Raw genomic sequence first — 1131889 nt, 5'->3', positions numbered from 1 at the left:
AGGAATCTGTACCTTTGTCAGTAGTGTGTGTGTGTGTGTGGGGGGGGGGGGGGGGTATGCTTTTATTTAAAACACATAAGCTAATAGAATATGAAGAATAGCAAACACCACTAACCTGGAGTGCTAGTTGCATTGGGATGTGGCATAGTGGGCTTCTCTGTAGAATTTGTTTGAAGTGTCTGAAACATAAATTGAGTGTAACAGTCAATTTAAGTGCAGTAACATATCAATAAAATAAAGTGCCATATGTATATTTAGTGCAGTCAATAATCAATTCCTTAACTGTGGTAAAATCTTTTTTCTCTTTACTGTCTTATTGCACTTCAAAAAGGATCTTATTTTCAGCTATTGTGTTTCCAGATCCTATCTGTTGTACTGCTATTAATGAAATGTATCCATCCATACATATAATGGGTTTCCTACCCAGGGGTCTGTGTGTGGAGGGTGTGGCTCATGAAGAGAAGGTGTAGATTTCTCTGTGGTTGAACTGCTGTCACTGCCTGCATCATCATAGAAACCCTCCAGAACTGAAAAACAATTAAACTTGTTGCATACCTGATGGAGACTTGGAAGTTGAAAAGCTAAAATTGCAATGCATTTTCTCTGTCATTTACAAAATACAGATTACCCTTCACAAAAATTGAGAACATTTCTTTTTAAATAAATAAATAAGGCAATCCTATACAACATACTGTAACTAAAGCTTTTTGTTTAAAGTTACAACTATTTCCTACCTTTTCTACCTTGGATCTGGGCAACCAATTCTTCTAGTTTTTTATACTTATGCACAGTTCTTTTCAATTCCTCGATCTTTCTTTCCTGCAGAATAGTTGAAAACAATTTAGACAAAATACTTGGTAGGCAAACCTATCAGGGACTTTCGTATTTAACAAAATTGTATCTAGAAGAGTCAAAACAGAGCTAAAGAAGTTGCAGACATGCTGAAAACTCTAAGGGCAATGCAGGCCAATTGGCCTGCTTAGATCTGAATATTGCAGGCCCGGACAAGATATTGCCGGCCCAAATGTTTTTCGCATTAATTTGTATATTTACCCTATTTCGCGTAAAAACTGCGCACTTTTAACTTCTGCTTTATACACTTTAAAAGGACAGTTGAGTAGCAATTAGGTGATTAAAAATCAAATAACTGCATCTTTGAATAGATCTATTATTGAAGAGACATTTTACTGCTCAGATAACATCTGGGTAATATATGACTTAAAGGTAAACTAAGGGCCAAAAAGGCATCAAAACTCACAGAAAACAAATTTTCCTAGACTAACCTTAAACCAGGCCTTACCTGAGCTAAATCATTCGTCTAAACTACCCAAGAGCACTTTTCCAAGTTTTGAGTTTCTTACAGCAGCTTTAGACAAAATGTCAAATTATCCCAACCTACACATGACTTTAACTTGCATTATATAGAGCTTAACAGTAAATTGTATTACTCTGAAGTATCGAATAAAAGTACTGATGGAATAAAAGTACTGGGTGGAGAAAGTCTCGAAATTTAATAAATGTACTGGATGGAATAAAATAAATAAATAAAATAAAGAAGTAGAAGAGAAAGAAAATAAAAGTACTGGATGGAATAAAAAATATAAATAAAAATAAGGAAGAGAAAAAAAAACTATTTATCATTGTAAAAAAAACTTTCAGCAGGTAAAATTCACTCAGTATTATAATTTATTTATATTGAAAACAGGATATCTAATTTATTTTCAAAAAAAAAAATTGCCATACGTTCTGAATAATGTATCAAAATGTCATTTTTGTCACCGCCTAATGATGAAAATATATAGTACATTCGTGTGAACAGCATCCACGGATATGATATACGAGTTCAATTTCATAATCGTCAGGGTCCGAAGACGCACCAAAACTGCCTCCGATAGACATACGCTGTTAGGAGACGTTATTGAAAGTAAATTTATTCTCAGATATAAGGTTTGTTTTGCATACCTGTAAACTCCTAAGGGTTTAACTTACATAAAAGTGTGATTTAACATCATTTTAATCATAAATCCACATGAAATAGGCCTAATTGACGTTTGAAAACAGACACAACTTCTTTGCTGCACTTGAAATGACCTCGTTAGCTATAAATATGATCCTATCACCTTGCGACATGACATTATTCAATCGATATATATGAGTAGTTGTCACTGTTGAAGAGAAAGCACGTCTATTTATAGAAACTGAAATCAGACAACACAGGTATCGTAGTGTTCAGAGAGCGACTTCCGCTTGACCTACTTTCCAGTGCTGTTTGTCGAACAGTAGGGTAATGAGTTGAGATCGCGATTTCCTTCTCATTATACTTCAATTTAAGAAAATAAAAGGCGGGACTTGTATAATTTCCCACCGGTACGATAGGTAGTTAATAAACATACTGGGTGGAAGATTTTTGAAAAATTAATAACCGTACTAGGTGAGTCAGAAATTATTTCCGGCCAAATTAGGCCGACATACACTAAAATTTTAAGAATATTGTCGGCCCGACTGCCTGATTGGTGGGTCAAGGGCCGGCGGCCGGCAATTTTCAGCATGTCTGAAGTTGATATGGATAAAAAAATATGACAAAAAAAGATTAATAGTTTTGTGTTCACCAATTTAATTACTTACCTTCTCTTCATTGACTACCATTAAAGACTCCACAGCCCTCTTAAGTTTATCCACTTCTGTGTCTAATTGAACAGAGAGAACATTTGAAATAAATGGAAATTCACAAAAAGAATAAAATGAAAGATTAATTTAACCCCTTCTCACTCTCTCTCTCTCTCTCTCTCTCTCTCAAATGTCAGACACCATATTTCACAATCTGTAAACCATCTGTGATCTCTCATATCCTAGTCCTGACAAAAACCACAAATAAATATGATGACATTTTAATTTTCATTTTTCACTAACAGATTAGATCCCTGGATTCCATATGTAGCAAATTAAATGTGATCAATAACCTGATACAATAAATAGCGTAATTCTGAAGTAAACCTATAGTTAAAGTCATGCAGACAGCATGCAGGGCAGGAGGAGGGGGGGGGGAGGGGGGTGTCTGGGTTACCCACTCTCTTTTGATATATGTTTCATAACTATCTAGCTCAACAAAGATGAATGTTTGATCCTAAGATCTTCATGATATATTTTTTTCTCAGGATGTTACGAGCACATACTTCTCATAAATAACTTGAGTTTTGCAGCTGTAAAAATTTGGCTGATGAAATATTTGACACTATAGCAAAGAATCAAGACGAATAATTATTCACAAAGGAAATATGGGTAACCACATGGGTTACATAAAAAGAATAATAAAAATAAGTTGGGACAACTTCAATTAAGATATATCAAAAACAGAAAAAGAAACTGTACACTGAAAGGTTTAGACATGTGAGTTAATAACTCTCTGCTGGGATCAAACAAATGCAGTGGCTTGTGAGAAAATATCATCAAGCTCAAGCTTATCTGGCTCAACATTTTCATTTAAAAGATGTGGTTGGGACATTAAATTTTTATGTGCACTTATGAGCTTTGATGAAATTTTCTAGAAAAGGATTTGAGGAGTTGTTGGAAAAAATGAACAAATTGGGGAATAGGCACAACATAAAATATCCTTACATTTCAACTGCTGATTACTGATGCAGTTCACTATGAGGAACACAAAAATAAATAAAGTTAGAAAATACAGCTTAACAAAATGAACTAAAATTCAAATGAGAATGGAATCAACTCAATCAAAACTTAGGTGTAAAACACAACAAACTTTGCCTATCTGTTTTTTTTTTCTTTTCATCTAAGTATATTTTTAAGAAATTGGGCAACCATTATACATGTGTGTAACTAATGGCCTAGCATCAATCACTTTATGGAGAAGAACCATGGAGCTCCTACATATGATACACTCAATAATCATTAAAACAAGCTTATAACTGGACTACAATTGTATGCATCACTCTATTCTAATCTCCTTCTTCAATCATGAATACAGATGATGTTATTGTGTTATAGTAAAGTTCACATGCAGTACAGGTCAGTGCAGAAGGTAGCCCTACGCAGGCTTCACAATGGAATAATATGTTATAATCTATAAAATAGAATATCTTGTTAGATTAAAGGATTTCAACAAAATAATAGAAGCATGTGTACATGAAAAATCTTCTTTGTACTTCCTTAAATTGACCAATGTCAGTACAAGCAGAAAATGTACACATACAACCATAGAAACTGCTTGCCAAATACTGAAACATGCATGCACCGTCCCAGCTCAAACAAAGGTGTTTGAAATTCTGCTGATATGGTTCAACACCCCATGCTTCTATGTGTTGCGCATTTGGATCAAAACAGCTTACGTTTCCTCTTTAATCGTTCCAATGTGCGTTCTCTTTCGAGGCTTCGTACTTGTTGATCCATTCCATAACTTCCATAATATCCTTAACACATAACAGACAAAAAACAGTCATTCTCAGTTTCCTACGAATACACACAGCTACTAGTACCTTTTATTACTTATAAATAACAGGAATGCAGTCACCTCAGGTTTTCCCATGTCCCTTATTTACAATTTATATTCTACATTAACTATTTAATATTACACTAATGTATAAAAGGATATCTCTACAGCTAATAAGAATCTGCAAATTGTGTTGTATCCCAATACTTCCCCTTATTATGATCACGTTTCATTTCACACAGTTAACTTTACAGTAATAACTATATTTCCAAAATCTCAAACCAACATCCATTCCTTACACCCAGGTCTTTTTCCTATTTGTTGTTTATCTTTTTCAGAGCCATTTTCACATGAATAAAGGGCATTCTCATCACCCAGTCCACAGTGGCAGGATGTTTTTGCCAGGAGATAGCCCCAGCCCAATTAACAACACTCATCCTGACAGCTTGGCAGACAACACATGATTAGAAACCAAAAGCAGCAGCCTCTGAACACAAACCCCTCTTAACTAACTGGGTTTATGCCAGCTCACTTCTCTTTGAAATGTTATTTATGTGTGCTATCTTCAGTAACATAAGGTTGATAGGAAAAATGAATGCAAGCACTTCAAAGGTTGATGTGACTGTAATGAGGAAATCTGCTATGTGTTTTGGTGTGCTGCACAGTTTCCTTTCCTTTTACTGCTACCACAAATTTAAAACATGCCCTTGTCATTTATACATATGCTCAAACCATGTTTTTCATCGAAATCTTATTTTTCTTGGTCTGCTTATTTATAACCTTTTTTAAAGAAGAGAGAAGCTGTGAATTAATAAGCATCCATATAGTGGGGTAGCACTTGAGAGCACTTTACTGAAAGAAGTCTACACACATACCTGTAGAGTCTAAGCTATTGTAAGAGGAGATTGTTCCATTCTTGGATAGTTTGGTTTTTAGATCTGCTATATCAGCATCTTTTCCTCGTAATAATTCTTGAAGTTCTTGAATTTGGCGCTGAAATTATGTCAATCCCACTTTATGGTCTTATACTTTCATGATTCAAAAACACATCACTAACAAGTTGTATTACAAAAATAGACAAAAAAAACCCCTAACATTTAGGACATTTACTTCATATCTTGATTTTAACTTCAGACCCATCTGCTGCTGTTTAACAGTTGGCAGTGTCAACTTCTGCATGAAATTGTTGTCTGCCAGCCGCAACTTTACAGTTGGAGCCAAAAATCCATCAGCGTAGTAAAGAAAATTTGGTGTCTTCTGCCACAGACTTACTTCATACAGACTATATTGACACCTTCCATTACATTTATTACTACAAACTTACAGCAAAGGAATTAAACCATACCTGTGCTATAGTAAATTTTGCCTCCCATTCTGTCCTCTGCTTCTCTGCTGTGGCCAGTCTTAACTTCAAGGCAGAGATTTCAGCCATCAGGTCAAGCTTGTGTGTTTCTAAGGTAGATCTGCTAATCAGCTCCTATAAATATAATAATGCCACAGGTATTAGGATAATAGCAGTTTGCAATATGGAGATGCTGACTTAATGATGATCACAATGAAATATAACTATGGCAACGGTTTTATATATATTTATTTTTATGTTCGTGTACTTCAAGCATGTTTTTTTCCTTTTTTATTTCACACACATATTTCCAAAAATGTCTGAGTCAGTATTATAAGGTTGTGTCTAGTGAAGACTTTCATATAAAAAAGTGAAAATACAGAATAAGATCATATTTCATGTTCTACGCTAAGTTAATTTCATAACTCGAGCATTTTATATGACTTCATTTCCAGTAATTGGACTTCCTTATGTAACAGATTGGTTTGATACATTATATCCATCATATCAAATGTCAACATAAAAGTCATGACATCAATCTCTACAAGCCAAAATTACCCAGGGAGCATTCAAGGTAAACTGCAACCTAATGTTTCAAAATTGAATCAAATATTTTTTTCTAAGATGCATTGATCTTTAAAGTACAAAAATTACCAAATAGTGTTTATACTCAACACAGGTTATATCGTTTTTTATATACAGTAACAGATTTCAGTAAAAGAACACCTTAACTTCTCCTGAGAAAAACAAAACTGCAACAAGTACAGAGCAACTATTGTGCCACAGACCATGTGATAATAAGGAAAAAACCATTATGAAAGTAATAACACATAGTGCTTGTACCAAGATTATTGCTTTCTTGAATCCTGTAAATGGTTCATTTTTCCAGCGTTAATGGTGTTTATAAAGTTGTTATAACTTAATAACTAAGGATTTCCTGGTTACTGTACCAAGTCATATTACATTAAACCAAAAAGACTGGATTCCACTAGTCACATGAAATGATAGTTTCACACATACATATGTGCAAAAAAAGAACAATGGCATGAATCTCACTTCAGGAACAAACAACTCAATCCAGTGATAAACCAAACACCTGACGGAGTTGTTGAAAACCTGCTAATAGCATGAACCAAATAGTTATTACATATGTTTTAGACAATATATATATATAATAGTGCTGCATATAAACACGTTGCTCATTAAAATCCACACAATTAGTACCAAAATGTTTGATAAAATATCAAAATTTAAAAAATCCAAGAAATGACAAATATCTTTATGACAGTGTTAATTTTAAAATAGCTCATAAAATCAGCATCATGTTGGCTACTTGCCTTGAGTAAGTTTGTACTCACTATAAATTAGAACATTACACTTCAAGAACAAAAGGAAGCAATGTCTGCCTCAAGCCAAATACAATACAGATTAACCTACACTTACTTTATATAGTCTGACTCATATCCAATCCAACTAGGACTGATATATATGTGTATAGAGGGCTTTTTTGGTAGGAAATTGAACCAAACTGAGTCATCTGGGGCCAATTATTCACTATACACAGAGGTGCCATATGATACAACTGAATGCAAGCAGAGGTGTTCTGTCAGGCAAAACCACTGGCAGATCCAGCCTTAGAATGTATAAGGGTCGGGGGGGGGGGGGGGGGGGAGGCTGTGCATCCAGTTAATATCCTGTTCACCATCATTTGACTGACTCCACTTCATTAACAATATAATTACAGTTTTGCTATTCATTTCTTATGTACAACATATTGTGATATCTGTATAATGTCGCATAGTTTATTTGGATTTAGACCATTTTGGGTCTATCACTTCATGCACACATGTATATCCATTGGAGCAGATCATATTTAGAAGTTACAGGCACACAGTCTCACATGTGCACACACACACACTCACATACACAAACGTACATGTGTACTACAGTAATAAAGTCTTTCAATGCCACAACACTGAAGGTAAAGAGCCTATTAAGTAGCAGTAAGGCAAAGTCTATTCTACAGACACAAAACAAAGTACAGTAATTCAGAGGTCAGTTTAGTGCAGTAACTGCCATTAATGTGTAGTGTGCTACCTGTAATAACATACAGGATTACCTTCTAATACGTGATAAGATGGAGATTAACAGACCTAGTTAATATGACAAAAGCACTTTTAGCCCACTGAGAATTGGCCATATATAATTTGCCAGTGAACAAATCAATTCCCTCCTACAAAGGCTCACCTTAAAGTATTCTATTCCTTCCTAAGCACAGATAAAACTTGCCAATATTGAAGTTTGGATGTCAGAACCAGCCACGTCTGCCTGCATAGCCCTCTGTACAGCCACAACGAAACTAGGTCAGTTTTAAAGGCAAGCAAGTCAGGATATCAGGTGTCCCTACCTTCAGAAGATATGGCCATTAAAACAACTCAAATTCCAGGAGGTTTCAGTTCTGATATTATCCCACTACCACAGGATATTAAACATAACTGTTCAAGCTAATTCACCAAGAGTGCCAGCTATTTTTATATTTAACAGCAGAAGGGGCATTATTAATATATAAACTATAAACAGGGTGAGCACCCAAGCTGCAACATTCCCATCAGAATGTTACTCAAGTTTGTGTTCTTACCTTGAACAAAAGCTACAAGCAGGCACTGCCTTCACAACTGATCTGCAGTGGGAAACACATCCTTTTACACGCAATGAACTAAATCTAAGTCACGGCAACCTTGGCACTTCCTTCCTCTTCACTGGCTGTATACAATGTTGTCACTGATTACGCCTTGCAGCCAAACCACTGTGCCATAGAAAGTCAACTTGGCGGTGGCTCTTAACAGTGACATTAGTAACACCAGAAGACTTCTGTAGGAGTATTTCTCTCTCTCTCTATCTCTCTCTTGTGATATTAGTAATGTCTGTTACTCACATCTGACCACTCAGCTTTCAGATAGGCCTGGTATATATTGATTGAAAAAGGCCATATATGTCAGCTGCTCATAATGTAGTGAACCAACACAATAAAACAATATTTACGTCACATGTTATTACAACATCTATTCACACTCATTATTATTTTCATAATTATTATTCCAGAAGACCATGCTTTCTACTTCCTATTGACCTAGCTCTGATCTTAACCTACTTCTAATCCAATGACCATCGATCTAGTGTGTGATGGCCTCTGACACCGATTCTGTAGAATTAGATAGCAAAGCCCTAAATTAGTCACTCTTAATTAGAAACCAAAGAAGTGGCTCTTCTGCATGGTTCACAGAGGAAATCAATCATTCTAAGAAATTCTAGATGCTTTCTTATGTTCTACATTTACCCAAATCAGTTTATTTGCAAATCAATGCTTTTTTACAGGGAGAGAGATATATTTCAAACAAACAAGAGTTGAACACAAAAGAGTTGCTTCTGCAAAATACCCACTTCTTGGGCCTTTGCTAATTATAGCAATTTCACATTTCAAAGTGCAGTTTGAAATAGCAATTTCAGTGTGTTATTATACTGCTTAATTAAATTTCAGATTTTGAAGTTCATTTCTGCCACTGACAAACCATGTCCTCTGAAAAAAGCCCAGATGTAATAACAAGATCAGCTGTCAACCAATTAACGCTGCCTAATCAATACAACTGCCAGGCACTCTGTTTACCTTGTTCCTTAACCCAGCTAGCAAAGATGCCTTTTAGAAGCCAAACTGCTATCACACAGGAACAAGAGGAATAGAGCGACAACCATCTCTCCAGCAACTGATGTAGTGAGGTCTGAACCCAGCATGGCACCCACAGCAGCCAGACTGACTCACAGATTGATAGAAAACAACCCAATGCTATTTATAACATGTGCACATGTTCAATATCAAGAAATATACTCAGAACTACCTAAGAACACATTTTTCACTTGCAAAAAGAAATTTAAAACTATCAATCAAGCTTTTCAAAACAAGAATTACAAAGGGACCCTAATCCAGTTATAAAAATCCACTGATAAAAATGGCCATTGTTGGCCCTGCAGCCCCATGTTGAAGCAGCAAGATTTTTTTGGCTTTTAAACATCAGAGGTCTAAAATATGTCTTGGTAGTTAGTTTTCTAATTTACTCCCACCCTGACTTATTATTCAGCGTATACTTTCTTCAAACACTGACCATATGAAAACAAACAGCTGGTACATCTGAATGCAAAATATTTCAGAAAATCCCAAATGTGGCAGGTTTCCATTCTCATTCTGACCACACAATAACTTGATGGCAGATTTTTAAGAATGAAATCACACAGCAGAGATCAAAGTTCAGCTATTCATGCACAAAGTAAAATGCAGACCACAAATTTAAACAATCCCACCACATTCCTTCTATTGTATGCTGATACATGAGATTTTCAGCATAATAAACTTCCTTAGAAAGAATGCAAGGTCTTCTTTTTCAACTTCTACTCTTTGGACTAATCACTTCAAGTGAAAGGTAAAACTGTTCATTGTTGTTACGAAAGCAAAAAGCATAAAATTACTGAACGTGGATGCATCAGTGCCACTATATGCACTTTTAACCTTCAACTCTACATAGTAGCTATGGTAACGTCCAGTAAGGTTTCCTTAAATAAGTCAATTATGTCTTTTACGGTAAAAAATACAATACTGAATTCCTTTAAATTTGGTCACTTATTAATGTATTAAATCTATGGATAAAGACCATGATGTTACTAAGCCAGTATGGTCATACTGGTTTAAGGTCAATAGTTTTTTTGGGGAGTTTCTTGTGTGTATTTGTATGTGTGTTTATAAATAAAATAAAATTATTTTGCCCTAGGAAAATATCTTCTAACTCAAAAGTTCTTTTGTTCCTGAAAGGAAGAACCAGTTTCAAATTTCATCCAGAAGTTACTGAGGGTTTTTGATAATTTTTTTTCTTAAAATGTCAATTGAAGCTAATACACCAAAAGAAATCTGCATAGTATTTGTTAATATAATTCTACTAACTTTGCTGAACATGTTATTACTTTAGAGTTCTAGCTGCCTTATGAATAAGGGTCAGAGCAGATATCTGCAGCACTTTAAATTACAGTTGAAATGGCACAGGTTTTCATCAAGCTCCAAAATCCAAAACAGTGGCAGAGCCTAAAATGCAACCAACATTATCCATGAATGTAATCCAAACCTAGTGTCAAACTATAAACAAATCATCTGCACTCAGGTTACTTCTTAACACTTCAATATTTCCAATAGCAGCACATGAAAGGTATTAAATTGCACACCCTACCATCATTGATGTCATAATCACAAGCACATTTTCCCTGTCTCCAGGTGTAACCATCACCCTGCTATTGCTTCTACAACCAGATCTCAGCACATCCTTCATAATGGCTTGGGTGTAAAATTAGCCGTTTGACTAGACTGAACACAAAAGATGCCTCCGCAGTCCAGGGATAATACAGAAAAAGAACCCCTGCACCTTCTAAATGTCTGCTATTTGTGCACAAAGACAACACAATTTCATGGCAGATGACATATTTCAGTGCTCTAAGAACAAAAGGATGCTTTGTGCAAAATAATCTCTGGGGATGAAACCAGAGTCCATCACTGGGAATACTGCAATTGGAAAAATATGGAAGTTGACACTTTTCCCAATTAAACAAAGAAGAAGGTTGAAAGCTCCTGGTTCTCCCAAGAGGAAAGCCTGATGGATTGGCTGTACCACAGTATTTTTTAGCCAAATTATCACAAGCTTGTTGTTGTGTTCACAATTCAACATATCACTTGCATTTCACAGGAAATTAAAAAGAAGGATGATTATGACAGAGGAATGAATGTGCTCACACTGGCTTTTTGTGGCGAGTTCATCAAAATTAGAAGGCTTTAAGACCAGTTAAAATGAGCGGTACTAACTCAGATCAACTCAACTTGACTAGAAACATGATATACGTTACCTTTTAACATTTGTTACTTGACAGAAACTTCTCTTTGCCCAAATGCAATTGCTTTACAGACAAAACAAAGAAGAAAAAATGCATTTTACCTTATTCCCCCTTCTATCACTCTAAAATAAAAAACACGACAACACAAAATGATAAGACTGTTATCTAGCCTGTTAGTAAATACCTACAGGCATGTATTGAAATACTTGACAATTAATTTCATTCATCATCTCACTTAACTCTTTCGATATACACACATGTTTTATTACAATGTCATGGAAACACTACACCTCCAGCAAATCAAAATGTCCTACAAAGGCTCTGTAGTGAAAAGGAACAGGCGCGCAATTAAAATTTTAGCAAATGATGGATTTTCCCTGTCGTCATTAATTTCAATAATGACTTAATGTGTTAGCCATGGCTGATGGCGCACTTCTACAGGACAAAGAGTGAAAAAATGCTTAATTAGGAGACTCTTCACAGAGACTTGATAGGCTAGGGTCAGTGGGTCAGTCGACAAGGACAGCGAGTGTTAACTCAAAGGCAATCAGTTAAATGCTAATAGCTGAGATTGGGCATTAAAAGCAAAATCATGAATTCATTATGCTTCTTTAAATAAACCACATACTTTACATCTTAATCAAACATCAAATGTTGTCCTCATTGACAAACAGAAAACACACATATATATTAGAATCTTGTGTAACTAGAAAAAATCTGATATTTCTACCTGACAGACAGGTAATAATAGAGTATCCCATACATACCACACCAATGTAGCACACGTTCTTACAATGTTAACACCACCTACCTTCTCAGCCTTCTGTTTCTTTTTCTTGCGAAAACTCCGAAACATTGTGTCAAATATTCTGCCAAAGTAAAACAACTATCAGAAAGTTCCTAGAAGATTCCTAGTAATGAAGAACCAAAGCAGAGAGCAGAGGTGGATGGCTAAGGCAGTAACAGCAAGCTGGATGCTCTGTGGTGAAGAGAGGTAGACTGTGCTGAAGGTAAACCTGACTCAGTGAGGGTGTTCTATTCCTGTATCAAGCTAGGATGATACACCTCAATAACATCCAGTCTGGCCTAGGTAATAGGATCACCTGGTAACATGCAGACTGCAACAACAATGTGTTTACTTCTCAGCCTGAGGCTTTTCTAAATAAAAAATTCAGCTGAGTTGAAATGGTCCCAGTCTTGTAAGTCTGAAGTGACTGCAGTGATATATGGTAGCAGTAGAAGTATGACTTGGTCACGCGTCACATCACATAGAGACTTGATATATATGTATGGCTGCTGCTTGTCAGTGAGAGACATAGGTGGAGACTCAAGGTTATCCAACACGGCTTAAACTTTCCTGGAATAAACTATGGATCTTTCTTAAGATGATGTTGTCCCTTTCATAGAACACTGTTTCTGCATCCAGAAGTTGAAAGTTGTTCTTGCTTGTGTAGCCAGCCTAGCCAGCCAAGGAGTGGTAGGCCCCAAGCTGATGATATGCCTTGGTAGATTAAGCACCACTAATCTGATGTGTTTTCATGCGAGGAACCATTTAACCTCAAGTGTCCTCACCTTTCTCCTTGAAACTCCACTTTCAGCTATATCCTTTCACCGCCTCCTTACCACTTTAAATATCCTTGACTTCTCTGCCCAGTGGGTTGATCCCGTTGATCCTATATACACCAGGGCAGAAACCTGACTCCTCCTTGTGTAATGTTTCGAAGGGATTCAACTGATGCTGACCATGCAGATCTTCAGGTTAAACAATAGGCTATTGTTATGGTTTTCCTCTCTCTGTAGCTACTGTATCTGTCAATAACTTCTGGCCTGGCAAAGGGGACCAGACACTCAGGCAGCATGTAGGGTATAAATTGTTGTAGTTTTGCTGCAATCTCTGTATGTAAACTGTCTATCAAGCGGCATGTACTGCAGTCATTAAAAAGCTTGGGTCCTGGCATTGGTTGGTGAGAGAGGAAGTTTTAAATGAGACTACTGTATTCTGCTGCAGGCTAATGGCAGCCTGGCACTGTCACACACTAACACACACCACATGAATACCAATCCATTTCTCCACCAACTTTGTTTTATGTGCACAGGCCCTATTGTGATAGTCTGTATTAATGCCAGGCTTTTGGGGTGCTATCACTTTTTTATCTTCAGTGTCATCAAATATCAATGTACCAAAATACAGGACACATGTGATACTGGTTTCAAGTGCCCCAATAGATTGTAACAAGTACCCTTCAGCTCTGCCATCTGACTCTTCCAATTAGCATTCCAGTAAAACTAGGTCTGTTGGTTCATGTGAACAAGTATTTATCTTCCATCAAATTAATGTGATTAGATTAAATAGCTCTATTTATCAGAACTCCTCACTTTCGTTCACAGAAATCCACACTAGCTAGTCCCTCATTTGAAGAAATCAGCTGTTGCACCTTCAAATCAAATTATTACCATAAATATGCCATGTCATTAACCAATTTTTACATATGCATGTCATTGTCTATGCAAACAGCTTTTGGCTAACGTGAATACAACTATCCACAAACAAAATGTTAGATTTCCTTAACTTCACACTTGAACAATTTTCTTCTCCAGGAAATCACCCAATGGTCACACTTCTTTTACTCCTAGATTCTTCCACTTTCAAAAACTTTCTTTATGAAACCTGCAGACTCCTTGCCTCCACTGCACTATTGTCTGCCTACACAGCTAAAAGAACAATTTGCCATCTGCCAAAATACTCCAAACATTCCATGACCAAATACCATTTCAACAATTCCTACTGGATCTTTTTGTTAACATCTGAGAAATCTTATCAATCAGCGGGGAGCTAGTAATTTCCCACTCTTAATCAAATGAAATCCTTAGCCAAAGTATATAATCCCTGCTGAGTGAGTGTACCTTACCATTTTGTTTGTAAGAGTGTAAAGACAAAGACATTGGATATCCTTTGGTTTTAAAAATAAACCTTGATTAGGTGGGGCTAACAGCTGGCAGTCTTGTCTTTTACATGACCAGGAAAGCCAGCCATCTTAACATTTCCTTCCTAAGGTCTTTATCACAATAAAACATGGTTCATTAAAAAACAGAAAAGTAAATCATATGTTAAAGATTTAATCTTTGACTCGATTGCCAAAAATATTTTCAAAAATGGTGAATTTTCTCTGGATTAATTTTCTCTCTGATGGGTTACTTGCACCCATACATTTCAAAAATAGCAAATGGCCATTTTCCAAATGTTTTCCACCCATTATTAATATGCAAGCACCAGTTTGCCAAAGGGCACACTGATGCCCTGCTCCCATTACCACAACTGAAGATAGGCTTTTATTATGTAAAAGTGAAAAAACATCCGAGGCCCCTAAGAAAAAATGTGAATGTAGAGAGGAAGAAATAGGGGACTGTCGTCACATATTAAGGTTGAAAAAGAAAAAAAATTGACCTTAAACTATAACTTTGCACATTTAACAGTCATAAAAGCTTACTGTCTGTGAAGAAATAAAGGTTTAAGTCACAAAATTGCAGAAAATTACGTTCTGTTTTTATATAATCAGGTGTCAGCAAAAAAAAAAGTCAATTCTCGTTAAGAAGATAGCTCAGCCTACATATTCAAACTTTTTCTGTCCCAACATGACAACACTTACAATAAAGTGTAAGGATCAATCCCATTCTATCTAGTATTACATATTAGTTAGTGTGTCCTTTGAAAACATTCTACAGAAATATCTTCTGCCTATATAATCAGATTGGAAATTTGCGGGGGTGTAATTCTGTTAACAGTGCCTGTTTGCATCCAGGGAGTTGACGACTGCTAATAAGCAATGTGAGATAAAAAATATACCTGGAGTACATGGAAAGCACCTTGTGGCAATCAAATTACACTGTTCAGAAATTCTCCACACAAGGCTACCAGTGCTGTCCTAATGATATTCATTGGATACAGCACAACATTAAAAACAAGTCTAAAAACAAAAATTACTTCACAAACACCTTTTATGCTAAAATAACTCAAACAGGACAGGTTAAGACCTAAATCCATGAAAATTATTGACTCTCCTCCAGTTCTGGGACAACTAAGCAACAGGCAATCAATTTTTGCTTTCAAAAGGATTGCAGTTAAGATCAATTTGGCAAATCACAACACCTTCTTGCCTGAAGTTACATGACATAAAAGAGTTGGGCCTATAAATCAGCAAGTTTCTGAGACTGGAATGGCCACATAAAGGCTGTCCAAGGTATAACATTATTTCCTATTAGAGAAAGATAAAAGTGACAGGGAAGCTATAAAGGCTTTTCATTAACCTGAAGGTGCATATCTAAACATTCTTTCAAAACCGTGTTCTGATAAGGGTTTCAATCAAAATATATCAAGAATTAATGAAATTTTTCATGTTAAAAAAACATAAAAACACATTTGGATAAAAAAGGATTTTGCCAAATTCTCATGCCTGAATTGCACCACTATTCTAGTTTCATTAGTGAACAGCATTATTGCATTCTTAAATACTTTGGGACTTAGGACTTTGAAAATATTCAGTTACAACTCACATTCTGTAGTCTGCCTTCTGCTGCCTTGTTATTGGATATGGTCCTCTCCAGCTCACGAATTTTCTCGGACTGCATGTCAACTTGGTCTGTGAGAGCACCAACCTGCAATTCTAAATTTTCTTTCTCTCTGTGAAGATCTCTCACTGTGTCTTCAGTGTTTCCAGCTGGACTGAGCTGACCATTGGCCTACAAGAAATAAACAAAGAAACATTAGATACAGAACCTGATGCAAAATCCAGACTAATTTTCATCACAATCATGGCAAGATAACCTTCACTGCTGATACAGTCTCATTTGGAAATAGGGATAATAAGACCAACAGGACAATATTTTTCTAAAAATATTTTCTAAATTAAAATCCAATAACTCATCTTTAGATGAACTAAAGCAACCAATTTTATAACTATATATAGAATAAACTTATATTTTTTATCTTTTTCAATATCCAATTTATTATTTGAGAGGAAGGGATAACCATTAGATTTCTAGAATTACAAACAAATGATCACATCATCTCAAGGATTACAAACTATACCTAGTTCATTTACAATTTAACACATTCGCTTTTGGCTGAAGATGGCAGAGAACCACTGGAAATTTAACATATGCAGGCCACAGACCAATGTAGGGAAACATTGTAAATGGACAATATACCTGTAATTACTGTAACATCTTGAAGACATCTCAAAGTGCATTTTGCATTTTAAAAAAGATCATTTCATTTCAACATATTGCAATCTCACCAACCACAACGCCGTACAGAAATCACAACTTACAAACATGATGCAAAGAGCAATGTTTCTGCAAACTAATTTCTTTAACAAAAATAAATGATCAAATATATAATATGAAATTTTTTAAGACAAAACAAAAAAAAAAAATTATAAATTTGAATTTCCTACCACTTGCTGCCAGTACACTGCTTCCACAGCTGCCACAATCAAGTGGACCTCCATCTTAGAAATACCTCAAAATCTTGTTAAAATGAGAAGCTTGCTAATGAAGTGGGTACTTATACCAAACCTCACTGACCACCAGCACCATATGCTGCCAGATGGGATGTATTTAAGAGGCCCCAGGAGATAGGTTGAGTCACTGGTGATCTACTTTCTTTGAAAGTTTTAAAAATACCATTAACACCACATTCCTGTGGCCACCATGTGTCTGTCCAAACTTGCACTAAAGCCAACTAGAAGATGGAACCAAATGGCCCTTTACAACATCTTCATTCCAAAGCTAGGAAAGCTAACTTCTACAGAAGATGAAGCCCAGCGTTTCCTAAGTTTCCAGGTGACTCCAGGTTTAATTTGCATCTAACAAGAAAGCTATGAAGATTCTAATGCAATCACCTGGCAGCTGGTTTTAGTGGCTGTGCTGCACTGTAAAGTACCTGTAACAACTAATGACCTGCAGCTTTCAAAATATCTTCCTGCTGCTCTTCCACTCCACTATTTTATTATTCTTGTTTAACCCATTTTACTACTTCTGCAGTACTTAAACAGTCCTGAATACAACACTATTAATTTTATCCAAAATCACTGTGTAACATTGCAATATATCCCCCACAAAATGTTTCATTAATATAAACAACAAAAAATCCAATTCTAAATAGATATAAATATGATTAAAACTCACCACTAACCTGTTGCCATATATTACACACCTGAATTATAACAAGATTAAAACCAGAAAACCAGGACGAAAAACCATAGTTGGATAATGATTAATCTGCCCTCATTTTTTTCCAGTTGCTAAATCTATAACAACTTTTATTTCTTGAAAGTTTTTAATTTTTTGGTCATGAAAAACTACACCTTGAAATATACTGAATAACTATCAGTTTACTGGCTAAACAGTTCCAGGTCTTTGTATCTATATCTTTATATTCCAGTTACAAGACTGATATGTGAACTTGATCCTACAACATTTCATTAAAAAAAACTTTCAAGCTAAATTATCTTGATAAAGATCCCTATGCTATATCTCAGAAATGAATGTACATACCCCATGCCTTTTTCTTCGTCTTGGCAAAGTGTTATAGTAATGCATGTAATACTGATAGTCCTCATCCATCTTATCCATACTGGTAGGAAAATGCTTATCCAAGCTCTAGCAAATTGTCTTTCTTCTGGGAAATATTATCTAAATCTTTCCAACTGAGGATCCCTAGGTGCCAACAGATATCTTCCAATTTCCTTTTTTTTTCTCAAAAAGAACACGTAATGATCAATCAGTGCCTTAGTCCAATTTTCCCCCCTGCTCCCTAATAGCATCAGCCCATCAAGCACTTTTCTTATATTGCTTGCAACATGAAAACTGTACCGGATGAGAGAGAGAGGATGCTACAAACTAATGCCCCAGTAGATCAACATAAAACATGTGTTGAAAATAACAGAATAATTACTGCAAGCCTATAGAAGGGCGACTTTGCAGTGGACTTTTTTTCATCACCTCCACCAATCTCACAGGCATAAACTAAGAGTAAATGGAAGGAAAGCATATCTGCCGATGGCCTTTAAATATCTTATAAACATTTTAAATTGTCTATACAGATGGAATGCTAGATTGGCTAATTTACCGCAGAAATAGCTCCATCTAAACCTAAGGTGTGTGCCAGGCATCTGTTCACCTATCTCTCTGATAGTCAACTGCTGTGCATAAATCTTGAATACTAAATATGGACCAAAATATGAGATGCTCCCACCTTATAGCCCAATAGCTATGGATGAAAGGGAGACGATGATGTTAATTCCTATTTATCTTTAAGATGAAACACTATTCTCACATTAAAATCAAAATAGATACAATTAAATGCTTTATGAAATATGAATGTGTTTCTTAAGTGGATAGCCCACTAGTTACCTGAAACAATATGATTGTCTGCTCTGACGCAAAAGTGAAACAATATCCTTTCTGTGAAAGCACGGTTTATGCTTTAAGTTAAACTGTAGCTACTAAGTGATTCTCAAAATAGTCATCAATGAACACGGGGCTTTCTTGCGCCAAATGTAAACTTTCTTAGACTGTCATTAATGTGAATACCAAATTCAATACACTGAGGAGTGTGCAGCTTTTTCATTTCCTTCTAAACTCCATCACTCAATATAGCTTTCTTCAGAACAATAAGCTTCTGTTACAACCTTTTACTTAAAATTGTGTATTTCTTAATGATAAAAAGTATTACCTGTCAAGATCAATTGCGAGCTGTCATAAGGATTTCATATTATTCATTTCTAACTTCTTCCTACAAACATCCATCAACATGAAACAAGTATAATTAAGGACTTGAGGGGAAATGATTCTGCCAGGGTTGGAGAATGCAGCATTGCAGTACAGGTGACACATCTCACCTAACACAACTGCATCTGTGATTGCTTCAATCTCATCTCTTTTTCCACAGAGAACAATCTGCTACCAACAAGCATTTTGATGATCTAAATGCTGCTATATTCAGACGACCTCATCAGATAATAATTCTTAAAGCCCACATGTATAACTTCTTAAAAAGCTCACGTAAACAGTCCCTAGAACAAATACATTATGCAACTGTTTGAACCATGTTATTTTTTTATATACATGATGCAACAACAATGTCAATCCCTTTCCTTGTATATCTGATAGAACATATGATATAAAGTGAAAAGATTTTTCTCATAAATTCCAAAATGAGCCTGATGCTACATAAGTGAAATCTCATAATAAAACAAAAAACTAATCTAATTTCAGAAGAGCTTGGACAAAAAAAAAAAAATCCAGGGCTGGGATGTTTTTGTAAAGACACAAATTATAGGTAACAATCAGAACTGGGCATTTAAAAACTAAAACATGTTAGGCACCCCTAATGTGTCTTCTCTGAGGTTACATATTTGACAAAACTGCACTTCTAGTAATATTCTACACAAACCAATAATACCAAACTTTACTGAAAAATCAATCACAATGTAACTATATACATCCTTTTACATCCCCCCCCCCCCCCCCAAAATACGTATCTTTGAAAGAGAATGCAGGGCTCAACCCAGCATTCTAACAATTCCAAGACTAGGTATTATACTTCTTATAGATCTTAGAGTTAACTAGGTTTTACCTTAGTTTCTGGTTCCTTCTGTCCATCAAACCAAGACTTCAGAAACATCACTGTTGCAATAGGAAGGTCCTCCAAGATCTTTGATTTGTCAATAGATGTCTCTAATAAGTCTCTGAGATCTTCTACAAGCTGTAAAGCTCGTGAATTCCGTCTTTGTGACAAAGATAGCTTGGTCGGATTTTCTTCATATCCATTGATGGCGTTAAAGTCTATGTCTAAACCAGACTCTAGAAGCATTAAAAAAAAACAAACAAATTTCATATTATTAAGGTTAAGTGGTGTATATCTGACACACTGTTTTATTAAGATAGCACTTCAATTTCTATGTTTAAGGAATATTTCATGTACATGCTAATAATAATAATAATAATAATAATAATAATAATAATAATAATAAAATTATTAACAAAATCAATTAATTAAATAATAATTATTAATATTATTAATAATGATTATTATGTAAGACTGCAACTGATAATCAATTGGTTTAAAATGATTCCACAGCAAAAGAAATCTGCAAAAAAGCTATTTCTTACAAATAGGAAAGCTATTATTTCGTGATCTGTCAATTAAGCTTATCACGCAAATGCTTATGAAATGTGGAATTCTACTTACTACTGCCTACATGTCCTGAGAGAAAATTAAGTACAGCAGAATTTGTGCAACTTATTTCAGCCATCAAATATAAAGTAGGAGGAAAAATGCTATAGTTTTTTAAAATGTATAAGTGTATTATAAATTACTGGTGTCTGTTAAAAATGTTTTCCTGATTTTCAGTAAGTTTCCGTGGACATGCAAGGATATGCCCATGTCACACCAGAGAGAGCTTGGACTGCTAAATGGTATGAAAGAGAATCTCATAAAACAGTTTCTGTGTTTAAGCAATAAGAAGACTGCAATATAAGACATAGCTGAAGAGATCTGGACAAAAAGGTTTCATTGTTTAAAGGGCTTCAACCACAGCTGCTGCAGTTCTATTATGTTCTTCATGATTATATTTACAAAAGGTTAAAGCATCTCATGGGACATTAAGTTGACTTAACAAAGGATAAACCCATTTCTTTTTACCTTATTTTCACCACAGTCTTGTGTCTATGGTCTCATTCCCAATAAAATTGTTCTTTGTAGATTGATCCAACTTCATGGGGACTCTCGCTGAACGCAATTGGTTTAACAATTTAATATGCCTCCTCCTGTTTCAAATGTACTTGAAAATAAGCAGCTTTTCTGTACTCTACCCCAAACAAGGAGGCTGCGTTAATTTAAATTTGTTAATCTGACTGCATTCAGTGAGAGTCCATGTGAAGTTGGGTAAGTCTACGTAGAACTATAGTTTCATTGAGAACGAGCCTCATTATTTTACTTTAAAACAAATGGATACTTCGGATAAATGACTAATTTTGCCTAGTTCCCTAGTACAAAAACCTTGCTAAATAACACCTACATTATTTAGAACTATGCCATACTACTACTAAAAAAGAAAGTTGAAAAATTGTTATCAAACCCTCTAAAGATGCCACATTAAATACTGGCTCCATTGTAAATGTTATCAATTTAAGTATCATGGGGTTTGTTTCATCAGTCATCCATCTTATTGCATGCCTCCTATAATTATCTGACTTCACATTCATTATCTGCCCAGGAAACAACTAGCTCTGCCTGCAAGATGCTAAATGTAATCATTTGATATTTAACTTCTTAATCATCTACATCTCTAAAGAGATGAGTTGCTATCTTGCTTCTAATATAAGATAATGCAACAAATCTTAGTACAAATTGCCATTACATATCATGTGAAAAAATAACTTCCATCTTGGTGATCTAAAGAGACAAATCATGTGATTTTCACTGATGGTTTTTCTAAATACTTGAGAATGTACATATACATTTTTTTTATTTGGAACTCAACAGTGATGGTCAGTAAATTTTTTTATGATTTTAAAACTTCAATCCTTTTCACAACTTGTGGTACAGGCACCTGTATCAAAACAATTAGTCTGGTCCTAATACGTATTTACACTCTGTGTGTGTGTGTGTGTGTGTGTGTGTGTGTGTGTGTGTGTGTGTGAGAGAGAGAGAGAGGGAGGGAGAGAGGTTGGAGGGCTGTAACAGACCAATTATGATTTAATTTACTACCAACCCCTTATTATCCCATCCATCTCCTGCAGGGCCTGTGCAAGAACATCATTGACATCCTCTGGTTGCTGATCAGCAGCCATCTTGTGAGACACACTTCACACTACACTGCCGGGTGCCACTCCGGTCTGCCAGATGTCTCCACTGTCTGCAATATAGGTGTCCCCTGATGTCAGTGTTATCCTGTACTGCTAGGTGTTATCCTGTACTGCTAGGTGTTATCCTGTATTACTAGGTGTTATCCTGTACTATTTGTTGTTATCCTGTACTATAAGGTTTTAACCTGTACTGCTAGACATCAAAGGGTAATCCTGCACTGCTTGGTGTCACAGTTATCCTGCAATGTCTTTCCCGCAACGATTTCGTTGTATACTACTCTTCTTTACAGGTGTACTCTAAAATTCCAAGATTCAGTGAACTGCTGTCAAATAGGTGATTTGATTCACCAGAATGCACCACATTAAATACCCACTCTTGTCTTAGCAAAACTGGTCCTGCTGAAAGAAAGAAAAGAAACACATAATATAAATTATCATTCTTTCTACTTCACATATTAACCTATAAAACTAATTTCCTCTTAATTATCCGAGTAATTATCAGAAACCAAAGCTTTTTTCAACTGTCATTACTATATAGAAATCAATAAACAAAGCAACAGACATCCAGTACATGTCACTAAGAATTATATAATTTACCACTAACAACAAAACTGGCTGACCATACCCTCCAATATGTCATATTAACAAGTAGAGCTTAAAACCTTGAGCTGACACTTCTATTTGTGGCACAACTAATACATTGTTGCATGACCATGAATGATGGATGCTAATATAAATTCTCACAGTGTTTCACAATAACTATAGTATATAGCTTCAAATGTGCTAGTTCATTCATCTCTTTAAGTTTTTTGTCAAGATATGACAGAGACCTTCTTGTCCTTGTATGAACACCCATGTCCATTAGTCCACCTACCATCACACATCACCACCCATAGGAAGCTGTGCACTAGCATGACCACAGATACATGTTCCTAGTGCAGACAACAAAACCTGTCATGAGAATCTGACCAGGTGAGGTGTGAAAGGGCACCTTACTATCAGATCTCAGTCAGTAACCCAGCTTCTCAATGTTACCCATCCACATACCAGCCAAGAGTGTCATACAAATGTCCTCAACAGGCCTACATGTCTTCACTAAACTGTCTCTTCAAGCCATATAACCACCTGTAAGCTATCCTTCACTGATCTTAAGGTGACTAACAAGCATCAACTATGCCTGTTGACATTTTAATTGATACGCATCTTAAAAAACAGCTGTCGTGATTCTGCTAGAACAATTGGCATTTTCTATATATGGTATCTGCTAGTTTCTTGATCAATATAGTGCTGAGGAGCATACCTTAATAGTTATTCCTCCCAAAGTATTCCTTAAACAAAAACCTTGAAAAAAATACAGGTTAATATCTGAAAGAAACATTGCTTCAGTACTTATACTTACTTAGGTTGAAAACAAAACAATATAGCTTAACTGTCACCGGAGAAGTTCCCCTCAGTAAGTAAACATAACTAAACTTGATTAATCATAAGCCAGCACCATGTGCTCAAGAAAAACTCATTTAAAAAATTCTTGATCTAAACTTTTCAACTAATTATGAAGGCAAGGCAAAACATCTTAACGCCAGTTTCTTAAAAAAGGGTCATAAGGTAGATGATTAAATTCTCATTTAAAAAGTAATTTGAAAGGGCATGGGCTATCAATTTTATAAACATCTTAAAGCTGAACAACCTCTGTCTTAATTCATGCTTCTGTAAATTCTGCCTTATATCATCTATCTTTTTATCTGTTCCATGAACAAAAAACATGAAAACCTGAACCTATTTCAAGTAATATAAGACTACTGTAAGACTTTTTAATAAGCTTATTTTTGTACACAATCTGAAATCAATCCTATTATTCAGCAGGTAAATCATGAAGGTTTCAAGCCATCTTTTAAGAAAACACTGTAAGTAATCTATCTATCCACATTTGGCCTACAGCTGGGAATATGTCTCACTATAAGTTACTGAAATGCACAGTTGCAATACCACAGGAGTGAAAAAATGTTCTACAAAACTGCACACTGGAAAAGCCATAGACTATTCGGAAAAGCCACAGTGTTTGAGCTTTATGGAGTACAGGAAAGGGCACACTTAAGTTAAATACATTAAACAGTGTAGCGAACAATCAATCAAATTAAATAGTTCCATTAAATTTGACTAGTGCACACAGGGCTGAGAAAAATGAACAAATCTGTACCATTAGTTATGAAATACAAGTCTGCCATACTGAGCTAGAGGGTTACCATGAAAAGAAAGGCTGATCAAAACATATGAGCATAAATTGAAAGTAGTCCAGTGTAAAACTAAATTTATGTATCTCAGACATACATACAAAAAAGGACAGAGGTAATGCCCCTAAAAATCTATAATAACTGCCAGACTGCTTGGCTGTGGTGTAATTAACCCATAGACAGATCAAATTCATAAATTCACAGTAGAGGGAGTTTTGTGTCAATAGCTCTTGGTGGTGTAAGTCAGCACATCTGTCCAAACTGAAATCCAAAAATATGAAGTGAAAATCCATGCTGTACCAGGCTGACCCTCCCTAGGTAAACATCACAATGACAGTAAAAGCACGGGATGAATCTATGGCAGACTTACTGCTCCTGTCTGCGGAAAGCGAACTTTCTACACAGAACGCCTCCACTAATTACAGCTCCTTCACTCCTACTTGAGCACTAACAATTAATCATTTCTTAAATATTTTATGTGATATGCCTCATGTAAGACTGTCGTTAAAAAGCATAACAAAACGAAGAAGCAAAATGTATATATATTGTCTATACAAACATCACAAATGTAGCAATCACTCAGGATATTAATAATTTCAGTCTGTTTCAACTAAGCCTTATATCTGAACTCAATGTATTTTGTATTCCCTCTCATGTTGGTAGAGCATCAGTTAGATGATGAAATCTTGCCAATGGCCAAGACAATGAAATACACAGAGTTAACTGCTCCACTTCCAGTCAACAATGAGACAAATATGAAGTAAGGCCACACTTTTTTATTTTTATGGATGACATCCTCTGGGGACCCCGAAATCGGTGCGAGAGGGCGAAAAAAAAAAAAACAGTCCAAAAAAATAAAAAAAGCTGCTTAAGTAAAGGAATGCTGTCAGTACACAGCTGGAAACACAAATTTACCACAAAAACACGTACCAAACTAACAATATGTCTTTATCCATGCTCTCAAAATATTAAAGCATTGTGAATACTTCGTAGAAAGGTAAAAAAAAAAAGTCATGAATAGACGGGCCCGTAGCCAGGGGGTTAGAAAGAACCACCCCTTTTGCTGGATAAAGGTCCACTCTGGGTAAAATTTGATCTAGATACATTAAGTTTTTATGGAAAAAATGATGCTAAGATATGCTTAAAGCAATAATAACTCTTCCTTTGAGATTCAAAAATCCGCATGAAATACTTTGTAAACAACGCATGGAAATATATTCTATTGTATTTTACCACTAAAACGGCCGTTATTGTAGGAAAACTAAAATCTGTGCTTGTCAATAGGGCTTTCGATCCCTTTTTTCCGGTCGACAAGTGCATTCGTTGCTAATGACGTAATGGTGTCACGCAGATTCTCGCGTTCATTCGAGACCAAAATAACATGGCAGGAAACCCTCAGGCGTAAGTTGCGAGTTTTTGTACAGTGCGTCGGATAACGAAAAGCCCAGAATGGCACACATTGTGGATATAAATGCATTTTTAACAAAAAGACGAATATATCTCATGAATCTTATATAGTGTTGTTGTTGTCTGCTTTTCCCGCGGTTTTAAGTAGGTCACCAGTGACTTTGCAATGTCAGAGAGAGCTCCGTCAGTTAAAATCTCTTAAGAGATTTTAACAAAAAACCGTACGTTTAGGAAAAAAACCCTGGATTAACTTTGAATGCAGGAATGGGGTCGTTGGCCATTGGTAAGTACGAGAAAATTGCCGTTTTTTTCCAGGAAAATCCTATTTTTGGCCAAAACGAAGAGTTATTATGACTTTAATACTACCAATTTTATAAAAGGTCATTTCGGTCGATGCCATTTGGTCTACTTCGACTCACATGAAGCACCCAAACTGTCGGGTGGCCTGACCGACCTACAGCCCACCAAATACCTCGACGCCCTGTCGACCCTTTTTTTCGCTCCAAATAACCTGGTATGTGTTGCTTTGGACAGAATATCACTGAAATTTTCCGGGCGATAATTGCTGGCCGCCGCCAGCTTTTGCATTATTGTAAAAAGTTGGATATCTCCATGCCCAATATCAATGACATAACAATCCAAAACGACGGCCCCGTTCTCTTTATGACTTTATATAATTAATTGTCCTGTAATTTGAAAGTAATCCTAGAGATGAATTTGATGGCAAAAGGGCCATATTTCCACATGGCAGTAATACGCATGCGCAGAAAGCACATTTTCCGGCAAATTCAATAACGACGTTTGCGACAACCGACTTCAATGGGGGGGGGGGGGGGGATGATTTTTTTTTTTTGGAGAACGGACGAAAATTGGTGCGCGCGCAGGATGTCATCCATAAAAATAAAAAAGTGTGGCCTAATGAGAGCCAAGTTCAAGTTACCCAATGGGTAAACACCACACTGATGAGATGGGCCACTTCAAACGGGTGAGATCATTACAATCACAACCCTCAGACAATACCATGATGCCAATGAGGTGTTGCAGTCACAGCCTGAAGACACCTTCATATAGTATGATGCTGTAACAACATAACACTGTAAAAGAAGAACAAAGGCACTGTTACATCACTGCAATGAGACATGATAATAATTTTACTATGACATCAGGATAAGTATATGCCTAATCACAGCAACATAAACTAACTGCAATAATTATAACTAGCATAACGAGGATATATCTATCTTAGGTTCCATAGGAACAGCAGGTACTTCGACAAACCAGAAAGCATTCTCCTACTCTGCATTATGTTGCTGACAGTGTCAATCAATTGTTCAAACATCTTATGTGTCTTTCTAACAACAGGGTAACAGTCACAGCAGCCCCTCATCTCCCAAATCAATATCCCAAGTTGATTCAAGAAATAGACAAATATAATTTTCCACTTATCTGATCAATAGATGAGCAGGAAAAAAATGGAATGATTAGCAGGTAATACTGAAGTCATTTCATACAGATACTTGTTTGGGATGGGCCTGTTCCGTCAAAAAACATAAAAAGACTTCAAAATACAACATCAACACCCTATCACCCCATTTCCATAGATTAGATCGACCTACTTTAGATCGACCTAACTCCCTGGGGGTTCACGCTAAATAGTTGTCAGCCGGGCGGACACGAAAGTAAATTACCCTCTTACAGCTTGTAGTAGGCGGGATGGACATTTAAGTCGGATTATCTGAAAGTAATCTAGTGAGACTCCCCGCGGGGATAGATCGATCTAAAATGTATGGGAATAGAGCCTATGATTATTCTTATAGCCTTTACTACACTTCAGTATCCACCTCTGCATAATGCATTCCTTTCTACACATCTATGCTTTAGTGATCTGACGGAAAAATATATATTTAAAGAAAGCTAAAAGGCAGCATGAAACTCTGTCCTCCAGAGGATTACATAGTGAAATTGCAGATCAGTTTTCAGCAGTTAAGACAATTATATATATTTATATATCTTTTTTTCCAAAGATATCTAAAAGCTGATCATGCCCACCGCTCAATGGAAATACACCCAGCTGTTTTTTCAACAAACATAAATTATAATACCCTTAACGTGTCTTGGAGTGAACTAATTACCACTGTCACATGTGGAAAGCAGACATAATCAAACTACAGCTGCTACCATGCCATATTTACATGGATATAAAATATGAATCACATGTACACCCATACCTAAAACAACTGGACTTCCTCTCCAAGAATATTCATACAAAAAAAAAAACATCAATCAGCCAAGAATATATATCCTATTGGAGACTTCTATATTGGTCCAAAACATGATGATCAATTATACAGCTTTGTTCATCACTTCTCATCCATCCCACTCTTTCCTGATAACTTCCCCAATCTTAACTGATATATCTGCATGTACATTTTGGAAATGGATCAATTGCTCCTGGACATCATAGCCCTTACCTAGCTGATACATCAACATTTCTTTGAAAACTTTCTTGCCTTTTTGGCTGCAAACACTGACAGTGCTGTTAGCTGCTAAGACCCTTCAGACTTGAAAAGGAAAACGAGGACCTGTTTGTAATGAGCAGTGACATATTAACATCATTTGTATGGAGTTCCTATTTCTTAAGTATATATTTTCTCCTCAAGTGACAAATTTTTAAGTTGAACACTGCTGTTGTTTAATTATCAGTTTGAAGAAAATTTCATTTAAAATAGAAAATGGATAATAATCTGTACACTAAAGATGTTAAATTTTAAGAAAAAGTTGAAATAATTTGAAAATTTCAGAAGATTTAATGCACATGATTGCCACCTTACCAAAGGATTAAAAAACCTACTACAAAAAATAAAAACAAATTATAATATAAGCTACATAGATTGGAGGGGGGATTTTAGAGAGGCTAAAAAGATTATTAATCTTCAAAATCAGCAGTTTTTTCATATTTAAATTATAACAATGTCCCAGTTACAAGTATCAGATAAGAATATTACAGAAAAGCCATGTTAAGCCTGCCTTATTACCTAGCAGACTCCTCTTTCATGCCAAGATTAGCGGATAAAGAATTGAGAAATTAAGTCACTTTATGGAGTGGTCTTCCATGTCTCTCTTCACAACGCACCACTTATCTCAAGTACATGTATCCACATAGCAACTAAAAATGAGCAGATTAAAAAGAGCGCCTTAAGATATGCAAATACTGATATAGAAAATTAAGAGAAAATGTCCTGGTATTTGGTTTTCTCTAAGTTTACAGTACCCCTTCTATCCCACAATAGCCAGCACTTGACCTGGTGCATTATTCTCCCCTTTCTCAAACAAACACAGATTTGTGAGAACCAAGTTTGTTGGATACACACAAAGGTTATGCACTTTGTATACCTAAAGCACAAGGAGAATGCATAACGCAAAAGTCCTTAAAACTTGAATATTCTAAGCTTACTTCATTTATGCAGAGTGGAGAAATGCAAGTTATTGTGCAATGATTTACTATCACCTACCTGGTGAAATGCAGGTGTCTCAACAATTAGAGCACCTCAGTGGTTGGCTCAGCATCCTGAACAGACAACACAAGACACATACTGATAAATGGGATGTCTGCCTTCCTTTACAGCCAAAATTGATTCATTACATGGTATTTCCACGTCCTTATGCGCATATAATAGACAAAGCATGCATGCTCAAAAAGAACAACATTCTACTAAAATTTACAAGTACTCTAGTATTTTCACTCTTACCCCCACCTACAAAGCAAACAGTGGCATTTTTGCTGATGAGTGTCAAGTAGAGTGCTCCACACAGCCTCCCCTGTGGAGACACAACACACAGTTGTCAAAAAAGCTAGAGGTGTCAGTATCAACTCAGCCAGTGGGCAGACACAAGTCTACAAAGTCTTTACACAAGATTTTTGATAATCTGCCAGTATAAGCTGGAATTATTTAATTAATACAAAAAAAAAAAACAGATTTAGTCACAGTTAATTTAACTGATTCTAGTACTTTTTTTTTCTACAACGTATGTACAGCTGTTTAGTTATAAATGCGACAGAAGTTATTCGTATTATTTTTTGGTTCTCTCCAGGTTAAAAACGCAGTTGAAAATTACAAGATATCACTTTTTGCTTCTATTCAACTTTAAACCACAGCATAAAAATATTCTCCCAAAATGGGTTCATCCTAACAGTAACCATTTCATACATACTTTAGGCTGATAAGATCAAAAGAAAAGCACAAGGAAAATAATCAATGCGAAAACATACAGCAACACTCAACAATAAACTTTTACAAAGAAAACAACTTTTTCTTATTCTATTGCCTCCTTCCAACTGCTTTTGATGCAATTTTCACATCAGATTATGTGGTCAGTGCTTTTTGTTAGCAGAATTACTGTCGCAAAAAAAGCATTTATCTCTGGAACTGGTATACCAGTCGACAGAGCTCATGTGCCAGATACAAACCGAGTTTCCACTTAAAACTTCTTACAATTGTTTTTAATTTGAATGACTTTGACCATCAGCAACAAGGAGCTTAAGTCAGTCTTCCGATTGTACAAAGACTCTCACTTCCTGGCATATCATTACTCAGAAATCCAATATAGCTCCAGGAAATGCAGAAAAATCTGAATCAATCTCTATTATTCTGCTGTGTTCATGAGATTACAATCCAGGGGGATATCTGAGTGGGAGGTAAGATCATTCAACACCCAGGAAACAATAAACACCCCTTCTTACAAAAAAAATTTTTTTTAATGACAAGAAAAGGTGCTTGGTTAAGCCAGAAATAATTTACACCACTCATTGTTAGTGCCAAGGTAAAGATGATAGACAAATCTTTTCTTGAAAATAAATAGACCATTATCATTACTGTTAGTTTTTTCACCACTACACAAACACAAAAATTGGTGCTTTGCAGTTCAAGGTCCTCTTTTCAGCTATGTATGTAATGAAAATGTGTCTATGTATTTGAGTGGTTACAATAAATTTTGTGAGAAGACTCATTTAAAAATTGTGAATCTTGTTTACAACTTAAATTTTCTTTTATCTTTAATTTTCTTTTTTACTCATACCTTATTCAAGGAGAATGTGAAGGTATAAATATAGGTAACACTCATAACATAACATTGCACAATGCAGATCATAAAAATGGACGATAATTAAGTTGAAAGATTTGTAATTACCATCAATTGGTCTTTACTTTGGTCTACGAGTTAACCACCAATACTCATTCTGTGGTCAAATACCAAAATGTAAATAGCGAAAGACTTAAACTAAATTATTTAATAAAGCAAAATTAAGGATTCATAACAATGGCCCTTATTTAGAAAGACAATTATCACCTGCATAGATCTTAATATGTGCAAATGAAGATTGTTATTTATGGACCTGTTGATGTACATAATTTAGATTACATGTATTACCTTATATATTCCATATATATGTACATTGTCCACTTCCATCTCCACACTTTTAGACACAGAAATACAGAAGGACTTCTTCTATAGCAACAAAATCCGAATTTTATGTTTTATGCCTCTTCTACTCACCTTCTTCAGTGACATACCAGAGATATATCCACCAAACCGTATTAAATGTGGTTTTGGTCTACTATGTCATATTATCTCTTAATGGCCCACGTCTGCTTAACATTAATACTTATGCAAAAGGCTGTATGTAAAGCTTTTCCAAGATCATTTTTTAAATTATGCTTGGCTTAGTGAAAGCTATTACAATCTCTTACCATTATGGCCTGACTGATCTTAATATATTTTTTTACACAACTTAATATTTAAACCTTTAAAACAGTCATACCTAAGTAAAACAATGCATATCATTAAAATTTTTTGCATTAGATAAAAATGTAACAATAGCTCTCAATGCCTTTTTATATATTATACAAAGCCAAGAAAAAGTAGCTGTATTGAAGATGTAATATTCTATTTAATAAAGAAAGGTGCTATTTTTATTCAGAACATTCCATGTGTGATTTCAAGAAAAAGACAAGCTTCGAAAAGACATGTAAATAAATATATAAATTGCAACCAAACACAAAACCTCTTAGTTTTGTCAAAAAATACTGATGATATTCATCTAGGTCTATGTATAATACACGTGATGTACGTCATTACTACAGGTGGGTTGAGCGAGTACAGGCAACTGTCTTCTATACTCTGACAAATTGCCATTTTAGCTCATATATTAGCACACAAGAGTAATCAGCACATAACATCCATCATATCATTTATCCCTCTTGTCAATACTAAACAAGATCTTGAGGATAACTAGTGATTGTGATGATTCTCTATGCTCTGTTGTGTTATAGGCCTGTTCTACTAGGGACAAGTTTGCTGTTGTACCCTGGGGCAGTGGCAATAACATCTTGTGATATTTTCTGCAGACAATGAAAATGTGTTACATGCTGAGGCTACTTCCTGAGGTTTATATTGGAGAAGTTGACTGGGATGGAGACAGGGCCATCACTGATCAGACTGTTGCAAAAAATCTACAGAACTCTTAGATGTATTTTTCTGGGCATCTGCATGGTAGGCTCTTTTCATCAATTACCCAGTCCGATGGAGTAGTTGCTCTTGAAGTCACATATCACCCACCTTATTAGAGCTCCTAACCACTTATTCTTGGTTGCTGGCTATCAAACCCACGGACTAATAAGTGACATCACATGCAAAAAGCAAGCCGTCAACCCACACACCTCTACTTCAAGTTTAATCACAACACTATATATAAGCTTGCCGTGTGAGAAATTTATCTAAGGCCTTATTCAATGACTGGCTTCACCTGCAAATAAGTCACAGCACAATATATGCCAACTGGAAGATGCAGGTGCACATCAACACATCATTTTTTTTTTCAGACCTTAGTTAAACTTTAGTAGGAGAAGACGTGTATAAGGCACAACAATGCAACAGTACATATATCGAATGCTGTAAACAAACTCCGTAAATTTTTATCTCCGTTGACAGCGTTTTTTCTGTCAACGCTTTGTAATAATTGGTATGGCACTGATAAATACAATTCATACCAGTCAGATCCGATATTTTCGTGGGCCTACCCCAGAGAATACACCTGAGACTAGTGCCTAGCCGGTGACTAATGCTGTGATAACGTGGACGCCCGGTGAGACACGGAAAGATTGAAATGGCTGAGATTTATCACATGTAAAATCTCGATTAAACATTCACCTTACAAAAAATAATTCAAGCCACTAAAAATCCAACTACTACAAAAATCATTGTTTCTCATCTTTCCTCTCCATCCTGTGCACTTACCACTAGTTTCCTTTCCTATTGTTTCAAAATATCAGCTTTCTACAGTGTAGTTGTTCATCCACCTCACAGTGTAAACTTCTCCACATGGCGGCCCTTGTTTGAACACTCGGTCACGTGTTAGTGCTGACACCTGGCGACAGCTTATATTACAGATGTGTTTGTGGCGCTCGTTGAGATGGGAACTTACTTCTTGAAGCTGATTCAACAAATGCTCTCTTTTGATTAAATAATGCAATGTAGTTTTGTATTATATCCATTTTTTAATTAAAACAGTTGTCCCTGACTGCATCTTTGATACTGACGACTCGTGGTACATTGTGCCTTATGTCAATTTTATTTCTAATCAATCTACGGTCGGGCCTATCAAACTACTATATTCGTCTCATGGGTCCTAGATTCAATACACTAAGCCCAAATGATTTTCTATATCAAATATACAACAGTGCTGATCTCTAACAGTGATAACACAAAGCAATAGAGGTTCCCAGTGTGTATCATTTTATTATTTTACAATGTTCCGTTTGAAGTTTTAAATTTTGTACCTTATTATCATATGTACATTCAGTTGTTTTTTATATTATGTGTACAAGTATCATCCAATTTAAACTACAAATGTGTTAGAAACAAACATCAGCACACAATACTAAAATAAAAATATTACTTCATAAACATACTGTATTTACAGCGAAACAAACATGCCAAACAGATATGCATTACTTCGGCTATCAAGATTTTTTAGAAATAGCATATCATGCAATGGCTCACATTCAGACAGAACGGAAAAACAGCTGCAAAATTTAAATAACCAAACTTCATTGAATATTCTTTAAAATTATATTATCAGTCTACTTTGCTTTGATCATACAAACCAAAATTATGACTTGTCCATACTTTTGGTTACAAATAAATTGCGAACCCATGAATCTACTGACCAAACCAAAATTAACTGGCATACAAAATGTTGATAAGACATGTTTTATTTATTTTTCCGATGTGTTCAAGTTTAAACAGTTACATCAGTTTTTTAGTTTTCACATTCAAGTTATCCAAGAATACCCAGATACTGTCTTTGCTGCTGTGCATGTTTATTATTATTATCTTTTTTAATTTACTAAGCCTAGTCTTCAGTAAAACCAGTGAGACTTTCTACTGCATCAATTGCAGTGTCACTGGCAGAAGTGGCCACCACTACAGATTCTGTTGAGGTTTCACCCCTCGTGTCTATGACAACCCCCAGAGTGTCCTGTGTGGGCTCTGCTGATGACTGGGCTGGAGTCACCCCACTGTGGACAACCACACTGTCAGCAGCCACAAGATCTGTGCTCTCATGTTGTTGTTGTTGCTGTTGTTGTTGCTGCTGCTGCTGCTGCAGAGTTTGAGACTGGTCTGGAAATGGGGGTGGTTGATTCTGCTGACATAATTGCTGAAAGAAATAATTCTACGTGTAACTTTTGTGTGATAAGCATAGAAAATTACTTTTATAACAAGATGGAGAAATATATATTTATTCTGTCCAGTACCCAGCACTCTTTTTTTTTCAACATATTTTTACCACCATATCATTTTTACAGAGACACTCAGATGTTACTTTTTCCATTACCTTTAGCAGTTCCAGTTGAGCAGGGTCTGTGACTACAAAGATCTGTTCCCCTGGGGTCACCCCAGGGGTCAGCTGAGTAATAGAGGCCTGAGTAACCTGGGGGGCAGCCTGCCCAGCACTAGGCAGAGAGTGGCTGATATAGGTCATTCCCTCAGAACTTACAATGGTGATCTAAAAATGAAAATAGCTTTCATTTAGTATCTGTTCAGTATTAGGTATTTGTAGAAATAATAGATTTCTAATAATCTGAGCATTGCAACTTACTTTAGGTCCTTTTTTTTAAATCTGATTATTTAAAGTAGTATAAAATGAATATGAATTGAAAGCTACACTTGCAGGCCAAACCATACCTGCTGAGTATCTGCTGTGTTGATCACCAAATTGCCCTCCCCATCTTCCTGTGTGGCACCTTCTTCAACCACCTGCTGAACACTACCTTCCTGGGCTGGTAAGCTGAACTGTATACGGGCCCTCTTCTCTGGAGGTTGCTCTTCACCTGAAACCAGTTCTTTATACAGTAAACCAATGATCAGATAAAAAGGAGACAATTACAAGTATTTTGTTTTTGGACTATAACTTTTATTTTAAGTCCACATCATTAATAACAACTGAATCAATACTTAAATAAGCAAATGTTAATGTCATGAAGTGGTGCCCAACAAAATGTCAACTAACGTCAATGGAAAGTTTCACTTTTAGAAAAACTTCAAATCTAAAAACCAGAATGTTTTTTTATATTTACATGATGCCTGTGTAACTATTTATCATTAATATAAAATCTTCACTAATTATCCAAAGTTTTAAAAAAATGAAGCATTGTGATTCACAGTAATTTGTTTTACAATGATATCATGACATGGCATGTCTGAGTATGAAATGACTTACTTCCACCCCCCATACCCTGCTGGACCAAGATCTGCTCCCCTTCCACTACATCCCCATCCTCCCCATGGACTGTTCTCTTGTGCATGGCCAAAGTGGACGTCTGCCTGTATGTCTTCCCACAGTGGTTGCACACATAAGGCTTGTTATGTGTATGGACAACATGGTGTTTGTACAGACTACTGTATTCTGTGAAACGTTTTCCACACCCGAGCACTGTGCATACATAGGGCTTCTCTCCTGGAAATAAAGAACATTTGCTGCTAAATGCAATCATCTTTTAGATTCACATGGATTCCTTTCTCAAACAAACAAGTTGTGTTTTTACACTCAGTTCATATCAGTTTTCTTTATAAACACACATTCATCAAAACCCATGGATAATAATTTGAATACTACCCAATCTTTTTTTTTTTTTTTCAAGTAAAACTTCACTGGTTCTCTGTTTAATTCTCACTCTCTTTTCTGGTATTGTAATATACCTGTGTGTATCCTTATATGATTCTTGTAATTGGTGGCACTGGCAAAGGATCTCCCACATCCTGCTTCATTACAGATGTATGGACGTTCTCCTGTGTGGGTTCGGATGTGAACTTTACGAATGTTAGATGTGGTAAAAGAGCGGTCACAACCTTCGAATGGACACTTGAATGGTCTCTCTCCTGCAAGAGCAGAGAAAACTTGAAACAAATATCATATAAGTTTGTTCAATAAGGATAAAACATTTCACGTGTTTATAACACTTTCAAATGAGTGAATGTTTTTTTTAGTAATTTAATAGAATTAGAAACAGGAGTATATATAAATCAAATTCTGGAACATATAAGGTAAAAAATTAAAAGACTAAAAGATGGTGTAGTCTCACCCTGGGGCCTTTTACTAAGTTATGACCTGGATAGACTGGTCACATCATTTAGTGTCATACAGCTATAAATAGTCTCCATTAGAACACCCATTAGTATTTGAATTTTTCACCACATAAGTTCCAGTTCTATTTATGTTATTGATCACAGATTAGTTAAGATTTATGTATATTATTGTATGGTATGGACCTGTATGTGTTCGGACATGTTTCTGCAAATCACCGGAAGTCTTGAAGGCTTTATCACACAGTTCCTCAGGACATTTATATGGTTTTTCACCAGTATGTACACGCAGATGACTCTTAAGACCATAACCTGTAGCAAAGGCCTTGTCACAGCCTTTGAATTCACACCTGAAAGGTCTATCACCTGTATGTGTTCGTACATGCACCTAGAGAAAAAAAAATTATTATTATACTTGTCTAAGTTAATTAACATTACAGTCTTCAAAAACAAACATATTCCTGGCACAAAAAGGACACGTAAAAATTAAAAAAGTTGTACCTCAAACTACCAATGCAATTATTAAGTGACTTCATGCATTCTATACATTGAAATAAAATACATTTCAAGGCACATTATCTGTTAAGTAAGATTCAAGGTGACATTTTAAGACCAAACAAGGTCAAATTCCACCACTTCCATTGAGATGAAATGTACAGGCACACTCAGACTTAAACCAAGTAGCATGAAAAAGTCTACCTTTAAGTGATGTTGGGTGGTATAAATTCTCCCACAGCCTTCATAGTTACACTTGAAGCCCCTTGCCAGTGTGTTCTGCCCATCCTGTACCACAGTCTGAAAATCAAAGACAAAAGTTGGTTAATTTTATTGTGTATATGTACGAGACCCTTGGCACTATAAACATAATCAATTCATTTACATATATTTTCTTGAAATAAAAGACAATAATTTGTTTATTTCATTGTATACGAATAAGTGGCATTGATGAGAAAATATCATTTCCATTGACCTTCGCAATTAACACAAGTATCATGATCTCAATACCTCAACACAAATCAACACACACAGTCTACACATACCACAATAGTTTGTCCATCTTTCTCCTCTTGGGATGTGACCACACCTGGGCCAACACCAAGACCCTGCTGAACTTCCTGAAATAATATAACAGAGACTGAAATAACAGACAGTTAAAATTTCCATCGAGGGAGACACCACTGTAAAATGTAAATAACAGATTATCATGCAAGGTCTTATACTTCTCTTCAAGTGCTTGAGTGAGTTTGAAAATGAATAGCCCCTACAATGTAGATGATGGTAATCCCTTACTTTATTTTACAGTTATTGACATTAAATAACAAAAGAATATATCACTGACTTATCAAGTAAAATATTTTAGATGGAAATTCAGAATTTGAACATAACTTGGCATAATTTACATGCAGCCCAAAACTTTGAACATCAAATCCAAAGAGATATCATCACACTTAATCTAAATTTGGAAAAAAAATTGAAAAAAAGTAAACCAATGTTAAAATTCCACTTTTTCCACACCTGTTGTCCAAACTGGTCAAGTCCAAGTCCAGACGTTGGATCAATTGTACTGGCTCCCTCTGCAAAAAGATTCTCAGTGGCTCCTTGGGCAATGTATGCAGTGGTGCCATCTTCCAACTGTATAGCATGCAAACCTTCTGTAGAAACAACATGTGCAACTGTGTTACATGCAGGTAAGGCAAAATTATCAAGTGCCATCTTATCAGTAATAATTCTATTTATATCAAATCGTTCAATGGCACCCTTCCATACCCAATTCTGAAAATGCTTGTCCATATAATGACACTTCTTCCAATTACAGAATGTTTTTAGGAGATAAGTAAACAAATATATGAAATTACAACAGCTACAGACTGAAAACTGAACTGCCATATAAATATGCAACTGGGGGATCACAAAAGTACAAACCAATTTAAGTACTTCCTATTCAGAAAAATGTCAATCCTTAAAGAAAATAATAAATGTACAAGGTGCAATAACTACTCTCAGAATATATATTAACATTAAAATATAGTAGTCTCATGAATAATGATTATACAAGACAAGGAACTCAATTTATGTATCAATAAAGATATGCTAGCTAGTTGCTATATCATCATACCTGTGCTGCCTTTGGGTGTATGGTGAATGTAAGCAGTGGTGCCATCTTCTAATTGCACTGCCTGGCCCTCTTCAAAACGCAACTGGTCACCAGATCCTGGAAAGTACACATATTTTACAACAACACTGAACATGAATAATGATTTACTAAACTTTTTAACTGTTTACAATAGCATTTTTCACCTGAACTGATAGACAAACCTTACCATGGTAAAGCAGATTTATTATTTACTTAATAATGTCAGTCAAACACATCCACCACCTATGGACCTTGGTGACTTGAATGGTGATTTTGCTTCAGATTTGACTGATTTTATTATTATTTAGTCTCTTAGTAAAGAATAATTCTATTTCATCATCCTATCTAGAGACCATGAAAAACATTGATCATAGTAAACTTTACCATCTTCCGTCTTTTCTGTCACTGCTTGCACTACTGCTGTGGTTCCATCTGACAACTGAACAGTCTCCCCAGCTACCAAACGGGCATCTGGAATATTTAGAAAATGAAGCTATCAGATAAAACACTACATATCTGATAACAAAAATTAAGCATTATGCAATAAGTAAAAAAACTCTAACACCTAGTCTTACACCCCATTCTCATAGATTAGATCGACCTACATTGGATCGACCTAACTCCCTGGGGGTTCATGCTAAATAGCTGTCAGCCGGGCGGACACGAAAGTTAATTACCCCTTAAAGCTTGTAGTAGGCGGGGACGGACACTTAAGGGGGATTATCTGACAGTAATCTAGTGAGACTCCCCGCGGTGATAGATCGATCTAAAAGTTGTGAGAACAGAGCCTAAGTAAAATCCCTACCCTTTGATATCCCTTGCTGTATGATGGCCGTGGTCCCATCTGGTAAGGTGACAGTTTGTAGCTGGCCTTCCTGGCCTCCTGCTCCAGAACCATTCTAGAATGAAAAAATACCTATATTACCATTGTTTATTAGGGCTGATGTACTCAGGTTTATCTAATACAGTACTATACCCTGAAAATCACAATACTTAGCAACCATTTACTACAGCCATGCTCATAAGTGCTGCTGTAGAAAGTGCTATGTAAAAACATGATGGACCACAGCATCACAGATCCACAGCATCACAGAAAATAAGGTGGGGGAGGGGGGGGGATGAATGCAACCCCATTTCTATACTGAATGCAACCCTGTTTCCCAAACAAATTTTATCAAGCCCCAGCCTTCCCAAATAAGAAATAGGAAGAAAGGATTTGCTCTGAGGCCCAAATATTCCATGTGTAATTTACCTTGCTTTTCACTGTAAGGTTGAGGGGCTTACAATGAGGATGGACATTTTTTGACCAGGCAACTCTTCCTTCTTTTAAATCATCCTTCTAGAAGCCATTTTCAGCACTCATCCCACTTACCGCTTGGGTCTGTAACAGTAGGCTGATCACCTGTTGATCTGTGCTTGATGTACTTGGAACTACTTTCTGCTCCAACAAACATGTACTGCCATCGTCTTCTTCCATGCTGACCTGTGTTTTGCTGAAACATAAAACACAAATCTGTGAGATAACGGCTAATGCAGAAGAAAACTTAAGTGCTAAGACAAAATTATGAAAAACTCACACTGTTAAATTCGTCAAATAGCAGCTTATTACATGTGGAGGATTTGGAAACTTTTTCTTGGTTGTAAAACAGCAAATTTCAATTAGATATTTTACAACTCTGCGGAATACAAACAAAAAAACTTAAATAATTGTAAATTAATATAATACGTACATACAAAATCAACATGCATTCGAGTAGTAGTCTAGCTATTTAACATAGTACATAATCTAAAATGGAATGGCCTGTCAAAAATTCAGTCACACAAAATAACAATAATAATAAAAAGATAGCAATAAATTAATCTAGGAAATTATTACAGACTACTATAAGCTCTCATATGGTAGTAATTGAGGCAGGATGCCATAACAAGCTAAAACCTGAAACACTGAAATAAATAGTGTCCACAACCTCAAAATAATCAGGTTTAAGATTTTCGGCCACTTGAGATACAAGCCTCCAAGGAGAGTAGACATGCATGACTGCAGACCAGGGGCGGATTGAGGCGGTCTTCTGGGTCTTCCGGAAGACGGTCAAATTTCTTAGTTTATATTGATGAGTACCTAATTTTTTCTGTCGGAAGACGGTCAAAAAATGGAGGATGGATCAACAAAGATAATGTGGAAGACTGTCAGAAAATATCTCTGGACCCGCCCCAACTGCTTCAATTAAAACAATTAAATGCCAGGTGTTATTGCCCTTTTGGAGCATTATGACTTCAGATAGGCAGACAGCTCCACTTTTGTCTACACAGAGAGCTTTTTTTTTTTTAGCCAAGTCGATGTGAATTTCAAAAACCAAAACAATAGCGCCATGATCTCACTGTGCTGTCTCCGTGCACCAATTAAACAAGAAATATTCAAAAGTTGATCATCCCAAACAGTTTAACAGTCCTGTTTCAAGAACTATTGTGTCTTTACTCTTATATCTGAAACTAGCAGACGAAAAATTCGACCGGCTGTAGGCATGATATAAACCGGGTACAGTCAACGTCGGGGTGAAAACAACTTTTTGAAAGAACGAAAATCCACATACACAGCCCTGAGACATCTTTAAAGAAGGATTCTTCAATACTGAATTTTCTGGTCTCTCAAACATGTTTTAAAGTACTAAAAGCCCCAAAGTTTCACAGGACTCTAGTTCTGCCCTACACTTCGGTTGGGAACATGGGAAATATTACCAATGAACACTGGGAACTTACCCAAAAGTCAACACTCCAAGACCGCCATGCAATGCAGCTGGCTGCCGGAAGTGCGTCATGGCAGTGTTTGAATTTTCAGATGTATTGGCTTGAACAAGACTGAAAGATGTGATTTCAAGTTTAGTGATTATTTTAAATATGTTCAAACTTACGTGGATTCACTATTAGAGGGGCAGGTTGACTGAAAATAAATCAGTTCTGTGAAAATGTTGAAATTTACGTATTTAACCACAGACAATACCGCTAAGTGTCAGCACCTGTTTCTTCAAACAAGATAGGCAACTCAGATTTGAACTTAAAAAAGCAGCTTGTTATCAGTTGATGTTGGCGGCGAATTATGGGTTTTTGGGGAACAGAAGTCAGCTTTCACTTAATGTTTGCTATTAAGAGACAGATCAGTAGATGTAATACAGAAAAACTCCGGAAATTTCGTAGGCGAATTTCTCCAGGTCTAATATATTAACGTTATAACCCAAATCCCCAATAAAACCTACGGTATGGGAAACCGGGGCTAGGTGGACCCCGGGGTAAGTTGCCTCACGCCAATATTTGAAAAGTAACTACGAGGTAAAAAAAAAAATGATCGCACAATCTTGTAAAGTGACCGTATCCAACAATGCCAAGAAAGCGTCGGTTATAAAAAAATGTCACTTATGCTGTGAGATCAAATGATATTTTCTGCATCTAAAAGTAACTTGATTAAGGTTTGTAAAAAATATTTGCATAGGCTTAATAAAGTATATGTATAGGGCATCAAATTAAAGCTAATTGTTTCAGTTTTCACAGAAATGTATCATCGTAGTCGTTGCTAGCATTAAAAAAGGCTGCAAATATATTAAAATACCTTAAAATAAGAAAAAAATGCGCACCTAGCTGGGCTAGTTGGACCTCTTGACTTGAGGCAAGTTAGACCCTCATATACACCACAATCCTTTGCGCCCCCCTCCCCACCCTCCCCCCGGTCATTGTCAGGTGCGGTTTTTGTCAAATAGCGACCCATCTGGAATTATGTTTGCAAAATAATGACGTTGCCTTTGTAGCTGAATTATTGGCGCTTGTTTTCAAACCGGTTTTGTTGCTCTTACTCATTCTCAGTTGACTCTACAAGGCCATACTAGTAATAAGCTGTCTATCCGGGCCAACTAGCCCATCTCATCTGTTATTTACACGTAATTTTTCTCATTGTGTGAGTGGTGTGGAAGTTGTCTTTGTTTGTCTATCATTGTGTAGTAACGTGTAGTGTTGCTTTTCTGTATGAAATGAAGTATTTATAAAAACTTACTTTTCCTTCAGTCAACGTCAAACGTCCCACAGGCAGTACAAATTAATAACCTGCAAACACCAGTGTTACAGCTGCCTCCACCACACCACACCGAGCCCCACCCCGACCCATGCATTTTCACTTCATAAGGCCCTAAACGGATAAATTCTTAAAATCAACAAAAGTGTTATTAAAATGACGTGGGCACTCTCAGTTCACGTTATTTAATTAATTTCATTTTAGTTAGAATTCTGCAGGAGCTGTGAACATAGAACAACATGTGCCAAGAAAATTTTTTATTTCAATAACGAGTCGTACTCTTAAGTGTGTAGGCCTACTATTTTTTGCTCAGCATCAGAAGCCACATCAGAAGTAATAAGTTTTACACATTAAAAACTACTTATTTCAAGATAGGTGGGTACTCATGAAACTTGTTTGATGGGTCCTAGTTTCTTTGCTTACTGGGACCTACGTCAACAGGCATGTAAATGATGTCTATATCAGTTACACCATTGGCCCAGGTCGTTGCCTGCTTAACACCGTGTCGCCGATGTCGTCGCACACGAGTTACTAAAAAGATTTTACATTCATATATTTCTCAATAGGGGGCGCGATATCGGTGTTCATATTCTGTTCATATTACATTCCCCGTGCAACAGGTTTTCGTGCTTTCGAAATAAAGCTTTCGGTGCACAGAAAACGGTCTGTAAGGAATGCAGCCGTCCGTGGTTACATGTGACATCAGGCGTAGATTTATAGTTACAAAAGGAAGTCAAGGATTGCCATTCAGATAGGTATTGATTGTTAATGGAAGCGACGAAAGTAGGGCATATCATTTTTAACTGTCGCACCGGGCGTTGAGTGTATGAAAGAGAATGCAGGGAGGCGGGCCAGTACAATATGATCAACTCTTTGCAGAGATAAGGTATATAAACAGGCTTCTCATGACGACAGTATTCGTAAACACTATACACCGATAAATAAGTTCTACGACAAAGGCCACGCCCTGGTAGTAGGCCTACAAGTAGTAATGTGTGATAAAAGCGCCCTTCTAAAGAGAGGCCTAGCGGTCGCCAACTTCTGTCTATGGGTGATAGGGGCTGCCTTAATGGTCAGTGGACTGTGGATGGTCATAGATGAAGCAGCATACAGCAGACAGCATGCTATGGAGCAAGCAGTCCCAGGAGTTGATGTAGCCACCTACGGGCTCTACGTATTCATAGCAGTTGGTGCGGTCGTCGTCTTCGGGATAGTCACGATCGGTTGCTGTGTAGCAACGCAAAATAAACTGTGTCCTTACGTTTTCTTCATTATTTTGGTGTCCACAGCAACAGTCGGCGTGTTTGCTGGCTGTGTTCTGATTGGAATTGCCAGGAGTCGCCTTTTAGACAATGCTGATCTTCCACGGACTCTGTACAACGATATTATCCACAATTTCACGTCTGTGGACGTTTATGTGAAATTTGGTACTCTCCAGTACACTTTCCAATGTTGTGGGGCATTAAGACCTCAAGATTACAGAGAGAGTGTCTGGGGAAAGCTGTCAGGCCAGTACCTTCCACCCACCTGTTGCACCATACCTGTTACTAGTCAGTACATTTTAGAACCACCGAATAATTATACAGCATGTATCCTGGAGGCGAAGCGTGATTCACTGAGCAACTATGAACATTTTTACCCTCATGGATGTATAAAAATCATGAAAACGTGGTTCGCAGAGCAAACTTCTTTGCTAATAGGATTGGGCGTGGCTTTTTGTGTTTTGGGAATTTTAAGTGTCATCATCAGCGCGTGCTTGTGCCAACCTGTGTTTAAAGCTTACACTAGGCCTCCGATCTAGGATAAATGTTTTTGATAAGGGTCGGTATCAAGTTAATCAGCAATATTAGTTTCAGTATGTTATCCTTACCTTGTAAACTGTGCCAAAACAAAAGAGGCATTGAATACTATCCCAAACCGTACCATTGTTTATTTTAAGAAACACGTGCACTGTTTGTGTGCTACCATTTAACTTTCCTCGGGGCTCACTTTTACGTATTTAGACCAACGTGCTAGAGTTGAGTTTAGGGCTACCGCTTGTTATTCTATCTACAGCCCACTTATTTAATGTCTAACATATTGTCGTGCAATCTACACCAGGCACATGTATACGTGTATGCCAGTACTGTTACATCGTGGTACATATATATATTCACACATATTATAAATGATCAAGAAACCGTTGCATGTGTTGATGGTTTTCTTTATTTCAAAATTTATTATGTTTACAATAAAGTCACTATAATCAGGGTGCTTAAAATGTAACATTTTTTTATTTAAACTAGTTAAATTTCTCCGCGCGCTCCGTCAACGTTAAGTCGTTTGGCGTGGATATCCTCATCCCACTGCTGTAGGCCTACTATTTCTACTATACTACACACACTGGACAAAAGAAATGTCACCCCTACTGAACCAATACTTAGGGGGAGATAAATGACTGTGGAATGATATGCTCCTGGTATCATTTTATTAACATCAAAATTCACAAAAAGTCAAACAATACAATTCCATGGTACAGCGGTTTTATACTCATTAGTCACATTTTAAGTAGACCAGGCATTTGATTACTCTGATTCAGGGGGTGACACTATTGTCCAGTGTGTGTATTTTAAGGGTTGACGTACATGATGTTAGCGGTCTTTGCCCATCCGCTAAGATATGATTTTTGCTTCATGTATAGTAGATAAAACTAAGTAACACGGAATCCAAGAACTTCCCGCTTTATCCAAAAGGGAAAATCACTGTTGTTTTGAACGAGGGTTATCGTATTTTTGAACAAAGGTGGAGAACTTAAGAAACTACGGTTCTATATTTAATGCATGTGATTGAACAGACGAAATTCCCGCCTTGGCCAAAAGCTTCACTTAATGGGTCCAAGACCGAAATTAGTGAACAAATTGCAATCCTGCCGTGCAAATGCCCTCACGGCTTCCCTCGACACCATTAATTACCATGAATTTGGGTTTCTTCACATTAGTTAACATCTCCAAGCGTGCATGGAATGACTTCAAAAGTTGAGTTTAATTGTAATTCCACCTCTGATAACGAGAAAGATTAACACTATTACTGTTGCCCATACTCAGTGTTTATCTGGAGTTGTCTCTCTACATCAACGACTTTAATGAAAAGTGTTCCCTTTTATTTATTTATTTATTTATTTATTTATTTATTTTATTTTTATTTTATTTTTTTTTTTTGTTTGTTTATTTCTTGTTAATCTTTTGCTTCATAGGACATATTACAAATTATAATAGGTTTCTGGAAGCATTTACACACACACACACACACACACACACACACACACATGTATGTCGACTCTGTTAAGATAAGAGTTTACTTAGCCAATTATAAAAATCGGAAATCATTTTCCATTTAGAGCAAGTTTCATAATGTACAGAGTAAAAGTAATACAATAGATACATAAAGAATTAGGTTTTGAGATCAAATTAAAATGCGTCACTGCACTTGGGTAAAAACTAATTAAAAAGCAGTTTACTGCCTTTAAAAGTTAGAAGTCTACTATTGCTTGGTAAAAACGTAAAAAGTGATGATGCAGGATGAGAAGAGTCTTCCATGATGTTGATAGTTCTTTTCGCCATTCTGTCTTTAAAAATATCACCCCGCTTGGGTAGATCCTGCCCGATAATCTTGCTTCTTATGTAGATTTTTTAAATTTCTTGTGGATATATTTCTCTTTGTTTAAGGACTTTTGGTAATTCGGGTTTGCCAATTTTCTGACAGATACGAAAGAAAGTGTTGTCTAATATTCTATAAAAACACGGATTCAAACACGAAGAAAGCATAACAAAATATGAAATATTATAATGTTAACTAATGTGTCAATTAGTTGAAAGCATTTAGGTATATGGTTGGGATAAAGAAAAAGCAGGGAATCTATCATTGTCACTTTTAAAAATAGGAAACCAAACATGTCTTGCAGCATTACAAGAACTATACTTATGATCATCCAGCCCCCCAAAAAACTTTAGTCACTAGTTATGCTTTTTGTTTTTTCACCTTTACCTTACAATTCATTTTATGATCATGATTTGTAATCGACCTTACCAATTCTAAGTCACGTAAAACAATTATTTGTGTAAAAAATGTGAAGAATATCTACCGATTTAAACTTATTACCTTTTTTTAAATATATGTTCAAAAATAGGTGTAGATCTATGTTTATAAAAATGGTTGATGTTTATTTGGTTATATACATTTCTTACAATTTCAATAACCGGTTTTCATTTTATGTTGATTTATAGGCTGCAGGACTAACAATATTAATGAACTTCTTATTTCAATAATTGATTTAATTGGCCAAATGTTGTATCTGATTTATTTGCTTATTTGAATTGCTATACCTCTGGACCTTTTATGCTGTATAGAGATTCTCCATCGTAAGTATCATAAGCTTGCTCTCGAATATAAGCAAACCGCAAAGCTTTTATCAATATAATAAGAAGTGCTGTTGTTAAATTTCTCAGAAGTTTCAGATGACTATACAAAATACGAATAAATGTTCCGTTTCCTCACATAATTCAAAATTGTCATGCCCCGAATTGTTATTTATATGCTAGATGTATGTTGCAATTAGGTCAAATTAATCCGGAATTTTTTAGCGTATGACTGTGTTTTGAATAAAAATATATAGGGAAATTATAACGACTTGATATCTACGCAAAATTGCTGCAGAAAACAAATGAAATAAGAGTACTTGAAAGTTCGAGATGAAGAGTCTCTTAACAGAAGTTCATCATTAATTACTCGTAGATACAGACTTTGATGAATGGAACAGATAGAGTTCAAAATTAGCCATGAGGAAAAGGATTAAAAAATTAAAGCCAATTTGAACAAAAACCGAGTTTCGTACCAATAATTCGGCGTCTTTAAGGTGTAAATTTAGATAGATTCGTTCGAATTTTATTGTTATCTCGTTTGAAATGAGTCTCTACTGTGTGGATGTAGCCTACAAATTGAAAAAACTACCAGTAGCTCCGGACTGAAATGAAACCATATAACAAAACTGCAGATGGTACAATGCATTCAGTCATTTTTAAAAGCCTATTAGAGTAACTGTATACTTCCCAGCTAAATTTGAAAAAATAAATATATTAACACGTTTTTTTAAATATATATAAATATATATATCCCAAATTTAGACATTGTGATTTCTGCTGCAACGCTTATAATGAAGCATACATAGAGGACGAGTACCATTTCGTGCTTGTGTGTCCACGATATAATGGCTACAGAGCCAAATATATTCCCGGCATTCAGGCAAACGTATTCAACTTTAATAAGCTCATGAAATCTGAAGATGCAACTCTCTTAACAAACTTGTCAATGTATGTGTATGAGTGCTTCAAACTTAGGGATATATAGAAGGCATAAATTTGACTCCTGTTACTGTAATGTATTATAGGCTGGTGGCCTAAATTCACGTAACTAAACATCAAAGTTAACACGTTTGTTGTTAGTGCAAGAAAAGTGAGGCCGGTCCTAAAAATGTATCCCTTTTGCAAAAAGAAAAAAATGTTTTCTGAAGTTTCAACATATTTTAAGATAGAGGAATATCAGTCAATATTAATATAGTCTTGGGAAAGTCTTTTATTTAAATATTTTACAGTCATATATTTAAACTCTGCCCTTTTTAATGAAATCCACGATGCCGTAATCTCTCACTCTCCATATCTGTATGTGATGAATAGAGTATGTTCTATATATGGATGAACGTGTTCCACTGGTTTTATAATCTATATAAGCTATAATTATTTTCTTCTCCGTCGCCCGTGCTCTCATATAACACTTGGAATATTGCATCCTAGTAATGAGAGATACTTAGCTTTCTTCGAGATAATCACAGCAGGATCTTATCTCCCTTTGTGTTTCAAGGAATTCTGCAAACACACGATGTCAACAGAAGTAAAACATTGCTTTTGTTGTCACTGCTGTTCTGTGACGTAGACGCGTTGTTAATATTTTTGTGTATTCAGATTACAGGCAATTGTTAATAACATTCGGAAGATCACACGGTGATTTTGTACATTTAATGCGACCCGAGAACAACGCCTTTTCAACACATTTAGACTTGTATGTATTCTGGCCAGACCTAGGGATGACAAACGACACAGCAGAGGAGCAAGGTGTGCTTGGTGACGTAGGTTCCGATTTCGCTGTGCACGACAATCCACTGGCGGACATATCAAAAAGTTTACTTGGCTCAGGGTTTGCTTTCATCATTCTAGTCCTTTTTCTTACTGTGTGTCTTCAGAAATACTGTGCGTTAATGCGCGAGAGGAATATCACTTTCAGTAGTTCATCAGGAGCCCAAGTTCCACAGCGACATTACGATGGGTTTCAAGACAATTGCCAATCAAGTTGCAGATGCACTGCACACACGGAATCTTGCTGTTAATAGACGGGCTGCATAAAACTATTATTGTGTTCAAGTTGGAAATTTTCTACTCTGGGCGGACAACTGGTTCACCATGAGCGTGTTCTGACTTTGAAACAGTACAACGGAAAACAGTTGAAAACTTGATTAAAGGGATGTTGTCTGTTAAGAGAACATTCCGAACAAATTAAACTATCTTGGCCTTGGCAAGATGCAGACGCATATCAATCTGACCTAGACTGTTTTTCTGTAATTTGGCATTTGGGATAGTTTGAAAAGGAAAGATCGTTATTCACACCAATTGCCAGCGATGAATACGATTAAAGTTACGCAAACTTTTTATTTCGAAAATGTGGGCAACGCTTGAATACTCAATCACCTTTGTCAGATATATACACCCATTAACCTGTCCGAATTGCTTGATATTATATGGAAAAATCACTTTAATGATTAGTCTGCCTTATCCATTTGGAAGATAATGCGTCGTCAAGCTCTTCATCTCTTCTTCGTTATTCGCCGGATTCTTAATTCACTTGCATTTAGAGAGTTTCCGTCTTGTTATGAAAGAGCTTACTTACTAAGGTTTATCCATAGGATAAAAACAACTGCAGACGATTGGAAAAGAGACGGATGAAAACAACTTGCCGTGAGCGTCACTCGATTATTTGTCTCTAATTTGAACAACAAGTTAGCCTGCTAATCTGTGACGGGTACATGTGTATCTACATGTATATAGCAAGTTCATGCTATTATTGATTTTTCATGGCAGTGTCACAATACTTTGACAGTTTCACGTCTATCTCAAGATTACAAAAGTGTCTATTCTGTAGCGACCATGTCACAATATTAAAGTCGACATAAGGGCGAGTGGACGATGCGCCGGATGAGCATAATTTGGCATGAGAACGGGTTGTTGTTATTGGAGAGTAATCTCACTGAGTTAATGTTAATGGGGTTCGTTTTACTTTGATTGTTTCTTATTTAAGAATGGTTTGTATTATGCATAAAAGAATTGCAACATCGTTTCTACGAAATAAAGACACCACTTCTGCTAAAAATGCAGTTTTGCTAGAGGTGAAAATGAACAGAAAATACGTTATCCTCCACTTATTTTAATGGTATTTTTGACTAAGACCTTAAAATCGATTACGTGATGAGTCCAGAAAAATCCGCTATTAATGGTGTCCTCTCGCAGCGAAACATAATATTGGTGTCATTTAATAAGCTTGACCGCCGCTCAATCCCTGAACTTCTTGGGAGAAAGTGCTTATGTGGAAATGTCAAATTTCTGTAAAGATATAGGCTTTTGATCCCGTCTTTTTAGTGAAGAGGGTGGTAAGAATCCGTCAACAAAATAGAAAGGAACAAATAATTAAATATTATATGTACTTGGCCTTCTGTTTATAGACTATTGTTGTCATATTTGAAATATTTAGCAACAGGCCAAGCATTATATATCTATACGCATTTCAAAGTTTGGCAAATACCCCCCCCCCCCCCCCCCCCCCCCCCAACGAGTATGAAAAGGCAAAGTCTGTGACAGGTGAAAATACACCACCTTGACCTAGATATTATCAGGTAACATGCGCAAGCGCAATGTGAACAATCCATAAACTTGGCAGCTTGATCAGGGAGATGTGACACAGCTTGTCACATTCTTAGTTTATTTCGTGCACAGTGTCTCAAAATTAATGACTCAATGTCATTTGAAGCGTCTTGACACAGACACCTCGGAATCAGCATGACTGAACGAACGCGGGAATCGTGGCGGGGTGTAAGAAGAGGCGCCAAGTTTGGAGGCTTCCATCTTAATTCCGGTAGTTCCGTTACCTGTATCGCGCTAGCAATGTATTTCTTTACACTGGTCATTTGTGTGCAAGCTGAAGGTAAGATTAATAAAAATGAAATGATAAACAATGTTTATTTTTTCAAACGACCAAAACAACGGAATATAAACTGGTTGAGTCTCAGGGTTCTTGCCCTCTTTCCGTTATTACTTATCTATGCATACAGCTAGTTGTCACAGTGTCACAAGAGAGCCACGACTGTATTGGTATGCAAACGAGAATTCTAATTAACCGTCTGTAGTCTGATGTGGTCATCTCGTCACAGAGAGAAATTCTGTAGAGTAACAATCTTACTCTGTATCCACACGGGCCGATTACCTATGGATGTGCTGGTATAGGTCTATTGAATTTCAACTAACACAACACGACAATAACAAGCTTATGCATTGTTAATGTCACTGATAGTTTTTCCGTACTGTTTTGCGTTATTTGCGTGAAAGCAGGTCGACGTTTGCCTACGTAATTTCATTTTGCCAAATGCTATATGTAAAAGAATAAACAAGACGGTATAGCAATATATAGAACGTACTTGCAAGCAACACGTCTTTTAACAAAGGTCATAAGCTGTCATATTACTACTACTACTAATCATACTACAGCATGTGTGTAGGTCGCAATATGACAAGGTCTCATTTGAAATTGCCAGACATTCAGAGTCGTTTATCATTGACTGGGTATACTGGTAAACATTTATCAGCTCAACCGTTTTCATGTTTATTAAACAATCGGCTGATCAGTATGCAATTGACATTGGTATCTAAAATAAATACCTGTTTATTCTTTAATCTAGCAGCAGGCTATGTATATATTATGTCAACACGCCCTGTTGTGTCACTATCACCCGGCTGCCACTATGATGCCGCTATCAATCTTTGCAACAGCTTTATTGTGTTACATGTACATGTGCTGCAACAACAGAGTACGCACATAGGAGTAGGAGGTGGGGAGGGACTAGGGGGGCTGCTTAGTCCCCCTCCTGTTTTCAACCAAGCCAGTCCAAGGAACAGAAAAGTGGGGTGGAGCTAGGGGAGCTTTTCATTTATTTCAGTGAAATATATACTTCAGATCGCGGCCCAAACCCCAGTGTCCAACATGATGCCTAGTTTTTGGCCCTTATTTCCCGTCTTAATTCTGAATAACTACCCCACCCAGTGCACGCCCCTTACATTTTGCTTCCTGATGCAAGTGATGGAGGGTAGGCGCAGGTGTTTATTCCTGTGTATGTAGTTGTGTTTTGGAGGAAGGTTTAGAAATTTGCAACGCTCAAGTCTGCTGCTGTCTTTCAATGGGCTAGCATCCTTTTAGGGTAAATCATGCTATCTAAAGTTCCAATCGCATATACATGACAGTATTATTCAAACACACAGTTGACACCCGAGCATTGCATGCCTAAGGTCACCAGTGCTAATGTCGTAATACACACTGACATGTAACCTGTGTGGTGACTGCTGGTGAGAGACGACCGTCTTCGCATGCCGTGTACACATATGACTAATGGTTCGTCATAACTAAGCTGTCACTGTATCGCATTGGGCTACATAGGCTTATTGTGCGGGACACGCTAGTTTGGAGTACTGCGTTGATTTGACTCAATCAGTGAAATATTCCAGTCATGTAGATACTTTTTTATGTAAGAGTAGATTCTTTTACTCCAAAGTTCTTTCCGTGATTATTAAAAGAAATGCAAATATTCGTTTTTATTTAAATGAAAATATAATTATGGTGGCTCACATACCGTCCCCGCATTTTAGAATAGCCTTTTTTATTGGGAAAACCGCTATTGCTTTGATTGCTAAACTGCATTTCAGACTGCGTCCTGATCTCGACGAAAGATGCAATCAAGCCTGGTGCAAAAGTGACCCTGACTTGCTCCGCAATGGCAGCCAGCGTCTGCAGTGCCATTCATAAATTCCTGGACAGGTCTTGTCAAGTGTATTTGTACTGGGTGCCTCCCACAGGCTTCGACAGTGCCGAGGAAGGGGAGATAAACACCAGTCCAGACGCCTTAATGTCCACACTGGTCATCAACGCAATGTCAGAACGCTTTGCTGGGACTTACTCTTGTACCATAAGCTGCCTTGCGTCGTCCTACACCGGCAAATACAACTTAGTTATGGAGACCGGCGGCGGCGGACCAGCACGTAAGTTGTCATCTGAAATCTTTACACTACATGGTGACCGTTTCATTGGTAACGCCAATAGAGTATCTAAAAGTGCAGTATAATACAATTTTATTTTTGAATAAAAACCATTTAAGAATTGTCCAACCCAAAGGTCCGTTCGAGGAGTCCGTTGTTTTTTAAAATAAGCGTTTATGTTACTTGCGTCTCTGAGCCTTGTTCAAGCCAATTTCAATAACTATATTTTTTTTTGACTGCTGGAATATCATACTATTACGCAAAGTAAAGATGCAAACAATGCATGCAATCAATGTAAAATAGACTTTAAATGTTCTCGCATTTTACAGTATTTTTTTTTTAATTTCTAATTTCGAGAGATTTGCATACATGCGTCTGATACGCTTAAAATGCTGCTCGTAAAATACTCATAATGACCCAAAATATTAATGACAAAATTTTACATCCACTTTATCATTTAAATAAATTACATGGATCGAAAAAACCATCAAATACGTTCCAAGTGTAATCCACGCATATGTACACACACACATACATGTTTGTACACACAAAGAGAGAGAGAGAGAGAGAGAGAGAGAGATCTAAACTTTATCAACTATTTCATAAATTTTCTATAAAGGGACCAGCGCCAGGTATGACGAGACAGAAGAGGCGTTTCAGATGTGGTACATTGCAGCTATAGTGGGAGGCGTCGTGTTCATCGTGATAGTGGTCATCATTTTTCTGGTGGCGCGCAGAAGGCAGCGAAATCGGGAGGACACGACCCAGGCAGCAACGCCACCTACTTATGACGGCAGAACAAATCCCTCCTATGAAAATTCCAACGTGAACATCCATATTTCTTCTACGCCGCAGACTACAATAATTGAAAACGGTCAATCACCGCAGATTGGAGCACCGGAACAAGTAACCCTGCGACAACCGCCCCAGAGAACCGACCGTCCCCCATCTTACGATGACTACCGTGCCTACCCAGTAATCAGAAGGTTGTCCACCGAAGAGGGGGTGCCTGTCGGCCCTGTGGAGCTATCACAAAATTTGTACACTCAGCGTCCGCCTCGTCCGGGAAGTAGAGGCTCTCGTCCATCTTCGCAGTATTCCGGTGGATCTCGTCCCGTATCGCAGTACTCTGACTTTGATATATCTCTATATCAAGACCCTTCGAATTCTACTGTTGTATAATAGGTTTAAGGTTGTATATACTCTTTTTCTTACCATGGTTAATGCACGTAAATCACTTGTGAACAGACTGAAATGATGGTTTTATTGTATATAACGTGTTAGACATTTTTGCAGATGTTATTATTTTACGTTTTAATAATGCTTCCCAGATTTAGAAAGTGTCACTTTTCTGTCAAAAACACTTTTATGAATCTGAACTCGCCTTGAGGAAAATTTACAGCATCACCGTGGAGAAAACCGCAAAAGAAATGAGGTTTTTAAAGCCTAAGGCTGGACCAAGTTGTAAGCTGTGATCGAAAGGTTATTTAATTTCATTTTAATGTAAAAAAAAAGACATCACCAATCATTGCTTTAAATATTGGACGGATTAAACGTTATGAAATGTTTATTTGTCTAAGTTTTATTTGACACAGGTTTCATCAGATTCTGTGTATATAACATATACATGTATGATATGTAGCATAACGTAAATTCAGCGTAATGCAAAGAAAAGGGTATTTTTTACAATCTACGACGAAGAAATTATATTTCATGATTTATGCACATTTAAGATATCCTCACTAGTGAACTTCGTACGCCATTCACAGGTTTTGCAGGTTATATCGGCATACCTAAATAGATAGGTATTTCAATTGGTTATTTTTGGGCGGACCATGTTTTGTTTCCTTTATCCTGTACTATGACTACATCACGAATATGGATACTAGACATAGGGTCATACACCATTTTAAAAATGGACACTGGTACTCATTTAATCGAAAGTGTTGTTAAATGAACTAAAGTAACAGAACTCACTAAAATCTTGAAAATGGAACATGGGCAAATATACTTTCTCACTTTGAATTGTACAAAATTTGATGGAAAATAAGGCTTTCATCATTTCATTTTCTATTTTTAAATTAAAATTACTTAAGCAAAGCCAAGTATATACTGCTGTTCACGTCCGTCTATTAGTGTTTCTATGTTATACAAGTCGTTATTGTAGACATTTTCTTATGCGGTTTAATGTGTTATTTTGTTACAGTTGGTGACTGTATAAATTGTATTTTATCAAAATACATGATTGCAGTGGTTAGCGAAAGTCAACAGAAGTGGAGTTGTGTTTGTACATTATGTCTGAGTCCTTTTTTGTAGTTAATATGTGAATCACGTGTTTGACACGCTACTGTTCTAGTGTACTAGTACAAGAGAAAAAACTTATTTTCAACAACTTTACCTACATGTACATCGCCAGCCTCGTCTTTAACGCTTGTGCTGAAGTGTAGATATTTAGTTTAATAAGTAGCGTTTGTATATATATATCTACTTTGAAACTTTTTATATTTGATCCCGATGCAATAAACTCAGATAACAGTGTTGTGTTTCAGTTTTACTTCTTATGATTTAAATATAAAATTACCCGTAATAATATGTTTTAACCCGAACCCTTCAAACTACGGAGTAATCCGTCAATCATGCTTCCGTTGTTCACCGTTGTGAGCTGATGTTAACATTCCATGTAAGCTTACTTTGCTTAGATAAATTACGTCTAAATTGTTACTTTAATTTTTATAATGTACATTAACTTTTCATAGACAGGATGTCATTATGTCCGAAGTAAGGGATGTATAATTTTATCTATGTAAACTTCCTTTTCTACCTACAGAGAGTTGCATAAAAAGTGAGCTGTTGTTTATGATAAGTGTACTATGGGGTAGATTCAAATCAAACATCGCGGTCAAAAAGCACGTTCGGAGCAGACCTACCTGAGGTTAAATCGGGCCATATCTAAACGTCTCATTTCCTGTTAAAGCTTAATCTGTCATAGAAAAAATGAAATTTAAATCTGCGTGGAAAGTTTTGCTGGAAACGATTATGTTATATAAAAACTTGAAAAATAATTAAGATTTTCCATTTGCCTTTTTATGACCGTCTTTTATCTTTCCACAATTTTCTTTATCAAAATCTACATCACAAAATTCGAGTAGAGAACGCCTCCTCCCTAAAATCGGTTTTCTTGTATTATTTCCCTTTAATAGTACTAATTCTTGGAAGCGTTTTTCTAAATTATTCAAAATTAGCCCAACACTTAAATCGAGATTAAATGGTACGTGATTGGAGTGCTGAATAAACCGGCTTATTAGGAATTCGAGTCTCTACTAAAATTCCAAAGACTAATTAAATAGAACTGTACACAAATTGAGGTTAGAAGTTTAAATGGTAAATTGCATCTAGGTCTCCCACAGCGGGCCAACAGAACAGGAATGGGATCGAAGAGATCTGAAAAACTGTAAATGTTAAAAATCATACAATTACTAGAAAGACCTGCTTGAAATAAAAAAGAACAAAAGTGACTATAAATGGTGTAAGTTATTCATGGAAATCTGAAAAGAGACAGGAAGGTATAGAGGGTAGATAGCGTCTGTTCCCAACCCACCGCCTGTTTTATCTTCTCTAACTCCGATAACGTTCTCTTTACACACCTCTTGAACTATCCTACCATGGACACGCTCAAGATGGAGATATGAATATCCAATGGACCCTCTTCTGTGTTTCCGCTATGACAATGACTCAAATCGGTCACATAATTCTAATTAGATGAAGAATAGAGGTAAGTCATTGAGACCATGGTACAGGATAGCTAGCAGATAAAGATTATAACGTTTGGATTTTTCAGTTTCATTTATTTTTCATTTTTTCAAGCAAGTTAAAAGGTGAGCAGTTCACGAAAGTCATTCCAAAAAGGCTTTGCTATTCAGTTTTATGAGTAATGTTTCCCCCGATATACTACTGGAATGGATATTTTGAGCGAAAGAAATATAATTAGTGATTTCTAAATGTTTTTCGTGTGAATATCTTTCTTTTGCAGCGTGCAAGTTGTTCATGATGACAGGTAATTCACAAGAGAAAGGTTCTACGAAAACGACTTATCACATTGTTGTTCTGGGGGCAGAGGGAGTTGGGAAAACCGGTAAGATTTTTTAAGATGATTTAAGAAACACGTTCATGGGGCATCTTGCATGTAATTGGCCTGCACACATTGGCCATTTTCTATTGAATTCGAATAATCTGAAAAAATCTAAACATTTTCATTATAAAAATTAAATGCCATTTCTATGTGAATCTAGACCTACTAGCATAACCACCAGTAAAAGGCAACATGCTCATATACTATCTCAGTGTAAGATATAATGAAGTAAAATAGCGTTTGTTTCCTGTGCCAGCTTTGGTAGTAAGGTACCTCACCAGGCGTTTTCTCTCTGAGTATGCCAGTACCGAAGAGTCTACTTACAACCGTACCGTGAACGTGGACGATAAAAACGTACAGATCAAGATTACCGACGTCATTGGGAAGGTGGGCGTATGGGTGTTTTCGTGTGTGGTTGTGTATTTGTGTGCGTCCGTGTTATTGTCTGTGTGTGTGTGTGTGTGTGTGAGAGAGAGAGAGAGAGAGAGAGAGAGAAAGTGGGTGAGTGTGCTCGCGTTTGTGTGTGTGTGAGGGAGAGAGAGAAAAGGAGAACTTAAACTAATCTTTTACTTTCATTTTACAGAGCGTCAAGCAGCCTTCGTACGTCCGTAGTAAAATTCAAAAGATAGATGGCATTGTTGTGGTGTATTCGGTGACAGATAGACGGAGTTATGAGGCGGCACTCAATTTGCTAGACTTGATAAGACTTCATGCCAGACCTGGTACTTCAACACCAACTATTCTTGTAGGAAATAAAGTAGATCTGGAACACATCAGGTAAGCTTTATTCCTAGTTTCTTACTTTTGAGGTATTTTAAGCGTACAAAACCAAATACTTTAAGAGGTTTAAACTTCGTTTTTCTAGGATGTAGGCGCGCCTATCAAGCTCATACCTGATAGATAAATCAGATGCATTTTATCTGTTTAACCAATCAAGTATTTTCAAATAAATAACAACATAAACATGTAAATATACAAATATAGCTAGACCTAAATGTATAATGCTTCGTAACTTTGTGAAGTCTCCCTACATTCGGTTTGGAGAGATTCCAATGTTCTCTGGTCCGACCGTCGTGCTCAGACTGTTCTGGGAGTCTTTTAAAATGAGCACTGCTCTGACACATAAGGAGTGAGAAGTTATAGTTTTATTAAACAAAAAATTATCGCTTGAAATTCAATTTTCTTAACATTGATTAGTGTTTAACATAATTTTAATCACTATGTATTACGACTGATAAAAGTTTATAAGCTGGACAAGTTTTCAATTACCCATTTATTGGGCAGCCATCTGTTAATTTAAAATGCCAAGTACAAACCTTTTCAATCAGCAGATGGCACTGCAGATAGACCACAGAATGGTTTAGTCCACAATATATATATATATATATATATATATATATACTTACTTAGCGTTACTTAGCGTTGATTTTCGATTCAGGTTCCTACTGGATCCTCTTTATCGGACTCATCTTCCAAAACTAACTTGTGACTTCCGATGATGTTAATTTCGGACCTATAATCATCATACTTGAGTTCCTGGTCATCCCACCACTTGTCTAATCTGTTCTTAAAAGAGTTTAGGCTTTTTGCACTGACAACTTGATCGGGTTGGCTATTCCATATTTGTGTTGTACGCACTGTGAAGCTGTATTTTCTCAAGTCTAATTTGGCTCTTTGAGGGAATAGCTTGAAACAATTTCCTCTGTTACCGGACCTATGTGAATGGCTTAACCATAATTTAATAAGATCTCTAGTTGATTTGTCATATATCCCAGTGACCAGTTTGTAAATCTCAATCATGTCCCCTCTTACCCTCCTATAGCTAAGTGTTGGTAAACCAAGTTTACGTAACCTTTCTGGGTAACTAAGGTTATTCATACCCGGTAGCTGTTTTGTAGCCCTATATCTTGATAAGTAACTGTAAAAAGATCCGTATGTTTATTCTTAACGATAATGTGCATATTTATCGAATACCTTTTTTATTTTTATGGTGATGTTTGAAAAATATTTCGTTTTAACATCATTCTTTGTCTATAGGGAGGTAGATGCAGATGATGCAGAGAAAGATGCAAGCGAGTATCCTGACTGTTTTCCAATGGAGAGTTCCGCTGCTACGTTACCGGACGAGGCGGCAGTCATCTTTGAATCACTGTTGAAAAAGGTGAGATCAGTTGTGCCCCTTAATGAAAAAAAGAAAAAATGAAAATGACTTTTTTGATTTATTAGTACCTACATCTTTTAGTATAATATCCAAGAAAAGTACACCTCTATCCATATATGTCTTTATGAACATTTAATGTCATCATTTTCCCTATTTTATTTATTCACCTTAATTCATTTATTTCACCTTTTTATCTATTCATTTTACGTTTTATTCTATTCATTTTACGTCTTATTGTTTTAGCTAATTAACAAGAGAGACTCACTGAAAGTACCACGAAGGAAGGTTTCAGTTGTACTCCAGGGCTCGCCCAAACTGATCCGTACACACATAAAACGTAGACTAAGCATGTTCAACAAAAGCAGGAATGGTACACTGTAACTCTCCACAGAAAAAGATATTCAAAAGGGAAGACTTCGCGTGCAGAAGTCATTGTAACTTTGTTACAGAAATTTTTAACAGAGGATTTCCCGATTAGATGCGAGCACTGTTCAGAAATTCGTGAACAAAGTTAGATGAAACTAGTAAAATGAATTCTCTTCTAATTCGTGATTCTGTTGTTCAACGAAATATTTTAATCCAATTTTGTGCGTGCGTACGTGCGTGCGTGTGAACGGACACGAAAACACCCATCAAAAGATAACAACAAACACTTGAAAATTTAACTCTATACATTTTGTCAATAAAATTAAGTAGGTTATGACCAACCTAAAATTGTTTCCCCGTTGTTTTAAAGGGATAATAACTCTTCGTTTTGGCCAAAAATAGAATTTTCCTGGAGTAAACAACAATTTTCCCGTACTTACCAATGGTCAATGAATCCATTTTTACATTCAAAGTTAGTCCCTGTTTTTTTTCTAAAAAGTTTTTTTTGTTATAATATCTTATAAGAGTATAGCCATCAATGGAGGTCACGTGGTCTAAAGACAAGTTCAGATATCAGAATAATAGCTATAACTGCCGTTTTTCTTGTACAGCAGAATGTATTATATTTCTAGGAGTTGTTCACAATGTTTTTATTGTGAAACATGGATCTTATATGAAGAGTTATTATCCTTTTAACCTGCGTTTGAAATCTGTGGGCCAGCTTCTTCGCTTTAAAATTCCCAGCTTGGACATAAATTCCTTTTTATGTCCAAGTTCCCAGATACCATTTATCTTAAGCTTGCATGTATACAACGAAATTTGAAAATATAAGACGCTGACACGAATCGGATCTGAAGTTCAGTTTACATAACAACTACCCATCATATTATAAGAAGTTCATCAGCAAAGTAAGTTGATGGCCAATAAATTACAGTGTCAAGTGTTGGGGACACCGCAGGAGACGAGCAGCTTCCGTGTGATCGCATAATGTACCAGCAGCTGCACAAGCTTCTGGAAGCTCCCCCATGCACCTCCAGTAACAGCACGGTCATTAGCGAGGGTCAGCAACAAGTTACCACACGTTCCCAGGGCCTCTACGCTATTAACTGACATGACTGTCCTTAAGCCTCTCTTACAACCCGTCGTGCGTGCTTAGAGATCGTGCGTCTTCGTAGTTCTTGTCAGGATGAAAATTAAATCGCAGCGGACGAAGTAGTAAGTAAATCAAATCCTGGCAATTATGTTACTATTATATACTACCATGTACTTATATCAAATATTATATATACAGAATATTGAATGAAACTTTTGCATTAACAGTGGATATTCCATAACATTATTTAAATATATTTGTATTATTACCATTTATATAAATTGATATTGAGATGCTGTTGGTATTTTTTAATGGTGTTTGGGTGATGGACTTGTTAACAAGCTATGTGCACTAGCATCTGAATTAAGGATATAATACTGTACTGTATTTACAGTATGTCTTCATTTTACATAATATTGGAGAAAAATAGTTTTAAGATCTTAACAAAAAACAGTCAATCTTAGTTATGCCAGAGCCCTCTAAGTTAATTTTCTGAGTAAAATTATTATACTGAAATACAGTTAAAATTTCATTAAAAATAAAATTAATTTTGGGTGGGTCCAAATCGGGGGTCTCTTTATCACCTGCAGTGCACATACCTTATACAATCGTCTAAGAGGGATCAATATATGTGCAACAAAAAAGATTATCATAATGATTGTTGTAAAATATTAAGGAGAAGATGAGTGTCTCTTATTATCTGATTTTAGATGACATCTACTGTGTACAAGTAAATGACAGTCATAAAATATGTTTTTAGAAAAGATCATATGACATGTTAAAATATCAACAATATATTTATATTTATATTATTCTATCTTTACATGAAAAAGTACTCTACCCAAAGGAACAAATAATTTAGTGTTTCCCCCATCTCTTAAGAGATTGTAACAGAGGTTAGCCACCTGTGATGGTCCAGTGTACAGCACAAATTTCAGAATAATTGCCATAGGCCTAACCATCATTTTGGTGGTAAAATAGTATTTATTATATTTCTATGTGTTGTTTTAATACAATGTATTTATTGTGAAATATGAATCTCATATGAAGAGTTGTTATCATTTATACAGTATATATATACCAGTATATATATATTAATGTGTGTGAAAATATGTTTGTATGTGTACATACAATGTAATGGAGATTTATTTCAATTCACTATTATATACTGCATCTTCTTTTTTTTTTTTTTTTTCAAACTACTGGTACTCGACTGGTATTTGTAAATTTATAATGACTTTTTCTGTGGGTGACATGGTTGTGCTTAAAAGTAATATAAGATTTATGCAAATAAATAATTTTTTTGTGTTTTGTGGTACTACACTTTTTTTATTTTTTGGTATTGTAAATTAACCGACATTGCTTAAAATCGAATATGGGTGTGCAAAACTCCCGGTCCCGTGTTTCACAGGTTTAGGCTCTGTGTATATTATAAAGGTTCTGGCAAAGTTAAATAGTATGCCGTCTAAAACAAATTATTCACTTCTACAACTTAAATTACAGTCTTACTTACAGGAAAGAGACGCCAAAGCCAAAAACAACAAAGGTGATTAGAAATATCCAAATTAAACAGCCGCCATCAGTTTAAAACGAAGTCAATTTCTATGTCGGTATATACGTACACGTGTTTTATGTTTACATCACGTGCGCATGACGTAGCTGAAATTTTTTGCGCATGTTTACTCTTGTTTAACACCAGGATTTAGTTTCGATTGGGTCCAAGGTCCAAGCGTCCCTAAACGAGTGGCCTACATTCCTATCTATCTGGGTCAGCTACACCACCTTCTCGTTGAGCCAAGACTGAAAGATTCACTGCTGAGATTTAGCCAGTTGCAAGTAAGTCAGGGATGTTTGTCTATTATATGTCTTAATTTGTTGTATCTGTATCAAGAAACGTACGTGCTTGGAATAGGGTTTAATTCACTACATAGTTTAAGCAACTGTAGGCTACTTATGGAAGATGGTCCACTCACTGACTTACTGAGAGTGCAGCACACACACGTACATTGTCAGAAAGTGAAAGTAAACTTTCTGATGGGGATTACAGTGTATGTAGCCAAGGATGCATTTTTTTTAGTCGGAAATGCGATTGTCAGCAGAGATTCCAACTTAGACATTAGAATACTCAAGATAAAAATGATTTTTTTTTTGTTTAAAAAGTGACGGTCTTGGCTAAGAGTAACGAGATCTCGAGAGAGAGAGAGAGAGCTAACACATGTGCTCAGGGCACTGCACACCAGATGTACCCCAGTTCTCAACTATCGCAATGTTTTGATACATGTACAGTGCGAGGGTGTTGGAAAATATATACCTCACTGTGTTTTTAGTAACTGAATAAATAACACGTTAATTATTGAAGGGGATAAAAAAAAAGGTTAAGCAGGTCAGTATTAAGTACTAAGTTTTGTGGTTTTAACAAAATTTCAACAAAATTGAAAAATATACAACTTAAGAAAGAAAATGATGGATGACAATATAGAATTCACTGTAAGCTACTGCAGGTACAGTTTCACTTTTCAAAAGTAGGCTCCACCCCTTTTACATTCCCGCACAACTATGAGGCATCGCATTGTTTACTCTCCTGGGGACCACAGTATACAATCTGCCTTGTAAAATTATTTTTTTTAAATATTTATTAAGACGCCATTACGTCAGCTATGATTAACCATGACTGAATCGTTAGTTATTTTGTTTGAATTCATTCAATTTTATTTTTTGAGACTAGCTTGTGAAACTCATTGGGTTAGGGTGCTTATAGTCCATTTAAGCTAATGAAATGTTTTCGGCCTGATGTGCTGCCCAGTTTTGATATGAAGTGTATGGTCGCTTAGACCGGAAATTATACCGATATAATTCCCTGCTTAGATATAGCTAAGCAAGGGCTGATAAAGTGCCATAACTTGTGGCTGTATCAACATGGGTTACTCTTTCTTTTAAAACTATATATTACAAAGAAGCTTAAACCTTTTTAGACATACACTTTTTGAATGCAGAATCTGAAATGATTGCCGGGCAAAACATTAGGCTATGATTGGTGACCTACTACATGTATACAGTGTATTTGTATCTGTAAAAAAATTTGTGGCAGAATTATTGACAAATATCTTAGTTTTGTAATATATTTATTGCCAAAACTCAGACTTTTGATCCAGATATTAGAGGGTGCAAATAAGAGCATTGAGAGGTATCTCTGAAGAGTTTCCCTCACATTTTTTGATATTCAGTAAGATTTAATCTACAGTACTTCCTCCTGTGATAGCATTAAGTCTTAACCACTCTCACTGATTCCCCCCTCCTTTCTAAAAAAAAAAAAGGTTGTAATTAATGTTGATATTATAAACTCTGGATAACATTCATCTTTTAAACAATCATAACCTTCTTACCAGTGAAGACAAACAAAATATTCTTGGTATGAAGTAGTACAAATCCAACTATTTTTATGCGAAAGACTCCATTTTAAAAAGATCTACCCTTGCTACAACTTTCATAGTCCTACAGCTAATATTTTATTATTAATGTGTCTAAAAATGATATTTGTGTGCTTAACATGCTTGCTCCATGTTTGTTCACAAGCACCTTAATGCAAATGCCACTGTCTATTGAGGCATTTAAAATAATTAAATTATTATTATTTTGCAGGAAGATGTCAAAACTGACAAAAGTAAAAGCCATTGATGTGGGTGTCTTCAGCTCCACGGATTTGGGAAACGGCAAAATTAAGTTCAAATTCAATACCACTGAACTTGCCCAGAAACTATTAGAAAATTTCTCCTTGCTGCTGGAAGGTGAGCACATGGTAGACACAACATTGGAGTCTAAAACAGGCACAAAAGTAAGGTTTCATGCTGTGCTTCTTGCAGCCACCAGACCATGCTTTTGGTCTTACCTGGTCTCAGACATATCTGGCTGTGCTGGCAGGGCTGAGGAATCTGATGACATGGTCCTGGACACCCAAAAAGATGACCAGTGTTTGCAAGAGTTCCAAGATTTCATTTACAACAATGATGAATATCCTGAGACGGATGCCAACTACAATAATGTCTACCCAGCTTTGAGTCGTATGTACCAGAAGGAAGAACTGACAGATGTAACTCTGTCAGCAGATTTTGGGCCAAAGGGTCCACATGTCTTTAAATGCCATGCTTCTGTCTTAGCAGCTAGTAGTCCAAAACTTGCAGATGTGTTTTGCATCTTCTCCAATGCTCTGTTGTTGAAGAGAAGTCATTTTGCACTGAAAGCACCAGCTGTTGTTGTAGAAACTGTACTGAAAGCTGTATACACAGGAGAAGTCACACTTGATGATGAGAATGTTGAGATTGTTAGGAAGACTGCGACCCACTATCAGTGGCCTTTTCTTGTAAAAGCCTGTGAGCAGTTTCTTCATGGGATGGCAGATGTAAATGATTTTGAAAATACAGATTGGATCCAGTCACATTATACCACTCCCCCCGCATCAACACCATGCTATGACACGCGTGTTGGTGATGAGGAGAATGTTGCTGTGAGCAGAAAGCTGTATTTTGGCAGTAGTCTTGATGAAAGAGATGAAAATTTCAAATACTCTGCTAGGGAGGTTCCACCTGAGGAGAAAAACATACTAGAAGAATGGGAACCAGACGTGAAGTTCGGGGCAAACAGAGAACTAATGCGACCAAGGGCATCTAAAGAAGAGGAAGAGGCAGACATGAGCTTTAAAGAAAATAAAGACCAAATTTTAACCGAGATAGTCAATAATGAAAACTTACTTAAAATGGCATATCTTAAACAAAGCATGCTTAACGACATCAGGGATGATTTGGTCAAGATCCCTAGCCGCATGAAAAAAGGTGGCACGCCTGACATGAGAAGAAAAGAAAATCGGGAATGGTTTCTTCCATGGGGCCAAAATATTGATGGTACACCAGACATGAGACTTCGTGAAAACAAACAAGGCATGCTTAATGACATCAGAGATGATTTGGTCAAGATTCCTAGCCGCATTAAAAAAGAGAGCAAGCCTGACATGAGAAGAAAAGAAAATCGAGAAAAGCATCTTCTATGGGGGCAAAATATTGATGGTACACCAGACATGAGACTTCGAAAAAACAAAGAGTACATAAAACAAGAACCAGCCAACCAGCTTTTGAAGGTATGTCCTAGCAGCACAAGTCATAATGCCGGCCCCCTGAAGAGCGATGGTACCCCAGATATGAGGTATGCAGTAAACAAAACCAGCTCCAGTTGTGGTCCCCTGAAAAAGGATGGTACACCAGATATGAGGTATGCAGCAAACAAAGCCAGCTGTTCTTCAGCAGGGGCAAATAGCATTCACAGCACAAGCTCCAGTTGTGGTCCCCTGAAAAAGGATGGTACACCAGATATGAGATATGCAGCAAACAAAGCCAGCTTTTCTTCAGCAGTGGCAAATACCATTCACAGCACAAGCTCCAGTTGTGGTCCCCTGAAAAAGGATGGTACACCAGATATGAGGTATGCAGCAAACAAAGCCAGCTTTTCTTCAGCAGGAGCAAATATCATTCGCAGCACAAGCTCCAGTTGTGGTCCCCTGAAAAAGGATGGTACACCAGATATGCGTTTCAAAGCTAACAGAAGATAAACTGACATATGTGTACTTTCAGCCATGGTGAACATTGGAACTTTACATTATTGTTATAGGTAGCACTGAATGTGGAGAATCTATACTATAACACTTTATTTGTTAGAACGCAGGCTTGTAATTAGTTTTATTAGCACATAACTATATTGCTAAAGTTTGCTTAAGAATTGGCTTGATTATTTTTCACTGTTCCTGAAAGATAAAAATTGCAATGTTTGGTAAACCTATTAAATAAAATCATTTTGAGTTCTTTTGGGGGAATGTTCATGCTGCACCCTCTCTGCTCCCAAAAAATAATAATGTATTAAATAAAAAAAAAGGCATGGGAATAGAAAAATTACTACTGGATAGATATCTCTGGACAGTTCATGTAAAATCTAAAGTTGCAAAAATACATCAGTATTCTTATGTGGTATATAAAAAAATCAATAATTTTAGTTTAGGTTATAAAATAATTAAAAGATATTCAGTTCAGAATTCAATTATTGGGTTATCATAAAGGTATATAGATATTAAATACTGTCATCATTTTAGTGAGAATAATTGTCACATTTATTATGTAGAGTTTCTTATTTGTGAATATCTAGCAGTAATTAATTTTTTTCTGGCACTTTAATTGTGAATAATATTTTTGATTATTTATTTTATTACCCCTTTTCTGTTGTTGTTACTTGTTAACAGTTTTTTAACTTTACTACTGGTGCTTATTGTATGACATCATACAATAAAAATAATGCAGGTACTAGTATGCAGCCAACAAAGCCAGTTTTTCTTCAGCAGGGGCAAATACCATTTACAGTACAGCACAAACTCCAGTTGTGCTCCCCTGAAAAGGGATGGTACACCAGATATAAGGTATGCAGCAAACAAAACCAGCTTTTCTTCAGCAGGGGCGATTGCCAGCAGCATGAGATTCAGTTCTGGTCCCCTAAAAAGCAATGGTACACCAGATATGCGTTCCAAAGCTAACCGAAGATAAACTGACATACTTGTACTTTCAGCCATCATGAACATTGGAACTTTCCATTTTTTATTGGAAAAGATATTGGATACATTTTATGATAACATGTTATAAAATGTGATGAAAATTAAGAGAATTCAGCAGTGGAAAAAAGAAAAAAGAATATAGGTAGCCTGAATGTGGAGAACCTATACTGTAACACTTTATTTGTTAGAACGTAGGCTTCTAATTAGTTTTATTAATACATAACTATATTGTTAAAGTTTGCTTAAGAATTGATTTGATTATTTTTCACTGTTCCTGAAAGATAAAAAATTGCAATGTTTGTTTGGTAAACCTATTCAATAAAATTATTTTGAGTACTTATGGGGGGAGTGTTCATGCTGCACCCTCCAGTCCCAAAAAATAATGTATATAATGTATTGAATTTAAAAAAAGGCATGGGAATAGAAATTTACTACTGGATAGATATCTTTGGACAGTTCATGTAAAATTCTAAAGGTGCAAAAATACATCAGTATTCTTATGTAGTATATAAAAAAATCAATATATTTAGTTTAGGGTATAAAATAATTAAAAGATTTTCAGTTCAGAATTCAATTATTGGGTTATCATAAAAGTATATAGATATTAAATACTGTCATCATTTTAGTGAGAATAATTGTCACATTTATTATGTAGAGTTTATTATTTGTGAATATCTAGCAGTAATTATTTTTTCTGTCACTTTTATTGTGAATAATGTTTTTGATTATTTATTTTATTATCCCTTTTCTGTTGTTGTTACTTGTAAACAGTTTTGTAACTTTTCTACTGGTGCTTATTGTATGACATCATACAAAAGAATAATACTGAAGACATCCTTGTAATGGCTACTGTACACAAATAACTAATAATGAGAAACAAGAGGGAACCAGTATCCCTTCGGCAGCATGCTCCTCTGGATCTGCTTAGGCATTTGATAAAGTAGTTTTTGAATTATGGTAGATATCTTATAAAACTTTTCTGTTATTGTTTTGATTTTATTTTGGGAGTTTTCACTGTAGTTATATATAGATATCTGTGTGATGGTAATGATTATTTACCACTGACGTAGAAATCACTATCTGCAAATTTGTTTACAGTAGAAATTGCTTCCAATTTAGAGATGATGATTTACATAACTTACAATAATTATTTTCCACTAGTACAAGTTGCTACCATGGTAGAAATTATTATTACTGAGTAAATAACTATTTACTGTGACAGTAATAAAAATTTACCACATGGTAATGATTATTTCTATGGTATTTTTTTTTTTTTTTGGGGGGGGGGGGGGCGATGCAGATAATTTCTAGTATATGGAGCTTTATGGATGTGTAATTATAACTGTAGTTACAATAAATATTACTCTGTTAAAAATAATGCTGTTGAAAGCTACCCAGAACTAGAGGATCAGAGAGGCGATACTGCCTCCGAATATTGTACCACCAGCTGGAGTAAGCGCATTCGTATAGACCTCCACATACACAAAATAAGGGACACAGCCACCAGTCTTGTGCTTGACAAGCTGTAAAAATGCAATCAACAAGAATTTTCAAAATATGCAAAAAATATATATAACTAAAAATGGTACAATCAAAGTTTAGTTCATCGTAAGGTAGGTCAAAGGTCAATTTCAAGGTCACAGTAAATTGCCAGTACATGACTTCCTATTTAACTTCAATAGTAACTATGGACCTATCTCTGCCAGGTTTGGAGTTAAAAGAGAAAGAAATAAGCTCAGTTCATGATAATAAGTAGGTCAAAGGTCAAGCCAGGATATGACTTCCTATTCAAGTTCAATAGTAACTATGGACCTATCTCTGCCAGTTTTGGAGATAAAAGGGAAGCAAAATTTGCAAAGTTCAGTTCATGGTGAAAAGTAGGTCAAAGGTCAATTCCAAGGTCACATTTGGATTGCCAGTATATGACTTCCTATTCAACTTCAATAGTAACTATGGACCTATCTCTGCCAGTTTTGGAGATATAAGGGACTAAATGTTATAATTTTGGAGTTACCATAATGTGCCATAAATTTCCTACAGAAAAAATTAATTAAAATAAAGACAAGGTCAGTTTGGTCAAAATTCTTGAGATGGGAGGTGCTCTGAAGTTCCAGATGTTCAAATTTTATGAAATAATGTCATTTTTGACCACAAGTTGTCTGCTTTGCCAAGCCTTATGTTTTATTTTTCTGGAGTTCAAAATTTATTATCCATTACCGTACTACACATTTTGCTTTCACCACCAATATGTACTTTTTGATGCAGCGTAACTTTCGAGATAAAAGGGAAGCAAAATTTGCAAAGTTCAATTCATGATGAAAAGTAGGTCCAAGGTTAATTTCAAGGTCACAGTAAGATTGCCAGTATATGACTTCCTATTCAAGTTCAATAATAACTACGGACCTATCTCTGCCAGTTTTGGAGATAAAAGGGAAGCAAAATTTGCAAAGTTCAGTTCATGGTGAAAAGTAGGTCAAAGGTCAATTTCAAGGTCACATTTGGATTGCCAGTATATGACTTCCTATTCAAGTTCAATAGTAACTATGGACTTATCTCTGCCAGTTTTGGAGATAAAAGGGAAACAGAATTTGCAAAGGTAAGTTCATGGTGAAAAGTAGGTCAAAGGTCAATTCCAAGGTCACATTTAGCTTGCCAGTATATGACTTCCCATTCAAGTTCAATAGTAACTATGGACCTATCTCTGCCAGTTTTGGAGATAAAAGGGAAGCAAAATTTGCAAAGTTCAGTTCATGGTGAAAAGTAGGTCAAAGGTCAATTTTAAGGTCACATTTAGATTGCCAGTATATGACTTCCTATTCAACTTCAATAGTAACTATGGACCTATCTCTGCCAGTTTTGGAGATATAAGGGACTAAATGTTATAATTTTAGAGTTACCATAATGTGCCAGAAATTTCCTACAGAAAAAAATTAATGAAAATTAAGAAAAGGTCATTTTGGTCAGAATTCTTGAAATGGGAGGTGCTCTGAAGTTCCAGAAGTTCAAATTTGATAAAATAATGTCATTTTTGACCACAAGTTGTCTCCTTTGCCAAGCCTTTATTTTTCCGGAGTTCAAAATTTATTATCCATTACCGTACTGTACATTTTGCTTTCACCACCAATATGTACATTTTGATACAGCGTAACTCGAAAAACCGTATGGAATACAAAAAAACGGAGACCACTTTCAGTGTTGGGCTTTACATGCTCTACAAAATGCAAAAAAGAATGGGTCTCTAGCATTAACGGTTCCCGAATTAGAGACAGTTTTCAGTTTCGGTATCTTATGGCTGCTACTCCTGTGAAAATGCACCGATTGACCCCAAATTCACGGAGATGAAAGATGACCTGAAAGATAACACTTTCCAATAATATTATTGATTAAGTCTGTGTGGTGTCTGAATAACAGGGCAAATAATTTTTTTTCGTAAAAAAATTCATTTTTTTGAAAATTTTGGCCCGTTCGACCTTGAAAAAAAGGTCAAAGGTCAAATCCAAGGGCATATTTAAAATCTACACATATGACTTTTGGAAAGCCGTCTGTAGAAATTTTTCCCATAATTCCTTCTGTAGGGTAGATAATTAGCATTTAATTTTGCCATTTTTAGACAAGGGTGCATTGCAATGAGTGCCACACCTAGACCCCAATACCGACAAAGCCCAAATTTTATGTGGAACGAGTTGAGATTATAGGTGACCTAAATCCAAGAGATGGGTACGGGGGCCCTTACCGTCTAGGAGGAGAAGCGGTAACGGTAGCCGTCCGGTGGAGCCGGCGGAGCCGCAGGAGCCGGCGGAACGATCCGGACGGGACTAAAACCATGTGTACCGCCAGCACTAACGCTGGTGGTACAATAAATTACTTAAAATTTAGCAAAAAGAAACAAAGAACTTTTTATTTTTATGTACAGACACAGATATGTCTGTACATATTGCCATCACCTGTGTCTGTTGTTGCCATGCACTTTCAGTGTAAACACGATAAGTGGAAGACACTTTTACTTTTTGGCTTTATATTTACAGAGCTACTGAATATTCATAGAACGCAGGTCAAGTTTGAAAATGATCGGGCCATTGTTGTAGATGTTATGCTGTTTTTTCACTTTTCAGCATATATGCAACACTAAACACATTTCAAGGGAAACTGATAGGCCTGTTATCATGAAACTCACAGGAGTAATCAATCTTACTAAAACACAGGTTGAGTTCGAAAATCAGCATAATTGGGCCACTATTTTAGAAGTTATGCTGTTTTTTTCACATTTCCTCAGATTCAATTCTTAGGCATGTTAACAGTCTCATTATTTAACTAAAAGTGTTTGTTTGACATTTCCTGCATCTTTACAACATTGTTAGTTGATTATGTAAAAATGATGGTAAACTTGTTATCGTGTATTGTGTAATAAAGTTTCAAAAATCGAAAAAAACTCATATCATTGCAGTTTGTCAGATTCAATCATTCACTACAATGTATGTTCAGAATCTCAGAATGAAGGAAATTGGACATTTAACACTGTTCTATTGATATTTTTCCCATCTCATCAATTTTCTTAGTTGATCATATAAAAATGGCAGTAAACTGTAAATTTTTTTTTTTTTTTTTTTTTTTTTTTTTTTGTTAAAAAATTGTTAAAAATTGAAAAAAAAACATTTCAGAAAAATGCTTTCTTGTTTACATTTTAGCATTTTCAAGGTGTGACTTTGAAGTTTCATGGGACTGAAGACCTTTGCTAGTCACATTTTCTGAATATCCATGATACTAATATTTCATCGACTTTTCGAAAGCATTCGATAGTGTTTGGAGGAATGGACTACTGTTCAAGCTAAGTACTCTAGGAATAAGAGGACTTATGTATAAAAACATTAAAAGCATGTATGAAAACTCCCAAGCATGTGTTAAGACAAGTAGTGGTATATCCCCGGCCTTTAATACAACACTAGGCGTAAAACAAGGTGACACATTGAGCCCATTTCTTTTTAATATTTTTATTGATGACCTTCTTAGATCAATTGATGGCAAAAGTGCTGCAAGTCCAGATATAAATGGAATACCAATACAAGGTTTACTCTATGCTGATGACCTCATCCTTATGTCCAAGACCCCCAAAGGGCTAAGGCAAAGTTTGGAAATTGTAGAAAATTTCTGTAACAAGTGGAGAATGACTGTAAATGTCACCAAAACTAAAATAGTTATTTTCAACTCAAAATCAAAAGCTCACAGTGAAAAATTTTTTCTTTATGGAAAACCAATCCAAGAGGTCAACAAATACATGTATCTAGGTCTCCTTCTAAATCGATCAGGAAGCTTTACAGAAACCCAAAGTAATTATCTCCTACAACGTGCTACAAAGGCATTCTTCAGTCTGTCAAAGTCTCTTCCACTTCAGAGTAATGTTAACATATCCTTAAAAGAGAAATTATTTGATACCCTCATTTCCCCAATCCTTACATATTGCTCAGAGATATGGGGCTACTCTGTGTCAACGGACAACTGCCCTACAGAAAAGTGGCACTTAAAATTTTGCAAACAAATCCTTGGCCTCCATCAAAATGTATCAAACTATGGTGTATACACTGAACTTGGCCGCCTTCCCCTCTATACCAAAATACAGTTTGCATCTGTCCAACTATGGTGTAAAATTATTCAAATGTCTGATGCTACACTAATGAAACAAGCATACATACAAGAGATAAATAGTTACAAGTTGCTGACACCTTATGTCCCACCCGCAGTCCACACACTCAGGCCAGCTTGTATGTCATGGTCTGAGGGTATCCGAAAAATCCTTTTCACATTTGGCCTTGGAGATGTGTGGCTTAGCCAGTCACCTCCAAAAAACTTCACCACAATTTTCAAACAAAGACAAACTGACCACTTTACCCAAATGTGCAATAGCAAACTTCAAGCCAACAGTAAATTGTCTCTCTTCCGTATACTTAACCAAAAGTGTGAAAGGGCAACTTATGTTGATAAAATAACAAATTATGACACCTTGTCAACCCTTGCTAAACTACGTCTTAGTGACCATAAACTCCACATCGAAACTGGGCGGCACACCAGGCCAAAAACTGAAAGGTGCGACAGAATCTGTCGCCTGTGCACCCAAGGGGTAATTGAAGATGAATACCATTTTATATTCCAATGCCCAATGTACAAAACAGACAGAGTCACCTTTTTAAGTAAAACCTCAATCCTAAAAGCTGATCCCAGGTCACCAGACAGTCATTTATGCCATGTATTTAACAGTGCCAAAAAAGATACTCTAGTGTCCCTCTCCAACTTTATAATCAAATCATTCAAGAGAAGAAGTGAAGTAGTTGCTCTGCTTGGTAACTCTTAGCATATCCCTTAAAATGTCAGTGTATGGTCCCACTGTTGTGAGAAGTGACTCGGCAGTGGGACTGAACATTGTCGTAGTTTTCTGTTGTTATGTAACTCAAGTTAACATTTTTTTAATAACTCATTTATTACATAACACGTCCAGCCATGCTGGCTATCTGGTAGAGAAGGAACAATGCATTATGGGAGATATGTTAATTACATTACAATATGCAACATCTCCCTTTTTTTTTTAAATAAAAATAAATCCTGGAATTATTATTATTTTTTTTTAAGTTGCTAATAAACATAATCAGTTCACTGTCCGTGTTGTCTTTGTCTCCAAGACATTTCAATGTTCACAGTTCATAGGCACATGTAAATGTTTTTTTTTTGTTTTAACACAAAAGTCAACAGAATCTCAAGTCCAGAGTTCATAAATGAAACAATTATGATTTAGCTTATTCAAATTGCAGTCAATTTTGTGACATCTTTCACAACTGACTTGTTACAGTCACTATTACTGAATTTATTCATAAGTTCAGTCTCTCTGGAGGTTTAATGTTCCTGCTTGATCTGCGTAAGGGTTGAGATTGAGGTGTTTCACATTTTGTAACAGTCTCTGTGTTTGTAATGTCAACAAGAGGTTCATCAGTTTCCTCAATCTCATTGTTTCTGAAATCAAAATGTTCTTTTGTCTTATGAATGTGTTTCCTGTTGCGTCGGTAATTTCCACCATTGGATTCCACATAATAAGATCTGGGTTTGTCTGATACAGTTTTAACTTTGGCAGGTTGCCATGTATTATTCTGAGTGTCATACATGCGAACAAATTCTCCTTCATGTAAAGGTGCAAGTGGTTTGGCATGCTGATCATAGTGGGTTTTACTTGCGTTCTGTCTCTTCTGTAATGCTACATTGTAGTCGGAGTTCAACTGTGACTGTCCAGCGGGAATATTTGTTTTATACTTCCGGTTATTCAATAACTCACAAGGCGCTGGTAGGTTGTGATCAATGGGTGTTGTGCGAAGACATAACATGGATAGGTGGGGATCTGAATTTGATTCCCATGCTTTCTGAAATAGACTTTTAACAGTCTGTACCATTCGTTCTATGAATCCATTTGACTGCGGATACATAGGTGAGGATGTGATGTGCGTAAATCCCCAAGTGTTTGCGAAGTTTTTGAATCCTTCTGATGAAAACTGAGGTCCATTGTCAGTTTTAAGAATCTCAGGGATGCCATGCTCCTCAAATATGCTCTTTAAGTGTGCAATTACACTGCCTGATGATGTACTTGGAAGTTTCCGCACTAAGGGATATTTGCTGTACTGGTCAGCAACTAATAAGTAGTCAGTTTGTCTCCAATAGAACAAATCTGCTGCTAATGTGTGCCATGCGCGGGGAGGTACATCTGCTGGCAATAAGGGTTCCTTACTGTTGGCAGCTTGGTGTTTCTGGCAAGGTGGACACAGTCCGACTGTGTGCTCAATATCATTATTCATGCCAGGCCAGAATACTGATGATTTTGCACGTAGCTTACATTTCTCCACTCCCTGGTGGGCATAATGTAGCTGTTTAAGTAGGTCAGGGCGAAGTACTGTAGGAATAATCATCCTATTCCCCTTCATTATGATTCCATCTGCGATGCCTAACTCATCACGGTAGTTCCAGTATGGGTGAAGAATTTCTGGACACTCGCTGCGTGTAGCTGGCCATCCTACAGAAATCATTTCACGAAGAGCTGCTAGCTGTGGTTCCTTACTAGTTTCCTCGCGAATTTGCTCAATGCGTGTTGGACTTGCGTTCATGTACGAGTGTAATTCATGTACTGTAATGTCAAGTCCTTTGATGTCGTCACCATCACAAGGTTTCATGCGAGAGAGGGCATCAGCTAGTCCTATATTTTTGCCTGGGACATACACAATCTCTGTGTCATAACACTGCGTTCTCAGCAACATGCGAGTCAGACGCGGTGGTGCGTTGTGTAGGTGCTTCTTGAAAATGGCTTCTAGAGGCTTGTGATCAGTCTCTACTTTAACATGTCTACCATAGACATAATGGTGAAACTTTTCAAGACCAAACACTACTGCTAACATCTCGCGTTCAATATTTGAGTAACGTGACTCTGTTTCTGTGAGTGCTTTGCTAGCATATGCAACTGGGCCTTTATCCTGGATTAAGGCAGCTCCTAATCCATAAGATGAAGCGTCAACTTGGAGTGTAAGTGACTTGCTACTGTCGTAGAATTGTAGGTTGGTGGCGTTTGCTATTTCTCTTTTAATCTCGTTGAATGCAATACTGTGTTCAGCATTCCACTGAAAAACACTATCCTTCTTGCACAGGTCTCTGAGACTGGCTGTAAGTTGAGACATATGGGGAATGTATCTGCTTAGATAATTGGTCATCCCAAGGAATGTTTGTAGCTCGGATACATTTCTCGGCTCATTCATCACATTAATGGCTTCTACCTTTGCTGGGTCTGGTTTTAGCCCGTCTTTTCCTATGATATGACCGAAGAATGGAATTTCCTCCTTTCTAAGAATCATCTTGTCTTCATTAAAGCGTATCCCCTTTCTTCTGGCTGTATCTAATACTACGCGCAGAGTCGCATCGTGGTCAGATCCGTCTTCTTGCCAACCTGCTATGATGAGGTCGTCGGCGATTCCGGTACACCCTGGAATGTCTTTGAATACTTCTTCAATCTTGGCCTGGAAGACGTCTTGAGATAGCGAGAGGCCAAAGGGTAGTCTGTTGTATCTAAATCTTCCGAAGGGCGTATTGAAGGTAGTCAGAAGAGAACTTTCTTCATCTAACATGATATTCCAATACCCACTCCGAAGGTCAAGTATACTGAAATAACGTGCGCCACTCAGTTGAGGTAGGATGTCATCCAGTGTTGGTGTGTAGTGGTGTGGACGTCTAATTGCCGTATTTAAGTCTTTTGGATCCAGGCAGAGACGTATTTTTCCATTGGGTTTGGTAACACATACACATGAGTTTACCCATTTCGTTGGTTGTGTGACTGGTGACAGGATCCCTTGCTCAACGAGAGAGTCCAACTCCTCCTTGAGTGCTGGCTGCAATGCAATAGGTACACGGCGTGGTGGGTGAACAACAGGAGAAACAGTGGGGTCAATATTAATGTGATATTCCCCATCCAATTTCCCGATACCTTCAAAGATATCCTTATACTCTGATAGTATGGACTGTCTTGTCACTGTATTTATGTTCAGAGTAACAAGTCCCAGTTTCTGACTGGTTTCCATTCCTAGTATAACTGGTCCTTCACAGTCCACAATATAGCTGTCTGAGGTCACCATGACCTTGTCATTTGTGAATGTCAATGTTGCTATTCCACATACTAGTAACTTACTGCCACCATATGCAGTAATCGTGTCATTCGTAGGCTTTAGCGGTTGCTGAATTGCAAGTTTTTTGAAAGAAGACAGTGGTATTACATTTCCCTCAGCACCAGTGTCTATTTTGCAACGTAATGTTGAAGTAGAGTTCCCAACTTTAACTTCAATGTCAGCAAATGGCTTGACTGGGGACTGTTTTGACTGAATACTATCTACATATATAGAGTCAAAGTATACACTGCTACTGTCACTTTCATTTGCTACTGAATGCACAGTTTTACTATGGGTCGATGCAGTTACTGTTTTTGTTCTACATACCCTTTTCCAGTGATCTGGCTTGCCACATTTGAGACAAATTGTACCTTTAGCTGGGCACTGTTGAAAAACATGTTCAGTTCCACACTTACCACATTCTTGCAGTGGCTGTCGTGAGCGTTGTTTGTTTGGTACCTTTGATTGAGTTTGCTGGCGAGGAGTGCGATGTTGTGGCTGTCTGAAACGCGGTCTCCCTCTTTGACTGTTTCCACTTGGCCGTAGTGCATGAATTTCCTTTGCTGCTGTACTGTGAAGATCCTCAATCTGTTTCTTAGTTGCTTCCTCTGTTCGTGCAATAACAAGAGCCTGATCTAAAGTCAAATCGTCCTCTCTTTGTAATAATTTCGCCTGAATTCTCTCCGAGTTAGTGCCAAAAATGAGAGTGTCAATTATGTGTTGATCAACATCGGTATATTTGCATTCATTTGCCACGAGTCTGATTCGTCTGACAAAAGAATCAATGCTCTCACCTGCTTCTTGTCTGCATGCTCTAAGTTTAAATCTCTGAATTCGAAAGTTACTTTTGGGCTTCGTGTATTCTTCCAATTTTTGCCAATACGAGGTCAACACGTCTGGATCATCAATGTTAAAAGTTTTCACAATTTCGCGGCCTTTTTCTCCGATCCAAAGGAGAAGAAATTTCACTTGTCTTTCCTCTGCTACAGCATCTAAAGGTCCTTCAAATATCAATTCACACTTTTCCTTGAAAAGTTTGAACGTACGCGGTAAGTCCATGGATTCCCAGTCCATGTGAGGCGGCTGTATCCCATACATGTGCTCCATTTTTTTTTTCCTTTTTTTTTTTTTTTAGTGATTCTAAATCCGTTTTTATCTTGTAGTTTGTGGGTCATCCAATCTCCAAATTATGCTACATCCAATGTAGATCCCGATTCTGACACCATGTCGTAGTTTTCTGTTGTTATGTAACTCAAGTTAACATTTTTTTAATAACTCATTTATTACATAACACGTCCAGCCATGCTGGCTATCTGGTAGAGAAGGAACAATGCATTATGGGAGATATGTTAATTACATTACAATATGCAACAAACATGGCACAATATTTATATCTGTGTAACTTATTTACTTATCTGTCTTATGTAATTGTCATTAGTCGTAATTATCCATGTCATCAAACTGGCTTTAAACAGCTATGTAACCTTGGTTTAAGTTTAAACATATTCTTTTTGTGTAACATGTTTATAGTATGTTTATGGTAAATTTAAAATCACACCAAGGTTTATCGCATTGCTTAGATAGAATATTTTATGAGTAATTTTACTGATACGTATGTCCATTATATAAAGATGGTAATGCACTAACTGTATTGTATCGTCATTAGTATATCATATTGTACAAGGTCATGACAATCTATGTACCAGTACAGAAATAAATTGAATTGAATTGAATTGAATATTTTATTATTAAAAATTGATGGTCATTATGCTGTTAAACATTATGTAATATTGCATCAAAATTTGAAGAAACCCCTATTTTAGGCACTGCTCCCATGATGACCACTTAAGGAAAACCATGTCACTTATTGTTCTCAAACTTACAGGAAAGAAGCATAGGACTAAAACACAATTCCATTTGTTAATGCAGTCTGTTTGGTAATTCTTTCTGGCAGTTAAACAGTTTTTTTGTGAAAATTTAATTTTTCACATATTGGCATTTTCAAGGTGTGACTTTGAAGTTCCATGGTCCTGAAGACCTTTGCTAGTCACATTTTTCTGAATATCCATGATACTAATATTTTATTATTAAAAATTTATGGTCATTATGCTGTTAAACATTATGTAATGTTGCATCAAAATTTGAAGAAACCCCTATTTTAGGCACTGCTCCCATGATGACCATTTAAGGAAAACCATGTCACTTATTGTTCTCAAACTTACAGGAAAGAAGCATAGGACTAAAACACAATTCCATTTGTTAATGCAGTCTGTTTGGTAATTCTTTCTGTCAGTTAAACAGTTTTTCATGAAAATTTAAGTTTTCACATGTTAGCATTTTCAAATTCTTTGACTTAGAACCTCCATGGGCTTGAAGACCCATGCTAGTCACATTTTCTGAAAATCCATGATGCATATATTTTATTATTAAAAATTGATGGTCATTATGGTGTTAAGCATTATGTAATATTGCATCAAAATAGAAGAAAACACAATTTTGGGTGCTGCTGCCATGATGACCATTATGGGAAAACCATGTTACTTATGATTGTCAAACTTTCAAAAAAGAAACAGGACTAAATGCAGCCTGAGTTGGAAAAGCAGTGAAATATTCATTGTTATCGTGTTGGCCTATTCATTGTGTGACTCAGAGCTCCCATGGACATGAAGCCGAATGTTAATCAAATTTTCCACATGTCCATGCTATTTATAGCAGTGACATAATAGGCCTAAACTTTAATGAAACTTTGCAATAAAACAATATGATATCGCTCTTAATTCAAGGTTTAACACCAATGACACAATATGCACCTGACACGAGCTGACATGGGAAAAAGGAAACTATAATTATAAGTGTAATTATTCGGTGACATCGGTGACATGATAGAAATTATAACTAGCCAAACGTATTGGTTAATTCCATTGAAAATTTTAAAAACATTTTTGACAAGAAGACAGTGTGAAAAACAAGGCCAGCATTTTGGTATGTGAAAGAAAGTGAATTTGAAATGTATGTCGTATACTGGTAATACACGTGCGTGTAAGCACTTTACACAACATCGGTGACACCGGTACATTAGTTAGTACACTAGAATCTAACGTGAACCGCAGAACGTGTTCAGTAAAATTCGGATTGCAACCATCAACAGTGTTTGTTCATTCTCTAAATCGGGTTAACACAGGGAAGGATACCACTCCGAAAGATGTATGATTAGGTCACTCGTGTTGAATAATCATGTGTTGAATAATCATGTATAATGGAAAAATACGAGTGAAGAACTGCGGGTACATGTTGCAGTGCTCGTCGCACGTTAGAAAAATAACAACAACAGAGCATTCAGCAGAAATGATTGCTTTAGTGGTGATTGGTTAAAATAGTGCGTCGCCATTATGCCATTGAACATCGTTGAAGATGGGATGAAAACAAGAGAAAGAACAAAACTGCGTTAATTGCTGTCATAAGTACTCAAACAGAGGAATGGCGTCACTGATCAAGAACCAGATCCTTAAACATCTCTCAAAGTAAGTTAAAATGCTCATGCCTAACCGATCTAAATGTGCTGGCATGAAAAATACTATCGCCATTGGCTCAGTCATATCCGCAAATAATGTGAGTTGAATGCGTTATGACAGCATTGTTTTGTGATGACATACAGTTGCGGATATATCACTGGCGGAAAGTTGCTACCGGCTTCACTGATGGTTAAACAAGTTTATAAATAAAATTTGTAAGATATGTTCATGCGTTAATAGGGTACCCAGGCTGGGTTGTACCAAATATTGATGTAAACAATAATGGAGGAATGTGTCCCTTGAACAATAAATAGTATCATAAATTGTCTTTTAATTCACATTGTACTTAGGCATATGTTTAGAGAGCTTAAGTTATTATTATAGCAGTTAGTCACCTTCAAGTCCCAAGCAATATAGAATAATTTAAGAGGCTTCATAAGGCATGTTCTGTTTAGTCCTCTTCCATAGTAAATCTAAATGTCTCTTGTCAGTTGTGAACTTCACAGTGACCTTGTGCCAGTTTTAGCCCTGAATCAATATATAAGACAAAATGAAGAAGTAATGAATAATCTGACCTGTTCTTACTAGGTTTTAGTTGCCAACTTTCTGACATACAAATGTACCCTTACAGTGGGTATATGTTTAACAGGCATACTGATGAAGGCATTCCTTGTATTTTGACATTGTGTAAAAGTGCCAATCTGAAGTAGTTCATTGCTTGAAAATGATGCCCTGTACTGTAGAGCATTACCAAAGACCAGCAATATAATATATAGGATAGTGAAAGAAAGAACAAAAAAGTAAAGATTACCATCAAAGGTCTAGTTATGCTCTGCAACACCTTGCATTCAAACAGATCTCACTTAGCTGATTAAATTCTATAGATCTATATATCCTTAATAAGGAAATTGGTTCATATTACTCTGCCAATGGATCAAATTAAATGGATAGATGCACTAAATCCACAATGCAGTTTGAAATATTGAATACTCACATTCTCTCCAATAAATGGGAAATAAATTTATTTGAATTTTGAGAAATATCAGTATATAAGCATTTATTTAAGGTACATTTGGGAGATACACAGTTGCCTGTCTAATGCCCTTCTAGTTTGAAATAACCGTGACCACTGTGTCCATTCATCTCTCTCTAACACATTGTAGAACAATTTTTAAGAAAATTTCATTTGTTTGTGTTTTTCTACAGGTTTACCAAGAATCTATCAGCAGATAAGATTAACCTGAGCACATTCAAGGGAGAAGGTGAGCTCACCAACCTAGAACTCAATGAGAATGTATTAATGGAGCTGCTGGATCTTCCAACATGGTTAAGGCTTAGCAAAGCTGTGTGCAACCGGGTGTCAATCAGGGTAAGCTTATTTAATATCTAAAAGATTAGTATAGGGTCAGAATCCACACATAATGCTGTATAATATTATTACTAGTAACACAACAGTATAATAAGCATGCAAGGGCATTTTTACCACTTTAGAAACTTTTAAAGAAATTTACTGACATCTTGTTTGTAAAGAAAACCTCAAAAGCAAAGATCATTTATATGAATTTGAATGTAGTGACCATGACTTGGTCAGGGCCTTGTCTCTGTATACATACCAGTAGTACATAGCCTGAAGTGGCCTTAACAGACACACCTCTTCATAGTTTAATACTTGTAACTAGTTTTACATACAGACTTAAAATGATATCAGTTCCTATTCCATGAATTTAGTCTGTCTACTGATCCTGTCTGCTGTGATCAACATTTATAGTCTACTGTCAAAATTGTCATGAGACCTTAGATTTATTGATTGTCATTATGTGAGAACAACTATGATTTATAAATTTTGTAAAAATCAAATCAATTAGTATAACTTTTAGTCTAAAACAAATTCTATAATATTATGCAGTCATATATAACTTTTCACATAAATGAAAAGCTTTCATAGAAGATGAAATTGATATTGTATAATATGGATCTGTGGGCAGATGGATTGATGTCATTAGTTATGACAAAGCAGGTGACAGGGCATTGCTTTATATACTTAAATGTGTGTCTGTGCTTGCCATTGTGTGAAAGGAAAAATTAAGGAGGAAAAAGCTCAAGATCCAAAGAAGTTTGATAGATGAATCTAAGAAAAAAGTTCACATGATTCAATCTGAATAGCATTGTAGGCATAAAGCTTGATGTAAATATGATAGTCTATTAATCAATATATAATGAAATGATATATGTTAAGGATTCATTTTACATTTTTCATTACTGGTACATATGCATGTTAGAGCATGACAAAAAAGACCTTCCTTTGTTGTAGGGTTTAATTCATTTTGATGTGAAAAGGAAAAAGATATCAATAAATATTCTTCAGACATGTGGGACTTTTAATAAGTAGTTTGTTTTAAGATTTATGGGAACTACACAGGCTGCAAAAGATTTAACATTAGAAAGATAAGCTTTTTTTTCTCAGAGAGGACATTTGCAAAATGTAACCACACAAATATATTACTACACATGTTGGGGTATATGTATTTTTTTGTTTGTTTCCATTTCATTCTGACTAATTAGATAGATAATTATGAAACGATTTTAAACTGTTTGCTGCTTTGTAAATTAATATGACGTCAATGAATAATTTAAGCATAAGTGGCAACCTACAAATACTCTAGTAATGCAGCCACATTACATAAATGGCCGAGTGCCCTAGCAGTAATTTAGCCATCTTTGTAAGTGACTTCACTATCTATAGATGACTAGTATACCCTGTCTGGTTACACCAAGATTGATGTACTTGGTATTTTTAACTTTGTAAAAAAAGCAACTGTGAGTGTTCTCTGAAAAAAAGTTCCAGAGAGAAGTCAGTTAAAGAAAATATTGTTTTTTTTTTTTTTTCATGATTTTAGAAATTTGAGCCATATCAGCTTACATGTCTCACAAGGTTCATAAAAGTATTTTATTAATCTGGTACTTTTGTAAGCTGTGAATAAACACAGGAAGGATTGAAATTGTTTAGAATAATCTTAAGTTACTATTTTTAATTTGAATAGTTCAATAATCTTTATTGTTATTTTTTTCATTAAAGATTCATTGGACAAAACTGAAGAGTCAACCCATCTGTCTTGTAAGTATTTAAAAACACCTAATATTAAGAAAAATGATGTTAAAGCAATAATAACTCTTCGTTTCGGCCAAAAAATGAATTTTCCTGGAGTAAACAACAATTTTCCCATACTTACCAATGGTTAATGAGTCCATTTTTACATTCAAAGTTAGTCCCTGGTTTTTTTCTAAAAAGTTTGGTTTTTTGTTAAAATCTCTTAAGAGATTTTAACAGAGTATAGACATCAATGGAGGTCACGTGGTCTAAAGACAAGTTCAGATATCAGAATAAAAGCTATAACTGCTGTTTTTGTGGTAAAACAGAATATATTATATTTCTACGAGTTATTCACAAGGTTTTTATTGTGAAATATAGATCTCATACAAAGAGTTATTATCCCTTTAATATTTATCAAGCATTACATCGAGTATAAAAATGTCTGTTATTTAGGATACATATCTTTCAAGTTAAAGTTTCCTGTGCATCATAATATCACACAAGCTAGATCTGTGTTAAGAGAGTACATGTTGTGAAATGTGTTTGCACTAGAAATTTTTGCACTCCAGGCTAGAAGTGTATGGAAAATAAATGAATTTATTGTTTTGAGTCTCTTATCCAGTTAGACAGCTGGTTTATCTTTTTTTTTTGTTGTTGTTGATTTATGAGACTTCATTTATCTTGTAAGAATGATACCCTGGTTGATAGATTCTAGTGTTTATTTGATGACTTCATTGTACTGCTTGATTAAATACAATCTATTGATAATATTCTGGGTTTGTTGACCGATTTTTGAATTTATGCATGTACTACAAATTCATTGTTGATCTCTTGACATTTATTCCCCCCCCCCCCCCAAAAAAAAAAAAAATAATAATAATAAAAATACCCAGTTACATTTTCTATAAAGAATAGAGCACACTATCTTTCAAAAACTCAGGTTTAAAATAAAACATTTTATGCGTGTATTGATAACTTAAAGTGCATAGAGTAGAACTATATAGTAGCCTGCTTTTTAATTTGATGTTCTAATTTTATGACTTTATGACTTAAAAATACAGTATCTGTAAAATTTGCAATTTTCTCCCATTGAAAAGATAGAGTAATTACGGTATCCATATGATCTTTCCTTTTTTCAAACCACCACAAGGTTTTGTATAAACCACATGCAGTTGAACATTATCTGCATATTGTCATCTGTTTGTGTTTGTATTTGTTAAATTTGTCTCAGTATCTAGATGAGGTGGTAGTAGAGATGGAGACCTGTGATGAGCCAAGGAAACCACAGAACCTGGATGGCATGCCAAGCTACAGGTCAGTATTTTATGCAACAATTGCCTGGCTTGATTTCTTTGTAGAAAAATAGCTCAACTGGCACTCTGGCTAGTTAGTTATGAGTTACCAAAATAATTAAGTTGTGGTTAAGAAGTCAATTTATCTGTGTCTGTGTTGGGGTGAAAATATGCTTTTGTTTATTGCCATACAATTAACTTGATGTCTCATCACTATGCTAACAGGCATGTTCAAAGACTTTTAACTTAAAGATGTAGGATCTTAAGGATTATTGATTACTTACTTAGTTATTTATGATAATTGATACATTTGTAGTAGGAGATTGATTTCTTAGCATCAGTAATGGAAAGGTTGTCAGTTTTTCTTAATAACTTGAAATTGAGTGCAATGTATGGATTATAAAAGTCTGAATGTATTGTTTTCCAGATAGAGATTGCTGTATTTTGTCTTAAGATACAATTGTTTCTGTGTTGTTAACCATGAAAGCATAAGAAATATGAATGGTAATGAGTACAATTTCATGATATATGCTAGATTAGGGGTTTTAAACACCATATTGCCACGAAAGATTTTAAACTGAAATTTATCAGTGTTATGTATTTACAATGATGACTATTTTGAATGAATATTTTTCCTTCCAGCTCTGGAGGCAAATATGGTTTTTTGGACAAAGTGGTGGATGGAATGTTTGTATCAGTGAATTCTGTCCTTGTAAACTTTAAGGCACATGCCTTTCATGGTTCTATTCAAGTGAGTATATTTTAACCAAATAGAAAGGAGCATTCAAGATTTTGAATTTTTTGTAAATCATGTATTTAATATTTGTGATCACATTTAAAATATTTTTCATAAAAACACGGGCATTCCTCTAATTTACTTTGCATTCAGTTTAGATTCGAATTCAGATTACATTTCATATATCCTTTTTGCAGTTATTTTTTCAATTTCTTATCCTAAGCAAAATATTCTGTTTAAGATGTCAAGAATCCGAGTTGAGAGTAAGAATCCATTATGGCGTCAGGTCAGTGACATTCGCCAGGGCCGAATAAAAGACCAAGACCGTGGTCTCCTGTTGCTGTTCAAAGAAGTGGAGTGGCAGACGTTACGTATCGAAGCCAGTGCTCTCTCCTCACATGACCCAGATTTGGCCAGCACTCCTCTCAGACTCATCACAAATCAGTCCAAGATAAGAATTACTGTAAAGAAGACACTGTCAGGTGTGTGGGCTGTAGTTGACCCAGTTTTTTTATTTAATTTTCTTGTCTCTAGACTTAAGTCAAATATATATATACGTTATTGTACAACCTGATAGCATTGCCACAAGGTGATATGGTTGTGACTTTACAATACATGACAAAGTATATGTTTGCCCTCAAATGTTGATATATAACTTATCGTCTTTCTTATTGATTTGTTTTTCTCTATAAACTTCTCTCTCTTTACTGTTGTATCCTACTGAATGCTAAATCAAGGCAATGATAATCATTTATTGAAACATATTTCCAGACTGCAGTATAGTTTCCTCTAAAGTTCAGCTAATTTTGGATGACTTACTGTGGGTGCTGACTGACTCCCAACTGAAAGCAGTCATTCTGTATGGGAAGTCCTTGAAAGAAGTGCTCCAAAAATCTGCAGATCAAAGTAAAGAAAGTGCACTCGAAAAACTACAGGTAAAAAGTTATACTTATAATGTTAGGGGAAAGAGGCTTAATTGTGCTTTTTAAGTTTAAGTCATACTAAAAGTTTAACATATGGAGGGTTTATACTTATAAATGATGCAACTTTTTAGTGAATTGTTTAGGAATTGTTTAGAAATATACACACATACATAGATGGAAAACTAAGTTTTAGAATTTTTCCTGTAGAAACAAGGTCACATTCAAGGCTCAAAGGAAGATAATATTAAGCTACAGCAGCAACATCAACAACAACAACAACAAGAAAAGCATTCCAGTAAACATTTGGAGTTCAGAAAGTTTTTTGATAAGTATGATGTGATTGAGACATCTTATCACATATTCTTGGGGAGGATAGACCTACATTTGTGCAATGAATTCAGCCATAGCAATGAGGGTAAGTAGCCTTTCTGAGATATTCACATTTTGCATCATGTGTTTAGACATATAAAATAGACAAGATGTGGAACATTTAAAAAACAACAATTTCTCTCAGTCAAAGATTGCCAGGGTACAGCATATCCAATTTAAAATGGTTGACAAAACAAAAATCAGTAAAGCCACTTTTCAGCTGTGTATTTACATGTACTTCAATTTCTTCACTTACAGAGGAAAGACAAATCTACAGTGTTGATAGACAGATATTTAGACAGGTGTTTGCTGAAAGTTAGTCAGAATTGTTCCTAACTCTGTTCATTCTTTTCTTTTCCATCTGTAGGGTCATCTTGTCCAGGCAAGAGCAGTCTCCTTGATGGTGGTGCCATGCAGATAACACTACACAGGATATCTTTGGACCACTATCCTTTCCATCCCTCCAGTAAGTCAGTGGTGATAGTGGCAAATACTGTGAATTTATTGTCAGTCTTTTTATCCTTCTTATAATTTCAAGCTTTGTCTTTTGCAGAATGGAATATTTCTTTCTGGTTATAGTGACTCAAGATTTTTACTCAGATTTAAATGTTTTTTGTTTTGCACCTGACTCTCACTGACAGTAAATCACTAGTGCTTCTATATAGATATGTAAAGGAACAAAATGTAAATATATGACAGAAAAGACAAGAAGAAATGCTGATGAAATTTTATATAAAACTAAGTCAAGTTACATGTAATTCATGGATTAAAGTATTTTATCACAACAGGCAATGAAAGGAAGCATTTTGTGAAGTTCAATGATGACTTACAAGCTCGGAATGAGTGGACACAAGTCCTCCTGAACAGATTCAGAGAAGAACTCCGGGAGATTACAAAGCAGAGCCCACCTGTTTCACCCTTTCACACAAGCAATGCTCCGAAGGCAGCTTATCACTCTCAGTCTACCCAAGATCAATATAATTCACCCAGAGCTCAAGGTCATAAAAGCCATGGACAAAAAGTGCAATCAGCAACCAAACTGCAACCACAGAAACCAGCCAAACTGCTAGAGAGCTGTTTTATCTTCAGAATGGAGGATTTTATATTATATAAAGTTTCTACTTCTTCTGACAACAAGAAGGCAGGACCAAAAAAGTTTTTCTGCTCTGACAAGAAATCCCTTCACCTGCCTCCTGAAATGTCATCTATTCATGTAGAGTATACAAGTTACTATTTTCCTCAAGGAGTAGACTACCCAGGTAAGGGCACTGATAATTTGTATATGAGGAAAATCTATTTACTAGATTTCTGAATCTGACACTGATTGGGCTTTGTTTGGTAGAATTAGATGATGAGTTATTGGATCTAAAACCTCTTTTTCGTGCAGTTCTTTCCTATAAACCAAGAACTTAAGCCTTCTCAGAATTATATGTTCCTTGCTGTGTGCATCATTGCCAAGTCTTAGACAAAGTGTGCATTTTGTTTAGTTTATACTCCTGTTCTTTTTTGGCAGTGCCTAGTTCCAATCTGTTTGTAAAGGTGACACCCTTCCAGTTGACTGTGGACTACAGGACAATATTGTGGTTGAATGCTTTCATGCTAAGTTTAGCTCATACTGCTGTAAGTTTGCTCTCACAAAATTTAACATTGCAGTATACCCTTTTTTTAAACCAAGAGTATGCTATTTCAAGCTAAGCCAGCTTGCCTCTCAACTAGCTGTATAATACTTGCAAGATTTATAAAGAAAAAAATCATTGCGCACTAGGCTTCCACCTGGATCGGTTAATGAAGCTAAAAACCACATAAAATACTCTAGAATACCAAACACAAATCAAATAAAATATGTCATATAGTAACTATTCACTAATAAAAGCTTCTGGTCACATACATTAAAAGTTCAAATAAAATGGAATCGGCCATTAGATCACAACCAAACCAAATCCACATACCTTAATAAGCCACAGCTACATTATCATAATACTATCATAATATTGACCATACTGACCACCTTTTGAAATTCAACCCACATCTCTGTATGAAAATCCCAGCGTCAGGTCAAGGTGACGGCCAGTGTGAATTATAATACAAAATTATTTTGGCAGAAAAGGAAAGATTGATCAGAATTAGTGGATGTAAAGTTAGCATTGTGCATCTTGAGTAACTAGTCTGTGATATGTGATGGATTGTATTTATATGTAGGATATAGAAATAGAAGATGGACCAAAGGAGCATGTGGATATCAGAATAGACCTACTGATGCCAAAGGTTTGTTTATGTACTTGATAAACAACATATCATTGCTAATTAAGCATTTTTATGCAGTCATACAGTCACATTTAGTACACTCTAAACTTGATGAAAATTGTAGAGATATTTTCCATTTGGACTGATGATCTTCAGATTAATATCAGCCCATGTAAACAATTGTAAGTTCAATATTTTACATTAGGAATTACTTTATGCAAAAATCTAAATTATTTTCAGTCAGTATTGATTTTGCAGGCCTGGAAGGCTCACTGTTGACCTCTGACTTAAAGATCTATAGTTTTGCCATACCTGCCCCTGTAATGAATTGATTTGCTCCCCCTAAAGCTCAAAAACAAAGTTTGAATACCATACAGTGTGGCTTTTAGATCATCTTTTATGTACTGTTTCAGCTGATCTTGCCAGCTGAGAAGTCAGTAGAAGACCAGCCAGATCGTCCTGACAGCCTACACATCCATGCTTCCAGGATGATCATCACCAATGTGGAGGACAATGACAAGGCCACACTCTCACACCTGGATCAACTGGTGAAGAAACAAACTAGTGCCAAACTCTTCTGCTCAACAGGCTTTCCAAACATGAAAGAGGATCTGGAGTCATTGCCAGACATCTATGCAACACATGTCTCAAAGAAACATGGTGTCTATCTTAACCCTTTACCAGTTTTAAATGGAGTCAGTACAGATGCCAAGTTGGGTACGGCTGATGAGAACTCTCCACTGAAAGGTGCCCCACTGCTTCGGCTACTGGGGACTAATGCCTTGAAACATGATGGAACCAAGGACGTATGGTGTGCAGTGATTGAGCAACTGTGGCTGGACTTTGGTGGCGTCCAGGTGTCAAAGCACAGGCCGGTCCCCTTTGTGGAGTCCTTCCCGCTGACATTATGGGTTGCCTTACCACACCTTAGCGATGGTACGGGAAATAGAACTGAAACGGAGAAGAAGACTTGTAATAATAACGGTGTCCTTGAGATGAATACTACTCAGGAAAGTCATTCACCAGATAAGAATGATAGGTTAAGTGATGTGAATATAATTGTTGATACTGCAGACAAAGTGTGTGTTCAGCTCAATCACTATCAGTTTCTGTTCCTGATGAGACTGATTGAGTCAGTGACAGAATTACAGAAAAAATTGGAAGAGGATACAATCAGCATTATGCAGAAGGAGATAGAGGCCAAAAAGATATGTGTTGGTCTCGTCTTGCCCGAATTAGAGCTGGCTCTTGTGTTTCCCCCTGTGCAGACATTGGTGCCAAACATTTCTCGTGAAGGGACAGATTCTGATGATCTGGGGGAGGTGTCAGGTGATGGAATGGCACGGCAAGAAGAATCAGGAGGTATGGTCAACAAAAATGAAACTTACATAACCAAAGATATTGTCTCAGTAATTTCCCCTTTCTACTATGACAGCCTTTTTTTTTTTTTTTTTGTATAGGCACCTTGGTGTTTGTGGATGTAGTCTTCATAAGTCTGCCAAAGGCCGTCACTGATACCAGAATTTTGCACTGTTCATATTGTGCAATTTCATTTGTTCAGAGGTTTTGTAGTTTTATTTCTTAAAAATTGATCAAATAAGTAAATAATATTGCAGCATTTCTTTGATTTTTTTCTTTCTGTTTTTTTAAAGAAAATTCTGCCAGCCCAAGGTCTACCATTCCAACAAGTTCAGAGGAGAAGAAAATGGACATTCAGCTCTCACCAGATGGCATTGTGATCAGATCCCGCAGTGATACAGACATTCTGGAAGCTACTGCAAGTGAGATGTTAATAGAACAGACTAGGAAAATAACATCTGAAGCTTCTGCACAAACCAGTAGTCAAACAAGAGGTCAGACAGATGTTGATCTGCTTTTGCAAGTGAAAAATGATGGCAGCATTACTATGACAAATGTGCCTCACGAGGTCACCAAGGGGCAGTCTAAAAGTCCATCGGATGGACATAGCTTAGAGAGAGTTCACAGTGACACTGACATGGTGGAGAAACAAAGCCAGATCATGTCCAGATCACTGACAGAGAAGTACCCATCTCTGCCTAAACTTTCTGAGAGATCCAAGAGGCCATCTGGATCTTCTTCTGATGGGAAGAAGTCGGGTATCCTTTCTCTTCCGAGCTTGGACAGATTTAGTCGCCTGAAGCAGGGGCTGATGAAACGCGACTCGGAGGATGAGGTGGACAGGATGTCAGTAAGGAGCGGACTGTCTGACGATGACGAGGACTTTGTGTTGTTGGGGGCAGACACGCTGGAAGATGATGTGGACAGTCTGGTGGGGTTTGGTCAGGGAAGGTCAGACACAGCCTCCCAGGACCCAGACACTGCTAGTGTGACCACACTGAGCAGTGTGCAGGACAAGTTGAGAGACCTGGTATGAACAAAACAATGTAGTTTACTGCTTGAAATTTTGCTGAGCTTATCAGTTTATTGTAGTCTTTTTAATGCGTAAATACCACTTGTTAGAATCCCCTACACCTAACACTGTCTTTGCAAAAATTCAAAAGTTGGCTGCATGGAAATTTCTATTTTTTATAGTACATGTTAATTGACTTTGTTAATGCAAAAGAATTGAAATCACACCTAGCAAAGTAGTCGAACTCTTTTTTTGTATTGTTGTACATTGACTGTATTATGTTTTACATTGTAACATCTCTCAGACATAACCAGCAGGTTTTGCTATATTCTATCCAGGTATCTGTGACAACATTCAATCTGCTGAACACTGAGGTGATGTTTCAGTCCAGTGGTCAGGACTCTGTAGTGAAGGTCTGTCTTGACCACCTGGTCTCTGCTGTCAAAGGCAATATTGTGTTGGAGGAATTTCAGCAATCATTTGCTGCAGGTAATCAACTAGTTTTTTTATTTCTTTATGTCATCACCCTTGTTAATGTTCTCATTTTACCAGAGAGGACAGATCAACTCTATCAACTCTACAAGTTTATGTTGTGTTCATCTTTTATTTTTTGTGCCATTGCAAAGTTTTACTAAAAGATTTAAGAATTTGAAAAACAATTGCAAACAAGTGAATAAAAATACTTAACTAGTCCCACAGTTGCTATTGTCCATTTGCTTTTTCAGGAAGGAAAAATTTAAGTGAAGTCCCCAGTCATCCAACAGATGCCCCTTTCAAACTGAGAATGGAGATGGGACCCCATGCTGAGCGTCTTGCACCCACGGCAGGGGAGAGAGGGTTCCTGCTGCTGAATGCTAGTGGCTGTGACCTTACCCTTGCAATGTCCAGTGTAGAAGGGATGGTCAGTCTGATAGAGGATGAAATTGTCCCCCCGGCCATGCCCATGGTCATTGATGTCAATAACATAACAGTCACTTTAGAGGTAACTTTCTATAATTTGGTGTAAATTTGATTAGTTTTAACTAATGTTGATACTGAGTGTTTTCAAAAAATGAAGTTTAAGGTTAAGGGAATTGTGTCTGACTTGATACATATTAAATGTGGGTTTTTAAAAAAATAGAACAGTGGATTTGTAGATTGTTATTGATTTTTTCAGAACTTATTTCATTTGGTATATCTGTACTTCCAGGATGATCGTCCCCCTGTCAATGTGACGTCCCCAGGAGCTGTGCCCCTGGACCTCCATGTGGAGCATGCTATCATCTCCAGAACACAAGATGGTGTGTTCCATATCAAGGGTAAGAAAACCACAAGTTACGTCAACAGCCTACTCACAAGTAGTAGATGTTGGATGGCATTCAAAATAAAAAAAATGCATTAGCCCATATACAATGTTAGAATTTTTAAACTGAGAAAAAAAGTTATTCTTTTTTTTCATGTATATTTTTTATTTCTGTAATGAATGTATTAAGAAAATGATAAGAAATTTAAATTTTGCAGTTCTATTTTTTGCCCTTATAAATGACCAATTTAGAAAACATGTATTTGAATAAATAAATGAATTAACTGTATATTTGTGCATTTAAATATGATAATGATCACTGAATGCCACAATTACGTAAAAGCTTCTTAGATTTATGGCAAACAATTCATTTGCTGCACTGCAATCTTCTTACCTGACAGGTGTCCCTCCTGATCCACATGGTACAGAGAAGTCATCAGATGAACCCAGCTGTCCAGTAAGCCCATCAAGTCCTGACATAAGTCTTCAGTTCCTCCAAGCCACTATCAGCACACTGCAGAAGGAGAAAGAGGCTTTGAAAGAACAGCTCTGTCTTGTACAGTCCAAAGAAGATGAGGAGGTAAAAAGGGTAAAAGACAATGCAGCAAAATCTCTTCAGGAACTGGAATCGGAAAATGAGGCATTGAGGAAACAGTTTGAGAAGATCTCTTCATTCACTCATTCAGGTGGGCTTACTTATGGTGATAATGGCGCGATGGAGGAGATGAAAGTGGAGATCGGTGCACTGAAGGGGGAGAGAACTCAGCTTATGGAACAGCTGGTGGATCAAAATGAAGAAATTGCTAGTATGCGACAAGAGCGAGAGTCACTTATGAAGACTTTACAGCATCTGCAGGAAGAACTGCTGAAATCAGAACATCAAAGAACTGGGAAATAATATTCTGATATAAATACAAAGTAAAGTAATTGAAAAAACTGATCATATGTACAGGTTGCTTTTTTCTTGCAACCAGGCAGCCATGCTTGCATAATTTTAAGTTTTCGCTATGCTTTGCCATTTTCATACCCCTGATTATTTGTGCTTACACTGCCCAACTATTCAGACACAGAATCTGAGACAAAATGTAACACAAACAGCTGAAATAGAATGATCAAACATGTTTGAAATTCCTTGATGTTTATGTAGCTGCTTAAAATGTTTTTTTTTTTTGTTTGTGTCCAGAGTAGATTTACATGAGAAATTGGGACTTTGTTAGCCAGATCTTAGTGCTGTGGTATTTGTATTTTTGCCTAAAATGATTTTTTAATGCTTTGGGTTGCATTTTAGTGCCATGCCACTACATATGGTTCTATATTACATTATATATACATTAGGTGCTTTCATATGTTAATTGGGTTGTGGTAGTATTTCCATATTTCAGCAAAGGTGCATTTCAAATCTGGTAGACGCAGGTAACTGTAACCCCACCCCCACCCGCCCCCACCCCCCAATTACTGGACATTAGTATATGCACTAATTAAAATGGGCAGGAAGATGGCTGAATTTATATTTATTCCAACATTTTCATTAATCGGTTTTAATTTTCTTAACAACTTTATGTTCTCTGTGTGTAATGTTAATAAGGTTAACCTAGATTCAGAAGGGAGAGTTTTGTAGATGCTTTCTGCCATTGTATTATGTTCCTGGAAGTATCTGTTTTATCAAAGTGGAGCTTTCTGCTGCTGTCAGTGAAATACACCACATGTGCTTATGTCAAATGTGAGTATGTGATATATATATATATATATATATATATATATATATGCACAATGTGATTATTCACAGATTATGTAATGTGATCCTGCAATCTGTAATAGTTTTAGAAATAAATGTGCCTTGTGTTGTCCATTTATCCATAGGGCTGAGTTCTAAAGAAATGGCTAGTACACATGCAACCTGTCAGCTTCAGGCAGTGATTGATGTGTTTGTGATACCCAAATATGGTGCTGTTTAGTTAAAACCATTCATGGTCAAGGGCTGTCTGCATGGAGTAGAAGCCTCATTCAATGCATTGCATTGTCCATAGTTTCCCATTTAAAAGATGAAGTACACCATTTTCAGACTTGTGATTTTTTATATGTATTAGAACCGGTCAGTAAACACATAGGTTAGCATGTGCTATTTTAACCTATGATTAGATCTTCCTAAATTTGATACCGTTTACACTGAAAGAATTGCATTAATGTTGTACAGCTCTTCATTACTTATTTTCATCTGTTAAGAAAATTTTTACAGCAGTGTGCTTCAGTAATTTCGCAGTGATAGCTGTTATGTTCTGTGTGACTTCCCGGCCACTTGTCTCTATGCCAGATATACACAGCCTGGTCTGATATAATTCACTGAGAACTGCTGCTTTTTGTTGACGAAAGCAATAATTAAAGGCTGTGCAAGGACAACTTGATAATGGCACAAATCGGATGTCACAAAGAGTTATTGTAAGATGCTCATGGCAGCAAAAAGAAAACTGTTATGGGGATCAGTGAGTGACATAAGATTTCCCTTTGCTGTGTCATGAACACCAAGATTTTGGTTATATTCATGTTGAAAGGCAATGGTTCATAAATGTTCCCCTTCATGTACAAACCTAGTATATGCATATATTTAATTAAGTTAAAGAAAACGATATATCAAGATGCCTAGATGACAGGTCCGTCAAAATGTCTTGTGTCATTGTTTTTTAACGTTAGATTTTTTAATTGTCCTTGAACAGATCACAAGAAATCTGTTCCAGATCTTCTTAGGAACTATGCTCACTCAATGAGTGCAATATTCTGTACATTATCTTGTCATTCATCTAATTATGTTGATGTTGTTGTATTGTTCAACATGTGAGAATAAACTGAAATGTGCAACAAATGAACTATTATACCTCACATTTTTAAATTGCACCAACTCTGATACATAGTAGCATATACGTGTGAAATATTAAAACAGTATTAAGCCATATTTTTGATTAATTGAAGTTCGTAAAGTTAAGGTTAAATACTCCGTAGAATAGCTACAGTGAATAGATTTTTATCAACTGCTTTCACCGTTTTCCGCCTGGAAATTTGTATACGTCAGATTCTTCTTTCAAGGGCCTCCTTAAATTTAGATGGAACTGGTTTTAGTGATTTTTCTCCTGTAAAATAATTCATTATTCATATGATATGCAAAACGAAAATAAAACTTGTAATGTGGTAATTTTCATATGATTCTGAAAAAGCACTAAAATAAGTACTGAAAATCGGACCTTGTAAACGGATTAGGAGTTTTATAACTCATGCCTCAGATTTGCGAGCACAAATACCGAAATTAACACCTCCAGCTACGAATTAACTATCCCAATTAACCCAACGTAAAATTACTTGCCACAAATACAGCGTTTCATAACACAAACCGTTTATCCGCTGATCTACCCGTTCGGTACATTCCGTATGAGGCTGAGATTGTCTAGAACGCATTGCTGCCGTGTAAAAATATATTGTGTAATGAAACGCCAAGATTGTGGTTACGGTTCGTGTTAAAAACGGCAATCTTCCTTTATGAGGCCTAGGTTTAATTCTTGATGTGACCAAAATACATGAGTGAAAGCTGTCTTCACTGGAATCTTTGCTATTAAAATACTTATATTTTTCATTTTCCTTTTAATATCACACCCATGTAACGTTCCTTTTTAAGATAATTACTGCATTGTCACGTTAAAGGGTGCAACTAACCATTTCTCATTTTAATCTGGCTGAATTAAGCATAATCTGCGCGTTGATCTTGCATAAGAAATAAATAAATTACGCAGTTAAAAAGATCTATTTTGATAGATCAAAAAATGCCTGAGCTTTCGGCTAATGCGCCTTCATTTTTAGCCCCTGAAGAAGGCACACAAGCGTAAAGTTCGGGCATTTTTAATCTATCATACATGAAGTTGTTCTTTATAGATGCATTTTCAAAACGATTTATTTATTTATTTAAGCCAACTGAACAAAATGTTTGAAATTTATTGTTGCCTTTAATGTCGTTTGATTCAAATCAACTGAACATGTAAACGAAGTCGGCTGATGTTTCTACATATAGTCATTGTAATCTGAGAATGAACAGCAGACAAAGAACGTGACACCGGGGATCAATTTCAGGGTAGGGGATGTACCAAGTTAAACAGACATATTGAAGGTTGTGTAGGTCGTCACAATAGGTACGTTTCATGTTCCGAAAATGCAGAGTCAGGCTATTCTGTTGTGACATCGTCACCCAAGCGCTGTGACCCTTCCCTTTGCTAAGGGTCCTCTAGCGAGCGCGCGTTACCTTGCATTCTGCTGGTATAAGTATCTCGAGTATATATAATCATACGTTTGGGACTACGTTACATGTTAAACAGTGGTTGTTAGATCAACGTCAGATCAACACCGATATTTCACGCTGAAATAATGGCTCTCCCTACCCTGATCACAACTGAGTGGCTGCAGAATAACTTGACAAAGATACAAGAGGAAAATTCCAAGGAGTTCAGGCTTTTAGATGTATCGTGGAGTAGTGATAAAAACACACGGGCTGATTATTACAAGTAAGTCATTTTTAGTATATCCAGAGAAAGTCCAAGTAGACACCATGAGACGATGTCAGGTGCACGCAATTCTCAATACGTGTTATTAATTTTTTGTGCGATTATCACCATGAATCCTAACCAATGGACCATATTTTTTCAGGGAACATATTCCAGGCAGCCTGTATTTTGATTTAATGTATGGAGTAGAAAACACCCCGCATTTTCCCAGAAATCTCCCCAGTGCTGAAGCATTCCAGGAACAAGCCCGCATTCTCGGGATTGATGATGATACACACGTGATAGTATACGACAATAATGTCGGAGGAAAACACGGGTTTTATGTCGCTTGTAGAGTGTGGTGGATGTTTAAGGTAAAGCGATTTTGTATAAATTAAATGTTCTGTTACTGACCCTCTGATTGGCTAACTGATCTCAAGATTCCAACATTCGGCTGAAAATTCGTGGCTGGATACAGGGGTTATAGAAACAAGGGGCACTTTTTTTCGACAACTTCTTTTTTAATGATTCAAGAACAGTTTCTTACATTTGACAAAATTCGCTGTCATCTGGAAAAGACCATATTGCCATCTTAGCTAAAGTATGGTCAATATTAGTATCTTTCGCTAAACATATAAATATTGACAGAGACCGCAAATGATTTCATTATATTTGCGCATATTCTCTGAAAATCGTGTTAACAAGAGAAATGTTCACAGTGGGTCTTTTTGTTTTCTTTACATAAGTACCTTAAGCAGTAGATCGACTGACCACAGTATATCTAGCTGCTAGTTATTTCTCAATCAAATTTGGAAATATGATTTTAATTTTAAGCGAAGTGCATCGCCTCCTTTAAAAAATTAATAAATGATAACAAAAAAAAAAAGATTATCAGTAAACTATAAACTTATTTGAAGTTTGACCTTGAAACGTGTTCCTCACCTGAGGTTATTTAATATATGTTTGCAGTAGACTTAAGGCTTTTCTGTCACCCTACCTCTTCTGCTTTTCCTCATGATTGTACTTGATTGAGATGAAAAAAGTTAAGACTGCCATACTTGTCTCAGTGAATACCTGTACCTGTACAGAGTCGCACGTTTGAATGTAAAGAGTGCTAAAACATTTACATCTAAGTAGAAGATACTTCGTGTGACATCAATATGTGATCCTTTCTTTGATGTAGATATTTGGTCATGACAAGGTGTCCGTATTAGACGGAGGATTAACCAAATGGAAAAAGGACAACCATGCCACAACTACAGACGTTATGAATGTGAAGGTACCCGATATTGATACTGTTAATGGTTTATCCAAATTTCTGGAAAAGGCATCCGTGTTGCAGCGTCATTTAAAACGTTTTAACTCGATATGTTCTTCAGCCATCATCTTTTTTTATTTCAAGCCCAGGTTTCTTATACATTACATTGATTTTCAAATGAATTGAATGTTAAAACAAGACATCTGAACAAAGTTTTTTTTTATATTACAGAGAGGCAACTTTAGTGTTAAACAGAAACCTGAACTACTTCGGTCTTTTGATGATATAAAGTCAATAATATCAACAAAAAAGGAACAACTTGGGGATTCCCGGCCAAGAGGCCAATATCTTAACACATCAGGGGGGAGTAAGTACCAACACCTTGACCCTAGTATGGTCACATTTGCACGGCCACCGCTTGCCCCCAGCGCGGATGCCTCACTAAGTATTATACGGGCAATAGGCCTATTATATGCGGCAACGCGCGTACAAAGCATGTAGCTATGGCTTTTTAAACCAAAATGGTTGTCTTCGGGCCAGGCACAGTGCCCTCATATACTACAATATAAACCGATATGATAGATCTTCTACCTTTTATTCTAAATCTTATATTTATAGATTAAGGGTGTATTTAGTATGTCTCAACAGTATGCCCTAAAATTGTAAATGTTTCTTAGGTTATGTTGGAGGATACATACCAGGCTCGTTCAACATCCCAATGGACGACTTAATAGACCAGGAGAGCCATACCTTCAAGAAAAAGGAAGAACTCCTTCGGCGTAAGTTATTATAAAAAATATAAGAGCAGTTTCGGGCGTTTAATGGCCTCAAAATATGTAACTCAACATTCTACTGAGATAAGAAAGGTGCAAATAAGGGTCAAACTTAATCATGTTTGCCAATGGTTATTGAAACTGGTTATTGCCACAATCATGATGCAGGTTGATAAGTACCTGATGATTTACGCCTATCGTTTGCAACCCAACTGCATATGGTCTGAATCAAACAAAAAGACTACTCACAAAAAGTTTTCAAAAAGAAGCGTCTGTCTTCGGGTTTATGAACGTGAGCCTATAATCACAAGTCGACTGACAATACAATGACAACAATATAACGAGTCATGCAAGCGGTGCACTGAAGTGGAAACGTTGAAATTTACTTACATTGTGCTTTATCAACAAGTTTCTATCATGTCATTAAGAGTCTTAACGTCTAACTCACTAGGTAGATATGTAAATGAAACAAAATCCAAGTATTTGTATTTTTTCCTGCGTAAAATAGTGTTCTGGACCAGGGCATTGGCCTACTTTTTGCGCACACACCTATTCTGTCCTATTGTGTTGGCATGTTCTTTTATTCGTCTATTGCAGCGTCTTGCATTACTTCAAGTATTTGAAACGAATAACAGTAAACTTCATTACATAAAAAAATGACAAGTTCTTATTTCACATATACTTTGTTATTCTATCGTCTTATTCTATAGTGTTGCAGGAGTCCGGGACAAAGTTGGACCAGCCCCTGGTGGCATCATGCAACACAGGGATGACAGCATGCAGTCTGCTCATGGCGGCCCACATATGCGGCATGAACGACCTGGCTGTCTATATGGTACCTCCTTTTTGAAATTGTTCACAATTCTGGTCCCTTCATTCACACACGAAAGCAAGTTATAAATGACAAACACAAATATAATGACCAAAATTTAGGATGTAATTAAGTAGATACCATTGAATAATGTTGAGTGATAACAATTGTTCAGGCCTGAAATATCAGCCTTAATATACAACATCCAAACAAATAGTGCAGATACTGCAATCTGACACCGCTTTTTGGATTAATTCATTTGCGAGTCGATCTAACTTGTACGAAGTATGTAAATGTACGATTGTTTGCATGTTAACCTAATTAAAAACAAACAAACAAACAAACAAACGCAAAAATTAGAACAGAAAAGCTTAATTATCATTTTTATTTAAATATTTAAATATTTGAATATTAAACTGTTTGCTCACTATTTTCTTTCAGGGGAGTTGGACTGAGTGGAGAAGCAAAGCTGATCCAGACTACATCATCAAACCAAAGACACAGGCAGATTAAAATTTTGATGTTTATCAGGGACCACATTGTTTCTTAAGCGTTAAGTTGTTCCCAAAGTTTATTTTGACTGTCACGGTAAATAGAACAAAATTAAATGGTGAAATCCACATAAATAAGTGTAGGCCTTATAGTTAATCTGCAATATCAAAAATAGGAATCCATTGAAGGGAATCCTTATTCTATATTTTTGGTGATGAAATCCGAACCACACCATAAAGATGTCGAAGCATCGCCCTGTAGTCCTTTTATCTAAAGCTACCTAATACCTAAGAATTGTGCTGATATAGCCACTCTGTTGATCGAAAAACTTCTGCAAGCGACAATGACAATTTACCCCCAAAAACGCTGTAGTAAGGTCATCCAAAAGAAACAATGGAAAAAATAACGTGTAAACATACTCTGTTGTTCATACGATTATATGATATATGTGTGTGTGTGTATGTGTATAAATAGGCGGATGTAATGATTAGCTTGATGGTAATGAGACGTTCCTTTGGCTTCGTATGACTTGTAAAGGACCGAGATTTGTTATTATTTTTCACAGAAACCGATGTCAGTTTAACATATTCGAAAGAACTGACGTTACATTCTTTTGACCTGCAGGAAGTGTCACAAAATTCATCGTCTTCTTTACTGATCGGTAAAGCACACTATGCCTCAGCACCCACTAGGTTACGGATACCCCCGAGTTGGGTTTGGCGTCACAGCTGTTTTTAGTGCGTGGACTGTCAACTTCTACTGTGCATGTGGTAGTCTAGGTTAGGGTCCGCCTTCTATTAGATTCATGCAGGTTAGGGTTGGCGTGACGTGAGTTGGTAAAAATTGAGGACGGTGCTTACCCTTATCAATTAATGGGAACTAAACACTGTCACAGAGTACTCTTTCGTACATGGCAGGTTTTGGAATATAACACCAAAGTAAGCCTTCTTTGAAACCTCATTTCTGGTCCAACTCACGCATTTGACCACCTTAAAAAGAAATAGTATCCAAACCATCTTTGCCGTCCATAGGGCCTACAGAATAGTAAGCTGTTTGCAGATTGCTTCAGACAGTCAAACATTATTTATATTTTACCCTGCAATAAAAGACTGCGGACTTACAGGGGAAGGAAGATACTTGTAATTAGTTTTTTATTAATCTGCCGAACCTATTTTTACCTGCAAACGTACACTTCTCTTAATACCTTAAGTTTTTATCTATTATACTTCTTTTATTCTCTTTTTGCAATGGCAAAATATCTTATAATACATATTAGATTGAATAAACATCATTTTATTATTAATATTATTATTATTATTACTATTATCTTTATAAGTAACTAAAATACTCAATAAAAGAGAATTAAAAAAGAAAGCATGTTGTAATGTCAGTACACGTTTGATCTAAGTAACAATAAAGTATGATTTTACTGTGAATACAAACTTTATTCAATAAGTTAGACTTGGTACAAACTACTTCATAGTCTTCTTTACATGGTGACAAGCCTGCCATATTTACACAGCAAGCCATCTTTCAAATAAGACATGATTACATGTGGCAAAAATTGCACAAGCACAAAGACTGCAGAGAGGATATTAAAAGTTTCACACAACAGTAACAGACATGTTTGTAGTACGGTGATTGTAGCACGAAAAACAAACAATACCACAGCCTTCCAGTTAATCTTCAGTCTATCCAAATAAGATAAATAAATAAGTATAAAAGTTAATACTACAAAGTTTGATTTTTCTTTTCAACACCTGTATAAAAAGGCAAGTTTGGATTCATGGAATGGGGAGGCAACTAAACAAAAATTTTGATGATACATATATAAATATATACAAAAAATAATAAAAGCATTATTCTTACACCACAAACAAATTTAAAAAGGATTTCGCTTATTGTCAAATTAATTACATAAAACAACACAAAGACTGTAAATTGATCATCACAGCTGTTGCCCCCATCCAGGGTGACTTCAACCAAGTGTTGAGATACAGCCCCATCCAGGGTGACCTCAACCAGGTGGTGAAATACAGCCCCATCCAGGGCGACCTCAACCAAGTGTTGAGATACAGCCCCATCCAGGGTGACTTCAACCAGGTGGTGAAATACAGCCCCCATCCAGGGTGACTTCAACCAGGTGGTGAAATACAGCCCCCATCCAGGGTGACCTCAACCAGGTGGTGAAATACAGCCCCCTTCCAGGGTGACCTCAACCAGGTGGTTAAATACAGCCCCCATCCAGGGTGACCTCAACCAGGTGGTGAAATACAGCCCCCATCCAGGGTGACCTCAACCAGGTGGTGAAATACAGCCCCCATCCAGGGTGACCTCAACCAGGTGGTGAAATACAGCCCCCATCCAGGTGACCTCAAACAGCTGGTGAGATACAGCCCGCATCCAGGGTGACCTCACCAGGTTGTGAGATATGGTAACAGTTCACAGGATTTTGGTCATTAATGGCCATAATGAAAGAGTAGAATCACACAATACAAATGGGATGAAAGTAAAAAAAATCTGAAAATAATATACATATGTTACATTAGTAAGAAAAACATTTCAGAATTCTTCAGAAGAGGTGAAAAAAGTTATCAAAAACATTTTCACTGTGTGCTTCTCTTATCAATTACATAGACATATAGTTTTGATTTAGATGATAATTATTAACAATCTAGTAATTGTAATCATTTGAAGGCAGTGATTAAGAATACGTCTATTCCTAAAATGCATAACTAACGAGCAAACCTCTTTTTTTGATCACCTTATGCTTCAACAAAGGCTACAAGGCTAGCTTGCATTTTGTGCTGCAAAAATATATATTTAACATCACTTCAAACAATGTGTTCTACATTTAATACATCCAGTAGAACAGAATCACCTGAGCAATACCCTTCAAAACTTACTTTAAAGATGATATATACACAATGTTGTATAATGTCAGTGTTCTGATGGACATCATTCTGTGAAAGACTATGATGATGTAACAATAAGGCCACTTTTTTTTTCTCCAAAAGATAGTTGCAATCTACAATAACTATGTTGATAGCCAATATGCTGTGAAAAAGCTTAACTCAAAATGATATAAACGTTTTGTCAGAAAATATGATTTTGTTCTCAAAAAGTTAATTTAAAATAAATTATAAATAAGCTATTGTGCTTGCTACCATTATTATTAGTAACAATACAGGTTATCAGTGCATGCTAATGAGGTAATGTCAACACAACCCAAGAAGTTAAAACACAGGGAGTTTCTAATGTACAATACCACATTCGCGTCTTCTCACAGCTGTTACATCTACAACCTGTTATCTAACATTGAGCTGTAATGTCCAGTTTATGTGAAAGCCTCGCATCCACCCAGTTGTGGCCAGGAGTTCATTTCAAGTACTTCAGAGCTGCTCCAGTGATGAACTTCTCTATGAAGATTTCTGAGTCTAGCACAGCAATATGCGCGGCCCTTCCAATCAGTGTGTTAGCTGTGCTGGGCAGGGCGTGGTAGACGTCGTAGCGGATGATGCGAGTATTGGGCGTGTTGACCACAGGTGCCAGGAGGTTGTTCACCATCTCTGTGTAGATTGCACCTGAATGAATGAAAAAAAGATTATGTTGTGATTGTTGAAAATAATGCTGATTTATAAATTAGCCAAGGATCTTTGTCATTCTTTTTACCTTTTTTTTAAAAACTTTTTTCCTTTCTTTGCCATTTTTAAATTGTCTCATCATATATATGTCAAATATTATTCATTTCTATTCATTCCCTACTGGTAACCTTTGAAAAACCAACAGCTATGTAATAATCTCCATCTGTTGTCACTGATTCAAGTGTTTATTATGAATGACATGTACATGATAGCCAGTCCTTCAAGACAAGGCTATCTACTGAACATGCATATTAAAACTGAAATATTAACTTGCCTGGCCTGTACCTAACATATATTTATAATTGATCAATAATGTATTTAACCTATATAAAACTGTCAATAATACATTTACCAAATAAAGAAGAGAACAATAATGTATTTACCATATACAGAACTATCTCTGACAGCGGGTTTGCACAGTTCTATACGTGAGGAGTGGTAGGGAACATAGCGATCCTGTAAGGAACCCACCAGCAACACATTCTTGAAGTACTGCAACCCTACAAAGAACAGGAAACTTTTAATAGGATGCATTAGTACACAGCTTAAGCCAGTACATGTCCAAATAATTCAAAAGTACAGCTTAAATCTTATAATTAAGACTTGATAATGCTTATCTCCTCCATGATCTTAGAGTTGAATCAGCCAAGTGATCCCTATAAAGGTAGAATAATACTTATTTATTTATCTTTACAAAGCTTGTAAAAGTTGTCTAACCTGGTTTTTACTCAGTATTTAAATATAGTCTTACCTGGTTTTTTGCTAAGCTTGTAGAGGAAGGTCTGCCTGATATCACTGTGATCTTTTAATGCCAACTGGAGCAAAGAGCCAGACTTCTTCAGCTTCTGCATAAACCACATACCTAGGTCAACAACAATGAATAATCTCAGTGGTGAGTCATGCTGGCAAAGCGGCAGTAGCAAGCCTCTATGTGCAAGGCTGGCATAGCAGCAAACTCAGGATGGAAATAAATATTTACTGTCACTCCCACCCTTTCTGTTTGAGTCAACACTATTTTTAGATGCAAGTGAGATTTTACAAAATAATTTTACCACAAAAGTTGGTCTTCATTCTTAGATCTATTTTGAAATCAGTAGCTTCGCACTTAATTGAAATACATTTTATAAAAGAAAGATGGATTGTTTTAGTTCCTTTCTTATATGTGCAAATGAAGATTTATCCATGGTGATGGCATAGCTCTGTTCTACCCACCCATATTAACCAGTCCACTATTGCCATATAGTGAGCCCAGGTGTGGCCCTGACAAGGACAGTAAGGTGTGTAGCTTGGGCAGAAGATGGCTCAGCTCAGGACGTGACAGTGCTGACCGAATGATCAGGTTACCCAGAGAATGACCAACAAAACTGAAATCAATGGAAAAAACTTGATACACGTCTTGATATACACTTCATTGCTTTTTACCAGAAATAAGTTGTAGATATATTGCCAGCTACTATCAGTTAATGGTCTTATTTGTGGTTATTATATGACCACAAAGTTATATAATCATAATCTGAAGTACTATAAACAGCATAAAATTACTTATGCCCAATGAATATGAAAAATTTCAGTACATCACCCCATCACTAAACTAATATTAATCTTTTTCAATATTTGTTTGTTAATCATTGCCAAATCCCCTCATCAACTTACCTGATTCTCTTTGGGTTAATAGAGAACATCTGCAGGTAGTAGAGGATCTCCTGGACCAACCTGTCTGTCATCACCTCAAAATCAGCAAATGTGTCAGGCTGGAAGAGGAGATTACTGGGAGATAAATGTGCGATATAATACTTGTATGGTTCCTGTATGTTCATGTTTATAACAATGAGTTTTCTAGCAACTAGCAACTGGTAGGAGAAATTTTAAGGAAAGAACAAGAAAAATTTATTTCTTCAATTTTTTTTTGACACAGTTCCAAGCAGCATATTTCAATATCACACAGATTCTAAATGACACAAATGCTATAAATTGCCGTTTTCATGGAAAACTTATAAATAAAAACTTAACAACTATATAACTTTTTTAAAACTAATCCACCAATTCACATATCCTACCTGATTTCTCTCTGACATCAGGAAGTCCAGCCGTGCTCCAGGCAGGGCCATCTCCAGGTATGTCCTCACCAGACGCAGGTCTGCACTGTTGCCTAGAACATCAAATACACAACCATTGCCACTAGTGTGAGCTGCTACATATATTCAGATATCAGACACATCTAGGTTATAATGCAAAAAATCTGTTATATTACATGTTTTGATAATTTAGGCCACACTTTTTTATTTTTATTTTTATGGATGACATCCTCTGGGTACCCCAAAATCGGTGCGAGAGGGCGAAAAAAAAAAACAGTCCAAAAAAAAAAAAACTGCTTAAGTAAAGGAATGCTGTCAGTACACAGCTGGAAACACAAATTTAACCACAGAAACACGTATCAAACTAACAATATGTCTTTATCCATGCTCTCAAAATATTAAAGCATTGTGAATACTTCGTAGAAATGTAAAAAAAAGTCATGAATTGATATACTTCATATTACCAAATCTATTTAAGGTTATTTCATGCATTCATTTGGTATAGCAATCAATAAAACAAATATCAATCAAACAGTGCGTCTTTATTTGTAATCTCAGAATATTAAAACATTTTGAACACTTCACAGCAATGTTTAAAAAATGATGCAAAGATGTGCTTAATACTACCAAATCTATTAAAGGTCATTTCAGACGATGCCATTTTGTCAACTTCAACTCACACGAAGCAGCTAAACTGTCAGGTGGCCTGTCCGACCTTCAGCCCACCAAATACCTCGACGCCCTTGTCGACCCTTTTTTCGCTACAGAAAACCTGGTATTAATGTGCTGCTTTATACAGAATGTCACAGAAATGTTTCGGCCGCCGCCAGCCTTTCGCACAATTGTAAAAAGATGATATCTCCATGCCAAATATAAATGGCATACCAATCCAAAACGATGGCGCCCGTTCTCTTGATGACTTTTATTGTTGTGTAATTTGAAAGTAATCCTAGAGATGAATTTGACAGCAAAGTGGCCGCATTTCCACGTGGCGAAAATACGCATGCGCAGAAAGCTCATTTCCTTGCAAATTCAATAACAACGTTTGCGACAACCGACTTCGTTGGGGGCTGGGGGGGGGGCTTTTTTTTTTTTTTTTTTTGGAGAACGGGCGAAAATCCGTGCGCGCGCAGGATGTCATCCATAAAATTAAAAAAGTGTGGCCTTAGGTCAAATATTAATAAATATATGAAAAAAATTCAGACAAGGCAGAGTAAGTGTGTTGTGAGTGTCAAGACCAACAGAAAAATAAATATATGGACAGGAATGAATTTGAAGGACATCTTTTATCTGTTATCCAAGTGTTCTGATGGTGTACTGAAAAAATAGCTTACCATCTAAGCCATGTACACAAATGATCAAGTGTAGCCCAGTGTCAGTAGACTCATCTGTCTCATAAAAGTAAGGATTGGTGGATGCCTGAGTTGGAAAGTCACTGTAAACAGAAAGTCAAACAAATAAAATCCAGCTTCCATCATTAAGTCAACTACTACAAATCCACTCTACCATTTTTTACTTTTTGCCAAATTCCTATTTATTAAGTAAATCAAATATAATTATGAAAAGAACAATCTTGAAAACCAAAACAAACTGAATGGACACCAGGAAAAAACCAAATTACAAATACTCCCATGTAATCACAATACCTGTACAGTAGCCCACTATATCTCAGCTGTTTCCTCAGCTCTTCCTTTGCAGTAATAAAACTAAAATTAAAAGAAACAATATGCATATAAATTTTTCAAATATCTTGGCTAAATCAACCGATATTCAAAGAAAGAAAAAATTGAAGATTTTATTACAAAAAGCTACATCCTTTTAAATGAACATTGCACAAGAACATTTAAAGAATTGTTAATATCCAAGCATTTCTCTACTTACTTTATAGTAGAATCAGGTACAACTGCAACCAGTTTTTTAGACCTTTGTGGGCTTTCTTCATCCAGCTTCCACAGCTCAGGTGAGGATTTCGATGCACTTAGAGATTTGCGTGTACTATGTGGGAAAGCATCAGGAATGTCACTACTGCTTTGTGCATGAATCAGATGTCCACTAGATGTCGCCACTTGAGCAGCAGGTGGCTGGCTGAGATCAGTGCAGCTGTCTACACCAGATATCAGTGCAGTACTGGAGACTGAAGAGCCAGCTGAGAGCTGGTTCAGACTCCCAGCAGAAGAGGTCAAGGCACCACCACTGCTGGACGCTACACCAGAGTCTGCTACAGATTCTTTGCTCTCTAGATGAGATTTTGAATACTCCTCTTTCAAGAGTTCCATCACAGTACATTTTTGTGTCATGTAAGTGTTGTCCGCTAGCACAGCTGTGGACAATTCCTTGCCAGGAGGTTCAGCATCTTTGCTGGCTCCATCTTTGACCTTAGCATGCAGGTCACCACCAGGGTGATCCTGGGCAAACTTGGCCAACCCTTGGATGGCAGAATCAGTTACATCTTTGGGTAAAGTCTGCATTCCATCCTTCCTAATATGTGGTATATCCTGTAACTCTTCCTCGCCAAGTGCTTTAGTCAAACTGTCTGCTAATATATCCAGATCTTCTTTAGTCAGTTTGTGTTTTTCACTAGTCTGATGGCTGTCTGTATGACTTATCCTGCTATCTTCTGGACTGCTGCTATCTCTGGACAGGTCATCCCCAATCAGTCCATTAATATTCACTGGGTCTGTCCTGTCAATCTTGTCATCAGAAGAATCATCAGACTGGTGATCTGAGATCAAGTTAGATTTCACATTGTAGGGAGGTAGATCTACAGGGTCAGTTCGAGGGCTCTTTGTTCTTTGGCGTCTGGGATTTGAGCCCTCCAAACTGGCACTCCGCCCTAGCGAGTCATTCAGGTGGTCTTGTGTGTGTAAGCCCTCAGTGAGATCAGGCAGGGAACTGGAGCCTATCCAGGAGCCATCCATCAGAGCCCCCTGGTGAGCAGGCAGAGCTGGCGAGCCTGGCGCAGGACTCAAGGTGCCAAGTTCTATCACCGGGGAACTGTGAGTATCTACTTTCCTATACCCTATCAAGGAACAGTCTCTCTGAGGGGCCGGGGTCTGTGTCTGCACCACTTGTGCCTCCTGACAGGAATAATAAGATGAAGGTCTCTTGAAAGCACCGGGCTTGATATTCTTGATGAATCGTGATTTTGGTCGTAGTTTGGCTTGGGGGCTGGAGGCAGAATCCCCACTCTGTACACTCTGAGTAGAGCCCGAGTCTCCAGACTTGGTACTGTCCTTCCTTTTAATGGCTTTGCCTTCATCTCTTTTGGACTCCATGTTTACATCAATGTCATCCACATCTGTAAAAACTGTTATACCTGCAGGAAGGAAAAGGAAATTCAAGACATCACTACATTTTGGGACGAAGATCATGGTTACATCATTGTTACAGAAAAATATTCATTTTCAGAAACAGAATTCAGTATAATTTAAGTACAAAATACACAGTAATTGATATTGTATATTGCACACAAATGTGCTTGCAGACATCAGTTTTGATCCCAAAATCACTGGTATTTTGACATCTATCTTAAGTAGCAGCTCTAGAGATGACTTTGACATCATGGACATGCTTGGGTCCATATTTATCTTACTTTCTGATTGTATATCTGTATAAATATCTTCAAATATGATTGGCATAGTTAAAGCATCGCCATCCAGCTCCTGGCACTCTACTGGCAGTGGAGGGAGATTCAAGAAGTACTGGGAAGATTTCACAAGGGCCACCAAGTCTGAATGTCCATGAATGCTGGAAGATAACATTTACAATTGAATAAGAATAGGGAATGATGGTTGTAAAATTTCACTTTATACCTTTATATTTCATACACAAGATTATATAATTTACTCATACGTACAAACATACACTTTTAACCAAATTTAGCTAAAATATAAAATACATTTGCCGAATACATGTTTAAGCGGATAAATAGAGAATTACCAACACAGCATAGTGTTCTATTATATAAAATGATGGAAAAACAGTAAGGTATTCTGTAACCAACCTTGGTTCATAGCATGCCAGAACTTCATGCTTCTGGCTCTCTAAAGTGAAAAAACCCTCTGCAAATCTTTTAACCTGTAATAAAAGGAAAAATTGTTACTTTCTAATTTCATTCTCAATATTGTACTGTATACACACCAGTCACACATAGCATTGCACACTAACAAAAAATAACACTTAGGTTTGCCTACACAATTTAAAATTTCATACCCAATTCAAATTAATACTAAATTATACAACCCATATATAACAGGGTAATGTTTTTGTAATATTTCCAGTCAATTCAATCTAAAATACACCACTACACAGAGCATGCTGACCATACCCTCACTGTGTGGTGTTCTCTTGCTAACTTCTCGGTGACCTTCTCATTCATGGTGAAGATCTCCAGGTACTGCGTCCACAGCAGCACGTTCTCCGCGCACACCTGAATGATGTTTGTAGTGGCTGTCTGCAGGAAGTCATCTTCGTTTCCAAACTCCTGAATGGAAAGATTTCTAATGGATTGCCAATGTTACAGTATTCATCACAACTCAATCAACTAATTAGCACAGAACCCAAGCCCAGGTGGCCCTAAGGTGGTAATGTGAGATTCTGATTTTGCTAAGTAGTGATTCAATTATCACTTGCATGTCTAATAAACAGACTAGAATGCTTTCCCTTGACCATTCTCTCATCATTATTTCAACATAGGATTCAAGATTTATACAAGATTTATACCACAACATGAGGGGCCCTACAGCATAAATACATATGCTGCTATCTGTTATACTTGCCTGCAGCATCTCACACAGACGCTCTAGTTTGGCATGGCAATCTATATGTTCTGAAAAAATGAACAATAGACTTAATAAAGAGCAAACCAGTAACACTGATTTAATAGAACTAAGTCAGCTCAACAGTAGTATTTTCACTGGCATTGTCTTTACCACAAACCAATTAGTGAACTAGTGATACAAAGTTAAAGCCACCTTTTGATGTCCAATAACTAATGAGGTGATGAGAGTCAACTGATCTATAAATATGACACACTGTGTAATTCATGTTGTAATTTCCAATAAAACAAGTGTATATAAATACATTGTAGCATAATGACTGAACTTGGCTCAAAAGCAATATCCTGGCAACCCCCTCTCTGAAAGGACTACAGGTGTAAAATAATCTTAATAGATTTATGCCCAATTAATTGAAATGCTCATCACTCTCTCTCTTCTGTTAAAGGGGATAGTTTAACAAAATATAACTGAAACACTGGAAATCTTGCAATAATTATTCACAGTTTATCCAAATGTGGATCTTGGGACTGTTCTACAACAAGTAAGCAATGGCTTATACCACAGACCAATACTTTATTTCAGACATTTCTCTCAGATATATCCATAAGTAAACCAAAATTGTCTGTTTAGTGAAGTCAAAATTTTCAACTTTTTAAAAATAAAATACAGACTAACAACCAAAGATATCACTTGACCTTTAACCTTCTAGATTAAAAGTACATTCATGAGCTAGAATTAATTTCCTGAGTACAAAGCCCCACCTAATTTCAGCTGCTGATGTTCTGGTATAACTCTCATCAGGTCCTCTGCTGACTTCTGTAGGCTCTCGTAGGCTGACAGTAACACGCTGCAGATCTCCCTGTGCATCCTGTGGCCATGCCGCAAACGAGGACTTACTTCATATTTGTTTCCCTATAAATACCGAGTCCAATTATTCTACAAATGTGGCATGCTATATTTTTCAGGCAATAATTATCTGAGATAATTATGATAGCGGAGTATGAATGCTTTTGTGCAGTTATAATATAACTGAGATAATAAAAATGATAAATGAACAATTGTAGAAAAACTATTTATCTCCTGTCTAGCCTACAACATTTTCTTAGATTTATTGCCATTCTATGGAAGACAGGACTGACCTGGCTGGATACAAGATTTTGTATCAATGAAATGCATTAGAGCATATAAAAGATCCATTCTTATCAATGGTATGTTATTTTTAACATTTAATCAGACCATTTGCTTCGATCAAAACACTGACTTAATCACTTGATCTAAATACAATTTATTTTCTTACATCTGATTTGAGAAAGTGCCAGGGGCTACAACAGTTAAAAAATACTTGATGCAAATAAAATCCTATAATTCTTAATCATATAATTGTGTGACTTACTGGAGTTGCAGTCGGCCTGTTTCCAAAGAGTACACTCTCCAGGGTGGACTGGTCAGCAGTCTTACTCAGCCATTGAGACCGTGGTTGACGTGGGCTGCAGAAAACAGAAATGGAAAACTTGCATGATCCCTTTTCTAAGCACACAAACTAGTGATTTTAGTGACAAGTATTGGATCATAAAGCAACATGACCTTTTACAGATTTGCCTTTTCTTGAAGATGTATTACATTAACTATTAGTATATATAGACTTAATGCCATCCATTTTTTGGAGATGTTTTACATTAACTATTTGTGTATATGGATTTAATGTCATCCATTTCTAATTACTGAGACTGCAATGTCATAAGTTGGAATGAATATAAACCATGGAAGGTCAAGCAGTGTGTCAGGCATGATTTAGGCTAACCATATAGAGGGACAGATGTTTGTCATTAGCCTTTAATCAACATAATGTGTTTATGGTATTGTGAAAACAAAAACAGTTCCCTGACAGCAAGAATAAAGTGTCTGAGGAATTTCCATTTTATTCTTCATTTATTAATTCTTTTTCAGCAGGCCTGTGAAACAAAAGGTTAATAAGAGTGTCCTTACAGTTTAAAATAAATGTGGCTTGGAAAAACATGAAATATTATTCACTTTCCATAGAATGTATTACTGATGTTATATTCTTTTCAAGTGACTAAAATATTATTACTAAACACCATACATGGGACTTTAAATTTTCTTCAAAGAAGATGAAACCAAAAAGATCAACAAAAACATTCATTAATCAATTTAAAAAATTAAAAAATGTAAAAACTATAACGTAGCCTCACAACCAGTTATTTTTCTTTACAGTACCCTGGCAAACCCATCTCCAGACATAGCTTAATGAACCAGATCTAAATAGTCTTTCCTCCACGCTGATGGTAGTTTATCTGTACTTGCCATAAATTGGTGGTAAACTAATGGACCAAATTTTAATTGATCAGATAACAGCAAATTGAACAGAAATTGAGGAAGCCTTAAAAAGCATTTCAACCAGCTGCAACATATATCCACACCATAAAGCACAATTTCTTGTGATTTCAGAACAGAACTGGAATTTGAAACAGAAACCTTTTTTGCAAGCTATAAACACGTAAACTAGTAAAATCAATACAATCAAAATCTTACTAAAAAAAAAGACAACTTAATCATCATAAACAAGAAAATTGCCCCTAGACACAGACTGCATTACTCACAGGAACAATAAATGTAGATTAATATACAATCAAGAGACCTGTTTTGAAATAAATCAGTTTTCATGAATGTGAGTAATGTATTTGTGAGTAATGGCTTTGGCTACCATGGAGAGATTAAAACTAGAACATACATATAAGAATACTGGAAGTACCAAACAAACCATTTAAGCATAGGACCATGCTTAAATACAGAAAGTGATTAAATACAGAAAGGAACAATCCGAATCAGAAAAATAAAATGGTTACCCCTCATCCTGCACTTTCCCTTTGCTAGCAGGAATAAATATATAACAATTTCACTGCAGTGTAGGTCCAGAAATAAAGGTTATCATATCTTATATTCACAATTGGCTACCTTGATGGTAGAACAAAAATTAAACAACTTCCAAAATGAAACATGCATATTGCATTACTCTTTTCAAAATAAAGTAGATCTGATAATGTTTATAAAAACAAAATATTCAGACGAAAATATGCATAATTACAAATACCAAGTGTCTTCCAAAGTAGAATTCCATGCTTATTAGAATTGTCTGCAGATAATAACTATCTGATTTATGTTTTTTTTTCTGTTATAAATCTATATCCAACATTTCATGCACGTTAAAAGAAAAAAAAAATTCCTTAATCAAAAATTAAAATGAATCAATTGCAAATATGACTTGTGATACAAAGTTCAGATGTCCAAATGGAACTTGTTACCTCACCAACTCTGCATTTTCCATAATTCTTTCTCTCTCTCATACACACACACACACACACACATGTGCACACATACAAATATATCCATACCTGACATATGGCTGGTGCAGAGCCACCAGTGTTGCATGCACAGTGACACACACAGCTGCCAGGTGAAAGTAATCAAACAGCACAGGAACATGGTGGTGAATGCCTTTGGCTGATTCAAAATGTAACTTGAGGCTCCGCTGACTGACACATTGTAACTTGTCTTGTTCATCTGAGCTAAATTAAAAAAGGACAGAAAAGTCTTATTAGGTGGATATTTCATTTTTTTCATCATGCTACACTCCCATGTTGGGATAATGCTGTATTCAAAAGATCCACGTATGTTCATCTACATAAAAAGTCTATTCAACTTGACATATGGTACTAAACATTTTCTTTTTCACTTTATCTAATAATTTTTGTTTGCCTCTGAACCTGTAAAACCACAGTGAAATAAAAAAAATGCAGGACAGCAGACCTGAACCTTAACAAAGAACAACGCGCATCAGCCTTGCAATAAATTCAAATTAAAAGCTTTAAGCCGCTTGTAATTTTGTTATTTCTTGCTTTAACCTTACTTGGCTAGATGTGGTAAAATCTATTTTGCCCTCTACTTAGTTACCATTTTTTTCTTTCAAGAAAAGAGAGAAGGTTGGGCAATCATGAAATTTAAATCCAGGATGATGTCATAGTGTTGCAGAGGTAAAATGTGCATTGTCAATACATGCACCATGTTCTGCAAGATGATGTAATGTTATTTCTAATTCAACTAGTTTGTAGAGCTGTTCCGAAAAATAAAGGAAGTGCTTTACACCTTCAATGGACAATTTTGCCACTAGGGGTGCAATAAAACATAAGGTGCCAACACAATTAGATAACCTTGAAAATAAAGTCGGAGTTGGGCAAGAGGTGCAGTAAAATCTGTTTTCACATACATTTTACCTAATGGCTTTACCTGCCCTCTCTGCTCCACTTAAAACATAAATCTGGTAGTCCATTTTTCATCTATTACTGTTTTGTTGCAAAGAAGGTGCTCACCTATCATTTTGGTTGCACAAGTAATTATAGAAGACAGCCTACTAACTTCTAACTTGTAATAGGAAAATAAACCAACATAGTTCAATGATCACTTACCCAAACTCTTCATCTGTGAAGTACAAATCTACTCCTAATTGAAGATCAGTCTTGTTAATTGCCTCTTCAATCTGAATAACGAAAATAATATGACCATTCAATCTTACAATCAAATATTTAAAAAATTACAGGTACTTAGAGTAAGGTTGTCAAAAAGTATATAAAAGATTACATACACTTTAATATCAAAGTCAGATATATATTATCTTCATGATGCATGCTCCTATTATCTTCATGATATATAACACTGTCGTGAGAGAAGTATTATTTCTTGGGCACGAACACTTTAAAATCACATTTAATGCTTAGAGGTGACAGATTTTGACAGTAAACTGTCTCCAGAGAATCTGGTTCAATAAATCTGAGCCAGGGGAAAATGACTATTGATTGAGGCTTGGGCACTATGTATCCCAACCATGCAGTTAGCACTACAGGATGGGAAATCAGCCTAATAATGGTGTATATACCACACTTAATGCATGTTCAGGGAGTGCCAGAACTGATATAAACAGGCATTTCAAAAGTCTATATAGAGTAGAAATAGCTAATTTCTACTTAATTCTCAAAAAATGTGACGCTAGAGCAACTATGGTCTGCATTCTTAACAAAAAGATTCAGATTCGGAGCTTTGGAAACCAAGGGTTTTCAATAAACAATTGTATATCAATTAAATCATGGCTTCTGAAGATCTGAACCAATAAGCCAAGACCATAATCTAGATCTATAAATACAATATGGAACATATTTATTCTTAAATTAGAGCTCCAACCAAACAGCCCACATTTACAATAAATATTTCATGGAAATATCTAATGCAATATTTTTTTAAACGTCATATTACTATACAATATAAAATTCTTTACTCAAAACAAAAGTATGCCCGTCATTAAAGTGTAACTATTATTTTATGTGTTCAACACCAATCAGATTCTTCACAATAAACAATTTGAATTATGATTAACAAATTTTTCAGAAAATATTGTGAATAACTTAAGAAGGTCCAGTGTCCTACCTTATTGCTGTCAGCCAGCATGTTGACTTTGAACAGGAAAGCATCATTGAGTGTGATATCCTCATTTCTGTACAGAATCTGGAACACCTTACTTTTGGCAACTCCATTAGTGCATGATGCAGGCAATAAGCAGGAGTCACTGGATGCCGCTGTCAGTTCTAGACAGAAATGAAAACACAGAAGCATATCAGCATCATCCAAAACTACCAAATATTAGCGGATGTATGAAATATATAGCTTTGATCTGTTTACAATTTCCTGGAATTCAAGTTGCTGCCTAGAAGAGTAAAGAAGGCAGATGCCTCTACTCGATTATAACAATGTATGAGTAGATATGTTTTGTAAGGTAGACTGATAACTGAAAAATGCTCAAATTATGTGACATTGACAAACTACCAAGCAAAAAGTATGAAAGTAAACCGCTTTCAATTAAAAAATGTCAAAAATTGTGTACTCTACAACATGATATTTCATACTGGAAATTCAAAACCCATTTTGACTGATCAAGTGTTTAGTTAACTATTAAAAAAATATTCATTCAGCAAAAGACAGTCCAAATACCATGTCCTCTTGGTGCCTTTAGCTCAACTCTGATGGGAGATTTGGGTGGAACTTTGAGATATGCTCTTACTTGATAGTACCTAAAATAAAAGAAACTGCTATTTGATTCTCAGAACACAAATTACACATCAAATACATATAAGCAAAATAAAATGAAGCTGCAATGATTGTTTTTTAATTGATAAAAAAACTGAGGTGGATACCACCTTGATCCAAACATTAATATATCAAATACTGATCTAAACTGATGACAATTCACACTTTCTAAAATTAACCAACAACAATGAAGAGGTGAAAGTTGTATCTCCTTTATATCTACATTAATAAAACTGTTGGAAACCATTCCTATACCACCTAAAATCTGGTTTATAATCTTTATTCTCCAACCATACTGTAAGTCAGATTTTGGTGTACCATTCTGTCTTGGGCAAGACAAAATAATTATAACTTCCAGTTGCATACCTCCAAACTTCATTCATAAATATTTCTGGTTTATATCAAAATATTATATTAGATTTAACACATGACATATGTTAAGTGGGTCTCTCGGGGCTTCTTAATTCAACTTAGCAGGGAATGAACTAGATTTCGGGCTTCAAATACATGCCCCACACAGTTTTACAGCACCAAAATGACATCACATATTTACATAGTTCACAATCTACTGTTCACCAAGCCAGATCAATAACTAGGTACTGCAATCTGAGAAACCATGATCATAACAGATCAAATTAGAAATATCAATAAAAAGTGAGCAGGTTAAGGAGACCAATGTCAATCTAAAGAAGAACTTCTGGAACTTATTGCTAGATTGCTTGGCAACCTTTCTACTATCCAAATAGAATTATGTTCTATGAAGCATTGGCAAGGAAATCAAATCTTTATATTGCAATAACATTTGTGCTGCACATGCAATCAGGAGTTACTGAATACAATGAAGCTTTCCTTAAGCTGTGGTCACTGTATCAATTGGTGAATTAAATGGTACACTCTTCTCCAGCAAAAGAAACTCAAAACCTTTTTGATGCTAACCCTCAGCCACAGCGGCAGCCATAATTGGTGTGCTTCACTGCATGGCACTCCTCTGATATATTGATACAAATATCTGCACTTTTTAACGCTCTTATTAAGGGGAATAATCAGGCAAAGGAGAAAGAGAGTTGAAAATACTTTTTATCCTTACATTTGGGCTAAAACAAAATATTTCGAAATTTCTGTAAACACAGTGTACTCTATCAACATGGAGTCTTTAAGTATGTTTTCCTATACAAAAGATAAGGTGAACACACAAACCGATTCTGTAAAGAACAGAACATTCGGTTTGTGTGGGTAATCAGCATATGACATTAAAGCATAACCCACATTCACACAGAGCTCCCACCTCTAACACATATTATATTTATAGTGATTACTCTATATGAACACTTTCCTTACCATGACAACCATACACAAGTGATCAATACTTGATGTTCTTCAACTGTATACCCTTCAGCTCTTTACAAGCCATGTTTACCAATATTATAGACATCAACTTGTTTGTTATTCACTTTAAATGTTACCTACCCTCTCTGAAACAAGTCCACATTATAGAACTTGGTCAGTTCCACTGAAAACTCCAAGGAAGCTTGAAGATCAGTCATATTCTGTCAGCCTGAAATGGATGAAAATTTTGAACAGTTTATCAATTATGATATATAAATGCAAAAGCAAGCCACGGTGATTAACAGGGATCAGAATTATTGAGCAGCTTTAAAGATGTGCCCATAAAATATATAACTATTCCTGTACACTGACAGACTGTCTGCATCTGAACACTTGATACCATCAATGATGAATTCACATCACTTAATGGCATTTATGAAACTTGAGCAACTAGCCCTCCTTATTATGAAAGAGATAAAGGGCATAGATTTTCACTTCAGGATGTATGAAGCAAATTGTCATCTTATCTTACCGAAGACCTTTACTAACAAAGGTTTCACCCCATGTGCTTTGCTTGACAAACATATCTATCTCCATTTTTCACATTTATTATTTCAATTTTCACATTCATTATTCACATTAGGTTCCCACATATACTAAATCATCTTTTTAATCACCATCAGACCAGAGTCACATCAGGCCTGATTCAATTAGTTCTGCACTAGGTTTTGAACAGGGGCAGGATCCAAAGCAACTATGTCTTGATTGCAATAAACTTACTGATCCCAGGTGCTGCCCATGACTAACAAATCAAGAGTCTTATTGTATGAACAACATGCTATTTACCAATCAACTCATATGCAATCAAAATTAATGAGCTTCGAGTTTTGGCCATTCAGTTCACATTGAGATACAAACTAGATGCATGCTGCATGAAAAAAACCTTAAGAAACCCCTTATGGAATGTTTTATTGCTACATAATGATAAAGCTATATCAAATGACATGAAAATAAGGAATCATATTAATATACCATAAACTTTATTTTGACTTGTGCACTTCTTTAACTGCTTACTTAAACAAGATGAAGAGCAGGCAAGAAGTAAATCTTTACAAGTACGGTGCACTTACTACACTGATAATTCAAATTAAGTAATTAACCTTGCACAAGTGAGCACCTGTAGTAGCCCCATTCCCCTGATTACACAGTGGTATCATCTTGCGAAAATGTTCAGTACTTTAGTCCCCATTTTTAATTCTAAGGCATCTTGTTTTATTTCTTTGATTGTAATCTCCTGCATAGTAAGTTTTAGTTTGTATTCTGCTTTGATGTGGACTGCATACACAGTTGTACAGATCTGTACTGAATGTAATAAATATTGCTCATGTTACTCTTTGTACATAGTCATACATGCTTTTCAGGAAAATGGTACTTTTGTAAATCAAAACACCTTCGGCAAAAATATTTCAATTAAAACAAACTAAGTTTTCTAATTGATAGCTTTCACAAATTTAAGAAAGGCTCAGTATAGGCTCCTAAGAAACATAGTCAACTTACTTTAAAAACACACTTCTGAACAACACCCACTTCGTCGCAACTAATTCCACCATGCCTTAGTTCATACCTGTAGGTTGACAAAATGATCCAATCCAAAAGTCTGTTGGTCAAACTGTCAGGGTTGGTTAATATAAGCCATATATTTGATGTCAAAACCTTACCTATGCATATATTCCTGCTTTATTATAGTGATTGGACCCTTATATAAACCCTTAGAATTGTCATACTCCACACCAAAATCAAATACCAAGAAACTTCTTTGTAACACTGCAAGATGTCTGTCAAGCACATGTAAAATAAGACACCAGTATTATTAGATAAAAGCCCTCCATGTGCAAGACAATGTGAAGTGAAGTTCGAGCATGTGACACAGATAAACTGAAACCACAGGGCTCCATTTGTCATGGTATGGAACAATATGGTACAGCACTTTATATCACAGCTGGAAAACATTAGTATCATATGTTTTGTAAAGTATTCTAATTACTAGTACAAGATTGGTAAGTTTTATTTCCATCTGCAGTCCATAATCTAAAGGGCAAAATTTTAGGTGCACTAGAACAGTATTCCTTAAAATACATCTTTGCTCTTCCATACATATGACTAAATAATGATCCAAAGTAAAAGGTTGACATTCTGTCTCTTCTTAAATATATGCTGAAACTTCCAAGCTAACAAAGAAATAGCACTGCCGTCATAGCTCACACTTTTAATAAACTGATCTCCACAAATCAAACATATGATCTTTTAATTACCTTGCCAAATTCTTACTGATCTCTACAAATGTTATTCATGACAAGAGCAGTATATCAAGATCAATAAATGTTCTTAATTGGAGGTTCTTTTTATAAAAGAAGAGAGTGAAGGGTTTCTGAGAAAGGCAACAATACTGAGGAAGGGATTTCAGCACAATGATATCAATAGTTTTAGTGAATATGATTACATGAAACTGTTCAGACATGCAGTGTAAAATGATCCCTAAGCACTTACTTACATAAATCCTACTAGTTTAAGTGCACATCAAGGCTTTGAAAGAATGACTGCTTTTAAAATTTCAACTTCTAATATATCACTGTAAACCTTAGATGTTAACTTAAGATATATATACCATATTTTATAGCGCTACCATGGAACCCTCTCTCAATATAATATACTAGTATATCAATAAAATTATAGAGATTAAACCTTGAGATTTAGAGTTCTCCATAACTTTGTGTGAATTCTATTTTCTTCATTTTCTTTCTTCTTGTAGATTCATTTACTAAATATTCTAAAAATGAATCAGTGAGCAATATTGATGTTTTGATTGTGAAATAAGATTTTCAATCCATAGAAGTTTGAACATTTATGACAAGCAATCCCAATTTCTTTTTAAGATACACCAGTTTGTCCAAAGTGAATCTAAAAAAAATCATAAATAAATAGTCTATTTGCTTTGCTGCTACATATCAAGTGAACACAACAATCTCCATGTTCAGGATGACCATAGAAAATTGAAGTGACTTTGAAGTGAATTCATAGCTTCTCATCAGCATTTTTATCATAATTATAATAATTCATTGTAAAACATTAACAATTATAACAGTTTAATTGTAAATGACTTAATTTGCAACTGTTCCTATATATGGTGATGCCTCATTCATCATGTGTTCTCACCCCCCCCCCCTTTAAAATCATAATTCAGTATTTGTGCACCTCTGTTATATAAGCGTGTCTTCTTTTAGAAATCTCTACCTTCTAGAAATCACTACCTTGCTTGAGTTACTATTAGCTATAAGTGACCTGCAGTGTAGCTATAAGTGAACCCAAGTATAGCTATAAGTGGAATGTAGTATAGCTACAATTAGTGACCTCTAGTTTAGCTATAAGTGACCTGTAGCATGAGGAATTTGCACTGTTGTGCAACAGATTGCACTTAAACAGTACTCACTCTTCTGCCATCATTTCTGATTCCATTCTCAGAATCTCATGAAATCTAGCTTGTCTTTACACTTAGTAACAAGACTTTGGCCTATCTCATATTATTCCCGTCATACACTTGATTCTAACTGGCATAAAATGAATAGTACAAAATGAGTCATCTAACATGAAGTCAAGTTAACCAAGATGTTTACATGTTAAAATGTAATCCCTATCATTAATCCTAAACAGCTAATAATATTAACTGCACCCATGTAATATAAATGTTACTGAGTTTACACACTCTTTCACAAGTTTGAAAGTCACAATTTATCTGATGAAGCATTGAAGGAGTCACAAGTCGTTTATAAACATTCACTTCACAGTATATTACAGCAACAGATCCAGTTAACTTTCTCACTGTGCTGCTTTAAAGAAAAACTGGTATTGGTAGAAAACGTAGTATTTACCTGTAGAATGCATTGAAGCAGACTAGTAGTAGTAAGTTAAATGACCTGTTCAAAAACTAAACAATCCAACCACTAAAATCCAAAACACTAAGTTTAAAAGTAAAATTAACATGTCCCCAAATACGTAGAATTCACACCTACGTGAAATACGTGTCCATCCATACACTAAAAGTAAGCCAATCAATGTTAATGGAGCATACAGAAGTTCAATCAATGATCTAGCTTCCAGGGATTTATTTCCGGCAAAAGCACGCATGCGTATTTTTGTTAAGTGGTAATGGAATATTTTGGTGTTAACCTTAACATTGAGGGTACAATTACAAAAGAGTAAACAACATGCACAGTATACACATACAGCGTACAGAATGTTATAAATGTAAGAAATAAAATGGCAATGAAATAACGTCACATAAATGAGACAATTTGATAGGGAAATATGCCATTTTTTGTATGTACACTTTTCTTAAAGCAGAATCTCCTAATTTTATCAATAATTAGAAATCTCTTTGCAATATCCATAAAATGATATAACGTTTATCACATGCGTGTTTTATTAGTACATCATTCATTACTTTGTAACACCCTAAACAGTCTTTGAAAGTGACCGTAAATAGACTCCGATGCTACTACCAGTAATTGTGTGTTGAGCAGCTGATCGAGGCATGATCGAGGGATGTAATATTACAGAGGAATCTCAGGAGTAAGGAACGTAACTGGTGGTTACAGCAATAATAGTTTGCTTTCCACAGGGACACGCGACACTTTATACACGGTGCTCGGAGGATTAGTCAAGTTAATATTTTGATTGCTGAAGCGAGAGTTCAGGTACAGTATGAATTATGGAATAACGTTAACTTTGGAGTGCTCAGGCCTCTCCCGAATTTATGCTACCCCTTTAAACTGATGGTCTAAGTCTAAGAACAGTGTAAGCTGTGACTTGAATAGGTTTACATGTTAACAAATATATTTCCTTTTTTTTTTTTTTTTTTTTTTTTTTTTTGCAAACATGCTAGAGGTTCAGCTTTAGAGACCCAATCATTAAACATCTGCCCATAGCATTTTGATTTTAAGAAATAATAGGCCTATCTCCTTTTATGTACAATTTTCCATGTAATTCTTTGAGATACATTTACCCTTTGTAAGATACTTGCACCATATCTGTATAATAATAATAATAACAATAATAATAATAATAATAATCTAGTTGTATCAACAACAGGGACAAATAAAATGGAAGCAAAAAGCCTGAGAATGATCACATACCTGTCCCCCAATGTCCCTGTTGAAGTGTTTGAAACTATCATGCAATACCTGGAGGAGAAGCTGGAAAGGGAGGCATATCTAATTTATGAATCTCGCTGGAGTGGACCACCTCGGAGTAGGACAGATCCTTTTACCAAAGATGAGGCAGATGTTGGTATGTCTCTTATTATTAGCACATTTGATCATATGTAGGATATTGTCAATAAAATAAGTTAAAAATTGAATTATTTATTATGTTTGTTTGTTTATTACTAAACTTTTAATTTTGTTATAGGATTTATATGCAGTCCATCTTTTCTCCGTCTTCAAGATCGTAAGAACAAATACATAGAGCATATTCCAGTGGCCCCAGTATTTGTACATCCCAAGGGAGAAAACAGACCAGTTTACTTCTCAGATGTCATTATACATTCTGATAACAAGTATGCTTTCAAATGGAATATATACAGAACCATTTAGTAATAAATTGTTAATGATAATCAGATACACCACTGTCTAGTGATTTAGTATAATGCATTACAAATTATAATAATAATAATAATAATAATAATAATAATAATGATTGTAATTCAGTAGAGGTTGCAATATGATAATATAAATTGTAAGAAGTTGTTTATACTTATTATGCACCAACAAAGCATTGCTGAGTTTGGAAAAAAATTCTACATAATGGCTTTAGATACAGAGCTGCTAATGAGATATTTATTGTAATGTTAAACTAATTAATTATATATATATATATATATATATATATATATATTTTTTTTTTTTTTTTTTTTTTTTAGGTCCAGTATAAAGGAATTCCATGACCTGAAAGGCCGCAGATTAGGCTATAGTGACTCAGAATCACTTAGTGGAAACTTCATAGTATTATCACAACTGAAGAAGATGGGCACAAATACAAGTTTTTTTGCTAGCACATTTTGTTCAGGTAAATTAAGTGTGATTTACAACAGAAAGTAGAAATTATGCACAAATTAAAGCATGTTGGAAAATGTCAGACACTTATGGGCACAGAAGTTAGAACTGAAGTTTGCGGGATTCCACAAAATTTCATCACTCCTGGGGACATGTTAAATATGGCACGATGTTTTGGCAGTCTTATCAACAGTGACTACAGCTGTCAACACGGTTTTCTGCTTCGCCTTTGGGCGTAGTCACAGAAGAAGCCAGAAAAAGTGTTCGTTTTTTTCAGTTCCCCGTAGATAAGCTCAAACAGGGCAAATGGAAAAGGTTGAGTCGGTAGGTTATGACAATCATAATAGCAAACTTGCAAACAAGATGGCAAGGCTGTTCCCAGAAGTGTATATATATATGCACACATGCACACATGCACACACACAATGCCAATATAACATACAGAATACAACAGATGAGAAAATCTATTCCTGAATGCACTGCTGGAACATTTAAACAATATGGTATTCATAAATTACTCCCCTTAGGATCCCACCTGAACTCCATTCGCATGGTATTGGATCGTGTGGTTGATGTGGCAGCTATAGATTCCAACTGCTTACGAGCTTTCCTCAAGAAAAACCCTGAGCTACGGAGTTCCATTCACATCTTGACAACCTGGGGTCCAATGTCTGTGTATCCAATGGTGGTCAATGCAAGGTTGCCAGGTATGGTAACTGAATACCTCTGATGTGGTGTCAGTCTTTTTCTTAGCTCCATGGACTCGTATATACTTTAACAGTCATATGTTGTCCTATTGATTCCCAGTGAGTGTTTTCATTCTTCGGTTACACACAATTTTATACAGAGATCAGTATTGTCTTGTATTTTGCTTCTATTACAGAGGAGTTAAAAAGCAGGATAGCAGAGGTAATGTTAACTATGCATGAAGACCCAAGGTGGCAGCCCAAACTACAAGAACTGGACATCATTAAGTTTGTTCCCATAGATACATCCTTGTACAACTTTGAGCGAGAATTACTAAAGGATGTGGAAAAGCTTTCCATAGACACACCTTACTATTAATAATTTTATTAATTTCAATGACAAACTGTGTAACTACATGTGTACTGCAGTTGCTGCTTGTTTAGTATGAGATCTATGTTTGGTACAATTTCTGTTTTTAAATGTATGATACGCACACACATATATATGGCAAAACTTATATATCCAAGGGTCTTTTATGTTCTTTAAACATATCATATGGTGCAAGGGAATTTGGTAAAATCTATGAGAAGGATGTTTGCCATCAGGTTATTTTGATGAGAAACAGCAGAAAAGATCCAAAGAAAAATTGTTATAGATCTAGTGAAATTGTCATATAGAAGGTTAAGAAAATCATTTTATCATCAAGATTCATTCTTCCTTTATTAATGTAGCTGTAGCTGTGAGCAGACTTTTGCTAGAAGTTTGCCAGTGCTTTGAGTAACTTGAGTAATGTTTTAACACATTTTTATCTTACAATTAAGGACATTTAAGAGATTATGAATTTAACTGAATACAAATCCCAATTTCCAGTCTAAAAATATATGGTGGTGGGGGAAGCATTCCAAGAAACTGTCTTTACAGTCTAAAGTTCGTATTTTGTAATAACATCTTTTCCATAGTTAGAATTATTTTCATATTTATTCCATATATTCTTAGTAAAATGTTAAATGTTATATCAAAGATGCATGTTGTTTATACCACTGCTTCAAAATAAAGAAAGTAAAGATTTGTATAATTTTAGTTCTAGTTGTGAGCCAATTTTTAGAAACATTTAGCACCAATTTTTGGACCAACTTTAAAAATATCAATTCCTTTCAAATATTTATATCTGGACAATGAAAATATACACCTGGTAGAAGCTGATTTCATCTTTATAGCACATTTATTTAGATTTAACATGAAACAATTAGTGAATTGGTATTAAATTAGGAAACTATACAAACAAATCAACTTGCAAAGAATTTACCACTCAGAAATACATTGAAATAATGCTTTATTTTAAGGTCACTGTTTGTATTCAAATTCAACAAATGAAAACCATTCAAAAATAAAACCCCAACATTTTGCTGAATATAATAACATTTAAAATGAAGAATCTTCTGCAAAACTTACACCACTGAAAAAGCTTTTACACTGATGTACACTGAACATATGTACTGTTGGGATCTCCACAGTTGTCCTCTACTTCTATGACAGCAGTTAGTACGTATGCTCACAGGACACGCCCCTTTGACTATCCACTCTCCTTCTCTTAATACTAATAATAGTGTATAGGGCCATTCCACAGCAAAACTTCCTCTCTTTTTGCATCAGCTCTTTTCAGATGAAATAGTTTACAGGGGGGAAAATGGAACTTTCATAGTACAGCTTTTTAAGGCTATATATCATTTATGATATGAAGGAATGATTGAATCACAATAAAAAAAACAACAAGTGACAAGATTTATGAAAGTCCCCCAGATACATTTACAGAGCTTAAAACCTTGAGGAGAATACAGATAGATGGTCCTGATGACAGTCCAGCAATTACATAATGAAGCTATTAGTCTGAGGGCAATGCAACATTACACTGCAATAATGACATTGGTTGTGCTGTAACAAGGGTACGTGTATGTCATCTACAATAATAAAATACACTGTCCTTTGTTGACAAAGCCATATTAATGGGCATTTTATTATCACAGACAAAATATATCACAGATTTTTCTTCAGCTATGAAAAACCAGCATAAAAAGATTTAATTTAATTTAACACTGTCATGTATTTAATGTGGTTAAATCACCACTCTGTTGTATTATCAGTATGAGTCACTGGCCTCAACAGGTGATCACTTTGGTCTGTGTTGTCTACATAAGCTGCTGGTTTCATTATGTAGTTACTGTGACTTCTCATATCTTGGGAATATACACTCTCTGGCCTCTGTTCTGCCTTTCTTTCAACACTTTGCATAGTTGCTTGTGCAAGCAGGTTGGACTGATAAAAACTGAAAGCTGCTAAATCTTGAAGGTATAGAAGATGTAGAGATACTTCTTCAAATGTGGCAATTACCTGAAATATAATTTTAAATAAATGAATCATAGAAACTGAAAATTAGCGTATGAAAATAAAACATGGGTTGAAATACAACAAATTATGTGACAGATGAAAATACATGTACTGATAAAGTCAACATTATGCAAAATGTGAAAATAATGGAAAGTAAAGGTTCCATAGTCCCATTTTCCAGTTACCTGTTCATGACTGTGTGGCACCCAGAGGTTAGTTGTAGTGTCCAGTTCCATGCACTGGTCCAGCTTGACCAGGTCAAAGTCCAACAGAGATGCGGCAGCAAGGGCCACCCTACTGGTCACTACCTGGCGAAACTTCTGCCTGAAAGCTGTCACCATCCTACACATTACTGACTGGTCAACAGGACTCTGGAGTAGAGGAATCATATCACATTACTAACAGGTCCACAGGAATAAAGGAATTTACCAACTATATAAGGGTTAAGGTTATGTAAACATAATCAAAAAGTAAGATAGAACTCTGTGAATGAAACATAACATATATTTCAAGAGTTAAATAACAAGTGACCACCAGCCTCAAATCACTGCACACACAAGGGTACAGCTACATTTTAGAGAGTTACTGCACTTACCTGTACCACCTGACTGGACAGCGTGGCTCGACTTCTGTCCACTTGCCTGCTGACCCTCAGTGGACTCTTCTCCTTCTCTAAGCCATAGTTAACTAAGTCAGTCAAAGACTGGATCAGGGTGCGGAGGTACTCCAACCTTCCAGAAATGCTGTGGAATAAATACCAACTTTCACCAATCTGATCTGACTTCTGCAATAAATGAAAAAGATTTAGTATAAAGTATACACCAAAAACTCCATGGAACAAAAAATGCAAAGAACAACCATAAATTGACACTGTTCCTAAAGCGCATCAATTACCAATAAAAAATATGCTAACAGGACATGGCATATAACTGACCTTAGTGACTATTGACTTTTGCAGTATCCACTTCTGGACACTGACCCAGTCTGCTTCTTTTCTTGCCTCCAGAATTCTCTGGTCAATGTAGCCCAGTACCTGCAGGCTGTTCCCTGGGGAGTATGGGTCCTCATCAGACAGAGGGTCACAGCGTTGGTAGTAAAAACTGGCCTGGAAGAGAGGAGTGCTTCAACAATTGTTAATTCTGACATTTTCAGATAATTTAAAGAGTTCTGTCAAGAAATATACATGTACTGCATATTTACATGAGCACCCCCCCCTACAAAGTAAATAAATAAATAAATAGATAAAAAAATAAATAAATAACAGATATACAAGAGAGTTACATTCTTTATCTACAGCTATTTTCTTCTTATTGTTTAATCAACGAGGATATCCAGATCTGATGCAGTTACAACATTCACACATGCATGTTATTTTCCTACAGTAACTGTTACACATAAATGTGAATTACTCTTTTTAGCTGAATGAACAACTTGCAACCAAATGAACATAGAAAAAGGTACTGCACATTACCTTAGGCATTCACTGAAAATGTATAAACTTACAGTGCCCAAGGTTTATTACCTTTTCCTTGTCCATAAAGACACTCTGGTGGATGTGTATAGGAGTATGACAGTAGAACATTTCATACCTGAAAACAGAGAAACATTGAACTTTGTAAGGTTCCTTTGCACTTTCTATCTGTACATGATTAAACTATTTTCATACAGTTTTACATTGTCTAACATTTTTTCTGCAATAAGGAATATACAACATTTTCCATTGAAGATTTAAATTTGTGCCCATAAAAAAGTATTCAAATAGAGGACACTTCTGCATGAAAACTTACTCATTTTCATCCTCACTTATAAATTGCAACATGAAATGTTTGATGACAGGAATGTATCTCCACTCCACAGCCACATATGCCTACAATAATGATAAATAATTCTCCAAATATAAATTTGTTATTCACTGAAATTCACTGCAATACCAGCAGAAACATGAGGTCACTGTATGCAAGCACTAAAAATCATATCCATACTTTCAGAGTACAGTATTACTCAAAGTTATTTGCTCTGTTGAAAAAAAGTCAAATCAAGCTATAACACCTCTTAAACATAGTTTACATAGCATAGCTACCAGACCTTAAGATATACAGGTTCCTTTGCTGCCAGGTGTCTGATGAGTTCTGTTTCAAACTGTTTCCTCTTGTTGAGAGCTCCCTCTAGTGTCCAGCGGTTGTTTCTTGAAGCAGTCCCCATATATACACCATACAACACCATGGTGCCTTCCTCATACAGCTGTGCCAAGTGATGGTACACTATAACACAGCCACACAGTACTAATAGTTAAACTGGCCATCATAAAAGGTACCTATTGCTCAGAGCAATTCTCATTCAATTAAAATACAAGAACTTGTTTCATATTAAGATGAAAGTAAGCAACCCTTTTTACTAAGCAGCCCTTTAAACGAGCTCAGTTTGGAACCTATGCAATACACTAAAACCTGCTTTTTGTAAAATTTTCTGGATTATTTTCAGCATACCTTACAAAACATCATGCGCATGACTTACCAATATCAGCAAACCACTCCAAAGCTTTTCGGGCAGTCTTCCGTGGACCTCTGATGAAACAGTATTCATGTAAGCACACACTATGGAGATATGGTGACATCTTACCATACAGGAAAGTATCACCACTTATAGCAGGACACACTGCCAGCTGTGGAGGAGAAATAAGACACACCCACCTGTCATACTTTATATATATTTCAAGATAAATATTAACAAATGCAGCTTTAAATTAGATACCAAACATTTAAAGACATTTCTTCAATATAGATATTTTTGGAAAATAACTATTGCAGCAGACAATCCAATTAAACTATATATCTTAAAGTTTACAACTCACTCGGTAAGGACCCTTCCTGTGAGGGTACTTATGCATGAGCAATTCCTGTCCCACTGGGATAACTTGGGAGAAACTGTCCCAGTCTAAAACCCCCAAACATCCCTCAGTGCCTACAACATACAAGTAATATAACACAATTCTGGCAAATGAACTACCAGGAAAATGTTTAAATAATCTATCCATTCTATTGTATTGTACCAAACACCTCTACCATATTTGAATTATCAAATTAATGCTAGGAGATAAAAATAAGTAGTGGTGCAGCAGAAACATTACCTACCGTATATCTGAGTCCCTGGTATGGTAAAAATATAGCCATCAGGTTCATCCAACTGTTCTCTTCCATGGCACACCTCTTCAGTGACCCTGTGTGGAGTCATATACTGGACATCCATTCTTAAAAATATTTTTACACAAAGCAAATGACCACCAGATTATATTCACTTCATTTGGTTTATGTGATACTGACAATTAAATCTCAACTTTGTTCTACCCAATATATGATTTATTGGTAATAAATGGTAATGGTTGTAACATTCTTATTTTTGAATCACAATTAAGTTTTTACATTCATCTTTAGCATAGCAATATTGTTAATGTTGGATATAACTGTTACGAAATTGTTTGTTGAGAGTTCCTATTTGTACCTGTTTGCAGCTTCAGTGAGCTTTGTGAGTAGTCTTGGATAGGGATTGGGGGGAAGACTGCCACCTGACAACAAGTCTAGTAAAAACTCCTGCCATGTTTCATCTAAATGAGTATCAGACACATACTGAAACAAAATAGATTTGTACCAATATCAGCTTGGGTGGCAGAGGGCCTGAACTAGCAAAATATCAGTCAATTTATATTTCGTGTTTTTCACTGATGTCTTTGGCAAATCCTGTATACTGCATGGAAGAAATGTAAAATGGATAACTAACTATTCTGAACTGATGACATTCAAAAGTCTTAATAAGCTCCATATTAAGCTAGCACAGATACATGACAAAGTGTTATATTTTGGGAGCTTAAGACAACTGCAGAACTATCCATTATAGTTATATGTACCTTCAACAAGACAGAATCTCCAGCTATGGCTGAAGGCACCATGCTTCCTTGTCCAACTGAAGTAACATCTATTCCTAAAATAACAACAAAGACACATCAACATTGGAGACCATTTTAATGAAAAATTATCTATTTACAGGCTTTACGTATCTAAGGAATAAACATGTAGAGTACGAGATGGGTCTTTGGAAAATAAAATTCTTCAAATTATGTCAAAAGGTTTACCTGATAAGTCATGTTGTATAATTCCCTCAATCTCTGAACCATGGACATACTGCTCTGCTTCTGGCACACTCTGGAAACATTGCTAACAGCTTGATGATTTGTCAAAAATGAAGTCACCTACAAATCTCATGTTACATCCGAGTCAACAACATGTTATTAAAAAAATAACAATTTTCACAAAACAAAATCAATCAACTGTATAACTTACAGGTTCCTTAGCAGCCTTATCAACACAGGCTTCCTCGGGATACTTCTCCTTTATTGATGTAATACATTTCTAAAATTATATAATTCAGTATAGTAAGATTATTCCATGAAAATATGTGAAGCTAATGGAAAACCAATTTTTATTAATTGACTGTGACAACACGATCTTGCATCAACGTTAAGTCATCACAAATGTACAGCTGAATGTGACACTACATAAAAGGATTTATCACTATAAAAGCCGTTTATCTGGAATATACAAATTTACTACTAACTAATAATGCTTTATAACAAATTGACAAATTTAATATAATTTAATATAATTCAAACATGTTAATAAACCTATGAAGATCTTGTATTTGTATTCGACCAGATAATTAAACTCTACATATTTTTCATATGTGTGCATGAAAAAGAAACCTAGGCAAGATATACTATTTGTCAAATTACAAAGAGGTAAAATTGCATGTACCTTTATTTGTGGACACCAATGTAATGCATCCTCAGTCATTATCAGTAGTAAAGGAATACAGTACTGGTTTACTGCCTGCAACATTTCAATACTCTGAAAAGTAATAACATGTGGAAAATCATCAAATCTGTGTGACAAAAGGTATGTTAAAAGCACTGCATTTAATTCGGATACATATCTGCATTAAAAAAACCAAGAAGTAAGTAAAACATGCTTTTCATACCTTGGGTTTCAGAGACACCCTAAGTGTCTGCCTTCCATCCATGTAGGTAACTTTATCTAGCCAAGATGTCAGTCGCCTGCTGGCAGCATGCATTGCACTGCTTCTTTCTTGCCTAAAAAAATACCAAAGATTACATAATCAAACCAATAGCCTTTTCTTGGAAAACAGTTACCATCTATGTAGGAGAATAATTACTATTACACATTACTAATGCTCCTTTTACTTGAGTTTAGTGCGCATAAACTTACAGTTCACTTCCAGCCAAAAGATTGATGACATCATTCCTGTATTTCATAAACATGGTGTCAACTAGTGTGGCCTCCACATACTGAAAACATAAATGCGTAATTTTGTAAATCAACTGAATATACTTTTCCATCCAAAATCTTTGCATAAAATCCTTTGCCTTGAAATTTCTTCGAATTAATAATGATATACCGGTTGCCTCTTTTGCAATAGTGAAAAGTTGGTTAAAAAAGTACTGAAATGTCTAGCTAACCGTCCTTACCCCCTGGAAGCACTGTATCAAGTCTATGACAGCTCTGTTTACCTCCATCAGAGCATGTAACTTGGCTGCTGTGCAGTGCATCAAGTTGTTCACCTCTCTGTGAAGCTCTTGGGTTGGGTACACATCACTGCAGTGAAGAAAAGGAAAAGCTACAAGGCCACATTTGATGTGTGTGTGTGTGTGTGTGTGTGTGTGTGTGTGTGAGAGAGAGAGAGAGAGAGAGAGAGAGAGAGAGAGAGAGAGAGAGAGAGAGAGAGAGAGAGAGAGAGAGAGAGAGAGGGTGGACTGATTTAGAACAGGAACACTATATTAAACTTCTAATTTAAATGCATTAAAACTGCCAATAACATACAGCGAAATTTCCCAAATGTATACCTTTCAACTTTATTCAATTGATAAAGGCCACCGACCCATAGCAAATACCTTTCAATGAGCGTTAATAAAACAATGTAATAGGCACAGTCAAATACTTCTGCCTCAAGGTGCATCCTGGCTATCTTCCTCTCCCAGTAGGACCTACAAGAAAGTTAAATTTAAAGTTAAGTTTTTAATATACTGATGAATTTAGTCAAGTTACAAAATACACTGTGACAATGCAGTTTCTACAGTATCACCTGGTCTTAAAATATAAATGTTACAAATTGCAAGTACAACTTAACATGGAAATAATTCTATTTCAGAAACTGATATTAAAATTAATATTCTTTTATCTTAAAATGAACAGATCAAGCATACATGTAGTTAAGTTACATGTCATTTAAATTGCTCCCATCATAACTGCTGGAATAATAATAAAGGAAAATGTAAAACCAATATCATACTTGATAGGTGCTACAAACTGCCAGCCAAATGGCCCTAACTTTTTTTCCTCATCAGTCTGCATATCCTTGAAGCCATCCGTCTTAACTTTCTCTGCCTTCACTGTGCTGAATATGGCTCTCCAACCACGCCTTTTGTTCTTTGAGATTTCTTGCTGAGATTTTTGTACACTTTGCAGAGAAGCTGAAAGCCAATACTTGATGTGGTACATCAAAATGCAATTCACTTCAATTACTCATGGTTTTAATCAAACTTTAATGTTTATGCTACCAAGCAATAAAAAATATATATAACTAAAATTCCATAGCCTCACACATAAAGCACATTATTCTACAGGGTCAAATACTGATGTGTTGCTACAATATCAAATACACACCTCTAACATCAGGCCTGTCCCAATCCCCTTCCAAGTCAGCTAAGGCAGGCATGTGGGAGAGCATATAAAATTCAGCTTTGGAATAACTGATGAAAATGCCATCATGCAAGGTTAGCAGTGGCAGAGCTGTAAAACTGGTTAACCTATCCAAAAACAAAATATGGTTAAACTTTCGAAAGTCCTGCACCGGATTTTTACCTGAATTATATACATGTATACATATGTGAACTATTTGTAAAGTATTCATTTTACCAAATTTACTGGTGATACATTCTTTATTTGGTAAAGATAATGAGGTATTTTGTCCTGTACCTACACTGTGTCAAGTGCACAACTTCACTATGGCTGACCTTCAGTTTGCCCTCTCTTCTCCCACATAGATATATAGGTCACATTCAAAACAAGTTGATCTGCGGACTAACATATTCATGGATCAAATACAGATGACCCACTTGAAAGCTTGCTGCAGAATCCCTTAATAGACACTGAAAAGATTCCCCACATGGATTATGCAGTAAGCTTTCAAGCTTTGGTTGTGAATGAGGCCATAGTTTACCTGCCAGGTGTGTCTCCTGGACTGACTGCTCCAGACTGCGTCTCCTCCAGGAAATTCAGCACATACTGTTTTTCTCCCCTGTTGTAGATGTGAGTGTAGGGGTCAACTTTAAAAGCAAACTGAAAGCAACAAAGACATGGCACTTTATGAATACGAGAATCTTAAATACATATTCAGTGCATAAGAATTCTTTCTTTCTAGGCATTTCACATTAAAATTTTTTACATTAAAGTTAGTCTTTTTTCACACTCCCCGCTTTTCTACTCAAAATGGTGATCATACCATTTGTTGCAGAATTATCATTACAGTTTCAAAGGTCATACCTCAGCAACAGGACACTTCTCGGCCTTAGTACATGCTTTGACAGCTTCAAGGAACTCATCCTAAGAATATTAAACAAGCAAGTTCATACAGTCACAGAATCCCTAAATAATATAATAATGGACATCCCTTACTCATATAAAATGGATTTACTAGTAAAATCTAAACCTTAAAATAAATGGGTAAATATGCCATACCTTTGATGAAAATTATTTTCTGGACAAAATATATAAAGCTACGCATTTAATATAATATAATATAAAAGTAAAGAAGTGTATACCTGTAGATGATGAAGCCTTACCGAATAGTTCTGCATTCTTTTCACAGTCCACAATTTCTCTGTCCAGGTATCTTGTGAGTTCTTATCCTGCACTGGGACATTGATACCTGACATAAATAGAAAACCTTTTTGCTAAAAAATTGAAAATAGTAATATTGTAAAGCAATAATCAGCCACCTTTTGTAAGACACAAAAAATTTTAACAACTATTGTAGGCTCATGCCTCTTTCAAAAGTTAGTGTTATATATAAGTTATAATGATAGATAATATATCATTATGCAATGATGTTCAGAATTTTGCACATAATAGTTAAGTGAAAAGTTTGCACTAACCCAGTAGGATGTGAGGACCCTCAGAATGAGCTCCCCATAGATCTTTTGCAATGCTTTCCGCAAATGCAACGATACCCTGTAAGTAAAAGTAATCCCATATAAAGAAACAAATTTAACGCAGTCTAGACAGTTGATTAAAAGGACAAAAATTTGGGAAATACCCTGCCCAAATAGCACATTAGTTTAATGTAATAGAAACTTATCTAAAACACAAATTTTCCACTTTACAGGTAAGCCAGCTCAATTCGAAGCAATGATATGATTTTATTATTTTAATTATGTCCACAATTTTTTTCTGTTACCATATTTCTCAGATAAGCTCACAGGGATTTGATTTTCATCTCAGCCATACAGAAACCCATAGTATTTTAAATATATATAAAAAATTGGGATTGGCAGCTTTGGGGCAAATAACACAGAAATAAATGCAAAATACCCTAAATAGTACACTATCTTTTGTAAAACTAACCTAATTTTGCTGTTTTACCTTCTTTTTTTCACAAGAATCTGCATATTTATGATACAAAACCTCTCTATAAATATCAAGTTAAAACTCATTAATGGTTAGGATTTTTGCTTCAAATTTAGAGTGTAAAATGAAAATGTAATAGTAAAATGAACAGATGAATCACATCTATTTACCATATTGATATCTTTTCCAGTCACAAAATATTCAATTCTGACTTTGACCTTGGCAGAAGAAATACCGAAGGTGCCAGAAAATATACCTGGTCCACACAGGGCTGCTACCACTGACATCTGAAATCCAAGAATTCAAAATTATTAGATCCTGAGAGGCCTGTAAAACATATAAACAGATTTAGAATACATGCTGTTAAAAATAATTTTTGACTTATAGTCTTTATTGTTTAACACGTCTCCAATTCAAAAGTAGTGCATCTGCAGTTAAACAGTTTCTTAAAGAATGTACAGAATGTATAACAATAAAGGGTTCAGCATGTGTTTTCTGCACTGCAGAGTTTGAATCAAAAAGAAAACCTATCCAAAAACAGATGACTAAAGAGAATAAAAGCTAAAAGCTTAAAAGTCTTACTGTATAACCCTTCCTGATGTCCAGTGTCCTGGGCACTGGGGTGACATCATCAAGTAGCCACTGGTAAGTCTGGACATAGTCTGTGTCCACCAATGTGACCAGATTTCTCAATCCACAGACATAGGGGGGTAGCTGACCTCTCACTAAGTATGGAATACAGCTCTGCTGGGTGCTGGGGGAGGGGGCACTGCTGGAAGATTCTGAGTGGAAAAGAAAAATGAATCAAACGCGTATGATTGAACCACTGTTTTAAACTAAATTTTATACGTTACACCAACTTCCAATAAAACATAACTTCTAGAATTAATGTTACCAACTATTAAAAATGCCATCAAACTGAATGCATGTTTTATGAAAAAAAAAAATACAAACCTAAGTTAGAAGAAATTGAACCATCATTCACCCCATGACTGAACATGTAAAATCTATTAAAAAATAAGAACAATGTTAATCTGTAATCAAATTCATATGACTCATATTCCAGCTCATTGTCACAATAACATTTTCATTATGATCCTTTAGATATGGATATGTAAATTCAATATTTTGAAGAAAAAAAGGGTTTCAAACATTTTTCAGCATCGGCCATCAGTCAATAAAACACTTATCAGTAACATTATCCAAATTTTTTCTTACTTCTCACTTTCTGGTGACAGTCTTCTCAAAAACCCTGGATATGGGTTGTAGGGAAGGGCAGGGGAACTGAACAACAAGTGACAAAGACTGGAGAATTTCTCTTCTAGCTTTGTTTTCTGAAGATAATCTTGGAGATATTCCAAGTGGTTTTGTATTGCAAAGTCAGCTGCTGGTCCAAAGCTTTCTCGTACAAATAACCCAGTGGCCAAAGTGTCCTAAAAAGATATAGGGAAGCCAGCCCAATGACATTAATATAATGGTTAACCAAACAATTTTTACAACATTTTTAATCTTCGACATAGGTAGAGATACTTCAAAGATATTTTATGAAATAGTGGACCACAAAGGAGATTCATTTTCCACATAAATATATATATTTAATATATTATAAAATATATTTTCTTCTGGTGAACATATTTTTCTTTCTCACCTGTGATTTGGCAGATCCTCCTCTTCTGGAAGCAGAATTCGTATTTGTTGCCCTACTTGCAGGAACACTCTAAAAGAATAAATTTAAACCAACACAAAGTTAAAACTTACACTAATTATTTGACCTTTTGGACCCTTGGCTACTAGACAGATACATAATGAAGAATAAAGCATCAAGTTTCAAATGACCAAAATGTCTAAGACAATATAACTACTGAGATTCAATTAAGATTTAGACCACAGACATCACATGTCACAGACAGTCACACTATATTAATAGCAGAAATGAAGCACATTTATCAGCTATGGGACTGAATATTAACATTTGACTCTAGATAGTGAATTGCTTCTGAGTGCTGCCCATCTTACCCTCTGTGTTAACCTGGAAGTTGGTGTTCCTCCATGGGAACCCTCCTGTGGAACAGGTGCCCCCTGGACGCCCTCAGAAGACATAGATGTCTTTTAAAAGGAAAAGCTGTGAACAGAATATGAAAGTAAAGAAAGTAACGTACAAGTTTTCTATCACCAGCACTTATTAAGTACTTTAATCTTGTGTATTTTTCATGTTGTGATGCTGTGAATGTACCGTTTTATCAAACTCTCAAGTATACATTGTAGTAATGTATAAAAACGTCACTTTGACTTTCATTAAGAGTGACATCGACAGGCTGAAGAGTGGAGTGGCGAACAAACGTACCTAGTAGTACTAGTAGTGATGCGACACATACTGTACATGTACAATATTTGTTTTGTACATGCACATGATGATGCAGCACTTGGTGCCGTTGCCATGTAAAACAATCACCTGCAGTTTAGGTCGAGGTCAAAATTGGTCGAAGAGCATCGTTTTGATTTGTTTTGACATGAAGCTGCCTCTATCATTCCTGCATCTGGAATTCTCTATATTATCTGGAATCAGGGAACACGAATGTCAAAACATTGAGACAAATATGGCGGGGTCAAAGTGACCTCTCGAAAAAACTCTCGTTGACAGTGAGATCTAAAAAGGAAATATGTCGGCCTGCACACATTGGATTACCCCTGATTGGATCGGTGGACGAGATGAAAATGAATAGTCGTCCATTGTAAGTGCTAGAACTAGATGTAGCAGACAAATATTTAAAAAAAATTATTTTATTTTATATTTCAGTAGAATTACTACAATGTATCTGTCTTTTACCAGAAGATTTTAGTCTTTTAAGAAGCCCACTGAAACTTGAAAGTTAAAAATGTTTTTTAATACATGTAGTACTGGTAAACGTGTTATTTTTCTTTCAGCTTAAAAACTGATGCAGGCATTATGCTGATGTTCAGAAGAACATGAGAATGCCCAAATTTCTCCCGGGCTTTCTGGTGCTTTACAGTGCGACATTTCTGTTTGTTTTACCATTATTGTGTTGGAAGTTGCCGCACTCACTTTACTTTTCCAAAGGCTCAAGCACAGCAGAAGTAGAACATCTCAAAAACCTTGATCTTCAGAGGCTGGCAGCAGCAGAATATTATTTTAAAGAGCAAGTGACAAACTCAGGAGAAACCAATCCTCAGAACTCTAAACATACCGATATCACAAGACCACACATCGCAGTAACAATAATCACTGTTAAAAGGAAATCAAAAAAATACCAACCTCACTATTTAACGCAATGTCTGCATCATTTCATGAAAATAGTTAAGGAAATGAAGGAGATAGGACAACACTGGGAGCTGTCTGTCTGCAATGTGGATTCCAACCCTCTCAAATATGAAGAGGCACAAAATCTATCCAAATATGTCACAGTTTTTCAGCCATATGTTAAAAAGCGTTCTTCGGCAGGGAACCTTTTTGAAAAGGAAAAGCGGGATTATGTCTATTGCCTGAACAAAACTTTAAACTTACATCCAGAGTTTGCTTTTGTTATTGAGGATGATGCGCTACCTCACCCTGATTTTAGTAGAGTTTTCCCAGACATTGTGAACCGATTAATGGATAATAAATCTCACAGCATATCATTCAACAAGGACAAGATAGCTTATGTTAAATTTTATCACCCTGAGAGGTTACTAGGCTATTTTAACCCAGAACCCAATCGCATCCCAGAACTCCTCATTATGGGTTTTATCCTCGGTGCTGTTACTGTTTGGATTTGTCAAGTGGTTAAACCGCACATTGTTGGTAAAAATACTCATAGCTTGTGGCTAATATTTAGCGTGTATTTTATGCTGTGTATGATTGCTATTGGAAGGGTCAATGTGTTGGAACTAAGAAGGCTATCACACCACTTTTACAACATAGTCCCTGCTCCTACTTGCTGCACACCTGCAATGTTATTCCCTCAGAAAGGGGGCCGTGAAATTGTCAATTTCCTTAGTAAGGTGGAGTGCAAAAATAAATATGCAATGGATACAGCTTTGGATGACTTTATGCGTAAATCCAAAGTAAGACCATATTATGTTGAGCCAAATCTTTTCCAGCATATTGGTCTGTACTCTAGTCTAAGGTTGAAGGTATTGGATCCGTTTATTGTCTAGACAGTGAAGTGGTGCTAATTTATTGTATTTGATTTTACATTGTTGCAATATCTGTGTAATAAAGAATTTCTAAGACAGGTTTCTTTATATTATACAGTCGATATATTTATAGTGGCATTAATCATACTAAAACAGGTGTGCAGAAAGCATATTTCAGGTAAAAGGGAAGTACTGTAATCATTTTGTGAATTTTTTTCTTTGTTTAGTTTGATGTAATTATTCAATGACTTATTTAGGTATACATTTGGCTTTAAGAAGTGGACAGTCATTTAGGGAGCATTCACATCGAGACGAGCTGAGATTCCTACATGAAAGGAACACCGCTAATCCTGTAATGGTCTCTGCTTCTCACATGCCTCCCCACGCATTGTCCCTCGACCAGTTGAATTGATCTGAGATTTAATTACTGTGCCCCTGCAGGGATGACACGTAGGGAGGCGTGTGAGAGGTGGACAGACCATTACAGGATTAGCGGTCTTCCTTTCATGTAGGTCCACCATATATATAGGTCTCAGCCTTACTAGCACTCGGCTCTTCTCAATCTAAATGGTCCCTTAGTCTCCCAGCTTCCACAGATCATAATGGTGAAATTACCATATGGAGAATGGAGTATGGTGGGCATGCACACAAAAAATCACCTGACCTTTGTCACAGAAGTCAATGCTATTTTATAATCAGTAACATTTCTTTATTCATATAATATCTTTTACAGATTCAAGACCCCAGGCAATTCATGTTAATATTGTGTGCCCTGGATGAACCTTCAAGTGAAATAACTGTGGGGAAATAAAAAAAATGTAAGAAATTGTTCAATTTCAATATTTTTTTACTTGGTTCCACGTCAAGGGTTTAGCACTGTTCAGGCCAATTAACACTAATGAATATTCATATACACTCTATGTCTCTCCATTTCTCTTAATGCCAATACAATGTCGGACACTGTCTCTAGTTCTTGGTGTTACAGTTTAAATTAATCAGTCAACAAAATGCATCTGCAACCACAACCACTTTCTGAATGCTATACATGTACATAATAAAATAATTTTATTCACTGTATAATATATTTATAAGCACTTCATCTGTAGATTATGTACAATAAAAAATAAAAGTTCCTGTACATCTGCATAATAGAATGAAAAATAAAATAATTTCACTATATATATATATATATTTACAGATGAAGTGTGTATATATATCTGTAGAATAGAATCATAAAATGTAAGTTTAGACAAACCCCCCCCCCCTGCAATCACAACCTTTGTCTTTTACACAACCAATCTAAGAATATCTAATAGCCTTGTTAAAAAGAGATCCCATTATGATAAAATCCTTTCTAGTCTTTCCTAGTTGTTTGTAAGTTTTTTCTTGAATAAGATATATAAGTTAAGTAATCCACACTCAACCAAAAACGTTATTTTGAATAATTATAGAATAACCATGTAAGCTAAGTTAAATGTTTATCAGGTATATTGATGGATAATGCCCCCACCAATCATTACTTCAAGATTACACTGAAGATTTCCCCACTACATTACAGAGTTTTTAATTGTTGAAAAACAACTTCACGTTTCTGAACTTTCTTGGTTGAGTGTATGTAGTTTCCATAGCTGAGTACTTTATTATTGGCTGTAACTGGGACAGCACAAGTGCTTGTAGCTGTGTCTGTCCAAAGACACAAAAAAAGGCTTCTGTCAAAGAGTTTTTTTGTAATATTTCCTTTACTTTTACACAGGATGTACACAAGCGCAAAGTTGGCTTCTTTGACAAGTTTCTGAAAGAGAACTAAGTTAATTACATAAAGCAAGGAATTAGATACATAGATATCTAATTCTTTGCCTAAAGTTAACTAAAGCTATCTCTTAAGAGCTGCCCATACATACTCTATTAAACAAGACCCTCAATTGGAGAATGTGGTGAAGTTGGTAGATTTGATACATGTAACAATGCCAAACTAACGCTCTCTAAATACATTTAAGTATGGAAATATGCACAATGACGTAATTCACAATTCACAATGACTAATGAAATTAAATTACATCACACAGGCCAATAATAACATGTTCAACAATATTCATCTAAAACAATCAATTCAAATTTACAGTCATATCCTAAAAATACATCTAAATATAAAACAACAATTAGATTATTCAATAATCACCTAACATGATTCTATACGCACACGCAAAAATTAGACAAATGTGACCAAAGGTTTAGAAAAATAGTTGGTCACTTAAAGTACTGTATCCGCCAGTAGACTCCCGCACAGGGACTTGTGGAATGTCACATCATTGGACGGTAGACCAGCGGTCGGCTCTCAGATTAGGCCTGTAGCCAGCAGTTTTAAATAATGGTTCTTTTTCTGTATAATTGTACCTATTTCTACCTTATTTGACCCAACTTAAGAAATTACACAGAATCAACATGTAGATCAAATTTTGATTCAAAAAGGACTTTTTCCTGCTAAAAGGGCGGTGTGCTCGCACCCCTGAACCCCGTTGCCTCTAGGTTTGACATTTCAGTCGCGTAAGTGATGCACACATTTCATGAAATATTTCGGATATTTGCATAATTGCTTCATATCCCTTTTTCAATTAAAATCACTATTGATTGTATTCCATATTGGATGCCTCTATAGTGTAAAAAAAAAAAAAAAAAAAAAAAAAACAGCAGAAAAAATGAGACAAGTCAAAATAAAATGTGTGCGTCACTGCATGCTTTGACTCAAATGTTAACATTTTGAGAAATTACCATACAGGAACTTGTGCCTATATATACCTGCGGTAAGAGGTCCGTAGCCGGGGGTGGGGGTTCAAAGGAAAAGGTCCTCTCTGGGTGAAATTTATTTAAGGTACATGGAAGTTTCATGGTAAAAGGTCCACTTTTTCAGAAAAAGAACCCCCCTTTTGAAATTTCTGGCTACGGGCCTGGGTAACGATGGCACATATTGCGCCTTACGGTGAATTAGAATAAGCTTTGGTAACATGCAATACTCTTCATTCATCTGACCCCCTTTTGCAAGCAAGCTGATATACAAAGAGTAGCAAGCCACCTGGGTTTACATCATTTATGCGGTTCCGTATTTTGAATTGGGCGGCGGTCGTCGGGAGATTTCCCGTCTTCTTGCGCGTGGGTTTGCTTGTTTTCAGTTACCTCTGTTGTCTCTTGTACAGGGATACGAATCTCGCCATTTCCAGGGCCTTGGCTAGCGCTGAATTCTTCGGGACCCCAAGGAACAGCCTCGTTTTTCATCCAGTTTATCTCACCGACATAACCCTCCGTCTTACCGCATTCTAAATCAGAACAGCTTATCAGTTTCTTTGGTTCCTTGCGGCATGTGCTGTCATCGTGCTCTCGTTGTGTAGGAAAACTGCCAGCAGAGTCTCCGTCGTCTCTGTGACTGGTGTTTCCCTTTACGTCGGCAGCAGCGGAGGATGACAGGTTGCCGCCACCAAGACCACTGTTTGGACTGCCACCTACTTGGTTAACGTCTTTAACAACTAAAAAAATATTTTGTTTGAATAGAATATGAAAAGTGCAAACTTGTTCAAGGAATGCTACGCACGGCGAGTAAAGAAATTATCATAAACAACAAGTGCTCTCATAATATCTTAAATACCACTCATAAAATAATTCACCTGCCAACGCAAACGTACATGTAGAACGGCATTTTTGTGAGTCAGATGAGTGTGTGCGAGCGAGCGTGAATGTGGTTGGTTGGGTACTTGCCCCACAATAATAAGGTTTAGTTACCCGTAATTTTTTCCCCTCCACGTCGCATATTTTCTTTCTTTTCGTGACGCCATTTTCTGATCATTTTCCCAACAGCAATAACGATGCAGCAAAGAAACCCAAGTACAAAGAGGACAATAACGACTCTGTCTGTAGTGTCTAACGGTTTTCGGCCTATTGACGGTAAAAGTAAGCAATAAGTAAAATATACGCATCTGTAAAATGCGTTGCAACAATCCAAATGTATATCCCTAAACTTAACTTACTAACCCTTAGCAAAATATCAGGCCTGCCGCAAACTTTTCGTGAATTTGCTGCAAATTGCAAAAGGAATTTTACGTTCTTGCCATTATTATTATTATTATTATTATTTTGCAAATAAGCAGCAATACGAAATTTTCTTGCAAACTCCTGAAAAATACATGCCAGCAAATTCGCTGAAAACTTGGACCTAAATAGACCTAAATCTCTATTTAGGTCCAAGCTGAAAACTTTTCATTTTGCTAAGGGAAGAGATGGATTTAACTACTAGGCCCATCGATACTTTATGATGATTTCATCATTTGCAACAACTCAGACACATTTGCGATAACTGATCGGTCGACTGACTTAATTACCTTTAAAAATCTGAACTCCCTGTAGGCCTATTGCTTGGATCCTTGCCGTTAAAGATGGTACAGAGGTTACTGTGACAGGAGTTGTGCCCGGAACAGTCACGTTTTCAGTAGTAGTAGTATGCATCGTAGTTATAGCCATGATCCTGTCCTGGCGCTCGAAAAAATCTCTACACTCATCAGGCTCAAACACTCGCTGGCTCCCACCACACATTAAACACGCAGGATGGCCAGGAATACTGTAGAAGCCTGGTTTACACTGCCCACACTTGGTGTTGCTGAACCGGGTGCAATTCGCGACAATTTCACGATTGAGATCGCACCTCTGGCAGGGTTTGCAGTCGTAGCTACGTGATTTATCGTTGTACGTCTCCCCTCGAATACAGTTCACACAACTTCTTTTACATCTTTCCTCCTGTGAAATAGGTAAGTAATGCATTACTTAATTAATTATAATTAATTAATATACAGGTCTATATGTATCTTCGATTGCATGTATGTGTGGATTATGTGTGCAAGAAGGAGAGAGAGGGAGACATGAATTCTGTAAGCTGTGATGCATTTGTTATGATGTGAATACTCTAATATAAAAGACGCACCGCTGTCACATTCACGGGTTTTCCCATTCCTTTCATGCATGAGGGGCATAGGCGACAACAACCAGGCTGGAACTCTTCCAAGTTATCCTCAGCGCGGCATTCTCCTTTATAAGGACTGTTACAATTGTCTGCGTAAACCGTGACAATATAACCGAAACTTGTGACAACGAATACCTAGAATTAATTGATATAAAATGTTTTATTGGTCAATACCTGTGGCTGCTATCTTAATTTGTTTAAGTCTCCTAATTGCAATAAATATTTAATGATTAGTAAGTAAAAAATTAGGCTCAAATTTTATTGAAGATATGATTTTGCTGGGAATAAGGCGTTTTCCACTCACATACACGTACCATGGAAGTATTATAACTCCCAGTTAACTCCCAGTTATACTTCCATGCATAGACGTAGCCTACATGTAGTGTTCACCTTTATTGACGCTCAACAAGGGTTGTCACTAATAGTACGCCCAAATGGGGAGAGGGGGGATCAACAAATAGGCCTAGTCGGGAAAACTTTTATTATAGGATGCAGATCTTATATCACGTTGCAGCATACTTGAGGGAGTTAAGTAGGTAAAAAAGACGGCAACTCCCACCCACCCTACCCCATATTTTCAATATCCTAGATCCTCCACTGTTCATGAATACTTACTGAAAGAAGAATTTGCAGCAGTTCCTTTCGTCCTTTGTTCGTCATTTTCTCGGCTCTACAGTTAACTTCTATCTGTATCTTACAGGTGTTTGGAATCTGAAATATTAATTCAAAATTATTTTAAAGGATTAGTACAATGCGTCTCCGATAGTTTCTATGAAATAACATATTACACATAGAAAGGCGCTTAGAGATCATTAATTGCTTTTGACATTGATCATTATGGACTGAATCAACGAAGGTGTGTTGGAGGTGGAGAAGGTAGGCCTACATTGTAAATATTCTGATATCAGGATTTAATACAAAGGGTCCATATAAGTAAATGTTAAAACCATGTATAAAAAAAACGTTAGATTTGAAGTTATTTGAAAAGTGCCATTGGGATTGGGATGAACGATTGAACCTCATCGTTAACCGTACACCTACAAATGGGCCGATCTTGCTTCCACAGACGGAGATTCCTAAAGCACACGTGAACAATATGCAAGAACGAGCCAGCACGTAGTGTACACACTGATTTGGGTGGAAAGCCTTTTTATGTACAGACACAGATGTGTCTGTACATATAGCCATCACCTGCGTCTGTCGTCGCCGTTGCCGTTGCCGTTGGCGTGCACTTTTACCGTAAACACGATAAGTGGAAAACGGTTTTACGTTTTGACTTGAAACTTACAGAACTGATGAATATTCATAATATTCAGGTCAAGTTCGAAAATCAGCATGATCGGGCCATTTTTAGGGAAGTTATGCTGTTTTTTCACTTTTTTCAGCATATATGCAACACCGTAAACACGATAAGTGGAAAACCGTTTTACCTTTTGGTTTGAAACTTACAGAACTGATGAATTTGTATAATACGCAGGTCAAGTTCGAAAATCAGCATGATCCGGTCATTTTTAGGGAAGTTTTGCTTTTTTTTTTCACTTTTTTCAGCATATATGCAACACCGTAAACACGATAAGTGGAAAACCGTTTTACCTTTTGGTTTGAAACTTACAGAACTGATGAATTTGTATAATACGCAGGTCAAGTTCGAAAATCAGCATGATCCGGTTATTTTTAGGGAAGTTTTGCTTTTTTTTTTCACTTTTTTCAGCATATATGCAACACCGTAAACACGATAAGTGGAAAACCGTTTTACCTTTTGGTTTGAAACTTACAGAACTGATGAATATTTATAATACGCAGGTCAAGTTCGAAAATCAGCATGATTGGGTCATTTTTAGGGAAGTTATGCTTTTTTTTTCACATTTTCTCTGATTCAATTCTTAGGCATGTTAATAGTCTCATTATTGAACTAATAAGATATGTAAAAGTGTTTTTTTGATATTTCCTGCATCTTTACAACATTGTTAGTTGATTATGTAAAAATGATGGTAAACCTGTTATCGTGTATTGTGTAATGAAGTGTCAAAAATGGAAATAAACACATATCATTGCAGTTTGTCAGATTCAATCATCCACTATGTTCAGAATCTCAGAATGGAGGAAATTGGACATTTAATACTGTTCTATTGATATTTTTCCCATCTCATCAATTTTCTTAGTTGGTCATATAAAAATGGCAGTAAACTGTTAATTTTGTTTTATGTTAAAAAAGTGTTAAAAATGGAAATAAACCCATTTCAGAAAAGTGCTGTCTTGTTTACATTTTGGCATTTTCAAGATGTGACTTTGAAGTTCCATGGGCCTGAAGACCTTTGCTAGTCACATTTTCTGAATATCCATGATACTAATATTTTATTATTAAAAATTGATGGTCATTATGCTGTTAAACATTATGTAATATTGCATCGAAATTTGAAGAAACCCCTATTTTGGGCACTGTTCCCATGATGACCATTTAAGGAAAATCATGTCACTTACTGTTCTCAAACTTACAGGAAAGAAACATGGGACTAAAATACAGCTTCAGTAGGCAATGCAGTCTGTTTGGTAATTTTTTCTGGCAGTTAAACAGTTTTTTGTGAAAATTTCATTTTTCACATATTGGCATTTTCAAGGTGTGACTTAGAACCTCCACGGGCTTGAAGACCCATGCTAGTCACATTTTCTGAAAATCCATGATAGGTATATATTATTATTAAAAATTGATGGTCATTATGCTGTTAAGCATTATGCAATGTTGCATCAAAACAGAAGAAAACACAATTTTGGTGCTGCTGCCATGATGACCATTATGGGAAAACCGTGTTACTTATGACTGTCAAACTTTCAAAAAAGAAACACAGGACTAAAATGCAGCCTGAGTTGGAAAAGCAGTCTAATTGGCTTCTTTTTCTGGAAGTTATACATTTTAGTGAAAAATTCATTATTATCGTGTTGGCATATTCATGGTGGGACTCGGAGCTCCCATGGACATGAAGCCGAATAGTAATCAAATTTTCTAAATGCCCATGCTATTTATAGTCAATAATCAAAAATTGGTGATAATTATTATATAATTTATTATGTAATGTTACATCAAAATTGACAAAAATCTTTTTGCACTGCTACTGCAAACATTATGAAAAGAAAACTGTTACTTATTATTATTTTTTAACTTACAAGTATGATTTTTAGGATTGGCATGCAGTTCAAATTAGAAAGTCAGCTCAATTGGGTTATCTTTTATCATTGAATTCATGCAATTTTGTGTGAAATTTTCATTTTTCTCATTCTGGCACTTTCAAAGTATAAACTTGAACTCTGATGGGCCTGAAGCCTTATGCTTTTACTTTCGTTGGTGTTACCTGTTGTGCATAATTAAAATTTGATGTTGACTGTGCAGTTAAACATAATGTATTATTGCATCAGAATTGGTAGTCTCCTATTTTGTGCATTATTGTTATGTGCTTTTCTTAAGATGTGACTTATGGGCCTGAAAGATCTTTGAGAGGGTCAGTCTGTAAATTTCCCTTGGGTATCACTTAGCTAAGTTCAGAGTTATAAAGTCATTAATAGGCCATTAAATGAGATTACATAAAGCACACTTGTTGATATTTCCCTGTAAACTCCCAAAGGTTAAGCTCTCTGCTAGATTAATAATAAGTAAGCAGTGATAATTATGCAGGTAAATTTTGTTTAATATTGCAAATAAGTTTTTAATATATATATATATATATATATATATATATATATATATCAAAAAAGATTAAAAGTTTGAATGGCAGCATCATTGGAATTATATTTACCTCTGCCAAGGAGGTTATGTTTTCACCCCTGTTTGTCTGTCATCAACATAACTCAAAAAGTTACGGACCGATTTTGATGAAATTTTCAGGAACTGTCAGAAGTGGGCAAGGAGGACAATGATTAGTTTTTGGTGGTGGTCAGGATCAATAATCAATCAATAATAATCAACAATTGCTGTCTTGGCAGAGATCTGCACTCTTGGAGTGCTTTTCTAGTTTTGTTATGTTTTCCTTTTTAATTTTTTCTCAAACACTGGCATTTGTGACTTTTAACTCTCATCTGCCTGAGGCTCTACACATTTTCTATATTTCCACATAAGTTGTATTGTTTTTTATGTCTTTAAACATTATGTAATATTATTTTATGCACTGTCATCATTTTTCAAATATTGAGACTTTCATCATGAGAATTTGAACTCTCATGGTCCTGAAACTGTAATCTTACTGAAGGGGTGGATTGAGACCATCTTCTGGGTCTTCCAGAAGACGGTCAGGTTATTAAGTTTATATTGACTGGTATCTATTTTTTCTGTTGGAAGACCATAAAAATGGAGGATGGATCAACATAGATACTTTGGAATACTGTCAGAAAATATCTCTGGGTTTGCTCCTGTTATTGACCATGGTACCTGTTGTGCATGATTAAAATTCAGTGTTGACTGACAGTGCTATTATAAGCATTATTTATTATTGCATCAAAATTGACAAAATGACCTATTTTGCATCTTTATTTTCTGTTTTTTGTCTGTACATTTGACAGCTTTGCTGCCTTGTTTTATGTTAGTCACTGTGTCACCATGATACACTTCTACGAGCCTTTCTTCTGGTTTATTCTACTGAAAGCAGCTATCAATTGTTCAAATGTGGAGCGACCCTTTCTCTTACTTTTTAAAAGCATGATGATATTTGTTATTTCGTTGTAGGGGGGTTTTAAGGCTCCTAACTAGCGTGTGACCGTACTATCGTTTGGAATAGCGAAATAACAATATCGGCAATTTCAAATCATCAGTTTTAAATTTAATTCAACATCGTTTTAGTTTTCAGCTGATGCTTAGCCACCCATAAGCATTGAAAAACTATCTATTGTAAACTGTAAAATGTATGTGCGGCAAAGCTTTACTTTTGGGAGAAAGTTGTAAAGTTGGAAAGATTATGTCGACTTTTTTTTTAAATGGTAAAAATACTGTAGAAGGACCGAAACTTTGAGATGGGTTAAATCCATAGTATTAATGTTAAAACAAATGTGATCCGCCTGCATGGACATACATTGACATAGGCCTATAACTTAAACGCATGACATCATCATTATTACTTGTAGCCACCATATAAGTGTATCATATTTGCAACAAACCACTCCTTTCAAGGCATATCAGTTTCTTACATAACCCAGACACTGACGACCCGCTCAATGACATCGATATTCGTCACTCGTTGAGAGGTCAAAGTTCAATTAAGAATAACGTTGGCTTTCTTATGATAGTATTACTTTTAAATTGTCATGAAATTCATTTTACGTATGCTAACTAGCAACTTTTATCTAATAACGATTTTCTTTAAATTCGACCCACTGACAACCCCCTTTAATTATCATGCAGAGTTTTAAACAGAACAAAAATCCCGTACATAGGGAATTCCCCTTGTTATTTTATACAAGCTGTGCCAACGGAAAGACATACACGTTCATTTGAACAAAAATATAAACAAATATACATTACAACTTTTAAAAGTATAAATCTAAATCCCAAATACTGCCTCGTAAACTGATACATTTTGCTAATTCTTCCACGAAAACTACGCCTCTCACTTAAATCAACACTATTAAGCTGAACGAATGAATGACCTTGCAGTTGTCATTCATAACAGGGTATACGTAGGCTCTACTAGTAGCACTAATAAAAATGGCAAGAAATGAATGAAATTATGTACGATCGTAGCAGAATTTTACACAAGCTTTGTACACTTACTTATTTTGAAGACTGGTAGCTTGTAGAGATGTTAAAATCCGTTTGATGTCCCTTGTGGCAAGAAAACTTAGGGCTGTCCTACAACTCACAAGACTCACGTGAGTCAATGTTTGTAAACAGTCGATGACCCAAATTCGATTTTTAGATCATATTTAGTTCACGTGAAAGGTGGCTGGCATAGCCCGTCAATACAAACGCATTACACTTATGATTCATTAGACTACTGAAGCTAAAGTAAGAACTTCAGAACTTTGCCACACGCTTTTAAAAGAGAAGAGTGACTTTTCGTTTGTTTGAATAATTCCCATGAAAGTAGCACGGCGTCGCTGCTGCTTCTGGAGACGGGGTGATGTTAGTGTATATACTGGTAGGGACACCACCAGTCTTGTGCTTGACAAGCTGTAAAAAATGCAATCAACAGGAATTCTCAAAATATGCAAAAAAATATATATATAACTAAAAATGGTACAATCAAAGTTCAGTTCATCGTAAGGTAGGTCAAAGGTCAATTTCAAGGTCACAGTAAATTGCCAGTATATGACTTCCTATTTAAGTTCAATTTTGATTCCCTTTTATCTCCAAAACTGGCAGAGGTAGGTCCATAGTTACTATTGAAGTTGAATAGGAAGTCATATACTGGCAATCTAACTGTGACCTTGAAATTGACCTTTGACCTACTTTACACCATGAACTGAACTTTGCAACTTTTTAATGCTTTTATTTTCAAAACTGGCAGAGATAGGTCCATAGTTACTATTGAACTTGCATAGGAAGTCATAAAGTGGCAATCTAAATGTGATGTTGAAATTGACCTTTGACCTACTTTTCACCATGAACTAAACTTTGCAAATTTTTATTCCCTTTTATCTCCAAAACTGGCAGAGATAGGTCCATAGTTACTATTGAACTTGAATAGGAAGTCATATACTGGCAATCTAAATGTGACCTTGAAATTAACCTTTGATCTACTTTTCATCATGAATTGAACTTTGCAAATTTTGGTACCCTTTTATCTCCAAAACTGGCAGAGATAGGTCCATAGGTACTATTGAATTTGAATATGAAGTCATTAGAGACAATTTACTGTGACCTTAAAATTGACCTTTGACCTACTTTTTTCCATGAATTAACTTTGCAAATTTTGGTTTCCTTTTATCTCCAAAACTGGCAAAGATACGCCCATAGTTACTATTGAATTTGAATAGGAAGTCATATCTAAGTGTGACCTTAAAATTGACCTTTGACCTACTTTTAACCATAAACTTAACTTTGCAAAATTTGGTTCCCTTTTATCTGCAATACTGGTAATGATATGTCCATAGTTACTATTGAACTTGAATAGGAAGTCATATACTGGCAATCTAAATGTGACCTTGAAATTAACCTTTGATCTACTTTTCATCATGAATTGAACTTGGCAAATTTTGGTTCCCTTTTATCTGCAATACTGGTAATGATATGTCCATAGTTATTATTGAATTTGAATATGAAGTCATTAAAGTCAATTTACTGTGACCTTAAAATTGACCTTTGACCTACTTTTTACCATGAACTTAACATTGCAAATTTTGGTTTCCTTTTATCTCCAAAACTGGCAAAAATACGCCCATAGTAACTATTGAATTCAAATAGAAGTCATTAGAGGCAATCTAAGTGTGACCTTGAAATTGACTTTTGACCTACTTTTCATCATGAATTGAAGTTTACAAATTTTGGTTCCCTTTTATCTCCAAAACTGGCAATGATAGGTCCATTGTTACTATTGAATTTGAATATGAAGTCATTAGAGACAATTTACTGTGACCTTAAAATTGACCTTTGACCTACTTTTTACCATGAATTAACTTTGCAAATTTTGGTTTCCTTTTATCTCTAAAACTGGCAAAGATACTCCCATAGTTTCTATTGAATTTGAATAGGAAGTCATATACTGGCAATCTAAGTGTGACCTTAAAATTGACCTTTGACCTACTTTTAACCATGAACTGAACTTGGCAAATTTTGGTTCCCTTTTATCTCCAAAACTGGCAGAGATAGGTCCATAGTTGCTATTGCACTTGAATAGGAAGTCATATACTGACAATCTAAATGTGACCTTGAAATTGACCTTTGACCTACTTTTTACCATGAACTTAACTTTGCAAATTTTGGTTCCCTTTTATCTCCAAAACTGGCAAAGATACGCCCATAGTTACTATTGAATTTGAATAGGAAGTCACATACTGGCAATCTAAGTGTGACCTTGAAATTGACCTTTGACCTACTTTTTATCATGAATTGCAGTTTACAAATTTTGGTTCCCTTTTATCACCAAAACTAGCAGAGATAGGTCCATAGTTGCTATTGAACTTGAATAGGAAGTCATATACTGAAAATTTACTGTGACCTTGAAATTGACCTTTGACCTACCTTACTATGAACTAAACTTTGATTGTACCATTTTTAGTTATATATTTTTTTTGCATTTTTTGAGAATTCTTGTTGATTGCATTTTTTACAGCTTGTCAAGCACAAGACTGGTGGTGGTGTCCCTTTTTTGTGTGTGTGGGTTTATACGATCGTGCTTACTCCAGCTGGTGGTACAATATTCGGAGGCAGTATCGCCTCTCTGATCCTCTAGTTTTCCTGGGGTTCAAAATTTATTATCCATTACCATAGTGCTCATTTTGCTTTCACCACCACAATGTACTTTTTGATACAGCGTAACTCGAAAACCATATGGAATACAAAAAACGGAGACCACCTTCAGTGTTGGGCTTTACATGCTCTACAAAATGCAAAAAAGAATGGGTCTCTAGCATTAATGGTTCCCGAATTAGAGACAGTTTTCAGTTTCGGTATCTTATGGCCGCTTATCCCGTGAAAATGCACCGATTGACCCCAAATTCACGGAGATGAAAGATGACCCGAAGGGTAACACTTTCCAATAATATTATTGGTTAAGTCTGTGTAGTTTCTGAATATCAGCGCAAATAATTTTTTTTTTCATAAAAAATTTCATTTTTTTGAAAGTTTTGGCCCGTTTGACCTTGAAATAAAGGTCAAAGGTCAAATCCAAGGGCATACTTGAAATCTCCACATATGACTTTCGGTCAGCCGTCTGTAGAAATTTTTCCCATAATTCCTCCCGTAGGGTAGATAATTAGCATTTAATTTTGCCGTTTTTGGACAAGGGTGCATTGCAATGAGAGCCACACCTAGACCCCTACACCGACAAAGCCCAAATTTTACGTGGAACGAGTTGAGATTATAGGTGACCTAAATCCAAGAGATGGGCATGTAGGCCCTAGTAGTCTAGGAGGAGAAGCGGTAACAATGACTTGGTGACGGAGCCGCAGGAGCCGGCGGAACATACGGGTCGGGACTAAAACCATGTGTACCGCCAGCACCTACGCTGGTGGTACAATTAGGGAAGTGATTTTATAGCTCTGAATTTAGCTAGTGATTACCCCAAAGGACAATTACCACCATCCGTAAACAGTATCCCCATATAGCACTCTATAGAGCTACATGTACATTGCTTCCAAAACAGAAAACAATCACACTGATTTTCCAACACAAGCTGCACTTCAGTCCTATGAAACTATTCAGTAAGTTTGATTATCATAAATAACATGGTTTTTTCCTTAATGGTAATCCTGGCAGCGATGTCCAAAATAGGGTTTCTTCAACTTTTATGCAATATAACATAATGCATAACATCATAATGACCATTAATTTTTAATAAAAAAGTAAATGTATCCTGGCTATTCAGAAAATGTGACTGCAATGGAGTTCAAGCCAATGGAAGTTCAAAGACTAAATCACACCTTGAAAATGTCCATATGTGAAAATTTTAATTCTAACAAAAAACTACATAAGGCCACACTGTTTTTTTTTATGGATGACATCCTGCGCGCGCACTGATTTTCGTCCGTTCTCCGAAAAAAACACACCCCCATCAAAGTCGGTTGTCGCAAACTTCATCATTGAATTTGCCGGAAAATGTGTTTTCTGCACATGCATATTATCGCCACGTGGAAATATGGCCGCTTTGCCGTCAAATTCATCTCTAGGATTACTTTTAAATTACACAACAATTAAAGTCATAAAGAGAACGTGGGCCGTTGTTTTGGATTGGTATGCCATTAATATTGGTCATGGAGACATTACCTTTTTACAACTAGAGGATCAGAGAGGCGATACCGCCTCCAAATATTGTACCACCAGCTGGAGCAAACGCATTCGTATAGACCCCCACATACACAAAATAAGGGACACAGCCGCCAGTTTTGTGCTTGACAAGCTGTAAAAATGCAATCAACAAGAATTTTTTAACTATTGCAAAAAATATATATGGTACAATCAAATTTAAGTTCTTCGTGAGGTAGGTCAAGGGTCAATTTCAAGGTCACAGTAAATTGCCAGTATATGACTTCCTATTCAAGTTCAAGAGTAACTATGGACCTATCTCTGTCAAGTTTGAAGTTAAAAGAGAAAGAAATTAGCAGAGTTCAGTTCATGATAAAAAGTAGGTCAAAGGTCAATTTCAAGGTCACACTTAGATTGCCAGTATAGGACTTCCTATTCAACTTCAATAGTAACTATGGACCTATCTCAGCCAGTTTTGGAGATAAAAGGGAAGCAAAATTTGCAAAATTAAGTTCATGGTGAAAAGTAGGTCAAAGGTCAATTTCAAGGTCACATTTAGATTGCCAGTATATGACTTTCTATTCAAGTTCAATAGTAACTATGGACCTATCTCTGTCAGTTTTGGAGATAAAAGGGAAGCAAAATTTGCAAACTTCAGTTTATGGTGAAAAGTAGGACAAAGGTCAATTTTAATGTCACATTTATAATGCCAGTATATGACTTCCTATTCAAGTTCAATAGTAACTACGGACCTATCTCAGCCAGTTTTGGAGATAAAAGGAAAGCAAAATTTGCAAAATTCAGTTCATGGTGTAAAGTAGGTCAAAGGTCAATTTTAAGGTCACATTTAGATTGCCAGTATATGACTTCCTTTTCAAGTTCAATAGTAACTATGGACCTATCTCAGCCAGTTTTGGAGATAAAAGGGAAGCAAAATTTGCAAAATTCAGTTCATGGTGTAAAGTAGGTCAAAGGTCAATTTTAAGGTCACATTTAGATTGCCAGTATATGACTTCCTTTTCAAGTTCAATAGTAACTATGGACCTATCTCTGCCAGTTTTGGAGATAAAAGGGAAGCAAAATTTGCAAAATTCAGTTTATGGTGAAAAGTAGGTCAAAGGTCAATTTTAAGGTCACATTTAGATTGCCAGTATATGACTTCCTATTCAAGTTCAATAGTAACTACGGACCTATCTCAGCCAGTTTTGGAGATAAAAGGAAAGCAAAATTTGCAAAATTTAGTTCATGGTGTAAAGTAGGTCAAAGGTCAATTTTAAGGTCACATTTAGATTGCCAGTATATGACTTCCTATTCAACTTCAATAGTAACTATGGACCTATCTCTGCCAGTTTTGGAGATAAAAGGGAAGAAAAATTTGCAAAGTTCAGTTCATGGTGAAAAGTAGGTCAAAGGTCAATGTTAAGGTCACATTTAGATTGCCAGTATATGACTTCCTATTCAAGTTCAATAGTAACTACGGACCTATCTCTGCCAGTTTTGGAGATAAAAGGGAAGCAAATTTTGCAAAGTTCAGTTTATGGTGAAAAGTAGGTCAAAGGTCAATTTTAAGGTCACATTTAGATTGCCAGTATATGACTTCCTATTCAAGTTCAATAGTAACTACGGACCTATCTCTGCCAGATTTGGAGATAAAAGGAAAGCAAAATTTGCAAAATTCAGTTCATGGTGTAAAGTAGGTCAAAGGTCAATTTTAAGGTCACATTTAGATTGCCAGTATGTGACTTCCTATTCAAGTTCAATAGTAACTATGGACCTATCTCTGCCAGTTTTGGAGATAAAAGGGAAGAAAAATTTGCAAAGTTCAGTTCATGGTGAAAAGTAGGTCAAAGGTCAATTTCAAGGTCATAGTAAGATTGCCAGTATATGACTTCCTATTCAACTTCAATAGTAACTATGGACCTATCTCTGCCAGTTTTGGAGATAAAAGGGAAGCAAATTTTGCAAAGTTCAGTTTATGGTGAAAAGTAGGTCAAAGGTCAATTTTAAGGTCACATTTAGATTGCCAGTATATGACTTCCTATTCAAGTTCAATAGTAACTACGGACCTATCTCTGCCAGATTTGGAGATAAAAGGAAAGCAAAATTTGCAAAATTCAGTTCATGGTGTAAAGTAGGTCAAAGGTCAATTTTAAGGTCACATTTAGATTGCCAGTATATGACTTCCTATTCAAGTTCAATAGTAACTATGGACCTATCTCTGCCAGTTTTGGAGATAAAAGGGAAGAAAAATTTGCAAAGTTCAGTTCATGGTGAAAAGTAGGTCAAAGGTCAATTTCAAGGTCATAGTAAGATTGCCAGTATATGACTTCCTATTCAACTTCAATAGTAACTATGGACCTATCTCTGCCAGTTTTGGAGATATAAGGGACTAGATGTTATAATTTTGGAGTTACCATAATGTGCCTTAAATTTCGTACAGAAAAAATTAATTAAAATAAAGAAAATGTCATTTTGGTCAAAATTCTTGAAATAGGAGGTGCTCTGAAGTTTCAGAAGTTCAAATTTGATGAAATAATGTCATTTTTGAACACAAGTTGTCTGCTTTGCCAAGCCTTATATTTTATTTTTCCAGAGTTCAAAATTTATTATCCATTACCGTACTGCACATTTTGCTTTTACCACCAATATGTACTTTTTGATACAGCGTAACTCGAAAACCGTATGGAAAACAAAAAAACCGAGACCACCCCCAGTGTTGGGCTTTACATGCTCTACAAAATGCAAAAAAGAATGGGTCTCTAGCATTAACGGTTCCCGAATTAGAGACAGTTTTCAGTTTCGGTATCTTATGGCCGCTACTCCCGTGAAAATGCACCGATTGACCCCAAATTCATGGAGATGAAAGATGACCTGAAGGGTAACACTTCCCAATAATATTATTGGTTAAGTCTGTGTGGTGTCTGAATAACAGGGAAAAAAAAAATTTTTTTCGTAAAAAATTTCATTTTTTTGAAAATTTTGGCCCATTTGACCTTGAAGTAGAGGTCAAAGGTCAAATCCAAGGGTATATTTGAAATCTACACATATGACTTTTGGAAAGCCGTCTATAGAAATTTTTCCCATAACTCCTTCCGTAGGGTAGATAATTAGCATTTAATTTTGCCATTTTTAGACAAGGGTGCATTGCAATGAGTGCCACACCCAGACCCCAATACCGACAAAGCCCAAATTTTACGTGGAACGAGTTGAGATTATAGGTGACCTAAATCCATGAGATGGGTACGGGGGCCCTTACCGTCTAGGAGGAGAAGCGGTAACGGTAGCCGTCCGGCGGAGCCGGCTGAGCCAACGGAGCCGGCGGAACGATCCGGACGGGACCGAAACCATGTGTACCGCCAGCGCTAACGCTGGTGGTACAATTATACGAAAGGCTGGCGGTGGCCAGCGATTATCGCCCGGAAGTTTTCAGTGACATTCTGTCCAAAGCAGCACCAACCAGGGGGTTTTTTTTGTAGCGAAAAAAGGGTCGACAAGGGCGTTGAGGTATTTGGTGGGCTTGAGCTTAGGTCGGACAGGCCACCCGACAGTTAAGCTGCTTCGTGTGAGTCGAAGTAGACATAATGGCATCGACTGAAATAACCTTTAATAGATTTGGAAGTATTAATATTCTTTTAAACATTTAGAACTGTGAAGTGTTCATAATGCTTTAATATTCTGAGAGCATGGATATATTGTTAGTTTGATACGTGTTTCTGTGATAAATTTATGTTTCTAGCTGTGTACTGACAGCATTCTTTACTTAGCAGAATTTTTTTTTTTTTTTTTTTTTTTTTTTTTGCCCTCTTGCACCGATTTCAGGGTCCCCAGAGGATGTCATCCATAAATATAAAAAAGTGTGGCCTAATTTCTAAGAAAGATATAACAGGTTTTCCAACTGAAGCTATATTTTAGTCCTATGCTACATTTCTGTAAGTTTGAGAAGAGTAAGTGACATGGTTTTCCTTTAATTGTCAGTATGGAGTCATTGTTTAAAATGGGGTTGTCTTCAATTTTGATGCAATATTAAATTAATGCTTAACAGCATAATGACAATCAATTTTTAATAATAAAATAAAAGTATCATGGATATTCAGAAAATGTGCCATGGAAAGGTCTTCAAGGCCATGGAAGTTCAGAGTCACACCTTCAAAATGCCAAAATGTAAACAAGAGATAACTGTACTGAAATGATTTTCTTTCCACTTTCAACACCTTTGTTTACATATAACAAAACACTCAATTTACTGTCATTTTTAAATGATCAACTGAGAAAATTGTTGACAAAGGAAAAATATCAATAGAACAATTTTAAATGTCCAATTTGCTCCATTCTAAGAAAAAAATAGGAATTCAAAACTATTTTATTAATGAATTTATTATTATTTTAATTCATTCTGTAATCTTTCCCTAAATGAAACCTATGGATATTTTTGATTAACTCTTTTAAGATTCATTAAAATTCATTTCCAGTAACTTGAATTACGTATACTGTATATCAATATAATTTACTTCCAATGAATACAACACAAATCAGAAAGCAATAGAAAACTATCAATGAAGCCAGGAAAATTTATCTACTTTTTCCTCTATGAATCCAAAAAGAGTGGTCTCTTTTAGTCAACTGAAGGAATATTGGTCTTAATACACATCGGTATGTTTTTTGGAGGGGCTGGGGGTTGAAAGTCAATAGATAAGTATTATATGGAATACTAAGTATTGCTTTAGATAGCTACATGGATCACCATTTTCTTTTGGATCTTAAAATTAAAGTGGCAGGTGTAATTGTTCATCCAACTTAGGAAAAGGTGTATCATTCCTCAGAGAGACTCTAATTCACAGAAGTTCAACCAAAAGATGTCCCATCTCTTTCCGGACTTGGTCTCGGTTTGGTCCAGAGAAAATCTCCAGCAACACTGATGAACGTTCACTCCATTTTAATTTTCCAACAAGCATAAACTTTAAGCAATCCCTGGCCAAGTTCTCACAATTATGCATGGAAGCATATCTGTAAATGTGCACAATATGGGAGGCATTCCAGTGTTTTTGAGCAATAACAGTAGAGATGTGTCTCTGTAGAGCAGGCAGTATGTATCTATCAGACAAAGACAGTGTTTCTAAATCCACGTCCAAAGATGTGTCGCCTGCAGCACCATTTCCTGCAATCACGTCACAGCCGCTGCGACAACCATGGAGAAAATGCAGCAAATAGCAAAAAGCAGATCCAGAAGCTTCTGAAATGTAAATTTCATCTTGTCCAGACTCAGAATAATGTCCTTCTAACATGGCAGTGAATGTCTCTGATGCTCCAGAAACTTTGCTCCTCTCAGCAGATATGACAGTCTGGTCTGCAGTCATCATAAACCTCACGTTATGCTGGTTCAAAGTGCTGCTGTATATGCACTCTGGGCTTTGAATAACATCAAGTTCTGAATTGCTACTGAACCTGGGGCAGTCCATGATGAGATGTCTGGCCAACACACACAGGCTTTCAACAGCCATGGGATACTGGGAGTGGTCATCACAATGAGCCTGTATAGCATCCAGTAGGTAACTCAGACCTCGGTAGTCTAACATAAACTTGGTCCTCAGCTTTTTGCTACTGGAAACAAAATAAAAAAAAGACCAAAAGCAAAATTAAAAGATATGTTGCATTATACTTGTAGAGATCCCTTGGACCACTGTCTATCCTTACTTTTACAAACACTGTGTGAAGATTATATAAGAAACTATCATAATCAAAAAAATAAATAAAAATAAAAATAAATAAATAAATAAATAAAATTTTTGTGACAGACCTGAAATTTGTTACAGTTTGATTTCCCCCATGTCACAACCCAGACTGCAATAGTGCAGAGGTTTGTTTCAAGTTATCTCTGAAGCTCAGGGTACATCCCAGGCTGACTTACCCATTAAAGAAGAAAAAAATCTGTATCCTACCTGCACACATGTGGCAGATCTACTGCACACCTCATCTTCTCTTGGTTTGGTTTCTTCAGCAGGATGTGGCACAGCACTCCCTGTCCATAGGGGGTCTCAGCTTGTAGGGTAAGGTCATGGTGCAGGGACTTCCCAAAACACACCAGCTGAAGGTTTCTCCTTTTCTTCTCTTCTCTCTCCTTTATGTCAGATTGAATAGATTTTTTAACCCTGCCTTCTTCTGCAATCACGTCTGACGCCACTTCTTTCACATTTTTCTGGTAAGGTTCATCAACACCTTCCTGTACACTGCTTTCAGTGTCAGTATTCTTGGTATTTAGCATTGTTGGCCCTTCAGCTACGGGTCTGTACTTTTGCTTGACCAAGTACTCATGTATTAATGCTGCACCCGAATTGAGCAGAAATGCTTCAAAGCAAATGGTATTTTTGGTCAATCGACTGCAAATTCTGAACCAACGAGGGTTAGGTTTTTTGACTGTTAGAGCATATGTAAACAAGCCTATCAGTGCGTTAGGTGTGCAAAGAAATGGGCTTGGATCTGGCATCTGAGACACTCTGGAGAGCAGCATTAAGATATTGTTTTCCATTGTTTTTACAGGGTTAACCTCTACACTGTGAATAGCTTTAGGTGAGGCCAATAATTCTGCTAAGTTAATGCTGGTACTAGGTGTTTGAGGTGATGGGGGGTCCTCACATAGATTAGTGCTTTTACCCACTTCCCTGTCTTCAAGGTCTTTCAAATTATCAACGTCAGGCACAGGATAAGTCAACATTTTGGTTTCCATGGCAACATCATCAGTCAACTCTTTCCTTTCATCTTCATTGTTGGAATATTGTGCATACTGAAGTTCAGGAAAGAGTGCTGGGAATGACTCATCTAGGGTCTCTGTCTCTAGACCCTGGGGTGAACATTTTTCTGGGCTGTGGACAGGTGACCACTGGGGCATCACCTCCATGTCTGGACTGGATGGGCCTGGGCTGAACATGCCTGGGCTGTGCATGCTGTATGGGGAACTACCTGCATGCTGTGGAGAGTATCTGGGCTCCCAACCTCCCCAACTTGGACCAGTGTACTCTGGAGACCACTCTGGGGACAGATATGACATAGGACTCATGGAAGAGGCAGTGTATGAGGTTGGAGGAGAAGGGGACCTTACCCAGGATACAAACTGTGAAGGAGGAGCTGGAGAATGAGGCCTAGACAAAGTGGAATGGTGTGAAATGGGAGGAGAAAGGGACCTAAAACTTTCTGAACCGACCCCTCCCTGCTCATTGCCAGGCATACTGCTGAGAGATGGCATGGAGTGTGCTCTTGGAAATGGTATGTTTGTGTTCCTGTTGGTCCCTTCTGAGGGAGACGTTACTGAACTACTGTCTCCTTTTACCCCTGGAAGCTGCAACTGGCTCCTACCATCAACATGTTGTGACACTTCCCCTCTGTCATCTGCTGAATTAGGTTCACTTCTATTTTCTGCCGGAACATTCAAAACCTCTGTCTGAGTTTTGAAAAACTTCCTTCTGTCCTTTACTTCCCCAATTTGTTGACCTTTGTTTTCATTTTTCTCCATCTCTACTGTTTCATGACCACTGTGACTTTCTCCTTTATTATGCCCATCCTTGGAGGTATCCTGGATCTTGCTTTGATCTATTTGTTCATTATATGATAGAGCACAGTCAGAGTCACTGTCTGAGTCACTTTCAATTTCTTCCAGTGTAATATGATTGCTTTTGGTGAGGTGTCCAAGCAAGCCTTTCACCATTCCTTCTTTTAAGAGCACCTCTAGACTCAGTTCATCGTACAAGAAACAAGTCAAGGAGCATATTACTTGAGTGTGACATTGAGAATAATCTTCTGAAGACAGTAGTTGTAGAAGGAGCTTTAGTCCACCACTTTCACGCAAACGGACACGATTAACGGAGTCCCTGCAGCATAAACACAGCGCAGTAATAACACCATACACTCTGCTGGGGTCTTTAGTATTGTTTATGTGATCTATGAAGAACTGTATAGCTCCTGCAGCACCAAGTGGTGGCCTAGCATGTGGCTGGTGGCAAATGTTGAGCAGTGCTTCCAGAGAATAGTCACAAATTTTGGGATCAGAATGGCTGGCTAACTGAACCAATGATGTTAAAGTATCCGCCTCTAAAATCTGTTGAATGCAATCAACACTGTACCTTAAAACAAAACATTTAACACAATGAAATTATCTTCTAAAGTGCACATTTCAAAAAGTGAAACAATTGTTTTAATGTTAAAACATCTGTAATCAAGCAGTTGATACAAATATAATAAGAGGGCTTTACATGATAAGTTTGGGTATTTTACATTTAAATAATGAACCATTTAACTACTCAAATGTGCAGTACATTTGGAACAAAGAACAATCCTGTAAAAACATAAAACATACCCTTTTGTATATTCAGCAATAGTTCTTGTAACTGCAGTGAGCAAACCAGAGCCTGAGCCAGTTAACAGCAAGGCAACAGCCTTCAACCCATCAGCCTTACAAACGATGGACCTATTTGAAGCCTTGGAGCCCAGTATTCTACAACAATAACACGTCATTGCATATCATCTGATTATTTACACATCATGATTCATCTGTCACCATGGTTACTGTTTCAGGAATACAGATTTGGAAATAAACATTTCAAATTTCAATCAAACTTTAAGAAGTAAATGTCAATCCAGTAAAATTTTAGGGCCCATTTTTATCGTTAATTTTCCAACACAATATTATTAAAGGTAATTGACTCGCCCTTCAAGAAATCAATGAAAACCAGAATAGAGGTACGTGTTTTTTCACTGTGTTTCCTGGCATGCCCAATGTAAACACTGTATCAAACAAATCATTTACATGCTTGTTTACAATGTCTTCAATGTGCACTGTACACTTTGTTCACACTAAAAATTCAAGGTCAGAAATACACAATTTAAGCTCTCTAATTACGTAGTTTACGTTTTGATTATTGAATCTTTTATAATCTGCATGGTTATTTTATCAACATTTGCATAAGCTTTGAAGTCTTTCTCATCTGACAGCTTCCAAAATACAACTGAGTGACATCATGCATTTCCTGTTTTTGTCAAGATCATGAAGGCATAAGTGTCATGGTTTGCTCCAAATTTCAAGCATCCTACTTCAAAATGTACACAACAGTTTGAATTAAAATTTGATACAAGTACATTATTACTTTATATGCTATTGCACCTATGTGCAAAATTTGAGAGCTTGAGCTATCATAGTTTTTCTACAATTCCCATTCAAATTTAAAAATAAGCACTTTTGCATTTAATTCTTGAACATAACAATTTTGATCTATAGAAATTTGTGAATTAGTATTCCTACCTGATAAATCTGACATAAGTTTGCTGGCATTCAGAAGTCTCTGTCTTGCTGAGGTTATCAATCACATGCTCTAGCAGGTCAGAATGAACCAGGATTTCTGCATTCTCTTCATCCACAGCCAGATTTGCCAGGGCACGACATGCTCGGTTTTGGATTGTTTCAACTTTCACCTTCTTTAAAATTGACACTGTAGGAGATAATATAAGATTAGAACTAAAAGAGTAGTTCACTTTTTATGTCCTTCATCAGCAAAAACAAAGGAATTATTTCTGTAAGTCATCTCATGGTGTTTGTGAAAAAAATATCCATGAAAGTACATAGAGACGGTAATTACAGATGAAGGCGATGGTATATATCGGTCTTTAAACACACACACACACACACACACACACACGTGTTATCTTTTAATGCCTCCACACATTAAAACCATATTGTTCAATTCAATTTTTTTTTATTTCTCACCTATGCTGGGGATTCCATTGAGTGCACGTACCTAAAAAGAAATTGAATATTTTCATGTATTAAACAGTCATAAATGAACTTTCAGATAACTCCTAGGTTTTAAGATTTGATATACTTCAATATAATAAATTTAACTTCCTTTGATCACTCCCCTCTCCAAATCTTTTTCCACGTAGCTTTATTCAGCTATCCTTTTTTGCATATATCATATATTAAACTTCGAATTTTGAACATCAAATCTTATGCAAGACTACCTCATCTGAAATAAACTACTTAAATGCACAAACTTATGAAGAATTCATGTTTACACAAAGGTGTTGTTTGTTGACTTTATCAGGAACGTAAATGTCACTAGCCATAAAAATGCAATGAACCTAGCTGTTGTCATTTTATTATACATATCAAGTTATTGATGTGTGACTAACATAAATTTCTTTTTACGATCCCTTTATAATATTTGATTAAGAATTATCAGCAGACCCATACCAACTGCACCAGCTCCAATTATTGCTGCCTTGAACCAATGACTTAAACTGAAAGTCTGCATACCAGGTAGTCAAGGAGCAGCTCAATTAAATGTTCAAATCCTTGCACTATCTTACCACCTTATCAGAGTCAGAGGTGCTGAATAGGTGTGTAGTTAGCTGAAGAGTGTGAAACTTTGTCTGGCCAACATGAGTGGGAGAAGGGCCAGCATTCAGCCTCCAGACCTCAAGTCTTTGGGTCAGGTAGCTCATGGAGGCAGGTTACTACTGTTCATCAGCAAGAAGAGTGCCACATCAAGGCTAGCATGGTTATACCTGCTACAGGTAATTTTCTATACAGACTTGGGAAAAAATTATGGTACTGCTTGTCTCTACTTGAATCTGGGTTCCCTATGAGTTCTATATTTGTATCTCATCATATACATGTAACCAAACTTGCTAATATAAGTATTTTGTGAAGAAAAACATTTACCATATTCATTTTTTTTTTATTTTTCTAAGAACAAATTGAATTTTGATCTGATCAATGTGGATGAGTCAGGTGAGCATCTGCGTCAGCTGCAGTTGGCCAACCCTCATGAGACAGTGCCATGTTTGGTGGATGGTGACACAGTGGTCTATGAATGGTGAGTTCTCATGGCATCAGTCTTCAGACATTGATATATTTATTACTTTATTAAATGCATATGCCAAAAAGTCCATTTCTCATTCATTTATGTTCTATATGTTACATTCCTGAATTTGTTTCAATGCAATATGAAAATCATGCATCTTAATAGGATGATCTTAAAATTGAACTTTGAAAATTTGTTGAAATCTTGGTACGCTTATACATTTGTCAAAAATGAATATTTTCAGCCCAGCTATCATACAGTATCTAGCAGAAGAATACACAGACAAACAAGGAATGGGCTCTACTCTCAGTGAACAAATACGAGCTATGTCTACAATGCATTGGGCTCATAACACCTTACAAAGGTGAGAACTACATTTATCACATTACAAGTTCACTGATTTCTATCTTAGTAACTGAAGTGTATGGGTTTCAATAAGTAAAACAATATTTCTATCATCTTTATAAATGTATGTTATATGACCATATTTTCCAGGTGTGTAATCACCAACTATGTGTATGTAATGATGAAGAATTCAGAGTTATCAGACCCAGAGGCAGCCATGGCACTCACACAGACAGCAAAAACTGACATCAGACAACATCTCCAAACTCTTGACACTCACTACTTGGGGAAATCAAAGTTTCTTTTTGGAAATGACTGTAAGTTATAAGGAATTGTTTTAACTTAAACTTATAAGAACAGTGTGGATTTCAAAAGACTTTTAAAAAAAATGCTGGATTTTGTAACTCAGGAAGTTACTTATAATAAGTCTTCTGCCACTTTGGTCTCTAGTAAAATATCAAAATTTCACAATTTTGACATAAATGGACCATCATTATTCAACAATACCTTAACTTAAATCAGCAAGCAATGTTGATTTGATGCTTGCTCATTAATTTAAAAAACATGAAAGAAACATAAACTGTGCAATAATAATATTAATACAACCTTTGTATACAGATCTTTCAATTATCACCTTTAGGTCTATTTGTGGATTGCTTTGTTGCCATGCTGCTGACCACACTAGATCTCGTCAGTTTTGACTTTAAGCCATTTCCTCGTGTAAAACAGTGGATGACCAATGTAAAACAGTTGTATGAAGACAACTGGGAAGAAGTATGTGAGACCCACAATATGCAGGTCATGCAGAGAGGGAGCAGACGGGCCTCTCTTATGTAACACAAGGTGGCATTTCAAGAAACAATGTTGTGAACTTCTGGCTCTATTTACTGACATTTTCAAAAGGATTGAAAACTGACTGAAATGAGCACAAATATACTGGCCAAAACTATATATTTTGTACTTCTCTTTACTCTTTATCATTTTCCTTAACAATGTTTCTTTGGAGTCCCAATACATATTTTCTAAATAATTTTCTGATTAAAAAAAACCAAAAAAAAAAAAGTCACACAACATTTGCATACAATAGGAGCTAAAGGAAACATTTAATTTATCTTCCAGATTGCCTATCAATTCTTTAGAAGTGTTTATTTCTTAATAACCACATACAACTTGCAAGTGTAACAAAAAAAAATACTTTGACAACTGCACTGTAATAGTATATGAAAATAAAACAAACTCTTGCAACGAAGTATATCAAATGCTGGTTGGTCAGTTTGTCACCCCTCCTTAGCCCAATCTCTCACAGTGAAAAGGCAATTTATTCCAAATTTTTTGAAAATATATCCCAGAAACTCAAATGACAAACTGACATATCACTTCAAAACTTGGCATGTAATAACTAACAGTTTCAAACACCATTTGAAAAAAAGAAAGATTATTAAAGTCATAATAACTCTTCGTTTGGCCAAAAATTGGATTTTCCTGGAGTCAACGGCAATTTTCCCGTACTTACCAATGGTCAACGACCCCATTCCTGCATTGAATCCAAGTTAGTCCAGGGTTTTTTTTCCTAAACTTTTGGTTTTTTGTTAAAGTCTCTTGAGATTTTAACTGACGGAACCCTCTCTGTCATTGCATAGTCACGCGATATCAAGCGATAGTTTCTGGTGACCTACTTAACACCGCGGGAAAAGCAGACAACAACAACACTATATAACATTAATATAAGATTCATAAGATATATTCGTCTTATTGCTCAAAATGCATTTATATCTACAATGTGTGCAATTCTGAACTATTCGTTATCCGACACACTGTACAGAAACTCGCAACTTACGTCTGCGTATTGCATCAGGCGTTTGGCGCCAGATGTTCTTTTGGTCTCGAATGAACGTGAGAATCCGCGTGACACCCAAACGTCATTGGCAACAGATATGCCTTAACGACCAGGAAGAAAGGCATCGAAAGCCCTATTGACAAGCACAGATTTCAGTTTTACTACAATAACAGCTGTTTTAGTGGTAAAATGCAATAGAATATATTTCCATGCGTTGTTTACAATGTATTTCTTGCGGAATTTTGAATCTCAAAGGAAGAGTTATTATTGCTTTAAGATGAAGTAAAAGCTTTTTGCAGAAATACTCCATTTTATTAAATTCATTAATATTATTAATTAATTCATTTTATTAAAAAGTACTAATACATTTTTACCTTAGATAAGAGTTCATACTGGAATGCAATGAATGATTTGTTAAGGTGGCTATCCTCAGGTTTTATCTCAGTTCAGCCTATAGTCTCTCTAAATTCCAGTGAATGTGAAGATTTTAGAGCTTTTTCTTTTCATGAGACTACATGTATGCACTTCATAGTAGTAAAAGAGTTCAGAATCAGAATTTAGGTGATGTATATAGTATTTGAAAATAAATACCCTTTCTGAACTAAAAAAAGAAAACTATAAAACTCAGATGACCAACCAACTAAAACTACATCAATATGTAGTTTGTATATTCAAGTTTTTGTCACTGTAATTTCTTTCACCAGTTTTGTCCTCTGGCCTCCACCTTCATCAACTTTAGCACGAAAATTCATGCATTAGCACTCCCATTGACGGTTCTGATATGTACTGTCTGTGCACAGAAATTGATTAGCACGAAAATTCATGCATTAGCACTTCCATTGACGGTTCTGATATGTACTGTCTGTGCACAGACAGTACATACTAGTATCAGAACCGTCAACGGAAGTGCTAATGCATGAATTTTCGTGCTAATCAATTTCTGTATCAATAAATGACAATATTTTCCATGCATCAAACATCCTGTAGATCTTCATTCATTTCAACAGAATGTGAACATGCTATTTTGTAAAAGAAGGCATTATAACACAAGAAAGCAATTTAGATATTTACCTATCCAAAATAAAAACTTCATTAGAACCATTTTTTATTTGGGAAGTTAAAACAAATATGGAGGATAAATCAGCAAAACAACTACAACAAAGCTGAAAAACGCTCTTTTATGAGAAAATATACATGCACCTATTAAATGTTTTAACACTTTATTAGAATTCCATACTAGTCCACCATTATACATTAATATATTAGTTTAAGATAATTTAATAAAATAGCCATATATATATATATATATATATATATATATGCAATTATGGCTACCTGTATATTGTACTGGTATATATTTTCATAATAAGTTAATATGGCAAATTTAATTTAGTAAATAAGCACTACAGCACACATATACTAGAATGGAGATATAAAAAAATTATTTAAAATAATTTATCAATTTTTTGTGTGGACATTGGTCCATTGGTGACATTGTTGCTGTATTTTATACTAATTGTGGTTTTTAAACTTATTTCCAGATCAGGGTGACAGCTGAGCACGATTATGCCTGCCAATAATTTGCATTAGTTTTTGATCTTACTGCTAGGTACCCTTACCTTGCATGTTAGGGCGAAAACTGGGACAAACCAATGATCCCTATATATAAATTATTTTTAATCTATCAAGTACATGTACATGTACAGAATATAATGAGACTCCTTTTCTGCACTTCAACCTCAAAACTACACAAAATAATACTATGTAGTTCAGAGCTCCTTTGCCATATAACATACCTCAAGTCTGGTTTGCTGATCCATACAGCAGTTGGCTAGTATACTCAAACATATGTCCAGTATTTTCTTTGAGGTCGGCTTTTGAACAATTTTAATGAGACTTTTGACTCCATCCAACTTTCTGAACGTTTCTGTAGCATTTCGACCGGAGACCTTAAAATATTTAGTACGTATTTGCACCAATGTATTGAAAACTGTTGACTGCGATGAACTGTTTAGTTGAGAGATTGCTTCGGCCACTGCATCCATGGCTGCTGAGCAACTGTTGAGCAAAGCATTAAGTTTGTTGGGGATTGACTTATGTTGTCATTTTAGTGCATTTTCCTTCCATCAATGTCCCGAGTCCGACTTTGATTTCTTGTTTAATATTGGACTTTTTATCCTTTTCTTTTTAAATACGTGCACAACAGACTGATATATCCATATGCTTTTGCGATTTTTAAAACACAAATCATTCGAATAAATGAAAATAGTCAACCGAAGAGCGTCACTGCTTTTGTTCTGGTGATCATACATCTAAAAATTAATACAAGTGTGGGCTCATGATGCATATTACCAGAACCCACGCGGGCTCAAGTCACATGTCAAGTCATGTGACAGCGTCAGCCAATAGCAGTCAAATCCTGATACACGTGAACAGCGTGAAGAGGAAGCGAAGATGGCAGCGGCGGCAGATAGTACGTATTTTACTTTTTTATTTGTCGGGAAAACATTGTAGATTCCTTGTTTTAAGTATATTTATTTATTCTTCAGTAGTTACTTGTTTTCTTGCGCGAAACTTCTTCTCCGCAACTGGTAATCTACTAAACACAAAATGCCGGTCCGCTCAAACAAAGCAAAAGGCGGCCATTACATTTAAAAAGGCATGAACATTGTTGAATTTGATTTTCATGTTTTACGTTTTAAGCCAATTAACGCAAATGAAATTTTATATTACAGATTACGGTGGTTACGGTGGACAACAAGGGTCTGGAAGGTAACTACCCTACTTTTACAGAATTAGTAAATATAAGGAACCGTTTGATGTTTCTTACAGGCTAAACATAAATAACAAAGACATTACTTGAATCAAATAAATCGTAACTGGCCCTTTTCCTAACATAATGATTGGTAGGAGTAACAGGCCATGTTTTATTGAACACATTTTATTTTGAATATCTATAAATCATATGTATCAACATTTTGCAAAGAAATTAATGGGGAGCAATTTGATCAAATTTGAATTAAGTTTGATAATTATTAACAACAAATGAATAAGATGGTTTGGTTTATTCCTATTAGCTACCAGCAGCAGTATGGTGGCTATGGAGGTGGAAGTGGCACTGATGCCCCAGCAGCTTATGGAGGACAACAAGTAAGATAAAAAGGGTTTTTAATAAAGAAACAATGAATAAAACGACATGACAGTCTTTGCTGTAAGTCATGAAATACAGCATTGGTGGTGCTCATTTAATTTTAAAATCTTGTAGTTAAATGACTTGAGTTACAATAATGATAATATGCAATCTTTTATGCTCTATTGCTCCTTTTTTGGTGCTATAGGGCTATGGTCAGCAGGGGCAAGTCCAACAGAACTATGGTTATGATCAAGGTCAGTATTCACAAGGCGGTCAGGCTCAAGGTTCACATCAATCTGGATATGGTCAGCAATCTAGTTATGGTCAACAACAACCAGGATATGGACAAGGTGAGTCTTTGTAGAAGCAGAAGGGAATAAAGACAAATTATATGATAACACTTAGCTGAGCAGTTTTTTGTTTTTTAATAACTGGCATCTTTGTTTTAAAGGATGAAGTCTCTTGCATAGCTAAGAAATGTGTGTTTGTTGCTGTTGTTAAAATCACAGTTTTGCTATGATTTAGGTGCTCAGTCAGCTGGTGGTTATGGTGGTCAGAGTGGATATGGTCAACAACCTCCAGCTCAGCCCCCAGCTCCACAACAGCAGTCTTATGGTCAGCAAAGCTATGGACAGTCTGATACTTCTGGTGGCTATGGACAGCAGCAGCAAGGAGGATACGGACAGCAGCAGTCAGGTAGTGCAAGATGTTTCATTTTAATAAAGAGACAGTTAACAGTTTTTTTTTCATCCATGTCATGTTTTAAGGTTTATTTCAAAATATTTTATACAGTATCTTTGGTGGTGTATGAATTGATTTCTTACGAATTCACTTTTGTCAAAGAGCTTATAAGTCTGTTTATTTTCAAGGTGGCTACGGTGGCCCAGGTGGTCAATCTGGTGGCTATGGTGGTCATAGTGGTGGTCAGTCTGGTGGCTATGGTGGTCATAGTGGAGGTGGTGGAGGAGGAGGATATGGCGGCGGTGGCAGCAACTACGGACAGCAGGGAGGTGGTTATGGTAATGTCACATTTTCTTATACTGGATGCTGTTATTTTATAGGCACTGTCGTTTGTTATTGAACAGCAAAATTAAGAAATATTAAGATTGGGTTGCATAAAGATCAATCTTATTTGATACCTGAAGGAAACAATATTCTCACTTATATTTGTTGTTCATTTTAGGTGGAGGACGCAGCGGTGGATCATATGGGTAAGTTTGTAGGGGATTGAAGGGTTGAAGACATAGCTTCAGAAGTAATAAAAAAAAATTAAACATAGGAAAAAAAAACAAATGTATTCTGGGTAAAAGATATATAAGATTTCAAGAGAAAAAAAAGACATTGGAGTTCTTGATGAAAAGGTTTTACAAGGGTTGTTTGTGGTACATTGAATACTATCTGGATGATAATGGGTATGCATTGGTGAATCAAGGATGTCATGACTTTAAACAAAGGTTATGGTGATGAAATGGAGTTGAACAAAATGGTTATAAAAGGTGATGGCCTGTATATAATTAACAGAGCCATTATATATTTATACTGGTTACATTGTTCTCTTCTATGCTACTTTTATAATAATTTTCTTTGAGTATTTTAATTCTTACCAGGTATTTCAGGTGTGCTTTAGTGGGAGTATTTTCCTAAAATAATGAGAACTGGGTACTTTTTACTGACTGTCACTGAATTACATACAAAAATCATGGGAATCCGCAGGTTGTGCAACATTGGGAAGTTGCTACCTAATATGTCAACAAAAATAATATTATGGCATATCAACGATTGGTTATTAAAGCATACAAGGTGTCAGCATTTTTTTTCTATAAGCACTTTACAGTTGGTACTGCTGATAGAAAAATATATTTTTCTAAGCTTTGTGTCATGTTCACAATGCAAAATATTTTTGAACTATTTATTTATTTATTTATTTACATTTAATATTTGTTTTTAACATTTTCTTTGGAAATCAACCATTGGAAAAATGTCTTTTGTGCCTTGAAATCTAAAATTTTACTTTAAAAATTCCCAGAAACTTCACCTTTTTTTTTTTTTTCCATTTTTATTGAATATACTTTCATGCCAAAAAAAAAGTTTAACTTCAAAAAAAATGTTTGCCTTAAAACCCATGTGAATTAAGACTTAGTTTAAGGTGATCTCCAACAACATGCAGCAAAGTGGGCATAGCAGCAGAATTGTGGTTTCAACTTTACAACAGAGTCAAGAAGGAAGAGTGTATACCAGTACGCACTTCTGCCCTAGTCTGTAACATGAGTAACAAGGGGCAATGTGCTGTACTGGACAGGGTTTCTATGTGTTTCAGTGGTGGTAATCAAGGTGGATACGACAAAGGAGGGTATGGTGGTAAGTGAATGCAAGGTGGGCAAATGATACCCACTCATGGGAAGAGCAAGAATTGTATCTATAAGTATATTGTTACTTGGTGTAAATAAAGGGGATTGGTAGGGATAAAATGTATGGAGAAATATCTACTGATATTCACAGCACATATTCTGGACAGATAAGAATGTGTTTTTGTATTATTTAAATTGAAGTGTAATAATATAACACACAATATACTTCATTTTTATTGGTATTTATTTGTCTGCTCTTCCCAGTAGTAGGACATACAAAGTCCGAAATATTCTTGGTTTCTAATCCTTGTGGTTTTCCTGTCCACGTGATTACTGAAATGCAATGTTTCATTATAAGGGGGTTATATGAACACACATGAATTCAATATATTCTCACTGTGCCGTTTCATTTTTAAATATATATATATATTTCAACATGAAGACATTTGTTAATAAAACAATGGTGATTAAAAATGTTAATTTAAGTACAGTACTGTTTAACCTTTATTACAACAAACAAAGGTGGTTCATCAAAATCAATGACTAGAAAAAAAAAACTGAACTGTCATGATATGGTCACAGTGGTGCCTGGTTTCAATTTTATAACCACAATACAATGTGGATAAAGCCTCGTACAACACTGTTTTGATGTTACAGCTGAACAGGAAACCGATTCAGAAAGATTGGTATGGATTTAAAAACCTTATCATGCTCAAATGGAAAATTTGTATTTTATATTTATGACAAAAGATTACAATAAGGATATCTTAACACCATAAATATATTGGTTTAGTTGTTAGATCGCTAAAGCAATGGTGAAAAAAAAAACATCAACACTGGGCAAGTAATGTTTTGAGTGGAGTAAGTTTATAAGTTAGTAGTTGTTTTTGGTGATATCTGATTTCTGGGTAATGTGCGCTGAAGATAAAGGTACTAAAGCAGTTTGGTTCTTAAAAAATAAGTCTGAAGTGGGGATTTCGATGGATGCAAATGGAATACAATCTGAAAACGTGAATGACATCACATGATGGGGTAGTAGTGTTGGTGTTTGACAAAAGAAGTTTTCTATAAAAGTAGTTTATGGTGGGAAACAACTTGCCAAGAATGTATTATAGATTAGTATTATAAAGAAATTAAAAGGGTCATTTGTTGATAAGGATTCAAAATTGAATGTTAAAGCAAAGTGGTTTGCTAATGCAAAAATAACTAAATATACATAATTTTGTTAAAAAGGATAAAATACTTCTTTTTTATCTACAAAAAAGGAGTGTGGTACACATACTGTATGTAATGATAAGCACAGTTCGGGTCCTGCATGTGTTCTAGAAAGGTGAAGGTAGCCAAAAGTATAATATAGGTGAAAAAAGGCTAAGACTAAAGAGGCTACACAGATTCATTAAGTTCACAAACCATGGGTTATCTAAGTTTATTAGTTTGCTCTCCAGAGAGGCAAAGCATTATCGGATTCACACAGTTCGAAAAACATAGAACAAGTTCACCACAAATTTAAAAAAAAGGAAAATTGCATGATACATTTGATGTTCTTAAAATTTCAATATATTGCAGGAGTTCTCATACTAACTTCAGTTCTTTGTCCAACAGAAGTACATTGAGTTTTCTGTATCACTTCTTCAATAACTCATTTCAAGGGGGGTTTAAAACTTCGAGAATTGTTTTTGAAGCCCAAGTCTGTATTAATCTATTATAAGATTAGAAGTATTTGCTTATGAACTGTTAATCCAGATTTACAGGGATTCTATGAAAAAAGTTACCAAAACATCAACCAATGAGTTGTATTTAGACTGACAAGCCTTGCAGATCTGGATCCTCCCTCTAAACACATTAGTATATGTTTGAGTTGTAATTGCAGGTGGAGCACAGATGGAGACCCAGTATGACACCATATTTGTGACCAACCTTGGCCAACAGGTAAACGAAGAGGCACTGGCAGCACACTTTGGCTCTATTGGAGTGATTAAGGTAATTGTGATGTGCATACATGGTTTTTGCAGTGGATTAAGTTGGGAATTTATTGGTTTCAGTACTGAAGTTCAATTTTGGAGGTCTCAGAAAAGTTATTGAACAGATTTTACTTAATGCTGCTGCTACATCATATTGCACGTGACTTATAACTTTGGACACAGTAATATTTGTAACATTGTGAGAATTGATGCAATACCATGCTCCACAAACTGTTGTGGAATGAGTAAATGAAATCTAAAGAATTGTTTTACCACTCTTATCTCACTTGGGTAAAAGTTGCAAATAAGATGGCCATCCAAGAAAGGACAAAAACCTAATTCATCACATCATGCCAAATGTTAGAGCTAGCTGGGCAAAATTTTCAAATCATAATCTTTGTGCTGTGCAAAAGCAATTTTTTAACAACTGATTTAATGGTGAAATGTTGTTGTTTTAGAATGACAGAAGAACAAACAAACCAAAGATTTTCATCTACAAGGACAAGATGACTGGCATTCCAAAAGGAGAAGCAACCATTACTTATGATGACACAGAGGCAGCTTCCTCTGCCATTAACTGGTTCAATGGTAAGTGTTCTTCATTAAAGCTGTCCTAAGTCTTGAAATATATAGTCTTAAGAAGTGCAATGCACAGGAAAAAACGGGAAGGTGGGATTAATTGGGCTCATTTCTTTATTTTGCTTCTTCAGAGAAAGAATTTAATGGCAAAATCATCAAAGTAGAGTTGGCCCAGAGAAAGGCTTGGCAGCCTGGCGGTGGCAGGGGACGTGGAAGAGGTAATGGCAAAACTATGATGTACGATTTCTGTCTTCAAATTATTACAGTTCAGAATGTGACTTCTGTACAACAGCATTTTGCTAATTGATGCATTATGGCACTAGCACAAGTAGGAAATTAAATTATAAATTCCATCGTTGATTAACACTCTTAGTTGTAATTTGCAGGTGGCTTTGATAGAGGAGGTCGAGGGTTTGACAGAGGTGGTCGAGGAGATCGTGGTGGCAGAGGTGGTGGTAAGTATAAGGATCTTTCAGTTCTAGAAATGGCCAAATATGTTTGGATGCTCTGGCACTAATACTAACTATTATAAGTGAAGGTGCAACATGTGAAATGTTGCTATGACTAAAGGTGCTTTGAATTGATTGATTTATATTTGTTTCTTCAGGATCAGGTGGTTCTGGCAGACCTGGTGACTGGACTTGCCCTAATCCGTAAGTGATTCTTGTTTTCTGGCTCGATAATATCTAGCTAGTTTAACTTTTAAAAGTCCAGGTAATTATAGGCACTTGGTGTCAAATGAATATGGCATGAAATAAACATGACAATGAAAAGAGGTTTTCATGAAACAAAGTAACTTAACTGTATCCTGCTATTGTGAAAGAGAAAAATTCACTTTACAATGTATTGATATTTTGCAGTGACTGTGGCAACAACAATTTCTCTTGGAGGAATGAGTGCAACAGGTGTAACACTGCAAAGCCTGAGGGTGCAGATGATGATGACGGTGGTGAGTATTTACTTCTTTGACATTCACCTTAGTAGCCACTTTTTAGGAAAATGATACGAGGTATTGTAAGGGTATTTTTTAAAGATTTAAACAGTATAGCTGCATTGAACGATTCTGTTTGATAATTTTTCAAGATCGTCGTGGTGGTTTCCGTGGACGTGGGGGTGGCCGTGGTGGATTTGGCGACAGAGGAGGCAGAGGAAGGGGAGGATTTGGTGACAGAGGACGTGGAGGAAGAGGTGGCTTTGGAGACAGAGGCAGAGGAAGGGGTGGCAGGTAGGTTTTTCACAGTTTTTGTCCTCTTCGATATTTTGATTTACTGTTTAATTTAATACAATAGTCAAAAAGTAGAAATGTTTGTTTTAGAAATGAGAAAAAAATAATTCTCATTTAGCTGACAGTATGACTTCAATTGGTGTAGATGTCAGAGTATTCGATGCCCGAGACTTATCTTCCCCCTTCTTTACACTTTCAGAGGAGATGATCGTCGAGATAGAAGAGATCGTCCATATTAAGATGGATGAAAGTGCACCAACTCTCTCATGTGGAAAATAATGCAAATTAAAATTGAATGAAAGAGAAGACATTAAAAAGAGTTGAGCTGGTTGAGATTTATATTTGAATGAGTTTTTATTGCATATGTTGATGTCTGGTATCACCAAATAAGAAAATATAAGGACGTTGACCATTTTGTCTTGCACTTCTGATTTCACTTATGTGGAAAACTATTTTAGCATTTGTATGTTTTATGTAAATAGAATGGTATCTGAAACTAGTAAATTTTTTTTAAAAATAATTTCTTTTGTTGTCTTATGAAAAGGTGTTGAACTCCTGAAGTATGCTAAGAATATAGACACAAGTAAAGTATGTTCTCAGAGTAACTACAAATCTTTGCTTTTTTTCGTCCTAAATGTGCCCATAAAATAGCACAGGTGCCGACCGTTCTAAGCTACCAAATGTCACTAAAATGTGACGTATGTGAATAAAAGATATTTTAAAAGGAGAATATAGTGGGTGCTATCAGTTGGCAAAGTTTTCAGAATGGCCTTTTGGAAGTAAATTTCTAAACAAATGCCAGCAATAATTTTGACAAGAGCAAGACATTTTTGTAATGCAACTAGGAAGCAAGGTTTGGTTACAGTTGTTCTTCCTGTTCGCACAATTTTAATATTCCAAAATTTGACAATCTTAAAACCAAACTTCAGTACAATAATACTTGTAGTAATTTTAATGAATGCTTTCCCTTACAATTTATATCTGTTCTCTCAAATAGGGGCTACCTTGTCTCAAGCTGGCAGTACTAATTGTAGATTTTTGGCATAAACATAATTTATCAGCGTTATGCATCCCCTGTTAACTCGCACACGACCACCACCACTTACAATTTAGTATCTTTGTTGGGCACCTCATCGTGTACTTAACCTTTAAAGGGTAGAATCATTAGGGACAAGAAAGATACAAGCTACGACAACTAAGATCGAGAAGGCTTCCTAATGCATTTCTCAACAACTTGGGATTGCCCCCACCTCTCCACAAATTATAATGTACGTAAACTCGTAGCAACGTTCACTTCATTAGATGCCATTATGGTGTGAAATATCCGAAACTCAGGAGCGTTGTGTATTCAATACTGAAAAACGCGTTTCTTGTTTTAAATCATTTATTCTGTATAAGTGGCCAAATAATAGAGCGGTGTGAATCCGATAGTGTCTTAGGAGGCAGTCCATTTCCAAACAGGGTACAGCAAAAAGCAGTTTGTACAGCAAAAGGCATATATTAATACTCATAACCGTAATACAGTAATTATCAGTTACATTTAGTAATGAAAAGTGCATGGAAGAGTTCCGAATTCTGGTAGTTTCTGCCAAAATGACTTCGTATTAATAATACAATAGTGGCATGAACTGGAACTTTCTGTTAGCACTTAACCATTAAATACTATTCCATAAGAACTTGGCATCATACTGAATTCTAGAATGTTCTCGAAAGTTCTTTTCGTTGTGACGCTGCGATTTAGATAAAGATCGTGACATTGAGATGATGATCAAGCCTAGCATCGTAATATTTCATTTTTAACGTCAAATTAAATCCTAGACTAGGTGTAATCTGTACTGGTAGAGGTAGATAACCAGAACTGACAATGAAGCGAGTTGTATCCTTAGGATCAACTTCCCAGACTTCCACACCTTGGGTAATATTTGGCCTCCTATATTGTAAGCCCTGCAGCGTTTCTCTTCTTTCCAAGCGAGCGATTGAAAACGGAAGTGAATACACATACAATATAAGCATTTGCGCAACCTACTGCGCCGATGACGTCACGATGCTAGAAACTTCCGTAAACAGAAGCACGCGGAATCAGGAGTTTCGAGGTCTTTCTCGCAGCTTCAAGATTTAGAATCAACTGGAATACACAGAAATAGACATGGATACGGTATATAAGGGCGTTACATGCGACAGAGAGATCAGTTGTCTATATTCAAAGACAGAAATAAGCAAGAAAAAGATATTGGCTAGCGAAAAGCGAACCATACGCTATACATTTTCTCATCGTTTTTATTCATCGCAAGTTTAAGTAAAACGACATCATGCCAGGGAAAGCTCCAGCGATAGGTATTGACTTGGGGACAACCTTCTCCTGTGTTGGTGTTTATCAGCATGGAAAGGTTGAAATCATCGCAAACGACCAGGGCAACCGAACGACACCGAGCTACGTTGCCTTCACAGACAGTGAGAGATTGATCGGCGATGCGGCTAAAAATCAAGTTGCCCTCAACCCACAGAACACAGTGTTCGACGCAAAGAGACTGATTGGCCGTAAATTTGATGATCCAGCGGTGCAGGCAGACAGCAAACACTGGCCCTTCAAGATTGTGAACGATGGCGGTAAACCCAAGGTTCAAGTTGAATACAAAGGTGAGACCAAGAAATGCACTCCTGAAGAAATAAGCTCTATGGTTCTCACTAAGATGAAAGAGACAGCAGAAGCATACTTGGGTCAGAAGGTCAACGAAGCTGTTATCACTGTGCCAGCCTACTTTAATGACTCACAAAGACAGGCCACTAAAGATGCTGGTGCCATAGCAGGTCTGAAAGTACTTCGTATTATCAACGAGCCAACAGCTGCTGCCCTTGCTTATGGACTAGACAAGAAGCTACAGGGTGAGAAAAATGTCCTAATTTTTGACCTGGGTGGTGGCACTTTTGATGTTTCAATCCTGTCAATTGCTGATGGATCCTTGTTTGAGGTACGCTCTACCGCTGGTGATACACACCTTGGTGGTGAAGACTTTGACAACAGGATGGTCAACCACTTCGTACAGGAATTCAAGCGCAAATACAAAAAAGACATCAGTGGTAATAACAGAGCAATGCGACGTCTCAGAACAGCATGTGAGAGAGCAAAGAGAACCCTGTCCAGCAGTTCCCAGGCCAACATAGAAATAGATTCCCTGTATGAAGGTGTTGACTTTTATTCCAGCATCAGCAGGGCCAGATTCGAGGAACTGTGTGCTGACCTTTTCCGTTCTACTCTTGTACCAGTTGAAAAAGCTCTTTTAGATGCTAAACTAGACAAGTCACAAATTGCAGAAATTGTCCTGGTGGGTGGGTCTACACGTATACCCAAGATCCAGAAAATGCTGAAAGATTTTATGAATGGAAAAGAACTGAACCAGTCCATTAACCCAGATGAGGCTGTTGCTTATGGAGCTGCAGTCCAGGCAGCCATATTGACTGGAGTCCAGGATGACACTGTAAAAGATGTGTTGCTCATTGATGTTGTGCCTCTGTCACTGGGTATTGAAACGGCTGGAGGTGTCATGACAAACTTGGTCACCCGCAACACACGTATTCCCACCAAGACATCGCAGATATTCACCACTTATGCCGACAATCAACCAGGGGTCAGCATCCAGGTGTTTGAAGGTGAGAGGGCAATGACCAAGGACAATCATAAACTGGGCACATTTGAGCTAAGTGGCATCCCCCCTGCCCCCCGTGGTGTCCCTCAGATTGAGGTGACTTTTGACATTGACGCTAACAGCATCCTGCATGTAACAGCACAAGACAAGAGCACAGGCAAGTCCAACAACATCACCATTACAAATGACAAAGGCAGACTGTCCAAGGAGGACATTGATCGTATGGTCTCCGAGGCAGAGAAGTACAGCAAAGAAGATGAAATGCAGCGTGAAAAAATAGCAGCCAGAAACAAGTTAGAATCCATGATATTCAGCTACAAGCAGGCTGCTGAAGATGGAGCAGGCAAGATTTCCTCTGAAGACAAAGATGCTGTGTTGAACAAGTGCAATGATACCATGAAGTGGCTAGATGATAATTCACTGGCTGAAAAAGATGAATTTGAGTATCAGCTGAAAGAGCTGGAGAAGGTATGCTCACCAATCATGGCAAAGATCCATGGTGCAGGACAGAGGGGAGCAGGAGATCAGCCTACAGGAGGACCACATGGTGGCCCCACTGTGGAGGAAGTGGACTAATCCAGCAGAAAATCTAGTACCATTGCCAAATGAACTTCTATTATACTATATAAAAATACTTTTTTTAACTTACTGAGTTATACCAAAGATAAACTTTTAATATGATAATGTAAAATCAGAGGAAGTTATTATACAAGTAGGATGTTGAAAAATTGACTATTGTAATCAAAAACTTGCATGTATGGTGTTTGTAAATTAATTTATTGTTGTTACTATTATATTATTCTATGTTACATAACAACAGTTTCTGTTGTTGCTTTAAGAACTGTGATCTGTACTTAATCTTTAATAAGTACAATTGTGATATTTGTTTTCATTTTCAATAAAATTTGAAAAAGAAGAAATGACTCTTTTTGTTTTCAAACTGACAATGTGAAATAATGAATATATTGGATTTGATACTTCTGTGTTTTTGTTAAAGCTTTGTTTTTGTCTAAATTACAATTTTGGTCAAATTACACATTGATGAATGGTACACTACATTATGTCTTTTTGATAGTTAAAGCAGAAGAAATAAGCAGACTTGATCTTGCCTCCGTTTCACAAAAAAACTTAAGTCGGGTTCCCAGAACTTGGTTACCAACATAATTAAGTCCTTACATCGCTTAGTTACGTCGGGCTACTAGTCAACTACAGATTTAATATTCTTTGTGAAATGGGGGCCTGGACTATTTAAATAAACTTAGAACTTCAAGGTCACATACGAAAAAATATATATTTCAAAGAGTAAGTAAGAATAACAAGCATCACTTTAGTAACAAGAAAGTTGCTTTTTTTTCTGTCTTTAATTTAACAATATATTTTTGGGGTTAATGGTTGTAGATTGTACGTGTCATTCAAAATGTTAAAAAAAAACCTAACGAATACTCTATAAATTGCAAGAGTACTGTACTGCTTTCAACATAATACAATTATGAATTGGCAAATATTTAAAACCCAAGTTGACACGCCTCATTGTATGAGACCGATAGGAGATATTGCAGTTCACTTGTTTTCTGAAAAAAGGTCCGACCTCTGCACTGATGTTCAGTGAATAATCTGGCACTGGTTATGTGTTGCTAAGTAGTTCTGCTTAGTCAGTTACATAAAAAGAAAAGCGCACTGTCCTTTGACTTGTGGAATACATGAAAACCTTCCTGCTTTCCCATGCTACAAAAACATACAATTTGCTTTTCTTTAATAAGATATCACAGTCCAGTTGAGAGTTTCATTTTTGTAAAATGAACTGTTCAATAAATTCATTTTGCTCTGCCTCTTCCTTTTGTAAAGCTTCATATTGTACTCGTAACCTGAAAAAAAAAAAAACCAGCAAAAGTTGCTTTATAACTACTGATGCCAATAACAAGACAAAAATTTTACTTAATGCATTACAGCTCTCTGCAGCACATTTTCAAGTTATAAAGACTGAAATGTCAATTTCATGCCAAATGAAACACTAAAATTACAAGAGGTAAATTACTTGAATAAAAGAAAAATGTACCTTTCTGACTGCATTTTCTTTTCAGCTAATAATGCCTGTAGCTGCTGTTGCTGAGCCTCTCTTTGTTTTGCAATTGATTTAAGGAGATTCCTGGATCCAATAGCCTGTGAACAGACAAAGTTGACATAAAAATTCAATATCATGATAATGGATTATTGGAAATATGTAGCACACCGTTTTGTAATATTCAAATTTGAGCATCACCTCCATCTTCATTTCCAACCTTACACTTGATTGACAGATTGAATTGTTTCTTTATAAATTATAGCACCAAATAAAATACATATCTGATCAGTAAAATCTGGTAATAGTCGATCTTATTGTGAACTTGCCTTCATTTTTTCTTTTTCAACTTCTTTTGACACTTTGTCTACCATATCTATAAATGATCCCACTATCTTCTGAAATTCACCCATTTCTGTAATACAAAAATGTAGAGAGCTTGTTATGAATATGTCCAAGTAGCTTCAGGAAAATTTTTATGATTTTTACAATTGCTCAAATATCCGACATGATTTGGGGTTTTTTAGCAAAAAGTAGAAAGAAATGGCTTGGCAATCTTTAAAACTGGGCTTGAGGCATGCTTAAGGCACAAAACCATGGGGTTCTGACTTTAATTGGCAAAAATCGTATCTGAACTTGAATGTATAGTATCTTGTCTTCAAATGCCTTTTCTGACATGTGCATAACAAAATCTTTGTGATATAACTATATGTACTATGGTTTCCATATATTGATACAACCTGGGTATCTGACAATTTTTAATTGACATCATAGCATACAAGATATTATAAAACCTGAAGTCTAAATGACTTAACTTACATCTAGAAACTAAAGTGAACTTTTTCGAAAAGGTCAAAAACACTTTTTAAAAAAATGAACAGTATGCCATTTTATGATGTAAAATTAAGAATTCAAATTTTAATTATCAACAATGTATTACTTATACCAAAGCCGACTACAAAATACTATCCACAGTTTTTAACCCCATTTCGAGTTCTGGACTTTATTTAATTTTCACTTATTATTATCTTCTCTTATCATATCAAAGGAATAACACTTATGTATGGCGAGTTTATCACGGGTACTTACTATCTACAAAATCTTTACATTCTTCCTTCAATTCTGTGGTATCTTGAGACACCTCTGGCTCAAGCACCCTTATCTTATTTAACTCGTCAAAATGAAGACCCGCTCTGGCAAGTGCCTCGTCCGCCATTTTCAAACACTGGAATGTTGCTAAGAAGAGCTATCTGGATACCTGCAAATAGTTTTGTAAAGACAAGAAAGTGACCTGAGGGTATCATTTGATTATCATTGAATAAAAAAATAGATATGTGCATTATTGTACGTGAAAATTAGATTTCACAATATCATGGAAGTTTTATTCTATTTATATTATCCTTTAAATATGTTTAAAATATATGCTGACTTTTTCTGTATCGGTGACCTCAGATTAGATTACTCATGAGCTGAAAATAAGCTTCTATATATAAGCTTGAAATAATCTGCGACACCGGTTCATAACTTCCCCGTCGGTTGACAGACGACGGGGAACACTATTCCAAGAACGTTGGTTGTGTTAATTGTAATCGAACTCCCACCATGTCGGGAGAACCGGCACTTAAATCTGAGCCGAATGTCGGGAATGGAGACACTGCCCGAACTGTCATCAAAGGAAATGCGTCTAAATATGTGAAGTTAAATGTGGGTGGATCATTGCACTACACAACTATAGGGACATTAACGAAGCACGACAATATGCTGAGAGCAATGTTTAGCGGTCGTATGGAGGTCTTAACAGACTCAGAAGGTTAGTTGGCAGCAAATGCTACTAATTTTTAAACTGGGCGTGTATTTTGGAAGTGTATATGAAGGTACTTGATATTTACCCAATTTGTTGAAGTTATACAGCTTCAATAGGCGAGGTCTGAGTTTCTCAGAATTGTGTTTAGCTGCCACATTGGTTTGTTGAGGAATCTTTATATTTAATAATGCACATGTCCACCTAGCACGAAAATTCATGCATAAGCACTCCTACATGTACTCAGTATTGACGATTCTGATATGTACTGTCTGCTAACGCATGAAAGCAAAGGCCTCAACCTCAAGTCCATCTACCCTGCATACCACAGTCTACATCTATACAAATAACATTTTAAAACCTGACATATTAGCTAACCAATAGAAAACTATAAATACAGTAAAAAAGAAATATTCTTTGTGGTATAATTTACATCTTGGAATTTAATTTCAAGAAGTTCTGCCACAACTTACAAATAACAACATTAATTTTTGCATGAACAGGTTGGATCCTTATAGATCGCTGTGGGAAGCACTTCGGTACAATACTTAATTTTCTGCGAGATGGGTCCGTGGCTCTGCCAGACAACAGAAGGGAAATTGCAGAGATATTAGCAGAAGCAAAGTACTATTTAGTGCAAGATCTTGTAACCATATGTGAAGCAGCATTGAAGAAAAAGCAAGAAGAAATGGATCCTATCTGCAAAGTTCCATTGATCACATCTAGTAAAGAGGAGCAATTGCTGATCAGCTCAACATCAAAGGTAACTATATGTCGACTATGGGATGAACAGCTGATGCAAACCATTGATCTGTATTCATTTATTCATTAATGGAACAGAATTATACACACACCAACATATTTTGCATCTATAACCAGTGAAAATTATTCCTCTTGCTTAATTTTGCTCTAAATGTTTATATATTGTTTATATTTTGATATTTTAAAATATTGGTGCCTTTTATTATTATCATTATGCTTTTAACACTGTATTTTGTATATTTGCATAACTTTGAATTTTCTGTTCATTTCAGCCTGTAGTGAAGTTGTCGTGCAATAGACATAATAACAAATACTCTTACACAAGGTAATAATGTAAACCATTTCGCAGAATTGTTTTGATGAATTTAAATGCATGCCCCCCCCCCCCCCCCCAAAAAAAAAGAAAAAGTTTGATTTTTATGATATGCTCATCCCATTCTTTAAAAAATATATGTAATATAGGATATAGGGGGGATACATTTAAAACTGTGATATTCTAACTATTTGTGAATTTGTTAGACATTTTGGTAAATAATATGACATGGGGGAAATGTTTAGTTTTAAAATGAAAATAATTTGGTGATTAATTACCATGATATAATGTTAGTATACTGTGTTTAAAATATTTAAACTGCATTACTTGCACAGAAAGCATTAGAATAAAGTTTTTCACATCAGTCTTTATAATAGCAAAGGTTTGCAAAGAATTTTGTTCTTCTCAAATGAAATTCAAAAAGCCTTCAAAATTTTTTAATGAAATTCAAAACATGGTATAGAAAATATCAGTTTACTAAATTGAATATTTTACACCAATAAATGGCCTCCTGTGCATTAGATTTGTTTTTCCCCAATCTTTCTTTTTGTTTTTTGATTGTGTGTCTAATTTTCTTTTGTATATTTCAGTCATTCTGATGACAATTTATTGAGGAACCTGGAGCTCTTTGACAAGTTATCACTGAGATTTAATGGGCGTGTTTTGTTTGTGAAGGACGTCATTGGAAGTAATGAGATCTGTTGCTGGTCTTTTTATGGACATGGATCAAAAATAGCAGAGGTCTGCTGTACCTCTATAGTATATGGAACAGATAAAAAACACACAAAGGTGGGTATGGAATAATTAATATATGATGTATGATTAGAATAAGATCTGTTCACATTTTGGTCCATAATAGATAAAAAAAAGTTCTAAAACATCAGTCAGTTATTTTGAAATGCTGGTATTAAAAACTTGAAAATTAAAATCCGTTCTTTTTTATGTACAGACACAGATGTGTCTGTACATATTGCCATCACCTGCGTCTGTCGTCGCCGGCGCCGTGCACTTTCCTTGTAAACACGATACGTGGAGGGCAGTTTTACTTTTTGGCTTTATATTTACAGAGCTGATGAATATTCATAAAACGCAGGTCAAGTTCGAAAATCAGCATGATAGGGCCATTATTGTAGAAGTTATACTGTTTTTTCACTTTTTAAGCATATATGCAACACTGTAAACATATTTTAAGGAAAACCGATAAGCCTGTTGTCATAAAACTCACAGGAGTAATAAATCTTACTAAAACACAGGTCAAGTTCGAAAATCAGCATGATTGGGCCACTATTTTAGTAGTTATGCTTTTTTTTCACTTTTCAGTATATATGCAACACTGTAAACACAATATAAGAAAAACAGATTGGCCAATTGTCAATAAACTCACAGGAGTGGTCAATCCTGCCAAAAGGCAGGTTGAGTTCGAAAATCAGCAAATTCGGGCTATTATTTTAGAAGTTATGCTGTTTTTTCACATTTCCTCAGATTCAATTCTTAGGCATGTTAACAGTCTCATTATTTAATTAATAAGATACATAAAAGTGTTTGTTTGACATTTCCTGCATCTTTACAACATTGTTAGTTGATTTTGTAAAAATGATGGTAAACTTGTTATCGTGTATTGTGTAATAAAGTGTCAAAAATGGAAATAAACTCTTATCATTGCAGTTTGTCAGATTCAATCATTCACTGTGTTCAGAATCTCAGAATGGACATTTAACACTGTTCTATTGATATTTTTCCCAACTCATCAATTTTCTTAGTTGATCATATAAAAATGGCAGTAAACTGTTAATTTTGTTTTATGTTAAAAATTGTAAAAAATGAAAAAAAAACATCTCAGAACAGTGCTGTCTTGTTTACATTTTGGCTTTTTCAAGTTGTGACTTTGAAGTTCCATGGGCCTGAAGACCTTTGCTAGTCACATTTTCTGAATATCCATGATACTAATATTTTATTATTAAAAATGGATGGTCATTATGCTGTTAAACATTATGTAATATTGCATCAAAATTTGAAAAAAAAAACTATTTTGGGCACTGCTCCAATGATGACCATATAAGAAAAACCATGCACTTCAGAATCTCAGAATGGAAGAAATTGGACATTTAACACTGCTCTATTGATATTTTTCTCATCTCATCAATTTTCTTACTTGATCATATAAAAAATGGCAGTAAACTGGTAATTTTGTTTTATGTTAAAAGTGGTTAAAATGGAAAAAAAAACATTTCAGAACAGTGCTGTCTTGTTTACATTTTGGCATTTTCAAGTTGTGACTTTGAAGTTCCATGGGCCTGAAGACCTTTGCTGAATATCCATGATACTAATATTTTGTTATTAAAAATTGATGGTCATTATGCTGTAAAACATTATGTAATATTGCATCAAAATTTGAAAAAAACCTATTTTGGGCACTGCTCCCATGATGACCATTTAAGAAAAACCATGTCACTTACTGTTCTCAAACTTACAGGAAAGAAACATGGGACTAAAATATAGCTTCAGTAGGCAATGCAATCTGCCAGTTAAACATTTTTTGGTGAAAATTTAATTTTTCACATATTGGCATTTTCAATGTGTGACTTTGAAGTTCTACGGGCTTGAAGACCCATGCTAGTCACATTTTCTGAAAATCCATGATATGTATATTTTATTATTAAAAATTGATTGACATTATGCTGTTAAAGCCATTATGTAATATTGCATCAAAATAGAAGAAAACACAATTTTGGGTGCTGCTGCCATGATGACCATTTTGGGAAAACACGTTACTTACGATTGCCAAACTTTCAAAAAAGAAATACAGGACTAAAGTGCAGCCTGAGTTGGAAAAGCAGTCTAATTGACTTCTTTTTCTGGAAGTTTTACATTTTCAAAGTGTGAACTTGAACTCCCATGGGCCTGAAGCCTTATGCTTGTTACACATTTTACTTACATTGGTATTACCTGTTGAGCAAAATTAAAATTTGATGTTGAATTTGCAGTTTAACATAATGTACTTTTGCATCAGAATTGACAGTAGCCTATTTTGTTATTTTCTGGTTTTTGTCTGTACATTTGACAGCTTTGCTGCCTTGTTAATGGCTGCTTTAAAATGTATCAACAGGTTGAGTTTCCTGAGGCAAGAATATATGAAGAGACACTGAATGTATTGCTGTATGAAAATCGTGACAAGGGTCCTGATGCAGAGCTGATGCAGGCCACTAGAGGACACACCGTAGGCGCCACAGTGGCTGGTTATCACAGTGATGATGAGGAAGAGAGGGAGAGGATCGAGAGAGGTGTAGATAGATTACGACGGAAATAAACCATTTGTTTCAGAAAAAAAAGACTTGTATAAAAACTTTTAAAATAACTTTGTGATATTGTCCTTTTATGGGAATGAAGAAGGGGAGTGGGTGCAAGGATTGACTGCTTGAATCAGTGAAAACTGTAAGTTTGATACAATTAAAAGACATCTCACACCTTTATCAAATGTTTCAAATGTTAAGGAAAGCAAGAAAATATGTCATTTCTCTTTTAAGTTAATAAAGTAAGGACAACGTTTAACAAACTTTAAATGTTATCATGTCTTCATTTAAACTGTCACTGGAATGTCATTTACTGTATTTGAACACACTAGTACAATGTGATACAAATTATTATAACCATTTGGTTTTTGTCTGGTAATCTGTAAACATTCTTCTATGGACACAGTCTTTGTTCGACCATCTCCTCCTCCAGTAACCCATCACTTCCATTAGGAGTTTAGACACACAATCTGGAAATTGCATACTAGAATTGTATTACATTTGATTTCTTTAAAAGTGTACATAGTACTGACATTGAAATATGTTTATATAAATCTTAGACACATAAAGCAGGCACCAGTCCACATGTTTCTATTTCCCGATTTAATAATGTGTCCAATTTGCAAATTTCTACTGGTAATTTTTATTGTAGTGCTTGTAAGGCATACCAATCTGTTTCAGGGAAGATGCGTTTTTCAAAAACGTTCTCTGTCTTGGATGCCTTCCTCTTCAGTTTTTAAAACTAAAGGGCCATTATACTGTCGACTTGCAAATAAAAAAATGGGTGAAATTCCTAGTAAATATTCCTTCAAGCCACAATCTTCAGATGATCTTAAGATTTATCTACATTTTGTTCAATCCGAACTGACGTTTACATATAATAAGTTAAGTATCTAAATAGAAATTTTGAACGGGGTGAGTTGGTGACCTGGCTAAACGCGGTATTGGAAATCCAGGCTCTCTTACCCGGAGTGTCAGGGCACTATAAAGCTAGCTTGTCACTTTACTTTTCCATGTGTTAGCTTTACAGTGTTAACAGCTTTACGGTATTGCTGATGTGGGTCATATATGAAATCAAGATCGAGCTGGCAATACCACAATCTAGAACCTAGGGTACGCTCGCTTTATATACATCTTTAATACGAACATGATAGACCAGTAAACTGGAGAAACCCTTAAAAAACACTATTTCAATTGCAAATTATAAGTTATGAGGTAGAAGACAAGAAGTGCTTTTCGTCATTTGACAAACGGCTTGTGATTATAATGAGCCAAAGATTCGTAAAATGAAACTTCCTGACAGACAATAAAAGGTGCGTCTGAGCAAGGAAGTGGATGTCTACTTACTTAGCCTGATGATGTGTTGATTCTACCGGTTTCCCACATCTGAAGTATTATGCAATTTTTTTCTAATTTCGAAAAATTTATGGAACATGGCTTCTTAGAATCTTGACAAACAGGACGCACTGATAATCGATAATCATTACAAGGCATTATCATCACGCCATACAGATCGTGAAATATGTTGATCCTACATCATTTCCTTGTTTGTCCATAGTTAGAATTACCGCTGTCTGCATTCTTGCTTACGGTTTTTATTTCACATTTGTTCTGATCCACTAGTGTTAAGGTTTTTTAAACATATCTGTAATAGACGTATTTTGGGATATGTTACATGTCTTGAGACACTGTTGGTAAAAAGAAGGACCCGCACACGGAGGATTGTGAAAGTATGGCTAAGAAAACAAGTTCTTAATTTAGAAAATTGACCAGCGGACGACCGGTGACGTCTGTTTCTTTCCGTGAGAAATGCCCCAGTGCTGCTCAGCACTTACCGAAGGAAAACACTACAGACAATTGAGATTGTTGTATGTAGTACAATTGTTGTATGCCAAAAGTAATTTGGTAATATTTAAAGAGGCTCTGCCACTTTGTTAATCGATACGGACAGAACCATTTGTCGCTATCGGTTTCTCGTCAAGCGATTTTAAATGGAATGTTCCGACTAATCCCATTATTAAGATTTGAATGGTACCATTATGCATCTTCTAATATGAATGAAAAATCTTGATGGCATACGCCAATGACAACTAAATCAAACGTAAAATAAAGCACGCAAACATTCAATAGACACCAGCGGTATTCTGAGTATGAGCATTGCAGTGAAAATATATCAATCAAAAATGCCCCACAAGTGCAGTTCATAAGCGATTGTTGGTTAAATGACCGTCAGTTCCTCTTTAAGCATTTGCATTTAATTATTTTTCTTTCGTGATATAACCCCGTCATCCTCCAAACTCTTAGTGAAGGTAAGTGATGTGCTGCTAGTTAATCGGTCCTCCATACATCTTGTTTTTGATTTCTTGTATTGAAGAATAATCACATAAAAATTAAATTTAATATCTCGCAAAGCCAAAAGGTTTCCAGTATCAAACGCGATATTTCATTTCCTCGCATTTTTATATTACCAAAATTTCAGTGAGATAAAGCTAAGTGTTTATCAGGGGTTTTAATTTCAACCATCGAAATGAGTGGAAGGTTCGAATGCAAAGTGGATGGCGCTCCACTCCCTATCGATGTCAGAGTACAAAAGGTTGTTAATGATATCTTAAATTTTTCATGTGCATTTCATCGATTTTGCCATGCTAACCATCAACGAGCTTGAATACATTGTTCCGTTTTGCGGAAGTTACTATGCAGTTGGTGACAACTGTTTGAACACAAAAGCTGGATCGATGTGACGATGGTGGGGAATCGATTGTGTGAGGGGAGGAGACTGCTGGGCTAGGTTGGTTCAGATGCGATACCGTTAGTGAGCCGTAACTGTGGAGCGCAGTTAGCTGCATTAAAGCTAATCTTGTATGTAAGCAGGCGCTATAGTTCCAGATACTGCTTTTTTAACATTTCTAATTCGAAATAATATTTAACAGCGAAGTGGCAAGAGATACTGCAGTAAAAGGTGTGACTATTCAGAAAAAGGCAGGAGATCGTTGCGTCGTTTTTTTTTTTCACACGAGCAGTATAAAGAGCCATGCCGGAAAAAGTCGACGGATCCCCGACTGGTTCGGGAGGTTCTAGAAACTCCCGACATTTAGGATCTGCTTTGTCCAGCGTCAGTCGCAACTCCAACGGTTCTCTTGTATCTGACCGCCCAAATTTGGAGATCACTTTCCAGGAGCCCCTAGAGAAGAAATATGAGTGCCCCGTGTGTTGCCAGGTTTTGCGCTACCCCATCCAGTTTGACGAATGCGGACACAGATGCTGCTCCTCCTGCTTGCCAGAGTTACTTAGGTAAGCGGTAAAATGTGAAACTGCCATGTCTGGAGTAGTGAACAATGTCATATAGTTTCGCCGTGTAATTTTGAATTGACACGGATTTCAATAGACGCAATGGAAGATTGATTTATGTTACGGACGTTTTTTTGAAATTCACAGTTACATGGATAATTACAAGCTGATAGATTCTCGTTAATTAAATTTTTTTACGTACCTGCATGTCTGGATCTTTGCTACCTCTTGTTTTGCTGAATGAAAAAAAATATTGACAAATTTGGGATTTCTTGTTCCCAAGAAAGTACAATTTCTATTCGGTACGATAAATTTGTCTGTTTCTGCTTTCTTAGAAATAGGCCTATAAGAAATAATGACAATAACACATACATTTAATTGAAAGTGATTGAAAATGGTGTGAATTGCGTCTTCGTAGTTATGAAATTAGAAATTAAACTAACACTAAATTAGAACTCTCCCTCTCATTCTCTTAGATAAAAAAGGATAATGACCCCTACGTAGTTTCAATATTTTCTTTAAATTCAGGGTCGCCCCAAGATGCCCAATTGACCAGCGGCACATTGACAGAGATAAGGTAAGGCCAGACGAAACTGAAAACTTGACGAACATGAGTGATCGCCCCTAATTTTATGAAAATCATACTTTTTTCGCATCTTTTTTTCAAATGGAAAAGAAAAATACATTGGCTCTTTGTTTGTTAGATGGAGACACGATAATTAACCCCAGGAACAACCCTGAATGTCTTTATATTGTAAAATCGTCACACTGTGGATTTAACATTCCCTCCCCTAAAACACGTCTCTTACATTCATCTTCATCACATGCTAAAAGATAATTTAAAAAATGAAAAATTTTCTATTGATCGACCTTGTTCGAGAGTCGCCTCCCCTCACCAAAGTCATTTATTTTCGTTGGCCTAATTTCCATTCTTTCTAGAAAAAATCTATTAAAAGAAAACTGATCTTTTTGTCTATACCATATCGATTTTGTGTTATATTTTTAAAGATGTGAATGCAATTTCCTGACCTCTCTTACAAACGCATTATTTGTGTTACTGTAAATTCAAGGTTAACAGTCATCAATATGTAATGCTTATACAGATGGTTGGCATTGACAAAACATCCGTCTTTTCAAACATTGCTATATTTTTTTTGTTAGCTTATGGACTGGCTGAAGTGAATGTCGGGCGCTAAATGAATATGTCATTTTCATTTCCTTATTGTATTTTTTGAAAAACTTCTTTTTCAAAATAGCCGTATTGATCTATGAAATCCCTTTTCTTCAAATACACATGTGATTCAGCTCGGCACAAAAAGGGCATTAGTTGCTAATAACTAAATTATGGAGCATGGAAACGAGACTCTGACATCAAGTTTAGAAAAACATTTTTATTATTGAGTACTGCGTACCAATCATGCTCAATTGATTATCGATGCGAAGATTCCATTTTGCTATTATACAAAATTCTCCCATTTCATCGCAGTTATTGATTATTCTAAAGTATTCTGGAATGACTTTTGGTGTGCGCTGGATGAGAATGATGGTAGTTCGTGTCTCCCGAGGTTTTTTTTTTTTTTTTTTTCATTTCACGCTTACCGTGGTGCGCTTAAATTAACATAGGCTGTGTTAGAATTTTAGTTAAATTAATTTAAGGGCTACTATCAAACTGGCAGTGAATAATTCTGTCACTTGTGTTTGCCTATCTAATTAGTACGAACAGGTCATGCTGAAAGAAATAGAGAGTTGTTTACATTTAAAAAAAGATGCTAAACATCCATAATATATAACAATTCTAACATTATCTGCCCTATTTTGAAATTCACAGACCTGTTAATTAAAGATATAAAAGTATAAAAGTTTAATAGTTACCCTATTTTTCGTCAAGGGATATGATTTTAGCTTTGGAATTCTGAAACTGATAAGGCAAAAGGTATTGCACAAGATATCTCGAATACAAGATGCTATGGTTGACTAACATTTTTCAAATATTGATTATTAATTTACTTATAATTTACGTATTAATTGTTTAATTAATTACTTATGCTCCACGGATTATAAGGAAAATGGCAAAGACTGGGGTCACTCTTTTATTTCTTTTATTTGGGTAATTGGTTGTATAAAGTAATCACAAAAAAGCAAATGGGACTCTGCTTTGGGAGATAAATTATTTAAGATGAGTGTAGGTCGTTTAAAAACAGGCGAAGCAATCCGTCCGTAAATTGCGCAATACAGGAAACGTCCACCTTTGTATTGATGCATCAAAATATTGCTGAGTCATTTTGAAGTTTCCATGTCACGAAAAACGAACAAAAAAAGTTGCAGATTTCAAGCATTGAAGGAGACTGTTTGGAAATGGAAATAAAACGTTGTTCTCACAATGATTGATATTTAACAAGTTAGGGTCGCTTTTATTTATCCTGAACCCATATGAAATTTACTACGATTTTACTTTAATTAATTTACCATGAATTCAAAACGGTAATTCGAAATGACTGTAAAAAGTACTGATCTGTGACATGACCAAATGTAATTGCAAGCGGTAACCTATGAAGAAATTTTGTGGGGTTACTAAAATGCTAATATGTGAAAAAAAAAAAAAACATATGATTAGGAAAGCCTTCGTGCCATAGTTCAGCTATCTTATTGCTTTGGCATAGATAAAAGCCTCCTCAACTGGTCAAAATCAATCAACCAGTATATTGTCATTGTCATTGTATTTCGTTAATTGATTCTGATACTACACTGTTTGGAGGAGATATAAGTATTTTTCTCACAACGACTTTTATCAACTATCCCAGGTCTATGTGGACAAGGCGTTCCAGCGGGATATTGATCACCTGGGCGTCAAGTGCAGCAATGGGCGATGCAAATGGACGGGTGCGCTGAAAGAATTAGTGGTAAGCGTTGCGATTCGGCAATAATGAAAAACGGCACATTTTTGTTTTGATTTGTAGTGTCCGACTGAATATATAAATAAACAGAAATAGTACGTCTGGTAATTGGAATTTCAGTACTGTAAACCACACATTTTCATTGGTTTTGAAATTTACCTGCTTAAAATCGATGATTTGAGGCACTAGCAATAAGCGTCATTTCTGAGTAACAATAACGTACAGAAAGAAGGAGCAAGGAGATATTATAACGATAAACTTGTGTTGCCACAATGTGAAACTTTTACAAATACGTTACAGCAAACAAATGCCCATATAAATTCATGATTTCATTTCTATTAAAACCAATTAACAACCCCGGTTACTTCGATAAACTCCCTAACACGACGTTATCTATTTGCCAGCCACACCAAGAAGATTGCAAGTACAAAGTTATTCCTTGCCCCAAAGGTTGCGGAGCTGAGTTTGAAAAACGTTTCCTTGACAAGCACAGAGATGAAGACTGTCCAAAGAGGAAAATTGCCTGCGAATTCTGCAAGAGCAACATTCTGTTCGAAGAAGAAATTGAACATCTAAACCTCTGCAAGAGATTCCCTATCCCTTGCCCAAATGGTTGCAAACGAAAGGACATACCCAGAGAGGAGGTGGGTAGAGCTTGTTTTTTGGTTGACATTGAAACAAGTGTTTATTTCACCAAATGTGCCCGCAGTACACATTCAATATATCACTTGTACACTATTCATGTTGGTTTTAGGTGGCCGAACACATGGAGGGGGATTGCCCGAAGCAGACAGTACCTTGTCCTTTTGTGGACTGCGGATGTGAGTACAGGGTAAGTAAAACCTATTTTTTTATTTTTATTTTTTTGAAATTGGATTTTTAAAAGAAATTGGAATCGGGACATAATTATGAAAACTTAAATTGCAAAAATGTGCTTTGATAGACTCTATAAGACTTATTGAAAACAAGAGTTTGTAGAAATAGATAAAGAAACCTTAGCATTCTGATAGATTTGTATTTTTGTGAGAGCTGTTATACAAAGTCATACATAAATATGGAATGTGTATCCATCTTCAGTGCAACAGAAAAAAATTGACAGCTCACGTCAATGAAGAGCCCACGATGCATTTAAGCCTGGTGGCAGAAACCATAGCCAGACACAAGGAAATCCTGGATAAGTACAAGCTGTCAATGGAGGACCACACCGAAAAACTTGCAGGAATGGAGAAAAGAATCGAAGGTCTTGAGAAGTTGTACGGCGCTCAGTTCGTTTGGAAAATCGACAGCTACCAAGAGAAGCTCGATGAGGCGAAGGCTGGAACAAAACGCACCATTTTTAGCCAACCGTTCCTCACCAGTCGAAATGGGTACAAGATGGCCCTTTCCGCTTGCCTCTTCGGAGATGGCAAAGGTAAATTGCAGGACTGGCAAGTTGTCACAAAAGTCGTCTATTTTCCTATCGATAAAATGAAACACACTTTAATAACTTCATAACGGACCGTTTGCACTGAGAATCAATTTGTTTTGAATAAATTTAATGTACGTAGTCTTCGTCAAATCAAGCAAGAAACTTTTACATTACGTCGATTACGATTTGAAATTTTAATCGCCTTTTATTGATTTCTTTTCAGCCCGAGGAAAGTTTATGTCACTATTTGCGTGCATTTGCAAAGGTGAATCCGATGCCTTACTCTCGTGGCCTTTTTCGCACCGAGTAACCTTTACGTTGATGGACCAATGCGAGGACCCAGCGGCGCGACGGAACGTCACATATACAGTAAAACCAAACACCTGCAAGGACAATAAACCCTTCTTGGGCAGACCCTCCGGAGATAGAAACGCAAGCTTTGGTGCGCAGAAATTTGTGGAGTTGGAGGTGATGTCAACGCTGGACTACATTCGAGATGACACAATTTTTATCAAAGTGAATGTTGATATGGATGATATGGTTAAGATGTAGGCGATTAAAACACCCAAGTATTCCCACATGCAGGCCATGTGCACTTTAAAGAAAGGGCAATATTTTTACAATATGAAAATATTGGTTGCAGTCGTTATATAATCTAAAATGCATAACGACTGCAGAAGCTATAGGACTTGGACAAAAGGGTGCCTTATTTCAGCCGCCTTGTAGGCTTGTGTCCTACTATCTACCGGTTTAGTGTACAGTAAAGGAATGATTGATTTATTTCAGAGATTGCTCAAAATATGTTTCAGTGAAACAAATGTAGCTATCACCATGATATTAACTTGATATGGATATACAGTCCATTGCACGCCTACAATACTGGAATTTTCACATACAAGCAAATCGTTAAATGGCAGGATGTGCTACGTCCCCATGAAGATGTAAAACGAACTATAATGCAATTTATTATTGTTTTCAAATCAATTCAGAGTGAATTATCACAGAATCTTAACTTTAACCAAAGAAATGTTTTGCGAAATGCGTATATGTATATTTTGAAAGTTCTGCATATCCATTGTAGATATTGATATAACAATGACCTGTTCAAAAGCGTGAAGGTCATGTGCCCGTGCTGAGTAGTTTGTAGCTGGTCCAAAGTATTTTTATACATTACTAACATCGCATGTACTCTTGTCTGTGGCAATATAGATAATAACCCACATTGCCAAAAGTCGTTTGTCAATTTGTTTGAAGGAAAAATATATATTTATGCATTCAAATGTGAAATTTACTCAAAAAAGCATTAAATGTGTATATATTTGCACATATTATTAAAACATATTTGAAATGGTACAACGTTTATCCATAGAAGTTTTCTCTACTTCTATGGTTTATCGTAGTCCTCGGTTGTCGTGTTGCGAGAGACATTATGGTCCTGGTGTCTGTCCTGAGTAGATGTGCACCACTCCTTCCGTCTTATGATGGATTCATTTTTTTTTATAGAGAATTGTACCCGATTGGTTAACCATTGTATGTTTAAAAAATAATGAAACTAATTTGTTTTGAATCTATTTCGATGTTTTGCCATATATTCATAGACTGTACAAAGAAAGTCATGTACATGTATTTGTATTCTCTTTATTGCGAATTATCTGGAATAAAATGTCAGAGGAAAATCGTGTTTGTGACTTATGAATATAGATACAGTCACTTATTTAAACAAATGTTTCTACAGTGAATCATTTTAATTAAATGACCAATGTTAATCTCATGAAATTTAGGCACTTTCTCTGCGCTCATTAGGATAACAGACGATGGATAGAATGTTATATCAAGAAAATTCTATTTTATTAGCCTGTCAGGGTTTCAAATTAGATCTAAGTTATCTTGTTTGAGAGATTGTGAAATTAAAATTTTACGAAAATAATGCATGTACACTTCAGAATACAAACTTTTTCGCCCTTGATCTAAATGTGTTTTTTTTTTTTTTTTTTTTTTTTTTTTTTTTTTTTTGCATTGCTCATAACGTTGGAACCTATCTGCATGACAGAATGCTTAAATTGGAATTACATGGAAATAAGAGATTAACAAACTGAAATAACATCCTAAAGGCATTTCTTGTATAAATTAAAAACTAAAAGCCCGTTTCTATGAATTGCAATTTGATTTGTACCGCATATGCTCTCATTGCCTCGAGTCATTATCTAAATGTTGTTTACCAAATGACATTTTCAAAAATCTCATCAATTCTGAAAAAATCAATACATCTATTTATTATTCATGCACCCTCCACATATATGATATCATTCAAATCGTTACATGCCAAACCTGGACATATATGATATCATTCAAACTGTTACATGTCAAACCCTGACATACTTAATATCATTCAAACCGTTACAAGGCAATCCTCGACATTTGCGATATATGATATCTTTCAAACTGTTACGCGCCATGAAAAGGGCAAAAATCAATAATGTATGTATTTTGTCACAGTGAAACACTTCCTGGACAGGAGAGCAAGGACAACAACCCAGACGCACGAAGGTGGGAATTAATTAATTTCATTTAGGCAGAAGGAAATTCAAACTTTAGCTTGCATACATGTTTTATTTATGTTTTGAATGGATGGTGAATGTATAACTGTCAGTGTTAAAAGAAACATACTGCAAAACATATTACATAGATTGGGGTGTATTATAGCAATCATTCACCCCATTATCCTCTATAGCTTTAACTCATACTCACCTTCAGGGTAGGTAAATGTAACATGACCAAAAGCACTTATCTATTTGATGGCAGGCAAACTAAAATAATAGTCAGATAAAAATATGACTTGACTGGCTTGGGTCAAGTACAATGCACCATGATTTGGAAAAAAAAATAAGATGTGGATGTAGCAATTTCTAAAATTGTTTGAAATCACCACGCGGTATGATACTAATAGTTGATATATTTATGCATATTTAATTGTTCTCTATTTTTCCTGGCACAATGACCTAAAATAGTGCTTTATATCTTTTTTATGATTGTCTTTTATACTAGGGGCTCATGAGAGATATGATCCAGATTTTAGTAAAATGGCAAAATTACTGCACATCTGAAATACCCTCATCTCCACTGCAGCCTGAATTGGATTACTATGTCAGCAGAATGGAAAATAAAATTTGGACAGATATAGTGATAGAAAAGTATATAACTAACAAACTGACAGTACACAGAGTTAAATTTTATGTTATCCATAATTTATATTACAGCAATGAACAATGATGCTTTTCTTTTTCAAGATTTTATCAATAAATGCAATACTTCTATGTAATGGAGTCTGGACTTGAAATAGCATTCCATGAATCACAGAACATAATTTTTCTTTTCTTTCATTAAATATATACAGTACTAGCAATACATGATTGCATCAGTCTCATTCGACAGCATGTTTGGCTTAAAATTGTATGTTCAATAAAAAAAATTCTGGTTTTCAATTAAATCTTCAATGTTCAACAGTTTTTACATTTATGCCTTAACCAGACTGTTGATTAACAGCTTCTTGAAAATATAAACATCCTTGACAAATAAGCTGGATTGTTGTCCTTGCACAGGTAAATTTAAAATATGAGCTACATCTGATTTCTCCCTAGGTGTCGTATCTCTTTCTGTCAGTAACTTTGTGGAAATATATGCATATGACCAGCATAATAATCTAAATACAAAAATTTAATCCATCCTGATACTCAACATGATAACAGTTTAGTGTATAGTGTTCTAGTCTGTTGTGTTAATAAATAACCTCCATTCATCAACTTGATTCTTTATCAACTGGTTCTATTTTTTCCTTGTCTGTTCCAAGTACAGTCTGATCTATTTCTTCCAAATTAAGATGATGCTCTTTCATGGCTTCCTGGAAAAAAAATCAAAGTTATACAAAAATAATAGAACACACTGGCTGATTTTACAAACATTGATCCCGATTCTTTCATGAATATTGAATATGTAATTACCTGTACTGGTACTTGTATTAGTGTTAACACTGAAAGATAATCATAATTTAACCGCTTATGACTTATGACACCGTCAATTAAAGAAAATTAGAAACAGAACAATCTCAGTGACAAGTGGGCTTCTTAACTACTAAAAAGGTCCTGTAACTCTAGCAAGTCTGAAGCAAAAGGGAATTTCCTCTTTTAGACAACAAAATACATGTAACACAATTGGTGCGTGTAATCATATTTCTTTGAATGGATGTTTTGCACAAATATTTCGAAATTTTAATTAAAAGTCTACTCACCCTCACGCACTGGGAATATTCTTTCAAGAGGTCAGCACAATCATCTCTTTTACTTCCGCTAAGAAATTTTTCGGAAAACCATTTATGGAAACACTGGTCGTATTGTTCTTTTAGTTGTTGACATTTTTGACTTAAGCTGAACATTTTCAAAGTACAAAAATGTAAACAATCAATTTGTAATTGCTCTGGCAGTAAGCATGGACCGGAAATTCTTACTAACTTCTCAAGACCAACCGGATATGCTTGCGAGACGTATAAAATTATACATTTTTATCAATTAAATAAAATATTTAAGGGTGCTTAATACAGTAAAACCATAAAAATGGGTAAAATGACTTTACATAGATTTTAAAAATATCATTAAATGACTTATATAAAAAAAGGTTGCCAAAATATTAATCCGCTAACGTACTACATGTATTTTGACCTATTTATCACGAACACGACCCAGAAAGCCACTTTTGAGCGACTAAGCCAAGAATGACAAGGTTTTACGTCAACATAAGTAAAATGTCAACATGGATGCTAACATTAAATCACCGGTGTTTATCTTCAAAGGTGACTTCAAATCAGTGTGTATTTTATTACGTTGATACGTTATTATGTGCTGACAGACAGATTACATGTATGTTTGTGCTTGTTGTGTGTGTGTGTGTGTGTGTGTGTGTGTGTGAGAGAGAGAGAGAGAGAAAGAGCACTGCACTTCATGTACAAAGAAAAGACATATCTCTCAAACACTGTTTTGTTGTGTCAAACATGCACAATTTCACTTTATATTACGTATGCACATTATTTCACCACTTCACAACACAGTACGGCTAGCCTGACCCTCGGACTAAAAGACTTGAGATGGAATATTGAACAGATTGCCTTAGTGATTTGCCGATTTAATTCTGTTATGGTTGAAAACATCCGATCGAGCTGCTTGGAAATTGACATAGAGATAAAGTGGTAATCTGTCAACATAATGTCTTCATTTAACTTCACACACATCCTCCATATTATTAATTTTAGATGTTTATTAATATTTTTATTAATTTTCATATACATGTAGGTTCCAGCTAAACCCACATGGAAGCAAATTGATCCAAGTACTCTGCCAAAGGTGGGCACAGGTTACTCTGATCGACAAACACAAAAATATGTTTTTCATCAATGCATAGACATCATACTTGGTAATGTTTACTTGCATCTATAGAATTTGCTTCTTACGGTTATCTTTGCATTATTTTCAATGCATGTTTCGAGTTTTTAGCTTTTAATAAAAAATTGAGCTTACTTATAATCATTTGATGGGATTATCTTGATTCTTATTTTCCATAACAGCCAACAACAATAGATGAAGCTACTATAAGCCATCTTGAGAGACTTGCTTTAGTTGATTTTAACAATCAAGAAGGAATTGAAAGACTTGAAAAAGCCATACGCTTTGCAGACCAAATCACTTTGGTAGACACAACTGGGGTACAGCCTATGGACTCAGTACTAGAAAGCAGGTTAAAAAACAACTTACTTATAAAATTTCTTGACATTAATGATGATATCAAAGCACATTTTCTTTGCTCAAAAATTAAAGTTGCCAGTTTTATGATAATTGACAATTTTTGAGTGCTAGATTGAAGTGCTGGTAACATGTGACTGACAGCAAACCTGACAAACAATTTCAGAAATACATACTTAAGAAAAGATGAAGTGACTGAAGGGAACTGTAAACAAGAAATTTTGAAAAATGCGGCCTTAGTAGAAGAGGATTATTTTGTGGCACCACCAGGTACATGTTGTGAATGGTTTCATATAGAGATTAATATTAATGACTCAAGACTCTTAAATTCATATAGCACATTTTATTAAATATCACACATACTGTCTTCTTAACAAAATATTTAAATATTGTGAAGTATTTTACTTGAAGGTAAAAACTCTTATTTTCTTTTTTTTTTTAGGAAATATACCACTGAAGAAGAAAGAGAAAAGTTACAGGCCAAAAACATAAAAATGGAGAGAAAAGTTCTAGATTAAAAACAAATTCTCAGGCTTGTGCAGTGTTAACTAAAAAGCAAATTTGATGTGCACATTTTGGAATGTTGTCATATTTTTTTTTTTTTTCAGTTTTATTACACTTTAATATAAATTCATAAAAGTGTCTTTCAAATATATATATATATATATATATATATATATATATATACCGGTATATATCAGCATGTGGTAAATAATAGTATGGCATTATTCTCCAACCTGGGACAGTTGCCAATACTGCATATTGGGTCCTTTAATAATAACAGTAACACCATAAGCTGTAATAATTGTACATACTTGATTAAACAATCAACTCTATGGTTGAATAAAATTTTCTGATTATTTTTCACTTTTTGTCAGTACTTAATAGCACACAGAAAAGATCATACAGGATTTAAAAATTTCTTCCGTCAACAATTAGGGCTATTCAGTTTTCACTGAGTCCACATATCTGTTCACTTTGTTCCCAGAGTTTTTTGGCAATCCCAGCATCCTTTGCTTGAGCACAATCTTCCATGATGGCACACTCTGCAAAATGATGCCCAGATAAACCAATAACATCATCTGCTACAGCACAGTGCACGGCTGTTTGAGCCCCCTCTTCTGGACTCTGGAAAGGAAATCAAAATAAGTAGTAAATAGCTAACACAATCAGCTTTCATACATATCTCCAAACAACCAAGCAAAATCACAAAAAGAGGTACATATTTTGGTCTGCATCTGGTTCTGAAACTGCATTCCTAGAAAAATGCAAGTCCCTCCCCAAGACATAGTGCATGCTTCAAATCGAAAAAAAAGGAAAAGATGGGATATGTCTACTTCATTATATTATACTTGTCGGGGCACATACTTGCAAAATGTACCACTGCCAAAATGAATTTAATAAAAATCTGATCTTGCAATGCGAATTGTGGTCTTGGACCCACATAAAGTTCAAACATGGTTCAAAGGTAAATATTTTTTCAGAAAGGTGGTCCCTTCATAGTACTTCAATAGATTCCAAAATTTAAATTGAAAATTTCTTCAGAATGGTCAAGAATTTTCAAATTGGTTAATACAGAAATGTTAAATGTAGAGAGCCCCAATATCTACAGTACTTACCCTAAAATAAAAGACACCAATGACCCTAAAAATTTCACTCATGACAGGAGGGAATTTGTTAAAAAAGTCTGTTCGAACAGTTCCTGGTTCCACACTGTATACAGATACTCCTATAAAGAAATGAGAATTTTCAGATAAAGTTTGTATCTTTATTATCCATCCGAAAGATCTATTTCCTAGTGTGTGAGCGTACATAGTACATGTACTTACATATATGCTCACACTGTGCACTGAACATTAAATCAAGAAAGGTAATGATTCTGTCATCACAACAATTGCCACATGATGAGGTATAAGGTGCCTTCACAAAACAGTTGCATTAGCCCTTTATAATTACACTTATAATGTCTTCAAGAGCCACTGGCTGAAATATTCAATTTATAAAATATTTTATATAGAAACAAATTAGAAGCATGTTACTTGTTTGTTGCAAAATATTTCTTGCATGTTAACAATATTTTTCAAAAATTAATTGTGGGCTTTGTTACAATACCTTGATCCTTTAGTCTTTTAGACAATTCTTTGGTAAACAGCACCATAGCCAGCTTACTGCTGGCATAAGCCTTGTGCATATTATAGAAATTTTTAAGCATTAGATCTGAAAGATCTAGCTTAATCCAACGATGAACAGATGATGAAACATTAATAATTCTGCTTGGTGACGATTTCTTCAGCAAATCTAAAATAAAATTGAAATTATAGTCCACTAATTGGTAGAATGATGCAATGATATGTGAAAATGAACTTTGGGGAATTTTAAGAAAATTAAATAGTTTTTGTGTATGTTAACGTATTAAGTTTTTTTCACATATTTTTACTTCTCTTAAGTAAAAGCAACAGTGGGGCTACACTGTACTTGACTTGCGCATGAAAAAACTATGCAATAAAATGTGCATTTGTGAGCAGTAACAGAAACATGTTTTTAACTAATATGCAGAAGCAAAAGTTTAAGGGTTGTATACTTAGAAGTACACATTCAAGATCTAATAATCTTTTTAAAAAACTCTTAAAATTGCCTCATGCAAAAACACAATGAAATGGTTACCTAAAAGAAGGTTTGTAAGAAGGAAATGTCCAAAATAATTTGTAGCCATCGTGAGTTCCATGTTTTTCTTTGTTGTATGTCTTCTAAATGGACCTGCACAGTAAACAAAGAAGATAAACCAAGATATTGGATCCATTTCATACAAAAATATTAAGGAAAAGATAGTAGAAAATGCGTGGTGCAATATGTGTACTAAATACCTGATGAGCATACAATAACCTATTGAATGATCACATGTGCCAATATTGACATGTTTAGCCAGCATAAATAACTATGGTTTAAGTAAATATGATTGTAAATACAAAAATGTTGTGCACAATGACTTCTTATTGAAGGGTGTTTTTTTTAAATGTAATCAGCATTTCCTTGAATCATTTTCTACCTGCTATGCCAGCATTATTCACAAGAATTTCTAAGTGTTTTTCCTCTTGAATTATCTGCTGTGCAAATTTCCTGACTGATGCCAAGTCACTGGTGTCTATCACTTTGTATGTGATGTTCTGGTTTCCTGTTGTCTTTTGTATTTTCATTACTGCTTTTTCTGCCTTCTCTGCATTTTGACATGCAAGGATTACTCGGGCATGTCTTCTAGCAAAGCATAATGCAGTAGCATATCCCAACCCTGAAAAGTAAAATGTTTTGTAAATACAATATAAGTAATACATGCAATGTATCAGTCCTGTAGCCAACAATTTCAAAAGAGGGGTTCTTTTCCCAAAAAAGTGGACCTTTTACAATGAAACTTTTGTGCACCTAGATTAATTTTTACCTGGAATGGGCCTTTTCCTGACAAAAGGGTGGTTCTCTCGAACCCCCTCTGGCTATTGGCCTGTGTATATAGCAGTCAGTGGGCAAATACATGTAGCATGTGTTCAGTGACAAAACATGCATTTTCAACAGATAATAAAAATGCTGAAAGTGACAGGTGAAGTAAAGAGTCATACATACTGTACATTACGCAGCACTCTGCAAACTCTGACCTGATATACTTGCATAGTAAATAAAATGTATGAAAACAATAACTTATATATCTTGAGACTATTTTGAACACCATTACTGGTACCTGTATTTGCTCCAGTAACAATGGCAGTTTTCCCTGACAAATCTACATTGCTTTTGCAAACTCCAATTATGAGCTTCATGTAGAGTTTAGGAAGCACTGCAATCAGACATGCTATTACCACGAAAATCAGCATCTCCATGGCAAATAGCTGCAGCTACAATGTACTTTGGTTCTGAAAATATAGTGCACCGAGGTAAGATGTAACTAACACTGCTTAAAAAAAATAAACAAAATAAAATTATGCCATCAGAAACATGCTGATGGGAGTACATACATGAAGTGGAGGTTAGCTAACAGTGAGCAAAACACTCAGTGACATACATGTACTACATGTAGAAGATTAAAGGTGCATACAAAGTCAATTTTTTGTCACAAAAACCAACCAAATGCCAGCATATAGTTTCAAGTAGTATAACTAAGAGAATTACCAAAAGGCATTGTTTAATTTTACCCGAAAATGATGTTTGAACAGATTTTTCTGCTGGCTTTCTAAGCTGTATGTCAATGGGGTAGGAAAGTAGGTCACGGAAGTAGGTTAAATTTACAACCATAAATTTAAAGAAAGGAGCAGTCTAAAGGTCTTTTATGGCTGATCGAGTGATCTATTCAGTTTATCCCTTGGCATGTCGAATTTATTAGAGCCATATAAGAATCTAGTAGAAGTGGTTTACATGTGTTACTGGGAATCCACACTCCACCGATGCTCGGTTCGTATGTACCTTTAAGAGGAATCTTATAGACGCACCTACAGGCCACAACATTTTGATCTTTTTGTGCACCTACATGTACTTGTATTCACCTCATATTAGCTATAAAGATAACAAGGCAGCAAAACTGTCAAATGTACAGACTTAAAGCAGAAAATAACAATGCTAGTGCAAAAAAATTATTTGATGATGCAAATATTAGTTATACTGAGTATTCCTTTTACAGTGTTTATGATGAAAGTGCTTGGTGATGCTGGCAGCAAAAGCAATGACAGATACCCCGGTAAAGGTAATGGTTATATTTTGGAATGCTCGGCTGTTACCAGTACCTTGATTGTTTGATTAATCTAAATTAAAAAATAAAAATAAAAAATGGACTTTATGGGCTCATTCAGAAATGAAAATTTCATTTTATGTAGAGTGATCCAACTTTGTGGGGAATCTCATCAAATGGAATCAGATTAACCTGCCTCCTCCTGGCATTCAGTATACAGAAAAACTGATTACACAAATAGGTTGGAAACAAGAGGAGGCCTGTTCATCTGGTAGTCTGATTGCATGCAGCGAAAGTCCCCACACAGTTAATGGATCAATCTATGTAGAATGATACTTAAAAATTTGGTTTGGAATGAGCCCATGATTCTTCACTAGTCTACCACTGGCACTGCACTACTGTATCATGTATGTGTAGCAGCTTTATCATGTGGCAAAAACATAGAAAAACTAACGAAAAAGTACCGCCTAGCCGATGAACATCGGAATAATTTTAAACAACTTTTTTACATCTAAATATCTTGTGAGTCGGCGGTCATGCAGTCAACCCCATGTGTACGCTGCTTAAGATTTTATAAAACGTTCAATAAAAAACGATCAATATGAATAAGTTTTGACATCTGCTATTGTTAATATATATATATGCTTCTTTCTTTATTGCACTCAACTTTAATTCCAAACAAACTTTAGACCTGTTGTTACTTATTATTGCTAATTATAAAATAAAGCTACAAGCGGCCCCTTCAGCCATATTGGTTGGTCAAACACTTCCGGCTTTGAGATTCCATCACTCCAGAACACGAACAATGGGGGCATTTATCTAAGACCTAACTGGACTATACTATGTCCAACCCAAAGCAGCAAAGCATTATGGTAAAAGCTTCTGCATAAACTTTGTTTTGGATGGACTAAGTTTGTGAATTTAAGCACGTAATGGGGAATTCGGGATCCAGTAGAGGTAAGACTACTGTGCAATCTTGATTTAGCCGTAGGTTTGATCAAGTAATCTGCAATGCCACGGCATTATCTGTATCTCATTCTCATCAGCAGGTTGCCACCTATCTATGAGGTCGCACCACTCGGTGTGCATAAGTTTTAGGGTTTTATTTAATTTTTTAAAAGAACACTTGGAAATTCGACTTTAAACTAAAGATTCGCGTCAAAACTTGTAGAAGCATGATACTTTAACTAAGAGTTGGGCAGGGAATTTGTGTTGAATAGTTCACAGGTTGTTAATTGTCTTAAATCTTCTTATGTTTTTTTGTAGATAACCTTTGTAAGCACCCTTTTTACAATATGAAGTTATTACTGCTGCTTTTTTTCAAAATGCCAAGTTTTGAAAAATGTTCTGAATGACCCCTTTATAGTTAAAAAAAATTGTGGATTTAGTCTTGAAACAAACTATTTCTTTGCCTTCGGAATTTTGTCTTTTTTTTTTTTTTGTTAAGATGGAAGTATTCAAGAAATTCAGAGTGTTGTTTAAAAGTTACTAGTAAGTGCACATTGAAGTTCACTAGATTGATTTTTAATAAATCTTATAAAAGATTCTATCTGGATAATTAATTGAGAGACTATTTATTATACAATTCACATTTTATAAGACTGTGAAAAGGTGAGATTGTATGATTGCTGTAGACTAAATTTTATTTTATATATCTTCAGAATGTCAACAAAATAATTAATCATACATGCATACATACATACTAATTGATACATACATTTTGTGCAATATTCACATAGACTGCTGGTTATATTTTCAGGACCCTCTGAATTCAGTGGTCATGGACCAAGAAATGCACCCCTTCTTTACCATACTACTCACAGTGAAAACTGTATCCTCTCGCCTGACAAGAGAATAGCCAGGCGTGCAGAGAGCTACTGCAAAGGAATTTGCTTTACCAACAGACCCATAGCTATTGGAGAAAGAGTTTATCTAAAATTTTCTGAAGTATCAACCAGTTGGAGTGGAGTGCTAAGGTTTGGTCTTACTAGTAGAGACCCAAGTACTATAAATGGAACCACTCTCCCGAGATATGCCTGCCCAGACCTGTCTAACAAGCCAGGAAACTGGGCTAAGGCACTGAGTGAGCGCTATGGAGAACCAAACAATATTGTTTATTTTTATGTCACTCGAAGTGGAGATGTCATGTTTGGCATAAATGGAGAAGAAAAAGGTGTATTTTTCAGTGGAGTTAGTACAACTGTTCCATTATGGGGCATTATAGACATTTATGGCAATACCATAGCAGTGGAGATTTTGGGTAAGTTTGGAAAGGATTTTTTTTATTTGTTTACTGGAGTGAAGTTGGTTCCCCAAGTGATGATATTATATACTTACATAGAGCTGTTTAGATTACTGATGTGTGCAGAGATATAATATGCATTTTAGTATTCAACCATAATTGAAACAAAAGGGTAATTTAAATGATAAATCAATATATGTATCATAAAACAAGGTACATGAATGTGTGTATTTATAACATATATAACACTTGAGCCACTTTGGATATGAAATATTTAATTTCTGATATAAAAGTTTGTCATTTGGATATTTATGAACAGTGTTCATACTCTTATTGCTAAGATAATGGTATCATCATGTTTGGTTATTTTTGACTGTTTTCTGCCAGGTTTTTAAACTTGACTTTTTACACATTCCTCACAGTGGCAGAGTAAACTTAAGGAAACAAAGTAGCTAAAGCATAGCAAAGAGTTCTCTTATCAAATCATGCAAATGTGTAATAGTCTTTTGTGAGTTTTGATGGTATTTGGCTGTTATTATGTAGATACAATCAGGCAGACTAGCAGCTGTCTACATAGATGTTTTATCAGTGTCTGGATGCTTTAGTTTATCAATAGTTAAACCCATGATAATTATGCAATAGGTTGACAGCTTGATTTCCATGAGTAGAGTGCATCCTCAATTATCTTGTTTTATCTTGAGGAAATTTTGTTATGAAAATAAATGCACTATTGTGATAATGTACAAGGATGCTTGGTCGCAGTAATATTTGTGCCAGTCAAATTTTGAATATGTCACATTTTCTTCAAAAGTAGCATTGTGTAAGAGTACACTGGCTGAAAATCTAGCAGGATTCAATTATAATCCTACAGGAAGCCTCCTTGCTAGTCGAAGCATGAAGAATAATTGTATCTGTCAGTATAAGATAAGTAAAATAACATACTCTCTCCCAACAATTTGCGAAAATTAGGCTAGGCAGCTATCATTTTATCTCCCTCCTCTACCAGTGATTTTAAACTGGTTTTGCCTCAGTGGATATCAACAGAGGACAAGTAACTAGAAATGCCTACAATTTTATTCATGTTCATTTTGTCAGTGATAAAAGATATAGCAATCTGGCATGATTGATATTTTAACTGAATACTCATGTAGTTGTGAGCTGTGTAAGCACATGTCATGTGCCTTTACGATATACAGTAATAATATATAATGTAAGAGTTATGTAGAAGAATACTCAGGAGGTCAAAATAATTGACATAATGTAGGCCGTTACTGACAGTGATGGGAGTTTGACACAGTAGAGACCGTGACAAGTGTGAGAAAATATTACTGCAGCGAGAAAACTGTGAACACCTTTGTTAATTAAGTGCCAGACATTGTTAGTGTGGGACTCTTGGTATTCCAGCAATGTTTCTGTATATAGTGTACTCTATGCAGCTCTGCAGGTAACCAGCAAGGGCCCAGCACCAAGCTGATGTACCTTTTGTTCAAATAGTTACAGAAACAGGCAATGTTTCCTGATATCTGAAAAAAATGAAAAACTGAAATTAGCCACCACTTTTTATTGATATATATCTTGTTTTTTGTTTTTTTTTTAATTGGTTATTTTGACATAAAAAAGTTTCAATGCTAAACTAATGGGACAGCTAGGGAGAAAGTAACTCCAGCTTAAGAAAAAAAGGAAAAACATTCAGATTTTGTACAACATGTGATTGGGAGATTTGTTTTAATAGGCTACCAAATAAATTGTCAAAAAGATGAAATTTCAGAAAATGATAATTTAAGCACTAAGCTAACCTAGAAAGCTAAGCTGCATGTGCACACTGATAACAATTTGACTTTGATTTTTATTACATGGTTGCACTTTTGGTTTGTGGACGTAATTTTTCAAAATTTGAATAAATGTAAATTTTTGTCAGTTTGGGTAATTGTCTGAAAAATTAGAACATGCAATCAAAAACCTCATGGATGGCAAGAATTCATTATTGCGTGTGACAAACACACTGTGAAAATGAAGCAGATAGCAAATGAATTGTACAAAAATTAGTGTGCAGATATTTTTGTACACCCCAAGTTCTGCATCCATCTCCATATTTATGTACATGTAGGAAAATAAGGAAAGAATTTAATATATATATGCACTCCAACGTACAAGGATACATGTTAGGTGCATGGAATCTTAAAGTAAAGGTCACATGAAATACGGATCTATAAATTGGCAAATGAACAGTGTCAGGAACACTGTCAGTGGGACGCTTTTCACAGTCTGTGATGTCAAACAATGAGCAGTGGCATTTGAGTATTAAAAATTTGGCTATTTCAAAGTTACCAGTATGACTAGAGTTGTGTAAATAAAAATTGGTATTATTATTATGATAGAAAAATTATCCATTATTTATATGAATTTCATCTTTGTACCAGTGGATTTTGATCCATATCAGTAGTCATAGGTGTTGTAGTAAGAATGTCCAGTCTTGCCACTCTGGGTAGAGGTCTGAAGAAGACAGCAGAGTGTCACTGGAGGAGAGTGAGATAGAGTGCTATATATGGACTACAAATAGGTGCCATTCTGCAGTCACTTGATATATGACATGTCTGGAGAAGAATACCAAGACAGTGACGCAAAGTTGCTTAACAAATTGCCGTCTGTGTTGTATGCTGGTAGACAGTGGGTTAGGATTCGTCTCATGTCCTGTGTAAGACAGAAACAGGGCTGGTGGTGAGAGGAGCAGGTATTTCAGTTGTGCGCATAATTTTCTGACCAGGCAGTTGTTGATAGCAATTAAGAGTTAATCAGTGATTATTAATGACTCTTTGCTGATAGTGCATATGATTCATGTACATGTAACAGGTGTACAATAGGTTGAAGGCAATCAAATTTAAAAGCAAGGATACAATAGAGAATATCAAAAGTTGCCAGCTTATGGATTGCATTTTGAGGATATACTTGGACATCCAATCTGATATTGTAATGCCACATAAAAGATTTCACCCTTTTTGTGGAATGCAAGTGTTCACACAATTGGAAGGTAGCTCAAGATACATATTAGGCAACTTGAGTGCTGTTCATTGGCGATCATACACTATGCTGCATGGTAGAGTAAATAAACATGTCTGTGGAGCCATGTCACATGGCATAGCAGGTGAGTGGAACGTGATTCACCTGTATGACTACCCTAGACAACCTTTTAACTCAGACAAGTTTTTTGAAGGGTCAACCATACCAGTATAATATGTTATCACAACATAAAATTTGCAGTTAGTTTTTGTTCAGTCTTTGGATATAATTACCCTTTTCATGTCAACATTTCTTTCCAGATTTATAATAAACACATTGAACTTTTCACTTGTACCTAAGCTTTTTAGCCTGTAAACACTGATGAAGCTTCATATTTGCATGAAGTCTGTCTGATCCTCTTACTGCTGCGCAGCTGTCGAAACCTCTCACATATTCCTATTCACCTGAACCTTTTTACCTGCGCTACACTGCACACTGTGCTGTTTGCATTACACAGTGATCTAATGATTTCTGTTGAAATTACAATAATTGATTTACAGTCTGAGTCAGTGTATGACGACACAATTATTAGTAAGGAGGATAGCAACTTGCATGTTGGTGCCTTTGGACTCATCTGTGGAAGAAGTGTCTCCATGGGTGACCTGTTGGATTTTAATGAATGCATTACTGTCAGAATCGGGAAGTAATCAATGATTATCTGCCTGGCTTTGGTGTAAGTGGTGACATGAATCTTTGACAACAGTGGGAACAGTTAGTTGTTATGAAAATATGCCCATATTCAAGAAAAAGAAAGGTAATTGTGTGAACTAGCTGAGTGTGTATATTGTTCAAGCAGTGTACATCAAGTGAAGCTGGCACCATAGTGTTTATCAAGATAGTCTTTTTAAAAAGAGAGGTCTCGTTATGATGCAATGATTCAAATAGAAAAAAAAAATATAAGACCGATGTCTTATTTTTCATGCTCATCACATGACACTTTGCTCTATATAAAATAACCTGCTGTGCATTTTGGATAGATTGATGTCCTGTGTTTTTTATATTTGTGTGAGACACATATTTGTGTTATGAGAAAGAATGAGGTTATTTGAAGAAAATCAATATAAGCAGTCAGTTGTCTGCCTTGGAAAGCAGCTTTTATGTAGCACACACAAACAGCAGAGCACATGACGTGGCACTACAGGCTTTTTGTATGCTTGAACTAAAGAAGAGCACCTTTGCTTAAATATGCTCAATCTTGAACTGTCCTGTTTACTGATAGAATTATAAAGTCTATCCACTGTTTGCATATATACATACTTGGTTTACAAGATTAAAGGCTTTGTTTTGTTATGTGTTACTCATGTTTAAATTTTAGAACTGTTTCTATGTAATTAAAATGCTAAAAGATAGGCCCTTACTGTTATAGTTTATTAAATTTAAATTCTGCATGTGCCATGCCAATATAAAACTTAATGCCAAGTTTGGTATTTCAAAATCTAAGCCAATAGCTGCATACTAACAGTGTACTGATCATTTCATGCCAGTGAGTTTAAAACTATGAAATATTTATACAGTCGTGGATGACTTGGTGTTCATTTTACTTTGGAGTATTTACTTATGTAAAGGAACATTTTTATGCCAGATGTAAGGTGTGAAAAGCTTAAGATGCAAAAAAGTACAAATACTTTCAACATGCAACCATGTCATACACATTTCTTGTCTCTATTTGTCTCTTAAAGAAATTTTTCCTTTGTTTATGTAAAATCAAAGCTGTGTTTTAATTGAATTATCTCAAAATCCGTGTGTGTCATGTTTTCAGACTGTAGGCAGATGATGCAGACAGAGGGCAGGTATTCCTCAGACCTGGTTCCACCATTCAACAACCTCAATGTGACGCCCCCAGCTCAGCACTCACCACAACCTATCCATGCCCAGCAGAATCACAACCAGTTGGTGCTGCGGCAGCAACAGCAGCAGCATGTGCTGCCTCCCCCACAGCCTGCAAGACCAGCAGCGCCCCCGCCTGTACGCTTCCACAGGGATGTGCGATTTACACCACTTCCATTTCATACAATGTCAGGAAAAAATGTCTGCTTGTCAAGTGACAGATCTCTTGCTTTTCGACCCTCAGATGAATATTGCAATGCTTATGTGTTTACTTCAAAGCCTCTGCGGTGTGGGGAGAAAATTGTTATACAAATTCTTGGCATAGACAGGACATATGTAGGAGGGTTAGCATTCGGACTGACAGCCTGTGATCCCTCTGCATTGACACCAAGTGAGCTTCCAGATGACTCTGATCTCTTGCTTGATAGACCAGAGTATTGGGTTGTGAATAAAGATGTTTGCAGTCTGGCAGAACTGGGAGATGAACTAAGTTTTACTATGTCTAGTGAAGGTAAGAAGCTAACTTACTTAACTGTATACTCAGCTATCCTACCCAAATTATCCCTACTGAACACACAATATGGTCTGTTTTCATGTACCTGTTCCAGTGATTGCAAAAGCCGTCGGACCACGGCCATATGCCGGCAAAAGTTCTGTGGGCTGGAAAACCCTTTTAACTCATCGGCCCACATGTCCGACGGACTAAAGTCAGTTTCTTTAACAGACACCTCGCCTCATATTTGAATTTATCGTAAAGCTCTAAGTACGCACTATTCGCAAGTAAAACTTTAACTTGCGCCATACTGGCGCGTTTGTAATTAAGGTCTACGTACATTATGATGTCGCTTGAAGTGTGCGTAGCGATGGTGTGAGGGCTGACATGTGACCCGTTTCACAAAAAAATGTATCGAAACTGAAACAACTACAGGTCAATGAAAAACGTACTGCTCAAGACTCTGAAAACAGGCCGCTCAAACTGCTTAGACTGGCCACGCGCGGACCTCTGAGAACACCTAACTACACGTGCTGGGTAAACAAGTATGGCTTCCGTCGGACTGCATGTTGAGTAAACGATAAGTGAAAAGGAGAAATATTCATTTGCTTTGTAGATGGGTGCTCTTAACTAATTTTAACGGATATTTTAAGTCATATTGCGCCTTTAGCGGTGCTATATGTCAAAATGAGGGACAACATCATTTTCCATGCGGAAAATCCGCAATGGCACAGTCAGGGTGCAAAACTGTCCATTACAGTATATTCATCTTAACTTTTGTCTTAGATATTGAATAAAAATTCTTTTCAGACTCTGGCCCGTAGCCAGGGATGGTTCAGGGGTTTCGAAAGAAGCGCCTCTTATGCTGACAAAAGGTCCACTCTTGGTAAAATTAGATCTAGGTACATGGCGTTTTTATGGAAAAAGACCCTCCCCCCCTTTTAAAATTGCTGGCTACGGGCCTGCTATGAGAGCAATAGCTTTATTTTACAATAAAAATGGGATTTGTCTACCTTTTCCATGTAGTGCAATTATTTGGCATAGTGCAATTATCAATTCTGAAGATTTTTCCATTAAGTACTGTACAATTTTTCAGACAGTATGTTTATTTTGGAAGATTTTTCCACACACTACAATTATTTAGGACTTCAGAGTAGTAGCATTAAGCCTTTTTTCATTGACTTTAATCATATAAAAAAATATTGAAATACAATGAATTTTCTTTAAATAATTCACACACTTTTTTTGACCAAGTGGGCCAAAATGGCCTGACCAATTTTGACCCAGGACAATCCCAGCTAACAGACAAGCATTTTTCCAAGAGTGAAAATCTAAAAAACGTTACAAAAGTTGGAAGCTCCACTTCACTATGACTTATGTTTTAATTTAAGTCAAAAATTGGAATAAAATTTACAAAGGATACATGATCTTGTGTTAAAAGATTAGAAATTAAGATAGGCAACCCAGATGTAAAAAGGATAAAACTTAAATGCCAGAAAGCAACCAAAATGAAAGATGTTTAAACTTAAACCTTTAAACATCCTATAACATCTTGCCTGAAAATTAAAAAGCAACAATTTAAAATGCCAGACAATAATATTCATCAAAAATGAAGTGAAAATATACAGCTTGGTTATTTTGTTGTGGGCCGGTAAAAAAAGGTGTGGGCTGACAAAATTTAATTTGCTCCAGCCCACATGTCTGGTAAGTGTTCAATCTCTTTCGCAATCACTGCTGTTCTGTATATTAATGAGCAGGCATTACAGGCAGTGTTTTCATTTGAAGAAGTTAAATGCATCCAGGCTGCTTTGATGGTACCTTTTGGTACGACCACCATTTTTCATGTCTTATTGACCAAAATAAATCATTTTTACTTAAAATTTGTTATCAGCAGATTTCCTAAATTGTTTTAGGAAATAGAAGTTGATTTTATCAGCAAAAACATAATTGTAGGCTTTTGTCCCAGGTGAAATCAGCTGACCCTGTCATGGGGTCTGTTGGGACCTTTACTTCCTTACTAATCTATGCAATTACTCCCCCTTTTTTCCGAGTTCATTCAAAACAAAGCCTTTTGACAGATTGTCAAAAGCCATCTTTTCTATTTCAAATGTTGATGGATAATGTACATGCTGAAGAACCATAGGTATCTGGAGTGTAAATACTGTAGACATGTTATGCAAGACTAATAATGATCTATACAATCATTTACCTCCAATTACCTAGTGCAGCTGCTACCTTATGTACATAACAGTCTGAAATGACCATCTGAAATATTTTGACTCTTTTGTTACTATTAGATGGATTGTAAATTTGTAATTGTAATACCCTTGCAACAAACATGCTCTGCCCCTTTCAAATAGAGACTGAAGTCTAGTGGAATGTTATAAACGGTTCACATTTATAATGTGTATTGTAAGTTAATAAAGAAAATAAATATTTTTTGTTTCTAGGTGAAGTTTATTATGGCCGAAATGGCAGACACATTGCTGTCTTGATGCATGTGGACAAGACACTGCCTCTGTGGGCCTTCTTTGATGTTTATGGCAATACACAGAAAATCAAAATGTTGGGTAAGTTTATGAGGTTTAAACACAAATTTTATCCTATTTCTTGACTTAAAATGTTTGTTACAAGTTTACACACTATTATCTCAATGTAATGTCTAATAATTTCCATCAATTTCTTTTACATTTAGTAAAACAATCACTAGAAATTATTTAGTAATTAAAAGATTTTGTGTGTAAAATTTTGTCATATAATATCCTTTCTTTTTTAGACAAGGTGCATACAAAGTTTATTATTCAATTAAATGGAATGTTTTTACAGGTTAGTTTTCTGATGAAATTCACCAGTTAATCATTTTACATATATTGTGTGTCCATTCCAGGGCTTGCTGGGCCTACCATCCCCAGGCCTGTCCGTTCAGAGAGTGCTGGTGGATCTTCACGCTCATCCAGTTCAAGTGGTCTTACAGTGGCCTTACCACGAGAGAACTCTGCACCTATGTTACCACCCCGCAATCCAATACTGCCTCCACAGAGGAGCACCAGTGCCTCTGCTGAGATGTCTACCCCACCCCATGTGGAACCAAGACGCCCCATTAGGCCCCCTCTCAGCCCAGAACCCTTGATTCCTTTATCAGTGGCACCAGCACCACCGACGCCACAGCAGGTAGCCGACGGGGTCATGGACATGCCCTCACACAATCCACCGCCATTACCTGAGCGCTCCATGTCTACTGACTCTTCTCGTGATAGAACAGAGGATGATGACTATAATCCCAATGAATGTACAGTGTGTTATGAAAACCCTGTTGACAGTGTACTATATAAGTGTGGACACATGTGTATGTGCTATAACTGTGCCTATGATGTGGTTAACCAGCAGGGCTCTCTGTGCCCCATATGTCGTCAACCTATTGTGGATGTGGTGAAAATCTACAGATCGTAATAGCACACGTGACGTGAATATATCATATAATGAAATGAGTGAAAAGTAACATTATTTACTTTTATCTATTGGATTTACCTTGCATAGGTAATAGACTATTGCTTTTAACTCATGATGTATCAATAATAGTCTTGGTTACTGCAAGGCAGGAATACAGTAGCAGTTGGTATGTCATGTGAATAGTTTTAACACTGATGTGCATGCCAGACAATGCAGGAATTTAGACTCATCATGGTCAACTTAGATAAAAAGCACAATATGAGACAGGTGGCAAAATTACGTCAGTTGAACATGGCAACATTTTTTATGCTAATGTTTGATTCTTGTCTCCCGGATATGTATCTTCAAATAATGTCTCTGCTAAAACTGATGGAAATATGCATAGCTAATTATTAAGGGTGTTATCTCAGAGATGATAATACTAGAACAATCATGCATATTAAAATATCTATGATACTGAATGATGAAGACAGTTATGTTTAAATAATCAGAAATATAAGCTTTCTGTGCCACTGCTAGTGAGAAAGGTATCGATATATATATAAACATTATTTTCATTCAACATCTCTTTTTTAGATGTGACAGAATTTAAAGTTGCTCATCATTTAAAAAAATATTTTGGTCTTTCATACATTCTTTTGCATTATACAATGCATTTATCAGATAAATCCTTTGCAGCTTTTTTCATATTACAATTGTATGTTACTTCTCTCATTGATGTCTTTAAAAAGCAATTGATTTCCAGAAAATTAAAAATGAATTGGTTTAATATACCGTAACTAAAAGTTACTTCTCATCCATTGTGACATGAATGCCTCAAATGTTCCAATCCTCAGCACTTAATATTGCAACACTCAAACTCCAAAGAACATTCAAGATATGTGTGTATATTTGCTGTGTAATACTGGCACTCTTATTAACATATTTTTATATGTTGTGAATAGACTGGCTCATTATTCCAAGATGTCAAGAAGATTCTTAATAAGGCAATTTTAGTGACAGACAGAGCTGTGAATTGTTTGTGGAAGAAGACCATCTTGTAGATAGTTACCAAACTAAATGCACATTAGGCAGTAGGTTTAATAGAGCACCAATTTGGGATCCTTAGTATGATAGGATATACTATAGACTATACTGAAATTATATTGGTATACCTCAGTTTTTATTATCCAAGAGTCAGGAAAAATGCAATGAAACAATAAATTGTTATTTTAGGCTGCAGATTTCTTCAATAGCTCAATTTGTTAAACATTCATGAAAAGCACCTGTATAAGGGTTTCTAAATATGTAAACCAATACTTCATATAACTTCATAATGACTGTCTTTATTTGGGGTATTTGGAGCTTATATTATAAAAGTAATGAACTGCTTTTCATAGCATTTTATATATTTTCTTTGGCAATTGGCACTGTCTGTAATGGTTAAAATAAATTTTATCTACAATATGTAGAGATCAATAAATGACTTTTAATATAAATTTTAATATGTTTTTGATCTTTTTAAGTTTATATTTATTTCCCTTAGGTAAAATACCATCAGTGATTTGTTAATGGTATCATATTTGCACATAAAAGACTGCAATATGTTTCAATTTCTTCGAGAGCATTTCTTAACATCTTGTTTAAAAGGATAACAACTTTTCATATGAAATTCAAAATTCCACAATAAATACATTGTAAACAACACAAAGAAATAAACTAAATTCCATTTTACCACCAAAATATGGCAATTATTCTGATATCTGTGCTCATCATCAGACCTCATGGACCTTCATAGATGGCTACCCTGTGCAAAATCTTTAAGTCTTAAGAGATTATTACAATGAAACTCTAAAAAAAAAACAATCAACACAATGTAGGACGGATTCATTAATCATTGGTATTAGTTAGGGAAAACTGTCATTTACCCCAGGAAAATCTATTTTATGGCACTTTTCTGGGCAAAATGAAGAGTTGTTATCCCTTTAACATTGCACAGACTGCCACAGGCTTACTTTGTTCAAGGCTGTAAAAAATTTCAAAATATTTTCAAGTTTCACATCTGCCTACGAATAAATTGCACCTAAAAGAGCCCCTGGCTAAGAAGCCAATAATATTGGTCCATTCAAACAGCACATATATTGATCCTTATAATGTCATATCTGGAATCAACCTATGTGGTCTTAATGTGAGACACATCAGGTCCACTGTACTCTCAAGTTTAGATGGTTACGCTGTGCATAATCTTCATAGTTCATGAAATGAGCTCTGAACACTTTCTTACACTTCCACAGTTTAAGCACTTCAAGATCACTCTCCTGTTCTACTAGGCACCTTATGGACAGGTCTGATATTTCATGACATTTATCTAGAGCAAACTGCTTGGTGGTTAAAAAGCGATTGGTAGTGAATACTTCTGAAAAGACCTCATCACTGAAAGCTTGAACCTTTCTAAAGTTTATGTCCCTCAGACCCAAGCAGTGACTGAGAAGACAGTTCACATCTATCCTGGTCAAATACTCCGGTCCTGGCATTCCATCTAAACCCACACTCCTTCCAATCAAGGAAACCTCTAATGTCATTAAATGTTGGAAATACTTTTGACCTACATGTGCGTCCATGTTCAGATTAGCAACCTGATAGTCTAGAGAACTGGCATCCCTGCGTCTGTACAAGCAATAACCAAAGTGACCAAGATGAGGACACACACTTCCTATAAATGGAATGCTTACTGGGAACACATCTAAAAGAATGAGACTTTTTAACCTTGCTCCTGCTAGTTTCAAAACAGGATAAACAACTTTGGTGAAAGATAAAGACTGGTTTTCATCCAGAAGGGTCAGGCTTTGAAGATGACTCAGTTCTGCGATGACTTCTAGGTTATTCACCCTAAGACAGGTCAAATATAGCTTGGCTAATCCTGGGCATAGCAAGTGGATTGCAGCAATATCCTCATCGGTTGCCTCAACATCTAAGCTCCTAAGCTTACTTAGGTCTCTTGTATCGCTGCAGCCCAATTCCTGTATAGCCTGAAAAAGTGATGGGGCTTTTATGTTGTGGAGGTGGTGTAAAGATGACAGTATTATAATTTGGGCTTTTTGGGAGATATTGGTCCCCTCAAAGTCTAATGTTATCAACTCTGGACATCCTGTATCAACAGTGTCTGGTGTTGACCCTCCACATAAACTTAGAGCACCTGCATCTTTGATGTTACAGTATGCTACATTCAGTTCTCTTAGCCTCCTGCAGTGGACTGCTATCCTACATAGCACTTGGTCATTGCTCTGAGTATTGTTCAGGTTCAGGGAGACTATGTCAGGAATACCTGACACCATCTCAGCCAGGGACTTGGCTGGAACAAGCCTGCAGCTGCTGATGTCAAGCTTTGTCAATTTCTGAAAGGAAGACCAATTGATGTCATTAAATAATAGTTAACTGTACTGAAACAACTTCATCACAAGTGGTTCGTTAGGTAATTTGAATTGTGAAAACCACCTCTAATCATTTTAACCTATATTCATTAATCAAAAACTGTGGATGTCATGAATGAATCAGCTCTCTTTGACAAAATAAACACAGTATTCAAAAAGTGTTAAGATATTTATTTAGGACATTAGCAACAGCCCTCTCTTGTGTTATTCAAGGCTAAATGTAACAATGAAGAAACTAACAAAAAATTCATGCGTTATCACTCCTTTTGACAATTTTGTATGCTATGCAACATATCAAAATTGTCAATTAGAGTGCCAAGGCGTGAATTTGGTACTTTGAAGCCACATTTTATACACATACCCTACATCTCCATCCAACTAACTGTACAATGCAAGTCTGAAGTCCACCTGTTTGGACATCTACTCTTAGCTTCTGGATCCTGGTCTGGAGCAACAACTGAAGATGAATCCTTTTAATTGTCTTCTTCTCAATCAACACATCAATTATCTCCTGAATGGTGTCCGATGCTGAAAGTAAATATTAAAATTCAATTATTGACACAAAATAATCAATGTTTTCTGTGTAACTCGAAAAGTTCTTCAGTATAAATCGGTCCAATAAGGAAGAAAAATAACACAATTTTGTGCTAAAAATAGTACGGTAGCTCATTGGTCAGACAGATATTTTTTTTATATCTTTACTGGTACATTATGACCTTTTGGAAAGTTCTAACTGACAGGTTAGACCCCCCACCCCCTTCCAACACAGACACACACACAGGAAAAATCACTCTATTCTGCTTTTAGCATAATGTTCATGACTCAATACGTATATCGTACGGTTAAATAAGATATGTCGCAATCTCTGGCTTACTTAGATGTTCAAAGGGCCCCAACACATACAACCACTGCTGGTTCTCTGCAAACATCTCTGCGCTCTCCTTGCACCAGACGTCGTCCATGTTTTTGACGACATTGACGAGACAACAGCGCTTCAGGCTTGGAACACATATTCTTCTAGGCATACTTTTCGTTACTTAATTTTGAAGTACGACAGACATTTTGTTTTTAAATATTTAACCTCTGATTTCTCTGAGTGAAGCAACTTTCTCAAATATACCGGAACCGGAAGTCATATGTAAAATGATCATGCGCGCAGTGAACCTGTGATTTGGCGTGATAGAATCTCACACAAGGGTGATGAATTAGAAAAGCAACAAGAGAACTATGTGGTTTATGGTCTTATTGAGCTGGTTGGCCTTTGTGGTACAACTATGTTTCTTGACTTTGGCAATAGGTCAGTGACATTAAAGATTTTCGAAGCTATGCAAATTATTATTAAGCATCTCCCTTCCTAACCCACACACTTGCTCTGTGGATGTTGAATTTCTCATTACTGGTAACGTCTTACGATGCTGTGTAGTACGTAAAGGGAAGTAGTCATTAAATTGAACTTCGAAATTATTTTGCTGATCATTGAAATTTAATCTGTATTTAAATGTAGTTCTTTTGAAGAAAATCGTACTTGGGGTGTAATTTCTATTGAAATGTTTTCCAGTTTTGTTTCAGTTTGTTTTTTAAATACATGATTTTGCCTCTTCTAGCTGCAGGGTTGTATTATTTGGCTGAATTGGTGGAGGAGTATACAACTATGACTGGCAAAATACTGAAATATCTAATTGTGGTAGGTTGCATGCATTCACATTGAGGCTAAGATTTAATTGTTTATATTGTTTGCATCATTTTGGCCATGAAATGAATATTAATCAAGAAATAATATTTTTGGGTATAAAATTATTAGTTTTGCTCAGTAAAGCACAATACTGTCATTTTTCTTTAAAACTTTTCCCAGAAATTACTGATCAACTACCATGTAGTTTGATATGTTATGATGGTTAATTCTAGTAGTACAGTACAGTACATGTAATATTCTCCATATTTTCTGCATCTTGTATAGAATACAACACTATAACACAGTATCTGTGAGTTGACGTGTAATTCAAACACCATGATAATCTTCCATATATGATGTATTTTCCTCATCAATATTTGTATGTTCTGAGTAACAAGAACAATGTCACATATGGAATTTTGTTTTTTTCCAGATAAGCACATGTGTTTACGTTGGTTTGCTGCTCTTTGAAGACTTACCATTTAGTTTAATAGCACTTGGTTTGCTGTCTAATGGTGTTTACTATCTAATGTTAAACACTTTCCCAGTGATTGAATTTACTTCACCAACATTTTTGGCTGGCATAGGTAAGTGGCATGTACCTAAGTAAAAATATTTACTTGTTTGAAACTAAGCACATAACAGTGTTGAAGATGTACATCTAAGACATAATGTTACCATCATAACTTAATCCTAGAGAATAAAGGAACAAAGTTGTAAGTTTGGAATTGACAACAAATGGAGTGAAGAATTTTTATTTCAATTATTCTGGTTTGTTGAGTATGCAAATTTACTGCAACTGTGATCATGAGTGTATCTATTATTTATAAGTGTATCACTGCTTTGTACTTGTTAGTTTACTGACTGTAACTATGAAGTAAAATAAACAAAATGAGGAATTAAGAATCTGCCTTTGTTATAGTTTGACCTCACTTTTAGCTAAGCCATAACCTATACTTTGAGGATCATCTTTATGCCCTTTTTTATTTCCTCTTTTTAGCTCTACTTTTCATCAATCATTATTTGGCATTTTCCCATTTTGCCACTGTTTGGTATCCATTCTCAGAGGTAAGTTGAGAGGATGCTTGTACCCTTTGGTACTGCAAATAAATAATGAATCCGCAAATAAAGTAAATAGATAAGTGAATGAACTGATGAGTGAATAGTTGTAGGGATGAACTTCAGCGTTGAAAATATGTTGATACCTTTTCTGTAATCACTTGTAGTGCAAGGCATCATGAAAATGTCTGGTTCAAATTTTTTTATATTTTAACCACTTCTATCATTGACACATTGATATTAGACACAGTTAACTTCTTCATTTCTGTTTGTATAACTATGTGTTCTTTTTTGTTTATTTTTCAGGTTCTTGGTTTTTTCACAATTTGTTTGTGGTTAGTTCCATTTGGATATTTTGTTTCCCTGTCTGCCAATGAAAATGTCCTTCCAACAATATCAGATAAAACTGAGAGGGATGAAACTACTGGTAAGAGATCCCTTGTTTCATGTCATCTTGCAGGTGCCTCAAATGATATGGATACAACAGATTGTTTCAGTATTTGGTTATTTGAAATTAATATTAAATTTTCCAGTTAATGCAATGTATGAAAATATTCGAACAGTTTGAGCTCAGAAAACAAGTTTGATTGCGTCATTGAAAATAAGATCCATCAGATATCTCTCATCTTCTCTTTTTATCATCTTAATAAGTTATAAATACTGTTCTTGTGTAATTTTTTTTTACAGATGAAGGTGATATAGTAACAAGCTATTTTAAAAGGAAATCAAAGAAAATTGGACTGCTTTCATTTCTTAAAAGTGCCCAAGAGACTATTCTTCCACAGAGAGTCAAGAAGTCGTATTGATTGGGACACACTTTTCCAGCCACAACTATACAACTAAAGGGATGGAGCATGGATCAAAAGTTTGATATCAAATTTATCAATGGATATAAATATTCATTTGGCATATCTATATTGCATACTTCATGTGTCCACTCTTTATTATGCTTTGAGCATCTTATATGCAATTTTAGTAAATAGATTGACATTAGGGAGTGCTCTAGTCACTTTGTCAAGAAACGGAATAATGGTGGTTTTTACAAAGTAGTGGAAACCAGTATTTGGGTGCCCATAATGGTCAAGATGGTGGATCTCTACTGATTTTGGTAATATTTTTTAGTTAATTTTGTTGTGGGGGCTATTTAAGCAAGAGGAGTGAGGTTAAATAGGTAAGCAATATATATAAAATGCATTTTTGTAAGGTCAGACACTGAAATACTTAAAAGAAGAATGTCCATTGTTAGTAGGATGGTTTAGTTAATAAGAAGCAGTGAATTAAAGGGGAAAAAATAAAATGTTGTTCCCAGATATTACAAATGTTTCATGTGCTTGTTATTTGTTAATAAACTAAGTTATGTACCTTAGTGCCAATTTTAAACTTTATTTATTTTGCCACTGGTATATGTGTGTGAGGCTGAGCAGGGTGCAGGGCTCCTAGAGATGGCAAAATGTAGATGGTTGATGTTTCTGTATGTTTGTTGTATTCATCTTAGCATAATGTGTTCCCATCTTTGATAAGATACTATTGGCTAGGCATAAAATGCCATATTGCTTGGAAGGTGAAAATAAAAAAAGTTTGGTATATTTGAAGCATATCTGCTATACTTGTATTTCAGAAGCTTTTGCCATAATTAGATAAATTTGCCTTGTTGAAAAGCAGATAAAGATTAGCTCATGCAATATTTTGTGACATTTTCTGAGTTTATCCTAGAAAAAGTTTCATTTTTTACATGAAATAAATGTGCTTCAATACAAACACATGTAAGGGTGACCTGATGTGTATGTTTCTTTTAGCAACTGAACCTGTCAGTTTTGATATTGGAGTAAGTTTAATATAAAATGGGCAAATAAAAGTACAAAAAGAAAGGATTTCACTTGTTTAAGTTGCTTGTAGAGCACAAACCATTGGCATATTAAAAAATTTACAATGTTAATTATTTGCCACTTTTGCTGCAAATGAACATATACTTGACTGTACCACTCAAAGAGCTATCATTTCATGGGAGTTCTATTTTGCTGATTCATGGCTTTGAATAAGTACTAGTAACTGAAGCATAAGTTTGCAAACCCTTTACAGAAGGTTATTTCTATAAAATATATTGTCAGCAGAACTAATAAGCCACAATACATTTGGCACAGACATTATAGTACATGTAATATTCAAATGTGAACCTACTTATTTTAATGTTTTGGTGACATTCCCTTGATTTGCAAAAACGGGCAGTTGGCACTTTCTCTTCTGAAACCTCTTAGTCATGCAAAAATGTTTTTTAAAAATTCATATTAACTGTTTTCTAAGTCTTGATTTTTAAATGCAATAAACTGGTAGCATAAAACAATCACTATGCTCTTAAATACAAGTCAAATTTCCAAAGTTTATATCGTACTCTTCACCACCTGTGTTAGGAAAGTGGGATGGTTTGGCCATTCTTTTCATTGTCTGCACCATGCGTTCCACTTCACTGTCAGTGGTGCTGGACAACCCTGACCTCCCAGCGCTGAAGGTTCTCATTAGGTCCTCAGCAACTGCCCTCTCCAATCCTGACTGGACCAAATGTGACCTCAGGTCATCTGACAAGTGAATGCCAGCTTCACTTCTACTTGGAGAATTATCTGGTGTGTATTTTTTCTTAGTCTGAGCATCGATAATGTTCTTACATCTATACAGGACTGGTCTCTCATACTTTAATGGGTCTTTAGCTAATGCTTTCATAATAACATCCCTTGGTAAGTCTGGCATTCGGACACTTTTTAGTCCTGACTTCTCATCTAACTCTACAGCAGGACCTTGTCGGATATTAAGCTCTTTGGGAGCTGCATCCTTGTGGGGCATCATGGTATAAAAGTCTCTTGGGTATGCATCCCTAAGACGAGATACATGTTCAGGTACAGGGGTCTTTGTTGATTTATTCCATGCAAGAGGATTATAAAAAGACTCCTTTTTCTCAGTGTCTGTGTGTTGTGTGGATTCTCTGGTTTCATACCCTGGGGCCTGAGACTCGTGCAAATTATATCCCCATGAAGTGTCTGTAGAGGCAGTCTTTAAACGCTTTGTGCTTTCCCTGGTTGGGGGAAGTGGAGACCCAGTGACGTCTTCTTTGGTGATGATCTGCAAATGAATAATGTAGATCAGATAAAAATAAGACTACTTAAATAATTAAAAATCATAAGATTGGTTAATTTAGGATTTTATATGAAATCCTTTTGCACATTATGCATTGATTAATATAAAAATAGAAAGCAAGCCTTTTGGTTTCATTTATGTCGGTATTATTGATTTGAATGAACAAGATAAAAATTAGAACATTTTGTGCTTACCTGAACCTTTTTGGGAGAAATATTCCCATTCTGCTCAACTTCAGCTATAGGGAATGTATCCATATGCCTACTGGTTTGTGTCCTGCTATTTGCTTTAAAGAGAGACTCCCTAGTGTGTTCTCTCGACTGCTGTCTCCATTCTGCCTCTTCACGAATGTCTGATTTTTGACTTTTTGTTCTAGATTGTTCTTTCTGAGCTAGTGCCTTTGCTGCTGCTTTCTTTGCTTGATCTTGTTTTTCCTTCTGAGTCAGTTGTGGTTTGGCTGGAGTTGTTTTCAACCCTTTTTCTCCCAGCCAGTTTTTGAAAGCTGCATCACCTAAAATAACATGAAAAATGACAAAAAGTACTTAGATATTTTCTTGACAGAACAACTACTATCTCTTTCCATGCTTTACCACAATGGCAATGAATGAATAACCATGTGTTACAAAGTAAATAACCCCTAGTGGTTTTATTGGATGGTTACCCGATAAGATGTACAGAAAAATTGCACAATATTTAAAAACACAGACAATATTTAACTTTCATTCCACATCACATACCATAAAATTTTTGCTCTGCTTTGTGCACATCTTCTTCTTCCATCTCCTGCAAAACCTGCAGCATTTTCACCTTCTTCAGCTGGTTCATTTCTTTGGCTACGTGATCTTTGTCTCTGCTCCACTGTTCAGCTGCCAGAATCCTAAGTGAAGCAATGGCACATCATTTAAGAAGTGTTAACCTATTTCTGATTTTTGGCGGTGGTATACTTTTTTAAAAAATTCAGAGTTACAGCAATTATTATTTCTGACAAATACTAACTGCAAAAGCAAGACATCAGACCTTAACACAAGGGGAAAAGGTTTGGTTTCATAATGCACCTTCAGTTAAGACGTATGGGTACTTAACAGTGCTTCACTCCACATTCACACACACACAAATAAAGAAAGAGAGAGAGAGAGGGGAATACTCGTGCATCATCACTACTTCTATACGATCTAACTTCAGAAGGATATACTACAATATTTAACACCGTATACAATCTCATTTTGCCAGACCCATATTATCACAGGGCTCACCTAGCACTTTTTCTGTGCCCCCAAAGTTTGGCCAGCACAATAGGGGTGTGTCCCCTACAGTCCATCCCATCAATGGTAGCCCCTATCTCAATCAGCAGCTTTAAACATTGAACATGCCCTTCACTTGCTGCCTGATGAACTGGTGTTACACCGTCATCATTGGTGCTATAAAACAACAACATAAAAGTTGCAGTGAAACAACACATATGCGAACCATGCAGTGCTTTAATGCAATGACAATATTGATTGTAGTCTCATGCAATACTAGTAATCATTTTGACAGTCATGCATTCAAAAGGTGCAATGAGACAGACAAACAGCTGAAAAATGAGAGCTCTGAACAGCATTAATGCTACTAAAAGGCAGATACACTGTTTGTACATTTTTTCAATATAAAATATTTGACACTTGAAATGTTTGTAACAGGTATGGTGAATGTGCAATAAATAAAATGTAGGGCGCATTGCATTGAACTCACATGTTGGGGTCAGCATCATGTTCTAGAAGGTAGACAAGGCAGGCAAATGACCGCTTCCCTGTCTGGTTGCTGATACACAGGTGAATGGGTCTCCAGCCTGTTGTGCTTGGAAGATTCACATCAACTTTGAATTTTTCTACTAGAAGCTTAATGCAATCCAACCTTCCATGGATAGAAGCCAAGTGGATTGGTGCTAAGCCCTGTATAAAAAAATGATGTTCATTGTGTTCATATATACTAGTAAATATATATATATATATATATATATATATATATATATATATATATATATATATATACTCAGTATATATATATATAGAAATGATGACAAAAGACCATTCATGCAATTTCTGTTTTTTCATGCACCACTTTCTGCTATCAATGTTATTTTCTCAATCTTCAACATGTATATTATTGTTTTAACTACCAATTTTAAATCATATGTCTTTTAAGTATGTATGCATGATTTGACAATGTGGTACGTCCTGTATTTCAGCACTTTGTACAATATGTCTTGTAACCCAGTAAGAAGTCACCTTTACTCAAGGGGAACTGCAATCCATCAGTCACTTACATTTTTGTCGTAATGTATTTCTCCTCTTGATTCTCGGATACTCTGCCTCAGCCACTCGGTGTCTCCTATGGCAGCTGCCATGAATTCATCTTCATTGTGCTGTTTTTTAGTATTTAAACGTATTCTTCGCCTCACTGGCGCGGCGGAGCTCTTTGGCTGGTTTTCGCCCATTTTCACCAAGTAGTTAAATCCTTTCAATGAAACCCTAGTTCTTGACGAAAATTACTTTTCGGAACTGGTTTGTTAAGCTTGTAAAGATTACATTGCTGTCACTGCTCCTGTTCGTTCTACTCCATGTTTGTTTGCCTTCACTACGTGCACTTGCTACTTCCGGTTACTGGGGCAATTTTTCAGTCTGAGTGTGTATTACGTACAATAAAACAGCCAAGATATGTTTTGAACTACAAGCAATATTTTTATGTCAAATCAGATTTTTAAATGTCATAAGATGACAAAATGTGAAAGGATTTTTAAAATCCCGTGAGACACCTGCATAGCAACGAGGCAATATGGCGGTCTAGTTCGAAGCTCGAACTAACATTGATCTATTTCGTTTTTACAAAGGATTTCAAAAGAGTTAAATGTTATTTCCATCTATTGCAAAACATAGATATCCTGCGTGGTAATCAAGGAAGTAATTTATTTTGGTGAAACTTAATCATTTGAAGCTACCAAAAACTGAAATGAGTAGTCTTAGTGCAAAGCCCTCTCGTGAAAAAGAAAAGGAGGTGAGGGAAATGTATGACTTGAAACAGAAGGTACTTATGTACTATAAGGAGAATGGAGTTCCACAAAAAATGGAAGATATCCTCAACACAATGTACGCTGATGATCCAGATGATCCTTATGGACACGTGGTTGGTATTTATGCGTTTTTCGACGATCTAAAAATCGAACAAAGTCAAAGAAAAATAATCTTGAACGAAGACGCCTGTATCGATTTTCAGTGCAGCAGTTTCAATGTGGAATTGACGAATGTTCACAAAGTCAATCTTCTTTGTGTTCACAGTCTTCCTTGCGCTAGCCATGAACTGATTATCATTGCTAACAAAAGTTATTCACATTTATTGGGGGCAAATAGTACTATTTTCATATATTTTTAGTATCCTTTTTTTCTTTTCCAGGCAAATTACTTTGAAAGTTTTTCTAAGACGCCAACAATCACAAAGGTAAAAAAAAAAAGAAAAAAAAAAAGAAAAAAAAAACAGATTGTCGATCTTGATCAACTGCCATAATAAGATGATAGGTCTACAAACATTCAATTAAAGGCAAACCAATTGAAAAAAAATGCACTTGACACATTAGATAGAAAATTTGATTGTGCATGTTTGTTTTTAAATCCTAATTTGGGTTTATTGCGAGTGATTTATGCTTTTTATAGGTTTTACAAAATGTTTTAGCTTTTAGCAAGAGAAGCATTTGATAGTAAAGGACAACCTACAGTGCAGACAGAAGTTTACTGTGTTGTCAAGAACTTTGAGCAGGTTTGTAAAATGAACTAATCTCTCTCCAACTGAGCATATTTATTTTATTATGTGAATTAAGCATTATATCTCTTGAGTTACTTATAAATATTATATCTAATGGATTACTGAAAAACATAGGCACAATTTCAAATTTTATGTCCCACATCAGATAAGTAAATGGAAATTTAATGTTTAGGTAAAATAAATTTAATACATAATTATAATTCATGTACATATGTATTTCTATTTATTTCTATTATTCCTAACAGCTCCTAGCAACTGCCACTTTATCCAGTCAGAATTGGTTGCCAGACTCTGCCCGCCAAGAGGACAAGGACACGGAGGACGCAGAGAGACAGGAGTTTGTTACTGCAGCTGTGGAGCATGTTAATGGATCCCTCAGTGCTGCACTGAAAGGAGTTGACCCTAAGAATCAGAAAGAAGTGGATCAGATTATATAGTCAGTGTCCGCTGGCAACAACAAAGTCTTCCTTGTGCTACTCATGAACTGATCAAATAAATTAATAAATTTGTATTTCTTTTCTTTGAATAGCAAAACAAGTAAAGGTTAAAACAGTGTAAGATTATTTTTTTTCAGGATTTTGTCATGTGTAATATACTGATATGACCTGAATTCAGGATAAGCAAAAGTATTAGAGCAAACTCATTTTTTTACATTTTTTACTGTTTTATTTTCAGTGAAATCATTGAGAGGATGAGGTTGAAGGAGGTTGAAGAGCGTGTGGCCAAGGAACAAGAGTTGGCAGCTCAGCAAGAAGAAGAACAAGCTGCAGCACTAGCTGCTGAGGAAGCTAATTCTAAGGGAAAAGCTAAATCACCTCCTAAATCTCCAAAGTAAGATGTTTGAATTGTTCTATTTAATGTACATATAATACAGGTGATAAATTTTGTAAATGATTGGTTGTGGAATGTTTTGCTTGTTTAGGAGATTTGCATCTTTGGAAAAAAAATTGTATCGGCATATTAACTTTTTACTTTCTCAAACAGGGGGTATTAATTGAATTTTGACAGTTGTATTTTCATTTTAATTTTCAAGGGGTAAGGGGAAAGCTCCAGCAGTTGCGGTTATTCCTGATGAGCCAAAGGAAGAAATGTACAAAGGTAGCAATTGCCTTGGAGCAGTGTCTATTACAGTATGCCTGGCAGCTGCACAGCTCAAGAAAGTAGAACTATATGAGCATATAGCAAGTCTAAGGTTTGAGAAGGTAAGGGATGTGTTTTTTTGACATTTTAAAACTGTTGTTGCATTGTGGTAGGATGTCTAAACAATTTCAAAGCAATGTACCAGTATGGTAGTTAAAACAGTCTGTATGATGCATGGAAATTGTGTTACTGTGTTGTATTACTAATAGGGCTATCAAAGGAACTGCACACACTGACATAATGTCTGGTCATTCTGGTTGGTTCATCATTTTTTATTCCTACATCCAATGTGTGACTGTGTTTTATATAGATCTAATCATATTTTGAGACTTGTATCAGAACTGTTTTTCTCTTCCCAGATGCCATCTAAATTTTGTGTTCCTCTCCCCATGGTTACAATACTTCAGAGTGGAAAGGCCTTTCCTGGAAAGTTGAATTGTGTTAAAGAATTCATGCTAGTTCCAAAACCTGGGATGCCAGTGCAAGAGGTAAACATGGACATACATGTACTACCACTACTATTTGTACTACGTGCCATTGCTACTCCTCTTGCTAGTACTACAGTACATGTTTTCACCATGGGGGTATAATGGTATTTCTGTCTTTTAAGTCTTAAATCCATATAATGTTTGGTAGATTTTACAATATATAAAATTTATAAATGTTTATAGATAAGTATGATTAAGAGATGTATTTATATATAAAATTAAAGTTTGACTACTGAAACAGTAATTTTAAAATAGTAAAAAGTACAAAATCCAAGATTTTGCCAATGTAATGTAAATTTAATATAAACAAATTATTATTATATTATTTTATGCACATTGTCATTATTTATTCTGAAAATAATAACTGTGTGCTGATGTATGAGACATAAACTACTTATATACCATGTGTACATTGTAACTTATTGTAGCTCATGTTGCTGCATAAGTAATAAATCTGTAAATTTAACGAAAATTCACAAGTGCAAAAAAAGTGTGAACTCATAAAGCAGTGGTTTTTTTCATTAAAAATGTCTCTGTCTACATTTTGAGATATTTTTTCTTTAACAATCCCTGTTGGTAAATTTATTTTCAGGCTATGAGGCACATGACAACCATCTCTAATAATATTGCAAAAGGACTAATGGCAAAGGCTGGGGTAAGCAATATTCACAAAATTGTACTAAACTTGATAACACAGTAAGAACAAAGTTATAAGCTAACAACTTTCATACCAAACCCTGGGCACAGGGTGTCTGATAGATTTCTTTACACTTTCTACTGACAGAACGCATCACTAGCTAGTGGACCAAATAGATGGACAAAATATTTGGATAGGTTAGACAGGGACTGAATAACATGTAATTTTCTCTAACACTGACAGGGACTCCCATTCTTTATATTTGGCCAAGTTAAGTTTTTATGGTTAGGACTCATGGAACTTAGTTTGACGAGTCTTAGTTATGGGGGAGTGTATGGAAGACACAGAGAGCTTGAAATATTTAATGGTTGCTGCCTTAGTACCAAGAAATATTGTAAATAGAAATGATACATAGTGTTTATGAGATATATTACCTACACATCAGAGTTAGTCTGCAATGTAGATGACAGCACCAGCAGTTCCATAAACACATGGATATTGATAGTTTGTTGTGGTAGTTAAAATTTTGAGTTTATATGTCAAAATAATAATTGTTATAAAATGACGCTATTGCCACCAGATCAAACAAGACAATAATTTAATTTCAATTTGCATTTGGCAGCGGCACTTTCAGTCAATACAGAGGGACCCCAGACTCAGTGCCAGGCTGAGTGCCAGGATGACATCAGCCAATGATGAGGTCTTTGAAAACATGACATTTTTCTCCTCGCTACATCTCTTTTGCTACATATGCAGCTTATTTCTTCTTTCAGAATGCAAGATGATAAACTCTGCATTTTGACATTTGATTTATTTCAATATTCTTATAACTTCTTAACACTAGTGTTGGTTAGTGATATTACCATTTATGATTTGAATTTTGATATAAATGACAATTTAAATTTGAATAACTTATTTTTAAAAATAAAATTATAGAAAATGTTGTGCATTTTATGAAAAAAATTCTTATTCATTCTTATTCATTAGAATTTGGGAGTGATTACTTTTTAGACGTTGTTGCAGTGCATGTGACTGGTTTTTCATTTCCTCTTTAAATAGGATGGATAATCATTTTGAATGCATTAGCAGGTCTTTCTTTTTACCTTTTTATTGACAGAACATTAGACAATATTAATTTCATTTCAATCTCATCAGGGTTTTGCATGCCCCCTGGCATGCAGATGATATAAATTTAAATTCTTTTCCAGTGATGAACAGTCAGCTGATACAAGATTGTCATTACGTAGTTAAATCCTTGTATAAGATTTATGGCTAGTAAATGTATCTGTGTTTTTAACAATTTATAACACAATTATATTCGTGTCTAACCATTACTGCAGGTTGGAAATATAATATTATAAATGCATTAAAGCTTGTGTGAAAATTAATGTAATTGTTTCATCAAAACTTCTTCACATTGCAATCTTCTGGATCAGACAACACTCAAAAGAAAATAGAAGTGAAAAATTAATTTTTTCGTGTTTTTTTTCACGCTATTTAGATTATCCAGAAAAATGTGAATGACCTTGGGTCACTGTGCCCCCAGATTGACCGTCCTGAGCAGGGACTGGACATGCTACAGGATGCCATAACAGGGCTAGAGCTGACCCCTGGGGAAGACTTCCACATAGTTCTAAATTGTGGGGCACATGAGTGGTTTGATGCTGTAAGTGATGCATAGAGGTCATTTTTATATTAAAAGAACTTGTATTTTTCAATACATGTTTGTTTGCCATGTTGTCCTCATGACAGATTTATGAAGCAATGGATAATGTATCTTTGAGTTTGCAATTGGTATGGCTGGCCCCCGAGTAACTTCAAAACGCAAAAGAAAATCTGAATAGACTTTCTGGATTATGCTTTTTTTTAAACATTTAGAAACAAAGGTTTACTCATATGTGGAACTAAAATGTAATTTGTACAGTAATAGGTAGGGTATATGTCCCTCATTCAGAGATACGTGTAGTTATAACAGTTGATGGATAATACAATTTAGGTTTGTTTCTTGCCAGCATGATGATTATTCAATAACAAAATGATAACTTAAATTAATAAATTTCATTGATAATGCATTCACAGCACAGATGATGTAAAATATTAATTTATTTGATTCTTTCTGTAGGAAAAAGGCAAATATGAAGTGATTGGAGGATTACAGAAGTCTTATGAAGATATGGTTGAGTTTTGGGCAGAGCTGCTGGGCAGATATCCCTCTGTGATAGGTCTTATTGATCCCATCAGACAACAGGTGAATGCTGAGGCCTTCCTATTACACACTAAATAATCAATCTTAAATATCACTATACAATATACAAATTGACAAATGCAGTATTCTTTTCCTTGCATAGTATGAATTAATGATTTTGATGGTGGTAACATTTGAAATTTGAGATAATTTTTTTTTCATTTATAAACCTTATATTTTTAAAACTCTTTTTAACAGGAGAAAAAACAGTGGATGGAAATCTGTGACAGGCTCTCCGAGAGATGTTTTATAATTGGTGAGAATGTGTACAGCAGGCCAGGTCTTCTGAAGCATGATGAACTCACAGAGGAGTTTGTCAGCAGTGGGGTAGTGTTCAGACTGGAGCAGATGAACCAAGTGACTGACATACTGGACTGTGCCAAGAAAATGGAAGGTGAGGTGCTACTCATGTGATTAAATGTCTTGATACTATGAGATAAGTATTGATGTACTTTTAATATGGATGGTAAAATATTATCTTCTGCACTGAATCCAGAAAGTACACCTCTGGATTAAGTAAATTTTCACAACAACAAATAAATAATAAATATGAAATGATGATGAACTTTATTATCTCTTAGCAAGATAAGTTAATGTTTTAATTTTCTGTAATTTTTTTCAGAAGCAGGGAATCAGATTATCTTGTCCTCATGCCAGGGTGAAACCAGTGACACACAAATAGTAGATATGGTAAATTTCTTTTCTGCAGCATTAATTTATGAAAATATAGAATATCATAAACAAAAATTTAATAGTATACATATAGTTATAGGAAATCATAAATACATATTGATTTGATGTGTCTGTGTTTTATGTCAATAATTTTATATATTTTTTGTGAAATATATTAAATTTTTTACTTAGGCTGTGGGTCTTAATGCAAGGTTCATAAAAGTTGGAGGTCCAAGCCGAGGAGAGAGAATTGCTAAAATAAACAGACTTTTACAATTAGAAGACAATTTAAGTAAACAAGGAAAGCTGTCACCTCTAGAACCTCATGCATTTCCAAAGATCTCTCCTCCTCCAGTTCCTGAGGAAGAAGAACCAGGATCAGAAACAGCCAGCCAGCGCTCTGGTTCAGGAAGAAAAAAATAATTTGACTGATTTATTCACTAGATTAAAAAAAAAAAAGAAAAAAATCAAAATCAGCACTTTGCAGTAACATGTGAGTTGTTCATATTATCACCAATATTGCTATTTTGGTGTTTCTGAAACTATTTATAAATAACAATGTCTGTAAATACATTTATTACAATTGAGATATTAGTTTGCATTTTAATTATAACATATGTGCATGAAACACTTAAATCATTAAAGTATAAATATTTTCAGAACTCTTTTTACATAAATAACAATCTGCAAGAAAGAGATGAAATTATTTGTAACTAGTATAATCTGCGACATGTTGCTTCTGTAAATATAAAAATAAATAAAACAAATATTGTTGATGATGGAGAATCTGTTTATACACTGCACATGATGCCCCCACACAAATAAACTATTATGTTAAAGAATTTAACATGTATACTTGTAACATTATCAAGCACATCTGTTCTATATATTTACATGTAGCACGAAAATTCATGCGTTAGCACTCCTATTGACGATTCTGATATGTACTGGCTGTGCTAACACACAGCTGTGTTAGCACAGCCAGTACATATCAGAATCGTCAATAGGAGTGCTAACGCATGGATTTTCGTGCTAATGTATATGTAGTACTGGTAGTAGTAGCCAAAGAACGAACAACACTCAACAGCAAGTTTTAATTTATTTTAATAAATTAATTTAAATTAATTAAAAATGCATTGCCACACTTCTCAATACAAAAATATAAAAACCTGACTTATGAAAATATTTACTTGTTAATTTCCAATTGATGCTTCAAGCATTTATTTAAAGATAAATTTATTCTATGCTACTTTCGATTTACCTCTAGCGACTGTCCTGCGCTTGTAAGTTGTACTTTTCTGAGCGTAACTACCGCCCCCTTTCGGCAAATTTGTCTGCAAAACGTCTTTAATGTCGGTTTTATATTATAAATATTTTATGTTTCACATTTTACATAAATTGAAAAGATATGAAAAAAGTACACATAAAACCAAATGCACATATAATGACACAACTACGCTACAAAAGAAAGAACCAGGATCAGAAACAGCCAGCCAGCGCTCTGGTTCAGGAAGAAAAAAATAATTTGACTGATTTATGCACTAGATTTTTATTTTTAATCAAAATCAGCACTTTGCAGTAACATGTGAATTGTTTATATTATCATCAATATTGATATTTTTGGTGTTTCTGAAACTATTTATAAATAAAAATTTCTGTAAATACATTTATTACAATTGGGATATTAGTTTGCATTTTAATTATAACATAAAATGTGTGCATGAAACACTTAAATCATTAAAGTATAAATATTTTCAGAACTCTTTTTACATTGATAACAATTTGCAAGAAAGAGATGAAATTATTTGTAACTAGTATAATCTGTGACATGTTGCTACTGGAAATATTTTTTAAAAAATAAACCAAATATTGTTGATGATTTAAAAACAAAGCAGGCTTAGTATGGAGAATCTGTTTATGCACTGCACATGATGCCCCCACACAAATAAACAATTATGTTAAAGAATTTAACACGTATACTTGTAACATTATCAAGCACATCTGTTCTATATATTTACATGTATATGTATTACTGGTAGTAGTAGCCAAAGAACGAACAACAGCAAGTTTTAATTTATTTTAATAAATTAATTCAAATTAATTAAAAAATGCATTGCCACACTTCTCAATAAAAATATAAAAACCTGACTTATGAAAATATTTACTTGTTAATTTCCAATTGATGCTTCAAGCATTTATTTAAAGATAAATTTATTCTATGCTACTTTCGATTTACCTCTAGCGACTCTCCTGCGCTTGTAAGTTGTACTTTTCTGAGCGTAACTACCGCCCCCTTTCGGCAAATTTGTCTGCAAAACGTCTCTTTTAATGTCGGTTTTATATTATAGATATTTTATGTTTCACATTTTAAATAAATTAAAAAGATATGAAAAAAGGAAATACAACCAAATACACATATTATGACACAACTACGCTAAAAACAAACTAACACTGAATAGAATTCATCTCTACTTCTATGCTTTTACAAAAGAAAAACATGATCTTCTTTATTTGGAGTCGAGAAATTACTCGTTTCACTTGAGAAGTCACCTGACGATGTACTGTTGATATGACTAATTGCAAGCAAGGGAAGAAGGCAACGTTTAAACATTAGAAATGAGTGTATTTAAGTCCATAAAAGGGACTTTACAGAGCGTTCAAAATGATATAAGTGCAGGGTAAGACGAATGGTTTATGAGATGAAGCTAAGGGTGCAACGCAACACAACGTTATGTATGTACTGGTACATGTAAACGTACATTTACAGATGTACGTCGTTAGTCGTCTGCGTTTTTGGTCTGTATGCTGCAGTAGGTACATGTGATCAGTGCAGGTAACCACGCACGTAAGACCGAAAACTGAGGCAATAAAGGCAGCAGAGGGTTGAAATACGTGCAGCTATTCTAACATACTGTAGAGCTGTGATGTACAGTAGGGTAGTTGTAATTGAGATGTTCTTTGTGGTTTGATAAACCATAGCCAAGAGCATGCTCATTTATCACATAAACTAAGGTAATTTATTTAATTATTTCCCCCATCATTGTACTTGGGTTATATGTTTTGTCTGTTTAGTTTATTTAGTATCAGGTTATATTTACAAGAAAATGGGTTATATTAGATTCCAACCCACATTTTATACAGGTTCAAATCATTGCGAGAGGGAGCTCAGAGTGGAGTGGCAACTGAATTGAAGAAACTGTCTTTGCAGGATAATGTCAACTATGATGCTGGGGCAGATATTCTCAACATGTAGGTTCATTCAGTTTCTCTTACCCTCTTACTAGTACATGGTAATTCAGAGGCATATTACAGTTTTACGTATTGTCGACTTATAATTTTTAAACACAATAACTGCTGAGTTTACATTTAAGTATACTAGCATCAGGAGTGTAATGCCAACTTTTTGCCTTTCCAGATTTCGTTTTTAGTAGCTATCGCATAGTCAAAGCAACATGTAAAGTATGCTACCAATTTATAGCCTAAAGTCAATATTGCTGAAATTAAGTTGTATTAACATGTGGTTCTTAAGGTACCAACAACATTGGTCATCCATCCACCTGGCATCAGAGGAGAATGCCAAAAAAGCACAGCAATGTGATGAAACAATCACTAGTCTCTACCAGTTATGTCAGAGACAGTCAGACCTCATGAGCCAATTGAATTCGGAGCTGTCACACTTGCCAAAACTTGTTCAAGATATTGAACTTATAAGCAGGAAAATTGGTAGGAATAACTCAAGATTTGATACCAGCATATTATACTACACTATAGTTTTTTTATCAAAGAATTATATATTTTTAATGTCAGTATCAGAATAACTGAGTTTGCAGATAATGTTAGATGAAACTTTACCCGGAAAGAAAAAACATTTTACATCATGGTAGAAATTATTCCTTAACAGAAGTTGATTTTATCAAACATACTCAAACAGGGCTCCCTTTTACATTTACAATTTTATATAGAGATAATTTCATATTTAAATTATATTATTCTATTTCTCCAGCATCTCTAAGTTCACAGTTTGAGGATGTGGAAAAATTGTTGGTTTCCCTGGAACAAGTGTGTGAGCAGCAGGAGCTGGAGAGGAGTAAACTGAACCACAGGTATCAGCTGGCACTGTACAAGGAGAAGAAGAAGGCAGATTTGGAGCAGATGAAAGGTAGGTTAGTGGACTTGTGAAGGATTTTCAGTGTAGGAATAAAGTTGGTGTTTTTGTTATATTGCTATTTTGTTATGGATTGTAATAGTTAGTAAAAATTTTTTTGCTTGTGGCCATTTTGTAAAACAATGTTCTGCGATAATTTTTCAATATACCAAAAAAGTATCAAATTTCATGTCAACTTCAGTGTTTGACTTATATATCTTATTATGCAGTTAAGCTGGCAGGGGAGCATGTTGTAAGGGTGCGGGATTATGAACTAAGTTGTCAGTTAAGGATGAAGGAAAGACAAGAAGCCTATGAGCAAGCATTTGAAGAGGAAATGGAATACTACAAGACTTATGGACAGATGCAAAGTAAGCATTACTTTAATATTAATTTTACGTTTTGATGTATTGTAGTATAATTATCGTTCATGCTCAATGCAGCACAGTTTTAATTATCTGAGAGATATTATTGTTTTTAATGTTTTTTTTTCTTTAAAAATCAATTAGATTTTTTTTAGAAGAAAATTGATGAAAGTACTTAAATATTTTTAGTGTTATGTAAAAAATCATTTCCAAAAAAGACTTCATTGAAGTAACAACTTTATTTCATTGGAAAATTTGTTATTGAGGTTATTTTTTTCTCCAGGACAACCCAGCTCTGATAGTGGTCAGCCAGTGGATCTTGCAGAAGTGTCCATAGAAGAGGATCCTAATGCCCTCAATGACTTCCTGGACTCCACTGAACTGGACCCAGCACAACCAGCCACAGAGCTTGGTGAGAGAGGAAATATAAATCATATTGACATCTTTCAGTTTTTCATATGATAACAAAAAAAGAATCTTTTTCCACAGGCCAAGTTTTAAGCAAATCATAAGAAAGTCAATCAGGATATGCTGATGTGCTGATGCCAGTGAAAGCATGTTTGTCAGTGTAAATATGTTATATCAGATATAATAATACTTAAGTGTCTTTTAACAACTTACATTTGTGGTCCGCAGTTAAAAGGTATTACTTGTGTTTCATATTTAAAGTGTTTTCATTTCCAGATGAAGCCACAGAGGCCAGGGAAACTGAAGATTGTTATATATATGATGATGATGAAGTAACACCAGATAAACAGTCTGAGGTGACAAAAACTGAGAGTAAGCCTCGCTCTGACACAGTAACCTCAAGTTGCAGTGTACCTGACAGAGAGACACAGGAGGGATTTATTGATGATGAACTGGAAGACCATACTTTACAGCAAGATCAGCCAAGCTAGCACTAGGCTTGGCAGAAATGGTTTAAGTTCAAACTCAATAGTAAACATATGGGCTTCCATACTAACTGAAAGACATCCTAAGTGGGATATGGTGATTTTAGTTTATTGGATTGCTTGGTTGATTTCACTTTGATTTGATGTTTTATCCAGTTTAGCTGTGTTAAAATACCATCAAGTGAATTAAATGGCGCTTAATTTACATTCCACATGAATTCAATGCACATTCAGTAATTTTGTATTTTGTGAATTTATCAAGTGAGAATATTCTTTAATTGAATTGAATTAGTACTCAAATAGAACCAACATGTTGGGTTCATTGGTTGAGGGAGCATTGAATTTTAGTTAGTTTTACAGATCAGCAAATATATTAGGTAAATATTGATAGAGAGAATTAAACTCTGGGTTTCCTTTATGCCAGTGGCATCATTTTATTGGAAACAGTCGTGATATATTAATATCATGATAAAATGAAAAAAATATGCAAAATCTGGTTTACAAAAGGACATAGATTGAAAATCATTCTTTAATTAGCTACCAAGAATCTTAGCAAATAAACTTGCATTTCACATGGAATTTGAAGAACCACTAGCCTCATTTTTATGTACAAACACTATCCAGACAGCATTGGCATGCATATGGTGTTAGCCAAACATCAACAACCTAATGTTAGCCCTGTCGATGTTGATCCAATGTTACCTTGCTCTAACCTTTGTAATATAGTAGAAAGTCATTATAAGCTTAACCTACCAAGAATCCTAGTAAACTTGTGTTTTACATAGAATATGAAAAACCACTAGCCTCACTTTTGTGTGCAAACAAATTACCCAGATACAGGTACATGTAGCAAGACAGCATTGGCATGCATATGGCATTAGCCCAACTTCAACAACCTAGTGTCAACATTTTTCTTCAAACTCTTGTGATTATTTGTCCTAAAATGTGGGTCAAAAATGGGCAAGAAATGATTATTCCTTACATTTTCCCATTTATATTTCTTAAATAATTTGGTCTTTTGACACTCTCATCCAAATGGTAACTGTTTTAACCTAAACCTGCTGCTGGGGTTACCTGTGGGCTTTAAATACCTGTCAAGTTTGAAATGGGGATGCCTTACAATTTATTTAATAATGTCGGTCTTGGTCAGTTTCCCAGGCCTCATAACTCCAGAACTAGAAGTGAGTCTCCCTATTGCTATTGGATTGAATGGGAAATCATAGTTGGCAAATCCAAAGTTGAATATGACTATGAACCACTTTCTGCTGCAAATTGTACTTCCTTGAATATTGTTCTAATTTTGCCAGTATTTTAATACTAAAATGTGTACACTGACACAGGTTATCTGTACATGTCAGATTTACATGGTTTGTTCTAAACATTTTATGAATTTAAAATTTTTACTTATCATTGTGGTGACAATTTATTTTTAAATACCCAAGTATGTACATTATATATTTTTGTAAATGGATAGCAAAACCTTCACACCAATATTACAAAATGGCTGTGCATAGCTGCTTTAAAGTCATTTTTGAAAAACTGGTTCTAGGCATTTGTGGGTATGCATATGTGGACTCTTGGGTTATATGGATATTAATAATAGCAAGTTTCATGGTTTTTTTTTTTTCATTATACTTTTATTTTTTGAAAACCATCCAAGATGATCTGTACAGAACATCAATACAAACTTTTATCATAATGGAGATCCAGAAAGGAATAAAAGTGCGCTTCTAAGTAATAAATGGAAATTTTATCAAACTTGAAGTACACTTTGCAGCAATAGTATTTTAAATAAAAGACATGACTTGTAATTTATAAGCATTACACAAATGAAACCAGTGTTTTCAATACAAATCATTAACTTTTGACAATATTATTCATAAATGTAACAAAAATTTGATAACCAACTACAAAAGAAACATGATATTATATAGGATTTTCTGTGATCTATATATTATGCAACCATACAAATGTTTATTATAGGTTATGTAACAAAAACTGACAGCAAATCTTTGATAATTGAATTTCCAAATGCTGGCTATTTTTTTAGTATACAGGGTGGGCTGTTTAAACATAGAATTAAACTAGAATGGCACATTACACACATGAAACAAAGAAATTTAATGGAATAGTTTCAGTGACATGTAGGCAAGATAGATGGCAAAGGAGTTTTCAAAGAGTTGCAGCCTGACTAAAAGAAGTATATTTTACACTGTTTGCAAACTCTCTCCAACTAACATTACAGTCATATGCTTGATAAGATTTTCCTAATACCATCTCATTTTTTTAACACAAAAAATATACACTACAATTTTCTGTTCATCTACCCATGATATAATTAATATAGTGACATCACATACACATGCATGTAATTCTGGTATAACTGGAATGTATCACAATGATCTAAAATGCTACATAACTTTGCCCTTCATAACTTTATAATAAATTGAATAATTTTGTAGAATTAATGCTCACTTTAAGATAACTAATAGGATTTTAAATTATTTCATTATTTAAATCACTCTGCATTTAATTTGTTTATATATATATGTCTTAACACTTTGAACAACTGATAAAGGCACCAAGTGTCATAATGTTCAAGGAGTATATTGAGATAGCAATTTTAGAACCTCATTGCACTATGAGCAACCCTGGGAACCAAGGAACACTTCCCTCATTTAAGAAATTCAAATATCAGTAAAGGTGTGAAACATGGAATAAACAGTCTAGACACCATATCAATCTTTTATTGTAAATGCCTCCATTATTTTTCTTTTCCAATGGTCTATAACATATAGCTTTTGTAAACAAATTCTATTTTTCAGCTTTTTTTTGTGAAAAGTAAAAATAATAAGTTTATCTGTTGTCAATTGCATAAACTTTTTTATTTAGAAATGATTATTCTTCCGAATTCTTAGCTCAACAGATATATTAATTCCCATTTTTCTCTTTACACTAAAGATGAACAAATTGTTTCATACATTTCTCACATTTACACTTTGCGTCAAAATGTGATTGTTGAGCATGGCAAGTGGTCACATATTAAAAAAAAATTGTGACATTATATGTCTTGAGACACAAGTGTAAGCACAGACTAAATAAAAAAAAGATAAAAAGTTACAAAACAAAATCTATTAATCTTTGCATACATTACGTATTGCCTTTGGAGAACATTAATTGAAATATGACCAACACTTGTATGCTTTTAAAAATATGCATAGACACATCCCTCGACTGCAAAGTCAATCAAAATCCATAGTGTAGAGGTAAGTCTCTTCCTATCCAAACACTGCATCTGAAAAGACATTTAAATTTTAATTTACAAAATGCAAATGTAAGGTACTGGTGCATGTGGAAGATATTACATACATTCTCATATTCAAGTTTCAACACTGATTTCCAAATGGTGATCTGAAAAGATATAAAATATATATTTTGAGTTTAACTACTGTGCTGTGAAAGTACTAAAGCTATCCCATGTGAATACTGATTTTTAAATGGCTTGCTTAATTAAAAGTGTATGGGTTCTCGATGGATTTACATAAATACAAACAGTCACCAACAATGTCACTTAAGTTTTTAATTAAAAAAATGAGTTATATTTCTTGTGAAATCTATTTCTACAAGCACAGAAGCAAATAAAACGAATGAACACAAACAGGAAATAGAAGATATTTTATTCATTAGATTATTTTAAAATTAATTCAATAAAAAAGAAAAAAAAATTCAAAGCTCAACATACATGTATGTTTTACCTTTTACTTATAGCATAATCTAATCTATTTAGTAAAACATTCTCAGGACGTTTCACTACATTTAGAAAAAAGGAATTCAACATGTCACAAAGACAGTTTTGTTACAGGTCAAAAATATCTTCAGACAAGAGTGACTGCAGTGCTGAGATCAAGCAGAGTGGACACCAAATACTTGTGCTGATTGGTACAAAAGAGTTTCATAAACATTTGAAACACATTGAATATGTTAAAAAAGAGCTACACTATGTCTACTGTAACCCTAATCCCATGCCAAGAAAGAAAAAGCAACAAACCTACACACTCTTTTTTATCAACGACTCCCACCTTCTGTCTCAGATTCTTTCACTTCTTCCATGATTTCTGGAAGAGATCCTTCTGTCTTGTTTCTCCTTCTAAGTAAAATCTGGGACAATTCTGTTCCCTTCTCTTCCTCTGCTCTTGCCCTACTTTCACTTTCAGAATTTGTCCTTTTCAGTTTGACCTATAAAATAAAAAATTCTGAGATATGTACTAATAACCATAAGAACCATTCAAAACACGATAATGTTCCTAAGTGGGTGTGACAATTGTATGGTGAGAGGATATTTTACTGTGTTGATATTTTACCCCTTCACCACAGAGAGTAATTGCCATTGCATTTAAAACCAAAGGTACTAAACTACTAGTACATTGTTATCTGTGGCACTTCAACTCAGTATATCTTAAAAAACTGCCAACATGCTACCTACTACATTTTTCTCTAAATACTCACCAGCAAGCCATGCATTTCATCCATGGCAGTTGGTTTACTGGCCCTCTTCGTAGAACTCTGAAAATGTCAGACATTTTTTGTGTTTTAATTTGGCTGTAATTGACAATGACAAAAAACTTTCTAAGGATTTTCTCACCAATAGAGCTAGTGTACATACACAATAAAGGACCATAAAGAAAAATGAATGCACATGAAGAGGTTATCTTACACACATTGTAAAAAAATTCAAACTATTTTCTTTGGTCTAAGGACCTCATTTAAAATAAAAAGTAGATGAGTGTATCCATAAAAAGGTGTTTAGTTCTGAGCTTACTCTGGGTGCTGCTATAGGTTTCAGTTGTAGGTTCCCTCTTTTTATTCTCTCCATCATTTCATCTATAGCTGCAGCATACACCTCGTTTCCTAAAACAGCAATGTTAAATTACTTTTCATCTATCGCTATACAGGTAAGCTAACTTTGCAAACCATATAGATATTAAGCAGCTGTGTGAATTATTTTGCTAAATACCCAATGCAAACATACATTTTTGTATGTACTCTGTACAACATCATATACAATTGACAATGTGTGGCTTGAAAATAAATCCATGAATCCTTTACCGGCTTTTTCTTTATCTGCACCTGTAGGCACCAATCCTTTTGCTTCTTTGTTTTTTCTTATCATTTTGGTAATATTGCTGAAAAAATTATATTATATTAAGTTTATTCATGCATATATATAGCCCAGTGCTTTTGTCTTCTTTCAGATTCTTTAAAGGGATAACAACTTTTTGTATGAGATCCATATTTCACAATAAATACGGTACATTGTAAACAGTTCACACTCTAATTTACCACCAAAACAGCATTTATCACAATAATTCTGGAATCTGTGCTTGCCATAGGACTGCATGTCCTCCATAAATTGCTACCCTCTGTAATAATCTATTATTACCAAAAAAAAAAAAAAAAGAGGACTAACTTCAAATCTTGGAACAGATTAATTTATCATTGGTTATTATGGGAAAATTGTTGTTTAACCCAGAAAAATCCATACTTTGGCCAAAATGAATAGCTGTTATCCCTTTAACAACAGAAATGACTTGGCAATGCTCATAGGAATGAATTCACCATGCTACACTTAATAGAATATGCTACATATATTAACAGAATTTACATTTTTGCACAATTTACAAATATTGAATTAAAATTAGGGAACAACATGAACAAAAACAACAAATTATATTTTTTTAACTTAACATACTGAAATTATGATCATGACATACTACAATATCCAGTTACATAATTAAGTACGTCTTATACAGATGACTATGGATGCAGTGGAATCAACTTACCGGAACACATCTATGACATGTGAGGCTGGTGGAGGAGGAGGAGGAGGTGGTGGTGGTGGAGGGATGGAAGGAGAAAGTTTCTTCTCAGCAGCCCTCAACTCACTTTCTATAGCAGCCTCTGAAATGGCGAGGGATTATGAGTTATATCATAATACAGTATATATATTATCCATCAGAGCATTTTAAATAAAAACAATGTCACTCATTGTTCTACATAATGCTGCATTATGTATGAATTTTTGATAAATTTGTAAACTGCATAGATTATCATGTACATTTTACCAAGGACGTATATTGAATATACGTCCTTGATTTTACAAAACATGAAACTTACATCAACCAGCTTTCTCAAATTTTTCACATTCATATATTTTATTGTATGGTTGATTGAAATTAAACAGCACAACAAAAAGAAAACTTACTCTGCCTTTCAAGTTCCATTATTTTGTTATCTGAAACTGCTAATTTTTCAGTCATTGCTTCAATTTGTTCTGACAAAGAAGACACATTTTCCTCCAGCTTCTCTATGTGTTCTACATTTCCAGCTTTTTCCAATGCAACTTTGAGATCATCAATCTGTAATTTTAATAAGAAAATACTTTCTTTAGGACTGTGTTACATAATTTCTTTAAAAATGCTGTATTACTGGGTACTCTTGAAATTCATCAGTCACTTAAGAAAAAATTGATTAATGTATTAAAAAGGTTATCATTATTCAACATTATTACCATTGAATATAATAAAGATATTTTACCTCTTTTTTGCTTTTTTCTTCAATGCTTTCTAACTGTCTTGTGAGATTTTCTATTTCATTCATGGCTTTAGCCAACTGTTCATTGGCTGCAGAGGAGCTGATGATTGCAGCACTTTGTCTTTTTATAACAGCAGATTGTGCATGCAACTACAACGGTTAATTGAATAAAACAGGTCAAGTATACTCAGGCTGTCTATAAATAACTAAAACCTCTAGTCAAACCTAGTATGTTCAACAACATGAAAAAGACTTTTCTGCATTACTAAAAAACTTAGTGACAAAATCCCAATTTTTTGCTTTAACAATATCTTTTCATTTTTATCATTTTAGTATTATTAATTGTTTACTTATTTATTTCTATTGATTCATTTCTGTTTATCAATATTTAGAAAAGTTAGACACAGTTAGGTATACTGAGTATTATCATTAAAAATACCTTAGATGCAAAAGATTCAGCTGCCTGTTTTAGTGCCATTTCTTTGTCATACTTTGCCTTCAGTTCCTCATATTCTTGTAATGCCACTTTGGACACTGCAACGTTAACACAGAACATGCTTATACTACTGTAACATTAAACTTGTAAACTTTATGTTATTGAATGTATCTACTGGGGGGGGGGGGGGGGGGGGGTAGTGTGGATGCATAGGCAAAAAGATCCCAACAGAGATGTAACAGTGCATTGTTGTATGTGTGTCTCACCATTTTCCAATTGCTTGATTGCTTCAATATGCTCTTCTAAAGAAGCTTTGGTTTGTTCATGAGTCTGCAATTCTGCATCATACTGTAAAAGACACAAATTTATTAATTTTTCAGATTATATTTTGCTTTTGAAAATAACAAAAAATGTTTCTTTTCAAGAGACTTCCAAAAAAAAAAAAATGATTAATAGTAAAACTTGAGAATATAAACCTGACTCAAGTTATAACAAAGTGTACATCCAAAATCACCCCATCTGGACATTATAAACAGATGCTAAGGTATTATCACAAGTATTGAATCTACACAGAAATAATAATAATAATAATAATAATAATAAATTTCGTGCCTACTTTATGCTTATATTTTTGAAGTTTTTCTTCTGCTATTCCCTTTTCTTCATCTGCCACTTTGAAAGAGTGAGACATGGCTGCCAATTTTTCTTCCAATTCTAGAGTAAATGACATTATTGATAATGTATTGACTTAAGATGGATAAAAACACAACAGGGAGAACAGTTTCATTTATAAAAAAAAAAAAAAAAAAAAAAAAAAAAAAGTTCTGAAATTCATGAAATACAGAAATAAACCAGGGGGTGCAATCCCTTCTTTAAAGCATGGTTGACTATCCTAATGGCATTACCTTGAATTTTTTTATTGTATTCCTCAAACTGAAGTTCATTCTCCTTGGTTGGTTCCTCAGCAATATCTATGGGAATGTCCAGTACATCAATACGCATCTCCCCAAGTTTAGCAAACAAAGCCTGACTTTCTCTCTTCAACTTGGTATTTTCCTTGTTGATCTGCAGAATAACATTTCAATCTTACATGTCTTTCCAAGTTCAGAAAAGTTTCAGAAAATAACATGACTACACCCTCAATCAAAGTACATCCTTTCAAAGAAGAAGCTCAAAGTCCCAAATAATCATTCATTATCTCACCTTAAAATAGAAAGGTGTGAAAATGACGATTAAAGTTTTGAGTTGCCTATGCTTATACACTGCAACAAGAAATATAAACATCGATATTTTATATTTTTGAGGGTTTTTCTATTGTTTCAAATCAGCACAAAGATACCCAGTAGATGCATAATTGAATAATTAGATGCAGGAAAAAAACTCATTTTGGTAACTGGATGATAAAAAAAGGGTTACTATATCCTTAAAATGGATGGTATAAACATTGAATCCAAGTGCAGGGACAGGTTGGACAGTGAGTTGTGAGTAGGAAAAATTCAATTTGGTGGAAAAATATTGGATAGGACACCTACAATATTGCTATTATTTTCATTAGTATATCAAAACCCACTGACTTCAGTTTTAAGTTTTATCACAATGAAAGTGTGAGATAAAATTTAAAGCTGTGGTTATAAAAACATCACACTTTTCAATGTTTTTTTTTAATGCTTCATATCCAAGCAATAAATAATCAACCACATGCAAAGGGTTTATTCAGTCAATAACAAAACTGAATATGAAAACACATCACACTGAACCAGTGTGCAGAGATATACCACTATACCACATTACAGTGCATGCTGCCAGGCAGTCCACTGTGGCACACCACAACAAATGTACACTAGCATACAGGTATTTTGTCGCAAATGTGTGAGTAGCTTCACAGTTCTCACATTAAACATAATAATACTACATTCCCTAAAGGCTTTAAAGGACAATGGTCATATAAAAATCCATTTCTCGAATTTTGAAGATTCAACACTCAATCTATACACTAGAGGTATGTTTTAATCGATCCCCGCCATTTAAAAATTATAAAAACAATCTATTAGTAGTAAAAAAGCGTTTTAGTAAACCTCACCTCAATATGCATAAATGAAGCAACAGATCTGGGTCACGCGGTACTGTGACGACAATTGGGATAAAGGTCTATGAGACTCAACTGAGCTGCATGGTGCAAACAGACAGAATTATTTTGGAAAGTTGTGTTGAACGGAGTTGAGCAATTTTCTTTATGCCTCAGTGTGTTGCCGTGGGATTCACCAAAATTGCAGCACTCCTTGACTATCTTTCTTTATCTGTGACGGTCTTCCATGACTAACTTACTAACTTCGGTGACAATAGTTGCGATCCTCGCGATCTCGGTCACCTCAGGTGATTTAGATCATATCAAAAGCTGATAGTCTTTAAGATACTGTCATCAGTTGGCAAGCTTACTAATTGCTGATGCATTTTTAAATTCATTGTAGTTGACCAAGAGCTTGTTAACAATAAAACCTGTTAATTATGCACCGCTGCAATTCCCAAGCCAGGTAATAACAGGTATGAAACTCGTCTTGGTGGGCTTTCATATTTTTCAATATATCTCATTTATTTCATGGGTTTTTTTTATTGGTATTTGTAAATGACGTTAAATATCAATACTTAAACAATTAAGTTTAAACACGGTCGCGAACATTAATAAAAGAAATTGCTCTCAGGGTATCTTGAAGCTTCCGTGGAAGAAAACGTGTTGAGGAAAAACAGGAAAAAGAGCGTTATATTAAAGAAAAAATGGGAACTGCTGTAATAAAATGGTTCGTTATCCTAATTCGTTTATGCTTTGAGGATTTGTTTCTGAAGATTATTTCATCTGAAATATTAAATAATTTAAAAGATTGATTATTTTATAACTTGAAACGCAAATTCTGCGTCAGTACGCAATTTTTTTTTTGCAAATTTGTAAGCTTATAACACTGTGCTATAAAGATCTACTCAAGAAAAAAATTTGCTTGGGTAAAATTGAGTACGGAATGAACTGGAGACACTTGGCTTGTCATTAAGTTTACACGAAAATATGTCAGGTAACTTTATACTGTCTTTGAAAGAGTAAAGATTGAAAGATAATTTTAGACAAACTTTGACGGGGGAAATACCTACAAAGAGTAATGGGCTATTTCGCCAACATCTTGTTGAAAATTTTACACTGCAATTCTATTCAAATAAGCTAAGGAACTAATTGCCATATTTATACTCTCATCACATAACAGGGGGGTAACCAGACCTGCAAAAATAGTACGCACATATTTAAAAAAATTACAAGCACATACAGCAAAATGTAGACTTACGCAAAACATGAAGGGCAGCGTAATCACAGCAAATGTACCTCATATAGTAGCTTAATTTCCATTAATAATAAAATCATCATTTAAGTCAAAAATATTCTCGCGATTTAATAACTGTTTTAATTTACCCAGAACGGTATATTTATTTTAAAGGCGGTTAACTGAAATATAGTTTTATGATTTGTTTGTGAAAATTGCCCATGTCACCCTGTTAGTTTGGAGGTCTAAGCTGGATCAAGTCCGTGTTAAAATTACTATGAAGTTGTGCAGGAAAAATTCTTCCTTTCTTTCTCTAGCTCCTCGATAAACCTGGTGTTCAGATTTTATCTAGTACCCCCAGGTCTACGGGAGCTGCGCTTTGTAACTAACGCACAGGTAGATTTTTACCTGAGATAACTGGAGTAAAGCTTAGATAGAGAGTGCATTCGATATAAGCAAGACAAATTGAATGCCATTTAACCCTGCCAAGGTAAAGGAAGTTCCAGTTAGATGGATGATTAAGATAGGACTTGTAAAGGTAACGGGCATTGTTTACCTCAGTTTAATAAAAGTATGCAAGACGGAGTGTCAGCGGTTTAATAAAATAAATTGAATTTCACAAATAACATGGACCTCATATGCAATAATCAACATTTCCCTCAACTGATTCAAATGCAGTGTTTTATACAACTTGGGATAACCATAATGAAATGCTTGTTAAAAAAATGACTAGACGGGAAATGGTTTTATACAGCTTCACGAGGATTTAGACCCCTCGGGTAAGAGATTTGAATGAGTATAAACTTTTATCAGAAGCCAGAGAAGTCATCTTACAGGTAGACAATGCAGCTCAGTTTGACAGCTAAGCACGCTCTGTTCTCCGGTGGCTCGATTGTCGTCATCGGACCACGTGACCACGTAGCTCATTAACTCCCAGGCCGAGCAAATAGGATGTTTTTTAAAGCCAAAAATTTACAAAATGAGCTTTTAATTTGTGTATTTGGATAAAAATATCGTTAGTTGGGCATGTTTTCTGAAGAATATGTTCCGTTGAAGCCATTCTGACGGTATGAAGCAAATCCTTTAAATTTTGAAAAAATAACTATTAGTAATTCTTCATGCAATACTGGCCAGTCTAAACCACTCATTTAAAAACAGTTGCCATGACAACAAAACACTTACTGAACAGACAGATGTGCATCATCCTAAAAATTTACTGAACACAATCTCAATAGAAACTAGAGGATCAGAGAGGCGATACCGCCTCCAGATATTGTACCACCAGCTGGAGTAAGCGCATTCGTATGGACCCCCCCCCCCCCCCTCCTAAAAGGGACACCATCACCAGTCTGGTGTTTGACAAGCTCTATAAGATGCAATCAACAAGAGTTCTCAAAATATGCAAAAAATATAACTAAAAATGATACAATCAAGCAGATTTTCAAATTGACTTGCATTTTCCTACCCTTGCTCACTACTGTATTCTCTAGACAAAAGGCCTATTGGTTTTCCTTGAAATGTGTTGTCAATGGTGCATATATGCTGACAAAAGAGAAAACCTAGGGGAAACAATGGGCACATCTCTGCTAGATTTAAAGATATGAGAGGCAAGAAAATATGCAAAGCTCAGTTCATGGTGAAAAAGTAGGTCAAAGGTCAATTTCAATATCATAGTATATGAATTTCTATTCAAGTTCAATAGCAACCATGGACATTTCTTTGCCAATTTTGCAGATTTAAAGGCCAGAAAACATGCAAAAAGCAGTTCATCATAAAAAGTAGGTCAAAGGTCAATTTCAAGGTCACAGATTGCTAGTGTATTACTTCCTATTCAAGTTCAATAGTAACTATGGACCTATCTGTCAGTTTTGAAGATAAAGGTGAACGAAAATTTGCTAAGTTCAGTTCATAGTAAAAGGAAGGTCAAAGGTCAATTTAAAGGTCACAGTAAATTGCCAGTTCATGACTTCCTATTTAAGTTCAATAGTAACTATGGACCTATCTCTGCCAGTTTTGGAGATTAAAGGGAACAAAAATTGGCAAAGTTCAATTCATGGTGAAAAGTAGGTCAAAGGTCAATTTTAAGGTCACTGATTAATTGCCAGTATGTGACTTCCTATTCAAGTTTAATAGTGACTATGGACCTATCTCTGCCAGTTTTGGAGATTAAAGGGAACAAAAATTGGCAAAGTTCAATTCATGGTGAAAAGTAGGTCAAAGGTCAATTTTAAGGTCACTGTTAAATTGCCAGTATGTGACTTCCTATTCAAGTTCAATAGTAACTATTGACCTATCTCTGCCAGTTTTGGAGATAAAAGGGAACAAAAATTTGCAAAGTTCAGTTCATGGTGAAAAGTAGGTCAAAGGTCAATTTCAAGCTCACATCTAGATTGCAAGTAAATGACTTCCTATTCAACTTAAATAATAACTATTGACCTATCTCTGCCAGTTTTGGAGATATAAGGGACTAAATGTTACAATTCTGAGTTACAAAAATGTGCCACCACAAAGTACTTTTTAATACAGCATAACACGAAAACCGTATGAAATACAAAAAAACGGAGACCACTCTCAGTGTTGGGCTTTACATGCTCTACAAAATGCAAAAAAGAACGGGTCGCTAGCATTAACGGTTCCCGAATTAGAGACAGTTTTCATTTTCGGTATTTTATGGCCGCTACTCCTGTGAAAATGCACTGATTGACCCCAAATTCACAGAGATGAAAGATGACCCAAAGGGTAACACTTTCCAATATTATTATTGGTTAAGTCTGTGTAGTGTCTGAATAACAGTGCAAATAATATTTTTTTTCGTAAAAAATTTCATTTTTTTGAAAATTTTGGCCCGTTTGACCTTGAAATAAAGGTCAAAGGTCAAATCCAAGGGCATATTTGAAATCTACACATATGACTTTTGGAAAGCCGTCTGTAGAAAATTTTCCCATAATTCCTTCCGTAGGGTAGATAATTGGCATTGAATTTTCAAAAATTTTGACAAGGGTGCATTTCAAGGAGCGTCACGCCCAGGTCAATGTACCGACTGAGACAAAAAAACCTGGGGGTTCAAGTTGAGGTTATATGTGACCTAAATCCAAGAGATGGGGACAGGGGTCCTTGCGGTCTAGGAGGAGAAGCGGTAACGGTGACTTGTATCCGGCGCCAGTACGCGGAGCCGGCGGAGCTTACGGAGCCGGCGGAGCCGGACGAGACGGGTCGGGACTAAAACCATGAGTACCGCCAGCGTACACGCTGGTGGTACTAATAAACAGAAGGGGAATAGGGGCATTTCTACACTACACATCAAACACAAACAATACAACATCATTCAACCTTACCTGCCCAGATACAGCACACTACATATTTTCTTAGTTACCTCAACAAGCAGGTAAACACCATCTGAGAGCATATAATAGTCAAAGATGCATTTAAATCATTTTTGTTGATTATTCCTTTGGGAAAAAAAGATAATGATAAATGAATATATTTTTACAATTTAAATGATACTATAATCATTCCATTAAAGCATACTTCATACCTTTGAGGCATATCTTTCTGCCTCGGCCCTGCATTCATGCTCAATCTGATACTTTGTTCTTATCTCATCATATTCATTGTAGACAGGCTCAAGATCTGGAAAACAGCATAAAAAATTTACATTTTTCTTTGACAAGTATAAAACAGGCATTCAGGTTCTCTTATATTTACTTATTCTATCAATTTCACAAAAATACTGAAAACTTACCAAGGCTCTTTATGGTTTTGTTCACATGGAAAGTCTATTTTCTAAAAATCTATTTTCTATTCGTGGTATCTTATGATCATGGTCTGTACCCTGAATATCCCGCGGCGTAATTACTGGCAGCGCGAGCCAGTTACTTATAGTAACTTATAGTAACTGGCTCGCGGGCAGGGCACAGACCATGATCACAAGATATACCATGAATAGAAAATAGATTTTTAGAAAATAGACTTTCCATGTGAACGAAGCCTATGTCTCCTTGATCTAAACAGACTTAAATAATATTGCATAACAATTAAAAGAATAGGACAAACTCAAGTATAACTTTCGAAATTTGGCCGATGATGGACATTTTTATTAAAGGTCCCTCTGATTAAACTATTATTTAGATTTTCATGACAAAGATGAAGGAACTGGGTATTTCAATTATATGTACTTACATTCTTGTAACTTTTTCAGCTGATCTTCTCTCTCTGCTAATGTCTTTTTTACTTCTTTTAGCTGGAATAAGGAATTTCTCATTTACACAAAGACAACCTAACATCTACTACCAGTACATACAATCAACAGTTGAAGCACTCTCCTTTTCCATGCATCTTCAATCCCTGAATTTACTAATATCAGTTTCACTGATGCCATTCGCAAAATTTAATTACATTTTTACATCACAGTAAGTACAGGAGGTATTACTTATATTAGTATATTGCTAATAAAATAAATGTCATTATTTAGCACTGTGGTGGTACATACATGTATATAAGAAAACAAAGCCTTATCAATGCTGGCTCATTTTAAGATGAAATTTATTTCAGTCAAATAGCTAGATTGTTTGAGTTTTATTTAATTATATTTTGAATCAATTTGATGATACATCTGCTGAAAAATGTTAAATCTTTTACATTTCCTTAACCTTAGTTAAGAGTCAGTCTAGTAATTTATCATTCATCAAAACTCAAAAGGAAAACACTATAGACCTACCTGTGTTATATTGTCCTTGTATTTGCAATGCAGGTCATCATAATCTGCAATAGCTGCGAGAAGATGAAAATACAATAAAAGAATTTATGAACAGGTATATGTGCTTTATTGTTGTGATTTATCTCCCTTCATGACACAACTAACATTTTTATTACAGGAAGTTTGGGAAGGCTAAACAATTATTGAAGACTCTTAACTTACAGAGTACTTTTTATAGCTTTGAAAAATATAAAATTAGAGTATTAAAAGAAAACTTAGATTTTATTTATAAAATATACCCATCACTATAATATTATAAATAAAGCAAACATAAAGAATTTCTAACTAGTCAAGGAAGTGTATTTCTGTCAGATGACTCATATATGGCAGATTGAGAACAATAGTAATTAAGCATGCTAGTACACTTCTGATAATCCATGTCATTCATTCAAAACTCCATTTAAGATGCTCCTCTTCATGAATAAAATATAAAAATGAAAACCTCTGAAATTTATATATACTACCTATATGATCACTAAATTGTCATTAATTTAGAGACTTAAGCATGATGAAACTAAGCCTTTCTTTATCTATGGAAATGTAATCATGCAGAATATTATACTTACTAGTAAGCATGAATGCATGCTTACTAGTAAGTATAATATTCTGCATGATAGAATGAAATGATGTTTCTGTGTTAGCATGCCTATATATTTTAGTTTCTGATATGTACTATTTGGCTCACTAGTAACTGTAAATCGGAGTTCGAGTGATAATGCATTTTATGTACCGCAATGATTGTGTTGATTTGAATATGAACATTTACAAGGATAGCTTCATGACACCAATGATGTTTTCATTTAGTGGAAAGTAGGAAGATAATAGAACTCCAACATAAGACTTCTCGCCACTATGTTCATTTGTATTTTCAAGAATACTGACCATGCTGACAAGAATGTGCCAAGAATTTATACAAGTACTGGTACATGTACAATATAAGTACTGGTACATGTACATGTAAATACTAGTATTCAAATGGGCTTCTTGGAAAGTGCCCTGCTTTTGGCAAGGTGACACCAAAAAGAGGGCTTGCTTGTATCATTGAATGATAATTATACACTTGTCAGCAGTATCTGATACTCATGGATATGTAAAGTTTATTTGAATTAACAGATAATGCTGGGTAGCAATTTTATCAATTGCATGTTACCCATTACCCATATTAGACAAAGTTCGCATATCTTAGGCTCCACTAGTGACTGTCAATGCAGATCAATAAAGAAAAATATATGTACACGAAACAAAATATATTTTCTCATCACGCCTTATATTTGATGTTGATCTTCTTCAAGTTGAAAGAATTAAGAGGGAGTTATTAGTCAATGTCAATGACTCAGTACTGGCAAAGAAGACAATCTACGAATTACTTCATGGAATTCAATTCGTTTCCGTGGCAAGCGAACTTTGCCATTTCCAGAATTCGATAAATATAATTAATTTACCTTTATGTGCAAGTTTCTTCAAAGTTGACAGTTGTTTTTCCAACTTATGGCACTTTTCTTTCCAGATCCCAACTTCCGCGTCCATGCTTGCAGATACCAGGAAGTGTTTTGGAATTATCCGGGAAACTGCTAAAACAGTGCGCAGATTGTCAAAACAATGACTTTAGCTTTGTGTGTATTTTTGCTTTTTCTGGATAAAATCAATAAAAATTACAGAGATTCAAAAACATAAGCAATAAGTATTTAATGCTGCTCTTTATGATGTAATGGCAAAACAAAATGCTTGCTAAGACGTATTTAAATATTTTACATCGTTCCGCTTTTGAGAACGTGCGCGCTGTTATTTTGACCTCTCTTAATCTCAAGTGTAAGGTCGGCATACAGGGTCGGCAGGTTAACAAGCTCGCAATGGTATTAATCGCTGTCTTTATCATTTCTGTATCTTTTTTATTATTGGGAAGGGTGGGGGATAGTAAAACAAATACACCAAATATACTGTTGGTGCTTATCTTTCTGTACTTATGCCCTTAACCAACCCCTGTAAACTTACATGAATGCATGTACTGTACAGTACTACTCAGTACTGTACATGTACATATCTTTGATTTTCAATGTTTTTTTTTTTTAATTCTAAATTTAACTAAAGTACATGTACTACACAAAAATGTTGTAGTTCATTTCCGCACGTTAATACACTTGCAAATGAATTAATTGGACGGCTTTCTTTTTATACCTTTCAAATGTAATGACAGCTGAGCTCATTTCAGGGTAGCACGAAAATTCATGCGTTAGCGTTGACGATTCTGATACATGTATGTGCTGGCTGCACAGCCAGTACATATCAGAATCGTAAATAGGAGTGCTAACGCATGAATTTTCGTGCTAATTGTACCACCAGCGTAGGCGCTGGCGGTACACATGGTTTTAGTCCCGACCTGTATGTTCCGCCGGCTCCGCCGGCTCCTGCGGCTCCGCCGGCTCCTGCGGCTCCGCCACCAAGTCACCGTTACCGCTTCTCCTCCTAGACGGTAAGGGCCTCCATACCCATCTCTTGGATTTAGGTCACCTATAATCTCAACTCGTTCCACGTAAAATTTGGGCTTTGTCGGTATTGGGGTCTAGGTGTGGCACTCATTGCAATGCACCCTTGTCCAAAAATGGCAAAATTAAATGCTAATTATCTCCCCTACAGAAGGAATTATGGGAAAAATTTCTACAGACAGCTTTCCAAAAGTCATATGTGTAGATTTCAAATATGCCCTTGGATTTGACCTTTGACCTTTATTTTAAGGTCAAACGGGCCAAAATTTTCAAAAAAACAAAATTTTTGCCGAAAAAAAATTATTTGCAGTCTTATTCAGACACCACACAGACTTAACTAATAATATTAATGGAAAGTGTTACCCTTCAGGTCATCTTTCATCTCCGTGAATTTGGGGTCAATCGGTGCATTTTCACGGGAGTAGCGGCCATAAGATATCGAAACTGAAAACTGTCTCTAATTCGGGAACCGTTAATGCTAGACACCCATTCTTTTTTGCATTTTGTAGAGCATGTAAAGCCCAACACTGGAGGTGGTCTCCGTTTTTTTGTATTCCATACGGTTTTCGAGTTACGCTGTATCAAAAAGTACATATTGGTGGTGAAAGCAAAATGTGCAGTACGGTAATGGATAATAAATTTTGAACTCCGGAAAAATAAAACATAAGGCTTGGCAAAGCAGACAACTTGTGGTCAAAAATGACATTATTTCATCAAATTTGAACATCTGGAACTTCAGAGCACCTCCCATTTCAAGAATTTTGACCAAAATGACCTTTTCTTTATTTTAATTAATTTTTTTTGTAGGAAATTTATGGCACATTATGGTAACTCCAAAATTATAACATTTAGTCCCTTATATCTCCAAAACTGGCAGAGATAGGTCCATAGTTACTATTGAACTTGAATAGGAAGTCATACACTGGCAATCTAAATGTGACCTTAAAATTGACCTTTGACCTACTTTTCACCATGAACTGAACTTTGCAAATTTTGCTTCCTTTTTATCTCCAAAACTGGCAGAGATAGGTCCATAGTTTCTATTGAACTTGAATAGGAAGTCATATACTGGCAATCTAAATGTGACCTTAAAATTGACCTTTGACCTACTTTTCACCATGAACTGAACTTTGCAAATTTTGCTTCCCTTTTATCTCCAAAACTGGCAGAGATAGGTCCATAGTTACTATTGAAGTTGAATAGGAAGTCATATACTGGCAATCTACATGTGACCTTAAAATTGACCTTTGACCTACTTTTCACCATGAACTGAACTTTGCAAATTTTGATTCCCTTTTATCTCCAAAACTGGCAGAGATAAGTCCATAGTCTCTATTGAAGTTGAATAGGAAGTCATATACTGGCAATCTAAATGTGACCTTAAAATTGACCTTTGACCTACTTTTCACCATGAACTGAACTTTGCATAGTTTGCTTCCCCTTTATCTCCAAAACTGGCAGAGATAGGTCCATAGTTACTATTGAACGTGAATAGGAAGTCATATACTGGCAATCTAAGTGTGACCTTGAAATTGACCTTTGACCTACTTATTATCATGAACTGAACTCTGCTAATTTCTTTCTCTTTTAACTCCAAACCTGGCAGAGATAGGCCCATAGTTACTATTGAAGTTGAATAGGAAGTCATATACTGGCAATTTACTGTGACCTTGGAATTGACCTTTGACCTACCTTGCCATGAACTTAACTTTGATTGTACCATTTTTAGTAATATATATATTTTTTGCATATTTTGAAAATTCTTGTTGATTGCATTTTTACAGCTTGTCAAGCACAAGACTGGTGGCTGTGTTCCTTATTTTGTATATGTGGGGGTCTATATGAATGCGCTTGCTCCAGCTGGTGGTACAATATTCGGAGGCGGTATCGCCTCTCTGATCCTCTAGTTTCAGGGGTAAACATAAAGTGAATTGCAAAAATAATCTATACGGCTAACGATATCTGAAGAGCAAAAAATCACTAAAAAAAAAAAAAAAAACAAAAATCAAAGGTCTTTGAATTAATCAGTTAAGTTTGATGGGCATACTACATGCAAAAGAGGATGACAACATGTTGTTAGCCATGGTAATGGAGAACCTTAAGATCGAAAATGTTTCATGAGGTATTTTGTTGGTTATAGGCTATTGTCAGTTAGTTGCGTCCCCAGGCCATAGCTTTTGTCTTACTAATATGGGAGTTTAACGGTACAACACTAGTAAAAATTTCTCTTTTGATTGATCTCTTTCCTTCCTCTGTCCCTATCTCCCTCCCGTTTTATGATATATAAACCTCATTTCATGTTTTTTTTACAGGAGTACTGAAGTGGAATGGTAAAGTGAAGATGCTTCATACATTTAAAAAACTTGGCAAACTATGTGATGTTGGCTGCCCTGCTGCAGTTACCTTTCTGAAGCACACCTCTAGTACATGGTCTATTTGTAGGAATACAAATGCATGTATTATGGACATATAGAAAAATAACTCTCACTTTTTGTCCTGTCAGGAAAAAATGGCAGGCTGTCAGAATGTACAGCAGTATTCTCTCAAGTAACAATGTTCCCTTCTCTGCTACAGTGAATCTGCTAAGTTTAAGACATTCACTATTGACGTTAGCCTGTAGTTCCATAAGCTCCCTGGGCATAGACAACTTAGTGTCTTGGAAGACGGAGAAAAGGAATGTGCTTAAAAGTAAACATATTTCACAAAATCCTAAAGGATCCTCAACACATAGTTACTCTAAACTATCTTCAGCTTCACATTGCTTTGAGTGTCTTGATCCAAGCTATAGGCACTATAAAATAAACTGCATCTCAAGGGCTTTTGCAACGTCTCAGAAGTGCTTTAAGAAAAGGCTGAAGACAAGCAAAGAGAGAGATAACCATGAGATATTTGATGATGTTGATGACACAGATATTAAAGGTAAAACTTTAAATTGTTTCTCAAATTAAACATTAAATGTAACCTAGTAGTGAAAAACACTGCTGTATGTTTTTCTTAGAATGTAACAATTTAGATTTGTTTTAGATATCTGAAAGCAAATGGGGATGTTAATTGTATTTCAAAGCACTAAATTGCAGCCAGCACAACATAACTTCTAAGATTTGCTTTTGCCCCAATTGGCTTGATATATATTTGCGTTTAATTTATGAATTATATTAAAAAAAAAAAAAAATTAAAGCAAACCACTGTACATATGCAGATGTATGTAAACTCTTTAAAAATCCCTGAAATACCTGTAAATCCAGTGTCTTGTTTTTAAATTTGGGAAGGTTGGGTGTGTGGGAGGGGCAGTGTAGGGGTGGGGGGTGGGGAGATGGTTAAAGACTAGCTCTTCTCCCACCCTGTTTGTGCCTGCAAGATTGAAATGGGAAAAACAAGCTGTTAGATTCCCTTTCCTTTATATATCCCAGATATAGTTGATGATGAAGTTGAGAAGAGTCTACCAAGTGTTCAGTTGCAGGACTACATCCTGCCAGAGGGAGGGCAGCAAGTGTTTGTGATACAGCCAGGTAACACATGTACTAGTATGGTGACGCATTTCCATTTTCTTTTTCTTTTAGCATGAGTTGTACAATGTACATGTATATACATGCCTGTAAAGGTATATCATTTTATGGTTTTCCAAGTGATGGTGAATAGGCTTCAGAGGGATATCTGTAAAATTTTAATTTTCATCAGATGTCTAATTTAAATACTTATATATAATCATCTCTTACTACATAGAAATATGCCATGATATGCATATTTTTTCATAGTGTAAAATATAATTTTGGCTGTTGTCTAATCTTTCTATTCAGTCCATTAAAGTTGTGTTTGGTTTCAGAGAATGTTTTTATGTATGATGTTGCATCACAGGTCAAATCATTTCAATGTTAATTGGACTGCAAAATCTATTTTCAGTGTTTAGTGGAAGGGAGAAAGCCCCAGTGAATGAGCTGACAGAGTCCTGTGAACTGGTGGAAACTCTGGATAAGTGGACTGTTGTGGAGAAGGTAATGGAAGAAAATACATAATTTGGGCAGAAATTGACTGAAGATTTACTTGACGTATCAGACACAGGTACAAGGGAAAAAAAAAAACTCACCAGTGTTTTTAATTTATTGAGTATGGGCAAGGTTGCCAATTTTTAGAGTAAGTACATGTAAGTACTTAAAAAACAGTTATATATATGTAAAAAAATTGTCAGATTAGTAAAGTGTTTAGTTTGGCATCATGTAGGCCATGTATCCTGTGCAGAGAGGGGACAAAAGTCAGCTGTTCAGCATTGGGGTGATGGAAAAGGTGACAAAGCACCTCCAGTCATGTCAAGATGCCTCTGCAGTGTTTGTTAGTTTAAGCAGGTTGACGGGGACACAGATAGCCACCTTACAGGACATCTGGCAGTTACCTGTGTATGACAGGTAACCTATATAGGGCACCTCTAGTGTGGGCCAGTAGGTTACAATTAATGTCTTGCTAAAGGGATATTTTAATAAAAATTAAAACTTTAAAAAGTTTCTTCAAGGTACTGGTATACCAGTAGAGATGTGTTTGTCTTTGAATGTATATTTAGGAAATGTGCAAGGACAGAATTTAAAACCAGACTTACCAGTAAAATACAATATTGATATCAGCTAATAATTTTGATGAAGAATCGGTGAAATTGGGTTGGTCTGCGGACCAGAAACACAGACATTTTTTAATTGACCTTTTTATAATATCATGGTAGGTACACCATAGTGCTTCAAATCTTCAAGATGAATGCAGTGAGTAATGCTGCCAAACTGCAGGTGGCTTTAGCTGAGATACCATACCTCAGGTAATAGTTACATTCCAATAAATATACATAATTCTGTGCACATATAGAGATACTGGTAACTCAGGTCCTGATGCTTTACTAACTTGTTTACATACCTTTTGTACATACGTATTGGTAGTGTATAGGCACTGTACCCTAGGAGATGCAGGCAATTTACTGGGTACCTGTACATTGGTTCCAATAGGTGACCATAAAAGTTATTGTCGAGCCCTGTACTCATTCACACACTTCTTAAAATTACAAGTAGTGTACAGGCACCAGGGGCGGATTGAGGCCATCTTCTGGGTCTTCCGGAAGACGGTCAGATTTTCAAGTTTACATTGACGGGTATCCAATTTTTGTGTCGGAAGACGGCCAAAAATGAAGGATAGATCAACCAAGGTAATTTGGAATACTGTCAGAAAAGACCCCTGGGCACTGTACCCCAGGAGATGCAGTCAATGTATCGCTGAGTACATGCACATTGGTTCCTGTGATGTTGTTCTAGGACCCAGGTGTGGGCTCTGTCCCCGGGATATTATGACCAGCAGAAAGGTGGAACCTCTTACATTGGAGGCAGTGGGGAGAAACAGATAGAACTCAGCAGACGTTTCCTGCATGTAGGTAATCTTTTCTATTTTGACTGTCCATTGGCTATGGCTATAAAAATTAAAGAAATGATGAAATATGTTAGACCTGTAGCTAGTAAAGATAAAGGGTAGTCTTTTACTATTTATTTAATATTTTTATCTTTCCGCTTTTATTAATGGCATAGAACCTAGATCAAATTTTGATTCAGACTGGACCATTTTCGGACCAAAAGGGTGATTCTTTGAATCTACCCTCTGAACCTCCTGCTCTATATGCAGGCCTAAAGCGGGAAGTGTATTGTAAAGTACAAGTAACTGCATTTGTTGTTAAGTCAATCACTTTCATTATTTATTTAAGGAAAAAGAACTGAAAATCAAGAGAGAACTTGCAAAGCTGTCCTCACGTAGAGCTGTCATAAGGAGCAAGAGGAAGAAAAACAAAATTCCAGTGGTTGCTGTTGTTGGTTATACTAATGCAGGTGCAGACATTCAATATGGTCTTCCATTGATATCTTAATAGAAATTCAAGTAAAAATGAGAGGCTTCCTTAATTTCCATATTGAAACCTCCAATTTTAACTATTTTGTTTCATATTTATTATTAATAGGACATCCATGTGCAAGCTATGTTGCTGGCTAGTGTAAAAATGGCAATTATAATTATAGCTTATGCCTACAATTATTTCTAGGGAAGACAAGCATTATAAAAAGCCTTACTCATAGTGAGCGACTGCAGCCTGAGGACCAGCTATTTGCAACACTAGATGTCACTGCTCATGTTGGCTGGATAATGCAGCGCATGTGTGTAGTGTTTGTGGACACTGTGGGATTTATTGCCAACATTCCCAGTGGACTTATTGAGTCATTCAAAGCCACTCTAGAGGATGCCAAGGAGGCAGTAAGTACATGGACCAGGCTTAATTTTTTTATGACTCAAAATTAATTTTTTAAAAATTTAAACTTTATCTGAGTTCCATCAGCAGCAGCATCATTTTGCTGAATCATGAGTATATAGTTTGGTCATTTAAACAGAACACACCTGAGGCATAATGGATTTGCTCATTCCCTCCAGTATAGTGGTTAAAATAATGTGATTGAAATATTTTTGTTGATTGCAAAAAATGATTTATTTTTCAAATTACCAACTAACCAATCCCATTTTACAGCCTTATAATTAAATTAATAGGTTTTTTCTAAAATGTGTTTCTTTTTTAAGTCCATTTCTGTTATTATTATTATTATTATTATTTATAAGAATTTTTAAATTCTTATTAATAATAATAATAATAATAATAATTCTTAAAAGAATTTTCAGCTGTCTTTTTGGACCCATTGTAATGAAGTTATTGTAAGGCAATACTTCATTATCAAATTATTTGAAAAGACGAGCTATTGTAGAGTGCTGGGCAACAATAGAAAGTAAGAGTTAGTGAGTCAAATTTTAGCTCTTTAAATCTGCAGGATCTTCTTGTCCATGTGTTGGATGCTAGCAGTCCCAACTTGGAAAGCCAGAGATCTGTAGTCATGGAAACTCTTACTTCATTACATTTGCCACAGAGACTGATAGACAATATGATTGAGGTGCATAATAAGTGTGATAAAGTGCCCAGGTATGGATTCCTCCACAACCATAGGAAAACACATTCATGGTCACAAGCTAATAGTATCAATAGATAATAGTAACAATAGTTATGACAGCATGAAACTTTTCCATTTGTATTTAATCTATATACACAGAGGGATTGTGCTAGAGCCTATAACTATATAAATATAATTGGATCAAACTTTGAGTACTGTACAGCCAGTCTGTTAAACATTATAAAGCTTTATTATAATATTCTTATTATGGTTTGTCCAGGTAAGCACAAAAAAATGATAAAGAGAAAAATGTGTTTTTTCCTCTCATGCAATTTCAGTGCCTCAGTTATTTGTTTTAACTAGTGCCTCAGTTATTGTGCACTATATTTCATATCTCCAGCTCCCTACTGTCTCCACTCCCACCCCAGGCTGTATATGTGTCTGCCACCACTGGCACAGGACAGATAGCACTACAGGAACTCATGGAGAAGAAGATAACAGAGACAACTGGCAGAATGGTCAAACATTTCAAAATACCAATGGGAGACTGGCAGCTTAGGTAACACATTGTCTGGTTTAGATTACATTGCATGGCATTTAAAGACAGTTGCTGTAAATCTATATACAACTGTGGACAATTTTTATCTTCTAGCAGTTCTTTTGTCATGGTTTTTTTTTTCTTTAAGCAATATATAGGGATTTGAAAATTTAAGTTGGCATTTGCACTTTAAAGATACAATGTTGATACCACACTAATTGCAGAGGAATAAATATTTATTTCTGAACAGACAAGCAATTTCCACATCAAGATGAAATAAAAATATGAAGTCAAAAGACATATTTGTTCTCATGTTGACACATTTTGTAAGAAAGTAAATACATGCTGATGTACCGGTATTATGCTTATTGCACAGTTGAAAGATCTATAAGGCACTTAATGCAAAGTGATAAAAATAACATAAAAAGTCAAATATATAAATCTGTAAAAGGAGACAGTGCATACTTGCGTGTTACACTTATTGCACAACTGTTGAATGAGAAATTTCAGGTACTCTTAATAATATCCTTTTGATTCTGAAACAGATAAAATAATACTTTTTTTTTTCAAAAATAAAACTATGCTAAACAAATAAATATCAAAGTACACAATTACACCTTTCTTCCCAAACCAATGCTTCTAGATAACAAAAATATTTAAACTGAAATTTATGGCACAAATCAATGACAAATCAAGGTTGCAATCTGGTGAAAGACTACATTAAAAGTGATAAAGCATTAAACAGATGACTTCCCTTAATAAGACCTATAATACATTTATGTAAGAACAATTTGAAAAAGATCACTGCCCCCCTCCATTACCCTAGGCTTAATTTACCTAAAATTAATATATGTATAAAGACTATCTAGGTATTGCATATAATCTGATGCTCAACTACAAGAGATATCACAAATGTCAGACAGGACATAACGACTACAGACAAACTTTGATAACTTTTTGATTTTGGTTCCACATCCATTCTTCATCTATCGTCAAAATCCACCTTGTTATCCATAATCATATATAACAGCAGTAAACTATTAGCTCTAGGCATAAAACATTCCAAGTCACACAACATGTACTGACCATAATAACTTACAGATTAGTTGATTTTACATGACAGAAATTTGTTATCCAATTAGAGCCTCACAGTACTAGTGCAAGTCCTTAAACAGACTTCAAGCAAACAGCTTGGCACTCTAAATTAGACACATTCTCTAACAAACATCATATATTGACCACAACTGATTAAATCAGCTTAATGCACCTGTACACTGGGCAGTTTTGACTCTTTCCAACTGACAGCTTTTTAAGTTTCTAAAGAATTTGACAGCACCAACAACATTTCTGGGGATAATCTGGAGCGTAGACCTTCCTATCGTTACCATACACCCAGAAACTATACTCGCCACCATTCCACTCGTACTTCCACTGTGACACTGGAACAGATTGTAACTGGTGCCTCTGAAAATAAATTAGTGTGCTGGAGCATACTGGATGTCAACTTAACACCTTTCCTTGTAAAAAAGGTTGGAGTGAAATACCCCTCGATTCAGGTCAGGTATTAGTACATGTCACCTTCTTAATTTCAAATCTTCATTTAAGCACTTATAAAACACTGACTCAGTGGCAATTTTCATTTAAATCTATCTTAACTGAGCCAGCCAAGTGTGCATTCAGCATGCAGATTTCGTCCAAATGTGCATCTAGTCATGCAGATTTCATGGTTCTATAGAAAAGCATGTGATGTGGCTTAACATTTGAAATTTCTGCAGTCAACTTAAATCAAACCACTGAAATTCAGACTCAACAAGTGAGCAATTATGAAAATTAGAAGATGAAGAAGCTGGTGTGTTATGTTCATAATGTCAGCCAATTGCAAGTGAATTGGCAATAACAGAAAAACTTAATAATTAACGTACAGAGTATAGGCACATTGTGAATGAATCAACTGCAATTTTTCATGTAACTTTCAGTTTATAAGATATCACACAAGATTTCTAAGATGATTAGAGTATAAAAGTGTGTTTCTTAATAACTGCAGTAACATGAGAAAAATCACCTGCATCAATATGGTGGCATCCTGGAACTTTGCATTATGTTCATCACACAACCTTTGGGAATTCCTGCACAGTTCACGTTCTGGGAACTGGGATATAGGCCACACCTGGAGAAGAAGGATGAAGACAGCATTATAGAGGGGTTGCTTATTGTGTTAGGTGTGACCACTGATTGTGTTTAAGGTAAATATTCTCTAGTGTGGCTGCTGATTTAATTATTAGTGAAAACTGAATGAATTTAATCATAAAGCTGCATATGTTGACAGCAGATTTTGTTGGGTGTGACTGCTGACTGTATTTCTGATTGTGATGCCAGGGAATTATGTGGTATGAAATGTGACAGTTGTGTTTGGTGAGCTTGCAAGACCAGTTGTGGGCACTACATTTAAGCAAAATGATTCAGTGACAGTGTGAAAATTTTGCAGTGAACCAATTTCAGAACAAATATTATAATGCCAATAGGCCTCCTTTCCTCACTTAACAAGTAATACTTTACAAAAAATTGCAACATCAATCAAACAAAGACAAAATTTTACTATGACATTATGCCAGAATGGTGAATATAACAGGCTATATTAGTGAGGACCACCTCCATTCACATCAGATTTAAAGCTTACATATACACTTATTGGTTGTATTAAATCCAAAGTAATTTAAAATTAAACAATCCATATACCCTTGGTGACGTCTGCTCAAATATGATGAAGCCCTGCACCTCCACCCCTAGCTTCTCTGGCATCTTGGTACGCTCTAGGATATAGTCACTTTTATGATTGGCACTGAAATACAGTTAGCACAAAATATTGATCTCATCAGTCACATGTGACATCAAAAGGATTATTTTCAAACATAAGGCAAATATTTGTTCAGAATGCTTTACCTTATCAATTTGTAATTCAAAACCCAAAAATTATCAAAATAATTTCATCGATGTCATGAGTTGCATCTAACGTAAATGAAGATTGTTAAGGTTGCACTTACAATTCTGCCTTAATTTGAATAAACTGCTTCATCTTCTTGTACCCATCACAACGATGGCACTTAAAGCAGCCATCTTCATGACACTTGGAACAGCTAAAAATAAAAAAGTTCAACATAAAATTCAACTCTATTGATTTCCCTCCACTACCAATACCTTTTAATTAGAAATATCTACTCTTGTAACTAACCTGTCTTTTCCTGACCCTCCACACTGATTGCAGTGTTCCCTCAGTTGGTGGCCATTGAAGTCTGTCTTGGTAGTGTGACCTGTGCCATGACAGTAGAAACATTTGTTATGGCCATGTCCATGACACAGTCTACAGGGGGTCCAGCCACGCCCATGACACAGGAAACAGTCCTAGAACATACAATTTATATTACTTTCAAAAATATCAGATTTTGGTAACTGATCATTAACTGTAATTCACTGTGGCTCTTTCTGCTTATTCCTTTAAGCTCTGTAACGTTAACCCTAGTACAGAAACTCACTGGTAGTTTTTACAGTCACAAAGGAATTTTTTTACATGGTGGTTGTCATTTAGACAGTGCACACCATAATGCTGTCCTAATCCAGATATAGAAATGGGGTGTACTCACTTTTAAGCACCATTTCAACACAATGCTAAAAAAATGAAAATGAGAGCTCTAGACCCAAAAAGAGAAAAAAAATATTCCACAAAACTTTTTCACCGCTGTTGAAAAAAGGGAATTCTGGGAAAAACACAAGCATCATCTCTGCAAAATGTTTCCAACCTCACTCTGTACCTTAATAGAAGTAGTAAATGGCACCACAGCAGTCTTGGTCTCTCTCTGGAACATGGCACTGGGGTGTATCTGAACCTCCCAGGGAGACGGCGGGTAGCCATCTTCTTCTGTGTCAACAATCTCACCTGACGGGATAAAACAACATCTCATAACTTTTCAGTCAATTATATGACACTATCTACCAATGTGCACAAATGTTCTGGGAATAATCATTATTCATTAATGAAATGATGTTTGAAAATTGTAAGCTTCTATGGTGACATTATTTGACTTTAATCTAATATGCAGGACAATTTATCGCAATGTGTCATATATATTTTACGACCAATCAATAAAGTTGTATGTTTAAGTTATTTCTATACACTTTTTGCTAAATAGAATGGTACATATAAAGCACATGGACACAAAAGAAAGGAGACAAACATACACTAGCAACAATAATTCATGTTCAGTTATCATTAAATATATGGAAAATTAAATTAATGCTATTGATTTCCAGTGGAAATTACTTATCAAACTTGCACATCAGGTAATGAAATCATATAGCAGAAGTTTTTTTCAAATATGAAGATTATATTATGTTGACAAACAGTACAAGTTATTCCAGTTTGTTTATCCAAGGGTGTGCAAATTGACTCACATACCCCATAAAAAGCGTTTCCAAAACCCAAAAACAAAAATTCTGATATCAATCACTGTACAGACCTCTGTAGGGCTCCAGCTCCCATTTAACAGTTCTTTTCTCTGTGAAAGTTTCCAACTTGTACTAAAAAATTGGAAATAAAATCTTCAATACTTTCTAATGATTTTATAACTAAATGGATGTTTACTACTGGTATTGAATTTGATATACTGGGGTATATTGTGCTTCAAAGAAATAATCTTCATATGTTGGTATGCAAAAAATACTTTAAACATCCAGCATATAGAAACTGTATTCATACAGATTTTTGAGCAATAAATCCCAGTGCACCTACATGCAAAGCACTGGAAAGAGCAAAATTGGTGATCTTCATTTCTTGTGCTGCAGATTTCCCATAACATTTGTGCTGCCTGCAGTGGTCCAGTAAAGCCTGCTTGGCATCCTCTTCTTTAATAACTGAATTGCTGCAAATGAAAAACACTTTAACTTGTATGCCTTCTGATAAAAAAAGTTTTTGAAAGAAACATGTACAAGTAACCACAAATAATAAAACTTTGACTTAAAAAAGTATTAAAAAGTGAAAACAAATGTTATAATTGTTATATTCTTGATCAAGGGCATAAATAAGACTATTACAGGTGATAAGTATTAGCACCTATAGTATAGCTAGCTTACAGTTTTCTTGAGGATCTCTCAGTCAAGAGGACCATGCCTGATCACTTCTGATACATTCTAATTATTATGTCATGTTTCACTACACATCACCAATGGGAAGGATGCTCATTTCTCCCATTTTTCTATTTTTTAAATGATAACCAACAAAACATTTATATAAATTAACACTTTTCTGAAAGTAAGTTTCCCTTTTTTTATACCAAAGTGCCTGCAGAATATCCATTTCACTCACCCTCCATACTCCTCCTTTGGCTTCTCCCTGGAGCCAACAATGTCTATAAACTTGGGTGGCGGAACAGTGGCCGCATAGGCTTGAAACAGAGGTAATGAAGAACAAGGTTACCAATATGTATAGTAACAAAAGACTTACATATCCATACAATATGAAAAGTTGATAATCAAAGTCTTAAAAATACAGTGATCATCACTCACCATCATCTTCCACGTGAGGCACATACTCGTAACCTCTAAACTTTTCAAACTGGGAAGGATGTGGCACATAATGCTCATTCTCAGACTCGGTGGTGTGCAACACTGACTGAAGTTCTGCAAGACTAGGCTTGAATTTGGGACTCCAGGCTGCAAATATCACAACACAGTTATGTGTAGAATTATAACTACTTAATTTTTTTCCCTTTTTTCTTTTTTTTACTGATAGTCCCCAATTCATCTAAAGATGTTTTTATTTTCATCCTGTTTAGATTAAGTTCAACAACAATTTGCTATATTAATTTGCCAAGCCTTTCAAATTTTCAAGGAAGATTCTTCAGTAACGAAATGGTAATATAATACTTTTTCCTTTTTCTAAAAACAGATTAAAATAAATATAGTCATTTTAACAATATCAACAACAAAATAATAATAATTAAAACAATAATACAGTAAACACAAGCCCAGCCTGGTAACACATGGGTTATGCCTAAAGCTAAATAATGAAGTCGAATAAGACTATGTCCAAAAAAAAAAAATGTTCAGCAGATATTACCATAAAGGAAGCCCCACTCCCCCACCCCCAGAAGCAGAACTATACACAAACAGTCTTACTACCACAAATGACTGCAATCAATATGTCAACATTATCCTTACAGCAAATTACAGCTACCTCAAATGCCTCTGTGTTAATTTAAAAAGGCTTAAATGTATGTCTATAATTTACATTACTTAACCCTAACTATTGCAAGCTGCTTTTTGTGGATTACCTGAGAGCAACTTAACAGTCATCAAAGGGGCTCATGTGCATTACATTTAAAGGTTACCTTGCAGGCTTTACAAACGAGTTCAATGATTATACATATGCTCCAGGCTTTTCTTCCTTTAAATGCCAAAATGAAACATTAATATGACATCAACATACTTAAACTCTGAGTATGACTCACCAGACTTGCCGACAATATAATTTTCTCCATAATCAAATGATACTAGTGGAAAAAAAATTGACCGAAATAACCACAACTTGTGGTGTAAAACTCACGGATATTTTCTCCATCTTGAAATCTGACTTGATGCTGATATCCTGCAGTAGGGGAGCCTACAAAACATCATTGCAGGTGACATTAAAATAATTAATACACTACGCACAGAATAATCCAATATGAAACACATAGTACACAGTAAAGCCAACTCCAGTGATATATCCAATATGAGTAAATGTCAAAGCACATGGTGGCATATAACATATAAAATACATAAGCTCTAATAATACTTACACTGGAAAATTTACCACTTTTAGACAAATATATCATTCATTTTGTTTTAAATTTTAATTCAGCAATAATAAATATTACCCAAGAGTTAGCCCATTGATGTACATAGTTTATACATTATATCCCCCTGATATAAAACATACTGCATAACAGAGTGATAATTATATAATACATCAAACCAGGTGATACAACACCTGCAGTATATTAAAATGAGTGATAGTTCATATGAAACCAGGATATATCAAATTAAAAAGATGCCTTTCTATCTTATGATCCTGGCAGTCAAAAGATTTCCAAAGTGGAGATCATGGGGAGGTGATAGGGTGATCAGCTGAAGATCACCAAAAGAAATTGGGCATCTCCATTCTAAAATCTGTCTATATGTTCATGGCAGTAGCATGGAGATGTTTGGTTTCTATGGATTGTTTTGGATAGAAAGCCCCTACAGTCATGTCATTTACAGGAAAAAACACGCACCAATACCCCCAGCTCTTTACTTTATGAAAAAGAGCAAGAGGCATCTGCTTGAAATCAATGCCATTGATTTTCATGAGAGCATGTAATGGTGCTTTTAAAGCCAAGCTCTTACTAGTCCAAGTTTCAAGAGAGTGTAATGATGCTTTTACAGCCAAGCTCCTACTAGAACAGGTTTCACAAATAACGCCTGATTTATCTGAAGACACATTTGAAATGGCCAATTCAAGGTGCCAATCAAGAGTATACTTTAAGTTCTTTGGAGTATAAATAAATAAATAAACTAGAAAAGCTCTCAGAGAGCAAAAACCTCTGCTAAGGCAACTCAGTGCTCATCATTATTACTTATTTACTAATCGATAACTACCAATTTCTAATAGACTCTAATTTAGCATACTAGTAATTCTGACCTATAATAAATATGTTTTTAAAATCTGTCCATAACTTCTTGAGTTAAGCTGTTAACTATAATATTAAACAGACCATCAAAAGCAAAAACATGACCTCCTTGGTGAAATAAATAAATAAATAAATAAATAAATAAGCAAAGCATGCAGGTGCAAAGACACATTTCCAACAGGATTATAATGACTAATAATAGACTAATCTGAACCCTACATACATAAACCCACACAGGTACAGTTCAATAATACAGGTGTAGCCATGAATTTGACATTTTCTCTACTCTCCACACTTGTTGGTTGAGTTGGAACTGCAAGCATTATCCTTGCAAGATGCCTCACTCACATTTTTTCTCTTTGCTAAACATAAAACTATTGCAGTATGATATGAAAGAAAAAATAATGCCCGCAAAATGTACAGTTCACCAGTATACAATGTTTTCAATCCATATTTTTCCAAAAGTTGCCTAATTACAACTTGATTGACCCACTATAGCAATTTACCAACAGAAGGACAAGCAGCAAACATTTACCTGAATTTAAGTTGTCCATTTGGCTTGTGTTCACCACGCAGTTATCACATACCAGTAGCTGTTGTCACTATCACACGGAGCACATGCGTGACATCATTCCTGTGGTGCCACACTCAGCATCTGACACATCTATTGGAAGCAGATGATCTTTAAAACAAACAGAAAAAAAATCGATAGCAGCACCATGAAACAATACTTTTGAGTACAGTTCACTGGATCAGTCTGTAACAATTATTGACATTGGTGCTGCCAATATTTCTAGTGCGGGAAAATTCTATATTTGTGCCCCAAGCATGGGTGCATGCATGCACTGTAAGCCTATTATCCTTGATACAGATAACCTGCCCCTCCTAGGCCTGTACAGGGAAAAATTAAAAGAGAGAAAATCAATCACAGCCGTTGAAATAAAGTACTGCATAAAAGTTCCTTTGGACTGGAAAATATCACCTAAATGTCTTTAGCAGTGTTTTGAGAGTAAGCAATATATTGCTATAGTCTTTAATGAGTACTTTTCCTGCAGCAAAAAGTTAGGGTGTAGCCAAAAGATTTAAGTGGGCATACACTTACATACAGATGTATTAAGTTAAGGCAACAAGATAACAAACATATCTATAGGTCAGGAAAAAGATGAAATCAAAAGATGAAAGAAACTAGCACCATGCTAAGGACGTCTTATTTTTTTCTGTATAAAATCACCTTGAATATGTAAATACCTTATACTAGGTAAATACTTCCGGCATACTTGCACATAATACTAAGCTTCATAAAAAAAGAATAATTTTTAATTATTAATTTACACACCAACATATATCATCATGCCAAAAATGTATATTGCATCAGTTTTCACCTGATATGACCTGATGGCCCTACATTGAAAATCTAATGCATAGACTATCGTTAATTTTGCACACTGTTTGATCACTATAGATTGTGAGGAAAATAATAATAAATCAGAATAACGATCAGTTATTGATCAGTTTTTGTTGTTCGTGCAGTCAGGTGTGAAGGTCAGCTGAAGGCATGAAACAGTTCCATTTAGTTTGGTTGAAGTTTTGTAAGACATCTCAAGTATATGAACAAAGAAAAGGAAATTTTGGGCATTTTTTTCTTACTTTTTTTTTCTTGCTATTTTTTTGAGAGGGGGAGGGGGTGAATATTTGTCCCTTCCTAATTCCCCAATATGTTATTAATGTTAGCCTATAGGTCAAGTGTATAAAGCTTTAGGGCAAAATTGTATCAATTTAATTTTACCATAATTGCCTACATAAAAAATTCTTTAATTCACTTTACTTTACTTTACTTATATCACAAGCATTTCTCTCTGTTTGAGTAAATCGTAAACCAGAATTGAAACTGTGCTCATTCCCAGCTCCTATAATTGTAACATATTTCGAGTGTCTTTAACATATATAGACCTAAGGGTTAAAAATCAAGTTAAGCAACTTTTTACTAATTTTTAAAAATACAAACTGTAACCTCTTAAAAATGGCACGTACGGGTACATAGTAAATGGTATGTTCCACTTCAATATCTTTTGTTCTAAATGAGGCTTATTAATAATCATACATGTGCATATGTGTGGCTATCTGTGCACCAAATTCCAAGTATCTAGCATTATTAGAAAAACAAAAACATGAGTGGACCTTAATAACGTAATAAATATTTACCACTGGCAGTACTGTATGTACTGCAGTAGGCTAGCCTCTGAAGCATCAAGAATGAAACTACGAATTTTTTCATTTATCATTAATTTATTTCTTACTTGGAAACACATGCAGGTGTTCATTTGAATAGTATACTTACTGCATTTTAAAGACTACCAATGATTACAAAACAAGTCTGAAATACAGAAAAGCCTGCTGCAATGAGCGGCATATGCACTTCACTTGCCAAGATGCTGAAACTCTCTAAATATGGAGGTAATAATCGACATTGTTTATAGAAAAATGGCAGCATGCAAGGAGCTAAATCCTCGGGAAAATTTTATCCGAGAATTTGAGGAATGGCAGGCAGAAAATGCCAGCGAAACCATATTTCTGTTAGAAGTAAGTATGTGATTCAGTCTTTGCACCAATAATGAATAGTTTTTAACAGCGTTTGGAGGTAAGAGTTATGATGTAAAAGAACGACGTCAGCTGATTTGACTTTTGTCATTCTTCCTGAAGAGTCATTCACGAGTAAACTGACAGAAAGTACAAACTGCATATCCCACAGCTTACAACCACACATTATCAAAACATATAAGTATACGATGAACACCCCTTTTTATACATTTTTTTCCGTTTTATTTGCTAAATTAGATCCACTTCAGTTTCCAGTTTTGTTGTATTAATGGGTTTCAACTTTCATTTCGCATGATTAGCCCCCTCCCCCTCCCCCACATCCCAACCACCCTTCTTCTGAAGGAGCTTCATATTCTTGGTGAGAAAAGATGAATATTTTGATTCATGTCCCACAGTTTATCCCATTGTTTTGGGGCTTAATGCCTAGCCAATGACACTGATGTTGATAGCTCGAAAAATTTTATCTGATTGGTAATTCTAGGTCTGCAGGTAAAGAACATACTGTAGATTGTGTATTTATTTGAAAAATGTGTTGCTACAGCACATTTTGAACAGTCTTACCTTCTTCTTTAAAATCTGAACTAGTTAAACAAATACTTAATTACCTTAGTATTTAAGAATTGTTCTTGTGACAAATTCTGTAATAATACCTGATCTTTAAGTTAACACTAATGCCCTTTTTTTCAAATTTTAGAGTGGAAAATAAGAGATACAAGTTTAAGAAATATTTTATGCAAAAATATAATTAGTTTTTTATTTTAATTTAAGAAAATTAAATAAATGTGGAAGAAAAGATATAAATGTGAAAGAAAAGCTGATTTAAAGAAGAATACAAATAGCTAGGACATTTGAAATTATTATAATGAAAACAAAGAATCGTAAGAAGATCCTGTAAATAGCATTTTTAAGGAGGATTTGAACATAATTTTTTTCCCTATTCGTTTAGATAATACAGAAATAAACTTTGTCATGTCATGAGATAAGCAGACACATCAAAAAAGCATCAGGGGGAATGTGCTTATATGAGCTGTTGACATAACAGCACTTTTAGAGGTGAAAACTAATATTGATTTCAAACAAACTCCCTTACCTGAACAGCCACATGTAGCAACACTGTTTTAATGCCTATTACATCACAACAATAAGTACTGCTTGTAATACCAGGAAATTCTCTTGAAAGGCTAACTTCTTTATTTAATAAAACATTGTTATTAAGGGCTTTTATCTTGTTCAAAAAGGTATTTATCCAAGTGATGGCACAGGTTGTAGTTTACACCCTAGTCGTCCAAAAAGCCAATTTTCATGATAATGTCTTTAAAGTTAGTTACTGAGTTATCTCACACCAGTTTACTTAGCAGCAAAGTTGACAATAAGGGCTTAAGTACTCTGTGTGCGTAATTGGGGTGGTGGGCAAAAAATAATAATATATAAATTAATAAATAAAAAAGTGGACTTCTTACTCCTAAAGTATTTATTTTTATTGCATTAATTTAAAGATTTTGAAAAAAATTTATATAAAAGGAATTGTAGGCCTGCTATAATCTATCAAACTCCTTAATACTTAAAGGCAGAATATTTTCTTTTGTAATAGAGATGGACAGTTCATCAGCAGGTGTTGATTGATATGGATAATGAAGTGAACACCTGGGTACACATGATGTCACAGATCTGAGTAATATTATATAGCTATTAATAGAATCATTGAGCATGTTCTTTGTGTCATTTTAGTTATGCCTGGGCTCACACCTGCAAAGTTGGTAACTGAATGTTAATATGAAGCTTTTCATAACAACAGGCAATGCAGTTGCTAACGTGGGTTTAAAAATGAGTAGATACCAGGTTTCTGAAGAAACTTTAAAGACATTTTGAGAGACCTTTTTCTACGTGGTCTTTTTTTGTCTCATTGGCTTAAGATGTACAACTACAGCTGTAGATGAGATGAGTATATGTCAGTAAATCAATAAATAAATGCCATGTCCTTTGGTGTGAGAATTGTTCTTCATTTAGCTTGAAATGGTAGCAAAATGCTAGGTCCCTACTGTCAAGAGCATAAGTTGTCAAGACAATAGCTCTGCAGCAGATATAACAAGTTCTTTGCCAAATTGCTACTAATAAATGTTCTCAATAAGAATAGAGCTTTGGTTTCAATCTATCATCATTACTTATTCAAGTTATTGAAATTGTACAGTGCATGCTATAGGATTGTACCTTGTGGAATTATACCAAAAAGAATTGAACCTTATACTGTAGATAATAAAAAAAAAGTGAGTCATACATGTAGCTCTGTTGATTTGAGTATCAGTACATCAGAGTTTTGTGTACAGACAGGAAAAAACATTGTGATGACAAGATTAACCTGAATATAGGAAGATTCTTTTTCCTTTCATATGTAAAGACCTTATTTACATGCACATCATATTACAGGAGGAGTTGTAACTTTCTAGATAGTAACAGTTTTATTAAATTTTACAAATCTAACTTGTCAGATTTTTTTGTGTGTGTGTTTATGTGTCATCACTAAAACAATTTTTCCACTATAAATTAGGTTTTATATTTGGCTATATGTTCGATTGTGAAAATTACTGTTGGCAGTATTATTGTACCACCAGCGTTAGCGCTGGCGGTACACATGGTTTCGGTCTCGTCCGGATCGTTCCGCCGGCTCCGCCGGCTCCGCCGGCTCCGCCGGACGACTACCGTTACCGCTTCTCCTCCTAGACGGTAAGGCCCCCCATACCCATCTCATGGATTTAGGTCACCTATAATCTCAACTCGTTCCACGTAAAATTTGGGCTTTGTCGGTATTGGGGTCTGGGTGTGGCACTCATTGCAATGCACCCTTGTCCAAAAATGGCAAAATTAAATGCTAATTATCTACCCTATGGAAGGAGTTACGGGAAAAATTTCTACAGACGGCTTTCCAAAAGTCATATGTGTAGATTTCAAATATACCCTCGGATTTGACCTTTGACCTTTACTTCAAGGTCAAATGGGCCAAAATTTTCAAAAAAATGAAATTTTTTACGAAAAAAAAATTTTTTGCCCTGTTATTCAGACACCACACAGACTTAACCAATAATATTATTGGAAAGTGTTACCCTTCAGGTCATCTTTCATCTCCGTGAATTTGGGGTCAATCGGTGCATTTTCACAGGAGTAGCGGCCATAAGATACCGAAACTGAAAACTGTCTCTAATTCGGGAACCGTTAATGCTAGAGACCCATTCTTTTTTGCATTTTGTAGAGCATGTAAAGCCCAACACTGGATGTGGTCTCGGTTTTTTTGTATTCCATACGGTTTTCGAGTTACGCTGTATCAAAAAGTACATATTGGTGGTGAAAGGAAAATGTACGGAAGCCCACTGGTGCCGAAATTTCGAGATACTATTTTGAAATTTGAACAAAAAAATTTACCACCAGCGTTAGCGCTGGCGGTACACATGGTTTCGGTCCCGTCCGGTCCGTTCCGCCGGCTCCGCCGCCATGTTACCGTTACCGCTTCTCCTCCTAGACGGTAAGGGCCCCCGTACCCATATCATGGATTTAGGTCACCTATAATCTCAACTCGTTCCACGTAAAATTTGGGCTTTGTCGGTATTGGGGTCTGGGTGTGGCACTCATTGCAATGCACCCTTGTCTAAAAATGGCAAAATTAAATGCTAATTATCTACCCTACAGAAGGAGTTACAGGAAAAATTTCTATAGACGGCTTTCCAAAAGTCATATGTGTAGATTTCAAATATACCCTCGGATTTGACCTTTGACCTTTACTTCAAGGTCAAATGGGTCAAAATTTTCAAAAAAATGAAATTTTTTACGAAAAAAAAATTTTTTGCCCTGTTATTCAGACGCCACACAGACTTAACCAATAATATTATTGGAAAGTGTTACCCTTCAGGTCATCTTTCATCTCCGTGAATTTGGGGTCAATCGGTGCATTTTCACAGGAGTAGCGGCCATAAGATACCGAAACTGAAAACTGTCTCTAATTCGGGAACCGTTAATGCTAGAGACCCATTCTTTTTTGCATTTTGTAGAGCATGTAAAGCCCAACACTGGAGGTGGTCTCGGTTTTTTTGTATTCCATACGGTTTTCGAGTTACGCTGTATCAGAAAGTACATATTGGTGGTGAAAGGAAAATGTACGGAAGCCGACTGGTGCCATATGTAGAAAAAAAAATTATCTCGAAATTTCGAGATACTATTTTGAAATTTGAACAAAAAAATTTTTTATCTCGAAATTTCGAGATAGCATTTTGAAATTTGAACAAAAAAAAAATTATCTCGAAATTTCGAGATAGCATTTTGATATTTGAGCAAAAAAATTTATCTCGAAATTTCGAGATAGTATTTTGAAATTTGAACAAAAAAAATGCTATCTCGAAATTTCGAGATAATTTTTTTTTTCAACATATGGCACCAGTCGGCTTCCGTAAAAATGTGCAGTACGGTAATGGATAATAAATTTTGAACTCCAGAAAAATAAAACATAATGCTTGGCAAAGCAGACAACTTGTGGTCAAAAATGACATTATTTTATCAAATTTAAACTTCTGCAACTTCAGAGAACCTCCCATTTCAAGAACTTTGACCAAAATGACCTTTTCTTTATTTTAATTAATTTTTTCTGTAGGAAATTTATGGCACATTATGGTAACTCCAAAATTATAACATTTAGTCCCTTATATCTCCAAAACTGGCAGAGATAGGTCCATAGTTACTATTGAAGTTGAATAGGAAGTCATATACTGGCAATCTTACTGTGACCTTGACATTGACCTTTGACCTACTTTTCACCATGAACTGAACTTTGCAAATTTTGCTTCCCTTTTATCTCCAAAACTGGCAGAGATAGGTCCATAGTTACTATTGAAGTTGAACAGGAAGTCATATACTGGCAATCTTACTGTGACCTTGAAATTGACCTTTGACCTACTTTTCACCTTGAACTGAACTTTGCAAAATTTGCTTCCCTTTTATCTCCAAAACTGGCAGAGATAGGTCCATAGTTACTATTGAACTTGCATAGGAAGTCATATACTGGCAATTTTACTGTGACCTTGAAATTGACCTTTGACCTTCTTTTCACCATGAACTGAACTTTGCAAATTTTGCTTCCCTTTTATCTCCAAAACTGGCAGAGATAGGTCCATAGTTACTATTGAAGTTGAATAGGAAGTCATATACTGGCAATCTAAATGTGACCTTGAAATTGACCTTTGACCTACTTTTCACCATGAACTGAACTTTGCAAATTTTGCTTCCCTTTTATCTCCAAAACTGGCAGAGATAGGTCCATAGTTACTATTGAAGTTGAATAGGAAGTCATATACTGGCAATCTTACTGTGACCTTGAAATTGACCTTTGACCTACTTTTCACCATGAACTGAACTTTGCAAATTTTGCTTCCCTTTTATCTCCAAAACTGGCAGAGATAGGTCCATAGTTACTATTGAAGTTGGATAGGAAGTCATATACTGGCAATTTACTGTGACCTTGAAATTGACCTTTGACCTACCTTACAATGAACTTAACTTTGATTGCACCATTTTTAGTTATATATATTTTTTGCATATTTTGAAAATTCTTGTTGATTGCATTTTTACAGCTTGTCAAGCACAAGACTGGTGGCTGCACCCCTTATTTTGTGTATGTGGGGGTCTATACGAATGCGCTTGCTCCAGCTGGTGGTACAATATTCGGAGGCGGTATCGCCTCTCTGATCCTCTAGTTATTATTATTATTGATAATTTGTGGGCTGTGTTTCTTCAGATCCAGTGCAATGAGGAGGGGACTGTGGTGCTGTGCTTCCTCCTGGATGGAGAACATGAATTTAGACTCACATGTCCACAAGGTAGGACTTTTTGTATGAGCAGAATGGTAGTGTCAGGATAGAGCTGGGGTACTTGCATGCATGTAATGGTATATATGCATGCACGCGCACACACATGCACGCATGCATGCACACACGCATGCACGCACAGAGAGAGTTCACATAAAAGGAGATCACATGAAAGCGTTCATGATCAAGGTATCAGTTATGTTCCTCAAGACATACAAGAACTAATCTGCCAACTTTGGGACACTTTTTTCATGCTACTTTGTGTCATTTAAAAGAAATAAACAACTAATTCATGGTTGATGGAATCTTTTTTCCACTGATAAAATCAACTAGACCAGTGTGAGCATCAGATACGTTTCTGGGATATGGTCAAATTTTCTGCTCTCAATATTGTTATATTGCAAAGCAATTACAGTAGAACTTGGCACATATTTCCTTGTATTGCATGTAATTAGGTGTCACCTTGGTAATTGTTGGAGATACATCCTCTCCTTTGACACTTTACCTTTAATTTGATAGAACTCAGCAAATTTATTTTCTTGATTTGGGATCAACCATAGAAATATAGAGATTACATAAGAATTATGTGTCAGTATACCTTATGAATGCCTAGTTGCAAAGAGATGCTGAATAATACCTGACAATATTTTTGATGAGTTTTGAAGCAATTTACCACATTTCCACTTGGAAAAAAGAAAAGTTAATCTTTATTTCTCTCTTGACAGCATTTTTTACCTTTTGCTAAACCATGCTTAACATCTTATTCTGAGATACTAAGTACAAATCCTGTGTTCCTACAGACTTAAGCTGTTATATAGATAATGATACTGTAAATCATTGCAGAGTATCCAGACCATGTTGATCATTTCTTCGTGGAGGCTGGACCATCTGTTAAAATCTGGGCCAATGCTTTAAATGAGGTAAGAATTTCTTGTTATAAATATAAATTTTTTTTGGCATGTGTAGAAATTAAAGGGAACAAACATGTTGTAGAAACACTTCATAATATATCTCATATATGTGTCTGAATATATAAAATTATACTGGATTTTTTATGTACAGACACAGATGTGTCTGTACATATTGCCATCACCTGCGTCTGTCGTCGCCGTCGTCGCCGATGCCGATGCCGATGCCGATGGCAATGCCGTCGCCGTGCACTTTCACTGTAAACACGATAAGTGGAACACAGTTTAATTTTTTGCTTTTATATTTACAGAGCTGATGAATATTCATAAAACGCAGGTCAAGTTCGAAAATCAGCATGATCGGGCCATTATTGTAGAAGTTATGCTGTTTTATCACTTTTCAGCATATATGCAACCCTGTAAACACATTTTAAGGAAAACCGTTAGGCCTGTTGTCATGAAACTCACAAGAGTAATCAATCTTACTAAAACGCAGATCAAGTTCGAAAATTGGCATGATCGGGCCACTATTTTACTAGTTATGCTGTTTTTTCCTTTTTTTCAGCATATGTGCAACACTGTAAACACAATATAAGAAAAACCGATAGGCCAATTGCCATTAAACTCACAGGAGTGGTCAATCTTACTAAAATGCAGGTCGAGTTCGAAAATCAGCATAATCGGGCCATTATTTTAGAAGTTATGCTGTTTTTTCACATTTCCTCAGATTCAATTCTTAGGCATGTTAACAGTCTTATTATTTTACTAATAAGATACATAAAAGTGTTTGTTTGACATTTCCTGCATCTTTACAACATTGTTAGTTGATTATGTAAAAATGATGGTAAACTTGTTATCGTGTATTGTGTAATAAAGTGTCTAAAATGGAAATAAACTCATATCATTGCAGTTTGTCAGATTCAATCATTCACTATGTTCAGAATCTCAGAATGGAGGAAATTGGACATTTAACACTATTCTATTGATATTTTTCCCATCTCATCAATTATCTTAGTTGATCATATAAAAATTGCAGTAAACTGTTCATTTTGTTTTATGTTAAAAAAGTGTTAAAAATGGAAATAAACCCATGTCAGAACAGTGCTGTCTTGTTTCACATTTCCTCAGATTCAATTCTTAGGCATGTTAACAGTCTCATTGTTTAACTAATAAGACATGTAAAAGTGTTTGGTTGACATTTTCTGCATCTTTACAACATTATTAGTTGATTATGTAAAACTGATGGTAAACTTGTTATCGTGTATTGTGTAATAAAGTTTCAAAAATGGAAACAAACTCATATCATTGCAGTTTGTCAGATTCAATCATTCACTATGTTCAGAATCTCAGAATGGAGGAAATTGGACATTTAACACTGTTGTATTGATATTTTTCCCATCTCATCAATTTTCTTAGTTGATCGTATAAAAATGGCAGTAACCTGTTAATTTTGTTTTATGTTTAAAAAATTGTTAAAAATGAAAAAAAAAACATTTCAGAACAGTGCTGTCTTGTTTACATTTTGGCATTTTCAAGTTGTGACTTTGAAGTTCCATGGGCCTGAAGACCTTTGCTAGTCACATTTTCTGAATATCCATGATGCTAATATTTTATTATTAAAAATTGATGGTCATTATGCTGTTAAGCATTATGTAATATTGCATCAAAATTTGAAAAAAATCTATTTTGGACACTGCTCCCATGATGAGCATTTAAGAAAAACCATGTCACTTACTGTTCTCAAACAGTACAGTAAATATGTACAGATGTGTCTGTACATATTGCCATCACCTGCATCTATCGTCGCCGTCACTGTCACTGGTGCCGTGCACTTTCATTGTAAACACGATAAGTGGAAGTCAATTTTACTTTTTGGCTGTATATTTACAGAGCTGATGAATATTCATAAAATGCAGGTCAAATTCGAAAATCAGCATGATCGAGCCATTATTGTAGAAGTTATGCTGTTTTTTCACTTTTCAGCATATATGCAACACTGTAAACACATTTCAAGGAAAACCGATAGGCCTGTTGTCATGAAACTCACAGGAGTAATCGATCTTACTAAAACGCAGATCAAGTTTGAAAATCGGCATGATCGGGCCACTATTTTAGTAGTTATGCTGTTTTTTCATTTTTCAGCATATATGCAACACTGTAAACACAATATAAGAAAAACAGATGGGCCAATTGTCATGAAAGTCACAGGAGGGGTCAATTTTACTAAAATGCAGGTTAAGTTCATAAATCAGCATAATCGTGCCATTATTTTAGAAGGTGTGCTGTTTTTTCACATTTCCTCAGATTCAATTCTTAGGCATGTTAACAGTCTCATTATTAAACTAATAAGATACGTAAAAGTGTTTGTTTGACATTTCCTGCATCTTTACAACATTGTTAGTTGATTATGTAAAAATGATGGTAAACTTTTTATCGTGTATTGTGTAATAAAGTGTCAAAAATGGAAATAAACTCATATCATTGCAGTTTGTCAGATTCAATCCACTATGTTCAGAATCTCAGAATAGAGGAAATTGGACATTTAACACTGTTCTATTGATATTTTTCCAATATCATTAATTTTCTTAGTTGATCATATAAAAATGGCAGTAAACTGTTCATTTTGTTTTATGTTAAAAAAGTGTTAAAAATGGAAATAAACCCATTTCAGAACAGTGCTGTCTTGTTAAAATTTGATGTTGAATTTGCAGTTTAACATTATGTACTTTTGCATCAGAATTGGCAGTAGCCTATTTTGTGCATAGTTATTTCCTGCTTTTTGTCTGTACATTTGACAGCTTTGCTGCCTTGTTTAAAACATAGAGATGTTTCTTGATGAGGGTTCCAAGTCTCTTCAACTTTTCTGATTAAAGGTACATGCAAACTGAGCATCGGTGGAGCATGGATTCCCAGTAACACATGTAAACCACTTCTATTAGATTCTTATATGACTCAAATAAATTCGACATGCCAAGGGATAAACTGAATAGATCACTCGATCAGCCATAGAAGACCTTTAGACTGCTACTTTCTTTAAATTTTTGGTTGTAAATTTAACCTACTTTCGTGACCTACTTTCCTGCCCCACTGACATACAGCTTAGAATGCCAGCAGAAAAATCCGTTCAAACATCATTTTCGAGTAAAATTAAACAAATGCCTTTTGGTAATTCTCTTAGTTATACTACTTGAAACTATGTGCTGGCATTTGGTTGGTTTTTGTGACAAAAAATTGACTTTGTATGCATCTTTAAGTAATGCCCAAACAGTAGTGAAGTATTGTCATCCTGAAGTATATGCATGTATTTATTAAGTATTTTCCTATAAAGACCTGTGACCAGGCTTTAATTTTTTTTTGCACTTTGATATGCTTTACAGAATGTGAATATATATCTTTGAAAAGGACAAAAATTCTAGATGTCTTGTCAAAACATGCTGTGACTGGTAATTTATTTTTGCATTTGTTTTTTTTTTTTTTTTCTTTTTTTCAGTATTTATTGGACACTCCATCACAACTGTCTCTGAAGCAGGTGCTCACAAAGTAAGTTTTCAGAGTACTTTGTGGCATATTTGGTCAGGCATACAACAAAATTAATTTATATTTCTGACATGATATTTTAAGATAAACATGCAATGAATATTACCGATTATTAAAAAAGTGATGTTCATCATTATGATTTTCTGCACATTTACAGTGTAAACTTTCGACACAGAGGATTCACATTATAACTAATAATACATGTACATCACATTCAGGGCTGAAGCATTGTATGGCAGTGAATCAAAAAGAAGAAAAGTTGTGGAGGCAGCATCAGAGGTGACTTTCAACTACACCATTCTGTGTTGAAGTTTTTACTTAAACTTTTTTATTCAGAAATTAATTAGTAACAAGTGGTAATATATGTATGTGGATATTAAGGAATAATTATTTAGTAATGACATTTACAATAGAATGACATATAAATGGTACTTGAATTTTCACATTAAGTGACCAAAAACATATTTCAGGATGAAATAAGCATGGGAGAAGATGAGGATGATGAAAATGAGGTATAGAATGCAATATACAGCATTTTTAAAACATTTTAATCTTAAAAGAGCTTTTAGCTCAGTCAGTTTTTTCTACTTTGAGTGCATACGTATATGTACAAGTTCCTCTCTTTTTGCCCTTTTTCATTACATGGATAAAGCCTGGTTGAATCCTTTGAATTGTCTGCAATTTAAATCCACAACAGTTTCAGTTTTATGTATGTACGTGTCTGAAGGTTGCTTTCACTGGTAATCATAGTTTTCTGTAAAGTAATAAATGTTGATGGAAAAGTAATATCTTTGAACTATTATAGTTACCTTAACAACATTGAAATCAATATTAGATGCTGTGGATAACACATCTGAAGAGCCTGTGATGCTGAGCGTGTTACAGCTTTTAAATCAATATTGATGAATTGTTTGTTATTTTGCTGCTTTGATGTTCAGGAAGCCATGTATTCTGATGAGGATGACAGTGCTTTTACCACGGAGTGGGAACTCAAAGTGGCCAGGATAAAGGTGACTTTCAACCGCACTAGTCAGCACTGACATTTCTTTGAAGATATGTTCTAAAGCAATTAGAACAAATGTGTAGTGTGAACTTTTTACAAAAAGTAAAGGTGTAATTAAGTAGAAATACAAGTTGGTGTTCAGATAACTATGGGCTCACAGATACTAGTACATGTACTTTTTGTTAGTTGCTAAAATGGGTTTGCACTGTATTCTTGGAGACACAATTAAAGAAACAAAAATTAGATTCTTTTTGCCAATTGAATTGATTGGTAACAATTTTAGTTTAATTCGGCATATAAGTCTTTGTATTCCTGCATGTAGTAACTAACATGCTCCCTCTTTGTTAACAGAAAAGATGGGCTCAGAAGGAAGCAGAAGTTAGAGCTGAAATGAAAAAAGCTAAGTTAGGACCTGGAATGACAGAACTTGGGGCACTTCAGGGTAAGGAAGTCACTGCTAATAAGCTGAACCGAATGGGCATCAGCGTAGTGTGAGGATAGTCAGAACTATTAGAACTTTTAACACTGCAGTACTGAGAATCAATTGGTACACTGTTATATTGAAGAGCCTTTGTTATCCTGAAAATGATTTATATTTGTTATACTACAAATCCTTAACATTTATGATATAAGTTGAGTATACTTAAGTATTATCACGGTGTCACTATAGTGTACTATCAGTGATGTAGGTATAGGTTCCATTTTTTCTACATTATATAAATGTAATGTTCTTTGTGTTCACTATAAATTGATAATTTTTGTTTACTGTAACACTTCAGATTTTATATTATATAAATTATACAGTTTTGGTTCACTCTAAATATAATTAATTGTGTTTAATACAACTGCTTTAAGTCCTACTATGCATCCTGATTTCAAAACCATACAGTCTTGTTATTCATGACCCTTGTATTCCCCAGCTTCAGGACAGGAGAAACAGCAAGCCAAACAGATCTTCACTAGCAGTGCAGCCTCAGGAATACTGACCAATGACCTGGTCAAGATCCTGGAGGAGGAACAGAATCTTGGCTTTTCAGCTGACCCTATTGATGACAATATCTACCAGTGGTGTGTTAAGTTGTACACATTTCAGGAAGACAGGTAAGAACTTTTCACCGGGGCATGTTTATAATCAATTATAATTTTGTTTTGGAATTAATCTTTTGGTAGAAAAGGCGCTTTGATGTACGTTTTTGGGACATGGGAGGTATTTGTGTTTTACAAGGTTTTCATATTATCAAATTGACATATATTTTCTAAACATTCTAATGAAAGTTTTGCACTGACATGAAGATGGTTTATTAATTTTATTATAGTGATCTTGCCAGAGAACTTGCAGAGATTTGTGCCAGGGATGGTTACAACTACATAGAACTGCAGATGGTAAGATGTTCTTTATAAACTAATATTGTATAGTTACTGTAATAAAAAAAAAAACATTTAATAATTAAAGTATAGTGAATTCATGACATTAGTTAATCTTTTTTTCGCATGCACGTATCATCAGACAAACTCTTTGACATGTTATATTTTTATATTCCTTTTAGGACTTTGCCATAGACCTATATCCATTCTACCCACCCTTGGTGAAGGTGATACGCCCCAGGTTGCAGGTAAGGAAGTTATTGTTGGGGGTATCCATTCTATTTAACCCTGGTGAAAGTGAAGGTAAGGAAGTTGTTATTGTGGGTGACATGTCAGGGAGTGGCTGTCCCTTAACAAGTACAATGTTGTAAAGGAGTGCTGTACTGGTAAACTAAATATCGGTATTGTTGTATATATTATGATCCCTTGCCTCATACAAAAAAGTTCATTAATGATTATAATTATTGATGATATTGATATGCCAGTGGATATATAACTAGTGGTTACAAAATTTTATGTCACATGCTGTAGGGTTCCATGATGCAGAGGGTAACTAACATGGAGATGTTGAAGCTTTCCTACTGGAATCCTACCAAAGATATGAAAAGTGTTCTAACTGATATCAAGGATTTCTTACAACAGTGGGCACGGTCAGTATAGTATTTGTGTGTTTCTGGACTCATGCTTGTTTCATTGTGAGCAGAAAGCAAAAAGAACTAATTTAAAGCTCACTTGACATTGGAATAGACAAAATTAAGTATTTTTGAGCTGATCTACAAGATAAGTTTACTGTGATAGTTTGATGTTGTATTTTAGGCTGGAAGTAAACAGTGAGAGGAATGATCCCAAGAGGTACCCATCTGGAGCCTATGTAGATATAGAGCATCATTTACTCAGGCTGGCCCTGGTAAGTTATTTGGAATATTAAATGATAATGGGCACTTAATGTTTTTTTTTTCATTCTTTGAAAAAACAGTTTTTCTGAGAGAGATTTTTGATACCTTTTCAAGAGGTACATGAAACCAGACTGAGTATACATGTATTTCTTCTTTTTGACATTGTTGATGAATTTTTTTTACAATTATTGCAACTGAAGGAATTCACACTACTTATTTCTTACTTTTATGTGTAAGTAAAAGGTATATTAGCTCTTGCTTTTGTGGGAATTTGAAATGCAGTAGATAAGTGTTGATGTAAACATTCTGTCGTACTGAGTAGGTAAGTGAGGTCAACCCCAGAGCTAACTTCAAGTATCTGCTGGATGAAGACAAAGTAATGGAGATGAAGGCAGCTCCAGCCATTGTCATGAAGGTTAGAAAAAGTCTTAGTAGAATTTCTTTAGTTATGTTACACCTACAAGGTGCCTTCAGGTAAGGATAACATTGTGACACTTAGTTTAACCATATTGCTAATTATTCAGTTTTATAGATTATATTCTTTATTAATGTAATTCCTCATGGAAAAATCATTTGCTACTAAATACGAAAAAGAGATGATCTAGACTACTTAACAGCTTATGTATTGAAGGAATGCTGACTGCATTACACTCTATAATTAGGACCAGAAAGTGAAGAAAACAGAAGAGTTCTGGGCCAAAGGTGTTGGTTATGGCCACAGCAGACGACCAGGTAGTAGTAAATAGTTTAGAACTGATGATGAATTGTGTTACTTCTCCAACCACTTATATCATGACAATTGTTTTATTCAGCAGTTTAAATGGGTGTGTACATTAGTATTGAAATGTGGTGATGACATATCCGGTTAGAAATAAGTTCAATGCCTAATGAGGTACACGGTGTAAATCAGAATAAGGTGAATCCACACCAGACTACATTTGTGGTGAAAAGTTGAAACATACCCCAAATTGTCTTTATCAGGCAATTTATTTCAATTGTAAATTAATGTAGTATTACTTCTGGTAATTGTATTCACCTGTATATATTCAACTTTGTTTCAGACTGGGATATAAAGGCATATTTGGCAGCAAGGGCAGAAAAAGACAAACAGGTTTGGCATAACTTACATTATATTTTTCATGAGAAATGGTAAGAATGTCTCCAGTGTGCTATGAAACCCAGTGATGATGTACAGATTCACTTTAACCACAAGAAAATTTGTTTGATTTTCAATGATGGAATGAATCTTCCGTCCTTAATCTGAGGGTGAACATATAAACATCTGTTTTTAGAAAGGCACGTAACATACTACAGTGTTTTATCTTTTATGACCTAATCTAATTTAAAAACCTGTTGCTGTGTTCAGATCGAGTCAGTCCTGCACAAAATCCACCACGAGTTGAAAGTACTGTATGCACAACATGCACCCCAACTGAAGCCTCGGGTCAGGAAGCATTCCCGCCAGCAGCCTGTGGACCACCACAACCAGTCTGTGGACCCAGTGGAGGATATGTATAATATACTGGAGGGATCAGCACTTATTCCATTTCTAGAGGTAAATGAGCTACTGTTTATGGCAAAATTGTCCCCTTCCTGACTTGATATTTTTTTGGCTTGCTTATTTTGAGAGGTGACAGTCGAGTAAATGGAATTCTAGTCTTTGTTGATAAAATGTAGATTATTGTTATTTATTCAGGCATCATGTGAATGTGCACATGTGAGAGCACACACACACACACACACACACACACACACACACACACACACACACACACACACACACACACACACACACACACACACACACACACACACATTTTTATTATTACTTCTAATTCCTGATCGTGGTTTTAGAATTTGAACACTTTTAAATTGTTGTTAAGATAATTGTATTTATTTTTTAGCAATACATGAAAGCAGACTCCTTCCTGGAAATTAACAGGCATACTTCGGTATGTAGTCCATCTCAGTTACTTGTATGCTGTTTGATTGCCATAGCAACTGCTCCCAACCTTGATATAAAAATAAGCTGCTGTGTTGGCATTCCCTTGCTTTTACATGTGGTTCATTTTCCAACAAGCTGTAGATTATCTTTATCATTTAGCATCAACAAAGTGTTAATATGTACTCAAAATATATATGTTTTTTAGAAAATGTCTTTTTATGTAGAAGTTTTCAGACCTAATGACACCTAATTGTGATTGTACACTGTTACTGTTATTTTCAGGTTTACAAAGTGATAGTAGATATCATCAAGGAATTAGGTGAGTGTTAATGATTGCAAGAGAACAAATTTTCACTTTCCACTCCCGATTCATTTTTTTTTTTTCGTTCAAAAATGATTAAACATTAGAACCTCTTGACACTCTTTAATGCTAGATTCTATATCTTTGAGTTTTATAAGCATGATTTGTAGAAAGCATGATGTAGTGCTGTCCTCTTCTTCTCATGATAAAGATTGAATACCTAAAGAAATTAAAAATATGGGAAAAGGTCATTAATGTGCCAGGAAGAATCACTATTCCTTGTGTGTTTTGCAGCCTTGCAGCCCCAGTTGGTTCCTTTGTTGTGGGTTCTACCAGACCAAGCTGCCTCAGTGTATCACCTGTTGGAAAACTTAGAGAAAAAGGTATATATGCCTTGATATGCAAGAATTAGTTTAGTTGACCAATGGCAGATATATATTTGATTACTTGGAGAACTTTTGAAAAACTCCAATTATGTATAGATGAAAGTTTTTAAGGATATAAGTTATTGACACTGTGAAATAGAGTTTGTCATATTTTTGTGAGGACAGATCAACACTGTGTGTTTATATTGTGTTCCCAGGCCAATGTGTTACTGCAGCATGTGTGCAGGGCAGGCAATGGCTGCATTCCACAGGCTCCTAAAGGAAAAGAGAAAGAGAAGAAGAAAAATAAAGAGAAAAACTCCAGCCTCCCGTCCACGTCCACAGGGACCAGTATTGGTGAGAATAGACCAGCTGAGGAGAAGTTGGCAAGGTAACAACTCAAACAATTTGTAACTGCACTTCTAACTGCAATGAATGCAGAATGTGTCTGAGCTTAAAAAACCTTTAACAAAGAAATACAGAATGATAATAAATAATTGCAGAGTTAAATGTCTAGTTTGCTGATGAATTGAACTTATTATTTTTATGTTTCAGGGAATTTATCAATCTATACAAGGATGTAACAGGTTAGTAAAATCTCTCTATCTCTCTCTCTCTCTCTCTCTCTCTCTCTCTCGTTAGTTGTATGTGATATAAATGATATCAGTAGCGTCAGTAGTTGAATGTGGTAAATGATATTAGTAGCATCAGCTAGTTGTATTTGGTAAATGATATCAATATTGTCAGCTAGTTGAATGTGGTAAATGATATCAGTAGTATATCAGCTAGTTGTGTATGCATGGTAAATGATATCAGAAGCATGAGTTACGTAGTTGAATGTGGTAAATGATATCAGTAGTGTCAGTGTACAGCCTGTTGATATGGTTGCAGACTCCCTGCGGCGTTCTGGAGTGTTCAACAGTGTGGAAGAGGAGGAGGAGGTGATACAACAGCAGCAGCATCAACAGCAACATCAGCAACAGGAGGGAGGAGACCCGGAGATGATGGATATTACTATCACTTCCGTTGCTAATAATGAGGTTTGGGTTACTGTTGTAGCAACTACATTTTACTTGTTTTAGATACAATAATTACAGAAGCATACAGCAGTAAGAAATAATGAGGTAAATATCAAATTGAAAATGGTGAAAATTGCTAAAAAATTATTTTTTTTACATTTCATTAATGTGATATTTTTTAATGTCTTTGTGTTTCTACATTCCAGCAAATTGCATTGGAGGAACAATATAAAAAACTTCTGAAGGATCTCTTGTTTGACAGCTGTGAAATGGATTGTAAGTTCATATTCATACTGTGTTGGAAAAGTTTTTATTGTAAATTTTGAATAGAGTGTATAAAAAGCAAAGTTAAAATTAGGTAAGGTTCGAAGAAAAATCTACAAATAGATATTTATCAATGTCTTTATGTTTATAGAGGCTGATATACTGTAACTACTGTCAGGAAGACTATTATTTAACAATTCACTGTCATTGGTAATCAAGGCCCTTTGTAGAAGGATCTAAAGGTCATTTCCCTCGGGTAAAACATATTTAATCTCTTCAGAGGCAATTTACTTTTTTATCATCGTTACACCAAATACTATAAAAAATCTGTTTTACAAAATGTAAATAGTACGTATATCTTTGTAGTGGAAGGCCCTAGAGCACACCATTATACCAGTGAGTTCAAGAAACAGCCAATCCCAAGCCAGTCTCAGGTAACATTTGAGGTCTAATGATGGTTATGATCAATAAGGTGTCCAACTTTTTCTAATTAAGCTTGCGTTTTCGTTGTTCCTGATAACTTGCAAACAAGTTCACATTTTTTTCTACAAATGCTTGATTATTGTGCATAATTGTAAAATATGTTTTTCTGGTTTTATTCCATCCATATATTTTGATAGATTTTAACATCTTTGCTGTTGCTGTGATATTTCAGGTTTTCAGGATAGCCCAGGAGCTCACCTCTTTGTCCACTTCACTACCGCTGGAACTTTCTTCAGGAATTCTTGTTAGATCTGTAAGCTGATAAACTTACTGGAAAAATTCATAGTTAAAATAGAGAATCTGACTGGATTATTTTATGATATTAAATACAGTTGCTCTGAGGTTTATGAAAATGTTTAAATCAAACTCATATTCAGTATCTAAAATTACATAAACACAATTTCTCATGTAGAATGAAACAGATATAGACAATAATGAAAGAAGAAACTTGATTCTTCTTTCAGGATGATGAAAAGCTTACATTAATGAGAGCTCTAATAACTGGGTAAGTATCCTCATGTTTGGTGGTCCATTTTAAAGGTTATTACAATGTGCTAAAATTATTTTCTAATTTAAGTGATTGGCTGGACATAGCAACTATGTAATGAAAATTTTAATATCATACTTGGTGAGTATACAAGTGATAACATTGGGGGCAGTTTGGCTCAGTTAGTAACCTTTATTTATGTGTTGTACTTTCAGGCCAGAAGGCACACCTTACTCTGGAGGCTGCTACCAATTTGATATTTTCTTTCCACCATCATATCCTAAAACACCACCTCTAGTCAATTTACAAGTTGGTATCAGCAACGTTTCGTGTATATAGTTTTACTTTTTAAATGGTGTAAATTGCAATGACTATTGTTTTTTTTAAATAGATATATAAGAATTTCAGACATTTTAACAAAGTTGTATAAATATTTAATTCTCTATATAAGAATTTCAGACATTTTAACAAAGTTGTATAAATATTTAATTTAGAGAATTTGGTACTGTGGTCTATTTTTCTTTGAAGTATGTGCTGTTGTGTTTTATTTTAGACAACAGGTGGTGGAACTGTGAGATTTAATCCTAATTTATACAAGTAAGTTTTTATGAGAAATGTAAATATTTTTTTTGATGAACAAAATGACAACAGCATAAAACAGAAGATAAGCTTAGTTCTTTATGTGTTAGATGTTCTACAATATTAAGCTTGTAATTATTTCAAAGCAGTATGCTACTGCACTGTAACTAATTTTAACTGCCAACATTGTTAATATATATTTGAAAAGTTGTTGACCTCATATGACATTCCATTGACCTCATATAACAGTACTCTGTGTTGCTGTTTCCACAGTTGTGGCAAGGTGTGCTTATCTCTGCTGGGGACTTGGGAAGGACAGCAAGGAGAACAGTGGAACGAGACCACATCCACTGTGCTGCAGGTGTTAGTCTCTATACAGTCCCTGATCCTGGTGCCAGAACCTTACTTCAATGAGCCTGGCTATGAGCAGGAGATAGGGACAGATGTAGGGAAGAAACACAGTCAGGAGTATAACCTAGGTAATGTCTTGCTTGGTCATCGTGTATAATACGGACAGTAGTTTGAAGGAGACAAATCTAGATACCATCTTCTTACCACAGGTCTGCCCAAAGTGGATTGTACTTAATAAAATACTTAATATATAATTTAAAAATAACAGTGATAATAACTGCGAGTTGGACTAAGTGCTTCTAGTGTTAAATTTACTTCCAGATGTGCAAATCAACAATATCAAATATGCCATTATTGCCCAACTGCACAACCCAAGCCAGGGATTTGAAGATGTGATTAAAACTCATTTCTACCTCAAACGAGAAAGATTAATACAGGTAAAGCATGATTTAATATTTTTATACTGCAATTTATATTGCACCTTGTTTAATTCTGATAAAAGGTCATGTATTGTTTCACAGAATACGCCTATGCCTCCTTATTTACATGATACATGAAAACGGAATAATATTCCAACCTCTTGTTTTAATGTTTTCAGGAAGTAGAAGGCTGGGTGGCCTGTCAGAAGAGCAGCAAGTTAGAGAGAGCGTTCCAAAACATGAAACAAGAACTTCGAAAATTGCAGCCACCACCAAATGTTGCCAATCTGAACTGTAATATAAAGGATTCCCCACAGCAAACTACAAAAAAGATCTGAACAAGAAATAAAGTAATCTGTCAGGCAAAATTACATGGGAAAAGCCTCGGCTCCTTCAGGGGCCAAGGTCTGTTCCGTGTCCCTGTAGGGGGCAGCACAGACACCGTCACGTTGTTGCAAGGGGGAGCCACTGTTGTCAGTCATCACCATAAGAACAGAATTCAAGTTTCTACACATCTATCACTGATGAAATGTGGATAAAACTAGTGATATGTGTAAAAAAGGTTATCTGCAATATGAATATATACACTGTGCAGCTTGAACATACTTAAGCCGAATAGAAATGTACAGTGTATATACCAGACCAGTGATTGTCTTGAACATAAACAATCCCTGTTAAAGTTGGTGCTATAAAAATATTACTAAAAAATATCTGTGTAGATGGCACAAAAATTGTTAATGTGTAGTAGTTGTTTGTTGATGCTGTTAGTATGTTGTAGGACTTCAGAACTGATCATGATGATGGAGCTTAGATTAATACTGCAAGTCTCTGGTCTTGGCAAGCTGGCCCTTTTTACTGTAAGGTGAGTTTTTATTAGGTTTCCCAAACCATTATGAGATTACATTTTGAAATGCGTCAGTAGGTTAAATGCAGAAGCATCAGATTTTAAGACGTTTTACATTATTTATTATATCATTGATGGTTTTAAACAAATGGAAAACAGCTTAGGGGGTTTATAATGGAAGCATGATCATTATTTAATGAAAGAAATTTTTACCAATGTTCAAATAACTAGAAGCAACTGATTTTGTTACAGCAACTATGTAGTGCCAGTGTAAAGATTTGAATTTTCCTATGTTTGTGGGTTGTTTGTTGCCTATAGCTGATATGACAGTTGCTTGTAGATTACCCAGCATGTTTCATTGCACAAACATCTTATGCAATCTACACAACGGGCATTCCCAGATTCATTGAATATTATAAACTTTCTATTCAATATGTATTACCAATTAGTGTGATGTATATATTGGCACCAATATTCTTCTCAAGTTCTAGAACTATAACATTAGTCATCAGATGGCACAGCTAAGGTATAGCACAATATTGGGGGGAGGGGGTATATTTGGACATACACCCACTCATCTTCATTGTGATTGTGTATAATAAAAACAAGATAGCTGCTCCAAAATAAAATTATCCATTGAATTAAGTTTTTCTTCAGGGTTGCCTATTTTATGTATTTATGCAGTTTTCATATTTAGGTATCAGTTCCATTTGTTTTCAGGCATTGTCACATTGCCAGATTTGTTAATAACATGCCCAACAACAAACAAATGTACTATGAGAACTGGAATGTTGCAACCTGCAACCCTATCTGGTGGCTTTCACTTCTATCCTTTGACAAGAAATATTTCCAGGTAATTAAACATTCATGGTGACGAGGCAACATCACAGGAGCTTTGGAACATAAGATTATAATGATAATAAAGCTGGTTATAGCAGTATTGGGTACTTTATTATATGTATACTATGTACATGATGAGAATGTTAAAATGTCAAAACTGTGAATTCATTTAATACACTGTTGTACATCTTAAGAGAGAAATAAAAGAGAAATTGATTCTAAAGTAAAATTGCTGTTTTTGTGTGAATGGTTCTACTACAGCTCAAGCACTCTCAAAACCTAGTCCTTTCATGGCTCTTCCAGCAAGCATTGACCACAGCTTTCAATGACCCTAAGAATGCTGGTGTCAACTTAAAAGAGAGTACGTCCAAATTTTCATTTGGATAAAAAATAAACAAATCTTAGATAATTGGACATCAAAGTTTGATATCAATCTAAGTGGACTTTGCAGCTCATGAAATGAAACTCATGGCCTGAGAGGAGCAAGACCTAGTTTGGCTCTTAGTTCATTAGCTTCTTTAATTTCAAGATCTTCTTTACTAGATTTACTGCTACTTTCAGTCTTTTTACTTCTTTCCTTTGATCTAGACCTAGATCTGTGACTTCTCTTTGACTTCTTGTGCCTTTTATGTCTGAAACATGAAAAGTAGTTTTTTTCCAGCAAATGGAACCCAACAGTGCAAGATCCTAGAAGAGGACCAAATCTTGTCATTAAAAGACTATATTCCAGGTCTATAATGTTACTAGATTTTACCTCAAATATGTTTAGTCAATGCAGAAACAAAAAACCTTTCTACCAAAGCTTTATTTCAACTGCTCAAGTAAATGTATACTTCACAATTGCCATGTTACTTACTTGTCATCCTCGTCTCTGTGCTTGTGTCTGTGGCCTTCAAAAAACAATACAAAATGTGTCAGATATTTCAATCACATTAACTTTCACGGCAGAGTGTCTATAAGCTTATCCATTTTACAGTGAAACATTACATTTATTAGCTTATATTAATTTTCTTGCACAATGAGAACAAAATAATAATAAAACATAAATGAAGAATTGAAGAATTAAGAAGACGTTTAATAGTTATAAAAATGTATATTTTTTTCTTGGAAAAAATACTGAGCATGATAATATAATCAATAGAAAAATGCACATTAACCTTTATAATCCTTGTCAAGAGAAGACTTACTTGGTGATTTGTGTCTTCTTTCTCTTGATCTGCTTCTTCTTCTCCTTTGATCTCTATCTCGATCCCTAGACCGTGATCGCCTGTAGAAAAATTAAAAAATATGTCAATGTAATAATATTTGGTGTGTCATTGCATTAGGTGTTCTATTGTAGTGGGTGTATACAAGCATGTTAGATGTTCCATTGCACTGGGTGTGCCAATGTGATAAGTGATCCATTGTGCTGGATGCGCAAGTTTGTTAGGTGTTCCATTTCACTTGGTGTACTAGGCATTTCATTGTGTTGAAAGTGCCAGTGTATTGGGTGTGTCATTGTGCTGGATCCCCAAGTGTGAAAGGTAATCCAGTCAGTAGTGCCTAACTTACCTCCTCCTGGCTGGTGATCTGCTACTTCTACGATATCTGGGAGACGGAGGATCTCTGGGTTGGTCTAAGTCACGATAGTTCCCTCTCTTCCTTTCTGGAGTTGGACTCCTCTTATCATTCTCCTACAGATAAAAGCTACCAAGTTTACATCACAAAATACCACAAATTTGCACAATCATCCGATAATTCCCTTAAATTCTAGAGTTCAAATTTTGTGTTCAAATCCAAGTTCAATTCTATTTCAATAAACCTAAAAAGTAGTGAAGTCCATGCAAAGAAAATGGGATTAGAACTGACCACTATTTCTCCTTCATCACTGGATTCCATGTCCTCCATGTCGTCTTCAAGGGCACTGACCCGTGGGTCCAGCTCATTGTTGTCTTCAAACACTGCTCTCTTCTGCAAATGTACATAATACAACAACATAATACTGTATTAATGCATGAATATCCTAATTTTCTTGCAATTAACACTACCACACCATAACCAACTATTTACTCAATGTTGATCTAAATTCTATATATGGTGTTATGAAATGTGATGTATCTATTCTGTAGACTCACTAATGGTGTGTCAAGTACCTGTATTCTAGGAAGGATGATATCACACACCCTCTCTTCTCGCAGCAGAGAATCTATAAACTCATCCATGTGAATAATTGAGAAATCTGAAATATAAATAATACATTTAATGAAAGATTTACATGCTTCTTGAATCTCAGTAAGTTCTGCTCAAAAAGCTATAAAGCAATCAACAGAATCATGAAGGAATTCAAATTCTAATTCTAGTCAAACTGGGTCACCTAATAAAGCAGAACCAATGTTAGCAGGCCATCTGCCAGAAAGGCTTTGTAATATAATAATATGCAAATGTGAGGTACAAAAAATATGGTTCTATTGAGATCCAAACAATAAGTCAAACAAGAGTAAGATTTGCTCAACATTTACACCATACTTACTTCCCATTCTGTCTTGCTGTTTCATCTTTCTAAAGTCATTGTAGAGTGGTTCTAGATATTTGTAACAGTCCAGTGAAGTCCCAATCAACCTCATATATAGTGCACCTAAAGCTCTGACATATCTGAAATAGAGTGAAGATATCTAAATGCTACCGATATTAACGATGCTGGATATTAGACATGTCCACAAGTATTTTATCTATGTCAAAAGATATTAGTATTATTATTATAATCATAATTTAAAAGCTACTGATTAAAAGGCAATCAAAAAAAGGGGGGGGGATGTAAATCAAAGGCAAAATGTGAAATAATATTACAAACAACAAAATGTCATCATGAAATACATGATATATCTTACTTAAAATCTTCATTTCTGATAAACTCAACCACAATGTCTTTCTCAGGCTGTATCTGTAGCATCTTCAAGACCAGACAAAGGAACGGAGTGGGTTTTATATTACCACCAAACACCCCTCCTACATATTTCAACTCCATTGCTTTGTCAACCAAAAGTTCCGCTAGAAAAAAAGGTTAACAAAAAATTATATAATCTAAACTTACTATGTTGTTCAAAACTTAAAGAAATATTCATCAGTTCTGTTAAAGGTTAACAAAAAATTATATAATCTAAACTTACTATGTTGTTCAAAACTTAAAGACAGAGCATTGTAACTGTAATGATTTGGTACGTGGAAATTAAAACATTGAATCACATCGGAAAAGGATATTTCCAAATTACCAACAACATTTACAAAGTTTTCAGCTAAGGACACTTGTTTCTTTGCATTACATTACATTTGCATCTACATTTTTTTCTTAATTATAATACTGTGAGCCCAGATTAATAGCTGAACTTTCTAGTTCTACCAGTAGCTTTCTACCCACTCAACATGTTCAAATTCTTAGACTGGTTAAAACCAAAGAAAAAATTACTAAACGAAGGACTTATTTTGTACCCATGTTTTATACCAGGACGGTGGTAACCCATGTTATCTGTCTCTGTTACTGGTTATTTGGATTGCACAGTGCCCGAAAGGGGGGAGTTCTCGGCTTTCAATGCTAGATGCCTAGCCGGCAAAAAGGCAGGGGGGATACAATCAGATACATGTACCTGCGAACAAAGATAGCTTATTGGGGTTTTCGAGGGCAGTAATATGTAATCATACCTGTTAATGCAAAACACTCTTCTTTCCAGTATCTACATTCGTAAATTCTTGTCCGAATGATCTTTTCTACTAAATACTGTGGGTTTGTGCCTTTTATAGAAACAGCGTCTTTTACTGTTCGGTTCGCCATGATGCCTCTTTAAGCTCACGTTAGTTCTCGTGACCCAGTTACAACATCACTTGCAAGACAATCAATTCGCTGTTTCAAACTGTTTAATGTGTCCATTTATAGAAGCCTCCGATGCAGTTATGGGCTTTTTCATTACGTTTTATTGATAAGAATAAGTAAGAAAGTACACTTGGCTTCAAGTCATACGTCAAGTAAAACGTTACTACCAGTAGATGGCGCTGAGATAGGACCGCGGGAAACTTTGTGTTGGTGAACGTCATGAAGAGATCACGCCGCTATTTTTCTCTGTCTCAGAGACAGATGCGTTCATTCACATGGGTTGGCAAAGGCGAAGTGAAGGATCGGCGTTTAGAAAACCGCCTTCATTACAGGTAGAGTACTGTCATTTTGTTTATCTTTGTAAATAAGCCATACGGAAATAATTGTGTTGGCAACCATTTTTAAAGGACCCAATATAGTAATAAAAAAGGGAAGGGCCAACTATATTAACACACGCACGCACACACACAAACACGCACAGAGCGAGAGAGAGAGAGAGAGAGAGAGAAGGGGTTGAGCTGTCTGTGCCATAAACTATTTGAATTAACACCATCCACAAGTAATTTGCACCTGAAAACCCCAGTATGAGCCTAATTCAACTTAAAATATATATATATATATATATATATATATATATATATATATATATATATATATATATATATATATAATGGGCATAAGCTTGGCTGTACTTTTACATGGTAAAATGCAAGGAATATAAAAAACATTCACCTAGCCAGGTGAAGAGTCTTCAAGTTTGGACTTCACTAATTTTTATTAAGAGTGTTGTGAAATTTTTGCTGCCAAAATATGTTATTTATATAAATATATATTTATATATATATATATATACATACATACACACACAGTAATGTGTTTATTTCGATATGTAAACATCTGTTTATATCTGGTTTTGATAAGTATCACCCTTTTTTTTCATTGTAAGTGATACAAGAACAAGCCAGTATTTTTTTTTTTCACATTTAACTACATTTTTAGCTATGAATCCTGAATTTTGATTTAATTTAATAACATTTTAGTAGTTTGAAATAATAAGGCATTTCAGGATTATCCTTTTACTTCAAAGATTTATTTTATTTTTGCCTAAATAATTTTTATTCTTACTATTTATTGTTTTATATTTGTGTAATGCAGGTCATATAAGAATGGCAGACTTGAAGTATGTATAGGTGACGGTGTCCTAGTTAACAACAGTGACAGCCTAGATGAGAAAAATGTGAAGCAGAATGCATATGTGGCACGGATACTGGATCTTTATGAAGATGGTCAGTGATATCAATACTGTCTCTAATAATAGTAAAATCAAATTTGTAAATATTTAAGACATTGTTAAACCCGAGTTTACCAAATCCTTAAAACATAAATTATTGTCTGGTACATGTAACTTTGGGATATTTTTACAAGTAATTTTATACTGTGTGTGTAGATGGCAGAAATGTTGCTGTAGTACAGTGGTACTGGCGCCACCATGAACTGCAATCTTGGGTCACCAGAAAAACTTACGGAGAAAAGGAGGTGCTCTTGAATCTGTGCAATTATGAACGGGAAATTGATATTGAATCAATTATTGACAAATGTGAAGTAAGTCAGAGTGGAGCCATTTATTATACTACTGTATAATAAATGTCCGTAATTATAATTTTGCAATAAAAATGTCAGTAATTATAATTTTGCAATAATGGGCATAAGCTTGGCTGTACTTTTACATGGTAATATGCAAGGAATATAAAAAACATTCACCTAGCCAGGTGAAGAGTCTTGGACTTCACTAATTTTTATTAAGAGTGTTGTGAAATTTTTGCTGCCAAAATACGTTATTTATATAAATGATTCCTAATTACTGGTATGGGCTCATCTTTGTCCTGTTTCCAGATTGTACAAGTAGCAGAAAATATGGACTCGGAGGTTGAAAAATGTACATCTGACACTGGGACCACAACATTTCTATTGAGGTATTCTTTTGATGGGAAAAAGTTACGTGCACTTACCTTATCCAACTTTGGAAGCACTAGCAATGGTAATACTAAATCGCCTTCTCTCATGAAATCATCAAAATCGAAGGGATCCAACAAGAAACCTAGTGGCAAAGAGAACAGTATGGCTGGCAAAGTAGATGGAGAACTGTATGAAGATGATAAAGTTTTAGATGATATGTCACTTGAAGACATTCAGTGCAAGCCAAGAAACAAAGTGACCTGCAAAGATACGGACATCCTTGTCTCACCTGTGAAGGGGAAGTCAAGAAAAAGTATAGGTACATACAGCAGTGCTTAGCAGAAGATGTTTGTCTATAAAGGATTTAAACCTATGACTATTTATATAAATATTTTAGTGTCAAAGGGAAAACAGTTTTACTATAATGAAAAGAACTCAAATGTAGCATGACTATAACTAGATGTTTTGTTTTTTTTTTCTTTACTATGCTGTTGTACATGTAAGGTTGCTCTTCAAAAGGTTCTATTGTTATCAAGTGCAGTAAACGTAATTTTCTCAGGCTCATAGCCAGCAGTTTCAAAAGGGGGGTTCTTTTTCTGAGAAAGTGGACTTTTTACCATGAAACCTTCATGTACCGAGATAAAAATTTACCCAGAGGGGACCTTTTTCTGGCAAAAAAAGGGTTCTTTCAAACCACCTCCCCCCCCCCCCAAACCCTGCCCCCTAGCTACGACATGTATTTCTATATGCCTTGTCACCGCTCAGTACAATATTTTCAGATCTGAAGAGTCCTGTCATCAGTAAATACTACAGAGCATTCCGGACAGATGATGTAGCACAGTGTTTAGTAGATGATGACATCAGCGAGACTAACACAGATATTATCATGGATGATGACAGTGAGTTTGGGATAGAAAAAGTGGAAGAAAATAACTCCACAGTATCTAGTACTTCTGGGAAGACCAAAAGATCCAAGTCTCAGAAAGTGACAAAGAATGTCAAAAGTAAAGATTTTGAGCTTTTTACCTCTGTGACTCCATTGAGCTCCAAAAAACATGGCAACAGGAGGACTAAAGGTGATGAGCCTTGTGTAGCCTCCAATACTAAGAGGCCTTCCAGGAAGTCCACAGGTATGACAACCAAGCGTGAGGTCAGCCAGACTGAAGTGGAGGGCTCTCATAGTCCACCTAAAAGGGGGAAAACTTCCACAGACAGTGACCTGAATGTGAAGCCTGTGTCCAAGCGTAACAGCAGGAAGTCGTTGCCTTTCACAAAATCTGGGAAAAGTTGGCCAAATGTAATGTTAGAAAAGCTACCAGTTAGTTCGAGGGATTTGAAAAGTGCTACATTTGATGTCTCTCCAGAAAGAGTTGTTGCTAAAGTTCCATCTGGAAAAGAGTTTCCTATTACAGACCTTGGGAAGTCTGCACAGAGAAAGAAAAGCAGGTAAAAGCAATTGTTCTAGGTCACTGCTACCAGAGGGAACTTCAAATATCTGAACTTATTCATTTTAACCAATTGTCAGGAAGTAAATAGTTTTTGTTATAGGTTTCACATGAAATTAATACTAAATATTATTTTGACTTCGGTGAGCTGCTTATACTGTTTAATTGCATCTTAGTTTGTTTTGTCTGTGAGATCCATTTTTATGCTCTGTTCACAATTATTCATAACCCCTTCTCCCCTCCCACATCAAATCAGTTCTAGGAAAAAGAGAGTGTCTGATCCTTACTCATTTAAAAGTGATGATGACCAGGATTGTGATTTGAAGTCATTCAGAAATGGTTCAGTTTCTTCTGTGCAAAAGACAGCAAAAACTGCTAAGTCTAAGAACAGCAAAGCTATTGCAACTCCTAAAGGTGGCAAAGAGCCAACTACACCTAAAAATGCTAAACCTGCTGCAACACCCAGGGCAAGCAGGTGAGCTTTTGATGTGTATTGAATATCTAAATATTTTTCTCGAATTTCACAATCATTGATAAAATATGCTTTTTATGTAAGGGAATAAGAAATTGCTAGTACATTGCTTACATTTGAAGTCTAAAACTATGTGTGTTAAGCTTAAACCTCTCCTCTCTTACAATTTTGACTGATTTTGTTATGAAATAGAGAAAACTTGTTTTTTACAGTCGAAAGAAGAAAGCAGTCAAGTACTTCCATAGTGACAATGACAGTGATAACAGCGATGCCAGTGTACATACCAAGAACCTCAGTGATAGCGATGATTCTGCAGAGGATTCGTTGGAGGGTTATGATTCCAAACCTAATTCCAGGAGGAAAAGTATGACAGGGAGAAAAGCCAGTAAGACACCTGTTAGGACTCCTGGAAAGCAGAGTTGTGCCAGGACTCCAAAGGTGAGGCTGGGAATCAGTGATTCATTGAGTCAGTGAGGCAGTGAGGCAGGAAATGACCATTATCAACAACAATATTTAAATATTTCTGCAGGAATAAACCAAGTTTTATTAATGAAACTTGACAGTTATTACACAACTTGATACTAGATGTGTACCAGTACATTGTTTCATGCTGATTTTATAGTCTGTGCAAAGTTTAAAAATTGTTCCATAATGCAGTGACACAGTCCATATGTTTAGTATGTTTTCTCAGTATTTACTGTTTTTCTGATATATTCTTCTCTTTATAATCTTATGTTAAAGACTCCAAGAAGTAAGGCCACTCCATCCATCCCAAGCCGTGTCAAAGCTTGTGCCACACCCAGAACAGTACTGGAGCAAGCAAGAGCCAGGTAAGGGGGTTGAGTTGGCCGGTGGGGGTTACAGTGATCAACTAATTTGATAAAAGAAAGAAAAGAAAGGTCATTTTTCAGCTATTGCTTTACTTGTAGCAATATTGTACCCCTGGAGATTTGAAAATGTCAAATGGTTTGCATGTTTTTCAGACTTCATGTATCTGCTGTGCCAGAAACCCTGCCCTGCAGGGACCAGGAGTTCCAGGATATCTTCCAATTTGTGGATGGTCACATCTTAGATAAAACCAGTGGGTTAGTAGAAGAAGAAAAGAATTTGTACTTTGGGGTTCTTTGGAGATGAAATTGAAAGTATTAGATTATATTTTGGAGAGCATAATGACAATTTTTATTCAGATTTTATGAATACAGGTAATGTTATCACATTTTCCTGTTAGATTCTGTCTGTGTTTTCATTAGTCATAGTGTTGTTCTTTTCCAGTTGTATGTACATATCTGGTGTGCCAGGCACAGGGAAGACTGCCACTGTGCATGAAGTGATACGAGAACTACAACTACAGAGTAAGACTGATGAAGGGAATTCATTCCGCTTCATTGAACTCAACGGAATGAGACTGACAGACCCACATCAAGCCTATGTAGAGTTACTGAAGGTGACTTTTAATCTACAAACTACCACTAGCCACATAATGTTTACTTCCTGTCGTGATGCCAGTCAGTTGCCTTATTGGCTTTAGAATTTACCTTTATACAGCTTTCATTTACAGTGTCAATTACTCAGTTGTTGAAGCTTGCAAGCTATTACATGTGTAAACTTGAAATTTTTAGGTAGCACTACCTTGTTTCTTTTGTTTCAAGTTGTAAATCAACATGTTTTGAGCTTAGCACATTATTTTGCTCTTTTTTGGTTAAATTGGCTGGCAACGTTGTTTTCTAGGAACTGACTGGAGCTAAGGCCACTCCTGACCATGCAGCTGCCCTGCTGGAAAAGAGGTTCAACACAGCAGCGCCCAGGAGAGAGACTGTTGTGCTACTGGTGGATGAGGTAATGTTGCTGATTGATAAATCCTGAAATTTGCATGACATATATGCTTGAAAATATGAGCTTTATATCTGATCATGATGTATCTTTTATTTAGTTGGATTTGCTGTGGACAAAAAAACAGAATGTGTTGTACAACATCTTTGATTGGCCCACCAAACCCCATGCCAGACTTATTGTGCTTGCTGTAGCCAATACCATGGATTTACCTGAGAGAATTATGATGAACAGAGTGTCCAGTAGACTAGTAAGTATTAAATCTCCACAATGTAACCAGTTTACCATTTAATAAGCTTTTTTTTCAACAATTGTGAGAATTCTTGCAGTTTGCTCAGATAGTGCAAGTATTAGACTTTTTTGTTTTTTTTTTGTCGTTTTGGCATTTCCAAAAACTCAACTTTGACACAGACAGTCACATCTTCAAACAGAAGAGGTTGGCAACATTAGATTTTTATTGCAATTTTAGGGTTTGACACGAATGACATTCCAGCCATACACACACAAGCAGCTTCAGGAGATAGTGTTATCAAGGATGAAGGGGGTGAAAGCCTTCAACGAAGATGCAATACAGTTGGCAGCCAGAAAAGTATGAGTTTTTCTTGGTCTCTAGATAGGAAGATAAAACAGAATTAGTTTTTTCTTGGAGACTAAATAACAGGAGTCAACCATACTTTTCAGTCCACCATCTATAGACCTTGGAATGGTAATTTTGCACTGGAGTTCAAAGCCATGTTTTCAGTATAGTTGGTTTGACAGATGACTGAATCTATGTTGAGCTTTTTTACCAAACCATTACATAAAACACTAATTAGTGTTTTGAACCACTTCAAATTGTTTCATGTAAAAATTACTAATGTGTAGGTGGCAGCAGTGTCAGGTGATGCAAGAAGAGCCCTTGATATATGCAGGAGAGCCACAGAAATTGCAGAATTTCAAGCCAAGAAGAAGAACCAGCCAGGCCTAGTGGAGATGGAACATGTTGACACTGCCATCCAGGAAATGTTCTCATCACCAAAAATTGTAGCCATGAGGTAAAATATTTTACAAGCCAACTTTATTTTTGTGTAAAAAAATCTAACTAAACTTAGGTCTCAATCTTTAAAAAGTGACCAATTCTCTTGGACAAAAAGAAGGAAAAAGTTGTAGTCTATGACCTTTAATTAGATAAGGTCTACTTTAACTTTAGGAATGCCTCTGCACAGGAGCAGCTGTTCCTAAAGGCAGTGCTGGCAGAGTTCCAGAGGAGTGGACTGGAGGAGGCAGCCTTCTCCAAGATATTTAGACAGCACATAGCTCTCTGCAGGTTTGAAGGTAACTTTCTTTTTTTGTCTCAAAATGTAAGACCATCTAAGAACAGTTCAGATATTTTTGGTTGTCAATGTAACTTCACTTGCTTTATATAGCAACTTCAAACTTTGAATAAGTATGAAGCCAGCTGAGTGGTTTGCAGCAAAAAAATACATGAATAACTTTGCTGAAACATGTATATGAATGTTTCCCCTTCTACTGACAAACTATTTGTATGAAAAGTGTCATATTTCCTGCAGGCATTACTCCTCCCACTGCGTCAGAGGTAGCATCCATCTGCTCCCGCCTGGGAAGTTATCGTCTGCTGCTGGTAGAGAGTGGACGTAATGATTTGCACCAGAGAGTGCGCCTCAATGTCAGTCAGGACGACGTGGCCTATGCCCTAAGGACTGTCAGCGAAATTGAACAATAGAGATATGCCCCGTGATCAAGATGTCACATTTCCTCATTTCTTGGAACTTTCAGAAAATGTTTGCAATGAGAGTATTATTTTAGATCATCAAAGCAGTGTTAACAAAGTTGATATATGCCTGCTATATTAATTGTCAAGTATTAGCATAGAGTGCTGACTAAGAGGTTATGTACTTTCCATTTCCTGGAGATTGGAACGTCTTTCATTTTGGGGAATACATTTTTATCAACTTAACTTTGGAAAAAATGGGCTACAAGATGGAAGAACATTTCACTATATTGACTCTACTTTTAAATGTCCTAATCTTTTAAAACCGTCTTCAAAAAACTCAATGATGAATCAATTTTTGCCTTCACTGCAGTTTGGTTTTATAATTTTAATGAGCAAAGGGAGTATTTCAACTTATCTATCCCATTAAAAGAAAGAATATAATGTTGCTATTAAAAGGCTACAAACTGTATTTGAAATAAATACTTCAATTGTAAAACTTGTGTACAATAATACTTCCCTTCTTACAAATAAAAGATATCCAAGCAGATGCATGAACTCGACACATTTCAAACCAACTGTATTTCTAAAAGCACCAACAATAATATAGTATTACAATTGATGATAATTACAATGTACATATCACAGCATGTGTACACAATGCAAAAAATTGCCAGCAACTTTGTAAAATAATGCTTGTGGTTTTCATATTAGTGGCATGGTGGGATGGAAGAGTTTGTGGACATTGGCAGAAATGACCACAAGGCAGGTCTGCGTCCCTGACCCAATGGGACAAGCTATCAAGAAAAACCCGCACATACTCTCAGCCTTAAAGCATGATTTGATTGCTTTATCACAGACAACAGCTAAAATGTAGCTTTGCCTGTTCTATGAGAAAGAATTTTCTCTAAATTGCCCTTAAGACTTGTTTCAAGTTGATAGTAATGAACCAGTTCTTCAGAGGTTTTTTCTTTTTAATTACACATCCACACTTTTCAAGTCAACTTATTTTCCTTCTATAACTGTTTTAAAGAATAATAAAAACAACCAGAAGCAAGAAAAGAAGATCTTATGTCTTATCTGTCCCATCAACCACCAACTTCCTAAGTCTCACAGAGGCAGGCCGCCTATGACTAGGATTGGCTGAGGTTGGTGGAGATGGAGTCAAGATTGGGGACGGAGAACTCTGAGGGCTTGCTGGCAGGGAGCCAATTCTGATAAGTCTGTGTTTAGTCCTAAATGCAGAGGTATCAACCTCCCCTGAATGTCTTCTTTGTCCCTCACCCCTTGCACCATTGGAGGCTACCTCTAGGTAAGAATCACTGTTAGCAGACCCTGCACTGTCCATTCTGGTCAGCCGGGTCTTCCTGACCCCCTGGTCTGACCCAGGTCTGGACTCGGTGCTGGTGGTGGTCAGTGGAATGTCATGGGAGGCCTTCATGGGACCAGGCTGTCTTTTAGGTGAGCTAGGACTGGCTGGTAATGGCTTTAGGGGCTCTGGGACCCGCCTGATGTGAAACAAATGTTTTTACAATATGATTATGTGTGAACAATGTGACTTCTGATTACTGGTAGAAGACAGTGATACATTCATAGAAATAATAAAATGAGTAGAAATGTGTTTTACAACTTTCCTCTGTTCAACAGTGGGCAGTGCTTAACATACAATGTGATGAGTTATGTATTTGGTTAACATTTTTCAACAGCTGTTCTTAAAGAACACAAACTTACCTTGTCCCCACTGTAGGCTTAAACAACCCTGACTTGACCAGCCCTGGTCCACTTGCTTTAGGAACCACATCTGATAACAGCTCCTGCTCTAGATGACCTCTTTCTTTCTGAAGTTCTACAAAACATCAACATATATAAACAAAATTTTACTTTTGAGGCTATGTGTGAAAATCGGTCACAAAATGTTATTTGCATTTGTTTCTTAATTCAAAAATGTGTCCTTTGAAAGCATGTTACCTACAGTGCTCATATACTTCTGATTTGTCTTACCTGTGATTGAAGGCTCCTCAGCCTGAGCCTCATCTCTGTAGTCCACCTCTCCTTGAAGGCACTCCTGGAATTGCAGGTAACTTTCAAAGTTAAATATTTAGTAACTGTATACATTAGTTCCAAATTATGAAAATTAGGAGTTGTGACAGATGAAGTAGTACAGAGAAAAGTTATCTTTGCCCAGATCTTACCTGAGAGGGGACATTACCTTCAAGATATCTCCAGGGATGGGCACAAGGCAGATATTTCCAGGAAGGGACACATGTCAGGTATATCAAGTGATGGACATAAAGCAGTATCTCCAAGGATGGACATAGAGCAGATAACTCCAGGGATGGACAGAGGGCAGTATCTCCAGGGATGGACATAGAGCAGATAACTCCAGGGATGGACATAGAGCAGATAACTCCAGGGATGGACAGAGGGCAGTATCTCCAGGGATGGACAGAGGGCAGTATCTCCAGGGATGGACATAAAGCAGATATGTTTAGGGCTAGACAGAAGGCAGATATTTCAGGAAATGGGAACAAGACAGGTATATCCAGCGATGGCCAGAAGACAGTATCTCCAGAGATGGATATAGAGCAGATATCACCAGGGATGGACATAGAGCAGATATCACCAGGGATGACCAGAAGACAGTATCTCCAGAGATGGATATAGAGCAGATATCACCAGGGATGACCAGAAGACAGTATCTCCAGAGTTGGACAGAGGGCAGAGATCTCCGGTGGTCAGTGGTGAGAAATAATATGCTTAAAGTCATTTGAATGTGTACATTGTGCCAAAATGTGAATATTTTTCATCTGTCTCTTTGAAATTAATTAATTAAAAGAAGGACAGATGAGAACATCTCACCTGAAGGAAGGCTATATCTCTGAGCAATTGGTTAACTTCCTCTTCCATGGTTTCTCTGGAAATCACATCATGAAATGTTATCAAACTGTTATTCAGTGACTTTATTGTGGTAATATTCTTTTTTCAAAATCCTTAAAAACTATTGGTTCTCAACAAGTCTTACCTGATGCTTACATGTACTTTGACAGTGAATGTCATCATATTTTGCATTCTGTTCTTAACACTATCATTACATCATCTTCATAAACATTTACCTTAAATGAAGAACAACATCATCCAGTTTCAGTACATTCAGCTTATCATTCATAGACTCCACATCGTCACTCAGCGTGGAAGCTCTGGATAAGAATGAAAAGACGACCTCAGAAACAGATATGTGTACCAGCAATAGTAGATCAGGAAAATGCTACACACTCAACCAAAATGGGTATTCAAAATTACCAATACTGTGTGATTTTCACTGAGTTTCTATAAAAAACCGAAGTTTATTTTTTGCCATAAGCCCACAAAATAAGTTATCAAAAAGTTTGCAACACACAGGTCACAAAATGCATCTTCCATTTGCCTTATTATTTACAATAGCATAACACTAAAATACAGTGATGGTATAAATTCAGTTGCCATCCTGTGCAGCCCACCTGTCACTTGTTGGTGTGAGTCTAGTGAGTGGGGTTTCCCTGCCGTCACGTGAACTTCTGGCCGTTGAAGGGCGGGAAGAGGTCTCTGCACTACCTGGCCCTGGAATTTGACAAAGTTGTCGTACAATAAATATTTAAAAACTTTGAACCAGATGAAGTATTTTAATGTATCAAAATGTATTGAATACTTATTCAAATAAAGCTGAATTAATGTGATTATAGTATCTATTAATGTTAAAAGAACTTTAAATCATTGAAGAGCAACCAAAAAACAGTGCAATTTGGAACAATTTCACATACTTTTTTTGTCTAGTGCATACTCGATAACCTCTGTATTATGTCTTGACAGGACCAAAGACGGATCCCTGTAAATTGAAGTCTATATTAATTTAAAGCAAGAAAATATCAAATGAATTAATTTTGCTTCAGTTTTCCATATTTTCCAAGTGGGTGAATATCTTATGATAACACTAAAGATTAACAATAACATTTCATGTGACTGATTAATAAACAGCATGTTATCAAAAATCAATGTTAAAATGAAATTTAATTTATTAGAATATAGACAATGTCCTGCTGACCTTCCATTTTTCTGTGCTTTTTCCCTCAAGCTGTCAACAAAGAATTTGATTTCTTGTTTTAGCCTGTCTCTGACTAGTGGAGGCTCAAACATCTGAGATCTCTGTACTGTTTGGTTGGTATCATCTCTGTAATCTCGCCATATGTCCAGCAATGTATTCACCTGCCACATAGAACATGAGTCATGAACTTTACTTCTTTAAGTTATACATTATACCATTATTAACATTTCAATATCTGATTATTAAATTCAAAATATAATTTTACTTAATTAAAATTAATAATATATGCCAAAGTTTAGATATAAACAATGTTAAATCAAAATCATGCCTCCTCATGCAGCTCTAGGCTTTGTTCCACCAGGGACTCTCCCAGCATGTCCTTCACTTCCTCCTGCTCATGCTCTGGTACATGATGCTTTACCAGTTCCCACAGAGACAATGGAGGTTCATAGGCATACACGTCAAATGTACTGGCCATAATGGAGACTGATTAAAACCCACTCTGGTCTACATCTTGCCTTTTCTTTTTTTCTAGTGAAATTCTATAATACAAAACAATGGCCATGTCTATAACTATTGTACACTGCTGAACGATATGCATCAATATGAGAAGTCCTTTGACACAAAAAGAGAGAGAAACTTACACTAACACACTGTAAACTGTTACCTAGCTATCCACTACCATCTTCATGCTTAGATAAGTGAATGTAACAGGCAGTATGCTGTATCATCACCCATAAGGGCAGCAGTAAAATGCTTTAAAATAATGTTAAACTGAAAAAATAGAATTCTGAACCTGCTGACACTTTCCAATTGTGGTAGTTCCAGTCAAATATAGAAAAGAAGCTGCACATATCTGGCAAAATGTAACAGATGCTACCGGACAATATTTAGAGGGTTTTGGCTTTGCACTGAAAATCCTCTTTCAATTCAAAACATCACATTTACAGTTATAAATGTGCAACGCTTGCCATCAAATCTGCAAATTCAGATATGGATTTATGATAAAATAAATCAATTTTATTTAACACTCATTATAAAATACTTCCTTTCGATTAGATCATTTGAACTCTTACCTTAAATGTGGCATTCAAAATAATGTGCATAGACTGACACCACATATAGTTTACATGTTGTCAAGGGTGCGCTGTCAGTTTCACATCCTCTCAAAAACAATCGAATTCTACCTTCTCTCGGTAAAGAAATCCAACAGGTTCTTACCTTTTAGCACCTAATGGATACCAAAATTCATCACTAGTCCATTGTGATAAAGATATAAAGACGTCTTTCGATGCTTCGCACGCCTGAATTTGCAGTATATTTCTCGCTCCGATTCACAATAATGGCGGCATGCGATCCCACAGTTCTTAGGAGAATCTTTTTCTGGACTCTAATTATAGGAGAGTCGCACCTGTCTCAGAAGTGGTCGCTTGTGCAATCATATGTGATTTTACGCCAAATTTTCAAATAAAAAAGAAACAGGTTTTTGAAAAAGTAAATTCGATGCTGTTAAATGATAAGTTTTTTATGAATTTAACGGTACAAGTAAATTTACATTTCGGGATCGTAAAATGAGTTTTGTTTAAACGTTGAAGTAGAAAAAAGTCATCATATTACAAATTAATATATTTGCCTTTCTAATTTTTTATTCAAATGTAGGGAAGACCTTGGTGTGATCAGGAGCTTATTTTTAGAGCCAAGGGTGGCCTTTATTACTGTCCTAAAAATGTAAACATTCTTTTGCCAGAGAGGGCGCAGCGATCGCCAGCTGGTTCCTGTTCCCTGTGCTGCAGTGACAACATGGCTGCGGTAGGAGGAGGAGACGATGGCCCAAATTTAGAAGGTTTATCCGAAGAGGAAAAGCAGAAGTTGCTTGATGTCATAAAGCGAGCAAAGGTGTGTATCATCTAATTGCTACCTTGCTTAAATGGTGTTCAAAGTGGTACATATTTTCAACTGTGTTTGGGAATTACTAATGCATGCACACCGGCAACATTCCCCAATTAAGTCGGACTGTCCCCCAGTGTTAATCTTGAGTCTGACACCCTGGGGTTGGCATTACACTACTCCTTTGCCTGTATCTTTTATACTTCAACTTTTGCTAAATATCCAACAATTCTCTCAGTTCCTCGCCGCTTGAAAGCGGTTCATGGCCATTGGGGTTGTAGAATGGGGTTAAGTTTTGTTTCAATTTAATTTAAATTCTTTGTTTTAAAAAACAAAATAACATTTTCACCTAACCAAAGTAACAGATAATTTTAACGTTGATGAATTAACAAGATCTACCAAAGTAGATGTACTAGAAATTTTATTTTTTAAACATACCTTTTTATTGTAACATCTTTCTAATGTGATGACTGATGTTTACCCTAGTACATCTTAAAGGCATACACTTATGTTGCAACATTGGCTTGTTTAGAAAATGAAATTGATATCCACCATATACCTGTAACTACTCAAACATTGCTCTTTATGTCAAGTGACAATGTAACATCTAACTGCTTTATTGGCAGAAGGCTAATGAAAAAAGTCTTTAAAGCTTGTTTTGGGGCTGTATGTTTTTAACCATCATTATCAAAACTTAATTTATATTGATTATAGAGGGATGGTTGTATAAGCCTGTAGGCTGGAGGTTTGGGATGGTTTAAAAAAAAACCAACCTTTCTGTCTGCACAGAATCAATCTATGCCATTTCTTAAGTTGGGTCAACCGTAAGGACGGATAGCCCACTATTGCAAGCTGGCTACAGTCTGTTGCTTAACTGTCAAATTGAAGAGTTGGTCAAGAAAAAAAAATTGCATTAAAATATCATCTATAGTCCCTTTAATTGAAATCAAAATTAATTCTTTTTATTCATTATTGATTAATACAATATGTATGGGATCTATCTTTCTGGCCACTGTGTGTCTTAATCTACTAGTAGACTGCATATGAAAATGTTTGAACATATGTACTGTAAGTGTAACTTGAACTCATTACTGATTTGTATGTTTTAATTGATGATTCATGTTCTGATGCAATTCTTTTTTGCAGGAATTTGAAGTGGAAGAAGAGAAGCTGGTTCTCAGGTAAGGACCTTTTTTTAGTGTCTGAACATTAAGCTTTACTGCATCAAGTTATGACTCCACTGGAAACTACCAACAAAGTTTTGTTGGTAAATGCAGCCTAACATCCAGCACACTTTAAAGTTATTCATTAAAGCACATTCCATGCTCAGCAATTGGCAGTGTTCTAGTAGCATTGCTTGAATAAGCCCTTTTCCCTAACACTTAAGTTGTTTTTAAAGTTGATCTTAATAAACCTCTGGGTAAAACAGCTTCAGAAGATTTGATATAAGATTCTTAATCATTTTTATGAGAAAATGTTTGTAATATGAAAAAAATTAACTAATGATATACAACTTAAGGACTATATAAAATATGTGAAACTATCCATTTACTGTGTAGTTCTGAAGTCATTTCATCCAGCATTATTTACTTTTACTCCCAAAGCTGTTCAAGTTTACCTCCTGTTATAACTCCACATTAAAAATGGCATTAAAGAAAGTAGAAAAATGTAGTACTTCTGTACACTTTTATGAATTTTTTCTTTCTCTGTAACATTTCTCTAACAAAAGCCAGTTGCTTGTTTTTATATGAAAAATTGATTCCAGTGAATTTTTTATCACAGGTTTTATCTCTTTTATTGATTCCTAAAGGAATGACAACTCTTTTGGAGGGAGTTAAAACAATATTATCACTTCATCACTGAACAACTTGTCATTTTATTGATGTCCTCGAGCTCTTCCAGATAACAGTTACCACTTTGGTATTGATAGAAACATAGAGAATATGATGTGGATTTCTTGAGGTATTGACAGGATAAGTTATAATTTTTTTTAGTGGATCTTTGATAAACACTGGAGACGGTGTGATATTTGAAGTCTGTACAACATATGATAATGTAGCGTTAATGTTGGCACAGGTAATAGGATGGCAGTGGTACAGCTAATGATCTATACATATTGTGTATTCTAGGTAACTAACATATAAAGTTATGTATTTAGAAATAAATTTCTTGGATTATTCTGGCATACTTTTTGTTTTAGCTACAGTGTATGCTTCATATTTTCAGCACAATCAGATTTATCCAAGAATTTAACATTTTGTTAAGCCAGATTTTTTAGCATTTGGTAGATCGAGACTTAATGTGCTAATGGGATCCCAAAAATTCAGATATGATAAACTCAATAATGGGATAAAGCTGCAATATAATGAACATAATTAATTTATGCGTAGCAAACAAACAAAATATATGCACACACATTAATACACACATATATATATATATATATATGGGGTAGAGTAGCTTTCTATGTAAAGGGTAGCATGTCATATATCACTTTTTTAGCTTGTAAATGTCACAGCACCAATCAATTTCTTGGAGGCAAATGCTACATATCTCTCCATTCTCCTCACATAATGTGCATTGGGTTGTATCAGGAGATGAGTCACAGCAGCATTGATACATTACTCCTGGGATACTCTCAGCCTCTGTTAGCCAGCAGAGCAGGGACACAGCGACCTGGAGAACCTGCTGGTGATTTCTGGGATAACTGCTTGTAATGTGTGAGAGAACTGCGAGGCTTTCCACATTGTAGAGATTTTTTTTCATGAGCTATTACTCAATGTATGTGTACCATACAATATGGATAATGAAACAGCAAAGATGGCTCATGGACTTCATTAGAAGGTGGGCTGTGTATTTTGTTATCAAGTTGTGTTTATTTCTAGTCACGTTGAGGCTGATATCATGGTAGGTGGGGTAATATTAGTTTTATTAAGGTCATTATTGAAGCTGGATTGGGTAATTGTATATAAATACTTTGAAGTTATCCATTGATATATTGAACACAGGCTCAGTGTAATTCAGCCCACCATGCAGCTGGGTTATGGATCAGGTATCTTATATATTCACCTAAACATTTTTTATGTCTCTTCCATCCCAGTTTACCACAAACCTTCATAGTCCCATTCACACCAAGAAAAAAGGCAACAAAACACATTGGTTCTTCAAGATTTGGCCCCAGTATCCTAATCATTTTAACAGCTAGTGTAACAAATTGTTGCCTGTGTTACATTTTATGACCTTAGGAGTAAAAAATATATATTAAATATTCAATAAGACTTATCATCTGAAATATTATGATTAACGAGTCAGCAAAAGTTATTGTTTACAAACAATGCTGCACAAATTGTGTTTGTGGGGTTGCAAAGAGGCATTCAATAAAAATCATCTTAAACATTTTTTATGTTGGTCCTTGTATCTTAGAATAAAGCTCAATCTCTATATGTATGGTCTGAAGCTGATAGTCAAATCTCCACTGCATTAGCCATATTCTAAGACTGGCATTGTTTCAAAACATCTAGATGGCTTGATCAGATGGCTATAGCATTGTACCTACCAGTATGGTCTAAAATAAATTATTTCATGTTTCTGATTATTATTAAACATTTAAGTTGATGGTCAAGTATTACATTTCCTAATGTGGGTTTCATAAGATACCTTTTTTTTACTGTTTGGCACCTTTCTAGCTAGAATTAACTTAATTCTGTAAAGATAATCTTCACGTAACACGTACAGGATGAATATGGAATTAATGCATCTCCACAAATTAGCATCTTTCTGAATTGCTAAGATTACATCCTGCTTTCTATAAATGTGGATAATGATGTCAGCAAGTTAAATGATAGGAATGTAATATACAGAGTGATTAGTTCTGAGGTTTGTTACTAAGTAATCTTAATGCAACTATGACGTACATTTGCAAACTCCTTGTGTTCGTATGTTGGCTTAAGCTAAATTTAGCCAGGGATCTGTGAGGTTAGAATGACTTGTCTGTGGTTGATTTTCTTAAAAAATTTTGCACATTTTTCATTGGCATTTATTGAATGTTGTACAGAAAATTTAGATCTGTTTATCTCACCCAATTTAAAGGGCAATTTCATTATTCACAATAAATGAATGAATAAACAGACATTTCTAGATGACATGTAAATATCAACAGATGTACAGTAGTATTGCCTGATTTCCAAGTCATGTTTATCAGATCATGTAACATGCTGTATTTTCCAGGTAGTTCTTTGATATTGGTCAATTATCATATAAATCAGATTATCTAATCTGCTGTGCTTTCTAGACAGTTCTTTGATATTGGTCCATATGATCCTATATATCAGACCATGTTCTATGCTGTGTTTTCCAGGCAGCCTCTGGAAGGTGTGCTCTGTAAATACACCAATGTGATGAAAGGCTGGCAATTCCGCTGGTTTGTGCTGGTGCCAGAGACGGGAATGTTGGAGTATTATGAGGTAGAACAGGAAATAATACTAGTACTGCTAGCCCCATCACAGCTTGTTAAAGATTTTGATTGTCATGAAACAAGTGAAACTTAAAGTGCTTTATGATAGTAATCTTTTTATGAATTATGTTGATTTACATCTTTAGAAAGAAATGTTATATCTATTTTTTTAATTTTTTAGTTTATTTATTCTTTTTTTTTCCTTTGGCCATTTTTTATGATATTGACTATGAGTCCCAACATAACATTTTTTAAATAAGTATTGTCATGTTGTTATTATTTCAGAAAGAAGAACACAAAAAAGTGCAAAGACCGAGAGGAAGTGTGCATTTAGCGGTATGCATGCTAGTATTTTGTTCATTTTTTTATTTGAAATATATTTCCTTAGAATTTTTTTTTTTCAATATAAGATTTCATTACTATTCTATTCCTGTTTCAAACCTATATATTTTGTCATGTAATATGAAAGCACGTTGAGGTTTTGCCTCTGAGAAAGGAAAAAATGTAACTGTCCCTTTCAAAAGCTGGATATCATCATTTAACAAGACCTGAAATACTATTGTAATATCTTTGGGAATTGCAGTCACCCAGGGGGATGCTGACTCCTGCAATAATGGCTGTTAATGCTTTATTTACAGGGTGCAGTGATTTCCCCTTCAGATGAAGACTCACAGACATTTAATGTGAATGCTGCAAATACAGAAATATATAGGTTACGTGGTAAGTTACTTGTTGTATTTAAAACTTCATGATGGGGGGGGGGGGGGGGGGGATTGTACTTCAGATGATGAAGTACAATTACAAAGTAAAAAAAGCTTACTTTTTACTTAGTAGGGTTTTATTTTTAAGCACTTAAAGAAGTACAAACACAAAAACATTAGAGGTTGTTAATTTTTATATCTGAGGATGGCATGGTGGTGTGGTTGTATAGGTGAAAAAGTCTGCTCAGTTGACAACCTAATTTCTCCACTTTCAAGTGAAATAAGCCCCCATGCAGGCAATTAAATAAATAAGTATGTCTAAATAATTTTATACTAAAAATTTTAACAAGTTTTCAGACATGTTTATTGGATATGAAATCAATTTGAGTATGATATTTTTGAAGAAAGATTCTTAAAATCTTCATAATGGTGAACAATGAAATACAATGTCATGGCACAACATATAGGTCATGTAAAATGATGTTGTACACAGTTCCAATTGTGTGATTCCTACTTTGCAATTTGGTTTCAAATGTTTGACAGAAATGATTACTGACTCAATGGCTCTGGGTCAGAGATTTGTTAGCTGGTTAAACCGGTTAAATATTTTTCCTACTGGCTCAAATGGTTTGTAATGTTCTCTACTCTATTATGTGATACACAAATAAGTATTTATAGCATTGCATGTGCAACATTTCGATAAACAATTGAGAGCTTGGATCAATCTTGCTGATTGTATATTAATTTAGTGAACTTGCTAAAAAAAGACCCCCATTTAATTAGCAAAAGTAAATTCTTGATAGATAATACATTTGTTTTTCTACCTTTAACAGTTCAGTGGTCAGAGAATGTCAGCATGCCCTAGCTGTAGTTTATATTTGAAGAGATGGTTTTGTAACAGTTAGATGTACAAATGTCAAACAGGGTATAAATCTTCATTTTGGTCATGTTATTTTATTTCAGCTTCAGATGCAAAGGAAAGAGTTCACTGGGTGAACAGGTTGAGGGCTGTAGCAGAATATCACAGTAATAACATAGCACAGGTATATGCTTGAATCTCTCTTTCTCTTTTCTTGCTGTCTTTATGTGTCTTTGAACAAGCATGTGTTATTAATCTTTCAACATATAGCATGAGAGTTAAGATAAGTTTTTTTCTCAACCAAACCAGAGGCACCATAAAAGCTACTCCAAGTAGCAGTAATAGATCACAGTACAAATAGATCACAGTACAACACAATACAACACAATAAGTTTTATTTCATTTCGGGTAAAGGTTGAAGGGAAACATTAGCTTTGCAGCTATTCAATGACAGCGGAAAGCTGCTCACTTTCAGCAATTGTATTGTTAAAATATATTTGATTTGTTAATGAAATCTCAAACTATTCAAGGTGTTTACAGTTTTCTCTGAATTGTAAGAAGATACTTAAAAATTTCTCACTTATCTTGTCTGTGGTAACTATACCGTGTTATAAGTGATGGCTTGTCTTTCCAGAATGCGCCACCAATCTACAGACACGAATCTAGAACACATTCCTTTGCTCAAGAAACACTGCCTTCTGTAAACAAAAGGCCAAGTTCTTATGGAGATTTATATGACAATCAGCCCTCCACCACAGTGACTGTCAGGTAGGAATGGCAAACATTTTGTCTGAACTGAATTTTTGTTTTACTTCAAGACTTAGTCTCCTTTGCCAAAATATGATGATACTGATCATTGCCCCACTGTTTCAGATCACATCATAAGACTGTGACTACTGTCCCCTCGCCAGATCCTCTACACAACGTGAAGGAGGTGTTGTCTCAGGTCACAGATCACGAAGAAGAACTGGTGGACAAAATGGAGGTATGCACAGGGTGCAGCTAGGTCTTTCAAATAGTAGGCTAATTACTGCGTGCATATTGCATAATTATCACTCTTACTCTCATGTATGTATGTATATATGTATGTATGTATGTATGTATGTATAGCTGTGCGTGCAATTGCATACTTGTTCAAATAAGACTGCTGATGTATATTTATAGCACAGAAAGAAATAAGGAAAAGCTGTTCAAATATCAATTTTAGGGAAATATGAAACAATGCCCTTAATATCTCTCTAACTTTTACTATTTGAAAGTATATGGTGGTGTATGGTTGGGGTTTGAGGCAAAAATTTGACTTTAAATGCATTATCAATATTTAAGTTATGCCATGATTCACCTGATTCCCTGAGAACAGCCAGGTCAGATTTGTTTGATTATCCAGCAAAGTTTTCAGTGGTTTGTGTAAATTAATGATGAGCTCTACCGAGTTCCTCCGTCCCTCCAGTACATGAGATGGACTTCCTGCTCTGTTGTAGTTGATTTGATCTGGAATTGGAAGACATTAATATTTAACTGGGTTGTGTCTGAGAGAGATGTAGATCTGTTTTCTGTGTCTATTTGTGTTTTCTGAATTCCAGATATAGATTTTCCCATCTATTGATTTATAGGTGTTTGGTGGTCTGTATGAACTTTGGATTTTTTTTTTTTTTTTGTCTTCTTTTTAAGTGAAGATTGTGGCCCATCATAATGCATGAATAAAGAGTACTAAAAACAAGTGATGGCAAAATCTGTTTGATAATCCTGCTTCTCTTGTTATCTCTGAAGTGATCAAAATGTTTGCTGGAAATTATCATTTAGTCATTTTTAGGCACAAGAAAGGTAGCGATGTTCTCCTTTAAATGTATTCCAGTTTATAAAAATAGATATCAGTAAGAATCCAGTATCCTGATTTGACCTTGGTTCCACCCCCACCCCAGAATTCTTTCCTCTTGAAATGTGTTGCTATGGTTACAGGTTAAAGTTTAAATATTTCTTAGCCTAATTTCCAAAATGCTTCTGCTCTATGCAAAACATTGCCTTTAAATTTTTTGCAAAAGTTGAAATAATGGAAAAATAATATATTTTGGCATTAATACACTGCATTATAAGGCACAGTCAAATGTGAGACAAACAGCATATTTTTCATTAAATCACAATCAGTGTAGAGTATAACTTAATACCTATTGGAAGATATCGGGATATTTGAAATTGTTGAAAAAAGTGTTGCCATATATTTTAGAAGAGACTGTTAAATTAAAACTCAGCTCCAGCAGACAACACACCTTCAATGACGAGAATGATGACATGTTTTCACTGACAACACTAGTATCAAAACCTTTTCAGAAAAAAATAAAGAAAATGTATTGTAATCAAATTCTTTTGATTTTGATTATAGTAGTTATGTCACCGGTCTTAATGAGTGAGTAGGTTGCAAAACTGAGTGCTGCTATTAATTGTGGAGTGCAACTTTGCATTCTATTGTCTAAATAGACCAAGTGTGATATGTACTCATCATATGTATTTTAATAATTACATTTCACATAAAAGTATTGATTTAAAATCTAAATGGCACTCCTATCCTTGGTCCTTAATTCTTCATACTCTTTATACTTTACATTTTATATTATTCTTATGCTGAAAGGATAAAAGGAAAGTTGACATATTGTATACTTTTGATAAATGGACTGTTGGATTTCCAAGAGTGAAGTACAGTCTGTTGTAATTTAAGAGTTTTGCTTTCCACCATGGTGACAACATTATTGATGCAGTAGGTTGGGGCCCCAGGTTTCCTTCTCTTGAATTAATTTGAATAATTGATGGGAACCTGTCATAATGTTCTCCTTGGTCACCACTGTGGGCTCTCTCTTTCATCTCTCCTGATTAATTTGATCTCTATGGTGAAACAGCTGTGAGCCACAGGGATTGGCATCATATTTGAACCAGACTTTGATTTTGGATGCTGTGCCGTGACATCAGGCTTATAATCATTTAATACTGTGGGGATTCAATTCAATTCTGACTTTTCCTGGTTTTAGCTCTTGTGGAACAGGCAGTGATGTATGTATTGCAAGTACTTCAATGATTTTATGGTGTTGTGTTTGCAACTTAGTTTTTTGTCAGAGACTTATAAGTATTCACCTAACCTAACATATTTTCTACCTGAAGTCTAAAATTTTCATCATTGTGGTGACGATTTCTTGTTGTGTTCTGCTGCCTGCCTTTTACAAAGGTGAGTTTCAGTGGGTTTTGCTTTAGTTTGATTTCTATGCTTTGACTCAGGACAGCTAGGTTCTGCTTTAACAAACCTTTCAGATTGATAGTGTTTAAGTACAGGGGTGGTAAGGGATTGAAGTGTGTCCCTTCTTTTGAGTTTTAATCATATTGCAGTCAGAGAAAAAATAAAATTGGACATAAAAGAACAAGGGTATGTGGAACGATTATAATTTATCCTAGGCATAAATTGTTGAGCTGTTAAATTGCCTTGTAACTGAAAAGTTGATTGGGGAGGGCAATTAATATAATAGTAATTAATATAATATTTCCTTAGATGGATCTTGAAATTTAAGATGACATCTTAAGATTTCTTTTCTTTTCTTGGGTGATTTTGGGTTGTTATAGCAGCACGTCACAATCTGATTTGTTGAGATTTGCATCACATAGTTATTATCATTCTGAACAAAGTAAAGATTACAGCAAGATTTGAAAGCTTGCATGGATTCAGGGTGTACATGTAGGTGTTATGAAGCCAATTTGCTCCAATTTTCACAGAGGATATAGCAGTTACTTGCTTGAAATAAGAGACCTATTTACATCTGAAGCAATTAGCACCTTTATATTCCATATCCTCTGTAAATAAAGATGAACCTGTTCATTTGAATACATGGTTTAAAAAATCAATATCATTAGGTGCAGAACATGATATTCTAATCTGTAAGCAACAGCGCTCTGACGGGAAACAGGTGAGAGGGGTCCTCATTAAGTTTATCTTCTCTTAAGTTTGTGTTGTAGACAGAGGTAAGGTGTACTTGACTGCTTGAAGGGGGATTTGGAGGAAACCTTTAGATGGAAATATCATTAAATATCCATTGAGATAAGATATTGATGTTCACTGGGAAACAAGGCTGTTACATGTAGCTAAGGGATTGTTTTGTCATGTGGGAGGTATATGCTGTTAAAAAAAAACATCCTGGATACCTTATGATGGTTTTGTTTTAATAGAAGTATATTGCATCAAGAGGTTATTAATGTGTAATATAAGACTGATCTTTTCATGTTTTAACTCCGGATCCCAGTGTCTGAGAAAAAGGACATGAACATGACCACGCCACTTTGTTGATCTGGAAAGTGATTTGGGGGTTTAGGTTGCAGTCTAATACAGTAATAGACCAAAGCAATGAGGCCGTGTCATTTTCGTCCATTTCAGTGAATTTTTTATGTTCTTAAGAGCTGGAAATCAATATGATCATGTTGCATTTATCACTTTCATTATGTCACTATTGTCTGTCATGAAACAGACAAATGTGAAGGCTTCACATTGTGCTTTGTTACAATGTATCATAGATGGTACACTCACATGCAATATTATTTTCTATTTTTAGGAACTTCCCAGCTCAGGTCACTTTCTGAACTCTCTGGATAAGGTAAAGGGCAATTTGACTATATAATATACCCAATAGTCCACCCATCAGATACAGTATCTGGCTTGGAAAATAATGACATAATTTCAATATGTAAAAAGGGTTTACTTCAACTAAGATTTAAATAAATACCAGACTAAAATTTTTTTTAGGAAATCCTGTTATTAAAAGCCACCTCAAAGGCTACAGTTCTATGCTTGGAGCAGTGTATGAACATGTTACAACAACAAGCTAGTGGAGTCCACGCGGGCAGAGGATTGGACTGGTGAGTTTGCTAAAATTATATTTTTGTGCTATTTCTAAGTTTTCACAGTATTGATTGCCATAACAAGTTTTTGTAGCGTGATTGTGCTAATTGCTTTACCCTGTTTTTCCAGTAAAATTGTGTTGATTCTTATTTCTAAGTCTCCACGTGTGAAATGTGTTGATTGCAGTTTCCAGTTTTCCCAGCATGAATTTTTCCCAGTATCAATTGTTGGTTGTAATTTCCAGGTCTCCCAATATGAAGTCCAGGTCCAGCACCAGAAGCAGCTCTGTGTCGTCTATCATCAAAGAGAACCTGCTACCTCTAGAGCAGCAAAGTATAACAGGTAAGATGTGCAAGCTTGGCATACTGTTGTGAAGAAATGGAATCTAATGTTTTGGTCTTCTTTGAAGCAGTGTTGATTTTGTGCAAATAATTTACTTCTCACAGTGGTTATGGATGACATCTTTTCAAAACGACCAGTCTAAATTGCTGTAATAAACGTGGTAAATGAAGGTAATTATGATCTGTTATTATCTATAATTACTATAACTCACCTTATATTTGCAGTCCCAGTCAACCATGATGACGATGTATCAGATGAACATGGCTACACGGACACAGACCTGGGAGGAGTGGAGGAACATAAAAGTGTCATTCTACATTTATTATCACAGTTGAAGTTGGGAATGGATCTTACTCGGGTAGGTTTTTGTGTGCATCCTTACATGGATGAGTTGTAGTCTTGGTTCTTTGACATAAATACCCTCATTGTGGTTGTAATCTGGGTGCATTGATATAAATACCCACATTATGGTTGTAATCTGGGTGCCTTGCCATGAATGCCCACATTATGGTTGTAATCTGGGTGCCTTGCCATGAATGCCCACGTTATGGTTGTAATCTGGGTGCCTTGGCATGAATACCCACATTTGGTTTGAACATGGTTGTTGCGGCAGAGATGGTTAACATAAGAAATGTTTTAATATTATAAGTTAAGTTCTAACATATATTTTATTTTCAATCATCTTATTTTCAGGTGGTGCTGCCGACATTTATTTTAGAAAAGAGGTCATTATTAGAAATGTTTGCAGACTGCATGGCTCATCCAGATATATTTGCAAAGTAAGTGAACTTAAGGCACATGGCAGTGAAAAATTGTTTTGAAATGTAACACAAACAAAGACTTATAATCACTAGGTGTTTAATTTATAGTATGAGATCATAAAAGTAAGGTCAAAAATTACTTCATTTTGGAAATGAATTTATATGAGATTGAGGAGAGTTGGAACCACCTAAATTGGAATGCAAGTCTAGCTTTCATGGCAAATTCATTTGAGGTGAATTATTGACCCTAACATCTTTGAAGAATTCTTAGAACTCCATTACTCAAGAATTGTTTTAGCCAGAAAATGTGTACAGCATCATGAAGTGGAAAGTTACCCGAATATGACACACTGAATGTTGTAGAATTCCAGACTGCACAGATCCAGAAAGTCGAATGCTCCAAGTGGTGGAGTGGTACCTGACCTCATTCCACGCTGCACGCCAGGGTTCAGTTGCTAAAAAACCGTACAATCCAATCATTGGAGAAACATTTCACTGTTCCTGGGACATCCCACAGACACTGGGGGATGACACACAGTCTGACAACATAAGACTGACATACTGTGCTGAGCAGGTGTCCCATCATCCTCCTAGTATGTAGATTTATATTTTAACATAACTCATAACATCTGAGTACACATAATGGTTACATATGGAAAAAATAAGAAAGATTTTGACAGCAGTATAATAGATATTTAGTGCAATGTTTTGATTTAGAACAGTTATATGCTTATCATAACTGGCGAAATTACCATTGTTGATATCTCAAGATGTCACATCTTGTGAAATCTCATGTTTTTAGAATCTTTCAGTTAAATTAGTCACATTAAAAAGAATTAAAATGGGTCTTTCTTGTAGTTTCAGCATTTTATTTTGAATGTCCAAAGAAAAATATGTATGTGAACGCCTCCATTTGGACCAAGTCCAAGTTTATGGGAATGTCTATAGGTGTAGTTATGGTAGGAAAAGGTGAGGAATCAGTGTTTGTCTTTAATGCTGATATTTAAAAAAAACAAATGTTGGCTATATTATTTTGTTTGGAAAGGCTGTGATATTCTCCAGCTATGAAAACATTGGTTATACTCTTCTGCCAGGGTTGGGCTTTGCATTTCAAATTAAGTTGTATTGTTGCAATATTGGCTTTTTTTTTTCATAACAAAAATTTAAGTACTATTATGAAATTAAGACTAGAATTCCAGTGACTTTATCTATGGTAGAGCACAATGAGGACTATGTATTTACAACTCCAGTGATTTTCTCTCTGGTAGAGCTCTTAGTAAGGACTATGCATTTACAATTTCAGTGACTTTATCTCTGGTAGAGCACAATGAGGACTATGTGTTTAGCCTGCCAAGTGCCTATGCCAGGTCCATTCTGACCTATCCCTGGGTGGAGCTCGGTGATAGAGTGACTATCACATGTCAGCAGACTGGATATGCAGCTGCTATAGTGTTTCATACTAAGGTAATACATTGGTGCCCCATCATTGAAATTCATAATCAAGTTTATAAATCAAAATTATACATTTATGTTATGTGTCAAAGGCTTAAAAGGCTTGCAGTATGGTATTCAGTTATGCACACAGGCTTAATAGAAAGGTTTATGAATCTTTACACTACATATAGGTTGGACTTAATCAGTGTAAAAATTAATTTGCAACTGTGACTTTAGACGGATTTCATTGGAAAATGGATCCCAGTAGTTAAAAAATTACCTTCAGGTCACTTTTCTTCTAGCCCTTTTATGGTGGCAAACTGCATCGAGTTTCAGCTGAAGTAAAGAACCCAGAGGGCACTGTGATATGTAAAGTAAATGGGGACTGGAATGGGACTATGGAGTTCACCAATACCTCAGCTGTAAGTACTGCTTGTCACATGCACACTGGACACTGCCACATGAAGTGATTAGAGAGTAAGATGTGAATCTTTCAATTTCACAACAATCCCAGACACTGCTCAGCTTAAACATTTTTCTGTCGTCAACATTTTCATTTTTTACATCATACCTCGGGCATTTTATAAACGTTTAAATTGGTGGACTGTGAATATTTCAGGGCACCAGTAAGGTTATAGATGTTAGTAAGCTGGAGATCAAGAGAAAGAAGGTGCGACCCATGAGCAAACTGGGAGATTTTGAATCCAGGAAATTATGGCAGCATGTCACCAATGCTTTGAAGTTAGGGGATATTGAGACTGCCACAGAACACAAAAGATTTGTGAGTTCTCTCAAAACTTAAAGCATTGTTGTCCAAAAACTGTCAAAGATCCTTTACACGTAAAAAGACCTAAATTAGAACCATCGTGAGATGAAATTTGTTTTTGGAGAATTGTATATTTTGTGATCCGTTTTCCTTTTGTAAGCAGTAATGTGATTCTGTTCTAGCTGGAAGAGAGACAAAGAGAAGGTGAGAAATACAGAAAGGAGACCAATACCCCATTTGCAGCAAAGGTAAAATGTCATTTTTTGTAGAAGTTGTTTAGTTAGTTTCAGGATTGTTTAAAGTCTCATAGGATTCTATTTGTCTCTTTAAGTGTAAAGATTGGCTGAAAATTACTTGTAACTTAAAGTTTTACTCTATAAATTGAATGGGCATGACACAAGAACCTTGCTAGTGGGAAATTAAACTTTTTTCACCTATTTTGTCATTTATCCAATTTTTAAGTGGGAGAGCTAGACTCAGATGGCATGTTTTTTTTCTTCATGAAAATTATTATTTTATTTTCATACTTTGCTCCCTTTCAGTATTTCAACAAAGAGGGAGATGTGTGGGTGTATAAAAAGACTTTGAAGAAGTAACAGATAAAAGCTACATCCAAAGTATACCAAGCCAGGCTCCTTGGTATAAAGCACCTGCTGTGGTGCTGCTGGTGCTGACATCTGTTGGTGGAATAGAAAATCAATCTCAGCAAGTGTATGCCATCATGTCCTCTGTGGTAAAAGGATGAGATGGTGTATGTGGCAAGCAAGCCTCTTTATTTACTTCAGGTCCATATTGTACGTGCACAGTACGTGAAGTATAGAATTATCAAGTGTTACATGTTATGTGAATTTTACAGATACCACAGTTGTTTAAGATTATGAAAAATGCCAAATAAATGAGGAAGTGATGTTTGTTATATTTTATGTACATTGCTAAAAATAATTTATATTTTTCCATAAACACCCTAAAGACCACAGCTAATAAAAAGCTGCTGGCATAGGATTAGACATACATTGAAGATTACCGAGAGTTTGTATGTAGAAATGATAGCAAATGTTGTCACATTGTGCTAAAGTTTAGAGACTGAAGACACTCCTGATGTATATGTAGAACTATTATGCCCATAAAGCATCACAGTATGTTTCAATATATGTACATAGTAGACAAAAAAGTGCCACTTAGCAATTGCATTCAATCAATTTCTTGGTACCATTTTCTGCATTAAACCAATTCTCTGGGGGATCTAAAATATTTACAAGCAACTGATTACATGTGCTGCTGAAGTAGCTTGCTGAATATTTAAAATAGGTTATTGGGAGCAGAACACATGATACTGTTGCAAGTAATGGCCTTTACCCTTGTGCTTGTGTACTGTGAGACAAACTGATTAAGAAAGGAAAAGCAGTTTGATTTTGGGAAAGAAATGTACAAACTGTAAGCCTTTTGGGATATAAGGATTCAAGTGAGTGACTTGTTATATCAAAATATATGATTGAGGGAGATTCAAATATGCCTTCATCTCTGTTCTAGCTACAGGATCTATATCTCACCAGATGTGGCATGGGTAGTTAGTATCACAGGTCAAACACATAGCTGATGTAGTGCAGTGGTTCACAGTATAGGCATATCATGGGATGTAGGTTTCCCAACTTCCCTTTCATGTTAAATATTCAGTCTTGTAACACAAGATTATGCTAAATCAAAATTGTTCTTTTTTTTTTTAAGTCTTGAATATGTGCAACACATTATATTTAAGTTCAGTACTTGAAGCACACCATTTTTTTTCATTGGGGGGAGGGGGGAATACTGGAAACTCACCTCTGTTATAAATAGATACATGCAGAGACAGTATCAGAGAGCTTGGATAGAGGCAAGTCACTTCCAGTTCTTTGAAACTCTGGGTGAGGTGGAGAGCAAAATTCTTAGTACGTAATGTCTCTTGTACCTTTTTAGTAAATAATGAAGCTCGTCATAGGTAACTGTGAAACATGCTATTTCTTGTAATAACATATTTGTAGAATATAATTAGTATCCTTGGGGGGATATAAAATACCTGTTAGTTCAGTAGCACTAGTATCAGACTTAATAGAGCTCCTGGCTGAAATATTATTATTGTCAGTTACTGAACTGTTTGGATGTGGGGGGGGGATGCTTTGTGTATAAATGTGCAATAATGTGTGCATGCTAGTGTAGAAGTTATATTAAAGCAATAACAGTTGACATAAATGGACAAAGAAAGAGGTGATCAAATTATTAAGTTTCTGCAAAATAAAGAACTATTGTATTTTACAATTTAGTGTTCAGAGAGTACTCTTTATATCATCTTATAAACAGTGGGTTGACATGAAAAACCTTAAGATCAATTGTTTTAAAAATTGCACTTTATTAAAAACTTTGGTCCTTACTATATGCTCTGCATTGACAGGACTATCTATGGCACACACAATACAACATTTTCACTTCGTAAATAACTTTCTACAAAAATTAATTAGGATGATATTGAAAATTCACAAATGAAACCAGTGAAATGTTTTAAATGGAAAAATTTGTACATGTCCTTAAGATTAAATAAGTATTAGAAATAACACGAGTAAATTGGCACCTAAGAAATTATTCCTAATTTCTATCACATATTCTTAAAAAGCTCCTCAGATGTAGTGGCTAGATTTTTTTTTTCACTATCCATCTTATTTAATTCTGTTATGTGCTGGGTGTCTGGCTCATGAAATCTGCCCTCCATCACTATATAGCTTGTACACAAGCTGCAAAGAAATTTTTTTTAAATTTTACATGAAATAGATGGTTTTAATTTCCATAATAACTACACAGTCCAAACATTGCAACTTACCTCGTCTGTTACTTGGTCATTAACTGTTAAATTAGCCAATATTAAATTATTCACTGCATGGCACTCATGGCGTAAATTTTATCTAGCAAGTTAAAAATGACCACATAATGATAATTTACCTCAGATCTTAAGAAAGAGCTTGGAACTTACACTTTTAAACTTCTGAGCCAATCCTTCTACAAACTGTTGTGGGGTCTTCCCATGGGGCACCATGGTGTTCAGCTCTCTTCCTTCAACACGGCCTTCATACTCTGCAAGCCTGTCAGAGGGAAGCAGGTCCTCCAGTGGATCCATCTAAAGGAACATAAAACTCCTTGTATATAGATATATTAAGAGAGAGAGATGCAGAAACTGGAAGTGAGAGAGAGACAGAGAGTTCCAACGTACCGTTTTCATTCTTTCCTTCATTTCCTGCTCTCTCCTTGTATCACAGATGAATGCAAACACAGACGCTCCTTCCAGATACTTCACCTGAAAGATGGGATAAACACAATAATAATCATTTCAAGGATAAACACTGATATGTAGTTGTAAACTTCCAAAAAAAATATGGAGTCCAACATCTTAATCTGAAGACACATAGCCACAATTAAGACATAGATTAATCTAATGAACCATTTCAAATAGAGGCAATTCAAATTGATTTTTCTTTTTCCAATTTAGACTGACAAGAAAACTACAGGCCATGAATTCATTTAAATTCACACATCTGATGGTCATACATATAATTAAACTCACAGACTTGTTAGCCACAGCCTTAGGAGCCCATTCCCAGACTGGTTCCTTGGTCAGCTGTTTCAGCAAAGCTGCACTGGGAGCTCCTCTGAACAGGGGCAGTTTATACAGGTCAAAGTTCACATAACCATTACTAAACACAGGGAGTGCTGTCCAGGCCTGACAAAATATAGGTCAAAATTCACATAACCATCAATAAACACAGCACTCGGAACTACTCGGATGTTTCCGCACTCAACAATAACCTTGGATGTGATATGATGGCATCCATGTTGATTATTGGGAAGGAACTACTTTCAAGCTCAATTTACTCATACAGACCATAATCCTTTGTACGCAACAGGAGTGCTGGAATGTTTCCTTCAAATCAAAGTCAATATGAGTACATTCTTTAGCAAACTGTAAAGCTTCAGAAAAATCAGTAGTAATGAAAATATCACTGTTGTTAGCCATGTTTATGCGTGGAAAGTTGAGTGAGAAGGCATTTCCAGCAGAGAAAATGCATGGATTTGATACATATTCCTGCACCTATCACATCCGAGGTTAGTATGGAGCTTGCGGCATCAGCCAAGGATTGCCGATTGTAAACACAGGGAGTGCTGTCCAGGCCTAACAAAATATAGGTCAAAGTTCAGTAACCATCAATAAACACAGGGAGTGCTGTCCAGGCCGGCCTAACAAATATAAGTCAAAGTTCACATTTCAATAACATTGGGAGTGAAGAAATATAGGTCAAATTTCAGGTTGAAAATAAATGAAGCACTGGCCAGGCCTAATTTATAGGCCAAAATTCACATATCACTGAAAATATAGACCCAAGTTAACACAACATGTTTGGGAAGTGCAGTCACTGCCCAAAGTTATAAAATAATAGTGGGGACTGTCAAAACCTAGGAATATACAGTGTATGAATGTATAATCAGGGATGTGACTGCCATTTTGTGAAAAAGTCAGAAAATATGGCATGATATTTTTAGTACCCAATAAGTTGGAAATCTGCTGATAGTCTGAATAACCTCATCCCTGTATATTACATTTGAAGGTCTTTGAACCAAATCATATTGCAACGTATAAGCATTTCAATTAGCCAATTGTTTCACTCCACATCATTTTTCAAGTACCTGCTCCATCAATCCATATTTGTAGCTGTCTTTACTGATGTTGACTGCAATCTCTTGTATATGAATAACAACACACATATGTCTATGTAGATGTCTGCTGGGAAAATGCTGCAAGTAGGAAAAAAGTTACATGTATAGAGCATGGTTAATAGCCAACTTGTGTTCAAACAAACTTTTTCTACTGCTAGCCTCTTGAAATTCATATTTCAGGTTAAATTATATTGCCAGACTTCAATTTAGTTTCTAAATCAAGTCCACTCTACAACAGTGGGTTATACTACCTACACTCAACCAACCTTATAACTGTGGGTTATACTGTCAGCCCTCAACCCATCCCATGACTGGGTTATATTATATATCAACCCTCAACCCATCCTATGACTGTGGGTTATATTATCAACCCTCAACCCACACTATAACTGTGGGTTATTATGTCTTCCCTGAATCCATCCTAACCGTGGGTTATAAATACATACACTGAACCCACCCTACCTTTGTGGGTTATACTGCTAACCCAGAACCCAGTATACTACATGTACTGTGGGTTACATTACCTTCAACACACTATAACTACCCTTACCCCACCACACTATCATGGGTTTGGGTTATAACACCTACCATAAACCCATCCTCCCACTGTGGGTTCTTGTTGGTGCTTGTTAACATCAGTTTTTCTGTGAAGACAGGTTTATCATAAGCTGCATGAGGGTTACCCTGGAGCATAAAAAATTTAAACATGTGAAGGTCAGTCATCTTTAGACCACAGTAGGCATTTATAATATCAAAAATTCCAAATAGCTGTAAAGTATATGCACTCATCTGATTACCTTGTAGAAAGCTCCTGGTGGATTCAGGCAGATCTGAGCATGAGTGAAGTTGGTCCAAGGGAGGTTTACAGCACCATCTACACGCACCTGGGTGAAAATATGACAAGAAACAGTTGAAAGTGGATCTTTTGCAGCCAGAAAAAAAAACAACATTACTATCCAATAAATTGGCAGTATACCTTTTGTAGTTGTTTTACTCATATCACTATACCTTAATGCCGTGTTTTGGGCTGTAGGGCACTACATAGGCAGGATGCATGTCTGATGGCTGTACTCCCGGAGGTTTGATTAGCTGCTCCTGAAATGAGCAAAATTAAATAGTTCAATCATATTTCTGGTAGTCCCAGTACTTGTTTCTGAAACAAGTATATAGTCAGAAAAGTGACAATTTCTTTCATATGTCAACAGTTTATCTTTTTCATACTTAATACAAATTAGCTTATCATAATCAGAATAAAATGTGACGTAAGAAAAGGGGTGCAATACCATGTTGTCACACAAGCATATCCACTTACAGTGATGAAGTTGGCTATACTATCCTCTGTCCTTAGGTTTCTTAGTTCTCTCTGCTCTGCCACCAGTTCTATGGACTTCTGTGCTGTGATGGGTGTCCTCTGTGCCAACACCTGGAGAATGGAGACTTCCTGTGGGCCTGGTTCACATGACATTGATAGATAAACTCTACTACTGTAAGCTGGAGCAGGCACCCAGAGACCAAGACCTTCCCAGTCAGTTTGAGGGACCTGGTCTATCTGAAAGTGAAGGTGAAAGTGAAATGGTTGTTTCCAGTCAGTTTGGGAGGAACTTGTCTGAGGGTCCCACTGGGCATTTTGGTTACCCATTACTGCAACTTTTTATTACCAAAGCTGGGTGAACAATTTATGTTATTTAGCATTATCCAGGTTAATCATGATTTTCAGGATGTATATTATCAGTGGAAAATGAATTTAGATTGATTTTACTGTGATTTGTGAATTGATGATTATACAGGTATTTCCCGTGAACTGTGATCACCCCCCTCCCAACTGATGGGACCCTCTTGTCTTTCTGAGAGTAAAACTATAAGTGTCATGGAGGTTACCAGGCTGGTTGGAGGATCTGGTTTCTCTGAAGGTGAACGTGTCCTTGACAGAAAGACCAGCTTTGGCTGGGACCCAGAGCACAGGACATCTTCAGTCATTTTTGATGTATCAGGTCTTTGTATAAATCAAACAAACAATGGTGCATCCCCCTAAAACAGCACTTTTAACATCCTCAAACATGTGAAGGAAATAAAATAATATAATTTTTGTTTAAGTTTTTGCATAGGATACGTATGTTTAATTCATTGGTTACAAGCTGGCCATGCCACTAATCTACTCACCTTAAGCGGTTGACCATTGTTATCTAAGGCAGCGCTGACCAATCTGACCAAGATAGTGGCCCCAGAAATGTATCCCACAGCTCCGTCGTGTAGGCATGAGCCTGTATATGGTTCCCCTTGCTGAGGTCCACTGAAATATAGACGCAACTGGTGGGCACCCTTATTCAGAGAGATCTGGAAAATATAGAGGTGAACAGTTTGTTCTTAGAGATCAGAGGGAACAACTTTGGTCTATGATCTTAATACTGACATAATCAAAGATAACACATGTAACACTTGACTGCTGCATGACATTCATTGAAATGAGCTCGCACAATCAATCTAAACCAGCAATTTTATATGGCTGTACAAAATACTTTCAATATGAAGCACAGTTTTCTAGCAGTACCTGGGCATCAGTGTTGTCATCTTCTGGCTGAGTCTCAGTTCCAGATTCCACAAAAATGTTGAGAACTGCATAAGCACTGACTAAGGGATGGTCTTCCACAAATCTCTCACGTGTATAGATCTACAAAAATAACAGTTGCAGGTTAATCATTTTTATGTAAATAGCAATTTAAACTAAAAATGTCTTGAATGCAATTCCACGCAGGACGGCAGATCTGATTACCTTTAGTAATAATGTAGCTGTAGGTGAGATGTTTGGGTCCCTCATCTCTAGCCTATAGTTATACACCGGATTGTAAATGTCATCGCTGGTTATCCGAATTGCAGCATCCACAACACCACCAAAGAAACGACCGTCTCTACTGAGGATTGTACCAGCAACCTGGAATAAGAAAAATTCTTGTAACTTATATCTGACCATCAAACCACAATTACTGAAGGAGATTTTATTATATCTGACTATGTTGCTGTCACCTAAGTTTTTCACAAAACTTCTTCAGTGAAAGTGTTTTTTTTTTTTTCTTTACCAGTTTTCATACCTTAGAAAATGTGACACCATCTGGCATATTTTTGCATGCATCTATGTAAATATCAAATCCCTGGTCTGGATTGTAGGGTTCACTTGGAGGTGAGCTCCTCTTGCATGGTAGCCAAGCATTCTGGAAATTATACAAAAAGAATCACCAAATAAAAGGTAATCAAAAACATTAAAAGTACTGGTTGGCCCGTATGTTCAAATGTCTAAAAACATTGTTTGCTTTTTCATACATATCTGACATGTGTTAGGGTTTGAAATCCCTCATCATTTAACAAAAAACATATAACATCATACTAGAAAAAATAATAACATACCACATCAGTCTAAAAATAAACACAGAGAGAGAGAAATAATAGAGAAATAATCTCTCTCTCTCTCTCTCCCTCAAAAAAATTAATTTAAAGATATACAAAGATAAACAAGGCATTTGACAAATACCTTAGGCAGAGTATCATCTTCTTGGTCTGATGCTTCACTTGGAGTGAGGGAGCCAGGGCGGGGTTTTCCATGGAACAGTCTAAGCCGTAATGTGGCTCGTCTGAACCTCCTAACTCCCTGGGGCTTCCATCCCATCTCCAGGGAGATAGTGTCTGTCTCTGGTACTGGAGGCTCATACAGCAGCACTGTGTGAGTGCCAGTATTCACAGTGGACTGGTTGATGTTACTTCTATGATAACTGCTATACATATCACCTAGAAATTTAAGTCATAATATGGATCCTGTCCTATAAGTGTTTTAACGTTTAAAAATGATGCTTGCTTTACCAAAGCTTACATGTTATAGATACTGTTTACACAACTGATAATTATTTCATTGATTAGTTTAAACATACAGAATGTAATCTACTTCAAAACTGTCAATTTCTTCCATCTATATGTGTCAGTATTCCCCATTACTTCCCACTTACTCCTCCTGCCACTGGTGACAACTAGAGGCACTGCCCCCCAGGCAACCAGAGTACTTTCATCAAAATGTGAGTCATCGTCATCATCTCCCGTCCTCCTCTGGAGATCATTCTTACTCAGATACACTCTAGCAATGATCACTATATCAGGTTGAATGTTTACTCCTTGGAATATGGCCTCTTGCTGCCCAAAAACGTGATACTTGTACTTGAAGTCAGAAACTACACTACTGGTGCTGCAAGTTACTGGCCCTGTGACAGACTGGACAATCTGAAACACAAGCAATTAGTGATAGCTGTACATATATTCAAACCATCTTTAATCTTGTCATAATATCACACAACTGTTTAATACATACATGCACTACCCCTAACGTATAAGTTTTACAAATTACATAATACATGCAAAATAAGAAATTACTTACCAAATAAGCAAAATATATTCGTATCATAATAGAGAGAGTCAACTCTCCTGATTAAATTGAATGTGCAATACATTCTCAACAACATATTTTGTTTTTGAGAATAAAGGCATTGTCATTGTCATTGTCACATAAAGAGGGGGACAGGTTCAGCATGATGTACGTACTTTCCCAGAGTGGATGTGATACACTGCCAGTCGCACCTTGGCCAAACCCTGGTCTGCACCCTTCACATGGCCCACCTGGAACCCCAGGGTCTTACTCTCTCCTGGGGTCAGCACACCTCTGGTACAGGGAAAACAAAGAGCATCTGGTCATTTTCTGTCATTTTTTTAATGTGTAGATTTTTTTAATGCTATGGTGAAACTATTCAACATTTGAGCACCAGAAAAACTGATTATATTTTAAAACACTCTTATTTTTCTAAACATGCTAATCACTTAAAATCAAGACTTTTGAACACAAAGACATAAGCATTTGTATAAAGTTCATGCTATCTGAACAGTTAAAATAATATATAAATATCTTCAAAAGGAAAAAAACTAATGTAATCAATCTTTTAACACTGATTTATTGATTACATTAGTTTTTTGCCTCATAGCCGCACCACCTAAACTATTGCACTTATTACAAAATAAAACCATTTTTTTTCAAAAACAAAAAATACCAATATATCTGTACAGACAAAAAACAGAAAATAAAAATGCAGAAAATAGGTCATTTTGTCATTTTTGATGCAATAATAAATAATGCTGTCAATCAACAACACTGAATTTTAATCATGAACAACAGATAACATGGTCAATAACAGGAGCGAACAGAAGAGATATTTTCTGACAGTATTCCAAATTAATTTTGTTGATCCATCCTCCATTTTTGATGGTCTTTCAACAGAAAAAAATAGATATCCGTCAATGTAAACATTAAAATCTGACAGTCTTCAGAAGGCCCAGAAGACGGTCTCAATCCGCCCCTGCAATAAGATTACAGTTTCAGGACCACGAGAGTTCAAATTCACATGATGAAAATCGCAATATTTGAAAAAATGATGACAGTGCAAAAAATAATACTACATAATGTTTAAAGACATAAATACCAATACAACTGCTTGGATGGAAATACAGAAAATATGCAAAGGTTCAAATAGATGGGAGTTAAAAGTCACATCTTGAAAATGCCAGTGTTTAAAAAAAATTAAAAAAAAAAACAAAAATATTCCAATAAAGCTGCTATTCAAACTTTCAATCTTGCTGTATTAACATGATATGAATAACCCCATTGAGTTTGAGGATACATAAGTCACTGTTATTCATTTATAGCATTAATATTGGCATTACACAAAATATATATATATTTATTTATTTATTTTTATTTTTTGAAAACTTATTTGCAATATTAAACAATATTTACCTGCATAATTATCACTGCTTCCTTATTATGGACACTTATCTGGCAGAGAACTTAGCCTATGGGAGTTTACAGTATCAACAAGTGTGTTTTACGTAATCTCATTTAATGGCCACTTGAATCTTAATTGACTTTATAGCTCTGAACTTATACCCAAGGGAAAATTACAAATGTGACTAGTAAAGGTCTTCAGGCCCATCAGTCACACCTTAAAATGATGCAGAAAATAGGTCATTTTGTCAATTTTGATATAATAATAAATAAAGTTTATAACAGCACAATCAACACTTAAAAGGATAATAACTCTTTGTATGAGATCTATATCAAGCCTACCCAACTACCAGACTCGGCACCGAATGATCCTGATTTCACCGGTAGATCAGACCACACTACCCGTTTTCAAGGTGTGTGTCAGATCGCATTACACAGTATCATACCCTGAACAAATTTTGAGTGGTGATGCAATGCTTTCCAACCCTGCTGAGAATCGTCACTATCACATCGCGTACTAGGCAAGAGCGATGTTGCGTCTGATACTGTAAAATGTGTACTGATACACACCTTAAATATGGGTAGTGTGGTCCGATTTACCGGTGAATTCAGGATCATTCGGTGCCGAGTCTGGCAGTTGGGTAGGCCTGTATATTTCACAATAAGACATTGTAAACAACTCATAGAAATATAATATATTCCATTTTACAACAAAAACGGCAGTTATAGCTATTATTCTGATATCTGAGCTTGTCATCGGATGACGAGACCTCCATAGATGGCTATACTGTGTTATAATCTCTTCAGAGATTATTACAAAAACAGAAAAAAAACTTTTTAGAAAAAATTCAGGGACTAACTTTGAATGTAGAAATTGATTCATTAACTTTATAGACCTTAAGTGACTTTATAGACCTTAATTTAATTAGTGATAACCCAAGGGACAATTTCATACCGACCACCGTCCATACAGTACCATCATATAGCACTCTATAGAACTGCATTGCTTACAAAACAGAAATCAATCACACTGATTTTCCTCACAAGCTGCACTTTTCAGTAAGTACCATAAGTAACATGGTTTTCCCTTGATGGTCATCAGTGTCCAAAATAGTTTTTTTTCCATATTGATGCAATATTACATAATGCTTAACAGTATAATCACCATCAATTTTTGATAATACAATAAAAGTTTTTAGTAAATAATGAAGCTCATTACAGGTAACTGTGAAACAAACTATTTCTTGTAATAACATATTTGTAGAATATAATTAGTATCCTTGGGGGTATATAAAATACCTGTTAGTTCAGTAGCACTAATATCAGACTTAAAAGCGCTCCTGGCTGAAATATTATTATTGTCAGTTAATGAACTGTTTGTCAGTTAATGAACTGTTTGGATTTGGGAGGGGGGGGGATGCTTTGTGTATCAATGTGCAATAATGTGTGCATGCTAGGTAGAAGTTATATTAAAGCAATAACAGTTGATATAAATGGACAAAGAGAGAGGTGATCGAATTATTAAGTTTCTGCAAAATAAAGAACTATTGTATTTTACAATTTAGTGTTCAGAGTACTCTTTATATCATCTTATAAACAGAGGGTTGACATTAAAAACCTTAAGATCAATTGTCTTAAAAATTGCACTTTATTAAAAACTTTGGTCCTTACTATATGCTCTGCATTGACAGGACTATCTATGGCACACACAATGCAAACATTTTCACTTTGTAAATAACTTTCTACAAAAATTAATTAGGATGATATTGAAAATTCACAAATGAAACCAGTGAAACGTTTTTAAATGGAAAAACTTGTACATGCGCTTAAGATTAAATAAGTCTTAGAAATAACATGAGTAAATTGGCACCTAAGAAATTATTCCTAATTTCTATCACATATTCTTAAAAACTTCCTCAGATGTAGTGGCTAGATTTTTTTTTTTTTCGATATCCATCTTATTTAATTCTGTTATTTGCTGGGTGTCTGGCTTATGAAATCTGCCCTCCATCACTATATAGCTTGTACACAAGCTGCAAAGAAAAGTTTTTTAAATTTTACATGAAATAGAAAGTTTTCATTTCCATAATAACTACACAGTCCAAACATTGCAACTTACCTTGTCTGTTACTTGGTCATTAACTGTTAAATTAGCCAATATTAAATTATTCACTGCATGGCACTCATGGCGTAATTTTTATCTTGCAAGTTAAAAATGACCACATAATGATAATTTACCTCATATCTTAAGAAAGAGCTTGGAACTTACACTTTTAAACTTCTGAGCCAATCCTTCTACAAACTGTTGTGGGGTCTTCCCATGGGGCACCATGGTGTTCAGCTCTCTTCCTTCACCACGGCCTTCATACTCTGCAAGCCTGTCAGAGGGAAGCAGGTCCTCCAGTGGATCCATCTAAAGGAACATAAAACTCCTTGTATATAGATATATTAAGAGAGAGAGATGCAGAAACTGGAAGTGAGAGAGAGACAGAGAGTTCCAACATACCGTATTCATTCTTTCCTTCATTTCCTCTTCTCTCCTTGTATCACAGATGAATGCAAACACAGATGCTCCTTCCAGATACTTCACCTGAAAGATGGGATAAACACAATAATAATCATTTCAAGGATAAACACTAATATGCAGTTGTAAACTTCCAAAAAAAATAAGGAGTCCAACTTCTTAATCTGAAGACACACAGCCACAATTAAGACATTGATTAATCTAATGAACCATTTCAAATGGAGGCAATTCAAATTGATTTTTTTTCCAATTTAGACTGACATAAAAACTACTAGCAATTCAAATTGATTTTTCTTTTTCCAATTTAGACTGACCTGAAATCTACAGGCCATAAATTCATTAAAATTCACACATATGATGGTCATACATATCAGGGGCGGATCCAGAGATATTTTCGGACAGTCTTCCAAATTATCTTTGTTGATCCATCTTCCATTTTTGACGGTCTTCCGACAGAAAACATTAGATGGCTGACAATGTAAAGTTGAAAATCTGACCGTCTTCCAGAAGACCCAGAAGACGGCCTAAATCCGCCCCTGCATATAATTAAACTCACAGACTTGTTAGCCACAGCCTTAGGAGTCCATTCCCAGACTGGTTCCTTGGTCAGCTGTTTCAGCAAAGCTGCACTGGGAGCTCCTCTGAACAGGGGCAGTTTATACAGGTCAAAGTTCACATAACCATCAATAAACACAGGGAGTGCCGTCCAGGCCTAACAAAATATAGGTCAAATTTCAGGTTGAACATAAATGAAGCACTGGCCAGGCCTAATTTATAGGCCAAAATTCACATATCACTGAAAATATAGACCCAAGTTAACACAACATGTTTGGGAAGTGCAGTCACTGCCCAAAGTTATAAAATAATAGTGGGGACTGTCAAAATCTAGGAATATACAGTGTATGAATGTATAATCAGGGATGAGACTGCCATTTTGTGAAAAAGTCAGAAAATATGGCATGATATTTTTGGTACCACTTAAGTCAGAAAGCTTCCGATAGTCTGAAGTCTGAATAACCTCATCCCTGTATATTACATGTGAAGGCCTTTGAACCAAATCTTATTGCAAAGTATAAGCATTTCAATTAGCCAATTGTTTCACTCCGCATCATTTTTCAAGTACCTGCTCCATCAATCCATATTTGTAGCTGTCTTTACTGATGTTGACTGCAATCTCTTGTATATGAATAACAACACACATATGTCTATGTAGATGTCTGCTGGGAAAATGCTGAAAGTAGGAAAAAAGTTACATGTATAGACCACGGTTAATAGCCAACTTGTGTTCAAACAAACTTTTTCTACTGCTAGCCTCTTGAAATTCATATTTCAGGTTAAATTATATTGCCAGACTTCAATTTAGTTTCCAAATAAACACTCTACAACAGTGGGTTATACTACCTACACTCAACCAACCCTATAACTGTGGGTGATACTGTCAACCCTCAACCCATCCCATGAATGGGTTACATTATCAACCCTCAACCCATCCTATGACTGTGGTGCCCCCTTAGAATAAGGAGTATTTAAAAGCACACACAGGGAAGGTGCCTGCAGCTGGCCTTTGTTTCCCAGGGTTGTTACTAGTCATGTGAAAAACAATTTTGTCCTATCAGCTCTTAGTAACTAGGCCACGTGAAAAACATCCGGTAGCGTGGCCAATGGTCATTCAGCTTAACTTTGTAGGCCCTATTAATATTTCACTCCTGGGGCAGTCTTTGTTTGGCGCCGCCAGCTGAAACATGCATAATTTTTAGCGTTAGCACACCGACCTTGCTGTTTAAGCTTATTCTGCTTTGCTCTCATTAAATACTCGTTTTACTACATCTACTACGGCGGCACCATGGGCGAGGAGTTCCAGGCTTGGAGAAACGAGTACGAACTCAGCGATCAGACGATGACCATTCTGAGCGAAGCAGGATTCACTTCGACGAGATCCTGCAAGATGCTGACGGACACGTTGATCCACAAAACTTTCGGCAAGACGCTACCGCTAGGGCAGCTGCTGCTATTGCAGGAAGCAGTTTCATCACTAAACACAGAGGTGAGAACGAAACCAACTGCAGCAAGGCCTGTCGCCGACGCTGCAGTGGACCCTCCTTGCGAGACGGACGGAGCCAGGGCAGGCAGCAGCAGAGGACCGGAAGCGCAGCCGCCATCTTCCTCGGAGACAGGATGTGACGTCACAAACATGGCGGCGCCCACTGGAGAATTAGACTACACGAAATTATGTCAACTTTTGGGAACCAAGACGACCGAGGGAGTTCATAAGGAATCAACGCCTCCTCAAGGTAAGAGCACCTTTGACCCGTTTGATTCCCTGGGTGCTTCTAACCCCGCAAAACGCCATTATGACGTCCGGGACTTTATTATGTTTAAACAGCAGTACAACACTAGCCAAAACGACAGCGCGACCGTGAGGATTGGCGACTTCAATGTATCCCTCAGCGACAGACGTCCCCCCTTAAAGAGCATAACGCCCATGCAGTACACCGAGGCCAGCATGAAGATCCTCTCGGAAATGATAGTGAAAGAGGGCATAGACTTGGCAACTGTAGCGAGTTACGTTAGCTACATCACAAAGATCACTTGCATGGCACAAGCTTTCGAATGGCAGTCGGTGCTACGTTATGACATGGAATACAGGAAAGCCCAGGCTACACAGGGGTTTCAGTGGGGCACTGACAGTGTTTTTCTCATGCAATTGCTGTTGAAATCAGTAAAAGCCAACCAACCAACTCGCCCCCAAAGACAACAAAGGCAAAGTAAATCGGATCCCTCTACAGGCCGCCCAGTTTGCCTCAAGTTTAATGGACGGCTGGACTGCAATATCAGGAACTGTAAATTTTCCCACATCTGCAGCACCTGTCTTACATCTGGGCATGGAGACTTTACTCATAAGCAATCACAACAGCAGCCAGGCTTACAGCAGCATAAGGACTACTGACAGATGCCCGGGGATTCCCCCACAGTATCCCCACTAACCAATAACATAAAGACATGGAAAGAACTTATGAGAGGGGATTATGATTATGACTTCGTAATAGGGGGCATAGAGACGGGTTTTAAAATTGTAGACGATATAAAGGCGGATAACATAGCACCAGCAAAAACCAAAAACAGCAAATCAGCGCTGCACCCAGACTTTAAGTCCAAAGTTGAGGAACAACTCCTTTCTGAACTACGGGAGGGACATTTGATTAAGCCACACATGTCTCCAAGAGTTATTAGTGCGTTATCGGCTGTACCTAAGCCAGACGGAGGTGTGCGCGTAATCCATGATTACAGTCGGCCAACAGGAAATGCGGTAAATGACTATGCTTCAAAGCTACCTTTCCAGTGTGAGAAACTAGAAAATGCGCTATCTCTTATCAAGCCGGGCTATTTACTCGCAAAAATTGATCTCCATTCTGCATATCGCTCAGTGCCACTCCACCCTTCGCAGTACTGCCTCACAGGCCTTCAGTGGCATTTTCAAGGGTCATCGGCAGAACAAGTGTTAGCAGACACTAGACTCCCGTTCGGAGCCAGGAAATCACCTATGATTTTCCATCGCATCACCCAGGCTGTGAAAAGGATAATGGAAAAGCGGGGACACAAACTGGTGGTGTATCTGGATGACTTTTTAGTGGTGGGCAAGACTCGTGAAGAGTGTTTTACTACGTACAATGAGCTCATCGCCCTTCTCCGGCAGCTGGGCTTCAGAATTAATTGGAAAAAGGCTGTTGACCCTACTACCAAACTGACCTTTCTGGGTACAGTGATTGATACAACGCAAGGTACACTTTCACTTGAGAAGGGAAAAGTGGAGGAACTTTGCCAGATATTAAGTTCTTTCAGTCGCCGTACACGTGCCACCAGAAGGCAGCTGGAATCGTTGGCGGGCAGACTGTCGTGGGCAGCCAATGTGATTCCATGGGGTAAGACCCACCTACGTCCAATTTTTTATAAGATTAGAGAACTTAAGCAACCATCGCACAAATGCCGAGTGAAGGACATTCACAATGAAATAGACTGGTGGCTTGCGTGGTTACAAATGGGAAACAATACGCGTCTGATATGGGACATGCGCGAGCAAGTACATGTTTACACAGACTCTAGTAGCACCGCAGGGGGAGCTTTCCACTACGGGGATTGGTTCTATACCAACTGGCTTTCAGACAGCCCAGTTCAGAGCGTTCAGCATATTAACGTCCAGGAACTCGCAGCTGTAGTCCTGGCAGCGCATAGATGGGGAGTGACATGGAAGAACAAGCGTGTTGTTATTCATACAGATAGCAAAGTGGCTATGGACATCATAAACAAAGGGGCCTCACCCAACGTCATGTGTAATAATCTTTTAAAAGAGCTATCGAGCCTGGCTCTGCATTGTAACTTTGCGTTGGAAGCGTCTCACATAATGGGGACGGACAATGTCCTTGCTGATACAATCTCGCGTTTACATGAGCCAGGAAAAGCCTTCCAATTAACTGACCTGATAAATCTGTGGTACTCATGCCTAAATATATTACCACCCGCATACTACCTTAATAACCACATGACTGCTCATTCACTTATGTTTCTGTATTCACAGGGAATACTGCCACGAAGCTATGTAGAGAACTAGACCAAGAAGTTGCCTTTTGGAAGTCTCAGCTATTCGCTACATCCACAAAAGTGACTTACAGAACACACTTTAATTCATACATTAACTTCTGCAATGCCATTAACTGTGCACCACTCCCGGTGTCAAGTAAGAACGTGTGCCGCTATGCTGCCTTTCTGGCACGCTCTTGTGCTGTCTCGACAGTCCTTCAATACCTAAACATCATCAGGATACTGCACATGGAGTTTGGCCTAGGCAATCCTCTTACATCATGGGAGCTTAAGACCATCCTAGGGGGAATAAGACGACACAAGGGAGATCAAGGGAACCAAAAACTGCCGCTACTTCCAGAGCACCTTTATAAACTCCATGGCACATTCAACCTCAGCAACTTGCTGGACCTACAACAATGGGCCGCTTGCCTTTGTGCTTTCTTTGGACTTCTTCGAGTAAGCAACGTGACAGTGAAATCCCAGTCTGAACCAGGACATTCTTTGTGTCGGAAAGATTTTTCTGTGATGGGGAAAGGGGGCATACTTAGGATAGCCAAGTCAAAGACAAATCAGTATGGACACCCGCCACATACAGTTGTGCTGCCTTACATAGCAGGTTCTGCCCTCTGTCCCATCACAACATTGTTAAAATTCCTGGGTGCCCAGCTTGCAGCGCCTGACACACCCCTCTTCTCCTACACAGATGAGAAAGGAAATTTATCTGTGCTTACGCAATCTCTGTTTCGTCGTCGCCTCATCCAGGCTTTGAAAGATATTGGACTCTCCTCAGCCACCTACAACACCCACAGCCTTCGCAGAGGGGGAGCAACTTGGCTGATGTCCGTAGGTACACCCCTTGCCATGGTCAAAGCCATGGGGGATTGGAAGAGTGACGCCGTCTACGAATATATCAAACCGTCTACAGCTATGAAGCTAGATGTTGTTACATCAGCAGTGCAGAAACTATAAGGTTTTGTGAGTCCACACACAACTTTTATGTCGCCAGATGCATGCTCAAGTGTGAACATGAACTGTGTCATGTGCAATTTAATTAAGTGCAAATGCAGTGATTGTGATTGCTCCACTGTGCAATGAACTGAAATGCTTATTTTAACTAGACTTTCATCACAATAATCCCTACTTTGGGTTGGGACTTTTCATGATCTGTTGCAGAAATGGTTTAATTTATTTATGATCCAATCTATTAATATTGAGTTTGTCTGTTCTACTTATTTATAGTGTTCTAGATCCTGGGAAATAAAGGTCATTTTGCCCGACTCTGTGTGTGTTTTTAAGGTTATATTATATATCAACCCTCAACCCATCCCATGACTGTGGGTTATATTATCAACCCTTAACCTATCCTATGACTATGGGTTATATTATATATCAACCCTCAACCCATCCTATGACAGTGGGTTATACTATCAACCCTCAACCCACACTATAACCGTGGGTTATTATATCTTCCCTGAATCCATCCTAACCGTGGGTTATATATACATACACTGAACCCACCCTACCTTTGTGGGTTATACTGCTAACCCAGAACCCAGCATACTACTGTGGGTTACATTACCTTCAACACACTATAACTACCCTTACCCCACCACACTATCATGGGTTTGGGTTATAACACCTACCATAAACCCATCCTCCCACTGTGGGTTCTTGTTGGTGCTTGTTAACATCAGTTTTTCTGTGAAGACAGGTTTATCATAAGCTGCATGAGGGTTACCCTGGAGCATAAAAAATTTAAACATGTGAAGGTCAGTCATCTTTAGACCACAGTAGGCGTTTATAATATCAAAAATTCCAAATAGCTGTAAAGTATATGCACACATCTGTTTACCTTGTAGAAAGCTCCTGGTGGATTCAGGCAGATCTGAGCATGAGTGAAGTTGGTCCAAGGGAGGTTTACAGCACCATCTACACGCACCTGGGTGAAAATATGACAAGAAACAGTTGAAAGTGGATCTTTTGCAGCCAGAAAAAAAAACAACATTACTATCCAATAAATTGGCAGTATACCTTTTGTAGTTGTTTTACTCATATCACTATACCTTAATGCCGTGTTTTGGGCTGTAGGGCACTACATAGGCAGGATGCATGTCTGATGGCTGTACTCCCGGAGGTTTGATTAGCTGCTCCTGAAATGACCAAAATTAAATAGTTCAATCATATTTTTGGTAGTCCCAGTACTTGTTTCTGAAACAAGTATATAGTCAGAAAAGTGACAATTTCTTTCATTTGTCAAAAGTTTATCTTTTCCATACTTAATACAAATTAGCTTATCATAATCAGAATAAAATGTGACATAAGAAAACGGGTGCAATACCATGTTGTCACACAAGCATATCCACTTACAGTGATGAAGTTGGCTATGCTATCCTCTGTCCTCAGGTTTCTTAGTTCTCTCTGCTCTGCCACCAGTTCTATGGACTTCTGTGCTGTGATGGGGGTCCTCTGTGCCAACACCTGGAGAATGGAGACTTCCTGTGGGCCTGGTTCACATGACATTGATAGATAAACTCTACTACTGTAAGCTGGAGCAGGCACCCAGAGACCAAGACCTTCCCAGTCAGTTTGAGGGACCTGGTCTATCTGAAAGTGAAGGTGAAAGTGAAATGGTTGTTTCCAGTCAGTTTGGGAGGAACTTGTCTGAGGGTCCCACTGGGCATTTTGGTTACCCATTACTGCAACTTTTTATTACCAAAGCTGGGTGAACAATTAATTTTATTTAGCATGATTTGTGAATCACCACATTCCTGAGACTCATGAATGAAACTCTTTATTCTCTGCCTTTCGTGAAACTAAATCATTATCCCAGGTTAATCATGATTTTCAGAGTGTATTATCAGTGGAAAATGAATTAAAGCAATAATAACTCTTCCTTTGAGATTCAAAATTCTGCAAGAAATACATTGTAAACAACGCATGGAAATATATTCTATTGTATTTTACCACTAAAACAGCCGTTATTGTAGTAAAACTAAAATCTGTGCTTGTCAATAGGGCTTTCGATGCCTTTCTTCCCGGTCATTAAGGCATCCGTTGCTAATGACGTAAGGGTGTCACGCGGATTCTCGCGTTCATTCGAGACCAAAATAACATGGCGCAAAACGCTTTGATGCAGACGCAGACGTAAGTTGCGAGTTTTTGTACAGTGCGTCGGATAACAAAAAGCCCAGAATGGCACACATTGTGGATATAAATGCATTTTTAACCAAAAGACGAATATATCTCAGGAATCTTATATTATTGTTATATATTGTTGTTGTTGTCTGCTTTTCCCGCGGTTTTAAGTAGGTCACCAGTGACTATGCAACGTAAGAGAGGGCGCCGTCAGTTAAAATCTCTTAAGAGATTTTAACAAAAAAACGTACATTTAGGGAAAAAACCCTGGATTAACTTTGAATGCAGGAATGGGGTCGTTGACCATTGGTAAGTACGGGAAAATGCCGTTTTTTCCAGGAAAATCCAATTTTTGGCCAAAACGAAGTTATTATGACTTTAAGATTGATTTTACTGTGATTTGTGAATTGATGATTATATTTCCCGTAAACTGTGATCATTCCCCCTCCCCCCAACTGATGGAACCCTCTTGTCTTTCTGAGAGTAAAACTAAAAGTGTCATGGAGGTTCCCAGGCTGGTTGGGGACATGGTCTCTTTGAACGAGAACGTGTCCTTGACAGATAGACCAGCTTTGGCTGGGACCCAGAGCACAGGACATCTTCAGTCATTTTTTATGTATCTGGTCTTTGTATATATGAAACTAACAATGGTGCATTCCCTTTTAACAGCGCATTTAACATCCTCAATAATATAAATGTTGATGAAGTTTTTGCATGGGATATGTATGTTAAAAGCAATAATAACTCTTCCTTTGAGATTCAAAATTCCGCAGGAAATACATTGTAAACAACGTATGGAAATATATTCTATTGCATTTTACCACTAAAACAGCCGTTATTGTAGTAAAACTATAATCTGTGCTTGTCAATAGGGCTTTCGATGCCTTGCTTCCCGGTCTTTAAGGCATCCGTTGCCAATGACGTTTGTGTGTCACGTGGATTCTCGCGTTCATTCAAGACCAAAATAACATCTGGCGCCAAACGCCTGATGCAATACGCAGACATAAGTTGCGAGTTTCTGTACAGTGCGTCGGATAATGAATAGTCCAGAATTGCACACATTGTAGATATAAATGCATTTTGAGCAATAAGATGAATATATGTTATGAATCTTATATTATTGTTATATAGTGTTGTTGCTGTCTGCTTTTCCCGCGGTTTTAAGTAGGTCACCAGAAACTATCACTCGATATCGCATGACTATGCAATGACAGAGAGGGCTATGTCAGTTAAAATCTCTTAAGAGATTTAAACAAAAAAAACCAAACGTTTAGGAAAAAAACCCTGGACTAGCTTTGAATGCAGGAATGGGGTCGTTGACCATTGTTAAGTACGGGAAAATTGCTGTTTACTCCAGGAAAATCCAATTTTTGGCCAAAACGAAGAGTTATTATGACTTTAATTCATTGATTACAAGCTGGCCATGCCATCAATCTACTAACCTCAAGAGGTTGACCATTGCTATCTAAGGCAGCGCTGACCAATCTAACCAAGATAGTGGCCCCAGAAATGTATCCCGCAGCTGTGTCGTGTAGGCATGAGCCTGTAATTGGTTCCCCTGCCTGAGGTCCACTGAAATATAGACGCAACTGGTGGGCACCCTCATTCAGAGAGATCTGGAAGATATAGATGTGAACAGTTTGTTCGAAGATATCTGAAAGAACAACTTTGGTCTATGATCTGAATACTGACATAATCAAAGATAACACATGTAACACTTGAATGCTGCATGACGTTCATTGAAATGAGCTCACACAATCAATCTAAACCAGCAATTTTATATGGCTGTACAAAATACTTTCAATATGAAGCACAGTTTTCTAGCAGTACCTGGGCATCAGTATTGTCATCTTCTGGCTGAGTCTCAGTTCCAGATTCAACAAAAATGTTGAGAACTGCATAAGCATTGACTAAGGGATGGTCTTCCACAAATCTCTCACGTGTATAGATCTACAAAAATAACAAAGAATAATTTCACAGAGTAATTAACAAGTTTCTGGTTAATTCTTTTTATGTAAAAAGCAAATCAAACTAAAAAAATGCAATTCCACACAGAACGGCAGATCTGATTACCTTTAGTAATAATGTAGCTGTAGGTGAGATGTTTGGGTCCCTCATCTCTAGCCTATAGTTATACACAGGATTGTAAATGTCATCACTGGTTATCTGAATTGCAGCATCCACATCAGCACCAAAGAAACTACCAGCATCTCTACTGAGGATTCTACCAGCAACCTGGGATAAGAAAAATTCTTGTAACTTATATCTGACCATCAAACCACAATTACTGAAGGAGATTTTATTATATCTGAATATGTTGCTGTCACCAAAGCTCTTCACAAAACTTCTTCAGTGAAAGTGTTTTTTTTAACCAGTTTTCATACCTTAGAAAATGTGACACCATCTGGCATATTTTTGCATGCATCTATGTAAATATCAAATCCCTGGTCTTGATTGTAGGGTTCACTTGGAGGTGAGCTCCTCTTGCATGGTAGCCAAGCATTCTGGAAATTATACAAAAAGAATCACCAAATAAAAGGTAATCAAAAACATTATAAGTACTGGTTGGCCCATATGTTCAATTGTCTAAAAACATTGTTTGCTTTTTCATACATATCTGACATGTGTTAGGGTTTGAAATCTCCCATCATTTAACAAAAAACATACAACATCATACTAGGAAAAATAATAACATACCACATCAGTCTAAAAATAAACAGAGAGAGAGAGAAATAATCTCTCTCTCTCTCTCTCTCTCTCTCTCTCTCTCTCTCTCAAAAAAATAAATTTAAAGATATACAAAGATAAACAAGGCATTTGACAAATACCTTAGGCAGAGTATCATCTTCTTGGTCTGATGCTTCACTTGGAGTGAGGGAGCCAGGGCGGGGTTTACCATGGAACAGTCTAAGCCGTAATGTGGCTCGTCTGAACCTCCTAACTCCCTGGGGCTTCCATCCCATCTCCAGGGAGAAAGTGTCTGTCTCTGGTACTGGAGGCTCATACAGCAGCACTGTGTGTGTGCCAGTATTCACAGTGGACTGGTTGATGTTACTTCTATGATAACTGCTATACATATCACCTAGAAATTTAAGTCATACATGTAATATGGATCCTGTCCTATGAGTGTGAAATAATGCTTGCTTTACCAAAGCTTACATGTTAAAGACACTCTTTACACAGCTGATAATTATTTCAGTGATTAGTGTAAACATACAGAATGTAATCTACTTCAAAACTGTCAATTTCTTCTATCTATATGTGTCAGTATTCCCCATTACTTCCCACTTACTCCTCCTGCCACTGGTGACAACTAGAGGCACTGCCCCCCAGGCAACCAGAGTACTTTCATCAAAATGTGAGTCATCGTCATCATCTCCCGTCCTCCTTCTCTGGAGATCATTCTTACTTAGATACACTCTAGCAATGATCACTATATCAGGCTGAATGTTTACTCCTTGGAATATGGCCTCTTGCTGCCCAAAGACGTGATACTTGTATTTGAAGTCAGCTCCTACACCACTGGTGCTGCAAGTTACTGGCCCTGTGACAGACTGGACAATCTGAAACACAAGCAATTAGTGATAGCTGTACATATATTCAAACCATCTTGGATCCTGTCATAATATCACACAACTGTTTAATACATACATGCACTACCACTAATGTTTATAAGTTTGACAAATTACTCAACATACAAAATAAGAAATTACTTTATCAAATATATTCGTATCATAATAGAGAGAGTCAAATCTCCTGGTTAAATTAAATGTGCATCATATTCTGTTTTGTTTATGAGAATAAAGGTGCTGTCACTGTCATTGTCACATAAAAAGGGGGACAGGTTCAGCATGATGTACATACTTTCCCAGAGTGGATGTGATATGCTGCCAGTCGCACCTTGGCCAAACCTTGATCTGCACCCTTCACATGGCCCACCTGGAACCCCAGGGTCTTACTCTCTCCTGGGGTCAGCACACCTCTGGTACAGAGAAAACAAAGAACATCTGGTCATATAATATAATATTTTTGCTGATGTGTAGATTTTTTTAATGCTATGGTGAACTATTTAACATCCGAGCACAAGAATAACTGTTTACATGTATGTTAAAACACTCTAATCTTTCTGTACATGCTAATCACTTAAAATCCAGATTTTTTTAACACAATGTCATTAGCACTTATATAAAGTTCATGCTATCTGAACATTTAAAACAATATGAATACCTTCAAAATAAAAACAATGTAATCAATAAATAAAATATTAAAAACTGTACCACCTAAACTATTGCACTTATTACAAAATAAAACCATTTTTCCAAAAACAAAAATACCAATATATGTGCTACATTACAAACAAAATCTTTATATGAATAGGACAACATAAAAGGGACATTGCTGTATATAAAACAAGGGGAAAACAGACACTGTGACAAGCATGTGTGTGCATGCATGCATGAGTGAATGTGTGCGTACGTATCTTAAATCAAAACAAAAAAAGAAACAAAGCAGCAAAGCTGTCAAATGTACAGACAAAAAACAGAAAATAAAGATGCAAAAAAGGTCATTTTGTCAATTTTGATGCAATAATAAATAATGCTTATAATAGCACTGTCAGTCAACACTGAATTTTAATCTTGCACAACAGGTAACATGGTCAATAACAGGAGCAGACCCAGAGATATTTTCTGACAGTATTACAAAGTATCTATGTTGATCCATCCTCCATTTTGATGGTCTTCCAACAGAAAAAAATAGATACCAGTCAATATAAACTTAATAACCTGACTGTCTTCCGGAAGACCCAGAAGATGGTCTCAATTCACCCCTTCAATAAGATTACAGTTTCAGGACCATGAGAGTTCAAATTCACATTATGAAAGTCTCAATATTTGAAAAATGATGACAGTGCATAAAATAATATTACATAATGTTTAAAGACATAAAAAACAATACAACTGCTTATGTAGAAATACAGAAAATGTGCAGAGCCCCAGGCAGATGAGAGTTAAAAGTCACAAATGCAAGTGTTTGAGAAAAAATTATAAAGGAAAACAACAAAACTAGAAAAGCACTTTGAGAGTGCAGGCCTCTGCCAAGGCAGCAATTGTTGATTATTATTGATAATTGATTGATTATTGATCCGGACCACCACCAAAAATTAATCATTGTCCTCTTTGGCCCACTTCCGACAGTTTCTGAAAATTTCTGCAAAATCGGTCCATAACTTTTTTGTGTTATGTGGATGACAGACAAACAGGGGTGAAAATATAACCTCCTTGGCAGAGCTTGAGGTAAATATAATTCCAATGAAGATGCTATTCAAACTTTTAATCTTCCAGTTTGATATATATATATATATATATATATATATATATATATATATATATATATATATATATATATATATATATATATATATATTTAAAACTTATTTGCAATATTAAACAAAATTTACCTGCATAATTATCACTGCTTCCTTATTATTAATCTAGCAGAGAGCTTCACCTTTGGGAGTTTACAGGGAAATATCAACAAGTGTGCTTTACGTAATCTCATTTAATGGCCTATTAAAGCAAATGACTTTATAACTCTGAAATTAATCTAGTGATACCCAAGGGTAATTTACAGACTGACCCACTCAAAGGTCTTCAGGCCCATAAGTCACACCTTAAGAAAAGCACAAAACCATAATGACCAAAATAGGAGACTACCAATCCTGATGCAATAATACATTATGTTTAACTGCACAGTCAACATCAACTTATGCACAACAGGTAACACAGACGAAAGTAAAAGCATAAGGCTCCAGGCCCATCAGAGTTCAAGTTTATACTTAGAAAGTGCCAGAATGAGAAAAATGAAAATTTCACAAAGAATGCATAAAAACAATAAACATGATAATCCAATAGAGCTGGTTTTCTCATGAGCTGAAGGCCAATCCTAAAAATCGTACTTGTAAGTTTAAAATTATAATAAGTGGCACAGTTTTCTTTTCATAATGTTTGCAGTAGCAGTGCAAAAATATTGTTGTCAATTTTGATGTAACATTACATAATAAATTAGAGAATAATTATCACCAATTTTTGTTTATTGACTATAAATAGGATGGACATGTAGAAAATATGATTACCATTTGGCTTCATGTCCATGGGAGCTCCAAGTCCCACAATGAATATGCCAAAAAGATAATGAATATTACACTAAAATGTATAACTTCCAGAAAAAGAAGCCAATTAGACTGCTTTTCTAACTCAGGCTGCATTTTAGTCCTGTGTTTCTTTTTTGAAAGTTTGACAGTCATAAGTAACACGGTTTTCCCATAATGGTCATCAAGGCAGCAGCTCCAAAAATTGTGTTTTCTTCTATTTTGATGCAACATTACATAATGCTTAACAGCATAATGACCATCGATTTTTAATAATAAAATATAAGTGTCATGGATTTTCACAAAATGTGACTAGCATGGGTCTTCAAGCCCGTGGAGGTTCTAAGTCACACCTTGGAAATGCCAATATGTGAAAAATTAAATTTTCACAAAAAACTGTTTAATTGCCAGAAAAATTTACCAAACAGACTGCATTGCCTACTGAAGCTGTATTTTAGTCCCATGTTTCTTTCCTGTAAGTTTGAGAACAGTAAGTGACATGATTTTCCTTAAATGGTCATCATGGGAGCAGTGCCCAAAATAGGGGTTTCTTCAAATTTTGATGCAATATTACATAATGTTTTACAGCATAATGACCATCAATTTTTAATTATAAAATATTAGTATCATGGTTATTCAGAAAATGTGACAAGCAAAAGTCTTCAGGCCCATGGAACTTCAAAGTCACATATTGAAAATGCCAAAATGTAAACAAGACAGCACTGTTCTGAAATGGGTTTATTTCCATTTTTAACACTTTTTTAACATAAAACAAAATAAACAGTTTACTGTCATTTTTATATGACCAATGAAGAATACTGATGAGATGGGAAAAGTATCAATAGAACAGTGTTAAATGTCCAACTTCCTCCATTCTGAGATTCTGAACATAGTGGATGAATGCATTTGACAAACTGCAATGATATGAGTTTATTTCCATTTTTGACACTTTATTACACAATACATGATAACAAGTTTACCATCATTTTTAAAAAATCAACTAACAATGTTGTAAAGATGCAGGAAATGTCAAACAAACACTTTTAGGTATCTTATTAGTTCAATAATGGGACTGTTAACATGCCTAAGAATTGAATGTGAGGAAATGGGAAAAAACAGCATAACTTCTAAAATAATGGACTGATTATGCTGATTTTCAAACTCAACCTGCATTTAAGTAAGATTGGCCCCTCCTGTGAGTATAATGACAATTGGCCAATCTGTTTTTCTTATATTGTGTTATCAGTGTTGCGTATATACTGAAAAAAGTGAAAAAACAGCATAAATTCCCTATAAGTGACCCGATCGTGCTGATTTTCGAACTTGACCTGCATATTATGAATATTTATCAGTTCGGTAAGTTTCAAGCCAAAAGGTAAAATGGTTTTCCACTTATCGTGTTATCGGTGCTGCACATATGCTGAAAAAAGAGAAAAAATAGCCTAAATTCACTAAAAATGACCCAATCACGCTGATTTTCGAACTTGACTTCCGTATTATGTATATTCATCAGTTCTGTAAGTTTCAAGCCAAAAAGTGAAATGGTTTTCCACTTATCGTGTTATCGGTGCTGCATATATACTGAAAAGGGTGAAAAAACAGCATAAATTCCATATAAGTGACCCGATCATGCTGATTTTCGAACTCGACCTGCGTATTATGAATATTCATCAGTTCTGTAAGTTTCAAACAAAAAGAAAAAACAGTTTTCCACTTATTGTGTTATCGGTAAAAGTGCACGGCGACGACGGCAACGACGGCAACGACGGCAACGACGGCGACAACAGACGCAGATGACGGCTATATGTACAGACACATCTGTGTCTGTACATAAAAAAAGAAAAAAAAATGCATGCTACAAAAACCTTCCTGCTAACCCGCTATTAAAGACATCATGCTAGAAGCAATATTAATATACACTATGTCAACTTACAGTGCATGTTAGCCATGTTTACACCAAACAGATGCCCATTTAACTGTAATTTAGAATGACTGAGCTGGGGGGGGGGTGAGAAGGAGAAAGGAATAAAAGCAAGGGGATGATGGAAGCAGACGAAAAAAGACAAAAAAAAAAGTAGACAAGAGATGTCTCAGGTAAGTTTGGTGGTGTGTATGCAGTAAGGTGATAAGATGGCTTGAAGAAAGGTATTATAGTAAGAGAGAGGTTCTGACCCTCCCTTCGGTTTCTGGAAAAAATCACACCAATATTTCCCACTTGATATTAGAATTTTGAAGAGCTGAATCATAGTTCTAACATGCACTAAATGGCACTGTTTGCCCTCAAAAACACCAAAACCCACACCAAGGGGGTAAGGGTCAGCTTCACATCTGAGGCCTGTCATTCTTAAAAAAAAACATGGACCCCCCCTTTAAATAATCCTGAATTCTCATCTGATCTGAATTGCAATTTCTTCCTATATATCTTAATCTTCTATTTTCTTTTTGTTAATTTTTTTTCATTTCTATAGCTTTTTAACAGATGAGATTTTTGTCTGTCAGTCTTTTGTTTCAGCTTTGCTGTTAAGAACAAAAAACTGAAATAAATGCAGCACTTGAGAGTTCTATAAGTTATGCCTATTGAGCATTTCTGACACTAAATGAAATCATATTTAAGGGGTGTAATAGGGTAAAATGGCCTTAAAATAATTTTTTGAGTTTTTTATGTGTTTATATTAATCAAAAAGGTATCTAACATTGGAGGTAATTTTTTTTTTAGTTTGCACAGAAAAATGTGTCTTTTTATGAGTTTTTCAACCGGCATGCGCCCCAGTCAAACTGATGACCAAGCCAAACCTCTGTTGAAAAGGGCCATTGCCATGATGGGACTTAGCAAAGTTAATGAGTTATAAGGCAATTACATGTGCAGTAACACGGCGTAAGTCTTACATCAGCTAAGCAGTGAATAAGTTTAGTATGCCATGGGGAAGAGAAAAGTGTGCGTTAATGATACATTTTCTGAGTAAAGAAAGAAAATTTTGAAAAAGCGTTTGCGGTGAAGTAAACCAGTTAATTCATTTTTCAAAAGATATGAATAGATTGACCTTTTTTTTTTGATCAACCCTGGTTTCCAAACTCACCAACACTCTGTCATTTTATCCAAAAACATCTTCTGAGCCACTTTTACTGCTGATTCTTGTGCACCTGAATGTCTTCCTTTTATCTTTGCTGGTATTTTGCAAGATGGTGCTCTAAAGTAATCACTGGGTTTTTATGTCGACCTGACAATGACCGAATGCCGTGAAAACAATCTTGCATTGTTACTTGCCAAAAACTCGCATTAACACGAGTGACAGACACTTTCTCCCAACAGATACATAAAAATTTGCCGATAACAGAGAAGGAAGCGCCCAGGTAAAGTTGCTCGATTGCGTGGAAGGCCCACAGAAACATTCAAATGCAACTTCACACCTCTTAATTACAGTTGGTCATAATTCGCCGTTGTTTGTGCTTCCTTCTACATAGCTTTGACTCTCTGGTCTGCATCACTAGGCTAGGGCCCTGTGCAGAGCTGTCAATCAAAATGGCGGCATGCTTACAAGTCTAGCATGTGATCGGAAAATGTTTAAAAAACATGATTTTCTGGCATTTCATAGCACCCAAATAAAATATTACTAGATGGCAATGAGCAATGGTTCCATCTGGTTGTATAACCGATAACAGGTAAATTTCTCAGCTAAGAATTTGGCTAATAAGTTCTGTTAACCAGCCTGTGAATGTTTCAGCTGTTTCAACAGCTTTCCAGGTTGACCAGATAAGTGAATCTGTTTCAAGTTTAACTACCTAACTAAGCAACCGGTTGTTATGAAAATTATACTAATTGTTGTGGAGAATGTGGACTACAGATAGATATCAGGGATTCTGAAGGAAACTGTTTGTTTGAAAGTTATTGTCTTTTGAAGTGAATAACCCATTGAAATATGGGGTAATTTAACGTAAAAGACAATAAAATCAGAAGGAAAAAGTTTAAGACAATTCCCTGGCATCCTTCAGTAGTGCTTTCACCCAGCTTTATGATGCCATTTGAATCACTTGAATAGATGTCTTGGTTATAGAGAAAACCCAAAACCGAAGATGGTATTTTTTCCCCAAAATATGGCATTACAGCATCATCCGGTGGACACTGCACTTAATCTCTGTATTTCATTGGCCTTTTGGGAAGTATGTTTTATTTTTTAAAAACAACATATGAGAACAGGGTGGTGTTTCTATGCTTTTATCTGTTTCTCTACTACATCCCTTAACACCACATCAGTTCAGAAAAACTTTACAAAAGCCCATTTGTTATGTTCAAATGGTAACATTCTTGGATATCACCTGTCTTGTTCTATTTTTGACTATAGTTACTGTAACAAAGGTTACTCCAGTGGATATCAATTACACATATAAGTATTTTCAAAGCACAGTATAAACAAACTGTCCTCTCAGATATTGATATCTGCATGACTAAAATGATGTAAAACACACACAGAATTTGATTTCTAATTTGACTCATAAAATAACTAGAGGATCAGAGAGGCGATACCGCCTCCGGATATTGTACCACCAGCTGGAGTAAGCGCATTCGAATGGAACCACCCCCCCCCCAAAAAAAAAATAAAAAAAAGGGACACCACAACCAGTCTTGTCCTTGACAAGCTCTATGCAATAAACAAGAATTTTCAAAATATGCAAAAAAAAAAAAAAAGAAAGAAAAAACATAACATAAAAATGGTCCAATCAAGCGGATTTTCCAATTGGCCTGTATTTTCCTAACATTGATCACTCCTGTGATTTTCTAGACAATAGGCTTATTGGTTTTCCTTGAAATGTGTTATCAGTGTTGCATATATGCTGACAAAAGAGAAAACGTAAGGGCAACACTGAGCATATCTCTGCTAGTTTTGAAGATATGAGGGGCAAGAAAATATGCAAAGGTCAGTTCATGGTATATGATTTCCTATTCAAGTTAAATAGTAACTATGGGTATCTCCTTGCTAATTTTGGAGATAAAGAGGCCAGAAAACATGCAAAGTATAGTTCATCATAAAAAGTAGGTCAAAGGTTAATTTCAAGGTCACAGTTAGATTGCCAGTATATGACTTCCTGTTCAGGTTCAATAGTAACTATGGGTGTATCTCTGCCAGTTTTCGAGATATAAGGGAGATAATTTTTGCAAAGTTCAGTTCATGGTGAAAAGTAGGTCAAAGGTCAATTTCAAGGTCACAGTTAGATTATCAGTATATGACTTCCTATTCAAGTTCAATAGTAACTAAGGGCTTATCTCTGCTAATTTTTGAGTAATTCACATTTTATTTTCACCACTGAATTTTGGATGTTGAACTTTTTGATTAGTGCAATGCCTAAGCCGTATCAAAAACAAAAAAAATGGACACCACCCCCAGTGCTGCCCTTGACAAGTTCTACAAAATGCAAAAAACAAGAGGTCTCTAGCATTAACGGTTCCAGAATTAGAGAGAATTTTCAGTTTCGGCATCTAATGGCCGCTACTACCATGAAAATGCACCGATTGACCCCAAACTCACGAAAATGAAAGATGACCCTAAGGGTAACACCTGCCCATAATATTATAGGTAAGATATGTTTCGTTTCTAAATATCGGCTGAAATAAAAATTTTCTCGCAAAAAATTCCCATTTTTAGAAAATTTTGGCCTGTTTGACCTTGAAATAAAGGTCAAAGGTCAAATCCAAGGGCATATTTGAAATCCTCACATATGACTTTTGGTCAGCCATCTGTTGTAATTTTTCCCATAATTCCATCGGTTTGGGAGATATTTAGCATTGAATTTTCAAAATTTTTGACAAGGGTGCATTTCAACGAGCGTCACGCCCAGGTCAATGCACCAACTGAGACAAAAAAACCTGGGGGTTCAAGTTGAGATTATATGTGACCTAAATCCAAGAGATGGGGACACAGGTCCTTGCGGTCTAGGAGGAGAAGCGGTAACGGTGACTCGTATCCCACGTCATCCTGCGGAGCCGCAGGAGCCGGCGGAGCCGGCGGAGCCGGCGGAGCCGGCGGAGCTGTACGAGACGGGTCGGGACTAAAACCATGAGTACTGCCAGCGTACACGCTGGTGGTACTAATTAATCATAAAAAATATATGATAAATTGATTTCTAATATGATTCATAAAATAATTAATCATAAAAAAATATATATGATAAATTGTGATAAAAAAATTTGTGATAAATCTAAAATACTTCAGATATAGAGAAGTGCAGTAGAAGGCAGCTCCTACCTGTTTTCAGGAGAGGTTTGGTTGTACCTGGATTCAGAGGGGGACTGAGGGGGGGACAGGGTGGGGGGAGGAGGGACAAAGTGGGGAGGCTGGTGCAAGCGAGATGCCTGGAAGAAAATAAAATATAACATGCTTGTTAGACTATAATATAAAGCATAACATGCTGTTTAAGTGCCATTATTAAAAATAAAGTTACACTAAGATATTAATTTTTTTACAATTGATTAAAACAATTTAAAGCCGAATGACCACCATGCCAACACAGGTCCTGGGATATGTGATTGAAATCTTAATATCCATGCAACCAAACATACAGTAGTAATAATAACATGCCTTACATTGAAAATATTTAGTTTCTTTGCTACATAAAGGGTGGTTTACTTATGCTGCATCTTTATTTTAAATAGGTTTGCAAATAGGGACATCAATTTAGATGAACCAGCGTTAGCACTAACAAGTAAATTGTTCTGCAGAGGTTATGAAAATTAATATTTCATTAAGGCAATATGGCAGAGTACGTATGGTGATAACTTTGCTGCTATTAACAGGGGTTAGAAAGCTCCCATGACACAACAGGTTAAATGATACAGCAGACACCAGAGTTAATACCTCATTCAAGGAAAGAAATGTGGTCTGAGAGGAAGTTCTAGAGGCTACAGGGTAAGCTTGGTAAGAGGCACGCTGAAAATGAAAACAGAAAGGGAAAATATTTCTATCTCCCTCAGGTTATAATAGCAAATAGTAGTGTATCACACTGACATAAAAGGTTTTAGCTATATTCACTATTAAAGGTGAAAATCATAAAAAAACAGCAAGTGTTTAAGACAAAAACCCTCAACTCCAACTCTTTTTGCCAATGGTCAATTAAATAAGAAGAGACAGTATGCAGCAGACTAATACATTGTACAGGTGTAAGCGTATGAAATAACTAGGGACTAAAACTGTGCTTAGGAAACAAGATCAGGTAAGGCATCACCCCATGTAAATTACCTGTGGAGGGTATCTGTAGAGATAACTGTTCTGTGTGGTGACACTGACCATGGCCTGGCTGGCAGCATCTCTGGCATTCACTATCCTTAGGTACAGCTCTGCTACTCCATACTGAAATAGTACACATCATTAGTTAAAATAATATAACCTTAGACCTGGATACATTCTGGTGTTAATTTTCATTTTACACATGGAGTATTTCTATTTTCACACAATAATAAAAGTATGTTAATTCACACATGTAGCATGTCATATTAATATAACTCCTTTTCATCATCATGTACATTTGCTCACTCCAGATGTTAAAACTTGACATATGTCCCTGGTTTCTTGTTATTTGTGGTACATAGTGTAGTTTTACATTTTCTATTTTTACGTGAAAATTGAAACTACCTCATAAACATAAATTAAAATATATGACCCTTCAGCCCATACTGTGCCTTTTAAACTAGCAAATTCTGCCAAATTTTGAAGCACTGAAAAAACAGCAAACAATACCCATACCTGTGGAATAGTGTTCAGCTCACTGGTCTGAACATGTTGTCTCACAGGAAGAACTCTGAATGGCACCTTCCACCGTCCACTCTGGACACGCATGCTGTCATCAAACAAGTCCACCTTGGTCCAGGCTCTGGACACCAGTTTACGGGAGTCGTTATGTGAGCCCATGCCTCCCGAGACCTGCATCTCCACCACAATACTCATGTCAAGGCTGGGAGGGCAGCTGGAATCCAGTGATGATATAAAGGGCAGGTAAATTAAAAGGGCTCGATACAGAGAGAACAGTGTAAATAAATAGACATTTTCAAATTTGCTTTGTACTGCCATCTCACAATATGGGTTTAGTGTATGATGCTGCCATCTAGGATCCACTGCAGCCATTCAAGAGACAGAATAGATAAACTAGATTGTCCTACAATGATGGGACCTGTATTTATTTGCCACAAAAATAGAATTATTCCAAGGCATTAAAAATGACAGTGTGTCTGACTTTAAGGCTTGCTTACTTAGGCACTGGCTGCTTTGTCCCCACAACTGCCACACTGGCTGCCTGCATGTAGCTGGTGGAGCCCTGGGGTGGCTCACAGTACACAGTGGGCAGGATGGAGGGCTCCATGTCTGCCATGGTACTGTACAGACCCACTATCAAACGGCAGCTCTTCAAGGATGGCTCCAAACCCAACACGTAGTCATAGAACACAACAAAGCCAGCCCTAGGAAAAAGATGTTTAGTCATCTGACAAGTATAAAAGTCAGAGATACTAATGACTATTCTTTAAAAGAAAAGATACAATAGAGGTTATATGGTTTTTTACTTATTGTGTTATCAATGAAAGTGCACACCGATGACGACAACAGATGCAGGTGATAGCTAAACTGTGTACATGCACATTATAAGTTTATTCAGTACATAATACATTCCATTAAACACTGTACCCAACCTGTTAAGTTAGTTGGTAGTCTGAATAAAACACCATCACATTATATACAAATATCCACAGCCTTTCACCTACTACCTTATATTTTAGAATAAGTTCACTGTGTGTACATACTGAGGATCATAAGGAGCTGGTGAGAGGGGGTCAGAGTCCACCATGGTGTTACTGACAGGGGCCATGTGCCTCTTCTGGAGCAGAGCTGGGATTTCTGCCTCCTCATAACCTGACCTATGAGAGTGGAAGCTCTAAAAGTAAAAAAAAATATACATATATATATATATATATATATATATATATATATATATATATATATATATATATATATATATATATATATATATATATATATATATACACAGTCTATATATATATATATATATATATACAGTCTATCATTTCTGTCACAAAGATATTTCAGATCAGGTAATTATAACCTCACTACATCAATTTGAAAATTATATATCAGCAAGTTAAAATATTTTCATAACATAGTTCAAGTGCATGTCTTTTTATATATTACATACCATTAATTTGTTTTCATCTAAAGTGCAATATTATATTCTACAGTCTAAGATAACACAAAAACAACACACTCCCACACCTACAAATACTAACACTGAAATAAAGTCCCTTTCTAATGTGCAAATCCTTGTTGGTGGTTCTATGTATAAACCACTGGAGTGAACACTAATACCACTTGGGAAATGTCACTGTTTGAATCACAATCAAAGTAAGCCTTCAAACTGTTAGACCAAACTTAACATTGCCAACAAGAGGTGGTATTAATAGGTTAAGAATACCACTCATCTCTTTAATAATTGTATTTTTGGATATGTTATCAACTGTGGAAAATGATCTCACTAATCTTAATCTGGATTATTGTGGCAGGCAAATAAATTGAAAGTTTATACTAAAGTGAAAAGGGTTTGTGTGTGTGTGTGTGCTTTTGGTGTACCAGCATAAGTGCATGAGAGAGAGTGTATGTGCATGCATATGTCTGTGGCAGAAAGAAAAAAATTAAATACAAAAGAGAGAGAGAAAATAACAAACAAGGGAAAATCAAAAGAAACGTTCATTTCTCACAAAATCCATGCAATGCACACTGATGATAAAAAAGCTGTAGCGAATAAGTCTAAGCTAGCCATTCATCACAGTTTGTCTTAATTCCCATATCTGTCACATTATGGCTCCAGTATAATGGCTGTTCATTAAAAGCTTCTCACCCTGAGCACTAAACTTAGGGCCTCTGGACGTGTCTCCCACATGCCAAACTAATCGCTTTAATCTCTGAAGTCTATTTGTGCAATCCACCCTCAGAAAGCTGTTAATTTATCAACTTTCTCCTGATATAGTCTGCCACCACACCTACTCTGGACCAAACCATGGCTGGTCAATAGATAAAAGATGGCTGATTTTTGCATCAATTTTTCAGGGAATCAATTTCTACCAGGGCAGGAAGTCACATACTGGAAGCCTTCTCTTCATGGTTCAACAAAAGGCAATAGTTTTTCTGTTTGACATTTAAATTTCACACTATAACCTTTTTCATGCACCAAGCCTGTAAGTTAGCTGAATTTTACAAGAAACAGGTAAGTAATACTACTTACTTTTAACTTAATATTGGCCTTATTTCATTTTTTTTTTTTTTTTGAAAAAGTAAAAAAAACAGATTATAAATTTACACCAAGGTCATATTAACTACCTTCACCCCACAAAAATCAAGCCTTTACTCTGCCATAAGCTAAAAAACTGCCAAGTTGATCTTTTTTTAATTACTGCTTTAGAACTCAACCATATTTCAAAGTCAAACAGATCTATCATATTTTTAATTATCATTAAACTAGGCTGTTATATTAATATCTGTTCATACCCAGACTAACTTAGAAGATATAGAGCCAGACTGCTCATCACTAAATTTGCAAAAATTTGCACCATTACGGTCATTTGGATTCACCTGGTTACAAGGTGAAGTCACTTTTCCCACTTTTCCCACATTAGGTCCCAGTGTGAACAGTAACATTGCTGAATCCAGGTATCTTTGGCTGTATGACAGTACACTCATTTTGTGTGTTTCTTTTTTGTTTCATTTATTAATTTTCTGAATCAAAAATGGGGAGGAGAGAGAGAAGAATACAACAACAAAGCTGGAACACGAAAATGCAAAATAGTATACTGCATACAAAACAAAATGACAACTAACAACAACATATACAGAGACAAATGACAACATAATTCAGGTTGATATCTGGACCAATTCCATGAACAGATAAGTCTTCTTTTCAAGCAATTTGTTTTCATTAGGCAGTTCATCAATCTTTTGGTTCAGGCATAACCGTTCATGTTATGAATTTTTAAACTCATACAAACAAACAAAAAAATACTGATAGATGATATCACAATATAAACAACCTTCTGTTATCTAAACAGCCAAGGACCAAACATCTCTATCCTACATTCCAGGATGATCTCCTTCCACTGCCTTCTAGTAGCTGTGTTAGTCCTGTGTGTTCCTATGAAGACGGTGATAGGATGTAATCCAGGGAATGTGCTATCCTGCCTAGAGACAGAATACACCTACACCATTAACAAACCTTACCAGGACCCAGACACTGGGGAGGAACTGCACTGTTATGATGAAGTCACAGTCTATGCTTGCTGTGGGAGATGTCAGTCATACGAAGTGAGTACACACACACACACATACACCAACACATGTGCACAAACACACCTTTGAACTGGTGCAAGAGAGAAAGAGGGAAATAGAGGTTGTGAACCAGAGTTATGGAACAAATACCATAGGTTTCAGTTATCGTCAGAAAAAATACAAGAATGAGTTTAAGAGAAAACTAGAGGATCAGAGAGGCGATACCGCCTCTGGATATTGTACCACCAGCTGGAGTAAGCACATTCGTAAGGACACCCCCCCAAAAAAAATAATAAAAAAAAATTGGACACCACCACCAGTCTTGTGCTTGACAAGCTCTATAAAATGCAATAAACAAGAGTTCTCAAAATATGCACAAAAAAAAAAAAAAAAAAAAAAAAAAAATCAAAAAAACATAACAGTTAAAATGGTCCAATCAAGGAGATGTTCAAATTGACCTATATTTTCCTAACACTGATCACTCCTGTGATTTTCTAGACAATAGGCCTATTGGTTTTCCTTGAAATGCATTATCAGTATTGCATATACCGGTATGCTGACAAAAGAGAAAACCTAGGGACAACACTGAGCAGATCTCTGCTAGTTTTGAAGATATGAAGGGCACGAAAATATGCAGAGTTCACTTTGTGGTAAAAAGGTAGGTCAAAGGTCAATTTCAAGGCCACAGTATATGACTTCCTATAAAGGTTCAATAGTAGCTATGGGCATTTCTTTACCAATGTTGGAGATATGAAGGCCAGGAAACATGCAAAGTGCAGTTCAACATAAATAGTAGGTCAAAGGTCAATTTCAAGGTCACAGTAAGATTGCCAGTTTATGACTTTCTATTCAAGTTCAATAGTAACTTTGGACCTATCTCTGCCAGTTTTCGAGATATAAGGGATAGAAAATTTGCAAAGTTCAGTTCATGTTGAAAAGTAGGTCAAAGGTCAATTTCTAGGTCACAATAAGAATGCCAGTATATGACTTCCTATTCATGTTTAACAGTAACTATGGGTGTATCTCTGCCAGTTTTGGAGATATAAGGGCTGGAAAATTTGCAAAGTTCAGTTCATGGTGAAAAGTAGGTCAAATGTCAATTTAAAGGTCACAGTTAGATTAACAGTATATAACTTCCTATTCAAGTTCAATAGTAACTATGGGCGTATCTTTGCCAGTTTTGGAGATATAAAGATCAGAAAACTTCAAAGTGCAGTTCATCATGAAATGTAGGTCAAAGGTCAATTTCAAGGTCACAGTTAGATTACCAGTATATGACTTCTTACTCAAGTTCAATAGTAACTATGGGCATATCTCTGCTAATTTTGGAATATTTATCATTTTCCCCACTGAATATTGCAATGTTGTAATTTTTGATATAGCGCAATGCCTAAACCATATCGAAAACAAAAAAATGGACACCACCTCCAGTATTGCACTTGACAAGTTCTACAAAATGCGATGAACAAAAGGTTTCTGGCATTTACCATTCCAGAATAAAAACAAGTTTTCAGTTTCGGGATCTAATGGCTGCTTCTCCCGTGAAAATGCACCGATTGACCCCAAACTCCCAAAGATGAAAGGAGTCCCCAATTGTAACCCCTCACTGTAACAGGAGAGCTTAGATCTGTATAGTTTCCAAAAAATAGCACAAACAAATATTTTTTTGCAGAAAATTCCCATTTTTTAGACAATTTTGGCTTGTTTGACCTTGAAAAAAAGGTCAAAAGTCAAATCCAAGGGCATATTTGGAATCTCCACATATGAGTTTCGGTCAGACTTCTGTAGTAATTTTTCCCATAATTCCTTTGGTTTGGGAGATATTTAGCCTTGAATTTTCAAAAATTTTGACAAGGGTGCGTTTCAACAAGTGTCACGCCCAGGCCAATGCACCGACAGAGATAAAAAAAACAGGGTGTTCAAGTTGAGATTATATGTGACCTAAATCCAAGAGATGGGGACACAGGTCCTGGCGGTCTAGGAGGAGAAGCGGTAACGGTGACTTGTTTCCGGCGCCCGACTGCGGAGCCGCAGGAGCCGGCGGAGCCGCAGGAGCCGGCGGAGCCGGCGGAGCTGTACGAGACGGGTCGGGACTAAAACCATGAGTACCGCCAGCGTATACGCTGGTGGTACTAATAATAACTATGCTGTAATTTAATGGAAATTAAATCAGCAAATAATAGCAATTGTCAAATATCATTGAATTCAAAAACCAATTTTAATTGAAGAGAAAATGTCAAAGGCATTTCAACTATTTAAAAATTTGTATCAGCTTCAGACCATACCATAATTTTCCAAAATCCATCCCATTCACTTTCACTATTGCTTTAGCTATTTTCCTCCTGGCAGCCTGGGCTATGTAGGTTTATCCCACTCTATGGTCATCAGTCACCATTACAATCAATTATGTTCAAATACCTTCCATTAATCCAAAGCTTAATGTGCCATATAAATTGTGGCCACATACAATTGATGTAGCTTTCCACCCAGTTAATAGATCTTCCATCTTCAATTTCAGTATGGAGAGATAGGAACGCCATTTAAGATTAGCGAGCATTATGTGTGCACGTACAAAACCAAGACGCCGCGCACTGTGACCTTGACCCACTGTCACCCTGACCACCCAGATCCTACCGCAGAGGTGTTTGATGCAACGTGTGAATGCAGAAAATGTTCTTCAGATGACACAAGCTGTGAGAATTCATAAGACTAAATCAAATATTTATGGGACCTAAGATACTGTATTCTATCCTAAGATCACCATAGACTACAGTTATTTAAGTTGGATACTACATATAATTATCTAATCTCATAACTATTTCTCCATAGCATTTGTATTTCATATAATAAGGGCACTAATCCAATGTGTTTAAGAATTAAAATCTCAAAAAAAAAAAAAAAAAGAAAAAAAACAGAATTCTGTATTATTCCTGGAAAACTTCACTGCACATATCAGGACTTCTTCTGTCTCCATGGATTACAGCAATTAAAATGTCCAAATGTCACAAAAAATGGCTTGACATTTCAACAAGCACACACTGTGGAACTTCATCAGAAATAAGCCAGAACAACACTGGTTCCTCCTTGAATAGTTTCATGTGGGGCTTTTGACAAACAACAAGTCAAATTTTTCTAAATGTCAAATGCTTAAATGTTATCATGGATTGAATGCAACTTGACAAATGAAAGAAATATTTTTTCTTTTCTCTCTTTAAACATGAAATAATTTAACCAAATTAGGTGACAATAAAGGCAATCAGTTCACACATACATAAATATTTGATAAAAGCATTAGTAAATAAAAAGCAGACCCTTTTTGCAAATTTGTCTTTCAATTGATGACATAAAATAATTTGAACCAAAATATTTCTGAAATCAAAAATACAAACAACACAGCTTTGCTGACATTACTGGTATGTGCTGGTAGATGTTAACACAACTGGGAAAACATAGGAAAACCGATGTCAACAAATTCACTTCAACTTGCCTTGGCTGGAGGCATCTCATACTTGGGGTATACTGGCTGAGGTTGGTAGGTGTGGAGAGGTGTGGGCTGCCTCCTAGGACTGGGAGGGTTTCTGCTAGGGGTAGGTGGCTGTCTACTGGGGTAGTCTGGGCTGATCTCCTTTTTCATCCTGTCCAATAGAGCCTGGTGCTTGTACAGCTCCATCTCCTGCTGCAGCTGAGTCATCTTACGGAGGTGTTCCTTCTGGAGGCGTTTCAGTTCCCTGTCCAGTTCATCTGAGAGAAAAATTGGGGGGAAATTCATTAGTTTATTTGTTCTTGCTTATTTAGGATAACCTATGGTCAAATTATTTTTGGAAACACTTGTTATTCTTGTTTATGTTATCACGGTTTAAGAGCAATGTAAAATTAATAAATCTGTCACTTAACATACAAAACAAAATAACAAAGGAAAGTAACAAAACTATTTGATTTTTGATTTGACAACCAAATCTTAGAAAGTTGAAAGTGCATTTATGACTAGGGTGTTTAGTTCTTCCAGACATATAAGGTCTTGTGCACATGCTGTTAAATATGTAAAACAAAAATAGTTGCCAGTATTTCACCTTCATCATCACTGTGCCTCTTTCTTCTCTGGCTGGCCAAGTTTTGTTGCTGTAGCAACAGGAGTTCACGCTGGAGTCGCTGATTTTCAAGGTCAAAAGCCAGCAGTTGCTCTGTTAGGCTATCATTGTCTTTTTCTACAACAAACATGCAGTTATTCTACTGGACCACAAACCACTTCCACATAATGACAATTCTAACATTTACCATGCAGTAAAACTGGAATTTAGTGAACACATATGATGCCATTACTGTTTTATATTCTGAGCATGCAGTTTTATATCTAATTGTTGAGTTGTCACACCATGACTATTCTGCTGCCAATGCAGTGCAGTAATATCCATGATGAGGTACATCATAAAAAAAAAATCATAAATGCTATGGCACGCAACAAAATTACAAAACAGGCAAAAATGCAACCATTAGTCAGGTTAGATCTACATGTGTATAATTACTAGTAGTAGTTGCAGAAACAGCAGCAGCTAATGAACAAAATAAAACTCACTTGGTTTGGTCTTTGGTTTACTGGCTTCTCTGCTGCGGGAGTGCTGTTCCTCCAGAGCCTGAGCCTCTGCCTGCATGTCAGCCATCTGAGCCAGAACTGCTGGGTCATTGCCACCACTCTGCAAGTAGGCCTGCCGCATAGCTCTGCAAAACAGACACTGTTTACTATGATAATGAACTCTACAGGCCTGTTATGTATCAAATATTGTTCTTAAAAATATTTTACAAAATTAAATATGACTCTGCATAATTTTGAATAAGAAAAAACATCAAATTTCAACGAATTACAGTTGACAGTAAGTAACAATAAAAAACAAGGGAATTAACATTGGTTAATGCCCTGTATATTATCATGACAGCAACAGGGAATTTGGATACTTTACCCACTCTCACGTACCCAATTTCTGCCATCAAAGAATTTCCATAATAAGGAATGTTGACAGGTTGGAACTTGTTACCTTGGCCCCGGGGACTGTACCTACAGCAGGTGGAACACATTTAGAATGAGGGCAGGATATGAAAAATATGTCACACTTTAAGATATATGTATTAAGCAAAGAAATCTAAAAAATGGCACCACTAAAGATCATCACTGTGAAAGATTTGTATACAATATACATACCAAAACTTGAAAATTATTTGCAAAGAACTAAATATATTTTTTATGAAAGGTAATTGCATTAAACCATTATAAGACTATAATTATTATAAGACAACAATAAGACATGCTGTCACAAGGCTGGCATTAGCAGGTAGGAAACAGAACACTTGGAATGCTGAACAGGAATCAAAATATAAAATCTAAAATCAAACAATGCAATCAAGCAAAAAGCAAATAACATGATAGGGGGGAACTTATTGATTCTGACAGACAAACAACAAACAAGACAAAATCATGCACAACCACAAAATGCAAACAGCAGGTTGTCAGTGAAAGCAAGAAGCTGAGAATGTATGCCCAGTGTACCATGCCATGGCCTTTGTGTTTTCTCTCTCTGTCTGTAACCTGTTCTCAATGGATTCTAGCCACAGCCTCAGCATGCTGGGCACCTGAGATCTGCTAGCATTGACACCAGCCTGTCTTTCCACTGTGACTGGTGGCGCCATTTGTGTGGCACCATGGCCATTAGCACCACCATGTACAGGATAATACCGTTGAAATAAAGAGTTCTCTTGTTGTTCCTCAGGTTGGTAATTTACTTGGAGCTGTTGAAGATAATGTTGGGACTGTTGCTGGGACTCCAGAAACTTCTGCTTGGAATCTGGATCCAGGTGATATAAAGATAAAGCTCCCTGTGGCACTAAGCTCTTACTGTAGAATACAGGATCTGCCTCCTCGTTTTCTACAATTTCACTACTTTGGGGGAAAGAAAAGCAAGAACACACTAGCTGCATGAAGGTTGACTGATAAATGCAGTGGAAGCTTGCTTCCTGTTTGACATCATACAAGCATATTTTGGACTGGGATCCATGTACTGACATAGGGGTGCACAAGAAAAGAAAAGCTGTGTTCATTAAACACAAGATCTACAAAAGCATTATGAGAGAGGATCTAATTAGCCACATTAAGCACATTTTACAAACAACATCTCAAATAATTTCTTTTCTGGAATGAAAGGGTTAAAGCTAGTGACAGATCATCCAAGTTTTTTTTAATCAATGATAAAAATAAATCAAACCCATACATAATACATACCCAGATTTATGTATTTCACTGAGCTGTCTTTTTAGTTCCTGGAGAGTTTTCTGATTTTTGTCTTCTTGAGCTTTCAGTTCACTTATCAATTTCTGTGTCATGTCAACTTGAGGAGCCTGAGGTCGGATGTTATTCTTCCTGCCCAATTCTTCCAACCTTCGCCTGATGTCTGAAAGAAGTCATGTATTGTATTGACAAATACATAGTATTACGTACACACACTAAAACAGGTAATAAATGTGTTTGAATCCTTACTTTTCTTTTTTTTCCTTTTGAATCAAGTTCAGTGTAAATTTTCAAAAAAAAATTTCTGCCTCTCTAGGACAGCATAAACTCCTTACCTTCTTTCTGTCTCTCTAAGTCACTGTTCCTTGCTTTAATGTCTGCCAGTTGTTTCCCATGATCTTCTGCCAGTAGACGTATCTGGCGCTGATGGGCATCACGCAAGTGGTTCCTAGGGCTCTACAGATATATCCAACTTATTTCAAACTGGGTAAAACACTAAATAAAGGCTTCACCATAGTAGCAAAAGGTAATGAATTTTGAATTTGAAACATGATTTCAAAACAAAACTTCAAATAAAGAATCCAACATTATTTTCTTACTGTTTCACAATTGAGTAATACCACAGTTCAGTGAGCATGCTTTAAAACACATATTTGAAAACCCATTCTCATTTGACATTTCTGCACATACATAGATTCAATATTTCTTACAATATGCAAACATAACATACGGTATATCACAAAATTATCACAGTGATCTTGACCATAATTAAACACAGAAATTTAGGACAATCATACTATACAAGTAGAAATGTGGAAAATTCTCCTAGAGTGAATTACCAGAGATATTTTAATATCTTAAAAGAATAATTATGTAACTCTAGAATAGATGATATGTGTGTGTGTGTGTGTGTGTGTGTGTGTGTGTGTGTGTGTGTGCGTGCGTGTGTGTGTGTGTGTGTGTGTGTGTGTGTGTGCCCATGCACACACAACTGCTTACACATACACACACAAAAAAAAAGTCATCCCACAATGCAAATATCAAAGATAAATAACAACAAGTGGTTCAAAAAAGTTTAAATGATGATGTTAATTAACTATCTAACAGTTAATGCTACATGCACACTAAACAGAAAATTATCTTAACACCAATATACTAGTGACCAGTCCTGGTATTATGTCAGACATATAAGTGCTTTGTACTTAGTGACTAAGGGACCGTTCATATGAAAAATCTATTTTCTAAAAATCTATATTATATTCGTGGTATCATGTGATCACTCCGAGTGCAGCTGAGAATTAATTACAACTTTGGAAGTAACTGGGTCGCGCTGCCAGTAATTACGCCGCGGGGTATTCAGGACACAGACCATGATCACAAGATACCGTGAATAGAAAATAGATTTTTAGAAAATAGATTTTTCATATGAACGGTCCCTGATATTCACACAGATAATGCAAACTGGTGCATTACAAGAACAGTTTTATAAAGAAGCAAGAACATATCCTCTACTGCAGAAGTGATTTGTTAGTAAGCCACCAGGTGTCAGCAGAGTACAACTTACATCATGCAGTGCATAGTTGGAAGGCGTGAAAGATGAACTTTGATTTATAGGGAAATGATTTAATCCCACCTCAAGCTGATTAATGTCTTCTTTTAATTTGTTTTCTTTCTCCCTCAACACTGCATACTGAAAAGAACAAAAGTAAACTCTCAAAAAATTTTCCAACTACAGATCATTAGTCAATAAAAATACAACTCAAATTCAGGTCTTTTTTCATCGAGCATTGTATCTCATACATTCTGTCTATACTTTTCTGTTTTGAGAGCTTAACACCTTAATAGCACAACAAATTAAGTAAGAAACACAGCACAGCATTGAATACTACAGCAGTTTCCACTCAATAACAAACTGTTCATTGTCTACCATATTTTTACTTTATTAAAGCAATGCATGGTAGAACTTCAATCCATACAGTAGGAAACAAAGCTGTGAAAGTAATTACATGGTAGGACCTCTCAAAGCTAAATGCTTACAGTAAGGTGTAACTCTTCACATAAATAGGCCTTTTCTGAAATCGTTTGGAAAATGATTTTTTCCTGAAATTTTTTAAAACAATATTTTATACTTTCCTACCTCCCTCTGCAGATCCCTGAGCTCTGTGGAAGGTTGTAACTGAGATAGTTTTGGAGACAGCTGATGTCTTTCTAGATACTCTAGGTCTCCTAGCAGCATCTTTTCTTCCAGATACTGAGAGGCACGCAACCTGGACCGTCTGTTCTTAAGATCCTGCAGCTCTTGTACCTTTGTTTACAAATGTCTGACATATGTTAATATCACTGACTTTACATATATCTGTTACAGAAACCAATTATAAAACATTTCATGCTTTTATTCTAGGAACACAAAAATTTTAAAGCTCCCACACTTTTTAGCTTTAAACATTGGAAAATCTTTTTAAATGTCTTCTCAAAGCAACATAAGCAAGACTTAAATACAGTATATATGCTATGAAGTGAATTTTAGACCCCATTCCCATTAGCACCATCAGTGTAAGTCTAGATCTACACAACTCCTGGAGGACTCTTGCTGAATGTAGTTAAATTTATCAGTGACAGGCCTCCTCTTGTTTCCAAAGTACTCTATATAATCACCAGCTTTTCTGTATTCTACTCAGTGCAATGAGGAGGCGTGTCAATCAGTTAAGCTGATTGCACTCAGTGATATTCCTTGCAGAGTTGGATCGATCTACGTAGATGAGATGGGGATGGGAATGAGGCCTTAAATAAGCTGTAAAACTGCAATTCTAAAATAATCCTTCTTTGATGTGCGGTAAAGAATAAGATGTTAATACCCAAACAGAAAAATATTACGGATAAAATAAATACCCAAAGATATCATTTTACAGAGCTTTCATTTAACTTTAACTAAATGGAGGATAATGGAACATGCTCTGACTATTTCACTTCTACTTATATCACAATTATAAATATTACGTTTTTTTAATGTTAATTGAAAAAAAAAACACTTTATTTCACATATAACTTGTTAAACTATGCAGACACATTATCAACTCAATGTTAATATGAACTACAATAATAAATTAACTCAATTCAATATAAAAGCAATTAGAAAGCATGCTCACTGACAGGCACACACTAATGTCAGCACAGATCACAAGAGTCAGTATACAAACATCAACACTGGAAGACACAATGAGCAAGCAAAAGGTGTGTTAGAAACATAAAGCAGATAAGATTCCTCAGTGCAGTGTTAACTTGACACACAAAGACTAGATCAAACATTAATCTTTTTCAAAATTGATTTTTAGATTCAACCATTTATCATCTATTTTTAGATATTTTGCGTAATTATATTCAACTATGCATTTGAAAATCCGCCAGATAAGTTAATGTAAATAACTAGATCAGTATGTCAACAGCTAGGTTAAGCAGGCATTAGATCAGTTATAGACACATCTTACTTGGGTCATTAAGTTAAGAAACACCAAACAAAAGAGTAAATTAAAGTGGGTGCGGGCTATGTATTGCTAGGTTAACTTACCTTTTGACTACTTAAAAATCCATCTGACTGGGGCTAAAACAAATCAGAAAAAATATAGAGATGTTCTTCATAAATATGATGTGGGAATTTTTGAAACGATGACTGATGAAACAGACATACTCATAAGGTGCTTTGATCAAAAATACTAAAGACTATATACTGCATTTACTTTGTATGAAATAAAACATATATATTTCTTTTTCTTGGCTGACATATGTTTGTCTATGTTTGAGGTGTTGATTTATATGTATCATGGCTATATTTAACTATGTCAACATCCTATCATAATTTTTTTAATGTTTCATTTTTAAAATCTTCATTTCAAATTTCTTTTTATTTATTTCCTTTTTTTCATTCAATCTGAAAGTGCATGCGATTGCTGATTAACTAAATTCTGTGTACATATACAGGTATAATGCTTATTGCACATTCTTTGTTCATATGAAAGTGTGCATGAAAGTGTCACTTGAAAAAAAATTAATACAATTAAAACAGATTTGATAGTAGAAGAGTATAACTATAGAGACAAAAAAAAAACAACTACTAACATATTCCATCCTTTTCATGAAAAAATTATAAGTAGTTTTTCAAAATATGACTCATTTAATATTTTCAACAATCTTGCAAGCAATTCAGTTGAACACCCAGAGCTGTTGCTATAAACAACTGATTGTAACCATGGTAACAATGTAACCAATAATTTAAGGTAAGCTTTGTTGGCAAACATGCGAATTAAAAGCAATCAATAAAAGCAAATCCATGTCTTATCTTGTGTTCAGAGATTGTGACCATTGCTTGACATTTCACTAACACTGGGCACAATTCACTGTGGAAGATTTTAATAGATATAAAAACCATATCAGCAAACTGCCTTCAGTTTACATATCTAAATGCCTGGAATGCAAGCAACACATGCATGTATCAACTATATCAACTTTTGAAATATCAAAATAGCTATACCAAATGTTTATAAGAAATTTGTTTTAACTATTAAAAAATTTATTTTCAATCTACATGGCATAATGAAAATACTATCAAACCGAAAGAGTGCTTGTCTCTTGTATGCAAGGTTGTGTGCTTTTATCTGTTCAAACCAAGATCCTATCATAAAATCGGCTCCTAGTGTCTCTACAAAAAGCACTCAGCATATTAACATAAAGGGTGAACCAGGGGGTTAAAACCTGATTATGTCAGACCTGGTTATCAATGATAATGATATGTGTCACAGGTGCTACAGCTCAGTCTCCGCTCTTCAGGGAAGAATTCAGGACCGCTCTTCAGGGAAGAATTCAGGACCCAACAAATCCATAATGACCAGGGATCATTGATAGTCAGTTTAACTTGTTTATCAAGGCTAACAGACTACAAACCAATCTTTAACCTTTAATCTTAAGTGACATTTTATCTTACTTCTATCTGGAAAAAGGCAACATTCACAGTCTTTGCTGACAGCATGGGTACCTTATCACCAAACTATATCAATGTAAACATCAATTTTGTCCATTAATTTGAGAAAAGTCCACATAACAATCTATACTCAACTAGGATGTTATTTACATCTGAATGTATACTGCATAAAAATGTCACCTCAGACTCTAGCGGTGGACAAGTGGGCCACCTACAAGACTTGCACACTCCCTGTTCATGCCAGTATGAATTCAAATCAAAAAGATGAATTATTTATATCCTTCATTTTCTTTGGCTAAAATAGCACAAATTTAAGGCATGCTACATGCACTAAGACAACAAAACAGTTAAATTATAAATATGAGTACTTACTCGTTCTTCCACATGTTGTTTTGGTCTCTTTTCTTCCTCAGCAGTTCTCATTCTCATCAGTTGCCGAGGATCTCCTATCACTCCACCAACACAGAATTTACTGCGATGTTTGGCCAGGAGAGTTCGAGACTTGAACATCATGTTACATTCACTACATCGTAACACTGGTTCACTTGCCATGTTGCAGCTGAAATGTTTATGACAGGCTTCAAATATACCTTCTACCTTTTGTGACTAGACACCCTTGATATCTTAATAAGCTACTGATGCATCTTGCATATAAAATCATTAGTAGTCTGCAATACAATGTGTTTGATGGGGATTTATGAAAGACATGACATGAAATTCTTAGCAATCTTGTAAATCAGCTTATCAGAATGGAAATTACAATGACATGTCAAATATTTAATCTATCCCAAATTGCAAAAAAAAAAAAAAAAAAAAATCAGAATACAAATTCAATATTTTTGTTATCAAATATTTAATCCAACCCAAACTGCGATAGAAACAATAAGAATACAAATTTAATATTTTGTTAAAGGGTTTTATTTATTCTTTTATAATTTGATAAATATATATTTCCCCTACATGGTATGTAAGTGCTTAATGTATTTTAGATTTTCAATGACGACAAAAGTTTTTATTCTCAATTCACATAAAAGATATTTTTCAAAACTCACCATTCAACAATATCAAAAGATTTAACTTATTACTTATATTAAACAGAGGCTTAGAAAGCCAAAGATCTCTGTTAGCAAAAAGAAAACTTCATGTTTTCCTATTCCTTCCAAAGGTTTTTTGTAAGTTTTTTTATCTGCAGACAGTCGGCATTCACGTAATGACCAGCCACAGGTTTCCTCAGACTTGACTTCAGTTCTGCGTGCCAAAGTGTTTCGACGTAAGACCTTAAACTGGGATTGAGAGAGGCAAAGAAACGAGACAGGCAATAATAATCTTTACATTTTCAATTTGTTTCTTCACTTCTTCAACAATACGAAAAATAGCCATACTTACCCTTTCAGCCTGAACGCTTGCACTATCAGCTGTCGATGTTTTATTTGTTTACACTGCCCGCCATCATGAAACATTCATTATATGAAGCTACTAGTTGGACGTGCTTTAGTTTACATATTAGGGATCCATAACAATATCAATTTAAAAGCGATAAAACATAAAACTATCGACAAGTATTCTAGCAAGTTAAGATACTCAAGGGGATATAACCACAAACAATCAAATTAAATATTATACGAAACTAATATATTATTTGAAACTAGCTCAACAGGTGCGTACTGTCAACAATGGCGGGAAGTGAAGAGGACTCGGAAATTTTAGAAAACACAGTTGACAAGGACAGCCAGCAAGAACAAAATGCTGATAGGTCAGGGCGTGTTGTAAAAATCCCTATGGCTAGAATAAAAAGTTTAATGAAATGGGATCCAGATGTTACCCTTGCCAGTCAAGAGGCGGTGGTTGCGATAGCCAAAGCAACGGTGGGTACACACATTTGACAATTCTAATGGAACACATTGACAAATGTAATGGAAATAGTAAAAGTAGACAGTAATAAGATTATTCTTTTAACTGACTTTCTATTGCCATAGTCAGGCTATTGTCAATCACGCAAAACATATTGGAGTGGTAACGGTAAGATACAGCGCTTAATGTGAAAAGACCAAAATATTTTCAATGTGTTTACTAGTAGAGCATCTTATACATGTACCATAAGTTCATAACTATAATTAGTTGTTTTTTTTTACTATTACTATGACTTCATGCTGGATCGAAACAGATTGTTTTGGACTTTATTTGAGAACTATGGACATCTTATCTTTGTTTAATTTTTTTATAATTATAGACGGTTCTTCTGCAGAAGCCATTCGTTTTCATTTATACTGCTTTGTAAAATTTGGAATAATTTATTAAACTTAGGTGATTTTTCAGGAATTATTTGTGGGAAATCTTGCCAAAGAAGCATACCTATATACAGCACAAGGCAAAAGGAAAACTGTACAGAAGAAAGATTTGGGTATGGCCTCTTTTCTTAAATGTATTTTAGTAATATGTTATTTAAATCATATGGTTAAACAGATGTTTGCACAGATTTAAATTTTCCAGCATACTGAATAACATTGTTTATTTATTTACAGAACAAGCAATAGACAGTGTTGATGGACTAGCTTTTCTAGAAGGTTAGTATCATTTTCAAGTTATGGTGAACAGAAAACTTATGGGGAATGATAGCAAAAATTATTTCTGGTGATGAAAGTGACAAACTGCTTGTACTTTGAATGCTATCGAGTCTTAAAACCACATGAAACAGTTTTAAACTACCTTGATACTAGAAATATTTGATTACCGCATTAAACTGAAGTCTCATTTCAGTTCAGTGTTCATCTGAATAATGAAAATTATCCCTACTTGATATATTTCAGGAGCTTTAGAATCATGACATCAGAATCTTCATTAAAAAGAAAAGAAAAACATTTGCAGTTCTTAATGGGTACATTGCGCCAAAAGAAAAGGCTATTCTCATTTGAAATGATGCTGTATTATAAGAGATCAAACAATTCTCAAAGAAGAGTCCCTAAAGTTTTTGCTGATTGCTGGACAAGGAGGACTTGTCACAGCTGATTTGATGCAGGTTGAGCAGGAAAATGGCATATAATGCACCATGGATAGATGAAAATGAGACAGATTCTTATTTTTTGTACCTTGTTTACTATTTTATAAAAGTCTCTGCGGTACAAATGTTTGTAAACAAACCAAAATTGTGTAAACAAAATTTCAACTGATTTTGCAAGATTATTATTGTGATTAGTTGACTTTGTAATGTGAATATAAAATCGAATGTTTTCATTAAAATCAAGGAACCAATTACAACCTGAAAATAAAAATGTGAGTAGTACACTACGCCCTTTTAATATGCAACATTAATTCATCTCTGGCTCGAGACGTGGTTATCAAGCAGTCCACCATATACCTTGAGTAGGATCAAACTTTTGATCTCCAAACAACAGCTTTATCCTTTCTGATATTTCACAGAGCCCCAGCTTGGCTCAACTGATCAAAATAATAATAATCTTTTTCATGTTCTAATTAACAGTATGCTTGCATAGAAACTGTGATATTCCCCTCTTCTGACTTGATATCTATTCAAAACCAATGAGCACTAACTTATGTCAGAGGTTGCATGATCTGCTGTAACAATCAAAAGTTAAATTTTCATGTTATACCTTTATAATTTCTAGGCGTGCATTTGAAAAATAGAGGCACATAAAAAATCACTTGTTTGCAGTGTCCAGTTTATGAAGGAAATGAAAAATGTTTCCAATGCTAAGCCGTGTAGTTAGGGTGTGTTGAGTTAGTGCTTTCTCTTGCGTTTTTTCTTCTTGTAAGTGTTCACATCCGGTTGCTGTGCCTGGTTGCTGTTCTGACTGCCACTTGGCTTGGGAACATCCCGGCCACCACTAGTCTTGTGAAACAAATGGTTCAAGAAGTCCTCCAATTCAGCTTCTCTGAAGTAAAACATGTATATTAGAAGTTCTGGCTGCCTGCAGTGATGTGTATCCAAGACATCATATACCAAGATTCTTGACATTTTATCAAATAAGGTATCAGCTAAAATAGCTTTCTTTCATTTTCTTTCTACTTTCATGTGATTCATTTTTTATGCAAACCATACATTACATGATAGATAATTATATTACCCTGTATTCCCCGCAGAGGCCGTCTGCTGTCTGTTGGCACCAGTCTGCAGTTTGTAGAACACGTGATGAGCATTAGCCTGAATGTGTTTAAAGTGGTCCATCTGAAAAGATGAAACTTCACAGTACAAGATGTGTTGGATAGGGAACATACACACAAACTTAGTTTGGTATTTGGTAAATGTAAAATGCCATTCCATGGTATAAAATTAAGATACAATTCCAAAACAGAAATATCTGTGATGCCACCTTATCTGTATATAGTACACTACCCCCTTCTCTTCAATCTATGTTCCGTGTTTAGTGCATATAATAATAACCTATAGGCCAGTTTGTGATTGTACAATTTGTCTCACATTTAGATTGTTATCTGGGGCTTTCAATATAACAAGAATGTAGAGTGAAAGGACACAGTAATACCTGGTGTGCAGCCCAGTCTGTGATGTTGTACACTGCACCTTCCATACATGCATAGTAATGCCATTTGAATCCTAACCAGGTAGTCTCGGCCCAAACATCACCCTGGAACAACATACACTTTAAATTAAGTAAAACTGATACATACACAAGCATTATAACTCGTAGAACTTCATGACATGCTTCCACTGTTGTCCTTAAGTTTTTAGCATCTTGCAAACATAAAGTCTTATTCACTATTTAATGTAGACACACTGTTACTGGACATCATAATGTTAAATCTGAATACTAAAAATTGAAGTCTTATTTTCTCATCAAAGTGGTACACAATCAACCGACTTCAGTAATATGTGTTTAACACTGAGTGGAGTGCAGTCAGTCTTCCTCCTTTAAAGAGTGGTGTGTAACAAACCTACCTCTTTGACAGAGTGGTGTGCCTGGCATCTATCACAATAACGAGCACTATACCACGGACGGTTCACAGGGTAGCGACGATGCTTGCCTCCGCAGTGATCACAGCGCATCAAATTGGCGGCCTAATGAAATAATACAGAACATTTTAAGTGGGCACATTTCAAATATCAAGTGTAAGTTCAATGTCCGTTATTTTATATTTATTTATTATGATTTTTTTTTGTTTGTTAAAAACCCATGCTCATGTATAAATTCAAGTAAACCCTTATAGACACTTACATCCTGGAATTACTGAAACACATCTACTACAGAATTTTCTACTCACCTCTTCCATTTTTTCATGCAACTTGGACAACAGATCAGTGAATTCTTTCTGTAAAATTAAATAAATTATTACTTCTGAGATTATTCTCTGTTCAAAAATCATTTTGGCTGACAAAAGTACTAGTTCTTTTATTGTCATAAACCTTTTTCTTTTTTTCACTGTTGTTATTCTATAGTATTTCTTCTTGCAACAGTCATCAATTTCAGTTCTTAAATCCTGTATAAACACCCTACCATTGCAGCCTCCATCTCTTTGGACTTTATAGTCTGGTCGTTGTAGGCCTTTCTTCTTTCCTAGTAAATATGACCAAAATAATGTGCTTATAGAATCTTATTGACACCAGAGATATTCAGAATGGATGGAAGGGCATTCCTTTAGGCAGGTTCTGATGTGTTGATGCAGGTATGAGTGCTTAATTTATACACTGGTTTTGGTTTCCATTACATGTTAAGATGATAATGTAAAAAAGGCAAACACCAACAAATGCAAAATACAACCAAGACTGTAATCCATCTATTAACCTTTTAATAGTTATTTAACCAAATTAAATTTTTTACCGGTTCTCCTATAATCTCAAAAGCATGTCCCAGTATCTTGAAAGCTTCCTCTGCACCTAGTTGTTTGTTCTGAAATAAAATCATGGCTATCAGACAGCTCTTCCAATATAAAACGCCATTTCTCTAACTGAAACAAACTAAAAACTTCAATAAAATGTTAATCATCATAAACATGATAAATAAATCTTTACCATTTTTTTTTCTGGTAGTTGACATATTTCAACTAGAAACACAAATCACTAGAAATCTAACCTGCTGTTTTGGGTTCCTTTTTAAAATAGTCCAAAGATCAAATTTAAAAAGACTGGGATAAAACTGAAAAATAGTCTACACATTAGCAACTGTAAACTGTTTTAAGTATAAATCCAATGAAACTGTACCTTGTCTGGATGAACTAGTATTGCCTGCCGTTTGTAGTATTTTTTCACTTCATCATCAGACACATCTGAGCGTAAACCTAAAATACTAATAAAAAATAGAGCATTAACTTAAAACACTAATAAAATATCTTTCTTTGAAAACATATCCACAACACTACACCAAACTTACTTTTTACATTTTTTTTTTTGGGGGGGGGGGGGGGGGGAGGAGAGAATGCTCCATACTGGCTACTCGCAAATTGCAAATGTGAAGAATAATTTATTGTGAATGCTAAAACAGATAATTGGCAAGTAAAAATCCCTCCAAAGAAAAAACTCACTGAACTCCATAAATCCATAGCAATTACAATCAAAACACTTTGAGTTCTACTACTGTTGCAATTAACACAACTTCACCAATTCACAGTCCCACCTCACACAACCATGTGTAACCAATCTTCACAAGAAATATACTGCTAAAATTGTTTACCTGTATGGATCCTTCCCTTTGCAAGCTAAAAGTCTTTTCATTGCTTCTTCACCTGAAATTTCATTTCCCACAATCACATCATTAGAGACATAAAACCACACATGAAAGCTATATTGAACAGTGTGCAAAACTTATTACTACTTTTATTAATTTAATCATTATTTATTTATTTTATATCTATTTATTCATTTTTTTATACTGACCAAGTTGGGCAAATGGGAGTGGTATGCATGAAAATGATAACCAAAAGAATAAGTCAAACTTGACATGTAGGTCTGCTTAAACATTTGCCAGAAGAAAACTGCATTAGGATGTGGCTTATCTGCATTCTGTGTGGAATGTGAGCAAAGGTTTTGGTCAGAGTGACGATTAGGGTAGGTTGTGGGTTATTGTCCTACACTGGTTTGCTATGGTTTATTTTCTTTCAAATCCTAATTTTACTGCACTTACTAATGAGCTTTCAAACCTCTATCACATTATTAGGCAATCGGATTGCATCAATAAGTTCACTTGTTGCTACTTAACAAGTGACACCCATGTCTGTTTGAACACAACCCCCTCCCCTTTCCAACACTGCCAATATTTTGCAGGCACTTGGTCAATGCTGAGTATAAAATGGAAACATGTAAATTAAGTTAAAATATTTGCCATTTTGTTAGTACACAGCCTTTTCTTAAATTATCAGCCTAAATATGAAAACCATAATGATCTATACTAAGAGATACTGAACTGAAAATAACCATCCTCCTGAAGGCAGTATAACCTCCAGGTGTACATAAATAGCTCACCTGTGGTTGGCAGCTGTATGTTTTCTTCCAGGCCAATGTGTGTATGGGACTGTGATGTTCCATCCTGCCCTCGGCCCCACCATTTCCAACGTTTCTTTACTTTATTTGTCACAAATGTCCAAATGCAAGTATAGACAACTGACACGTAGAATGAGACATTACTAACTCTGAAATTAAATCATTAAGATTTGTGTATTTTGAAAATATTCTATTTGATTACCATGTCTATCCTCCTTCATCCAACATCATATTGGTGAACTTATCACGTTCCAAATTATGGAAAACAATTTTTTTTTAATATGTAGAAGTTGTAGTAAAACTAAGTATTTGTAGAGGCGATACTTACATGAGCCAGACCAGTCTAAATAGCACCATGAGGGCAACCAGCACCCAAAGCAAGGCTTCTGTCACAGCCCATTTCCCAAGCTCAAAACCTTTGCCTAGCCAGTCACCTGAAATATATAACACACCACAGATCACAACCTTTCCCTGGCCAATCACCTGAAATATAACATAGCACAGATCACTACCTTTCCCTGGCCAGTCACCTGAAATATAACATAGCATAGATCACAATCTTTACTTAGCCAGTTACCTGAAATATAACACCTCATACTTTCCACAGATCACAACCTTTCCCCAGCCAGTCACTTGAAAAATAACATTTCATAGATCACAACCTTTCCCCAGCCAGTCCCCTCAAATATAATAATTTACCACAGATATAAACCCTGTACTTCAGACTTTCTTAGGCAAATTTGATAATTATCAGGATATTCAATCTGCTCAAACCTCTAATGTTTACCATATCGGAACCTGTCCATCAAACCCTTTGTCACCACAGCAACAAGACCACAAGCCATATTCATGGTTGTGAGATACACATACACATAGATATTTCCAGATACCACCTAGGGCTCAGTAAACTGGTCAGATGTATACAAACACAATCTGGGAGATTTCAATTATATTAAAACAAAAGAACAAGAGTCAGAGTCTGATAAATGTGCATGGAAATGTGAAAAATGAAGAAACTGGCAAATTTAAGAACTGATGCTGAAGGCGGCCATATGAAGACACCATAGACATTAGTAGACTTACAAAGAAAACAAGCATAGTTTATGCTTATACTGGATTTCTCATTTTGTATTATTTAAGGATCCTGAATATCAACATGCAACAAATAACAATGCCTAAATAAGGATATTATAATGCTGAATATTTCCAAGTAGGTCAAATACTTATTAGGTTCATCAACTACCCAAAAAAGCACATCCTTTTAACATTTTAGCATATACATGTGCTAATTCAAAAGAAAAGATATATCTCCTAATTATCTCTCAAACATGACCACATCACAACTAATAATCTATAAAAGGTTCACTTACTGAAAAAAAAAATGGTTTTCAAAATCGGCATATACTGAAATCCTTCTCTATCTACAGCTAAAGGCATCATGTTATCAGCCCCATCTAGAAGGTAACTGAAATCCTTCTCTATCTATAGCAAAAGAAAAACCATGTTATCATCCTCATCTAACAGGCCTCACAAAGTCACTTATAACCAAAATTATTATGGGGCATGGACAAGGCTACCAGTCAAACAACACAGGCCAGGGGTGGAGCTACATGTACACTCATAACCAGTGAGCATACATGCATAAATACAAAAAAAATTTTTTTTTTTTTTTGATAGAAATATAAAGGAATGTATATGATTAATGCCAAGAGACCCATTTTAAACAAGAAGTGACTTTTTCTTGTCCTGCTCAATAGTAGATTACTGTATAAATGTTCTTGCATTACAGCCATAAGCAAAGGGGGCCAACCAACTCCCCAACCCTCCCCCCCCCCCCCCCCCCCCCCACCTCCACAGCTGCCAAGTTAAAAACTCAATACAAAAAGTAGGGAATTTTAGCCTAGCTATGCACCTGAAGGCATTTATCATCTTCAAACATTTTAATATGGTAGCGATTTTTTAAAAACTTTCTTTAACAACTATGAATCCAATATCAAAGTATCATTTTAATACTTACTTAATACTACACAAATGATTTCAACACAAATTTGCAAACAATGAAAAGCTATACAAATCCTACAGATATCCATCCAAGTATTTAACATCTGACATGTTGCCTCACTGCTATAGGAACAATCCTGCAAATTAACCATAACACCTGCACCAGCAGCCTTAAAGATGTGGGACATCAGTCGTTTTGTAGAACTCTTTATCAACCTCTGATATACACTGATATAACCTCCTACAGCAGGCAAATATGTGTTAATAGTGTGTGCGTCCTCATTTACCCAGCCCGCTGCAGGGTATCCAAGCCCAACTTCCTCCCCATCTACCTTGGCAGTGTTAAATTCCTAGTACTCTCTATAGTGGTAATAATGAATAGAGAAAAATAGGCCTTTTTTCCGCGCACCCTTTATCTGTCCATACCTCCCTGTCTGCCCCATGATGCAACTAGACACAGAGGATTTCATATCAACAGAGAAGAAACTTTAACATCTTTTGCCTAGTATTCATATCAAAATAAAACGATCAGTAAATATGACCTAGAAAGTTAAAAGGGAAGGTACAAAACACTGTAACTGTCCATAGGACATGTCCCCTAAGTAAATCCCATATGAAAAGACATCATATATATAATATATTTCTCCTGGAAATGCACTTAAAGCCAGGAGAGACTAAAAATTGTGCTCATGTTCCTTATCAAAGAAGGCACTCCAATTTAAAACCAAACATACATATACACACATATTTATTTCAGATATTGATGTCTTAAGTATCTTCAAACTTGTAAGTGTACTATTCAGCTATTACGTGATATTAGTCTAATCAAGTGAAAATAAACCAACTCCATGTGACACAGCTTTGGTCTTCCTCTTCCTCTTCCTCAATTAGCTACTAATTACCAGATATGAAAATACTTATGATCACTGTGCAGTGTCCTAGCCTGATGCAGGAAAACATGTTTACAGGATGCTCCTACAGAGTTTATATTAACTAATCACATATCTACCTAAACATGATAATTCATCTAAAAAAGAGCTATAAAAAATAATAGAGTTTTGGTTCCACATAATGGCAACTAGAACATTAAATCAGTAAACGCAAAACACTATACCTACCTGTCAAGAACTGATTCAAAGAAAATACTCAAATGTAGATAACGATAACAAAATATTCTATAATTTTCCATAACCAAATTATAAAGTGTTTAGCATTTGGTTCAAATTTACTACATTTAAATAAAAAAATATGTTTTCACACATCTGCTAATGTTAAAATCATTCTCACCTATAGGATTGTGCTCCTTCTTCTGCTTTCTATTTTTACGACCAGTATTTTCATTGTTAACATTATTTTTTGAGCTTGTCCCACTTTTCCTAGACCCCCCACCAGTGCGAGTAGTCTCACTAGGAGAGGAAGACTCAGTCTCGTTGTAGCTGGTGGATGCATTCTTCTGCTTCTTGGAATCTGACCAGTTGCGCAGATCATTATTTATATAAGTAGAACTTGTCTTAGGTCCATGACCTGTTGAAGGTGTAGTGGAAGCCCTATTGTTGAGGAGAGTCTCCTCTTTATCAATGGAATTAACAGACACCGAGGAGTTCTGTTTACCACGACCCTGTCTTTCTTCTTTCTTATCTTTACCAGCTGGTCTCTTACTCTTGCCCCCTGTATCCCTCTGATCTTCCTTAGTGCCTGTGTCAGTCCTCCCATTCTGAAACGGTTTCCCCAGGGTGATATCATCCAAGCCACTGGTTGTGCTGGCCTGGCTGCTGCTGCTCCCTTTACGACTGCTAGACACACTATCAGTGGCCACCTCCTTCACCAGGGATGGGGGCACCTGAAAGCTGTCTAGGCCATACTTAGAGTCAGGGCTGGGAGCACTTTTGTTATCAACTGACCCTACTTTAAATTTGGTGGTAGGGAAGAAAGGGCGTGGCTTGGCCCGTCTGAACCCTGGAGGAGGCACTGAGGGCTCTGTGTCTCTGGCTGGTGTCATGACTGGTTCACTACGCCGATGTTTTAGCGGTGCTGGCCCTGGTGCTTTGTTTTTGGCCACATCAGAATAGGTAGGTTTTGTACTGGAGTGAGTTGGAGAGCCTGCAGAGGCCACCGGGGACATCCTGCCTAAACCATCACTGCCTAGGATGGGTGAGGTACCAAATGGGTCATATGTACTCCTAGGTTGTTGTGATGTTGCAGCAGCAGTAGCATTCCATTGATGCAAGGCACTAGCGTACAAGTCTCTGCCCTCCTGCACCGCATCAGGCAAGAAATCTGTTCCTGAGCCCAAGCCATCTAATGTGCCATAGAAACCATAGAAACCTTGGTCACTGGATACCTCTGGCATGGCCTCACTGTGGCTGGTTTGGCTTAGAGAAGCCAAAAAGTCCTCATAGCTTGCGAAATTGGAAGGAGAAGCAGTGTTGGCAGCTTGATTAAAACTGTCATTTTGAGAAAGAAAGTCCCAATCCAGCCCACCACTGGCAGTAAAACCAAAGTTCCCCCTCGGGCTGTCATCAGTCACTGTGGACCAGGACTGATAATTCTCAGGCAAACCTTCCTGGGGGTTAGCTGGGGTATTGCATGGAGCACTAAAGTCATAATTTGGACCATTTCTGGCAAGTTCTTTCAAAATTTCTTCAAATCCTGGCACTGTGGGTACAGGTTCAGATTCAGTGGGCACAGGGAATGTGTTGGCCCTCCTTCGATCACCTGGCTTGTGATCCATCACTCTGAAAATACTAACAGATATCACAATATTATATAACACTTAATCTGTATTTCCACACAGGACTAGCAACAATTACCACAACAGTATATGAAACCAATAATATTCAGATGCCGTCACAATGGTTTAAATGTGCCTTGTGGTTACTGTTAGCTGTTGACAACTAGATGGATATCTCTCATAAGTTAATAAGTTTCTCATGCACACATTTATATATATAGTAAAACATTTATTATCATTTCATTAACTATACAGAAAATATGATAGCTGACGTATTTTTCAGAATTTTTATTTTCAAACATGACACTCTTCTCAGTAATATTTTTATGTTCACTGCAAACTACAGCAAGGCATAAAATAGACATAAAAGTGTTATCTTCTAATAAAATCAACTTATCCACTTGGGACCAACTTTACGAACTTGTCGTAGACAAGTTGTTCAACTTTCGACTTTATCGGCAATGCAGCGTCTGGTGTTGGTCTAGATAAGCATGTCCACTTTTTAGTGAACATATTTTCAAACAAACATTCACCATTGTATATTTTCTTTCTTAACTTAAAAAAACAAAAGAATACAACCGTCAAAATATGAGATTTACCTTTTCCTTCACGCTTCCTCGCGTACTGCCTGAGCAGCCATTTTGAGATCTCGTATTATCTCGTTTACCCCGTGAAAATAATTTGGCAGTTTTTATGACTTAGACCTACGATATTCTACAAACAGTGAAAATTTCTACGACAATACATTTGCATTGTAAATTCAATACAGGAATTACCCCCGGTTTTATGAGACACTATGATGTGCAACCAAATTTCATCTTTTAAAGGCTAGACTACAGTAAAAAAAATTACTTCCTGTAAAATGCATGTAGGCCTACTCCAGTAGACAAATTTGTCCGTTCGAAGTGAAAATGCAATGAATAAATAATAGTCCCCTACCGTTTACTCGGTTTACTTCCTTTGAATTTTGTCTTAGTGGCCAGAAAGATGAAAAATGTGTTAAAATAGACCTACTTGAGTTTGAAACTGAATTAAAAGTTTTCGTTCTGAAGTTGTAGAATAAAATGAGCTGATGCTTCATTTTTGTAGCTCTAACAGACCACGATATGGTGAGCTTGCACATTATAAATACACAAGAGAAGCCTTAAATACATCCTACTAAACACATTCTTTTCAAACCCATAACTATGTTATTATTTATGTACTTTTTTTATTCATGTTTTATGTCTTATTTTATTTATTTATCTTTTACCTTTTTTAGAGAAATAGCCTTGGGCCTATATTTGTGTGGACGTAGGCTACATGTATTTAGACCTACTGGTATAATGCCTTAGAGGTTAAAAAAAAAAAACATTTATTTGGAGATTCTGCAAATAATAGAATTTACTCTCCTCCAAGTCTAGGACTAAAGAATATTGAGTCCAAATGAAAATGCCAACACTGCTGCTCCTTCCATTGTTCCAATCTCAGTGAAGTGTGTCGACTAAAATTAGGGTTTATTTTGGCTTCTTTGTTACCAATGAATTACTAGTGCGCAGGCCCCATTGTCTTTATAGGCAAATTCCATATCAATATTTAATTAAGTTTCGTGATTACATATAAATGCATTTTAATCGTATTTATTGTACAAAATGTTACAGTGGCGACTGTATGAGATTTAATCAGAAGTTGGTCCCTCGTTCATTTATGAAAAAGTTCCAATGAGGTAAAAAATGATCACATAATCTTGTAAAGTGGCCATATCCGATCATATCAGACAATGGCAAGAAAGCTTTAAAACTGTTCAGTGTGTACGAAGGTATTGTGTTAGGAGCGATGGTTGAGTCAACAGTTGATGTTCCGTACTCGCCGATATGTTGAATTCTGTGCTCTTATTTTGTTCACTGAGAAACCCGGCTGAAAAACTCAAATTTTCAATGATTTTTATTCCCAAGCAGGCCTTATCATTAATGCGTCGTCATATAGATTACTGTTTATCATAGTCTAGGTTTCTCAAAACAGCGGACCATCGCCCGGAGGACTGATGAGAGCTAGTGGGAATGTTTTTTCTCAAGGTTGCCCTGAGTTTCAATTTTATACTTGAATTATCTTACAGCAAAAGAAAGTAACCAATTGGCTGAAGGGAGTACAATATATAGATTGGATCAATATTGTTAACTTCATTAATTAAAAGTTGAAAATATAGGCCTCTTAAATTTAAATTATCTTCAGAAAGAATATGAAAATTAATATAAAATTACTGGCAGAAAATTCATAAACTTTAAAATGTTAGTAGTCAGTATACGCAGTCCGTCCATGACAGACCTGTGTTTTTGCAACTGCAGCACGTGCCGCCAAAAGCACTGTCATTGACAACACAGCTGAGGTTCACCACACCGGGCAGCGCTTGAGCTACTGGTGCTCTTGAGACAGTCAGGGTGATGGTTGATCCTTTTATCAAAAATTCACTTCTGTATGATTTTGAGAGGAAAATGCTCGTGGTCCGTTTATTTTACTTCTCTTCCCATAGGGGGTGTATTTCTGTTAAAGAAAAAAAAAACTTTACCTGAAAGAGCATTGCAGTGCCCGACTATTGGTCCTACGGTAGTGGCAACTACACTAAAATGGTGTACAAAATTTGTACTAGTTTTGGCGAGCTATATCTGTCATGTATTACGACTGCCGATCTGTACTTCTGTGACCAATCACACATCAGTTGGCCCGCGGAATTAGACTAAATATCCAATGAGTTTTATCTAATTTGTAGATAGATGGCAACACCAGGGCCGACCTTTTATAGCAACTTTTATCCACTTATAGACCTTCTTTAAATTCATAACCTATGCAGTGGGGCTTATTTCATTGCTTCCTCAATCAATCCGGAGAAAAAATATTAGCAGCAGTCTCTGAAACAGCCTTATATTACTCGAATACAGTGACAGGGCTAACAAGAAACAAAACACGATGTAACCCTTCAATACAGTCGAAAGGATTCAGTCGCAGTTCATTAGTTTCACATTTGATTAAAAAGCCACCATTATAGCGGAATATAAAGCACTTACCAGGACATTATGCACAAAATGAAAGTACAAATTCCACAGCCTAAAACAATCTAAGTAAACGAGTTCAATTTCAAATTCAACGCCAAAATGAAACACTGAATCGAAAACAAAACGACGGTAATATCGCATTTTTGGCGAATAATGCATCCCTGCTATATTGAAAATTATTCAATATGTACTATTTCGGACGCTATTCAGATAACAAAAATGTGCCACTTTTCCTCATTTTGTATTCCGGTTAAATATCAAGCTACATGTACATAACAATGTAAAAGAATTTGGCAAAATGTGGCAATAAACATAGCCACAGCAAACAGGAAGACGATAGACATAAATATACGGTTTTACATTTGGCTTCGATGCACACTTTCAGTAACTGTTTGCATATTGAAAAGATCCCAATTTGAATTCATCATCGTCTGATGGAAGTCAGTTGTGTCTCCCTGGCTGGTTTTTTTTAAATATCTCACGATGCTATAGAGAGAAGGCAGCGATGATAATAAATCAAGCTGATGACCGTATAATATAATACGCATAAATCCAGTAATGATTTTAAACACACTACGGTATCGCCCCTGGTCCATAGCCTTGCCCAAATATCAAAGTTAAAAAACAGTGTGGGTCAATATTTTTTTAAATGGAATCCTTTCATATTCGTAAGTTTTCTTGTCTCCATCCTATGCCTTTGATACCGTAAGTGTAGTTGACACGTTTGGCAGGAGGGCACACGACCCAAGACCCACTAGATAATATCGTATGGATTTCGTCGAGCTTTGAGCTGGAAGCTTTGAGCTGTGTCTGATTATAAAAATGATCTAGAAAATACCGTTTGAGACTAGGCGCAGACGATCAATAAGTACAAAGTGACATCACTATCTATTTTCCCTCGGAGGGTAAAATAACCAGACCTGGCGCATAAATATGGATCTCATGAATCTCATTAAGTGTACATTTATTGTTGAATTCAGTTGTTTTTATCTTGGCAACCAAGTACGCATTATAACTCCCCACAAACTAGTCTTCTTAAATGTGCACTCCCAATATCATAATCCGACTTGCATATTGTAGACAGCATTAACAAAGTAAATAGCTGGCATCCAGGAAGTGACAACTTCTTTTATGATCTCACTGCAACATCTGCCGCAGAATAACACTTCCCTTTCGTCTTGTCATTTATCATTTGCCACCGGTGCACAAATGTCATGATTCACTTCATAGCCTGTTGTCTGCTAAGAAGATCGCCCTCCCATGAGTACTACGTTCACATGGCTTTTGATGCAACGGCACTGATTGCAGACGCGATCTGAAACAGAAAAGAAATATCAAACTATCCTTGCAGGATTATTCTGGTAAATGTACTTGTTGTAAGTACACTTTACGCAGGCTGCTTTCATGAAAGAATTGGGCTAGTTATATTACACCTGTGGGGGTACTGTCTCCCTTCTGGAGATGGTAACAATAAATATATATCTAGTAAGTTAGTTATATCTACATGTCATATTAACTTATCCGTTGGTACATGCTTTTTTAAAATAGGATTTGACCAAACAGATACTAACACGTAACATCAAGAATGTTGGTAACAAAAAAATCTGCACAACAGGTATAAGCATTACAGCGACTGTTATTTTCGCCTCATTTTGCCCCACCCCCAACCCCATAAAATTATATATATCTATAATTGTCCAAGTCCCCACAAAGAGAACAGCAGCATAATTAAGGATCATATGAAATGCATATCGAAAATGCGCCAGGCTATCAGGCAATGTGACTGCACGCACATAATACATTTTTATGAGTTACCGGTAATTGACGGTTAGGATAATAAAAAGACTTAGGCAAACGTTCGTGGGAATTTAGGTCCTTGAATTTTTCTACGATTTTTTCTACGTCTGAAAGGCATATACATTCTTTATGTAATGATTAAAAAACACTGAATATTTTCTGAAGCCAATGACATTACCTTAAACAACTAAAGAAAAAGCAGTTTTAAAACGTGCATTTAAAGAGAGGTAGACGAGGCCTGAAGCACCCAAGAAATAGCAGGCCTACCCAACTACCAGACTCGGAACCGAATGATCCTTAATTCACCGGTAGATCAGACCACACTACCCGTTTTCAAGGTGTGTGTCACATCGCATTACACAATATCAGACGCGACACCGCTCTTGCCTAGTACGCGATGTGATAGTGACCATTCTCAGCGGGGTTGAAAAGCATTGCATCACCACTCAAAATTTGTTCAGGGTATGATACTGTCAACATAATGCGATCTGACACACACCTTGAAAACGGGTAGTCTGGTCTGATCTACCGGTGAATTCAGGATCATTCGGTGCCGAGTCTGGTAGTTGGGTAGGCCTGAATAGGAGCCAACTACACTGTGTGTTGTTCTTACCTCAACAGTATGGATCTGTGATGCTACTACAAGCGTGATAAGAAAGACCCAGCCTACGTAATGGGTAAAACGCACAAATTCCTGAAAAGAAAGATGATGTGCAGTAAAGTCTCAATCTGATTTATGTAAAAATGTTTGCCCTGAAAGTAATTCGTTTTAAACTTACACATATTCCTTCTTCGGTATCAAGCTGCTTAAGGACATTCAAATAGGACATGACACAGTACTATGTGGAACAGTCTCCTTGTTTTAATGCAGCCGCAAAAATGTTGTTAGTACAGTATATCATTTTATGCATCCATATTCATGGGAATGACCTCAATTCGGGCAAGACAAGAGTTCCTGAAAGTAATAATTAAATAAGCTTGTTTCGTTGTGAATATGCATCACAAAACACTCAAGGACAAATAAATAATGTTTTTATACCCTAGTACAAGTTGACTTACCCATACTTTATCAAAGACCACAGAAGCAATGATAAATTCCAGGAACGCGCCAGAATTTCCTATTCTCCACATCCACCAGATAATGAGCGTGGGAGCAGAATGAGCCAAGTCGGAACGCAGCGCCTGGAAGCGAAGAAAGATAAACAAAGAATAAAACGAACTGTGCCAACCTTCTGTATGTATTTCTGGACTGTCATCTGTTACTGTGACATAAGACTGGATGGAATGGGGTTCTTTGTACTCATTCATTCATTCAGTTTCTTTCGTGGTGCAAAATGACGATTTCCGCGTTCTTTTGACGCGTGCGAAAATTCATTTCAATTTGACTACGACAATTAGACACAAATCATGATCAATTGTTCACAATTGTCTAAAAAATACATACAGTAATTAATTTCTCGACATATATATATATATATATATATATATATATAGAGAGAGAGAGAGAGAGAGAGAGAGAGAGAGAGAGATCCTTTGAACAAGAAAGAAAAGAAAAGAAAAAAACAACATCCTGTTTGGTGGCTTTTTTTATCAAGATACGATTACTCAGTCAAACACCCCATTTCCATAGATAAGATCGACCTACTTTAGATCGACCTAACACCCTGGGGGTTCACGCTAAATAGCTGTCAGCCGGGCGGGCACGAAAGTTAATTACCCCCTTACAGCTTGTAGTAGACGGGACGGACATTTAAGTCGGATTATCTGAAAGTTATCTAGTGAGCGGGGATAGATCGATCTAAAATCTATGGGAATAGAGCCAAAGAGCTCTAATACCTCAGTCAGGAAGAGGACTGTTATGCAATTGATATATTTTTATGTCATGGAATGAATGCCACCTCGGTAATCAATGCGTCCCAGACGTTACAGGTGTGGGTTAAACTAGAGTTATATCTTTTCATCTATGCGTTTATAATACCAGCGTGGTTAAACTCACAGCTGGTTAGTAGGGTTGTTTTCTATGCATATCTTTAACATTAATAGTCCCATGAACAGATGACAAGGGGCGTTTAAGCATCAGCATTGTGAGTCATTATTCGGTTCATTTCGATGACGCTGATGCTAGGCGATATGGAATATATGTTGCCCAAACGAAGGATGCATAGAAAAGGCAAATAATATGAAAATAGCAAATGTAAAAATTAAACAGGGTGGTAAAAACATTACAAAAAGGGAGGGGGTGAGGGCCAATCTTACCTTGGGAATGTGTATTGGGGGGGGGGGGGGGGGGGGGTAAAGCGTACACTTTTCATGTAGGGATGTGGAAATGACCACGCATTCTGAACATTCTTGATTTGATCAATATACTTGCCTGAGTTTTTTTAGTAGCATCATTTCCTTCCAAAAGGTTGTGATATTTATGAACGTAATTATCCCAGAAGTAAGCACTAAGAAGCAACCGGAGACCAAAAAGCACAAAATAAATCAATAAAGTTTTTCTTGGTATTTTTTGATCTGAGGCCCCATTAGAAGACTTGGTGGCTAGTCCCTGCTCCGCGGCAGACGATTCAATCTGACTATAATTAGATTCTGGTGTATTGCGCCAGAGTCGATAAGTCAGAGCTAGGAACAGTACTCCACCGGCAAGGATATCTGCCGACATGTCCACATTATACCCGAGAGTGCCCCAGTTGGAGGCATATTGCTTATTTTTCGCGTGTGCTCTGTACACTACACCATCCAGTGAATCTAAATAAGTACGAAACTCAAAAACAAGAGCTCCGATTTGACGGCAACTGAGATTATCGTCTGCTATTAGTTTGGCAGCAATAACTGATGTGATCATATGGCAAATACTTATCATGTTGGGTGTAATCCAAGGAAAAATGTCACTGAAGTTTGAGAAAAAATTAAAATATTCCGACAGTGGTCCGTACACGTAGTTCGTCATATGGTCGATCATAATATGCTTTACACTTAATGGCTTGAAGGGATCGTACATGGCTGGCGGTTTGACTTGGCGTCCTGGCACCGGACTCCATGCTTGAATGTGATGCAAGAGAATGATATCCATGATGAAAAAATACAGCGCCAACACCACCGCAGCGAAGTACAAAGTTTTCATGTTCACTAACCCTGCCATTACTGCAATTTCAAGGGCAGCAGAAGTATAGTTCTAGTATTAATGTCCACATTAACAACCGTCTACCCTAATAGTAAACGCTCATGACCCAGTGATGCTGTTGCACTGGAGTGAGGAATACGCATTAATATCTACCATGCCAAAGCGGGGCCTAATAAACCTCTAGCACGTAATACTAGTCGTTTCCCTTCCGCACTCCAGCAAGCATCTAATCATGTCCGGCCCATGTTGGAAACATAATTCAGCTTTGCCTTTGGGTGACCGATGTGGATATCTGCTTGCGTTAATTGCCCTGTAATACTCTCCAGCGTATATTGTCTGCCTGCAGTAGCGGGTTCGGTTGGAATGTACAGGCGTTGGCAGATGGTTACTGACTCAGTGCTTAACTAGGTCATGGACAGCAAACCAGATCCTTAGAAACTACCAATGATATTCGAGCAGCAATGATTCTGGAATATTTTATGATACCAATAGGAAATCTATGCAAAGCGAAGAATGGCAAGCGTTGGACGCGAATACATATTTATATCTAATTCCTTTGTCATGAGAATCGATGCCAAGAAACCGCTAGGAATGGCTTGGGGGAATACCAAGCATTAGGCATTGTTACCCATTATTGTTCCCGATTTCTTGTGATTTTGCTCGATTAGAATTTTTATTTCCCATAAACTGTCGGAATGCGTTTGTTGTTCGCAATGTCGGAATGCGTTTCTTTGTTTTGGAATGCATGTACTGAAGCCCCATCGCCATTCATTCTTCATCTACACTAATAATAATAATTTTATCGAGCACATAAATGTTTTTACATTTAAAGGCTCTCTAACTACTATTTACATATATAGGATAATAGATGATAGTGTACCTCAACTGCTTTTCTTTTCGCGTTCGAGAGACATATGATCAAGTTGTCAGTTATTATTGGACAGGCTACTTAGGTTCTAAAGCTAAACTTAAACAAACAAGAAATACTTAAGTCTATGGTATATACCCCATTTTACTTTATTAAAAAAGATTCGTATATTTCTTACAGAGCCCCCGTGTTTAAACAATATCAGTGCAAAAATGATACGTAACTTGTATTTTACTAGCACAATGTGATTCCAACAAGCCGTATTCGATCCATCTTAATATACATGCAAAATAAACATAAAAAAGAATACAAGATGGAACGTTTGAACCCTATGTGACATTGAGGGGGAGCGAATTATCAACAGGACATATTCCGGTAAAACAGATTTTGATCACATTTTCTATACTTCTCCCCGAAAGAGAATGTACATGTAAACAAGTTTTTTGTTGTCTTCAATCCATTTTCCGTTTGGTATTGCCAGCATTTTAATATAAAGTCCAAAGGCACGTGATCACAAGCAGATTAATTTATGTACTGAGGTGTAGTTGGTGGTACAAACTCTTAAAATGCAGTTGATCAAGGAGCCATTGTTTTAGGTCACACGCTAAGTTATTTTTAGCAAAACCAAATGTGTGTGCATTTTCGGCAGATAGTTAATTTTTACAGCTATCTATGTATTGTGTTATATGGTAAATTTCTCTAATATTCTGTATATGCTGTATATTCTGAGTTTCGGATCTATCTTTGTGTCTTCATAAACAGAAAAAGCTGCATGTATATTACTGATATAAAGATCATGACAATACAGGGAGGTGTTTGTTGAAAAGGGAAGCTGTTGCACCTAATAAATTTCAAAGTGACATGTTCCCCTTTTTCTACTTTTTTAACGAAAGAGAAAGGATTCTTGACGTCTACTTCAAGGCCCAATGTACCGAATAAAGTGACTAGAGCTTTATTGATAGAATTTGAAGAGTACAATGATGTTATTTGCCGTGGTCACTCAAAGCTTAGAAAAATAAAAGAAAAAATAAATATTCAATACAAATCAAACTTATGCATTTCTATAACCCTAAACTTATGCATTTGTATGATATAATCGTATTTTAATACGGGAAATATGCGGGAAATAAACGCTCTCGACAATCTTACAAAACGTACCGAACAATATACAAAACGTACCGAACGGGTAGATAAGCTCATAAACAGTTCGTGGTTTGTAGCACGCTGCTCGTGACCTCTTATTTTACCATGAAATTGTGGTTGGAGTCGTTACTCGTGCCCTCAAATCTGACGCTCGAGTTGGCCAACGGCTCATCTGTTTATAAGGCCTGGATTTGTAGGATTGTCCTGTGCAACTTTTCAGCTGTACCCATCACCGCGGTTTTTTCTTCTTCTCGGTGCTATGATTGTGGAACGAGTAACGCAAAGTCCAATAATATTGTTGTTTTCACCTCCGCCAAGGAGGTTATGTTTTCAACTCTGTTTGTTTGTTTGTTTGTCTGTCTGTCAGCAACATAATCTAACTATGAAATTATTTTATTCTAGCGATGAATTCTATACAGTATATAACGATGATAGTAACAGCTGCTGGATGATAAGTGATACATGTTGTAACCTCTGATGCTCAGAATTGTAAGTGTGTTGCGGTACCAAATCGCTCTCCTTTTTATTCTATTCGGCCACCACGCCCAAACAGTGGCCGAATTACCCGATGATACCCAAAAATAGTCCGAGTATCATCCAGTTTTAATTTTCCCCAAACAAGAATAAGATAAAACTAGAGGATCAGAGAGGCGATACCGCCTCCGAATATTGTACCACCAGCTGGAGCAAGCGCATTCGTATAGACCCCCACATACACAAAATAAGGGACACAGCCACCAGTCTTATGCTTGACAAGCTATAAAAATGCAATCAACAAGAATTTTCAAAATACGCAAAAAATATATATAACTTAAAATGGTACAATCAAAGTTAAGTTCATCGTAAGGTAGGTCAAAGGTCAATTTCAAGGTCGCAGTAAATTGCCAGTATATGACTTTCTATTCAACTTCAATAGTAACTATGGACCTATCTCTGTCAGGTTTGGAGTTAAAAGAGAAAGAAATTAGCAGAGTTCAGTTCATAGTTATAAGTAGGTCAAAGGTCAATTTGAAGGTCACATATAGATTGCCAGTATATGACTTCCTATTCAAGTCCAATAGTAACTACGGACCTATCTCAGCCAGTTTTGGAGATAAAAGGAAACCAAAATTTGCAAAAGTCAGTTCATGGTGAAAAGTAGGTCAAAGGTCAATTTCAAGGTCACAGTAAGATTGCCAGTATATGACTTCCTATTCAAGTCCAATAGAAACTACGGACCTATCTCTGCCAGTTTTGGAGATAAAAGGGAAGCAAAATTTGCAATGTTCAGTTCATGGTGAAAAGTAGGTCAAAGGTCAATTTTAAGGTCACATTTATATTGCCAGTATATGACTTCCTATTCAAGTTCAATAGTAACTATGGACCTATGTCTGCCAGTTTTGGAGATAAAAGGAAAGCAAAATTTGCAAAGTTCAGTTCATGGTGAAAAGTAGGTCAAAGGTCAATTTTAAGGTCACATTTATATTGCCAGTATATGACTTCCTATTCAAGTTCAATAGTAACTATGGACCTATCTCTGCCAGTTTTGGAGATATAAGGGACTAAATGTTATAATTTTGGAGTTACCATAATGTGCCTTAAATTTCGTACAGAAAAAATTAATTAAAATAAAGAAAATGTCATTTTGGTCAAAATTCTTGAAATAGGAGGTGCTCTGAAGTTTCAGAAGTTCAAGTTTGATGAAATAATGTCATTTTTGAACACAAGTTGTCTGCTTTGCCAAGCCTTATGTTTTATTTTTCCAGAGTTCAAAATTTATTATCCATTACCGTACTGCACATTTTGCTTTTACCACCAATATGTACTTTTTGATACAGCGTAACTCGAAAACCGTATGGAATACAAAAAAACCGAGACCACCTCCAGTATTGGGCTTTACATGCAAAGTTCAGATCATGGTGAAAAGTAGGTCAAAGGTCAATTTTAAGGTCACATTTATATTGCCAGTATATGACTTCCTATTCAAGTTCAATAGTAACTATGGACCTATCTCTGCCAGTTTTGGAGATAAAAGGGAAGCAAAATTTGCAAAGTTCAGTTCATGGTGAAAAGTAGGTCAAAGGTCAATTTTAAGGTCACATTTAGATTGCCAGTATATGACTTCCTATTCAAGTTCAATAGTAACTATGGACCTATCTCTGCCAGTTTTGGAGATAAAACGGAAGCAAAATTTGCAAAGTTCACTTCATGGTGAAAAGTAGGTCAAAGGTCAATTTTAAGGTCACATTTAGATTGCCAGTATATGACTTCCTATTCAAGTTCAATAGTAACTACGGACCTATCTCAGCCAGTTTTGGAGATAAAAGGAAAGCAAAATTTGCAAAGTTCAGTTCATGGTGAAAAGTAGGTCAAAGGTCAATTTTAAGGTCACATTTAGATTGCCAGTATATGACTTCCTATTCAAGTTCAATAGTAACTATAGACCTATCTCTGCCAGTTTTGGAGATAAAAGGGAAGAAAAATTTGCAAAGTTCAGTTCATGGTGAAAAGTAGGTCAAAGGTCAATTTTAAGGTCACATATAGATTGCCAGTATATGACTTCCTATTCAAGTTCAATAGTAACTATGGACCTATCTCTGCCAGTTTTGGAGATAAAAGGGAAGAAAAATTTGCAAAGTTCAGTTCATGGTGAAAAGTAGGTCAAAGGTCAATTTTAAGGTCACATATAGATTGCCAGTATATGACTTCCTATTCAAGTTCAATAGTAACTATAGACCTATCTCTGCCAGTTTTGGAGATAAAAGGGAAGAAAAATTTGCAAAGTTCAGTTCATGGTGAAAAGTAGGTCAAAGGTCAATTTTAAGGTCACATATAGATTGCCAGTATATGACTTCCTATTCAACTTCAATAGTAACTATAGACCTATCTCTGCCAGTTTTGGAGATATAAGGGACTAAATGTTATAATTTTGGAGTTACCATAATGTGCCTTAAATTTCGTACAGAAAAAATTAATTAAAATAAAGAAAATGTCATTTTGATCAAAATTCTTGAAATAGGAGGTGCTCTGAAGTTTCAGAAGTTCAAATTTGATGAAATAATGTCATTTTTGAACACAAGTTGTCTGCTTTGCCAAGCCTAACGTTTTATTTTTCCAGAGTTCAAAATTTATTATCCATTACCGTACTGCACATTTTGCTTTTACCACCAATATGTACTTTTTGATACAGCGTAACTCGAAAACCGTATGGAATACAAAAAAACCGAGACCACCTTCAGTGTTGGGCTTTACATGCTCTACAAAATGCAAAAAAGAATGGGTCTCTAGCATTAACGGTTCCCGAATTAGAGACAGTTTTCAGTTTCGGTATCTTATGGCCGCTACTCCCGTGAAAATGCACCGATTGACCCCAAATTCATGGAGATGAAAGATGACCTGAAGGGTAACACTTTCCAATAATATTATTGGTTAAGTCTGTGTGGTGTCTGAATAACAGGGCAAAAAATTTTTTTTTCGTAAAAAATTTCATTTTTTTGAAAATTTTGGCCCATTTGACCTTGAAGTAAAGGTCAAAGGTCAAATCCAAGGGTATATTTGAAATCTACACATATGACTTTTGGAAAGCCGTCTATAGAAATTTTTCCCATAACTCCTTCCGTAGGGTAGATAATTAGCATTTAATTTTGCCATTTTTAGACAAGGGTGCATTGCAATGAGTGCCACACCCAGACCCCAATACCGACAAAGCCCAAATTTTACGTGGAACGAGTTGAGATTATAGGTGACCTAAATCCATGAGATGGGTATGGGGGGCCTTACCGTCTAGGAGGAGAAGCGGTAACGGTAGCCGTCCGGCGGAGCCGGCGGAGCCGGCGGAACGATCCGGACGAGACCGAAACCATGTGTACCGCCAGCGCTAACGCTGGTGGTACAATAAACATGGAACGCTCATCCCGGATCTTCCCAGCCTCCTCCCCTACAAAATTTGACTTGCAACTACACAGCTTGCGTTAGGGGCCCAAATGTGCATGTGACTTTACATTCTGTCAGACTCGTCACCCAAGGCATACAACTCACAACTCCAACTCCAAACTAAATGCACAACCAAATTTCATTCAGATTGAAAACGGGAAACTGTTTGGCTGAGGGAATCAATGTAGGCATTAATTTGTTTTTATAGATCAAAAGAAATATACATTGTACTTCAGGCATGGCTATTTTTTTTTTTCAGATTTTGCTGAGAACTCGGAGGAAAATTTGAAACCCTCTCTTTACTACTTGGAGATTAAAGCATGTCTACATCAAGAATGTAACCAGTATCACAACAACGTGCGAAAAATAAAAATTATTCTTCTCATTTCAAATAAAGTCAACTGAGGGCTATTACCGCTACATCATTCCAAAACCCACGTGACCGTTTAAGCCGACACCAATAGCACAAGATATAATTAATGAAACTATACATATATTTTTCTTCTTCCGTACTATCGTTTAAATAATAATGACGACCTTCCACATATATTATCAGTATGGTGACTTATGTACATTCATGTAAAAGCCACCGAATATTGACAAAATGATACACTAACCTACATACATGTACATGTAAGCACACGTATTCGCTTTTAGATAGTCGGAACAAATTAGGTTTAAAAAGTGACTCTCAAGACAGAGAGGTATTATTTGGTTTAATGTTCCATTTTTAAAACACTTAAAATTTAGTACATTTGATTTGTTGTACACAAATACATCGAACCACACTGTACGAGTAGATCACGTTCACACTGTCAGTGACGAAGGAAATTTTTAAAGAATTAAAAAGTGTTTGACTTTGCGGCAGTGTTTTAAACATGGAAAAATAAAATTGTTTGAAATTAGGGCAGTGTGGATTCGACATTAGTTTTGATGGAAAACTTTCGATGGGAAGCAGTGTTTTTATTCACAAACACCCTGAAATATCCTGTCATCTCTCACAAAGGAAACGCGGGTCCATAATTGCTTTTGGTGTGAATCTCACCAATCGCAACGAGACGCTCAACCGCTATCACGATTGTCAAGGAAGTGGAAGACATGTTCTTGCGATTATGCATCGTCAGTGATAGGTTATGGTCTCATTTATTTCACTACTGAAATCTTGAATGCGTTTTTTATAAGTAACAAAAACGTATAATAACTATGTACAAAAGTTTCAAAAACGATTCTATAAAAAGTTACAATACAGTTACGTAACCCCAGCTAACACAGAATAATACCGTTATCTTTTGGATCTTTTAAAACATTTTTACAACGTTCTGGAACAACATTATAGGGGAGACCAGGGCTAGTTGGACCCCGGGGTAAGTTGACCCCCGTCAATTTATGAAAAAGTAACTACGAGGTAAAAAAAACGGGCCACATACTCTTGTAAAGTGACCGTAGCCTACAATGCTAAGGAACTGTCGGACGTTAAAAAGTTTTACTTAAGCGGTGAGTCGAAATAAACGATTTTTGCACCTAAAAGTAAATTTGTTTAAGAGGTTTAAAAATCTATTTTCATAGGCTTTTGATCAAATATAATAAATGTATAGGGCATCAAACTGAAGCTCATTGTTTCAAATTTCACAGAGATGTATCATCGTTGCTCATTCTAGCACCATAAATGGCTGCCATCTTTTAAAATAAAAAGTGTGCACCCGGGGCTAGTTGCCCCCCTTGACTCGAGGCAAGTTGGACCTTTGTGCGCAACAGAGCTAGAGGCCATTGTTGAAACAAACTCAATGGTTTAAAACGGAATTTGTTACTTTCTTTTAAAACGAATATTTATTATTCGTTTTCATTCATTACAAACCTGCTTTATACCATTATTAATTTATTCTTTATTAAAACAAAACAAATTTTATTAATAGATATTTTGGTTCTTGCAACACATAGCCCCCCCGCCTACAACGTGACGTCCGGAAACCTCAATAAATCTGCCTCATTTGAACTATTTATTAATCAAAGACTCTCAAAAATCAATTTAATAAATTAAAAATGTATAAAAATGTAATTCAATGCGTTTACATGGGATATTTACTTCATTTTTGTATAGGGGGCCAACTTGCCCGGTGGAGGGGCAAGTTGGGCCCCCCTGACATCAACTGCGTTTTTTGTCAAATTGTGAGCCATCTGGCATTATATCTGAAAAATAATGACGTTGCATACGTAGCTTAGTTCATGGGGCTTACTTTGAAACCGGTTTTGTTACTCTAACTCATTCCTAGTTGGCTCTATATTGTACAAGACCAAAGGTGTTTAACTGGGCCAACAAGCCCCGGTCTCCCCTAAGTGAAGTCGCTCTCTATCATGAATTAGGAATGCTTATCCCATGAAGCGGTAAAATACTATGAAGTATCTTAACATATGTTTTTATAATTAACAAATGCGTTACGGTTTCGTTATAGTAACGATGTAAAAAAGTTTCAAAAACGGTTCTAAAAAAAAGTAACAATACTGTTACGTCGTTACGTAGGCCTAGGCCTACATGTAGATCTAACCCCAGCTTACACAGAACGTTTTGATATTAAACATCAGATAATGTTGTGCTTGTTATTATAACCATGGAAATATATATTTCCATGTTATAACGTTACCATAATTCTTTTAGCCCGATACATTTATGTCTATGGTAAGCAAAGGTTTCCGTTTTGGTGGTTTCTTTGTGTCAACAAAAATTGTCGTTAACAATGTTTTTGTTGTGGAATTTTGAATGTCAGACGAATTGTAACAGTCGGTTGCTATCCTTTTAAATTAGTTTATTTTAAATACTTTTGTCGCATTGGGCCTATGGAACCGGTAGTCTAGTGACATATATTTTACTGGTGATCGGTTTTTATGTGCCTCATATTCATTAAAACAGCTCATAGTGACAGCCGAGCTTGATGCCAAATAGTTTTAATTAAATTCATTTTAGTTAAAACTCATGGTAGCATTCAAGAGGCTGAGGAGAATACCTACATCCCTGGTTGAATGAGAGGTGCTAAGGACCAGACAGCTGCTGCCTTCGAGGGTTTTATCTGTCGCGTTGGCCTAACTGCACTCACAACTTCGCGGGTTCGTGCGCACTGACCTGATTTCTCGACCCGATTGCAGCGACATTATCGGGGCAACCTGGGATGACCCAGTTCCCTCATTTTGCGTGGAGCGGCATTTAAAAGGTATGACTTATGTCTTGATGCCTCAATACAATGTCTCTGTTAACGTGAGGGAATAAGAGGCTACTTGAGGTTATAAACATTCTTAAAGAGGTCTAGCTATCGCTGTGCACAGTCGATATAGAAAAGTGACTTGATTGTGTGTTTGTATGGATTTCTGTCGCAGTGCTTAACACGCACTGCCAGCATGCATGACATGCATTGCCACACAGATATGCCATAGGAGAATGTGCTTTTGTGTCTGTTGTGTCATTTATTATGTATGAAGAGATAATATAGATTCTAGTATCATAGTAAAAAAGTTTATATCGCGTTTAGATTTGTAGACCGGAATTTCAAACTATAATGATACTTCTATACAACTAACATTAATTCTAAACATTATTTGCAGTGACAGTAATTCCTTTTGAACAGCTCATGAAAATAACAACAACAAAAAACATTCTGAATGCGCAGTGGGGCCTTGTGAAAACTTGGTAATGAATGGGTGCTTAGAATGTGACCCCATGGCTTTGATTGCTTGAAGAGAAAGAGTGCAGTGTATATTTACATGATTATTTGCAAGTCGCCCAAAAGCCAGTGCGGGCAAGATGGCATGATAAAAAGAAACACTGTATCAACAAAAGATTGAAATGTAAAATAAGTAGATTGGACTGGACTCTTTATCAGACAGCAAGATGTGCAGTCAAATGTTGCTCTGATGCAAAGCAGTGGAGACATTCAAGTGTTTTTTTTTCTTTTTTTTAGTGTCTTAATTCATAATTGTTGAATAGATTTGGTAGGGTACTTGTATATGCATAAAGGATCCTTTGTGTCATAAAAATGAATCGTCATTGGTTGTGCCATGAAATATAATAATTCAAACTCATTGTTTCCCATAGGGTTGTGTGTTATTTCTGAAAACCTGGTCCCTATTTGCTGACCAGTTCAAGTCAAGTGGCTGCTCATGACATCACGAGCCACCCCCGTGTAATTAAAATGATAGTTATGCACTTAATATTATATGGTTATTTCATTAATTTTGTAACTGAAATAGTCATATTCTTTTATAACGTACCAGAACTTACTTATTGAAAAATTGTCTTGATTAAAACTCAGGTATGAATGTAAAACAGCTTTTGCTTCCTTTGTTTTGTTAAGTCATTTAGCTACTGAAGGTATGGGGAAGTCATGGTGCACTGTTACCTTTTTGAAGTTGTGATATCTTATCACTGTCTGGGGTTAGGAGATTGGGTGTCATATATAGTTGATCACATGTTGTTACCTGCTTCTAGCGCTGCAAAAGGTGAAAAATGGGGGCATGTCAATTTAGCTTGTTTGAAAATGAATAGCTACAGGTGAGATAGTGAGGAGAAAGTAGGGAGGAGGGGTTTATTTGATTCCTTTATCGAGATCTTATTGAAAATATTTGTCTGGCTTTCTTCCAGATCTTGTTCGATTTGAAGACACAGAATATGATATCTGTCTCAAAAATGAAAAAAGTGAGTATTGAAATTGCTTATTATTATGCTTATTTGGGCATGTTTTATGATATTAGATAAAATTAAAAGTAAATGAAATTCCAGGGTCATAACATGAAGAGATAAGAATGAATGTTATAAGAATAAAAAAAGGAAAAAAAAGTTTGTAAAATATGTTTGGATATATTATTCTGAATGAATAAATGGATTGACAGATGGATGGATGAATGAAAGAATTCATGAATGAATGTGGAAGTGTTTTTTCACATAATTAGGCATTATGTGAAATAGTTTAGAAAATGTGGCCAAATTTATTTTCACAGAAAGCATATTGAGAGTGATTTGCCCCTACTTTTCGTTTTGACAACATATAAGTTTGATGCTTTGTGTTAGAGCTATCAACATGTGGTAATGATACTTATGGATATCTGAGTATATTTGAAATGAAAAAGTTAACCATGAAATGTGGTTTGACTGACACCTAAGGGTACAATATAGATGGAAGCATAACGCATTCATAATTTTTGTGAAGTTGGTATGTGGAAATAATTATTAATGGCATAGCAATTTTATATCTTTATAATAGCATCTCTTCAGACCTTTTCTAGGAAATACGCAATCACCAATCTGTTCATTTATATATACATTTATTGTATGCATACCAGGTGTCAATATTGCTCTTAACTACTACTAGTGTACAATGTAGTAGGAGGTCTGTCAGGAAAATATGTTTAGAAATGAGCATGCTGTTCCATTTTTGTGAATGTAAAATATTGGGAGTGGTATGAACTCCAAATGTCCATGAATACTTAATGGTTCACTTATGACTTCATATTCTTTGCCAATATTCCATGATTTGAACATTTAGACAGGAACTTTTTTCCTAACAGTGTGATGAGTTGGCCAGCCAATGAGAGTAGTCAAATTGATGCCTACTCTCTTGTGACCTTGACCGTTATTATCATAAGCGGATCCAGAGATATTTTCTGACAGGCTTCCAAGTTATCTTCATTGTTCCATCCACCATTTTGAACCGTCTTCCGACAGAAAAATTAGAAACCCGTCGATGTAAACTTTAAAATCTGACGGTCTTCCTGAAGACCCAGAAGACGGCCTAAATTTGCCCATGATTATCATAGGAAAGCTAAGAGAATGTGAGTGGGTACTGCTCAGCAACCAATTGAGCCAATCCCTCCAAAAAAAAAAAAAAAAGCCAGGATCAAATTAGACTCATTATACCAGCAATATTGGCCTTATGGTTTTTACTGACAACTTATGAAAAATTGGCACATTTAGTGAGGTCTTATAATGACCTTTAATATTTATTATTAAAAAAATTTTTTTAACAAAATCTATTAACAAATATTGCACTCGCAGTTATGGAAATGGTTTAAAATGATTTAAAGGGACACCTTAAAGACTAATAAAATCAAACATGATTTAGTAGGATTTGAAGAAGGGGTCAGAGATAATGGCAGACTAGAAAGTTGATGCAGCAAAGAATGAAAGCTGAAAGAATTTATTCAGAGATATTTCCCTGGTAATATTTTTAAAGTTCTGTCTTCATTGCTGTTTATAGTAAAACAGCACATGCTTTGTGTCACATTTGTATTGCTAAGTCAGCATTTCCAGAGCATAGAACTTTCAACCTTTTCACTTAAAAGTTCACTACATGTGTATTCTTGTTCTTTTTCCAGTTTTGTATTTTGTCATGCTGTACCCCTGTCTTGGATGATTTCCATTGGTAGTTAAGAATATATTGTGTTAGGGGAGATTGCCATGACTGAAAACCTCATCACAGTTATGTACTTCATACATCTGTGTGAATACAGAATTTTATGCCTACTAGACAGAATTTGCTAGGAACATTGAACTTAATCAGCTGACCATAATGGGATATTTCTCATGTCAAATATATATATATTTTTCATGTTCGTACATTCAGGGTACATTGGGATGGTAATGGTATATAAGAAAAGAATATGAAATGTACTAGTACTTTTATATTATGCCTTTGTACTAAAAATGACTACCTACCTGTCAGTATGTTTTTGTTTACAGGTGTAAAAGTAAAGCCAGGTGAGAGGTCAACAGGTACAGATCTGTTATAACTGATGTACACTCAAGAACTTCCAAAACAAGAACTTCCTGGATATATATATATATTATACTTTGTGATGTAACAACTGGCATTATTTAAATTGAAAGGTAAAGAGTACATCACAGCAGCACTCTGAAAACACGTATTGGGTTAAACACTTATTAGGTTTTATAATTCTGTGGGTGTTTTACAAATCTAAATTGCCCTCTGGATATGACTGTAGTATCCTCGGCCTAACAGAAACTGATTTGTAGTTATCTTAGTTATCTGTTTTTATAATTGCCACAATGTTTTGCCATACAGGAGGGAAATAATATTTTTGTTTTCAGCTTAGGGAACTGTTCAGAATGTGTTATTTAAACAAATGCAGGCAGACATGCAGGCACATACTTATATAATGGTAATATAAATGCCATTTTTTTGCAATTTTGTCATTTACATTTTTTTCTTATTTGAATGTTGATGCTATTAGTCAGAACATATATATTGTGAATGTACTTGCAACCCGTGGTAACATGACGTTAACCTGATTAATGGTTGGCGTGTGTGTGTATGGGGGAAGTGTTTGTTAGGGGTCAGTTCTCCAGATGAGCAGGTTGAACGTAGGTTTCTTGCTGTTATTTTAGATGTGTGTTTGTTTGCATTATTAGATTTTGTCATTTATTGAACAGAAAGAAGTCATAGTTTTGCTGATCAGATTGCTAAATCACTTCGTGTTTCCTTGCAATTTGAGTTGATACATAGTTACGCTTATTTGAAAATCATTATGACCTATATCTGATGTTTGTATGCATGATGCTAACAGTATTTGTGCTTGTACATGCAATTCACAAAGTACATGTAGATGTCAGGTACAGGTAGGAGTTGTGAAGGTAGTTTACTGTACATTTTGACATCTTAGGAATCTGTACATTTTATTTATTTATTTATTATTTTTATTTTTATTGATGATAGAGAGATATAATAGAAATGGGTGAATCATTTAAATTTAAAGTTGGGACCAGTGGATTAATTAGCTTGATAATTGGTTGAAATGATGCATCATAATCCACAAGGTTTGAGTATATCTTCAAGAATATTCTCACAATGCTGTGCAATATGTTTCATGCTGCTGGATGAAGTTTTATCCTACAGCTCATTAATGATTGAATAGGAAAAAAAAAACTAGAGTGACATGATACTATAGTATGGGTAGATGCCAGATTAAAGCCAGCATATTTATGTATGATGTAATTATAAAGATTATTTCCTTTAGCTAAAGATAACGAAAAATGTATGATTAATTTTTCCAAATTTTACATTGGTTTGGTAACGAAAGTATTTTTAAAGAATATATAAAAAATATAAAAGGTAAAAGCATGGTCCACAAACGTGTGTGTGTGTTGAAAAACTGATACTTATAGTCAGACTGTTATTTGAGGAGAAATGCCCTTGAGGTATGTCAGATAACATGAACCTTCAGTTCTTGAGGGAGAAGAGCATGTATAGTGTAATATAATGATCTATATAGATATGGGTATCATAGATCATTGATTAACCTGTGATGAGAAGCATATGTCACTTCAAAGCAGCATTTTCTTTCTTTCTTTTTTTATCTTTTTAGATATAGAGATGCTGAATCAATTATGCTCCTCTAGAAAGAGAGTGACAGTTTGTTTCTTCTTGCATTTATGATTATTATGCTAACATATACATGTACCTCAACAAATAATCACAAAAGCATTGTAACATTTTAGCAGGTACAAATGATTATAGATTGGTAGAGCGCATTATTCGTAGGTGTTATTTTTCAAAACTTGAATTCCTGAGTAAAATTGTCACTGGTTTTAAGGTTTTTGGGTTGCCAGAGCAGCAACTGATTGTGTAACCACATAATAAGGTCATATTTTATCAACAAAAATGTCAAATAACATTTTCTTTCAATGGTTTTCTGCTTACTGGAGTTTATAACAATAGGAAAGGTCTCATAAAAATCCTAGAAGATCATGCCTCTTGAAGTGGTCTGCTAATATCCTGGCAATGTTACATAATGTGAATTTTTTTTTTCATTAGCACAACATCACTATGTGGTGAAGTATAAACCATGACTTTCTTGGTACCAGCTTTTAGCATTTTTTTTTACTTTCGAAATTCAAAAATGAAACTGCATAAAAGAAAGCTATATTTAGTTGAAAGTAATGGGAATGTGAATGAAGGAGGTATAGGGTGGCGAAGGATGGGACAGAGAGGACATTGTAACTTAGAACCTTACAGCATACTAGTACTTAAGATGAAATTTGCAATACTGCTGTGAAAGCAATGATATTTCCAAACACTTCAGTTTGCTTCTCTGGTGCTTCTTCTTGAGGGTTTCTCATACAGTAAACAAAATGTACTTGATGATGATGATGCCTTGCCAAATTAGAGGTCTTAAAAAGTAAACAAAACTAGAACTTGGAAATTCAACTTGTTTTAGGTGACCATTTCTTTTCTGTGTAGCAGTTAAGGTCCTAAGTGATCAAAATGTGCAGAAAACAACTACAAATGACTAGAAGTATCATATCATGCATTTATAAGTGTTATAAAGTGATTGTTCCTTTTTCAGTTACTTAATTGGCCATGTCAAGTGCAGAGGTTCTGTTTTGATGACTCTCTTACATAGTAATCAAGCTATTAAGTTTTTTTTTTCTTTCAAACAGACTGCTTCTCTAAAGTAAACCATCTAAAGCTGTTCAAGTACAGGTAATGATTTAATAGGTCTTAGAGAGCAAAGTCTTCTGTAAATGACTGCAGTAATTACCACAGATCACAGACTATGAAAAAAGCTGTTTTTCACTGTTAATTAACCCAGTTGCTATTTACAGGGATCATGCAAATTGCCTGCCAGAAAATAAAAATGCTCATTTTGAATTAATGAAAATATTATATTTTTCTTTGTCAAAGTAATTTACTGTTTAGTGTTTTTAATGTGTTGTAGATTGAGCCAAATTTTTACTCCTATTTTTGAGGACATTGCGTCAGTGGAGATAAAAATTTATCCCTTCTCTGAAGACAACCCTGTAAATGCAGTGCAGCAAATAAAAGTAATTCAGTCTCTCAGGTTTTAGGTTGATTTTAACAGAAAAAAATTAACTGTTATTTTGCTATATTGTGCAAATAGATACGATACATTATCAAATTGTAGTTGCTGTAGTACAAGAGCAAAGCTCAACCTTTTATTGCTGAGTGTGCTCACTACTACTGCAGTTTGTCATAGTTCATATACATGTATATCAGATTAAAATGGAGCATCACTGGTTCCCTTATTATAGTTATAGTTATTTTTGTGTATTATTGTGATATTTTTCTTTAATTCGTATATTTTCATTTATTTAGTTTGTGGTTTGTAGAATTTAGTTAGTGTTTTGTATTCTGTTTTCACCATTTAGCCAGTCTTTGAGTAAAAAAAGATCCCATCAAGAAGGTGATACATATTGAATAATTCCCAGATGTTATTCCAAGTGATAGGTCTTGGCATTCTGTGCTGTTATTGGATTAACAGTTGTTTGAGTGATAGGCTGTCATAAGGTTAGTTAAGGTGATTGACAATGGTTTCATTGGTTAGGGTATTACGATATGTAGATTTTAAAATTAAGTAAGGCGATAACGAACTGCTGTTTTTGATTTGGAAATTTTAAGATAGCAATATGATAAAATTTTGTTTGATACAAATTTATCTAGCAACATTTTGTGCACTCAAGAGCCTAACATGATTATGTTATACTATGTTAAAAAAAAATCCAATATTTGGAGGGGAAGATGTCTCCATAGACAAGGAAGACACATGAGCCAGAAAGCAGCTAAGACATTAACAGATTATGTTATTAGACAGGAAGAGCTATGGACATGATCTTGACAGGGACTATTCATCATGATATTTGCATTGGTCAAGAAACCCACAGATGAGATTATTCTACTATTTGTTTTAGGACAGATCTTTAGCAATTTTGTATAAGAATTCTGAAGACATATGCCTATTTTGTCCAATTTCTTTAAAAAAGGGAACTAATTCACTAGCCTTGTTTTTTTTCCATATTAAAAAAACATTAATTAGTATATCTGAACTCATTTTAAGCTCTTATTATTACTTACATTTTCACCAAACCTAAACATGTGATTAAGCAAAATAATTTTTAAAATAATTTAACATTGTTTTGGCTTGAACTTCTGATTTGATCATTCTGCAGTTTTTTTTTTTTTTTTTTTTTTTTTTTAAATAAAGGCAAGGTGTTAGTAATTTTTATCTTTCAAAATTGTTGGAAAACTCTTCTTCTTCAAGATTCACATGTGGTGTAGTTGGTCTAGTAGCTGACACAGTCTTCCTGTTATTGAGATATCTCTGAAGAACCAATAGTACTTTGGTTTGCACATATAGTGTCCCAATTTGTAGTTTGGTGGCCAGAAAACATGCAAATGCCACATGTATTGTGTCTGTGTGTGTGTTCTGAGTACTGTATCTGTATATGTTGTTGCTGTTACTGTCATGACACATCTGTTGTTTACAATATGACTGCCAAACTACATTTTTCCTATAAACTTAGGTGAATGACTTTATGTACATGGTAAAATGCAGGTTGCCAGTGCTCTTGCCATCTTGCTATTTTCTGCATTCTTCTTCTCACTGGAGTGGTTACCATATTCTTAATTTCTACCTATATTAGCACCACACTACCAACAATACTTCATCTGAATCTTGGAACTGAAAGCAGCATCTATGCCACAACAATACTTCATTCATGAGTAGCTTTTGAGACTTTACAAAAATTTAGAAGGCATTTTGGACAACGTTTGATATAAGGCTCAAAAAATGGTTTTATAGGTCTGTATTTTTTTCAATGGTTTAAGATAGGTTATGCCTTGCTGATTATTGGAAAATTGTTAAATTTTACTGGATTTTTTATTTTATTTTATTTATTTATTTATTTATTTATTTATTTATTTATTTATTTATTTGCTATATCTAGAACAGATTTTGCCCTACCTTATCTGTTTTGGGCTTTTCAAAGTGTTTTTAATATTGCTGGTGAGTAAACTTATCAAATTGAAAAAAATTACTTTTGGAATCCCTCCTCCCATCTTCATAGTAATTTTATTTTTTCACCAAGATTAACAGTAGGTAAACAGATGTATCCAATTTTCTGATCATGATAGTAAGATAAATAGGTTATATATATGATATTCTATAAGATCTTTCATGTTAATGTGTTACTGTTCTCCATTGTTTGTTTTTTTTTTTTTAAGTTGTATTGAGCTATTGATATTTGGAGACATTCCATAGGTTGTGAGATAGGCATCAGTTGATAGCTTTTACTGTATCAATATCTGGCATTCAGAGGAAAGCATCCACTGATGCCCATAGCATGTGTGTTGCTATCACATTAAGAAACATTATAGGACAGAGGAAACTTGTTTGGCATTATGATAATGACAAGCTGTAAAGCAGAGGCAGTGAAAATTGACGTCATTTCAGAAACCTTATTGGAGGGTTTTGGATTGATTTGAGGCCATCATTAAAGCAGCTAAATGACGGCATAAACAGTGTTCTGCAAAGGTCATTCATTATACAAGCTTGCGTTCAGCAGACGAAAGACGGTTTTCTTAGAACCAGTTATCTGTAGGTATTCCATTGCATGTGACTGACAATAGAATAACGTGTTGATTCCATGTGGTTATTGGTTCGTATTTTGGATGATTGGTTAAGTATTGGTGAAAAACTATACTGGAATTAATGTAATTTATATTTTTTAATGAAATTGATTTCATTGGAATCAACAAGTCATATGTTAAGGTATGGTGCTTGTTACTGTAAGGTTTTTTTTTCTGTAATGTTTGTACAGGAGTTGAGGACAGGGATGTGATGTGTGATTATAAAGTAGGTAAAGATACATTATTTTTTGGATTTTTGTGGTTACCACCACCTACATTAAGCGTGCTGATAGTTAATATACATATAGGGTAGTAGATATAGACAAATTACAAGAGATATACAGAAAAGTTTATGTTAATACTCTGTTACTTGACAAATGAGTAATATTTAATTTTATTTTTAGAAAAAGTTTCCTACATTGTTTACACACTAGATATAATTGATTTGGAAATTTCAGTGACCCTCAGATTGAAGTTCCAGTAATGGTGTAATTTGTTCGTTTTCAGGATTTGAAGTAAAGAAATAATACATCAAGTGACAACGGAACATTGGTGTCCATCGTAACTGGTAAATATGCTTTTTTTGTTTTGTTTGACAGTGAGTAGCTCCTTTATCAGAGAGTGTTTATGTAAACTTAGACTCTTATTTTGCTGACATTTCATTTCAAAATCCGAGTTTATTCATTGAGATATGGACCAGAAAGGTATGTTTCCTTCTCATTAATTGTTGAATTAAAATGAACATAGTTACAGAAAGGTGAATTTTTTTTTTTTTTTTTTTTGAGAAACTGATTTTTAACATATCTATTAAGAATATGCAACGTATTTTGTTTTATATTCATAACGTTTGGAAAATGTAATATTAAACACATAAAAATGCTCAGGGAAAAGTACAATTAACTTCACAGAGTTGGAAAAGCATGCTGCGATCCTGAATCGGCGGTTAAGCAGTGATGACATGAAATTTTTTTTTTTTAATTACACGCCAAAAAGTGGGGACTGGCTATAGCTAATTTAATTAGTCTCATTTAATATTCATGTGGCCTGGTCATAAAGTCATCAATGGAAATATCCACTATTTACGTCCTTGGGCCGAATCTGTATGGGGAAACAAAACTACACCCTAGCTTTAGTTTTGCTGTCATGCAAGTCTGAAGGAAACAAAACAGGATTGGTTCATAACATCTGTGAAAACATGCTCAGATGACAGGGTTTCCTTACACGTTGTTTTATGAAAAGCAGAGTGTATTTCAGGAATTTAAATCCTGAAATTAAGGCCGGTGATAGTAAAAGGACCAAAGTCATAGAAACAAAGCCCTGGGCTTATTAGTTTTTATAAAAAATTAAAACAAACTTCCCAAAAGGCCAATTAAAGACGGGGATTAAGTACAGTGTCCAACGGATGACGCTCTGGCGCCAATTTGAGGGGAAAAATGCCGTTTTCGGTATTGGGATTTTCTCTATAACCAAGACAGCTATTCAAGTGATTCAAAAGGCCTCATAAAGCTGGGTGAAAGCACTTCAGCGCGGTACCAGGGAATTGTCTTAAACTATTTACTTTTGATTTTATCATCTTTTACGTTAAATTACCCCATATTTCAATGGCTTATTCACTTCAAAAGGCGATATCTTTCAAACAAACAATTTTCTCTTAAACCCCTGATATCATGCTGTAGTCCACATTCCTAACAACAATAGGTGCAACTTTTGTAACGATCGGTTGCTCAGATAGTGAGATATACTTGGCAGCGATTCACTTATCTCGTCAATATAGAAAGCTGTTAAAACAGCCAAAAACGTTCACAGGTTGGTTAACAGGGCTTATTAGTCAAATGCTTAGCTGGCAAATTTACCTGTTATCGGTTATACGATCAGCTGGAACCATTGCTTATTGTCATCTAAAAATATTTTGTTTGGGTGCTTTGAAGGGGCAGAAAATCGTGCTTTTGTTACATTTTCCGACCACTCGTTAGGCATGTAAGCGTGCCGCCATTGACAGCTCTGGAGAGGGCCCTAGCCTTGTGATGCCCAGTAGGGTGTCAAGGATATGTAGAAGGAAGCGCTAACAAAGGCGATTACGTTTAACCGCAATTAAGAGGTGTGAAGTTGCATTTGAACGTTTCAATGGCTCTTCCTCGGCAATCGAGTAATTTTACCTGAGAGATTCCTTCTTTGTTATCGGCAAAGTGATCAGATAAAACTGTGTCGAGAGCAAGTGTCCGTCACTTGTGTTGATACGAGTTTTTTGACGGGTAACGCTGCAGGATTATTTTGCACGGCACTTGGTAGTCGTCAGATCAACGGAAAAATCCAGTGATTACTTCAGAGCGGTCTCGCTCAAAATGCCAGCTAAGATAAAGGGGAGACGCTCAGCTGCACAAGATTCAGCGGTAAAAGTGGCTGAGAGAAGGCTTTTGAATAAATATTTTATTTTTACACACATGACACTTAGACCCTATTTGCTTTTTACCTGCTAGCCTTGACTATTCTCGGGGTCTTTTTGTGATTTTCATTTTTGGACACTTGAACTCTTTCTTCCCGCTTGATCAGTGATTTTGAAATTGTTTTTCTCCAAATATCGCAAAATGCAAAGCCGCTAACATGCGTTTTTATTTTTATTGTTTTAATCATGCTGTCAACCTTTGCTTGGATTTCTCTTGTTTGGCCATTCAAATCACAATTTTTCGCATGTCTCTCAAGCTCCATGATATCATATCTTGGAGAATAAAATTTTATTTCGTCAACATTAGATTTACCTTTTGCAAACGGCGACCAACAATCATTTCCGGTTTCGTAACGTGTCGCAGATACGCTCGACGATATATATCGCAAAAATTAAAGGCTAGGCTAAAAGTATCCTTTTTTAGCTTTTTTTTATTTATGTTTTTATCGATTTTTCTTTCATTTGTCAATTAATTTAGACGTTTCGATTAACTCTTTCACCCATTTATTAGGTATACAGAAATCAGTCATCCGACTGAACAAATAGGGCCGGTTTTCCCCAACCGCCACGCATAGGCCTTACTCTCAAAATTTTCCTTCTTTCCTCTGGAAAGGGACTTTTAACACGAACTTTTCTCTTCCCCATAGTGTACTAGCTAGACTTCTTCGCTGCTAAGCTGATGTAAGACTTATGACCTATTACCGCACACGTAATCGGCTTATAACTCATTAACTGTGCTCCGACCCCCTCATGGCAACGGCCCTTAGTAACAGAGGCGTGGCTTAGTTGTCAGCCTGACTGGGGCGCGTGCCGGTTGAAAAACTCATCAAAAGATGCATTTTGCGATGCAAATTCATAAAAATTATTACATCCAACGTTAGATACTTTTTTGATTAATATAAACACACAAAAAACTCAAAAACACGATTTTAAGCGTATTTAACCCTATCACCGACCTTAAATGATTTGTATAGTTCATGTGTATAGGAGATAACAGTTTGTACTGAAGTTGAAAACAAAAACGATAGTAATGCACAACAACTCGTTTTTTTCTATTTTCACTCAGCAAAATTTGCGACAAAGAGCAGTTTTTGTTTTTCTCTAGTGTGTTTGCCGATCCCTGAGATGACCAAAAAACATGACAATACTATTCTGAGAGCTTTCTTTTTCACAATATACAGCTGCAAAACAGACTGGTATGTCTGTGTCCCAGGTTTAAGTGTTGTTTTAGTGTCATTTTCAGGTAAGAATTTAAAAGTTTAAAATACACAGCAATGTTTGGAAGCACAAAATTGTTTGTTATAATAAGAAAAATCCATCCCTTTTTACATGAAAGTACCCCAATTGTAATCCAACACATATGAATATTTGGACAGACTTTCAAATACCCCATTCACACGACGCTCAGTTATCCGGATAAGTTGCGAATTAGGTCACAATTCAAATAAATGCAGTAGTGTGAACGCAAGAGGATTTCTGTAATGCGAATTTTCAATCCTGCAAGCGAGGTGGATTTCTAAGCGCGATCCGAATAACTTACCAGAATCGACACCTGTACAGATCTTACTGCGCATGTGTGCAGATGAGTGCGGGTATCTATGAACTTGTTTATTACTTTAGCGATTGCACCAAATGTATTTGGAGGTCACCACTCACTACAACATGAGGCAACAAACTTATTTTGCCATCTTATGCTTCCCAAGAATGCTGGAATGTCTTTTTGAGATACATTTGCTGTCACACTTTTTTGTTGGTATTTTGAGTTTTCCTGTGCGGCGCATGCGCGAGTGTTCAAAACTGGAAGTTAAACCTGAAATTTTCAACGTGGGATTTGGTTTCGCTTCGCGAGTGTGAACGCAATACCGAATCGGATTCCTCACGAAAATAGAAACGAATTATGGAAATGTGTATTTTTGCAACTGTAGTGTGAATGGGGTAAAAGATGATAACCAATTGTTGTTAGCCAGTATCGTGGATACGCAGATATATATTAAAATAACACACGGGCAGGCTTAAAAGCAGTTGTCAGCGGGATAGAAGTGATGTAACAATAGATGACATCACTTTCCCAGTCACCCACAGATTTTGAGATTGGCAGATTTTATGATTTTCCCCACGCATCCGGTAGAATGGAGCCGAGATTTAATTGCAGGGACAACGCGTGGAGAGGCGTGTGAGAGGCAGAGAGACCATTACAGGATTAAGCAGTCTTCCTTTCATGTAGGGTCTGCCATATTTGATCCTTGGATCAGTTGATACTCGAATTTTCTATTCTGAATGACCCCTTCTTATGGGGCTCAATAATTTTACTGTCCAGTTGTATTTATATATATTAAAATACGTGATGCAAGAAAATAAAAATTCTTTTTACAACCTGCAATTAAAACATGCTGTTCCAAAGATAAAAGACAAGTAAGTAGAAATGAAGACTGCAGGTTATCACAATGAAAGCTTTTGTTCACAGTACTAATATCTGTGAGTGACTGAACATTGCCTAAAAGAAATTAATATCTGTCGTACTTAGCACTGATCAAGTTTTAAAATACTAATATCTAAAAATTAAATTTTGCAGTGTTCAAGTTGATTACGCACCAGGTAAGGTATGAGTAATATGAGAGGTCAGAAAATGGACATCTATGTGCTGAAAGAAAGCATGTTATCTAACACTGTCTCCAATGCTAATAAGCAACCAGAAAATGTTGATTCTTTTGGAGTTTTTTTACCATGGCTTGAAAGGAAACACCAACTCATAGTAATTAGTGATTGATGATATGCTCCAGTTTGAGTTTAAGAGTTACAGCAGAAATTATTATAACAATGTAAGCCCCAATCATCCAGGTGTACAGATCTTCATCCATGTATTATCATTAAAAAAAAAGATCTATATACCAGTAGAAAGCATATAGTTTTTCTACAATGCCCGTTCAGTTTTGAAAATAAGCCCTTTTTTGTTGATGTCTTAAAGGGTGAGTCTACTAGTAGGCCTATACTTGACGCTTTGGCATGATGGTGTGGTTATATCAACGTCACATACTGCAGAGGTACACTGCATTCTGGGATTCATTTGGGCTTAAAATGGCAGCATACGTGGAAGGAGGAGTTTAAGAAATTGAAAGATGTACAACCATGTAATTTTTTTTATTGATTCACAAGAGTAGAAAGTACTTGTGTGTGTAATGAACTTGGATGTGTTTATCCGGTGTATCCCTTTAATTACATTGCCAAGAAGTTGTGGTTTATACTAAAACACAGGTTTATATGCTGCAAAATTAAAATGTTTGCTCTTATTTTGTATCATTTTCATCCATTCTGGAGACTAGATGATGCTTTCATGAAACCAACATTTGCTTACAATTATGAATAGATTGTTGTTTGCTGTATTCACCTGAATACTTAAGATAAAGTGAAGAGAAGTGGTAGTGAAGTAAACACGGCCATTTCCATTCCTGGAAGTAGTATGTTGACTGTTCAGCTGCCTTTCTTATTAACATATAATTATGGTATTGTTTTTTTTAGCTAATAAAGATGCAGAAACATCCTGAAAAACATTATTTATTACAAACTCTGATATCTAATTAGGTCCATTCATGTACACATGCAACAGGAAATTAAACATTTTCAATAAACAAATTTAAGGCATTTGAAAAATGCTGAATTGTGATTATATATCACCTATCATGGTATATTATTATTTGATATATCTAGTATTTAGGTGTCATTTTTCACTTGAAAATCAAGTTTGATTTTGTCATATCATAAAGTGATGATTAACAAAGAGGGTGCATGCATATGGTGATTTGGCAGAATTTCAAAATCAAAATCAAGGGAGTGAAGTATTAGTATTTAAACTAGCTTTTTATGTGACAAGAAAAATGTCCAATTAATCCTACAAAACTGGCTGAATTTCTCATTTAGCAGCTTGAACAGATTTTAGCCAGATTTGGACCCTGGACTAAATGTCCCCAGTCAGCTGGGAAAGAATATATATTATTTTTCCTGTTCTGAATATAGCAAATTTGTTTTTCTTTTATGTAGATGTAATATTGACAGCTAGATGACTACAAAAAAAAAAAAAAAAAATTAGTTTACACACACACACACACACACACACACACACACACACTGGTACTTGTATAATATTATAAAGTCCTGTAAAGTGTCATCTTATGACATTCTCTGTGACAGCCTTGGTAACAGATTATCTGTATCAAAGAATATATATATATATATATATATATATATATATATATATATATATATTGGATCTTTTTGTTGCCTATAGCAATAAAGTGAAGGAAAAAAGTAATTGTTTAATTAATGATTCGTTTAGTTTTGCTACATTGTTCAGGGGAAAATAAATGGGCTTGCTTTGGTTTTGATGTATTGGACTTAATCTAAACAATCTTTATTATATTCTTTCCAGTTAAATTTTTGCTGCCTTACTGTGAATGTCAAGGCCTGAAACAATGCAATCATGTTACCATGTGGGCAAGTGGTGATAAATATGTTTGTGCTTTGTTCCCTTGCTCCAGGGAGCTCTTTTATTTGGCTGTATTTAGGCTTTTACTAATGTTCTGCCAGAGTCATTTTTCAAAGCTCCATTTTATTGGAAAAGCAATAAGGCTCACAGTTCCCATGTCGCAGATTTCTGAGCCTTGGGGGTGATTAGAGAAATGTGCGTAAGCCTGATCTAGTTGGTTCCACAAGGGAGTGCCTCAATACAGCCAGGGTACAAATATCTCTGCACTGCTAGGCAGCGCCTAGAGGTGTGTCAAATAGCAGTGCATCCTTCTCCTGTGTGGAGGTATTCCTGGGGTTTATGAAAGGTGTTTGAGCAGAGCCCTGGCCAGAAACAAGTTTTCCCCCCAAGCTGATCACCAGTTTTGACCTGACTGAGTAAGAAACATTATATACAAGCCTCTCATCATCTGTTGATGCTAAGTTTTTTGCCTGCAACAAAATTCAGCTGATTCTTCGCCATGTCTCTGATCTTTTTAAATGCTTCAAATTGGGATTCAGATTGATAGCATTTTTAATTTTTTGAGACAAATCACATAATCAGAATGCATTATTTAATATGAATTTCCCTGGAGTCTGTTTTCTATGCCCAAATACAGGCTGCTGTCAACCTATGTTAATTAACTACGGCAGCGATAGCTTTGATTACTTCTCCATAATAAGTGGTGAGTATGGGACAGGAAAAAATGATGTGCAGTTTATAGGTCATTTTGTTATTGTATAGCCATAACATTTTTTTCTTTTGTTGATCATGTGTTTGAGGTACATAGATCAAACTGATATTACATAGTACACCATTATGTCAGTTTGACGCAAAATTAAGATTGTTCTATATAGATAAGATGACATTGGCATTTGAAATTTATGGACTAAGTAATGTGTAATTTAGTAAACTAAACTAAACATGATGTTTTAGTTATCTTCTATATAATGACATCAGAACTAGTTTCTGTGAGTTGGAGTTGTCCTGTATTAGTTTCAGTACTTTTATATAGACATAAAAAGGTTGATGTTGACTCTCAGAAAACTGAAAAACAAATTACATATGCTAAGAAATCTTTTCATTTAAGAAGAAAATTTGTTGCATAGTGGGATGTTTGTGTTGCAGTTCCATTTTTTAGATGCAGTCACTGTAATGAAAGCCAAGCCAACACTTCAAGATTCCACTACCATTTTGCTATAAAACTCCCATCAGCTTCATTTCATCAAGCAAATGTCTGCATTTTTAGAAGTTAATAGGACTGTTCATTTGCACTATTGATCTGATGTGAAGTAGAAAGCTGTATGAAATGCAGAGGTTGGAAATGGGCATCCCTTTTGCCAGAGATTCTGCAGCCATCTAGATGAAATGACCCTTGTCTAGATTAGATGACAATTAATATAAAGTGAGCTGACTGATGGAAGGAGATTCTCTTGACCTTGCAACAAAGCAGCTTGTGAGCAAAGAGAAAAATTCAAGCTATACACAGTCAGTGTTTATATCAGTCAAATTTGTTTCTGAATAGCATATATTATTTTTCATACGGATTACCAAAAAAAAAAAAAAAAATTAAGCTGTGAGGGACACCTTTACACCTTTATATGCTACCATTTGCAGATAAAATTTTGAAATTGATTTTTTTATTCTGTGGAGACTGAATCTTTCCTTCAATCTCCATTTAGTCTAACATTTAGTTACATTCTGTTCAGACTGTCTCAATTCTTCAATTTGAAGACAGATTCCAGACATTGTATATGTAGGCATTTATGTGGCAGAAAATCAATCTAAACAGGAAACTACAGCAGCAGCAGCAGCAACAACAACAACAACAACAACAATAATAATAATAAATAAATAAATAAATAAATAAAAATAATAAAAAAATACAAGTCATCATTTTGGAAGATATTTTGTAGGCCTGAAAGAGAATGTGTTTATTATTTTAGTTCTCTGGTATGCATTTTCAATAAATATCTTTTGTTATAATTTTTCACGTACTGACTATTAGATAAGGAAGTATTAGTTTGGTCTTTTTTTCAAAACTTGGAGAATTCCACAGAAATTGGTCACAATGAGCTCTGTATGTTAAACCTATAATAATCAAAGTAATTTTAAAGTATGCATTAGGCCCCAGTGGAAGATGAAGTGAAATACTGTTGCATAAAACCGATTTTTTGAAAAGCAAAATTAAAAATCTCCTATTCTGCAGTTGCATTATTTATCCAAAAGTAAAGCTAAGGTTATTGCACAGTTTATTTGATCAAAATTGAATTATTATTGCCCGTCACAATATTTTAAACATAATACTTACCTGAAAAAAGCTGATAAGAATATTCAGAACAGCTAGTTGAATTCCAAGTCAAATGTATTTATTTAAATAGTACATTCACAAATCTTGAAATTGCTGAAAGTATTGAAAGAGCGATAAACATGATTGAAATCTGTGTTTACCATGAATGCCACTAACTGTTATTTCATATGCAAGATTTAAACATTTTTTTCTATGCTAGGCTTTGTTTTTGTGATGAATGTAATGTTATGCATGTTTTTGTGATGAATGTTAAAGAAGAACCATACTTGTATCTGAATAATATCTTTTCCTCTTTGGCTCAATTTTCTAGATAATAAATATATAGCGTGTATATAATGCTGTCAGATTTAACTAAGCATCTATGTGTTACAATATCAAGGAAACTTTACCTTTCAGTGTAGAAATGTACCTGAATGATGTTTTATGTCATATCTCGCGGTAGCAGGTGTTCCCAAAGCTGCTGCCACCTCACCAGATTTTTCCACCTACTCCATTGAGATTGCAGTTAACACTGTTTATTGCAATCAGGATCTAATGAGGGCTAATATAATATAACATGATATTAGATATGTGAAAATTAATCTGTAGAACAGATTATTTTGATATATACTATGTTTACCTACCTTATTTAGAAGCATTTGTATCAGAAAGAGTGCAGAGATGATTGTTTTTTTATGTACAGATACTGTAAGTGTCTGTATACATTCTGATTGTTCTGTCTGTCTGTGCTGTCACTGTCTGACACATGATGTTCACCCCATAACTTCCAAACCATATTTTTGTTTTACTTTAAATTTACCCAGTTGCTTTGCTTAGTAAAAAGGCAGAACATTATCAGTTTACATTTACGGTAATTATTATTATTATTATTTTTTTTTTTTAGGTGTGAAATTTTCATTTTGCATACATTAGCGTTTTCTATCAAATGGAACTGAATCACTTGCCAGTTTTTCAATGTCCATGTTACCTGTAGTACATAATGTAAGAGGATAAGAGTGGATATGCTATTTGAAAGCATTATTTTGTGCACTTTTTTCTGCGTAATGTCTGTACATTTTACAGCTGTGCTGCCTTGTTTCCTGTATGGTGTCTGTACATTTGTCAGCTTTGCTGTTTAGTTATGCTTTACTAGTAAGTTAATATCTATGCTGAATATTATTATAACATTGTGCTTATGTCTTAAGAAATTGTTATTGTCAATACACAATGCAGTAGGGTTTTGCTTATCATAATTTTCAGAATTTTGAAGTTATCTCAGGAAATATACCCAAACTGCTTGAATGATTCCCCTTCTAGTGGTACATGAGGTGCACTACTAGTACTGGTATATTTGAGCATATGAATAGCTTGGGAGAAATGACTGACCTTATTCAGGTAGCTGTTTTGTGCATGTTTGGTGATTTGTGGTTTTACAGAGTAGAACTTCAAAAGAGCACCAAGCTGATTATTGAGATGTCTGACATGCAATTTCTATACCTGCAAAGATAACCACTTCAACTGCTACGCATAATACATTTCACTAGAACTGTTAAATTTTAACTTGAAATTCTATCGATTGTTTGCAATCTGCTTTACAAGTATTTACTGCTAGCGATAACCCTGATTTTGTGGTACAACGGTAAAAATATTTGCTGCAATCACTGCATTATAAACTGGGAACTCCATCTGCTTATTTGACACTTTTTGTATGCACTTTGTACATGTTTTAATTTTTGTTTGAGAAAAAGAACAGCAATATTATATACAGTGTGAGACCCAGATGAAAACAGGTCAAATTGTTCACACTGTATAATGCTTTCAGGCAGTATTAAGTCGTTAATTTGGCCATTAAAAAATGTACAGCTTCTAGTCACAATTAAACTGCATAACATCAGTTTTAAACCATTATGGTGTTTTAACATTTGAAACTAATCACTAGACTTAAGATGTCAAAAGCTATGATGTGCGAGGACACACATGTAAGATGGCCACTGATTGGTCAATTGAAACGTTAGTGACTAGTAGTGGTCTTGGCGAGGAGGACACCAAACATCAGTATTATTTATCCAAGTTGCAAATAAACCCTTAGTACATTGTATACTGTAATTTATGACTGATAATCTGTGTAGAATTATCATTTTTACAATTGTTAATTTGGGGAAAAGAGGTTAAGTGAATTGGTAACCTGAAACAGACAACCAATCTAAACCCTCAGAAACGTGGCCTTCTTGGAAACAAAGAGATAAAAATAAAAAATAAATAGATGCATTGCTTTCATTCATTTTCGACCAGTATATCCTGCAGGTGGTGTGATCATTAAATAAAATAATGCGGGAAATCGAAACTAGACAAAGGCATGGGCATGTATGCCAGCATGCACCTCATATTATTGTTGATCCTGTACTTACTGCATTTATTATGTTTATGCACTGTGATTGTTTGTGCATTGTTGAATAAGGTTCTTAAAAATGGACAATGAGCACCTTCTGAAATTGTAGTCATTTGTCTGTGTCATATTTTGTAACATCATCACTTAAACTTAAAGAAGGGACTAGACTAGACTAGACTGCATCGGGTTTCTTTATACATTTTGTTTTTTTTACCGATGAAAAAGGAAAGTACCTAATGAAGTTAAAATTTTAGTTTGTAAGCTAGATTGGACAAATTGAGAGTTTAAATGTATCAGTCACATTATTTCAAAGCTTTGGCTTATTGTTTTCATGTTAATTGTAGCATGAGAATGATTCTCTTATTGTGGATGTCTTTCAATATTTTACTTGCTGTCACATTAATGTTCACTACACCTGATGAGGTTACACAAATAATGGAAAGTCTTGGACTTACGAAATTGTGGGGACAATCAGCTGGGGACAATGCTGATATAAAGATATGGTAAGTATGTAGACAGTTTAGACAGCATATGCAGTGTCAGGGTTCAGGACCAAATCAAAAATTTTTTCCCCCGCAATATTTTCTGGATGACCTGACCAGGTGAGAGACACTAACGGGGACGTGATGGGAATGGATGATATATGCGGGTAATAAATAACTGCTACCAGGGACAACTGTCTAAGCATGATCCTATGGGCTTTCAACCAGGTCACAGTATGTCTTTCTGCTGTCACCATCTCCTGACTGGGTCACCACCACTACCAGAGGGAATCACACACCTGAAGGGATCCATGCCATCCTTGTCACCAGATGGTCACGTCATTGCTGATTGCCTCCTCTGTCTCTTAGAGAGTACTCAGGCTATGTTTCCATTACACCTTCAGTGCTGTTAGGTAGGGTGTCATATTGTACTTAGAATTAAGGTGTTGTAGAATTGCACAGTCTGTAGTGAGTATGTGGTGGGGGATGGAGACTTGGTTAAGAAGATAATGTGGCTCAGTAGTAAAATCTTGCTTTAGAGATATTTAGGAAAAGACCTCATATTGCACTCAAATTAAATCATATAATTACCCATCCGAGTCAATTTCAGATTTTTCATTTTTTTAAAAACATATTTTAAAAGGCTTTTTGGATTCCATCCAAAACCTTCTGTTTTGGGAAATTGACAGCTGTATGTAAGAGAATCTCCAAAAAGTGATTTACTCACCCAGTGGGGATCTATGATCCAAGAAAGCCCAAAGTCTTGCAAATAAGAATAGAAACCAAGAAAATTTTATGGGATTTGGAGAAAAATATTGGGGTCAGAAATAATGGCAGACTAATGAGTGTAGTTTGGCAATCATAAAAAATTTATCTACAAATATTTTCTGGTTATTTTATTTTATTTTTTTTTCTGAAGTCTGTCTTCATTGCAGTCTATTGTACAGCAGCACAAATTTGCCATTTTTTATGTGTCACTTCTATATATATAAGTGACATATTAAGTTTCACGCTGATATGCTTAAAAGTTAATGTCAATTTACATGAATTCTTTCACATTTTCTAGTCTTGTGTAATGTCAAGCATTGTTATCAAACCCTTTTGTCAGAGTTTTGTCCATTTTATTCAAATGCAAGTATCTTAAGAGATCTTTTTCATTAATTTTTCTAGAAACCTTTTCAGCACTTGTGCTAACAAATTAATAATGCCCTTCCCGCCAAACCACCAGGAAAACAAAAAAGTATTTTTTAATTTACGAGATAATGTTTATATATAGACAACAAAGCATTAAGTATTTTTTAATTTACGAGATAATGTTTATATATAGACAACAAAGCATTAAATTGAATTCACCTTATGAGGTAAGGTCGAAACTAGGGAACATAATTGTGTCTGTGTGGTTTGTCCAGTCACGCTAGTTAGATCTGTCACAAACCTACACCAGTCAGAAGTATGAAGGCGTTTCCATATGTTTTGTTAATCAGAATTCCACATTACCAATTTCTCAGAGAAACATTTACACAGTCCATTACCCTCTCTACAAGGACACAATTCCAGGGGCCTCCTTCTCTTTGATGTGTGCTATATAAAGAACTGTTTAGATTTTTACCATACATGAACATAAAATTACTAGGGGATGATTGAAATAAAAGAAATGAAATAATGGTTTCAAGTTTCACTTTGATTTCAGTTAGAGAAGAACAGCAAGAGCAGCAAACGCTAGAAAGAAAGGACATATAAGTTTATTTCTTTCCCAGTTTAATGTAGACTAATGTATTTGTGTGGGAACACTTGTGTCCAAAAACGGAGTCCTAAACTGTATCTGTTGAGAGAGAGAGAGAGAGAGAGAGAGAGAGATTTTTCATATATTAGCACCATGAAATGACAAAATTCCCTGTGGGTAGAAATGGCAAAGCATATGCCATCCTAATCTGTCTGGTATCTTGCAAAGCAGAACATTGCACATGAGCATGAAGACTCATAAACAAAGCAACAGCTGAAAAAAGAAAAAAAATGATATTACTGATAGTCAAATGTGCCATTGTTTTGATGCATGTATTCGGAAAGCGTGGAGGGGGAGTGCAAGCTCTACTTGATTGATTTAAAATGTGTCCTATGTAAGACATTCCTTTTTGATATACAGACACCCATGCCATTTTAAATTGCCTATGTCTCAGAGCATTAAAATTATTTCCATCCTAATTAAGGTAGATTCAAGTCTAATTCTGCCTATGCCCAATTCCAATTGGGGAGAATGCAAATAACAGCATAATAGGTGACCAAATTTACAGGTAAAATGCTGGCTTGTTTAAACCACCATACATTTTTTAAAGAGACAAAAAAAGCAAATATATAGCATAGTTGCATGTTTTAATGGCAATCAATTTAGCATTTTATTTAAACATAAAACACTGCTACGTTGTATCTACTTCCTTTCTTTAATCAAGAGGTATGGCACTCCCAGCTTAATTATAAAATTATGACACCCTTTGTCAAATTGGCATCTTACCTGCAAATTACTTAATCTACTTATTTAAGGTGTTAACAGTGCATTTGATATACATTCATTTGGGACTGGGCCAAGTCAGATATATTTTGTTTCAAGAAAGACTGAGACTTTGGCTGAGACTCATATTGATAAAGATATAGCAAATTACAATTTTTGTTTAGTACATTTAGTTTACAAACATTTTCACCATTTGGGTTTTCAGGTGAAAGAATTAAGTTGTGAGTAATGCTTTAAGTAGTTTGAAGTTCCCCAGATGAAAGCTGGATAACATGCCCCTTAGCCAGATGAAAAATTTGCAGCAAGTTTGCAGGAGTTTGCAAGAACATAAAATTCCTTTAGAATTTGCGGCAGGCCTGATATGCCAAAGGACAGAAAAAGCTGAAGATAATGTTCATTAATGACTTGATCTTTTCAATGGGCAAAATTATCAACTTTTAGGTACATAATTTTATAATCACAAAGGTTACATTGCGATATAGTATTTGTGGTGCTTTTAATGCATAGAATATAGGACTATAGAATAGCCCGCTTTTTGATTTTGTGTAACTACCACTCAGTAGAAATGTCTAATTTTAAGAAATTTACTTCAAAATTACAGTTTTTGTAAAATTTACAATTCCCCCATTGAAAAGATTGAGTGATAACCATTTTTTTTCTTTCATCATTTAATATTCATTTGTACTATATACAGTTAATCTTACCAAGACAGTATCTGTTTTCAACATGTGGAATTATCTAGCTACATAGCAAGTGAAGATTTTAAGTGTCATGACAAGAACATGTAAACCCGGAGTGCATGTCGTGTTAATTAGCAGCGGTGCTGTCAATATACGGCAAGGCTACAATTTTTGTACTGATATTGTGCCATATCAGTGCTTGAAAACGTGACTCACGCTTTTGTATAAGAGGCAATTCCATATGGTGCAGTAAAAGTTGAAATTTTGTTGAATATTCATATATCTGATGATTTGTGAGGTTATGATATATATATATATATATATATATATATATATATATATATATATATATATATATATATATATATATATATGTGCATTCTTTAAAACACAACAACCTTAAAAATAAAACAAGGTCAAAGTTGAAATCTTATAAAACACTTCATAATCAGTTTCAGTGTTTACTGTAGCCATACTATCTAAAGATATCCTGTTCATAAGATTAAGGATCATGATATTTATATACATGTAAAACACTATATACATTTTCTTTTTAAGTTGCAACTCTATGAAACCGTAAGCACTGCTTGTTGTGATGAGATTTGAAATTGCAGAAAATGCCACAACACAGTCTATGACTTAGTCTGAGCATAAAATAGCTGTGGAAATATAGCAATTAAACCCAGGATGATATGCAAGGACAAGAGTGATATTTCCTGATTACCCTGAAGTATGTATTATATACTATTAGTTAGTATATTTTATTTGTGAAATGTTCTAAAAAATCTTTGCTGTTCAGCTTGGCTGGCAGCTGATTCCCAGAAAGATCTGCAGATATCATGTCAAGGATTTAACTGAAGAATCGGAGAAATGATTTAATGATATGTTTTCATGTTTTTCCTTTTCTTGTTTTTTTTTTTCAGTACCTTCAATCTAGATTTGAGAACACCCCCCAGTATGATGTTGCAGAAAATGTGAATGCATCTGTTTAAAGGCATGTTCCTAATGAAACTATCGTTCTATGTAGATCAATCCAACTCGGTGGGGACTCTCGCTGAATGCAATCAGATTAACTGAATGACACACTTCTTCCTGCAGCAAGGGGTGATTAACTTTGGTGTGCATTTGGTAACACTCAAAACTAAGTGAAAAGGCATCCAGAAGCTGAATGGACACAAAAGTTAATAACCCCTTACCTGCTCAAGGAGATGTGTCATTTTAAGTACAAAAGATAAAATGAGTAGATAAAGCATTGAAATCTTTTATGTCAAAATTTACCAATATAGACATTATTGTTTGAAGTATACTTTTTGGTCTTATTTTGATACTTTATACAAAAGCATTGTCCAGATGAAATTTGGAAATTTACATAGTTCTCCCCATATTAAAGCTTGGAATGAAGCATACATGCATATAGTAATAAGACTATTTCGAAGGGATTGTTTTAAACAAGATGTAGTGAAGGACAGCATATCTGGTTTTATTTTGACACAAACTGCTTTCATTTCATCTGTTATTATCAAAATCATCAGTTCTCTCAAATTCATTCTCCAGAATTGTAGATCACTGTGACTGAGATACTGACTGTTATTGACAGGGAGCCTTATCTAGTTCTGGGTTTTAGAACACTCAGATTAAGATTGGCTAGCTAGTATTTCAGATATAATGCAGTAAATAAAGGAACAGTAAATCTGATTTTATCTGTTAATTGAAGAAGTTATCATATTAACAAACCTTTTCTAGAAAAATCTTAAGAAGTAAAATGGATGATTTGAGATCTGATTGACGTTAGGACCATATATATATATATATATATATATATATATATATATATATATATATATATATATATGGTCATTCAGCTAGAGTGAATCCTGTGGTACGTGTCGGCCATCTTGTGTGAAACTTATAATTATTCCAGCCGCAGCTATATTGAACCTGCATCTTTACAGCAGTATGTATGTATTTATTCACATTATCCAACTATAACATTATACAGTTGTGATGGTATTCATGAAAAATGCACATATAATTAATACATTATTATATTAAAAAACGCGTAATATTGAAACTTGAATCACTGGTGAAGAGTTTTTTCTGGTTGTCTTGGTGACATGATGTGGGTTATATTTGTCAGATATAATCTCATTTCTGAAACAGACACATTTGGTGATTTTGCTGATCATTCGCATGTCTAAGATTAAGGTGAGGATTCAGTGCTACCCACTATATCATTACAATTAGAAAATATTTCTCCTGATCATGGAATCTGTCAAATACACAGTTTTATGACAAGCATGCATACCTCTGAGCTGTAATTTAAAATTGAAAAGGGTCAGTGGACCTCATAGAGATTTTCATAGAATCCACCATATTGGCTTATTTCGAAGCATGAATTATAATTGAACTTAATCGTGTTTTGAAGAATCACTGATTGTTTTGTTTTTTTTTTTTCTTGAAAAAATGCAGTTTGACTATTTTTCATTTTTATGTACAGACACAGATGTGTCTGTACATATTGCCATCACCTGCGTCTGTCGTCGCCGATGCCGTCGCCGATGCCGATGCCGATGCCGATGCCGTCGCCGATGCCGTGCACTTTCCTTGTAAACACGATAAGTGGAGGACAGTTTTACTTTTTGGCTTTATATTTACAGAGCTGATGAATATTCATAAAACGCAGGTCAAGTTCGAAAATCAGCATGATCGGGCCATTATTGTAGAACTTATGCTGTTTTTTCACTTTTCAGCATATATGCAACCCTGTAAACACATTTTAAGGAACACCGTTAGGCCTGTTGTCATGAAACTCACAGGAGTAATCAATCTTACTAAAACGCAGGTCAAGTTCGAAAATCGGCATGATCGGGCCATTACTTTAGAAGTTATGCTGTTTTTTCACATTTCCTCAGATTCAATTCTTAGGCATGTTAACAGTCTTATTATTTTACTAATAAGATACATAAAAGTGTTTGTTTGACATTTCCTGAATCTTTACAAAATTGTTAGTTGATTATGTAAAAATGATGGTAAACTTGTTATCGTGTATTGTGTAATAAAGTGTCAAAAATGGAAATAAACTCATATCATTGCAGTTTGTCAGATGCAATCATTCACTATGTTCAGAATCTCAGGATGGAGGAAATTGGACATTTAACACTGTTGTATTGATATTTTTCCCATCTCATCAATTTTCTTAGTTGATCGTATAAAAATGGCAGTAACCTGTTAATTTTGTTTATGTTAAAAAAATTGTTAAAAATGGAAAAAAAACATTTCAGAACAGTGCTGTCTTGTTTACATTTTGGCATTTTCAAGTTGTGACTTTGAAGTTCCATGGGCCTGAAGACCTTTGCTAGTCACATTTTCTGAATATCCATGATACTAATATTTTATTATTAAAAATTGATGGTCATTAAGCTGTTTAACATTATGTAATATTGCATCAAAATTTGAAAAAAACTTATTTTGGGCACTGCTCCCATGATGACCATTTAAGAAAAACCATGTCACTTACTGTTCTCAAACAGTACAGTAAATATGTACAGATGTGTCTGTACATATTGCCATCACCTGCGTCTGTCGTGGCTGGCGTTGCCGTCACTGTCACTGTCACTGTCGCCGTGCACTTTCATTGTAAACGCGATAAGTGGAAGGCAGTTTTACTTTTTGGCTGTATATTTACAGAGCTGATGAATATCCATAAAACGCAGGTCAAGTCCGAAAATCAGCATGATCGGGCCATTATTGTAGAACTTATGCTGTTTTTTCACTTTTCAGCATATATGCAACACTGTAAACACATTTCAAGGAAAACCGTTAGGCCTGTTGTCATGAAACTCATAGGAGTAATCAATCTTACTATAACGCAGGTCAAGTTAGAAAATAGGCATGATCGGGCCACTATTTTAGTTATGCTTTTTTTTTTCACTTTTCAGCATATATGCAACACTGTAAACACAAAATAAGAAAAACAGATAGGCCAATTGTCAGTAAACTCACAGGAGTGGTCATTCCTGCTAAAACGCAGGTTGAGTTTAAAAATCAGCTTAATTGGGCCATTATTTTGAAGAAATGCTGTTTTTTCACATTTCCTCAGATTTAATTCTTAGGCATGTTAACATGCATGTTTCATTATTTAATTAGTAAGATAAGTAAAAGTGTTTGTTTGGCATTTCCTGCATCTTTACAACATATGTAAAAATGATGGTAAACTTGTTATCTTGTATTGTGTAATAAAGTTTCAAAAAATGGAAATAAACTCATATCATTGCAGTTTGTCAGATTCAATCATTGACATTCACTATGTTCAGAATCTCAGAATGGAAGAAATTGGACATTTAACACTGCTCTATTGATATTTTTCCCATCTCATCAATTTTTTTAGTTGATCATATAAAAACGGCAGTAAACTGTTAATTTTGTTTTATGTTAAAAATTGTTAAAAATGGAAAAAAAAAATTCAGAACAGTGCTGTCTTGTTTACATTTTGGCATTTTCAAGTTGTGACTTTGAAGTTCCATGGGCCTGAAGACCTTTGCTAGTAACATTTTCTGAATATCCATAATACTCATCATTATGCTGTTAAACATTATGTAATATTGCATCAAAATTTGAAAAAAAAAAAACTATTTTGGGCACTGCCCCCATGATGACCATTTAAGAAAAACCATGTCACTTACTGTTCTCAAACTTACAGGAAAGAAACATGGGACTAAAATACAGCTTCAGTAGGCAATGCAGTCTGTTTGGTAATTCTTACTGCCAGTTAAACAGTTTTTTTGTGAAAATTTAATTTTTCACATATTGGCATTTTCAAGGTGTAACTTTGAAGTTCCACGGGCTTGAAGACCCATGCTAGTCACATTTTCTGAAAATCCATGTATATTTTATTATTAAAAATTGACGGTCATTATGCTGTTAACCATTATGTAATATTGCATCAGAATAGAAGAAAACACAATTTTGGGTGCTGCTTGAGCATAATTAAAATTTGATGTTGAATTTGCAGTTTAACATAATGTACTTTTGCATCAGAATTGACAGTAGCCTATTTTGTGCATAGTTATTTCCTGTTTTTTGTCTGTACATTTGACAGCTTTGCTGCCTTGTTTACATGTTGGTATTTTCCTTATGTGACTTTTAACTCCCATGGGCCTGAAGCCCAATGTTTAATTTCATTCTTTAAATGTCCATCTTACTTGTAGTACATTATTGAAATTGGTTGTGATAATGCCACGCAATTTAATGGTGCATCAAAATTGACAAAAAAAAAATTTTTTTGCATTGCCATATTTATTTTCTGCTTTATTTCTTTCAATGTAACAAAAAAAGACAACGGTGTCTGCAGACGTTAAATTTGATTCAAAGCAATCTTTTCCGAGCCAAAAGGGCACTAGAAATCCCCCTACCCTGTCTAGGGCCAGGTTAGACTCTTTTATGCACTAGGATCGGCTATCACATGGAAAATATTAGACCAATTATAAGCATTTTTCTAGGATCTGTATTCCTTTCATAAGAAGTACATTTATCAATAAAAAATTGCAGCCATTTTTTTCTTTGAAGTATTAACTACCAATTTTCAGTTAACGTTTTAATTATACATTACCAACTTTAACTATGATTTATTTCTATCAAATGGAATATTTTCTATGAATTATTTATTTTTATAATCCTTCTCCAGAGCAACATTTGGCCTACATGTCACAGTGTACATTTATGTAGGAACACTTCAGTGTATTATTACTGCAGAAATGTTACAAAATCATTAAAGACTCCATAAAGAATCAGACCTATTCAACCTTAATTACTTCTTTCCAATAAATAGCATCCCAGGTAATTGTGAGCCAACTTATCTTTTCTCTTTTTTTCTGGCCTTTTTTTCTTTTTATCAAGTACACATTTACTTTAACCTAATAGATTCAGTATATGGAGGAACTATCAGATTTTACTGTATTTGTGCTGAATTACCATTGTTTTGATGAAGAAAAATAGCTTGCGATTGTTTGATCTCTGAACATGTAAGGCAAGAGCACAGAAGCCATTTGCTGTTTGCAGTTATATACCTTTTTTTATTTGCTCATTTCTTGGAAATATTTATCACATCTGAAGTGGTGCAGCAGTGGCCCAGTGCTTCATACTTCACTCTCAAGTGACAAGCACCAAATCATGTCTGGTAAGTTGTGATATGTGTGATTTAAAAGGTGACAGACAGTATTACTTGTGAGATAGGTTGGGAATGTGTACCTTGTTGCTATGGTTGTCATCCATGGTAAAAAGCATCATTATGACTGAGAGCTTCAGAGACTGAGAACATGACACCTGTTGAAAAACACTGAATCCCAGTTTTGTTGGGGGCTTTACTTGGAAATGTATGTATTTTTCAGATATTATTGGGTCTTTTTTTTTTTTTTTACAGTTCTGACAAGAAATAAAAAAGTGAAAGCCGAGATAACTATACAACTAAAAAACAATTTTGTTTTTATGTTGTCAGCTTTGGAAAAGTATGTAGATAGATATGGTGGAACCATAAATTTATGCTCCAAAGTTTTGGAGTAAGCTGCCTTAGATCTTTAGAGAGGCGAAAAAAATTATCACGTTTTAAAGATTTATTAAAATGATACATTATAGCAATTCGCAAAGGATTTAGATTTCGATTGTATTAAAATAGTGCTTTTTTTCTTATAAAAGAATGCAAATAATTTTTGTTCAGGTCAGTCAGGTATGTGACAGAGTTGCTAGCGCAATGTGCTTTGATAGGGTCTTCAATTTACCTTTTAGATGATAGAGTTAAGTCATGTTGTGTTGGTCCAGTTGTTGCCATTCTGGTTGCTATACCTATAACATCTTCATTTAGAAAATTCTTGAACAGATGTGATTAAAAGCAATGTGTGTTTTGAGAGAAAGTCTATTAGAGAAAGTTAGGTATGTGACTGGAATATTCATATCCCCAGAGTACAAAGCCAAGTTGGGTTTGAATGGGAAGAAATGAGATTATAAGGACTATGAAAGAATAGGTCATTTTTGGTTAGTGGTGCTTTTGATAAAGCAGTCACCAGAGTTGTGACCCATTTAGTATCCAGGCCATCTATAAATATGTAGCTTGGTTGCAGCTATAGGTAATTTTGCAATCAGGTCATGAAATTGCGGTTTAAGTCATTAATTTGACAATTGCAACCACAAATCCACAACTAATTTTGTTTAAGAGGTCTGATATTGTCTAGAGCACAACTTCGGAAGCTTCAAACCTGGAATCCTATAGTTTGTTATGCTGTAAACCATGTTCTTGATGGTGTCAACAACAGGGTTTAAGTCACGCATAAAGATTCTTGATTGTTACAATACCACATCATGTTTCCCTACTTTAATCCCTGATTTGGGTTCTAATGTATAATTGAGGTATTTGTGCAGAAGTTGTACTCAAATATTCTTTACCATGAAGCAATAAAGAAATGAGTGGTAAAATCACTTAAATATAAGATAATACAAATTCCTTAGTCATTCTGTATGTAATAAAATTATTTTTAGTCTGTTAAAAATGGGTGCACATAGCAAAGTTTCAATTTGGCAAATTAAAATGTCACAGGTGCTCTAGACAGGGTTATCAAATTTTGGAATGAAGTTGTTCTATATATTTAGTAAAAATTGCCACATATTCTTTCATTGCAAAATGCAAATGACCTTTATATATTTTTGTTCTTGTTCAGGAAAAGTAAAAAAAAGTGACCACTGTTGATGTGACAGCTTATAGGTTGGTACTGACAAAAGATGCCTCAGTAACAGGATCACTTTCTTTTGTTACGCTTGTCACCAAGGCAACCCAGTGAGTTGCTACAGCAACCCAAATCTTATCTATTCTATCACTGTGCTTAATCTACCTCCAAGAGAGCTGTATGGCTTCCTTCTATGATGTGAAACTTTCTACTGAAAGAAACATCAATAACAGAAATTGTCATGAAAATTGAAGAAAGATCTCTGGCAAAATATTGATTTTGAAAAAGAGCATCTCATTGCTGACTTTTTGTTGAGGTTTAATTGTTTTATTACTTGTTGCTGGGGGTATGATTAAGTTGGTAAACTTAAGCAGATTAGTTTTCTTATTGATGGACAAAAAGCCAATTACAACATACACTGCTAAGGGTGCCCATATAGAGTCCACATAATTTCAGTCAAACAAGGCGATTGTTTCGTTAAAGATTGTGGTGAACCACAGCACATTTTACAATTAATTTAAGATAGGCTTTCAGATTTGAGACTAGTGTAACAGAATATACTGCTGGTTCCCCACAGACATCAGAGACACATTTATGTATCAGACAGAACTTCATTGTCAGGAAAAGGAGATCGACACCTATTTTCTGACAGATAATGTGATGACAGAGTGCCTTTTCACTGATCAAGTGACTGAGCTTTAGATTGAAACTAATAATTATGCTAGAGTTATCTGTAATTTGCTTTGTTCCTTGTAACAGTATACTATTAGTATTTTTTATTTGCTGGTACATTGTAGCTGAAGAATGTACACATACAGATTTGATATTAAAATTTTGTCAAAACCAGTTTTATTTAACTTAACACAACAGCACTTGATATTTCTCTTATATTTCAGATCCAAGATGACAACGTCCATGTGACTCCAGAGCTGCCATGATGATATATGTACTGAGCCTTTTTCTACTACTGCAGTTCTCTGTGGATTCTTTTGTTAGTGGATTTGAGGGAGGTGAGAGCTCTAGCTTTTTTGTATTATATAGTGTTGGTATGTCACTTCTTTTCCCAATATTTTTATTCTTAGGAATCCATGAATCTTTAATTATTTAAAAGTAATTAAAGATTCATGGATGACTCATTTGAAATATAAGGATATATACTCTCTTGCAGTCACAGCAGAAAAAACATCCAAATGTTTCTGAAGAGACCGTGAATTTTAAAGGGCTTTGATCACATGACTGACTTGTCAATGTGAGCCCCGGAAGTTATTTCACAAGAGAAATCTACTAAAATTTATAACATAAATATATATATATAATCTGTAACATTTATATGAGCCAAGACTGATCTAGGTTTATTTTGTAATTGGCCAGTGAACAGTCCATCATTTTTATGCTTATATTACATTACAGGGGCGGATTGAGGTTGTCTTCTGGGTCTTCTAGAAGACGGTCAAATTTCTAAGTTTACATTGATGAGTACCTAATTTTTTTCTGTCGGAAGACAGTCAAAAAATGGAAGATGGATCAACAAAGATAATGTGGAGGACTGTCAGAAAATATCTCTGGATCCGCCCCTGCATTACTTGGGGGGGGGGGGAAGGAGCTTAGTTATGATCCTGTTTTATCTGTGGGATATTATGTGCTTTATAGTAGATATGTATTTTACTTTAATGTATCATTTACAGATGTGACACCTAAGGACCCCGTGGTTATGGTAGGGGCAACCCTGAACCTCACCTGCTCCCTGGGGCAGCAGCACAATGCTAGTGACATTTACTTTACCAAGGGAACAAGGCGATTCTCTAATGCGAGTGTGACAGTTCTCTCCGAACATGTGGCCCGGTTATCCAGGGAAGACATGCAGCCGGAGGACACAGGAACTTACCATTGTTATGTGGCTGCTAGGGATGGGCCAGGGGTTTGGATAAACAGCCAGTATGTGCAAGTTGGATGTAAGTTGTTCACTTGAAGATAAGGGTTTTTTATTGTCTTCAAGGCGTATTGTGATCTTACTGAACATGTAGGATAAAAGCCAGACATTAGGACTTGGGTATAATTGCATGCAAGCATACATGAAATATTTGTGTAACATATTTGCAACTAAACAAATGCCCTCCATTTTTTTTAATCATTGTATTTATTGCCCCCTGAACTCCCTTCCCTACCATTGAATGGTATTTAGACCACCTGAACCTTATTTTACAGGCTTTGATTCCATTCTCCCATTTGATATGATGCCTCCAGCACAGAGCCCCCCATTAACTGTACAATATTGTATTCCAGACCCACCTGACTCCCCGTCTAACTTGACGTGCATTTCATACAATCAGGAAAACATGACATGTACATGGAACACAGGGAGAACAACCTACCTCAAGACAACCTATGAACTACTCTGGAGTAGAGAGTAAGTTATTACTCTGTCATCAATAGCTAAAATGTCTACACTCTTCTTGTCCTTATCTGTATTAACTTGCTGATTAAACTTTTTTTTGGTTCTATATACAGCATTAGAGTGAAATAAAAGTTTCTTATGGAGCTAATTGGTGTGAAAACACTGACTTTCACATAATGTATTTTTGCATGACTTTTAACATGATAGATACACCCATGATTTGAATAAATACAGATATCTCAGTATTCTTTGTTAGTGAAAATAATTCCCTGAATAAATTTTGACGTGTGCATGCTATAGCCAGTTTTATTGCAGTTGTGTATGGTGCCAGTTATGTTAACTTCATTTTGTTCCTTAAACAAGGTAAGCCTGTCTTAAACCTGTGCTAAGCTTATGATGCGTCAGTCATATTGGATAATTGACGTCCATTTTAACCCTCCACATTTCAGCTCAAGGAAAAAAAAAACCTTTTCTCCTTGCCCACGGCCATCCATGAGCTCTTCAAGCTGTACATGGGTCGAGAATGATAAACAGGATACATTCTGGCCAAACGCAGAATATTTTTTTATTGTAAATGCCTCAAATGTTCTCGGTTCGAGGACTTTGCTTGATGTACAGAAGGCAAATGCAACTATAGGTAAATGGTGGGGTTTGCAGTAGCAGCACTTTTTTCTCCAAAGGTTTTTGCTGTGCTTATTAGATGCCAGTCAAAATGAATCGGCAACAAATTAAGTGTTAAGATTGCGAGACACCAATATAGAACTTTCATCTTTTGACATCTTTCATAGTGTAAGAATTAGCCAGCTCAAACCTGTTGGAGACTGGTGGTGGGACACATTTAACACACTAATGACTTTTTTATTTTTTAATCAATTGAACTTATTTGTTGACTGTGTATCAGAACTATTTTCTTGGCAACTTCATGTTGTACTGGTTGTCAGTGCTCACAGTTTCATCAGTGTTTATGGCACCAGTGTATAAGTTAAAAAGGAAAAAGAAAAGAAAAAACAAAACACAATTACCACAGGAATGAAAGTTAATGAATTCTTTTCAACAATTAAACACTTATTTATGCTTTATTTTCTGCCAGTCCTGGCTTGAGCACCGATCTGCTGCACAGTCTTACTCTCAGGCGTTGCTCTTGCTTGGTTATATTCTCATCCAAAGGCTAAATTCAGTGCCATTTGGAGAGTAATAAATTTTCATTTAATGTATAACTGAGCTAGGTTATTTTTTGTCTTGAGTCTCAGTGATCATATTTATGGATTTTTCCAAAGGCAAATCTTGGTGGCATTGGTTTTTCTCTTTGGAAGTTAACCAAGCGAGAGCATGATTTTATTTTTAATCTATTCATTAATTATGCTTTTTTTCCCTTTCTTCTCACTTGGGGTAATTTCATTGCTGAACACTTGAACCCTGTGTTTGTATGCCAGTCAGACACATCACTGCACACAGGGTGTTGGAGCTCTCTCTTAGTCGCACCTCTTCACAGCGTGGGTGGTTGAACAGTGATGGGCATTTCTTCTCATTATTTACCTGGAGAATTTTTTGCACTGTCTATGAATATCATTTGTAACAACTGCCATACCTTATATATACAACTATCTGTCTAAATATTTAAGCAGCTTTTCAAATTATACAATACTTTTATCCCTGTGTTTGGTTGATGGTGAAAAATGCCAATTGCTTTTTGGTCTAATAATGCAGAAGAAAAGAACCATCCTTCATTTTACTGATTTCCACTTTATGAATGCCAGCATGGTTTTTAATAAAGTTGTGTAACTTGTTATTATCATCAAGATGTTTTTTTTTTTTTTTCAATCCTTTTTATAGTGGGAATTCCACTGTATGTGAGTGCCCCAGGTACAGTGCTTACACAGAGTGTATATTCCCCAAAGGAGAATTCTTTCGGCCAGATATCTACTACATAAACTTGAACTCATATAATGCCCTGGGCAGAGGTTGGTTGAACGCCACAGTTCTAACCAATGCCTCCATAGGTATACACTTCCCTTCTATGCATGGCCAACCCTGTATGTGCCAAAGCGTATGCATAGATACATATACTACTTCTTAAAACCCCGCGAAGCAGGCTTAAATGACCTTTTTAAGCATTACATAGTTACATTTGGTGTTTTTTTTTAAATTTTTTACAAAGGCATGTCATTTAACATAGAAGTTTTCTTAAAAAGGCATGTTGTGTAAGATTCCTTAAAATGATGAGATGTTTATTTTATTTATTTATTTTTTTCCTAAAACATATTTGCATGTATGGATTTGCCAGCTTTTAACCTTCTCAGAAAAAAAACCTACTTAATTCAAAAACATTTATTTTGGATGTTTCCCTTTAAACTTGCATGTTTTCTAGGTATCCAGAATATAGAAATGTTTGTATTTTTTCAAAGTGCTTTTGGCCTGGTTTATGTTTAGGAAAGTGACCATTTATGCAACTTGCATTTAATTCTATATTTTTTTGCATAATTCATGTTTAGGTAGTATATATACATTGTTTCATAATGGCCCACACAAGGAATGATAATTTTCTTTAAATACCAAAGCTGAAAGGAGTCTAATTATCTCTTCATGGAAAAGCACTAGATGACAAGTGCTAATTAGCTTACTGAAGTGCTATAGCATGTATGTAGGCAGGAAGCAAGTTTTCCTGTAGCAGAACTGCATAGACTAAAAATGCTTGACAACTACGCCACTGTGTGAAAATGTTCATGCACAAGAGTGGAAACTGAATGGAACTTGCTATGAGGCTTCTTTACAGGTTTTGAGCTTTTGAAGAGTGTTTGTCAATGCTTTTGTTGTTTTATGTGTTTGCATGTACTGTATAAGCATGGGTGATTTGAGAAAATATACATTAAACATCATCTGTCTTCTTGCCTTTACTTTCAACCCATGGTTTTTAGATAAAAGGAAATTTAAACACAATGTGTGCACAGGGATTAATTTTTTGTGCAATTTTTCCATTGATTTTTATATCTATATGCTGTTTGAGCTCTTGTCTGTCATCTTTACCAATGTCAATTCTGGAGGCAGAAGACTATCAAGTAGACATGTGATGATTTTGTATATGGCTTCAGCATGATTTGGATAAGGAAATAAAATGTCATTTCTTCACTGCTCTGACTTAACTGTCCTTTTATTAATTATTTATATACTTACAGACTTTACAAGAGAGTGTATGTTTAAAAAGAACCTTTCAATCATTTGTTTAAATGCCTTGTTCACAAAAATTTTTAATTATTTTAATGCAGCACATTATTATTTGATTTCAAACACTTTTTCTGCATGGTTTTGATTTTAACTCAGAAAAATCATTGTGCAACAGTTTTATCACAACAATTTTCCGATTTCACAGTGAAGCCCAACCCTGTGCGTAATCTGACTGCATTTCCGGTCATTGGTAAGAGCAGTGCTTTAACAGTGCAGTGGCTTGCCCCCAAACTGGCCATCTTGCTAGGACCTCCAGAGATTGCCCCAGGCCTTGTTTACAGATTGACTGGGACATCTCAGTGGAACCACACATGGGTGAGAACTTTCACTAATTTACTTTAATGTTAAATGTGTTTGCATCGGGGATTTCCAAAAATTGCATCCGGTTCAGGTAGTCTAGATTGTTTATATCTGCAAGATGCTGTTAGTATTATGATTGAATATGTTGTCACGAGTGGAAGTTATTTGACCAAACTTCTCAAAGTTTAGACTTCTTTTGAATTTAACGGTTGTATGTTATTTTTATTATTATTATTTTTATTATTATTATTATTATTATTTTTTTTTTTTTTTTTTTTTTTGACTGTGCATTTAGCTCTCTGCTTGTTATTAATTTCTTGAGCAGATATCAACTTCTGTTATTCAAATGAATTTTTAATACTTGTGCGGATGATTAAAATATATATATCAATTTTCAGTTGTGCATAGATGTGAGATAATTGCAATTGCTCCATTTTTTGTGATCTTAATTGGCCTTTTTGCTGGGAAAAGGTCTACTCTGAGTAAACATAGGTACAAAAAGGTTTCATGGTAATAGAGGTCCACTTTTTCATAAAGAGGGCCCCCATTGAAACTGCTGGTTATAGGTGTCTGAATCTGGTACTCTCATTTTTGCTGATGAGTTACTAGCCATAAAATTTTTGTTATACTTTTTAAAAATATTTTTTATATATGTAGTTGGTTGAGCATTTTGATGCTGGGATGACTCTTGAGTGGACAGTTTTTACATGCATGAGAGGTTGCCCCCTCTCCCTTGAGAAGAGCAGATCTCTCTAGTCTCACTTAATGTGCAGGAATTATTTTCTGTAGCCTAGGTATAACCTACAAATCAGCATATCAGGATTCCCCTTGCTTTCCCTGTAGACAGATAAACATTGGAAGGCATTGATTTTTCAGTCTGATCACATCACAGATTCCCTTTATTCAATCCCACGTTCCTCTTGTGAAATGTCAGAAGTCATCAGAAAGAGAGATCTGGCTGCAGACACAGCTCCTAATCACTTGTGGATTTCTAGGGTTGTTGTCTTTGGAAGAAATATGTCTAGCTTTATTTTGTCGAATTTTATACAGGTTGTGTATAATATCTTTCTGTTTTTTATCCTGCCTGAATTTTCCTTATTCAATCTTCATTCCATAGCCATATCTCAGTTACCAGTAAAAACAATTTGGCAGTATTGGTATCTATCATATGCTGTATATGGGGATGCATGATATAAACACATAATATGGATAAGAAATGATAAATTAAAAAAAATTATAATAATAAATGAATAATAAAAGAATCTAACAATGATCGGTGGATGTATTATCCAGCATCTATGTTGGATCTTAGAGAGGATGCATGTCATAAATATGCTCATATCATTTTACAAGAAAGATGGTGCATAGAACTGAACCAAACAATAGGTTTTTCTATATTGTTTTCTTTCTCTTTTGAATGATGACTGAAGAAAAACAGGTTGATTGTGTGAAAGTGAGAGATCGATAAAATGGATGACTGGCAATAGTTGACATCAAAATCCACAACAGACTTAAAATTCCAGTGAAATATGAGCATTCCGTTACCTGATTCCGTTAAACACCCTGATCTCAATTCTTACACAGTGTTGTCTGGAAGTCGAGTTTAAAGGATAAAAAAAAAACAGGATTTTTTTTAAAAGAATGTAATGAAATTTAAATACATTAGTGTAGAGCATAACGTCTAGGGTTTATGAACCAGTAGTGTATGTTCATTTGCAAAAGTGTCCAATAAAATGTTTTTTAAACCTTTATTTTTTTTTTTAGCTCCCAGGCTAGTTATCCAGTCAGTAGATTAAGATAAAATAGGCAACAAAGGAAGACAATGGTTTTCTTACAGACAAATTGAAATAAGCCATTTATTGATTGGATAATGCCTATTGTTTTTTCACATGGCCAAAAATAAATGTTACAGATTCAAAAAAGGGAGAGTTTTTGTTTTAAATCAAAACAATAGTTTTTGAGAATCTAGCAAAAAAAGAAAATCAAAAAAGACCTTGCCCTTTGCACTTTGAGTGTTGAAGAAATTCACAAGGTATTACATTCACATTACCTTATAATTTTATTTTAAAATAAATGTCAGTGTCTTTTTTGTACTTACTGACATGAGCTGCTTCTAAGTGTGAAAATGAACCTAGTCCAATAGCAATACATTTTGCAGAATTATCTGCTACCAGACAGTTGTTTTCTTAGAATTGTTGATCATATACATGAATAGAAGAATACTGTAGTTTCACATTATGGTGGCCAACAGTTTAGTATACACTGTACTCAAAAGAGAAGACAAATTTTTATCATATTATTGAATATATATATATATATATCACCCGTTTGGCCAAAATGAGTAGAGGTGATGATAATGAAGCTAGGTTATTTGGGAGTTGTCACTTCTCACTTCCATTTATCCTTTTTATTTGTTATATGTTCTTTATTCTGTTTATTTTCTTGGCTGTTTTTAATAAAATCTGAATCCACAATTCTGCTGTTATTCCAGGCATATCATCTCTTTAGCAACAAACATTTCGTAGCTTACTGAAGTCCCGATAACCTGAATACAATGATGTTGATGGAAAGAAAAGCTGTATTTCACTTCCAGTGTTCAGCAGCCATTTAGGCTGGTGAAGCAGGTGCAGGGAGAGTCATCATAATAGCATTTGGCTGTTATTGCACAGAATCATAGCTAGCTTCAAAGACATTGTCTGAAGAACATTCATTAGTTTTGATTAATGCTTCTGATGGAATCTTAGGGATTATCTCAAATTGCCTGTATCATCCAGGTTCCCTTTCATATCTTGGGTTTGGTTTGGAAAAAAAAGGGCAGATTGTGTGAAATTTATTTTGGTATGTCTTAGAAGTATTATGACACAAACTGATAGAACTTTATGATAGAAGGCACAAATAAGAAATTTTGTCTTAGTAGAAAATATACCAACGATGATGCCAAGCGGAAATATAGGTGTGGTTGATTATGAATGGATATGGAATATAATTTCTAAAAAAATAATAATAATAATTTTAAAATATTTAGAGAACTTCAAGGAAAGATTCTACAGTACTTTTTCTGTTCAAGAAATTTGCAGTACATCACATTGAAAAATAATGAGAATTGTACATGCTACTGTTTTTGATTAAGTTCAGTATATTGTGCCCAGATCGAGCTTTGGATTTGATGTGTGCCTATTTTTTTTTAAATCTCCATAAATAAACCCCCATATGCGGAAATTTGAAAATAAAGAAACAGGATTTGAAACTGTTATTTTCCTGTTTTCTATCAAACTGGATTTATTTTGATTATTAATATCAAGTTTCATCATAACTTAGGCTATTTATTTTCCAAAGTCTGAGATCTTCTGCAGTTTTTTTTTTTTTTTTTTTTCTTGATGACAGGTCCGTATTTTGACAGAATTCAGATACAACGAAAGTTTCTCCGTAGAGATTGGAGGGTTAACTCCCTACACTGACTACAACATCTCAGTGGCAGTGCAGCCATTTGGTGGGAAATACTGGAGTGATGTGATGGACACTACAGCACTTACAGCTGAGTCCAGTAAGTATATTGCATCTAGCACATCTTTATTCCAAATCTTTCCAAATCTTTCTAGCAAATTGTGAATTAATACTCAAAAACATATCTTATTTCCGTAGCTGTCTGAAGTTCAGTTAAGATGTTTGAACAGCAAATATATATATATCATTTAGATCATGTTCACTAGATGTAGGGATTCCTATCGTAAGACCAGGCCATTCTTTTCATCTGTTTTTCAAATTTATGATGTCTCGAAAGATTTTCTTTTGCTGTGCTACACCAGAAGTTCACTTATTTTAATGACTGATAGACACTACATGTACATCAGGCATATATTACTGGTGGTGATGAAGAGATTTTCTATGGAAATCTTGATTTGAATTCTACCAAAAGCTAATGGACTTGTTTGCTGACCAAGGATGCCCTTATTTTTATGTAACTTTTGAGTGTCATCAGTAGAGAGAATAATCGCTGTCTTGACTGTGCCATATTGCCTACTTGACTGCGGTTTTTCTATCTCTGTTGGTTCACACCTGTCCACTGTCATAGAAACCCCATCTGTTCACTGGTATCTCCCCTTTATTGCTTTCTGGTGACCATGCATTGTGTCATTTTCAAAGCTTAACATTTATATAGGATAAAATATTATTTGTTTATTTATTTTGAGAGAGATTCCTATGATTATATCATGATTGAGAATGTTGTGTATCACAATTAAATAATAAGTGTTGTTAAGAACTCATTTTTTTTTTGTCTCTCAATTATGTGTTAGTGAAATGAAATATTTGAGAATAATTGACATATTGAAATATACAGTGAAGTGAACAAGTGTTCATATTATTGTTTGTCTTAATACGGTTGCAATCTTTTTTCTTAGTTCCTGCTGCTCCTCCAGGGGTCACTAGCGGCTGCTTTCAACATGACATAAAAAAGCAAAACCTTTTTGTCTACTGGCAGGTAATTCTCTCTCTCTCTCCTCTCTCTCTCTCTCTCTCTCTCTCTCTCTCTCTCTCTCTCTCTCTCTCAGTGGTGCACTTATTTCATAGGTTTAAGCTCTTTTACAAGATAAATAATTTTTTACCTGTTGGATTAAAGCAATTAAAGAGAGGAGTATTACCTGTGTTGTCCTATCTGATATGCCCTAGTCTGTGGAAGATTGACCCCTCTTTAGCACTGAGGATTTTATTGGTTATTTGAGAGAAATGAATCTTTTGAGAGTGCAGGAAATGAGATTAGCATTTGAAACCTCTTCTTTTTAACAGCATCGCGCCATGTCCTTTCTAATGTAAATTTCTCTATGAATGCAGGAAATCCCTAGGCAGCAGCAGAATGGCATGATACTGAATTACAAGATCTCTTGGAATGAGACATCCGTGACTGCAGTCAGCAACAGTTACCTGGCCCAGTACCCATCCCGAGCTCGCTCCGTCCCAGAGGGGGATGTTGGCACCTGGACGCTGATTGATAATGCCAGTCCAAGGTCACTATGGATCATTAAGGTTAACGCAGAGACGCGCATTGGCAGAGCCACACGTGATGCAGTGCTCACTATAGCCCCACTGCAGACACGTAAGCAGTTTTATGTATTAATACTAATTATACTATGCTGAAATAGTATTGCTTCTCTTTGAAGAAATTAAGAGAAAAGTGTATTTATGAATTGACTTCAAATGAGAGGAGAGGTTAAAGACAACGAATTCATCTGCATTAAACATTAAAATGTTAAAATGCTGTGTATTATAGGTCCTGGACCTCCGAGAGACCTGTACATAGAAGTGTCTTCTGATAATGTGGCCTACTTGTACTGGAAACCCCCTGTAGAGAGAGAAGAATTGGTGGTAGGGTACACTATATACTGGTGCTTGGGAAAATATACAGAGTTTGGATGTCAGGTATGATTTAATTATTATTCTGGTGACCGTGTCTGAAATGTTGTAAATCTGGTCTTATTTCTTCCTGTCATTTTTCATAGCAACACTGAAGGTCCAATGGGTTTTGAGTTCCTTTTCTAGTCTAAGGTCTTATGAACGATTTAGCATTTCACAAAATTGAGCCTCTGGTTTGTGATGGTGAATGCCCAATATTAACAACTCAAACTACGATATTATGGCGTGAACATAAAAATTGTATGTTGCAAGCACCTTAGTACAAATCATGGACCGTGAATCCACTAACCTACCTGTTCAGTATCTTCCATATGTACCAGATATTGTCAAGAGTGCATTTCTCCCATATTGCAAATAGCTCTGGATAGAGAAAAAAACTGGAAAAGGATGCAATCTTTTAGTTCTTCAAAATCAAGTTACACTCAGATGCAGGAAACATATGGACTCTAGGTACCAAATGAACTTTTAAAATGCACTTGCAGTCACCTTGTATCTTATAAAGTACGTCTGGGAAAGCAGACTGCTAATAAGTGCTTGATTCAGTATTCAGTCTGAAAATACATGGAAATGCATAAAATAATCAATTACCTAGAAAAGTATATAATCCTTTGGTACCTACATAAAACACAGGTGCTTCTAAAGGGAATATGTTCTCTAAATATCTCAAAATTGCATTGTCCTTTTTGTGGTGCTTGGCCTGATATATTTTATAAAAGTACATAGTGAACCGATTGATATAATCTCATGGAAAAGCAATATACTGCATTTTGTTTTTTCTTGTAAAGCTGTGCATTGATTTGAATTAAAGTATATTGATCAAACTTGACTGGCAGATAGGACTCAATAAAACAGTCTTAGGCTTCGTTCACATGCAATGTCTATTTTCTAAATTCTATTTTCTATTCGCGCTATCTTATGATCACGGTCTGTGCCCTGAATATCCCGCCGCGTAATTACTGGCAGCGCTAGCCAGTTACTTATAGTAACTTATAGTAACTGGCTCGCGCTGCCAGTAATTACGCCGCGGGATATTCAGGGCACAGACCGTGATCATAAGACATACCGCGAATAGAAAATAGAATTTAGAAAATAGACATTGCATGTGAATGAAGCCTTATTCGATTAGATCATAAATTTGATATCTGTGACCAGGGCAATCTGTTGTGGCAGAAAGTACCTAGAAATGTGACTTCCTACGAGCTCCATGTGGCCGCCAGTGAGGATGTAAGGAGAAACTACAGGTTTGCAGTGTCTGCAGACAGTGACCTCTATAGCAGTGGAATGGTCTGGCCACACGTCAAGTGCAACTATCTCTATGATAAAGGTACAGCGGGATCCAATTATTTCAGTCATGTATACCATGAAATGTAAAATGTAACTAAAATTTTTGTGAAGGTACGAGAAAAATATATTCAGGCCTACCCAACTACCAGACTCGGCACCGAATGATCCAGAATTCACCGGTAGATCAGACCACACTACCCGTTTTCAAGGTATGTATCAGATCGCATTACACAGTTTCATACCCTGAACAAATTTTGAGTGGTGATGCAATGCTTTTCAACCCCGCTAAGAATCGTCACTATCACATCGCGTACTAGGCAAGAGCGGTGTCGCGTCTGATACTGTGTAATGCGATCTGATACACACCTTGAAAACGGGTAGTGTGGTCCGATTTACCGGTGAATTCTGGATCATTCGGTGCCGAGTCTGGTAGTTGGGTAGGCCTGATATTGTGCAGAGATAGATTTCTTTTAGATGAAGATGAACTGGAGAAGCTAACTTTACCACCAGTGTTAGACTAGAGATAATAGATACCTTGACTTTGCCCCTCAACTGTTATCATAATGTTACTGTTATGTTACAGTTACAGTACTCCTCATAAATGATAAAGACCTTTGTAAACAAACTATATACACTTTATATAGTCACACTTAAAGTGCGTTAATAAGGAAACTGTTGTACGTGCTCCTTAACTAGTATTCCCAGTGTTGAGTTTTATAGTCAGAAAAGCTGGTGATTATACGAGTAAATTGGAAACCAGAGGAGTGTTAATCTGATTGCATTCAATGAGAGTCCCTGTGGAGATAGTACACACTAGCTAGTACAATAGATCCATTGTGAACACACCATTTTTAACCCAGTTGTTGCATTTTTACAGGTTTTGTGTTTATCACAAACTTACATCTTTTGTTGTTGTATGTCTTAGCTAAAAATAATTTTCGCTCAGAGAGCCATAATAAGATTTAAGGATCTGAAGTGTTTTGCTAATGGTGTTTGGCATATATTTCAGTTCCTGATATACACCCAGTTGGATTCTCTCTAAAAGAGAATGCACTGCAGAAAGAGAGAAGTCTAGATGTAAAATGGTTAGCACTGGATTGCACCAGGGGGGCTTTTAGCAAAATCTTGAACTATACCATAAGGATTTGCGAATATCCTGAAGAATGTAAAACAGGTGAGGAGATAGTTGACTTGTATTCCTAGCATGAAGATTATTCGTTCTGCCTTTTTCTTCATTGTTTATGTTGAAGAGAAATATACATGTAGCAAGAAAATTACTTTTCTTAAAAAAATTCAGTGAAACGTTGTAATATATTCTTTTGCCATAAAAACAGGCAAGTATTCCACGGTATCAGTGCCACATCAAGACAAGGACTATGTCGACTATATCATAGAAGGGTTGAAGCCAGCCACCCGTTATGGTCTAGCTATTCAGGCTGTCACTACAGCAGGTGGAGGTCGTTTTACATCATTTAATGACACTTTGGCATGGACTCAGCAATCAGGTATGTGCCCTGTGACATAATATTCTTTCAAGTGTACCTAATCATTTACTGAAGTGGGATGGAGAGGGTAGATAGCCATCTAAAACACACTAGTAAGGATTCATAAGTCAGTCCTGTACCAAACTGTGACCAATATGATAATTGTTATCCAGGCATAAGCTGCAGTGGAGGAGGAATAAGTGAATATAATTCCCTATACATTATGCACTTGCAAAGAAAGAGAGATTATATAGCTATGCTGTGTTAGGTTTACTGCGCCTTATATATATCTGTACACTCTGACACTCTGATTTTGTTTCAGTTTGGATTTTTAGTTTGATATCAAGAGAGAAATTTATTGTAGTTAAGTTTTGCCATATGCTGTCCTTGTAAACCTAAGGAACCATTCCCAGACCCTATCTGTGGATCAATCTATCTCCAAGGGGATTCTCTCTAAATTGCAATCAGCTTAAGCTGCTTAGATGTATGTCACCTACTGAAGCTGCTGGTAGGTAATTAAATATCGTTTAGCAGCTTCATTAGGCATACCAGACATCTAAGCCGCTTAAGCTGAAAGCAATTTAGTGAGAAACCCCTTGGAGATGGATTGATCCTGTTAGATTGATCTAGGTATGGGAACCCAGTCTTTAAATTAGTTTCATTTCTGTCATGGCTCAGGGATGATTTTTATAATTTCTATAGAGGTAGATCTTTAGTTTTGACTACTTTTGCTGTTTCTTTTCTTTTCTTTTTGAAAGATTCAGTTGGTACTTATGTTTAGTTTTGTGAAATGCAATTCTGTTTGACCATCTTGTCATACAGTTTTGAAGACTTGTACCAATAATAGGGCACCTGTATATACAAGTCACATCCAGGTCTGCAGGTCACACTTGGGTATGCAAGTCAACCTGATGCGCAGGTCACACTTGGATTTGCAGGTCAAACCCAGGTTTGCAGGTCACACTCATGTGCACAGGTCTCATTATGGAAAAATCTTTCACAGAGTAGTAGATGAACTGTATCTTTCCAATTTTAAACATGAATGATTTGTTTTAAAGGTAGTTTGCTGTGATGCAACATCTAGTATAATCCACAATGACATGAGGTAGAGTTTGGTGAGGTTCAGTGGTAGACTCAAAGTGGCACTGGTCACCTAAGTATGTAGAGCATAATGAAGTAATACATTCTTTATGTTCCAGCTCCAAGCCTGCCCCCTGCAGGATTGAGACAGAAGGCAGTTACCTCCAACTCTGTGACATTGGCCTGGGAACCTAGTCCTGAACCCAATGGAAATGTTAGCAAATACCAGTTATATGAGGTAGGTAGCAGTCACTATGGGTATATTCAGTACTAAAAAGATATAATAAATGTTTCATTTATTTTAGCAAGTTTTGGGTGTTGATCACTCTGACAATATTTTGATATGGTAGCATTAGCATTGTAGGTGCACGGAATTAATTGCAAACATACCTTTAGTTTACATCAATTAATAAAGACAAATTTCAGCTAGATCATTACAAAAGCAAAATCACTGACTTATTTGTCAAGATTAATACATGCATCGTACATATACCATACTTCATATGAATCACTTATTGTAAAAGGCAAGTATAGTACATGTTTAAGTATTATTTAATTACCATTATATCACTCCATATACAGATCTGAGATGTCACGGCAGTTATTATCTGTATTTCAGTTAGGACGGTCCAGTCCAGTGATGACCACAAGGGGGGACGTGTTGACCGCTGTTGTTGACAACTTGGAGGGTTGGAAACGCTACCAATTCATGGTGACAGCTTGCACAGATAATGGCACCAAGTGCTCTGAGCTGTCTCCACCCCTGGAAGTGAATACCACCATTGGAGGTAAGGGGAACATATTATTGTGAAGCTAGATAATTATGCTGGGATAAAAAATGTATTGATGGTATGCCAAACGAGTATTAGATCAAGTTTTCATACTTGTTGGAAGTTTCTTGGTTATTTTTGCTTTTTGAAAGTATTATTTTTGTCATTCTTAGGTACAGCAAAAAATTTTCTTAGCTTACTATGTATGGGGTATATAAGCATTTTTGCTGTGCAATAGATAAAAGTGAGTGTATTGAATGCTGTTTTTGTGTTTTTCAGCTCCAGGTGTGATAGATAATTTCAAGGTCCAGGTGACAGGCTCCACAGGTCAGATAGCCTCCGTCACCTGGGACCCACCGCCTATAAGGAATGGACCAATCACAGGCTATGTCTTGCACATCAACTCGTCTGCCGGCTACCAGGAACAGTACATAGACACCCTGACAGACATGGAGAAGTATCAGACACATGACGGGAAGTTACACTCTCAAGTGATGCCCTGTACGGAGGAGACGATGCACATGGCCATTAACTTTAGCATCCAAGCCATCAACAGCCTGGAGCAGCGTGGACCACTCAGCCATGTGGAAGAGACATACATGTGTCAGCTAACAGGTCTGCCCATATTTTACTTAACTTGGTGAATGCCTTACCATCTTATTTTGGTTTATTCAGAGCCAGAGACCGACCCAATTTATTTGTGACAGTTTACTTGTAACATCTTTTTCTGTATAGTTGTTTCATTTTTTTCTTTATATGGTTTTGCACTTCTGTTTTGCATTTTGGTTCAATTAATTTCCATGGGCAGCTGATAACCATGAAGAATTCTACTAAACTGACCATATGACATGGGCATATACCTTTGCACACAACTGTCTACTCAAACACTGTGTATATTTGACTTTGACCCTCTTTCTATATCTAGGAATGTTAAGTTAGATCCTGAAACATAAAGGTGATTGGCTATTTTGACATATAAACATCTATATTGCTCTCTTCATTACGTTCACTTGTACAACATTTGAAGTAACATGTTAAGGGAGCGTAGATTCTCCACTTCTGCTAGTTTTTTTTTTTTTTTTTATGCTAAACCATTAACATGACAAAGAATAAACCAATCATACGGTCAACCAAAAATAGTTTTAATTCTGCGCCTTCTTCAAATTTCTGGTTGTAAACTTAAACTGTTTTTCTGTCTCTCAAGTTCGTTTAAGTCTACCAAATGACTTACTAATGTGTGACACATAACACTGCTTCTTGCACAATAGCATAAGGGCTGGAAAAATGTTGTATAAAGCACAGAAAGAAAGAAAGAAAATATCTGTTCAAATATCAAATATCTTTTCAGGAATAATGAGACGCTACACTTTGGTATTTCTTAAAGTTATGCAATTTGAAACTAAATGGTGCCATTTGATGGGGTCAAGTTGCAAAGATTTGACTTCTTTTGTAACTTTAAGTCAAACATATGGTAAATGACAAACATGAAGATGACAAGTATTTACGCAAGTTTCACAAAATGAGAATCTCATCTTCAGCAATGGAGAATATATCTGTGTAGCGAGAAAAATCAAGTCACCATTTGCAGATGTCTAGATCATCTCTAAATCATATCCAGACGTAAGCTATATACAGCCATCTCTTTAGAATAATCAGATTTCCTATATGCTTGCTCAAAGCTTTCTCTACGTAGTTTCTAAAGCTCGACAATCTAAGCTCTTATTTCTCAGGATTAAATGCATAATCAAAAGACTATTTTTCCTTGCTTTCATCTGCATTGTTTAAGTTCTTCCACCAAGCCAAGTATAATATGCACATAAAAGTACACATTTTTATTATTATATGAATGATTTATTCCCTTATATTATAAATATCTATAACTGCATAGATAAGAAGGAGAGGGAAGGACAGTCATTTATTTGAGTTGTCATAAAAAATGGCACCTGTATGATGCAAAGCATTGGTAGGATTATTAGTTTATAATATAGCTTGCTAGACCATCCTGAGCCTTAAATTCTCTGACAATTTTATCAAGTGGAGAAAAACTAGCCCTCTTTCAACCTCTCACTTTTACTATTATTTCACTGCAAGTGCACCATGGCAATGTCAATCTATCTTTCATCTATCTGGATTATAGTCTCCAGCACATATGTTGTGACAATGTGAACAAAATAATTGTCTCTACAGCAGAAAAAAAACTACCTTCAACTGTAAAATGTTCACATGGCTAAGAATCACTATTCTCATATCGATGGTTTTTAGTGACTGAAAAACACCAGATATTTGACTGACTTATTTAAACATGATTTCTGCCTTCCTATGTGAGATTATATATATATATATATATATATATTTTTTTTTTTTTTTTATTTTTTTTTTTGGGGGGGGGGGGGGAGTGATGGGGAGCAATTAAGAACACTGTGGGTAAGCTAAAATTTGAATCTGCATGGCCTGTATGAGGCTCATTTGTTCAAAGAAACATAAGTTTAGGTAAGGTAAAAATTTGCAAAACAAGTTTTAATATGCATCCAGATCTCTTCTGGATAAGTCCGCGAAATATGTAGGAATCAGTTTTTCCTGCTTGTGCATTTAAACCTTACTGCACATTCAGTGACATGTGGCTTATTCCTGTCACTTGTTTGTGTAGTTCCTTTCCATGCAATATGATAACGCAAGTGGCAGAATGGCACTTAAGATATAGGATGAGACTAGAGTTACTGTCACATGAGCAGTATGAAGTCATGGTCTGGGTTCCAGGAAATCAGGGGCGGATTTAGGCCGTCTTCTGGATCTTCCAGAAGATGGTCAGATTTCCAAGTTTTCATTGACGGATATCTAATTTTTTCTGTCGGAAGACAGTCAAAAATGGAGGATGGAACAATGAAGATAATTTGGAAAACTGTCAGAAAATATCTTTGGATCCACCTTGGAAAAATATGGTTTTCCTCCAGGAACTGTCATGGGCTTATTCGGAGTGAAATGGTCATTCTACATAGATCGATCCAACTCCATGGGGATTCATGCTGAATGCAGTCAGATAAACAGATTAATGCCCCTCCTCCTGGCTTTGAGTAGAATACAGAAAAGTTGGTGATTATACAAGCTTGTTGCAGACAAAAGAAGGGATGTTATCTGATTACATTCAGTGAGAGACCCTACAAATTTGGGTCGATCTTTGTAGAACGATAGTTTCATTGGGATAAAGTGACAAAAAATAATGCATTTTCTAATACATACTTTTCCTTCCCAGTTATGGCATTAATTTTTTTAAAACCAAAATGTTCCCCATGTGAAACCTTAGACCTACACTATAATCCATTCAGTTATTTAAAAGAAATAACTGCACTGCTAGGGTACATACCAGTATAAGCTAAGGATGTAAGAGAATGATTTAACTAGGTAAAAGTAGAAGACAAATTAAGCTCATATTGTATGTAGATGTGCTATCCATATTTAAATAAAATTGAAATAGGTTTTCCGCATAGAGTTCCACAAAAACGCTGTCACACAGAGAAGGTTATTTCCCTTTGAAATTGGCTCATGTTAGTCTATGTCACTTTGAATTATGCCTTTGTAGGTTCCTTTGTTACTGAGCAAGATAATTGTCTCCTTTGTATGCCAGCTCTGCTTACTCTGGGGGCTTGAATTCATTTCAATTAGATTTGAGAAGGAAGTTTGGTGGGTTTGAGAGAGGTTATTAAGTAGATTTTTTTCAACTTTCGAAGGATGAGCTACTTCTAGTGCTACCATTTTAGTATTGCTGAATAAATTTCAATTTCTGTGTCCCTTTACTTATGGAAAATAAGTCACTGTGGCTGATATGAAACAAATGTATGTTAAACATGGTCTGTTATTGCCTTTTCTCTGATGAATGATTTCATTTTCATAGACACCATTACAAACATCCCAATCTAAATTTTGATAAAAAGTATCATTTGATTTTTTTAATGCAGTCAGAGGTCATAGTAGTGAAGTGTTGTGAAAATAATCCCTTCTACATGTACAAGCAGTTTACTGATGCCAGGTTCTTCCCTTTCTCTCCAGTGTGTTTACGTGTAGTTTGTTATAATAAAATGGTAGTAATATTAAATTGAGAAGTGTTTTGTTGTCAAGATTTCCCTGTCACAAACAGCATTGAAAACAGCCTGAATTGGCCAGGGGAATATATTAGTAGTGTCAAGGAGTACATGCCACTTAACGCTGGCATATAAATTTCTTGGAAAACCTCATCCAAAAAGTCCATTTCAAGTACTGAGCAGTAGCATAAAATGATCTTGATTTCCTAACTTTTATTTCCTTGAACTATTGAGTAATTGTTTCATTTATGGGCAGGTTAAAGCAGGCTTTTCTCAGAATTTCTATTTTCTTTTGTGATTTATTTATTTTTTTTATTTAAATGCTTGACCTTTTGACATTTTCCTAGAAAGCAAACATTACTGTGGTTTTTTTTTTTTTGACATAAATTGGTCTGCCACTGCCAATAGCAATAACCAAAATTTTGTCATGTAGGTTTTATCCCCGCAGGATGCTCGTGTATCGCCTGGTGTCTACCCACAATTCCCTAAACTTGGAAATTCTGAGAATTTTGCACAAGCTCAGTACCAGGAAAACCAGCTGCAACATCTTTTTAAATGTTAGCAAAGTGCACGTTCCATTACACAGGCTGCAAGCAGAACATTGTTCCTTGTTAATATCCTAACCTTGGACAAGATGCAATTGTGGGAAGCTAAAGAAATCAATACTTAGAAACTGACCCTAGCAGCAAGCATTTAGGACTGCACTGAGTCTCTACTTAATGTGATAAAGTGGTCTGATACTGATAGTGTGGATGGAATATGCTTCTTTAGAAGATAAAGCATAGAGGTGTTGCATTTATGCAAGGGTGATTTATGTAAGGTTTACTTTGCTAATTTCTGAGTGTCCATGCAATTATTACATATATGTCAAGTAAAATTTGATCTGTATAATATATTTACCACATAGTATACTGTGGTAAAAAAAAATGCCATAGTTTCAAGACATTCCAGGAGTATATGACCCAAATTTGTTTGGGTGACTTGTATATTCTGCAATAACTGCTTTGAAGCTTTCACTTTTGTGTTTCATAGAAAACTTTGTCATGCCTGTATGAGCTCAGGAATTAGGTCAACTGTGAATAACCAAACTATATATATTCGAAAGATCCTTGAGGGGTAGAGAGAAATATTTGTGGTCTCATTAAAAAACCAAAAACAAAGAGAACATAACTTTCTGTCATTTTGCATAAGAATGTGGCCTTTTATGGTTTTTAATTGAAACCACAATTTTATAAAATTCCCCTCTAACCAGGTACATTTGTTAAAAGTAATTATGTTGGTTAACCAACATGAATTTGAGTTGGTTTACAAGAATGCCTCCATAGGGATGCTTATGCTCCAGATAGAGGTATTGTATACTGTTATATACTAGTTTAGAAGACGGCCATGCACAGTAGTCAAATATTGAGTCTCTACCCTGTATGTTTGCACACATGAGCGTTTTCATGTTTCTGTGTCCTATCAGCAAAAATTGATACTGTTATATTTATTTTTAATTGAATTATATAAGGAAAAATTGTAATGTTTGTGTACTTTTTCCAGGACTGCCAGATGGCGTAGTGGGTGGAATTGTAGCTGGATGTATCATAGGGGGCGTTTGCATCGCCTTCCTCATCTTCATGGTTTACAGGTAAGCATTTTTACAGATAAATTTTTTATAATTGTTTTTAAGGCACAAAGTGTTGTAAATATATTAACTGGATATAACCATAACTAGTGTCTGAAATTTTCCACATCTGAATCACTATATCTGAAATGGTACTAATTAAGATATTTTTAGAACTAATTGCATTTTACTTGTGCTAAGTCTTAGTTTTAAATCTTTTGGTAATTGAATAGTAATGTTAAAGTTGAAGCATGGAAGTTTAGGCATCTGGCAGCTTTTGCTGTCAATTTATTAGTTTGATTATGATCAGTTAATGATGTGGACTTATTAAAAAAATATACACATGCTCTACATGTATGTCCAGTTTTCCATCCAGCTTACATTGTACAGATCACATGAAGTCAGCAGGTGTCACCAAGTCTGTAAAGATATCCGCCTTTATTGCATGTACTGGTATGACTTTATATGCTGAACTGGGTGCATGGTCATAATTGTGGCTTTCCTTTGAAATTAAATTTCAACATATAAATAATTTTTATATTTGCCGCTTCATCAGAACAAGTGCATTTTGTAAGAAGAAGCTGACCATCCCACCAGAAGAGATACCTGAGCTCCCACCCCCTATCAGTGTAAGTAGACAAGAGTATGAATGTACTGGGCCAGCTTAACAAAATAACTCTATGACCACAGTTTTAGTCTGCTTCAATTCAGAATACATGTGCAATAGTTCTCCAAAGTAGAGTGATCTATTATAGTCTAAAACAGAAACCATTTATTTATTGTTATAAAAAGGGTGCAATATTTAATTTATGTGAATTACTATTGACTATATCTTTGGTCAAAGTAGTCTATAGTTTTACTCCTAGCCTTTTATCTTCGGTTTGGTGCTTAAACTACATCATTACCCTGACCATACATTTAAATTAACTGAGTAAATGGGAATCTTCTTTTGTTGTATAAGTATCAAAAGTTAATTTTACAATATTCTTATTGTTTCTGTGAAATTACCTTCTTAGTCATAAGCCTTTCTACAAACACCTTGTTGTGCATGTCATTGTAGACAACTTGTGGTATAGAACACAATATTTACATTTTTGTGCAGTTTTTAACTCTCTGTTTACAGATTGATGATCACTTTGATTATGACAGTGGAAACTATAACAACAATTCAAAGTTCTTGATGTCAGAAATAGATGAAGGCAAACTTGGCTTCAGTGATTTGGTATGTTTTTGTAAAATAATCATCTTATTGTATAATAATCAATCTTGTTGTAGTACATGCAATAACTGTTGGTGCTATATACCCAGACAGCCTCAGTAATCTGGCCCACGTCTGGCCCAGATCTGGCAACGTCTGGCAATATCTGGGCCAGATTTTGCCAGACACTTGCCAGATCTGGGCCAAGTCTGGCAAAGTCTGGCATTTATGCCACATTTTGCCAGACACTTGCCAGATCTGGGCCAAGTCTGGCAAAGTCTGGCATTTATGCCACATTTTGCCAGATGCTGCCCAGACTTGGGCCAGATATGGTACTTTCATTTTCAATTTTTATTTTCTATTTATTTATTTTTTATTGACCAGTGAGCTGAATGCATTGAACTGACGTCATTTGATAAATTTTGATTTAATTTATCTCTCTCTCTTTTCTTCAAAGTCCCCTCATAAGTGTGCTATTTGTTTAATTTGACTTGACATTTGAATGAATTCACTGTTCTAAAACTTTTTTGAACTACTCGTTCCGCTGTTGTAAGATTCCGCTTTTTATGCTAAGCCGGTCAAGGACCCGGATGTAGCGTTTCTTAGAGTTATGGATGTGAAAAAAGCACGTATCAAACTGATACAATTCGTTGAGTGATTTGATTCGTGATGCGATTTATTTCGAAGGCATCAACACTGGCGACGAGGATTAACACTAGTGCAAAACTGTGAGCCAACTTTCTTTGAAAAAATGGAGGAAAAATGTGAAATTACGGAATTCGAACCGTACAGAAGTCCGGAGACATTAGGGTCACGCTCGACGCGATGGCTAGACAGTTTTAACCTCTTCGCTGACGGAAAAGATTGATCTTTTCAAAACCAACGGACGGCATGAATAATGAACAAAGATAGAAAATTAAAAATACATGACAGAGGAGACGCGCGCTTATGTTGTATTCAGCAGGGACAGGTGTACAAGATATTTTCAGGACTCTCCCAAACACAGGTTAGAAACATGAATATACATTAGACAGTTAACGCTTTGAATGAAATTGGAACACCAGAAACTGTGAGTATGATGAAACCGAAGTCATTTGACAAACCAAGCCAGTCTAAACATTACGAGTTTAGACATGAAAAACGAAGTAGAAACTCCCTGACTGAGAAAACATGGAACGTTGGATCACTTTGCAAAAGTCTGCAAAACTGAAACTATTATTCATGTAAATGACAGCTTTGAACATGATAATCCAGGAGTGCATATACATTTGGTGTGGGAACCAATGCAATATACACAGAAGACATGGAGGAAATAGAGGCGGTGTTAATCTCAGTGTATTACCAGATTCAGGTGCATATTGTAATATCATTGATGAAAATACATGGAGAATGCTGAAATCCAAGAAAAATAAATGTGGCTCTTGTGGAGGACTAGAAAACAAACAGTATTATTCATACACGTCTGAGAAACCTTTAAAAGTGAAGGGAACATTTGAATGTGACGTAAAGGAAGAGACCAGTAGTAGTGAAAGGACATGGGATTTGATATGAGTTGATAAGTTTTGAGAATTTTCAGTGTGGTTTAAGGAATAAAAGTTGGAGTTCATATGCTATTCTGCAAATGTTTGAAAGGACATTTTAAAGACTGAACTGTCAATAAACATGTTTTGAAAGGACCGTTTCTGTCCAAGAAAGGAAGGGATGTTGTGTTTTGACTTGACATTTGAATGAACTGTTGTTAACTTGGTAGAGTTACTTGTTCCATATTGTTGATTCCATTAATAATTATAAGCTTGTCAAGGAGCCGGATGTATCATTTCTTAGTGTTATGGATTTGAAAAAAGCGCAAACATTGCAAACTGGTTCAATTCATTGAGTGATTTGATTCATGATGTGATTTAATTCAAAAGCATTGATACTGGGGTTTGTTTTTGTGCACATGTAATTCTCTTTTAATTGTACATCTATATCTGTGCTGGAGTATACATATTTTTTTTTTCAGAATTTACATGTACATACAGTACTGTAGCCAGCATGCAAGTTGAATTGAAACAGTTACTGCATGGTTATTTATAATTTTGTTATAACTCACCATCATCTAAAAAAACAATGTTTTTTCATTCATTATTCAAGATTTATTCATTATAAAACTATATTCATTAGTGATTATTATTATTAATGATATGTTTGAATTAGTTTAAAAATGACAATGTGTGCAAAAATATTTCCCCCTCAAACCCCTCCCCCATGTACATGCATAATTAATTACAATTTTTGTAATTTGTGTTAATTCGGATTCGATGAGCAGCTTTGTGTTGAAAAAAAAATTGTTATAACTGTTTTCTTTACATGTATGTAAGTGACATTTCCTCCTGTTAAGTGTCTGTATATTTACCTTTTTGCAGTGTAGTTTTTTTTTTTTTTTTTTTCAAATATACATTGTTTTGTACAAAAAGACAAGGAGTGACCCTTAATTTGTTACATGTTAGTTGCCAGCAAGGTTATATAATGTGTAATAATTTTGTTTAGGGTTTTAGCACAGAATAAATACTTGAATCTTGAATCTTGTATGTCTTTTTTATAGTAATCTTATTGAATAATTAAAAATAATTAAAAAAAAGAAAAAAAAAACATTCTGGGCCATATGTGGTCCATGTCTGGCCCTAATCTGGCCCATTTGAATATGATCTGGCCCACATCTGGCCCACATCTGGCATGCCATACATTTGCCAGATATTGCCAGATCTGGGCCGACATCTGGCCATATGAGCAAATGTGGACTGGGCCAGATGTGGCAATGTCTGGGCCAGATCTGGCCCAAACATTGCCACATCTGGCCCACATGTGGCAAGCCATACGTGGGCCATACCTTTTGCCAGACATTGCCAGACGTTGCCAGATCTGGGCCAGACGTGGGCCAGATCACTGAGGCTGTCTGGGTAGAGACAGGACACCAGCTGTTATAAATCATTACTTGGATAAATAATTTTTCACATTTTAGAGAAATGATTTATTTATTGATGAACAACATTAGCAATTGAACTCACTGACAGATTTTAATTCTGTCAGTGATCTGGAATGTGACAATCCAGTTTTACTTCCAGGACCTTGTCAAGTTCATGAAGCAAAACAGTATTGACAGTGGCATATTCACTCCAAGCCCAGTGAGTGAGCAAGAGCGCCGATTCAGTTTCAATAGCTCTGGTAATAGTGCCCATGGCAGTGAATCTAGCTCCCTGGACACCATACAAGAGACGGGAGAAGGTCAGGAGGAAGTGGTGACACCTTTAGGTGACCAGGATTACTTGGATTATTTAGATGAAGAAGATAAAATGAAGGATGCTGCAGAGCTAAAGAAATTGACCAACCCAGGCAAGCAGCTGTCTCCAGTACGTAGTATCTCCAGCGACAGTGGGAATGGCAGCAGCTCAGATTACTACTATTCCAAGATGGCCGTGAACAGCCTGACTGGCCAGCAGCACAAGGATAGAGGCATGGAAGATGGTCAGATGGAGAAACAACGACCTCAAAATGAAAAAGAGAAACGGAAGCTTTGCACTAGTGTCATCCCTGTCCATCAGCCTGAAGTAATAGTGGCACATGCCCAGTTAGTGTTAGCCAACGGCATACCCCTCACAGCAAGAGGAGGCCAGGGAGAAGATAACAGGCTTGAATTACATTCCAAATCAAAGAACCTTGCCAATGTGGGTATGGCCAAAACCCCATCTACAAATCGCCCCGAGATTGAGTGTAAGGAAGAGAGTGCCAAGAAGTCAGCACAAAAAAGCACAATTTCAGAAAGCAGTTCATCAGGGATGGGATACTCTCAGTTTGGCCTTGGTGAGGCTATGAAAGGAACTGATGCTGACCCAGATGTGGGCGTTGGTGAAGGTAAAGACACTCAGTCAGAGAATGGCCAGGGTAAGGGTATCCGAGATGGTGATTTGGGTTCAGAGGGTGACCAGGAGTCTTGGCAAAGTGATAGCCAGCAGAGTGGATGGTACAGAGAGAACAGTAAGGAAGATGAAAAGGTGGCAGAAGAAGATGAGGAGGAAGAGTGTGCCCATGCTAACATTCCCCTTTTGTCCCAGCACCCCTCCCCAAGCCCTCCACCTCTCCAGGATCTCAGTGAAAGTGAAGACTGCGAGGCAGCATCTCCATTGCTAGACAACTCTTCTAACTCCACATGCTGCAGTGGTGGTAACTTCCAAGATGGCTGTCAAGTAACAGATCAGCCTCCTCCGCTTTTCTCAACAACCCTGGGATCTGGTTATGTCACACAGGAGGATATCATCACCAATGGAATCACTTGCCCCAGTGGATATGTAGCCAACTGCTAACAGGGAATGTTTAAAAAAAATGAAATTTTTACTCGATTTTGTATAATGTGCCAGTGCCCATATTGTTGCCATAGAATATACACAAATATAAATTTCTCTGTGTTCCTTTGTAAATGTTGTTTTCTGATGCATTTGTACAGAGACTAACGGGATATTATGTTTCCATCTGGGCAACCCATTGGATATAGTTTTTGATCTAGTATTGAGCATTCTTTGTGCATTATTGCTTTTAGGTTAAGCAAATCAGAATTAATTTGAAATATTCATTCATAGAGCCCAGTCATATTACTGACCTTTGAGTCTAATTTATTCATGGTTCTGTATTCCAGCACATAGGTATTGTATGTGCCATTTATCAAAAAGATTGTGATGATTAAACCTACTTTTAGGTCGCTAATTCCCCTAGCTCCCAGTCCATGAAAGAAATGTTTTCTTCTATTCATATATTGCCATTCCCATAACTAGGCAGTAATTAACTGTAAATAATTATGCTTATATTATTAAGCCACCATTATGACTGGCTAATCAGGTTGTGCATGTTTATGTATTTAATATCTTCTTTTTTTTTTTTTTTCATGTGCATTCAGTAGCATTTCACTTTAAAATTGTCTCATATTGTTATCGTTTTGGGGGGTATTTCAGTGACTGAATATTATTGTGATTAATGTATTTTTTCACAAAAAAATTAGTTGTAATTTGTACAGCAGATGAACAAGGAGACAGTGGCCAGTATGTTGTCAGCTAAGATATGCCACTTACTGTTAGATTTGATGTTGTTGATTTTATGTTATATATTGTTTATGTAGTAAAGAGCTTTTTTTATTTTTTATTTATTTATTTATTTTTTTTGCTTGTAACAAAGGCTTGGTGCTATTTCAAGTCTTGGATACTTTGTTGAAAATTCAAAAATCTATTTTGATGTATAGATAAGGCCAGTAAAATTGATTTTAATATTTTTCTAATTGGGTAACTTTATCTGTAGTCTTCTATTATTTTTTGCTATAACTGCAATGGATCTACTAGCAATTCTCTTAACTTGATATTATTTTTCATATCAAGCTCGAATTCAAGCTTTACCTCTAAGTCATGGTTTTACTAATTTGATGGAAGAGCCAGTATATTGCAATGAACCATATATACCAAGTCAACCTATGTTTTCATCAAACAAAGTTTATATGTTGTTTTTTATTTCCCTGTGGCCAGTAGTAGCAATATGTGTTTTCACGTTGCTCTCCCTCAGAGTGCACTTGATGTAAGAAAATGATGTAACAAACTTTCTTTGTCAGTCATCATGTGCTACCAGGTACCCATTGCCAGTCCAGTTCAGGAACTTGTAATATTGTTGGTAATTTATGCTCATTGCATGTAAACTTTTTGTTACTGTAAGTTGTATCTGAATGAAGCTTGTAACACTTGCTTTCAGTGCCTTGAGAATTGACCTTTTTCATCTTAAGAGTCCTTTATAGTGAATTGTTGGCGTCATTGAAAGTTAGATTGCTAATATTTGCATCAATAATTTGTAGGTCAGTGTCTGGTTTGCTCAAACTATTTGTAACTTGTAAAATACATTTACATATTAATCAAACTTCAGAGGGTTGCAACTCGTAAATAAATATATACTCTGTGGAAATTAGAGGTTTGTGAGACTTTGGTGTCAGTCTTTAAGAGCTCATAAAACAGGATATCAGTTAATCAGAGTTGTCATATATATATATATTGTTATGATTTATTTTCTTATTTAATATACAAATGTGTTATATGTTCCAGGTGATGAGTAATGGCAACAGGTGATTGTGATTTATAATGTAGATTTTGTATTGTAAGGTTCTAGCAGCATAGTTTTGCTCTGAGAGTTAAGGTTGGCGATAAAACAAGATATGAAGATGTCTCGAAACAATATTTTTTTGTTTTTAATTAACATTATTCGGTTGTTGTAGAGGTGCAAAGTATCTTGTTAACACAGTGGGGCTTTATTTGTGTAATTTTTGCTATTTTTGTTGTGATTCTGTAACTAAAAATTGCTTTATATTGTATTTTGCTGTTATTAACTTGATTGAAATGGGAGAAATGAAGCAATTGACTGTGATGAAAGTTATAGCTAAGTTGATGTAAGGACATTATATAAGGACAGACAGCACGTAACTGTTTTTCCTGCTGTGCATTTTACAGTTTGTTTTATTTTTCGTCTTTAACTCAACATTTAAATATAGAGGTAAAATTTGTGATATTTTGAATTAAGCAAAATATATAGAATTTCTGTATCATATTTCCACATTTTTAAGGACCACACATGGAAATTTTGGTGTTTTGTGTCTTAAATCTTAGCAGTTTCTTTGGAGAGTCTTGTTCAAATGGAAAAGCCATGATGATTATATCACCTTAAAATAACATTAAATATAAAGTGAAAATACAGGGAGCACAAGTAACTTCACTTTAAGTCAGTAAAGAAAAACAGTTGCTTTAAACATACTTTTTAGTATTTTTGGAGGTGTTAAGTTGATCAGATTGATAGTTCAAATGTACCAGGAAATGGTTCAGAATAATTTGAGGGTTGTTCCTAAATAAAGAAACTGGTGCCGCTTTATTTCAAAGAATTTTCTCTCTAAAAGTGGTTAGTAGATGTGATTTGTGGTGTTAGCCTATGTTACTTGGCAACATAAAAGAGGCTCAGATTTCACACCTTTAAGTATACATGGTGTGAAAATGTGTGTTTGTCTCAAGAAATTTCAGTTGAGGTTACGGTTCAGTTTTTCTGTTCATTACATCTTTAACATTCTGTTATGAATGATCATTTAAAGAGCATTTCACCTGCAAGCAAAAATATGAAAACTGAAACTGTGCCTTTTTAATGTTCACTGCCAATGCTGCACAGGCTGAAAACTGCTCAAGTTTCCTCTGTAATTTTGCACTGATGAAAAATAGGCAAAAAAAAAAAGAAATGTTGACCGGTTTTGCTTGCAAACAGTATATATTTGTCTTCTCCATGATATAAAATTTAATGTTCATTATGTAGTAAATACAAGGGCTTGGTAAATTTACAATTTAGACAATTTTTGTAGGATTATGAAGAGTCCTTACATGAGACTCCATCATTATGGGTTTTAGTTTCCCATTAACAAAGAAAAAAAAATGACACAAGTTAAACATAGCTTACATAAACATGTATGTCAAATTTTGATTAGAAATACATTTTTGAAAATGGTTTCTCACCACATGTAGCAAAGTAAGTAGTTCTGCTCATCTGAGCAATGGTTGCGATTTCCTGAAATGAGCTTTTTTAAATGACTTTTCTCAAATTCTGTTTAGTAGCTTGTTTTCTTCTCACGTCCTTGAAGATGTTGAAATGCCAGGTGGTAGTAATGCAGTTTAACTTTCAGTTGGTTTTGAAGTAATGTTTGTACCGGTCAAAGTTGTCAACAAGGAGGCACCTGCTTCATTTTAAATGTCAGTCACTTCTACTGTGCTTTATGAAATTGAGGTTTTTATTACAGGAAGGATAATTTTAGAATGTAGCCTATAAGCAAAAATAAAGCAAACAGTAGGCAAATACTCAATTGTTGGGTTTTCTATTTTTTGTAGCCCTTAAATTGAGCTAATCACTTCAAATGTGTCTTTTACAAAATAAAGAGAAAGCAGTAGCAATTCCTTTTCACTAAAAACATCCGATTTTACATATCATTGGAAGATTAACAATACACAAATTACAACACAAAAAATAAAAATCCATTACAGTGGGGGAGTACTCTAAGTTATCTTCAACTCTTTAGTTCCAAGTGTACGCATCCAATACCACAAGCAGGTCACTATCTTCAAATTCATAAATTCCCGCAACCAACCAGGGGATAATAAGGCATAAGTAATTCAAAGCAATATTCAATAGTACTGACATCATCACAGTTCTAGGGTTTATCACCTAAGTTGAAACACGTGTGGGGAAGCAAATGGGATTTTCAGTGTCAAAAATCTTCTGTTCAAACGTGAAAAACACTTCACAACTTTTACATAATAAGGAATTAAATTTATATCCTCTGCCAAGAAATACCAGTAAAGCAAGGATAAAATGTATGCAACAGTCTCTTAGACTTTGGCCAAGTAATGTGATATGAAAAGAAATTTTAAAAATTTGAGTTTGAAACTGGGTCTAATGATGGTCAGTAAGCATTTATTTGTATTGTTGAATACACCTTTTTCCATGCTGAAGTGCACTATATTCTGTTCTTTCAAGCACAGCTGTTACAGTTACTGCCTTTGTATAATACCATTTTTTTATATATCTGAACTTAGAATACTGAAAGTAGAATAAAAAAAACCCTCCGAAATCCTTCACAGCCTTCTGTTTTCACCTTTTAAACTACCAAATTCGGCAGAACCTCACACACACACACACATAAAAAAAAAAAAAAAAAGAGAGAGAGGCCCTACTTGACGTTAGTCCAGTACGTCCGTGTCACATATTGAAATGCTAAGGACATTTTACATGAGGCACAGCCAAGCAAGACTAAAGGTTTTAGATTATATTTTCTTCTAACATTTAGTAAATGAGCATGCCCTTCAACTCAACTTCTGCTTTCTGGGTTAATTTTCACGTCTCTGACCCAGGGAAAATAGATGCAAATATTCTATTCATCAACCATCAGGGGCCGTCGCAATACTTATGCAACCATGTGAATGGCACTGTATGATTCTCTTTCTTGTTTCTATTGATATGGAAGTAACACAAGTGCCTTGATATATGAATTTAGTGATTTGATTAAATCTAATAGTGGGTCATTCCGTGGTATTTGTGTCCTGGGCATAAAATTTTCAAATGTACAAAAATCAATCAAAAGTTGCATTTTCTGAAAGAAGAGACTTCAGGGGATAATAATTTGTACAAGATTTATCTGTATTTTTTGAATTCATGATTTTATAGCGCATTAAACTTGAAAAATGTGAAAATTAGCATTACGGACGGAATTTTTTATTTTTTGCATATAACACTCAAAATAAATTTTAATCAATATCTTTCAATTGAGACATAAATTACAGCAAGTCCTTGGGGTAAACACTTAATAAATCAAGTGAAATCTTTAAAAAATAGTTAATTAATCATTAATCCAAAGTCATTTTTTCCGTCCGTAATGATTTGGGCTCTATTTTTTAAGTTTTTTTAAAGACTACTTGGCAGAAAAAAAATTCCTTTCATATTCTCCTCATACTAGTCCTATGTTTACCAAATATCCCAAAAAAATTTTTTTAAACATATTTGAAGACAAATTAATTTCATAATAAAAAATCATTACGGACGGAAAATTAGCATTACGGACGGAAAGGCATAGCTACCTGGCTATAACATTTCTACTGATTGGTTTCATGTGGCATACTCAAGTAATTGATTTATGAATTTCAAAACTAAAGAAGAACTGTTTCCCTTATAAAGATTTATTTAAAAAAAAAAAAGATTATTCAAAAATGCAGGATTTAAAGTCAAAAAGTGCTTTTTCTTACCTGGCAAGACTTGTCAACGTCTGTCTCACCTGTCAATTAGTGGCATTTAAATTGCACCTTAAGGATCACATGTGATCATGGCTTCTCCTGGATATTTTCAGTTACTTTGATTGCAATTTGAAGATAAAATGTGCTTTTGATCACTTACCTGTCATATACAAGTTGTATATACCTGGGAGATGAGCAGTAAGATAATTACTGACCACAGTTAATCAAAGATGACTAGAGGCCAGGCCTTTGTTCTAGCACCATGCCACTTACCTGAAATTATCCTATATCCTCAGAACATTTATTTAGGTCAAATTATATTCATAGAAGGTGGTGATATAGAAGTAACTTTTCTCTGAGCAAAGGACAAGTAAAAAAACTATTTGCCTTTCCTTCTCAAGAAGACAGAGCATGGATTTCCAGTGACCAAATTATCAAACCTGTACCATTCCCTGTGATGGACCAATGCAAGAGATACAAATTCTCTGTTGGACTTAATGTGTCAGAATAAAAACAGTGTTTAAACTTTAGCATGAAAAAAAAAGGAACTTTTAAATGTAGCTATTCTGAATTAGAATTCAACACAGAATTTTAAACAATGACAATATGAGAACACAAGGGATCTCTTATTCATGAAAGTGTAGACTGTAGTTGATTTTTGTAATTTGAAATAGCTCACAAAAGTATTTGAGTTGACATCAAAAATAACTTCCTATTATGTACATATTTAGTAAAAAGTTCAATTTTACCATGAATAAATGATTAATTGTACTTTTTTAATGGCTTCTGTGTAAGTTTTGCACTGTGGACAAATTTTCCGTCCGTAATTTTCCGTCCGTAATCTGACATGATTTTTTAAACTTCAAAAATTTCCTAACAAGAAAAAAATTTTTAATAACCTTTTACATTTCTAGTAACAAGAATAATGAAATTGTCATGTCAATGCAGTTTTATCTTTAAAAAGCCACAAACAGAGCAGAGTTTTGAAGTTGAAGTTGATTAATAAAAATGCTTGTCCATTTTTTTCCGTCCGTAATGGTGATCAATAACCAATATTTCTCAAAAACTAATAGATGTTATTTCAAGTTTTTTGGTCAGAAGTTTAGGCTTGCACTAATCAATATTCCTGCCAAATTTGAACAATTTATGTATTATAGTTATTGTAGAATTTATTTTTAAAGTGTCAAAATTCCGTCCGTAATGCAAAACAAATACCACGGAATGCCCCTAGTACAAAATGCTTCAGACCAGAGCAGTTATTTCTGTACTGACAAACATAACCATAGACTGTCTACTTAGTACTACACAGATTTAGACCATTCTCTCTACTTTGCAGGTGTAGGAGCAGGGGCACTAAAAAAAGGAAATTGAAGTTCATGTAGACTTACTAGAATATATGGAAAAAGATTTTTACAAAGTGCAGACATTACTAAAAACCGGTATTTAGCAGTTCATTGCACATCACTTAAACAGTGTAAAACATTCACTATGTTCAACTTGACAAATTTACTTGAATAATGCCATATCTAAATACAATAATAAACAATTCAAGCATAACCATTTTTGTGAATAAATGCAAAACTAGCATCAATAGCAAGCCACCCAAACTGCTTCATGTTCTACGTCCTTTTAGTCCATCACAGACTGGACATAACAGTTACCACCAGTTGGAGACAAAATGGGCAGATGAACAAGGAACACCAGGTGAACATTATTGGCACAGCAGACCTAATAGTGACAAAGGTTGTGACAAATTATAAACCTTCATCACCAGTGAGACCATCATGTTCAACTATATACAAAGAGCTGACAACATTTAGTTTACTTGAATAGGACAATAGGCCATATCTGACGTCAAGCTTATAAATACAATGTTGTCAATTGTTATTAATTTTACACAGATCATATCTGAGTAAGGAGGGAAGGGACATGAAGTTTATTCCTTGTTGCTCATCAATGTTATCAAAATCATGTTATTCCACAGTGTATTCAGCGTGTACCAGTGCCCTCCTGGCCCTGTATTGGTTCTCTCCTCAGCAGACTGGAAGATTGCACAACATGATTCCTTTCTTGGTGTAACCTCCTGTCCTCTTCCTCCTCCTCTTCTTCCTCCTCCTCCTCCTCACTACTCCTAGCACCATGATTATCACTGTCCTCATTATCCTCTTCATCTTCAGAGTCCTGTAAACTAACATTATGAAGGCCCCGCCCCACACCAGCGACCATGTCATCACTGGGAGGGAGAGCTCTATCAGGAAACACAGTGGGGTTTGGCAGCTGAGAGGTGGGGGCACCAGATGTATGTGATGGCAGCTGTGAGTTTGAGCTGCTAGTTGCCTGTATGTTGGCATTAACTTGGTGTGGGGCTGGATTAGAGGGAGCAGTAGCAAGTGAAGTAGAAGAATGGCTTTTAGTGGTAGTTGACCCCCCAACTGCACCTGCTGTATCCTCCTTCCCATATGCACCCTCTCTGTCCTGTGGCATGGAACTGCATATCTTTAAACCAGCCACACCCTTTTTTGGGGCAGATGACAAGTCACGTTTTATCTTTCTCCTTCTAGCAGGCTCATTCCTCCTTATCTGTAACATATTTTCAAGATCTATGACATACAAAAACCCAGCTATCAATAACTCAAAGGCAGTTTCCCCTTTCTTGAACTTTTCTTCCAGTTCAGTGCTGGTTCTTTCATCATACTGCCACCAGCCATTGTTTCCCTTATAGAACCACTGATAGGTATCATCATCCTGTGGCACACTCCTCTCTAGTTCCTCTACCTTCACCAGAGCTGGGCGATACAGGTAGTCAGTGGGGATCTCTGTCCTGCACAGCGCACACCGCTTACTTTGGTTGGCTACTCCTTTCACACACAAGAAGCAAAAGATGTGATTACAGGGCAGTTTGACAGGATGGACACAGGTCTGCAGGCACACTGGACATTCCAACACCACCTCCCCAGCAGAGGATGGCACTGCAAATACACAATAAGAATATAGATAGATTGGTTTCATTATCTTTCAAAAACATCTCAACTGATTACCAATTGTGAGTTACAGTGATCAGGGTTGTTAAAAAGTGAGTGGCCAAGTTTTTTCCTTCTTTAGTCAATCCAAATCAAAGTAGTTAAGGTCAGGCCAGAGTGAATACAAAAACAATAACAGGGGTTGTTACTAGTGTAGGCCAGGCCAGAGTGAATACAAAGAAGATGATATTTATGCTATTGGAATAGCCCTGTTTAATACATTATCCATTTTTTGCAGAGCCTCCGGTCTCGGATTCGAGGAAATAATCTTTGATGTGCTGCTATATTAAAAAGTCGAATTTTGAAACGTGAAAATGGGGGCTCACCTTCTTGCGTTTCCTCTATGCCCCCTTTCTTTTCTACTATCGCAACTTCTTTCACTGTGTTGGGAACGACCTTGCGCGGCTGAGTAGTCTGGACCCTTCTTTGGTCCATCTTGAAAGCTATTTCACCCTTCAGATAATATTTAACGTCCCATTTTTATCCCCAACAACATTTTTAAAGATATTTACATTATGCTGAAGAAAAATAGTTCTAGGAACCTTCTTTTCAATGATCACAAACTATATCGTCATAGCATTTCGAATAAATAAGTGTCCAAAGTTTATGGAAATCAGACGGTTTCTCTAAATTGACCAGTTTTGCAATAATTAAAGAATTGAAAATTTTTGCGGAAGAATTTGTAAAACTAATAACCAATTACAAAGCTAGTTCTTCTTCAATGCGAAGCTGCTCTCACGCACTCGTCAAAATGGCGGAATTCGACTTGACAAGCCGCATGGGCCAATATTTAGACCGTCATATGGTCTTTCCTTTATTGGAATTCTTATCAGCAAATGGGGTAAGTTTTCTTTACCTCTGTTTCAAAACAGGAATGAGACCAAGAACCATAAAGTGATGAACTACTTTACCAAACCTACCATTTGTATATAGCCTGTGTCCTCGACATCAGCCGACTGCATGGTCACATCATAAATGAAGTAGAGGCGACGGATGCTTAATTATTAAAACATAGACAGTCCACAAATATAAACTTTATTTGACAGCTGAATGTTTGTTCTCATAACCTAGTTCTGAGGCTGAAATAGTAATTCCTTTGTCATTTTTCTTCATAGAATTTTATACCATATGGCATTAAGTTGAATTTGTTATCAAATTTTGTCTACTGCATTGTTATCAACAGATCTGACATCAACCTGAGGAGAATCCTTATTGACAATTAAAAATGTTTTTAGAATTACTAGCCACCATGTCTTACTCAGAAAACTGACAACAATACAAAGCATCTCCAAACTGAGAGCAGCTTGCCAAGGTTAATGCTGTACTTTCTTCTGTCTAATAACAGGAATAATAACATTTGTTGTTTATTCAATATAGTCCCCTTGTCTCAGACCATTCTATGAGATGACGAACACTCATTTAAGAAGAAACATTGAAATAAATGGTGGAACTGAGAACTACAATTGGCTTGTTTGTAGTACATTATAATACAGTTCATGAGTTTTAAAATTAATCCCGATTCTGTGTTCTTCCTAAACTTTGGCAATCAGCTGAGCTTGGAAATGCATTGCTGTTGATGTTGCTTTGAAATTCTTGTTTTAATTTTGTTCCTGTCTTTTTATATTGTTCTTTTTAAATTTTTAATTCCAAGTTTTTATTAATATTATTTTGTTTTAGCTATAAAGAACTAAACACATTTTTTCCAAAAAATATTATTGTTCAGTAGATTCTGGTACCTCAATGTATAGAGCAGATTTTATGAATTGATATCATGAAAGATTTCTATTATGTTTCATCTGGCTGGTAAATCCCACTTTCAAAATTTAGTTTTTTAAAGTAAAGTTTTGTTTGTATGGAAGAGATTATTATTGAAGTTATGATATATTATATTATGAAGTCAAAGGATTGTTAACCAGTGGCAATTTATTATCAACTGTTTGTTTAAAGAAATTGTCTGTGCATTCTTTTAGTTGTATGATGAGCAAGAGATGCTGAAAGGGAAACTGGACTTGCTGAGCAATACAAATATGGTGGATTTTGCCATGGATGTATACAAGAGTCTCTACCCAGAGGATGAAGTTCCACAGAGTAGGTGTCAGCATAAAGACCATGTCAGTGTGCCAGATGTGCCACTGTGTTGGTTGTGGCAAGTGCAGCAGTGTGTTGGTCACTGTTGGATCAATGTGGGGGTGATTTTTTTATCTGAATAGTTCACATTAGGTTTTATTTTCATTTTTAAGATTTTTACTTGGTAAAAATTACTAAGTTACAATTTATGTTGTGAATTGTACAAACCTTTTTTCTATTACATTTAGCATTTTGTAATATTTAGTATAGATAATTTGATATCCTTAAGTTGTTTACTTTACCAATTAACAAAGAAAGAAATGTTGTCCAAGGTATAACCAATGTGTGGTTTCGTAAAAATATGGTAATCACCATCTTGTTACTGATCTATGACTACATTGTATTCTGTGCCATATGGATCTGGTGAGTATTATTGTTGTGATTGAAGTCCAACTTCTGTCAGTGTTGCACAAGGTAAAGCGTTTTGTCATATATCTTAGTCATGATGGTTGTATTCTTTATTAAAAATGCTTATGACTGAGAAATTCCTGCATATATGTCTTTTATGAATGTACTATGATCAGATTACAATGGTTGAAGATTGACCATACATGCCATGTATTCTTTGAAAACATTTGTGTACCCAGTGTCATTGTTCATTCTTACATTTTGCACCTCAAGCTGCTGTAGGTTAAACTGTATATTCTGAGAAAACATTGATGTGCCCCTTTTGTTGTAAGCTAAAACTGTGCATTTTTAGAAAACATTTTTAAATGTGTCTTGTAATCTTGCTGTATTTTTTTTATATTCATACTTAGAAAAGAATGCTGCTTAAAATTTGAGCTTTTCATTCGTACACAACGCATATGTGCCTAATGTTGTTGTGAACAAAAATTTCCCTTTCATAAAAAACACTGGTGAACTGGTACAGTTTTTATTAATGCTGAAATAGAAATTAATTACCATCAGCTATTCTTTTTGTACTATATTTAACACAGCTACTGTATACTGGGTTTTTCTGGGGTCCACAACAAATTTTTGGTATTTAACAAACTTAATTCAAGTGACAGTTTAAGTGTGTTATTTGTCTGTTTATTTATTTATTTGAGTAAACAATTCTGTACAGTCATTTCTGGCATATTGATTTTGCATAAAAATGCTATTGTTGTAAATGGATCTAGAGCAAAGTACTTACATTTCTCAAAGGATTCCATTGATTATTGCACAGGTTATCTAAACAGAGGTTAGATTACATAACCCTGTAAACTGGCCTTGTAAAAGACTTGATGTATATGTTACAGTTTCAGTTAAAGGGATAATAACTCTTCGTATGAGATCTATATTTCACAATAAAAACATTGTGAATAACTCACAGAAATATTATATATTCTGTTTTACCACAAAAACAGCAGTTATAGCTATTATTCTGATATCTGAGCTTGTCTTTAGACCACGTGACCCATTGATGACTATACTATGTTAAAATCCCTTCAGAGATTTTAACAAAAAACCAAACTTTTTAGAAAAAAACCAGAGACTAACTTTGAATGTAAAAATGGATTCATTAACCATTGGTAAGTATGGGAAAATTGTTGTTTACTCCAGGAAAATTCATTTTTTGGCCGAAACGAAGAGTTATTATCCCTTTAACTAATGACATTTCTTTTCCCAGCAGACAACATGTGATGTATTGTCCTGGAAACTTGTGACATAAAAATTGGTGTTGCTGATTCCCATCTGACTTACTTCACTTTTGCAACATATATCAGTTTGGCATGAATTGCGCCTGAATATTTATTTTGACAATTTTTGTTCCAGATCTTGGAGGGGAGACTTGGATATCTTTTACAGCACTCAAAGATAAGCGTGGGGAGGTGGTATCAGAATTGAAGAAGTTACAGGCAGACACAGAGCCAGTTGTCAAAATATTTGAAGATCCTGAGGTGTTACGACAAATACAAAATTCACGGTAAGGCATTTGCTGTTTTTTTTTTTTTTTTTTTTTTTTTTTTTTAAAGTAGAAATGTAAAATATAAGGTAATGCATCACTTTTCGGAAATATTTCACTGGGTAATAGTATGTTTTCAAGGGGTTTTATTTACTATTTTGTTCAGGGATGGAAGACTTCACTTGGTAGTAGTAATTGTATTCAAATGTATTGTATTTATATTTATTCAGGGATGGAAGACAACTTTTTGAATTTTTATCTAAGGAGTACAATGTAAGTATACATCCATATGTGTGCTTTCAGGACTCATGATAGGGTTTTATGGACCTGAAAATCTTTATTATTGCATTTGATCTTTATTTGTTTGAATCAGAATCATCTTTGTAAATATTTTGAGTAATAATTAACCATCTGAATTTTTGTTGTATACATACTGTGAAAGTGAAGAATGTCATTTTTAGTTGTCATATGGAACAAAGATAGAATACTTGTTATACCTCACTTATTGTCAGTTTAATGTCTACTATTCAGGTAACCAGTGAAATGATCAACACACTATACAACTTTGCTAAGTTCCAATATGAGTGTGGCAACTACTCTGGTGCAGCTGAATACCTGTATTTTGTTAGGGCACTTGTAAGTTTATGGCATCCAGAACATTGATAGCATTCAAGACACATTTTATACTATGAAATACTATACTATGAAATTGAATGGCTTTACTTTGTCAGAGTACCGGCATGATAACAGATAACATGAAATGCATTTTTTTTTTAAATTGCAATTTGAGTTTTCCTACCTTCACATTTGGAAATGGCATTAGCACTAAACATAAAAGAAAAGCCTCTTAAAAGCATGTGACTAACTTCCAACAACCAGTCAGTGACTCCAAATACACATAGTATTGTGTCCTATCCTATTGTTAATGGTGTGATATTCCAGTTACCTCCCAATGACAAGAATGCCCTGAATGCCATGTGGGGAAAGCTGGCCTGTGAAATCCTGATGCAGAACTGGGACACTGCCCTGGAAGACCTGAACAGGCTGCGAGATGTCATTGACTCAAGTGTAAGTGAAACTACAAACAGGAGCTGTGCATGCATCAGGGATGACAATTTGCTGTACTGTGAACATTTCTAAACTAGAAGATAGAGATAATGAGTTAGGGCCCATGGGATGGGATGGTGAAACATCAAAAATACAATACAAAACACAAAATTATGTAACAAGACAGAATGGGTAGCATTGATAGCAGAGACACTACATCTTCCACTATTAGATTTATGTTTAAAACTTTATTTATGGGAAGCAAGTATGTTTATCTCAGTAAGAAGATGATGGTTAAGTTATATTTTTCCAGCCTTTTACCACAGCACTTCAGTCTCTCCAGCAGAGGACGTGGCTGATCCACTGGAGCCTGTTTGTATACTTCAACCACCCCAAGGGCAGAGATCTCATCATAGACATGTTTCTGTATCAACAACAGTAAGTATATGGAGAGAAACAAGGGGGCTTTTGATGGGATGTGAAGCTAGCACCTTGCTGGTGTGATTTCTATTGTAAGACACTGAACTATCAAACATTGAAAGTGGGGGCTGAAATACAGTCTTATTTTGAAGCATCTTTTTGATGTAAATGAAATGTCAGGCTATTTTCATTGTATACATGTGCATACTTTGTGTCTTTCTTCCAGGTACCTGAATGCCATCCAGACTCTGTGTCCACACATACTGCGCTACCTGACCACTGCGGTGATCACCAACAAGAGGCGGAGAACAGTCCTCAAAGACCTTGTCAAGGTCATACAACAGGTAAGTAGACTAGCCTCACTGTACTTTTATGTGCAATATCCACATCAGTAAATGAAAACTTTTTATTTCTATGAATACCTTTCGGTTGCCTTGGAAACTGTTCAGTTGCATCAAACATAAGCTTGTTCAAAATCTAAGAAGAGATTAAAAGCTTTCCTTCTGTGTATGTGTGAGAGGTAGAGAAATTGTGATTTTTATTTTTTAAAGCAATCCTTCAATAATTTTTTGTCAAATTCGTTTTATATGTACCAAGGTGTTTAAGATTTAATAGCTTTTTAATATAAATTTGGTTGTAGAAATATTGTACATGACATAACCATTGCCAAAAGCGTTATTTTTAGAAAGAAATGTAACCCTAAACAGCCCAAAGCTAAGCATAAAAATGTATCGAAGTATAGACCTTTTAAAGCGTAAAAGGTCTTTACTTCTATACATTTTTATGTTTAGCTTGGGGCTGTTTAGGGTTAATAACTAATGTTAACCTCACTAAGAAAACATATTTCTGTAAGCTCAGACACTGCTTTTAAATGTGCTGCTGACTGTCTTTTTCTCTTTTAATTGGTGAATGCATATTTTGTTTCAGGAATCATACACATACAGAGACCCAATAACAGAATTCTTAGAGTGCTTGTATGTCAACTTTGATTTTGATGGAGCACAACAAAAACTCAGAGAATGTGAAAGTGTAAGAGCCATTCCTTATTACATCTAACATAAAGAAGAGTTTAAAAGCTTTCTTACATAGCAGGCTTGTATACTTAAGTCCTACATCGATTCATACATTGTGTATAAATATTTATTGACAGTCGTTCTTTGGTAAGAGATGCTTTTAAAATGTCAGTCTAACTCAGCATCATTCTTTTTTAATGTGTTGCTTTTTTAGGTTCTGGTAAATGACTTCTTCCTTGTTGCCTGTTTAGATGATTTCATTGAGAATGCCAGGCTTTTTATATTTGAGACTTTCTGTCGAATTCATGAGTGCATTAGTATTAAGTAAGTATGACAACTTGACACTCATGCTTCCCACACATTCTTTGCACTTTGCAACACCAAATTTCATCAAACATTCTAAAACACTAGCATCATGACAAAGAGGGAATAAAAACATGAGACAGAAGAAATAAAAAATTAATTTTGGTTGATTGTTTAGTTAGATAGGCCTCACCTGTATTTTTATATGCATAACATGTTCTAGGAAAAGATAAGTCCAGAATGTGTATGTTAACTTTGATATGTTTGCATTGTGTTAGTTGTGGTTCCATGCAGTGTATTGTGTTTGGCAGTGATTGCTGGGTTTATAAGTACTTGTAAGCAGGCAGAAACAGTATAGAGAAACCAGAAAATGAATTTAATAACCTGGAGTTAATACCCAACACTATATATTTTGTTTCTTAATGTGTTTGAGTAATTTCATCAATTCGTAATATTGGGTTTGGAATTTGTAAATTCCTTGGGTTTTCTAATCCCATCCTCCTCTTCTTCTGTTTGAATGAGGGTTACTTGTATAACGTCACAAATATTTAGGAGGAAAATCACTGAATAATAAAATGGCAACAATCAAGGAGTTTATGGGTAATTGCTTTTGGTTCATTGGTCTGCCTTGGAATTGTTTTGGACGTCAAGGACTCTTAAGTTTACAAAAATCTCCTTCCTACAAGCAATTTTTCTTTGGAGTCTTTGCACTGTCATGGGCACTGACCCCAACTTTCTCTGTGTATTGCAGCATGCTTGCCGAGAAGCTGAACATGACCCCAGATGATGCCGAGAGGTGGATTGTGAACCTCATACGTGGTGCACGGCTCGATGCCAAGATCGACTCCAAGTTGGTAAGGATCCATTTTCTCTTCTCTCACTTGATATTCTTAAGCAGAATTCTCCGCATGCACTTACATAGCATAATTATTGTAATATTTCTTGAAGACCATAACAGTAATTTTTCTTGTGGCATTCTGTAGTGTTTTTATATATATTTGAAACCAAAGATTTCAGTAGAATTTAGGGTTTATCATAGTGTGCATGCATGCAAGTCTATCGGCAGTATGTTTCCATGCACTGTCGCTCAGAAATGATTTCCTTAGGAATGCTTTTTTTTTTTTTTTTTTTAATTAAAATCTTGTTTGTTCTCCTGAATCCTGTGTTCTGTCATGAAGGTGATGTATTGTGTTTGTTCTCCCAGGGTCACGTGGTGATGGGCACACAGGCTGTGTCTCCATACCAACAGGTGATAGACAAAACCAAGGGACTCTCCTTCAGATCACAGATGTTAGCTATGAACATAGAGAAGAAACTCTCAGCAAAATCAGACTCGGTAGGTGTACATCACCTGTATACATGCTGTGTGTGTGTGTGTGTAAGCGGACATGTGTGTGCGCACCCACAAGAAGAGCCTTCATGACTGAAAACATTTACTAAACATCTTAGCAATTGAATTATACAAATCAAGTAACTTTTCCTATTTGTATTTTAATTTTTATTTCTTCACAAAAATTATTAATACAATTGGATTTAATTTTTCCTTATTTTAATTCAGAATTTTTTATCTTCTGTTTGTAACGAGTATATAATTCAACTGAATTATAATACTGAAATATATGGCAATAATTTCACTCAAAATGCAATATGACATGAAAATCACAAATCGTCGTCGTTCTCTGTTTGCACAAATAAGCTTACTGCTGTTTTGTGTCATCATATATAGAACTAATATTCTTGCAGGTGTGTAATGTATGTAAGAAAGGAGATTTATCCAGAATTGAGGTGAATGGCACAGAAAGTTGAGGATCTGTGCAGGTCACAAGGCCCCCACTTCATTTAAGAGTAGCTTTCATCAACAAAATTTTATATACCCCATTGGTGATGAATAAATTATTTGACAATATTGCCTAGAATACAGAATTCCAGATATAAATGAAAAGTGGTAAGATATGATTAGGGTCTTTAGTTGCATTACTAATTTTCAGTTGTAACTAATACATAATTTAATGATAAAATCTGATTATATCAAAAACCTCTTAAAAGCAATCATTGTTACAACAGTGATCTTTGCCAAGTTTGACTTTTTTTCTTTTTTCAGTAATAAACTGCAGAGGAAGTGTCAAAATGTTATCAAAGCAAGGGTAGTGTGGCGAATTATGTCATGTAAACATTCTTTAGAGGTGAAATAAAACTCCAAACATATAACTAAATAGCTGCTGGTCATTCATACGGTGATTGTTTGTGAAATATCCATGTTAAAATACCAAACATTGCCTTAACAGTTTTCTTAAAGGTAAATTTGATTATAAGGGGATTTACATAACAGGATCCAGTCTGAACAAGAGGCATTGTTAGTGTTCAAAAGTTTGTGTTCAATAGTTTGTGTCTTGTGTGAAATGTGTCTAGCCAGAATTATGGTGGGCCATAGTCAAAGGGGGGGGGGGGGGGGGGGGGGGGGGGGTAATGTATTTTCATAGAACTGGATTGAAAATAGGCACATCATTTAGTGGAATTGAAAAATATCTTTTTTTTTTTCACCTTTGCACATATTATGGTCACAATTTGTAGAAGATATCAAACCAAACATGGGAAATTGGAATAGTTTGCTGCATCTGGTTTAGAAAAATAACTGATAGAGGCACTTCACATGATGAATTTGCCTGTATACTTGATTTTAAAACACTTTGGTCATTACAGTTTAAAGATTGAAGAGGGTTACTACTGATTTCTGTGAAGATTTCTTTCTTTTTTTCTTTCTTTCTTTCTTTCTTTTTATAAACCTAAAGTATATTCCTATCTTTTTGGTGTGGTGGTGTTTTCTCAGTGCAGTCAAGAATTCTACTGTTTTAAAGCTCTATTTTGGCACCAGATAACCAGCCAGCTCTAGATACACAGTTGGTTTGGCATGATAATCTGGTTTGGTGGATTTAGACGAAAGCATCACAGAATTATTCTGGTTACACTGATGATATATAACCACAAATTAGTTAAGCAAACACTTCTCCCACATTGGTAGTTGTTTCTTGCATAAGCCTTCTGTGATCTGTTATCTAAAAAGAAATGTGCCACTATTTATGAGATAGATTCTCTAGCCAATCTACACTAGTTTACTGAGGTGATAGCAAGCTACTACTCTTGGCTAATAGGCTGGTGTGAGTTTTACAGCCTGATGTGTCATGTTGAATTATATGGAGTTCATTTGAAGGGCCAGAGGGAATGCACTGGACTGCCCTCTGTCTGTTAGTGGCATGGGTGACTGAGAGGTAGATGTCACCATTGGTCTTCATTGGTTATCAGATAATGGGCTTGATGAGCCTAGTATAAAGTCCAGTGTTCAGAGAAGGGGGCCTTCGGTGCTTTCTATTGTTCTTACTGTTAATATGTTGTACTTAGACTTCTTATTTTTAAAACAGTCCAGGATGTAAATGTATTGTAGATGTACACATATAATACATTGCAATAGATATGTGGTGCAATATCCACATATTTAGCTAGGTTAAATGTGAATATTAAATGATAATATATGTGTTACAAAGTTAATAAAACTGACATTGTTAGTGATGGATATTTCATTTCTTAATATAAATGTATATCACTCTATTTCTTCCTATTTTAGTGAAACTGATGGAGAAAGCAATTGCTTAATAATAGTGTTAACAGAAAACAGTGAACAGATTTTCTAACCTTATATACAAATGAACAGACATGAAAATCATCTCATTTTTTAAAACAACACAAACATGCAAGTCAGGCAGTTCCATTATATTCACTTATATTTAAAGGAAAGATGTCTCATGGTTAAGTAAGCACATTTCACATTTTCCCCCAACAGCTCTTAGCCTTACTCTCCCCCCCCCCCCCCCCCCAAAGACATTTTTACCTGGCTCATTTCACACTGAAATAGCAAACAAGTGTGTTTTAAAATAACTTGCAATCAAGTTATAATACCCAGCATACTGTGTCTTTATTTCAAAGCGTAGGTAGTGTATTGATGCGGCAGTAAGAAGCATTGCGCCTTGTATTGGCTGTGACATGAAGTGAGCATTGCTCAGCGTGGTTCCTGTATTATGTTGCTCTCTCAGTGCAAGAACATGTAAACAGCGTCTTATCCTTTACACTTGCCGTAGGTAGGAGGGAGCTGTGACCAGGCAGGCCTACAACCTGTCAGGTTTGCCCAAGGAGGTGTGGGTGTGTTTTTAACTGCAAGGCTTAATGTACATCAGGGGAATTAAATTTGATGCTTGAACAAACCATTCTCATGAAGGTTACAAAATCTAAAGGCTTCTTTTTATTGCCAGTGGTAATTTTGCCAGCTGTCTTAACATGCAGACTTTATGACCTGTTAATGGGGAAAGGAATCTGTAAGAGAACTCCTTTGATGTTTCTGCAGACTGATTTTATTCTACATTAATGGTTTCTTCTTATGGACAGGGAAACCAGAGTGAAATAATGCTGTGGTTTTTGAGGCAGTATTAATGGTTATATGAATCTCTTTTTGATTACACAAAGATTGATTAATCTATCTAGAAGTTTGGTGTAAATGAGTCACTTTTAGACAAAAGAAAGTACTACCAGTGTCAGTGACCCCTTTTCCTCCCCCCCCCCACTCCCCCCTGCTGTGGGTCTGTTATGTAAAACTAATTTAATTTACCAAAATACATTTTGTTTGAAAATAATCACACTGACTCAAATAGCTGTAGGAATGTGATGATAAGGAATTGGAGTTTTCCTTTCAAAGAAAAAGTCAATACCCAACCTTGCTCAACAGAATCATTTGGGTGTGGTGATTATTTAACCTGCAACTAGGACTGTTTTAGACCGGATATTTTACTAAAAAAAGAGTACCAGATAACACCAACGCATCACTGCCTATGAGCAACTTGATCATCCAGCAGTCTGTTTTGGGTTGTTGTCAATTTTTACACTGCTGTTTTAGTTTGTATCTAGGTCTAGTTATAAACACAGAGATTTCCATTCTTTCTTCTTGTGAAAATATGCCAATCAGTTTTGTTTCTAGATTTTGGGGAATCCATACCAAGGTTGGTGTGAATCGATTCTTGGTTGATGTGGGTCCATACCAACAAAGGTTGGAGTGAATCCATTCTAGGTTGGTGCATATATTTATATACCAACCAAGGTTGGTACGAATGAGTGCGCTTCTATATTCCGAGGGCTCGCTATTCCGAAGGTCCACTATTTGGAAGTTATAGATAGAGGGCGAACAGCAGAAAGATAGCAAATTAAATCCACTTCTTTGACACAGAGGTCAGTGCCACAATTGCACAACTAATAGGCAGCTATCGCATTAATAAACTTTTTGTGGAATAGCACACTTTCTAGAAGACCCTCAAACCTTCGGAATTGCGGACCTTCAGAAAAGCGGTCAATTTCAGATTGAGGTTCCTTCACTGTTTGGAATAGTAGACTCTGGGAAAAGTGGCCCTTCGGAATAAAGGGCTGCCCCTGGTGTGAACCCATTCTAGGTTGGTGTGAATTTATGTCAGCCAATACCATATGAGTTATGAGGAAGGAGCTGGCTACAGAAAGTTTCACGCCATGATCAAGCACATATACGTCCTTTTTCAGCCTGCCAATTATATTTGATCTAAGAGCTGTAGCAATTGAGTCTGACATTAACAAATTTTGTTTCTTTTCATCTCGGCAGGGTCCACAGTGGGGCGGCCAAGAGTTTTGACATGGAGGTGTGGAAGATACAGGGAAACAAGTGCACAGACAGGCCGGAAGAAGAAACTTGACAGTATCTTAAAGACAAGAGAGGAGAGAGGGAGGTGAAATGTGTTTCTGAAAACAGTCTTGTTTATCTACTTTGATATTAACCTCAGAGGGACAAGGGTGGAGTACTTGGACTGTGTTTGCCTCAGTAAGTTGCTACAGCAGAAAAAGGAGACAGCTTGTGTCACATTGGCACGTGCTGTGTGACATGGGGACCTCATGCCGAGGTAGAGGGGACGTGGTTTGCTCCGGAGGCTAGGAAGACCATATCGGGCAGGACAGTGTTTGCTTCACACCCTCTGATTAGATATCAAGTGAGCCAAAGGAGGCTGGAACAGACTTTTGCTCAGAGAGGACATTTTGACAGCCTTTTTGTGGACCGTTGTGGAATTGAGTAAATTGCTATCAGGATATATTGCCATCACCAAAAAGAGAAACAATATGACAAATTTGATAATATGTATGGACAATTAAAAGAAATATAAGACATTGAAATTTTTGTTGTTATTGGTGTAATGTGGAATTTGAGTACAGCTTATGATTCGTTTCATTGCGATACCCTCTTTTGCTGGATAAGTTAGAAAGATACCACATATTTGACATTTGTCGCATCTCGTGCGATGGATATTTTCAAAAGTTTTTTAACCTCATTTGTAGAAAATTGCTTTCAACGTTCTACTTGCTAAATAGATCAGAAATTGCATCAAATTTAAAATTCGGTTAGTGCACACGCTTACTCCAAGAGAAAATGTCCTATATTGTTTGTTGACGATCGCGTGGCCACGTGACTTGTGTTCTGCTGAACAACGCCAAGGTTCGGTAACATTAGTCCCATGTCTTGACACGTGCCATTGTTTTGGCCTTGGTATTGTCCAAAACGTGACGGACAGAATGACCAGACCTAGAAAAGGACCGAAGTAAACAACGCGCTGATTTTGTGGTAGTGAAACTAAAATTCGTTTTATCATTAATTTTCGTCTTTGTAATTCCCTTTTAACTTTTAAGTATATAATCAAAGACCCGTTTTTAAAATCCTTTAATCCTTTAATTCATTAATTTCGATACATATATTATCATTTTACAATAGGCAAATTATAATCTTGTATTTTACCTTTAAATACACGTACAAAGTTATTAAAAGAGTTTTGTACCTTTGTATCGCTTTAGTCTGTAATAAATAGCTTCTGTAAAGAACATTTTAATGAGACGGATTTTCAGTGCTGTTGTGATCGCCGTATTCACCCGGCTGTAGTAGTACGTCTAGACAAGCCAATTGAAAATTTTATTTACCGTAAAATTAGAGATCATTAACAAGAATTCAATCTTAATTTAGCATCAAATTCGATTCATTAGTGGCTTGCTATGCCTTCGGGTCACCGTGTCTACAGTGGAGGCCGATAACGCTTGTTTTCAGCGACAGTTCTACTGCTTGGCTACTTTCCTTATTACTATTGAATTCCGAAGATCCAACCTTTTCAACTGACTTATTTAATACGGTTTTCATGGCACTGAGTTTAGATTACATAAGCCGTTCTCCCTGTAATTTGGGAACATTCCAGACCACCATCGGTATTTGATATTATCGATGGAGATAACAGAAGAGCTCAAATCCTCTAATACCTGACCGTTTCTCCCCTCTCTGCAATAATTTCCAGGCATTTATAAAGTGATAAAGAAGGTCTTGCTTGTAAGGCGTTGATCGTTTCTGAGAATTTCGGACAGCATCTGGAAATCGAGTATAAAGACGTCCCTGGAATATCTGACATTCCCTCACGATTCCCAATTATCCCTTGGTTTAGAGCAATGCATCTTAATTAGCGTTCCCAGAGCTTGGTGGTGTGCCCATTGTTTCACGTTAGTCCCTTTCTATTAATTTGCCGTATATTCGCGGACCATTGAGCACGGTAAGCATGGAAGCCATTGAGCGGATTAAGATCAAAGTCTTTCAGTACTGCATTAATGTGTAGACGAGGAACGCAGGTCGACGATTAAAAAAATGAGATGGGCAAGAAATGATAATGTATCAAGAGCGTTTAGGTTAATAACATTATTTCTCCTGCTGATCAGTTCATTTATTCGGCGATCAATTCAGAGAGAATTTCGGCAGCTTTTAAGAAATCCTTTGGGATGTTCAATTTGTCAAAATTGTCATGTTTCTTTTATCTTTTAAAGTACTGCCTTTCCGTACATTATGATAAGTTCGCCATTGCTCCGAAACCGAGTGCTGACAAACCTGCCTCGCTGTTTTTTTTTCTTTAGATTTGTCATCAAGTAATCAGGTTTTCCTGATTTTGACCAAATGCTACGATCAAAACGTCTATAAACAACACTTGAGCAGTACTAATCAGGTTAGCGGGAGATGGAGTACGAAGTGTTGAGGTGACGTAAATCATTCTGCATTTTGTGACGACTTACAGTATAATCCATTCTTAGCACCTTGAGTTTCTTCTGAAAATTTAATCTCGATAACTTGTTGCAGTGTCTTAATCTCAATCGTAAAAATATAGCTGTAAGTGTTACGTTTTTGCCAAAATGGAAACCACCAATTTACTGAAAATCTGTACATTTAGCCCATTTATTAAATAGAATAAAACAATTTTGATTTAAAAATAAAGTACCGACTGAACGCACTCTTCAGATGTTTTAAGTGCATGTTATTGTGGATGCATAAGGTATAATGGTGATGAGTCTTTGTAAGGAAATACGGAACATTATCTTCTCCATCGGACAGTCGCACGTTCAGCGATTTGTAAAAATCAAACTAGGCGTCCTGGGTTTCCAGAGCAGCACTTTGTCCGAACCTCGAGAGAACAGAAGAAGGAACGCAGGATGGGGGATGTGATAGTGCCTGACAACAAAAAGGGGGTTTGTCTGTGTGTGTGTAGTGCGGTGCACCTCATTAATCCACCTGACAGGCTGCGACATCAGGTGCCGCCGACGACAAAGGCTGGCCACATATCTTACGACTACCCTATTAACTGTAGCACCTTAGTTCAATTAAACTCTTAGTCAAATAACCCTGACTGCACTGCGGTTGTCTAAAGTGATTTGTACTCCTCGGCTATCAGTCTTCCACATATCATATCCTACCCAAGCGATTCCATTCGATTGAGGATTTATCACTCGCGTTGTCTACTTTATTTGTAAGCTAAACTGTTTGAGGGAGCAATGGAAGGAAGGGAAGCCTCTGCGTGAGGCGTCCTACCTGCGTGACATCCCGACGCACCGTTTATTAAGTAAATCAACGCCGGTCCGCACTCCTGTGGTCCCACCGGTCCGCGTTCCCCCTTTACTTACTGGGAACGCTCGTCACGACGTGTGCAGCCTTTCCTGGACATAATGCTTAATTTTCTGCTCTTTCTTTTATTGTAAAGTATATTTTTAGACGGTACTAAAAGGTATTAAAAATTCGGACCCCTTAGTCTGAGTGCCATTCAGTCCTCAATACCCTTATTTGAAGCCTCGTTAAAACCCCATGCAAGTTACATTCAGCATGCTGAATGTGTTTTTTCTTTTACTATTTTCATTTAGTCTAACTTCAAATATTTACACTTCCAGCTTTACTGTGGTAGTGGGACTGGTGCGAACAAAAGGCTTCGCAAAATAAGTGTAACAAAACTTAGAGCAAATCCCGTCTTCCAACGTTGATGGACCAATTATGTTCTAATAAAACTGTTTTGTCGTGCTTTTGAGGAAACTAAATCGGGTGTTTACTTGTGGATTTCGGTCAATCACAATCTCAACAAATACGCAATTATTGCAACTCTATTGCTTCCCAATCTAGCATCGCTTTTATGAAGCGTAGCTACCGGGCGCGGAAGGCCGTGAATAGAAAGCAGAGGGAACAAGTTGAACCTCTTATTTGACTTTTGAGTCGGGATCAGTTTACTAGTCCAGCGCAGGGGAGTACACATGGTTATGGCTTGATACTAACCAGGGACACCGTGCCATACAAGATCAAAAAATCAACAACTAGGGGAAAACAAACTGGACTTAACAAACCGTGACCATGTCTCCGCGTCCCCAGAAACTGCCACACTGGACAGGTGCAGGGAGCGGGGCGATGGCCAACGATTTTCAGGACAAGAAAAGGAATTAACACGAAAGATTTGTTTTAAAAAGGATACAATTGTTTCAAGCCTTTCTCCCCCAACATCGCCTTACTCCAGTTTATCCCAGGTGGGGAGCGTGAAAGATCAAGGATACTTAAGGAACTGGAGGTGGGGTGAGGGGTTAAAGGCAGGGGGGTACGACCTGCATGTTATTGCTACAGTATTGTTATCTATGGTGGATTTTAAGGCGACGTCCGATAATACCACTGGCCACAGGATTACTTCGATCAGCTTACGAAAGTGGTTTAACTACGACGAAGCCCTCAGTCACAGGATTAACGGAATAAATATTCCATTTAGTTAAGTCCAAAATTCGATCACTCGCATGAAAGAGCGCTTTATAGCGTTTCAGACAAGGGATATGTAAACTGGTTAGTGTATTAAGGTTTAGTATTGACTCGGAGAATATTGGTATATTTGCTATCTAGTATTTCAACGATTATTGAACTGCGGTTGTCTGTAAGACTTGATATTAATATTCAGAGACGTCACGAGGACCAGTGCCGCTCTGCGGGAGTAGCATTTAAACCAGCGTGGAGACACGGAGCAGCAAGAGGCAGCAGCCAACTACACCGCACACTATCACTGGCCAGGACCATACGTACGGATACACCATAAGGCTGAGATACTACGTTTTAAATTTTTTACGCAGTTGGATTACTAGTCAATCACCGCTTGCTGAACTTGGAGCAAGTTTATTATACCTCGTCTTTGATGTTTGCCGTTGCGCCCCGCTTTCTTTGAGGCGAGGATCTGCACGGGGTTTCTACGAGGAGCTTGTCGTTTACGCCCGGTTGTATAAATGTAAGACAGTTGCAATGAACGATGCGGTTGGTGAATTTGTTAACTTTAACTTTTATACTGACATACCTTAGCAAGTTAACTGGCATCCGAGGCGCCCCAGAGAGAGGAAAACGAAGTAAGTATATTATTTACCTGGTTGTCAAATCAGTTGGTTCTTTGTCAAATGTTTTTATGGATACTTCTCGGAGTGATTTAGAGAAGTTGGTTTCCTTCATTTGCCAGTGGCATCATTAGATTCTGTAATATTTCAGTTAAGAGATGTGCATGACTGCTTTACACTACAATAGATAAATAGATAGGTAAATGAACTTGTAAATATGTTTAAAATTGAATTCATAAAACAATTATAAAATGAAAAAGGAGAAATTTTATATCAGTGGTAGGGTCTTGACGCATGATTTTAGTCTTGTTTCCCAATCATATACTAATGAATCAAAACCAACCAGCCATAGTTTTAATTCTGGGCAATAAAATTCTACAGTGAAACATTTATTTCGGAAATAATAATTAACCCTCCGTTGTCAGTGTCATTTCTCTAATGTCTATTAAATTGGTTGCAATTCAAAAAGGTTCATAAATTTCCAAAACACTTTCAAATATTGAGAGCATACGAAGCAGGGTTTTTTTAATGTTCTCGGGAAGAAAAACAATTTTATTCGAAAAACATAGGATAAGAATGAGATTATTTGCAGATTGTAAAAGTTGCGATATTCTCTGACTAAGCCAGTAATAGATAAGTTTATAGACTTCAGTCCGAGCAGGCGGCGGGGGCGTGACTTGCTCAACCTTTAATAATGTTTGAACTTGACTTAATTCGGGGGTTAATCCCTCATACGTCCACCTCTATTTCACAGTCGTCAATACTATGGAGAGCTGGGTAAACTGGATGGTAGTTCTATTTGTCAGTCATATTTACTGTAAATCTGGGTAGCGACCTTGGTTATTTGCCACTTCAAAGTTGCTGGGGAACTGAACTGTTCAACATTTTCATAAACGTCAATCTTCCACCTGCCAGCCAAATGCCCCATATCTGTCACAAATAACGCACATAATGTATTAATAGGGATATTTAAACAATTTTTAGCAAATCAAATATCATATTTTTTTTACGAATCTTGAACTGCGTAAAGTGGCTGAACAAAAGATATATCGAGTGTACGCAGGCATGGGTTATGTAGGCACGTGCAATTGATTTGGTCTGTAACTGTGTAGAAATTTTAAACATAACGCTCGTGGCCGGGACAGGTGTCGTAGTTTAGCGTTACATCACAGGTCAGCAAGGAGGTGAAATATTGTTATTAATGAAACTATGGCAATCACGGTGGACCGAGCTATTACGGGGGGAGAGAGCTGAGGAAGCCATGAAAATCACAACATTTTCAAGTTATCATTGACATCCAAGTCTGATCACTCGGGCCTGTCCCGCGTACCACCCTCACGCAAGTTGTTATAATTATGCACTGTTCTCTTTAGAGGTGTGTACAAGTGCTTGTTTTTGTTTTTATGTCGTTACATCTCCCCCCTGACCTCACTCAGCAATATTGTGGTTTGAACGCGGGCAGGTTTTGTGTGATTTGTTTATTTTTTAAACATAGACCTGCCTACCACGAGCCAGGTGACAATACACCACAGCGCTGGGGACCCAAAATCATATTTTTCTTGGCAGGAAAACCTGAAAAGGGGGGGATTATGTGGCGGCTCCGAGAGCTCACATACAGTGTGACTATATAGCATGGAGAAACAGTCGGAGCCAAGTTTAGTTTCAGTAGAAGTTTAATCTTACAGTACTTCCGCGGGAGGAAAATGAGATCTTTCAATTTTGTGACACGGCCTTACCCATCACAGAGCCGCTGTAACGTAAAAACTTCGCCTCCAGATGTTTTCTCAGGGAATTGGTTAAAAAGTTTGCTCAAGTATTTACTGTTATCACCAACGAGCAGGGGTAGATAGAGCCGTAGATTAGCAGGGTGTGCACCGGCCCAGAAATTGGCGATACGAGATACCTTACTGGTAAAAATTTTATAATCTAAATGACGAACTGATCATAATTAAAATCTGGGCGCATGCGTGATTAATCTTTCTCGGATGACATAGATAACTTCACTTTTATTGTCTGGAGTTCTTTTTTGAGAAGGATGAATAGGACAAATTGTCTCCAGTTACTGGTTCTGACTAACAAGTTCCTGCACTGTCATGATCATGCGGCGAGAAAATGCCACATTTAGTTTTAGTTGCATTTTTTTCTGTTAATGGTGAAGTACATTTAAATTGTCAGCTCATTTAAAAGAGCCCCGCCTGTAATTATTTCTTTTGTGGAAAATCTGAAAATGTTAATATCTTATAAATGGTCCATTACGTTTTTCCTAGATGACAATCCTTGTTCCCAAAATATCTTATTGGGAACATATTTTATAATCCCTAATTTAAAAAAGTCTATAGGGTTACGGATTACTCAACGATATGCCGTATCAATTACAATACACGATCAAGGTACCGGCGTTTCCATGTGCTTTGAATAATCTTATTTCCTACTTGAATATAGTTAATACACATTTTTTCATCTGGTTGTTGGTATTAAATTAAAGAAAACAAAAATGCTGTCTGTCTGCATGTACCCGGCTATTACGTTCATGATTTCCTGTAAATGTAATTTGTAGAAAAAGTGTCAAAACATTTATTTTGCCAGTTGCAGATAACCGATGTAAGTTAACTATTTTGTCACGAGTTCTTTCTGTCATATCTAAAAATTTTCAATGACATATATACCTGTATAGCATATATTTTTTCAAATGGCCTTAAACCCCCTTACAGAACAATCTACATGGAACTTGTTAAGTAGTTTTGCAGAGGCAGATCATGGTGTAACTAAGTGATCGAACTTGAAGGTCCAATCATCAGTTGTGACACCGTGTACCACTTGTACACTCGCTCTTGGACTGTAGTCGGGACAAATAACAGTCATGTCAAAGCTGACGCCCAAAGAAACAATACCAGCACTGTGCTCTCTACGGGTGTGTCTTGGTGCCGTATAGTAGGCAGGATAGCGTTTGGGTGACTGGGAACCTACTCATAAAACACCAACACGCTTGGGGAACAAATGGCTGGGTCACCGTTTACCATTCTATTCCCCCACCACCCGACCATCACCAGTGACGTTGCCTGCCTTGGATCTGAATTAGATTTTTAGATGGAAATTAAAATTGAGATTCGTTTAAGTGCAGGAAAACAACCTTCCTCAAGAACAATTTTCTGGGTAATAACATTACGCGAATTACACAAGGTTTACAGGATCTCAATAGTGAGCATCGCAGCAGCGTTTTACAAGTGTATTTCTGGGTTTACCTATCGATTTCAGAATGAGATCCTTCAGTTAATTCAAGCACAAGAACTAATTTAATTAATTAACCTCTTTTCGCTTGCCCTTTTTATCCCAATGTATGAAGTACATGTAGTTAAATTGATATTTGTATTGAGTACCATTGATTGGGTTGACTGATAAGGCCAGTCCCGTGCTGCTACATACCCACGCCATCTCGATCCACATAACAGTGGAATCTTTACACATCACGTATTACACAGTCCTATTGTTGTGAATTCCTTCGAATACCAGGCATAACACAACTTCATCTAGAGCATCTGGCCACCCTCGAAATGCTTGCAATAGTTTCAGAATGATGGAATGGTAATAGTTAAGAATATTCTTTTTGACTGTGATTGGAACCACTTATAAGCAAGGCAGTGAAGCTGAAATCTCAGCGAGGGTATGAACACCAGGTGGGAACATCTGAAGAAAAAAATACTCGAGCTGATTTTGATAAAGAGATGGGACTTTTTTGGACCATTGGTTTTTCTAAGATTATGAGCAGTGGTCTTTGGTGCGATGGGGCTTTCTCCTCAATGCTTCGATCCACTTTTTGTGTGCGTAATTAACGACCCACGTTTCTGTAAAGACGCTATCTGAAAACAGATTCAAGGAAATTAATGCAATGGGAAATAAGACACAGTTCCTAGAAATGTTGCTTTGTGCATACAGCTGCGAAATATAATTAGTTGCAAATAGTTTCGGTGACAGAGCATGCTGTTTGAATATTGACAATGTTTGGATAGGAATTTGTGGGGGAACCAGATGCAAAGTTACAGACTCGAGGTATCAAAGGTTATTTGTTTGTTTCCTTTGGGAATTTTTTACTCATGAGACTCTGTCGGTTACTTAAGCTTGACAGTAGTCTTTTATTTGGCACTGACTTCAGCTCCTGTTACATCAATATATAAAGTTCAGTATTACAGATTTATGAATTGACTGTCAAATATCGTCAAACCCCAACTTTGGAAGAGGGTCATAGTGGGCCAAATTCATTCTCTATGCGGTGGCAAGCCTGGTGCAACAAGGACTTTTAAGTGTCTTTCCTTGCGTTCCATTGTAACTGGGTGGCTTTATTTGAAATGAGATGGCTGAGATCCACACTTCGGCGCGATGGTCTAAGTTCATGTCCTTGCATGCAAACAGATGGGCAATTGAACCGGTGGCAATGTGTTGCCCAACTTATGGGGAAATTGAGGTCATTTTTACACAAGAATTGATAAGTAATTTTTTCTTTGAATGAAAAAATATGTTTGTGAGTTTGAATTCTTCTGTGGCCGTGAACCAGCGGCCGGTGGTCAAATGTCATATCAGGCCATGGATGACGGAAACATTTCTAAATATGAATTATAAGAATAATACAATTATAGTGTGTGATTATGGACTGAGTCTACGCGTGCGAAATGACTAACATTAAAAGCTAAATCCAAGAAGTAAAAAAAAAATGTTAAGACATCGTAAATGTTGGAAATAGTCAAAAATAGTACCTTTGGTTCTGGGTGATTAAATTTTATTGATTAAATAAAACATTTTTATAGTTTTTAGCGTTATAAATTCATCTATACAGGATAAACATATTATTTATGAACGTTTAAGATTATTTACACTGTATATGCACACTGAAATCGTATTTGTTTACAAAATTCATTAGCCCAATAAATTTCGTACACTGTTGTAAATCGATAAATAATGAATACATGAGGGAAAACAAAAGATTAAAAAAACTGGGGACGTCTGACAAGATGAGACAAATTTACTTTTGATTATGGAGTGTTAATACCTAAAGTCGAAGATGCAATTTACTCGTTCCTTGGCCCACTTTCCTTTTTTTGGAGAAGAACAAAATTTTTCTAAGTCAGAGAGATAGAGACATGTGTCCATAATTATCATTCATACACTGAGCAATATCAATATGATTTAATTTACTTGTAGCAGAGGATAATTCTTTAGATGCATGGAATTATATTAATTAGTAAACGCTTCAATTCTTGTAAATCATATCTTTACTGCAATATACTCAAATGGGGAGTAATAGAATCTTCGGCCTTTAAATTCATTTACCTTGTTACATGCTATCTCGCCATAGCGGGGGTCGTTTGCTATTTGACATTTGTTTTGAAGATGTGTGTATCTTTTGTGACCCCGGGATTTTTCTGTTTACATATCTATTACACTTCTTTTGCCAAATAATTGATAATGCTAGCGGGTCGAGAGAGCTGGTGCGCTCAAAAGAACAGGTGTGGTTATGCGGTGTAGCGAAAGATTTCTGAAGTCTTTTAGAAGTCTTTTATGTGTGACGTTTTGTTGCGTGCTGTTAAAAATACCCCAACAATGGAGATATAGGTTATACATTTCTATCATCACAACCAGCCTGATTTTGGAACACCTTGTAAAAGGACTGCTTAACTGCAAGCTGGTCGCGCTCAGGCCACGTGGGCCGGCTCGCCTAATTAAACAGCAACAAAAACATAAAACAGTAGGAAAATAATATTGTATATCTTTGTGTTGAAATAAGACCCCCTCATTCACAAAAGCCGACCTGCCGAGTTTATTCATATCTACCTCATTGAACAAATTGCCAGTTAGTCGACATGTAAAAGAGCAAAAACGTACACGAAAAAGTCAATACATTCCATTCTATCAGTTATTATTTAGTAGGATAGAAAAGGAAAATATACCCAAAGTTGTAAATGTTACCCAACTGAAAACGCTAGACATGAATGAACAGAATCTTAACGTTCAATAAACAGTTTCAGCGGGTTCGTTCAAACAGACTTTTGATTGACTTAAGCTTTAACCGCTATGTTATAGGATGCTTTTTGTAAAACTGAATGTGTATTTTGGAATAACACCAGCATCATTTGTAGAGGAATTGTGTCTGACTACGACCAATAACATTCGTCATTGTGTCACGCTTCTTGTGAAATCCTTGAGAACTGCGCCACGTCTTCTGACCTACTTTATCTGAACTCATAAGATAAGCACCTTTCCACAGAGACAATCAACAAAATTCAAGAACGTGCAGATATAAAAAATTCCCCACAATTAGTGTAAAACAATTCACGTAGGTCCTGACCTGGTTATGTTTTAAATAATGTGGTGATAGAAACAAGAAAGAGTTCTTAATTAGATTGTGTTTCATTCTTATAACAAAAAATACAAAGCTTGAGAAACTTCGCTACTTGCACAGTGGCGGATTTGGGGGGTGGGGAGGTCAGGGGGGTCCTGACACCCCCTTCGGTTTCTTAAAAAAATTAAACCAATATCCCCCCCCCCCTTGAAATTAGAATTTTTACTACCTGAAGCATAGTTCTGAAAATTACCAAATGGCACCGTTTGCCCTAAAAAAATCCAAATATTTACGAAGCCCTTAAGCGGGGCGAGGGTCGGTTTCGAATCCGAGGCCTGTCATTCCTAAAAAAAAAAAAAACGCCCCCCCCCCCTTCAATAAATCCTGGATCTACCCCTGTTGCGCTCCAAATTTCTCTGCTATAACAGGGTAGGTAATCTTTCTTTGCACCTGCATAATTTCTTTCATTAGTTTCTTACATTCATTTCTTTCGTGGTTCATGTAATAATACGTTGAAATAGTAAGCAATATAGGGGCCTACATGTGCAATTTGGTCTCCATCGTACCATCGTTTTTGATAGTCACTCATGGTACATGCAATGTTTGAAACCCGTTACCACTCCAAACATTCAACACAAAAAGTGTTCTTTTTTGTGTGACATTTTCCTACAGATATTATATAAATATACAAAAAAAATCTGTTCCTTGTTCCGTGTGGCCTGCTTTTTTGCCACATTCCAATGCAACGTCCAATGATTAAAATTATCCACCACAAAATGGTGGGAAATTCTCATTTTAAAGTTAAAATTTTAACCAGCAATTTAGAATTAACAGAATTAACCCAAATAAAGTCAATCACTATTCCATCTTTATCTCAGTATAAATCCATTTCCCAAGAATTTTGTTTAAAAGAAATTGGACTCTTTAAGAATATACGAAATTTCAGTATTTCAATCAATAATTCTATCAATGATTCTTGCTACTTCCAATATGTTGTAGTGTAATGAACATTCAATTACAAAGGCAAAAACTGAAATAAAGTGAAATTCTGAATAGTCAGTTCATTAGTGATAGATTTAATTTTTCATGTGGAGTACTGCACAATTATTTACAATAAAGAAAATAGAAGAATAAACAAATGAATGAATTAATTAAATAACAGATAAATAAATGAAGAAGAAAGAAAAAAATACCTGAATCTGGATAGGGATGTGAAATAAATGTCATATGGCATGGGTTTCAAATTAAACCTTTCCTGAAAACTGTGAAATCAACTTTTTCAACATTTTATTAAAAATATTGGAATACTCAGAAGATAGGGTGTCATAATGAATACAACGCATCTATGCAAAAGGGGGATCTTTATAGGTATATGGTTTCACATTATTAAACCTAATCAGTAGAGCATTAAGAAATGGAAAAAAAATTCTAATAGATGAACAATTACGAAGGTATGGCTATCTATCTATCTTTCTATCTATCTATCAATATATGAATGTGATGAAATGAAGTGGAAATATATCAAATATATTGAGTAGACACATGGCATAGCTGTTGTGAAGACACGGTATTTTTTGTTTATGACAATTAGGATACATGTAGTTCAGGGAAAATTCAAATTTTATGGATTTTTGGTAATCATATCATGAAATCACTACAATTAGCCTACTAGATTTCTCATCATTGTTTCATCGTGGAATAAGTTAGAAAATGATTTTTTGTTTATAACTTTAATATTGTATTTTTATTGACTTTACAGTTGTTTGTTTTAGGCGGTTATGATTGTTTTTGATCTCTTAAAGTGTAACGGATAAAAGGGAAAAACTGATTTTATTACAGAATTATTCGATACTGTAGGCCTACATATACATGCAAATAGCCTGCTAGTGACACAAGTGTTGGTTATATTATCACAGATTACATTTACTATACACGTGTTAAATAAGGCTGTGCTCCAGATATCGAACCATGTTTAAAAGAGAAAAACAACTGGGTCTTATTTCAAACGTGATGTAAAAGAATGGACGTCTACGTCATTAGAACTTTTGACACGAACGCCCCAGCGGTTGGCTGATTTCAAGTCGACTGATCTCAAAACTTTGATAATGACCAACAGTTGTCCGTGTCACATAGACTTCCACGCCTCAATGTCAAACCATTGAAAAGCTGTTTCGCCAGGCGTGATCGAACAATATGATCTAACATGTTCTTATATGTGCTTGTTTAAACGTAACACTGGTATTGGGTATGGCTGGAAAGACCCCACAGGATATTTGTGATGTTAACGCACAGAGGTCCGATGACAGGGTATATACTATGATTCAATTGAATAATGTGACTGGGTTTTATTCAGCTGTATTCATGTGTGACCACAAGTGCGGAAAATGTAGGGGTTTAAACGGCATATGGTCCAAATAAAGGAATTATAACATTAAGATAAATGATAAAACCTATACTAGTTAAACAAATATCTTGCGATTTTTTCACAATTTTAATTGGAATGTAAAGGAGTCTGCTTTAGAGATCCAAAGGGATGAATTTACTCTTTCCCATCCTTAACCCAATGTATATAAAGATGTGAGCAGCACTTTGCTATACTGCTGGAAGCATAAGACCGGCTTTTCTCGTCTTTTTGGAACGCCTTTTTGTAAAACAACCATTTTGATTTTGTTTTGAAATCCAACTTTGAATTGGAAAAAATAGCAAAAGAAATACAATGCTTTTGTGAATGAACAGTGACGTAAACGATAACATACGTAAACCTTCTTAAAGCATTTTCACTGGAAAAGACGCACACATAGGGCCTATTTGATTAAAACATTACCGTTTTAAGCACCCTGTGAACTTGTACTAGTTATAGTTATATAATAAAGTCAATGTTCTTGGGCAAGCTGGGTATTTATTCAAAGTTAATTCAACGTCGATGTTGTATTAATGCGTTAGAATGCGGACGATTAAAAGGCACAATATACAGGTGCTAAAGGGAGCTATTTATAGAAGGTTCGTGATTGAATGTATCTATTTATAACGTATATTATGCAGTTTGAATTATACAGGTGACTAAATTAGGATTTGAGTATTGATATCACTTTGCCTGGAGGTGCTGCTGCCCTTGCACTTTCTATTCATAGTCTAATTTCATTACGAGGGGATTGATAATTTTATTTTCATTAAGCATTCGTTATATTACCCGTAGATCCCTTCTGATTCAAAATCAAATTCAGCGAAAAATTCTTGCAAAAGTCACAAAAGTAATGTTGAACTACACTTGGCATGTCCACATTAGTGAAAGTATTTCCATGCAGGCATGTTCTGACACAATTTTATATACATTGAAATTTGTTACATAACAGGCTGATATTTTGATAAGACAGATTTCATGGGAAATCAAATAGTTTGACATCGAAAGATTAAAGTAGGACTACAATCTTTTAGAATTTGAATGATCTAAACGACAGGAAAATATACTATTAGGCCCTACATACCTCTAGAAGTTTGAATTCAATTTGGTATACTTATTCACAGAATGTGTTACAAAAAAAGGAACTGGCAGTGTTGCCTACGATTGAGCTAACCTGTGACATTATAAACTGATACAGGTATTTAGAACGGGAGGGAGTGCATGGTGCTTTGGCCTGTAAGAAATATCTTCAGCCCCGTACTTTGTAAATAAACAGCTTTATTGTATACATTTTATTAGACACCAGGAAATTGAAAGAGCATGTATTCGGGTTTAACACGTTCTCGTGTTCACTGGGCATTGATGGCTGTGAAGAATATTTTATACTCCTGACTTTTTAATTCTGCCTCTTTTATTCTTCTTGAAATTACCCGTTTCTACAGCACACAACGTGTCATGATAACACAAATCAATTAGCACTAAATTTGTTCTAAAATAGGTATGGACATCTTATATTCACAACTGCTATTTTTCGGGTCGTCAACTTCTATGGTGAAAATAACTTTCAATACTTTGGATTCAGTCAGTAACAAAATAATTTTAACAGGGGTCGTCTTTTTCGAACGTATTGTGAAGAATCAGTCGAGCTATGCGTTAGACAAGGGTCTCATTGCATATTGGTATTAATGTTTATTAAAACGTATCCCTTATGGGCGAGGAGTACGTTTATGTCTATAAGAATTAGGCTACAAAATACCGCCAGATAAATCTTATCGCCAGATAAATCCCAAAAGTTATACTTACAATCATCATAAGCTGAAAAAAGAGCTAAGGCTTTTTTTTTACACAGATTGAACCTGTTTCTGTATAGATATCACTAATTCTTTCAAATAACACATCTTTATCAAGTGTTTGAAAGTTTTCATTTGATACGTAAACACTCTTCTTTTAAAGTAAACAGAGCACCGCCTTGTGCGCGTGCAGTTCACGGTCAACATTCCAGACGTATTGCTCTGCCAGAATTATACCGAAAGCAGACAGAGTGGAGTGAAATACGAGACTCTTTTTTTTACCCCCGATAAGTTTTTGATCTGATTTATTATTTGTTCTATCAAATCATTTCGTCTTTTTCTCTAATATGATGTTGCACCATACCTAGGAGCAAGTCTCCTCCTCCATCGCTCCCCAATGCAACGCACTGCAGCAATCAACTGACAACCTCAGTGAGGGAAGAGATTCATCAAATTAGCTAAAGATCTCAAACAGTGCGGCCAATAAAGCCGTCGTGCCACTTAGCACCGGATTATAATTGCACCATTTTCACAGTAAGAACACTTGTCCCTCGCATTGTTACAGTTCTCTTTGCTCACAACCCGTCTTTCACTTTCAACTTCACTTGCCATTAATCTTTTGTCGGGAACGCCTGCCAGATCCACTTTCTTGGCATTATTTTGTAATCAGGTCGTCTATTTTGATGGAAATTGGTCTAATGAACGTTTTCTAATTGCTCCCCGTTCAAGTTCCCGGTCGCTGCAAAAGTTTCCCTCAAGTGGCACTGTCTCTTTATGACCTCTGACCCTGCTTCGAAAAGTCTGGAGAAGAACCTAGCTGACGTCACTTACATTTTCTAGAAATCTGCTCCTGGTAGATATACGCCGCATACATTTCTGAAACCATTTGTTGGCAAAGCATTGTCAATCGGCGTTCCGGTCAGCGCGACCAGTATTATCTTCAGTCACGCAAAACCACGCAGAGATCTATTCGTCCGTTGTCTTAGCAACTGATGCGGTGTCGTAGGAACCCCGCGGGTGATGGGAATGCAACTCAGCAAAACCGCATTTGTTTCATCAAATTTCTCAGCCAATCCTTAATTAATGAACTGTGAAAATCCGGGGGAAGTTAAAAATTACAAAATAGGTTTTCGTTTCTATCTTTACTACCGTTGCGTTTGACGGCGGACGTCTGCAGTATTTTCTCTGATTCGATACGTAGACGATGATGAAACAGAGTGCATATGTTCAGGACTCGGCTCAGAGTGATTCTGATGTTTTCTCGGGCATACCATGTTGATTCGTAGTGCAAGTGTTCAACTGTGGTGTCAGCAATTACTGATTTGTTTGTTGGGATCACTGATGTTGCTCCATGAGCGGTCAGGCCAGCCCACCACCCCCGGGGTCCTAGGCCCCACCCTGGAGACGGTAGACACAGACGACGAGAAGGGTGGGTACGATGTTTTAACAAATAACGGGTTTATTACTCTAACTGCTGGTTCATGTCTTCATTAGGCTAAACCATCAGCAAGGATAGAAGTTTCACCTTTCATGTTTTTATGACTTTTTAATTATGCATAATCATATTTCTCCTTTTGAAATATCTGGCTAAGAGGTTACGATTAGAATCTTATATTCTTTTATTGTTTCCTTATTTTGGGGACAAATATTAAATTGGTTTAGGCATATTTTAATAGAAAATAAGCAGTTATGTTATCTTTACTTGAAACAGAAGAATATATTCTAAACTTTTTATTTTCGATAGCACATCCATTTATCCTTTTTGTAGCAAAAATATGGTGTCTTATTGCTTTTAATTTTTGTACAGTAAATATAAGCATATACGGATATCAAGGCTGACTGCACAAAAACGACGTGGTCCGTTCACTGCCAGAAAGATAATTGCGGTTCAAATGATATGTTTTATTATTGCGGAGACTCGGATCTGTGCGCACACCTGTTCAAGGAGTCTCAGGGAATTTTATCAGTCTAAGATTGGTTCTGGCACTGATGAGAACATTTCTGAAATATTAGAACTCCCACCAATATGAACGCTCAAAGTACTTCACTTACACCAGGAATGTCTAAAACTTATGAAATGTCTTTTCCGCGTGTTTCAATATCAAAAGTTCTACTTGGTTTTATTGAAAAATTGGAGCACACGCTGCTGAGCTCTTAGTGTTATTCTAAAGACAGCTTCCTCTAATGTGTTTCCACCCAAACTTGCCTCAAGGGTTTGGTATTTTGCCACGCTTACCCTGGCCTTTGCATCTCTTGTTGGATTAGGCGCAACATATAGTGAACAGTGCACGCCGTGCTAAAACAAACAAAAAACAATAAAACAGTATCGGAAACTTTGAAATATGAACTTATCTACTTTTATTGTCTGGTCAGGCCAAGGCGCGCGCGTTGCGAACACACACGCACAGACTGTTGGGTGCGGGAATGGTTTCAACTCCCAGTCATATCAGTGCAGATGTTATTTTAAGGTGTGATTGTGATTCAACAATAACTTAAGATTCTTGAAACAAACGCCGAGCCACTTAGAATGTCTTGACATCCTTACGTTCTAACCTACTTGAGAAACATACACATTTAAGTGGATTGCAAAGAGCAGGCTGTAAAAAGAAGGCCATGTGGAAAAGTTACTTTTGACTACCGTTTGTTTGAAGAATAAATTGGCATATTCGAAACGTTTGACGCTTTGAATGACCTGCTCCGTTTTCCCTTGTATATGAACCCTGAATAATTTTCTACATATTTTGAATTGTCTCGTATTTTTTTGTATCAGTAAGATCAAAAATTGTCCAAATTTAATTATTCTTTAAAAACTTGATTTTTAGAATACAATTTTTGTCTAAATCCCTTAATATTATTATTATTATTATTATTATTATTATTATTATTATTATTATTATTTGACGTGAACGCTGAAAAAGCCTTGATGTAAAAGAACACAGATAATTTCTGTTTGAACTGCTGGAAAATATTGAAATTAAAATGATTATTGAAAAAAGCTCGTTCTGCAAAGTTGATGTTAGGGAAGGGTGCAGCGAATATCGAGAGGTAGTATTAACATTAGGGAGAAAATCCTATACACAAATCACTGTTTAGGTATTTTATAAAGCAGAGTTCGGGTACGTTACGTGCTTTATGAAAACTGATTAACGTGCGTCGATTTTGTCGAGCACGCGTTCATTTAGAAATCTGAATATGTGGCCAATGGTAGTGATAATTATAATCTTCACATTGGTTTATCCTTAAAATAAAGTTTAACTACGGTTTCTAATGTGTTTTATCATCTCAGTTACGCAGTATTTCCGTTGGCCAGTTTATTAGGGTTAATGTTAATTCTACAATGAGATTTATACATGATCGTTCTCCTTATTTCAGGAATTTACAGGGCAAGTAATTCTAGATAAAATGAATTGACAAACAGAATTGCGGCCAAAATTGCTTTTCATGTATCATATTTAGGGAAAACCCTGTCTTGACTTTAAGGAAGAAGCGATGTTATGTTTTGACTCGTAGGGTGAGATAACCTATTCGGCTTTTCAAAGTTTTTTCTAAAAACGGTCTTAGTCCATGGTGGCTGTAGAGGCCAGTTGTTTTGACTCTACTTTTCATTAACTGTGTATAAGGCGGTGTATTGGACAAGGTTCCGACCAGAAATGTTAGCTAACTTTCACATGCGCCACGTTACACCGCACGTTTATCTTTTATTTGATATGGTAGCCAGATTTTATAGGCAAAGCTAACTGAAGTCTATTACAGGGTGATACTGGACATGATTCAGTTAATCGTATACACCCAGAATCCAGCATTTTCAATCTAATCTGCCCTGAGGTTATTTTATTACGTAATTGCCAGAATATACCATTAATTGTTACCTTTGGCAGTCGGGTTCTTCAGTTATTTAAAGGTTGAAGATTTGGTTGAAGGTTGACATGGTACCTATTAGATAGTTATTGAACAAATGTTTAGTTCCCATTGAAGCATTTGTAACATACGCGTACGGCGTGCTTATTATTACTTTTTACTCTGGAAATGCGAACGCAATAACGTTTTTTTATCATTGTATTGGAAGTACCGTTAGAACGATGATCAGTTCTGTCTAGGTAATATGTCACCGGGTGTGAAAGCAATGGTAGAAAATGTTGAAACGAAGTGTTTGTGTTGCAAACGCAGTTACAACACAGGTATAATAACATTACGTCTAAACTATAACATAAAAGACAACCTCTGACTGACGTTGTTTGGGCAGTAATTTGCTACAATGCCAACAGAAATCGGAACCATATTGCCTAAGGCAATTCCACCTTGTACAATGACTTGTTTCAGGCGTTTCTTCTCGGCTTTATTCTAGGGTCAACCTTTAAGTCTAATCTGAGCCATCGGCTACTTGTTCGTTAAACTAAGGTCGACGATCTTTTGCTACAAAAGATATTCTTAGGCTTGGCGGAAAAAAATCAAATGAATCAGAGGGGGGGAGGTAATGAATGCTGCCATTGTGTCATTACCTCTGACAGCACCTCTGTACACTATGAAGACCTTAAACAAACTATAACTGACTTCAAGAGAACTGTATTAAAGTAGCTGTTATGCACTTTACCTTAACAAATAATGAGATCAGCTTGTAAGTCATATTTGGTCTGGGTTCTTTGGCCGAGATTATAAAGGGGAGGGAGGAAATATCGAAAAACATCAAATTCATCAACAAAGGACTATTGGCAAAAATGGCGCTTCTTACTGACCAACCTTCTTCTAGCAGTATAGATATATGCCAGGGGTACGTTAATACATATACCCCTTCATAGACACTCTTATGTAAAAAGCACCTTTTTACAACACACATTGAGAAAGATTCAATTATTTTGTCACGAGCTGCCGAGCTCGTGAACAAATATTTGCATATGTTTTTTTAGACTGTCGGTCACCGGGTTGTTTTGAAAAGACTTTTTGAAGTGGTTATGTAAAGGAAAGCTGATATCGACATGATTGCTACTTTCATAGAAGACATAACGAAAAATGATGTAAAGTAAATTTAAAGGCGGTTGATCATAACTTTTATGAAGTTCAGGCGAAGGCGCCTGCGTTATTTTGATTCTTAAAGCAGGTTGCCTCTCGATGATTAGATGTCTAGGGGATGTTTATGCCAGGTGACGATATCAATTTATTCCATACCTTCGATTCGGTTGGCTGATCTACAGTAATATCTGGTATAAAATTTCAGTTATAAGTTTTTCAGTGCTTGGTAAGCCGACTGTTATTCTAATAAGACAGGAGGCTTTTTTCGAATGACGCACCACTTCTCAACCAATGATGTCGAAGAAAAGATGTATTTTGAAACTCGACAGTAGATTATAATAAAATGACAAGTAACACGATACAATAACGGACCGTTAAACCACGCATTCAACTCAGTATAAATCATTGAGTGGAAGCGAATGCGTTAGAATAAAATGGATTAGCACGGCAAGAAGTTGAAATGGAAGCATTGAGGTTTTGTTTAGAATGGCCGTTTTTGTGTCGATGTTTTGCTTATAAAAAGTAGCCTCTGGTACCTCGCGGCATTTTACCACACGAAACAAAAACGTTAAAACAAGAGTTTACAGCAGCATAGTAATTGAAAAAATCATGTTATAATGAGGTTCAAATGGCGCAAATCATTGCGTAATTATGCCTAACACTGCCCAATGCAAGAAGAACAACTGTTGGGATGGCAGAATATATGGAAGTGGTAATCCACAGAAAACACTGCGTATACACAGTTACAGCATTAAAATACCGTGTGAAAGAAGCAGAACCTAGGCAAAAAGTAGAAACAGCCCTCGATTTGTTATTAAGAAACACATTTGTGTTTGGTTTACGAATGTTGATGTAACTAAAAATCCTATTTTTGTCAATCGTTCTTTTTTATACATATCTTTGCTTGCCATTATCTTATACATAACCATGTAGAACAAACTAGATAAAATTCTATAACCAATTATTTCCAGCAATCAAAGGCGTTTACCCCCTGTGTCCACACGGGTGCACTAGCTGTTCGGCGGTCAACGGTTGTGTTACGTGCCGACCAAAGATGTTCATGCTCCTTCAGCGTAACGGCATGCGGCAGACGGGGGTCTGCGTCCACGCGTGTCCAAACGGGTACTATGGGGTGCGGACACGGTCACTAAGTCAATGCCACAGTGAGTATCATTGTTTAAAATAAAGCTAGCTTTTCACAGTGCGGGATAGTTTTTACTTTTTTCGAAGTAAGATATTTCAGAGGTACAAAATACTATTGATACAAATAAAACCATAAAGGAAGAACCAACACAATTAGAATGTACAGTCCATAATTCCATTGGTTTAAAATGCACTTCATGAAACGACGTTTTTCAATCTTTTAATGCTTTATCTTCAAAGTGCGATTTTTTCTTGTTGTTTTCAGGATGCAAAATAGAAAACTGTGATAGTTGTTTCAACCGCCATTACTGTACATCGTGCCGAGCGCCGTACATCGCGTACAGAGGGCAGTGTCTGGAGAGCTGTCCAAACGGACTTCACTACGCTAATTATTCTAAGGAATGTTTAGAAAGTAGTGAGTACCATTCTATTACTTATAAGTTTAACCTAATATTCTTGGTACCCACTACTGTGGGCTAGTGTCCTACTAAACTTTGATTCTCCCAAACAACAACTCATGAACGTCAATTTTATATTCCATAACCTTTATATCTTAATATAAAAAGGTTGGGCATATTTTTTTAATCTCTTTGGTTGATCTGCTAAAATGGTTATATTGTTAATGCAGGTGGTACGAAGCACTAAGATAATTGGTTTTATTGGATTGATTCATTTTACGGTTAACGTCGTATAAATTGATAAAAAAATATGTCTTTGACTCATGGAGAAAAATAAAACGTCTTATCGCGAGGAATACGAAATTTATAAACAATCTGCGTACTGTTTCAGTTGATTGTATGGTGGGACCTTGGGGTAGCTGGGGCACCTGCATGAAGAAAGAACAGACGTGTGGATACAAATACGGCACAGAAAGTCGGTCACGAGAAATCTTACAGCTACCTATCAATGGCGTGCCTTGCCAGGCACTACTGGAGTCTCGAAAATGCCGAATGAAGAGGAGGCATTGTAATACTGGTGAGTTTATTTCATTATCCTGGTCAATTTATGACGTAACCTCTTCATTAGATCACTCCAGGCTTTAAAACTTGTGAGTTAATTTCCATTTCTTTAGTCAGTTTACTTTGTAACACGGCCGAGTACATTCGAACGCAATCTGTCCGTTAATTATAATGATGAATTCGAACTGGAAATCTGGCAAATCAGTTTTCAGATACTGGTTACATCATGCCGTTGAAATGAGGAAATCACACAATATAGGCTATACTGGAGAGTTCACATTGAAATACTAGTGAATTCATACGAGTGGTTTTATTGGGCATTGTATGTGAGCAAAAGGAAGATATTTTAGTATATGATCAACAATTAGCATGTTTTTAATTGTGGTTTTGGAAAACACTTTGGTACAGACGCGGTTATGAACTTTGACCTTTCATTTGGCAGCTTGTGGTAAAAAAATCCTTTTTTTGAAAAATTGATACCAAATTACATTTTTGTGAATAGTTGTTTGCTTATCATATACTTACCATTAAACATATTTCTCTTTAATGCATGGTTTTCTTGTTTTCTTTATTGCAGATTTGCTCAGCAACAGTTCAGAACCTTCAGAGGAAAAGTCAAAGGATCATATTGGTAAAAAGAGAAAAAGGAAAAACAAAAACAAAAAGAGGAAACGGAAAAGAGGTAGGGACGATCGATTCAAGTGCAGAAGGCGACAAAGGCGGGAAAAAGAGAGACGCGAGAGAGAACAGAGACGGCGCCGAGAACGCGCAGAAAGGCGAAGGCGGAAACAGTTTCTTCGTGAAAGAGAACAATCTTTAAAAAGTGTCTGGCAAAATACCACGAACACTTTCAACTCGACAATGTACATACCACGACCAACCACTTGACGAGAGATTATAAAATCTCGATCAGTTATTTGATTTAATTGGTGCTCATGTTTCCTATGAATGCTCATGTGACAGGCGGAAGTCTTAATATGTTTCAGCGATTTCTATCAGGCATTTGATGAAATGGAATTTGTGCGAGCCGCCTTCATACCCGATGCTCGAAAAACACTTTGATATAGACGCGGTTATGAACTTTGATATTTGACCTTTCATTTGGCAGATTGGCAAACGATTGTAAAGATAAAGATGCAGCTGTTTTTTCCGCATAGCCCAAATAGATAATCATATATAGAAAACAGATCCCATTACTTGAAGATGAGGTTTGGTGTGTCTACGCATTCTTGCAACCCTAGCACACGTAAATGAGGCCCTGTTCAATAAAATCTGCTCCGATGGATATCTATCGCTATAGTGTATACATCGTGCGTTATATGGCTACTTGAAACCCCTTTATGACAGTGCAATGTGTAAACCAATGGCAACAGATTTTCTGAGTTTCCACATCCAGAGTTGCCAAATGCTGTACTTCCCAAGTCTGTCTTAGGACAAGTATATATATATATATATATATATATATATATATATATATATATATATATATATACCCATGTATGACCACTTAAGGATCCTTGGGTTTTATCCTAGGGTTTTAGTACGCTCAATTTTGTTACAGCAAACAGGGTGTACTTTTCGACGAACGGTCAACCCAGGTATACTTGAACCTATGTTCACCTAGGTTAAAAGGAGGGTTGTGATAAATGCTTGAAACAGTATTTATAACGAGCATAGTTTCTACTACTATATTAATGTGATTACCTTTACATTTTTGGTCTAACTTAATGACGAGACAGTGCGTATTTGTTGGATGTTTGCTATTGATCAGCATATACAGATGCCTATTATTGGTAAAACTTTCAAGAGAAAGGTAGACAATTTGTTGGCGGGAAATGCTGTAAAAAGGTTATAATCCCATTTTTGATGTTTCAGCATGTAGACCAATGTCATATCCATCTTATTCTCAATTCAAAGACCGCACATAAATCTGTTCTGTAAATCAGTATTTGGTACCTGGTGAGCCCGACCTTGATTCTGTGTTAGCTTCTTTGACAATCGCTATTAACTGCCTCCCTATGCAATCACTTTATTTTTTAGTTTTTCCAATTGGCCCTGTTTTGACATTTTAAAAATCAAATATCTGACAACAGCAATGTTAGTCAAATATGAAAAGCCTTTGTTTTAACGCAACAAATTCGTTTATTTCATTTTAGAGCCTGTCAGTGAAAAGAAAAACTCAAATTAATAGTCTAAGGTCTGTTGTCTAAGTTACAACCTTTGACAACCTTTCCTTTTTGTACATTTGAGAAAGTCTTTGCCTCTTTTGTTTAGGGTATAGTATAGTGATATACTGTAATTAAACGAGCTATAAAATATGGAAAAAACTGAGGGATATTGGTTAGATATCTGTAGAGGTAAAAAAGTCTATATCTCACCTGGACAGTTACTAATAGACACATAAAGCAAATCTTTTAAAGCTTGGAATACAATTTCAGTTGTACTAGTCATTTAATCGTATAATCTGTAAATATATATATATAATTATAATATATATATATACATACATATGAAACCAGGTAGCGTTCTACAAACGCCTTATTTATATAAACTTAAATTAGCTTTTGATATTTTTGTGAAGAAGTTTATGATATGATGTAATACATTGAAAGGGTTACTTATAAACAAGTCCCTTAAAATTTATTTAGATCAGCTCCACAGTCAGCAATCGGTGAGATGACAGTTCTTTAAGGATAGGTTCAAAAGTATGCTAGCACGTTCTTGAAATATGAAATAAATTGAAATGTACAAAGTTGTTACGAAAGCAATGTGAAATAAAAACAAATGCTTTTTCGCAAGTGGCAATTATCTTTTTGTCTATGTTTAGCTTCACTATCATAACTCAGTTATCCTATCTTGCCAAAATGTTTTTCAATTTCAAAAAACATAACGGCAAATAAATGAATGATCAGAAAAAAACTGCACAATGAAATGAGCGATAATAACAAGCGGCGACGCCAATTAAAAAAATTACCGTCTTATATTTTGAATCGTTAGAATAAAGACGAAAGGTACCCCAGCACAATCTACGTTTAGTACTTACAACACTTAAAAGGAGTAAATGCGTCTTCATCAAAACTGATTAAAATTAACTTTATTTAAATAATTTATTTATTTTTGAACGAATCGATGATTAGAACACAATAGTTTTTAATTACACTTTTGGCTGGTTGGATAATTGAAATATACACGGGTGTCAGCATATTCTTTAAAAAAAATTATGATTCCCACCATTCTAAGGACTACGATACTGAAGAAGCGCAAAAGGCGCAGATCATGTCACTGCAAATTACAGTAGATACCAACATTTAATAATAATAATAATAATAATAACAAAACAGTCTATAGCTTTGTGCATTTCAGAAAGATTTGGACTCGTATGTTTTGGCGTTATTCAATGGTATTAGCTTATTTTAAAACAAGTGGTTCAACAAAAAAATTCAAAGAACTTCGTACAGAGTGATGTTTACTGGAATTGAAAATATGTCTACATCTTATTAGTACAGTTGAATAAACTAATATATAAATAAAGATAGACATAGACAAGGAAGAGAATAATAAAAGTAGCCCATGCTAGTTAATTGTTCAACGTTAAATTGCCTAAGTACTTGTATAAAAACCTATCTATTGAGTGTTGTAGCAGTATTGCAGTAAGTGTGATTTCGCAGCAGACACAATTCTGTCAGTTCACAATCGCAATATAATGGTAGAACAAAAATATTCGGAAGTAAAGATGTGAGAAGGACACTGTTACACTGAAAACCTGGCGAATGGTTTTTTATTTGCCAATTAAAAATAATTTGAACACCAGATGGGATTGGTTACAGGAACTTAAAACAAGGGGGATATTTTAAAAACCATTTAGGAAATGTATACTGTATGACGCAAAACTAACTACTGATGGCCTGAGTACCCATCCGGAAAAAGCAGCGCGATGCACTGAAACTTTACCTTTGTTTACCTTTAAAGAGGTTAATTGAGTTAGTGGCATTAAGTGTGCGGGGACCAGGTTACAAGATGTGATCAAGACAGCAGAGATCTGGTAAGAGTTAGGGTGAACCAATGCTAATCTCATTGATCCAGTTCATCCAATAAAAACAGGTGGATTTGCACTTCCTTGTCTAAGAGAAGGTGGGTGCGATGGCACGTGTTTGGTTTGACTTTGTGGACTCGTATACCTTTCTGAACATTGCAAAGGAAAAGTTCAAGGGTAAGCTAAAAGACAAGCATCTTTATTATCAGCTTAATTCAACAAAGATTTATAGAATTCATGTTTTATTTTCCAAATTTAAGTGTCGAGTGTATTTGAATACCAGAAGAGATATGTGGATATTTTTGACAAAAACAGATGCCATTTTTATGATTACATTATTATTATTCAAAGAAAACGTTTTAAACATTCAAACATTGTCAGTCAATCAAATGAATCAGTGAATCAAATATTTCAGTTGAAAATGATTCGAAGTAAAAGAACGATCATCCCATTTCGACAAAATGCTTACAAAATTACAATTAATGGATCAGGCATTCTTGAAAAAAATCAATTAATTTTCATCGTATGTAACTCAAATGTGAACAAGACCTTCGGATTTGTAATATAAAAATAGAAACACCTACACTAGTTGTTAATTCTGCTTGTTTACTTACTGAATTAATCACACATTTATTCAAACAACACATGAAATTGAAAACCATGCCACCCCCGCATGCATGTAGGTCTGAAGTTAATACTAGAAAAACATACTTAATTTTTGTCAATTTAGATTAACTAAGGTCCTAAGTACCTTTTTACGTCCACTATCATTTATCTACTAATTTCATATTGTTATAAGTTTATAAGCAGGATAGTTGCAATTAAGAAACATTTTTAGTCACTCAGCTGTTTTCATTCAAACATCGCAGTGGAGATTGTATTTGCAGGTATATGCGGCGTTGTTTGGTAAGCGTGTTTCTTATACGAGTTACTGCAAGCGTTCACAGAGCGTTGCAGATGGCAGTCACGGCCCAGTGCGCGGGTTCCACGACTGATGCACTCTCCTACCCCTGCCTTAGGCGTGCAGGACGCTAACTGACCACTCCCTCTTGCTTATCCGTTTTGCTCGAACTACAGTTGGAATGTTTTGTCATCAAACAAACTTAAGTTAAGTAGGGGTCGACCGAGTCCGGGGGTGACCGCAAATCACGTGGTACTTCATGCTTGATTCGGTCCTAATCAGATTGAGCGGTGCGGCAGGCCTGTCCCGCTTTAGTGGTTAAAACAATTTTAATGTGATAGAATTACAAAACCAGTCGGAAAGCGTGACGCAGTCCGGGTTACGTAATACTACTAGTAGAGCGTATCAAATTTTTGATTTCCCCCCAGGTAGTTGGCCGTTCGTACGTATATAAGCTGAATGACAAGTTTAAAAAGTCAGCAACAGGGAAGTTATAGTTTTCTTTTTCAACCGGCAAAAGAATTCATAGCAAGATGGAAATTAACATATTTTCATTATTAATATTTAATGGTATCTTGATCAAAAGCACATTTTCTTTGCCTTCCATACATAATAATAAGAAAAGTGTGGCCGTAGTCCAAGGAGGCGCTCATATCAACAGTAAGAGTAAGTATCAAACTTAAAAACGTTCAAAGAGGTTTATTACCAGTGAATTTTGAAGTTATGTAGTTCGATTATCTTTTGAATAGTTTATCCCAATTCATTATCACTATTAATTAAAAAGTAATTGTATAACAGTGACAGAGCTATAAATAGCTTATGGCCGATATTTTCATTTTGTGTACACTTTTTGAAAATCATATCATGACACGTAATTGATTATTTACAGCTAGGAAATATAGCGCCTTTTTGTTCCACACAATGAAAACTTCAGCAAGTGACTCACAGAAAAAGGCGAGACTCTTAGCAATTTTAAAAGACCTGACGGTAATACAGGACTCGGAAGCGAGCCCCACCCCATTTCGGCGTACGAAACCAGAGAAAAAACAATTGCCACTGGGTGAAATCATGAAAAGCTTGATATCGAAGAAAAACACTGATAAGAAAAACAACTCAAGAAAAAGAAGTAGGAGTGCAGTGATTAATATAAAACTTGGGCGATATCGGCGTTCCGAAGACTCCCCCGTTCCTGCGGCGCCATGCCCCAGGGGTTTCTTTTACGCTGGCTGTAGCCTAGGCAAAGACGTCCTTCCAATCATGCCGTAGGAAATATGAATATGTCGACTTGAAGATTACCCTTAGAGACGGAATAACAGCCAATTATGCCGTGACCCTCTTGAAAAATAAGACCGCGTGCAACACGTTAAGGGACATGACTGCCATTTAAAGTAGCGGTTGCATTTATCTTGGAGATTGTCGAGCACGGCACGCAAATTGGTAATTTATCCATGTTGTTTCCGGCCAGGAATCACCAAAAGACATTCCAAGGATTTAAGGTCGTTGCCTCACCTACACAGTGTGATTCAAATATGTTATTTCTGAGTGACAATTTTTACATATTAAATGGATCTCATTTCTGTTTTTTTTTCTTGATAATCAGTTATCTCTATTTTCATATTTATTAATGCCCCAGGGGGTCGCATGTTTTTACCTTATTAGACTGATGATTAAGTTGTCATTTCATATCTCAAAGACTGTATAACAAGCTCTTCATTCAGTCTGTTTGAATATTAAAATAGGAAGACTAGCAGCTACAAAAACCAAAACCAATTTCTTAATTTGTGCATTGAGTCGAGACATCAGTATAACACTATTTACATGTACATGTCACAAATGATATTCCCTTTTTTGTTTTGTTTTTGTTAATAGTGCAAGTTCAGCGTGTTACCTCTATAAACGTGGATAGTTGGTATTAAAAGTGATAGGATGGAGACATGAACTAGAAATCATTGCTATGAAAATTCTTATTGTTAGACATTTAATTTATTTGTGGTACTGCTGTGTATAATCCGATTTGTAAATAAAGTGCATAATTACTGTACTTTATAAAGGAGTGCTTGTTGATTTATTTTTGACTGGGATTAAAGTTGTCGTGGGGTTATTATTGACGACACTCCTCTTGTCATTTTATCTTGGTGGCCCAGAAATAGAGCAATGCTTTGATATCCAAGAAAAAAAATGAATATTAGGCGATAACTTCTCTCTTTACAATAAAAACTCACTGTGATGAGCACCGCACTTGAAATTTTTGCAAAACAATTTATTCTTCTAACCGGAATGAAATAAAGTCTGTGACCAAAAGCTCGTCTAATTAGAATACTATAATAGAATGTTTTCTTCTGGGTATTGATGTAGTAAAGACAAACACCAATTGAATGCTGTACTTCTGATATGGTTTCTGAAATCATAAGAAAAATTTTGCAAAATAAGATTTTCCGCGAATACACAAGAATCACAAAATAAGTGTATTTCTAGTGCTTACTGATCGTCATTCCACCCCATCAAGTTCCATAATCAAAACACTCTTTAAAAGTGTGTTCTAGACTTCTTTATTTTTGACTCAGACATAAACGAATAAAACGTTTTGCTTGCCCACAACTCGGACTATGTTGTTTGAAAATACGTAAATATGTATTCCTCTTTAAGGAGTGGAGGCCGAAACATGTAACGTCTATTGGCAAAATAAGCGTGATAACGACACTGACTTTATTGGTCTTTAATCATGTTTTTGTATCTCTTCCAAACCCAGGGGAAGGCATATTAAATAAGTGGAAAATTATTGTTTTCATTTCCCTGGAATGATTAACCAGTTGGAAATATTATGAAGAAATTAAAACCAGTGATTAGTGCGAGGCATTTCAAAAAATCTTTGTAAGTACATGGATTATAAGGTTTATATTTGAAAGTAAGGAAAGGGAAGTACCATTGAAAGATACGCCAAAACAAATATATTCATATTCCCCTTGTTTTAAGTGCATTTTTTACGCCAAAAGCATTACAAAACAAGCAGAGGTTTGCGGTGAATCGAAGTAACGACAAATGGACCCATTATGGATTTAAAGCGAATCAAATGGTTTTGAAACCTCTGATTTGTTCCAGGGGATATTATCAAAAAATGCTTATAAAACGCAGCATAATTGTCCTCATAACTGGTCCAAAGTGTGATTGCTTTGAACTTAGTAGCCGGCTAACAAGACAGCAAGCTAATAAATTTGGCTTTTGGAAAAACAGACTACTGACTAAACCCGTGTTAAGGCGATATGAGAAAAACATTTTCTTCATTCTAGTTACTTAGAATAGAAATTCTAACCAGTCTTTGCGGTAAATTACGAAAAAAAAGACGTTGCCAACTAGTATTGCTGAAACCAGTAAATAAGGAGCTACCTGTAGATTACAAAAACTTCTCCACAAGAGGCGCTTCCTCTTTGTCACAACGTGATACCAATAATTTCATTAGGAAACGTAGTTTGATATTGGACATTCTGATTTTACTCTTCGTTAAAAAATTATCGACAAGGGTTTTGTCTTATATTTCCTCCTCTCTCTCTCTCTCATTTGCCCATTCCCCTGCTTAGTGGCGCCCTCTACGCGCGCTGTCGTTTTTCACGTGGCAGATCATATGCCAAATGAGTTGCTTGCGTTGCAGAGCAAAATATGTTTTTGCTGTTTAATTGATTTTATTGTAGACTAGGAAAACGTTTTAGAGTCACCTGTAAGAATGGTTGAGAAATGAAAGTTTGTGAGTATATGTAACTTGATTTGATTTTTATAATTATACACTAGTATTTATCTATACTACTGTATTCCTTTGTTCATTCAAGAAATTCCTTGTGTATTTACCTTGATTATGTAATTTAACTTCTTTGTATTATTATTTGATTAACTTCATTGTTGTAAATCTTCTGTATTTGTCTTTATATATTTTTAGTTCACCATACAGGCAGTCAATAAACGACTACTCCCACCATTCTAAGTCAGTTGTTTAACAGGTGTACTTTATACTGTTATTAAACACTAATGTCTCTAGTCTAATGCAGAAAAATGCATTCCTAATTGCATACAAATAATAAAAGATTTTCTTAAAATGTCCCCCTTAGCAACGTAAGGCAATTTTTCGATTTTTAAAGTCAATACTGTTTTTTTCCAAAGCATATTAAGAATACAAAAGGTTTTTGCATTAAAGGGAAATTATTAGATATTTGCAGCAAACACATTAACAGACTCTATATACGTTTACTTATCCATGTACTTGTTCTTATCAATATCCTAGTACCCACAGAGTGGCGGCAGATACATGTACACGCGTGTGCGTGTGTCAATAATTTTCCAAGCAGCATTTTGAAATTGTACATCCTGTTTGTATATAATTGCATGAAAATGTAATCACCATAAATCACTCAAATAAGTGCTATAATTAGGCTTGTGGTTTCTCACTTCTCCCAATCAAGGGAAATATTCATGATGAAGATTCATGACTTTTAAACCTCAACGCTCGGTAATAGCAGCCTGTTTGCATCACTTTCTAACCAACTGGGCGGATTTTTTCTAACCACCGATTTGTTTTGTTTATCTTACTTGTTTTTTATCAGTCGCTAGTTTTGTGTTGGCAGTTTGAATGGCAGGTATATTAAAACGCAGGCGTGTGCGCGCGGCGGACAGTCATTCTCTTGCACAACAATCGACAAGGTTGAAGATGGGAAGGAGATTTGTGACGATGAACACCTTACGTCTACTACTGCCATGGGTCACACTCCTGTGTCTGTACACCACAGGTACGTCTGCAGGTTTATGTTGGGACCTAGCAGACGATTTGCCAGCAGAAGACCAAGCAGCTTGCAAAGAACTGTTTTTATTAAGGGCTTTGAAGATGCAAAATGAGAGGACATCTTTATTTCGGCCAGCAAAACAAATTGGATCTCCCTTAGGAATCAGTGTGCTGGGAAAGCTTAGGAATGTGGGTAAGACGCTGCAGGACTCTTCAAATTGCACACTAATCTAGATTGAACTTTGTTCCGTTTGTTGGATCTAGGTTTGATCTAGGTTTGTTAAATCCTAGGTAGATTGTTTTAAACATGCCTCGTGAGTATAAATCTAGGTGAGGCGTGGCACTACAATTTAATGCAATATGCTAAATATGTACGTTTATTTTGAGAGCTGCTTCATAAGTAATTATTATTTTCTATTTTGCCTCTTATAAGCTCTACAAACATAAGTAATAGGTTATTAAATCATAAATTGTTTAATGCATTTTCTCTTAAAACTTTTCTTAAATCAATATATTTAAAAGCATAAAAGAAAGTAGCAATAAAAGAAGATGAGATAAGATCTGGTTTTCTTGGCAATCCAGCAATTTTCCCTTAATGACAATATTAACTTTTTATAATACCCTGTGTTCTGAAACAACAAGGGGCAGATTTCTAAGACAATCAGTTCACTTTCATAATGGAGACTGGTTAACTTCTCTCGTAACGGAAATAAATATAAATTTGGAATAAAAAACGGGGTTTTAGATCTTGAGTTAAAATAAAACATCAGAAGGTTATTGGAAGAGTGGTGAACTTCTATTCTAGTGAACATTGACGGTGTTCGCAGTATTAAACTCCAAACACTCATGCGTTCTTTAGTCAGATTTGTGCAAATGTTACACAAAGTTAATCTTCCGGTCCAATAATAGCTCGAGTCTGTGGAAGTCAGCAAAAGCCCTCATACTCGCCAAACACCTGATACATATACCAATGGAATGTTGGAAATGTGTCTAGATTTTGTAGAAGCATTATATCTGTAGACAAAATGATCTGTTAAGTTTACAATAGCCTTGTAAGCACAATCCACACATATTCATTTGTCTTCATTTGGGGGGCACAGTCTAAGTTTTCGGCATAGACAGGTGTAACAGGAATGGCAGTCCGCTAGGAACTGTAGTCCGTTCACCATTACTTTGTACAGGTGGTATTCATCCCATAAACTATCTCCAATACTCCGACTAACCTGAACCTGTACTAATTATATGGGACCCCGGACTTCCATTCCTAGGACTACCATCCTGTCGCACCTGAATAAGCTCAAATGGGGTATCTCACAAATGGGACATTTTACTAACACAATTGCATACAAATAGCTATCTGTCGTAATTGTGATTATAAATGGAGTAATTAGCGTGGTTTTCAATAGATTTTACTCATTAATTTTAGAATATCAAAATCATGAATTTAGATATATAACGATGATGATGATGATGATGATGATATTAAATCACGAACGTATAGTGTGAGAGTCACTACTTAAAGTCACTGTTATGCTACACAAAACTGTTGGTAAATAGACATATAAGAATATAACACGCCACATCAAAAAATACTTGCGTGAGCAGCAAAATGTGTTAAGTATTTCAATATAGATCAATATAGTCAATATACATGAACAGAATTACCAGCTACACGAAAACAACTTTTTCTTAGAAATCATCAGTGTGTTTAAAAATTGAGAAGCAATATCTTAATGCATTAATATTATCTCTATTCTTGAAAATGACTTTATCGGTCAGTTAAATGAAAAAAGGAATACTGTTACTTCAAAATAATCAATTAAAAAAAATGCTGTCTTTTGCAAATACGAACATATCCTTAGTTATGCACACTACCTGAAAAAAAGTGCAACATACGCAGAGAAATCGAAACTCGCGATATGTGACATTCAGTTCTCTCTATAATGCATCAGCATCAGTGTTTGTCATGTATGGATTTTTAAATAAGCATTTGCTCTACGTACAGGCGATGTAGAGTATTTAGCACTTGTATATTTTACACATGATTTTTCTACTGGCCTCTCTCCAAACAACATGTTTTAATTCGTTAAATAAGCAAGTCACAATAGCTTAAATCTATTTTAATCAGAGTTTTAAGTCAATAAGTCAATTTGTCTTGCGATATTGGCTAGGGAACCGTTATTTATAATTGATTGAAATATACTCAGTATTATTTAGTATTAGATAGTACAAGTTTTACATGGGCATGCAAAAAAAAAAAAAAAAAAAAAATAGAGGATTTTTGTAAATATCATTGTGGTAAGGTGTGCCTTGAACGTTTTAACTGACTTAATCAGGTATATGACAGTAATAACATAAACTTCCTTCTTAATCTACAAATTATAACATCAGTTTGCGTGTGAGCAGTGCAAGATAAATTTAAACTTTATGGATCCTATGCTTTTCTGTACAGGCAAAACTGGGTTTATGAAAGATGACATTATGAGGTAAAGCCACTTAACCGTCGCTTTTCTGTCTGATTAAACACACCCATTTTGGTATCCAGTTGCAATAATACGTTTGTTAGTCACTAGGTATATGGGAACTAAGTACAGACACAGTCGCCCTTGATGGAGATGATATTTTACCGTACATTTATGGCTTATATAAGTGGTTTCATTTTCTACAGTAGACCTACTTAAAAAAAGTGCTACTGAAGTTTTGTTGAAAGGTGCAAACAACTATAATCAGATATTCATACAATTAGACATTTGAATGACAGAACAACAGAACAAACCAAATGAAAAATAAAGAATTCAATATTAAAAGACAAATACGCCCCTATAGGTTCCATTGTTATAAAAACAACGAGCAACATTTGTAGATTAGACATCAGCCTTGTAATTATACTCTAACCCATATTTTTTAGTTAATTGTGTATGTCAGCAAACCGATTGCCCAGCATCCATACCATGGCGTTTAATACGTCGTTAAGACAATTTGTGGGAATTACTCCCATAAAAAGGAATAATAATGAAACAATTATAGGAGAAGACAATCAATTCTACAAAACGTGCGTGGACCTGAGAAAAGACGCCAACCAGTGCTTTACTAAAACATTTATCACCTAGATGTATAAGGTTTATATTCCCTCGGGTTAGTATGTTAGAGATAGGCGGACACAGTACGCTTTTTCCTTTGTCTTCCTCTGGTGCGTGGCACTCGCCGAGTATTTGTTAGTTTTTCATTAAATGGCGGCCATTGCGGCCGACAGAAAACAAGACTGGCTTGCAGATAAATGCATCAGTTTGTTTTGTAGGAAAATGTACCTTTCAAGAGTTAACCGCAACCCCATGGTCTGTTATTTGCTTTTTTTCTTTTCTTTGCTTTCCTTTTTTTTTTTACAGAGGCGTTTTCCTTTCAAGGATTCTTGCTAACATGGCGTAAACAAGTTTCATACAATATGCCAGATACAGTATGTTTTTGCACTAGACTTAATTAAACCGCAGACAAGGGACCAATATTAAATGCTCTTGTTCAGTTTCAGGTGACAACTATAAAACACAAGATTCGCCATGGGCAAGACCCCCACCTCATATTCTAAGAGGGCCATCACAGCCTGAAAGCAAAAAGAGGGTGTTTTCTGCTGGGAAGTCCTTGTGCCGCACTGTGAATGGCAATTCCTGCAATTGGTTCAAATGACCCAATTAGAATATAGTTTATACAGGATTGGAGTGACAGACCCACGGTGGATGTCGTTAAAAGCCTTCCCTTTTAAGTATTATCTAATTCAAGGATCCTCAACATACAAGCCGCCTTTGGAGACAAGGAGATTAAACACAAACTATATGTAGCGAACAGTATATGTCTCAGTACTTGAAATATTTCTAATCAAGCAAGCCTCGGTAAAAAAAAAACAAACTTCTCCGTGATATCGGTCATGCTAAAAATGAAAGATGTTAGTCATCTTAAAAACTTTATCGAATTTGTTGTCATAGACAACGCGCAGTTCGTGCTCTAGCGCTACAAGCAGGCAAAATTCAGTATTGCGTTGGTAGTTTGCTGACTAGAGTAAACAGTTCTACTCGAACGTTGGCGATATTACATAGATAACTCAATCACGAACACCTCGAAAGTCTAATGTGTCTTCCCGTTAGAACACACTCCTCTACATGGTAAGGATATGGGACAAAATTTATGATGCTTTTACCAGCTTAGGCCCCTACTTGTAACGTTGGGCATTCAATACTTACATACTGATAGGCCTACACACGCACGCAAGCACACACACGCACTTCTTTGTTATTTTTATAGAATAAAGTTAATTAGGCTAGATGACAATAACTAACATCTACCGTTTGTGTAAAAAAATGATTTGAGAGAGGCTTGAGAATGTTTAAAGCATCAGAAACACGTAAAATGTGCCCGAAGTTAATTTATCAAAAGACTTTTTTAAAACAAAATGCAATAAATCATTCCTTATTCTATAAAGTCATTCGGATTGTACATTATGTCACATTGTAATATAATGATTTATTGCTATGTGTAATAGTAACCAAAACATTCCTCTTCAAATTTATTGAAAGGTATATCTCAAGAGACAATAACCTATCGTAGTGTCTTTAATATGTCTAATTTAACTGGAAGCAAGTTATAGAACACTTAAGTTATTCATTTGAGTGTGTAACTCATAATATCTTTATGATTTGATTTAGGAGACTTAACAGAAAAAGGTTGAGTGGAAATCCTATCAGTCAACTGCTATCAGTATATCATTAAGAAATATTGCAATATTTTCACCGAGGATAGCTCTATGAAATAAAAGCGTAATTATACTGAAAGCAATAATTGTAGTTTTATGAATGCAAGACTTGATAGTCTTACTTTTAAAACGTATCGTAACAAATCTATAAGCTCCCTATAAAGAAAGAAGGGGGGGATATTGATCCATCATTTTGTTTCAGAAATCTGAATCTTCTCTCTCTCTCTCTCTCTCTGGTCAAAGAGAGAGTGATAAATAGCAATTCTACTCTAGGGGAGACCGGGGCTAGTTGGACCCCGGGGCAAGTAGGCCCCCCATCAATTTATGAAAAAGTAACTACGGGATAAAAAATTTGATCATATCATTTTGTAAAGTGACTGTATCCAATAATACCAAGAAAGCGTCGGTCGTAAAAAGTTTTATTTAGGCGGTGAGTCTAAATGAAAGAATTCTGCAATTCTTAAAGTAACTTTATTAAAGAGATTTTAAAATCTATTTTCATTGGCTTTTGATCGAATATAGTAGGCCTATATGATAGGGCACCAAACTGAAGCTCATAGTTTCAAGGTTCATAGAAATGTATCATCGTTGTTCATTTTAGCACCAAAAATGGCTGCAATCCTTTAAAATAAAAAAGTTGGCCCCCTTGACTCGGGGCAAGTTGGACCCTCATTTAGACTATAGGCCTAATCCTTTGCGCACAAGAGAGCTATAGACCATTGTTAAAATAAATTCAATAGTTTGTTAAATAATTAGTTTAAGATTGAATTTGTAAGTTTTTTTAAACAAAAAATTATTATTCGTTTTTCATTCATTAAAAACCTGCTTTATACCATTATTAGTTTATTCTTCATTTAAAAAAAAGAAGTTTCACTAATAGATATTTTGTTTTCGTACAACACGTACAACGTAACGTACAGAAACCTCAAAATATCTGCCTCATTTAAACTACTTATTCATCAATGACTCTCGAAAATCACTTTAATAAAATTAAAATGTGTAAAAATGTATTTAATGGCGTTTACATGGGATACGTGACGGGGCAAGTTGCCCCCCCTTACGTCAATTGCGCTTTTTGTCAAATTGTGAGCCATCTGGCATTATATTAGAAAATTAATGACGTTGCATACGTAGCTAAGTTCATGGGGCTTACGTTGAAACCGGTTTTGTTGCACTAACTTATTCCCAGTTGGCTCTACAAGACCAAAAGTGTCTAACTGGGCCAACTCGCCCCCGTCTCCCCCATTTTTGGGATTATTTTTTTCCTGTTAGATATTTTTCATTTTTGATTAAAATCTGTGGCGTCAACAAATGACGTTACGCAACCCACTACGACGTAACTGCGCGAGCAACTTCGGAACGCGAGAAGCGTCATGTGAACGGGGTCAAAATGGCCGTGTGAAAATATATGCAAACTTTGAACATTTAATATTTTCTGATAAAAGAAAAAATTGTCATGAATTTGGAAACAATTGCTTTGCGAGGAATACGCAGCGTGGCGGATAACGTAACTGAAAATGGTACGGGACACGGTGGCGGTACAAGTTCCGGTGGACACCATTCTCACAGCACTGCAGCAATCCTATTCATCTTTAGTGGATGTACACTAGGAGGTAGGAACAGTTTCACTGAATTCTGGAGGACTTCGGCGCGCGGAAAACGCCACCAAATATTATACGATCATGTTCTTTTCTCTTCTGTGTTTTGTTATTGCAGGATTAGAATTTAGATAATAGAAGCATCAGAATCAAGTAGGCTTCACCTCTACTTCTATGGTTACACAGAGCCAAGCTAAAATAATACTCCCACCTTATAAGTCTTTGGGTTTCAATGTTCTTCTTAATTCAATTATATGATGACTATGTGTCTCCGCTATTAAAATAATTTGGCTATTTACTTTTTTTCGATGTTTTACAAGAGACTTTCAGTCCATTAAAAATAATGAAAGCTGAGGGAATTTCATGTGTCAACAGAAAAAAATAAAATAATAATAATAAAAGTAAATAAAAATAATAAAATAAAAATAAAATAAATAAAATTGCAAAAACCAATTCATTTGAATGGTAGAGACATTGGTGAAAGTCACCATATAACTGAATTTAACATCGAAAAGCAGACACGACGGAAAATAATTTCTTTTAAGAGGTCAAGACATTTATTTTGTCAGAAAAAAGAGTGAAAGCAGTACGCGTTGCGCGGAGGTATTTCTCTGAGCTATACTATTTGAAACTACAAGCTGGCATTTGGTTTCAGTTGCATCTTTAGGCCAAAAATATCCGTCTGTTAGCAATAATCATGTCACTTGAACTCTTATTATTAATCACGTTCCTTGTACTATAATCTTACTTTCAGCCGTGACAAGAACTTTGATCAAACAACTTCGGATACCGTTGCCTTACACCGTGCTGCTGCTGGTGATTGGCGGGATTGTGGGTGTTATTGCAACCCACGCACCCGCTGTAAATACTTATACATTGCCTATGACAGAAATGGACCCTCATCTCCTGCTCCACATATTTCTTCCAGTCTTGGTTTTTGAGTCTGCTTTTGCTATGGAAGCTCACACGTTCATCAAATCTTTCATGCAAATCGTCGTCCTAGCTATTCCTGGCTTATGTAAGTACTTAATAGAATGTTTATAAATGAAAAATACAAATACATTATAGTGACTCGTAATTATTTGTGTATTTCATGTATTCTATGACATTGATAAAACATACTGACAAAATTTAATATAGAATTTTATTTTAGTGTTGGCATCAGTTCTGACAGGCCTGTTAGCCATGTATGTATTCCAGTATAACTGGGAATTGGCTGATTCCATGATGTTTGGCTCAATTCTCAGTGCCACGGACCCAGTTGCAGTCGTGGCTTTGTTGCGTGAAGTAGGTAAGTAAATTATAAAATTTAATTATTAAAATAGAACTGTGAAAATATCTAAAAGTTTTCTTGTAATGTATAGATACATTCAAGCTTAATCGTAAGCGAAGAAAAAAGTTTTTTCTCTTTTAAAACATTTTTCTTTTTTGTTCAACCAAAGATCATCTTATTTTTATCGGGTAAAACGCAGCAATTCAGTTTCGTTTGCGTATATTCGAGAGCAAGCGTACCAGTACAGTACGTAGGGAGTATAGCGGACAATCATTTTATTAAGGGTACCACAGATTAGTACCACCACTTTCCTTCAGCAAATTGTGATAAAACAATATTATCTAATTGAATTCTCGTACTTTTAATGTTACGCCAATGCGTTTGATTCTTTTGAAGTTATATCAAACAAAAGTTACTTTATTTTCAACTAGGTGCATCGAAACAACTTGGTACACTCATAGAAGGAGAATCGTTGCTGAATGACGGTGCTGCTATTGTACTCTTCAACGTTCTCCGGAAAATTTCGAAATCAGCAGGACAAAGTGTGGACGGTAAAAGACTGTTCGACATGAAAGTTAATGAGTGTAAATCAACAATAACAAAAAGCAAGCGTTTTTGTGTTAGCAAGTCTTTTGCTTGAGTTGTCTGGAGGAGATAGCGCTGAAACGTTTTACGAAACTCATAAGTTTCACTCTGGAATGAATTCTACTAATTTCACGTCTCTGATTTTTGGACCTGTCGCCTTTTTTGTCTAATACAGAGTTCAATACCCAACCAAAAATCTATTCAGTGTACGCATACCTCTTTCATTTATGAGGCAAGAATCGAAATACTCATACTTTAAAGTGTGGCTTTCTCACACACACACACACACACACACACACAGTCTACCGTTTGTGGTTCTCTTTTTACTATTTACATGAAAAAGAATGTCGTACATAATGTTCCGATAATTCAAACATTCATTTTTACTTTTTTCAGGTGGGGAGATAGTTTTAAATTTCATACAAATTGTCTTTGGAGGCACTCTGTTTGGATTCGTCATGGCAAAACTTACCACACTATGGCTATCTGAAATATTCAACGACGCATTAACAGAAATCACCATCACACTAGCATGTACTTATATGACATATTTCATAGGTAAGGCTACGGTTTTAAAACATTTTGTTTTGCGCTTTTCGTTCCTATTATAGTGTAAGTGAGAGTGGATAGTGTAAATGGCACGCCCAGAATTATACAATTCTACTGGTTTAGCACTGCAAATGAAAAAAAAAAAAATAATAATAAAAATAAAAATAAAAAAATTCGCCCCTACAACGTTTGCTTAAGAAGTCAGGTCTGATAGACACAATATAAATAGTGAGAATAATATGTATCAGAAAGAAAATTCAACTGCCAACAGAACTGTTACATTTGATAATTCATTTGACAATCACAAACTCACTACTGAAAATTTTGGTGAAGATGAAAAATGGCCGAAGCAAAAAATAAATAAATAAATAAATAAATAAATAAACCTATTCTTCTGCTTTGACTGTTTTTGTGACGTTTAAAAATGAATCTCTACTTGATCCAAACAATAACAAGGCTCATCTTTAGACAGTAGCTATTATATTTTTTAAATGAATGGACTAATAACCGGAGTATTATCAAAAAAATTCTGTCGGTATGAAATAGAGCTTTTAAGATTTGTAAAATCTAATTCAACTTCTTTATGTAATGCTTTGCCCAGGTGAAAATTTCTTTGGAGTCTCCGGGGTGTTAGCAATCGTGGTTGTTGGGGTGATCTTAAATGCGGAAAGAACCAGTATTAGTCCTGAAGTAGAAGCTTTCTTGCACAGGTAATCGATTGATACTGCTAGCCATGCTAGAAAACAATAATTGATCATTCAACAAATTATCTGTATCCTAAATTAAAGATCAGAGTCTACTGTTTCTTTTATTGCCCAATTGCTGCAATAAAGTACTTAATTCACATATACGTGGTTCTTCCATTTTCTTAGTGTGTTTAACTGTTTGTAAGAACCTCAGAATTGTATTTCAGATTTTGGGAAATGATGGCATACCTGGCCAATACCTTGATCTTTATTCTTGTGGGCGTGGTGATCACAGAGCGTTCCCTCAGCCATGCGGTTGGTAAAGACTGGTTTTACATGATTGCCCTGTACTTTGGGATTATAGTAATAAGGTCGGATATGTATATGAAAAATATAAATACAGGCTGGTCCAAAAAAACGATCTTTTTTTTACTTTCCATCTCAATTTTTATATAATTAAGATATTTCCAACTTTTTTTCAACAAATTGTCCCCTAAGAATGACCATTTTATTCTCGCTAATTCTGCAGAAATGGGAAACCTTTAAGGTAGCCAAATTTCAATCAGCATTATCTCACGTCGCATGGACTTTCCTTGGCCACCCTTCTCGCCAGATCTCAATCCCCCAGATTTATTCTTTTAGGGGTGCCTTAAGGAAAGAATCTATGCTAACAATCCACAAACTAGACACTTTAAAGACCACCATATGAAGAGAAGTAAGGAACAGTCCGGCTGGCATGATTGCAAGAGCCTGGGAGACCAGCATGGAATTAGCGGCATTGCTTTTGAAGTGTGGTCCGGCCGTTGACGGATTAGTTAGTACTCGGATAATCTATTCTGAATGGCCCCTTTGACTACCTTAAAGGTTTCCAATGTCTACAGAATTTGCATGGATAAAATGATCATACTTATGGAACAATTTGCTGACAGAAGGTTAGAAATATCTTAATTATATGTATATCAAAATTGAGATGGAAAGTAAAATAGGTCATTCTTATGGACCACCCTGTATATACATTTACTTTTAAATTAACGCAGAGTAAATATTGTATATTACCGACCACTGAAGTAGTCAGAATAAAGTCAAAATGGAATCAATGTATCCACATTTATCCAAAGCATAAAGGCAAGTCTCCAAGGGGCGTCTCGATAGTCCGAAGGTTCACTGGTCCGAAAAATCGTAACGTTTTCATCAGTTTTTTAATCAAGGGTTCGTTGTTCCGAGGGTTCTATAGTGAACATTCGGGCCAATGAACCTTCGGGCTATTGCCACGGCCCCCTTTTTTCAATTCAAAACCATGAAATGTAATGTATTATGATTGAAATACGCAATGATGTAGTTTATAATATGAACATTACAGTTGTCTTTTTGTCATTTTTTATTTGTTAATAGAGCGTTGGTGATATGCTTATTCAGTCCTGTTCTAAAACGAATTGGGTACGGCATGAATTGGAAAAACGGAGCCGTAATGACTTGGGGAGGTCTCCGTGGTGCAGTTGGATTAGCCTTGGGGTTATTAGTTGCTCAGGACCCTGAGCTTAACCCTGATGCACCTATCAATATAAAAGGAAATAAGGTAATTATATTTTGTGACGTGACAATATTCCATCAATAAGAGTCTGGCGTTTTTTCTCAGTGAATAGCTTGACGCAAAGAACAAAATATTGCAATCTTATTTACTTCTTTCAGATGCTTTTGCACGTTTCTGGTATAGTAATCTTGACGCTGCTGATTAATGCAACCACAATCTCTACGCTTCTCAAGATATTGGGTGGGTATCTCTATTCATTAATTGACTATTAAACACATGTGGGATCGCTCCATAAAAGCAAAACGTCTATTAAGCAATTCATGGATTTCATTGCCTTTCTTTTTCAATAAGGATTAACTCTGTAAAGGTGCTCAAAAGTCCTAATTTCAGTAGCCCAAGATTCTTGAACTAGTCTCCAGTATCTTTTGGACATCGACAGTTTTGACAGCCATGTACTATTACTTTATTATTTTACTGTATGTCAAGATTACCCAAACAAGGGCATGACTACCTCTATTTCAAAAAATAAAACAGATTTGTGAAGAAAAGCAACTCAAACTTCTTAAGTGATATATAAAGAGAAATTCTTACATTAAGGTACCCACAAATCATATAAATTACAGCATACACTTGAGTTTGCTGACAAGAAGATAAAATAATAATTATAAAAAGAATTTATCCTTTTCTTATTTGAAATGTCCAAGTAATATTATCATGATAAATCTGTAAATCTATATGCAATTACAAAAATATTTTAACTTTGAGCAATGTCAGACACACTAGCCACAATCCATATGACAGTTCACTTCACTACAAATATACATCTTCAAAATATATACTCTCTAACTTATACCAGGAATGAGTGACATTTCAACAGCCAAAAGAATGACAATGGCCAATGCTGTAAGGCATTTGAAGGAAACAAAGGGAAGGACTCTGAATGTTCTGAAGGCTGATCGCTTTTTAGCTGACGCTGACTGGGACATGGTTGAAGAGTCATGTGAAATTTCAGATCCATATCATACTACTGAAGAAGAGGTATGCCACTTTGATAGACACGAATCCATCCATGTTTGGAAGATACTAGTAGGCAATGAATTCTATTCTTGTACTGATGCAAAACTGCTGTCCAGAGTATGTGCCCAATGCACCATCCAAAATATTGAAGCAATAAAGCTACATCTTTATCTCAATGTCTTGTAGGCAGAGCTGGACAGCTTGGTATATTACAACCGTACTACCACCTGCCCTGACTGTGAAACAGCAGTGCCAGCAGAACCCTCACCACAGGAATATAAGGAAATGGTCAATGAGGCAAGACTTAGGATGTTGAGAGCTGAAAAGGTACCAATTTTCAAGTTTTGTTTTCTGTTATAATTAAAGGTGCATTTTCTGTTAAAAGTAAGGTGGTTTTTTTTGTTGTTGTTATTTGCAAATTTTATGTAATTAACATATGTCATATCTTTATTTAAACTTTAACCAATAACTGGACATCATGAGAATGGGTAACAGATAGAAATGCATTTTGCATATGAAATGATTTAAAAACTTTTCTGGAAACACTGCTATGACTTAATGTGTATGGTAAAATTGGCAAAGCTTTTTTAGTAAAAAATTGAAAGTGGTATCAAATTTATTATCATGAAGTATTTTGCTTTTTTTTACCCCTTGGTTTATATCAAAATAACAATAAAATTTTTCACACCAGGTTTCTTATTGGAAGCAGTTTGAACATGGCATGCTGTCCAGAGAGGCTGTCAGGAAACTGGTAGACCAAACTGAACATGCTGCAGACCATGAAGGAGGGTAAGAATCTTATTTTTCATTCAACTACTGCTAGAGTCACCATAGTCATAGACACCTCTCTAGCAGTGTGTGGTAAATTATATTTTTTTTGTATATTTCAAATCATATCTATATATTCCAACTTTTCCAGATTTGTTGATGTGGAAGAAATCAAGAAAAGTTGGCAAATCAAAGGAATTTATCCACTTTTGGTAAGTTTGAATCCAACAGGCACACCTAAAAATGTGCACATTGATGTCTGAAGTAACCTGGGTCAAATCAGGGATCCATCTGCTTTACCCAAGTGAAAAAAGTGTAAGCCATCTGGAGATGACCACGTGGCAATCATGTGACTACATATATTTTTCTCCAGGTCACTTTTGAAATTATTTCTTTTACACAGTTAAGGTATAAATTATAATCTGGGACATTATGACATCTTTAGAAAGCTTGTCATCATATTTCCATGGGATGGGAACTTTGAACTGAAAAAAGCTGATACTTTAGTAATTCGGTCTAGGGAGTGACTTTAGCACAATCACGCAATGTGGATTTCAATTGATTTTCACCCAATTTGCACCACAGAAATCATTTTAACATTGTTATCATTTTTTCAGCAAAATACCACATGCTTCAAACATGAAAGCTTGAGTAAGGCATATGAAAAAGCACATAAAAAATGTTAAACATCTACTATTGATTTCAGAAAAGGAAACTAGAGAGCTGGATATTGGACACCAAAATACAATCTGTTCCTCCTCCAAAAAGACCTCTCCTTCGAAAAATCTACAAAATGGTGAATTCAGTTGCCTTTGAATCCATTGTGTACACTGTGATTTTCTTGAATATGATACCTATCATCGTGGAGACAAGTTGGGATATATCAAATGAAGAACATCACAAAGTTATGTTTGACATTATCAACTACATCTTCTTTTCTTTGTATATTATTGAAGCAGGTCTCAAAGTAAGTATCCAAAGTAAGTTATGGAATATCTATATCTTACGATTTTGCAAGAATACAGCTAACAAAAAAGAAAAATACGAAAGAACAAGTGATAAAGTGTAAGCCATCTGGAGATGACCACAAAAGAACAATTTTATGTCATATAACTGACTAACAGCTTTCAAACAAAAGACTTTTCAGATTTTTTTCATTTATCTTTTTTGTCACTTACAAAAAGGTGACTTCTGATATGAACAAACATTTTTCAGTACTTTGGCATAATTTTTTCCTGGTTTGACAGACTAAATATTATTTTGGGGGGAAATAACTTATCTTTGTTTGAATTTAGAATGTTATTACCCCATTGAAACAAGTGTGTATCAGATTAAAACAATTCAAAAACCTGTGCATAATATAAAGAATACAACAATAATTCATATGCTACTATTTGCATTTGAAAAATCTTGAAATACTCAACTCTTTCAGATTCTTTCATATGGAAAATATTACTTTGCAAGTCACTGGAACAAGTTTGATCTGGTTATCATTGCTCTGTCAGTAGTTGACATTGCCATTGATCTGACAGTTGACTTGGGATCTGCAGCAGAAGCATTTAATCCGAACCTACTGAAAATTCCCAAGATTTTCAGATTGCTCAGGATGAGCAGGTTGCTACGCCTATTTAAGGTATGGCACATTGGTCCCTTCCTCTTCTCTACATATACAAATTAGCAATGAAGTATGCTTCTATAGAAGTCTCTTTTTTACACACATGCAAACCCTAGTACGAGACAACATTTCACATAACTGTTTTTTTTCATGTGTTTTCAAATGAGCAAGTTCACATTCACCAGTAATAATGAGGAAATTTGGTATTTGGTGCTAAATAAGCATACTTTTCTGTATTGCACCTGGTCTCTCCCCTGAAGCATTCACTAAAATATATGCTCATCTTTGGATTTTAGCCCCTGATTCCAAAGATAATTGCTTTCCTTAACCGTCAAATCAACCAAATGTTAAGCTATGGGTATGATGTAGGAAAGGGATATGTGGTGGGTGAAGAAGAGGTAAAAAAGCTTATTGACCACATCAATGACAACAAGAAAATAGCTGTCATTCTAAAACAAGTGTCAGACAAAGGAAGACTAGAAGTCATAAGAGAACTAGGTTGGTGATTCCAATTACTGAACTTCTAGAACCGATTTCATTCTTCTTTAAGTCATAAAATTTTGACAAATAATCTATATTATGAACATCTCTGTAAAAAATGTCAAATTTATTGAGGGGATTCTTGATGACAATTTAAAAATATATACCAGTACACATGGGTTTTAAGTCCAACAGGAAAACTTACATTAGCTTCTGAAATAATTTTTTTTCTCATTTATGTTTCAGGTTTACTTCAAAGGGAACACCCAGGTATTGCAGTATCAGTTAAGACAAGACAAGCCATTCGAAGTGTCCTGAACACATTAAGAGACTCCATTCTTGAGCTGAGAGGGGATGGACTCCTAGATGAAATGGAAGGACAAAAGTTAGAAATGGTATTATGTAATTGCCTAAATTATGAAACATATATACAGGCCGTATTTGGCACCAAGTATAAAAAGGTTTTGATAAAATGATTAAATTGATGTTTTTTTTGCAGATGGTTGAAGAAAGAATGAAGAAACTTCTCAAAGCACCTTCAAGCATTCCTCCACCTTCTCCCATTCATCTGCTGCGCAATGTTGCATGGCTTAAAGGAGATGATAGACTTCTGGAATTTTTTGTGGTAAGTTTGGGAAATGAGCTATTTTATCACACTCTGAAAACCAACAAAAACAATATATACAGGTTAAAAAGTCAAAGCTTTTGTTATATAATTTATGTGACATAATTTTTGTTTAAAATACTCTTTTTGGAAAGCAACTTAGCTCTGGACAATGTTTCTAGGAAAGAGCTGAGTTACTGACGTACAACTATGGAGACACTCTGATGAGGAGAGGAGATCTGCCTAATGGCATATATATACTACTCTCTGGCATGGTCAAGGTATGTTTTTCCTCCATTCATTTATCAAAATAAAACCTTGAACTCAAGCTTTGTCACCACGTTTACATTGATTTTTCTCTGTTTTAATTATTGGAGATGCTGCTGCCATTCCACCCAAGGACAAAGGATGATATTGGAAATTTTGTTGTAATTTATATATATATAAACCTGACTTTTTATACCAGCTTCAAGGTGTCAATGAAGATAAGACTGAAGGAGGAATATCGCACGATGAGGAAGTGATGGACTATTTGTCAGCTGGTAATGTTCTGGGTGAAATGGGTTTCCTTACAAACAGCCCTAGAAATGCTGACATCATATGTGAAACCAGTGTACAGGTGAGAAAGGTCTTCTCCTCATACCTATGTTTACCTTTATTAACTAAAAAGCAAAGTTATTGTTATACATACAGGTAATTAGAAATATTTTGTAACAGACCCACACTCTCTGAAATTGCTGCTAAAATTAATCTGCACAAAACACTCACACACACACACAATGTTTAATTTACCCCAACCAGTTTCATTACTATCATAATATACATCAACATATATGAAATGTAATAACTTGAGAGTTCAGTTGTGATGAAGCATCAAATTATCTAAACTTTTATTAAATAAAAATTCTGACTGTAGTGCTTGAGAGTTTTATATAATTTTTCTTTCAATAATATGTGTAACATATCATTTTTTTAACCAAATGTTTGTGCTTTACTGAAATTCTTTTTACAGGTTTACCTGATCAAACTTGAAGACATGCTGCTGGCACTTCACACTTTTGTAGAGGAACCATCTCTGGAGTACAGACTGTGGCATGTGTGCGCAGTGCGTCTATCAACTACTATAATGTTGAATCAGCCACAGTATCAGGTAAAATCAAGCTTACATACTAGAACTCTGAAAATGTGAAACAGTATTCTTTTAGAGGTGACATCTTCATCCCAGCTAACACAAAACATTGAGATAACTGACAACTAACAGACATGATAATGAGATCATGTCTTAATACATTATACATTTATAATATATTTATTTAAAATCTACAATCCATTTAAAATGTTTAGTTGACTTTACAAGGGTATATTAACAAAATAAGATAGAGAAAATGAAATAAAATAAAATAAATACCTTAACAAATAGATAAATACACTGGTGATAAACAGGGTTGTATGGCCCTATTTTTTTTGCACATTTTCAAATGTTCTCTAAATGTTATTGTGTAACTTTTCCCAAAAATGTTCTTCCAAAATATTGAAAAACTTTGCTGGAAAACATTTTACAAACATTATGATAACATAAACCTAACATTCCCTCAATATTCTGGGAACATTCTTTTGATAGCTGGGATGTACAACTATATGACATGCAACACTGCAAACATCATATGTTTTAAAACAAATATTGGTAAATTCTGAAAATTAAATATTTACCATAAACTATAAGTAAAATTATCTTAAGATATGTTATTTCAGGGTTGGACAAAGGAAAAAATGCAGATGTATCTTGAATCTTCTTTCCTGGTTAGCACAGAAGACTTGAATGTTTTTGATACTACTCAGTATGATTCAGTGATGTTAATTCAAGGTAATTATTCATATTGTTAAAAACATTTTCTTTTAATGTCTAGTGAATCAACAAATTAAGATCTTATATTTTAAAGAAATACCAAAGCACTGCAAAACACCAAAGAGAATTTTTGTAATTTTAACCAAATATCCACATCATATACATGTAATGTACTGTACGTAAGTGTGTTAAAAATATATTACCCACTGCCCATGCTCCTTCCAGGCACAGCCACAGATTTCATCTCCAGAGAAGAATACCAGGGCCCATGCTTCATCCCAAGAAACTGCACAAAGCTCAAGTTTGCAGTATGTTAATTTTATCCTGTACATTGATTTTTATGTACAGAGTTTGTTGGGATCCATAGTGCTGTAGCCAAAGTTGTGCACATTTCTCATCACCCTAATAACTGTATAGAGATACTGCCATTTTGGTCCAAATTCACAGAGATTACTCAATGTCCTAAAATGCCAGTCAAATTCGATAATGGGTGTGGTCTGATTATTGTCATATACTCTGTTTAAGCTTTAACCTATTGGTCTAGTTTTGAAATTGGGATATAAACATATATATAATGACATTCATTGAGAGACCATTAAAGGATTACGCGGTCTTCCTTTCATGTAGGTCCACCATAATTAGGTCTCATCCTTGCTAGACCTCGGCTTTTCTCGATGTGAATGCTCTCTTACTTGCTAGGTTTTTAATATCCATGTTGCCTGTAGTACATAATATAAGAGGGTAAGAGTAATTATGCTGTTGTAATGGTGCATCATAATTGGCCAAAACATTATTTGGTGCACTCCTTTTTGAGTCTGCATGTCTGAACATTTGTCAGCTTTGCTGTCTAGTTTTATATACCTTTTCTGGTTATTTCGAAAAAAAAAAAAAAAAAAGGGATATACAAATGGCAATTGCCACTCAGTACTGTTACTGGAAAGCAGAGAGTCACCATTGTAACAAGGCATTATTGTCTTTCACACATGGCACAGCAATTGGGAAATGAGTAATATTAAAGGGATAATAAATGTTCGTTTCAGCCAAAAAATGAATTTTCCCAGAGTAAACAACAATTTTCTCATACTTACCAATGGTTAACGAATTCATTTCTACATTCAAAGTTAGTCCCTGTTTTTTTATGTTATAATCTCTTAAGAGATTATTACCGAGTATAGCTATCAATGGACGTCACATGGTCTAAAGCCAAGCTCAGATATCAGAATAATAGCTATAACTGGCGTTTTTCTTGTACAACAGAATATATTAAATTTCTATAAGTTGTTCACAATGTTTTTATTGTGAAATATAGATTTCATATGAAGAGTTATTATCCCTTTAATTAATGTCTTTCATTCCAGCCCAATGATTACCCTAATCATATTATTCTTGTGGTGCCAAAGGAAGATATCCCTGCACTTCTACCACCTGATAGGGGCTCAAAAGCAAGTGTGAAACCCAAATACAGCCACTACAAGTCAAGCTTTTGTCTCAGACATGCCTCACAACACAGAATTGACCTCCAAACTAGAATAAGCAAGACTAAGGTAATCTTTGGTCAATACAATAAGACAATTATACTAAAATCTTTTAAGGTAAAAAAATACACATTATTCAATGTCATTTTGAAAGAAATAAAGAAATTTCACCCAGACAAAGGATGCATAGCTAAACCACCATATTCTCATTCTTTTAAAGATATTTCATGCAAAGTTTATCAGTTGATTGTATCAATTTCTTGTATCAGTTTTTTTTGTCCTTTTTAAGGCTTCAGAAAATGCTAGTAAAACCAGTTTAACTGCTAGAATATGGACAAGGTTAAGCTCAACAGACAATACCTTAAGGTTAGAGAAGCACATTTCAAGAATAGGATCTGCATGTGTACTGATTTTTTTTAACAACAGACTTACAACAGAAAATTATCTTTGTACTAAAATAGTTTCTTTTAAGCATAACAGCAATATTACAAGTTTATATGAAAAAGAATGTACATTTGATTTCTGAGCATATTTATCTTTATTTTCAGTCCTCACATGGCGCTGCCCCCTATTGTGTAATCTGTTGTGAGCTTACTTTGGCAAGCCAATTCATGAAGAAACCAATAAGTGCAAAAGAGACTTACAAAGTTTTTTGTAACCTTTTTCAATAAGAAACTATCACAACTACACATATAATGGATTTAAATGTGAACTGTTAACTTTTTAAAAGTGTACCTGATACAGTCAAAACTTTGAATAACCAACAAGGGTTTATCTTATTGTAAAAGTTGTATATGTCACAATTGCACAGTGTAATATGTAAATATTTCTAAATCATAATTCTGCATTTACATAAATGCCATTACCACTGAACTAATTACTTATAAAAATCATCAAATCCATCATTCTTCTTTTCTTATTTAGTATTTTCTTAACATCAATGCACTACTCTGGCATCAGATTAATAAGAGCTAAACCCACATGATAAATATATCATTATAAATTTTGAAGTTATTGTGATTGGCTGTCAGAATTTACACTTTTTGCATCCATATTACTGCTACTGCTACCTGGAATCTCCCTGCCCTGTGTTGTCAACTCCATTACTGAGTTCTTTGGTTATTTTAAATACATCAGCAATACTACTGAAAGTCTGTCCATACAGTTTTCCTACTTTGCAAATAAGAGACAAATCCTCATGAATCTCATACTTGACACAATCAACATTAACTAGAACAGGATGAGACACCAATTGTAGCTCTGGCACTGGCCAAGGGAGGTCAACATGATGACGGTGAAGCTGCAAGTAAAAATAATCAAGAAGTTTTTCAAATATCACTTACTAATGTTTCTTTTATAAAAAACAGGACCTAAGCAGAATTTCAAAAACAGTATGAAATTGTTTTTGAAGATGTTCACTATGAAGTTGATCATACAGCAGTGCACACTGCCAAACTTTTAATAATGAGTAGAAATGAAACTATCACCTACTCATCAAAGAAATTTAAACTGCTGAGGAGAGTTGCCTTCTTAATTAAATACAAAGTATAATTTAACTGTTGTAGAGGTAATTTTAAAAATTGAAATTAAAGATATGAGGAGACTGAAGTGTACTGCACCTGACAAACAATTATTTTGAAGTAATACATTAAAATGGTGTGGCTGTTCTGTCCAATTGAAGAAACTCATCCTTCAAGAAATCAGTAAAAAAAGCTTATTTTCAAATTTGAATGGGCATTGTAGAAAAATTGGGTGTGATATCATACAGAAAATTTCTGTACCAAATTTCAATTCAAACTGTTGCATTGATTTTGAAATAGAATGCTTCAATTTTGGTGCTCCTTTATGATCTTGACCAAAACTAGAAGTGTGTTGTGATGCCATTCAGTTGTATGTGGGAAGCTGCTGGATGAAAACAGTAAAAATATGTACTTCCAGTTTTTGTTGATTTCTTGAAAGTGTGTATTTCTTGAAGGGTGAGTCTACAAGAGTTGGAAAAATATTTTACCTTGAACAGGCTTCCATCTGCACAGTGCCAGACAAGGCCCTCCACACGCCCTGCTGGCTGTGTCTCAAACCAAGATTTTAAAGCCTTGTGACTCAGCTCTGGGGGTGCTGAGCACACAATGGACCCATGCACAACTAGTAGGTGGAATGGATCTTTTTTGCTCCCTAATCCTGATAAAAGAGAAGCATTTGTAAAGAAAAGAATGTATACAATTGCGAAACACCAAAGCATTTTGTACTTCATCATTTTTGTATATGTAAATATATTTAGTTTATTTATTTTGTTTATTGTAATTATTATTATTACCATCACTATTATATTTGCTATTTGACCAAATAATTTTAAGAAATGCTAATATCTAAAGCAGGTTACCATATGGGTTCCCATTAACATTTGTTCCAATAAGTTCTAGTGACTGTCCCTGTAATTCTGATAATGCCCTTATAGTAATTTCAAGTAAACAATTTTCTTCTTTTGCAGGCCTGAATAAAAAAAGAGTACAAAACTAACTTAAAAAAAAAACAACTTGTATATTCTAAGTCAATTAGGAACTGGATAAACTTCGGTAGGCACTATTTCTGAATATTTATATCATAATATATTTCTTAGAAAGTTGAATAAAAGAATCAAGAAGTTTGTCTCAAGCAACAGGTGAACCCATTATTTTATTCAGTTAATACTGCTAACTATTATCGTTTAGTACTATGTTTTATCTTTGACTTTTCATATTTGTCTGCTCTACATTGATTTCACCTTTACTTAGACTATGTTACCAAGTACAATCATTTATGATTAATCAAAGATCTGAATTGACAAAATTCATGTGATAATACCTACTGCAGCACCAAGGCTAATCCTTTATGCAGATTAAGAACACTCAAATGCCAAACATGGGCATTAAGACTTGGATCTACGGGCACCCAGCCTAGAAAAATGAAACTTTACAAGAGAGAGAGAGAGAGAGACAAAAATCATGTTGCATTAAGAATGTAAATATAAACAGAAATGCGTTTTTTTAAAGTTGTAAGTCACATTCGGTGACTGGGTAATTAATCTCTCAGGCAGCAGAAATGGCTTTAAAATAACACCTTTTACAAGTTTCTGGTCATAAATTTGACCTACATGTTCTTATCATCTAGTCTGTAAAGCACATAGAGTAAGCAGAAAATGTCATTTTTCAGAAATAAAAGTAATGAAACTATGTAGTATTTCTTTAAGTTATATTGTTTGAAACTAAAGCTGGCATTTGGTAGTGTTTAGCAGAAATTATTTGACATAAGCACTTGCTTAAAATGCATTTATTATTAATATTGGTCAAATAGTAAAAACGTTTTACCTGTACGATATATATATATATATATATAAACAAGACACATGGCAACAGAAACCCTTCTGCTCGGACTTTGAAAACTGGTAGGTTACCTGGTATGTGTCCATTGCTATCAGGTAGGTAATGGTCCCCTTCTTTTTCCAAACCTTCTGCTGCTTTCCAGTTTTCTGGAACTTCCTGTGAAACAAACATGATTGATTATAGATTTACAGTGGTCCCAAGTGGATTAAGGAATTTCTGGACCAATAAAGTAATTAAAATCAAAGTATTACTGACCAATAATAGCTAAATATAATTCACATTTTAATATTTGATGGAATGGAACTTGTACTGAAGATTAAAACAAAGCTTCTTTCTTATAAGATACATACCTTGAAATCCTTTTGTAAGTTCCAACTAAATGTGGGTTGTGGTCCATCTTTCCCACTTGCTTGCCACGCTCTGTGAATTGTTTGAAATTTCTTGAATCTTCTGTCTGTTGCTTTGCTTGGCTTTTTATCATGACGTGCCCATAACCAGGGCTGCTCTGAAAATGGAGAAGAGAAGATATAGACTGCATTGTTACTGTTAAGCACTCCTTTTCTAACTTTGTTAACTACAGTAGTTATTGGTGCAACAATTTTACATACATGTATTCCCTAATGTACATACTCTCAGAATAAGGGAAAGGTATCTGCCAGTCTCTTGGTTCAAAACAATAAACTAAGCTTTTAAAAACAGGTTTAACTGAAGGTCAGCTTGTTTATATCAAGAGTCTATAGCTACCTAGGAAAAACATGCTACATTTGACCTATTATTTTCTTTCCTTGGAGCATATTGTTAGTACCTCTGAACTGTTTCACAATTACACATGTCCCATCCAGTTTCTCTGATGGCAGGACGTCCAGCACCCCTGCCGCCACAGCATCTTCTCTTAACTCCTCTGAGGCTACAACTCTATAGGGCTGGTAGGAACGCTTTTTAGATTGCTCTTCAATCACTATAGTTTTGAAAATACAGGGTACCTTGGCCTGCACACTCCTAAGATGAAGCATCTGGGTTGTGTCTAACCTGAAATATCATTATGATATAGGTGAAAATATTGTTAACTTTGCTCTCATTACTTGGTTTACACGTTGACCCTCGAAAATATTTAAGATGGAGTATGTTACGTGGTAGTACTCTCACCGGCATGAATCTACAGGCTTCAGCGACTTACTGAATACATATATGACTTGGTTTATAGGTTGATGGTAAGATCGCTGACGTATAATGAATTTTTGTTAAACAAAGTACAAACCTTCGGTTATCTCCGAGGTTCCTGATAAATTGAAGAAGCGGTGTGCTCTAAAATGGTGACATCTTGCCTTCTTTTGGGAAAGAGCTTACAAGAAGATCTTGTAAGTTGTTAAGTTATAACTAACATTGCGATGCACATACGTAGACAAAAATTTATGGTGGTTATGGAAATTAAAACAAAACTGCAGAGAAATAAACGGACAAGAAAAATACACAAAAACAAAGCTGTTACTAGTGCCACCTGTCATCTGTTTAGACTGATCGACCTTGACCTTAAGCTGAGTACACCTTTGGTTATGAAGACGTTGGTACCATTTATTACGTTGTTGAACGCATAAGCTATGTCCTATATTGTAGTTTTACTAAGCTTCGTGTGCGTTTGCATATCTCCGTACTCTCTGGCACAGGGACAACTAGGTAAGAGGTTGTAGATTTTGGGTCAAACTTGTTTAACAAAGCCACTGTTATTTGTTTTTCGGAATACGACAGGAATTTAAATTAATGGCAAAATGTTGTCACTTTTCAGCTGTAAGTTTGATTTTTTCCCTCCCGCACTCCTATTGACGATTCTGATATGTACTGTAGCACAGCCAGCACATATCAGAATCGTCAATAGGAGTACTAACGCATGAATTTTCGTGCTACCCCTCTCTCTGCATATTTTTCTAAGTTCTCAATAAACTAGGCCGAATAAACTACTCTCTTCCCAATAACTAAGACTCCTAAAATCTCTTTCTTCTTTCCTATATTTATATGCAGCAGTTGTTTAAGCACATGCAAACTATTTGGCTCACCACTGATGGAAATTATCCAACCTGGTGGGAGCAGCAGAAAGAAATTTGCATCAGGACAGAAATGATGCTGACCAAATAACACGTCAACAATAAATATCTATACTTAGTTTAAGAATGCGACAGTACATATCGCAGTGTGCCATTAGGTTATATGTACCAAGTCTTTAGTTTGTTTAAATTATTATTGTTAACACTCAAAATGCAGTAGAATTTGTTCTAGTTACTAGCAGGAGGTATGAATGACAAGGAAATATTTGCTTTGTATTTCACTATTGATGAACTCTGCATTTATCTTATAAATCCTTCTTATTTAAGGAGTATCACTCATTTCTAATAAAGAAAAAGAATTAAACATCAAGCCTAATGTGACTCTGCAGTTCTATCTGACCAGCATACATCAGAATGTAGCACATGTTGTATTCCAAGCTCACACTCAGTTCAGGAATATAACTGTCTCCACCACAGCAGAACCCACATACAGCACCTCAGTCAATGGAAGCCATGTGGGGGTCCTGACCTCTCTACACAAACTACAGGATAATGCCACCTGGTATGTTACATCATGGAATGATGCTGATATACACCTGGTGGTCATAGCAGTCACTTACTCTAGTACAGGTCAGAATCTTTGGAAATTGTTTTGAATTTTTTCACATTAAAGTATTTGTTATGGTATTTTTTCATCTTTTTAGTGTTTTCCAATATCCATAAATCATCGGAAGAGCACAGAATGTGCGGTAGTTCTAGTTTACTACAAAAAATTATTATTGAAAGTACTATATGAATAGATGTCTTTGCTTTCAACTGTTTTGCACAGTGATTTATCTCAGTTTGGAATTTGTAATAATTGAGTTGCTAGTCAGATTATAAAATGATGAATATTGCTGGCGCAAAGGACTTCAAAAATTTTGACAGTGTTTTGCCCAAAATTATAGTTTTTTTTTTCATGTGTTTTCAGATCCAGTGCCAGGAGGCTGCAATCAGGAATTTAACCTTCAAATGGACCCAAACCTTAATCTGGCCAAGGTCACTACTGATTTAACTGTGCTGCAGTATCCCCATGCAAATGTAGCATACAATAGAGACCCTAAGCTGGGACCTCCTGTTTGTGAAAGTATCAAAAATAATTTGACTTATGAGTTGTATGAGCTATACATCACAGAAAGAGATTTGAGTGAACTTGCCTTTACTCTAGCCATCAAGAAGATGCTGACTGTTGGTGATGTGTTGAAGAATGGAAGAAAGGTACAAGTAAATTTTGATTACTGCCCAGGTAGAGGGAGAAAGAAAAATCTTGTGACAATTGTAAGTTATGTCAGGGATTTATTTCTACATGCACTTGTCTCTCACTTGTCTCTAAGATCAGCACATCCAACTTTCAGAGCATTTACATGTCCGAAGTATGTCATTAACACAATGAAAGAATGGAAATATTATTTTGAAATTTAAATGCCTAACCTGTGAAGCTGACAGTGCAGGATAAACTCCCACAGTGCCAAACTTGTCTGTGTTCCAGTTAATCTCCCTGTCGTCCAGTGACAAAGCCAACCTGAGTATGGTGACCTACCCAGGTCAGGGGGTGGTGTGGACTGTACTGGTCACCCAGCTGGTCAATACAACCATTCATCAGGCTGTATATGTCCCCATGGCTTCGTATGCCTGCAACTTTGAAAGCAATGAGAATGGATGCAATAATATAGGTAAAGTTTTCATAACTATTCACAAAGATAATCTTATCAAGTCCTCTTTTTATTATTATATGCAGAGCATAAATTCATGATTTTGCAAATATATTCATGTTCCTCCATTGGACGTCATGCAATTTGGTATATACTTTGTTAAGTATTTTACCACTTTTAAGTTAAAAAATGCCTTTGATGTTTATAAGTCACATTTTTTGTATCTGTAAGACACTGCCTGGACTTGGATTGCTGCATCATTTTCTGCTGTTGTTGGAATTTTTATTTGCTTTTTGGGACACAGACACTTTAAAACAGGTACGTAAGACTTGATATTGTTACTGATGGTTACAGTTTGTTCATTATTATTTATAAAAGGGTGATATATATTTCAAACAAAATTGAAAGAGAATCAGTGTTAAAAATCTTTATTTTTCAATCAGAAGTTTTAGAATTAAACAAATGGCCCGAAGTATAAGAGATTAGTCATGTCTGCAAAAGCAGTGTGTGTTATCTATTGCTCGTAATGATATAACTATCTGATTTTTCAACAACTTATATATTTTACTCCCATTGTGTAAAATATAAAACAGCTATATTTACCCTTTTACATTAAAACATGAATAATGATTTTTTGTGGTTGTTTTTGCAGAACTGTTCATATTTGGAGGATTGACCTTTACTTTGATATTTTTCATTGTCTTTAGCATCGCCACAGATATTAGTGGAATGGGTAGGTATTTTGCCTCAGTCTAGACATTCAGTATAGGGAATGATCTGTAAGAATTAGTATAAGCTGAAAAGAGTTTGGAAGTATGAGTATTTGAAATGTGAAAAAGCACAGACTAGAGTTGACTTAAAGAAAATGAATGAAACTAGATTTTTACGTCATCTTGCGTACCAATAGTCCATTTATAAACTGGGTACCAGATAACTATTGAAAGGACAAATGCTGATATGTAGAATTGTAATGTGTACAACAATATATCATATAATTCTGATTAACTGCCAATTCATGAATGATGCCTACCCCCCTCCCAACCCCCATTCTGAGTGGGAGAGAGCTCAAGTGAAACAGGAGTGGACCTATTCATCACTTCTACCTCTTATTTAACCTCTGACTTAGGATAGGATAGCATAGATATTTTAACTTAAGAAACCTGTTTAATGATCAACAATAAGAATATAAGTAAAACATGGTAATTTCCCCCCCACAGATCTAGCCATAGCGACTGCCCTGTTTGCACTGCTGGGTGCAGTGTTATGGCTGACATTCTGGTGGTACTGTGGACTAGCTGTGTTCTCGGTTCTTTTGGTGGCATTGCTCTTTGGATATTTAGTAGCAAGCACACTGTTCTTCACGCCATTTGGTAAGGAGGGTTTTAGTTACTATGCATGTAATATCCTCAGAATTGTAGTAGCTTTGTTGAATATTGCCTTTATGTTAGTCCACAATAGATAAATAATAAGAGCAGAAAATAAGATTAATGAGACATAAAAAATAGTTCTGCTACTGCAAATTAAATGTGCTGACATTGAGGTGAACTTTTACTTTGAAATTTCTTTTCCAGGTAATATTCCATGGTGGAGAAGTAATCTCAACTATGGCATGACCTTTGCATGTGCTGTTCTTATTTTACCAGTTATCTTCCTCTACTGGACAAAAACTGTAAGCAACATTTATTTATGGTTTACTGTATTCAGTTTGAAATGTCTTCTTTTGGAAAAAAAATCAGATTCAAGGGAACAGGGCATACAGAAACATTCCCTACTTAATTTTTAAAAACATATTTACTCATTTTTTGCCGCTTCATTAGTAACAAAAGAGAAATCCTTTACATTCAGTAACGTGCTGATCAGACTATGTGCTAGTAAAATAAAGGAAAGGACATACTTTATAAGAATTGATTTTGAGTGATGTATTACAATTTGTTTTCAGCTGAACATCATATCTTGTGCAGTTGTTGGTTCCTATGGTTTTGTTGCTGGGGTCAGTATGGCAGCACATGGCAGTCTGGCCTATATTGTGGTGAACTCTGTTAAGAGTGCAGTGGTCCATGACTTCATCAAGGCAATTCCTACTACTCCTTTCCAGTATTCTGGTCAGTTAGAAAAAGTTATCAAAATTTTTGAAGTAAGGTGAAAAAAAGCAAAATATTATAAAACTTTGAGTCAGACCTTTTTTCAAATGAATTATTTGACTTCATTGGATGTAAATGAATGAAAATCCATTACATTATATTAAGTTCTGTAACTGTATTCTATTACATTTCTGTTGCAGATATAATTCTGTGTGCTGTGTGGGGTATACTAGCAATAGTTGGTCTATGCATTCAGTTGTACACAGAGAGACATCAGCCAGATTTCCCACCTTGTCCATATAAGATGCACAAACAAAAGCGAGAGGAGGCTAGGAGGCAACAGCATTTAAATACACAGACAGAACGCTCCCCTCTGCTTGAGGATGCTGTCAACATTCAATATGGTGGCTTGAACTCTCCGTCATATGCCAGGGCACCACACCTCAATGAAATAACTTAATTTAACAAAAGCAAGATTTTATTTAGCCACGCTGTATATATATTTTCACTTGTTCATGATAGAACATATTTACCATTGATCTTAAAAAACATGTTTTTCTGGGCTATTACATTGCAAAATTTATAAAATGTGTATGATAAAAGATGTTTTATGCCATTTCCAAAATGTTGATAAGGACAAAATCATTTTAATTAACATGAGATGCTCAGGAGATAGCATAGCGACTTTCAGATAAAATTCTTAACTGTGATATATTGTTGAAGTATTATTGTACCATGTCTTCCTAGGCTTTTTTTTTTTTGGGGGGGGGGGGCCGGGGGCGGGGGAATGCATGTTATGTTAAGTGCATATTTGCGATGCTGTTGCATAATTCATTGTTTGAAGAGATATTCATGTTTAGGTATCCAGATTGATATTTTCATTTCTCAGTGCTTTCTAGATAGGGCAGTTTTGTCAAAAACAAGAAACTTTCCATATATAAATGAGTGGGAAAATAATTGCTTGGCTAAATACTGTACTTTTATTCATTGTGGTGAAAATTATCCTCACTGACAGCTTATTTGAAATGATCAGCTTGTGTAGAATGTGTTAATAAACGATGGTCACAAGGCTGCTATTCCCAGGACAGCAGAGTCGCAACTTTGAACGATATACCACTTCCACATGAGACTGCCCAGACATTTAACAATTTCAACATTTAAATAAAAAAATGCAAACAAATTGGTTTTAAGATGTTGTATTTGTATTAAAAACAAGGCAGCAAAGCTGTCAAATGTACAGACAAAAAGCAGGAAATAACAAAATAGGCTACTGTCAATTCTGATGTAAAAGTACATTATGTTAAACTGAAAATTCAACATCAAATTTTAATTATGCTCAACAGGTAATACCAATGTAAGTAAAATGTGTAACAAGCATAAGGCTTCAGGCCCATGGGAGTTCAAGTTCACACTTTGAAAATGTAAAACTTCCAAAAAAAAAAGTCAATTAGACTGCTTTTCCAACTCGAGCTGCATTTTAGTCCTGTGTTTCTTTTTTAAAAGTTTGACAATCATAAGTAATATGGTTTTCCCATGATGGTCATCATGGCAGCAATACCCAATATTGTGTTTTCTTCTATTTTGATGCAATATTTCATAATGCTTAACAGCATAAAGAACATCAGTTTTTAATAATAAAATATACGTATCGTGGATTTTCAGAAAATGTGACTAGCATGGGTCTTCAAGCCCAAGGTGGTTCTAAGTCACACCTTGAAATTGCCAATATGTGAAAAATTAAATTTTCACAAAAAACTGATTAACTACCAGAAAAATTTACCAAATAGACTGCACTGCCTAATGAAACTGTATTTTAGTCCCATGTTTCTTTCCTGTAAGTTTGAGAACAGTAAGTGACATAGTTTTCTTTAAATGGTCATTAAGGGAGCAGTGTCCAAAATAGGGGTTTCTTCAAATTTTGATGCAATATTACATAATGTTTAACAGGATAATAACCATCAATATTTAATAATAAAATATTAGTATCATGGATATTCAGAAAATGTGACTAGCAAAGGTCTTCAGGCCCATGGAACTTCAAAGTCACAACTTGAAAATGCCAAAATGTAGACAAGACAGTACTGTCCTGAAATGCATTTTTTTCCATTTTTAACAATTTTTTAACATATAACAAAATTAACACTTTACTGCCATTTTTATATGATCAACTAAGAAAATTGATGAGATGGGAAAAATATCAATAGAACAGTGTTAAATGTCCAATTTCCTCCATTCTGAGTTTCTGAACATAGTGAATGAATGAATGAATCTGACAAACTGCAATGATAAGAGTTTATTTCCATTTTTGAAACTCTATTATACAATACATGATAACAAGCTTACCATCATTTTTACATAATCAACTAACAATGTTGTAAAGATGCAGGAAATGTTAAACAAAGACTTTTACGTATCTTATTAGTTAAATGATGAGACTGTTAACATGCCTAAGAATTGAATCTGAGGAAATGTGAAACAAGACAATACTGTTATGAAATGCGTTTATTTCCATTTTTAACACTTTTTTAACATAAAACAAAATTAACAGTTTACTGCCATTTTTATATGTTCAACTAAGAAAGTTGATGAGATGTGAAAAATATCAATAGAACAGTGTCAAATGTCCAATTTCCTCCATTCTGAGTTTCTGAACATAATGAATGATTGAATCTTACAAACTGCAATAATATGAGTTTATTTCCATTTTTGACACTTTATTACACAATACATGATAACAAGTTTACCATCATTTTTACATAATCAACTAACAATGTTGTAAAGATGCAGGAAATGTCAAGCAAACACTTTAACGTATCTTATTAATTAAATAATGAGACTGTTAACATGCCTAAGAATTGAATCAAGAAGAAATGTGAAAAAACAGCATAACTTATAAAATAATGGCCCGATTATGCTGATTTTCGAACTTGACCTGCGTTTTAGTAAGATTGATTACTCCTGTGAGTTTCATGACAACAGGCCTATCAGTTTTCTTTGAAATGTGTTAACAGTGTTGCATATATGCTGAAAAGTGAAAAAACAGCATAACTACTAAAATGGTGGCCCGATCATGCCGATTTTAGAACTTGACCTGCGTTTTAGTAAGATTGATTACTCCTGTGAGTTTCATGACAACAGGCTTATCAGTTTTCTTTGAAATGTGTTAACAGTGTTGCATATATGCTGAAAAGTGAAAAAACAGCATAACTACTAAAATGGTGGCCCGATCATGCCGATTTTCGAACTTGACCTGCGTTTTATGAATATTCATCAGCTCTGTAAATATAAAGCCAAAAAGTAAAACTGTCTTCCACTTATGGTGTTAACGCTGAAAGTGCACGGCGACGGCGACGGCGACGGCGACATCGACGGCGACATGAACGGCGACATGAACGGCGACGGCGACGACAGACGCAGGTGATGGCAATATGTACAGACACATCTGTGTCTGTACATAAAAAGTCTGGAGATCGACCTTAATACTTCAAATGGGACCAGAGCAAATGTCAGCGTTGAAAAAACCAATTTAATATGAGGATTGCTCGTTTCATAACAGCCACCGAATCGGAAATGTACTGCTCAGAATATACCTCTATATGATGGACAAGATGCTTTAAATGATATGTTTAAAATGCTACTAAGAAATTTTTGTATTATTCAATAATTAGAAACATTTCCACTAGTCTGATAATTCGCCATGGTCCCCTTAGGGTACATTGTATCCATCTTGTATGTTATAGTTAAACAAATCAAGAAGCTAAGGACACCAGCTCTCCAAAATAATCTTATCACACACACACACTAAATCAATGACTCACTTCATTCATGGAATGCCACAATAATATATAACATAATAATACTTATAAATATGGGGTCAAAAAGCTTTTCACCCCTTTGCCATTAAATATTAACAGGTGCACTAAGTGATACTCTCAAGTTAAACTCTAAACATGGTTGAATTAAATTAACAATGACTGCAACAGAGACATAAAAGCTGTTTACTAAATTCATAGAAGTAGAGGCTAAATTTTAGCAGCAGTCAATGACATTGAGAGTTTGGAATATAGCCCCAGATGTGATGGATTGCCCTCCTGCAAGCATGTCCTGCTGCACTTGTAACCAAGTTGACACCATCCGGATCACTGTGACAGTGGACAGTGTATTGTAGTCTTTTCACAGCTCTGCTAATGACTACAGGATAACTTGCTTGATAATATCTCTGAATGTCAAAGTTCTTGATAACAATACTCCAAATTTTTTTTCAGAAATTCACTTCTACTTAACTCTGCAAATGATTTTAAATGTCTCAGCCTTAATGTGAAGTATTATAAGAACATGATGACAAACTTCAATTCTCAAACTGCTGATGGAAATATTAAGCATGGGGCATTCAATAATCAACATACAGCCTACATTGTTGATCTTTAGCCTTTTCATCGAGAAATTAAAAGTGCACAATATACACTCATTACTTTGTGATCAGTTGGCAGCATGCCTCCCTTCGATGGTTTTATACACACAAAAAATGATGCAGGAAATTATGTGAACCAGACCCAGATGTTTGCTGAGAGAATTAACCTTGTATCATAGTTGACTACTGATCTTAATCAGATAATTTCTAGAATATCATTTCTGTTGTTTGTGCTACAGCTGCCAATAAGACGCTCTCATCTTGAATAAAGCCTCAGAAAACAAAGTGTTGTTGTTTACTTTATAATAAATATTACCTTTAAACACAGCCGTTAAATCAATAAAACAAATCCACACTCAAACGTCCACATGAAGACTTGATTAAATATAAACTATTTTCAACCAAGACACCATTTCTTCACCTCTGTCCATTTGCTTTGAGCTGAGGTTTCATTACTACTTTCAACAAAGGTCAGGAATAGTATGCAGAGTGTGGTGTGTTATCAGTACTGCTATATGCACTATGACATGCCCTCCTGCGAATTTGACAGTTCCATGGAGTCGTCTAGATTGGTCTGACATTCATGATCACATAATTGAGGAGGGTTCAAACTGTTCCTTATCCTAAGCATCTCACGCAGTCCTTCATTTTCAATTTTTAGTCTTTTGACCAATTCCTCTTCCTTGGGAATGGCCAGGTCATCTACTTTTATAGATTCCTGCATCACTGCAGCCATTTCACAGATTTTATCTATTTTCTCCTGTAATTGCTGAAAAGGAATAAGAAATTTAATGTAAAAACAGAGCCACCTCTTAATTGTTAGATTTCAATAAATCGGATTAACAATACTTATAATTATTCCACTTATTTCTTGTTGCAGTAGTCAACACAGATAATGCACAAAAAGTATTCAAACCAATAATTGCATTCATTATCCTTCATCTATACTTTAAGATTCATGAACACACTAGTAGTATGTTATTTCACAAACCTTTCCATTTTGTGCACTGTTCACTGCTCTGTCCACATTGTTATCCACTTTCCTAGCCATGACTAGCTTAAGCACTTGTTCTCTATACTTGCTCATTATTAGCTCCAGGGCTGTCTGATACTCATCTAAAGATATGCGCAGTTCCCTGTTCTCTTGCTGTAATTCTCTTATTTGTCGATTTTCTTGGGCTAGGCCTAGAATCAATGTTGACCTAGGCCTATGTCGTGCAACTTCATTAAGATCATTCATGTCCTCTTGGTACTGAAAAATGACAAATACACAATTACTTGTATCATGAAACGCACTGATCAGATTAATCAGGAAAAAGTGGCAAGATAGTTAAATCATTTTATTTCAGAAATTGCTTAAAATTTCAGAATTGGTGGGAAATCCCCAAATTTCTGTGGTTTAACTGACCTGTTTCATCCCATCCACCCTTTTGTTTAATGCCTGGGCCTGAGCTATCAGTGAATCTGCTGCTGTGTCATGCTCTCGAAGCCTGTTCACAAGAAGCCTTGCATCTGTCAGAATCTTCTCTATACTGCACATGTTCCCTTTGATGTGCATTCACCTGGAACTGTAGACAAACGGGTTGACAGCCTACTCAAGCTTGAAGCAATTTATAGACATGTCAGTGACATTTTTTTTTATCTTATGAATAAATAAAATACTAGTATAAGCAGCTTTATATGATACAAGAAACAATATGTATGCCAATAAAAACAGTATAAAATATAATTATGTGACTGCCAAAACTTGTTTAAGGTGGATGTTTTTGAAAGACACTGAAGCAAAAAAATTTTAGAAATGGAGGCAAATCTTCTAGTTGTATTGTAAAAATAAGGCTGGCAGGAAATAAAGCAGTTAAAAAACTCTAAAAAAATGTGCTTCTAATTTTTCACCAAAATACACAAATGCACTTTCCTTTCAAAATCATTAAGAAATGCATTGTTTGTGTCAATTCTGGATGAAAAGAATGATTAGATGCTTAATTTTTTGGTTCTGCAAACGAATAGTAGGTGAATTGTTGGTGTATAATGCTACATAAAACAGAATTTGTGAATATTCTTCTCCCTTTTGCCAAACTTCACTTTACTTAGTTTTGTAGTCTCTAGCTAATTTGTTACATTACAAACATGTTCTCAATTTGAAAGCTTTTCGATAGGTTTACAGGAAAACGGGGACTTGTAATTCTGCCAATAAGATGGTCAATAACAACTTATCAAGTGGACAAATGATCCTTTAGGTATTTATGTGTACAAGTAGATTGGAACACATCTGCTATTATAAATGAAATTACAGATGAAATTTTAAAAAGTGACCTTACTAGTGAAAAAAGTTATGCTGCTGCTGTGCATCTATGCAAAGCATTGACACTACACAACACACTAGGATGCTAGCATAAAAATTCATGCGTTACCAATCTCTGATAAGTACTATTTGTGCTAACGCATGAAAGATAAAGTGCAACATAACTGTAAAATGACAGCCAGATAGAGCTTTCATTATGCTGCAGGGCTCTCATATCTTTATCTCATCTCTCAGATATTTCAATGTGTGAGGTAGGTTCGAATCTGAATTATTTATGTTGCCAGGCCTGTTCAGTATAGGTAAACTGCTTCCCTTTTATGCCACGTGCAAAGTGGCTAATCAATGTGTTACAATTTTTTTATTAAGGACTTCTAAATCCCATGGACTGGTCACTGCAATCAAACCCATGACCTCCCACTCTGTGGACACTCTTACCACGGGTTCATCTGGTCTGTCAAATAATGACACAACAATTTACCCTTTATCTCCCAAAAGGCAACCTACTGTGCAGAATCATAAACAATGGATGTTGCTTTGCCAACATGATTTTTCATGAGAATACTTCTGGAAGGAAACAATCACTAACTTTCTTGTCAAATTCAGAATTTCTTTCATGGCAGCCATGACCCCCCCCCCCCCCCCCCCCCCCATTTGTGTTGTACAATTTCACAAGCATAACTGGTAGATGAGCAGTAAACAGAAGTGCTTATATGTGAATTTTCATGCCAGGTAATAGCATATATGCATGATTTTGGTATATAGAATTTTGAACAGTTGCAGGCCCTAATGCACCAGTTGCTCAAGATGTAGAAGAGACAGTAATCATTTCGTCTTAGAGTTAATATACGTATAGTATTGTTAATTTTAATGTTATTTTTAATGTTATTAGCTTCGACATTTGTTTGATTACTTTTTTTCAAATTTTCGACAAGTGCCACCTAAGTTACAATGATGTTGCAAAAACATATCGTTTAGTACGATAATGCATGGAGTTGACTCCATTTACCTATCATAACTTAAAACTTGTTCCACGCTTTACATTTATGAATTTGGGAGCATATTTTTTTAAAACTTACTTGGTGGCAAATTTTCTTTCAGTCAATTTTCTTCCTGTTCTTCAAACGCAAAAGAGGTCGGATTCGTTTGTCTATAACAGAGAATTTGTCCGGAAAAAAACAACGTTGAAATATCTAAGATCTTAGATATTTCGTACTTAAATAGCAATTAAAATTAAATATCAAATTTAAATGATAATTTTAAACTAATAACAATATTCTTCAGACTGATCTTTAATTTCAAATTTACGCCATGCAGGTCCTGCGACAGATTCCAGATTGCAACCCAAAGCTGACGTCACTTGTGTTGAGAAGCTGTTGTTCATTTGTAGGTTGTGTGTACCGATTTTGGAGGATTTAGACGAGTGAAAGTAAAGAATATACACGGTAAGATTTGAACTATATAAACCCTATTATACACCATGATGTATATGTTGTTTTTGTATTAAGAATCCTTCAGCATTCTTTCTATTACAATGTTGACAATGATTATGGAATCTCGGAGTTCTCTACAAAATGGCGGGCAGGGTACTGTTGCTGTCATTCCCAAACAGTCAAATGTACCGATACAGATATCAAATAGAGTATATTTTATTTATACTGATTTTCACCATTAATAAGAGCGTGAAAACGTTGGAGTCCGACTGCCTGTTTTATTTTAGTGGGCTACCATGATTGACAGGGCACTGGAAAGCTAGATTGTTTACTGTAAATTCTTTTTTCACGGGTACGCTTTTCAGTTTTCAGTTTGGGTTTATTTTTCAACTTCATGGGAAACCCATCACTGTGGGAGTGGAGTAATGGTCTTGGGGGCCATCTCTTTGTAAACAACCTTGCAATGCTACTCCCCAACATCGTTACTCCTCTTTGCAAAATTATGATATTATCCGCATTGATACTGCCAAGCATTGTTACTATCCAGCACCATTACTCCCCCTCATAGGTTTTTGAATGACTATTTGAATAAATTGCCCCCTTTGGGTCTGGATATTTACAGGCAGATTTTGAAATGAAGAAATATGTTCAATGTGTTGCATTTTTACCAGTGGAGAGATAGGATGTAGGGTAGTAACAGTGAGGGTTACTAATAATGTGGTGTAATTTTAAAGGGATAATAACTCTTCATATGAGATCTATATTTCACAATAAAAACATTGTGAATAACTATTCTGTTTTGCCACAAAAACAGCAGTTATAGCTATTATTCTGATATCTGAGCTTGTCTTTAGACCACGTGACCTCCATTGGTGGTTATACTCTGTTAAACCCTCTTAAGAGATTTTAACAAAAAACCAAACTTTTTAGAAAAAAACCGGGGACTAACTTTGAATGTAAAAATGGATTCATTAACCATTGGTAAGTATGGGAAAATTGTTGTTTACTCCAGGAAAATTCATTTTTTGGCCGAAAAAAGTTATTATCCCTTTAATTTCCTGACCCCCATAATTTTTAATGTTAAAGGGCATATATGTGCAAATCATTTTACTTGAATAATAATAATTTGCAGTTATTATATTATATAATAACTGCAAATTATTATTATTATTATTATTAATTAGTACAACTGAATCTTTTGGTATAAGGTCTTTGTGCAGGTTGTGCTGTCAAATATAGTTTGTTGTCTTTGTGCAGGTTGCGCTGTGTAGTATGTAGTTTGCTGTCTCTTGTATTCTAGATGCCTAATATAAAGCTACAGAGCTCAGATGGGGAAATATTTGAAGTAGATGTGGAAATTGCCAAACAGTCTGTGACAATCAAGACCATGTTGGAAGGTAGGTGTTGTATAAAATGTGAAATGTTTTGTTGTGGAGATGAGATCAGTACTTGGATTTTGCACATGATCTCGACTGAGCTCTTATACCTTTTTGTAAACAGTTCAAATTCCTGATAATTGGCATGGGGTTCCTTTATATGAACAATGTGCTACTCACTTAGTCATTTTAATATGAACAATGTGCTACACACTTAAGCTGTTTCAAGGCTGTAACAGGTGAATTTGAACATTTTTTAAATGTCTTAAGGCAATATATAAACTTTTACAAATACATAAACTTATAGGCAATCAGTTATGTTCATTTTTTAGCCAAAGTAAGCAAATTCTTTTATGTTAGCATGTGCCTAATTTCTCAGGTAATTGTATTTGATAACTAAAAGTATATGAATTGCTGCTCTGTTTTATTGCCAGATTTGGGAATGGATGAAGATGAAGAAGAAGCTGTTCCTCTTCCTAATGTAAATGCTGCCATATTAAAGAAAGTAATCCAGTGGTGCACCTACCACAAGGATGACCCACCTCCCCCTGAGGATGATGAAAACAGAGAGAAAAGAACAGATGATATAAGCTCTTGGGATGTGGAATTTTTAAAAGTAGACCAGGGGACATTGTTTGAATTAATACTAGTAAGTTTGTTTTATAAGGATAATCATTATCAATGAAAAGAAATTTTGATATTTTGCTTTGTTGATCTGCCAAAATTGGCCAATTTGTTTAAGACATTACATTGGTATATTCATAATTTTTTGTAAGATGTTGAACTTAATCCACTTTGTAACTTCCATATATGGTTAAACCCAAAATCTTGTTGTTCACAGTTGTGTTACCTTTAATGACACTCTTTGGCAATGGTGGTATTGCTTTATAGAACTACAGATTGCTCTTGATTTTAAAATGGAATGTGAACAAATACTAGCCAGTAAGATTTCATTTCTGCTCTGATAAGTGATGTGTCCGTCTTGTATTTCTCATTTCTAGTTAAGACATGAACTCCATGTAACACACCTGGCAGAGCTCCCAGTAAAACATTTTGTGAATCGGTGCAAAGATCCCATTAACTGAAATTGTATTGTTTCTTAGAATATTTATGTTTACTTTTTTAGGCAGCCAACTATCTAGATATCAAGGGTTTACTAGACGTGACCTGCAAAACAGTGGCTAATATGATCAAAGGCAAGACACCAGAAGAAATCAGGAAGACCTTCAATATCAAAAATGATTTTACACCTGCAGAGGAAGAGCAGGTCAGTAAAAGATGTGAATACCAATCAGCTAAAGGTGTTTAAGTCCTTTTATGGAGATGGTTTTGTTCAAGAGGCAGATATTTTTGTAGCATGAATTCACTGCAGTGGTAATTGTGAAGTGCATCATCATTAGGATTAATCCATTGAATCGAAATGTAACAATAATTTTTTTTCTTTTTTAAGGTACGGAAAGAGAATGAATGGTGTGAAGAGAAGTGAAGGAGTCACATGTGCAACAACAAGACTTTAAACATCGTGTCAAAATGCCACCTTGAAGACCTCTCTCAAGTCACTTTTAATATGTGGAAAGTTGATATATAGACATATATGTATATGCTCCTGTTGTGGTGTATTTTATTGTGGTACAGCAGTCATTTTACTGACATAATTACAGCATTGACAACACTGTGGTGTATATTTTGCTGGCTGTACCTTATATTCTTCTGATTCATTGGATTCTTCAATGTCAACCAGCCTGCAAAACTGAATCTGTTGATACCCAATAGAATCAGAACTTAGCCACTCTAATCCAAGTTTTCCTGATTTTAAACAGACTTTCAGCACAAGTAGTATTCCATCTTACATACACCTGTATATATTTCATGCAGCTTGCTTATATGATCAGAATTTTGTTTTTTGTCGTCAGATTTGTTTCATTTAATAAATTGATAAATAAGTCAGTTTTTAAGCGATCACATATGGATTTATAATGGTGAAAAAAAGATGTTTTAAGTCCAGATTCAGTATAAAATTATCAGCTTTTTTCTGCAGTGGACCCCCATCATGCACACTGACAGTAAACTTAAAATGAAACCCCACTGACTAAAATGAATCGTTAATTCCGAGAAAAACCCAAGTAACAAACCACTGAGATGATAGTCGAGTAGCCAGAACGCTAACCCTGCAATTTTTTTTCCTGTAAACTTTTTTTGCTGAAATGCTTCCTTCAGGCCGAGAGAAGCAAAATTAGCTTGGTTGCTACTTCCGAGACATTGAGCATTTTTCAATATGGCCGTCAATTTATGAGGAAAAAAAGAAAAACTACCAGAAGTCGCCAGGTATACTTAATTAAGGGCTTCTTTGAACGTTAATCCTATTAGAAGAGCACAGCAGGACTGGTGGATACACTAAAGCGCTAACTTTTTAGCAAAAAAATCAAAATGGCCGTCAAAACATAAGGCAGAATGTAAAAAAAGATGCAAAAAATGTCCATTTTTCTGCATATTTAGTCTTGTAAAACTATTTTATTTATTTTCATCATGATATTTTGTTAGCCATGGTCCCAAACTCTGAGAAAAAGGCCTTTTTTGACGTTTTACAAACGGTGGCTGACGGTGTCAGCTCCCGGAATTTCATTTGCACTCCAACGAGCCCCACAGTCGAAGATTGCTATGTCATATCTTGCAAACTTTTAAAAAGAAATTTTATCACCTGAGCTTGAAAACTGAGAAAATACAACTTAACTTGGGTTTCTTTGCCAGTTGATACGTTTAGGACATTGATCAGTTTTCACAGAACAAGATGGCCGTCAATTTGTTATATGAATAGCAAGAGCATTACGTTCAAATCAATATGTATATTCTTTGCACCATGGTTCATCATTGGATATTTATGTAAACATTCTTATAAATTGCAATCACTCATTACATCTCAGCAAGTCATTTGAATAAAAAAAACAAAAATGGCCTCCAAAACGTAATGGAAAGAACAAAAAGAGCTGTAAATCCACAAGTCCTTTAACTGAAAGAGACATTTAATAAATCAAATACAAATATACACAAAGAAAAATTTATACCTGCAGTAAAGACAGGATGCACAAATAAACAGATTCTTTGGATAAATAAAACAACAACGAAAAGCAATATGTCCGTCAATACTATGATTAAAGAAAATATTCAATGCGGATATCTCAGTCATTACGTGGCAATTAATCAAATCGATTTTCTTAATACTACATCAACTTCTTGACAAGACTTGGGCATAAGCTTATTTTAGACTTCGTCATATTCTTCATCTAACTGTTCTTCATTGCCAATGTCTAATGGAGTAGTAAAATGCCCACAACATGAAATTCCTCCCTGGCACCAGTAGTCTGTGCATGAGAGACCTGATTTATTGCAACTGTATCGTGCACCACTGCAAGCCTTGGCGCCTACTACAGCACAGCTGCAGCTGACCACATCGAGCAGCACTTGAGGAGCCACTGCTGCCGATGAAATGGTTGGGACGATGGTTGATCCATCAATGGTCCAACCAAAGTTTGAAATGTCTCGAGTTTCTTCAGGTGGGTCACGTTTGTCTGCAGCCTTCCACAGTGACATCTGTAGATGAGCTCGAAGCACACGCAACTGCAAGTTTTCATCAGTCGGTGACAGTTTCCTAAGAAGCGGAGGTTTCTTTCGACAGCGAAAGAAGCAACCACAGGCCTCATTTAATGTTGTACATTCCGCCTGTCCATATAGGGGTAAAAGGAAAGCATCGGCTGCCATCTTAAGCTCAGCGTGGGTTACACCAGGCTCTCCGAGTACTTGATCCAGTCCTTGTATATCTATCTCTAGCAGCTTCAGAGCCGACTGCTTTCCTTTTCCAAAGGGGTACGATACTGTATCACAGCCTGACAGTGCGTGGACACCTTGTAACTGGCTGCATTTCCTTGGCCCTAACTGCTCTACAGTAGCATTTATGTCAAGGACATCACATCTTTACTTTTCCATTTGAATCATAGCATCTATCTTCATCTTGGATGTCCAATAGACCAAGATCGAGGACAAAGACATCTGTGTCGTCACTAAGGATGCGTATTGTCTCGGCGCCATCCGCCATTGCCTTTAACATATAACTGGAGAGGGTGACATCTGTCTCAACATGGGTTACTGCACAGTCCATCTTATTCATGAGCTGTATGTTGTGTGGAAGGCGATATGTACAGAGGATGTTGTTGTGCAGACTCTTGTTCTTCGTATTGTGAAGAATGGTTTCGCAGCAAGGAAGGCTGGTGTTTGAAGTAATCCAGAGTTCTTTGGCGCTTCCTCGTCTCATACGCTTGTGTTCCTTAGGGCTACGAGTTTCTTCATCGTACCTGTCAAACAGCACAACTTTCCTTGAATCTTCGGGGTAGTGGGATTGACGAGCGCCAAAACTTGCGGCTAAGTCGCCTGCAGTCCCGCCGACCTGGTAAAGTCACAACCCCACCTGCTCCAGATGTTGTGCTGGTTGAAGCCGGGTAGGTGCTTTAAGCCAAGCAGCCATACTCATCGATCAGGGCAGGAGGAACAAGACTTAGCTGTGACAGACTGGCACCCAAGTAGCTTTACCAGGCTCGTTGTCAAGGCAACACACTGTCTCTCAAGCAAGTGTAATTTACATGTTCTTCTTCTCATAGGCCATTTGAGTAAAATTAGAAACACCTCCTAGGATTGGATTATTCCTATCCATATTGAAAAGGTTAAAATCACAAAAATAAATGTTAATATAATCATTATAAAAACTAAAAACAATAAGGTTACTATATTAATAATAATTCAATTTATTTATTATTAATTTTACCCCTCCCCCTCCCATTAGCGCCTAAATTGCAAATTAACATTTTGGACTCCCTGTATCACAAATACTGGGGAAATCCCTGCTGGCCCTTGATAATTATTTTTTCAGATTGAGCCTGTATAAAAAAGAAAGAGAGAATTTATGAAACGGTCAATCCTACGTGTTGCCGCACTTTGTGGGGTCTTAGTATAACTGTACCTTACCAGTAAACCTCGTCATAACCTTTTCCAGCATGTTGTAGCGGTAATTTTGTCTTTTTTAATGAATTTAACGTATAGTGGTCCTATCTGTAATCCTATAAAACAGTCTTGAAAGGATCAACATTGATTTAAACCTATCTGAAGTGCAGAACACAGTGCAATTTGGACCCAACACATTGCCTTTCTACATAATTATTTGACGGCCATTTTGGATTTTGAAAATTCATCTATGTCTATGAAGTAGTAACTGGAAGAAAACCTAACTAAACTGGCTTATGTAGCCTCAAAGAGTTTAGTTCTTCAAAAAAAGAAAGCAGGGAATAGCATAGAAGGAATCGACTATGGAGCCCGTGGGAGTGGCAACAGACTCTTGGGGGCTGATACCCTTACCCAACCATTTGTGGAATGACAAAATAATTTATTCTGAGAGCTTAAGTTTAAGGCTAACGAAATATGATAATGAAAATAATTATAAATGGCGAAAATAGTTTTTACAAGACTATATATGAAGAAAAACGGACAATTTTTGCATCTTTTTTTACGTTATGCCATATGTTTTGACGGCCATTTTCATGTTTTGCTAAAAGTTACGCGCTTAAGTGTATCTAACATTGCTGCTGTGCTCTTCTGATATGATTAACGTTCAAAGAAGCCCTTAATAAAGTATACCTGGCGATTTCTGGTCGTTTTTCTATTTTTCCTCATAAATTGACGGCCATATTGAAAAATGCTCAACGTCTCGGAAGTAGCAACCAAGCTAATTTTGCTTCTCTCGACCTAAAGAATGCGTTTCAGCAAAAAAAGTTTACAGGAAAGAACATTGCAGGGTTCGACTATTGGGCCTATGGGAGTGGCGACTAGACTATGAGGTACTCTCTATACACCAAGAAAATCTTTATTCAGTTGAGCATTTGGCCACTGCTTTGGTACAAAGGAAGTATTTCCACTTGCCTACCAGGATGGTGACGAATTTGTTATTGAATTAGCACAACTGCCATTAGATGCAGCTAGAGTTCCTTTTGCTGCCATTTTAAACTAACCTGGAATTTGATCAGTACAGACTAACAGAAGAAAGGACAATGATAAAATCTGATTGTGACTAGTGATGTTTATTCGGAATGTAGCACCCTTTTGGCTTCATTGATAGCTAATTTGTTACAATCACTGCAAGAAATATGTAATACTCAATGAACCAGTCATTGACAGGATAAATTATCCCAGAATTAGAGATCTGAATCTTGAAAATGGTGGAGTAGAATTACAACTCCGATCCCTGATAAATTCTTGCACTTTTTCGTTTCCCGAAAAGATTACTTATTGCACACAATCTAAATAATTAAAGGTACTCTCCACACCAATTAAAATCCCCCACAGTTGTGTTTATGTCCTGAAAAACTTCCTATATTTTCCAATTCAGACCTTGAAGATGACAAAACCTTCTAAATAAAAGTATCTGAAGTGTGGTAATTATCCTTTTTAATTGCCATGTCTGGTAGCTTGCAACGTCTGTCATAAAAACACCACCATTTTCTTGTGTGAACATGAGGCCATGCCCGTGAAGGCAGACAACTCTATACAACTGGCCAGTCAAAATTATTCAATTAAAAATGTAACAATACATCTATTCCTAGCACAGGGATAAGTCTAGGAATGATTTGTGAGGAGGAAAAAATTGCCATTAGCCCCAAGAAAATCCATTTTGGCAGGTAAATCCTGTAGAGAGCACCTTTAAAATTTCACTATGTGGGTAGCTCTTCAACTACTAATGGAATGTGCATGTATTAAATTAAATAGAAACGACTTGAATTTGGCAAATGTATCTTTTGAAAATCCTATGTGTAATTATAAAGTATGTCAAGTTGGCTGTGTGGTGTATAACAAAATAATTCCTCCAAAGTTTTATGTTTCATATAGAGCAGCAGCTTGTCATCTATCTTTTGGAAAGAGTTAATTTGGCAAATAAAAATATTGCTGCTTAATATGAAAGTGGCATTGTTTTGAAGACTGTGGTGAGCTGTACCAACACAAGCTTCTGCTGTATATATCACAGATGGTAGCCATGCACAGTTGGTGACAATTTTAATCTGTGAATATACAGGGAAAGAGGTTTTCAATGTAAGATTTAGAATCAAAAGTGACACAGTGATTTGACGAAACAGTGAATTAATATGAGATCCTTGTTTACTCTTAAAATCACTACAAATCTCCACCAAACAATTTGTAATAAGCAAAAAACATAGTAACTCTTGAATGTGGATAAAGATGGTGAAACAAGAAGGGCAATTCATCATTTTTAACTGCAAAATGGACTAGAGAATTTGGACAAACAAATTTTCCCAATAAAATTGTAAACTTTTTTAAACCAGCATTTCTTCAAACAGTGTTCTAGAAAAGATAATTATTACTAAAAATAATTTGTAATGTAAAGAACAACAACATTTGGCTGTAGTGTTATTATTTCTAGTATGTGGCAGGTAGTTGTGTGTAGTTCCTTCCTTTCCTCCAGTCAATCTATGACACTGATGGGCAGTTCTGGTATAGTGGTACTACTGCTGGAGCTTCTGCCATCCAAAACTGGTTTAAGACTCCCCCCACTGTCACTGCCGCCTCTAAAAGTAGGTGCTGAAATACACAAATATAAGAAATATACAGTATAAGAAATGATACACATACTGTTTAACTGAGAAACAAAACATACACTAAACACAAAAGTCCTAAGTAACTTTTATCCAGTTACGCCAGGTTATATACAACATAAAGCACATAAGTCACCAAGTACTGGTTTATTTAAATGTTATACATTAGTTACTGACAAATGTAAGTTAAATGTTTTATCTAGAGACTGTACACAGTCTTGACAATTCTACATGTAGAATGTCACACTAAAAATTAAAGCAAGTCTGAATGAGTAATTATAAAGAAACATAAAAAGTTGACAGTTCCAAGTCTAAAAACCAAACTGAAATATTGTTAAATTAGTGCAATAAAGAAAAAGACTAATAAGAAGTGTATCAAAGAAACAAAAGTTTTTTGAAGGTTGTTGTTTAGTTGAAATCTGCAGCACAAGGTGAAGCATTAAAGACCAAGTTGAACTTAGAAAATAAATAAGAGACAAATGTGTCTTAACAAAGCCAAACAAAAGCAATATTGCTTTCTCCTGTGCAGATACATGTACATCCAGCATGTAACATTCAACCTGTCTATACTCACTGGTGGAATTTGAACCAGACCTCATGCTTGAAGAAACAAAAATTAGTGAGCATTATATGTGAAGCTTGAATAAATGTGAGCTTATGGTGCAAACTGGTGATATACCACAATAAAACAGTGATATACTCACATATTTGAATGATATGCAACTGTATGCAGGCCCGTAGCCAGCAATTGCAAAAGGGTGTTCTTTTTCTGAAAATGTGGACTTTTTGCCATGAAACCTAAATTTAACTAGATCAAATTAACCCAAAGTGGACCTTTACCCAGCAAAAAGTCCCACTGGCTACGGACCTTATGGGTGATATGCCACTGCATGCCTTTGACATGCTGCTGTATACTGGTGATATACCACTGTATGCCAGTGATATATTACCTTATGCCAGTGATATACCACTATGCCAGTGATATACCACTCTACCTTAGTGCTACAATTACTTGGAACAATAAATATTTCTGATCCACATATCATACATGAAAGTGATGTTCTCCAAACAACCAGTTCTTTGTTTAAATGTAATAAAGGAAAATAACCCAAATGTGAGAAATACACTCAGATCATTAAAATACCACTGATGTCTCACTTTGGGAGCTTCGTTCAAAACAGACTGGAAAACAAATGTCTATCGGTGTCATATTCACAGCCACAATCATAATTGAAATTCCTTGAGAAAATGTAAGTTACCTCAAGTCTAATATGTCAACTCACAAAAGTTAACTATTCTAACAGTTTGGAGATTAGAAATTAGGTACAGGATAAAAGTTCCATTAATTCTAAACCAAATAAATTGGTGAGTGGTCTAACAAAACAGTAGTTTACAGGTATACTGTACTATGTGAAGAAGTTGTAGTTATGCTTATACAATCTATGACTGATGCGTGAAAAATAAGGGAGTAAACCATGGATTTGTGATCAAGTGTGATACTAAGTACATAGCAGGCTGTTCATTCCCAAAACAATACAGCTGCTTTAATGATGACCTATTTTAACAATGAAAAAAATTAACAAGTGTTCTGTACCCTTCTCTTTAAATTCTCCTGCTGTATAAAAGGAAGACAAAAATCCACCATAAGCAGATTATGTACATGTAGAGTAAAAAGAAACAGCTTCAACTCCTGATAAAATCACATGTATATACACAGTAATTTCCATGTTAATTACATGCATTCCCCCCTCCCAACCCTTAAATACGTAATCCCTGCACACCCAATCCCCTGTCTCTGTCACTCCACCCTACCCAACCTATCCTGACTCTAAACATTTCTCCCATTATTCACCACCCCACGCTCTTTCTCCATGAGGTACCTCATCAAGCACACTCCTGTTATGTTACTGATACCCCCAACCCATCTCCTCATCTTCCCCCTAACTACAAGCAGTATTTATACAATAAGACCATGAAAAAGAGGTTCGAGTCATTAATACAGTAATCAAAATCACTAACTTGTGCCTCCAAGTCACAAATGATCAATATTGTTTATGAAGCCTGTTTACACCCCCCAAGCACCTATTCCCTATAAACAATACTCTCACATTACTTACAACTCCCTCCCATCTCTCTCAGGATCTCATTCCTACACAACTATCCCTGAGTTCTAGTCAATGTGTCTGTACCAACATGTTCTACTTACACCTCATCCTCATACTCCTTAGGACCAGCCTTGGCCACCACCAACTGTGCATGAACCTGAAGGAAGATTCAAGTGAACTTTAATTTTCATCCATATATGTACTTAAACAATAAAACATAAGCTGTATTTTTTAAACAAGAAGTGAAAAAGAAAAACAATAAATAAAGATTACAGAGTAAAAGTGGACCCCCTATTTGCACACTGCACAATTATATAAAAATGTTCTTAACTTCAAATGTGTTTTTGTTATTTCAACAACCTGGTTACTCGTTCCATAATTTAGATGACTTTGCATAAAAAATTTTAAAAAAGGTTTTTACCTTATGGTTAGATTTGTATCTAAAACATGAATCATTCCATGCGTCAAATTCTAAGGGTGCTTTCCCAGAGATTTAGATCAATCTAAAGATTAAGTTTTAGATCGACCTTACTCCCTGGGGGTTCACACTAAATTGCAGTCAGCCGAGCGGGCACCATAGTTAATTACCCCCTTACAGCTTTTAGTAGGCAGGACAGACGCTTAAGCCGGCCAAGCTGACAGTTATCTAGTGAGACTCCCCACAGGGATAGATCGACCTAAAAATCTATGGAAATGGGGTGTAAGACATGTTTACTGCAAATCCTATCATTAGAAGAAATTTTAAAGCCCCAGCAGACACAAAAACTGAACATCATTGATGGTATTAATGTATAAAGTATAGACAGATATATAAAGTGAAAATGATTCATTTATAAATGTGACATCTCACCCCAACTCTATCAGCTGCTTCATCCACCAGCCTCATGGCTTCATCCATAGACACATCCACCAGGCTGTGACCATCCACCATCATCAGCTGGTCACCCTTGTGAATACCACCTGCAAAATACTTGTACAACTGAACTCTAGGATATATTATTAATTTGTTTTAGCCAAGAACCTGGATATTTCTAGACAAATCATAATTTGAACCACATCAATGAGAGATATAATGAAAATATTTGTGAACATGTACCTCATTTTCAACTTCCATTTTAACTTCATTTTCATTAATTTTTTCATATAATGTTCTATTCGCAATGCAATTTCTTAATTAATCTGTTAACAACCTTAAACACAAATGGATTTGGATTCCAAAGAATTGGGGGAAAAACCCTATGCACCACCTTGCATGTGAACTATTCCTCCCTCCATGACATGTGTCACAATGATCTTGCCGCGGAGGGCTGTGCCTGTGCCTCCTTCAAATGACAGGTCTCGAAGACCATTCTAAAACAGAAAAATATCTATTGTGAACAAATATTGACTTATGGTCTAGAAAAAAATAATAAGGGACTGGTTAGATTGCACAGGCTTAACATACAAAATCTTCAGAAGATTTATACACAATCATAAGGTATATTTCAGAAGCAAAAGATCCATCTTACCCGTCGTATCTTCAACAGTATCACTTGTCTGCCCTCTATCTCCTCATGTGTGAACTGAATACCAAAATATTAAATTGATATTAAATTTGCATCAAAATAAACACCAAAATAAACTGTTGTCAAACAATATTATTTGAATCTAATGTATATATGATAAATTGATTATAAATGTATCTGTTTTCAGCTTTCAAGCATCTACCCAAAAAGTAAAGAATATCACCATTTAGTTGATTTACAACTTGAACAACTCATAAACACTCACATATCTCTCTGGATCAAAATCTGTTTCTGATATGGCATCATCATCAAAGTAAGGGGTCCTAAAAATACAATTTGTATAAATTCTCAATTAAGGCATTTTTCTTGGTTTATCAATGAACAATCTGCTCTTAAGGACTGAAACACAACTTCAGAAAACATCAATATTCCACTGATTTTTTTCTCTTGATTCTGTCAACACTGATTAAGGCAGCACTGTCTATCACTCACCCTGTCTTCTCCTGTGAGGATGTCTTGCTTGATGCTGGGCTCATCAAAACTGGCTTTTGCAATTTGAAACTACTGGCCTGGGTCAACTGAAATAGGTTATAATGCATCTGGAGAGTGGTTCATAAGATACCAAAAAAAAAAAAAAAAAAAAAAAAAAAAAAAACATACATAGTTATATGTATCCATCCTGAAAATTCTCAGTGAATTAGCATTTTGACTCAATGCATTTGAGACACATGAATTCCGATTCCAAAGAAGAGTAAACACAAGATAATAATGTTTCAGGCTTAAAACACCAACTTCAGGTTAGATGTTAGTAGAGCTGCTGAAGAGATATCATACCACTCAGTCTGGATAACGTAGCAGGAGACAGAAAGTAAACATCTTTACAAAAAATGTCACAATTTTACTCTTTATATCTATAAATATTGCCCACTGTTTGCAGTCTGAAATAACTAAAACTGTCAATTCAAAATGTCAGAAAATGTCTAATATAAACAACATGAATACATACAAGTACAGTACTATTAAGTATGGTGTCTTCATCTCACACAATCTGCACTATACATTGTGCCTGATGGTGAACATGCATCTACAGGGCTGTGTGATTCAAATACCTTATACTAGTACATTTCTAAATGGAAAAATAACTGTGGCCATTCAATATGGACACCATAATTGAAAATTCAGTGAACACACTAATGGACACATTTACTAAGTTCTACTACACAGTATTTCCCCACAATATCATATTATCTCTTATACCCCTTATATATCTTATCATAAAGGCAAAGATTATTCAATGTACTATACCTCATCCTAACCTTACAAACTAAACTGAAGGAATAGAAGTGACATACATGTAACTTCTGTGGTGGGTAATGTGGGAGGGGAAAAACTCTCGTATAGATGACAGTGCTTATCAAACTCTTCCACATTTTGAGACAAAATAAATTTCTTGTCTAAAAAAATCAATAATCAATAACAGTTTTAGAGTAGTCATCAACAGCATTCCAATGTTTCCCTAACAGTGCACCATGCCACAATAAGCACATGCATATTAACATAATTAAAAAATATATATCATTCACAATGCTGATACAAAAAATATACATATTTTATAGCGAATCTGACTGAAGGATTGTCAATAACAGCAGTGAAATATACTAGTATACATATTTGATGAAGTGTGACAAACTTCGATCAGTGTCTTTATAAAAACCATAACATAGATATGTGCCTTGCAGACAGCGGTGACAGTGAGGTATCCATTATACCTTCATGTCCGCTTGTTCTACAGCATACTGAGAAGCTTTTCGTATAAGAGGTCTGAACTTTGTAGCTTTCTCATCCTACAACAGCAGAAAATGTGCTGTATACACAGCTATAACAAGAGAGTTATTGAATAAACACAATCAGCATGAAAACTGAAGAAAGGAATGATGATCTTCAAGTTCAACAAAAATTCAAAATAGAGAAGTACAAAGCAGTAGCACAGAACAGTTACTATGTATATAGACAGAAACATGCAGGTGAAGAACATGGTCTCACCACTACACCTTCCCTCTCATGTTCACGCTTCCCCTCCTCAATCTCCTGCTGGAACCGTGAACTTTTGACCTGTTGTGTGCGAACAATTCCCTTAAACTCCTGCTGCTGAACCATAGCCAGCATTTCCTGCTCTTTGCGTAACCGCTTCATTTTCTCCCTTTCTCTCTCCTGCAGTTGTGAGCAGCATGTAACACAGATACGACTATGGTAGTGAAGCAATCACCAATACATTGATAAGACTAAGTAGATTTAACCATAGTAATTTATTTTTGTTTACCTCTATCATACTGTGAAACATATAGTCTGGTAAACATCAATTAAAGACAACATTTTATTGCACAATATATTTCTAAGGAACTGCTATATATAAGATCCTTTACAAAAGTTACACAATAAATCAGTATCTAAATAAACAGAAAATGACATACTAACAAAGTAACAAAAATTTATGTTTAAAAATCAGTGATTGTTTTTTAAAAACAGCAATAAATAAATGTAATAGCAGTGCAGTGTAAATCTTTATCAGAAAACTGTGCATGCATGTGCCAGTGTATGAAAGCAATGCTGCTCCAAAATATAATATGCAGTTTAAAACAAGTAATTAATTATAAGTCTGTGCAGTTTGCAAAGAGAGAAAAACTGACCGCCTGCATTTGTTTCTTGAGATTCTGAATGTAATTCATCTTTAGCAGCAAAAAATAAGAACATTTAGTTTAACTGTAACAGGCAAAAATAGGTCAGGTTATCTTAATATATACACCTGATCAATTACACAATCCCACCTTGACATGATCATATTCGACTAAAATGACAGTAATGCACCACAATCTGTATGGTACAAAGTCATATCCATCAAATGATTATTGGCAAAAATGCATTAATTCAAAGAGCTACCATATTGCTCAGAAATACCTGTTCTTTCAGTCTTTCCTTCTGTTGTTTTTCTCTTTCTTGAAGTGTCAGCAGTTCTTCCTGCATCTTAGTCATGCTTTCTTCATGCTCTTGTTTGGTTTGCAAAATTTCCTCCTCTTTTTCCTCTGCAATTAAAATCTGAGTATAAAGTCTAAATCATAAAATGACACTCATTTGTCTCAGTAATTTTGGTTGATATTTTAAAAACAAATTTCAAATTTGAATTAATATATAACTGTATTTCAGCAAACCAAACCTTGATCTCTCTTTGCTTGCTCCTCGGTTTTCTTCCTTTCCTCAGCTTCTTTTTTAGTTTCTTGTTCTTGTTGTTTGAGTCTTGAAATAGCATCCTGATGACGGGCTTCTACAATGTTAAAGATGCATATTATGTAAGTGCTTACATGACATTACATTATTTCTAGTGAATGATATTTGCACAGATATTTTTACTTACTTTGTGCTTTATGGACTACAATAAAAATAAGTCAATTAAACCAGAAATATGAAGAAGGTGCAGTTTGAAAGCACTTTTCTCTGCTGCCCAAGAGATTTTTTTGGCATTTGGATTCTCTGTGAGTTGTGTTAAAAACTGGTCCTAATAATTCATACAAGTGCATTCACTCTCCCTTCTTATTTATCTAAAAAAATTACTAACAAATGAGTCCCTGCAGTAAGTAACTTTGGAGAATACACATTCAAAACCATTATTCAACAAACAGTTCAAATAAAGATCTTCTCCTTCCAATCTAGCTATCTAATATACAGATATTTGAAAATGCCTTTACCCTTTTCTCGTAGTTTTCTTTCCATTGTTTCTCTTTTTCTTTCAGTTTCTAGTAATTTGCTGAAAACAACAACAGAGAACAGTACAACAGTATATCTCGGAAATGTATGAAAACATGCATACATCTATGAGGCAAAAATGAACTCCATATAAAAGAAACAAATGTCATAAACCATGCTGTGTACATGTTTCAGTAATCACAAGCTATGAGGATGTACATAGCAGCAGTATGAAGAAAATTCACATTAAGATCACTCAAATGAAGAACATTAAGTTCAAATTTTGTATTTTGTAACAAAACCCAATAAATTATCAGATAAGCTTAATATTCACTTAATTTCCAGGAGAAATTTTTTATTTTGAGCAGTACAAGCAAGCATGCCACAAGACAATGTGCATAAGGAATATCCAAAGTCCTGCTTACCACACAAGAGCTAAGCTGCAGGAAAAACAGAAGCAACAAAACATGCTTTTAACTTTGAAGTTAATTTCACTGAAGATATTTTAAAACATTTGTCATCTTGTAAAGATTGTAATGATGTTTACAGACAATGTCAATTTTTTAACGTAAAAAATATATTCTTTTCTTTACAGAAATTCCACGACAAAAAATGTTAGTTGGGCGCTAAGATCCATTTCATGTTTTACTTTTTATGTTTTGCCTACTTACTGTTCTCTTTCCTTTCTTTCAATTTTTTCTCTTTCTCTCTGAATGGCCATCTCTTTCATTTCTAGCAGACGCTCTCTCTCGCGCAGCTCTTCTGTTGACAGGACTGGAGAGTTGGGACGGAATAGATCTGCACCCTGGGAAACATTACATATATAAATAATAATTTTCTTTTAGCAATATAATAATATCATTAATCCATATGTCCCAGTCTGCTGGAAAAATATTTAAAACGTTTGGGGTTTTAAACATTGTTATATTAGATGGGTATCAGAGGGATACAGACAAGCGTGGAGGAATAACTTAGGACTTACAGCTCCCTTCCTGATGATGAACTCCAACTGTCGGCTGCCCTTGAGTGCCACTACGGCCTGAAATATGACAAAATGAAAAAATTATATCACTTGGAAAAATAAATACATAAATCTTAAAAATATACAAGCTAACCACAACATTAACAACATTCCTGTGGCAATAATGTTAAAAGTTCCTAATTAGTCAGTTCCTAATTTAGTGAAAACAAAAATTCATTATTTTCATTTATACATTTCTTTCCGTACCTCCCCATGGGATATCCCAAAAAAGCTGGTTCCATTGACATTGATGATCTGATCTCCGACCTCCAGCCCTGCCTCCTCTGCCAGGCTCCCCTGCTTTATAGACTGGATAAATATACCTGGGTGTTCAGGGGGACCACTGCAAATACTGGAACACAACCACAGCTCTCACTATAGGAAACTTCTCAGTACAATTTCACTTCACATTTGCCATGAAAATATCTATTTTCTATACAGATATTCAATTTTAACTCCAGCTGGTAGGATAAGGTCAATAAATGTTGACTGAATTGCTCATATTGAAGAAAATAACTGCTACCTATAGTATATGAAGTAGAATATTTATATATCAATTATAATAAACATAAGCTAACAAGTACCTGCAGCCCAGACCCATTCCTACAGGGATATGTATAAACAACTTCACATCCCTCTGGTCCAACAGATAGGTCCTGGCATATGCATCCTCAAGGACATGTTGCTGAAATTATCGAGGAAAAGATAAAAAATGTTCTCCTCTAAGCTTTTAAAATTTTGTTCATTGTTTTAATACTTCAAAGAACATATAAAATTTGTATTAATTGAAATTTTATTTTTTATTTAAAGAATATTTTCAAACAAAAGTTGGGTTTGTTCTGTTAAATTTAATGACATTGAAATTTTGTCTTCGTTTTGAACATCACAAACTAATTCTTTTAATTTACATGACAAAAGTGACAGAGACATGGTGGCTCCACCTACCAGAGCCTTTCCAGAGTCAAGTCTGTCCACAAACTGCCATCTTACAAAGTCATCACCCCGGCTATGAAATAAAAGATAAAACTAAGAATTAAAATCAGAAAAAAATATGTCGGTGACAAAATGAATTACAATTAGTTACACCTGGTATAAAAAACTGAAATTAGCTTTCTTGGATCAGAATCAAACATCTGCACTTACTCTTTGGATGGAAGCATTCCTATATCTGGAAGATAAAAATAAGGATTTGTTACAAAAGAGTCATGAACAATAGCATTTACACTTTTCAATTTTAACAATTCTTTTTTTATTTTAAAACATGAAACTTTACAAAATATTTCAATTCCAGGTCACTTGAATAGTGAAGTATGCCAAAGTGCAAGCAACATCATGAGACTTCCTTATCTCTTTAAACTATTTTCTATTATGTTATTACAATACTGTTCATACTTACATCTGACTTTCAGAACGATCTGACTCTTTGCCTTCAGCAAGTTCAGCACCTCATCATGGATGGCCTGCTCAATGGTGAATCCATTCACTCTCACTATCTGGTCTCCAACCTGAACAGACAGTACATTACATGATACAAGTACATTGCAGGATTTACAGGTGATTAAGATATGATATGTTTATGGAAAGGAAAACTACTTGGATCTTTTTTTATATTGACACATCTTATAAATTCAACCCGAGTACATGGTAACAAGCTTGAATGTGGCTTTGGATCTCCAGGGGACACAAATTGTATCTTTAATATGTTTGATATACTCACCCTGAGTCCCTGGTGGTAGGCTTGTGACTCTGGATCAACATGGGACACATACACCCCTATACCGTGCTCTAAACCTAAAAGTGGATGGATGACATATGAAATATATATACAGTAATAACACATTACTGATGTAACCTACCAAAATAATGGGGAAAAAAACAGGGGGCAATTTAAAATACTTTCTACACAAAAAGGAAATTGAAATTCAATTATTTGTAAGTGGAGGAATGCATTTCTATATAAATCATGCTTTTATCTTCCCCAATGGGAAACTTCTGAATAAAATATGAAGTTGTGTAATTTTCTACCTCAGAAGTGTTCCCTTGCATGCCATAGGGTGGAAAATTAGGTATATATTTATATATAGAAATACCACAAGTCAGTGTGAGATTGCTCAAGTCATTGAACCTTACCCCCTCTCACTGCAAATCCTAGACTTTCATTTGCTCTTCTTTTCAATCGAATCACCCTGATTTTCCCATAGACAGCAGGTGGCAACATACGCTCGTAGTCCAGCTGGTGTTTCACTGGAATCAGTGGCCTGAAATACAGTGAGACGTGTTAATAGAAAATACTCGTCTGAAGTGTTTTTAATGTACCTAACAATGATACAAGCAGGCACAATGGCAGTCTGGTTCTAGATGATCCCCATTAAAAAGCAGTCTTTTAACAATGATAACATGCAATTGTGGAACCTTTGCAGGGGCAGCAACACAAAACTAGAACAACATCTTAGAGATGTGACACTGGATATTTTCTAATGACAACTATGACATTTTTCCAATGGAATTATAAACATGCATCTTAGAGAGATCTACACAAAACTTCATTTTTATATAATGCTGACAAAAACAGTCCTCCATTTTGTTTGGTATATGGGATTTTTGCACCAAAACTACTTTTGCAAGAGGAAAAAAAGCAATTTTTTTCTCCTACTTATGAATTATGACTTGACCCGCCCCTGCACTTGGATTTGATGTTTTGCACAGTTTCTAATTTTAAAAAATAGCTTAGTTCTAAATGAATCATGATGTTTTAATTACCCATTTTGAGATAACAGAAGAAAATGCCAACATCAGGTAAAAGATAAAAAAAACTTTGCAGGACATACATTTACAGACATAAAAAGTAAGACTTTGGGACATTTTCATATGCATTTAGAATAGCTTTAAAGTTGTCTTTTGAATTACCTGCCACATGTAAATACAGGTATTATGTCATAAAACAATACAGCATGTCACATAAATTGTATCTTTAAATCACCTCTGTGCCATCCTAGACATAATTGCAAGTTCTTAAGAGTCACCTGGCTTTCACAGGTATGTATTCATGAGGGAAAGGTGGAATTAATTCAAATCAATTATATGGTAATTTATTCTGAGAATTCTGTAAATGAAAGAAGCAAAGCCACGGAAAAATCAATAATCCTCATACATACCAGAAAGACCACTGAGCAATAAACATATTATTAATTCAAAAGACAACACAGCCTCTGATTGAGAGGTAGACCACTTTGCACATATTTACAAACAAGGCAGCAAAGCTGTCAAATGTACAGACAAAAAGCAGGAAATAACTATGCACAAAATAGGCTACTGTTTATTCTGATGCAAAAGTACATTATGTTAAACTGTAAATTCAACATCAAATTTTAATTATGCTCAACAGGTAATACCAATGAAAGTAAAATGTGTAACAAGCATAAGGCTTCAGGCCCATGAGAGTTCAAGTTCACACTTTGAAAATGTATAACTTCCAGAAAAAGAAGCCAATTAGACTGCTTTTCCAACTCAGGCTGCATGCCAATTTTCGAACTTGACCTCCGTTTTAGTAAGATCGATTACTCCTGAGAGTTTCACGACAACAGGCCTATCGGTTTTCCTTGAAATGTGTTTACAGTGTTGCATATATGTTGAAAAGTGAAAGAAAAAAGCATAACTTCTACAATAATGGCCCGATCATCCTGATTTTCGAACTTGACCTGCGTTTTATGAATATTCATCAGCTCTTTAAATATAAAGCCCAAAAGTAAAACTGCCTTCCACTTATCGTGTTTACAATGAAAGTGCAAGGTGCCGGCAACAGCGATGACGGCGACGACAGACGCAGGTGATGGCAATATGTACAGACACATCTGTACATATTTACTGTACTGTTTGAGAACAGTAAGTGACATGGTTTTTCTTAAATGGTCATCATGGGAGCAGTGCCCAAAATAGGTTTTTTTCAAATTTTGATGCAATATTACATAATGTTTAACAGCATAATGACCATCAATTTTTAATAATAAAATATTAGTATCATGGATATTCAGAAAATGTGACTAGCAAAGGTCTTTAGGCCCATGGAACTTCAAAGCCACAACTTGAAAATGCCAAAATGTAAACAAGACAGCACTGTTCTGAAATGGGTTTATTTCCATTTTTAACAATTTTTAACATAAAACAAAATTAACAGTTAACTGCCATTTTTATATGATCAACTAAGAAAATTGATGAGATGGGAAAAATATCAATAGAATAGTGTCAAATGTCCAATTTCCTCCATTCTGAGATTCTGAACATAGTGAATGATTCAATCTGACAAACTGCAATGATATGAGTTTATTTCCATTTTTGAAACTTTATTACACAATACACAATAACAAGTTTAACATCATTTTTACAAAATCAACTAACAATGTAGTAAAGATGCAGGAAATGTCAAAAAAACACTTTTACATATCTTATTAATTAAATAATGAAACTGTTAACATGCCTAAGAATTGAATCTAAGGAAATGTAAAAAACAGCATAACTTCTAAAATAATGGCCTGATTATGCTGATTTTTGAACTTGACTTGCGTTTTAGCAGGATTGACCACTCCTGTGAGTTTAATGACAATTGGCCTATCTGTTTTTCTTATATTGTGTTTACAGTGTTGCATATATGCTGAAAAAAGAAAAAAAAGCATAACTACTAAAATAGTGACCCGATCATGCCAATTTTCGAACTTGACCTGCGTTTTAGTAAGATCAATTTTTCCTGTGAGTTTCATGACAACAGGCCTATCGGTTTTCGTTGAAATGTGTTTACAGTGTTGCATATATGCTGAAAAGTGAAAAAACAGCATAACTTCTACAATAATGGCCCGATCATGCTGATTTTCGAACTTGACCTGCATTTTATGAATATTCATCAGCTCTGTAAATATAAAGCCAAAAAGTAAAACTGCCTTCCACTTATCGTGTTTACAAGGAAAGTGCACGGCGCCGACGGCGACGGCGACGACAGACGCAGGTGATGGCAATATGTATAGACACATCTATATATATTTACTGTACTGTTTGAGAACAGTAAGTGACATGGTTTTTCTTAAATGGTCATCATGGGAGCAGTGCCCAAAATAGGTTTTTTTCAAATTTTGATGCAATATTACATAATGTTTAACAGCATGATGACCATCAATTTTTAATAATAAAATATTAGTATCATGGATATTCAGAAAATGTGACTAGCAAAGGTCTTCAGGCCCATGGAACTTCAAAGTCACAACTTGAAAATGCCAAAATGTAAACAAGACAGCACTGTTCTGAAATGTTTTTTTTTTTTTCCATTTTTAACAATTTTTAACATAAAACAAAATTAACAGTTTACTGCCATTTTTATATTATCAACTAAGAAAATTGATGAGATGGGAAAAATATCAACAGAGCAGTGTTAAATGTCCAATTTCTTCCATTCTGAGATTCTGAACATAGTGAATAATTCAATCTGACAAACTGCAATGATATGAGTTTATTTCCATTTTTGAAACTTTATTACACAATACACGATAACAAGTTTACCATCATTTTTACAAAATCAACTAACAATGTTGTAAAGATGCAGGAAATGTCAAACAAACACTTTTACGTATCTTATTAGTTTAATAATGAGACTGTTAACATGCCTAAGAATTGAATCTGAGGAAATGTGAAAAATATGCTGAAAAGTGAAAAAACAGCATAACTTCTACAATAATGGCCCGATCATGCTGATTTTCGAACTTGACCTGCGTTTTATGAATATTCATCAGCTCTGTAAATATAAAGCCAAAAAGTAAAACTGCCCTCCACTTATCGTGTTTACAAGGAAAGTGCACGGCGCCGGCATCGGCATCGGCATCGGCATCGCCATCGCCATCGCCATCGCCATCGGCGACGACAGACGCAGGTGATGGCAATATGTACAGACACATCTGTGTCTGTACATAAAAATTACATCAATTGCAGTTTAATGTGATATGATGGTACTTATGAACACTTTGTTAGACCAATATCAACATCTCATTATTTCAAGTTAATTTGATGACATAAAAATTAATATTTTAGCACATTTTTATTATTTTTGTTTGGTTGCAGACATGAACTGAACAAAAAGATCAAAATTTATGAGGACATAGACTTAAGTTGACCCTAAATTTGTGAAGTACTGGTAACCCCATATAATGGTGGGCCCTTGTTGAGAGCAAATGATCTCAAATCAATAAGATTCAGGTTCCTATATCCTGAAAGTGCACTTTACCGCCTTATTTGAACATTATGCCTTGTGAATTATACGTCTATGAAAGTAGACTTGCCCACATGGCACAAGTTGATGAATATATGTCATCACTTACCGTCTATCTAACTTAGGCTCACACAAATAAAACCGACGTACACTGAATGGGTCCATAGCTCATGGCAAAGTGAGTTTTGATTCTCCACAAGTACAAGGTTTTCAAAGAAAAAAAAACTTCAATGCAGCCCTGCACTTAACATCCCTACATGCTGTCATTTAAAGTCTAAGAACCCACAAAAAATAATGTGCTGGAGACAGGTCTCCAGGCAATGAAACCATCCAGATCTTCCTTTCTGCCACTATTTAAGCTGGCCTACCAACACTATATATCCTATGAAAAGCTGAAACCCAAAACAACAACCAATGGCCTCTGCCTTGGCTCCCATGGGACACAAGGAATCGATATGACCAGAATTCATAATGTGAGTTTTGCCTGACACTAGAGGTAAAGTAAAACCAGTAAATTTATCACGTAGAGAAAGCAGGCAAGCTCAAATTTCTGAATCCAACTCATCACTGTGGTAGAATCAAGATACAGCAGGGAGTAGCAACCATCAATTTATGATTAAAAAAGTCAACAGACCCATTTCTTTTCTTTTTTTCTTGTTTTTTTATTTTGTGTTTGTGTGTTTGGGGAGGGGAGGGGGAGCACAACCACAACAATTACAGCTATTTTAAAACTGGACATTTTATGGTATTTTGTTATTTTTAATCTTGAAAATAATTTCAAAATATCCTGGCATGTTACAGCTTCTTTCAGCTAATAAGCTTATAAGTGCCACTGCTAAAAGTTGTACTTTAACTGAAAGTGGAAATGCAAAGAATGCATAAATGCTCTGAAATCCAGCAGACAAAAGTTCGTTCTAAAATGCATGCCTCTGAATTAGAAGAAAGCACACGGTTTTAGTCTGAAGGTGATCTGTGAAAAAGCATCAGTAAGTACTGGAATTACTTGTGTTTAAGAAAAGGCCTATTTAATTTAATATCTAGACAACTGGGTTAACAACATTAAATTTTCAAAATACATGTGTTGTGTCTACAATGAATTATATATGAAATAGATAACATCCAGGTTTCAGGTATAAGTTGGATGTTCAATTTCTACTGGTATTTACTTACAAGTATCAATAAATGATGAAAGCAACATAGGGTATGGAAATGCATAGTAAAAAAAGGTGACTGGACTAAGACATCAGCTTTTTACTGAACATGTAGAAAGGTAAAGTGCATCCAGCACTTCTATCAGAGAAAAAAAAAAGGCAGATGATATCACTGACTACCTGAGGGCTTCATATATGCTCATTTTTCCAGGAGTGTTCACCAAGTTACGGAGATCCTCCATTAGCTGCTTCAAGTCCAATGAACTGACAAATAAAATAATATTAATAATGTTAACAAGATATTCCTTCAGTTCTACAATCTTATTTCTTTCTTTCTCCACTGCAATTCAAAGAACTATTTGTCAACATTTTTAATTTACAAATTTACTGACAACTACAAAATTAATATTTTCATGGTCACTTACTGTTGGTATTCCCTAAGACTCTGAAACAGAGCTTCCCTCTCAGACAAATCATCAATGAGAGCATGAACCTGAAATACAGGGATGGAATTCTTCAAAAGCAGTGCAGAACCTCATAGTTATAAAGTTATAAAGCATATGTTACTAAAATAAGAATAATTTGTCATTGCTCTCAGAGGAAGCTTAACAATATACTGAGCCTGCGTTAATTTTAAATATAAGAAGTAGAAAAAGAGAGATAATAAGAAAAGGAAACTAGAGGATCAGAGAGGCGATACCGCCTCCGAATATTGTACCACCAGCTGGAGCAAGCGCATTCGTATAGACCCCCACATACACAAAGTAAGGGACACAGCCACCAGTTTTGTGCTTGACAAGCTGTAAAAATGCAATCAACAAGAATTTTTAAACTATTGCAAAAAATATATATGGTACAATCAAATTTAAGTTCTTTGTAAGATAGGTCAAGGGTCAATTTCAAGGTCACAGTAAATTGCCAGTATATGACTTCCTATTCAAGTTCAAGAGTAACTATGGACCTATCTCTGTCAAGTTTGAAGTTAAAAGAGAAAGAAATTAGCAGGGTTCCCTTCATGATAAAAAGTGGGTCAAAGGTCAATTTTAAGATCACATTTAGATTGCCAGTATATGACTTCCTATTCAAGTTCAATAGTAACTATGGACCTATCTCTGCCAGTTTTGGAGATAAAAGGAAAGCAAAATTCAGTTAATGGTGAAAAGTAGGTCAAAGGTCAATTTCAAGGTCACATTTAGATTGCCAGTATATGACTTTCTTATCAAGTTCAATAGTAACTATGGACCTATCTCTGCCAGTTTTGGAGATAAAAGGAAAGCAAAATTTGCAAAGTTCAGTTCATGGTGAAAAGTAGGTCAAAAGTCAATTTTAAGGTCACATTTAGATTGCCAGTATATGACTTCCTATTCAAGTTCAATAGTAACTATGGACCTATCTCTGCCAGTTTTGGAGATAAAAGGGAAGCAAAATTTTCAAAGTTCAGTTCATGGTGAAAAGTAGGTCAAAGGTCAATTTTAAGGTCACATTTAGATTGCCAGTATATGACTTCCTATTCAAGTTCAATAGTCACTATGGACCTATCTCTGCCAGTTTTGGAGATAAAAGGAAAGCAAAATTTGCAAAATTCAGTTCATGGTGTAAAGTAGGTCAAAGGTCAATTTTAAGGTCACATTTAGATTGCCAGTATATGACTTCCTATTCAAGTTCAATAGTAACTATGGACCTATCTCTGCCAGTTTTGGAGATAAAAGGAAAGCAAAATTTGCAAAGTTCAGTTCATGGTGAAAAGTAGGTCAAAGGTCAATTTTAAGGTCACATTTAGATTGCCAGTATATGACTTCCTATTCAAGTTCAATAGTCACTATGGACCTATCTCTGCCAGTTTTGGAGATAAAAGGAAAGCAAAATTTGCAAAATTCAGTTCATGGTGTAAAGTAGGTCAAAGGTCAATTTTAAGGTCACATTTAGATTGCCAGTATATGACTTCCTATTCAAGTTCAATAGTAACTACGGACCTATCTCTGCCAGTTTTGGAGATAAAAGGAAAGCAAAATTTGCAAAGTTCAGTTCATGGTGAAAAGTAGGTCAAAGGTCAATTTTAAGGTCACATGTAGATTGCCAGTATATGACTTCCTATTCAAGTTCAATAGTAACTAAGGACCTATCTCTGCCAGTTTTGGAGATAAAAGGGAAGCAAAATTTGCAAAGTTCAGTTTATGGTGAAAAGTAGGTCAAAGGTCAATTTTAATGTCACATTTATATTGCCAGTATATGACTTCCTATTCAAGTTCAATAGTAACTATGGACCTATCTCTGCCAGTTTTGGAGATAAAAGGAAAGCAAAATTTGCAAAGTTCAGTTCATGGTGAAAAGTAGGTCAAAGGTCAATTTTAAGGTCACATTTAGATTGCCAGTATATGACTTCCTATTCAAGTTCAATAGTAACTATGGACCTATCTCTGCCAGTTTTGGAGATAAAAGGAAAGCAAAATTTGCAAAGTTCAGTTCATGGTGTAAAGTAGGTCAAAGGTCAATTTTAAGGTCACATTTAGATTGCCAGTATATGACTTCCTATTCAAGTTCAATAGTAACTATGGACCTATCTCTGCCAGTTTTGGAGATAAAAGGGAAGAAAAATTTGCAAAGTTCAGTTCATGGTGAAAAGTAGGTCAAAGGTCAATTTTAAGGTCACATATAGATTGCCAGTATATGACTTCCTATTCAAGTTCAATAGTAACTACGGACCTATCTCTGCCAGTTTTGGAGATAAAAGGAAAGCAAAATTTGCAAAGTTCAATTCATGGTGAAAAGTAGGTCAAAGGTCAATTTTAAGGTCACATATAGATTGCCAGTATATGACTTTCTAATCAAGTTCAATAGTAACTACGGACCTATCTCAGCCAGTTTTGGAGATAAAAGGAAAGCAAAATTTGCAAAGTTCAGTTCATGGTGAAAAGTAGGTCAAAGGTCAATTTTAAGATCACATTTAGATTGCCAGTATATGACTTCCTATTCAAGTTCAATAGTAACTATGGACCTATCTCTGCCAGTTTTGGAGATAAAAGGGAAGCAAAATTTGCAAAGTTCAGTTCATGGTGAAAAGTAGGTCAAAGGTCAATTTCAAGGTCACAGTAAGATTGCCAGTATATGACTTCCTATTCAACTTCAATAGTAACTATGGACCTATCTCTGCCAGTTTTGGAGATATAAGGGACTAAATGTTATAATTTTGCAGTTACCATAATGTGCCTTAAATTTCGCACAGAAAAAATTAATTAAAATAAAGAAAATGTCATTTTGGTCAAAATTCTTGAAATAGGAGGTGCTCTGAAGTTTCAGAAGTTCAAATTTGATGAAATAATGTCATTTTTAAACACAAGTTGTCTGCTTTGCCAAGCCTTATGTTTTATTTTTCCAGAGTTCAAAATTTATTATCCATTACCGTACTGCACATTTTGCTTTTACCACCAATATGTACTTTTTGATACAGCGTAACTCGAAAACCGTATGGAATACAAAAAAACCGAGACCACCTCCAGTGTTGGGCTTTACATGCTCTACAAAATGAAAAAAAGAATGGGTCTCTAGCATTAACGGTTCCCGAATTAGAGACAGTTTTCAGTTTCGGTATCTTATGGCCGCTACTCCCGTGAAAATGCACCGATTGACCCCAAATTCATGGAGATGAAAGATGACCTGAAGTGTAACACTTTCCAATAATATTATTGGTTAAGTCTGTGTAGTGTCTGAATAACAGGGCAAAAAAATTTTTTTTCGTAAAAAATTTCATTTTTTTGAAAATTTTGACCCATTTGACCTTGAAGTAAAGGTCAAAGGTCAAATCCAAGGGTATATTTGAAATCTACACATATGACTTTTGGAAAGCCGTCTATAGAAATTTTTCCCATAACTCCTTCCGTAGGGTAGATAATTAGCATTTAATTTTACCATTTTTAGACAAGGGTGCATTGTAATGAGTGCCACACCCAGACCCCAATACCGACAAAGCCCAAATTTTACGTGGAACGAGTTGAGATTGTAGGTGACCTAAATCCATGAGATGGGTACGGGGGCCCTTACCGTCTAGGAGGAGAAGCGGTAACGGTAGCCGTCCGGCGGAGCCGGCGGAACGATCCGGACGGGACCGAAACCATGTGTACCGCCAGCGCTAACGCTGGTGGTACAATAAAACTGCAAGAATGAATATAAAGAAAAAAACGAGTTAAAATCTGTGATACAAAACTTACAATATTCATAACTCAGCTGAATGACCCACTGAAAATATCTTTAAAATTGTCAAAAAACCTTCAAATATTTCTTTTATTAAAATAACTAAAAAAATGCTGTCAACCCAGGACATATCACTGTCATCTTTCACAATAGGATATGCACCTAACCTTTCACTTTTATTTTTGAAAAAAAAAATGTCACCAAGAAATTATTACAAAATGAAACTTTATCATGTATATAATTCAAAATTCAATTACCTTGATTTCAAAGTTTTCTACAACAGGAAACTAAAATCATAACAAAGAAAACTGTGAGCAAGTCAATGATATCATACCACTCCACCATATTAGTACCAAACCATACCAGCACAGGACATGTTTAGTCCTCCCAGGTTTAAAGTAGTATTCATCCAAAATGAGAACTGTAAGGCAACCTGACCAGCCCATCATCCAATAATTAAAGCCCCTATTCACCAACCTGTGCCCCAGGTCACCTACTGACCAAAACTGAAACACTCATGCCCTTGAAAATTTGCCATTAAAAATTGTTATCCTCTTTGCAATAAAAACTTCTATCAGGGGTGTAAGCAGGAATATTATGTTTAATACACTAAGTCGTTTGATATTTCAAGCAGTTCAGTTTACACCCCCAGGGCCCCACTTATATCCCTTAATCACAGTAAGTACATGTATGTTAGGGCTCATTCCCATAGATTTTAGATTGATCTATCCCCGTGGGGAGTCTCACTAGATTACTGTCAGATAATCTGGCTTAAATGTCAGTCCCGTCTACTACAAGCTGTGAGGGGGTAATTAACTTTTGTGCCCGCTCAGCTGACAACTATTTAGCGTGAACCCCCAGGGAGTTAGGTCGATCTAGTTGGATCAATCTAATCTCTGGGATTGGGGTCTTAAACACCAATAAAACCTGGATTAGTTTGTGTCACATAAAAACTACCATGATATTAATCCATACAATGGACATAAATAGTAAACCCACCCATCCCTAACACACACACACACACACACACACACACACACACACACACACACACACACACACACACACACACACACACAGGCATGTGAGAGTATATTGCAGTAGAGACAAAAAGTGGGCAGATTGTATTATGATTATCTGCCTGCAGAGTACTAATGTTTCTGAAATGACTGGCCAGTCACTAAGAACTAAATTTTTGAATTTAAAATGGAATAAAATATATTTTAATCTAAGTGCAGGAATTGATTAAACACTGATTCCTGAGTGGGAGAAAATTGCCCTTTTGCCCAAGAAAAAATTAATTTTGACTGGTATATCCCATAAAGGATACCTTTGAGTATGAGTTTTTAACATGTCAATACATTAAAATGACTTAAATTGGTCAAAATAGATTTTTGTCTCATTTCTTTTATGTGAGATTCTTATCTAGATACTAGTGCAATTAAACACCTTTGGAGCAAAAATTCCCTCTTTTGTTGTCTAACACACCATCCCAAGCACTTTTATTTTTAAGCTCTCCGCCAGTTTATATAATGATGATGTTCTATCAAATAAAGACATTATTTTCCTCTTTACTTATGTAATCAGAGGTTAGCATTTTAAAAAGATTCCCGAGCACAAGTACTTATTGTTGTGTATAAATAGGCATTAAAATGGTGTTGATAGCTGTTCAGGTGAGAGTGTTCATTTAAAATCGAAAATGCAATTTTCACCACAAAAACCCTGCTGTTGCTCGCATGAGCAAATTCATCCCTATGTATTTTTGATGTGACAGCCATTATCTCATAACATATGGCAAAATTACTGTTTATTTATGTATTATCTAAGTGGATAAGGATATGGCTCCCAATGTATTGAACCACCTAAAGCTTTATCTAGAATAAAATAATAAAATAATTATATATATATATAAAGGTGAATCAAAACATCCTTATCAGGAACCTTATTTTCTTGTGTAAATAAAACACGAAGTACATGCCATTTAACTGCACGATTTACCTATATATTTTGAACAAAAAATTCTAATAGCAGCAATTCTAGTTTGGTGTTTCTCAAACATTCTGTGACCACACCATTGCAGTCAAGCTGTTCTTTAAGATTTATAAAATAAATAATGCTTTGGGTACAAAAAAGTCTATTTTAAAATTAAAATGAATGGCCCATTTTGCAATACATGTTATTTTTATGATATAAACAAAGAAAAGGTGTAGTTTTAAGACTGAAAATGCTAGAGGCATGTCTCTTGAGGACTGGGACCATGACACAGATCTCTATCTATCTAGCACAAAGTGCCATTCCCTACCCAGAAGCAAGCTCTCAAACAATCACTGGGTTCAAGCCATTGTACAGAATTCTGCACAGTAGCGTTATTTTCCAGGGAGGTAAAAATGTTTTGCATCATTATTTGACCTTGTAGTATCTATTGTAATATCCAGAAACATTCGGAAGCCTGTCAAATTAATGGGGATTTTTAAGTGGTATGTTAACATTTCACGGGAACATAACTGGTAGACAAGCAGTTGAATTTTATCTTATTCATAGCACTGTCATGACACAACTGGATGGCTTTTTAACAGTGTGCAACTTCAGGAGGTAAAAGGCAAGAAAAAGATAAGAAAGCCCCTGTATCCCGGTGGATGTACTAGCTGCACCTCTATGGGCTTATTTCCATTGAAACTATCAATCTACGTAGATCAATCCAACTCTGAGGGACTTTTGCTGAATAAAATCAGTTTAATAGATTAACACCCCTCCTCCTGCTGTTGAGTAGAATACAGAAAAGTTGATGATATATACGAGTATGCTGGAAACAAAAGGACTCTGTTAATCTGTTAAACTGATTGTATTCAGCAAGAGTCTCCACAAAGTTGAATCAATCTACGGAATCTGGTTATTTCACTAGGATTCATGGAATGAGCCCTATATTTAGCACATGTATGTGAAGATAAAAAGTATTATACATACAGTATACACTATAAAAATAAAACATGAAACTTTGCCATACACCACCATATCTTCTATCGGTAGTTGTGGATGAGAGCTACGGTGTGACATCAGTATAAACACAGGTATTACACTTAAGGTTTGCTGATGGAAATGCGGCCTACTTGAGATATAAGATGGCCTTATTCTGTAACATTAGTATGTAATATAAGAAAGGTGTGGGAGTCTGAGAGAATCTGCAGTTATTCAGACTCAAGAGAACAAAGTCAATTAAGTCACATTTCTTTTTTTTCGAATGTGTGGTGATTTGCTTGATTAAGACTTGTACAAAATTAATAAATGCAGCATTCACATTAGATTAAGAAAAAACAAGCAGTAAAATGGTAGAGTTTACAACGGATATGTGATGTTATCTCGCAGTGTCAACGAGACAGGACTGAGGCCAAGGCGACGCCCAGGCTTCGAAAAACTGCTTCTAGCAATGGGTTTACGAATACCGTATAATCAAGCAATCTGTGTTTTGCATAAGAATCGCAAATTACAAACGATACGATACCTCTTCGTTGAATTCTTTAGCAAGTTGCTGCTCCATAGCTAGCCTGTGTAATAACAACTTTCGTACATCTGCTTTTCGAAACTAGGTCGTTGCAGCCACGGAGTAAACGACACACTTGTCTCTTTGTTGTGTCACACAGATTTATATCATGAAAAATACAAGACTGCACTGTAATATAAAAAATATTATTCATATGAAATCATTTATGCAATTTGTTAAAATAGCATATGCTAGTTTTGATTGCCATATGCTCATGCTGCTGAATGACATCGTTTCATTCTTTCAAGTAAATTCAAGCTGTAACCATCTCATCGATGATCTAACAGCCGGTGGTTTTGTGCAGTAGTTTTCTCCATCAATCCATGCACAAATGACCTTGTCAAGCCTTGCTGCGGTCATATGCATGTTGCAACACAGGTACTGTATGCTCAAGACAACTTTCACTTTGTTTTACTTGGGAGCTCTTCACCTCTGTCACCTCTTCCTCGGTTAATGGCACAATGAGCTATTTTTCGCATACTAGACGGATCAAGAGGACAGCGGAGCGTGCATGCTAGCTTTACGAACTAAGTCAGTCAAAATTCTCGGTAAAATTTTCTGGGTCGCTGCTTTGGTACAGTGGTACATTGTAGGATCACAACCCCCTCTTAATTGTAGGGCTAGAGACGTGAGAATGAACAATTTCATGTACTAGTAAGACAATGATAGCTACATCTACCTGTACATACTCGGAAAATGTATCTGATTTTGTGTAATTTTTTAGCCATCTCATTTAGATCAAAAGCTATTCAAATTTCAGTGATTCCATGTTTGTCAATTTTTATATTTTAATATGCATGTGAAATAGACAAAGTAAAAAAAAAAAAAAAAAATATATATATATATATATATATATATATATATATATATATATATATATATATATATTTTTTTTTTTTTTTTTTTTTTTTTTTTTTTGTCCACAGATGCATGCAGTACAAGAAATACAAACTGATACAAAGCACATCCCAATAATCTGACATGATGATTAAAAATCTTTGTTCTTTCACTTCCCATGTATTTTGTCTTGCTGCCCTTTGCCATCTTTTTAGAACTTAAATTACTTGGGTAAGGTCTGGAAAACTTTGTCATTCATGATGTTGTTCATTTTGCTTTGCGAGGGGGTGTACCAGACAATTTAGCAGATTACATTGTCAGCACCTTAGCGAGATACCCCACTGAGATATGTTGTTCCTGCTAGTATGATAACTTTTGTTTTGAGCACAGTCTAAAACTTCTAAACCTTCTTTGGTTGTAAACTAGACCTATTTATCCACCTCTCCAGTTCGTTAAAGACTGGCAAATTACATAATAATGTATGATGAATTGGTGCTGCACATGCAAAAAAGTAAACATTTAAAAAAGACTTGAGAGAAACAGTAGAAGGTTATAGGGTGTGACTGAATTGCGTAAAACACCACAATACAGCACAATACACTTGAAAAAACAAGTCCAGTTGCAAGTAAACACAGGGAAGGGTAATTTCAAACAAAATAGGGTGATATAAAAGCAAAATATATTACTTAGTACAAAATATATTACTTAGTACTTAATATCATTGATACAACTTAACATATCAGCACCATTTTTTCATTGTCAGGTCAGCTGGCTCTTGGCTGGTAATATTTCCAACAAAAGCCACGCGTCAACATGGCTGCCGACCCGATGATATAAAAGTCTTGCCAATTTGTTAAGTAATATCCACGACATTAATTACCTAGTAATGTAGTTTCCTTTTATATCACCGTACTTTGATTTCTTTTGAGTAATTGCAACTGGAATTGTTTTTTCCAGTGTATTGCACTGTGTTGCGCTGTATTGTGGTGTATTGTGCAATTCAGTCACACGGAAGGTTATATAATGCACAGACAGAGAAGAGAAAGTATTCCTTTACATCATTTTTTGGGAAGTTTGGGACAACAGCCTTTGGTATTACTTTAGGTTATGTTATTTGAAAACTATATGATGGGATTTGGTTGGGTTTAAGTGGCAAAGAACTTCACATGTCAAATGCAAAACAAACCTTTCTACATTTGTAGTACATGCACTAGTACATATCAAGGTTTTTGTGGTTTTTATATTCATTAAGCAATCAAGAGTGCCTAGATGTCAGGTACACGTAATTAACGATGTCATTGCATGAATATATATGTCATGCAGGTTTCATTTAAATTATCTCAAATAACAATATTATATTGACAGCTGTAGTGTCAATTGGTATTAGACAATATCACCAACAGTATAGTAAAGCTACTATGTTTTAAGGAATTTACAAAAAATAAAGAAACTTATGAGTGTGATAAAAATTCACTTTGACTGTGCATATTTAACCAAAAATAAAAATTCAGGTACGTTTCATAGCTTTTTGAGGAGAGTGTGGTCATTGTCAGATTCTTGTACCTTTTTTAATCTTGTATAATATCATGTAGTGTCCATAGCCTTATTTAAATTGAAAGTTCAGTCCACCATGTCTGTTCAGGACTGGTTTCTCTATTGTAGATTTGCCTACTTACCCCCTCTATGGAGCCAATCATTGTTGTTAACCTTTGCATCAACCTCTTAGCAAATTGAAAGATACACGATATGGTGGGAAATAAGTTATCTGCTTTTAACAAAGTAATTGTGATATTTGTATTGGGTTACATTTGCCATGTGATGTCCGAGCGCTGCACATAAAGTCATGCGCATCTGTGCGTGCGTGGACAGTGGCTGTGTGTAATCTTCTGAAATGGCACCTTTGGCAAATGTTATCTAGGTTTAAGTTGATTGCTACTGGCCATTAGTGTGACAGTGTGGAAATGAGGAATATGTCAGTTGAAATAAAATCTGAAAGTTTAGTGTAACATGTATGAATACAAATGTGATAGCAGATTATTCATGTAGCTACTCTGAGGCATTGGCATTTTAATGCTTTTTACAAAATAATAATAATAAAAAAGATTGCTACAAGAAAATATATGTACAACAGAAAAAAAATTTTTTTTTTGAAAAAAAGGACATGCTGAATGCTTTTGGGATTTATTGCAAATACATTACCTATCACTATGTACTGGTATAGTATATGTTCAGCTTTTTCTCTAAATATTGTATTACTCCAAACTGGAATTTTCAGTGCTTTTCCATGCCCTCTTCCCTCACCCTCCATATGACCCCCCCCCCCCCCCCCCCCATCTCTGATACCCCCCCTCTCCCTCTTTTACCCACTCACTCCATGAGAACATTGCTGTTCAGCAATGATGGTTGTCTGTTCCTTTTGTGTATTGATCCAGCCACATATTACAAAGCATTATCCACTGCATATTTATAGCATATCATCATTTATTTAGACTAAACCATGAATATTTGATTATTTGTTCAATTCTGTGTGCTGCATATTCTGCCTTTTGAGAACGCAATTGAACGTGAATTTTAAATTATGCATAGTGTTGGCTTCCTTTCACATCATTATATTCAGCACTGGAAGACCAAGTTCCTTGCAGCTGGGTGTTTTGTCACTTAGATTATCTATTGATGATACAATGAATGTAATAAGGGACATTCCATTTCAGATGTGGTTAGCCAAGTTGTAAGAAGACCACGCTACAGAATTTATTGGTATGTATATCTTTATTTTATAATGTGATCAAGATATTTGTCATGTCTGTTTTGGGAAAGTATAACTGCAAATGTATACGGCATTCAGTTAAAAAAAAAAAAAAAAAAAAAAGAACTCTTGACTATGCCAAATGTCCCAGCTGCATTTCAAATGTTTTTTTTCCTAAATTTGGAGTCAAGATTTAAAATATGTTTAAATTAAACATCTTAAATATTCTTAATATACATGCATGTTTTTGGTTTTTATACTTATAATAATATAACATCAGTCAATCATATTACTTTAATTGTCAAATTTTCAATTATAATACAATTTCTCCTTTAACCTCAAGTAGCGAAAACCTCAGTTTTACATCAAAGGTAATAAAAAGATTGAACACAATGAAAAGTAACATTTTACAGAAGTTGGTGCATGCATTATCTTATTTTCAGGGGGTTTTTAATATGCAAAATGCAGTGAAAACAAATCGTTCATATTTTCAATCACCAGTTTATGTGGCATATGTTGCAAAATTACAGTATCAGTATTGACATTTAAGCAGTTCATCATGAATATTTCAAATGTTAACTCCAACAAATGGACAGCAGTAGAACAGCCAGAACCAGAAATCAATTGAAACTCTCTATGCCAAAGGTTTTGTTTGACTGGTTTGCACATAACAGTCGTGCAGTCATAACAGATATTGTACAAGCTGTATCAAATATCTTGGAACGATGTAATAATTATGTATAATGCATATTGTGTGGTAATTGCATTATCTTTTATTTTTGCATCATTCTTCTTTCTTTTACTTGTTATTTTTGGGGAAAATGTTATTAATTTTTGGACATTTTAAGTATTGCTGAATTTTGGATTATAGTCTTGAAATGAAATTTAATCAAGCAGGCAACTGATAACATTGATTTTTTATGCAGTGAACAGTGTTAGTATTCTCATTTATTCATTTATTACAGGTTGTGCAGGCAAAGTGGATATTGTTTAGAATGTGTACATAATGGGCGCATTGTACTAAGCTGTGTAACTCTAACCTTAGATTTGACCTTTTTATAGGGCTATGCTTTTTATTACCAAGACGATTATAAGATATGCATACATTGTTAGAAGGGAACCTTAGATAAGGCGTAAAGTACCACACCAACACAGTAGCTGCCAGATTTTAAATCTATCATGGTGCAATTTTTTTTTCTTTTTTTGACAATGATAGCTTTTTCTTTTTCTTTTGTGCTTTAAGGTCTTTTATTTGTTTACTGTAAGTGAGGACTGGAGATACTGTAAACATATCTTTACTGGTATATTTAATTGAAAATAATGGTTGATGTCTTACAGGTCTGTGGTCCCCCATTGCTGCAGATACTAACAAGATTGACAGCATTAGTATGGAAGATGTGACAGTGACCATCAAGCAGGAGCCCGAGGATGACTATTACTCTGGTCAGTGTGGGCAGTATGAAGATAATGACCAAGTATCCACACCACTCAGTGACCACACCCCAGCACACAGTGGCCCCTCCTTGATCCTGTCGTTGGCCCCCAGTAACAGTAAGGTGGTGCGACCCCCCTCAGACCTGCCCTATACCTGCCACACCTGTAGGTTTGAGACCTCGGAGCCAGATGTGCACCAGAACCATGCCAACTTGCACATTCACCCACAGCCAGTGTGCGATATCTGTATGCTGGAGCTAGAGGACTTTGACTGCTTGCAGACACACCGGCTGCTGCACTTTAACTCTTCCCTGGTCTGTTATGCCTGTGATGTCACATTTGTGGCCAGCACACCCAACCCAGAGCAGAGCGTGGCTTACCAGGGCCTGCTCCACCTCTCCTCCATACACGGAGAAAAAAATCTGAGTAGTGAGTGCCATGTGGTCATGTACTGCCCAGTATGCCAGCAGAGGTTTTCAGACAGCAAGGCTTTCATCTACCACATGTGTATGCATGCTGTGGCTGAAGTCAATAATTACTTCTGTAAATTCTGTGGGTTACAGTTCATTGGTAGGCGAGCTCTGCAGGCTCACTTCAGTGGCCCACGTCACATGGAGATGAAGAAAAAGCTGGCAGATGTGTTTGTGTGCGCAGAATGTCGCGTCATCTTTCCAAACCGTGACAGCTATGCCATGCACCAGTTACAGCGGGCGCAGGAAGAGTCGTGTGTAGGCAGCAGAAAGGCCCCCACCTCCATATGCTGCCCTATATGTGAGCCTACCCCTGTTCTGCTGAAAACTGTGCAGGAGTTTGAGGCACATTTACAAAACAAACATGTGCCTCCTGCACCTGCTGTAGACACAGGAAAGAGAGGGGGTCAACCAATGATCTGTAAGACTTGTGGAGAAAAATTGAAGGACTTGGACGCCCTTATGTTACATATGTTTGAGCACAAGGCACCAAACAGCCAACCTGGCCAGAAGGGCAAAGAACCAGAGGCAGTTGAGGAAAAGATTTCAACTGCCCAGTCCACCTCGCTGACCATTCCAGTCACCACAGCCAGCCAGGGTGAGGTAGACCAGCAGGTGCCCCTGTTGCTGAGACTGCAGGATGAGCTGTACTGTAAGTTTTGTGCTGGGAGGTTTGATTGCAAGGATTCCCTGGCCATGCATGTGATGACAGACCACTCTGAGGACATGTACTCCGGTGACATCAAGTCCAGCCCCAGGTCCTCCTCCTCTTCCTCCAGCATCAGTTACTTGGCTGGAGGGAGCTCAGCAGGCTACAATAGTTTGACCAAGATGAATGATGAGTTCGCTGCCCCAGGGACAGTGTCACAACAGCGTGCAGACATGCATCGAGGCAACATGCAGGTGTGTGGGCAGTGTGGCATGATTTTCACCTCCTTGGACGCACTTGCAATGCACATGATGACACATGCACACCACGACATGGAAGATGTGGAGAAGGAGAGACGCCAGCGAGGCGAGGGTCACAGTCTGTGGAATAGCAAAGAGCCCATGCAACCACAGGTGAAGAGGCTCAGGGCTGCCTCTGCTAGCATTGCTGGGGATGCTTTACCACTGCATATAAAGAGGACCAGGCCAGCATCTGCCAGTATGGTGGAAGACATGTCAGTAGGAGCGAGCCTGCGTAAAGTGTCATCCCCACACAAGGCAGTGCCCCCAAAATGCCCTGCTTCCTTGCAGAGCCATCCTGCTTTTTCGGAACCGGTGAATTTTGCACATCACAGCAGGGCTCTCAGCCTGGTGCCCTCGGCCAGACACAAGTCTGCTCATACGTATGAAAAAAGCCACACCCCTTCCTCCGTCCATGTTCCAGCAACCAGATCAGCCAGGTCAGACTGCTCTACACCACTGTCCGAGACAGCGCAGATGAACCCAGACACCACGCATGGTGAGGCTAGTCCCAGCACCAGTGGGGAAACCTCCAGTATTGTAGACTTTGTGTTGGAGAATCGGGAGTCTTTGAAAATGTGCAGACACTGCAAGATTGTGTTTGCAGAGAAAACTCTATACTATTTGCATATGGGTTTGCACAACTTGAACAATGCATGGCAGTGCAATTTGTGTGGGCGTATTTGTAGAGATGCAAGGGAATTCTCAGCTCATGTTATTCATTTCTAGTCTTGATAACAGCCATTTGTTACCTTATTGTTTGTGAGCATTAGCTCTCTTTTATTCACCATACCCCGTTTGTCACCGTTATTTGTGCATATGGATTGCTTTAATTATTATTTTTTTTGCTTAAATGCAGATCTAGTCAGATGAATACTTCCCAAATGTTAAAATTTTATATGTGGTTTATATTGATGTTGAAAGTGGAAGGAAAAGATGCGCAGAAAACATTTTATTTTATTTATAAATAATTGAAAATAATCGTTCAGGTTGTGTATAGTGAAAAGCTTTGAATACATGTAAATTGAACACTTGGCACTTTTTGATTTATTTAAAACAATAAAGAATTGGTTTTTTCTTTAAAGCATTAATTTTTTCTCGTAGTACCTTAACTTATAACCAGTTCATTTTTAGCAAAAGAAAGTTAAAGACAAAAAAAGGTACTCTTCTAAATGGCACTTGAAATGTTCAAATATTTTGGCACAAAATTAAAAATCTCATTTGTATTAAAGAACAAATTTTCCGAAAGTTTTTGATGAAACAATTTGACTTGCAAATCAATATGCTCCTATGTAACATTCCAGTTTGTGGGAGTTGGTGTCAACACACGGAGGTGGTTTTGCGCGACTCCTTCTGACAGGAGACTTGGTAGTTGACATCATCCGTGTTATACTGGGCTTTCAGCAGAAACCTGCGCACGCTTTGGTTACTGGGGAAGGTGTATTGTATTGCACTCATCTGATACTTGAATAAAGTTTTCTTTGGATCCAAGTGTGGCAGTTTCTCTCTGTCACTCTCCTCTTCCTGTGGTGACAGACTGCCGAACCCAGACCTGCGCCTGTGGGGATGTCTCTCTGCGCCATGCTGCTGCCTGGATTTCTGTAAGGGATGACAAATCAAGATCACCTTTAAGGACTTAAAATCTTATAATTGTTTCCATTAAGATAACAAAACTTTCTGTAGATTGCATTTAGGAAATACTAGCACATAAACTACAATATTTTTATGTGGGTCATACCAAAATGTAAATGCTGATGTCTTATAAGGTCACTAACTTGTTTTTGTTTTCTGCCTGCCACGCGGCGTGCTGTGTCCACTGCTAGCACTGTCTGTAAGAAAACGCCAATAAAAGGAAGACAGGGCGGCTTGTGTAACGCCTTCTCTAGGGCGGCACGGTAACGGCAGTGGTTCTTCTCATGGGACATCAACTCGGACAAGTCTTGGTAAATCCTGCAAAGAAACGATGCCGTCACACTTGCAACACTTTAATTTGATACACACTTTTTCATAAGATGATTTCTGTTTTCTCAGGTCCAAGAATGTTATATTTTTCATTATCACTAAATAACTAGACTGCAACTTAAAGGGATAAAAACTCTTCGTTTTGGCCAAAAAATGAATTTTCCTGGAGTAAACATCAATTTTCCCATACTTACCAATGGTTAATGAATCTATTTTTACATTCAAAGTTAGTCCCTGGTTTTTTTCTGAAAAGTTTGGTTTTTTGATAAAATCTCTTAAGAGATTATAACCGAGTACAGCCATCAATGGAGGTCACATGATCTGAAGACAAGCTCAGATATCAGAATAATAGCCATAACTGCCGCTTTTGTGGTAAAACAGAATATATTATATTTCTATGAGTTGTTCACAATGTTTTTATTGTGAAATATAGATATCACATGAAGAGTTATTATCCCTTTAATGGAAAATGATTTTAATTTTACATAGAAATATCAATCATTCTGCAAAGTTTTTATTACATGTTTACATACTTATATTTCCTGGAGAATTTTTCTTTGACTCTATTCCAAGTGTCTGTCAGCCTGTAGATGGGTGTAAGTTGAAGGCCTCCAAGAATGGCACGTAAAGAGTTGAAATTCTTCATGTGCCTCAACCTGTCTGCAACCTAAAATTACAAAATCAGAACCAATACTGCCTCTGAACAGCTCTTTTTGGGTTGTAATTGTTTGGATGTCAAATTTCAAGTTATATTTTTTTCCTATTCTCTTTTTTATTACAGGCAGGGGGGGGGGGGGGGGAGTACAGATTTAGAACTGAGATGCCATTTAGCTAATGATGATGAGAGGATTTCTGATGGAAATTAAAAGAAAAAAAAAAAACTAGCTAGTACTGATATTACATAGTGGTAATGACAGAATAAACATTATCAACCCTTGAGAATTCTGTATCTTCAAAAAATCTTACCAGGATAAACTTCACAATAATTCTTGCCCTCTCCTCGGGAGTGTCTGGGAGTAACACTTCAGTTGCCACCAAATTTGCCACACGGTCAAAGAAGGCAATTGCCATCATCACATTGGGGGCACGGACGTACTGGAATTGAGAACAAACATGATCACTTTTATCTTTATGAAAATGAAGGAAAAATTGGGGAAAAGCTCCAAATTCACACATACACATAAATACACACACACACACATTAAAAAAAAAGAAAAAACTTCTTCAAGTAAACTTATATTAAATGGAAATAATGTTAAACCAAAGAAAATCTACCAGAAAGTGGACATTGTAAACAAAACACTATTACTATAAGTGAGCACCTTGTCCTTCTGTGTCCAGATACAATCCACCAGCTCTGAGCTATGTATCCTGACCAACAGCTCTTTGTCTATCAGAGTCAGCTCTGTGGCCAAGGCATCCACGCTAAGGTCAGTGATCAGCTCTGGCCTTTCACACACACTATGTCTATAGGGGAAGGAGCAAAACTTTTAATGCTACAAAACCATATGCCTCTCATAACAAAATGCATATTCAACCTTGCAAATTAAAAAAAAAAATTAATTTTAACTTGTTTGCACTGAGAATTTATTAATGGCACAAATTTAAGGATGCCTGTTAAGTAAGTACTTGCATCAAATTATTGCCACTAAACTTGACCAAAAGCCACCATGATAGTATTTCAAATAGTATAATTTAAAGATATGTACCACAGAAATTCATTACATTATAAATTTAAAAATGATATTTGCACAGATATTTCTGCCTACTAGTACTTTCTGCACTGTACAGAATGAGGGGAAAATATTTAGTAAAACAAATTTACAAACAAATTTTAAAAGTTTTAAGTCTTTTTTCTGCTGACCATGAGATTGAGAGGGAGGGGCATGTGGGTTTCATTTGTACAGTATAAGAAACTGGTATAAAAGATTTATATGCATTATAAGAAATTCCCTCACTCTACTCATGTGTCTTTAAAGATTCTGTCCATTCTGATATTAAAATACCTAGTTTCAGTAACAACTTTATTGGAGTACTACTACGATCATTCCTCCTTAGTCATATTTGTATGTCACTGTAACCACATGAAATTGTCTTAAAGAAAAAAAGTACCCTTTTTTGAAGTAGGTGTCAACCCCTGCTGTATTGCTGGCAGCATGTATGTCATTTGTCAACACATCCTCCAAGTGGTTGTTGGCTGTGGCTCTCTGGTCCTCTGGGGACTGCAGCAGGTGCCCCAACCCAGGCAGCCTGGACAACCTCTTCCTAGCGCTGACAGAGAAGGACGGTCTCCTAGCTCCAGACACATCATCTGGAGGTTCAGTGTCATGAGGCTGAGGGCCACTCACTGAAAACAGGTGAAGTTTTTTCTACAGACATGATACTAAAATAAAATGTGATTTAATTTTGTCAACACCTACTGTAGTTTGGAAATGCTAAATAATAAATAGCACTGGTGAAAAAAAATAATAGTAAAAAATCTCCATCCCACAGAAATATAAAACAATGCACTCACTTTTCCTGCACCTCTGAACATTTGGTCCAGTTTGGAGGTCTTGGGGACGGGACATGTCCCTGAAAACATCAGATCTCGAGCTTCTCTCACCATGGCTGGTCTTCTGGTAGTCTGAGCTGAAAACAAGGGTTGTTCATTATTTGGAGGCAATTATTTGAATGTCATTACTTTGTGTGGAGATACATACAGAAGTACATCAGAACTGTACACAAAACTGAAGTCACATTACTTGGGTTAATCTACACTATACTGCACTGCAACAGTATATTAATTAGCATGGGTATCATCTTTGATGTGTCCTTAGTAGGACACTGGTGTAATAACACTCAACATTCAGTGCTTCATTCTTTACTACCATGTGAATGTGTGCCAACACAGTGTGTTAATTAGATGCCAGGAAAATAATCTGCACTTGCCCCACCCACTCTCTAATTATTTTCTATCACAATTTTTCCATCCTTGACCACATCAAGCCAGGCTAATAACTTTCCACTCTCACTCTGCTCTGCAAATTCTTGGATTTTTCATAAGCTATGACATGCAAATTTATAAACTCAAAACTTTTGGTTGCATGACAAAAAATTGTTCATCTTTTTAAATGGATATTTAACGTGTAACAAATATACTGCTAATTTTGCAAGTTTGCCCTTAAAGCCAATATACCCTTTGGTATTGGTACCACAAATAAGAGCAACAATTGAATTAATAATATCATGGGACATGTTTTTTCAACAGTCTTTCCACAATATCTGAGAAATTGATTTCTTTTTCCCTATGAGGATTATTAACACAAGGACCAAAGCCATGTGTGGTCTGGTAAAAAAACATCTACGGTCACGTCACATATAGATTAAAAGATATAATGTTTAAAACACATGGTGTTTTAGTAGTTTAAATTTAGTCTGTAAATAAATACACATGTAGTGAAGTTAAATAGTCTACTAAATAAATATATATAAATAAATAAATGAACAAGAAAATATATGAATGAACTGATAAATAAACAAGCAAGAGAATTCATCAGCACACAAAGCAATTTGATAAAAATTTTTAAATTATATTTTTGTCCAATACCTCATTTTAATACATACACCTGTGCCGATTGGTCCTATCCACCATCACATACATGTGAACACACATAAACACGCACACACATACCTTAAAGCATGGGAAGACATCAGGCACTCTCCTTCTATCATCCTTCCAGCTTGGTTAATGGTAAAGTTCAAATCACTCTTACTCCTTAACTGGTGTATCTATTGACATTAAAGAAGAAGAAAACACGTGAACAAGTCAACCTGGCAATGCCATTAACAAGAAATGTGATCATCTTATTGTTTTACTCAAAGCGATCTGCGTCACTGTTCACTTGATCCCTAAAGGGCGAGTTAAGACAAATAAGCCACTTACTTAAACATCTCACTGATAAAAACAATGGATAATGTTATCTTTCACCTTTTTTTCTAAGCTTAAAAAATTACCTTCAATTACATGAGAGTGAGAGTCACGTTTCAAGTATGTTTAAATTACATCATAAAGTTATCTCAACAGAAACCTAATTCAAACATGTATCTAAAAACAAAGAGGAATCAGAAGAGCTTAAAATGTTATGTAATATAAGGCCATCTCTCCCCCCCCCCCCCACCCCCCCACCACCACCACCACCACCACCACCACCTCCTCCCTCTCTTTATGCTTGCATACATGCCTCGGCCTTAAAATGTCTCTCTTCTTTTGTCAACTTAGGAAATAAGGATTTCAAACTTAATGACGCTGACAACTTCTTCCGTTTACATCTCTCAGCAGAAACTTCATCTTTGTTTCTAGGAAAAGAGGGTCAGAAGTCATGAATTAAACAGTTTCAACTCAAACAACTGTTATAATACAGGTAAGCTACTTGAATAACCTATTTATATTTCGTGGATTTCAAATTATACATGCTAGCTCTAAATTATCTCCTTTTAGACAAAATATTTTAGCAAATGGTCTGAATTTTAAAGGATAAATAAAAGATAGCAAATGGAGATTTTAAATAACAATAGACAATGTAACATTTCAGTACTCCTTACTGAATTTAATAAAAATCATACTGCTATTGGAAAAGAAAGTTCCCTAACAATGGAAGGTCAGCCAGGGATCAAAAGACCTAATTTTTAAGTCAACACTTACCCCCAATACCCTATAAAAACCAGCCAACAATATAAACAAAATCTTTCTTTCTAGAAAATGTTGTTTTTTTTTCAGTATGATGCTTTAAGATTCTAATAGATATAAAAAGATCAAAAATTTCAGTCAACCCCTATATAAACAGGTCACTAAAGCAGACCACAATCTCTCCAACCCTAACAGCAGAACGTACCTGTAGTAATCCTCCAGAAAACTTGCCCCTCCTTTCAGCACTGTGGGCACAGACAGCATGCGTAGGAGCTGTGTCCTGTCCATGTGGTATCCCAACCCCCTGTGACCCTCTTGTCTCTGGTACTTGGCCAGCACACTGCAGTCGGACTGAGACCCGTGAGGGGTGAGGGTGTCTGAGGTATTGGGGGAGTATAAACCAGTAGAATTCAGCAGATCAGGTAGACACAAGGCACCTTCATCTTCAGCTCTGGCATTCATTTTATCCACTAATTTTTCTTTTAAACTATCTTCTAAAAGCTTTAGGTTTGAGACACTTTTGTCTTTCTGATTTTTAAACTTTTCAGAATCATGTGATAACAGTGGATCAGGTGTTTCTACTTCTTTGATATCATTGCAAATCTCAGGTAGTGGAATTGTGCTTACAGAGTCAATATCTTTTTTACTGAACATTGTCGGCACTTGAGACAATTGATATGCAGCTTTTGAGAGGAATCGTGAAAATGAGCTCTTTTCAGTGGCAAATTTACTTTCCCTGTCAGCAAAACCATTGTATTTTTCCACTAAACATTTGACTGGCTGCAGGCTGGAGGAATCTATTTCCCTCTCAGATGATATCTGCTGTGTTGTCTTCCGGTGGGTGTTCCTCATTGTGAGTGTCTTCGCTGTTGTGCTGGTTCTGCTTCGGCTTCCTGCTCCTGCCATGATGGTGTTTATGCCTGGGGCAACAACAGCTGCAGCAGAAGCAGAGCCTGCTCCTAAAAAATCTCTACGTCTCTGGGCTCTGGAAGGCTCTTCTTCATCTTCATCTGAAGATTCTGATGAGGAGACATACTTTGTAGTAGTTACCCTAATAACAGTGAGGTTCACATGGCTTTCAGCATCTTCAGTCTGCTGTCTGTTCAGCACAGCGACGTCCTGGACCCAACCTTTCCAGATCCTTTCTGAGCGAACCGTTTCTGCATATTCATAATGACGGGCTGTGCCATTAGGTAGGTCTACATGGATCCGCTTATACTTCCTGTCATCTTGCACAACAATATCTGAGGCATCTAGTGGCAGAATACTTATCAACTCCACTCCTTCTAACTCAGGATCTGACTCTGTCCATACCTCTGGCTGCTTTACATAGTCAGGAAGACATTTTTCTGCAATAAACAAGGTGTCAGCTGTGAGAGCGAGATGAACACTTCTGATCCCCTCACCCTCTTCTGTGATTTCCATGAAGCGTGCCTCCTGGAGAACAATGACCTTTCTGAACTCCACATACTCGGGGGACTTGAGCAGCCTGTACATCACCCCTGGCTTGAAATGCCACAGGCTGTTCATCTCTGCTCACACTAGTCTGACCTAGCTCACGTATACACACAGCTCCTACACTGTACAGCTCTCACCTGGAGGAAACAAAAGATTGTCATTTCTTCCATTTCAAATTGACATACAGTGAAACAATTCAAATTCACGGTGTTTTAAACATGATGTATATCTTTAAAGAATTGTTCTGGAACATGTGAGAATAGAAAATTTTAGGTGGAGATGAGAAGTTATCCCCAAGCACTCTAGATTTGTTTCTTGGCCCATCATGTGACCTTAATCTGTAAATCTTCTTCATAACAGAGTTATGTAAAAATTTTAACTTTTTTATTAGCCCAGGGGGATAATTGCAGCTGGATAGAGCCTGATGGCGCAGCCCATTTCACATCTGACATAAATGATAACTACACAACTTAATATGCCAGTATTCTACATTATTTTTCAATAAATTAAAGGTAAAAAAATACTACTAGAGTCTAGACTGCCGATCTAACATTATATGTATGTGTCAAATAAACAATATATAAAAACAAATATATTACTCACCTAAAGAGAATACATATTCCCAATATTCTGAAACAGAGAGCTGGCGTTTACATGATGTTTCTTTCCATTTCCAAGAACAGGCATGGACTTCAAGCAGTCCTCTTATGACGTCAATTCGCGGTGACCATAGATGGCAGCATCACCTAGTACGAAGGTCCTATGACCAAGACAAGCTTTTACAAAAGACCGACAACCGCCTTTTTTTAAATCGAATTTCGAAATGCAGTTACACCCTTCTGTTATTAATGCATCCATTGTTGTTTCAGCTATCAATAAAGAACACCGATATCATGAACTCTTCGAAAAATGGCCGCATAGCAATGAGTACTTGTATCTAACGCGCGAAAAGGTGTGTTTTCAGCAAGGTCCGCGCGCGTAATATAAATTTGACAACTTCTCTACCCTCGTGTCAGTCTGTTCAACCTGATCAAGTGACGTGGAGCTTTTCATGCCAGCAGAATCAAATCACTTTTTCAATGGGTGACTCTGACAATTCTGCTTCCCCAAGTCCCGTCAAGACGGCGGCCAAGTTGAAGAAAAAGTTTGCTCCCGCGGCAAGCGGCCCCAGTACTCTGTCTATGGTAGTGGATGCCATTACCACACTCGATGATGGCGCCAAAGGGTCATCGGTTCCCGCCATGAAGAATTTTTTGGTGGAGAAATACCAAGTCGACCCAAATATGGTGCGAACTCGGCTCCGTAAAGCGCTAGAGAAAGGGATTGCTGAAGGAATTCTTATCCGACCAAAAAAACACATAGAAGCTGAGGGAAACAAGGCAGGACTAAGCGGCAGGTACAAACTAAATAAACTGCAAATTGAGAAGGAAAGAAAGGCAAAAGAAAAGAAAGTTAAAGAGGCTGAGAAGAAGAAAGAAAAGGCGGCAGCCGAAAAATCCAAAAAGGTTAAATCTTCCAGCAAATCAGAAGAAAAATCTTCCAAAACCAAGGACGGGAAATCTGTAAAAATTAAGAAAAAAGTAAGCGACACTGATAAATCGCCTAAACCCAAAAAGAAAACTAGTAGCGAAGAATCCCCCAAGAAGAAGGTCAGCAAAACAAAGACGAAGATGGACTCTGACCAAAAGAAAACCCAAAAGCCAACAAAAAAGACGAAGTCCCCTGCCAAACCCAAGATATCCACGGGACAAAAACTCGACTCAAAGGTAAAATGGCATCTAAACAATAGGCAGTAATTTAGAACTACACATGCATAAATACCTGACGAGATGTATGATATAGTAGTTGAAAAACTGAAGTGCAAGATCATACATAGTTTCACTGTAGAGAGTTGATAATGAATATTGTTCAGCCAGGGCGATTTCCAGTCCAAGATACGAGCTGGAAAACTTGTTTGGACATATTATATCTTTAATGATAGTGAGCTCATCTTGCACATTTTGCGCGAATAATTTGCCCTTTTAAAATACCTATACTCCTTTCCTGGCTGTTTATAATTAAGAAGTTATTGTATTTATTTTTCAGAGTAAAGAAAAGAAACCCAAGGTGAAGAAGGCTTAGGTGTTAGTTCCACAAGGGAAGAGCAATTTTTTTCTTTTTTTTTGGGGGGGGGGGGGGGGGTAGCAGCAGCTGGACTGTTTTAAACGTGTTGGATACATTTTAGCTTGTAATGCATTTTACCTGTGTAGATAGACAATGATGAACTGATTCTGGATAGTGGTGTTGAGTTGTGGAATGTAGATTAGATAAAAGGTGTTTAATTGATCTAATCCAGTTGATCTACACTGCTTATATATCTCATTTGCATAAATTGGACAATAATGCCATGGATATGTACAATTTTAACTGTCATTGAAGAATGTTTTAATAAATACTTTGCCTTAGTACAAGAGCAACAATGTGTCTTAAGCTTTTGTTTCTAATCACACATCAATTTTTCAGAACCCCTTTGGAGATTTGGTGCCAAAAATTAATCTTGCTGTTGGTGACATCCAGTGTTTAAAATGGCATGTATGGATGAATACACGATTACACGTCTCGAACCTTTCTTTATCCTGAATTCAATAAAACCAGCATATGCTTTTGACCACTTGCATGCACCTTCACCAAGGAGGTTGTTTTAAGTCCCATTTTTACTGATAGCAACATGGAAAAAGCTGAAAATGAATTTTGGCATTTTTCAGAAACGAGTAATGAAAGATAATATTCTGGTGGTGATCCATTCGTTAGTTATATAGACTATTGGAGAAATTAATAAAAAAAGTTGATAAATTTTGGAGAAATTTTCAGGATAGGCCTATGTCTGAATTAGACTAGATTTTAGGGATACTTGTGTGAATTAAGTTGATTAGTGGATTAATAAACGGATAATGATGACTGAACTTGTTGTAGATCTGCACTCTCTGAGTGTATTTTTTAGTTATGGAATGTTATAGAGAAGTTGATGTTCTTTTATAATTTTTAGAATGCTAACTTTAAATAAAGTCACCTTGGGGATTTGTCGCCCTAACAAATTGGATAAATGTTCAAATATATTTGTTTATTCGTATTAGCATGAACGCTATTATGGTAATTGTGATACTAGCTACATTTCCGAGGTCTGAATGAACACTGGTACCATGGTTACAGCCATCCAGCTGGCAGGATTCATAGCAAGTCACTTCTCCTGTGGATTTACCATGGTAACTGTCAGATTTCAAGTGGTCGTCTGCCAGCGTGGCATTTTCAAAGAAGTCGCCCCTTTCTTTCATGAGTAGGAATTTTTCCGACTTCTTGACAGGGCGATGCTGTGATTGGTGTGGTAAAGGAAGAACCTCCATACAGCCATGCAGAGAGACGGGCGTGCAGCCACGGTGGACGTGAAGCAGCGAGTCTGTAACGGAAATAACGACAAGGTGAATTTATTGGAGTCTGACTAACCCCCCCCCCTTCGATTTCTGGTCCCCTCTTGAAATTTGAATTTTGACTTGCTGTATCACAGTTCTAAACCGAACCAAATGCCAACGTTCGCCTTCGAAAATACTAAAATAATTTTGGGCCCCGAACCCCACGCCAAGTGTTGGGGGGGGGGGGGGGGGGGGGTCGGCTTCGCATCCACAGACCCCCTTCAAATAATCCCAGATTCGCCCCTGCAGTGGGTGTTCATGTGTACACCCAACGCCACCCCACCTCAAATTTACTTTTTAACGTTGAGAGGTGATCTGACTTGTGAAAAACATTTAGATTTGCGTAGCTTTCACAAAATTGGCAAAATGCCAACAGAGGGCTGCAAACTCATTTTTATGGCTTTGTAGTATCGATTCTCTTTGTTTTCAGGTGTTAGTATGTTTACAATGAGTTTTAAGCACTGTTATGTTGACAACCCTGTCGATAAATAAACAAATACATGAATGAATAAATTAAGAAGAAGATTGATGATAATTGTTTTGAGTTTGTACCGATTCCGCTCTTGTAATTTTTTCCTGAAAGAGCATTTCCCCACTCAAGAAATGAGTTGAACCAGAATCCTGTGAAACAACTGTAGTTACACCAGTTAAGGGTGAAAATAATTGAGGCAAATCTAATCCCTATCGACTGTTTAGCAGAATAGAATTTGAATACTGAGAGTTGGAAATCTAAACTCCATTTAGACTATATTTGCGCACCAAAATCTGTCCCCTCGTTTGAAATAATTGACCATTATGTGACTTGGGCAAATGACAAATATTTGTAGTTCCTAATAGTTTTCCTGGTATTTCTTGGACATCGATAACCCCATGCTGTTGTCCACCAGGCATACACTTACCGTTGACATCTAAGGTGTAACCCGTGAAGCAGTAATGGTCGAGCCCGCGTTCTGAACAGGGGGTGGGGATTAAGCCGTCCTTACAGCTTTTGGTGCCTTGGTCAGGTTTGTTGGTAGAACACTGCACACACGAGAATGCTGTCACATCTGGAAAATGAACCACTCGATTAAATCTTAATAATTAGTTCTTTTTTTAGGATTAAATGCACATAGCTATAACAAGAAATTTCCCCTGGAATGGTCAAACGGCAATCTAAAATACCTGCACTCGATAATAGCTTCACATAGGCTTATCATTAACACACTCCAGTTTTACTTTAAAAAAAACACAACAAAAAACATATTCACTCAATGCAAGTGAGTTTTTTTCCCAGCACAATTTCATCGAAAGCCTTGAAAAATAAAGCAAAACCTTTGACAAAATCCATGAAGAGAAGCGCAGCCAGCCAGGTTGTGGTCCGTCTGCCATCTCCTGCCATTGTACGCAGAGGTAATCTCTCCGCAACTCTTGAGCACTCCCGCTTGCTAATCAATACAGGACCAGTCTAATATCACCGGGAGCTTGGAGCTTCCATCAATTTTAAGACCCTTGACTGGAGATAATTAGAACAATGCAGATTAATAATTAATAACGGCTGAGCATATTATAGGCCAGTATCCCCCTTTACGTGTATTAACATAAAGGAACACAACCTGGGGCGGAGTGGGTTCTTCGGCCATGATTTCTTTAGAAAATATTTTGGCTGAGTGGAAATGAGTCTGTCCCTTTGGGGAAAGAATAAGTCAATTAAGCCTTATTGTGAAAGTGAAGATCTTCACAGAAGTCCATCAAAAGAAATTTCCCCTAATGCAATTGGAAAGCTGCGACAGAACATTGAATGGGAGGGGACGCTCAGATTAATAACTGACTATTAAAAAACGAACAGTTTCCACGAAAATCGATTCACGTCAGTATTTTTTGTTAATATGCAGTTTAACAGCACAAGAAGTAGGATCGAATTTACGGATCATAATATTCAAAATCGTAGAGCCGTGAAACACGAAACCTATTCTGGTTTATCTATCGACCTGGTACATAAGACCTGTCAGTGAACAAACAAAATCAGGAACTCGAAATGCACAACTTGAAGTGCACTTTTTGGTTTCATTACGCACATAATTAAATCTTTTTGCTTGTCTTTTCCTACCATTCAACTTATTATTGGACACAAACACTATGAAATGAAGATGACGCGGGCCAACGCGTGCGTCCAATTATAACACCTGAGAGACGCGAAACAAGATATACTCTGAAGAAAGATCTGTCAGGTATAGCTCTATTTTTTAGTGTAGAAATTGAAAAATTTAATACTTGAAAGATATACTCTGTGCAGTTATGTTTTTGAAATTTTACATGCAGTAGAAAACCGGTTAGATTCTTTACTTATTTTTCCCTTCAGATATGTTTCAGATATTCTTTAATTTATAATCGGTGACAGGACGTTTGTACGCATTTCAGTACTTCCCGGTGTTAACGATCAGAGATATCTGTTCTTTTCTTTCATCAGTTCTCCCTTCATTTTTCATTTTACTTCTACGTGTAGTGAAACTCACATTTTCATAACATCATGATATGTATTAAACATGTTTTATTTAGTGCCACAGAAGGCTAAACTATATATTTCACCACCAAGATACCAGTAATTTACTGGCTAAGGTACGCGTAAATGTCAATCTAGATTTTTGTTAGCCTCTGTACGTTATATCCTCATTTCAAGTTACAACGTTAGATATATTTTTTAATAATTTAAATATTTTTATAATAAAATACAAAGCCACTGGAAAACGAGGGCTAGCCCTCTCGTATTTCATTACTCGACAATGTTCTATAGATCACTTTGGATCCTGGAAAGTGCTAAGGAGTCCATCACAGATAGATGTTGTATTCTCGAAGTCCATACAAGGTACATTTCACAGTTTTCTTGCTGCGTAGAAACTTGTTGTTTGAGTCTATATATATACAAGTTATTAATGTGGTGGATATCCATATGGATTAGATGGAGGGGGTGGGTAAGGACTTCCTGGCTGAGGGTAGGCTGGAGCACTGTAAGGAGGAGGAGGACCTGAAATAATAAACACATACAAATACAAATGATTCATGTGTATGTTGAACTGAGTGTATTTTCGGTTTTCGTTTCATTTTATCGCTAGAAAGGGCAAGCAGAGAGCGCAGACCTCGGTCAGTGCAGTCCAATATTTATTTTCAACAATTAATTAATTACTTGATTGATGGATCATTAGTGAAATCTAATTGGTTTTAGGTTAGCCCACTTTATACCCATCCTGAACATACCATATCCATATCCGTTCATAACGTTTTGAGTAAGGATATTTACTTACGAACAATAAAAGACCCCCCCCCCCCAAAAAAAAAAAAAAAAAAAAAAAAAAAAAAGAAATAAATAATTGATCTATCATGTTGCTACAGTAAATCACCAGATAAATACACAACGACGTCGGCTTTCTAACCTGACGGTGGCGGAGCAACGACACCTACTGGGTATGAAGTAGGGTAGGGCTGGGGATACGCCGGGTACGCAGAGGCCACCTACAATATAAAACAACATATCAGACGTTATCTCTTTCTTGAAGCTTTTATTACTGGATATTTTATTTTCGTTTATGTACTTCAAGAGAGTTTGTGTAACAATGAAAAATACAACGAAAGGGTGACTGTATGTTTGAACGTTTCAGTTTAGACATTAATGAGTTGTTCATTATAAAAACGCGAAAAAACACTGAAAACTGACTTAAAACGGACAAATTTGAGCGGTGTCCCCAGAGTTCACTTACCGGTGGCACCGGTCCCCCACACGGCGGGGGAGGGGGGCAGTGGTGGTGGTGATGGTGATACATAGCCTCTCTTGCAAACATTTCTCTGTTATGTGCCATCTCCGCTCTCTGATGTTGATTTTCTGCCTTCGCCTGTAAAATACACATCTCGTTGAACATACCAATGTCTATGTCAGATTTCTTCGAGAACGGAAAGCATCGTAAATGATAACCTGTCATTATCAGCTGATCGCTTCCTGCATTCTGTGTTCACTGGATGCTTCAAGCCAAGCGTACGATTAATATATAGGCCTACTCTAATATCAACACTGTGTCACCAGGTTTAAAATATGTATTACATATAGCTCAGCTCGTACAAACCGCTATATAGTAATGAATGAAATACAAGCTGGCATGCAAAAAAATGCTTAAATACATATAATGTGCAGAAAACTGTCATGGATGCAACACATCGCTGCCCCGTGTTTCTTAATCTTATTGGAATAGTACCGGATTAATATTATGAGGCGCGTATTTCAAACCCAGGTAGTCTACTCTACATGTATGGGTTAAAACGGTATTCCTCTGGCAAACTGGGGAAAGAGATATGTCGGCCTATAGATTTCAAGGTGTGTCGACCTCGTGACGGGTCTTGTTTTCACACCTCATCTACCGTACCTGTAAATTCATGGCTCTGAAGACGTTCCCATGCATCATGGCTCTGGCCGCCTTATGTCGTAGATTGGCCTCTCTAGCCTCGTGCCGCATCTCATCCTGTGAACAGATAGATAGAAAGGATCCATATTATAACTGGATACTGTGCAAACTACGCACCTCACCGTTTTAGATACCCGTGGCCATTTGAAATGTTCATAAAAATAAAGTTTCTTTTGTTGTTTATACTTCTCTGTTCTAATAATCAATCTCAAACAACTTCCATCACTGTGCCATCCCCATGTGTCAATGTTTAACCTGTTCTAATATTAATTACCGATAAATGATGGTATCACTGTGATAAATAATAAAAATGGCTATTTGTAAAGGAGCAAGCATGATTTTTTAAGGATTGAAAGTGCATTTAAATATACAGAGTAATATGAAGATAACAAAGATATGAAAAAGTATAAGAATTAACATAGTATTATGTCGTTGGTTTGAATTCCTAAGTATAAAGATTAAAAGAAGTAAAGGATCTGAATTTCAGTCGATCTATTTATTGTTCCAAAGTTCAATGCTAGACTATATAGCTCCTGACGATAATGCGAACCCATCCCAATGTACTTCTATGGTTCATTTTCTTACATGGTTACTGAACAAAGCAGACAATAGTTATACATATCCATTTAAGTGGGAGTAGTTTGTCACTTTACAAACTCTGTCGACATTTCTTTTAATTATTCCTCGACAATCTTCTGTAAACAAGGTGGTCACTCCCAACTCACCGCCCCCCCCTCCCCACACACACACACACACACACACCTCTGTGATCTTACCCTGTGTGCTCTGTTCGCCTCGCGTGCGTGGTGATGCCCGTGAAACATTCTCCTGTTAGAATTAGTAGCAAATGCTTCCACTTTCTGTTTCCTTGTTCTACTTGTATCCTGTTCGTCGGAATTGTACACTTAACTTTATACTCGGTTTTATCAGTCTTGACACACTTTACAAGTCACAAGATCAGACGTCACTGTTGACTCACCGACCGTAAACAAATACATGCAGGTGGTATTTCACAAGATCTTGTTAAATTAAAACTTAATATCAAAATCTCAATAAAAACTAAAAATAATGAAAACATAGTGTTTGAGGGGTGTTTTCTGACTTATTGTTGCTAAATAACCAAAATACGTGATAGTGCTGCACGCTCAATTTCAAACCACTTAAGAATGTCATGCTATCCAAATGAAACATACATGTATTAATAATTAACTCAATATTGAATTCTATATGTTGTTTGCGGCGGCTGTTACATTAGTAGACAGCGTTACATTATCGATATACTACATCTACATGTATATAGATCATCAGAAATAAAAACACATATCGGTAGACATATTTATTGTTAATTTTATAAAACATTTTAGAATAATTCCAAATGGCGTTTGTGAAAAATTATTCTTTGAAAGGATATCGTACAGGATGGTTTTCACGTTTCAAAGACCTGTGTCAGAATTTAATTTTAATTGTTAAAACATTTCTAAACAATAAATAAGTATCGAATAAAGCTTAGGTCCCTGTTACACTTTTAAATAATATTTTTCAATACGCAGCCATAGAATTAAATTGCAAAGATTTCGATTACTTTGACATGTCACTTTGACTTATTTATACCTTAATGTACACAAGTAAAAGTAATAGAAAAGCCTTTTTGATTTTGAGTTTGCTTCATAAAAAAAATTATGGTGAACTTATAAGGTCGTGGTATATGCAAACATTAGTACCAGGGCTAAAAAATAGAAATGAGACCTAAAATGTCGGCGAGGAACACCAGCTATAAAAGAGGGCGTACAGATCGAGTACGCACACAACACACATCAGAAACCTTCAGTGGACACGGAGCTAGTAGCCATGGTGTGATTGCCTGGAATAGAAAAATATCAGATATTGAATTCTCTACACACTTCTTATTTTAGTCAAGTATTTAAGTAGACAGCATGAATACATTTGATCCGAATAAATTCGATTTGAAAGTCCCCTTCTAGACGTATCCCCAGCATGGTTCTGAATTAAATGCCGATTCAATGCGAGATTATGTTCGTGTTAAAACATTTAATATGACAACGACTGCCAAAACGGCCTAACGTTATATTTGATGTCTACAGGTTTTAGGGCTATGCCATCCGTTGGCTACAGGAACCAATATTTCTTGGATTTTTAATATTGATTTAATTTTTTTATCTATGTATTTACGTTTTGTTATGACTATATCCTAACAAAACATTAAAAACAACGGGATTAACAAAAGAATAGGGTTACAATTTTTTAAATTATAGGTGATTAACAGGTGGCTAGCAAGCAGCCAAATTTTTTCAATTTAAATGCTCGGCCGTTTAATTGAAATGTGCCGTTTAATGTCTTAATGTCATTACAGAAATTGTCTAAACCTTGACATAAAAGAAGAAATATGGTTGAAATATCACTGTAAAAGGTAATGATCACAGTGGATACGCCATGCAGCTAAAGAACTCATCTGCCCAGTGAGCATGCATGGTTAGGCGAACTTTGATACAAAACTGTCAGTTCTCTCACCACTGGCCTCTCCCATACTACTCTTCGTGATCTCCAGGATGATTTCCCACAGGGCCCATGTGATGATCCAGTATCTTGACACCGGACTTTCTTCAACAGTGGGCTCATGAACTTTTGGAATCACAATCAGTAGGGTAACAGAAAGCGTCCTTTTGAAGGATGAATATTGGATATTTCAAAGACCTAATGCTTACGCATTATCATTGTAAAGGAGAAGGATCAGCTGTTGATCGCAGCAGATTTAATCAGAAGTCGACATAAAGTGAATTCCTAATGCTTTTTATAATTTTTCGCAGTTCTACGTCATTATTTTCATTATAATATCGTCAAAACGTCCGTTTTTAACTGAAACCATATTCAACCCAATAAATTGCTGTACAAGACATTTCTGTATATTTTGCACACCTTACAGAAGATACGTGGCTCTCTAAAATACCCTCCTGTCAGAGGCGTTTGGGTTTGATCTCCATGACCCCAACAACAGATCCTTTAAAACCAAAGCGTAGCCTTCTACTGCTGTAGAGAAGACAGAGAGAACAACAAATCACAGCGGCGGTCAGAGAGAGAGAGAGAGAGAGAGAGAGAGAGAGAGAGAGAGAGAGAGAGAGAGAGAGAGAGAGAAACGTATGTGATTACATTTCTCATAAAAGAGATTCTCCGAACGATTCATTCTGCCGCGAAACCACATCTGGCAGTGAAGATAAAACGCTAATTTCTTTAAATGAATAAACTGTGTGGAGAAAAATATTTTACTCAGATTTTGAGATAACGTTTTCATCGTGGTTCATCAGTCCATTCGAATGAATACTGCAGAAAAAGAATGAGTATCCTATCTGTGTTGTTTAAGACGACGCATGCGAAGTATAAGCGTGTGCATTAGATGTTTTTTTGTTTATTATTTATTATTAGATTTTTTTTATTTATTTGATATATTATTATCTTGATTGAAGAATTTATACGTTTTGTTGTTTTGTTTTCCTCTTTATGGCTTCTGCAGGACATGGACAATAATATTTTCAATTTTACTTCAATAAATTCACTTTCTGATCATTTTTTATTGGCAAATGGAAAAATGTCGAGTCCAGGAAGTACAGTATGCACCTGGGTATATTGGAGACCAGCCTAAATTCATAACTATCGAAACGCGCTGGCATGCTGCTTGGTAAGTGACAGGGGGCAGGCAGGGGTCGCCGTTTAGTATATAATGTTTACGAGAACATTGACATTTGCTCTTTCAAATCAAAGCTATAAATGAAAATCGAAAGATGTGCAACTTTGGCTTTTTTGAAGTCCAGTCAAACTTCCATTTGGTCGAAAACAATGCGGTGTTTTATACTGTCCCTTTGAGTACCAGATTTTGCGAAAAGGTAACAGCGATTGTCACACTTTGTATAGTGCAGAGGATGATCCACTGATTAAAACCTCTTGTTTATCAAGTTTTATCGTTGCGGTGTGTTAGAAGTCTTCACTCGATGTCGTATACAACTCCCATTTGTTTGCGGCACTCGTCCATTATTTCCATTAGCAACAAAGATTCATGATGACTCACTACAGCACTTTCCAACTCTCCTGGAAACAGACAGTACAGTTAATTTATTTTACATGTAAGTTGTAGGTTAAATTTTCAAAGGAAAAACCATTTATATGTGAAAATGGAAATGTTAGCAGTAAACGATTGATAATAATTAAAATATGTTATTTCATAGAATATAATACCGGTTGTGGGTAATGTCAGATAAAGAAAAATGACAGGACGTGTTTTATTTGAAACGTTTAAATCATTAAACATTACAGTTGCGTTCATACGGTACCTTTTTTCAAGCACTCTCGAACCGCTCGTGCTTGGTAGCAAAGACCTGTGCTGTTAACACAATTGGTTTTGTATGTTGTCTCCGGCATCGGGAAACTGTACGTTTTGGCAGGGGTAATCAGTTTTGTTGGACACCAGAATTTTTCTGGAAGCTAAATAGATATCACAAAAAAAAAAAGGCTTTGCATTTCAAACTCATAACTTCATTGTTTCTAGGTCATTCCACTTCATAACAATATACTAGTACTTAATAACACATTTTCACTACTTTTATTTCATCTGATAATGATTTTCTTTCCCCTTCGATAAAATTTTCCCATTTCCATTACCTCTAATTTCCCTTTGGTTCCATAGATGACAGCACTGTTCTGGAAGAGGACGCTGGTGTGGGCAGCCAACTGAGCCATGCGGCCCTTTGAATAGTGCAGAGTGATTGTGCACACCTCGTCGACGCCTAGAATAGAACTTTTTGGAGGTCACGGTGTTGAATTTCAGCCTCGAATGGCTAGCAAGTTCTACTTCGTGTACGGATATAATATATAAATAATTACATAGAAGTAAAATAGGATTGTTAAAATAGATAAATAAATAGGTAAATATAAAGATCAGAACTAATTTTGTTTGGAAACTTAGTTCTTCCTCAAAAGCAGGTAAGACAGTAATTTATTAAGGTCACTTACCAGTTGGGAAAAGATGACCAGTGGCTACTATCTTGGTTGGTCTTTCGCCGAACACCATAGAGGCTAACTGTATAGGGTATATGCCCATGTCCAAGAGCGCGCCTCCACCAAGAGATCTGTTTGTGATGCGCTCCAGGTGAGAAATTGTCTGTCCAAACGAAGCTTGAACGAATCGAACTTCGCCGATATTCTGCTCCGCTATTTCTTTTCTTATCTGCTCATAGCCCGGTAAGAAGCGGCTCCAAATAGCCTGGAACATATCATTTACTTAGAGAGATTTATAAACTTTTGGTCCCGACAAGAAAAAGAGTATTAACTAAATACCCGCTTACAGTAGTTACATACGGCACAAGCTGGATCGTCCTTTTCGGAATTATTCAACTTCTATATAAATGAGCCTTAGAACCTCTCACTACCGCCAATGAAGGTAAAATGTGAAAAAAAAATCTTTGTCATTACTCCGTCTGAATCATTTTCATTCCTTACCTCCATGAGAAATAATTTTTTCTCTTTAGCGAAATCAATGACTTCTTTGGCCTGTTTTGAGTTGAGCATAAAGGGCTTCTCACACAGAACCGGCTTGCCGTGGTTCAGGGCCAACATGCACAGTCGTTTATGCTCCGGGTGAATCGAACCAATATACACCACATCTGGAAAACAGCATCGAGACTTGTATCGGTGAAACATTTTCCAAATACATTTTGAACTAATGTGTCTCTTTGGAAATTATATATATATATATATATATATATATAACCCTGATTTTAAGAGGTCACGGGAAACTCGCCTTTCTATTACCTGACAGTGAGGCTCCATAGAGCACAGGTGAGTTTCTAAAGAACCGGGGTGTTGTATACCTAACCCACAAAATAAATAAATAAATAAATTAAATTAAACATCTAAAATTGTTGTGGCATGAGCTGGTTGGAAAGTCTTATGCAAAAAAAAAAAGATATTTTATTTAACAGTGTTTCATTCCAACTAATAATTTGAAATAATTGAATGATTTATGGCGATTGTTTCATTTACTGACCAAAAAAAAAAAAAATAATAATAATAATAATAATAAAATTAAATAAAAAATTAATAAGAAATAAAATAATTAAATAAAAATGAATAATTAAATAAATAAAAAAAAATAAATAAATAAATAAAGATTAGCCTTCTTACCAATATTTGGGTCTTTAACTAAGTCTTCGTATGACCCATATGCTGTAGGAATGTCAAACAGTTTAGCAAACTCCTGTGCTCGCCCAAGATCGCGTGCTGCCACGGAGGCTATCTAAAATGTGTAAAAAAAAATTTAACTACAGTAAGATAACTGTAAAAGGGAAGACGGCAGGGTCGGAGGACGAGGGGGGGGGTCTCGATTTCCTGGAACCGCAATGTAATGGACATATTGTGCTATTATCATAAGACAAAAAAGGAGTGAAAAGAGTATTCCCGGTATGCCCTTTAAGTATTTTACTCTATAAGGTCTATAGCTACCTACTACTAAATAATGCACACCTGAAACTGAACCTACCCTCCCCCTTGACCTGTGTTTGCCTGGTAAATAAAATCCGCACACCACGTACGCACCGCTAATATACGGGGAGGTCTACATTCCGATCACAGAGGTCTCTATAGTGTAGTCTGTAAACAGTGTAATAGAATTGAATTTTGTAACAGACTCGCCTACAGACACATGACAGAAACCCTGTGATCACATCGATTGGAGGGTAGGGGGGTCTGTGAAAAGCGAGTTTGAGCTACGCTGTCGATTCAGATGACCCAGATAGCAGGCTTAGGTAATATTTTTCGTGCATGGTGTATAAATCATTGGTATATAAGTTACCTGGTGATCTTCTGGGGGCAAGGTCTTCAAGGCGACGGCAAAGTCGTGACTTATTGTCCCCACGCTGCAAATTCCCCACCTCGTGGCCATGGCACCCTAATAATAGTAATATAATGTAGCAAGTAGCCGAGTCGATCACCCGTCTGTCAGTCCTGTGGCTTGGAGACGGAAAGGACTGGGCGGTTATGAACGTTTCATGTACACACACCAAATTACGTCGGACGAGAAAGCCCTTGTGTTGACCAGCCGGTGTTTCTACTGTATCAATATGTAGGTCACGCTATCAATTATTCAAATATTATATTTAGGCCTATGTGCCAGATTTACTACCTGACTCGTACATTACTCAAAAACATACTGCGTACTACCTCCCAGCAAATCAACAGCATTAACAGATGTTTGACGGTTCCGACTACCAAGAACGATATACCTGCAAATTCTTTGTTACTCAAAGGACTAGGACTAGAACCATGCAGCTGGATGAAAAATACTCACTCCCATTATGTATATGAACTACAAACTGAATAATCACTTAATTGCCAGCTAGAAATGGTTAAGCCTGCATTTTTTGGACCGACTTTAGTTTGCTTGTCCCTAAATATTATAAAAGGGGGGGGGGGGGGGGATACACTCTACTGACTGAGTAAAATAAGCATTAAATAAACTGTTTTCCATTTGTGGTCCAAATATTATATCAGAAATGTCAAATTATGATAGAATCACAATATATTTTTCAGTCAGCAACAGAAAATCCTGTTTCCTATTGCACCAAGTAGGCCTACTTGAGCAAATTTCTGACAATTTTTCTGGGGAACATACGTTACGTAGCATTAGCCATGGCTCAAAGCCACTTGAGTTACAGTTTAAATATTTATAAAAACATCCTCACGTCACATATAATTTACCATGACTGGATCATTACAAAGCATATTGTTACGTGATATAAACATTAAAATTATATGGCCCAGAACATACGTTACCGGAACATATAGTAAAAATTAAATGTAAATGTAAAACTGAGACAGCAGTGGATTTTTGTTCTATACACATTAAAAAAAAAAAAAATTGAATACAACTTCAAATCCATTCAAATCCATTTTTTGATACCTCAGCATGTGATATGCATCTTTATATTGGGTTTGGGTGCTCACTGTCCTCCCACTGTTACAAAATAAGAAAGGCAGAGGCTCCTGGTGAAGAACAGAAACACCATACATTTAATTGATTTTCTGATCACTAAAAAAGAAAATAAATAATAATAAATAATAAAATAAAATAAATAATAAAAATAATGATAATAAATGAAGAGAGAAAGGGAGAGAGTTCAGCCAGACACAATAGATTAGGTGATGAACAAGTGCCACCAAAGCTAATTTTGAGGGAGTCGGAATTTTTTATGCACCTTCACCTTTTCAAAAGCAGGTAAAATGCATTGAACATTGGATTGGTAACTGATAAAATTGATTGTCTCCAAGAAACATGCTAAAATCAGTGGAATGGACATTTCTTCCCCTTAAAACAATAAATAAAATATATGTTTTAAAGGGGAAAATTCAGCTCCTGTTAAACATTAAGTGTAATAAGCAAAAACAAAATTTCAACTGACCCTCAATTCTTTTCTTGTGACTTAAGCAAATAAAAAAAGTAATGGCATGGGCAACCCTCCAAATTAACACATTAATAACTTTAATTTCATTCAAATATTCCAAGCACTTATTTTAATTTTCAAATGACTTTTCTAAAAACAATTATAATACTGAATTTCTTGATACAAGCAATGAAAAAATAGCTTGCTAACAGTCTATCATAGATGGGAAATTAAACTACATGTATACAAAGTGTCCATCACTCTGGAATGAAATGCTGAGAATTCAAAGTGGCTGCTAGAATATCACAACAAAAACAGCTGTTATGGAAAAATATTATTTTCACAGAGATTTATTCTATTATTTTTACAAAATGCAAGAACAAATACTTTTTGAACAGTTAAATTTACTAAGGTTTGACTGTACTGAGTATCTTTTTTCATAAATTCCTTTCTCTTTTTATTGGAAAAACACAGCAACATGCTATGCTGCTTGTCTAAACACAAATGTTCATTCCTGAAACCCACTAAAAAGTTCAAACATGGAACTCTTTCAAAACACGTAGCAATCATCCTTATAAACCTGGTGACCAAATAAATTACCATAATGTCACAATAATATTTCTAATAGTCTTTGACGGTTTCATGTGGCCTGGCATTGTTATGAATGCCTGAAATAATAGTCAATTACTGTAGAGAAGACAGCAAATCCAACAGCTCCAAACATACCTGCTTTCACACCAGCTGAAAAGAAAAAATATATGTATTTATCACTTAAAAAAATGAGCAAAACAATCATTAAAAAACTGATTACTTTACAAACACCTGTCCTATTTTTCCTAGCAGGAAATGTCTAACTTTAAAAAAACCTAACCAGATATAAACTCCAATGATAGTAAGTCAGTAACTGATTTTGTCTGAACTCGGTGTTCTAATGGGCTACATAATATTTAGAAAACTGGCCTGAATTAATTGACGTCTAAAGTATCTCAACTGCCTCTCAGCCTGATCACTGATACTTCTAATAATGTTTCACCTCAGATACCTTAATCCTGGTTACAATATGTAAAATTATAAAAAACAAACTGCCAGAAAATTTAAATTTAGCATGTGTCACCTCTTAGTCCAATGAGACCTCCAGTTAGTCCCCCAGCAAATGTCCCGTTGAGAAGACCAGTCTGCCCACGATACTGGAAAAATGAATTTTAGTTCATGAGACATAATATGCTCTGTGGTTTATGGATCTCTGGCATGCCTTATGTCAAATTTATCAAAACTGATATTACCAAAAATAAGGAAAAATTATTAATAAAAGTTTTGGAAGAAGTGCAGAAGAATAAAGTAAATACAAGTCCATAGTTCTTGATATGACAATATGACCTAATGAAATTATAAACGTTCATGTGAAATTTGTCCAGATCATCAGATAAAAAGATCACATGCAGGTTTAAGGCTATAAAAAAATATTTCCATATCTCAAATTTCAAGCTTACCACAAATGACAACTTATTTTCAAAAACATTACTGAATTACAAAATTTCCAAATATGCACACAGGAACCAAACTTTTTTATATTCTCATTAAAAAAATTACATAAAGGTACAATTCTTACTGTTTCAATAAGGCATTCTGTTCCTGCAAACATACAGCCAATGACAGCAAAGTTTTTCCCATATGATATTGATCTGTTTTTCATTTCTCTTAAGTAAACACGTGTTGATGGGGTTTCTGTGGTCATTGTGCTCATAGGATCAATGGATGCTGCAAAAACTCCAAACATGGCTCCTAGTCCAAAACCTGCAATCAAAGCGTCATCTTCAGTAAAACAAAAAGAATTGAAAAATATTGGGTACTTCTGCAGTCTTCTGTCCATCCGACAACTTTCGCATTTTCAAAGCAGTTTTTTTTTTACATTTTCTTGTTCATCTATGTCAAAGCTTTTTAAATAATTTTCATTGGTCACACGACTAATACGGTAACTTTAAGCGTATAAAAATTTCAATACTGGGTACATTTCAGTATTACAACCACCCTATATTTTCAAAGTCACATGATAAGTCATATTACCTCATCATTAGCCAAAACACAGAAATTTATGAACTGCGGTGACATGGTTGTTTCTTACATAATTATCTTTCAATGGGCTGGATCTCACATCTCAAAAAAGGCCAGAAGTAATTACAAAAACATTTTATTTAAATAACTTTGACACAGATGAATAAGAAAATGTAAAAACTGCTAAAAAAATGTGAAAGTTATATGTGGATACTGCAAAACTTCCAAATATTGTACATGATCTTAAAGATACAGACTGGCAGTTAAATAAATACGCTCTTTTTGCTCAACTATTCAAGGTGTTGTCTACTGATTATAATCTTCCAATTTATTATCTTGCATGAAGATTGGTATTTAAGTCCAGGATACTTAGTACGCTATTTTTGATAAACTTTTCCAGGTATTGGTGTCTCTGTTACTGTCTTGCAAAGATTGGTATTAAAATCTAAGATTCTGTAAACTGAGAGCCAAACACGCGTATTTCAATGCAAACACACCCATGACTAAGCTCAAGGTGGACTTGAATGCACAGCTTTCAAAGGCCCTGGCAACCATCAATTCTTCCTTTGATTTTGGGAGAGTCCCTGGCAAAACAGGTAGTGGAACATATTCAGAAGTCTTTGGTTTATCTTCCCCTATTAATCTGCTTACAACAGTAGCAAATGATTTGTCAGCAAGAGGAGATTTTTCAGAAACCGTGGAGCTGTTACTGCTCACACCGCCTCCCGTGGGCGCTGCCATCTTTATTCCGACCGGATGCTGTGGATGGGAGAATATGCCGAAATCTGGAAATATCTACTATGTTAAATTCAAACCAGATTCAGTTGCGATTTGTATTCGTACCCAAATAATATAAAATATAGGAACCATTTTACTGTTTAATTTATGCTAGACAGCATATTTGTAAAACAGCCAACGTTACGTACGCACCTTTCACGAATCTGCGAAATGCTTACTTATAGAAGTACCCCAATGTTTACGAAATGTCTGCTAGACGGATGTTTTCCAGGCTGAAATTAAACTCAGTTTCATCACTGAACTCTCTCGGGAAAAGAAGTTTAACATGGCCAAAACAAACTGTAAGACATAGGTCTTCTGTTGCAGCAAATGTCAGACAAGAAAAAGACGCGCAAGTCACTCAAGAAACAGATAGAGACGAACCTTACGAGAAGTTAGATTTGACCTTCGAAAATGCCACCGAAGCTTATAAAAGCAAGAAAACGAGCGAGGTTTTAAGGGCCTTGTTCGTATTTAACTTGTGCTCAGTAAGATGGCTGGTGGAACATAATAAAGAGGTATGTTTTTTAGCATATGTTTTTCTTATGTAAATCACTGTTTAAAACTACCACACACCGAGACAAGTTAATGAGCCATGAAACGGTTCGACAACAATGCGGGTCTATTATACCGTGTCACTGCCAGTAATGCTAAAACTTGTTATGCTAAGTCTTAATCATTATTCTAACTACTTTCTAAACAGAGAAGTAGCTTACAAAATGTACTTGCGTGACACACAGATATCACTAAAATTCATGGGTTAAAACTTCTGCTTTGTATAAATTTGTTTTTTCTTATATACTTGAAAAAAAAAAGTTGAATTTTGTGCTACACAGAGAAAGTAATTTCCTTAGTCTACCTACTTAGGGATTGAATAAGTTTATTTCTGTTAAGAGGGACAGATTTTTTTATATATTTAGTTTTTTTACTTTGTGATCCAAATTGGATACTTGGATACCAGTACTTTATAATTATTTATTTTTTGCTTTTCTTTGTTGTGGAGGAACAGAGAGCATGAAGTTTGACCAGTTACCTTATAAAGAGTCATCTATTCATATTTGATGTCATGCTGTGATATCAAATTCATATAGGATAAATCGATTGATTTTATTTCATATTGGTTTAATTATCAAATTTTAGGTGCACGGCAATGTCATGAATGTACAGCTAGTGTACATTTACTATCAGAATGGTTCCTTTAGTCAACTGAGATTGGCTTCACATTTTGAAGGGTCTGTTGGTAACCCTGAACATTGTTCTTTTGAAAACATTGTTCTTTTGAAATCATTGCAGTACAACTATATATTTTACATTTTAACACGATGCTTGAAAAGAAAATTAAATAAGAGAAAAAGATACCTGTAGTTAAGTGATCTGCAGTTTTTCAGAGTAAGGCAAACCTTTTGTTAACCTTGTGATTCAAGCTCCAGCTATATTTTTCTGTACCTTTGCAGGTGATGAAATGGAGTAGAAAACTGATGGGAAAAACTCTCTTTGAAAAAGTTATGAAAGCCACATTTTATGGTCACTTTGTGGCTGGAGAGGACAATGAAGCCATCAAGCCTATTATTAGAAGACAAGCCCAATATGGAGTGAAGTCCATCCTGGACTATGGGGTAGAAAAGGACATAAGCAGTGAGCAAGCTAAGAAGGCGGAGATGGCGTAAGTACACCCAGATTATGTTATTTCTTCATAAGAAGGTAAGCTGTTGGTTGTAGATTTATGATATTTTTATACTAAACTGAATTTTAACCATATTTGATTGAAAAAAATTACTAGTAATGTAATATGCTCATGTTTGTTTAGTTTGTGTGAATTATAATTAAGTTCATTTTTATTACCAAAATGTTACACAAGTGAGCTATCCTAAATTTACTCTTAACCTTCAGAAAATTAACCGTGCACTAAAAATATGTTGTTTTAACATAAGGCATATTTCTGTAATATGGCCTGGATTGGGAATCATTTGTATTGTATGTAAACATGTATATTTATATTGTATGCTCTTCATTCACAACTTGTTCCTAGTGTTCTTATATCACCTTAAAGTTATGTTAAAGTTGCTCCATCCTGAAGGAAAATATCATTAACAACTGGTTATAGTGGTCTGGAAGAAAGCCATCATCATTGTGGTTTACATTTTACTTGATGTATTCACCGTTTTCGTTACATTAATCTGACAAGTAATACATAGGCATCTTCTAAAATAGCTCCAAGTCACCTGAATTTGCTTATAATCAAGAAAGATTTCATGAGATTTAGAAAGAGTGGGGTCAGAAATATATGGCAGACTAGAGAGTGCAATGTGGCAAGAATAAATTGATCTGTAGTTATATATTTTTGGTCCTTTTCTTTTTAAATCTGCTGAATTGCAGGTTATTGCACAACAGTACAATTTCTTCATATTTAGCATGTCACTTTCTGCATTGTTTCCTAGGACAGACAATCCCACCACAAACAGTTTCACCTCTTTAGCTGAAAAGTTAAACTTAGGTACATTCTTGCAATTTTCTTATCTTATATGATGTCAAACACTCCCAGCAGCTAATTCTTTTTGCTATATATCGAAGGTTAGTATGAGACTGTTTGTCATAGGCAATCTTCTATTAAAAAAACATTATGTTCTGCAGGAGCTGTGTTCCAGCTGCTGAAGATGGACACTCAATAGGTTAGTGATTTATTTAACGCACATCTCAATTTGTAATGGCTCCTGAACCAAAAATATTTTGTATTTTTATGGTAAAAGAGAAAAAAACATTTTGTAATTTTACTTTATTGAAAAGTGCAGAAAGTCAACAGACAAAATGGCCAAAATCAACAGATGTTTGAGGCTTTTCAATACTGTAACAACCATTTTCAAAATGATGACTTTGGAAGGCCTGTTGCTAGATTCACATACATGCACACTCTCATGCATGCATGTGCACAAATGAACAAACAAATGCAAACAAACAAACAAAGAACTGTGTGATGCTTACTTTGTGATAACAAGATAGATTACCAGTTAGTCTAGATCAACTTCGTTTAAGATGGAGTAGCAATAATTCACTTGTCAATGTACATGTAACCTGTTACATGTATCAAGGAGTTTCTGTTGAAACTCCTTGTATGTATGATGAATATTAGAGTTTGCCATGCCATTATGTGACTATTTTCTTAACCTACGATACAGATTGAATGTATAGTTATTTACATATGGCTATTATATGTGTGTTTTGATGAAAAGGATTGTTTGCATAAATATTCAATGTGTTCCATTAATTGTGCCCCATATAATTGTGAGAATCTGAAACCCAGGTGCTAGGATTATATAGCCTGAGCTACCAGTATGTTATTGGCATAGTGAGTTCCATGAATGTATGCAAGAGAATTGAAAAAAAAAAGATAATAAAATATTCAACTAAGATCTACATGCTTCTGTAGATGTTGGTTAAGGGGGGCAAATACCTTTTGGTAGAAGATTTTCATTTGCGGTTCTACACAAGTTGACCTTCATAAAGAATATAACCTTACCTTCTTCACACAGAATTCTGTTATAGGAGTTGTCAGAATAAAAGGTCAACTGGTCTTTACTTAGTAGTTGTGGGTCATTGACCGTTTATTTTTACCTACAGACTCAACAAAGAATGGTAACTTAAAGGTTATATAGTTGTCAGTTATCTTCAATTTTTATCAGAAAAATGTTTTTAGATTTGGTATTTTAAAGACTTATTATGAGTTTGAAAATATACAGTTAAATGCTAAAAGAAATTGTTTTTTAATTTTAACTTACAACCACAGAGCTTCACAAGATAAAAAAAATTGGTTTGTAGCATTCAATTAATTCTACTGACTACAGTATGAATAAGACTGTATGGCCTAAGCTGCATTACATGTACCAGGTAGCTGTGTACAGATTTCAGGTAGCATTTATGTGGTACATGGAATGTTTAACTCTCTTTGCCCCTGATATTCAAATTACTTCTCCAGTAATAATTAATAAGTAATGAACAAGTTATTCCAAACATTGCTTTGTTAATCAACCTTTAGGTAAAACAATTTGGATCTGATACCTAGCTTGCATTTACACTGAATTATAGTAATATAAAGTATGAATAAGAATGAGTGAATGTTGTTAGTCATCCAGTAGAATAAAAATGATAAATTATGAATAACTGGAACTTATATTTAGCAACTCAGGTTGAAACTGCAGTGTCTGTCAGTTGCTAAATGTAAGTTCCAGCATCAGAATTATTCATATTTATCATATGAATAAGAATGAAAGTTGAATATTATTAGCAGATTTTCATTTTCGACTTCTCACAGAATAGTTACAAGAGATTGATTGTTGGGAAGCTGGCCCAGACCGTTATTTTTAGTGTAGACATCCCTAATTGAAGTTCATTTCATTCAGTTAAAAAGGCACACTGTTAAAAATTAATTTTATTTTGTAGCTGAAGGATCTGATGCTCGTTTCCGTGCACATCAAGAGTTTGGTGACAGAAGAGAGGATGTTGTCAGCGCCAGAACCTATTTCTATGAGGATGAAGCCCAGTGTGATGAAAACATGGAAATTTTTAAAACTTGTATTGATGCTGTCTCTGGTAATTTTTTCATTTGAGGTTTTAACATGTATTGATAAAAATGAAACTATGAACAAGATAACTGCTGGTTTTGAGAACTATAATTTGATATTTATGAGGGAACATTGATATCTTTGTCTGCTCAAAAGTTGTAACATATGCCAGTGCTTCAATCCTCCTTATTGTTCTGATTTAAGTTCTCAACATGATGAAATGCATACTATGTGTTAGACCTTTATATAACAAAAATCAATTTTCCTGGAAATTTCAGCATGCAGTTTTTCAATTTTCACAAGAGTATACTATGTCCAATACAGCTGACATTGTCACAATCTGTAAACCCTAATTTGAGTTCTATACTTAATGAAAAAGCAGGTTTTCTTGAAAATTTCAGCAATTTTCCATTTAAAACTGAAGTATATATCCTACCCAAAGCCCTTACTCCAGTCTTACATTTTTAATTTTTTTCTGTCATGAGTGAATTTTACCAGTGTCCATATCCATTATGAGACTGACTCAAAAACTAGCAACTTGGAACTCAAAAATTATTAATCCCAATTCTGTAAACAGTTTTAGTTCTTATGTACCTTGACAGTAAAGGGGAAATAGATCAAATCTCCAAGAAAAATGGATATTTGTTACATATAGTTCTATATCACTTTGTATGTTATTAAGGTGCCACTGGAAGCACAGGATTTGCAGCTATCAAGTTGACAGCATTGGGACGACCACAACTGCTGGTATGTAAATTTTAATAGGGTGAGGATGGGGTTGGGGGTTCTACCATTAATTTGGCAAGAATTTGCAATTTTTACTTTTAAAAAACATGTTGGAGCCTTCCATCTTAAACCCATTAACTTTGCTGTCTACATTTGTTATTTTGATATTTGCTAATTTAATTTCAATAATTTTCATTACAACCCATACTGTTAAAATAATCAGATATATGCACTCTAGCTGCAGTTGTCGGAGTTACTGGTGCAGATGAGTAACTTGTTTGATCAAATGACTGGTCAAGAAAAAGATGTCGCATTGCGCAGAATTCGTCAAGATGCCCTGGAGAAGAATCTAAAGGATCTTGGCATCCCAATCAGTAGAGATAGCTCCCATGAATGGTTTACATGGCTGGATGTGTCTGGAAGCAGGTCAGGATAAAATTAATTTCCCCTTTTATGCTCTAAAAAACTTTAAATTAAATTTGATAAATTTGTGCTTTTTTTTTAGATTACTTATATATTATATAATATGTTTACATGCACACAAGAAGGCACACACACTGTTAATCTTTATATATATAGTAAATTTTACTATAATACAATCAGATTCTTATCTCTTGCATAATTGCATTGTATTCTTGGGGGTTCTGTTTCACCTTCTGTGCTCTTTATATAATTATATTCAGGCCACCATTAAATCTTAAATTTGTACTGAAATGGATGTTTCATACTCAGATGTATGTGGTGGCTGCTGGCTCAACACAGGCACACGTGAATGTGAAAGAATTTTCAAGAAGCTTTGTAAATTGTTTACTTTTTTCAGAGAGGTGGACTTGTTTGAGTGGAGTAATTTTGTGAATATTACAAAAAAAGACATTTCCAAGAAGCTGGTTGTCCCCAACATTGAAGTGAGTATCACATTTCATTAAAGATGTCATAAGTATTGTCAAAATGTTATTGTTATTTAATAATTAGCTTATTATTTGACGTGCTTATTTCTGAACATTTTATGGCAAAAAGAAATTGATACGTCTTGATTTCAATTACAGACTGGTGAACTGAATCCCTTGCTTCCAGAGCTCACCCCAGAAGAAAAAATCCAAGTCACCAACATGTTAGATAGAATCAATGAGTTAGTTGAGGTAAGAAATTTGAAATTTTTGATATCATGTATGCAGTAACTTCAGAAAGTACCTTATACTTGTTTAAGCAAAAATGTTCATTATCTTTGTACATGTAGTTGGATCATACATGAAAATTATCAAACACAAGCCATATATCTATTATACCATTAGCTTATGGTCTGATAAAGTCTGATGAAGGCCTACATCCAGGTTGGCCGTAAGCTAATGGTATGAAAGATTTTTGGCTTGTGTTTGCTAATTTTCATTTTTAGAAAACATTTAAGTTAAGATCTGAAAAAATGTTTGTACTTTGAATGTAAAAAGAAGGCACCGTTTTCTTACAGCATGCTGTAAAGAAAGATGTCCGCCTCATGATAGATGCAGAGCAGAGCTATTTCCAGCCAGCCATAAGTCGTCTTACAATGGAGATGATGAGAAAGTTCAACAAACAGAAAGCATTTGTTTTCAATACTTATCAATGCTATTTGAAGGTAGAATGTCTGATTATGTTTCCAGTTTCCATAATGTATGTTCCTTTTCGGTTACATTCTTTGAATTACAGTACAACTTTGTGTCTTAAATTGGAGTATTATGTATTTGCTTGTCCATTGTAAGTAGTAGCAAGACAACCCTTTTTGAAATCACTGATAGTAAAACATTAGAGTATTTACCTGTAAAGTATATTTCTAGTTACATTACTTGTTTTGAGCATGTGTAGCATTTTGTCTTCAGAGTGCCCACAATAACCTTGTGATTGACATGGATCTTGCCAAACGTGAGGATTTTTACTTTGGAGCCAAGTTGGTCAGGGGGGCCTACATGGATCAGGTTTGGTTTTATATCAGCTTGTTTCTTTGTCTGTATTCATAACATATTACAATACAATGAAAATATATATTTGTGAAAAATATTTTATGAAATTAGAAATTAGTTCAGATAAACAAGATTAAGTAAAAGTAAATATAGTTAGAATATAGTTAGAAATAGTTGTAAAACTACCCTTCATAATGTTAAAATTTAGCATTTGTAATTTTCATGCATTTGCCAAGTAGTAAGAATATACAGGAACTATTTGATTGTTTCACACATCTTTTGTATAGGAGCGTAAAAGAGCAGAGACAATTGGTTATGAAGACCCCATAAACCCCAGCTATGAGGCTACCACGACCATGTATCATAAATGTCTGGACCACGTGTTGGAGGAAGTCCACCAACGTGAGATGGGGAGAATAGCCGTCATGGTGGCTAGTCACAATGAGGACACAGTACGAGAGACAGTGCAAAGGTGTGCCATCGGAGGTGGAGTAAATGTGAAAAATTAACTGTTACAATATGATACTTGTATGACTGAGTGCAGTAATGAAAGCATATTACTTTTTCTGTGAGCATAAGTTAAGCACACCATTTGATGTCTATTGACAATCTACCTGATTGAAAATGTGTGGTGCTCCTGTGCCATATTTAATACTGGTGGGGCAAGATCAAGATCAAGATCTTGTAGAAATATGTGGGGCAAGCTGGTAAAACTCTTAGATACTGCATGTGCCTCAAATATTGTACTCTGTTAAAGATTTTAACCGAGCCAGATGTCATCTGATACTGTACATGTATTGCACTTTTTCAGTATGAAAGACCATGGGATCAAGGCCTCTGATCGAATAATTTGTTTTGGGCAGTTATTTGGCATGTGTGATCAAGTCAGTTTTCCATTAGGTGAGTCTTGTGTAATATGGAGTTCTGTAGAATTGTTAAACAGAATGGGAAATAGATTGCGTAAAGTTTGTGAAATATGCAAATGCATATAATTTGATGTCTATCAATGATATAAAGGAACAATAAGAATTATTGAAACTTAACTACATCACTTTATTTTGAATACTATAATGACTTGATTTTTTCATTGGGGAAAATTATCAATTTTTCAGATACATTATTTAAGAATCATTAAAAATATATTTCTGTGTAGCAGCTATGGTGCTTTTTTTTAATCAGATAGAAATACAAGGTAGCCTGCTTTTCATTTTGTTGCTACCACTCCATAGAAGTGTTCAGATTTTTAGAATTTATGATATCAAAAAGTACACTTCCTGAAAAATTCACACTTTTTCCCACTGAAAAGATCCAGTCATTTAACTGTACACAAATTTTATTTCTACTGATATTTATGCATAGTACCTGGGGACTGTTCTTTTCTCTTCTTAGGTCAGGCAGGTTATTCTGTGTACAAGTATGTTCCATTTGGTCCAGTGGAGGATGTGATGCCTTACCTGTCCAGGAGAGCCTATGAAAACAGTGGGATGCTGACCAAGGTGAAGAAAGAAAAGCGACTGTTGTGGCAGGAACTCAAAAGAAGGGTGATGTCGGGAAAGATCATGCATGACCCTTTGAAAGCAGAACAGAAGGCATGAATATTAAAGAATCTCTGTATGCTCACACAAAAAGAAGAAATTTACAAATGTAATAACAAAACCTGTTTGACATGTATTTATGTGGGTGATGTACCACAGACATATAGAGATGCACATATGCTATATGTATTGAATGATGATATGTTTACCTTTGTCTTTTTTTTTTTTTAGGTCTGCTTGTTTTCACTTAAGCTATGAATACCCAAAATCATCTTGTATGAGAAATTTGTCTAGTTTATAGATAATACTCAACTATTCTTGCAGCTCTCAAATCATTCTTAGCTGATTCCTAAAATAAAAGAAGAGTTTGAGGTGTTACAGAAGTATTGTTTGTCAAAATCAGTTGTGGAGGGTTTACAAATTTCAAATTTACAGATGGACCATAACTACTTCAAATTCTTTTCTTATTGTCCACAAAAATTGCATTCTGGACCATTTTTATCTCCCTCAAATTTGCAACTCACAACAAGAAGACAAAAAACAACGATGGAGGCAAAAATGACCTGAATGTAGAATGATTGGCTGATCAATTTTGGCACATTTATAGTCTTTCTTGATCCAAGAATATGCCAAAATGCCATTAAAAACCATTTATAGTTAGTCCTTCAAAGATAAATCATATAGTTGTAACTGAATTGTGGAGGTTGTAATGGATTTATACATGGATTTGGCACTTTTGTAATTATGTCAGTCTAACTTGTTTTATTTTTAAAGATTTGAAAGTGCACTTGGTTGGTAACACATGCTTGACATTTGGAATATTTTTATCCTGGTCAGCCAAAATGTATTTTAAGTCATTCAGAATAACATCATTTCAGCTTTGTACCTCCTGGATCTCACAGATATTTTTTTTATTTTGTGTCAAATCATCATCAGGTTTGACAATTTCACATTCGAGACAGCTCAAGATATTTGCAACTTGAGCGAAAGCAGGGCATTACTGGTTGTGAGCTTTGATGACTTGTACTCCTAGTTTTTCAGCAAATAGTCCCCTGAGATTTATTTCTTACCTGTGTTCCTAAATAGGAATGAAGGAGTTTTAAAAGTTTACAAGGGGTAAACATTATCCATATTGATAGAGAGGGTCTAATCTCAATGAATTTAAGATATACAGAGAACTGACCAATATGATGATACATTGCAATACACTATTTGCAGCATAAAGCAACTTACATAAAGGTTATTAAATGTAATGTTTACACACATGGAATTATTTTCATCCAGTTTGATCTCTTTTTAGATATGCATAATGTTGTTACATGTACTTTTCTTCTTACAAGGCAGCTAAGTCAAGTGCTATGAAAGATGGGAAATATGCAGCTCACTTTTCTCTATTACCAACTAAATTTCTGTATTAGCAAAGGCATTCAGAACCTTTGAAATATATATGAGCAGTGCTGAGACATGTAGGGCAGCTGACTATTATTACTATTACTATTATTATTATTATTATCATTATGATCTGTTGATACACCAATGCTCAACTTAGAAAAGACTATTTTTTCACACCTTTATTTTGTAAGGCACACATGGCATAATCTACTCTACACTATGGTGTTTATGTATCATAGGATAAATATATCATTATTGATGGTAAAAGTGACCTTATTTATATTTGTTATTGTATTCATTAAGATTTATGAGCCACATTATGTATGAGGAACAATATTTCAGACATGCTATTTTACATATTTTAATTGACCCATCATGAATCTCTGAAATCCACATATTATGTTTACATTAAAGTCAATATACATGTAGTGTAGTAAACTTGGGTTGTATAACATGGATCAGGTTTGGTTTTATATCAGCTTGTTTTTTCTCTATATTCATTACATAATATTATTACAATGCAATGAAAATATATATTGTGTCTGGTAAAATTTTTGAAGGTAAAAGAATACATTTAAAAGCTTTTAGGCTATTTACAACATCTGGCTTAAAGTAATAGCATAATAGTTATGTTGGGAATTAATGGAACACATTTTAGTTCCATATATTCTATAATAAAATGAGTAATATCTGGACTATTTAGGTATATTTTCATGTTTGAAGATGATATCTCAGTTTTCAGAATTGTCATATAGTTATGCATATATATATATATATATATATATATATATATATATATATATATATATATATTATAAAGTAAGAATGATAATGGTTTGGTGACTGAGCTTGCTTGTTGCATTATATATATGTTATATTATACAAAACTTGTTTATTTCGATTAGGAACCCTATATTTTGTTACTCAATGCTATTTTTCCCTTTGTATGTACATGTACAGCCTTAATAGTGACTGTATATAGCCAACACTTGCAGCTTTGTCCCAGCAGCTGCAGTGCAAGTTGTACGTTTCTTGCTTCTGCAATATCTACACATCTTTTCCGTTTAGCAATTCTTTCGCCTTTTTACTAAGTTTGAGAACAGAGCATTTCAGCATGCATTTTATGCATGCATTGATTTAGCTGTGAATCTTAGACTGGGTTCCCATACCTACCGGTAGTTCGATTTAACAGGATTGATCCATATCTGAGGGGTTTCTTGCTAAATTGCTTTCAGTTTAAGTGGCTTAGTTGTCTGGCACACCTACTGAAGCTGCTTAGCAGCTTCAGTAGGTGTGCCAGACAACTAAGCCGCTGAAGTTGATTGCAATTTAGTGAGAATCCCCTAGCAGATAGATCGATTCACAGTTAGTACGATAGGGTCTGGGAATTAATGGTCCTTTAGATGTTTCCTTATCATTATCAACACATTTAGACTAATATACAGGTACATGTAGGCTTTTACTTATAGCTATTCAGTGTGATGCTGGCTGTAAATACAATTGCCAGCTTAAGCCGGGCAAATTTAATCTTTTCTGAACATAAATTTATGCTTTTTGTTCTCTGCAAGTATTTTTCATGTTAAAATTTTTCTACATATGATATTCAGTATTATAATCATAACTGACAGAGCAATCTGTTATTGTATAAAACACTTCCAAGTGTTGTGACCTTGGCCTTTGACTGGTATACTTAAATGATATTGTCTTTACCAGTGCTTTGAGAGAGAGACAACTTAATAGCCTGGCTGTCATATAAGTGAGTCGCCTAAATGCCCCCCCTCTTGACATGGCCAATTAAGAAGCAAAATTGTGAAAACCAATAAAAAAAACCCCATAGCATAATTACGTGTTAGGACCTCTCAAAGTTTTCTGGTACAGATTGTATTACTTAGGTATACTGTTCAATGTAAAAAGGGCCCTACCGTAGTATTCAGGCAATTTTATAGACATTTTATAGAATATATGTCAGTAAGTGGCACATACTAGTCTCAATGTACTGCAAGGGGTTGTTTTTATGAGGGAGCACATGTACTACAAATTTTTTGAGGAAAAGGAGATTAATATATACTTTGGACAGTGACAAATAACTAATACAAAGTTTGTTGATATTAATGTTATTTCTTGAAAATATTAAAAAAATAAAAAAGGGTTCATAACACAGTTTGAACTTGTTGTCATCTGCAATAACCTCAGGCAACAGAAAAATGAAAACAAGTTTGTTTTGTCAATTATTTCACAGTGACACTTGATTGATACAGATGTTCAAGTGAAACTCCCAGTGAAGTCCATATCCAAGATTAAAACTAATCTAATTGTTTACATATTAAAAGCTAACATTGTTAGTCAAGTGTTCAAATTATTTTTGGCTATACTCCATTAAAATATATTTTGATTGTACATCCAATTATTCCCCAAAAAAATGCAAAGCAAGGGCAACTGGCCATGGGCTTAAATTATTCATTCATAACGCTATCCAAATGCACTTTCTAGACTATTCATGTGATCCCCACTTTTCACAGTTCATTCCACATCAAATATCAAAGTTTCAAATACAATGAAATATATATCAGGCAGATAAAAATGTCTCAGAAAATATCATTTCTCTATGAACTACTATCTATTATCATACTGACTCATATATTGCCCCTGCCCTGGCAAATAAGCTTTGAAAATCCGAAACCCAGCATTAATATTCACAAAAAAAGCTATTGACAATTGCAAAATTTTGCATTTACACAGTTTTTACCATTTGTTAAATTTTTAAGTTTGAAAAAAATGTTTTTGATCCACTTGGCTTACCCAACTGATATTCAATGAGTTCTTCATTAAGGCATATAATAAATGCTTGAACAAAATTTGTTTATTCACTAAAATTGTATACAGAATTTTTGTGTAAATATAATTTTTGATTAATTTAGACTCCCGCTTTTCTGACACTTCAGAAAGAAATTTCAACATCAGGTACTTATTTCATTGGAGGAGTTTTATCATTTTTAATGTCTGTATTGGGAAAGATGGGCAACTCTGCACAGTACTCACTACAGTGCTTACACATAAAAACAGGACTGGGAATTTTCCAAATGCCTATACTGGTAGCACACCTTTAAGTTGAGAACATATTACACCAGAATAAAACTGTTTTTTCAGCTCTATATTATCCATATAACGAATTATGTTACCTTATATTTAATTATATTGCATAAACAAAAGATAACCGAAAAAATATTGTCCCAGTGAACCTTAAATTCTGTAATATGAAGTCAATCTTTAAGGCATTCCACCTTAGTACAAAAAATACTATCTTTCAAATGGATTTTTTAAAATAATGTACAGACACAGATGTATCGTTACACATAGCTGTTGCCTGTGTCTGTCATCATCATCACCGTGCACATTCAGTGTTATACAAATAAGATGAAAACTGTTTTACTTTTTGTGTTCAAACTTTAAGAACTGATAAATTTTGATAAAATACAGGCCACGTTAAAAAATCAGCCTGATGGGAACATTTTTCCAAAAGTTATGCTGTTTTTTTTGTTTTTTTTTTAGAACATTTTATCCACCTTTTTACAAATAAAATGAAAACTGTTTTACCTTTTGTCTTCAAACTTACAGTACTAATGATTATTCTTAAAATACAAGTCAAGTTTGAAAATCGGCCTGATCCACTATTTTTTCAAAAGTTATGCTGCTTTTTAGCTTTTTTCAGCATATTTTATCCACCATTATACAAATAAAGTGGAAAACGTTATATTTTGCTTTAAAACTTGCAGGACTGATACAAAAGTCTGATATAGAGGTCAAGTTTGAAAATTAACTCGATTAGTTTATTTTTGTTGAAATTAAGCTGTTTTTTGTATATGAATGGGTTTTCCTCAGATTCAGTATGGAACTGATTTTATTTGTAAAAGTGTTCTTTGACATTTTCTGCATCGTAATAATTTTTTAAGTTGCTTATAAAAAAATAATGGTAAATTTGTTATTGTGTATTGCATAATAAAGTGTCAAAAATGGAAATAAACTCAAATCAGTGCAGTTTGTTAGAATCTCAGGATGAAACAAATTGGACATTTAAAATTGTTTTATTGATATTTTTCCCATCTTAACAATCTTTTTAGTTGATCATTCAAAAATGAAACTAAGTTGGTTATTGCGTATTATGTAATAAGTGCTGAAAATGAAAATAGCACGTTTCAGTGCTTGTGTATATATTGGCATTTTCATGGAGTGACTGAATTCCCTTTGGACTGAAGACCTTTGCTAGTCACATTTTCTAGAAATCTATGTTACTGCAGTGCTTAATTTAAATTGATGGTGATTATAATTGTTAAGCATTATGTAACATTGTATCAAAATTGTTAAAAAATATTTTGTGTACTGCCACTAAAGGGAAAACCATGTTGCTTGTTATTTTATAACTTAGAACAATGATTAACATACAGCTCATATTGGCAAACCAACTTGATTGGATTATTTTTATTCTTGTTGTCTGTACATTTGACAGCTTTGCTGACTTGTCTTATAAGACACTTCCATATAGGCCATAAGAAAAGTTCTGAGTTCCTATGACTTCAAGTTAAAATCTAAGAAATCTCCTCCTGAGTTCTCTTTGCAGAAGGCTCCTCTCTTTCCTTGCTCCCATGAGCACAGATTTGTTCTCCTGTGCTCTTCTGGAGAGATATGGCAAGGTTTCCTCCACAGTGCCATAGGGAAGGGACTTGTAGATCTGGTAACCTGCCTGGCCTAGAAAGAAGATGTTCATTTTTAGCAATATTTTTTTACTTAAAAGTCCCCTTAGCCAAAAGAGGGCATTACCAAATTAATCCCAACCTGCCCATAAAATACAGGCTAGTGCACCCCTTTTATCGGCTTTCTGGGAGGTTTGCGCTAATTAAACTATTGGTCCAGAACTTGGATCAGATAAAGTGAACATTTCTGCTTTTCCTCTTGTACAAGAGGATATTGTAGTTCTAGATTTATTTGAAATATGCTTAGCCTAATAGACAGGAGGTGCTTACTTAACTGTTTCATCTAAATTGATTTTTTCACAAAATAAATTTGCTTCCAGTGCTCAATGGGTTTGACTTGTTTTCAAAAATACTGTAAATCTGAAACCACTAGGGCCATGGATTTGGCTTACCCAAAGGATAGGACACCTGGTCACACATGCCCAATAACTGGCCAAAATACACCAAACCACTGTCTCTGGCAATGCCAAGTTTCTCCATTCTGGAATACAGTATATTAATCCAACAATGTTTTGAAAAGCATTATGGTTTGAAACTGATATTTTTTTCTAAACAGAAACAACACATCAAACATTTCTGTCACCCAGATAGCTCATAAAAACACTTTTTAATGCTACCTTACTCAATTTTTTATCTTGCTGTACAAGATTTGGACCTGGTCATTGCAAGGAAATTATTACTGCGATTCTAGGTAATTTGTAACTGCATGCACCTGCAATTCTTTTCTCCCCAAAACACTTCCTTTTAAACCTTGCTTAAAGTTTTAAACTCTTTCTTCATCTATGTCATGTATGCCTACCCCTGAATGGCCTTCCTGACCGACTCCTCATTATGACTGGCAACAATAATATTGCACTTTTCTCCACAATGACTGATATTATGCAGCATTGTCTCCACCACCCTGTTGTAGCTGGAACTGGTGTCCTTGTAGCTGTCACACACTGGGTTGGGGACTCCCTGCCGCTTTGCATACTCCTCTTCACAATTTATATAGGCTCCTCGGACTATCTTGGCTCCAAAGCACAGTCCCTTGTCCATGATGGTGGCATAGTCTGCAGTGATGGCATTGTAGGCTTCCTGATTTGGCAAAAAGGTATAAAACAAAATAAAAAACAAGAAGTGTTTTATATGATGAGTGTGGCTATATATATATATATATATTATTGAAAAAGGTATGGATTCCTATGTCCTATATAGTTACCTTGAGGTAACACTGGTAAGTGTTCCAAATCAGAGGGATGTCCTTGTTGAAGTTCAGCATCATAGCTAATGCTGCCAGGCTAATGCCAGGGTTCATGTGGGTGTATTCTGCATCCACTAAAATGTAAACTCCCTTCCTCTGAGCAAACTGAAATAAAAGGTGATTTTTATTTTGTAATTGGAGCATGCCAAGGGAATCAACAATGTGTCACTGTGCATACATTTTTTAATCAAAGTGATTTATCATTTGGAGACCATACATGTAGTCATTAAGTTAACCACTCTTCCCCTTCCTCACAATGATCCCCACTGACCTCTCCTGCTTCTCTTAGTCTCTCTAGCCCCCTGCACCACTGCCTGATCTCTGCCTCAGGGAGGCCCTCCACTTCATACAGCAGACTGGGTGTGTACATGGCCTCTGCCACCTGCTCTATGCTTATACCACCATAAGTATACATCTTAGATAAGGTGATCTGGAAAAAAATCAAAACCCTTTGTAGGCTTAAAGGGATAATAACTCTTCGTATGAGATTTATATATCACAATAAAAACATTGTGAATAACTCATACAAATATAATATATTCTGTTTTACCACAAAACCAGCAGTTACACTATTATTCTGATATGTAAGTTTGTCTTCAGACCACGTGACCTCCATTGAAGGCTATACTCTGTTATAATCTCTTAAGAGATTTTAACAAAAAACCAAACTTTTTAGAAAAAAAAAAGGGACTAACTTTGAATGTAAAAATGGATTCATTAACCATTGGTAAGTATGGGAAAATTGTTGTTTATTCCAGGAAAATTCATTTTTTGGCCAAAACAAAGAGTTATTATCCCTTTAAAATTACTAATTAAAAACTGAAAAGAAAAGCTCTTAAGAGAATATCTTCAGTATTTTGGCTAAAATCATGATTAATATATCCCTCATGTCTAAAACCTATCAATCATCAATTTAATAAGTTAAAATACTTAAGAGGACTTCTATTGGCACTTCTCTTCCCTTAATTAGCAGCCACCAATCTGCTGGGCCCCAGTCTTTGCCAAGAACCACAGGAATACTACTGGCTTCCTTAATCCAGCTTTAATTTCATGTAGTGGGATAGTTATTCCATAACTTATTGCCCCATTACATGCCTTTGTCACAACTGATATTTATCACTATATAGAAAGATAATAAAAGAACGACGACAACCATACCCAAAACCACCTGATACATGTATTTAGCAACATTTCAAAGATGTTATGCAGTAAACTTCACAGAATTCAATGTAAATATAAAGTCTTCCGTTACCCCCACAATAAATAAATAAATAAATAATTAACCAAAAAGTGAGGCCAAGTTACCAATAATTCAGCTGGCATCAGTGCTGTCACCTTTAGCTGTATCATAGGGCGCCCCTTACTGAGCTCACTGGCCATCTGTATGCAGTCTAAGATAGTGGTCAAGTTGGCATCATAGCCCACTTCTCTAAATGTGAAGTACAATGAAAAAAATTTCAACACTATCATGGAGAAAATACAGAAAAAAATGATATTATCTTTCCCCATGCAAATTATTAAATAGAAGCCAAAGACCCAAGTTTGAGACTGCAGAAGCTTGCATTATTGTATGTTCGCACATGATTAAATTCTAAAAATACTCACATATAGTTGCAGTATTTGTATCTGAGATATGAGAGGCCAACAAAGTTAATGTAAAGACAGTTTATGAAGCAATTGGTGGTGCAAAAATAAATTAGAAAAACAATATTAATATGACTTTTTCTTGACCAAACCTGCTTGAAGAGTTACAAACTGCTATTACTGAAAATAAAATGTAAGAATATATATATATATATATATATATATATATATATATATATATATATATATATATATATATATTTTTTTTTTTTTCTGTATTAACTATTTCAGTTACCATGATAACATAAACACTTATGTTTCCTTAAAAGATTTTTTCTCTTATTTTCTATGTTAAAAACTGAAAAAGGGACTAAGTGATCTCCATTAAATAACCCTTTTCCCACTGTTACTCACAAAAATGCAAAATAAGTGATTACTTTATATACTGTGTTATGAAAGAACTGGCTCCAGGGCTCTGCATGGGCTGAAAAGATACACCAATGGCAAGTTATATAGTTACAGTATAATGGATTAACAATAGGTGTTTGTATAACCTGTGTGGTTACTGGGTTTCAAGTTACAGCTAAGAAGTGATGACCCCCTTTAAAATGTGTGCACCATATACAGGTCTCATAAAGCAGTTGTGCAGACATATACACAATAATGTGTTATCAATATAAAGTCAAATATCTTATGCATTTATCTAATTTTATTCATTTCAATACTGTAACAGTTAAAACTATAGAGGAAAGAATGCCGTTTCCCAGCAAAGCAAGCCAAGAAAGAGATGAAAAGATAGAAACATATCAGAAAAAAGTTTTTTAAATTAAAAAAGAACTTCAATCAATATTGTTGTATGCGTTATAACAGTACTGGCTACTTTAACTCTCATAGTTATATTTCCTACTAATTAACTTACCATTTTGAAAACTTACAAGTATTACAGCTTGAGTATATTAAAAAACTAAAAATTCAGGGTTAATTGTTTCACTTGTATGATAACAAGACTAAAACTGGAGAGACATTTGTTTGGTGCCTGCTCACCCAGTAGGACCATCTTCAATGCATACAGCGAGGAGTGGTGTCAGGCCTGCCTTCTGCATTATGCTCACAGTTTGACCAATACTCCTGTGGTCATCACCAGCCACAAACTGGTCATAGAATATTGGTTTCACCAATGCTCTAAACGGTCTCTCTCCTAAAACTTTCTGTCCAAGTCTGAACAGCTGTAAATTTAAGGTATAGCAGAGCATTAAACAAGTGCATGGGTGTGGAGGGTGGGTGTGTGTGTGTGTGTGGGGGGGGGGGTACCAAAACTGTCAAAATAAAGCCAACTTAGTGCAAGACTTATCAAAGAATTATTTTGAGTAAAGACTACAAAAATTATCAAGGATTATCATTAAACACATGAAAGTGAAAAGTGTAATTAAAATCTGTCATTGGGATTAACTTTTGCCAATACATCTAATTCACCTCTATGCCTTTAACAATATTTCAGCATGAAGTCACATATTTTGTTGCTTTTTATTTTCAAATTATGTGATGCTGAGTACTGCCTGTAAACACTAAAAGTTAACATCTCAATACCAGTATATTGTTCCGCAATTGCCTTTACACCTTTATACTAAGTCATGCGTGTCACGTTAGAACATTTCGAACAAGGCTTGTCAACCTGCATAACTTTTACACAGTATACAGTAAATTCTAACAGCATAAATATATAAACCAACAAAAGATGTTAACGCACAGTATTCTGTGAAATGTTACCTGCAAACTGTTATCCACAAGTCTATCAAACGAACAGAGTCGAAGAACCAGTAGAGCCCTGCAAAGTTCCCAAGTTGTTTTTGTTTTGAAAGCATTTTGGTGGTCTGTGAAATTCAGGTCCAGTGTAGCGATGGCTGGGTCGGCCTCACCAAGGCTTTCCTTCTTGCCATTTGTTTCATACGCAGCAACAGCCTTGCAACGATGCTGAACGCTTAATACTCGGGCTAGTTTTACTCTTTCATATGCTGCGTTGCCAAATGGTCGAGAGAATTTCCGAAACAACGAAAAGATGTGCAAATACATCGTCGTGCCCCAGTTTGAAATTGACACCACTGCCACTGCGCTGGGGCATGTGACGTAGATGTAAATATTGACAAAGTGACCCGACCTTCACCTTGATATCATGGCTGTGGAGTTGGAACAGGAGGAACTCCGGCAAATGGTAAGAGTTTACTAGAGAGGTGAAGCATTGTAAGTGGGTGGAAACGCATATACAACAGGCATAACATAACGCTTCTATCTGAATATGAGAGAGGGATTAAATTTGCAGGGCAGTCATGTACGAACTTGATGTGCTAGTCGCCGAATCGCTGTGTGGCGCTGAAGCAGTGCGAGACGATGTACAGGTAGATTTCCCTCAAAATTTACAACTTTACAGGGAAGTGTGATTTTGACATTTAAATGAAAATGTCATTTCCTTCTTAACCTCAATCTCGCTGCCCCTTGGGGGAGGTGATACCTTTGATTTGTGCCACCTAGGGCGGCTGTGGCTATTCATCTGACTCATCCCTACTCAGCAGTTTCTACTACTGTACATGTATGTATTGTCGGTAGTAGTTCTGTTTGATTCTTGCTGGCATGGACACGACTGGGTTAATCCGAGTTATCTGTAGCAACATGTAGCACTATTTTTTTTTTCAAAAAAAAAATTATTATGCATGCTCAAGTCATAACTACTGCCAATGAGATAATGTACAAACTACAGTATGCATACCAGTAATGCAAATCTATTGCTTTTAAGTTTTAAAAAATCTGCTTTCGATGGCAGGATCAAAGATGGGCTGATATAGTTGGGCTGGTGAACCAAGCAATAAATATATTAAAGATATATGGCCGGACTTTCTCAGAGCACCAAAGGCTCTTTACTTTTCAGCAGTAAGTGACATAAATGCACTAGCTAGTACATGTGTATATAAAAGAGATGACATAAAGAGATGACATAAAGAATTGAAATGATATAGAGTGGAGTTGGATTTTAATATTAATGAGCACTTTTACCTCAACAAACACGTACTTTGAAATACTAGACTACCATGGACTACCTGTGCTAGACATTATCCACTATTGTGGCCTTGATGCATATTTAAATTGATCTGAGTATGAAACAAAAGAACACCTTAACCGGCATCCTGTAAATATGTGCATAATAGATCCTTTGTTCTGAAAATGTTAATTTACTTGGAGAAATCACATCTACTTAGCAGCGCTTACATGGTTGCATGAAATCAAAATGTCTTTTGTTCCTCAAATTGATTAATTGATTTTGTGACATTGACAATTAATCTACCTCATATAAGTAATTGTCCATAAAAATTATTAAAAAATTGTAAAGATGAGTTATCATGCATCATTATTATCATCTTTCCTCATGTTTGCAGGAAACTGAAGCACAATGGATACTGAAAGAAGAAGTTCACAGTGTATTGGAAGAGGTAGAAGGCGTATTGTTGGTAAGAATTTCCACCATATTTAACACTTAATGCTTTGAATTCCATGATGTGTACCTAAAATTTACATTCAGTGTCATTGTGTAGTTCACATAACTTTTCTGCTATCAGAGATTATTTAAAAAATATTAAGCGAGATACAGAATATAATGTAACCAATCACTTGTGATGCTAAGATTGAATTAAGTCAACAATGCTGTTTAGAACAAGGAGGGCAAATGATAAAATGTGTGTTACAATAGATGATTTATAAACTTTGGGTACTGTACACCAGTGGGGCAGTGTGAGAAGTTAACGTTTTAAATCACTAGATTGTCAGGCTAGTAACTTGGAAATTTTTTGCTTGCAGCAAATCATTTTTATTGGTCTAATAAATATATGCTTTTTTAGTCTTGGTATGTTGGATTGTGCTTATTTCCCACACTGCTGAGACCATGTCTTCTGCTAAAAAGGTTTCAGAAACTACTGCCTAAAGAACATTTGAATATTAAATTTTGACTGCTAAACTAAGATTGTTTTTTAGGCTCATCTTCACTTCAGAAAAGCTAACTGGCACCATATTTTCAACATATTTGTAAATTTTCTTCAAAAATAAGGTATCCAGATACAGTGACAAGATCAGTAGTTGAGACTCATATTTGAAAGAAATTTAGATCAATAGTTAAGACTGGTAGAATAAAGTACACTCCTGTAGAAAATCAATAGGTAAGATACAACTTATGAAACTCATTGATCCACAGGTTTTCTAGGAGATGCTATGCTCCCAAGAGAACATTATAGCTTTTTTGATATACTGAAAGAAGCAATTGAAAATGTTTTGAGGGTTTTTAAAATAATCTTAAAGTTAAGGATACATAAAGGAACCAGTCCAACATGCTGTGTATGCTTCACAGTGGAGAAGAACAGAAATAAATACCCTTTTAGACATTTACGTTGCTTGTTTTTTATAGTAATAATTAAATTGAATATGAATGCCTAAAATTTCTAGTGACAGAAAATCATGCCACAATGGAGCTTTCACATAATAACTCAATTAAACCTTTCCAGAAAATTAAATTGTAAAAGCAGAAAAATAACAATAAAATTATGATCAATAGAATTGAGTTTCTCTCTGCATCTTCTGAAGTCTAAATTAAAGATCTGTTGAATAACGGGAATTTGTCTCGTCATTAGCGTTTCCTTGTTATTACACATTTCATGGGAAATGTCAAATTGCATAATTTCGGTGTAAATTGAATGTTAAATCATTCAGATGCAACTGTGTCTATATGGGATGTTTTAGTACAAAACCTGGGGGCCTCAGGGTTGAATGACAGGCATCAATAGTCATTTTAGTTTTTAATTACTCCAGAAAATGTTTACAAAATGTACCTGTTTAGGCTTAATTCATAATTTGATGTGAAAAAGAAGGTTGCAAATATGATTCCAAATTTTTTTAAATTGTAAATATTGATGGAAAAATTGAATAATAGTGATAAATTATAGTACATTTATGTGTTTCCTCCAAAGAGATGCAGTTGTTTCGTCTACAAAGTACAAGATCTTAAAATGTGTTTGTTTCTTAACTGATCTACATTAATGTTTAAAAATAGACAGGTATGCAGGCAGACAGGTGATCAGTGAGCATAATTACATAAGGATTGAGATACCATGTGGATATGTAGGTGTCAGTTATTTAATTAAAAGTACAATATGACTGAAGATGTCTGATGTTTGCACAAGTTTGCATGCTTTATCAGGAAATGTATAAAAGTGTTTAAAGTGCTCAGGGAAAAGAATATTTTGAGTCTTTTAAGATCACTCTACATCACTTTTAAGATCTAAAGACTGCTACATGTGTCTTCAACATCTTCAAACTATACTTTAAATTCAAAGTATGGTTTCATTGTGAATATTACTTAATGCTGAAGATACTTAAAGCACAAGTGTTTTCTTTCTCTTAGTTCCATTATACAAATATCAAACTTATTATTAAAAAAGGTAAAAAAGAAAATATCCCATATAAAGATACATAAATAAATTAAAAGGAGTGTGAATTCTACAATTAAAGAACTAAGAGATAAATGTTTTCCAAAAAGTCACATCTCAACAAGTTTAATACATTTGCAGTTAATGCTAATATTGTGCTTCGAAATTGAGAGATGAACACACACCACACACTTCCTTTGTTACCAAATGGCAATATTATTATTATACTAATTTTACTGGATTACTCTAATTCTATTGGATGGTGTAAAACATTCTCTCATCAGTATTATTATTATTATCATTTATTTATTTATTGCATTAAATGGTAATAAGTACACCACTGTAAAGTTAGTACTGTAGTCTCACTCTGGTTGTAAGGGTTATACTGATGAAGAAACTGTAAAGGCGCTGGAGATCGTTGAAGATGCAAATATGTAAAATACTAACAATAAAGATGGGCGACAAGTTATTGCTAGATCAATATGGATGTACATAGTGGTTGGTGCTTCCTGTGAGTTGTGATTGTAGCACCAATTTAGTAGAACTCTGTTGATTATAAAGCAGGATGACTGTGGTGGTAGATATATTGAAACTCACTTAATATTACACACACTGAGACAAGACTTAGGTCCCAATAATCCAGCTATGAAGCCACTAATGAATGACACTTTTTCCATTGTTTTCTGGTGAAAATATTAAACATTTCCTTTTATACAGTTTCCAATTATATAACTGTGCTGAGTAGTATGCAGATAAGTGAGACATCCTAAACAGTTATGTCAGACAGGAATTTGAAAAAAAAAGGATGTCTCTAGCTATTAATTCTCTTAGTATTTAATCTCCTGGCATTTCATTGGGGAGTTGTCTCCACATTCTAGGTGCTGTACTGTGCAAACATTGGATAAAAGCTAAGATCAATTCTTTAATTGCATTGAAGGGTTGATTCATACATTTTAAGTAAATTGATCAGCTCATTCATAAAGTCACTGTAACATTTAACCCTCTACATCACCTTTATTCTTCAACAGATAGTGCATGGCCATGATTTTGAGAATATAAGTTAAACTTTATAACTTGTACTGATTTTCTTAATTTCAGACCTACATAGGTCAGTACTCTGCCATTTTAGTAAAATAAGTTGAAAACAAAAAGGTGCACTAAAATGTGTGTGTGGAAAATACAGAAAAAACATTATATTTTCAGCAATTCAGATAAAGATAATTATGTTTTTGCAGCACCAGAATCCATTGGCAAGGAATGCACTCTATATCCATTTTTAATCATCTAATGTGATATCATAGTTATGCAAAATAAAAATTGGAGATGAGTCTACAAAAAGGCTGATAGCTCTTGCACAGTATGATGCTTACCATAAGGCAAAGCAACTAAAATGACTTTGCTCCCTTACTACAACATTCAGGATTGATTTAGGGTTAAACAATCAATATAAATTATTGAGTTTTAAGTGAGGCTGGAAGAAGATAAATGTTTGGGCACCCTTCATGTGCCAGCAGTTACCTTTTCATTATTAACTTGGGAGCTGCAGCCAGTGATGTTGTCTTTGCTGCAGGGGTTTAGAATTTATATAGAATCTGATTGTCAATAAAAGTTTCTTAAATTTAATTCATGTAGAAAACCCTAGTTTAATTTACTTAATATATCATCAAAATTATAATTATGGCTAATCAGAATGAAGACAAAACATGAGGGGTGTAGGTTCAAATCTCCTGGAAAGCCTGCCAAGGCTAGTGTATTTTGCTTTGGCCAAGTAGCGCATCTTGTTCCTTCTTACAGTGATTTATGGCTACTTTTTTACATTAATTTTTCATTACTTTTTCCTACTTTACTTGAGGAGTGATAAAGAACTCTGTACTCAACCCTGATCCCTGTGGAGTTTGTTATGCAGTTGTATGTTTTAATTTTCAATTTTTATTTCTTATATCACCTTCAATTTTATTTTTTCAAGGAATGCTGTCGGAGGTTTACATTAAAGATTGGATCAAGTAAGTATAATATGCTTACAACATATTAAGGCACTTTTTGAAGTAAACTTGTGAGAACTAAGGCACATTTATGTTTTATATGATTATGAATGTTATCATTTTCTTGTTTTATTTTAATTCTTTATATTTTGTTATTACACTACAAAATCTGATATATCCTTGTATTTATCTTTAATGAATATTTATTTGATTGTGTTTTGTTTGTGACACATTATAATGGGATGGAGTCCTCTATTTAATTTCTATGGTAAGATTTTGATTTTTTTGTATCTTTAGAGCTTGGTGATTATGGTTACTATTTTTGTCCTGCATCTACATGACTTATTTGTCCACTCTATTCCTGACATATTGAGATGTCATCCTTGGTTTTATCATTATAGATAATTGGTGCAATTAGTGATCCCCATTTAGTCCATGTTGCTTTATGTAGTTATCTAGTATATTCATGATCCTTTTTTATTTTCTGAGACATCACTGAGCTCCTCTCACTGCCATTGTCTTATGTTGGATGGTCTGATTGTCACCTGGTTTTATGTTTTTTTTCTAATAGGAAATAAAATATTGTTTCTGTAGCGCCTTAGCTGGATATCTTGTCTCACTAGTATAGGTTCAAATGGTGTCGGTATTCCTCATTATCAACAAGAGTTGGCCTGGTCAGCATCACTGCCTTGTTGAGTGTGTGGGGGGGGGGGGGGGGGGGGGATCACTGGAACACAATGACTGATGCCACCTTGCTGATGTTTCAAGGGATGGATATGTTATTTTTCTTTTGTAACCAATTGTGATTGTGGCCTGTTGGGTGAAGGGTGGGTGGGGATGAGCCGTGGGGCAGGAAAGGTTTACTGTAAAATTGGAAGGTTGAGCTGACAGTTGCCTTTTAATTTGGTCTTACCTTCACTCTTATTTGTCTCAATTTTATTATCATTTATCTTTTCTCTTATATGGCAAGCCAGTAATTGCAGGTACATGTAGTGCATCTTTTCCCTTTTTTGCTATCTGTTTTTTCCAAACTGTCGTTGGTTTGTGGTTAGAAGAACAGAATAGATTGGATTTCCTCCTCTACTTACCGGTATTATATAAATAAATGTAAAAAAGTAGTCATTTCAACATCTACATGTGTAGATCATTTTAGATATGTGAAATCGGGTAAAACATATTGCTGAAATTTTGATAATATATTGATTCTTAGTTTTGTATTCTTCTTCAGATGAAGACAACCTCGTGAAACCAGACAAGTTCATATTATCAAGCCCTACGTAAGTAAACATATTAGCAGATGCTGAAATAATAAATTGAGGGACAAAAAAATCTGGTCTGAACTATTTTCTATTTGAGTGAATCCTATAGTCAAAGATCATTTTTGAGGGCGGCAAAAACTGCAGTCTGAGATTGATTTGGTGTACATATGCTGTGCTCTCTCCATTCCTGAACAACATACTGTATGAAACGGCAGAAAACATGAATCACAGATTTCATCAGTCAGAAAGCACTACAATCATGTTATATTGAATGGAATGGAGCCATTTGGGGGGGGGGGGGGGGGGGGGCAAATATGATCAAATTCTTATTCTGGAAAATGTGTACTTTGGTATTAAACTGACTCTTTTTCAACCAAAGATTTTTAGAAACTTGGCAAATTCTTATACTGGAAAATTTGTACTTTGGTATTAATCTGACTCTTTTTCAACCATAGATATAACAAAAGATACACATGTACACATTTTTAGAAACTTGGCATGCATACTCAAAATCTGAATGGATCAATATCTATTTAATGAAATTAATGAAATTCTGTACAGTTTGTGACTTCCCTAATTGTTGTTTATTGTTACTGTAAAATAATTAATGAAAGTAGTTCCTTTTTTATTGATAAATGTTTTGTGATGAAATGTGCTCTCTCTCTCCCCCCTCTCTCTCTCTCAGATATCGTATATGTAGTACATGTGCCAATAAATTTTAGTAAGAGCAACAGTCATATACACTGTAGCTATGAATAATATACAGTGGGAGCATATATTATTAATAAACCTTGCTTATTTTATTACAGAGGCAGTCCAAACATGAAATGTGTCATCACTCTTATGGGGGACAGTATATGTGAAGCAGTGAGTGTCACAGGGTGGTTATCTTGCAGTCTTTTGAAAGGGGGACACGCATTAGCATTTTTGCTGAACAAAAGACAACATGCACTGTTCATATGGTATATTATTGGTGAACCATCTCCACTAACCACTTTGACTAGATCCAATTTAATGGTGTTTGACATAAAACTGAAATAATTGCTCTTCTCCACAAAGAAAACATTTCTGTTCCCCTTCCTATTCAGTGATCTTAAATCTTTTTATATCATTACAGGACCTTCAAGTAAAAGTTCACAGGCATCAAACACAGATTTTTAAAACTGGTATACAACCTGATGAGCCATGGAAATTGCAGCAAGTAAGAGGGCTACATGTGCTATGTGTACTCTGATCTGTTGATAGGCATATTTGCTGTGTGATCTTTACCAGCATGTTTGTAGGAATATTAGACAAATATACAGGGGCGTAACCAGGCATACGCACGGATGCACTGTGCGTACAATTTTTTGAGCCAACCATGATATTATTCTCCATAAATTCAGTGTATTTTTCACAGAATATAATCGTATCTGTGAATTTTCAAAATCTGTGCGTACAATTTTAAAAGGTCTGGTTATGCCCCTGAATATAATATGACATTGCAGGCTGTGTAAGCAATATTGCTTCACTATGTTCATGCATAATGTCAGAATCATTAGCAAATGAGACATTGTAGTATCATAGACACATTACACAGAATGAAATGTCGTTATTTCATCTTTATGTCAGATCCAAGACGCAGGCAATCATCTGGCGGAGGCTCTCCACACTGTCAAAGAGCATGGCAGAGAACATCAGTTCAAATCTGGAGAAGAAGTCACCATTGTCAGTGGTTTTGATTGAATTTTATTTCAATTTTTTACTAAGTCTGCTAGGGAGAATGTCTGAGGGTGCATTTAATATGAAAATCATAAGTTTATAGTATTAGCAGTTGACGGACAACATTTTTAAGTTTGTGTATAAATTTTGTTAACAATATTTCGTTGTGCAAACTTATAGACTGTCATCTACTTATGTCTTTTTTTTTCGAATTTCATTTTAGCTGCTCGACAGTATAATGAAAAGCTTAAACACAGGGCGGACATGTTTAGTTCTTCCAAAAAAGAAAACTCTGGATGAATTACTGAATAACAGAAATATGGTAAAAGATTGATCAATTTTTCAGAAACACTTTCAGACTTCAAAGTGAAAAGCAACATTATGTATTATTGAATGCTGACTACTTGTACAGTATTTTTATTACTTGATGCTTACTGTACATATGATATAGATGGCAAGGGCTAAAAGTGATAATGGATAGTCAGTCCAAATTCATTAAAAATTTGAAATGGTTTCATTTTTTTTTCCACATAATCTTTATTTTCTTGCAGCACTGCTTTAAGCCACCTTTACCATCTGAGGTTAGTGTTAGTTTCTATGTTCATGCTCAGAAGTTGGAGATGGCAGTTTACCAGCTACAACATGGACAACCTGGACAGAAAGTGGAGATTGTCTCACGCTATCAGGTGGGTTCCAGAACATGTTAGCAAGTGGGTTTCAGAACATGTTATCAGGTGGGTTTCATAAAGAATTATTGGGTGGGTTTCAGAACACATGTTATTAGCTGGGTTTCAGAACATGTTTGCTGCTGGGTTTCAGAACACGTTATTAGGAGGGTTCCAGAAATGTTTTTAGTTGGGTATTAGAATATACTATTAGGTTTCGGAACACGTTCAGGTGGCTACCGGAACACCTATCAGGTGGATTTTAGAACAAATGATATCAGGTGTTTTCAGAACATGTTATTACGAGGGTTATGGAACACTTTACCTGGTTTGTTTCAGAACATCACAGCGGCAATGTGTAAGACCACTGCCAACTGGGTGGTATATTGTATTGTCTCTATTTGATTAAAATACTGGCAATTTATTATAACCTAAAAGATGGAGACATACAGTTGCACAATCTGATGTAATTATTTCTCACAGTTTTTGATTGCTCCATCTAAGCCATTGTCACATTATTAGTTAATTTTTATCCTTTGTTTTTAGGGGGAATGCCAAGTGCCGTGGCTAAATGATGTAATTGTACTTTTTACTTTAGCATTACAAAGTTGTCAACAATTAAAGGACAAGGTAAGAATTGAGGGGTTATAAACAAAAGTAAACAAAAATTTTTGAATACTATCCTACTGTAATGTGTTTTTGTGGTTTGAAAATTGTGACAGTGATATTCATTTCGAAGTTTTAAATGTAGAAAAGCAGGTAAATGAGATCCAGGTCTATTAAATAACAATGGAAATACAGTTTAATATAGACATTAAGGAGCTGTTGAAAGCTGTGTGCTTCTCCATTACATCTCCAATTCACAAACATGTTTTTTATGTACAGACACAGATGTGTCTGTACATATTGCCATCACCTGCGTCTGTCGTCGCCGTCGCCGTCGCCGATCATGTCGCCGTGCACTTTCAGCGTTAACACCATAAGTGGAAGACAGTTTTATTTTTTGGCTTTATATTTACAGAGCTGACTAATATTCATAAAACGCAGGTCAAGTTCGAAAATCAGCATGATCTGGCCATTATTGTAGAATTTATGCTGTTTTTTCTCTTTTTAGCATATATGCAACACTGTTAACACATTTCAAGGAAAACCGATAGGCCTGTTGTCATGAAACTCACAGGAGTAATCAATCTTACTAAAACGCAGATCAAGTTCGAAAATCGGCATGATCGGGCCACTATTTTAGTAGTTATGCTGTTTTTTCACTTTTCAGCATATATGCAACACTGTTAACACATTTCAAGGAAAACCGATAGACCTGTTGTCATGAAACTCACAGGAGTAATCAATCTTACTAAAACGCAGGTCAAGTTCGAAAATCAGCATAATCGGGCCATTATTTTATAAGTTATGCCGTTTTTTCACATTTCCTCAGATTTAATTCTTAGGCATGTTAACAGTCTCATTATTTAGTTAAGAAGATACGTAAAAGTGTTTGTTTGACATTTCCTGCATCTTTACAACATTGTTAGTTGATTTTGTAAAAATGATGGTATACTTGTTATTGTGTATTGTGTAATAAAGTTTCAAAAATGGAAATAAACTCATATCATTGAGGTTTGTCAGATTCAATCATTCACTATGTTCAGAATCTCAGAATGGAAGAAATTGGACATTTAACACTGTTTTATTGATATTTTTCCCATCTCATCAATTTTTTTAGTTGATCATATAAATATGGCAGTAAACTCTTAATTTTGTTTTATGTTAAAAAATTGTTAAAAATGGGAAAAAAACATTTCAGAACAGTGCCGTCTTGTTTACATTTTGGCATTTTTAAGTTGTGACTTTGAAGTTCCATGGGCCTGAAGACCTTTGCTAGTCACATTTTCTGAATATCCATGATACTAATATTTTATTATTAAAAATTGATGGTCATTATGCTGTTAAACATTATGTAATATTGCATCAAAATTTGAAAAAAACCTATTTTGGGCACTGCTCCCATGATGACCATTTAAGAAAAACCATGTCACTTACTGTTCTCAAACAGTACAGTAAATATATATAGATGTGTCTGTACATATTGCCATCACCTGCATCTGTCGTCGCCGTCGCCAGCGCCGTGCACTTTCATTGTAAACAAGATAAATGGAAGGCAGTTTTACTTTTTGGCTTTATATTTACAGAGCTGATGAATATTCATAAAACGCAGGTCAAGTTCGAAAATCAGCATGATCAAACCATTATTTTAGAAGTTATGCTGTTTTTTCACATTTCCTCAGATTTAATTCTTAGGCATGTTAACAGTTTCATTATTTAATTAATAAGATACATAAAAGTGTTTGTTTGACATTTCCTGCATCTTTACAACATTGTTAGTTGATTTTGTAAAAATGATGGTAAACTTGTCATCGTGTATTGTGTAATAAAGTTTCAAAAATGGAAATAAACTCATATCATTGCAGTTTGTCAGATTCAATCATTCACATAATGTACTTTTGCATCACAAATGACAGTAGCCTATTTTGTGCATAGTTATTTCCTGTTTTTTGTCTGTACATTTGACAGCTTTGCTGCCTTGTTTCTTTTCAGATCTCCATAATTGAGGAATATTCCAAATCTTCCAAAGGCCATTAGCATTGTACTGTTGTCTTGGAAACTGCTGAATCATTCTGTATGGACAACTGATAGAATACTGCAGATCAGTACATGATCAATGTGAAAATCCTTGTAGTTTTTTAAAATCATGCAGAGATATTTCTATGGTTTTAGTATGAAGGTATTAATAAAAAGGCAAAACTGTCATGGAAAGTAAGGCTGCATTATAAGATATGATGATGTAGCAGCTCATGAGGTTTGTTTACAAGAAAGCAGTATCTCTAGTTCATACTGTTTGAGAAAAGAAAACAACGATGCCAAATATGGAGATGAAATGTTTGATCTCACTGCATACATTTTGCAAACATGGGTAGTTTTTTTGGTAAATTAATTGATTTTTTATTGATTTTTAACAATATAGAAGTCTTTAAATATGAAACAATGCAGAGAAAAGATTATTTGTAGTTGAAACAGCCTACATTTCCTCGGTTGCTTTTTAGGTGATGTCCATTTAAAATAATTAAGGTCCCAGTGAAGGGAAACTGAAAATTATATTCCATATTTTATTCACAAGATGTGGAATGTAATTCTGTGATACAATCTGATTTTTTCCAGCTGTTCATTATGATAAAATTGAACCACATGCAATCCATTGCTGAAGGTAGTGCTGTCAGCTTGGTAGGGTTGCACAGAATGTGTCAGTTATTGATTGAAGCAGTTATCCACTTAGTGATGTACTGGAAATTACAGTTTGTCTTTGCTGATTAGTTTGATGTTACCCTGAGCCTCCACTCTGTTGCGTGCAAGCTGTTCCGTTTTTAAATCTCCATATCTAGAAGGCTCTACATCAAGAAAGAAACATGTAGACATTTGATTGAACATTCAGGGAATTAGGTGCAAGACGACTGCAAATGTTGCCCTACTACTTTGCTTGTTTGTCCTAGAAGATGTGTAAGTGCGTGTATGTATCCAAAGTTGAGACAAAGAGCAAATGCTGTAACACAAATCTAGTTATGCTCATCCTTATCTTTTTTGAGTCAGTTTTTTACTCCTGTAGGTAGGCAAAATGGCCTTTGGGAACATATGTCACTTAACATACTAGGCAGGTTGACGGAGAAGTGGAAGGGACCAATCCCCCCTCCTTCTTGTGCTCACGCCTGTAACAAAAACTTACCATTTGGAAGGTATTAAGTTAAATTTTACTGAAAGTCGTCCACTATGACAAACCATAGCTTGATAGCATAGGTGATACAAAAAGGTGATTTAATAAAACTCATTTTGCCTACCGGAGTAAAGCTGAACAGGTGTATATCAAAATTACTGAAATCCATGTATTGGTTTTTTATTCTCTTTGGAGTACTTTCTGGCATGCTATTGCAGCGTACATTTGCCAAACATCACCGATTAACTGATGAATAAAGTTATATGCAATGACCTGGGAATTGGTCAATTTATTTTGTATAACCACCCCACTTATGATTAAATTATTCACTTTTATTCATTGTGAAAAGATGCATTCATTTTTTAATTGAAGTAATATCATACTATGGTGATTGACAGATAACATTGTGGCAGTCCAGTCTTAAATTATACCCACCAAAGTTCAGTGAAAAAATTCACCACTTACGGCTGTCATGGATTATTTAATTGAAACCTTTAAATGACAGCGATGTGAGATTATGAAAAACAAGGCATCCTTTAGCATTACCACATCATTAAATATTCATGACAGCTACCAGTAACACAATCCGATACCATAGTCATACAGACGTCTGATATGCCCACAGGTTCACCGACTTAAATATCATGAAAGGCCAGCAAAGTTTCTTCTACAAAATTGTGGAGACAAAGTAATGAACTGGCCTAAGTTACCTCTTTGATAAATGTCCACTCCAAACAACCAAACCAATTAAAATTTACCAAGAAAAACTCATTCACTGAAAAAAGTCAGAATAATACAATTTTTCCTTGATCCTAAAAGTAAGGTTTTTTGATCAGCTGCCTTGAGGTACTTGCATGTTCATGAAATGGGGCAATCAAATGTGCCTGGAAGAGGTCATGATGCAAGACTATCACTGATCTCTATAATGATGCAAGTAGCAACTGTGAATTGTGGTGTCCAAGGTAGCTTGTCTAGTCATGGCATAAATAAGGCCCCTTGCTGGTGAAATAAAGCAGCAATTTGATACTTTTCTTCAGATTGATGTGCACAAAGGCATGCATGCTTTTTTCCCAGAAGTTACCAATAAGTTAATTTACACTCTAAGGTGTACATTCCCTTTTCAAAATGTAGAAAAATGACCTTGTTTAATACAGGTTGGGGACAATTTATTGATTTCTGGCAGCACCAATTTGTACAATGTATGCACCCCCAGTAACACCCATCACTCCTATGCACACAGGCATAATTAGCGTTCACAGACACAGTTTTAACTCAACCACTTCTCCAATATAATGACCTCTACAATGTAAAAGGTGTTCTGTTCAAACAGAATCAAAGGCAGTCAAGGGGAGTCTTTCTCACAGACTCTGGGTGCTTTCATGTCCCTTTTATCTTCCATCAATTGACAGACATAGGTATAGGATATACAGGAATGACTTTGACACTTTCTCCAGAAAATACTATAGTGTAGGAATGACATCAAGCACCATACAATCTTCAATGGTGCAACAATATGTCTGTACTTCTGTCCTGCGTGCACTGAGATGGCGTCTCTTATCATGGACCAAGCAGTCTTTAAAGTGACATTACTTGCAAAAAATACCGTCAAACCACAATCTTATTATAAGTCTTGCTAATTTTCCTTGGGAATAAGTGAATGTCATCCATCATCTGTAAAAATGTTGTCGTCTTTCAACGCATCTTGTCTGTTTTTTTTAAGCATGGCACGGACTTTACTTAGTATCTCCTGAAAATTAAAGAGACCTGCATTTAAAAATATTTATCATTAATAGTACTTTGATGTTCATTAAATCATGTATTCATGCTTTGACCTGGGCTGTAGCCATAATTTAGTGGCTTGTGGGTCTAGTGTCAGTGTAAACAGATATGTACATAAACATTATTAAATATCAGTTGAATGAATAACAGTGAATATCAGGCTAGTTGCGTGTGAGTCAAAAAGTACGTTTATCTCAAACAGATCTGATTAATAGAAAAAAATGGGTCTGTTAGGCTTTTGGGTACAAAACTGTATTGTGAAAATTATAAGGTAGCGAGAAATAATCATAATATCAGTCCCATTCCAAAACACACACACTAAAATACAAACTGCCCTCACATCAGAGTATGTGTCTTCTGTTGACATGATAGCTGTGGAACTGGCCTCTCTGCTGACAGCCATTTTGGCAGGGGAACCATGGGAGGCCTCGGAGTCAGATAAGGTTGGTAATATTGCTTCCTTGGATATGATTTCAGCACCATTGGCATTGCTACAATAAAAAAGGATGCTTCATAACCAATATGCCAATATGAATTACTCTGAATGGAAGTGTTTATGTGAAGACAAGTGTGTGGGAGGGGGTATCACTGGAACACAATATTCCATGAAGCAGATTTTGATAGCGCTTCTGTTACATTTCCCTTAATTCACCATTTTAACCTCACTTCATTAGCCTCAGATATTCACCATAATAATGATAAAGCTTATTCAGACATCGTAAACATTATAACACACCTGGGTCCACTGGATATCACATCATCAAATGATTCCCTTGCTTGGTCAGACTTGATGGAACTTGATGACGGTATTCTGGTCATGCCGGTGGAAAGAGGAAGTTTACGAGCCTCTGGAGATTTGGACTTTGATGCTCTTCTTTTTCTATGACTAGGAGATCTGCAAAATTTTAAACATAAAATAAGAATCTGTTAACATATTTGGTTTAAAATTTGAAATACTATCCTCTCAAAAAGAAAACAAGTGATCTTACTCAATATCTAGACCACCTTTTTTTAAATGATTTTCAAAACTATCCTATTCTTACATTTAATTTATGACCATCAAAAGAATTTAAAATCATCACATTAAGAAGAAGAATAACCTCGACTTAGACTTGGAATGACGGTTTTTCTTTTTTGACTTTCCAGGGGATCTGGACTTCGAACGGGATCTTCTCTTCTTTTTACCGGGGGACCGGGACTTGGAGCTAGACAGAAACAAACTTACATCAGCCACTTTGACAAGCCTGTGACGTCCACATATAAACAACATATTATTTTAGCAATTCCCAAGAAAATAAAAAGATATCAATTTTCAAAAACTGCCGATCAAATTTTACAAGGGCAAAATAGTCCTTTATTCTGTCACCTTTTTCATTTTCATTTGAAAACTACACTAAGTTAAAATGTGCATTACTTTAAACAAATGGTCATACCGTCTAACAACTGCATATGCACTAGGTGGGGTTTTAGATTTCTTTCTTCTTGTCCTGGAGCGCGATCTCCTGCTTTTTGATCTTGATCGTTTTCTTGATCGAGAAGACTTGTGTGACCGTGACCTGGACTTAGACCTAGATCTTGATTTCCTTTTTTTGGCTTTCGACCTCTTCGGAGATCTGGACCTTGACCTTGATCGTGACAGAGATCGTTTGATAAGTTTACTTGGAGATCTGGAAGTTTTTCGCACTGGGGACCTGGCAGCCATGACAGGCGCTGGACTGTTTTGTCTGCTACTTAGTGGTGTGATGACTGGGGAGGGCTGGCCTGGTGCAGAGGGGACTGCAGAGAGAACCATATTATACTTACTTACATTTCTTAGTCAGTTGTTTACACAAGAACACCATCTCATCAGATTTAAAACAAATAAACTGCAGAACTTCATAGCTCTGTGATGACTGGGGAGGGCTGGCCTGGTGCAGAGGGGACTGCAGAGAGAACCATATTATACTTACTTACATTTCTTAGTCAGTTGTTTACACAAGAACACCATCTCATCAGATTTAAAACAAATAAACTGCAGAACTTCATAGCTCTATTATGAAATTAGTTCAAACAAAATATTTCCAGTGATAAATGAAATTTTACAGCCTACCTTCCTTACTTGCCAGATCTCCTTCCCCCTGGGTTGCAGACATGGTATTGTTCTTTAGCATATTTATAAACATGGCCGCTTTCCTCTTTCTTTCAACCTGAAGCTGTTTCTCTTTGCTTGCCCAAGACAAACGCTCCCTTGCAGCTGCAGCAAGCTTATCTTTTAGCTTGTACTCCACTGAAAGGGAAAGATGCAAACGTGAAGGTCAAAACTGTGTAAAAGCATATCATGACAAAATACATAAAATTATAAACAACTATCCATAAAAATTCAAAGATATAAATGTTATTTATACCTCATGTCCATTTAACACCAAAATAAATAGGTAAATAAATAAATAAATAAAAATATGTCAATATCAATATGATATAAATGCATCTTACCTTGTCTCCGTTCCATTTCCTCTGCTGATATGGGTGTTCTCTCTGGTCTGTCCTCCGTGATCTGCTCAGGCACAGGCATCTTTGTCATGTCCTCCTCCTCACTCTGGGTACCACTGGTAGTTCTTACCTTGTCCTTCCCTTCACCTGAAATAAAACTCTTGTCAATACAGCTGCTATCTTTTTACCGTGCAGATATATTTATACTGTAACTAAGAACCAGGCCAGATACCTAGAAGAAGGGGATGGAGGACCACTGCATATTTTCAAGGACTACTAGCAAGATACGTAATTTAATATTGGTTTGACAAAATGATCTGCATTAAAATTTCATTTAAAGGTGGCATGTTCTTAGTTACAGTATAAATATATCCAGTGTATTTTAAACAAACTGGTAAATAATACAGCAGGGTTTATTTATTAGCAGTAAAAGGAGACTTCACTTGTATTAAAATATTAGACAAAAACCAAAGATGACAGAGAGGTTAAATTGAAAATAGGATAGAATATCAATTTTACCATCTTCATCACTACTTTCATCCACAGGGAAGGCAGCAGTTTTTTTCTTCTCTAGAGGACCAGACTCATTCTCCTTGGCCTTAATGGAAAAACTAATAGCTGCAAAAAAAATTAAAAAATGATGTTATGTTTTGATACACAAATTTGTTAGCCAAGATAAAAAAAAAAAATTCACTGCACATCCATTAGTATAATGAATAAATTCATTATGAACAAAGTCACTTTGCCTGACACACAATTGTCATTTTTTATGGAAGTAAAAATTATTTTTTGTCTTACTGTATTATGTATTGCTGTATTATGTAAGTATTATGGTAAAACTGAGTGTGTGACACAGCTCAAGCAATTATCTCTTGAATCCAGCTCCTTAAGGGAAATTAGGCTTTTAGACAGTCTAAAAGTGGAAAGTAATATATCTGATTATGGAACCATCCATATTATAATCTACTTCTTATCCTGATATACAAGATTCTACAGCATCTTTTTCCTTTTCCTCTCTTCTTTCCTCAATTGTAAAAGATGCTCCAGATATTTCAGCTCCTTAATGAAATCTTATTTCTTTGTCAACTTACCTTTTGGAGGACCTCTGTCTGTTTCTTTGATCCCAAATTCCTGAAATAAAAGTATTACACAGATGAATTACCAAAAAGGACACACACTAAGCTACAATCTAAGCAAAAGCAACACTTTAGTAATTGTTAAATTTGAACTGTGCTAACCCAGTACAGTGCATGCTTTTCAGACAAATGTCTTTACTTGCAGGGCAGTCATAGCTTCTTTCCTGAACCTCATTTTTGATGGAAGAAAGAGTCAATATTATGTAAAGGAAGTGATACAAATGTAGTGTTAAGCTACTGCAAGTAATACAAATGGTAGTGTTAATTTACTGCATAAAACTACATCTGAAGAATATCTACTGAAGTACAAAATGCAGATTCAGAACACACTGGCACATAGAATATCAAATAAAAGCTATTAATGAAATAATTTGGTTAAAGAAGAGAAAATACTCATACCATTTTTTTACTTACTCCTTCTTATGATTTTCGTGGTGAAATATTTTTGTATGGTGAAAATTAGAGTATCTGTCTTAAAAAATGCACATTTGAGGCCCTTGAAACATGAACAAACCAAGTAAAAAGTGTTACTAATCAATGCCCAGTAAAGCGTGGAGAAAACAAACCATGTACTGCATTGTTGCAGACTAAGCTACCTTTTCATAAGCATTCTTCTTGTACTGGTAGTATGAGTGATGCATATGCCACGGATGTAGAAACTGAAACCTGGGATCATCCTTGGCTTTCACCGTCTTCTCAAACTCATCTCCATTCCTGGCAACATAGTCAGCCATCTTGTCAATGATGGGCTGAAGATCTGGTGGCGGAGGTATAATTTGGGGGCCTGCAGCAGCCTGCTGGGGACTATGTAATAAAAACATATTTCACATGAACAAGCAAATTGGATTACTGTGACAAAAATACCACACCCACAAATCTACATCATTCAAGAACAGTGTGTCAGGAGTAGTTACAAGGCTTAAATTACAGAAGTATGGCAGCTAAGGTGCAACAATCTGTAACCTATTCCTGTGGTATGTGCTTTTTTACAAAAATGCTTTGCATTTATATATTAACAGTCCCTTACCCAGTATCTGCAGGCTGTGGTAACTTTGCAGGGACAGTCCCTGGGGGTGGGGGCTGGTCAGAGGGCAGGGTGACTGGTTCCATTCCTGGGGGTGGAGGTAGTCTGTGGTCATAGTGATGAGGATGAGGATGGTGATGATGATGATGGTGGTGGTGGTGGTGATGGTGGTGCATATAGCTGCTATGGTGATAGTCCTGTGACATGTAAGGTGGCATGGGAGGTGGTGCCACTTCATTGCTGTAGGAAACACCTGCACCTTCATGGCTGCCATCTGATTTTGATTCCCTAAAACCAGAACAAGGGAACTTACAAGCTGAATCAGGACTGACACAGTGCATAAAACAAGGTGTAGATGTTTATTTAACATGTGCAAAATTCTGCCCTTTTATTCAAATTCAACAAGAAAGTTTTTTTGTATTTATTTTTAGAGCGAGTGACAGTCACTACAATATTTTTAGCCGAATTTGATATGGTTGGCCACATAACACACACTTGGTTTTGCACAAATACACATGCAGCACAGAGCTGTTTTGAGTCATTGGTCTTCAAAATAAGATGTGTTATTGCTATTTATCACAATGCTCAAAATTATATCTGTTTGAGTGGTACTTAAATATTGTAGAGAAAAAATATGGGGGTAAGTAACATGTGGTCATACTATTTTAATACTTAAGTGACAAAGACAAAGGAAGGTAAGGATACTGTGACACAGAGTAAAGCATGCACACACTGATCATGGGATGGGACAAAACGTACCTGTTAGAAGGTTCTGCAGGCATGGGGCTACCTGAACGCGAGGTTTTGGACATCTTGCTGAGTAATTTCCCATATGCAGTATCACTGATACGAACAACAGGTTTTGGCACACTTGTTGCAGATGTGGTGTCCTGATAAATGTTAAATTTAAAATAAGTAAACAAGTGGAGAAAAATAACTCATTCTGTCACTCAAGTTTTGATAAGTTATCATTCTCCTCTCATATGATTATATTAAAGGGAAAATAACTCTTCGTTTTGGCCAAAAAATGAATTTTCCTGGAGTAAACAAAAATTTTCCCATAGTTACCAATGGTTAATGAATCCATTTTTACATTCAAAGTTAGTCCCTGATTTTTTCTAAAAAGTTTGGTTTTTTGTTAAGAGATTTTAACAGAGTATAGCCATCAATGGAGGTCCCGTGGTCTAAAGACAAGCTCAGATATCAGAATAATAGCTATAACTGCCGTTTTTGTGGTAAAACAGAATATATTATATTTCTATGAGTTATTCACTATGTTTTTATTGTGAAATATAGATCTCATACGAAGAGTTATTATCCCTTTAAGTGACAACTCATGTTCAACAGTCCACTGCTCAATGTTAGAAATGAGTGACTTGTAAAGTTGTGAATAAAATCCGACTTACTGGTGATGGCTTCCTTGCAGCCATAAGACTGGGGTGAAGGTAGCCACTGTGGTCATGTTCATCATCCTCCTCACTCTCCAGGTGACCTGAAATAGGCACAAAAAATACATTCAGCAGACATATATTATAAGAGAAAGACAGTTCATTGATTATTGTCTTTATCTAAAAAATATAAATAGATAAAATTATGCTTGATGTACTTTATACATATATTTTGGAATTAACATTTAAATATAAATTAATATCTGAACTGGATTCATTCAACAGAGCCCCATAAAATTATGAATGTATTCCCTTTAAAGTAAAATTCAACACACAATTTACAAAAGAAGACCTCTTAACTTACTTTGTCTCCTCTTGGTTTTAGGTTTCGGAAGTTCTATAGACTTGTATTTCCCAGATTTAATCAGTTTAATGAGATGTTTATAATATGGAAACAGCTTGTTCTCAAAGTTCATGAATTCAAATTGTTCATTGTGTTTCTGTTTTGTCTTGATGACTATTTCAAACTGTCCTCCTTGTTCAGCCACAAAGTTGGCCGTCTTCTCAATAATAGCATGAAGCTTCACAGAAGAAGGCTGAAGGTAAACAAAGACATGTTAAATATTAAATTTTTGAAAATCAACTGATCCATCAAATCATTTGTAAACATGTTTGGAGATTTGAACAAAATCAGACTCTAATCTTTCAAATTACATTATATCTTTTGTCATCTAAATCATTTCCCGTCCTCTGTTCTTCACAAACAGAGCACTAAAAATATTTTCAGGAAGCATTAAAGGGGGGGTAGGTAAACATGAACTGTATGTTTGTGTTTATCAAAAAAAGTTTTTCAGGAACAGAATTTAATTTTAATGCTTCAGTGTCCAGTACTTACCAATATGATTGATGGGGGTATTTTTGCCTTGAAATCATCTGGTGGGTTAAATGGTTCCTCATCATCTTCCTCTTCTTCTGCATGAAGAACCATTTAAAACTATTAATGTTTTTCTCTTCACTCTTTGACAAACTTGTTTTAAAACTTAATGTGAGGATGCTCAATGATTAATAGCTTCAAAAGAAAACAGTTGTCAAAACCACTGTTCGGAGTTCAAAAGTTTGAGAAAGAATAGAAGATATAAATATCATCTTCTTAGTTGTTAATAAATCATATCATTTCCTCCTAATATTAACAACACAGGTAATTTAAGAAAACAACAATGTACTTAGAATATGTGAAAAAAAAAGGTTAAGTATGATGAAAACCATAATGCTAAGATTTATGGTTATTAAGGGTAGATATTGCATACAGCATGCTGGTTACCTTTGCCCTCCTGTTCATCACTCGGCTGGGCAGGATCATAGCCACCATCGTAGTTGAATCCTATTGCCTCATAACGGTTCTCTGACAGTTCCTGGTTTAACCTTTTCAATTCTTCCTCTACATAAAATATTGGATAAAGCCATAAATAAACTTTCACAATATTAAATAACAATGTTGTTAACATGCAGAAAATAAATGTTAGTTCTTTCACTTGTCATTCATTTGAAATTTTTTAGAAGGGGTTGGAAACTTTAACATTCTAAATATTTGATTATCTTCCAAAAGGGCATACATACAACATACATACTGCACACACGCACGCATGTGCACACACACATAAGGCAAACCCAACAACAAAATGAATATAATACTGTTTCAATACCTCAGGCCTAGGATACTTTATATGGTGACATGAATTGATAGAAGACATGATGTCAGTGCAACAGTTAATCAAATTTCAGAGTCAAATACATACTATTTGTGTCCAACTTTATATCACTAACACCTACCTTCATACAATGCCTTCTCTGAAACATCCGTGTGAAGTTCTAAATATCTCTCTTCATCACACAGAGCTTGAATCCTTTGCTCTTCCTCCTGTATCGGCTCTGATCTGTCCAGGTAGTCAGCATCATAGGGCCGAAGGTCATGTAAGTGACCTCTTCCATCGTACCTGATGAACAAATCACTAAGTTATTACATGCAATAAAAGAGATGGACTGCAAAGACGTCATATGCACTTTACCGTTTAAGATCTATAATAAGAGCCTGAAATAAAAACTGTTGGTTACATAAATGAAGCACTACATGGTACAAATATCTAACTTTTCTGCTGTCAGCCACTTGATTACCTTATCCTAAAGGTAATTTTTGACTCATGATTCATGCACATGACATCAGAGGTTTTACGGTTTAAAATGAATGTCTGAAAGATGGAAGGACTTTTAAAGATATTTATATATTTCAAAATATTCAAGTGTCTAGCAGCATGTCTGATTTACATTATATTGCAAGCTGAAAATCCTGAATCATCAAATAAGTGTTTGGTTGTACAATGGTAAAAGCAACCAAAAAGTAAGGCATACTGACTTCTCAATATTTCAGAATTCATAGCTTCGTAAAAATCCGTGTTCAAAATAACAGAAACATTTCTAAGCACAAATCTCTGTCTAGAATTAATCCCAAAAGGTAAATTCAAAACAAAAAATTGGCCAATTTTCAAATTCAGAATTTTGTGTTCTTTTCCTCTTTTCTTATCATTTTATGTTTATAAAATTTTATATTTTTTCCTTGAAAATGTTTCTGATGTGACAAAACTTAAAGAAAACAATATACGGGATCCAAATTAAAAGAAGAGGCATAAATGTCAATTTTGTCATTAACATGAATGACCATAATTTCCATGTTTTTACAATGTTAAATTTAATGACAGATTACACCAATCACAGATTTTTAAATACCTCTGACTGAACTGTTTTAGGAAAAAATAGACCATTAAATTCTTACACCTCCTCTTTTCTTATATTTCTCTAATCAATTACAGGTACAAAAATCTGATTGGTCTGGGTTTTCCGTCACTAGCACCCCTATATGATATTCACCTAGTGTGCAGTAAAAAGAAAACCATTGTTATAATGAGTAAAATGCATATGCTGCTATCCATGTCAGGATTAGGTAGAGCCAAATGAACCAGGCAATATAATAACAGAAAGCAAATGGATTTTCTAAGAACCTGTCTTTTAATTGGCAGGTGAATGAGTATGCTGGGTTTGGAGAGCAAAGGCAATGGAAATATGTTACACTTACTGTCTTTTATGCTCCCATTCTGCAGCAGGTCAGTTCCATGTTGTGTTAAGATATATCTTTTCAACTTCAGCACACTCGGTGAATATCATAAACTTAATAGGTGTACTGGTGGATGGTTATTCGAACTATCATGAACAGATGGGATAGGCTATACTAACAGTAACAATTCAATAAACAAAAATAGCAAGGTGGCCAGCATGCTGCGTTTCATGCCGACCACTACAAACCATAGCATATAAAATAGGTCTCTTGGTCTGACCCCCAAACATTGCATTCGAAAGACGAAATGTGTCTAGTGTAAAACTTCTGTATTCCTCGGGGTGGGCACATCTCTGACTTAGCCATTTGTGACCTGATGACCTTCAGCACAGGACATCTACAGGGGATTTACAGAGCTGCTCCTCTTCACTTCAACACTTACCATATCCTAGAGAGATTGCTAAACTTCGAAATGAAACCCTGTACAAAATGGAACTGTTATGTGGTTAAATAAGAAATCGAAATGTTGAAATCGACACCTTGTGTATGGATTGGTGCCAAGGACACCGACCTGTCAATCATCAAGCTGCTGTCGCCCATCCACGGGATTAAGTGCTTGCATTTGTCAATAAATAACGCCTTCTCGTCGTCCTTGAATATTTTACATGCGTATCCAAACACAAACAAGTCTTCAAGTTCCTCATTTTCCTTTGTCAATGTTGGCAGATTGTGCACGTTCCGTTTTCTCGCCGCCATGATGGATCACTTTAAATTGTAGTGGAGGGGGAGCAGGCTCATGTGACTGGGTAGTAGAGCAGGAATGGAATACACCACAGGGAATGCAGCGAGATAGTTACTCTCAAGCAGTCTTACTGTGTGGACTAGGAAGTGGAGGGTTAAACTTATTATTTTCTCAAATAATATTTACCCTATTCAGATTATTTAAAAACGGTAAGAATGGACTTTTCCAAGTCACATCCTGGAACTTTTAATATGGTTGCTCCCATGGAGAGTGAAATTTCTTTAACAGATACGATTTTACATTACATAGAATGTTTGTGCAAGTCTAATGACATTGAAAGTGATTTAAGGCAAGAACTCGATAAATACAGAAAGGCAAAAGAAGGAAACAATGGCCTTATACCTTTTAGACTTGTAAAACGTATCCATAGGTCATTGGAAGCGAGAGGTACTAACTAGCCAGGATGCTACATGTAGTTTACTCTTTTGATAAAAATTAATTTACAGTCTACACTAAACTTCCATTAAGAGATATCGCACTTTCTTATCCGCCGAATTGGATAAATCGAGCTCACAATCTAGTATAAGCATTATATATTTTGTTTTTCTTTTTAAGGGGAAACGTTGTATCTCCACCAGTTGTTAGAACAAAGTACAATACATCTTCCTTCACCACAGCTTCCTCCAAGGGTAAGATGTGTGCTTATATGTAACAATCATATTATCAAGTCAAGATTTGAAGCAGTGGGGAAATTGAGTGAAATGTGTCGCAATGAAATAGAATCAGGGTAACAGTTGAAATGTTCATATAATATATCATATGTATATATTGGTCTGGTGAAAATAAATGAAAATTCTGACCTGTGATTGAACAGTTAAAGACTGAACTTAAGAACCTTTTCTTAATTAAGTTCTCAAAGGTTTCTTTTATCAACATATTATATTGTATAGAAATTTTATAATTTAAATCCCAATCATTTTTCTGTAGACATTTTCATCCAGTTTCACAAAGAGTTCATATTATACCAGGTAAAAAGTGTCTCTCTTCAGGTTTTTATTTCTAGAGGTATGTTATCAAGAGAAACTGCACCAGACCTTCATATGTAAATAGACAATTTTGTATATGGATCACAGTGTTTACAGAATTAAAATATTGCTGCTTTTATACATGTATCTCTAGGACCCAAAGTTAGAAGCCAGGATACAAGCACTTAAAGCAGAGCAAGAAAACAGAGAGTATGCCCAAATGATCAAAGATGTAAATGTAAGGTTGAAAAGTTAATTTTTATTGGTTTTGTAACAAAAGTGTTATTGTTATAGAAAAGGTATGCAAAATATATTTAGGTTATGGATATTTTTGTCACACTTCCTGGACAAGTTTTTTTTACACATGTATGTACTAGCAATTTCACCTAATTACCTTTATAATTACATTAAATGTGATTAAATATTTACAAGTTTTAATTTAGTTATAAATTGTTAAAAACAGTAATAATAGTGGACATGGAGCTGCAATCTTTCTTATTGGCACCCATTTGTATGCTGTATGCTTTGTGAAATCAAGTTAACACTTTATTTTTTCCAGAGTTTTTCCAAAAAGGACACTCACACATTTGGAAAAGAAAGTAAGTGTGGCAAAATTTAAATGAAAACGATTTATTAAATAATATCTTTTTTATGTTAAAGTTTGATGAATTGTTCCCCTATAACACTGATAACAGGGTGCAAATAAGGCATTCGCCAGTTACTTGATGCTTATAAGTTAGTTAACTAACCAATTATACGTTAATGAAGTCTTACCTGCAGGTACATTGATTAATTAACTAGTATTCCTGCAGATCTCCTTGAATACCTGTAAGATAGTAGACAGTTTGCAAGCTTTTAATTCAGATGTCTTATTCATTTCAGTCAAAAGTGTGAACAGGCACATGATTTCAGTGCTCAACTTTGTGCTGACAGTCGTTGGTTCTTTTGTGTTTGCTTACAAAGCTGTTGAGTACTCTCTGTCTGAGCCTAATATGGCAATGGTGAGTACCACACTCGCTACTCCCCCCCCCCCCCCCCCCCCCCCCAAGAACTAGTAACCTGTAACAATATGTTCTGCATTTAATACAGGGATGAATTTCAATTCATTTGAACATCAGTAATTATTTGACCTCAGCTCAAACAAATGTAGTATCTGCACATCTTTAGAATTGCACTGTCAGGGCACATGGATCAGTTTGAGCCCATCATAAGTCAGTGCATTTTTGAGACACTTGAAGTAAAATTTATATGTTGGGATAAATTAGAATTTTTAGCGCTTTTATATTTATATGCCTTTAGAGTTGAGGATTCCCTTACTTGTATGTGTTGTGGTAATTTTTCTGATTTAAACATATAAAAATACAAAATGTCTGAGTGAACAATAATGACTCGCCAGAATATAATTGTTAATGCAAAATGAATATCGAAAATGATGTTCGACTTTTCCTTAGAGTTTTTTTTCTTTGACACTTTCATGGTGTTAATATGAAAGGAAAACCCAGACTTGAATCAATCATTTTTTGTTTTGTTTCAGCAACTTATGGCAGGAATGACCTTTGCAACAGTAGTTTTCTTTGCGGATGTCTATTTCATAATCAAAATAGATGTGTGACCAAGACTGGTACAACCAATAATAAGCAGCATTATAGCGGAGAGTATCTAAAACTTGTTAAATTTTACACAAAAAAGACAATGTTATGAGAATAGCAGTGCTCCTATTTGTTAGCCTAGAAAGGAGCAATCAAAGTTTAAAGACAATCTCCTTTTTTTAGAAAGAATGGTGAGATTTGTTTCCCAATTATAACTTCTACAACACCTGACAAAAGTTATATATATACTGGTACATATGTTAAAAAGAAAAAAAAATGATGCTTAAAGCTGTGTGTGACAGGACCTGCAAAGATTATTTATAAGTATATTTAATATATTTAAGAACATTTATAGCATTACTGATGCAAATTTATTAACTGGTTCAAGTGTTTTAACAATGTTTTTTTTTTTACATTTTGTTTACATTTTGCAATGAATTTAAAGAAATGTAACTTCCAACATATCACTGAGCAAATTTATTGATCTATGACATTGTAGATATGTATTTAATTTTGACAGTATGATGATTTAAGTTTATTATTTCAAAAAAAAAAAAAAATACATACCTATAGTTCCTGTTGCATGGGTAAGGAAATGATATTAATTAACCCAGACCCACATAATAAATAAAATATTCTTTGGGGATGGCTAGCTCTTATTGAATGACATATAATTTGAATAAGTGATACTGTTGTGCAATAAGAAAACATGAGAGCATAGACAGGGTGGATGGGAGTAAGGGGAGTAATTATTATTATTAGAAAATGTTTTTATTTTTTGGTTAGATCTGGGGCCATTTGATGAAAGTATTATAGTTGACTTTGGTATCAAATCCTCTCCTTCCACAATATTTTGTGTTGATATGCCTATCTGCTTTCTTGTGTTCATTTTAAATAATTTGTTTGGTACAAGAGAATGCTTATTGCAGTAGACCATCTGCTGTTAACGCTGATAAGCTGTTTACATTCTGTAAAAGGTGAAGTATTTATTTTTGTTTCTCTTTTACAAAAACAATATGATTGGTTTAATGAGAATGATAATATAGTCATAACAAAGTCACACATGCAAGAGTCTCTGGGTCAACTAGATTATACTCTCACCACTTGTAAAATTGATAAAAGAATGTTTTTTCTTTGATTTTAAACAGTTTCCACTTCTATATACAATGTTCAAACCAGTATCTAGAAAAAATTAAAGTGACAAAGTTTAGCATTTTTAAACACTCATTCACTACATAAACCACTTCTTGGACAACTTTTCTTCACAGGGCAATATTATATTGTGCATCTTTGTTTCCAACTGTATTTTGTTTGAATTTATGATGTTCTATATGCCCTGAAGGTTGAAGCGATCTTTCAAGGTTTTCTGGCATAAAGGGAATTAATAATTAACTATTTTTCTGGCAGCAAACATATATACTTTCCTTCACCACTGGTATGCCGGGCAAAGAGCTAAAAGACTATAATATACGTGTTCAACGCCCCTATCTTTTTTGCCGTCGGGAACGTAGGATTATTAGAAGTGCAGTTTATTCTGTTCACTCATTCTATCAAGACTGAATCTATCCAAGGAAGCCCTTACAATTTTAATTTTGCGTGAAAAATGTGATGACATTTGAGCTTGGGTATTTGAGGTAACATGGCAATTCTCAAGAGAATAAGTGGCCGAGTCTGAAACGCATGCCGGAAGTCTCGGCGGCTTAAACCTCGCCCAGGGCCCCGTAACTTGAAAGCATCGCGCATTGCGACCAAGCGCAAGCGTCTCGATTCCATAATTCGCCCCATATAGTACATTGTAGCCTCTATGTAATATCGCTATTCGCGATGCTTTCGAGTGACGGGGCCCAGATCAATGCACTCTGTATGAACTAGCCTGTACAGAGTAGAGCCGCGTGCGGTAACACGTGCGTCCCATGGCCTTTTTCACACCGTGCATTACAGCTTTGTCCACTGAAATGCTTTGAGAGATTGACAAGCGTATAACCCGCCCATTGCATAAGGAAGTCACGCAAAAGAGGCCCTACAGAATCAAATTAGTGAAAAGGAGCAATCCTCTCTAAAACATATCGAGACCAGTCGAGTGTTTCGCTACAGACACTGGAGTGAGTAATGCAAATGTAGCAAGGACCTTAGGCTTACTGTGTACAGCGAACATAACATAGCCTTTGAAATGAAGATCAGTCCAAGAAGTCAAATAAGTGTGCTGATATGGTTGTACAAAAGATAAGACATCGTGATGCCGTAACTCCTACTTGCATGTAAGTCACACGAAGAAGCACATGTCAATGTTTACATGATACGTCACACCTAACGCAATCCTGTGATTGGCGGAGAAGGGTTGTGTGGCTCCTCATGTCAACAAACCGTGCCTTGACCAAGGCAAATGTTCACAGCGATGACGTAGATCGGTTCAACCTGTTTCAACCAGATCCACTGTAGGGTTATATATTTTGGACGCACCCAAGCGTGTCGTCGATGCCTGTCCAGAGTCATTACACAAGGAGGACCATACTTTGATTAAAACGGTCCGCTCGTCGTTTCGACATTGCAAGATGGCCACGGTGGTAAGTTGACAACAGCACTCAACTGACTGCTTAATTGAGAACATTTCTGACACTGACAGCTCTCATAGAAAACTGCCAAATGTTTTTTAAAGGTGCAACACGTACAAATGTGTAGGAGTTCAAAGGATTAATCTCTGACTCGCCAATCTTATATACCTGATAGAGAAGAGCTGTTAGAGAAAGGACACCTGTATGATGTAAGAGGGTCTGGAAATATTCACTTTGCTGTTTGATACTAGCAGCAGATAAATAAATACATTTTGGTCCAATATTTCAGGCTCCATGTTACATAATTGATCCATCAGACAAATATAGACCAGATCACAAGGGTGAGGAACAGTTCAGGAACTATGAGGTAAATGCCTAGCCAGCTAATGTTATCACATGATTTTTTTTGTTATCATGCAAGGCACTTGAAGTTCTGTGCACAAGTGGCCCAACATTTAAGTATTAATTAACTTTGAAAATTTGAGATTTCTCAAATATCAAATAATATTAGGGTTTTAGTTGTACCTTGTTTGCTGTTTTAATTTTTAAAGAATGATGCCATATTTAAAGAAAACTCATAAGTTGCCCAACTTTGATTGAATATTTGTGGCTGTGAGTGTACATAATGTTGATAGGTCAAAAGAAAGTGCTATGTGACCCAGTGATGCAGGAATGGAGTGACTGAGCCTGATGTGCATGTTGATATCCCAGCTTAAAACCCACCACTAAGGTGTTGCAGCATCTGGTTTCACCTGCTGCGTTCTATTTTTATCTTTGTTGCATAATTAAAGCAGCATCAGCAGTTGAATTCAGGCATTTAGATATAACATTCATACTCATAAAAAACATTTTTTTGTCAACATTGTTGGGAAATATTTTGACCTCATTTGATACAAATGTTTTAATATGAAAAAAAAAACAGATTTTTTTACTGTTTTTCTTACTTTTAAGAGGAGGGGGAGATGTAAGAATTTTTTCTGTTTTGAGAATTTTGGAATTCATTTTTTCTGTTTTGAGAATTTTGGAATTCATTTTTTCTGTTTTGATTTAGGTATGCCAGGTTATTAAGTACAGTTATGCTGTTTTCATTCTATAAATGTTTGTTGTGATAACTCCAAAGGGGAAGTCAATTCAATACAAAACTTATGCAGCTATGACAAACTATAGAGAATCAACACATGCAGCATTTATAACTGTATCAGATTATTGTGAATTGTTATGTTATTTATTTAATAGTCATGTTCTGTTTAGTATTTTGAGCCCAAATTGAGTAAAGTCAGAGCCTTTTTTAATTCATCAAAAAAGAAATAATATATAGGAGTTACAGAAAAAGAGAGCAGAGCTTTGTAGAACACATTGAAGCAGTGGGAACACAGTCAAGAAGATATTTATAAACAAAATGAAAAGTTTCTTCGGAACTGCATTATGTATTAAAAGAAAACATTGAAACTTCACTTTACTCATTAGATTATTGGGCTATGGTTGACTACATTCAATTTTATAGAAAAGTTGGGAAATGATTCTTGGTTTCACCACCATGCAGTTAATCCCCCATTTCTAAGGGACCTAACAACTTAGCCAGCCACTTCACCTTGTCTCTAAACACCCCCTGAACAAACAATACTGAATCTACAATTATGAGTCTCAGAGTTATCAATCAAGTTCCCATATTAATCCTGTAAAATGCATTCCCTTTACTTAAAAAAGTTTAAAAATATTTTGATTCATTATTTATTTATTCAGATTAAGCACTGCATGATAATGGGATTTTGAAAGAGAGCTTCTAATAATAAAGGATTTAAAAAGAGTGTGAAATGAAGTGGATTACACTAAGTTAAATGAAACATCTATATGTCCTGACCATGATAAATAGATTTATTTGCTGATAAGATTATAGGGCAAGCTTTGTGATTCACCACTAAATTTAGAAAATCACATGAAGAAAAAGATGTGATACTAGTAATCCAAGAAGACAATAATGTGATAATCATAAAAGGAGAACAATGTAATAATCATGTGAGGAGAAAAATGTGATAACCATAGATTAAGAAAATTATTAGCTATGTTTGGTACATACCAACAGTACTCTTTGTTGAGTTGATAAAATATAAAATAGTGTCATTTTTTCTCTTGGCCAGGAGGGAGAGTTTATTGACCGTGTCAAGAGGACATATTATGAAATGCACACAAAGCAGAGTGTTGAAAGTGTGACCAACAAGGTAAGTTCAGTGTGAAGTGATAAGTCACTGTTCAGTCTGTTAAGTATACCAAAGTACATGTTCAGTGCATGATGTAAACTCGGTCTGTATATATTTTAGAAAAAGTAAATACATATTCCTGTGTCAGTTCAGAAGGATAAGGCAGTTGGTGATCTGTCTGGGTTTAAAGGTGCATTTAATTGTCAAAGTAGGTGTTGTATTGTTTTGTTTTTATAAATCTTCGGCTTTTCCCTGAAGTGCTATGTAATATGAAATCCCAGTTAAGAAGTTGTGTTTTGCTGGCATTTTAACCTCAATTGGGCCTTTATTTTAGGTTGAATACTGGACCACGTTTGACCACATGGAAATGACCATCTTGGAGGCCGTAGAGGCACTTAATGCCCTTGTGGATGAAAGTGACCCTGATGTAAGATGTTTCCAAATCTATGTCCTCCTCAAATGAGGTGCCCAACTCATGAAGTACAATGAATGTTGTATTGATAAGTTCTTTATTATAAATATAAAGCCTAAACAGACAATAAAATATATATTAATATTACATGTATGATCAAGACATATAAAGTAGACTGTTGGACCTCTAAATGAAATGACGTTTTAAATTGGGTTTTCATAAATTCATAAATGTTTGGTTAACTTCGTTTCTCTCTTGACGTTTAATGATATGCAGTGAAAGAGCTCGGACTGGGTGGTCCATTTTCCAGATTGGACTTCCAAATGCTATCCATGCCTTCCAAACAGCTGAGCGTATCCGCCACGCGCATCCGGATCTTGACTGGTTTCATCTGACAGGATTAATACATGATCTTGGCAAGGTGATGGCCCTCTGGGGTGAACCACAGGTGATACACATTATGATGTCTACATAATATGTTTAAGATTATCTTTGGAAGTGAGTTATCACTAATGCCAAGTTCCATGTGTAGCACTCATGGTGCTCAAAATTTTTATATTTGTGTTTCCATAAGCTGTTTGCTCTCATGAATCATGCATGTTTTATTTGTAGACTTTTATACTCTGGCTAAGCCAATTTTAAATCTGCATACTTTCCTAGAATATTTATCAATGATTATTTTATTTCAAAAAAGAAAATTGTGAAAAAATAAAAATGCAGAGATTTTGAACACAGCTTCAGTAAAGTTGTACATCAACCATGTTTCTTTTTTATGAATGAAAGAAAAGGAAATAGTAGTGGAGACATGGATGTAGCACATGTAGAGGGCTGTAAGCATATAAATTATATATTGTTTATGTATTGACATAATGCTTTTCAAGCTAAAATTCCTTCTTTTTAGTGTTTTGTTGTTGGTGACACCTTCCCAGTTGGCTGTGCATTCAGCGATAAAATAGTGTTTGGCCGGAAGAGCTTTGAAAACAACCCTGATATCAACAATCCTCTATACAAGTAAGTTATGATTTATGCTGTAAAAAATGGGTTAACTGTTGACTAAATGTTGGGAATGCTTGCTTGCAAAACCCATTTATCTAAGGCAATTATAAATATAAAAATATAATATAATATGACATGGCTTAAAGTTATATTATGTTGTATTGTATCATATTATAATATTTTATGTGTAATTTTAATGTGTGGTCTATTTCAAATTGTATAGAAACTATTAGAACTAAATGCAATGTTTTAATATTTTAGTATTTGCTGTTCATGCTTAAGCTTTATGCGCAAGGAATTATACCCTAAAAGTAACATGCTATTTCTTATTGACATGTGTTATTGCCCTTCTTGTTTTGTTGATCAGCACCAAGTTGGGCATGTATGCAGAAAACTGTGGCTTAGACAAAGTGCTAATGTCGTGGGGACATGATGGTGGGTGCATATGTTGACTTCACACATTCAGAATCATAAAAGCAATAATCTTATTTCCCTGCACTTTACAATAGCCCTAAAGACATTGACTGATATTTATACTACATGACTGTATAATGCGGGAAGGGTTGGGAAGTTCTTGCATCTGTGTACACATCTATATCTTGTTTTATTGGTCTTAATATTGTGGTCATTCTATTTACATAATTAGTGCTGAGCGATACTGAGGCATGCTATTGTGTATATCAGGCTAGGGGGTAGCAGTGCATTATTTGTCATACCTACAAAGGGAAATCATACATGCTTCCCACCCAAAATTGAATGGAATTTGCTGATATCACCGTACATAGGGTGATATCAGCCCCATGGTATGTAAATAGACAAAACTGTGGTCAATGTGACAGTACATCCTGCATATTGACCTGTGGCGTGTGCTTAAGATTATAAACAGATTTCTTTTTGATGTTTCTGTTATTTTGTACTGAAAAATCAGTTGTTATAATGTCTTTTGTGTGTGAAAATATGTGCCTGAAAGTTTTATCACTTAGTTTAAGTACTGTTCCATATTGATCCATCATATACCTGCCTCCATGTTTGCTATGTGCAGTATCAAGTGCATAGTTAACTTTATGATTTGGACATTACATTTAGAGACAGCCAGGTGTATTCAACATCCTCTATGCATATGCATGGTCATATATGCATCTCAGGTATTCATATTAGCAAAGGTCACAAATGTTAACAGTTAGTTTTTTAGCCAAATTCATATACTAACGCTGTCATGAATGCTTTCAGAGTACTTATACCGTGTCCTCTTGAATCATGAGAAGTGCTCTCTGCCACAGGAGGCATTGTACATGGTGCGGTTCCATTCCTTCTACCCCTGGCACACAGGCAAGGACTATAACTACCTGTGTAATGAGCAGGACATGAAGATGACCCCGTGGATTACAGAGTTCAAGTAATCACATCTTGCATTTCTTATTTCACAACTAGAAAACTGACAGTAATTTGGTTTGAAGACTATTCTAATGCACTCTTGAGAAATAATAAAATAAATATCTGTAGGTAGGGGAATGGGAATATATATATATATATATATATATATATATATATATATATATATATATTGAGTATTGCATTGCATAAAGTATGTTGTACGCATTTCTCACGGCCATGAAATAATAACCAAACACAGACAGAGTAGAGATGGTAACACATAACATGTTTTGCTGCTCAGTGTTTCATCACATATACAATGTCAAATATTTTCTTGTCTTGATTATAACTCGAAATATATTAAATTTTTTTAATGATTTGATGTAATGATCTTTATTTTATATTTCAGTAAATTTGACTTGTATTCCAAGAGTGAAGTCATCCCAGACATCGAATCCTTGATCCCATATTACCAGTCCCTCATTGACAAGTATGTTCCAGGGAAGTTGAAATGGTAGTGGTTCCACAGGTGATTTCAGCAAAATAGCAGAATAGATGTGTTGGGTGCAGATTGGATATCTTTCTTAACTTTTCTTTTTTTTTTCTTTTCATTATTTTTAATTATTATATTTTTGTGGAGGAAATTGCCTCACAGACATCCATCCATTCATTAAGTGATTTACATCGAGTTAAGCCATTACACAAGATGAATGAACACAATTTGAGAGTCACATTCTTGCCATGACCTACTTTTTGACATCCCTCTTTACAGGTTGACAATATGAAGTGTTAACTTTTCTGAAAAGTTTTCATAAAACAGGTTGGCATGAATAGTTTTAGTGTATAATGATATGAAGTTTCTATTCTGTGGTTATGGTTCATTTCTTATCTTACAAGTACCTCAATTTACCTTTACAGAAAAAATTAATTGCAGTGCAGGAGTTAATGGTATTTAAGTTTCATATCAATTTTAAAATCAGGGATTAAGGGACCAGTAAATTATTTGTTGTAATTTCAAGGAATATGTCTTTAACATTTTACATGTATTATAAAACTTAATTATGTTATAGTCTTAATGATTAGGGGTGTTAAATATATATAAAACTTTTGTTTCTGGTACCTGTATGCAAAAAGTGCCTTTTAAAACTTATTGACAAATATACATCATGTTCTATTTTGTCACTTTAAAGTATCAAACTTTTTATAAAGGAAAAACAAAACAGCTTTGTTTCTAGTGTCCAGACACTGCCTTTCATAAGCTTATGAACATGTACTGCCATACTATAATGCCATTTTTCCCTGTACTAATCTAATGTGTTTATTAAGGGGAAAACAGCTCCCTTTCTGGTATCCAGAAACTGCCTTTAATTTCTTAAGCACCACGACAAGTACTGTCATATTTTTTTGATGCCATTTGAATCTGGTTTTAACAAACCTGAATGTGGTAGGTACGGTTTTATACTGCAGGGCTGTCTAGGAATAAAATGACTTTAATAAAAAATCACTTTGTTTTTCTTAATTCTCTTTGGCATGAGGGCACTCAAATTGTGAAATTTCTCTTTCTCTCAAAAATATTTTTGCTTGTAATGCATTATATTTCATATATTAGGAGTAGAAATTAAATTCTATTGCTACCTTATTGTAATTTGAATAGCAGACGAGTACCTTCAGACACGTGACACTGGTATGGTGATTCCTCCGCATTATATCATCTATAACATGTTCCGAGACGATTTAAAGAATGATTGTCAAATGAAAATCATAATTCTGGCAATCAGAAAATCTAAATGGTAAGATATACGGCAATTCTTTGAATTAAACGAACAATTCGTTCATGTCCTTCATCCGAAATAATCTTTTAGTTTTTAATTCAATTTGATAAGTTGCGCAACACAGAAGTTCTGGCACTAGTTAATATTGATTGCCGTTTAATAGTTTTTGACGATGTAGTCGCAATAAAGGCGATGCCCAATGATTTTCAGTTAAATATTGATAAATTTTGAGTGCTGTTAAACTTGGGTCCGTGTTGATTGTTGTCGCGACGATATAAAGTATAGAGTACGTACTGGGTAATTTATACGTTACTTTATTAAGATATTTCACGATGAGTTTCATATCTAAAGGCGCTATCACACCTTACTTAAAAAGATATTAGAAGCATAACTTCGCGTCAATTTAACGCATTTGCCGTATACCTTACGAATGGGCGAGTGTTACTCATTCGCTACCAACTACTTTTACCATGACAATTATTAAATCTGGTAAAAAAGAATTTTCAAAAGGGCAGACAAAACGGCCAATCTTTTTTTTCATTATCGATTATTTTTTATTACCATTATGTGCATTTTTTTCTTTATTGTGAGTGTGTTGGTTATTATTATTATTATTTGGAGGAGGGGGGGTGGGGGTTGTAGAATGTCTGAAGCCAAAAAAGAAATCACTTTCACAAACTACCAGTAGGCCCTATATGAGGCTTGAAAAGCAAATATCCCTGAATCTTCAAGAATGTGCATTAATCCTTTGAAAAGAACATTGTTCAAAGAAAAAAGTTGGATTTTAATGCACTCAGGGGAATAATAATGTAATGGTGTCATTTTCTGGTTATTTTGTATGCTGATGACGAAAATTGTGTCATTCTTGTGCTGGTACGACACGACACCAGAACGGCGATAGTGTTGTATTCTTTCGACCCATCCCTTTGTAGAGTCTCGGCGCCTGTCTTGTGGTGAACACAACGCAAGGAAGCACGTTTTTAGTTTCAAGATGGCCACGATGGTAAGTTGAAACCAGCGTCGAGATCAGAAAGTGGTTAAAAGAATAAGAACTAAATGACATTTTTATGTACAGACACAGATGTGTCTGTACATATTGCCATCACCTGCGTCTGTCGTCGCCGTCGTCGCCGATGCCACCGCCGATGCCGGCGCCGTGCACTTTCCTTGTTAACACGATAAGTGGAGGGCAGTTTTACTTTTTGGCTTTATATTTACAGAGCTGATGAATATTCATAAAACGCAGGTCAAGTTCGAAAATCAGCATGATCGGGACATTATTGTAGAAGTTATGCTGTTTTTTCACTTTTCAGCATATATGCAACCCTGTTAACACATTTTAAGGAAAACCGATAGGCCTGTTGTCATAAAACTCACAGGAGTTTTCAATCTTACTAAAACGCAGGTCAAGTTCGAAAATCGGCATGATCGGGCCACTATTTTAGTAGTTATGCTGTTTTTTCACTTTTTAGCATATATACAACACTGTAAACACAATATAAGAAAAACAGATCGACCAATTGTCATTAAACTCACAGGAGTGGTCAATCTTACTAAAATGCAGGTTGAGTTTGAAAATTAGTATAATCGGGCCATTGTTTTAGAAGTCATGCTGTTTTTTCACATTTCCTGAAATTCAATTCTTAGGCATGTTAACAGTCTTATTATTTAATTAAAGCAATAATAACTCTTCGTTTCGGCCAAAAAATGAATTTTCCTGGAGTAAACAACAATTTTCCCATACTTACCAATGGTTAATGAATCCATTTTTACATTCAAAGTTAGTCCCTGGTTTTTTCTAAAAAGTTTGGTTTTTTGTTAAAATCTCTTAAGAGATTTTAACAGAGTATAGACATCAATGGAGGCCACGTGGTCTGAAGACAAGTTCAAATATCAGAATAAAAGCTATAACTGCTGTTTTTGTGGTAAAACGGATTATATTATATTTCTATGAGTTATTCACAAGGTTTTTATTGTGAAATATAGGTCTCATACGAAGAGTTATTATCCCTTTAATAAGACACATAAAAGTGCTTGTTTGACATTTCCTGCATCTTTACAACATTGTTAGTTGATTATGTAGAAATGATGGTAAACTTGTTATCGTGTATTGTGTAATAAAGTGTCAAAAATGGAAATAAACTCATATCAGTCAGATTCAATCATTTACTATGTTCAGAATGTCAGAATGGAGGAAATTGGACATTTGACACAGTTCTATTGATATTTGTCCCATCTCATCAATTTTCTTAGTTGATCATATAAAAATGGCAGTAAACTGTTTATTTCATCTTATATTAAAAAAGTGTTAAAAATGGAAATAAACCCATTTCAGCACAGTGCTGTCTAGTTTACATTTTGGCATATTTAGGTGTCACTTTGAAGTTCCATGGGCATGAAGACATTTGCTAGTCACATTTTCTGAATATACATGATATTATTAAAAATTGATGATCATTATGCTGTTAAACATTATGTAATATTGCATCAAAATTTGAAAATAAACCTATTTTGGGCACTGCTCCCATGATAACCATTTAAGGAAAACCATGTCATTTACTGTTCTCAAACTTACAGAAAGAAACATGGGACTTAAATACAGCTTCAGTAGGCAGTGCAATCTGTTTGGTAATTCTTTCTGCCGGTTAAACAGTTTTTTTGTGAAAGTTTAATTTTTCACATATTGGCATTTTCAAGGTGTGACTTTGAAGTTCCACAGGCTTGAAGACCCATGCTAGTCACATTTTCTGAAAATCCATGATACCTTTATTTTATTATTAAAAATTGATTGTCATTATTCTGTTAACCATTATGTAATATTGCATCAGAATAGAAGAACACACAATTTTGGGTGCTGCTGCCATGAAAACCATTATGGGAAAACCATGTTACTTATGATTGCCAAACTTTCAAAAAAGAAATACAGGACTAAAATGCAGCCTGAGTTGGAAAAGCAGTCTAATTGACTTCTTTTTCTGGAAGTTATACATTTTCAGAGTGTGAACTTGAACTCCTATGGGGCTGAAGCCTTATGCTTGTTACACATTTTACTTACATTGGAATTACCTGTTGAGCATAATTAAAATTTGATGTTGAATTTGCAGTTTAACATAATGTACTTTTGCATCAGAATTGACAGAACCCTATTTTGTTTTTTCCTTCTTTTTGTCTGTACATTTGACAGCTTTGCTGCCTTGTTTTCATACTTACAATGGTTAATAAATCCACTTCTACATTCAAAGTTAGTCCCTGCTTTTTTTCTAAAAAGTTTTCCCAACAATGGATTGTTTCAGGATACATGTACCGTGTCCTGTTAAACCATGAGAAGTGCTCTCTGCCACAGGAGGCATTGTACTTGGTGCGGTTCCACTCCTTCTACCCCTGGCACACAGGCAAGGACTATAACTACCTGTGTAATGAACAGGACATGAAGATGGCCCCGTGGATTACAGAGTTCAAGTAACCAACTTCACAAATCTCAGAATTAAAAAAAGTTGACAGCCACATTCTAAGTTTTAAATCCATTTTACATGCCTTGTGGAAACAATGGCAGTCGCCTTGATCATCCAAATACTGCAACCAACTGCTTTAATTAATAATCTGAAAATGCTCATAGATAGTTCGGTAGACTCAAAGCAATTTCTGTTATCATTTTGATTACGTTGAATTCTGAGAACGGCATTTTGGTCATAACTTGTGCCAATTTTTCCTATTCTAATACGGAGAAAAGTGTTACGATATACTGCAGACATTCCTCAAAACAAAACGCATTTAGAACATGACACCCAACCCTAATATTGTCGTTGCTTAAAGTTTTATCACTTATGTACCACATGCATTTTTATGTGAAAATCATGTACGAACATTTTAGTTAAAACAGTGTTGTAATGTTTTAAAGACATATAATGGCCATAATTTATGTTTCAGTAAATTTGACTTGTATTCCAAGAGTGAAGTCATCCCAGACATCGAATCTTTGATCCCATACTACCAGTCCCTCATTGACAAGTATGTTCCAGGGAAGTTGAAATGGTAGTGGTTCCACCTGTGAGAAGAAAAGCATGTATAGAAGAACCGGCTTTCATATTTCTTCTTCCTCTTATTATTATTATTATCTATGTACAATTATACTAAAATGTAAAATATTCAGGGATATTAGGATCAGTAACTGAATTAAGTGGTTTTAATGATAAAAGTGCTAACTATTTAAAATCATTGTTTACCTTAAGGAAAAAGAACATAACTCTTTCTCTGGTATGCAGAAATTGCCCAAGAGGTACATGTACAACCGTAGTATTATGCCTTTTACTAATATGAAACCAGTCTATTTATTAAGAAAAAATAGCACTGTTCATAGTATCCAGAAACTGTCGTTGCAAGAGGTAAGTGCAGGGATAATCATAGGGTTCATCATGACGACGCACTTACAGCCCGCGCCAATGCTCTGAGGAGGGTACAACCGTCTCCTAATAATGTGGACAACTCCATCAAGCTCTTCAGGAAGGATGGGACAACATTCAGTGAAACGGACCTTTGACTCTTGTTAGAGGCATGCTGCGCTCCCTACAGGAGATAATTTCAGTACGCCGTAGGCACACGCTTGACTTTTATACAGCGCATTCTGTGTATAATTCTGATGACATTTGGCGGTGTCTCCCTAATGTTACATTTTTTTTTACTTCTATGGATATCACTGTGGAAAAGTATTTTAGTGGTGTTACATGTTCTTAATTTGAATAAATGGTATAAAATATGGGTATTTTCACCGGTATTTTGTCTTTTCTTAACCGTAAGGCATACTAAATATGGTATATGGAATGTGATCATTTGTAAACAAAAGCACATACATGTAGGATAGAAGATGGGGCATCCTTTATATATGTTAGTGCTACCGACGACACTTCAATTCTTAACAGCGATAACGATACTATTTTTAGAGGGAAAAGATGATGTTTTATGTCCGTTACCGCACCTAAAACATCTCTGTTATCTCATACCACCCAGACACCTTGTTTGTGAAGGACAGGGGGGCACTTACCGACGTTTCTTAACATCACGGTCAGGATGTTTTACATTGCTCTTGGTCTGCTGTGTTTTGCCACTATTGTGCAGTGTCAGGTGTCACCAACAGAAGTAGAACCATCAGGTCCTGTGTGCAGCTTTCAAGATGGGAAATGTAACTACCATATCAGCCTTGCCCATCCACAGGGGAAGTGTGGGAATCCAACGGTACAAGGACACGATGTCACAGCCGCCATTTTAGCTAACATTACAGAGTTCATCAAAGGGATGAATTCAATGAACGTGCAGTCATCAACGTTTGCATCGTCCTTACTAGAGTTGCAAGCCAAATACGATGGGCTTGCAAAAGACAACACCAAACTCGCTTATACACTCCAAGGCGTAATGTCAGAAAGAAACCAATTAGCTGGTCAAGTTTCTGATCTATCGGCAAAGAATAAGGCACTGGAAGCCCATAATCAAGCCATTGAAAAGAAATTGGATGCGGCAGAACTGGACCTAATCACCCTGAGAAACATGCTAGCCGATTTGTCCAAGAAATACCTTACCATCCAGAATGAATTAAACCAGTACATAAGCAGTGTTAAAGGTAATAGAGTATTAAAGAAACGCGACTTTTAAACCGTACAGGCACTTTCAAGTTTATTTTATGATACCATAAGGAACCTACCCTTAACATAATTCAAGATCCCTAAGAAAAATGTTATGCATAACAACTTCGGTTTTAAGTGTATAAAATTGTTTCCGCAAAAGAATGATTAAGTTAATTTTTAGGCTGTTTAACAGTATATTCAAATAGCCACCCTTCTTTATTTTGAAACTCGTTTATTTCTCTAATACGAGTTGAGTGAGAATATACAGGTACATTATTAATGTTAACGCTAAATTGTACAACATCATAGGCTTATTTCATTGAAATTGTAAAACAAAACTTCACTAATGGAAATAATTACACTTTTGTAGACCCAGAGGCAACAGTACTACGGTTTCCTGGTAATTCTGTGACCAATTGGGCAAAACTTCGTCCATTGTCCAGTGGGCCAATGCCTGCGATGACCTCATGTGTAACCATGAGGACACAGACTTCACAGTTCGGATATTTCCTCTCACATGCAGTGCAATCACAAAAAAATCATATCCTTCTTACTGGAGAGGGATCGTGCTTCGGGCTCTTCCTTGCAAATAAATATATGTGCCTGACAAGAAATCTAACCGCACTTGCTGATGGCAGTTGGCACTCTGTTTGCACCACGTGGGACAGTGCCGATGGGAATTGGACGTTATTTGTAGATGGTGATATGATAAATGGCAGTTCTGGATTCATGAAGGGGATTCAATTAAAGCCAGGCTAGTGTATTGATATATTTTTGTTTTTTTTGCCTCTTTATATTACTTAGAGAAAAATAGATAATGTGTTGGTGTTGGAAAGTGTGTGTGTGTGTAACTGCAACACGTGGAGCAGTTACAAGTGAGAGTAGTCAGTGAGATGTGTTCGTGTCACATGACACAAAGGTATATAGTTGAGATCCCGCCCTTACATTTTCAGTTTCAGCAACACGGGTCACCGGGATCATATAGTTTTATGTTTTCATTAGTTTTCATCAGTTTTTATCAGTTTCAGTTTTACATAGTTTTTGTTCACATTTATTTATGCAGTAAAAAGACATTATATACTCCAAGACAGTTTCCGAGTTGTAAACGGAGCGGTCACGGCAACAGTGTGTGTGTAGAAACACAAATGTTGTTTACCTGCAACTTTACATTTTATGTTATAGATGGCGTATGGGTGGTTGGCCAAGATCAGGACGATGTCGGTGGAAGTTTTGAGGCACACCAGGCATACAAAGGGGATATAGCGTCTGTTGATGTATGGAACCAAGTCATTGACGTGCCAACTCAAGGGTGTGGTCAGGGCAATGTCCTTGCCTGGCCTGGACCGTCAGCCATTCAGCTCCATGATGTGCCCACTAGCCAAGAGTGTCTTCCTGTTTGTGGTAATCGTCACCGTGCCTGCGGAAACTGAGGATGCCCCTCGTTGAATGCCTGGTGTTGAGTGAATAACCATGGATATATTTTAAAATGATTAAAAGGTCAAGATCATTCAAATCTGAATTTTGTCTTACAACATATGAATTGGCATCCGTCTTATATTTCTTTAATTATTTTAAATTAAAAATTTAATATTATTCGCAATTATTAACGTTATACAAATATAAAGTCAATCTGCGCTAAAAAAAAACTCTGTAACATTTAATTGGTAGGTATACATTATGCTTTTTTTCACTGCATTTATACAGTAGCAGCAGCATCAAAAATGGTCTGCAGCTATATACTATAAATTGAAAGTATGCAATATTACAAGTAACATCTTGAACCGTTATGACTGAATGTGCGGATGAGGGCATTCTTATTTTCAGTGTAATTTTTCCATGCAACATGTGTTGACAGTCTTTGAAAGTGTGATTCGGGAATTCTTTTCAACGGCGTTATAACTAACAATCAATACTTGTTTTATACTGATATTCACTGAATTCCCAAAACATCAACAGTTCAATATTCCATTTTAGAATAAATGAACACTTATCCATATACATATGTGTTCCGTTCCTAGCTGTTATGAGATATACAAACAAATGTTTGATTAAAAATATATGCAAAATCACGGACTGTGACTCGAACCAAAAAGAAACTTTCCCCAAAGCGTGCGCAGGAAAGGCAGTCTGAAAAATAAAAATACGCCTGTTGAGTTTAATACATATCATCAAAAACAAATCCCATCTCCTTGTTTATTTCCATTTCACATGTGCCCTGTGTATTAGATTTAAAATATGTGCACTATTTGTTTTGATATGTATTTTTATGCAATAACATTGCGTAATTTTGCTTAATTCAACATTATATAATGCTATATAATAACTTATACTATTCTTTTACTAGAGGGACCTTTCAATAACCTTTCAATAACGCTACCGGCCAAATTTCGAACACCATATTTTTGTTTGTCCTTAACTTATCCTTTCGTTTAGGTTAATGAAGAGACATAAAGGCTGTGTGAAAGTGGATGCACTGTACTCTTAAATCTGCTAGTTTCACAGATGAACTTTGCTCACTGATTTAAGAGAAGCACACAAAATTGTTACCGTCTTACACATCTTCGTCCAGAAAAACCAACCATACAACGGCATTGATACTCTGAACCTATACCATTGTAACATGTTCCACCATGAAAACACGGATTAATTCTGCAGGTGTCTCCTGAAATACATATTTATATATGTACATTATGCAAATAAGTGAAACAATAATGCTACAGATCATAAAATTACTGCTAAGTGCATGATTCCGAGTCTTGTCACTTTACTATAATACACCCTCACTACATCTTTAAGGCAAGCATATATGATCACTGTTTGGTTCACAGGCTCTGTACCTCCCGTATTGCATTCCTTCTGACCACGGGGTCGCAAGGGGGGGGGCGGGGGCACCCAGCTATTTGGCTTTCTTCACGTCGAGCGGTATACTTTACTGGACCAGACGACTTTGACACATGCCAACGTGTCATTAATTAATTACGCTGCATGGGATTTTACTTCCTAGCACAAGTTCTCAACAAGTTCGTATTGATCATCTCGAGCGAAGGTGCTGGGTTCAGGTGAATCTCTCATTAATAGCCAGACTACTATGTTGTCAATATTTCAATCAGACGTCCGATCCAGTTAAGTATATTTTTCGATATAAAAAGGCACTCTGGATGTTGGTTTTTTGACTGAAATTATTAAATGCCAAAATAGCTGTCACCTATCTTTGAAACTATCCAACTTTACAGGACTAAAAGGGAAACGGCTACTCACGAAATTGGCATTCGGGCCCATCCCAGCCTCCAGCACATACGCATTTGGCAATTCCTTCCACTTCCAGACAAGTGGCTCCATGTTGACATGAAAATTATCACACGATGACCTACCTTGATATGGAACGAATGAAAAATATCTTGTTACAAGAAGATGTTTCAACTAAAAATAATATAAAATATTTCTTGCAATGACATAATAACGGATAGATAGGCCCACCTTATCCACGCAACAAATGCACGTGACCACACTTGAGGAACGATGTTGACAAACTCGATGGATTTGTGGCATGTTACCTACCTGCATGGCACTGGTAACCAATGGGCGCTTTGTCTCGACATGTGACTTTCAGCGTTGGAATGAGTTTTTGACGACGTCTATTCTTTCTTGGTGTGACGAAATATCCTTCGAACAAGTCATGCTCCATTTCCAAGAAAGTGCTGTCTCTGCTTAACTTTGGAATCAGTGTTGAGATATTGGCGAAATATTGGTTCTGTTCATCGTACATGGTCAAGTTCTCGAGGCTACGAAATGCCACTACGAATGAGTTTGGCTGACAAATGATTATGGTGTCTCCAAACTCGCATGGTGGGCTTACACAAAGAGGCTGTAGAGACTGCTTGAAGAATGTTTCCCTAAACATGGTCTTTATGTCAGTCTGGAAATTAGTAGCGTTCGGACAAGGTTCTGGATACGTAACTGTATATCCCAACTCGGCTGTCTTGGGAAAACGTGTTGCTGAAAGAAAATGGTAGATACTAAAATGCGCTTTAGTTAAAGGCAACTCAAGAAAAGAACGACATAAAATCTGAGTTCAGTTTCCTGCCAAACTGAGAAGCAGAATAATTAATGCCTGTTACACATATAACACGTTCATGTGCTCTCTTTCACGCCATGATATAGCTCAAACTGGAAAGACATTGAGTACAACGGATGAAAATACTCACATGTAACAGTCATTGAAAACCCTTTCTTGCTTATTGTAGAATCCGCCACAAAATAAATATCCACAGCGTCATCTATCAAAAATTCTGGTGGGTAATCGGTACCACACGCTCGCAGCACTGTTGTCTGGTTTTTCTTGAATAAAAATGCATATTAAGACAAATATTCGTTGAGGTACATGCTTAATTATGAAAAGCACACATGAAAAACTGCAGTACTAAACAAGGTGAGTACTCACATTCGATTTTATTTCGAGGTTGTCGTAACGACAGTTGACTGAGGACTCTAAAGCAATCTCGGTAACGTAAGCAACCAGATGGTCACCAGGTAAAGGCTGAACAGTCCACTTGCATCTGACGTTATAAGGATAGTCACGTGGGAAACGTGGTGACGTCAGCTTAAAAGGCACTTCATGTCCGGTAAGATAACCGCCACATATGGCTAAAATAGAATTGCAATTGAAAAATCATTTAAGATTAATTAAACGTGAGGCTTACTTATGTCATTTAAGAACCAATATACGCTGAAAATACTGAAATGTTATTTTCATTATATTAGCTAATGCTTTTGTTCATTTGGAAAGCTTATTCACCTTCTGTTTCTTTGTACGATAATCTGAATCGTCTTCCATTTACTAAATGGTCAGAATGATATTTGACATACGCCTCGTTGGTGGACGTCAAAATATCACGGGGTATGGCGTCACCGCAATAACGACCTATAAGAAGATCAGCACTAGTTGCGCCGTCTCTTATCTGGAAAAAGATTAAACCAAAGAAAAACATCTCAGCAAAGTGGGCAAAAATATGGACAAAAATCATTACTTCTGTTAAATAATGTGATCATTCTGACTTTCGAAAGGAATCTCCCTTTCACCAAACAAATTAAAGCCATTCAATAAATTTAAAAGAAAACAAATATATTACCTCCACGTATTCATATGAACAGGCTGAGCTTCCAAATGCTGGCTGCATTTGCAAGGAATTAAATGTTATCTTCAGGACTTTGCCCTCCCCAACCTTTATTATCCACTCACAGTCCCGGTGCGGAGGGTTGATTACCACATCCGAGGACGATATCACACCTTCCCCGCTACTGCTCACACCCCCACATACAGGTGGGGCTGACAGGAGAAATAAAAACGGGAAAATGACGTTACAAAAACATTAATTCCAAAAGTGACGAATAGTGTCCCAATAAAACGAAACACTTTATACAACTTTATTGTTAATAAATGTAACATGCGTATCTCAGAAATGTGAGACTTTTGCCCAGCTACTTTCGCGAAGTTTGTATACACATTATACCCAAAGTTAACTCTTCGACAATAACCTTATAGCGAAATACTAGTACTAAGATTTTCAAGCCTCGTACAACGTGTCATATACGCGCGCACAAGCGTAATATACCCGTTATCGAATCGTGGACTGCCATGAAGCCTCTGCCACCTGCCGCATTGTTGGACCTGAATTTTACCAGAAGTTTATTCGAACTGCTCAGGTAGGGCTCGGACATCATTTTGTCGATCCTTTGACGACGGTCCACGACACCTGCAATGTCTGATGGTTCCAGAATCTCAACATAGTCACCGCTGTCACCGAGGTCGATGTCCATAAACATGGGTTTAATATAGACGTTAAGTTGTAAGACAACAAAATTGAATCGTTAGAGTAAATTCTTGTAAATATCTGAAATGTAGGCAGTTGGGGTTTAGTCATGTGATCAAGCGGATTGACGCACACTCAAAAAGCCCATTTGTCGGCAAAAGTTTACATTTAAATCGGTTAAATATCTTAAAGTTCTGGTTTGGTAAAATGCCTTTGTCATGCATATATATTTTTTCTGTTAGAGCGATGACCCGTTTATTCAGTACAGCCATTTTCTTGTACTTACGTCAGCTTGATAACTTTTCCACGTGGCCCTTGTATACGCCACGTGCAATGCTCGTCCGGAAAGTATGACGCTGGATAAGAAGAGGTCTTAATCATGCCAGAGGGTGACATAAGAACTTCTTCACATTCTGAAATAGCCACAGCACCTCAGTATAGTATTAAGAAAGCCAAACATCAAACACAGACAGTAATGTTTACAACACGGGAAAAACAGATCCCTATGGTTGTCATGTATCCATCATGTGTTTCTGTTGTACAGTGTATTCCTCCGCGCACATTGGTTTTGTCTATTCCGATTAGGCCCCTATTTGTTATATTGCTGTACAGAATCCCAAGGGTTTGCAAGTCAGTAGGGTGATCAAAAATGAGAAATAGCCATAAAAAAAACAAAAAAACAAAAAAACAAAAACATCCTTTTCTCAAATTCTATTAAATATCCCTAAGCAGCGTGTATCAAGTAAGCAAAATCTAAAAATCTTTAGAAAAGATTTTTTGAAAGACACTAAACATATGAGTAAATATAAAAGCAACTTACTGGCTGGGCGCAGATTGAATGATATCCAGAATCCCTTTGATGCTGCCGTCCCTGTTAGACGGAATACCAGACGCACCTGGCCAGAGGCAGAGAAGACAATACGTTGGTTTTCACTTTCTTTGCAATATTCACCCAGTGGAGTTTCGGAGTAGGGTGTTATCTCATAAATTGAGAGGCGGCCTTCACCGCAGCTGACTCCCTCATCCATAAGAAACTCCATCAAAGTCAAAATCATCCCCTGAAAATGAGAAAACTTTGTTAAGAATCCTTTCATTAAAAATTGACTCTAACTACGCATTTTTGTTTGGTAATACGTAATGGAACTGTATGGTATCACATGTTTTAAGTGCAGAATTGGAGCAGGGATGGTTAGTCTCGTTTATTTTTCAAAAATGATATATGTAAAAGTTACAATAAATAATGAAATACTAGCTGCAAATGTTTATAATTTTTAAAAGTAGTTAAAACTACGAACTTGCGAAGTCTGAATAGTGTCAGTCAAACTACTGAAACTATACACATACTCTAAATTGTAATCTACATACACTTTATGATCAGCTTTTACAGAATGTTACACCAAACAAGTTAATCCCATGACATTTTGAATAAAAATTTCTTTTAACATAGAATTAGAAATCCATGCTCATACTTATAATGTTTTAACAAAGTAAAAGTTATCTTCATATTATTGCCACGAAAAGAGGTAGGACAAAAGAACTCCATACATTATGTCCACTAGGTGTCGTGACGATCCAGTGACACTCCATGTCCGACAGCTGCACACCAAGTCCAAAAGGCATCAAAGACGTTGGGGAAATCAGGTATTTTGGGAGGTACTTTGACGGGCATCTGGTGTAAGAACCTTGAAGTAAGATACTTGGAGTGATCGAGTAATACAGATATTCTATGGTAAGACATTGCTGTTTAAGAGGAAACTGTTGTTCCAAAGGATTTTTTAACTTGTTGCATGTAAAATAAGTTTCTTAAGAAAAACGAAATATTTAGTTTATTCTCTGGACACTTGTTTAGAGTATGTCTCATTTCATAGGTTATCAAAGTGCAGTATAATCCAAAAATTGGTGCGAGGTGTCAGAATCTTGAACAGATATGTAACGTGCCAAATATATCGATAATAATTCTTCACTTACTAACAAAGTCAAACTTACATAAGGTTCAAGAGCCCCATCAGTTTACATAAGGTTCAAGAGCCCCATCAGTTAGGATGTTGAGCAAGATGGCCGACGAGCTGGAGACTGGGGTGTGCTAGCTCGCAAAAGTTACCGTCAGTCAAGAGATGTACGGGGTGACAGAACGATCGGGGTGAGTTACGATGACATGAATAGACCGTGCACCGATATGTGAGCCTGTTTTTGACAACTGTGTAACAAAAGTGCTTTTTTGGCGGCTTTCGTATATATAACATTCCAAGTGCAGATTGGACTAAACATGAGTACTATTCATAAACAAAGGTAAATGTACAGTAGGCGAAATATTGCGTAACACTATAAGTGCCCTGATCAGAGAACATCAGTGAATTGCTGCCTCATTATCTATTCTACCTGCACTATTAATGTGTACAGTGTATGGTTCATCGCCCCATGATGAATGGAACTAAAGAAACAAACGAGCGTAATGACTCGAAAACATCTCAGTCAACGAAAAGACTTCACTCGGAACTCTCAAACTCCAGTGGCGATGAATCTCAACTCATTATGCAAGAAATGCTAGAAATTAAAACTGAATTAAAACAAATAATAAAAGATGAGGTGGGCGAAATTAAAGCTATGGTAGGCGAGATGGTTAAGGACTTGAAAGAAGCCATGGAAAATCGGTTTTTAGAAATGGAAATAAAATTCGACGTGAGATTCGGAAGACTGAAAGAGGGATACGATCACCTGTCAACTGAAAACGAATTATTGAAAGAGCAGATTATGGACAATAAAAGAGAAATTACAAGGTTAGCAAAAATAGCAGAGGAAGCTGGCAACATGTCCAAAGAAGCTCAAATCAATGCCAACTACAATGAGCAATACTCCCGAAAAAACAACATCAAGATCTACGGAGTGAAAGAGGAGAAAAATGAAGACATGGTCGGCAAGGTGTCCAAACTGCTACAGACGGAAACGGGTGTACGGGTGACCAGTGAAGAGATCGTTGCCGTTCACAGGATACCTGGAAAGCGAGGACAGGAAAGACCAATATTACTGAAAGTTAAGAACACTGATGTGAAAGCACGGATTATGAAAAAGCGTGCAGTACTCAGGAAATCGGGAAAGAATATGAAACTTTCAGACGATGTAACCAAACGTAACATTGAGCTTTTACACAGACTAAATGAGAGTCAGCTAATAGAACAAGCGTGGTACTTTAACGGGAGCGTCTATGGCAAACCAAAAAACACTGATGACAAAATAAAATTCGACATATTTGACATTATTGACGAAAAAATAAAAAAGAAAAACTATAAATAAAATGCAAAAGACTTATTATAAACTGTACAGGTACATCTTTCTGTCTGATGATGGCATATAATCAGGACTAAACTGATTATGACGACTTTTGTGTGTAATGTTGTAAGTGAAGCGTTGCATGTGTTTCTGTATATTTATTCATTTTATTTCTTATCCACTCTACCAAGCCAGTTCTCATTCGACTGCTTGGTTGTTGCTATATGCTATGCACATCCGCTACCTTTTCCCCCTTTTTTTCCCCTGACTATGAACTCTAGTTTTCCAAAATATAACCTAAGAGGACTGAGGGGAGGGCATGGCTGGGGACGGGGGTACTTGATGATCATTCACATGAATGGGGATTAGTCTAGGTCAGTGGAGGGTCGCAATTGGCCATTTTTATTGTGTTATACATAAGCTATCGTCTGGATCATGCAAACTGACACCCGTCACACTTCACCTGATATCAAAAGTGACTCTGCTCCTAGTAACTATCATCATGCTTGAGATCATCCTACTATCTGGAGATATCCACCCCAACCCAGGGCCGTACTCGATCCCCCTTACCATACTTTTCTCAAACATAAGGAGTCTTAGCGCGGACGCTGATGAACGCTTCGAGAGCCTTAAAATAAGAATTAAAAATGCTAAAGCTGACGTAGTTGGGCTTTGCGAAGCAGGAAATATCTGTAGGATAGATCGGATTGAAGAGTATAATATTGAAGGCTTTCAAGTACCCGTATTTTCTAATAAAGGCCGAGGGCTTATCTTGTATATGTGCGATGATATAATGTATAAAGAACGAACTGATCTTCAATTAGATGGGTTGGACTGCCTATGGGTGGAGCTGCGAGTGAAGCATAAAACTCTTCTTTACGGTGTATTCTACAGATCTCCTAATCAATCAGCCCAACAGAGGAACATTTTCATGTCTCTTCTATCCGAATGCCTTGAGAAAACAAGACGCTCTCGGCATGATGGAATCATAATAAATGGCGATTTTAATGCTCATAACAGACAATGGTTTCTGGAGGGAGGTGATGACGTGTCAGGTCGAATGTTAAGCGACATATTTTGCGAACATGGCCTTGACCAGTTAATAAATGAGCCAACCCGAATTCAAGGAAGCTCAGTCTCATGCATTGACCTGACTGTGACTGACATTCCCGGCCTGGTACTAAGATCTTCTGTGGAAGCACCGATTGGACGCACAGACCATGCTACATTAGTGACCTCCATAGACATAACTCTCTGTAAGCATTCGCCTTACTATAGAACTATATGGAAGTACGACCATGCAAACCCTGAAGGACTAAAAACCGAAATAACCCAGTTCGACTGGGACAGCATGTTTAAACTCGAGTCCGATGTCCACCTGCTGACTAAAAAATTTATCGATACGCTTATGTCCATATTTGAAAAACATATCCCAAGAAAGCATAGTAAAGTACGTGGAAATGAGAACCCATGGTACAATGACAAAATTACACATGAATTAAATAGAAAGAGAAAATTGTACCAACGTGTAAAGCTGAACCCGTCGCAAGTAAACATCGCCAGCTATGTTGCCCAAAGTAACCTGGTGAAGCAGCTAATATCTGAAACTAAAGACTCTTATTATAAAAGTCTAATCGAAGCACTTGAAGCTAAAACAGATAGTAAGAAACACTATTGGCCAACACTGAAAAAACTTCTGGGTAATAAATTCAATCGGTCAATACCGGTGATTGGAAATGTAAATACCGGTAATGTTGCTAATTCTGACGAAGAAAAAGCTGAGGTCTTCCTAAATCACTTTGGCAAAAGCTACCATTCTGATAATCTAACCTGTGATACAAATATCACTTTCCCACAAAGAACAGATGTTATTTTAACCGATCTCGACACAACACCCGAAGAAATAAGCTGTATAATAAATAGCCTGGACTCATCCAAGGCTAACGGACCAGACGGTATAACAGTAAGAATGTTAAAATTATGCAGTGTATCCATTGCTTATCCGCTATGCACCCTCTTTAACTTGATACTACAAACGGGCGTCTTTCCAGACATATGGAAAGAGGCATATATATGCCCAGTGCACAAGAAAGGCAGCAAAACTGACGTAGAAAACTATAGACCTATCTCATTGTTAAGCGTTATATCTAAGGTCCTAGAGCGGATCATATATACGAGAATGATTAGGCATGTTATGGACAATAAACTTCTCTATGACAGACAATCGGGTTTCCTGAGTGGACACAGCACAGAATATCAATTGCTATCGATTGATAATCTGATTAGGGACAATTTCAGAAATGGTCTTGACACTAGAGGTATTTTCCTCGATTTTGCTGCTGCATTTGACAGCGTACCTCACAGTCTCTTATTGCTGAAACTTATATCCTATGGTTTTAGAGGTAAACTGCACTTTCTCTTGGCCTCTTATCTGAACAATAGGAAAATCAGAGTGCGCATAAACGGTACCCTTTCAAAGGTCTCCGAGACAAACTTCATCAATACCAGTGTTCCGCAAGGAAGTATACTCGGCCCGCTTCTATTTCTTCTGTATATAAACGACCTACCTGATGGTCTTATCTCGCACTGCTTCATATATGCTGATGATACTTCGATTTTTCTCCCGTCTATCCCGGACAACAAGAGAGCTCATGACATTCTCCAGTCTGATATCTCATACCTTGAAGCATGGTCAGTGAAGTGGAAATTATTTTTTAAACCAAAAAAGTGCAATGAAGTGATTTTTACTACGAAAAAAGAAAACGTAGAAAAGTACAGCCCACTTATTCTATGCAACACGGCTATAACACAGAAAAAATACCACAAACACCTTGGGTTTATTCTTGATCATAAACTTGACTGTTCCGAGCATATTACATATACTTTAAGCAAGGCCCAAAGTGCACTAAATCCTTTAAAATCGCTTTCTAAAACTCTACGATCTAAGCATCTTAACATACTTTACAATGCGTACATTTCTCCTTTGCTTGATTATTGCGATGTTCTCTATAGCACCGCGTCTCTACATAACCTCTCAAAGCTATCCTCCCTCCAGTATCAAGCTGGCCTTAATATACTGGGGGCCCTTCCTGGCTCAAATCGCTGTAAAGTACTGAAACAGCTGAACTGGGTTTCACTAGAGGAACGTCGAAGAAACCACGCGAAAAAAATCATGTTCAATATCCACAATCATCTAGCACCTTCCTATGTTTCTACCTATTTCATCCCGTTTAGAAATAAATCCATGCTACCTCTACGGACAACATCTAAAAGAGACTACATAATTCCCTCTAAATTCACATACAAAGGTCCTGAACACTTTTTGATGACAAGCTGGGATGAACTAAACACCACTCAAAAAAATCTTCCTTCTGCATCCTCCCTTAAGCATAACCTTAGAAATGAAACCTTCCCAGCAACAATGTCCACCACCCATCTGAAGCTTCCGAGACAAAATGAAAAAATCCTAAATAAGGCCCGAGTCGATTTGTTATTTAGAGCCCAACTATATGACCACAACTGGACAGCTATGGCTTCTCCCAACTGTTTATGTGGGAAACCCGAAACCATCCGACATTTTTTCTTTCAATGCCCACTGAAAGAGAGGAAATATCGTGATCTCTACGAATCTGTTGAAGATATACTTGGTGTAACTTATGCATATTTCAGAACCCAACTAGATAAGATATCCCTCTTCCTACATGGCCATAAAACACTAACATCTGGACAAAACGACAAGATTTTCGAAATAGTGTCAGATTTCTTAATCAAAAATGTCTGAATCTTCTTCCATTTCTGTTCTGGCGCCTACCACTCTCTCCTGATGGCCCATTGCCCCCCCCCCCTCATAATTACCTTTCCCCCCATGCCCTGTCCCTCATTCCCCTCTAATGCCACTCATGTCCTCGTCACCGTCTTTTTCTTGAATATTATTATTATTATTATTATTATTATTATTATTATTATTAAATTTCAAAGGTGAGCATATAATGCCTAGGCGAATTGCCACCTTTATTTATACTGTATCAATATTTAACCCTCTTGAGAATAAAGATGTTTAAAAAAAAAAAACCTCGTCCTGATGCCGTTTTCCGGAAAGCAGCTGTCTATGTACGCCCCCCCCCCCCCCCCCCACACACACACACACACAAATGGACATTTCTGACACACTGAAACATCTTAACCTTTCACGGCTCAGAGGCAAAGTTCAGAACTAAAAATGCAGTCCAGTCGCCGCTTAGATTTGCTAAATTGGCGCCCTAAAACTACACAAGATTACTCTGCAATCTGGTCGTCGGATGACGTGTTTGAGACTGTATAAACTAGTCCGGGTGTAAATGCAGCTTTCGACTCACCTCGATTATAGGCCAAAACGTTAAGTTGTACGCCTTTCATGTGGGTCACAAATCTTATCCGCACCCCGCCGTCTATGTATTGATAATACCGTGGGTTTGTGTTGCCACAGAACCTGTCCCGTCTACGGTTCGAATTGCTCTGGACGATATCCACGTATGCCAAAGTACATTTTTCGATCCATTCATGTCGAAATGTTCCACTAAACGATATATGGAGCACTAGTATCTGAAACAGAAAAGTGAGAGACCCAAAGTCTAAAAGGAAACGAACAAAACATCCTCCGCGCCATGAGCAACTGACATTATACACCCAAACCCAATATACATGTACTTGTGCGCGAAACTGGCTCCGAGAGAGAAAATAGCTTCTGTTTGAGATGTCAGGTGGTTCTTTCTGACGTCTGCTCGAGCTAAATATTAGATGAGGTGAGTTACAAGTGTAAATAAATCCATCAAATCCTCAGTGACGGTGTAGGCGAAGTCAATGATTTTGTCGTAATAAAAAATTTCACTCAAATACAGAAATTAAAGTCAAAGACAGAAAAAATGTCAAACAAGACTATAAAAAGGAAAAAAAAAAATCGCCAACTAGCGCTGTGAGCACAGTGCCAAATACATTGATACCGGACGGTACATCATCATTTCAGAAAAGTGCGGAAATAAGAGCTGAGATTAAAAAAATATCGATCTCGTAAAAAGAAAAATGAGGGTGACGCATATCTGGAAAGGGAAAGAAAACGAGTTCAAAATACTATGTACCTTCCGCCTCCTTAAATGACCGTGAAAGACAAACGAAACACGCGAAGACTAAATCACAAAAACGTAGACTTCACCAAAGGAAAGAAGAGCTCCTAGCTGCTATAGAAGTTGCCGAGGCAAGTCCACAGTAATCACCACCGGAGAGACAATTATAGAACTACAGTCACATGTAAATGCCATGAAAAAGAGAGAGAATGCTATACGGCAACGATTTAGCCATTGTAGGAAACGAAATTTGGAATCACCTGAATTTCCCACAAAGCCCAAAATTAAGACAGAACGCACCATACAGCAGGCTATGGACCCAAGCTAACACTGTGCAGAAGCAATTACTTATATGTCTCCTCCATCCCAGTGTACCACAAACTTTCATACTCCCATTTATAACAAGAAAGAAGGCAACAAAAAATATCGATTGTTCAAGATTTGGTCAAACAAGGCCGCTTTTATTATATCACCCCACTACCCTAATCATTTTAGCAAAAATGACAATGTAGCAAATTGTTGCCTGTATTGAATGTATTATAACAACGAAAAGGTTCTGGAGTCTTCAATCATTTATTCATCACTCACTTTTCATACAATTTTACCCATATTTATACTCTAATTCTCCGTAATGATCACGCGTGTAATTATGTTCTTAATACTAGGTAACGTATGTTCCCTAGAAAAATTGACAAAATGTTTCATTTTGTTCAAGTACTTGGTGCAAGAGAAAACAATGTTTTCTTTTGCTGACCGAAAAATATATAGTGATTCCATGATAGTTTGACATTTCAGATATAACATTTGGAGGCACGAGGGGGAAAATAATTTATTAAATGCTTATTTTACTGTCGGTAGGGTGTATTTTCCCCGTTTTTTTTTTTAATATTCAGTGACGAGCAAACTAAACTCGCTAAAAAACAATTAACTGCTCTATACAGAAGATTTTCATAATTTTTTACAACGTTATACTTGTAGGCGATAAATTAAAGAATAAAACCTGTGATGATTGAATTTTCAAAGTGATTAAAACGTTTCCACAGCTAGACGTTTTGCATTTGTGACAGTAACGTATGTTCCTTTTTGGGGTTAGATGATGAATTATTTTTTATTATTCGTGGTTCCAGGAAAGTGAAACTTTAATACAAACTTCTTCATGTGGGACCCTAAAATAATCAAACATATTTTTAGGAACACGTCTGTGACATCATTTGCACCTCTATATTGGGTTCGGGTGTATAGTGTGTGTACGTATGTCTGTGTGTGTGTGTGTGGGGGGGGGGGGGGGGGGGTGGAGAGAGAGAGAGAAACATGCAACTTCAGTGTATTTAGGAAGTAACTTATAAATTATTCACTTTGATACAATGACAATTCACTTAATATTTCGCATTGCATTTGACAAACAAAACAACTTCCCTAGTAATTTTGTGGTGCTCAATGAAAAAGAAACGGTCCAGAAAGCCAATCGTTGGAATTTAGTATTTCGTATTTAATCTGCAATCTCTTAGAAAGGTGTGATTGAGATTGTTCTCGGTCACTTTTTCGTTATAGTATACGTCCCGGCCTAACTGATGTTTGTTTTCTGGATAGAATATAGCGTGTTATGCATTACTGCATAATGTAATCTGCAAGGAGAACAGTGGGGAAAATGAAATCAAAATCCGTTTTGATGGAAGATCCTCAGACTGTTTTAGAGCTTTAACAATGCCATCAAAACAATGCTGAAAATCAGCAAGAAAGTTTAACAATTTTTACATGACATCTTTGTCAACCCTGCTTGAGTTAATGTTATCGTGTTAACGATGGTGCATCATTAGGCATGTACTTAACATCTGGAAAACAAAAATTCATGATGGTAAATATAATACTTGGCCCACCACTGAAAAGTATCGCCGAACTAAGTTGCTCTTTGTTTGAAATTCCTTGTGCTGTAGCTTTAATGAATGACTTTACCTGTCCCGGTTGTTTCGTTGTTTCCCACGTGCATGCTGAACTGTCATTTCTGGCACTGGTGTAGCCTACGCTGGCATGTGGCACCACTAATCCTGACCCTACCACACATGTATCTGAAATATTTCACGTAGAACGTAATTCTTTCCCTTTTTCTTCTGTTTTCGGAAGGAGAGCAAGAAAACGATAGCAAACGATGGGAAAACTCCAATAAAACTAATTTACCCTGGCCTCTTTCAATGATTTGTCCAACAAATGGTATGGTTCCAATATCGGCTGCACGTTTTACAACCTTTTGAAACAGTGCATTTACGACATTTACGGGTTTCCAAAACTGGCTAACTGAAAATTTTCTATGTAGGTGACACCAAGCTAGTTCTTATTCTTAAGGTTTCACACGTTTTCTGATAACTTAAATGTAAAACAGTGTCAGGATGGGAACGTCGAAAATAATCTGTGAAAAAAGGCTCTTTTAACTCACTAGTTACAGAAATGTTAACAGAAAAACTCGTACATGATGGCTCCAGTGTATTTTACCCATGTGCACGTAACTGAAATTGTGTTTTATGGAGCACCACTTACACCACTACATATGAACTCTGTTGACTACATTAATTAGATTATTCGCCTGGCATTTTAAAAGCCACTTTGGTTTGAAAACCCGAAAATTGGACAAAAAGAAGTCTGTGCACAATTCAGTTTCTGACAGGGATGACAGGGATGTGTCCTACAGTACTAGTGCCTGCATGAGATTTAGTCCAAATACTTGCAGAGGACATTAGGTCTTATTTCTGTCAATGAGGAACTTCATGTATTCAAGGAGAGAGAGAGAGAGAGAGAGAGAGAGAATTCAACTTACCTATAACATATTGCCCCAAACAAAAGTCAACCACGCCAAAAACCTGAAGCAAAAGAAGTTTCAAACATGTCGAATTCATGTTTTCCGTATATTCGCAACGACTGCGCTGTTAAACAGACCTCTGTGTTTGGTATCTGGTTCTCGTTTATAGTTGCTATAAAAAGAAAACGAAGTCAGTGTTTGCGAAAGACGTATAATTAAGCATAATGACTACACGCAGTTTCAAGCACATAGTTCCAACTCCAGGAACTTGAGCCGGATGTGATTGTGAAGCTTACGCATTGGCCAGCAAAATCTCATATAATGTGAGAAACAAACTGTCACTTTTTAGCTTTTTATTACTGACATAAATAATTTTAAAAAGAAAGCAAAGTTAACCTTTATGTGTTTTGAAGGGCAAACGTTTTAAAACAAGTTTCAAGCGTAAACATGCCAACTTGCACATAAATTCACAATGATTTCACTTTCATATTTAAAAACGTTTTTCTTCTAAAACCGGATGTGAGACAATTCCAGGCGTTTAAGTTAAAACGTAAAAAAATCTATGTTGGCAGCAGAGACCACTGATATGAATCGGGTAAAAAAACAACTGATCCCTACTATTTGTAAGGAAACAAAAATACATATCGACTTTTACACAGACATCCGCGTGTAAATGAACGCTTCATTAATAGTAGTGCTGAATGACAACAGGCACTTTGCAGAAAAAAATCTCATGTTTACGTTTGACGACTTAACTTTCAAATGACCTCTCTACTACCATTGGCGGATTTAGAAGGGGGGGGAGGTCAGGAGGGTCTTGACCACCCCCCTTCGGTTTCTGAAAAATATATCACAAATATATCAATTTTCTCCTCTTGAAATTAGAATTTTGACTAGCTAAATCATAGTTCTAAATCGTGCCAAAGGGCATTTTTTCTCTCCAAAACACCATTTTTATCTGGGCCGTTCAGCAGGCCCCAAACCCCACACCAAGGGGGTAATGGTCGGCTTCGAAATAACCCTGGATCCGCCCCTGTACTACGTTTGCATATGTAAACTTGTTTTCAGTGCATATGGAACAAAATTTTCAAGCATGTCGAATTCATGTTTTCCTTAGCATTTTGGAAAAAGACCCAGCCCAGTTAAAACGCTCTCAACATTTCACTGATCATAGCTCAACATCTGTAGAGTAATGTTTAATGATGTTCAGTGAAGGTGTTTTAAAACGCCCTCACAATTCCACACAACATTTGTTGGAATGGAAACACGCTCGGTTGTCACCATGATAGGAATAGTAAACGAGACACATCCATTGATTAAGAAATTTGTTAATTAATAAAGTCTGTTTGTCTGTTAGGAACATTTTCCAAAAAGTTATGGATCGAGGGATTTTGATGATTTTTTTCAGAACTGGTCGTAAATGGGCCATAGTTGGATGGTGATTAGTGAATCAATAAAATAGATGATCAATTAGGCCCCTACACGTAGTTTATCAATAATTCAATCAATTAATTAGTGATTTTATTAATACATAATTTAATAAATTATGAGAAATTAATGAGAATTTCATTTATAAGTTAATTCATAATAAATCAATAGTAATGGGAATTAAGTTACCAATTAAATCATTAACTAATAAATAAATGGCTCATAGTAATGAGAAGTGAGTTGCACATAAATTCACAATTATTTCATTTTCATTTTCATATTTAAAAACGTTTTTCTTCTTAAACCGGATGTGAGACAATTCCAGGCTTTCAAGTTAAAACGCAAAAAAATCTATGTTGGCAGCAGAGACCACTGATATGAATCGGGTAAAAAAACAACTGATCCCTACTATTTGTAAGGAAACAAAAATACATATCAACTTTTACACAGATATCCGCGTGTAAATGAACGCTTATTAATATTAAGTAGTGCTGAATGACAACAGGCACTTTGCAGAAAAAATCTCATGTTTACGTTTGACGACTTAACTTTGAAATGACCTCTCTACTACCGGTGGCGGATTTAGAAGGGAGGGTCCTGACCACCCCCCTTCGGTTTTTGAAAAATATATCACAAATATATTAATTTTTTCCCTCTTCAAATTAGAATTTTGACTAGCTAAATCACAGTTCTAAACCGTGCCAAAAGGCATTTTTTGCTCTCCAAAACACCAATTTTTGTCGGGGCCGTTCAGCAGGCCCCAAACCCCACACCAAGGGGGCAATGGTCGGATTCGAAATATCCCTGGATCCGCCCCTGTATATATATATATATATATATATATATATATATATATATATATATATATATAAACTCTTGTTGATTTTTATTCAGAAAACCTCAAAACGCACATACCTTTTACTCGCAACGAAGGTTTTGACACCCGTTCCTTCAACATTCATAAAACAAGCAGGTATACCACGCTCCGATAAAGACTGGACTTGATCTTGCATGATTGAATTTCACTGCGTAACTATTAAACAAATCATAGGTTGTTGACGACCAAGATTAAACTGAAATAGGAAGGGGAGGAGATGAAAAATTATACTTTTACCATAGCAAAACTGCCATAGTATCATGTCCGTCGTACAAAGATTTTAATGTCTGAATCTGTTTGTCCTTCAAATCAAAGTCAATATGTGTACATTCTTTAGAAAAGCGCAAAGCTTCACAAAAATCAGGGGTAATGGAAAAATCACTATTGACAGCCATCTTTATGAACGGAACACTTGAGTGAAAAGGCTCAGAAATGTATGGATTTGATGCATATTCCTACACCTATCACATCCGAGGTTAGTATGGAGCTCGCGGAGTCGGTCGATTATGTATAGCTATGACCAAATCTTGTTTCAATCAACAACGCCGTCTTTAGTCACGTTTGCACGACCTATATCCTGCAACAGTCGTTCACTTTTCCGTTCATCTTTGAAATTTTACAAATCCCATTAGATTTTTTTTAATGTGTTGGTAGTGCGTCCTGGTACATGTACACAGCAAGCTTCCACCATTTTACATTTGTACGTGCTTGAAGGATAAACGTTACCGGTTCAATTCAGTACAAAATCTACCAGTCATATCTGTCAGCAATGCAACATCAACAGTTATTAGTACAATTGAAACCTTCCTCGATAAAATCAGTTGCCTCTTCATGATGTTCTCTTGGAAGATATGTGAATAATATGCTCATCCAGGTAAGCAAATGAGTCTCTGCAATCTACTACTACATATAAAGAAAACAAAATCACGCCTATCTAGCAGATCCGGTAAGAATGTAATGGTGGGAGCTAAGCGAATTTGGATTTACTAAAATTGCTGTATAATATTTCAGACTCCATGTTACATAATTGACCCATCAGACAAATATAGATCAGATCACAAGGGAGAGGAACAGTTCAGAAACTATGAGGTAAAGGCATATTCACTTGTCCAAAAAGGATGGGAAATTTTTCACAGTTACATTGTACATTATAACGCAACCGATTAAATGGATATAATGAACGAGAATAAAAAGACACAAACAGAAATGGTTCAATAAATCACAAGAAAAATATTAGCTATAACAAATAAACATTTTTTTAAAATTTTTAAAAACGCAGAGATATATATTTCTCTCTTTCGTGTAATAATGACAAATATGTAAGGGTGTGCTTTTGTTTGTCATGTTTCCGAGATCCACCATTCTTTGTTATAGCTAATATTTTTCTTGTCCAGGGGGGTGAATTTATTGACCGTGTCAGGAAAACGTACAGTGAAATCCATTCGAAGCAGTGCGTTGAAAGTGTGATAAACAAGGTCAGTTTCATGCAAGAATAATTAAATAGTTTTATTTTCAGTGAGATAAATGAACAAAATGCCTGTTTCAAACATTTTATGGGACAGATATTCAGGCCTTTATTCTGTTAAGTCTAGGTTTAAGCATTATTAATTTACCATTGCCAAAAGTCAAACAACGCCTGAATTTCACAATCAGTCAGTAACATATTTGGATATTTATGAAATAAAAACATTTCCCTGTGAAATACGCCAATGTTTAACACTTTCATACAGAAAACTCCCAAATAGATCCATAAAATTTATCATAATTTATTTATTTTCAAAATGGCGACAGCTTAGATGTTTGTTTAATAGTACCTGCAACACGGAAATTCATACGGGTTTGCCAGAAAGTTCATGAATCATGATTAACTACAATTTTAAAACGAATTGTGTTACTCTTTTGGTCATCAGTTTGTTGTTTGTTTCTTATTTCTCGTCTCCCTTTCTCAAGTGAAAACTACTTTGTAATCTCCTTCGAGAATTTTCAGCAGACATCTAAACATTGAACGGAGGCAACTGGTTGAGATTTTGTTTCAGGTTGAATACTGGGCCAAGTTTGACCACATGGAAATGACCATCTTGCAGGCCGTGGAGGCACTTTATGCCCTTGTGGATGAAAGTGACCCTGATGTAAGATGTATTTCAAAACTGTATCAGGTGTCGTATCTTGTGACATTCACAGGCATCTTTTCGTATAGAGATTTTGTATACATTTCATTGTTTTTTTTTTTTTAATCTTAGTTGTCCTTTTTTAAAAGTGGCAATTAATGCACAGGCGTTTATTTGTTCATTCTGTTATTTAAAGGTTAAATTTTTGAATATTACAATATGCAATGTGTATGGGTTTTAGAAAACTATCCTTTTTTAGTTTGGGCTTCCAAATGCTATCCATGCCTTCCAAACAGCTGAGCGTATCCGCCACGCACATCCAGATCTTGACTGGTTTCATCTCATTAATACATGATCTTGGCAAGGTGATGGCCCACAGGTGATACACATTATGATGTCTACATAATATATTTAAGATTATCTTTGAAAGTGAGTTATCACTAATGCCAAGTTACAGGTGCAAATGTTTCACTCATAATTCAAATATGCTGTCATAAGCTGTTTGCTCCCATGAGCTAATGCATGTTTATTATGTGGGTTTACATACTCTAACAAAGTAAATCTAAAAGAACAGTTGTATTTTAAATAAAATTTATGTGATTTAGATTTAGGGGTAATTAAATTACATAAGTCACATAGTGTCATTTTTTGAACGATTGAAAAATATGGCACAGTAAAATTCTTTCTTTTTAGTGTTTTGTTGTTGGTGACACCTTCCCAGTTGGCCGTGCATTTAGTGATAAAATAGTGTTTGGTCGGGACAGCTTTGAAAACAACCCTGATATCAACAATCCTCTATACAAGTAAGTTTCTATAAAATTTACTCTTATAAGACAGGTAAAGAATTAATTTTTAGAGAACTTTCAGGCATGATTCGTATTGGGGGATAAAATGTAGGGGGAGGGGTTGGAAAGGTTGGATCAAGTAATAAAAACGGTTAAAATAATGCTATATTTGTTGTTTGGGTGTACTATATTTCATTTAATCATGGTATATTGTTATTTTGGCATTTTGCTCCCCGAGGTTGAAGCGAATATTTAAAACGTATCGAAATTTACTCTTAAAGTCGCATGCTTTTATTATCTTGTTTTGTTGATCAGCACCAAGTTGGGCATGTATGCAGAAAACTGTGGCTTAGACAAAGTGCTAATGTCATGGGGACATGATGGTGGGTGCATATGTTGACTTCACAAATTCAGATTTTGTCATTCATGGTATTTAATCTATCTTCAAAAAAAAAAAAAAAAAAAAAAAAAAAAAGAAAAAAAAAGGTAGCAAGAAGGGGATGTCACTTGTAATGGATAAGGTATTTACTAGTAGGTTTTATTCTTTTTATAATTTTCTTTGATATTTCTTGGTTATACGTTTAGTGCGGTGGACTTCATGTTGAAGTTAGATTACTTAGCGCTAGATTTCTTTCATAACTTTTCCCAACAATTTTCACCGACGAACCACGACGTGGATTGTTTCAGAATACATGTACCGTGTCCTCTTGAACCATGAGAAGTGCTCTCTGCCACAGGAGGCATTGTACATGGTGCGGTTCCATTCCTTCTACCCCTGGCACACAGGCAAGGACTATAACTACCTGTGTAATGAACAGGACATGAAGATGACCCCATGGATAACAGAGTTCAAGTAATCAACTTCACAAATCTCAGAATTAAAAAAAAAGTTGACAGCCAAATTTTAAATCCATTTTACATGCCATGTGGAAAACAATAGCAGTTACCTTAAACATCCAAAGACTGCAAACAGCAATAAGCTGAAAATGTTCGTTGACAGTTCTGTTATCATTTGATTACGCTGAATCCTGAGAACGGCATTTTCGTTATAACTTGTGGCAATTTTTCCTGTTCTCTTACGGAGAAAGTGTTACGATTTATTTTAGACATTCCTTAAAATAAAGAACATGGCACATGTAGAACATGGCACCGAACACTAATATTTTCGTTGCTTTAAGTTTTATCATTTATATGTATCACATGCAATCTTGTTTTAAAATCAAAAATATTATCATTTATACTCCCTCGTGTACCAAGATTTTAGTTAAAATGAACAGTGTTGTAATGTTTTAAAGACATGTATATAATGGCCATAATTTTATATTTCAGTAAATTTGACTTGTATTCCAAGAGTGAAGTCATCCCAGACATCGAATCCTTGATCCCATACTTGATTTTTGTCTTACAACATATGAATTAGCATCTGTGCTATATTTTTTCAATCATTTAAAGTTAAAATTTCAATATCATTCGCAATAATTATCGTTGGAACACCTTACTATTATAAAATTAATATGTGAAAAAAAAGCTCCGTAACATTTAAATGATACATAATGCTTTATTTCACTGGACTTGTGAAGATTTTTTTGTCTATAGCTACTTATATTTGTCTGATCTTACCATCCAATATTTCATCTGCTTGCAGTCAGACTTCATCAGGGAATGAGGTTGTGACAGGTATGACAACCTGTCACTCCCTCTGGTGTGCTATTTGGTCAGATACTAGGATGCCTCTGCTATTTGGTCAGATCCCCCCCCCCCCCCCCCCCCCCTTTGCCTGCCCCTCCCTTAGGAGTGGTAGGTAGAGGTTGGGTAGCTCAGTCCCATTATTCCGATTCAACTTGGCCCCATGTAAGCGGATGTTAATTGCTTCAAGAACTTTCCGGTGTAGATCTCGTGGATCTCTTTCCAAGATTTTTATGTCCTCTGTAGTTGTTGATGTTATACAATGCCCTGTCTGTTCCTGGTGTTGGCTGAGGGCAGATTTTTTATCATGTTTTTTGATGGATTTTTGATGTTCAGCGATGTTAAGGAACGTCCTGTCTCTCCGATGTATTTCTCTCCACACACCTGACACTCACACTGGTATACAACTCCACACTGTTCTCCAGGGTCTATTTTGTCCTTTGGGGATACTAGGATGCCTCTTAATGTCTGTCCTGCCTTATGGTGTAATTGGCAGGCAAGGGGGGGGGAGGGGGGTATCTGACCAAATAGCACACCAGAGGGAGTGACAGGTTGTCATACCTGTCACAACCTCATTCCCTGATGAAGTCTGACTGCAAGCAGATGAAATATTGGATGGTAAGATCAGACAAATATAAGTAGCTATAGACAAAATAATCTTCACAAGTCTATTACAATAACATAGCTAATGAAACTGTTCTACATTATTTCACTGAATTTATACAGTAGAAGCATCATCAAAAATGGTCTGCAGCAAATTTGGAACTATTTAGTCAGAGTATGTGATGTTACAATCAATATCATTAAGTTTCAACAAAAGAACGCGGAATAGTTATGACTGTATGTGCAGTTTAGGGCATTTTCATTTTCAGTGTAATTTTTCCATGCAACATGTGTTGATACTCTATGAAAGTGTGATTCAGGAATTCTTTTCAACAGCTTTATAACTAACAATCAATACACGTTTTATACTGCTAATCACGATGTTCCCAAAGCAAACACTTGAATATATTTTAGAATAAATAAACGCTAATCCATAAATATATGTGTTGCGTTTCTAACTGTTATGGGCAATACAAACAAAAGTTTGATTAAAAATATATGAAAATTCACGGACTGTGACTCGAATGAAGGGTTGCAAAAAACTTTCCCAAAAGCGTGTATAGGGAAGACAGTCTGAAAAATAAAATTCCTGTATTGAGTTTAATACGTGTCATCAAAAAACATATTCCGTCACCTTGTTAATTTCCATTCTACATACATGTAAGCCCTATGTATCCCATTTTGTGTGTAAGTGGACACACTGTATTCTTAAATCTGCTAGTTTCACAGTTCAATCAATTTTTGCTCACTGATTTAAGAGAAGCACGCCAGAATGTTACCGTCTTTCACATCTTCGTCCAGAGAACCCAATCAAACATCGGCATTGATACTTTGAACCTATACCATTGTAACATGTTCCACCATTTAAACACGGATTAACCCTGCAGGTGTCTCCTAAAATACATTTTTATAAATGTACATATGCAAATAAGTAAAACAATATAAAGCTGGTCATAATTTACTGCTATGTGCACGATTATGAGCCACGTAATTTACTATAATACTTCACTCTATCTTTACGGCAAGCACATGCCAACTGATGTGTTCATATGCACTGTACATGCAGTATTTACCGCAAAGGGGGGGGGGGGGGGGGGGTAGGGCACTCTGCTGTTAGGCCTTTTCACTTCGAGCGGTATACTTTACTGGACCAGTCGACTTTGTCACCTGCCAACGGGTAATTTTAATTTAAATTAATTACGCTGCATGGGATTTTACTTCCTTGCAAAAGTTCTCCACAAGTTCATATTGGTCTTCGCGAGCGCAGGTGCTAGATTAAGGTGACTGTCTTGCCTAAAAGCCAGACTAAAACTTTGTCAATACTGTATCTCATTAAAGCGGACGTCCGATCCAGTTAAGTAAACTTTTCGATATTAAAAGGCACTCGATTTGAAAAGGTCCCTAAAACTGGCTGTAGGTCTATTGTTTTTTGACTGAAATTGTTTAATTCCAAAATAGTAGGGACCTATCTTTAAATCTATCCAACTTTTCAGGACTTACGGCAAACGGCTACTCACGAAATTGGCATTCTGGCCCACCCCAGCCTTTAGCACATGCGCATTTGGCACTTCCTTCCACTTCCAAACAAGTGGCTCCATGTCGACATGAAACATTATCACACGATGCCATACCTTGATATAGAGCGAATGAAACAATATCTTGTTACAATTAGATGTTTCAACTACCTTTTCAGTCCATTTGAACTTAAAACGTGAAATGTGAAATTGCAGCTCAATTATTTGGAACCGATCACGATTGGTATACCGACTAATTAGATTTCATTGCTTAAAACGATTTTTTGTCCAAGGGCATTATAATAAAATTAAATTATTAAGAAAAAGTAAATTAAAACTTAAATTGAAAAACTCTATGGAAAGCTAAATTATACTGACAAACTAGGCTTTCGCATGAAAATAATACTTGCAATGACACAATACCGGATAGATAGGCCTACCTTACCCACGCAACAAATGCATGTGACCACACTTTAGAAACGATGTTGACCATCTCGATAGATTTGTGGCAAGTTACCTACCTGCACGGCACTGGTAACCAATGGGCGCTTTGTCTCGACATGTAACTTTCAGCGTTGGAATGAGTTTTTGACGACGTCTATTCTTTCTTGGTGTGACGAAATATCCTTCAAACAAGTCATGCTCCAATTCTAAGAAAGCACTGTCTCTGCTTAACTTTGAAATCAGTGTTGAGATATTGGTAAAATGTTGGTTCTGTTCATCATACGTAGTCAAGTCCTCGAGGCTACGAAATGCCACTACGAATGAGTTTGGCTGACAAATGATTATGGTGTCTCCAAACTCGCATGGTGGGCTTACACAAAGAGGCTGTAGAGACTGCTTGAAGAATGTTTCCCTAAACATGGTCTTTATGTCAGTCTGGAAATTTGTAGAGTTTGGACAAGGTTCTGGATACGTAACTGTATATCCCAACTCGGCTGTCTTGGGAAAACGTGTTGCTGAAAGAAAATGGTAGATACTAAAATGCGCTTTAGTTAAAGGCAACTCAAGAAAAGAACGACATAAAATCTGAGTTCAGTTCCCTGTCAAACTGAGAAGCAGAATAATTTTAATTATTTATTATTAAAATGCCTGATACACATATAGCACGTCCATTTGCTCTCTTTCACGCCATGATATAGCTCAAATTGGAAAGACACTGTGTACACCGGATGAAAATACTCACATGTAACAGTCATTGAAAACCCTTTCTTGCTTATTGTAGAATCCGCCACAAAATAAATATCCACAGCGTCATCTATCAAACGGTAGGTAATCAGTACCACACGCTCGCAGCTCTGTAGTCTGGTTTTTCTTGAATAAAAATGCATATTAAGACAATAGGCCTATTCGTTGAGTTACATGTACTATTATGCCAAAACAAAATCCGTCTTAATTATGAAAAGCACACATGAAAAACTGCAGTACTAAACAAGGTGAGTATACTCACATTCGATTTTATTTCGAGGTAGTCGTAACGACAGTTGACTGATGACTCTAGAGCAATCTCGGTAACGTAAGCAACCAGATGGTCACCAGGTAAAGGCTGAACAATCCACTTGCATCTGACGTTATAAGGGTAGTCACGTGGGAAATGTGGTGACGTCAGCTTAAAAGGTACTTCACTTCCGGTTAGATAACCGCCACATATGGCTGAAATAATATTGAAAAATTATTTAAGATTAATTTAACGTGAGGCTTACTGGTATCACTGAAGTAGCAATGTACGCTAAAAATACTGAAATGTTATTTCCTTGTATTAGCTAATGCTTTTGTTCATTTGCAAAGCATATTCACCTTCTGTTTCTTTGTACGATAATCTGAATCGTCTTCCATTTACTAAATGGTCAGAATGATATTTGACATACACCTCGTTGGTGGACGTCAAAATATCACGGGGTAAGGCGTCACCGCAATAACGACCTATCAGAAGATCAGCACTAGTTGCGCCGTCTCTTATCTGGAAAAGGATTAAACCAAAGAAAAACATCTCAGCAAAGTGGGCAAAAATATGGACAAAAATCATTACTTCTGTTAAATCATGTGATCATTCTGACTTTCGAAAGGAATCTCCCTTTCACCAAACAAATTAAAGCCATTCAATAAATTTAAAGGAAAACAAATATATTACCTCCACGTATTCATATGAACAGGCTGAGTTTCCAAATGCTGGCTGCATTTGCAAGGAACTAAATGTTATCTTCAGGACTTTGCCCTCGCCAGCCTTTATTATCCACTCACAGTCCCGGTGCGGAGGGTTGATTACCACATCTGAGGACGATATCACACCTTCCCCGCCATTGCTCACACCCCCACATACAGGTGGGGCTGACAGGAGAAAGAAAAACGGGAAATGACGTTACAAAAACATTAATTCCAAAAGCGAAGAACACAGTACGTTTTATTTGTGGGTGTCTACAAAGTCTCTTCTTCCTATAACCAAACGTTTTACAAGTATACACATTATACACAAAGCTAACTCTTCGACAATAACCTTATAGCGAAATACTGGTACTAAGACTTTCAAGCCTCGTACAATGCGTCACACACGAACGCGCGCACAAGCGTAATATACCTGTTATCGAATCGTAGACAGCCATGAAGCCTCTGCCACCTGTCGCATTGTTAGACCTGAATTTTACCAGAAGCTTATTTGAACTGCTCAGATAGGGCTCGGACATCATTTTGTCGATTCTTTGACGTCGGTCCACGACACCTGCAATGTCTGATGGTTCCAGAATCTCAACATAGTCACCGCTGTCACCGAGGTCGACGTCCATAAACCTGGGTTTAATACAGACGTTAAGTTGTTAGACAACAAAATTGAATCGTTAGTGTAAATTCTAGTGAATATTTGAAATGTAGGCAGTTGGGGTTTAGTCATGTGATCGAGCGGACTGACGCGCACTCAAAAAGGTCATTTGTCGGCAAAAAGTTTACATTTAAATTGGTTAAATATCTGAAAGTTCTGGTTTGGTAAAAAATGTCTTTGTCATCCATATCAGGGGCGGATCCAGAGATATTTTCTGACAGTCTTCCATACTATATTTGTTGATCCATCCTCCATTTTTTGACCGTCTTCTGACAGAAATATATAGATACCCGTCAGTGTAAACTTGAAAATCTGACCGTCTTCCGGAAGACCCAGAAGACGGCCTAAATCCGCCCCTGCATATATAATTGTTCTTTTGTAGCGCTGACCCCTTTATTCAGTACAGTTATTTTCTTGTACTTACGTCAGCTTGATAACTTTTCCACGTGGCCCTTGTATACGCCATGTGCAATGCTCGTCCGGAAAGTATGGCGATGGATAAGAAGAAGTCTTAATCATGCCAGAGGGTGACATAAGAACTTCTTCACATTCTGAAATAGTCACAGCACTTAAGCGTAGTATGAAGAAAACCAAACATCAAACATAGTAATGTTTAAAACACAGGAAAAAACTTGCGCACATTGGTTTTGTCTATGCAGATTAGGCCGCTATATTGCTGTACAGAATCCAAAGGATTTGCAAGTCAGTAAGTGATCAAAAATGAGAAATAGCCATGAAAACTGAATAAACATCCCCTTCTCAAATTTTATGAAATGTCACTAAAGCAACTTACTGGCTGGGCGCAGATTGAATGATACCCAGAATCCCTTTGATGCTGCCGTCCCTGATAGACGGAATACCAGACGCACCTGGCCAGAGGCAGAGAAGACAATACGTTGGTTTTCACTTTCTTTGCAATATTCACCCAGTGGAGTTTCGGAGTAGGGTGTTATCTCATAAATTGAGAGGCGGCCTTCACCGCAGCTGACTCCCTCATCCATAAGAAACTCCATCAAAGTCAAAATCATCCCCTGAAAATTAGAAAACTTTGTTAAGAATCCTTTCATTGAAAATTGACTCTAACTACGCATTTTCTTTTTTCGTAATAGATACGTAATGGAACTGTATGGTATCAAATGTTTCAAGTGCAGATTTGGAGCAGTGATGGTAAGTCTCGTCTATCTTTTAAAAAATGATATATGCAAAAGTTACAATAAATAGTGATATAATAGCTGCTAATGTTTATAATATAACTACGAACTTGCGAACTCAATCAAACTACTGAAACTACAGTGTATACACATACTCTAAATTGTAATCTACATACTCTTTATAATCAGCTTGTACAGGAAGTTTTTTACACCGAACAAGTTATTTCCATAACATTTTGGATAAAATTTTCTCTTAACATATGCATGTTCATACTTATAATGTTTTAACTATAAAAGTTATCGTCATATTATTGCCACGAAAAGAGGTAGGACAAAGAACTCCATACATTATGTCCACTAGGTGTCGTGACGATCCAATGACACTCCATGTCCGACAGCTGCGCACTAAGTCCAAAAGGCATCAAGGACGTTGGGGAAATCAGATGCTTTGGGAGGTACTTTGACGGGCATCTGGTGTCAGAACCTTGAAGTACGATACTTGGAGTGATCGAGTAATACATATAGTCTATGGTAAGACATTGCTGTTCAGGAGGAAAGTGCTATTCCAAAGTATTTTAAACTTGTTGCATTTAAAAAAAGGTTTCTTAAGAAAAAAATATCCAGTTTATTCTCTGGACATATGTTTAGAGTATGTCTCATTTCAGAGGTTATCAAAGTGCATTATAATCCAAAAATTGATGTGAGGTGTCTGATATGAAACGTGGCAAACATATAGATAATAATTCTTTACTTACTAACAAAGTCAAACTTTGCCTTGAATCCCTTTCTTTCGTGTGTGTTATCTGACTCAAACACGACATGTAGTGTGCTCGTACTCGACCAAAGGACGGGGGGAATATCATTCCCACAGAATTTTCCAAGTAATCTACTCTTCGAAATTGTTTCGCCGTCGTAAACCGAGAGCGAATCTGCTGAACACAGTCGGAAATCTTCCACATCAATCTCTGTGATCTCGAAGCGGACATTCTGTCAAAATTGATACATGTTACAATAAACATTGTTACTTACTCTACATAGCATGTTTCAATGCCAAGTTAATGACACTATTTAGAACTCCAAAGCCATGCGAGTGATTTTTCTTAAAGGTCTTAGTTCAGATTTTATCGTTGATAAAGCAAAATAATACCTTTGTTTAATGAAAATCTCTAATGAAAATTAGGGGCTTATAACTCCAAAAACATTTAAACCAAAATAACGGCACGGCATTGTAGCCCATACATTCGTGGTTAACTCTGCCAATTTTCGTGATAAAATCTTGTTCAGGAATGAAGTTACATCCCATACCGATAGCTATCTCACTTCATAATAAAAAGGTGTTAAACTGACGATTAAAGCTTTGAGTTGCCTATGCTTATACATTGCAAAGAGAAATATAAACGCCGATATTTTATATTTTCGAGGGTTTTAATTGATTTAAACCATCAAAAAGATGCATTATTGAATAATAAGATGCAGGAAAAAATTCATTTTTGCTATCTGGATGATAATAAAGGGTTACAATAACCTTAAAATACATTTGTATTTAGCTAATTGACTACTTTCACCTTCTACGGAAAAAATATCAAAGAAATATGCACCATCTCCTTGCAACTTTTAAAGACCATGCTATTTATAATATTTATGTTTGAAAATATACGAAAATCATATTTTCTAAGTCTACGTATACTGCAAAGCTGGTATAATCTTATCCGATTAAACCCGATTCATACATGCACCTAACTACGATATTGCCATTTGAGGTGTGTAGAAAACAAGACAGTCTAAACGTGTAGTCTGACATTTCAAACTAAATGATTTAATTAGAATCGAATCCAAGTTCATGAAAGGTTCGAATAACGATTGAGATTTGATTTTTTTTATTTTTCTAAAAGACTTGGCGCAAAATTGCCGAGCAGGATGCTTTTAGCTTAATTGTTCAGTAAATGATATGTAGAGGGTAATTCAAATGAGCTCAGAGTAGCTTAAATCCATTACACATGTACTTTATGCCTGAAATTCGAGGAGGATTAAAAAATGAGTCTAAAATTTCCAAACGGAAGTACTTGAACCTGGATTTGAATAACTTGCTTTTAGAATTTTAAAGATGTGACTAGATCACGCGAGCAAAGTTTGTGCTTGCGTAACTTAAAATTTTAGTGTCACTTATAAGTGATTTTGTACTTTTCATTTCACTAAATAATTTTAATTGAAATACCTGATCTTGTTTTCAACCTGGAGGATATGTTTTACGGGATAGCAACATCTTTCCGATGCTATCACAAATGCGTCGCCTGTCCAGGATTTGTTTTTGCCAGACAGGGGGCATGTTTTAATACATGTATATATCATTAAAACGCATTTTACATACTCCGCCATGAAATTCATCCTGCTGAATACGTGATTTAAATACATCATAAAACATATACAATATCCTAAATAAAACTAAATAAAGATAAAACTGTACGCGACACAACTTACCTTCCGTGGAGATTGACTAGTTATTCTCCAGTAGCATTGAAGGGAATGAGAGTAGTTGGCACTACCAAATGGTTCTAAGGTTCCAGGGTTCACAAACACTCTGGGGTTTTGCTCTGTTGGACAAGCTTCAAGAGTTGACACATCTGAAATGAAGCACTTATTATGTATATGTAATTGTTAATGTAAAAAGACAACGCAAGACATGAGCCTGAGATATTAGCTGATTTAGGAAGACGAAATGTTGACAATGCGTCAATCTAACAACGGAGTGATGTCCTCTCGCGCTTACCTACTTACCTGTCACCTCAGGAGTCCCAACTTGATCAGGTCATGCTTAGAAATCTTTCATTTGTTTCCAGATAACATGTGCATCACCCCTTCCGTGTTCTGGTGCCGTTTTTCTGGACAGTAGCTGTCTCTGTACCCCCTCCCCCCCCCCCCCCCCCCATCCACAAATTAAATTCACAACCGAGCCGTGTAAAATCCGTTGATACATTGTACCATTTTCATTATCATAAATATCATTACTATTGTTGAATGCAGGCCGCACATCCTAGTAGCATATTTTTGCCGCTTTATACGTTATGTTGCAATTCTATACAGTTGCTATACATTTTTGACACACTGAAATATTTTACCCCTTCGCAGCCCAGAGTCAAATTTTAGAACTGAAATGCAGTTGCCGCTTACATCTACTAAACTAGCGGCCTCAGACTATAATCTGTTCGTCGGATGACGTTTTTGAGACTTTATAAATTAGTACCGATATAAATGCAGCTTCGTCTCACCTCGATTATAGACCAAAATGTTAAGTTGTACGCCTTTCATGTGGGTCACAAATCTTATCCGCACCCCGCCATCTATGTATTGATAATACCGTGGGTTTGTGTTGCCACAAAACCTGCCCTGTCTAAGGTTCGAATTGCTCTGGACGATATCCACGTATGCCAAAGTACATTTTTCGATCCATTCATGTCGAAATGTTCCACTAAACGATATACGGAGCACTAGTACCTGAAACAGAAAAGTGAGAGACAGAAAGTCTAAAAGAAACGAACAAAACATCCTCCGTGCTATGAGCAACTGACGTACGTGTGTCTGGAGGGGGGGGGGGGGGGGGGGGGGGGGAGTAAGAGAGAGAAACACGCAAGTTCAGTGTATTTAGGAAGTAACTAATAAATTATTCACTTTGATACAATGACATTTCACTTAATACTTCGCATTGCATTTGACAAACATAAAACAGCTATGGCGCTCAATGAAAAAGTAATGGTCCAGAAAGCCAACCGCTGAAATTAAGTATTTCGTATTTAATCTGCAATCTCTTAGAAATATGTGATTGAGATTGTTCTGGGTCACTTTTTTCGTTATAGTATACGTCCTGGCCTAACTGATGTTTGTTTTCAGGGTAGAATATAGGGTGTTTGGAATCGATAGGTAAATGAATGACTGCATAATGTAATCTGTAAAGAGAACAGTGGGGAAAATGAAATCAAAATCCGTTTTGATGTAACATTCTCAGACTATTTTAAAGCTTTAACACTACCATCAAAGCAATGCGGAAAATCAACAAGAAAGTTTAAAAATTTTAACATCTTTGTCAACCCTGCATGAGTTAATGTTATCGTGTTAACGATTGTGCATTATTAGGCATGTACTTAACATCTGGAAAACAAAAAATCATGAAGGAATATAATACTTGCATGGCCCACCACTGAAAAGTATCGCCAAAACATGATGCTCTTTAATTTACTTGAAATTCCTTGTGCTGTAACTTTAATAAGTGGCTTTACCTGTCCCGGTTGTCCCGTTATTTCCCACGTGCATGCTGAACTGTCATTTCTGGCACTGGTGTAGCCTATCTTGGCAGGTGGCACCACTGATCCTGACCCTACCGCACACGTATCTGAAATATTACACGTAAAACCTAATAATATCCCCTTTTCTTCTGTTTTCGGGAGGAGAGCAAGCAAACGATAGCGAATGATGGGAAAACTCCAATAAAACTAATATACCCTTGCCTCTTTCAATGATCTGTCCAAGAAATGGACATGATTCCAAAATCGGCTGCACGTTCCACAACCCTTTGAAACAGCGCATTTACAACATTTACGGGTTTCCAAAACTGGCTAACTGAAAATATTCTATATAAGTGACACCAAACTAGTTCTTATTCTTAAGCTTCCGCACGATTTCTGATATAACTTAAATGTAAAACAGTGTCAGGATGGAAACGTCGAAAACAATCTGTGAAAAAAAAGGCTCTTTTATATTACTTGTATGTTAACAGACAAACTCGTACATGATGGCTTCAGTGTATTTTACCCACGTGCACGTAACTGAAATTGTGTTTTATGGAGCACCACTTACACCACTACATATGAACTCTGTTGACTACATTAACCAGATTATTCGCCTGGCATTTTAAAAGTCACTTAGGTTTGAAAATCCGAAGATTGGACAAAGAGAAGTCTGTGCACAATTCAGTTTCTGACAGGGATGACAGGGATGTGTCCTACAGTACTAGTGCCTGCATGAGATTTGGTCCAAATACTTGCAAAGGGCATTAGGTCTTATTTCTCTGTCAATGAGGAACCTCATATATTCAAGGAGAGAGAGAGAGAGAGAGAGAATTCAACTTACCTCTAACATATTGCCCCAAACAAAAGTCAACCACGCCAAAAACCTGAAGCAAGAGAAGTTTCAAACATGTCGAATTCATGTTTTCCGCAATATTTGCAACGACTGCGCTGTTAAACAGACCTCTGTGTTTGATATCTGGTTCTCATTTAGAGTTGCTATAAAAAGGAACCGAAGCCTGTGCTTGCGAAAGACGTAATGAAGCATAATAATGACTGCACGCAGTTTCAAGGACATAGTTCCAACTCCAGGAACTAGGGCAGGATGTGATCGATGATTTGTGAAGCTGATGCATTGGCCACCAAAAGCTCATGTAATGAGAGAAACAAACTGTCACTTTCAGTTTTTTTATAACTGACATAAATAATTTTAAAAAGGAAGCAAAGTTAACCTTTATGTGTTTTGAAGGACAAGTTCTAAGTTTTAAACAAGTTCCAAGCGTAAACATGCTATCTTGCACATATATACACAATGATTTCATTTTCGTATTTAAAATAGTTTTTCTTCTTAAGCCGGATATGAGACAAATCCAGACTTAAAATAACATGTAAAAGAACTATGTTGGCAGCAGTAATTACTGGTATGAATCTGGTAAAAAACAACTGATCCGCACTGTTTGTAAGGAAATAAAAATATATATATTGAACTTGACACATTTTTGATTTTTTTTTTCAGGTCAGGTCCGAAATGGGCTATAGTTGGGTGGTGATTAGGAATAGTGAATCAATAAATAAGATTATCAATTACAGTAGCAGATTTGGGTGGGGGGGGGGGGGGTCAGGGGGGTCCTGATCCCCCCCTTTCGATTTCTGAAAAAAATCACATCAATGGTCCCCTCTTGAAATTAGAATTTTGACTTGCTGAATCGTAGTTCTAAACCATACCAAATGGCACCGTTTGCCCTCTGAAATACCAAATTTTTTGGGCCCTTCAGCGGGCCCCAAACCCCATGCCAAGGGAGGGGGGGGGGGGGAGACGGTCGGCATTGCATCCGTGAACCCCCCGCTTCAAATAATCCTGGACCCGCCCCTGAATTAGTTTATTAATAATTCAATCAATTAGCCTAATTAGTGCTATTGTTAATACATAATTTAATAAACTGATAATAATGAATAATAATGAGAATTTTATTAATAAGTTTATTTATAATAAATTTATAGTAATGAGAATTAAGTTATCAATTAATTCATTAACTAATAAATAAAGATTCATAGTAATGAGAAGTGAGTTGCTTTAATTAGGCCACACTTTTTTATTTTTATGGATGACATCCTCTGGGGACCCCAAAATCGGTGCGAGCGGGCGAAAAAAAAAAAACAGTCCAAAAAAAAAAAAAAAAACTGCTTAAGAAAAGTTATGTTTTCAGTACACAGCTGGAAACACTAATTTACCACAGAAACATGTATCAAACTAACAACATGTCTTTATCCATGCTCTCAAAATATTAAAGCATTGTGAATAGGGCCTACTTCGTAGAAAGGTAAAAAGTCATGAATATATATGCTGCATATTACCAAATCTATTTAAGGTTATTTCATGCATTCTGTTGGTATAGCAGTCAATAATCAAATATCAAATAAACAGCGTGTCTTTATTTGTACTCTCAGAAAATTAAAGCATTGGAAACTTTTCACAGAATTGTTAAAAAAATGAAGCAAAGATAGGCCTATGCTTCCTACTACCAAATCTAAAAAAGGTAATTTCGGTCGATGCCATTTTGTCTACTTCGACTCACACGTAGCAGCCAACTATCGGGTGGCCTGTCCGACCTTCAGTCCACCAAATACCACGACGCTCTTGTCGACCCTTTTTTCGCTACAAAAAAACCTGGTATGTGCTGCTTTGGACAGAATGTCACTGAAATTTTCTGGGCGATGATCGCTGGCCGCGGCCAGCCTTTCGTATAATTGTAAAAGGGTGATATCTCCATGTCCAATATCAATGGCAAACCAATCCAAAACGACGGCCCCCGTTCTCTTTATGACTTTAATTGTCGTGTATTTTGAAATTAATGCTAGAGATGAATTTGACGGCAAAGCGGCCATTTCCACGTGGTGATAATACGCATGCGCAGAAAGCTCATTTTCCGCACTTGGAACTACTTGGATGTCTCCGCAGTTGACAATGACAGTATGGAGCTTGCGGAATTAGCCGAGGATTGCCGATTGCATTTTCCGGCAAATTCAATAACGACGTTTGCGACAACCGACTTCCTTGGGGGGGGGGGGGGGATTTTTTTTTTTTTTTTTTTGGAGAACGGACGAAAATCGGTGCGCGCGCAGGATGTCATCCATAAAATTAAAAAAGTGTGGCCTTAGCGAGGGCCTGCTCTCTATGACTGCTATATATTCTATTTTAGTTGGACTGTTGATACATTTCCTATAGTGTTCAATGTCAACTACACATTATTCTTTCCATTAAAACGACTATCTAAACGCGTTTTCTAAATGTTTTTCTAGCTTTCACCTTGACAAAATTCGAACCCTGATCTCGAATTTAGATTTTTAATAACTGATGCAGTAGGCCTTTCACGGATAAAATAGTAAACATGACATTTCAAATTTCATAAGTAATGCTTTTAGTCGTAAAATGTAAAAATTGCTCTATGAAATACATTTACAATATCCTCAAAGCCTACGCTTTTAACGCTCACTAAATATATAGGCCGTAGCTAATGATAAAGTGACAGTTAGGCTACCGATTTTCCAAAAGGCTTCTCCCACGTACCTGTACCCCCTACCCTTTCTAGTCACTCTGATCCCATACACGCATTTTAAGGTGAGAAAGTTAAAAACATTTATTGATTTATTTTTCATTTTCTGTTGATATAAACTGAAAACTCACTGATAACGTTTAAATGGGCCACGTGCTATTTCAGGTCCGCCCTCAGGTATCGTAATGCCACGTTCAGCTGTCACGAGACACTTCATATTGACCTTTGCACATGCGCACCATCATACCCAATACCGGTTCCGCTTTGAAGCCAATAACTGGAAGACAGAGTCTAATTCAACTGAAACATCACTTCAGAAATCAGTATTAGACTCTAAAAGAGGTCAGTGACATGGTTCTAAGATTAGGAGTGTTGTTTGTCTGTGAAGGCTCTTTGAAAGCAAAAAACAAGAATGGGATCTTAAAATTCAACCCAGTGGATGAAAAATAGGTCAAGTTATCTTCACTCATTTTCCTCTTTTAGGTGATGTCGGTCCGAGTGGTGAGGCATAGTAAATTTCGCCATGTCTATGGCAAAGCAGAGAAGAAGGATAACTGCTATGAAAACATTAGAATTACAAAGAGCGGTTGGGATTCACAGTTTTGTGCTGTCAATCCGAAATATTTGGCTGTTATCACGGAAAGCGGAGGGGGAGGATCCTTCCTCGTTCTGCCTCTGAACAAGGTGAGTTCTACTTCCGTTTTATGATTTAGACAGTAAAACCTGGACACTGCCGGTGACATGTACATATTAGCTATCACCATCAACACAACAAAATTGGAAGAAAAGCGGATGGATTGCTGTTGATGCACCTGGAGTTTGTCCAGCATATTTCAGTGTTGAATCATCATTGTATAACTGAATTAGGAGTGTATTTATTCAGTCGCATGTTACACCTGAAGCAAGGTTTAGAAATCAGCTGTTATATGTTGAGGACAGTTAATAGATACTTGAAAATAGGTACCCACATTTTGTTGCAATTGAGATTATAGCATACCTGAAATGGTTTAACAATTTACAAACCCAAAACAGACTTTGCATGTTGAGTAATATAGGGAAAACTATTTTATATATTATAATACTAGTATGGAACTGTTACCATACTAGCAAACTAGACATTACATGTTGCCCAGACCTACAGTGGCAGGTGCATACCAATTGATGTATACGTCCTTTTAAGCAAATATGCTGACCCCAACTTGTTTTTAAATAATGATTTTTAAAATTTAATTTAAAATACAAGAAAAGCACGTACAGTAAGGTTGTTTTATATATGATTGAATGTTACTTTTATGATATCTAATATTAAGATAAACTAATTATACCAGTGATAGGTCCATTCGGGGGGATCATAAAATAGCATTTATTTGTGTACTTAAAACGTTTAGTTTGAAATATAATTTCTAAAATTACATAATGAATAATAATAATAATAATGAATAATAATGAATAATAAGCACAATTTTCTGTGAGTTTTTATGTGCAGAGTGGTTTTCTCTTGTGGAATTTTGTCAAACATGTTCCACAGTGAAGACCTCCATTGCTAGGCTGTTTTACATAGCACAGATATTTGCAAATATAATAAATTATGCCATAAAATTCTGCCTTGCACATAAGATGGAGATAAATTGGAGTTTATTCCCAGGTCACCATAGTGCTTTCAGATTGTCATTATTACACCAGAAGTATCACCAGCCTATTATAACACTTGTGGTATAATGAATTGCAACTACGAGCCAAAACCACTTGACTGGTTGCTGCATTTCATTGTGGATTCATGCTTATTTGATTTTATTGCCCTGCATGTTTGACTAGCAAGGAATTTACGTGATTTTTTTTCTTTGAGGGGTTGGGGTGGTTTTTTCTTTAGATGAGGAGCAATAGATGACCTGTAACATTGTGAAGGCTTCAGGTGCATACAAAAATACCTTACATTTGAGGTGTAGCTGCAAAGATTGTGTACATATCTTTAGTGGACCATCTGTTGTTATATGTACTCAGTCTGTGACGTTAACCACGGGCCTGACTGCCAATGCCAGTAAAAAAATTGGACCCAGCCAATAAAATTTATGAAAAACAATCAGTTACTGGCGAGACCAGGCTTGTGAATTTTGTAAGCTATAACATGTACTCCAATTCATTTTATGAATGTTCAGGCTAAATGTTTATATCTTTTTTTAACCTCCTGAAATCCCATGTCTTTGTTCTTATTAGTAATCAGGAGCTTGTTTAATCTCAATGTGTTAATTTAGGTAATTATTAGGATTCCCCATAGGGGAATACTATTGTTTTTGGTATTATTATTATTATTATTATTATTATTATTATTCTTTCGACGCGTTTTTTTTCGCAAAAAATCTGAAATAATTATCATAGGTAGCCTATGGCAAGAATATGCCACAGACCCAGTTTCAGTGACCTTGACCTACTTTTCAAGGTCACAGGGGCTTTTAAAGGCAAAATTTGTAAAATTTGAAATTGACATTAGGCCTTAAGTATAAGCCGTATGGCTATGGGCCTTATAGTCAGTGATACTGAGGTGAATCCTCATGTAATGACCTACTTTTATGCAAGTAGGTCAAGGTCAAGGTCGCTAATGGCCAAACGGGCTAAAAAAAAGGTTTGTTTCCGAGATCTCAGAAACCGGATATCCCAGAGCCCCGATCATAGTGGCAAATGGTACCCTATATATTTATCTAAGGTTAGCCATACTTTGGTAGCGACTGCTTTATCATTTTTTTTAATATAGATTTTTAAATATTTATGACATTGCAGAAATCTTGAGTTTGGCAGTTTCTCCATGAAACACTGGTTTTTGGTCATAGCATGCTATAGTAAACTACCCCAAACATATACCCAAAACCCCCAAATCAAATGTCAAATTTGACCTTGACCCTCATTTTCAAGGTCATTCGGCTATTTAATGGAGAAATATTGAAGTGGGCTAAAAGTGATGTTTTGTTGACTCCCCCCCTCCCAATTCGCACATGCTCTTTCAGAATATGGGGTCAAATTTAACCCATGACCTTCACATGACCTTGTAAGAGCATTTTTACACCTATTTTGCAGGGGAATCCTCCGCCACTGGCTTTAGCCAGTTGCAGTCTAGTTTTTAAATTGGACTGGGGACCAGTGAATTTTGCCAATAGATTCTCAGACCCTGGTGGCCCAGGTGGCCTATAAGTTGAAAGGTTTTTGGCACAGACTGTGTCCTGTGCTGTATGTATCATGCTTGTCTTTTGTGCACATATTTGTCTGTACGCAATTCTGCAGTGCATTTCATTTTAGTATAATATTGCAATTATCTAGAATGGACATAATCTGAAGGTTGATTTGCTTAAATATATTTATTATGTCTCCCTCATTGCAGTCAGCTAGTATACCTCTTTTGTAGAGAGATTCATGCCACAGGGTAATATATCAGTTGTAAGGCCCTACCGTATTGTTAACCTAAAGTCTTATGCCCATATTCAGTTTCTCTATATAAATTTCTCTTTTTATATATAGTACTTAAGTGCATGTTTTAAATCCTGTGATTAAATCTACATGATCCCATCTGAATGTTTGTAGTTTACCTCCCACTAATCCTCACTTACACACAGATAACTTGTCCTTGCCCCAGGGTGGGGTTGGAGGGGTGGTCCCTCTGTTTTGCATTGCCTGACTACTTTGAGACAAGTGTTAAGTTTGACATGGTGATATTATGGTTCTTAACATGTCTTTCACTCATCAAGTGTTGCCATACTTTATGGCTGATGAGTCACTTCAGCAGGGCAGGGCACTTGTCCTATGGGTGTCATTTGTGTACTAAGTTGCTGTAAGTGGGGACAGATGTCAACCTGCATGCTTGAGGTTTGCATCAGTGATTTAATGTATTCGATACAGAATGTCTGCTATTTGTTTGTAATTTTGTTTAGCTTGTAGCAGCGCCTTAAAGTTTGTCCATAAAAACACGACACCTGGCTGATGTGTCTTATTCAGTCATTTATTGTAAATAAGAGACATTGTTTTAAAAAAATGAATAAGTAAAATAAAAATAATATATATATATATATAAACTTGTATATTTGAAAATGTCTCTGACCTCTTTTTTTTTCTAATGCTGTGATGTGTAGCCAAGTGTCTATGAATTAGAGACCTGCCTGATCTGATGATAACATTTGTTATTCCTTAAAGTCGAACAGTTGGAAAAAATCTGGGATGTGCTTGCATTTCTCAGTTGTCTGTCACTGGACCTGACGGGTGGCTCATCTCTCAACAGCTAGTTAATTTGGCTAGCAGGAAATTATATATAATATTCAGGAAGCCATATCTGATTTAATATGTAAAGATTGGACGCATGATCTAATTATCACATGATATATAAGATAAGATAACGTATGGAACCCCTCCCCCTCCCTACCTTTGAACGTGAAAAATTATAGAATTATTTATTATATTATATCTAGTAAAAAAAGTGTAAAAATTTTGTTTGTTATGCAAAATGAATAGTACAGAATGGGCCACATGTACACACACACACACACACACACACACACACACACACACACACACACATTCTGATATTATAACTGTAAACTCGTAGCAATTTCCTGCATATATCTTGGGATGGGGGGTAAATCAGTATTTGCCATTTAAGTGTTGATTGTGGAAATTGCTCTATACTCAGTATTAGACACCAAAATTTATCAAACAGTACAGGATCTAGTTCTATATAATTTGTCTGTGGTCTTAAAAAGGATTTGTGAACCATGTCCCAGATATGTGAGCACATGTCCTGGTGTGAACCTGATTATTGTCAGGCAGCTCTTGTCCACAGCCTTATTTGGTCAGTTTTCCCTTATACAGGTGTATGGTCTCCTCTCTCACCTTTGTCATATCCATGTCCATATTAAGTATAGCCAGCATTGTGGCCACTAATCAGCTATGAATAGAGCATTTGTTGATAAGGCAAACATATCAAACTGATTGTTTTCTGATGAGTTGTCATTGTCAGTTGTGCCTCCTTGAGTCTCCTGATAAATGTATGGCTTATTAAGTGCATGACATGAATTGTAATTTTTATAAGTGGTTATAAATGATTAAATTATTACCTAACTTACAGAAGTTTGTGTCAGAATATACAAATGCTTCTATCAGTAATGTTGCTGATGATAGGCTGGCGTCTGGAGACCTGGGGTCCTGTTTTCATAACTCACAAGTTGGCCCTAACATTAAGACCCCAACTTTGGTTCTGTATCTATCCATGAAAATTGTATTTTGTGTTATTGAAGCAGAGAGTGAAGTTCTATAGGTCTAAAACAAGAGCCTGTTTTTACTAGTACTTAATAAGTAAAAAAATCTCTAAAATAGACTCATATATATGTGGACTACTTACTGAATTATAGTGGGTTCAAGCAGGCAAGAATATTTGGACATCTAATTTAGTTTAATATTTGACTGTAGCTCTTCTGGGAAACTGGCCCTTGAGCAATGTTGTGCCTGGTCTGATAGGAAAAGATGTGACAGGCAGCTGACCATGTAACACCAGTAAACTGTCATTGTGCTGGGCTGTGTAATAAACAGTGTGGTCGATGTTCTTAGCCATGAGGTCATTCACCTTGGATAATTAAGAAAGGAAGATGTTTAAATCCAGAAATCAAGTTCTGCTTTTAAGATTTTGATACTGTAAGTTATGATAGAAAAAGTAGACCCTATGTCTTCTTCATGTTGCTCAGATATATCAAGCAAGTAGACTCAATCTCTGCCAGTGACTCAGTCTTGGGTTCTAACTAGACAGTGCAATCACATTAATATTGCTACTGTCATGCTAAGCAACAACTTTAAGGTGCATGCAGGAAGGGTATCACTTCAAAAGCAGGGCCAGTCTGTCTATCTTGATGTTTTTCCCTGTTCCTCACACTGTTTCACATTTGTTTTAAATTAAAAACAGTTTGTATTTAGTTAAGTGTTTTGAGATTACAATAAACCCTCATACAAATTGAAAGGTTTTTTAGTTTACAAAATTCAATGCTTTGCTTTCCCTAAAGGTGATAGTGATATATACACATCACAGAGTGTGTGTCTGAAAGGTTGGCTTGGGTGAAGTGCTTTGGGGAAAGATGGCAGTGTGCCCATTGTGTTTTTATTCAATACCAGATCACGCCAAGAATTTTATCACATGTGCCAAGAGGGAGCATGGTGGTTAAAAGGTCACAAGGGTTGCCCTCGCACAGGTTGTCTACAAATATGTCTAGAGCTAAGCTCTAAGCAGGTCTTTCCCCCTCATAGTTTCTGCCATTTCTTTAGGTGCAATTTTTCTTGAATCTGCTGTCTTGCATGTTGAGCAAATTAACATCATTTTATATAATCTGAACTATAGTAAAACAAGTTGATAACATGAAGGGTTCCATTACCTGTTCACTCTTAAATGTGATGATATTTTTTCCCACTTTTATCTGAACAGCAGTGTCAGCATATGGCAAAATGAAGTTTAAAAAACCTTCATATGTTTCAATATGTATGAAAGTTTCCAATTTTAACCTACTTCAACAGCAACTGTGGAGAGAAAAAATGATTATTAGTTGATATACATTTTTCAAAACATTATCCATTCACTGTGGTAGTATATATAGCTCAGTCAAATGATGTATGCATATTTATATGGTGACTCGAGAGGCAATATGAAGATTTCTCCGTGTTTGTGATATCATTTACTTAAATACACCCTTTTTATTTGTTAGAACAAATGTACAGGAAAACCGGGTATAGAATTTCAGTATGTCACTGATAGTCCTGAACTGTTTGATTAAGAAATAGATAAGCCATACAGTCTTCCCTTGTCCCTTTCAGATGTCCAAATTATGTAAGGTGCATCATTAAAGTGATGGATAAGCTGTGGCTCCACTGAGAGGGTCTGCATGGCAATGGGAGTGCTCACCTATACCCACAAACAACTTAAATAATGCTGCATTGTGTCTGGACAACTTCTCCATGTTATTAACTACACTGCTCTTTGTATACATGGCTCATTGTAAGCTAAAAAAACAGCAATGAGCAGTGTTATCTTAATTTGCTGTTGATGTTGTGGAAGGATTAGGATTAATAATAGATTACAGTCTTTTTTGTTTTCTAACAAGGTTGTTTGGTACGAGAGAACATATGCCAAGATGCAGAAACATTTAATTGAATTATGCGAAAAAAATCTGTAGGTATTTGAGTGTTTGTGATGCGTGTTAAAGTGAATTGTTATAGACCAAGGTGTCCAGCAAACAGGTATGTGCATATATGCTAAAATCACCTCTGCCTTTTCAAATAACTCAGGGAAAAATAACTTAAGGAAGAAAACATTTCTTTCTTCTTCTTTCACAAAAATGAGTCACAAGAAACAAATATCAGCAATTCTTCCACCAGTCAGTTGAGGTGAAATCCATTTATATTTACAAAGTAAGCTATTCAAACTTTTTCTTGTTTACAGCCAAGTATAAAAAGAGTATATTATTTGTACTGGATTTGACCATAAGGTGTACTTCTATTAACTACTTTGTGATGAAAAACAGATTTTGAATTTATTTTCAGTTGTCCCCAATTTTTTCAAAAGAAATAACAGTCAAGCTGTTTATTTAAGATAGACCTAAGAATGCACCTCCAAAGAATATTTCACTTTCAATTTCACTTTTCTTCACTCTTTTTAATGCCTATATTCATAAACATTATAAAAAAACGGAAGTGCAGTATAAATATGCTCCATAACCCTACAATACAGGACATCAAGAACTTCTACCATTTCACTTTGTCACACCTGTCACACGTACTCCAAACACAACACATACAGCTTTGTATATATTTAGATTTTTTTGTCAGTGTGTTGGAATGATAATGGCTGATTTTTGGGAAAAAAAGACAAGTTAGTTGGATATCTGTACTATACTTATCTTTGTTGGCAAGTGGACTATATTATATAACCTGAAAGTATCTAGACTGTGACTGTTGCAACAATTAAAATGCATATCTGGTGCTTTCATACTTTCAAATAAGAATCAATAAGAATACAGGACATGAAAAAATTAAAAAGAAATTTCCTGTTTAGAAAAAAAATTATTTAGACTAAAGACATTATCCCAATATACTATTTAATCAGATCTGACGAAAACTATAATCTACAACTTCTTTTTCCTTTAAACCATTTCTTTCTCTGAACACCTTTGACCATTGTTTTGCCCCTCTTAGTCTCAGAAATAATCAGATAAATTGATTATTCTGTTCACATTATAATATATAATTATTATAATAAATAGACAAAAGCACTCTGCCTGGACAAATAGTACTAGTAACTGATAAGAAGCTTAATCTTAATTTTCCATATGCATTCCTGGTGTACACCATTTTATGCACTGGTCTTGCCCACATTATGTTAATTGCATGACTGGAAATACTGTCAGACTCGGTCTTAATCTCAGGTGTTCTGCCAATTGCAAGGGTGATGGAAAAGGGGAGTGATTGCTTCAATTTAGATTGAACTTTTGTTAATTCGCTCTAAAAAATGAACTCAAAGGAAAATTTTGGCATTCTTAATACAGCTTGTCTATTTTTCTTTCCTCCAGACGGGGAGAGTGGAGATGAATTCCCCCCAGGTAGTGGGGCACAGAGGGGCAGTTCTGGACATAGCCTGGTGTCCACACAATGATGACGTGATAGCCAGTGCCTCTGAGGACTGCACAGTGATGGTGTGGACCATCCCTAACGGGGGACTCCACACCAACCTTACAGAGCCTGCTGTGGTCCTCATGCAGCATGAGAGGAGGGTCGGGCTGATCCAGTGGCACCCCTCTGCCTTCAATGTCTTACTTAGTGCAGGTAAGCAAAGGCTGGTAGACGAGTTGCCATGGAAACTGGACCTGCTCATTGGTTCTCATGTTGCTTAGTTTTGATGTGTTTGGTAGTTATTTGGAATGTTGATTGTGTACACATCGGAATTAACTATTATAGTTAATTAATTTTCTAGTGGTGAGTATTTACTTTTTGGACAATACAGGGCGAGTGATGCATTTATTATGTGATGTTCAATTTTCTCTCTCTGTAACCATTTTTATTCTATTTTGTAGGATCAGATAACAAAATAATAGTGTGGGATGTTGGTCAGGGCATGGCCAATGTGATAATCACAATGCCAGCAATAATCTACAGTGTGGCCTGGAATTACAATGGCTCCAAGATAGTCACATCATGCAAAGACAAGTACCTGAGGATACTGGACCCCAGGACAACAGCTGTCATAGCTGTAAGTTGATATTTTTTTATGATTTTCATGTTACTCGGGGAGGGAGTAATTGGGGCACCATACAAATAATCTAAGTTTGCCATTGAATATGCCTTCAATATACCATATGCTGCTTTGACTCTGCACTTTGTTTTACTCAAGTGGCTTGGTGGCAAATTGCTAGAAGTAATTTGATATAACCTCTGAATAGATGTGTTGCTTATACAGTTATGTCAAAAATTTAGCATTTATTCACACTATTTTTTTTCTCTCCTATTTCAGGAAGGTAAAGGCCATGCTGGATCAAAGACGTCTAATCTAACAGTCCTGAAGGATGGCAGAATTTTCACCACTGGGTTCTCCAAGATGAGTGATAGGCAATATGGCCTGTGGCAGGACGTAAGCTTCTTTTCAACCAGCTTCCAAATAAAAACCATTTTTTATGTCATTGCATGATTCAAGCTTTAAAATCTAAATTGCAATTTTGATGCTGTTTGCTTCTTTGTTGTTACCATTTGGAAAAATTAATTTTAAGTTGAAAAATATTGGTGTGCAGTTCATGACTATCAATTTATTTTGGTTATATTTCACCCCTGCTTCTTTACAGAAAGGTGATGGCACCATTGAGAACTTAGTAGAAGAAGATATAGACCAGAGTAATGGAGTGCTTTTCCCGATGTATGATGTGGATACTGGAGTGGTTTATATTGCTGGAAAGGTAATATATTTATACAAACAGACTTGTTTTTGAAAAATGTCAAACTTAACCCTCCATTCATTTTCCAAGAGTTACCATGATGTTAACTGTGTAAAGTTGTGCAACTTAATTTCATAGTGCTATGTTTGTAGGTAATCCTTTTTGAGGATAATGCTATTTTGGATTTGAAGGTTTAAATCCTTAAATACACCATTTATTAAATGTTTACGACATATTTTATTATGATATACTATAGATGGTTAACATTTTATCCACCTACATTGTAGTATTATTGAGTTTATCATTAAATTCATTTTCTATTTTACATCCAGGGGGACAGTAAAATAATGTACTTTGAGGTGGAAGGAGACAATGTGTACTACCTGAACTCCTACTCCTCAAAGGACCCACAGAGGGGCATAGGAATGATGCCTAAGAGAGGGTTAGATGTTAATAGCTGTGAAGTAGCCAGGTAAGAGTGGGTTAGCTGTCATTAGCTGTGAATTAGCCAGGCCAGAGAAGGTTAGATGTTAATTGCTGTGAAGTAGCCAGGTCAGAGAGGGTTAGCTGTCAGTAACTGTGAAGTAGCCAGGTAAGAGAGGGTTAGCTGGTAGTAGCTGTGAATTAGCCAGGTCAGAGAGGGTTAGATGTGAATATCTGTGAAGTTGCCAGGTAAGAGAACGAAATGACGGTACTGACAGCTTGTCAATGTTGTCTTTATTCTGACATAAAAGGACAAGATTTTTTGTGTCTTAAGTATTTGAGATAAATAGAAAAATGTACTTTTACGTGCTGCTGGTAATTACTACATACTTACCCTATTGTTGTAGGTTCTACAAGCTGCACCAGAAAGGTCTCTGTGAACCAATCTCTATGATAGTGCCCAGGAAGGTGAGCTCTCCCTGAATGTAGTTTGTTTTCTGTCACAATACATAATAAGTCATGTTATTGTACCACCAGCGTTAGCGCTGGCGGTACACATGGTTTCGGTCCCGTCCGGATCGTTCCGCCGGCTCCGTTGGCTCCGCCAGACGGCTACCCTTACCGCTTCTCCTCCTAGACGGTAAGGGCCCCGTACCCATCTCATGGATTTAGGTCACCTATAATCTCAACTCGTTCCACGTAAAATTTGGGCTTTGTCGGTATTGGGGTTTGGGTGTGGCACTCATTGCAATGCACCCTTGTCTAAAAATGGCAAAATTAAATGCTAATTATCTACCCTACGGAAGGAGTTATGGGAAAAATTTCTATAGACGGCTTTCCAAAAGTCATATGTGTAGATTTCAAATATACCCTTGGATTTGACCTTTGACCTTTACTTCAAGGTCAAATGGGCCAAAATTTTCAAAAAAATGAAATTTTTTACGAAAAAAAAATTATTTGCCCTGTTATTCAGACACCACACAGACTTAACCAATAATATTATTGGAAGGTGTTACCCTTCAGGTCATCTTTCATCTCCATGAATTTGGGGTCAATCGGTGCATTTTCACGGGAGTAGCGGCCATAAGATACCGAAACTGAAAACTGTCTCTAATTCGGGAACCGTTAATGCTAGAGACCCATTCTTTTTTGCATTTTGTAGAGCATGTAAAGCCCAACTTTGGAGGTGGTCTCGGTTTTTTTGTGTTCCATACGGTTTTCGAGTTACGCTGTATCAAAAAGTACATATTGGTGGTAAAAGCAAAATGTGCAGTACGGTAATGGATAATAAATTTTGAACTCTGGAAAAATAAAACATAAGGCTTGGCAAAGCAGACAACTTGTGTTCAAAAATGACATTATTTCATCAAATTTGAACTTCTGAAACTTCAGAGCACCTCCTATTTCAAGAATTTTGACCAAAATGACATTTTCTTTATTTTAATTAATTTTTTCTGTACGAAATTTAAGGCACATTATGGTAACTCCAAAATTATAACATTTAGTCCCTTATTTCTCCAAAACTGGCAGAGATAGGTCCATAGTTACTATTGAAGTTGAATAGGAAGTCATATACTGGCAATCTTACTATGACCTTGAAAGTGACCTTTGACCTACTTTTCACCATGAACTGAACTTTGCAAATTTTTCTTCCCTTTTATCTCCAAAACTGGCAGAGATAGGTCCATAGTTACTATTGAAGTTGAATAGGAAGTCATATACTGGCAATCTTACTATGACCTTGAAAGTGACCTTTGACCTACTTTTCACCATGAACTGAACTTTGCAAATTTTTCTTCCCTTTTATCTCCAAAACTGGCAGAGATAGGTCCATAGTTACTATTGAACTTGAATAGGAAGTCATATACTGGCAATCTAAATGTGACCTTAAAATTGACCTTTGACCTACTTTTCACCATAAACTGAACTTTGCAAAATTTGCTTCCCTTTTATCTCCAAAACTGGCAGAGATAGGTCCATAGCTACTATTGAACTTGAATAGGAAGTCATATACTGGCAATCTAAATGTGACCTTAAAATTGACCTTTGACCTACTTTACACCATGAACTGAATTTTGCAAATTTTGCTTTCCTTTTATCTCCAAAACTGGCTGAGATAGGTCCGTAGTTACTATTGAACTTGAATAGGAAGTCATATACTGGCAATCTAAATGTGACCTTAAAATTGACCTTTGACCTACTTTACACCATGAACTGAATTTTGCAAATTTTGCTTTCCTTTTATCTCCAAAACTGGCTGAGATAGGTCCGTAGTTACTATTGAACTTGAATAGGAAGTCATATACTGGCAATCTAAATGTGACCTCAAAATTGACCTTTGACCTACTTTTCACCATAAACTGAACTTTGCAAATTTTGCTTCCCTTTTATCTCCAAAACTGGCAGAAATAGGTCCATAGTTACTATTGAACTTGAAAAGGAAGTCATATACTGGCAATCTAAATGTGACCTCAAAATTGACCTTTGACCTACTTTACACCATAAACTGAATTTTGCAAATTTTGCTTTCCTTTTATCTCCAAAACTGGCTGAGATAGGTCCGTAGTTACTATTGAACTTGAATAGGAAGTCATATACTGGCATTATAAATGTGACATTAAAATTGACCTTTGTCCTACTTTTCACCATAAACTGAACTTTGCAAATTTTGCTTCCCTTTTATCTCCAAAACTGGCAGAGATAGGTCCTTAGTTACTATTGAACTTGAATAGAAAGTCATATACTGGCAATCTAAATGTGACCTTAAAATTGACCTTTGACCTACTTTTTATCATGAACTGAACTCTGCTAATTTCTTTCTCTTTTAACTTCAAACTTGACAGAGATAGGTCCATAGTTACTCTTGAACTTGAATAGGAAGTCATATACTGGCAATTTACTGTGACCTTGAAATTGACCCTTGACCTACCTTACGAAGAACTTAAATTTGATTGTACCATATATATTTTTTGCAATAGTTTAAAAATTCTTGTTGATTGCATTTTTACAGCTTGTCAAGCACAAAACTGGTGGCTGTGTCCCTTATTTTGTGTATGTGGGGGTCTATACGAATGCGCTTGCTCCAGCTGGTGGTACAATATTCGGAGGCGGTATCGCCTCTCTGATCCTCTAGTTCTTTAACTGGGATTAACTTATTTGGGATGAAATTAGGCAAAAGACTTCAGAAATCTATTAATTTCATTTTCTGTCAGTAAAAAAAGTGATAAAACTCTTTCATTGCCTAAAATCAAAGTAAAGTACAATCAGCATTTGGTGAAAAGTAATTATATAGGCTAAGCTTGAACTTAGCAATACAAAAACCAATTCAAGTCTTTTTATTTTTTTTAGTCTGAGCTATTCCAGGATGATTTGTACCCAGACACAGCGTCAGATGTCCCTGCCATCACAGCAGAACAATTCTTCAGTGGAATGGACGCTGACCCTGTTTTAGTAAGACCAAGAATATTTGTATTTACACAGAATAATTCCAACATTTAGGCAACTTGAGTTTTCTCTTTAAGCATGTGTGAGTCTGTTGAAACTGTCTTCTCTTAATTTTTTGGACAGATTAAAAGAAGATCACATGGAAAGCTGAGCCTTTGAAGTTATAGCAATTTAACATGTAATATGCAATGTATTCTAAGAATTCCTCCCTAATTTGTATTCTTTTCTAGGTAACAATGAAGTCTGGTTACAAAGCTCCAAATAATCTAATACCTGCATCCAAACCTAATATCCTCAACAAACTTCCAATGAAAAAAGCTGCTGTTTCTGGGGCAGTCCCTCAAGCCAAGCAGGAGAACGTCTCACATGCACCAGTAGTTGCAGCAGTTACGCCAGCCAGAGAAGAAAAACCTGCAGCTTCCTTACAGGCCCACACCCCTGCCAGGCCCACACCAGCCCCGGCACCAGCAGCGACACCGGTGCCAACATCAGCGCCAGCACCACAGGAGTCTGCTCTACCACCGGTATGGAAATGATGGTTGTATTAACTATGTGCTGTCTCGTTTGCTAGGGTTAGGGTACTATGGGTTCTCTGCATCTTATCTCTGGTGACTTATTTTAGATGAGTGTGTTGTGTTAGTTTATTATCCAGTCTTTTGCACATACGTGTTATAATATATGTATTTCATGTTCCAATATGTTGTTATTGATGGTTGTGAAAAGCTAACACAGTGTTAGTGAATGACAATTAATTTTATTGCCTTATTCTTGTTGAATTTTAATGAAGGATCCACATTATCTACATTTTGTTCGTTCAGACCAAGGTTCACAAGATGAAATAATGTATTATTAGCACTCATTGGATATTGTGAGAATAGGCAGATATGGCAGAAATTTTATAATTTGAAAAATTTGCCAATACATCCTTCATTATATATCTTTTGGGAGTTGCTAAATTTTCAGTTGTTAAAGCAACTGTTGTTGTCTGAGAGGGATGATTAGTCTTGAGATCTTGAGCATGTATATAAGTTCAAGAGAGCTTTAATAATAAATTTTAGGTAAAGATTAATAGAACAGTTTTCAAAAGAAATGCACCTTGGTCTGAACCAACAAAGGGTAATTCCTGGCTCACTCTAGCATTTTAGATGAGGGGAAAACTAAAAACAGTTTTAGAAAAATGAAACAAATATCTCATCAATGATCATTGAACAAAGAGAAGAGGAATATGTTTGATTTTCATGAGCAAAATCAATTTGACCTGCTAGTGTGATGCCAGTAAAGTACCAGCAGTTCTTGATGTTTTCATCTTGTGCTGCACTTGGCATGGTGGGAAGTTCTAATGGCACACACTGCACATTGTATTGCACTTTATGGGCTGCTACTAAGTATTATTTTAAACCTAGTCTTACAATTTGGTTATAAGTAAAAAAGCAAGTTTTAGGTCGAACTTTTCTCAAACAGAAAAAATCAGGATGGCAAAACTTGCATAAACTACATTGTAGAAAAGGGTCCTTAGCAAAGTTGAAGAGTCTTTGCAAGAATGCATTATCTTTAGAAAGGTAACATATCGCGGACTTGAACAGTTCTGATCTACATGGCATTTTCCACTGCATCATGGGTTTTCCAGCATGATTTTCCACCAAGCACACTAAAATAATCACACTTTTAATAATAATATGTGCTACCAGTGCCTGATTTCTTTCATATTTTCACATAACTCTAGATCAGCATGTTCTTTGGTCATTTATTCTCATAACTTATCTTATTCAATTAGACATCTTTTCTTAATTTTGTGATTATTTTCATGTAATTATAGCAGTTTTCTCCATAGCAGTTTTATCTTTGATTTTTTGGCTTTGTTTTACCCATGCTGGTTGCTCAGTTTCCCCAAGCATACTCTGCTTGAATTGCAAGCTTGAAGTTAACCTTGCCTTGCTCTTGTTTTCCCATTTGCATGCCGCTGGTTATTTCAACTTGAGGCATTCTTTCCTTGTTCTTTTGCCACAGCTTACCATGGTGTACTCCTGACAGTCTAATATCTTGAGCAGTTTAATCCATGACATTCTTATTATTATTATCTTCTGCAGGGGTTCGACGTGGAGCAAATTATGAGCGACATACGGAAACTTAAAATCATAGTCAAGGGCCATGAAAAGCGTATAAAATCCCTTGAAGATAAACTTGCCGAATATGAAGTAGAGGTCACAGATGAAAGTGATGTGGGAGAGAGCTAATCACAAAATGTACTTCCACCTTAATTTCTGAGTAATTATTTTTATATTTTAATTTTTATGTGTGTGTTGGTCTTTGTTTGAAATTGGCTTTTGGTTGCTTGAGTTGTCGTCTGACTAATGTAATTTTTCAATAATCTCTGAAGTGCACTTTGTCATTTCTTGCACAACTTACGGAAATTCTGCCAAGAGCATAATCAGCCCTTCTTTGCAGTGCACCAAAATAACTTTCATTTTGAAAGAAATTAATGATTTCAGGGATTATTGTCTCTCTCTTGATGGGACAAATGAAGTTTGTTTTTTCTTATTTGGTTATTTCACCTGTTTTGTTACCATGAGAAAAGGGGAGAATGCATGCTTTTTTATGTACAGACACAGATGTGTCTGTACATATTGCCATCACCTGCGTCTGTCGTCGCCGATGCCGATGCCGATGCCGATGCCGATGCCGATGCCGTCGCCGGCGCCGTGCACTTTCCTTGTAAACACGATAAGTGGAGGGCAGTTTTACTTTTTGGCTTAATATTTACAGAGCTGATGAATATTCATAAAACGCAGGTCAAGTTCGAAAATCAGCATGATCGGGCCATTTTAAGGGAAGTTATGCTTTTTTTTCACTTTTTTCAGCATATATGCAACCCTGTAAACACATTTTAAGGAAAACCGTTAGGCCTGTTGTCATGAAACTTATAGGAGTAATCAGTCTTATGAAAATGCAGGTCAAGTTCGAAAATCGGCATGATCGGGCCACTGTTTTAGTAGTTATGCTGTTTTTTTCATTTTTCAGCATATATGCAACACTGTAAACACAATATAAGAAAAACAGAATGGCCAATTGTCATTAAACTCACAGGAGTGGTCAATCTTACTAAAATGCAGGTTGAGTTCGAAACTCGGCATAATCGGGGCATTATTTTAGAAGTTATGCTGTTTTTTCACATTTCCTCAGATTCAACTCTTAGGCATGTTAACAGTCTCATTATTGAACTAATAAGATACGTAAAAGTGTTTGTTTGACATTTCCTACATCTTTACAACATTGTTAGTTGATAATGTAAAAATGATGGTAAACTTGTTATCGTGTATTGTGTAATAAAGTGTCAAAATGGAAATAAACTCCTATCATTGCAGTTTGTCAGATTTAATCACTATGTTCAGAATCTCAGAATGGAGGAAATTAGACATTTAACACTATTCTATTGATATTTTCCCCATCTCATCAATTTTCTTAGTTGATCATATAAAAATTGCAGTAAACTGTTTATTTTGTTTTATGTTAAAAAAAGTGTTAAAAATGGAAATAAACCCATGTCAGAACAGTGCTGTCTTGTTTCACATTTCCTCAGATTCAATTCTTAGGCATGTTAACAGTCTCATTATTTAACTAATAAGACATGTTAAAGTGTTTGGTTGAAATTTCCTGTATCTTTACAACATTATTAGTTGATAATGTAAAAATGATGGTAAACTTGTTATCATGTATTGTGTAATAAAGTTTCAAAAATGGAAATAAACTCATATCATTGCAGTTTGTCAGATTTAATCATTCACTATGTTTAGAATCTCAGAATGGAGGAAATTGGACATTTAACACTGTTGTATTTATATTTTTCCCATCTCATCAATTTTCTTAGTTGATCATATAAAGATGGCAGTAACCTGTTAATTTTGTTTTATGTTAAAAAAATTGTTAAAAATGGAAAAAAAAACATTTCAGAACAGTGCTGTCTTGTTTACATTTTGGCATTTTCAAGTTGTGACTTTGAAGTTCCATGGGCCTGAAGACCTTTGCTAGTCACATTTTCTGAATATCCATGATACTAATATTTTATTATTAAAATTGATGGTTATTATGCTGTTAAACATTATGTAATATTGCATCAAAATTTGAAAAAAACCTATTTGGGCACTGCTTCCATGATGACCATTTAAGAAAAACAATGTCACTTACTGTTCTCAAACAGTACAGTAAATATGTACAGATGTGTCTGTACATATTGCCATCACCTGTATCTGCCGTCGTCGCCATCACTGTCGCCGGCGCTGGCGCCGTGCACTTTCATTGTAAACATGATAAGTGGAAGGCAGTTTTACTTTTTGGCTGTATATTTACAGAGCTGATGAATATTCATAAAACGCAGGTCAAGTTCGAAAATCAGCATGATCGGGCCATTTTAAGGGAAGTTATGCTGTTTTTTAACTTTTCAGCATATATGCAACACTGTAAACACATTTCAAGGAAAACTGATAGGCCTGTTGTCATGAAACTCACAGAAGTAATCGATCTTATTATAACGCAGGTCAGGTTCAAAAATCGGCATGATCGGGCCACTGTTTTAGTAGTTATGCTTTTTTCTTCACTTTTCGGCATATATGCAACACAGTAAATAAAATATAAGAAAAACAGATAGGCCAATTGTCATGAAACTCACAGGAGTGGTCATTCCTGCTAAAACGCAGGCTGAGTTCAAAAATCAGCTTAATCGGGCCATTATTTTAATGAAATGCCGTTTTTTCACATTTCCTCAGATTCATTTCTTAGGCATGTTAACAGTTTCGTTATTTAATTAATAAGATACGTAAAAGTGTTTGTTTGGCATTTCCTGCATCTTTACAACATTATTAGTTGATTATGTAAAAATGATGGTAAACTTGTTATCGTGTATTGTGTAATAAAGTTTCAAAAATGGAAATAAACTCATATCATTGCAGTTTGTCAGATTCAATCATTAAAATTTGATGTTGAATTTGCAGTTTAACATAATGTACTTTTGCATCAGAATTGACAGTAGCATATTTTGTGCATAGTTATTTCCTGTTTTTTGTCTGTACATTTGACAGCTTTGCTGCCTTGTTGTCTTTTAAAATTGATGGGGGGAGGGGGGGGTACCTACTTCAGGCATGTCTTTTGTACTTTTGATTTCTTTCTTCACTTTTGTCTTGTTTGATATATTTACTGCTCTCATAAAAAGAAAAAGCTTGAAAAATGATGAAAACAATAAATGGTTTTCTTTCATCTAAAAACAAAGGGGAATGGGGTTTAAGGAAAGGGAAAGTTAAACTTAAACAGTGGCTTATTAAGCATGTGAAATAATTGAATGTTGATTTTTACCAACATCAGTTTGATTATCAGTGCTTGAAGTTTTGTAAATTATTAGTTGGGGTATTCCTTTTGACCTGCCAAGTGATCTGCTTGTTGCCTTCATTCCACAAGTTGCATATTTAGTTTGGAAATATAAAATATGATATTTGTCAGAGTTTGTATTTACATCCCCCTCCCTCCCTTTATTATGCAGATTTGCTTTTATTTATCCCTATATGCCATTGACAGTCTTCCTCATTACCCTGAGAGTAATACCTTCTCTTAGCTTTATTTTGGTTTTGATTTGAACAGATGATGTTTTTGTTTGCTTCAAAGATGAAACTGGCAGCAACATGGCATGCATTCTGTCTATACTAGTTTCTAACTTACTAACAGTTCACAGTGACAACATATCTCAGCACTGAACAAATAATTCAAACACTGTTTAGTAGGTAACATCAAGTATGTAGCTGCATATCAGAAAAACAATACTTCAGTGTTATCTTGTTATGGTAATTATATCTTTTCAATGGGGGAAAATTGTGAGTTTTACAGATACTGTATTTTGTAATTCATCATTTCTTTAAATTAGATCATACTTAAGTGTTAGCAACAATATTAAAAACTCTATAGTTATGTTCTATGCAGTAAAAGCACCTCAAATTTTTGTGATTATAAAAATATGTATATGAAAGTTTGATAATTTTTGCCCATTGAAAAAGATCTAGTCATTACTGTAATAAATTGACATGTACTGCACTGCTGTATTTTTCTCTAGAAGAACAGAGAAAATTTATATGGCATAACATGTTGTTTTTGTTCTGCTAACTAGCCAAGGGAGTTTGTTAGATGTGCTTGCATCAGGTCACCAATTTGGCACCCACTTTTTGCAGATTTCAGTCCAGGTTGACTCAACAGCATCTAGCAGGTCTAAACATTTTTTTTTCATGTATTCCTTTTGAATCTTTTTTGAGCTTATTATTTTATTTGGATGATAAAAGTTTATTTTAATATTGCCTAATTAAGACTGTATTTGTGAATTCAAATTCAAATCACAGTTATTTATAATTCACATATAAAGAGACAGGCCTTCCCAACTACCAGACTCGGCACCTACGGGTCCAGTATAAACCGGTTTATCAGACCACACTACCCGTTTTCAAGGTGTGTGTCAGATCGCATTACAGAGTATCAGCCACCACACCGATTTTGCCTGGTGCGCGATGTGATAGCAATGATCCTAAGCGGGGTTGGAAAGTAGTGCATCTCATCTAGATTCATGCGCTGCTGCAATTTTCTGTTTATGCTAAAATCTGACAGTACCGCAATTTTTAACATAAAATTTAGGTTCGGACATAGCCAATGATGTTTTGTAAATAAGAACTTGCAAACTTATATATATTAATTTAGAAAAGTAGACCTAATTTTGATAGCGGAAGCATATTCTGTCGGGGGTTAAATATTTTCATGACTACCGGGATGGATGAGATTGAGGGCAGGGGTAATCCTAGAGAGGGGTGAGAAACGTCCATTGTTCTCGTCAGCGAGGCTGTCCTTTTTCAGGGTTTGTACGCACGGACAGAAAACTTAAGTATTGTGGGAACGTTACTAATGAAGCCACTGGTAGTACTAGTAGATATCAGCCTGTAGTCTTGAACAAGCGCCTCGATGACGAGTGAACAGTTGTCAAAAACAAAAGACCGAGGTGTGGTAGTTCAACTACTGTTCATGCGTGCCGCAACGACCAAACCTAATTGCTCCTCAAGGTCACAAAACAAAAACCTGTACTGACGGCTAGGCTCGTCTTAATCATATAAGTCGCGCGTTTCCACCCCCTGATTGAGGGATTCGTCTGTTGTATTCATACGACTCCTACTTGACGCAAACGAGGCGCGATACCCGGATGACAGGTAGGCTTACAGAATTTGTGATAGGGTATGATACTCTTTTATGCGATCTGACACACACCTTGAAAACGGGTAGTGTGGTCAGATATACCGGTTTATTCTGGACCCGTAGGTGCCGAGTCTGGTAGTTGGGAAGGCCTGAGAGACATGCTCAGGCCATGCTTGAGTCAGTACTCTGGTTTGGTTAGAAAGTGGGTGATGAGTTGTTCTAGGTGTTGGGTGTCACAGGGGTTGTTCATATGCCTAGGGCAGTGTGAGGAATGGTAGAATGGGGGGGGGGGGGGGGGGGTGCCAGTAGACTGCTGTGTGTGGGTGAGAGATGTTGGAATGGGCAGGTTGTTTTGCTCATCTTCAGTTGGAACACAAGGTAGAAATTATATCCTCAAAGTTAAAGTGAAATAGAAACAGCAAGTATAATACCAGCAAACAGCTTTTCCATATAATGATATCGTCATGGTACTTTTTCAAGAGATCATTTGAGGCAGAGAAAAAGTTCTTACAAACGTTGTATTTATTAAAATGGCTAAATGTTTTCACATATAATGTACTAACTCTTTGCACTCTTGGCACTTTTCATTTTTTTTTCAGGTCATTAAATTGCAATTGCATATTATTTTTTAAAGTGTTGCATTGTTTATCTTAATTATTAATTGTGTAGCTGAAACTTTTTCAGTCATTACAGCAGTGTTCAAAATACTACTTTCATTTTTTTACTTTCCCCAGAGCTTGCCTGAAGATCTTGATGTTGCTGCTTTACTGGATGAGATGAGGAAGCTGAAGATCATTGTCAAGAAGCATGAGAAGCGTATTCTTACTCTGGAAAAGAAAATAGCAGAAGCTGAGGCAGAGGCCGATGCTGAAGTGGAGGTGGAAGCTAACGGAGAGGAAGAACAGGAGGAACAGGAAGAGGACTGATTGGCTGCAGCAGTGCTGCTCTATCTACAGACTGGGATAGGTAGCATCCTGTCCTTGCTATAATAAGACTCAGTAAATCACAGCAAAGACAATAAAGTGAAACTGTTGAAAAAAAAAAAAGAAGATAAAGAATGTTTTGCAAATGGTTGCTTTTTTCATACATATTTCATAATGCTCTGTTAAGTATGAATATCATTTTATTGTTAAAGACAAAGTACAATGGAAAAAAAATGCTTGCTTCCATGTGATTGCAGCTTATTTCAGTCAAATGTACAGTTGACTGAGTCAATTAGACACAAATTCCAGATTCTCACAGATTTTCACTGCATGGAGAGATACTGTGCTTCCTGGCCCGTGGTGGGTTATTCAAGACCCCTTTTATTTTGACACATAAACTAGTTGAGGGCATTATAAGTATCAAGAGGGCAGAAAATTTTACCACCACATTTATCAGTTTTGAGAGTTTTATGGCAGTGATTCTTAAATGATGACAAGTGTCCATGATGGCAAGTGTTTACTATTCCAATAACAGATGAGAGCATTAGGTATAGTGTTCTCACCACCAGTGCAGTATTGTCTGTGAGTGGTCTGGACACCTGTGTATTAAACAGATAATCTGAATGTCATATGCAATTGCTTTTATATGAATATTATTGCGAATGTTTGTGTATATGTAGATTAAGTAGATATAAGGCTGACTGGCATATGTGGCCTCATCATGTTTGTGAAAACTATTCTTCAGTGAGCTATACTCTATATGCTTGTGATTATATTCCATATAGACTACTAGGCATGCTAATATTTATTTACTATACTGCTATATAACAAGAAGTGGTGGTGTTGTATAAAATTACTGCTGGGATAAATCTCCACTTATTGTATATTTGAAGGACTTGTTAACCCCTTTCAAAGAATTGTATGTAATCTTTTCTAAAATGAATAACTTAAGCCACACTTCAAAATATTCAGTTTAGCAGATATTTAATTAACTTGCATGTAGTATTAATGATGGTTCTGTGATGGGTTTCTTGATATTGATACAAGCCTGTGTCTGGTACAGTGCAGACCTGTACATAACACTCTCCTCAAGACATAGACATCATAGCTTGGCCACTGTGTGCTGATGTAGGATGAGCTGAGCTCTTTGGGTTACATTTGGATTCTCACCTTTATCACAGAGAAAACTAGAATGTTTGTGTAATGTTTCATAGCTTGGAGATCACCTACAGAATGAAAGACTGTTAAGCAGCAAGTTTTGCTCTGAGAGCAGGAAGAGTTCACCTAAGTAACAGTTATCAGTAGAGCTGAGTAGATCAGTAGCCAAAGCCTTGTGATTGACCTTATTATTTATTGTAATAGAATTGGCTAGAAGGTGGTCTGAAAACTGTGAGAGTTTGGTGATAGAAGTTGGAGGTTGCCTACTGTGATTGAGAACCATGCCAAATTCATGTACACTCGTCATGGAAATACATTCTATAATGTAGATATGATTATATTGTAATAATATTGTTATACTGCGACTTGTAGACAGAGTCCATGTTATTATTATTATTATTTTGTGTACTTACAGACAGATTGCCCAGAAGCAAGTGGTGGACTAATTAATTAGCTAAAATACTGTTGATATTCTTTTATATGAAGCCATGCTGTACACCTGAAGAAACCTAACTGCTGTATAATATTTCTACATTGGCTACCGTCGGATTGTAGTTCTACTTACCTAATGTGTTACATTGTCTGGTACTATAGTTGTTACTGTTGTATTACCGTAACCTATAGAAAGAGCACAATACGAGATGCCCTTTTATGGGTTAAAACCTGTTGATGAGAGAGAAAGAGAGAGACCTAGTGATTGAGAGATATCTTTTACGATCTGGATAGTTTGTGCCGCTTGTGGACACACAGGCTTGTAAATCGCCATTATTTTCTAGATATTACAGTGTTCAATGAAGGGGTGGGGTTTATAAAACTGTTTGATAATGGTTGGTTCTAACTATAGAGTAACACTAAAGTTACTCTTCCATAAGCATGTGGTATGTCTCAGTTACAGAGATTTTTATTCTTTTCTCAGTTACGGAGTTCTTTATTCTTTCTCTCTTTTGTGAGATTGCGAGAAGCGTTAGACACAAGTCTTCCGTTCCTCCCCGCCTGTATGCCATACCTTCCCAGCCTATATACCTGACAGTTTGCATGAGAAATTTAGCGTTGAGACCACCAAGCTTATTATGACGGTCGCTCTTACTGTAATGATATATCTTTATATTGGGCCGGATAGGGACTGTAATTATTTGAAATAAAATTATACGTGATTTTCATTAAGGCTGTTGATAAAAGAATGTTCATTTACACGTGAGATACCGTAACGGTATAAGTATTGAGTGAAATTGAAGTAGTTAAAAAATACATGTGCTATGGGCGCTTCTCACAACATCAAGCCAGATTCAACACAGTGCGGGTTTCCAGACACGAGTTGACGGATCCGCATGCGTGGTAAAGAAAGAAACAAACTAATTCTCTAAAATGCGTTTATTTTTCACGTGCAATATGTAAAGGAGAAAAATAATCAAGGAAAACGTTTTATTAACAAAATATCTAGAAAATTTTTCAAAATCTATCTCGCACTATTATGGAGTACGTTATGTACATGTAGTGATGCGATTCCTCATCGAAGACGAGAAATCTAGTTTTCCATTTTCTACGAGAAAACGTCCTCAAGTGTTTAAAAAACGGTTCCTGGGGCAGTGTCCGTATATTTATCCCTGCTATCTGAAATAACTAACATCAACACAGACTAGTAGTTAAACGGCTGAACAACAAGCACAGATCATCTTTTTTCCGGATAAATAGTCAAAACCGGGTGTTTCTTGACTAGGCGGGGACTACTGTTTTTTGAAGATGCGTGTGCATATTACATTTCCAACCTCCATCCTCTGAAATTGATAAGAATTTCAGTTATTTCTCTGGCATAGAGTGGTCTATTGGGAGGGGGGGGGGGGGGGGGGGGGCATTTAGACCACGTGTATTTATCTGTTCGCTGTATACTCACAGTTGCAAATGTAGGGTACGTGTAATCAAGCTTGATTAAAACACGCCCTTAGGTACATATACCTATTTTTCTAGGCAGATGGGTCAGAAGTTACATATAATTTTTAATGCCCCCTCAGATATATATATCAGCCAATATACATACATGCATTTCACGGATGTGTCATTAAAGCCCCCTTTACACTGGACGGCGTCCTTTCTGCGTCCAGCAGTACGGCCCCATTTGAGAGTTAAAAATTACAATACTTTACGTGCCGACAACTGGCCGATCACTGAGCATTCATTCTGATACAAAATCAATGCTCGAGCCTCCTTATTAAGACCACAGCGATGCCAAATTCCATGGTCGCAGAAAGGACGCCGTCCAGTGTAAAGGGGGCTTTATATACTACTGCATCTGCGTTTAGGGATGTTCGTGGAAAGACCGACTTTCAGGGATTCAACTTTAACTGTTAAAAGAAGGTGCATATATTAGAAATGATTTGATGAATATATAAAATGAATGACCTGATTTAATTCATCTCCTTGAACCACTCTGGTGATGACTATCGGACCTTTCAGATCACCCAAGGGCGTCATAATCATCTTCAGTTTGTTACCGTCCCAACTCGGCTTGTTCTGAAAATGAGCAAAACGTAGTGAGGTGAGGGAGGGCACCTTTTTCATTAGTTTTTCAATATGCAAAACTCTTAGAGCAAAACCTTCATTGGCTTTGTAGTTGGATCATAACGAAAATTATCAAATATTCACATCAGTCTGATGCAGGCCTACTTCCAGATTGGCCGTAAACTAGCGGTATGAAAGTTTTTCGGATTGTATTTGATAATTTAAATGTATGAACCATTTATCTTTGTTTTGCCTTGCATTTAAGGATTCGTTTTTTCTTCACAAATATTACCAAGTAGAATGACAGGATGCAGGGTCATTTTGAACTATAATTACCTTCATTTTATGGCCAAACATCTCGGATTCAAATTCTTGTCCTATGGTGAACTCCAGTTTTGTGGCCCCTCCTGGTCCCCCTGACGCGTTCACCACAAACTTGTCACCGTCCTGTGTTATCTCCATTACTGGCGTTATAGCCGCTGCTATCTTCCTTTTTGCGGCGTTTACTCCTAAAGATTTTTGCGAAAAACGTTTGCATAAAAACCAGTTGGTGTGTTGAATTGGCTTTGCAACACAGTAACTACGTTAGTGTAGGCTGATAATATGTAAATAAAAAGGTAAAACGTGGCAAAATCTCAAACATATCTACTGAGAAGAACTCATTGCCATGGTGACACATTCATGCTACTGAATATGCCCTTTCACAAAGACATAGAAGCGGCAGTAATCTAAAAATGTCCATTGCAATTTGGAATAGGAAAAGGTAACTGCCTTAATACGCGATTATATGTTAGAGTAAAAGCAGACCGCAGCCGCTGTCCCCTACCCACAGGCTTCACACACACGCGCGCGCGCATCTCTAAACCTAATAGTAAGGTCCTTTGGGGTGTATTGGTGTGTTTATATACGTGTGCCCCCTAGCATATGTGACTTCATCACACACAAAATGGCAGTATTTATCAAGGTTGTGTGCGCGTGGGGATTGGAGGTGGGGGGTGGGGGGGGGGGGGGGGGGGTGGAAGTCAGATGCCCCTCCTCCTCTCTCGAGATTTAAGAATTTTTCTACTTAACGTTTTCGGCTTTTCCTACCATCAACTTCAACAGCTGCCACCTACGTTTTTTTTCTCAGCCTAAACGGCACAGAGGCCGTGAGGAGAATAACTCAATGTAGAATGGAGCTTCATTGTCCTGATTTGTTGACTTAATTCAAAGTAATCAATGGGCGGTATTCCATTGCAATAGACACAGACTTTAAGCTAACTAATCCGAACAGAGAGCATGAAACCATTAAGTATTGCGAAATCTTCTGGACGCTCAAACCTCATTGAAACTATCCTATATTTCAGAGTCCAGGCAAGAGGGTAAATTCAGGTAGATGTAACCACGCCTTTGCAACTTTACATTGTTCATTTAAAAGCAGGCGCAAAAGATATTCATATTAGTAATCGTACATTTCATCATGATTTTCCAACTTACCAAGAGCATCCAGAAATGCATCAAAGTTTTCAGTCTTGTCATGTTTCCAAACACCGTTGAAATCGCAAGGCATGGTGTATCGTATTAATTTAGGTATCAGTTGATAAATGAAAACGTCTTCAAAGCGAAGGGGGCTATTTCGCCGCACAATCTAGACCCAACCTCTACAACGAATAAACTCAAGGGGGTTCTGGCTCCTGACAGTAATTCTACACTGTCTTCACTTTGGTAATCTTACACGTTACTAGGCAGGCATTAAATATTGTGCTGCTGACTTTTGCTGCGTTTTATTTTTGTGTCGCTAGCTTTAGTTGGTTTTCATACTGGCCTATGTATATATTTGCGTCCCGATTTTTGGCCTTTATAAACCATGCATTATTGATTGTCAGCTCCTTATACAAAAAAAGATACATTCGTGCAATTGTGTGTATAATATTTATTAAACAAACACTTGGGTGCCGTATAATTGAACACAAACGGAATTGATTATATGCAAATAATTCAACCACGAGTTATAATTATTTATAGCTTAAGTTAGGCTTTGATAATAATTTCGAATTAGTTTGATTCGAATCATCGCTAATCAGTGATTAATTATCACGTTTGAGGATTTGAGGGGTTTGGAAGTACATGTACTATGTGTAATACTGCAACATACATACTGTATACGAGCGTATGTACTATGTACCGGTGTGACAGGAATGGTAGTCCTAGATATCGGGGTCCCATATGCTAAGTGCAGGTTAGAGTTAGCCGGAGTATTGGGGCAAGGAGTTATAACTCCTTGATTGGGGGAAGTATATGGGGCGAATATCACCCGTATGGGGAGCGGACTACGGTTCCTATTGTGGACTGCCATTATTGTAACACCCGTACGTGTCAGTTGTCAACTTGTCACCCAGTAGAAAGGGGCATTAGGTAGTTGAAGACATCCAACAGAACTGATTCAGTCCAAAATTAGTACTAAAACCAAATATAAATCTAACACATTTAAATCCACGCCCTTTTTGAAGGCTGTCCACTTTATTGAAGGCCTACTTCTTTCTCACAACTAAATGTCTAAGTAGATTTATTATAAAAACAGTCCTTATATGTATTACAGAGAACGATTGTATTTAAACATGCTTATAGCCAACATGTTATTTTAGCAGACCTTTTAAGTAATGACTGTCACCACACTCCCATAGTTTTTCTTTTCTAGACCAATCATTTCATCTTTATGGCTTTAGCAATAAAAACATAAAGGGATCAAAATGACCATACTTCTTTTAGTGGCTACCAGTATATTCACAGGCTACAAAAGTCCGCTTGTATCATAGTTGAAAGATCTAAACTACTGCTTTTTAAAGAATCGTTTGCAAGTCACGCCTCCAACCACCATTGTCTGAAAGAACAAAATAAAATACATAAGTGAGGTTTGCTAATACCAGAAATATTCATTTTATCCCTAATACTTCATAGTTTTCTTTTCTAGACCAATCATTTCATCTTTATAGTTTAAACAATAAAAACATGTAGGAACAAAAACAAACGCACTTTATCGTGCTAGTAATTATTTGCGATTACCAGCAATGTACATTTTATCCCTAACACTAAGTAATAGTGCGGACAAAGCAGAACATTTCAAAAGAGGTTCGCACCTGTACCATTTCGTCTGCTACAATCTCTCTGCTGACGACCATTGGTCCTTTCCATTCCTTCACTGGTGTGAAGTTCATCATCAGTTTGTTCCCGTCCCAGGAGGACAGCAACTGAATTGAAACGTCGGAATGAGAGAGAGAGAGCAACTGAATTGAAACGTCGAAATGACATGAGAGAGAGAGAGAGCAACTGAATTGAAACGTCGGGATGACATGAGAGAGAGAGAGAGAGAGAGATGAATAAGTTATTAAATTTCAACAATTATCTACATGTACTAGTATGTTTTTTATTAATTCGTTAATGAAACATCTTCCTCAGTATGTGTACATTGCCATGATATGCTATAGTTTATATTAATATTGATTTTGTTATTCTATGGTTAATAGCAGTAACTGAAAAAGTGTATTATAGCCTAGACCTACTAGTACCTTCATTTTATGGTCAAACATCTCTGTTTCCAACTCGTTTCCTACAGTAAACTCCATAGTGTTTGTCTTTGGTCCACCTGATGTCTTCGCTACAAACTTGTCGCCGTCCTGTTTGATGTCTATAACCGGCGTTACTTGCATCGCCATCTTTCTCTTTAAGGCGTTCATTCCTAAATACGTATAAATAATTTTAGTTTGTTTTGAACGCTTAATTTTCAAATTCTGCCAAAGGCATATTAACATACACTCTTGCTTATGTGTGGAAAAATGCATACCTATAGAGCATCAATATAAGCGGTAAATAGGTATGATTTCCATTATGTCACACAAAGAAAAACAATATTCAATCAATCTAACCCTTAGACACGAGAAGACTCACCAAGAACAGGAATTATTTACGAAATAATAGTAGTGTAAGTGACACTATTGTGAATATTAAATTTAGGTTATCTGGTCATTACCTACCAAGTGCGCCCAAAAACCCATCAAGATTTTCACTTCTGTCATGTTTCCACACGCCGGACAAGTCGCAAGGCATTTTGTATTTGTTGTGCTGAATGAACAAAATCTATGCAGACTGTGCTGTCTCTGTTGATACTTGTACCGATATTGAGTCAGGGCAGAATACACGCTATTTATATCGAAAATAATCAGCTTCAGGATATAATTTTGTGCACATGGTAACACAGTACTATGCGTTCTAGTTATTGACCTCTGCATCGTCACAATGTATTTTTATTATGCGGTTTTAATGCGTGCGTCCCAGTTATTGACCCGAGAGTTAAAAAGCCCAGTTTATTGTATTCTATAGGCCTACTTAGTACCCAGAAGGTGTGGCCCATAAGGGGTGTTTAAATGATGTATGATGTCTTCTCGCGCATCACTTACGTACTGTACACGAGGATTTGTAAGCAGTTCCAATCAATAGGATCATGGGTGTTAAATACAAAAGACATTTAATAGGGGAAGGAGAAATATTCGACAAAAATTCAGTGTTGTCCATAACAATTATCTTAAAATAACTAGTAAACGGTTTATTTGTGCTATACATATAATGTACATATATTAGCATAAATTTGCATCTAAAAAGAAAATAATAAATGCTTGAGGGATTTTAAAAAGAGATATAGGCGTGTTACACTTTGCTGTCCTCTCTCTCTCCCTCTCTCTCTTAGGCACTGTTACTGTTTTCAAACATCTTTATTTGTAGGTTTGTTTCTCTACAAACACCTGACCATGGGCATGCAGTAACCAATGCACTAATAAACAGTAACGTTTTGTCGCTCATCCTCGCGGTGCATTTCATGCTTAAATACAGTGACTTGAACATGTAATTTAAGCAAAAAAAGCCCAATCCTGGATTATACAAACGCTATATGATAACTTAATACTGTTTAATAACATCGCCCCTATATTTGATCATGCAACACGCTTGAAAATCCTTTTCGCAGTCACTTCACCACAAGTCATTTCCTGAAAATATAATTAAGGGCATTACAAAACCGCACCCAGCGCTTGGACAAGTTTTGGAAGGCGCTTATAATAAATATAATGTAATGTGTTTGTCTCAGATAATTGGGAACTTAGTTAACAATTCCAATTTATTCACCGTACCTGCACCAGCTCCCCGTCTACGATCTCCCTGGTCATGATAACGGAGTCGCCGTCGCCGTCTACCGGAACGCAACGGAATACCAGCTTGGACCCCTCCCAAGCAGGAGTCGTCTGCAAATGCAGCGTATGACTTCTTAAATAAATGATTTAAATGCACTTGCACAGTTTGTCAATCGAATAAATACCTTCATTTGTATGCCCATTTTCCTGTATCAAGTTTTTTAATGGCAAAAGAGACAAAAGAAGAGGTATAAATTATATAATTTAATGACATATATGGTATGTTTGCACCTTCATTTTCTTCTTGAATTCGTCAAAATCCATTTCTATCCCTATGGTAAAGGCACTTTCCTTTGAAATAATTCCCATGCTGAATTTAGCCTTGAAGTTGTCTTCCTTCTGGTCCATAACCAAAGTAGGGTGAGTATTGACTGCTATTTTTTTCATAAAGTATGAAACACCTAGAGTAAATAATGCATGTTTTAGTTTAGCACTTGGATTCAAAGGAAAACTTTTTAATACATCCAGCTTATAGGATCTTTCTTTCTTTTTTCATTCATTCATTCTTTTATTTATAACCCCCCCCCCCCCCAAGGAGATTGTTTTCACCCCTGTCTGTCTGTCTGTCTGTTTGTTTGTTTGTCATCAACATAACTCAAAAAGTTATGGACCGATTTTGATGAATTTTTCAGGAACTGTCAGAAGTGGGCCAAGGAAGAGATGATTAGTTTTTGGTGGTGATCCGGATTAATAATCAATCAATAATCAACAATAATAAAAAAATCGCTGTCTTGGCGGAGGTCTGCGCTCTCGGAGTGCTTTTCTAGTTGTTTATGTAGTAACAGTATATACCGGGTACGGTTGATGCCATTCCCATATCACACAGTCATATGAGTCTGTTTGATATGGTTTATCATTCTGAGTCACATACTCCAAAACGAAAAAGATTGCCTCCCACCCCAGTCCCACTCCCCCGAAATCGCAGATAGCAAATCTGGAAGTCCAGTGACGCATAGCAGATCAGATAGAGAAGCACTAGTCCCGTCCGTCGAATCATAGCAAACAAAAGTTGTTACTGTACAAATGTAAAGGTAAAGTAACGGTGCTGCCGTATGTTACATGTAGAATTATAGACAAGTCGTCTTACCAACTTTGTTCAAGAACGCCTCAAAGTTTTCACTTCTATCCGCCTTCCAAGTCCCAGTGAAATCGACTGGCGCCATGTTAGTGGATTATTGTTGACGTTTTCTACTGCTACTCTGTTCAAATACCTATTAAATTATGGTGTCCATTAACACAAACCTGGGTACTGAGACTCGAACATACTCATTGTATGCACGGTATACAAAGTGAAAAGAGGTCAAGATCTATTTAACAAAGGGTATAGTCCTGGTTTTTAACCTCTTCCCAACCTTAAGCATGTTTAAGCACTACAAAATATGGGCCAGTGCTTTTACCGGATTTACGGGTAGGACCTACATTATGTCAGCTTTTATTAGATGACATATTCTCAAATAATTTTCTGCTTGTCACTGCGAAATGTGAATTGTTAACGAAAAGAGATAGTAGGGCCTGCTAGAGCACAGTGACGAGATTTGATAAAGCCAAGCACCGAAATACACGTCCGACATGTAACCCAAGGCTATCAGTGTGTGTGTGTGTGTTTGGGTGGGTGGGTGGGTGGGTGGGTGGGGGGGGGGGGGGAGGGTGTCTTTGGGTGGGGGTGGATAGAGGTGGTTTGAGAAGGCGGTAGGCCTATATAGAAAGTAGGCCTACTTACTATAGGTTATTGCACTTGCCTGTGCAAAGTCACTAATGCATGATATGAGAACAATTTAGGACCCTGTAGTCAGTCTTGTATAAATCGATCGATGTTTTAACTGTGCATTAGATGCGATCAGTGATGATTATATTGATTTCAATTAACTAAAATATAACTTGTGTCACAAGACAATAAGTGTAAAGGTAAACAAAGTTATAAGATGTTTGTGAGGAAAGATTCGTTAATTTATTTTCGTATATATCAATATTCATCATAGTACAAAACAATGTACGAGTATTTATAAATAAACATATGATTTAAATGGCGATAAAAATTTATATTCGACACGTAAGCAGTAGCCTTTTCAGGAGTAAAACTGATACAATTAATTTAATATACAATCCAAAGAACAACATAAACGATATATTTTTGGACTTTGTTTTGCGATAAGTAGACACATGAATTTTCATCAAAATTAAACCTCGCTGGGGAGTTTTGATCATGCAGTTTATATGTACACGTAGTATGAGCTTCACACGATTTGAAAAAATTCGCTGCTTCTCTGTCTTCATTTGACCTGTACAATCGAACAGAGCGGTTTTTCAGTTTGTACAATACGTGTCTCTCCCTGGAAGCAGTAAATACTAGACCCTACTGAACTCTTTTAAAAAATCGTTTTGAAGTCACTTCACCGCATGTCATCTCCTGAAATGAAATGATTTAGAGATTAAAAGGCATTAACCAAACCAATCAAATAAAACATGTGCCTTTATTAAGAAAAACCGACAATTTTTTTGTCATTTCCTCTTATTCTATAGTTTGCATGGGAGGCATGTTTCAATGAGGCTAACTCCAATCATTAGTAAAGAATCATGGATATTCAACAAATTTGACGATTTCTGGTCGACTCTCGGACGAATATAAGGTTGACTCAAATTTTCAGTAACTTAAATAGTTTGCACTTTGTAATACAAAGTCTTGATTTTATTCCTAAACAAATAACGTGGTATATCTACCTGCACCATCTCCCCGTCTACGATCTCCCTGGTCATGATAACGGAGTCGCCGTCGCCGTCTACCGGAACACAACGGAATACCAGCTTGGACCCCTCCCAAGCAGGAGTGGTCTGCAAGTACAGGGCAAACAAACAGATCTTCAAATTTAATAGAATTCCATTGAAAAGTGTTAAAATTTCGCCGTATGTGCTATGTGTGCACCTGAGTTAATGAATAGTTCCATATGCAGTAGAAAAAATCATGAAATGACGTCACCTTCTCACCTTCATTTTCTTGTCAAATTCATCAACGTTCATTTCAGTCCCAATTGCAAAGGCACTTTCTTTTGATATTGGTCCCATGCTAAATTTAGTTTTAAAGTTGTCTTCATTTTGTTCTATTGTTACCGTTGGGTTGGTGTTAGCAGCAATTTTTTTCTTTATGAAGCCAATACCTGAAATATTTCATTAAAGCATAGCGTACACAGGATATATTTGTAATGATGAAAAGTTGGCATTATTTCATGTATGGAAACAAATGCCAGTACTACAGTTAGAGATACACACGAAATATATCTAAGGCACAAGTCGTATGTCGACTCAGTTATCTCTATCGTGTACAGGTATGGAATGTAGGTCTACAATGTATGATTAACTTACCAACTTTGTTCATGAAAGCCTCAAAATTTTCACTTCTGTACACTTTCCAAGAACCAGAAAAATCAACTGCTGCCATGGTGAGGGAGAACTACACTATAAGACGTGTAAATATTTACAGCTAGATGTAGATATATTCTAGTAAAACGGTGCTGCATAAGCACATTGCCTTTCCAGCTTCTGAAGTCGTCTTTACAAACTATCGTACGTAATCAGGTAGGCCTACAACAGCACCCGTTGATCAAGTCACACATTAACTTCAAAATCCAGCATTAAGATTATCTTCTTTGTGAACAGTGACGCTGTCCATGCAATGGTTTGCTGCATTACCAAAGTCCAAAGCAGGACACTACACAATTGCAGCCACCAACGATCGCATAGAGTCTACTACAATTGCATGTGTCTTCAAATGACGCTATTTTCAATCAAATAGTTGTTACTTACGTACGTCGTTGTGATCGCGTGCAGCGGCGTCGTCATAATGACGTTGTATAAAGAAGTTATCATAATGATGCATCTATGAAGATCTCATGAAAAAGATGTAGTATCCTATCCAAGCTTTCGGTTTCTACGCCTTCTCTGGGGATAACTTATTTATTTCTTAAAGGTCTATACGGTGATTTGATATGAACCCTCAAAATGACGTTGCATGTAACGACCACGTCGCTGGGAATAAACAATGAAAATTTTTTAAATAATGAATAAAATAAAATAACTATAACCTTCAGTGATAGTGTATATATTCAGGAAAGATGTCACTTAAAGCTGTAAGCCCATTATTTATTCTAAGACTTTGGTTATTTTAATTTAAAATATTTTCACTAATTCAGTAGGGCTTAATCTTTATAAAATAATTTTTTTTCGTACAAACAATATGCAATTTGTTCCTGTTAAATTAAATTTGAGATATTTATGTTTTAATGTTTACCAATGGATATAATACCCCTCAGTATAGATACTAATGATGTTATGTTTAACAAAGGACATTATATACGAAAGAACCCTGTGAAGAGCAAGCCAATGCCCAGGGATACATCAAGCTGACACGGGTGAACAGACAATAAGTAGGTCTACGTGTACATGTATTAATGAGGTAATATATTGTTGCACTTTTCCTTTTTGGCTCACTCTGTAAATCTTTGAACGTGTGCATTTAAAGCATTGAAAACTAAATCAGAAGAAAATTTTTAAAGTTTTCATTTACGATAGATCCACATATTAGATTTATCTCTTGACCGTTGTGTCTGTTCACTCTGACAGACTTGGTCACAACTGAATTACTTTTTAAAGTTGAGATCCAATGAAACTATTTTCACATATAAATCAGAATAACTTACAAAACAGAGTGGACGAGCCAGTGCGAGCTATCACTGTATCCTTATGCTCATTTTGATGCATTAGGGGCCTACCCCCACCTCTCTCTCTCTCTCCCTCTCTCTCTCTTAGGCTCACCAATAATATTTTTGGGGTTAAAGTTGATGTAAAGCACAGAAAAGCTTAGCAAGCACTTTTATTTGGTTTCCGATTTTCGTTGAAATGACGTCAACACTGTTGATTCTATTCTTACTTATTCCAGAATAACATGGTGATCAACGGTTGCTGCGTACAATAGTTCCTTATTAGACTTGAAAAAAATATATTAATCTACTGGCTCTTTGCGCAAAGCAATAAGCAGGATATAGTGATTATCAAAATAAAGCATTTGTTTTCATTCCATTCATCTTGTAATCCTTAAAATCTAATCATGAAACAATCACTGAAAAAAAGGTTAACCATATACGGTAATATTAAAAAAAATTACATTTCAATGTAAGCATGGTATATAAGCAAATGTCATGAGATTGTACAAGCTAAATAAGCACATGTACCATGATAAAATACCACATATGTGACATGAATCAAGTAAAAAAAAACAACAAAATAATGACCAGTATTGCAAATGTCCCTTTTTCAGTAGGTCTACACTTTCATTGTTTACAGTATCTTCTGCTTATTGTAAGCGGTCAGATAACCTGCCATGTCTTATATTATAACACTTTTACACAAACGCAGTTTTACTGTACATTATATGCACATTTTGTTTAAAACAAACATGATGTACTATAGCTCTTATAAAACAGTCAAATGGGCTATGTTATACAAATGACTGGAATTAATGCCCAAAATGTTAAACTAATAACTTAAAGTTTGTCAACGTTTAGTTAACATGCTTGGAATATATACTATAAAATATATATTTCATAAGCATCTTGTTCAGCGCAATTAACTTGGAGGCAGTTTCTTGAATATTCTCTTGCACACCACATTTCCCACTTCCATGGTCTGAAAAAAAAAAACAGAACAAAACAAAACAAAAAACAACAACAACAAACAAAATAATAAAAAGAACATTCATTTATTTATTTATTTAAGGGAGTATTAGAAAGAAAATAAAGTAAATACTTATATCTTTTTTAAGCTGTATATAGCAGTATCCCACAAAATAATGTGCAGTAATAATGCAGTCATTGCTCTACATATGAATTTTAATTAATTTTAAAAAAATCAAAAGGAAATTTCTAATCACCATCATTCATTGTGACATGACGACCAAGGATGTCAATTCTATTTAATTATCAAAAACCTGGCCAACAACTTATAGAGACTGATGATATATTTTACCATAATTTTTCAATACTGAATGAACAACAGCAAAAAGAGATTCCTGAAATCACTAAAATTGATAGATTACACATTAAGTATTACATTTTAAGATACTACCAACGGTGGACATTAAGAAAAAATCATGTAAAAATTCACAGACATGACACAGTCACAGCAGTACATGTACTGGTATTGTAGTATGGTGCACAGTACCAGTATTACAAATCTTACAGCATTCTTACCTGCACTAACTCGTCACCCACCAACTCTCTAGTATTCTTAGTTTTCTTCCCTTTACCCTCTTCATTGGGAACTAAATCAGTGATAAGTTTGTTCCCTTCCCAACGAGTTGAACACTAATAAAATAAACATACAATCAAATGCTATATATATAATCTAATGCCTATTTAAACAACACAATCAACCCCAGAGTTTCAGTGCTTAAATGGGTGTTCTTTATACAGTAGGCCTATATATTTACTGACAGAGAAGGTAACGTACACCACGAGAGGAGTACCTGTATCACCTTTATCACTCAACTACTCAGGGTTCCTTTTAAAACACTAGGTAGAATATGCTGGTGTCACAAATAAATAGAATAATCATGCAGGAAGACATACAATTTTACATCTATCTTACATAAGGGTCCAAAGGGCACTGTCAGCTCATTATTTATAGCAAGACCCGCCTATCTTTTAAAAAGGTCACAGGCAATCAGGCTGTGTAAGGGCAACCACTGTTACATCTTACGCAACTGGAATATTTAGAACTGACTGCTCAGCTTACTGTCATCGTCGTGCCCTGATGGTCCTGCTGAAAACTGTCTCCCACTGTAAAGGACTGCTCCTGTGTCCAAAAACCAGCCTGTGTCTTGATCACAAATTTGTTCCCCTCTTGTTTGATTTCTTGTGTAGGTTTGGATAATCCTGCCATCTTTCTGGCTACAATGTTGGCACCTGTCATGGACATAAAAACCATAATAGATAATACCATCACTGACTTATAATTAACTGTTCAGTTTGTTAATTTTAGGCCTAAATGTTGAACTAACACAATATAAAAAAGGTTTCAAAGCCATAACAATGGATTAGTGTGTACATAAACAAGGCAGCAAAGCTGTCAAATGTACAGACAAAGAACAGAAAATAAAGATGCAAATAAGTGAAAAATTAAATTTTCACAAAAAACTGTTAAATTGCCAGAAAAATTTACCAAACAGACTGCGTTGCCTATTGAAGCTGTATGTTAGACCCATGTTTCTTTCCTGTAAGTTTGAGAACAGTAAGTGACATGATTTCCCTTAAATGGTCATCGTAGGAGCAGTGCCCAAAATAGGGGTTTCTTCAAATTTTGATGCAACATTACATAATGTTTAACAGCATAATGACAATCAAATGTTATTAATAAAATATTAGTAACATGGACATTCAGAAAATGTGACAAGCAAAAGTCTTCAAGATCATGGAACTTTAAAGTCACACCTTGAAAATGCCAATATGTGAAAAATTAAATTTTCACAAAAAACTGTTTAACTGCCAAAAAAAAAAAATAAATAAATAAATAAATAAAAATACCAAACAGACTGCATTGCCTACTGAAGCTGTATTTTAGTCCCATGTTTCTTTCCTGTAAGTTTGAGAACAGTAAGTGACATGATTTTCCTTAAATGGTCATCATGGAAGTAGTGCCCAAAATAGGGGTTTCTTCAAATTTTGATGCAATATTATATAATGCAATATTATATAATTATATAATTGCATAATGTTTAACAGCTTAATGACCATCAATTTTTAATTATAAAATATTTGTTTCACAGATATTCAGAAAATGTGACTAGCAAAGGTCTTCAGGCCCATGGAACTTCAAAGTCACGCCTTGAAAATGCCAAAATGTAAACAAGACAGCACTGTTCTGAAATGGGTTTATTTCCATTTTTAACACTTTTTTAACATAAAACAAAATAAACATTTTACTGCCATTTTATATGACCAGCTAAGAAAATTGATGAGATGGGAAAAGTATCAATAGAACAGTGTTAAATGTCCAATTTCCTCCATTCTGAGATTCTGAACATAGTGGATGATTGAATCTGACAAACTGCAATGATATGAGTTTATTTCCATTTTTGACACTTTATTACACAATACATGATAACAAGTTTACCATGTTTTTTACATAATCAACTAACAATGTTGTAAAGATGCAGGAAATATAAAACAAACACTTTTAGGCATCTTATTAGTTAAATAATGAGACTGTTAACATGCCTAATAATTGAATCTGAGGAAATGTGAAAAACAGTATAACTTCTAAAATAATGGCCTGATTATGCTGATTTTCGAACTCAACCTGCGTTTTAGTAAGATTGACCACTCCTGTGAGTACAATTACAATTGGCCAATCCGTTTTTCTTATATTGTGTTATCAGTGTTGTATTTATATTGAAAATAGTGAAAAAACAGCATAAATTCCCTAAAAATGGCCCAATCATGCTGATTTTCGAACATGACCTGCGTATTATGAATATTCATCAGTTCTGTAAGTTTCAAGTCAAAAGGTAAAATGGTTTTCCACTTATCGTGTTATCGGTGCTGCATATATGCTGAAAAAAGTGAAAAAACAGCATAAATTCCCTAAAAGTGACCCGACCATGCTGATTTTCGAACTTGACCTGCGTATTATGAATATTCATCAGTTCTGTAAGTTTCAAGTCAAAAGGTAAAATGGTTTTCCACTTATCGTGTTATCGGTGCTGCATATATGCTGAAAAAAGTGAAAAAACAGCATAAATTCCCTAAAAGTGACCCGATCATGCTGATTTTCGAACTTGACCTGCGTATTATGAATATTCATCAGTTCTGCAAGTTTCAAGTCAAAAGGTAAAATGGTTTTCCACTTATCGTGTTATCGGTGCTGCATATATGCTGAAAAAAGTGAAACAAGGCAGCAAAGCTGTCAAATGTACAGACAAAGAACAGAAAATAAAGATGCAAATAACTGAAAAATTAAATTTTCACAAAAAACTGTTAAATTGCCAGAAAAATTTACCAAACAGACTGTGTTGCCAATTAAAGCTGTATGTTAGACCCATGTTTCTTTCCTGTAAGTTTGAGAACAGTAAGTGACATGATTTCCCTTAAATGGTCATCATAGGAGCAGTGCCCAAAATAGGGGTTTCTTCAAATTTTGATGCAACATTACATAATGTTTAACAGCATAATGACAATCAAATGTTATTAATAAAATATTAGTAACATGGACATTCAGAAAATGTGACAAGCAAAAGTCTTCAGGCCCATGGAACTTCAAAGTCACGCCTTGAAAATGCCAAAATGTAAACAAGACAGCACTGTTCTGAAATGGGTTTATTTCCATTTTTAACACTTTTTTAACATAAAACAAAATAAACATTTTACTGCCATTTTATATGACCAACTAAGAAAATTGATGAGATGGGAAAAGTATCAATAGAACAGTGTTAAATGTCCAATTTCCTCCATTCTGAGATTCTGAACATAGTGGATGATTGAATCTGACAAACTGCAATGATATGAGTTTATTTCCATTTTTGACACTTTGTTACACAATACATGATAACAAGTTTACCATGTTTTTTACATAATCAACTAACAATGTTGTAAAGATGCAGGAAATATCAAACAAACACTTTTAGGCATCTTATTAGTTAAATAATGAGACTGTTAACATGCCTAATAATTGAATCTGAGGAAATGTGAAAAACAGTATAACTTCTAAAATAATGGCCCGATTATGCTGATTTTCGAACTCAACCTGCGTTTTAGTAAGATTGACCACTCCTGTGAGTATAATTACAATTGGCCAATCCGTTTTTCTTATATTGTGTTATCAGTGTTGTATTTATATTGAAAATAGTGAAAAAACAGCATAAATTCCCTAAAAATGGCCCAATCTTGCTGATTTTCGAACTTGACCTGCGTATTATGAATATTCATCAGTTCTGTAAGTTTCAAGTCAAAAGGTAAAATGGTTTTCCACTTATCGTGTTATCGGTGCTGCATATATGCTGAAAAAAGTGAAAAAACAGCATAAATTCCCTAAAAGTGACCCGATCATGCTGATTTTCGAACTTGACCTGCGTATTATGAATATTCATCAGTTCTGTAAGTTTCAAGTCAAAAGGTAAAATGGTTTTCCACTTATCGTGTTATCGGTAAAGGTGCACGGCGACGACGACGGCGACGACGGCGACGACGACAGACGTAGATGATGGCTATATGTACAGACACATCTGTGTCTGTACATAAAAACAGCATAAATTCCCTAAAAGTGACCCGATCATGCTGATTTTCGAACTTGACCTGCGTATTATGAATATTCATCAGTTCTGCAAGTTTCAAGTCAAAAGGTAAAATGGTTTTCCACTTATCGTGTTATCGGTAAAAGTGCACGGCGACGACGGCGACGACGGCGACGACAGACGCAGATGATGGCTATATGTACAGACACATCTGTGTCTGTACATAATAAAATGTAAATCACTACAGCAATAAAATGTTATGAGACAAATGGGTTTATCGTATTTAGACTTAATTAGCTGTCACGGGCATTACAATCAAGCGTGAACTCCATACTGGCAAACTCAATACATGCTGCACGCCCTCACGCACCACGCCCCCTTCTACACTCAAATTTATCCTCGGGGTGGTACTGCACGTACTACCAGTAGTTCGATCTCTGGTTTACATACATATATATGCAACACAGCCTCTGCCATGGTGGACAGAGAAGGTACATGCACTTCTCGGTGATTTCCAAGTAACACGTTTCGTAAATACCAAACATATGCAATGCATGGTTGTAGGCCTAGGTGTACAGGTCAGATACTGCGATAGCTAACTCACTCCCCCTCCCTCTCCCTCTGAACCCCATCCACTAGTTACGCATACGCTACCATTTTCCTTCAAAAAGTCTTCGAAGTTTTCACTTCTGTCCAATTTCCACATTCCAGAGAAATCAACAGACGGTGAGTCCCCTTCAGGGGCGGCTTGTTGTTCTGCCTCTGCCATGTTTCCCACTTTACAGCTTAGATCTGGTTTATGTATAGTGTCATGTGAACACTGAATTGGGTCAATGTCGTCTAGTCTATAGAGAGAGCACTAGATAACCCTGTTATTTTTGGTTTAATGTCGTCTTGAGAGCAGCTGCTGTGAGGCGTCTGCCAAGAGCTGCAAACTGACTTTTCTTACAAATGCCCGTGCTCTAGGTGCCAGCTGATCAAGGTGACAGCCGGCCACCCAAACCCAATATAGCTCTAGGTGCACATTATGTTACAGGCACGCTCTTAAAATATTAAGTGCGCATATTGTATAAGAAACTTTGGTGGTTTTAGGGTCCGCATGAAAGAAGAAGTGTCAAACTTTTACTGCCCTGGACCTATAAAGAATAAAAAATAATCCACTGTCTAGCCTCAAAAAGAAATATCCGTACGTTAGCCTACTGTCACAAGTGAAAAATATTCTGCCTTTTCCCCACTTTGAAAATTCGATCAGCATTGGCTTTATTCTTTAATTTATTTCCCACAAGTATAAAGTTGTAAAAACATGATAATCCTCTGTATAGAGGGATTATTATTATTATTTGAACGATTTTAGTTTGTTTGTCATTCTGTATTATATAAGGGAAATATTCAGCACGCTGACAGTAGGCCTATAGGCCCTAAAAGATCGAAACACTTTCGTGGTGCAAATTTTTTTGTCAGAAATGTCAAACTACGCATGAAAACACTTTACATGTGTCAGTCGACAATAGAAACCCCTGGTACCTATTGCACCAAGTGCTTGGACAAGAATAACTTTTTGCGGACATTTTTCTGGGGACGATTACGTAGGCCTACGTTTTAGGCAAAACGCAAAGCCCCCTGAGCTACAGTATAAATATAGCCTATATAAATATTCATAAAGACATCCTTACGTTAGCTATAATTTACCATGACTGAATTACTACAACAGATATTGGGACACGAAACAAAAAATAAATAAATAAATAAATAAATTATATCTCCAGGAACATACATGTCCATTTGTTAAGTTCCGTTTGGGCTTCTTACATAATGGAATAGACCATGATAGAAATCCCATATATATATATATATATATATATATATATATATATATTAGAGACAGACGTGGGTTTTTGTTCTACACACATATCCACATCATTCAGTTTTATTTTTTAGGACTTCAGCTTGTGAAATGCACCTCCATAATGGATTTAGGCGTGAAGTGCCCTAAATATTATTCCTAGAGTGCCTCCATCAAACAAACAGCACTGACGTTTTCCAACAATATTACTACAGTATTTCCCCATTTCTTAAACATCGGGAAATAACAGGGTGTCCTTAAATAACTTTCATTATACTAGACCGAAGATTTGCATTTAAAAAACCAAACGGACCGTGTTTTATATTAAGTTGTCGTCTGCAATTTTGTTCTTAAAATAAAGACAAGTAACAGCTTTCCGTGCATGTGCTACTTAATTATCCCGGGTAAAGGGCGCGTGTGTGTATATATACATGAGTGCGTGGCAATGTATAGCCCCCTCATTCCCGTTTTACTAATTGCATTCTTGTTGCAGATCCACCAACCAAACTGAATATTATAAATTAACAATTTCCAGCCAAATCTCCACCCCTTATATCTTTCATCCGAACCTATTTATATTCAGCCAGTAAAAAGGGGTGTCGCACTTTCAGTTTCATTTTCGCTTCCTATTCACATCATCCGAAAACCTATTTTGAAAGTGGTTTATTCAATTTTTGGCAGCACCCCCCCCTCCCCTAAAAAATGTACGTTTTCATAAAAGGCACTTGCCTTATCTTTATACATGTAAGCTACCACGTTATCCTAACCCATGCTTTTCTATGGTAGAACAATGATCAGGTTTGAAAAAAAAAAAAAAAAAAAAAAAAAAACTAGGTATTAATAAGTTCAAATCTCACGAGATAAACATTTATTGAAAACCTCGCATGCATTCCAAGTAAGGTATGATGAGAACAACTGGATATGTGATGTACAGTACAAGAAGCCTATTCAAATTAAAATATATCCATTTGTTTTCTGGTGTAAATACTTGGAGCAAAGCTTTAAAAAATTTACTCGGTGCAAAGCCTCCATGTTTACTGATGACAACTTGTTGAACTTTAATAGAAATTAATTACTTTATTTTTTCTTGCAAGGAAGGTCAGTTAGATTGCATGGTTAATTTTGAACAGTAACAGAAATGTAAAAAGGTAAAGAAGATGTTAAATAACAGTCTGAAAGAAATTCATATATATACATACAATGTCATAAAGAGTGATCAGATTTTTCACATACAATCTGGGCATATAAATGCATTACCAGAATGAGTAAAATATTTAATATAAGTAAATTTTTATATCTCTAAAATTTTGCACGGCACAATATTTTATAAATGTTTGAGAAAAGACCACTTGCAGTGAATTACTAATCATAATGGTCAATTATGAAATTCTAACTCACTTGTAAACATCCACATTTCTCATCTATTGTAAATATAATTATAATAATAGTTATTAGTTAATACTCCTTGAAACTTTTTACATAATCTTACTTTATTTTTCTGATCTTTTCTATTAATGCATGAAACTTTAAACAGATGAAGAATGGAAAAAGAAATGCCATAGAGGGAAAAAACATATATTTAAACAGCACACATAAAATCAACTATTTACCATTTTTTCCACATTTGAACACATTTTCTGTAAAATCTACGGTTCACACAGTACGAGTGTCAGTGTGTATCAACACGTGCTCAGGGGGATTCACCCCATGACTCAAGCTTTTAAAATTAACAATGGTATAAAAAGATCAACAATATATTGTCCAACTTGGTGTGAGCAAATAACAAAACAATAAATTCAATTATACAGAAATATGGCATCAAAAATCAGAATAACAAATACATTGAATTGTTTCTTATATCAATCATTCAGAAGACTTCACAAGTCCCTTCTTGGCAAACCACTCATCACTTTTATCAGCTGCAATAGCCTAAAAAATAAACAGAAATAGTGAAGGTTAAGGTATATATTTATATTTTTATATTGATTTACTCTCTATATTTTAATATTGATTTTTATTTTCTAATTTGCTTAAAATTCAATTTTTATAATAATTTGTGAAATGTATATAGACATAAAAAGGCCCAGCCACTAACCAGGATTAGGGACTTTCCAAGACACATAGCATTTGGTGTCAGAATATTCTTATAAACAATTTTTTTATCAGGTTGTATAGGATCAGATCATGATGTTGATGAATGAAAAATAAAGTTTAACAATGTGTAACTTTAAAAAGTTCAAAATTTAATATAGGTTAACAACATGTTAACATTAACTCTACCTCATCTATCAACTTCTCAGCTGTAGAGTCCATTTGGGACAGCTCCCGGAATGCCTCATCTCCAACAAAACATATTTCATAGCCATCCTAAAAATACAGGACAATTTACAATTAAGTACAAGTATCAAATTATATTTCTTATACCGTATTTGTTGGTATGACAGAAATAAACTTTTAAAAAAGATTTTGATCAAGTTCAACATGAAAGTGATCAAAAAGATTTCAGCTGAGGCTACATTTAAAAAATGTGTACATTATATCTGGTAATTTTATGTCCATGAAAAAAGGCTGATTTTTAAGCCGTGCAAAATTCACGAAAATCACCATTGTGCAAAATGACTTCCTGGTTGAAATTTATGGGCTTCAAAACTCCAGATGGCCAATTTTTTAAAAGATCATTCGAAGTTTAGGATCCATTCAAAATTCACAGGGCATTACCACATGCACATTATCATTTTAAATGCATGTACGCTAGAAATGCTGGAAGGCTTGTACTTACAGGATCAGCCAGGATGACCACTTCTACAGTAGCCTTGCCAGGAGTGTCCAGACTGACCAGGGGTGTGAGGATGGTCTGTCCAGCTGCCTTCATCTGGCTTTCTATATCTGGAAGCTATAAATCAAGACACTGCTATCTTTTTGATACACTTGAGACAACCTAGCAGAATTTTATTTAAATTCATAAAAATGACAATTGTTCCTGAAAATAATGTTTATAGCATAAACATCTGTGAAAATATTCATACAACTAGTCTAATTTTTAAATAAAAATTCAACTTCTTTTAAAATCATCTAAAAAGACAAAATCTTTTAAATTTATTAATGTATGTAGATTGCTTCCACTACTACTACTATAATTGCTATTACTACAAGTCTTACCTCTGCTCTTGGACATGAAAAAGCAATCCTGCCACCAGCTTTAGCATGGTCAATGGGCTGACCTATGTCCACAAACTCAAGCTTGCACTGAGGAAAGAAAAATTACTCCTTCAAATCAAGCTGCCTGCTACTACCAGTAGTTCATGTTTATCACTATCTGTACACCAAATGACACGGATATTTAATAGTAAGGTCACATCTTCTAAGCATTACATACTATCAATGTGTACACAATAAAAATATTTTTCAGTAGCTGCTAGCATGAGTGCCCAAAAAAGACAGGAGGGACCAATATACAAATATCAAACAAGAGACAAAGTTCAAAAGATTCCAAAATTCCATACCTGATTATCTGAATACCCAAGTGTCACACTTTTGTCACTTTGAGAGAAAATTTTCATCCCACATAATTTAGTCCAATAATCTGATAGAAAAAAAGATCTTTTACAACATTTATCATTATGTCTTGTCTTATCAATAATTTTAATATATTTTTAAATATGACAAAATTTAAGAATTGACAATATATTTAGCATATATTAAGTGCAAAAATTATCTCCTCCATATTTTACCTATCGTCCTCTGTAGGTTGGAACTTGATAATGTAACTTTTTTGACTGGATCTGAAAATGATCGTGTTATACATGTACTTTTGCATGATATCATCCTTTGTTCAGTGTTTAAAGGTCAAAATAGTAAAGGGTCAAAATAGTAATGTTGCAGAGAAGATATATACAGTGTAAATAATTAGAAAAGACCCTTACACCTATGAGTACAGCATACTCAGTGGTCCTATTTGACATATTCAGAATATCAATCATACAATTAATGTATACTATATGTAGGTATCATCAAAGAAGGAAAATTAAGGAAATCAGAAAGAATGGCAAATTAAAACACATCAAATCCTTGATTGATTGAAATTATACAAACCACCGCTTTCTTGTTTATCTATCAAAATGAATGGGTATCCATCTGGGGCCTTTACAACAGTGGCTCCATCTATCTGACTAGAAGGCCAGTTGTGTGAAGCAGCATTCTCTACTGCCTGTTTAGAGTGCACTGTAATACCCTATGTAATATGAAACAGAAAGCAGTTAAAAAAATACTTTTTTTCATTCAATTTTGCCTGCCACAGCTACATGCAAACAAACCTGTTTTATAGTAACTGAAAGTTACAACATCTGAGATGAAACTGCAATTTTGTGAAAAAAAAATATGGCTTGGTGTCTGCATTGATCTCAAAATGATATTTTTTAATTGCCAAAATAGAACAAACTCAAAATCTGCCACTTCCATTCTTGTTTATCACATGTGTTTTGGCACGGCACATGCACCAGTCAATTGTACCTGCATATCATTTCCCAGTTGGTAGGATCCTAACCCATAATTATAAGTCAGCTCCACAACAAAGTGATCATCTTCAGGTCCAAACCCAACCATGGACTTACTCCATTTTCCATCATATGGGCTGAATATAAAATATACCACTTTAGGTCTGTAATTTATTATTCTGATTTTTTCTGGCAACTTTAAATATTAAACACTATGAACAATATATAACTCCGAAGCAAATGTGATTTACCATATTAATGAACTACACCATATTACACTGTACATACTAAGTATATGCCTCCTTGTTGAAAGTACAATATAAGCATAATGACTCATAAATTTGCAACATATTGGTTGAACAAATGATGAGCCTCTGTTTGTACAAGCAATTGTCCTTACCCATTACAACTTGCTTTGCATCCTTCTTCAAATTCTTCATGTCGCAAAAACTGAAATAATGTATTTTACTAGTTAATATAATATAATACTTTACCATTAATATCTATTCAAAATAATCCATATATTCAGTACATTTATTATTCAATTTTATGGTTCCGAATAGTTGGGCATCAAATCATTTAATCAAGACAATACTGTACAAGGAAATGCTTTAAATTGACTATTTTATCCTCTTCAGATTTCACCTAGAATTTCATTTGCATATGGGGGCGAGTACATGTAGCACGAAATTTATGCAAAAGTCAAGGTACTGGTACAGTGATATGTTTGAACCCTTTTAAAACGATCCCATCAAAAACCCGTTGGACAATATTGTCTAGAAAAACGCCTAATGACACAGTGCCATATGTCAGCATGGCCACTCATGCAAGTTGCAAGTCATGCGAAACCATCATGTTTGTGCAGCATAACACAGTTACTCGTACCTTCATTCCTAAAACTTCTCTGTAAAATTTTGCAGTTTTCGTTCGATCTCCAACCTTGAAAACCCAATGCAAAGCACGCCTCGTAGCTGACATGTCTACTATTAAAGTGGAACCGATATTCTGTCGTGCAGCCTCCAAATCCCACTTTTTCACCACCTGCTGTGGTAACACTACTAACGTGTGGTTTTCTATTCAATGTTTACTATGGCACGTGCGCGTAGCGTCGGGCGCAAGCGACAGAGAAAGCGTGATTGGCTAAAATGCCATTTTCCTCTTAGCGTATAGAAAATGGCTGCGCCCACGAAATTACATTTCTTCCTGAGGTCTGGGTTATTTTTGCGGGAAACACACACTAGTATTGAACGACTTACTCCCATTTTTGCCAGAAATTATGCTAAACTGATGAGGAGAAAGGTAATTACAGTTATGACACCACAAGAGGAAGAAGAATTGAGAAAACAACAACACAAACGACACATAAAACCGATTGAGAAGCCTCGTGAATGGAAAGACCTACATCCACGAGAGAGAAAAGCATTTACCACTCCTAGCACTCCTAAGAAACCACAAAAATTTAAGAAATTTTCAAAGTCTTCTGTTGCACCACCTGTTATAGGAAGTAGTGAAGACCAGTCAAACGCCCCTAAACATAGCGTGAAAGTGAAACCATTACGTTACGAAATGCTGAAAGAACTGGACCCTAGATTTGGGTAAGTCTTTCTTAGTTACATTTCTTTTACAGATGGCTTACTTGTATCCTTGGCATACTAAAGGGAAAATCATAAGATTTTGAATACAAGTACTTTTAGGTATAAGTATGTAAACCATTTCTTGTTGGAAATATGTACTAGTAAGTACAAGTGAGACTGCATTCCTACAGATTTAGATCGATCCATCTGGATTGACCTAACTCCCTGGGGGTTCACGCTAAATAGGGACAGTCGGTCATCCGGGCACTTTACCTTAGCAACCGGCATCTGGGATAAAACAAATCGGGCAACATGGCGGATCGCATTGACTTCTATGTTAAGGAGGGAATGTAGGTTTGAGATTTTCTCTTAAAATAAAGGTCTTGGCTTTTTTATTCCTGTCACATTCATTTAACGTATCTTCAAAATATCTAATTATGCTTGGAACACAGCTTTAACTTCATCGTGTGACGTAATATTGGGATTTTGGGGACAAAAACACCATTTTTATACACCTGATTTTCTCAGGCACCTGGACAGCTATAAACTTGCTTTTGATGTCATTATGACACTTGAACAAAGTACTACAGCATGGAGTCAGGGATTTTTCTTCAGACACTTATTGTTGATTTTATCTATAAAAACGTGAAATTACATCAAAATATTAGGGAATTTTCACTTTCAAAGTCTATAAATTAGAAAAGAGAGGATCAATCAAAATTTCTTAAAAAGCACTTTTAGAGCATACTGTTCATAATTAGCATGGTGAATTTGGTCTCCCTCAGGTGTACAGGTAGATAGTTAAAGCTTGTTAAGATAACGCTATCTCATCAATATTGAAAGCAAAGAAAACGAGCAAAAACCCTTTCAGTGAAGTTAATTGTCCATATAAGCAAATAAAATTGTTGACAGCTTTACCTGTTATCGTTCTGACGATCGCGAAGATGGGTACTCTTTTGCCGGTTGAAATTAGCTTGTTTGCATGTATTTGGATGTCAGAAAATCTTATTTTTGTATCAATCTCACCTCCTGTTAGTAACTTCAAGGGGTTACCGCTAGCACTGCCAGAATGATTGACAGGCAATCTAGTAAGCCCTAATGACCCAAGCAATCAGTGGCCACGTCAATTGCCGTCGGGGCAAGTGTTAGGGATGCGCTCTAGGATGTGCACACAATAGCAGCATCGCATGCGGTCCTGTCCACATTCGCCAAGCGAAAAATGGTTCGAAAACAGGTGGAAAGGTTAGATATTATCATTGTTGATTTTCCGATTACCAATGGTAAGCAGAAATAAATAGGAGTTGAGCCTCGATGCTAGGGCCGAATTGCCCAAGTTGCATAGATTCAGGGGCGTAACCAGACCTTAAAAAAATTGTACGCACAGATTTTTTACATTCCCAGCAAAATATAGACTAACGCAAGAGATGAAGGACAGCGTAATCACAGCATATGTACCACACACCGCAGCTTAATTTCCATTAATAATAAAACATCATTTAGTCAGAAATATTCTCGCAATTAAAAAAGTTTCAATAAACTTATTACCCAGAATGGTATATTTATTTAAAAGGAGGCTAGCTTCGCATACGTGGAACGCCCTTCGAATAATCCTGGATCCGCCTCTGAGTTGAACTAACATTAGATTTCATTAACCTTACATGTGGATGCATGGCTCCCCATAACAACCAATTGTACGACACGACAGAGCTCTGGTACATCTAAGTTTTATTATATGTTTGTAAAAATTGTCCATGTCACCCTGTTAGTTTGGAGGGATAAGCTGGGTCAAGTCCGTGTCAAAATTCTTTGACGCTTTGCAGGAAAAATCCTTCCTTCGTTTCTCTAGCTCCTTATGAAACCTGGTGTCCAGATTTTATCTAATGCCCTCAGGGTTGCGTGAGCTGCTCTTTGAAAATAACACACAGATATTTTACCTGAGATAAATATTGCCAGCGAGGCTTCAGGTGAGTTGTGGGCCACTGAACCCTCCAATAAAGAGGTAAAGGAAGTTCCAGTTAGATGGACGATTAAGATAAAACTTGTTAAGGTTTCAGGCATTGTTTACCTCAGTTCAATAAAAGTATGCAAGACGGGGGGAGGGGGGTGTCAGAACAATTGTGCCTATACAATTGATACAGAGGATTTGTTCATACAGGTGACTTTAATAAGCAGAGAATTTCTTTATATTCCGTGAAAAATACACTAAATTTATATAAAATAATATCATGGTTGGCCAAAAAAATGTACGCACAGTGCATCCGTGCGTATGCCTAGTTACCCCCATGTATATTTTTAAAATCTAACACTAAACTGCATCGACCTGTTGGCGAAAATGGATAGAAAGAATGACGATTGTTGTCACGGGTAGCAAGCAACGGAATTTTCTTCTTTTCTTTTGCGTATCTCAAAAAGTTAACAAGAAAATCGAAAGAACGCGTGTAACAACAAGCAATATTCAAGGGAGAACGAGTATTTGGAGCAAATCCAATGTGTCGGAAAAGATTCATCTTAGCGCTGATCACAATCAAGAGAGACTATCAAAACAGCTTAAGCGGAACAATAGGCACTGCTTTGCCGATCGCTGTTTATGACAAAGGGGGCATGGCGCATCCCTGTTCTATTGTTTCCCTAGACGTGCTGATGCTGCTAAGGTCCGCCCACCGAGTTTACCCATGCCAACGGCCCTTGACAACGAAGGCGGGGCATATACCAGGCCACCGCTGTCGATGTGTGCAGCATCAGAATAATCAGAAAAAACAAATTTTTTGTTCAAAATGTAAAAATTTTATTCTGTTAAACGTTAGATACACGTTTAACCAATAATTAGACATAAAAAACCAAAAATGGCTATTTTTAGCTATATTTGGGTACATCCGCTCCTTAAAGTTGGCAGACTTTGTCCGAAGATATCATACTTCACAGTTCCTGACCACTTGCGTCAGTGAAGTTGAGCTATTTACCTGGTTGATTTCCTTTACAGGCTTTTGTAATTAGCCGCTGCACACCTGGTTAAGAGATAAAATCGGCCTTAACTGCCGATCGTTTTCTGTGATCGGGAATCTTACAGTGGTAGATTGCAAAGACTCATTTGCCTACCTGGATGAGCATAATATTCACATCTCTTTGAAAAGAAAACCGTATGAAAGCAACTGATGTTATCAAGGAAGGTTTCAATTGTACTTATAACTGTTGACATTGCATATTGCTGACACACATGACGGGTAGATTTTGCAGGCCTACTGAATTGAACCGGTACTGTTTAACTCACAGGCACGTACAAAAGTTAAATGGTGGAAGCTTGCTGTATACCAGGTGACACTACCAACATATTAATAAAATCAAAGAGGATTTCTTAAATTTCAATATAAAAAATAAACGACTGTTGCAGGCTATAGGTCGTGCAAACGTGACTAAAGACGGGATTTATGATCGAAACAAGATTTGGTCATAGCTACACTGTATACATGCACTACGAGATTTGTGTATGTGTGTATAGTTAATTTTATTATAGATATGGAGAAAGTCATTGTACCTTGTTTGGTATTTATGTTTGTCAATTGTTACAGGAATTAAAAAGTAGTATTTACAAGAAATTGAGATTGCATCTTGTTTTGGCATGTGTGACGGTATATCAATTCTTTTAGTTAAAATTAATGGACTATAACGTCGAACTTTTTTGTTGTAAGTTAATTGAGGGCGTTATAAAGATAAGAAAAATAAGTACGTCAATATATTGACAAACCTGTGAGTTTATGTCTTTTGGAGGACGCAAACAGCACGTAGAAACTTTTCGACATGATCAACAGCCGCTACGTGCGATCTAGCTACGTCCTAGGAACCTAAAAACCATGTGTCCAAAACGTAGTTGGGACCTAGGCTTAACTTAATAGTCCAGGTAAATGATTCAACCCGCCAGACACAAAAGGTCAAGCACTGCCTTTGCAAAATCTTCTGCTGTAAAATCCCCGATCACAGATAACGATCGGCAGTTATATTAAGCTGATTTTATCTCTTAACCAGGTGTGCAGCCGCTAATTACAAAGGCCTGTAAAGGAAATCGACCAGGTGAATAACTCATCCTCACTGACACAAGTGTTCAGGCACTTCGAAGTATGATATCTTCGGACAAAGTCTGCCAACTTTTACTTAGAAGTCAATGTGATCCGCCATGTTGCCCGATTTGTTTTACCCCAGATGCCGGTTGCTAAGGCGCGTGACGTCAGCCCGACTGTCCCTATTGCTGCCAGCTCAAGAAGCTTAAAGCTTAAGTCTGTCATGCCTACTGAATCAGCTAGGGTAAAGATAATTACCCTCTTACAGCTTTACAGATGTGACAGACATTTAAGCCGGCCAAGTTGACAGCAATTTAGTGAGACTCCTCAGGGGGATAGATCAATCTAAATATCTGTTGGAATGGTCTCTAATATTACTTTTGATAGTTTTTCAGAATATGATTTACTGTCACCAAATTTATCACATTCTTACAAAACTGGCTGCCTATCTTGACTTTTCTCCAGAATGTAACATAGTTATGTTGAGTGTCAGGAAAGAATGATCAAGGGTTGATTTGTTGTAATTTTTTAAAGCTCAAGCATGGGAAAATCTTATTCTTGGCACCTTCACAGTAACCATAAAAGTGTTGGATTTTGCTATTGCTTGCTTATCTCTTAAGATCTGTCTCTATCACTACTTTTCAAGAGTTCTGCATTTACTGCGATAGGTATGCTAGTTCATTTGTAGCACATCCTCCAATATGTGAATATAAAGTGAATGTTAAAGTAACTATGAAATGTCCTGACTCAACTTTAAGTGACTGCAATGTATCTCCTTTACAAGTTGGTACTTATGAAAAACCAATAAATTTCGCTGCTTATAGCTGTGTAAATGAACCAGTACATTGCTTAACTTTTTTTATATGGCCACAGTATCCTAAACTGTGAAAGGCTTCCAACCATGGAATTTTGAATGTGAGAATTTGGCGAAGTCCTGTCAGGGTACTGTTTCTTTTTCTGAATTGTGCATTAAATTGAATATGCCCAGAAGTTGGTTAGCCCAATCTGAGCGTGTTTGAATGTTTTCATATATGGATATTTCTTTGTTAAATATCCTATTCATCATGTACGGTACTTAAGCATTTTTTTCATTTCAGGTACATTATGCAGCATACAAGGACTGCCTACAGTCGAAAGAAACATGATATAATTTTGGTGCAGGGAGAAGCATTGATATTAAGAGCACTGGAAGCAGGTCTTATTCCCAAGAGCATATTCTTTTCCGGAGACAGTAAAGTAATGTTAAATGTACAAGAGAAGCTGGACACTTTAACTTTAAGTAAAAAGAAAATTCCAAATGTATATGGAGTTAAGAAGCAGTCAATGCAACTGTGGTGTAATGCTGATGAAACACCTAATGTTGTAGGTAAGGAGCATTTTTCTTGCTGAACATTGCTATAATATATAACTGGAATGTATTCATTATGTTGAATATTAAAAATTGGTGTTGTTCAATAATTAATGACATTTGTGGAATCCATGCACTGAGAAGCAACTAATTCAGGATGAGGTGCAAGGATTGAACATGTCATGAATTATTGAACACTGTTCTGAAATAGTGAGACTGTAAGGAACTAATAGTATCCAATAAAAACTTCATAACATTCCGTGACATTTTTCTTCTGACCCAAAAGATTTAAGTATTGACATGATATACAGTGAACAGTTAGAGTGGGTAACATTTTTGGGTCATCCTCCCTCCCTCTCTCTCTTTCTCTCTCTCTCTCTCTCTCTCTCTCTGTGTGCGTGTGCATGTTGTTTTTCACTAGGTGTTATACACATGTTTTATAGTTGCTTGTTAGATTATAATGAATGTATACTTTCCCTCTCAGGTATCTTTAGGATGCCTCTCCCTGAAAGGATAGGTATGCAGAGACAGGACGTTTGCCCCATAACACTGATATGTGATGGAGTGACAGACCCAGCAAGTATGGTGACACTTTTACAGGCAGCTGCTGCTGCAAGAGTAGATAAAATCCTTCTTGCTGAAGGTAGACAATCACTTCTCTCCAGTTGTTTTGCTAGGATTTTATTTATTTATTTATTTATTTATTTTTGAATTACCATTATTGTCATGGATTATATGGTTGGAAGTTGTTACAGTCCTATTAAAATGGCCATTTGCATACTTCATGGATATTGTTTTCCAGATTTTGTGTTATCTGTAAAATACCGAGTTTTTTTTTTACAATTAAAATTTTAAGGTGGTAAGCTGAATGTTTATTGCTGGCCAATGTCAAGTACAAGATAGAATTGGCATGGGATTCGAATGCTTTTTCTTATTTCCACAGTTTATACACAACAAAGAAACAAATGTAATTTTTAATGGGGAATGTTTGTTTGCAGGCTGCATTGATGTGTGGGACCTACAGGTAGTTCAGGCAGGAAAGGGATGTCAGTTTCACATCCCCATTGTTCAAGACGTAACTGTTAATTCCTTGATTAGTCATCTGGATGAAGACACCAAGGTTCATGTGCTAGACTGTGCCGACTGGTCTCCTAGAGAAGCCAGTCCCATGGATCCAGCAATGGTGGAAAGCCTGATCCAAGAGTCAGAAGATGATGCAGACATACCTGAAGAGAACAAGATCATAGATGACCAGGACTTGATGAAATATGAACAGTTGTCATTTGAGACCAAAGAATACTACAAAGTAGATTTTACCAGAGGGAAAACTGCCATAGTCATTGTTAACACTGCTGTTAAAAATCAACATATCAGTGCCCATGCTTTTCTTAATAAACTTTTGTTCGACTATGGTGGGCAGAAAATATGTGTTCCCACGTTGCCAGATTCAGGTGAGACTGATGTTGGAAATGCTGTAACGGTGGTTGCTTTTGAAATGAAGAAGCAATTGGATACAAAAGAAGTAAAGCATGAATAGACAAAATTTTAGATTTCCCTTAAACACTGTGTAATATGATGAGAAATGTTACCATATGTGATCAAGTACACAGCTGCACGCGTTTTGAGCTTGGTTACCATTCTTTGTGTTACAGATACACAAATTAAATTTTATAGATGAAATGTGGAATGTTTTTCTTTAAATATACAATGGAAACGTTAAAAAATTCGAAGGAGGGACATTTGAGTTCACTTCAACCGATGGTTTGAATAGCATGACAATTAGAAAATGGAACTAATGAAGAGTGATGGTTTTGCATTTGACTGTCATGTTTGCAATTCCAGGTCGCTGCACAACATCAATTATGGTCGAAGTCACGTCTGAATATGAATTATTAACTAAAATTAACGAAACATTTCTGCACATACATAACTGTCAATTAAGGAACGCATTAATGACCATATTGAAATAATGTCTACTTTATTCATCAATGTATGAAATTAAAAAAAAGGTACAACATACACACATTTGCGGTGAACGCGAAAAACGCATTTATCAATCTTTTCAAATAAGATCAAAGCTGAACGGTTTTCTGGGAGAAATGCTCACTGTGGCAATTTGAAAAATCAGACAATTCACTAAAAGCCGAAGGTTGCTTTCGATAAACGTTTAAATATTGGAGTCATCTAAGTGACCTTGATTTATAACTTAATTTCTAAGGATCGTAAAAAAACATTCATAAACATAAACAAAAATTATACGTAATGGATATATTTTTCTAAGCTGATTTAGTCTATCAAGTTTCTATCAAAGTATAATTCAATGGCGGACAGGATTTTATAATAAAACATCTGTATATATGCATGTTTGTCTTGTATATGTTCACGTTCATTTTCTTGCTCTATGGTTACTTCTACAGAATAAGTGACCATGAACTGGCGATAGAGAGAGGCAGGCACATGAAAATCTCTCTGGAAGAAAGAACCTGCATACATTGTAAAATAGAAATAGAGGACGAGAAACATTTCTTCCTCACTTGCAGCAATTACCAAACAGAGCGACAAAGCATGCTCAATTCCCTCCCAAATACTGAGAGACAAAATTATGAATTACATATAGCAGGCAGTGATCAGAAACTATTTATCCTTCTCAACCCTCAAGATCATAAATCCCTTATGGCAATATCGAAATATATTCAGTTAGCAGCACAATGAATAAGCACCCATCGCATTAATTAACTTTTAGCTAATTATTATGTATAGAATGATCTTGCTTATATTGTCAAGTGAGATTGCAGTTACTGTTGCTTTGATAGATATTTTATCCTTTATTTATATTTTTGATGTAAGGATAACAGAGAAGTGTTAGAAGTAGCTTAATTAGACAGCGAACAATATTAAATTGTAACACTTAAAGCCGAATAAATTATTGTTATTATTATTATCTATTCCTTTGGCCTACAAAGTTATACCGTACGCAGAAGTTGATTTGTACTGTCATGCCTATAATTCCCGCGACAACTAATTGATCATTTTCTGACGTCTGTATGCGTACATGGTGACGAGATAATTATAGGGCAAAACACAATGGCAATGAAAATGAGAAGACGTCAAGCCCGCCCTATGTTCGCTAATATGCAAATCAACCCCGCTTGTCCATCGGTGGCGGCTTGTCACCCTGTTAATGCTCGACGGGGAGTTAATTGCCGCTTGCTGTAAGCCGACATAATTACATAGTTGCTTATCTGCCGGTACTGTTCCTTTTTCTAGGCTGACACAGGGCCTATCTCCTGCCTTGCTAACGGGTTTTTATTCACTTTGCAAAGTTTTGTTTGAAAGATTTAATATTTATTTTACTTGTGAGTTTTTGTCCTGCTATCTACAATTTCCCCACATAACGGCCAACGTTAATTTGAAAATGACGTAATGCAGTATCGGTCACAAACCACGGAGCGTGCCGTCTGAGGTAATGAGCAAAATTAAAATAAACTACTTCAGACGTTGTGAAGATTATCTGTATATTCGCTTCTTTAACGTCTTTTACCGTGACATTATATGCTGATCTCATTTGAAAGTTTTTCGCGTATTATTCGGTCAACTTATTCTGTCAAGCCATACGGGCCTATCACTGCACGCGCGCCATCTTGAATTTTATATGTAGAGGGAGGCAGGTCGACAGCCATGCGAAAAAGGACTCTGTGCACGCGGAGAAGTGAAAGTGATACCTTTTTGAAAAACGATATCATTAAAAAATACATTCATAAAAATTTAAACTTTGCTTGTCGGAGGCTGATACCCCACAAAGTGCTCAAGCTGCTGTGCACTGAGTTATTTATAAGTGGGATCTATTTATGTCCTGGAGTGGTTCATCGTAGAAATATAGGCTAATTTTGTAATTGCAGTAATAACAACATTCTAATTCATTGCTTCTTTGTACAAGCAAGATGCTCTTTTCAAATGAATAATGAAATGAATAAATAATGTAATTAAGTTGAGAGAAAGCAGCTCGTTATCTATAAATGGGTCTGTGTTAATTTCTTTTTTTTTTCAGGTTGATCCTTAGATTGTGCCTATTGGCTGGTAATGTAGTTCTGTCTTTTTAAATTGATCAACAACTACTTTTTAAATTTTCTTTAATAAAATACAAATAACAAGTTTGACATTGAAAATCTAACATGCATGAAAAGCCAATTATAGTTCCAGTGTTATACTATTAAAATCCTATTTCAGCATGCGAAATATATATTTCAAAAAGTTTGCATCGATCAAGTTTTGTTTGCTTAACCTTTTTGTTTTAGACTTTGAACACATGGATGGAATTTGTAAATATTCTACACAATATAATTCACTTTCATAAGTTTTGAATTTAAATATATGGACAGTATTAATTAGATAAAATAATACTTATTAAAAATACGTTAATTTATTGAGAATAAAAATTTAAAATGCCCTTCTGTAAGCGTATTTTTGAGAGATGATTCTGTACAGTATTTACGAGTGTAAATAATATGCGTTTGACAGCATTTTCTTTCAAATGTGATTCTTTAGAAATGTGCGCATTAACTTTTCTTGTCTTACAGACAGACACAGAGAGGATTTCAGGTCCGAAACCAGAATGCCACATGGAAAATACATCTGAGGTCTACAAAAGGCTGCCTCCTTTGTAGGGTCTTATCTAGCGCACGAAAATCTTTATTAATCATGCGATTTGATAAATTATCACAGATGATGATTTAGTCTAATTGGTGTGCTACACGGATAAGAAGGGCGCGTAGAAAGTTGCCTAGGTCTGTAAATATATGCGTTTTGGTGTCGGGGGGGGGGTCTCCTTTTCTTGCCACAGTATTTAAATATTTAAACTGGAAATTATTCGATCACCAATCGTCAAGATGTCTATGCAGAAAGATATTTTTTAAACTAGCGGAGAGCACCTGCATTGGAGAAGACGACCTGGCAGAGAAAGACGGAAGATAAAGATCACTCTCACATACTTTTTTTCCCGTAAATATTTTGATATTAAAGACTCCCGTCCCTCTTCCCTTGTTCGTGTCCTTCTTTTCTACATTTACTGCATTTTATCATTTGTTTTCCCCGAAGTAAGAATGAATCGTTTGAGCAAGCGGGCTTGGTAGAAAAAGAGGGGAGATAAGGACATCAATCTTATTTCCCGTAAATGTTTTTAATATTAAGGATTCCCATCACTTTTTCTTGATAGTTTCCTCTTTCCTCTATTTCTTTTCGCTGCACTTTTATCTGTTGACTTCTCTTAAATAAAATTAATCAAATCTAAATAAAACAAATAACGGAGAGCAGATTCTTTGGTGAAATTATTTATCTGTCAAAAACCTTATAAAACGTTAAAACATTCTTTATGAATAACGACCCATGCAGTAGTGTAAAATATTCATTTTGTAGAAGGTTGCACAGGATTAAATTCTCGATGCAATTAACGATTATTTCCTAGTCTTTCATTAGCCTACCAGCACCTTATTGAGAAAATTTTGATTCACCCCAAGAAGTTATAACTTCTTGTTCACCCTGACACTGCCAACGAAAAAGTACTTTAGTTTACTGGTGTTTCTTGAATATTTAGGCACTGTTGATGGCCCCAAAGATTGAAATTTGACGAAACCGATGCTTTATCGCTATTGTTTAATGATTAACAATTGCTGCCTGAGAACGCTCTTGGGATGTATACTAGTAGACCTAGTCAAAGAATGGAATAGTTTTTAATATCAAGGTCACTTACAACCCAGTCATTAGGTAACACTGGAGAACGAAACAAAGGGGCGACTACCAGTTGTAACTGCCATTGAATGAAATGTAAAAGGTGCGAAATCGGCCACCCCTTAATGCGATCATTAACCAGCAAACAAAGCGTTGTAGTGTAATTTCCACCGCCGACAAGCGGGTTATCAAAAAAAGTATGACAGTCTTTTTACTTCCACCATCGATCCCTAGGACGTACATGTATACATGAAAACAACATTGATAACTATTCTTGTTATAATGCACGAAGTAAATTGAAAAAAATTAAAACTATGTTAATTTTGACTTACTTCATACATGATGTTATTGTGTTCACGACAAAGGCTAATCAAATGCCATTTACCCTTAATGATTTGTTTGGGCGAACTCTCCTCCACAGCATTTGCACACGTATCAGTTAAAGATCTTTTAATTAATCTATTTCATAATTCAAGGAGTTGCAGTAAGCGAATGCAGTTATGTGACCGATCTTGCACAAACACTTAAGCCCTTGCCGTTAGGCAAATTGACACACTAAGTCATTTTTGATATTTTTTTCTAATGCCCAACAAGAATTTTTGCATGGAATTAATTTTCCACCGCTCAGCTGGCATTCAGTAATATATCGCGAGGACATTGCACTAACCGATGAGAGGCTGTGGTTTAAGCTAGATGCAACACTCGCCACCGAGCTGTACCCGAAAATTACTCAACCTGTGGCTCGACAATACGCTCGTTATATTTCAATTTCGGCTCGGCGACTTGTATTGTATCTATCACTTATTACAATGTCCAGGTAGCTTACCCAGCTGTGGTTTTAATTATCGCTATTTAGGTTCCTTTCGAAACCAGCTTCGTCTCCACGAAAACAACATACATGTATATTGTTTTGGATGTTACTCACACGAAGACCTGGCACGGCTTTGTCGTTGGTATTTTCTTTTTATTGTTTAGTGCTATCTATACCCCTATCACTTAACCTGAGAAGTTTCCAAACGTAAGGACAAAGAGAAAAGTGTGATGTATCGAGACAAAAGGGAGATCGGTAGATACGTCCAAAATTAGGGAGACTTCTGCCAAGATCGGAAGAGTTAATTGGTATGGGCCACAGACTGATCGCTCGAGAAATTCACCAAATCTACAAAAAAAATCCTTCAAATGTATTAAATAGCAGAGGCCCATCCCCCTGATTGTAAGAAGCAAACAAAACAACGAGACGGCAGGTCGACATTCAGCCTAGAGCAAGGTGCAATACTGCCAAGTTGAAAGCTGTTAATTAAGTCGGATTATAGCGCGCATCAATTTACTTCCCGTCGCGCTTGGCGAGGACGAACTCCCGTCTCCAAGGGTCGCCCGTACAATAATTTACATATGTGCTCCTCCCCCTGTGCGCTTAGGCCCTGTATGAGTCCACGTCGCTATTGTTTGCTACCCGCACAGGCTTTTGTAGTTTATCAAAACAACCCATTGTCTCTCAGGGGGCGTGAGTACAGAGTTAATACGTACATGGAGTATACGCATACGGATTGTCGCGCGAATTATGAGCACAACCAGTACTAAATGACACCTAGCGACATATTTGAAGCCAAAACATCAGAAATAAACATTAAAAATATAACATTTCTGTTCTACTTCAATAACCATCCTAAATAAAATCTTAATGGACAAAGTGGATTAATGGCTTGTATTAAAGACCGGAGATGTTTGTAGGTCAGCCCGCCTTCAAAATATAGTTCAAAAACACACAGCTGGTTAGAGGAACAGTTATAAAAACCCCCCTAAATTTCCATCATACAGAATGATTTTGGAAATCAATGTGTGTAATGAATTGATGCCTAGGCTGACGCCTGACTAGTTGTAGCATTTGATTTTGATTCTTGGGATTGAATCTTCTTTTCCTTACGGCATAAGGAGCCGATGCTAGCATTGGACAGGGTGTATAGATAAGGATTGAGAGCCGAATTAATGGGGAGAACGAACACCGCCACCCACGCGGAGACCTGGGGGTCAATAGACACCCCAGTAAAACTTAACACCCCGAGAACCGTCACAGGCGACCAACAAATAAAATCTGTTATCAAAATCAGAGATACGCGTCTAAGCAACGTCAGTTCCTTTCCAGAATCTTTTCTGCCTACCTTTTGGCTGGATTTGAAAACCTCCCTGACGATGCTTGCGTAGGCGAGGCATATGAACGTGAAAGCCGCCATGTTGATAACTACGAAAATGATGAATGCATACTCTCGTCCGCCAAATCTTGCACTACTCAGGGTAAAGGGTAAGCACACAGAATTATGACCATAAAACTCTTTAAAATACTCAGACTCCATTAAAGGTAAAGCACCTAGAGCAGTCCAAGTTACCCAAGCTATTGCGACTGCTATCCCAGCTGCTTTTAAATCTAATTTCACATTCTTGATAAAGAAAACGACGGCCAAGAGTCTATCTAAAGTAATCAAAACTAACAGTGTGACAGACATTTCGCTTGCTACCATAGACAGAAACCCAGCCATACCACATATTGCCCCTCTTTTCCACCTTACAGCATAGAGATAGTAGCTACCTCTATATATTACGTCTGCCGAACCAACGATCAACAAGTACACACCCATTAACAAATCAGCTATGGCAAGATGTAGAATAAGGACTGTACCTGTGGTTACTTTTTTCGCCCGTATCCACAAAATAATTACCAAGGAGTTTCCTATTACTGCCAACGCCCCCATAACCCAAATGGACACCTGTAAAACGGGACTGGCAAGTAAATCGGCACAAGAGGAAAATTCGTCTGGCTCCGGCGAGCACTTCTGAAAGTGTCCTCGAGCAAGACAGCAAAACGCAAAACTGTCAGTCTTCAGATGGTGTAGCTGTAAGGGGTTAAAAACATTTGCATTTAATTCTAAGTCGTCGTTTTGTGAAATATCTAGTTCTTCTAAGGACTTCAGATCTGAGAAAGCTTTCTCGTTTACTTCTGATAGTTTTGTGTTAGCAATTTGTAAACTGACCAAAGCATCAAGCCCCTTAAACGCATACTCTGGCAATCTTTCTATTGGGAGAAAACTCAAGTTCATCACCGCCATTTTGTCAAGACCATAAAATGCACCACTAGCGATTGCAGTTAAAGGGTTGCCCAAAATCAACAGCGACTTTAACGCGCGTAATCCGTGAAAGCTCCCGTTTTTAAAGTATGTTATCTTATTATTCGATAAGTCAAGCTCAAGAAGGTTTACTAGATTCACAAATGTGTGTTCTGGAACATCAACAATTTCGTTACTGTTTAAATCTAATTTGGTTAGATATTGAAATTGGTCAAACATTTCTGAGGTAAGAATGAGGGCATTGCGCGACATCACGAGGGCTCGAACCTGTGTTTTAAAAGTCAAGTTTGGTGGTTCCGAGAAATTACCGTTACTGCAATCTACGAAGTATCCAGCACATTTGCATCCTTCTGAGCAGCTGGTGGCATCGCAGAATCTTTCATCATCCATTGAATCCATACAGTGCAGCACTCCATCACATACATCATTGTGATGCAGACAGAACCGAGCGCCTTTGCAACGAAATTTAGACGGGCACGTGTAATTTGAACAATACGCGGGTTCTTCATCTTCACCATTGGGGCAGTCTTGTACAGTGTCGCACAGATGCCTAATAGAAATGCAGTAGCTGTCCTTGCATTTATACATATCTGGGCATTGGTAGTGAAAGCAGTGCTTCAAATGATCAAAATGTGGGCAAGCGTCTCCCCTAGCATGGAGATGCCTGTCATACCTGCATGTTTCACCTCGTGGGTAACACTTAGAGTGCTCTGGTTTACATCGCACATGTTCATGAGAAGAACAGTATGTCATGTTGAAAGCGGCCATGTTATTGCCAGGAAGCGTTTTACAGTCCGACTGTCCCTTTGATTGTCCTCGTTGATCAGCTTCATCCTCCTGCAGCGAACAATCTGGTCGCATGTTGTTTAAGAAACTTTTGGAGATGCAGTCGCCATTGTAACAATGCATGCCTGCCTCACACACAACCCTGCAGTCGTTAAGTGGTGCTTCGTCAGTTTTGTCAATGCAATCAAAACGTCCGTCACAAACATTGCGGCGGCTCACACACTGGCCATTTCTGCATTGAAACTGGCTGAAGTCATTACAGACTGGGTGGGAGCAGAATTCCTCATCCTCGTTCTTCATGCAGTCCATTACAAAGTCACAGACTTTATTAACAGAGATGCATTTTCCATCATCGCACCGGAATGAATCCACACCACATGAGCAGTTCATTTCGTCTTCTCCCGAAGAACAGTCAGGGTCTCCGTCGCAAACAGCCCCAAGGCTTATACAGACATCGTCACTGCAGGGGTACTGGTTATTGGAACAATGGCTAGGGGGTTTGACTGGTTCTTTTTGGCATACAGCATAAATAGCTCGAGGCTTACTAGCATTCCCCTGGCAGTGGTTCGCTGGTATTGTCACATCCTTAGCGACGATGTTGCGATACCTCATGTTTGCCAGGGATATGTGTATGCAGTTACCATTGGTAGCCATCATCCATCCAGCTATTCTCGAGGTATCTTTCCTTACGTATGATGATTCTTGTCCCCATGCTGTTTCCAACCAAGGCAGGTCTGTTCCCACTGAGAACCACGAGGCCTCCTTGGCAAACATTTGGAAAAACTTCTGGTAATTGAGTGCATTGTAGTTTGTGGTCTCCGCCAATGTTGCATTTTCCTGGTGACATCGGTTAAGAGCTTGATCGAATGTCATAGAAAACTCGTCGTGTTCGGTGGCCGCCCAAGATGCGAACAGACTGTAACGTATGTATTCCCAAGAGCCAAATGATAGCAGTTCTATGCTGAGGGCATTGGAGAGAATTAAGGATATGCAGGCGTTTTCATAGTACACCCAGCCTGGTTGACAGTAGATGTCAGTTGGACTGTTGATTTCAGACATCATTTCATCAACGAGAAGGGGAGAATTGTCTCTTAAAGGTACGGCAGTTGGCACTGCTGGCATTTTGCACACAAATCCTGTGCAGCAGAACGGCTTGAAACACGAAACTTTAACCCAGCTGCTTCCTCTAGCCCAGTCATATTGGAGTGAGGGAAGCATAAGGGTGCATTTCTTGTCCGGTCTCTTTTCCGGCTGGACGTTTTCTGGGTCAAAGATCGAACGAAGTGATACTTTCCAGTCACGATTTAATGGCACTGAGGTAAATGGTTCTGGACCGAACCACTCGGAGTAGATGTAGGGCCTGCCATCTGTCCACATGAACCCTCCAGCCTGTAAAGAGGCAATGTTGGCATATTACTGCAGTGATAAAGCGTAATCAATGCCATATCAAAGCCTTTACAGAGTTGCAAATACGCATTTGCACAGTCTTTCAAATTTCGTCTACCAGAAGGTTTTTCCGCTCCGTATTTTCCACTGACTATTTCTTGAATTTAGGCCTAGTTTACATTTATATTTATATATTTATTTACATCTATATATAAAGGATACATACCTCATGGCCATCTCTCAACCCGATGAAAACTCCCGCCCAGGGCATCGTCTGTTTACAGGCGCTTCCATCAAATTTCTGCACTGATTTATAAGTGACCAAACGCTTGAGAAATCGTGCTTCTCTGTTGCTCTGAACGCTGGCGAGGTGACCACCTTCCGCCTGGCATGCTTTTTCAGCGTTTTCCCAGGTTAATACAGGACCTCCTTGGTCAAAACGATAACATTGGCCGCGATAAAGAGTATATGTGTTATTAGCACATGTATATGGCTCTATGTTTTTCCTTGAGACATCGGTGTACGTTATAAATATGGTGGTTGGCAATGGTTCACCAGTGCTAATCCAGTCAAGAGCAACTTGACTACACCCACTGCGGAAAGAGCGCACATTTGAAAAATTACTTAAGTTTCGCAAAACTGGGCGTGCCTCAAATTCGGTCACATCGTAAATGTTTATGTGTCCGTATTCAAAAGATGGCATCGTGGGTAAGTTCAGTTGCACGACATGTGCCTGAGGAACCGTAATGTAGAACTTGCAAGATAAAAAAGAGCGAGACAGGACCGTTAAAGTGCCGTTGGTCGGGGACTCGATAGTGTGTGTGCAACTGATTTCTGAACGATTGGCAATAATGACGGGGGGCAAACCCAAACCGGTATACCCGGGGCCTCCTATCTCAACGTTTGTGGTGATATAAATAGACAGATCCGTGTTGTCCAAGTTCCGTATAAAGAACTGGACAGAGTTAATGTTGGAGACATTACCGCAAACTGGACCCCATATGGTGTCTGATACTTGTGTCCATTGTGTCCACTCGGAATCGTGGGGACTGTAACTTTTTCTTTCGATGGCGACATGGTCATTGGTGCATCCAGGTGACCATTCCAAAACTAGCTCCAAAAAGCGAAAACTGACGTAGTCGTCTTCGTTACTTGCCGTGAGAAAGGAGTTCCCCTCAGAAACTCTTCCCCTGTAACCTCTGGTTCCTAGACCAAAAGTTTTGTTTTGCTCTATACTTCCTGTTGCCATGTTCGTCTGGAACCAGACGAGGGCGACGATGAAAGCCTGCACCGTTTTATAAGTAAGTGACATGGCACCAATACCCGGGGCCGTGTATGATACTGGACACGACGAGTGCGCGATGAGTGAATAACTTGTTTCGAGCAGTCAACGTATTTATACAAAGTTAACCACTCGTGTTGCAGTCCGGAGAGTGATCAAGTCTTCTCTCAAAATGTTTCTCATATCGTATGCATGTAATTTTTAACGCCTGTTATCTTTAATTGCACATTTTTCTTATAATTTATTTCATGTGCATGGTATCATTCCCGAAGAATAAAAAAGTAAAATGTTAAAAAGAATCAAATTATGGTCACAAATGTACACGCCCATTTCTTAACATTCGATTGGTTGCCCTTTAAACACACACAGAAGTCATCAATATCCTAAGTCCTTCTTATTCCCAACGGTGTCATTACTATTCAGAAACCGTTCAGCGTAGGAGGGATTGAAATGCATCTAAAAAGCACATTTAATCAAAGGGTGACGCGGTGGGACACTGTAATGTATTAATGAAACTGTACACGACTAACTAATCTACATGTTAATGTAGTGCAATGGGGAACATTATTGTTAGTGTTCACCCGGGGCATGTTTCAAGCTCCACCCAGTCTTTAAACATATACAGCTAAGAACGCAATAGAAACAAATGAATAGGGCCTACTGGAGAAAAAAAAGATACACGCCCATGCCAAGTGTAGCCGGCGCGTTTATTTCAATTACCATCTTTCGTCGTAATCCTCATCCACTTCCCTTTACCGCTTTTTACTGTTTAGTAGAATGCTTACTACAAAGGGTCTTCTGTGAAAAGCGATGGTTTGCGGAAATTACCTGGCTAAGGCCAATGAGTGGCCGTAGGTAGGTTGAGGTAGAATTTTTCCAGACTTAACATAAAGGGGCTAGCGACACGTCTGTAAAACAGTCGTCTATACTGTGTGGTTGGACTCCCATCTTCACTGGACATACATGTATAATATCACTATCAATCATTGCCATTCGCTATCTATTTTGGCAATGATCAATTACTCGTATTGCAAATTATCCGCCAATGTGCTCTTCACCCCCTGGCAACCTGACTATAATGCATTGTTATAATACCAATAATTTCCTTGCTAATTGACGAATGCTCCGATGGCTATTCGCACTGACCCCAACTATTATTTTTCATTTATTTCATTTATTAATTCATTATAGTGTCATGTGTAAAAAAACACCAAGCCTTTTGGACTTAAAGAAGAATAATTGCTTAAGTCTTCAATAAGAAATCTTAACTAAAATTTAGAAAACTGCCTAATAATTTTTCTCATTAAATATTCTACAGAAATTTCATTTCTTTCATTTGTTTGGATACCCCACTTATCATAAAATTAACATCTTTCTTCTATATAACAGTGTCTATAATTCGTCTTCTCTAACTTTTATTTGATAGATTGATATATTGCGGCTGACTTTTTCCGCTGAAAATATTTAAACATTCTTATTTTACAGTTATATTTAATAATTTCTAGTATCATATTGTTTGTAAATCATGTTAGTCACCCCCTGGAAACAGCCTCATATATAGAATTAATCTTAGTTAAACCTATCTACGGTTACGTTACACACGCGCACGCGAGCGCGCAAACGCACATACACAAACATCTTCTCACCGGGGATAAAAAAATCTAGTAAATATATCCAAAAAGAGATAATTGCTTTTTTATCCTTACAGGTATAACATCACTCTGTGATGTTGATGAAAATTGTGATTGATAGCTGAAGTTTCAATTTAATGGAAAGATGTTTCAAGTCTAACAGGCTAGAGCATTGCTGAGACATTGCGATAGCGGTGTTTTAGCAAGGAGAGCGCAGTGCGTGTGTGGTGGTGACTGGGAGTTTCCAAAGGTAATTCGCCGTTCATTTTAATGCATGGAAATATGTTAATATTGGAGTAGTTACTGGAAGTTTCAACAAAAATGATACCAGGGCTGTAGTGTGTAGTTATACAGAGAAATCTAAAACATCAGCAAATGAATAAACACTTGAACTGTTACCTTTAGCTGCAGACAGGGTAGCTGACACAATAATGTCGCAAAAAAGTGGCTACTAGGAAGGTAAATGAAAACAATGGTGGTGCAGAATAGTCATTTTCTTGGTTTGTTTTGAGCGGCACACTTTATATGCAGTCTTTTGACGCCCTATATCAAAACAGTTATTATAATGATTTATATTAAGGTTTATGCATTATGTCATATTATATTGTTTAATTTGTTTTCATTACTTTAATGCGCAGAAGATGATCAAGGATATCTTGAACGAATAAAAGGATCGTTTTATTTGTCCAAGAGGACAGTTAATGAGAGAGAGAGAGAGAGAGAGAGAGAGGAATCCACTCCGTGAGGAGCAAAGTTCTGGCGGTATTGAACGCAGCAAAATAAGTTGATTGCGTTTTATGAGTGTTATTTGTGAAGTGTGTTGCTTGCTTTAAATAGCGTACAATGTTTAACTTTTGAAAATCAAGGGCACGTTTTTTCTTACCGATGATTTAAATCACTTGAAAATCAGTGCTGCGTTGTCAAATGGTCGGAAGACAGGAATAGGGAAATCACCATGGGAGCGTGCCACATTTAAAGGGATAATAACTCTTCGTATGAGGTCTATATTTCACAATAAAAACATTGTGAATAACTCATAGAAATATAACATATTCTGTTGTATGACAAAAACAGCAGTTATAGCTATTATTCTGATATCTGAGATTGTCTTCAGACCACGTGACATCCATTGATGGCTATACTCTGTTCTAATCTCTTAAGAGATTTTAACAAAAAACAAACTTTTTAGAAAAAAAACAGGGACTAACTTTGAAAGTAAAAATGGATTCATTAACCATTGGTAAGTATGGGAAAATTGTTGCTTACTCCAGGAAAATTCATTTTTTGTCCAAAGCGAAGAGTTATTATCCCTTTAAGGCTGCTGACTTTTAATTATAAACATGCAATATACTCAATGATAACTTATTTTAATCCAACATTATAAAAATAAAGGCAAACGACAGAATATAAATCCATTCCCAATTTATTTTCCCTACAAAAATAACAAGTGTGGCGCATCTACCTATATATTACAAATATGTGAATTGCATTTTGTAAGTAGGCACTTGCGCCACAGTAAATATGTACAAACTTATATATACATTAACAGGACGACACATGTTCATCTGCCGAGCCGCCAGTGAAGAACCTTCCTACAAAGCTATATTTGCATCTGTTCATAGTTCGTCCCGCTTATGCTGTACTTTTTTCCTGAGAAAGTCACACTCGAAGCCGTTATTTTGAAGTGATGCCGACATGGTTGCCGAGTACACCGTTTTCATAATATTCTGCACACTCTCACCACAAGGTTGGTAGACCTTGGTAAGGCATTCTATAACATCCCTGGCCCCTCTGAAAAAAAACACAAATATAGTATACATAAGTTCATTTTAAATATTCATAAGTAAAGATGTGTTATATTTGCTCATTTGCAACGAATCCATGTCAGAATCATGATATGAATATTGAATTAGCAATATAGACAGGACATAAAGATGTGCATTAATCAAATGAGAATGGGAAATCGGAATTAATGCATTTAATCGGTCACATGCAAATTACTCGTTCGACGTTTCAATGTCAAAGGTTTTAACTGAAGTAATTTACATAGAAGTAGTTAATATAGCGCCTACAGCTGACTTACCCGCAGAGACTGGCTTTTACATCTGCATTGGCAGTTGACCTTGAAATATCGTGCTCGCTCTGGATCTTCTCGTCTAATTTCTCCGCCATATCGTTACACTTTATCGTCTTCTCTCGACCCTCCAAGTTGACCTTAGCAATGCAGTCGAAGTTTTTCATATATTCTGAAAATGGAATGTGTAAAATAACATAACAGCGCATTTTTTCTATACATGACGGTGTTACATGTACTACATTTATATAATGATGTAGAAGATCGAATTGAGACAATCACTTTTCTCTAAAAAAGCGCAAGTTCTAATATCTATACTGTTGCAGCATGCTCCCAGTCTTTTTTTGTATAATCACCTTGTTTATTTTCTTTAGTTAAACCTATCGATCAAACGCGTCACATTTTTATCGTATTTTGTCCCCAACCGATGCCAAGTGCTTACCCTCGTGCCCCTCTCCACACAGATAGTCCATTGAACTTTCGATAATTCTGAGCGTTTTACTAGATTCCGAGTCTCTAGGTCCAGGGAAGTCCCAGCACGAATCTCGGACTTTCATTGCACATTTTTTAACCTTCTTGAACACTCTGAAATAAAGCGACATGCACTTAAATATAAATATATTTAGTTTTGCCGTGGGAATTTGTAATGACGGCAAAGAAGTAGGAAGGAATTATTTTGTATCATGTGTTACATGTACCAGCAGTTGTGTCTGCGTGCGCGCGTACAAATATTGCACTACAAAAATGTTTATATTTGTAAAATTTAACTGCAGCTAACGTCAGGTGTAGGCATAGCTGATAATTCAGCGAGTTTTAAGAAATAACACCGCAAATAATTATAGGATCGTCAATAGTTATCCGAGGCAATATACGATGGTTACGAGTGCAATAGCCTTAGCTGACCAGCCGTCCCTCACTTTCTGAAAAAGGAACTAACATGGTCTATATCTACAAAGACATGGTATTTAGGTTGGCTTCGCGGTAATCATTATAAACCACATATATGTAGCGGGCAAAGCCAGCAAAGCAAACCACTTTACCCAGTAGTGTGTGTGAGCATTAAATGAAGTAAGAGAGACGAAACATAAAAAAACTATATTTATTGAGTCCTTGAGCGGACTTTTATAATCTGACCAAAATATTTTGTGAAATAGGAGAGGTAATAAATTTACCTGCATGTCTCCTTGGCGTCTTTTTTTGTCTCAGGAGTGACAAAGTTTGTGGGAGACCCTTTCCGCTTCTCGACATACTTCATCCATGTGTCCAGGCAGGGCAGCCAGTCCGAGTGCACACACCCACGCCTCATTTCCTCCTCGGGACCTGAGCAGTTAGCGTCTTTGTTCAGACGACAGGTTTCTATACGATAAGAGACAATTGTGAGAGAGCTACCCATTTCAGATATTCTGTCGCCTAGGCATAGATATTATTATTTCCCCCCTTCATCAACCCGTCGCTTACACGCAAAGGGTGGAAACTGCAATGTTCCGTTACACTGAAATTCTCGACCCCGCTGTTTTATTCCCATAATTTCTTACATTATTGGGAATTATTTTAAACTCCTCTCAACACTTATTCACAGAACTTCCCCTCAGACAATATGGCATTTCGAATATGTATGTATGACACACTATTATCTATATATACTATAGTATACCATTTTAACTGAGAATAATTCGTCTTCTAGTAAATATTCCTAAAGGACAGGGATACTGTAAAAGAAAATAACATAGGCAGGCAGTCTCCTCGCTTAAATAATAAAACAAGATATAAAACTTGAAACATACCATTTCCATTAGAACTTTGGCAAAATATCGAAAGTCCGACCAATACGATGGTTAGCAGCTGTACACCGTACTCCATGCTGACGTTTTACTAAATGAGAAATGTAAGCGAAGCGTTCACAAATATAGGTCGAGGTGCCGGGATAATGGGATGACGTGTGCTTCCGCCCGACCCACCGTCATGCACGAAGAGATGTTATTATTCTGCTCTCCAGTAATGACAGGGGTCAGGCGAAATATGGGAAATACGTATAATGTCCGGTTTTGTGAAATCAGTGCTATACCATCAACGCTGTCCTCATACCAGAATATGTGTTGGAAGGAATGTTTTCAAGCACCGAGAAAATACATATCAAAGTTTGATCTAATTCGATGTCTCACTTTAATTTCGTCTGTCGGGTCTACACACAAAACATCCGTTAACCGACTGGGAGCGCTGCTTAATTTTTTTTACTTTATATTATTGTTAATAATATTAAAAATAATATCTATATCAAATACCCTTGTAACAACCTTTGATACATGTGTGGTGTACCTTATTGTTTATATGCACTACTACAGAAGTGGTACTGTACTTTATAATTATCTTCTTTAATCGCCATTTTATCTGTACCGGGTATATGTATTTTCGCCTCAGCCTGAAATATTACATAGTTACGTATATTGGATTGGAGTAGACCGGCTACTGTTAACAATTACCTATATCCTTTATTTCGAGTTACTATCCATTATTTAGAATATAGTGTTATTCAAAAGGCTCTCCCCTCCCCCTCCACGACCTACATTCATACTCGCCCGTCAGCAACCACTCATGCTTTATTTATATCCTCCAATTTATTGTTAAAGTGTGTCCAGCAGTCATACATGTTAAGTCTATATTTGAAATGCATCTACAGCTAGTAAAATGAACACGTTGTCAACGGTCGTGCACGATTTTTACAAAAGAAAAATATAGACCTACAATAAAACAAAACAACATCTTTCATTAGTCTGATATTTCAGTATTTATTTTACTCTTTGTAATATGTAATGTAAATGTCTGAAATTTTCATAATTTTTATTTATAAATGATCAAATCATGTCTTAGATATACCAATGTTTTTGTGTTCTCGCATAATCTTGACGTTACAAGGTGAAAGATAAAATGAAAGACATGCCTCGTTAGGTCTAGGTACAGTGACGTAACACAGGGACACCCTGAACCCAGTCAATCAGTTTTCGTTGCTGGCCATGGATGAGCTGTAATATTGTGACCAGGATTTCGTGCAGCACCCACGCGGTAACCTCGTGGCAGATTCGCAGTTCAACGCTAGCATTTTAAAAACAGTAAGTGTGTATTTATAAACATATCCGGGTTACAGTTATAAAAATATGTTTACGTCTATGGGAGCGGAGAGGCTATGGACGTCAGCAGCGTATCTAAATATAGCCACCGGGTCGAGTTTCCGCACCTCTGTTCGGTCTGTTTACCTACAAACGGGGACTATAATGTATTCTTCACAGTGACAGTAAGTGCACGTTGTCACGCATTTCTCTTCTCTTCCTAACATAATCGTGGCAGCATGCTTATTTAGACTGTCACTACTGGTACCTAAAGGGGAGCCACCACTTACGGGACACAACATTAAACATTTCTTCACACAAATTGTTCCCACTTCGATCCATATTGCCTTCGTATATTGGGGGGGGGGGGGGGGGGGGGGGGGGGAGGTACAAGCAGATTGCTTGACTCCTCTAGGAAATGATAGACCTCTATTGTTTCTAGACATTTCACTTGTGTTTTTTTCAGCAAATTATATTCATTTACATAAGTAGCATTAGGGAAATCGTTGTTAAAAATATTGCAAGTGAAGATAGTCCCAGATATTTGTTCCGTTGTTACTCGCAGCTGTATTTTGCCAGGAAAAGCACAGGATCCGAAAGTAATTTTTTAATCAAGCAGTTGGAGGGAACGCAAAGTAAGCGGGTTAAACTACAAAGAGGAGAAAGAACTATTTCAACTTTTTGATCCTGTAGCAGTATGTTTTAGCTGATAGTTTGATATAGGCCTCTCAATTGCTTCTGATCTCCATGATCTACGAAAATAAATTTATATCTCTTTTCATTTTTAATCTTTGAGAATCATGGAATCCAAAGACACTAAAGTTGACATAGAATTACCCAAGGGTTGTTGTAATTCATGTTGCCACAGACTTCGAAGGTCCCGCCATCTAGTGGTGTTCATACTGTTTATGGCAGTATTGATGGACGTTGTCCTAACAACAAGCATTGGTAGGTGGGGAAATCTGTCGTAAAATATATTAAAGAACATCATATCAGATAAAACTTTATTTTAGTAAACCGACCTTTAACGTAATATATAAATATCCCACAAGTTTTATAATTTGAGAAAGAATGTCATTTTAATTAATATGAAAATATGAAATGCAGCATGATTTTATGAAATCTTGTTGCTTTAAGGAAAAAAAAACAATTTTACATTTGCTTGAAAAGATTTGTGAAATTTGATTATTTAGCTACATGTATACAAACTGTCATTTTACTGTTAAAGACCCAATAGTGCCTGACGTTATACATCGAATCATGGGAGATGCAGACGCCAACACGAGCGTGCCGATGGTAAAGTCGTCGTCTCCTGTTAACAATACTGTCAGAGATGAGAAAACTGTCGGCAATGAAAACGGTTTCACGGAGACCAGCAGAGGAATGGAAATTGGCATAGTTGTGGGTGCTAAGCCTTTCGCAGAGCTCTTCTTTAATCTCGTCGTAGGCTGTTTGGTGGAGAGGTTAGTAGATTTAAAATCGGGATTTTTCAGGTTGAATCAGAATGACGTCGTTTATCAATGCAGCGCGTACTTTTTCTATTTTTGAATTGTAGAAATATTTAAAATGAAAGAATGAATACGATTTCTAACAATTTTTTCATCCATTTCAGAGTCGGTCATCGTTATCCGATGATTCTAGGCTTCGGCATCAATTCTGTTGCCACTGCAGGTTTGTGCTATTTACCATAATGGTTCTTTAGCTGAATATTCTCGAAATACGAACAGAACACACGTATTGTATAGCCAGAGTTTGATTTCACAGAACGATTAGAGCACTTGATGATTGTCTAATACTTTTCTTTTTTACAAGTATTTGCTTTTGGCACAAACTTCCCAACCCTGGTAATGGCAAGAGTTCTTCAAGCGATTGGCTCCAGTATGTCCGTGGTAGCAGGTAACATAACGAACATTTTGTGCTTTTCCTATAATAAACACGTATTTTTTTAAAAAAATTGCGGCTTATCTAGCATTATGGTTTTATTGAGCTTATCGGTTAAGATGAACACGTACTTCTGTATCTCTGCTCTTTTTCATATCCTTTGAGGCCTGGTGTGCCTGGCATCAGCCATCCCAGACGACGAGCAGCGTGTCAAAGCCAACAGCATGGCCTTCATGGGTATCTCTATTGGTGTAATAAGTACGTACAGTTTTGTTTGATCTTAGAGTGTTATCCGTGGTAATTGCTGAATTGCAGTTTGAAAACAGTTGGGATGATACTTTACAAAATTAATTTGCATTTCAGTCGGGTACCCTTTCGGCAGCGCCACCTACCAGTTTCTAGGACAAGCTTCCCCGTTTTTGATTTTGGTTGCATTCAACATTTTAAGCGCACGTAAGTACGCAAGGTTGAAGAAAGCCACGATGCTTGGCGGGTGTTTTATTGTAGTGGCATCTATATTTTAATTTGTTTTTTCAATACTACATGAATTTGATTTTGTTTTAAATTTGACTGGTTTTGTTTTAAATTTGGCATTGTGCTGTTGTATCTTTTCATCTGATTCACATTTATCGAATGAAAAGAGATACACGTAATATTGAAGAAACTGTTAATAAAGAAGCAAGTAGAAAGCCTACCCGACAGGTGTAACTTCAACCGTGTAAGGTTTTGTGACAGTCTCGCTCTGCTTTTAGTGCTCCGGCTATGGATCGTAACACCTGAAATATCGAAGGTAAGTCTTATGGCTTTTTACCTTTGGCATTGATTTAATTCACCTGTGGTTTGGGTAATAACAGCAAGAACAACAATATGGGTTTTTCATATTTCAAATGAAGATAATTTACCCTATAGCTAGCGTTTTTTTTTTAGTTCTTTAGGTCGAAACAAACATTAAAACGTTTACACAAGTTACAGCCAACTAAGATACTGGAACTCCTTACTTCTCGACCCTGACACCCTTATCTTTCTGTGTTACTAACACCAACGTAAGGCTACTCTCACAGTCTGCTGTCGTGTGAATTGCTTGTTCCAGGTTGAAGACAACTGCTCCAACATTATAGAGTTCGCTCGGCTCATGAAGGACCCATACGTCCTTATTGCACTGGGTATGTGGCTTTACAAATTGCAAATATACTGGACTATAGTGTTAGCTGTTCTCTACCAATTGCCTTATAATGGTTGCTTTTTACTTTACTTGTCGCTTCCATTCCTTGCATGCATACCACATAAATGCAGAACTCAGTACATGTTACCAAATTTAGAAGCTACACAGCAAATAATAATAAATAATTTCGTTTAAAAAACGCGATAGAATATTTATTTTGTTACTCACATGAACCCCTATTATTAGGTTGCAGTTTCGTCTCAAACTTTGGTTTAGGCATCTTCCTAGGGACGGGTCCTGCCTGGATGCTGTACAAACTGCACGCGGAACAGTGGACTGTTGGTAAGTTTTTGTCTAACGTTTTGATTTTATAACTAACGCCAATGCATTTGTTTGGGAATCCGGTATGTGGATATTTAAAAATATACCATTGAAATGTTCCTAACCCTACGCCTATTTGCACATCCGATCAAGCCATTTTGATCGAATTACATTTTGTCATATGTAATTTAGTTGTAACAATGTAGTGAAGTAAAATAATACTAATTTTCACGTTCTTAGAGCTATAATGTAACATTGGCAGCCTTGACAAGAACAGGAATACGACAGCATGCGCTGAACTTGCTGTAGGAGTAAGAGATACATTTCGAAAAGCATTTAACAGGAGCCTGTGTTCCATTTCAGGTGTGGTTCTGGCAGTTGCCGTCTTCTTCCACCTCACTGCCCAGTACATTACGGGGGCATACTCTATGCGGTTTGGAAGGTATGATAAGTTAGTGTTCATTACCAGAGACTGTGCAGCTGACGAACTAAAAAAAAATAAGATTCGCTTGTGAAGTTGTAACATCAAAGATAGGTTCATTTTTTTAGGTGTTTAAAAAAATTTCGTTTCATTGAATTGTCCTAGGTTTAGGAAAGTTTAGGTGAGCTGCATAGGCGGCGTGGAGAATATGCTCAGACGTAAGGTTTTCATTTGTGTTCGTCAAAAAGACTGCATACAAGCGTTAAACCGCTTGATGGTTTCGGTTTGCTATAAATAACATAGCAGGCAACCCAAAGAACGCGAGAAATATTCGGTAATGGATGTTCCTTTGGATTTTTTGGTATATCGAACAATCGTTTCTTTTCTTTTTCAGGTGGTTATTTTGCATGGTGGGTCTTATGCTTTCTGCCATTGGAATGGGCGTGGTGAGGATTCGTATTCAAATCTCAAAAACTTTCAGTTCCTGGAATTTTTGTCTCAATTTCTCTTTGGTGCACTATCCACTCAAAACTACAAAAATGTTACTAATATGTAAACATGCTTTTTAAACAAATTATCTGTAGGGCATACTATAATTACAATACAGTGTTCAAAAATGTCTTGTTTTCCGAGGTCGCACATACTCACTCGTAATTGATTTTATTCCAGTATCCATTTGTCAGCAATGTGTGGGAAGTCCTGGGCCCCGAAATCATTGTCCGCATTGGTCAGGGAACAGTTCTCAGCGTTATAAGTCCACTCCTTGGTCATCTGGCGGACATCAGGCACCACGGCAACTACGGTGGAGTATACGGTCTTTATACTACATCTTATAACTTAGGATTAAGTATAGGTGGGTGACACGTTCCGTTTATGTGTGCATATATTCCTTGACGCTTATGATTAACGTTTCTTAAAGCAAGAGACTAGCCAATTGGACACTACTGAATAGTGCGAAGAACTTTATTTCGTAATCTTTAAAAAATATTTTAAAGTGCACGCATGTTCAATTGAAAAAAAAAACGGGTTCATTAACCTGTGTTTTATTGACAATCCTCTCCATTTTCAGGGCCAGTGTGTGGTGGTTCTTTAGTAAAAGTGCTAACTTTTGACTGGTAAGAAATCCATGATATTTTCATCTTAAATGTTACAATGAATTCTGTCAATATTCACCAATTTTAGCAAAATATCACTTAAGGACAAAAGAGGCGAAATATTACACATAGGCTACCTTTTTTATTTACGTTTTATCTTCAGTCCCCACAGTCAATTAATTCAGTTATCCGTTCAGTCAAATAAATGTATCCATACCTATCAGGCCCGTAGCCAGCAATTTCAAAGGGGGGGGGGGTCTTTTTCTGAAAAAGTGGACCTTTTACCATATAATCCCCATGTACCTAGGTCAAATTTTACCCAGAGTGGACCTTTTTCCAGCAAAAAGGGGGGTTCTTTCGAACCCTCCCGAACCCCCCTGGCTACAGGCCTGCCTATTCTCCAATCTGATCTCATGTCGATGAATTCATGACATTTATTTTTCATCATGGCATTTTCAGTCATATATGTGCACAAAAAGTAATTTGCCTTGGAAGTGCTTAAGCATGGCCTCACACACGTATTGATCGATGATCGGGGGTACCCGAGATCAAAAGTGTCCAACCTCCCCGCCCCCAGACAGAATACAAATGTAAACTGACCACAACCAGAAGACAAACATTTCTCTAACGTTTTCTTTGCCCTGCATCGTTACAGGTTATACCGCGTTACTGCAGTCATAATGTTTCTCTACGCTTTCACCTCGCTGGCATTCCGTGACACGCCTGCCGTCCAGCAAGGAAGCCCACCCAAACAGGTACTAGTGTCCCCCTCTTCCTTTTTTTTCACGAGATAATATTTTTCAACATTCCATTCTTTGTGATTTCTGACATGAACATGTGCCTTTGCTGCGTTTGTTGTACCCTGTAATAATGTCCGTATCCTGCGCAACATTAAACCAGCCTTTTCAGCGTTAGGCTTTCTTTTTATAAAGCCTAGATTACATGTACACGGGCGCCGTGCGATGAAATTGTCCTTACGATTTTTTTTTTGAAATCGTAAGGATCTACAGGCTTCGCCGAGTAGGTCTACATTCCATGGCCTTTAATCCCTACGATTCCGTGTGATTTTGCATGGCCACCGTCTACCTCCGCTCAGGCGCGGTACGAAAAGGGTATTACGGGCACCATACGTGCATCGCATTTCAAATGTGATCTAGGTTTAAGTGATTTGTGTCTATGCTATTCGTTTCCATCCTAAAGGTTTGAACATTAAATAAAATAAGCCTCTGATATGTCTTTTATTATGGCATTTTGAGAGTTCAGTTTTATACAAGAAATCAAGATCCCTCGGATATATATATATTTTTTTTCCTTTTTTTTTTCAGCCAAGAACGGGATACGGTGCAATCGACAAGAGTATCAACTAATTTATTCGACCTGTAGTATCCCCATAAGATTCTACCACGTGGAGCAATTCGTGATAATATATAGATACCGAACTCTGATTTATGGTGCTATGGTTATAAAAACAAATGGAAACTTCTGCCTTCGTTTTGATTGTTATACATGTTGCACTTGCTTGCTGATTCCATTTGCGTAGTTTTTATACATTCATATATCGTTCTGGTGGATACAGTGTTTGATGAGAACCAAAGCAATTCCAATTCATAAGTCTGCATAAGCTTTTAAAGCCAATGAAAACATGATAAAATAAGCTTTTGAAGCCACTGAAAACATATGATAAACTAACACTGTGTATTGAGCATTCAGCGTGAGTACTGAATCTAGGAACTGTCCTACACCATTTTCTTCACATCGCACCGGGAAATCGTTAAAGTCGAGGGTATATCATCGCGACTGTGTACATCATAGCGTGTGCAGATACCAGTGTATACCCCACCCGCAGGTCATCTGTGCCTGTTTAACTGTTCTTGTCTGTGTTACGAATAAGCACCTTGAAGAAAAAAATGAATAGTTAGTTGATTCAGAATGCGGTGTGACAGGAATTGTATTTCGGTAAGAACCGTAGTCCGCTCCCCATGCTCTATACTTATGACCACCGGTCCGTATACTGATTTCGATACTTCCCGTTAATCCTAACCTGTACACATATCATTCAAGTATGGTACTACGGTTTCCATTCATATGATTACCATTTCTGTCACATCGCCAAAGCGATGCTAAATGTCTTATTAAAAGTCATGCTTAATATCGACACCCATACTTAACTCGGTTGCTGTTGGAATCATATTTTTCAGTTATCTTATACTAATCTGTTCAATCATGCAACGATAGAATTATAAATAGAGAACACTAAAAGTACTAACCGTCTTTATCTCGGTGTACTGGCGTAAGCCGTAAGATCCCCTGTAAATTGAAAAAAAAAACATCAGTGTAAATGGCTGCCGTTAATTAACCATCCTTTTTAATTTTTAAATAACTTAGTGAAATTAAATAACTACGAAAAAGAATACTTTATTAATAATCACAAACATTGAAACTTACAACTCCCTTCCAAGCCCTGACATCTTGTACCCACCAAAAGGTGCCGCTACAGTCGTTTCATTGTAGGTGTTAACCCTGGGGAAGATAGAAATGTCTTTCTTAATGTTTTGTTTCATAATGCTCTTCAGTCAGACTACTGAAATACCATTTAATTTTTCAGTTAAGTATTTTAACGCTAGTATAAGGGGCATATTTAGTGAAACTTCCGGTACATTAGATAGTACAAGTATATTATAAAAACACACATCAAGAGAATTGTTTTGACTTGATATTTCTGCAAAAAAAATCTGATGACCACCACATAAAAGGTCATCTAACAACAAAAAAGCAATTAGTGTCCATAAGACAATAACCATGACGCCAATTTCTTACCAAACGGTGCCCGCCTTGACGCTGTTGGAGAATTTAATTGCCTTGTTAATATCCTGGGTGAACACGGCGGCTCCAAGCCCATATGTTGTATTATTGGCCCTCTCGATTACTTCTTCCATAGTCTTGAACTTCATTATTTGTTGAACGGGACCAAATATCTAAATAGAAAATATGTCTCTAGTTTGACTTTACGCGTTTCCATTTCCAAGTAATTCACTAAATTTTCATAGCAACATGCATACATTTATTGACGAAAACGGGTGCATTTTCAACCAGGTTTCATTATTGGTTTTTAAAGGGGGGGGGGGCAACCAAGAAAAACTAGTGACGATCAACTCTTGCATAAAAAATTTTAGTTTGATACTTCTTTCGACCAAGGTTAGATATTACCTCTTCTTTAGCAATTCTCATGTCGTCTGTGACATCAGAAAACACTGTAGATTCCACGAACAGACCCTTGTCCCCAATACGGTTCCCTCCACACTGCAGCTTGGCGCCCTGTGAAACGCCACTTCTGATCAGGTCCATGATCTTGTTGAACTGCTCCTCATCAATCTAAAACACAAAAAATGTCTGTCTGTCTTGAAAAAGACAAAAACTAGGCATGACACAGATATGCAGCTAGGTTTTCCCCTTACCTACATGTAAGTGTGCAATTACTATTGTATTACAATGATGCACATGTACATATGCGTATCAAACGAAAGATCCAAACTGGTCAACCCCTTTGAACGTCCCAAAGGTATACAATTACCGATCCAAATACCTATAACATAAGACAGTATAACAGTCTAAACATTAACACAAATCATCATTAGCTTTGTGGAAGTACTAATCAAAAACAACAATTTTCATCTCACAATAAATTCAAACAAACCTGTGGCCCAGACTCGGTCTTGTAGTCCAGAGGGTTTCCGACCACTCTCCTAATGGCTCTCTCCTTTGCCCTCTTCACAAACTCGTCGTAAATTTCCTCCTGCACGAACGTCCTTGAACCAGCGATACAACACTGGCCCATGTTATCAAACACAGCCTTGTGGCTCTTCTCAATGGCAAGATCCACTGTGAGAGAAACATTTAAATTTAGCTTACATGATTTAGATAAACAAAAATATAATACAGGTATACTGTATACTGGTATAAATAAACTATACTGGTATAGATAACTATAGGCCTACTGCCATAAAAAATTTACTGGAAAAAATATAAAAACACCTGACACAAATATATATCTTACGGTGAGGTTTAGTCGATTTTTCTTCTTCATAAACTTGGCAACAGCTGAGAAATAGCTTGGAGTTATAAGAGAAAAGAAACATTAATATGGTAAACTCACAGTCGGCGTCAGCGAACACCACATTTGGACTCTTTCCGCCGAGCTCCAGAGTGACACCCTTCAGGTTGGTCCTCCCGGCAGCCTCCATGATCAGGTGCCCTACCTAGATAAAACATTTACGGCTTCACCATCCCCTGATTTAAATTTATAGTCAGAGCCTTAAGTTAGACTTGATAATGTTCAATTTCACAAAATATGTCTGCTTCACCAGTACATTTATACAAGTAAGCCTAGGTACACTGCTTTGTCTTTAGTACTCTGTTCCAGCTAGAAGCGCCTCTGGGAGGGAGTGGTATAAATTAGTATACATCTTTAAAAATCTTTCAACATCCCCTTACCTCTGTTGACCCGGTGAAGGCCACCTTGTCCACGTCCATGTGCTCCGATATGGCAGCTCCTGCAGTTGGACCGTATCCAGGGACCATGTTCACGACGCCAGGGGGGAAACCAACCTTGGATTAAAAAATCACATTCAAAACTTTTGAGTTTTTGACCGAATATTTTAATCGGGCTGACTGACGCACATCTATTCCACCGCGATAGAAATACGTAGTGATAAACCGATATTTAACGTATTTTCAAAGGGAATGCAGCACTTCATAACTTTCAGAGAGTAGGGAAGTCGATTTCAGTGTATTTTATAACCCAAGAAGGTGAGTTCTGTAAATAGTAGTAAGTCATGGATAAAGGAATAATGAAAAAAAAAAAAATTAAAGCCCTTACTTCTTTCAACAAGGCACACAAGTAGAGCGCGGTCAGTGGCGTCTGTTCTGCCGGCTTCATGACCACTGTGTTTCCGCAAGCCAGAGCAGGACCCAGCTTCCAAGCCGCCATGGGGATGGGGTAATTCCACTGAGAATATACGGTGCATCAATCTTACTACATCACAGATTACATAACAGTCACTAATCGCTTTTGTTGAAATAGTTTTGTATGTTTTTTAAAATCTATTTAATATTTAAAAAAAAAACTGTTATTCTTAATAAAAAATTACGAATTTTGTTATTGGTATGGAATTTTAACTATATATAAGATTACGAACTTACAGGAATAATTTGTCCGCACACCCCAACAGGCTCATGACGAGTGTAAGCAAACAGATCGCCGTCTAGAAATATGTACCATTAAATATGGTCAGTTAGTAAAGTAGTATGGCCGAAAAAAAAAAAGAAAAATCATTATTAAAATACAAAATGCTATGAAAGAATCCCCTGAACAGCAACCTATTAAATTGCCACGATTGTTATAAAGTTGTGTCAATTGTTCTCGAAGTTTTACCCATCGGACTAAAACTTGCTATCAACGAACAGATAACCTAACTTTTATAAACGATTTAAACAAGCTATAAAATATTTAAGCAACCTACAACATACAATCACCATCAACATTTGCAAGACGTCGGTTCATTTCCTACTACCTGTATTAATGCTTACTCACCTACTGGTATGGTCTGGCCGACATTTTTGTCTGCCCACCCCGCAAAGTAGCGAATTGTTTTAGCGGCAAACTCAACCTCGCCGTATGCGTTAATATAGGGTTTACCGTTGTCCAAAGTCTCTAAACTCTGTGGAATACAAATTATGGTATTAATCTTCAGTGCAGTGGCCAGTTGTAATCGTATCTTAAAAAACTTTCCAAGATCCTAAAAACCTTTCAAGACGCACTTATTCTCAGAGCCTAACTTAAGGAAAGCTCATGATGTGCACAGATAAATATAACGCAATTTGATCTAAATTACAACAGAACTTGATATAAAATGTTCAGCTCAAAATACCGCTTGCCAGGCCTACGTATTATAACCGCAAAACAAAATGTTTTATATCTATTTATTTTTTGAAATTTATCATTCACTTATTCATTGTTGAAAAAAAAAGATGATCATCTAGACGCAATCGGTCTTCTTGCCTTTCTTAAGAACACAGTGCCATGAGTAAGCATCTTGAATAATTTCATGAATGGATTGCAATTTGCCAACTATTAAACTCCCACTGTTTAACCACATATAGATCAAACCCATGAACAAGTCACGAGGTCAGTACTGCACGTGTTTTGAAAAGAATGCACATAACCAGTAGTGTAACTTTTCATACAGGTGCTTTTTCAAATATTGAAAATTCACTGAAATAACTCACTGCTAGGTAGACCCTGTCCCTCATCATCAAGTCAGCAAATTTGTTGAGAAGTAACCCTCTCTTTGAAGCATCCATGCGTCTCCACGGAGAACCAAGTGCAAAAGCTTCTCGGGCCGCTTTCACTGCTACATCAATATCAGCCTTAGGTATAAAAAATCAAAAATCAAATGAACAAGTCTTTAATACAAAATGGAAAAAAATTATCTAGGAGAGAGAGAGAGACAGAGAGAGAGAGAGAGAGAGAGAGAGAGAGAGAGAGAAATGTTTTACCTTGTCTCCCTCCTGGACATCACATATCTTCTCCCCTGTATACGGGTTGATAGTGGGGAAAGTCTTCCCACTGACAGAATTTACCCATTCATTATTGATGAATATCTGAAAGTAGATAAATACATAGATTGATAAATAAAAAATGCCGTGTTGCAGGTGATAAACATGACCAAGCTGTTTCTAATGCTTGGATAATAAGTATGAGTGCATTTGGAACAGATGATCCGAGGACTAACTGATCCACCGACTAAATATGGCCGACCCCACTTCAAAAGCCACTAATCACTGATGTTTTCCCTGCCTCCACGCGCGTCATTAAACGAATCAAATCTCGATATCGAGGCTTATTTGCTTGGCCCCTGCTTGGCGCGTGTGGAGGCGGAGCGACCACTAGGGAATTAGCAGCATCACTTATAGTGAGGTGGGGTCGGCCTTATTTAGTCGGCGGATCAGTTAGTTCGCGGATCATCTGTTCTGAATGCGGTCTATTTCGCACTGTGACTGCATATTTACGAAATAAACAAAAATAATTCTACTTTCACTATTTTAAAAGTATTTTACAGCATTAAATTTAATATGCTCACGTTCCAGGAGCCTCCGCTTAATGCAAGCCTCTAACCCCTTCATATTGGATGCGTTTATATTACTTTGATTTGCAATGCATGAGGCATAGTACACAAATAAGCTTTCCTTTTGATGCAGGCTGAACATGTATATTGCAATCGTATCATGGTCTCTTTCAAAAAAGGACAAAGCACACACGTGCTAGTTTTAATAATGGACTTGTGCATTACCGGAGGTTTATTATGCAGTCACTTGCTCACTTGCTCAGGTCTCCCTGACAGTTAGGTCTACGACGCATCACCTGGGAACCTCAACAAATATTAACACGATGTTACCAGGTCCCATCGCCCAATGGGTGCTGAATATGATCGGATAAGTGAAGGGGCCTATCGACCAAGAGGACCCTCTCCCCTCTCTTTCACAAATGAATTACAATTCTCCTGGATCCAAATTACCAAGTTATCAAACTATGACAATAGTCACGCAAAAGTTAATTGGAAATAACACGTTTTAAAAAATCTCTGGATTGAGAGTTTTTCACCAATAATACAGTTAATATAATACACACTGAGGGACCTATTAGCAGTCTCGTAACCATTTGCAAACATTAATGTCTGTGCTCACTGTGACGTGATAAAATGTAATTAACGCACTTTAGGCCTAAGGCTGTGTTAATAAAAGAAGTTATCGTACCGATCTTTCTCAGCGGGTATTCTCCCTAAGCACCCCGCACACGGTAAGCAATAACGGGTACCGGAGAAGATCAGCATTGGTCAGAATTGTGCCGGAAGTGACGTGCAGTGGTGTTAGAAGCGAAGCTGAGTGGTCATTTTAACATAGAGGTGAACGGCAGTGAAGACGGGTTGTCGGAGGAAAAAGAAGTTTTCTAAACAACATGGTAAGATAACTCTCCTTTTTTACGCATTTTGGGCAGAGAATGCTTGTAGAAATAATAGACGCATGATATGAAAACGTGACACGGAACTTAAAGGTGCAAAATCGTGCTTAATTTGCGGTCAACTTGTTTAGAAATAAATGCTGCGTCGACCGCCAGCGCGACAAAAAGCGTAAAGGGGAAATAATTCCCGGGAGTCTATAAATCGTTGTCATGTGGAAATTTGGCATTAATATAATCCGATATGTCCATATCTAAGTATTTTTGGGTGTTTTATGGTATGGGCTGCAATTACAACGATGTTTTAGAGGTCTTGAAGGACCTTGTGAAAACCAGGAAGTAGTTCGTAACTAACAAGTGGAATGTACCGATCTCCGACTGCTGTGCACAGCTGTATCTTTTTTTTCAATATATTGACGAATTTTTAGATCTTTATATGTCCATCTTGCATGAAATTCCACACACATGATCACACTGATACACCTTTTACACTGGGGAAGGCGCTCATCGGTACAAATATACAATAAAGTGCAATGCATTCACAGGACAAATAAAACATTTCACTGACAAGATCTTCCCAAAAAGACGGAAAGAGAATTCAGGTGAGCTGACAGGTAATTAAGACTAGCTCAAAGTACTAATAATTGACATTATTATGCAATACTCAGTTGGTAAAACGATTCTCACAGGTAGATAAGATGTAACATGACCAATTTCTATAGGCTAATGATTGCCAGCCTGAGGAAAGTGATTGCCAGTCTCTTTTGTCAGTGATTTTTAACTCAGATAAGAGGCTGTCAGAATGTCATCTTTGTCTTGGCATTTGTCACTGATTAGCGCCTTCCCCAGTGTAAAAGGTGTATCAGTGTGATCATGTGTGTGGAATTTCATGCAAGATGGACATATAAAGATCTAAAAATTCGTCAATATATTGAAAAAAAAAGATACAGCTGTGCACAGCAGTCGGAGATCGGTACATTCCACTTGTTAGTTACGAACTACTTCCTGGTTTTCACAAGGTCCTTCAAGACCTCTAAAACATCGTTGTAATTGCAGCCCATACCATAAAACACCCAAAAATACTTAGATATGGACATATCGGATTATATTAATGCCAAATTTCCACATGACAACGATTTAAAGACTCCCGGGAATTATTTCCCCTTTACGCTTTTTGTCGCGCTGGCGGTCGACGCAGCATTTATTTCTAAACGAGTTGACCGCAAATTAAGCACGATTTTGCACCTTCAAGTTCCGTGTCACGTTTTCATATCATGCGTCTATTATTTCTACAAGTATTCTCTGCCCAAAATGCGTAAAAAAGGAGAGTTATCTTACCATGTTGTTTAGAAAACTTCTTTTTCCTCCGACAACCCGTCTTCACTGCCGTTCACCTCTATGTTAAAATGACCACTCAGCTTCGCTTCTAACACCACTGCACGTCACTTCCGGCACAATTCTGACCAATGCTGATCTTCTCCGGTACCCGTTATTGGCGCGCGCCACTTGCGCTGAGCAAGATGCTCGGGCTCCTCAGCTCCCCGCAAACGCTGCGCTCTTTGCTCAGCAGAGGTGCCTCCCGGCCTGCCCCTAGCGGACGCACTGTGAACTGTGGGATCATGTGTTTAAGGAAACATTACATATTGTTGTTTTTTCTGATAGTAATGGATAATGGTGACCACGTTAATCAATCAGACTAACTATAACTGTGTACATTTTTGTTGACTTCGCTGGGGGCTGGCATTTTTGTTTGTTTCCGGCTACTGGCACATGCGCATTGTTAGCATGGCGTGAGCAATCGGCGCTTGCACCCCGCACACGCTGAGACATTTGCCTCAAGAGACCAAAAAAATCAAACACGTGAGAAATTTTGCTCAGCCGCGCGTGAGGCAAAAATCTCACCAAAATACCCCCGCACACGATGAGGAAACGGCGCAGCGCAAGTGGCGCGCGCCAAATGCTCACCGTGTGCGGGCAGGCACAATCAATGTAATCAGCCCCCTCATCACTTGGATAAAGTCGGCAAAACTTGATCGTCCATGATGTAAGCTGATTACATTGACTGCGCCCTAGCGAGAATCCCCGCTGAGATAGATCGATCCTGCTAGAATGATAAATTCTATTCTGAACACAGCCTAACACGTGAGCACAGAAAAATGTGTAATCGCTCAGGTATACCTGTTAATTAATCCTCTCCCTGATAAAAAATTTTATGACCTGCACAGATGATCTGAAAATACAAAATGCACCCTGCTATGTAACAGGCAGCTAAGCAAATCAAACCGCAATATCCAGATTGATCTATTACTATTTAATTCGGCCCTCAAGTATTAGCCATTGTAATAATGCAAGACTGTAGGCCTATACTACATTCTCGGTCACGGATGACCTACCGGGGTTGGGGGAGGGGGGGTTACATGACGTGCTTAATCTAAACCTAAATGGCTTTTGCTTGTATCGTGTTCTAGCTGTAAGTTGTACCAGTGGGCCTATGCACTAGCTGTCACTGGCGTTTCTGATAGTCTATGAACAGCGATGGACGGGATCTTCAACACCGACTGCCGACTGGACCGTACTGCCCTTGACCTTTCGTGACTAGAGCCATTCATGTGTAGTGCACACATGCCTTTCGTTTAATTTCATAAGTGGCAGCCACTGATATTGAAATAATGTCATCAATACTCTGCATGTAGGTGCCAGACGTGATAAAGACATTTAGTTACCTGCATTTCCTGAATGCAATATGATCCATATAGACCATTGCCTAAACAAAATAGGAGAGCTGCAGTGCTATGTATTTACCTGTGTATATTTCACATCCGGGTTAGGGATAGGTTCTGGGGTAGACATCTTGTTGTGTGCTGCAACCTTGATATCAAAATCTCTGGACAAAGGATAATGTAGCCAGACGATAATCTTAGGAAGCCCAACTCGCAACCGAAGCCTGCAACTTGCAAGAGCGCACGCGCCACTCAGTGCACAATGTAAATAGAATGAAAGCTGTCGAAAGGGGGCGCGGTTGTGTCGGGGAATGTTTTCTTTAGTAGGCCTATTTTTCGACATAGCTTTTAATACGGCTGCAAAGATCACAAGCAACTATATTTCTATTCTAAATAACAATGAACTGCTTTCATATGCTGCACTGTATGGATAGGGGCATACAGATTCTGGTAGCCTACCCTTTGATCCAATACTAGCTAGGCCAGCTGGTATAGGGGGCCTATATATTCATTTTATATGATTTAGGCCTAATGCATGTCGACCGCTGCAGGTCACGAGAGGAAGGGCCTACCGGTATGTTATCGGGCAAACAAAAGATTGAAACTCACATTCCCTGTTTATTTAATATGTAAAATGATGAAAAGGTATGACATCAGCTAGCAACGTACTATACGGTTTAAAATTTAACTTAATTTAACTTTTAAGTTAAAAGCAATCATATGAATTTATTTTGATGAGGTGATTGGAGAATTCTGGTAGGCCCATCTTTATTTGCAGGGTGACATATTAGCGTAATATATAAACTTGTGAAAAATGAGTAAAGGGATTGAAACGGCATTTTGCTTTGCAGCACTGGTTTATAGAAACAGGTTCATGCCTGCGCATCACAGAATTTACCTGTTCTATGTACCGGTACATGCTTTTATTCCACCCAACCTTTTTGTTTCCAGTTTTTAACAGTGTCTTATCAAATATATCCAGGTCCAAATATTGAGAAAGGCACATTTCGTACATGCAAGTAGCCCTATGCTATATACAAATAGTAACAACATTCAACTCCAACAAGCTGTCGCATTTTACAAGAGCTATATTTCATAACCCGTGGGTATGTCTGTAAGGAAGCAAAATTTTAGTTAGGGTTGCATGGGACAGAAGTTAAGCATACAAAGAAAAAAAGAGACGAGGCACGTATGGAAGGTGGCTACATATGCACGAAAACAACACATATCAGTTGACCTGAGTCTCATCGGCGACGTAATTATTTCAATGATTTAGTGAAACATATTTCGACTTAAAGACGTGGGAAATTCTTCCTGCACCTACACTGTAAGACTTGCAAGTATGGCTGAGGCAATTATCCAACCTCCAGCACCCACTACAGTACGGTACCGGTGAGATGGCACACATATTCTCTATCTAAAATATGGGATTCGACGTGATAAAATGTTTTTAAAATGTTATCACCACCACTTCCATCAGTTCTGGCTGCATTGAAAACATTTATCTTCAACAAGTGCGAGAATTAACAGAGCATCAATGACGTGATTACTCGCTTATGGAAGTTAAATTCATATAAGAGTCATTTTAATTGTTAGTTTGTCATCATCTGTCTTCTTGGAGTCTGGAACCCTTAACTGTTCTTCTCGGGACAGCGAATGAGCACCTACAAAACGGCAAACCACTGATAAGCGTTCGTCACAGAACTTTTTTATAACTTTATGAGTTTACACATAATAAATGTATTCCAATACAGCGTCTTCATTATATAGTAGGTTTTTAAACACATCTTAAAAAGTCTACTCACCGTCTTAACTTCCGTATACTCTTTCAAACCATAGGAACCCCTGAAAATAAAAGAGTTAAGACTCAGTGTGTGCGTGGTTCTACCGTGACTGCCATGGTAGTTAAAATAAAGCAGTTTATATTAGATAAGACAAATCCTGAGTTTTCAAAGTATCAAATATCCTTCACGTTCTTAACACAATTCTTGGAAATTTACAAATCATGATGGAGAACAATATATAATCCAAATCCATGGCTTCAACACTTATATAAAAATAGGAAGATGGACTTTTCAAAAAAGAAAAAAAATCCTGAAAATTCCACGATTTCCCTTTGATCACCAAGGTAGCCTATGTGTGTGACCCTTCATCAAAACTGTTGGGAAATTGTGTGTTTTTTTTCTTAAATTCTCATTTTCACCGTCAAGAGCAAAACTCACCATTATGTATTTCCATTATAAGAGTGACTCAAAAACTAAAAATTAGAACTCAAAAACAAGATTGTAGATTGGGTCTGTTTAGACGGTTTTCGTTATGGTATACACCTTAGAAAAGCGTTGAAATTTGAAAATTATTTTTGCTATACAAGTTCTAACGCTCCCTGTGGTGTTCTTAAGATCACAGTAATGGTATCCAGATTTATTTTCATTATTTTTCTTACATTTCCCTGCCAATACCAGACATCTTGAATCCACCAAAGGGAGACTGCAGTCCACCGCCGTAGGTGTTCACCCTGAGGAGTACAGTAAATTATAACAAATAAAGACAGGCTTTCGGTCTCTTATGCTAACAGTATACAATTGTTTTTTATGAAACTAGAGACATATTCTTTTTACTCTATCAAACTATGACACTAGTTGGCCCAATTAGACACTTTTGACCTTGTAGAGTCAATTGAGAATAAGACAGAGCAGTAAAACCCAATTTAAAACAAGAACCAGTGACTTAGCTACAAATGTAGCGCCATAAATAAATAAATAAAATAAAAAATACAGCCCATGCCAAGTGGTAGGGTAGGGGCAAGTTTGAACTCTTTACTTTTACAGTTAGCAATACATGTGAACTCCATGGAATGTATTTACATTATATTACTTAGCCTTTGAGACTCATTTGTAGTCCATATGAGACAGATATATTGATGTTTCTATACGTTTCCTTAAATATTTTGAATTTGTGTTAAAACAAAACAAGGGCCCAGGCGGGGCTAGTGCGCACCCTTTTCATAAAAATTGAGATGGAAGGTAAACTATCACCTTCAGGTTTCCAGATTTTTTTCACAAGGAAGTTCATTTATATACCCTATTTGAGGTATAAGTATAAGAATCGTGCTGTAATTATTTTCAGAGTAAATGCATTTCAGAAATGTCTAATCCAAGTGTGCAAATTTGCCCCGTCCAGGGAACAAGTCCGCACACATAATAAAATCCAAAATAAAAATATAATTTTATTCGCAAGACCTATTCAAAATAAAAAATTGTCACAGTCAAAGTCATACATCCTGCATAAAATAAATATAATGAGTAACTGTAAAATTGCACTCAACTCACGAAAACAGACACCAAATGTAGACTTTAAGATAAGTTACCAAGGTAAAAAATAGCCCTGCTTTCCCCTATCTGTGAATCAAGCAGGCTCCAACGAGCCAAGGGGTCCAACTACCCACATGTACACGTTGTTTAATTTTTAAGAATGGACTACGTATAGACATTGCTGTAAAAAGTTCAATTACTAAACTTTAGTTTTATACCCTATACACATCTTTTATGCCATTATGGGTCTATGAAAATAGTTTTTAAAATTTTCTTCAACAAAGTTTCTTTCAGATGTAAAAAAGGTGAGAATTATTTTTCAGTTTCATGATCACTTTATAAAAATGATATTATATGAAATGCGTATTCTGTACGGTAATAAAGAATCTCACCACACAACGCCCGCCTGAACGCTGCTGGAAAACTTCAATGCTTTGTCGAGGTCTTTGGTGAACACCGCGGCAGCCAGGCCGTATTTGGTGTCGTTTGCCCTCTCAATCACCTCCTCCATGTCCTTGAACTTTATAATTTGCTGAACTGGACCGAAGATCTAAAATAGCATTTTTCTCAACTTTTCAAAATCATATCTACTGCATTTGGACATATCGGTAAACATCTTGTAATTGTGAAGGTTTCAGTGTTCAGTAAAGAGAAATCGAGTTACACATATCAGAGAAAATGACTGAATAACTTTAAATATATATTTTAAAGGTAAAGACTGAACTAAAAATTTCTTATGTAAAGAAAAAATCACCTCCTCCTTAGCAATGCGCATGTTATCCGTGACGTCAGAGAAGACGGTGGACTGCACGAAGTATCCCTTGTCCCCAAGGCGTTTCCCTCCACACTGCAGCTTGGCGCCTTGAGCGATCCCACTCTGGATCAGCTCCAAGATCTTGTTGAACTGCTCCTCATCAATCTGTGAATGAGGAACAAGCGAAATTTTTTAGTGCCACAGAGAAGAAAACTGGCGGTGACAACTTTGCATTCTGTGTAGTTAGACTACTTACATGTATTTGAAGAATCAGACTACGTATTTAATGAATTAGTCTACGTATTTAAAGGATGGTTTATCACTCACTAGAATGAATAAAAACTAACAAAACATAAGAATTGATGAAATCGAGAGGAGAAGGAATAATATTCAACAACACTGCATACTTGTGGTCCGGACTGAGTGGTTTTCTCAAAGGGGTTTCCGACATTTCTCTTAATGGCGAGCTCAGTGGATCGTTTCACGAACTCATCGTAGATATCCTCGTGTACAAATGTCCTGGAGCCGGCGACACACACCTGTCCCGAGTTGAAGAACAGTCCATCGTGGCTTCGCTGGATGGCCATGTCCACTGTGACAGAATGGGGAACATTTATCATTAATAAACATAAGTGTACTGTTTATGCTACACCTGTATAAATAATATTTCCTTACACAATTTTTGTACACTGAGTACCGTCAGGGAAAACGGTTCACTCTCCGATCATTCGGGTATGTTTCCTAACTCCGCACGTTCCATATCTGTGGGTTACTTCTTGCAGTTGGTTGTTTATCTGTCAAAGCTGCTTACAACTTCATTTTTAAAATAAATCTTCAAACACTTCACAACAAGCTTACATGCCTGCAAATAATTTTTACATTGGTTTTAAAGATCGTATACGGTATCCTTGTGTAGAAGGACCTTCATGTATGCTGCCCTGTGCAATCTAGAATATGTGACTTTTTGAATAATTTACTTCACCGTTGTGTGATTTACTCACAATCAGCATCAGGAAACACAACACAAGGGCTCTTGCCTCCCAGTTCCAGAGTAACACCCTTCAGGTTGGACTTAGCAGCTGCCTCCATAATCAACTGGCCAACCTGAAAGACAGGTGTGTCCACAACGTTAGATATCACCTCCAGTGACTATAACAGCAATGCACAATTTTCATTATGAATGCTTCCAGTCTGGCGACTTTGGTAAAACGCAGAGGATACCTTAGCAATTAATGCTTTCTTTTGTTTTAATAATGAGACTGAAAAAATTGAACCAAATTTCAAATGAACACTCCAACAGACTTTATAGGGTCACCTAGCCAAAATTTAAAACCTGGCACCAGTTGCACTTTTATCCCTAATGGATCTTTACATGTCCAATATATTGTTCAGCAGTGGCTGTTTTACATTCCATGCTTTATTTTAAAGGTATGACAAATGTTCATTTTGCCCTAAAATGGGATTTTCTTGGGGTAAACGACAATTTCCCATACTTACCAATGGTAAATGAATCCCTTCCAACATTCACAGTTAGTCCATGTTTTTTTTAAAGTTTGTTTGTATTTAATAATCTCTTAAGTAGCTAGCCATCTATAGAGGTCACGTGGTCCGATGACTACACAGACTCCAGAAAAATTGCGATAACCGTCGTTTTGGTGGTAAAATAGAATTTATTGTTTTACATATAAGTGTTTTTAATGCATTTATTATGAAATATGAATCTCATACGAAGAGTGGTTATCCCTTAAAAATATATTATTATTGTGTTCTTTATCAAATGTATCACTTCAACCCACGGGCTGTGATTTAATGAACTGACTATTAAAGAAAGTAGTGTATGTGATCTTGAACACCCTGTGGCGTGTCTTGTACCTGAGTTGACCCAGTGAAGGCCACTTTGTCCACGTCCATGTGCTCCGATATAGCAGCGCCAGCAGTTGGGCCGTACCCAGGAATGATGTTCACGACTCCAGGAGGGAAACCGGCCTAGAAAGAAAAATAATAAATAATATAGAGCCTACTGTCTCAACATTTGATACTTTTGTTTGAAGAACTATTTAATTTTTGATGCCCAAATATTACTTAACGATAAAATAAGTTCGACTGTTAAAATATGAACTATTTAAACCTCATGGTATCTACGTGTAGAATAATCAGGAAAATGATAGCAGTGTAAAGCTGCATTCGGAAAAAAGGCCCTTGCAGCAGTCGTACCTCCTTTATCAGGGAGCACAGGTAGAGCCCGGTTAGCGGTGTCTGTTCCGCAAGCTTTATAACACACACGTTCCCACACGCCACAGCCGGGGCTAACTTCATGGCCAAGCATGGGAGAGGGAAGTTCCACTAAAATGAAAACAAAATTTTCACAGTTGTGCTTATCTATTCATTTGTTTTATCAAGGAAAATTAAATTCGAGTCAACTTTCGAAAAATGTGCGTATGATCCATAATTTTAATTTTCTTAAACCTGCCTACTTACTGGAATGATTCCACCGCAAACTCCGATAGGTTCGTGGCGAGTGTAGGCAAACAGGTCACCATCTGGAAATACAGTGTGGTTATCAGCAACAATGACATTTGGCAATAACATTTATAATAATAATTTATTGAGCACATGAAATGAGTGTACATTTATAGGCTCTCTACACTACTAATTATAATATACTTAAGTTTAAATACATGTACATAGCTTTATGTATGCAGAACTTTATTGAGCGCTCGTAATTTGTACAAATGTATGTAATACGCAAAAACGAACATGAAGTTGCAGGGCTTCAAATTTTGTCATAGATGTCATAACTTTGAAAATACAACATAACGACAAAAAATTTGCTTTTAAAGTGTGACGATACTTACCAACGGGAATAGTCTGTCCAACGTTCTTATCTGCCCATCCTGCGAGGTACCGGAGTATTGACTCGGTGAAGTACATGTCGCCGATGGCGTATGTGAACGGTTTGCCGTTGTCCATCACCTCCAGACTCTTAAAGTTGAGTTTATAAAGATGTAATATGTTGAAAGAAATTACCATGGTTTGCCCCTGTTGGAGTTACATGTGCAGCTTGACAGTGCAGATTCTCAAATTTGTCGTCAACAGTAGTATAAAACATTGCACAATTATTTAAATATAGTGATATACATGAATGCCAAATTGTTGACAAAGCTTGACAAAGACGCACAACCACACACACTCACACATGCGCACACGGAACAAGTATGAAACCAAAGGCACGCACACACTTGAGACCACGCACTCGATATATAATACGCACGCATTGACGTAAACAAATTCATGATTAAAATCAACCGCTGTCACTCACCGCTATGTACACCATGTCCCTCATTACCAGGTCAGCCAGTTTGTTCAGAAGTACCCCTCTCTTGGACGCATCTAAACGTCTCCATGGTGACCCCAGTTTAAAGGCTTCTCTTGCTGCCTTTACCGCCTTGTCAACATCAGCCTGAGGGAACAATATTTACAATACTTTTCAACGATCGACATGTGTAAGACAGCTTTATGCACGGTGTCGGTGTATTTAAAAATGATTTGTACAGTGTCATTTCAAAGTCCATACAAAGGACCAATAGGCCAAAAGTTGGCATTGGATATTTGTTGTTGTTGTTTGTGGAAGTGGTGGTGGTGTGCGTACGTGAATGCGTGCGCGAGCGAGCGCGAGTGTGTTTGAGAGAGAGAGAGCGGGGGAAATGGTTTACCTTGTCTCCCTCCTGGACATCACATATCTTCTCACCTGTCGATGGGTTGATGGTGGGGAAAGTCTTCCCGCTGGCAGAATTTACCCATTCATTATTGATGAATATCTGACGACATAAAAAATTGAAAAGTAGAAATTGTGAGAGCGGCTTCCAAGTAAATAAAATGTATCATGTATATATGCAAACACATGAAACTACGTTAATTAATTTAAAACTACTATCACTTTTGTCTCTTCACTTTATACACAGCATATACATACGATATGAAGTCTGCGTTCCTCCTGTGATTTTTGGTTTTGAAACTGTGTATAGTTTAGTCAAGCTACATGTAGCTTATCCCAAGCACACAACCCAATGCCATGAACCTGTCAACACAATGATAGATCCAGCAGCAGGCAAAGCTTGCCCCTCCCTAATTTTCAAGTGTGACCTACTCTTCTTCTTCTCCCTCAAAAATAAACAGTACAACGGACGATTTGAGACATGACCAAGAAATTTTCCAATCCTGCATCCTATATGTTATAGTAAAATTGTCCTCGTCTGTTATTTTCGAGAGGCAAAGACCCCATTCCCAGAGATTAGATCGATCCAACTAGATCGACCTAACTCCCTGGGGGTTCACGCTTAATAGCTGTTAGCCGAGCGGGCACGAAAGTTAATTAACCCCTTACAGCTTGTAGTAGGCGGGACGGACATTAAAGCGGGATTATCTGACAGTAATTTAGTGAGACTCCCCACGGGGATAGATCGATCTAAAATCTATGGGAATGCGCCCAAAAAGTCTGTAATCCTGCCCCCCCCCCCCCCCCCCGGCCCCACTAATTCTGGGTCCACCAGTGCGTCAACTGCAGCGCGGGTTAACCTGACCTTACCTACACTGTACATAGATACGGTGGTATGGAGGGGTGATTGTGTAATTTGATGGAAAACAGATTTAAAAGTTAGAATATATTAAATGCTCCACGTCTGAGAAAGTGCAAGCAGCCAAAAACGTTTTATCAACGCTAAGGCCTTTCGAATGACTGCAAAGTGTAAAGATAAAATATATGAAAACAAAACAAACCAGTACTGTTCAAAAATTGATGCGTTTGAATAAAAGCGTACATGTAGAATGACTTGCAAGAACTTATCACTGTTGTTCCAAATACAGGGTGACCCAGATTCAATCAGCAAAAACTTAAGTTTCTGTATAGTTTTTCGTAGTCTTTAATGTTTCCCAACATCTGTGCACATCTTTGTTAACTCACACTGTGACAGTATAGAGAGTCATTTATAGAAGATCATCTTTTCTCTCTGCTAACAGAGTAACAGATTGCTGCCTATAAACAGACAAGAGATTTTAACACGAACAAGGTGGCATACTGCTTGTGAACATTTGGCTACATAAATACTAAATCGGTGATAGATTGTTTTGGATCATACTGTATGCACGTACTGCCTAGCGTTCAGCCAAGCGCTGAATGTGGGCATGGTCAGATACGAGAGTGTGTGGCAACCGACTGTCAGCCCAGCACAGGTAGACTACTTTGAGCACTTTGAACATCATACCTGTAGTGGGTCCTAGTATGGGCCAATTAGAAACAATTCTGTTAATTGGCCATCTTGGGCGCGGTGGTTTCTTACGTAACATTCAGGTTGTCACGTTGACAATCTCTCAAAACGTTGTCATGTTGCTGCAGTGTAGGTATATTGTGTATCACATCATACTGATACAATTAGGTGTATTGTGTTCATATCGCAAGATGTGAAATAGATCTTATAGAAGGCTAATTTCACCTTGTTTTCGCAACAAAATCAAATACCAGTGTGTATAGTCCTTCACTCAGAGACAATAATGACTCAGACAATTTAACAGCTTGATGAACAAAATGGACCAAATCAGTAATTGACTTCCATCATTTTGATAGCTCCGTCACTAAATACTCCAAGTTAACTGCTTACCTGGGTGAATTTAACCTCTGGGTTTTCAATTGGAGACGGGAGGGACATGTTTGTCGCTTCGAAGTTTGCAGCGATAGTGCTGGGTTGGCCGGCGGCGACCTTTGTGACAAATCGACTCCGTTATCAAGTACTTGTAAATCACGTGATATACAGTATGTACGCGAGATTACTCTACTCTAGATTACGCCACTGTTAAAATGAAGCACTGTTTAATCAGTAAGCGCATTCAGAACTAGTTGATCAGCAGACTGACTTAATATGGACGACCCACTCAAATCCTATACTAGTCTATACCGACTAATCCCCTTGTGTTCCCCCCGCCTCCCCCGGCTAACAATTAAACCTTGGAGCCGAGAGTTAATCTGTTTAAGGACGTGTAGGGAGGCAGGGAGACCATCAGGGATAAGGTGGCATGTTTTTAAGTGGGGTCGGCCATATTAAGTCTGCTCTGAATGCGCTCAGAATGGAGGGTGTTATGAAGGCAGCGATCACAGCAGCGACTCAAACCTAAAACCCTCCATTACGTGTCTTTTTTGCCCTTCATTGTTTGCTTTATCATATTAAACGTTTTGTTGTGTAAATGCAGTTGAACGCTTTGCAAATATATACTTATCTATTTTTGTAAAATTCGTGCAACTTACACCAGAGGTACTAAAGACTTGTGACGTTTTAATATGTCAGCAACTATTGACTGTCTTGTTTGAAATGGCAGCACAAAATGATAAGAGGACACAGGCTCGTCGGAAGGGGGTATGGTAAGCTCTCAGGAACCGTCCTTTTGGTCTAAAATGTTTTCTCTGAATCTAAATTGGATCTATGTTACCCATGTTGGGTCAACATAATTAGTGAAAAATGTTTACTTTTCTCAAAAAAAAATCCATTGAAGTTGCTGTCTATATGGCATGGGTCGTGTCAGATATTTTAATCTAAGCACCAAAATTATTCAGCTTATTGTTCATTTCGATGTAATAAACTATTTTGTGATTTTACTCCTGTCTACATTTACATTTACACCATACGACATTTAGGATGTTTATCTGTCATTTTGCTGTTGAGAGATGAATATTTGTGCGTAAATGAAAAAAAAAAAAAAAAAAACTCAATCTTACCTTAACACTGTCAAAAACTTAAATCTGTTGTGAAGACCAACTGTGCATCTATTTTATAGCATAACTTTGCAACCAGAGATGTTATAAAAATGTTATAAATATGTAAAATGATAGATCTCGTTATCAGAGTTTATTATTATATATAAAGATACGCAAATAACATGCAGGTTGATAGAATTTCTTTGAGTGGGGTGGGGCAAGTTCGAACACTTGAACTAGATAATTTAAAACTGAATTTACCCTGAAAAAAATACATTGGACTTCTGATATGTATAAGGTATATATAAGGTATATATAAATAGACTTCCTTCTGAAAAATCTAGAAGCCTGAATGTAATAGTATTCCTGCTATATCAATATTTATAAAAAGGGGTCGAACTAGCTTCGCCTCCCCCTATGGCAACTTAAAAAGATGGTATTAACACACACATATGTCAAATTAAGATAGGCAAGTAACAGATAACACGCCTTTATTAGTTAACGCACAAAAACAAGCTATATTTAGAAGCATGCTTATTTTGCCATCTGTTCTCGACAATACATATAGATGTGTCGTCCGCATAATCACTTTATCTATAGTTTAAGATCACATGTCAAATTGCACTCGATCCTATTCAATGACCAGGCCTTAATACGTGTAAATAAGCGACACAAGTAAAATTAATATTTCGTTTTGTTGGTGAATTTTTAAAGCGTCGTTTAATTTTTCGTTTTTACAGTGTATGCAAAATGTTCTCACTTCTCCACACTGATTCACAAAACAGCACCACTGACAATTTAACAAAAGTTTTATCTGATAGATCACTGTAATTTTTTAAGAACAGCAGTTCTATGAAAAAAATTATTTCAAAGTGTCTAGTTGCAAAGCACCATTAAGAAAATGCCTGTATTGAAGCCAACTTCTACTTTGATTCTTTAGCTGTTCCTCTCAGGACAGTTGATAAGCACCTGGAAGATACATAAGTCATTATAAAAATCTAAAAGTTCCATGCAATCTGAGTTTTTTAATTCCTTGCGTTAAACCTAATAGAAACATACAGTTTACAGTTAGATATATACCGCCCAACTTATCATAAAAAGATTTTAAGGTTAAATTTGGAATAATCATTGTTTTCATTGTGCTTTCTATTGCAAACGGGTGTTTAACAAAAAGGTAACCTAATGTAGAACAAAAAAATCTTATATAGCAAAAATTTTAAAAATTTTGAATTAAAGAAATAGCTTACACCTTGAAATATTTACGGTAAGTTAAATTCTCAAGATTATGACCGGAGCCACTTTTAAGCTCATTTAAAACATCTTACCGATTTCACTTCCGTATATTGCTTCAAGCCATATGATCCCCTAAAATGTGAAATAAAAAATGAAATAGTTAATATAAAAAACATAGTCATCCAAATGATTTTAACCGTCTGGTTTTGTATCCAATCACCATTTAAAGACAACTAACATCAAATTAACCATGATCTTAATTTCATCGTAATGTAGAAAGATGGATTCGTGATGAATATCAAAGGGTGTAGTTCAAACTGAAATAACTCTTTGTGCTTAAGAGGGAAATTATGTCAGCTTTCTTTGAGATAGAGTTTTACTTACAGTTCCCTGCCAACGCCAGACATCTTGTATCCACCAAACGGGGCCCCAGGACTAAAGTCATTATATGTATTCACCCTAGAATAATAAACATTCCTTGAAAAATATGCAGAATGAATTTTTCTGATCATATTCATTTCAATTTTTTATGCGTTCATTACATATCCAATGGAACATAATTAAAAAATGAAACATACCAAACAGTCCCTGCCTTGACGCTGTTAGAGAATTTCAATACTTTGTCCAAGTCTCTCGAAAATACCGCGGCAGCCAGGCCGTATTTGGTGTCGTTTGCCCTCTCAATCACCTCCTCCATATCTTTGAACTTTATAATTTGTTGGACTGGACCGAAGATCTGAAACAACGTTCAATTGTTTTTCTTTCGGATTCTGTGCTATAAATAAGGAACGTTAAAAAGCAGATAGAAATTAAATATCAAATATTCAATATTGAATATCAAATTACAAATAGCCCTGAACAAATACCAAAAATCCAAATATCATAAATATTCCCATTTACTAATAATCACCTCTTCTTTGGCAATCCTCATGTTATCGGTGACATCGGAAAAGACGGTTGATTCAATAAAATATCCCTTATCCCCCTTTCTCTTGCCCCCACACTGCAGCTTGGCGCCTTCCTTAACCCCACTGTCGATGAGTTCCAAAATTTTCTTAAACTGCTCTTCGTCTATCTGTCAGAAATAGAAACCGTATAGATTCAATAAATAAAAAAGCATCCAGTTCATTAATCATTCAGATCCTTATAAAGGTCTATGAGATGTAGACGGAGTTAGCGTCTAGTATGAGACTCAATTTTTTTAATCAAAAGTAGCTAGTATAGGCCTACTATAAGTTGAACAAGTTTGTTTGCCATATCTTAATGTAGCCTATTTATTTGTTTGTACAAGTGCCTTTTGTAACTTTTAAGAAATTGAAAGAGTTGGCTTTGCAATAAAATGCACACATAATTCGGATCTTGATAAACACCAGTGGCACTACCTGCGGACCAGACTCAGTGTTGAAATCCATTGGATTGCCGACCGTTCTTTTCATGGCGCGTTCTGTTGCTTTCTTAACAAACTCGTCGTAGATTTCTTCTTGCACGAATGTCCTTGACCCCGCACAGCACACCTGACCCATGTTAGTGAACAGACCAATGTGGTTCTTCTCCACAGCCAGATCCACTACAGAACAGAAGAGAACACAATCACATTACTTCTGACGTTAGCAAATGGTAATGTCTCTTAAAAGAACATGCTCATGTTTAGATCAACCAGAACCTTTATTAAATGCGAAATACTTTAATGGGATCATTCGTTTTTTAAAACACGTTTTCATTGTTATATGCTTACAGTCAGCATCGGCGAACACCACGCTGGGGCTCTTGCCTCCCAGTTCCAGAGTGACCCCCTTCAGGTTGGTCTTGGCAGCTGCCGCCATGATCAACTGGCCCACCTGACGAACAGAGGAACACATCAATATGAAAACACAGCCTTGTTAGTGGCATGATCGGTGCCGATTTAGTCTTGGATGCGACGATCAATTTATTTTTATATTTATTACAGGAACAGTATATTTATTGCTTAAATCTCTAGAACCAGTTTATAACAAGTGCCGTTTGTTACCTCTGTTGACCCGGTGAAAGCCACCTTGTCCACGTCCATGTGTTCGGATAGTGCCGCGCCGGCAGTTGGGCCGTACCCAGGAACCATGTTCACGACGCCAGGGGGGAAACCGGCCTGAAATCATACCCAACACTGTGAAATCATATTACAGGTAAATATTTAAGTATAATTGCTGAATATGGAATGAGTTATATTTAAAAACTAATTAACATTTTAATAAAAAATAGGTTAAGATAATGGTTTTCTTGACTTGATTACCTTCATCAAAATTTGGATGAGCTACATTGTGCACGTAGAAACCTTAACGCTAAGCACAAGTCCCTTTTGCTTTGACCCAGTATTTTAAAGGCCCTACTCCTTTACTAGGATTCCAACATAATCCTTGGCGTATGTAAGTATGCAAGGCCACCCACCTCCTTGATCAGAGAGCACACGTACAGGCCCGTCAGCGGAGTTTGTTCGGCCGGCTTTAAAATGCACACATTTCCACATGCCAGGGCAGGGGCGATCTTCCAGCAGACCATAGGAATGGGGAAATTCCACTACAAAACGCAAAACAACAAGAAACAAGGTAGAAAATTTTGACCAAAATATGTTATTTGCTTCAACATAAACGTATTTTGAGATGAGTCTTCGTAAATGCTCCGTAAAACATTTTGAGTGCCTGAAAATCAATTTCTTCTCGTGAAGATTAAGATAATCTGACAGAAACCAAAACTACCTGTAGCAGTTATTATCGTTATTTTTGCCATGATGGTAAACATCTACTCACAGGTATGATCTGGCCACATACACCAACCGGCTCATGGCGAGTATAGGCAAACAAATCTCCGTCTGCAGTAAAAAAGTGCGCATGACTTCAACACAAAATACAGTCAAAATGACAAAACACTACATATTTACGGCATTTACTGATAACCTCACTTCCCTATCAAAATGAAAGGCAGCAGCAGTATTTTAATCAAGGCCGAAACGTCTTGACATAAATCTGGCGACGATTTTGGAAAAAAACTGAGACTTACCAACTGGAATCGTCTGTCCAACGTTCTTGTCTGCCCAACCTGCGTAGTAACGCAGTGTAGCCGCTCCAAAGTACATGTCGAACAGGGCATTCTTGAACGGCTTGCCGTTGTCCACCACCTCAAGACTCTGCAAGGGGTGAATAACCGGTAGAATTATTAAATATGTATTAAATATATTATCAAAAATTCATTAGTAAGATATAAGATTTCAGTCAGTTTGAATATCACCTTTGAGATTTCAAAGGTTTCTTTGGAATGGAGTACATGTACATGGAAACAAGTTTTCACGATACAGTGTAGATGTATCCTTTTTTTTACTTAATGATTTCATGAAATTAAAAACAACATCATTGATTGATATTATTTTTATGGACACTTACGGCCAGGTACACAAGGTCCCTTATTATAAGATCAGCCAGTTTGTTAAGGAGTACCCCTCTCTTGGACGCATCCAAACGTCTCCATGGTGACCCCAGTTTAAAGGCCTCTCGTGCTGCTTTTACCGCCTTATCAACATCAGCCTGAGGTAACAATGAGATACAAGCACTTTCAATTTCATTGTCATATCAGAGATGTGTAAAGAAATGTCGAGATTTGCTTGCTTTATCTTTTTTTTGTTTTTCTTTTATTTTCTTTTCGGGGGATGGGGAGAATGAGGTGGTCCAATGTGCCCCCTCCAATCCCCAGTAAGGATTGGCCCTGACCCTAGGTTGTTTTGCCACAGCTCTTTCTACTTTGTACTAGTTGATCCTTTATCTACAGATATCATTAAGTCCAGTGTCGTAAGTTCAGTTCACGGCTTCAGGTCAGTCAGAAATTGATAAATTGATTGACTGATTGATTAATTGATTGATTGACAGAGAGAGGAGAGGGGGTTACCTTGTCTGCCTCTTGAACCTCACATATTTTCTCCCCTGTTGATGGATTGATGGTAGGGAAAGTTTTCCCACTGACAGAGTTCACCCATTCGTTATTGATGAAAATCTGAAAGACAATTTAAACTTACATGTAGTATCAGTTTCACGAAAGCATAACCCTTTTAATTAATATTAGATAAAAGATTATGATGACAGAGAGGGTGGAGTTACACACCTCAGATATATTTGTAATGGAGAAAGTATGCGTCAAGTGTGACATCATCCTTTATTAATTCCGTCCTAATCTTATAAAAACGCAAGTCATGCTGACACAGTGCATTACATTTGCATGAGTACTATAGTGCAGATCTTGATTTGTACTTAAATATTGATTTTGAGTAATTCCAATGTCAACTTTTTATTTAAAAATTTGTTGAAAAATAAGATGTCAAGGTGCAAAATATTCATTTTATGGTGTGTTATGTGTTGTTCAAAAATTAAACGTGTCTCAATTCTAAATTGAAATTATCTGCTCAAATGCAAGCCATGAAAACATTACAATGAGTGGATACCTTTATTTAATCAATACAACTGAATTTCTTAAGTGTTAAAACAGGCGTGCCCGCCACTTATCCCTGAATTTTAGACAATCCTTTTAATATTGATTTCTAGGCTTAATTTCTTATCCTTAAGTCTTATCCTGCAAGGAAGATGTTTAGGTTTCTCAGAAAAAATAGCCTTTAATTTTAATCGCCTTTATTGGCAAGTTTTTTAACTTCATTACTTGAAGGAATCCTTTTTGAACTGAAATATTGTTCAGTTATCAGCAGGCAAACGTGCCTTGCAGCCAGTCAGTCAAAGTCCATGATGCAGCTGCTCATGTACACCGTATACCCTTCTCAAGAAGTTATTAGCTATGTTAGCCAGCAAGATCGTCCCTTGAACGCAAAATGCGTTTTTAAAAAATGAAATGTAGAAACCAAGATTTTATTTAGATTTTCAACCGGAAATTATATCAAGTAGTCAATGTCAGTGGCATGATACAGAGCATCAATAATGTGATGTTACATGTATGAGATAGGCCCTATAGTATAGTGAAAAGGGGCGTGTGCAGAGGGCGTATTTGGTGGTGTGTGACCCCCACATAAAGTTCAAGCTGGGACATGCAGTACCCTTCTGTTCGAACTTGAATCAACCCTCCTGGTAATTATAAGGCTGTGCAAAGCTTGTGCAAACGTAACTTTCCAGACTGATACAGAATTGCTATTTATTAAACACTGAACATGAGTCAGCACAATGAAAATGTCCTTAAAGATGAAATGGTGATAGTTGAACCTGGCCACCCCGCCACTCAGCCCGGATGGTGTTGTACAATGTATGAGCAATTTCAGAATTTGTGCTCCACATCAATGATCCTTGGATTTGCTTCATTCATACCTTTAATAGCAATATTTCATAACCATCAGAAATACGAAACACAGGTAGTTAATGAAATCTGCAAGTTAGACAAAATTTTACAGAACTTTGCTTGCATCACGAACCCGAATTACTGATACACCGTGCCAGTACGTAGTAATGATGTATACAGATAACTCTATCATTGATGTGGAGCACAAATTCTGAAATTGCTCATACATTGTACAACACCACCCGGGCTGAGTGGCGGGGTGGCCAGGTTCAACTATCATCATTTCATCTTTAAGGACATTTTCATTGTGCTGACTCATGTTAGAGGTACATGTAATAAACGTATGTAACCATGTGATATGAGAAGTGTGCGATTAGTTTAATGATCACATTCCTCCTGCCGTGAAGTCAAATCAAACCTGCATCATGCACCTACCGAAATGAAACATTTGTCATAGACTGCACAGGACTAAAAATAAAGATAAAACATTATATTTTAGATCTTCCTAATTACAACTGTCTTCAAGGTATTTTAACCACTCACCTGGGTGAATTTCACCTCAGGCTTCTCGATAGGCTGTGGCAACGACATTTTTCTTTTCCAGATAGCAGACCTGCGTCCTCACACTGGGGCACCAAAGTGGGTCTCGCCTGTTGCGCAAGACTTGATATCTGGCCCGCTATGTTTACTTACTGCATGCTTATCAGCGTTGACAGACAAACTGTTCTATAATCAGAAATTGTATATAAATGTCAAGCACTTTCAGGATTCTACATGTAGGACTTTGCTTTTGATTAATATTGCAAAAAAAAAATAAAATAAATAAATAATAAAATAAAATAAAATAAAATAAATAAATAAATAAATAAATAAATAAATGAATAAAATAAAGAAATGATACCCGAGAAAAAAGTAATAAATTATTGGTTTTGCTCTAATTGATACTCTAGTGTATTATTCCTTAAACACTGAAAAATATCGACGAAACATGGGCTGTCTTTGGAAAATAACGGATATAACTTTTTATTTTAATAAATATAAAAGAAAAAGTAATTTTTTTTTATTTTCTGACAAATCATACCAATATTCTGAGGTTTTACATTTTTCTTATTTCCACATGAAAATTTAATTTGTATTGAGAGTAACAGAATATATATATATATATATATATATATATATATATATATATATATATATATATATATATATATATATATATTTTTTTTTTTTTTTTTTTTTTTTTTTTCTGGCGACATTGTGGCAATCGTAATGGCGTCACAGCAATGTGTTTTGTGTTCACCTCTAATGCAATTTGTAATGACTGTAACAAATTGTGCAATGGAAGACAAATACTGCTAACAGGTGCTACTCCTGAAAGGTCAACTATTTTAGCATCTTTAGATTTCATTAAAAGACTCAAAAAATTTATTTTATGAACAAAAAACAAAATAGAATTAATATTGTGGTTGTTGACGTTGAGTGAAGAAAGAGACTAACAAGCATGATTTTAAATATCCGTTTTTCATTTTTAATCTTCCAATTCATAAGTTTAATTTCCAGTTCAATTTCCCACAAACGAACAACAGCCCATCTCGGAAGTGTGTATTTTTATCTCCAATAATTACAAACCTATATAAAGAGGGTTCATGCTGAATCCCATCAACAGTGTAGCCTGATAAATGTGCACATAATCATGAGCAGCATTATAACCGTTCTACTCTTCAGCGTCTTGCTGATACTGACGAAGATCTTGGATGCAGAATTAACATGTGAACCAATGCCGATGGATAGCTATATGTGCATGCACCCCAAGTTAGGGTAAGTCAGTTAAGTCACATATACACCTTGAAGGCCAGTTTCTCTCTGTCTCAAACGCAACAGATGACGAGGATGAGAAACTGAGAAAAAGATTACTATATTTCACACATGTACGTTTTATGTGTTATCTTTTATGGGACGGTGGCTTCCTTTATTAAATCTATCTAACCCTTCATCTGACTCTTTTTACAAGCAATTCATAAACAGACAGACGGATCTTGTCATTGACTGTAGTACAATCAAAAGAAAAATTTGTTAAATTTCAGATATAATCTGACGTCTCTACCCAATTTGTTAAACCATGCGTCCGTGGCAGACGCGGCTTTGGAATTACACCAGTTTTGGCCGCTGGTAAAGGTAGAATGCTCCGCAGCATTGCGGCCCTACCTGTGCTCTCTGTACTTTCCTATGTGTTTACCAAACCAAGGGACACTGTCACCCTGCAGGCGTCTGTGTGAAGCAGCATATAAGGGTAGGAGTGATGGAAAATATGAAAATGAAAGCAACAGTAATGAACAAAAAGCCTATTTCAGTGAAAAAATGGATACTGAGGGTGTAATAAGAGACAAGAAAAATGAACAAGTGTTGAGTTTGCGACATTTATATAGTGTAAATTATTAAAGTTATGCTTAATAAATATTTTACATGTACCGGTACCTGTCTAAGGATCAATTGTCGCGATCTATTTGGAATATTTGTTATTCTGTTTAAGTATTGTATTAAGTTTCATTATAGGATTGTTGGTTTGTTTCACAGGCTGTGCTCCTCTGATGAGAAGGTTTGGCTTTCGCTGGCCAAGGGCACTGCGGTGCGGCCAGTGGACAGACGAGGGCAGTTGCTACGAGGGACCTGTGGATTTGTTATCTCATAAACCAGGCGATATCTGTCTACAGAGGTACAACTCGTTGCTTTAAACACGCCGGAAGGTTTCTTCTGCTGACTGGCGACCTATATATGGCTGTCAACGACCAGCAACACTATACAGTCAGCCTGCAGTTTTCTTTACCGGTTTCTTTTCGATCACAGAGACTATTATTACACTTAGAACGACAACAGCATCGTGCTTTAATTTGAATATTGGAGAGTTTAATACATGCTACTGACATGATGCCTAGCTAAACGAAAAAATATCGGTACATGAGTTAAATACTCGAATAAAACCAAGTTTAGATAATTAATTCTGTGTTCATAAAGTGTTGTGTTACGTTCGATACAGTTTTTGCATAAATTGAATGTCTAATTTGTTATTTTCACAACACTGGGACTTGTCTACGTTATCCGAGACTACTGGACGTATTATTTGAATGTTCAAAAATGTATATGAATTCAATAGATTTATTGTGCAGTTGTAGAAATACACACATTAATAGGAAAATGGGGACGTTATCTTTACGCGGATCATTTACCTACACGAGCGGATGTACCTCAATGATGCAGGTTGCTATCGGCTGCACCCTGGCGGATTAACCTAGCTTTTCACTGGCATTATCACGACAGCAGCGGTAGTACATCTACCATGTCAGCTGCATTACATATCAAAAAGGCAAAATTTTGGCTGGACTATTGACGCGGATTATTTTTTGCGTCTGGGACATGTTCCCTCTGATCGGCTGAGGCAGCGGGTGACGTCATACGAGAATAAAAGTTTGAGAATCAGCATGAAATAAGTTTAATTTTAAACAAGGCAGCAAAGCTGTCAAATGTACAGACAAAAAGCAGAAAGTAACGATGGACAAAATATGTCATTTTTTCAGTATTGATGCAATATTACATGATGTGTAGCAGCAAAATCAACACCAAGTTTTAATGATGCAGAGCAGGTAACACGAATGTTACGAATATGTAAAGGGCATATATGGCTTTAGGCACATGAGGGTTCAAATGTAAGCATGGAAATGCCTAAATGAGAAAAAATGAAAATTTCGCATCAAGCTGGATTTCCATTCCAGCTGCTTATCAATCTTAAGAATGATTCTTATAGCTTTTAAAATGATGAGGAGCACCGTTTTCCCTTCATAGCGTTTGGGATGGCAGTGCACTAAATAGCTGTCTTGACAATTCTGATGCAATTTTATTAAATGATTAACAGCATAACCACCATCAATTTTTAATTATCTACTATACTTGTCATGGGCACGCAGAAAATGTAAGCACGACATGGCATAAAACCCTAGTCCAACATTGAAAATGCCAACATGTAAAGAAAGAAAATTAGAAAAAAAACCTTTCTACAAGAACAAGAAGGATAAGCTGCATTACAGTGCCATGAACCTTTGACAATCAAAAGTAACATGTTTACCTTAAACGGTAGTTATCGCAGTATTGTCCAACATAGGATTTTCTTCAATTATGATGCAATATTACATATTGCCTAACAACAAATCACCAACAATTTTAATAATATAATATATATTAGCAATTTGGATATTCAGAAAATATGACAAGCAAAGGCCTTCGGGCCCTTAAAGTACAAGGTCACTCCCTAAAAATGATATGAAAAATGAACATTCCACAAAAAAATGCATAACTTCAAGACAAAATACTCCGATCAGGCTGGTTTTCAAATTAACTTGTATTTAAGTTTAGTAATCACTTCTGTAAGTTTGATGACAATAGGTCCGTCTTCTTTGAAATGTTTTTGCTGTATTGCATTCATGCAAATAAATACAAAAAACAGCATTACTTTTGAAAAAACTGGTCCGATCAAGCTGATTTTGGAACTTGGCCTGAAATGATGAACATTATCGGTTCTGTAAGTTTGAAGACAATGGTTTCCAATCGTGTTATTACTGAAAGTGCACGGCGACGACTGCTACGGCGACGACAGACGCAGGTGACAGTTATATGTACAGTAACATCTGTGTCTGTACATAAAAAGTATGGATAGCGTTTTTGTACACGGATCTTGCGATATTAGGAGAGTGGGGTCAGAAATAATAGTAATGACCGATAATAAAAACACACAAAAGCTAAAAAATAAAAGCTGTTGTTCCATCTTCCGTTCTGTCTAATAACCTTGCGCGCGTTATACGTCACAGGTCTTGCGTAACTACCCACGTGCTACGATTTTTCCCTTGGGGGGGGGGGGGGGGGCAGCAAGCGGCCATTTTGTACACGAGCAATGCATAGATGGGTGAAAACGATACGTTGTTTTTAACCAAAAACGATGTCCCCAGGGCGAAACTGCCAACACCAAAAGTAAAGGAGCATACCAACGTTGTTTTGAAACGATGTGGTTAGCCTGTCAGTGGCGAGTTGGGGAGAATAGAGCAGCACTGATTGCAAGGTACTGTATACACGTGAACCGGCAAAGTTAATGATAATTTCATGTTGCAAAAGCATAATTAAATCAGAAAGTTATTTTCCTAAGGATATTATTTGAATAGCAGATACATAAATTAAACTAACAACAATAAAAAATTTTGATGACATTGAAAATCAAAACCTGCGGTGCACGATAGGTTGAGGAGGACACTGCCACAGCAAGTAATGCATGAATTTTGTTACACAACACCATATGCTTGTGTCATTGTTAACTCTGTGGTATTATTACTCAATTTACTGCTCAAATTAATACCTGATACTATTTCTCAGGCTACCAAGTACAGTACAAATCAACTTATTTTGTGGCAATTGACCTCCATGTTCCATCTTGTGTGCAGGTTGTTTATTATTATTATCATTATTATCATTATTATTTTTTCAAGCACATTTTGATAAAGTGGCTATGCTTTAACAAGAGAAATTTATGCTGTTTAAAAGATTAAATTATCAGTAGTATGTACAATTAAAGCTATTAATTTGATTATGCATATTTGACTTTCAATTATCTTGATTATGATATGAGGTTTCTGCATTTTTCTCTTGCCCTCAAATCAATATCTAACAAGTAAATTGATAGTGCTTTATTACAATTTTTGCTTTATACTTTCAGATGTAAAAACTGTGTAGCAGTTGGTAAAGCTATAGAGATTGATGTGAGCATAGATCAGGGGAAATGGTATTAGAGAAACTAGGACGACAAGACATAGATAATGTACTAGTAGATCCATCATCACAGCAAGGATAGATGGTGTGATCTTGTCCCTGAAGCTATGCCACAAGTTTTCAAACTGGTTGAGTCCTTACTAAGACAAGCTGCTGCGGTGTGAATCGTTGTACATTCGGGTTATACATGGCAGATTTATGACAAAAGAGACCTTCACAATATACATGTACTTCAAAGAAGTTATTCTTGCATCTATGCCTCATCAAAAGTACACAGTTACAGTGACTAGAACATTGTCTGCAAATACTGAGGCAGTGAAGGCTGCAAGGTGCCATTGTTTTTCAGTATTAAGAATGACAGTATCTGTTTTTTATTTATTTATTTTCATTTTTCATTTTTTAATGGGAGGAAGACTCACTTTGTTCTTTCTATGCCCATTCAGTATTACAAATGAACATAAGCATTAAAGCATGTTGCCTTACTCAAATGTATCAAACGTACCACTGGCATAATACCGATCTGAAATTCTGAAATTGCTCATACATTGTACAACACCACCCGGGCTGAGTGGCGGGGTGGCCAGGTTCAACTATCATCATTTCATCTTTAAGGACATTTTCATTGTGCTGACTCATGTTAGAGGTACATGTAATAAACGTATGTAACCATGTGATATGAGAAGTGTGCGATTAGTTTAATGATCACATTCCTCCTGCCGTGAAGTCAAATCAAACCTGCATCATGCACCTACCGAAATGAAACATTTGTCATAGACTGCACAGGACTAAAAATAAAGATAAAACATTATATTTTAGATCTTCCTAATTACAACTGTCTTCAAGGTATTTTAACCACTCACCTGGGTGAATTTCACCTCAGGCTTCTCGATAGGCTGTGGCAACGACATTTTTCTTTTCCAGATAGCAGACCTGCGTCCTCACACTGGGGCACCAAAGTGGGTCTCGCCTGTTGCGCAAGACTTGATATCTGGCCCGCTATGTTTACTTACTGCATGCTTATCAGCGTTGACAGACAAACTGTTCTATAATCAGAAATTGTATATAAATGTCAAGCACTTTCAGGATTCTACATGTAGGACTTTGCTTTTGATTAATATTGCAAAAAAAAAATAAAATAAATAAATAATAAAATAAAATAAAATAAAATAAATAAATAAATAAATAAATAAATAAAATAAAGAAATGATACCCGAGAAAAAAGTAATAAATTATTGGTTTTGCTCTAATTGATACTCTAGTGTATTATTCCTTAAACACTGAAAAATATCGACGAAACATGGGCTGTCTTTGGAAAATAACGGATATAACTTTTTATTTTAATAAATATAAAAGAAAAAGTAATTTTTTTTTATTTTCTGACAAATCATACCAATATTCTGAGGTTTTACATTTTTCTTATTTCCACATGAAAATTTAATTTGTATTGAGAGTAACAGAATATATATATATATATATATATATATATATATATATATATATATATATATATATATATATATATTTTTTTTTTTTTTTTTTTTTTTTTTCTGGCGACATTGTGGCAATCGTAATGGCGTCACAGCAATGTGTTTTGTGTTCACCTCTAATGCAATTTGTAATGACTGTAACAAATTGTGCAATGGAAGACAAATACTGCTAACAGGTGCTACTCCTGAAAGGTCAACTATTTTAGCATCTTTAGATTTCATTAAAAGACTCAAAAAATTTATTTTATGAACAAAAAACAAAATAGAATTAATATTGTGGTTGTTGACGTTGAGTGAAGAAAGAGACTAACAAGCATGATTTTAAATATCCGTTTTTCATTTTTAATCTTCCAATTCATAAGTTTAATTTCCAGTTCAATTTCCCACAAACGAACAACAGCCCATCTCGGAAGTGTGTATTTTTATCTCCAATAATTACAAACCTATATAAAGAGGGTTCATGCTGAATCCCATCAACAGTGTAGCCTGATAAATGTGCACATAATCATGAGCAGCATTATAACCGTTCTACTCTTCAGCGTCTTGCTGATACTGACGAAGATCTTGGATGCAGAATTAACATGTGAACCAATGCCGATGGATAGCTATATGTGCATGCACCCCAAGTTAGGGTAAGTCAGTTAAGTCACATATACACCTTGAAGGCCAGTTTCTCTCTGTCTCAAACGCAACAGATGACGAGGATGAGAAACTGAGAAAAAGATTACTATATTTCACACATGTACGTTTTATGTGTTATCTTTTATGGGACGGTGGCTTCCTTTATTAAATCTATCTAACCCTTCATCTGACTCTTTTTACAAGCAATTCATAAACAGACAGACGGATCTTGTCATTGACTGTAGTACAATCAAAAGAAAAATTTGTTAAATTTCAGATATAATCTGACGTCTCTACCCAATTTGTTAAACCATGCGTCCGTGGCAGACGCGGCTTTGGAATTACACCAGTTTTGGCCGCTGGTAAAGGTAGAATGCTCCGCAGCATTGCGGCCCTACCTGTGCTCTCTGTACTTTCCTATGTGTTTACCAAACCAAGGGACACTGTCACCCTGCAGGCGTCTGTGTGAAGCAGCATATAAGGGTAGGAGTGATGGAAAATATGAAAATGAAAGCAACAGTAATGAACAAAAAGCCTATTTCAGTGAAAAAATGGATACTGAGGGTGTAATAAGAGACAAGAAAAATGAACAAGTGTTGAGTTTGCGACATTTATATAGTGTAAATTATTAAAGTTATGCTTAATAAATATTTTACATGTACCGGTACCTGTCTAAGGATCAATTGTCGCGATCTATTTGGAATATTTGTTATTCTGTTTAAGTATTGTATTAAGTTTCATTATAGGATTGTTGGTTTGTTTCACAGGCTGTGCTCCTCTGATGAGAAGGTTTGACTTTCGCTGGCCAAGGGCACTGCGGTGCGGCCAGTGGACAGACGAGGGCAGTTGCTACGAGGGACCTGTGGATTTGTTATCTCATAAACCAGGCGATATCTGTCTACAGAGGTACAACTCGTTGCTTTAAACACGCCGGAAGGTTTCTTCTGCTGACTGGCGACCTATATATGGCTGTCAACGACCAGCAACACTATACAGTCAGCCTGCAGTTTTCTTTACCGGTTTCTTTTCGATCACAGAGACTATTATTACACTTAGAACGACAACAGCATCGTGCTTTAATTTGAATATTGGAGAGTTTAATACATGCTACTGACATGATGCCTAGCTAAACGAAAAAATATCGGTACATGAGTTAAATACTCGAATAAAACCAAGTTTAGATAATTAATTCTGTGTTCATAAAGTGTTGTGTTACGTTCGATACAGTTTTTGCATAAATTGAATGTCTAATTTGTTATTTTCACAACACTGGGACTTGTCTACGTTATCCGAGACTACTGGACGTATTATTTGAATGTTCAAAAATGTATATGAATTCAATAGATTTATTGTGCAGTTGTAGAAATACACACATTAATAGGAAAATGGGGACGTTATCTTTACGCGGATCATTTACCTACACGAGCGGATGTACCTCAATGATGCAGGTTGCTATCGGCTGCACCCTGGCGGATTAACCTAGCTTTTCACTGGCATTATCACGACAGCAGCGGTAGTACATCTACCATGTCAGCTGCATTACATATCAAAAAGGCAAAATTTTGGCTGGACTATTGACGCGGATTATTTTTTGCGTCTGGGACATGTTCCCTCTGATCGGCTGAGGCAGCGGGTGACGTCATACGAGAATAAAAGTTTGAGAATCAGCATGAAATAAGTTTAATTTTAAACAAGGCAGCAAAGCTGTCAAATGTACAGACAAAAAGCAGAAAGTAACGATGGACAAAATATGTCATTTTTTCAGTATTGATGCAATATTACATGATGTGTAGCAGCAAAATCAACACCAAGTTTTAATGATGCAGAGCAGGTAACACGAATGTTACGAATATGTAAAGGGCATATATGGCTTTAGGCACATGAGGGTTCAAATGTAAGCATGGAAATGCCTAAATGAGAAAAAATGAAAATTTCGCATCAAGCTGGATTTCCATTCCAGCTGCTTATCAATCTTAAGAATGATTCTTATAGCTTTTAAAATGATGAGGAGCACCGTTTTCCCTTCATAGCGTTTGGGATGGCAGTGCACTAAATAGCTGTCTTGACAATTCTGATGCAATTTTATTAAATGATTAACAGCATAACCACCATCAATTTTTAATTATCTACTATACTTGTCATGGGCACGCAGAAAATGTAAGCACGACATGGCATAAAACCCTAGTCCAACATTGAAAATGCCAACATGTAAAGAAAGAAAATTAGAAAAAAAACCTTTCTACAAGAACAAGAAGGATAAGCTGCATTACAGTGCCATGAACCTTTGACAATCAAAAGTAACATGTTTACCTTAAACGGTAGTTATCGCAGTATTGTCCAACATAGGATTTTCTTCAATTATGATGCAATATTACATATTGCCTAACAACAAATCACCAACAATTTTAATAATATAATATATATTAGCAATTTGGATATTCAGAAAATATGACAAGCAAAGGCCTTCGGGCCCTTAAAGTACAAGGTCACTCCCTAAAAATGATATGAAAAATGAACATTCCACAAAAAAATGCATAACTTCAAGACAAAATACTCCGATCAGGCTGGTTTTCAAATTAACTTGTATTTAAGTTTAGTAATCACTTCTGTAAGTTTGATGACAATAGGTCCGTCTTCTTTGAAATGTTTTTGCTGTATTGCATTCATGCAAATAAATACAAAAAACAGCATTACTTTTGAAAAAACTGGTCCGATCAAGCTGATTTTGGAACTTGGCCTGAAATGATGAACATTATCGGTTCTGTAAGTTTGAAGACAATGGTTTCCAATCGTGTTATTACTGAAAGTGCACGGCGACGACTGCTACGGCGACGACAGACGCAGGTGACAGTTATATGTACAGTAACATCTGTGTCTGTACATAAAAAGTATGGATAGCGTTTTTGTACACGGATCTTGCGATATTAGGAGAGTGGGGTCAGAAATAATAGTAATGACCGATAATAAAAACACACAAAAGCTAAAAAATAAAAGCTGTTGTTCCATCTTCCGTTCTGTCTAATAACCTTGCGCGCGTTATACGTCACAGGTCTTGCGTAACTACCCACGTGCTACGATTTTTCCCTTGGGGGGGGGGGGGGGGGGGGGGGGGGGGGGGGGCAGCAAGCGGCCATTTTGTACACGAGCAATGCATAGATGGGTGAAAACGATACGTTGTTTTTAACCAAAAACGATGTCCCCAGGGCGAAACTGCCAACACCAAAAGTAAAGGAGCATACCAACGTTGTTTTGAAACGATGTGGTTAGCCTGTCAGTGGCGAGTTGGGGAGAATAGAGCAGCACTGATTGCAAGGTACTGTATACACGTGAACCGGCAAAGTTAATGATAATTTCATGTTGCAAAAGCATAATTAAATCAGAAAGTTATTTTCCTAAGGATATTATTTGAATAGCAGATACATAAATTAAACTAACAACAATAAAAAATTTTGATGACATTGAAAATCAAAACCTGCGGTGCACGATAGGTTGAGGAGGACACTGCCACAGCAAGTAATGCATGAATTTTGTTACACAACACCATATGCTTGTGTCATTGTTAACTCTGTGGTATTATTACTCAATTTACTGCTCAAATTAATACCTGATACTATTTCTCAGGCTACCAAGTACAGTACAAATCAACTTATTTTGTGGCAATTGACCTCCATGTTCCATCTTGTGTGCAGGTTGTTTATTATTATTATCATTATTATCATTATTATTTTTTCAAGCACATTTTGATAAAGTGGCTATGCTTTAACAAGAGAAATTTATGCTGTTTAAAAGATTAAATTATCAGTAGTATGTACAATTAAAGCTATTAATTTGATTATGCATATTTGACTTTCAATTATCTTGATTATGATATGAGGTTTCTGCATTTTTCTCTTGCCCTCAAATCAATATCTAACAAGTAAATTGATAGTGCTTTATTACAATTTTTGCTTTATACTTTCAGATGTAAAAACTGTGTAGCAGTTGGTAAAGCTATAGAGATTGATGTGAGCATAGATCAGGGGAAATGGTATTAGAGAAACTAGGACGACAAGACATAGATAATGTACTAGTAGATCCATCATCACAGCAAGGATAGATGGTGTGATCTTGTCCCTGAAGCTATGCCACAAGTTTTCAAACTGGTTGAGTCCTTACTAAGACAAGCTGCTGCGGTGTGAATCGTTGTACATTCGGGTTATACATGGCAGATTTATGACAAAAGAGACCTTCACAATATACATGTACTTCAAAGAAGTTATTCTTGCATCTATGCCTCATCAAAAGTACACAGTTACAGTGACTAGAACATTGTCTGCAAATACTGAGGCAGTGAAGGCTGCAAGGTGCCATTGTTTTTCAGTATTAAGAATGACAGTATCTGTTTTTTATTTATTTATTTTCATTTTTCATTTTTTAATGGGAGGAAGACTCACTTTGTTCTTTCTATGCCCATTCAGTATTACAAATGAACATAAGCATTAAAGCATGTTGCCTTACTCAAATGTATCAAACGTACCACTGGCATAATACCGGTAAAGATACAGGTAAAGATGACAGCATTGATAACTGAGTTTACAGCGCTTTTATAGTGCAGCTTGGCTAGTGTCAGATTGTTATCTGATAAAGTTTGCTACTAATACCTCAGACTTTACGAAAGGCGTCGGACCGTCGGACATGCCTGGCAAATTTCGTCTCGGTCCGATACAAAATCCTGTATCGTCGGACCTTATGTCCGGCGAGTTTTCAAACTGACTGGGAATGTGTAAATATAAGGAATACGTTTTTGTTTCTTTTCTGGACAATATGTTTTACTTCATTCGAAAAGAGAGACGGGGTGAAAATCTCGGGGAGTTCCCAGCTAATTATACATAATTTATAAACCTCAGTTTCACTCACAAATACTATTTTATGACTGGCTGAGGTTGGGGAGTTCCTGAATGATGTAATGTACAGTCTCGTTTTCGTTTTCGTGATACCCTACACAACAAAATGGCTGCAACACATGTGCTCGTGCTATTTGCGTTTTTACCGACTTGATCCTCTGTTTCTTCATTATCAGTCGTACACAGTACTCCTGGATAAGCCTTTTGCTTAGAAAATGACGTTGTTGAACTTTAAACACTTCGTTGGTGTAAAGCGTGGCAAAAATGAAAACGAAGTGAAGAAGAGAAACGGAAGTTTAATAAAATTGGAAAGAAGGTAGGCCCTGGTGGACTTGTGATCTGTAGGAGAGGAAAATAGTGTGTGCCGAGTGACAGGAGTACTAAAGTTATCATTTTGATCAATAGCAACATAAATGTGACAGCTTTACTACGGGTTCTTAAATTATGGAACATATGTACGTATTTGCATGTACCGTTCATCACGAGTTGGAAAAAGTGCACATGAACTTGATGAAAGCTCACAGTTTGAGTTTCTTTTTATATAAAAAAAAAATAATAAAATGAAAAAGGATCTTAGACTCGGACTGGACAGTCCCTGTCAAAGCTTCAATTGGATGAAAGAGACTGCCTTACTGTGCTGTTTCAAAATGCATATGTTATTGCCAAAAACAACGTGTGAAATGGTTATCTGATTAACAGACGTTTTTTATGGACATACATTTGATATTACTAGCTACACATTCTTCATACTTGTATTGTTTTTAGTCCTTGTGTCATTCCACAGCGTCTTTTTCATTAAATAAAAAACAACTTATTATGCAAGTAATTTTTTGCCTATTTTTTTCTTTCTTATTTTACTTTTTTACAAATAAATATATTTCAAAAAATTAATATTTGATTAAATGTCAGTGATTTAAAACGTTAGAAAATACACATGAAAACATGAATAATGGTTCATATTTCTATTATTTTACTTCGGTCTGACAGATTTTGTTTCGGTCTGACAGAATTTTCAAGCTTGTCAGACCGAATGTCTGACATATTTTTTGGCCTTTCGTAAAGTCTGATACCTGGGAACAAAAGGTCTGGCACTTGACAATCAAGTTGATAAAATCACAAAACGGCTGTAGAAAACAGAGCATACCTGCCCAACATTGATTTGTTCAGATTCTTGACTAAGGGGTGCGTTACTGGTGTCAAGGGCCAAGACTTGAACTTAGGGGTTTGGCATGTCACTGGACATTCCCCTCGATTTCTGTCCAAATCTAATAAAACCTCAGTTGCTTGTAAAACTTTCGCCAAATTTCCAGTATCTACAGGTTGTGTTGTTTAATGCTTGGCGTCTCTTCTTTGGCGGCGGTTAATTGGGGACACCTGTGCGGCCTGTCAACGCACCTAGATTCACTTTTGCCGGTGCCACATTTTCAATTGCCGTAAATATCAAATTCATGAATAGAATGAGGAAAAATTACAGTTATGAAAAAATGTTTGGAAGTACCTGTCACCTTCGCCACAGTAACCATATGGGCTGTGATGCCCCCCCACCACAGGCGACACCTTGCGGAGCAAGCGTGCGTAATCCAGGGTGCAACTGAAAATAACCTTGTCGCGCGACCTTATTGCAGTCTATTGCACAATTCAAATTGACCATGTCTAATGTAGTCTTATATGTGTTACATTCTATAACGAAATCCCGCGAGCTCTGTACATAAACGTTTGACCTACTTCATTTTGGCACTAACTTTACCCTTGAGGAGTTCGTAAAACAGACCCCATGGTCACCATGCTGCCTGTGAGCAACTTATTGCTCAGTGTTTTGTTGATTTTGTTGACGGTGTTTGAGGTGGAATCGACGTGTCAGCCAGTCACTATTCCCATGTGTTTGGACGCAAGACTAGGCAACCAACTAGGGTGGGTAGACAGGTTCTTTTTGAAGAAAAAAGATAAGCTTCGTATACTCATAAGTCAGTACGCGAAATTCCAAGCGATGGCACCAGTCTGCCACTGGCAGCAAATTGGTTTCAAATCGTTTAACTCGAACTTTTTAGGTATAACACGACGACCTTGCCAAATTTTCTCAACCATGCATCCCAGCTTGAGGCGGGTTTAGAAGTCCATATGTTCTACCCATTGGTTCGGGTAAAATGTTCCCCGGCTTTGCGTCCTTATCTTTGTGCTGTATATGCGCCGATGTGTGGGACGAATCAAGAGGCCCCGCTCGTTCCGCCGTGAAGGCGTCTGTGTGAGGAGGCATACAAGGGTAAAGGTTTTTAGATGGATGAATCTACTGCAATAATGAATGTACGATTCACTATTATACGATTGCTGTGCCAGAGGGTTGATATGTACATGTAGCTAAGTTCATGTGATTGGATAATTGGTACTATTAGTTCCTTGTTTTTGAGTTTGAAGCGATCTCTTAGATTTGTAAAATATTCTTTAAAAAATAGTAAACCCCAGTTTCTCTTCCTGTAGAATAACAATTTTAAATCATGCTGAAGGACTACTTTAAAATTGAGTCATATTCGTAGAGAGGGCACCTTTGATAATTTAATTATTCAGTAACTGAGATTTACCAATTGCCTTTATTTTACAGGTTGTTCAACTCTTATGAATAAATTTGGATTCATGTGGCCCTCGCAGCTCCGCTGTGAACAATGGAATGACGATGACGGGTGTTTCGACGGTCTTGTTTAATGCATGCGTACGATGTCCGGTTATTCAGTTGTGTATTACAGCCAAAAGGTTGTAAATAAAACAATGCAGCGTGAACAGATAAAATATCCAGGATTTGTTTACTACAGTTTAATGCAATTCAGTATAATACATCACAGCACGGCACAATACATGGAATGACGATGACGGGTGTTTCGACGGTCTTGTCTAATGCATGCGTACGATGTCCGGTTATTCAGTTGTGTATTACAGCCAAAAGGTTGTAAATAAAACAATGCAGCGTGAACAGATAAAATATCCAGGATTTGTTTACTACAGTTTAATGCAATTCAGTATAATACATCACAGCACGACACAATACATTACGGTCTTTCCAGTTGCTTTGAAAAAAAGAAATTTAAGGGACCATTCCCACAGATATTTGGATCGATCTATCTAACGCAACCTCTTTAAGACTGAATTCCCATCCCTAGATCGATCCATCTGGATCGATATATCTCCCTGGGCAGTCTCACTAAATTGGTATCAACTTAACCGGTGTACCATGAAAATCTGACTCCCCTAAAATGTGACTCCCCAGTCAGATTTTCATCATGAAAATCTGACTCCCCAGTCAGATTTTCATAATGAAAATCTGACTCCCCCTATGAAATTTTGACTCCCCCCAAAAAAACATTCATTAATCTCATTTTATTTGAGTAAATGACTATGATTTTGTAGTATGCATAATGGATGATACATAGGCACTTTTTTGTAGTTTGCAGGTGAAAATTTTCATAAAAAAAAGAAAAATTAAAAATGTGCACATAATGAAAATGTGGTTCCCCTATGAAAATTTGACTCCCCTACAAAAAAACATTCATTAATCTCTAATTAATTTAGTATATGACTGTGATCTTGTAGTATGTAAAATGGTTGATACATTGGCACATTTTTTGTAGTTTGCAGTGAGAATTTTAATGAACAAATAAAAAAATTAAAAATGAGCACATAATGAAAATCTGACTCCCCCATGAAAATTTGACTCCCCCTCCACAAAACTTCATAAATCTTATTTTATTTTGAGTATATGACTGTGATCCTGTAGCATGTAAAATGGTTGATACATTGGCACATTTTTTGTAGTTTGCAGTGAAAAATTTAATGAAAAAATGAGAAAATTAAAAATGTGCACATAATGAAAATCTGACTCACCTATGAAAATTTGAATCCCCCGCAACAAAACTTCATAAATCTTATTTTATTTTGAGTATATGACAGTGATCCTGTAGCATGTAAAATGCCACGTGACCTAATAATAGGTGCCAGTCTACGAGGCAAGGATTCATATAATTGTCTGTTGCGTTCAGGGCTAATGCTGGCCCAAGCATGAAACACTGAATATATTCAATTCAATTCAATTCATTTCTGTACTGGTACATAGATTGTCATGACCTTGTACAATATGATATACAAATGATGATACAATACAGTTAGTGTATTACCATCTTTATATAATGAAGATAAGTACTAGTAAAATTACTCATAAAATATTCTATCTAAGCAATGAGATAAACCTTGGTGTGATTATAGATTTACCATAAACATACTATAAACATGTTACACAAAAAGAATATGTTTTTAAAGAACTTAAAACCACCGTTACATAGCTGTTTACATGGCTGTTTGATGACATTGATAATTACGATTAATGACAATTACATAAGACATATAAGTAAATAAGTTACACAGATATAAATATTGTGCCATGTTCAGTCCCACTGCCGAGTCACTTCTCACAACAGTGGGACCATACACTGACATTTTAAGGGATATGCTAAGAGTTACCAAGCAGAGCAACCACTTCACTTCTTTTCTTAAATGATTTGATTATAAAGTTGGAGAGGGACACTAAAGTATCTTTGTTGGCACTGTTAAATACATGGCATAATTGACTGTCTGGTGGCCTTGAATCAGCTTTTAGGAATGAGGTTTTACTGAAAAAGGTGACTCGGTCTGTTTTGTACATTGGGCATTGGAATATAAAATGGTATTCATCCTCAATTACCCCTTGTGTGCACAGGCGACAGATTCTGTCGCACCTTTCAGTTTTTGGCCTGGTGTGCCGCCCAGTTTCGATGTGGAGTTTATGGTCACTAAGACGTAGTTTAGCAAGGGTTGATAAGGTGTCAATATAATATAACAGAGTTTCTCTGTTGGTTAGACGGACATTTGTCAAAAGTTTTGACATATCATTCCACACATTTTCTATTATGTTTGCTTCCCTACTCTGGGCAGGCCACATCACCCTGCGAATGTCCTGTTGGTCAAACCAATCATCAACTGCTCTGGGCCTGTGACAAGGAGCATTGTCATCCTGGTGAACAAATGGATAATTCCTGTCACCTAACATGTTAGTAATAGATGGTAGCAAGCCTGACTCCAAAACATCGATATATTTCTAGTGATTCATGTTTCCATCAACCACTTTCAATTCGCCCACGCCATGGATGCTGATGCAGCCCCACACCATAATGAATATGCTGCTCCGGAGGCGAAAATTCAGTGCATGTGGTTCAAATGCTTTACCAGCAGTGGAGGGGCAGTCAAATTTTCATGGGGGAATCAGATTTTCATTATGTGCAAATTTTTAATTTTCTTATATTTTCATTAAAATTTTCACCTTCAAACTACAAAAAAATGTGCCAATGTATCCTCCATTTTACATTCTACAAGATCACAGACATATACTCAAAATAAAATAAGTTTTATGAAGTTTTGTGGAGGGGGAGTCAGATTTTCATTATGTGCAAATTTTTAATTTTCTTATTTTTTCATTAAAATTTTTACTGCAAACTACAAAAAATGTGCCAATGTATCCTCCATTTTACATACTACAAGATCAGAGACATATACTCAAAATAAAATAAGATTTATGAAGTTTTATGATGGGGGAGTCAAATTTTCATGGGGGAGTCAGATTTTCATTATGTGCTCATTTTTAATTTTCTTATTTTTTCATTAAAATTTTCACTGCAAACTACAAAAAAATGTGCCAATCTATCCTCCTTTTACATACTACAAGATTACAGTCATATACTCAAATAAAATAAGATATATGAAGTTTTGTGGAGGGGGAGTCAAATTTTCATGGGGGGAGTCACATTGTCATTATGAAAATCTGACTGGGGAGTCACATTTTCATAATGAAAATCTGACTGGGGAGTCACATTTTCATGGGAGTCAGATTTTCATGTTACACCGGCTTAAATGTCTGTCACGAATCAGCTAGGGGGTAAAGATAATTACCTCCTAACAGTTTTACTACGCCTACCGAATCAGCTGCAGTAGTGGGTAAAGCTTATTACCCCTAATAGCTTTACTAGGCGTGACAGACATTTAAGCCAGTTAAGTTGATAGCAATTTAGTGAGACTCCCCAGGGACATATATTGATCCAGATGGATCGATCTAGGGTTGGGAACCCAGTCTAAAAGAGGTTGTGTAATACAGTGGTTGCGAACTAGTAACGTATTGAACGTATTTGTAACGATCGATTAGCGTGTTTAACGTATGCATAACGCTTGATAAGTGTTTGGAAAACGTATTCCAACGTTTTGTAATCTGCGGTATAAATATACTACCAGATATTACTATGATGTAACCCCAAAAGAACTATATTAAAGTGTTGCTCAAACCAAAAGTGAATTGCATTTCGAATAAACGTCAATGTCATAACTTAAACGTTACCTAACGGGCTAAAAAAATGGCACTGTCACACTGTAGCGTATTACACTAAGTCAGCTGTGTGCTATACGCTAGGGCAGCATCTCTAGCGCAATCTTCTAATACACTTTACACTTTTGTGTACTGCTTTAGTTGAGCATTGTTCAGTAGCGCTCTCTCGCCCATTGCAAAGTTTCTCCACACAGTATAAATGACTGAACAAACGAGGCTTTGGCTAATTCCTAAGATAATTTAGACTATTTGCTTAAGTGGGAACGCAGTTAATAGCTGAGTATAAATGGCCGGTAAGAGCGCTGTGCCACTGTACTGATAATATTTCAAACACACCGGTTTATCCTCTCTCGTGTACATCATGCCAAACGGAAACTAACTATCAAATATCTGATCTTCTGTTCTCTGTAGAGTTAAGCAGGAAGTGCAGTTTTGCAGCCTTCACAGACACAACATGTGTCTAAAGCATATAAAACGGGTATGTTACTTCAAATGTAGAAATCAACAAATTGCCTTTAGTTCATTTGGCTTTTACATGTCAGGAATTCCTGTTTTGGCACATATATGAAATTCCAATGCATTCCACTTTAACTGACAGCATTCTAAAATGGTATTCAAATTGTTTATAATGTGCTGAAATACCAGTCACACTGATGATCTCCCGGAAAAAACTTATTTAAAGGCAATCATGCGTTTTAAGCCACAGTCTATTTATTTATTTACTGTTTCACGACCTTACACGGGATAAAACTAAGCGCACATTGCGTGTTTACTTTGAAGACAGACGTAATAGGATAGTCAATAGTTTTTAATCTACCAAAAATTGTTCGACTAAGGACATCTCATCAAAACAGTTGTATTTCAGAAGCTTCTTTGAATTAATCATGATCAGACTTTGTATCAGACACACTAATTGATGCTAGCTTATCATTAAATCATTATTTAATGGTGAGGCAAGTTGTTTATTACAGTAGCCTACGTAAGGGAGGCATTACTTTTATTTATAAGTTCACTCATCAAACAAAACCAAGAGAAATTAGGACAACCATATTCCATTGGCATATGAGACACATAAAATACTTTAACCTTTACCAAATAACACACCTGCACATATATTATACATGCTGACTTTTAGCATTGACGTTGTTAGACGCCTACATGCACAAGACTTATCAAACACCTGTGCTGATGTTGTGACTTTTTTTAGTGTTGCTCATTACAATGAGAAATGTAAAATTGAATCCAAAACAATGACTTTGATGAATGCATAGTATATAACCGTTCATTTTCTAGGAAGTCCATAAATTACAGAGGGATTTAGCAGCGCACGTTATTTCGACTTTCTGAAAATTACCATCAGGGGGCCTATTACCGAAAAAAGCATCGATTAAAAACACTAATGCTCAATCAGTCATCATTGATATGTGGGGATATATAGTAAATTATTTTTGTTGTTACTTAGCATCTTCAATTTATATGATTAACCGCAATATAGCAAATTGTACATGCCATTCCGAGGCATATATACTATGATTGAGCATTTCCTCTAATAAATCACACAGATTGAAGTCGTCCAACTGCAAAGGGAAAGAAACATCATGACGGCTTTCTTGTCTGTAAGAGAAAACATCAAATCTATTTTTGTATTTATTTGGACTCGCTACAGTACATGTCCCATTCCTGTCTTTTATATTAAATCGTCAATCAATGCCTGCATGTTGCCATCAACACTTATACCAGTATCTACGTTTATGCTACAGGAACAGGCTATTACGATTTTACGATGGGACACAACTTTACTAAACCTTGAAATTGGGAAAAACAACCAACCTAGAATACTGTATATTGAATTATTAACTAAATATGAAAAAAAGAGAGGTCCAGGCTTATTAAATAAGGTAAATTTTTTTTCGTGTCCTTCACTGACAACTATTGCGGATTCCAGAAATTCGTAGGATTGCAATACATCTTTAGTTTCGGTAGATTACCTAATATAAGGGCTATAATCTAATAAATTTTGAAATGAATAATCCTGCAGTGATTTATGCCCAATCTCTTAAAATGTTCATGGTATTCATTTCACCACCTTGTGTTAATGATGACTACGAATGATAATCGATCACCGGTCCAGCTCAGGCTTATTTGAGTCAACTACCGTCGGAATATCAGTGGGCTCCCTCTTCTACTGAATACAAGATACAATTTAATGACGACACCGCCAGCAAACGCGGTAACAGCTGCAGGTTGATAAAGATAAGGAAATAACACGCTCAACCAGCAGTTATAGAGAACTGTTCTACGCCACAATGAACAACAACAACATATTAATGGAAACCGATGCAGGGACGAGCACTGAAACGCTGCGTTTCAACGTTGGCGGTAGGATGCACGAGGCCAGTTGGAGTATATTTAGAGGCAAGAAGGGATCGGTTCTGCCCAAAATGGAAGAACTCAAACGCTACTATCGACCAGAAAAAGATGATTACTATTTTGACCGCCATCCTGGTTTGTTTGTGTCGATTCTGAACTACTATCGCACAGGGGAACTCCATCTTCCTCTGGAATACTGTGCTCCCATTGTGAAAATAGAGCTAGATTTTTGGGGAATAAGCGACGACGAGATAGCAGACTGCTGTTGGGCAAACTACTCCGAGTACAGAGAGAAAAAAGACGCCCTACTTAAATTTGACTCTTTTTTGTCTAAAGAGGTAGTTGAAATTGACAGTCTTAGTTCTAAGTGGGAGAGGACGAGAAAGATCATCTGGAGAGGCCTAGAAAACCCTACCTCATCTGTGTATTCGAAGGTGTGTATATTTATACTGCTGATGCTACATATATGAACAAAAAATTTATTGCAATTTTGCAATTAATAATTCAACTTTTATTTGATTCCCTTACTTATTTGGTGGATGTAAAATCAAGAATATATTTTAAAAAGAAATGTATTTTTATAAATGTATACTGTTCGATTCCAGGTGTACACTTTCACGTCGCTTTTCTTTGTGATACTGTCCATTGTGACCTTTATTTTGCACCAAAACCCTGCCCTGGAGGTGTATCCCAATGACCCACTTTGGGCAGAGGAATTGCTCCTGTTCGGAGTTGACAACGAGACTTTCCATAAGCTCAGGGGGGACTACTGGCGCATGGTGAACGAGACTTCCATCGAAGAAGCCAATCATGCATTTGCTCTCCAGCACCCTAGCGTCAAGGTGATCAATTTCGTATGTGCAGCTTTTTTCACATTGGAACTGATCGTGCGATTCATATTCTGTCCTGAGAAATGCCGATTTTTCATGCATCCGCTTAACATTATAGACATTTTGGCCGTGTTACCTTTCTTTTTGGAATTTGGGTTTTATATTGTTAACCCCACTGCAACAATGTTTGAAAATTCGGTTTTTGAGTTTGTCCATATTCTACAAATTGCCCGCATTTTTCGTGTGTTTCGCCTCGCAAAATCGTACACAGGAATGAAAGTGATCCTCTACTCCCTGAAGCAGAGCGTCCCAGAGGTTGCCCTCACGGTGGTTATCCTGTTGATTACTATGCTAGTGTTTTCTTCGCTCATGTACTATGCTGACCACATCGATAACCCTGACAGCAAGTTTCCAGACATACCGTCAACGTTATGGTGGGCCATTATCACCCTGACCACAGTAGGATACGGAGATACCTATCCCTCCTCTCCACCCGGGTACATCGTGGGCTCGGTGACGGCGTTCTTTGGGGTGCTGCTATTGGCCTTGACTATCCCTATTATCGTCAGTAATTTCATGCTTTATTACTCTTATTCAAAGATCAGGCCAAGAAAAAAGTCAAAATTCAAGGAAACAAATGACTTGGTGTTTGAGAGAATTGATCCAAACGAACCAAAGATTTTGTCTGTAAGCTTAAACGGAGACGCACGGCCAGTCTCTGGCATAAGTGCAGAAAATGAACAACGAATGTAAAATTGCACAATTTTGTTCTTTTACTGTGCGAAGCGACATCTTGCCATACAATATGGATAAAACAAAGTGATGTTGCACACGTAAATGCATTAATATTCTACTAGGTTCCATAGGCTTCAAAATTACCAGAGGGAACTTCATATTCACTCTTTGACCCCCTGAGCGTCGTCATTTGCTCTACATTTTCCTCTTTGCTGTTTCCGGTACAAAAGAAGCATTTAATCTGATGTGACCAATGGGAAACCGTAATTCCCAGTCTCCGTATGGTATCGCGCTGTCAGTAACAGTGGTGTGTTGGTACGGATGGTAAAAGGTTGATTAACAGACACTTATTAGAACATATACACCTTTATGAGATCCGACAGAAAAGCCATTTTGACAAGAATCTGGTACAAAAAATGACTGTCAAGAGACTCCAAATGAACAAGAACTAAGAGCACTTCCAAAATCTATAACATACACTGTTCCGGTTAAGTTCTGAAGCTATATCGACAGGTGTTTTGTGCAAAAATTAATGAGAGATGGCTCTCGGGAGACTCTGTTACTAAGAGTACTATAATGTACGTAGCATATAATGATGGATATCATTTCATGAGACAACCAGCAGTGCACATACACACTTCATGCAACGAACTGCTGTGCCCTGAGGTGCTCAATATTTAATTTGGTATATTTCTAAATAAATTAATTGTACCACAATATAGCGTATCAATACGCTTTTTTTATATTACGGGTTCACGGTTCGATATGTGTTATTCCAAAACATATAAACTCTCGCTTCGGTTTTTGTGCCTTTGCAGTTTTTGTAGACCTGATATATAAAATTTATTAAATCCATGTAATTATAGTCGTAAAGGTGTCAATTCATTTCTTTATAATGTTATTTTATAAGACTGTGCGTGTAATGTTACATGGAATATTTCACTAATTCCAAAGGTTGGCTGTCTTATTTTGATAGCACATAGTAACGTTCTCATTCAATATGTTACAGATATGCTCAAAAAAAGCATTGCATGTAGTCTCAATATGGGTGACTTGAGCACTGAATAAACAATACTGAAACCTGTATCAAAACTATGTACAGACAACACAGACAACTATCATGGATGGCAAGATAGTTGGGTCGAATAAGAACATCGTAAGCTATTGACCAGATAGAATCTAGGTACATGTGTGCACAAAACACAAAATGATGATAATGGAAAATTATGTTGCAGTCCCCTGCATCCATGGAGATAATAAGATATATGTAACCGGTCATTCACAACACACGTGTAGTAAAGCATTACATACTGTATGCCAGCCTCCTGGAAGTTTTGCATTGAAAACCAAGCCTTATGCATTTCACAATCTACAATTCAACTGACACACAAAAGGTTTGGACCACTCAGTCAAATAGTATGTATCACTAATAGCATACAGTAGATAACAGTGCAATACACTAAACGTGGGAATTTTAGATATAAAACCGAAAGATTAGTTTCAGCTAGGATTTGCAAATCATTAAGTTACTCTACACAGCCCCTTATATCAACCAATTTTTTTATTTAAACAGTCAACACCGGAGCGTTGGGAATGATTAGGGAAGGCTTGCATGGAAAGGGGAGGAGAGGTGCAATGTTCAACTTTTAAATTTCTAAACTAAAAAAAAAACGTTTAAACCAGCTGGAAAAAGGACTGCAGCTTATTCTAACATAGACACTTATTTCAATGAGATGCAGTGTGAAAAAAATGGACAGGGAAAAATGCCCCTAATCAAACGTATATTGGATGAAACAGCATTTACACAGACGTGTTAAGAGCAAAAACCGACACAGCAAAGTTCTTAAACTCCAAACTGCCTTTTATGATGCCATAGTTTTCAAACAATCCAAATTAACATTTACATAATTCAAGGGCACGTATTTTTAGCACGAGTAAGTTCAACATCATACTGGTTTTAGACGTCCTTTTATAAAAAAATAAATTAAGTGTTATTTGACCGAAAGCCTTCGCTATGAAAAAGGAAAGTCACCGTCACTCGAGTGTAACTCAGGCCAACTATATGTAAACTAAGTAGAAATGAGATGAATGTAGCTTTCAGTGACCTGTATCACACTGTGAAAAATGTGATCGTGGAAGCACTTTTCATAGGCAATTTTTTTCTAATATGAAAATAAGCTGGTAATGAAATAATTCGCATTTTTTTCACTTTAAAATCCGAACTGTTCATCTAAATATTCAGGCTTTTATATCAAATTAATATCTCAAAAAGTCACATTTGTCTTTCCGTGATTTTTGCACGGTAATGATCTTTTGAATTAACGTTTGAATGATTTCGGCATATAGCCGTTGTGTAGCATAACGTTTGGTAATATAGTTTTGTTGTGCATGTCTTCTGGTAGTCCTAGAGAGATTTGGGAAAAGTATGATTACGCAAGATTCATACCGCAACTATATGTGAAGATTAAAAAAGATCAAAACTTGATTATTATCATATTTTCTTCTACAAATACGTGAGACAAACATTTCATTTTTCTTTTGGCCTTCGGGTTTACCAGTGCGAGAAATGATGTAGCTGAAATATTTCTTTGTTACCATAAATAATGTATTATGCGATTAGTTTCGCTTCTGTGGCATTTTCTCAATGAATAGATCTATGGTTGGACTTTTCTTTCACAAGAATATTACGGTCGCGCAAATAAAGGCTTGTCAATACCCCGTGTCCTTGAACCCTATCTGTATGTCATCCTCGTGTGAAAATATTTTTATGTCTCTTCCATCCCAAATCATCACAAACATTCACACCATTTACACAAACATTGACCGAATGGTTGGCCTTGTGGTCATGGTGAGATATTTCAGAGTGGGAGGACGGGGGACATACCAGTGCTCCATAAACAGCCTCTGCTGTCCCCCTGCTAGACACTCCGCTATCTAGGGGTGAAGCCGGGGTCAAACTCCTGATGTGGCTGGAAAGGTTAAAGTTCTTTGCTAGCTTCCGGCGCCCCATACGGCAGTTGCACTGCATCCTCCTCAGGGAGGCGAGAACATCTACACCCAATCTAAAACATGCCAAAGTATTCCCAGTTATATTGTCACCTAATGTAAACCGCACCGAGACGCATGTTGAGTGCTTTTACTTTTTACTTTTTTGCCATCATCCACACATAGTGAACAACCAACCCCGGATATTGTTTTTTCGGAGATTTCGTAAATCAAGGCCGTTTAATAAGATAACCTCACTAATGAATAGTCTTTAAAATAACTTTGGTACTGTAACAATATAAAATATTATGACTTTAGAAATTATATATTTGATAGAAAATTAGAAATAAATAGATAAAAAATTATATTTAGACTAATTTTCCTGATACACCACAATGTATTTATAATATGAAAATATCTTTTATTCTTTTCCCTTTTTTTTTGGGGGGGGGGGGAAGGAATAAAAGTACGCTTGACAGGTGCTAATTTCTTTTTAGCCTTCGTGCAATTTAATGTAGTCCAATCCTGTTGTACATGTGATCATCACGCAGTCCGTGTAATAAGATTTTGGTAGTAGTTTGATGTAAGATCTGCCTGATGTAAACAGCAAATATATTTACAAACATACATATGAGCACAGTCAACTGCATCCTTGGTTAAATATCCGTGTCACCGGCGGTTCACAAATAATAGACAAAATTCCTATCTGCGTGCAATGATAGCAAATAATGTTTGATATTCGTTTTCTTGTCTGCTGTGACCGAGAAGAAAATCAACCTGTTTGTACCTTGAGATCACACCCAATAGAGGAGAGGCATCCTAACAGGTGCGCGCTGTCCATTAGGGTGATTGTACTGTATAACTATTAGGTATGTACTTGTATAATAATCAAATCAAATATGAGTAATCAAATATGAAGGAAGACGACATTGCTTGTATTTGTACACCTAACGAGGATAGACACAGGCACGAAAAACACGCGTAAGTTATCCCCTGAGCGGCTATGAATCAAGTTGACGTGCGTCCAAAAGACGGCGTGAGACAGACAACTATACAGCGACCATGATAAATATACATATAGTTTATACATAGGTGTAGTTGTTCACTTTCTTAATGACCCTTTTTCATACATGTGACGTTCACCATTAAGAGAGGACACGGCGAGGAGCGGCAGCTACGACTCTATGCACTGGACGATAACTGGACCAAAGTAAGTAAGTTTGAGATGGACAAGTGTGTGATTAAGTTAAAGGTATTAATATCATTTCTTTTGGATATATTTTTTATTATATCAACACTGTTGATTGTATGTACTGAGTGTGACGATCCAGCGACCAAACACAAACCGCCAAGGTCTTTTTATTCATCTTCTCATTTAATATCATGTGGTCACAACATGTTACTTTTATATCGTCTTAATAACTATATTTTTATCAGAAATCCAAAGGAAAAAGGCGCTTTAGAACAGTGTATGAGATGGCCTTGCAAAGACCACATGAAAATACGAAGTAGAGATGCATGTGGCACGACCTCTGCTATGGCGCATGGAATTGTGTGCATTCTTTTAAAGGAAACCTATCCCTCTGTTTTCATCAATATAATTTTTTCTATGTGTAAAAGAATTTTAGAATAGAAAGAGGTGGAATTGTCGATCGCTTCTTAGTCATGTATTGAAAATCAGGTTAGCATCGCAAGGTGTAACTGTCTTGTACCATTTTCCATTTCCATTCATTTATAATAATGATGATAATATGTCTTATATATTTTTGAAAGTTTTACAGCTTTATCTGGTTCTTAACGTAAAAAACGAAAGAAGTGATTCCAACGCATGCGAAACCACTCATAGTGTGTTTGTGTGCGGGTGGATGGGTGTAGGGAGCAGGGGCGGTTCCAGGATTATTTGAAGGGGTGTCCGGAACAACAGGCCTCAGATGCGAGGCCGACCGTCGCCTCCTTGGTGTGGGGTTCGGGGCCTGCCGAAGGGCCACAAATATTTTTGGTGTTTTGGAGAGCAAACAGTGCCCTTTGGCACGGTTAAGAACTATGATTTAGCTAGCCAAAATTCTTATTTCAAGAGAGGAATGTTGGTGTGATATATTGTTCAGTAACCGAAGGGGGGGGGGGGGGGTCAGGACACCCCTGCCCCCCCCCCCCTCTTAATCCGCCACCGGGAGTGCTTGGTGCGTTATCGTTACGTTATAATAACGTTATAAAACGTTCTTTGTTTGGTGAGAAAGAGAGAGAGGGGGGAGGAGGATAACTGCGTCTTGTTACTCCATACCTTTCTCTGTTTCTAGTAAGAAAAAAAGGCTGTTGTTATCTCGCCTATCCTTTAAAATGAAATCACAGAACTACAGTGCCCCATATCATAACACGCAGAGGTCTCGTGTGGGAAGGCTTTTTATACAGAGAATTGTACAACAGCTTATAAAAAATTGTTAAAATGGAAATCTCACATCACAAAGTTTGGAAATTGTGCCCCGGTATAAGACAATTATATAAGTGGTACCTTAGGCATAGGAAGACAATGGTCATACATTGGACTCCCTAGCTCTATCTAATTTTAATCTGCACCCATAAGTACCAGGTTGGAAATTTATGTTTCACAACAGAGGTATTGATATAGCCGCCCGTCGTGGAAACAGTAATGATCACGTACGGACCATTAAAATCGTAATGCCAAAAGGAACATTTAATTCATGTTAATATACCTCGACATCGTGTACGTGTATAATATGCGAGAATGAGCCCTATCGTAAAATTGCATTTAAACATTGTTTAGCGGAGCCAAAACGCGGTAAACCCCCTTCCCAAAAATATGCACTCATACATATACACATCGGTATTTTGTTTTTAGGGGTTTTATAAAATCTGATATAATTCAGAAAACACTGTTTGTTATTATATTTTGCAGTAACTATTTTTATAAGTGCATAATATTCTGTTGATACCTTAGCTTGGTAATATCCTGTTGACATCCAGGATGATCATGACTAACGAGTCATCGCAGGAAGTATCCCACCCTATCGCTGCTTGCTGCATAAGGACAAGAACAGGACGATTTAACGATACACCTAACACAAGCACAACCATATGTGCATTGCCATATACACACAGTATTTCTTTCTGCTATGGAAGTTCTGTTAAGAATTTTCCGATTTCCTGTTAAAAAGTCTCCGATGGCCCTATAAAATTTCAATATTAAAAGTCGCCAAGTCGTTGCTCACCGTATTTGATACCATACATCACGTCAAACTATAAATAACTTTGACGTGCTTTGACGGGCACTGCTAAAGTAATCTAACATGTTGTACTTAATATTTTCAGTACACGAGAAGGTCCACTCCGTCCCTGATATATGTCATCCAGTATCAGAGGCGACGCCTCTAAGATTTCAAGATGGACATGTTCCTTTTCTTTCCACCACCTTAAAGGACAGGCATGAATGGAGACGTCATTCACGCCATGACGGACACAGAGCAGGTCACGGCGTCGGAAGCTGTACCAGAGACTTTACTCCTCAACATTGGAGGGGACATCCATGAAGTTGGATGGAAGACATTACAGGGTAAAAAGGGAAAAATTCTTCCAAACTTCGAAGAGCTGAAAAAGTTCTACAGGCCTGACAAAAATGATTTTTTCTTCGACCGCCATCCGGATTTATTTGCGTCAGTCCTTAGCTACTATCGTACAGGGGAACTGCATATCCCCGTGAATGCCTGTGCCCCGGCAGTGAAAGCTGAGTTACAGTTTTGGGGGATAGATGACAGCGAAATGGCAGAGTGCTGTTGGGGTAACTATTCCAGCTATCAGAAAACGGAAGATATGCTGGCAAAGTTTGATTCCTTTCTAGGCAAGACTCACGAGAAACCGAAGAAAACTGATTCCAATTGGGAGCAAGCAAGAAGTAGAATTTGGAATGACCTGGAAAACCCGGACGCATCTTGTTTCGCAAAGGTGACTTAACATATGTATAATTTGCTATTTGAAAATAACCTTCTTCATATAAAAACTTTATATTTTTTACAATAATGAAAACAATGAGGACCTAGTGTCTAAATACCTAAATCATGTAGCGGTTGTCCTTTTCTAGTCAAAAGCTCTTGTTATTATATTATTGTTTAATAATTAAGAATTAATTTGCCATGAACCAACACAAAGCACTTTTGCGTCAGTTTATGACAAATAAATTGTTCCTTTTAGTTCATCCATTTCTTAAAGAAAAAACTAAAGGTACTATTGGGACTCCATTGTCTTCTTTCAGGCTTATGCTGCTGGGTCTCTGATGTTCGTTGTCCTGTCTATCATTGTCTTCGTACTGGCTTCCCATCCATATTTTCAAGTTACTCCGGCAGATAATTTATGGACGACAACCCTCTCCTTCTTCGTAGCCAACAATGAGACTCTGCAAATAATAACAGATTACTGGGACCGAGTTAACTCAACCTCACTTGGTCGAGCAAACAAAGACTACGCATTACTACACCCAGCGATGGTCTTGATTGACGTCATATGTGCAAGCTTTTTTACACTGGATATTTTCATCCGTTTCATATTTAGTCCAAGTAAGGCACGGTTTTTCACGTACCCTCTAAGCATCATTGACGTCCTAGCCATTGCGCCATTTTATGCAGAACTGGTGATCAACATTGTTAACCCAGAGGATATGTTTGGTGAAACCGTTTTTGGTTTCATCAATATTCTCAAAATTGCACGTGTCTTTCGTATTTTCCGCCTGGCCAAGTCCTACACCGGCATGAAGGTTATTTTGTATTCGCTAAAGGAGGGACTAGCGGAACTGACCTTGACTCTTATCATACTTGTGATCACAATGCTCATTTGTTCAACATTAATGTTTTATGCAGATAATGTAAACAATGAGGACAGTATGTTCACCAGTATCCCGCTCACCTTGTGGTGGTCCATCGTCACGCTGACCACTGTGGGCTATGGGGAGTTCGTGCCCACATCCGGGTTAGGGTACATCATTGGTGCAATTTCGGCATTTTTTGGAGTGGTCTGCCTGGCGATGACGGTGCCAATCGTTGTCAACAACTTCATGTTGTATTATTCCCACGCCAGGACAACCCCAAAGAAAAGAGATTCAAATGTCGACCCAAAAACAGTTAATGGCGCCTCAGAGGGGTACCAAAACAAGGCCTACGAGCATGACAACCAGACACAGCCCACGATCACAACACAAATTTAACATTACATTGTATTCACATTAACGACAGAAAATGTGAAGACACTCGTACCAACCATTGGCGCAACGACAACTGCTTTCGAGTATAAATCCGCTACTGTAATCTTAAAAAAGGCCATTATACTATAGTTAACTTCTTCAAAGACATGAATTTCTTCGGTGGGAGTGAACAGAATTCTGTTACGATATCTGATTATTTGTTAAGTCATGTTTCCATTTCATGTAGATAAATTTTAAAACACATTATTGATGAAAGTAAAGAAGTCTAGAGGTAATGTAATGATAGGCCTAATTATTTGTGGTAGTTTGAATATTGAGGGCAAAAGTAATCTAAGTTGCATTTTAGTACTAGCATGTATCAAGGAATGATAGCCACAGTAAATTTATATGTATATAATGTAATCTTGCATAAAAGTGCTCAGGTAACATGATTTGTCTATTTAGAAACAGGCGTTTTTTATTATTATGTAATGCAGGACGCAGAGAGTACTAGTAATAGCTCTTTGCTCTGCTTTTATAAGTCAGTGATGAACGTAAGGATTATTTGTGATTATTAAAGCATTAGCGCTATTCCCAGTAGCATCAGGAGGATGAATAATTTAGACACGAATAAGACATTTTAAGCTGGAATTAAAGGAAGTTTAGTACAAGTACCTACCACGACAAGCGTAGCGCTTGGAAGATGCAATATAGGCCTCTCACACAGAGGCTCTTCTGGCTACAGAATTAAGTTATAGGTCTAAAACAATTGTCTAGCAGTTCTTAGTCAGTTGTTCAAGTCTGTGTTATCATTTGGACGATATGTCATTGTAGTATTGCAAGTGGGGCCATTTGCAAATACACATCGTTTGGAATTAGTTCTATTGTACTACAGTATTTGAGTCAGTTACGTGCAACTGCCCAAAATTCAAGGGCATATAAAAAGGGCCGAGTCCAATATATGCCAACCACCCCTTTAGATTTTGGTAAAAAACATAACACTATAGCCATTGGTTCCAGGCTACAGAATAACGTTATACCAGCCATAGGGCTCATTCCCAATGTAAGCATCGTTCTACATGTACGTAGATCGATTCAACTCCGGAGGCTCTTACTGAATGCAATCAGATTAACAAATTGACACATCAACGTACTTGTATAATCACAGCTTTTCTGTGTTCTACCCAACGGCAGGAGGAGGCGTGCTAATCTTTTAATCTAGTTGCATTCAGAGAGAGTCCCCACGGAGTTGGATCGATCTACGAAGAACGACATTTTCATTGGGAATGAGCCCTTTATAGTGACTCTGGAAGTCACAAGCACAAACGGACAGGTCATCAATATTTCAAGGACGGTAAAGGTTAAGGGGGATAAAAGAATAGCTTAAACACGCTTACCGCATATATTGCACAATGGATGGTCCCCATTTAAAATCTATTCTTAGCATCTTCCAGTATTACGCAGGAAAGAATAATGTACATGAAAGTACTATCAGCTTTTCAGGTTTATCAGTGTTGCAAGGACGGTAAGCGGGCGTGGCAAATAAAATATCACCTGTTGCCAGCGCGAAAGTAGAATATACAAAAATCTGACTGTGATTATAAATACGTCATATTTCCAGTTGGGTTTGAATCATTTGTTTAAATTTAGAGCAATAAAATGAAATAAACACCATGTTAATTAGTTAACAGTTATAGCTTGTGTTGTAATTTCTTACTTGTTTGCACAATTTGTTATTTCATCATTGAATTAAACGAACAATTAAAAACACTGTAACAATGTAAGACATAGTACAATTTGAAAATATGCTGAAAATGCTGTACGGACAGAACATTTCACATAAAAACGTACTGGTAAGATCAATGTTCATGCTTTTAGGGAATTCGAGGAATATCCTGACCATTGTGCATAGATTCAGCAGGGAGGCTAACGAAGGGTCGCCTTAACGTAATTAAAATTATCAAAAAGACATTTTCGGACAGGGGCCACCATTTTGTGACATTAAACCGACATAAAAGCAAATTTGTTTTGGACTTCAGGAGTGACATATCAGGTCTGAGATGTACTGGTATCATAAAACTTGAAATAAATTATAGGCAGCGAATCCCAAATATTTAATTATAAATGAAGAAAGTACACGTTCACACAGCTTGTGTGCGATCTCACGCCCTCCAATGACATCGTACGAAATATAATATATCGACCACTTGCGATGTTTCAAAGTGCTTTTAATGGGTTCCGTAGCAGTAATTTTTAACAAACTGTGGCAGTTATGGGACTAAGATTACAACATATGTAAAGATTAATTGGTGTATCCTCGCAATTTTGTCTCTCTGCAGCCGTTCGTTTGAAATTATCGTGGCAAAAAAAGCTGCTGCAGAACAAAGAGGAAATGTGATATTTTATAACCTATAGATCAGCACATGACCGTGTACTGGACGAGATAACGGCTGCAAAAACACTAATTGAAAGTTTATCACATGGAAAATTAATTCCATCTAGACGCACGGGCAGAGTTCTGAACTGTTCAAACGATGACCCCTTTTAGACAAACTCACTGGAACTAAATGTTTTGATTGCGAATCTTGATTAATTAAAATCTGAGAAGTACTAAAGAGTTTGTGTTATCCTTAAATTAACCCGCCAAACGTGCTGCAGTCTTCTAAGTAAATAATTAAATAGTGAAAATAATTATTACAATAAATTGCACCACTGGCACTCAAGTAGTATGTATTAAGGCAGAACAAACCGGTGAAGAAACAATCTAGAAGCTATACTGTAGATGTGATGATAGATAACGGGTCAGTTCCAAGAAAACGTGGTCGTTGCTAATATCCGTTGTGTGTACCAAGTTTGCATTTATTTCAATAAACCATTAGCACGATTTCTGTAACAAATGATCACTCGTCAAACCGCACATGGCATCGAATAATGAACCGACATCTGAACTATTTAACTGTCGTTATTTGAACCGAACAACAAGCATCACTGATATACCGCTTTACTACTTATATCAGCTGGAATGTTATAGTGACTATATTCTATCAAAAAAACCTTTGTTGCCGTAGCCATACAGATATGGGCGAAAGTATACAATGTTCGTTTAAGATTTCCTCAGGGCTCTGCCCGGCCAACACCACCGCTAATTACGATAAGATCATATTCCCATTCAGTTCACATCTAATTTCTGAACACGTCACGCAATCTGGATCGCGCTACAGGTTTCAGTTAACACCTCTCCTGTACTCGGTGAACGCACCAGGTAAGCCATGTTATTCAACCTTCGTCGTTTGTTTCTGTGTGGTTTAACGAACACATATTTCACATCTAGAAGTACGATATATATCTTTGTATACAATTTAGATAGGTTGGGGCTTAGGGAACACCGCAAAATACGAACCTACATGTATCTTTGATTTAGATTGGTAGATTCTGGCAAACAAGGGAGGATTAGATGTTTAAATAGTTGGTTTGAAAATATTAGGATTTTGATATATATATATATATATATATATATATATATATATATATATATATATATATATATATATATATATATATATTAGTATACATACGAAAATGGATGAAGCCTACAACTGTTATAAAAATATTTAAACTTTAGGAACTAGGTACTCTAATATAAGAAAATGACCATATTTAATATTGGGTCTGATTCAGAAACCATATAACTACTCTTAATTTTAATTTCAATTTCTTGTTGAATAAAACTTAAAATCTGTTATCTCTCTTTTGATTAACAGCTTTCAAAAGGCAACATGGATATTGCAAGCCATTATGTTTGTAATCCGTGTCCGTTGCATACTTTGGCTAAATGCAAGTAAATTGATTTCCAGAAAACAGGCGTTAAAAACCCATCATGTGCTAGGTGTCATAAGTTCGTGTTTTACAAGCGATTACTTGATACCAGGGAGAGTTCGTGATAAGATAGTGAACTTGGATACCAGGCAAATTTGATTAGTGAAAGACATAGATATATCGCCCGGTCACTTTTGAAGCCATCACGGGTCACTGTCCGCCTGTCTAAAGAGGCCATTAAGGAAGTGTGTGTATTTTTAGACATCTGGAATAAATTGCTGAATTTGAGATGCATGCTAAGTTCATAATTACAATGTAAAGAGTAAAAGAAACAGAGGCAGGCGAACTAGGAGAGACACAGCGTGAGAAGCACCAAGAGGATAGACCATTCATTTTCACAGACGGTAAGTAAAAGCTGCTTGATCCCACGGCATTTTTCGTTTGCCATCGGATCCCATCCATGTATTACACTTCCATTATGTGGTCAATATAATGTGAAATTATGTGCTGTGATACAAATCCATACTGAAATCAGTTTTGATTCACTCCTACCGAGTTGCGTATTTCATATGATGCTGGGAAGCGTTGCAGTATCGCAATATTGAACAATTAGTCGTGTGCTACCTGTACGCAACAGCATGCTGGTGAGCTTAGGTTTAATTCTTTGTTTTTGCCAAATTTATGTATCTGAACCACCTGACTGCAAAATTTCGACAGCAAGTGATGGGATAAGGTTACGAAATGACTGCGTAAGGAATTATATGTCACTGAAACATTCTTTAAAATGTTATATCAAATTCTTTTCACGTTCCAAGTGCTTTTAAGGGCGGCATACATCGTATAATATGGACATAGCAAAGCCAGGCCATATTGGTAAGTTGGTTTAACGAGCGGTGACTGTCTGTAAACATGGTTGGTAGACGAATCTTATTTTTGTTTTTATTTGAACATGCACGTCTGATGTTTAAGTAGCAAAGTAACTTGGGGGGGGGGGGTAAATCGATAGAGTATACCACCTACCAAACTAATGCCCGTTGCATTTTAATTTGAAAAAAAAAAAGTGCAAAAATTCCCATTTTCTCAAAATAGAGGTCAATCGCGTTCGCTAACCACCTTATAAATTTTGTCTCGCCTCGAAGAGAAACTAAATTAATGGTCTGCGCGGCCATGAACACTTGCACACGCTTTCTGCAGCTAATACACGCTTTAAAACGTACACCTAGAGGAATGCTCGCGCGTAACCGTCGCAGGTGTTAACACGGCTACTGCACATAATTAGGAGTCGTCACTTATGTGCTTCTATTAGAGAAACAGAGTCTAATAACAGAGAATGTCATAAAATATGATGACACAGGCCAAGGAGATAAATCAGTGTAAATTCGTCTCTCGGCACAGGGTGAGGCATATGTAGTTTTGTTTTTGCATTGATTCCCACTAAAACACTGCACTGTTCACATTCTGCAGGAAAGGAGAATCACAGCCACGGGCCGACATCTCGGTATCTAGGTAAGTGAAAACATGTACAACGGGCATACGTTTTTCCATACTGTGTGTGTGCGCGTGTGTGTATGCGCATGTGTATGGTATTTTTAAAGATTAACAGTATTGAAGGCATCACTCTTTGTAAGTGACCACTCTGAATAAAATGTAAAATTGTTATTACTATACGTATATGCATGAGCGTGCGTGTATGTGCGTGTGTGTTAGTGATTAATTTTTGACGATAACAGTCTTGTTGAAGAATGTGCGAGTGCCTTAGCCGTTGTTAGTGTCCTCGATGAATTATTTTTAATAAAACCATTGGCACGGCGATGACTTGGATGATGAGTGGCCTGTCATTCAATTAGTGGATGTAATGAGGTTCCGACCGGAATACACTGAGCTAGGATGACTGCTGTAAAGGGTAAGGTAATTTATAATAGGGTCCTGTACGGATCACTGAGCAACCAACTCTCTGCAATATTATGGCATCCTTGTGTAAAATTTGCCGATCGATACCTTCACTTTTAAGTCGATCTGTCTGGATCCAGGTGGGTAACCCATCTGTGGTTTAACTTGTCACAATGTATGGACTTACTTTACCAAAAAATCGGTTATATTGCCAAATTCAAATTTTTCTTCAATCAACAGCTTATATTGACAGATTATACTGACCCCCAATAATTCGATGTCTCTCAGAGCATCTTCACCAGGAAATAAGGCTATCCAAACTTTAAAATCATTTATTTTTATAACATAACACAGTTGGTGAATCTTTAGATAAGAGTAAAATATTAAAGCCGCTGAAAGTAACGTTCTGCCTCAAAGGGATTTGTGTTCATTTGAAAGAGCACTTTGCATTAAGAATTCATTCGAAATCAACCACTGTGAATAATTCTAAAAAGCTTTCACAGAAGAGGAAAAAAAAGAAATAAAAACGTGTACGCACGAGAAAAACAAATCGACTCTCTTATTTCTCTGGATTTTTCCTCGTTACCCCATGAAAAAATGTCAAATATGATAACTACATTGGCAATCAAACCCTCTGTGTATCAAGTGACAATCTAAGAAGCACCATGTGAGACCGAACAAATCTCGCCTGAGGATGCCACTTACTTTCTTGCAATCAAGCTGGATGTATTTTGGTGCACTGAACGCAGGAAGCACGCTCAGCGGTACTTCCTTACTGCGCCAGTATAATCGTTTGGGGCTGGGAACTAAATGGCAGGGTCATATCCCATAGACAGCGGTGATCGCATTATAGTGGCATACATCATTTTCAACCGTCGAGGCCAGTGAACCCATTGAAACTCGCGAGACCTGAAATAGCGGTTTACCCAATCAATTATCAAAGAAATAAATGCAAAATCTCCAATTAGGAAAAAATACGCATTTCGCTGACAATACTGACAGTATAGCCTAAATTTATGATTCTGTCCAAGTTACAGCAGATGAATCAGAATTGCGTGAAGAGATGTATTAATTCTGTTTACAAGACAGTGAGGGATCCCCGACCCCAGAGACGCTGAAAAATAATGTCCTGGTGTTCCCTCATTAACCCTGAGTTGGAGAAGACACTGGGGACTCGCCATTCTACTGTCAGCATACCTATGTCGATTCAAGCACCTCGCACACTTGAACACTGGACAAGGCACGCTGATAGTAGAGAAGTGAGTGTCCGTGTCCTCTGAAATTCAGGATATCGTCCGTCACGGATATCATTCCACGCATTTGTGAAATAAAATCTTGTTTGCAGCTGTATTGTAAATTTAAACTTTATAAAACAACAACACAGGTGTGGATTGGAGGCATTTTTTTTGTAAAAGATTCGAAACTACACTACGTTTCTACATCTATACTAATTAAAAATAATCAGAAGGTGTCGATAAGCCGACTTGCTAAACGGGTTGAACTTCAACCCAAAGAGATAAAATGATTTTGTAAGTTAATGTTAATATATTTAGATGTAACCTCTTAACTAATTAGATGTTACATGCAATCCTTTGAACAGTACGTTACATATATGCAAACAGTGAACCTTTTATTAAGAGAGATAAAGAAATCAACCATTATTCGGTAATTAAAAATGTAAGATATTATGCAGATAAATCAGGTTTATTATATTCAGATGGAGCATCATGAAAAGTTACGTGTCACGTGCAATTCTTTGTACAGTGCATCGTGAATACGCACACCTGTTATTGACAGAAAAGAGAGATAAAGAAGTCGTGATTTAAATGGTGATTAAAAATGTAAATTAGTTGTTGTACAATAGAGACGTGTCAGACTGGAGCTTAAGTTTTATAGGTAGCAGTTCTAGTGCAAAGAGTTACTGAAATGAGCTGTCAAATTATAAGTTATAAGTTTTATTTAAAACCTTGTATTCTTATTTCATTGAAAACTGATCCCAATATACAGACTTGACATTTAATATGGAATATTTTTTTCCAAGTCATTTTTCATCAGTTTTTTGCTATTTTGCTGACTGATAAATGAAGATAAGGATTAAAATCGTGTTTTAATAACTTTAAATTATCTCTTTGATGTCATGCTGACACCAGCTCATTGGTTGAATTCGACAGTGAGGCAAACAGAAATACATTGCCTATTCTATGTCATACGACATCCATTGAAAGAGATATTTTGGATCTCTATATTTTCAAAATTATCGTCTGTAAAAGAGTTATACGCTACACAATGGACCCTCATGTCAGTGTGTAGTCATAGTAACGGTCGCTGTTACGCCTGGCCTCTTCTGTCTGTTACCAGCGCTCTCAAGCGGCAAGGCATTCCTTGGGAAAAGTTTTTAGAGTTCAATCTGGAATATTATTCCAGGCATCGGTCCAAAATTGTCCAATTTGGTCCAGTTTTGATGTAGGGCATGTAAGCAGTTGATTCGGCGAGTAATGGCTTACCCACATATTGTCTATGCGGTTCAAATGTGGCGATTTTGATGACCAGGGTAGCTGCTCATTCCCTTGGTTCTGTAAGTTATCTGCTATTAAAAGTGCTCTGTGTGAACTGGCAATCTGACCGTGCAACCTAAAATTGTTCCTAAGGTGCCCCTTATCCAATGATAGTCAAGTGGTTCCCAGATTATTCCTTTATTTGATCTGGTTCAGGTTTTCGTCAATGACTACCATTGGTGTTTTGGCACCAATGTGGTATCCACTCCAAATACTGACGCTGTCAATGACCCGTGTCACTTTACACGCGGTACATGCTTCGTCGTAGGCCTCTTCTGGATGTCTGTAAACTCTGTTTTGACTAGCTGGGAGGTACAGGTGAAATCTGACCTCAATAAAGAAAGCCACGCGGTTTCAGTGTTCAACCCAGAAACGGTCATGGCCCCCAATTCATTAGAGAAACAGACGACGATGTTTTGCTGTTTACAGTGGGTACCTCGCAGGTCATCTGGTATTCTAACCTGCTAAAACCAGTTTGGTGCTCGTTAAGGGCCTTGAAAAACGCATTTTGGTGGCAATTTACCCCTCGTTCTGAACAGACTGGGTGGCTTTTGTTTAGTTGCAGCAGCGTATCCCGAAAGACAGTGCGTCCTGTACCCTGGAGATAAGATTTCGATGCATTGGGTGTGACCTCTGTGTAGTTACATCAGTCTGGGCATTACTCTATAAAACTGTGCGGACCGTTCCGTTTGGCGCTGTAATCTGTCTGGTAATGTCTGTCTTTTTCGCGCCATTCTGCCACAAATTTACAAATTTATAAAGCACTCATTAGCTAATTTTACGCACTGCAAAACTGACCGCTTGCATGCAAAATTTCAAATTCTTCTTTGGAATAGTTGCCGACATACGGATACTTTTTTGACAGAACCAAGATTTGCCTAAGCCAAGCATTGACCAGCCCAAAGGAACACTACCCAATTAAATCACCGCACTTTACATAAAGTAGCAGCGCAACAGACATGGAAGTCAGTTAATTGGTAGCGACACACCAGACTACACACTTCTCCATTCACAAATCCTATATGAGATAGGAGTTTTTTGAAAAAAGAACGAATTTTTACCTAGGCATACCTTCGAAACTGAAATATTCCATATTAAATGTCAAGTCTGTACTTAAAGACAATCAAAGTTAATATGCATTTAAAAGTAAAAGTATAAATATTGTCAAAAAAAAAAAAAAAAAAAAAAGAGAAAAGTTTGATAAACGGACAATTGGTGATCTCGTCCAAAAGATGTGTGGTTATCTGTATGGCCCAATATCAGGAAAGGTTTTCAGCATTAATAAATCCCATTTAATTGCCAATCATTCATAAGAATCAATTTTCACTTTTATAAGTGCAGGTTTGTGAAGAGTTCAATCGATGCTCTTTGTTTAGATTATTGACAGTCTACATTACCATCATCACTGTTTGGTCGCTGTGACACATAGCACAGACGCTGAATAAATAGTGCGAAACAAAACAAACAAGCTGTTGTGCTGGTCACATACTTGATTTCAAAATAGGCAAAATGGTATGAAAATAATTTGGCTGTTAATTTTTCAGAGAGGACTCTTCGCTACGTAGTTCCTGACGTTCAAATCTGATTGCACAGCTGCAAGTGGATTATTCGGTGAATGTTGCACGAACACATTTTCTCCTTGTTTCAAAGCGAGACACTCAAAGCGAGCTAGATCTAGTACTAAGTCCAGGTGCCAGTTTCCTTTCATGTTGAATGACGTACTGCATCACCTTGCTGACGAGATACTATTGCACGGGAACTCTAATTGTATTCAAAGAATGTCAATCGATGTGACTGTCAAAGGCAACAAGAAAACAATCGTTGGCATTTAGGGGCAGTTAGTATCGAAGAACGGAACTTAAATCAATCGCGATCGCGGCCTGGCCATCGCAAGAATTTTTGTCGCCGGACCAAAAACCATACTTCTATCACATAGTTGTGTACACGGAGCGGAAGCTGTTGCACAAACTGCTTGTACTACAGTGAAAATTTGGTCAGTAACTTAGAATGAGCTTAAAGGTCACGGGTACTCCAGATGGGGAGGCTGGCGTCTATGGCGGGACCGTTCGATTGAACGTTGGGGGGTCAATCCATGAAGTCAGTTTGCACACTCTCCAGAATAAAGCGACAGGTCTACTAGCAGATAAGGAGGAACTGATGCGCTATTATCGGCCTGCAAAGGAAGACTATTTCTTCGACCGACACCCCGGTATATTTTGCGCTATTCTGAACTTTTACCGCACCGGCGAGCTGCATGTTCCACTGGACACGTGCGGACCGGCCATGAAGAACGAGCTGGAGTTCTGGGGAATAGACGAAAATGAAGTGGTGGAATGTTGCTGGGTGAACTACTCGAATTTTCAAGAACAAAAGGCTTCTCTGGCTAAGTTTGATTCCTTTTTAGGCAAAGACATGGAAGTGCAAGAAAATAGGAAGGCATCTAAATGGGAGACAACTAGAAGAAAAGTGTGGAACTACTTAGACAACCCTTCATCTAGCCTAGGCGCCAAGGTAAGTCTTTAAAAACAATGTAGAATTATAAATCCAAATCTACTTGTTTGAGTGGGACAGAACATTTTTGACCTATTCTCGCTATCGGTCACTAAGAACAGCCATAGGGCATCAAGATGGTGCCTTGATTTTGATTGTCTCCCAAGTCGTCCCTTTTCGTCTACATCACTCTTCATCGTTCTCCGGTTTTCAATGTAATTTTTCATAAGACTGGCAAAGTCTTGCGACCAGTGACCATCACAAGAGGCCTCATGTTGGCGTAACATGGTTCCATGAAGTCTCAAGTCACTCCCCGATGGGTCTCACAGGTCACGAGAGACCCTCTAGTTACAAGGCATGCTGGTTACGCAACTTTTGAGTTATGCTTCACTTGATGGCTTTACAGTGAAATTGATGTTTGGTTGCATTGCTATAGAAACCTTAAAGCGAACACTCTCATTGGTATTATTAGTACCACCAGCGTGTACGCTGGCGGTACTCATGGTTTTAGTCCCGACCCGTCTCGTCCGGCTCCGCCGGCTCCGTACGCCGGCTCCGTAAGCTCCGCCGGCTCCGCGTACTGGCGCCGGATACAAGTCACCGTTACCGCTTCTCCTCCTAGACCGCAAGGACCCCTGTCCCCATCTCTTGGATTGAGGTCACATATAACCTCAACTTGAACCCCCAGGTTTTTTTGTCTCAGTCGGTACATTAACCTGGGCGTGACGCTCGTTGAAATGCACCCTTGTCAAAATTTTTGAAAATTCAATGCCAATTATCTACCCTACGGAAGGAATTATGGGAAAATTTTCTACAGACGGCTTTCCAAAAGTCATACGTGTAGATTTCAAATATGCCCTTGGATTTGACCTTTGACCTTTATTTCAAGGTCAAACGGGCCAAAATTTTCAAAAAAATGAAATTTTTTACAAAAAAATATTATTTGCGCTGTTATTCAGACACTACACAGACTTAACCAATAATATTATTGGAAAGTGTTACCCTTTGGGTCTTCTTTCATCTCCGTGAATTTGGTGTCAATCGGTGCATTTTCACGGGAGAAGCGGCCATAAGATACCGAAACTGAAAACTGTCTCTAATTCGGGAACCGTTAATGCTAGCGACCCGTTCTTTTTTGCATTTTGTAGAGCATGTAAAGCCCAACCTTGCGTATGGTCTCCGTTTTTAGTATTTCATACGGTTTTCGTGTTATGCTGTATTAAAAAGTACATTGTGGTGGCACATTATTGTAACTCAGAATTGTAACATTATATCTCCAAAACTGGCAGAGATAGGTCAATAGTTACTATTAAAGTTGAATAGGATGTCACATACTGGCAATTTACTGTGACCTTTAAATTGACCTTTGACCTACTTTTCACCATGAACTGAACTTTGCAAATTTTCATTCCCTTTTATCTCCAAAACTGGCAGAGATAGGTCCATAGTTACTATTGAACTTGAATAGGAAGTCATATACTGGCAATCTAAGTGTGACCTTGAAGTTGACCTTTGACCTACTTTTCATCGTGAATTGAACTTTGCAAATTTTCTTTCCATTTTATCATCAAAACTGGCAGATATAGGTCCATAGTTACTATTGAACTTAAGTAGTAAGTCATATACTGGCAATTTACTGTGACCTTAAAATTGACCTTTGACCATCTTTTTACTATGAACTGAACTTTGCAAATTTTCTTTCTCCTTTATCTCCAAAACTGACAGAGATAGGTCCATAGTTACTATTGAACTTGAATAGGAAGTAATACACTAGCAATCTGTGACCTTGAAATTGACCTTTGACCTACTTTTTATGATGAACTGCTTTTTGCATGTTTTCAGGCCTTTAAATCTGCAAAATTGGCAAAGAAATACCCATAGTTGCTATTGAACTTGAATAGAAATTCATTTACTATGATATTGAAATTGACCTTTGACCTACTTTTTCACCATGAACTGATCTTTGCATATTTTCTTGCCTCTCATATCTTTAAAACTAGCAGAGATGTGCTCCTTGTTGCCCCTAGGTTTTCTCTTTTGTCAGCATATATGCACCATTGACAACACTTTTCAAGGAAAACCAAGTTGGGAAAACCAATAGGCCTTTTGTCTAGAGAATACAGGAGTGATCAAGGGTAGGAAAATGCAAGTCAATTCGAAAATCTGCTTGATTATACCATTTTTAGTTATATTTTTTTGCATATTTTGAGAACTCTTATTGATTGCATCTTATAGAGCTTGTCAAGCACAAGACTGGTGATGGCGTCCCTTTTTGGAGGGGTGGGGGGGGGGTCCATACGAATGCGCTTACTCCAGCTGGTGGTACAATATCCGGAGGCGGTATCGCCTCTCTGATCCTCTAGTTGTTCTCAAGTTGATGTCATTGTTTTTGGCGTCACCAAAATCAAGTTTCTAGCGTTCAAGCAGGTGAAACCCAGCGCCACTGCTAGAAATCGAGTTGCTAGTACATGGAAATTCCTGTAAGACTTCTACTCGACCGTTGGCGATCGCTATGAGACCTACATGTACTTGCAAACCTACTGCAACGACTGGTAACATTTTTGAGAGCCCATCGTGAGATCCATTAGAGAGTGACTTGAGACTGATGAGACCTTGTTGCCCCATAACAAAACTACATGCGACCATCTTAACCATCTATGAGTCCATTTAGAACAGCGGACTAACAGATCCACGGATCAAATATGGCCGACCCACTAGAATACTTGCTGCGTAATCCCCGCGGGGAATCTCTTCAGTGTCTAATCGGGAATTAAGCGGCAAGTTTTTCAGTCGGTTGCCATGATTGATCCCCAGATCTGCTGGTCCACTGTTCTGAATGCGCAAGACTCCCGTGAGTGTATCTGACAGGTTTGCACATTCGCATACCTCCAGACGACCGTTTTTTTATCCTGATTTCAAGTGTTTGAACTTCCAGTTAACTTACTAAAGAGAGGTCGTGACTTAATTTATGATTTTGATAAAAGCGCCATGTGTAATTCAATAATTTGAATGCAATGCAGTAAAGATTCAAAACTGAAGTACAGACTATTGAGATTTATTATTATTAGAATCTTACGTCCTGTCACCTTTAAGTTGAACAATTTTATCCATGATAAAATTCAAATTTTAGGAGGTTACCTTAGGGGTTAATGCATTAACTTACATGTAAACATTATTTTTCTTACCTATGGCAAGCGTTCTCACGTAATTTACATATCAAACTCTGTAATTTGGATTGATAGCTGCCACATTTTATTAGATTATTCCCCATTTCTCATAAATCCTTCCTGTCCTTTCAGGTATATCTGAGCGTTTCCTTGTTCTTTGTCATTGTGTCGATACTCGTGTTTGCCATGGATACCCATGAAGCATTCCGCATCAAGCCAGGTGATCCAGAATGGGAGAATTTGCTTTCAATATTCCACGTTGATGACCAAACGTACCAGGAAATAATGTATGAATACAACGACCTCGCCAATAAAACCTCAGCAGCGCATGCAAACGAATCATATAGCCTTCTTCATCCGGCTATGGAAATAATAAACGTGATATGTGCATGCTTTTTCACATTTGAATTGGTGATGCGGTTTATATTTTGTCCACGAAAATGTCGTTTCTTTCTGGAACCACTGACTATTATCGATCTAATAGCTGTGGTGCCGTTTTACATAGAACTGATAATGAACATTTCTAACCCCAAAGAATTATTCACGCACTCTGTTCTGGACTTCATCCACATCCTTCAAATTGCCCGCGTTTTTCGTATCTTCCGATTGGCCAAGTCTTATGTTGGAATGAAAGTGATTCTGTACTCGCTGAAGGAGAGTCTTGCAGAGATAGCCCTTACACTCGTCATTCTCTGTATCAGCATGTTGATTTTTTCATCGCTGATGTTCTTTGCAGACAACATCAACAACCCTGCTTGCCAGTACCCGGATATTCCGACAACGCTCTGGTGGTCAATCATCACCTTGACCACTGTAGGTTACGGCGATTTCTATCCGACTTCAGGGCCTGGTTACGTCGTCGGTGCCATAGCAGCGTTCTGTGGCGTTCTTTTGCTGGCTCTGACAATCCCGATCATCGTCAGCAATTTCTTTCTGTATTATTCTCACTCTAGAGTGAGACCTAAGAAACATAAGAAGGACAAACTCGAAGAGTGCGATTCACGTCATGGCAGTGTTGAAACACTTTCAAGACAAACCCCACAAAATAACAATGGGCAAAGACCCAGTATAACCAAAGTAACTCCTTGCGAAAGCTAGGAAGTTTGCGTATATGAATCAGAAGGAAGCAAGGAATCTTTTATCTGTAAAGTTTTGGTTACTGAAGCTTTCAAACGTCGCTTATTTGACGAAAAGCGTTCCCAACGCCAATTTGAACAAAACTACTGGTACGGCGAGAACATAACCCTATTGTGTCAGCGTGGTAATGAGGATACCCAAGTCATATTCAGTTGAATAAGACAAAGATATGACTTTTATTCCTATTAACTTAAAGAATAATGAGCAAGATGAAGCATGAACTGGTTTCCACAAGTAACAGCGCAAACACTACGCATAATACAGCTGGCATCTATATGTGTGTTGTAACATCGCTAACTTTTGAAATTGTCATATATGAGTGCATGACTGTCGCATTGAATGTTAATACAATGAAGATGACTTCCTAGCACTCTGGGATGATATTAATATTCATTAACACTAAACAGGTTTTGATTACTTTTCCGATAATCCTGTTATGCCATTGTTTTCATTTTGGTTCAATTAAGAAACACAATCAGACAGTTATCTGGATCGGCTTTCATGTCTGCCCGTATGAAATCCATTGCCCTTTCTAGTCATTATGAGCCTCTCCATGCGCTGAAATGTTACAATCATGGTATATCTAGTTATGCCATATATTGCTAACCGATCACAAAATTAAGAATATTTCAATACAGTATTTAAGTGTCTTTTAGAAGCATTCACATAAAATACTCATCTTTTATTTTACATTTATCATTTAATATACGTTGTGTCGCCTCCAAACGCGTTATCTGGAACTTTTGAATTTGGCTTGTCCGGACAGAAAGTCCTTATCATTTCATTTGTTATGAGACAGAGCATCTCTTTTAAAATTATCTCTACTTGAGTTCAAATTTTTAAACATGGCACATTTGAGTAATCTATATAGCGAAACTACCTTTATTTTATTTGCTCTAGGTTGTGTGAAAAGCATATTAGATCTTAAACTATTACTAAATAACTGCATCACTGATCTTTACATTACTGAAATACAAACCATGCCTTTTGTGGCCACTTTCTACTCTTTATTCAGACGCCCAATATCTTTTAAAAGTAAATCATTAAAACAATGAGCAAACAGAAACAAAACATTCAATTACACCAAAAATGATGAAGAATGGAATAACTGTAACGTCTGCCATGCATATGGCGAACGTGGCACAGGTACAGGTTTTTCAATAGCAAGCGTATAGTTGTGATCAAATAAAGAAAACGATTGTCATGATTGAGTGAACTGTGTAGAATATAATTTACTCAAATGTGCCCAGATTTATTAAAATGTAACTTTACTTTAATCGTTTCAATAAAATTAATTTTGTACTCACTATTTTGCAATTCAAGCGCACGTGCCTTTTGGAATGCAACCTTTCACCACCGCAAGCCCCCCACCCCCCCTCCCCCATCTCCATGTTGTTAACTTTGCCTTTCGTAACGAGAGGTGGCATCTAATTCACAGCTGTCTTTTGTAATTATACATTTTTCATTTATCAGTCTAGTTCGCTCATCCCGAGGTGGTGATTTCCTATTCTATAACCATTAATGACCAGATTTGCTGTAACTGATAGCGCTATTTAGGAAATAAAGTACGAAATAAGTGAAAGAATAAGCGTAGATAATCACATTTGATGTGGTGCAATAAGGTTTACAATTAATGGATGATCACTTTGCTATACGGACCTCAACTGCAACAGCATAGTACGATTGGTTTCCAAGACAACAATGTCCAAGTACTATAAAATATGGGGATTGACTAAAATGTTCTAGCAGTGCTGTAGTCTTCAATACCGGCGTATCTGTTTAATTGGCAATCCGTGCTACAATAATATGGGTTACGTTAATATCCCCAAGGCCTGTCTTCAGAATAGTCGGACTACACTAGCCTAGGTCAATCCACGCCGTATATCCTTTGCTTTAAATTTTGACTGCAGTAGTCAGAACGCAGTCTGGTGTGATATACCATTCTTAGGCCTAACCCAATACTATAAAATATCTTCACAAAAAAGTAAAAAAAATACTTCAAAGTTGTTTTTTAAAGTAGAAAACAAATATTAATTATTGTTTTACAGATTATTGTTTTCCAGATCGCACATAAATTCCACTGAAATTTTTCATTAGATAAGCGGTAAACTCTTTAAAATTTGACTGGATTTCAATCTTCCCTGCAACGTACATAGAGATAAAAAACCCTTAAAATGGGACAATATGGAAGATGCATGGTTGGAGTCTAAATCGATCTGTAATTTTATAAAGGAAATGGAGTACATGACTCGTCGGAAAATATAAAGGAAATGTTGCTTTAACAATGAATACATGATGCATGTGGTGTAATCAAAGCAGGGAAATAAACACTCAAAAGCAAATCTTGGTACGAAATATCATACGATGCATTCTGTGATTGAAAACATGAAAACAGACCGGACAGACAGCACGTGCACCAGGTGCACACCTTGACCGCGCTTTTTAAAACATTTTGTTAACAATATAGCAACTTTTAAAGGCACTCATAGCAATCTTTATTAAAATACGAATAGCACATGAAACCATTAATTTCTCCCATGTTACGTTTTATTTATTTGGCAGCTAAGGCTGTGCGTCAACATGAAGTTTATACCTCATAAAACAGCCAAAATTGTCAATGTAGCGGACAGGCCTATTAAAAAAAGGCTTAGTAATTATCTTCTGGTCATGCAAAACCCTTGAGAATCTTTTGAAAGACGAAACGTGGAACTTTTCTTATCTTGTCAGTGCAAATGCATTAAAATACAAATTACTGAGTAAAATCGAAAATAAAACGATTGTTTTCCCGCTGAGGCCAGTGAACTTTTTAATATTCATTACACGAAAGAGGTCCTGCAGTGCGGCTGCCACTTTGATATCAAAAGTTTGCATGCATTAATATGTAGATCGGTTTGGAAGATAAGATGCATGCAATCGATGTCTCGTTCACTAAAACATTTTGGCTAATTGAGGGATTTTCATGACACGAGAGAAGATTAATGATGATTAAAGCAAAAACAAAAAATTGCCCTTCCAAGATCACACCTGGGAATCAAGGCAACTGAAAGCTCGAAGTCGTAGATTTTGAAAGCCTTATGTAAGAAATGTTATTATTTGTTGCACAAATCGAACAAAAACAAAATGCAGGGAGGGGGGTTATACAATGTAGTTGAGGGCTCGACTTTATAGTCATTAAAAGAAGAAAAAGTCGTAAAAAGAAAAAACAAAACAAAAAACAAATAAAGGAACGGGGTGGATTGCCTAGATATATCACACAGTTTCATTGTCTTGTTTCATTAATGTTCACAATTTCTTTCATCTAGTGCAACAGTGTGGATTTCTATCGATCGACAGTGTTTCTAAAAGCCAGGCTCTGATGCTCGTGTTATGCACTAAGTATCAGGTTCTTCAAAATTGCTGGAAGTTTTGTGCTACTATTTCCTTTACGGTTATGATTGCGATACTGTCTTTATGTATGTTTGCGTGTGCGCAATAAGTAGATAACTGACTCAAAAAACTTTGCATTAGACTTTAGACTTCAAATTTTGACAGGAATGTGGATTTTAATCAAAGAAATGACGTGAAGTCACATATTTAGAAATATACGTGATGGTGATGATGACCTTGTAATGATGTACCGGGTAAAACTGTCACGGAGAGAACGAGGGTGGGCAGTCTCACGTTAGGTCCTCTAATGATGACCAACCAACCGGTCAAGTGTCAAAAAGATGGACATGGCGAAGTCTGAATAATTGTTGGCGAGGAGTGTATTTAGCTGGAAGTAATAAGGTGTGCCAGTGTTCTGCATGGCTCCCCTTGAACAGCACACTTGATTTACGTCAATAACAGCGTCACTCTCATCTGTGTAAATTGTCACCAGTATCTTCCGCTCGTGACACTTCTTGGTCAAACCTACTGACACGAAAATATTGGTTTAAACTTCATCTGGACCTGGACTAGGATTTGATTGTCTAAACGATAGTCCCCATCTCGCGTGCTTTTTTTAATTCTCCAGGGTGTCAAGATGCATGTAGTTCCCAATCATCGATCAGCATCAATTAGCTTTTTTCCTGATTCTTTAATTGGTGTTTATTCGCCATTGACGCTGCTCTACACAGTCAGTCACGTTTGTCTAGGATAAATCTCTAAAATACATACAAAAACAATACATCAATGCCACCATCACTATTAGCTGTAGTTTTTCTCCGTCACTCTAACAAAAAATAAATATTGTCTACAAAAACAATTGCTCGAGAGAACCATCGTATTTTTTAAATCTCATTTTCCTAAAAGATGCTTTCGTTTGTGCGATGACTTGGTATAAATGGGGCTATTCATCTCAACCCTCTCTCATTGCCTCTGCTCGGTAGTTCTTATAACATTAATCATATAATTTCTTGTTATTCCCACCTTTTCTCATGTACCATTAAGGATTTGCCACCCGCTAATCAAAAAGTTCTTCTGACTCTTATTCGCCATCTCACATCAGCGATTCTTTAAATACCTGTATGTCAAAAGGTTAGCTTTTCGTGATGCAGGTTTGTATTACCAATTATCTTCATATAATGTGGAAATAGCGGTTGAATCAGCTAGGAACGTCAGGCATCTGTTTAAACCACATCATGTATTGAATCGCAGCAGTTACGACAAGACTGGTTTAGCCTTGGGTCGAATAATTGCAGTCACCTTCTAAACGTTACAATATTATTCACATCTTAGTGCATTTTCAAAATATTTCTTTATTGTGGTGCGCGGTTTGTTACCCACCTCTCCTACTTTGTTACTTTGTTCCACCCGTTTTCGTGTTCTCGTGCTGTCGAATGAATTGAAGCTGTACAGATGCTACATTATAATTATTGGTTTCATCGATTTTTCGTCACATCTATTATAATTATCCAATATGTGCATTTTTTCTATTAATTTATATTAATAAGCTTTATGGGTACACTAAAAATATTATTTAACTTTATTAGGCAAGGTTTGTGTTAAATTACCTGACAAATTGTACATTTTGTTACTTTAATTAATATTTTGATTAACCTTGCATAATTCTTAAGAACAAGATTTTCAGGATTCTTGAGAATACCCATCTTTTATAATAATAAATCAGCTTCGATTACACTAATAGAGTATTTTCATCGAAATACAAGCCTATTTTGCCATTTTCAACTTCAATGGGCGAAAAGAAGCAACTTCTCTCGTTCTAATTTTTTTCAATATCCCGAATTAGGAAATTGGTTTCGCTGCCACATGTTAAATTGTATTTGGGAAGTACAAACGGAGGGGGATAAACCCGGAGTCCGCCTCTTTTATGTACTTGCACAATTATCTGTACTCCAACTTTGTTCGTTTCCACAGTGCTGGGTGGCGTCTCGGTCTTCTCACCAGTACTTGGTGGGCTCAATCTTCTGATTCAACCGTCTGCATAAAAGAATGGATCATTAACACTTTTTTGCCTTCACTTCCTGAACAGCATTTTGTCAAAAAGCCATGTGGCGAATCTTAATCAATCAAAACGATGACGAGTGAACAAGTGCTGCGAAAAAGTGAAAATGGTTGCCTTTGAAATACCAGGGGAGTTCGACAAACTTTAGCCAAGACTCCATAGCATAGGCACGCCACGTGTCAGGTTTCTTCGACAACTGATTTACGAAATATATTACTTTTTAAAAAAATTTGCTTCACTTGGAAACCAGCCGTCTAGGTTATATCAAATCCGTCAGAAAGCCAAGGTTGCACATTCAAACACCACAACACATATCAAGACATTTTCCTTAATTTTATTCTACCTTTTAAGAGATCTGGTACCCCATATGAAAGAGAACATTTACTAGGACATCTGATCAGCGACAGACATGGCACCTGGGTTCAGTGCAAGTCATATGAAACAAATATGAAATTCATGTTAACAATGATAATTGTAAAAAATTCTTCTTGTCATAAAATATTTCAAAGGTGTTTCGTTTAACATAAGGGTTGCGTGTTCCAGCGACTCTCAATAGTCCAACGGAGGACAATCTATAAACTGGTAAGTTCACATAAGACAAAATATTGTACTATAAAAATATATCGACACGTATTATGCGCCTCCTCTAAATATCAACTAAAAGCCACCTTGTATAACAAACGTGTAGAAATAAAAACTAAAGAAACGGACGGAGTACTAACAAGATCCAAAGACAAAAAAATAAATAAATAAAATAAATAAATAAATAAAACAAATACAGTAAATAGTCAAATGATCGACCTTCACTTTTGCCAGTAAAATGAAGTGTTACGAAACTTGTTTAAATTGCATGACATTTGTTACTATAAAAGTTTTAAACAAACAAAAGGTATCCATTTTCTTTCACCATATATACACTTATATAGTATATTTGTTCTGCCCTCAGGAGGTCATAAATAAGATTCTCTGACTTCCACGGCTGACATTACTCAAAAGGTACATACATTTATTTTTGCATTATTAATCATGATGCACTGGTGTAACTTCAGCCTCTGATAGATTATTTGTACCTCAACAATCGTGATATGCTATGCCAAAACCATCAATGTCAGTAACCCACTCCAATCAAATGTACCTAAATCTTTTTCCAGGCCTACTCTGCCTTCCATGTATAGCAAATAGCATACACATCACCAAACAGTATCTGTTTACAGGTATATGATTCATATATCACAGTCTTAACAGTTCACAAAGGACGGAAAATTTCTATATACAAGACAGTTTCATGAAATAAACAACTTCAGTGTTACAAGTACACCAGTCACTTCCTACATAATTTGCACAACAAAATACATGAAACAATGTACATTTATATATGCTGAAATATTAATTATCATGTTACACTTTTCTGTTTATTTTTTACTTGCTCAGCAAGCATACATCCTTGACTTTCACAATCTGTTGAAAGTGAAACCCTGGTTATTTATCTACTTCAGGCACCAGTATATCATAGCAGTTAAATCTGTATAGACTAGTATATAGCATAAGTATTATATTGCAAACAAATCTATGCCGGTTAGTATTGCCATTCACACTAGTATATAATCAAAACAAATGACTATGCTCATAATGCTAAACACAAACTTTAAGGAAAGACTACCACCAAATAGCTGATAAAATTAATAATACCGTACCATGAAAACAATTCCTACATAGATTGTATGTATATATGTCCACTAGGGCATGTAATGGACCAGAGCACTGATTTTTTTTTTCAAATCCCAAACAAATCACTTCTGCTTGTTATAGTGTTCAAAAGAAAAATACAGTTCCATAACATAATTTAGTATAAAAAATTTTCCATGTTCTGTGTACTTTTTACTTCTTATTTTCTATTCCCTGGCCAAATCCATTAAACTCTTTTACCTTGATGAACAATTAAGGTAAGTACAAACCTTGTGAACCCAAAATAGAAGGGAAAATATTAATCCATTAGTACGTAGAGAGTGACAATATCATAGTACACTGTATAACCCACTATATGCTTTCAATCAATATCAGATAATGCTTGAGGGTTTAAGAATATTTGTCAACATTCTGTCTTGTAATTTCATGGAAACAGTGTCAACTTGGGATGTTTGCTAAATACAGCACTTTGTAAAATAACTAGTAACAAATGAACAGATGCTTGCTAAATAGCTTTTCACTGTATGAAATACACTGAAACATTATGATTGTGATCAATAAAACAAGGGGTTTGTTTTTGAAACAACAGGGAACACCTGCTCAGTGGGGTTTTAGAAATGACAGTCTAAACACAAAGGAACTATGGGACTTTAAATATGTAAACACACACATACATACATACATATGTATATATATAAAATACACAAACACACACAGAAAGGGCATCAACTTCATATTTTGTAAAATACAGTAAGACTAGTCAAAATATCTTAACTTGTCCATTTCTATGTACAGAGTATATATAGCAACCATCCCATCTTCCCAGCCATTTTAAATCTTTTCCCATAGTTTGTATTACTTGAAGAGGAAGTACCCACTTTTGCTATGCAGGGCTAACCACCAGATGTCCCTAGTGTCTGTTCCCCATCATGGGGGGATGTGGAGGATGTATGGGTGGTGGGGGCATGCCTCGCCCGTAACCCTGCTGCCTCTGACCTCCAACAGGAGGCGCCAGTGGGTATGGTGGCCCTGAATGTTGATTTGGATGACCATATTGACCCTGATGATAACCTTGACCTGGCCCATTGTGACCTTGACCTGGGCCATGATGACCTCCACGCATGCCAGGAGGAGCTGAACGTGGCACACCCTGTGGATGCATCTTAACAACCTCCATTGTCTGCATGGAAAGAAAAGTTGTACTTTTAATTATTACCACACTTGATGGGTTTCTGACATCTGACAATTGAAAAGGCAAAATATATGTGAAAATAGTTTCACTGGATCTCAGCAAAATGTATGCTTATATTCCTTAATTTCATTTTGAATAGTGATAGAATGGATAACAACTCCAATTGCTCCTTTACATACTATTTCCATCTATTTCCGTCTCAATGCAAAGTGATATCAAAAATGTCTAGTTTGAAACATAAGCAAAAAAAAAAAAAAATTACTAAATCTAATTATAAAATATATAATGAAAATATAAGGGATAGAAAATTTGCAAAGTTCAGTTCATGATGAAAAGTAGGTTAAAGGTCAATTCCAAGGTCACAATAAGACTGCCAGTATATGACTTCCTATTAAAGTTCAAAAGTAACTATGGGTGTATCTCTGCCAGTTTTGGAGATATAAGGGTTAAAATATTTGCAAAGTTCAGTTCATGGTGAAAAGTAGGTCAAAGGTCAATTTCAGGATCATATTTAGATTGCCAGTATATGACTTCCTATTCAAGTTCAATAGTAACTATGGGCGTATCTTTGCCAGTTTTGGATATATAAAGATCAGAAAACTTGCAAAGTGCAGTACTGAAAAGTAGGTCAAAGGTCAATTTCAAGGTCACAGTTAGATTACCAGTATATGACTTCCTATTCAAGTTCAATAGTAGCTATAGGCGTATCTTTGCCAGTTTTGGAGATATAAAGATCAGAAAACTTGCAAAGTGCAGTTCATAATGAAAAGTAGGTCAAAGGTCAATTTCAAGGTCGCAGTTAGATTACCAGTATATGACTTCCTATTCAAGTTCAATAGTAACTATGGGCGTATCTCTGCTAATTTTGGAGTATTTCACATTTTCCCCACTGAATATTGCGATGTTGTAATTTTTGATATAGGGCAACGCCTAAACCATATCAAAAACAAAAAAATGGACACCACCCCCAGTATTGCACTTGACAAGGTCTACAAAATGCAATAAAAAAGAGGTCTCTGGCATTTACCGTTCCAGATTTAGAGCGAGTTTTCAGTTTCGGTATCTAATGGCTGCTTCTCCCGTGAAAATGCACCGATTGACCCCAAACTCTCAAAGATGAAAGGAGTTCCCAATGGTAACCCCTCATTATAACAGGAGAGCTTAGGGCTGTGTAGTTTCCAAAAATTAGCACAAACAAATATTTTTTTACAGAAAATTCCCATTTTTAGAAAATTTTGGCTTGTTTGACCTTGAAAAAAAGGTCAAAAGTCAAATCCAAGGGTATATTTGGAATCTCCACATATGACTTTCGGTCAGACTTCTGAAGTAATTTTTCCCATAATTCCTTTGGTTTGGGAGATATTTAGCATTGAATTTTCAAAAATTTTGACAAGGGTGCATTTCCACAAGCGTCACGCCCAGGCCAGTGCACCAACGGAGACAAAAAAACCAGGGTGTTCAAGTTAAGATTATTAGTGACCTAAATCCAAGAGATGGGGACACAGGTCCTTGCGGTCTAGGAGGAGAAGCGGTAACGGTGACTTGTTTCCGGCGCCCGACTGCGGAGCCGGCGGAGCTGCAGGAGCCGGCGGAGCCGCAGGAGCCGGCGGAGCTGTACGAGACGGGTCGGGACTAAAACCATGAGTACGCTACGTGTACGTACGTGTACGCTGGCGGTACTAATTAAAATTTAATATCCAAATATTTTTTAATTGGGAAATGTACAAAAAAGCAATACCAGCTACCTGTCTCTGTCCCATGAGATGTCTGCCCTGGTCTCTAGCCAGTGGACCATGATAGTTAGGTGGGGGGTACCTTGAGTTTGGCCCATTTGGTACCACGGGAACACCTTTTTTTACAGAAAAATATAATCGCCATATAACTGACATACCTATGTATAGTTTGTAGTTATACAAAAGCATGATTTCTGTTGAATTATTGAATTTTTTCTTTTATTTCTGATAAATCACACATGCACCTCTATCAACCAAAAAACCTTTTTTCCAATACACTTAACTATCTCCAATAACAATATAAACCATTTTCCCAGTTTACCTTGTTCATACATAGCCAGCTGTTGGCCACTGCTCTCACTGTCATCCAGGTCTAGTGCAGACAGATTCTCCTCACTCTCCATTCTCTGGAGCCTGGGTCCTTGGTGTACTGTGTGAAGAGGCTGCTGGCCGCCGCCATTCCTGGCTGGAGGGGGGAGAGGGGCACCTGCAGGCCGCCCGTGGGGTGGGGCTGGGAGCGGAGAGTGAGGGGGCAGAGGAGCACCTGGGCGGGGTGGGGGCTGCTGCTGGTCATCAAACCACTGACCCTCTGGAGACATCCTGGAGTAGTCACATTGCACATGTCACCATAAATATATATATTATTCATACCACTTATATTACATTTAAAAGTCATTTTGTCAAACCCACCGTATTGTTTAAATATGAACAACATCCACTGAAATATAAGTGCATGAAAACTTGAAGGAACAGGTTGTTTCCTGCTGTTTATCTAGACATCTTTCAATTTACAATAATGCTTAATAAGATTACACAGATGCCGATCTTCTTAATTAAGTTTTCTCTGCATACTGTCTAATTGATGAAGTTGAATATGATGTCTTGATAATCTTAATGTTAATGTCACTTTTTGATAAATAGTAATTATCCTAAAAGAAATTCTAAAAACTCTGCATTTGAAAAAAAATTAGGAAGCTGTATAATTTTAATGCTGGTGTAGCACTGATGAAAGTAGACAACACTTCATATAAGAGGCAACTGTTCTCAACCAACAAAATTTGCAGTTCATGGAATAAACAGGTTTTGTTTTATTCAAAAGGCATCTTCACCTATCTTGTAAGATATTCTGCTTGCAGCTACAGCTACTATTTTACAGCCAATGTTCCTTATCAACTTCAAATAAATGAAAGAAAAAAAAAGCATCGAAATCAGTAAAAAAAAATGCTGTATAGTATGGCTCAAGATTTTCAAATCTTACCTTTGGTCTTGGGGTGGTCCATTTTTCTGCATGTGCACCCCTGGGCCTCCCTTGGGGGGCTGGAGGCCTCCAGCTGGGGAAACTGGATGATGTTGTGGCAAAGGGGCCTGAATAGGGGCTGTGTATCCCCGGACAGGTGCCAATTCTGCACCACCTTGTTCCCCCTTCATATCTTTCCCTTTCTTCTTCTTTTTTGTTTTCTTATTCCCTTTGTTTGGGTCCTCCTGGCTCATGGGGGTTCCCAGGGGCATCAACTGTGGGGGTGGCACTGGCATCTTTCTGGGTTCAGGAACAGCTGGGCCTGGATACAGAACAATACACTCTAGTCAGTCTCCATATTAGTCATATTAGATCATGGAACACACTAATGAGTTTGCAGTGAACTTTTTACACCATAACGCAGAATTCATTTTTTGTCAAAAATTGAAGAATTTTAAGAAGCTATAAAATTCTGAGGCTGGTACAGCATTGATGAAAATAGACAATACACATGAGAGGCATAAACAGTTCTCAACCAACACAATGTGCAGTCTACTATAAAATAAATGTTTTTTATACAGTGAAATGCCATGTTCACCCACCTTGTAAGTTATTCTGGTTTCCTGCCCGGACATCTTTCAGTGGTGGTGGGTGTGAGGTCTGGCCCACTGCCTGGGTTGGTACTGGAGGCACTGGTACTGGAGACAGAGCGGATCCCATCTAGGGACAAAAAATGGTCTATTCAAAATTTGTCTTAACAACTTTCTCATGGCTACAGTCACACTAATTTTTTGTTTATAGGTTAATTTTTGATTTAGCCAGAGAAGTAGAAAAAAAAAAAAAAAAAAACACTTTACATGCTAGTTTGAACTTTGTTGTTTGAATAAAAAAATTGATTTGTTGATCTGTGCCATACCTCATTACATTCTGGTATCATATATTTAAGTCCTGTTAGGCCATTACCCCCCAAATAATGTATACCATAATACCAAACAGACGTTTCTAGCATTAACTGCTATATATTATTTTATTGAGATCACATTCATTTGATTTTGATAAATTTAAAATTAAACAGATTTTTAAATTCATCACTAAATAATAACAAATGCAAATAATTTAGTAAAATTACAATAAATAAATATAAATTAATCAATTAATTAAAAAATAAATTCATTAATCTATAAGCTCAGTATCTTACTGGTGTAGGTATATGGTGTCTTGGTGGTGCTGTGGGTGGGGATGGCAGGTGTCTCTTCTGTGGGTGTGGTGTAGTTGGCCTCTCCCTCTGTTCTTCTTCCCCTTCACAATCTGACACATCCATCCCACCTATACTGACAGAATGGTCCTCCTCATCTGCAACGAAATATATGTTAATACACAGGATTGCACACACACACACATTTGTTTAGATACCTGTAAGTTGAATGACTCACAGTAATATGTATGCTCTCTTATATATCTGAACCAAATATTGCTAATGTGGTGAGTTCTGTACTGAATACTGGGTTTTTCATCTAACCATTTTTATTCTGTTCATCTTTAAATTGTGCTATGAAAAAAGTACAGTTAGGTTCTGTTTGTCTTTAATTTGTGTAATTAAGAAAATCTACAGCCGTGGTCATTGTGCATTGTTCCAGAAGACATACCATCTGGTGCTTGCTCCTGGCCAGGCTGCTGTTTGCCTTCATTATTGTTCTCATCTTCCATGGACTCCACGCTCTCCATTCTCATCATCTGACCTGTAGAGGTCTCCCCAACACCATTGTCCTGGTGACCAATGAATAAACAGTTCAGTTGAAAATATTGAATAATGACAATTATAGTTATATCTATACAATATAAAACACTATTAAATATTTTAATAAGAAAGACATGGAAAATACATGAAGTTCTCTCTCTTTTGGAATATTAGAATTGAAACTTCACAGCAGCACTAAGGCCCCATTCAGAATGAGAAGATCAGAGTGCTAACCGGTCCACGACTTAAATATGGCGGACCTACATGAAAGTAAAACTGCTTAATCCTGCAATGGTCTCTCCGCCTCTCACACGTCTCCCCACGCATCATCCCTGCAGGGGCACTGTAATTAAATCTCTACTCCATTCCACCAGACGCGTGGAAAGGCATGTGAGAGGCGGAGAGACCATTACAGGATTAAACGGTCTTCCTTTCATGTAGGGCCCATCATATTTGAGCCTTGGACCAGTTATACTCAGATCTCCTATTCTGAATGGCCCTTATGATGGATCTTTCAATTTTCTGCATCTGTATTAAGAGGTAAGAAGAGCTAACAGGGGTTAAAAGAGATCAAGATCATGCAGAAAACCTGGCAATAGCCTTCAATCATCTGAGTGAAAAACTCCATAACAACTTTATGATATTGTTTTCCAACTTCTAGCAGTGTTTGCAGTATATCTGCTTCACATAGTTCTTTAAACAGTTTCATGTGTCATTGTCATATCCAACAAACTTCTCTGAACAGTATCATATACATCGTATCCAACAAAAACCATGTTTGTAAGGAACTCTGTCCCTCTGACAGTGTGAAGCAATAAACAAAACTAGAGGATCAGAGAGGCGATACCGCCTCCGAATATTGTACCACCAGCTGGAGCAAGCGCATTCGTATAGACCCCCACATACACAAAATAAGGGACACAGCCACCAGTCTTGTGCTTGACAAGATGTAAACATGCAATCAACAAGAATTTTCAATATATGCAAAAAATATATGAAACTAAAAATGGTACAATCAAATTTAAGTTCATCGTAAGATAGGTGAAAGGTCATTTTCAAGGTCACAGTAAATTGCCAGTATATGACTTCCTATTCAAGTTCAATAGTAACTATGGACCTATCTCTGCCAGGTTTGGAGTTAAAAGAGAAAGAAATTAGCAGAGTTCAGTTCATGATTATAAGTAGATCAAAGGTCAATTTCAAGGTCACAATTAGATTGCCAGTATATGACTTCCTATTCAATTTCAATAGTAACTATGGACCTATCTCGCTAGTTTTGGAGATAAAAGGGAACCAAAATTTGCAAAGTTCAATTCATGATAAAAAGTGGGTCAAAGGTCAATTTCAAGGTCACAGTAAGATTGACAGTATTTGACTTCCTATTCAAGTTCAATAGTAACTATGGACCTATCTCTGCCAGTTTTGGAGATAAAAGGGAAGCAAATTTGCAAAGTTCAGTTCATGGTGAAAAATAGGTCAAAGGTCAATTTCAAGGTCACAGTAAGATTGCCAGTATATGACTTTCTATTCAAGTTCAATAGTATCTATGGACCTATCTCTGCCAGTTTTGCAGATAAAAGGGACTAAATGTTATAATTTTGGAGTTTCCATAATGTGCCATAAATTTCCTACAGAAAAAAATTAATTAAAATAAAGAAAAGGTTATTTTGGTCAAAATTTTTGGAATGGGAGGTGCTCTGAAGTTCCAGGTGTTCAAATTTCATGAAATAATGTCATTTTTCACCACAAGTTGTCTGCTTTGCCAAGCCTTATGTATTATTTTTCCGGAGTTCAAAATTTATTATCCATTACCGTACTGCACATTTTGCTTTCACCACCAATATGTATTTTTTGATACAGCGTAACTTTAGAGATAAAAGGGAAGCAAAATTTGCAAAGTTCAGTTCATAGTGAAAAGTAGGTCAAAGGTCAATTTAAAGGTCACATTTAGATTGCCAGTATATGACTTCCTAATCAAGTTCTATAGTAACTATGGACCTATCTCTGCCAGTTTTGGAGATAAAAGGGTAGCAAAACTTGCAAAGTTCAGTTCATGGTGAAAAGTAGGTCAAAGGTCAATTTAAAGGTCACATTTAGATTGCCAGTATATGACTTCCCATTCAACTTCAATAGTAACTATGGACCTATCTCTGCCAGTTTTGGAGATAAAAGGGAAGCAAAATTTGCAAAGTTCAGTTCATGGTGAAAAGTAGGTCAAAGGTCAATTTCAAGGTCACATTTAGATTGCCAGTATATGACTTCCTATTCAACTTCAATAGTAACTATGGACCTATCTCTGCCAATTTTGGAGATAAAAGGGAAGCAAAATTTGCAAAGTTCAGTTCATGGTGAAAAGTAGGTCAAAGGTCAATTTTAAGGTCACATTTAGATTGCCAGTATATGACTTCCTATTCAACTTCAATAGTAACTATGGACCTATCTCTGCCAGTTTTGGAGATAAAAGGGAAGCAAAATTTGCAAAGTTCAGTTCATGGTGAAAAGTAGGTCAAAGGTCAATTTTAAGGTCACATTTAGATTGCCAGTATATGACTTCCTATTCAACTTCAATAGTAACTATAGACCTATCTCTGCCAGTTTTGGAGATATAAGGGACTAAATGTTATAATTTTGGAATTACCATAATGTGCCATAAATTTCCTACAGAAAAAATTAATTAAAATAAAGAAAAGGTCATTTTGGTCAAAATTCTTAAAATGGGAGGTGCTCTGAAGTTCCAGAAGTTCAAATTTGATGAAATAATGTCATTTTTGACCACAAGTTGTCTGCTTTGCCAAGCCTTATGTTTTATTTTTCCGGAGTTCAAAATTTATTATCCATTACCGTACTGCACATTTTGCTTTCACCACCAATATGTACTTTTTGATACAGTGTAACTCGAAAACCGTATGGAATACAAAAAAACCGAGACCACCTCCAGTGTTGGGCTTTACATGCTCTACAAAATGCAAAAAAGAATGGGTCTCTAGCATTAACGGTTCCCAAATTAGAGACAGTTTTCAGTTTCGGTATCTTATGGCCGCTACTCCCGTGAAAATGCACTGATTGACCCCAAATTCACGGAGATGAAAGATGACCCGAAGGGTAACACTTTCCAATAATATTATTGGTTAAGTCTGCGTGGTGTCTGAATAACAGGGCAAAAAAAATTTTTTTCGTAAAAAAATTAATTTTTTTGAAAATTTTGGCCCGTTTGACCTTGAAATAAAGGTCAAAGGTCAAATCCAAGGGCATATTTGAAAACTACACATATGACTTTTGGAAAGCTGTCTGTAGAAATTTTTCCCATAACTCCTTCCTTAGGGTAGATAATTAGCATTTAATTTTGCCATTTTTAGACAAGGGTGCATTGCAATGAGTGCCACACCTAGACCCCAATACCGACAAAGCCCAAATTTTACATGGAACGAGTTGAGATTATAGGTGACCTAAATCCAAGAGATGGGTACAGGGGCCCTTACCGTCTAGGAGGAGAAGCGGTAACGGTGACTTGGCGGCGGAGCCGCAGGAGCCGCAGGAGCCGGTGGAGCCGCAGGAGCCGGCGGAGCCGCAGGAGCCGGCGGAACATACGGGTCGGGACTAAAACCATGGGTACCGCCAGCGCCTACGCTGGTGGTACAATAATACAAAATTAGAAAAATCTATTTTCGGTATCTTGTGATCACGGTCTGTGCCCTGGATACCCCGCGGCGTACTTACTGGCAGTAGTATCTCTAAGCTGTGAAGTTCATCAGTTTAGTTGTGACGACTCAAGCATACAGACGCATAATATGGCTATTGGTAGTGCAAAACAAGTTGGAGTAACTTCCTACTGCGCATGCATCAAGGTATCAGAATCTCCTCCGAGCACAGCCGAGAATTAATTACAACTTTGGAAGTAACTCGCTGGCGCTGCCAGTAATTACGCCGCGGGATATCCAGGGCACAGACCGTAATCACAAGATGCCGAAAATAGATTTTTAGATTTTTTAGAAAATAGATTTTCCATGTGAACAGAGCCTAAACCTCAAGGACTTCTTACCTGAGTAATTTCTTTGTCACTAGTATTAGGCTTCTCTGTCTCCCCCTGTGTGCTGTGACCAGAGTCCTGCTCCTCTGGAGCCACCATGTGACCCCAGTGCTGCTGCTTCACGTTTTGCTGTTTTGGTGTGGTTCCACTTTTAGGGTGGCTGGGAGGGTGGGGAGGAGCCACCTGGTGCTTATTTGTCAAGTTATTGTCTTTGTTTTCTTCGTCACTTTGATCATGCTATTAAAATATACGATGGAATGTGAGAAATAATACTCTGGTTTCGGAAGTTTATTTCGTTCACATGTGGTGTGGTTATAAAGACCCAAGTATTAAAACTTGCAAAAACTTTTGAATCCTCTGCCAGGGACATGAGGCCAATGTTATACTACTTATTATAATATATGTAATATGTATTATAGACAAAATGTAGTCAAAATCAAAAGTGAAAATCACTATATGTAGTGTCAACTCCTGTTTTAGTATATCTCTCTTAACATGCTTACACAAACACATCACTTCTTCCCTTGAAACAGTGGCATGTATTGTTTAAATTTTGTGGAATACACATAATATTATTCCAAACCCATGCTATACAAGTGTTCTAGTCACCCTTACCTCAGGTGAGCTATTGCCTTGAATTTTCCTGTTCTGTTTGTCTCTCTGTCTCTGGTATGCAGACAATATCATCATGCTGTAGTTCAGGTGACGGGCCTTGGCGTAGTCCATGGCTGTTGCATTGCTCTTGTCACACTTCGACAGATCAACTGGTGTCAAAACAAGGGAAGGTTAAAATATACCTGTCTTTCATGCATTCTAATTTTACTTGATAGTCTTTCAAGCAGACGGTGTGTATACTGACTGAACATCACATGATTGCTAAACTATCAAATACTTGAAAAATACAAATACCCCTGAACAATATAATTGTATTAAATTGCTGTATGCCAGATCCTATATCAGCCCTCCTTTATATTTGTTGTTCTCTTTAAATAAAATATAGCTGAATACACATTTTCAAGCGCTGTCAACATGAAACAAGCCATGTTATCACTATAAAAAAGGTGTTTCATATTGAGGTCATATCACATAACTGGAACATTAGTGGATATTCCAGTCATGATCAGGCCAGCACTACACTACCTCCATGTTCCAGTAGAAAGTTAATGCACTCCCCGTGTCCCCCTATGGTGGCGAGGTGGAGGCTGGTTCTGCCCTGGTTATCCTCATCATAAATCACATCTTCCCCACCGATCTCCAGGACAGTCTTCATGGCAACCACAGAGCCTGCAGACAGGGGATTGGACATTTCCAATAGTATTAAGAGTAAATGCATTTGAATTTGATAAATTACTGTAAAACTTCTTACATAAACGTATATGAGAGATTGTATTAGTTTTAAGATTCTTTGTGAAATGGTGCAGTGGCTTTGATATCAAGAATACTGATTGTTTCCTTACCTTGCTCTGCTGCAGTTAACATCACAGTTTTTCCTTCATCGTCCTTTATAGCTGCACTTTCTTCAGTCAGAAATGTCTGGAATGTATGACAGTCAAAATAAGGTATGGTATACCTATATTTCACATATTTGTAACATTGTTCCTTCATGAAACTGTATTTGTATGTGAGATCTATTAATGTGTGCAAGTGCACTATATATCCCATGTACAGCTTATTGGATATTATACATTATCAGATAAGGTTGATAAAATAGCAAAATCTTCACAGCCACCTGTTGCACTACTTAGGCCATTATGATCCTAGATACACCTGTGGCAAAATAATCAAAACCTTTTGTATTTGTATATACCTGTAGACACTCCAGAGGTTCAGTTTTCCTCACTGACCAATGCATCCATGTCTTGCCATGGTTATCTCTCTCCAGACCATCACCACTTGACCACTGGTCATCCACTGAAGTCAGCAGCTCAAAGTGCTGGATGTGGTCCATCCTACATGCCCACATACTGGGGGTCATGCCGTCCTTGTCCCTCACATTGATTGATACTTCATGTTCCAGCAGCAACTGAAAGAAAGACCAGCAGACAGATAGAATGCACATTCCATAATAAAAACTATGTTCATTACTTATATTATCATCACTGGAAATTATAATTCATGTAAATCAGTCTGGTGGCATAAAATATATTTATAAATCAGCTTGATATAAAACAAATTAAAAAATCTCATGTTATAGGAACAGATATTCCACATTCCTCAGCAGGCTGGCTCACCTTTAAACAGTCCTGTTCAGGTACAGAGACAGCCCAATGTACAGGTGCCCTTCCCATACAGTCCCCTGTGGTCAGGTCAGCCTGGTGGTCAATAAGTATTCTCAGGGCCTCATGGTGACCATCACAACATGCTCTGTGGACAGCAGTGGAGCCATCTGAAAAACACATTTCAACTGTAACAGTGTGGTCATCTCATATATACACAGGACACTGACTCTGTACTGCACCATTAAAATACAAATGGTTATTCCTGATATATATCAGCCACCTATCCCTTCTACCTTCAATGTGCGGTTATAAAAGTATTTACATTTCTTGTCACAGATGGTATATATATACGACCATCTGTGACAAGAAAATGTAAATCTAACCAACTTTAAACAGCTATAAGGGACAAGTTATTTTTAAAAAAAGTATGCTTGTTGCACACAACTTTCACATTCAATACTAAACATGAGCTTGCACTATTTTTAGGTACGTTTGCAAGATTAAAAGCACCCACACAAGAAGTTTGGAATATTAGAAATAGGTCCTCTGGACAACTTCTGCTGATTCTCTCAAGTTTGCTCACAGCTATTGAATACAAACTGTGGACTGCTCTATATTCACTCACCATATGCCACAGCATTGACATCAGCACCATTGTCTAGCAATATCTTCAAGGCCTCATTTTGCTTAAAGTGGACAGCATACATTACACATGTTCGCCCATGACTGTCTGTCTGGTCAATACAGCGTTTGTCTGAAACAAGATGAAAAAATGATGGTAATATAGTCAGTTGATCAAGTGCTTCAAAAGTGCTTCTGTAAAACAGTTATTCCTGACTCACCCCTTTTTCAATATAAAGAACTAACCAAATGTTAGATGTCCTAATTTGAAAAATGATAACAATTACCTGGCTGATCAAATATATATTGATTTATGTTAAAAGGTATATCCAAAGTGTTCTTCAAATCAAAAGGAATAACACAGTAAGCACCTTCAACCCACATATGCCATGTGTTTTCATAAGCTCAAAGAGCCAACAACTGCATATATATGCAGTACAGAAATGAGAAGACACCATGCATTGACATTTATGAAAAAAAAAAAAACATGCTGTATATAGTACACATACAACAGCTATGCTGTACTGCCCTTCTTTGTGGATATCTAAAATCAATTGTGACTTAAATTGGTCTTTTTTCAGACATGTTGCTGATTATATATGTATTCAAATGGCAGACACAGGTCATTATTGCAATCTCAGAGTAACTGATGTGCTAGAAATGTTGGATAATTAGGAAACAGAGAGCAATATATTAGATTTTACTAGTAAAGAAAGGATAATGTTGCACCTGCCAGAAAACATATCAGTCTGTCAAACAAATGCAGATTTTGATTCAGTACATGTATCTGATAAGAACCCAGATGTAAATGTCAAGTTTGAAACTGGAGACAACATATATATTCATGGACAGACAACCAATAAAGCTAAATATATGCTTAGAATAATGCTGTTTAATCTCTATTTTATGTAGAGAGATCATATTACTAGTAATCACACAAAAATAAAATAAGTAGAGTTTATCTTCTCTGACTCCATCACAGTATCCAGGTTAACTGAAATCCTTGTTGCATGAAACAATTGTTTTTACTCAAAAGGAAGAAAAGATTGTTTTTTCAGTGTTTCCATTTAATTATGAAAAAAGATAATTTTAAAATCAAGTAGCATAGAAGAGAAAGAATTAAAGGTAAGATATCATAAGCCCACAAATTCTACTTTTTTCAAATAGATTTCCTATATGGATATGAAGTTTGAAATATCGATATTTCTTATCACTTCTTAAGAAGGTGCAATATATGAAAAATTTGGACTTACTAATGTGTTTAGTTGATATGGTCTACATGTTTGCATTAAATAAAAGCTTTTTTGCAAGATATAAATGACAGGTATGTCATAACTATTTTTATATTGGTATCCTAAGGTGTCATAAGTGTGAAAAAGTTGGCGCCTCCTTAATTAATTGTAATGATTTAATTTAAAGGCTCCATAGGTCCTTTCTAGATCAAGTGCATTTTTGGGTTTAAAACAGCACCAACGTATGGATTTTACAACTCCTCTTTCACACCTACACCACATACTTTGGCCTTGTGATGGCCCCTTAGATGCTTTCTATCTTTCTTTACTATTCATTGTTTATTTAACAATTTTAATCCACAGAAAATGGGAAAGTACAGGGCATGAAGTTCTGCAAAGTAATGTGCAGTATGTAAATACTCTGTACCAACCTTTCCCTCTCTTATCAATGGATTACATTTACAGACAAAATCTATAAATAATTGGCTTTGTGGTTTGTGGTTAGCTGTAACATTTACGATAATTCTATGATTCTGGTGTGCTATTTACTATAGAGTTAACACCTAAAAGGTAACAAAAGTGAAGTCACAGCAAAACAAATGAACATCAGCCTGGGTTTAACAATTTTTAGTTCTTGGAATATAAGTGAAAATTTGCACCCATATTCTGCTTCATAGTCTACAGCAATGTAACAACCTGCACAATTAAATTTTGCTTTGGAATATTGCCAAGGGTTATAACAACAGCAATTACCAAACATCTACAAAGAACAGGTGCCTGACATGTGAAAAAGAAAATAAATAAAGTTAAATGTTGTAAGGTAAGGAATTCCGTATTTATATGGTGTTTGCAGTTGCTAGCTATTGTTGTTAATGGGCACAGAATGCACACGCCTATACAAACAAAATCTCCATTTGCATTTAGATTTATCGAGGAGCCCACAAAGGGTGCCTATTTGCTGGTATTGATCAAAGGAACGGGTTAAGTCGAAATGGGGGCAAGGGCTGTGGTCCCAGCCTATACATTTTGTATCATTTATATCTATGAGACAAAAAAAGTACATGTAAAACTAAACGTGTCCTTAATCTTTAACCACATAAAACATGTCCACTTTTGTTTTATGACCTTTTTATGGAGAAAATACTTAGATAACATTTACCTGTTACTTTAAAACTGATGAAAAGCTTTTCTGTTATCTGATTCAATGTAAAAGTAAATACATTAGCAGGACCCCAGAGAAATTCCAGATAAGCACAAAAAATGAAATATAAATATCATTGCAATGTGGCCCCTCTCTACTGCTTTTTAATATGCAACAACAATGATATCATATGTTTCAAGCTTATTCTGAATTACAATTGAAGCACAAAAAATTTGAAATGGGATAAGAACTACTTCTGTAAAAATTACCCATTACTGCCAATTTTCATATGTGACATGTATTTTGACCATATACTGATAAAAGCCTCAACTTAACATATAGCAAAATGGGAATATGGTGTGGCAAATGAGTATAACATGGTAGCAAGAAACAAGTTTAGATGCAGGTAAAAGGAACAACTCAAGTCATTTGCAGTGCCTATACATGTGATTAATAATGTATTACCAAGATTACATAAGGTTTGTTTTACATATCTAGAAACTCCAGAAGGTTTAATTTTTTCATAGCAGTGTGATTTAACATCGTTTCAGTCATAAATAAGCATGGTCCGTGATTTTTGGGCACCTATGGTCGCAACCAGAACAGATGATCCAGGAACTAACTGGTCCATGGATTAGAAATGGCTGACCCAACTTGAGAGTGATGTCGCTAATCCCCTAATGGTCTCCCTGCCTACCACATGTGCCAGCCTTGCTAGGGCTTAAAAATTTAACCTTGGATCTGAGATTTAATCCGTTTAATTGCTAGGCACCTGCAGGGCTGGTGCATGTTGTGGTCTAAAGCTAAGGCTAGAATTTGCCTTTTAAGAGTTGTATTCAAGTGTCAATTTTGTGCTGATGTACTTTAGAATCAATGTTAAATTGCAGTTCTGTGGAAAAACTTCAGGAGTTTATAGGTACCAAAACCAAAGCTTAAATCTGGGGAAAAAAAAAAAACATCTTTAGGGTCCATTTTAACAGGACGATTTTGGCCATTTAGGTTGAACATTCTTGGTAATACATTCATCAATCTTGATATGATCAACTTCATAGCAGATCTGAAACGCAATCAGGATAAAATGATTTTGCACATATGTAATTTATTGTCAGGGAGTATGTTTCAGATGTAATAACATATCACTCTGCTAATGCTTGTCGCTGACGTTAACATTAGTAAATTAGCCCCTGTGACACCTAAAAAGAAGCTCCTGATCAATATTTCCAATTTAACTGCCAGATTATTATACCTCAGAGTATTGATCAGGCAGTAGAACTCCATGGTTTTTACCTTGGTAACTCAAAGGTTATGGATCAGATGGGTATTTTTCAAAATAAATCAATGCAAAAGAGCAAATTAAGTTGTATTTAAAGGAAAACAAGGTTTTCACATGTAAACACTGGTATAGCATAAAACAAAAAATTTTGACTGAATTGAATAAATCAAATTTGAATGAATCAAATCAGTAAGTCCAGAATTCATAAAAGGAAAACAGCTCACCCAGAAAGCATGACATTCTGACTGCTATTAACATGTTGTTAGCCATTATATTTCATATTCACATAATTCATATTACCACAATAACAGACTTTGCTTGAAAATAAAGGCATCACTTTTTTGGCATAACAATTTTAAACAAGTAAAGGGAATATTGTCGAATTACTATCTTTTTCTTCCTTTGATTTATCTTAGCACAGCATAAAATGCAACTTATCGTCTACTTTGTAGCTACTTGGGAAGAAGCATATTTGACTGCTGAATCTTTAATTTTTTTTTATTTCAAATCATATTTGATCTGTAAATAATTCTGGTTCCCCGGGAACATGAAAAGCACTGTCATCTATTAAATATACTAAACAATTAATGGCCTATATAGTAAAATAAAAATTTCTTCGTCTTAATTTTTTTTTAGTTACACACATTCAAAACAAAATCCAAGTTTCTAAAGAGTAACTAGTGAACATATATAAGACACTTATTTAAAAGCAACTACTAGTAATTCTAGTTTGGACACTTCATGTCTTAAAGCATACAGTGTATATTAATTAGCATTGAGGTAATTCACATAATTATTTATGATTTTGCATGTACCTTGTTTATGGACAGTATTCAATTATTTATTGACAGATTATGCCAATTCTCATCCATTCTTTCTCTTGAATTATTCACTAGTGTACATAATTATCTGACTATGCCTCCCTGCTGGGTGTAAAATCAATTGAGCACATAAATAGTATATTGTTCTGTCCACAGAGGTACTCTACTATTCCAAAGATAAATCTTTACTTAGTTACAGAAATGTTGTATTCAATGTCAGATCAATAAAATAATTAGTGATCCTTAAATCAAGTTGAAAAATTTCATTAAATGATTTTTTTTAAAAAGGACCACTCTTCATATTTATTTTATTAACTGTACTGGTAGGTTTCATCTAAAAATGAAAAAACTTGTTCTAACATGTAAGCCTATATACTACCAGCAGTACATCATCCAACACCTTGCTTACCCTTTTCCAATAGCTGTTCAATTAACTCGATGTCTCCCTGCTTCGCTGCCTGAATAACCAAAGGAAGAGTAACCAGATCTCCCTCCAGCGGTAAACTCCCTGATACTTTAGGACAGTCGATATTTATCCAGCGCCAGTGAAATTTGTCGGGGACATCTCTGAATGGAGTCATAGGGCTCAGCCCCCGCATGGACATCCCCAGATTTTGTTCATTTTGATTATCTGTCCTTTCTCTTGACTGAGATCGCAACCTTAATGTTCGATAATACCTCTGCATATACAGCAAGGTCAAGTTGAGGGAATCCCTTAACTCTGCACACTCCACACCTTCACCAAGCTTAAGAAGAAATTCATTTATAAAAGCTGCTGCCTTCTGGAAATCTGAAAACAAACAGAATCAAAAATTAGCTTTTTTACAAAAAGACATTGTGATGCTGGTTGTTGATAATGGCACTGTTTCCACTTCCGTACACTGTAAACTAACACTTTATAGTACTCTTTTCAGGTCTATCCTCTTGTCAGTTAAGGATAAACCCTCAACATCTAAGAAATGTGACATCATTTCTAAATACATGCACATGTACTAGGTATGTATGTGAGAACTGTAGAGCACTAACAATTACAGAACATGTGTACATAGAGAAAACTTGATACCAACAAGCCACAAGGGTAAAAAGCTATAAAAACACAGACCAGGGCCCCGTAACTCGAAAGCATTATGCATTATAACCGAGCGCAAGATCGAGGCTCATTTCCAAAACCCCATATGAGTCGAGTATAGGGGAGATATGGAAATCGAGGTGCTTGAGCTCGGTTGCAATGCGCGATGCTTTCGAGTTACTGGGCCCTGACTTCAACCGCTATCACACACGGTAGTGTATCGGTACATGTAGCACTAACAGACTCACTATAAGGCATAACATACATTATAAAGTTCCTCAGTGTTGACAATTGTTTAGTTCACAAGAATAATCCCCAGACTTTAAAAAGTAACAATTAAATGGAGTTGCTTGCTTGTGCACTCAACTCGATCGTTTTATGGCATTACTAGTACATGTAATTATATTACACGGTTTTAATCCAGAATGTGCATCACACAGATATTGTACATATAGGTAATAAACTACAGCTGCCTAACAAGCTAACTCCAGAAGAAATCAAACTACTACTTAACTTTTTCCCTACTGACAGTGACAATCCATTTATATGATGGAATGACCTCTTATTGTATTCACAGAATAAACCATATTTTGTCCGATTTGTCAGTCAATTCACAATGTTCAAACTATGTTAATCAATTATAGATGCAAATGCATGTACTTGGCAATCAGCAAGCATCACTCTAAAATACTTGAATTACTACTACATATATAAAGTAAACTACGTGAACCTGACACTAGCCACTCTCACTGTCTTAGAAGTTAGATCCACAGAACTCGCAGATATATACCATCACTTACCTTTTCTTTTAATAACCATGTTCCTATTACGTAGTTCAAACTGGAAACATTTTAAACATTATCTCTTGTTTTGTAATAAATCTTCCATGTCAAGCCAAAGAAACCCACAAATGAGGGTATCTATATGCTTGAAGTTGAAAGCGTAACTCCAGCCCCAGAGCACTTGCTCTTAGAATGTCTAGCCACATATCCCAGCATCCCTAATGAAAACTGAAAGGGTGGAATGTTAGCAACCGTTAAAATCTTTTTATTTCTGTTTTTTCACCCGTAGTAAGAGAAAGGTGTAATAATTTACGAATTATTAAATACTTTAATAATTTGGAAGCCTATAATTTCAAACTAAATTTTAAAAATACAAATAAACTAGTTCGAAGGTGCAAGCTGGTCTTGTTGTGATTTCTTCATTAGCAGTTTCTGTATATTCATCCGCCTTCGTAACGACCGCCATTTTGACAAGGGTTGGTTTTATTCGTGTATTCTATCCGCCATCATCAAAGATTTACCAGCCCAAAGTCGGTAAAGAAAATAAGGAACAACATCAAACGTATCCAAAGTTATGGCGGATGCAGACAAATTAAATATAGACAGCATAATTGCACGACTTTTAGAAGGTAAGTCAAGAGAGGTATCTTGTTTACGTAGCGGCCATTATTCCGGATTTGAATCACCGGTGAAAATTTTGTAGCAACCATTTTCACAGCAAATTCAACGACTGTCTGGCGATGTGATACATGCCTTTTAGGTTTGCCATACAAACTTCACCTTGCTATCCACATTTTAAAACGAATATGGTTTGATTTAAAAAGAGTAACGCAAATATATAGTAACGAAATCATTGAAATGGTTCAATTTTTGTTACCATTGAAACAAGAGCGCGTTTATCTATTTTTGTTCTTTGTCTGAATGAATTATTCTTAAATATATGCTGTCTGCTTTTTGAAAACAAGATCTGGAATCGTGTACAACCATTTGAAAAATAACATTTCACGACTGTTGTCATGGTGCATCCACAGTTCGACTCGTACTAAAGCACAATAACAATGTCACCCTGATGTGTTCTCTTACACAAGCATGTTAATGATTGTAGTTTGCTGCCCCTCTTAAAGCTTTCATTCTGTTCATTTACTTGTAGGTTAAATAAATTGTCATGTAATTTTTGTTAATAAGGAAATTTCTAAAATGGTCTTTCTTTGAAGCTATTTGGTTAGATTAGATATTCAGCTCCTAAATTCATCACAAATCTTATTTTATTTCTAAAAGGATAAAACATACATAAGTCATCAGGTTTTCGTCAGTGACTTGGTTTGGTTGTTGTAGTTCTTTTTATGAAACAACACCAAGTAAATCCAGACCATCCAAACAGTTATTAAGACACAAACTATTTATCAGCTAATATCATCTACAACCAAACAAGACTTTATAAACCGCATCTCACTACCTAATCTCAAGTGGACTTTGCCACACTACCCAATTTACCTGGCTAAGATGTTATTTGGCGTGTTTTAGGTTGTTTTGTGCTTATGCCCAATGTGCCAACAGATAGTGCATCACTAAGATACTAGTACACTCAGCATATTGAAGATGATTCATACATGATAATATTCAGTTACACAAGGATTTATTCATGCAATAAAAAAAAAAAAGAAAAGCCAAATTTTGAAGTGTAAATGACAAGATATATATCTTGGTTAATAGCATGTGACTATCGATTTCAATGTGAGGTCTAATTTTTAGTACGGTCAAAAGGGTATCACAAAAATGAGAATTTGTGGTGTGGAGCTTGAAATCCTGAGATTGGGATGCGACACAGTGTACTGGTTATATCTATTTCTTGGGGGGGGGGGGGGGGGTCAGTTTTACCTGTTTATGTCTCACAGCTATTTGGGAAGTGTGAAACTTTCATGTTGACAATGATTGTACACTTGTGACACAGGGATGTTTACAATGACTGGCACTGATAAGTGTGGTAGATAATAGATAACCTAGGAACCTAATCAAGTTTGATAACTGCAGTAGTGCTTGAGTCAATTTCATCTGGTCATTTTTTAAAGCTTATATTAATGATAGTGTTGGCTTCAGGATTTTGTAAAATCTGCCTTTGGCAAATTGGCGGATGAGTTGTAAGACTGAAGGGAGTGGCCTGAAATCTTCCTTTGAAAAAAAAAATGTATGCTTGATAGCCTATAGATAAGAAAGCATATGACTGTCACCTGCAACATGAGTTGCTTACTTTTGCAATAATAACATAACAAAGTTTTTGTTTGTTAAATCTCCAGGGCAGAGTACACCAGTCTTATTAAAGTTTAAGCAACTGAAAAATGTTGTTTATTTGAAAAATAACCAAAATTCCTACAATAAATTGAAAACCAATGGGTTTTGCTTTTATTTATAGTAATACTTAATGAGACAAGCAAACATTTATTGTACATATGTAATGTTGTAATTTCAATTTCAGTTAAACATAGATATTTAATTTGTGTGTTGAGTGTTGCTTTGCTTGAGTGTGTTATTTCCACAGCAGTTCAACCTTGTGGTAATGAAGCAGACCAGTGCTGTGTGGAGTAATCCTGTTTCATTTGATTTCAGTCCGAGGATCCAGACCTGGCAAAAATGTTCAGCTTACGGAAAATGAAATCAGGGGCCTGTGCTTGAAATCCAGAGAAATTTTTCTCAGCCAGCCAATTCTCTTAGAGTTGGAAGCTCCACTAAAGATATGCGGTAAGTTGTTATTGCATCCATCTACTTGTGTTTTCAGTTCGAGGCTCCAGATCTGGCAAAAATGTTCAGCTGACAGAAAATGAAATCAGGGGCCTTTGCTTGAAATCCAGAGAAATATTTCTCAGCCAACCAATTCTGTTGGAGCTAGAAGCTCCAATAAAGATCTGTGGTAAGTTGTAGCATGTTTTTAAAACTGGTCTGGAACAAACAGGGGAGGTGACATTGTATAATTTTGTGTCAAGGATATCAGAATTAAATCTGACATAGGTTTGACCTTTCAACACCAGTCAATACAGTTGTACTGCGTCAAAGATATAAATAATAAATTTGAAATGTCTCGGGTAAAAGGAAGAAAATCAAAAGAAAAGTAGTTCACCCTCCATGTTCCAATGAATCATTGGTGGCACCTGTCAGAGAATCTGGTGCAGCTGTGATAAACCAGGTGTATTGACATAGAAAATTGAAAGAAAGCAACCAGAGTTATTGAAACTATTTAGGGCAATGTTATATGTTGAAATTGTGATTGGAATTTGAATTTTCTCTGCATTCCTCTCGGCTTGACCATATCAAAATGAAATAATGTATCTTCGCATACTGTTTATTGTAGTCTATGCAATCCACAGTATCATTTGGAAATCTTTATTATTCTCCTGAGACAAATGCCCCAGCTAAGAGAACTTAAATGAATCAAAATTTAGATGCACCTTTGATCTGAGCTTTACAGAAACGCAGTAGATATGTCATTCTTGGCTGTGAGGTTAAGTTTGCAGTGCTTATCTAAGCATCAGGTTTCCATTTTATCTTCCTGTTAGAAAAACTGTAAGATCATTGCAAATAAATTTTAGCACTTTTCTAGGATGAAATAGTAAAAAGATAACCTGAAAGCATCCTTATTTTATGAAGATAGTTTTAAGTGTTACTTGCTGACATCAGACTGCTGGTAATTAATAAACATTACCATTGTTTTATGTCCTTCCAGGTGACATTCATGGCCAGTATTATGATCTCCTACGTTTGTTTGAATATGGTGGTTTCCCACCAGAGAGCAACTACTTATTCTTGGGAGACTATGTAGACAGAGGCAAACAGTCACTAGAGACGATATGTTTGCTCTTAGCTTATAAAATCAAGTATCCAGAGAATTTCTTTCTCTTACGAGGGAACCATGAGTGTGCAAGCATTAACAGAATATATGGTTTTTATGATGAATGTAAGTATGCACTAATCAGCATTAATAGTAACATCTACAAATTTCATTTAGGTGATGTTTTGATCTTTAATTTCATTAGAAAATTATTATGTACAGACACAGATGTGTCTGTACATATAGCCGTCACCTGCGTCTGTCGTCGCCGTTGCCGTTGCCGTGCACTTTTACCGTAAACACGATAAGTGGAAAACGGTTTTACATTTTGACTTGAAACTTACAGAACTGATGAATATTCATAATATTCAGGTCAAGTTCGAAAATCAGCATGATCGGGCCATTTTTAGGGAAGTTATGCTGTTTTTTTCACTTTTTTCAGCATATATGCAACACCGTAAACACGATAAGTGGAAAACCGTTTTACCTTTTGGTTTGAAACTTACAGAACTGATGAATATTCATAATATTCAGGTCAAGTTCTAAAATCAGCATGATCGGGCCATTTTTAGGGAAGTTATGCTGTTTTTTCACTTTTTTCAGCATATATGCAACACCGTAAACACGATAAGTGGAAAACCGTTTTACCTTTTGGTTTGAAACTTACAGAACTGATGAATTTGTATAATACACAGGTCAAGTTCGAAAATCAGCATGATCGGGTCATTTTTAGGGAAGTTATGCTGTTTTTTCACTTTTTTCAGCATATATGCAACACCGTAAACACGATAAGTGGAAAACCGTTTTACCTTTTGGTTTGAAACTTACAGAACTGATGAATTTGTATAATACACAGGTCAAGTTCGAAAATCAGCATGATCGGGTCATTTTTAGGGAAGTTTTGCTTTTTTTTCACTTTTTTCAGCATATATGTAACACCGTAAACACGATAAGTGGAAAACCGTTTTACCTTTTGGTTTGAAACTTACAGAACTGATGAATTTGTATAATACACAGGTCAAGTTCGAAAATCAGCATGATCGGGTCATTTTTAGGGAAGTTATGCTGTTTTTTTCACTTTTTTCAGCATATATGCAACACCGTAAACACGATAAGTGGAAAACCGTTTTACCTTTTGGTTTGAAACTTACAGAACTGATGAATTTGTATAATACACAGGTCGAGTTCGAAAATCAGCATGATCGGGTCATTTTTAGGGAAGTTTTGCTTTTTTTTCACTTTTTTCAGCATATATGCAACACTGTAAACATGATAAGTGGAAAACCGTTTTACCTTTTGGTTTGAAACTTACAGAACTGATGAATATTTATAATACGCAGGTCAAGTTCGAAAATCAGCATGATTGGGTCATTTTTAGGGAAGTTATGCTTTTTTTTCACATTTTTTCTCTGATTCAATTCTTAGGCATGTTAATAGTCTCATTATTGAACTAATAAGATATGTAAAAGTGGTTTTTTTTTTACATTTCCTGCATCTTTACAACATTGTTAGTTGATTATGTAAAAATGATGGTAAACTTGTTATCGTGTATTGTGTAATGAAGTGTCAAAAATGGAAATAAACACATATCATCGCAGTTTGTCAGATTCAATCATCCACTATGTTCAGAATCTCAGAATGGAGGAAATTGGACATTTAATACTGTTCTATTGATATTTTTCCCATCTCATCAATTTTCTTAGTTGGTCATATAAAAATGGCAGTAAACTGTTAATTTTGTTTTATGTTAAAAAAGTGTTAAAATGGAAATAAACCCATTTCAGAAAAGTGCTGTCTTGTTTACATTTTGGCATTTTCAAGATGTGACTTTGAAGTTCCATGGGCCTGAAGACCTTTGCTAGTCACATTTTCTGAATATCCATGATACTAATATTTTATTATTAAAATTGATGGTCATTATGCTGTTAAACATTATGCAATATTGCATCAAAATTTGAAGAAACCCCTATTTTGGGCACTGCTCCCATGATGACCATTTAAGGAAAATCATGTCACTTACTGTTCTCAAACTTACAGGAAAGAAACATGGGACTAAAATACAGCTTCAGTAGGCAATGCAGTCTGTTTGGTAATTTTTTCTGGCAGTTTAAACAGTTTTTTGTGAAAATTTAATTTTTCACATATTGGCATTTTCAAGGTGTGACTTTGAAGTTCTATGATCCTGAAGACCTTTGCTTGTCACATTTTCTGAATGTCCATGTTACTAATATTCTATTATTAAAAATTGATGGTCATTATGCCGTTAAACATTATGTAATGTTACATTAAAATTTGAAGAAACCCCTATTTTGGGCACTGCTCCCATGATGAGCACTTAAGGAATATCATGTCACTTACTGTTCTCAAACTTACAGGAAAGAAACATGGGACTAAAATACAGCTTCAGTAGGAAATGTAGTCTGTTTGGTAAATTTTTCTGGCAGTTAAACAGTTTTTTGTGAAAATTTCATTTTTCACATATTGGCATTTTCAAGGTGTGACTTAGAACCTCCACGGGCTTGAAGACCCATGCTACTAGTAGTCACATTTTCTGAAAATCCATGATACGTGCATATTATTATTAAAAATTGATGGTCATTATGCTGTTAAGTATTATGTAATGTTGCATCAAAATAGAAGAAAACACAATTTTTGGTGCTGCTGCCATGATAACCATTATGGGAAAACCGTGTTACTTATGACTGTCAAACTTTCAAAAAAGAAACACAGGACTAAAATGCAGCCTGAGTTGGAAAAGCAGTCTAATTGGCTTTTTTTCTGGAAGTTATACATTTTAGTGAAAAATTCATTATTATCGTGTTGGCATATTCATTGTGGGACTCGGAGCTCCCATGGACATGAAGCCGAATAGTAATCAAATTTTCTAAATGCCCATGCTATTTATAGTTAATAATCAAAAATTGGTGATAATTATTATATAATTTATTATGTAATGTTACATCAAAATTGACAAAAATCTTTTTGCACTGCTACTGCAAACATTATGAAAAGAAAACTGTGTTACTTATTATTATTTTTAACTTACAAGTATGATTTTTAGGATTGGCATGCAGTTCAAATTAGAAAGCCAGCTCAATTGGGTTATCTTTTATCATTGAATTCATGCAATTTTGTGTGAAATTTTCATTTTTCTCATTCTGGCACTTTCAAAGTATAAACTTGAACTCTGATGGGCCTGAAGCCTTATGCTTTTACTTTCGTTGGTGTTACCTGTTGTGCATAATTAAAATTTGATGTTGACTGTGCAGTTAAACATAATGTATTGCATCAGAATTGGTAGTCTCCTATTTTGTGCATTATTGTTATGTGCTTTTCTTAAGATGTGACTTATGGGCCTGAAAGATCTTTGAGAGGGTCAGTCTGTAAATTTCCCTTGGGTATCACTTACCTAAGTTCAGAGTTATAAAGTCATTAATAGGCCATTAAATGAGATTACATAAAGCACACTTGTTGATATTTCCCTGTAAACTCCCAAAGGTTAAGCTCTCTGCTAGATTAATAATAAGTAAGCAGTGATAATTATGCAGGTAAATTTTGTTTAATATTGCAAATAAGTTTTTATATATATATATATATATATATATATATATATATATATATATATATATATATATATATATATATATATATATATATATCAAAAAAGATTAAAAGTTTGAATGGCAGCATCATTGGAATTATATTTACCTCTGCCAAGGAGGTTATGTTTTCACCCCTGTTTGTCTGTCATCAACATAACTCAAAAAGTTACGGACCGATTTTGATGAAATTTTCAGGAACTGTCAGAAGTGGGCAAGGAGGACAATGATTAGTTTTTGGTCGTGGTCCGGATCAATAATCAATCAATAATAATCAACAATTGCTGTCTTGGCAGAGGTCTGCGCTCTTGGAGTGCTTTTCTAGTTTTGTTATGTTTTCCTTTTTAATTTTTTCTCAAACACTGGCATTTGTGACTTTTAACTCTCATCTGCCTGAGGCTCTGCACATTTTCTATATTTCCACATAAGCAGTTGTATTGTTTTTTATGTCTTTAAACATTATGTAATATTATTTTATGCACTGTCATCATTTTTCAAATATTGAGACTTTCATCATGAGAATTTGAACTCTCATGGTCCTGAAACTGTAATCTTACTGAAGGGGTGGATTGAGACCATCTTCTGGGTCTTCCGGAAGACGGTCAGGTTATTAAGTTTATATTGACTGGTATCTATTTTTTTCTGTTGGAAGACCATAAAAATGGAGGATGGATCAACATAGATACTTTGGAATACTGTCAGAAAATATCTCTGGGTTCGCTCCTGTTATTGACCATGGTACCTGTTGTGCATGATTAAAATTCAGTGTTGACTGACAGTGCTATTATAAGCATTATTTATTATTGCATCAAAATTGACAAAATGACCTATTTTGCATCTTTATTTTCTGTTTTTTGTCTGTACATTTGACAGCTTTGCTGCCTTGTAATAAGTATTATTATTATTATTACCTCCGCCAAGGAGGTTATGTTTCCACCCCTGTCTGTCTGTCTGTCTGTTTGTCATCAACATACCTCAAAAAGTTATGGACTGATTTTGATGAAATTTTCAGGGTAGGTGGGAAATGGGTTAACTTAGAAGTGATTAGGTTTTGGTGGTGATCCGGATCAATAATTATCAAAAACCGCTGCCTTGGCAGAGGTCTGCGCTCTCGGAGTGCTTTTCTAGTTACAGTATCATTTTTGAGCTATCTTTTCAGTTTTGCTTATTTTTCATGGCAAGGCAGCTTTTGTAACTGAGGTTTAATGTCTCCTTATTACTTATTCAGGTAAAAGGCGGTACAATATTAAGTTGTGGAAGACATTTACAGACTGCTTCAATTGTCTGCCCATTGCTGCAATCATTGATGAGAAAATATTCTGCTGCCATGGTGGTAAGGCTTTTTGTATACACTTGTTTTGGATTGAAAAGAACTGATATATTAAATTTTTTTAGAAAGATGAGTTGTGGCCTGTTTAAGGGTGTCATGTAACCTGTACCAAGAAATAATATTATATGTTATACTTGGCTGGCAGAGTCTATTTAAAGTAAGAGTCTATTAAAAAAAATTTGACAGAAATTAATGAAGCAGTCAGAAAAGGACCACTTGTGTTAACTGTAAAGTGGATTTTCACGTCAGGTTTAAGTCCAGATCTGCAATCCATGGAACAGATCCGCCGTATCATGCGGCCCACAGATGTGCCAGACCAGGGGTTGCTGTGTGATCTGCTCTGGTCAGACCCAGACAAGGAGACAATGGGCTGGGGAGAGAACGACAGAGGAGTTTCCTTCACATTTGGAGCAGAAGTGGTTGCCAAATTTCTTCACAAACATGATTTGGATTTGATATGTAGGGCGCATCAGGTAATTCATTAGCCATTGGAATTTGTAATTTTGTGCCTTAAGATTGGATTAAAGATAAAATTGTTTGACATTTTATATTGTTTTAAATTTCACACTGATAAACCAAGTTTATGTAATGAGAAATAGCATTTGACATAAAAGGGCAAACTTTTTATTTTAGGTTGTGGAAGATGGATATGAATTCTTTGCAAAGAGGCAGCTAGTCACATTATTTTCTGCCCCAAACTATTGCGGGGAATTCGATAACGCTGGTGCTATGATGAGTGTGGATGAGACACTTATGTGTTCGTTTCAGGTGAGAAAATATTTATAAACAAGCTTATCTGTAAATGGAATATTTTTTGCATGAAACTGCAGAAAAAAAGCTTTTTCCTTTACATGCTTTCAGACTTGGCTTTGTATTGCACATATTTTCATTTCCCCCCAAAATATAAGGTAAAATGATACATCAACTTTGAACATTATACTGCAGCTTGTTGTCAAAGTATTTCATTTTGTGCTGTAAATGCATGTGTATTATAAGCCTTTGGGATTCTAATCATGTTTAGTGTGATTGATTGCAATCATATATTGTATCATATTGTATGTGTCTAATTGCAAAAAAAAAACGTAACAAATTGTACGTTTTGTGTGCATTTTACCCAGTTGTTTCATATTTGTTTGCAATTTCAGTTCTCATTTCTGTCTTTTGTTCGTCTCTTGTTATGTATTTTCACCGGTTACAGCTGCTGCTGCTGCTGAAGAGAGCTTCTGCTTATTGTAAATTGCATGAGATGCCCCTCTGTCTTTGCTTTCCATGCTGCCGTCTTGGCTCTGGGCACATTTTGGTCCTGGTCCACCTGGTGCTGCTCCCTCACTGCTACTGCTCCCTCTCTTTCTGTTGCTGGGATCATTGATTGCTAAACCTGTACAATGATGAGTCGTCATTCACAGGGGATGCTTTTCCTTTCCTTACAGATATTGAAACCTGCTGACAAAAAGAAGTTTCCGTATGGTGGATTACAACAAGGTAGGCCTGTCACGCCTCCTCGTGGCAATGGCAAGAATAAAGGAAAAATGTAATCTCCCTACCTTCACATAACTTTTACAGATTCTAAAGCCTGCTGATAAGAAGAAATTTACCTATGGAGGACTTAATGCTGGGCGTCCTGTCACCCCTCCTAGGAACCAAGGAAAGAAGAAATGATAGGTTGTTTTGGCAGTGATTGCAGTTGCAGTGACAATTTTCTAGACAGATATATTTATCCAATTCATCCATCATAACACAGTCATTAGCAGACGAAGAGAACAGTGTTGTCTATTTCTCCTGTGCTATAGAGGACGTCATGCCACAATTACAAGAAGATATAAAAACTTGATGATATATTAAACAATTAAAACACTTAAGGCTTAACAAAAAAAGAAAAAACACAAGAAACATGTTGTTGTACAAAGTAGCATATTACTGTATTCTATGTAAATTAAAAATACAAACTGTCCATCTAAAATTAGTCACAAGGGGTACAGGATGTGGTTCATAATAATAGCCTGCCTCCATGGAAACAGTCCAGTCTGAGGTGGCTCAAAGCCAATCGAAACATCAAATGTTGCAGTGACAATACAAAAAGATCGGCTAGATTATTATTCATCTGTTGCCATTGACACGAGCATTGCAAAGTATGTGTAGTATAGTGGGTATGTTTCATTAGTGATGTAAATTTCAGTAATGCTCTGTGGCATTTGCAACAGACCAGTGATTTTATTGCAATTCAGAATCTGCCATTGATTGTTCAAAGATACTTGGCATATTCCACATCTTTGTAGCCAAATCCAAACCACATTGCCTATGTATATATATATATATAAATAAATATAACAAACCAAATATGAATGCTAAAGAGAAATGGGGTTGTGCTAAGACGTTAAGTTGATGTCTGCTCAGTACAATACTCTCCTTTGAGTAACCAGTACCAAATGTTTTTAGTGCTGGCAAGACTTCATCTTTGTGTTGGAGGAATATTTATCACATTCTAATACTTAAAAGAATTATGACAAGAACTAGACCAGTGTTAATCACCCAGGGAACTTTCTGTAAATGTGCTGTAAAGGTTCTTAAAATGCTTATTATCTAAACTTGGTGCACTCATATGGGCACACCATGTTGAGAATTTTAATTTTGTGCACAGCTGTGGAAATGGTCTAATTGAAAGCATTAAACAAGGGAGTCACATGGAGAGATTTGTTTTAAAATGGGTATCAAAAAAGTAACATTTATCCACATAAGATACTCGGGATCTTTGCGAGTTTCTCTGTTGATTCTCATACATTGTGCAGCAAGGTTCTGCTGAAAATTCATAGCCTGTGCATTTCATAAAAGCAAGTCCAAATATTTTTATGTCTTCTACTTGGTTGATTTATACAAACTGTTCATGAGGTCATTCTGTTAAATGTAGGTGAACTCTCAAGAAACCTTATCTTTGTGAAGTCATTCTGCACATAGTTAATATGGTGACACTTGGTGTCTCTGATACTCAAGTGGCAATCTCTTTATAATGATAATAATAATAATAATATGCAGTGCTACTTTTGATAGATCGGTTTCTTCAGATGGTCTCATCTTAGTCCAGGTTTCATGTGTACCCTCAGGTGATAAGTTTTATAAATCTGTGAAGTAGGAAGCACTGAATTTCATCAGTTTCATTAATTTGTATTTATGACAATAAGTTGACTCTGAAGTGTAAAACAATAATTGAATAAAGAGTATGAATTTTTTATGGGATTTTTATCGCTTATTCAATGGAATTATTTTTTAAGCACTGATGTACATTACAAGTCTTGCCCAAAATTTTTCTTTGTAGTCTGTGTGCATTATGTTTCTTGTCTGTGTTTACTTTTTGATATGTGACTGGTAACATTTCATAAAACATTTGTTACTACATTGCAAAATCTGATTTTCTAAAGGCTGGTAAGTTCAAGTTTTAAAAAAATATAGATTTACTAAATTCTATTTTAAAGAGCTACTTTATAAAAAGCTTATAAATGTTACGAGCGCGAGTACACACATATGGAACTGAAAAAATCTGTAACAAACTAAAGGCAATTGAATTGACGAGTTTACAAACAGGATATCAGGGGGAGCTTACAGTTGGTCCAGGCGGAGAAAAAGAAAAAAAATTGAATGCAACATTATATCTGAGTTGGATTTTTTTTTTTTTTTTTTTTTTTTTTTTTTTTTTTTTTTTTTTTTTTTTGGTCAAGTTGTCATTTCAAGGAAAGAATTTTGAATGTTAAGGAGGGCAAGGCAATTTCATTTATAAGTGCACATACCAAAAATAAAGATGAGTACTATTTTATACTAACTTTGCACATTGATGATGTACATGAAAAGAACAATGTCCAAAAAGGGTATTCCCCCCTTCTGCAAATACTGTTTATATTCAGGTTTAAAACTACAAGATATGATTTTTACAGGTTTTCTAGGTGATAAAATCAAGTACTTTTCAAGGACAAAAATGATAGAATACAAGCCCTTTAAAGGATATAGCAATTCCAAGTACTTGTTAAGGCCTCAAACTGAATTCAAGGTGCAGGACTAAACTCACAAAATAATAAAATGTCACTGATGTGGCCTTGTAATTGGAGTAATCTTTTTTTATTAATCATTAGTTAATTAAAGAAAAAAACATTTCAGACCACTTTTTGGTATATAGATGATCTTAACCCTATCAAAATGTTCCCATAACAAAATATTGAACAATTGGGCTGATAGAAACATTTGGATTATGCACAAAAGCAGAGTTACACTGTAACTGTCACAATAATTAAGTAGCCAGGTGTTTCAATATTCCTGGGGCATGAAATACTGTCCTCAAACTGGATAATTGCTCTTTGCGTGCTGCCACCTATTGAGCAAGCCGTGCATCGAACCGCTTTCTGTTAGTCTTCAGTACCCACAGACGACTGACTTTGCCTTTGTGTTAATTTATTTTACCTTCCTAACATTGATTCATCTGAGCAGACGTTTTGTTCAAGTATATATGCAATGCTGTCACGCTCGATCCGTGCGGAAACCCGCAGTCGGGCTAAGGAAGATATTAAGAGGGTGATAAATGCTATAGATCACGTGAGATCATGGTAAGATTTAGTGTATGCTCATTTTACTTTTTCACTCTGTCAGTGTCACTGGGTCGCTTGTTTCCGAAAGTTTGCCTAAACTTCATTCGTGCCAAAACGATGTGTTTTTTTACTAAGACAAAACAGCTATCGGTCCAAGGGTTCCATCCGTCTTTCTCATTTCCACAATATTCAGATTTACCAACAAGCTAATTTAATATACAGTCCATTTGTTTATTCATCTTTTATATGCATTTTCCTAGGGAGAAGAAATGGGTGACAATTGGAGACACAACCATGAAGATCTTCAAATGGGTACCAGGTAAGATGAAATCTGACATAATAATAATAATGATGATTAACTATGGTAATATAAATGTTACTTATTTGAGCATAAGTTATGACTTACGTGATACATTCTGAGGCTCTCTACACCCTCACCACTACTGTCCGTACTAGATGTACTCTAATAAATAAATAAATAAATAAATAATAAAAAAGTAGTGTAATATTTACTTATGATTTAGTGATAGTAAAAACCTATTTTGAAACAAAAAGTCATAATGCAATATGAATTATGACAGTGCAAATGTGCATGAAAGAGGGTGTAATTATTATTTAGGCATGGGCCCAGGATATTGAATTTTGTAACAATTATAAATTTATTTAAAATATTCTTTCTTTAATTTAAACATTAAGGATTGTAGTAATATTTACACAGTCATGTTAATGATCGTTATTCATATGGTTTAAGTTATTCTTATTTTGTTTTTAGTTTTGTCTTCTGGAGAAAATGGTCAGGTATGTAGGATCACTTAAATTTCTGGCTAGAACAAAACTCAGTCTTTCAAGAACGTAATATTAATTTTTAATTTTTATCTACTTAGGTATCATGTTGTCAGATGTTGGAAGTCTCTAATGAAATTTGACTTAGAGATTTGAATAGTGATCTATCCTAAACACGAAGTGGATACATTGTGAAGATCTTTTGAAGACAGTGTGTTTGCACTGACAAGGGTTTTCTCTTTATTTTGTACCAGCCTGGTGCTAAAAGAAGAAAGCTGTCTGCTAAAGAGAAGGACAAGACAAAATTATCTGTTCCAGAAACTGACCTTGGCTTGAGTCAAGACAGTACAAGTCAAGGTGTGTGGAAGGTTCAGAGTTGACAGCATGGCAAATTTCCTGACTCACTACTATAATGTTATAAAGCAGTTATTTTGAATTACTTGTGAATTATACAACAACCAAGGTGATGCCTGGTTTTGCTAGTGCATTTGTCTGCAATAACCACTAATTGATCCCTACACATACAGTTTTCACAGTAATCATATTGATATTGTGATATATAAAAGTAGTAATTGTAAAAAGATTGTGTTGAATGTGTTTCCTGTATTTTGGACTAGTAATGTAGATACTGTACATGGTTTTCCAGCAGTTTTTCTGCAAGTTTGTTTTGTCAGTCACTTTCTACAATATACAGAAATAATTATACTGCACAGGTATTAAAAGCTTTGTACCTATGGAACAGGTGTGCACTGAAGTTACATAAATGTAGCTGACATGTTGTTTCTCTTTGTTTTTGATAGCTGTGTATACAGAGGAGAACAGCCGACAGTCTCAGGATTCCAACCACAGTGAAGGGCCCAGCCTGAACAATGAGGACTCTAATCTCTCTTATCCCAACTCTGCAATGCTAGAAGAGTCGAACCAAGACAGCATGGATGGAGACTCCTTGCAGCTTGGTAGGTGTCAGTTTATTTGTGTTACTAAGATAATGTTTAAATTGGAACTTTATATGTGCTTTTTGTTTTTAAATGGACATTGCATAAGTGTTGTTGCAGTCAAATTGTATATTTGTAACAGAATTCCTCCTGAAGACTTTGGATTGTTTTTGCCAGAATAAAATAAACACTGTTAGAGTATTCTGTTGAATGAAACACTCAACTACATGTATAACATTAACAAAATTCAAAAATATCAACAAAAAGAAAATAAAAACAAGAAAGAAAAGTAGATTAAAAGCATGCTCAAATTATCATGAACATATTCATAAAAACTTGGGGTTTATACTTCAGGTGCTAGTCTAGATGACTCCCAAAGCAAGCCTTCCTTTACTAACTTCACAGAAGATGCCCAAAGCTCATGTAAGTGTTGAAGACCAGAAGCTGTAATGTGTGGCTTGTAGTGAAGGATGCAATATTCTGATCATGATCTGATCATGACATTCTTTACATTACAGAAATGCAAATAGAACAAACATTTCCCGTGCTGTTGTTCAATTCATGCAGTGAGTTTGACATTGGTTCATTTCAGTTACATAAATGTCCTTTGATGTGATATGAATTTAAGTCCTCCTTTAGAAGAAATGGAGAGGTACTAGAAATGTGACTTCTGTATTTTAGATCCAGATCCACCTGTCCTTGAGAGAGAAACCAATGAAGAAAGTGCAGTGAAAAAATTCCATCCAGAGGGATCAACCTTTGATGACTCCAGCACAAATGCCAACAGTTGATCAACACAGTTCTCTAGTTAAATAGACATTGTAGATTGATTTTGTGGCAGATAGCATTCCCACAGGAGGTTTTTCATCTCATTTGGGTGCAACTTTGGGTAGGAGGCCATCATTTTGATTCTGTAAAGCAGATGTTCAGTGAGTTGAGGACTGCAAACGCACATTCTGCTGAATAATTAAAAAATTATACTCCGTGGTAGTGCACCTGTGCTTTGGAATTAAATGGATTCAAATGTAAAATGGCAGGATGAGATTCAAATCATGATAATGTCGTGGTCAGACATATATAAATGTTTACTAGCGTTTTATTGGTCATTTTTATGTTGTCTAGGCAGTAGGGCTCTTTGCACATCAAGGAGTACATTTAACTAAACTGGTCCATTTTGGGAGTTCCTAACATGTAATTACTCAACTGTACAGGGTTTTTTACGATCTTTCGCAACTTTGCTTCCTGTTTAGTTGAAAGAATTCAAGTTTTGTGCCAAATCAAATTTACTTAACAAAAATGCCATTTTTTCCTACTCATTTCTTGCTTGCTGCTGATTAAAGGTATCCTATCAGGGATATTTTCACCAAACAGTATATTCTTTGAGAAAATAATTTTCTTCTACTCATGAGTAATTCCTTGGTCTCTACCTGCACATGGATGATGTTTTATGCTATTTTAATGAGACCATGTCTTCTTGTAAGTTTCAGAAAAAGATATCCATGTCAGGTAATTATTGAAGTGTTTTTATCGTTTGTGAGGTCTGAATTGGGAAATCTGTCCAAAGAAAATGTGACTCCAGGGCATTGTCATATTGGTTAGGTATAACTTCCAAGTTCATTGTACAACTGCAGCTAGTGCGGGACCTCAGTTTTGGTGACTCTCTTAAGTAATAGCCAGACTAAGTTTTCTCTGAGTGGACTAGCCAAGTTAAAGGTACCACTGGATGTGAGCAGGGATTTAGTCAACCTGTTGCAATTTTGCTAATGAAATGTTGTATTTTTCGTCATTATGTGTGAAAATGTAGAAAGTAGAATTATTATTTACTGGGAAAGCTTATCTTGTGTGAATGATGATACTTTTGTATCAGTCTTATGGTCCAGGATAAGTGCAGCACAGTTTCCTTAAATTACGTTTAGCAAGTCCTTGACACTTCCAAAATTGACTTTTATTTTACAATCAAATCTCAATCACCTCTGAGAACCAGGATTGAAAATGTGTTACTAAAGGCAGTGGTGTAGTTGATACATATGTGTCTGTTTAAAGACAATTCTATAAAAAGATATTTCAGGAAGGATCTTGTAAGTGCAATCAGTTTTCACCTTTCTTACTTTAGAGTGGATGATAGTTGAGAAAGTAGAAATTCATTCTAAATTGTATGTTGTTCTCTTCACCAATTTTTTTCCGTGTAAAACTGGATTTATGTAATGAGAGTAGTAAAATTATGCCAGAAATTTGTCTTACATTAACAAAATAATTCATCTTGATAGATATTTTTTTCTAACAGCAACATGCTGCATTTACAGGGGAAAGTATAATTGTCAGTAACAGAAAGGAAATAAAGGTAAATAATAATAACACATTTCATGTTTCAAGTTTAATTCTTACAGCAATCATGACAACACGGCAAGTTCCACTTGTACAAATTCTGCAGCAGGTTTTGTATAATACTTTCCATTAGATTTAACTCTATTGACAGTATCAAATTTTAAAATACCAAATAGCACCCATGCAAACATTACTCGCGAGTCATAGTCTAGTAGCCCATGTGAGAATCCTGTTGTGCACATTAAAAAATTGAATCCAAAATGTGAACTTTTTGCATTGCACAAAGTAGATTTATCCTCAAAATCTCTCCTGAATTGTGCCTAAATAAGATTCCATTTTCATGCATGTGTCATCCTTTTGACTTATCCTTTTATATGAGCTATGGAACAAATTGTAATGACTCTACACCAACTTCTTAATAAGTACATTGTGCAAAATAATACCTCAGTGTAAGCTGCATTATTGATGTCAACTGAATGATGCATACATAGTGTATCTGATAAGCACTGGCAAGTTTGAAAAAAATAAAAATACCTGTCTCTCTTTATGTACGTATGTATGTACCAACAGAAATTTGAAACAAAAAGACAAAACTTGCAACTTAACACAGACTGATGGTACTGACCTAATTATTGAGCAATGCAACTAAAAAAGAAAAAGAAAAAACAGCACCACTGAAACCTTCAACACAAGCAAACAAAACCATCATGCAATAAGCAAGCAAACACTTAAACCTAATTACATGTTAAGAATAAATGTGGCATTTGTTATGCTAATACTACAATAATATAAAAAATAATAATAATAAAAGCACACAATGGGTGGATTATTTGTATGCAAAAGTCATAATAGAATTAACATAAGCATTATACAATTATTCGGGTAATATTAAATGTTAGTACAAAAGTTATGATGATGCAGAAAAAAGCACATATCGATTATAATAAGGTCAAAGTGGTTAATTTATAAATACAACTGGTTCTGGGACTTTACTGTACATGGTATAACATTTGGCACTCTTGGAAGACATTACCTACCACTCTAATACATGCCACTTGAACTCTTACATACTTCACACATATATTGTACAACCATCTTTTTTCTTCTTTAACAGACATGATTACATTTTGTTAAAATAAACAGTTTATGTATCAACCTTATATCTTAACAGAAAAACTGATAAACTACAATGTAAAATGTTTAGTATAAAATATATCATTGTACACAAACTACGTACAATTTTAGGATTATATAGCATCTAACATATACAGATATGTCTAAATTATACTTGAGCAGGCAAGACAAAAATAACTTAATCCTACTTTGGTAAGCCATGCTATCAAAAAGCATAGCTTAAATGTTAAAATGACCATGTATACACTAATTTTGTTGTCAGTGCTACATTCAATACATTTTCATCTTCATTTCAATTCTGTTAGAAGGCTTCAACAAGATTGACAGATATTTCAAAAATCTATATTTGCCAACCTTTTATGTTAATTTTTCATTTTTTTCTTTATCATTTTTTCATTTTTTTTTTTATTGTGGTAATTAACCAGTCAACACTTGTGGATTGTTTTGCAGTCAAGTACGTACATCTGCATGTGATATCCCCTGCACAAGACCTGCAACCGTAACTTAAATAGAATGTCTAACCAAATTGTGCAACATGTTGGTCATCAAAAATGGTCCCCGTCTTCAATAAATCAGTGTTTCTCTTGAGCCCAACTCAATTCTTGGCCTGAGATGATACTTCCGTCTCTCCATTCTCTTGTACTTCTCTTCTTCCAAGACTCTGGGAAGGAGAACTGAAATGGTGAGATGCCAACACTTCACATAGCAAGCAGAAGCAGGTATAAGCAAGCATGGGTGTGTGGGATGGGGTCTACAAAATTACACAGTAGGTGGAAAGTAACCAGCTTCTTGTATAAATTACTAAAATAATAAATAGGAATCATTTTGTTCATAATAATAATAATAACAATAACAAGAGGAGAATAAGCCTACAAGAGCACTAGGCAGCCTGCACCAATTTTTTCACTGTAACCATGTAAGTTTAAGAACATTCTGCAGAATGATCCCAAACTGTGGACAGACTAATGCTACAGCTTGCAACGTGTACAATAGTATTTATAGGTATTACTGTAGCTTTTCAAGCCCTCCTATAAAATGTTATGCAAAAACCAGAGTTTATAAGTTTTACTAAATTTTATAATTAAGTTTTTAGTGTTATCTTGAAAATGTGACACCTGTACACTGAGCGAGCTTCAGCTACAATGAGCACACCAGCTCCTTCATTTCGATCCTCCATATGTGCACATTTATCCATCCCTGGCTGACAGCAGCAAGTTTGAAGTTTACTGTTCAAGGCACAAATGCACCCCAGTTATCTAGATTTAAAGTTTTAGTATGTGATGTAGTTCACATACCCTACCCACATTAGTGACTGGTGTGGTAAACTTCAATCAAATGCCACCAAAGATCAGACATGACATATATGGACATTTGAAAATGAAAAAGCTGGCCCATGTCTGATCTGAAACTTAGACCTCATGTCTGGAATATTGACTTGTAGTGAAGATGTGATGCAAGTTACATAATATTGTTTTAATCTTTGATAGCTTATAACTCTATTTCTAAATGTTTGTAAGTTGGGGTAAATCCTAATAATAAATATGCATCTTGTGATAAAGTGGGCAATAGCTTCATACCTGTTTTCTTTCTGAATAACACTGGAAAAACTGTTGGAATTGTGCTTCAGAGATCTTATTCCACTTGCCACACTGTCAAGATCTCTTTGAAAAGAGTTTGGGCTGCTAAAATTGAACCTGAAAAGTTGGTGCAAAATAACACTTTAAAATATATATTACAGTCAATTCTGATCTTTACACACACACACACACACACACACACACACACACACACACACACACACACACACATAAATAAACAAGAAACATGTGTGAATCCCAACTCTGAGTTTCACGGACATACCCATAGGGCATGACCGATCATCAGGAGGTGTTTATTTAAAATGATGTTTCAACCATTTTTTCCACAGCGTTATATATATCATTACTATTCATTAGTATTTAGATGAATTCATGAAAATGTATTTTGCATAACTTTCTATATTATCTGGTACCTTTTCGGTTGGTGTTGATTCAGTCTGAGGGGTGACCTGCCAGGAGTCTCAATGCCAAATGGACTGTACAGTTTGAGGTCAGGGGTTCTGGCAGCAAGACGAGCACTTTTCCGCAAACTACCTGGGGTTTTGTTGGGCGTGTCCAGGTTCTCAAGCCTTCTTCTGTTAATTTTCCTTCTCAGTCTCTGAAGATAAAATCAAAATGAGTCAAATCAAACGTACTGGACAACTCCAAAACATCCAACACTGGAAACAATGACAAGTGCCTGATGACTTCTGAACTCATCCTGGTACTGTACATTTATCAATGACAGGTATAATACTGTCATGAAAACATTTTAATCTTTACAATATGTCTCTGCCAATGTAATATCATCCCTATGTGGCACCCGCAGCGCAGCGTGGAATGCATGGAATGCAAAACCGTTCACATATGGCGTACTATTAGTAACTATAAACTGCAGTAGAACTAGGACTGAAACAAATGATCAACTCGTACCAGATACAGTGTACACGTACAAAACAACACAATTATCGTAGTTAACTCATTACCACAACAAGTGATGTATTACCTGTCGCAGTCTTGTCATGGCCTTGCCAACAGTTTCAAAAGTTATCTTCTTTTCTTTTTGTTTCTCGCCACTAGCGTCATCATCGGACATGTGTTCGCAAATGGGTGGGGACGACGTCATTTGTAGCTGGTATTTTTTACCTCTGAGGGAAAGGCGTCGCTTTACAGGAAACCAGTCACCCTTTTCACTTATAGCTTCTTCGTTACACACACATAAGCATTCATTTTCCTTCTCCTTCATCGAATTATAGCCTCTTCTTCTGAACGACAGTCCGATCACGCTCCTGCTCCTTCTGCTGAATGTAGCCATTTTGAATTTAAACAAACCGCTTCGAAGTCATGTGATCAATCATGTGACTGATATATCATTCCGTCTTTAATTTTTTCAAATACGGTTTGACATCAGCACAAATATCGATTACACGGAAATATAATATATTTATTCCGACTACTTCTAATAACATGATACGAAAAATAAGTCTACGGCCAAAAATGATCGATTGACAGTGTCGTAATTTTCAACACTTCCTGTGTTGACGTAAATTCCAAAATGGCAGATGGGAATCGGTGGGAAGGTAAAAGACACGTTGGAGGTTCACAATTTTTGTCACATTTACATCTTAGTGAATAATGTTACATTAGATAAGACCTATGACAGAATTTGAAATTTTAAATGCTTTTTTTATAAAACACGCAATTAAAGCCTAAGAGAGTGTATGTAATAATAGTAGATGACAGCCACACACTGTAGCACCAAGTTCATTGAAGAGTCTCATCATTGACACGGCTGTTTTTACATGCATTTTTTCTATTAAAAAAGGTCAACGAGCCTATTATGCGGAATTCTTGTTACAGAATTACATGTCTTGAAAACGATGCTATCTTTATAATTTGAAGGCAATAACTGTATAAAAATAATCTGCGCACTTATGAGTACGTATGAGTGATAAAAAATAAACAGCTGCCATATATATTCACCTGTAATTCATTATAACATTGATTTTTTTCAGATCTTAGGAAGCAAGCCAGACAATTAGAAAATGAAATTGATTTGAAACTGGTGTCATTCAGTAAACTTGGAACAAACTACAGTGGAAGTAGAGAATACCATGGAAACAGGTGATATTTTATTGACAGGGATGGATAAACACAGCTTGCATGTCCACTAAGAGTGTCGTCACATTTGGTTGTCACACTGTTTGCAAGGTTGATGAATCTGAAAACCTCAAAAAGCAATCTCTATTAAGCTGTCTTAGGCTTCGTTCACATGCAATGTCTATTTTCTAAATTCTATTTTCTATTCGCGGTATGTCTTATGATCACGGTCTGTGCACTGAATATCCCGCCGCGTAATTACTGGCAGCGCGAGCCAGTTACTATAAGTTACTATAAGTAACTGGCTCGCGCTACCAGTAATTACGCGGCGGGATATTCAGTGCACAGACCGTGATCATAAGATAGCGCGAATAGAAAATAGAATTTAGAAAATAGACATTGCATGTGAACGAAGCCTTAAAGCAGAATCCCAATTAAAATCAGTAATCTGTTTTCAAAGAGATATTTTGAAATGATCTCACATATAACATATTCTAAAATTGAGTAGCATGGTTTATCAAGCAGAACTCTCTGCCAGTCTCTGATGTAATATGAGGAAAATACAGAATATAACACTGTTGGAAAATCCTTTTTTTTTTACAGCTACTGATTCTCTGTAATGCAGTCAATGTCATTGTTATGTGTGGAGATTTTGTTCCTCTTCCCATTCTAGACATTAAAAATGTAAACAAGCACATAGCTGATAACAACATAGCTATCACTAAGGATGGGTAAACAGCTCAAGGCCATGGGTAATGGCTAAAATCTCTTAGCTATAACTTCAGAAATGATCTAAATACTTACATGTGGCAGTAAGCTTTATGAGGTTTAAGATTCATTTACTTATCAAAGTGAAGGCACCAGAGACAGTTGTGAAATTGGAAAACACTACGATATGCATGGGGCATGATTAGGAACATTGATTAACTGTGGTGAGTGGGTAAACCTGTACTTGTACAGTTGCAGTGCATGGTGCAGAGTTAACAGTGTGCTTAGCATCAGAAATATGTGACTTTGAACTTTTAAGCACCATTCTGTGAACATTCCCTGATAAGTACAGTACAAGTTACATCATTGAAGGTCACCCTCACGTTTTTTTATAATAATCGAGGAAACTAATGCATGTGGGAAGTACTAATCCTGCATGTGCCTGGTCTTTTCTAAACATATGGGGCAGCATGTGTTGCTGATTTCTTAACATGCCCCAAAATCTAACAAGTTCCAAGAAATATTGTATGCATGTGTTTGACCTAGTTATAAGTGGTTCCTGATTGAAACATGGCTGTGACGTGGTCATCTGGTTTTTAGTGACATCTCTTTAAACATGATCCTAAATAGATGGTGAAAGTGTTTTGAATGTGTGGATACCTGTTTTTCATTTTAAACTGCTTGGAAAATCTCTAGAAACATTGATTTTATTTAGAAGGGGTTTATGGGTGACATATGGGCATTTTACATGGATTTAATGTGTAAGTTTATATTTTTTGGTGGTATTTGATTTTATGGCAAATAATTATTGTAAGTTGTATTCATTTTTTGTCAAGGGTGTCGTTGGTGTAAATGTTGTGATATGCAAGGTTTAATTTTCAGCAAGGTGCACTGTGCTGGTAACTCAATACCCTCTCTTATCTCATCTTTCTTTCCTACCTTATTTAAATATCTTGTCTGCAAATTACTGTCATGAATAATAAATAGATAAATGCCATGGAAAATGAAATTGACATGTTGAATAATAATAATAGAGTAGATTTTCTAATGTGAGACTAATACTGATATATGATGCAAATTTACTATATTATTAAAATTAGGTGGTATGTTTTCTTCTTACTGTTAACCCCTTGCTGTACTGGATATTAAGCATTACTAGTTTAATGGCCCCTTTGCATGGAATTCTGAATGTTGCACCTCTAAGGATGAGGTATAAAATTTTAATTTATAATATATAACTTTCTTAAGTTGGTGAATTTAGGCATTGATGTTTAAAAAATTGTGCAGCAGATGATTTATATATAAAATTTTATGTGTAAAGTATGTCATGGCATTTAAATAAGATGAGCTTTATACATTCCAAAAAAGGGGAATTTTTTTGTGAACTATGTGGTAATGGTTGAGACCAGAAATGCTTCTCTGATTTTTTTCTTTTATCTGCTTGCACTTAATTGTTATTATTTGGATGCTAGTAAATTGACACTTTTCTTTTGTTTATTCTGCCTTCTTGCTTCAGTATTGAGGATGCCAGTGATCATGAGAAAAGGTATTCCCACTCTTAAGTTTTTGGTAATGGTCTGTCTTTAAAGCTTGAGTGCTAAGGTCAAACTTTTTTGGGGGTGATGGTACCTTCTGGTATGTGGGTAGCTGAAATGGCTATGGTTAACTTTGGCCTATTTGATATTAGAGACATTTGTTTTTAGAGTTGATACCATTGTACATTTAATGTCAGAAAATTGGTGCCACTTCTGGTGTTGACACCCTAACAAAACCGTGTGTAATCTTTGTGGCTTGGGTGGTTTTGCGATTGAAAAGTGTGTCTGCATATGATTATCCTTATAACAACAGAATTTTGCATCCATTTGCTATATCTCTATGAAGTCCTTAGGTATGAATGGGAAGATGATACTTGAGACCTTAAAACTATTTTATTATCATACTGTACAGCAATAATTATTTTGTAGATGATCAGTCAAGATGACTCTTTCTGAGAAGAGAAAAAGAATGCACCTGGCTAAAATAAAACATTTATGTACTCATAACTTAATTTTAGAGGTTACTTTAAACAGAATAATATTTGTACCACCAGTGTAGGCGCTGGCGGTACACATGGTTTTAGTCCCGACCCGTATGTTCCGCCGGCTCCTGCGGCTCCGCCGGCTCCTGCGGCTCCTGCGGCTCCGCCGCCAAGTCACCGTTACCGCTTCTCCTCCTAGACGGTAAGGGTCTCCATACCCATCTCTTGGATTTAGGTCACCTATAATCTCAACTCGTTCCACGTAAAATTTGGGCTTTGTCGGTATTGGGGTCTAGGTGTGGCGCTCATTGCAATGCACCCTTGTCCAAAAATGGCAAAATTAAATGCTAATTATCTCCCCTACGGAAGGAATTATGGGAAAATTTTCTACAGACAGCTTTCCAAAAGTCATATGTGTAGATTTCAAATATGCCCTTGGATTTGACCTTTGACCTTTATTTCAAGGTCAAACGGGCCAAAATTTTCAAAAAAACAAAATTTTTGCCGAAAAAAAAAATTTTTTGCGCTCTTATTCAGACACCACACAGACTTAACTAATAATATTAATGGAAAGTGTTACCCTTCGGGTCATCTTTCATCTCCGTGAATTTAGGGTCAATCGGTGCATTTTCACGGGAGTAGCGGCCATAAGATATCAAAACTGAAAACTGTCTCTAATTCGGGAACCGTTAATGCTAGACACCCATTCTTTTTTGCATTATGTAGAGCATGTAAAGCCCAACACTGGAGGTGGTCTCCATTTTTTTGTATTCCATACGGTTTTCGAGTTACGCTTTATCAAAAAGTACATATTGGTGGTGAAAGCAAAATGTGCAGGCTTGGCAAAGCAGACAACTTGTGGTCAAAAATGACATTATTTCATCAAATTTGAACATCTGGAACTTCAGAGCACCTCCCATTTCAAGAATTTTGACCATATGACCTTTTCTTTATTTTAATTAATTTTTTTCTGTAGGAAATTTATGGCACACTATGGTAACTCCAATATTATACCATTTAGTCCCTTATATCTCCAAAACTGGCAGAGATAGGTCCATAGTTTCTATTGAACTTGAATAGGAAGTCATATACTGGCAATCTAAACGTGACCTTAAAATTGACCTTTGACCTACTTTTCACCATGAACTGAACTTTGCAAATTTTGCTTCCCTTTTATCTCCAAAACTGGCAGAGATAGGTCCATAGTTACTATTGAAGTTGAATAGGAAGTCATATACTGGCAATCTACATGTGACCTTAAAATTGACCTTTGACCTACTTTTCACCATGAACTGAACTTTGCATATTTTGCTTCCCCTTTATCTCCAAAACTGACAGAGATAGGTTCATAGTTACTATTGAACTTGAATAGGAAGTTATATACTGGCAATCTGAGTGTGACCTTGAAATTGACCTTTGACCTACTTTTCACCATGAACTGAACTTTGCAAATTTTGCTTCCCTTTTATCTCCAAAACTGGCAGAGATAGGTCCATAGTCTCTATTGAAGTTGAATAGGAAGTCATATACTGGCAATCTACATGTGACCTTAAAATTGACCTTTGATCTACTTTTCACCATGAACTGAACTTTGCATATTTTGCTTCCCCTTTATCTCCAAAACTGACAGAGATAGGTTCATAGTTACTATTGAACTTGAATAGGAAGTTATATACTGGCAATCTAAGTGTGACCTTGAAATTGACCTTTGACCTACTTATTATCATGAACTGAACTCTGCTAATTTCTTTCTCTTTTAACTCCAAACCTGGCAGAGATAGGCCCATAGTTACTATTGAAGTTGAATAGGAAGTCTGGCAATTTACTGTGACCTTGGAATTGACCTTTGACCTACCTTATGATGAACTTAACTTTGATTGTACCATTTTTTTAGTTATATATATATTTTTTGCATATTTTGAAAATTCTCTTCGATTGCATTTTTACAGCTTGTCAAGCACAAGACTAGTGGCTGTCTTCCTTTTTTTGTGTATGTGGGGGTCTATACGAATGTGCTTGCTCCAGCTGGTGGTACAATATTCGGAGGCGGTATCGCCTCTCTGATCCTCTAGTTCTTTTTAAGGCACCAATTCATAGTTGAACCCCAAGAGGAGTTGTTCAGTCTTATATCATTGTTTGTTTTACTGTTTTTAGTGACACTGCACCTCTCCTTAACAAAGCCAACAGTGAGCACATGTTTGAAACCATGGCCATGGAAATAGAGCAATTACTGGCAAGGGTAAGGGGGATAACTTCCTGGCATGGATGTTTTTGCAATGTTAATGAATAAAAATGTTGATACTTACTTAACAAGTCATTGGATGAAATTGAGTACCATAATTAACACATGATTATTATGTATATTGACATTAAAGTTTTCTTAAATTTAAAATCTTAACATAGGCCAAATAAGCTTTGATACCACAGAAGCGGTTCACAGTGAATTTTCAAAGTTGATTCTTCATTGCATGTACATGTAAAAACTGGAATTTTACCATTTCAGTTGACCCAAGTGAATGACCAGATGGCAGAATACACTCAGAACATCAGTGTGAACTCTCACAACTCTGCCTTGCTCCACACACTCCAGAGACACCGAGATATTCTCCAGGATTACTCTCATGAGTTCCAAAAGACAAAGGCCAACATCACGGCGTGTGCTGAGAGAGAGGACCTGCTCGGCTCAGTCAGGCGAGATATTGAGTAACTGGTGTTTCTTTGTTATGTGTGGCTTTTATGGGAGACAGGATGATAAGGGAACCTTCATCTTTGATGTCATATGTATTTGGTTTTTGTTTCTTTTTTTTTTATGAGCTTAAGAGGGGAAGCTTTGTTTTTCAGTTTTGTTATTTGATTTAAAGATGAAATGGACAAAATGTGTCACAAACTGAATTTTTACTAGTCTTTTATAGAAGAACTAAGATGCAATTGTGTGGCATCTGTGCTTTGGAGGATACCAACCCTTTTCTTCCACACATGGAAAATTGTTTTAAAAAATGTAATTATTTTCTACTTTGCTGCTTTGTCAACAATGGCACATATGGTAAAAGGTGCCATTGAATATTTGCAGTGCTTACAAGAATGCCACCCAGAGGAGAACAGATCTATACTTGAAAGAAAATGAGCACATAAGAAAGTAAGTATGATACACAGAAAAGTGGCAGTTATCAGAAGTGCTAAAGATTAAGTGACTTTATATTGTCACAGCAGATGAGGAAAGAGTTGACGTCGATTTGATTGGTAATGTTTAACACATGACAATGAATGGCATATCCAGTGAAAATCTTTATATTTTTTAAAACTCACACTTCAGCAGCTGCATTGATTTTGTGCACTGTATGATTACATTATTGAGCTGCAATGCTCCAGAGGTGCTAGGGGGTTCAAGGACCACTCTCCTGGGGCTTGACACATCAGTTACATATATAGGTAGCTTCAGAGCTATGTATATCTATTTAACGTGGCATCTCTGGCTAGCACTGGCATTCGCCTGCCTAAACACAGCATCCATTTCTTCCCTCTCTCTCTCTTGTAATCTTTAAGTGCTTGAAGTTAATGTTAATTTATTTTTATTTTCTTTTATTTTAGCTCTGACAGACTTTTAGATGAGCAGATCAGGTAAGAGGGTGCCTTCCAGATGATGTGACATAGATCTGATGGGTTCCTATCACACATCCATCTGACAATTCAGTTAAAAAAGGTTACTTGGAGTGAGGGGCTACTTGCAATTGTTGGATGTGATAGACCGAACTACTTGAACCAATTTTATATTAGTCTATAGTCTATTAGTCTATATTCCTTTATGATAAAAATACTATAAAAAAGCTAAGGAAAGCACTGATAAAAATAAAATGCCCATGAAAGTTTCAGCGAGTAACATAATCTTTTTAGTCCGGTTGCTTAGGGCAAAAAAATGACACAGCGGATAAAAGCACCAAATTTTGCATGTGGGTACCTTTTGACATACTAAATCAAATTAGAGCCGTAGCCCACGGAAAAAATTTACCGTTTGGCCAAAAAATCCAAAATGGCCGCCAATTTGTGAAATTTTGTAGAAATATATACATATCTATGTTGATTTTTATCAAATTAAGTATTTTCTCAATGTTTTCCACATCCTTATTACCCATATTATGCATATGTGTCAGATAACAAACTAGTGTCCTTGGACTTATTGAAAAATCCAAGATGGCCGCCGTATGGCATAGGAATACTAGAACATGTACAAGGGTTTTCAACTAAATAATGCCAACTAGGAAGATGCATTGCCCACTATCTAATTAATTTTGTTTCTTATTACACAAATAATATATTTGTGGGGAGTAACTAACCTTTATTCACAGGCAATTCGAGAAAAATCCAAGATGGCCCCCATATCAAAGGAATACTAGTATACACATAGGGCTTCTTCTGCCATGGAGATATAATATTAATTGATAAATTAGGTTTGTTTCTGAGTATTTTCCACATCTTTTTAATTAACGTAATACATATGTGATGAGAATGTTATGTGTATCCTTTTTGAAAACAAAACAAAACAAAATGGCTGCCATTAGCCGTAGAAGGTGGGGTTCAGTTAATACCTGTGAGAGATAGGCTTACAAATAAAATGAAGCTGAATTCAGTTGTTATTCTTTTTTTTTTTTAGTATTATTATCCCATGACACATATCTGTTAGGTAATTAATGTCCATATTTTATCATTTTGGGGAAATCCAAGATGGCCTTCTTTTCCTCATAGGAAAACTGGTGCATTAGATTTTATAGGCACTTCTAAGGCAAATGAGGGTAATCATGATATTTTTTCAAAATACTTAAGGGTATACACTTGTTACCCACCAGATAGATATCTAAAAGTCCAAAAAGAATGTGGGAAATACCGAGAAACAAAATTCATTTTATATTGAACCCAATGTTTCTCTGGCAGTAGTTGACTGTACTATTCCTATTGTGAATTGCAGCAATCTTGAATTTTCTCAAATATGCAAGATGCACACTTGCTACACACCAGATTTATAAAGAGTAAGGTTAATAAGGATGTCAACATGTTTAAACATCAAACGGCTTTATTTGAACTGTTCTATTAATTGACACCTATGTGCATTTGAATGATATATTCCTATGACAACTGGCAGCTATCTTGGGTTTTCTCCGAATAATACTCAAGGATATATACACTTTCAAAACACACATAGTCTTTCATAGGATATGAAAAACATTTAAAAACGACCCAAAGTTAACTACATTTAAATCGTACTCGGTGTATCTCTAGCATTATTTGATTATGTGTTCGAATATTCTAATGACAAAAGGCAGACATCTTGAATTTTTTCAGAATACCCAAAGATACACACATGCTACAGACCAGGTATACATCATAGGGGTAATAATAAATGGAATGAAAACCATAAATTATTTTTAAAACAAACCCATGGAAATGTAATTGTATAATGAACCATATGCCTCTCTAGCAGCAATTGAAACCCACCCATTAGTATTCCTATGTTAAATTGTAGGTATCTTTTTCTCAGATCCAAGGATACACAGTATTTACCCACCAGATATATATCATAGGACTAATAAGGATGGGCAAAACTTGATAAGCAAAAACAAATTCACCCTGGTAGTAGATGAAAAGCCATGGATGTGCGGTTGTAATTCCAGTAGTATTCCTATGGCCAGTGACGGCCATCTTGGGTTTTCTCAAAATGATCAAATATGCACATTTATTACCTGCTAGATATGTATCACAGTGTAATAATAATGTGTAAAACACTAAAAAAATAAACTGAATTTGATAGTGAATTAGCTGGCATTAGTTCCAACCCTTTGTAATACTAGAAGTATTCCTATTACATATGACGGCCATCTTGGATTTTCTCAAAATGCCCAAGAATACTGTTAGTTACTAACCACATACATATTGTTTGGGTAGAAAGGATGTGGAAAACACTCAGAAACCAGCTTAATTTGATAGTGAAAAACTAATCTTTCCAGTTGCCATTAGTTGAATTCCCCGTATACTAGAATTCCTGTGGCACATGGCAGCCATCTTGGATTTTCCAAAATGCCCAAGAACACTTCGTAGTTACTCACCACAAACATATTATGTGGGTAACAAAGATCTGAGAAACAGACTTAATTTGATAGTGGACAACGTATCGTTCTAGCTGGTAATAGTTGTGCACTAGTATTCCTATGGCTGTTTCTATGGCAAATGACAGCCATCTTGGATTTTTTCAAAAAGTCCAAGGGAACTTGTTTGCTATCTGACATATATGAATAAAATGGGTAATAAGGGTGTGGAAAACTCTGAGAAAATAATTTATTTGATAAAAATCAACATAGGTATGAACATATTTCTAAAGAATTCAATAAATTGGCGGCCATTTTGGATTTTTTGGCCAAACGGTAAATTTTTTCCGTGGGCTACGGCTCTAATTTGATTTAGAATGTCAAAAGGTACCCACATGCAAAATTTGGTGCTTTTATCCGCCGTGTCACGATTTTTTCCTTAAGCCACCGGACTATTTAACATTTTATTGATATGGCTCTGGTTTTGTTGTCTCTGTTTGACCTAGATCTTGACTCAAATCACTGATTGTTATTAAGTTTTGTTTTTTGTTTTTTTCCAGCATTGCCATGGCAACAAAAGAAAACCTCCAAGGACAGAGAGGGACCTTCAACTCAATAACACAAAAACTTTCAAATATGGGGAGTATCCTTTGACTGTCTATGCCACTGCAGTACTAGCATTTAAAAGAGTACATGTAAGAGTACATTTTCTGCTTGAGTAATAGGACATTTTCCCTTTGTAACCTTAGTTGGTTTTTTATATTTTTATTTTTGAGTGTGTATGTAATGGATGGGAAGTGAGAGTACATCATGAAGTGGGGTATGTACAACATTTAAATGTTTATTTTGCACTTTTTTATTTTCATGATAATGATTCATAACTAACTTTTTATAATGAAAAAAATCCTTAACATAGGTCCAGATCGTTTTCCTGTGATAAATAGCTTAATACAGAAGGTGAACTTGAGGAAAAGGAGGGACGCTATTATTTTAGGATTTGTGATAGGCATCTGTGTAGTACTGTTACTGATTTATGCATTTCATTAGATTTTGGGACAAGTGAAGACAGGATGGACATTTCTTACAACTTCTTCAAACGTGGCATTAGGAGCATGATTTATAATATTTATTAAAAAATCTTATTTATTTTGTCCAAAGCAATGACTCCAGTGCTGGGAAACTGTAAAAAAGGATTACTATACAAAATATAGACATGAACTCACTGAGTGCATGACAGGGTGTTGGGAAGCTAAGATACTCCAAATAAAAAGCCATGAAATAAGAATTTTGGAAGATTTTATTGAAGAGCATTTTAAGCAGTAAGAAAAGCTTTCATTGGTACATGACTGGTTGATACTGGTGTCTGTCATAAACGCTGACATGATGCCATGCACACTGAACAAACATGAATGCTGACATGACGCCATGAACACTGTCATGGTGCTGTGAACACTGAACAAGCAAGAACATAAGAACACTTGCGAATATTGGCAGGATGCCAAAAACGCACGCATAAACCAAAGTATATTTTCCAGACAAAATGACATGACATTAAATTGGATTGATGGGCACCTTCATGGTTGTGTTGTTTTGAAGGTGCTATAGATAAAAATCTGCTGTTGTGGTATGGGTGTATGAATTTTGATATTTACGTATGTATATATGGGTAAAGTATGTGAAAATGATTATAACAAAAATATTTTACTCCAAATACCTTGCTATTTTTCGTTATTTTTAAAATGAGTTCATGTTTTTATCAATATCTTTGATAAGAAAAGAAACCCATTATGTGAGTAGCACCTACAATACATGTATATTTCTCAATATTGCTATTAAGGAGGCACTGCGTGGGGTTTTGTTACAAAACCTCAAAAGTCTGTTATGTGCTTTGTTAAACAAATGAAATTGTTGCTTCCATGGAGAGGATGCAGAAGTAGAAATATAAGGAGGGAATGTGCCCATTGTTTTGGCTTGTTCAATTTTTGAACTATTACTTTTGTATCCACTGAGATCAGTTGGTTCTTGAGATTTCAATTTCCAGTCTTTTCACCAAACATCCCAAAATCTTAAAACCAAATAATCGACCAGGAAAATATCCTCTGTGTATAGGTGTATTCATTGTCTTAAGTTCCTGCAAATAGGCGTCATATATGTGACCTCTTACCGGGCTTATCATTGTTTGGTAATTTAGTGCTTAAAGTTGCGTTCATTTTTAGATTTTTTTACCCAGTTTTAATGTCCACGCTTAAAGATGTCATAATTTGAAAAGCCCTATCGATGTCATCAACGGATAAAAAAAGTAAAATACACTTAAGCCAATACAATGATTCTGGTGGAAATGGGCCTTTGTATGTTGACTATTTTGAATGCAGAACCCGGGGCTTTATCACCACTGTTAATTTTAAAAGTCCGTGTGTGCAATAGGAACAAAATACCCATGGGAGTTCAAAAGTCTTTTTTTATATATATATTTCGAAATCATTTACATACAGCGGTTGTTTGATTTGTTACATTTTACTTCCTGATAGGTTTACATGCGCCTGCGTAAGCCATGCTGAGTTTCTCACCTTCCTGGGCCCGGCTGAAATAATAAGGCAAAAGAGAAAATTGTATCAAGTCGATCAGTGTCTGTTATTCACCCTTTTTTAAGATGAAAGCAGGAGTAAAGTAACATGTTGAACATCAACAATTATATTGGTAAGGTAAAGAATATAACGGCTCGGTGCTTTTACAGGAATGTTGCTGTAAAGTGGTTACACGGCATTTTCAGAGCTGTAGAAATCGACCGAATCGTGCTGATTAAAAAAGTGCACTTGAATACTTACAAGCAGGCTGCAGACTTCAGTGAACAAGCGTTCCCGTAGGTTCTCCCGTCAGTACCGCACACCGGGTCATACTGCATTGTGCACATGATCATGCACGTTTCGGGGACCTTGGTGGGGGGCTGGGTTGTCTCTTGCACGACCACCTTGCACTCGCCATCGGCAAGTTTGGTAATCTTAACTCCGATTTTGCCCGCCCTATAATAAGAGTTGGGAATCAAATGTTAAAGTTTATGGCAATAGAGTCAAAACCCTTGGATGGAATTCCGAATATTGTTCTCCACGCAAGTGAATTGGTGTTTGCGTTAAACCTGTATATTGAGGGATTTGATGAAAACGATATGTTTATATAACAAAAAATTGTCAGTCGTTCTAATAAAATTGTAAGTGTATATTTATCACGTACTGGCATGCCGCCACAGTCAAAGAGCAGTCATTTCCATATGTTTTTCCATCGCTACCGCACACCGGGGCCCAGTTAAATGGGCAGAACATGGGACACTCTATCTCCGCAGATGTTACTGAAATATGGCAAAAGAAAATAAGGTGCGTTTCCTGTCGTTCCCATTCACTGTAAATTTACTCAAATTACCAACCCCTCACCCGCATGCTTTTTACAGCGCTATAACACTAGACGACGTGCTGAAAATCCTTTACATCTGATAACATACGTTCTCCCGGTAACTGTTTTCTAGACGTAATTATAAGGTCAAATATCTCGTAATAATACGTTTCCGAAACTAAATGTAAGGTAACTTGCCTTACCTGCACCGACCAAGACTACCAGCAAAAATGCTGCTTTCATATTGAAATTCTCCAGTAGCAAAACTTGAATGTGGCGGATAAAATAAATGCGCCCGAGTTTTACCAATCCCAAGTGAAAAAGGACAGATGGTATATTAAACCTAGGGATTTCGTCAAGTCATGATCTTGCCTTATCGGCCAATGCCAATAGAACACCAGGGGAGCTCAGAGAAAGACGTGGTAAAAGATTACGATATTTCATTAGCAGGGACTTCAGTATTTTAAAAACCTCCGTCTCAACAGTGAAACTCTCAGTTTTGTTTATGATCTTTGATGTTTTATGATATCCACTGGTTATAACTTTTCTTTTGATATGACTATAAATAAATAATTAACATACCTGCAACTATCATGCGATGTTTAACTTCCAATTCAATAGCAAGTAATGTTTGAAATTATTCTTAGTTTTAAAGCGAATGCGCACAAAAATTTTAACAGTGAAATGCGAAAAGTATCAGATGCAGAAAATGCACATTAAATGATTTGACAAAATCTACGGCAAATGTATTCACAGGGAAAACAATATTCGTGAACATTTGAAAGGGCACTTCCCAGATTGAGAAAAACGATACAATGCAATACACTGATAAATCGATTAGGAGAGGGCCGTAGCCTGCTGCAGATCGTTCCCGGTCTGTGTCTGATATATTCAGGCCCGTAGCCAGGGGGGTTAGGGGGGTTCGAAAGAACCGCCCTATGTGCCGGGAAAAGGCCCCCTGGGTAAATTTTTATCTACGTACACGAAGGATTCATGGTGAAAAAAAAGGTCCAATTTTTCAAAAAACGACCCCCCCCCACCTCTGAAATCGCTGGCTACGTGCCTGAGTACTTCTGCATTAGTCCATAGAAAACAGGAAAATCCTTTTTAAGAATATTATACACAGGCGTACACGTACATGACAAACTACCCGTCACCTCACATCCGTCAGTAAATGTAAATAGAGCACAAGTTTACAAGCGAGTTTAATACATTTATTGCTCTTTATGGTTGTAGATTAGAAAGAATTACAACAACACCGGTTTAAATCATGAAGTTCAGGTTTGATCAAGTATTCGATGACTTCATTTTTTATCAATCTCACTTTCAAAAACATTGCTTTAAATCGCTTGATCCAGCAGGATGAATTTTAAACGAATTTAGGTCGATAATAAATGTTCGAAATATAAATCACTGTGGATTTTGTATTGTACGGTCAGACGATGCTATAAGTATCCCGTACATTTTACGATTTCAACGTAATTGCGAATATTTGAGAACTGTATCCCAATTCTTAGATAGATCACTCGCTGTGACCGAAGACCGAAGATCAATGAAAGTCAGAGTCAAACGGCTATGCATCTACTAGTAGCTGTGCTGATGTCCGAGGAGAACGGTGCACTGGTCAAAAGAGGGCGCCTTCTTCTACTGCTTGCACTCACCGTCGTATACTTTGCTCAGCTTGGTGCCAGGGGAAACCTCGGCCACCCTGTAAAAATGTGAAATAAAACGTCATGTAAATTTCTGTTTTAAGTTAAGTGTTTGAAATCAGCTACTTTGTAATGTGTCATAGAAAACGAGGTACATACTGTCTAGATTTTCTTCTTTTCTATCTCAGTGAATATTGACTTAAAGATAACTACCCCATATAACTTTCAGAATGAAAAGTATTCCTTACAAGCAAGCCATCAAATTGAGGTTGCACTGGTTGGAATAAGTGGTATAGGTAACTTCGCCCTCCGGGGTGCTAGCAGAGCCACAGACGGGTTGGTAAGTTGTCGGACACACCTGATCACACTGACTGCCAGAGTTGGTCTGAACTGCGACAGTCTTGCATTCACCATCAGCAACCTTGTACAGCTTCTCGCCACCGCTTATACGTAATCTGGAATTTACCGGTAAACACGTACGATTACTGCATCATCAAATAAGGCCTGTCTGAAGTTTGAAAGTTCTGTATGAGCAAATAAAATAGGTGGCGAAATGTATACAGAAAGACAGAATTTGATGTATATCTTTGTACGTAAAATTACCTCGTAATTGAATTTAAAATTTTCCGGAGAAATACGTACTGACAAGCCTTGGCATTCAGGTTACACTCGTTGTTATAGGTGACACCGTCACTCCCGCAAACGGGAAGGAGAACGAAGGGACAGATGGTATTGCACTCCTCTACTGGGGCTAAGGCGGGAGAAAAAATATACGATTATTTTAACTTTCTTTTTTATTGAATTTATAGACTTATAAGCATTTGATCAAAGACAATTCCTGTGTTGGAATATTCAAGGTAATTTCAACCGATATACAGAACACATGAGATAAATGCAATGTGAATTTTTGATGAAAAATCGTCTTGAAATATGTGTAGCATTATAGTTATATTGCTATCCCAAATTTTAAGATGTTAGTTTCAAATAAGAGTACAGCAAAGTAAAACACAATCGGATTCAATGCATATCAACTACAAAAAAAGGATAACTCAATAAATCGGTCCACAATTACCGACGGAGTTGGTCTGGACTGCGACAGTCTTGCATTCACCATCAGCAACCTTGTACAGCTTCTCGCCACCGCTTACACGTAATCTGGAATTTTAAAAAACGTGAAGAATCAGTACAAACTCAGATGAAGGCCTGTCTTAAGTTTGAAAGTTCTGTAAGAACGCTATAAAATAAGGATGTAATGTGTGCACAAAGAGGAATACAATACAATGATCTCGTAAATTATTTATTAAAAACTTTCCGGGGTAATACGTACTGACAAGCCTTGACATTCAGGTTACACTCGTTGCCATAGGTGACACCGTCACTCCCGCAAACGGGACGGAGGATGAAAGGACAGATGGTATTGCATTCCTCTACTGGGGCTGAGGCGGGAAAAATGTACGATTACCTTTAATCCCATTTTATCGGATCAATAGACTTATAAACATTTGATCAAGAACAACAATTCATGAGTTGGAACATTCAAAGTGACTTCAGTCAAGGAGTTACAACAGTTGTAACTCCTTGTTTCAGCCAACATTCATAAAAACTTGAGATGATTATGAAGACCAATGTGAATTTTTCATTTAAAAATCGTCTTGAAATATTTATCGTATAAAAATTATGTTGCTATCTTAAATTTCAAGAGGGAAGTTTCAAATTAGAGTACAGCAAAGCAACTAAGAGATAAATAAACTGATAAAAGGCATATAATCACACATAAAAGGCTAAATCAATATCTACATAAATCAGCTCAGACTTACCGACGGAGTTGGTCTGGACTGCAACAGTCTTGCATTCACCATCAGCAACCTTGTACAGCTTCTCGCCACCGCTTACACGTAATCTGGAATTTACAGGTAAACACGTGTGATCAATGCAGCATCAAAATAAAAAATAGGTGGTAAAATTTTCACTCAAAGATGGAATACATTGTTTATCTATTTACGTTAAATGATCTTGTGATTTGTTATTAAAAACTTTCAGGGGTAATACGTACTGACAAGCCTTGACATTCAGGTTACATTCGTTGTTATAGGTGACACCGTCACTCCCACAAACGGGACGGAGGACGAAGGGACAGATGGTATTACACTCCTCTACTGGGGCTAAGGCGGGAGAAAACGTACGAGTTGCTTAAAGTCCTTTTTCATGAAAAAAAATCGTCTTGAAATATTTATCGTATTAAAATTATGTTGCTATCTTAAAAATTTCAAGATAGAAGTTTCAAATTTGAGTACTGCAAAACAAATTTGAGTACTGCAAAACAATAAACTTATAAAAAGCATATAATCATCCATAAAAGGCTAAATCAATATCTACATAAATCAGCCCAGACTTACCGACGGAGTTGGTCTGGACTGCGTCAGTCTTGCATTCCCCATCAGCAACTTTGTACAGCTTCTCGCCACCGCTTACACGTAATCTGGAATTTACAGGAAAACACGTGTGATCAATGCAGCGATATCAAGTAGGTGGTAAAATGTACACACAAAGATGGAATACAATGTTAATCTATGTACGTAAAATCTCGTGATTTGTTATTAAAAACCTTCTGGAGTAATACGTACTGACAAGCCTTGACATTCAGGTTACACTCGTTGCCATAGGTGACACCGTCACTCCCGCAAACGGGAAGGAGGATGAAAGGACAGATGGTATTGCACTCCTCTACTGGGGCGGCTGAGGCTGTAAAAAGCATAAAATTAGCAACTAGACTAAAAATATGTCACAAACTTCAGAATTACTGTCATAAACTATAATTTTAAGATGCAAAAAACTTCTTATATCGGTTACATATAAAAAGGATACATGTTATTGTATTTAAGTATAAGGAAATATTTCAGCACTTTAAGACTTAAAGCACAAGACCGATACTGATATTGCAATTTAAATCCTTCCTGTTATCTGTAAACGTGCAATACCTGTAAGAGCTAAAGCGAGCATCAAAGCCAAGATCTTCATTTTTGACAAAAGCACTTCTCGATTCTTCTAGCACCTGTTAAAAGGCTGTGAATTTGAGGATGAACCCGAGCAGTCTGCAAAACTCGCCGAACGGATTGTCTTAAATAGCTGGCGAGCGTGCTCCGCTCCTATTTCCACCGTCTCATTGATGTCCCATACAAGTACTTGACAAAATGACATTCTGGATAAGTTTGAAGAACCCCTACTTCAGATAGCAGTCGTCTTGTCAATATTTTCGATCATAAAATGCATGTTCACAACATGACCAATCACAGATTACTCAATCGGAAAGGTAAACAGCATGGGGAATATCTATTCATCCTTTCTGCTTTTTTTTTCACTGCGAGAGATCCACTTTGTATAGGTGTTTCAACGGTTCACATTTTAAATGAATATTGGTGGTAGCTCTCATTAATGAAAATTCATCAGTTAGCCTGTAAAAGTTTACACGGATAGCCTGTATAAAGTATTTCTATAATATCACAAAAAAAAAACACTTGCTTTTGAATGATACGCTGCTCAGGCATCCATTAATAACCCACCTTCTAAATAATGACACCATGTTTCGCAGAAAACAGCAATGGTTTTGTGGGAATTTTTTATGGAATATCACTAAACGAAAGTAGGGGAAAATATAAAGGACATCCCGTTATAAATATCAAACTGCTGACGCTAAGCTGATAAAAGACTGTGCCCAGCCTTGAATCAACAACGGGAGATCCTGGGTGGTGTATGGCCATATATATATAATGTAGACAACGTCAGTAGATTTAAATCTGAAAATCCTGGTGTAACTACGGGGGAACCGAAGGTCATCCGGTTAACTTTAGAGGGTGCGGTCTTTTTTCTTTCTTTTTTTTTTAAATAAAGTATATAATAAAATAAGAGATATTAATAACTGTTCAATTCATTATAATTGACATTTTCTTTTAAAATGTCAGCTGTCAACTGAAGTTTTCTGTTGAGGTAGGTTGACGGGTAGCAAACCAGAAATTGAAAATTCTACTATGTATGCCTGAACTGCAGCAAGTGAATATAATTGGCAAAAACTGATGCCAAACGCTATATTTCAAACTCCGCTTGTACAAAATAGATGTTGTGCAGGACGAAGCGGTAAGGCACATTGGAAAAAGAAATTAAATGCGACCATGAGAAGAGCATGAACTGTTGTGTTCTTTCGAGATTTACGGTCTAAGAAAAAATTCTGAGAAGATAAGTCCTGCCAAATAACTGCAAGTGACATCTTATTTATTTATTTATTTATTTATTGGGGTTGCATTGCATTCCCGAAAGAACACCAGATGCAGAGATTACAAAGGGATTTTTCACCTCTGTCACTGAACACACAACCTTCGACTAATTGATAAAAAAAGATGTATCATGTGTCTATGTTGTTACCAAATATCCCTGTACATAATATAATTTTTTTCTTCAGCGGCATTTTATTCTGTTTATTTTATTTTCGATTTAATCTTTTATAATCCATTTTACTGCGTTTTTATTTCAGTTTTAAGCATTTTTCATTTCACCTCCTCTCGACATTGCTCAGTAATATGGCCATGCGTCAAAGCTATTCCGACAGGGCAAATATTTAAGCGGAACGTCAATGGTCACCGTCGTACATGTAGCTACAGAAATAAAAAGTGACAACCAATGAAAATTGCAATGAAAACTTTCGCGGTATGTCTGCTTTCATCTTGAATGAAAAATTGAAACACCGGTATTAAAACTTTATTCGAACTTGAGTTGTAATGCTAGCAGATGCAAATCTAACACACACTATGTACAATAATGAAAAATGAAAGAAACACTCTTGATCAAATGAGTCAGGAATTTTTGGATAGTTACTGGAGAACGAAAATTTGAGGTTATGCTACATAGCAATAGTGGGATACGGTGACGTAACGAAAATCATTGTGTAATAGATCAAACCAGCTTATGATCAATAAGAGAAATTATGTTGTTGTGGTTTGATTTTCTAACTTTCACTATGTCAGTGATGAGATGGACAATTCTGATTTGTTTCCTGTAATAATCCTCATAATTTCGCTGGATATACATAGGTTACTATAACTGCTAATAATTTAGCCAGAGACATGTCTTTGAAAAATTACATCAAGTGAGTATTCAAAATGTGGCCCCGGAAGAGGGTAATAGACGCGCGAATTGAGTGTAATGACCCTCTGCAGAAAAAAAATTATATTGACACTTAAGACGAATATTTTAATGATCTACACATTAAGTGCTTTACGGATTCATCAAAATTTTAATATCCATCAATCTAATTTTTCAAACAGTCCCAAACCAAGGATTTTATGGCTTCAATGAAAAAAATCTTTTTTTTTTTCGCTTTTCAAACATTTTTATCTGTAACCAACACATCTTTACTTAACGCCTTTAGAGCATATAATAAAGGAATTAATTCCTGGACATAAAATTTTAGGTTCTAAAGCGCTGCTGGACGACGTTATAATTTATGTCTTCATCGAGTGTGAAATCTTATACCAACTTTATCACTTTCAAAGTGGATATCACTGCGTTGACATTATACATTCCACAGGAAAGGTCTCACATTAGAAATAAAGAACTTGAGTAGCAAGTAAGTGCTGAAATTAAGATCACTAAGCACTTTTTACTTAGGTTTCAACACAGCCAATGTCTCCTTTGTGACCTGAAAGTTAAAAAGTAAAGTGTAACAATAAGCTAACCTTTCAGACACGAAGAAATATTTTTTCATGCTTACCTATTTAAAACCTTACTTTGATGTAAGAGGAATAAAATTACTCTTCTGTTTTTGTGCTTGCAAAATAAAGTTAAAGTTCAATTTTTTAAAATTTAACAGCTTATCTGTTACACTAAGGAAAACATGCGAGCCACTACCCATAGAACATATAGTCGCTATCTTAGAGCATCATGTGGTCTTCGAATATTTAAAATTGTTGAGACGTGCCAAATGACCAAATGTTGGTATTTAATGGTGCACTAAAATCGCTATCAACAATGTCGACAATATCATTGTAAATAACAAGATTGGTAAAGTACAACAATTACCATTATGATCAAACAGCCAAGGGTTTTAATTAGTTTGAAATAAGGGGAGCTTACTTTACCAAAAAGAAAACTAGACACGCTGGTAAACATTGGGAGGGGGCTGCCACTAAAATGGCTTAAAACGATTCCGACGGTTGCCAACAAAGAGACTGCTGGTAGCGAGATTTCTGTTAATTTTTGAACAAAACTTATATTTTTTAACCAAATAACGGAAGTGTATATAGGGCATTTTACAAACTAAAAAGAGACCTACCGTGTTTCTTTTCTGTTTCTTCGCAAAGCTTCTTAAACTTCCCGCTGGACACAAGTTTTTGGAAACCGACGTTCCAGTAGGAGTTGAAGTCGCTGTCCTTCCGTGTTACCATGGCTTGGCCAACAACAAAACAGCTGGTCCCATCCCCGACCTGGTCTAGGTACGTCATCTCCGCTTCCATGTCCCGCTGTCCGGCAAAGCCTGCATCCACCTTGAAAAGTGAGAACATGTAAAAACAACAGCAATAATTTAATTGTATGGTAAGGAGATGGCATCGAGACCTAGTGAAACGAAGGTTTAACTGGAGTGGTTCGTGGTTTATGATCTTTCGTTCTACATGTTTTTGTATCCAAATGCAGATAAATATTAATCCTACTTTAAAATAGCATTATACATATTTTTCCAAAGACTGATTGAGGCAACCTCTCTCTCTCTCTCTCTGTGTGTGTGTGTGTGCGTGTGTGTGTGTGTGTGTGTGTGTGTGAAATTACCGTGCCACTAAGTATGCTATCTCTTAACTGGGCAGGGCTTGCCACTGTAAATTTTTGTTCCTCTCTCAACACCGACCCGGACACTGCCGTCCAGCGGGCCACGCACTTGTCATTGCTTGCCCAGCCATGGAGAAACCCTGCAAGTTGAGATGGTCGGACAAATGTAGAAACGTGCATGCAGAAAAAGTGCTTTATACTGAATATTTTCGAAACAGGGCGGGGGGGGGGGCATAACCACAAAAATAAATGATAGTTTGAGCTGACCAAATTTATTCATCACTTAAATCGTACTACACGTTAATCATAGAGTTTTTCTGTACTGCCATTGCTGTAGTGGACTCTAGATACATGTATCTCTATATGATATCACCAAAAGGTGCAAAACAACAAGTAATATTGTGGTAGAGGAGAATGTACAACAGGTACAATTTTAAAAGCATTTCTAAATATGGTCTGTAATTTAAGTGACCGACAGAAAAGAGGAAAAGAGAATGCTAATTATGACCTGGTGAAGAAAAAATCGGTACCGTCCCTCACCGATTTTCTTTCCAGTGATGTCTCTCCAGTCAAAACTTGCAGTGCTATTTTTAGAGACGAAGAAGAAGGAGCGTGTTGTTTTGATAAATGGCACAGAAAATGAGAAGACTGCCAACCTGTCTACCGTCGCCGCCCAACCAGTGCAGGCATCGTACCACCCGGCCATCAGACCTAGCGTGGGAGAGAGTACTGCATGGTTTAGTGATCTGTCCATATACGTGTATATATATATACGTGTACAAATGTTTGAAATAATCTAGCAAGATGCAGTAGCATGTAGACCTATTAACTAAATAATTTCATACAGAGTAGAAGAGAGACAGGGGAAGCTACATATTCAGACAAGTTGCGGCGACTTAGATAAGATTTCTTACCACAGGAAGCCAATCTGATCGTGCTGTTGTCCCGCCCACCGCTGTTGTAATACCGTTAGATTGCCTTCCTGAGGTCAGAAGTCGTGGTGAAACTTTCTGCTGACTTAACACACGTACACTTAGTATAAAGCCGCCAAAACCTAAAACTGGAAATGCAGTCAAAGAGAATGTCCGACCTTGACCTCCGACAGCATGTTGTCCGCCTGCTGAGGCCCAGCAATTGGAATATTTGTCCCACACTGTTCTGCAGTCCATGTTGGCCTCCCTGCACACTATAAAATGAAGATATTGTAGATGCGTATAGCATATCTGTCATATTTGCTATGGCATCGAAATAACGTGGCCTACGCAAATATACCTTGTAAAAATCTATTTAATAGTTTTTACATGCTTAGCCTACTGCTAAGATACACATGTACTGTTGCTCAATTTTATTACAGGTTTTCAAAGAAACCTCCATACGATGCACAGCACATGTTATGTGATTACATGTTTTTACCTGCATCTACAATATCTTGGTTAAACCCTGCAAGGTAACCACTTTCGTCGCTGAAAACATAAGTAATTTAAAAAAAGAGTATAAATACTGAAAACTTAAGTTATACAAAAGTGACATTTCATCTGCAGACTGAGATTTATAAATTTTCATCATTTTTTTTTTTATAATACATGCATATATGGACCCTGCAAATGTATGAGCTCTTTGAAGAATTTCACTCAGGATATCTCAAAGTAAACTGTATCCAAGAGTAAAGAAAAACCTACATGTAATCATGTGCTCCATAGTCGTGCCCCACTGCAACCAACCATATTCTTTTCTTGGCGCCTTGCGAGCCACCGCTTGTACTGGAGCTCGATAGTGTCTCCGTCTGCTGGCTAGATGACACTGTTCTGTTGTCACCTTCTATGGTGACTGTAGCTCCTGGTGGACGGGACAGAGCCACCGCAGCACAGGTGATAGCAATGATGCTCACAAAACAGAGAATGGCAAGTGTCAAGGACAAGCACCATCTTGAGAATAGAGTGTCTTCTGAAAAATTAAGTGGTCAAAGGAATACAGGGATGTTTGGTCTTTGCTTCCTATATTCATAAATATTGTGCTAATGGATTTGTTGTAAAACTTTATCTTTTTCTTAAAATAATTGGTAAAAAGTGGAAAAAAGAATTATAATCTCGATTCAATGCATTCCATAGCTATACTGCATTGGAGACTGGGAAAGCCACCCTGTGTGACTTGACTCTTTGTTATGGCGACCAATTAGCATTGCCTTTATTATGATAAAATAACAAGTGAAGATTTTTGTCAGCATTCCATACGTAAATATGATATTGATATTCTTTTTTAAAAAACCTTAAATGTCGAGATAAAACACGTTCAATGATGAGTTAGTTAATGAGCGAGACCCATCCAATTTTTTGAGGAAATCAGATGTTTTTTTTCAAGTGAAAAATGCATCCCCATAGACTAAAATAGAAAAATAGGGACCCTGTATTCCAGCTGCTTCCCTCATTATACATCAAGTGTTTGAATCATTACAAAAATCAGGAAAAAAATGACTACTGACCCTGTTTACAGAGAGTTGCCGCTCGTTAACCAACTTATAAGTTTTGTATGGCCTTGTTTTGGTATTTGACGATGCTCCTTTTACTGGTGTAACGACTACATATTAATGGCCTTTGGCCTGCACTGTCGAGTAACAAACTAATACTGAAGGCTGTCAAGGTTATAGTTGCGACCTAGGATAGAAGATAAATGTTTGATTCTAGTTGGGTCTCAAAAGCTAGTTCACTTCCTTTACCTGGATTCTTTATCGTGGCTTCACTCTCTGTTATTTGACCGGCAGAGGGAGTGACCGAGTCAGACAAACGCTGCATGGGTATCCCACTGTCTTCACCGTTAGTTTTACTCATGGTGGAAATATTTACATAACAAGGTGTAGCATGGACGTCGTTGATGGGCCACTTTTATGCAGAGTCGCATTCTAGCAGAGAAATAGAGCAGGGTGGTACGTGACGTGCGTGCAAAGGCAAACAGAAATAAAGGTTACATACGACAACAGCCTATAGACATAGGGCCAAAACTTTTATGAAATAAGCAACTTATAAACAGTAGCTTACCGATTGTTCTTCTAAGGAGACTATTTGTAGGATCTGGGTTAAGATATTTAGTGAATTTTGACTTTATCGGCAATTACATCCTCACCAGCTACCCGTTGGTGAATTGCCTTATCTTAAAACAACCGAAACGTATACGAAACATATTTTTTTGCATATATAAGATTTTGCGAAGAACATGACTTGAAAAGATGCAATATGCCCTTGAAACTTACTCGCAGATTTTGTAAATAAGAAAATGGGAAGATCTAAGAAGTCGGTATAAATTCCAACAATCCTGTTTCAAGATTTGAAGTTTGAAATCAATTTTAATTTTTTACCAGGACAAATAAAGCACAAACCATCACATTTATTAATCAATTGTAATTATTCATGCATGGCTGTGATTTCGTCATTGTCTTGGAAAACTTTCTGCTCTCCTAACGCATTTTCGATGATACAAAACAAGTGACGATTCGATAAAGTCTGGGGACTGCTCAGTACAGGAAGTCGCTGTTTTACGAGGGTCCTTGTCGCGTATTGCTTCTTGAAGCATGCGCCCGGACACACGCTGTTGTGTTTTGCTCTGTCATGCGTAATGCCTATGACACGTTAACAATTTGAATGCAATATAGCCAGCCCTTAGATTCTTGTTCGTCCGTGCACAACACTATTTCTATGCGGGAACATAAGTCATTGCAAAGACATCAAATCTTGCGTATAAATAAAAACAGAAAACGTGCCTGAATTTTTCATTCTACATGCTATAGAATTAGTAGAGGTATAATCACTCTGTAAGTGATCGAAGGGTTAGTTTTTGAAAATTATATTAAAAAACTTATATTTCAGTATAAATTTCAGTAGAAATGCTCCCGTGGTAGGTCATAGAATACAAACGTTTATCTCAGTTAATAGACAGCGCGATTTCATATCTCATATTCTATGCCTGAATCTTTGATAAGAGTGTCAGGGGAAATAGTAAAATGAGGAAGTTTTAAAACGTCTACCACTTGAACTTTCGACTTCTATATCACTGACATAGGTTAAATCCATGATAGTTGAAACCTAAAAATGGTCTTTTTGATCAAATGCATTGTCCATTCTAAATTGAATAATTGTTTATCAGTAATGTAATCTTGTTTGTTGCTTGAAAGATTATTTACGACTGGTATTGTTTAACATGACTACCCCTGCTAGGAGTGGAATTAATTCTGCTAATCTTCGTGTCTTTCTGGAGGTATGGCGTAGTTTCGTGTTCAAAGGGCACCTCGATTAAGGTACGCTACTTACGGTTACAAGACTAAAGAGATTTACTTATCCCCGCTGAGTGTCAACGAACCTCTTTAAAAACACAATTAAAGCCCTGTAAATCAACCCCTCCGTTCAGGCGGAAGTTTCCATTGCTGATTGGAAGGCAAATATTTTGGATTGGTATAATACGGACTAAGCACTATTTATCCAATCCTAGCCACAGATGGCAATGGAGTGAAAAGTATGAAAAGCCTCTCTGAATAATGCGCCAAAGGAACGAAAAGGCTAATGAAAGTAAATCAAGTAAATTGGGTATTAGTGGCATTAATACCCCGCGAACGCTTTGTATATTGATGACCCCTCCCCTCTCTAAAATGTATATTATTAATATCCATATGTTGGTTATTTTGCCAGTCTGCCGTGCGGGGAGTTTCTACAGATAGGCGCGCGAGTATTAGAGGGAACTTTCTAAAGAGGCGCGCGCGGATGGCAAAGAAAACACACAGGTGTTGCAATTATTTACCTAACAAAATCAGGGCAGATCTCAAACAAATACTTTCCATTGATAAAGACCTGGTGTCCTAGATGCATCAAAAACAGCCAATCACTGTGCTTGTTTGTGTAAGGATATTGAGTGTTTGCTCTGTCTATCAGTCTTACAGACCAAACGACAAGGACCAATAGCGTTTTGTTCGGGACGCTGTAAGAAGTATTTGTTGCATCCACTATCTCGACTCGGGTAGAAAACGAGCCGAGTTATATTAGGGGCTTATGGGATAGGTGGCCCGCAACCATCTGTCATTTTCGCACGGGTGATTTTCTACATCTCCTCGTTGAATTGCTGATAAGGAGGCCGTGATTCATAACTTAAGTTAAATCAAGGCCGGGACCATGTGGCTGGCGGAAACTTGACAACGGAACGCAGAACGTCTGTGGTAGACAGCCACGCTTCAGCAGATAAAATTCAAATTTCAGCGACTTTTTCAAATACCATCTAAGTAGATATTTTACATTCACCGTGGCCGTTTTCCAGTGACAAAACAAAAAGGTGCACCTGAGTTTAGAAGTGAGCAAGGACTTTAAGTTCATTTTTCATTCTTCCTAAAAAGCACATCTCTGGGGAAGGCGGCTGTTATATTCTGCCCTTATCCATTGCTGACAAACGACAGCACTGTAGTTGACATACGAGCTGTATAACCGCAACTGACGGCGTAGTGCTCCGTGTCACCCGAAAGCGGCTGATCCCTGTAAGATGATCTGTGTCAACCGCGGCCCACGAGTTCAGTAACGACCAGTCAATAACGCAGAGCGCTCCACAAGTAGTACCACTAAAAAAGCACATAGTTAACAGCGTTCATAGTAGAAGGCACAAGCAAGAAAAAAGGTTAAGACATGGGACGATTTAGTCAGAGAAGGCGACTTCTTGGATAGATAGAAAGGAAAAGCAGAAATGTGGGACTTCAGCTGTGTTGTCGTCCTTGGATTGTTACGCTTCGTAACCTCAGAAAGCACAGGTAAGTCAGTCCGGTATGGGCGCTTCTTAACTTAACTAGTGTGTGTACTCAGTACAAGAACAAGGGGTGTGTGAAAAGAATTCTCTTTAACAACTTTGTCCCCCTTTTGGTGTTTACTCTCTATATTGACAGTAGCACATAAGTCGCCCCTCATGTCCCACAGTAAAACCATTTCACTGTTTACCTCAGCGTATCTCTCGGTCGAGGTTGGGCAACGAGGCCCCGGACTATTCATAAGTGAATAAAATCTCAATTAGGCCCCCATTCATGCTGTCATATTCGAGTTCCAACACTGACAGTACAGGGGGGATTATGTGGGTTCGGTCTAACTGATTACACTCAAAGAATTGACAGTAGTTTGGCTATTAACGTTGACATTGAAATGCGGGCATTCCTATTATACCACTGCCACTCGGGTTGTAAGTCTCCCATCCCACGAACAGCATAAATAGTGTCGCTTAACAGATTTGCCTCATGGAGCGTTCCAAAAACACGATTAATACGCAGCGAGATTTGATATAAAATCCTTGCGTTTTGTATTGACATTCAGTACTGTTAGTGGCTTAGGAATTATCTCTAACATCGTTTGGATTGCAAGGTTACGGCGATATAGCTGAAAAGCAAGCTTTCCGACCGTGTGAAAGTCGAAACGGTGGCAGTGGCATAGTGGATTATCGGGGTAATCTGACTTCGCAATTCGGGGGATTGTCCCATAAGGCGACACATGACTAAAACCTGTGTTACAATTTAGTTATATCAGCAAGTGAACACAGTGAGAAGATATTTGGGACACACTGAATACCAAGACCACCTTGAAATTTGTGGCGTGGCAACAGTCTCTTTCTTAAAAGGACCATTCCAAAGATCTCGCTTCTGGTTTTATAAAAGATAAATTCCTTTAAGGATTAAGGTTGATTTTAAAACCAAAATTTGTTGTTTCGGCTTTTATTTAATTTGAAGAATGCATAGATTTAAACAAAAGGTGTGATTTTATTGAAGAAAGACGCCTTCAGTCCGTACCTGTTATTCGTCCAATAACGGTCATGAACGGCTGGGTTCAAGTTCGTTGTATAAATCAAGTTAGGTGCTTTTTATATTTTAAGCGCTTCCACTAGATGATTTTTTCTCTGCAAGCAATGTACAAGTGGTGTTAATCTTTCTCCATTAAAGCAATCGACTGCAACATAAAACTGTGCAAATACGTGCAAGAATTTGAGTGATTGTCCCACTACAATGCTGAAACACTCATAACGTTATGATGCGAATACCTGGTGCATTTCTACCGAGTAAATATGCCGGTGATGTCTAAAAAAAAATAACCAAGATGAAAATGAATGAATGAAATGAATAGTGGTATGAAATGACAAATTATTCTGGCAGTAGGCACAACGCAATAAGCGTGTCTGCGATGAAAACGTGTATTACTGCTCTTGGTCACGAAATAAAATCTGCATCTTTACTACCAAATTATACTTTCTGAAAGATAACGTATGGCGTGTTTGGACTATGCACGTGCCTGGCGAGGGGTCGTCAGTGGCATCCCGTCAAAAGGGAACGGGAGTCGCAGAGGAGTGAAAGATGTCATCTCTACATGACGATTCTACAAGGCGCCGATTAAAAAAAGGCAGATGGTCTGGAAAACACGAGATGTCATTTATTTTATAGCCGGCGCGACGCCAAGTGGAGAATCAGTGGTACTTCGCATAACATAGGCCCATGTTGTTTAGTAGTGGGTCCTAGGCATAACTAATGTAGCGGAAACTTTTAACAGTATCAAAATTTTGTCTTGATAACATCTTCAGATCGATAGATAAAAGTAAAAAAAAAATGGCATGCGGCAATGTTTTTTTCTCATTTAATGATTATTTCCTACTGAGATAAGTAATACGTCTACTGGTATCTCTCAGTTCAGATAAGGAACTTTTGCTCAATGCACCAGGTCAGAGATATACGGTTGCACCTTCCGTAATGATAATTAAGCGCGCGGGCCCTTATCTCAAAGCGCAATGAAGCAGACGAGTCTCTGTGCTCTTCTTATCCTACTATATAATTCAAAGACAGTATGATCTTCATTCTCCATAAATCATGACTTGAAATGTTGTTATTTGCATAAAATATTTCAGTTTAGTGTCACCTTTCTTTCAATATATTCTACCGGGTCTGACGTTGGTTGATTTTTTCGATAAAACTGACGTGCATGTGATTAATGTGACTACAAGGCACTAGTAATTGTTTGTGGGAAAGAGTTTGCTTAAAAGCTCGTGAAATCTGGACGGAGAATATCATTAAATCTGCACCTGCTTCGTTTGTCAACATTTTTTGCATAAAGATGAAGTGGTGCGGTGCAATTTACCGACATATTCTATTACACAGTCTGGAGTACTAGAATACACGGCATATTTTTCTGTAGAATAGGATATTGCACAGACGAGCTCGCGTGTTTCAAAAGATTTAAATTTTTGCTTGTTTGTATTTAATAAATCTATCAGACTGTTCAACTTTCTTGCAAATGTTTTTCTGAAAAAAAAACGCCATGATTTACCTCTCATTTTATATTTGTGATAATTCAATTTTAAATAGGCGGAGAGGAAATGTCTATTTTTCTTAAGAAAGAGTATTGGGAAGTGGCAAATATGATAGGGATTTTCTCAGTCTTTTCTTTCAACTCCGTGTGAAAGCGACCCTCAGGCCCTATTGAACTCAGGATGTGCTTTTCTAAGCCGTTTATTCAGGTCCTGACAATACGCCAAGGCCAGGTCAGCGATACAATACAAGTGGGAATCCTATGGAAAAACTACACAACTCACAACACAAAGGCGAGGTTTTATATACACTGATGAGTTGACTGTCTGGTTGGTAATGGAGGATCAATGGGGAAAATATGAAGTGTCTTGTGCAGGCATTGAAAGGAGAGTGAGGGCATCACCTCCATTTTGATATGTGGATCACACATTTTTGCATCTTAAGTATGTAACCAAGCGAGTACATTAGGTATTATGGCTTGGCTGAAGTCGGCGCATCTGCACTAGGACGATGACTTATCGGGGTTAGAAATATTCAGAATACAGTGTCTCGAGCTTCAGCAGGTGCTCACAATATAGTTTTTTAATGTCTACTTCAAAAACTGATTTTTCCAAAGTGGGAGCCTACGCAACTCTGAAATGGCTGATAGGTTACTTTTTAATTTGGACATGTATTGCAGTATCGAGAAAGTTAATATTTTCACTACAGAGCTTGAATTGCATTTTTGATTTTTCATAAATCCCCCCCCCAAAAAAAAACAGGGTATAATAAGTCAATTCTTTACAAGGTGTATTAAGACAGTATAGCGTACAACATTTCTGAATATTATTTTCAGCATGATGCTTTCACCCCCCCCCCACCATACACACACACGCGGTCGCACCAACACGCATTCATATCAAAATACAAGCTTTTTTAGTTATCAGTATATCTCGCTGCAAAATATCATTTCTCAGTATTCGACTTTTAAATTTATCAAAAGACATTCGATTCTCCCTCCAACCTTTTCTGTTAAAAAGGGGGAAAAAACGGGAAAATGTGTACAACTAACGTCGTGGGGTGTCGAATGATTTTTTTGGCAGTCTGAATTTCCTCTCAACAATTCTTTCTCACGATTTCCTGTCTGAAAATCAGAGGGATTGATATCAGTTTAATTAGAAAAATACCCAAGGACCAATTTGGCCGGGTTAACACCTCACAGGCGATGTGTCACGGCGTCTTGGCACGCCGGTCACGTCTTCTAACGTTTCAGAAAATGAGGTAGACGAAGCTTTTCTGTCTTTTGTGGCCGTAGTAGGTTGTCCATTGTCATTGTGGAGATGACATAAAACCGGCAGGTTTCACCGTCGCTTGGAAACTATTCGTCGTTCTGATTGTTTAATAGAGCACACAATAAATCTGAAACATTCTCATCCTGTCTCGCGGAATTAGTTTGGGTTTACCGGAGTGCTGAGCAAGTCTATTACCTACATCAAGCTTTGTTAGATAGAGTTTCACAAAAGAAGGTCTACGACAACGCCATACACATTACTCAATGGTAGTTAGTAAACCAGGTGTCTCGTAAATTGTCTCGGCACTCAACCTGTAACCATAGTGTACCATCGGCCTTCTTCAAGTCTTATTAAAGGGAGTGACACATAAAGTAGAGATAGATTTGGAAAGGAGGAGAATTTTATTAAATCACTTTGACACGCTCTAATTTCTGGCAATAAATTATAATTCGCCAGTCTATTTGTGGGTTGTTAGGATTAAATAAGCTGGAAGAGGGCAGGAAAGCTGAGAGCGGAGGCCGTTGTTCAGAAGACTAGGAGTGTAATTTTAGGCTTTATGTTGCCTCAGTTATGATTAGGATAGTGTCATTCGAATGAAGCAGCACAGGTCATGGCATAGGGGAGGGCGGCTCGTCCAGAACCAAACCCACGAATTAGATGATCAGATGTCTTTTTAGTTTTCGACTTAGGGCTGTTCCATGCTGATTTGAATAAAGGGTGCGAAAAAGTGGTGTAAACGACGCAGCCAGCGTTCACGCCGCCCTCGACTTTGTCCGTGTAAACATATTCATGGTCATTTAATGGGTGGGCGCGAGTTCTGAATACACTTTGGTGTCCTAATTATAAATATTGAAATTAACCTGAAAACCATAAGACCATGAATATTCTATGTGCGTTTATTTTTGTCTGTGTAGCAATAATGTGGCGTTATACTGGAACACTATGTTTTTTAACATTTGCTTGTATCAAAATGCCTAATTACACATATGAGGGTGCACACACACACACATACGAACATGCGCGTTCGTGCAAACCTGTTACCATTAACTCTTTTTCGATATAAAACAAAGGATAGTAAATTATAAAAACGCAACTCATTGAAATGAAGCTGAAAATCATAAAACGTTTTATGGTCCATATCAGATGCAGGTGTGGTGAGTTATCGTTTGAGAACCCATATCTCTCTTGTCCAGTAGAGGTAAATTTACAAGGAAACGACAGAGGGAAAGGTTGACAGTGAATTATTGTGGCATGACCCTTAAGGTCTTAATGGTACATGTACGTAAAGTCGACGATTTTGCCCCGTGTATTTTAATTACAGCTAAAGTTTGGCTATTTGTCTCGTCTCTGGTCGACTTTTGAGGTCTTTCCATTGCCACCGCAGCAGCTGCGCGGTTTGAAGTATACCGTACTGCTTGACAAACAGAAAAAAAAGGTACCACAAAGCGTGCCAGCTTTGCAGCTTTCGCTTAAGGGTCTTTTGTTTATTATCCACAATTACAGTAATACCTCCATATGTTTTTTCACAAATGGAGACATTTGTAAACGCAATAAAAACATAAGGTTTTCTTTGTCCCGTAGGCACTGACATTTACGATGGTCTTGTACGAGACAACAAAAAGTAATATGGGACATTTATGACGTTTTCACTATACTGAGCAATATTGGACAGTTATGTTTAAGTCTCTTTTATTACATCCTTGGATTTTAAGAGATGCAATTTTTGTCACGCATGAGTAACATGACTCTCTCTCTCTCTCTCTCTCTCTCTCTCTCTCTCTCTCTCTCTCTCTCCCCGAATCTAAGACCCATTCCAAAAAAGAATTGCAAAATTGAACAAAAGACCGATGAGAGCAGATGGAATATTTTTGGGTGGTTAGACTCTTTATTGATGTTTTGGAAAACTTCTATTGACTTAGTCTCAAATTGAACGTGTTCAGTTGGCCGGTTGATAAAAGGTGAAGACAACAATCCCTTTCAAAGGTGTTTGCCAACTTGACGTTGCGCGAGTCGTGTGTTGTAAACTATTCCTTATCTACATCTTGACTCGTGGCGTATCCACTGAGCACAATCAAAACTGACCGTACATTTCAGTTGCTCAATGAAAACCTCGGTGTACGCTAGCAGTGCTTTATGCTTTGATAGCTTGCACCTGGCGTGTTCACACGCGAGCTCTTTTGGCGCATTGATCGCTGCCGATAACTTTATTTACTTTTATTCACCTCCCTCAAATCTATCAAATACGTTTCTGTATTTACTTTAGTCTAACGGTGCAACAGAAGCTTCAACCACAGAAAACAACGCACAGTCCACTTAACAAGTTAACGTTATTGTCCCACGATTGAGTTTAATGGGATAAAATGTAAATGTTTTTTTTTTTTCTCAATTTTTGAGGGTGATATTTGCATTTTCCCATTTGGAAATGTTTCACCAAACTTTGAACAATTGCTTGTATATTTCAATTAGAAGTCAGGGGAAATTGATAGGAATTGTATAACTTTGAAATTAATTCAAATTTGAGATTTTAGATTTTGTGCTTAACTAGTCGTGTAGATTGAATGTAGGAATTCACTTGGAAGACAACTCAAAGTTGGGTCAAGTAGCTCAAGTCTAAGGGCATTTTTATTTGACTCGGCCTCGTTTCAACCTTTACAGTGATAAAGAGTCACAAAACAGCAGGTCGCGCTATATATTAAAATGACTCATGATAAGCACTCTGTTGCAGTGGAGATGAAATTGCTTTTTTGGGGAATATATATTCCCCCCACGTCCTTGTTGTCTCACAGCAAATACCGCGCGACTCAGGGCGACAACGATATAGAACTCTCCGTAAAAGCACTGCTCCATCTTGAGCCCGGTTTGGTATTTGCGTCGCCGTGAATATATAAAAATGATTTGGTAGTTTTTTAATTGTAATTTGACTAATGCCTGGACGATCACTGCCACACGAATTGTCTTTGAGAACTTAATCTTAATTCTTTCGTCGATAGGTGACGCAACAGTTCAAGGCAGGTGGTCGGATATCTCCGCCTTAATCTGGAATGTTTCCATATTATTGCAGCATTCTGTAAGTGAACTTGAATCAGGCCTTTGATAAAGTATAATGAATTTGTTATACTCCTTCTAAATCACGATTATGCACGTGGCCTACCAACATCTGTCGTTTTGCAGCGCATGCGTGAAACAAAACTCGGACCCATAAAACTAACACTGTTTATTTGCTGAGGTAAAATCAAACATCGAAGGTCTACGTGAGTAAAGAATGTTTTTGAATAGACCGTGTCAATTTATTGATGTTTCGACAAATTTTGTCCGCTAGAAGAATCGAAGATTAAAAGATTACACAGCCAGATAATCCAACTACAACAAATAAAAACGCTATTGAAACCACCGGAAAACTATTTTCTTTAAATAGAGAAAACTGAAGCTCTTGGCTGCCGCACGGCATTGCATTGACATCGTCAAGCTCGCACCTGCTTGCCAAGTAAAAGGATTCTTGAAATCACCTACTAACACAAAGATAAATCATCGTTTCCATTTGACCCTGCCACAGATTATCGTAAACTGCAAACCAATAAGATAGGCGGAAAATCGCCCGGGGCCGGTTAAGTGAGCCTTTCTGGTGGCAAGAGGTGGTCCCGGCAGGTGATGAAAATGAACACGATAAATGAACAATCTTTTTAAACAGTTAATGTCAAAAGACTCTTTGTCCAGTACATTAACTGATGACAATAGGTGCAGTAATTTTAGGCCTTGTAATTGGTTTGGGAAAGACAAACACATAGAGAAGTGTAGAAAAAAATGTCGTGATCTGTAAGCGAAGATTTTTTAGTAACGATGTTGAAAGACTTTGCCATAAAAACTCGACAAACTTAAATAAGGGTCGTAATGTCACTTGACCGCTATTATTAGTATTTTCCTGAACGTACTGGGCCCATTTGTGTACGTATTGTACTGCAATTTCTAATTACAGGATGTGACCATGACGTCAACAATATCAGCTATCTTCATTTCAAAATCTTATTGTGTGGAAATCCTGTTGGGTAAACCCCCTACGGTTCGGTTGTGCAAGACCGACACTCGCTACCATTTCTGGCGGATGCCTTGCTCGGTCCGAACGGTGGGGGATCCAAACTGTCAAAAGATCATTTATGCGGAACAACAAATTAAATAATCAGTGGAACTGTTAACTGCCCTACCTAGCAAGCCATCTGGCCCTTCATTTACCTGTCTTCCTGCAAGAACTGGATGGGGGGGGGGGGGGCTGTCATCGTTTAGTAAAACTTCTATTATCTGTAGAATTTTCGATTATTCTCCTTTCATGGGTAATAATTGGGCTATTTGCCGTCGCTGCCCAATGTTTTCAAACAAGTGACAAAGTGAAACCAGCGTGAGCATTTATCGAAATTGCATCAGTAATGATAGTAATAAAAGGAGGCTTAAAGTGGCCAATTTAGTAGCGTCGTGGATTTGTGAAACAGGCAATACGCCATATGTTCCTCTTACTGGAAGCTCCTTTAATGAGTTTGTATAGGGGATTGCACCTACGCATGCGAATTCTGTCAAAATTACCTATTCACTGCCGATCTGCACGTATTAGCTACTTCACAGCCCCTTGCCGGCCTAAACACCTAGGTTTACTTCACACTTTGCCCACGTGAAGAGCTTTCAAGTAGCCAGTGCTTGTCACCACAACCCTCCTCTTCAGTTAAAGTTAGCCATTTTAATGTGACACTCTCAATTAGTGTCATCTGAATTCTACTTTTCATACCTGTCCCTGAGTCCTACCCCCAGGGTACAGCTTTGTGCCATAACAGCAGCCAGATGAGCAGGAAGACCCACTTAATGGATAGTAATTGTCGTTCAAAGGCAATTGGTTGGCGGTTTTGAGGATTATTTGAGTATTATAGAGTGCTTGCTCTTGTAGCCGTTGGTCAGTTTCCAACCTACCGTGAACGATGACAACACTATGTATTACAGGACAATGTTGACCAAGGTATTCACGTTTTTCCTTCTATTTGTTGCCGTAGGTTCGTACTACTTCCCTAGTCCACACCAGCCCTGCCAAAGCATTAGCAGCAAAGGAGGAACTTTGGACTTAGTATTTAGAATCTTGGAATCTGATTTGAACGAAACCTGTGACGAGAAGACAATCCAGTGGACACGGAATGGTGTGAAGATAGACGGCGTACAAAACTCCGATAAGTATGGTGTGTGGAGCGCCGGCTGGGGAGTCATGGCTGGAGAGTACGTGTCGCTTCTCAGAATAAGAAGCGTTCAGCCCGCAGATTTGGGGAAATATTCATGTCACATTGAGTGTGTCGGTCACGGATTTAACAAACATACGGTGACTGTCTCCACACAAGTGTGCCTCAACCTGGAGGGAGAAGCCGGTAAGTGATACAAACGTCTTGTTTTCCATTTGAACTCTCCCCGTGTTGTTCCAATTCACTTCCTACTCCCTAACCGTCGTCTTTATCTAAGACATGTCAAATTTCATTCATTCGAGATACAATGGTGTGTTTTTAAAATCACTTTAAAGTGCTAAGTAAAATATATCGCCAATTTGTAGTTACGTTGCTACAATGTCAACGCAACTTTCACTGAAAGAAAAGAAAAGTATTAGTGTCGCAAATTTATTTTACTAGTAGACTAACCTCTGCTTTATCTTTTTTCAAGTAATTTGCCAGCCATACAGTGACACTTGTAGAAGTAAATTCCTCAATGGACAATGTGACTCCGAGTGCAACGGACCTGAAGAATTATTTGATGGGTTTGACTGTCGTCGGAAAATTGCGCCATGCAATCGTTTATACGACAACTACTGCCGTCGAAGTTTCGCCAACGGAGTGTGCGACCGTGGCTGCCGCGCAGAAGGCTGTGCCTACGACGGCGGGGATTGCCCGAGCAGACAAACACCCAACGTATTTCACGGTAAATTTGTCGCCGTGACTTCTCAGGAGCCTGATGTATTAAAGGTGGATCTTAAGGCATTTCTGTGGCGCCTCAGTCGTCTGCTAAGAACTATTGTCACTGTAGACCAGGATCTTCAGTTTAGAACTTACCTTTCAGGGACAACAAGCACAAAACTGGAAAATTATATCAATTATGCAATAATACCTTGGACTAATTTAAAAAATACCTCCATTGACTACCGTTGGCAGGACTACGGGAAAATTTTGAAAAGCGGGTAGGTTGTATCTCATTATTTGATATTATTCACACTGCAACACGACACCTTCTTCTTATATAATGGATTGCTTGTCACAGTAGTCGTCAGATTTATATCTGATTCTTGTACTCAAGGTGAGTGTATAATATATTGTTTATACACGCTAAGCCTTTTGTGTTGCAAACGTCAAACCCTTGGCGGGATTCAAGTTATCTAACTTGTGTCGTTTTATTCTTTAAGGTCGGCCGTCTATTTAAAACTGGTCAACGCCAATTGCGATCTTTATTGCCTCCAAACGGCGGAGATGGTGACAAACTATATAGCAGAGTCATTACGAAGGGGATGGGACCCAGGCATACCACTGACAGGAGTCGGAGGTGAGTTATTTTTCTTGTAGCCCGGAGCTCCTTCTTTGTGGTATAAAAGACGATCTGATTGCCGTCTTAATGCTGGCACAATCAGAGCTGTCGTTGTGGATAGAAGTTCCAAAAGACGGCATTGGGCATGTAAATAAGACACTAATTCGCACTTACTACATACTTGAGCCTAATGTAGATTATCACAAGATCAAATTTGTTCGCCTTTATTTGTTGATACAACACAACCACGAGGGGTTTAACAGATGTGTTAATAAAGGCGCAAAAGCCGTGAGAAGTTAGCCAAATGTTGTAAAAATCATAATTCTTACCGAGAGCTACTGTAAAATGCAGGCTAATACTTTGAGTAAACGCCCTTCTAAGAAAGTTTTTCAAGGGCCATCAGTAGCTAAATATGTACTTCAAATCAACTGGAAAGTGATACAATAGCAAGATTCAATGAGTAATTCGTGGTCCGAACCCCGGGGCTCGGTCCTTACGTACAGATATCTAAGTTGACCAACTTTCACATATCATATCCAAAATATGTACCTCAAACAGGATTAATTTAGACTAGGGGAATCAAAGTATCGCATTGTCCTTACCTTTGAGATTCCACGGTAAAAAACAATAAGAAGTCAGCATGGATAACATATAAGTATTTTCAATTCTACTCTGTTTAGCGTCACAATATTCAAGATGATGATTTTTCTCTTTTCAGTGCCACGAGCAGTACCACTATGCCAAAAACAGTACGGCTCCTTGCTGGACAATATCCCGGAGGCCGAGAGCAGCACAAATATTAACTATAAAAAGAACGCAAATAATGACAGTGGCAGCACGTCTAACAGTATTCTTGACTTCATTACTTCAATAGATTTGGGTATTTTAATAGGGGCCGGCCTGGGGCTGGTTGCTCTTTTAATTCTTGTTATCGGCGTGGTTTGCATCTGTGCGCCAGCGAAAAGAAAAGTTCCTCGAAAAGAAGCAGAAAAGCTGCCCGATATTCGCAAACCCGAGCACGTGATAAAAGGGTCCAAACAAAAACAGTGGGAAGTCACTGTGACCAATGAAAACGGGACAAAGTGTTGAGATGTTGAGCATCAGTTTTCCCATTTATCATATTCATATCAAATTCACTATAGGGAATGGTTAGAGACCACTGTTGACGTGGCAGTTGTTTTGACGAGGAAGGAGTCGTGAGCGTTTTCCGAGCTTTATTGTACATAATTATGTGATGTAAACAAGTGTATATGTTTTTTAAGAACGCATTTATTCTGTGCCAAATGATTAGTTTTAAATAACTATAACAGCAAGATGCCAGACACCATAATCTCGGAAGTACATATACCTAGAAAGTAGTGTGTATTGTCCGTATTGTGTGGACCGTTATACCCAGTCGGAGTCCGTATAGAGTACATTACATGGAACATTGATGCATTGCAAGATGTGTAATGCATGAAAGAAGTTATGTCCATGATATATCCTAGCTGCGTTTGCATCAGGTTATATCAGGTTCAGTTCTGGCTTAAGACTTGATTGCAATACCCCTAAGGTAAACTCTCTGTTGTCCCTGATTTAAGTGTTCAGTGCATTGACAGAAACCGTTGCCATAGAAATTGGGCAACCTTAAACATCAGTAGTGGGATCTAGTACCCCCGATGTGAAGGCAGTTTATCCCGAATTCGATTTCCTTAGTATGATGAGCCACCTTTTATTTAAGATAGCTTATGATCCAGATGGGTTCTATCAATGTAGAGCATCATACATGGACGGCCTTTTCTTTTGTGCAAATATCTTAGAACGCTTACTGTATGCAGAGATATGTGAATTATGTACTCCATTGTTCCATAACAATACAGTTGAGAAGATGTATAAAAGAGCTATTTGTCTGGGATGGTTATTCCATTTTTGATCACAATCACACACTGGATGGCAATTTATGCATTCTATTGCGCTACGTGACAGGGATGACACGAGGTCCATATGGCGATAATACTATGTATATACTTTTTAATTTGTAAATGAAATATAACTTAATTTTGTTTAAATAAAAGATAATCAAAAGCTAGTTGAGTCTGTATAATTCTGGAGTGTAGGCGTTCAAAGGAGCCGTTAAATTTGAAAATACTCCTATTAACCGGAGATATGTAAGGTAACAAAGACATGAACACACACTTAGTAAAGGGATGAAATGCAGTTCTTTTTTTGTAGGGGGATTTATTTGTTATTACCCGTGATATCAAAAGATACGTTCAATGTAGGATCCAAGATTCAATCAAGAATATAATCTTTTGAGATACGCTTGTGGGAAGACCGAGCTCCACACCTTCCTCTATTCTTTGGTACCTTTTTAAACACTTTTGATAAGCAGCGTTTCAACCCAACTTGGGTCATCCTAACCCAGTGCAGCACATTACGCCGTCCGGTTACGGTAAGCTTTCCAAAAGAATCCATCCAAACAGAAGGATTTGATTTGCTGTCTGTATTATCGTCATCATTCGACCTGCTCAGATGGTCGCACCGAGTAAGGCCAACTCAAGTTGGTTTGAAACGGAACATTGGTTCTGCCGCATATACCTGTGACTGTCTGTGTGCTAAGGCTTGTGATCATAAACCATGTCCTCTTACGTTGGTAATCTGTCAGGCGTGCACTTTTTCAGTGCAAATTCGCATTCCAAACATCCTGCGAAGTGCACCAGTCTTTTCAAGTGCGGCTCTACGTGTACCAGAGACAAAGACTAATTTTATTTATAATTCTATATCCCTTTCAATAACCCATGTTGGATATAGTATAGTCGAGTACTCAATTTCTAAATAAGAGAGCTAAAAATAAACAACACAACAAATGAATTCAATTATAGTACAGGAATTGGCGAAAAGAACCGTTTATAGACTTTCCCTAAATATGGAGGTCCTGACCAGCAAGCCCAGACACCGAAAATATATGACATGATAAAGCCTATTAAGGCTATTGTTAACAGGCACATAACGTAAAACATTGCATAGGGGTTAACATAATATAAGGGTATCATTCATGGTTGTAATAACATATCATAATGGATCTCCTCGGAGTAAGATGAATTCATAGACAGGTGCGTTAAAGAACAGCACCCTAAATATATAATGGTGTTATTAGCCCGTAAGGATGACCAAACCCGATTGTAGCTAGTTTTTCTTGAAGGCAAATAACATGTGAATACAATGTATGGTTTTTTTTTTTCTAATTTAACAGGCACTTTTCTACATGGAGCAAATCTTAATTCAGTCACCGTAAAAGTAATGGAAAAAGAAAAACATAGTATATTTGCCGCATAAAATATGTCTCATTACGAACTTTAACTTTTCTTTTGTGATCAATGCACCTAAATGGTCATTGGCTTTTGTACATCATGACAGGTAAAGTTAATCCAGTTTAGGTAATCAGTGAACCAATAATAACGTCTGTGACTCCAACGCCATTACATTATTGTGTTATATGCACTGCGTAGGTCGGCTTCGATAGCGCATTCTGGTCACGTTTCATACGCAAAATACCGATGTCAAATTTCATAAACAAAATAAGGAAAAGAAAATACACATGAACCCCACATACGTGTCTGCTTTTATAGGGGAAATTAATACGTGTCTGCTTTTATAGGGGAAATAAATATTCCAGGTCATCCATGGTAGGTAACATTTTTTTTTTAATTTGCTATTGAATTCAATTTCTGTTTTAATAACCTTCAGCATCACGTTAAATTTTTTCTTTCTTGAGATCATCAAAGATAACAATGAGTGTGAGAAACAAAGAACTACTTTGTCGATATTTAGAGTCTTTATTGACCCAACGTATCTTTCTGCAATAAGATTCATAAAAGTTTCAGATAAAGTATATTCACGTCAATTGCCACCCCAGGTGGAATTCAACAGCAGTTTAAATGAAGAAGCCCACTCAGCATGGCAAAAAAGGCACAACCACTCCGTCTCAATCATTCCTTCCACATTTGAAGTGGCACTCATACAATTCAATGTGAGCTTACTGCTCATCAAAACGGAAAACAGAAAATAAGACAAGATCACAAGCTCAGATGTTGATTATGGAACTTTTTAATAACACGAGACTTGTAATTCAATGTCGATTCTAGTATTTGTCTTATTGCCTATCATAATTTAAAACAGATTTCAAACTCTTCTGACTATTTCAACTACAAAAACAAATATTACAAAAATTTGGTGTCCCAGACAATTTTGTCAAACATTCATTAACCGTTACAAGATGATAAAAGCATAGTTGCAACGGGCATTTTCATACAGTCCCGTTACCTTCTCAGTGTTAAACCATTTCCTCTTTATTAGGGTTTGATGCCACTGTATATTAAAGTGATAATTTTTATTTCTTGATAACCTTTTGGGATACTAAATAAAAATTATACATATCAAGTGAACTTACTCGACAAACCTCTCCAGATTGTATAAAGAAACACCATGATGATGTCAATAAGATCCAAATAAGGAATGAACCTGCATTTTCAAAACACAGACCAGACCGATGTAAACTTGTACAAATGTTTCTATATGACCATTGGGCTTAATGAAATGTATAATTCAAAATATAAATTCTTTTTGTTAGTATTTGTAGTTGTGCACAGTATGTAAATAACCTGCATCATTTAATAATGCATCATTCTTAAAAGAATACACAAAAAATATCTGTACCTCAAACATTATCACTATCATCCTTCAAAATGTAATCTTTCAAGATTCACATTACATTCTGGAGTATTCAGACTTGATATAATATACTATTCATTGTATCTGTACACATACACACAGGAGTTGTGACAGTGTGATGGCCGTCACTTCCCAAACCGCTGCTGTGTGTTCCCATAGTCTTGTAACAGGGATAGGAATGTCTTGTAGGAGAGACCTCTGTGGGAAGGACTTACACTGAAATAGAGCAGCAGAAACATCATCGCAAATGTTCACATAGAGCATACACCATATTGAATCAATATGTGCAAAAGGTCAATTCTTGCATTGAAAACATGATCAAAATGTCTTTTAAGTGTGATGCCATATATTCTGTAGATCCCTTGTTCGAAAAGGAATTATACTTATATCCAAAGTCATGGATTTTGGAATCTCTCTCAATGATTAAATACAAATCATTGATCTAGTGGATAAACTGTATTTCTGGGGTAGCACTAGCAATTTTTTTCACTTAGCCAAATCACCACATTTTTGTCAATTTGTTATCAAAATGGTTATAATTTGGCTAAAACGTCAAATCAAGCCCTTTTTCTTTAGCCAATTTAAGCCAATTTTAGCATTTGGCTAAATTGGCGAGTGTTAGCGCTACCCCAGTATTTAATATTGCACCTAGAAATAGTACATAATAATACAAATGCAACTGCAATGTATACCTAGCAAATAGTTTATAATCTCCTTAACAAGAAATGACAACTTACAAAAACTCAGTGAGACGAATTTGCCATGGAAGAAATCCCATTAAACATTCTGCAGCACCAAATTTAATCACTAGATCAGGGTCTGGAAAACGTGACTTTTCTGAAAAAAAAAAAAAAAGGAAAATATTGACAAAGGTCAATCGTAGCTGGAGTCAGTGTAGGTTTCTCTGATATATGCTTTATATGATACAGTAGATCAGAAAAATATGACAGAGTGAAATTACAAAATCAAAACATATCATGTCAAACTAACAAACAAAATAAGTTTTACATAAAACAGTATGCAGAAAAGTAAAAAGACATTCAATATAAGATTGTTAATCCAAGACATGCTACGTTCTGTTATCTTACTGAAAATAAAAATCAAAACACCAAAGAAAAAATACCTAGTAGGTAATTTTCTACATTTTGCAGGGATACATCCTCTACCTTCCATCTTTTCTCCTTCACTGATTTGCTGATTTCTTTGGCTACCTGAACAAGACTGAGCTGGCCGTCCTCCTCAGACAGCAGCTGAACATCTGAGCTGTTACTACTGGATGATCCTTTAATGAATGAAAATTTCACAGCAAAATAAAGATTAACTTAAACAGCATTTGCAGTACAGCTTTAGCTTTTGGGATCATAGGCCTGTACTACATCTGCTGTAAAATATGAAAATGATTGTCAAAAACAGAAAAAAATACTAGTCCAAAAAGAATTTTAGCCCTTTTTTTGCATTGGCTACAAATAAGTCCGGGAACCCAGAGGGTTGAGCAAGCCTGAAAAGATCACCAATTTTCTTGTACCTGGCAATGACTTACATGCTTACCCATGTATGAAAATGGCAGTCTGCCATATTTCCAGTGGTGGGTGTGGTCAGGGGGGTCCAAAACAAAGGCCCCTCAAATCCAGCTAGCAGTACTTTTTAGGAGAACCCTTAGAAACCTATTGGGGGTCTTTCAGCATGGTCTCAGATATATTAAATAGATACTGACAGACAAATTGAGTGGTGGGGTGTGGCTGGCAGACCCTGATTTATAGGGGGTGGAAATCCGGCTAGCATGACCTAAAAGTTAACCCTAAAAAAATAACTGGAAAATGTTCCTTAAAGTCCCAGGAAAGTTGAATGACCATCGACAGACAATTTAAGTGGTGGGTAGTGCCCGGCAGACACACCCAAAGAGCCACACCCTCAATGTACAGCTAGCATGCCCAAAATTTAACTCCAAAAAAATAACTGGAAAATGTTCCTTAGAGTCCCAGGAAGCTAGAATGACCATCGTCAGACAACTTAAGTGGTGGGTAGTGCCCGGCAGACACGCCCAAAGAGCCACGCCCCTGATGTACAGCTAGCTGTATCCTTAATATAACTCTTTCAAAATGGCTGGAAAATGTTAAGTAGAGTTCCAGGATAGAGTAAATGTGTTTGCTTGAAATAACAAGGCAGCAAAGCTGTCAAATGTACAGACAAAAAAACAGAAAATAAAGATGCAAAAAAGGTCATTTTGTCAATTTTGATGCAATAATAAATAATGCTTATAATAGCACTGTCAGTCAACACTGAATTTTAATCTTGCACAACAGGTAACATGGTCAATAACAGGAGCGGACCCAGAGATATTTTCTGACAGTATTACAAAGTATCTATGTTGATCCATCCTCCATTTTGATGGTCTTCCAACAGAAAAAAACAGATACCAGTCAATATAAACTTAATAACCTGACTGTATTCAGGAAGACCCAGAAGATGGTCCACCCCTTCAATAAAATTACAGTTTCAGAACCATGAGAGTTCAAATTCACATTATGAAACTGTCAATATTTGAAAAATGATGACAGTGCATAAAATAATATTACATAATGTTTAAAGACATAAAAAACAATACAACTGCTTATGTGGAAATACAGAAAATGTGCAGAGCCCCAGGCAGATGAGAGTTAAAAGTCACAAATGCAAGTGTTTGAGAAAAAATTATAAAGGAAAACATAACAAAGCTAGAAAAGCACTTTGAGAGTGCAGACCTCTGCCAAGGCAGCAATTGTTGATTATTATTGATAATTGATTGATTATTGTTCCAGACCACCACCAAAAATTAATCATTGTCCTCTTTGGCCCACTTCCGACAGTTCCTGAAAATTTCTGCAAAATCAGTCCATAACTTTTTGTGTTATGTGGATGACAGACAAACGGGGGTGAAAATATGACCTCCTTGGCAGAGCTTGAGGTAAATATAATTCCAATGAAGATGCTATTCAAACTTTTAATCTTCCAGTTTGATATATATATATATATATATATATATATATATATATATATATATATATATAATTTAAAACTTATTTGCAATATTAAACAAAATTTACCTGCATAATTATCACTGCTTCCTTATTATTAATCTAGCAGAGAGCTTTACCTTTGGGAGTTTACAGGGAAATATCAACAAGTGTGCTTTATGTAATCTCATTTAATGGCCTATTAAGGCAAATAACTCTGAAATTAATCTAGTGATACCCAAGGGTAATTTACAGACTGACCCACTCAAAGGTCTTTAGGCCCATAAGTCACACTTTAAGAAAAGCACAAAACCATAATGCCCAAAATAGGAGACTACCAATCCTGATGCAATAATACATTATGTTTAACTGCACAGTCAACATCAACTTATGCACAACAGGTAACACAGACGAAATTAAAAGCATAAGGCTTCAGGCCCATCGGAGTTCAAGTTTATACTTAGAAAGTGCCAGAATGAGAAAAATGAAAATTTCACAAAAAATGCATAAATTCAATAAAAATGATAATCCAATAGAGCTGGTTTTCTCATATGAGCTGAAGGCCAATCCTAAAAATCATACTTGTAAGTTAAAAATGATAATAAGTAGCACAGTTTTCTTTTCATAATGTTTGCAGTAGCAGTGCAAAAAGATTGTTGTCAATTTTGATGTAACATTACATAATAAATTAGAGAATAATTATCACCAATTTTTGTTTATTGACTATAAATAGGATGGACATGTAGAAAATATGATTACCATTCGGCTTCATGTCCATGGGAGCTCTGTATCCCACAATGAATATGCCAAAAAGATAATGAATATTACACTAAAATGTATAGCTTCCAGAAAAAGAAGCCAATTAGACTGCTTTTCCAACTCAGGCTGCATTTTAGTCCTGTGTTTCTTTTTTGAAAGTTTGACAGTCATAAGTAACACAGTTTTCCCATAATGGTCATCAAGGCAGCAGCACCCAAAATTGTGTTTTCTTCTATTTTGATGCAACATTACATAATGCTTAACGGCATAATGACCATCGATTTTTAATAATAAAATATAAGTGTCATGAATTTTCAGAAAATGTTACTAGCATGGGTCTTCAAGCCCGTGGAGGTTCTAAGTCACACCTTGGAAATGCCAATATGTGAAAAATTACATTTTCACAAAAAACTGTTTAATTGCCAGAAAAATTTACCAAACAGACTGCATTGCCTACTGAAGCTGTATTTTAGACCCATGTTTCTTTCCTGTAAGTTTGAGAACAGTAATTGACACGATTTTCCTTAAATGGTCATCATGGGAGCAGTGCCCAAAACAGGGGTTTCTTCAAATTTTGATGCAACATTACATAATGTTTAACAGCATAATGACCATCAATTTTTAATTATAAAATATTAGTATAACGCATATTCAGAAAATGTGACAAGCAAAGGTCTTCAGGATCATGGAACTTCAAAGTCATATATTGAAAATGCCAATATGTGAAAAATTAAATTTTCACAAAAAAACTGCTTAACTACCAGAAAAATTTACCAAACAGACTGCACTGCCTACTGAAGCTGTATTTTAGTCCCATGTTTCTTTCCTGTAAGTTTGAGAACAGTAAGTGACATGACTTTCCTTAAATGGTTATCATGGGAGCAGTGCCCAAAATAGGGGTTTCTTCAAATTTTGATGCAATATTACATAATGTTTTACAGCATAATGACCATCCATTTTTCATAATAAATTATACCTGTCATGGATTTTAAGAAAATGTGACTAGCATGGGTCTTCAAGTCCGTGGAGGTTCTAAGTCACACCTTGGAAATGCCAATAAGTAAGAAATTAAATTTTCACAAAAAACTGTTTAATTGCCAGAAAATTTACCAAACAGACTGCATTGTCTACTGAAGCTGTATTTTAGACCCATGTTTCTTTCCTGTAAGTTTGAGAACAGTAATTGACATGATTTTCCTTAAATGGTCATCATGGGAGCAGTGCCCAAAATAGGGGTTTCTTCAAATTTTGATGCAACATTACATAATGTTTTGCAGCATAATAACCATCAATTTTTAATTATAAAATATTAGTATCATGGTTATTCAGAAAATGTGACTAGCAAAAGTCTTCAGGCCCATGGAACTTTAAAGTCACATATTGAAAATGCCAAAATGTAAACAAGACAGCACTGTTCTGAAATGGGTTTATTTCCATTTTTAACACTATTTTAACATAAAACAAAATAAACAGTTTACTGCAATTTTTATATGACCAATGAAGAAAATTGATGAGATGGGAAAAGTATCAATAGAACAGTGTTAAATGTCCAATTTCCTCCATTCTGAGATTCTGAACATAGTGGATGAATGCATCTGACAAACTGCAATGATATGAGTTTATTTCCATTTTTGACACTTTATTACACAATACACGATAACAAGTTTACCATCATTTTTACATAATCAGCTAAAAATGTTGTAAAGATGCAGGAAATATCAAACAAACACTTTTACATTTCTTATTAGTTCAATTATGAGACTATTAACATGCCTAAGAATTGAATCTGAGGAATTGTGAAAAAACAGCATAACTCCTAAAATAATGGCCCAATTATACTGAATTTTGAACTCAACCTGCATTTTAGTAAGATTGACCACTCCTGTGAGTACAATGACAATTGGCCAATCTGTTTTTCTTATATTGTGTTTACGGTGTTGCATATATGCTGAAAAAAGTGAAAAAAAAGCATAACTTCCCTAAAAATTACCCGATCATGCTGATTTTCGAACTTAACCGGCGTATTATGAATATTCATCAGTAATGTAAGTTTCAAGCCAAAATGTAATACAGTTTTTCACTTATCGTGTTTACGGTGTTGCATATATGCTGAAAAAAGTGAAAAAAAGCATAACTTCCCTAAAAATTACCCGATCATGCTGATTTTCGAACTTAACCGGCGTATTATGAATATTCATCAGTAATGTAAGTTTCAAGCCAAAATGTAATACAGTTTTTCACTTATCGTGTTTACGGTGTTGCATATATGCTGAAAAAGTGAAAAAAAAGCATAACTTTCCTAAAAATGACCCGATCATGCTGATTTTCGAACTTAACTGGCGTATTATGAATATTCATCAGTACTGTAAGTTTCAAGCCAAAATGTAATACGGTTTTTCACTTATCGTGTTTACGGTGTTGCATATATGCTGAAAAAAGTGAAAAAAAGCATAACTTCCCTAAAAATGGCCCAATCATGCTGATTTTCGAACTTGACCGGCGTATTATGAATATTCATCAGTTCTGTAAGTTTCAAGCCAAAAGGTAAAATGGCTTTTCACTTATCGTGTTTACGGTTAAAGTGCACGGCGACGGCGACGACAGACGCAGATGATGGCTATATGTACAGACAAATCTGTGTCTGTACATAAAAAGTACACAACACTGAGTCTTATATTAATTAATTAACTGACCAGTGTCCACGCAGGTCACTTCAGGTAATTACATTTTGCATATTAATAAATGACTTTTGTAAATAAAGAATTACAAGAATAGTCATAAAAAAGGATTTTATTACAAATTCCAAATTGTCTCACCTGTATTTTTCGAACTATCATACAGTCCATTGTATACATTTATATTAAATGATTCTCGCCGTTTTTTATATAATTCTTCTTGCCTTTTATGTATTTCTTCTGCTAAATGGTTTTGGTTTTGTCTGATTGCACCTGAAACCAAATGACAACACTTGTAAATAATACTGATCTTTAGAAGTTGTTTGCAAGAAAACTATATTAACCCATGAACATAAAATTTAAGTAATAAAGCCAGTTGGGATGTTAGAATCATAATTTATCAATAATAAATATTAGGTGATGATCACTAGAAAATATGACCTATCACCACAGAAGCTTAACTTTATGAATGTTTCATTTTTGAAAATCCCTTGAGTGTGTGTGACTGATACAAAATAGTACTTTTACTTTTTCTCTCTGGGTTAGGCAATGTAGCTTATGATCTGATCTTCATGATAAGTCCAGTGCATGTCAGCAACATGTCGATTGTGCATCAAGTTATTAAAGTAACTACTCATCACTTAAATGTACTCACCTTTTCTATCATAAACAGATATATATGATATACCTAGTGTCATGCACCATATAATAATGTTTGCAATGTCTATATAAGATATGTTGTCCTCTAGAATGATGACACCCAAGTGAATTGGAAGTCGTTTCAACGATTTGGAATCGTATGACTGTACGTCTCTGCCCTTGAAAGGGGCCCATGGTTTAGCAACATGTTTAATCCAGCTACAGATCCAAATTTTTATAGCTAACAAAAAATGTGCCAATTGTAATAATGTACCTAATACACTCATACTAAGAAGTTAGCGAATGATGAAACTTATGAACGGCCACCGGCTTCCATGCCTCGACGAACAGACAGCTCAGCTGGCAACAGGACCGGATCTATTTTATAGAAAATACTTAAATCTGATTGGTCATTATTAACAAATCCTACCACAGATACAATTTGAGCAAAGCTCACACATAAATACAAGAACAATATACTGAAACTTAGCAAACATACTCAATCCTTTTTTTAAATTGTAATAATATTCTTTATAAAATATATACATGTGTATTGTTTTGGACCATATTTTTTAATCAAACCATTTAAATTTATGTTTGGTATGTCATGTACGACAAATGTACTCTTTTCATTGGCTGCCGCTAGGACTTGATAAACTATTAGCTGGTACGTTGTAAGAGAAATTAAGAGAGGAGGGGAATTTTTTCCGAAAAAGTACCCATGCCCCAAATGAAATAAAAATATGGAATCCAATAAATATTGAGGTCAACATCGGATTGAGGACACCCCACATACAAAAAACGTCATAGGGAAAAAAAAACACATTTATTCTTTAATTTTTTTTTGACAATGATGATATTGATAAAGCTACTTTTGCTATAGGGGCCTATGTCGTTAATCAACAAAATAATAACCAGTGAGTATCTTCTTGATGATTACCTCTGAGTTTATGGTTTGTTGGTATTTAAGTGATACCGGCAGGATAAAAAAAACGTTAAAAACTAACTGTATATGTATTTGACGATAATTTCATTTATAACTACGTGTAAATCATCATAAAACATAGGCCCTATATGCAATGAATAAATAAGCTTTTTGTCAAATTTCCAGGTTTGAAATTAAATAGGCAGTGGGTGGAAAATTTGATTCATTGAAAAAGTAAATCGGACAAACGAAATACAGCTTTATGACAAAGTTAAAGCCTAATGAATAACGCTATCAAAATGTAGCATGTGTAACATAGTTCTTTAAATGTGTGAGTGCGTCGTTTAAGAAAAACGAAAGGAGATAAATATTTTCGTTTTGCAAATATCCCCTTCTTAAACAATTTGCATGAACAAAATTATCATCTTACGCTAAACTTAGTCTCTCCATTATCCGGTGATCAACAAATATATCCTAACACAATCTAGCATCAACATAGTAAATTAGTGTAGATTCCAGGCTGTGCAGCGCATATGATTAACCTGGATGGCGTGCTGACACTGATCGGCTTGGTTGATATCGTCTTTGGGCAGGGAATATATTTGCAGATGCGTCACGGTCTGCACACAGTAGAACATTCACAAAGTGAATGGGGGTTTGTTCCTGTGCAATGAGATTTACTTTATGAACTAGTTTGTCGCGCTTGCAGAGACAATCTTAACTCGCTACGATGCAGACTCGAAGAGTGTGCCTTATTGCAGTTTTCTGCATCTGCATTACAAGCATTTTACATCTAGTATTCAACAACGGGGTCGGAGGTAAGAAAACGTTTATTTAATACAATAGTGTATTATCTCAAATTTGATGTTGAATGTCACTTTTGAATTGGGTAATTTAACATAAAACCGTGGATACTCGAATGTAAAACTACCTGAGTAGCCAAAGTGGACTTGTTGAAGTCAGGTAGGTCTATTTTCTCATGGACATTGGCTGTTTAAAACAACTTCACGTAGCCACATTGCTAAATTTACATGTTCTAAATTTACGGTTTACGAATTTTCTAATGTCGATTGACATGAGAGGTAAACGGATTTCGCATTCTGTCTGTTCTGTTGACTAAATCACCTCTAGTGCAACCGGCAGACGATTCACTGTGAATTTTATAGACAAGCGCATTTAGACGTGACACTGCACATAATAGACGCTGCATATACAATGTATGGGGAATATTGAAGACGTATAAATAATCATTAACGTAACAACGCATGTACGTTAGGATGAGACAACGATTTTTTTTTTAAATTCTTACATAAAGCACCGGCTCGATATGCCTTATGAACTTTTTTATTGATGTTGTAATTTCAGACAGTCACGATGGCCTTTCATGCATGGTAAGTAATGCAGCAAATCCGTAGACTTTATATGTTTAAAAGTATGAATGTTATTGAATAAATTATTTTTTTCTTTAATCAGCAGCTTTTATATCGAATATTCACCTGGATAACCTCATTAACTGATGAAGATGCTCTGAACATTGGAGGTAAACAAGTTTCATATATAGCTACTGATTGAAGAAAAAAATCACTTTATTCTTATAACATCTGTTGAAATTCGTCTATAACTGTAATTGGTTTTCTCTGTACATAGCTAGATAAACGATGGGAGATCCAAAATTGTATACTTGTCATATTACATGTATAATCCTCTGCCACTAACAATTTTTTTTTTTTCAATTTTAAAAATATAAGCAAGGATGATTGAAATTTGCGTCACATGTCGAGAATGACTGGCACATATGTGTAGAACTATAGGATCTATCATATATACTAGTTTGATGGGTCCTTGTGTAGAATGAAGAGGCCCACGATTTACCCTATTTACTGAAAACAAAGCCTCGAGTAAGAAATCAGCACTTCTGATGTGTGAAGAATTTATCTAAAAAGATTCAAATCATGACACCATTCTTCACACTTCAGTCGAAATAAATATTCCTGTTAGTCCACCACGCTGTCCGTTCTAAACATCCTATACCCAAAAGAACTTCGTTGCAAAGCAGCAGTGGTAATTTGAACTAAAAGTGGTTGTTTCTTACGCTTAAGGAGCATTATATAAATAACATTCAAATTCAGTTCGACAATTTTGCAAGCTTTCTTTTGTTGGTATTTGATATTGATAATAATGATGACATCTTAATTACTTTATCTATAAGAAAACCACAAAATGGGATGCAGTACCGGAACACTGGAAATTGGAAAACAATAGAAGAAAGCAGTACGCAAAAGAGATGTGTAGATCCTTTGGAATACCCAAGCCTTTTAATATCTCAGATATAGGACAGATAACACAACTTTACGTCGACGACAGACACGGACTCCTTTTCTGTGAGGTGCCAAAAGTTGGCTGTACGAACTGGAAAAAGTTACTTCTCTATTTGACACATAATTATAATTATACTGAAGCGATGAGTCTATCGCAGGAAGATGTTCACATGAGGGTTCTTTCCTTTGTCACCCCTCTTGCCAGGTTCAACGAGTACGGGAGGAAATATCGTCTGCAGAACTATCTGAAGTTTATGATGGTTAGACACCCGATGGAGCGCGTCGTGTCGGCTTACGTGGATAAACTTGAAGATGACCACGACCCATACCTACTATGGCTGGGAAAAAGAATTCTTAAAAAATATAGGAAGAACCCGTCCGAAGATGCCTTAAAAACTGGACGGAGTGTGACTTTTCAGGAATTTATCAATTATCTGTTAGACGAGACCAAGACTGAATGGGGTAAAAAGAATATCGATATTCATTGGAGGACGTACGATAATCTATGTCATCCATGTTCTATAGATTATGATGTCATTGGAAAGTACGAAACTCTTGAAACAGACTCCAATAACATTTTAGATATGATAGGATCTCAAATAAGATATCCGTCTTTTAACAAGTCTTCAAAAACTGCGACTTTCATGGACAAATATTATAAGCAGTTAAGTCCAGGGATTGTTCAAAAGATTTGGGAGCTTTATAGAAGAGACGCCGAAATTTATGGCTACGATTATTCTGTGAAACAAAACTAGATTTCTACCACATTTGTGTGTAAAAAAAAACATTTATGAAAGTCTATGGTGGATATTAAGAATTGTCAAATTTAGCTCAGTCCTGTCACATTTAACGTATCTTTAAATTTCATGTCTAACAAATATTTTGTACTGCAGTGAAACAAAGAAACACATGGCCTAACAACTAAACGTTTTTACACTTATCTCCCCAAACTAATTTGAATTCCTTTTTTTGCTTTTTAATTTCTTGTTAAACAGAAATCAACTGATAGATGCTCAAAAAGTGTCGGCATGTCTTTATTGCAGCTGTAAGTTGCATGAATCTTCATGACAGTGTCATGAACGTCATACGGGTTCGTCAGTCAATTATTGAACTTCTACAGTTATCACGAAAATGGAAACTGCTTTGCTTAATTTTAATCGGATTGCTTTCCGTTTTTCTTCCTTACATCCTTTTATGACTTTTATTGCATCTTCCTCAATTTTCTTAGCTTTCTCTTCAGTTAAAGACGCAACTTGTTGGATAATTTCTTTGGTTCTTCATCATCCTTCTTTATATTGTACTCTGCATCACCTTACCCTCTACCAGGGCCGCAGTTATTACCAGAGACATATCCGTTAATATCAAGTGAAAAATTCATCTGTGGCCCTGGTAGAGGGTAGGATCACCTTGTTCGTCGGCTATGGAGGCGAAATCCTCCACGTAGACAGTTTTACCGACAGAGGGCTCTGTTGTCGGGGTGGGGAAAGTTGTGGGGAGGAGGACCGGTGTGAAGGGAATGGATGTCCGCCGTAATGCATGTCCGTAGGACATGTATTCCTAGAAATTAATGTCCTGCGGACACTAAGTCCTGGGAATGCATGTCCTGGCTCTTCCGTTCCTAGGAACGCATGTCCTAGGACATAATTTCCTAGGATTTAACGTCCAGTGGACACCCATTACTTAGTATTCTAAGTCCTGCAGACAGGTATCGATGTCCTAATCGGACATATTTTCCCAGCTAGACTGGTAATAGATGTCCTCTGACATTTTCATATGAATGATGTGTTAATTTCAGAAGATTTAAACGTGATGTTTAAGAATGTCATTACGCTTATTATAATTATTTGTATACATGTACCCCTATACACACTTTATTCGGCTAACTTAAGATATTTTAAATAAACAAAAAACTACAAATTAATATTAGATGTAGGATATATATATATATATATATATATATATATATATATATATATATATATATTATTTCCGATTAATATGAAAAATATGAGATTCGCGCCACCTTGTGAAATATGTCGGGCCTCTTCACATTACATTAATGCCTTAATTGTTGTTAAGCGGCCATTTACATACAACTGTATGTCTGGGGTACACAGCTTTGAATTTTGGCTCGTGTCCATTTCTAAACAATATGTTTTTGCCCTTATACACATCACATTATACGTTTTACGGGGTGTTTTTCGGTGAAATAATAGTGTGTGAAATAATACACAGCCGCCCTCTCGCGATATACTTGCTTACAAGTACGTGTTGAACACTTCTCGATCACGTTCGAGCTGTTCTGGTACTGGTATACATATCGTTTAGGTGACAGTTCTTTTTTTTTCTTGGTGCCTTGATGATCATTGGGAATATTTGTAGTTTGAGAGACATAATATGCAGTTTAAGACTGTAAATGAAACGTGTATAATTGTTAGATAAATAAATTGAATGTGTCTGTTATTTTTTATACATGCATTTTTACTATTAGTCTTCTGAGCGCAATTTTTCCCTTACATATGGATCCCGAATTTCCCATTCTAATTCTTTGTATTTTTAGGTGAAAGTAGAAAGAATATGCTCTTTTGCGTATAATTATCCGAAATTCGAGTTATTAAAGGAATTCTAAAATAGCTCAACGTTAAATAAAATAATCCAAATTGTATAACAAATTGTATAGTGCGTTTTGTTCGTTGAAATGGAGAATGAATTAGGATAACATTTGTATATAGAGTAACATCGCTGCTGAGGATTCGAACTCACTTACGTTTCTCTATGCTCTTGGTTATTCATCCAGCCGTCTTACTGATGAGCCTGTGTGGAAGCTGCTGCCAGCCGACTGAAAATTACCGATGCTTATGGCCCCGTGTTTATAATTATTGTACGGACATTAATTATGTAGGACTTGCGTTTCTGTGTATATGTGAAAGGAAATTATGTCCGACAGGAATACATGTCCTAGCTGCGTATAAATACAGCTGGGAATCTAGGTCCGGGTAGGACAGTACATCCTAGGGAACGCATGTCCATAGGACATGTTTTCCCAGATCCGTAGGACCTCCGTTCCTGGGGGACATGCATTCCTTTCACACCGGGGTGGTGTGATGACGATATTGAGACCGGCTGGTATCTGTGGTTTCCACTGGAAAAGGAGTAGTGTGGTTACTGTTGCCGTGACTGTAATGTATTCGTTGAAAACACGAAAAGCGTTCTTGGGGTGCACATACTGTATTTCACTGAATTCCGTAAACTGATGAAAAAGTGATACAAACTAATAAAAACTGATTTAAAAGCGTAAAACAATATCAGGCCTTCCCAACTACCAGACTCGGCACCTACGGGTCCAGAATAAACCGGTATATCTGACCACACTACCCGTTTTCAAGGTGTGTGTCAGATCGCATAAAAGAGTATCATACCCTATCACAAATTCTGTAAGCCTACCTGTCATCCGGGTATCGCGCCTCGTTTTCGTCAAGTAGGAGTCGCATGAATACAACAGACGACTCCCTCAATCAGGGGGTGGAAACGCGCTACTTATATGATTAAGACGAGCCTAGCCGTCAGTACCGGTTATTGTTTTGTGACCTTGAGGAGCAATTAGGTTTGGTCGTTGCGGCACGCATCAACAGTAGTTGAACTACCACACCTGGGTCTTTTGTTTTTGACAACTGTTCACTCGTCATCGAGGCGCTTGTTCAAGACTACAGGCTGATATCTACTAGTACTACCAGTGGCTTCATTAGTAACGTTCCCACAATACTTAAGTTTTCTGTCCGTGCGTACAAACCCTGAAAAAGGACAGCCTCGCTGACGAGAACAATGGACGTTTCTCACCTCTCTCTAGGATTACCCCTGCCCTCAATCTCGTCCATCCCGGTAGTCACGAAAATATTTAACCCCCGACAGAATATGCTTCTGCTATCAAAATTAGGTCTACTTTTCTAAATTAATATATACGTTTGCAAGTTCTTATTTACAAAACATCAATGGCTATGTCCTAACCTAAATTTTATGTTAAAAATTGCGGTACTGTCAGATTTGAGCATAAACAGAGAAAATTGCAGCAGCGCATGAATCTAGATGAGATGCACTACTTTCCAACCCCGCTTAGGATCATTGCTATCACATCGCGCACCAGGCAAAATCGGTGTGGTGGCTGATACTCTGTAATGCGATCTGACACACACCTTGAAAACGGGTAGTGTGGTCTGATAAACCGGTTTATACTGGACCCGTAGGTGCCGAGTCTGGTAGTTGGGAAGGCCTGAATATGGTCCGGGGAGACCGTGTCGCTAAACTGAATGGAATGTCAGAGCGGGAGTTCAAATATATACCTGTAGGGCAAGTCATGTGACACGTGAACACATCTCACTGCACACATTACTCTGATCTACTTTAATATATAGCATGTGTTGCAGTTACAGTTACGGTGGTGTGGTCGGTGGGTACAGTTGTGGTGGTGTGGTCGGTGGGTACAGTTACGGTGGTGTGGTCGGTGGGTACAGTTACGGTGGTGTGGTCGGTGGGTACAGTTGTGGTGGTGTGGTCGGTGGGTACAGTTACGGTGGTGTGGTCGGTGGGTACAGTTACGGTGGTGTGGTCGGTGGGTACAGTTACGGTGGTGTGGTCGGTGGGTACAGTTACGGTGGTGTGGTCGGTGGGTACAGTTACGGTGGTGTGGTCGGTGGGTACAGTTACGGTGGTGTGGTCGGTGGGTACAGTTGTGGTGGTGTGGTCGGTGGGTACAGTTACGGTGGTGTGGTCGGTGGGTACAGTTGTGGTGGTGAGGTCTATCCGTCAAACATTCATTAACCGTTACAAGATAAAAACAGCTCTCATAGTTGCAACGGGCATTTTAATACAGTCCCGATTCCTCCTCAGTGTTAAACCTTTTCCTCTTCATTCGGATTTGATGCCATTGTATAAGCGATAATTTTTATTTCTTGATAACGTTTTGGGATACTTCATAAAATAATACATATCAAGTGAACTTACTGGACAAAGCTCTCCAGACTGTATAAAGAAACACCATGATGATGTCAATAAGATCCAAATAAGGAATGAACCTACATGTTCAAAACACAGATCAGATCGATGTAAACCTGTACAAATGTTTCTATATGACCATTGGGCTTAATGAAATGTATAATTCAAAATATAAATCCTTTCTTAGTATTTGCAGTTGTGCACAGTGTGTAAATAACCTGCATCATTTTAATAATGCATTATTCTTAAAAGAATACACAAAAAATATCTGTACCTCAAACATTATCACTATTATCCTTCAAAATGTAATCTTTCAAGATTCACATTACATTCTGGAGTATTCAGACTTGATATAATATACTATTCATTGTATCTGTAAACATACACACAGGAGTTGTGACAATGTGATGGCCGTCACTTCCCAAACCGCTGCCGTGTGTTCCCATAGTCTTGTAACAGGAATAGGAATGTCTTATAGGAGAGACCTCTGTGGGAAGGACTTACACTGAAATAGAGCAGCAGAAACATCATCAGAAATGTCAACATAGAGCATACACCATATTGAATCAATATGTGCAAAAGGTCAATTCTTGCATTGAAAACATGATCAAAATGTCTTTTAAGTGTGATGCCATATATTCTGTAGATCCCTTGTTCCAAAAGGAATTATACGTTGTGGTTATATCCAAAGTCATGGGTTTTGGAATCTCTCTCCATGATCAAATACAAAGCATTGATCTAGTGAATAAATTATGTATCTAATACTGCACATATGATAGAAATAGTACATAATAATACAAATGCAACTGCAATGTATACCTAGCAAATAATTCATAATCTCCATAACAAGAAATGACAACTTACAAAAACTCAGTGAGACGAATTTGCCATGGAAGAAATCCCATTAAACATTCTGCAGCACCAAATTTAATCACTAGATCAGGGTCTGGAAAACGTGACTTTTCTGAAACAAAAAATAAGGAAAATATTGACAAAGGTCAATCATAGTTGGAACCAGTGTAGGTCTCTCTGATATATGCTTTATATGATACAGTAGATCGAAAAGTATGACAGAGTGAAATTACATGTACAAAACATATGCTGTTAAACTAACAATTAAAATATTTTTTACATTAAATAATATGCAGAAAAGTAAAAAAACAATTTTAAATGTTAAAATTGAAATAGAGATAGTTAATCCAAGGCATGCTCCGTTCTGTTACCTTACTGAAAATAAAAATCAAAACACCAAAGAAAAAATACCTAGTAGGTAATTTTCTACATTTTGCAGGGATACATCCTCTACCTTCCATCTTTTCTCCTTCACTGATTTGCTGATTTCTTTGGCTACCTGAACAAGACTGAGCTGGCCGTCCTCCTCAGACAGCAGCTGAACATCTGAGCTGTTACTACTGGATGGTCCTTTAATGAATGAAAATTTCACAGCAAAATAAAGATGAACTTAAACAGCATTTGCAGTGCAGCTTTAGCTTTTGGGATCATAGACCAGTTTTAAGTCTACAGTAATATATAAAAATGATTGTCAAAAACAGAAAAAACTAGTCCAAAAGGAATTTTATCCTTTTTTATTTGCTTTGGCTGCATATGTGTTTGCTTGAAATAAAAAAGTATACTACATTGAGTCTAATATTCATTCACTGACTAGTGACCATGCAGGTCACTTCAGGTTACTTTTTGCATATACTGTAGTAATCACTGACTTTTGTAAATAAAGTATTACAAGAATAGTCATAAAAAAGATTCCAGTACAAATTCCAAATTGTCCCACCTGTATATTTCGAACTATCATACAGTCCATTGTATACATTTATATTAAATGATTCTCGTCGTTTTTTATATAATTCTTCTTTCCTTTTGTGTATTTCTTCTGCTAAATGTTTTTGGTTTTGCCTGATTACACCTGGAGCCAAATGACAACACTTGTAAATAATAGTGATCTTTATTTAAAAGAAGCAGTTTGCAAAAGACTATATTAACCCATGAACGTAAAATTTTAGTCATAAATCCAGTTGGGATGTTAGAATCATACTTAATCAATAAATATTAGGTGATGATCACTAGAAAATTACCCTAGGTCCTAGATTTCGGTATTGCCAGCCTGATCTCGATTTCATATATAACCCACATCAGCCGACTCTAGCCACCAGCGGCATACTGGGGGCGTGTTCGGCAACATTATGCCTGGAACTCTTTTATATTTGGAAGTCACATGTCTCGTACGTTACAGCTGTGTACCGCATGTGTGACAGATACAAAATCGTACTTTTACTTTCTCTCTGGGTTAGGTAGCTTATGATCTAATCTGTATGATAAGACCAGTGCATGTCAGCAACTTGACGAAAATTGTGCATTAATTTAAGCCATAAAAGTGACTACTCATCACTTAAATGTACTCACCTTTCCTATCATAAACAGATATATATGATATACCTAGTGTCATACACCATATAATCATGTTTGCAATGTCTATATAAGATATGTTGTCCTCTAGAATGATGACACCCAAGTGAATTGGAAGTCGTTTCAACGATTTGGAATCGTATGACTGTACGTCTCTACCCTTGAAAGGGGCCCATGGTTTAGCAACATGTTTAATCCAGCTACAGATCCACAATACATTCATACTAAGACGTTAGCGAAAGATGAAATCTATGAACGGCCACCGGCAGCCATTCCTCGACGTACAGACAGCTCAATTGGAAACAGGGCCGGATCAATTTCGGAGAAAATACTTCAAACCACGGCTAGCGCGTAGAACAAAAGACTCGGCCGTGCTGTATTCGACATTCAAGCACGTCGTGTACGAGTGCGTTCCACGGTCTGTTGCACTCGCCTGCGGCTCGCCAATACACCCGTAATATTTCACGTACAGCTCGGCGACTCGTATTGTATCTATCACTTAAATCTGATTGGTCATTAATAATAAATCCTACTACAAATACGATTTGAGCAAAGCTTACACAAACATACATAAACAATGCACTGAAACTTAGCAAACACACTCAGTACTTTTCTTTTCTTTATAATAATCTACATAAAACATATACATGTGGGCTGTACTAACTGCAAAAAGTTACTTCTCTATTTGACCCATAATTATAATTACACTGAAGCGATAAGTCTATCGCAGGAAGATGTTCACATGAGGGTTCTTTCCTTTGTCACCCACCCCCTTTGCCAGGTTCAACGAGTACGGGAGGATATATCGTATGCAGAACTATCTGAAGTTCATGATGGTTAGACACCCGATGGAGCGCGTCGTGTCAACTTACGTGGATAAACTTGAAGATGACCACGACCCATACCTACTATGGTTGGGAAAAAGAATTCTTAAAAAATATAGGAAGAACCCGTCCGAGGATGCCTTAAAAACTGGACAGAGTGTGACTTTTCAGGAATTTTCACCACATTTTTGTGTCAAAAAACATTTATGAACGTCTGTTGTGGATATTAAGAATTGTCAAATTTATCTCAACCCTGTCACATTTGATATATCTTTAAATTTCACAATATCTGTGGCGAATCATGTATAACCAATACTTTGCACTGCAATGATACAAAGAAACGCATGGCCCAACACCATAACGTTTTTACACTTAATCTCCTCATAACTTGACCATAATTTGAATTCATTTTTTTGCTTTTTAATTTCTTGTTAAACAGAAATAAACCGATAGACGCTTAAATAACGTTCTGCATGTCTTTATTGTAGCCATTAAGAGGAAAAGTTGCATGAATCGTGCGGGTTCGTCAGTCAATCATTGTACTTCTACAATCATCACGAAAACGGAAACTGTTGGATTTTAAAACTTTTCAAAGTCATTTCATTTTAATCGGATTGCTTTCCGTTTTTCTTGTTTATGTCCTTTTAGTGCATCTTCCTCAATTTTCTTAGCTTTCTCCTCAGTTTACGACGCAACTTGTTGGATAATTTCTTTGGTTCTTGATCATCCTTCCTTATATTGTACTCAGGATCACCTTGTTCGTCGGCTATGGGGGCGAAATCTTCCACGAAGACAGTTTTACCGACAGAGGGCTCTGTTGTCGGGGCGGGGAAAGTTGTGGGGAGGAGGACCGGAGTGGTGTGATGACGATATTGAGAACGGCCGGTATCTGTGGTTTCCATTGGAAAAGGAGTAGTATGGTTACGGTGGTGTGGTCGGTGGGTGTAGTTGCGGTGGTGAGGTCTATCTGTCGGCCGAGGCACACGAGTTGGACGCGGTTCTCGAGTGGGACGTGGGCGAGGGTGTGGCCGCGGGTGTGGTCTTGGGCCTGGTCTTCTGCGATGATGAGGTCGTCTCCGGGGATGATGAGATCTAAAACCACATTGTTAATAATTCTAACTGATCTTTTCACGTACTGTGATATAATTCTGTTATGATATACTCAATTTGATGCACGATAAATAGCAATCTATTCAATGGTTGTCTTTAGACCCCATTCCCATAGATTTTAGATCGATCTATCCCTGTGGGGAGTCTCACTAGATTAATGTCAGCTTAGCCGGCTTAAGCGTCTGTCCCGCCTACTTAAAGCTGTAAGGGGGTAATTAACTCGGCTGACTGCAATTTAGCGTGAACCCCCAGGGAGTGAAGTCGATCTAAATCTAAATTTCTGGATCGATCTAAATCTCTGGGAATGCAATGTTTTTAATATCCAGAAGAACAGATAGTAATTTTGTGAGTGTAAAGCGGGTGCGTTTATTCTCACCTTTTTCTGGCGGCGATCAAGCAACAAGTTTTGAATTTTCTGAAGCACAATCTCTGCCACGGCTTCTTCCATTCTCGCACAAATCTGTGGCCCTCTGACACGCAAGCCCTGACCACTGGTCCACGGCCTGGTCTTTTGCCAGATATAAATCCGTCTTTGCAGCACTTCTTCAGAAGGTCATCTGAAATATAACGTGCTTCAAAATATCATTTTATATTCCCTTACAAGGATGATGACTCTTCGTATGAGATTCAAAATTTCACAATAAATACATATAAAAATGTAATTGCATTTACCACGAAAACGGCGGTTTATCATAATATACGGATATGGCGAGATAGTGAACCATCACTGTTTGCCACCATCCTAAAACTAACTGTTAAAAAAAACGATCAATTAACATTGAATTACAGAACGGGGTTTTTAACCATTGGTAAGTATGGGGAAATTGTTGTTTACCCCATTTTATAGCACTTTTCCCGTCAAAATGAAATTGTTGTCCCTTTAAAAAACCTCTAAGTAAGTAATCTAAATAATTTTGTGTAGGACTTAAGGTAAAATATATTCATAGAATTCACTCGTGATGACTTGAGTTTTCTGGAGGAAAGCCAATAATTGGAATTAACAATTTAGCACCTGTGTCCTTTTAAACGAAGCACTTCATTAACGAGATTTAAGCAATTTCCGTACCTTTACGGCCCTGTTCTGGTAACATATCTTGTTCGTCATCTTCGTCTATGTCGTCCTCCTCTTCTTCCTCATTGTCGTCATCCTCATCCTGGTTATATTCTGTCTCCTGGTCGTCGTTAACCAAATCCGGGTACTTTTCCTGGACATTCTCAAAGCGGCCATGAGTAGTGTCTATCTCAACCCTCTTGTCTACGTCAGTAAAGGTTGCATCTTCATGTATTACATCAGTGTCCTCATCTGTAGATATTCTGGAAAGGTAATTATGTTTTAAATATCAAGAGTGAGTGCTTTTATCAGTCCTCTAAGTACAGGTACATCGTCTTTGCGTTACATTGTATTCGGCGGCGATGTTTTGGATTTTGAAATACACAAAATTTATTCCTTTTTAACAAAACCTAACCTTTTGTCCCCGCGCATACAGCAAGCACCAAATTTATGCAGGCATAGCAGCTTCTGCCTCTTTACTGCTCGCACGAAATGTTTACCCCCTGACAGACACGCCCGAAACGTTGGCCCACGGGGTAGTTTCTTTGCAAATGTGAATCCAGCATTGCAGCACTTCGTCATCAGATTTCCTTGAAAAAAAAAATGACTAAATTCAATCTGGGTTTGTGAACAATATAACACTTTTTGTTGGTATTTTGTTCTTGCAAAGATACGGTAACGTCATTGTAATGCTATCTACAAATTCGGTGACCGAATGAATAAAAAATGTAAAAATATTCAAGTGCTTAAAGCTAACTCACCTTTACGTTGGTGACTGGGATGCGTAAAGGTATCCACCACTTCCTCATCAAAAAGAGGATCAGAAAGATCGCTCGGTTCTCGGTTTTCTCTCTCGTAGTGAGGATCCACATCAGGAAAAGGTTTGTCGTCTTCGTCACCTATGTCGAATGGGTTTAAGCCCATGTGTTTGCCACGGGGACGATGGGCATTGCCAACCTAAAGTATTAAAAATACATATACAGTATATATCAAATTATTGCAGGAGACTGGCACTGGTTCTCTGGTAATGACAGTGTGAAGATAGGATCAGTTTTCTTAGAATGGGGAATTAGTTCACATGCACCTAACTGGAAACATAAACTGAACATAAATATGTTGCAAATTTCTTATGTGACTTAATTTAACTGTGACATTCGAATGATATCTGTTATTAATGAGTTACCTGGTTTGGATAAAAGTATAACAACATGGCAACGATACCAAATTTACGGTTTCTTGATTTAAATGGCAGCGAAAAACACTACAAGATGAACTTATTCATTTCTATCTATTCACCGGAGGGGCAGGTAACCAAGGCCGATAAACAGGATGCCCAAAAGAGGGATGACGGCGGTGATGCATTGGGCCCCAGCCGTGATAATGTTGCATCTCCCATCCTCGATGATGCGGGCGACGACCGTGATAAGCCCATCTGTCGTCATGTCTTTGTCTCCTGTGTCTTTCCAGCATCTTGTAAAGCCAATCGGCGTAACCCTCTTCAGAAAATGCACCTAAAAATGGAACACTGGAGGATAAACGTCAATTTAATTTCATACCTGTTTTTCAATGGATGAAGCACTGTAGGTATGTTGTCATCATTTTATGATTATCTGTTGATGAAATGTCAGTTAAATGATAAAAACTTCTTATTCCCTACGTAAATTCGTTTACAAAAAGCAATTGTATTCTGAGAGGCCCACGTCTGTTCAGTACTTTGCTCATGGGATTTAGAAATACGACCTTCTGTTGGATAATTTCCTCGCTAGGGGTAGGACTGCAAAGGTAGCGATATTTGCGTATTATTTGAATTTAGTTGGTAAACATATCAAAGTGATTTGATTTATGTTTTTTTAGTAAAAAAAAAAGGATATTGTTGTTGATGTGCAAGTCGAGTTGTTTGGCTTTCGCATTGTGCGCTTGACTGTCAGATAGGGGTGCAGAAGAGATTCAAACTAATGGTAAAATCTACTCAGAGATAATATATACTCGTGACTTTATTTAGTGCACTGTTCAAGATACCTGGCAATTGTAATAAAATATCATACAGAAGATAGTGATCTAATATTTGACAGCTCCAAAGGGCTTGTTAGGGAAGATGTAGAAAGTTTTATAGCGAAACAAAGGAGATTCTGGAATATCTGGGATAAGTTGCACACAATTATAATGCCTAATCCCTTTTAAGGATATATACGACTTGTTTAGTATTCTATTATTTATCTCGGGAAGACAGAGGAAATTATAACCAACAGAAATAATAACATAGTCAAAAAGTTTTCATCTATGATAGATCCAGATATTTGATTTACCTGTTGAATGTTTCGTCTGTTGACTCTGACAGACTTGGTCACAAGTTGTGGTCATGAGTTGTGACCAAGTTTGTCAGAGTGAACAGACGAAACAGTTAACGGGTAAATCAAATATCTGGATCTATCATAAATGAAAATTTTTTGACTATCAAAACTGAGATCCAATTAAACTATTTTCACACAGAAATAATAGCACCTTTGATAAACGTATCACCTGGGTATTGAGTGGGTCCTACTGGTTCTTCAAATGTATCTTCTGTGGGTTCAAATGGTTCATCATATGGATCATCGGTGGGTTCAGGTAGTGGGTTTTCAGTGGGGTTAAATGGCTCTTCAAGTGGATAACCGGTTGGTTCTAGTGGTTCTTCTAATGGGTCTTCAGTGGGCTCAAATGGTTCTTCTGGTGGGACTTCAGTGGGCTCAAATGGGTCTTCGGTTTCATTAAATGACAGTACATATGGGTCATTAGAAGGTTCCAACGGATCCACAGGATTGAAGGGTAGGTCGCTTGTTAAATCCTCTGGAACTTCCACTTCTAATTCTTCTGGAAATACGTCGGGAACCTCTCCCTGTGGACTTTCGTCTGTTTAATTAGGACATATAATACAGTATATATTATAAATGGTAATAGTGATATATTGTACGAACAAAAACTCCATAATACCTTAACAGACAGTCCAGTGATTTAAACAGGCCATATTACTTTTAGAAAAATAGAAACAACAAATTTTGATTTAATGTTACTAATCAAATCTAATATAATCTAAATGAACATTGTAAAACGTCTCAGTATATAGAAATCACAACATATGTTCAATGGATACCAGATCTTTCGCAGATGAATTTGGTCAGAGCACCATCTCTGTATGTTATCTTCTCACTGCCAACAACAATAGCGCTGGAAAAGAAGAAAACACATATGTACATCAAGCCCTCTATTAATTGTGCCATTTACAAGAACAACATGCGTACCCAAAATAAAACGTTCTCATGTGTCTTCCTGAAAAGCACACTCAACCGAATAAATCGAGAAAAATATCGCCCACAAGAAAAAAATTTTTTTCGGACGTGATATACAATTATAATAAATTTTGTAACTTTAGAAATGACATCGAAGGCGGTAAATATTAAATATTTCTTCTCGTTCAGTGCTATTATGGCTCTGCTTAAGCTCACCTTATCTTAATGCAACCACATCTCGGGGCCACCCATCGAAAAGCAACTTTGCTTTTACTTTGGGTGTCCTTGTTTATCAATACATAGGGACAGTCTTCGAAGTCCTGTAGCAAATGAGATCCCCGGAGACGTCCAGCATCGCATGAAGGATCTCCAGAAATCACTTCAGTCCGAATAAGTACGCTGGCAAACGCCTCATGGTTAGAAACAACGTACACTGTGGGGAAAGTAACAAAAAGGAAAAAATAAAAAACAACCCAAGAAGTCATGTATCCATAGAGCGTGTTTTCCCCCTATCAAATGCTTTGATAAACTTTAAACAATATATTCAATTACGTGTACACGCGTCCGACAACACAGTAATATACGTACAGGTGTATTTACGAAAACGTTCGTAAGTGTTGCCCTGGTTATTTTCGTCTTCATACAGAAGCTGGTACAGGGGCTTGCCATTATCATCAGCGTTCTCCACCGCCAGCGTCTTGTTAAACAGCGCCTCCTGAGCTTCCAGTGGAATACACTGATACACGTTTTCTAAAATGATTATACAAAGTTTGTTGTAATATATTGGCTATTTAAATATGAAAAGTAGCACAGAGGCAAGAAAATGCTGCTATGGTGCATGCATTTAATCTGACTTGGTGATGCGACTATCTGGAAATTTCTCAAAAGTCTAGCACTGATATTCTCATTCAAGGCAATGTCTAATCTAAACGTAAAACTAGTTATATAACATGGTGTAAAAGTCAAAATTGCAGTTTTGCAAATTGCACCCTTTGCAATTTCGCGTATTCGTAAATGTGTAGGCCTACATTTGGAAATGTCCGAGCTCGGGAAACAGAAAGCCAGAAATGTATCCTAAACATCCGCCCCAAATTGTGGACAAATTGCTTAATACGGATGGGATGCACCGCTGAAAACAAGTGCTATAATCTGAAACACATTTCAATTTTCTCGAATAAACATCCTAGCAACTGGAATAGAAGCACTCGGTGAGTGCGTGCCAGGACAGAAAAAAAGCTGCCAGGCACAATACAACGGCAGCACAGCACAACACATATCCGATCCAAAGAAAAAACTTGCATGCACGCTGCATTGCTATTTCAATCAAATATTGTTTTATGAGACTGAATATACCAAACTTAATAATGGCTATGATATAAATTGATTATTTGAAGAACACAGGTCCGAGAACGCGCGCGGTGCAAATCATGGTCAACAAACAACGGTAAACAAGAGCTGTGGTCGTTCTAAGGCATCTTTCTGAATATTAACCTGCATGATATACAATCATAAATAAAAATGAAATTAATAATAATTATCTAAAACTCTTAATATCCTCTAAAGTATTTGTCTGGAAGACAACCACTGTGCTTGCAACTTAATTCTGATTTGAAATAATATAAACTGAAAATAAAGATGCAGATCTCATATAAAACGCATGCAATACCAGAATGAAAAGCTTTATCCACGACATTCACGCTAATCCCCACATCTTACCCGTATCAAACTGTGCAGAGCACCGCAAGGCCAAGCAACTTGCTAGTAAAGCAAGAATCCACATGCTTATTCCTCTTCAGAAACACCGTCTTGAATGCTTGAGAAGAACCGTGTCTGTTTATGTATCCGCTCAGAGGTGGAAGCCCCTGCCGACGTCACAGTGTTCGCAGAGATTTTCGTGTTTCTAAATCTGGGGTTCTTGGTAAGTAGTGAAAAACACATCAGAAGAAGAAAGGCGCGTTAGGTGCGAATTTGTCGGTGAGACGGTATGAAACTCTTCTAATATTTGACATTGGCTTCCTCTTGGCTTCAATCTTTACTTTTGGCTCACTGGTGATCTTGAGTTCCTTCCGCTATACAGTACGTCACGAAAGATACAGCCTGGCTGGTTTATAACATTTAGTTTGGCAGTGTCGGCTTCAAGTGCTCCCGCACAGTCCGACGCCCTCTCACATATCCCATTTTGAAATAATCACGTAACAACCTGAAAAATAATGATGTCTTTTAAAAATACCAGTGCGGAATATCGTTGCCACCTGGACCCTTTTCTGCAGACATCACCGCCCGACAGATCAAACACGTTTAGGAAAACGTTTAGGCAATATTCCAGAAAACCAATAATTAAATGGCCTAAATCTGTGCTAAATGGTAGATTTCCTTGAGATCGACCGTTTCGACCATTTAGTGGTTTTCTGGAATATGCGAACTATATACAATTTAATGGACGCACATAAATGATAAAACTACTGAAATGACATCACTGGTTCACTTTCATTGCTCCGTGATGCGTTCATTGTGCTCTTACTTCACGGTTATGTGAGGTGCGACCAGTGCAATATACGAAGCCCTTCACAAAGACGTTAATGACTGTAATGAGACTCCCAGAGTCAGTAGTCGGAGTGCTTAGTGCCTGGATTAGGGGCTTGCGAAGCTTGTTCAAACGTGAAACAAAAATAGAAAGTCTGTGTCGTTCTTGCCAATAACTCTTTTATACGTCTGAAACACTCACTACAGACTAAACACAAATTAAATTTATTAAAACCAATTTTTTTAATTAAATCTTGAATATTTTACTAAAGTCATCCCAAAACAAAACAATGAGTGAGACATCGCCATCTTGCACACATTCTCAGCTATTATTGCATTCGTTCATATATCGCAACAACCACAACTGATCAGATACCCGGCTGCAGATCAGAATGTTAACTTCGGCAGCGATATTAAATGTCCGATTCCATAAAAACCTCCTCATGCCTCAAAGGTTAAGTAAACAGGTTGATAAATCATAATAATCAAGATTTATGTATTGGCAAAGTGCAAAACCCTGTTCTGTTACTTACAAGGTACATGGAGTCTGTCAGGCTGCGGCTGCTCAAGCCTGTACAGCAGTGGGGAGAAGCACCATGTAACGCTCCACTGACAAGATGCAAACCAGGTGAGTAAAGCTACTTCCTTCTGTGTCGACATGTGATCAGATTAACTTTTAGTTTTTTACTGCCTGTTGCATCTCTCTCTTTTTTTAAATTTTATTTGAAAGAACTGATAACTTTGCAAATTATTATAAAATTTTTAAAAAATACATTCTGACAGAATATCTTATTATTTAATTTTAAAATAATAATAAGTTTTATGCCATTATTTGTTCAGGCTGACCCCTGAAATCTCGAAAGCAAGCAATGAAATGATAAGATTTATTCAACACCGCCAGTATCCGTAACATTAACTAGCTCTAATGTCTCCAACAGGTTGGGAGCTAAGCGGGAGACCAGTTCACGTGATCTATTGAAAATTTTCACCATGGCAAAATTAAGCTGCCTATTATAAGATGGTTGCAAGCAGCTCGACTATGTACAATACAAACATTTCTCAAAAATCAACATTAATCAGCAAGTAAAAAGGTAAATCCAAGTCTGTTTGTTCCACACTCAGTTTTATTGTGCATCATAAATATAGTTGTTTGACATTTTACTTTGTTTGTTCCGTTATTTAGGTGCAATCGATTACAATTGTGGCAGTCAGCACAGACGATAAGAAAAGGGATTTATGTTCACGACATTGTTTTAACAAAAGCGCAGATCTTGCTAGCTTTACGCACGTCAACCCCGGTGATTTGAGAGTGGATAGTAAGCTCTCCGGTTGTATTCAGTCACATCCCTGTGGAGTTGCCGTGACATACGCCACAAGAAGACTGGCAAAAGAATATACTAATAACTGAGATGTCTTACAAAATGAGGACATCCTGACTGTCGTAGCAGATGTGAAAGTCACAGTTTAAAGACGATGCTGTATTATAAGTTTCAATCATGACTTTGCGACAAGAAACACAGTTGGTTTTTTACTTGACGGTGCTTACGGCATTTCATACAAGTAAGGATTCTCTCTCTCTCTCTCTCTCTCTCATCAGCACGCACACCAATTAACACACGCACACACACTATGCTTTAAAATTAAACAGAAAGCACGTCTTTTTGACGTTTTCCCACAACCCGTGTTTTACTGTTGATTAGATTCGGATTAACGGTAGCAGTACAGATGTCAGCACCACTAGCTCTGTGCAATTTCAACTGTTCAGAAAGAGCTAAATATCCCTACTGACACTGACAGACATCCTAAAAGACTACATATTTAGACAACATTTGGTTAATATTTTGAAATTCCATAAGCTTTCGGCTGGCGTGGCACCATTTTCATCACAATGACTGTGTCAAGATTGATAAATTAATGTAGTCATGCTGAAGAGGTCTGAATGGGACATTCGGGGCCCTTTACATCCAATATGGTATTGATACACATATGCTAGATAGTAGCACACATATGCCAGGGTGGTAGCGTAATTTACCTGTATTCCAACACGAGTCCGATAAGTAATATTTGGGTCATGTGTCGAAGAAGGGGTAAAAACGTGAAAGTTAGAAAAAAAACAAATTCCAAGAATATCCGTACAGGAACATAAAAAAGGAGTGTACTTAATTTGTACGTTTTGAAGGATACTGATTTATATATAGGCCCTATTGCCAGTTTAGGACATACGTCAGCTTCTACATTGACATGTATTGAACTAGTCCTCACTAAATGACTTGCGTTCAATCGTGTTCTTTTTACAAACAGAGAGAACAATACTTTCACCCCATTCGACTTGGACTAACCATTAACAAATATTAAACAGCTAAAACAGTTGAAAAGAGCCATGTGGATTGTGTGTGTATATACAGCTTCAATAATTGATTTTGTCGATTGTCGTAATTGTTTTTTAATGTTAAACAGCACACATTAAGTGGCACTCCAGCTAAATACTATCACGTAAGAGTTATTCTCTTCCCTTGAACTTTGTTGCATTAATTTTCTTTAATAATAACAGATAATTCCTTTCATGGTCTAGGAACCATGGTTGACTGAATAAATGTTTATGTTTTTAAAAAGACATTAAAAGAGTATCACCCATTTTGAATGACACAAATTCGCATCTGTCGACGAGAGCACAAGTATTACATAAAGGATTATATGACAAAATGAGGAAAATATGTGAAGAAGTAATATTTTGCTCAATTTTCAGCCGTGGCAATGGACTGCTACGTGTGCAGAGACTGTGACAATGACGCTGCAATAATAGCAGCACAAGAAGGTTGCCTCAAGTGCCAAAAAAGCCTGAAACAAGGTAGGTCTAAATTCCAATAGTTGCGCTGCGGCAACAAGTTCCAGCTGAGCGTTTAGAATACATCACGTTTTTATTTTCCCATTTTAAACTTAAATAATCATCATCTTGTCTATGATAACACCCTGCGAAAATGATCATATTCTTATAATTTACAAATCTCTATTTTCAGGCTATGCATTATTAATCCACTGATTTTTTCAACACAGGTATCGTTTACAAGCGCTGCGTCACAGCGATGGGAGAGGCGTACTTGAGGACGCTTGGCATAGACACCGGCCCCGGTTGTCGAGGAGTGTCGCATATTGGTGGGGTGACAGAAGAGCTGGACATTTGCTTTTGCGAGAATGCAGACATGTGTAACAGTGCTGTAAAACAAGCATATTTCGGTGCCTCACAATTTATCTTTGTTTTTGTCCCTTGGATGGTGAGACGCGTCTGGCTGCAGTAGCAAACATTCGTGTATATAAATTCTTGTACCAGGTTTTGAGTCAGTAATTATTCAACGTGAGCACACGTTGACGCGAGTCCTTGTTTCAGTAAAACATTTTTGATTTTTATTCTAGATGTAAACGAGATAGTCATATGTTGGAACAATATTGTGTTACGTCGCAATAGTCTTTATTTATTATTTAGACTATATTATGTGTATGGAACAAAGGCAAGGAACCATATGTACAGCACTTTCTGACTTCTGGCCACAGGCCTGCGTCGTCAAATATTTGACCATTCAATGATTTAACTGGAGACAAAACTACGAAGATGGAAAAATATCACGATTTCTAACTCAGAAACCCTTTTTGTATATGGCTCCAAGGTCTTTGCATTCTTAGGCCAGGACTAACATTTTGGCTCGTACTTGACACGAATTTTTTATAGTATTGAAATCAACATACAACGAACGTTAGCTTAGTTGTTTGGTTATATGTTACTTTACCCTTTTCAGCCGAGTTTTAAACGGGCTTGAATAAAAAAAGAACGCATTAGCAACATGGAAAAGGCATTTCCAGTAACTTTTACGACCCTCTTTACAAGCCAAGTCCAAATTAAAGTTTCAGTTGTAATTAGTGAATGAAAACTATGGCGCCTGCGGTCGTACCCTACAGTAACAATTGAAAGGTGAAAACTCAGTAAATACAGTGGATAGCCTAAGAGAAATTTTAATTTGTCTCCCACTGTGTTTTTAATAACATCATACCTGGATCATGTTCAGTGTATACTCGAAATTGTCTACCATATGAAGTAAGCAATAATACATTCGACGGGAATTGCAGAGAATTCGTTCTAGGCAACTATTCGATCGGTGGTGATGCTACACGGGACGATCTCTTCTTTCTTTGTACCGCACCATTTATATTTACAAAACAAATATTGCAAAATCGACTTAGATATTTGAAGAGACGAGGCAAGGATGAAAAACATGTATGCAGCACAAACGCGTCTTCAGTAACAACAGAATATTGCATGCAGGTTTTAAAGAATCACCACACAACAAAACGGACGCTGAAATTACTTTGCGTCGTCAACGCGGTTAATGATACGATGACATTTATAAACAAAGAAACTGATAAACGAGTACAATTTTCTCTTTTATTTCATTTGACAATTGACACTCATATTCATGACCACAAGATGTTTTTCTACTGGGTCTACACAATGTCTTATTGAACATCACAGTCAATAGTTCAGTTCTAGTAGATTCGCTGTGAAGGTCCCATAGACGTCTTGATGTACAGGGCACGCACATTCTGCCAGTTCTTCTTCAGCAGAGACACCAGGAAGTTGATGGAGATGTTCAGGTTTGCCACTAATTCTTCTGGAGCCATGTTTACGTGACCGATAGCAACAGCAAGACACAACACCTGGAAACCGAACAAAATTTTATGAAATATGTTTCTTCAACACTACAAATAATAAATGGGGCTGCTTATTTCTTTTCTATCAAACGGTTTCACATAACTGACATACAAATATCTTTCTCAAGGTTTGATCAATATAAGAGAGTATTTCTATACGAGTCAACATGATAATTAAACACTACTGTTCACAATCAAGTTGTTTTTACTCCGGAAATCCTGTAATTGATTTTGCTTGCTCATCACAGTTATGGTTTTCAAATTAATAGTTCATGTTCCAAAAAATAGAAAGGTCAATACCTGAACAATAAATTACACATAAAAAAATACCTTCTGTGCATTAGAATTTCGTGTCCAAAAAAAAACCTAATCCATAACATTTTCATTCTTACTGCGACTTTGGACAATTACAGTTGCATAAGGTGCAAAATATGTCATTGGAAATAAATTTTACTTCGAATTTCAAAAACAAATGATGGGCTCCTCACCTTCTTCATCTGGAACTTGATGGTGGCTTTGACTTCCTCCACCTTCCCAGTCATGGGCTCACTGTGGGTGAGAAGGGTGGGGAACTTGCCAGCTCTGCTTAGACCTGGACCCAACAGACGCGGGATCTGCTTGATCAGAGAATCTGATGCCAAAAAAGCATCATACTTCTTAGCTGGAAAGATTAGAATCCCACTGTCTGATGAAAAGTCATTTATATTATCAACGTCACCTTTGCATTCTAATTAATTGACCATCAAAAAATGCTGAATGGTATCAAATCTCAGAAATTCTAGAGCATTGAATAATTCTACAATGTGTTTCAGGTTACACGTTTTTCACATCACTGAAAAGTACCATTTTTCACTTTGTGCACTTAACTTGGTAAAATTAAGTTAAAAATACTACCCAACATTTTTTAATTTTAAATTAACAAACTTATTAAAAGTCATTATAACTGACAAACCACCACCAAGTTAACGAAATATTCAACTTACAGGAAATTTAACAAATATTTGGGAGCTATTCTGCTGTTTATTGAAATTTCTTACCCAGCTTCTTGACCAACTTCTTATTCTTGTTCAGCTTCTTTAAATCATCAGCATTCATGGAGGGGATATCATTGGCCTTAGCTTCATCACAATGAGCATCATCTCCAAGCATACAGACTCGCATCTTAGGTCTGGGAATATGCTTCAGCCTGAAATAAACAATGTCAAGGTGAAAATGCTGCCTTGACTTCCGAGTTTTTAGCAGTTATCTATCTGTAAATAATAATAATTACCAATAATTAATTAAAAAGGTAAGTCTACACCTAAAGAGCATCCAATACACTAGTCTAGTTTAGGGAGATCATTCATAAAACAAGGTTTTGATTACCTTTGTTGATATGAAAACAGTATCATTTCTTTTACAGTGACAGTATGTAAAAAAAACATAACGCCACCTGCCCACTTATTTTTCTGGACCCTGGGTGGAGGTCCATATCCAATCAATATCAACACAGTAATGGTGCTTGGGTATAAGAACCCAAGGACCTCCCCACTTATTTTAAGACCCTGGGTTAAGGTCCGCCTGGCTGGCGACCAGACTCCCTGTTGGAAAATGTGATTGAAGGACCGTGCAGGACATGCATTTTTATCCAGGATAAACCAATGTACATTTTCCGGTTTAATTTGCAATTGTACGGAGGCCAGAAAATACACAATACAAAACTTATTTTCACTGTTCTAAATTCATAAACTAAAATCCTGCAAGGTATCAAGCACCCCTGAATTCACAACAGGTCTATAGTAGAAAATGATTTCTCTCATACTTGACAGTGCCAGAGAAACGTTTATCTTTGGCTGGGTCATAATTCTTCAGGGCAATCTGCAGCTCCACAGACTCGGTGAACTTGCGCTTTTTCTCACTTGACGCTCGAAGGATCTCATTGACAGCGTCAGTGAGCGTGTCCCTTGGGATTTTACTGTAATTTACAAGGTGCAATGCATGTTTTTATTCCACAATTTAAATATTAACTTAACGATCAGTAACAGAAATATATTATACTATATTACTAATAAAAAGATAACATTTTTCAGAATTATGGTCGTAGTGCACAAAACGTAGCAGCTGCTTCAGTAGTGGTGGCAGGTGAAATTGTCAAATGAATTTCAATATCATCTTTTAAATACATAACAAAATAGAGACATTATATTAAAAACAAATGTTTAAAATATATCATTCGACAAATACACTTCAATTTGGGCGAGTTATTTCCGTGCATCTGTAGGATTCAAGTTCACGACTTTTACACACCTCATGTTGGATTGCGCTGTTAGACGGAAAGAGGAAGTGAAGGGCGAGACTTCAATTGAAATCTCGCGAGAATACATACGCCATATTAGGAAGAAGAGAAAGTTGTCCTGTTCAGTGTTCATTGAAAAATGTGGTCGATTTATGAATTATTCAAAGTGTTAGACTGTTCGTGAAAATTGGAAATCACGGACATAACTCTTTTGAAATGGTTCTAGGCGAGAATACAGAATCCATGCCGGTGCAGGTAAAGAATCTAAGCATCATTCTGTTGTGTTTTTGTCTGACGAAGAAATTACAGTTAAGTATTAAGTCTGGCCGAGTGACTTTCTTTTTGTATGGTCACGGAATAGGCAGGCTTTACTTGACTCGCTCCCTTCCGTAGCTAATAAAATGGTCAACCAGTATCATAGTAGATCTTGTAATAGCACATAGCCGCCCGACAAGCAACATGATAGGGAGACATCCCTTTCCTAGCTTTCCTAACTGAGTCGCTGACATTGGCCTAATTGGAGTTTTCCTCTTTCCTCAAAATATTAAAATATTGAATCACTGCCAATAATTTTAAGCAATTTGCTTAACACGCCTTTCTTGCCTCTGATAGTCTCTGATGTAAAATGTTTTCCTGGTTTATTTTCACTAAGTGCAAAACAAACATGCACACTGAATTATCACACATTTCGTAGTTCACTTCCCAAGACAGAGTTAACCAGCCTTTACTCCTCTTCATACTGCCACTTTTACTTCTTTTCTTACTGTAACAGGAAGAATTTGAAGACCTGTCTTATATTTGCACACTAAAGTGAACCAACAGGCCTATTTGATTGCCATCTGCCAAAGAGTACTTACTATAAAAACTGATAAACTCAATCAGTTCACTGCAAAGCTAAGATCATTCTGTTAAGTATAACCGTTCACTTATGATGGGTAACCAAAAGTGGATGTCCTCGAACAGTCAACATAAAACCATATGTTAAGTGAAATAGGTAGGTGTACAGGCTTTTTGAAAGAAAGGTCAGAGTCTAACTGATACTAAAAATAAGTCGACTATAAATATGAAAAAAAGCATAGTTATAATCATGAGGTAAGGGAATTTTAAGACTTAAAAACAATAACAATAGTCAGACTCACTACTAATTTATGTAGTCATGTTTGTAAGAATTATCTCAGGCATGATCAAATGATGGTTGAGATGCTCTGCATCTGTGTGATTCTCTTAACTTTTCTTTTTGAGGATCAGGTTCATTAATTTTTTTCAATAGTGTCTAGTATTATTGTTTTTTTTCTGTAGGATGGGTGGGTGGGGGATTAGAAGACTGGTATTTTTTATTTTCATGCACACAATCTGAACATGTTCCTAGTGCAAGTAAAACAATGTTATTTAAATAGTGAGGAGTTCAAGGAATAGTTTTTCTTTAGAAGCCTTCATGTAGAGTTTCAAGCTTTAGCAGTATAGTTTACCAGCCCCATTAACTGTCATTCTTGCATAATTTATTTATTTATTACCTTATAGGCAGTGGATGATGTTGATGATGTGAAAGTGTTGTGCATTCTCCGTGATATGACAGATGCCCAAAGATGTCAGAAAGTCAACCTCAATCAGCCGGCATCCATGACAGCCAAAGAAATGATAGAAGATGTTGCCAAACACTACAACTATGTTCCAGACACTTTTTTATTAACTTATGAAAGGCCTGTACCAGATGGAAGGACAGAACAGGTAACAAGCTTTTAGAAACAGACATTTTTCCTGCTTTTATAGGAATAACCTTCTGTGTAAAATTGTTGGATTTTGTTAAAATCCATTTTCACCAGAAAAGAGAGGAAGAATTAGCTTTTTTTCCACCATCCCTGTCTTTACAAGAGCAATGATATACCCTTTTCCTTGCCTGTGATCTTCCTGTTGGACAAGTTGATTTGACCAAAATCTGACCTAGTTTTGATATCTGTTGGCTCACAATAGGTAGTCATTCCAGCAACACAGAACTTGACTTCGTAATGATGGTAGGACAAGATGGGGAACAGATTTGCTGTCTATGGTGAACTACAGTAATCAGTGGAACCACTGTGTTGGCTTGCAAAATTACGAGCTCGCTCTGACGGCTTTGGAAAGAAGCTTTATGCAGCAATTTGAATATATCTGTTTACTTATAGGTAATTTTAAATGAAGTTGAAGGGTCAAGATTGCGAGACATTTGTGCTGATGTTGGTAATGGGAAGAAAAACAACTTCACTTTGAATGAGAAAGATGACACACCACCAAAGAGAATTGAAGTAAGTTGGGGTCACAAATTACATTATATATTTTATGAAATTTTGTTTTTCAGACTTTTTTGCTTGTTAAGATACAGTTATTTGTTTAATGCACATCATAAACATCACACTGCCATTTTTAGATTTATAACACCCCTTAATGTGGGACTAGAAGAATGCCGTTTTACTAAAGTGTAGATACTTTTTTCGTCTTGTGATAAAATATGACAAATCTTTTATCATTTTTTCATCTGTTTTAAGGGTGAAAGTGGTGTATCAACAAGTTTAGACAATCTGAGTTTGGGATATTCTTCCTCAACCAGTTTAGACAACAAAGACAGTCATACAAGCACGAACTATGGTTCAACCACAAATTATTCATCTAGCTATTCCACAGACTATTCTGCCTATAGTTATGCACTGATTAAGTCTGACACAGGTAAAGTGAAAAGTAATGCATATTATAAGAGTGTAAACCTACATATTGTTTATTAACATGTTTTATATAGTAAATAATGTACTCTGGGTAAATAAGCCCTTCTCAGGGTTAGTGATTGAGTATTAACCATCAAGGAGGTGCATGTTAATCACCGCAGGGATTTTTGTTCAACATTCTGATGTATCTCTTGTACATATCAGGCTATGTTGGAATGGTGAACCAGGCCATGACCTGTTACCTGAACAGTCTTATCCAAACTCTCTATATGACACCAGAGTTTAGAAATGCAGTTTACAGGTAGGAGTTAACCCTGTGACATAAGATACATAATACATTGCCTTCTGTTTAAAAGCTTACATTTTTAACCTCAAATGGTTATTTAGAACTTCATTTGTCTTTAAATGCACATATTTTGATTTATTTGTGATACTGCTGTAATCACTTTAATCAGTAAAGATGCAAGTTAACATTATTTCAGTTGAAATTTCTGATTGCTATATTTTTGTTAGCAATGTTGATAAGTTTTTTTTTTTTTTCAAAATCATTATTTCCAGGTGGGAGAGTGATGGGAAGGACCCAGCCAAGAACATACCCTTTCAGCTTCAAAAGTTGTTTTTACAACTCCAGGTAGGAAGGAGTGTAATCACTGTGTTGTATGATTTATGATTTCATAAATAAATTACAGTATAAAGTTAACTACTGCAAGTCTTTATATTAAATCAAAATGTTTGAATATTTATGCCCACAGTAATATGTTGATCATAGATATCACCAAAGATATATTATTTCATGTGTAAAGCAAATCTTCTTTGGATTAAGATCCTGTGGTTCACCATATCTTTTTAGACTAGCAAGAGAAGAGCTATAGAGACTACAGACCTAACAAAGAGCTTTGGCTGGGATAGCAGTGAAGGTAAGCCAAAAGAAACACTGACAGCTATAATACTGTTTTAAGATATAAGACAGAAATGCAACAGCTGTATAAGTAGCACACACTGTACTGGTTTCTTGTTAAAGGGAGTCTCGGACCTCCTTCCACAGTTGTAGAAATTCTTGGATTGAAGGGAACAATTAACCTTTAATATGGCACCAAATGAATGATGTCTGACAAACTACTTTTTAAGAAAGATTTTTTCCGATGTTTCTTTATTCAAAGTTGGTGTACTGTGTATTTCAGCCTGGCAGCAGCATGATGTTCAAGAGTTGTGCCGGGTGATGTTTGATGCTTTGGAAACCAAGTGGAAGAACACTGACCAAGCTGACCTTATCAATCACCTGTATCAGGGCAAGTTGAAGGACTATGTGATGTGTATGGAGGTAAAAGTTGTGTTTACGATTGGACTTATTATTTGTGTTATAAAGATCTTATCATCACAGGTGATCGGGGAAACCAAATTAAGTACAATGTTCATTTGTGAAGTAAGAGGAAGAGATAAGTCTGGACTAACTTAACTGGAACATAAGTATCTCATGGGTCTCGTGGATGAGTTGAATGCTGCTCCATTATTTTTGGGGTGAGGTGAGGAGTGAGAATATTTATCACCTTCATTTGGTCACCTAAATGTCATGATTGAACTTCCTTTTATTGCAGTGTAAGAATGAAAGTGCCAGAGTAGATGCCTATCTTGATATCCCCCTAGTTATACGTCCCTTTGGCTCAACACAGGCATATGGCAGTGTGGTAAGTGTTTTACAAATATTCATAAGTACTTTTGGGTTTATGATCCTTTATATAGTTTTATTGAATGACTTAAATTTTTTGAGTATATTTGTTCTCTCTCCCTCTCTCTCTCTCTCTCTCTCTGCATATGCTTGTGTTTGTTATATGATATAAATGACATGTTCTAGGAAGAGGCTCTGGATGCCTTTGTCCAGTTTGAGACTTTAGATGGTGCCAATCAGTATTTTTGTGAAAAATGCAACAAGAAGTGTGATGCTCACAAGGGGCTTAGGTTTGTTAGTTTCCCCTACCTGCTAACCTTACAACTGAAAAGATTTGACTTCGACTACAGCACCATGCACAGGATAAAGCTCAATGACAAGTAAGTTATGAAACTAGTAGAACTGCAGGACAACTTTGATTAGATTAGATTAAAATTATGAATGTTTTAAATATCTGTTAGCACTGTACGTGGCAAAAATTTTTAAAGGCTTACAACTTATTGTTTTCTGTGCATTCCCAGAAATTGCAGGTGACACTTTTTTGTACAAGTTGTAATGATATAGACATTTAGTAATGTTGCCTCACTGCCAACACCTGTATTTCATTGTGTACTGTATAATTACCTGCCTGAAAGATATCGTTCCTGTCCAGTCAGTATATTAGGGAATGTAAATAATATCCCTCCCACCCATTCTTTGCAGGATGACTTTCCCCGAGATTCTGAACCTCAACCATCTGGTGGAGACAGAGGAGGGGGCAGCCAATCATGTGGCAGAGGAGGGAGGTGATGAGGAGAGCTCCATGGCAGGGAGGGATGAGGAGACCACAGTGGAGGAGGAGGGGGAGAGCGCCCCTGCCCAGACCAGGGAGAGCCCAGTGGGAGAGGAGGAGGCTGCACCAAATGAAAAAGTGGATGAAGGTAGTCCACAGGCCAACCGTGAGCTGCAAAATTTTCATGAACCTCTATTTTTTGATGCACCTTCTGTTATTGCACTCTCTTTCTGTCTCTTAGTAAATGTTGATGCTCTTTCACTGCTCTGTTCTTTATTCTATGCATTTTGTTTTGAAAACTGGTATCAAAGTAGAAATATTATAAGGTGGTTTACATGTTTTAGAATCCTGATTTATATAACCTCCACAGTTTTTTTATTACTGTGTGCAATCATACCCTTACACTAAATCTTTGAAGATAAATTGTTCAGTACCTGTAGATAAAACTTGATGGTATCCTGTCAGATTTTGTGAGGTCATAGACTGATAAAGAACGATTTATCAATTTGTGTTGTGATTGTATGCTATATGTGAGTTACATGTTTGAAAACTGATGTTTTTGATATGCAGTTGCATTCATGTGTGGAGATTGCACCGTGTTGTTAGTGCCACTCTCACAGCTGCTGATACTAATGTACTTATGGACTGTGACTGAAGTATGCACCTATTTTGATATTTCAGGAATAGATGAGGGGATTGATGTGGACAGCACTGGTGTCAGTAGTGACCCGTCCAGCCTCTCTGAGGCCATGGCCAATGACCGGAATGCAAGAGACCTTACTAATGATGTATGTTCACCCTGGCATGTGTTTATTTAAATATTCACATGGATTGGTTGAAAGAGACATTTTTGGCCTACAAGACGTTTATAAGCCTTGGTTGCTTTCACAAGAAATTGTATGTCAAAAGTCTGTCTGAATGTTTAGTAGTAGTCCACCAAATTGAGTATGTGGGATATGTTTCTAAAAAACTAAGAAATGGGTTATGTTATATTTCTTTCTAAAGGTAAAGAGCAAACTTAGACTTACGTTTTTTATGAATCTAACCCCTAATGAAATGGCCTATTCAAAAATCCAGCTAAAGATACTGTAGATACGTATGGAAAGTACATAGAAGTTTTCAAATATTACAATCCAAACCAAAAGGACAATGCCTACATGCACTGTTTATGCACCTTTTTCTGTCCATTATATACAACTTCAAATGCAAGTGGAATTTTGAAAAGCATGTCACAATTTTAGAATAATACACTGTATATTGATGTTCTCTCTCTACAAGTGCCTGCACTCAAGCAATGAGTCATTTATGTTTGGATAAATTAAAATGAATTTCCAATTCTAATGAATTCCTTGACGACATGTTCATTTAAATTGCCAATTTGACTTTAGAAATAAAAAAATATTAATAATTCATGTCAAATGGTACATTAAAAAGTAAAAGAAACTTAACCTCAGTCCAAGCGTACACTGTCCATTAATTTTAAAAGAATCATAGGGTATTGTCTCTCCCCCAGGGTCCCTATGTCTATGAGCTGTTCTCCATTATGATCCACTCGGGAAGTGCAGCTGGAGGGCACTACTATGCCTACATAAAGTGAGTATTGGATTAATACAGGCTGAGACAGCTTAATGAATGGGCTATGATGGTATAAATGTGTAATAATGGTTCTATTAAAATTACGACCAATATACACCCTTATTGCAACAAGTGGTGAAGAAAGACAACATTTCTTGATACTTATGCTGTATCTTAAGGCATTATTTCATTTGGGTTGTTAATTAATTTTGAGTTTTGATTTCAGAAACCTGAAGGATGGGCGCTGGTACAGTTTTAATGATCAGCATGTCACAACTGTAAGTGCAAAGAGATTTGAGCAGTTTTTTATGTTTGTTTTCTTAGTGGTAAAGAGAGTGGTGGCAAATTTGTTTGTGCTTATGATAAACTGTTGTATTAACTAAAATATATTTCTCTACTGCAATCTTTACAATTTCTGATGTTGTGCAGACATTTGTAATCAAATTTTTGCAAATTTATTTTTGTATATTCCTATACTTGTAGATCACATATGATGACATTAAGAAGACATATGGAGGTTCTAGTGCTTCTAGGGGATATTATTCTGCTGCTTACACCAGGTAAGAGTTCTAAAGATAACGGACTAAATAATACTTCAATAACTTCATGGAGAAGCTCTCTCATACCAGATAGAAATATATTTGTAAGGCTAATTCAACGGGCTGATTCTTGGAGAAAATGGTGCAAGATCTTCACTGAAGAAACATCAACTGGATAGTTCTCACAAGTTTTATAATGATAATAATAATAGTAAAAATGCTCTGAAAAAATCTACTGCTGCTTCAGCTCCACCAATGCGTACATGTTGATGTACAGGAAAATTGACAAAAAGAACAATGCAGACTTCATCCAGGTGAGTGAGTTTCCTGATCACCTGAAGAGGGAGCTGGATGCAATCAAGAACAAGGAGGAGACAGACAAGAAGATGAAGGAGATGGAGAAGTCCATGTGCAAGGTACACAACACTGATATTTACATTATACATAATTATAGCTATTATATAGTAAGGAATATTTTTTTCATAGCAACTTCTTGCATAAGTGTCCTCTTAAAGAAGTTGGAACTCTTTAAGAATTTGAGAACCTACCTTTGTAATAAATTACCATGTTTTGATGTTTTAAAAAACCACTATAATTTGGCTTTTGCTTTCCAGCAATAATCCTTGTGCCATAATGAAATATATGAGTATTACATTTTATTCAACATTTTTTTTCTGTAGATACAACAACACTGAAAGTGTTTGACATTATTCAGGTTTTGAAATACTGTATGTCTATTGTATAACTTACAACCTTACCAAAGCCCAAACCCAAACATTTGTTTCTTCAAATCGACAAAAAAAAACCCTCAAGAGTTCCAAGACATTTTCCCCATTTTAGCCCCATGGTTTTGACATAATAAAAGAGCTGGAAGAGGTACAAAGACTTAAGGATAATGTGGATAAGGTGTATTGTAAGGTAGGCTGCACATGTGTTCTAGTCCCAGAATGGCAGATAGCTACGGATTGGTAAGATATTTGCTGCTTTTGGTATGACTCTAATATGGTTTGAAGTAGCATAATTTCCAGCGTGTCACTGATATTACTTGATGATTGATGTATATTTATACTGCTTGCCTTCACATTGGTTGAACTGTGAAGTGTGTAGCCTGGACTTCTGCTTTAAGTGGAAGTCCTGTACTAGTAGTTTATATATGGCTGCAATGATATCTACACTGGATGCTGATATAGGCCCTGATATGGTAAAAAAAGACCTTGTTAAGTAGTTTTAATATGGGGCTGCACTGTAGACCCCCCCCCCCCTTCCCCCCTTCCGATAGCTAAACCACATTCAATCATTCCTTGAGATTACTCACTGCCTGGAGTATAGAACATCCCCCACATGTGAACAAATGTCAATATCAGAATATAACAGCTCTTACACAGGGTTCCCTGTCACTTTAACATGGAAAACCATTACTTGCTTGATAGTGATTTTGTAACTAACATAGTTAACTTAATAAAAAGAAGTCTGCAATGACTGTTTGCCAGTTTCAGCCTGCTGTTTGTATTGAGTACAAGCATGTCTTATTTGGAATTTTTGACCAAGAAAATTTCTTTTTAAGTGAGGATGTGCTTGTTGTGCATAGTTATTAGTTTCCTTTGTAAATAATCAATGCATTGTAATTTGTAAATTATGTAAAACATCACCATACAACTATGAATCAAGAATTATCAAAGTCTTAAAGAAAATACTGTGTATGATATTGGCAGTAATGACAAAAAGATATGATGGCAAAAAGATGAAATGACAAAAAGTTAAGACATACAATTACACAAAGCGTGTGACCATTTGCCAGAGTTATGGGATGAACTATCCAAACCAGTGCAACACACTGACCCAGTGATAAGCTTTGCTGTGCATGCAGACAAGTTTTTGTTCATGCATGCAGTTGCTTTAATTGAGGGTACAAATAACATGTCAAGTAACACTGTTTGTGATCTAGTTCAGAATTATTTTCTTTTTCACAGTGTAAATTTTATATCAAGAAGACTTACAAATACCATTACAGAGGGTAGACGGGGGTTGTTATCAGCTTGTTTTGTATAGGTATTATATGTAACAAACAACAGTCAATACGAAATAAAAAAACATGCAGACCATAACAGATCATAGGCCAGGTTCCATAATGCTCCAGGAGAAGTCTGCTCCCCTCTGCAGACATGATAACTCAGCATGGGTGACATAACTTTGACTACGTTGTTTCAGATCAAGTTGTTCTGTGTGCATCCAATGCAGAAGAAGCAGATGGAGACCAAGCTAGAGGTCCACAAAGACAAAACATTGAAGGAGGCCACAGAAATGGCTTGGAAGGTAATAGCAGACTTTTTTCTCTGTCTTGTAACTGGTTATGAAAATGAACATTCAGTGACTATGATAAAAGCTTTTTATGCAGGAATTGTTATGCAGATTTGCAGCATAATTTAGTTTGTTTGTATGATTAAGTCTTATTTATAGTATCATTGCATTGTTCAGAAAATTTAACAAAACTTAATTAACTCTTTTGCTCAGTTAATGGAGCTAGAGGAGTTAGTCCCACTTGACTGTGTCCGTTTGGTGAAGTATGATGAGTTCCACGACTCCCTGGAGAAGTCATTTGAGGGGGAAGAGGACACCCCCATGAGCACACTGCTGGGAGGGGTGAAGACAACTTATATGTTTGACTTGCTTTTGGAGACCAAGAGACCTGATCAGGAGTTCCAAGCTTACAAACCTGGAGGTCAGTTCACTGTTGTTTTCACAGTACATTTTTTCTGTTTTAAATTTATGTTAATTCTGTATGTAACTGAATCTTGGAAGGGAATGTGATTGTTTATGGCACTGGATATTTCAACAGCACATTATAAATTTATTTAACAGTAATTTTTTTTTTTTACTTGACCTACTTATCTCTTAACTAGGTGTGACTGTGAAGGTATATCAGGTTCACCTTGATACTGAGACCATTGATGCTCCCATCAGTGTGAGAGCCTACCTCAACCAAACTGTCTCTGAGTTTAAGAACATTGTAGCACAGGTATTTGCATATAAATAAATAAATAGTTAAATAAATAACCTTTCTTCTTTCTAGGCCACATGTCCAGTTACAAGTTGACTTTGATATGAACAAAAAATTCAAACAATTCAGTTGAATTTCAGTGTCATTTGGCTATCAAAGATATACTTTGTATGCATTGCAAAACTTTGAAAGTGCACCAATTGCTAATCAACAACTAAAGATACTCAGTGAAAACATTTAACAACCAAGATATGTTTAAAGTTGGAGTGCAGTTTTAGCTGATTCCTGATGTTTTCTCTCCCAGGCTCTGGACATCAATGCCACCAATATGCGCTGTGTATTTGAACGGTTCTACAGTGACTTGCGCTTCTTAGCTGTTCCCAACAAAACACTGAAGGCGGAGGGGTTTTTCAAAAGTAACAAGGTAAAGCGATAAAAGCATATTATCTTGACTTACATCAAGTACAAAAAATATAATGAATTTGAGAATTACAAACCATATTTCAACTAAATCAGGTGTGCACAGTCATTATGGCAATATCTCTGTTGTCATTCTTTACTTAAACATAGATCAATAACACTTCCAACTTAACTTTTCCACATCTCTTTACATATTTTCTTAAAGGTGTTTGATCTGCACATGTTGATTTCATGCTGCTCAGATCTGATACATTTCATTGCTGTTTGGTCAGTACTAATTGATATCTGTCTTATTGTAGGTTTTTGTGGAGAGTGCTAGCTCACCAGAAGAACAAGAGGATCCATCCACTGTATTTTCACAATCCAAACTCTTCAAGATTTTAGACCGCTATGAAAATACCATAAGGCTGAATATTACCTTACCTACAGAGGCTGAAGGTAGGGAGAGACGTGTACCTTGTTTTAAACTGCTTGATACATTATATACAACTTACGTTTTACTTTTAGTTTTAATAATTTAAATAACATTGAGCTCAAGTTAGATAAACTACTAGCTGTTGCTACCTAGATATAATCTGTTCCAAGCAGGCATGGCATCATTTATTTCAAGTTTACTAATAACATTTCAGTCCAAGCTTTGAAGATGATTCACTATAACAAGCGCAGCAATATGGGCTACTTAAACAGCAATGGGCTGCAGCAGTCCACAGCACTGGTACAAGATGCAATTGACAAACTCTCTGTGGAGGCAGAGGTGAGAGCAGTGGAGTCCTTGGAACCTCAGGACCTGGGGGAGGGGATAGAGGAGGGCACTGAGGTCGATGTATATGACAGAATAGAGAGGACAAAAGATTATTGTAAACCCAATGGGGATAGCAGCTGTGCCTCTGACAGTGACAGCACGGCAGTCAATGCCTCTGACGAAATCAATAACTATATCAATGACACTGTGCACAAACAGTCCAGTAACACAGACTCAAATACAGGATCCTCCACCCCACAGTCACTGGAGACACAAACTGATAGACCCTGTGATGTGGCCTCTGAAGTGCAATCTCCTGAGGAGAATGTCAAGGACATTACCTCTCAGAAAGAGGCCAGTGACTGCTGGGATATGGACGAGGCCAGCACGTTGCAGGAGAATGGAGAAGAAGACGTCAAACGTTATTTCCGTGCCACATTACAAGTGAACAGTGATACAGGAGCAAGAAGTAAGCAAAGGGAGTGATAATGGAATTTAAAAAAATAGTTCTTACCTGCCAAGATACAGGTGTTAAGTTGATTGAGTGGTTTCTAGCTTTTGAATGTTAAGGCTATATTAAGATGTTACTTTTCTTGTAAGAAATGAGCAGGAAAATAGCTTGAGATTTGTGGTAAGACTAATAATCTATCTTTCTTGTTTTCAGCTTTAGAAGTTGATGTTGATAAGAGAATAACCCTTGGTGCTCTAAAAAGAGAATTGGTAGCTTATGTGGGGACATCTTTGGAAAATTTTAAGGTTAGTTGATTTATATCCAGAGGTGACTTTAATTTCTTAACATAATAAAAAAAAGGGTTTGAAAATCAGATGATGTACATTATAGAGGCAAACATAAAGTAATCTTACCCAAAGGTGCCCAAGTGAAACATCGGATTCAGAAGGGTTTTGTTAGGACAGGATCTAAAGCAAAAATAGCCTTTTGGCAGAGGGTAAATATGACAATCTAAATCGGTAAGACCTGCTTGAAATATCAAGGATGTTGTAAAGCCTGGCAGTCAAAGTGCCACACTCAGTTCTGCTGAATTTTTATCTTGAAAAGTTTTGGAGACTTATTTGATTTTATGTGTGCCTTGCAGGTCTACAGGGTCTACTCCAATAACCAGGAATTTGAGAGTGTACGGCTCTCAGAGACTTTAAGCTCTTATGGAGATGACAGCAGAGTGAGTGGTCATATACACCAACATATATTATCAGATAACAGGCCTTTTTGTAACTTATAGTTTTAGTTTTGTTGAATGTGTTAAATTTGCCTTCAAGTCTTGTGTAAAATGGCCCTAAAACCCACTTTCTGTTTTGATAACTACTTTTAAGTTGTTTTCTTTGTCACATGTAAGTTCATCTTTATATTTAATATACTTTTCTGTGTATCACTACAAATCCTGCAGATTCATCCGATAAGCCCAAATATGTGGTCTGTGTAACATTCTCTTTTATGTTTGTCTTTTGCAGCTAAATATCAAGCTAGGGAGAGCCTTAAAGAAGGGAGAATATCGGGCCAAGGTGTACCAGCTGTTGATCAATGAGACAGAAGTAGGTGTTGGATAAACATACCTCAAGCTATTAAAATCCATTCTGCTTTATTTATTGTCTTATTTGTTACAAAGCCTTATAACAAGTTTTAATCATTTATGCTGGTTTGTTTAATATTGTATTTTTTTTCAGCCTGTAAAACTGCTGTTTGATGCTGTGTTTGCCAAAGGTATGACAGTGCTGGAGTCCAAACAGATTCTGCAGGAAGAGATGAAGTTACAGCACAATCTGGAAGTTCCCTTGGACAGGTAGGGCCATCCCAAGAGATGCAATTGCCACTGTCAATTTCAATACATCAAAAAAAAAAAAAAAAAAAACATTCTTACTCCCATTAGTAAACAGCAATATTTTCTTGTTGGTAAAACTTGGATGTTTTTCAAGTTGTGTTAAGATTACTCTGTGTGGGCATTTTCAAACAAGTTGATGAACTTCATTTATTAAAGATGTACATAACAAACTATAGTTGTACTTGTAAACTCAAACACAGTATACGTGGTAAATAACGAATTACTTTGCTGTTGTGTGCTACAGCAGTGTGTAATCTGCAACAATGATTTTTTTTTAGAATTCGCCTGCGTAAAAAGACTTGGCGCAACCCTGGCTCCATATTTCTTGATGACCAAGTGTATGAAGATGATATTCCAATCTATGCCAACTGGGAGCTGTTTGTGGAGGTCTTAGATGGTAAGTAAATATGATTTGCTATGCCATGGTAAGAACATCACAGTTTGCAGTCATTATTGCACTATTTCACTGATATGCTCTCTCTGCTGCATCCAAAATGTTTTTAACCCTCATGTAAATCTTAATAAGTTCTTTGAAGAAAATGTTATTATAATATTGATATGGTGTCTTTAACATCTTTCATTACCAAATTTAAGAATTATTCTAAAAATTGATTAATATTTTAAGCAATCTTAAGAACTTTAAATTGCTGTGATGTAAATGACTTATGTCAAATTTTAAACTCTAGTAACATAAATGCAGTTTTCATTGTGTTCAAATTGAAACAGTTAAACAGTTACACCAAGATGTTGGAAATTCTCTCACATTTCAGGTAAAGAATTTTTTTTTTTTTTTTTTTTGTGAAACTGGAGTAAGTTGATTCTTGTTCTTGTTGCAGGCCCAGAGCAGTTGACCTCCTCATCTCAGGTGTCTATCTCTGTGAAGAGGTGGAGGCCATCACAGTTCAAACTGGATCCATTTCAGGAGGTCATCTTAAACTCTACTGCTGTCACAGAACTGATACAGAAGGTGGGTGGACTTTTACACCTAACCCTTTATGTTGATTATGGTGTGGCTTGGTTACAACTGTTATCATTCTCAGTGCCAGGTTATGATATGAACTTTAATAGAATTGTTTATATTGCTTCCATTTAAAAAGAGATGGTTAAGTGAGTTAAAGGTGTCATAATGAAAGCGCAGTGTACTGCACTGTTGTATATCACTTGTTGAGTTGCAAATGATTTGAGATGTCTCTTTTCATTATGTTTTTTAGCTCTCAGAAATAAGTGGAATCCCTGAAGAAAATATTGAGTTTGCCAAGGTAACATCATAGACCCTACGTTTATTGAAAAGTAAAATAAAAAAGTTGAAGTCTATTTTTAGCAGTTTGAGCCATGTCTTATGTTTATGCGTGCATTAAAACAAGTCATGTTCACAAAGACATTCCAAAACAGAAGACTCTCTGTTGCATAGCAATTGCAGGCATAAGAACATTTAAGTATGCTTCCGAACTTCATATCTTCAACCATAATTCCTGACAGTATGTGCCATGTGTTCCAGGGCCGTGGTACGTTCCCCTGTGAGGTGTCCCTGCTGGAGATCAACACTGACCTGGAGTGGAATCCACAGGTGACATCTCTCAATGTCTGGCCACTGTATATCTGTGATGATGGAAGTGTTCTCTATTACAGGTAAGATGCCAGACTACATGGTCCTACGACTTTAAATTTGTACATAAAAAGAGAAGAGTTCAAGTAACATGGCTGATATTTTGATTTGAATGATATGCAAAATATGAGTTCTTTTCTGTTAGGATAACCTTTTGTCTGTGATAAAAGAATGTGTACTTAATATAGCTGGATAGCCTGTGGCACCTTTTTCACATGCACAAGTGTCACAGTACTTTTACTTATCAACAAGATTAAATTGTGTTTTTGCATTTTTCTTACCAGAGACAAAACTGAAGAACCTATGGAGCTGACTGAAGAACTTCAGAAAGAAATCAAACAGAAGGAAAGCATAAGGTGAGCACTGCAATTTGTCACATTTTTCTGACAAAAAAATGTTTTTGTTCAATATGTTTTCATAGTTGACTGAAATGCACTTTTAAAAATTAACTCAAGATTTTTTTTTTTTTTCAGAACAAGACTAAACCAGCGAATTATGTACTCCCCAAGGAAGGAGAGAGCATTAAAGATTTACACTGAGGAATCGTCGCCAACATCAGTTACTAAAGACTCTGAACTAGACTAAAGGGAAGCAGGTGCCAAAGTGCGCTGCGTGTAATATCATTACTAGACTACAGTACGTGATTTTTATGTGGGTCACGGCTGTTGGTCACCAAGGATGACTGTCATCCATGGATACTGGACATAAGACAATCAGTTCTGTCATGGCCTACAAAACATAGAAATGAACTGCATGCTAAGAACAGATTATAGTCTAAGTTTAAGAAAAGAAATTTTGACCATAGTTATTGTTCTGAGTGTTCTAGAGTTTTCCCCTGAAGAAACTCCTTTCTGCTTAATGAGTAAGTTTTGGTGAAACATTTAGGAAGAGATTCTTCACAGAAGCTTTTGCTAGATCTTGTTTTCCACAGATGTCTCTAATCTTTAATATTTTGTTTGGGGGGAGGGTCAAATTTAGGAAGAATTTTAAATTCTAGTTCTGTTTAAAAACAACACGTCACTGTACTGATTGTCTGCAGCATGAGGTTATGATTGGGAGACAGATTGTATTGTAATAAGGCAAATTGCATGTGGCTGGTCATTTTATTAAGAATAGATTATACACAAAACAAAAAGTAACTTTTTTGGAAATACTTTCAATCAAGACTAACCATCATGTAGAAGAACCCTCGCAGTAACATAATTTATGCTGTAAGGATAAAAATCCAGGTGAAACCAAATCCTTGAAAAACATGCTCAACACATATATGCTGAATGTTATAGATGGCTAAGCAAGGACAAAGAAGGGAAATGTTATAAAATGGAATGGTCTCTAAATTATAAAGATAAAAGTGCAAGGTGACTCGATTCAGACTAGTTGTGAATTATTCGGCTGTGCATGCTTATTTATCAGGACCTGTAATTAGGTCCAATCCACTGGTGTCACATGTCAAGAGACACCAGTGCCCATAATATTGTGATTTTGTTAATGAAGTGTTGGCTGTCAGCTGTGCAACATACAAATAAAGGAGTTTAGTCCAACACTTCACCACCATCAGTTTAGTGTCAAAAATAGTAAAATTTGTTTGGACAATTGTATATATATATAAATATATGTAGTAGTTTTGTGCAATCAAATTTGATAATAAAAAACAAGCCAAAATACTCCACCTGGTTAAATTCCATTGCTTATTTATTTTTTCGATTCAATACATTGTTTGTTAACGTGAGACTCGTAGCAAAAATTAGCTAATGAATGTTACATTAATGACTGCTGTTTATATATGGTACAACCACAACATCTGAGCAAGTTGAACCAGTTTCCTGTAATAGGTCTAATGTCATCAAGATACAAACCCTGATGAACTGTGTTCTTTGTACAGCCTGAACTTGATCTAATGGTCCAGCATGGTGTATTGCATGAAAAGTTATATTGGCAAGTGTGTGGCTTGCATGTCTGTTATACGCATAAAAATAGGAAATAAAAGGAAAATATTGAACGGTGTCTTGTTTAGATTCATGCAAATAATTTATACTTTTAAGTATTTAAAAGTTAATTTTTGTGTCAGTTACCAGGCCACAGGAAGATTATGGCTCTCAGGTGTTATGAAAATTGGCAGTTTCATTAGAACTTCAGTGCATCTTTAAAGTATTTGTTATTATAATGAATTGAAGTTCATGGTAAGATATATCCATCATATTCAGATATATATATATATATATATATATATATATATATATATATATATATATATATATATATATATATATATATATATATATATATATATATATGACAATGAAGTACTTGTATCCATTGGAGAAGGGTATGTGTTTCATGGTTTGAAACTTCAAGACTGGTTATTTTTACAGCTGTTGACTCACCCCCCCCCCCCCCCTCCCCCCCCACTTGCCAATGTCAGTGTCCTCTCAGATAGGTACTTATGATATGCATACAGGAATTCCTGTACAGGCACTTTTCACCTCTTTTCCAATTACTCTGCTTTCCGATGTGGACAGAATAAAGTAACCTGTATAGAGGTTTTTTGTGTTTTTTTCTTGACAGGGCTGCTCAATCACAAAACTCGACAAAAATCTTGTTAGTTTGCCTCTTTTAATTCAGAATTAATGATAATGATTTTTTATAGTTTTTAGACGCGCTGATTTATTTATTTATTTATTTTTATTTTTTATTTTTTATTTTATTATTTTATTTATTTTTGTTTTCTTGTAGAAAGCTTTAATAGCACGTACGACCGTGGTTACTGTTCTACATGTACTAGCATCGCCAGAAGTTCCATTGATCGTAGCCAGGTGGCTCTGTGGTACAGTTCTAGAAATAGCCTCAAATACATATGATGATACATGTCTTTCAAATGAGATATTTAATCTATATGCATTTTGTAATTATTAAACACTTTTGAATCAAAGATGATGAATTTTTAGTGTTTAATTCTAATGATCAAAATCCAAATTAAATTCAAGTGATTACAATTTACTTGAGAGTATGTTGGTGCATTGTGGGTAATCATCTCATTTCGCAAGGCGAGGAAACGGCAAAACAGGCTGACAGAAGATAAAAAATCACGGTGAGGACCAGCCGTTGGTCAAAAATAATTCATGTTGAGGTTAAACGATAGCTGTTAGTATATATTTCATGGTAATAACCTGTATTTTCTTCCGATTTGTAAGTTTCTCAAGAAAAATATGTCTCACAAATGACAGGATGGGTCACTATCTTCTTTGTCTTGCTTGCTTTATCGCGACGGCCTACGATCATTTCTTTGTTCTTAATCATTGATTGACTTTTCTTCTCTTTCAGATTTTCTTTTTTCTTTAAGTCTCCATCTCTGTGAAGCGACTCAGGGAAGACTTGGTTATAAACATAATTCTGGACGGACAAGGAGGATCGGGTGGTGCTTCTCGACGTGCGGGAGGAAGGTAAAGAATAAATTACGTTTGAAATGGAATGAAAGGGTTTCTCGGGTCACGAAGGGAACGAATGACATCTGTCGACTTTATCGATCTCCCCTGTTTGTCTCATAGATGCCATGAGGCTGGTTTGATATTACTATGATCTAAACTAGTGTAATATGTTTTTATTATAAGTTATGGATTCACCAAGAATGGTCAAGTTAATTGTTCAAATAAGGGAAAGGGATAACAAGTGAAGTCCAGTGTAAAAAAAAATGACTGGGTTGCAGCAAAGGTTTACTTGTCTTTGGTTGCAGGAATTATTTTTAGGGAATCCTCTAAGGTTTTTTCTTAGGAATTAGTTTATTTTGGAGATAGAATTCGCTAAGGTTTCAAGCCATTTATGTTGATTTAAATTTCAAGATATTTCAATTATGTCCGATTATTTTCTTCTTTTTCTTTTTGAAGGGTCTCCCAATATATAAATCATGAAGAGATTTTAATTTTGATTTGAATTTTAGGGACGAGAGATCACCCCTACTCTCTGGCCCAGTTGCAACATCAGCTAATCAGCGATGGATTCCTCCAAGCAGCGTTAAACGAGATGCCCTAACCCAAGATGAAAAACATGACAGTACATTCAGGAAAGTTAGAGGGTAAGTGATTCAGCTTGTTGTTTTATAGTTAACAGTGGATTTGTATCTGTAACTGAACAATTAAGATATAAAAGACTTCTTGCATTTAACTTAGCTCATATCAGTTATTGTGATTCTCTCTTGAGTATATCTTTTAGTCTACCCTTTGCATTTTTCTCCCTTTTTTAAGATGAATCAAAACTTTCCTTTCCTTTATTAATTATGTAAAATGATAATGTCAGATTTGGTGAAGATCGAAAGGTAAAAAAATATATGGCTTTTTAAGAGCAGCAAAAATGTATAACATGCTTAAGCATAGATTTCTCAAAGAAAACGCTTATGAAGACTATTAGTATTACATAATTTTTATCCAACAAGTAACACTGCATTATTTCTTTGAACTTTGTAATATGAAATAGTAAATTATGAACATTTTATTGAGTACTAAAATTTTGGTTTCACGTGTTTTTATTTCAATTTTTTTGTGTTACATTTATATCAATTGATATAGCCTTGCCTAACACCAACTTGTCTGAATTCTTTTTGGCAAGGCTGTTTTGTTCTAGTGAATATGTGCGTGGTTCTTATTCATATCCTCTTCAATTTCCTGGAAGATCACAGTTGATGATAATATTGCTGTTCTATCTTCTCTGAAGAGGAAAAGAGCTGAAAAATAAAAATTAGGACAGTGAAAATCCGCACAATATCAGATGCTATGCAAAAAATCAAAAAGAATCATACACAACTTTTGTCATTCATGAAATATATATTTTTAGACTTTTGACCTTGTCACATATATTTCAATAAATGGCAATGAATAATAAATTTGGATTGAGCTTCATTTTTTTTTTTTTTTTTTACAACTTGTGATTTAATATTTCATTTCAGAATACTTAATAAACTCACTCCTGAAAAATTTGACAAACTTGGTCTAGAATTACTGAATGTAGGGATTGACTCACCGGTGGTTTTGAAGGGAATTATCCTTCTTGTAAGTATTTTGGTACTTAGTTTCTATTTTAAAATATGTCCCAGTATGCACTAAAACACATAAATTAAGTATTGTGCTGACTATTTTTTACCACTGTCATGTTGATGTATAAGCAAGTTGATTGCTTTTCAGATTTTTGAGAAATCACTTGATGAACCAAAGTATAGTTCATTATATGCTCAATTATGCCAGCGACTATGTGAGGATGCACCAAACTTTGAACCTGCATCTTCAAACAACACTGTAAGTGATGATTTTTTACAAGGAAGCCTTAAACATCTGGGGAACTAATACTTGTTTAGTTTTAATTTACTGTTCATGTTTTTTTTTTGTTTTTTTTTTTAGATTAAAATTACCAGCGAATAACATTATAAAAACAAATACTATCATTGATATAGGCATGGCATGATTTCGTTTGCATATTGGTAAAAAAATTTAATTTTTCATTAAATTTTGTTTTGTTTTTAATTTAGTCTTTTAGACGCCATTTGTTGAACAAGTGTCAAGATGAATTTGAAAACAGATCCAAAGCCACAAATGGTGAGTTTTTCTTACATAAATGTTAAAATGTATAATTTCATAAGCAGATTCAATGATGTTGGGTGACATGTTTCATTAAATATCTTCTTACATCTTCTTTGGTACAAGTGTTAACCTTAATAGTAATACATTTTACCTTCTCTTATCTGTTGTTGTTGCCTTTTTGGTCCAAATATGGTTTTGGTAGGAGTGGAGGACTTTTGAATTCTATATTTTGGGTGCTGAATGTACAGTTGCTCTAGTATATACAGAGAGAAAATTTAATCGTGTGTAATTGTCTGATTCGTTTTGTTTTTCAGAATTTGATAAGAGAGATACCCCACTCACTCCAGAGGAGCTGGAGAAATATCATGCTGCAAAGTTCAAAATGCTGGGAAACATCAAATTCATTGGTAAAAATTTCAATCGAAGATATGTATTTAAGATATATTTAAGCAAGAACTATGCTATATGAATACATCATGCTGAAAATACAATTTAAAAAAACTTGCCACTAAAAATTCAATACTTATTCAATATTTTTAGAAAATAGAAATTATTAGTTGATAATTCACAAGGATAATAATTTTTTTTTTTTTTTTTTTTAAAGCATGAGTGAGTTGAAATCTTACTGTAACTCGGTAACACATCTCCTGCAACTTTTGTCTTATAGGTGAGCTTGGTAAACTTGACATGCTTCATGAGGGAATTTTACACAAATGCATTAAACAGCTTTTGGAGAAGAAAAAACATGTCCCCATACAGGAGACTGCTGAGGACTTGGAGTGTCTGTGCCAGATAATGAAGACCGTCGGTCGACGCCTTGACACTGACAAGGCAAAGGTAAGACAAGTAGAGAATTGTCATCAAGTCCATTCTTTTCATCATGTATTGATCTCTGTATTGTCACAAGTAAATCCATAGATTGTATCATCCAAATCACCTTTTGACTTAGAATTTTGCAAATTGTGAGTTGATACAGTTAAAAGATTGAATTTGATAAGAAAATTGTCTTCCTACAGGCCTTGATGGATCAATATTTCTCTCGCATGAAGACACTGATGATGAATAACGAGTTACCAACTCGTATTCGTTTCCTTCTGCAGGACACAATAGAGCTTAGGGAGAACAATGTGAGTGTAAACAGACAAAATCACTTTTATTTGGCAAAATCCGTTTTCATATGCATAAGGCATGCACATATATTGTTATTACACAACAGGCTTATACTACAAGACGAAAATGTGATACCAAGGCAATAATTCATGTTATCTGTAAAGCACATGCTACCTAACTGATGCAAGGAAGTGTGCATAGACTTGTTGACACTGATTTTAATACATTTGAACATGATAATTTTGAAAGTTTCTGAAATTTGCAAAATGATTGCATTCCAGTGGACGCCCAGGAAGGTAACAAGAGGCAGTGCTCCACGTACCATTACTCAAATCAGAGAGGAGGCAGCAAAGGTGAGAAAAGTTATCAACACTAGAAGTACATTATCTCAATATTTGGTACATCAGTTTTCACCTTTTATTCATGCAGGTATGCAGAAAATAAATGTAGTGTAGGTCTTTGTTTTCTTCAGGTTATGATATAATTGTGATAATCTATTTTGTCTCATCCATTTGACTCAACAATCAGTGATGTTCAATACAAAGAGAAAGTCTTACTTACATTTCTGTTCCTTTTAGGATATGGGTGTCTATCTGCCTCCACCTGGGGTGCAAGGTATACGGAATTTAGATCTCTTTGGTCCACCAACCATGAATGGGTCTGGTTTTGGTCGTGGTCAGATGGACATGTTTGGTCCCTTACCTGCAGGACCTGGAGGGTTCAGCAGCATTGGTACTGGCCCTGGGGTCATCAGTATGGATGGTGTGGCCCCTGGGTACTCCCCCAATACTGGGAGAAGGAAGAATCAACAGGGTCAAGGTGAGGAGATGTGTATCACAGGCATTGATTTTAGGTTTTAAATGACAATTAATTCATATGGGACAAATGTATGTAGAATATAGAATTATAACCTGCATCTTTTGAGATCACATTATTTCCTAGGAATGCCATGATTAATACTGTTGTGGTAACTATTGTTTCTTATTTGTTAGGGTACAATCAGTACCGGCGTCAGGAGGGTGGAAGTCCTAAACAGCACCGCCACCAGGGCAAAGGACCTAATCCTCAACAGCAGCAACAGCAACAACAATCCATGCAGCAGCAACCATCAACTCAGCAAAATCTCCAAAAGCAGAGAGATTTCAGTAAGTAATAAGAATTCTTATAAGAAAGAATGTTGAGGCTGAACATTTCAGTTATTTGTCATGTCTAAAAACAGTCCTGCTGTGTTAAGAAGAACAAACCTTTCTTATGTGGGTTTTGCTCTAGTTTCTCTTCAATAAATTTCTTGTAACTATTATTTTAGGCAATCTTCCCCCAAGACTGGCTAAGAAAGCTCAGCAGGCTGCTCAAGGAGGGGTAGGGGGAGGAGGAAGCAATCCTACTGGTCAGACCCCACAGCTATCCCAGGGGACTGCTGCCCAGATCCCAACCTCAGCTTCCTCCCATCCACCGCCACCTGTCATCAATCCACCACAGAACCAGATGGCACATATGTCTGTGGGCAATGGTATAGATGAGCACAGCTTTAGGCCTGCCACCTTAGGATTTGGCATGTTCAAACCCCAGACACCAAACAGCTTACCCAAGTCAACGCAGATCCCACAAACCATGTCTAGTCATAAAATGCCTGGAAATGCATCAGAACCTCTGGCACCGCCTCTCTTACAAAAGCAGGTTAGTTACAATGGGTATTTGGTTATAGGAATGGTTCACCTTTCTTTCAATAGCATTAGCATTGACATTGTTATATTTATTGACCAAATTTTATAATCCGTTTTAGTAGCTAGTTGAAGGTCCAATGAACACAATGAAATGTCCAGATGAAGTTGGTTTTGGTAAGGAAATGCATACAGCAAAATTTTATGCTATCTTTTGTTTCAGCAGGCCCAAATCACCATCAAGACGGTGCCTTCAACTGAGAAGATTAAAGAAAAAAAGAAGCCAGTGCCTACCAAAGAAGAAATCCAGAAAACTTATGTAGGAAGACTTGATTGAATATATCCAATAAGTTTTTTTTTACTTGTCAAAAGTTTAAATTGGATTTCACTTAAAAACGGAATTTTCAAACTAACAGAAAAAACTACAAATCTCAATGAAAAAAGAGGTACTTTTTTTCTTTTGGTTTAGTCATCTCATATAAAATTGTAGGAAGATGCATTGGAGGCCTGTCTGAGCTCTGGAAGTTTTGAAGATGCTGTTAATACCATCAAAAATCTGCGGCCACCCAATAGGTAAGAATTACTGCCAGAAGCACAAGACTTGTTAGCTTTGTTAACCATCATTGCGAGTTCAATACATTAAGCGTTCATTCATTATCAGACACTGCTGTTTGTCTGTTGTTTGTATGTCGTTTTGTGTGTGCTCAACATGTGAGCTACAAATATGCAACAATGCATTCATGCTGCATTTATATTCTTTGTTATGCTACAGATTTATCCCAGAGATGCTAAAACACTTCATGACTGCCACATTAGAGAAGTCTGATGAGAACAGAGAGACTGCTGGCAACCTCATTGCTGCCTTGAAGAATGCTGGGGTTGTGACAGGGGAGCAGTACATGGAGGTAGGGACATTTTTGTAAAGGATAATGTATTTATGGACATTGGCAATGTTGTCAATGAATAAATGACATAGATGTAACTGTACTTTCTCTCTGCTTTCAACTGTGAACCACAATTTTTCCCACTATTTCCATGACATGATATTTTTTATTTCTGTCTTTCTTAGGCCTTCAACTCCTTGTTGGAGAGCATGCCAGCACTTGAAGATGATATTCCACTGATCCGCTCATATGTTTCCAAGTTTGCTGCGTGTGCTGTTGCTGAAGGTGTGATTTCTCTGGCAGATCTAGCTGCTCCAATGGAGAATGGGAGTCACTATCCACTATTCATGCTCTGTTTGCAACAAATACATAAACTGCAGGATGAGGACTGGCTGGTGAATGTGTTCAATGAAAGCAAGATTGATCTGCAGAATATGCTGCCAGGTAAGTCTAGATTTTTTATTAACGAGTAAGCATGGTGATAAAGAAAACATGAAGGTCCCAAAGAACTTAACATAAGGAAAAGGGAGTGCTAGATCCACTCATTTCCTGAGAACAAAGTTGCACCACTGAATTGACAATGACAGGATCAGTGAGTACTAATTTCCAAGAAAGAAGGGGCATATGTTATCAAAATGGTATGAAGACAACAGGGCAGCTGGAATCTGGATCAAATTTTGAAGAAAGATATTTAGAGTTAAAAGAAAAGAATACAATTTATAGTCATTAAATGGAAAATAAACAATTGGGTGCTACTTATGTCTTGTCCTGAATTGAAGTTGGTAGTTTTTAATGTCATTATTTCTTCTCTTGATATATTTTTTACTTACTGCAGAAGGTGACCGCAGCAAGGAACGCATGCTGAAGATCCTAGAGGACAGGGACCTGAGCTTCATGTTCCCTCTGTTGAGAGTCCAAGCAGAGCTGTCCAGGCAGATCCAGGGTGACCCATCACCAACCGACCTTTACAAATGGATGAAGGAGAACATTGACCCGAAGCTGTTCAACAAAACTGAATTTATTCATGGTTTAGTGACCACGTAAGTATTGCCATGTAGCCTTGTGTTGATGTTGTATTTTTTCATGGTTTTGAATTGATTTTAACTTTGAATGGACTAGTGCTGCTTTGTACCATTCCACTTTGTAGAAAGATTTGTTGATTGAAATTTGAACAATATTCTGTCTGGTGTAATCTTACATGGTAAAAGCAGAGCAGTTGTATATACTGTGAGGAAGCTGGATATAATTGTGGCTTGTTTTCAAAGTTCTGATTTCTCTCTGTTTTCAGATTGTTGCGCTACATTACAAGCCAGAGCACTCTGGCTGATGGTGCTGATCCTGCCGCAATGCCTGAAAAACACTTGGTAGACAAGGAGAAAGAAATTTTGGACAAATATAAGGTGGGGTAATATGTATTGTGACAACTTTTTTCCATGAAATATTAAGAATTTATTGTTTTACTAATAACAATGATTATCCTGATTTTCTGGTTCAAATGACAATATTTTTTTCTCCTACAGAGCATTTTGCAGCTGTTTTTGCATGATAAATTAGGCCTACAGTTGAGTGCAGTATATGCCCTACAGGTCCACTGCTACAACAAGGGGTTTCCAAAAGGTATGTGGAATGAGGTAGACATTATTGGTTTGCACTGCCTATTAACTCAGATGCTTGCTTTTGATGATACCCATGGATTATAATTTATAAGGCCTGCATAATTTGTGAAAAATGCAATAATTGTTGAATATTTTAAATAACCTTCAGTCAGACTAATGCATCTGTGATTGGTGGAACATGTTTTTCCAGCCAAAGGTAATAAAGGTTAGATATTGTTGCTCACTCCAGGGAAATGACCCATTGAAAATGACATATTCTATATAAGATATATTTGGGTTCTTATGAAAAAATTGATTGGAAACATATCTGCTTCTTTTTTAGGTATGCTGCTGCGCATGTTCATGCATTTTTATGATATGGAGATTATTGACGAGGAGGTGTTTCTCAAGTGGAAAGAAGAGGTGAATGATGAGCACCCAGGAAAGGGAAAGTCTCTGTTCCAGGTGAGATTCTTGACTGAGAAAATGTTAAAAACTATTAACTTGGACTCAGGAAATTTATTATAACCAGGACACAGGAATTTCGTAGTCTTTTGAGGAATTTCGAGGCAGATAAGTTGTATGACAATTGTCTGCAAAATTTGACTTGATTCTAGATTTTTAATTGGATATGCAAATTACCTTCAGCTAGTGAATAGCACAGTGATTCTATGCCTATGTGTTTTGTTTGCTCTTAAAGGTGAACCAGTGGCTTACATGGCTGGAGCAAGCTGAAGATGAATCAGAAGAGGAAGATGAGGAAGAAGAGTAACCAAGACATTTAGTCTTTGGAAATATTGAACATCATATAACCATTTCGAGTAACCAGTTCTGAAGCACTATGACATATGAGGCCAGGTGGAAATGTAATGTTCAAGTCATTGGTGTACATAGGACTAGAATTTTATTGCATGGTCATAATGTGTAAAGGCCGGATAGGAAAAGAACACAGTTTCATAAGAATTCACTAGGGCAATATCAACCACTCTCATGAGTACATTGTTTCCATGAACTTGTGGATTCAGGTCCTAGTTTGAAAAATCAAAACAACACAGACTGAAGTTCTGAACATTTAAAGAACTTGTGGATGAAGAATTTTTACCTGAAACAAAAACAAACTTTAGTGTCTCAGTAGGTATGAAGAATATTCGGTGCTATTTTTCCCCAAATTGCAGGAATGCCGTTCTTTCTTGAATTGGCAAATAATATTACTTAAAGGGGCAATAGTTTTAAGATGATATCATGACACCCCATCAAGATCTGCCAAACAATTTGGAGAGGAGAACAACAACCGGGCACGGACATGCTGATAGTTTTCTTGTCTTATTCTTATCAATTACTATTATTATTATTTAATATTATTTTAATTATAAATATTCAACTTAAAAATGTTCTTAAATGCAAGCTTACAGGGGCTGAATTTTTGATGCTGTGAATATTGGGATATATAGACCTAAATGAGGTCATCTTTACTAGAAAGTATGGCGATGGATTAGTAGAGCTAAGGTCAGGGGAATGACGTGAAAATATTTTTCTTGTCACACATTAAATACTCCGTTAAATAGTAATCTATTTTATAAAGTGTCGACAGATGGAAAAATTAATCAACTTTAAAATTTGAACAAATTGGGTAGAAAAAATTCATATTGGTCTAATTAGCTTGATGATACTGTTGTCAAAGTAACTGTATTAACCGAACCTCAAATCATGATTACAATTGTGCTCTCTCTGACGTTCGAGTCCGTGGGCAAGGATCATTTAGTATTTGATGTAAGTGAAACTGCACGGGGTATGGTTTGGGAGCATATTCTTACCTACATTTTATTTTATCGATTATAACATACCGTTTACAGCATCCATTATGCAGCTCCCAGCAATTGTGAAGTTTAAGCATTTATTGAGCGATAAGCTACATTTGAATTATTTAATGTTGTTCTTTAACATCTGCCTGCTATGTAAAGAAAGTAGCTTTCTCACATTGGCTAATTCAATTCAAAATAAATTAAGTGCAAATATTCACGACGAGATAGATGGCGTGTTTTTTATTATTTTTAAATTATTATATATATGATTTAACAGAAGACAGATGACTGAACACCAATTAAGGTTCTTAAAAGCTAGACGGCAAAGTGGACACAAGAAATCATTCCCATTGCTCCATTTTAACACAACTGGCAAATTCCAGTAAGAAGTAACTTTTTAGAAGAAATATTGTCATGCTGAATTTCGGCAGCAAACTCCCATTTTGTCAGACAACGGCACTCCGCAAGTTTGAAGTGAAACAAAATACGGTTTGGTAATTTAAAATTATGGGGCGAAGGCCGCAAGAAACGAGCCAGGAATTATCTGCAAGAAACGAGCCAGGAATTATCTTGTGTGAAATTCTATTTACATTGATTTCCAAAAGGAATTTTGCCTTTTACTGAACAAAGACAGTAAATTAACAGTGAAACAAAAGTAGGCCTATGGCTTAGATCTAGATCTTTATCAATTGGTGAACCTGAAATACCCTATGAAGGTTGTCTTTCATTTGGCCGAAGGCACTTTGACGTGGCGTCCCTTTTTACTGCTTGCAGAAAATGTCACCGGGAAAACCTGGGCATTTTCTTACAGTAGCCCTCAATATAGATGTCTAACTCGTTATTTAGACTACGGCTTGAGACCATACAGACTGATAGATCACATACAGGCTACACACACATACACACAGTCAAGCAGGGCTGTTGTCAGCGTCGTGACGTCATCGCGCGCTTGGCAAGATACGCGTTCCTGACGTCAGCGCCTTGCTCGTGCATGGACGAGATTCAAATAATGGCAAGTAAATGGACGTCGGCAGAATTTTCTTAAGCAATCTGCTTCTCTTAAGCCTTTTTCAATGCTGCATTTCCCAGTATTATGTAAAGTAAGTGATGTCACTTAAGTTTGAAGGATCTGTCATTCATTTCAATCGCCATTCCAACATGAACATTTTAAAGTCTAATCGAATTCAACACAATGATTTGAAGGCAAAGGCACGATGTAAAATGCATAATATATTGTAAGCTTTGAACAGATGTTAATTCACAGGTTTTTCAACTGTGTAAAATGATATACTGCATAAAAACCTTTCTAGTGGTCAGTCCAGCCCAAGTACCAGTTCGTCAATTTCAGAAGAGGTTGAATTTATGCAACACATTCTAACATGTATGGATTATGACAAACGTATTCGGCCTCATTTTAATGAAGGTGAGTTAGCTCTAAATCATGTTTTTAAGCTTAAAGGAATTAAAATGTTGACTTTATTCTGTGTGAACATGCACTCTCCTAGAAAGACGTACATGAAGTTTAGCCATCGATGTGACTTATTGCTCATTTTTACTTGCTGATGTATGACAAGATATGTGCTTAAAAGTATATGTAACTTTCCAGGGAGGCCTACTGTCGTAGATGTGGATATATCATTGAACGACATGAGTCCTATAAATGACATAACAATGGTATGTACTGTGGCCTTGATCTTATTTTACCTTTAAAATTTAATTTCCTACATACAACCGTCTAATAAAACAATATTATTATAAAGTTTATTTTCTGAATGCGTGTTCCTGTTTATTGTTCAGTATTGTGAATCAGAATTACAATATACCGTAAATTTATTGCAATACATTACAAATCCACAATTCATCAAGTTAGCCTTTAGCAGGAAACATGTCAGACAATGTGCGATGATATGTCAGCAGCATCTGAGTAACAGCTTTTTTTCTCTTTATCTTTGAGCAGGACTTCTCAGTTGATTTCTTCTTACGTCAGAGATGGGAGGAACCCCGCCTTGTGTATAACACTAGCAGCAATACGAACATGATCACACTGTCATATGAACAAGTTCATTTCTTCTGGGTGCCAGATTCGTATCTAACTAAAGAGAAAATGGCCTTTTTGCATACTGTGTCTGTTCCTAACATGTTATTACGAATCTCACCACAAGGGGCTGTGCTGTTTTCGCAAAGGTGAAGTAACAAAAAGGGGCACGTAATATAAGGGATTTAATGCAACACGCAGAAGTTTTCATGGCACAAAAAATTACTAATATTTTAACCTGCACGTAGTATATAAAACAATTATTTATGTAAACACGTCAAAAAACATGTTCTTTTTTCTTTAGAGCTTACCAGAACGCCTTTTTCCCAAATCTGAATGCGATGTCACTTGAAATGACGCCTTTCAGATTAGTAGCCAAGCAGTATGGTTTGGTTTCCATCATGGTCTTATATTTAAAATGAATTGTTTTTGTCATGTCAGGATTGCAGCCACAGTGAAGTGCAAGTTGAAGTATTCAAAGTATCCCATGGATTCACAAACATGTAGGATTCAATTGGAAAGCTGTAAGTAGGCCTACAAAATGTGTACAGTCTTCATGTGAAGATGAAGTTGGCTTTTTAATGTTGACTATACAGGTTTTGTATAAAGCAAAAAAAATTACTAAATCTTTGCTGCCAGTGACATGAAACAAACCCTGGTCACAAGGTCTTTTCAATCTCTTAAGTTATACACATTGTTCATGTAAACATTATTGGTTTATCCAAGAGTCAATTTATTGAAATGATAGATATTTCCTTTAAGTTGCCCACACCAGGGATGAAATCGTTTTGAGATGGTTTGGGGAATCTGTGGAATACAGTACTGAGCTCAGCGACGGAATCCCAAACTTCGATATAACTAAAGTATCTGCCGGTAACTGTACTTCAATTTATTCTACAGGTAAATATCTATATATTTATTTGGGCCTGTATCAAAATGTAAATTGATGATTTGAATTTTTTACTATATATATTACAATTTAAGATGGATTCTTTTTGTTATTTTAATGTGATTTCAAAAAAAAATCATAATTAAATAAGGCAACTATAAGAATTCACACCTTTTTGAAATGCAATTGCATTTTTAATTCTTTATCTCTTTATCTTCAGGGTCGTATTCCTGTCTATATGTGGATATATATTTAAAAAGAAACTTACTTTCCTACATGCTGCACATGTACATTCCCACCACACTAGTCGTTCTAATGTCGTTTGTTAGCTGTTGGCTCGACCCCACGGCGGTCCCAGCGAGAACGTCTCTTAGCATAGCTTCTCTCCTCGTCATTACTATGCAAGCTATCACTTACCAAGAACGCACCCCGATGGTACTCTAAATATTGAGTATTTAAGTTATTCTTTTTAAATATTCACGCAAAAGACAAATTAAAAAATCTTTAACGACAGTCAGAAGTAGTATTTTTAACTTGCAGAATGCTTTGATGAAATAGAACATTCTAGCTTATGTAAACACAATCTTTCCTACAGGTATCCTATATAAGGGCTCTGGACGTCTGGCTGTTGATGTGTATTATATTTGTGGCCGCATCTGCACTGGAATTTGCCACGGTCAACACTATGCTAGAAAGAGATAAACGAAAACTTGCTAAACGTCAAGGACGGGAAGCACGACGGAATCGCCACACCTCCAAAAAGACTAACCAAGAAAATGTAAGCATTATTTTCTTTGTAACCGTTTATTGTCTCTGTTAAAATCAGTCTCTCTGTAGAAAGAAGATTAAAATTATAATGAAATATCTAAACGCACATATCCTTCCAATTTTCTTTCTGTTTTGCAGGTGGAGTTAGACGACACGTCGGATACGGACGTTTCTGTTCCGAAACGAACCAGAACACCTGGTAAACGTGCACGTCAAATAGACATCGTGGCACGATTTGTAACTATTCTAGGGTTTTTAGCATTTATCATTTTGTACTGGATGTCCTATGTGGACTCATGATGCTCAATCGTCGATTGCCATTCAATCGTTAAATTCAAAAGTGAAATACAAGGAACAGGAGCAGTTCCAGTTATGTTGACGATATTTTAAAATCATCTAATTTTTGACAGATTTTATTGGGCTTATGAAGATGCACTCGTGTATGTATGCATTTATGTATAGGATATGCATGCGCGTTCGTGTGCAGCAGGTTTAAACACTCGTTGAAATTTAGAATGCGATCGACAGCTTCCTGTTTCGATCCAAAGAGGTTTTAGATTTCATTTCATTCATTTTTTTCAGAACTGAACAATTGAATTGCAAGTGAAATGTATGTTAGTCTAAATATATAGAGCATACATTCATCTATATGCAGCCGCAACGAAACCGTTTATTTCTACAACTAACAAATTGACACGTGTGAATGCATGTATATTTCTCATCTTAAGACAATATTTCAAGCTATCTTGCATATGAATGATAATTATGATGTTTATAAAAGTAGAAACCTGTATAAATGTAAGACAGCCAGATTAGTTTCTTCTCGGATTGAACAGTGCCCATTTACAGCCGTCTACATGAAGAAGTGTTTGGAAGAAACGGGTTTCATATAATGAAGAACACATTTTATTCTTTACCACTTTAACTTGGTTATTAACAATAAATGGACGCCATATACATTTATGTAATATGCCTCCTTGCTTAGCATAATGCCAATTAATTCTCACCTTGATTCGTCATCTGACCGATTGAGGTGAAGAGTTGAATCGCTATCACAAATAACTAATTTACTATAATAGTACATATAATTATGTTTAAAGTAAAAAATGAGAGATTATAAATAGTTCATCACTTTTTGGTTTTTATGGCTGCGTCGGCACATTCATAAGTTGCTTCAGCGAGTGCGATGTACCTTGGATCAACCAATCTAGTACCACCGTGGTTAGTAAGATATGCAAAACCAAGGTTATAATTCACATCTGCATATCCCATTTGACCACCGGCACCTGGATGACCAATCAAGGGTTGACCCTGAAATATAGACATTCCTTTGAGCACCTTTTTAAGAGATTGTGTACATAGCATATTTTATTCCCATAAATTTATCATATTATAAAACAGAATAGTTGAAAAAACTAATTAAATGGCCGCACTGCCTGTGTGTATAAGTTAGTCTAGTTTAGTGCTTAAAAAAACAGACCTAATGTTTTCGCTTTGGAATGTATTTTAATAGACTTGTAAGTTGAGAACAAATATACGTTGAAGATCTGTGAACAGTGTCTTTTCTTTTTTTTTTTTTTTTTTTTTTTTGTAGACAGATGTTTAAAAAGCATATTTTCGTTAAAATACTTGCTAAACAATAGATTTAAAAATTGCAGTAAAAGATTGGAATCAAACCTGAAAATCGAAAAAATAGACTATCTACATTAAGAAAAAAAGAAAATCGCGGACTCCCGACTGAGAGATAAAAGCGTCCAAATGAGAGAGACGATCCTGTATTGAAAAAATTAACACATATTACATCTTTATCAGGTCTGTCTATTATTTCGAAGTAACTTGCCTTAGGATTGTTCGCGACGAAAAAGCCGAGTTTTATCTCAGATTCAAATCCCAAAGTCCGATCCTTAGGGTCTTCTGTTTGTTGAGCTGGCTCTTGCAATTTCTTTATCATTCCTTTAGAAAGCATGCGGAAATCCTGTAAAATGAGAATGGTGTATCTTAATTATCTATATAAATAGGATACACTAATCATTAAAAAAATTTTTCAAATATTTTTCTGTTTCGAATAAATAGTAACTAAACTGGATTAAGTTTGTTAGAATACTACCTTCGTTGCTCCCCCGTTAGCCAGTACGCCGTACAGTTTGGCAATACTTTTGGGTGTGCCTATGCCCATCATGGACGCCAAAGGTATCCTTAATATTTCTATCTGATTTAAACTTTGTTTCTGTAAAGTATAAATTTTTTACAGGTAAATACATAATTTTCATGTTACCTTTTATCTATTTTATATAGACAAGGTACACCAAATAAAACAGTTGCGTAGACACAAATGTATATCACAATGTTCAAGCATAAAATTTGATTTACAAATTAATTGAAAAATTCTAGTCAAGTGCATATTTATATATTCTACAAACACACGCACGTGCATTCTTACGTTAAGAAAAGCCGCCGACGACATTGCCTTTTGAGCTAGAGGGTCAAAGAGCATATGCTTATACAAATTGAACGACTCGAAATTGGCAGTTAAGATGTTGTGGACAAAGCCCTCCGCTAATCCCATCATATAAAGTCTAGACATTCTATACATCTCCTCTGGTGGAAGACCGATGAAAAAATCCAGACCTGTCATAAAGACCAACAAGTGGTGTGTTATAATTCAAATTATGTACTTTTTGGGAATAATTACAAAATACTGATGATAGCAGCTAAATATTACTTTATTTTTACTTTCGATAAAAGGTGTCGAAAATTAAGCATTAAATTATCAAAATAATAATGAAAATAATTTACGGATTCTAAAACCTGAATAAATATCATTACCTTGTCTTTAAAGATCAATGTCAACGCCAACTATTTCTTTCTTCATAAAAACAAACTTTTCTAGATCAAACTTTGAATTAATGTAGATACACGGACGTTTCTTTCCATTTGTTTCTCTTTTTGTAAACAGCTATAAACTTCTCGGGTTACCAGACATTGAAACTGAAATTTAGAAGTTAAATAGCGCAAAAGAAAAGAAGATTACCAAGTGGCTTTGCTAACTCTTCCTTAAAAAACTGTTGGACACCTCTCTTCTTTGGGTCTGCGCGTCTCATTAGCTGGTCCACATACATACCAAATGTGAGGGCATGGTATCCATGAGCGGTGCCTAGTGATAGAAAATTAAATGATATAAAATACAGGTTTGCGTGTGAAACACTGAAGTGAAACAATCTTCATTAGCAAATCCTCCGCACTGGACAGTCTTGAAATTATTGCCAACATAGATCACCCTGTGTGTATTGCGTTACACACACGCAAAAAATTAATTTATTAATAAATTATAAAAAAAAAAGAAATAATTTTTTATTAATTATTTGAACAAGAAATAAAAAAGTGTTTGCCAAGCTGTGCACCTATACTAATATAATAGACTATAAACTAAACTGTACCCCACCTCTTTCTATTAGCTTGAAATAATCCCCCTCCCAAGAACCCCAGTGCAAAAATTAAGTGTACTATGTCCATCTAAATTTCAAGTAGACACAAAAGCTTATAAGAAATAAACTCTGTGAAAATCGACTCTCCAATACCTGGTTTCCAAAATGGTTTTTGTGCTGCAAGAAGCTTGCCAAATTCTTCCGTGTTATTGTGCAACTTTTCTGTCACTTCAAAGTCTACTGCCGAAAGCCCGGCCTTAGTATAAAACAAATAATCCTAAGCACACCTTTATCTAAACTGCAAACACGCCTTTAAAATGCAAATTGAAGACAAAATAAATACGTATCCTGAGGCTAGCTAGATGAATATATTCCTTTTTTAAGGTGTCCCTTTTTAGTCTTTTATGTTACCCACATTACCCATTTTACATTAAATTTTATATCACACATTACTTTTCTCCAGCAGGTTGTAATGAAGAAATAAAACACTAAATGATACTTGGTGTCTACCTGATGACTTAACAGCTGGGCAACCGTGACCTTCTCTTTTCCATTCTGTGCAAACTCGGGCCAATAAGTAGCCACAGTCTTATCGTAGTCTAGGTGACCCCTGAAAAATATAAACAATTATCAATTCTTTTGGTCAGGTAACTAACTGAAAAAATGCAGCAAGGTGGCCTCTTTTGAGCATTATGTAGGGTTTTGTCAGGCTTCAAGCAATTAATTCATGAATAAAATGAATATTGTTCGCAAACATTAGTCACAGCATTTAACAACTGAAACATTAAGCCATGACTTTCTATCTAGCATTACAGGTTATCCAAGCGCAGTTTCTAATTACGTCTGACAAGGGGTTATTGTTGTAGGTCCGTTAGTTAGTTATTTAGTTAGTATTTGGTATAGAAATTACCAGTACTAATGTGAATTGGTGAAAAGCACAGGTATCCTTGCGAATTGGTCTTTTTAAAAAAGTTCAATGAGAAGACAAAATGAAAATAAAATGCATCATAAATCGAATGCTACAATCTGAATATCAACATCTGACATATTTTTTCACAGAAAAAAGACTTGGTCTTACTTTACCTGTCAACCAACATGGCCACCATGAGAGCAGCCACGCCTTTTGTTGTGGAAAAGAACAAACCCAAAGTGTCTTCCTTCCACGGGACCCCTTCTCCCTGCGTATCTCTGTAACCACCCCATATGTCCACCACCAGTTCTCCTTTATGGTACACTGCAAAGCCTCCACCCTTTTCCTGTCCAGACTTGAGCATATCACTGCAAGAATGGATTCACAATAAGTACACAGTTCACACATTCAAAATGGATTGATCAATACCTCAAAACAGTCAAAATGAGTAAAATACTTGAACATGTTTAGGTTGGTACGAAAGGGTATTGCTGTCAAGTCCTTTTGATTTATTTTGAAAATTCGGGTAAGCATCTCAACATTTTTACTTCGTAACATGATAGTATAAAAATAGCAAACAAAAAAATGCCAGTAACACGTTTCCATATATTCTAAAATTTCTAGATAATATACTAACTCGAAATCTGGAGTTACTCGAAATTCGAGATTTCAAAATATTCAAAATAACATTGAAACAAAGTGGCAACAATACCCACTGTAGGTTAAAACACTTGCAACTGAAGTTCACAATAATTTTGAATATTCATATGCCCAACTGCAGCTGTCTCGGAGGAAAACGTGAAAAAGGTCTTAAAGGCAATGGAGGGGTTTTGATATCAAACCAAATTCAGTTATCTTACCTGAATAAGATATATAAGTATTACACAGCATTGATTGCGAAAATAAAATCAGGATTTCAGATTATGGGATTAAAAAAAAGACAAAAACTGCTTTATAAGTAACCTAAGTAACCTAATATATAAACATTAATTACACACAAATCAAATATAATACCCTTGGCTTAAAAAGAATGGGGGATGGGATGATTTTGAGCATTAATTTATCTCCAAGTAAAATAATTTTGTATCTGACGTCGCACTGCAAATTAAGGTGATTGAATGCATAGAATATTTATTGAGAGAAGGGGTTAAAAGAGGCTCCGAACCATTTTGGTTTAAATTGATTCTGAAGGCTTATGCCCAGACAAAAAAACAATGTGTACTTTTCTTAATACGAAACAAATAATAAAATAATAAATAACAATGTTATATCTAATTCTATTTAATAATGCGTATCAATTATGACAATGACTGCTACTGTAAAATTTTTTTGATTATCGGTTAAAAAAGGATTTCCCATCTTCAAACTGAACAATATGGATTAATATGATATTTGCCGACGTACATGTACTTTACCTGGTCAAATAAAGGCTATCACAAAGCAAACATGGTAAGAAAACCTTCATTACGTAACCTTGATCATGCACTATGAAGGGCTAATTCAGGGGGGCCCCAGGTCCCTTTATACAAAACTAAAAGTTAATACCGCTACCGCATAAACAGAGAAAACATCCATCCTTGAGGCCACAGTTGCACATTATAATGCACATGCGGGGAAGGTAGAATGTTGGTTGTCTAGGTGCTATGCCAACACCAGAGTGGTGAAAATCTTTCCGACTGTCTCCACAGATTTTAATTAAAATATGGAGTCGGTAAGATGATGTTTACTTCGACCTTGATCCTGACATAGAAAATAAATTAACCCCCTAATGACGCTCGCTTACCACGACAAGAACATACCAATTAATGATTTATAAGAACATGCATGAAGACTGGACTCTCTGGAGCATAGTAATGAAGCCACTATGTGGTACTAGCATACCCACTTTAAAATAAAACTGTTACCCTACTATATTTATTCTCTGAGCACCATAAGTTATATGTTACAAAATTATTGTACTTTAATATTGTATACTAATTTAGGCCCCTGATATCAGATGGTAATTATCTTATGTTACAGGCTTGTGGGCAGCAATTTTTATTGTGTGAGTGTGTGTGTGCGTGTGGGGGGGGGGGGGGCTGGGAGGGGTAATTACTCAGAAAAAAATGCGACTGACGAGGGGCTCATGCGCTTAAGAAGCGTATAACTTACAGATCTAATGTTTTAAATTTTCATGTTACATAAATAAATATCACTGTTCATAGAGTCTAGCCTTTACTGGGCAGTCTCGTCCTTCACAACAAACATCAACACCGGTATGATATTGCTGAATCATGGCTAAAGTGATGCAAGGGGGTGTGTTAACGGTTCGTATAGTATCACGTCAGCTGAAGAACAAGGTGTTAGGTCAGTAATGGGGGGGGGGGGGGACCCACCTGTACACCTTTGCCACTTTCTTCCACCCTGGTGCCGTCCATCCTTGAACGTCTCTCACTGGAAGCCGGTTTAGATAGTTCGGTATATATGTCACTGCAATTGCAGTTAAGAGCACTATCCCTGCCACTTTCCAGGCCGACATGATCAGCGTGTAATCAGTAGTTGACCCAGTATTGTGGCTATTATTAGATCTGACTGTATTTATGTTTAAAGTGAGTTGTGTGTATCCTGGATGATTTTTGTCTTGTTCAATGCCGCTGTGTCTATCACTCGCTTAATACCTAGCTGCCTTAATTTATTCACATACCGCACGCGTTAATCTTGAATATTTGCTCGCGATCGTGTTTCATACCTTACCAAGGATTTTCTCACATCAAACAATGCATGCACTGCCCTGTCAATTATTGAATTTAAAAAAAAAAGTTTAGTATTGTTTCGTAAAACAATTTAAGGTAAATATTAAATAAGAAATGTGCATTTGCCAATTTTGTTCAGATAGGCTATTACATTGTATCACATAGGCCCCTTATCGAGCGGTGCATTTAACTGGAATATGGTCGAGATCGTTTCACGAAAGACAGTAAAAATAAGTTTAGCTAAACAACTTTCGGATAACTTGCCAAAAGGAGTAAAAAAAAAACTTATATTATTACATGTAAGGACCTCTCAAAGTGGATAATCAGCATATAATCAGCATACTCCTGCCAGTCCTTCCACTACCATTCTTATTATTTGTAATAAATCAATAAATACAATATACAACAGTTATTTCTACAGCTACTGTGGCAGGGGCGGATCCAGGCTTATTTGAAGGGGGGTCCGCGGATGCGAAGCCGACCCTCCCCCCCCCCCCCCCCCCCCCCAATAACCTAGTATATAACTGCCCTCTACCAGGGACTCAGATTAATTATGTGCACTTTTCTCCAACACTGATTTTGACAAAAACTATCCAGCCTAACAATTTATTCTGAACTTTCCGAAATGTCATCAGTGTATTTTTAACGTAAGAAAAAAATGCTCATATGCAGAAAAACACAAGGGGTAAGTATTACGTCACATACATGGTCGTTCTGGCCATGCAAACAAACGTTAGTATAAGTTGGAATACGCAGGAGATAAAAATCTTTGAACATTTTCGAATTTTTTCAGTGCGCACGAGTTTATGAGTCATACAGGTACATTTCCAATTCCATTCAACGTAGAATTCACCTCATAAATTCATTTAATATACCGTTCCCAAATGCATCTTTTCGATCATCTTTTTGTATGCATCAAGTTTATCTTTTTATTATTCAAAATCGAAATTTTAAGCCATATGTATTTGTCCATTAAATTCGAGTTTTTTTTTTTTTGCCTCTTTGCTTTCCCTTGTATAGGTGATACGTTATTCTTATTGGACTTTTTGTATTTCAAATAATTTTGTCTTTCGTCTTTATGTTTTATCTCTATTTAGTAACTCTCAAAATCGAAAGTTTTCTCAAAAGTCAACAGTCTCAAAGTGATTGACTGCATAATCTGAATTCGTTTGAAGGCAACTGATAATCAGTAACCCAATGCACTGAAGTTAGCAGGATATCGGTGCATATCTTAGAAGCACTTCACACTGAAAACCACTGAGAAAAAAAAACGTTTTATTCGTCCAAGGAAAAAGAAAATTTTATGTACAACATGTTATTTTAACTATACACAGATAAAAATAAGAAAAGTTGAGGGACACAAATCACATGTAAATGACCTCCCCTTCAATTTATAGAGTAGAACTGGATATACAGCTCTTTGCATCATGAAACCTGAATTAATGGGGTGCATGTCACATACATATTTACCATTATGAAATAAAACAGTATTTTGCATGCAACAACATCACAGATCAGTAGATCATTTGATCATAATCACACTTGGCTTTTTGAGATGTATCACAGTTGTATTTTTGATATACAGTAGTAATGTCATCTTCTATAAGTACCGAGTATTAATATGTACAAAATGATTGTATCCAACATTTTCTTTACATCACATTGGCTTTTTAAAGTTTTTTTTACAAAATCTGCAGAAATTAAAGTATGATCCAACACTTTATATTTATAAATCATTAACTGATCAAAAACAAATAATATAAGGGCTCATTCCCATTGAAACTACTGGTCTACTATCGGTCTACATAGACTGCTAGTTTCTATGGAAATGAGCCTTAAGTCATCATTTCTTCTCCATCAATTGAGTTTTTAGCATTTTCTCCATCCATCAAGTTCCTCTATGTTGAATTCAAAGCATTTAATGTCATTCCAGCTATTCCTTCCTTTACCAAGGAGACTTTTGTTTGCCACTGCTTGACACCCTCTTGTAAAAATTTCTCCCATGGCTCTGGCTTGGCATCCAGGACATCCCAAGTTACTGGCTTAGGCCTGGCCATTTCCCTGTTGAAGTCCAGCAGGTGCCCCTGGTAATGCTGGGCCTCTGATTGTTGTCCATTGTCTCGTAATAAGGAGATTAGAGTCTCAAAACACATCTCTATCCATCTCTGCCACATCCCTCCACAATCTAGAACATAAATGTAATAGATATGATATGTAATAGGTTAATTGTTTGGGACCTTCCTCTCTGTTTTTAATTGAAATGACAGTACAGCCTTGTGCTGCTTTACTAAAATACAACATGGGACAACTAATGACTTAAATATCACAAACACAATAACAACGTGCAGAGATTTGATAGTTATAATTTCTTTGAAAAGTTCATTTAAATATCTGTTATGATTCAACTAAGCTCCAACATAAGATCCTAGGATTCAATAAAAGTAAAAATTTAATTTAAAAATGGAAGCATCTGATATGTATGTATAACGTGAAAATATATTTTAAAAATATGTATCAAATATACTCGCTAGCTTAAGGAAAAATATGCTTTAAATAGCACAAAGCATAAAATTTTGACTGTAACATATCTCATGCATATGTATTTTCCAAGCTTTCCAGTTATGGCCACTTCCACAAGAGTGAAAATGCATACCTGGTGCACTTACCAACATTATCCACCACATCCTTCAGCAAGTCAATAGCGATCTCCGGTCTCTCTGTCAACTTACAGAATGTGCCATATGTTGCTTTGGCCATGTAAGCGTAATAGCTGTTATGGGGCTGGCAAAGTTTCAAAATCTCTAAGCTCATTTTCAGCTTTTCTTCAGCTTCTTCATATCTTAAAAAAAGTATAATATAAAAATTGCATTTGTCATATGCAAAAGAAACATCTTTATTGTGCTCCTAACTACACTATTTATTGATAATAAAATGCAACTTACAAAAGATATTTTAAAGGTACACAATGAGCATTTCATATATATATATATATATATATATATATATATATATATATATATATATATTCAGGAAAGCCCTAAAACCCCAAAATATACCATACCCAAAACCATTGACAAAGTTCAGACCTATAAAACCCTTTTTGAATTCTTTCTAGTTTTTGTGTCTCATAACACAGATGCAGATTGATGAATTTCACTTGAAATGGTGCAAGTGAAAATAAAGCTACAAAATAATAAAATAATAATTTTGTAATTTTCTCAATAGTTTTGGATATGATATAGCTTGGTGATTTGGGGAAATTGTTGAAATTTCTAGGAATTTTTTTTTTTCACTACAGAATGGTCTAATCTGTCAAATGCACATTGTGCCAGTATGCCTTTGAAAAGAAAATTTTTCATTTCACCTTGGACTTCTGAAAATAATGCAGCACCTTGTTTGTATTCTTTTCCTTTGTGCATCTTGGTTTTATTGCCTGTGCATCTTTTTTTCTCTTAATTAAAAAAATTACCTGTCCATCTTGATGTATATCTGTCCCAGCAGGCTGTGACCCTGTGCACTTTTCAGACTGATATCACCGAAGAATGCCACAGTAGTATTGAGATAAGCTTTGGCCTCAGCCTCTGCCTGGATCAGGGGCCCTACTCTCTCATCCTTCAGTGCATTGACAGCTTTCCATTGTAAACAGGTAGCTGTGGCGAAGAGAAAAACGGAAATTTCATTTATATATAATGAATAAATAAGTTTCCTATTTTATATGCCAGTAAGTTTGGTTTTGTGATTGGAATAGTGTACATGTACATGTACATGCAAAGCTTCACTGGTGCCCAGACTGTTAGGTACCCCTGTAATCAGTGTCATACTACAAAAGTCAATAGAAAGTATTGCTATGTAGAAACCTTCTTTACTATTAAACCTAGATTTAAGGAAATTTTTTCAAACAGTTTGACTAGGATGAATTTTACCTATTTTATTAACGATTGTTAATCTATTTCTAAGCCTACCTGATCATTTATTAATTAATTAATTATTGGGGGGGGGGGGGGGGGCAGAGAGGGGAACTTACCAAGCGTATGCCTGAACAAGGACAGCTTAGGATGGAGACTTGGTATGTTATCCATGGCAATCTGGAGAGCTGTCTGTGCATAGGATAAATACAAGTCCTCACTGAAATCCTGGCAGACAATCAGGGCTTTGGCCAGGGCTCTGTAAGCCAGGGCAGCATGAAGGGTCTCCATGCCATAGATTTTCAAAGCCACAACCACTGCATCCTAGACAACACAAACATATCTCAAATAAGAAAATGTGTAACAGTATCTGATCATGTGATATTTTCAGAAGAGATGATGTTGGTGAATGGTGCTTAATGTATTACCAACCACTATCAGGCTATTTAAGTAAAGCTACAAAATGTATCTGTATTTCAGAATTAATAAGGTGCTTACTCCAGGATATTAATAATATTACAACCTGACAAAAATGATGCACATATGCATGCAGTTTAGTTAAAACTATTTGACCAAGATCTGAATCATAATTATTTTAGCATATGTAAATTTTCTATAAAAAATTCTAAGAGTTATCCATACTACCAGCAAGTAATTCATCATTTATATGGCTTAAATTTGTGATATGTCTGAAAGAATAATTGTAATTACAAGCAGACTTAAATTCTTGTGTATTTCAAAAAATTAATCCTCATTCACCTTGGCTGCATCCACCCCAAATGTATCCTGTCTGCATTCATTGGAGAAGTAACAATAATGTAGCAAGGCTTTCAAGTATTGGGGATGATTGGTCCCAAAGAACTCCCTGAAATATGACAAATATGCAAAGATGATTTTAAAAATGTATAGTTAAAACCTTTTTCATTTTCTGTCATAAATTCTACCTCCAATTAAAGGTCTTCATTATCATTATTATAAAATGGCAATATTCCAGAAAGTTTTTTTAAAAGCATAACTTCTGCAGTCATTTGTGCATTAGGACATACTTTGCCTGTCTCACAGCTTGTATTGCCAGTTCCTCCGCTTTCTTCAAATTAGCCTTGGCACTGTAGGTGAGGACTGATTCACATAACACATTTATTATTGTATGGTGGTTGGAAGGCTCTACCTCCTGATAAGAGGAAAAAAGATTTTTCAATCCAAATATTGAAACTGACATATTCTAGTGAAAATGGTATATATATATATAAGTATAATATACATGCAAAAAAATAGTTGATAAATAAACTGCACAATTATGCAAGCTTCCACACAGAATTTTATGCAAAGATCATTCAAATTGTGTGCCTGCTGAAATTACTTATAAATAAATCCATCCGTTGATTATGGGCAGGGGAAAATTTTGATTTAAAACTAATGTTTCCTTACCATCATAGCTTTCTGTATCCACATGTAAGCCGGCCCAATACTACCAATCTCTCTTAGCATAATACTATTTTGAAGAAACTGCTCTCCTTGGTCTAAGATGTCCTTTCCAAATGCCACCATCTCAATGTTGTTACTTGCCCTCATGGCAGCATAATATGCATTGTCAGCCCTGTTAAAGTCATAGTTATTGTTGCAGAGTGTCATCAGCAAAACACTGGCGTCATACTCAGATTTCCAGCTCTCAATTCCAGGGTACTTGGATAAATACTGCTGAAATGAAACTAGGATCTTCTCTGCTTCAGGAAAGTAACCAAATTCTTGGAGAAAGTATACAAGGTTAAAGCAGATCTTGGTCATTAACATGATGGAATCGTGGGTATTAGGATTTTCTATGGTCTCCACGAGCAATGCATAAACCCCTACAAATTCCTTGGCAATGTCTATGTAGTGGGATTTCTTCAGTTGGTCAAAATACTTCATGTAAAGATGATGGCAATCACGATCAAACAGAAAATCTTGGGCTGCTTGACTCATCAGCAGTGACCCACAAGGTAACTGATGTCTAGAATGAAGAGCATAGGCGACTTCCAGCTGCTGCATTTTACGGAAAACTTCCTCTTCATCAGCCAGTTGCATTTTGTCTGCCATGAGAGGTGATTCTTCCAGGTGCCTGGCATGTTCAACTGGGTATTCAAGTAGGCTGGTGTAGTTTTCTGGTGCTTTAAGCTCAAATGATCCTGCAGGCACAGATGTGGCTCTTAGAATGGGTGTTTTCTCTTCACTATGAGATGGCTTTTCAGACTGTCTGCTCTCCAATTCACCTTTCTCTTCAGCAGGACTCTCATCAACATTGAATGTTACAGTGCCACGCCCACTTACAACACTTGGGATCTCTGGGGATATGTTAGGCAAGGGGGAGTATTTTGGAAATTTCAGCAGATCCACTCTCTGGTCAGTTTCACTTATGTTACCCCTTGGAGATGTTTTGGGTTTGATGATTGTGTTGTCCAAGAACTCCACTAACATGTGGTATGTTTTCCTAGTGGCTGCATCAGCTTTGGCATTGACCAGAGCATACCTGAAGTGTTTATACCAGTCCGATCCTTTCTCTTTTGTCGACAGTACATCAAGAAGGAGCCTGGCTTTGTCTTGATGTGTTGTTCCACTTTCAATTTCATTTACATCCTTCATGTCGATTACATTTTGCTCTTGGAGATGCTCTAACACATGTTCTACTTTCAAGTCCTGTACAATAGCTATTCTGTTCACTCTAAGCCTGGCCTTGTTCTGGACATCAATGGAGCCCATGTTTGGCACAATAATTGCTCTGTTTAAAAAGGAAAAAATATACTTTGGGTCAATAAATAATGCTCCAAAGTGTTAATTTGAATATCTCAAAACATTCCAATATATTCCCCTAAAATATGATTTAATACCACTGCACTGAATTGCATACTGATGTGACATACATCTATGATTTTTAAAATATGCAAGGCCAAAATATAAATGAAATTGTGGTCTCTTGGGAGATGAACCTCCTCAAGACAGTTGCAGCCTAAATCCAAATGATCATGACACTTTAATAAAAATGATGCCAAGTACAATACCACTTATGTCACATATACTGTGGGAACATTTTGAACTAGTTGTGTTGGAAGAGATAGATGGCAGGGTTCACAATTATGATGTCACAACAATGGGTTGTTTAAAACCAAAAAGAATGTATATCCTGGTGGGAGTATCACTGATCACAAATAACAGGAACATGTCTCAGTAAACTTGAAAAATATGTTTCTGCTTGATGTTGTGATGTGCATTATTAAAGAAAACTAAGACCATTAGTCTATGCAAGTGAGCATTAGACCAAATAATTCCCTTTTCTATAAAATTGTGGGCAAAACACTAAAAAATTCATTCTGCCATGCACTTTTGGACTAAGATTTTTGTAAATGAGCAAAAATGTTCATTAGCTTGGTTGTTGGATATACATGAAAATTCTCAAACACAAGCCTAAAATTTTCCATACCTTTAGCTTAGTGAGTGTGAACAACTACTCACGTCAGTCTGATGAAGGCCTTCGACCAGGTTGGCCATAAGCTAATGATACAGAAAATTTTAGGCTTGTGTTTGAGAAGATTTTTGTAATTTAAGAGCCACAAGCATATGCCTCTTTTATCCTCCCCAAATGCATAGAGGTTATCTTCATGAAAATAAAAGCACCCTTTCATTACCCTACTTGTGGCATCAGATTTAGGATATGTTTATCATCACTCAGTGTCACAGAGTGCAATAAACTGTCAATTATCAAATTTGTTCATGTTCATAAACATTCATAATCAATTATTAATTGTGAAATATACACAAAAGATATGAAAATTCTGATGTTAAGAATTTGAGATGGCAGGAAATTTGTTTTACCTAGGGCTTGTAACATAATATTTCTGTTCAAGCTTGGCCATAACTGAAACAAAACCAAAATAAAAATAGGTGAGCATGCATAAATGTCCAAAAAAAGGTAAAGTAAAAATAAAACAGAAGTAAAATGACATAAATAAAACATAAAATAGTGAAAACAACTTTAGGCACAAGGCTGTCCTACCGCTACATTAATGTGGCTCAGCATTAAATTTTATTTTAAACCATATTTCCAATGACCACAGAACTAAACTAAGAACCAATGACTTGTGCGTCTAGATATCAATTTATCCTGGCACATATGCACAACGGCGGACTAGTATGGTATCACAACGGTCGTTTTGACATTTTGTGGTAGCAAAATTACATGTACATCGAGAGCACAAGTACATGTACAGACGTGGAAGATATATTTATCAAAATAAGCCAAATTTTGAATTTTACTAGTAGTGACGTGTATGTTAAAGTTTGTTTTATATAAAGAACAGTAAAGCACAGCTCTGATAATAAATACTACCGCAAAACATACGGCAGGTGTATGTTCCTTTTGCATAGCAACAAGCCAGAGCCGACCGGGCACTTGTAAACATATTGTAAATCTTGACAAATCCCGGGTACAATAAGCAGATGATAACAAATTAATTTCTAAACATTCATATGGCTATTTTTAACATCGCACATACCTTGTTTTTCGAGTAAATACGTGTTATAGTGAGAATTATATAAAAACTTAAGTGATGTTACATTATCTCAACCTCGCTGTCTACCATTTGTAAACTACCCAGAAATCCATACCACGCATGCGTATTTCAGCAGGAAGTCTTAGTTGTTAATCGGCTGCAAAATGCGACATTTCAAGGTGTGTAGAAAATGAAAATAGTCTAGACTAAATAGGTCTCATCTGATATCGTTAAACATTTGCATGTAGATATTAGGACTATAAACTCACTTGAGGGCAACGTTGTGAGAATGAGAATGCAGTGATGATTTGCATTACCACATGGTTTTTACAATGCAGTCTGCGTGTGTGTGTTGTGTGTGTGTGTGTGGGGGGGGGGGGGGGTTAAGCTAGTTTAGACTAATATTTTGTTGCCCTGTTTTACTGAATTTCAAATGATATCCAAGATACTTGTCACTGACCATAAAATTAGTGTTGAGTGTTAACTCATTCTTGTGACAAACTTTGTTATACCATATTGTTTTCAATTTGGTATTTTTGCAGCCCCCCCCCCCCAAGTCTCAAGTCTGATTTTTATAGTTTTTATTTATTTATTTATTGAATTGCATAACATACTTTCTTTGTTTTAAGGACTGGGATGTTAGAAAGATATTTAATTTTTGGATTTGCTCATTAAACAGTTTTTGGAAAAAAAAACATTGCTTTAAATCTTGTGTAAGTTTAAGAAAAGGCATGTAACTAAATAGATCAGAATAAGAACCTCTAACCTCTGAGGTAAAAAATTGGGGCATTTTTTTTTCAAAAGACCTGGAGATTTGGTTAAAAAAAATCTTTGAAATAAGAGCGTTCTTATTCTGCATATATTGTCAAAGGTGGCATATTTTACATGTACCTTCACTGGTTCTAAAAAAAGCACAGTATTATTTCAGATACTGAAAATGAGCATTTCCCTGCATCCAATTTATTTAATAATGCATCTTTTTGCTTATTTTAAACAATAAAAATCCCTTCGAAATTGTGAAATAGTGGCATTTAAATTTCTCGTTGCTATGTATGAGCATAGGCAACTGATATCTTCTATCATCAATTTAAGATAGCAATGGGTGTAACCCGTGTTAGGCGTAATTTCATCCCTGAACAAGATTTTATCACAAAAATGGGCATACTCAAACACAAGTGTATAGGCTTCCATTCTTTTCTATCATTTTGGTTTAAATGATTTTGTTATAGAGTTATGAGCCATTAATTTCATTTAACAAAGGTGTTATTTTGCTTTATCAATGATAGAATCTGTACTAAGAGTAAGATAAATCGCTGGCTGGGTTTTGGAGTACCAAATGGTGTCATTTAATTAGTGTTAAAATGGTGTTTGTGGGTGCTCAGGTAAAGGAGAAGTTTGAGAAAGTGATTTTTCCGTTTACGGTAAATACCCTAAAATTGCAATCATGGTGCACCCGTTAGATGATATGTGTATAAATGTTAATTTATTTAGTCATTGAACAGTGAAGATTTATCTGTTAACCAAAAGAATATATGTAAGGGTTTTCTGGCAAACACTTACAGTATCCTTAATACAAATGGGTGTAATGCAAGACGGTGAGATAAGCTAAATTTTTACTTCCTTAGTGAAAATTTTGCGGATGAAAGGTTCTCAAACCTTTTGCTGAAGCCTGTTATGTTGTTTCTTACATCACCAACATTGTTATTTACTCAGATTTTTTCTTTCAATTTTTCGAATATTTTTGATAGAAATATTTTCATAGAAAAAATTGAAATACTTTATTTATTAGTGAAGAATGATCAGAGGAATGATCAATACACTTTAAAAAAAAATTTAAAAAGAATTCTATTCTTCTTCTTTATGTGCCATCACCAATTCGGTGTATTTGACCAAAGGGTCCTGTTTCTTGCCCATGACCAAAGGTGTCTTGTTGGTAATTCAAAATTGTCAAGGAAGGTCTTTCGTTGTCTGCCTGATGCACTTTTGCCAGGTATTTTACCACTAAGGCTAAGATTTTCCAATCCTTTTTTCTGATGGAATGACCCAAGAACTTCAGTTGTCTATCCCTGACAGTGTTGAGGAGATGTCCTTTTTGTTCAGTCTGTTTAAGGACCTCTTCATTGGTAACATGATCAATGTAGGAGATTCGGAGCATTTGCCTATAGAACCACATTTCAGCTGCTTAAGTGTTACGTTGAGTCTCTGCTGTCAAAGTCCCAAGACTTGCAGCCATACAGAAGACTAGATCAGACACAGGTTTTGAGGAGGCGGATTTTTATCTTGAAAGACAGCCCACAATCCATGAAGATTGCACTGAGACAGGTGAATGCATTTTTCGCTTGGCCAATTCTTCTTTGGATTTCTTGCAACAGGCATTGGATGTCACAAGAGCTCCAAGATAGTTGAATGAGGAGACCTGGTCGATGGGAGTGTTCCCGTGAAGCAATCTGCAAAGTGGTGTGACCTTTGACTTTGAAACCACCATGGTTTTTGTTTTCTTGCTGTTGACATGTAGTCCAAGCTTTGCACTGGAGAAAACAGCAGCATCAAAAATATTTTGGAGATCCTCACTCGACGTAGCTAGAAGAACTGTGTCATCAGCATAGCGAAGATTGTTTATCCTGACACCATTGACAGACTCCTTCTGAACAATCCTCCAGATGTCTCAAGATCATTTCGGAGTATAAGTTAAAAAATTCTATTAATAATTGATAAATTGAACTTTTCTTTCAGTCTTTTGGACAAACCCTGACAAGATGCCATGGCCATTTCACCAGTAGATGTAGCATGAGCTATATCCCTATAGTAATAGAACAGTCAGGCAGAGGAGAAAAGGCCTACGATATTTTCTCAAGGTTGCTGAAGGATAGAATTATATGCGTCATGGGCCCTGTAGGTATAATTTTATGTTTGAAATATTATTGATAAAATATAAATAAAATTAATTTGAAAAGCAACCTACATGTACCTTAGAATTGATAGATTGAATTACATGTTTTAATTGTAAGATTTGATTAAATTGCAAAGGTTAAAGGGATAATAACTGTTCATTTGGCTAAAAAATTAATTTTTCTGAAGTAAACAACAATTTTCCCATACTTACCAATGGTTAATGAATCCATTTTTACATTCAAAGTTAGTCCCTGGTTTTTTACTAAAAAGTTTGTTCTTAAGAGATTATTAGAGTATAGCCATCTGTGGAGGTCATGTTGTCCAATGACAAGCTCGGATATCAGAATAGAAGCTATAACTGCAGTTTTGTGGTAAAACAGAATATATTATATTTCTGTAAGTTGTTTACAATGTTTTTATTGTGAAATGTAGATCTCATATGAAGAGTTATTATCCCTTTAACAATCAAAAATGGATGTGTGGAGAGAAATGTTACACAGTGAGAGAGTTGTTAAATTGCAATGTTATTAAAAGTGAACATTTAATTCATTCCTATTCTGTTGTTGTTGTTTCAGATTCATGATGGAGTTGCTAGTATAGTTGTAGCACAGTTATTATACCTACAGTCAGAAAGCAGGAAAAAGCCAGTCCATATGTATATAAATAGTCCAGGTAAAATTATGTATTTAAACATTTTTGTTCAATGGAATTCAGATAAATAAGTGATTTACAATATGTCCGATGTTAGGACAGCATAGTGTTTGTTTTAGAAAAATAACTAATGATTAAATTAATTTGAAAATCAGCTGTACAATATATCACTAATGAGAATTAATGATAAAGATCATTTGAAAAAATTGACTGTGTACGAATAATTAATAACTAATGAGAATTGAGTTCCTTTGGCAGAGTTCAGCATTCTCTGAGTGGTTTTCTATATATTTTCTGAATTTTTTGGGCTTGTTATTCATAACTATTTATCTATTTATTTATTTATTTATTCTGTTAATTTTGACCCAGTATTTAAAGTAGATGCCTGGGGCTGGACTCTCAGAGGCAAGACTTTTGTGTGCTGTGACATTTCATGTTTAAACTGATAGGTTTTCTGTATGTATGTCAGCTTTGGCTGCGTTTCTTTTTCATATGCAGATAAATAATTCTTTGACTTAGTGATATACAGGAAACTTTCTTTAAAAAATATGTTATCCTGTATAGTTTGCATAATACTATTGGATGTCTATTTGTGCCAGTCTTGCTGTCTAGTTAGTTTCCTATTTTAACTAGCAAATGATAATTTATTAATTGTTTTAACACAGGTGGAGCTGTTACATCTGGATTAGCAATATATGACACAATGCAGTACATAGAGCCTCCTATAGCCACCTGGTGTGTAGGACAGGCCTGCAGTGCAGCATCCTTATTACTCTGTGCTGGAACGGCTGGCATGAGACACGCATTGCCAAATTCAAGAATCATGATACATCAGCCACATGGTTCAGCACTGGTAAGGTTGACTGCAGATTTAGAAACATTGTGATGGGAGACCAATGTGAATTGCCAGTCAAGAAGTAGGAATGAGGCTTTTAAGGTTCTTGAATGGCTCTTACCACGACATTAATCTCCCTGTAATTCCTTAAGATACCTATATTTTGCTGATAGCATTTAATTTTCAGTTATTATTTATTATATAAATGCTGATAGTGAATACTCTTTCATTGTTAGATATTTTTCTTTGTACTCTTTCAGGGGCAAGCTACAGACATACAGATTCAGGCTAGAGAAATAATAAAGATCAAGTCTCAGCTAAACAACATATATGCCAGGCACACAAATTTAAAACTTGAAGAGCTAGGTCAGTTGTTCATTTGGATATGCTCTTCCTCTTTCTAATATTTTATTTTTAATGTACAGACACAGAAGTGGCTGAACATATTACAATTACCTATGTCCATCCAGGTCTCTGGAGCTTGAGCCAGAGCAGTGCACATTTCGTGTAGCAGCAACAAATAAGTAGTAATTTTGCCCTTTTGTTTTAAACTCACAGTGATTATTTATTTTTTTAAAGTGCAGGTTTATAAGTAGTTCCAAACTATCCTTTGCTTCATGAAAAATCTAAAGTCATTGTCTGGGCTCAAATCTCTTAGCCCACCAAGAATAAGCTGGCTATAAAATATTTCAGCTGATAGCCAGTTAAGCTAGCCAGGCTAAATATAGACATAGACATAAAAAATTCAGTACTAATTGAGAATATATCCAACAACATTTTCACAAGAACATACCATCACCAATATATTTTAGGCCTTGTGGACTCTGTATCATTCAAATGGCAACTCTGCATGAGTTAACCAGCAGGGCTTACTGAAGTGCAAAAAATGCTAATACATTTGAAATTGGACATAATCAGATTCTTCCTTGAATATAAAAAAGGGGAAAATTCTTTCAAGGAGTTTAACATTTAAAATTTCAACATAATAAGTTGTCAGTACATTTGTCAGCTTTAGCTGGCTTTTTGTGAGATGAATCTGAAAAACTTTGTACATACGTTTTTAAATCATGCATTTCTCATAATTCAAAAGGTATACTGTTTTCTAAGTTTATCCCTTAAAATATTACTGGTGACATTTTATTCTAATACAAAAATGTATTGTTAACAATATTATAAAAACTATAATATGACAGTTTGTTACAAACATTGGTACAAATATTTGACTTAAGCCAACTTTATTAATATCATTTCAGCAAACTTTATTGATATCACCTCATTTTGTCCAACATTTATATGAGAATTTATTTGATGTTGATTTGCAGAACCTTTGGTGGAAAGGGACACGTATATGAGTCCTTCAGAAGCTAAACAATATGGCCTTATTGATTCGGTTCTGGAACATCCTCCATTTCCAGGGGAAGAGGAGACAGAAACACCAGAGCAAACCTAGCACACTGATTATTATAATACTGACTCACCTTGCATTACAAATTGATATATGCATTCTATGGTGTCATTTTATGATAATGCTAAGGGAACAGAACTCTTGTCTGTGGCAAAATCTTGCTTTGTGTCTTTTCTTTGTAAAGGGAAGACATCACAATTTATCAGTGACATATTTCTCTTGAATAAAGGAATGGACCTGATAACTTTTGTTTCAATTCAACTGGACCAAAAGACATTTTGAATTATTTTTGGGACAATTATATGTATCGATTTTTCTTACAAAATCAAAAAGAAATTAATAGCTGCAATATCTATCTTTCTTGGATTTAACAATTTCCATTTTTATGAATTCCAAACTTGAAATAACTTCACAAATATAGACATCTTTTTGTGTAGAAGGCACTGATGTCTGATACATCTGTTGGTCACCTTATATGCTAAACTATGTTTCTGTTTTTCCTATTTACTGAGAAGCTTTTGTTTGGAAAAAAGGGAAGTTCTTTTCAAAAAGACACAATCATGTTATTTTATCAATAGTTATTAATTTGTTTTGTATATTAGCCTGTGTTTTGGAGAAGTTCACCTCACCCCACCAAATGGGGTGGGGTGGGGGGGGGGTGCATTTTGAAGAATAAAAAAAGTCTGTTTGGGATTCAAACAGCATATCTTGGAGAAATTCTTTTATTAGCAACCGTGCATGGTACCCGGAATTGTCAAGGTTTAAAATCATGTTTACAAGTTCCCCGTCGGCTCTGGCCTGTTGCTATGCAAAAGGAAGGTACACCTGCCATATGTTTTGCAGTACAGCTGTTTCACGATCAGGGGTACAAAGTAGGGGTCACTTTGAGAGAAAAATGAACTCTGATGCATTTGTTTAATTTTGTAACAGATAAAAAGAATTACATCTTAACTATGATATCTACAATTTTTAGAGCACAAGATTAATTACTTTTTGTGCTACGCTCAATTTAACAGAACGCCTCTTAGACTATGATCTGGGGGTACGGACACTACACATTCAAGTAACTGATGCTTTTGTAACTGAAATATCATATTGTTTACCGGTTATTTTTGCCAAAAATCTAAAAAATGACAAACTAAAGATATAACAGCAGTACTTTAACCAAAAGAATACAAGTACATGTATTAATCAAAGAGTTTTTTGGAGAAACACCACAGCACGGTTTTTCAGTGGATGCTGGAGCTTGGTTGTGTGTCATTCAGTGTGACTTTCATTCACCAGACTTTAATTTTAACTTTTCTTTCTGTTGTTTGACCTTTTTTATCTATTCATTTTTTTTGTTTCAGTCTTGATTCCTGTTTTTGGAGTCTTTTCTTCTTTTTCATCTCTCGTTAATTTGCACCTCTTGTTCTACTGTTATCAAGATTGTTGGGTTTCTGCTTCTCCTTAACTCTCTGTCAGTATGTCCTAATTTCTTCTCTTTACTTTAGTCTTCTTTTTTTTTTTGCTTCTATGCTATGTTACATGCATTCAACGTCTTCCTTACGTGCTTCAGCAAGATTATTAGCATCTTTACGGGTATAAGCTCTTTGACGTCTTTTTTTTCTAAATTATTTTTTGCTGACAGTAAAATATTCAGGATCCCTTTTTCTTTTCCTGTTTGGCTTTTGGTTTATTGCCATCCATATTTGATACTTCATTCACTGAGAGTATAATAAATGTACTGTTAATTATTCATGTATTGAAGTGTTCGTACCCCTCAAAATATATCATATACATTAATCCACAGAATATTAATCCATAAACAATTTATTATTTTGCAATTAGCTATATTTGGCAATATATTCAAACCAATATTGTTCATTTTGGATGCAAAGAGTAGCATCTTTACTGATATTATTTCTTTGCAAAATCTCTTGCCTAACTCGAATTAATCAGTATCACTTTATCGAATATATATATTTATATACAATGTTTTTTCTAAACATCATAAGACAAGAATGCATTATATATAGTCTTAAACAATATTTTGCATCATATTTTGAAGTTTTATCATTATCGATATGTAGCCAGTTATCTAATGGTTAATGTATAAATTGGGGGTACGGACACTACAGTAGGGGTACAGACACTACATTTGGCACCAAATTTGTGCATATCTTTTCATAATAAGGGGTTATGTGCTATTTTCTTCCTGCAAAATAATTGTCAGTGTAGACATTATAGAATAATAAAATCAGATAGAATATGCTGTGATTCCTAAATAAAATAGATAGGGGGGTACGGACACTACAAAAAGTAGGAGACACCAAGGGGCTCATGATTATAAATACCATAGCATTAATAATAATAATGGTTACACATGCACAACTCCTTTCTTATGTTTAAATAATAACATGGTAAATTCATCTTATTATCACGTAGGTGATTTCAAAGTAATATTTGGCCTTATCAAATATGTTTTTCATTGCATTAACAAAAATAAGTAAAATGTGTACAAAAGCCTGTTGCAGCAAAATGGTTACAATAAATTTTTACTCAGAACATATCTTTGGAAGAATCTGCTAGAAGAGAAGACACATGTTGTGGGAATTATATACCAATATCATATTCACCATAAATCATTGACATAAAGAGCTAGTGCATCATATTTATGACCCAAGTTGCAAATGACCCAGCTAGAAATAGGTACTTTTTGGACACATAATTGGCCATATTTTTGTAAATTGTAGTCCAATTATTATAATTCTTTTTTTATTCTGCTCCTATGAACAGTGTCTTTGATATCAGTCTAACAGCAATCTCCAATCATAAATTGTAAATTTAGCAGACACTTGTAACATTAACCACATTTAATTGTTCAGCCTGATTGTGAAACAGCCGAGTAGTATTTATTATCAGAGCTGTGGTTTACTGTTTTTTTACATAAAACAAACTACATACACGTCACCACTGTTTGGCTTATTGTGATAAATATATCTACCACATTTGTACTTTTGATCTCGATATAATTTTGATACCACAAAATGTCAATACAACCGTTGTGATACCATACTAGTCCATCCTTGTGCATATGTACCAGTGCATTTTAAAGAATAAAAAAGGTCTGTTTTGGGTTTCAAATGGCACAACTTAAAGAAATACCGTAGGGCATTGTTTCACATTTCTGTGAAAAAGGATATATGAATGTCTTTTTTTCTATACTTTGAATATTCCTCAGTAGCCTTATTGAATAAGTATACAATTGGGCTCTCAGCTATACATTCATACATGGGAGTTAGAGTGATGATTATGCAATATGCACTCAGTACTATGTCATTTAGAAGACATTTATGAAAAGAAGGGCCAGATAAAGAGGTCAATTTATGAACAAATTTAAAGAAGGTGCAGTTTTAAAGCTAATTTTGACTGAGCAAGAATTAAATTTGCTTAGTGATTCAGTATGTCGACTTTATCTTAGTGGTATAAGAAACTAGCACAAGTAGTTTGTGTTACTGGAAATCCACGCTCGCTTTATGTGAATCTTTAAAGGTCCCCTCTATAGCTGCATTCAAAACTGCAGAATATCTATACCATGAATCAAATATGGCCAACCCACTTCATTGTTTGTGCATAATTCCCACAGGGAATCTATTAAGCATCTATTAGGGAATTAGACAAGAAGCTTTTACGTTGGTCACCATGTTAGTTAGTTAGTTAGTTAGTTCGCTGTTCTGAATGCGGCCTAACATTTTCAAATCCAAAAAGTGTACCTCGTATTCATTTATGTAATTTGACTTAAAGGTAGAACTTGATACAGTGTAAAATAAGCCATTCTTTCGCAACCATTTACCTTCTCCCATTATTTGACATCACAGTCCTTTTCTTATGAACTATGGAAAAAAGAAAAAAAAGGACACCCATACTTTACCTGAAAACTTACTATAATAGGTTTTAGAGCGCATTCTCAACGAATTAAGCCAGGCTTTACAAAGCCGGTGACCTAAAAATGGCGGACGTACATGAAAGAAAAACCGCCTAATCTTTTAATAGTCTCTCCGCCTCTCACACGCCTCCCCACACGTCGTCCCTGTGGGGTACAGTAATTAAATCGCGTCTCCGTTCGCCATGCGGAAGCTACCTGAGAAATATTAAGTGCGCATGCTCATCAGTTAAACTCGTGGTGAAGAAAGCATGGCCGCTGAAGGCGATCGAAGGAAAAAAGCTCTTCTGTTCTATTATCTTTGAAAACAGAGACGAAAGAGGAATAATTTGGCCCGTAGAGCAGCAATGAATTGACTATCTACGGAGATAATATCACCAGAGATATTCACGGAAATATTTATGTTCGGAACTGAGATTTAATTACTGTACCCCGCAGGGATGACGTGTGGGGAGGCGTGTGAAAGGCGGAGAGACTATTAAAAGATTAGGCGGTTTTTCTTTCATGTACGCCCGCCATTTTTAGGTCACCGGCTTTGTAAAGCCTGGCTTAATTCGTTGAGAATGCGCTCTTAGATTTTTTAAGTCTTTAAATTTTTCTGAAAATAATCTCAAACCAATTTGCACAACATATCACTTACTATCAATGTCTGTCATAAAAGTTACACATAATATATTCTTGGTCGCAATTCCAAACGTTAAGAACTTTAAATGGTAGGTTTTTTAGTATAGCAATAGCATGATACTTCCCATTTCACTCCTGTTCAACATCACAAGATCAGGAGATAAGCTTGCATCACAAAACACAAGGTTATTAAGAACAACAAGGGATAACTTGATAGTATTAAAAAACTAGAATAGAGAACTTTTTTTCACTGATTATAATATTGAGTTATTGTTTTTCATTGTTAAAACACAAATTGAATACACAACATTTCAGAGCATGTGCTTTTATTTTTGGTGCATAGAAAAAAATGTTACATCACATAAAAAATTATTTAGTCCCTGGGTTGTATACAAAAATTTAACAATGGCAAACACCATAAAGAAGGCTGACCAACAAAACTCTTGTACAACTGATAAAGGCAATTGAGAGAGAAATCTGACTTAATATGACATTGTAGAGAAGGAAATCCAAAGTGCTCAAGGTCAGCAGCTAGTGTGTGCTGTATTTTGTCCGTCAAGAATCAAGGTTGTTAAACTAATGAACAATTAAAAACACAATTTTTTTAAGAACTGTAAGGTGCCCAAACCTTATCATATCTCTAATGTTTATCTAAATTATTAGAAAGACACACCTTAAGCATGATGCACTTAGTAAAATATGTTTCAATTTATAGCAGCTTTTGCTTTGTACATTATCATTTATTTAAATTGTGCTTGTTTCCTGGACTAGACAAACTGTAAGAATAATAATAAGTAAAACATTCTGAATATTAGCAATTGTCTTTAAATAATCCCTTCAGCTTTTCCTCTGATGCTCCAACAAGTTCACATGCCTGAAAAGAGGGTTAAGGTAATTGTTAGTTTATACGTTTTGAAACAAAAGATCCTGAACAATACATGTACAGAATTGGGCATCAGAAATCACATCTGGGAAGACACATTTGGAAAATACCACTTTTTGAAAAGTGAAAATTTCTTTAAATAGAGAAAAATTATGATACTAAAAATTTTTAAAAATTCAAAATTTAAAAAAAAAAGAAACAAACCCCAAAAAATAAATAAATAAACATCAGGCTTATTTTTATTTAACTTTAGCTGTGTTTCAATCTTATTAAATTATTTATGATTATTCTGAGAATAATTAGTAACTGAGTTTTTCTTTTACGGTGTTTGCAATTAGCGCACAAAATGTTGTACTAATTTTGAGCCAATATTACATAATGCTTAACACCATCATCACCAATTTTTAATTTATAGCACTAAAGTTACTGTGGATATTCTGTGAATGACTCTTAGGGACCATTCCCACAGATATTTGGATTGATCTATCTCCCCGGGGAGTCTCACTAGATTACTATCAAACTAACAGGCTTAAACGTCGTCACGCCTAGTAAAACTGTTAGAGGGTAATTATCTTTACCCCTAGCTAATTCGGTAAGTGTGACAGACATTAAAGCCTCTTGAGCTGATAGCAATTTAGCATGAACCCCCAGGGAGTAAGGTCGATCCACATGGATCGATCTAAGTATGGGAACCCAGTGTAACATATAGGATGTCACACCCATGGGAGTTAAAAAAATTCAAGAAAACTCATAATTTCAAGACACAAATCCAAATAGGCTTGTTTCAACTCGAGCTGCATTTCAGTCCTAAAAATCATTTTTGTAAGTTTGAGAATAACAAGTTTTTCATTTTTCATTTCATGGTGTTAAGGAAGAAATTGCACAGTTGCTTATGGCAACAACAGACAGGTAATGGCTACATGCCCAGACACGTCTGTCCATATAAATGTCTTTCCTGTTGTGTCTCTCATTTCTTACCTTTTCCTCTTTTCCATTCTTGTAAACATGGAATGTGGGCATTGCACTGATCTTGCAATGTGCTGCAATATCCTGCAATGATCAGAATGTTTTATTTTACAAAAAAAATTCATTATTTTTCTTAAATCATGTGAAAGATTACAAAAACAAAGCACATTTCAAAGGATTACTTAAATTCAATTAAGCAAACATTTTTCACTCATCAATGATTTCACTTTCAAGAACAGAATCTGTATATTGACTGATCAGTAAAACTCAGGATAAATACACATCTGCATAGGTTATACTCACATCAGCATCATCCACATTGACTTTATAGACATCTGCTTTCGCTTCATATTCCTTTGCAAGCTTCTGAAATTGTAAATTGTGTTAATTTCCAAACATTGCTTTGTCTGACTGCATCAAAATATAATTCTCCCCAACATGTTAGCCCCTCACTCCAAGTGCAAAAATGTCAAATGAGGGTCAATCTTCAAAGAGTACCTATTTTCCTGATCATGCCAAAATGTGTCAATCTTTGGTTTTTTTCTTTTCTTAAATTTTATTCTTTAAAAAATATAGGGGTGGGCTCACAGATTTCAAGACAAACAGGACAAGGGACTGTAGAATGGTATATACATTCAACATACAGTTTAAATATTTAAATCAGATACTAGTAAGTCATTGATCTATCAGTCATTCTTTTGTGGCATGTAATGAGCCATCAGAATAGGTTGTTTATGCCATGTAAGTCTGTATTATGTTTGTATTTGTGCTTGTATAAAAATACAAAACATATAAAAAAATTACCTCCAGATAGGGAGCTATTTTTTTGCAAGGGCCACACCATTCCGCATAGAAGTCAATGACAAGAATCTTCCCGTTGCTTGTTGCAGCCACTGCTGCCTTAAATTCTTCCTAAAATGCCCAAGAGAAAAAGTACATAACTTCAGATGCTTTTACATTATTACCAAATAGTTTATTTTTATGAAGGTGCACTATCATTGGTCTTTTCTTTCATTTCCTTTTTTGCAACCCTTTCCGCACTCCTCCCTTTGATACAGCTTTGTAAGATTATATTCTCAGGCAATACAGCACAAATATTTTGAAAGAAAAAGCATTGAAACACCTTGCAATGGAGATCACTGCATGTCATCATATATGAGAGTAGAAAGTGTACGAGATACAGCATGTAGGGTTAATCTTCTAGCAATAAAACTGAAACTCTATGTGTTAGGAATGTCATCTTAGAAAGTATTACTGAAGCGACACTTAAAATATGGTGAATATGTACTATTGTTAAGGCCACACTTTTTTATTTTTATGGATGACATCCTCTGAGTACCCCAAAATCGGTGCGAGAGGGCGAAAAAAAAAAAAAACAGTCCAAAAAAAAAAAAAACTGCTTAAGTAAAGGAATGCTGTCAGTACACAGCTGGAAACACAAATTTAATCACAGAAACACGTATCAAACTAACAATATGTCTTTATCCATGCTCTCAAAATATTAAAGCATTGTGAATACTTCGTAGAAATGTAAAAAAAGTCATGAATTGATATACTTCATATTACCAAATCTATTTAAGGTTATTTCATGCATTCATTTGGTATAGCAATCAATAAAACAAATATCAATCAAACACTGTGTCTTTATTTGTATTCTCAGAATATTAAAACATTTTGAACACTTCACAGAAATGTTTAAAAAATGATGCAAAGATATGCTTAATACTACCAAATCTATTAAAGGTCATTTCAGACGATGCCATTTTGTCAACTTCAACTCACACGAAGCAGCTAAACTGTCAGGTGGCCTGTCCGACCTTCAGCCCACCAAATACCTCGACGCCCTTGTCGACCCTTTTTTCGCTACAGAAAACCTGGTAATGTGCTGCTTTATACAGAATGTCACAGAAATGTTTCGGCCGCCGCCAGCCTTTCGTACAATTGTAAAAAGGTGATATCTCCATGCCCAATATCAATGGCATACCAGTCCAAAACGATGGCGCCCGTTCTCTTTATGACTTTTATTGTTGTGTAATTTGAAAGTAATCCTAGAGATGAATTTGACAGCAAAGTGGCCGCATTTCCACGTGGCGAAAATACGCATGCGCAGAAAGCTCATTTCCTTGCAAATTCAATAACAACGTTTGCGACAACCAACTTCGTTGGGGGCTGGGGGGGGGGCTTTTTTTTTTTTTTTTTTTTTTGGAGAACGGGCGAAAATCCGTGCGCGCGCAGGATGTCATCCATAAAATTAAAAAAGTGTGGCCTAACTGGGAGAACTGAAGAGTTCAACCAGTGCATTCAGTCAGTTTTTATTCTTTGTCATGCCGCTCTTGCTATTCTGTCATTTCTTCTGACCCCACCCTGCTCTAAATCCCGCAAATCTTGATTTTACACTTAACTGAGAGGCTCAGGCTATCTTTAATGTTTAATTCAAGCAAGAGATTTAACCACATGAGAATATTTAAGTAAAACAAAGCACCAACACAGGCTATTGCAAGGGGAACTATGGGTGCATTCCCAGAGATTTAGATCGATCCAGGGATTTAGATTTAGACCGACCTAACTCCCTGGGGGTTCACGCTAAATTGCAGTCAGCCGAGCGTGCACCATAGTTAATTACCCCCTTACAGCTTTTAGTAGGCAGGACAGACGCTTAAGCCGGCTAAGCTGACAGTAATCCAGTGAGACTCCCCACAAAGATAGATCGATCTAAAATCTATGGGAATGGGGTCTATGATTACTAACTGCTGTGGACCTGTGGTTAAACAATGCTCTTGATATGAACAGATAAGACTGCATGTGAACAACTGCACTCATATTAATATATGATATCATATCATATCAAACACATTACATTGTGCATTATATTCATAAATTAATACAATGACATTTATCAAGAAGTACATGGTATGCTTTTCATCTGTTTAGAAAAATGCAATGACCAAACAGCTCTGACTACTAGTACACTGTATCTGATAGCCACAAGGATCACTGTTAACACACAATTAACAAATCATATTGATCTCTCATAGGTCTTTTGTATAGCATACAAAGCCAAACCTTGAAGTTATATAACAAGTATGCCGTATTCCATGCCCATGCTGAAAATGCACCAGTGTATGTTTATCAATAATATGGATCCACTCTACAATACCTTTCATACATTACAACACATACACATTACATAACACTGGTCTGAATATCAATACTGGTGCCTCAGGCCCTGCAAATTTTGACAGTCATGTGCTATGTGTGTGTGTGTGTGTGTGTGTGTGTGTGTGTGTGTGTGTGTTGAAGGATGAAATAAGTTGCATTTTAAAAACATTTTACAAGTACATCTTATTGACTCTTCAAGTATAAAAGTTTCATGTTCTTAAAAGTAATATAATAAGCAACAAAACTGTTACTAGGGGCCTTGACATATACCATATTCCCATAACTGTCATATAGATAGGTAGATAGTTACCACAACATTAAATTAAATTAAAGGTGACAAGAAAGCCATCTTGTAAATTCTAGTATAGGGTGCTTGATCTGTGATGAAGAAAATGTCCCATACATGGGCCCTTATTGACTGGCCTGTCATTTAGGACTGATGAATTATTTATTTAATTGTTAAATTATTTATTAAATTATTTAAATCATTTATTTAATTATTTAAATTGTATAAAACACTGCATCCAAGTGCAGTGATTTGTTAAGCAATGAGCAGTGAGTTGTAAAAAATGCTTATTTTTTTTGCAAAATAAAATAAAATAAAAATAAAAATAAAAAATCTGGGATAGGATACTTTTCAACAATTCAATTTTCACCTGATCAAGAGCTATGCACAACATACCAAGTAATATAAAACAAACTATAGTTTATGTGTTGCCATGTGGTCACTTGTGTATATAGCAACTGACATCCAAATACGAAATGATCAACATTTCCCAACAATCAATTTCCGATCAAAACTTGACAGAAGTAATAAAAAGAAACACTTACTTGCATGATACTTGGAACGTCACAAAAAAATTGCACTTATAAATAATAACAATAATTAAATCTATTATTTTAAATGAACGCTAAGACCCAAAGGAAAAGAATATTCCAAAGAACAAAACTAACCCCATGTTCCCACAAGTCTACAACTAATGGCGGGTACAGCGTCGGCGAGTCAGTATAACAGAAAGCGACTTAGTCCCCCCTATATTTAGTTATAACAGTTAGGGTGAGCCTGACCTACGGGTAAGTGGGCGCGGCTTACCTTTACAAAAGAATAGGCAGAGGACTCTCTATTATGGGAGACTCTTTGTCACGTTACACCGGTACCGCCGGTATGGGCTCCATCAAACATCAGTACATGGGCATTCAACTTATGGCAGATCACATGCTTTCTTCATGACTTGGTTTAAATCTGGAATGCTTACTACATTACTTACCAAATTATTAAGAAGCTTCATTGTTGTTTTGTTGGGGTTAATGCCGGATTATGGTACGTCTTGTTAGCCTAGAAAATCACTGGGGAACGTTGCGCTTGCGAGTATGACTTTGCAACTATGCATCAACTGCTACGCCGATCTATATGATCACCAGGTGGCACTCGCCAAGATGAGCCCAATTCGTATAAAATGACAACCCTAAAGATACCACTTTGTTTTTATATAGAAGAAGATTGTCAGCATTGTCCTGTGCCTATTTACCAATACAAAAGTAGACTCAAGAATCAAAATGAAACGTTGCACTGACGTGCGAACACTTTCGAAACAACCACTGAAAATGAAAGCGAAAAAAAAAATTGACGTGAAAAAAACAAGCGGATCCAAATTTGGTTTTTTAGATCAACCAAAACCAATATAGAGGTGCAAATGAGGTCACAGGCATGCTCTTAAAATATTTAGTGCACAGATTACAAACTATGTTTGATTGTTTTAGGGTTCCACATAAGGCAGTTTGTATCAAAGTTTCACTCTTTCTGGAACCATGAATGATAAAAATATGTTATCGTTTAACCTCAAAAAGGAACATACGTTACTGTAGGCCTAACAATTGCAAAACGTCCAGCTGTAAAGTATTACTCATGATCACTTAGAAAATTCAATAAATACTGGTTTTGTTCTTTAATTTATCTCCTAGAAGTAGGCCCCTATAATGTAAATAATTATGACAATCAGATCTTCTGTAGGCCTATAGAGCATTTCCATAGTAACTATGAATGGATCTCTGCGAGATATAAGGTAGATATATAAGGTTGGAAATTTGGGAAAGTCATTTTAATATGAAAAAAGGTCAAATGTCATATTCCAGGTCACAGTAACATTGTATAACTTCCTATATAAGTTCAAAAGTAACTATGGGTGTATCTCTGCCAGTTTTGGAGATGTAAGGCTTGGAAAACAAGCACCATTGCTCGCCATTGAACATTGCGACGTTGTACTATTTGAAACAACGTAACTCCTTAACCGTTTGGAAAACAAATAAGCGAAACGACCTCCAATGTTGCCCTTTTATAACTCTACAAGATGCAACAACAAGAGGTCTAGCTTTTAGGGTTAAGAAATTAGAGAAAGTTTTCAGTTTGTCACTGATTGACCCCAAAAAAGTTACTTGTTTGGATACCTCTTCAAGGAAAAATGAAAGTGATATGATCAAACTTGTGACCTGTAGAGTGCTAACAGGCAAACTTACAAATAACTAATGTAGCCGTATGAATGTATTGTCTTCACTGTTGTTCGTCTTTTGTTTTGTCACGAGGGCGTCATATTACTTTCTCATTCCCATTGGTCATCTTTCCCGCCTTTCGTCGTTTATAAATATCGTCGCCGCCCTTTCTGTCATTCTTATTTGCTCATCTCTCTGTATACTGTATCTTTGCACGTACGTGGTCAATAGTTTTGTTAATTCTTTTATTAATATTATCATTATTATTATAGTTATCATATAGTAAGATTATAGCTATGAATAAGATTATTATGATGATTGCATTCTTGTTTGCTCATCGCTCTGTATATCTTTGCAGCACAATGGTCTTGAATAAACGAAAATAAGAACAAAGAAAAGTGTACTTTGTTATGAAGCGTTACACTAAATAGACAGGCTGACCGACACACCTCTGAAAACGATAACACTTATCACATTTTGTGAAATCAAACCGTAAATTTGTTTGTAATGCAAGCTAGAAATCACGGCCATGGACGAACAACACGTTTTATTTGTCCAAGTTTAGTCCCCATCTAATAATTGACAACAAGGCGTAATGTAGGCCTGTGGCCATTTTTTATTCTTAAAAATTCTTCAGTTCCCGATTTTAACACAATTGGGCATTAGTGAGGTTTGTCTCCATTACTTACGAGCAAACATAGCGGAGTGTTAAATGTTCTAGTATCAGTCTTTATTGACTTGCATTTGAAATATTATGCAATGTATATATCTATATGAGTTAATTAATCAAGAACGTTGGTAGGACTAATTCCTTATTTGAAATTATAGTCTTAACTCGTTCGATTATTGATCATGTCCATAGGCTTTGTTGGTGAAAAGTAGGCCATACAGAGTATTATCGGTATTTTTTGCACGAGGAAATCTTTTTTCATCTCAACAAAACAAAAATTCTTATGACCTCTCAGTTAGATTTACAGCAAATAACAGTGAAATAAAAACAAAAATATATGTGAATTTAATATCCATTAAGAAAACTACAATACGCTATAAACCCGTATTGTTCAACCTCAAAGTCATACAGAAAGTGTAACCTAAAATAAAATTAACACAAAAAATACATACTTTGTATTACCATAAATTGACACCGTTGGACTCAGTCATGCTTTGTTGTCGGTTATGTTTATCCAATATAAATCAAGAATTCCCAACATCCAAACAGAATACCGCTTTTCAAATCACATGAAAATAAACCATCTTGTGAAATAGGTACAGTATTTGAAAGAAATGTACAATATTTACAAATGTGAGTATACAACTTTAACAACAACTTGCATTCTCATCCACAAATGTCCATCACAACAAGAGTAACACTTTGTAAGATTTACCATGAAATAACAATAAAAATGTAAAAAGTCTGAATGAGTATTGTAACGTCTTATTTGCCAATTTCTTCTTTTACTTTAAAATCTTCGTTTAACGAAGAAATCTAACGTATTTACTATATTTACCCTTAGATATATACAATAAAACATCATAAACAAAAATATGATTATTATGAGTATAGTGTGTCAAAATTGATTTAAAATTGGGTGTTGAGATTAAAAAAAACTTTTCATTTGCCTTTTGATTAGCACCTTGAACTGTTCGGACTTGTGTTGAATTATGTATTAGTTTTGCACTAACTGCAATATTAACGTAAGGCTACGACATAATGTACAGTATGTTTAGCTGTTGCGAGGTATAAGCAAACGAGGCACTAACCAAGTTAAGAATTTCGCCAGATTAATTTTTTAATTAAGTCAGGACCCAGGGGTGTTACCCAGACACTCCCCAGAGGCGCGTGGTTTGCCTCTTTATTACAGGCCTCCAATAACAGGGCCTCAAACAGCGTATGCTAGTACAATGTAAGATTTTTCCTTAACATAAAAAATTCGCACAATTAGTCTCGTCCTGCAAGACTGAATACCTGAAATAAAAACCCTCTACTATTCAACATTTTTAGACATATTTCAGGGACAACAGTGCTCAATTTAGGTAATTGCAGTTTACAAGGGGCTGAAGTGTTCTATGTACATTTGATGCGCTATCGAATAAGAACATAATATTACAAACATGCTACGAAGAAATATAACAGGTCTCTAATAATGATTAAAAAAGTAAAAGTCTTATTCCAATTTTCTCCGGGAGTTGCAGAAGACACGAAAGTCTATCAGCAAGGCAAGAAATGCAGTCAAACACGAGCAGAGTTAAACCAGATTTTCTTTTCAATAAAGTGATTACCACTCGGGAGTTTCCCTGGTTTCGAATGAGACACGAATATCGTCGATGGGAGTATCCTTTTCTTTCAAACTTGACACACAATGTGGAAATTAGAGCTCTGTACATAGTCATTCCACAGCATCACAGACGATCATTATATATCACTACCATGAAGGAGAGAGCGAGATTCAAGGTTAAAAATGCTTCACCTTGGTCATCATAGTATCATTAGGCAAGAAAAAAATCAACTGCACAACCGTGGCTGTAATGATAAAATATACAAGCAATTGCAAATTAACAATGTGATTAAATTATTGCACGTCCTTGAATAAGAAGCACTATTGTAAGTGTTGTCTGTGCTGCCACTGTTTGAATCCGATGTTCTGTCGGAATTCAAACCGTCTTCTGAACTATCTGAAGGGTCGCGTTTTGTTGTTTCACAAGGCCCTAAAATAATACAAAAAGTCAACGTTATTATACAATATACATATTGTAATCGAATACAAGATCATGGAAGAATACAATATATCTTTTACCGTCCACGTAAAGTACAATTATATCGTAATTACGCTTTTATATTTATTCAATTGAATACCAACAATCAAAGAAACGAGCATATCTTGGTCAGAATTCAAAGCGTCTTACTACCTCGAAGAGTTAACGGTTCCAACAGAAAAATGGTGGGTACAGTAAAGTGTGGTAAAAAAACACTATTAAGTCTAGCTTTTCAGAAAACATATAAGCCGAGCTGAGAACCTTTTCAGTTTTGATAACAGAAAGCAGATTAAAACAAACCAAAGCAAAGCTCGTCCTACCTGGTTGTTCTTTAAATGTGTACTGTATAGGTTGACTTATGATAAACGCGGCGTCTCCATTGCATCCAGCGTCTATGGTTAACTGTACGTTATCACCGTTATCTTTGATTGTCTGAAAATAATGCAGAAACGTTCAAATTAGTACATTTTATCTTTCAGTTGTAAAATTTAAGGATATTGTAACCCTTTATCATCATCCAGATACCGAGAAAGATTTTTTTCCTGCATCTTATTATTCAATATGTATCTATCTTTGTGCTGATTAAAAACACTTGGAAGTATAAAATATCAAAGTTTGTATTTTTTTCGTTGCAATGTATAAGCATAGGCAACTCAAAGTTTTAATAGTCTATTTGACACCTTTCTATTTTGAGGTGAGATAACAATCTGTATGGGGCGTAACTTCATCCCTGAACAAGATTTTATCACGAAAATTGGCAGAGCTGACCAGGAGTGTATAGGCTACAATCCCGTTCCATCATAATTTCGGTTTAAATGTTTTTGTTATGGAGTTATGAGCCCCTAGATACAGATTTTCATTAACCCAGAGGTATTATTTGGCTAAATATCAATGATAAAATCCGAACTAAGACTTTAAAGAAAAAAATCGCTGGCAGGGTTTTGGAGTACTGAATGGTATCATTAACCCGGCGTTGAAACGTTGATCGTGGGTGCTCAGGTAAAAGAAAAATCTGACAAACCGATTTTTCAGGTGTTTACCCCAAAATCGCAATTATGACGTCATCCGTAAGGTGACATATGTGTAAACGTTAATAAATTCAGTCACTGAACACTGAAGATTTATTTATATTACCCAAAAGAATGTATGCAAGGCAATAAATACGGAGTTTTGGACGAAGGGTGACAATTTCCTTAAAACTGATTTTTATCGCAATAATTATACTCTTATATAACAGGTCCACCTGACGTAAGAAAAAAGGCAGACCATTTTCAAATTCTGTGTCTTATAAATTCGAACTTACAAAGCAATTTGCAATCATGTTGTCTTCATCGGGAATCTTCGCAACTAGGAATGTTTTTGATTGCTCTTTCCAGCTAATAAGGCACTCCAAGGTTTGGACTAAAGAAAAAAAAATTAAATCGATTAATTAATATTAAGCACCTTCAGAATATATGTTCAAATAAATTAACAGCAATTGAGTGATTAACGTCGTCAGAAAAATGTTGACATCATGATACAGATCACACAGAAGCAATTGAACATAATTTGACATCAATATAATATATTTACAAAATAAACACACATTTAAAAAATATACGAACCAGCAACGTTTTCACAGAGCTGTACTTTAACTTTGGAGTTGTCATAACAACCACCGGTTTGAATCGTATCCTGGCACTTTGGTGATATGACTGTGCGTATACTGAAATTGTTCACCATTGGGCAAAGCGTGCTGGTAATGCTAGACGCTAGAAAGTTAATTGCACATGTTTATGTGAAAGTCATGATGTGTGTTGACATTATCGGATTATCAGTCAAATGTTATAACAGTAACAGCACTTATGTTGAATTTTAAAGAAATTTGTAGACGGCTTAATTTACATTTTTCAATAAAAATACTTCGGTTTCTGTAAAGACCCCAAACAATGGGTGCAGCCGAATCATGGTCTGCCTCGCAGAAAAATCGGCTCCTTACTTTAAAACTTGGGTTATATAAATAAATAAATAAATAAAACACACTCAAATAAATGAAACCATTGAAATCAAATGATATGACTTACGTATCAAAACTTTTTTCTCAAGGTTCTGTGTGTATCTCCCGCTGCAAGCGTCTTCAAACATTGATGCCATTTCTCCTAGAAAACAAAATATAATTATGGCTAAATCATTTTTTAATGTTTTAAAAATATAACTTGCAATATGTTTTACGTGGAAGCCTTAATGAAATATTATATCGATTCTTTTATAGGCACACTAAAAATGAAATGTAATTTAAACTGCGCTTGCGTCAGTTGTGCCTCGGATGGGATTGATTGCGTCGAGCTCGTTTCACTTACCCGTGTGTACTTCTATGACACTATTTTGCCTCTTTATGAATCTTACGCACTGGTAATTTGAGTGGCTAAAATAAAGACGACAAGTTTAATTATATAAGATTCAATATATGTTTAAAAGATAAATAACCATGTAAAACAGTGTTTGCCACAGATGTTATCTTTGGTGTTAAAGTTACACGTACCTCATTCAGTTTTTAAAAATATGTAAAATTCGGAGGAAGAAAAGTAAGAACTTCGAAAAATTGTAAAAGTGCTTACCATCCATGCGACGTATAACTCACAGCTTCAAAAACGTTAGCACTAGAGTTTCCAGTTTGACACCTTAGAGCTTTCATGATCCTGAATGGGTACCCTGGAATTTTTGAATGCCTAATACGTATGCTATATCCATCATCATCTGCTTCGTATTGATAGGCGTAGGCCATGTCTCTCCACGTTGTTTGTGTCACCCAAGACGGGAAGGTGCATCCCGGCATGGGCCAGCGGCCATCTGAAACAGGTAATAGAACAGCTTGATACAGACACTGAAAGTGGCTGCAAAGGACGATTATTTTCAAAACTGAGCACTTCACTGATGTTGTCTTAAACAGTGTTGGTGAACATTCAGACCGCGTCTTTTTCTTATCGGATTGAAAATTTAAATCAAGCATAATGCACAGATAAGGATACGTTTTGATAACAGTGCGGTTTCCATTCATTTTGGTCTATTATAAGACCTATCTCCCTTTGGTTTAGATTTAAGAAAAGCAACTCCTCAAATTCCAAATGCTAGGACCTGGAATGTTACCTCAGCTTAATTTTCCTAAGAAAGAGCAGTGAGAACTCTTAAAATAAATATCAAATCTATTATATCTGTCTGATCCATTAGTAGATTTTAGAACTGAAACTTATGTGTCTAGATATTTTGCATTAGCCAAATAGCAATCCGCGTCATTTCTTGAACAATAAATGGCAGTTTCAAATACTGAGACTAAAAGATAGGTTGCTAGGTTTGACTAACTAATGGGCGGGGATGTTGGAATAGTTGAGTAATGTATGTAAAAGAGAAGCGCATAAAACAATAGATTTTTTTAGAACACATATTTACAGTTTGGCTTTCGAGATCTAGATTCGTCCAAGTGCAAAAACTAATAAAGGTAGAGCAAGAGGAAATAAATTTGATTTAGTTGGCGCAAGTTAAGATTTAAGCTGTGTCTTGTGTTTTCCTTCTTCTACTTATAGGAGTCCATTTGGTCTTATTTACGAGGCACAGATGGCCTGTCTGAGAGGCCAGATCTATGGCCTACGGCACGCAGTCCTGATATTTGGCTACTTTGTTCCTGGCCAATTTGCTAAAAAGGCTTAGCTTCCCAAACAGTATAAGAACTTCCTTAAACAAAAAAGTAACCTTCGGAGAGGGATGTCCGTATCAAATAAGCTGTTGTCGTGTCAAAAATCGAAAAAGGCGTAATAAAAGAAAGGACTCCATTATATTCCATTATATGTTGTTTTTTTTTTTTTTTTTTGCATTATAAGTCAACCAGAAACCGACAGCAAACTCGCATAAAATATGATCTTGAATAGTTAAAACGCTAAAGGAAAACCAATGAGAAACAAAATTCGCATTGTTACTAAAAAGTGTAGTGCACGTAATGTTTCTAATCCCGTTTTGCTGTTTCGGATATACATCTTTTAAAATCGGTAAGGAAAGTATGAATGAAAAGTAAAAGCTGAAAAAAAGTTGGCTAGGCTTTAATAACCAAAATATTGCTCACCTTTCGACAAAGTCATAGTTAGCGGAGCGTCTGTTACACTGAAAATTCCTTGGCAAAGAGCATCGGCGGAGCTGGCAAGAGATACGGTTGAGCCTCTGACTTCATATTTCTACAAAGAAAGTAAATATTGAAACCATATTACATCACATTAAAAAATCTATAATAGTCTTTATGGTAAAGCTGTCACAATCTTGATATCTTAAGATACGCTGACTCTCTTACCTGTTCATTTTACAAAGATCGTAAAGATTCTAAAATATCGATTGAAAGTTTATGTTTTCAATGGCACTGGGCTTCTCTTTAAGTTTTATAAACCAGATAAATATAATTTTTCCTGATCATCATATACCGATGTTGTGTTACCCTTATAAAAAGAATGAATCAAAATGTTTTATTTATTTATTTATTTATTTATTTATTTGTACGTTTGAATTTTGCTGACAAAAGGCAATAATAATGGCTGGTTACTTCAATTTGGCAAGAAGTTGAAATATGTTACATATAAGATAACTGAACTTTGTCGAGCATTTCCTTCTCTTCAGAACACAAACATTCTCTACAAGTAAAAAGAATCCCCAGGCGACTTTATCTTACTATCTAATAACAAAAGTTCATTTGCTCAGAAAATAAATCCAATTTAACTTTTCAGCAAAATCTTTGTGTAGCAAATCGACCTATTCGACACGAAAATAGATCTTTTGTGCTGGTATTTACAATCAACATTTGATATTTGCTTCCCATGCCTTTCTGGCAAGGCAATTTTCAAAGTAATCAGAAGAAAAGATTACACGATTGCACGCATGCAATAAGTCTGCCCGTCCTTCATGTACAAAATTATCTTCCTTTACGCAAACACGCGAAAATATCTAAGGCCATAGATAACCGTGGGCAGTAAGATGTAACCATGGGTTGCCTAGCAACGAAACACACCGTCCAAATCAAGCACAGGGAAAGTATTCAGATAATTGGAAAACATAACAAGGTTATGAAACATTTATATTTAACAAAAGAAAAACATTGTTCTCCCCAACGATTAAGTTAAATCCTTACAATCTTGTCAACAATCCTAAACATAGGAAATTGGTATCTGATTATCATTCGTAATCGCTGCTTTGAATATAAGCGAAAAACTAACATTTAGGAGTGAAAATCAAAGCATTTTTAGAGAATTTAACTTACAAAGCACCGGTAGATGAGCCGCTTGGATGTAACAATATTCTTGTTAGTGAACTTCCCATACATGTAGTTATCTCCATCCCTCCACGTGGCAAGGACTTCTAAGTCCAGATCTGTACATGAAACGAGAAATTGAAGTGAATAAGAAGAGCAGCAAAACCTTTGAAAAGTCAAAAGTTACTGCACAAACCTAAATACACGTTCTTATGCAATAAAAACGTTAAAAGTGCTGCCCAAAAACACACATACGTTCACTTAAGTATGTTACAAGTCTGTGGACCTAATTGCAGAATATTACGTAATCTAAAATAGTTTAACTTTTTTTGTAAATAACAGCATAGAAGTGGCATTACATACGTAGCAAGAAACTTGACTCTCTTCCAAATGATCTGATACCATAGTTGCTTCCGCAACTTGGCATGTTTGATTTCTTAATTGAATTTTCCGAATGTATTTATAAACACCCCTACCATTTGATACAAATAGTTATTCACATGAAAATCTATCCTCGTTGCATGTTATGTGTGAAATTTCGCTCAAGGTTTCCGGACCCACATCTTTACCGTATCAAATTATAGCACGTGGTTTCATACTTGGATTCCTACGGGGATCTTGTAATAAGACCTTGGACTCCCAAAATTTTCTTTCAAGTGGCCAATTGGTAAATATCAGACAATCCGACTTTTCATCCGCACGTTCTTTCTTTTTTAATGACGCCAAGCAGGTGGCGGATATTAAACTCACTGGTTTTATTTTTCATTCGCCAAGAAGGATAACTCGATCTTTGGATTTATTTGAAAGTCATGAGAGCCATGGACCCTTTCAAGCAAAGCAGATTAATTGGTTTCTGCGTGGAATTCATAAGCTTCTTGTTAAATCCATTATTTCCAATTCTACATTCAGTGCATCAGTCACAATTCAACTATCATCACAGCTAAGTGGATATGATTTTCGATATTTTCATACTACATATAACAATGTAATAGCAATGCATTATGCACAAAAAATTTTAAAAATGTTCGAACTGACCCTAACTTCACTTGAATTGCGTGAGCTTTGATACTTAGTGCATTGTATTGCATACCCTATATCATGTGCATATTGTAACTGTCTGAAGTTTCAGTACCATTTATCTACTCACGTGGTATTCAATATCTCTGAGAGATAGTACAAATCCTGACCACGACATTACATTATGTGAATTCAATACGCGGTAATGTGCTTTATATACCCAAAATGACTAGTAATTACCCCCAAATGTTCAAATCTTACGTCTACATGAAAGTCTCGTGTACTAATTCTCAGGAGCGATGCCTATTAGATAAATACTCTCAAATTAAGAGATATCGAAATAGCATCACCAGACGTTGAAACGGGTATCCCTCCCGTGTTATTGAATTAGAATGAGTAACGTGTGGATGATAGTAGCTAATGATTGAATTAAAGCTTTGGGAGACACAAGCCATCTAAATTACAACCACTGTGCTGCTGTCATCACTGGGACGGAGAAACAATAATTCGCAGAGTAATTACTTGGTATATTCTGTTCCACTGTTCTTAATGGATGTGTTATGTTAATTACAATAGGGTCAGAAACAAGTGTTACTAATACGAGTACCATATCATCAAACAGAGGAAAACGCGTATTTATGTGTTGATTTTGTGATTGTGGAGGGGCAAGGGATGGGGTGAGGTAAAAAGAAATCATAATTTATGTCCACACAAATGCATAATATATAAGACAAGGATTTTACCCGTAGGGAAAAGAGAGCGCGCGGTCCGTGTATGTAAAGAATTAAATATATATGAAGAGACGATGAACATTGAGCTGTTGGTTGCACCTCAGTAGAGTGCATCGAGTATTGATCACGGACATCATGCATTATATAGCAAAGCTCATTAAGAAAATCCATGTACACTTGTACCAAGCAGGAGCAAGATCTACAGGCACGAAAACACGGACTTGTCTTATTTACCATTTAGTTACTTTACGTGTCACGACATTTGGAATTACTTTGAAGCAAAAAAAAGGATCTTCTAAATCTTGATTTTTTCCGGGAATTTAGGCAACAAGATATGTAGGCATTCTTTAATATACTGCCGGCAGGTCCTCCATTTATGAGGAACGATGAAAGAATTTGACATTTGTATGGGAATATTCAGTCACTAACACGAATGAGGCTTCAGAAGCCCATTATGAGTTATGACTGCTAGTGAGTGCTACCTACGAAATGAAAATATTGTTAAAATCAATTCCAAGACACAAAGAGGACACAATTTCATTGAAATATCAAACATAAATTGCCGCCGTTTTTCTAATTCATTGAACGGATACATTCTTTTCATCGAGAGAACAACAACAACAAAAATAAGATGAAATTTGTACCACTCACGCTGGAGGTACAATAAATAAAAAGACGACTACAAACTGAAATGCAATTTTTCAACATCGACTAAAATCATATTATGGCGTCTCAGCTGAATAAGCGTTTATGGCGTGTAAAAATCTACAGTCATAACGAAGCAATCAGTCCCCCCCGTGCTGGGATAACCAAGTTAAAACCCCTCATTTTCTCGATCTTGAACTTTCTAATGTAGTAATTAGATGAAGCATTATGTCTGATATTCTATTTCTAACCTTATGGACAAATAATCAACGCGTTTTCATGGTGCGTTTCTATTGCTGGACCTAGGAACTGGAGGGGTTTTTTTTTCTAAGTAAATACAACATGTGGAATAACTATTATATTTAGCGTTGAGTGCCAATTCCCTCATGAGAACCGTAATGAAGAACTGCCCCATATTTCATATATGTGATATGTTGAGTAATATCTGCATTAGCACTATGCTAATGACCCAAGGGAATAATATCAATCGCATCAACTTTTCTTTTTAAGTAGGTCGAGTCAAGAAATGTCATTGACAGAAACGATTTATTGCAGAGGTCGAAATCGCGTAAATTACTAGGGTAACCTCCGAAACAAATAAAGTTATCCGAGCTCTCTAGTTTCCACTGCAACCTTTAGGAGGATTTTCAAATGATGGATATAAATTTGGTTTCAGCTAATACCAAAGGGGAGCTTGCATCGGCATTGCTGTCGTCAACGTATCTTTATTACAGTACCTTAATTGCGAATACATCGGCACAATCTTCACAATTTTTAGTCACGTCGATATATTTTCTGCATAGTTCACACAGTACTGAAGAATTGCACTCATACTAATAATGTTATTAGATTTTCCAGATTTTCTGTAATCTTTACCCCCGCAAACAAGTACATTTCAACATAAACAACCACAATTATATTAATAACCACTAGCTGCCTTCTTAATAAGCGTTTGGTCCAGATTTTGATATCTCGAAGAGGGGGTTATAAATTGGTAAAGCTCCGATATCCATTCTTTATGCACCTGAGCCAGAAGGGAGCGACGAAGGTTTCTGTCATCAGTGGAGATATTTATCTGTCTGCCCATTTGAGATGCAGTCAGTTGATGGTCAAATTACACGGAAAAGTGGGAGCTTTTTGCCACGAAATGCACAAGCTTTGAGTTTCGGATACACGCAGGTTCATGATCGCACATAATATTAAGACATTTCTTTATCAATTTTCGCTTTCGATTTTAGCTTAATACTTTCATTTGCTATCCCGTTGTCTAACGTATACTATTATCTGTAAAATCAGTAAAATAAGTAATTTGTGGAGTCTCGTTTTTAACACAATGAAACCATTCAGATACGTGTAATATCGACACCAACTTTTCCTTTTATTAAAAACATTCTATCAAAACGATCACTATGTTTAAATCGTACCGATCACAATTCAGAACCATCTCTCACCATTCTGAGTTTTTGCGCGTGATCTCGAATTTCGAAGTTAATTTTTATGCCTGATTCTCCGATACGTTGCACGTTTAATTCATATTTGACCAATTAATCACAAAACTCGCTTTGTATTGATACAGAAAATTGGCGACTCATGTCCGTAAGAACAAGAGTCATTAAGTTTGTAATTATCACTTTTGAAGAATACACAAGTGAGTTTAAGACGCATTCACACAGGTGCTGCATGGGCCACATCCCCGTTAAAAAAAATCTATTTGTAGGAAAAACTTAAGTCACAAAACCTCATTACACTTAGTTTGTTTCCCCCTTCCTCGGTTAATAAAGAAATATCGACATCATCCCTCCTTCATTTTACACTGTCACGAAAGCCCCGAAGATGAGCGCGTGGCTTTTGCTTTATCGTGGAGCCTGCCAACCCCAATTTGGCATCCAATGCTTTGTAGACGTCTCTAGGGGGCCCGAACGACTCGGTGATTCCCCTCCGGAAAACAGTAGCTTAAAGTGGCCTAATGGTTTTCATACATACGAAATTGTGGCCCGCAGTTAAAAAGGCAGTTCGTAATTCACGTCGACAGAATGAATGTCAACTTTAAAAGACTCAGTTTCTCATGTTTGATTAATTGAAAATTTAAAGGTTATTCTTAAGACAAATGCAAAAGGTTTTGCTCTTAATTCTTCTTATTTTCCTCTGTTTACTTCAGGCTAACACTCAATAATAGCTTATTTAACTGCAAGCCGTTTGATTAATACATTCGATCTTTAATGACTTAGCAATCGCTCCCGCTGTTCAGTCCATGACAATCATTAGGAAGTAAAGAAAAATCGTCGCCATTAGTTAGGCATTATCTCATCACCATAAGGGCCTTTGAAACAAAGCAAAGGAAGAAGAAAGCTTAACACTCTAATCATCATTTACTCAATGTCACATTAATCTTCCTAACCTCCAGGTCCCTTATTCTGCGCTGTCAATATCCCTGCTGGAATGACATATGCACAGCGAAGACGTATAATAAATTTCACCCTTTAATAAACCTATTAGTTTTAGTCTTGCTACAGCGTTTCACATTCTCTATGTACTGTTATTATTGTGCGTTAAAGACACCGTCAGGAATGTAAATCTAGAATCTACATGGTATTAGATTAACAGTATCTCTGTGATGTTGCTACCGTGTTTGGTTTTCTTCCTCTTGTATTTGTTTTTATTCTGTTGGCGTAAGCGTACACTTAAGGCCTGCTTCCAGTGGAAGTGGGTCGACCAGACTTGGCGCGCGTACTATCTGAGAACGCCATAATAACGATATCCAAAAGCGATTTCTTACCATAGAAAATCAATCAAACGACCCACGACGTACGTCAATTACAATGTTTGTGACTGTTTTGAATACGTATATATTCTATTACTAAAAAGCATGATTGGGCGGCTTGTTCAGATAGTCAAGCCATCTTTACTTTAAACAGACCCTCAATCGTTCCAGAGTGAACAGGTCTTGAAACATGAAGCAATCGAAACAGGCACATTGGGCACAGTTCTTGGAGATGTACGAATTTTCCAGTGGTTGTGCGCAATTAACTGTAATCTAAGTGTGGTGTTTTAAGAGAATTGATTTCTCAAAACAAGGTTTTAAATTTTTTAGCCAAAATGGTTAAAAAATATCTGCCTGAATGTTGTGATCACTATCACGAAAATCTATTATCAAGCACACGATAGCCTTAGACATTTGACATGTGTAATTGTAAAATCCCGTGCTTCATTTCCAAATAGTGTGCCACTTACCTAAATTACTAGTGTCATAGAAACCCGGACATTCTTTGAATCTGAACTTGAGGTGCGAGTTGCTGGCACAGCCGGCGACCTGGGAGCGCGGCGTGTCACACAGGCCCGTCATGTTGTCATATGTAAAAGTATAAGCACCTTGGAACGGGCTGGGAATAGGAGTAGCAGGCTCTGTAAAAAATAATAATTAATCAAACAAACAAGGTAGCAATGGCGTTCATTATATTCTGAGATAAAAGTACCGACTTGTTAAGTTACACCGACCACTAACCTGCCCCCAGCTTTGAAAGGTACACGATTCTTGCAGTTATGGTATTGCTTTCAAAAATACCACAAACTATTAGAAATTGAAACTTCAAAAAAAATTATATGCAGAGATTATACAGTAACATTACCTTTACCTATTTGTAATATAACGAGAACATTGTTTTATTACCTGGAGTGGAAGGTGAACATGTACTTTTTAATGAGTACTTGTTAAATGATTGATTACGAGCCTTAGATGTAGTGTAAGTTACCATGCACAATATATCATAAATGTCGATGAGAAAAAAATCACTGCGCTTCATCGTAGGCCTACACTTAATGTAATGTACACAAAACAAAACAAAAGACTACATCCTCGTATCAAATATTGTGTTTCATACGTACATTAGGAAAACCATCTATTTACCGAAGACAAAAGTCTGGAAAAGTTAAAGGGAGATTCAGTCATGTGGGAGATGTCAATGTTATCTTTGCTTTTACAGCAAAAAGTCACTTTTAACGCATCGTCTGCCTGAGATTTAAGCTGAAGTCAAGCTGAGACTTGGTGACTCCGGCCCATCTGATAACATCGGATTTGTAGCCGTTTCACAAATGACATCAGTTGAAGAAGAAAGAAAATCGATGGCTTGTTTGACCAGGGATTCTTAGCTTGGACCTTTACCAATAAGTAATTTGGTTTTACATGTAAAACCATCATAGGACTTCATTTAGGGACAGAAAAGAAACAGTTGATAACTAAGGCACGATAACTTATTTAGTTGTACAAGTACATGTGATTGTACATAAACCCTACAAAGACCATACCATTTATAACATCGATTACCATTTAAGGTTTAAATTAACGCTTGAAACGGTTTGCTGGACACCTTAAAACAAATTTAATGAACAAATCATCGTTCATTTTTTATTTGTATTTATTAAGAGTTGCGTATACTAAATGCTGTTCGCGTTACTTTGCAACTAAGGTTACGAGAAAAAGAAAGAACACTGCAATCCTAGAACACCAGGAATAGTACATTTACGTTCCAAGAAAGAAATACTGCAGAAACTAAGAGCCCTTTCCTTCAGCAGTGACATTTATCACTTACGCTGTAATTAAGATTGAACACAGGGTCGATTGCAATTCGCATTACTTAACATCATTTAAACCCGAAGGAAAGAAGTATTCTTTCAGACCGATGTTATATTAAATGGAATGAAGATTAAAGGCGCAATTTTGCATGCTTTTTAAATTATTTTTTTCAGGCATTGCAGGTTCTTAATCACGACTTAAGGGCCAGGGATTCCCAATTAGGAATGTCATTTAAGCAACCTCGCATTGGAAACCGCACCTTCCACACCGACCTCTTCTAAATCAACTTATAACAGAAATCAATGCTTAAAATCGCCTAAAAGTAAAGTCCACCTCACGCGGATTCTCGCATGTTTTCTATTGTTGTATGAAATCACGCCGTGTCAACAGCTTCGGATGATCACGATTTAGACATGCCACCTTTCAAAACAACCGCATTCCCTAAGAAAGAGTGGCGGTTCAGCTTGTTACGTACAAACTTAGCAGACAGTGAGGCCAGATTTCTATTTTAAGAAATGAAAAACTAACCCGACTGTTGAAATAAGTTGCATCAAACACACACAGGGAGTGTCACTTGTTGCATGCAGTTAAATTAGATTTCTGTGCTTACAACTGTAAATGCATGGTCTCTGACTGAACTAAACTTATTCTTCAGACCTAGCTGGTAATGCTGAGAGAAAGGAGAGCTGTTCCAAAGTCAACTCCAAAACGGCAACGATGAACCAATACCAACAGACAGTGCATAATAATGCAGAGTTAAATAAGCATTGCTTGATGTCCTCTAAGTTCAGTTTTCAATCTGACAGACGATCGTTTTATCATTTTTTCAGAACTTGCCCTCAGTGCACTGATGGACGGATATAACCATCAAATTAATAGAATTGAAAACTTAAGTCACCTTTTAAAGGTTTCCTTCAATCTAAATAACTGAATTTGTGACATTTATTGATATCATAAAACTCTTTGCGTTGTTTCTATCTATCTGATGGGAGAACCGCTGTATTTCCCTACGGCCAATTCAAACAAGAATAAAACTTGGTTCAACAACTAGCTGAAATTTAAACACATGCTCATTCATGCTTTTTTATTTTGAAATGTTCTATTAGAAAACCAAAAGTGAATTTTTTAGCACAAAAGTTTAGAACTTTCCGTACAATTTCAGGGCTCAATAAGGGTATGCAAGTTGTCGGCAAATGATGAGTCAAATGGATCAAGAAAGACAAGCTGAATTTTAGAAGAAAGTATTTCATGCAATTTTGATTAATTGAAATTAATTCCGGCCGAAAAATCTAAAATAAATGCATAATCTTCTTCTACTGGACGCCAGAATTCCATGAGGAATGGAAATTCTGGTGATAACAGAATTGCAGAAAATCAAGTTGCAGAATAATACTGCAGAACCTCCCCCTGGGAACTATTATATCAAATAAATGAGATATATAAGAACCCGAGGGGTTGGAGATCACAGTAGATAGAGAAGAGATGGGGGGTGAATTACATGCATTTTAAAATGATTATATCGATTAGATATAAAGAACATGCCCTAAGCGAATATGGCTGAGCAGTGATTTGCAGTGATAAATTTCATTGTCTCATTCCCATAAGTTTAGAACTTTGTGTAAACTGACAGGCCAAACAGTGGGGACGATTGGACAAAAAACGGATTTAAGTATAGCATAAACGTCATGCCGAATATACCTGATTATGACATGTTATGTAATGCAACAATTCAATGCGGTGACAGATCAACTTTCGTCCACCTTCAGTTTTAATTCAGTTTTAACAGCAATTCAAGTAAAAGACAGTGTAAACCATATAACTTATGTTCTACTCTTGTCAACTCCTCCCTTATTATAAACGAAATTAAACACAAATAACGTATGTTAGATAATTTTAAATTATCATTAAATGAGTTGCAACATTTATCCTTTTAGGTTTTCTTGCCGCACACTATCTCTAAAAGTTGGTTTCGTTGTGTAATGTGTTCTAATATTGTGGTAGTGTTTGCAACATGTGGGCTGTGATACTGTCGCTTGTTTTTGTATTCGGCTGAATATTTTTAGTTTTAAAATGAGTCATTTTCGTTGGGTGAGGTGTATTTTTGTGTTGTTGATCCCGAAGTGGTATTTGTGATAGTTGTGGCGGACCAAAAGGAAACCATAGTCATTCTAACCGGAGGGCCTCGGCTGAACAAGTGACATATACACCATATTGGATGAAGAAAAAAAGTTGCCAATCTAATCTGCCCACCTCATAGTAAATTTGTGAGAATCCCTACAACGTATCAGCACGCAGAAAAACTTTAAATTTACAAATACAGCAGCGCAATTGCAAAATACATGTAAAAAGATTGTGGAAACAGTACGAGTACCTACCCCTCACTAAGGTAAAAAGCGGAGCGTCCCCTCGGATGACACACGCGGTTTGGATACTGTTGTATGCCTGGTTGCAGTGGACACCTGATTCACAAATAAAGTAGTATTTGGTTATATTTGAACATCATTAAATGTAAACACTAGACAAATAGACAGAGAACTGTATGTTTTTTAGATGGTGATAAGATTTTTGATTGTTGTCGGAAGAATATTTTATTATAACTTTGAGTGCACAACACACCTGATCAAATATATTTGCCTTTTGTTGTCTGCTTTCAATAAATATATTCAACCTCAAATAAATTGCAAATACTAAAAATGTCATATAGTCGCATGTGCAGCCTTAATAATGTGTGGTATAATGCACCATGACAATATATGAGAGAACCTTCCATCCTAGTGACTGCGGCATTTGCAGCATATTGATTTTATGAACTGCGACTGTATACCAGTAAGGGTTGTTTTCTTTTCCAATATCTTTTTATGTTCTCTAGCGTATCCTTGTGTTAACTAAGAATATCCCTTATGAGTTTCCCGGGAAATGTTCATGGGTCCGTTAATTCACGAACAGATATGAAATATTACTCGTACAAAAAGCCTGAACAAAGAAAAAGCTACTTAAAGTACGTTTTGGAAATATTGATGATTCATCCATCCAGGTGTGTTTTCAGGTAATTATCGTTATTACCCTAAACACAGCACAATTATATGTTCGTGCAAACATGGGGTTAATCATAGCTTGTATGGATGCATTTTTGCAAATTGGCGACACGGACATTTCGCATTTGGTATTTGATGTTTCCACATAACCAACACTTCGGAGTAGTTTGGAAATCCCTTCTCTGATACTCTGTAGCAAGCTCCTCTTTTGAACGTTTGACTGACGTTTTGAGATTCTATGACCACTTTTATATTCATCGATAATCCCCCCCCCCTCTCTCTCTCTCTCTCTCTCTCTCTCGCGAAACATTTCATATTTGCCACCGCTAATAGGCCGAAGTGGCTGGAAACAACAAACTAAAAAACGGTGAATGATTAGACATGCATTAACTGCAACTTCATATGACACCTTACCCTCCGTACATTGGAAGCGACATGTTTATTATTGCCAGTAGGCTTATAACCGTGGCTGAAAAAATCATTTGATCCACCCTTCGGTTGTTATACTGAGAGAAAGTTTCAGATATGCAGCTCTATCATTATGATTCTAGGTTATGGATATCCTCACAGGAACACATCTCTCTCTCTCTCTCTCTCTCTCTCTCTCACACACACACACACACACACAGAGAGAGAGAGAGAGAGAGAGAGAGAGGGTGTTCACGGATGTTCAACACCTGTTTCATCAATGATGTTAATTGTGTATTTTACATACACCTGTACATGTATATGGATTGACTTAAAGAGCAATCATATCATACATGATAGGAATACTTACTTTGTTTATACTGCAGCACATTAAAATGCCTCTCCGTTATGACAACGCAGGAGTAACATATTCTCACACTGAAACAAAACAAAAAACAAAAATATTCAAATGCAATGTTTTCAAGAAGTTGGTGAACAATTTCCGTTGCTACAATTGTATTTCACACTGGGTTTCTTTTGCACTTTTCAACCAAAAATTGTTTAACTCATCATTATTTGATGCATTAACCACTTATTGCCATTCTTTATTTCTCTGTTATACAAAAATTCCATTAATTCTTTATTCTAGCAATAAGTCATTTTCTAGTGAATAACATTTTTGTTCATCGCACATTTCGATCCATTTTTACCCATAATGCATTAATTTGTTACTTTCCCTTTTTGTTCCTATTAAATTGCATTAGACCCTTTATGTCAATATTCCTTAAGCACATTTAGAAAATAAATATCCTCCCAGTCGATACAGATCATAACTTCGTAGTTCCTCGTTTCACTGCTGAAGCCAACTCGGCTGTAAGTATGACACGACGGATGGCGTTTTTTAACAACTTGCTCACGGCGAATTCGAGTTCAGTTTGACTAAAGGATTTACAATAATTTAATAATGATCCAGAGAGCGCATTTGGGAATAGATATTGTTCTCTTCATAATTTTATTTGCCTGGCTCTGAGGAAACCACTCCAGCGAGAGAAACGCACAAAGGATTCCAATGTTCAGCACTTTCAACTGAATGCAGCGTCGAGCCATAGAAGGCCGACATATGCTTGCCTCCCATGGGCGGATGAGGAAAATAATTAAAATAAAAATTAATTAAAAATATAATAAAGAAATTAAAAAATTGAAATTGTCTCATTGTTGGAATTATTTATTTATTTATGTATTTACCAATTATTATTAACCCATTTATGTCATGGCGCTATACTGGGTATAGCTAGAATACGCCAAAACACAACAGCAAAACAAAAGAAGTAGGTGTTTCGAAGATTAAACTATATACCATCATATGTATTATCTAGAAGAAGTGTATAACGTCGTTAGCAGCACAGACTTGATCATCTTACATCACGTAACATATGCCAGGTAAAACGCATGTGAAATAAGGTCGCGCAGATCCTTTGGGAATAATCGAATCTCTAGTCACAAAAGGAAAAAACTGGAACCTATGTTTAAGCCTTTCTGTTTTAATAATGAAAAATGTAGAAAAATCAGCGCAATTATTGCCCACGACCAACAAAATCCAATTTATTGACACGAAAAAGATAGATAATGCATCGCCCCTTTCATCCCTGTGCTTTCACTAAAAGGTTTTAACATACAAAAAGGCGATAGATAATAAACTTCTAAAGCGTGATGGCTTATTTGAAGACACTAACAGCTCATGAAAAGCCGAACCAATTTGCGTGAGCAACTTTCTAAACGGCTCCCCTTTTGTCACCGGGGACAGAGTTTCCCATTTCGAGGCATATTAGAGTAAATTGAAATTGGGTTCCCGAGCGATTTCCGAATTGAACATTTAACAATATATGGAATGAGAAATAGTTTTCACTTCGTGCACAAAAAGTAAAATGCTTTGTTGTGTTTTCTTTTAGGGCAATGGGCTTGGCAAGAAAAGGAATGTAAATGATGCTAAAATAAATTATCTAGTTCATCGTGCATGTATGCATGCATGCGTGTGTGTGTGTGTGTGTGTGTGTGTGTGTGTGTGTGCGGGCATGCGCGCGTGAGTGCAAGAGAGCTTTGTTTGCAGCTGGCTAGCCACGCTGTTATGTATTCTGCGATCTCATGGACCTGCCATATCGTTTTCACGATAAATATTTAAAAGACTGAGGTTTTACGAAGAAAGATAATATTATGCATAAGCCATATAAACCACAAAGCACCTTAACTGCTATGGTAACCTAACACTATGACAAGAAAGAGGCGGTCTGTTTGCTGAAAAAATCTTAGACAGAGACCTAGCAAAACAGAACGATTTGGTTTCATTTTTAAGAACTTGTTCACGGCTTTTTTTCACTTCAGTTATAACCTAGTAGCAGCTGTGTATCGACCATTTGAAGCACATGTAACCCTAGAAATATTTCACTTCCTTTAGACCAGGTCGCTATCTTTCTTCGAACCATGAAGCAAAGTCACGCAGTGGGCTTCGAGCAACACCTGTCCTTCCTGCCACAAAGGGTAATCTCCATGGTGATGTGCTCTTTTTACATCTGATTTTAAATTTCATTCCTGATAAGGCATGGTTTGTGTTCGTTATCTTCACAATATAAGGGCACTGAAATTTACTTCGACGAAAAAAACTAAGAGAATTCGTATTCGTCCTAATGGGACAAGCACCTTGAAAATGGAACAAATTATGTACGCTGACTTTACCTTAAAAATCTGTAATACAACAGTTAATCCACAAATGCCTGTATGTATGTATGTAAAAAATGCCTGTATGTATGTATGTAAAAAATCTGTCAAGTGAGCAAACACAGAGAAGAAAAACCATTCCAATTGTGTATTTGAAAATAAAACATTTTTATGTGGATTTCTGCTAGCAAAAATTCCACTAAAATGTTCAAAAAAGAAGGGGGGACGTTAAAACATTGATAACATAGGCTTGCAGGCCTGATAAAAATCATCTAATCTTTAAAAGTTTAATGTCTTGTAGCCCGTGCTAGATATTCAGCTCTTTTGTAGGAGTACTGAGTATAAACGGAAAGATTGATTGTTGGAGAAAAGATAGAAAGCGCAAGTGCGTGTGAAGTTGGCATTTATCTAGCAGACGAGACCAGCTATCCTTGATTACGAGAATAAAACACAAATAACATCGCTATGACTGTATTATCAGAGCCTTTTATACCAAGATTGCATTCAGAGTGATACGAAATCGATAAAAGCCAAGCCATTTACAATTTTCATGCCGTGCGGTCAATTTTTCTCCATGATCTCCTTACTGGCAGACGACAGTTTCGGTTCCAGCGATCGGAACTGGGAGACGGGAAAATCAGACTTTGTTCAATTCTGGTCCAAGATTACCTATACGACTTTATCAATCATTCTTTTTTTCAAAAGGAACCTTAAGATTAAAGGCAAATTGTAGGAAATAGCGTTGGTCCATTAATCCTGAGAATCGATCATTTCTTTCAAGGCACACAATAGCGTCGCAATCACAGGCCATGTAAAATGTCCGAATGGCGACGGAATAACCCCAGCGGCACGTTTGACGACAAATGCATCATTTTTGGCTTTTTTTTCCTTTTCATTTCATTCTTGATTGAAATGAATAAGTGACTTATGGCAAAAGGCAATCAAAAACCCTTTTTATTTGTTTCTACAGGTATTGCAAAATTTTACTTTTTTGGCTTTTTACTTGTAGATTTTCATTGATGACAAGATGGTGGTAGTATATACTTTTGTTTTATTTTTAAACACTTGATATAATTTTGTTCTTCATTATTACTGCTCAAATAAGAGAAAGAAAGGGAAAGCTAGCCGCGCACTGGTTCAAGAAGCTTTCTCCTCCACATATAGAAAGAAACCAAAAATATATAAAAGACGGTCATAATTCGCACTTGTCTTCTTATCAATTATAAATATTTGAAATGTTACGAATGAATAAATATTCGGACATGACAACTTCATGATTCAAACTACTTGTAATTTCTTAATTCATAAAAAGTAAGATGCACGTAGGCCCTACTAAAGACAAGATTTGTACATTACCATCCAGTTCTTGTAATCGGTTGCTAAAACGCAGACAAAAACTGCGTCTATTGCTAAAACACTTGAACACAATTTAAAGGTTTTCACTTTGTCTGTTTGAATGAGTCTAATACAAAATTGTAGGAAATCTTCGACCTACAAATTTCAAATATCTAATCCCCGGTAGAGGGCATTTAAAGCGACTTAGTGCTATGAGACTTAAAATTGATTGGGTATAAAAAGGCGATTTTTCAAATACTGGTATTGTAAATGATAAACATACAATGCGGAAGCTGTGATTCAGTATAGTGGTTTCAGCTTGACTACGCAGAACTAATGATCCTGTGGGCCATTGTCTCTCGGAAGTCTCAATGGCGATCAATTTATCAAACCCAGGGACCCTGATTTCTAGATGTTGAAGCTGTCCTTGGTACCGACTTCAGCTAGACACGACAGGAAGCGTATAATATGTGGCGGCGAGTCAGTGTACGATTCTGAAACCCAGGGTGACGTCAGGAATATTGTTCCCTCCGTGGGCGAAAATATTATGTCAGATAAATAGAATGATGAATTACATGCACAACCCGGAGCTATATTTTGGACAGGTGACATCATAGAAAGGTGTTGTGTGTTGCTCATCCCCTACAATTTGGAAAACTATTAACTGCGGTCACATTTCATGGGTGTCTTACCGGTGCACTATTTGCAATTTGTCTTTTTTATAGTTGGTTAGAGCGATAGAAGTTACTTGTTTATTGGTCCACCAAAATACATTTTTTTTAATAATCATGTTCTCTTTGCAGTGATGCCAACCTTCTGAGAGCTGCTGCACGAGTACCGGTAGCTGCTGTTATGCTACATAGCATAAGAAATTTGAATGGCATTATGAAATTGTTTTTCAAAAACTGGATATAAAAATCAAAATGTTTTAAAAAACAAATAACAACAAATTAAAACGAACAAAAAGGGCTTAATCAATAAAATAAACTGGAGAATTAATCAAACTTACTCGTCTTTGCTCTCAAGAAGAAACGTCTTCTCTATATTCTGTATACATCTCCCCTTTGGCAAGAAGGAATCCGAAGAGATCTGTATGTCCCCCAGGTCTCCTTGGAACCATCTCCCTTGCCAAGAACTTGGGAACCGGCATTCTTCGGCTGAAAGAGAGAGAAAATCGATTTAAAACTACGCCTTCTTTGTTCCATGCTGTATCTGAGTTTGCATGCATTCACTGTTGGAAATAAGATGTGACATTAAAAGCCCAAGGTTAAATATTTAGCATAAAAAACGTATTGAAAATACATCGTATTTCATGCATCTAAAGTAATCCATGGTATGTATTATTTAACGGTAGCCTTAGCCATTCATTTTAAAAAATAAAATAAGCAAAAGGAAATACTACAATCAAATGACACACGACACGATATGAAATTCATTCTAACAAAATCATTTTCTGGAATAATTTTGCCAGAAGCAGATTAGTTTACGTAATCTAATAAACACAAATATATATGCAGATAGTTTAATCAACCTAAAGTAGTACTGGGGCGAAACATCGTTAAAGTGCAGTAAACTCAATTAACTGTGCGGCTGAATTACCTGTGACTCACTTATTCAATTAGGTAAGAGTTATTTTCATTGTTAGCTCATTTCTAGTGATAAATATGATATTCGACCCAATTAATGTCCTTAAATTGTGATAGTTTGCTTAATAATCTTACACTTTATTGATATGATGATGAGCTTTATTACTCTGTAAACGCTGAGATGACAATAAAAGTTCTGTGTATGAATGGGAGCCACCCTAGTTGCTATAACTGATAGCTGGAACAAAAGGTAAAAAAAGTCCTTTGAAAACATCGTTCCGGTTATCGATTTTTTTGTTTGAATTTCTCACTTGCCATTTCTTGTTACGACTGAAATGATGCTTAAGGCACAAGGGAAAAATTGAGTCAAATATGAATATATGAATTCATGTTCAGGAACAGGTAGCGTGGGACGAATCTCCATCAAATTGTAAACGTTGCAAATTACCCTTATACGTGCAAACAAATTTATGTCGTAAAAGCAGACGACAATTTATTTTGAACAAATTTTATAACGCAAAGAACCCCGAAGCATCGCCTCCGGCATCGAATCACTATTATTGTCGGTACAAAAGTTTTGACAATAACTACATTTACGAAGGCAACCCTGGCGAAGAAAATCAGCTACTTATTTCTGTAAATTCAGGACCTAGTGAGACCTCTCAAAACGCAAACATCACGTCGTATGAGACACCTGCCAATAAAAAACGCACGGCTGCCGTGAATAAAAGAATAAATATATTTTTGATTAGCCTTCATAATCAATTTATAAGATAATTCGACAAAATGTCATATCAAGTAGAAGACATCCTATTGTGTTTAAATTGAACGTAAATCCTGCAACGTACCAATGTTAATGGTATCAATGAAAAAGAAAAAACCAACCATGTACGCGCCATTTTGACCTTTTTGTTATTTTCCTAGGTAGGATTAGTGAGACGAAATCATAGACGGGATTTTGCATTATATGTTTAGTTAAAATGATCAATGGTTCTGATTTCCTTTTCAAATTTCAGGCTAAATGTTATATAATAAACTTATCTTAATAGCATCAGGAATGTAAGTCTTTATAAGAACTGACAACTGAGACTTATTTTGTGAAACGGAACGAATCTTTGTTTTCTACACATTCGTGAGTGCTTCACTAACCTCTCAAGAAAACAGACACATGTAAATTAGAACGACTGGATGGAGTAATAATAACTGAAGACATCGATTGATAAAGTAATAATAACTGAAGACATTGATTTCTAATGGAAGCCAATTTCCCTGATTCACAACGAACACTGCACGAACTTCATATGCTGGACAATTAAATACAGTAACCTTACACTTGCGCTTAATTCTGAGAATTTTCGATTATGTAATTTTGGCCATTTTCCTTCTCATTTCAACTACAAAGCTGTCATCAAATCCATTTTGTTCTGTAAAGAATCCATCTAACCGAGAAACCTTACCTATGTCCGTAATTCTGCACCGGGTTACTCAGCAATGTTATTTAAGAAAATAAATCTAGACAGTTATTGGATTTTAATATTGTCAACTCTGCGAGAAAGCGAAATAATCATCTAATACAATATGGCCATGATGACAACCATCACTGACTTTATTACAAACATTCTTTATCTATTTAAAAAAAAAATCCTTGGAAAACCATTTTACTAAAAAGAAAGCAGTATAACTTCGTCAGTCAGGGCAATCCCTTTTGTCATGAGAATTTTCATAACTGAAAAATTCACGCAGTGGTAGTATTGTTCATACGACCAAACACGCTTTCGAGAGTTCAATTTCCTAATCCATTTGATGTATAATTTAAAAATGATTTTTAGAAATATACCATCTCTCAATGTACCCATTCATTATTAAAATGGCCATCTTCTCCTTCTAAAAGCTCATTTTCCTAACTGTTTCATTTTTAATGTACAACCACTTATTAATCCAACAAACCATATTCCCATCAAGTTCATGAGGAACCAAGGGTGCATTAATTATTCGATAATCAGCACAGGGTCGAGTCAAAGAAACACTGGTACGTGCATCAATAGGCCACCGATGTCCACCGTGTGATGATACCAGACATTAACAACATATCTTTGGGCAATCCACGAATAGATTATTAAAGAACAGTGATAGACACGTGGCCTTTCTGGATTAAGTGGTCATTCGCGCCAAGGACAATGATGACCATTGATTGTCACATAATGCACTACACATAGACTGTGGGTAAATCTTAACTCGGAAGTTGAAGATCAATATATGCTCAAAGAGAGAAGGAACGACAATATTTTACCGAGAACGCCTATACCGATTCATTTTGCAACCTTGTAACATATTTGATATTTATTTTATTTTAAGAAATGGGCTGTGAGGTGTAAATCTTGACTATTTCGTGACGCATACACACGCTAACTCAAAAAAATTAAAAGAGAGAGAGAGAGAGTGAGAGAGAGAGAAAGAAGAAAGGGAAAAAGAAAATTCGTTAACTGCCCTTTTTTATCATGGTTACAAAATTTTCCTTTTTGTTCCAATAAACAGCTTCCGGTAACTAGTCTGTTGTCTCTAAATGCACATAAAGTGTTTATGGAAAGGTTGAGTAAATTTCACTTGACTATAACATCACGTCAAGCTAAGTAACCGGCATGCCACCGAAGAAAACAATTTACTGCCAAGGTATAATAAATTGCTTTATTTGTCTGCCCAACGGGTATTTTAGCCGCTTAAGAAAGCACTTTTCTTGGCGTTTCTTTGGCAGAAGCCAAAAACATAGGGTTATTAATTTGATTTAGTTGGGTCGCAAAGCCAGTTGTGATAATTGATTTTCGGTATCAATCATGCCTCCCAAGTGCTCTAGTCAGCCTGTGGTATGGATCACAGAAATTCCATTTAGGGATTTTTCCAAATGTAAAAAGGGAGAGGGACTGGGCCGATACGACACGCTTGTAAGCACTAGGTTAGTGTATGGGGTGTTTATGGACGATGTTATACTTTTCATGCTATCAGCTGATACTTTATTATGGCCTTAAAGGAAAAGATGAAACGTGAAGAAACAAAAGATTTGTATTTACGAGAAAACAGTCCGCATGCATGGGTCATACATCTCCGTAAAAAATACATTCTCAAGCAATTGATAAGCAGACAGTGTGTATGAAAAGAACATTTACTTTGTTTACGGAATAAAAAGTAATTATACCTCAATGCATCGCGTTTCCTTAGAAAATCGACATCTCCCAGAAACGATGACAGATTATCATTTTGTGAAATATTACAAGATTGTGTGTGTGCTCAGACAGTCACGCGATGCCATAAAACACAATGACAGATAATGTAATCGGAAAAAAAAGCAAATATTTCAAGCGTGTCTCAGCGCATTTTATACTAAGAGTTATATACACAATCAGTGGCGGTAAGATAATGACAGTGGGGAGTGGAGAAGCCGGTCGGTCACTTTGATCCTTGTGTGGTCCAGTTTTTATGTCAACCTGTTTGACAGCGGCGCTCGGGTGACCACAACGGTGTGTTCAGTCACTCAAAGTGATACAATGTCCCCTCGTCCAAAATACTCCGAATACGATCAACGTGAAAGTTAAATTTGGGGTCTGGGAAATCAGCCACCACCACAGAACTATTAACCATAAAATGTAGGCCTAATAGACCAGCATGGGGGCACAGGAGTAAAGTTTTGAACGATCAAACGTACTGTTAATAACAATACGCAGCAATTTGATAAGGTACTAGCATTATCCAATCCATCACTGTCGTGTTAAACTTGAGACATTAAGAGCCATCAGACAGGATCAAAACTACATTAAATTGTCATTGTTATACTACCTGAATAATCTACTGTCAATTAGACTGATTCCGCGCACCTGTGGCACTGCACCTTTATAATATGCGTAAATGTAAGCACAAGTGAAAGAAGAACATCATCATTATATAGGGTAACTGCACGTAGGTTCGCATCAACCCTGTCCACGCAGTGTCAACCTTACAGCGATCAGCCATATTGAAAACATGGCGCCATTTTACTACAGCTGAACCTTCAGCAATAGAGCAATACATGAAAAGCTGTGTGAGATAAATCCATACTTTCAGAGTACATTGGGATTATTTTGTATCCCCATAAGGCAAGAGATTTATTAAAGAATAGTAAGCGTTAATAACACGGAACCAATGACCTTGTAAGAATAGTTTTGATTCACTTTGTTTCAGATAACGTATAAGGCACATAGGAGAAATCAATTTGCAGCAGATCACGTCCTACACGTGCACTTGTACATCTACTATTGCTTGAAGCTTCTCCTGATTTAATGCCCCTCATTTCATGTAACTAATACTTGAAATCAATTCAAAGGAATCACTTTTGAGTAACAATCTGATTTCTGCCTGTGGTGGGCCTGTTGGCTGTTCGGTACAAAAACGAACATCATATCAACAAGCAAATGTCCAAGATATGTATATAAGCCAGACAGTTAGAATAAAGGCAGAAACCTGAATACATCATCTATCATTCCTTCACTGATGGAGATTTAATTGAATAAGCAACAGATTATTTTACTGCAAGATTACCAAGTGAAGTGTCACAAATTCAATGGAGCTAACGATGTCTGGGTTATTGTACCTGGAAAGCTATCTCATACCATAGGCTTTTAAAACCAGGATCAATAACGTGTTCATGAGAAGTTAATAGTTACTAGGTCTGTGGTTGTAAAACATGATGTAGATGGTTTCCCCTTCTCCGTGTGCAACGCGCAGTGTTCTACATTATCATTTGCCGATCGAACCCGATGAACCTTGATGTAACAATACGAAACAGACTTAATGCACTTCTGTCAACACCGGTGGTGCATTCATCCAAACGATTGATTGTATCGATCGTTTCCATTAAATGCCTGTAATACAAAACGTGTTTGCTACTGTTTCTGCACCTCTTTACGGGCATGCTATAGAGAAAAATTATGCCACATTGAAGCGTTGCAAATGCACAAATTCCATCTGCCTCTTTCAGGTCTTATCTTAATCGTTCAGCTGCCAAGGACTGTGGACAGGAAGAATAGACCTGGGACTGTCATTCAACTGTACGCGTGCCAAATAGAAAAGTTCCAATCAAAAATATTTTGATAATACCACCATTTCACGCCCTGAACTGATTTGTTTGTATAGGAAGGCAACAGAATAACAGAATGGCAGTTTGAACTATGAGCAGATGTAGTAAGATTGTTCAAATGTGATAACAAGACATGAAAGGTTGGATATAAGGGGGTAATTCATTTGTAGGAAGCAATTTTGTTTCCACCTGCTTCTATACATATAAGCGAGTGGGCGTCTTGTATGGGGTGAGAAAACGCTAGCTGTATAAATGCAATCACACACAGGAACAAGTCGACTTTAAAATTAACTGGCAACAGTGCAAAATCAATGCCTTAATTGTAGCGTGATAATGACTTCGACGGGATGTCACGAGGTTTTCTGTTATAAGATGACATCATTTGAAAAGTCAACATGGAGACAAATTATTTCTTATCTTTCTTTGAACTGTTTTACTAACAATCAATAATTTTCACTTTCTCCCCCTTGCTGATGCACGTCTAAAATCGAAAAAGTTTTTAACCTCTTTGTGCTACTATTCTGCAAAGGGCCTTTTGAAACAAATATGGTTCCCTCATATTCTAACCCCCTGTCGCCATTATCCCATTTGTTTTACAGTGTATCATGCCACTTTTTTAATTCATTCTCAGTGTGGTTCCTAATTCTCAAGCAATGCACCTGCCACGCTGACGCTAGAGTCAAAACACAAAGCATTCCTGTAAGTGTAACACTGTGTTACTCATTCAGTTTGATATATTGCAAGACAAACTAGATACATTCTGACATCGTGAGATATGCAAACAGTAGTATCGGATTTTTTTTCTTTCTCTCTCTCTCTCTCTCTCTTTCTTATTTATTTAATTTATTTTTTTTATTTAATTTATTTATTTATTTATTTTTTGCATCCCTGGTATTGTTTTCGTATCAAGTCTGTTTGGAAATTATAGAACAAAAAATAATAATAAACAAAAACAATACTACATAGAATAAGAGTTTCGGAACATGTTTAGGTCATTATCCTACTGTGTAAGCAGTATTAATAAATTATTCAATAATGTATACTTCATTTTGACAACCCATATGTTTGCATTGCGTAAGATATGTGAATATAGTCTGCATAATGCCTATATGTATTGTGTGAGCCAAGAAGCGCCTAGTTGTAAACATATACGTTAAAATGTTGACCCTTGAACTAGCGACAGATGTGTGATCTACCTAGTCGATATTTGTCACAACTTTGGTCACTAAGCCTGTGATTCAATATTCATTGACTTTCCCTTCGTCTCATTAACATGGTCTTAATCGGGGACATTACTAATAGTGTTACGTTGACATCTGGACATTAGAGTATTATGGGATTTCAAAGTGAAATCCTGCCGTTAGACAAAACGGAATCGGTCAACACAAAATTGTACTATTACATGCTACAAACGCAGTGGTTACTATTATATCTATGTTGTTATTAAAAGGTACCTGCGGGGCGGGTCTATTGGCCCACCTTTATGAGCAATCTTAATTGGCAGAGCTGAATAAAACTGTCGCACTTCTCGCCCACCACCAAGCCTCCCCTACGGTTAAGCGGATCTGAGAAACACACCTTGCATTGTGTACCTTTCACCTTGAATACATGTTAAAGAACCACAGTTAGAAAAGGGGGCGGGTAGGGCGCCATTATTTTTGACGCGTTCGCTTCGTGAAATGACACTACCAGTGTGTCGTTAACCATTATTTTCCCCAATTAGTCTAATTAGTTTTCGGGGTTCGACATTGAACCGCTATGTTCCTAGACATCTGTCATAAAAGGCTGTATATACCACACGGTTTTAATCCTGCTGAATTGTTTTAATATGGGTAAATATCTTCCAGCTGAATATGGTCTCAATAATCACCGAAGAACCGTTCATTTCCTAGAAAAGAAAAGGTGAAGATACCGCACAAGAAGGCCATTAGTGAAATCAAACTGCAACGTATATGTAGAGTCAGCGACTGAATGTCACAATTGCATGTCTAAATATAGACTCAGCAACTGCATATTTCAAGACATTTTATCGTTAGATATACCACATACATATATAAAGGGGTTATGTATATGATGCTTTAACTGTACATCTTATATGGGGAGGCAGCTTATGTACAGTTTCTGTGGCATACATCTAGGGTCTTCTTAGTGGGTCCTGCCGACATGTAAAATTGTACATTCTTAAACAATTTTACAAAATGCCTAAACGCGATCATTCAAACAAATACGTGATCTCTTCATGAAATTAGACAAAATAAAAGAACATTACCAGAAGATACACATTTTTATTTTTTAACGTTTAAAAACGTTCGTTGATACGGAAGCGTCCATCTGACCACCTGTCGACAGTATGACGTAACGGTACCCAATATCTCACGCAATATCGGGTCGAATTGACGACAAGAAAAGAGCTCAATTCCGCTAGCTTTATCTATAATTGAGACCTTCCTATCATTCTCTCCCATGCTAACGAGGGTTAGTTTCCTGATTTGTTACTGTAGTGGGCAGTATGTTCTGTACAGCGTTGTATCCGTACAACATGGTTCAGTGAATGCGGGTTGGTTAATTTCTCATGACATATTCACCGGTATTCTCACACGATTGATGTTAAATTTATAAACATTTTATTTTAAGAAAATTTCGACATATCCTTTATAATAAAAAAAAAACACTAACGAAAAAGACACCGTCATTGTGATATAAATAATTCTAGGACATCAACCTTCAATAAAGATAGCAATGGTTTCCATCAGTCAATCCAAGTTTACAGATCATATTATTAATAAGTATCTCTATATTGGTTTTTCCCCTCAGAGACGGCCCTGCGATGACTCAGGTGGACTTGCAGCATTGACTTCATTCTCAAGTCAATAATTGATACATGCTACCTGACCGTGAGAGGCAGGCTACAGTTTCACTCTCCAAGACAAAGCGTTCTGCTTTTTTTCCGCCAAACAAATGACTTCTGCAGTGTCTATATTCTTTATCTCTTCGCCGTTATCATGCGAGGCATCACTGAAGCTTCTCTCGGATGTCTGATATTCAACACGCATTGTGGGCGGCAGGTAAAGGAGTGCTGTCGATCATTTACCGAACTTGATATCACCGAAACGAAAAATGTCGCAAACTGAGCGCTTTTTGAGAATACTGCTTGTATCACTTACTACAGGGAGTCGTTCGTGCTTTTCTGTTTACAAAAGTGATCAGTCCAATCCCTGATGCTGCCCTTCTCTGTCAACTTAAATCGCCGTTTTTGGCTTCAGTTTAAGATGAATATTCGGACGCCATGTACCCTATTGTACCATATACATGACGGTTTAGAAAAGAAACTGTAATTTATAATACTTCTGCTCGACATAAGATAATTATAATTCATAAAACCACTTCTCCGTATAAGACGTTAATAAACAAATATTGCCGGTTGTGATTAACTAGTTGATTTATAAATTTGGATTCGCCTCTATTGTATGGTGTGTGTTTTGAAAAGTATCATTTCAATGTATGTTCATTAACAATGCGCGGTGGTAGAAATTATGATCAGAAGGCTGAAAAATCACATCTCGTTCATTATTCTGTTGGACATTGGAAAGTCAATACTGTGATTACTGTCTGAATGTTCGTTGAATGCCGTATAAGTATTTGTATTCTCCCACAAAACGGCACGGCCAATCGGAGGTTCATTATTCCAAATACACCAGAGACAGAACTTTAACTGGTCGTTACAAATGCATTATATAACAATGTAATTAGACTTGGGCACGGAATCACAGGGGCTGGTTGATTGCGGCGATGACTAACTTGTAGAAACTTATTCAGTGCCCAGGCTGGAATTTTATATTACATAATTCGATTGTTACCCCAAGCAATGATATAATGGGTTCTTAATCAATGATAATCAAAGCATTGGACGGTCGTTAATGAGTGCATTAGTGAAAATGGTGAAGGTGTGTTTGTGTCCGAATCGACATCTCCAAAATATTTCTATTTGTTTGTGCCTGAAATATATGAATTACTATTTTTGTCAAGTGACTGACCAAGAAGCACCACTCTTGAAAATACCTCCATCCACCAAGCCCACCTATCAATCGTGAAAAAAATCTGGAAAATGTTGATCTATCACCATTAACATTTTTTCATCATCAAAGGGCTCAAAGTGCTCCACGATGCTTTCACTCACCGAATTCTCAAATATGTATCTCAATTTAGAAACAGTCCACTGGTGATCGAAGATCCTCTTGTCATTACCGTTATTTTTTTCTACCAATGATATAACCCCTATCGAACAGTGGATTACGTCAGGCGTAGTACGTACTGGCTGCTTGTAGGGTTACCGTACCCCACTGAGTGATAATATTCATTCGGAAAGAGATCTTACTTTGTTAATTATCACCTGCTGATCTTTTGTTTCATATACCGGCTGCTATGTAGGGATACAGATATATCCATTGGGTAACTAATTTTTTTTCATTTTCCTTTTACTTTGTGGTTTTATAGCATTCTGGTATGTATGCCGTTTATTTTAATAAAACTAAATGTTTTTTCTTCCTATTAGTTTTTCTTTGAATCTTAAGAATACATCTTCGAAGTGAAACGCACAAAAGATGATTTTTTAAGAAAACCAAAATTTAACAATTTACAAATATGGGAAAATTAAAGCGAGGATTTTTGCCTTGAATATCCCCCAGTTCAGGTATAATGCATCAATACAGATAATTTTACTAGAAAGCTAGAAAGCTTTCATTACCACATCAAACACTGTCGCCTTATTTGATCAAATTACAACTAAATCTACGTCCATTATTTGCCTCTTCCGTCAAAGACGGGAACAGCAACCTCTCTTTGATGAAAGTAGGAAATAGAAGGTGATTTCGTCCGTTGATGTCAAAGATAATTTGTAATTAGAGAGGACCGACTACCTGTTGTTCAGGTGACACTTCCGCGTATGGCGGCGGACACTGGTCACGCTAGTTGAGAAAAATAGTAGGTGGCATTGTCCTACTGAGGGTTTTCTCGGCCTTGGTGCTGGGAGCGAATGTGAAACGCATAAACTCGGCATCCTTGATAAAGGAATACGATTTGATCAAGTTATAAAACCGGACGGAAGGTCATCTCTATTAAGTCATGGTCACATCCGACGAAAAAAAAACGGAGTCAGTATGGTCAATTAATGCTCAAGTTCAAGTGAAAATACCCCTTAAGAAACATTGCTGCTTAAGAGTTTTTGAATATCTCGCGAAAATGAAATGTAAAATATCAAATTCAACCATATTATTTTCGCCTGGACATGTGCACACAAAATCAACCCTGTTAACAATAATAAACTATCAAATCATTAGGAATAATTTCTCATCACAAAGGAATTTGAAAAGCTCTAACTGACTAAACAGATTTTGTTTTTCGGTTCGCCCACGAAAAAAATATACGGCGTTTCGTATTGCCAAAATTACCAGATGCCACATTGAATTTTACACTACACTGCCCCAGTGCCCTGAAGCTCCACTTCAAACCGTCGTCGAGTTTTCGGCTGCATTTTTAAGATAATACCCCTTGATTTGACTCTATTTGTCAGAAAAGAAAAGTTAATAGGGTCGAAAAAGTCCGAAATTTGAGCGCAGCATAACCGTTCATGCATTGAAGAATAAGTTCAGCTGAATAGACGTCTACACATACCCCTTTATCTACAGCAGGTTCACAATACACTTCAATGAATCGCAATCAAGCACATTAAAGTCAAATTAATTCTGAAGAAGAAAAAATAAACAAGCCTTTTCTTAACAGAGAAATTAAATCCGACGTGTTACTCTAAGGAGTTGGGAATGAAGTCAAAAGGCCGGATATTGAAAAAACCTCTAAGCTTCGTTCAATAAGACACAACTTTAATAGATTAAAACCAATAAAAATATACAATCTATGCCTTTCGGGAGATGTCCTCCTCTAAAATACAAGACAATGAAATATAAACGGAATCCAATACCTTAATTAGATACCTAATTTTTAGTGAGACAAAGTAATGTGCGTTCTTCCATTTCCAGCATATCGTTGAATCTTGAATAGGAAATTCCTTCAAGAAATGATATAAATTTTAGCCGGTGACGGTATCCGCTGTCACTTATTCTTAAGTCACGATTGTTCCCTCGGGGTGCCACGAGACTTCCCAACAGACGGACTCGCGCATCATGGAAGCTCTATCTAACACACACCAGTCGGTGCCCTGTGCACGGGCCAACGAATAATTTATACAGTCAGACACTAGAGAAAACCATAGATGGAACTGTGAATCATAATTATATAGGAATTCTTTTTTCACTATGTCACTGTCCTCACAATATTACGTCCTCACAAGTTCAAAACCATTAGGTATTGCCAGACTTATTAATAACACATCGCATTTAAGAGACTGCGTTCTTTTCCCATTAATTCTCCGATAAAAATACAGCGCTTTCACCAGCTTAAGCGTTAAAAACTCAGTAATCCTTTTAGAAGACTGCATTTGTTCTGGACTGCTCTATACATGTTGGCATTTTCTTCTATGCTGAAGCTTATTTACAGATTTTACAAAACAATGAGACATACTCTATTTTTCTCCGAAAAAAATTTCCAGGCCCCGTGAGTTAACTCAAAGGTCTGAGCCATCCTAGGCTGGATGATTTAATGAGCTTAATAGGTCTATTAGGGCTGCTTCTGGACTTCTGGTCTTTGCCAAATTCAACATCAGAGGACATTCAACGTAATGTATGCACCCATACCACCCAGCTCTCCGCCATAAGTAGTTTGTGTTATCCTCTTAATGTTACATTATTTTTAGGGTTTAGTCTTTTTTGCCTCTTAACAAGATAAACGTGTGGATTTCTATGCAGCTTAAACAATTCACAATTCACAAGGAGAACATTATTTAAGAAGCAAAATCAAATCAAACGGTGCCTCTTTATAAAGGTTCGGTGCTCCTTGATTCCCATGATCCCTGTATAACTGGAGAGGAAAAAGAGTGATGTCCAATTCCGAAAGCATTCAAACTGCATAAAGCACATTCTCGTGTTGAACTTCTCTTATCTCAATTCCCCGATAAGGGCGGGTGGTTCTCGCCACACCTGCGATCAAGCCACATTCCAGGAAGGACAAAAAGTTCCTTGAAAGCGATAAGACCTCTCCAAGAGATATATAATTCTGGACACGTATCCAATCAGAGCTGGAAAAGGTCACACGGCGATGGAAGAAATCACCCTCGAAATTAATTTCTTTAGCACTTGACTGTGAAAACTTCGACATGGAAGAAGTTATTAAGAAACACTTGGTTTGGAAATATAGCCTGGTGCTCGACCTAACAAGTGGAAATGTAATTCTCCAACTTTTTTCAATTTTCAGCATTAATAAAACTTTGTTTGACATATCTTGGTCCTTTTGTGTGAAGGGTCAGTAAGCATTACTTTTAAAGAGTATTCATATGGACGTTTAATTTTTGACTGTTTATACTAAAGCACATCTAAAAGTGCTGGTAAAATTGTGAACTTCACCAACATGAAAATTACAACGTGTGACGCGAAGTAACTTTTCTGGCTATCAATTCCAAATGTAGCTGAAATAGTAATTTGTGTAAGATATCGATTGACATAGGAGCTTTTTATCTTCTTTGATAAGCAGGGCGGCAAACATTTCTAGAATGTTACTGTCAGAATTTGTTTCGCGTCTCCCTCCCTGTCCGTCAATTACATTTTCCACAGAGCCTTGGTGGTTTGCTGAGTCTAACAAAATTACATTTCCATCGAGATATCTTTCGGACATGCAAAAGCTTGAGATTTCTACCAAAATAGTATTTGATATTCACAAACCAAAAGCTCGAAGAAAGATTTTCGTTGGACCATTCAGTACTACAACCATTAATAATGATGATATTACAATACGACAATACTGAAAACCAGTTAGTCTATCAGTAAATTGTCCAAATACATTGTTTGCTAAACTTTGTTCACTTTTTTGTTCAGTAGCAAGGTTCCTAATAGCTGTATTTACTTGGTTGATTGTGAACAATGCACTTCTCACAACAGAACGTGTTATTATGTTACCGAGCCACCGTCGACGCAGGTTGAAGTTTTGGCTACAGAATTTGGCCTCGTGGCCACCCACAACATTCAGAGGTTAAAATCAAAGGGAAAGATTTTCAAAGTCTGTCATAGCTTTGCATTAGAAATAGCGGTCCTCCCGACCCTAGAGTCAGTGTATTGAAATCGTTACGTTTGTGTTGTAAATTCAACCCCAAATGTATTTCCATCTTAAATCGGCGTTTATTTTTGTTACAGCACACCATCGTGCGGAATATTTTCCCGATCGCTTACTCTTTCAAATATTGAAAAGGATTTCGGTTTTCCTTACTCGCCGTTGTTTGTATTGATCCGATTGTAGTTTTTGAGCTTGAATGTTATCTTTTGCAAGAGAAAATAAACTGGAGTCAGTAAGCAAATTACGACCGGTGTTTTCCTACGAATTGTTCTTCCACCTCGCTGCAAATTGTCTGTAACATAACATAGAGTCGCCCAGAACCCGATGAATGATGCTGATCTAGTACCCATCACGGGGTCTATTACCAGGGCACTTTTTTATGCTAGTAAACATTAGAACAAACGCTCAGTTTTCAATGTAAAATTCCCGCTGACAATCTACCCAATATTGCCCACTGTGGGATACCAATCAACAGATGTATTCTCATGTGAGTGGACGCTCGGACATGGAGAGATGGACAATGCATTTCCCCTCCAATGTAGAGACGGCTGCTGGTTTATTCATTTCCCGTGCTAACCATACATGTACAATGTAACTAGGCACGGTGCAACTGTAAACTTTTAGTTCAGCATGGGGAGCAAACAAAAATTGATCGTCCAGCACTGCCCTAGTAAGAATGCTGAAACTGGTCTTTCACAAGCATGTAATTCATAATTACTCAGTATTGTAATTCCTTAATCTATATAAAGATTTCTGAAACTACGTTGCACCTAAAATTCCTCAACGTACAATATGATGAATATACAGAGAGAAATACAATGCCTTTCCTCAAAATATAGGCTACAAACTAGCCGTAAGAGCCAAGTTAGAGTAGTCTCAAGTCAGGTTAACTAAAAATACTAGGTTACTGAAGTAGAAAATTAAAATGTCGATCTTCGTCTTTTCCTCACCAAATCACTCCTGTCACTCAACTTGTTTCCCTGTTCATACTCTACAAGGTCGGCAATGAAAGCTCGTGCAAAAAAGGTTTAATAAAAAAACACATCAAGATCACCCTCCCCATTACAGTGTTCCTCTGGGCCGCTGAAAAAAAACCATTTAATTCCAAGATGAGGACTGATACAGTCCACAATGCGGTTTATTGCATGAGATTATAGATTTCTATACCGGGACAAGGTGTTTAACGGCTAAAACGCACGCGCAGTGAAGCATCTCTACCTCGTCTGTTCACTCTTTATTAACATCCCAAGTATGGATCAAATTCATAATGTACACCAAGACGAGTCAAAGGTGGCTTGTCGCGATGATCGAAGCGGATTAAACCTTTTTTACCGTTCTCGAATCGGGGACGCTTGTAATGACAACGAATGCATGTTTTGGCACCCTTGAGAGGCTGAGTTTTTATGATTTGTTGACGGATATGTGCAACGTAGACAAAATTATTGTTACGATGGAAGCTACACCATTTAACTTATATGATATTTCTATCCGCCCTTAATTGTATTTCTGAATGCAAAAAAAACTACATAAAATACAAACAGTTGTAATAAAATAGCGTAATTGAGTCAGTTTTTAACCCCGTACAAAGCAAATAAAGACTGGTATGCAATGCCTGCGTGAAATAGATATTTTCTAGTGACAGTACAATAAAGAAAACCGAAAACTGATCCTACTGTCATTATCAAGGTATAAAGCCCGTCTATTTATTCCTTCAGGTGTCCATCTATCTATGTGTAAAGCCTGAAGGCAGTGAAGAAAACCACACGTTTCCGTAGCAAAATTTCCCCACTGAATACATTTTCAGGGCGGTCTAGCTAGGTGTATTAAGCCCAAGTCCGCTGAACGCTGAGCATACAATACAATACAATACCTGAGGACCCCTTTCCCTTTGATTACCATAGAAATTAAAGTTAACATGAAGACGTATTACCATGGGACGTGGCCGTGTAGTGCTGCTAAGAGAGAGAGGGGAGCGATATTGAACAACGGAGTAATCGACTGAACTATGCGAGGCTTTCCACCGGCAGATCAGTTAACAGTCAGCTTGACTGTCGGACATGAGTGAGCTGTGAGGAATTTCTTCAATTGCAAACAACCAAGTAAAGCACAGGAGCGTTTGTCTGTTGCTTTTTGACAAGGAACAAATTAAGTTATTATTCCACAAGAAAGGTTGTCAATAAAACTCCCAACGCGCATTTCTCGTTCGGATCAGCTCTTGTAGCTTGGGGAAAGGTGAATAAGTAGACATTAGATTAGATTTCCAGGCGGGCTACCCCTGTGTCTGCTGAATGAAAAGATTCTTTTTAACGTTTTCAAGCAGACCTTGGACATGTGTTAAAGCATTACGAACTGGAGTGACACAAACACCCCTAGTCGCCCAAAGGCATCAGGGAATCTTAAGACACCACGACAACAGGGAAGCGATGCGTTACAAAAATGAATGAGACGAGGTCCAGTGTAGTTGCATCGTAAAACACTGACACGGCTGCCTGATCATGTTAATACCACGGGGACCACGGAGTACAGCGAACCCCGCGGGCTACAGCTGCGGAAACTAATGAAAATCCAAGCAGATGGGTCCCTACATTATCCCTCCAGCCACTGTATAGTAGACAGATACGAGGCTCGGGAATCGTAGTGATTTCCACCCGGTTCAACGCCATCTCAAATGCCTCCACCTAAACAATTAGGTAGCATTACGAAGGAGTTTAGATACTTCCACTGTGGGCCAGTTATGTAATCGCCGCCTTAACCATTAAGGTCGGGTTCTATTCTCCCCAATACAGGTACACACACATATAAACACACTCTGGGAAAGATAGTGGCCGGCTGGTGTTTTCCATTTCCTCTTTTCTCTCTTTTTGTGAACATAGCAAATCGACATTTATCCAACTAAGGTCCCCTTCACATCCATCTTAATTCTTCCGAGAGCCTCCAGCACGGCGCGTTAATCAGAAGTTTCAATTTACTTAGTGTATGTAGTAATTGAAACAGAATACAATGTAAACGGCACACGAGTGGTATTTGCCTCGAACATGCTACTGATCCTGTCAATTCCATGTATCAAGATTAGTGGCATTAAAATGGGTAAGTGGCTGGCACACCGTTGATAATGAAACTTTAAGGCGTTGAAATCTTCAATAAATTACACACCGAGTTGGTTTGGGTAACACCTTAGCAGGTATGCGCCTAATAGCAGCTGTTTTATCACATCCCAGGATCCGATTCATCTCTACTGATAATCAGCTTTAAGTACAGGGTAGAAAAAGCATTGCACTTACCGATCGACCACGAAGACGCAGCACTTAACACCAGTAGTAAAATCTCCCTCCTTAACTGAGCCCAGTTCATGATTTCTTCGTTCTACAGTAGTCTCTCATAGATCCTGTCTATTTACAATATTCCTGATCGCAGTTTCACGTGTGTCATGCTTCGAACCAGCTTGAGCGAATAATTCAATAACCACTGAGAAACCCCCCTTCAATGCTAATGTACAGACAGGTCTGCCAATAGTAACACAACACCGACGATTTTGCTGCCCTCTAGCGAGTGAAACGAGCATCCATATATATGCAACGTTGACCGTGTCGAGATTGACAGTCGTCTAAATTCTGGTTAGCGGCGATGGCTGTTGTGGCGAGCTTGCGTTGATTTATGTGGAACTTTGTCAGTATTGCGATTTTATCTGTGTTTAATTTGTAAGCGCTGTGACGTCGCATCTGCGCTCTCTTGTAATCATTGTGACTGTCAACTTTCAGCTTTGCAATTAAGAATAATCAAATTATAAAACATTTAAGGCAAACAGACAGTTTATCGTGGTTGAAAATAGGAGGAAAACCGCTGCGTGCCGTAGTTATATTAAACAGTGGATAGTCCAACATGCGTTTACATGAAGCCCTACGTTCATTTCTTTCTGTCCGGGTTCAGCAACAACTAATTAACCTTCTCTGCGAGTCTACCGTGTATCAGATTCTAAAAAAAATTAACTTTTTCTTGTTCTGTGCAGCAAACAGCTGCGGGTATAGTCACTGTGTTCCCAGCATCGCTAAAAAAGGAAGGAGAAAAAAAAAACAGTCAATGGAGGAATGGTATGAATCTTCTGCAACCGCAATGTGTTTTCCTAGTTTTTTTAACGTTATGTCGTCCTTGGCAAACTCGTTTGAGGTGATGTAAATTCCTTATGACATATATTTTGAATGGATGTGTCGTAAGAATTGTTTATTTTTGTGTCATGATTAAGACGTGGCAAATTCTCGAAGATGCAGTTTGTGTCATGCAATAATTCTTAAAGTATTATAATGAAATGCTTAAAGTATTTTTGTGATTATCAAAGGGCAAATATATTTATAATTTACAATATTCCTTTATATGAAAAACACATACGCATTGGCATTAGATCACACAATTTTGATGACGTTGATAATAGCCCCCCTCCTCCCCATACATGTATGAATAATGATACCCAATATGAAAGACCAATAAAATAATTTCGAATGTGATATATAAGCGAGCATGCGTGTTTCTGATTTTCCGCTATTCAAACGTCCATGTGAATAATTAATAAGAACACTGGTCATTAGCCACTGGACACAGGGCTGGTTATTGACATCATTATTGGATATCCTTTATCAAGATGACAGAAGCTGAATCTTGCAGGGAAGGCCATCAATTATACCACGACCAAGCTTGTTTTGCCAATGCAATTTTAATCCTTAATCATATCTATATTCCTTATTGTAAGCGGATCGAATTTTCTCATTCTCTGAATGTGCAGTTGTACATTCCAACTAAATGAATACCACTGCAGATGAACTTTGTGTTAACTACATGTGAATAATGCCTCTCTATATATATCTTTCGCTCTCTCTCTCGCTCTCTCCCTCTCTCTCTCCCCCCCCCCCCCCCCCCCCCCCCCCCCCCCCCCATCTCATGCTTGCTCGCCTCCGGTAAAAAGGGCCCTTCACACCTATCTTATTCACCACCATACCCCCATGCCCCCTTCCTTCCCTGACAATAGTTTCTAATTAATGTGTGTCACTACTCGGGCATTTTTCTCAACTTCGTCACTACACCTTGAGGACTCGTTTTACAGCAACCCACACACAGCGGCGGCGGCGGCGGTGAGGTTATTGTCTCGCGTGTGACAGCAACTGGAGACGGTCTAATGGGTTTTCAACAAATGTGGCCAGGTATTCTGTATATAAACAAATAAACACAAAGGGGCAATGCTATCCCTGTGATGAAATGCCATTCATTGACAATACGTTTACAAATTGACACAAGTCTCAGGTTAAACAATAATCACTGTCCTTTTCTTTCATCTGAATTTTTGTTCCATAATCGTTCCTGTTACTATCAAACTAGGACCTATAGGTAGCAGTGTATTTTGTCAATCTTCTACCAACATACTATGATTTTAGTCTTATCTATATCTTTCTAAATGTTTAATTTTGTCTACTGAATCATGTTGCAAAAAATTCGTTTGCAAAAAACCAACCCTTCTTATCAATATATTCAGAGCTATATGACTAGAAGGTATGCTCAGAGTGTTCTTTTTCTAACTCTTAATAAGTAGTTCTTTAATAAGCACTTATCAAACGCTGTTAAAAAGCAGATGAAAGGTCATTAGAGCTGGGGAAAGGTGAAAACGCTGTTCCTTCAGAGTGTTCATTAAATCCCTCCCCGCAGAACTAGAAGCCTGGACACTAATTGCAATACAAATTTTAGCTCCAAGTGAACCAGGACAATTCACGTCGAAAACCTGAAAACAAGCTGTCATTCGAGCCGTTCACCACTGGGGAAATATTTGGTGCTATTGTCATTGCATTCATTTAGAACAAAAACACGCTGTCCGCTCCCTAGAGGAATCTAACACAGGTATCAGGTGGATGGTAATTCAGTTAAAACTAGAAAGTTTATTTTACAATAGCTTTTAATGTGAAATTATTCAGTTCTCTGGTGAGAGCGATGAGCCTCGAGGGAGGGTAATTTTCATTCCTATGTCCATTGTGAGAGGAAGTGTAATTTCCACGCCTATTCGCCGGGTTCTCAGTCAAATTACAGTTCCAGTTTCTTTAATGCTGTTCTATGCTGCCGGCTAATCAATTTAAGAAAAGACTAAAGCTCAAGGTGCAACCATGATTTTTGTGCGGAGGACGACTTTTTTTTTTTTTTTTTTTTTTTTTTTTTTTTTTTTTTTTTTTTTTTTTTTGCTATACAACATGTACTCGTTATCAACAGAGAGAACAACGGCGAATGTACCAGTTGCGCTAAGAAGTACAACAAATGCAATCGGGTTAGCGATACGCTGTTGTGAACGAAACTATTTAATGTATGTAATTTAGTGTGTTTATTAACCTAGAAAAACTTCTCTATACCACAGCTTCATACCAAGTCCATGATTGGTGACTGGAGCAATTATTTTATTTTATATAGCATATCTAATTTTCTACTGAGTGGGACCATTTTTGATTTAATATGTTTACATTAGAAAATGCCGCCCCCACACAGTTCAACATTTTTATTCCACCAAATATTTTATGCATTAACATTAAAAACCTAATTCAACATTTAGATATATACATACGTAGTTCAAGTCAGAACGAGCAACCTTCAAAAGAGCCTCAAGACCATCGTGTGTGTGTAAGTTTTGTGTGTATTTATTTATTTATTTATTTATTTATTTATTTATTTATTTATTTATTCTTACTTTAAAATAACGACAGAGAAATAAAATGTTATACTGTTTTGATAACTCTTCATGCGACAGCTGTCATCTTCCCAGTTGAAGGGGCTCCTCTGGTCGAATTTGGTATCTTTCAAATCTGTAAAAGTAGTGAAATTGCTCCTCCTGTCTATAAAATGACACTTTTATCCGAAATGAAAAGACGGGGTGTCTTGAGAAGAGTGGGAGAAAAATTGTAAAACATACAGTAAAAAAACATTTCTAGTTTGAAACTGGATAGTTTGATGGTCGGCATTTTTTTTCGATTTTTCACCTTAAAATTGAACGGTCTTTTACATGAACTCCGCAAACTCCGGGGTTCTTCTAGACACTGAAACGACACGTACAGATTAGAATGACATGTTTATTAACCATTGCTTAATGGTTATAATGTTAATCACGATAGAATCTTAAATGAGAATTTATTGTTCAATTCCTTTCAAGGCTGTGTTTCAAGTGTTCTTCATCAATCTTGTGTCAAGTCTTAAGTTTACTATCTTTTTTTTTTCAATATTTCAGTGAAAATTAATCTAAGTATGATTATATTGATCTCTAAACCTACGGGTGGGCTGGCGTACAAAACATTATATATCCAAATAACTCCTACGGCAAACTTATTAAATTTGATTACAATTACCAATAAAGATCTAATGAAGAAACTACGTTAGACACATTGTGCCATAGTTAAGGGCAACATTACGTATTAAAATTCTAAATGAAAAGATAAACATTTGGGGGTTCGGTCGGGTCATGGGCTTTATTTTGTTAACCAACCAAGAGAAGTTTACTTTGGTCGCATACACAAATCAAGCGTTATGAATAAGGATAAAATTTATATTATTTCATCTCGATTCTCCTATAACCTTTTCTTCTTTCTCAAATCGTTTTAGTAACTTACACAGCACAGAGGCTGCTTTGACAAAACAACCCTCTCTTTTGTAATGCGACCCAAAACGTTTGTCCTGGTATTTTGCCGAGACATTATGCCTTTACGCTAAATTGGAGCTTTGCTACTTGGTTTCTATCCACGCAATCATTTTAGTGCTGGGAAACAGGTAGGATAGTTTAATCAAAGTGAAATTAAAACTAATCCCAATCTGTAAAGGCAAAATTACAGTACAAAAAGAATCAGAGATATATGCTAGTCTAAATGTGAAAATGATCTCCTTTGACTTTTTTAAAATTATGTATTTCTTCGACGAGAACTAAAAATTGCTTTTTACTTTTACCCTCTCCCCCAAAAACACATCGACCTTTCAACATAAATCCAGAACCAGGGTGATACACTACACACTCTAAGCTTATGATCGATACCACGAACTAAGACTAAACGTCACACGCTGGTAAATAAGGTTGTTTTTTTTTTCAACTGAAGGATGAGTGTTACTAAGCGCCGTTGCCTTGATGCCCCGAATCTAGATGATAAGGACGGTTAGTTTAGTGACTTCTTCAGACTTCGAGTAAACAGGAGGATCTTTCCTTAGCAAATATATCTCATTGAGGATATAAATCGCGGGCTAAAACTCAGACTGAGTGAAGTTTATGAGGTCATTACGATGGTTGAGGTGCGCTGGTAAATTGAAGTACAATCAAAGTTCAGTCTACATGAGGTAGCACATGTAATTGTGGTAATTCAGGGATAATATACACCAGTGTTGGTCGTGACTATGCAACAATGACAGCGAACAGTTTGGAGTTAAACTTCATTCCGGCGTTTGCTGCGCCAAAATTTAGCATGGATAACCCGCTGAGGAAGTCCAGACGGCTTACAGACGTTAAAAGGGGAGCTGAGAACTTTAAGCGACTGGAGGATCTTGCCGATAGACATTGGAGGTCGTTAGAGGTGAGTTTGCCCGATGTGACGGTCAGAAAAGCTACCCTTAAACCTCTGTCACGCTCTACGGTTTCTACCGGGTCTCCTTCGAGACGCCAACACGGAACTGTTGCCAGCCCAACGCGGCAATCAAAACCTTGGGCATTCGACGCTAAGACTGAGGTTACAGCTACCAAAGATCAAGTTTGGCAGAGGGAAAAAGTTCTTTCGGCGATAATGGAGACAGGGTACAGTTCCAGTCAGGATCACAGCCAAAATAACGACGACCGTCGGGTGATAGCAGATGATAAACAAACACGATATAATACAGACACTGCTGAGGACAGAAACAAGATAGATGGATGGTTACCAAAATTAACACTCTCCACCACGACTGGGGTTCGGAGGTATCGACCTCCGATAAAAGAGAAAATCAAAAGTCTAAAAGACACGCCTAGCAGACATTTGAATTTCTATTATACGTTAAGAGAGGCGCAAATACGAAGATCTTGGAAACCTAAAAAACTCTTGCCCAAACCACAAGCAGGATTTCGTCCAGCTTTTCAGTCAAACAATGGGCGGTTGAATGTTTTATACCAAGAAAAATTGCCAAAGAAAAAGTATCGTCTCACCCGAGAACCCACGAAGCAGTACCACAGTGGGGTCCCAAATTTTCATTGGAAAACGAAGGAAAAAACCAACGTGGTTCTGAAACGGGTGCAAAAACTTCTGCAACCGGTTGACAAGTTTGTATTGGAGACTCCTTCCATGGAGGGGCTCAGCGTACGGGAATTTACACCAGCAGAAACACCAAATGTAACTGAATTAAAGGAAGAACTTGAGAGACTACCTGTGCAGAATGCAGTTGACGCCACTGTTTCTGCATCTGATCATCCAACACGTCCTGTATTCCCCTGGGCCCGCGTGGACTCCTTCACAGGCAGTGACTGCACCCTGTCGTCCGGATTACCCCAGTGTCATCCGATAGATAGCAATAAGAAATGTCATAACTGGTTGGAAAGTACTTTGTATCAGTGACTGTTATGGGGGTTAGCAGAAATAAGGGTTTTCAGTCTCAACAGACAAACTCATGTTATTTATTAAGTATAATCAAAGTAATTTCAGCACAGAAATCAAATTACTTTTTAGATCAAAACGAAATATGACAATCACGAAGATATTAGCTGATAACGCGCGTATTAAAGAAAAACACGGTTGCTGCTAATTGCTCAATTATTGCTATTTAGAATATTAAAAACTATTTATTTAAAATTTTTAAATTTTTATTATTTAAAATATTATTGGTATCAATAAATGTACTTATTTGAGTTATTTATCATTTTTTGATAGTTTAAAATAAGTACAATGCTAAAATCTGTATAATACAGGGGCGACTGTAGCATGAAATAAGATCCTAAAAGTGTTGTAATATTGGTCCATGTTTTTAGAAGGCATTGTGTAAACTACAGTTATCAGTCTATTACCATCCAAATTGATTTTTTCAGTTGCAGTTTTAAGTTATAAATGTCCACATTGTAATGTTGCTAGGTCACCCAAGTAAATATTTAATGGCATTTTCATTAAAAACATGTTTTTGGCTTTTCGGGCATTGTAATTCAAATATATGAAGCGCATTGAACATACTTGTCACAGGTGGTTGGTCTTGTAAATCATGTCAGTCCTCACTACGACCTATTTTACTCTGGAACAGTGGGCATTGTGTATTAAACTCAGCGCATTTCTTTAACGGCGCAGGTTAGATTTCCGTCGGGTATAAATGGTTGGCTGTTCTCATTTTTTACCTGTAAATGAATTGTGAAAATATTCAGAAGGCTATCACTGTTCTCCCAAATTGTGTTTGCTGCGCCCATTATCATTTTGCCACTAGTGCAACAAATGCGCTGCCGGTTTGAGATGTCGCAAATCAAACACATGGCATTACAAGTAACCGGCGCGGTATGCGAAATCAAGACATTAATATTTTCGGGCGTATTTTCTTTTTGCGTACCCTTCTTTCAAATAAAATTTTGCACTTTCTAAAGTGCTAAAACCTAATATCCTCATATTTGATCATCAACAAGAATGGAATGTAGAATGACCATTTTGTTTTGTAGTGAAAAAAAATCTAAACAGCACATTGACCTGGATTTAAAAACGAAAAGTCATGGAGTCATTCTCACAAAGGAGCGCCGTTTCGCGGATCTGCGATGGCCGACCAAAGACAAAAAACCCTTTACAAACAGAGACACGGCAATTTTATACAGATATCTCATTACAGCGTTTATCGTCTCTCCAGTAACTTGCCATGGGCCCGTCATCAGATGTGATCAACCAAGCACCCTTTTCCTTCGTCTTCGGAGGAATTGTGATGTCCTTTGTTAGAAGGACAGTTTACTAGAAAATAACAGGGACCAAGACTGAAAGAGGAAAGATTTCCAGAAGCAAGCGCTATAAGCATGTTTAATTATTTGATTTGCATAAAGTCTTATTCTGCAATCTAGTGTTATATTCTACTCTCGTTTTTCCCTCAATCCCTAGGACAGTACAATCAATGAACCTGTGGGTATCACGGCAAGACCGTCAGCTGTTCCTGCATGCTTCCTGTACAGAACTAGTCTCATTGATTAACGGTCCAACATCTTATTCCAAAATATTTCCATCGTCGCCTTTGGTTATTATGTAATTAAATGATGGGGGAGAAGAAGGGTTTATGTGGGCGGGGAGAGATGTTAGGCTATAAATTACTCTTCCTGGCCCTCTTTGCCCGGCAGAGAAAACCACCCAGCAATCCAGTAATGACCCTGCAACTTAACAACAATCTGGCTTTAGAACTATGATTCCTTAAAACGTGCCCACGGTGTTGTCTGATCGATACAAACCACTTTGGAAGACTCGCTAATCCGGGACAGAATGAAAGTTTTCAATATTTTCCCAAGTTGTCCTATGCTGGGGGCTATCCTCTTCAACGTTGACGTCCTAACGTCAAATGTGATAGTTCTACTGCGCGGGTAACGGAATGAAAGTTTGGGATTAAAAGCAAATCATTTTATGATTGTTCAAGTCGAAAGTGCAGTTTTCTTGATTACGCGTCGATGATTCAGTTTTGACAGTCGGAAATCGGTGTCTAACTTTAGATGAATTGTTTTCGGTAGCTTGATTTATTCATGAAGTGATTTCCGAGGACTTCTCAGGAAATACCGTTCAATTGAACAAGCTAAAGATAGTCACTGGTATAACGTAATCGTCTTTTGTTATCTTCTTTGTAAATCAATTACATAAACTGCCCTGTTACCCGATAACTGTCCCTAAATTTGCAACGCAAGTCAGGAGACAGGATGGATTCCTTTCGCCTCGCTAGTTTTTGGACTCTCAGTCATAATTTCAAAGAAAGATTCCTTTCCTGGAGAGAGATGGTGCCTTTCAGAAGAAGCGGAATGGATTCAGAAAAGCATCAAGTTTTTGCCTACAAAACATTTCAAAATGAAAATGAAGACGTTGAAATGACTTCTTTCGACAGTTTTTCTAATGGAACTTTATCTACTGACACTGTACAAAGTAAAACAACTTTGGAAGAAGGTGTAAGTGGCGAAAAACCTCACCAAAATGGCCACATTGAAGTCATGAACGAAGCCGAAGAACCATGTGCCCCGAATACTACAAAGATAACGGAATGGCAAGCAGGGTGGAACGTTACCAACGCTATTCAGGTAAAAAGCTTATTATGATCTTGTGTACTTTATGTTACAGATCAGCGCCAACAGCATATTAAACATGCAAACGGTAGGATTTGAAAATCACTAGGGACTTGCTTGACAAGGGGCAAACTTTTTGCATACCCTTCTTTCAAATCAAATTTTGCACTTTCTAAAGCGCTAAAACGTGAACTCGAACACTAGTTATTCCAAAATCAATATCCCGAACATAAGTTATTTTTCTCACTTTCTCTTGCATACCTAAGTGAAACACTTAACCCAAAATATTTTAGGAACTGATACCACCCGTAATAATCATAACTGCAAATGTTATTAATATGTAAATTTGGCATCAAGTGGCGTAATAAAAGCTAAAATATGCAAATCAATAAAAATCACTGTGTTTTTTCATAAAACGAACTCCGCAGGCAAATCAAATTTTTTTCACACGCCGTGATAATAGTTTTTCGATAAAAACAATTGGTCACTTCTCCTAACTGTATCATAAGAAGGGGACAAAGTGCACTGATGCATAATTTATATATCTTGTGAGTAATTTCACGTAAACACTCCAAACAGAAGCAGAAGTGGTCAGTAACAGTGCCCACTACAAATACTTAAATGGGCAATTTGTATTTGCTGGCAAAATAACACGAGACTCAATGACGACTCATAGACTAAAGACGATTAGGCCTACGCATACTTTAATCCTATATCCATTTGAAATCGTTATTTTAGGTTTGATTCCATTTCATCCATGTGTAAACTGTATAATCTTTCTAAACATATTGCATCAACTGAGATAGAGCAATTAATTAGAAATAAACGTGCAGGAGACAAGAAAGTTCCCAACAAAAGTCCAAGTTTAAGCATAGAAGTTCTCTACTTCTATGGTTTAAGGTTTTAAGTTGGAATGCATATCGTCATCCACAGTAATGTCTGTCCGTAATCCGAATGTCTTACCCCCCCCCCCCCCCACACACACACACAAGCAGTTTCTTCTTTCGTGTACAACATGTTTTCAAACACATATCATTGAATTAGTGACAGAAAAAGTTAATTTTTACATGTGCCGAAGGTGCAATTATACTTAATAAGAAATTTCGAATCATTCTTGAATGTAGGCCCGATTTACTGTTAAATTGCATTGGAAAACGTATTCAATACCCCATAAAGTTTATCTAGTGGGCTTATTTGATTAAAAGTTAATTGTTCAAATGCTTGATTTTATGTTGAAAGATTAAGAAGCGGTCTAGGGAATCAGAAAAAAATTAAATTAGAGAATTATTTACACAAGCTTGTACTCAAACTATTTTTTTTTACTATCATCCAGGGTATGTTTATCGTAAGCTTCCCCTACGCAGTTCTGCAAGGCGGGTACTGGGCACTCCTCTCCATGATACTCATAGCCTATATATGCTGCCATACTGGGAAGATTCTAGTTGATTGCCTGTATGAGGAGGATGACAGCGGAAACAGGGTGCGCGTGCGCCACTCCTACGTCGAAATAGCTGAAGAAGTATGGGGAAGAAAAGTTGGAGGGAAAATCGTGAACGTTGCACAACTGATCGAACTTATAATGACATGTATTTTGTATCTTGTATTATGTGGAGATTTGTTACTTGGTAGTTTTCCCAACTCTCCCGTGGATCTAAGTTCTTGGATCATGATAAGTTGTGCGTTTCTCCTGCCGTGTGCCTTTCTTAAGACCCTTCGCCACGTCTCAGTGCTCAGTTTCTGGTGCACCGTCGCCCACCTGTTCATCAACGGTATTATACTCATTTACTGTTTTACCAAAGCTGCCGAATGGAAATGGAGCGAAGTTCAAGTCAAGATTGACATCTGGACATTCCCCATTTCTCTTGGTATCGTCGTGTTCAGTTACACGTCGCAGATATTTCTCCCTTCCTTGGAGGTGAATATGGTCGACAGGAGCAAGTTCCACTGCATGTTGCATTGGACCCACTTAGCGGCGGCTGTATTCAAGGCGCTCTTCTCTTACATTGGATTTGTAACGTGGGGGAAAGACACCAAGGAAGTCATAACCAATAACCTCCCTAGTGAAACTTTGAAAATAATTGTCAATTTGATTCTGGTTGTAAAAGCTCTTCTCTCTTACCCTCTTCCTTTCTTTGCTGCGGTTGAGTTGCTGCAAGTTACTTTCTTTCAAGGACGCCCAAAGACCTATCTCCCAACTTGCTTTGAGACGGACGGTGCTTTAAAAGTATGGGGGTTGGCCCTTCGGTTACTCCTAGTAGTAGTCACTTTAATTCTTGCTATAACAATACCACATTTTGCTATTTTAATGGGGTTTATTGGTAGTTTTACGGGAACTATGCTCTCATTTTTATGGCCATGTATATTCCACCTAAAAATCAAAGGCTCAACGTTAAAATGGTACCAAAAAGCAATGGATATTATTATCATAATTCTTGGATTATTATTTTGTATTATAGGCATGTATTATTCGGGGCACGCTCTATTTAGAGCCTTCCGAGGTTTACCTCCAAATCCTTTCGTACATGCTTAATCATTTCTACAAAAGCTTAATGGAGGGTCTCTGTAACTTCTCCGGGAAATAGATGTGATTATGTTGTTTCTTAGCTGTGTATATGGCAGATGTAATATTGCTTTTGATTGAATCTATGAAAGAATGTGAATCGAGTGAGTCTATTATGTCGTCCGTCTGTTAAAACTGTTGAAATAAGAGATAAAAACATTATTGCTCAATGTATTTCAGTGTTAACAAAAGATCTTTGTTAAACTTGGGTTTATGTCGTCGATAAATAAAACCACTGGGGAAATCAAAAAGTTCCATGAGTTTAGGATATCCTGTGTTTAATACAATCTTTATAATGTTTCTTTTCACAGAACGTTAGCAGTTCATCAAGGAGAAATCCTAATATAGGAAAATGATACGAACTTTGCACTTGTTGGTTCAGACCTTTAAAAATGACTAGGTCGTTTTCAAAAGACCAGCTACACATGGTACATAAGCATATATATATGTAGCTTGAAATTGTAGATCAAATAATTTGCAGTATACACTGAAAGTTTTAAAATCAATATTCTGATTTGACAAAAAATAAATAAATCAAAAATTTAAAAAAAAAACGCATAATGCAGCAAAGTATATTGGGGAACAGATAACTCGCAGAGAGCAAGTGTCTATTGCTTTGTTAAAACTTGGACCCATTTTTGGTATGTTTACATATTTATTTTGTGTATTTGCATTTAACTGGTCACGACCAAGTAGTAAATACCCCCAGATTATGACAAGGATCTAGATGTCTTATTCGCTGTTGCTTTTGTTATCTTTTGAGCTGTTTATCCTGTACATTCAGCAGGGTGATTTTTACGCTTGGCAAACCTGTCCCTTTCAAAATGTCCCAACTGAGAAATATTTTCTTAACGGAGGGTAATTGTTTCAGGTATTTATACATTATTAGAATTCGAAAGAGAATATTTTGCCTATGTACTTTCTTTGTATGTAGACGTCGTGTGTAGTGGGAACCGTCCGTGGAATCTATGCACTGGGGGTAAGAGAACATTTGAATTTTCATAATTTTGTGATAAATGGTAAAGAAGTTAAGTGTGTTTTTTTTAATTCATGAGAAGGTGTTTTGGTTTTGAAAAGTATTCATTTCAATGAAACATGGCGAATTTATGGCACTGCTCTATCCGCCGACGTCATGAGATCTTGCAAATAACGGAATAAAATATGAAATAGTCAAATAACGCACTATTTTCTTTCAGACTGTTATAAATTCACGATGGATCAAGTTGAAATTAATGTAACGATGCCGACACCACCCACTAACTCTACATCATCCGATTACGACCACGAGGGTGCGCTCTACTACGTAATAGCTGTATGTGCCGTGTACGGGTTTTCCGTCTTCTTGCTGGTGGCCTCTCACATTCGCAGCAGAAAATCCAATCACTTAAACACAGATCACCAGGTGACCATATATTTTGAAGGCATGGCCAAAATCAGGAAGGAAATGCAACACGACGATCTGACGAGAAACATGCGTGAAGTCAGACGCAATTTGGCAGATACGTTGGCTAGGTCGGCAAAGTGGCTGGACAACTGGAGGAAAAATTCCCGTATTAACAGGGCTACCCGCACCAGCTCGCTGCATGTGGTTGCTGAGAACAAACCCAAAGAAGTGGGAGACAGACAAACGAACCAAGCCAAAGAGAAAACCCCCATGTTAAAAACGTCCACAGTTCCTGAATCAAAAACCGTCGACCAAACCATGGACGCTTGTACTTGCGCTGTAGATGCAGAAAAAAAGTGCAATTTTTGTCGTGCACAGAACATCGTCAAACTTTGGACCAGTAAACCAAACCCATCAGCAGCGGGACCGAGCACATCGAGAAAAACAAGCGAGAAACAAACTGTGAAACAAGCTATTTTGGACTTCGACAAACATTTCGAACAGGAATTAAAGACGTATGAGATTTTGCATAGTGATGTCTATGATGTTTGAGATCAATGACTCAAATGCGGAGGTTTTTGTGTCTATACTATCGTACTCATTTCTTTCTGCATTGTGAAAGTTCAACTTTATAATAACTGGTACATCTTCGCAAAATTCATTGTTTTAAGAATTATTTGAATACCATTTGTCAAGCAGATGAGCGCATAGCTTTATTATTCAGCAATAAATTCTTTTCATCTTTAGGGCCTACTTGGATACATTGTATTTGGTGAGATGATCGCTCCTAACAGATTAAGTAAGAGCAACTTCAAATGTCAGTAAAAATCAATTAGATATTATTCCAACACAAGAGTATGTCTGAACGAGCGGCTATTAACAAAGAGAGAGAGATGAAATAACAATGTCCATTCAATCAATATAGATTTTCCGTCCTTTCTAAATAAAATATTCTATCAAACAAGATAAATCTGCATTATGATGTCGAGTTTTTATTGAGGCCAGTGTGTGTGTGTGCGTGTATGTGTGTGTGTGATAAGAGGCTAATGGAGTGACAGTTAGTCTATTCTGTTTCTACGTGTGATCATTTCCCATCTCTTCCTGCCCCACTGCAAATTTGAAAAATTATTTTGGCTTCCGAAATATTCATCCGTAGATTACAAGACAGACAATAAATTTCTGTCATGAAGCTGCTTTACGTTTCATGCTTACAGCCGGTTGAGAAACAAACGATGATTGCTTCCTGTTTGTCGGATATGAAAACACTAAACGAAAACTGCCAGTGATTGATAGAACAATCTGTGTAAGAAATGGTCAAAATCTTTAAATATCAGCCAGTATTTGTTTGCTGTATCAGACCATTCCATCTTCCATAGCACGTTATATTTTCTTAGATTAAATCATAGAATCCCTCCCTTGTCTAGACCAAAGTGGACAAGATAAAGACCCCGGGCGTCCAACGGTTTAGTTGGCATAGCAACGGTTTGTCAATCAACTCCTGTACTAAAACAAATATCCATAAATTTTGTAATCGTGTTCAACAGAAATGTTTTTAGGTTCCGCTTGAATGCCGCAAGTGTAGGAATTGCAGACGAGAGGCCCTAAAGTATTAACAAATCAGACGATTACAGCGATTCATTCAATCAGTATGATTTTTTCGTCCTTTGTAAATTTTCAAACAAGAGAAATTGATCTTAAGCGATGGCATTATAAAGAATAGTGAGCTTTTTGCAGAAATTCAAAATGGGTAGAGTAATTCTGGTTTTGTAAAAGTTGTCTTCGAAAAAGAAGTTGGTTAAACATCACCCATTTTTCATGTACCCGGTATAATAGGTCCAAGCATCACCTACAGTAAGTAAAGCTGAACGACTTTTTGTTTTTGTTGAAAGTTTATCCCGTTTCCATCTATTTTATAGGTCGAGCTGTTTAGTGTAACCTATTAGTTTTTCCATTTCTATGTATTACCTTGATAGTTTTTTCCTTTCTTCTTTGTATCTCTCTCTCTCTCTCTCTCTCTCTCTCTCTCTCTCTCTCTCTGTATATGTGTGTGATACATGTAGGTATCACGTATTGATGCCTTATGATATGTTAACGGGTGTTTCTCACGTTGGAAAGCTAATTAGCAGTGGCTGGATTGTGAACGAAAGACACAAAGATCAACGTTTAACATCCAAATACCAGATGTCAAACCTAATATTTTTCTGCAATACATTAAACCGGATGATAGGCTTTGCTAATCAAAGCATTTTTTTACCCAAAATACAATAAATTAGTTAAATATATATGTAGGAAATAATTTTATTTTTTAAAGAGAAAATGGACTGTCTTGAGGAAAATATAATCTCCCTTTTCAAGTTTATTTATTTATTTATCGTGTCAGGAATTCCTTCAAATCAATTCAAAAGATGTATATGATGTCTATCTATCCCTACAGCTGTCCTCCTTGAATGTAGGAAAATACAAATAATGCCTTAGGAAAGGACCAAAAGACGATGTTATCGCACATGTAACACAGATTTCGACAAAAACCGACAAACACGTTTAGATAGAGGATCACATCCTGGAAACCCAAACTATTTCAAAAATCGATGTTATTGCTTAATTTTCAGTGGAAAGTGCGCCTTCTTTCAAGACGAAAAGATTAGTTCTCTTCAGTGGGTGGCCTCAAGACCTCCCTTCACATACTTTCAAAAGATGTTGATGTTGTAGTTGTAAGTGATATATGTAAAAGCATGTGGTAGAGATACGGATATAGAATTTCGACACGAACTAAACGAACACGTGGGTACACACGCAACATGGATTTTCAAACAAAGCAAGCACACAGACGGACGCTTAATTGACAAGCACACCTCTTAAAGGCCGTCTGAAAATCAATGTGTTGATGAGAACACCAATGGAAGACGCGTCTATGAATAACAGAGAAGAATACTTAATTTTTATAAAGGTGCAAAAAGTGTAAAAAAAAGTTACCTTCCAATTCAGGGAATTTGATATAGCGCTTTTATATTTATGTTAAACAAGGTTAATCACTTCGTTAACAAATCAAAGGTAGGTATAAGTACTTTTTCTCATCGTGTATGATTTATCTTATCGCACTCTCCAAGAAGAGGATCTTAGCGAACGCTAGAAGTACTGACAGGAGGGATGAGATGGGACACTGCGCGAAGAGTCATCTTAGCAATAAACAAATATCCAACTTCAACTTTACGTCTCGCTTTCATCTTGATACAAATCGCAGATGACATTTGTCATTTGTTTTCGTGTTTGCAAATGATGAAAATATAAAAACTATCAAATCTTCATCTTTCCTCTTATATTGAATTCCTCCGTTCCAGGATACAACGTATCATTCATATTGCTGATTTGACAGACAAAAGAGCTTTTAAACGAAGTTGTATCTTAGCAATAAACAAATATCAAATTAAAATGTTTCCGATTGTAACTAATTTCAGTACGTAGTGTGCTGCAGCTTTACATTCCATTTTTACATTAGCTTTATACCACGTGGTACCACGTGACCTGAAATATCTCATATCGCTGAGAAGTACTGAATTTCAGAAAGGTATCCAACAGGTTTTCATAAAAAAACACTCGTAATAGAGTGGAATGAAACCCACTACTCCTGTCACGGTGGTAGCCACTAATGCATTTCCTTAATTTTTCACAAGCATTGTTCCTCAGAACAGGCTCTTATCAAAGACGACCGCATTAATCTACATCTACAAACCGACATCTTACAGTTATTTGCTTAATTGACCTTGATGCATGTATATATATAGGTCACTGATTGACTGTAGTCTTCAAAGTTCGCGTCTCTTTCTTTTTTTTCTTTTGAAAAAACGTAATTGATCGGTTCACACTGCCAGTCAAAGATCACGATAATCTGAGTTCTCAATCACTCCCTCTGAATCCTAAATCATGTGACCCTATGTAGAATATCTGACTAAAGATACACGATCCGTTAGCGTTCACGACTGAAAATTGACTCTTATATGTCTAACCTATCAGTCTTTGAACTTAATCGTACTTTGTCTTTCATTCTGGCGTTAATTGGATTTGGTTGAGTAAAGCTAGAAGTCTGATGTCTTGATTATTCCCTTAAGTTCCAATTTATTATACTTTTTATCCTATCATTTAATGTCAAGGAATCTACAAATGATCATGTCCAAACTTCGACATATATAATAATATATTGATAATAATAAATGTATTTTAAGTCTAAAACAAATTTAAAATATTCATTAGACTTTACGTAAAAAAAAAAACTTAATGACACGATTACCAAGAAATAAAGAAATCAGAAAGAATTAAATAAAGATTAAGAATGTAGATAAAAAACAACCTAATTCTCACATAAAACCAATTACATGTAAGGTAATTAATAATAACACTTCTTGAATAGATATGTTTATAACTTCCTTTTAAAGTTATCAGTTGATTTAATTGAGCATATTTCAATGTGGTAGCACATTCCATTCCATATATTTATAAATCATCTCTGTATGTAGGCCTATATGTTTAATGCACGAGACAGAGGAACTATGGAAAAGATTTTTTACGATAATGGAGAAATCAATGGCAATACATGTTACCAACCCAAGCGTAGATATCTGTGATAAAACATTCACTTAGCTGTTCAAAGTCCGGAAAAAATCCTACGGGAAAATTGATGGTGATTCAAGACGTTTTCTTTGATGTCGCACGGCGAACAAAAGAAACATTATTTCAAAATGTAATATTCGCCTGAAGTCACGTGTTGTTTCAGGTGAAGTATGATTTCTTTAATCAGCTGTTTGTGCAAATAGTGACATCTATTTCAAGACAGGGTTTTCATGCAGTATATACAAACGAATTTTAATATCAAAGCCTGCGAATAAATGTACAAGCGCCAAAGGACATATTATTTTCCATGACAAAACCATACAATGTATCAGTTGAGAATGACAAAAATAAGACAGAATATTTATCTGAAATGATGGAATCAAAACTAATTAATATGCAGTACACAGACATACATGTAAAACCATAAACCAGATGGCAGCATCTTTAATTATTTAAAATGTCACTGGGGAAGTTGGCTGCAATATGAAATCCATATAACTTGTTTCAGCCTTTCAAATAATATTTTCATGCCAATATAAATAACAGTTTGTAAAATTCACAGGAATACTGAAAACTTGTACTACGAGTATTCTTTACCAAGAAATAATTTGACTTATCATGGCTTCTTTTAAGGCCAATTTCCGTCCAATTCGTTGAATTTAATCGGTAATGGGTTCTTGCTTCAACTTCCCTCTGCGTCTGAAATTACAAAACACCTACATCGTCTGTCACCTTTATTAATAAGGATAAGCCTACGCATTGCTCGCCCTTTCATAACCAATTCAACCTATGGCTATAGTGTGTGTGTGTGTGTGTGTGTGTGTGTGTGTGTGTGTGTGTGTGTCCTTTCTTTCAATTTTCTAGTAATTACCGGTAGCTCACGCTTACCACTGATTCCTAACTTTTCAAATGTTGTTTTATTGTTTATCTAAGTGATAAACAGTGCATCTATATAATTCGTGTAATTTAGCATTGCCTGCCATCAACCCTGAATGTAATGCTGTGAATGAATACAGTTCCTGGAATTCTATTGACTTAGTGTCCACTGGCTGTGTGTCATCACACTGGGGTCACAGCCATTAAAGGCAACGAAGGGTTTAAAGAACCAAGCACTTCATACTCTTTCAAAGCAGTTTCTTCTGCAGTCTTATTACCGTCGTTATATTCCTCTTCATGCAATTCCTCCAAGCACTCGAGTGGTTTTGCGGTCCCCACTCCAAAAAATTGACTTAATATATCTTGTTTCGCCTTCATTTTCTTCTTATTGGACAGCAATTCACTGCGTTCAATGTATTCATTGAAATAATCTGCTTCGGCGGAATCGCGCTTTGATCTTTTGATCTGTAAGCCTATAAGAATCATAAGTGCGGCTGCATAAAATGTTAAAACAACTACCACGTACAGCAACTCGTTGGCTTCGTTGTCTCTGTGTCGGGTTGGTCTGCTAATATTATGTGCCTCGGGTGCCTCAGTGCAGTTCAACAAGAATTGAGTATGCAGCGGCAGTTTCATTATTACAGTTTACTTCTATGGCCCCTCAACAGTTAAACGTACGTCGGTCCTGTGTAACACCAAACCTTTCGACAAGATGAAACGAACTGACTCTACCTGCTATTGATGTCCCACTGTAACCCGTATGGCACTCTGTCTGTCTTTCAGATTAAGTCGCTGCTTTACAGGTAGAATTTCAGCTACCTTTGCTTGTGCGAAAGATAAGATGTCAATCATTTCTTGAGTCTTAAATATCATGTCAGCTTCTTACTTACTATTTTGTTGGTTGCGTGATGCTTCCAAGCATCAGGTGTGGCTTGAAATGCGACAAATGAGACACTGATAAACAAACGAATGCAAAACCTGGAACGTTTTATTACCTGATGTCTCGTGTTTCCAAATAATGTTTCGGCATCATGATTAGCTGTAGTTTCGGATCCTCTGCCTCTCATTTAAAATAAGAGATGAAAGTGACAGCACCTATCAGCCAATATCTACTCTCGCCCGTTAATTGTTTTAACAAGAAACCTCAGAAGGCATCAATGGAAAAAAAGTCGTCCAGCGAATTTTCCCATACAGCAGCTTATTCGCTCGATATGTTTTTTAAATCACGGAAAGGAAATGAATAATTCTCTTGCTGTTTCCACTAGGAGTCCATTTGCAAAATTAAAATTGATGTCACACACACCAACCCAGCAGCCTTTTTCAATAGCTCATCTTCACCCTTGTGCATCGATTTGTGTTTAGTGCCGCCTCAGTAGAATACTAACGTCGTTATATTACGTGTATTACCTCCATGTAGTGTGCTACTGTTGCGTCTTGAATTCCCGGACAAAATTTCAGTGGAAATCCTGTTGCGATCCGATTAGTAAACCCTAAACGTCCATGCCCTACTGTCCACCTGGGTCTGTACGGGCCGCCGAAACATCGATGACGAGTACCTGGTGTGTTTACCTGACGAGCTGTCTATCGATTAATTAATGGGTGGATGATAAACAAACGCTGTTTCCTAGCATGTAGCGCGCTGACTCACGACTGGAAACGCTGTGTCAACGAAGTGTACTCTTTCCGCCCTCCACCAGCAGAATATTTAATCTAGCTAATACACTTGGAGATGAGGTTTTAACGTGGCGCCATTGTTAAGGTACTGCATCTGCAACTGCAATATTCAATAAGTGCGCAGCTGATACACAAAGGAAGAATCTGATAATCACACAGGACGTTACTGCATTATAAAGCAATGAGTTTGCTATTGGTTACCGACAACACTGAGCTACTAAAAATTTAATACTAGAAATAAAATGCCCCGAACACTAGCGGCGAGCAAAACACAAATATGAAGACAAATCGGTGAAAAGGGGGATTTTGCGAGTTGGGGGGAGGGGGCCTTCTCCTGCCTCCACCAGCACTATGGCCATAAGTAGTCTTTAACCAGTCACTTAAACAATATAGAAATGAGTTATTCAAATTTCCGCATTGATAACCCTATAAGTTGAATTGATTGCATGCATGTGACGGCTGTCACCGGTGGATAAAAAACCCCGAGTGACGAGGGACCAGAGCCAAAACATATTATTCTGAAGTAGAAGCAGACGCTTTACATTCTAACTACAATTGTCCTTATATGCCACCTTTTGCACTATACACTGAGTATTATCCTGATAATTAAATGTATTTACCTCTAAGCTAAGATCCGAATAGACAACCTTGCCACCTGCATTGGAAGCAGTGCTGACAGCGGTCACTGGTGAAGGAAACATGGAAAGTAGATTTCAAACGACATTTGCCATTCTATTTATTGCACACTACGTATGAACTCACTAATCAAATTTATGAACTCCATAGCTGAGTTAGTTATAAGGGTGAATTCCGTTTACACTCGTATTTGTGTACAAGGTGCTCAAGAGACCATCAGATCAATAGCACTGGGCACTGGGCGAAAAACCATTGTTTCAAAGCATTTGGAAAAGAAAATATGATTATTGTATTCTTTTGGGGTATAAAATTTTTGGGAAAGTAATGTATTTAATGACATGTCCTGATTTGACCTTCTTAATAATATACTTCAAAAGTCATTAGTTTCACATTTCACTTGTAAATGTCACATTGACGATGATAATCTTCTTGTCTTCATTTATCACGTCAAAATGGTCATCCGTACTACTAACCCTTGGGAATAAGTACCGGTATATGACAAATGAAATTTAACATGCCTCGGAAAGAAGGAGCTCATGTTATATTTACTAAAAACAATAATTATCATTTAGTTAATATAAAAGGAGTTCCTTCTTTCGTAGGATCCGAATTCTTTCCAAGGTTTATTTCAACAACATTTCTAAGTTTGTAATATGACTGTAGAGGCCTATACTTTGATACAATGTCAACGTGGCAGTAGGTGGCAATAAAAACTATCGTCAAATTTTCTTTATACAAAGAGAGCATATGACATACATATTTTTATGATGTATTCCTGAGGCTTTAAGATAATCTGTGCACCGATTGAAGAGAACTAGCCAGGGGCGGATCCAGGATTATTTGAAAGGGGGGCGCGAATGCGAACCCGATCCTCCCCCCCCTCCTGGCGTGGGGTTCGGGGCCCGCTGAGGGCCCCCGAAAATGTTTGGTATTTTAGAGGGCGAACGGTGCTATTTGGAACTGTGATTCAACTAGTCAAAATTCTAATTTCAAGAGAGGAATATTACTTTTTTTTTCAGAAATCGAAGGGGGGGGGGTCAGGACACCCCTTAATACCCTCTCTAAATCCGCCACTGCTAGCAAATTGCGACAGACATCAGAGACATTTGTTCACGCTTTGTTCGCCTCTTATCCCGTAATTGAAGCGACCTTTTCTTCTGTCGAAGGAATGCTCCCGATCCAATGCTCATTATTGGTTTACCACATAAACATTGCTGCAAGTATAAAATCCTATGACATTTTTATCATGCAGTTCTAAATCCTATTACAGATGCATATCATTATGTCATTTCACGCTGAGCTTGTTCTTTCTTCGGCGAATAATTCTAAGAGTCTTTTTGCTGACAAGATCGAAAATGTCAGCACATCAATTGACGGGTTTTGTGGATTTTTATAGAGCTATTATTTATTGATCTTTTCCCTTTGACTCCTCAGAATGGTTCAGTGGTTTCCCGTTGGGTCATTTTATTTTATGGCAAAGAGCTCTGATTGCCATTTAGACTGTGATTCAGGGCTCTTTTAAATCGAACATCCTCGTACAAAGCAATCTTTCCAGCATTCTTGAGGGTTAGCGCAGCAAACATCAAGCATTGTGGTTCCAATATTCTATCTACATTTGATGGCTTTACTGTGTAATTTTATTGTATATGAATGCCTTTTAATCATTGACAACGTATTTGAGTCCTGGAACAACTCTTGCATGGCATATCCATTACGAATTATCGATCTAATTTCGTCCACGTTGTTGTCTGCGCATGTATATTCTTTATCAACATCATTTGCTGCAGCGGCGTATTGATATAGTTATGCTGTATAAAAAATGACTAATTATATGACATCATAAGCAAAAGCGGAACGTAATTTATGTTCGAATAATATTCATCCAAAAGATGGTTATGTCGGAGAAAAGAGGTATAAAGAGAGGATTTGTGGGATTTCAGCACAAAACAGAAATAAACAATCTTCGGTCATCATCGACAATATTTCACAGCGTACGTTTTTTTACCATCAACTGATCATCGGTCCATTCAAGAATCTCTAATAAATATTCCATAAACCATATGGTTTTCTGCATTTACATTTTGCGTGAAGTGCATTTTTCAGTGTTGTTGGTCTATTTTTTAAAGCGCTCGTACATGTACCAGTGCGTCTTTAAAGTTTAAGAAGAACTGCTCATTATTCAAAAGAGAAACACGAAAATTTCTTACTACATAACCCCGTCGGAACGTGGCTTTCATAAAGCTGTCCAAAAGGCTGTATGAACCAGGTCATGTTAATTTTTTTCAGACATAATAATCACACTCTTTATATAACAGGAGGCTTTGTTTTTGCCATTAGTGTTTTTGTAACATTTGCTATCCCGTTTTCTTCATTTCGTGAATATGAAAATGAGTAAACAAAGTTCCAATATAGTTTTGTTTTACAAAAAGGCTTCTTTTATTTGGCACATGGATATTCATCAAGCACAATGAATATCATAAACTGACAGTCTAGTAATGTGAATACTGAATTCGGTTTTTCGGTTGAACTATTTCAGTGGAATATTACATTAGGGTACTTTGCAAAAATATGCAACACACAGCTTTGGCACTAATTATCATACAGTATATATATATATATATATATATATATATATATATATATATATATTTAAATCTCTTTCTCTTATTCCTTACACATTGTACGAGTTGAGACTCAGTGAAGTTTTAAGGACTTAATATTTCTTTATAAAAATGGATATATGGAAGGATACTGGAAGGATGTGATGGATATATGGAAGGATACTGGAAGGATGTGATGGATATATGGAAGGATACTGGAAGGCTGAATGGAAAGATGGATGGGTAGACGTGATGATCTTAAAGGGATAAATGTCAACGTGAAGGCTATCCTTGGTAGTGTTAGGAAGGCCGAAAAGGTCGAGATGAATACAACCCTATACCTTGATTAGATAAGACTTCAAAATCACCTATTCTTTGATATTTGAAGGACGATCGTAATAGAGCACTATGAAAAATCCCATGTGTCAGCCGGAAAACTCTTTTATATGGGTCCTTATGAGATTTCATAACATATGGATAGCGATAGAACCAATAAGCTTTTCCAACTCAACGTATTTATGAGACTTCTGCATATAATTAAATCCATGAATTTTCCTAACATTCGGATGCCTCACCTTATTTAATACCTAGGCGCCCCTCCCTCTACTCTTTAAACGCAGTTTAAAAATGACTGATCTGCTACCCCTCAAAGATGAGAGGAAAAGTGTGTCAATCTGTGCCAACAGGAACGTGTTGTCCGTACTGGAGGCGGGGCATTAAAACTTTCTTACATAATGCACATTTTTACGTAGAGAACCTAATACTATCTCAATCTTAGAACAATGAGATCTATAAATTCAATGTACCTAAAAATAGGTCACTTTGCTTCCTCTGTACACACTGTAAACACTGGAATCAGTCCAGGTAAGACGGTACCCTTGTTTATCCCAACAAAATGGATGTGTTGTGACTGATCACTTCCCCGCGTCTGCGGTCTGCTTTCCCCACTTGAACGAAATTGTTCCCCAGTTGGCAACGAGGCTGACTTTTCTCTGGTAGTTGGGCGCTGTCTAGATGAATAAAGACGCTCTCTTGTTGGTGGGAAAATTGTGACCTGCCTCGAAACTTTTGGGCGTTCACGCGTTTTTGGGCGCTCCCTAGTAACGGGTCTTGAATTCATCGCTGCAGACGACGTTCGGCTCGGGGCCCTTCGTTTAGAATTGTCTAAGTGAACGTTTTCTCTCGTAGTGGGTCGGGAATCACTCTTGTTTTCCGCTGAATTTTGTTTTTCTGCCTTGTTTTTATTATTGTGCTTATAAGCAAACGCCACGGCTGAGGGCCTTCTGTTGGCCAAAAGTAAAATTTCTGAATTATACTTTTCATTTGATGAAGATCTGCCGTTTGGCACACTTTCAGTTTTACTTTTGTGAGTGGGGCGTTTGAAAACAACCCCCGTGTAGTTAAAGGGTACCCGAGGATTAGAGCGGAGCTGGGCCGGAGTGACGGGGACAGAGTCTTGGTTTCCGCTAAAAGTTGACAACTCCGCAAGAGTATTGCCTAAAGCGTAAACAAACCCACGACAAAGATCTGGCTCACGTGAAGAGTCATGCTCTAATTCTGAGATATACGTTTGAATCCGCTTTATTTGATCCCCTCGGTGGTCTCCAAGCACCCGTTTCAGGTGTTCTATAACTTTTAATATACACTCCATGTCTGAGTCAGACTGTTCGTGACCTCGGTTGCGATGGGAAGAAGAGTCTTTCTCATTACCTGCCATTGCATTAACGAGCGATTTCTGACGCTTGTTGACGTCTTTCAACCTCTTCATTTCCTCTTTGTATCTTACAATATCCTGTTGCAATTTATGTACCGCATCCTCCTTGATTTTTAACTGCAGACGAATGCTAGACGAGTCCTCTGATGGAAGAGAGCCCGAATGACGCATTTTCTCCGCGTCATACATGATTCTTTCCTTATCTTTCTGTAGAAAGTGTATAGTATCGTCCTTCAGCTTCACATCAGTTTGTAATTTCTTTATCTGTGTCGTCAGTTCGTCTATTCTGTGCATTAGGAATTCGATGCGCTGGGCCGCTACCTCCATTCGTTGCGCAGCAGTCATATGTCGAAAGGGCACGCCATCGGTAGCTTTGATTTTGGGGCGGCCTTTTATTTCCATCGTCGTTGCCATATTTTGATTAAAAAGACTGGCGAAGAACTTTACCTTAGGTTCGGGCAAAAATTCCAGTGTCTACAACCTTTGAGGTCACATTGTTAAATCCCGTATAACTGTGTCATTTGAACGTCTCACAAGGATCAAGTTACTTCCACTTGTTGTATAACCAAATCATGATTATTGATGTTTTAGAGATTGACGAGATTTTGTGTCTGTCCGTCTTCTTAACATGTCCCTCTGGCGACTACGAACCTGTATGTTGTTTTATACGTGGCAACAGTGACTGCCGGTGCGACTTTAACCAATATACTATTACCCCCGAAGTTGTGATTTAACTATTTGTCTATTGAAAACATCAACACTGAACACGTAAAGGAGTTAATGCGCTGTATGAAAAAGCACCTGTAATTCCAATAACGACATTTAGATACTGCCAGTCAAGCGTCTACTATAAACCCGTTCTCTTCTAAGATCTTTATTCAGCACGTTACCAAGTACGAGGCGTTAGGAAAACACACATCACAATTTCATATTTCACTTTTCTATTCACGCGATTGTTCAGAAAGGCAGCATTGATGTTTTATTTACTGTACGCATTGTAATATGAAAGGGCCGAAAAATAAAGCCCTGCAAAGTTGACTTATCGTAATATACCAGCTAATGTACACACGTCTATAACAGAAAAAGCAAAGGGAAAGGCAGTGCTCATTATTTCACTTTGGACAAGTCTAATAACGTATCCATGCATTTCTGTTTTCATCCTTATTTGCATTTAAGCGGATCCAGGGGCGCCCCTTTCCTTTTCCAAAGCAAAAAAAGGGCGTTCTGTCCCCATTCCCGTAGTAAAAAGGGAGTAAGACACGCACTGCTGGCACTGGGCCAAGCACAAGCATGCACTGA

The 1131889-nt window shown here is 36.1% G+C and overlaps 113 protein-coding genes and 2 long non-coding RNA genes across 208 annotated transcripts in view; 59 read left to right on the top strand and 56 right to left on the bottom strand.

The window, feature by feature from the left end:
• LOC106172761 (liprin-beta-1) overlaps positions 1-33673 on the bottom strand; it is a 40390-nt gene extending 6717 nt beyond the window's left edge. For 3 of the 14 annotated variants that reach the window (XM_087001126.1, XM_087001153.1, XM_087001156.1), the window contains exons 1-12: positions 33515-33673; positions 22490-22982; positions 20350-20576; positions 16263-16448; positions 5793-5924; positions 5323-5440; positions 4347-4427; positions 3616-3645; positions 2626-2687; positions 735-819; positions 406-527; positions 116-179 (exon numbers count right to left, since the gene is read on the bottom strand). In XM_087001126.1, the coding sequence (XP_086857252.1) occupies positions 116-179; positions 406-527; positions 735-819; positions 2626-2687; positions 3616-3645; positions 4347-4427; positions 5323-5440; positions 5793-5924; positions 16263-16448; positions 20350-20576; positions 22490-22568 (1186 nt within the window). In that variant the 5' untranslated portion in view covers positions 22569-22982; positions 33515-33673. Of the gene's footprint in view, positions 1-115; positions 180-405; positions 528-734; positions 820-2625; positions 2688-3615; positions 3646-4346; positions 4428-5322; positions 5441-5792; positions 5925-8036; positions 8178-8427; positions 8595-12522; positions 14345-16262; positions 16449-17164; positions 17234-18266; positions 18360-20349; positions 20577-22489; positions 22983-23457; positions 23478-29733; positions 29755-33514 lie in introns of those variants that run through there. The other 11 variants (XM_087001141.1, XM_013553628.3, XM_013553626.2 and 8 more) reach the window with 11 other exon arrangements.
• Positions 33674-33995: 322 nt separating this feature from the next.
• Positions 33996-41869, bottom strand: LOC106160554 (uncharacterized). Of its 3 annotated transcripts, none has more exons than XM_087001192.1 (14): positions 41754-41869; positions 40369-40489; positions 39802-39895; positions 39381-39467; positions 38979-39074; positions 38378-38514; positions 37903-37977; positions 37562-37657; positions 37049-37250; positions 36479-36658; positions 36000-36236; positions 35465-35610; positions 35115-35285; positions 33996-34937 (listed from the first exon to the last, which is right to left on the bottom strand). In XM_087001192.1, the coding sequence occupies exons 1-14, from the start codon at positions 41810-41812 to the stop codon at positions 34632-34634; spliced, it is 2007 nt and encodes a 668-aa protein (XP_086857318.1). In that variant the 5' UTR covers positions 41813-41869; the 3' UTR covers positions 33996-34631. The 3 variants fall into 3 exon arrangements, with proteins under 3 accessions (XP_086857318.1, XP_013392646.2, XP_013392643.2); XM_013537192.2 differs by lacking the exon at positions 41754-41869 and adding an exon at positions 41588-41726; XM_013537189.3 differs by lacking the exon at positions 41754-41869 and adding an exon at positions 40964-41131.
• Positions 41870-43630: 1761 nt separating this feature from the next.
• Positions 43631-45318, top strand: LOC106160531 (tetraspanin-11). The gene has a single exon (XM_013537154.3). The coding sequence runs from the start codon at positions 44045-44047 to the stop codon at positions 44852-44854; it is 810 nt and encodes a 269-aa protein (XP_013392608.2). The 5' UTR covers positions 43631-44044; the 3' UTR covers positions 44855-45318.
• Positions 45319-51029: 5711 nt separating this feature from the next.
• On the top strand, positions 51030-55968 carry LOC106160556 (uncharacterized). The gene is made up of 3 exons (XM_013537197.2): positions 51030-51333; positions 53103-53435; positions 54052-55968. Exons 1-3 carry the CDS (start codon positions 51189-51191, stop codon positions 54612-54614), a joined length of 1041 nt encoding a protein of 346 aa, XP_013392651.1. The 5' UTR covers positions 51030-51188; the 3' UTR covers positions 54615-55968.
• Positions 55969-57034: 1066 nt separating this feature from the next.
• LOC106160532 (ras-related and estrogen-regulated growth inhibitor-like protein A) lies at positions 57035-62492 on the top strand. Of its 2 annotated transcripts, none has more exons than XM_013537155.2 (6): positions 57035-57204; positions 57463-57564; positions 57818-57948; positions 58145-58338; positions 59599-59722; positions 59966-62492. In XM_013537155.2, the coding sequence occupies exons 1-6, from the start codon at positions 57192-57194 to the stop codon at positions 60101-60103; spliced, it is 702 nt and encodes a 233-aa protein (XP_013392609.1). In that variant the 5' UTR covers positions 57035-57191; the 3' UTR covers positions 60104-62492. The 2 variants fall into 2 exon arrangements, with proteins under 2 accessions (XP_013392609.1, XP_013392610.1); XM_013537156.2 differs by lacking the exon at positions 57035-57204 and adding an exon at positions 57209-57307.
• Positions 62493-62840: 348 nt separating this feature from the next.
• On the top strand, positions 62841-69016 carry LOC106181058 (uncharacterized). Its single transcript, XM_013565315.2, has 2 exons — positions 62841-63017; positions 64821-69016. The coding sequence occupies exon 2, from the start codon at positions 64825-64827 to the stop codon at positions 66775-66777; it is 1953 nt and encodes a 650-aa protein (XP_013420769.2). The 5' UTR covers positions 62841-63017; positions 64821-64824; the 3' UTR covers positions 66778-69016.
• Positions 69017-80535: 11519 nt separating this feature from the next.
• Positions 80536-96119, top strand: LOC106181057 (bridge-like lipid transfer protein family member 3B). Its single transcript, XM_013565314.2, has 18 exons — positions 80536-80959; positions 82157-82319; positions 84027-84065; positions 85273-85355; positions 85976-86084; positions 86311-86551; positions 86841-87004; positions 87200-87407; positions 87729-87827; positions 88150-88620; positions 88875-88981; positions 89561-89626; positions 90019-90967; positions 91258-91994; positions 92315-92465; positions 92702-92958; positions 93166-93274; positions 93660-96119. Exons 1-18 carry the CDS (start codon positions 80916-80918, stop codon positions 94154-94156), a joined length of 4494 nt encoding a protein of 1497 aa, XP_013420768.2. The 5' UTR covers positions 80536-80915; the 3' UTR covers positions 94157-96119.
• Positions 96120-97383: 1264 nt separating this feature from the next.
• Positions 97384-102412, top strand: LOC106181060 (thiosulfate sulfurtransferase). The gene is made up of 7 exons (XM_013565319.2): positions 97384-97796; positions 97939-98149; positions 98959-99054; positions 99265-99400; positions 99711-99812; positions 100517-100641; positions 101059-102412. The coding sequence occupies exons 1-7, from the start codon at positions 97660-97662 to the stop codon at positions 101128-101130; spliced, it is 879 nt and encodes a 292-aa protein (XP_013420773.2). The 5' UTR covers positions 97384-97659; the 3' UTR covers positions 101131-102412.
• Positions 102413-102533: 121 nt separating this feature from the next.
• On the bottom strand, positions 102534-123275 carry LOC106181059 (protein FAM135A). 2 transcript variants are annotated; one of them, XM_013565318.2, is made up of 21 exons: positions 123150-123275; positions 119224-119311; positions 117661-117740; positions 117100-117257; positions 116088-116158; positions 115017-115190; positions 113000-113093; positions 112368-112518; positions 111607-111656; positions 111156-111311; positions 110832-110905; positions 110421-110575; positions 108710-110144; positions 108475-108534; positions 108163-108263; positions 106811-106902; positions 106407-106504; positions 105966-106117; positions 105505-105615; positions 105137-105253; positions 102534-104693 (listed from the first exon to the last, which is right to left on the bottom strand). In XM_013565318.2, exons 2-21 carry the CDS (start codon positions 119298-119300, stop codon positions 104488-104490), a joined length of 3612 nt encoding a protein of 1203 aa, XP_013420772.2. In that variant the 5' UTR covers positions 119301-119311; positions 123150-123275; the 3' UTR covers positions 102534-104487. The 2 variants fall into 2 exon arrangements, with proteins under 2 accessions (XP_013420772.2, XP_086859762.1); XM_087003636.1 differs by lacking the exon at positions 123150-123275 and adding an exon at positions 123009-123072.
• Positions 123276-123613: 338 nt separating this feature from the next.
• LOC106181064 (uncharacterized) lies at positions 123614-126951 on the top strand. 2 transcript variants are annotated; one of them, XM_087003659.1, is made up of 6 exons: positions 123614-123833; positions 124213-124425; positions 124546-124693; positions 125057-125202; positions 125717-125896; positions 126073-126951. In XM_087003659.1, exons 2-6 carry the CDS (start codon positions 124239-124241, stop codon positions 126252-126254), a joined length of 843 nt encoding a protein of 280 aa, XP_086859785.1. In that variant the 5' UTR covers positions 123614-123833; positions 124213-124238; the 3' UTR covers positions 126255-126951. The 2 variants fall into 2 exon arrangements, with proteins under 2 accessions (XP_086859785.1, XP_013420778.1); XM_013565324.2 differs by having other exon boundaries at positions 123616-123833; positions 124228-124425.
• Positions 126952-127192: 241 nt separating this feature from the next.
• Positions 127193-139571, bottom strand: LOC106181062 (uncharacterized). Of its 2 annotated transcripts, none has more exons than XM_013565320.2 (32): positions 139407-139571; positions 138971-139076; positions 138603-138671; positions 138173-138387; positions 137909-137961; positions 137537-137736; positions 137125-137241; positions 136483-136558; positions 136171-136256; positions 135872-135931; positions 135549-135667; positions 134993-135135; positions 134619-134799; positions 134221-134313; positions 133798-133924; positions 133538-133617; positions 133290-133401; positions 133067-133159; positions 132596-132664; positions 132388-132457; positions 132163-132236; positions 131760-131884; positions 131393-131508; positions 131113-131222; positions 130776-130923; positions 130347-130522; positions 130049-130128; positions 129784-129850; positions 129196-129366; positions 128857-129045; positions 128447-128632; positions 127193-128264 (listed from the first exon to the last, which is right to left on the bottom strand). In XM_013565320.2, the coding sequence occupies exons 2-32, from the start codon at positions 139052-139054 to the stop codon at positions 127995-127997; spliced, it is 3759 nt and encodes a 1252-aa protein (XP_013420774.2). In that variant the 5' UTR covers positions 139055-139076; positions 139407-139571; the 3' UTR covers positions 127193-127994. The 2 variants fall into 2 exon arrangements, with proteins under 2 accessions (XP_013420774.2, XP_086859738.1); XM_087003612.1 differs by having other exon boundaries at positions 139299-139469.
• LOC106181063 (GPI-N-acetylgalactosamine transferase PGAP4-like) lies at positions 139516-141922 on the top strand. Its single transcript, XM_013565321.2, has 2 exons — positions 139516-139686; positions 139880-141922. Exon 2 carries the CDS (start codon positions 139922-139924, stop codon positions 141107-141109), a length of 1188 nt encoding a protein of 395 aa, XP_013420775.2. The 5' UTR covers positions 139516-139686; positions 139880-139921; the 3' UTR covers positions 141110-141922.
• Positions 141923-143753: 1831 nt separating this feature from the next.
• LOC147764890 (uncharacterized) lies at positions 143754-145004 on the bottom strand. Its single transcript, XM_087003663.1, has 2 exons — positions 144860-145004; positions 143754-144606 (listed from the first exon to the last, which is right to left on the bottom strand). Exons 1-2 carry the CDS (start codon positions 144921-144923, stop codon positions 144170-144172), a joined length of 501 nt encoding a protein of 166 aa, XP_086859789.1. The 5' UTR covers positions 144924-145004; the 3' UTR covers positions 143754-144169.
• Positions 145005-160329: 15325 nt separating this feature from the next.
• Positions 160330-171290, bottom strand: LOC106181074 (uncharacterized). Of its 2 annotated transcripts, none has more exons than XM_086999563.1 (6): positions 170799-171290; positions 165722-165752; positions 165260-165446; positions 164318-164455; positions 161910-164084; positions 160330-161568 (listed from the first exon to the last, which is right to left on the bottom strand). In XM_086999563.1, the coding sequence occupies exons 1-6, from the start codon at positions 171045-171047 to the stop codon at positions 160806-160808; spliced, it is 3543 nt and encodes a 1180-aa protein (XP_086855689.1). In that variant the 5' UTR covers positions 171048-171290; the 3' UTR covers positions 160330-160805. The 2 variants fall into 2 exon arrangements, with proteins under 2 accessions (XP_086855689.1, XP_086855688.1); XM_086999562.1 differs by having other exon boundaries at positions 160330-161571; positions 170799-171288.
• Positions 166170-168227, top strand: LOC112042616 (glutathione S-transferase 1-like). The gene is made up of 5 exons (XM_086999569.1): positions 166170-166530; positions 166708-166832; positions 167065-167184; positions 167316-167482; positions 167806-168227. Exons 1-5 carry the CDS (start codon positions 166396-166398, stop codon positions 168000-168002), a joined length of 744 nt encoding a protein of 247 aa, XP_086855695.1. The 5' UTR covers positions 166170-166395; the 3' UTR covers positions 168003-168227.
• Positions 171291-171317: 27 nt separating the features above from the next.
• LOC106181033 (RNA-binding protein FUS) lies at positions 171318-178768 on the top strand. Of its 3 annotated transcripts, XM_013565276.3 has the most exons (16): positions 171324-171475; positions 171738-171774; positions 172080-172152; positions 172341-172485; positions 172661-172831; positions 173005-173154; positions 173319-173346; positions 174453-174493; positions 176354-176463; positions 176903-177032; positions 177155-177241; positions 177410-177478; positions 177631-177676; positions 177884-177972; positions 178107-178248; positions 178448-178768. In XM_013565276.3, exons 1-16 carry the CDS (start codon positions 171457-171459, stop codon positions 178485-178487), a joined length of 1377 nt encoding a protein of 458 aa, XP_013420730.3. In that variant the 5' UTR covers positions 171324-171456; the 3' UTR covers positions 178488-178768. The 3 variants fall into 3 exon arrangements, with proteins under 3 accessions (XP_086855692.1, XP_013420729.3, XP_013420730.3); XM_013565275.3 differs by lacking the exon at positions 174453-174493 and having other exon boundaries at positions 171321-171475; XM_086999566.1 differs by lacking the exons at positions 174453-174493; positions 177410-177478 and having other exon boundaries at positions 171318-171475.
• A 1536-nt stretch (positions 178769-180304) lies between these two features.
• On the top strand, positions 180305-182812 carry LOC106181034 (heat shock 70 kDa protein 1B-like). Its single transcript, XM_013565280.3, has one exon. The coding sequence runs from the start codon at positions 180558-180560 to the stop codon at positions 182466-182468; it is 1911 nt and encodes a 636-aa protein (XP_013420734.1). The 5' UTR covers positions 180305-180557; the 3' UTR covers positions 182469-182812.
• A 352-nt stretch (positions 182813-183164) lies between these two features.
• Positions 183165-185224, bottom strand: LOC106181038 (intraflagellar transport protein 20 homolog). The gene is made up of 4 exons (XM_013565283.2): positions 185041-185224; positions 184281-184366; positions 183949-184052; positions 183165-183757 (listed from the first exon to the last, which is right to left on the bottom strand). The coding sequence occupies exons 1-4, from the start codon at positions 185165-185167 to the stop codon at positions 183676-183678; spliced, it is 399 nt and encodes a 132-aa protein (XP_013420737.1). The 5' UTR covers positions 185168-185224; the 3' UTR covers positions 183165-183675.
• Positions 185225-185378: 154 nt separating this feature from the next.
• Positions 185379-190387, top strand: LOC106181036 (BTB/POZ domain-containing adapter for CUL3-mediated RhoA degradation protein 3). The gene is made up of 5 exons (XM_013565282.2): positions 185379-185761; positions 186256-186515; positions 186787-186839; positions 187418-187616; positions 189934-190387. Exons 1-5 carry the CDS (start codon positions 185554-185556, stop codon positions 190132-190134), a joined length of 921 nt encoding a protein of 306 aa, XP_013420736.1. The 5' UTR covers positions 185379-185553; the 3' UTR covers positions 190135-190387.
• Positions 190388-191108: 721 nt separating this feature from the next.
• Positions 191109-199383, top strand: LOC106181010 (TNF receptor-associated factor 4). Its single transcript, XM_013565250.2, has 7 exons — positions 191109-193408; positions 193934-193982; positions 196207-196305; positions 196704-196943; positions 197054-197131; positions 197377-197710; positions 197931-199383. Exons 1-7 carry the CDS (start codon positions 193149-193151, stop codon positions 198257-198259), a joined length of 1389 nt encoding a protein of 462 aa, XP_013420704.1. The 5' UTR covers positions 191109-193148; the 3' UTR covers positions 198260-199383.
• Positions 199384-200915: 1532 nt separating this feature from the next.
• Positions 200916-202238, bottom strand: LOC147764889 (TP53-regulated inhibitor of apoptosis 1-A-like). The gene is made up of 2 exons (XM_086999571.1): positions 201993-202238; positions 200916-201605 (listed from the first exon to the last, which is right to left on the bottom strand). The coding sequence occupies exons 1-2, from the start codon at positions 202134-202136 to the stop codon at positions 201504-201506; spliced, it is 246 nt and encodes an 81-aa protein (XP_086855697.1). The 5' UTR covers positions 202137-202238; the 3' UTR covers positions 200916-201503.
• A 156-nt stretch (positions 202239-202394) lies between these two features.
• LOC106181052 (glutamyl-tRNA(Gln) amidotransferase subunit C, mitochondrial) lies at positions 202395-204358 on the top strand. Of its 2 annotated transcripts, none has more exons than XM_013565305.2 (5): positions 202395-202550; positions 203047-203097; positions 203319-203488; positions 203660-203763; positions 203936-204358. In XM_013565305.2, the coding sequence occupies exons 1-5, from the start codon at positions 202473-202475 to the stop codon at positions 203983-203985; spliced, it is 453 nt and encodes a 150-aa protein (XP_013420759.1). In that variant the 5' UTR covers positions 202395-202472; the 3' UTR covers positions 203986-204358. The 2 variants fall into 2 exon arrangements, with proteins under 2 accessions (XP_013420759.1, XP_086855696.1); XM_086999570.1 differs by having other exon boundaries at positions 202404-202564.
• Positions 204085-208791, bottom strand: LOC106181051 (retinol dehydrogenase 11). 3 transcript variants are annotated; one of them, XM_086999568.1, is made up of 7 exons: positions 208656-208791; positions 207221-207392; positions 206540-206779; positions 206158-206250; positions 205606-205791; positions 205113-205222; positions 204085-204621 (listed from the first exon to the last, which is right to left on the bottom strand). In XM_086999568.1, the coding sequence occupies exons 2-7, from the start codon at positions 207357-207359 to the stop codon at positions 204439-204441; spliced, it is 951 nt and encodes a 316-aa protein (XP_086855694.1). In that variant the 5' UTR covers positions 207360-207392; positions 208656-208791; the 3' UTR covers positions 204085-204438. The 3 variants fall into 3 exon arrangements, with proteins under 3 accessions (XP_086855694.1, XP_086855693.1, XP_013420758.2); XM_086999567.1 differs by having other exon boundaries at positions 208666-208791; XM_013565304.3 differs by having other exon boundaries at positions 208711-208791.
• Positions 208792-208967: 176 nt separating this feature from the next.
• LOC106181050 (protein neuralized) lies at positions 208968-220754 on the top strand. 2 transcript variants are annotated; one of them, XM_013565302.2, is made up of 5 exons: positions 208968-209158; positions 209961-210461; positions 215260-215838; positions 218271-218390; positions 218708-220754. In XM_013565302.2, exons 1-5 carry the CDS (start codon positions 209134-209136, stop codon positions 219268-219270), a joined length of 1788 nt encoding a protein of 595 aa, XP_013420756.1. In that variant the 5' UTR covers positions 208968-209133; the 3' UTR covers positions 219271-220754. The 2 variants fall into 2 exon arrangements, with proteins under 2 accessions (XP_013420756.1, XP_013420757.1); XM_013565303.2 differs by lacking the exons at positions 208968-209158; positions 209961-210461 and adding an exon at positions 212808-213585.
• A 4-nt stretch (positions 220755-220758) lies between these two features.
• Positions 220759-223806, bottom strand: LOC106181079 (uncharacterized). Its single transcript, XM_013565346.2, has 3 exons — positions 223555-223806; positions 223042-223208; positions 220759-222644 (listed from the first exon to the last, which is right to left on the bottom strand). Exons 1-3 carry the CDS (start codon positions 223703-223705, stop codon positions 221448-221450), a joined length of 1515 nt encoding a protein of 504 aa, XP_013420800.2. The 5' UTR covers positions 223706-223806; the 3' UTR covers positions 220759-221447.
• A 7-nt stretch (positions 223807-223813) lies between these two features.
• Positions 223814-227282, top strand: LOC106181080 (protein TEX261). Its single transcript, XM_013565347.2, has 6 exons — positions 223814-223977; positions 224285-224364; positions 224786-224939; positions 225353-225420; positions 225718-225838; positions 226099-227282. Exons 1-6 carry the CDS (start codon positions 223908-223910, stop codon positions 226215-226217), a joined length of 612 nt encoding a protein of 203 aa, XP_013420801.1. The 5' UTR covers positions 223814-223907; the 3' UTR covers positions 226218-227282.
• On the bottom strand, positions 227278-231181 carry LOC106181018 (uncharacterized). The gene is made up of 6 exons (XM_086999564.1): positions 230843-231181; positions 230269-230468; positions 229791-229955; positions 229275-229414; positions 228732-229048; positions 227278-228522 (listed from the first exon to the last, which is right to left on the bottom strand). Exons 1-6 carry the CDS (start codon positions 231011-231013, stop codon positions 227764-227766), a joined length of 1752 nt encoding a protein of 583 aa, XP_086855690.1. The 5' UTR covers positions 231014-231181; the 3' UTR covers positions 227278-227763.
• Positions 231182-231313: 132 nt separating this feature from the next.
• LOC106181008 (enolase 4) lies at positions 231314-238293 on the top strand. Its single transcript, XM_013565245.2, has 13 exons — positions 231314-231699; positions 231967-232011; positions 232243-232326; positions 232578-232768; positions 233008-233163; positions 233366-233534; positions 233832-233960; positions 234553-234615; positions 236099-236263; positions 236720-236845; positions 237041-237236; positions 237465-237532; positions 237707-238293. Exons 1-13 carry the CDS (start codon positions 231526-231528, stop codon positions 237935-237937), a joined length of 1797 nt encoding a protein of 598 aa, XP_013420699.2. The 5' UTR covers positions 231314-231525; the 3' UTR covers positions 237938-238293.
• Positions 238294-240014: 1721 nt separating this feature from the next.
• LOC106181081 (dysbindin) lies at positions 240015-244680 on the top strand. Its single transcript, XM_013565349.3, has 7 exons — positions 240015-240192; positions 240656-240763; positions 241044-241237; positions 241518-241673; positions 241889-242029; positions 242307-242435; positions 242708-244680. The coding sequence occupies exons 1-7, from the start codon at positions 240131-240133 to the stop codon at positions 242920-242922; spliced, it is 1005 nt and encodes a 334-aa protein (XP_013420803.2). The 5' UTR covers positions 240015-240130; the 3' UTR covers positions 242923-244680.
• A 967-nt stretch (positions 244681-245647) lies between these two features.
• LOC106181006 (shootin-1-like) lies at positions 245648-259601 on the bottom strand. 3 transcript variants are annotated; one of them, XM_087007889.1, is made up of 16 exons: positions 259444-259601; positions 257963-258015; positions 257425-257485; positions 256781-256875; positions 250849-251008; positions 250560-250657; positions 250210-250291; positions 249947-250041; positions 249511-249657; positions 249179-249332; positions 248757-248874; positions 248023-248099; positions 247736-247824; positions 247423-247479; positions 246965-247152; positions 245648-246211 (listed from the first exon to the last, which is right to left on the bottom strand). In XM_087007889.1, the coding sequence occupies exons 1-15, from the start codon at positions 259526-259528 to the stop codon at positions 246982-246984; spliced, it is 1542 nt and encodes a 513-aa protein (XP_086864015.1). In that variant the 5' UTR covers positions 259529-259601; the 3' UTR covers positions 245648-246211; positions 246965-246981. The 3 variants fall into 3 exon arrangements, with proteins under 3 accessions (XP_086864015.1, XP_086864023.1, XP_086864007.1); XM_087007897.1 differs by having other exon boundaries at positions 246969-247152; XM_087007881.1 differs by having other exon boundaries at positions 246996-247152.
• Positions 259602-259749: 148 nt separating this feature from the next.
• On the top strand, positions 259750-268264 carry LOC106181043 (putative GTP-binding protein 6). 2 transcript variants are annotated; one of them, XM_087007865.1, is made up of 11 exons: positions 259750-259854; positions 262797-263403; positions 263895-263993; positions 264385-264476; positions 264703-264884; positions 265193-265282; positions 265770-265881; positions 266210-266330; positions 266540-266748; positions 267312-267460; positions 267829-268264. In XM_087007865.1, the coding sequence occupies exons 2-11, from the start codon at positions 262935-262937 to the stop codon at positions 267989-267991; spliced, it is 1686 nt and encodes a 561-aa protein (XP_086863991.1). In that variant the 5' UTR covers positions 259750-259854; positions 262797-262934; the 3' UTR covers positions 267992-268264. The 2 variants fall into 2 exon arrangements, with proteins under 2 accessions (XP_086863991.1, XP_086863994.1); XM_087007868.1 differs by lacking the exon at positions 267312-267460.
• Positions 268185-278130, bottom strand: LOC106181044 (protein SSUH2 homolog). The gene is made up of 13 exons (XM_013565294.3): positions 278005-278130; positions 276202-276348; positions 274562-274618; positions 273523-273669; positions 273323-273401; positions 272750-272879; positions 272478-272538; positions 271773-271897; positions 271196-271365; positions 271008-271100; positions 270703-270805; positions 270029-270133; positions 268185-269430 (listed from the first exon to the last, which is right to left on the bottom strand). Exons 2-13 carry the CDS (start codon positions 276218-276220, stop codon positions 269284-269286), a joined length of 1236 nt encoding a protein of 411 aa, XP_013420748.1. The 5' UTR covers positions 276221-276348; positions 278005-278130; the 3' UTR covers positions 268185-269283.
• LOC106181040 (uncharacterized) lies at positions 278111-311470 on the top strand. Its single transcript, XM_087017345.1, has 51 exons — positions 278111-278246; positions 284038-284119; positions 284951-285027; positions 288506-288555; positions 288771-288831; positions 289023-289064; positions 289491-289562; positions 289907-289997; positions 290476-290656; positions 290872-290938; positions 291103-291168; positions 291452-291570; positions 291737-291827; positions 292139-292231; positions 292479-292548; positions 292878-292927; positions 293183-293371; positions 293721-293768; positions 294044-294080; positions 294357-294445; positions 294646-294818; positions 294983-295014; positions 295319-295467; positions 295653-295722; positions 296077-296144; positions 296366-296446; positions 296658-296698; positions 296896-296989; positions 297234-297277; positions 297533-297738; positions 297932-298047; positions 298209-298366; positions 298808-298891; positions 299594-299726; positions 299975-300074; positions 303739-303889; positions 304713-304843; positions 305005-305159; positions 305451-305832; positions 306293-306959; positions 307215-307433; positions 307643-307868; positions 308172-308260; positions 308414-308515; positions 308703-308874; positions 309159-309266; positions 309361-309510; positions 309730-309849; positions 310125-310294; positions 310450-310574; positions 310811-311470. The coding sequence occupies exons 1-51, from the start codon at positions 278115-278117 to the stop codon at positions 310981-310983; spliced, it is 6396 nt and encodes a 2131-aa protein (XP_086873471.1). The 5' UTR covers positions 278111-278114; the 3' UTR covers positions 310984-311470.
• LOC106181042 (pre-mRNA-splicing factor 38A) lies at positions 299803-303613 on the bottom strand. The gene is made up of 9 exons (XM_013565291.2): positions 303389-303613; positions 302581-302740; positions 302223-302344; positions 301846-301931; positions 301562-301663; positions 301265-301386; positions 300901-300980; positions 300570-300603; positions 299803-300345 (listed from the first exon to the last, which is right to left on the bottom strand). Exons 1-9 carry the CDS (start codon positions 303516-303518, stop codon positions 300180-300182), a joined length of 1002 nt encoding a protein of 333 aa, XP_013420745.1. The 5' UTR covers positions 303519-303613; the 3' UTR covers positions 299803-300179.
• A 55-nt stretch (positions 311471-311525) lies between the features above and the next one.
• On the bottom strand, positions 311526-316430 carry LOC106181041 (coiled-coil domain-containing protein 24). The gene is made up of 10 exons (XM_013565290.2): positions 316271-316430; positions 315378-315591; positions 315050-315210; positions 314769-314833; positions 314469-314568; positions 314085-314168; positions 313831-313885; positions 312973-313036; positions 312703-312817; positions 311526-312479 (listed from the first exon to the last, which is right to left on the bottom strand). Exons 2-10 carry the CDS (start codon positions 315525-315527, stop codon positions 312041-312043), a joined length of 1233 nt encoding a protein of 410 aa, XP_013420744.1. The 5' UTR covers positions 315528-315591; positions 316271-316430; the 3' UTR covers positions 311526-312040.
• A 357-nt stretch (positions 316431-316787) lies between these two features.
• On the top strand, positions 316788-333414 carry LOC106181083 (oxysterol-binding protein-related protein 11). Of its 2 annotated transcripts, XM_013565353.2 has the most exons (20): positions 316788-316945; positions 318083-318117; positions 321294-321399; positions 321675-321725; positions 322028-322109; positions 323054-323133; positions 323584-323717; positions 323823-323934; positions 327533-327574; positions 327724-327836; positions 328064-328161; positions 328386-328519; positions 328855-328940; positions 329286-329515; positions 329781-329891; positions 330226-330386; positions 330659-330778; positions 330976-331137; positions 331305-331370; positions 331665-333414. In XM_013565353.2, the coding sequence occupies exons 1-20, from the start codon at positions 316850-316852 to the stop codon at positions 331716-331718; spliced, it is 2073 nt and encodes a 690-aa protein (XP_013420807.1). In that variant the 5' UTR covers positions 316788-316849; the 3' UTR covers positions 331719-333414. The 2 variants fall into 2 exon arrangements, with proteins under 2 accessions (XP_013420807.1, XP_013420808.1); XM_013565354.2 differs by lacking the exons at positions 316788-316945; positions 318083-318117 and adding an exon at positions 319400-319780.
• A 71-nt stretch (positions 333415-333485) lies between these two features.
• Positions 333486-339792, bottom strand: LOC147764888 (uncharacterized). Its single transcript, XM_087007857.1, has 15 exons — positions 339774-339792; positions 339380-339633; positions 338943-339062; positions 338627-338785; positions 338405-338524; positions 338017-338190; positions 337169-337405; positions 336865-336951; positions 336654-336740; positions 336445-336540; positions 335827-335934; positions 334709-334864; positions 334358-334441; positions 334121-334264; positions 333486-333884 (listed from the first exon to the last, which is right to left on the bottom strand). The coding sequence occupies exons 2-15, from the start codon at positions 339626-339628 to the stop codon at positions 333843-333845; spliced, it is 1863 nt and encodes a 620-aa protein (XP_086863983.1). The 5' UTR covers positions 339629-339633; positions 339774-339792; the 3' UTR covers positions 333486-333842.
• Positions 339793-340434: 642 nt separating this feature from the next.
• LOC106167978 (uncharacterized) lies at positions 340435-382110 on the bottom strand. 7 transcript variants are annotated; one of them, XR_015333347.1, is made up of 35 exons: positions 381995-382110; positions 380981-381167; positions 379202-379234; positions 377774-377941; positions 377201-377326; positions 375972-376092; positions 375631-375799; positions 374902-375288; positions 374332-374412; positions 373936-374078; positions 373433-373567; positions 372850-373103; positions 366833-366963; positions 366287-366493; positions 365784-366003; positions 365280-365390; positions 364899-364970; positions 364290-364396; positions 355767-355884; positions 355195-355465; positions 354731-354984; positions 354287-354406; positions 353976-354137; positions 353733-353852; positions 353345-353518; positions 351135-351371; positions 350831-350917; positions 350620-350706; positions 350411-350506; positions 345313-345420; positions 344746-344901; positions 344172-344255; positions 343935-344078; positions 343536-343698; positions 340435-340552 (listed from the first exon to the last, which is right to left on the bottom strand). XR_015333347.1 is itself a non-coding variant. In XM_087007791.1 (34 exons), the coding sequence occupies exons 1-34, from the start codon at positions 382066-382068 to the stop codon at positions 343657-343659; spliced, it is 4986 nt and encodes a 1661-aa protein (XP_086863917.1). In that variant the 5' UTR covers positions 382069-382110; the 3' UTR covers positions 343295-343656. The 7 variants fall into 7 exon arrangements, 6 of the variants coding, with proteins under 6 accessions (XP_086863917.1, XP_086863929.1, XP_086863934.1 ...); XM_087007791.1 differs by lacking the exon at positions 340435-340552 and having other exon boundaries at positions 343295-343698; XM_087007803.1 differs by lacking the exon at positions 340435-340552 and having other exon boundaries at positions 343295-343698; positions 377270-377326.
• Positions 368081-372669, top strand: LOC106181070 (thyrostimulin beta-5 subunit). 2 transcript variants are annotated; one of them, XM_087007939.1, is made up of 3 exons: positions 368081-368307; positions 369179-369398; positions 371881-372669. In XM_087007939.1, the coding sequence occupies exons 2-3, from the start codon at positions 369180-369182 to the stop codon at positions 372067-372069; spliced, it is 408 nt and encodes a 135-aa protein (XP_086864065.1). In that variant the 5' UTR covers positions 368081-368307; position 369179; the 3' UTR covers positions 372070-372669. The 2 variants fall into 2 exon arrangements, with proteins under 2 accessions (XP_086864065.1, XP_013420784.1); XM_013565330.3 differs by lacking the exon at positions 368081-368307 and having other exon boundaries at positions 368773-369398.
• A 133-nt stretch (positions 382111-382243) lies between the features above and the next one.
• Positions 382244-383888, top strand: LOC106181069 (DNA polymerase epsilon subunit 4). The gene is made up of 4 exons (XM_013565329.2): positions 382244-382473; positions 382925-383009; positions 383131-383172; positions 383416-383888. Exons 1-4 carry the CDS (start codon positions 382282-382284, stop codon positions 383430-383432), a joined length of 336 nt encoding a protein of 111 aa, XP_013420783.2. The 5' UTR covers positions 382244-382281; the 3' UTR covers positions 383433-383888.
• Positions 383773-393563, bottom strand: LOC106181068 (uncharacterized). 2 transcript variants are annotated; one of them, XM_013565327.2, is made up of 13 exons: positions 393387-393563; positions 391344-392800; positions 388384-388489; positions 388038-388204; positions 387250-387301; positions 386781-386865; positions 386401-386469; positions 386077-386136; positions 385844-385891; positions 385521-385640; positions 385108-385209; positions 384691-384791; positions 383773-384498 (listed from the first exon to the last, which is right to left on the bottom strand). In XM_013565327.2, the coding sequence occupies exons 2-13, from the start codon at positions 392785-392787 to the stop codon at positions 384345-384347; spliced, it is 2508 nt and encodes an 835-aa protein (XP_013420781.2). In that variant the 5' UTR covers positions 392788-392800; positions 393387-393563; the 3' UTR covers positions 383773-384344. The 2 variants fall into 2 exon arrangements, with proteins under 2 accessions (XP_013420781.2, XP_013420782.2); XM_013565328.2 differs by having other exon boundaries at positions 391344-392791; positions 393387-393515.
• A 2478-nt stretch (positions 393564-396041) lies between these two features.
• Positions 396042-401147, bottom strand: LOC106181082 (ceramide phosphoethanolamine synthase). The gene is made up of 4 exons (XM_013565350.2): positions 399985-401147; positions 398673-398795; positions 398227-398307; positions 396042-397131 (listed from the first exon to the last, which is right to left on the bottom strand). The coding sequence occupies exons 1-4, from the start codon at positions 400753-400755 to the stop codon at positions 397090-397092; spliced, it is 1017 nt and encodes a 338-aa protein (XP_013420804.2). The 5' UTR covers positions 400756-401147; the 3' UTR covers positions 396042-397089.
• Positions 401148-409764: 8617 nt separating this feature from the next.
• Positions 409765-472798, top strand: LOC106181055 (cytokine receptor). Of its 12 annotated transcripts, none has more exons than XM_087001061.1 (22): positions 409765-409863; positions 411288-411341; positions 419593-419653; positions 442982-443095; positions 443771-444037; positions 444369-444492; positions 444930-445117; positions 447848-448017; positions 451387-451546; positions 452403-452482; positions 452833-453094; positions 453269-453417; positions 454564-454735; positions 455705-455869; positions 456030-456200; positions 457379-457497; positions 457879-458047; positions 458309-458644; positions 463648-463735; positions 464268-464340; positions 464835-464933; positions 468014-472798. In XM_087001061.1, exons 4-22 carry the CDS (start codon positions 443020-443022, stop codon positions 469247-469249), a joined length of 4104 nt encoding a protein of 1367 aa, XP_086857187.1. In that variant the 5' UTR covers positions 409765-409863; positions 411288-411341; positions 419593-419653; positions 442982-443019; the 3' UTR covers positions 469250-472798. The 12 variants fall into 12 exon arrangements, with proteins under 12 accessions (XP_086857187.1, XP_086857189.1, XP_086857195.1 ...); XM_087001062.1 differs by lacking the exon at positions 409765-409863 and adding an exon at positions 410300-410336; XM_087001063.1 differs by lacking the exon at positions 411288-411341 and having other exon boundaries at positions 409771-409863.
• On the bottom strand, positions 472799-478344 carry LOC106181067 (E3 ubiquitin-protein ligase rnf146). The gene is made up of 2 exons (XM_013565326.2): positions 478071-478344; positions 472799-477693 (listed from the first exon to the last, which is right to left on the bottom strand). Exons 1-2 carry the CDS (start codon positions 478177-478179, stop codon positions 476714-476716), a joined length of 1089 nt encoding a protein of 362 aa, XP_013420780.2. The 5' UTR covers positions 478180-478344; the 3' UTR covers positions 472799-476713.
• An 81-nt stretch (positions 478345-478425) lies between these two features.
• Positions 478426-490773, top strand: LOC106181066 (eukaryotic translation initiation factor 3 subunit E). The gene is made up of 13 exons (XM_013565325.2): positions 478426-478585; positions 479715-479832; positions 481630-481780; positions 481990-482032; positions 482291-482395; positions 482702-482827; positions 483120-483244; positions 483453-483570; positions 484154-484255; positions 484454-484563; positions 485294-485396; positions 485747-485878; positions 490211-490773. Exons 1-13 carry the CDS (start codon positions 478466-478468, stop codon positions 490238-490240), a joined length of 1383 nt encoding a protein of 460 aa, XP_013420779.2. The 5' UTR covers positions 478426-478465; the 3' UTR covers positions 490241-490773.
• A 3290-nt stretch (positions 490774-494063) lies between these two features.
• On the top strand, positions 494064-515730 carry LOC106181085 (R-spondin-2). Of its 2 annotated transcripts, none has more exons than XM_013565359.3 (5): positions 494064-495309; positions 511795-511986; positions 512232-512381; positions 512756-512941; positions 513503-515730. In XM_013565359.3, the coding sequence occupies exons 1-5, from the start codon at positions 495216-495218 to the stop codon at positions 513811-513813; spliced, it is 933 nt and encodes a 310-aa protein (XP_013420813.1). In that variant the 5' UTR covers positions 494064-495215; the 3' UTR covers positions 513814-515730. The 2 variants fall into 2 exon arrangements, with proteins under 2 accessions (XP_013420813.1, XP_013420812.1); XM_013565358.3 differs by lacking the exon at positions 494064-495309 and adding an exon at positions 506702-507245.
• A 921-nt stretch (positions 515731-516651) lies between these two features.
• Positions 516652-528260, top strand: LOC147764887 (uncharacterized). 4 transcript variants are annotated; one of them, XR_015331911.1, is made up of 4 exons: positions 516652-517135; positions 518480-518525; positions 518749-521598; positions 526145-528177. XR_015331911.1 is itself a non-coding variant. In XM_087000860.1 (2 exons), the coding sequence occupies exons 1-2, from the start codon at positions 522475-522477 to the stop codon at positions 526303-526305; spliced, it is 498 nt and encodes a 165-aa protein (XP_086856986.1). In that variant the 5' UTR covers positions 521613-522474; the 3' UTR covers positions 526306-528164. The 4 variants fall into 4 exon arrangements, 1 of the variants encoding a protein (XP_086856986.1); XR_015331910.1 differs by lacking the exon at positions 516652-517135 and having other exon boundaries at positions 517143-518525; positions 526151-528177; XR_015331909.1 differs by lacking the exons at positions 516652-517135; positions 518480-518525; positions 518749-521598 and adding an exon at positions 521605-522817 and having other exon boundaries at positions 526145-528260.
• Positions 528261-528421: 161 nt separating this feature from the next.
• LOC106181015 (sperm-specific sodium:proton exchanger) lies at positions 528422-542398 on the top strand. 2 transcript variants are annotated; one of them, XM_087000864.1, is made up of 26 exons: positions 528422-528978; positions 529718-529981; positions 530117-530254; positions 530668-530787; positions 531218-531379; positions 531972-532080; positions 532284-532427; positions 533449-533632; positions 533746-533827; positions 534444-534625; positions 534791-534931; positions 535296-535393; positions 535524-535584; positions 536079-536339; positions 536805-537005; positions 537284-537485; positions 537714-537862; positions 537967-538092; positions 538254-538352; positions 538538-538690; positions 539084-539221; positions 539824-539935; positions 540143-540225; positions 541276-541461; positions 541682-541758; positions 541941-542398. In XM_087000864.1, exons 1-26 carry the CDS (start codon positions 528822-528824, stop codon positions 541969-541971), a joined length of 3660 nt encoding a protein of 1219 aa, XP_086856990.1. In that variant the 5' UTR covers positions 528422-528821; the 3' UTR covers positions 541972-542398. The 2 variants fall into 2 exon arrangements, with proteins under 2 accessions (XP_086856990.1, XP_086856989.1); XM_087000863.1 differs by lacking the exon at positions 541682-541758 and having other exon boundaries at positions 528423-528978.
• On the bottom strand, positions 541789-546190 carry LOC106181031 (RNA ligase 1). 2 transcript variants are annotated; one of them, XM_013565273.2, is made up of 8 exons: positions 546010-546189; positions 545557-545780; positions 545102-545256; positions 544823-544907; positions 544238-544325; positions 543773-543882; positions 543401-543570; positions 541789-542692 (listed from the first exon to the last, which is right to left on the bottom strand). In XM_013565273.2, the coding sequence occupies exons 2-8, from the start codon at positions 545762-545764 to the stop codon at positions 542459-542461; spliced, it is 1050 nt and encodes a 349-aa protein (XP_013420727.2). In that variant the 5' UTR covers positions 545765-545780; positions 546010-546189; the 3' UTR covers positions 541789-542458. The 2 variants fall into 2 exon arrangements, with proteins under 2 accessions (XP_013420727.2, XP_086856995.1); XM_087000869.1 differs by lacking the exons at positions 543773-543882; positions 544238-544325 and having other exon boundaries at positions 546010-546190.
• Positions 546191-546250: 60 nt separating this feature from the next.
• LOC106181030 (transmembrane 7 superfamily member 3) lies at positions 546251-551742 on the top strand. 2 transcript variants are annotated; one of them, XM_013565272.2, is made up of 10 exons: positions 546251-546425; positions 547118-547420; positions 547761-548047; positions 548319-548502; positions 548713-548799; positions 549134-549214; positions 549699-549851; positions 550053-550150; positions 550421-550583; positions 550763-551742. In XM_013565272.2, the coding sequence occupies exons 1-10, from the start codon at positions 546350-546352 to the stop codon at positions 551020-551022; spliced, it is 1692 nt and encodes a 563-aa protein (XP_013420726.2). In that variant the 5' UTR covers positions 546251-546349; the 3' UTR covers positions 551023-551742. The 2 variants fall into 2 exon arrangements, with proteins under 2 accessions (XP_013420726.2, XP_086856994.1); XM_087000868.1 differs by lacking the exon at positions 549699-549851.
• A 2326-nt stretch (positions 551743-554068) lies between these two features.
• Positions 554069-558502, bottom strand: LOC106181027 (FGFR1 oncogene partner 2 homolog). Its single transcript, XM_013565268.2, has 4 exons — positions 558352-558502; positions 556382-556541; positions 555965-556225; positions 554069-555742 (listed from the first exon to the last, which is right to left on the bottom strand). The coding sequence occupies exons 2-4, from the start codon at positions 556529-556531 to the stop codon at positions 555494-555496; spliced, it is 660 nt and encodes a 219-aa protein (XP_013420722.2). The 5' UTR covers positions 556532-556541; positions 558352-558502; the 3' UTR covers positions 554069-555493.
• An 81-nt stretch (positions 558503-558583) lies between these two features.
• On the top strand, positions 558584-562028 carry LOC106181029 (S-phase kinase-associated protein 1). The gene is made up of 5 exons (XM_013565270.2): positions 558584-558717; positions 560006-560102; positions 560516-560730; positions 561208-561348; positions 561532-562028. Exons 2-5 carry the CDS (start codon positions 560006-560008, stop codon positions 561565-561567), a joined length of 489 nt encoding a protein of 162 aa, XP_013420724.1. The 5' UTR covers positions 558584-558717; the 3' UTR covers positions 561568-562028.
• A 4151-nt stretch (positions 562029-566179) lies between these two features.
• On the bottom strand, positions 566180-591356 carry LOC106181025 (harmonin). 3 transcript variants are annotated; one of them, XM_013565265.3, is made up of 24 exons: positions 591182-591268; positions 587940-587969; positions 583920-583987; positions 583675-583758; positions 578227-578354; positions 577814-577887; positions 577493-577601; positions 577240-577264; positions 577042-577102; positions 576681-576781; positions 576304-576448; positions 576058-576114; positions 575747-575880; positions 575078-575136; positions 574549-574656; positions 574293-574417; positions 571830-571915; positions 571603-571660; positions 571341-571394; positions 571080-571182; positions 570683-570792; positions 569934-569989; positions 568302-568327; positions 566180-567713 (listed from the first exon to the last, which is right to left on the bottom strand). In XM_013565265.3, the coding sequence occupies exons 1-24, from the start codon at positions 591215-591217 to the stop codon at positions 567598-567600; spliced, it is 1953 nt and encodes a 650-aa protein (XP_013420719.1). In that variant the 5' UTR covers positions 591218-591268; the 3' UTR covers positions 566180-567597. The 3 variants fall into 3 exon arrangements, with proteins under 3 accessions (XP_013420719.1, XP_086856993.1, XP_013420720.1); XM_087000867.1 differs by lacking the exon at positions 587940-587969 and having other exon boundaries at positions 591182-591356; XM_013565266.3 differs by lacking the exon at positions 568302-568327 and having other exon boundaries at positions 591182-591273.
• Positions 571938-574286, bottom strand: LOC147764886 (uncharacterized). The gene is made up of 3 exons (XR_015331912.1): positions 574025-574286; positions 573381-573548; positions 571938-573181 (listed from the first exon to the last, which is right to left on the bottom strand). It is a non-coding gene; the product is annotated as an uncharacterized LOC147764886 (long non-coding RNA).
• An 89-nt stretch (positions 591357-591445) lies between the features above and the next one.
• LOC106181024 (uncharacterized) lies at positions 591446-598739 on the top strand. 2 transcript variants are annotated; one of them, XM_013565264.2, is made up of 3 exons: positions 591446-591598; positions 594769-594814; positions 596142-598739. In XM_013565264.2, the coding sequence occupies exon 3, from the start codon at positions 596192-596194 to the stop codon at positions 598382-598384; it is 2193 nt and encodes a 730-aa protein (XP_013420718.2). In that variant the 5' UTR covers positions 591446-591598; positions 594769-594814; positions 596142-596191; the 3' UTR covers positions 598385-598739. The 2 variants fall into 2 exon arrangements, with proteins under 2 accessions (XP_013420718.2, XP_086856992.1); XM_087000866.1 differs by lacking the exon at positions 594769-594814 and having other exon boundaries at positions 591458-591598.
• LOC106181023 (uncharacterized) lies at positions 598593-606503 on the bottom strand. The gene is made up of 11 exons (XM_013565262.3): positions 606348-606503; positions 604492-605881; positions 603841-603955; positions 603291-603388; positions 602133-602248; positions 601730-601964; positions 600940-601084; positions 600584-600712; positions 600151-600284; positions 599431-599605; positions 598593-599254 (listed from the first exon to the last, which is right to left on the bottom strand). Exons 2-11 carry the CDS (start codon positions 605814-605816, stop codon positions 598976-598978), a joined length of 2751 nt encoding a protein of 916 aa, XP_013420716.2. The 5' UTR covers positions 605817-605881; positions 606348-606503; the 3' UTR covers positions 598593-598975.
• Positions 606504-606737: 234 nt separating this feature from the next.
• On the top strand, positions 606738-608203 carry LOC106181026 (uncharacterized). Its single transcript, XM_013565267.3, has 2 exons — positions 606738-607510; positions 607830-608203. Exons 1-2 carry the CDS (start codon positions 606824-606826, stop codon positions 607863-607865), a joined length of 723 nt encoding a protein of 240 aa, XP_013420721.1. The 5' UTR covers positions 606738-606823; the 3' UTR covers positions 607866-608203.
• LOC106181021 (uncharacterized) lies at positions 607915-614580 on the bottom strand. Of its 2 annotated transcripts, XM_013565261.3 has the most exons (7): positions 614394-614580; positions 613579-613674; positions 612922-613053; positions 612598-612676; positions 610502-612191; positions 610090-610236; positions 607915-609177 (listed from the first exon to the last, which is right to left on the bottom strand). In XM_013565261.3, the coding sequence occupies exons 1-5, from the start codon at positions 614439-614441 to the stop codon at positions 612097-612099; spliced, it is 450 nt and encodes a 149-aa protein (XP_013420715.2). In that variant the 5' UTR covers positions 614442-614580; the 3' UTR covers positions 607915-609177; positions 610090-610236; positions 610502-612096. The 2 variants fall into 2 exon arrangements, with proteins under 2 accessions (XP_013420715.2, XP_086856996.1); XM_087000870.1 differs by lacking the exons at positions 612598-612676; positions 612922-613053; positions 613579-613674; positions 614394-614580 and having other exon boundaries at positions 610502-612098.
• A 2601-nt stretch (positions 614581-617181) lies between these two features.
• LOC106181072 (trans-1,2-dihydrobenzene-1,2-diol dehydrogenase) lies at positions 617182-620964 on the bottom strand. Of its 2 annotated transcripts, XM_013565334.3 has the most exons (8): positions 620904-620964; positions 620474-620569; positions 619807-619918; positions 619123-619286; positions 618637-618886; positions 618286-618410; positions 617958-618108; positions 617182-617715 (listed from the first exon to the last, which is right to left on the bottom strand). In XM_013565334.3, exons 2-8 carry the CDS (start codon positions 620561-620563, stop codon positions 617612-617614), a joined length of 996 nt encoding a protein of 331 aa, XP_013420788.2. In that variant the 5' UTR covers positions 620564-620569; positions 620904-620964; the 3' UTR covers positions 617182-617611. The 2 variants fall into 2 exon arrangements, with proteins under 2 accessions (XP_013420788.2, XP_013420787.2); XM_013565333.3 differs by lacking the exon at positions 620904-620964 and having other exon boundaries at positions 620474-620768.
• Positions 620965-622382: 1418 nt separating this feature from the next.
• On the bottom strand, positions 622383-624876 carry LOC106181073 (mitochondrial import inner membrane translocase subunit Tim22). The gene is made up of 4 exons (XM_086998754.1): positions 624611-624876; positions 623671-623855; positions 623176-623248; positions 622383-622802 (listed from the first exon to the last, which is right to left on the bottom strand). The coding sequence occupies exons 1-4, from the start codon at positions 624852-624854 to the stop codon at positions 622720-622722; spliced, it is 585 nt and encodes a 194-aa protein (XP_086854880.1). The 5' UTR covers positions 624855-624876; the 3' UTR covers positions 622383-622719.
• Positions 624877-625063: 187 nt separating this feature from the next.
• On the top strand, positions 625064-637194 carry LOC106181071 (proline dehydrogenase 1, mitochondrial). Its single transcript, XM_013565332.2, has 13 exons — positions 625064-625408; positions 626345-626553; positions 627522-627559; positions 629325-629474; positions 630129-630193; positions 630411-630598; positions 630993-631077; positions 631219-631311; positions 631638-631784; positions 632026-632121; positions 632394-632578; positions 632918-633006; positions 633496-637194. Exons 1-13 carry the CDS (start codon positions 625097-625099, stop codon positions 633699-633701), a joined length of 1863 nt encoding a protein of 620 aa, XP_013420786.2. The 5' UTR covers positions 625064-625096; the 3' UTR covers positions 633702-637194.
• A 681-nt stretch (positions 637195-637875) lies between these two features.
• Positions 637876-644678, bottom strand: LOC106181047 (hydroxyproline dehydrogenase). Of its 3 annotated transcripts, none has more exons than XM_013565296.2 (8): positions 644376-644678; positions 643653-643834; positions 642330-642453; positions 641296-641454; positions 640983-641129; positions 640581-640858; positions 640174-640262; positions 637876-639776 (listed from the first exon to the last, which is right to left on the bottom strand). In XM_013565296.2, the coding sequence occupies exons 1-8, from the start codon at positions 644676-644678 to the stop codon at positions 639610-639612; spliced, it is 1449 nt and encodes a 482-aa protein (XP_013420750.1). In that variant the 3' UTR covers positions 637876-639609. The 3 variants fall into 3 exon arrangements, with proteins under 3 accessions (XP_013420750.1, XP_013420751.1, XP_086854876.1); XM_013565297.3 differs by lacking the exon at positions 644376-644678 and adding an exon at positions 643046-643092 and having other exon boundaries at positions 643653-643819; XM_086998750.1 differs by lacking the exons at positions 643653-643834; positions 644376-644678 and adding exons at positions 643046-643092; positions 643528-643629.
• On the top strand, positions 644648-657712 carry LOC106181048 (protein rogdi). 2 transcript variants are annotated; one of them, XM_013565298.2, is made up of 11 exons: positions 644648-644817; positions 646034-646105; positions 650037-650073; positions 651281-651329; positions 652121-652178; positions 652429-652512; positions 652923-653018; positions 653236-653334; positions 653564-653698; positions 654224-654307; positions 656273-657712. In XM_013565298.2, the coding sequence occupies exons 1-11, from the start codon at positions 644779-644781 to the stop codon at positions 656315-656317; spliced, it is 798 nt and encodes a 265-aa protein (XP_013420752.1). In that variant the 5' UTR covers positions 644648-644778; the 3' UTR covers positions 656318-657712. The 2 variants fall into 2 exon arrangements, with proteins under 2 accessions (XP_013420752.1, XP_086854879.1); XM_086998753.1 differs by lacking the exon at positions 644648-644817 and adding an exon at positions 644859-645001.
• Positions 657713-657757: 45 nt separating this feature from the next.
• Positions 657758-669129, bottom strand: LOC106181046 (splicing factor, suppressor of white-apricot homolog). Of its 2 annotated transcripts, XM_013565295.2 has the most exons (18): positions 668914-669128; positions 667067-667230; positions 666558-666674; positions 666132-666208; positions 665601-665832; positions 665255-665340; positions 664608-664738; positions 663852-664136; positions 663421-663628; positions 662780-662819; positions 662208-662306; positions 661692-661835; positions 661309-661485; positions 660653-660995; positions 660320-660424; positions 659956-660114; positions 659560-659710; positions 657758-659187 (listed from the first exon to the last, which is right to left on the bottom strand). In XM_013565295.2, the coding sequence occupies exons 1-18, from the start codon at positions 669096-669098 to the stop codon at positions 659101-659103; spliced, it is 2790 nt and encodes a 929-aa protein (XP_013420749.1). In that variant the 5' UTR covers positions 669099-669128; the 3' UTR covers positions 657758-659100. The 2 variants fall into 2 exon arrangements, with proteins under 2 accessions (XP_013420749.1, XP_086854874.1); XM_086998748.1 differs by lacking the exons at positions 657758-659187; positions 659560-659710; positions 659956-660114; positions 660320-660424 and having other exon boundaries at positions 660973-661141; positions 668914-669129.
• A 162-nt stretch (positions 669130-669291) lies between these two features.
• LOC106181049 (vacuolar ATPase assembly protein VMA12-like) lies at positions 669292-672908 on the top strand. Its single transcript, XM_013565301.2, has 6 exons — positions 669292-669531; positions 669700-669773; positions 670264-670347; positions 670669-670708; positions 670992-671110; positions 671644-672908. Exons 1-6 carry the CDS (start codon positions 669300-669302, stop codon positions 671719-671721), a joined length of 627 nt encoding a protein of 208 aa, XP_013420755.2. The 5' UTR covers positions 669292-669299; the 3' UTR covers positions 671722-672908.
• A 757-nt stretch (positions 672909-673665) lies between these two features.
• Positions 673666-680630, top strand: LOC106181078 (inositol oxygenase). The gene is made up of 9 exons (XM_013565345.3): positions 673666-674262; positions 674540-674617; positions 676389-676469; positions 676783-676875; positions 677171-677308; positions 677762-677871; positions 678224-678291; positions 679087-679252; positions 679640-680630. Exons 1-9 carry the CDS (start codon positions 674251-674253, stop codon positions 679746-679748), a joined length of 855 nt encoding a protein of 284 aa, XP_013420799.1. The 5' UTR covers positions 673666-674250; the 3' UTR covers positions 679749-680630.
• A 1069-nt stretch (positions 680631-681699) lies between these two features.
• On the top strand, positions 681700-688615 carry LOC106158263 (neuronal pentraxin receptor). The gene is made up of 5 exons (XM_086998751.1): positions 681700-682005; positions 684296-684461; positions 684930-686613; positions 686988-687371; positions 687800-688615. The coding sequence occupies exons 3-5, from the start codon at positions 686067-686069 to the stop codon at positions 688045-688047; spliced, it is 1179 nt and encodes a 392-aa protein (XP_086854877.1). The 5' UTR covers positions 681700-682005; positions 684296-684461; positions 684930-686066; the 3' UTR covers positions 688048-688615.
• Positions 688258-721877, bottom strand: LOC106158270 (cubilin-like). Its single transcript, XM_086998747.1, has 17 exons — positions 721670-721877; positions 720820-720932; positions 719815-720040; positions 719027-719169; positions 717304-717535; positions 716896-717032; positions 716191-716428; positions 715822-715948; positions 715161-715369; positions 714717-714913; positions 714383-714545; positions 714036-714238; positions 690823-690955; positions 690176-690613; positions 689876-689988; positions 689165-689279; positions 688258-688744 (listed from the first exon to the last, which is right to left on the bottom strand). The coding sequence occupies exons 1-16, from the start codon at positions 721746-721748 to the stop codon at positions 689223-689225; spliced, it is 2808 nt and encodes a 935-aa protein (XP_086854873.1). The 5' UTR covers positions 721749-721877; the 3' UTR covers positions 688258-688744; positions 689165-689222.
• On the bottom strand, positions 691405-694103 carry LOC106181012 (bone morphogenetic protein 1-like). Its single transcript, XM_087000805.1, has 6 exons — positions 693973-694103; positions 693248-693485; positions 692714-692840; positions 692230-692285; positions 691747-691943; positions 691405-691575 (listed from the first exon to the last, which is right to left on the bottom strand). The coding sequence occupies exons 1-6, from the start codon at positions 694045-694047 to the stop codon at positions 691405-691407; spliced, it is 864 nt and encodes a 287-aa protein (XP_086856931.1). The 5' UTR covers positions 694048-694103.
• Positions 700049-704522, bottom strand: LOC147764885 (uncharacterized). Its single transcript, XR_015332155.1, has 3 exons — positions 703603-704522; positions 702747-702859; positions 700049-700275 (listed from the first exon to the last, which is right to left on the bottom strand). It is a non-coding gene; the product is annotated as an uncharacterized LOC147764885 (long non-coding RNA).
• On the top strand, positions 706974-710496 carry LOC106158267 (inositol oxygenase-like). Its single transcript, XM_087000802.1, has 7 exons — positions 706974-706978; positions 707877-708018; positions 708257-708334; positions 708691-708800; positions 709098-709165; positions 709470-709635; positions 710112-710496. The coding sequence occupies exons 1-7, from the start codon at positions 706974-706976 to the stop codon at positions 710200-710202; spliced, it is 660 nt and encodes a 219-aa protein (XP_086856928.1). The 3' UTR covers positions 710203-710496.
• A 2670-nt stretch (positions 721878-724547) lies between the features above and the next one.
• Positions 724548-748631, top strand: LOC106158271 (coronin-1C). 3 transcript variants are annotated; one of them, XM_013534189.3, is made up of 12 exons: positions 724548-724721; positions 724863-725063; positions 732962-733214; positions 733463-733638; positions 733900-734016; positions 734225-734335; positions 734647-734786; positions 735145-735205; positions 738086-738187; positions 738412-738705; positions 740269-740446; positions 746125-746297. In XM_013534189.3, the coding sequence occupies exons 2-11, from the start codon at positions 724866-724868 to the stop codon at positions 740413-740415; spliced, it is 1599 nt and encodes a 532-aa protein (XP_013389643.2). In that variant the 5' UTR covers positions 724548-724721; positions 724863-724865; the 3' UTR covers positions 740416-740446; positions 746125-746297. The 3 variants fall into 3 exon arrangements, with proteins under 3 accessions (XP_013389643.2, XP_013389644.2, XP_013389642.2); XM_013534190.3 differs by having other exon boundaries at positions 740269-740424; positions 746125-746296; XM_013534188.3 differs by lacking the exon at positions 740269-740446 and having other exon boundaries at positions 746125-748631.
• On the bottom strand, positions 746340-751758 carry LOC106158269 (retinol-binding protein 1-like). The gene is made up of 4 exons (XM_013534185.2): positions 751444-751758; positions 750304-750476; positions 749869-749979; positions 746340-749246 (listed from the first exon to the last, which is right to left on the bottom strand). Exons 1-4 carry the CDS (start codon positions 751514-751516, stop codon positions 749196-749198), a joined length of 408 nt encoding a protein of 135 aa, XP_013389639.1. The 5' UTR covers positions 751517-751758; the 3' UTR covers positions 746340-749195.
• A 680-nt stretch (positions 751759-752438) lies between these two features.
• Positions 752439-754152, bottom strand: LOC106158275 (fatty acid-binding protein, intestinal). The gene is made up of 4 exons (XM_013534193.2): positions 753978-754152; positions 753513-753682; positions 753084-753194; positions 752439-752827 (listed from the first exon to the last, which is right to left on the bottom strand). Exons 1-4 carry the CDS (start codon positions 754048-754050, stop codon positions 752777-752779), a joined length of 405 nt encoding a protein of 134 aa, XP_013389647.2. The 5' UTR covers positions 754051-754152; the 3' UTR covers positions 752439-752776.
• Positions 754153-754531: 379 nt separating this feature from the next.
• On the bottom strand, positions 754532-756500 carry LOC106158273 (fatty acid-binding protein, intestinal). The gene is made up of 4 exons (XM_013534192.3): positions 756274-756500; positions 755418-755587; positions 755127-755237; positions 754532-754985 (listed from the first exon to the last, which is right to left on the bottom strand). Exons 1-4 carry the CDS (start codon positions 756347-756349, stop codon positions 754932-754934), a joined length of 411 nt encoding a protein of 136 aa, XP_013389646.2. The 5' UTR covers positions 756350-756500; the 3' UTR covers positions 754532-754931.
• Positions 756501-756842: 342 nt separating this feature from the next.
• LOC106156726 (fatty acid-binding protein, intestinal) lies at positions 756843-759887 on the bottom strand. Its single transcript, XM_013532126.2, has 4 exons — positions 758544-759887; positions 758169-758338; positions 757905-758015; positions 756843-757593 (listed from the first exon to the last, which is right to left on the bottom strand). Exons 1-4 carry the CDS (start codon positions 758617-758619, stop codon positions 757540-757542), a joined length of 411 nt encoding a protein of 136 aa, XP_013387580.1. The 5' UTR covers positions 758620-759887; the 3' UTR covers positions 756843-757539.
• A 145-nt stretch (positions 759888-760032) lies between these two features.
• On the bottom strand, positions 760033-766304 carry LOC106156725 (fatty acid-binding protein, intestinal-like). Of its 2 annotated transcripts, none has more exons than XM_013532125.2 (4): positions 766117-766304; positions 761970-762139; positions 761426-761539; positions 760033-760862 (listed from the first exon to the last, which is right to left on the bottom strand). In XM_013532125.2, the coding sequence occupies exons 1-4, from the start codon at positions 766229-766231 to the stop codon at positions 760803-760805; spliced, it is 459 nt and encodes a 152-aa protein (XP_013387579.1). In that variant the 5' UTR covers positions 766232-766304; the 3' UTR covers positions 760033-760802. The 2 variants fall into 2 exon arrangements, with proteins under 2 accessions (XP_013387579.1, XP_086854881.1); XM_086998755.1 differs by lacking the exon at positions 766117-766304 and adding an exon at positions 765913-766033.
• A 1846-nt stretch (positions 766305-768150) lies between these two features.
• On the bottom strand, positions 768151-772875 carry LOC106156721 (glyoxalase domain-containing protein 4). Its single transcript, XM_013532117.2, has 10 exons — positions 772684-772875; positions 772199-772248; positions 771815-771935; positions 771398-771536; positions 771037-771087; positions 770809-770888; positions 770465-770551; positions 770085-770198; positions 769586-769672; positions 768151-769234 (listed from the first exon to the last, which is right to left on the bottom strand). Exons 1-10 carry the CDS (start codon positions 772774-772776, stop codon positions 769169-769171), a joined length of 888 nt encoding a protein of 295 aa, XP_013387571.2. The 5' UTR covers positions 772777-772875; the 3' UTR covers positions 768151-769168.
• A 74-nt stretch (positions 772876-772949) lies between these two features.
• LOC106156720 (rRNA methyltransferase 3, mitochondrial) lies at positions 772950-781134 on the top strand. Its single transcript, XM_013532116.2, has 4 exons — positions 772950-773393; positions 778522-778790; positions 779257-779415; positions 779771-781134. Exons 1-4 carry the CDS (start codon positions 772972-772974, stop codon positions 780307-780309), a joined length of 1389 nt encoding a protein of 462 aa, XP_013387570.2. The 5' UTR covers positions 772950-772971; the 3' UTR covers positions 780310-781134.
• A 4942-nt stretch (positions 781135-786076) lies between these two features.
• LOC147764884 (uncharacterized) lies at positions 786077-789930 on the bottom strand. The gene has a single exon (XM_086998829.1). The coding sequence runs from the start codon at positions 789776-789778 to the stop codon at positions 786353-786355; it is 3426 nt and encodes a 1141-aa protein (XP_086854955.1). The 5' UTR covers positions 789779-789930; the 3' UTR covers positions 786077-786352.
• Positions 789931-794105: 4175 nt separating this feature from the next.
• LOC106156731 (uncharacterized) lies at positions 794106-796744 on the bottom strand. Its single transcript, XM_013532132.3, has 5 exons — positions 796559-796744; positions 795947-796130; positions 795217-795359; positions 794784-794946; positions 794106-794491 (listed from the first exon to the last, which is right to left on the bottom strand). Exons 1-5 carry the CDS (start codon positions 796632-796634, stop codon positions 794317-794319), a joined length of 741 nt encoding a protein of 246 aa, XP_013387586.2. The 5' UTR covers positions 796635-796744; the 3' UTR covers positions 794106-794316.
• Positions 796745-797457: 713 nt separating this feature from the next.
• LOC106156730 (synaptic vesicular amine transporter-like) lies at positions 797458-804240 on the top strand. 4 transcript variants are annotated; one of them, XM_087017401.1, is made up of 16 exons: positions 797458-797881; positions 798675-798826; positions 799107-799341; positions 799491-799549; positions 799691-799774; positions 799925-800017; positions 800123-800212; positions 800512-800549; positions 800850-800922; positions 801168-801263; positions 801606-801684; positions 802058-802109; positions 802333-802465; positions 802733-802778; positions 803413-803512; positions 804083-804240. In XM_087017401.1, the coding sequence occupies exons 2-16, from the start codon at positions 798679-798681 to the stop codon at positions 804122-804124; spliced, it is 1368 nt and encodes a 455-aa protein (XP_086873527.1). In that variant the 5' UTR covers positions 797458-797881; positions 798675-798678; the 3' UTR covers positions 804125-804240. The 4 variants fall into 4 exon arrangements, with proteins under 4 accessions (XP_086873527.1, XP_086873534.1, XP_086873518.1 ...); XM_087017392.1 differs by having other exon boundaries at positions 797468-797881; positions 802333-802516; XM_087017397.1 differs by lacking the exon at positions 797458-797881 and adding an exon at positions 798270-798513 and having other exon boundaries at positions 802333-802516.
• LOC106156728 (retinal dehydrogenase 2-like) lies at positions 804110-813763 on the bottom strand. 2 transcript variants are annotated; one of them, XM_087017363.1, is made up of 14 exons: positions 813574-813763; positions 809313-809417; positions 809043-809183; positions 808348-808474; positions 807957-808018; positions 807634-807762; positions 807249-807362; positions 806911-807013; positions 806452-806636; positions 805965-806129; positions 805575-805732; positions 805203-805277; positions 805025-805064; positions 804110-804651 (listed from the first exon to the last, which is right to left on the bottom strand). In XM_087017363.1, exons 1-14 carry the CDS (start codon positions 813619-813621, stop codon positions 804619-804621), a joined length of 1485 nt encoding a protein of 494 aa, XP_086873489.1. In that variant the 5' UTR covers positions 813622-813763; the 3' UTR covers positions 804110-804618. The 2 variants fall into 2 exon arrangements, with proteins under 2 accessions (XP_086873489.1, XP_086873498.1); XM_087017372.1 differs by lacking the exon at positions 813574-813763 and adding an exon at positions 810570-810791.
• A 798-nt stretch (positions 813764-814561) lies between these two features.
• Positions 814562-823392, bottom strand: LOC106166481 (retinal dehydrogenase 2). The gene is made up of 14 exons (XM_087017384.1): positions 823211-823392; positions 821270-821374; positions 820876-821016; positions 820412-820538; positions 820035-820096; positions 819771-819899; positions 819429-819542; positions 818558-818660; positions 817964-818148; positions 817557-817721; positions 817195-817352; positions 815935-816006; positions 815297-815336; positions 814562-815155 (listed from the first exon to the last, which is right to left on the bottom strand). Exons 1-14 carry the CDS (start codon positions 823256-823258, stop codon positions 815123-815125), a joined length of 1482 nt encoding a protein of 493 aa, XP_086873510.1. The 5' UTR covers positions 823259-823392; the 3' UTR covers positions 814562-815122.
• Positions 823393-824772: 1380 nt separating this feature from the next.
• Positions 824773-831526, bottom strand: LOC106156733 (aldehyde dehydrogenase 1A1-like). Its single transcript, XM_013532135.2, has 14 exons — positions 831370-831526; positions 829441-829545; positions 828942-829082; positions 828562-828688; positions 828312-828373; positions 827953-828081; positions 827540-827653; positions 827267-827369; positions 826914-827098; positions 826442-826606; positions 826110-826267; positions 825916-825990; positions 825624-825663; positions 824773-825267 (listed from the first exon to the last, which is right to left on the bottom strand). Exons 1-14 carry the CDS (start codon positions 831415-831417, stop codon positions 825235-825237), a joined length of 1485 nt encoding a protein of 494 aa, XP_013387589.1. The 5' UTR covers positions 831418-831526; the 3' UTR covers positions 824773-825234.
• Positions 831527-832464: 938 nt separating this feature from the next.
• LOC147764883 (frizzled-7-like) lies at positions 832465-833822 on the top strand. Its single transcript, XM_087000362.1, has 3 exons — positions 832465-832644; positions 832911-833116; positions 833401-833822. The coding sequence occupies exons 1-3, from the start codon at positions 832520-832522 to the stop codon at positions 833556-833558; spliced, it is 489 nt and encodes a 162-aa protein (XP_086856488.1). The 5' UTR covers positions 832465-832519; the 3' UTR covers positions 833559-833822.
• A 4748-nt stretch (positions 833823-838570) lies between these two features.
• On the top strand, positions 838571-839928 carry LOC106156734 (frizzled-7). Its single transcript, XM_013532136.2, has 3 exons — positions 838571-838750; positions 839017-839222; positions 839507-839928. Exons 1-3 carry the CDS (start codon positions 838626-838628, stop codon positions 839662-839664), a joined length of 489 nt encoding a protein of 162 aa, XP_013387590.2. The 5' UTR covers positions 838571-838625; the 3' UTR covers positions 839665-839928.
• Positions 839929-845320: 5392 nt separating this feature from the next.
• LOC106156735 (frizzled-7-like) lies at positions 845321-846710 on the top strand. The gene is made up of 3 exons (XM_087017256.1): positions 845321-845533; positions 845671-845852; positions 846219-846710. Exons 1-3 carry the CDS (start codon positions 845397-845399, stop codon positions 846317-846319), a joined length of 420 nt encoding a protein of 139 aa, XP_086873382.1. The 5' UTR covers positions 845321-845396; the 3' UTR covers positions 846320-846710.
• A 5096-nt stretch (positions 846711-851806) lies between these two features.
• On the top strand, positions 851807-855922 carry LOC106156727 (voltage-gated potassium channel KCNC1). Its single transcript, XM_013532127.2, has 2 exons — positions 851807-852817; positions 852989-855922. The coding sequence occupies exons 1-2, from the start codon at positions 852320-852322 to the stop codon at positions 853964-853966; spliced, it is 1476 nt and encodes a 491-aa protein (XP_013387581.2). The 5' UTR covers positions 851807-852319; the 3' UTR covers positions 853967-855922.
• A 1714-nt stretch (positions 855923-857636) lies between these two features.
• On the top strand, positions 857637-863812 carry LOC106156719 (potassium voltage-gated channel protein Shaw). Of its 3 annotated transcripts, none has more exons than XM_087001127.1 (3): positions 857637-857802; positions 860261-860890; positions 861198-863812. In XM_087001127.1, exons 2-3 carry the CDS (start codon positions 860375-860377, stop codon positions 862140-862142), a joined length of 1461 nt encoding a protein of 486 aa, XP_086857253.1. In that variant the 5' UTR covers positions 857637-857802; positions 860261-860374; the 3' UTR covers positions 862143-863812. The 3 variants fall into 3 exon arrangements, with proteins under 3 accessions (XP_086857253.1, XP_013387567.2, XP_013387569.2); XM_013532113.2 differs by lacking the exon at positions 857637-857802 and adding an exon at positions 857827-858143; XM_013532115.2 differs by lacking the exon at positions 857637-857802 and adding an exon at positions 857827-858147.
• Positions 863813-866079: 2267 nt separating this feature from the next.
• On the top strand, positions 866080-878482 carry LOC106156722 (potassium voltage-gated channel protein Shaw-like). Of its 4 annotated transcripts, XM_087001668.1 has the most exons (5): positions 866080-866338; positions 866750-866807; positions 867399-867440; positions 871924-872890; positions 876169-878482. In XM_087001668.1, the coding sequence occupies exons 4-5, from the start codon at positions 872387-872389 to the stop codon at positions 877132-877134; spliced, it is 1470 nt and encodes a 489-aa protein (XP_086857794.1). In that variant the 5' UTR covers positions 866080-866338; positions 866750-866807; positions 867399-867440; positions 871924-872386; the 3' UTR covers positions 877135-878482. The 4 variants fall into 4 exon arrangements, with proteins under 4 accessions (XP_086857794.1, XP_013387574.2, XP_013387572.2 ...); XM_013532120.2 differs by lacking the exon at positions 867399-867440; XM_013532119.2 differs by lacking the exon at positions 866080-866338 and having other exon boundaries at positions 866433-866807.
• Positions 878483-882290: 3808 nt separating this feature from the next.
• LOC106161865 (uncharacterized) lies at positions 882291-903601 on the bottom strand. Of its 2 annotated transcripts, XR_015332040.1 has the most exons (17): positions 903388-903601; positions 901928-902308; positions 897056-897184; positions 896443-896597; positions 896019-896234; positions 895669-895744; positions 895352-895495; positions 894827-894975; positions 894224-894448; positions 890093-890213; positions 889645-889799; positions 889049-889166; positions 888468-888768; positions 887532-887809; positions 887222-887325; positions 882942-885464; positions 882291-882573 (listed from the first exon to the last, which is right to left on the bottom strand). XR_015332040.1 is itself a non-coding variant. In XM_087001649.1 (16 exons), exons 1-16 carry the CDS (start codon positions 903404-903406, stop codon positions 885195-885197), a joined length of 2841 nt encoding a protein of 946 aa, XP_086857775.1. In that variant the 5' UTR covers positions 903407-903601; the 3' UTR covers positions 882918-885194. The 2 variants fall into 2 exon arrangements, 1 of the variants encoding a protein (XP_086857775.1); XM_087001649.1 differs by lacking the exon at positions 882291-882573 and having other exon boundaries at positions 882918-885464.
• A 195-nt stretch (positions 903602-903796) lies between these two features.
• LOC106162205 (serine/threonine-protein phosphatase PP1-alpha catalytic subunit) lies at positions 903797-915342 on the top strand. 3 transcript variants are annotated; one of them, XM_087001698.1, is made up of 7 exons: positions 903797-903998; positions 906143-906274; positions 907085-907315; positions 912017-912121; positions 912368-912591; positions 912752-912886; positions 913549-913717. In XM_087001698.1, the coding sequence occupies exons 1-7, from the start codon at positions 903944-903946 to the stop codon at positions 913651-913653; spliced, it is 987 nt and encodes a 328-aa protein (XP_086857824.1). In that variant the 5' UTR covers positions 903797-903943; the 3' UTR covers positions 913654-913717. The 3 variants fall into 3 exon arrangements, with proteins under 3 accessions (XP_086857824.1, XP_086857820.1, XP_086857827.1); XM_087001694.1 differs by lacking the exon at positions 906143-906274 and adding an exon at positions 905974-906105 and having other exon boundaries at positions 903798-903998; XM_087001701.1 differs by lacking the exon at positions 906143-906274 and adding an exon at positions 905974-906105 and having other exon boundaries at positions 903800-903998; positions 913682-915342.
• A 1147-nt stretch (positions 915343-916489) lies between these two features.
• Positions 916490-920763, top strand: LOC106162147 (uncharacterized). Its single transcript, XM_013539316.2, has 7 exons — positions 916490-916704; positions 916947-917005; positions 917459-917484; positions 917724-917826; positions 918270-918425; positions 918759-918827; positions 919086-920763. The coding sequence occupies exons 1-7, from the start codon at positions 916613-916615 to the stop codon at positions 919193-919195; spliced, it is 615 nt and encodes a 204-aa protein (XP_013394770.1). The 5' UTR covers positions 916490-916612; the 3' UTR covers positions 919196-920763.
• Positions 920764-924771, bottom strand: LOC106162132 (uncharacterized). Of its 2 annotated transcripts, none has more exons than XM_013539278.2 (4): positions 924447-924771; positions 923875-924059; positions 923441-923557; positions 920764-922537 (listed from the first exon to the last, which is right to left on the bottom strand). In XM_013539278.2, the coding sequence occupies exons 1-4, from the start codon at positions 924753-924755 to the stop codon at positions 922459-922461; spliced, it is 690 nt and encodes a 229-aa protein (XP_013394732.2). In that variant the 5' UTR covers positions 924756-924771; the 3' UTR covers positions 920764-922458. The 2 variants fall into 2 exon arrangements, with proteins under 2 accessions (XP_013394732.2, XP_086857873.1); XM_087001747.1 differs by having other exon boundaries at positions 920764-922524.
• An 80-nt stretch (positions 924772-924851) lies between these two features.
• On the top strand, positions 924852-936050 carry LOC106162100 (Golgi SNAP receptor complex member 1). Of its 5 annotated transcripts, none has more exons than XM_013539253.3 (9): positions 924852-925020; positions 925456-925564; positions 927765-927794; positions 930420-930504; positions 930769-930968; positions 931336-931401; positions 931854-931883; positions 934900-934982; positions 935262-936050. In XM_013539253.3, exons 1-9 carry the CDS (start codon positions 924996-924998, stop codon positions 935384-935386), a joined length of 753 nt encoding a protein of 250 aa, XP_013394707.1. In that variant the 5' UTR covers positions 924852-924995; the 3' UTR covers positions 935387-936050. The 5 variants fall into 5 exon arrangements, with proteins under 5 accessions (XP_013394707.1, XP_086857849.1, XP_013394692.1 ...); XM_013539238.3 differs by having other exon boundaries at positions 924859-925038; XM_013539245.3 differs by having other exon boundaries at positions 924954-925038; positions 930769-930956.
• Positions 936051-936779: 729 nt separating this feature from the next.
• On the bottom strand, positions 936780-942563 carry LOC106162081 (ovoinhibitor). Its single transcript, XM_087017172.1, has 14 exons — positions 942351-942563; positions 941997-942114; positions 941769-941851; positions 941426-941534; positions 941190-941272; positions 940700-940808; positions 940445-940527; positions 940015-940123; positions 939621-939827; positions 939385-939431; positions 937927-938085; positions 937568-937682; positions 937165-937359; positions 936780-936920 (listed from the first exon to the last, which is right to left on the bottom strand). Exons 1-14 carry the CDS (start codon positions 942388-942390, stop codon positions 936854-936856), a joined length of 1524 nt encoding a protein of 507 aa, XP_086873298.1. The 5' UTR covers positions 942391-942563; the 3' UTR covers positions 936780-936853.
• Positions 942564-944105: 1542 nt separating this feature from the next.
• Positions 944106-950217, bottom strand: LOC106162141 (uncharacterized). The gene is made up of 8 exons (XM_013539291.2): positions 948896-950217; positions 947862-948126; positions 947596-947645; positions 947273-947368; positions 946723-946893; positions 946186-946322; positions 945695-945905; positions 944106-945061 (listed from the first exon to the last, which is right to left on the bottom strand). The coding sequence occupies exons 1-8, from the start codon at positions 949005-949007 to the stop codon at positions 945027-945029; spliced, it is 1077 nt and encodes a 358-aa protein (XP_013394745.2). The 5' UTR covers positions 949008-950217; the 3' UTR covers positions 944106-945026.
• An 875-nt stretch (positions 950218-951092) lies between these two features.
• On the top strand, positions 951093-964348 carry LOC106162387 (uncharacterized). The gene is made up of 5 exons (XM_013539680.2): positions 951093-951955; positions 960780-961142; positions 961429-961939; positions 962162-962298; positions 962999-964348. The coding sequence occupies exons 1-5, from the start codon at positions 951892-951894 to the stop codon at positions 963367-963369; spliced, it is 1446 nt and encodes a 481-aa protein (XP_013395134.2). The 5' UTR covers positions 951093-951891; the 3' UTR covers positions 963370-964348.
• A 1995-nt stretch (positions 964349-966343) lies between these two features.
• On the bottom strand, positions 966344-974443 carry LOC106162453 (dehydrodolichyl diphosphate synthase complex subunit nus1). Of its 2 annotated transcripts, none has more exons than XM_087001736.1 (5): positions 974331-974443; positions 973559-973690; positions 968114-968272; positions 967728-967827; positions 966344-967206 (listed from the first exon to the last, which is right to left on the bottom strand). In XM_087001736.1, exons 1-5 carry the CDS (start codon positions 974341-974343, stop codon positions 967116-967118), a joined length of 495 nt encoding a protein of 164 aa, XP_086857862.1. In that variant the 5' UTR covers positions 974344-974443; the 3' UTR covers positions 966344-967115. The 2 variants fall into 2 exon arrangements, with proteins under 2 accessions (XP_086857862.1, XP_013395214.1); XM_013539760.2 differs by having other exon boundaries at positions 974073-974430.
• A 1126-nt stretch (positions 974444-975569) lies between these two features.
• LOC106162269 (carbohydrate sulfotransferase 9) lies at positions 975570-979771 on the top strand. Its single transcript, XM_013539492.2, has 3 exons — positions 975570-975799; positions 976347-976372; positions 977191-979771. The coding sequence occupies exons 1-3, from the start codon at positions 975712-975714 to the stop codon at positions 978052-978054; spliced, it is 978 nt and encodes a 325-aa protein (XP_013394946.2). The 5' UTR covers positions 975570-975711; the 3' UTR covers positions 978055-979771.
• Positions 979772-982241: 2470 nt separating this feature from the next.
• On the bottom strand, positions 982242-985819 carry LOC106162286 (dehydrodolichyl diphosphate synthase complex subunit nus1). Its single transcript, XM_013539510.2, has 5 exons — positions 984707-985819; positions 984078-984209; positions 983552-983710; positions 983153-983252; positions 982242-982793 (listed from the first exon to the last, which is right to left on the bottom strand). Exons 1-5 carry the CDS (start codon positions 984930-984932, stop codon positions 982703-982705), a joined length of 708 nt encoding a protein of 235 aa, XP_013394964.2. The 5' UTR covers positions 984933-985819; the 3' UTR covers positions 982242-982702.
• Positions 985820-985995: 176 nt separating this feature from the next.
• Positions 985996-992846, bottom strand: LOC106162260 (uncharacterized). 2 transcript variants are annotated; one of them, XM_087001656.1, is made up of 11 exons: positions 992677-992846; positions 991549-991710; positions 991177-991393; positions 990825-990898; positions 990197-990583; positions 988991-989205; positions 988456-988651; positions 988110-988284; positions 987710-987957; positions 987020-987200; positions 985996-986625 (listed from the first exon to the last, which is right to left on the bottom strand). In XM_087001656.1, the coding sequence occupies exons 1-11, from the start codon at positions 992738-992740 to the stop codon at positions 986178-986180; spliced, it is 2367 nt and encodes a 788-aa protein (XP_086857782.1). In that variant the 5' UTR covers positions 992741-992846; the 3' UTR covers positions 985996-986177. The 2 variants fall into 2 exon arrangements, with proteins under 2 accessions (XP_086857782.1, XP_013394936.2); XM_013539482.2 differs by having other exon boundaries at positions 990215-990583.
• Positions 992746-997235, top strand: LOC106162295 (uncharacterized). 3 transcript variants are annotated; one of them, XM_013539531.2, is made up of 6 exons: positions 992746-992878; positions 994020-994111; positions 994324-994421; positions 994667-995043; positions 996230-996331; positions 996538-997235. In XM_013539531.2, exons 4-6 carry the CDS (start codon positions 994980-994982, stop codon positions 996777-996779), a joined length of 408 nt encoding a protein of 135 aa, XP_013394985.2. In that variant the 5' UTR covers positions 992746-992878; positions 994020-994111; positions 994324-994421; positions 994667-994979; the 3' UTR covers positions 996780-997235. The 3 variants fall into 3 exon arrangements, with proteins under 3 accessions (XP_013394985.2, XP_013394977.2, XP_013394996.2); XM_013539523.2 differs by lacking the exon at positions 994324-994421; XM_013539542.2 differs by lacking the exons at positions 992746-992878; positions 994020-994111; positions 994324-994421 and adding an exon at positions 994454-994574.
• A 663-nt stretch (positions 997236-997898) lies between these two features.
• LOC106161994 (large ribosomal subunit protein uL1) lies at positions 997899-1000638 on the bottom strand. The gene is made up of 5 exons (XM_013539082.2): positions 1000471-1000638; positions 999986-1000138; positions 999222-999370; positions 998673-998845; positions 997899-998190 (listed from the first exon to the last, which is right to left on the bottom strand). The coding sequence occupies exons 1-5, from the start codon at positions 1000590-1000592 to the stop codon at positions 998020-998022; spliced, it is 768 nt and encodes a 255-aa protein (XP_013394536.2). The 5' UTR covers positions 1000593-1000638; the 3' UTR covers positions 997899-998019.
• LOC106161965 (ubiquitin carboxyl-terminal hydrolase 47) lies at positions 1000543-1017307 on the top strand. 3 transcript variants are annotated; one of them, XM_087001642.1, is made up of 33 exons: positions 1000543-1000714; positions 1001981-1002187; positions 1002622-1002741; positions 1002982-1003159; positions 1003360-1003456; positions 1003714-1003786; positions 1004006-1004072; positions 1004337-1004476; positions 1004751-1004840; positions 1005008-1005201; positions 1005524-1005741; positions 1006275-1006381; positions 1007107-1007186; positions 1007395-1007446; positions 1007652-1007728; positions 1007955-1008123; positions 1008548-1008625; positions 1009916-1010020; positions 1010219-1010426; positions 1010608-1010723; positions 1011010-1011129; positions 1011425-1011563; positions 1011755-1012336; positions 1012532-1012623; positions 1012962-1013045; positions 1013335-1013415; positions 1013548-1013663; positions 1013981-1014099; positions 1014539-1014669; positions 1014914-1014961; positions 1015201-1015331; positions 1015593-1015664; positions 1015782-1017307. In XM_087001642.1, exons 1-33 carry the CDS (start codon positions 1000676-1000678, stop codon positions 1015891-1015893), a joined length of 4242 nt encoding a protein of 1413 aa, XP_086857768.1. In that variant the 5' UTR covers positions 1000543-1000675; the 3' UTR covers positions 1015894-1017307. The 3 variants fall into 3 exon arrangements, with proteins under 3 accessions (XP_086857768.1, XP_086857766.1, XP_013394526.2); XM_087001640.1 differs by having other exon boundaries at positions 1005524-1005759; XM_013539072.2 differs by lacking the exon at positions 1008548-1008625 and having other exon boundaries at positions 1005524-1005759.
• A 1340-nt stretch (positions 1017308-1018647) lies between these two features.
• On the top strand, positions 1018648-1028151 carry LOC106161886 (eukaryotic translation initiation factor 4 gamma 2; the record flags this gene model as incomplete). Its single annotated transcript, XM_013538960.2, has 21 exons — positions 1018648-1018748; positions 1019243-1019377; positions 1020245-1020347; positions 1020480-1020590; positions 1020821-1020887; positions 1021187-1021279; positions 1021540-1021709; positions 1021889-1021999; positions 1022264-1022335; positions 1022561-1022801; positions 1022975-1023127; positions 1023289-1023659; positions 1023867-1023962; positions 1024134-1024216; positions 1024416-1024548; positions 1024713-1024971; positions 1025363-1025567; positions 1025816-1025927; positions 1026048-1026144; positions 1026466-1026587; positions 1026823-1028151. Coding segments are annotated over 21 exons (2907 nt in total), but the record flags the coding sequence as incomplete, so codon positions are not given.
• Positions 1028152-1028292: 141 nt separating this feature from the next.
• On the top strand, positions 1028293-1033170 carry LOC106162020 (glycine receptor subunit alpha-2). The gene is made up of 9 exons (XM_086998856.1): positions 1028293-1029024; positions 1029235-1029347; positions 1029531-1029598; positions 1029882-1030108; positions 1030401-1030483; positions 1030722-1030859; positions 1031069-1031283; positions 1031444-1031626; positions 1031755-1033170. Exons 1-9 carry the CDS (start codon positions 1028945-1028947, stop codon positions 1031914-1031916), a joined length of 1269 nt encoding a protein of 422 aa, XP_086854982.1. The 5' UTR covers positions 1028293-1028944; the 3' UTR covers positions 1031917-1033170.
• On the bottom strand, positions 1032311-1038514 carry LOC106162007 (beta-lactamase domain-containing protein 2). Its single transcript, XM_013539113.2, has 9 exons — positions 1038327-1038514; positions 1036125-1036319; positions 1035552-1035651; positions 1035195-1035297; positions 1034648-1034770; positions 1034057-1034244; positions 1033724-1033843; positions 1033457-1033591; positions 1032311-1032927 (listed from the first exon to the last, which is right to left on the bottom strand). The coding sequence occupies exons 1-9, from the start codon at positions 1038467-1038469 to the stop codon at positions 1032745-1032747; spliced, it is 1290 nt and encodes a 429-aa protein (XP_013394567.2). The 5' UTR covers positions 1038470-1038514; the 3' UTR covers positions 1032311-1032744.
• Positions 1038515-1039941: 1427 nt separating this feature from the next.
• On the bottom strand, positions 1039942-1047224 carry LOC106162414 (uncharacterized). 2 transcript variants are annotated; one of them, XM_013539710.2, is made up of 9 exons: positions 1047115-1047224; positions 1046435-1046477; positions 1044017-1045343; positions 1043635-1043759; positions 1043348-1043453; positions 1042708-1042912; positions 1042153-1042333; positions 1041350-1041522; positions 1039942-1040868 (listed from the first exon to the last, which is right to left on the bottom strand). In XM_013539710.2, exons 2-9 carry the CDS (start codon positions 1046473-1046475, stop codon positions 1040582-1040584), a joined length of 2445 nt encoding a protein of 814 aa, XP_013395164.2. In that variant the 5' UTR covers positions 1046476-1046477; positions 1047115-1047224; the 3' UTR covers positions 1039942-1040581. The 2 variants fall into 2 exon arrangements, with proteins under 2 accessions (XP_013395164.2, XP_013395171.2); XM_013539717.2 differs by lacking the exon at positions 1046435-1046477 and having other exon boundaries at positions 1047115-1047214.
• Positions 1047176-1053465, top strand: LOC106162431 (ATP-dependent Clp protease proteolytic subunit, mitochondrial). Its single transcript, XM_013539729.3, has 6 exons — positions 1047176-1047290; positions 1049845-1050003; positions 1050579-1050675; positions 1051320-1051507; positions 1051750-1051855; positions 1052812-1053465. Exons 1-6 carry the CDS (start codon positions 1047276-1047278, stop codon positions 1052937-1052939), a joined length of 693 nt encoding a protein of 230 aa, XP_013395183.1. The 5' UTR covers positions 1047176-1047275; the 3' UTR covers positions 1052940-1053465.
• Positions 1053466-1057752: 4287 nt separating this feature from the next.
• On the bottom strand, positions 1057753-1063899 carry LOC106161814 (uncharacterized). Its single transcript, XM_013538847.2, has 5 exons — positions 1063720-1063899; positions 1060097-1060204; positions 1059596-1059658; positions 1059305-1059376; positions 1057753-1058317 (listed from the first exon to the last, which is right to left on the bottom strand). The coding sequence occupies exons 1-5, from the start codon at positions 1063738-1063740 to the stop codon at positions 1058255-1058257; spliced, it is 327 nt and encodes a 108-aa protein (XP_013394301.2). The 5' UTR covers positions 1063741-1063899; the 3' UTR covers positions 1057753-1058254.
• Positions 1063900-1065536: 1637 nt separating this feature from the next.
• On the bottom strand, positions 1065537-1106097 carry LOC106162403 (uncharacterized). Of its 2 annotated transcripts, XM_013539699.2 has the most exons (14): positions 1105594-1106083; positions 1088418-1088565; positions 1083732-1083799; positions 1082294-1082377; positions 1078580-1078750; positions 1072965-1073074; positions 1071786-1071894; positions 1070290-1070521; positions 1070032-1070096; positions 1069756-1069830; positions 1069297-1069443; positions 1068996-1069093; positions 1068013-1068124; positions 1065537-1067644 (listed from the first exon to the last, which is right to left on the bottom strand). In XM_013539699.2, exons 1-14 carry the CDS (start codon positions 1105661-1105663, stop codon positions 1067442-1067444), a joined length of 1692 nt encoding a protein of 563 aa, XP_013395153.2. In that variant the 5' UTR covers positions 1105664-1106083; the 3' UTR covers positions 1065537-1067441. The 2 variants fall into 2 exon arrangements, with proteins under 2 accessions (XP_013395153.2, XP_086867074.1); XM_087010948.1 differs by lacking the exon at positions 1069297-1069443 and having other exon boundaries at positions 1105594-1106097.
• Positions 1106098-1113637: 7540 nt separating this feature from the next.
• On the top strand, positions 1113638-1117627 carry LOC106161896 (vesicular inhibitory amino acid transporter-like). Its single transcript, XM_024074852.2, has 2 exons — positions 1113638-1114556; positions 1115875-1117627. The coding sequence occupies exons 1-2, from the start codon at positions 1114185-1114187 to the stop codon at positions 1117069-1117071; spliced, it is 1569 nt and encodes a 522-aa protein (XP_023930620.2). The 5' UTR covers positions 1113638-1114184; the 3' UTR covers positions 1117072-1117627.
• A 292-nt stretch (positions 1117628-1117919) lies between these two features.
• Positions 1117920-1119231, top strand: LOC106161955 (uncharacterized). Its single transcript, XM_013539038.2, has 2 exons — positions 1117920-1118080; positions 1118298-1119231. The coding sequence occupies exon 2, from the start codon at positions 1118315-1118317 to the stop codon at positions 1119035-1119037; it is 723 nt and encodes a 240-aa protein (XP_013394492.1). The 5' UTR covers positions 1117920-1118080; positions 1118298-1118314; the 3' UTR covers positions 1119038-1119231.
• The last annotated feature ends 12658 nt before the right edge of the window (positions 1119232-1131889 follow it).

This window comes from Lingula anatina, chromosome 1 (assembly GCF_051362555.1).
Source record: "Lingula anatina isolate TDL-2025a chromosome 1, LinAna3.0, whole genome shotgun sequence".
In the NCBI taxonomy this organism is placed as follows: domain Eukaryota; kingdom Metazoa; phylum Brachiopoda; class Lingulata; order Lingulida; family Lingulidae; genus Lingula; species Lingula anatina.
This window is presented reverse-complemented; position numbering and strand designations above follow the sequence as displayed.

What these genes read in the sequence shown, in the direction of transcription:
- LOC106181050 (XM_013565302.2), top strand. Translation starts at nt 209,134, where the DNA reads ATGGGGAATTCGGGATCCAGTAGAG. An exon ending in GAATTCGGGATCCAGTAGAG is followed by an intron (nt 209,159 to 209,960) that starts GTAAGACTACTG and finishes TTATATTTTCAG; the next exon opens with GACCCTCTGAATTCAGTGGT. An exon ending in CATAGCAGTGGAGATTTTGG is followed by an intron (nt 210,462 to 215,259) that starts GTAAGTTTGGAA and finishes TCATGTTTTCAG; the next exon opens with ACTGTAGGCAGATGATGCAG.
- LOC147764883 (XM_087000362.1), top strand. Translation starts at nt 832,520, where the DNA reads ATGAGCAGCATTATAACCGTTCTACTCTTCAGCGTCTTGCTGATACTG. An exon ending in TGCATGCACCCCAAGTTAGG is followed by an intron (nt 832,645 to 832,910) that starts GTAAGTCAGTTA and finishes GTTAAATTTCAG; the next exon opens with ATATAATCTGACGTCTCTAC. An exon ending in GTGTGAAGCAGCATATAAGG is followed by an intron (nt 833,117 to 833,400) that starts GTAGGAGTGATG and finishes TTTGTTTCACAG; the next exon opens with GCTGTGCTCCTCTGATGAGA.
- LOC106181062 (XM_013565320.2), bottom strand. Translation starts at nt 139,054, where the DNA reads ATGTCTTCTGAGGGCGTCCAGGGGGCACCTGTTCCACAGGAGGGTTCC. An exon ending in CTGGAAAAGATATCAATATG is followed by an intron (nt 136,559 to 137,124) that starts GTAAATAGATGT and finishes TTTTACTTACAG; the next exon opens with GGTATCGTTGCATTTGCGGA. An exon ending in GGGTCCTCACATCCTACTGG is followed by an intron (nt 136,257 to 136,482) that starts GTTAGTGCAAAC and finishes TATTTATGTCAG; the next exon opens with GTATCAATGTCCCAGTGCAG.
- LOC106181067 (XM_013565326.2), bottom strand. Translation starts at nt 478,179, where the DNA reads ATGGACCAAAGAAGGGTCCAGACTACTCAGCCGCGCAAGGTCGTTCCC. An exon ending in CATAGAGGAAACGCAAGAAG is followed by an intron (nt 477,694 to 478,070) that starts GTGAGCCCCCAT and finishes GTGTATTTGCAG; the next exon opens with TGCCATCCTCTGCTGGGGAG.
- LOC106162007 (XM_013539113.2), bottom strand. Translation starts at nt 1,038,469, where the DNA reads ATGTCGGCCTGGAAAGTGGCAGGGATAGTGCTCTTAACTGCAATTGCA. An exon ending in AGAGTTAGCAAAGCCACTTG is followed by an intron (nt 1,034,245 to 1,034,647) that starts GTAATCTTCTTT and finishes TCTTTATGACAG; the next exon opens with GTCTGGATTTTTTCATCGGT. An exon ending in CTAACGGGGGAGCAACGAAG is followed by an intron (nt 1,033,592 to 1,033,723) that starts GTAGTATTCTAA and finishes CTCATTTTACAG; the next exon opens with GATTTCCGCATGCTTTCTAA.
- LOC106181023 (XM_013565262.3), bottom strand. Translation starts at nt 605,816, where the DNA reads ATGAACAGCCTGTGGCATTTCAAGCCAGGGGTGATGTACAGGCTGCTC. An exon ending in TTTCTGGAGGATTACTACAG is followed by an intron (nt 603,956 to 604,491) that starts GTACGTTCTGCT and finishes CTCTTTTCCTAG; the next exon opens with AAACAAAGATGAAGTTTCTG. An exon ending in TTATTGTGAAGTTTATCCTG is followed by an intron (nt 600,285 to 600,583) that starts GTAAGATTTTTT and finishes TTGTAATTTTAG; the next exon opens with GTTGCAGACAGGTTGAGGCA.
- LOC106181027 (XM_013565268.2), bottom strand. Translation starts at nt 556,531, where the DNA reads ATGCACATCAAAGGGAACATGTGCAGTATAGAGAAGATTCTGACAGAT. An exon ending in GGGTGGATGGGATGAAACAG is followed by an intron (nt 556,226 to 556,381) that starts GTCAGTTAAACC and finishes GTCATTTTTCAG; the next exon opens with TACCAAGAGGACATGAATGA. An exon ending in ACAGTGCACAAAATGGAAAG is followed by an intron (nt 555,743 to 555,964) that starts GTTTGTGAAATA and finishes ATTCCTTTTCAG; the next exon opens with CAATTACAGGAGAAAATAGA.
- LOC106181083 (XM_013565353.2), top strand. Translation starts at nt 316,850, where the DNA reads ATGGCTGCGGTAGGAGGAGGAGACGATGGCCCAAATTTAGAAGGTTTA. An exon ending in GAAGAGAAGCTGGTTCTCAG is followed by an intron (nt 318,118 to 321,293) that starts GTAAGGACCTTT and finishes TGTGTTTTCCAG; the next exon opens with GCAGCCTCTGGAAGGTGTGC. An exon ending in AGTTCACCAATACCTCAGCT is followed by an intron (nt 330,779 to 330,975) that starts GTAAGTACTGCT and finishes TGAATATTTCAG; the next exon opens with GGCACCAGTAAGGTTATAGA.
- LOC106156734 (XM_013532136.2), top strand. Translation starts at nt 838,626, where the DNA reads ATGAGCAGCATTATAACCGTTCTACTCTTCAGCGTCTTGCTGATACTG. An exon ending in TGCATGCACCCCAAGTTAGG is followed by an intron (nt 838,751 to 839,016) that starts GTAAGTCAGTTA and finishes GTTAAATTTCAG; the next exon opens with ATATAATCTGACGTCTCTAC. An exon ending in GTGTGAAGCAGCATATAAGG is followed by an intron (nt 839,223 to 839,506) that starts GTAGGAGTGATG and finishes TTTGTTTCACAG; the next exon opens with GCTGTGCTCCTCTGATGAGA.
- LOC106156730 (XM_087017392.1), top strand. Translation starts at nt 798,679, where the DNA reads ATGGAATCCAAAGACACTAAAGTTGACATAGAATTACCCAAGGGTTGT. An exon ending in CAGTATGTCCGTGGTAGCAG is followed by an intron (nt 799,775 to 799,924) that starts GTAACATAACGA and finishes ATATCCTTTGAG; the next exon opens with GCCTGGTGTGCCTGGCATCA. An exon ending in ATTCAACATTTTAAGCGCAC is followed by an intron (nt 800,213 to 800,511) that starts GTAAGTACGCAA and finishes CTCTGCTTTTAG; the next exon opens with TGCTCCGGCTATGGATCGTA.
- LOC106181072 (XM_013565334.3), bottom strand. Translation starts at nt 620,563, where the DNA reads ATGGCCACGAGGTGGGGAATTTGCAGCGTGGGGACAATAAGTCACGAC. An exon ending in AAAAATTATTTCTCATGGAG is followed by an intron (nt 618,887 to 619,122) that starts GTAAGGAATGAA and finishes GATATGTTCCAG; the next exon opens with GCTATTTGGAGCCGCTTCTT. An exon ending in GAACCAAAGGGAAATTAGAG is followed by an intron (nt 618,109 to 618,285) that starts GTAATGGAAATG and finishes ATATCTATTTAG; the next exon opens with CTTCCAGAAAAATTCTGGTG.
- LOC106158267 (XM_087000802.1), top strand. An exon ending in AATGTCATGGGGACATGATG is followed by an intron (nt 709,166 to 709,469) that starts GTGGGTGCATAT and finishes GGATTGTTTCAG; the next exon opens with AATACATGTACCGTGTCCTC. An exon ending in CCATGGATAACAGAGTTCAA is followed by an intron (nt 709,636 to 710,111) that starts GTAATCAACTTC and finishes TTTATATTTCAG; the next exon opens with TAAATTTGACTTGTATTCCA.
- LOC106160554 (XM_013537189.3), bottom strand. Translation starts at nt 41,028, where the DNA reads ATGTCTACTCTCCTTGGAGGCTTGTATCTCAAGTGGCCGAAAATCTTA. An exon ending in TTAAACCTGATTATTTTGAG is followed by an intron (nt 40,490 to 40,963) that starts GTTGTGGACACT and finishes TTTATGTTTCAG; the next exon opens with CAAAACACAGGTCAGCATGG. An exon ending in ACATGTCCGAACACATACAG is followed by an intron (nt 36,659 to 37,048) that starts GTCCATACCATA and finishes CTGCTCTTGCAG; the next exon opens with GAGAGAGACCATTCAAGTGT.
- LOC106181040 (XM_087017345.1), top strand. Translation starts at nt 278,115, where the DNA reads ATGGAGGTAATAATCGACATTGTTTATAGAAAAATGGCAGCATGCAAG. An exon ending in ATGAGGATGATGAAAATGAG is followed by an intron (nt 289,065 to 289,490) that starts GTATAGAATGCA and finishes TTTGATGTTCAG; the next exon opens with GAAGCCATGTATTCTGATGA. An exon ending in TGGTGTCAACTTAAAAGAGA is followed by an intron (nt 300,075 to 303,738) that starts GTACGTCCAAAT and finishes GTAGATGGCGCT; the next exon opens with GAGATAGGACCGCGGGAAAC.
- LOC106162100 (XM_013539238.3), top strand. Translation starts at nt 924,996, where the DNA reads ATGGCAGATGGGAATCGGTGGGAAGGTAAAAGACACGTTGGAG. An exon ending in GCCAGTGATCATGAGAAAAG is followed by an intron (nt 927,795 to 930,419) that starts GTATTCCCACTC and finishes TACTGTTTTTAG; the next exon opens with TGACACTGCACCTCTCCTTA. An exon ending in GAAAATGAGCACATAAGAAA is followed by an intron (nt 931,402 to 931,853) that starts GTAAGTATGATA and finishes CTTTTATTTTAG; the next exon opens with CTCTGACAGACTTTTAGATG.
- LOC106181081 (XM_013565349.3), top strand. Translation starts at nt 240,131, where the DNA reads ATGAGTGTATTTAAGTCCATAAAAGGGACTTTACAGAGCGTTCAAAAT. An exon ending in CAAAATGATATAAGTGCAGG is followed by an intron (nt 240,193 to 240,655) that starts GTAAGACGAATG and finishes CATTTTATACAG; the next exon opens with GTTCAAATCATTGCGAGAGG. An exon ending in ACTTATAAGCAGGAAAATTG is followed by an intron (nt 241,238 to 241,517) that starts GTAGGAATAACT and finishes CTATTTCTCCAG; the next exon opens with CATCTCTAAGTTCACAGTTT.
- LOC147764888 (XM_087007857.1), bottom strand. Translation starts at nt 339,628, where the DNA reads ATGTATAGCAGTTATCATAGAAGTAACATCAACCAGTCCACTGTGAAT. An exon ending in CAGCTACATTATTACTAAAG is followed by an intron (nt 338,525 to 338,626) that starts GTAATCAGATCT and finishes TTATTTTTGTAG; the next exon opens with ATCTATACACGTGAGAGATT. An exon ending in GCCCAAAACACGGCATTAAG is followed by an intron (nt 336,741 to 336,864) that starts GTATAGTGATAT and finishes ATTTTCACCCAG; the next exon opens with GTGCGTGTAGATGGTGCTGT.
- LOC106162453 (XM_013539760.2), bottom strand. Translation starts at nt 974,343, where the DNA reads ATGAGTGTATTAGGTACATTATTACAATTGGCACATTTTTTGTTAGCT. An exon ending in ATCTGTTTATGATAGAAAAG is followed by an intron (nt 973,691 to 974,072) that starts GTGAGTACATTT and finishes ATTTGGTTTCAG; the next exon opens with GTGCAATCAGACAAAACCAA. An exon ending in TGTAGAAAATTACCTACTAG is followed by an intron (nt 967,828 to 968,113) that starts GTATTTTTTCTT and finishes TTTTTTTTTCAG; the next exon opens with AAAAGTCACGTTTTCCAGAC.
- LOC106181052 (XM_013565305.2), top strand. Translation starts at nt 202,473, where the DNA reads ATGACAAGGTTTTACGTCAACATAAGTAAAATGTCAACATGGATGCTA. An exon ending in ACCGGTGTTTATCTTCAAAG is followed by an intron (nt 202,551 to 203,046) that starts GTGACTTCAAAT and finishes ATATACATGTAG; the next exon opens with GTTCCAGCTAAACCCACATG. An exon ending in ATCCAAGTACTCTGCCAAAG is followed by an intron (nt 203,098 to 203,318) that starts GTGGGCACAGGT and finishes TTTCCATAACAG; the next exon opens with CCAACAACAATAGATGAAGC.
- LOC106161865 (XM_087001649.1), bottom strand. An exon ending in TGAACAGCTATTGGAAAAGG is followed by an intron (nt 897,185 to 901,927) that starts GTAAGCAAGGTG and finishes ATCTTGTTTCAG; the next exon opens with ACAAACGCTGTATTGACCAG. An exon ending in AACCTCTGGAGTGTCTACAG is followed by an intron (nt 895,745 to 896,018) that starts GTATATACAAAT and finishes CATACATTCCAG; the next exon opens with ACATTTCTGACTGAAGAAAG.
- LOC106181015 (XM_087000863.1), top strand. Translation starts at nt 528,822, where the DNA reads ATGAATTTGGAAACAATTGCTTTGCGAGGAATACGCAGCGTGGCGGAT. An exon ending in AGCAGGACAAAGTGTGGACG is followed by an intron (nt 530,788 to 531,217) that starts GTAAAAGACTGT and finishes TACTTTTTTCAG; the next exon opens with GTGGGGAGATAGTTTTAAAT. An exon ending in ATCATACTACTGAAGAAGAG is followed by an intron (nt 534,626 to 534,790) that starts GTATGCCACTTT and finishes AATGTCTTGTAG; the next exon opens with GCAGAGCTGGACAGCTTGGT.
- LOC106181073 (XM_086998754.1), bottom strand. Translation starts at nt 624,854, where the DNA reads ATGGCAGCGCCCACGGGAGGCGGTGTGAGCAGTAACAGCTCCACGGTT. An exon ending in CACCTTGAGCTTAGTCATGG is followed by an intron (nt 623,856 to 624,610) that starts GTGTGTTTGCAT and finishes CTTTGATTGCAG; the next exon opens with GTTTTGGACTAGGAGCCATG. An exon ending in CAGAATGCCTTATTGAAACA is followed by an intron (nt 623,249 to 623,670) that starts GTAAGAATTGTA and finishes TCATTTTTCCAG; the next exon opens with TATCGTGGGCAGACTGGTCT.
- LOC106162147 (XM_013539316.2), top strand. Translation starts at nt 916,613, where the DNA reads ATGCTGTCACGCTCGATCCGTGCGGAAACCCGCAGTCGGGCTAAGGAA. An exon ending in TCAAGACAGTACAAGTCAAG is followed by an intron (nt 917,827 to 918,269) that starts GTGTGTGGAAGG and finishes TGTTTTTGATAG; the next exon opens with CTGTGTATACAGAGGAGAAC. An exon ending in TGGAGACTCCTTGCAGCTTG is followed by an intron (nt 918,426 to 918,758) that starts GTAGGTGTCAGT and finishes TTTATACTTCAG; the next exon opens with GTGCTAGTCTAGATGACTCC.
- LOC106181068 (XM_013565327.2), bottom strand. Translation starts at nt 392,787, where the DNA reads ATGGATCACAAGCCAGGTGATCGAAGGAGGGCCAACACATTCCCTGTG. An exon ending in GAAGGAGCACAATCCTATAG is followed by an intron (nt 388,490 to 391,343) that starts GTGAGAATGATT and finishes TATATATTTCAG; the next exon opens with GTGACTGGCTAGGCAAAGGT. An exon ending in TGCATGAAAAAATGGAAGAG is followed by an intron (nt 385,641 to 385,843) that starts GTGAGTAGAAAA and finishes TTATTTCATTAG; the next exon opens with GCCGCCAATTTGATGCGCTG.
- LOC106162414 (XM_013539710.2), bottom strand. Translation starts at nt 1,046,475, where the DNA reads ATGGCCAAGCTTGAACAGAAATATTATGTTACAAGCCCTAG. An exon ending in GGATACAGAAAGCTATGATG is followed by an intron (nt 1,043,760 to 1,044,016) that starts GTAAGGAAACAT and finishes TCCTCTTATCAG; the next exon opens with GAGGTAGAGCCTTCCAACCA. An exon ending in CTTGTTCAGGCATACGCTTG is followed by an intron (nt 1,042,334 to 1,042,707) that starts GTAAGTTCCCCT and finishes TCTTCGCCACAG; the next exon opens with CTACCTGTTTACAATGGAAA.
- LOC106161955 (XM_013539038.2), top strand. Translation starts at nt 1,118,315, where the DNA reads ATGGATCAAGTTGAAATTAATGTAACGATGCCGACACCACCCACTAAC.
- LOC106161994 (XM_013539082.2), bottom strand. Translation starts at nt 1,000,592, where the DNA reads ATGAACACTGAACAGGACAACTTTCTCTTCTTCCTAATATGGCGTATG. An exon ending in ACAGCGCAATCCAACATGAG is followed by an intron (nt 1,000,139 to 1,000,470) that starts GTGTGTAAAAGT and finishes TGTAAATTACAG; the next exon opens with TAAAATCCCAAGGGACACGC. An exon ending in TCAAGTTCCAGATGAAGAAG is followed by an intron (nt 998,191 to 998,672) that starts GTGAGGAGCCCA and finishes TTCGGTTTCCAG; the next exon opens with GTGTTGTGTCTTGCTGTTGC.
- LOC106181026 (XM_013565267.3), top strand. Translation starts at nt 606,824, where the DNA reads ATGGGTGACTCTGACAATTCTGCTTCCCCAAGTCCCGTCAAGACGGCG. An exon ending in GACAAAAACTCGACTCAAAG is followed by an intron (nt 607,511 to 607,829) that starts GTAAAATGGCAT and finishes TTTATTTTTCAG; the next exon opens with AGTAAAGAAAAGAAACCCAA.
- LOC106161965 (XM_087001640.1), top strand. Translation starts at nt 1,000,676, where the DNA reads ATGGTTCTAGGCGAGAATACAGAATCCATGCCGGTGCAG. An exon ending in TGGCTGGGATAGCAGTGAAG is followed by an intron (nt 1,004,073 to 1,004,336) that starts GTAAGCCAAAAG and finishes TGTGTATTTCAG; the next exon opens with CCTGGCAGCAGCATGATGTT. An exon ending in TCACAGAACTGATACAGAAG is followed by an intron (nt 1,014,670 to 1,014,913) that starts GTGGGTGGACTT and finishes TATGTTTTTTAG; the next exon opens with CTCTCAGAAATAAGTGGAAT.
- LOC106158263 (XM_086998751.1), top strand. Translation starts at nt 686,067, where the DNA reads ATGTTTTACATTGCTCTTGGTCTGCTGTGTTTTGCCACTATTGTGCAG. An exon ending in GTACATAAGCAGTGTTAAAG is followed by an intron (nt 686,614 to 686,987) that starts GTAATAGAGTAT and finishes ACACTTTTGTAG; the next exon opens with ACCCAGAGGCAACAGTACTA. An exon ending in GGGGATTCAATTAAAGCCAG is followed by an intron (nt 687,372 to 687,799) that starts GCTAGTGTATTG and finishes TTTATGTTATAG; the next exon opens with ATGGCGTATGGGTGGTTGGC.
- LOC106162081 (XM_087017172.1), bottom strand. Translation starts at nt 942,390, where the DNA reads ATGAAGATCTTGGCTTTGATGCTCGCTTTAGCTCTTACAG. An exon ending in GCTGAGCAAAGTATACGACG is followed by an intron (nt 938,086 to 939,384) that starts GTGAGTGCAAGC and finishes AGGCAAGATCAT; the next exon opens with GACTTGACGAAATCCCTAGG. An exon ending in TTGACTGTGGCGGCATGCCA is followed by an intron (nt 937,360 to 937,567) that starts GTACGTGATAAA and finishes CTCTTATTATAG; the next exon opens with GGCGGGCAAAATCGGAGTTA.
- LOC106162020 (XM_086998856.1), top strand. Translation starts at nt 1,028,945, where the DNA reads ATGGACGTCGGCAGAATTTTCTTAAGCAATCTGCTTCTCTTAAGCCTT. An exon ending in TAGGATTCAATTGGAAAGCT is followed by an intron (nt 1,030,484 to 1,030,721) that starts GTAAGTAGGCCT and finishes ATTTCCTTTAAG; the next exon opens with TTGCCCACACCAGGGATGAA. An exon ending in AAAAGACTAACCAAGAAAAT is followed by an intron (nt 1,031,627 to 1,031,754) that starts GTAAGCATTATT and finishes TCTGTTTTGCAG; the next exon opens with GTGGAGTTAGACGACACGTC.
- LOC106161896 (XM_024074852.2), top strand. Translation starts at nt 1,114,185, where the DNA reads ATGGATTCCTTTCGCCTCGCTAGTTTTTGGACTCTCAGTCATAATTTC. An exon ending in ACGTTACCAACGCTATTCAG is followed by an intron (nt 1,114,557 to 1,115,874) that starts GTAAAAAGCTTA and finishes ACTATCATCCAG; the next exon opens with GGTATGTTTATCGTAAGCTT.
- LOC106181047 (XM_013565296.2), bottom strand. Translation starts at nt 644,678, where the DNA reads ATGTATTTGCACATCTTTTCGTTGTTTCGGAAATTCTCTCGACCATTT. An exon ending in TGATGCCAGCTGAATTATTG is followed by an intron (nt 641,455 to 642,329) that starts GTAACTTGGCCT and finishes ATTTTTTTCCAG; the next exon opens with ATCACCTTATCTAAGATGTA. An exon ending in CTTACCAGTGTTACCTCAAG is followed by an intron (nt 640,859 to 640,982) that starts GTAACTATATAG and finishes TTGCCAAATCAG; the next exon opens with GAAGCCTACAATGCCATCAC.
- LOC106156720 (XM_013532116.2), top strand. Translation starts at nt 772,972, where the DNA reads ATGGCTGCGCCCACGAAATTACATTTCTTCCTGAGGTCTGGGTTATTT. An exon ending in GAACTGGACCCTAGATTTGG is followed by an intron (nt 773,394 to 778,521) that starts GTAAGTCTTTCT and finishes TTTTCATTTCAG; the next exon opens with GTACATTATGCAGCATACAA. An exon ending in TAAAATCCTTCTTGCTGAAG is followed by an intron (nt 779,416 to 779,770) that starts GTAGACAATCAC and finishes GTTTGTTTGCAG; the next exon opens with GCTGCATTGATGTGTGGGAC.
- LOC106181057 (XM_013565314.2), top strand. Translation starts at nt 80,916, where the DNA reads ATGGCGTCACTGATCAAGAACCAGATCCTTAAACATCTCTCAAA. An exon ending in ATCCTTAAACATCTCTCAAA is followed by an intron (nt 80,960 to 82,156) that starts GTAAGTTAAAAT and finishes GTTTTTCTACAG; the next exon opens with GTTTACCAAGAATCTATCAG. An exon ending in TCAGCAATCATTTGCTGCAG is followed by an intron (nt 92,466 to 92,701) that starts GTAATCAACTAG and finishes TTGCTTTTTCAG; the next exon opens with GAAGGAAAAATTTAAGTGAA.
- LOC106181018 (XM_086999564.1), bottom strand. Translation starts at nt 231,013, where the DNA reads ATGGGCGAAAACCAGCCAAAGAGCTCCGCCGCGCCAGTGAGGCGAAGA. An exon ending in CATGATGCTGACCCCAACAT is followed by an intron (nt 229,956 to 230,268) that starts GTGAGTTCAATG and finishes GTTGTTTTATAG; the next exon opens with CACCAATGATGACGGTGTAA. An exon ending in GGGCACAGAAAAAGTGCTAG is followed by an intron (nt 229,415 to 229,790) that starts GTGAGCCCTGTG and finishes TGCTTCACTTAG; the next exon opens with GATTCTGGCAGCTGAACAGT.
- LOC106156731 (XM_013532132.3), bottom strand. Translation starts at nt 796,634, where the DNA reads ATGGAGTACGGTGTACAGCTGCTAACCATCGTATTGGTCGGACTTTCG. An exon ending in GTGTGGAGAGGGGCACGAGG is followed by an intron (nt 794,947 to 795,216) that starts GTAAGCACTTGG and finishes TTCCATTTTCAG; the next exon opens with AATATATGAAAAACTTCGAC. An exon ending in GTAAAAGCCAGTCTCTGCGG is followed by an intron (nt 794,492 to 794,783) that starts GTAAGTCAGCTG and finishes GTTTTTTTTCAG; the next exon opens with AGGGGCCAGGGATGTTATAG.
- LOC106181082 (XM_013565350.2), bottom strand. Translation starts at nt 400,755, where the DNA reads ATGGCAGGGTTAGTGAACATGAAAACTTTGTACTTCGCTGCGGTGGTG. An exon ending in ATGCTACTAAAAAAACTCAG is followed by an intron (nt 398,796 to 399,984) that starts GCAAGTATATTG and finishes CTTCGCTTCCAG; the next exon opens with GCGCTGCGTTCCGACTTGGC. An exon ending in CACAGATCCATACTGTTGAG is followed by an intron (nt 397,132 to 398,226) that starts GTAAGAACAACA and finishes TTTCTGTTTCAG; the next exon opens with ATCGCGTCTGCAATCAGTGC.
- LOC106181063 (XM_013565321.2), top strand. Translation starts at nt 139,922, where the DNA reads ATGAGAATGCCCAAATTTCTCCCGGGCTTTCTGGTGCTTTACAGTGCG.
- LOC106158273 (XM_013534192.3), bottom strand. Translation starts at nt 756,349, where the DNA reads ATGGCGCCAGTCGATTTCACTGGGACTTGGAAGGCGGATAGAAGTGAA. An exon ending in GGCGTTCTTGAACAAAGTTG is followed by an intron (nt 755,588 to 756,273) that starts GTAAGACGACTT and finishes TATTTACTCTAG; the next exon opens with GTGTTTCATACTTTATGAAA. An exon ending in TAGACGGGGAGCTGGTGCAG is followed by an intron (nt 754,986 to 755,126) that starts GTACGGTGAATA and finishes TTATATTTTCAG; the next exon opens with GAAATGACTTGTGGTGAAGT.
- LOC106158271 (XM_013534188.3), top strand. Translation starts at nt 724,866, where the DNA reads ATGTCGGTCCGAGTGGTGAGGCATAGTAAATTTCGCCATGTCTATGGC. An exon ending in TCGTTCTGCCTCTGAACAAG is followed by an intron (nt 725,064 to 732,961) that starts GTGAGTTCTACT and finishes TCTTTCCTCCAG; the next exon opens with ACGGGGAGAGTGGAGATGAA. An exon ending in CAATGTCTTACTTAGTGCAG is followed by an intron (nt 733,215 to 733,462) that starts GTAAGCAAAGGC and finishes TCTATTTTGTAG; the next exon opens with GATCAGATAACAAAATAATA.
- LOC106181048 (XM_086998753.1), top strand. Translation starts at nt 644,933, where the DNA reads ATGTACGAACTTGATGTGCTAGTCGCCGAATCGCTGTGTGGCGCTGAA. An exon ending in CAGTGCGAGACGATGTACAG is followed by an intron (nt 645,002 to 646,033) that starts GTAGATTTCCCT and finishes TCATGTTTGCAG; the next exon opens with GAAACTGAAGCACAATGGAT. An exon ending in GGGACAGTATATGTGAAGCA is followed by an intron (nt 652,179 to 652,428) that starts GTGAGTGTCACA and finishes ATATCATTACAG; the next exon opens with GACCTTCAAGTAAAAGTTCA.
- LOC106162403 (XM_013539699.2), bottom strand. Translation starts at nt 1,105,663, where the DNA reads ATGAACTGGGCTCAGTTAAGGAGGGAGATTTTACTACTGGTGTTAAGT. An exon ending in TGCGTCTTCGTGGTCGATCG is followed by an intron (nt 1,088,566 to 1,105,593) that starts GTAAGTGCAATG and finishes TCTCTCTTTCAG; the next exon opens with CCGAAGAATGCCGGTTCCCA. An exon ending in AACTATGACTTTGTCGAAAG is followed by an intron (nt 1,070,522 to 1,071,785) that starts GTGAGCAATATT and finishes TACCTGTTTCAG; the next exon opens with ATGGCCGCTGGCCCATGCCG.
- LOC106181041 (XM_013565290.2), bottom strand. Translation starts at nt 315,527, where the DNA reads ATGGCCAGTACATTTGACGTGTATGCCTATGAACCTCCATTGTCTCTG. An exon ending in CTCACACCAACAAGTGACAG is followed by an intron (nt 314,169 to 314,468) that starts GTGGGCTGCACA and finishes ATTCTTATCCAG; the next exon opens with AGCTTCCACGCTGAGTGACG. An exon ending in GAGATATAGCCTTCCTTCAG is followed by an intron (nt 313,037 to 313,830) that starts GTGAGATGTTCT and finishes CTGCAATTCCAG; the next exon opens with GAGTGCCTTCAAGGAGAGGT.
- LOC106156733 (XM_013532135.2), bottom strand. Translation starts at nt 831,417, where the DNA reads ATGTCGTTGCCACAGCCTATCGAGAAGCCTGAGGTGAAATTCACCCAG. An exon ending in TGAGGATTGCCAAAGAAGAG is followed by an intron (nt 826,268 to 826,441) that starts GTGATTATTAGT and finishes ACGTTGTTTCAG; the next exon opens with ATCTTCGGTCCAGTCCAACA. An exon ending in GTCAAGGCAGGGACTGTTTG is followed by an intron (nt 825,991 to 826,109) that starts GTATGTTTCATT and finishes TTATTATTCTAG; the next exon opens with GGTGAATACATATAATGACT.
- LOC106162132 (XM_087001747.1), bottom strand. Translation starts at nt 924,755, where the DNA reads ATGGCTACATTCAGCAGAAGGAGCAGGAGCGTGATCGGACTGTCGTTC. An exon ending in AATCAACACCAACCGAAAAG is followed by an intron (nt 923,558 to 923,874) that starts GTACCAGATAAT and finishes CCAACTTTTCAG; the next exon opens with GTTCAATTTTAGCAGCCCAA. An exon ending in GTTATTCAGAAAGAAAACAG is followed by an intron (nt 922,525 to 923,440) that starts GTATGAAGCTAT and finishes TCTCCTTCCCAG; the next exon opens with AGTCTTGGAAGAAGAGAAGT.
- LOC106181078 (XM_013565345.3), top strand. An exon ending in CCCTCTGGGGTGAACCACAG is followed by an intron (nt 677,309 to 677,761) that starts GTGATACACATT and finishes CCTTCTTTTTAG; the next exon opens with TGTTTTGTTGTTGGTGACAC. An exon ending in AATGTCGTGGGGACATGATG is followed by an intron (nt 678,292 to 679,086) that starts GTGGGTGCATAT and finishes GAATGCTTTCAG; the next exon opens with AGTACTTATACCGTGTCCTC.
- LOC106181038 (XM_013565283.2), bottom strand. Translation starts at nt 185,167, where the DNA reads ATGGCGGACGAGGCACTTGCCAGAGCGGGTCTTCATTTTGACGAGTTA. An exon ending in ATGTAAAGATTTTGTAGATA is followed by an intron (nt 184,367 to 185,040) that starts GTAAGTACCCGT and finishes TTTGTATTACAG; the next exon opens with AAATGGGTGAATTTCAGAAG. An exon ending in TTGAAAAAGAAAAAATGAAG is followed by an intron (nt 184,053 to 184,280) that starts GCAAGTTCACAA and finishes GTCTGTTCACAG; the next exon opens with GCTATTGGATCCAGGAATCT.
- LOC106156728 (XM_087017363.1), bottom strand. Translation starts at nt 813,621, where the DNA reads ATGTCTACCCCAGAACCTATCCCTAACCCGGATGTGAAATATACACAG. An exon ending in GGGACAGGGTCTACCTAGCA is followed by an intron (nt 808,475 to 809,042) that starts GTGAGTTATTTC and finishes TGTATTCCACAG; the next exon opens with AGTTTAGAGACTTTGGACAA. An exon ending in TGTGCGGACAAATTATTCCT is followed by an intron (nt 807,763 to 807,956) that starts GTAAGTTCGTAA and finishes GTATATTCTCAG; the next exon opens with TGGAATTACCCCATCCCCAT.
- LOC106181034 (XM_013565280.3), top strand. Translation starts at nt 180,558, where the DNA reads ATGCCAGGGAAAGCTCCAGCGATAGGTATTGACTTGGGGACAACCTTC.
- LOC106156726 (XM_013532126.2), bottom strand. Translation starts at nt 758,619, where the DNA reads ATGGCAGCAGTTGATTTTTCTGGTTCTTGGAAAGTGTACAGAAGTGAA. An exon ending in GGCTTTCATGAACAAAGTTG is followed by an intron (nt 758,339 to 758,543) that starts GTAAGTTAATCA and finishes GAAATATTTCAG; the next exon opens with GTATTGGCTTCATAAAGAAA. An exon ending in AATTTGACAAGAAAATGAAG is followed by an intron (nt 758,016 to 758,168) that starts GTGAGAAGGTGA and finishes CTGTACTTGCAG; the next exon opens with ACCACTCCTGCTTGGGAGGG.
- LOC106166481 (XM_087017384.1), bottom strand. Translation starts at nt 823,258, where the DNA reads ATGTCCCTCCCGTCTCCAATTGAAAACCCAGAGGTTAAATTCACCCAG. An exon ending in TGGACAGACTATTCCCGTTG is followed by an intron (nt 820,097 to 820,411) that starts GTAAGTATCGTC and finishes CTGTATTTCCAG; the next exon opens with ATGGTGACCTGTTTGCCTAC. An exon ending in TGTGCTCCCTGATAAAGGAG is followed by an intron (nt 819,543 to 819,770) that starts GTACGACTGCTG and finishes TTTTCTTTCTAG; the next exon opens with GCCGGTTTCCCTCCTGGAGT.
- LOC106181055 (XM_087001061.1), top strand. Translation starts at nt 443,020, where the DNA reads ATGATGATATATGTACTGAGCCTTTTTCTACTACTGCAGTTCTCTGTG. An exon ending in TGTTAGTGGATTTGAGGGAG is followed by an intron (nt 443,096 to 443,770) that starts GTGAGAGCTCTA and finishes TATCATTTACAG; the next exon opens with ATGTGACACCTAAGGACCCC. An exon ending in CCAGTATGTGCAAGTTGGAT is followed by an intron (nt 444,038 to 444,368) that starts GTAAGTTGTTCA and finishes ATTGTATTCCAG; the next exon opens with ACCCACCTGACTCCCCGTCT.
- LOC106162269 (XM_013539492.2), top strand. Translation starts at nt 975,712, where the DNA reads ATGCAGACTCGAAGAGTGTGCCTTATTGCAGTTTTCTGCATCTGCATT. An exon ending in ATTCAACAACGGGGTCGGAG is followed by an intron (nt 975,800 to 976,346) that starts GTAAGAAAACGT and finishes TTGTAATTTCAG; the next exon opens with ACAGTCACGATGGCCTTTCA. An exon ending in ACGATGGCCTTTCATGCATG is followed by an intron (nt 976,373 to 977,190) that starts GTAAGTAATGCA and finishes TTTATCTATAAG; the next exon opens with AAAACCACAAAATGGGATGC.
- LOC106181033 (XM_013565275.3), top strand. Translation starts at nt 171,341, where the DNA reads ATGATGCATATTACCAGAACCCACGCGGGCTCAAGTCACATGTCAAGT. An exon ending in GATGGCAGCGGCGGCAGATA is followed by an intron (nt 171,476 to 171,737) that starts GTACGTATTTTA and finishes TTTATATTACAG; the next exon opens with ATTACGGTGGTTACGGTGGA. An exon ending in TGCAGATGATGATGACGGTG is followed by an intron (nt 177,973 to 178,106) that starts GTGAGTATTTAC and finishes TAATTTTTCAAG; the next exon opens with ATCGTCGTGGTGGTTTCCGT.
- LOC106156727 (XM_013532127.2), top strand. Translation starts at nt 852,320, where the DNA reads ATGAACAACAACAACATATTAATGGAAACCGATGCAGGGACGAGCACT. An exon ending in CCTCATCTGTGTATTCGAAG is followed by an intron (nt 852,818 to 852,988) that starts GTGTGTATATTT and finishes GTTCGATTCCAG; the next exon opens with GTGTACACTTTCACGTCGCT.
- LOC106162260 (XM_087001656.1), bottom strand. Translation starts at nt 992,740, where the DNA reads ATGTGGATTCTTGCTTTACTAGCAAGTTGCTTGGCCTTGCGGTGCTCT. An exon ending in TGTGGTTGCATTAAGATAAG is followed by an intron (nt 990,899 to 991,176) that starts GTGAGCTTAAGC and finishes CTTCTTTTCCAG; the next exon opens with CGCTATTGTTGTTGGCAGTG. An exon ending in ATTCATCTGCGAAAGATCTG is followed by an intron (nt 990,584 to 990,824) that starts GTATCCATTGAA and finishes CTAATTAAACAG; the next exon opens with ACGAAAGTCCACAGGGAGAG.
- LOC112042616 (XM_086999569.1), top strand. Translation starts at nt 166,396, where the DNA reads ATGAGTGGGAGAAGGGCCAGCATTCAGCCTCCAGACCTCAAGTCTTTG. An exon ending in GCTCATAACACCTTACAAAG is followed by an intron (nt 167,185 to 167,315) that starts GTGAGAACTACA and finishes CATATTTTCCAG; the next exon opens with GTGTGTAATCACCAACTATG. An exon ending in GTTTCTTTTTGGAAATGACT is followed by an intron (nt 167,483 to 167,805) that starts GTAAGTTATAAG and finishes TATCACCTTTAG; the next exon opens with GTCTATTTGTGGATTGCTTT.
- LOC106181066 (XM_013565325.2), top strand. Translation starts at nt 478,466, where the DNA reads ATGCGAAGCTGCTCTCACGCACTCGTCAAAATGGCGGAATTCGACTTG. An exon ending in AGAGGATGAAGTTCCACAGA is followed by an intron (nt 479,833 to 481,629) that starts GTAGGTGTCAGC and finishes TTTTTGTTCCAG; the next exon opens with ATCTTGGAGGGGAGACTTGG. An exon ending in ATGTTTCTGTATCAACAACA is followed by an intron (nt 483,245 to 483,452) that starts GTAAGTATATGG and finishes TCTTTCTTCCAG; the next exon opens with GTACCTGAATGCCATCCAGA.
- LOC106160532 (XM_013537155.2), top strand. An exon ending in TTACCGACGTCATTGGGAAG is followed by an intron (nt 57,949 to 58,144) that starts GTGGGCGTATGG and finishes TTCATTTTACAG; the next exon opens with AGCGTCAAGCAGCCTTCGTA. An exon ending in GTAGATCTGGAACACATCAG is followed by an intron (nt 58,339 to 59,598) that starts GTAAGCTTTATT and finishes CTTTGTCTATAG; the next exon opens with GGAGGTAGATGCAGATGATG.
- LOC106181069 (XM_013565329.2), top strand. Translation starts at nt 382,282, where the DNA reads ATGGCGGGAAGTGAAGAGGACTCGGAAATTTTAGAAAACACAGTTGAC. An exon ending in TTGCGATAGCCAAAGCAACG is followed by an intron (nt 382,474 to 382,924) that starts GTGGGTACACAC and finishes GTGATTTTTCAG; the next exon opens with GAATTATTTGTGGGAAATCT. An exon ending in TGTACAGAAGAAAGATTTGG is followed by an intron (nt 383,010 to 383,130) that starts GTATGGCCTCTT and finishes ATTTATTTACAG; the next exon opens with AACAAGCAATAGACAGTGTT.
- LOC106167978 (XM_087007791.1), bottom strand. Translation starts at nt 382,068, where the DNA reads ATGTTTCATGATGGCGGGCAGTGTAAACAAATAAAACATCGACAGCTG. An exon ending in CATTTCTTTCCTTGAATGAG is followed by an intron (nt 364,397 to 364,898) that starts GTATTAACTCTG and finishes ATTTTCTTCCAG; the next exon opens with GCATCTCGCTTGCACCAGCC. An exon ending in ATCACATCCACTCTGGGAAA is followed by an intron (nt 355,466 to 355,766) that starts GTATGTACATCA and finishes CTTGTGTTTCAG; the next exon opens with ATTGTCCAGTCTGTCACAGG.
- LOC147764889 (XM_086999571.1), bottom strand. Translation starts at nt 202,136, where the DNA reads ATGTTCAGCTTAAGTCAAAAATGTCAACAACTAAAAGAACAATACGAC. An exon ending in AATATTCCCAGTGCGTGAGG is followed by an intron (nt 201,606 to 201,992) that starts GTGAGTAGACTT and finishes TTTTTTTTCCAG; the next exon opens with GAAGCCATGAAAGAGCATCA.
- LOC106160531 (XM_013537154.3), top strand. Translation starts at nt 44,045, where the DNA reads ATGTGTGATAAAAGCGCCCTTCTAAAGAGAGGCCTAGCGGTCGCCAAC.
- LOC106181006 (XM_087007881.1), bottom strand. Translation starts at nt 259,528, where the DNA reads ATGGACGCGGAAGTTGGGATCTGGAAAGAAAAGTGCCATAAGTTGGAA. An exon ending in AATCAAGCAATTGGAAAATG is followed by an intron (nt 250,042 to 250,209) that starts GTGAGACACACA and finishes TTAACGTTGCAG; the next exon opens with TGTCCAAAGTGGCATTACAA. An exon ending in CATGTCATAGATGTGTTCCG is followed by an intron (nt 248,100 to 248,756) that starts GTAAGTTGATTC and finishes TAATTTTTTCAG; the next exon opens with CAATATTACCAAAATGATAA.
- LOC106181043 (XM_087007865.1), top strand. Translation starts at nt 262,935, where the DNA reads ATGCATGTATTATGGACATATAGAAAAATAACTCTCACTTTTTGTCCT. An exon ending in AGTGTTTGTGATACAGCCAG is followed by an intron (nt 263,994 to 264,384) that starts GTAACACATGTA and finishes ATCTATTTTCAG; the next exon opens with TGTTTAGTGGAAGGGAGAAA. An exon ending in AAGTGTGATAAAGTGCCCAG is followed by an intron (nt 267,461 to 267,828) that starts GTATGGATTCCT and finishes TCATATCTCCAG; the next exon opens with CTCCCTACTGTCTCCACTCC.
- LOC106181044 (XM_013565294.3), bottom strand. An exon ending in CCAAAGGAGGAGTATGGAGG is followed by an intron (nt 272,880 to 273,322) that starts GTGAGTGAAATG and finishes TTTCATTTGCAG; the next exon opens with CAATTCAGTTATTAAAGAAG. An exon ending in ATGCCACCATATTGATGCAG is followed by an intron (nt 269,431 to 270,028) that starts GTGATTTTTCTC and finishes ATTTATTTTCAG; the next exon opens with AGGCACCAGTTACAATCTGT.
- LOC106181029 (XM_013565270.2), top strand. Translation starts at nt 560,006, where the DNA reads ATGCCTAATATAAAGCTACAGAGCTCAGATGGGGAAATATTTGAAGTA. An exon ending in AATCAAGACCATGTTGGAAG is followed by an intron (nt 560,103 to 560,515) that starts GTAGGTGTTGTA and finishes TTTTATTGCCAG; the next exon opens with ATTTGGGAATGGATGAAGAT. An exon ending in CATTGTTTGAATTAATACTA is followed by an intron (nt 560,731 to 561,207) that starts GTAAGTTTGTTT and finishes TTACTTTTTTAG; the next exon opens with GCAGCCAACTATCTAGATAT.
- LOC106162286 (XM_013539510.2), bottom strand. Translation starts at nt 984,932, where the DNA reads ATGAATGTATTGTGGATCTGTAGCTGGATTAAACATGTTGCTAAACCA. An exon ending in ATCTGTTTATGATAGGAAAG is followed by an intron (nt 984,210 to 984,706) that starts GTGAGTACATTT and finishes ATTTGGCTCCAG; the next exon opens with GTGTAATCAGGCAAAACCAA. An exon ending in ATTCGTCTCACTGAGTTTTT is followed by an intron (nt 982,794 to 983,152) that starts GTAAGTTGTCAT and finishes GCTCTATTTCAG; the next exon opens with TGTAAGTCCTTCCCACAGAG.
- LOC106181049 (XM_013565301.2), top strand. Translation starts at nt 669,300, where the DNA reads ATGGACTTTTCCAAGTCACATCCTGGAACTTTTAATATGGTTGCTCCC. An exon ending in CACCACAGCTTCCTCCAAGG is followed by an intron (nt 669,774 to 670,263) that starts GTAAGATGTGTG and finishes ATGTATCTCTAG; the next exon opens with GACCCAAAGTTAGAAGCCAG. An exon ending in TCACACATTTGGAAAAGAAA is followed by an intron (nt 670,709 to 670,991) that starts GTAAGTGTGGCA and finishes TATTCATTTCAG; the next exon opens with TCAAAAGTGTGAACAGGCAC.
- LOC106181058 (XM_013565315.2), top strand. Translation starts at nt 64,825, where the DNA reads ATGTCAAAACTGACAAAAGTAAAAGCCATTGATGTGGGTGTCTTCAGC.
- LOC106181025 (XM_013565265.3), bottom strand. Translation starts at nt 591,217, where the DNA reads ATGGAGCAGCAACTTGCTAAAGAATTCAACGAAGAG. An exon ending in CTAAAGAATTCAACGAAGAG is followed by an intron (nt 587,970 to 591,181) that starts GTATCGTATCGT and finishes TTATGATTTTAG; the next exon opens with TTTCCTGTTGTAGAAAACTT. An exon ending in AGGAATAGTTCACATGCAAG is followed by an intron (nt 570,793 to 571,079) that starts GTGGTGCATAGG and finishes AGTATTTTGCAG; the next exon opens with GTGGTATTCACAAGGGTGAC.
- LOC106162141 (XM_013539291.2), bottom strand. Translation starts at nt 949,007, where the DNA reads ATGAGTAAAACTAACGGTGAAGACAGTGGGATACCCATGCAGCGTTTG. An exon ending in TATGGAGCACATGATTACAT is followed by an intron (nt 947,646 to 947,861) that starts GTAGGTTTTTCT and finishes TTATGTTTTCAG; the next exon opens with CGACGAAAGTGGTTACCTTG. An exon ending in ACATGCTGTCGGAGGTCAAG is followed by an intron (nt 946,894 to 947,272) that starts GTCGGACATTCT and finishes CTCCCACGCTAG; the next exon opens with GTCTGATGGCCGGGTGGTAC.
- LOC106181064 (XM_087003659.1), top strand. Translation starts at nt 124,239, where the DNA reads ATGGAAGCAAAAAGCCTGAGAATGATCACATACCTGTCCCCCAATGTC. An exon ending in ATTATACATTCTGATAACAA is followed by an intron (nt 124,694 to 125,056) that starts GTATGCTTTCAA and finishes TTTTTTTTTTAG; the next exon opens with GTCCAGTATAAAGGAATTCC. An exon ending in TGCTAGCACATTTTGTTCAG is followed by an intron (nt 125,203 to 125,716) that starts GTAAATTAAGTG and finishes TACTCCCCTTAG; the next exon opens with GATCCCACCTGAACTCCATT.
- LOC106181010 (XM_013565250.2), top strand. Translation starts at nt 193,149, where the DNA reads ATGCCGGAAAAAGTCGACGGATCCCCGACTGGTTCGGGAGGTTCTAGA. An exon ending in AGGACATACCCAGAGAGGAG is followed by an intron (nt 196,944 to 197,053) that starts GTGGGTAGAGCT and finishes TGTTGGTTTTAG; the next exon opens with GTGGCCGAACACATGGAGGG. An exon ending in ACTGCGGATGTGAGTACAGG is followed by an intron (nt 197,132 to 197,376) that starts GTAAGTAAAACC and finishes ATCCATCTTCAG; the next exon opens with TGCAACAGAAAAAAATTGAC.
- LOC106181059 (XM_013565318.2), bottom strand. Translation starts at nt 119,300, where the DNA reads ATGACTGATCTTCAAGCTTCCTTGGAGTTTTCAGTGGAACTGACCAAG. An exon ending in ATTAACCCAAAGAGAATCAG is followed by an intron (nt 106,118 to 106,406) that starts GTAAGTTGATGA and finishes CATTGATTTCAG; the next exon opens with TTTTGTTGGTCATTCTCTGG. An exon ending in CAAGCTTAGCAAAAAACCAG is followed by an intron (nt 105,254 to 105,504) that starts GTAAGACTATAT and finishes TGTTCTTTGTAG; the next exon opens with GGTTGCAGTACTTCAAGAAT.
- LOC106162205 (XM_087001698.1), top strand. Translation starts at nt 903,944, where the DNA reads ATGGCGGATGCAGACAAATTAAATATAGACAGCATAATTGCACGACTT. An exon ending in AATTGCACGACTTTTAGAAG is followed by an intron (nt 903,999 to 906,142) that starts GTAAGTCAAGAG and finishes TTGTGTTTTCAG; the next exon opens with TTCGAGGCTCCAGATCTGGC. An exon ending in CACTTATGTGTTCGTTTCAG is followed by an intron (nt 912,887 to 913,548) that starts GTGAGAAAATAT and finishes CTTTCCTTACAG; the next exon opens with ATATTGAAACCTGCTGACAA.
- LOC106162431 (XM_013539729.3), top strand. An exon ending in TTATATGCGTCATGGGCCCT is followed by an intron (nt 1,050,004 to 1,050,578) that starts GTAGGTATAATT and finishes TTGTTGTTTCAG; the next exon opens with ATTCATGATGGAGTTGCTAG. An exon ending in TATGTATATAAATAGTCCAG is followed by an intron (nt 1,050,676 to 1,051,319) that starts GTAAAATTATGT and finishes GTTTTAACACAG; the next exon opens with GTGGAGCTGTTACATCTGGA.
- LOC106181042 (XM_013565291.2), bottom strand. Translation starts at nt 303,518, where the DNA reads ATGGCGAACCGAACAGTAAAAGACGCTGTTTCTATAAAAGGCACAAAC. An exon ending in ACAGCAAGACAGAATGGGAA is followed by an intron (nt 301,932 to 302,222) that starts GTAAGTATGGTG and finishes TTTATATTTCAG; the next exon opens with ATTTCTCAATTATTCACATG. An exon ending in AGATCACCAGCCAGGAGGAG is followed by an intron (nt 300,981 to 301,264) that starts GTAAGTTAGGCA and finishes ATTTTTCTACAG; the next exon opens with GCGATCACGGTCTAGGGATC.
- LOC106181071 (XM_013565332.2), top strand. Translation starts at nt 625,097, where the DNA reads ATGTCTGCTAGACGGATGTTTTCCAGGCTGAAATTAAACTCAGTTTCA. An exon ending in GCTAAGAAGGCGGAGATGGC is followed by an intron (nt 626,554 to 627,521) that starts GTAAGTACACCC and finishes TATGTTCTGCAG; the next exon opens with GAGCTGTGTTCCAGCTGCTG. An exon ending in GGGGGGCCTACATGGATCAG is followed by an intron (nt 632,122 to 632,393) that starts GTTTGGTTTTAT and finishes TCTTTTGTATAG; the next exon opens with GAGCGTAAAAGAGCAGAGAC.
- LOC106181036 (XM_013565282.2), top strand. Translation starts at nt 185,554, where the DNA reads ATGTCGGGAGAACCGGCACTTAAATCTGAGCCGAATGTCGGGAATGGA. An exon ending in GGTCTTAACAGACTCAGAAG is followed by an intron (nt 185,762 to 186,255) that starts GTTAGTTGGCAG and finishes TTGCATGAACAG; the next exon opens with GTTGGATCCTTATAGATCGC. An exon ending in CAGATAAAAAACACACAAAG is followed by an intron (nt 187,617 to 189,933) that starts GTGGGTATGGAA and finishes ATGTATCAACAG; the next exon opens with GTTGAGTTTCCTGAGGCAAG.
- LOC106181070 (XM_087007939.1), top strand. Translation starts at nt 369,180, where the DNA reads ATGATCTCCTTCCACTGCCTTCTAGTAGCTGTGTTAGTCCTGTGTGTT. An exon ending in GGAGATGTCAGTCATACGAA is followed by an intron (nt 369,399 to 371,880) that starts GTGAGTACACAC and finishes CTTCAATTTCAG; the next exon opens with TATGGAGAGATAGGAACGCC.
- LOC106162387 (XM_013539680.2), top strand. Translation starts at nt 951,892, where the DNA reads ATGTGGGACTTCAGCTGTGTTGTCGTCCTTGGATTGTTACGCTTCGTA. An exon ending in CGTAACCTCAGAAAGCACAG is followed by an intron (nt 951,956 to 960,779) that starts GTAAGTCAGTCC and finishes TTGTTGCCGTAG; the next exon opens with GTTCGTACTACTTCCCTAGT. An exon ending in CAACCTGGAGGGAGAAGCCG is followed by an intron (nt 961,143 to 961,428) that starts GTAAGTGATACA and finishes TCTTTTTTCAAG; the next exon opens with TAATTTGCCAGCCATACAGT.
- LOC147764887 (XM_087000860.1), top strand. Translation starts at nt 522,475, where the DNA reads ATGGCAGGTATATTAAAACGCAGGCGTGTGCGCGCGGCGGACAGTCAT. An exon ending in GGGAAAGCTTAGGAATGTGG is followed by an intron (nt 522,818 to 526,150) that starts GTAAGACGCTGC and finishes GTTCAGTTTCAG; the next exon opens with GTGACAACTATAAAACACAA.
- LOC106181074 (XM_086999562.1), bottom strand. Translation starts at nt 171,047, where the DNA reads ATGGATGCAGTGGCCGAAGCAATCTCTCAACTAAACAGTTCATCGCAG. An exon ending in CAATGGAATCCCCAGCATAG is followed by an intron (nt 165,447 to 165,721) that starts GTGAGAAATAAA and finishes TATCTCCTACAG; the next exon opens with TGTCAATTTTAAAGAAGGTG. An exon ending in ATTGCTGAATATACAAAAGG is followed by an intron (nt 164,085 to 164,317) that starts GTATGTTTTATG and finishes TTTTGTTTTAAG; the next exon opens with GTACAGTGTTGATTGCATTC.
- LOC106181080 (XM_013565347.2), top strand. Translation starts at nt 223,908, where the DNA reads ATGTGGTTTATGGTCTTATTGAGCTGGTTGGCCTTTGTGGTACAACTA. An exon ending in TTTCTTGACTTTGGCAATAG is followed by an intron (nt 223,978 to 224,284) that starts GTCAGTGACATT and finishes TGCCTCTTCTAG; the next exon opens with CTGCAGGGTTGTATTATTTG. An exon ending in TGAGAGGGATGAAACTACTG is followed by an intron (nt 225,839 to 226,098) that starts GTAAGAGATCCC and finishes TTTTTTTTACAG; the next exon opens with ATGAAGGTGATATAGTAACA.
- LOC106181085 (XM_013565358.3), top strand. Translation starts at nt 507,089, where the DNA reads ATGTTGATTCGTAGTGCAAGTGTTCAACTGTGGTGTCAGCAATTACTG. An exon ending in AGACACAGACGACGAGAAGG is followed by an intron (nt 507,246 to 511,794) that starts GTGGGTACGATG and finishes AATTATTTCCAG; the next exon opens with CAATCAAAGGCGTTTACCCC. An exon ending in GAGGAGGCATTGTAATACTG is followed by an intron (nt 512,942 to 513,502) that starts GTGAGTTTATTT and finishes TCTTTATTGCAG; the next exon opens with ATTTGCTCAGCAACAGTTCA.
- LOC106181012 (XM_087000805.1), bottom strand. Translation starts at nt 694,047, where the DNA reads ATGCCTTTTGGACTTGGTGTGCAGCTGTCGGACATGGAGTGTCACTGG. An exon ending in ATTCAATCTGCGCCCAGCCA is followed by an intron (nt 692,841 to 693,247) that starts GTAAGTTGCTTT and finishes TGGCTATTTCAG; the next exon opens with AATGTGAAGAAGTTCTTATG. An exon ending in GGAAAAGTTATCAAGCTGAC is followed by an intron (nt 692,286 to 692,713) that starts GTAAGTACAAGA and finishes GGTAAAATTCAG; the next exon opens with GTCCAACAATGCGGCAGGTG.
- LOC106160556 (XM_013537197.2), top strand. Translation starts at nt 51,189, where the DNA reads ATGACTGAACGAACGCGGGAATCGTGGCGGGGTGTAAGAAGAGGCGCC. An exon ending in CATTTGTGTGCAAGCTGAAG is followed by an intron (nt 51,334 to 53,102) that starts GTAAGATTAATA and finishes ACTGCATTTCAG; the next exon opens with ACTGCGTCCTGATCTCGACG. An exon ending in CGGCGGCGGCGGACCAGCAC is followed by an intron (nt 53,436 to 54,051) that starts GTAAGTTGTCAT and finishes TTTTCTATAAAG; the next exon opens with GGACCAGCGCCAGGTATGAC.
- LOC106156719 (XM_087001127.1), top strand. Translation starts at nt 860,375, where the DNA reads ATGAATGGAGACGTCATTCACGCCATGACGGACACAGAGCAGGTCACG. An exon ending in ACGCATCTTGTTTCGCAAAG is followed by an intron (nt 860,891 to 861,197) that starts GTGACTTAACAT and finishes GTCTTCTTTCAG; the next exon opens with GCTTATGCTGCTGGGTCTCT.
- LOC106156725 (XM_013532125.2), bottom strand. Translation starts at nt 766,231, where the DNA reads ATGGCAGAGGCAGAACAACAAGCCGCCCCTGAAGGGGACTCACCGTCT. An exon ending in AGACTTTTTGAAGGAAAATG is followed by an intron (nt 762,140 to 766,116) that starts GTAGCGTATGCG and finishes TGTCCATGACAG; the next exon opens with GTGCCAACATTGTAGCCAGA. An exon ending in TGGGTGACGAGTTAGTGCAG is followed by an intron (nt 760,863 to 761,425) that starts GTAAGAATGCTG and finishes TTTTTTTTTCAG; the next exon opens with ACCATGGAAGTGGGAAATGT.
- LOC106156721 (XM_013532117.2), bottom strand. Translation starts at nt 772,776, where the DNA reads ATGTCAGCTACGAGGCGTGCTTTGCATTGGGTTTTCAAGGTTGGAGAT. An exon ending in GAGAAGTTTTAGGAATGAAG is followed by an intron (nt 772,249 to 772,683) that starts GTACGAGTAACT and finishes ACATTATTTCAG; the next exon opens with TTTTTGCGACATGAAGAATT. An exon ending in TGCAAAGCAAGTTGTAATGG is followed by an intron (nt 771,936 to 772,198) that starts GTAAGGACAATT and finishes TTTTATATTCAG; the next exon opens with CCCATATGATGGAAAATGGA.
- LOC106181051 (XM_086999568.1), bottom strand. Translation starts at nt 207,359, where the DNA reads ATGGAGATGCTGATTTTCGTGGTAATAGCATGTCTGATTGCAGTGCTT. An exon ending in TGTTACTGGAGCAAATACAG is followed by an intron (nt 206,780 to 207,220) that starts GTACCAGTAATG and finishes TTTACTTTTCAG; the next exon opens with GGTTGGGATATGCTACTGCA. An exon ending in TCTTACAAACCTTCTTTTAG is followed by an intron (nt 205,792 to 206,157) that starts GTAACCATTTCA and finishes ATTTTATTTTAG; the next exon opens with ATTTGCTGAAGAAATCGTCA.
- LOC106156722 (XM_013532118.2), top strand. Translation starts at nt 872,387, where the DNA reads ATGAGCTTAAAGGTCACGGGTACTCCAGATGGGGAGGCTGGCGTCTAT. An exon ending in CATCTAGCCTAGGCGCCAAG is followed by an intron (nt 872,891 to 876,168) that starts GTAAGTCTTTAA and finishes CTGTCCTTTCAG; the next exon opens with GTATATCTGAGCGTTTCCTT.
- LOC106181008 (XM_013565245.2), top strand. Translation starts at nt 231,526, where the DNA reads ATGAGTAGTCTTAGTGCAAAGCCCTCTCGTGAAAAAGAAAAGGAGGTG. An exon ending in TTGTCAAGAACTTTGAGCAG is followed by an intron (nt 232,327 to 232,577) that starts GTTTGTAAAATG and finishes TATTCCTAACAG; the next exon opens with CTCCTAGCAACTGCCACTTT. An exon ending in CAAGTCTAAGGTTTGAGAAG is followed by an intron (nt 233,535 to 233,831) that starts GTAAGGGATGTG and finishes TTCTCTTCCCAG; the next exon opens with ATGCCATCTAAATTTTGTGT.
- LOC147764884 (XM_086998829.1), bottom strand. Translation starts at nt 789,778, where the DNA reads ATGTGGACAGATGGCAGGCCCTACATCTACTCCGAGTGGTTCGGTCCA.
- LOC106161814 (XM_013538847.2), bottom strand. Translation starts at nt 1,063,740, where the DNA reads ATGAAGCTTCTTAATAATTTG. An exon ending in TGAAGCTTCTTAATAATTTG is followed by an intron (nt 1,060,205 to 1,063,719) that starts GTAAGTAATGTA and finishes TGGGCATTTTAG; the next exon opens with GAAGAATTTAAGGCAGCAGT. An exon ending in TCAATGTGGATGATGCTGAT is followed by an intron (nt 1,059,377 to 1,059,595) that starts GTGAGTATAACC and finishes TGATCATTGCAG; the next exon opens with GATATTGCAGCACATTGCAA.
- LOC106181079 (XM_013565346.2), bottom strand. Translation starts at nt 223,705, where the DNA reads ATGCCTAGAAGAATATGTGTTCCAAGCCTGAAGCGCTGTTGTCTCGTC. An exon ending in GGGGCCCTTTGAACATCTAA is followed by an intron (nt 223,209 to 223,554) that starts GTAAGCCAGAGA and finishes ATTTACTTTCAG; the next exon opens with CATCGGACACCATTCAGGAG. An exon ending in TAGTTGGATGGAGATGTAGG is followed by an intron (nt 222,645 to 223,041) that starts GTATGTGTATAA and finishes TCTTCCTTTCAG; the next exon opens with AAATTGACAAAGCTTGACAT.
- LOC106181021 (XM_087000870.1), bottom strand. Translation starts at nt 610,568, where the DNA reads ATGGCAGGAGATGGCAGACGGACCACAACCTGGCTGGCTGCGCTTCTC. An exon ending in CTTCATGGATTTTGTCAAAG is followed by an intron (nt 610,237 to 610,501) that starts GTTTTGCTTTAT and finishes TTCATTTTCCAG; the next exon opens with ATGTGACAGCATTCTCGTGT. An exon ending in TTACACCTTAGATGTCAACG is followed by an intron (nt 609,178 to 610,089) that starts GTAAGTGTATGC and finishes TTTCCGTTACAG; the next exon opens with ACTCGCTGCTTCACGTCCAC.
- LOC106181031 (XM_013565273.2), bottom strand. Translation starts at nt 545,764, where the DNA reads ATGCTTCATCTTAGGAGTGTGCAGGCCAAGGTACCCTGTATTTTCAAA. An exon ending in TAGCAATGGACACATACCAG is followed by an intron (nt 544,326 to 544,822) that starts GTAACCTACCAG and finishes TCATTTTTCTAG; the next exon opens with GCTGGGTGCCCGTAGATCCA. An exon ending in GGATTAGCCTTGGTGCTGCA is followed by an intron (nt 543,883 to 544,237) that starts GTAGGTATTATC and finishes TTTTTTATTCAG; the next exon opens with GCCTGCAAAAGAAGAAAATT.
- LOC106158270 (XM_086998747.1), bottom strand. Translation starts at nt 721,748, where the DNA reads ATGAATTCGACATGTTTGAAACTTCTCTTGCTTCAGGTTTTTGGCGTG. An exon ending in GGAAAAGTTATCAAGCTGAC is followed by an intron (nt 715,370 to 715,821) that starts GTAAGTACAAGA and finishes TATTAAACCCAG; the next exon opens with GTTTATGGACGTCGACCTCG. An exon ending in GTTCATATGAATACGTGGAG is followed by an intron (nt 714,546 to 714,716) that starts GTAATATATTTG and finishes ATCCTTTTCCAG; the next exon opens with ATAAGAGACGGCGCAACTAG.
- LOC106181024 (XM_013565264.2), top strand. Translation starts at nt 596,192, where the DNA reads ATGGAAGATGTGACAGTGACCATCAAGCAGGAGCCCGAGGATGACTAT.
- LOC147764890 (XM_087003663.1), bottom strand. Translation starts at nt 144,923, where the DNA reads ATGATCAGAAAATGGCGTCACGAAAAGAAAGAAAATATGCGACGTGGA. An exon ending in TGGAGGGGAAAAAATTACGG is followed by an intron (nt 144,607 to 144,859) that starts GTAACTAAACCT and finishes ATATTTTTTTAG; the next exon opens with TTGTTAAAGACGTTAACCAA.
- LOC106158275 (XM_013534193.2), bottom strand. Translation starts at nt 754,050, where the DNA reads ATGCCTTGCGACTTGTCCGGCGTGTGGAAACATGACAGAAGTGAAAAT. An exon ending in TGGGTTTTTGGGCGCACTTG is followed by an intron (nt 753,683 to 753,977) that starts GTAGGTAATGAC and finishes ATACGTATTTAG; the next exon opens with GAATGAACGCCTTAAAGAGA. An exon ending in TAGCAGACGAAATGGTACAG is followed by an intron (nt 752,828 to 753,083) that starts GTGCGAACCTCT and finishes TTGTTCTTTCAG; the next exon opens with ACAATGGTGGTTGGAGGCGT.
- LOC106156735 (XM_087017256.1), top strand. Translation starts at nt 845,397, where the DNA reads ATGGTCACCATGCTGCCTGTGAGCAACTTATTGCTCAGTGTTTTGTTG. An exon ending in AGACTAGGCAACCAACTAGG is followed by an intron (nt 845,534 to 845,670) that starts GTGGGTAGACAG and finishes CGAACTTTTTAG; the next exon opens with GTATAACACGACGACCTTGC. An exon ending in GGCCCCGCTCGTTCCGCCGT is followed by an intron (nt 845,853 to 846,218) that starts GAAGGCGTCTGT and finishes TTTATTTTACAG; the next exon opens with GTTGTTCAACTCTTATGAAT.
- LOC106181060 (XM_013565319.2), top strand. Translation starts at nt 97,660, where the DNA reads ATGGCTCTCCCTACCCTGATCACAACTGAGTGGCTGCAGAATAACTTG. An exon ending in GAGTGTGGTGGATGTTTAAG is followed by an intron (nt 98,150 to 98,958) that starts GTAAAGCGATTT and finishes TCTTTGATGTAG; the next exon opens with ATATTTGGTCATGACAAGGT. An exon ending in CAGACGTTATGAATGTGAAG is followed by an intron (nt 99,055 to 99,264) that starts GTACCCGATATT and finishes TTTATATTACAG; the next exon opens with AGAGGCAACTTTAGTGTTAA.
- LOC106162295 (XM_013539523.2), top strand. Translation starts at nt 994,980, where the DNA reads ATGACTTTGCGACAAGAAACACAGTTGGTTTTTTACTTGACGGTGCTT. An exon ending in GCTTACGGCATTTCATACAA is followed by an intron (nt 995,044 to 996,229) that starts GTAAGGATTCTC and finishes CTCAATTTTCAG; the next exon opens with CCGTGGCAATGGACTGCTAC. An exon ending in CCAAAAAAGCCTGAAACAAG is followed by an intron (nt 996,332 to 996,537) that starts GTAGGTCTAAAT and finishes TTTTCAACACAG; the next exon opens with GTATCGTTTACAAGCGCTGC.
- LOC106181030 (XM_013565272.2), top strand. Translation starts at nt 546,350, where the DNA reads ATGTCCTATATTGTAGTTTTACTAAGCTTCGTGTGCGTTTGCATATCT. An exon ending in TCTGGCACAGGGACAACTAG is followed by an intron (nt 546,426 to 547,117) that starts GTAAGAGGTTGT and finishes TTCTTATTTAAG; the next exon opens with GAGTATCACTCATTTCTAAT. An exon ending in AGTCACTTACTCTAGTACAG is followed by an intron (nt 547,421 to 547,760) that starts GTCAGAATCTTT and finishes ATGTGTTTTCAG; the next exon opens with ATCCAGTGCCAGGAGGCTGC.
- LOC106181046 (XM_013565295.2), bottom strand. Translation starts at nt 669,098, where the DNA reads ATGGCGGCGAGAAAACGGAACGTGCACAATCTGCCAACATTGACAAAG. An exon ending in AGACAGAGGTCCTCCAAAAG is followed by an intron (nt 662,307 to 662,779) that starts GTAAGTTGACAA and finishes TTTTTTTTGCAG; the next exon opens with CTATTAGTTTTTCCATTAAG. An exon ending in TGAAAGTAGTGATGAAGATG is followed by an intron (nt 661,836 to 662,207) that starts GTAAAATTGATA and finishes GTTTTATTTCAG; the next exon opens with GTGAAGGGAAGGACAAGGTA.
- LOC106158269 (XM_013534185.2), bottom strand. Translation starts at nt 751,516, where the DNA reads ATGCCTTGCGATTTCAACGGTGTTTGGAAACATGACAAGACTGAAAAC. An exon ending in TGTTTGGCCATAAAATGAAG is followed by an intron (nt 749,980 to 750,303) that starts GTAATTATAGTT and finishes GCTCATTTTCAG; the next exon opens with AACAAGCCGAGTTGGGACGG. An exon ending in AAGGAGATGAATTAAATCAG is followed by an intron (nt 749,247 to 749,868) that starts GTCATTCATTTT and finishes TATCAATTTCAG; the next exon opens with AGGATGGAGGTTGGAAATGT.